Source organism: Canis lupus, chromosome 24 (genome assembly GCF_011100685.1).
Source record: "Canis lupus familiaris isolate Mischka breed German Shepherd chromosome 24, alternate assembly UU_Cfam_GSD_1.0, whole genome shotgun sequence".
Taxonomy (NCBI): Eukaryota; Metazoa; Chordata; class Mammalia; order Carnivora; family Canidae; genus Canis; species Canis lupus.
In genome coordinates this window covers 3,961,082-5,052,721 of record NC_049245.1, presented here as the reverse complement: position 1 = coordinate 5,052,721, position 1,091,640 = coordinate 3,961,082, and the positions used below count along the sequence as shown (strand labels likewise).

The 1,091,640-nt window shown below is 42.9% G+C and overlaps 4 protein-coding genes and 8 long non-coding RNA genes across 22 annotated transcripts; 6 read left to right on the top strand and 6 right to left on the bottom strand.

The window, feature by feature from the left end:
- The first annotated feature begins 3,947 nt into the window (after positions 1 to 3,947).
- Positions 3,948 to 6,283, top strand: SMIM26 (small integral membrane protein 26). Of its 2 annotated transcripts, none has more exons than XR_005377351.1 (2): positions 3,948 to 4,775; positions 5,961 to 6,283. XR_005377351.1 is itself a non-coding variant. In XM_038571359.1 (2 exons), exons 1-2 carry the CDS (start codon positions 4,658 to 4,660, stop codon positions 6,125 to 6,127), a joined length of 285 nt encoding a protein of 94 aa, XP_038427287.1. In that variant the 5' UTR covers positions 4,608 to 4,657; the 3' UTR covers positions 6,128 to 6,283. The 2 variants fall into 2 exon arrangements, 1 of the variants encoding a protein (XP_038427287.1); XM_038571359.1 differs by having other exon boundaries at positions 4,608 to 4,775.
- Positions 6,284 to 6,463: 180 nt separating this feature from the next.
- Positions 6,464 to 17,960, top strand: LOC111092155. Of its 2 annotated transcripts, none has more exons than XR_005377508.1 (3): positions 6,464 to 6,973; positions 10,259 to 10,347; positions 16,749 to 17,960. It is a non-coding gene; the product is annotated as an uncharacterized LOC111092155 (long non-coding RNA). The 2 variants fall into 2 exon arrangements; XR_005377509.1 differs by lacking the exon at positions 16,749 to 17,960 and adding an exon at positions 14,290 to 14,332.
- Positions 17,961 to 25,085: 7,125 nt separating this feature from the next.
- Positions 25,086 to 209,700, top strand: DTD1 (D-aminoacyl-tRNA deacylase 1). Of its 5 annotated transcripts, none has more exons than XM_038571466.1 (7): positions 25,086 to 25,235; positions 31,553 to 31,643; positions 33,800 to 34,035; positions 52,799 to 52,905; positions 169,745 to 169,834; positions 193,975 to 194,146; positions 209,128 to 209,700. In XM_038571466.1, exons 1-6 carry the CDS (start codon positions 25,193 to 25,195, stop codon positions 194,125 to 194,127), a joined length of 720 nt encoding a protein of 239 aa, XP_038427394.1. In that variant the 5' UTR covers positions 25,086 to 25,192; the 3' UTR covers positions 194,128 to 194,146; positions 209,128 to 209,700. The 5 variants fall into 5 exon arrangements, with proteins under 5 accessions (XP_038427394.1, XP_038427393.1, XP_038427395.1 ...); XM_038571465.1 differs by lacking the exon at positions 169,745 to 169,834 and adding an exon at positions 57,003 to 57,070; XM_038571468.1 differs by lacking the exons at positions 25,086 to 25,235; positions 169,745 to 169,834 and adding exons at positions 31,371 to 31,443; positions 57,003 to 57,070.
- Positions 209,701 to 251,934: 42,234 nt separating this feature from the next.
- On the top strand, positions 251,935 to 262,181 carry SCP2D1 (SCP2 sterol binding domain containing 1). Its single transcript, XM_038571464.1, has 3 exons — positions 251,935 to 251,954; positions 258,168 to 258,266; positions 261,456 to 262,181. Exon 3 carries the CDS (start codon positions 261,502 to 261,504, stop codon positions 261,970 to 261,972), a length of 471 nt encoding a protein of 156 aa, XP_038427392.1. The 5' UTR covers positions 251,935 to 251,954; positions 258,168 to 258,266; positions 261,456 to 261,501; the 3' UTR covers positions 261,973 to 262,181.
- Positions 262,182 to 358,688: 96,507 nt separating this feature from the next.
- On the bottom strand, positions 358,689 to 367,186 carry LOC119865535. Its single transcript, XR_005377350.1, has 3 exons — positions 366,979 to 367,186; positions 360,729 to 360,853; positions 358,689 to 358,729 (listed from the first exon to the last, which is right to left on the bottom strand). It is a non-coding gene; the product is annotated as an uncharacterized LOC119865535 (long non-coding RNA).
- Positions 367,187 to 593,783: 226,597 nt separating this feature from the next.
- Positions 593,784 to 1,075,312, top strand: SLC24A3 (solute carrier family 24 member 3). Of its 4 annotated transcripts, XM_038571460.1 has the most exons (17): positions 593,784 to 593,916; positions 654,253 to 654,381; positions 882,596 to 882,672; positions 944,525 to 944,599; positions 947,798 to 947,882; positions 948,260 to 948,363; positions 1,013,154 to 1,013,228; positions 1,023,715 to 1,023,740; positions 1,030,176 to 1,030,229; positions 1,034,666 to 1,034,799; positions 1,036,606 to 1,036,766; positions 1,037,545 to 1,037,815; positions 1,044,606 to 1,044,772; positions 1,045,920 to 1,046,034; positions 1,047,345 to 1,047,457; positions 1,069,993 to 1,070,058; positions 1,073,399 to 1,075,312. In XM_038571460.1, exons 1-17 carry the CDS (start codon positions 593,784 to 593,786, stop codon positions 1,073,546 to 1,073,548), a joined length of 1,935 nt encoding a protein of 644 aa, XP_038427388.1. In that variant the 3' UTR covers positions 1,073,549 to 1,075,312. The 4 variants fall into 4 exon arrangements, with proteins under 4 accessions (XP_038427388.1, XP_038427389.1, XP_038427390.1 ...); XM_038571461.1 differs by lacking the exons at positions 593,784 to 593,916; positions 654,253 to 654,381 and adding an exon at positions 876,507 to 876,677; XM_038571462.1 differs by lacking the exons at positions 593,784 to 593,916; positions 654,253 to 654,381; positions 882,596 to 882,672 and adding an exon at positions 941,429 to 941,470.
- On the bottom strand, positions 806,091 to 806,441 carry LOC102153395. Its single transcript, XR_005377501.1, has 2 exons — positions 806,301 to 806,441; positions 806,091 to 806,173 (listed from the first exon to the last, which is right to left on the bottom strand). It is a non-coding gene; the product is annotated as an uncharacterized LOC102153395 (long non-coding RNA).
- LOC111092177 lies at positions 868,813 to 876,515 on the bottom strand. Of its 2 annotated transcripts, none has more exons than XR_005377504.1 (3): positions 875,994 to 876,515; positions 870,529 to 870,710; positions 868,813 to 870,423 (listed from the first exon to the last, which is right to left on the bottom strand). It is a non-coding gene; the product is annotated as an uncharacterized LOC111092177 (long non-coding RNA). The 2 variants fall into 2 exon arrangements; XR_005377503.1 differs by having other exon boundaries at positions 870,529 to 870,640.
- LOC119865612 lies at positions 956,001 to 960,356 on the top strand. Its single transcript, XR_005377506.1, has 2 exons — positions 956,001 to 959,440; positions 959,766 to 960,356. It is a non-coding gene; the product is annotated as an uncharacterized LOC119865612 (long non-coding RNA).
- LOC111092178 lies at positions 956,132 to 963,038 on the bottom strand. The gene is made up of 3 exons (XR_005377505.1): positions 962,924 to 963,038; positions 958,337 to 958,498; positions 956,132 to 956,230 (listed from the first exon to the last, which is right to left on the bottom strand). It is a non-coding gene; the product is annotated as an uncharacterized LOC111092178 (long non-coding RNA).
- On the bottom strand, positions 1,002,971 to 1,018,569 carry LOC111092176. Its single transcript, XR_005377502.1, has 5 exons — positions 1,018,458 to 1,018,569; positions 1,017,075 to 1,017,109; positions 1,014,900 to 1,016,509; positions 1,008,990 to 1,009,225; positions 1,002,971 to 1,003,856 (listed from the first exon to the last, which is right to left on the bottom strand). It is a non-coding gene; the product is annotated as an uncharacterized LOC111092176 (long non-coding RNA).
- On the bottom strand, positions 1,042,747 to 1,050,217 carry LOC119865613. The gene is made up of 2 exons (XR_005377507.1): positions 1,050,068 to 1,050,217; positions 1,042,747 to 1,043,178 (listed from the first exon to the last, which is right to left on the bottom strand). It is a non-coding gene; the product is annotated as an uncharacterized LOC119865613 (long non-coding RNA).
- Positions 1,075,313 to 1,091,640: the final 16,328 nt, after the last annotated feature.

Here is a 1,091,640-nt window from a genome sequence, read left to right as displayed (position 1 = left end):
TCCCAATGACAAAATCAGTCACTTATATTTTTACATTCTAGCATTCCACAGGTTGGTTTGTTTCTTTTTCCCATCATAACTTTGTATATCTTGTTGTTTTCCCTAGAATTTCTTAATCTTTTTGAGAGAAGATTTAAAAAAAAAAAAAAGATGTTATTTATTTCTTCATGAGAGATACAGAGAGAGAGAGAGAGAGAGAGGCAGAGACACAGGTAGAGGAGAAGCAGGCTCCATGCAGGAAGCCCAACGCGGAACTCGATCCTGGGACTTCAGAATCACACCCTGGGTCGAAGGCAGACACTTAACCACTGAGCCACCCAGAAGTCCCAAGATTTTGTTTTGTATTTATTCAGAAGTTTGAATTTCTTATTCTACTGAATGATGTCCATTCTTTAGAGGTCACCAATCTCCCCTTTAATCACAGGCCGATTGCTATGAAAAGTCATCCAGAAATTTCTTTTGTTAAGACTCCTGGGTTAGTTCTACAATTCCTTTTATCCCATAAGTCATCTGCTATCTTAAATGGCTTCTAAAAAAATTACATGGGAGATAATTCCATCAATTATCAATCAGTCAATTCCATCTTCATATTTGACAGCTTTGCTCAGTGAAAAATTCTAGGTCCAAAATAATTTTCTCTCAGAACTTTGGAGCTATTTTTTCATTCATTCAACAAATAATTTTTCAGTACTTGGTATATAAGGAATGTTTTACAGACAGTAAGAATGTAGCCAATAAAACAAAAATTTCCTCCCTGGTGGAGTGTTATGTTCTAGTTAAGAGAGACCCAACAATTTTTAAAAAATAGAAGTAAGTTGGGATCCCTGGGTGGCGCAGCGGTTTAGCGCCTGCCTTTGGCCCAGGGCGCAATCCTGGAGACCCGGGATCGAATCCCACGTCGGGCTCCCGGTGCATGGAGCCTGCTTCTCCCTCTGCCTATGTCTCTGCCTCTCTTTTTCTCTCTCTCTCTCTCTCTGTGTGTGACTATCATAAAAAAGAAATGTAAGTTACACAATTTATTAGAAGGTACTGAGTTCTATGTAGAAAAAGCAAAGTTGGAAACTCCTGTCAATTGGACGTTGAACCATCTGGATTGATTCTTCTCTATATTTTGAATTTTATTACCACCTTTTGCCTTTGGTGTGCATTCTGGGAGCGTTTCCTAGTTTAAGGTGTTTGACACATTTTTAAATGCCAAGAGCTTTTATCTTGTGTACTTTTCCCACAGAATATTATTTTTTGGATTATTATTATATTTTAGGTGGGTCCATACCCAGTGTGGAACCTCACACAGGGCTCAAACTCATGACCCTGAGATCAAGACCTAAGCTCAGATTAAGAGTCGGACACTTAACCAACTGAGCCACCCAGGTGCCCCAAATATAATTTTTAATTGAGATACATCATATAGAAGAGCACAGAAACTGCATATACAGATAAAGGTTGAAGCTTGGGACACCTTGGGCCTTTACATTTCAAATGAACAATGTAGAATGTGATAGACCCACCTTGCTCTGGTGTTCAGTGACAATGGGTTTAGGTGCTGAGGTGACTTAATATAGAAGACATTGCCATGCAGGTCCCATCTCTGGGTGCTAGTAGCTGTTTCCAGAGAGAACATGGAGGTGGGGAGTAGTGTATGGAAAGCAGCCATCTTGGGGGAGGAAGCATGGAGCCCCGTGTGCCTAATGAGGATTCTGAAATCCATCTTGAAGGCAAGGAAAGCCTCTGAGCTCTTAGGCAGGGAAACAACCAGTTCCGGATTTTAAAAACACTAGGAGAGTGGCAGGGTGGATGGGAGGAAGCTGGAATCCAGATGAGGCCTGTAAAGAGGCCGGTGTTTAGACAAAGGTGGGATGTTAGGCAGGAATCTGAGTTCAAGTTTCTGTTTTGGGTGATAGGTCAATCATTCTCTGAATTACAGAAAAGGGAAGAGTTCTTTGCTTTTTCTTTCCTAGCATTGATAAATTCAGTCCTGGACATTTTGAGCTTAGGGAGGTTGTGAGAGAAGAGAATACTCAGCAGGTTGGCAGTAATTAATATGAATTTGCTTTCAGGGGAGTCTGGAGCAGATTTTAGTCATTCACAAAGTGAATAAAGTTGCTCAAGATGAGAAGAGAAGCAATATCACAACAATACCAATGTTTTTGTTTTGTTTTTAACAACTTTATTGAGATAATTTACATGCAAAGAATTGCCTCTGTTTATACAGTTTAATGAGTTTTGACAGATGTGAAACCCATGAAACTTTGACACCCATGAAACTACCACCATACAGAACATTTACATCACCCCCCAAAGGTTTCCTTAGTAGGCAACTACTGGTCAGCTTTGTCTCACTATAGGTAAGTTTGTTCCTAGACTTTTGTATAGTTTCATTTGTATCTGGCATTTTTTTTTTTTTTTAAGATTTTACTTATTTATTCATGAGAGACACACACACACAGAGGCAGAGACATAGGCAGAGGGAGAAACAAGCTCCATGCAGGGAGCCCGAAGTCCCCATGCACGGACTCAATTCCGGGGCTCCAGGATCACACCCTGAGCTGAAGGTGGCGCTAAACCTCTGAGCCACCCGGGCTGCCCTGTATCTGGCTTTTTTTCACGTAGCATAATCCATTTGAGATTCACCATGTAGCTGCATGTATCAGTAATTCCTCTTTATTGCTGAGTGGTATACCACATTCTGTTTTTCCAGTCACTAGATGATGGTGATTTGGGTTGTTTCCTTTTTTGGCTCTCATGATTAAAGCTCTGTGAACATCCATCTACATGTCTGTGGATACATTTTCATTTCGTTTGGATAAATAACTAGGAATGGAATATCTAAGTAGTATGGTAGGTGTATGTTCAAATTTTTAAGAAACTGGCAGTATTGGAAAGACATCGTGGCACTCTATGCTCCCACCAGTAGGAGGTCTGATTTGTTCAAATCCTTAAAACTCTTGGTATTCTTGATGTAAATTTTAGTCATTCTAATAGGTGTGTAAATGGTGTCTTGTGGTTTTATTTGCATTTCTGTGATACGTAATGATGTTCCTGTGCTTATTGGCCATTTGTATAACTTCTTTGGTAAGAGTTTGTTCATATTTGTTGCCTGATTTTTAGTAAGGTAGTCTTTTTTTTTAAGATTTTATTTATTTTTTAAAGGTTTTATTTATTCATGAGACAGAGAGAGGCTGAGATACAGGCAGAGGGGGAAGCAGGCTCCCCTCAGGGAGCCGGATGCGGACCCATCCCGGCAGTCCAGGATCATGCCCTGAGTCAAAGGCAGACGTTCAACCCTGAGCCACCCAGGCGTCCCTAAATATTTTATTTATTCATTAGAGACACACAGAGAGAAAGGCAGAGAGAGAAGTAGGCTCCATGAGGGAGCCAGATGCGGTACTCGATCCGGGGACTCCGGGATCACGCCCTGAGCTGGAAGGCAAACGCTCAACCGCTGAGCCACCCAGGCGTCCCAGTAAGATTGTCTTTTTATGATTGACTTGTAAGTTGTCCTTTTATATTCTGGATACGAGGTCTTGGTCAAATATAGGTATTTAAATATTTAATTTTGTGTCTTTTTTCCTCTTAACTGTGACTTTTGAAAAGCAAAAGTTTTAATTTTGAAAAAGTCCAACTTACCAGTATTTGTTTTATGGTTCATGCTGTCTGTATTCTAAAAAAATCGTACCCATCCCAAGGTGGCAAATTTTCTCCTGTTTTCTTCTAGGTTTGTAGTTTTAGCTTTTACATTTAAGCCTATGAACCATCTAGAGTTAATTTCTTGTGTATGGCACAATTTCTGAAGGGTGGGAGAAGTGGAAAGAGCCCCGAAGGATACGGAGATACCGAAGAAAATTATGTTTTTGAAGCCATGAAAGGAGCAGGTGGGGTCAATGGTGTCAAATGCTTTAGAAATCAAATTGATTATGGCTGAACCGTAGCTACTGGATATGGCAATTGACCGAATCTCCACGCTGTGCCAAGCACGTCGCTTTTGCCCTAAAGCTGTTCGGTCTGTTGGGGTAGGGGTAGATTATGCTTTGACTTCAGAAACGTGTGGTTAAGAAAAAAGTTGAAGGTGCGCAGAGTTGAAGATGTTCCGTTTTCGAGGTGTTGGTAGAGTTGGGTGTAATGATGTTCCCCTCCCCCGAGGAGGCGGTAAAGAACTGGACCCAGACCCTGGTGGAGAAATTACCTCCGACCAGGGGGGACCCACGGCTCACCCGGAATGGGTTCCAGAAGGAAAATGGGGAAGAGCTGCGGGGGGAGCCAGTGCGCGGGGAGCCAGTCATTCTCGCCTGAGAGCTGCAGGAGGGGTGGACTTAATCGTTACGAATACCATCTGGATCCTGCGTAAGGCAGGTGTTACAATTTTCTACGCGAGAAGTTTGCTCAGAGACACTGTCATCTGGTCCCTGCGTCACGTGGTATGCGAGTCTGTGGGTACCCGGCTCAGCACGGAAACCCTCCGAATCCCACACCTTTTAAGAGGTCCCGTCCCGGGCGCGACTTTCGGGACTACACGCCCCAGGATGCACCCGGGCCGGAGCAGGAAGCGGCTTCCCGGAGTCGGCTCTCCATTGGGGGCGGCGGCCGGGGGCCGGCCGGAAGTCCCGCCCCCGCCCTGGACCTCCTTCCGCTGGGCTGGCGTCCTTCCGCGAGCCGGGTGATGCGCGCGGACCAGGCCTCCTCTTGGTACCGGCGGATGTCCGGGCTCTACGCGGTGGGAGCCTGGACCACGTTGGGCTCCTTGATTTATTTAGGCCGGAAGAAGAGCAAGCCCCCAGGTACGACCCTCCGGCGGCCTTCCGCGGGGTTGTCCCGAGGGGCGGTCACAGAGGCGGCCTCGCTGCGGTGCAAGCCTCGGGTTTATTCTGCAAAACTAGTGGGAACTGCTGCTGGGAGCAGTTCGCTGTAATTGAGTCTGCCTGGAACTCCCTTTAAGTCCTCCTGCCTGTCCGTGCATTTGGAGAATCTGTGTAAGATTCCAGAGGGAAGGTCAGACCCTGGACGGAGATTTATGTAAGGAGGTGCTGCCGCGGCCACGTCCGTCCGCGTCGCGGTTGGCGAGCAGGCGGTTGGAGCGGCTCCGCGCGTCCGGGAGCCTTGCGTCCTGCCCTGTACGCGGCGGAGAGGACATCCGCGGACCGGGAGCGCGTTCCGGCCGGGGCCGCACTTGCTGGAGGGTATGGACTTTGTGTGTGGATGAAGGTTTCCTAGAACTGGGGCGCCTGGTGGCTCAGTGGTCAGGCGTCTGCCTTTGTCTCAGGTCGTGATCCTGGGGTCCTGGGATCCAGCGGGATCCAGTCCGCATCGGGCTCCCTGCAGGGAGCCTGCTTCTCCCTCTGCCTGTGTCTCTGCCTCTCTCTCTGTGTCTCTCATGAATAAATAGATAAAATCTTTAAAAAAGAAAAAAAAGAAGAAGAAGAAAAGAAGAAAGAAAGAAAGAAAGAGAAAAGAAAGAAAAGAAAGAAAGAAAAGAAAGAAAGAAAGAAAGAAAAGAAAAGAAAGAAAAGAAAAGAAAGAAAAGAAAAGAAAAGAAAAGAAAAGAAAAGAAAAGAAAGAAAATAAGAAAATATACTGGAACTGCGGTTGCACGGATCCGAATATACCAAAAGCCATTCAGGGGTACATTTCAGACGAGTTGGTTGTAGGATACGTACATCTTGGGAAAGCTGTTCTGTAAAAACCATGCTGAAGATTACATTGAGTGATGAAGATTATCAGTGGCCTGAAAGTCCGTGTGTCCAGTAGTGAGCTTTGAAACATTGCAGTGTCTGTAGTAGCGGTCGCACCATAGTTCTTTATTTTTCTTTTTTATGGAGAGAAAATGGTGTCAGGAACTTGACGGGGGGTGGGGGGGTAATTCTTATCTCAGTTTATTTTATTTCTTAGACTTGACTAATAATTTTAAGGACTGCTGTCTTAAGTTTAAAAAGTTAATAATTCATGTCTTCCATTTTTTTCTAAAGGTGATGAAGTAGAGCAAAAGGATGTGTCAAGAAATGAAATGCTTGAGCCCCCAAAAGGGTTTTACATGGAAACAATTGTGACGTATAAAGAAGATTTTGTTCCAGTCACTGACAGGATCCTCAACTTCTTAAAATCATGGACAGGTGGCTCCGGACCAGAATCATGATTAACTGCTGAATGCTGAGGATGCCTGGGTGGCTCAGCAGTTTAGCGCCTGCCTTCAGCCCAGGGCGTGATCCTGGACACCCAGGATCAAGTCCAACATCGGGCTCCCTGCATGGAGCCTGCTCTCCCTCTGCCTGTGTCTCTGCCTCTCCCTCTCCCTCTCTCTCTCTCTCTCTCTCTCTCTCTCGTGTCTCTCATGAATAAATATCTCTCATGAATAAATAAATAAAATCTTAAGGGATCCCTGGGTGGCGCAGCGGTTTGGCGCCTGCCCTTGGCCCAGGGCGCGATCCTGGAGACCCGGGATCGAGTCCCACATCGGGCTCCCGGTGCATGGAGCCTGCTTCTCCCTCTGCCTGCGTTTCTGCCTCTCTCTCTCTCCTCTCTGTGCACTCTCATAAATAAATAAAGAATCTTAAAAAAAAAAAAAAAAAAAAAAAAATCTTAAAAAAAAGGGAAAAACTGCTGAATGCTGAAAACCAGGACTTTTGTTCAGCATCTACATTTGATGGATGCTTTGATTTCCAGTTTATGTTTGTGAAAAGTGGATCTGTATAATTTAATTTTGCTGTAAAACAAAATCACTAGTATTATGCAATAAATCTTTCCTTGAGGAAAAGCAAACTTGCATATTTAAGAGGTGTCTCTCACAAGAGTGAAAGGTAGAAGTGAAATTTCACATGGAGCTTCCATAAGCTCAGTTTTCTGAAACTGTTTCATGTAACTTTATATTTCTTTCATGTTGTTGGCAGATAGGGCTTTAGTGGCCCCTTGAAGGTTGCATTCAGCAAATCTCCCACCTTCAGTCTGGGATTTATAGCAGCCCTTTGGTACGATTGGGTATTTGGTAAGTATGTTATAAATTAGTTTTTATAACTCCTGAATTAAATAGACTTGGCCTGAGACACCTGGGTGGCTCAGTGGTTGAGCAACTGCCTTTGGCTTAGGGCATGATCCTGGGGTCCTGGGATTGAGTCCCACATCAGGTTCCCCTCAGGGAGACTGCATTTCTCTCTACCTGTGCCTTTGCCTTTCTGTGTCTCTCATGAATAAATAGACTTTAAAAAATAAATAGACTTGACCTTTTTATTAGGATCCATATAGGTACTCTTCATTCCTTCAGGAGGGTTGGAATCCACCCCAACTGTGGCTACCAGTATTCTAGACACAGGGTACAGGGGATACAAAGTCAAGACTACGCGGGTCGTGTCCTAGATTGCTGCACTGATCTCCACTGGCTCTTACGGTTGCAAGTAACAAACCCATGTAAGTGAGCTTAAGTCAGAAAGGGGTGTTTATCAGAGATGTATATGGACAGCTCAGAATTACAGCTGAGTGTGTTGAGGTCCTAAGAGAGCCTGGCACCGGAATGGGAAGGCAGGCGGCCACTCGCTCGGCCTGCGCGGGCTCTTGTCTGCCTTATTGGCTCTCATTACACGCCAGCCTCTCTCCCCTCCAACCCCACTTTCTGCAATAGTAGAGTGAGGCCTTTGCCATGGAGCCTGCTTGGGGTTCTCTCTCTCCTATTGCTCCCCCCCAACACACCACGCCCCAGTCTCTCTCTGTTTTAAAAAAATTTTAAAGGTGGCATTCGTTTCTCATTTGGGTAATGCTGCTTCCTAGCTATTTGGGACCCTGTGAGGAATAGGGATGCCTGGTAGAACAGGAATCCAGCATTTCTAGCTTCCTGCTACAGAACTTTACTTTTAAACCTTTGCCTTGATTCCTTCTTGGTGTTGGTTCTACCATGTGGGGGGCCTGAGCAGTGTTTTGGTGCAGTCAACCTAAATGGCAAAAGATTCCAGGAAGTAACAGCTTCAGATGCCAGCAGCAGAGAGCCCCTTCCCAGGAATATCAGAGGTCAAGAATGGGTCACTACCTATAGGGTGAGTGCCCCAGTGGACCACCATGATCGGCAGCAAACATAGCAAGAAGCAAGGAAGGTGACAGAAGGGAGAGAATCCGAAGCATGGAGAGGTGGGAACTGCAGCATAAACCTCACGGGAAACATTCCCAACTCAGAAACACAAGAACGAGGACTTGGGGTGTTTGGCAGGTGAGAGCTAGTAATAGGTGACACCTGGGATAAAGAGCTTCCACCTTCACCTGGCAGTCAGTTTACCTGGAATCCATGTTCTTGTGCCTCCGCCAACCCCCCTGAGGGGACATTGGCTTAGATTTTCCTGGGATTGTCTGGGTGTGTTAGCTGGATCTAGCCTCATGTGCCTCTCATATCAGCCTAGACCAAACTCCCCTGAACCGGAGATCTGTATCCATCCAGCATTACCACTTGTCCCCTAGCTTCATCAAACCCCACAGCTGGAATCACTGCCTTCACCCACAGCATGCTCTTCATTTTGTGAAGATGTACATAATTTTGTGGAGACATTTTTCATACCTGAAAATGTTTTTATTCTATTTTCACACTTGATTACTAATTGGCCTGGGTATAGAATTCCAAATTGGATAACATTTTTTCCTCCAAATTTTGAAAGCATTGATCCACTGTATTATAGCCATCCCAATATTGTAGGTAAGAGTCCCAATCCTTTGTGACCTATTTTTTCCTTCCTGGAGCCTTGGGACTCTCTCTTTACTATTCTGAAATCTCAATGATGCATCTTGTGTAGCTCTTTATATTTTTTTAAAGATTTATTTACTCATTTTACAGAGAGAGAGTACAAGCAGGGAAAGGCAGAGGGAGAGAATATCCAAGCAGACTCAGAACACTGAGCCCAGGGCAGGGCTCAGTCCCATGACCCAGGAGATCATGACCTCAGCCAAAACCAAGAGTCAGACATTTAATCGACTAAGCCACCCAGGTGCCCCCATGTGGCTCTTTTTCATTTGGCTGATCACTTAGTGGACTCTGAATTTCTAGAGACTCTTATTCAGTTCTGGGGGATTTTATTATTTTTAGCAATTTCTCCCTCCCCCCCCTTTTTTTTAAGATTTTATATATTTGTTTGACAGCACAGGTAGGTGGAGTGGCAGGGAGAGGGAGAAGCAGGCTCCCCACTGAGCAGGGAGCCTGGTATGGGACTTGATCCCAGGACCTTGGGATCATGACCTGAACCGAAGGCAGGCACTTAACTGACTGAGACACCCAGATACCCCTCTTCCCTGTCTTTTTTGTTGTTGTTATTCTCTTTGTCTGAAAATCCTAATAGACATTTCAGACCTGTTTTTCATTATTTTGTAATTTTCTTAACTACTCTTCATCTCTGTTTTGCTCTACTTTTTTTGGAGAGGACCATTCATCTATACAGTTAACAAATATGTCCTGAGCCCCTACCCTGTGCCAGGCATTGTTCTGTGTTTTTGGGCACTATACAAACAGTGACTTATGCTGTTTTACCTTTTACCCAGGGAGCAGATAATAAAACCAGAAAATACAGGTCTTCTATAATCCAACTTTTTTTTTTTAATATTTTATTTATTTATTCATGAGAGAGAGAGAGAGAGGCAGAGACACAGGCAGAGGCAGAAGCAGGCTCCATGCAGGGATCCTGATGTGGGACTTGATCCTGGGACTCTGGGATCATGCCCTGGGCCAAAGACAGGCGCTAAACCGCTGAGCCACCCGGGGATCCATATAATCCAACTTTTTAATTGAATTTTTTATATTGGCTACATCTTTAATTTCAAGAGCTCTTTCTTGTTTTCAGTTCTTTTTTTTTTTTTTTTTTGGATAGAGAATGCTCAAGTTAGGGATGAGGGGTTGGCAGAGGGGCAGAGGGAGGAGAGAGAGAATCTCAAGCAGATTCCATGCCCAGCTTGGAGCTTGATGCGCCCCTCTTCATTCTTTTTTTTTTTTTTTTTAAGATTTTATTTATTTATTCGTGAGAGACAGAGGGTGGGGGAGCAGAGACACAGGCAGGCAGAGAGAGAAGCAGGCTCCATGCAGGGACCCCAATGTGTGACCCGATCTGGGTCCCCAGGATCACACCCTGGGCGGAAGGCAGTGCTAAACCACTGAGCCACTTGGGCTGCCCTCTCGGTTCTTTTTTTAATGGCATCTCATTCACTGATGAACATTACCTTCTCATTGCTGAAAATATTCTAATACATTTTACTCTCTTTTGCGTTGTGCCAGAAGTTCCCTTCTGCTGTTTGTTTTGCTCTCTGTCAGGTTGGAAGTATTTGTGTAAAACCCCCTCTTCCTGGACAGGTCTGGATTTAAGAACCATTTGCATCTGTGGGAGAGCCCTTATGATCAGGGTAAGTAAGGCCAGCTTTCTACCGGGGATGGCCTGGCTGGCAGGGTTCTTTGCAACATGCCAGAGAACTAGAGCGGTTCGTGTGGAAAAGGAACTTTGGAAAGGACACGGGAGAACTCCCAGGATTGGAAAGAGGGTCAGGGAAGCCTGGTTAGAGACATTTGGGCCAAGAATGGCACTCCAGGTATGGTGCTTGATCACTGCCAAGTCCAGGCACCGTGGGAACATGTGGTGCTGGGGGGCAAGCCCCAGAATGGCTTCCTGGAGTGGCCTGCTTCTCATCACTCACCTCTAACTCTGTTTTGTGTAGTGAAACTCAACTGATAGTTGAGGGCCCACGTGTCTGGGCCCTCACTGCAAAGGAAGCTGGGAAAGTGAGTTTCTGGTTCCCATACTAGAGATGTGTGAGGAAGTTCTCTGTCCTCTGTCCTTCCTAGAGGAAGATGTCCACAAAATGCTGGGTAGGCAAATACCATGACAGATGTCCCAATCTGTCAGCAGGCTCCACTTTTATTGGGAAGACCTGAAATGTCAGCATCTGGCAATCATTTATCCCAGAAGAAGTTCTGTCTCTGCCCCCTGCAGGTAGATGCCTGACAGTAGGAATTCTGGGAGCTGGGTGGGGGAGGGGCTTGGGGTACTTGGTCAGAACCCAGATTTCATATAGTCCAGTGCTCTGTCCTCTGGCTGCCCCCGTGAGTATCTCCAAGCACAAACCTCCACTCTCCTGAGTAAAGGCCAGGGAAGTTCCTGGCTCTGTAGTGGGGGTCTGGTGCTTATACAGACCCTCGCATCCCTCTACTTGCAGCCTATCCCCCATGGTGTGCCTGCTACTTCCAATCACTGAGCTCTTCCAAGTTTCTGTGGGGCTAAAGAGCTGGCTTCTCTCTCTTTATATATATATATATATATATATATATATATATATATATATTTTTTTTTTTTTTAATGAGTTCGATTTGCCAACGTATAGTATAACACCCAGTGCTCATCCCATCAAGTGCCCCTCTCAATGCCTGTCACCTAGTCACCCTATCCCCCCGCCTGCCTTCCCTTCCACTACCCCTTGTTCATTTCCCAGAGTTAGGAGTCTCTCATGGTTTGTCTCCCTAATTCTTCCCACTCAGTTCCCCTCCTTTCCCCTATAATCCACTATTTCCTATATTCCCCGTATGAGTAAAACCATATGATGGTTGTCCTTCTCTGATTGATTTACCCTCCAGTTCCATCCACGTTGAAGCAAATGGAGGGTATTTGTCATTTCTAATGGCTGAGTAATATTCCATTGTATACACAGACCACATCTTCTTTATCCATTCATCTGTTGAAAAGACATTGAGGATCCTTCCACAGTTTGGCTGTTGTGGACATTGCTGCTATGAACGTTCGGGTGCAGGTGTCCTGCCGTTTCACTGCATCTGTATCTTTGGGGTAAATCCTCAGTAGTGCGATTGCTGGGTCATAGGGTATCTCTATTTTTAACTCTTTGAGGAACCTCCACACAGTTTTCCAGAGTGGCTGCACCAGTTCACATTCCCATCAACAGTGCAAGAGGGTTCCCCTTTCTCCGCATCCTCTCCAACATTTGTTGTTTCCTGTCTTGTTAATTTTCCCCATTCTCACTGGTGTGAGGTGGTATCTCATTGTGGTTTTGATTTGTATTTCCCTGATGGCCAGTGATGCGGAGCATTTTCTCATGTGCTTCTTGGCCACGTGTAGGTTTTCTTTGGCGAGATTTCTGTTCATGTCTTCTGCCCATTTCATGATTGGATTGTTTGTTTCTTTGCTGTTGAGTTTAATAAGTTCTTTATAGATCTTGGATACTAGCCCTTTATCTGATAGGTCATTTGCAAATATCTTCTCCCATTCTGTAGGTTGTCTTTTTTTTTTTTTTTAATTTTTTAGGTTTTTATTTATTTATTTATTCATTCAGAGAGAGCGAGAGAGAGGCAGAGACACAGGCAGAGGGAGAAGCAGGCTCCATGCGGGAAGCCTGACGTGGGACTCGATCCCGGGTCTCCAGGATCACACCCCGGGCTGCAGGCGGCGCTAAACCGCTGCGCCACCAGGGCTACCCTGTAGGTTGTCTTTTAGTTTTGTTGACTGTTTCCTTTGCTGTGCAGAAGCTTTTTATCTTGATTAAGTCCCATAGTTCATTTTTTGCTTTTGTTTCCCTTAGTTTCATAGATGTATCTTGAAAGAAGTTGCTGTGGCCAAGTTCAAAAAGGGTGTTGCCTGTGTTCTCCTCTAGGATTTTGATGAATTCTTGTCTCACATTTAGATCTTTCATCCATTTTGAGTTTATCTTTGTGTCTGGTGTAAGAGAAGGGTCTAGTTTCATTCTTCTGCATGTGGCTGTCCCATTTTCCCAACATCATTTATTGAAGAGGCTGTCTTTTTTCCAATGGATATTCTTTCCTGGTTTGTAGAATATTAGTTGACCAGGACCCATTTCTGGGCTCTCTATTCTGTTCCATTGATCTATGTGTCTGTTTTTGTGCCAGTACCACATTGTCTTGATGACTACAGCTTTGTAGTACAGCTTGAAATCCAGCATTGTGATGCCCCCGGATCTGGTTTTCTTTTTCAATATTCCCCTGGCTATTCAGGGTCTTTTCTGATTCCATACAAATCTTAGGATGATTTGTTCCAACTCTCTGAAGAAAGTCCATGGTATTTTGATAGGGATTGCATTGAATGTGTAAATTGCCCTGGGTAGCATAGATATTTTCACAATATTAATTCTTCCAATCCATAAGCATGGAATATTTTTCCATCTCTTTGTGTCTTCCTCAATTTCTTTTAGGAGTGTTCTGTTTTTAGGGTATAGATCTTTGCCTCTTTGGTTAGGTTTATTCCTAGGTATCTTATGCTTTTGGGTGCAATTGTAAATGTGATTGACTCCTTAATTTCTCTTTCTTCAGTCTCATTGTTAGTGTATAGAAATGCCACTGATTTCTGGGCATTGATTTTTTATCTTGCCACGTTGCAGAATTGCTGTATGAGTTCTAGCAATCTTGAGGTAAGAGGTGGCTTCTCATCCATGTTCCCTTTGCAGGCCGGATGGGGTTTGTTTGCTCGACCAGACTTCAGTCAGGCTCCTGTACCTGGTCTGAGGTCCCTCTAGGCACTTCCTTGTAAAAATACAGTTTTAGGAAGAATCCTGCTAAGTCACTTTCACCAGAACCTCCCTGCTTGGTACCAACCACCTCGATATCTGATTGGGTTCCTCATCCTCCACTATCCCTCCAGTGATGCTGACAGCCTGGCCTGTCTTCAGCAAGGATCCTGGTAGGTCAGCTTAATCAGAACCCACCTTGTTCCTGATCTTTCTTCCTGGTCATGTTCCATCCACTGACTCCCACTCTGCTGCTTGACTGTGAATTCTCGCTTGCCCACGCTGTATTCAGAGCTGAGCGCCACTTCTCTCCCTGCCCTGAGTAGAGTCAGCCTTACTGTGCTCTAACAAGAGTCCTTCAGTATTTTGTTCTTTAACAGCCTTCAGGTTTCTGCTTCTTCCCTTCCATTATGTTAGTCACCAGGTCTCTACTTGATTTCCCTCTTTATGGATTATGCTCTAAGGAGACATGGCTCCAAGTTTTATTGAAGTAGAAGTTTGCATTGACACACAAAAAGATCTTTAGGGGTGCCTAGTGGTTGTTGGTGAAGCATTCAACTCTTGGTTTTGGCTCAGGTCATGATCTTAGGGTCATGAGATTGAGCCCCATGTCGGGCTCTGTGCTCAGCAGGAAGTCTGCTTGAGATTCTCTCCATCTGCCCCACCCCCACTCTCTTTCTCTGTCTCACTAAAAATAAATAAGTAAATCTTTAAAGAAAAGATCTTTAGTGTCAGCTATACTCAAAAAAATTTTTTTAAGTCTTTGAGATCTACTTACATTTCCTTATTTAAAATACTTTTTTTTTTTTTATTCATTTATGATAGTCACACAGAGAGAGAGAGAGAGAGGCAGAGACACAGGCAGAGGGAGAAGCAGGCTCCATGCACCGGGAGCCCGACGTGGGATTCGATCCTGGGTCTCCAGGATCCCGCCCTGGACCAAAGGCAGGCACCAAACCGCTGCGCCACCCAGGGATCCCCTTATTTAAAATACTTAAATCCCAACTGCTTGTGCTAAGACCATGTTCTTCCTCCATAACAGTTCTTTCTTTCTTTCTTTCTTTCTTTCTTTCTTTCTTTCTTTCTTTCTTTCTTTCTTTCTTTCTTTCTTTCTTTCTCTCTCTCTCTCTCTCTCTCTCTTTCTTTCTTTCTTTCTTTCTTTTTCTTTTTAAAGGATTTTGAGTTTAATAAGTTGAGTTTAATAAGTTCTTTAAACTTATTATGTCTTTAAACATAGGTGTGACTGATTAAATCCTGGGCCATTTCCTTTTTTCTTTTTTCTTTTTATTTTATTTATTCATAGAGACAGAGAGATCGAGGGGCAGAGATACAGGCAGAGGGAGAAGCAGGCTCCATGCAGGGAGCCCGATGTGGGACTTGATCCCGGGTCTCCAGGATCAGGCCCCGGGCCAAAGGCAGTGCTAAACCGCTGCTCCACCAGGGCTGCCCATTTTTTTCCTTTTTTTTTTAAATAAAGATTTTATTTATGTATTCACGAGAGACACACAGGCAGAGGGAGAAGCAGGCTCCTCACAGGAAGTCTGATGCAGGACTCGATCCCTCGACCCTGGGATCACAACCTGAGTCAAAGGCAGATGCTTAACTGCTGAGCCATTCTGGCATCCCTGTTTATTTATTTGACAGAGAAAGAGCATGCACACAAGTAGGAGGAGCAGCAGGCAGAGGGAGAGGGCCTAACTACAGCACCTTACATTCATAAGGGTTTGTTCTCATGCAAGTATCCAGCAGTGGGCAGTCCCAGGCTGGTGGAAGGGATCTATAGAGTCATCCTGGGCCCAGGCTCCTTTTGTCCTTCTGGTTCTCCATCCATAGAAAGTGGCTTCCATCTTCTAGTTGGAATGGAAACTTCCATCCTTCCTTCCATCCTTTCTATCCTTCAGGATGGCTGCTGAGGACTCCATACTCCTGGATGGAGGAAATGGACTAATGCAAAGGGCCCTACAGTTCGGCTCCATCCTGACACTATTTACCCAGTGACAGCATCAGATCCCCCAAGTCAAGGGCGTAGTCCTGCAAGACTGTAAGACTGTTACCTCCCTCCCAGATGTGGCACAACCCAGATCCTCCTGCCCTGTGCTTCTGCCTGTGGTAATAGGCTTTGCCAACAATACTGTACTTGGACTTGACACTAGTCTCAAGGCCAGATTGTTACCTGTACTTCTAACCTACCAGTTATGGATCAGAGATTCCTGGGGGCACCTGGGTGGCTCAGTGGTTGAGCGTCTGCCTTTGGCTCAGGTCGTGATCCTGAGGTCCTGGGATCGAGTCCCACATTGGGCTCCCCACCCAGGAGCCTGCTTCTCCCTCTGCCTATGTCTCTGCCTCTCTCTCTGTGTGTCTCTCATAAATAAATAAATAAAATCTTTTAAAAAAATCAGAGTTTCTCATGACCTCCTCCTTGGGTTTAATTAATGTGCTAGAGCGGCTCACAGAACTCGGAGAGACATTTTAATGACTAGATGACCAGTTAATTATGAAAGAATATAATTCAGGAGCAGACAGATGGAAGAGATGCACAGGGCAAGGTGTCAGGAAAGGGCGGAGAACTTCCCTGTTCTCTCTGAGCACGCCTTTCCCCAATCCCCAAGTGTTAACCAACAGGAAGCTTTCAGAACCCTGTCCTTTGGGGTTTTTCAGGGAGGCTTCATTACATAGGTGTGACTGATTAAATCCTGGGCCATTGGCAATGGAACACGACCTCCAGCCCCTCTGCCCTCCCCAGAGGTTGGTGGTGGGGTTGAAATTTCCAACCCTTCAATTGCATGATTGCTTCTGCTGATGACCACCCCTCCTCCTTAGGTGGGGACCAAAAGTCACCTCATTAATGTAACAGAGGACATAGGTATCACTCTCATCACTTAGGTAATTCCAGGAATTTAGGGAACTCTGTAGCAGGAATAAAGGAAGGCCAAATACATATGTGTTATTACAAATCACAATACTACAGCTTGTTAAACACAATACTCCAAATGATGTTAAGAGCACTTGCTATCTTTCTTTTACCTGATACTGCGAATTTTGGATGATTTTTGTTTCTATCATCCTGACAGAACTGTCATTGGCAGGGCCGGGACTCAGTGACTTGGTTCCCAGCCCTGCCCAGTCTTGGCTGTCTCAGCAAATACCAGAGGAGGGTCACGTCCAAGAGTCCAAGATAAGGAGGTCTTTTGAGTGGATTTCATGGAAGGGATCAGGAGAGCACAGCTCAGGGTCTTTCTGGTGATATCTGAGGACTATCTTGCCACGTTTTTCTGTTTTTTCAGTTACAGATTCAGCATATGTCAAAATGAACATGAGACCCTCCTGAACTCATTCTATTTTCAGAGAAGAAAACTATACCCAATTGTGTACTGGTGGAACCGGAAAAATGCATAAGTGGCAGAAGTCAAAGAAGCGACAGATCTCTAAGCATTAGAGATTCACCTACTGGAACTGAAGAACATGTTTTTTGGGGGGCCTTGCACTCCAATGTGCTCTTGCATGCAAAGTATTGGGCTTTAAACATTCAGGGGGGCTCTGCTTTACCTGTCTGAATTAGACACATATGGCCCAGACAGATATGATGGATATGCCATTATAAAAATATGCTTACTTGCATATTTGCCTCAAGATCACTTTCTGAGAGCTACATTACGTTTATTCCTTGCCACAATTCTAAGAAGATCGTCTCCCCACTTTACAGACGAAAAGACTTAGGCTAAATGAGGCTAAACCACATTTCCTTAAGGTCACATACAGAGTGGCAGAGCTGGGACAGAAAACAAGGTTTTTCTGGGGCCAAAGTGTAAGCTGGTGGCATTATACCAACCTCTTCTCTTAAAAAAAGAGAGGGAGCTATAGATTATAAGCTTTGGAAAGAAACATCGAAAACTTTTCATTTTCCTAGAATCCAAAGCCAGAAAGTTCAAGTTACCAGAATGCCTTTGTGAGGGCCAGATAACAAGTGAAAAACTACATCAGGGATCTATTAAAAATAAAAGTCCAGTGAGTTTAGGAGTCCAGTTGAATTTAGTCCCATGAATGTAGTAGTTTGGCCACATATTTAATCAATTGGCTGTTTATTTGCTGTCTAATAGGCTGGTGGTTGATGATTTGAGACATAGCATCCTGTATCATTGCAGAAAGGTTGAATATGCAAAAGGAATTTTTAGTATTAAATATTTATTTATTTATGCATGTATTTATTTATATTTATTTGTTTATATGAATGAGAGAGAGAGACAGAGACAGACAGAGAGAGGGAGAGCAGGGAGAGGGACAGAGGTGAGGGAGAGAGAATCCCAAACAGACTCCCCATGAGGGATGATCTCATTACTCAGAGATCAGGACCTGAGCCAAGAAGCAGATGCTCAACTGATGGAGCCACCTAGGGGCCCCAGTATTAAGTGTATTTCAAGTGCTAAAAAATGTCATATCCAGATATTACCGTTACACAGAAGATATCCCCCATAGCTCAGCTAACTCAGAAGCAGAAGCTCGCCAGTTCATTTTTCTTTTTTTTTTTTCTTTTTAAATTTATTTATGATAGGCACACAGTGAGAGAGAGAGGGGCAGAGACACAGGCAGAGGGAGAAGCAGGCTCCATGCACCGGGAGCCCGACGTGGGATTCGATCCCGGGTCTCCAGGATCGCGCCCTGGGCCAAAGGCAGGCGCCAAACCGCTGTGCCACCCAGGGATCCCCTTATTTTTCACTCATTCTTTCTTCATTTATTCATCCACATATTCATATCATGTCTACAGAGAGCCTACTGTAGTCACCACCCTGGAGGAAATGTGAAAGTGATGACTCAATGCACAACTCACAGGTGCTGGGATGAACAGTTATTTCTTTGTCTCCGATTTATATCAGGTCAATGATATCTTCTATTTAAAATGTCTGGAGGGGACGCCTGGGTGGCTCAGCGGGTGAGTGTCTGCCTTTGGCTCAGGTCATGATCCCAGGATCCTGGGATCGAGTCCAGCATCAGGCTCTCCACAAGGAGCCTGCTTCTCCCTCTGCCTATGTCTCTGCCTCTCTCTCTCTGTTTCTCATGAATAAATAAAATCTTAAAAAAAAATAGAATGGCTGGAAATGGACAGTTCACTAACAATGTCTTCAGAAAAGTACTCCTATTTGGAATTTGTGGCATAGGATGTTGACTCTTTCTTCCACAGAGGTATTTCCCAAAGACTGTGGCCTCTTTGAAAGGAAAATGGGCCACATCTGTCATGGGGTGTGAGTGAGTGATGAGCCATCTCCTGGGCATGGGCTTCCCTTCCTGATGCCCCTCCTACTGGAGGAGCAGGGAGGTGACTATGAACCACCTCTTCCATTCCACCATTCTGATGAAGACAACTCATAGAGAATAATAGGGCAAAGAAACAAAGGGTGCTTGGCTGGCTCAGTCAGTAGCATGTGCTACTTTTAATCACAGGGTTGTGAGTTCGAGCCCCATGTTAGGTGTAGAGATTACTTAAAAATAATTTTTTTAAGATTTATTTATTTCTTTGAGAGAGAGAGGATGGGGGAGGGGCAGAGAGAATCTTAAGCAGATTCCCTGCTGAGTGCAGAGCACAATATCATGTGGGGCTCCATCCCACAGCCCTGAGATCATGACCTGAGCTGAAACCAAGAGTCAGACGCTTAACCGACTCAGCCACCCAGGTGCCCCAAATATAAAATGTTAAAAAACAACAACAACAACAACAAAAAGAAATGAGTTCACGTCTCTTGCCCTGTGAAGGACATACTAGCTCAGGGTTTTATGAGAAAAGGAATCAACTTCTGCAAAGTTCAAGCCACTGTTGCTTGGCTCTCTGTTACAGTTGATGTAACTCTAAGCAAAGCCCATGTCCCCATTACTTTATTTAAAAAATTGAATCTAACTTTCCATGACAGAAAAATCTCCTCTACTTTTCTGAGCCTCAGTTCCTTTTGATGAAGAGGCATAACATCTACACTGTTTGCTGACAGGGATATGACTTTCCAGTGAGAAAGGTCTTCATGTCCAAGCTAAAATATGTCCTAGGTAGTCCTGAGAATCAGGTGTGAACACCTTCCTACTTTAAGCCCAGTCACCTCCTGAGGTCCTCTGGTCACTTGACTCCTGGTACTGCAGGGAGTTGTCGCATGGAAGTCGCCTGTCCTCCAAAAGAAGGCTTACCCTGGTGCTACCATACTTCAGCAGTGCATTTTAGCCAGGTGTGTCAAAATGGAGAATGTCATAGCCTTTGATCCAGCAATCCAGCTTTCAAGAATTTAGGGAAATGGCTGAAGAGATTCAGGAAGAAGCCTCTTAAGACTTGCTTAACTTGGCATTGAGCTGAAAATGACGCTGCTGACTGCCTTCCTAACACCTTGCTGTATGACACACCAGTGAATCCACCCGTCTTGTGCTTTAGGGGGATTGGCTCAGTCCCTCACTTGGTCCAAGACTGGGGTGGGGCAACCCAGTTTGTGAGCTGCCTGAGGCAAGAGCCTTAGCATTTCACGTACTCTGGTCATTAAATTCCAGTAACAACCTCCGTAGGCTGTGCCGGCTCCAGACCCCCTGTTCACTCACACCTCCCTTAACCCCCTGGAGGACTGAAGGCCCCAGATAAGAACCCTTTGTCTGAGCCAATCCTGTGGGGGGGTGGGGGTGGGGGTGGGGGTGGGGAACAGATCAAGTCCTTTCTCCCTTCCAGTGATTGGGTTAGGCATGGTCATGTGATTTCAGCCTAAAATCAGCTAGCCAACTCCGAGGGGCTTTTGGGCAAGAAGTCCTAGCTTCAGAGGAAGGATCAGGAAGAGATGGTCTTTTGTATGCCTGGACATTGTGTCTGGATAGAATGACTCCAACAGCCACAGCCTGCTATAAGTCTGTGGTACATTGTTAACCAAAAGTCACATTCACACATTTATTCATTGGATAATTATTATCTGAGCTCTGGGTACTGTGTTAGATGCTTAGGATACAAGGGTAAAAAGCATGAGAAACGTGAATAGAACAGAGCCTAACAGGCACTATGGTCACTGAAAGTTGCCAGAGATGAGGGAAGAACCATGGGATGGTGATGGGAATAATGCACCGGGGACACTTTTCTCTGTGTGGTCAGAGATCTGAGGAGGAAGCCTTTGAGCTGAATACTTAAATAAGGGAGGCGCACGATGTACAAAGAATGGGGGGAGAATAGTTCAGATGGAGAACCAGCAGAGGCTGAGGTCCTGAGGTAGGAAAAAATGGATTTATTTGAGAAATGTAAAGAAGACCAGAGTCTGGAAAGTGAAGGTTTTGTACTGGAGGCATCATTTTTATCTCTGTATGGAGAATGGGTTGGAGGAGGACAAATGTGGCATTAGGGACACAGGTGAGAGAGCTGTGGGAGAAATCCAGGTGAGAGATGATGGGGAGTATGTTACAGGATGACATGGTAGTGGAGAAATGAGGGCAAGTGGGGGGTATGTTTTTGTTTTCCTTTTTGTCTTTTATTTAAATTCAATTAGCCAGGTCACCTGGGTGGCTCAGTTGGTTAAGCACCTGCCCTTAGCAATGGTCATGATCCCAGGGTCCTGGGTTGGAGCCCCACATCAGGCTCCCTGCTCAGCCGGGAGCCTGCTTCTCCCTCCCCCTTTGCTGTTCCCCCTGCATGTGTTCTCTTGCTCTGTCAAGTGAATAAATAAAAATATTTTAAAAAAAATCAGTTAGCCCACATATAGTACATCATTAGTTGCAGATATAGAATTCAGTAATTCATCAGTTGCAGGTAACAGGGGGCATGTTTTAGAGAGTGAGAAGATTCATTGATGGACTAGATACTTGGAGAGAGGGAAGGGGGGCAATCATGAGTCACTTACGACTCTAGTAAACATCGGAGCCATTTACTTAGATCAGGATGGCCCAGGTGTAGAGTGGGATATGGGCATCCTTTGGAATATGGGCAAAGGGGAGTTATTCTAACACCAACCAGTATTTGCAATTCGGTCCTGGCACTAAACACCCAGACTCTGCAAGTTTAAGGTCACTTCCCCAACAAGGCTGCTCTTACCTCAGTTGCCAGGTGCGCTTCAGGGGTCCCCAGGTCAGCTGCATTTCTGACCAACTGACTACAAATTTGGGAGTTTCTGTGACTCCCTTAGGTTTAATAATTTGCCACAATGACTCACATGATGGGGCTTTCTGGTGACCAACTCTCATCTTGAACTGGCTTAATAGCAAAAAGTCAGATGTGATCAAGGGGCACGAATAATAAACACACTCCTATTGCTTGGGAAATTCTGAGGATTTTCAAAGCTCTATGCCAGAAACCCAGAACAAAAACTAGACAAATTCTTTATTATACAACAGGGGTGGAACTTCTGAGTTCCACTTAAAATCTATTTACTTTGTGATGTCTGTGATTCATGGAAATGGAGATGTGAAGAAGGTATTTGGAAGCACAAACTCACAGGACATGTCTGGAATGGAAATTAAAGTGTGAGAGATGGTAGCATGAAGACGGGGAGGAAAGTCAGGGAGCACAGAGCCAATGGCTGAGCCCTGAAGGATTGTCACATACAAGTGTAGTGGAGGAAGGCGGGGAAAGGAGGGAACCTCGGGTGAGAGTGGCAATTGAAAAGCCCGAGGAGAACATGTGCAGGGTGGAGGAAGCCCCCAGAAGAAGGAGATGCTTCTGCCTCTGATGTTGACCTTTTTGGGTTCAATAAATGTAAAAAAAGAACAGAGCCTAACAGGCACTAGGGTCACTGAAAGGGTGTTTTGGTATGTTTTTATTTTTTATTATTATTTTTTTGGTATGTTTTTAAAACCATTTATTATGTATATATTTAAGAATTTATATTTATTTATTTATTTGTTTGTTTGTTTATTTTTAAAGATTTTATTTATTTATTCATGAGAGACACAGAGAGAGAAGCAGAGACACAGGCAGAGGGGGAAGCAGGCTCCATGCAGGGAGCCCGATGTGGGACTCGATCCTGGGTCTCCAGGATCACGCCCTGGGCCGAAGGTGGCGGTAAACCGCTGAGGCACCTGGGCTGCCCTTATTTATTTTTTTTAAAGATTTCATTTATTTATTCATCAGAGAGAGAGAGAGAGAGAGAGAAAGAGAGAGGCAGAGACACAAGCAGAGGGAGAAACCGGCTCCATGCCCGGAGCCCAACATGGGACTCAATCCCGGGTCTCCAGGATCATGCCCCGGGCTGAAGGCAGCGCTAAACCACTGAGCCACCAGGGCTGCCCTATTTAAGAATTTATTTTTAAGTAATCTCTACTCTCAAAATGGGCTCAGACTCACAACCCCGAGATCAGGAGTCGCATGCTCCTCCCACTGAGCCAGCCAGGGACCCCTAAAAACCTTATATTTTGAAATAATTTCCAACTTTCAGAAAAGTAAACATGCTTCCATTACAAGTTGTCATTTTACTTCATTTGCTTTATCACTCTCTCTTTATTTCCTCTGTATATATTATTTTTCTTCAAACCATTTGAGAGTAAATTGCAGATATGTGCCCTTACCTTTAAATACTTCGGTGTGTATTTTCTGTAAACAAGGATATTCTCTTACACACAAATCAGTAAGTTAGTATTGATTGAATGTCATTATCAAATCCAGCAGCTCTCAAAGTGTTCCTTGAGAGGACCCATGATTTCCAACTATTTTTATAATAATATATAGACAGTATTTGCCTTTTTCACTTTTACTCCACCAGGAGGGTACAATGGGGGTTTCTAGAGATTCCATGGTGTATAATGACCTCATTGCTCTAATGTTAACATATAATGAATTCATTATTGTTGTTTTTAAATGTTTTATAAGTCAATATTTAACAATTTTCTTAGTTGTAATTTCTAATACAGCAAATCTCTTTAGAAATAACCTAGATAAGCAAAAGCTATTTGGGGTGTTCAGTAATTTTTAAGAATGTAAGGGGACATTGAGATCAAAATGCTGATTTAATGTAAACAAATTCCTAACCTTAAGTTTTTCTCACTCTTAGGGTTGCTGGCTGGATCTGACAATTAAGCTGACAAAGATTAACAGGAGAAAAGTACACAAATTTATTTAGGTTTTACATGAAAATGAAGACTTGAAGAAACAGACCTGTGCATTATGCTATTTTTGATGATGAGTGAACTTCATGGAGGAATATAATAAGTCAAAGAGTGGGCAGCCTAGGTGGCTCAGTGGTTTAGTGCCTGCCTTCAGCCCAGGCTGTGATCCTGGAGACTTGGGATTGAGTCCTGCATCGGACTCCCTGCATGGGGCCTGCTTCTCCCTCTGCCTGTCTCTCATGGATAAATAAGATATTTTTTAAAAAAGTTAATAGGTCAAGGACTTTGACATGAACATAGTACACTGGGGAAACAGCAATACCTGTTTGTTCTTGCCATCCCCTTATCTTTGCAGATCTCGATGTGTAGGGGAAGGCAGTTCTCACTCAAGGGTTTATGACTTGTTTTAAGGGAGAAGGGTGGGGGGAAGTTCAGAGTGACTTTCCTGATCCTCTGCTTTCTCAGGTTCCCTCAGGTTACAGTATTCAAGATGCCAAGGTGCCATATTTTGGGGTAGCGTGTTTTGAATGTCATCACTCCACATCTACTAATACTATGAGAGGGCTTTGAGAAAAAGGCACACTGAAGGTGCTTATTTATTTTAAAATTTTATTTATTTGAGAGAGAGAGAACATGAGAGAGAGGAGAGGCAGATGGGGAGGCAGACTCCCAGCTGGGCAGGGAACCCACGTAGGGCACTATCCCAGGATCCTGAGATGGGGACCTGAGCTGAGAAGATGCTTAGGACTGAGCTAACCAGGCAGCCCCGGAAAGAGGCTTATTTTTTATCAGTGATAGTAATTCGTTAGGGTAATACTTGCATAGTCCTTTGCGGCTTTCGAATGATTTTTACATGTTTTTACTTAAACCTCCTAACAACCCTGCGTGGGGGGAGCTGCTAAGTACTGTATCAGAGGAATAAGGATCACAGACTCATAGATCTCTGCTCTATCATGGCATGGTTGAATCATACGAATCCTTGCATACCGTACTTAAATGACTATTTTTAAAAAAATTTTTAAAAAAAATATCTTATTTATTTATTCATGAGAGACAGAGAGAGGCAGAGACACAGGCAGAGGGAGAAGCAGGCCCCATGCAGGCAGCCGCGTGCGGGACCCGATTCCATGGCCCCGGAGTCACGACCTGAGCTAAAGGCAGACGCTCAACTGCGGAACCACCTGGTGCACTTAAATGGCTATTTTAGGCAGCAGATTCTGTTCTGCCTGGTTTCTGAGAAGCCGCTGAGGCAGGAAGACAAGGGAAAAGGAATTTGGGAAGCACGGGAACAGAGGGGCCGAAGGGTGGGAGGAGGACGACAGGATTCGGATTCAGGACAAAGCTGGGATTTCGGGATGATTGGCTCCTACTTCGGGGATGCGAGAAACATCCGGTCCAGAACCCGCGGTTGGGGCGCGATCTGGGTGGGGGTCTCCGTGCCTGCGGGGAGCTGGGCCGGCCGGCGGCGGGGGCAGGGCCGGGGGCGGGGCCTGCCGCCGGGGGCGGGGCCGGAGGGGGCGGGGCCAACCGTGGGTGGGCGTGGCCGGCGTGGGCGCGCCGCGGCGAGCGGGGTCCGTCGGGGCTGTCGCCGCGCTTCCCGGTGTCACCCGCAGAGGGCGCCGGCCGCCACGCCGCGCGCAGAGTCGCGAGGCCGGAAGAGCGCGGCGCCGCCCGACTCGCCGCAGCCGCCGCCATGAAAGCCGTGGTGCAGCGCGTCACCCGGGCCAGCGTCACAGGTCAGTCGGGCGGGGCCGGGCCGGGGCCGGGCCGGGCCGGGCCGGGAGGAGCCACCCCTGACCCCGCGCCCGCCGTCCGCGCCCGCCGTCCGCGCCCGCAGTCCCCGCCGCCCCCGGAGGGTGCCCGGCGCCGGCCCCGGCGGGCGCGGCCCCCGCAGCCCTGAGGTTCCGGGCGGGCTCCGGGCGCCCCGGGGGCCCCGCCGAGGGTCCTGCCCGGGCCGCGGTCAGCGCGCCTCTTCATTGTCTTTTTCCTTTCTCGGGTCCCGGGTCCCGGGTGCCAGAACCTCCGAGCACCCCCGTGGCCGTCCTCAGGCGGACCGTGGCGCAACCACCACGCAGGCAGCGTTTCCGGGGCGAGGACCCCCGCCCCCGCCCCCGCCCCCGCCCGCGCCCTCCAGCGTTTCGCTGTAGGTTTCCCTTTTCGCCCATTGTCTCGTGCCCGGTTGTTACGGAGCCGCACCGCCGATCAAGTGCACAGATCTGGGGAGTCGTGCGGAGCGCGGAGTTCTGACAGTTGTGCACCCGGCGCCCGGCCCGGCCCGGCCCGGCCCGGCCGCCGCGCGAGGACCCCTGCCCCGCCCCCCGCCCGCAGCTCCAGTCCTGCGCGGACGCGTCGGCGCCCAAAGAATTCCGGGGAAACGTCTCGCTTTGCCCCGGTTCTTGCGGGCCAAGCCCTCCACAGTCCTGTAGTCACTGCTGGGCACTGCAGTCTAGTTCGAACCTCAGGGATCCAGATGATTGACTGTATAAGGCGGTCGTTTCAGAAAGTCGAACCGAGAGAAGTCAAAAAAAATTGTTTTTTTATTTTTATTTTTTTTTATTTTTATTTATTTATGATAGTCACACAGAGAGAGAGAGAGAGAGAGAGAGGAAGAGACATAGGCAGAGGGAGAAGCAGGCTCCATGCACCGGGAGCCTGACGTGGGATTCGATCCCGGGTCTCCAGGATCGCGCCCCAGGCCAAAGGCAGGCGCTAAACCGCTGCGCCACCCACGGATCCCCAAAAAAAATTGTTAATGACTGATTTTAGATTTGTCTTCTAGTCTTTTTTTTTTTTTTCTCCCCTTTCTCAGAATCATAGTGTTGTCTCTGTCCAAGTAATTCCAGATATCCTTTTCTTGAGCCAGGCTACACCAAGTATGTGTTCTTGCGTCCACACAAGTATAGATCTAAAAACAAAGCAACAAAATCCCCTAAAGAAACCCCGAAACCCAGCAAAACCATATATTTAGATCAGAGAGTCTACTCTTCAGCTCTGCCTATTGATGTCTGAGCTGTTTTGTTAACTGGTTTTGGACATGGTCCTGGAGTAATAGGGAACAGAAGAGCTTTGGGATTTATGGGATTTTAAAACAAAGGTTTTTTGGCCTTTCAGTTAATATTTAAGTTAATTAAAACCGAGGAAATTCATAGATGTAAAGGTTTTTTGCTTTTTTTGAGCAAAATCACGTTTCGCTCTATGTGGTCATCACCAACAACAAGTGAACGTTGAGGAATTTAACTTCTAATCTTCTGTCAAACTCTTTATTCTGATGATCTGGAATCTTGAGAACATGTATTTTGTGAGGTTTGCTGAATAATTGGAGTGATTTTAGTTTACTATTTAAATACTATTTAAATTGTATGCTTTTAGTTAAAAACCAAACCTGCATATTAAAAAAGATAAGGGTATTTAGAAAAAGATAAGAATATTAATTGTGGGAAGGTGTCAAATAAAATGGAATTCTCTCTCAGTGCTGGAGGGACTTTCACATTAGCCAGGCCTTCTAATTGAACTGTAATGGAAAGATTTTCTGACTCTTTTAGAATGTGACTAGCTTCACTGAAATGTGGCTGTACATGAATGGCGTTTTATTACGGGGATTCTAAGATGCCACTTTCAATTTTATGGTTGGGACAGAGTACAGTATCAGGAGTCCTATTTTATTATGTGGCAGACACACTTAATGAGATTGGTCAAGCACATTTTGATGCTTTGGCATGGCTATTGTGATAATCTAATTTTAAAAGCTTTATTATGGGACATTTCAAACATATTCTTTTTTTTTTAAAGATTTTATTTATTTATTCATGAGACACACACACACACACAGAGGCAGAGACACAGGCAGAGAGAGAAACAGGTTCCATGCAGGGAGCCCGACGTGGGACTCAATCCCGGGACCCCAGGATCACACCCTGGGCCAAAAGCAGACGCTAAACCACTGAGCCATCCAGGGATCCCCTCAAACATATTCATTTAGTTACACAGGCGGCAAGGTGTGGTAATTCCCATGTCCCATCACTCAGCTTCAGCAGCTAAAATCTGAATAGAATCACAGAATGTTGGGAAGAGGGTCTAAAGTGGGTTTGAATGAGTTAATTTCAGAGATTATGAATTCTTGAAGAAGTCAGTGGTGGGCACCTGGGTGGCTCAGTGGTTGAGCGGCTGCCTTTGGCCTAGGGCGTGGTTCTGGAGACCTGGAATCAAGTCCGGTAACAGGCTCCCTGCGTGGAGCCTGCTTCTCCCTCTGCCTGTGTGTGTCTCTCTCTCTGTGTCTCTCATGAATAAATAAATAAAATATTAAAAAAAAAAAGAAAATAAAGAAGAGGCCAGTGGTGATGATGGTATACATGGGAAATTGACCAAATATCTCAGGTCTTTTCTAGCCCTGTGATCTGTTGTCTAAAATGGCGATTCTCAAGTTTTTTCCCTTGGGAATCCATTTGTCTATAATAAAAGATCCCTTTGGACCTCCTGGTTCTTATACTTGTACCTGGAGGTGGAGAGCAAAACTATTCCAAAATAAGAGAGCAACTCACATATAGGCTTTGGGGCATAATTTGTTTCTTATTAAGACAAGTAATACATTATAAAAATGTTGAAACTGTTCAATTTTTTTTTTTTTTTAAGATTTCTTTGAGAGAGAGCTTGAGCAGGGGGAGGGGCAGAGGGAGTGGGAGAAGCAGGCTCCCTGATGCACAGGGAGAGCCCCCTGCCAGGCTTGATCCCAGGACCTTGGAACCATGACCTGAGGCCAAGGCAGATGCTTAACTGACTGAGCCACCCAGGCGTCCCCCTTTTTAAAAATATATATTTTTAAAAGATTTTACTTATTCGAAAGAGAGAACACACAAGAGAGTGGCAGAGGGAAAGCATGAAACTCTTCAGATAGTGATTTGAATCACTTTGAATAGTGATTCTTTTTTTAGAATCTGTTCTGAGAATACTAATTGTAGGAAAAGATTTGGAGGGATGAATAGGCAGAGCAAGGAGGATTCTCAGAGAAGTGAAACTACTCTGTAGGATACTGTAATGGTGGGTACATGTTATTGTATATTTGTCCAAATCTATAGAATGTACAACATCAAGAGTAAACCCTAATGTAAACTATGGACTTAGAGTGGTAATGATGGGTTATTGTAGGTTCATCAGTTGTAAAAAAATGTACCCCTGTGGTGGAGAAGCTATGCATTTATGGGGGCAGTGAATTATAGTACCCCCTTTTTCTTTTTTTTAGAGGAGGTGGAGCAGAGGCAGAGAGAGAATCTTAAGCAGACCCCACACCCAGTACAGAGCCCAAAGCAGGGCTCCATCTCCTGATCATGGCTTGAGTGGAAATCAAGAATAGGACACTTAACCGACTGAGCCACCGGGTGTCCTGAATCTCTGTATCTTTGCTCAATTCTGCTGTGAACCTAAAAATGCTCAAAAATGAAAGTCTAATGTCTAGTATATAAAGATTTTCCCCACAGTGTTATTTATTGAAGTGAGAATTTTGAAACAAACCGTATATCTAGCCAAATGGGATGATTAGTTTGTGCATTGGATAGAAGTAACTATTCAACTTGATGAGATGTGACTATGAAAAGATGTTTAGGAAGAGCTTATAACATGAAAAATCCTTATACACTGTTAAGAGAAAAGATGAGACACAAAAATTCATATACAGTGTTATTAAAGTAATTGAAAACAAATATGAAAACCTGTGGATAGAGAAAATATCAAAAGGAAGTCATTAAAATATTAAAGTACTTGTCTTTTCTTTTTTTCTTCCTGTTTCTTATATTTTCCAAATTTTCTTTGATGTGTATGCATTAATTTAATGGTGGGTATAATTCGATAACCATTATTTTTAAGCTTTTAAAACATACTGTGGGGAAAATTTAAGAAAATAATATTGGTCTTGTAAGAAAATAATACTGATATATTTAAAGAACAAATGAAGCCAGAAGCTTTTTCTAAGGTGACACAAACAAGCCAACCACCCAATTGTTTACTGCTTATTTCAGATTAGATTCTTTCTGTTTCAGCTTCTGAGTCATTGGCACAAAGGACAGTAATCACTTATAGTCCATTATAAGCAAAACACAGAAGAAAATAGTTCTTAGCATAAAAAGAAGAGAAATTAGGCTTTATTGGTATTTAGGTTGGAATGGGTTGGTGCTGACACTCCCCTGGAGACTGCAGGTCAGGTGGTCCCTTGTCAGAGGAGTTTTTCATTCTTTTCTTAGCTCGCAGGATACGACAACATGTTCCAATCCATGATGCCTTGTCAGATATATTTATAGATACTATTATCCAGCAGAAGCAAACTACAAGAGAATGACAGAGTCTGCCCTTTCCTGATTGGAACATTAGGTTAATAGATGGTAAAATAACAAGACGTCAGTAATCTAATGAGATTTGACAAAAAGTTGGCCAAAAATTTTGAAAGTTAGAAGATTAACATTTGAAATATGGATTTCGGTTCACCATCATGATGACAGATCTTGGCCTAAGAACTGTGCCAGCACTGAGATACTGCCTAATGGTAGTAGAGTGTACATTTGATTATAAATACATACACAAATATTTGGAATATATATATTTAGAGATTTATTTTTTGTGGATGAGGTGCATGATTAAGAGGGATTTGGAGGTCATTGGCTTAGAATACAAATTAATAGATGTTTGCTGACTTGAAGCCTTTTATTTACTTAATTCTTTTTCAATTTTAAGAGATTTATTTATTTATTTTAGAGAAGGAGGAGAGGGGGTAGAGGAGGAGGGAGAGAGAGAGAGTCTTAAGCAGACTCCATGCAGAGCATGGAGCCCAATTTGGGGGTTGATTCCATGACCCCAAGATCAAGACTCAAGCCAAAACCAAGAGTCAGATGCTCAAGAGAGTCAGCCATGCAGGCACCCTGAAGCTTAACATTCATTCATTCATTCATTCATTCATTTATTTATTTATTTATTTATTTAGCTTAACTTTTAAATAGTGTTTTTATGTATAACATTTATCTTCTTGGAGTAAGTAGAAAAATTATTTCTTTATTTTTCTTACATAAATATTTATTGTGTGACCTGTATATTGTGTTACCAAAGTTGCTGATTCCCAAGGAAAGCAGGCATTTCCTTTCTGAGAATTAATACAGCGGAATTGTATTCTTTGGGGAGGAAAACTCTGTTCTGTTTTTACAGATGAGCATGGAAAGTTTGAGGTGTCTTACCCAAGGTAACGCAGATGAAAATGTGGCCCTAAAATTTGGCTTAATGGTTGTTCACTTAACAAGTCATTCATTCCATGGGGTGTCTGGGTGGCTCAGTGGTTGAGCGTCTGCCTTTGGCTCAGGTTGTGATCCCAGGAACCGGGGATTGAGTCCCACATTGGGCTCCCTGTGGGAAGCCTGCTTCTCCCTCTGCCTGTGTGTCTCTGCCTCTCTCTGTGTCTCTCATGAATAAATAAATAAAATCTTAAAAAAACCTCAAGTCATTCATTCCAGATATAAAATCAGGATGGACATAAATCTTGATAGGCTTACTGCATTTATGAAACTTTTTTTTTTTTGAAGATTTATTTATGTATGATAGACATAGAGACAGAGAGAGGCAGAGACACAGGAGGAGGGAGAAGCAGGCCCATGCTGGGAGCCTGATGTGGGACTCGATCCCAGGACTCCAGGATCATGCCCTGGGCCAAAGGCAGACGCTAAACTGCTAAGCCACCCACGGATCCCCTATGAAACTTTTTAAAAAAGATTTTATTTTATTCATAGGAGATACAGAGAGAGAGGCAGAGACATAGGCAGAGGGAGAAACAGGCTCCATGCAGGGAACCAGATGTGGGACTCCATCCCGGGACCCCGGGATCACGACCTGAGCCAAAGGCAGACAGATGCTCAACTGCGGAGCCACCCAGGCGTCCCTGAAACTCATTTTTAAATACCTACTGACTTTGCCAAAGTAATTATAAGAAGTACATGTGATTTTTAAACATTCCTGTGGTTACTTAAGAGCGTGTCATGGTACCTGTTTGGTTCTGAGTCTCTTTTCACTTTTGTTTCTTTTCTAGTTGGAGGAGAGCAAATAAGTGCTATTGGACGGGGCATCTGTGTGTTGCTGGGTATTTCTCTGGAAGATACACAGAAGGAACTGGAACACATGTACGAGGCGGATTTCTAGGTCATTGCTATTTGAATGGGATATGTAGTGGTATAGATATATACCTGCAGATATCTGTATCTGTATATTTCTGTCTGCTTACCTACCTATCTAAACTCTATATGTATATGGGGTGCCTGGGTGGTGCAGTCAGTTAAATGACCAACTCTTGGTTTCAGCTCAGGTCATGATCTCCATGTTGTGAGACTGAGCCCTGAATTGGGCTCCATGCTCAGTATGGAGTCTGCTTTAGATTCTTTCTCCTTCTCCCCCTTCTGCTCATGCTCTCTCTCTCTCTCTCAAATAAATAAATAAATAAATAAATAAATAAATAAATAAATCTTTAAAAAAGTTGCATATATATGTACACTGGGAACTTCCATAGTATTTTGGTCCTGTGAAGTGAGCTGCTGTGACTTTTATCTGTGTTGGATTTGATGTAATATGGCTATCTCCGTGTTCCTTTCCTTTTCTTTTCTTTTTTTTTAAGATTTCATTTATTTATTCACGAGAGACACAGAGAGAGGCAGAGACACAGGCAGAGGAAGAAGCAGGCTCTTGCAGGGAGCCCGATGTGGGACTCAGTCTCAGGACCCCGGATCATGACCTGAGCCAAAGGCAGATGCTCAACCACTGAGCCACCCAGGTGCCCCTGTCTCCGTGTTTCAGATGAGGAGACCAAGGAAGTGTAATCTGTCCAGTGACACCCTGCTACATTAGCAGCAGAGCTGGAACTCAAAAGCCTCAGTTCCTGTTTGGTCCTTTACCCATGAACCATTCTCATAATGTAGAACCAAACTTTTTTTCTTATGAGTGTTTTCTGTTTTCAAGTAGAGCAGTATGATCTGGGCACTATTTATGTCTTTAAAAAAATGTTCAGTTGTTCATTGGATCTCTGGGGGTCAGAGAGTTAAATGACTTGCCTAAGATCATGAACGTGTATATAGTAAAAAGCCTGAATTCAAATTAGAATCTAGACTACCTGACTTGAAAGCTGGTGCTCTTTCTGACTATGGTAGGGGAGTTTGCCATTGCTTTCTCCTGACTGGCTCTCAGCACAGGCAGCCTCACCTGTCCCCATACTTACCCCGCCCCTGCCCCCAGCACCACTTGGCACATTTGCTTTAGACTTGTGATCTGTGGATTCTGCCTGTTGGGGCCTATACCTGGGTGTAATTCCATCCGATTGTCCCTTTTGTAGTAGGTTGAAAATCAGATTTGGAACCTAATTCCTGCTAAGGAATAAATGTTCTCTGCTTCTCTTCCTTGTCACAGTGGCTGCTCTTTGTCATCCACATTTATAAGGAGGCCCTCCTAGGGCTTAAGAGGCATGGGACATAGTTGTCAGGGAGGCTTTTGCCAGGTCTTTTTGCATATTTGCAATAAGCATGAGTTTTCTCTAGGGTGTTTGCCCACTTCTTCATTTTGAGTAGTTCCAAGAAAGGATGTTAAAGTGGGATATCATTTATTTCAGTGTAAAGATTGAATTTTTCTTTTTTTTTTTTTTTTTTTTAATTTTTATTTATTTGTGATAGTCACAGAGAGAGAGAGAGAGAGAGAGAGAGAGAGAGAGAGAGAGAGAGAGGCAGAGACACAGGCAGAGGGAGAAGCAGGCTCCATGCACCGGGAGCCCGACGTGGGATTCGATCCCGGGTCTCCAGGATCACGCCCTGGGCCAAAGGCAGGCGCTAAACCGCTGCGCCACCCAGGGATCCCTAGATTGAATTTTTCAATTAAAAAAATTGAACCCACGTCTTGACATATCCACCAACCTGAAAGAGCAGTTGGTGGATGGTTGTTCTTAGCTCAGGTTTGCATGGGTAGCTGCCTGTGAATTGGAGGAACTGGCCAAAAAAATAAAAAATAAAAAATAAAAAATAAAAAATAAAAAAAAAAAAGGAATCCTAAAACAACCCTGTGAAGTAAGTCTGTTACTACCTCATATTACAGATGAGGAAACTGAGGCATAGAGTGGATAAATAACTTGCCCAAGGCCCAAGTAACTTCCTTCTTCTGTCTTTATATATATGTAATACACATAACATTACGTCAACATTATGTCCTTGTTCGACAGGATGCTGGTAACACTTGGGGGTATGGAGAATGTTGGGGGGCTTATGATTCTTCAGATAGCTCTTGTCACTGTTTTCTCCTTCAGGGTCAGAAAGATTTTAAACCTGCGCGTGTTTGAGGATGAAAGTGGGAAGCACTGGTCGAAGAGTGTGATGGACAAACAGTACGAGGTGCTGTGCATCAGCCAGTTCACACTCCAGTGTGTCCTCAAGGGGAACAAGCCTGACTTCCACCTGGCAATGCCCACGGAACAGGCAGAGAGCTTCTACAACAGCTTCCTGGAGCAGCTGCGGAAGACGTACAGGCCGGAGCTCATCAAAGGTAGGCAGGAGGGCGAGCCCACCCAAGAAGAGAGTCTCTGGACACTTAACAGCTGGAGGAAAAGAGAATCTGCCATTACAGCTGCTCCTTTTCCAGAAAGTTTGTTGTTTGTGCTTATTACTTCCTTCAAACAACATAGCTAGTGCTGTGGTACGAGTCATCTGAATGCTCCTGATCCTGTTTACCCTTCTTTAGTCTTCTGTTCACATGTGGAATGTTTACCATCTTGGAAGTGTGTTTGATACAGTGGTGTTTCATTTTGTTTGCTTATCATGTCTGACAGGGAATATAATGCAAACCACAAATGTGAGCCACATGCCATTTTAAATTCCTAGTAGACATATTAAAAAAGAAGTAAAAAGAAACAAGTGAAATTAATTTAAAAATATATTTTATTTAACCTAATATATCCAAAATAGTATGATTTCACCTCATAATCAATATAAAAAGTTGACTGATAGAATTTTCATTCCTTTTTTGGTGCTAAAGTTTTCTAAATCTTGGTGTGTAGTTTATACATACAGCCCGTCTCAATTTTGACCCGGCACATTTCAAGTACCCGACACCTGTGTGTGCTTAATGGCTGTCATATTGGACAGTGAAGGTTTAGGTCTTTGACGAACTGCTTATTGGTGAGAATGCCAACCTGCTTTGACTGACTGAGATTTAGTCTAGAAAATGCCTTGGAATAGTGATCCTGGTTTATAGGAGAATTAGGAATCTGAAATTATGAATCTGTTTAAGGTGGCCATTCATTTCTGTTCTGTTTTTATGTTTCTGAGGGCCATTAAAAACCATCACAGGGATCCCTGGGTGGCGCAGCGGTTTGGTGCCTGCCTTTGGCCCAGGGCGCGATCCTGGAGACCTGGGATCAAATCCCACGTCGGGCTCCCTGCATGGAGCCTGCTTCTCCCTCTGCCTATGTCTCTGCATCTCTCTCTCTCTCTCTGTGTGTGTGTGACTATCATAAATAAATAAAAATTAAAAAAAAAAAACCATCACATTCTGCCTTTCTCTTCAAAGTTATTAGAATATTTAGCCTCCTTTGGTAATACATCTCAGTGTATGTAGTGTAAGTAGAATGTCTTAGTATCTGCAGTTTCTTTTGCTGCCATGATTCCCTTTTGTAGACATCTAAGAGTTGTTAATAGTTAACTGTATTATTTCCTGTACTTTGACTTTCTCTGAAGAAACAAAACTTGATCCCTTGTTTCTTGGACCCATTTTAACCTTAAGGAATAGAGTTTATTGCCTGATTTTGAAGGTCTACAGTAAAGCCCCACATTGAGGATTGTCAGCTCATCAGATTCACTTATGTTTAGAAGAGTCATATTCTTATCCTTCTTCAGCATTTCCTTTGATCTTAATTCTCCTCTTACCTGTTGCCATGATCAGGACACCCCTGCCTTAAATTAAATCCCAATCTTTACTTGGGTCCTGGTAGGGTAGAATGGATTTGCCTCTTCTGGAAATAATCCCAAGTTTTAGAGCTCCATTCACAAGTCTGGTTATAGATGTCTCCAGTACTTTTTCCCACCCTGTGTCCCCTGGGATCCTTCGGCATGGCTTTGCTGCAAACTTGTTTCTTCCTAGAATTAGCATTTAAGTCAGGTCCTCTGAATAATTATTTTTCTGTGCTGAGCTGAGAATTAAATGCTGTCATCATTGTCTTCTCTGCTTGATGTTTGTAGAATCATCCCATTTTTGAGTAATCTCAAATATTTTAGAATGTACTGAAGTCCCTTGAAAGGATGAGCACAAGGAATATCATAAAAGCATAAGTGAAGGCACTTGAAATGGGAGAACACTAGTGGTTGTTAAGGTATGCTCAAGTGAAAACAAAACAGCTTTCATCTGAGTCCTTAAAGAGGAGTGTTTTGTGTTTTATTAGGTGTTTTGTGTTCCTTTTACTTTTTGCAATGATGTCTATTTTATCTGGATAATTCTGTTAAGTGCCTGAAGCAATGTACTATTAGCAATATAATTTTATAATGGTTGACAATTTAAGTTTGTGGGGGATATGATACATCTGATCATTTTGATGAAAAATTTATGTGATTTATGCGAAGAGTCTTAATCAAAATTTATTTCCAAATCCTTTGGACTTTCAGAAACACTTAAGTGATACAAAGTGCCTCTCTTGCTCTTTCAGCTCTTTATCTCTTTTATGGTCTTTGATGGAATAAGATGCAGAGAGTATGTTTTACATGCTTGCTGTGTGTGTTCTTAATTTTGAGTTTTTAGCTTCCAGTTCCAATATGGAAAGCCCTCTGAGAGCTGAAGGGATGATGGAACACAAACCAACTGCTAATAAATACATTTTCTTAATTTTAGGATTCTTGGGGCTACTTTGGCAATTTTAAGACTTAAAGTAGTTTACTTTCCTTTTTGCAAAAAATTTAAAATATTTTTCCAGTTTTATTGAATATAGTTGACATGTAACACCCTATTAGAATCGTAAAACATGATGATTTGATACATGGGTATATTGTGAAATGATCAGTGTTATGTTCAGTTAGTTCATTACCTCACGTAGTTACAGTTTTACTTTTCTTGTGATGAGAACTTCTTAGATCTTCTCTCCTAGCAACTTTGATATATGTGATACAGTATTGTTAACTTGTCACTGTGCCATACCTTATATCCCAGAATTTATTAATCTTAATAACTAGAAGTTTGAATCTTTTGGCCATCTTCATCCATTTCACCCGCCCTCTACCCCTGCCTCTGGCAACCACTAATCTATTCTCTGTATCTCTGAGATTGGTGTTTTAGATTCTACACATGTGGGAGACTGTATAGTATTTGTCTTTCTCTGTCTGACTGAAAGCCCTTCTGGCCCATCCATATTCTTGCAAATGATAGGATTTTCTTCTGTTTTTATGGCTGAATAGTATTCTGTTGTGTCTCCATATCACCTCTTCTTTATGGATTCATTTGTCAGTGGAGACTTAGGCTGCCTCCATGTCTTGGCTTTTGACTTAATTAGATTTAACATTTATTTTCACTCTCTTCCTCTTTAATGACTAGAACTCTACTTTAAATTAATGTATATAAATTAATTACATTATTTATATAAATAAATCGAATCATTTCTCTTCCTTGTTGTTAAGGATTGCATAGCAGGAAGATTGTCCAGTTTATTCCCTGTCTCTGTTATGTCCTTGCCCTGCCTAGTGCCCATGTGCTTTCAGGCTTTTCCTTACTAGTTCCAGTTCTTACCCTGGGCATGGCCCAACTCAGCTGTCTTTAGTGAAGCAGGTTTATTGCTTTACGATTGAAGCATGTGAAGGTACAGTGAATTCGGTTTCAGCTTGAGCTGGATTCCCTCTGTCATCACTACTGGGATTGTTTTATCTGGGATTCTCTGAGCCCTGGTTTCCCCCATGCATGTCAGCCATGTCCTCAGGTAGGCCATGATGGTTGCAGTCTTCATAGTTCACCATCCCAAGAAGGAGATTGAGCCTTTGTCTCTGCGTTTCAAGCAGAAGTCCTGAAGGTTACTTTGATTGGGCCAGCTTAGGTAGCATGTCCATTCTTGAGCCAGTATGGGATCGACTCTATGACTCAGCTTAGGTCATATGTTTCATAGAGTGTAGAGTTGACCTCCTGGGGACCACCTGGAGCCACAGTTGAAGTCTGGGGCTGTTGGGAAGCGGGGTGGGGGGAGAAATGTCTGCTAGGAGGGCTACCGGAAAGTCCCACTTGAGTGTCCTTGACTTGCTTTATTGATGGCCACTGGGAGGTGGGATTAATAGAGGGAGTTGGGCAGGTTATTAGGTGGTCCTAGCAGAACTCTGCCTTTCTGGCAGGGACATGGAGGGAGGCTGTCATAGATGTGTGTGCAGTTAATGAGGGAGGGCCCTGAGAGGGAGAAGTAAGTGGCATAATTCCCCTAACTGGCTCTTTGAGGCCTATTCCACCCCAAGTGGCCTTGAGTTGGTACTTGAAACCATAGTGATCCACCATACCCACTTGACCAGAATTTTTAATATCCTTGACGTGTTTGGGTATAGTCTGTTTGGTGTCCCCAGACATTGCTTAGGCCATGATACCCCTCCCCACTCTGGTCCAGTTCTGCTGGCCCCCTGACCCTTTGGCTTTGTGAGGGCATCTCCTCTTCTTAAGAACTTGCCTACCTTGGCTTATGCTTCTACTAGCTATTGCTGCTTAACATACCATCCCAGAACTTAGTGGCTTAAAGATAACCTTTCTAGGGGTGCCTGTGTGGCTCAGTTGGTTAAGTGGCTGCCTTTGGCTTAGGTCATGATTCCAGGGTCCTGGGATCAAGTCCCATGTCAGCCTCCCTGCTCAGCGGCGAGCTTGCTTCTCTCTCTCTCCCCTGCTTGTGCTCTCTCTTGCGTGTGCTCTCTCTCTCTCAGATAAATAATAAATACAATCTTAAAAAACAACAAAAAACCAAAACCATCCTGTCTTCCTCACAATTTTGTGCGTCAGGAATCTAAGAGGGGTTTTGCTGGGTGCTTGTCTCTGATCTATTTGTGTTGGCTGGGGCTAGGGATCTACTTCTAAGATAGCCCGTGTTTCATCTTGCTTCTCTCCTCCTCCCCACCTCATCTTATTCTCCAGGGTCGGTCTCCCCCTCCCAATTACTTGGGCTTCTCACAGCTGGGCGGTCTCAGGGTAGTTTGATTTCTAACTTGCGGCTGACTTTTCCCACAGCGAACACTCCCAAGACCAGGTATTTTAAAAGCTAGGAAATGAGAGTGCTAGCCCCTCAAGGCCAGGCTTGGAAGGGAGTGCAGCATCACTTCTGCCATATGCTATTGGACAAAGCTGTCTCACAGCCCACCCAGATTCCAGGGGAGGGCTGTAGACCACTTTGCAATGGAAAGAATTTCAGAGTTTGTGGCCATCATTAATCCTGCACAGCTCTTAACTCTGGTGTTCTCAAAACGTTTTTCTTATTCTCTGGCTCTTCTGCCAATAATTGATTTAGGGGGAAAAACCCAGTGTATACATTTATCAGTTTTTGCTCTCTGCTACAGAATGAGCCAGAGGTTAAGGGTACCTTATTGGACACCCAGACTGACTGAGTGGGCCCAGGAAATTAGGTCCAGATATGGCCCTCAGCAGCCCCTTGGGAATCTTCATTCCTTCAGAAAAAGGACTGAAAGTCCTGTTTAGTGGGAGGCATTAAAAGCTGTCAAAGTTGAGTTTTAAACATACAGTACCTTTATAGTTAGGAAAAAAATGAATATTATACCAAAATGGAAGAGTTGAAAGAGAGATCTCTGCTCTCAAACTTCTTGTTCCAACATTGAGCCATTTGTAATGGGCTCAGGGAAACAATCACCTGTAGGCTTTGTTGAGCAAATCAGAAGCTGCCACGATATTAAAAAGAGCTACCTGTGTTTCTCTGTGGGGTCTGATCTTTTGTGGGTGGTAAAGAGCTAGAAGAACGTGGAAAGACATTTCGGGAGTACAGCAGCTCTTTGATTGCTTCTTCAGCTCTGTTCGCTCCATGGGGCATCCATTATGTCCAGGGCTCCTGCAGGTTCGTTCACAAAGAGAAGGCGCCAGGAGGAGGAAGCCCACATCTAGTGTTTGCTTTGTGGTTAGTGTTTAATTTTTGGATTTGTTTAATGTCTTACTCTTTTTACTACATACAGCATGTTAGCAGCCTGAGTAAGCTTTCAGTGGAAGCCTGTTTTATATACTTTGACAAGGGCTGTAATGCCAGAAGCATTATTGTTAATGTAAAGTTAGGAAATCACAATGTAGGATCACATCTTCATCGTTGATAAATGGCAAGTTTGGTGGACTGTGGCACAGGCCGATGGCTCTCCTGAAGTTTGATGCAGATGTGTGACTCATGTTGGCCAAGTCAGTTAGTTTTTGGCACTCCTTTCTTTCATTCCTTCTCTTCAGTGATTTGCTGAGAGGGAGAAGCAGCATCCCCGTTGAGCAGAGAGCAACATGTGGGGCTCGATCCCAGGGCTCTGAGATGACGACTTGAGTTGAAAGCTGATGCTTCACCAACTGAACCACCCCAGCGCCCAACCTCCCACTTTTGTTTTCAATTTTTTTTTTCATTTTTTTTTTTTCATCCACTTTTGTTTTCAGATCCCAATCTTGATTCCTTGATTTGCTTAGTTGATTTTACAAGGTGAACAACAGCCTACTTTTTACCAGTTCTCCTTTCCCCACCTAACTGTTTAGAGTCACATTAAAAACAGTGTTCTCGATGTCGATGTGGTGGTGGTTCAGTACCCTGCAGTAACGATAGAGTGCCTTATGCATCACACTGTAGGTGCTCAGTTATTTTGTGTGACAGATGCCCCCCAGGCCTAGGGAGATGAGAATAGGCTCATTATGGTGACAGTATTGTTCTATCCATCTCCTTCCTCTCTGAGCTCCTTCTTCCTCTCACCTTTATTCTCTTCACCCCTTTTATCTCAGTTCCTGAGTCCCTCCCTACTCTGGTCGTGAATTGTGGGGTCAGCCTCTTTTTCTTGCCCATTAGAGTCTGTTGTTGTAGCTCAATTTGAAGAAATAAGGGCCATTAAAAAAAAAAAAAAAAAAGAAGATACAGGGGTCCCTGCGTGACTCAGTCATTTGCCTTTGGCTCAGGTCATGATCTCAGGGTCCTGGGATTGAGCCTTGCATGGGGCGCTCTGCTTAGTGGGGAGTCTGCTTCTCCCCATCTCTCTACCTCTTTCCCCTGCTTGTGTTCACTCACTTGCTCTCTTTCTCTCTCAAAGGAATAAATAAAATCTTTAAAAAAAAAATAAAAAAGAAGATCCCGGCATAGGTGGGAAGAAACTCGTTGTTATCATAATCCAAGGACCTGAAATAACCCAGGATGAAGGGAAGAGTCTGAAGTTCTCAGCTGGAGAAATAGGACCAATTTAAAACCATATTGATTTGGGGTCTACAAATTCAGAAATATTGATATATTAGTTGGTTCTCTATATTTTCTTCAATGGGTATATTAAACAAATAATACTATGCATGGTATAGTATCTCAATTGTTTTTTTCATTGTTGTGCCCTGAGGGGATCCTCCAGTTTACTAATGTTTTCTTTGACCATGTCCAGTCTGGAGTTTAGTGTGTCATTTGAGTTTTAAGTCAGTCACTTATTTTTTATTCTCAGTATTTATTTGTTCTTTCTAAAGTTAACTCATTTTTTATTGTGGTAAAATACATGTAACATAAAATTAACCATTTTAAAGCATGGAGTTAAGTGATTGTGTATTCACAGTGTTATGAAATCATCACCACCGTCTAGTTTCAAAACATTTTTATTACCCTGAAAGGAAACCCTATGCTCTTTAAGCAAGCACTCTCCATACTCCCCCATCCCTAGCTCTTGCAACCAGGAATCTGCCTTTGGTCTCTATGGATTTGCCTCATCTGAATATTTTATAGAAATGGAACATAGAATATGCAGTCTTTTGTGTCTGGCTTCTTTGACTTTGCATAGTGTAATCAAGGTTCATCCTTTGAACATACATTGTGCTTACATACATGTGTACGTGCACTATAGCGTGTATCAGTACTTCGTTTCTTTATTTTATTTTTTTTAAAGATTTTTTTTATTTATTCATGACAGATACGCACACAGAGAGAGGAGAGGCAGAGACACAGGCAGAGGGAGAAGCAGGCTCCATACAGGGAATCTGATGTGGGACTCGATCCGGGGTCTCCAGGATCATACCCCGGGCTGAAGGTGGCGCCAAACCACTGGGCCATCGGGGCTGCCCTACTTCATTCCTTTATATGAAGAATATTGCATTGCATAACTATATCACATTTTGTTTATCCATGCATTCATTGATGGACATTCCCAGCCTTTTAGCTATTGTGAATAGAGCTGCTATAAACATGTGTGGACAAGTTTTTGGTTGAGCACCTGTTTTCAGTTCTTTTGGTTAACATACTCAGGAGTAGAATTGCTGGATCATATGAAAATTCTGTTTAACTTACTGAGGTACAGTCCAATTGTTTTCTTTTTTTTTCTTTTTTTAAAGATTTTATTTATTCATAAGAGACACAGAGAGAGAGAGAGAGAGGCAGAGACACAGGCAGAGGGAGAAGCAGGCTCCATGCAGGGAGCCTGATGTGGGACTCGATCCCGGGCCTCCAGGATTACGCCCTGGGCTGAAGGTGGCACTAAACCGCTGGACCACCCGGGCTGCCCCCAATTGTTTTCCACAGTGACTTTTTACATTCCCACCAGCCACGAGGGTTCTGATTTCTCTGCATCCTTGCCAGCACTTGTTATTTCTTTTTAAATTTTTATTTATTTTTTGGTTATAGCCATCCTGGTGAATGTGAAATGGTACATCAATATGATTTTGATTTGCATTTTTCTAATGGCTAATGATATTGAGCATCTTTTCATGTGTTTGCCATTAGTATGTCTTCTGTGGAGAAATAGCTATTCAGATTCTTCATTCATTTAAAATTGAATTGTTTGAGGGACACCTGGGTGGCTTGGTTAGCTAAATATTTGGCTCTTGATCCCAGCTCAGGTCTTGATCTTAGGGTTGTGAGTTCGAGTCTTATGTTGGGGCTCACAATTAAAATTCATTGGTTTGTCTTTTTGTCATTGAATTGTAAGTAATTTATAAATTCCAGATCCCAGACCCTTATTATATACATGATTTGCAAATATTTTCTACCATTCTGTGGATTGTCCTTTCGCTTTCTTGATAGTGTCTTTTGATGCACAAAAGTTTAAAAGTTTTGTTTGTTTTTGGCTCAAAGTGGGGCTTGAAAACATGACCCAGAGATGGAGAGTCTTATGCTCCACTGATTGAGCCAGCCAGGCACTCCTAAAATTTTTTTATTGAAGTGTAGTTGATATACAATATTATATTAGTTTCAGGTGTGTAACATAATGATATGACATTTATATGCATTACAAATGCTCACCATAATAAGTGTTGTTTCCAACTGTCACCATACAAAGTTATTACAGTATTATAGACTACATTCCCTGTGCTTAATTTATATCCCTGTGACTTACTCATTTTATAATTGGAAGTTTATACCTCTTAATCCCATTTACCTATTTTACTCATCCTCTACCCTTAAAAGTTTTTAATTTTGATGAAGTCCAATTTTATCTTTTTTTCTTTTGTGTTTTGGTTTTATATTTAAGAAACCATTCCCAAAATCCGTTGTCATGAAGGTTGACCTTATGGTTATTTCTCAGAATTTTACAGTTTTAACCCGTGCAGTTAGGTCTTTGATCCATTTTGTGTTAATTTTGGTATGAGGTAAAGATCTAACTTCATTCTTCTGCATCTGAATATCCAGTTGTTCTATCACCAGTTGCTGAAAAGGCCATTCTTCTCCATTGAATGGTCTTTGTACTCTTGTTGACTTTGTACTCTTTTTGTACTATGTTATACATCTATGTATGGGTTTATTTATGAACTCTCAGTTCTATCTCGTCATTCTGTATGCTTATCCTTATGGAAGTGCTTACACTGTTTTAATTACTATAGCTTTGTAGTAGGTTTTGAAATTGAAAAGTATAAGTCTTCTAATATTGTCGTAATTAATTTTTGAATAAGGGAATATGATCAGGTAGTTCATACATCGAAATGATCTGGAAAGGTCTTCCTTGGGGAGTTATGTTCTTTTTTTTTCTTTTTTAAAAAGATTTTATTTATTCATGAGAGACACGGAGAGAGAGAGATAGAGAGAGAGAGAGAGAGAGAGAGGCAGAGACACAGGCAGAGGGAGAAGCAGGCTCCATGCAGGGAGCCTGACGTGGGACCCATCCCTGGTCCTCAGGATCATGCCCTGGGCTGATGGCAGCGCTAAACTGCTGAGCCACCTGGGCTGCCCGGGGAGTCATGTTCTCACATGACATCCACTCTGTTTCCCTTACTCTCTATAGGCAATCCTTGTAATTAATTTTTTCTATCTTTGTAGTGCCTCTTCATGCACATGTGAGCAAATATGAATATATATTATAGCTTTCTTTTTATACAAAAGTAGCATCTTTAACAAATTATTTTATTTTATTTTATTTTTTAACAAATTATTTTAAAAAGGATTTCACAGCATGTTCTAGAGATTCTTTCCATATTAATTCATAGAGAACTTCCTCACACCTTTTGTAATAGCTGTGCAGTGTTCTGTGGTGGGAACAGAACCTAGCTTATTTAATTTTAAATCTTGTTTTTTTAAAGATTTTATTTATTTATTCATAAGAGATGCACAGAGAGAGAGAGAGAGGCAGAGACACAGGCAGAGGGAGAAGCAGGCTCCATGCAGGGAGCCCGATGTGGGACTGGATCCAGGTCTCTAGGATCACTCCCTGGGCTTAAGGCAGCCCTAAACCTCTGAGCCACCTGGGCTGCCCCTATTTTAAATCTTATATAATTTGTATCTTGGACTCTTGGGTTGTTTCTGATTTTTGGGTGTTGAAAACAACAGTGATGCAGTGAATAAATTTGTATATAGGCCATTCATGTTCTGGCAGATATATCTTGGGGATAAATTCTCAAAAGTGGGATTGCTAGATAGAGCTAGATGGCCCTCTATAGGCATTGACCTTTTTTCAGTGTGTGAGGCTGCCATATTCATCACAGTTTTGTTAACAGAATGTATTTTATCTAGAATTTTGTCTTTCTCACAGGTGAAAATGGCATCTCCTTTTAGTTTTAATGTGCAGGATGTGGTTGAACATTTTTCAGATGTTTGTGTGATTTGTATTTCCTTTACCATGAACACTGTTCATGTGCTTTGATTAGGTTATTTCTGTGAGCTTTTCATATATGCCATGAATTGTAGATATTTTTCATGCATTTTGTCATTTGTCCTTTGACCTTGTGCTAACGGTTGTTTGCTGGTCAGACTCTTTTTTAAAAATTTTATTAAGGTTTTTTTTTTCGTTTGTTTATTTAAGGGAGAGAGAGAAAGAGTGTGAGAGAGAAGGAGAGCACAAGCAGGTTGGAGAGGGGACAAGCAGAATCCCTGCTGAGCAGGGAGCCCGATGTGGAGTTCTGTCCCAGAACCCTGAGATCATGATGTGAGCTGAAGGCAGATGCTTAACCAACTGGACCACCCAAGAGCTCCTTTTTCTTTTTTCTTCTTAAATATTTTTTCATTTATTTTAGACATAGAGAGTGCAAATGGGGGGAGGGGTAGAGAGAGAGAGAGAGAGAGAGAGAGAATCCCAAGCAGACTCTGTGCTGAGCATAGAACTATAACCCTGAGATCATGACCTGATCCGAAACCAAGACTTGGATGCTTAACCAACTGAGCTACCAAGGTGCCCCTTTTTTTTTTTGTTTGTTTTTGTTTTTGTTTTTTTTTAAGTAGGCTCCATACCCAGCATGGATCCCAATACAGGGCTTGAACTCATGACCCTAATAACTAAGATCAAGACCTGAGCTGAGATCAAGAGTCAGATGCTCAACTGCCTGAGCCACTCAAGTGCCCCAAGAACAACATTTCCGATCTCTAAGTAGTTGATTTTTAATTTTTTTAAATGTCTGCTGGATTTTGAATCACAGTTTCTTAGATTTCTATAACATTTCTACTCCAGAATTACTAAGAAATCTGGCTGTTCCTCCCTCCTCCCTATCCAGTGCTTTTATGCTTTCATTTTTTTTCTTGAAGATTTTATTTATTTATTTGAGAGAAAAGCAGACACACACACACACACACACACACACACACACACACACACAGTGGTGTGGGGGAGGGGCAGAGGGAGAGGGAGAAGCCGACTCCCTGCTGAGCAAGGAGCCCAATACACGGCTTGATCCCAGGACCCTGAGATCATGACCAGAGCCCACAGCAGATGCTTAACTGACTGAGCCACCCAGGTGCCCCTATGCTTTCATTTTTTATTTTGAAATCTTAGATCAGTTTGGAGTTTATCTTGTATACAATGTAAAGCATGGAATTTATCCTTCTCAGGTAGTTATGAAGTAGTTTCCCAAAAACATTTATTTAAAGAAAACCATCTGTACTTCCACTAATCTGAGATTTTGACTTTATCCTATATTAAATCCCTGTGTTTATGAACTGTAAAGTTTTGTTTCTGTTCTGTTTTTGTTTCCTTTTTGTCTCTTTACATGATGAAGACACATTGTTTCAGTTATTAAAGATTTTGCTATGCTTTCGTATTGTGTAAGATGAGTCTCATCCATATTGCTCTTTGGAGTTTTCCTGCCTATTCTTGTTTTTCTCTATGAATTTTTAAATCAGCTTGTCTAGTTCCAGAAAATCATCTGTGTTATTTTTGTTTGGATAATACTAGATTTATAAATTCATGAATCCTGTGGTCCATGATGATAATCACCATCTAGCATAGTCCCTTATCTCCTTTGATTGTTTTTTGGCCATGGGGTCTCCTGGCTCAGGGGAGGGTCAGAGTTCACAGGTTGGAGTCTACCTTTTTTTTTTTTTTAATTTTTTATTTATTTATGATAGTCACAGAGAGAGAGAGAGAGAGAGGGGCAGAGACACAGGCAGAGGGAGAAGCAGGCTCCATGCAGGGAGCCCGACGTGGGATTCGATCCCGGGTCTCCAGGATCGCACCCTGGGCCAAAGGCAGGCACTAAACTGCTGCGCCACCCAGGGATCCCAGGTTGGAGTCTACCTTTGAACCTCTCTGAGGCTACTCTTGCTGTGTGTCTTTCGGTCCTAGAGGCTTTGAACTGGGTTAAAACCCTGCTGTGAAGCCACTCTAAGGCCATTCTCTTTCCAAAGTGAAAACTTATTCCCTAACCCATGTCCCAACCATCTCTAGCCACATCACCCAACCTAGCACACCACACCAGAGGTTCTACAGTGAGGCTTAGTGATGATATTAATACACTCCATTAATATATGGGATCACAATAAAATGTCAACAACACAGAGATGCACTGAATTTGAATGTAAACTAGAGAAAAATTATAGGTTAAGTTTAAATTCTGTATCATATTCAAGTATAAAGGAATTAAAGTCTAAAATCAAATCCCATGGTCTGATGAGCTCAGAAGTCGCCCTCCTGGTTTCTTACTTTGCTGCTTTTGATGGAAGGGTGTCCTTGCCCAGTGCTGTCCAGGCTCTTTTAGTATGTCTGTACAAGTCCTGCACAAGACCCCGTGTAGGTCTGGTGGGGCCTCAGACACTGCATTGTCCCCACACAGGCTCACTGGTGCCTCAGCAAGGAGGCAGAATGACACCTGGGACCACAGCAGAGCCCAGAGATGTCCAAGCAAAGCTGATGGTCAGAATAAACCTTGCCTTGAGTCTCCCTGTCATGCGAGGAGGGCTGTACCAGTTGCCTTGTATCTGACTTTAGCTCAGATGGGAATTTAACTTCCCAGTGAGAGGTTAATATTGGGCTGTTTCCCCTGGCAGCTCCTGTTGCCAGCTCTTTTGTTTGGAATTGGGGTGGCCCCCTTTGATGGCAGGTGCCCTGACCTGGGAGTAGGCACTTTCCATCCCGAGCCACAGGGCCTGTTCGCTAATTCCTCTGGCCATGGAGTCCCAGGCCTGAGACATCTGCCCAGAGGAGGTGTTTCTCCTGAGTGGATTGAACCATGGCAGAGATAAGCAGAGACCACTGATAAGACTGGGCTTGAGCCTGGGGAGAAGCCACAAGATTCCAGGGATTGCCTTTCTAGTTCTCTCCATGGCCCTGGATGTGGAATGGAGTCTGACATTCTAATGCTGCTGACCTAGGCCTGGCTCTCACTCTCTCAGAAACTCAGCTGATAGGGCCTGTGTGCTTTTTCTGACAAGTGAATACTTGCCCCAGCCAAATCATTTAGGAAATGCCATTGCTGGAGCTGCTGGTCTTTGCTGGTGGCTTCCAGAGCTCTTGCCTCTGCTTTGTAGGCTCCCTGGAGCCATACCAGCCCACTGGGGAATCTGTGCCCTACTGGTGGTACCCCAAATCGGCTGAGCCCTCTGGGGAGATAGGGCCAGGAGCACTCTAGTACTAGAGAAGTGGTTCTATACTGGTGGACAGAGCTGTCATAGTGCCGGTGGCCCATCAGGATACATTCTCCTGGGCTCCAGGTATGATCGAAGCCTGTGGGTCTAGACCAGACTCCTTTAGCTGCAGTGGCCCTCGCTTTGCCACATGCTTATCTGACTTTAGCTCATATGGGAATTTAACTTCCCAGTGAGAGGTTAATTTTGGGCTGTTTCCCCTGGCAGCTCCTGTTGCCAGCTCTTTTGTTTGGAATTAGGGTGGCCCCCTTTGGTGGCAGGTGCCCTCACCCAGGTGAGGTGAGTAGGCACTTTCTATCCCGAGCCCCAGTTGAGTTCCCCAATTCTGTACATTTGCTTGATTTCTCATCTCAGCCTATGCACCTGGCATTAGGGCCTCCATCCATAACTGTCTTCCTGGCCTGTCCAGGCTCTGAACAGCTTTAAAGTACAATGAAGAGGAATCCTGGGTGTGAGGACCTTGCCTTAGTGACAGAGGAAGCTGCCTTTGGGGATGTGCTTAGGTGGGCTGGCCTGAGGCTCAGGACCAGTCCCCAGAGATAGGCCAAGTCCCAACCTGGTCATGGCCATGCAGTCGGCTGTGGAAAGGTGCATGGCTTGCTCCCAGTTAGGCCAGGAAACTGTCATGCATTTTGTTCTCCATTTTTCTTTATTTTTATTTTTTATTTTTTTTAATTTTTATTTATTTATGATAGTCACAGAGAGAGAGAGAGAGAGAGAGAGAGAGAGAGGCAGAGACACAGGCAGAGGGAGAAGCAGGCTCCATGCACCGGAAGCCCGATGTGGGACTCGATCCTGGGTCTCCAGGATCACGCCCTGGGCCAAAGGCAGGTGCCAAACCGCTGTGCCACCCAGGGATCCCTCCATTTTTCTTTAATAGCGTGTTCTTTCCATGTGGTTTTCTTGTCCTGTTCCCCCCAACCCCCCCAGTTGCCCATATTCTCCCATAGACGGTGGGAGTGAGAGCAATAATGGGGACTCCGATTTCCTGCACACTGCTGGGTTGTGGGCCCAGTGCCATGCCTGTACTAACTAATGTGCATCCTTCTGTGGTGACTGCCCTGCTATCGTCCTTGAACACGGGGGGCTCGGAGAGGTGGGACTGGGCCTCTCAGGGATGGTGACCATCAGTCAAGCATTGTTCAAAGGAGTGGGATGTCAGCCTTCACAGGTTAATGGGGTGCACTGGTTTGGACCTGGTAGAGGCCTTGGACAGTGCCTACTAGAAACCAGGTCACAGCAGGTTTGGGGCTCTGGCTGGGAGTTTTCCAGCTGGAAACATGTGGCACAAATGTGCCTGACACATGCTTCTCTTCCAGCTCTAGACAGAACCATGGGACTGATATTTAAGGACGACTTGATTATATCATCACTGGAGCCCAGCTGTGGTTCTACAGATATGTTTCTGTCTTTTAAGATTATTTTTTAAAATGTTTTTATTTCCTCTGGCCAGTATAATTTTTCATGGGGCTTTACTCTTTGATCCGAACTGGAAAAAATGTTCCCCATGTCTTTGGATTTATTGTCTGTACAAATGGAAATTCAGATAATAGTTTGTTCATAAGTGAGGAAAAACAGGAAAAGAAAATAAATTTCTCGCTACTTGGAGTGATAAACATGGTGAAGCATATGTTGTATATCCTGGCAACAGAAATTCAAGGTCGGAAATAATTCCTTTCCTCATGAGTCTGCCTTCAGCTTCTCTGAGGAGTGCAGCCGCTGAAATTTGCCACTAATTGTAGCCATAATTTTAGCATGCAATTAAACACATGATTTCCTTCCCAGCTGATGTCTTTTTAGCTAGTCTGACATGGATAAAACAAAAGCTCTGTAGATTTGAATGGCCACTTTAATTTGATAGAAGTTGAAGGAAAGTCACCATTGTTTGAGCATGCTTGGCTACGCACTTGGAACTAGGTTAATCTTGCCTGTAAAAATGGCGAACAGCATGGGTTCTTCTAATGTAGTTTCTAGAGCTGCTGTCTGAGCATTGAAGAGAAGCGGCCTAAGACCCTCCACAAGGTTAAGGAGGTTGGAGGGACTGATACCAGGGGGAGGAACCAGAGATGAAAATTGTGTGGTCGTGGTGGCAGAAGCCGTGGTTCATGGAGGTCACCTCATGCTGCAGTGGGTCTGGTGTCTGAGCAGAGCTGCTCTCCAGGGAGGGAACCAGAAAGGCCCCAGGCTGGCTTGCTCTGGGCTATTGTGTCCATTTGGTGCTTTTCTTTTCCTCAGCTTCTCTCAGAGAGTCATCTGCTCTGTAAAGGATGTTTTGTGTGAAATTAGGGCTCCTTGCCCAGGGGAGTTTGGGAACTACCAGGGTAAAGAAACTAAATAGGTTTTTCTACTCAAGGAGGTCTTGAGAGCCTGTTATATGCTGCTGTGCTTTGTGATTCTCTGAGGGAGAGTTCAAACAAATGTGGTTTTCCAGAAGTATGTGACTTTATTTTTCTTTATTCAAGGAATACCCTGCAGGGCACAGTGTGGGAAGCACGATTCTGGTTGTGTGGAGCCTCTCGAGCATGACCTCCTCTTTTTTTTTTTTTTTTTTTAAGAATTTATTTATTTATGTGAGAGGGAGAAAGCACAAGCAGGAGGAGTAGCAGGCAGAGTCAGAGGGAGAAGCAGGTTCCCTGCTGAGCAGGGAGTCTGATGTAGTACTCGATTCCAGGATCCTAGGATCATGACCTGAGCTGAAGGCAGATGCTTAACCGACTGAGGCACCCAGGCACTCTGAACATGACTTTTTATAACAATAAAGACATATGCTGATTTTGTACACACCATGTGTGAGTTACTATCCTAAGCACTTGCATACACTGTCTTATGAAATTTTCCCTGTATTTTAAGGTCGTCTTGTTAGCACCCCTGTGGGAAGAAGCTGAGCCATTGTGAGGTTAAAAGAGTTGCCCAGAGCCTCAGAGCTCATGGGCCTGGGCCTGTCCTTCTCTTCCAGCCTGGGTCCTGGTTGTCTTTCAAGTCCTGGACCCTGTGTAGCCTCATCCACGAAGACTTTCTGATTCCCTCCCTATCTCCAGGGGGGAACTTGGGCCCTTCTCTGGTCTCCAGAACCAGAATTTCTCAAGGTCTCTGCCATACTGGGTTGTCACCCCGAGGTGCCCAATTATCCGCCATAGTAGACCACAGGGTTCATGAGCACTAGGCCTGTCTTTGCCTGTGAGCTGAGTCTTTGATCTCTAGCACCACGCCTGGCATGTAGTTGCTGTGAGTGACTTCTACATGTGGACTGGATCTCATATATTCTCTGTTCCTTTATGGTACAGGTGGCAGTAGAAGCGTTCCTGATGGTTCTCAGGTTCTGACGACTCCTACTATTTTTACTCTGGACACAGCTCTTTTCTTATTTTGGATTTAAATTGATACATTTAAATTAAATAAATTTAATTGCTGAACTGTCAAGACCAGTGTGTTCCCTTGAGTCAGCATCCCTATGTGTCATCAGCAGTGGTTAGGCCCAGGGTTTAACAGAGGTACTTGGACGGATGGAGTCAACATTCTGATACTCCACAGCGTCATCTCTCAAAGCATATTCTTGGCTTTCTTTATAAATGTAGTTCAGCATTTGGGGAATGATAGACACAAGTGAGTGGGTTTGGGTATTAAAACAGAAGGTTTTGAATAGGACAAAGAGAAGTGCTCTTTTCTGGGGGAGCCCATGGCCATTTTGAAATGAATCATAGGGAGCAGGATGGTTCCCACAGTGAGGGAGCAGGACCTCCCTCCCCACCTTATCATTTAACTTTTATATTTAATTAGTTTGAAAATTTTAATTATGAAACAAAGTAGATATTTAGTCATGTTTGCCTCTGGTCTGTCTCTCTCAAATCCCACCATCCCCTGCCTTCTCTTTGGTATGAATGTGGTTCTTGTCCTGTGTTTGGCCTTCATCGTTCCTGCTCATGTTTTTTTCATAAATAGATCCGTATATCTATATATCTATAGCTATAAATCATATAACTTGTTTGGGGTATTTAAAAATATCATATAAATAAATAAATGGTATTATGATACATCCTTGTTGCAAGTTACCTTTTTTTTTTTTTTTTTAAAGATTTATTTTAGAGAGACTGTGTGTGTGAATGGGGGTAGGAGCAGAGGGAGAGGGAGAGACTCTCCAGCAGACTTCCTTCCCCCTGAGGGCAGAGCCCAGCATATGGCTTAATCCCACAACCTGGAGATCATGACCTGAGCTGAAATCAAGAGCTGGACCCTTAACCATCTGAGCCACACAGGAGCCCCAGCAAGTTATTTTATAAAGATTTGAGATTTGCCCTGTTGAGGCATGTGGCTGCCACGTAGTATCCACTGAGGAATTAAAGCAGAGTTTATGCATTCATCCCCCCAGTGAGGGATGGATTGTATCCAGTTTTTCTGTTATAAACATTGACAGAATGAACACCCTTGAACATTCCTTTTGTGTAAAAGTTTTTGAGTAGATTCTCCAAGGTTGAATTCCAGAGTTGTAGGGTTTATTCAAGCGCCACGATGCCCTCCAAAGTGGTTAAACCAATTTGCCTTCTCCCCCATTTTATAGTCCTGTAAGCCCACATTTCCCCACCCTGGTGTTCTCAGATCTTTTCATTCTTGCCAAATCGCAGAGCTTACAGTGGCACCTCTGCTATTTAATTTTGCATTTCCCTCTCTACTTATGGGGTTGGCCACTTTCCCCCATGTTTACGGGCTAGTCCCGCTCCTCATGTTTCTGGTTACATTGATCTAGATGACTTTTTAGACAGAGTAACCTTGGTCTTAGACAGATGAGACCTCCATCTCTCATAATTGTATGCATTGCTCTTTCAGATGGCAAGTTTGGTACCTACATGCAAGTCCACATTCAGAATGATGGACCTGTGACCATAGAATTGGAGTCCCCGGCTCCTGGCGCTGCTACCTCTGACCCAAAGCAGGTAAGCCTGGACTTTCTTGGGGTCTGTCTTCTGGCTTTTGGCTTTGATTGAGTCCCTGGAGCAGTTATTAGTTTGAGGTGGAGATAAGACTACATTGTGGTAACTTAACATCTATTTTAATACATCCATTTCGAAGAATGCATCTGTTTACACTGCATCCCGTTGGTGCAGTGGTTGGCTGGGCAGCGCTTCTCCCTTGCCTCTTTCCCTGCTGCGAGGTGCCTTGGTGCACACACGCCGCTGGGTGGCAGCAGAGTAGCGGCACAACTCCACTGAGCCCTGGCCTGGCGTCTTTACCAGTTGAGAATGGTTACCTGGGGTGGGTTTTGTCCCAGGTGTGGGTACGTGTGCTACCTGAAGTTCTTTGTAAATCCTTATTTTTCTAAAGCACTGTCTGATCTGGATTTGCTGTAGACAGATCCTGGATCTCTCTAAGCTTTGAGGAAAATTTTAATTAAAAGAGAGAAAAGTATCTGTGATAGTCCTTGTAACTTGTATGGTTCTTATAGATGCTTAACACTTGAGGCATTATTAATGTGCCACTTAATAGCCTTCGAGACACATGGGAGCAAGCAGAGGAGTGAGAACCAAAGGGATATTTCTGTTCTTCCTTCTCCACCTCCTTCCCTCCATTCCTAGGATGCTGTGAAGTGGAATGATGCAGCAGGCAGGAGAAGTATTATATAAATACCAAGTCTGTATGACCTGTTCAAAGTCGTAATGTTTCTTTCATTGATATTTATTGAATAAAATACTCCTGAGATATTCTTTTCACGAGAGTAGAGTAAGAGGGACGCCTGAGTGGCTCAGCGGTTGAGCATCTGCCTTCGGCTTGGGACATGATCCTGGGATCCAGGATTGAGTCTCACGTAGGGCTCCCTGCATGGAGCCTGCTTCTCCCTCTGCCTGTGTCTCTGCCTCTCTCTCTCTCTCTCTCTCTCTCTGTCTCTCATGAATAAATAAATAAAATCTTAAAAAAAAAAACAAAAACAAAACCAAGAATAGAGTAGGAGAAGATAGCGGAGCCCATAGTCTGAATCTTTATGGATAATGCCTGATTATCTAAATAGTCCCCTGTCCAGCCACGGGGACCGAGGACTCTGGTTGCTTCATGCATCTGCTACTGGGGAACCTTTTGTAAAGACATCATTGTGACAGCCAGTGGGACAGAGTATTAAGGCTCTATCAGCCTTACAAACAGTTTCTGTGAATTATTTTGTGCCCGCTTGCTTATAAATTCTTATCTCCCTTTCATTCGGGGAATATAAAAAATAGTGAAAGGGAATAAAGATGAAAGGAGAGAAAATGAGTGGGAAATATCAGTGAGGGTGACAGAAACTGAGAGACTCCTAATTCTGGGAAACGAACAAGGGGTGGTGGGCAGGGGGATGGAGTGACTGGGTGACAGGCACTGAAGGGGGCACTTGATGGGATGAACACTGGGTATTATGCTATATGTTGGCAAATCGAACTCCAATAAAAAAATATACAAAAATAAATAAATTCTTATCTCCTATGTGAAGATCTGCCTCTGTGGCTGAAATTGGTCTAAGACTTGCCATCGGTATAACCTGATACCAGTCTATTTTTTTTCTTTTAATTTTTATTTATTTATGATAGTCACACACAGAGAGAGAGAGAGGCAGAGACATAGGCAGAGGGAGAAGCAGGCTCCATGCACCGGGAGCCTGACGTGGGACTCGATCCCGGGTCTCCAGGATCGTGCCCTGGGCCAAAGGCAGGCGCTAAACCGCTGCGCCACCCAGGGATCCCCACCTGATACCAGTCTAGAGGAGGATAGCCAACTCTCATCTACTTTGGGTCTTTACTGTTATCAACAAGAGGAACCTAACAGTTATGCAAAAACAGACTAGTTTAGAGGTTAGTTCAGAGCTTGCAGTTGATGGTTCTCTCCAATGCAGAAAGCTAAAACGAAACTCCTGCCATCCCACCTCTGGCACATTCCTTTTGTTTTCTTTTTCCCTAAATTCATGGGACTACCATTTACCTTTTCAGGCGGGCCCAAATCTGGCATCATCCTACTTTCATTCCTGCCTCTCCCAGTACAATTTCCTATATGCTGATACTGCTGTAAGGTGTGGTGGTTGTTTTTTTTAAATGTAGTAAGTAATTTAATCTTTATCATAGGGTGATGTGGGAATGGAGGTACCAAACTTAAGCAGTTACTTAAGGTCACAGAGTTGCCGAGAGAGGCAGAACCAAGATGCAAACCCAGTTTTCAAAATCAGGAGGCAAAAAATGATTGCCTAAAATCTGAGGTTGCTGATGTTGTGTGTGTTTTTTTAAAATATTTTATGTATTTGAGAGAGAGAGAGAGAGACAGAGCATGAGCATGAGCAGGGGGAAACGTAGAGGGAGAGGGAGAAGCAGACTTCCCACTGCACAGGGAGTCTGACATGGGACTCCATCCCAGGACCCTGAGATCATGAGCTGAGCTGAAGGCAGACGCTTAATGAGCCACCCAGGCGCCCGTTGACATTGTTTTTGAAGAGAAATCTAATGGTCTCTGAATGTTTGCCACCTCCTAGCCTTTTTTGGAGAATGTCTGTGGTTCCTTTGCATTGGGGCCTGTGGTTTATTTTTATTTTTTAAGTTTTTATTCAATTTACTGAAACTACAAAAATAAGCAGCGTGGGTGATTTTTGTTTGTTTGTTTAACTGTTCCCCCTGCCATAGTTCCAAGTTATAATTTTTAAGGGGAACATAACCTTTCTTTCTTGTTGCTGAATCTTTGGATTGTTAGAGAAGCAGGGACATGTTTGACATAGTAGTAGTAGTGCTGGACTTCAAAGGTGATAATTGAAGTTCCTGGAGTTACTGATTACATTAAAGAAAATCATGATTGAAAAATCTATGTGGAAGTTTAAACTTTTTATTTTGAAATATTGGAGACTTGAAGAAAGAAAAGTTAGAGTCCACAGTTCCCTTGTATGCTTTACCCAGCTCCCACTAATTTACTGCCTTCACAATCCTAGTACACTGATAAAGCACCGAGATTAGTACTGATACAATGCTGTTAATTGATGGAGGGAATGTTGGGGTTTGGAGCCGATGGCCAAGAAAGAATTCTTGAGACAACTTTGGTGCAAAAAGGTGGTTTTATTAGAGCACCAAGACAAGACCCGTGGGCGGAAAGAGCTGCCCTGCAGTTGTGAGGAACAATTGATTATATACTTTCAAGCTGGGAGGGGGTTAGCGAGAGCTTGTCTCTAACGAATTTTGGAAGCAAGGCTTCCAGGACCCTGAAGGGGTTAGGAGCTATTGTTAGGAAAAGGTCATTACTAACTAGTAAAACCCTAGTCATGAGACCCTTTAGATGTTTATCAGTGGGCCATATGCTTGGAAGATGATTGCTAACATAGATCTTGGGGGTAGAGATAAAGGAAATTTCCAAAGGAATTTTTATATGTTAAGGAAGACTTACATGATCCTGGGGTATTGGGATGATGTTAAACTAAGATTGCCTGTTGCCCTTAGTAGAGTATTAACATTGAGGCAGCTGACTTCCTAAAGGAATGTCATTCTGCCTGTTTCAGGGACTTGTCAGGGGGCTGTAAATAGTAAGGAGATTTAATTTTGTTTTGCCTTTGTTTCTTGCATCATTAACTATACTACAAACTTTATTCAAATTTTACTATGCTTTTTTTCTAATGTCCTTTTTCTATTTCAGGGTAATCCCACATATAATAATTGTTATGTCTCTTTAATCTGTGACTGCTCCTCAGTCTTTCCTCATTTTTCATGACCTTGACAATTTTCACAAGTACTGGTATGCTCTTTTGTTGAAGATTCCTCAGTTTGGGCTCTCTGATTACATTGAGGTTATGCATTTGACAGGAATAGCAAATAGCACAAAAGTGAGGTGACTTTCTCAGTGTATCATAAGGAAGTACATGAGACTGATCTGTCTTATTATAGGTGATATTAACCTCAATCCCTTTGTAAAGGTGAAGTCGACCAAATTTCCATATATCCATATATTATTATGGATGTTGTTATATTATTAATAATAATTGTATTATTATCCATAATATTAACCTTTCCCCCTCATCTGCTCTCTTGTTTCCTCATAACAGATGCGTCTTTCTGCTTCACAAAGAAGCCATCAGATGGCATTGACCGTTCTCCACCTCCCTCTAACTATGTAGGTAGCAGAGCTGCCCTTCCTGTGCTGAGGCCAGTGTCTTCCCCGGGCCAAGACTGGCTCTATAATTTGTGGGGCTCAGTGCAAAATGAAAACAAGGGGCCCCTTTTTGGAAAAGTGTAATAAGGAATTTCAGGATGATAACACAGAACTTTAAGCCAATGGTGAGCCCTTCTATGTGCAAGGCCCCATGAGCCTGCATCTGGTGGAGCCAAACTAGCCTGGGCTGTGGTGCCCTCCCCCACCTCTGCTTCTGCCTTCCTGCAGCCTCCATTAAACCCTTTGTCCTCTTGTCAAGTCAGTCTGTCTCTCTCAGTCATCTGTTTAATTCCCGTGGCTTTTAACTATTCCCCAGCATTTCCAGTTGAGAAACACCTCCATTTCCTCTTGCTGCCTGCTTGGTGTGCTGTAACCTGCAGAGGCGCCCGCTGCAGCCCCTGAGCTCCATGCTGCCTGATTTCAGGGCTGGCAGGCCCTGCTGATCTGCTGACTGAGCAGCATCTGCCGCTGCTGCCCGCCTGCCCCTGGATGGGGTCTGGAGTCTTGTTTTCTGGGACACCTTTCTCTCCTCATTTCCTTCTTGCCTCTGGCTCTTCTCTCTGGTTTGATTTGATTGCTGTTTTGTGGTTCTGATTTATTATTCTGCTTTAACTATATTTGGGAAAAAATTTTAGTCAAGTTTTTGTTTTCATTACAAATCTGTTTCTAACAAGTGATAGAATAATAATACAGTGTATCTTTAGGATCCTCAATCTATTTTTTAAAAGATTTTATTTATTCATGAGAGACACATAGAGAGAGGCAGAGACCTAGGCAGAGGGAGAAGCAGGCTCCCTGCGGGAAGCCGCATGTGGGCCTCAATCCCAGGACTCTGGGATCACGACCTGAGCCAAAGGCAGATGCTCAGCCACTGAGCCACCCAGGTGTCCCTAAGATCCTCAATCTTATTTCAATTAGTACCTCTTTTCTTTATAACATAAAGACATACGAGCATAATTTTTTTAAACATCTAATGAGACATGCTAACTTACCAGAGTAAGAAAGTCTTATTTTATTTTATTTTTAAAAATTTGTACTTTTAAGTAATCTCTATACCCAGTGTGGGGCTTGACCTCACAACCCTGAGATCAAGAGTTATATGCTCCACTGACTGAGCCAGCTAGGGGTCCCCAAAGAGTCTTTTATTTCAGTTATTTCTGAGTCTTTCTTTTAGGAGCTCTCTGTTCAAATCCATGATTTGCACTGTATGAGTTTAATTTTTTTACTAGTTAACTGGCACTGGAGTCTCAGACACTGCAACAGTGTACAGATCTGTGTCCTCTTGCTCTCCAGTAGGTGGCGACAAGTAGGCATGGAGGGCCCTGGCGATGGTGGGGGCCAGCCTTTGCCTGTGATCTGTCTCTGCCTTTCCATTCTCAGGAGGAAGGGGGTTCCTCTTTGGGCAAATAGCTAATTTGCTTGCTTTTGTATTGGTAGGAAGACAGCAGCCAAATTCTTCTCACTGATAGATAAGCAGGCCTTTCTGTCAATTGAGCTTTTAATTGTTTTCTTTTCTCAATATAACCCAACTAATAGTGAAAACTGCATACATTGTAGAGAAATGGTTATTTTGGCAAGTTTTAAAATACAGGTTCTTTAAACCATCTGAACAAATGTGCTGTGTGTGTGTGTGTGTATGTGTGTGTATTTATGCATCAAGTGTTTTTTTAGTACATGGTACTGTACCGGGCACCTGAGGAAGAGAAAGAAGTGCTATGACCCAGTCCTTGCTTCCAGGGGTAGATCTGAGGCAGCATAAACCTGGAATGTTAGTAGCAGTGAGACAGGTAAAGAGTAGTATCCGACTGCTTAGGACGTGTCACAAGACCATGGCGTCCTGTTCCTCCTTAAGACCCTTCAGTGCCTTCCAGATGCACTTAGATTATAGTCTAAGTTCCCTTTTGTCATGCCTAAATGCCTGATGCCCAGGCTTCTGTGGCTCTGTCTGCCCTGCTCCTCAGTCCTTTGTTCCTCGGTCCCTAGACTTTACCTGCTCTCACTTCCTCTCTATTCAGAGAACAGACTGAGCTCTTTCCTACCTCTGGCTCTTGTCTCAGTGTCTTTGTTTCCTACCCAGAAGGGATCCTCTTACCACTGTCAGTCCTGAGTAAGCCCCTTTCAGCTACTCTGCCCCCCTACTCTGATGATGAATTTCATAGCACTTGGCCGTCAATTATTATCTGCTTATTTCCTTGTTCTTCATCTGTTCTCCCCACTCCTAAAACTCAAGCTACCTTAGTCTTATTCACTGCCCTGTCCCAGGAGGGAGGCTGGGGTGTGTAGTTTGTTTTGGACTCGTGTGTCATGGGCTGGTGAGCTGTGCTGTCTGTGAATGTCCTGGGTTCCAAGAAGGCTGATGCCCCCGCTGATGTGGTCAAGCCTCCCAGGGGATTGGAGGTTTTCACTGACCTTTAAGGATGCGTAGGGAAGGAGGCATTCTCGATTGTTGTTTCCAAACTTGCACTGCAGTTAGGGGTACATTCTTATTTTTACAAATCCCAGGGTTCTGCTTATGGGTCATGCCCCTATTTACTGCTAGTGAAGTCTGGGCTGGTAAAGGTGACTAGTGGTTTGCCTATCTTTAGCAGATCTCTGCTGGTTTTTGGAACTGGCCCTGCAGCCTCTGCATGCTTTCCTGTGGCTGCATCAGAAGCATGCCCCATGCATTTATAGGCTGCCATGTGGGTCCCATGATGTGTTCTGACATTGAGAGTCGGAACAAGAGCATGATGTGCTTGCTCTGAAAGATGTATTTCCAAAGGGAACAGGGCATGGAAGCAGTACCAGCACTACCAGACAGAAACTATCTTTCCCCTGTTGCATTCTTGCGAAGGAACACGATTCTGGGAAGAACATGCTGATGATTACCTAGACAAGATTTCTAGTGCATGAGTTCATTTGTGGGTGGCTAGATATTGGGAGATTTCAATACCCTACTTAGCCATTCCTGATGATAGGAATTTGTTCCTGCTCTTGTTTTAATTTAAATATCCTTCCCCTTAAGTAGGGGGTGTTAGCCAGGGGCTCACATAGAGAGTTGCATGTGTGTGTGAGGAGGTGGGGAGGTGCATTTTGTAATGAGGGGCTCTTCCCTCAGGACTGGAGCCCATGTAGTTTATAGTGTTGCCGTTAATTATTTATATTCTCATTTATTTAGTGTGATTGAAACTCTCAGTTAATGGAAAGGCTAGAAGGAGCTGAAAAAATGAGCTTTCAAATACACATCTTTGAATTAGCCCCCGTGTTTATTGACACATCGCTGGGGTAAGTTGACCAGTGAAAAATGGTGCCAGAGCTTTTAATTTTATGCTTATCTGAGTATTACCATCACTTCACCTATAACTTTCTTCCCAGACTTGTCTTACTGGCAAGGATCCATTCTGGTGCCTGGAAACCTTAGAATGCCTGGATTGAGACATTTATGGCTTCTGCAGGATCAGAAAGAAATACATAGGGTAGACAGGTGGGTGGGGAAAAGAGCTCCGTTTGGTTTTATTTATTTGTACTTCCAGAGACAGGGTAGCCTTTTTAGTAATACATGTTCTGGAATCCAGAAGGTGAAACAGAGGACAGACGAAGGATACAGGTGGCACCCTGTCACGGGTGCACAGAGGTGGGCTCTTCGTTCCTGCATGTTCCAGTTTGAGGTTCAACTCTGATGAAAATTATTCTCATTATAAGGAGGAATTATGTTGATTCCCATAAGTTTGCATTTTTTTCATAGAAGTACATTTATGTACAGTAGGTCTTTCCTTTTCTATTTTTTTTTTTAAGGCTTGAACTTAGGTGCGAGTTCCCTATCTCTGTTGGTTTCATCTCGGTTTTTGCATGACCTAAGCCAGGCTCGCGTTGTTGACTTGCCACAAGAATGTGACTCCAAGTCTGGTTGCCAAAATAGTACCCTAGTCCTATCCTTTATTCCAGGCATTAGTTCGTTTTGTCATGTTGATTTATCAAACAAATGTTGAGAGTCCTATTTTATTTATACTGAAGTGTTACTAAAACAGAAGCAGAAGCATACCAAGAGCATCTTCATTAGAGGTTTTGTTGTTGCTGTTGTTCATTGTTGTCATGGTATCGTGGTGGGAGTGCTGATGATCCTGAGTCCTGGGACTTTGCCTCCCACATGGGGAAGGCTTCCCAAAAGGACAGGGCTGGTACTTGGCCGGATCTCTTCGGCTGCAGAAATCACCTTTGTTTTTCTTTCAGTGTGAGCACCCACTTTCCTGAGTGAGGAAAGCAGCACAGCCCCCACACTCAGCTGCTTTCTCTCTCACTCTCTGTGTGACTATCATAAATAAATAAAATTAAAAAAAAAAACATTTTATTTCTTTATTCATGAGAGACAGAGAGAGAGAGAGAGAGAGAGAGAGAGAGAGGCAGAGACATAGGCAGAGGGAGAAGCAGGCTCCATGCAGGAAGCCTGACGTGGGCCTCGATCCCAGGTCTCCAGGGATCACACCCTGGGCTGAAAGTGGTGCTAAACTGCTGAGCCACCAGGGCTGCCCTACTTTAATCTTTTAAAAAATATTATATTTATTTATTCATGAGAGACAGAGAGAAAGAGATGCGGGACTTGATCCCAGACACTGGGATCATGTCCTGAGCTGAAGGTAGACGCTCAACTGCTGAGCCACCCAGGTTTCCCGTTATTTTAATCTTCTAATCTTATTGGTGGTTGTGTTAAAAACACGAATTCCCAGGGGTGCCTGGGTTCCATTTTAACACCCTGAGATCATGACCTGAGCTAAAATCAAGAGTTGGACACTTAACCGACTGAGCCACCCAGGCGCCCTTAAGCTTCTTTTTTTTTTTTTTTATTCCCAGGGGACGGAGGTGAAGTTTATCCTTCCATGGATTTATACTTTGAGCATAGCAATATTTTATACAGACTCAAGATTTTAACTGGGACTGGTAGTTGTGTTCCTTCAAGGGCTGTATGAGATCACAGGCTTTAAGCTGCAGAGGGTGCATATGAAAATGCAGAATCTTCTCACTTTTCCCCCCACCCCTGATTTTCTCAACCAGATTACCTGGCATGTCGAGGAAAGGCAGAAGAGTAGCAGATTTACGTGTTTAACTAGTTCTTTATGTGTTCTTTGTACACCGACATTTGAGAACTACTGGACCAGAGAAAATTGAACATTGCCATTTTTAAAAAAAGGTTTTATTTATTTATTCATGAGAGACACACAATGGCAGAGACATAGGCAGAGGGAGAAGCAGGCTGCCTGTGGGGAGCCCGATGTGGAACTTGATCTCAGGACCCCAGGATCATGACCTGAGCCAAAGGCAGATGCTCAACCGCTGAGCCACCCAAGCATTCCAAATACTGACATTTTTATCTGCTCTAGGCATTGGTTTCTCTAGACCACCCTGCTCCCACTCCCCACCCTCCCAGCTGTGATGTCTATGAATACTTTACAACCTGTGTTACTGCAGCTGCCAGTAAGCATGATGGCTGGGCTTGATTATTTAGGTCACATATGAAGCTGTCCTTATTCATCAGTACCCCCTCAGCTCCTCACCCCTCACCCCCATACACACTGAAGTGATGAAAATATTCCCAGAGCATGGTGCCTTCCTGACACAATTGCAGATGTGTCAGGGAAAAGCCGATAGCACAACAGCTCAACATATTAGTGACTGAGGATGGACCCCTCTGCAGAGCAACATTGAGGCATAGGCAATTAGAATAGTTGGTTTCCTTTTTTTATTTTTTTAAAGACTTTATTTATTTGAGAGAGAAAGAGAGCGAGAGAGCTTATGTGAGTGGGGAGAGGGGCAGAGGGAGAGAGAGAATCTCCAGCAGACTCTGCATCGAGTACAGAGCCTGACATGGGGCTCAATCTCAGGACCCTGAGATCATGACTTGAGCTGAAATCAAAAGCCAGATGCTCAACCAACTGAGCCACTCAGGTGTGTTGGAATAGCTTGTTTCTTTTTTTTTTTTTTTAAATTTTTTTTAATTTTTATTTATGATAGTCATAGAGAGAGAGAGAGAATGAGACAGAGACACAGGCAGAGGGAGAAGCAGGCTCCATGCACCGGGAGCCCGATGTGGGATTCGATCCCGGGTCTCCAGGATCGCGCCCTGGGCCAAAGGCAGGCGCCAAACCGCTGCGCCACCCAGGGATCCCTTGTTTCTTAAGAGAGATGAACTCAATGTGTGGATTGCCCGGTGGCTAGGGGAGATTGCAGTGGCATACTATCTTGAGATTTTTGGTTTGAAAAGCAATGCATAGTTCTCTTGTTTTTTTGGGGTACCAGACCAGACATGCTTTATTCATTGGTCGATTTATTTTTGGGACTTGAATAAAAACCCAGGGTGATCATCACCCAGCCTTGGCTAGGAGAATTGCAATATAACGGGATGCATGAATGTTGAGGCTTTGTGGGAAGTTGGCTAATCATTTACTTTTAAAACACAGGGGACGTTGTATTTTATGGTGTATTAGTTATTAAGTTCATGGTAAAAGCTTTTCACATTAAATTGTAGGACTAGTTTCCTGCGGATTGTTTACTGGTTTTTGATTGTTATTTTTTTCTCCTTGTCTTCCTCGTCATCCAGTTGAAAAGAACTTGTTCCCTGTCTCCACCTGGTGCTGTGCCCCCCAGACCCCCATCTTTTAAGGTCCATTTCACATAGTATTTCATTTATGATACTTACCTCAGGGCTCACCCAGGCGGGCTCTTCCTGCCTTTGAATCCTTTATTGCATGGTGTGGCACTGGTTGTGTAGTGGTTGATGCTTTTATTAATGGCCCATCCTTATTTTTTGTTAGTTTGTTTGCTTGTTCATTTACCCACCTCTGCATCCACCATGTTTTCATCCATCCATCTACCTATCCGACCACTCACCTACCCACCACCCTTCTATCTGTGTGTGTAACAGATGCTGATCAGGTGCCTGCTCTGTGCTGGCCTTTCGTGTAAGTACAGCACTGAGCCAACAGCGCGCCCTTATGGAGCTTGCACTGTAGTGCGACACATTCAAAGACAAGCATAATTTAGTCTTGTTTATATAAAGAAATAAAAAACAGGGTGAGGTATAGAGAATACTGGTGGAGTCGGGATTACCTTATGAGGGCTGGGGAAGGAGGTAGAGCTGAGAGGGAGCTGAGGTGAAGCTTGGAGGGAGAATGTGTTTGATGGAAGGATCAGCAAGTGCAGAGCCCTGGAGCGATCAGTGGAAGAAAAGCCAGTGTGGCCAGAGCTTGGAGAGGGTATCAGGGAGAGGGTAGGACAATGAGGGCAGAACTGTGGCCCAGGCCTAATGGTCGAGGCCTAGTGGCCAGGGTAGCAAGCCGGATGGTTGTTGTGTGTGTCTGCAGAAGTGGCTGAGCTGGACTATAGGCTGTAATGTAGGCTGCGGAAGGAGCGACAGGGAGAACAGTTAGGAGCTCTTGAAACAGGTCGATGAGAGACATGGAGAGAATCCGGATGTACTTTGGAGGCTCTTAACTGCTCTGCTGTTCTGCCTCCCACAGTAAGGCTTTTCTATAAATGATTGACGTTTGAATTCTTTTATACCAGGATTTGAACGATGAGAAAGTTCACTACTAGAAAGACCCCATTCCTGCCTCCAGTGCAGGATGGTGAGGGGATTCCATGGCATGAGTTTCTTTGAGTTTCTAGGATGAGATCAGACATTTCGACGTGATGCTCACCCCTGGTTCTATGTGATCCTTGGTCACAGTGTGGACATAAAGTCAGAACCTCTGTTTGATAATGTCAAACAACAAAAAATCAAGTTTCAGGGATTTACGTGCCCCTCTTCAAGTCAGCATGAAGCCACATGTTTCACTATCAGCCAGCTTTCCCCCAAATGCAAAAAACTTTAATTATTAAAAGAAATTGTAAAAAGCCCAAGAAGCCTTTATGTTGAATTTGATTTATATATACCATTTTAACTTGTATCATTAAGGCAGTTTCTAAATCTAAGTGTTCAGAACTTGTCAGAGGGAAAAAAGGATTTATTTTTGGAAAAGTATGTTTCCTGGTGTTCATTGATTTTGGAAATTATGGGAAGTAATTGTCTAAAGGGTGGCCGTGGCTCCAGAGGCGGAGTGGAAATCCAGGGCTGGAAGAGGCCGTTGTGCTTGACTGATGCCCGTGGACCGCTCGCTGGGATCAGGTCAAGAGTTTCATAATCATCACTTTCTACCTGCTTTGTGCCACCATCTTAGTTATTTTTGTCAATACAAAACAAAAAAGAATAGCCCTTTTATGAAGATTCTTCACATTAAATGTATTCCTTTGACTGCTCTTCATAGAAAATGTGAAGTCAATTTCTTTTTCTATTTTTAAGCATGAAAGTGGAGCCCGGAAGCCTCAATTTCTGTGTAATGGAAAGATCTAAGTTTGTGGCCTTGTTTCCATACTCTACTCCTCCTGCTCAGGCAGGAGCACGATGCCCACAGAACACCCCCAAGCAGTGGCTCTGTTCAGGAATCACAGTGTGGTTCGACTGCAGGGAGGGCAAAGGCTGTTATTAGCTGTTGGTGGTGTCATTGTTGGGTCATGAAACCTTCAGGGGATAAGTACAAGTCCTATAAAATTTCATTTCAAAATCTAGACTAGATCTGGCCTAATGCTCTGTGGATTCCTTTTTTTTTTCCCCCCTTTTTCCCTTTTCATTGCTGTCCCTGTGCCCCCTTCATTTTCTCCTGGGAAGAAGCTCCTATTATTGTTTTTTAAATTTCGTGCAAGCAGTGTATCAACTGGAAAAGATCAGTTTAGAAATGTTATTTTTTCATTAGTGAGATTTTATAGTATTCCTGGGTAGAAAGGTATTTTTATAGAAGCAGTTCTTTTCCTGCCTTTTATTTTTCTCGTGTGCCCATAATATACCATTTGTATATCAAATTTTGTTCCATATAATATGTAAAATCAGTATCCTTTTAAAAATTTGAGATACACTAAAGAGGATTTTGGCTATAATTTCTCATTTCCAGAGGTAACACAATTAATAAGTTCTATGCCTTTTCTTCAAAACTTAATAAAAATTTTGTTTACCCACATTTATCATATAGTCATAGAAAATACCTGGTATCTCTGGGAGTGTGCATATTATAAAATTGTGGTAAAATATAAAACATACCATTTTAACCATTTTACCATTTTCGAATTTTCAACTCAGTGGCATTAAGGACATTCATGTTGGTTGTGCAGCCATCACCACCACCATCCATCTCCAGAACCTTTCATCTTCCTAAACTGGTGCTCTACCCATTAAACTCAAATTCCCCATTCCCCTCCATACCCCCCAGCCCTGGTAACCAATGTTCTACTTTCTGTCTCTGAATTTATTATTTAAGTCACTCACATGAATAGAATCAAACGGTTATTTGTCCTTTTGTGTCTGGCTTATTACTTATCTTGATGTCTTTGGAGCTCATCCGTGTTGTAGCATGTCAAATTTCATTCTTTTTAAAAGCTGAATAACATGCCATTGTAGGTATATGCCATATTTTGTTTAGCTGTTTGTCAGTTGATAGACATTTGGGTTTTTGCTGCTTTTTGGGTCTGGAGAGTAATGCTGTGAACACAGGTGTACAGATATCTGTTCGAGTTCCTGCTTTCAGTTCTCTTGAGTGTATACATAGAAGTGGAATTGCTGGATCATATTCATAATTCTTTGTTTAATATTTTGAGGAAGTGCCCTATCATCTTCCTCAGTGGCAGCACCATTTTATGATTCCACTTGCAATGCGCAAGGTTACAACTTCTTCATATCCTTGCCATCACTTATTATTATCATTATTATTATTATTTTGATAATAGTCATCCCAATGGGTGTGAGGTGGGATCTTGCTTTGATTTACAACCCTTTTGCTTTGTGATGATGAGCATCTGTTCATGTACTGATTGGCCATTTGTATGTCTTCTTTGAGGAAATACCTATTCAAGTGCTTCGTTCCTTTTTTGAATCATTTTGTTGTTGAGTTGTAGGAGTTCTTTATCTGTTATGGATTTTTTTTAAAATTTTTTTTATTATTTATTTATGATAGTTACAGAGAGAGAGAGAGAGAGAGAGAGAGGCAGAGACAGGGAGAAGCAGGCTCCATGCACCGGGAGCCCAATGTGGGATTCGATTCCGGGTCTCCAGGATTGCGCCCTGGGCCAAAGGCAGGTGCCGAACCACTGCGCCACCCAGGGATCCCTATCTGTTATGGATATTAATCCTTTATCAGATACATATTTGCAAATATTTTCTCCCATTCTGTAGATTGCCTTTTCACTCTGTTGATGGTGACCTTTAATGTATAAAAGTTTTACTTTGTTTGTTTGTTTGTTTTGTTTTTAAGTAGGCTCCATGCCTAGCCTGGTGCCCAGTGCAGGGCTTGGGCTCACAACCCTGAGATCAAATCCTGAGCTGAGATCTAGAGTCAGACACTTAACTGACTGAGCCACCAAGGTGCCCCTAAAAGTCTTACATTTTGATGAATTCTATTTTCTCTGTTTTGTCTTTTGTTGCCTGTCCTGTTGATGTCATGTCCAATACATGATCCCTGGGTGGTGCAGCGGTTTGGCGCCTGCCTTTGGCCCAGGGCGCGATCCTGGAGACCCGGGATCGAATCCCACGTCGGGCTCCCAGTGCATGGAGCCTGCTTCTCCCTCTGCCTATGTCTCTACCTCTCTCTCTCTCTCTGTGACTATCATAAATTAAAAAAAAAAAAAAAAAAAAAAAAGACGGTTGTGAAGGCCTTCCCTTATGTTTTCTTTTAAGAATTTTATAATTTTAGCTGTTAATGTTTATTTTGACTGAATTTTTATGTATGATGTGAAGTAACTGTCATAAGGTTTTACTTTTATTTTTTTTATTTTTATTTTTTAATTTTTATTTATTTATGATAGTCACACACACACAGAGAGAGAGGCAGAGACACAGGCAGAGGGAGAAGCAGGCTCCATGCACCGGGAGCCTGACGTGGGATTCGATCCCGGGTCTCCAGGATGACACCCTGGGCCAAAGGCAGGCGCTTAACTGCTGCGCCACCCAGGGATCCCAGGTTTTACTTTTAGATAAATTGGAAGAATGGACATTTTTCCTAAAGCATTTGGGAGTAAGTTGCTGACCTGATGTCCTGTCACCCCTGAAAACATGAGTGTGTATTTCTTGCAAACAGAGACATCTCTTAGAAAACTGCAAAACATCCATAAAAGCAGAAAATCACCTCTGCCATTTCAGTACCATCCAATCCTCAGACTATTTACCTTTGAGCAGTTATCCCAATAACTGGTCTTTTATAGTAGTTCAGAACCACGTGTTGCATTTAATTGTCATATGTCTTTAATTTCCTTCATTCTAGAATGGTTGCTCAGGTTTTCCTGACCTTGGCTCTTTGGAAGAGTATAGGATAGTTATTTTGAGAAATGTCCCTCAGTTTGGTTTCTTTAGGACTAGATTCAGCACGTGTGTATGTGTGTGTGTATACATGTATGTGTGTATGTGCATACGTGTTTGCACATATCCTTGATCTAAATGGTACTGTAGTGCATATACTGTTATATCTGCAACTAGTTCATTCATTTTAACTGCAAGATAGGATTCTGTCATATGAATATACTGTATTTTGTTCAGCTGTTCTCCTTTTAATGACTTACGGGGTTATTGGCAATTTTTTGCTCTAACGGTGATGCAAAAGTCATCCTTGTTTAACATTTTTTTTTTTTTAACATTTCTCTTTTTGGATGTAGATTTTCTAAGCAATAGATTTTTTTTATAAATTTATTTTTTATTGGTGTTCAATTTGCCAACATATAGAATAACACCCAGTGCTCATCCCATCAAGTGCCCCCATCAGTGCCCATCACCCAGTCACTCCCACCCCCCGCCCACCTCCCCTTTTACCACACCTAGTTCGTTTCCCAGAGTTAGGAGTCTCTCATGTTCTGTCTCCCTTTCTGATATTTCCCACTATTTTTTCTCCTCTCCACTTTATTCTCTGTCACTATTTTTTATATTCCCCAAATGAATGAGACCATTCAATGTTTGTCCTTCTCCGATGGACTTATTTCACTCCGCATAATACCCTCCAGTTCCATCCACGTTGAAGCAAATGGTGGGTATTTGTCGTTTCTAATGGCTGAGTAATATTCCATTGTATACATAGACCACATCTTCTTTATCCATTCATCTTTCGATGGACATCGAGGCTCCTTCCACAGTTTGGCTATTGTGGACATTGCTGCTATAAACATTGGGGTGCAGGTGTCCCAGCGTTTCATTGCATCTGTATCTTTGGTGTAAATCCCCAGCAGGGCAATTGCTGGGTTGTAGGGCAGATCTTTTTTTTTTTAATAATAAATTTATTTTTTATTGGTGTTCAATTTGCCAACATACAGAATAACACCCAGTGCTCGTCCTGTCAAGTGCCCCCATCAGTGCCCATCACCCATTCACCCCTACCCCCCGCCCTCCTCCCCTTCCACCACCCCTAGTTCGTTTCCCAGAGTTAGGAGTCTTCCATGTTCTGTCTCCCTTTCTGATATTTCCTACCCATTTCTTCTCCCTTCCCTTCTATTCCCTTTCACTATTATTTATATTCCCCAAATGAATGAGACCATATAATGTTTGTCCTTCTCCGATTGACTTATTTCACTCAGCATAATACCCTCCAGTTCCATCCACGTTGAAGCAAATGGTGGATATTTGTCATTTCTAATGGCTAGGTAATATTCCATTGTATACATAAACCACATCTTCTTTATCCATTCATCTTTTGATGGACACCGAGGCTCCTTCCACAGTTTGGCTATTGTGGACATTGCTGCTATAAACATCGGGGTACAGGTTCCCGGCGTTTCATTGCATCTGTATCTTTGGAGTAAATCCCCAACAGTGCAATTGCTGGGTCGTAGGGCAGGTCTATTTTTAACTCTTTGAGGAACCTCCACACAGTTTTCCAGAGTGGCTGCACCAGTTCACATTCCCACCAACAGTGCAGGAGGGTTCCCCTTTCTCTGCATCCTCTCCAACATTTGTTGTTTCCTGCCTTGTTAATGTTCCCCATTCTCACTGGTGTGAGGTGGTATCTCATTGTGGTTCTGATTTGTATTTCCCTGATGGCAAGTGATGCGGAGCATTTCCTTTCCTCATGTGCTTGTTGGCCATGTCTATGTCTTCCTCTGTGAGATTTCTGTTCATGTCTTTTGCCCATTTCATGATTGGATTGTTTGTTTCTTTGGTGTTGAGTTCAATAAGTTCTTTATAGATCTTGGAAACTAGCCCTTTATCTGATACATCATTTGCAAAGATCTTCTCCCATTCTGTAGGTTGTCTTTTAGTTTTGTTGACTGTATCCTTTGCTGTGCAAAAGCTTCTTATCTTGATGAAGTCCCAATAGTTCATTTTTGCTTTTGTTTCTTTTGCCTTCGTGGATGTATCTTGCAAGAAGTTGCTGTGGCCGAGTTCAAAAAGGGTGTTGCCTGTGTTCTCCTCTAGGATTTTGGTGGAATCTTGTCTCACATTTAGATCTTTCATCCATTTTGAATTTATCTTTGTGTATGGTGCAAGAGAGTGGTCTAGTTTCATTCTTCTGAATGTGGATGTCCAATTTTCCCAGCACCATCTATTGAATAGACTGTCTTTCTTCCAGTGGATAGTCTTTCCTCCTTTGTCGAATATTAGTTGGCCATAGAGTTGAGGGTCCACTTCTGGGTTCTCTATTCTGTTCCATTGATCTATGTGTCTGTTTTTGTGCCAGTACCACACTGTCTTGATGACCACAGCTTTGTAGTACAACCTGAAATCTGGCATTGTGATGCCCCCAGCTCTGGTTTTCTTTTTTAGTATTCCCCTGGCTATTCGGAGTCTTTTCTGATTCCACACAAATCCTAAGATGATTTGTTCCAACTCTGAAGAAAGTCCATGGTATTTTGATAGGGATTGCTTTAAACGTGTAAATTGCCCTGGGTAACATTGACATTTTCACAATATTCTTCTAATCCATGAGCATGGACTGTTTTTCTATCTCTTTGTGTCTTCCTCAATTTCTTTCAGAAGTGTTCTATAGTTTTTAGGGTATAGATCCTTTACCTCTTAGGTTAGGTTTATTCCTAGGTATCTTATGCTTTTGGGTGCAATTGTAAATGGGATTGACTTCTTAATTTTTCTTTTTTCAGTCTCATTGTTAGTGTATAGAAATGCCACTGACTTCTGGGCATTGATTTTGTTTCCTGCCACACTGCCAAATTGCTGTATGAGTTCTAGCAATCTTGGGGTGGAGTCTTTTGGGTTTTCTATGTAGAGTATCATGTCATCTGTGAAGAGGGAGAGTTTGACTTCTTCTTTTAAGCAATGGATTTTTATTATTATTTTTAAAATTTGAATCATTTCAAACATGCCAAAAGTATAGAGAATAATATAGCAATACCCAGCTTTAGCAACTGTTAATATTGGCACTGGACCTTTAAGTTGGTAAAGTTGTCATCCTGTTCAGTGAGTGGGAGTTTTACTGGGATTTGTGCGAAGTTGGCATCTCACTGAGTGAGAATTATTATTAATGACAAATTGCCTCAAAAGTATATAGCTTTATTCAAGAGAGAGATATTTTGGGAGAATCTGTCAGATTTAAGAAGCCAAAAATGTAGACCTTCCACCCAGATGTGAATTGTGAATAAAATACCAGGTAGGCTCGGCCAACTTTTCTTTTAGGCTTCTTTCATGTCTTTCTTAATAGAATTTAATGAAATGAAACAGGAGGAGGAATTCGCAAAAGGTTAAGAATAATAGACCTGAAAGACTTGCTCATTTCTCCTTTTGGAACTCTTCCTTGGCTCTGGCATTGGGTGAGGTGAGAAGGGCGTCCAGGAATTCATTCCAAGCCTATTTCAGTACCCAGGATAGATTGGTGATAAATCAGTTCTATATGCATGTATGACAGTAGGCCAATCATTGGAAGAAGGAAAGGAATTAGGTCAGAGCCCAGCTTACTTTACGAAGTCACAGGAAATGGAATTCTCTGAAGATAAAGAAATAAATAAATTCAGGACTCTTGGATCTCTTGCAGCCCTCAACCAAAGCTTAAGGTATGTGGCCAGTTGTGTCTTCCTGGAAGTCCTGGAAAAATGCAAACTACTTAAGACACCACCTTCTATGAGCTTTTTTTTTTTTTTCTATGAGCTTTTAAATGAAGTCTCCATGTTACTGTCAGTGGGTGTTTCAAGGGTTTTGTTTTTATGTTTTATTTTTATTTTTTAAAAAGATTTTATCTATTCATGAGAGAGAGAAGGAGAGAGAGAGGCAGAGACACAGGCAGAGGGAGAAGCAGGCTCCATGCAGGGAGCCTGGGTCTCCAGGATCAGGCCCTGGGCTGAAGGCAGTGCTAAACCGCTGAGCCTCTCGGGCTGCCCAAGGGTTTTGTTTTAATGCTCAGTAACATCCTTGGGAGAATTCCTCTTGGCTTGTTGATTAACAGTGGAATACAAAGGAAGCACAGAGATATCTTAACATTTATGCTGTGTTGGGATCCCATTGCTGGCTGAGACAGTGTTTGGTGGTAATGTGGCTTTCACTTTATATGTTAGGATTCCTGGAGAAAAGGCCTGTGGCCTCCAGCCTAAAAGGCAACAGTAACAACAGTAAACACAACCGGGAGCTGGTTTGTGGATTTCTTGTCCACCATATTTGAAGTACTATATATATTAAGGCTGTAGAATTGAGATATCAGTATTTCAGCATTCAGTGGAGAGGACATAACTTGTTTCAGTCATTGGCTTAGGATTGTGGTGTAGGTGGTAACTTTGAGGGTTTTTTTCTGCATCCTTCCTAGGGATACAGAGTAGTTGGCATTTGAAGTGATGCTGTCTGGGGTCTCAGATTGCTGCTGTGGGTGTTGGAGATGTCAGTCAGCACCAACTCATATTTGTCCCCAAGGCCCTGAGAGAGACCAAGGAAGAAGTGAGCCCTCCCTGGACAAGGGCAAGAGCAGGGCAGTTATGTCCAGCCTTCCCTGTGAACTGTGTCTTTGTGGTTATCAGGTTTGTGGTGGATTGGCTGTTGGCATTGGCCTGGCATTTTTTTCCCGTAAAAGGCAAAGTGCCCACTGTAGAACAAAAATGTCATTATGGGCTTGGACACTATGCTTGTGCGGCAGGTAAACACTCCTGAGCCTGTGGTCAGCCTCTTGGTTGGAGGGTGAAGAATGTTCCTAGGCACACTGTCTACTGTTCGCTCCACCTGCCTCTATTAAATGCTGGGGGAATACACACAACACAGAGTATATAGCTTTTCCTTCCTTTCTTTATTTTTCTTCCTGACATCTCTTGAGGTGTTTGAAGGAAAGAAAAGACGAGTAGCCCGGAGCAGGGATGTGGAGGTTGGTCCTTGGGAATTCTGGCTTGACTGCTACTAGGCGACATCGTAGAACTCTACCCTTAGGTTTGGTGTCTTTGTGTTTCAGGTTAGAGGGTTGGGCCTGGTCATCCTTGGGGGCCTTTCTACTCCAGGATCTGTGGTTCTGTAATGTTGATAGCTGGCTGTTTGTACGAGGTCCTTCCTCATCTGCCTTCACTGTTTCTCTTTGTTGACACATTTTGCCTTAGGCCTTTATTCTCCAGAGAAACCCACAACCCCAAATGGTTTTGCAGTCTCCACTAGAGACTGTTAGGAACTGTGCAGGTGTTGGTCTCTGTGTACCTTGATGGAAATCAGATGCCAGCAGAGGAGGGTGGGCATGTTAATAAGCTGTATGGGCTGTTCGCATTTCGGGTTCCTCAGCTGTGACCGGAGAGAACCACTTATATTTGGATTTAACCTTAGTTCAGCAGAACAAAGTAAAGCTCTGACAGTGGGGAAGGGAAATCCCAGCTTTCTCTGCTCCTCTAATCAACCAACCTGAAAGTTTCAAAGGACAAGTATTGTGGAAATAACAAATGCAAATAATATTTGCATTATGAATATGTATCTTCCAAAATGTATTGATGTTTCCATTTGCTTTGAATAGGAGGCTGATTTCTATACTTGATCCATACCTGTGTATGTAGAAATTGGGCCAGTTACCTCTTTTTTTTTTTTCCTTCTCATGAGTATTTGTTGACTATTCTTCATGTGCCAGATTTCTGTGTGAGTCATGGGTACAAGAAAGAGAAATAAGTCAAGGTTTCTTTAAGAAGCCTGTCCTTTAATGAGATGGAAATCACCCTGGGACAGTTCTGAGAGGACATCATTTTCCTGGTGCTGTGGGAGAACATGGAATACACAGAGCTTTGAGTTGGAGGAATGGTCATCAGAATAGGTGTCCATAAGCAGGTATCAAATATCTGAATGGAGTCTGGAAGGGTGAAGTAGGGGTGGCTGCGTCTGAAAGGTTGGGAGGGATCTGGCACACTCCTGGAAGAGCATGAACAAGGGGAGGAAGGCTTGATCCTGCCCAGTGGGATAACAAGCAGTTTGAGTCTTGTGGCAAGAAGGCTGCATGTCGGAAGGAGGGCAATGAGCCTGGAGAAGCAGGCAGTTGGGATGGAAAGATGACGATGGTATTCAGGGTCCCAGTAGGAGCATGGGGCTTGGTCCTTTGGCAGTGGGCAGCCACTATGGATAGTTCAGCAGGATGGAAAGGTCACATTTGTTCTTTGGCTGGAACCCTCTAAGATTGGACTGGGCAAGACAGGAGAGGTGGGGACCTGAGAGGTGAATGGAACACTGCATTGGGCTGTGCTATCTAGCACAGGATCAAAATGTGATTCTGATGGGCAGGGGGGACAATGAGCCAGAAAGGAGGGGGCTGATTGATCATTTCGGTTTCTGGTGGAAGCAACTAGGTAATGGTGGCATTATCAACTTAGAGGGGGCCAACATCATCTCCTCTATTCCTTAAATTACTGGGGCCCCCTGTACTTGCTATCCTTTTTCACAACAAAGCCTGCTCTCCCTCCCTGTACTCGTGCCCCCCCCCCCCTGCCCACCCCGTCCCCTGATCATCTTGCTTCAGACTTCAGCCTGTTCCTGTCCTGCCCCCATTCCTGCTCTGTTCTCCCAGCGCCTCCTATGCTCTCCACCTCTTACTTCTTTTGCAAGGCTTGTCACCTTCTAAAATGATATACCTATGTTTATTGTTTATTTATTTCGAAAAACTTATTGTCTGTTTCCCCTGCTAGAATGTAAGTTCCCCAGAGACAGGGATCTTAGATCAGCTAAAGGAAGGCAATAGGCAGTTGGGTATTGAACATGCGGTATTTACTATATAAGAATATAATATGTTACCAAGTAGGCATTACAAAGTAATAGAGGGAAGATTTCTCAGTGTGCAGTAATTGGGCAGCTAGTTGGCAATAATGGAAAATTAATCATTTTAGATCCTTTATACTATACCTTAAAATAAATTCCAAGGGAATTGAAGAGATCAATGTAATTAAAAAAAAAACAACAAAACCTCACAGAACATCCTGGTCTTCCTAGGTATCAGAATGTATTATGACACTACAGTAATGAAAACAGATGGTGCTGGCAGGGCAAGAGAGAAACTATTAGCAGACTAGATGGGAGAGACCTGAAAGGATTATTTAGGAGATGTTTGGTATATATACTAAAGGCAGCGTTTCAGATCATTGGGCAAGAGGTGGATTTTCTTTCTTTCTTTTTTTTTCTTTTTAAGACTGTATTTATTTATTCATGAGAGACACAGAGAGAGAGAGGCAGAGACACAGGCAGAGGGAGAAGCAGTCTCCATGCAAGGAGCCTGATGTGGGACTCCATCCCAGGAACCCCGGGATCACACCCTGAGCCACCCAGGCATCCCAAGAGGTGGATTTTCAATAAAGGTGTTACAACTGGCTAGTTAGTTCTAAAAATTGAAAGCAATAGAGGAATGCAATATGTGGAAAAATATAGCGGCTATATTATTGTATGAAATAACCATTTCTCCAAGGAATACTTGTAGTGTAATTCTGGTTATATAAAAGCAAAGACTGTTGGTACATAATCCATTTATCTGCCTCCCACTCTCAGGGATCCTTTGTCTCCAGTACATTCTGATGAAGAGAGGATCTGTCTTAAGCCTCTCATGACTGGGCCCTTGATAGTGGCCTTGCTGCATCTCTTGGCCCTCTCTGCAGGGCTGAGCTGACTGCACTCCTGCCAGTTTGGGAACTCATGGGTCCTGGTGTAAGGGTGAGCCCTGGGCAGCCTGCCACCCTGAGACAGGTCAATGTTATTTTTCTGGAAAGTGATCTGAACAAGACTTTGCAAAGGCCTCCAGGGAATTCCAACATGCAGCTAATGCTAAGAACCATTGTTCTAATTGGATCTGGTAAGAATTCCTTCTTTTGGGGTATAACACAAGATGTAGGCCAAGAATGCTGCTCCAAAGGATTAGGGCATAGGACTCACCAGATTCTTAGAGTTATATAGGGATTGGGGGGGGCGGGTAACTGCTGGATTTTTAGCCAGTTCACTTATCAAAGAGTGCAGAATGTCTTCCAGGATCTGTCCATAGGTTGGCAGGTGGGGCCTTTAGCCACTGGTTCCTGTCCCCATTGGCTTTCCAAACAGGTGGGCAGGATTGCATGGCTTCTGAGAAGGCTCAGAGGCAGGAAGACCTTCAGTGCTTACTTGAGGAGTCCTGGCTGTCAGCTGAGCTGGAGCTTTCATGGAACTGTCTGTAGCAGCCAGGGCTGACATCAGAGGTGGGTCAAGGACACAACACTCAGCAGGGTCTGCATTTAAGTTTTCTTATACCCTCACGCACCTTATTCTTTTTTTTTTTTTTTAATTTTTATTTATTTATGATAGTCACAGAGAGAGAGAGAGAGAGGCAGAGACACAGGCAGAGGGAGAAGCAGGCTCCATGCACCGGGAGCCTGATGTGGGATTCGATCCCGGGTCTCCAGGATCGCGCCCTGGGCCAAAGGCAGGCGCCAAACCGCTGCGCCACCCAGGGATCCCTACCTTATTCTTAAAATTAAGGGCTCTTCTAGACACTTGTGAGGTTGTCAATAAATATTACCAGAATCATAATAGTTGTAAGAGTATTCTCTAAAGCAGTGAGAGAAAAGTCCCATTTTTGTTTTATATGTTTAGTCTGTAGAGTAGCTCCTGGGAAGATTAGAAGTTAGCAGGGTCTTTGGCAATGCTGTTCCTTTCAGGTTCCTGCTTGGCTTCTTGTTGGGAACTGGCAGGCTGAGCCTGGATAGGCCCATTGAGATTTCTGACAAGGTCGGGTATAGCCTGGAGGCTTCAATGGGTGGTGAGGGGGGAGAGGCAGGGGCAAGCACCCTTCCAGGGATGTATGAAACGACCCTCTGGTTCTAGTTTTGTGAAGTGTGTCCCCAGACTGGATGTCAGGGATGCCCACAACTAGGACCCCGTCAGGTTCAGTATTTCTAGCCCTCTTGGGCACTTGGGTCTCACTTCTGAAAGAGCACTCCCCGCTTCAGTGCAGCATGCCTCAGATGTGAGGGATGAGATGGTGCTGGGGATGGGGGATGGCAGGTGTGTGGGGGAAGATGCTCGGGAGCAGGCTGGCTTATTTGCTTTAGAAATCTAATTTTTAAAAAAGATTTTATTTATTTATTCATGAGAGACACACAGAGAGAGGCAGAGACATTAGGCAAAGTGAGAAGCAGGCTCCCTATAGGGAGCCTGATGTGGAACTCGATCCCAGGACCCCAGGATCACTGTCTGAGCCAAAGGCAGATGCTCAACCACTGAGCCACCCAGGTGCCCCTAGAAATCTAATTTTTAAAAAAGTTTTATTTATTTAAATAATCTCTACACCCAGCATGAGACTTGAACTCATACTGCAATATCAAGAGTTGCATTGCTCTTCTAACTGAGCCAGCCAGGTACCCCAGAAATCTAATTTTTGTGTGGGTGAAACTTCCTGAAGCAAAAAGGGCTCATTCAGCTGTGGATGTGGCTTTTAATGAGTGTGTTGTGGCTCAGTACTGTATTATCTAATATTAATTAAGAACAATGGCCAGATTCCATAAATTGTCTTTTTTTGAACTTAAATATTGATCTAAAGTATACAAATATATGAAAGTAGTAGCTCAATTTCATTTTTGAATATGAAATAAAAATACTCTAAAAATTAAAGAGGTTTATAAAACTGAGTAATTTTAATTCTCAGTGGTTTATAATTAATATGGGAGACAAATCAGTTAAACAGATAGATAGCCTGCCTGTTTGAAAGTTAGATGCTAGTTCATAAAATTCTAATCTGCCTTCTAACTTTGGGTAGTAGCCCTGGTGTTCTATATTATTTTATATTTAAGAAAGATTTATTTATTTTATAGATAGAGAATGACAGTGAGAAAGCATGTGAGCACGGGTTGGAGGGGCAGAGGAAGAGAGAGAAAGTTTCTTTTTTTTAATATTTTATTTATTTATTCATGAGAGACACAGGCAGAGGGAGAAGCAGGCTCCCTGCAGGAGGCCTGATGTGGGACTCGATCCCAGGACCCCAGGATCACGCCCTGAGCCAAAGGTAGACACTCAACTACCGAGCCACCCAGGCGTCCCAAGAGAGAGAAAGTTGTAAACAGACTCCATACTGCACACGGAGCCTCACATGGGGCTCCATCTCATGACCCTGAGATCACAAGCAGAACTGAAACAAGGAGTCAGGCACTCAGCCAACTGAGCCACCCAAGCACCTCCATTTTATTTTATTAAAAAAATTTTTTTAAGTAATCTCTACACTCAGCATGGGGCTCAAACTTGAGACCCTGACATCAAGAGTTACATGCTGTATCAACTGAGCCAATCAGGTGCCCCCGGTAGCTCTGGTGTTCTTTCCAAAAGTGTCCCCCCCCCCCGTGAAATTTTGTGACATGGTTTCTTTTTTGAAGTATGTAACTCTAAAAGTAAACTTTGCTTTTCAAAAATGAAATTGTTATACATGAGGGAGGATTGTAATAAATAGAAGACTGTCATTGTTAATAAAAACAGATTTGAGAATTGACAGTTTCTAAGTTCCACATCCTTGCATGTGACCCTCACAAGCACCGAGAGAGGGGAGCAGTTCAGTCCTCACATTAGATGACTGGTTCAAGGTCTTGAGATAGGCCGTTATGTAGGAGAGCTGGGTTCCAACAGAAGGCAGTTTTTCAGACCACACTGCCTCTAATTTCTGACTGAATTTCCTTAACTGCCATCTTTCTGATTTATTATGTGTTCTCTTTGAGCAAATAAAGCCTCAGGATTTCTCAGACCAGTAGGGTGCCGCCTGGTCCTCCAGGAGTCAGCTGTTTTAGAAATGTGTACACGTCCTTGCCATTTGACCTTGGAAGCGCACCTTCAGTTCACTGTGTAGTTGCTCTGAGATTTACCAGTCTCTGTGTTCCTTTTCTCCCCAAAGGTTGGGTGGTATTGACCAGAGTCCCTTAGTACCTGCTTGCAAAGCTATTCTTCGGAGCTTGTTCATTCTGTGGTATTTCTTTAAGCCGAAGCTCTAGGAATCCCTGGCTCGTCTCCAGAACCTGTTTATCTCACAGTCTGAGTTTGACAGGCCAGAAAAAACTTTGTTGAGTAAAAAAAGGTTAGCTTAATAAGGGAAGCTTCAATTATATATATATGCAAATAAGTGTTTTACACTGTTAAAATAATCTCCTTTTTTGAACATTACTCATTATTAACAGTGTTCTTTTGGTTAAGATTGCATTATTATTGTTATTATTTTATTATTATTTTTATTTAAAAAATAATCATGGCTGAGAAAAGGAATACATGTGTATGGATCATGCCTTTATATTTTATTTTAATCTGTAATTTAAATTTTAAAGTTATTTTACAGTGTTTTTGACTATAGGATGTTTAACTGTGCTATGATAGATACATTTAAATTTAATTTCAGTAATACCAAGACAAGAACCCTGAATTTTAGTGTTTACAAAACAATCTAGGAAATGAGGGTCCATTGGGAATGCTTCCCATTCAATATCTTTGTTTTCAAGACAAGCTCAGGAACTCTTAAGTTAATCTAGATACAAATAGCTTCGATTACCACTGAATTTATGTGAGTGATTATAGTAGACTAATGAGTTAATCAGCTAGCAGCCCATTCTAACCACTGATGTACTAGTTTTATTTGCCTGGGTTAGTTTTTTCTGACCCTTTTAGTGAGCATCATAATTTCTGTTTATTACAAGGGTTAGTTTTAGTTATGGCAATTTTTCTAAAATATACATTTTAAAAGCTTTGTATTATAGGAAATTTCAAACTCACATAGAGTGGATAGTGTAATAGATTGCCATGTACACATCATCCCATATCAGTGTCTAATCATCCATTACAGAAAATTCATATTTATTGAGTGTTCTCGTGTGCATTGTATGGCTGTGGGCCCTGCTGGTTGAGTTCAGCTGGAGAGAAGTGTGGGCAGAGCACACCACACATCAGAGGAGCTGTTGTGGGGACCACAGAGAATTTTTCACTGAATGGCTATCTTCTTTTCCTATTTGTTGTATTCCTCTCTATTTGATTTAATTTGTTTTCATTTTTTTTCTAACACAGGCAGTGTGGCAGTAAATATGCTTGTGTGTAAGTAAATCTTTGCCTGCTTGTGTATTTCTATAGGATAATGGAAAGAACATCTAAATACAAAGGATGCTTAGATATTTTCATTCTCCCCTCTGAAGATATTATTATAACCTGGTCAATTTTATCAATTTTGCTTTTTTCTTAGAAGTTCTAGGTTAGGGGATCCCTGGGTGGCGCAACGGTTTAGCGCCTGCCTTTGGCCCAGGGCGTGATCCTGGAGACCTGGGATCGAATCCCACATCAGGCTCCCGGTGCATGGAGCCTGCTTCTCCTTCTGCCTATGTCTCTGCCTCTCTCTCTCTCTCTCTCTCTCTCTCTCTCTCTGTGTGACTATCATAAATAAATAAAAAATTAAAAAAAAAGTATATAAAAAAAAAGAAGTTCTAGGTTAATTATTTTCTGGATGGAAATTTCTTTATTGGGATTATCTTAAATGCTAGCTGCTACAACATAAAAACTCAGAATTTCTATGGCTTAGTACAAAGTTAATCTCACTAGAGTACAATGTGGTTTGGAGAGGATCTACTCTATTTGTGGACTAAGGGGTCCAGGCTCCATCCAGCTTTATAACACTGGCTTCCGGGGCAGGGGAAGAGAGGGATAGAGTTTGCTCAGCAACTTCTATGCATCACTTCTGTTCATATTCTCATCTGAATCACTCACTTCATGAGAGGCTGAGAACATAAAGTGTAATGCATTCCCAAACACTTGAAGTCTGCCCACCAGGGAATAGGAGGTTTGAAATCAAACTAGACTCTTCTCATGACCATGTTGGGACAGCCTTTCCAAGTACATTTTGGAAAACTGGCATCAGAGCCTTTCAAGGAATGGATTTAGTGTCATTTATATTTTAGTGGCAATATTCTTTTTTGTTGTTGCTTTAAATGTATTTTATGTTTTAAAATTTTTTTAGTTTGAAATAGTTTGTGACATCTGTGGGTGATATGTTCCAAAGACCCCAGTAGATGCATGAAACCTACATATATATGTTTGATAGTACTGAACCCTATATATACTGTGATTTGTCTTATACATCTGTATCTATGAAAGTTTATTTAAAAAATTTTTTTTAAGGATTTTATTTATTTATTCATGAGAGACACAGAGAGAGAGAGAGACAGAGACACAGGCAGAGAGAGAAGCAGGCTCCATGCAGGGAGCCTGATGTGGGACTCGATCCTGGGCCTCCAGGATCACACCCTGGGCCGAAGGCAGGTGCTAAACTGCTGAGCCACCCAGAGATCCCTCTCTATGAACGTTTAATTTATAAGCTAGTCACAGTAAGAGACTATCAGCAATAACTAATGATAGAACAGTTATAACAATGTATTGTAATAAAAGTTATGTGAATGTAGTCTCTTTCTCAAAATACCTTATCATAGTGTATTCACCCTTCTTGCGATGATGTGAGATGATAAAATGCCTATGTGGTGAGATGAAGTAAGGTGAATGACATAGGCATTATGATGTAGTGTTATGCTACTGTTGACCTTCTGATGGTAGGTCGGAAAGAGGATCACATTGGACTGTGGGTAACTGAAACCCTGGAAGACAAAACCTCGGATGAGGGAGGATTGCTATATAAAAAAGTTGTGAAAATAGTAGACAGGGTATCTGTATGCCTTTACCTAGCTTCCCCTAATGTTAACATCTTTCATAACCATAGTATAATTATCAAAACCAGGAGATTAACATGGATATCATACTAATCTACAGATCTTATTTGAATTTTGTCAAAGGGAGTCGTCTTATAACTAAAGCCAGGCTTGTTCTCAGGTTACTGTTTGCACTTCCCTGTCACTTATAGGTGGTCTCTCTTTGCTTACAGGTGTTTCTTACTTTACAAATGAGCATGATGAACTGACAATCTGCCAAGTACTCCAGTCTAGGTCCCACACTGCTGAGTATAACTCAGCCCTAGGCCTTTTGTAGTTCATGCATTACTACTCTGTTGACAATATGCCAAAACAAACCAGGGGAAGGAAAGACTTCGTTATTTATTAGACAGTAGTCAAAGAACTTCTAGTAGTCTTGGGGACTTTTAAGATAAATAAGACCTAAAACTGCTTTAATCCTCACTTTTCCATAATCTCCTCTGTGGCCACAAATAGCATCTCTAACCTTAATTAATAGGGTTATCCAGTATGGGCTTAGACACAGAAGGATCAGATTGAGGGAATCTGGATCAATCAGAAAATCATTCTCACCACTACCTTAATTCAAGTCAACTGAGGGCCTGGAATCTTGTTAAGAGATATGGGTGTATTAGTCCTCTGTTGTTGCTGTGGAACATATTATCCAAAATTTAGTGGCTTAAAATATCAATATATATGTGTATTATCTGTTATACTTTCTGTGAGTCAAGAATTCAGGAATAGCTTAGCTGGGTTTTAGCTCAGGGTCTCTTGTGAAATTGTAGTTATCAGCTGGCCCTGCAGTCATCTGAAGGCTTGGCTAGGGCTGGAGGATGGTTTGGGGCTTTCAGGATGGTCCATGGGACTGGCAATTTGGGCTTGGCTACTGGCAGGATGCCTTGGTTCCTCTCCATATGGGCTTCCCTATAGGCCTCTTTGATTGGCTTATAAAGTGGCAGCTGGCTTCCTCTAAGGTGAGCAGTTCAAGAGGGAGCAAGGTGGATCGCAAATCACACCGTCATTTCCACAATATCCTATTGGTTACGCAGGTCAGCCCTATTTGCTGTAGGAAGGGAGTACGCAAGGCCTGAGTTCCCAGAAAGTAAGGCTTCCTGGGGGTCGTCTTGGAGGCTGGGTACCATAGTGGGAGATGAAGAAGTTGCAAGGCTCTGTGACACTGAATTTGTCATTTATTGGAAAAAACAAGTATTAATTACAATTGCATAATACTGGAGATTTGGTTCTCATGGCCATTGTGGTGTTTTGAATTCTAACAAAAAACAAAACAGAGAGCCATCAAAAGAAAGTGGGCCTCATCAATGGCAGAGTTTGGTGGGCAGAAGTAGAGATTTTGAGTCAGAGGGCTTGAATTCTAGTACTGACCTCTGCTGCCTGCAAAGTTGTCCTGGGAAACAAAGAGGGTGATGATCCCTGCACTGTGGACCCTGTGAGCTGTTTTGAAGAATGAATTGAGTGTGAGGGGATGCATGAATTACACAGTGTGTTATGGGAATATTAATTATGATAATGAGGGAGATTTAAAAAAATGCAGCAGCCAGGGTGCGTAAACGGTTTAGCGCCTCCTTCAGCCCGGGTGTGGACCTGGAGACCCGGGATCCAGTCTCACATCAGGCTCCCTGCATGGAGCCTGCTTCTCCTGTGTCTCTTCTCTGCCTGTGTCTCTGCCTCTCTCTCTCTCTGTCTCTCTCATAAATAAATAAAAAATATTTTAAAAAATGCAGTGAGATTTGTTCAGTACTTAAACCTGGAAGAAACTGAGTATGTTTTTCAGACTAAATGTTTTAGGATTGAGCTGCTTATTATTATTTTTTTGTGTGTGCTGGATAAAAATACCAGTGACTATGAGTACTTTTATTATGAGGAGCTATAAGGTCAAAGCTATGGGATTGGTGGCGGGAGAACCTTCACAGTTCTGTAAGGAAGTTTAAATCCAGGGACAGGTCCATTTGAGTTTTCTTCAGAGCCTTTCCTTTTTTTTTTTTTTTTTTTAATTTCTTTTTATTGGAGTTCAATTTGCCAACATATAGCATAACACCCAGTGCTCATCCCTTCAAGTGCCCTTCTCAGTGCCTGTCACCCAATCACCCCATCCCCCTGCCCACCTCCCTTTTCACCACCCCTTGTTCGTTTCCCAGAGTTAGGAGTCTCATGTTCTGTCACCCTCTCTGATATTTCCCACTCATTTTCTCTCCTTTCCCCTTCATTCCCTTTCACTATTTTTATATTCCCCAAATGAATGAGACCATATAATGTTTGTCCTTCTCTAATTGACTTATTTCACTCAGCATAATACCCTCCAGTTCCATCCATGTCGAAGCAAATGGTGGGTATTTGTCATTTCTAATGGCTGAGGAATATTCCATTGTATACATAGACCACATCTTCTTTTTCCATTCATCTGTTGATGGACACCGAGGCTCCTTCCACACTTTGGCTATTGTGGCCATTGCTGCTAGAAACATCGGGGTGCAGGTGTCCCAGCATTTCACTGCATCTGTATCTTTGGGGTAAATTCCCAGCAGTGCAATTGCTGGGTCGTAGGGCAGGTCTATTTTTAACTCTTTGAGGAACCTCCACACAGTTTTCCAGAGTGGCTGCACCAGTTCACATTCCCACCAACAGTGTAAGAGGGTTCCCCTTTCTCTGCATCCTCTCCATCATTTGTGGTTTCCTGCCTTGTTAATTTTCCCCATTCTCACTGGTGTGAGGTGGTATCTCATTGTGGTTTTGATTTGTATTTCCCTGATGGCAAGTGATGCGGAGCATTTTCTCATGTGCTTGTTGGCCATGTCTATGTCTATGTCTTCCTCTGTGAAATTTCTCTTCATGTCTTTTGCCCATTTCATGATTGGATTGTTTGTTTCTTTGGTGTTGAGTTTAATAAGTTCTTTATAGCTCTTGGAAACTAGCCCTTTATCTGATATGTCATTTGCAAATGCATTTGCAAATCTCCCATTCTGTAGGTTGTCTTTTAGTTTTGTTGACTGTATCCTTTGCTGTGCAAAAGCTTCTTATCTTGATGAAGTCCCAATAGTTCATTTTTGCTTTTGTTTCTTTTGCCTTCATGGATGTATCTTGCAAGAAGTTGCTGTGGCCAAGTTCAAAAAGGGTGTTGCCTGTGTTCTTCTCTAGGATTTTGATGGAATCTTGTCTCTCATTTAGATCTTTCATCCATTTGAGTTTATCTTTGTGTATGGTGCAAGAGAGTGGTCTAGTTTCATTCTTCTGCATGTGGATGTCCAATTTTCCCAGCACCATTTATTGAAGAGACTGTCTTTTTTCCAGTGGATAATCTTTCCTGCTTTGTCAAATATTAGTTGACCTTAAGTTGAGGGTCCACTTCTGTATTCTCTATTCTGTTCCATTGATCTATGTGTCTGTTTTTGTGCCAGTACCACACTGTCTTGATGACCACAGCTTTGTAGTACAACCTGAAATCTGGCATTGTGATGCCCCCAGCTGTGCTTTTCTTTTTTAATATTCCCCTGGCTATTCGGGGTCTTTTCTGATTCCACACAAATCTTTTTTTTTTTATTTCTATTTATTTCTATTTATTTATTCATTCATTCATTCATTCATTCATTTATTTTTTTGATTCCACAGAAATCTTAAGATGATTTGTTCCAACTCTCTGAAGAAAGTCCATGGTATTTTGATAGGGATTGCATTAAATGTTTAAATTGCCCTGGGTAACATTGACATTTTCACAATATTAATTCTGCCAATCCATGAGTATGGAATATTTTTCCATCTCTTTGTGTCTTCCTCAATTTCTTTCAGAAGTGCTCTGTCGTTTTTAGGGTATAGATCCTTTACCTCTTAGGTTAGGTTTATTCCTAGGTATCTTATGCTTTTGGGTGCAATTGTAAATGGGATTGACTCCTTAATTTCTCTTTCTTCAGTCTCATTGTTAGTGTATAGAAATGCCACTGACTTCTGGGCCATTGATTTTGTATCCTGCCACACTGCTGAACTGCTATATGAGTTCTAGCAATCTTGGGGTGGATTCTTTTGGGTTTTCTATGTACAGTATCATGTCATCTCTTCAGAGCCTTTCCATCTAGGATTCGGCCTTTGCCCTGTTTGTCTTTGCCATTTCGCCTGTTCTGAATATTTGCCTTGACTTCTTTTCATAGATCAGTGTTTCAAATCTAAGGATTTTCTTCTGGCTCTTTCATCATGAGGAAGCAAGAATTCACTCATAGGCCTCAGCCTACTTGTGGTTTATGAGGTCTGTGGCTGAATGTGTGGGGTGTGATCCCTAAGATCTGAGTGACAGAACTCAGAGAAATGGCTAGAAAGTGAACTTAGATCAGGCAAAGATTTCTGAAAATCCATGTTTTAGTTAGGTGGAAAAAGCTTGAATTACCATAAATATTTGGTGCCCAGTGTTTTCCTATAAGGTTTACTCATTAGTGTTAGCCTGTCCACACAAAGTTATTATTAAGTTATTATTAAGCCCCTTTGCATGGATATCTGGGGGAAGAGCATTCGAGAGTGAGAGCTTAAAGGTCTGGGATGTGTGTGTATAAAAGATTTAATTGAGCTATAAATATCAAACTCAACTAATTTCTGTTTATACTTAATTTCTAATAATTAAATGCTTGTAATGCTTTATGTCTTTGCAGTAGTTATTAATACACAAAATTTAACTTTCTTTTCTGAAATGAAGGAATTGTGCCGTCTAGTTTCATTTCTCAGTGGCCACTAATGATTTGTAGTTTGGGCTCAACTCCAGATAAACACACAGGTAATTTGGCTAGTAGAAGTATAATAGTGAAAGGGAATAGAATGGAAGGGAGAAGCAATGGGTAGGAAATATCAGAAAGGGAGACAGAACATAAAGACTCCTAACTCTGGGAAACGAACTAGGGGTGGTGGAAGGGGAGGAGGGCGGGGGGTGGGAGTGAATGGGTGATGGGCACTGAGGGGGGCACTTGACGGGATGAGTATTGGGTGTTATTCTGTATGTTGGCAAATTGAACACCAATAAAAAAATAAATTTATTTAGGGATGCCTGGGTGGCTCAGCAGTTGAGTGCCTGCCTGCCTTCAGCCCAGCGCGTGATCCTGGAGTCCCTGGATCGAGTCTCACATCGGGCTCCCTGCATGGAGCCTGCTTCTCTCTCTGCCTGTGTCTCTGCCTCTCTCTCTCTGTGTGTCTCTCATGAATAAATAAATAAAATCTAAAAAAAAATAAATTTATTTTAAAAAATAGAAGTATAAGAGGAGGATCATGACTTTCTTTTTCTTTTTTTTCTACCAGCTTTATTGGGTTGTAATCGACATATAGCATTGTGTAAGTTTAAGATGTCCAATGAGATGACTTAATACACATAAATATTGTGAAATGATTACCATATTGAAGTTAACACCTCCATCACCTCATAGGATTACGAGTTTTCTTTTGTGGCAGGAACATTTAAGATTATCCTCTTAGCAACTTTCAAGTCTATGATATAGTACTGTCAACATAGTCGCCATGCTGTACACTACATCCTCAGAATTTACTTATAATGAAAATTTTGTACTCTGACCCCATTGCTTCCACTCTCTAGCCCCTAACAACTACCATTCTTCATTCTTTATATGAGTTTGATTTTTTTTTTTAGATTCCACATATAAGTAAGATCATGCAATATTTCTCTTTCTCCAATTTATTTCATTTAGCATAATGTCCTCAGGGCCCATCCATGTTGTTGCAAATGGCAGGATCTCTTTCTTTTTTATGGCTGAATAATATTCCATTATATAGATAGTTGGATAGGGAGATAGAGAGAGGTGATAGATCACACTTTATCTATTTATCTATCAGTGGACACTTAGGTTATTTCTGTGTTTTGGCTACTATAAATAATGCTGTAATGAACATAGGGGTGTCGATATTTCTTTGAGATACTGATTTCATTTCTTTTGGGTCTATATCCAGAAGTAGAATTGCTGAATCATGTGGTAGTTCTATTTTTAGCTTTTTGAAAACCTCGATACTACTTTCCATCATGGCTGCACCAATTTCCGTTGCCCCCACCGAGAGTTCCCCTTTCTTCACATCCTTACCAACATTTATTATCTCTTGTCTTTTTGATGATAACTATTCTAGCAGGTGTGAGATAATATCTTACTGAGGTTTTCATTTGTATTTCCCTGATGATTAGTCATGTTGAATATCTTTTCATATACCTTTTGACCATTTGTATGTCTTCTTTGGAAAAATGTTTGTTCAAGGTCTTCTGCCCATTTAAAAAAATGGGATTATTTTTGCTGTTGAGTTGTATGAGTCTTTTAAATGTATTTTGAATATTAATGCCTTATTTATAAATGGCTTGTGGAATGCCTGGGTGGCTCAGTGGTTGAGTGTCTGCCTTCAGCTCAGGGCGTGGTCCTGGGATCTGGGATCGAGTCCCCACATCAGGCTCCTTGCAGGGAGCCTGTTTCTCCCTCTGCCTGTGTCTCTGCCTCTCTATCTGTGTCTTTCATGAATAAATAAATAAAATCTTATAAAGAAAGTAAGTAAAGTGCCTGGACTGGCATCTGGCACATTTTAGACACTGAACACAGAACTTTATAATTCTGTTTAAGATTTCTGGGATGTCTGAATACTTCCTTTAAAAAAGAAAATTGATGGGGCACCTGGGTGGCTCAGTTGATTAAGCATTTACCTTTGGCTCAGGTCATAGTTCTGAGGTTCTGGGATTGAGCCTTGCATCAGGCTCCTTCCTCAGTAGGGATTTTGCTTTTTCCTTTCCCTCTGCCCCCCACCCCCTGAGCACTGCTGGTACATGTGCTTTCTCTCTGTCAAATGAATAAAATCTTGAAAGAAAGAAAAGAAAGAAGAAAGAAAAGAAAAGAAAGAAAGGAAAGAAAGAAAAGAAAAGAAAAAAGAAAAAGAAAAGAAAAGAAGAGAAAGAAGAGAAAGAAAGAAAGAAAAAAAAATTAGGGCACCTGGGGTAGCTCAGTCAATTAAGTGTCTGACTCTTGATTTCTCAGAGCTGTGAGATTGAGCCTTGCATTGGGCTCCACGCTGGCTGTAGAGCCTGCTTGATTCTCTCTCTTTCTGCTCCTTCCCTCCCTCTCTCTTTCTCTCTCTAAAAATTAAAAATCTGTAAGTATAGATAATTCAAATGTACATGGCTGCTTTCTTAAGAAGAATTAAACATTTCAAAGTAAGGTCTTTTTGTGTACCTCACAAGGAAAATGGAAGAGACATCTTTCTGAGACACAGTCTGATGGGTCAGATCCTGAGGAAGGGGCTTGACCAAAAGCTGTGCCTGGTGTTGGTTTGCACTTTGGCCTTGTTGGCACCACTGCAACTGCTCAGGCTGACATGGTTTGGGGGAATGGGGGTGCTCTAACATTTACCTGGCTTTATAGAATCTTTCCTCCCTCCTTCAGGAGCGACTACATATACATGTGCTTTTGCCATTGTATTCATGGTGTTTAATTTGTCTGTTCTTGTCATATCAACTAAGCCTGAAATTGAGATCACTTATACATCATTCTTTTAAGGTCATACTTCGGTTTCTCTAATTTTCTTATGTTTCATACGGTTTCTTATGACTAATTAAAACAGTATTTTTAAAGAGTTCTTTATTTAGCTTGAAAGAATATTTTTTATTTTTTAAAGGATTTATTTATTTTAGGGGGAGAGCATGTGTGTGAGTAGGGAAGGGGCAGAGAGAGAAAGAATCTTAAGCAGACTCCCTGCTGAGCATAGAGCCTGATGTGGAACTTGATCTCAGGACCCTGAAATCATGACCTGAGCAGAAACCAAGAGTTGGATGCTCAACCAATTGAGCTACCCAAGCGCCCCTAGCCTAAAAGGGGCTAGTGCTGGATCAATTGGATATCCATAGGCAAAAAAGAAATCATTTACCCTAAAGATGGGTGAACCAGCATTTTAAAATCAATGCTTTTTTAACAACTTCAAGAAAATTACAAAGTATTAAGAAAACAGATAAATTTAGGAGACATAGAGAAGTAAATTTATTAGGTAAAAATTAACCCTTCTGATATCATAAATAAATTTAGGAGACAAAAGTCTTTTAGGAGACAAAAGTCTCTAGGAGAGTCTTTTGGCTTTGGCTCAAAGTAGGCCAGGGCACATACCTTTATTCGGTTCATCTGACACTAGCTGCCTAAGTTCAGCCTGAACAAGATCAAAGTCATATACCTGAGGTACGCTGGCCCCCAAGATCGGCACCCTGGATCTGTCTCCAAAAATGGTTGATAATGACATGACCAAGGCAGCCAGTGATTGTAAGCATCTGGAGATGACAGTTGAACTGACCATTCAGAACAGACAGGTCCAAGTTGAAGTGGTACCTTCTGCCTCTGCCCTGATTATCAAAGCCTGCAAGAAACTACCGAGAGACAGAAAGAAGCAGAAAAACATTAAGCACAGTGAAAATACCACTTTTGATGAGATTGTCAACATTGCCCGGCAGATGTAGCACCAATTTGTAGCTAGAGAGCTCTCTGGAACATTAAAGAGATCCTGTGGATGGCCCAGTCTGTGGGCTGCCATGTTGATGGCCACCACCCTCATGATATCATAGATGACATCAACAGTGGTGCAGTGGAATGCCCCCCTAGTTAAAAAGTATAAAGGAAAATATTTCAATAAAGGATCATTTGACAAAAAAAATATTTTCAACTTTTTCTTTTTTTTTTTTTGCCTCATGATGTCAGCTTTATTTGTACAAATGGGTATTATGGGAATAATTTCCAAAGCCGTGTCTCCTGTTTTCAACATTTAAAAAAATATTTATTTATTTATCTTAGAGTATGTATGCAAGAGTGCACATGAGCAGGGGAGAGGGGCAAAGGGGGAGAGAGAGAGAGAGAGAGAGAGAGAGAGAGAGAGAGGCAGATTTCCTACTTAGTGTGGGCTTGATCTCATGACCTGATCATGATCTGAGTTGAAATCAAGAGTTGGATGCTTAACCAATGGAGCCACCCAGGCCACCCCTATTTTCAACATTTTTAATTAAGTTTTTGATTGAGATAATTATAGATTTGCATGCAACTGGAAGAAATAATACAGTGAAATATTATGTACCCTTCACCCAACTTTCCCTAATGGCAGTGTCTTGTAGAAGTATAGTATAATATCACAACCACGACATTGATTTGGTTCACCCATCTTGAGGGTGAATGATTTCTTTTTTGCTTATGGATATCCAATTGATCCAGCACCATTTGTTGAAAAGACTGCCTTTTCCTCCATTTTTACCCTTTTGTCAAAACCCAGCTGGACTTGCTTGTGTAGATCCACCGTTGGCTTCTCTTATTTTGTTCCATTGACCTATGTGCATATCCCTCCACCACTACGACACTGTCTTGACTATTGTAGCTATATAGTAAGCCTTAGTATTGGGCATAGTGATTCCTTCCATTTTATTCTGCTTTCCAAACCTCAGTTATTTTGTGGCCTGTGCTTTCTCAAATAAATTTTAGAGTAATTTTGTTTACAAAAAAACTAAGCTGGGCTTTTGATCGGGTTTGCATTAAATCTGTACATCAATCTACAGTGATCTAACTTTTTTACTATGTTGAGTCCTCTAATGAGGAAACATGTTATGTCTCTCCATTTATGAAATATTTTATATTTTATGAACAAAGAACTAGTACTTGGAACCCACGGTGAGCTTCTACAAATCAACAACAACAACAACAACAACAACAAAATGGCCGGAACTCTATAGGAAACTAAGAAAAGGCTATTTTCAGGCAATTCCCATATGAAATACAAATGGCTTCTAAGATTTAAAAAGGTGCTCATACTGGTGTTCCAGGAAATGCAAATTATAAAATCCCATTGTTGTGTATATTTAGATTGGTAACAATAAAATAGGATAATATCAACTGATAAGAGTTCAAGAAAATGGGCATATTTTGATATAGTCCCAATAGTTAAGTTTTGCTTGTTTCTCTTGCCTTACATATATCTAGAAAAATGCTGATTTTTCAACAAAAACATCAGATGTCAGAGAAATTACTCCCTGTGCTCTCTTCTAGGATTTTATCATTTCAGGTCTCACATTTAGGTCTTCAGTCCATTTTGAACTTATTTTTGTCTATGATGTAAGGAAGCGGTCCAGTTTCATTCTTTTGCATGTAGCTGTGCAGTTTTCCCTACATCATTTTTTATTTTTTTAATCTTTTTATTTTTAATTTTTATCTTTTTTTTAAGATTTCATTTAGTCATCCATGAGAGACACAGAGAGAGAGAGGCAGAGACACAGGCAGAGGGAGAAGCAGGCTTCATGCAGGGAGCCCGACATGGGACTTGATCCAGGGTCTCCAGGATCACACCCTGGGCTGAAGGCGGCACTAAACTGCTGAGCCACCTGGGCTGCCCTCCCTACATCATTTATTTTTTTTTTTAAGATTTTATTTATTTATTCATAGAGATGCAGAGAAAGAGAGAGAGATAGAGAGAGGCAGAGACACAGGCAGAGGGAGAAGCAGGCTCCATGCAGAGAGTCTGACGTGGGACTCGATCCAGGGTCTCCAGGATCACACCCTGGGCTGCAAGCGGTGCTAAACCACTGCGCCACCGGGGCTGCCCCCCTACATCATTTTTTTTTTTTTTTATGATAGTCACAGAGAGAGAGAGAGAGAGAGAGGCAGAGACATAGGCAGAGGGAGAAGCAGGCTCCATGCACCGGGAGCCCGACGTGGGATTCGATCCCGGGTCTCCAGGATTGTGCCCTGGGCCAAAGGCAGGCGCTAAACCGTTGCGCCACCCAGGGATCCCCCCCTACATCATTTTTTTTTTTTTTCCCTACATCATTTTTTAAAGAAGATTTTATTTACTTACTCAAAAGAGACTCAGAGAGAGGCAGAGACATAGGTAGAGGGAGAAGCAGGCTCCCTGCAGGAAGCCTGGTGTGGGGACTCAACCAGGACCCTGGGATCACACCCTGAGCAGACACCCAGCCATTGAGCCACCCAGGTGCCCCTCCCAACATCATTTGTTGAAGAGATTATTTCTTATTGTATACTGTTGCCTCCTTTGTTGAAGATTAATTGATCAGTATAAGTTTGGTTTATTTCTGTGCTTTCTGTTCTGTTCTACTGATCTGTATGTCTGTTTTGGTGCCAGTACCATACTGTTTTTATTACTCCAGCTTTGTATTATATCTTGAAGTCTGGAATTGGGATACTTCCCGTTTCATTTTTCTTTTTCAAGATTGCTTTGGCTATTTGGGTCTTTTGTGGTTCCATACAAAAGGGATTGTATTAAATGTGTAAATTGGGCACTTGGTGGGATGAGCACTGGGTGTTATGCTAAGTGTTGATAAATTGAACTCCAATAAAAAAATGTGTAAATTGCTTTGGATAGTATGGACATTTTAACAGTATTTGTTCTCTCGGTCCATGAGCATGGAATGTCTGTTTCTTTGTGTCTTCAGTTTCTTTTCAGTGTTTTATAGTTTTGACCATATAGATCTTTCATCTCTTTTGTTAAGTTTATTCCTAGGTATCTTACTATTTTGGGTGCAGTTTTTACAAAAGATTTATTTATTTGAAAGAGACAGAGCAAGTGCATCAGTGGGAAGGGCAAATGGAGAGGGAGAGAGCGTCTCTGGCAATCTCTGCACTGATTACAGAGCCTGATGCATGGCTTGATCTCACAATCTTGAAACCATGACCTGAACCAAAACCAAGAGTTGGATGGTTGCCCAACTGACTGTGCCACCCAGGCGCCCCTATTTGGGTGCAGTTGTAAATGGGATTGTTTTCTTAATTTCTCTCTCTCTCTCTCTCTCTCTCTTTTTTAAAGATTTATCTATTCATGAGAGACACACAGAGAGAGGCAGAGACATGGCAGAGGGAGAAGCAGGCTGCCTGCAGGAAGCCCAATGCAGGACTTGATCCTGGGACCCCGGGATCATGCTCTGAGCCAAAGGCAGATGCTCAACCACTGAGCCACCCAGGCATCCCTCTTAATTTCTCTTTCTGTCTTTATTATTAGTGCATAGAAATGCAGCAGATTTCTGTACATTGATTTTGTATCCTGCAACTTTAATGAATTCATTTATCATATCTAGTAGTTTGTTGGTGGATTCCTTAGGGTTTTCTCTATATAGTATCATGTCATCTGCAGATATTGTAAGTTTTACTTACCAATTTGGATGCCTTTTGTTTCTTTTTGCTGTCTGATTGTTGAGGCTAGAACTTCAAGTACTATGTTGAATAGAGTTGTGAGAGTGGCGATCCTTGTCTTATTCCTGATCTTAGGGGAAAAGCTTTTAGTATTTCACCAGTAAGTATGATGTTAACTATGGGCTTTCTTTTTAATATATGCCTTTTATTATATTTGAGGGTGTGTTCCCTCTAAATCTACTTTGTTGAAGGTTTTAATCATGAATGGATGTTGTACTTTGTCAGATGCTTTTTTGAGTCTGTTGAAGTGATCATATGGTTTTTATCCTTTATTTCATTGATGAAACGTATCATATTGATTAATTTGCGAATATTGAACCACCCTCACATCCCAGGAATAAATCACACTTGATCATGGTGAATGATTTTTTTTATACACGCATTTTATTTAAGTAAATTCTACCCCCATCATGGGACTTGAACTTACAACCCCAAGATTAAGAGTTACATTCTCTGCTGACTGAGCTAGGCAGGCACCTTTGATTTTTAAAAATATATTGTTGGATTTGGTTTGCTAGTATTTTTTTTTTTTTTTTTTTTGGTTTGCTAGTATTTTGTTGAGGATTTTTGCATCTATGTTCATCGTTGATGTTGGCCCATAATTCTCTTTTATTGTGGTATCTCTATCTGGTTTTGGTATCAGGGTAATGCTGGCCTCATAGAATGAATTTGGAAGTTTTCCTTCTTTTTCTATTTTTTGGAATAGTTTGAGAAAGATATTAACTCTTCTTTAAATGTTTGGTAGAATTCACCTGTGATGCTGTCTGGTCCTGGACTTCTGCTTATTGAGATTGTTTGATTACTGATTCAGTTTCATCGGTCTGTTCAAATTTTTTATTTCTTCTTGGTTTAGCTTTGGGAGGTTATATGTTTCTAGGAATTTATCCATTTCTGTTACCAAGTTGGCATGTAATTTTTTCATAATTTCAGATATACTTCAGAATATTTCAGTTGTCACAATCCTTTGTGTTTCTGTGGAATTGGTAGCTATTTCTCCTCTTTCATTTCTCATATTGTTTGAGTCCTTTCTCCTTTTCTTTTTTTTCCTTTTTTTTTTGATGAGTCTGGCTAAAGATTTTTCAATTTTGTTGATCTTTGCAAAGAAACAGCTCCTGGTTCCATTGATTTTGTTCTTGTTGTTGTTTGTTTCTATTTTATTTATTTCTGCCCCAGTCTTTATTATTTCCTTCCTTCTACTGGTTTTGCATTTGCTCTTGTTTTTCTAGCTCCTTTAAGTGTAAGGTTAGGTTGTTTATTTGAGGTTTGTCTTGCTTTTTGAAGTAGGCCTGTTTTGCTATAACCCTCCCTTTTAGAACGGCTTTTGCTGCATCCAGTGGATTTTGGACCATTGTGTTTTCATTTTAATTTGTCTCCATGAATTTTTTTTATTTCTTCCTTGATTTATTGGTTGACTCATTCATTGTTTAGTAGCATGTTATTTAACATCCGTGTATTTGTGGTCTTTCCAGACTTTTTCTTGCGTTGATTTCCAGTTTCATAGCATTTAGTCAGAAAAGATGTGTGGTATGACTTCTGTCTTTTTGAATTTGTTGAGACTTATTTTTTGGCCTAATGTGTGATCTCTTCTGGAGAATGTTCTGTGTGCACATGAAAAGAATGTGTATTCTCCTGATTCTCCTGTTTTAGGATGGAATGTTCTGAATATATCTGTTGGATCCATCTAGTCCGATGTGTCATTCAAAGCCATTGTTTCCTTGTTGATTTTCTGTTTGATCTAGTAATGTAAGGGGGTGTTGAAGTCCCCTATTATTAGTGCATTACTATTGATCACTTACTTTATGTTTATTTTTAGCTGTTTTATGTATTTGGGTGCTCCCAGGTAGGGTGCATAAATATTTACAGCTGTTATATCTTCTTGGATTGTTCCCTTTATGAGTATAGTGACCTTTTTCATCTCTTATTGCAGTCTGTGTGTGTGTGGTTTACAGTCTGTTTTAAAGTCTGTTTTGTCCCATATAAGTATTGCTATCCCAGCATTCTTTTCACTTCCATTTGCATGATAAATGCTTTTCTATTCCTTCACTTTCCATCTGCATCTATCTTTAGGTCTGAAATGAGTCTCTTATAGGCAGCATATAGATGGGTCTTGCTTTTTTGTCCATTCTGTCACCTGATGAAGACTTTTTAGAAGGCATTAGCAATGTTGATCAAAATTAGAACCAGACATAAGTGGACTGAGCAGTTTCACTTCTTTGAACCTCTCTTCCAGAAGTCTGTGCACATGTGCATGAAGATATTGGTACGAGGGGGCTCAATACAGCATTATGGAAACAACCAAAATGCTCATCAGTAGAGGCAAGGTTAGATAAATCCTATCTCATCTATAGTGTAGAATACTGCGTACTATTTAAAGAGAATGAGACTGACCTATTTGTACTGACATTCAAATTAGATAAGAATAGGAAAGAAGTCAAATTATACTCCTCCCCCCACTTCCATTTTTAGTTCTACTTTGCTTTTAAACACATAGAAATTGGCCATCTGCTTAATTCTGACTGCTGTCACATTGTTGAACTGATACAGATGCTTCGGATAATTATGCTGTGGCTCAGAGAGTTCAAATTACAGATAAATTAACTTTGTTTTTATCACTCTTGTCTTGAAGTCATTTTTATTACTTTCATTCTGTACTAAAATGGGGAATAAATGTCCAGAGTTGTGGGGATGGGGCCATGCCGTACCATGGGCAGGAATGATGCATTTGGCTGTGTTGAGTGCTCTTGTCCTCTTAGTGCCCTGGCCCTGTGTTATCCTACTCAGGCCAGGAGGGCACTGCTAACCTCTCTGAGGAATGACCTTTTCTTTGACAAGGTCTTAATAGGACTGGCATCTGAAGAAGTCTTATTTTCATGATGGAGTTGGGAGAAAAGTTTCGTAAAAGGTATCCATACAGCAGTTGAGTAAATACCTTGATCTATAGGTCTATCAAAATAAATCGATCATTAAATTTAATAAATCAAAATATTTATTTTTTCAAAAAAACTTCAGAATAGAATTGCTTCTGTGACCAGAACTCATTTCCTGTGTGTTCTTTTCAATTAAAAACATTTTACTATGAATTATTGAAGACAAATAAGAAGGAATAAGACAGTGATCACAGTGTATCCACCTCCCAGCCTAAGAAAGTAGGATCTTGAAGATGGCCTTGTGAGGGGCGAGCTGGCCGTATTATTGCCCGCTGTGCTAGTACTTTCTGATTAACACTGGTATTTGGGACTCAGCTCCATGCTTTTGCAGGTCCAGATTCCGTAGGGATGCGTTGCTGGAAAAGACACTGGGCTGGGGGATAAGGTTCAGAAAATGGCTTCTTGTGATTTCTTTGTAGATGAAATTTAGTATTTAATACAAAGTTTATTAGGAAGCTGTTGTCCCTGCTCTTGCCAAAGGTATTGCATGCAGTAATGGCACTCTTGGTTGAGCCAGTGAAGCTCATATCCTTTGCCCTGAAGGAATCCAGATCTGGCCCCTTTCCCCCTACCTACTTCCCTGCCTTTCTATGCATCATCTCTCTATCTATCCATCTGTCCTTCTGTCTATCCATCCTGGCATCCCTCCATTGATTCAGTATTCATTGAGTATCTGCTGTGTTAATAAGGCTCCATGCTTGGCATGGCCAGGCTGTTGAAGTCCTGCTTAAAGTAAGAAGGGCAGCTGTAGACCACCTTGGACCAGCCCTGCTCATTATTCTGCATCTTCTTCTGGTCCCGCAGTGGTTTTAGTGTGGATTTTGGGGTGGAGCCATGCTCTGCAGACGTGTTAGGAGTCTGGGGGAGGGGGTAGTGCTACTGCTTGTGTAGGCCTCATGCCAAGCATGTTGTTAGGACTGACACTATGGTTGTTCAGGTCACGCAGCTAGTAGCTGTCCGGGTGGCAGTAGATGCCCTTCAATGAGAACTGCTCAGGGCACATGGAGCCTTATGTTTATGGTTAGTGTGGGCTTTGTGGATGTATTCTCATCAATGAAGATTTCAGGGCAATGGAGGCATTATAGGTCAGCCTTCTTTGGGAGCTAGGGGTATGGGTGAGCATGTGTTTCTCCAGCAACCTGGTCTGGCTGGAGTGTCCTTTGCAGACTACCTCTGTCTATAGTGTCCCAGGAGAGAGAAACAGGCAATTTCTAGCCTATTTTAAGAATTTCTTTAAGAGAGGAATGTCCAGGGTGCTGTGGTAGTACACACTATTGTATTATTGTATGTGTGTGTGAGAGTGATATGGAGAGAGGGAGGGAGGGAGGATATATGTATGGGTAAGTGAGAAGGACACAGGACATTTCAAGGTGAGGGACGGTTTTTTTTTTTTTTTTTTTTTGCAAAGACATGGGGAAAGAGAGTGTAACATATTAGTTATTTATTGCTAGATAACAGAATACTTCAAAAGTTAGTGAATTAACAGTATTATTATCTTACATTGTTTCTGAGCATCTGGAATTCAGGAACAGTTTAGCTGGGTGGTTCTGACTCAGAGTCTGTGGTGGGGTTGCAGTCAAGATGTAAGGGCAGGGCCATAGTCATCCCTAGGCTTGACTAGAGCTGGAGAGTCTGCTTCCAGAGTAGCTCACTAGTATGGCTGGCAAGCTGATACTGGCTGTTGGCAAGAATCTCAGTTCTTTTCCTGATGCCTCTTCCTAGAACTACTTGACTGTCATAGCCAGCTGCCAGCTTTCTCAGAGCAAGTGATCCGAGATAGCAAGATGGAAGCTGTAATACCTGTGACCTAGCCTTGCTGGTCATTTCACAGTGTCATGTAGTGGCAGCCCCATGCTATCATTTTGCACTGTCCTGTTGGCTACAGCCAGGTGTATCTTTACTGTGAGGGAGGTAGAGACTATGTAAGGGCATGGCTACCAAGAGGCAAGGATTATGGGGCATCTCTTGGAGTGCTGCCATAGCATGGTCCTGAATCTGCAAGCTGGTCTATAGGCCTCAGGGGGGTGCACCTATGAGTGGGGAGAGCTGATTGGGCTGGGAATCCCAGTACATACTCTGGACATTGTTTTAAGCACTTTCTACTTCTTTATTTCTTAAATTTTATTTATTTGAGAGAGAGAGAAAGAGAGAGAGAGAGCATGAGCAGGGAGGATGGGTAGAGGGGAGAGGGGGAGAAGTAGACTCCCCACTGAGCAGGGAGCCTGACATGGGGCTCCATCCCAGGACCCTGGGATGATGACCCAAGCCGAAGGCAGACACTCAACCAACTGAGCCACCCAAGTGCCCTAAGCACTCTATTTCATCTTCTTCAAAGTCCTGGGGCGGCCTGGAAGGATTTTTAGCAGGCAGATGACATGCTCAGTGAGCTTTAAAGTCTATAGTTCTGATAGAGGTGTGGAGGGTGTTGGAGTGGGAGGCAGATGTATGACTCAAGGACTGCTGGTGGTGGTCTGTTTAGAGGTTCTGTAGTCCTCACCATCCCTGAAGCATCTGGCGCTGAGTGAAAATCCCCAGTTGTGGCAAATCCCACCTCTCTACCTCCTCCCCTGTAAAGGAGACTTAGACACAGGCTGGAGGGGCTACAGACTCATAAACCAGGGGCCTCCAGAGTGGGCTGTGGGGAAAAAAAAAAGTCATTTGGAGCATGGAAAGTAAATAATACCACTTTTATTTATCTGTATCTCATTTTTAAAAATGTCTATTTTTAGGACTATTTTATGATGTCCTTAGTGTGTGAATATGACAGCAACTGTGTATAACTTAAAGGTTAGTGAATGTGTGTCATTAGGGTACATGCCCCACATCTTTTACCAATAGGGTAGATGATCACTGAATTTCAAGACCACTGCTAAGAGGGAGACTGGTCCTGGAATGGGGGACAGTGTTGGCAGTTGTGCCCAATGTCTCTTTCTATGACTGGTTGCTTTCATAGAGAGGCCCTAGCACACCTCAGCACTGTCCTTAGGAGACCTATCTTGGCACAGTGCCGTCTGGTGGTAGCTGGCTTGCTCTGCAAGCTCCTAGCAATTACCCCTGTGACCTTGGTCACTTGAGGGAAGCCAGTCTTAGGCAGTCTCTGGCCTCAGAGTCATACCTGCATTTAGATCTGGCTCAGAAGTGTTGGTGGTTCTGCCCTGGCAGGTCATTCAGTTTTTCTGAGGGCCCATGTTGGTTTGTAAAACAAGAGTGGTCCTCCTCTGCAGGGTGCTTTGGTGGAAGGGCCTCATGAAGTGCCTAGCATGTAATATTTTACCTTCCCATACTCCACATGATGCACAATAGGCCAATATGGACTGAAGATTCCTTCCTGATTGTGTCCCAGGTCAGGACTCTAGGGGACTACCATGACCCCCTCAGTTAGGCCCTGCGGCTCCAATGACACATTGAGTTCCAGGGAGATCCTGGCTTACTCAACTTGATTACACATAATCTGTTTGATTGGTGTTCCTGAGTTAAAAACATGAGAAGTAGCTTTGATACAAAGTGAGATGTCCTTAGCAATTAGGACCTCTGTTCCTGAGGAGCAACAGTTTTTAGTGTTTGATGAAGTGTACCCATCCTTTGCAGCCTGTTTGCAAGGTGTACTTTGTAGCCTGAAATTAAAAAAAAAAAAAAAGTCAATTCTCATAGTCTTGTCAGTAACTTTGAAGTATCTTTACAGAAGAATGCATGCGGTCCACAGGACTTATTTTTATAATCTCTTGCATGTTATTTGCAAAATATGGATCTTTTTAACCTTTTATTTTGAAATAATTTTAGATTTACAGAAAACTTGCAAAAATAGTAATGAGGAGTTTCTGTACACTCATTTGGCTTCCCCTAATGTTAACATCTTACATGAACATAGCACAGTTATCAAAAGCAAGAAATGAATGTTGGTACAACACCATTAAGTAGTCTTCAACCCTTACTTGAATTTCCCTGATTTTCCCTCTAGTGTCCCTTTGGTGTTCCAGGATCGCATCCAGGATTCCATGTTGGGATTTGTCATGTCTATTTGAGCTCCTCCATCCTGAGACAGTGCCTTGGTCTCCATATTATATTTTTGAAAATGTATAAATCTATCTTTATAGAAATCCTTCGAATATAAGTTTGTTTTCTTCTCAAAGGCCCTGTTGCCTCCAGCTTCTTCTGGTGGGTCCCAGCCAGTTACACACCTGTCACATAGTACTTGCTCAGTGGATAGTAGCTGCTATTGCTCTGAGGAGAAATGAGGCATGGTTATTGGTATCCCCTCAGTATCATTTCGCTACTTTTAGAGTTTCTCATTGGGTGCCTTCCATGGCACCTGTGGGTAAATGTTTTCTAGTTTACGCAGATTCAGGTTTCCCAGTGCAGGTAGTGAGATGGAAAGGTGCCTCAGACTAGGTGCTGCAAGCCTCTGTTTTCAGTCTCAGGAGATCTGGTGTAGCAGCAGGGGCCAACATTGTGTTCTCTATTACAGATGTGTGGTGCTCATTTGAATCCATGCCAAGCCTAAGAAAGCCCAGGTCCCACTGTTTAGGTTTGTGCAAATAGACTGCACTGTCTCTGAGTAGCCCGACTGCTTATGAGGTGGTCTTTCCCAAGACTGTTGAGGTGCTCTAGAAGTGTATCTGGAAGGTCATATGCAAAGGTGGCACTCTGTGTTAACAGACTATGACAAAGAATTCCTTTCTTTCTAGGCCTGATATTGAGTATAAATATGTAGTGGTGGGGGGAGTGGGGTGTTGTTTTATTCTAGAGTTTTCTGTAAAAGTGAATTAGTTACCTGGATTCTAGAGTTGTTCGTGTGTTTGTGTATATGCATGCGTGCATGCAGGTGCATGAGACAGATACACAAATGTCTCCCATAGGGAGACAGACTGAGAGATCTAGGTTTTCCAGGACTGAGGGAGTTCTCTGGGATGTGGGACTTTTAGTGCTAAAACTGGGACAGTCTCAGGAAAACTGGGATGGTTGGTTGCCCTACAAAGGACCTAAGTGGGGGATCCCTGGGTGGCGCAGCGGTTTGGCGCCTGCCTTTGGCCCGGGGCGCGATCCTGGAGACCCGGGATCGAATCCCACGTCGGGCTCCCGGTGCATGGAGCCTGCTTCTCCCTCTGCCTATGTCTCTGCCTCTCTCTCTCTCTCTGTGACTATCATAAATAAATAAAAAAAGTTAAAAAAAAAAAAAAAAAAGGACCTAAGTGGGACAGAGGATGATGTAGGTGACACCTAAAGATTCCCAGTGATAAGTTTCTAGTCAGTTTTCTGCTGTTTGCTCTGTCCCTTTTTATTTATTTTTTTGCTCTGTTCCTTTTTATTTTATTTTATTTTTATTTTATTTTATTTTATTTTTTTAAAGATTTTATTCATTTATTCATGATAGTCAAACAGAGAGAGAGAGAGGCAGAGACATAGGCAGAGGGAGAAGCAGGCTCCATGCAGGGAGCCCGATGTGGGATTCGATCCGGGGTCTCCAGGATCGCGCCCTGGGCCAAAGGCAGGCGCCAAACCGCTGCGCCACCCAGGGATCCCAGCTCTGTTCCTTTTTAAAGAAATTCTTATTTAAATATTTTTTATTATGATTACCAACACTTAATTATTCTTGTTTTATTAATTCCCTCACTCTGTTTTGGTGGAGAATTTTGAAACATTTCCGTGATATCCTCTCGTTTCTTTATATTTGATTTCATAAAAATAAGCTTTTGTTTTGGAGTTATCTTAGATTTCCAGAAACGTTCTGAGAGTACAGAGTTCTGAATACCCAGCATCCAGCATATCCCATTGTTACAATTTTACCTGTCCATGGCACGTTTGTCAAAATTAAGAACTTGCCATTGGTACATTACCATTAACTAAACTCCAGATTTTATTTGGATTTCACCAGCTTTTCCATTTCTATCCACTTTGTGTTTCAGGATCCAGTCTAGGGCAACACATTATGTTTGATTATCTTTGACAGTTTCTGACTTTGAGAGGTATTAGTCAGGCACCCCGCAGCATGGCCTCTCATCAGGGTTTGTCTTGTGTGTCTTGTGATTAGACTGGGGTTATGGGTTTTGGGAAATCCACCCCAGACGTGACATGTCCTTGTCATCTCAGCATATCAGGGGTATGTGACACCCATGTGGTATCCCCAGTGATGCAGACCTGGTCACCTGGTTGGCGTTAGCTAGGTGGCTCCACTGTGCTGTTACTATTTTTCCCTCTCGCTCCTCAGTTCTTGGAAGTGAATCCTGAAGCACCGGCCACCTTGAAGGGGTTCAGGAGGGTTAAGCTCCACTTCTTGGAGGTGGAGGTATTATATGTATTTATTATTTGTTGGGCTGCAGACACCGACATGACTTTGATTTCCAGATAAACAATGGATAATTCTTTGGTGTAAGTATGTCCCTTGCCATATCTGAACTTCAAATGTAACTTGGTGTCTTGTTAAATCTGGCAACCCTAAGTATTTGGAATTCTTCTGCAAGAAAAATTAGTCTCTTCCCCCACTACATTTGAATTTTAGTTTGATTCCACCATCTTTTTGGTACAATTGTCTTCCCACTTTCTGTCATCCTTCAGCAGAGTTTGATATATTTTAGTCATTGTACTTTGTCTACTTAATTTTCTTTTAAAACAACGTGGAAAATAATTGAGTTTTGCTCGAAAATGAATTAGTGTGTGTGTGCGTGTGTGTGTTTAATCAAAGGATTTTTCTCATTACGTGAGCCAAAAAGCACATTAGTTTCCAACCCCTATAAATCAAACCCAGAGGTGAAGGAAACGAGATTTGTTCTGAATTTCCAAGTGTGGATCCTGGGAGGTGCAGGGAAAAGAGTCCCTGCTGTTCCTTGAGCAGCCCCAGGGGACGAAAGCAGCAAAGAGCACATGGATTCTTGCTGAACTTGGCAGTATGAGGCACTTGTGATTGCTTAAGATCCCTGACTTCTGGCCTGTGTGAGAGAATGCTAGCTAAGTGGATGTGCAAATGAAGGTGGGCTGGAGTGGTTGGAGATGCTGAGCGGATCCGTGAAGTTTTCTTTCAAAAGGAAACAGGACCTCTTGTTGATTGCATGCAATGCACCTAGCCCGTCAGATGGTGTTGCCTTTCATCAAAGCAGCAGTTCTATAGCATGATTTCCTCCGGTGATGTGTTTCAGCAGCTGGCACCCATCTCAGCAGCAGCAGGTGTTCTAAGAAGCAACAAGGGGATGCAGAGTCAAGGGTGGCTCAGCTCCTTCTGGACAAGAGGCTGTAGCTGTCCCAAGGGCCCTGGCAAGCCTTCCTAGACCTGAAGGGCCAGGCTGAGAGGAGGTTTAGGAGCTTGGTGAACTGAATGTGACTGTGCCCTATGGACAATTGCCTTCTTACCAGTTCATTTGAAAAAATGGCACTTGAGAGGGTTCATGTCACTTGAAGGATGGGATCCTGCCTGGTACACTGTAGGTGTTTTATTAAATGTCCATCAAATGAGTACCCTCATTCTTTGCCCTATGATGTGTTCAGATGATCCTCAGCAGTTGTGACATGGATCTATCTTCCCTAAACTAAACCCTGTCTCCCTTGTTAACACCACCAATCACTTGTCATTGCCTAGTCTAAACCAATTTTCCTGACTACAGGGTCTCATTCCTTTGGGTCTCCACAGAAAGGCTCCAGCACTCCTGGAGGTGTGATGGCCTTTCGTCTGAGTGCCTTCTCCTTTTTCCTCACCAAGATGGGGCTGCCCATGCCTCTGCCTCTCTACGGTGTAGAATCTAGTCTCCGGCACCTGGCACAGTCTTTGACCTGCAGAAAGCTCTTGTCAGATATGTGGGGAGTGAGTAAATAACTACTTTAGGCTGAAATGATTTCTATATCCCAAGTAAGAAATGCTTATAGGTACCAAAGTGCCCAGGGCAACTTTTTTTTTTTTTTAAGATTTTATTTATTTATTTGAGAGAGAGCACACATAAGCACAAGTTGGGGTAGGGACAGGGGCAGAGGGACAAGCTGACTCCCGGCTGAGGGCCAAGCCAGACTCGGGGCTCAATCCCAGGACCCTGAGATCATGACCTGAGGTGAAGTCAGATGCTTAACCACTGAGCCACCCCAGGGCAACTTATTAAAATATCTGCACATGTGTACAGTTAATAAATTTAGTCAGGCTGCCAATTCTTTTGTCATGTTAAAACAAGAAGCATCACTTTTAACATAGCTTTCTGAAGGTATTACAAATGTCTGTGTTTGGTTCTTGTAATCTTCTTGAACAGAACAACATATGTCTGTCCGTGTGTTTATATTTTTTAAGATACCAGATGTCTGTAGTACAAGTTCTTATTATCTGTTTTCGAATTTTGTTTTGAAACTTGAAAACACATTTTGGGATATTGCTATAGAAATGAGTACAGAGTGCTACCTGGTCGTAGGGTATGTTTTGGCAAGCTTTTGAGTTTTGAACTTTCTTGAATTTCTACTTATGGGATGCCAGTCTGTGAAATACATGAATTGTAAACAGTGGGGTCAGTCTCTAACAACTCTAAAAAAAGAGCAGGCAGTTATATTTTTGCTGAGGATTTTGGAAGGAAAGGCTAAGTCCTGAAGAAAGACAGCTGGATTCTGCACTGTTCAGAGATGAGGAAGCCAGGAGCTGAGCACTGGGACAGTGCCACCATTTCTGGGCCCCTATTGTCGGGTAAAGTTCCCCAGACCCACACCTGTCAGCAAAGCCCCATCCTGGGGGTGGCCCAGCATCTCCTGGCAGCCACAGCTCCACCTGTCAGTGGCCAGTGGCCTAGGAACAGAGCAGTCCAATAATTATTATGAGGTGTGACTCTCTGGGTCAGTGCCCTTCTGTGTTTGGAACCACAGTGGAATTGCTGAGTGAAATGAGCTACAGTGTATCGTTTTTACACAGACCACAATCTCTTCTGAACTGCTCCCTGTTCTTTTATGAGGAAACCTAAGCAGCTTTACTTGCCCTTTTCCAGATTTTCTGCTGCTCCTTTTATAGCTGCATATGAGGTCACCAGAAGGTTTTCTTTTCAGCTTTAATGTGATCGAATTGAACACTTTTGCAGCTGTGGCTCCTCGTTTTCAAGATATTTGTTACCCTGAGTTCTGGGTAATGAGCATCTTGGAGGCGCAGAGAATCTCCCTCTAGAACACGAGTGTCTTTGAGAGGTGTAGCTCACCTGGGGTGGCGTGCAGTTAGGCAAGGGTACTCCATAGAGCACTTGTTTTAAAACTTTATTAGTAGGGGCCCCCTTTGTAGACATATAATTATATGCTGAACAGCAGTAAAACACCAGAACGAGCTGCTGTGTGACAGGATTGGGAGAGCGAGACAACAGAGAGCATTGAGCCGTTTCTGCAGGAGGTGGTGGGAAGGGGTATCTCTGAGGCTGCTTCTGAGGAGTCTTTGGTGACAGCCCAGAAGCCCTAGATCTGGAGCCAGGCATTTGTGGGCAGGGTCATCTCACATGGTCGAGGGTCTGTCCTTGGTGCTCCCCGCCTCTCTGGACAGCCGCTCTCTGAGCTCTGGACCTGTGTCTCACTGGAGGCCCGATAGTTCTGCTGGGAAGTCAGTCAGTCTCAGTGTTTCCTCTGCTGTGTTCCTCTTTTCCCTGTCATATTCACGATCTGTCACTGGCTCAGGCTCTTGGCACCTCTTTTCCCTGGCCTCCTGTTCCTCATCTGTACCCAGGGCCTGTTCATCAGTGTCTTGGTAAGAATTGAAATAGCGCTAGTGGCCGGCGTTGATGGAGCAGTTGTGGTGCTAGGCTGCTGTCACTGTGCTTCACTGTGTTATCATACTCACCCCTTGCTCCAGCCTTGTCATGGGAGGTGCAGATGACCCATAACTTCCATTTCTTGTATCACTACTGAACCGGAGTTCACTTCTCAGCTAACACTGGAATTTTCTAACTGCCCCTGATGAGTCAGCATGCCAAGGGTTTCTTTCTGTACCATGTCTTGCATACCAGGGTTTGATGAATATCTCCACCACTTTGATCCCAGCAGTCCCTTCCAAAAGTCCTTGCTGGCTCTGCTTCCCTTAGGTAAAGATCAAACTTGAGCCAGGTACAGGTCTGTGTGTCTAGGTCTGGGTCACACTGCTTTCCTGTAAGGATTGTCAACAGGAACACATACTTCTTGTCCCCAAGACCGTGCTCCAGCTCTTTCACCTACATGGCTGCAAATTAATGCACCTTCTTCCCGCTCTCCCTTTTTTGCAATGGAATGGCAGGCCTGTCTTGTTTGCGGATGGTGCTGTTGTGCACAACTATTTGTTAGCACTTTCATTGCCTGGCAATGTGATGAAGTCATTTCCATTTGACTTCTCAAGAGCTCATCCCTTGTTCTGCAATTAAATTAGGAACTCTTTTCTAATAACTCTTTTTCTGTAAGAGAACCAGAACTTAGAAAGCTCCCCAAAGTCTCCATGACAATGCACAGAACTGGCAGTTGACAAGTATTTGCTTTTTTTTTTTTTTTAATTTAATTTATTTATTTATTCATGAGAGACAGAGTGAGAGAGAGAGAGGCAGAGACAGAGAGGGAGAAGCAGGGTCCATGCAGGGAGCTTTATGTGGGCCTCGATCCCAGGTCTCCAGGATCACACCCTGGGCTGAAGGCAGCACTAAACTGCTGAGCCACTTGGGCTGCCAAGTATTTGCTTTCTATTAGAGTCCCAAAGAAAACATTCCTCAGGGTGGTGCTTTGTGTCACTGCACGTGGACGCGGTAATCATGTTTCTCCAGTATTGTTCTTCAGCAGTGTTCTCTCCATGAGAGGCTCACTTGGACTAACCAAGCAAAGCAAGAAGCCAGTGGTGACACTTCCTAAGGTTTCTGTACATTGGGACAGTGAAAACACTGGTGTCATCATCAGTATTATCTATTAATAGAAAAATGTAAGTCTGGAGTTCTGGTGGCATTCATAATTATTTTTCATCATTTCTTCTAATGTTTATGATGTGGACCACTCCACAGATTCTTGGGGTGGCTGTGGTTGACAGCCTCACGAAAAGGGTGTCTTTGTCCTCCCTTAGTAGTAGCCCGAAACAGCCTCCACTAAGTAAATGCACTTGAATTTGCAGAGTATATGGGACTCTGTTGCCTTCTAGAATAAAGAAAGGAGGAAAGGGAGAGGCTGCACCTTTACATGACATTCTTAGACTGAGGGGTTCCTTTGCATTCTGTATTTATTTTATTTGGAGACCTTGGTCTCATTACAGTTTAGATCTTGTTCTCTTCCTTTTGCAGCTTATTTAATTGAGAACATTTCAATGAAAAAAAGTCTAAAACATTGCAGTTGTAAAGAATCTGGGGTCACGCAGAGGCCTTAATTGATCCTTATGATGAACGAATGACTGTAACTCCCTGGCGAAGGGCCTCCTTTTCATTATTTCCCAAGGCCTTTATCCCATCTCGATCAGCGTGGAACAGCTTAATGTTTTTGGCCCATTGCACTCTGAGTTATGCTACTTTTAAAGCTTGGACTATATAACCAAGAGGCTGAAGCCAGAGTAAGCTGGATAGCATACTCCTGTGCTATTTATTGCATGAGGCAGTAAAAACAGCACCAACGCAGTCCTTTGTTTTACTTTTTGTGGGCTCTGTCATCACTTTAATTGGTTGTTGTTAGAACAGATGTTTTAAAAGGAATATTTTAGCATGATTGTATTTGCTTATTTAATTTCTGATGACTTGCAGGACATTTATATTTACATTTTTTTTAAAAAAGAGCTGTGGGCCATGGGAGCAGAGCAACCCCATTGGCCCTTTCCAGACCTGGTCCTTGGGAAGAGATAGTGAGGATGCCATGGTGAGCTTTGCTGGGAAGAGTCTTGAGGGAAAGAACCATGAACTTCAAAACCTAGGGCCAGCATGCAGAAACCTCTCCATGTACAGTCAGTAGAACATTCAATAGCAATCCAAATGTCAAATCACCTTGAAAAATGGCTTTTAAGAATGCAGAAGTGAAGTTACCAGTGTTTTAAGGTAAGCAGAATTTTTTTTTTTTTTTTTTTTTTTAAGGTAAGCAGAATTTAAAAAGAAAATATTCCATCTGTTTGGAGAGAGCTTTTGAACCAATTAAAGCCTTCACAACTCTGATACCTTTGTAAAGCATCGAACTGACTTCAGACTTGGACATGAGCTTGGTTCCTGTGCTAAGGAGTCCAGTAATTATTTTTGGTTCATTGAATTTGGGCATTCATAGAAAAGCTTATCAATATTAACTTTCAGAAAAAAAAAAAGAGATTTGTTTCCACATTTGGGTCAAAGCGTACCTTCTAAATTGCTATTTCATAACAAGGTTTGCAAAGTAATAATGTAGCTCAGTATTTTGAAGAATTTTAGATTCAGAAAATGTGTCTAAGGATGAAAGGTTTATTTTAAGAGTTCCTTGATCTTTATACTGTTTGAATCTTCTTCTCTGCTCTTTTACAAATTTGGATAGATGGGGAAACTCCATTGGTTTATCCTAAAGCAGATACCTAATAAGTCAACATAACATCATCAGTGGAAGTGGTCATGATGAATCCTGTGGCCTAGTAAATTTCTTTCTATAGTTAATTGATACATTAGCTGATTTGGGGCTATACTGTTATGATTGTACAGAAAATGTTTGTTACAGTAAGCCAGCCAGACAGATGCTGCCCAACTGATAATCAGAACTTCCTAGATGTCAAAGTCTCTTGATTCTGAGCCAAAAAATCAATCTGTTCTTTTGTCTAGCTGGGTTCTGCTTCTACTTCTTCCTGTTGCACAGGACTTGTTTGGTGCATAACAGGCATTCAATAACTGTCTATTGAATTGCCAAAGACTTAACAAGTGATCAGATGTTATTTGTACCTGGGAGTAATTTATTGCTGGAGTGCCAGGTCACCTGGTTTCCACGGTGTTATTATCTGTGAGTCTTAACTGGAAGTCAGGCTGCTTAACCTGTCCAATTTGTTTAAGCCTAAGTTGAAATTCTAAGGTTTTTTTTTGGTTGGTGGTTGGACCTTTTGTTATTATGGGATATCTTAAACCATTTGAGATCAGTTGACCAATTTTTTTTTTTTTTTTTTTTTTTTTTGTATTTTGTATCCACCTAAGCATTTTTAGAGTTAATAAAATGTGAAACTGTTTCTGGGTTGAAAAATGCTACAAGTTAAGGCACATGGTAGAATACATGTATGAATCATATTTTCTTTCATGATTGTTATTCATTTTTGCAAGTTATGGGGAAGAGGCTGGGAGGGACTTGATTCTTAGCAGGTTGCTACTCTTATGTAACATAACATGAAAGGTCTAGAGTGATGAAAATTATTCTTGTCAAGTTTATGATTCTTGACCTTTATTTAATAATATCTATCTCAATTGATTAGAAATAAAGTATAGTTTCTTTGAGATACTGTCATTATTTTCAAAAGAGTTTTTTAACTCTTTAAACCCATGTCACATGTAAATTGGCACTAAAAGTGTCTTGCAGGGTAATAGAAGTTTATGCCTGGGGATGCAAGCACAGAAGTCTTTTTCTCAGTTTCTTTTTTTTTTTTAATTTTTTTTATTTATTTATTTATTTATGATAGTCACACAGAGAGAGAGAGAGAGAGGCAGAGACATAGGCAGAGGGAGAAGCAGGCTCCATGCACCGGGAGCCCGATGTGGGATTCGATCCTGGGTCTCCAGGATCGCGCCCTGGGCCAAAGGCAGGCGCTAAACCGCTGCACCACCCAGGGATCCCTTTTTCTCAGTTTCATTGCTGAGTGGGACCTAGTGTATTTTTCAGCCAAGTGTACTTGCTCAGTCTCTCTGATAGCGTTTATCTGATCATGTTTTCTCCTTAAAATATGTCCAAAATGAAATAAAACCCTATGTTTAGATACTCTTCTGTTTAGAATTCACAATTTGAAACTTTTGTTTCATTTATTCTAAATTGATACAAACCATTTCAGGATCACCTTTTCAAAATCATTGGTAATAAAGGGGAGGAGAAACCTGGAGAAAGGAGATACCTTTCCCTTTTTAAATTACCCAGTTAAGTGTCTCAGGGTTTACATTTTTTCCTGTATTTGCATTGCTGTTTTTCTATTTTTTCCATGTAGATTTATATCAAAGGTACTTTACTGGTACTTTGGTGATTTCTTTTTTTAATTTTTCAGTTTGCTAACTTGATTCCATGATGTACATATACATGGAAACTATTGCTGTTGAAATATTCTGAGCAGTAATAATTTTATTGACTTGGAAACCTGGGTTGTCTTGGTTTCCAGTGGTTGCTTGCAGTGTTTAAAGTAACTGACAACCCTGGGATCATCACAAAATGTTTATGATTAGAACAAAGGGCGGTGGCTAGGGTAGGGAATGGGGAAAATGCCATTTAAATGACAAACTGCTTGTGGTATCACATAGAGAGGGCAGTTTACCCATGTCCCTTAAAATAACATCATAATATTAAGAATTAAAAATAATTTTACTTGGAGAGGACCTCAAGAGTGAATATCAAAAAGTTCAAATGAGGGGCCCGAGGTACAATAAACCAGTTTGGTGGCTCCAAAAAAAAAAAAAAAAAAAAAAAAAAAGTTCAAATGAGCTTAAAAGTGTATCAAAGGAATTATTGGACAGCACACACCATTTCAAGTGTTACTTTGTGGAAGATTGTCTGTTCTGTGGGTTTGCCTGCAATTTGGGGCCACATGTGTGATCTTGTGATCCCTGGATTGATTGGAAATGCCTCTTTATTGATAAAGTCAGGTGTGGTCTCCTCTGGGGGAGGTAGTGTCCCTCCTCTACTTTGCCAGTTTGAATGTTCACCAAGCTGTATTGGAAGTTAGCTGGCCTCCCAGGTGTCCCTGGAGGAGCCCTAGGCATGCTGGTGAAGCCCCAGTCTCAGCCCTGAAAAGTAAATTCTGGGGGGGAGGGGTGTCATGTGGGTTGTACTGTAGTTCAGATTATCTGCATTTGATATCTAGTGCTATGTAGCACATTACCCCAAACTCAGCAGCTCAACATGACAACAAATATTGTTCATAGTTTTTGTGGGTTAGGAAATGCTTAGTTGGGTGGTTCTGGTCAGGGGTCTTTTGTGCAGTTACGGTCATGGTGTCAGCAGGACAGGCAGAAGGGACTACTTCCTGAGTAGCCCTTAGGAGGCTGGCAGGCTGGTGCTGGCTGTGTTGGCAGGAGGCCGCAGTTTCTTGCCATTTAGACTTTGTCACTGGGCTGCTTCAGTGTCCTCAATGACATGACAATTGGTGTCCCCCAGAGACCTCACCTCTGAAGTCACATGCTGTCATTCCTGCAGTATCCTGTTGGTTACCCCTGTGAGTCCTGTTCATCGTAACTGCACAAGATCACAAATACTAGGGGCTGGAATCCCTGGGGAATCTCGAAGGCTGGCTGCCACACCATCACAAACATACCTTCTTTTGGGTAGAATCCATCCTGTTGTCACATCATGAAATTAAAGCTGAAAAAAAAATGCTTGCTGAGTACAGGCATTCTGTTATATTCTGGGAAACTTGCAGAGATGGCTGCCTAGACATCATAGAGAAAAGTGGCATACTTGCTGAGTGTGTGGTTTCTTCAAATGTTCTTTTAAAATCAGTGATAACACTTATCTCTTTTAACAAGGAACGTGAACTCACCCTAATTCTACCCTCCAGAGTACCCAAATGCTTTTAGTTTTTTCCCCACATAGTCCTTTTTTTCTGTGCCTCTGTATAGGGCTTACTGGTACCTCTAGATCTACAAAGATATTTACAAAATGGGATCTCACTGTACTGTTTTATAACCTAATTTTTCTACTTTTAACATCATGGACATTTTTACATATCTTCAAATAATCTTTCTCAAGCTCACTTTTAATGGAGCCTACCTACCACTGTGTCATAAGTGGTAGTCTATTACCTAACTCACTATTGTTGGACATTTAAATTTTGTTCTAGCTTTCCATCTTAGGAGCAGTGCTGTGGCAAACTGCATTGTGTCCTAAATCTTGCTGTGTAGCTGGAGTTGATTCTTTTTTTTTTTTTTTAATAAATTAATTTTTTATTGGTGTTCAATTTACCAACATACAGAATAACACCCAGTGCTCATCCCGTCAAGTGTCCACCTCAGTGCCCGTCACCCATTCACCCCCACCCCCCACCCTCCTCCCCTCCCACCACCCCTAGTTCGTTTCGCTGGGGTTGATTCTTGACATGAATTCCCAGACCTGTAACTGCTGAGTCAGACAACATCGTCACACTCAAAGTTTTGATAAGGAGCATGGTGTCTTTATTTTTATTATTTATTTAAAGTAGGCTCCACACCCAGCATGGGGTTTGAACTCATGACACTAAGATCAAGAATTGCATACTTTATCAACTGAGCCAGCCAGGTGCCCCCCTCCATGTCTTTAGAGTTAGCCTTTAGCTGGCAGAGTTCACAGGGGCTCCTTCCTGAGCATTGGATCAGCATATCAATGTGAATTTTTGCCAATTTGATAGATTAAAAAATGGTAAAACAGTAGAAATTTTGTTTATCTGGAGTATATCTCACTTAAAAAAATAAGTCAGTTGATTTCTACTTGCCCAAAGAAGTTGCATGGAGGAGTTGGGAATAACCTAGCCATGTGGAATGAACTGCCAAACAATTCAAGCAGAAACCCAAGCAGCCTTCCCTGCAAGCAGCTGTTTTCTCCACCTGTGCGGAAGCCAATAAATTGGAAAATTGACTGTTTTGTTTCATCCTTCCTTTCTCTCTGCCCACTCTAAATCTGATGGTTCTGCCGAACCCCAGAACAGGTGAGAGCGGAGAGCCAAAGCACTGGGGTACTCATCCCCAAGGCTGTTGGTTTATTTTCAAAGTTTTGAAGGTGATGGTGTCCTGTGTGCCTTCACTGAATGCCACTGGTTATTAGGATGGTCGTGTCTGTTCTGGGTATCTGTCGCTGGTTAACGGAGGAGGGCTCAGTGACAGACCTTGAGCTTCCAGCCTGGGGCTTACATTTATGTGTACTGGACAGGCACATACTTGTTGGCCCTTTGATACTTCCATCTCAGGCCCATCAAAAGAGCAGGAACAGGAAGGAGAAGGGAACTACCATTTATTCAGCTCCTAGTTCCTCCTTGCCAGGCATTTCTCTTGTTTTTACTCACTTCCTCTCCCCCTTCCAGGAAAGGAAAAGAAGCATGCATTTTGTATACATTATTTTACTCAGGTGACAAAGTCATTAATCATGGTCATAAATAACATACAACTTAAAAATTTCTTTCATGCATGAACTTTATGAGCAAATAAATATTTTCTTATTTGAAGCCTTTATTTTCTCTGCCTGATTCAAGAGTTTACAACCCTTAACAACCCATGTACATCTCAATGGTTTAAGGTTTCAGTTTGCTGTTTCTATAATGTAAAAACACATGCAACTTCTTCCATTAAGGAGATAACATGCCTTTGTGTGTTTGTGTGTGTGTGTGTGTGTGTGTGTGTGTGTGTGTGAGAACTGGAGCCCTGACTTTTGAACTGCTTGCTTAAGAATCCATGGTGTGTCTGCAGCTCTGAGTGACTTAGGGGACATTTCAATGACATTTCATTTCTGAGTTTATAGTTGACGCTTCAATAATGGGTGTTTGAGGCCAGCACCCCCCTGTGGGTAACAGTTCATGTATCACTTGTAACTCCCCCAAACTTAACTATTCATAGCCTACTGTTGTTATAAGCCTTACCCATAACATAGTCAATGAACACGTTTTGTATGTTATATGTATTATATACTATATTCTTACAATAAAGTAACCCGGAGAAAAGACAATGTTATTAAGAAAATTGTAAGGAAGAGAATATGTATTTATAGCAGTATGTTTATCCAAAAAAATCTGTATGTAAGTGGACCTGTGCAGTTCAAACCTGTCAGCTGTATTTTACTGTTTGTTCTGTTTTTCCTCTTGGAGCTGTTTTCTAGACCCAGGGGATTAGGTTGGTTGAGGCTGGCTGACATGCCTGAAGTGTCCATCCAGTGCTGCTCTGATGTCTTTCATGGTGGAAATTCACCCCCAGGGAATGCTTTCCAGAAGGCCCATGTTTACCTCTGTGTCTTGTGCTTTAGATGTTTAACAAATACTGCTTAATGAAGACATTTTACTTTCCAGAGCATTCATAGCCATTCACAGATGGGAGACCTGTTGGGATTTTACTGATGGACTGGACAGAGAAATGGAAAGACTAGTCAGAGGAGAGCTAGAGCCCAAACTCCCTCTGTTTCCTTGACTTTATCAAACTTTATCTAAATATAGCTACAAAAAAGGCAAAATTTAGGAGCATCCAGTCTACCAAAGTCCTAAACAGTAATTTGAGAAATGTAGTTGCTGCTTTTAAAAAATTAAACCTCAGCTCTCCTTACCAGACACGAGTGTGATCTTAAAATACGCTTGGTGAAAGGAACGTAGGGGCTGGTTTCTTTCTTTTTTTAAGGTTTTATATGTTTGTTTCTGAGAGACAGAGAGAGGCAGAGACATAGGCAGAGGGAGAAGCAGGCTCCTCACTGAGAGCCCAGTGTGGGACTCGATCCCAGGACCCTGTGATCATGACCTGAGCTGAAGGCCGATGCTCAACCACTGAGCCACCTAGGTGTCCCTAGGGGCTTATTTCTAAAACACTGCACTCCTTGATGCTCTGGTCTCTTGTGGAATAAATCATAAATGCCGGTTTCCCTTAGATTTTTGAGGTGATATGAGAGCCTTATGAGTAGAAATATAAAAGAAAGGCTTAGAAAAGAATTTGAGACCAAGAGGTGCTGTAAATGGTGGCAGGACAGCAAAAGCAAGAAGGAAGTTAAAACCCACATGTGATTCTGATGTGGACAACCTTGGGTTTTTTTTTTTTTTTTTTTTTTTTTTTATTTATTTATGATAGTCACAGAGAGAGAGAGAGAGGCGCAGAGACACTGGCAGAGGGAGAAGCAGGCTCCATACACCGGGAGCCCGACGTGGGATTCGATCCCGGGTCTCCAGGATCGCGCCCTGGGCCAAAGGCAGGCGCCAAACCGCTGCGCCACCCAGGGATCCCGACAACCTTGGGTTTAAAGGGCTCTCCAGAGGCCTGGAGCCACCTCCCGGCTGGCCATCTACAGGCACACTGCGCCAGGCATCCAATAGGAGAAAGTGGAGCTGATTTTAAGAGAGTTCTAGGTGAGGGATGGGCTGTTAACACCTCCACTAGTAATTCAACTTTACTGTCTGGAAATGTTCTTTCTTTGGAACTTAAGTCTTTCTACATTAACCCACTGCCTACTTTCCCCCACATCTCCCTGGGGATGTAGTATGTCTTATGTTCTGACACTTGCTATTTTCTGGAAGCTCATCATAATCCATCTCAAGCAATTGATGTTTTCATACTTGATTACAGGTGAGCCCATATTGTAGTTGTGATTTTTTCTGAGAGAAGAGATATTAAAAATTATGTCAGAAATAATACGCATTTTAAATCCTAAATATCTAAATGCTTGATGTTGAGATGAAGTTTTTCAGGTGAACTATTTATGCTCCAGGAATATAACATTTTAGCTTTTTGATTCCATAGTCATTTTTTGGCCTTACCTTCCCATTTGTGTCCCTGTGTAGCCCCTTGTCACTACCTCATCCTCTCCACCAGCATCACCCCATGATTCCCACTGAGAATTGATTTCCTTTCTGTTCAGTATATTTTGGGCTTGGAATCAGTAAACTCTCCTAGACAAAGTCTCCTCGTATCCTGTCCCTTGGCTTTCTAGGAGAGCTCTTTTCTCCATGTTTGACTGTGCCATCCCTAGGATGGCTTCTGAGGAGTGGAAGGGAAACCTGGCTAGACCTCATGTCATGGGTTCTCTTTGAATACTAAATGTCAGTTTTGCAGCAGAGTAAAAACCCACAATGAGCCCCATCCTTCTTCAAGTCCCTGAGTAAGCCAGGGCCTTCTTTCTGGTTTTCCTGAGACCATGCTTTTGAGTTGTGAAAGCCTTTCTTGATTTACATTTTCTTTGATTGCTTCTGAAAAGTCCTGTTGGCCTGACAGCAGTTGCCATGGGGATGATACTTGTGTGGTTAGTGCTGTGGGGCAGTCACCATTATTGAGAGCACCAGGTGCCTATTTATTCACCACGTGCAATGAGATTCTGTTCTAAAGCACATGAAAGTGACTCACCCTAACCTTATTCTCTATCTGATTATAGTCTGGGAGCCTACATGACATCCATCCCAACTGTGGTGGTTGTAATTTGCCACTTGCTGGCCTTAATTTTCTAAGGAGTCTGGAACTTGGGGTACTTTTCTTGAAGAACAGATATTAAAAGTGAGATTTTAAATAATTACCTTCCCTGGTATGTTTTATATTGTAATACTGACCTATCTGAGTGACAGGAGGAGGAATGGATAAACCACTTTTGAAAACTGACCTAATCAACCTTGCCATGTCAATTCTTAGATTCTTTTTGGTGGGTAATAATCACCACCAGAATGTGTGAGGTTAGTTATTCCTTCTGCCAACCTCCTTGCCAGGTGTGATGGAAGCAAGTATCAGACCAAATTCTGCTCAATAGTATTTGTTAAAGAGACATGCATTCACAAGCTGGCACAAAACCAGTGCTCGAGAGGATGCTGTATCTTCTAGACTTAGCAGCAGGAACCTGTATGGGCTATGTTAGGCCCCTGGATCTGCACTAGAATCCTGATCCAGGATCAGTGTGTATAGATAGCACTGCTCAGGAATTAAGGCTAGGGCCTCTTTCCCAGGCATAGAGGTGACATACCTGGGTAGACTCTCATACCCTATTTGTGCAGGGTCCGGGGAGTTTGCCTCAAATATTACAGCCATTCCACGTTTCATGAATACTGTTAACTTTCACTGGTGAGAACCCATTTCTCTTTCTTTCTTTCTTTCTTTCTTTCTTTCTTTCTTTCTTTCTTTCTTTCTTTCTTTCTTCTTTCTTTCTTTCTTTCTTTCTTTCTTTCTTTCTTTCTTTCTTTCTTTCTTTCTTTCTTTCTTTCTTTTCTTTCTTTTCTTTCTTTCTTCTTTCTTTCTTTCTTTCTTTCTTTCTTTCTTTCTTTCTTTCTTTCTTTCTTTCTTTCTTTCTTTCTTTCTTTCTTTCTTTCTATTTTATTTATTCATGAGAGACACAGAGAGAGAGAGAGGCAGAGACACAGGCAGAGGGAGAAGCAGGCTCCATGCAGGAAGCCTGATGTGGGACTCCTCGATCCTGAGACCCCAAGATCATGCCCTGGGCTGAAGGCAGGCGCTAAACCACTGAGCCACCCAGGGATCCCCTTTTTCTTTTTCTTTTTCTTTTTTTTTTTGAAAATGAAAAAATATTTTTATTAATTACCTTCCTGGCACATATCTGTAATGCTTATTTCCTTACCTATTTTGGCTTCATTGTCTTGACTAACTCTTCCTTTGACAGTAATTTCATAATATTATTGTCTGTAGAGAAAAGAGAAACACAATTCAGTCTCTCTTCTGCCAGGGCTAATCAACATCTGTATTGTTTATAGTTTATTGTTTAGAAAAATTTCTTTCAGTTTCAGTACCCATTCTTAGTAATCTCATGTAAATATTTATTTATTTTTATGTTTTTATTTTTATTTTATTTTTAAATTTTATTTAAATTCAATTAATTAACATATAATGCATTATTGATTTCAGAAGTAGAGGTCAGTGATTCATCAGTTATATAACACCCAGCTCATTACATCACGTGCCCTCCTTAGTGTCCATTGCTCAGTTACCCCATCCCTTCACCCCCTCCTTTCCCTCAGTTTGTATTCTTTGATTAAGAGTCTCTTACGGTTTTTCTCCCTCTGTGATTTTATCTTGTTTTATTTTTTCCTCTCTTCCCCAGTGATTCTGTTTTGTTTCTTAAATTACACGTTTGAGTGAGATCATATGATAATTGTCTTTCTCTGATTGACTTATTTTGATTAGCATAATACCTCTAGTTCCATCCATGTTGTTGCAAATGGCAAGATTTCATTTTTAAAAAATTTTATTTCAGAGAGAGCAAGCACAAGCATGAGCAGGAGGAAGGGCAGAGGGAAGAGGCAGACTCCCTGCTGAGCAGGGAGCCCGATGTGGGGCTTGATCCTAGAACCCTGGGATCATGACCTGAGCTGAAGGTGGACATTTAACCAACTGAGCCACCCAGGTGCCCCTAAATTATTTTTTGATGGCTGAGTAGTATTTGTGTGTGTGTGTGTGTGTGTATGTATGTGTGTGTGTGTGTATACACACATACATACACACACACGTATACATATATATGTGTATATATACTTATATATCTCACAAATTCTTTATCCATTCATCTATTGATAGATATCTGGGCTCTTTCCATACCCATTTCTAATACCTGTTATGCAGATTAACTAAGCATTAATTTGCTACTGAATGCCTACTTCTGACATTCATTTTCTCATAGCACAGCCCATTGACAAGGTGTAGATAATGAAGGCCCTGGCGTCATGGTCTCTAGAATAGGGGTCCTGATTAGAACAAAGGCTGCCCATTCCTGGCAGGCCATGTGGCAAGGCCTCAGTGTCTCTGCTGAAGGGAGACAATAAAGAAATCAAGCACCTACTTTTTATGGCACTTGGAGGCAGCTGCCTTTCATAAGGTGAGGTTGAGGAAGTGGGAGCGCTCACACATCAGGAGATCAAAGTACAGAGTTGATGATGGGTTCACCTTTGGCAATGTAATCTGAAGGTGGTTCTCTGAATTAGCAAGTTTATGTCTATCACAAGGATAGTTTTCTACACTTAACAAAAGTCTTCCAGTTGGTTCCTTATTCCTAAGGCTACCATAGACAGGCTTCTGTTTTGAATGTATATCAATAGTTTATTTGGCTCATAATGTTTTTTAACCAGTCTTTCCATAAAGTTGGCAAGTAATTAGCTGCATGAAGTGTTATCTACCCTTTATCTTAGTGATTTTTTTTTTAAGGCCTGACAAGTGGCTAGTAATTTATTTAAGTAGTCCTGAGTACTGAGCCACACACCCTCGTGCAGGAGCCTCATGATGGGGATGGAAATCTATTATCTCTGGGTCACACAATAGCTGGGTATGCTGAGCTAGCTGTCTGTCAATTTGGGACATTTTATTTTATTTTATTTTTATTTTTTCTTAATAATACAGTATTTATTTGTCTTCCCTCTGTCAAACCCTGATCCAGGCTGCCTGGGGAGGTAAACAAGACATAGGAGAAAGACCTATGGGAGGTGGAGATGACTCCTTCCCATGGCAAAGAGGATGAGAAAGGTCACCATCAAGCAAAAGAGCCCCATGGCCTCTGAGAGGGTGTAGGAGAAGAGCTGTTGCTTCAGAGAGGGATTCCTGGCATAACCAATGATGAAGTTCCCAAACACAGTCCCGGTTCCAGCCCCAAAGCCAGCCACCCCTACAGTGGCAGCCCCAGCCCCAATGAACTTGGCTGCTGTGTCAATGTTCCTTGAAAAGGTGCTGGTTTGGAAGCTGTGGCTAGGAGTAAGTGAGGTCACGGGACATGGGGCTGCCAAACTGCTGAGGCTCTTATCTGTCAGTGTCTCTGGTGGTTTTAGCACCACTGCAGACAGTGATCAGCTCAACAGCTGAGAGGTGCTCTGGACCAAGAAGGGAGTGGAGACGAACTTTGCACAGGCGTACGTTTTCAGGGGATGGGGGGCTGTAGCAAGAGAGTTGCTCCCAGTGCGGAGACGACAGAGAGGGGCGGGGGATTTGGGACATTTTAAACAGATTCGTTTACAGGCTGGTTTGCTGGCAAGGTGTAGAATTATTTTAAGCATGATGAGGTGAAAATTAGGTTCACAGACACCTTCATGACAAGTTGTCTTTTACTGGAGCCATGTTAATTTGCCTGGATTGCACAGTGTTCAGGTTTACCTCATTGGGAATTTTATGGGATTGATAAAGAGTGTTTCTCTTATTGGAGGTAGGTATTTTACTGGAAGGCTTTCAATATGGAAATGAAACATCATTACCTAGAGAGGAACAGGAATAGGAATTAGAGTGGGCTTCTTGACAGAAACTTTGCAAGCCAGCAGAGGATAGAGGAGAATATTTCAAGGATTGAAAGAAAAACTCACCAATTTAGGCTTCTACATTCTGTGAAGTTACCCTTCAAAAGTGAAGGAGAAATCAAAACGTTCTCACACAAAGACTGAGAGAACTCATTGTCAGCAGACTCGCCCTATAAGAAATGGTAAAAGGAGTTCTTTAGGTAGAAGAAAAATGATGTAGGTCAGACACTTGGGTCTCCATAAGAAAGGAAGAGTACCAGGGAAGAAATAAATTATGATGAAAGAATTTTTTTATTTATCTTATTCTCAGTGGAACCAAAAGTTAACCATTTGTTCAAATGAGTACCAGTAACTATAGCATATGAGCAAGTGAAATGAATGATAGCAATGTCATAAGGGATGGGAGAGAGGAATTGGGAATTCTGCTATAGGGGGCCTGTACTAGACAGGTTAACACTATAGTGTTAATTTAAAGGTGACTTAGATTAGTTAAAAATGTGTATTGTAAGCTCTAGGGCAATCACTAAAAGTTTGAAAAGAAAAATGTAATTAATTGGTCCATTGAGAGAGTGAGCACACATTTGTAAAGACATGTGTTTGTCTCTCCCTATTTTAGACAACAAATACTTCTATTCCCCTTCCAGTTCTTGGTCAGACTACTACCGTGAGGGTTATATGTGTTATGCTTTGTGCCAAATTTGATATGCTAGTTCCTACCCATTGTTGCACACTGTGAGTTGTAAAGTATGTTCCTTGGTTTGAAGAAATGTAATCTGGTGGCCCAAGTGGGTACAGTAGTCCTTTTGTTTTAATCCTTCAGTAGTGTTTTAAGGCTTAACATCTGCCACCCAGTCTGCAAAGTTCAGTTCAGACTGTCTATTCATGTCAGAACTTATTTATAATCTCCTGGATCTACAGGCAGCAATTCGTGTTGTCCATTTGCCAGCGGCATACAGGACCTTTCTTTAAGGAATCTGCCTAAGAGCTGAGTTTCTTTCTTGTGTGTATGTGTGTGTTTTAAGATTTACTTATTTTATTTTATTTTATTTTTTATTTTTTTAAAATTATTTATTTATTTATGATAGTCACACACAGAGAGAAAGAGGCAGAGACACAGGCAGAGGGAGAAGCAGGCTCCATGCACTGGGAGCCCGATGTGGGATTCGATCCTGGGTCTCCAGGATCGTACCCTGGGCCAAAGGCAGGCGCCAAACTGCTGCGCCACCCAGGGATCCCTACTTACTTATTTTAGAGGGAGATAGTATATGTGTGCAAGCAAGGGAGGGGGCAGAGGGAGAGAATACCCAAGTAGATTCCCCCTGAGTGCAGAGCCTAATTCAGTGCTTGATATCATGACCCATGAGATCAGGATCTGAGCTGAAACCAAGAGTCAGATGCTCAGCTAAATGAGGTTGAGCCCCATCTTTCTTGTTAATAGGACAGTCTTTGTTGAGATGTTATGCCTCAGAGGATGCAAGAGGAATATGCTGACAGTTGACCCATCTCTGCATGGCTATAGCTGACCTGTATCCATTTATTTCATGGAGCTAGGTGGCTATCCCCAAGTGAGTACTGCAGGATATCCACTTGTTTCAGTTATGTTCTGATCCTGGAAGAGGGTTCTTCTTATGGACCTAAACATGTCCTTTAAGCCCCTTAAATTTCCATTGTGGCTTTCATGGCCTATGCCCCTTTAATATGAGCATCCCTTTAATAACCCAGTTTCTATGCCCATCTGTTTGACCATATGGCAAGCCATTGACTACGGCCCATGAGTCTGTATACACTCAAACTTCAGTGCTCTTATTGTTATCTAATTCTTTCATTATTGTAAGGAAAACATGCATTTAGGCCACTGAGCTGATTTATCCTTAACTTTCTTTAATCAGACTTTTTCCATGAGTTAATTATAGTGTGACAGCTTTCCAAACAGAATACTCTCCATCCATCTTGGAATACCAGCTGTGAACCAAGCAGCTCTGGGTCAATTGGGAGTTTTCATAGAACATTGCCCATGTACTGATAGGGTCTGGCAGATCTTTAGTTGGTTCCAGTGTTGTAGCTGGGGAAAAACAGGCCACCTGCTTATGAAGGCAGTAACTGCATTTCTGGAGTAGCCTATTCCTGTATAAACCATTTCCATTGAGTATGGCACTTTTCTGGTAACTCTTTTACTTAATAGAGTGTTTACCTAGACACTTTACCTAAGACATTTTGGTGTTTCAGATTTCAACATTATTTTATGTCCTTCAGTCATAGGGAAAGTTTTCATTAATACTCTTTAGCAAGCCAGTAATTGTCTCTCAAATGGCATATACCATACCACCATGTCTAGACATTTTCTTCTAAATTCCAGTAGTCACTCCTTGAGTGGCACTCATGGGTTTTTGCCATAAGCTCTAATATGTGTAAGTGCAAAATGTAAATATGGATCCTGAGGCCCAAAGGCATTGATAGCCACCACTTTTTGCAATTCTGACATAGCCTGATATTGTTTAGGCTTCCATTCAAATAAAATATAACCCTCTTTTGGATAGTTTCATGTTTAGGAGGCAGCGGTCTTCACAGATGTAGGATACTTGTCCTTTACATCTGAGCAGCTTGACCAGGCACTATGTTTCTTGCTTCGTTCCAAGGATAGGCAAGGACAGCACTTTACTTTTTTTTTTTTTTTAAGTAGGCTCCACGCCCAGTGTAGGCCTTGAACTCACGACTGAGATCCAGACCTGAGCTGACCTCAAGAGACGGACATTTAACTAAGCCACTCAGGCACCCCAACAGACAGCATTTTTAGTTTCCTGTGGAATATCACAGGTGGCTATTGCCCAAGTTATTTCTAAGCGTTTTACTATTTGTTTCTAAGAATTTTACATGTGGCCCTTGTGTATCTGCTGGGTTTATCAGGCAGCCTCTGTTGGTCATGTGTGTCACCACTGCATTTAATTCAGTTCTAGCTTGCTCTTGACTTTCTACTATGATATCAGTGTGTAGTACCATCAAACTCAGGACCTGCATTGAGGACAAAACCTTCCTAACCAGATCATAACAGTAAACTGGTGAGTTCAGATGACTCTGTGACAGTCCAATAAATGTAAATTGGGATTCATTCCATATGAGAGCAAGTTACAGTTACCCTTTTGAGGTAGGTATTGAGGAAAATGCATTTGCAGGATCAGTCACTGCATTATGAGTCTCCTATAGTTTGTAGTTTTGGCACCATCAAAACTGTATCAGGAGCTGACAATGCTGTAGGTGGTACTACTTTGTTTAGGCGTCAGTAAACTACTGTTCGTGTCTATGAGCCATCTGCCTTTTTCATAGGCCACACAGAACTATCACACAGAACATTTGCTGGTACTGCTAAAATGTCATTAACTAAGGCAAGAATTTCTTTTCATCTACCAGGTATTCTGTGTTGTTTCAAATGAACAATTGTAGATAGAGAATGGGTCCCTCAGTCAGACATAATATCCATCCCCACGGTACATTCGTGTAAGGGAGACACAGCCAGCTCACATAAAGTCTGTCTAAACACAGACTGATGTGATTAAGATAAAACTTTTATCTTAATTGCATCAACCTTTCCATCCCCATTTCCTCCCAGACTAATTGTAGCCCCTTTCAAGATCTCACCAGTGGGTTTTTGAATCACACAGAATTGGACTTCCGTGATAGGGAGCCTCCGAAAAGTTTCTTCTTCATGCCCCGGTCATTTACCCATGCATGTGCGTATGGCCTTGGGTCCCAAGCCAGGAGTCAGGCCAAAAGACTGTGACTCCTTCATCACTTCTAATCCCCCTTAATCAGTCATAACGTCACCCCTGGTGATTGGGTGGTCCAGCTCCTCATTGTAATTTTTGCCTTCTGGTTTTCAAAATTCTTACAAATGGTAGTAAATAGAGCAGATTTGTTTAGGTCCCTTTCATGTTGGAGGATGAGTAGGGGCTTCCACCAGTCGGTCCAAGCTTCGATAATGTTATATTGAGACCTTTGTGTTAACCCTATCTGTGTCTGGTTTATTCAGGATATTCATTCCTTCTTAACAGTTTAAAGACTCCACTCTATTGAGAGAGTTTGTTGGCCATCCTCTTTATTTTTCCCCATTCTCTTGTGAATCACTCTTAATAATTTTTTTTTTTTTTGGCATTAATACCTGTAGAGGAAGCTGAGACAGTAAATCTCATATGGCTTCTCAAAGTGTTCCCTAATTCTGCAGCAGTGAGGTTTCATGGGGCCTGTATAAAAGGGCCCCTTAATCCCAGCACTTTTCTTGACCTTGGTAAGGGGTACATCAAGTGAGTGAACATCCCAGTCATAAAAACAATCCAGAATGGCTTGCTATTTGGCATTTAAAGAAGGGGCAGGATAATTATCTTTTTTAGTGTCAACAAACTTTAGAGTGGCTCATGCCCAGTCTACCAGGCTAGCTGTCCCCTGGGAGCAGGCTGCTGTATGTCTTATGTCAAGCTATCTTAGCATTCACTACTAAGCTGTGGGTCCAGCATTAACCCAGATATGCTCCTCTCTTCTGTGGTACTCAAAACTGTGAGTTTTGAGTACTGTGTCTTCAGTTCTTTGAGTTATAAGCACTGTTAATACACTGGAGCCCGTTGGTATGGTGGTAAGGAATAGGGAAGGAGTATTCTGTAATCTTCCCATTAAATTTTAGTTCTGTAGGGAGTCTGTGTCTTGGGGCTGTGGGACAGTTGCTCCATCCCCTGCTCCCTTCCTTGCAGCATTCCTTAGTTTCCTTGAAGTCCTCACCCTTTGATGATTTTTCTTCCCACTTAGACAGGGTACCTGGAGGGGCTGTAGGGGGAGAAACTCTCCCTTCAGAGTTAAGATAAAGGTCTGCAAGATGTGCTTTGCTGGAGAGTAAGCTTTGGTTCTGGAAGCATCCTTTACCATGAGACTCTGATTTAGTTTCTGGCGGTAAAGCACCCAAGTATGGGAACCCCACAGAGTTTCTCCCCCACACTAGTGCACACTCAGTGTTCTACAGCCCACCAGCATTACTATTTAGGTGTTGCTACTGGTTTATGACTCCAGTGGCTTCTTTTCCAAGCAGACCTTGATATGTCTGTTTCCATGTTTCAAGGTGTGATTTTCCCTGCATCTCTGTTTGAAACTAAAGTTACATCCCAGTAGGAGGACATATTTCCCTGATTCTCAAAAGATATTTGTTTATTCACTAATCCATTTGTTCATCTTCTAAAGTATTTATTATCTCCTATAACATGCAAGGTACTGGCCATTGGGGATGTAATGATGAACAGAACCGACACAGAAACACTCCTCACTGATTGTTCAGACTTGTGGGGTGAGGTAGAAATTCTCTGTATAATAATTACATTAATCTCTAAATAATCCTGTAGATAAATATGTAATTATAAACTGATGCAGTATAAATGCAAGATGTAGAGAGTGTGGATCTGAGGAACCTGTAGTCACTTGGGGTGTCAAGAAAGCTTCCCTGGGGAAGTGAAGTTGAGCTAAAGACAGAGGGGCATTAGTGAGAACTGGGATGGGAGGAACATTCCAGGCAGCAGGGGCAGCATGCGTAAAGGCCCTGAAGAAAAAGAAAACTGCACAGTAACTCTGGGATATTCTTATATAATAGCAGGGAAACGTATATAATAGCAGGGAAACGTGTCATAGTCTTTAGACCTAGCTAAATATACTTTGGGGCATAAACACTTCCCTTTAGCATCTGGAAGGTTCCTTATCTGGTATAATTCATTTTATTTTAATAGAAAGCTGTATGTTATTTTTGTCATCTGTTCTCCTTTTATTTTCTACTGTTTGGTATTTTAGCTGTGATGCATTCTCAGAAATTACCTGAGTGAAGATGTTCTCAGGGAAGTGATGTTTAATTGGGTAACACATGTACCTGGGGGGGAAAATGCCAGCAGAGCACTGTGTAGGAGAGCTTAGATGTCTTGGCTCCCTTTTGCCATTAATGGGGGTGTTGGGAGGGAGATAGAACATGTAGCAATTGAAGCCAGCAGTGACGAGGAGGGATGACCGAATGAGAAATGAAAAATTCAGAACTCTCTGAAAGCATTACAGACCATTATGGGAATTGAAATTAGAAACATTGTGTGCATTTTTAATATTCTGCTAGGAAAAAGACCTTAACCATATTAATGTTTAATGCATGGCCTGTAATAGAGAGCTGAATAGCTCTCCATGGCCCCATTTGTTCCAGACTTGTCCAGAAAAAAGAAGTTGGGTTCTATTTTAGGCCTATATATGAGAACTGGATGCTACCATAGAATGAGAGCCCTGAGGTCTGAGTTGCTTTTCCTCTCCTATATGACTAGGTATATTGATAGAAGAAAAATGGTTTGCTTTGGATTATTTGCCTCTAGCCCCTCTTGTATATATGTTATGTGCAATTTTCAGGGCTGAATACATTTTGGTAATTATAAATTCTTATCTATCTATCTATTTATTTATTTTTAAGGGGTTGGGGTTTGGGAAGTGCAGAGGAATAGGGGGAGAGAGAGAATCTTAAGCAGGCTCCACGCTCAGTGCAGAGCGTAGATCATGATACCTGAGATCATGACCTGAGAGAAAATCAAGAGTCAGATGCTTAACCAACTGAACCACCCAGGTGCTCTTATACCTTCTTTTACCAGTTTTTTTCTCCAGCTTTTCATAAAATCAGCCTTAGGCTTTCATTAGAGTTCTGTTAGGGACAGAGAAAGGGAGTGGAATTACACATTTAATCTCCCCCCACCCTTCACTTTTACATTCATTTGAGCAGTCATGGAGATTTTAGTCTCCAGGCAGATATATTTGGACAGTGGTATATGGGGAGGGTCAAAGGGGCAGAGGGGAGTATTTTATCACTAATATTATTTAGAATTGCCAGTGCATGTTGACAGTAAACCCCAGAATGACTTTTAGGCACTTTTTTTTATTGTTTCAAAACTATCTGGATCAGTGCTGTCCAGTAGAATTTTCTGTGATGTTTTGAAGTATTCTGTGTCTGCATTGTTAAGTACGTCAGCCATCAGCCACTCATGATTGATGAGCACTATGAGTGTGGCTACTGCAATTGTGAAACTTTAGTTTTATTAACTTTGATAGCTGCCTGTGGCCAGTGGTTACCACATTGGACAGTACAGGGCTGAGCTGTGCCCCACCTTGTTGCCTTGCACCTGGGCTGGAATATTCTCATCCTATCCATGGTCCCAACTGCTTGGAGAATCTCACACCTGGTAAAACATCAAGCTGGCTTTTAGGCTGCCATCCATCCACCACTGCCATGGTGTCAATACCATGAACAGAGGCAAAAGAGTTTGTCCCTGTATAAGAAATTCCCACCTTGCTTTCAACTTAAGGTATAGTGATGAATGTATAAAAGAGCATACTTTTGTTGAGTATGTACTGTATATACCAAAGATGTGTGAGCCATACCCAAACTGTCTTCTCTTCCATAGTTTATTCTTCAGTTATGTACACATCGGCTGGTGCAAGGACTGAATGGAGATTTCCATCTTTAGTGTGTAATAAATATTAACATGATACTTAAGATAAGGGGTTTCATGTTTGCAGATTGAATGCTTTGTTGATTAGTGATGGAGATAATGAAATGGTCTCTAACTTAGGAGGAGAATCTTTGGCCTGCCCATGTTGATGTTTTTATCAGCTGTAAACTCTCTGCATCTTTGCTTCGTTTGTCCATTTTTCTGTGGGGTGCCTTTCAGTTGGGGCATTTGTGTTAGGCTAGTGGAAGAAGAAGAGACATCATCTCCCCTGCCTTCATCAAAAGTCAACTGGTTTCATTAGGGCTAGAACAGGACCCCACTGGTGCATAGGATTGTGTAAGGGAGAGTATAGCCAGCCAAGATTTGATCGTCTGTCAGGTTGGAGTCAGGAGGAGCCCTGCCAACATATCTGGAAGGAAGATGTGTGGCTCCGAGCCTGGGCTCTTGGCAGGTGGCCCCATAGGCCTAGAGGTTATGTTTACTTTTTTTTTTTTAATTTTTTTTTTTAATTTATGATAGAGAGAGAGAGAGGCAGAGACACAGGCAGAGGGAGAAGCAGGCTCCATGCACCGGGAGCCCGATGTGGGATTTGATCCCGGGTCTCCAGGATCGCGCCCTGGGCCAAAGGCAGGCGCCAAACCACTGTGCCATCCAGGGATCCCCAGGTTATGTTTACTTTTATAAAATCATCCCTGACTACCCCACAGGATAGAGCTCCACATGAATTAACCAGTATTCTTTCTTCTTGAAATATCTCATACTTTGAATTCTTTTGATCTGATATACACTACTTGTGCATTTGAACATTTTCTGGAAACATGACACGGATATTCATCTTTTCTGCTTTTTTTTAATTGATTTTTTTTTTTAAGATTTTATTTATTTATTCATAGAGACACACACACACACAGAGACAGAGACACAGGCAAGGGAGAAGCAGGCTCCATGCAGGGAACCCAATATGGGACTCGATCCCGGGTCTCCAGGATCACACCCTGGGCTGCAGGCGGCGCTAAACCGCTACACCACTGGGGCTGCCCTCTTTTCTGCTTTTTTAATTGGCACCCGAGTAACCATGACTCAGACTTCTTGATAACTGTAACAAAATTGTTGTTTGCTTTCTTCTTGACCTTTTCTTACTCTTTCTTATGGTAGTTAGTGACAGGTAGGAAAGAGGTGACGTTTGTTCTCATGACTCACTGCTATCAATGAAGAGAAAGCGATCAGTGAATAACATTGTTACTTCCTACTTCCCACCAGCTTTTGTTGTAATCCCAAAATTGTGTCATTGGCATGAATCATGCTTTTTTGATTCATTTAGTTTCTCCTGTTGTTCCTTAACTAAGCACCTCGAAAGTAGTAGCCTTAACATCCCCCATGGATGGAGTGCCAGTGTGGTGTTCGCACAGAAGTGAGCCTGAGCCAGGAGTAAAGGAGTAAAAGTAAAAGTAAAAGTAAAGTAAAGGAGTAAAACAGAGATGGGAAACATCGCCAGTGAATGTTGGCATTGTGTTAGAAATCAGGAGGGGGAGGAGGGGAGGGGCAAGACGGCGGAAGAGTAGGGTCCCCAAATCACCTGTCCCCACCAAATTACCTAGAAAACCTTCAAATCATCCTGAAAATCTACAAATTCGGCCTGAGATTTAAAGAGAGAACAGCTGAAACGCTACAGTGAGAAGAGTTCGTGCTTCTATCAAGGTAGGAAGACGGGGAAAAAGAATTAAAGAAACAAAAGGCCTCCAAGGGGGAGGGGCCCCACGAGGAGACGGGCTGAGGCCGGGGCGAGTGTCCCCAGGACAGGAGAGCCCCAACCCAGAGAAGCAGGAGCTTCACCAATCTTCCCAGGTGGAAAGGGGCTCCCAGGGAGTTGGAGCAGGACCCAAGAGGGCGGGGATGCCCTCGGGCTCCCTGGGACACTAACAGACACCTGCGCCCCGGGAGAGTGCGCCGAGCTCCCTAAGGGCTGCAGCGCGCACGGAGGACCCGGAGCAGCTCGGAGGGGCTCGGGGGCGGCTCCGCGGAGGGGGCTGTGGGGCGGGAGCGTGAATCCAACAGCACAGGCCCCGGAACACAGGGCGCCTGGACACAGCCCAGGATCCGGCCTCCCCCGGGACAGGCAGAGGCCAGGAGGGCCCAGGACAGCCAGGACGCTCCTGCCTGGAGCTGAGCAGATCAGCGGCCCCGCCCCGGAGCCTCCAGGCCCCTGCAGGCTGAGAGCTCCTTAATTACTGTGGGAGCTGAATCAAGGTTTCCAGAGCTGGCCAGCGACACTGTGGTGGTTCCTCCTGGGGCTTCACGGGGTGCACAACCCCCATTGAGCCCTGCACCAGGCAGGGGGCAGAGCAGCTCCTCCAAGTGCTAACACCTGAAAATCACAACAGGCCCCTCCCCCAGAAGACCAGCTAGAGGGACAAGTTCCAGGGGAAGTCAAGGGACTTAAAGTATACAAAATCAGAAGATATTCCCCCTTGTTTTTTTTTTTTTTCTTTTTGATGTCTGATTGCTTCCCCCACTCTTTTTTTACCCTTTCTTTCTTTTTCTTCTCTTTTTTCCTTTTTTTCTTTTTCTCTTTTCTTTCCTTCTTTCTCTCTCTTTTTCTCCTTTTCCCCATACAACTTGTTTTTGGCCACTCTGCACTGAGCAAAATGACTAGAAGGAAAACCTCACCTCAAAAGAAAGAATCAGAAACAGTCCTCTCTCCCACAGAGTTACAAAATCTGGATTACAATTCAATGTCAGAAAGCCAATTCAGAAGCACTATTATACAGCTACTGGTGGCTCTAGAGAAAAGCATAAAGGACTCAAGAGACTCCATCACAGGGGAATTTAGATCCAATCAGGAAGAAATTAAAAATCAATTGAATGAGATGCAATCCAAACTAGAAGTCCTAATGATGAGGGTTAACGAGGTGGAAGAACGAGTGAGTGACATAGAAGACAAGTTGATGGCAAAGAGGGAAACTGAGGAAAAAAGAGACAATTAAAAGACCATGAAGACAGATTAAGGGAAATAAACGACAGCCTGAGGAAGAAAAACCTACATTTAATTGGGGTTCCTGAGGGCGCTGAAAGGGCCAGAGGGCCAGAATATGTATTTGAACAAATCATAGCTGAAAACTTTCCTAATCTGGGAAGGGAAACAGGCATTCAGATCCAGGAAATAGAGAGATCCCCCCTAAAATAAAAAAAAAACCCGTTCAACACCTCGACATTTAATAGTGAAGCTTGCAAATGCCAAAGATAAAGAGAAGATCCTTAAAGCAGCAAGAGACAAGAAATCCCTGACCTTTATGGGGAGGAATATTAGGGTAACAGCAGACCTCTCCACAGAGACCTGGCAGGCCAGAAAGGGCTGGCAGGATATATTCAGGGTCCTAAATGAGAACATGCAACCAAGAATACTTTATCCAGCAAGGCTCTCATTCAGAATAGAAGGAGAGATAAAGAGCTTCCAAGACAGGCAGGAACTGAAAGAATATGTGACCTCCAAACCAGCTCTGCAAGAAATTTTAAGGGGGACTCTTAAAATTCCCCGTTAAGAAAAAGTTCAGTGGAACATTCCACAAAAAAAAGGACTGAATAGATATCATGATGACACTAAACTCATATCTGTCAATAGTAACTCTGAACGTGAGTGGGCTTAATGACCCCATCAAAAGGCACAGGGTTTCAGACTGGATAAAAAAGCAGGACCCATCTATTTGCTGTCTACAAGAGACTCATTTTAGACAGAAGGACACCTACAACCTGAAAATAAAAGTTTGGAGAACCATTTACCATTCAAATGGTCCTCAAAAGAAAGCAGGGGTAGCCATCCTTATAATAGATAAACTAAAATTTACCCCAAAGACTGTAGTGAGAGATGAAGAGGGACACTATATCATACTTAAAGGATCTATCCAACAAGAGGACTTCATAATCCTCAATATATATGCCCCGAATGTGGGAGCTGCCAAATATATAGACCAATTTATAACCAAAGTAAAGAAATCCTTAGATAATAATTCACTTATACTTGGTGACTTCAATCTAGCTCTTTCTACCCTCGATAGGTCTTCTAAGCACAACATCTCCAAAGAAATGAGAGCTTTAAATGATACAGTGGATCAGATGGATTTCACAGATATCTACAGAACTTTACATCCAAACTCATCTGAATACACATTCTTCTCAAGTGCACATGGAACTTTCTCCAGAATAGACCACATACTGGGTCACAAATCGGGTCTGAACCGATACCAAAAGATTGGGATCGTCCCCTGCATATTCTCAGAACATAATGGCTTGAAATTATAACTAAATCACAACAAGAAGTTTGGAAGGACCTCAAACACGTGGAGGTTAAGGACCATCCTGCTAAAAGATGAAAGGGTCAACCAGGAAATTAAGGAAGAATTAAAAAGATTCATGGAAACTAATGATAATGAAGATACAGCCGTTCAAAATCTTTGGGATGCAGCAAAAGCAGTCCTAAGGGGGAAATACATCGCAATACAAGCATCCATTCAAAAACTGGAAAGAACTCAAATACAAAAGCTAACCTTACACATAAAGGAGCTAGAGAAAAAACAGCAGATGGACCCTACACCCAGCAGAAGAAGGGAGTTAATAAAGATTCGAGCAGAACTCAACGAAATCGAGACCAGAAGAACTGTGGAACAGATCAACAGAACCAGGAGTTGGTTCTTTGAAAGAATTAATAAGATAGATAAACCATTAGCCAGCCTTATTAAAAAGAAGAGAGAGAAGACTCCAATTAATAAAATCATGAATGAGAAAGGAGAGATCACTACCAACACCAAGAAAATACAAACGATTTTAAAAACATATTATGAACAGCTATACGCCAATAAATTAGGCAATCTAGAAGGAATAGACGCATTCCTGGAAAGCCACAAACTACCAAAACTGGAACAGGAAGCAATAGAAAACCTGAATAGGCCAATAACCACGGAAGAAATTGAAGCCGTCATCAAAAACCTCCCAACACACAAGAGTCCAGGGCCAGATGGCTTCCCAGGGGAATTCTTTCAAATGTTTAAAGAAGAAATCATACCTATTCTCCTAAAGCTGCTTGGAAAGATAGAAAGAGATGGAATACTTCCAAATTCGTTCTATGAGGCCAGCATCACCTTAATTCCAAAACCAGACAAAGACCCCACCAAAAAGGAGAATTACAGACCAATATCCCTGATGAACATGGATGCAAAAATTCTCAACAAGATACTAGCCAATAGGATCCAACAGCACATTAAGAAAATTATTCACCACGACCAAGTAGGATTTATCCCTGGGACACAAGGCTGGTTCAACACTCGTAAAACAATCAATGTGATTCATCATATCAGCAAGAGAAAAACCAAGAACCATATGATCCTCTCATTGGATGCAGAGAAAGCATTTGACAAAATACAGCATCCATTCCTGATCAAAACTCTTCAGAGTGTAGGGATAGAGGGAACTTTCCTCGACATCTTAAAAGCCATCTATGAAAAGCCCATAGCAAATATCATTCTCAATGGGGAAGCACTGGGAGCCTTTCCCCTAAGATCAGGAACAAGACAGGGATGTCCACTCTCACCACTGCTATTCAACATAGTACTGGAAGTCCTAGCCTCAGCAATCAGGCAACAAAAAGACATTAAAGGCATTCAAATTGGCAAAGAAGAAGTCAACGCTCCCTCTTCGCTGATGACATGATACTCTACATAGAAAACCCAAAAGCCTCCACCCCAAAATTGCTAGAACTCATACAGCAATTTGGTAGCGTGGCAGGATACAAAATCAATGCCCAGAAATCAGTGGCATTTCTATACACTAACAATGAGACTGAAGAAAGAGAAATTAAGGAGTCGATCCCATTTACAATTCCACCCAAAAGCATAAGATACCTAGGAATAAACCTAACCAAAGAAGTAAAGGATCTATACCCTAAAAACTATAGAACACTTCTGAAAGAAATTGAGGAAGACACAAAGAGTTGGAAAAATATTCCATGCTCATGGATTGGCAGAATTAATATTGTGAAAATGTCAATGTTACCCAGGGCAATTTACACGTTTAATGCAATCCCTATCAAAATACCATGGACTTTCTTCAGAGAGTTAGAACAAATTATTTTAAGATTTGTGTGGAATCAGTAAAGACCCCGAATAGCCAGGGGAATTTTAAAAAAGAAAACCATATCTGGGAGCATCACAATGCCTGATTTCAGGTTGTACTACAAAGCTGTGGTCATCAAGACAGTGTGGTCCTGGCACAAAAACAGACACATAGATCAATGGAACAGAATAGAGAACCCAGAAGTGGACCCTGAACTTTATGGTCAACTAATATTTGATAAAGGAGGAAAGAATATCCATTGGAAGAAAAACAGTCTCTATTCAATAGATGGTGCTGGGAAAATTGGACATCCACATTCAGAAGAATGAAACTAGACCACTGTCTTTCACCATACACAAAGATAAACTCAAAATGGATGAAAGATCTAAATGTGAGACAAGATTCCATCAAAATCCTAGAGGAGAACGCAGGCAACAGCCTTTTTGAACTCGGCCACAGTAACTTCTTGCAAGATACATCCACGAAGGCAAAAGAAACAAAAGCAAAAATGAACTATTGGGACTTCATCAAGATAAGAAGCTTTTGCACAGCAAAGGATACAGTCAACAAAACTAAAAGACAACCTGCAGAATGGGAGAAGATATTTGCAAATGACATATCAGATAAAGGGCTAGTTTCCAAGATCTATAAAGAACTTATTAAACTCCACAGCAAAGAAACAAACAATCCAATCATGAAATGGGCAAAAGACATGAAGAGAAATCTCACAGAGGAAGACCTAGACATGGCCAACACGCACATGAGAAAATGCTCTGCATCACTTGCCATCAGGGAAATACAAATCAAAACCACAATGAGATACCACCTCACACCAGTGAGAATGGGGAACATTAACAAGGCAGGAAACCACAAATGTTGGAGAGGATATGGAGAAAGGGGAACCCTCTTACACTGTTGGTGGGAATGTGAACTGGTGCAGCCACTCTGGAAAACTGTGTGGAGGTTCCTCAGAGAGTTAAAAATAGACCTGCCCTACGACCCAGCAATTGCACTGTTGGGGATTTACCCCAAAGATTCAGATGCAATGAAACGCCGGGACACCTGCACCCCGATGTTTCTAGCAGCAATGGCCACAATAGCCAAACTGTGGAAGGAGCCTCGGTGTCCATCGAAAGATGAAGGATAAAGAAGATGTTGTCTATGTATACAACGGATATTACTCAGCCATTAGAAATGACAAATACCCACCATTTGCTTCAACGTGGATGGAACTGGAGGGTATTATGCTGAGTGAAGTAAGTCAATTGGAGAAGGACAAACAATGTATGTTCTCATTCATTTGGGGAATATAAATAATAGTGAAAGGGAATATAAGGGAAGGGAGAAGAAATGTGTGGGAAGTATCAGAAAGGGAGACAGAACATAAAGACTCCTAACCCTGGGAAATGAACTAGGGGTGGTGAAAGGGGAAGAGGGCGGGGGGTGGGGGTGAACGGGTGACGGGCACTGAGGGGGACACTTGAGGGGATGAGCACTGGGTGTTATTCTGTATGTTGGTAAATTGAACACCAATAAAAAATTAATTTATTACAAAAAGTAAAAGAAAATAAAAACAAAAGAAAAACACAAATTTTCAGAGGAAAAAGGGCATATAAATGAAAAAAAAAAAAAAAAGAAATCAGGAGGTGTTAGACCTGTGTTCACCAAGGGGGTAGTCACCAGCCTCACGTAGCTATGGAAATGTGAAAGTCATGAAAATTAAATAAAATAGAAAATCCCCTTAAGTCCCATTGGCCACATTTCAAGCACTCAGTATCCATGTATTTCGAGTGGCTACCAGATAGCTCAGATGTAGGACATTTCCGTCACTGAGAAAATTCTACTCCATAGTACTGTGGTAGCCATTTTTTGGAATGACTACCAGTCAACAGGTAGTGCTGAGTATCTTATGCTTGTCAAGCCCTGTTTCTGAGCACAAGACACTGTGAGGAACCAGAAAGGTAAGGCCTGTCTGTGGAGCCACCATCTTGGTGAGAAGTAAGGTGCAAGAAGCAGAGCCAGAAAATCCCAGGTAATAAATGTCAGTACTTCTGTGCCCATCCGTTCCTGGGGACGCAGGGATGATGCTGGGGATACCGTCCTTCTTTTTCCTTGACAGAGAAGAAAGATTTAAGTGTGTTTTTATGAAAGAGGAGAATGATTAGTGTGAAGAAATCCAGCCCATTGCATGCCTTGCCATTCATCCCTTACCCTCTCTGCCTCTCATTTTCTTCCATTTTAATAGTGGGATTTTTAGTACTTGTTTTATGGAGCAGTGGTGAAGGTTAAAAGAAAAAAATATTTGTAAAACCTAGTGCTCAGCACTCAGCATTATCTAAATTGAGGCTGTTTATTACTCTGGCCTTTTCTATCATAAAAATGGCTTAGAAGCTAAGAAGCAACTTCAGCAGAGAAGGGAGGAAGCCTTTTCCCGGAACAGGAGCAGGGAGGTCAGATGGAGCCAGCCTCTAACTGTCCATGAGAAATGACTGCACAGCCCAGCAAGGACACTCCCTAGTGAAATCCCTCCCTGTTGGAAGTGGGACACTTTGCAGACTCTGTTCTCACCATGTTTTTATGGATGTTGTTTTGATATTTATACCCAGGCTCCACTATGCTTCATGTGAAGAGCACATTTCCACGCACGAATCTTTCTTAGAGTTCTCCAGAAAGGAGAAAAATGTGGACCGTACTTCTGGTTGCAGTGAATTTCCCTACCAGTCGGAACTGCATGCCTTTGAGCAAGTCAGGTCACTTGTCTAGGACAGTCTCATTGAGTGAAAGTGAGGGTGACAGGGCTTGTTAATGAGGAAAGATGACACTTATGATTTCCATGTCTTTCTCCTCAGGTTTTGGTTGGTTTCCCCCTATCCCTTTAGGTCATGCTGACCCCAGGTACCCACCTTTGATTTTGGGGTCCTGGAGGGGCAATTGAAATGTGCATGAGTGGGAAATTTATAGGAGTGAATAACACATTCTAGCAGTCTAGAAAAGTAACTGTGCTCTTAGATGGACTATACTTCTTTATTGCTTTCCCTTAAAAAATAAAAAAACCCAGAAGATATAGTTTATTCATTTTTAAGTTCTTTAAGTCCAGTTAGTTAACGTACAGTGTTATATTAGTTTTAGGTGTATACTATAGCAATTCAGCACTTCCATACATCACCCACTGCTCATCACAAGTATCCTCCTTAATCCCCATCACCTGCTTCCCTCATCCTCCCACCCACCTCCCCTCTGGTAGCCAGCAGCTTGTTCTCTGTAGTGAAGAATCTATGTCTAGGTTTGTCTCTCCTCTTTCTTTTGTTCCCTTTGCTTATTTGGTTTATTTCTTAAATTCCACATAGGAGTAAAATCATATGGTATTTGTCTTTCTCTGACTAACTTATTTCGCTTAGCATAGTACTTTTAGGCCTCGTCAGTGTTATTGTAATTGATAAGATTTAATTCTTTTTTTGTTTTGTGTTGTTTTTATTGAAGTTCGATTTGCCAGCATATAGTATAATACCTAGTGCTTATCCCATCAAGTGCCCTCTTCAGTGCCCATCACCCACTTACTCCAACCCCCCGCCCACCTCCCCTTTTGCAGTGCTTTGTTAGGAGTCTATCATGGTTTGTCTCCCTCTCTAATTTTTCCCATTCAGTTCCCCTCTTTTCCTATATAATCCCTTTCACTATTTCCTAGTTTCCCCATGTGAGTTAAACCAGTTGATGATTGTCCTTCTCCAACTGACTTACTTCACTCAGCATAATACCCTCTAGTTCCATCCACGTTGAAGCAAATGGTGGGTATTCATCCTTTCTGATGGCTGAGTAATATTCCATTGTGTGTGTGTGTGTGTGTGTGTGTGTGTGTGTGTATACAACATATTCTCTATCCATTCATGTTGAAGGACATTGTGGCTCCTCCCACAGTTTGGCTGTTGTGGACATTGCTGCTATGAATGTTGGAGCAGGTGTTCCAGCGTTTCACTACATTGTATCTTTGAGGTAAATCCCCAGTAGTGCAATTGCTGGATCATAGGGTAGCTCTATTTTATCTTGAGGAATCTCCACACAGCTTTCCAGAGTCGCTGTACTAGTTCACATTCCCACCAACAGTGCAAGAGGGTTCCCCTTTCTCCATATCCTCTCCAACATTTGTTGTTTCCTGTTTCCTCTCTGTTAATTTTCATCATTCTCACTGGTGTGAGGTGGTATCTCATTGTGGTTTTGATGTGTATTTCCCTGATGACCAGTGATGCGCAGAGCATTTTCTCATGTACTTGGTGGCCATGTCTATGTCTTCTTTGAGGAAATTTCTGTTCATGTCTTTTGCCCATTTCATGATTGGATTGTTTGTTTCTTGGTTGTTGAGTCTAATAAGTTCTTTATAGATCTTGGATACTAGCCCTTTATCTGATAGGTCATTTGCAAATATCTTCTCCGATTCTGTCAGTTGTCTTTTAGTTTTATTGACTGTTTCTTTTGCTGTGCAAAAGCTTCTTATCTTGATGAAGAGGACCGACTGGGATATCTCATATGAGCTAAGCATGACAGACATCAACAAGGTGGGCTTCCTAGGATGATTTCTGAGCCAACAGTCCAAGAGCTTTTGTTGATTTCAGCCCCACTTAGCCAAGACCTTATGTACAAATAATTCTGATAATTATGGAGAAATCAACTGCTATTTTATACTGATTCTGTAAAAAAAAAAAAAAAAAAAAAAAAGGTTTTGTAACTATTAAAGTAATTTTCTGACTCAGTGTAAAAAAAAAAAAAAAAGACCCAATAATTTTTGCTTTTGTCTTCTGTGCCTTTATAGATGTGTCTTGCAAGAAGTTACTATGGCCAAGTTTAAAAAGGGTGTTGTCTGTGTTCTCTAGGATTTTGATGGATTCTTATCTCACATTTAGATCTTTCATCCATTTTGAGTTTATCTTTGTGTATAGTGTAAGAGAATGGTCTAGTTTCATTCATCTGCATGTGGCTGTCCCATTTACCCAACATCATTTATTGAAGAGGCTGTCTTTTTTCTAGTGGATAGTCAAATATTAGTTGCTTTGTCAAATATTAGTTGACCATAGAGTTGAGGGCCCATTTCTGGGTTCTCTGTTTTGTTCCATTGATCTATGTGTTTTTGTGCCAGTACCACACTGTCTTGGTGATCACAGCTTTGTAATATAGCTTGAAATCTGGCATTGTAATGCCCTCATCATTGGTTTTCTCTTTCAACATTCCCCCGGCTATTTGGGGTCTTTTCTGATTCCATACAAATCCTTAAAAGATTATTTGTTCTAACTCTGTGAAGAAAGTCCATGGTATTTTGATAGGGATTGTATTAAATGTGTAAATTGCCCTGGGTATCATAGACATTTTCACAATATTAATTCTTCCAATCCATGAGCATGGAATGTTTTTCTATATCTTTGTGTCTTCCTCAGTTTCTTTCAGAAGTGTTCTATAGTTTTTAGAGTATAGATCCTTTACTTCTTTGGTTAGGTTTATTCCTAGGTATCTTATGCTTTTGGGTGCAACTGTAAATGGGATTGACTCCTTAGTTTCTCTTTCTTCTGTCTCATTGTTAGTGTATAGAAATACCACTAATTTCTGTGCATTGATTTTGTGTCCTGACACATTCCTGAATTGCTGTATGAGTTCTGGCAGTCTTGGGGTGGAGTCTTTTGGGTTCTCTATGTAGGGTATCATGTCATCTGCAAAGAAGGAGAGATTGACTTCTTTGCCAATTTGAATGCCTTTGGTTTCTTTTTGTTGCCTGATTGCTGAGGCTAGGACTTCTAGTAGTATGTTGAATAGCAGTGGTGAGAGTGGACATCCCTGTCTTGTTCCTGATCTTAGGGGAAAGGCTCCCAGTGCTTCCCCATTGAGAATGATATTTACTGTGGGCTTTTCGTAGATGGCTTTTAAGATAAAATGTTCCCTCTATCCCTACACTCTGAAGAGTTTTGATCAGGAATGGATGCTGTATTTTGTCAAATGCTTTCTCTGCATCTAATGAGAGGATCATATGGTTCTTGTTTTTTCCTCTGTTGATATGGTCTATCACAATGACTGTTTTTTGAGTGTTTTGAACCAGCCTTGCATCCGGGGGATAAATCCCACTTGGTCATGGTGAATAATATTCTTAATGTATTGTTGGATCCTATTGGCTAGTATCTTGTTGAGAATTTTTGTATCCATGTTCATCAGAGATGATTGGTCTATAATTCTCCTTTTTGGTGGGGTCTTTGTCTGGTTTTGGAATTAAGGTGATGCTGGCCTCATAGAACGAATTTGGAAGTACTCCATCTCTTTCTATCTTTCCAAACAGCTTTAGGAGAATAGGTATGGTTTCTACTTTAAACGTTTGATAGAATTCCCCTAGGAAGCCATCTGGCCCTGGACTCTTGTGTCTTGGGAGGTTTTTGATGACTGCTTCAGTTTCCTCCCTGGTTATCAGTGTGTTCAGGTTTTCTATTGCTTCCTGTTCCAGTTTTGGTAGTTTGTGGTTTTCCAGAAATACGTCCATTTCTTCTAGATTGCCTAATTTAATGGCGTATAGCTGCTCATAATAAGTTTTTAAAATCGTTTGTATTTCCTTGGTATTGGTAGTGATCTCTCCTTTCTCATTCATGATTTTATTAATTTAAGTCTTTTCTGTTTTGTTTTTAATAAGGCTGGCTAATGGTTTATCTATCTCATTAATTCTTTCAAAGAACCAACTCCTGGTTTTGTTGATCTGTTCATAGTTCTTCTGGTCTCTATTTCATTGAGTTCTGCTAGAATCTTTATTAATTCTCTTCTTCTGCTGGGTCTAGGATCTATTTACTGTTTTTTTCTCCAGCTCCTTTAGGTGCAAGGTTACCTTTTGTATTTGAGTTCTTTCCAGTTTTTGGGTGGATGCTTGTAGTGCGATTTATTCCCCCCTCAGGACTGCTTTTGCTTTATCCCAAAGATTTTGAATGGTTGTATCTTCATTATCATTAGTTTCCATGAATCTTTTTAATTCTTCCCTAATTTCCTGGTTGACCTTTTCATCTTTTAGCAGGATGGTCCTTAACCTCCACGTGTTTGAGGTCCTTCCAAACTTCTTGTTGTGATTTAGTTATAATTTCAAGCCATTATGTTCTGAGAATATGCAGGGGACGATCCCAATCTTTTGGTATCGGTTAAGACCTGATTTGTGATCCAGTATGTGGTCTATTCTGGAGACAGTTCCATGTGCACTTGAGAAGAAAGTGTATTCAGTTGCATTTGGTTGTAAAGTTCTGGAAATATCTGAGAAATCCATCTGGTCCAGTGTATCATTTAAAGCTCTTGTTTCTTTGGAGATGTTGTGCTTAGATCTATTGATTATAGGAAGCGCTGTTTTCAAGTCATTAAGTATATGTGTATTATTATGTAAGTGTGTCTTAACTTTGGTTACTAATTGATTGATATACTTGGCAGCTCCCACATTAGGGGCATAAATATTCATGATTGTTAGGTCCCCTTGTTGGATAGATCCTTTAAGTATGATATAGTGTCCCTCTTCATCTCTCACTACAGTCTTAGGGATAAACTTTAATTTATCTGATATAAGGATGGCTACCCTTGCTTTCTTTTGAGGACCATTTGAATGGTAAATGATTCTCCAAACTTTTATTTTCAGGCTGTAGGTGTCCTTAGGTCTAAAATGAGTCTCTTGTAGACAGCAAATAGATGGGTCTTGCTTTTTTATCCAGTCTGAAACCCTGTGCCTTTTGATGGGGTCAATAAGCCCATTCACGTTCAGAGTTACTATTGAAAGATATGATTTTAGTGTCATCATGATACCTATTCTGTCCTTGTTTTGTGTATTGTTTCCTTGGACTTCCTCTTTCTTTTACAGAGTCCCCCTTAATATTTCTTGCAGAACTGGTTTGCTGGTCACGTATTCTTTCAGTTTCTGCCTGTCTTGGAAGCTCTTTATCTCCCCTATTCTGAATGAGAGCCTTGATGGATAGAGTATTCTTGGCTGCATGTTCTTCTCATTTAGGACCCTGAATATATCCTGCCAGCCCTTTCTGGCCTCCCAGGTCTCTGTAGAGAGGTCTGCTGTGAGCCTAATACTTCTCCCCACAAAGGTTAGGGATTCCTTGTCTCTTGCTGCTTTAAGGATCTTCTCTTTATCTTTGGAATTTGCAAGTTTCACTATTAAATATCGAGGTGTTGAACAGTTTTTATTGATTTTAGGGGAGGAGTCTATCTCCTGGATCTGAATGCCTGTTTCCCTTCCCACATTAGGGAAGTTCTCAGCTATGATTTGTTCAAATACACTTTCTGGACCTCTGGCCCTTTGGGCGCCCTCTGGAACCCCAATTAAATGTAGATTTTTCCTTCTGAGGCTGTCATTTATTTCCCTTAACCTATCCTCATATATCCTTATATTTTCATTGTTTTTCTCCTTTTTCCTTAGTTTCCTTCCTGCCATCAACTTGTCTTCTATGTCACTCACTCTTCCTTCTATCTCGTTAACCCTCATCATTAGGACCTCCAGTTTGGATTGCATCTCATTTAATTGATTTTTAATTTCGGCCTGATTAGATCTAAATTCTGTAGTCATGAAGTCTCTTGAATCCTTTATGCTTTTTTCCAGAGCCACCAGTAGCTTTATAATTGTGCTTCTGAATTGGCTTTCTGGCATTGAATTGTAATCCAAATTTGTAACTCTGGGAGAGAGGACTGTTTCTGATTCTTTCTTTTGTGGTGAGTTTTTCCTTCTAGCCATTTTGCTCAGTGCAGAGTGGCCAAAAACAAGTTGTACTGGAACAAGAAAAAGAAAAAAAAGGGGGGGAACAAACCAAAAACAAAAAACAAGGGGGAGCATCCTCTGATTCTATATACTGTAACTCCCTCGACTTCCCCTGGAACTTTCCAGTGCTGCTTGGTTAATAACTTGCGTTTCCCCTGTCCTTCCAGCTGCATGAAGTTACTGTGGCTGATTCTCACATGTGCGCTCCTGGGGGAGCTGCCTAGCCTCCTGCTAGGTGCATGGCTCAGTGGGAGCTGTTTATCCTGTGAGGCCCCTCATTAGTCCCAAGTACAAGGTGACACCAGGAGGAACAACAACAGTGGCGGTGGCCAGCTCTCCAGCTGTGGAGTCAGCTCCCGCAGTAACTACCACAGCTTGAAGTCCTCAGGGTCCAGGATGCTCCGGAGGCGGGGGCGCCCATTTGCACAGCTCGGGCCACCTGGTCGCAGGAGCTTCCTCGCTGCCCTGTGTTCACCCGGCCTCCTCCTGTCCCGGGGGGAGCGCAGGATCCTGGGCTGTGTCCCCCGGCGCCCTGAGCTCCGGGGCCTGCACCGCTGGAATCGCGCTCCCAGGGCCGCGTACCCCCTACGCGCGGAGCCGCCGCCTGAGCCACCCGAGCTGCTTCTGAGGCCCCGCGCTGCAGCCCTTTAGGGAGCTCGGCTGCTGGGTGTGGCGTGCTCTCCCCGGGGCTCAGGTCCTCAGTTGGTGCCCCCGGGAGCCTGAGGGCATCCCCACCCTTTCTTTTTCTTTTTTTTTTTTTTGACTTTTTTAAATAATAAATTTATTTTATATTGGTGTTCAATTTGCCAACATACAGAATAACACCCAGTGCTCATCCCGTCAAGTGCACCCCTCAGTGCCCATCACCCATTCACCCCCACCGCTTGCCCTCATCCCCTTCCACCACCCTAGTTCGTTTCCCAGAGTTAGGAGTCTTCATGTTCTGTCTCCCTTTCTTTTTTTTTTTTTTTTTTTCAGGATGATTTTTTTTTTTATTGGTGTTCAATTTACTAACATACAGAATAACACCCAGTGCCCGTCACCCATTCACTCCCACCCCCCGCCCTCCTCCCCTTCTACCACCCCTAGTTCGTTTCCCAGAGTTAGCAGTCTTTACGTTCTGTCTCCCTTTCTGATATTTCCCACACATTTCTTCTCCCTTCCCTTATATTCCCTTTCACTATTATTTATATTCCCCAAATGAATGAGAACATACATTGTTTGTCTTTCTCCAATTGACTTACTTCACTCAGCATAATACCCTCCAGTTCCATCCACATTTGAAGCAAATGGTGGGTATTTGTCGTTTCTAATGGCTGAATAATATTCCATTGTATACATAAACCACATCTTCTTTATCCATTCATCTTTCGATGGACACCGAGGCTCCTTCAACAGTTTGGCTATTGTGGCCATTGCTGCTAGAAACATTGGGGTGCAGGTGTCCCGGCGTTTCACTGCATCTGAATCTTTGGGGTAAATCCCCAACAGTGCAATTGCTGGGTCGTAGGGCAGGTCTATTTTTAACTCTTTGAGGAACCTCCACACAGTTTTCCAGAGTGGCTGCACCAGTTCACATTCCCACCAACAGTGTAAGAGGGTTCCCTTTTCTCCGCATCCTCTCCAACATTTGTGGTTTCCTGCCTTGTTAATGTTCCCCATTCTCACTGGTGTGAGGTGGTATCTCATTGTGGTTCTGATTTGTATTTCCCTGATGGCCGGTGATGCAGAGCATTTTCTCATGTGCGTGTTGGCCATGTCTAGGTCTTCCTCTGTGAGATTTCTCTTCATGTCTTTTGCCCATTTCATGATTGGATTGTTTGTTTCTTTGGTGTTGAGTTTAATAAGTTCTTTATAGATCTTGGAAACTAGCCCTTTATCTGATACGTCATTTGCAAATATCTTCTCCCATTCTGCAGGTTGTCTTTTAGTTTTGTTGACTGTATCCTTTGCTGTGCAAAAGCTTCTTATCTTGATGAAGTTCCAATAGTTCATTTTTGCTTTTGTTTCTTTTGCCTTCGTGGATGTATCTTGCAAGAAGTTACTATGGCCGAGTTAAAAAAGGGTGTTGCCTGCGTTCTCCTCTAGGATTTTGAGGGAATCTTGTCTCACATTTAGATCTTTCATCCATTTTGAGTGTATCTTTGTGTATGGTGCAAGAGAGTGGTCTAGTTTCATTCTTCTGCATGTGGATGTCCAATTTTCCCAGCACCATTTATTGAATAGACTGTCTTTCTTCCAATGGATAGTCTTTCCTCCTTTATCGAATATTAGTTGACCATAAAGTTCAGGGTCCACTTCTATCCCCGCCCCTCCTGGGATCAAGCGAGCGCCTTTCTGCCTGGGAAGGTTGATGAAGCTCCTGCTTCTCCGGGTGGGGCTCTCCTGTCCTGGGGGCTCCTGCCACCCGGCCTTAGCCCCTCCTCGCGGGCCCCCCCCCCCGGAAGCCTTTTTATTTATTTCTTTTTTTTCTGTCTTCCTACGTTGATAGAAGCGCAAACTCTTCTCCCTGTAGCATTCCAGCTGTTCTCTCTTTAAATCTCAGGCTGAATTCGTAGGTTTTCAGGATGATTTGAAAGTCATCTAGGTAAGTCGGTGGTGACAGGTGACTTGAGGACCTTATACTCTTCCACTATCTTGACCCGCCTCCCTTGTTCTTCTTCCTATTATTATTATCACCAGTATTCCTATTGTATTTTTTTTAAGATTTTATTTATTTATTCATGACAGACACACAGAGAGAGGCAGAGACTCAGGCAGAGGGAGAAGCAGGCCCCATGTAGGGAGCCTGAGGTGGGACTTGATCCCGGGGCTCCAGGATCGCGCCCTGGGCTGTACGTGGTGTGGCGCTAAACCACTGAGCCACCGGCTCTGCCCACTATTTTATTTCCTCCATTTACTTTTCTATTCTCTTTTACTGGAAAGCCTGGAGGTCTGTTGATTGTCTTTCTAGATTGGTCTGTTGTCTTAAATTTTCTCAATATGTTCTGTGTCTTTTTCTAATTCTTTTTTCTCCCTGGGACAGTCATCTTCTATATTTATCTTCTAGTCCTTCTGCTGAATTTTAATTTATTTTTTAAGTTTTATTTATTTATGTTTTTGAAATCTTTATACCCAACATGGGGTTGAACCCATGACCCTGATATCAAGAGTCACACAGTCCTCCCACTGAGCCAGCCAGGCACCCCTGAATTTTTAATTTGGCAGTCATATTTCAAATATCAAGGAATTTTTTTGTTGTTGTTCTAATGGTTGCCTTTTCATAGCAGCCAGTTTTTGTTTTTGTTTTGTTTGCTTATTTTGTTTCTTAGGAATATTATATCTTCCTGATACTTTCTGAAGATGCTAATTAGAAATTGAAAATACTCATTTCTGTTTGCTGAATTCTATCTTTTGGTTGGAGCCAGTTCTGTTTATTTTCTCCTTCTTTTTTGAGGAATGGATGCTGCCTCAAAGTTTGTGTGTCCATACTTAAGAATGCTGACTGGAGTACATTAATAGAAGTAGTTGATGGGTAGTTAGTTTCACAGGTAGGTCAGTTTGGTCTTTAGTGGGCCTCTCCCCTGAATAGGAGGATTGCCAGGGGCTCAGCCTGTGTGCATATTTGAGCAGAAACCTCAGAAAAACAGTTCAGGCTCTCTGATTGCCTCAGGTTTTGAAGGGGGCTATGGAAAGGGTGAAAATTTTCCGCATCACTTACCATCAGGGAAATACAAATCAAAACCACAATGAGATAGCACCTCACACCAGTGAGAATGGGGAAAATTAACAAGGCAGGAAACCACAAATGTTGGAGAGGATGTGGAGAAAGGGGAACCCTTATGCACTGTTGGTGGGAATGTGAAATGGTACAGCCAGTCTGGAAAACTGTGTGGAGGTTCCTCAAAGAGTTACAAATAGAACTGCCCTATAACCCAGCAATTGCACTGCTGGGGATTTACCCCAAAGATACAGATGCAGTGAAACGGCAGGACACCTGCACCCTAATGTTCATAGCAGCAGTGTCCACAGTAGCCAAACTGTTGAAGGAGCCTCGGTGTCCATTGAAAGATGAATGGATAAAGAAGAAGTGGTCTATGTATACAGTGGAATATTACTCAGCCATTAGAAATGACAAATACCCTCCATTTGCTTCAACGTGGATAGAACTGGAGGGTATGATGCTAAGTGAAGTAAGTCAATCGGAGTATGACAGACATTTTATGGTCTCATTCATTTGGGGAATATAAAAAATAGTGAAAGGGAATAAAGGGGAAAGGAGAGAAAATGAGTGGGAAATATCAGTGAGGGTGACAGAACCTGAGAGACCCCTAAGTCTGGGAAACAAACAACACTTGGGATGAGCAGTGGGTGTTGTGGTATGTTTGGCAAATTGAACTCCAATAAAAAATTTAAAAAAGAAAAAAAGAAAAAATTCTCTTCATGATGAGAACTCTGAGGCTCTACTCTCTTAACTTTTCTATATATTATACAGCAGTATTAGTCATCCTGTATATATTACATTCCAGTACTTATCTTAAGCATTCAATTCATTTCCCCAAAAGCAGACATTCATGTAATCCCCCCCATCAAGTTTAGAACATTGTCACAGCTGGGAAAGGGGGATGGGCTACTGACTTCTAGTGCGTGGAGGTCAGGGATGCTACCAAACAACCCAGAATCCACAGGACAGCCCTCACAACAAAGAGTTATCTGGCTTCAAATGTCAGTAGTGCTGAGATTGAGAAATGCTACTGCAGAGGAAGATAATTGAGGAGAGTGTAGGGCAGTTAGGGCAGGTTGAAGGATGTCAGGAAGCATGTCTCATAGGTTGTCAGTTTCTGTTTTCCTTGTCTACTCTGCCAGGGGGAGAGACTTGGCAAGTAAATGTTTTCATCCTAGAGAATCTGTAAGAAAGGTTGTCTAGACACTGTCCAGTGCATTGTTACCAACCACAAGTACCTATTTAGAATGAACTAAAATAAAAAATTTAATTGAGTTACATTAACCACATTTCTACTGCTCAACAGCCACTTGTGGCTATTATTGCATTAGACAGTACAGAGATAGTACATTACCATCATCGTGGATAATTCTCTTTGACAGAGCTGGTCTTGAGCTGTTGGTGATGTTTTGAGGAATTTAAGACTAGAAAGCGTGCTGTTTGTTAAAAAATTTAGTTTTGTATTTTAAGGTATCAGGGGCTGAGGGGAGTTTGAAAGAGGTCACCAATTGACACAAATTCTAATTTTAACAGGTTGATTAACCAGAGTTTATCAGTTTCCTCACATTTAGATCTACATCCATAGTGCACTACCTGCGCCAGCACAGAAACCCACTCATACGCCTACAGTGGACCCTGCCCCCAGGCCGTACCCTTTCTGCTCAGTTGTCTCATAGCTATTGTTTGAAGAGGGATGGAGCTCAAGTAGATGGAAAGAGAGCACCTTTAGACTTTGTTCACAAAGTTCTCCAGGAAGGTTCAGGTCAAAAAGTTCTGTTCGAGTTCAAGGGCACTGCTGAGATGATAATCCCAGCCTCATTTGATGAGTCCATGATGCCTTGTTGGATTGGATATTCTTCTGGGGGTCTGATGTCACATTCAGGTGCCTCTTACTAAGTAGGTATATGTGTGATGGTGCCCCCCTACTTCCCTTCACCTGTGAAGGGACATATATCTGCCTCAGTTGTACTTTCTCCTCTGGGAGAAGGCAGTGACACTGTCTCCTTTAATAGAACTGCAAAGAATTGTGGAGATGTTAGAGACAAAATGCCAAAGGACAGAAGCAATATTGGAATCTTAAATCTGTTCTAAAATGGAAGAGTTTGCTCTTGTAGCCCAGTGTATTCTCAGCCTGTTTGCTGGTGTTTGAGTCAGTGTCCTTCTGAAGGCACAGCCATTTGAGTCCTTCTTGTGCACTGTGTTTTCTCTTTGACTGTGCTGGTGGAACCATGACTGACTAGACCTGGAGCTAAGATTGTACTGGAAGAGGGGACTGCTTAATGCATGTAGCTTTCTTCAGTTTTCTCTTTCTTCTTAGAGTTGGATAAAGAATATAAAGGTTAAGTTGAGCTGTTGTTATCAGCAGTTGTGGTCTTGATGCTAGAGATGTGAGTGTTGTTCACCAGCAGAGAGTTTGGGACTCTTTCCCTGTGTCAGGGGTGAGGCCAAGGCCATTGTGCTTATAGTAATATCAGCTGTGCTGGCCATACCCTGTGTTCATGGGAATAGGTTTGCCTTCCTGCAGAGAGGTTTATTTGGGGACATTGCTCTCTTTAGTACCTGGAAAGGTTTCTTCATGAAGCTCCACTGCAATTACAAGTTAAAAAAAATTAAAAGATAAAATCTCTTTGCTACTGCTTTAGATTTTCTCCTTGTGCTGCTTGCTGTTTTGTAGAATTGAATCACCTTCCTTTGATTTCCAAACAGGTACCTTGTAAAGTGGACAGGGTTGCTCTTGGGTTTGGGCAGTTCAGGGTGCCATGGTTGACTTCGGAAAAGGAATATTGGGACTTCTTTACTAGTGGAGGATCCACTACCTTAAAAAAAAAGAGACTTGATGCTTTGACAATGATGTAGGAAGTTGCCTCCAAGGAGCTAGATTAATAGCTAATCTCTTGAAAAAAAAAAATGACCTTTCAGTTCTGTTCTCTGAGGCAGATCAAGTGGAGTGTATTTGTAGGCAGAAAAACATTTTGTGTGAATTATACCCAAGGAAGCAGTGTGACTCAGTGCTTTGTAATTACCCTATCCTGGTGTTTAAGCTTCTGAAAAGAAGCACTGCCTTTGTAATCGAGTTCTTTTTAATCTCTTTAGTGGTACATTTACATATTTTAATTGAATGTTTCAGCCTTCCTCAGGTGAAGCATTTTTAAGTGTTGCCATGGTACCCATCCAGTGTGCCCAATGGAGAGCAGTGTGCCCAAGGGGGCTGAACAGCAGTGTGAGCCCAGGTCCGAGAAAGTGCCTGCTGCTAGATGGTATCCTTCACATTTTGGTTTTCTTGTGTGGTTGGCCATTTTTCACCTGGTCTTCACCTCCTTTAAGCAGTATCTTCATGAAAGAGATGCAGAAACCTGATAACTCCAATCTTCTTGGCTCCCTTGGCTATTATCAGGATTTCAGTTATGTTCGGAAAGGGAACTTTCTTGGGTAAGGCATATGGTGATTGATTATGAGAAACCAGAGACCTCCGTGGTCTCAGCTTGAGTTCTTCCATTTAAACAACCTCTTTAAAAGAAAAAAAATAAAAAATAAACAACCTTTTAGTGTTCAAAATCATGCATAGTTGTTGTCTAAAACACCTTTGAATGCATTATAATAGATTATTTCTTGAGTACTCTGTGTCTGGGACTAATCTTGCTTGCTCTCTCATATATGCATCTGGTCTTACCAAACACAAGCTGTAGTTATTAATGTCTGAGGGAATGCCAACTCTTTAGGCCGAAGAGTACTGGGTACTAGAATGGCCCCAGGACTCGAAATGGAGCCCTGGTGGTCTGAAAGGGTTAATTAATGGCTCCCTTCAAGGTGAACTGGTGGCTGGCTGTTCACAGGAAGGCCTCCTCAGGGCATGGTGTGTTAGCCCTGTTGGAGACTGATCCACTGCTGGAGATCTTACAGCTGATTCTTTTCTCTCTGGACAAGTAGACTTCGCTGCAGAAAATCCTTTTTCTTTTTTAAAGATTTATTTATTTGAGAGAGTGTGTGCTCAAGAGCAGGCATGTGGTGGGGAAGGGCAGAGAGTGAGGTAGGGGAGTCCCAAACAGATTCTGAGCTGAGCAAGGAGCCCAGCATGGGGCTTGATCTCACAACCCTGAGATCACAATCCCAGCTGAAACTAAGAGTCGGACACTTAACCAACTATACTACTAAGGTGCCCTACTATAGGAGATCTTAAAATACGTGATGACAGGGGATGCTTGGGTGGCTCAGTGGTTGAGCATCTGCCTTCAGCTCAGGGCGTGATCCCAGGATCTGGGATTGAGTCCTACATCAGGCTCCCTGTGGGGAGCCTGCTTATCCCTCTGCCTGTGTCTCTGCCCCCTACCCACCCCCCCCACCGATGTCTCTCATGAATAAATAAATCTTAAAAAAATAAAATACATGATGACACATACTTGTGCACATGCGTGTGCACGTGCACGCACACATATTTTTTTTTTTTTTTGCATGCACACATATCTTGATGCTGCCTCATTTCTAGCCAGAAAAAGAGTACCAAAGGTCTACATCTTCTTAGAGCTCCCTCACCTGGGCCTCCTGGGGTGACCTGCTGGTCCTCAGGAACCTGGCGTCCAGCCCAACCAAAGAGAACTTTCTTGTAGGACCCAAGGGCCAGCCCTAACACCTGGCTGCTGGTCCACAGGCCTCCTAGGACAGGGGTCTTGTGAGTGTGTCCCTGTGAGGACTATGGTGCAAGAGATGCCTTTATAGACCTAGCTGTGTAGCCAGCTCTTATTGTGAGTGGGTAGGGCTTGGGGGATTGTGGGCCATGTACACAGAGGGTGGTCAGACCTTGAAGAAGATGGGGCATTCTCTCTGTCTCTAGTCCCACCTGGAATGTGCTGTAGATACAAAGTACACATTGGATTTCAAGTAGTTAGTAGAAAGAGAAGGTATAGTATCTCCTTAATAATTTTTATGTTGATTATATAATATGCATTAAAATTAATTTTACCTTTTTCTTTTACTTAATGTGCCTACTGAAAAATTTAAAATGATGTTGGTAACTCCTATTTGTGGCTTATGTTGTTTCTGCTGGATGACACTGATTTAAAACTCATGGGCTTTAACTGCTATCAAGAACAGTCTGGTGAACATCATGACACAGTGATGGTATATATGCTGGCCCCTGGTCTTTACTGAAAGGCGGTTTTCTTTAGGGACTCTTAATGAGAAAGTTATAATGAAAGCAAAGAATGTGTGTGTATGTGTGCCTGCCTGTAGATACATCTGTATATGGATGCATGTAAATTGCCTAGGACTTTGAGAGTAAAATAACTAAAATCTTAAATGTAAACTGTGAACTTTCTTCTCTCCACAACTCTTTCTCCACATCTCATTAGGGTATTTTATGGGAAAACTACATGAGAATTAATTGTGCAGTAAAATATTTTGATCTCAGGAGAGCAAGAAAGTGCATTTACTGTTGAAGTAAAGTTTGTATGAATAAAAATGTTTTCATATACAGGGAGGTGATTTTACCGATCACTGGCTTATTGGTTATTCATTTTATTTTATTTTATTTTATTTATTTATTTATTTTATTTTTTAATAATAAATTTATTTTTTATTGGTGTTCAATTAGCCAACATACAGAATAACACCCAGTGCTCATCCCGTCAAGTGCCACCTCAGTGCCTGCCACCCAGTCACCCCCACCCCCTGCCCACCTCCCCTTCCACCACCCCTAGTTCGTTTCCCAGAGTTAGGAGTCTTCCATGTTCTGTCTCCCTTTCTGATATTTCCCACTTATTTTTCCTCCTTTTCCCTTTATTCCCTTTCACTATTATTTATATTCCCCAAATGAATGAGACCATATAATGTTTGTCCTTCTCCAATTGACTTATTTCACTCAGCATAATACCCTATGTATACAATGGAATATTACTCAGCCATTAGAAACGACAAATACTCACCATTTGCTTCGACGTGGATGGAACTGGTTATTCATTTTAAAGACAGGACTGTAATTTAAGATTTTTTTCTCAAGTGAAATTATTTGTTCATTTGAAATGATTCTTTGTGTCCCCCCCCCCCTTTTCCACATGATAAATTACGCTGCTATTCAGGTAAATAGGATGTTTCCATTGCTACATGGAAAGAGAGAGGCCAGAGGGAAAACAGTTTTCATATTAATGGTCAGATTATAATTTTTAACACCTAATTCTCCTACAAATGTATAGTGAGTAGGTATCAAGGATTATTTAGCTCATAAATGAGGGGGCCAGCTGGATGGCAACGGCATCTGGGGAGGCACAACAGGAGACAGGTGGGAATGAGGAGTTAACTACAGAATGTTAGAGGTAAATATACATTGGTCAATGGCCATCAAGCTATAATCCTGGGAATATGTCTTTGTTTCTGCAGAAGTCATTTGCACATTCTCAGTCTTCTAATATCTAAATTCACAGGGGCTGGGCCCTAATCAGTAGTGAAGAGTAAATCACACAAAGCTATGTGCCCTGAGCGTGAAGGTTGGTGTTGCTTAACCATGCTCCACAACAATGTTGAAGGAGAACCCAGTAATCTTTTGGTTCCATTTCCAAATTCTGTCTAAATTTTTTTCTAATTCCCAGTAGAACAGGCTTATTTGATCTTTTCCAGTGTTCACAATTCCCTGGGCCTTTTCTACTTTTGTAAACAACAAGGGGACTTAACAATATGTCAGAATAACATGAGGCCACAGTTACGCTTTCCCATCCTCCCTGTCTTTTCTCCTGTCCCATGTCCCCATTCCTGCCAGACCAGCTTACAGTCTGAATCTCACCAATGGGACCTGAATGCCTGAGGAGAGTTAAGTGGAGGGATGGCTTGCTTAGAGTGGTGCTTTTGTTAGTTTTTTTGTTTGTTTGTGTTGAATGTTTGATCTTTTGGGGACCACTACAATAAAAGTGCACAGCAGCATCAGATTGCTGCAAAAATTTCTTGGCACTGTCTGTATGTCCTTACATACATGTCTGTATGCACAAACAGGCAGGCGGTGGTCTGTTGCCCTTCCTTTGAGTAGTGTTGTGTGAGAGGGCAGCCTTTTCTAGCACTATTATCAGGATAGTGATGTAGTCCCCTGTCACCTGCAACAGCAACAGGCCCAGGAACGGCCATGGGACTTGTAGCCCTATGCCTCTCGGGTCTCCTTCAGTCCTGCCAGCTGGTCAAAGTCCATGTGTAACATAAGGCAGAGTGAAGGGTTTGTGGTGCATGTATAGCTTCAAGACAAGGCCTTGCCCCTGCCCCCCACTTCCTTCCACTGCATTGGCACAGCCAAGCCCCTTCTGATTAGAAATTCTGGAGGCATTCTTGCTTGCTGCCTCTAGGAAAAAATGTACTTTCTGTTAGACCACTGGCTCAGGATCTGGGTCTTCACAGGCTTTGCAAGAGAGACCGAGCACTGTAGAGAGCATGTTATTTCCTAGGCTCCCTTCCACAGAATAAGACACTTGGGAAAGACATGTGCACCATAAATGAAACCCCCATTTGCTTAGTGATATTTTTGGTCTTTTGGAAGAGGCTAGCTTTCCTTTCAAAGGGCATCAGACTTTCCTCATTCATTATAGACAAGTGGACTTTTATTTAAAAGTTACTTAAAAAATACATCAAAGAGACCCCCTGCTATCCTGTAAGTTTGGAAGGACATTTTCCTCCTTTGCCAATCTCCATTTCTTTAGCCTCATGTTCTAAGGAGTTCCTGTAAGTGACGTGACTGGCTCTTCTCTTGGCATTTGATGCCCGCCCAGGTATGTGGGGTGGGCCGGTGGTTCTTCCTGAGAGTGGGCCTCTTCCCAGGCAGACTTGATGCAACTAGGAAGCATTGTCACAGAGATTGCAATGTCTCCACAGATTCTCTCTGCCCAATGTAGAGCTCTGGACCTGATAGCACTAGTTACTCTTACTTGATGGTGGAATGTGGTCTTCCCATTGCCCTTTGGCTGTTGAGTTTCTCCGATAAGGGAAGAGCACATGTCTCCTTGGAAATGGACTGGTGTACACTGTGACTTCACTGGGTCTATGGAGGTCTGGGCATAGCTTATATTTTTACCCCCATAGCTCTTTCCAGTTTGTGTAGTGCCCACTGCGCATCAAGCTTCCACTTACCAGAGATCTGTTGTGCCTAGATGAGATCCTGTTTTAAGGCAGTATTTTGAAGACTGGTTCTAGTTTTCTTTGGGGGATTTGATCAGGCAAGGTGAATGCCCAGGCCATGTACTTAGGGACCATGGGCAGTATAAACATGATTAATAGAATAAGGGTAGTGACCTGAATATTAGAGACTCATGCTTGCAGACTGTGAGCCTGCACATGTATGTTTGGCCAGTTCAGTATTTATACCTGTAAAGGAAACCAGTTGCCATTATTATAAAAATTTGAGATTTTCAGCTCTTCTCCTACAGTTCAGGAGTCTGGCTGACATGGATATCCTAATGGCCATGGGTGTTTGCCCTGAGTCCCCACCTCCTCTTCTGCAGGATGCCCTTGCTCTTCTCACACTTGCCCTCTTCATGTGTGGCTGTATCTTCCTCATTTCCTTGAGGCATTAGTTTTGGTTCCCCTGATTTCAAATGCCCTTGCTGCTAAGTTTGGGGATGCAAATTTGTAGTGACTCTCATCTGAGCATGGGTCAGTTTCCAGATTCATCATATAAGGTAGGAATTGGGTATGGTCTCAGTGACCCTGGAAAATCCCTTGCACTGCCCATGATTTTGTATAGATGGCCCTCCATAGTAAGGTGCATATTTATATAAAGCTGTTTGGTGTGCACTGGTGGGCATGATGAAATCCATAAGGATGTCACTGTCACTGATGGCTACTCCAGTGAGCTACCATTCCTTTTTGCTGTTGTCATTGTGTTTGGGTAAGCATGGTTCCTTATTTCCTCACTCTCCAATGTCACTGTTTCTCTTTGACTTTCCATTCCTTCTCATTTCTTCCTGGAGGATGTTGAAGGAGCCTTACTACTCATTCTGTCTGGCCCCTAAAAGTCATATCTCTGCCTGAGACCTGCATGTTCTATCTATAGGTCTCCCCATTGGTTTGGTAGCCCCTTGTTTCCTTTGCTGTGGACAAATTCTCATCAAAGGTGATGGGGGGCAGAATGTCCCAGCCTATAGGGAATCTTCATTTCTCTATTTTTTCTGAGTGCCAGGTAGTTGAATTCTTATAAGTTAAATGTACCTGTGATATAATTGATAATACTGGTATAGACTTGGCATAAAAATCTTAAAAGTTCAGTCTTACAGTTGAAAAAGGAAATGAAAGCAGCTAGTAAGAGCTTAATAAGCCAGCTTATATCCAGAAGTTTGGGGCTGGGGAGGGATGGGGCATTTTTATTTGTGAGTGATCCCCCTCTTCTTAAAAATGCCTAGAAAAGGGATCCCTAGGTGGCACAGCGGTTTGGCACCTGCCTTTGGCCCAGGGTGCGATCCTGGAGACCTGGGATCGAATCCTACGTTGGGCTCCCGGTGCATGGAGCCTGCTTCTCCCTCTGCCTGTGTCTCTGCCTCTCTCTCTCTGTCTCTCTCTCTCTGTGACTATCATAAATAATAAATAAAAATTAAAAAAAAAAAGTACCTAGAAAACCATATAGAAAATAGGCAATCTGGAAACTTTGGGCCTCCATTCTAATTTCAGTTTTGACTGCAGGATACATTAGTCTAAATGACTTCTTGTGGTTGTATTTGAGGCTTTGATCACTTTGGAAAAAGTACAGTGTGGTCACTTCCATTATAAATGGGCTATCACGTAATATATGGTCCAGACTTGGGACACTTCTGAGACTGAAGAGGACTGTAGGTGTGATTGTTCTGGGAAAACCACAATGGCTGGTCTCACTGATTATGAAGATCAGTTTGAGTTAGTCATCGTAAAATGAACATTTTCTTTTTGAGAACAATTTTGGTAGAATTCAGATTTAATAGGATTCAGTTTTGATAGAATTCATGTCTCATATTCTCTCTCTAATAGAAACTAATAATATAATAGAAATAATAATTATAGAAATAATAAAATAGAGAAATTTTTATTAAAACTATCTATACCAAGATAATTTTTGTAAAAAAATAGAGTTTTTGACAAAAAAAAAATGCTTTAAAAAAGATCTCGGCAAGATGGAGGAGGAATAGGGTCCCCAACTCACCTGGCCTCACCAACTTACCTAGATAACTTTCAAATCATCCTGAACTGCTACGAATTCGACCTGAGATTTAAAGAGAGAACAGCTGGAATGCTACAGAGAGAAGGATTTTTGCTTCTCACAAAAATCATCTAGGGTGAAATTTACTTAGGTCATGGTTGATTTTCTTGACACAGCCTGCTCATACACTCTGCACTTAGCAAAATGACTAGAAAGAAGAACTCACCAAAAAAGAAAGAATCAGAAACAGTACTCTTTGCCACAGAGTTACAGAATTTGGATTACAATTCGATGTCAGAAAACCAATTCAGAAGCACAATTATAAAGCTACTGGTGGCTCTGGAAAAAAGCATAAAGGAATCAAGAGACTTCATGACTGCAGAATTTAGATCTAATCAGGCTGAAATTAAAAATCAATTAAATGAGATGCAATCCAAACTGGAGATCCTAACGACGATGGTTAATGAGGTAGAAGAAAGAGTGAGTGACATAGAAGACAAGTTGATGGCAAAGAAGGAAGCTGAGGAAAAAAGAGAAAAACAATGAAAAGACCATGAGGAAAGCTTAAGGGAAATAAATGACAGCCTCAGAAGGAAAAATCTATGTTTAATTGGGGTTCCAGAGGGTGCCGAGAGGGCCAGAGGGCCAGAAAGCATACTTGAACAAATCATAGTTGAGAACTTCCCTAATTTGGGGAGGGAAACGGACATTCGGATACAGGAGATAGAGAGGTCCCCCCATAAAAATCACTAAAAACTTCAACACCTCCACATTTAATAGTGAAACTTGCAAATTCCAAAGATAAAGAGAAAATCCTTAAAGCAGCAAGAGACAAGAGATTCCTAACTTATATGGGGAGAAATATTAGATTAGCAGCAGACCTCTCCACAGACACCTGGCAGGCCAGAAAGGGCTGGTAGGATATATTCAGGGTCCTAAATGAGAAGAACATGCAGCCAAGAATATTCTATCCAGCAAGGCTGTCATTCAGAATAGAAGGAGAGACAAAGAGCTTCCAAGATAGGCAGGAACTGAAAGAATATGTGACCACCAAACCAGGTCTGCAAGAAATATTAAGGGGGACCCTGTAAAAGAAAGAGGAAGCCCAAAGAAACAATCCACAAAAACAGGGACTGAATAGGTATTATGATGACACTAAATTCATATCTTTCAATAGTAATTCTGAACATGAATGGGCGTAATGATCCCATCAAAAGGCATAGGGTTTCAGACAGGAAAAAAAAGCAAGACTCATCTATTTGCTGTCTACAAGAGACTCATTTTAGACCTAAGGACACCTACAGCCTGAAAATGAAAGGTTGGAGAACCATTTACCATTCAAATGGTCCTCAAAAGAAAGCAGGGGGCAGCCCTGGTTGCGCAGCAGTTTGGCGCCGCCTGCAGCCTGGGGTGTGATCATGGAGACCCAGGATCGAGTTCCATGTTGGGCTCCCTGCACGGAGCCTGCTTCTCCCTCTGCCCGTGTCTCTGCCTCTCTCTCTCTGTGTCTATGAATAAATAAATAAAATCTTAAAAAAGAAAAAAAAAAGAAAGCAGGGGTAGTAGTCCTCACATCAGATAAACTAAAGTTTATCCCAAAGACTGTAGTAAGAGATGAAGAGGGACACTATATCATACTTAAAGGATCTATCCAACAAGAGGACCTAACAATCATGAATATTTATGCCCCTAATGTAGGAGCTGCCATGTATATCACTTCAATGTGGATGGCACTGGAGGGTATTATGCTGAGTGAAGTATGTCAATTGGAGAAGGACAGACATTATATGGTATCATTGATTTGGGGAATATAAAAAATAATGAAAGGGAATAAAGGGGAAAGGAGAGAAAATGAGTGGGAAATATTAATGAGGGTGACAGAACATGAGAGACCCCTAAGTCTGGGAAATGAACAAGGTTAGTGGAAGGGGAGGTGGGCGGGGGATGGGGTGACAGGCACTGAGGGGGGCACTTGACGGGGTGAGCACTGGGTGTTATGCTATTTGTTGGCAAATTGAACTCCAATAAATAAATATACAAAAAATTAAAAAATAAAGAAAAATGCATTATAGTTTCAGAATCCTGTTAAAATATTTTGAGAAATTTTTTTATGGACAGTATTTGAAAGTAAATAGTGACACTATTCATCTTGTCAGGGATTCACATATAAAGCTACTGAAAATTTTCTCAGAGGTTCATAGATAACATTCAACTCGTTAATAATCAGTTTATTTTTACAGGATGGGAATTTCTAATAAAATTGAATCTCATGACAGAATTTTGTGCATTAGTTGAGCTTTATAAATGCAAAAGGAAAAAGTAGCACCTCAATTATTTTAAATTGTTTTAGCCATAGAAGCAACTGAATAACTAAGACTTGTCTCAGTTTTGAAAGCTGTAAGAAAAGATTCGCTGCACTACTTCTCAAACAACAGCCCTTAAATGAAGGTGGCCGACGCAGGAAATGTCACTGATGGGATTGCACATTCATGTGCTTTCTGAACCCAGATGACAGTACCGCTGAAGCCACGTGCCTCCTTGTGCAGAGTCAGGAAGGGGCTCCATATGTTGAGAGTAATGGCTTATGTTTTCTCTGCGTTCTCTCCTTTGGCCATTTGTAGGTTGAGGAGATTTCATATAGTTTCTTATTTAGATGGATACTGTTTTTTTTTTTTTTTTGGATCCTGGTTATTTTTGTATTACTATAAATAATCTTGAGCTTTTAGTTGCTTGGAATCAGTTTCTTTTGGGTCTCACTTTTATGATTTATTGAGTCCAGAGCATTGCTCATTTTAGGGCTACTTGTTCCCCACTACTGAGGCAAGGCCTTTTTGAGCACTTCACCCACTGCCCCATGGATGAGGAGGTTCTTCCATCCAGTGGGTAGGAATAGGCACTGTTCCCAGTCCTATGTGAGCACCAGGTACTGTTACCTCTAATGCTTTTGAGCGGTTCTTTCCTGGCCCTGAGTAGTCTCCTTACCCATAGGCATTGTCTGGTACCCTGTCAAATGTTCAGTCTCTGCCTCCTGATCTCCAAGGCTCTCCGTGTAGTTCACGCCTCTCCAGTGCTCTGTCCCAAAGCGCTTAGCTGCTTTGGTCTCCAGAAGTCTTAATTCCATCTACTCTACTTAGGAAGTCTTCAGGCTCTGCCTCAGTTCCCCTCTCTGTACTGCTGGCACTGCTATAAGACTTTGTTTCCTGGGTCAGGGGTCACTGGCCTTTGCTGCCTTAGGTCCGGTGTCTTGAAAACATTTGTGTCCTATGTTTGTTTGTTCATTTCTTTCCCTTTTTTTGGGTCCAGGTGGAAGGGTGAATCTGGTTCCTGTTGCTCTTTGAAAGAAACAGAAGTCTCAGTTTTTTTTTTTTTTTTTTAAATCTTAATCCCCCCCCCTTTCCGTTATGAGCTGTTCTGACTCACAGTCCTTTTTTTCAGGTCAAGGGTGGTATCTGAGTTGCCTTTAAGTCCTTTCTTTATGTTTTTGTTTAGGACCAGACCTTCTGTCCTTACAAGCCCAAGTCTGCCTCCCTCCCACAAATCTTTCTTCACAGCTCTAGTACTTGGCTTCTCTTTCTTAGAGCTTAGAGATTATAGTAGCTAGTGGTATGCCATCCCTCAGTGCTTCATCTTTGTCTTACAGTCATTAAATCTTGATTTTCCAGACATTTTTTGAGCCAGGAGTCCTTGTTTATACTTCCTCATACCCATCGTATTTATCAGCACAGGAATAAGCCCATAAAGCATCAGCAGATAGATACTTGTTCATAAGAATATTTGCCTTTGTGGCCAGAGGATATGCACAGGACATGTCATTTTGAGAAATACTCTGTGCATGTGGGTTTACGATGGAGTAAGGGTGAAGTAGTGGCTCTCGCTGCATGGTCAGATGTCAGCACAACTGTCCTTACTGCTGTACCAGTCTCCCTTGGTCTATGTCTCAGGTGGTCTTTTATTTATCATGAGATTGTTGTATCGCAAGTCAGCATGGAACTTGACCTGAGAGACCATATGAAAACCAAACTTCAAAAATTGAGATGAATACAGTAAAATTAGGTCATTCCCCTCTCACAGACCTTTTAATAAAGCAGCAGTGGGCTCCCTGCATCTGCATAGGTCCCCAGTGGAAATAAAGTCCCCAAATGCACACATATGAGATCTGTAAGCATCTTAGGTATTTGTCTACTGGAGCTCTATCTCAGTTTAAAGCAGTCACAATCTTACACGGACTCACATAGAATCTATTTTACCAATAGCTGTGCTGATGCTGGAGTCTTCTTTCTTTAGTCCACAGAAGGCCTTTCGTGTGCAGATATCCCTCCTCGCCACCCCACCTAAGGTACCAATTCCAGCAGAGGGATCTGGCACAGTTCTTGAAGCTTGACTGTCACTGGATTGCCCTGAAATGGGATTACCATTTTAATGTTTTCTTTCCTTCCTCTGCCCAGGCATTTCCATTTTCCCAGTGTTCCCTCTGATTCTTGTGCCTTGGCTGGAAAGGACTGCTGGTGAGCTGCTCTCAGGGCTTGCCGCCACCTCTGCTGCCCCTCCATAGCCTCCTGCCGAGGCTGGTCCACAGGGCATCCTTTGCAGAGGTCACTCTTTGAAAGATGCCTCTTTGTGCTCCTCTTCCAACTGCTCTTTCTTCCTGGTGCGTGTCCGCTTGGCATTTCAGGGGCCATTTCACGTAGGGTCTGGCTTTGTAGTGTGTACCAAAAGACAATAGAAAAACCTTTAATTTTAAACACCTATTTTCTTGCCCAAACTGTTTTGCTCCTTCAGAAATGTCCTCTTGTTAAAATCTTCCCAGGGTCCCTGTGGGTGGTTGAGGACTTGACTCTGCAGTTGGCTTGGATGTGCTAGCCCAGCAGGAACAGGCCATGCTTCTTCTAGGGTTGTCACATTCTGCTTAAGAGCTGGGACAAGGACCTGGCAGGATCACAGTGGTCTGATTGGGGTTGGTTGAGATGCCCAGGGTTTCAGAATTGGTCCTTGGTGCAGGACTATGGATTTGGAGGATGCTTGGCCTGGGATCATGTCCCCATCTTTATGTGACCACATGGCTCATCACTCCTTAGTTGGAACCTGAGGCCGATTCTTCTGCAGTGCTCGTCCCTGGCCATTCTTTCACGTTTCCTTCTTTCTGCTCCTTCATGCTTTTCCTCTGGGCTGAGGATTCTCCCTGCTAACTTGGGCTCTACCCATTCTTAAGGACCCTCCTTGAGCCATGTAGTCCTTGTCTTCAGCAGCGCACAGTGTTCTCTCCCCAAGAGTAAAGTCTGTTTTCCTTGGCGTTGCATCCCTTTCTGGACCCGGCACAGCCGTGGAAGGAGTGGGTTGTTATTAGATGTTTTCATCGTCTGAGACGGGTGAGCTCTGGTTCAGGCTAGGGAAGCCTCTTTCATTCCCTAGAAATGTGAACCTGGGAAGGCACGGTGCTCTCTCACCTTCACTTCACCTGCCTAACAAGTGGGGATGGATGATCATGAGGCCTCCTCAGCCCCTGGGTCACTGTGAGGCTCAAAAGAAAGGGTGAGAAAGGTGAGCATAGAGGGTTCTTGTGTCAAGTCACTTACCCTTGTAGGCCCCACTTTCCTGACCTGTGAAATCAGAAGGCTGCCCTAGATACTTATTTTTGAACCAAACCACTGTTTTTATTTTCCCCTTTCTTACCACTTGTAGGTTTGTGTATTTACTTCGACATGAGCACCTTTGACATGCTGCTGCGTCACCACAAGAGCTGTATTGAAGCTGGTTTTGCTGATACGGATCTCGTATTTTATGTGGATGCTTCTTTTTGCTGCAGGGATAATTATTTTCACCTTTAGTTCTTTTCTGCTTGGGACTAGCTTTAGAACTTCTCCTTGCCCCTGCTGTTTGCAGGTAGACTAATTAGGATAAGCAGGTTTCTCCTCCTTTGTTCAATTCAGTGACTGTTTGCATACATAGGCTGATTGAGCACAGATGCTGAGTGATGGGTTGGATTGGTTTGGCTTCCTTCGGTGCTGCCCTCACTAGGGTGGAGGCCAGCCTAGTCACTGGGCCATCCTCTAGGTTGGGCCCAATGAGGCTGTCCTGTACAGGGACTCAGGTCCATTTGCTTGATGTCCTGTTTAGCTAGGAGCAGTTAAGAGTATTAAATGTGATTTATCATCTGAGTCCTAGAGAAGTTTAAACATTTTCCCTCATAGCAAAACTTTTTATTTCAACTAGAAGATTTGTTAAAATAAGCCATACATTCAGGAACTCAGCGGTAGGCTAAACTGCTGACATTCCTGCCCTGTGCATGATACGAACCAATGTCTATTGTATAGGACTTTGAAGTCTCTGGTTCCAGTGCCCAGGCCCAACCTGGATCCAGGCTTCAAGGATCTTCCTGTCCCCAGTTGTATGCTCAGCCACAATCCGAAGACCAGTCTTGACCTTGGACCTCAGGGGTAGATGAGCTGGGGACTCTGTCTTCACTACATCTGCCATTGGTCTAGCTATAGTGGGTGCCCTGGGTACTTAACTGAGTCCTGCTATATGCTTTCCTTTCCCCAGCCCCATTCCCTCTGGAGCCTGAGATAGCAAGCCCTGTCCTTGAGGACAAACCTCAGGGGACCTCCTTGTGGAAGGGTGCCTGTCTTTTGGCCTACTCCCTTTATCTCGGCCCTGCTTCTCCACTGTCTGCAGCATGCCAAGCTGGTTTTCTCATCCATCCCAGAAGTTGGGGAACTCATCTGCACATTTGCTTCATCTCAGGGTGTGGCTTTTTCCAGGCCACTTGTCCCTAGTATTCTTATGGCTGTCCCTAGCCCTGGACTGGGCTATAGCATAGGTAGGCAGAGGATACCAAACTAAACCAAGTCACCAAATCAAACAGACATCTTGGAACTTCTGTTTGGATGGGGGAAGGGGTTGAAACTGTGTTTGAAAATGGGATCTAATCTATAAAATAAGGACTGATCAAAGTTGACAAAGTTTTTTGTGCTTTTTTCCCTCCTTACAAATTCTTTGGATTCTGAAAATTTCCCCAAATTTCTAGAGGTTAGTGTATCAGGTTCTAATTCACAGGCTTTCTGTTCTGTGCAAACAGTAGGGGTTCATTTTCCTCACTGCTTTTTCCTTGGGAGGATTTTGGTGTTGAATCTCTGGTGTATGGATATTCTAGGTATATTTGGAGTCTGTCATTGACGTTAACTCTTGACTGATCTAGTTTATATCATGTTTGAAATGCAAATTGAGTCCTTTGAAGTTGGATCTACTAGTATACTTTGAGAGATTTTGCTAAGCAAAGGCCAACCCTGCCATGCCCTTGGTTTATCAGATGTTTCAAACTATTTTTCAGGTGTTTGGCATTTAATAAAACCCAGCACATTTCAATGATTGGTACCTTCTCCATCCGTTTTCAAAGCCTTGTGTTTTTTCCAGCAAATGTAATCCTTGTGATTGTTTTCACTCAGTTCATCTAAATTTGGTTCAGAATCTTAAACTCTTTGAAATCCCAGAAGCTTTTAGATTTTGCTCTTAAAAAAAAAAAAAAAAGGATATAACGTTTCTCTAGTTTCTAGAGGAGAAACAGTGTTTTAAGACTGAGAGGGAACCTGAGCTGGAAAATGTTTCCAGATTCTGGTTTGTGGTATATGGGGTCCCACTGGTTAGGCAGCAGTTTCATATCGTTCTGGCTCCTCCACACAGATGCCAGACTCTCACAGGGATGCACATACCACTCAGACATCTGCCTGGCCAACCCTGAATCTCAGGACGAGGCCCACAGACTCATCCAAGGTCTGCTTTTTGACTCATAGAAGGAGTAGACCTAACCTGTCAGAGACATTGGGGCTTGCTTTATTCTGAAAGGAGATTTTCGTTCTTTCCAAACTACCGTAACAGGCTATGATTTTATAAATTTTGATTTAGGTGAAAGAATAGTTTATTTTTTGTCATGAAACCAGTTTATCTCCTTTTGGATTTGTGATTATAAGAGTTCCTGTTACTTTACTCTTTCCGACTAGCCCTTAGAAAATTTAGAGTTTAAGCTGAATGTAATCAGCTAGACCTTTTACTTAACTAGCTACTCTGTGTTTATTCAAAACTTCCTCTACAGAGGGGTGCCAATGGAAGGGGAGAAATTAGTGTGCCATTCTCCTTTAAACTGGAAAAAAATATTGTACTTCATAGTCCAGGATTAAAGATTTAGAAGGTGAAAAAAGCTAGAAGAATATAGGAGAAAAAAACTGTCTGGGTTTCTAGGGAACTTGTTTATAAGCCTCTCGAGAAAACAGCCAAAGAAAACCAAATGGAAAGAAGCAACAAGGGATTCAATTTAAGATTAGAGTTAGGTTTTCGTAACCAGTCTTTATCACTTTCTCTGACTAGATCTTTATTTATTTAAAAATATTCAGTGAGCTTTGAAGTTTCAGGTAACATTAGTTTAATAAAGAGATTTATTTTGGATGAAAAATTGGAAATCCATGCTTATTCATTAGTGGAATGAAGCTTACATTTTTCAAAATTATAAATAGACAACAAAGAACTACCTTTGTACGAAAAATTGATGCAATATTATATTTCTATTATCTCTAATATAAAATTTTGATAGTGTATACTTTGCAATAATATATGCTGCATAGATTATATTAGGTTGAACCATATGAACTTTTTGCTCTTTGACCATATTTTTTTTTTTTACCAATATTACAGTTTTATATGGCTCAGTCTAAAATAACATCACATGTAAAATCAGAAAATTTTGAAAAAGAGATTGAAGAGGAAAGATACCAGCTTGTTAGCTAGCCCTCTCCAAGTTAAGGAAAACTTCTTGTAAGTTCCCTTTGGCCCACATAGGAACCCAGAGTAAGGCAGGATAGTGGTGGGGGCTCTGTCTTGGCTGGGGGCCAGACCAGATGCATGACTTGACTCCTCCTCTGCCATGAGAGGCCTCATGGCAAAAAGCTACTGGCCTTTGTCCTTCCTCAGGGAGCATGTCCTCTGTTTTGTATTTTTTGTGTAACTTTCTGCATATATGAATATTTTCAATATCTGTGTATGTCTTGCTGCCCTAACAGTGCCCCAGGCAGGGTGCCTCTAAAGACACATCCTAGACCAGTTTCTCTGATGATTCCTTAAAAGGTGGTTTCTGAGGGATTTGTTGCTAAAAATCTCCTGTCAGCTACAGTGGCTGGAACACTTGCATGAAATGGGTGTCCTAGAATGTCACATTAGATGTATCTAATATTATTGGGATGGGGGTTGTGAGAACAGGTGTTAGGTGGTTACCAGAGCATAGCATCTTATGAGTTAAGTTGTTTTTCCAAAACAAGCTGCCAGAGGCTGAGGGTTGTACCAGGACTCAAGCCTCTGAGGGGCACATGTGAGGAACAGGGAAAACTGCTATCTCCCTGCTGAAGGCATCCCTCCTGTCATAACAGAGGTGCCAGTATTCCAACCCCTGGCACTTGCTGTGACTTAGACATATATTTTTTATGTAAAAATGTAGCAAAGTATTTAAAATCATTTTGTCAAACTATTTTGTCAGAGACTGGGACATTTTATGAAGTCACAATCTTGATGTTCTGAATTCTGATTCCTAAGGAATCTGGTCTTATCACTGTTGATCAGAATAGAACCATTCTTAACTCCATGCAAAGGCTGAGACGCTGCACTCTGTGGTGCAGCTTTTTAAAGGTATCATGTGGAACAAACAGGCCATTTTTTCCTTAGAGCTTGGACCTCAAAGTGTAATAACACCAAAGTGTAAATAACATTGTAGCCTTCTCTGATTTGCGTGGAGACCCTGTCTGGTTTGTAAAGTGTTGGATCCAGTAGATTATGTGTGAGACTCAGGTTATACTGGCAATCATTTCTGTATGGCTTAGCAGGAAGAAAAATGACCAATAGGTTTTTTTGCCATTGTTGCATTGTTAACATTTCTTAACAAGACAAATGCAATTCACACGTAAGACATTCTGAAGCCAGATCACCTCATCTGTACCTACCTACAGAGAATCTTTTAAGCAGGCTCTTTCCTTTGAGAAATAAGATAAACTTGCCGTCTGAATTACTTAGGATTTTCAGGAAATACGTGTTTAGTTTATTCTGTTTTAATCTTTTCTCTTCATCCTTGTTGTATTTCTGGTGTTTTATCAGCAGATTCTCAGTTTTACTCCCAACTGGTTATTTTTAAAAGTATTTACATGGGGATGCCTGGATGGCTCAGTGGTTGAGCATCTGCCTTCAGCTCAGGTCATGATCCCGGGATTCTGGGATCGAGTCCCCATCAGGCTCCCTGCATGTAGCCGCTTCTCTTTCTGCTTATCTCTCAGCCTCTCTGTCTCTCATGAATAAATAAATAATTTTTTTTAAATTTACCTGTTAAGTATAATTTAATTGTTTCCTGGTCTGGCTTTGGTTTCTAAGGACATGTATAATTAATTGAGATATTATATCCAACAACCTTGTTAAACTTTATAATAGTTCATAATCTCTAGACTGTAGATTGTTTTGGGTTTTCCATATAGATAGTCCTATCAGCTGAAAATAATGACAGTTTTTTACTTCTGGAATTATAATCTCTCTGCTTTTTATTTACTTTTCTTACTGTACTACTTAATATTTCAGTATGATGTTGAACAGAAATGATGAGAGCAAACTCCCTTGTCTTTTCCTAATTTTAAAGAGAATGCTTCTCTTGTTTTGCCATTGAGGTGGTGATTGCTTTGGGTTGGTTTGTTTTGTTTTAATAAATAATCTTTATCGGGTTTAAGGAAGGCCTTTTCCCATTTTCTTAACATATGTGAATGTTGAATTTTATCAAACAATGTTCATCAGTCTGAGGCAGCCACATGGGTCCTCCCCCATTGAACCTGTTAGTGTAGTGAAGTAGACTAATTTCCTAGTGTTAAAATATCCTTGCATTTCTTGACAGAAGTCACCTTTGGTCATGATATATCATAATTTTGGTAATATTTGATTTGTTAATATTTTGTGTAGGGCTTTTCTTTTTAAAATTTTTTATCTGGTTTATTTATTTTTTAAGTAGGTTCCATGCCCAGCGTGAAGTCCAACACAGAGCTTGAACTCATGACCCTGAGATCAAGATCTAAACTGAGATCAAGAGTTGGACACTTAACCAACTGAGCCACCTAGACACCACTGTGTAGGGCTTTTCTGTCTATGTTGATGAGTGAGCTTGGCTTATCATTTCCCCCCCCCTTTTTTTGTTTTATTATTATCTGGTTTGTAATCAAGTTAATATTATCTTAGAATTAATGAGTTGGGTGTGTTCTTTCTCTCTTCTATGTTACTTTGGAAGCATGTATCTGATTAGAATGATCTGTTCCTTAGATATTGGTAAAATGTGTCTGTAAAACCATCTGGGCCTGATGGTTTTTTGTGGGAAGTGTTTTTTGCTCCCACTTTCAAAGCCATTCTTGGTTTCTTTTGAGTTTAAAAACATTCTGCAGACTGTGAAGGTCATTTGGGGTGGTGGTAGAGACAGATGGGAAGCTGCAGGGGCCAGGCAGGCAGTGATGGTTCTTCTTTAGCTCCAGCCCTGAGCTCTGTCCTAAAAGAGGGAAAAGTGGTCATATCAGCATCTGTGCATCATGGGAGATAAGGAGACACCATTCTCTTCAGGTAGGTCTCTAGAATTGGGTTGGAGCCATACTAGGGCTCCATGAGGATCTTGGCATTGTTTTCATCTGACCTCCATCTGTTAACCAGGCTCCAGATGACAACAAGTCTGCGCTGGCCACCCATTCTTAAATGCGCATGTTGTCCCATACAGACCTCATTCAGATTCCCTCTCTTGTCTCCCTGTGCCCTTTCCTTTGGTACAGTCTTGTGTTCTTACATTTCTACTGGATGCATTTGCACCATAATCTGTGAGAATGGGGTCCCCTAGAGGTAGGCCTTGACCAGCCTGCTCAATCCTGGTAACTCTGCATCCCTTGGAATCCTAACATACCTGTGTCATTTGGTTAGAATCCAGTGGTGGAAAGGCACAGAGATGGCATAGTCAGGTGCAGCATGGCCTATGGAATTGGGCACATGCATTTTAAGTAAAGATGACTATGATGGTTATGTAGGTGGGATAGGAAAGATTTTACATGTGCATTTAAGATATCCACATATTTGATAACTTTCCTTGAGTGTATGCCTGATTAGCAACTTAGAGTTTTATGTTGGATTTATCTGGCCTAGATGAAGTGTAGTTTTATTGACTCATTCACCATCTGCATGAATTTTGTAACTTATGTGAACAGTCCAGCTGTATCATTGGGGACCATACTCATTCCTCATCGGCACAATCTGAAGGCTACACTGTTGAGAGCAGAATAAGAGACATCATACAGGTAGGTGGACCTGGTGTGTCTGCAAAGTATGCTTTCAAGGAACAAGTATAGAATTGCTGGGTAAATGGCAGATTGGTGCTTTGCAAATCATCATTCAGATAGAGTAGATTTCAAGCCTGCCTGAAGTTTGAATGCCAGGTTCCCTCGAAATCTGAAAATCCTGTCTATTTTTCTGTAAGCCTAAAACACAGAAACAACATAAAATAAATGCTGGAGATTTAATTATTAAGTTAACGAAATCAGGTTTTTGTGTGTCTAATTTGTGGAAGGAGTCACATCGCTTTAGACTGGGTCTTCTTAATCATGACACCATTGCCATTTCAGGCCAGATCATTATTTATTGTTGGAGGTTGTTCTGTGCATTGCAGGATGTTTAGCATCATCCCTGGCCTCTGCGCACTAGGTGCCAGCAGTTCCTTCACCCATTTGTGACAAGAAAATAGATCTCCGGACACTGGCAGATGTCCCTGGCCATGGGAAGTTCTGGAGGGGACAAGAAGAGTGCTACTTTGCTATATAGTAAGACACAGACTAGTGATAATAATAGTTTTATCTTGGAAAATTTAGCCAGCTTCACCTACACTGCTTATCTAAGGCATTCACCAAAGCAGGCATGTTCTAAAGAATTTGGTGTTTCCAAAATTTTAATTTGTGGCGTAGAGCCTATTGCCAGGCTGATCACAAGAAAAAAGGATCATCATATTCCAAACATACTATTTTCTGCAGTCAGCTCTGATATTTGGCGCATGGTTTGGCTTTCACATTGCAGTATACTTGGTTTTGTGTATGTGCTTCAACGGGGTAATATGCATGTGTAAATGTATAATGTACACAGTAAAGGTGCAGTTATAATAAAGACTGTGAATTATTTAATAACACCAGAGACTGGGATCCCTGGGTGGCGCAGCGGTTTAGCGCCTGCCTTTGGCCCAGGGCGCGATCCTGAAGATTCGGGATCGAATCCCATGTCGGGCTCCCGGTGCATGGAGCCTGCTTCTCCCTCTGCCTGTGTCTCTGCCTCTCTCTCTCACTGTGTGCCTATCATAAGTAAATAAAAATTAAAAAAAAAAAATAACACCAGAGACTGTTACAGGTGAATTCACACATATCATATGCATGTTTGTGCCAGTTCTTTTGTAGAGTAAAAAATGTTTAACCTGTTGCTTCCTACATTTAATGGTTCTGTGAGTTTGTATATTTTGGTTATAGGTCTAAAAATATTTTAAAATGACTTAAATAATAGGGACATATATCACAAAATAAAGTATTTAGAGCCTTAGGCTTCATTAATACAGTGGTGCAAGTAATGTCCTCCAGGTCCAGGTTTTTTCCATTTTCCATTTACCTTTCTAAGTGCATTGTCTTTATTTACCTTTCTAAGTGTATTTCCAGGTGTTGCATACACACAGACGGCAGTGACCTGAGGCAGAAGGGCCGTCTCCATCTCATGTCCCTTTTTAAGACCTTCCCTGAAGCCTCTAGCAAACTTTTCCTTACATTTTTGGCCAGAATTCTGTTGCATACTTTTGTCTCAGTCAATACCTGGCAAGATGTATGGGGTGCATAGGCCATGGTGGCTTGACGTATGGCCTCTGAGGGATCTGGCTGGTCAAGGGTGCACTCAGTAGGAATTCTGTCAGCAGGGAAGAATAGGGGCAGAGTGGGTGGGCAGGAAAAGAGAGCACCTCCCATCAAGGTATGTTAAGAGTGGATCTATTTTTAACTCTTTGAGGAACCTCCACACAGGCTGGGAGTTGGGGTGACTGGGTGACTGGGCACTGAGGGTGGCACTTGGCGGGATGAGCACTGGGTGTTATGCTAAATGTTGGCAAATTGAACTCCAATAAAAAAAAATTAAAAAAAAAAGGTATGTTAGGAGTGGTGACTCTGAGCGCAATGTCCTAGTTCAAGAAATGGTGTGTGAGTTTCTGTTCAACAGAAGAGTGATGTGCTTTCTTGCTTAATAAACAGAGTTTTCTTATTTTACTGTTTTTGTATGAGCTCTGTATCACAAACATTTAAGTTACATCAGAGTATAAATGCCAATTTTACATATAGCATGGAGAATCCCATAAACAAGGACAAGCTGGCAGCAGTGAGTAACAAAGTAGGGAAGTGATTAAGACAGTGGTTGTAGATGTTCATGGGAAGTTGAATATATCCGTGTTAGCACAGGTTAAAACAATAACTACTGAAGGCTGGCATCAGGCTTTGAAGTTCAGAGTCTACACATGTTGACTTAGGTTGATGAGTGGCTTATGTTGTCATGGGGAAGACTTGCGTTGGGCACCCACACACTACATAGATAACGGAAGTGGAAAAGACAGAGGCCCCATGCGTGTGACTTTTTAATGCCAAGTGACTCTTCTTGCTAGCAAACTGGATCCCAGCAATAGCCTGGAATTTGGTACAGAATCCCTTTTCTTAGGGAAAAGCTAAGGAAAGAGGAGGAGGGAGAGTTAGGCAGGTGGTACATGCTTTGGCTTCTTTCTGGACACTTTCAGCTCAGCCAAGGGGCATGTAGGGTATAGTCCAGCTTCAATCATGTTGACTTCATCCAGATGGCTCCCATTTAGAGATGTGGAACCTGGAGTCTGTGGGAGAAAAGCTTCCTCTCCTTTCTCCAAGAGGCCCTCACACTGGAATATTTATGGGGGAAATGCCATGCAAATTTAAAAAATGATTGTGTTTGGAATGAGATGTTCCTCTTCCTTCACCTGACTCTTACTGCCTCTTCCCAGCTTCAGGTCTGCATCAGCTGGGGACATGTGGAAACACTGGTCTGCATTTAGGTAGATCAAAATTCAGGCACCAGATAGCAAACCATGTTTCAGTCCAGGAAGCCTTGGGTGTTTAGGAATCTGTCGTAAAAATCATGGCCCTAAAAAGAGTGAGCATGTAGGCTTGCAAGTACACAGAAAAGAAAAACCTAGGAGACAAGTAGAGGTGGTGGTCCAAGACTTATTCCCTGAGCTTTTTTGTTTTGTCTGCAATTTGTCCTCAGCCTTATTTGAGAATTCCATGTCCAGAAACCTCAGTTCTTTTACTATAATTGCTGACTGCTTTAAATAAATTGGCTCATAGTCAGTGATAATTAGATTTCAGAATTACATTGGTAAATATTTTATTATTATCAGGACAAACAATAATATGAATATGGCCCTACAACTCTGTCATAGTTTATGTATTAGGTTTCTAACCTAGAATGTGATTTGGGATCTGTAATGGGCACTAAATTATATATATTTTTTCATTTTTCTCCAAATTGTCCAAAAAAGAAGAGCACTCCCTCCTCTGGCAAGATTTAAAGTATTTGCAAATATTATTTTAGTTTCAGGTAAATGGGGATCTATTTCATTTTTGTGTAAGATTTCCAAGGAAGGAACTCTGTCAGCTGTCAGGGACCTGTTGTCAGCCCTTCCAGAGCAAGCTGGTCCTTAAATAATAGAACTTGAACTAGCATTCTCCCTTGTTTCTTTCAGTAGTGGAATGGATGTTAAATGGATTTATATTTTTAAAAAATTTTTAGAGATTTAATTTCTTTTTAGAGAGAGAGTGTGCATGAAAGAGCAAGAGGTGGGGGAGGGGCAGAGGGCGAGGAAGAGAAGCCGAGGGAAGCTCATCACTGAGCATGCAGCCTGCTGTGGTACTTGATCTTACAACCCTGAGATCACAACCTGAGCTGAAACCAAGAGTTGGATGCCTAACTGACTGAGCCACCAGGATGCCCTTAAATGGATTTATATTTTTATGAGAAAATTGTTATGAAGCTATTCCTTAGCCTCTATTGTGAAGTTAGAAGTTTGACATAATTTGTTTCTGTCAGGTCTGGTTCTGTTGGGCCCAGTTCTGTTGGATCTAATCTCTTATCTGATGAGTGCCTTGTACGTTGGCAGGAGCCACCGTTTTGTTTTGTTTTAAGTTTTATTTACTTATTTTAGAGAGAGAAGAGCATGCACACTAGAAGAAGCACACAAGTGGGAGGAAGGGCAGAGGGAGAAGGAGAGAAAGAATCCCAAGTAGATTTCTTGCTGAGCATGGAGCTGGATGTGGGGGCATGACCTGATCTCAGACCTGTGAGGGCTTGATTTGAGTCTAAAGCAAGAGTCAAATGCTTAACTGGTTGAGCCATCAAGGAACCCCCAGGAGCCACTTTTTGATGACATTTTCTGTAAAATGCTGTAGTCCTCTTGAGTAAGATGCCATGACAGTCTCACTTTGAACTCTCCGAGGTGCTTCCAGGTTGGCTCACCATTAGACCTTGACTCCTAGTCACAGTCTGTTTTCAGTTGCCTCACATCTCTCTCTGGATAACAGAGGTCAGTATCATCATTGTACTACATCAGCATCTTCTCAGAGTTGGCCCTCAGTTATAACTGTGCTTCAGTGGATGTCTAGCAAGAAATCCCCAAGGCACGGTCAGCACTTTCTCTCATTCCCACATCTTGCTCTGTATCTGGTGTGGTGTTTATCCCTTGGAATTCAGACAGGCCTTCCTGGGTGGTCAGAGGCAGATGTTGAGGAGTGCTGAAAACCTTCTGCTCTACTCTTGGGCTCTTTCCAGGCAGATGGGTGCTATGGTTGTTTCTAGAGAACTGGCATCTTTGTGCACTGCTCCCTCCATCTGGATAGTTTTGTCTTCGTGGAAGAGATCAGTTGGTGCCAAAACATTGGATTGTCCTGAAGCTCACTTGTTCAGGGATGTTTCTGAATTTATGGGTGTGGTGTGGGGCAGGTCTGGCATAGCTGGTCTGTGAGTAACTGATGGAACCTGAAATTTATACATTTCTCTCGCTGGCCTGACCTTCCTAGTGACAGTGGAGGCATTTCCTTTTCCAGTTTCATCAAACTCATGCTTCATCTATTTGTCCAGAAATGTCCCTGGTCTTGATGCATTAATTGAAAATTGTGCAATTTATTTGTCTGTCTGTAAGCCCCATATTTATATTAATTCTTATCATGAAATTGCACTGTATAAGTGATCTTGCACAATAAATAGAGCAATGATGGGGGGCAGTTGTCAATCCAGGTTTTTTTCTTACAGAGTACTGACATAATTCAGACAGTTAATCATCAGTGTAAATGTCAGCTGCTGGCACCAAAATTTAGATATCTTGTGCATGGACATGACGAGAATGACATCTTAGAGATGTTTCTGAGGGACGCCCTTTTGGGTGATTGGGAATTCTACTCCTCTTTTCAGGAAGATTGTCTCAGTAGAGAGTGTTGCTCCTTTGTCTGCTGAGGAAGATCCAGATTAGTCACGGGGCTTTGGTTTGATTTATTGCCATTTGTTGTACTTTTGCTCCCAGTCCAGGCTGAGGAGATGGGGACACAGTATTTTCTTAAGATATTAATTGCCAGTGGAGAGATGGGGAGAAGTGACTTGGGAGTGACTTTATCTTTTCCAGAGAAGAGAAATGTTGGAGACTAAATTTGGAGGATTACGATCTTTGTATTCTAGGAGCCTGTTGGCCTTGTGAGTTGAGAGCTGGTGAGGAAGGTGTGTGGGTTTCTGTGTGCTAGGGCCCATGGCAGTGGGGAATTGGTGAAGGGATGGCGTGTACCTTCCTAGATGGGATGTGCCAAGATGCTAGTATTGGGCCCCATGCTGGACTTCATGCTTATAGGCCTGATTCAAGGTAACTGTGAGCTCTAGAGCTGCAGGCCAGACTGGATGCTTCCCAAGCTTCTGGGGGATGAGGGGCAGGACTACTATGGAGACCTGAATGGGGCAATCAGTCCAGCTCCCAGAAAAGACTAGAATGCTGAAGCTGAGTCTCTGAAGATGATTAGGAGTAAGGTGACATAAAGTCTAGGCATGCACTTAGGCCTGGGCAGAAAACAGGGTGATGGAGTAGGGTTGGGGAGAGTTTCGACATCCTAGAGCATGAAAGGCAAGGGGAGGGGAAGTGGGAAACAAAGCAATTTGAAGCCAGTTCATGGAGAACTTTCTGTAATACACTGAAGAGCATTGACCTGGTTCTTTGGAAATGGAGCTCCTCCCTGGAAGGCTTCTAAATGGGGAGTGACTTTATTTTTTCAACAATTTTACTGAGATATTATTCACATACAGTTCACTCACTCAAAGTGTAGAATTTAGTGACTTTTACTATCTTCAGAGTTGTGCAGCCATCCCTACAAAGGATTTTAGAACACTCCTATCACCACAGAAAAGCCCAAAGCTCTTTAGCTGTTGCTTCCCATTCTCCCCATCTCCAGCCTAGACAGCAGTGTGTTTTATTTATTTTCTGCATCTTCAGATTTGCCTGCCCTAGAAATTTCATGTAAATGGAATCATGCAATATATGGCCTTTGGTGCCTGGGTTTTTTTCACTTAGCATAATGTTTTCAGTGTTCATCCACATCATAAGATGTATCACTAGTTCTATTCTTTTATTTCTATTACTCCATTGTATGACTCCCTTGTATGGCACATTTTATTTATCCACTCATCAGGTGATGGACATTTGTGTTGGGTATCATGGATAATGCTAAGGAGTGCTATTTACAGGCCATCGAATTGGCATTTTGACTGCATCTCTGGCTGAGTACAGGATAGATTTGAAGGGGACAAGATGAGCCAGGGAGCAGTTAGGTAGTTACAGAAGTCTCTGTAAGTAAGTCCTTTTCACACTTCTTTAAATGTGGAATCTTGGGTTTTAGCTAAAATCCCATGCAGAACTGGAGTATATAACACAGATTATGGAACTACCCTTGACAATGTTGTGGAGGCCTAGAATCCTTTGCCCTCAGCATCCCCCTTCTACAGAGCTGGTGGGGTGAGGGAAGTTGCTTTTTGAGAAGTTAGAAAAGTTGGTTATATTGGTCAAAGAGGAATGTCCCATGGGCAGTGTGGCTTGCTGGAGGAGGAGGAGGCCAGGAGTCAGAGGCCGGGAGCTGGGAAAGATGAAATGTGGAGTTTAGGAGAACCAGAGCCTACGTGCTGACAGCTGAGAGTTTTACTCTTCCGAAGGTTAGAGTTCCAGGTGGGGAGTAAGTGCTGGAGTAAGGAGGCCCGGGAACTGCAAGGTAGGGAAGCTGGGTGGACCTTGATTAGAAATAGTATTGCCCAGGGGCACGTGGGTAGCTCTGTCTGATTAGGCATCTGACTCTTGATCTTGGTTCAGGTCTTGGTCTCAGGGTCATGGGTTTGGGCCCCACTTTGGGCTCTACCCTGGACATGGAACTTACTTAAAAAGAAAAAAAAAAAAAAGAAGAAGAAAGAAATAGTGTTGCCCAGGGTGACAGTGAGGCCTGGGCCAGAGACTGTGAGGAGTGCTGTCTGGAGGTCAGAGGATAAGGAGTAGAAGGTGGAGTGGCCCTAGTTTATAAACTCCAGGGCACTTTCTTGGGATAGAGTGGATATGGTTAGGGAGAGAGGGAAGCAGGAGGAGGCAGGCTTCCTAGTGGGTAGTGAGCAGGAGGGGAAGGGGAAGTTCTGCCTTGGAAGGCCTTCAGAGGAGTGGTGTCCACATGGGACAGGTGGCCTAGGGTAAGGCAGAGGGGAGGCTACTGTAGAAGGGGGGCTTGTTTATACCATAGAGAAGAGATTCTTGCATGAGACAAAGGGCTACAGGGAAGAAGGCCAGAGCTTAAACAGCATGTGTTTGTATGTGTTGAGGTGATGGAGAGAGGCCTGGAGGGGTTTGGATATGGCCCCTCCATCAACTCTGAGTCTAGTGAGCCCTTCCTGCCCGGCCCCCCACCTTCCTGTCTGGTATAGACCACTTGCTGGATAGTAGCAACCACTTATCCTCAAGGCTGGTGGGATAAACTGGCTAAAAGTGTCCTCTGGAGTGTGGAAGATTGAAAGCAATCACAGTGGGGTGAGTTTTGGTCAGAGGCAGCAGCAGGGCCTGGCGGGGGGATGGGAGTTGCTTTCTCTCCCCGCAAAGTCCACTGGCCCTTCTTCAAAGTGGCTCACAGCAGTCTAATTGAAGATAGTGCTCCCTCAGGGCACCTGGGTGGGTCAGTGGTTGAGTGTCTGCCTTTGGCTTAGGTTGTGATCCCAGGGTCCTGGGATTGAGTCCCGCATCAGGCTCTGTATGGGGAGCCTGCTTCTCCCTCTGCCTATGTCTCTACTTCTCTCATGAATAAATAAATAAAATCTTAAACAACAACAACAAAAAGAATATGATGCTCCATCTGTATCCTCAGTTTAAGATAAGCTCTTTAGCCAGTGTGTCTCAAAGTGAAGGTACACGTGAACCCCCTGGGGGTCTGTTTCAACACAGACTCTGATCTGCACATCTGGGTGAGACCAAAGAGTCTGTTTTTTCAGCCACCTCCCAGAAAATGGTTGGAACATCTTGGAGCATTGGGGGCCAGCCCCAGTTCCACACAGGTTGTTGCTGTTCAGGCTCTCTCTTTTGGGGTCTGGTTGTGGGAAACTGGAAAGTAGAGGGAAATAGAGTAACCAAAAGTTGTCAAGTCTTTTGAGGACCTTATTGGCATAGACACTTGACATCCATTTGGGATGTGATAGGTCTTCCTCATAGCGTAGAGTGGGGCTGATTTGTTAGGAGAAGCTCCTGTACGATTTCCTGGATCTGCCTAGTAATATGTGTATTTTGAGCAGGGGATCAAAAGAGTAGAATGGCTGTGTGAGTGATGCTTCTATTCTGATTTCATTGTTAGCAAACTTCCTCTGGGAGGTGATACTCCTGATAGCATCTTGAAAAATGAGTTGTGGCTAATTACAAATTTATCTTAGAGTGGGGTGGAGTAGCTTTTGTTTGTACTAAACTATAGCTGGTGGTTTTACAAATACGTTTTCTCCCACATAAATGGCATTCACAAGAGTTATGTGGTGCTTGGCTAACATTCTTTTTAGAAGTAAATGGTAATGATAGCAAATGTCAGATTTCTTTTTTTTTTTTAAGATTTTATTTATTCATGAGAGAGACAGAGACATAGGCAGAGGGAGAAGCAGGGTCCCCACAGAGAACCTGATGTGGGACTCGATTCCAGGACCCTGAGATCACAACCTGAGCCAAAGGTAGATGTTCAGGCATCCCACAAACGTCAGATTTCAAAGAAAGTTTGCGTGCTACAGTTCTAGCCTCCGGTGGGTTACCTGCATGTGGACCCAGAGACTAAGGAGGCTCAGCCATGCCACAGGGGCATTCAGAGCCTAAGTTTCAATCAAATCCTTGGCAGTGTTGAAATACTATTGAGAGCACTTCCTTTTCTCTTACAGGCTGTGGACTTGAGAATTACAAGTTTGTGATCAAGAGTTTTTACTTCTTTAGATATTCTCTTTGGGGGCAAGTTAGGTTGTTGGAATTGTTTGGACAAGCAATGACTAAAGATGAAGTGTCATCACTCTTGTGTTTTTAAAAAATGTTATTACACAATATTTGATAGCTGGAAGAGGATGTACATAATACGCAGACATGTAAAGAGCATAATGTTGAGATGAACACCCAAGGATCTGCCTCCTAGCTTACAAATAGAGCATGTGCCATACCCAGGGGCCTTCCTGTTCCCCACCTCACCCGCCCAGCAACGACACTATGCTGTATCCTGTCGGTCAGCCCTGTTCTGCTGAAAACGGCTTCAAGCACATGCCTGTCACGAAGCAGTAGTGGCTTTCTCTCTTTTCTTTTCTTTTCTTTTCTTTTCTTTTCTTTTCTTTTCTTTTCTTTTCTTTTCTTTTCTTTTCTTTTCTTTTCTTTTTTCTTTCTTTTCTTTCTCATTTTTTAAGTAGGCTCCATACCTAGCACCCAGTGTGGAGCCCAACACAGGTCTTGAACTCACGACCTGGACATTAAGACCTGAGCTGAGGGCAGCCTGGATGGCTCAGTGGTTTAGTGCCGCCTTCAGCCCAGGGTCAGATCCTGGAGTCCCGGGATCGAGTCCCATGTCGGGCTCCTTGCGTGGAGCCTGCTTCTTCCTCTGCCTGTGTCTCTGCCTCTCTTTCTCTCTCTCTGTGTGTCTGTCATGAATAAATAAATAAAATCTTAAAAAAAAAAAAAGACCTGACCTGAGATTAAGAGCCAGACACTTAACCAACTGAGTCACCTAGGCACCCCTGGCTTTCTTGTTTAATGATGAAGAAATGGGAATTCTAGTTTTTGATTACTGCAGTCATAGGATTTTCATAGCAACACCTCAAATCAGGTGAATCATTTATTTGAAGAATCCCTTTTTTGGTGGACTTTAAAGTTGCTTCACAGTTTTTATTATTATAAAAATGAGTGCAGTGAATATCCTCATGCATGTATCTGTGTACTAAGCCATTTGTTTTCCACAAAATAATTAAAATAGGTGGAATTGCTGAGTCATACTGTATGCTTTGAAATGGGCATTGCCAAGTTGGACCCCCAAGGCTCAAATGTACACTCTCCACTGATAATATATAATGTTTCTTTCTTCAAACCTTTGCAAAGGCTGATTATTATCATTCTTTAATCCTTGGCAACTTGATGAATAATCATATATTGTAACTTATTTTTTTATTTTATCAATTGCTAGTGAAGTTGGACTCTTTTCATAAGTGTATTAAATATCTGCATTTTTTCTATTTATTTATTTGTTTGTTTATTTATTTGAGAGAGAGGGAGAGGGGCTGAGGGTAAGGGAGAGAGAGAACCCCAAGCAGGCTCCATGCTGAGTGCAAAGCCTGATGTGGGGCTCGATCTCACGACCCTAAGATCATGACCTGAGCCGAAATCAAGAGTCAGATGCTTAACTGACTGAGCCACCCAGGTGCCCTGCATTTCTTCACATTTTAAAAAATACTTGTAAATCTGGATTTTTGAATTTTAATAAATTTGATTAATTTCTCATTTGCATTTTCTTTTTTCTATTCACTAGCTAGTTTTGGAACTTATATAACATTTTATTGGTCACATTACTTAACAGAGTTTCCTTTATTACTCTCTCAAGAGGCTCCAGCTCGCTGAGTAATTTATTTATGCATTTATTTTTTTTTTTAAGGATGGGAATGGCTGTGATACTTTCTGAATACTTGCATGTTTGCAGACATCCTGGTCGATATGGAATATTTGAGTCACCATCTTTTGCTCTCAGACTCTGCAGGCGTCATCCTGATACTTGGTTGGCTTTCTTCCTTCTCTTTGTCCACCCATCTGTCTGTTGTTGCACAGTCATTCTTTCATTCCTCCAGCACACAGTTTGTTAGTTTTTCCTATGTCCCAGCTCTCTCATGGCATTTAGTGGCAGGAAGAGAAGACAGGTGCCCTCTATGGATTTCTTTCAAATTTCCCTGGATGGTTGGTCCTTCCAGGACATATTCAAGCCTTTCTGTAGCCCAGAGGTTGTCCTCTGGTGATGTCTTTGCTTATTGCTTTTTGCTGTATTTGCTCTGAGCTCTTCTTTTGCAATTTCTGTCCTGCAGTTGACTTCTGAGTTTCTGCTCCCTTTGCTTATAGTCTTGTCCTCTTGATATTGGAAGGATTACATGAAATGATTTTTCTGAATTATTAACTTTTTTATGGTATTGGGTCTGTTGTTAACTATATCCACTGTTTGAGTTTTCATTCTTAAATTTTAAATTATTTATTAAAGTAATTATGTACATAATTACATAATTGGGGATCCCTGGGTGGTGCAGCGGTTTGGCGCCTGCCTTTCGCCCAGGGCGCGATCCTGGAGACCCAGGATCGAATCCCACATCGGGCTCCCGGTGCATGGAGCCTGCTTCTCCCTCTGCCTGTGTCTCTGCCTCTCTCTCTCTCTCTCTCTCTCTCTCTCTCTCTCTCTGTGACTATCATAAATAAATAAAAATTAAAAAAAGTAATTATGTACATAATTGAAATCAGCTAATACCTAAAGGCTTAAAATGAAAAATCAACTCCTTTGCCTGTTTTTCCCTGTCTCTGTCCTGTTCCACACAAATGAGCACCGTTAACATATTTGAAGCTATTTCTTTGGGGACTTTCTTCTCTATTCCTAAATAATAAACTTTTCTTGTTCTTGATATATTAAATTCTGGCATTACCTCATGCTACTTAGCCCTGTTCACCTCCCACCCCATCCATCTTTCTAGTATTATATTATTATTAATTGATTAATTTTTTGATATCATTGTTTTTAATTGAATTAATAGTGTTTACATTGTCATAACTCTGTAACTGTTAGTTACTACAGATTCAGATTTTATCTTCGGATTCTTTTTTTGATCTTATTCAGCCTTTTGCTTTTCTGAGATTATGTACTTGTCTTTCTCTTCTTCACATTGTACTGAAAGTACTGTATTTATTCCTGCTGCTCCCAAACTGCTGTTTGCCACACAGCCCTTGCAGAGGTCTTTTTTGTGACAAACCAGTTCTGGAGCCCTTGCCATTCTCCCTGTGGATGTCTTGCTCCCTGGCCTGCCAAGCCCTCATCTTGCCTAAGCCTGCCCATGATTTCTCTTCCAGAGAATGTCCACTGTTTCTCTGGGTCCTCCATCTTCCTCTTTTTCTGGATGATTGTTATTGTGTTCAGCAATTCTTCACTGTTCCAAATCTGCTCCATTGGCGTTTGTACAACATGTAGTCCAAGGGAGGGGGGGCCGAGAAAACGTCCCACTTCCCCTTTTAAAGACTTGCAAATTGAAGAAACATTTTGAATCATTTAAAGAATACTATTAGTTTGAAATGCTTGTGAACAGTTTTCTGTTACCAATTATGCCCTGGAATGGCAAAACTGAAATTGCTTTAGTGTCTCCTTAAACTTTGCTACAGTTCATGATTATGAACCAGACATGTGCCGGCAGCGTGATAGATGTTGACTTCAGTCTAAAGTAGATGTTGACTAAAGAGTTGCCTGTTCTTTCTGCCTTCAAGAGGCTCATGGCCTACAAACCAATAAATGCACATAGGCACAGAGGAGAGAAGATGCCATTCACTTGGTGTGTGGAGTGGCGGAAGACCAGCCTCTGGCCCCAAGTGCTGTGCATCGTTGCTTCTTGCTCAGTGGAGAGGAATGGTTACTCCTTTCCCATAATTCTTGAAGTCTTAAAATTAGCTCCCATTGAAGGAAAAGCCCAGGCCACTGACAGAATAAAGAGTTGAGAGGTGTTAGAACTGCAGTGACACCTTGTTCTCCAATAGAGTTAGAGAGTGGAGTGCAACGTAATAAAAATCCTGGCTACTAGATTATGGAGTGTGCCATGTGGATGGGTGATGAGTGTACAGAGCATCAGCATATGTAATGAAATGTCGTGGAATTACACTCCAGACTTGCTCAGTTGTCCCTTCACGTTGCTGTGTTGCTTAGGGCTGCTGTGACTGCCACTGTCCTCCAGTGTCCAGGTGTGTAAACCAGCACAGGATACTGGTTAGCAGAGGACCAGGTAACAAGTTACACATAGTGAATTATCATATTAAAGTGTGGCTGAGTTAGACAAGTTTAAAATGTTTCTGGTTTGGGTCCTCCCAGAGTAAGAGGATTTATATAGAGACAGTTAATTTTGGAGGTCTTCCAGAAAGCACAGTGAGACAGGGCAGTGAAAAGGCTACTAAGGCTGAGTTGACGATCCCTGGGGACCTCTGGGGGAATGTGTAGTAATATTTCAAAGTTGGCACAATGATGGGTGATGAAGGTGGGTTTTAAACCCCTCAACTTTCATTACTTGTTGACTGAACTCACTCCTGGAGGTGTTGTCTTCCCAGTACCTCTGGCCTGCCCTGCACTTGGGGCTAGCCCCTGCCTTTGGCCAGGTGGTATCCTCAGGCAGACAGATGCAGCTGGAAAAGCATGGGCTTATAGGCGGTTGTCCTCTGACACTACAGTGACCGTTGGGCAAGGGACACAGAGAGTCCTGGTAGCATCTGCTATAGTTGGCCAACTTGGAGATCTGAGGGCAGCTGCAGTGATAGAGAAACTCATGCTTGAGCTGACCTTGAACCCCTTGGCACATCCCACGATGGCCTAAAACAAGCCCCACTGTGTGTGCCTGCGTGGTGAGGGAATACACTGATGCGACTTAGTGAAGTAAGATTAATAGGAAAGACAACTGAACACCCCCATCCTCAACCCCCCGTTATTTTTGCATGCCTAAGAGGGTTTTTGTTAAACAATGGGGAATTCGAAAATAAAATTAGCTTGCACGATTTCAGATGGGAACAGATGCCTGCTTGCTTGCTTTTTTTTTTTTTTTTAATTCCCACAAAAACCTCAAGCAGAGTTAATAATGTATGAAAATTAGGTACCATATGTGCACTTTGCTTCGTAATGTTTTTATTAAGCAGCCCGTTGATTTAAAAATAACACGACAGTTGACATAATGGCAGACACTGCTGTGTATGTGGAAGCATCCTCTGAACGTTCTGTCAGGTTTTCCATTACACAAAGGACTTTTTTAAAGAAGCTTTCAGAATTATCATATAATATGAAATTATATCAGATTACAGTTTGATAAAACAAATTGCCCAAATACAAATTCCAGTTTCTTAAAAAGGGTCTCGTCAATTAGAGATAATCTATAGAAGTAGGTTTTTACAGATGGTTTAAAATGCCACAGTGGATTCACACTTCTGTCTTCTCAGAGTTTTGCCCATATCATTTGCTGATTGGAATTTGCCTTCCCTTCTTTCCCCTTCAGATCCTCTGCTACCGTGGCCTATAAATAGTGGGAAAAATAGGGAGAAGCAAAAGGCTGTAGACCCAGGGGTTTCCAGTAACTCAAAAGATGTCCTGGTTCTGAAGGCAAAGCCAGTCAATATGCGATGGACCAGCAGGTGGAAGTAGCCTTGCCCAGCGTGTGAGTGTAGGTCTCTGCCATTCTTTGAAGAATCCATTTCTGAAGGTGTTTTGGTCCATTATAGAAGGGCAGCGGGCTGCTCCAATCACCATGGTGGTGCATCTCCATGGTAGTGATGCAAGGTTGCCTCCCAGTTTCTGTGGTCTAGGAGAGCACACTGAGGCACAGGCAAGTTCAGTAATTCAGCCTAATCCTCAGGAGGTTCATTGCTGATTGGAACATTTCTGTATTCTACAGTGCTTCACTTACACATTACCTTGAAATTATTAGCTATTCAGCAAAGCATATATCTAGTGTCAACTTGTTTTGTTTCTCTGCAGGGTGAATGAAGGACCACACAGGGCAGTTTAAATGACTTTACAGAGTTAGGGCGTTTTTACTGGTGGTGGGAGTTGCCGGATACTAAGGAAAGGCAGTGAGCATTCTGGAAAGTTCCAAAGCTATTGAAATGAATTGATGGGGCTGATTGGTTTGTGGCACTTTGTCCTTTAACTCACACCCTTAAGTCTAAGGGAGCCTGGCTGGGCATGTCCTTCCTTTGCAACATCCTGTGATTGCCCCATTGTGCCTCCTGACCCCAGCAGGGCCACAGGTGTAGGCCAGCACCCTCAGAGTAATAATACCTTGTGGTATTTTAAAAAGTAATTGCAGAGGAGACATTTGATCTTTATGAATTACACCATAAGACTTTCTTGGAATCTTTGCAAGGGGTTGGTTGGAACAGAACTTTTCCATCTCCACTACGGTCTATAAAAATCATAGTAACTGACTTCATGGGGCTTGAGTTTTTCTTTGGTTATTTTCTTCACTCTCTAATTAGATTTTGCTCATATGCGGGACAGAACAGGCTGGCAGGAAATAACCAGTATTAAAATAACTCAAAGACAGGGCTGTGGGGGTGAGTCCAACATTGCTCTAGCAAGAACAGAGACGAGGTTTGCTGTCCGGGACCTGTGAGCTTCTGTCCTGGGAGCATTGGCTCCAAAGGAGGCAGCTTGACTGAAGTCTTGGCCAGGAGTTGGGAGACCTGGTGCTCTTCCCAGCCTGGCTGGTGCCTGGGTATGGTCTTGGGTGTGCTGTCTTTCAGCTGACTTCACCTCTGTAGCACTCAGAAGCAATCTGAGAATCATAATATCTGCCTTTGACTTCTTGGAATCCTAAAGGTGGCAAACTAGTTATCATAGTCTAAGGGATCATTTATTTCCTGAGTGCAAAGAAAGACTTTAAAGAACTAAAATTAAAAATTTAGCTTATGTCCATGGTTCCTTTGAGGAAAGAGCTACTCTCTTCTGTCAACTGTAGGTTCAAAAAGGAGAAAGGATGGTGGCATGAGTGGTTCAGTTGGTTAAACATCTGCCTTTGGCTTGGGTCATGATCTCAGATTTCTGGGATCAACCCCCACATCAGGCTCCCTGATCAGTGGGGAGTCTACTTCTTCCTCTCCCTCTGCTCCTCTCCCTGCTCGTGCTCTTTCTGTCTCTTTCTCAAATAAATAAATAAATAAATAAATAAATAAATAAATAAATAAATAAAATTTTTTTTTTTTTTTTAAATGGAGAAAGAGGAAGACCTGACATGGTTTTCATGAGACGTATGGGACCTTATGAGAACATTGACAAGAAGCTATATTTTTTTTGCCATCGTTCCCCCAAACCTCATTAGAAGCAAGCTTAAGATACCATCTCACTCTGAGAGTGATCCTTCCATCAGGAATTTCTGGGCACTGGTTTTGTTCTGAAATGACTGGCAAAGAAGTAGGTTTTCTAGGGCCCTTTTAAACCTGCACCCAGCACCTACTGGCCTGGCAGCCAGTAGTGCTCCCCAGGAGGCATGCAGAAGGGACAGCGACAGCAGGCCTGGGTCAGCTCTGCTCACAGCCTTCCGGCTCATGTGGCTATTCCCAGCTGAGCGGCAGCACCTCACCTGAGCTTCTCCTGCACTGAGTGGAGTCTAGGGAAGCCTGGAGTCTGACTGTACGCACCACACTGAGCACTCAGGTTTTCTCAGCAGGGCGCTCCTGGCAGCTCATTAGTGTCCACCAAGGGCAAAAGTTCTTCATTTTGTGTCATATGTCATCATCACACTGGAGCGTCCCACAGTGGGAAGTGATTGGCCTTGGAAGATCCCTCTGAAAGTGCTGTGGGTGAGAGGACACAGCAGATAAGAAGGATCCCCTGTTTGTTTGGTGCTCTACATGTGCCAGTGCCGATAGCCATGCCATATCCTGTCCCCACTCGTGCCCTGGGCAGGCTGAACTGGCGGCTGATGGCAGAGCAGTTACAGAAGAGTGGACAGAGGCGTGGAGGATTAAATGGCCTGCCAGGAGTGCCTCCTGTCCCCTGTCCAGTAAGCTGCTGCCTGTGTAAGAGACAGCTGTGCCTACCCCAGCCACTAGGCCTTACCCATAGGGCTGACACTCAGCATCACTCAGCTTGGGGGTTGTGGAGGGGGTGTCCTGCGCTCTTTCCTCCCCCTGAGCACTAGTGAAGAGCTGTGTAGGCCCACAGCTGACATAAGTAACAGTTCGAGTTTCCCTTCCCTCTGAGGCTACAGAGTCACACAGTCACTCTTCAAACATAACAGGTCCTGCTCATTCTTTTCTGCTCTCATTCATGCAGTACTTTGTGCGTGCCACACTGTGCAAGTCACATTACCACAGTTGTCTTCATGAATGGGGAGCTCAGGGAAGATTTGTTCCCAGGGCTCCCCCACACCACCAGCACCCCTGCTGTTGTTCCCCACGTCTATGGTTATCACCAGCAGGTGCATCAACTTACCTGTCATTCCCGGATGGCGACACTCCAGTTCCCGCTGGTGGTGCCATCTCACCATAACTCACCCCTCAGTCTTCCCATATTTTCCCGGGTTGTCCTCACCTTCACCCTGGCCTCTTGCTCTTCAGCCTCTCCTTGTTTTCTGTCATCTGCCTGTCGTTTTCTGTGCAGGCGGTCTGCACTGCCTGTGCTCTCCATCTTCACACGTCCGACAATGAAGAATGAATACATGGGACAATGCTGGTCTCCTCAATTCACGTGCCTTCTCAGCCCTCCAACAGAACATTGACTCCTACCCCTCCCTCAACCCCAGCTTCCATTGGTCCTCCCTGACCTATTTCTGTCAGTTCCTTCCTGACCTCCCCGAGCTTGGGGCTTGTCCCCTCTTGAGACCACCACACTCTGGCCATTCTGTGTCCCTTGCTGTGATGCCATTGTACTGACTGCTTGCTTTGGTTGCCCCTGCTCAATGGCTGGGCCTTGAGGGTCCCTGTCCTGCCTGCGTTTTCTTGATGCTGGCAGCTGGACTCTCCTGCTGTGTGTCTGCCTTGTATCAGTGGATGGGCCTGGGGCCAAACTCCTCTCTCTTGCCCCAGTCTGCCTCTCGTACTGCTGTTGACAGGCCACACGGGGTCTTTTCCTGAGGACAAGTGCCAGGGATTTGAGAGAACTGACTCTAGGCCCTTGTTGCTTTGGGAGTTTTGGAATGGTGGCAGCTCTCAGAATGAGGAGGGGATGTCTGGAGGTACACAGAGAACTCTGGAGAGCTGTGACAGGGCGGAGCTAGAGTCCATTGGCCTGTAGGGGAGGACCTCCATCTCCTTCCTGTTTAAGCCATACTCAGGTAGATTTACAGCTCTTGCAGCTGAAAGCAAAATATCTCATAAAATGTGCACTGAACTAAATGAGAACATGGGTGTTCAGCAGGTTATGTAACTTGCATAAGGTTTCACAGCATGCAAGTGACCAAGATGGGACCAAACTCTAGGCCTGTAGACACCAAACTCCACATTGTTTTCAGGGAGCCACATGCCTTCTCTTGTTTAATTATGAACTTCATTTAAGACTTACATTGAGCACCAGCTATGAATCACGCCCTATTCTAGGTGCCAGGGACACAGAGGCAAACCAAGCAGACCCACTGGTTTCCTGGAGCTGTCAACCACATATATAGGTGATGACCTCCACTTACTATGAGCCAAGCCCTATTCTAAGCACTTGGCAGGTATGAAGGGTAATATTATAATCCCCATTTAAAAATTTTATTATTTTATTTTTTTAAGTTTATTTATCTGACAGCACAAGCAAGAGGAGCAGGAGAGGGAGAAGCAGGGAGCGCAATGCAGGGCTCAATACATCCAGTGGCAGAGGAAGCTGGGGTACTGGCAACTCCTGCCACTCTTCCCATAGTATACAGCAGGCCAGGCTGTGATCCTTCTTTTCCCTTGTCTTCATGGCTAGAAGATATGCAGGGAACTCAAGGCCATCTCTCTCTGCTAAATTAAAGAGTAACTAGTTCTAACATGGGTTCAGCTCCTTGGTAGTTTAGCAACAAGCTGCTGTAAGGTCTCAGTTTGCTGTACATTTCTGCCTTGATGGTTGAGGAAGTCAGAAGGCTCAAATACAGCTATAACTCAACATTAATTATCGGGGAATAAGGCTGGCTGATAAACCTGTGTTTATTAGGGAGGGAAACCTTGCTCTGCAGCCTTCTGCAGCCCCCTCACATCCTATTGGCTATGATTTCTATTGCAGCCCCATGTGATAGCAGGGTCAGACATGGGCACTTCTGAAGTAGCAAGTAAGTCAGCAGGGAGGGAAGAAGCAGCTGGAAAGATGACTGTACCTGCAGTGCTGGCAGATGACAGTGGTTTCTCTGTGGGATGCTGATGATAATACAGCATTACTGGCTCGTTTAGAACAATCAGGGTCATACAGGGGGAAGGTTCCTGACAGGTGACCCATATATGTCCCACTGACATTACATCTGTCCAGATGTTTAGGAAGAAATGTGAATGTCCTTAGGTGGGGCTTGTCCTCTCTAGTGTGGCTGCAGTCTCCACCATGCCCTGTTCTGTACTTTGTTGCTTCCCTCAGTTTGCTATCTGCCTGGTCCTTCAAGGCATTTAGGCTTGCAAGCCCTGAAGTAGTATCCATGTTGAACTAGTTTATTCTTGCATTATGCATTTTGAGCATGGATGTCTTAATTACAAAGAAAATCCTTTATTTTCTCAGTGGACTTAATCATGACTTTGGGGAGTTTGGGATCTAGATAGTCCCATCCCCCCTGCTTTAGTCCCCTCTGAACTTTCTGAGAATCACCATGAGAGGTACAGGCTGGCTGTAGAATGGCTATCTGGCCCTTGGCAGTGTCTGTGTGTCCAGAGCTGCTTTTGGAAGACTGGATTTCTCCCTATGACACTAGAGCCTGTACAGTCTGCATAGTGTTTCCTTTGTATTATGGACACCCTCATCAGTTAATTAAAAACTAAGAAAACAAAGGAAAAACCAAAAGTACTCCATTTCAGTGTTTATAGATCACATGTTCATGGGACCTATAGTAGTTTACATTCCCCTTGACATCCATCTTTCTGTTAATTTGAAAGTTGTTGACATTCTACACGATTCCATATGCATTACCAATTTCTTTTCTTCTTTTTCTTTCTTTCTCATTTGTTTCCTTAAAAAAAATCCAACTGCTTTCTTGCCTTGAGATTTAAATTCCAAGTTTTGGCTGCCTTGGATTCCAAGTTTTCTGAGAAAAGGCTTAAATTTATTAGGTTAGTTCACAATGTTCTCATAGAAAACTTTGAGGCATGGAACCATATGTGGTTGGGGTGTGTTAAGATAAATAATGTAAGAGAATCAGTATTACATCCTTCACAGAAACTCGGGCTATGCCTGTGGCTTAAATAATTATCACACATGATTTACAAGTGTGGTCCATGGTGGGAGGGGACAGGGTTGGGGTGAAAGGTCAGATCAGTGTTCCCACAGTTTCATGCTGTGTTGATGGCACCTCTGAATGAGTGCAGAATCAGATGGGCACAGTGGCCACTGGAGGAGCCTCCAGGAAGCCTGCTTTATTTAGGAATTATTCCCCATCACCCTCCCAGGGTCTGGCTTCTCAGCAGCATTTAAGAGTAGAAAGTAAAGAACAGGTTGGTTGACAAACAGGTCTTTGCATGAGAGATTGAATCTTAGCAGTTGGGGGGAGGCTTGGTTTGGCTAAGTCACTGGTGATACTCACATTTTATATATTTACCTCTAAAGAGGCGACACAAAACGGAGAGGGTCTCCTTTTAAAATAAAAATTATTTTCTTAGTTAAGACTAACTTGGAATGTGTTCATGATTTTTTAGTGTGTATGTGTGTGTATAATTTGTCTATAGATACACACATATTTATTATACATACATGTATAAACACATACACAGACACTGATGTAAACATAAGCTGCTGGCAGCTGAAGGCAACTTATCACAGTTCACTGCAGAACATTGATTTCCAGATGTTTGGATTTCATCAACTAGGAATATAGAAAAACGAAAAAGAAATTGGGGGGGGGGGTGGTATCCAGCATGAAGTGCCAGCTCTGTTTTCTAAGATCATTAGCAAAAAATTTTTTGGTGATGGCTGTTAGCTAACCTCATCATGGTGATCACTTTGCAATATATATAAATATCAAATCATTATGTGTACACCTGAAACTCCTATAATATATGACAAGTATATATAGCTCAATAAGTTTTTTTAAAAAAGATTTTATTTATTTATTATAGACATAGAGAGAGAGGCAGAGACACAGGCAGAGGGAGAAGCAGGCTCCATGCAGGGAGCCCGATGCGGGACTCGATCCCGGGTCTCCAGGATCACGCCCTGGGCCGAAGGCAGGCGCTAAACTGCTGAGCCATCCAGGGATCCCAATAAGTTTTTTTAATTTCAGTAAAATACACATGCAATTTATTATCCTAGCCATTTTTTTTAAAGATTTTATTTATTTATTCATGAGAGACACAGAGAGAGAGAGAGAGAGGCCGAGAAGCAGGCTCCACGCAGGGAGCCCGACGTGGGACTTGATCTCAGGTCTCCAGGATCACACCCTGTGCTGAAGGCGGCGTTAAATTGCTGAGCCACCCGGGCTGCCCATCCTAGCCATTTTTAAGTGTGCAGTTCAGTAATGTTAAGAACATTCACATTGTGCGATCCAAGATCATTTTGTGAAAAAAAAAAAAAAAATAGAGCAAGATAGAAGGACCCCCATGCACTATCCTCATCGTTTCATAGAGACACCAAAAGGGAAATGAGGATGGAAGACTGTTATCTTAGATGCAAGAAATTCCTCTCATGGCAGAATAGCACAGAGAAAAATGCCACCAAGTATCAGTAGCTGATACTTTCACAAGACTTTGTTGATGAAGCTATGTGTTGGTTTACATCCCAGTGCAAGCATTTTATTATTAGTGGCCAAATGCCAATACAAGCAGTTAACATTACTGGCGCTGGTCAGCAACCCTGTTCTATATCTGGTTGTGTTTGTTTTTTGAAAATTTTAAAAATTTATTTATTCATGAGAGACAGAAAGGGAGGCAGAGACAGAGGAAGAAGCAGAGCAGGGAGCCTGATGCGGGGCTTGAACCCAGGACCCTGGGATCACAACCTGAACTGAAGGCAGATACTCAACCAGCTGAGCTATCCAGGCACCGTCTGGTTGTTTTTATAAAAGTAAAAATTGATATTTATGGTGGAAGCCCATATAATAGTCATTCCACTCTGATCCTGTTCCCTTCTCTGTCTCCTCAAAACTTTTGTACTGAAGGTGGTTTGTATTCTCCAAGTCAATACCATATTGGCATAAGCCCATTAGCAATGTCTAGTGCTGTTTTGTGTAATGGAATCCTGTCGTATAGAGCTCTTTGAAACTTAATTTGGTTTGTATAACATGATCCATTTTGATATGTGTAGATCTGCTTTACTGTATTGCTTTATTTGACACTACATTTATCTGTCCTTTAATCAGTGGATGTTTAGGTTGTTTCTGGTTTTTTGCGGATACAAACAATAGTGCAGTGCTCATTCCTGTCATTTCCTGTGCATATTAATGGGAATTTATCCAGGGGAGTTATCTGAGAGAAGAGTTGATGGGTCAAAGGTGAATTGGTGTCTTCATTCACAAACTCTAATTATTAGTGTGTTAACCAACCTCACTGTTTAGCATAGCTTTTCAGGTAATAGGGAGTGGGAAAGATAATAAGTCAGCCATTAATAAATTTGGTTTTCTGGACTGAATTGAGAGCTGGTGATTATTGATCTATCTAAAGGTTCAGTTCAAAGTCTGTCTATAATCAAGGGATGACCTGGCAGGTTGGTTAGAGTGTTTTCTTCATGTGCTTGGATATGGGACAGTGACTGGCAGGGAGAAGCCAGCCCTTCAATAAGTTTTCCTCTTTCCATGTGAACTATAAAATGTTTGCAGTCCTGATGTGGGAGGCAGATGAAACTGGGTGTTTCTGTCTCTTGAGCTTTGTTACACATGGCTTTTTTGGTCTAAAAAAATCCTGTGGGCCCAAACTTGGCCGTTGTGCTTTGACGAATTTCTCAGCAGGCCTTTCTGGAGTGGCCTTGCTGTTGCTCAGTGTCAGATGATCTGTTTCTTTCAACTGTGTCTAGTCTGTGGTTTCCTTGAACAAGTTGGGGAGATATCCAGGGGAAAAGTGGACCTAGGTTCTTCTGGAGTCGGATGCCAGAAGTCTAAGAGGGCTCCCCATGGCCAGCATCCCTGTGTAGCCATCATGCGGCTTACTAGGAGCACTTTGGGGTTTTGGATGTGGGTAAGTTCAGCCTCAAAAAACAAAATTGAGACGATTTCTGAATGTGCATAATGTCCTTTTTTTTTTTTTTAATTTATTTTTTATTTTTTTTTTTATTTTTATTTTTTATTGGTGTTCAATTTACTAACATACAGAATAATACCCAGTGCCCGTCACCCATTCACTCCCACCCCCCGCCCTCCTCCCCTTCTACCACCCCTAGTTCGTTTCCCAGAGTTAGCAGTCTTTACGTTCTGTCTCCCTTTCTGATATTTCCCACACATTTCTTCTCCCTTCCCTTATTTTCCCTTTCACTATTATTTATATTCCCCAAATGAATGAGAACATATAATGTTTGTCTTTCTCCGACTGACTTACTTCACTCAGCATAATGTCCTTTTTATTCAGAGCCTTCTCTCTTACCTCCAGCGAATAAAGGAGTGTGTTGATCACTCTTTAGAAAACAGTGGGAAAATAACTTGGTTAGAGAAAGCTATAGAGACATCAGAGGAAAAATAAATAAAAGCTTTTTCACTTATAAGGTTCTTCTCAGCCTGTCAACGAAGTCTGTTGGTTGACCATTTTCAAAGAGCATGTGGCAAGATGAGTTATGAGTGGGGAAGAGTCCGGAGAGATCACATGTGTGACCAATCTGTGTTAACAGTTCAGGTGCCTATCTGACGAACATTTTGCAGACTATTTGGCATATCTGAAACACTGTGGCATATCAGGTTATCAGAAGCATTTTCAGTGGTTGCTGGGTGTAAAGTAATTGGTGTTTTGGATATGCAGGCACATGTTTACATTTGTAAAACAAGTCTTTTTACTTTTTATAATCAGTTGTCAAAGCTTGAAAAACAGCAGCAGAGGAAAGAAAAGACCAGAGCCAAGGGGCCTTCTGAATCAAGCAAAGAAAGAAACGCCCCCCGAAAAGAAGACCGCAGTGCCAGCAGTGGGGCAGAGGGTGACGTGTCTTCTGAACGGGAGCCGTAGACTTAGGGATGAAACTCAGGTAGGAGCCTCCCCTCCTTGCATAGCCCCATCTTCTCACATTTTGGGCAAATGGTAACAAATAGAGAACAGAATGGCTTTTGCAGCAGAAATAATTTTATGAGCTTTTCCGGATGAAGAGAAAAGTGGAGGTGTGGGCAGAGACCCACGGACCTGGGGTGTTCTCCTTCCTCACTTACCTATGTTGGTCGACAACTGCTGCTACCATGAACATTTCCACAGTGCTCGTAGATGTGCGATCCAGACTAGGAGCCTTGCACAGGCCCTTCCTTGCCATGGCTCCATCCTCTCCACTCCTGCTCTCAGCAGTTGCAGTGGGGGCCACAGTCACCTGCAGCCTCTTCCTTTCATAGCTGCCTGCCTCATGTTCTTCCATCCTTCAGTTCATCCTTCTTAGTACCAAGTGCAGTCCTAGTTTCCCTTTCCTAAGATAGGGCTTCATTCTTGTCACTTCCACACCCAGGAATGCATCTCAGTTCACTGTAGCATTAAGTCCATTTTCCTGCCTGAAGGTCAGAAGCACCTAAAACTTGATCCGGCCATCTGATGGCCCTTTGCTCACGTTCATTCCCCCAGTGGGCACGTTATTGAGAGCCTCTTACTTGTCAGAGTTCACAAGTTCAGGGAGAAGCATAGAAATCATTAGACAGCAGGGTGGTTTGTTGTGGAAGTGGTGGGAATGTGGAGGGGGAAGTTGGGGAAGCTCCACAGAAGGCAGGACCCCAGAACCCGACCTCAAAAGACATACGGAAATGGGCAGATGAGGGGCGAGGGTGGGAGCTGTCTCATCTAAAAGGAGCAGATGCAAACACTGTTGAGTGTGGGACGAGGACAGAGTTTTGGAACAGAGGTGGAGAAGAATGGCTGAAGCCCTGGGTATGAGTGGGGGTGGGGTATCTGGGGAGCTTCCATAAAATTAGAGAAGTAGGAGAGTTCTGGGTTACAGGGCTCCAGTGTGCAGCTGGAAAATGTGGATTTCATTCTGGGATGGTGGGGAACCTCTGAAATGGTTCAAATGTACAAGTGACATAATCAGGTATGAAGTTTGAGAGAATCACACTAGCAGCTGTGGGGAGTGAGGCTGGAGCCAATAGGCCAGTTAGGAGACATAGCAGAAATCAAGAGAGAAGTGAGGTCTGGCTAAACATGTTGAAGCCTTAGCCTTCAGCTTATATATAGTCTGTGGTTCATACCACGTCAGCATCTGGGTTCATCCTGGAGACGTTGAGTGGTGAGAGAGAACATTCCTCAGATGGTTTTTGGCCTTCTCTTTAGGCCATCTGTGAAATGACCTTTAGGATGCATATTCCCAGGCACTGAGCTCTATACTACAGAGTCAACAGTGATAACTGGGTGCTGTGTAACTGGCTTGCAAGTACAAACAGACCAAAGCAACAGAATAGAGAGCCCAGAAAGATTACATTGTTAACTCACTGGTAGTTTTAAGGGGAGGGAGGCACTGGGTAATAAATCCAGTAATGTTCCCTTGACTTCTCCTCTAATCATTCTCTTTCCTACCCTGTATCTACGGGGAGTGGCCACAGGTTTTGGTTGATTTTTCTCACACTCACGTGAGTGTGAAGCAGGAATCAGAGGCAGGTTTTTTCACACTCAGCCTCATTTGTCACAGTCACAAGCCCTTCCTGCACCTTTTCTTGGTCTGGATCTAAAGACATGGGTTTTTATTCATGAACTGTAACAGTTGGTATGAGTTAGGGAGAGTCTTCTGGAAAGTGCTACATGGTATCTAAATAATGTTAAATACTCACAATACACAGTAACATTTTATGTGGTATTTGCATCAAATAAAACTTCCATTCCCACCCCTTCAAAACTTTGTGATGATTTGCTCATATCAGTGGTCAGTTTTGTCATCACAAATATTGCTGGTGCTTCTGACTTGCAGTCTGAACAGAAACCCTGAATCTGAAGGGTGAACTGTGTTACACAAAGACAGTGCACACAGTGGCTCTTTCAGTGAATTTTATAGTTGTGCTCATTAAGTGGGTCCAGCAATAACTCAGAAACTCATTGACTTCTTATTTCCATCCTGATGATTTCTGTGGTCAGTAAGTTATATAATTTTTGCTCCTTGGTTTTTCTTTATTAACTAAAAGAGTAAAATTCATCCCCTTTGCCAGTAATGTTGTGAAAAGCAGGCAGGTAAAGTCATAATACCTTGGTGACTGTCCCAGCAGGCTGGAGTGGGAGGGGCAGGTAGAAGAGGACTCTCCCCATGTTTCTATGGCACTTCTTGTTAAGCCTCCCCTGCCTCCTAGGGATCGTGTTGGAGAGAATGCCCTGGCACCCACTCCTGCCCCTGGAAGAAGGATGAAGGACTGGCTAATCTGATGGCCAGGGAATGACATGCATTATAGTGGGTGGTTCCTTGGTTCAGAAGCAAAATCCAGACCCCACATTTTCTGTTTCTACTCCCTGGACTGAGGGTAGCCGCCCAGCCTACAGGGTGTTTTACCTCTTGGCCCTACTCTAACACAGCACCGTATGTTTTCCTTTTAGTTTTTAAATTATAAATAATAGCTTCTTCCCAGTGAGTTTTTTAGGACCTTACAATAAATTTTAAAAAATTGAATTTTCAGACTCCTATGATAAGCTCAATGAATAGAAAAGGAATAAATATATAATCATTTATTTCCTAGTAGCCAAACCCAGCTTAAGAACATAAACACACACACCCCAATACACACAAATTCAAACGTGCCTTGAATTTTCAAAATGGCTTTAAAAAATTCTTATGCCACATAGTTGATTTCTTTCTTGATTAGATTGTCAACCTGCTAATATATTTTATAAATTTAATGTCTTGGTTTTTGATGTAACTGTGTCTATTCAGTACTTTGAGTCTTTCTTTGTTTACTTTATTGAATGATTTTGAATTCTGCTTTTTATATCATGTAAAACATAGTTTTCTATTTGTGTTAGATTTTGGCCTCAGAATGATTCCAGTAGAAAGGTATCCTGGGCATTATTATCCTATGCTTGTGGGCAGTTTGGAAGTGATTTTGCCATTTCTGTGGGGCAAGAAAAACACCCAAAAGCCCCATGCGTAGAGGAAGAGACAGTTAACTGTGTATCACAGAACATCCTGGAAGACATGTTCACAATAGAAAGCCTCACACAATAAAAAGTGGAAGAAGTGAAAGTGGGCATTTCTTTTCCACATCTCCCAAAATTTAAGAGGCAGAATTTCTCATGGACTTGTAGGTATTTATTTTTTGCTTTTCTAAAATCAGTGGAAAAGTTAAAAACCTGTAATCATATTTATTCTCAAGGTATTGCAGATTGGGTAGTATAGATCTTGGAGTAAATTATGCTACAGTTGACCCTTGTACAGCATGGGTTTGAACTCTATGGGTCCCCTCATCATGGATTTTTCAGTAAATATATTGGAAAATTTTTTAGAGATTTGCAACAATTTGAAAAAGCCCACAGGCAAACCCCATAGCCTAGAAACATAAAAAAATTAAGAAAAAGGCATGTCATGAATGCATTAAATATAGGTAAATACAGTCTATTTTATCTGTTGCTACCATAAAATACACATAAATCTATTATAAAAAGTTAAAATTTATCAAAACGTACAGAAATACTTAACAGACTATATATGACACCATTTACAGTGGAGAGAAATGGAAACAAATGTGAAAATGCAGTATTAAATCATAACTGCATAAAATTAATTATAGCACATACTGTATACCACCATAATCATTTCCTAGCTACCTCCTGTTGCTATTGGCATTGAACTCATGTGTCATGAGTATCCGTTTAAAATGTCATGTGACAGTAATCATCTCCACTTGAGCAGTTTGTCTCTGCAGTAAATTGTGGATTGTAGTAAAAAGTGATCCCTCGCAGTTCTTTTATACTTTTCATAATGTTGAGTGCAATATCCTAAACCTTGAATAACACCGTGGGATCCATCCAGGGAGCCACTAGTGGTGCTTGAAGTGCTCCTAGGAAGCAGAGAAAAGTCATGACACCACAAGAAAAAGTTGAATTGCTTGATGCATACTATAGAGTAAGGTCTGAAGCTGCAGTGCCCACCATCTCAGGATGAATGAATCCAGCATCAGGGATGTTGTAAAAAAAAAAAAAAAAAAAAAAAAAAGGAAATTCAGGAAGGCATTGCTGCAGCTATGCCAGCAGGCACGGAAATGTTGCGCTTTTTCTCTCATATTGGAAATGCAGCTTTTATGTGGGTGCAGGATTGCTATAAGAAAGGCATACCTATAGACTCTTAAGATGATTTGAGAAAAGGTGAAATCATGCAACAGCTCAATGCAAAAGGAAAGTGAAGGCCCCAACACTGGAAAATTGAATGCCAGCAAAGGATGGTTTGATAATTTTAGAAAGAGGTTTGGCTTTACAAATGCCAGGGTAACAGGAGAAGTAGCTTTTGCTGACCAAGAAGCAGCAAACAAGTTCCCAGACACCATTGAGACGATCATTGAGGAAAAAGGATGTCTGAACAGGTTTTTAATGCAGACAAAGTACCCTATTCTGGAAGAAAATGTCCCAAAGGACATTTATTAGTAAGGAAAAGAAGCAAGCATCAGGATTCAAAACAGGAAGGGAGAGGCTAATTGTTGTTTTGTGCAAATGCAGTTGGGTTTATGATCAGGGCTGCCCTTAAAGCTGCTAAACCTCCCTCCACCAGTGTCGTCCATCCCCCCCCCCCCCCCCCCCCCCCCCCCCCCCCCGCCCTCAGCTTTGAAGGGAAAAGATAAACACCAGCTGTTATCTTTTTGGTTGCATAACAAGGAGGCCTGGACAATGAGAACCCTTTTCCTGGATTGGTTCCATTGGTGCTTTGTTCCTCAAGTCAGGATATACCTTGCCAGGAAGGGACTACCTTTTAAAAGTTCTTTTGATATTGGACAATGCCCCTGGCTACAGAATTGTGTGAGTTCAACACTGAAGCTGTCAAAGTGGGCTGTGGTCTCCAAACACATGGTCTCTGATTCAGCTCTAGATTAGGGGGTCATGCAGACTTTGAAGGCTCATCACACCCAAGACTATATGGAAAACATTGTCCATACTATGGAAGAGAATGCCTATAGAACATCAAGAAGGTCTGGAAGCATTACTCCACTGAAGATGCCACTGTTATAGAAAATGCTGTGAAAGCCATCACGCCTGAAACAATAAATCCCTGCTGGAGAAAACTGTGTCCAGATGTTGTACATGACTTCTTAGGATGTACAACAGAGCAAATCAAGGAAATCATGAAAGAGATTGTGGATCTGGTTAAAAAAGAGGCAAGTTGAGAGGTGATGGGTTTCATGATATGGATCTTGGAGAAATTCAAATGCTAATAAGCACCACAGAGGAATTAACAGAAGATGACTTGAGGGAGATGAGGGTTTCTGAACCAGTGTGAGATGGTGAGGAAGAAGACCTAGGAGCAGCAGTGCCAGAAAACAAATTATTAGTCTGGCAGAGGGTTCTAATTCTTCCTGACTGCTTTATTTATTTATTTTTTAAGATTTTATTTATTTATTCATGAGAGAGAGAGAGAGAGAGAGGCAGAGACATAGGTAGAGGGAGAAGCAGGCTCCATGCAGGGAGCCCGATGCGGGACTCGACTCTATCTTGGGACTCCAGGATCACACCCTGGGCAGAAGGCAGATGCCCAACCACTGAGCCACCCAGGCATCCAACTTCCTGACTGCTTTAGACTTCTTTTATGATGTGGATGCTGAAACTAAAGCAGAGGTGGAAGGAGGACAGGTGCCACATGATAACATTTTTAGAGAAAAGAAAAGGCAAAAATGTCAGAAATTATGATATTTGGTATTCCCCTAAAGTTACTCCGAGTGTGCCTGCTTCTTCTGCCTCCCCTTCCACCTTCTCCACCTCTGCTCTGCCACCCCAGGACAGCGAGAGCAGCCTCTCCTCTTCCTCCTCCACCTACATCATATGAAGATGGCGAGGATGGAGACCTTTATGTTGATCCACTTCTACTCACGGAATAATAAATAATCATTGTTCCATAACAGTTAGTTAGCCTATGGGCTGTGTATGTGCGTGTCCTCATGTGGAAACCTAGTAACTGTATGGCAAGAACTGCATGAGATGGTTTGTGTCATCATCATCATTGCCTATATAGTCATCATGTAGAACATCGTGTGCAAGACTCCCATGGAAGTGGAGAGCCTATCCTTACATAGGCATAAGGTGTATGATGCTAATATAAAATTGATAACGCCTTTGTTCTCTTACTGTTTTATAAGTTTGCTTTCAAAGAATCACCATACAATATGCCTCTTTGTCTTACAATTGGAGAGAGTGCCTATCGGCCTATCATCATGAGTAAGTTTTTTTTTTTAATAATAAATTTATTTTTTATTGGTGTTCAATTTGCCAACATATAGAATAACACCCAGTGCTCATCCCGTCAAGTGGTTTTAAAAACAATGTTAACAGTGTTTACAGTAATGTATCATGAGTATAACTGTAATACCGTATGCCAGAAAAATTTTACAATGATTCATTAGTGAATAGGCTAGGCTGCCATAAAGCAATCCTATTGCTGCTTCTTATTATCAACACACTTATCATTACACCTGTAAATACGAATTTCTTTTTCACACTATCTTTTCATTTTTGGTGTGTGATGTTAGTAATATGGATAATGCGTACAGTGTTTTGGGTCATGTGGGATGATGACGTAGGTACTGACAGATAATTTGTCTTGTGAACAGATGAAAACTTCTGGTGCCAGTAAATATAGGACAGGACTGTGAATGTATTTTCTCCTCATGATTTTCGTAATAACATTGCCTTTTCACTCACTGATTTTCCTGTAGGAACACTGCATATTACATATAACATACAGAAAATGTGTTGTTTATGTCATCAGTAAGGCTTTGGTCAGCAGTAAGCTGTTAGTAGTAGTTAAGTTTTTGAGGAGTCATAACTTCTATAGATTTTCAACTATGTAGGGGTTTGTGTCCCTAACTTGTGTGTTATTCAAGAGTCAAAACAAACAAACACACAAACAAAAACCTAGCCAGAGAAGGGACATGATAGTGGGGGAAGCAAACTCAAGGGCACAGTGTTTTGAAGAGTAGATTTGTTTTGTTTTCCTTTTCCCTGTAAATCAAGGGCACTGCAGCCCTATCATCATTATGTCCCTGGGGAGGAGGTGGGGGAAAGGTGAATGACCAGGAATCATGTAGCTGGAATCTTCCAGCAGGAGGGAAGGTGAAAGAGAGCTTCAGGGTAGGAGGGGCAGTGAAAGAGAGAAGAGGAGTAGAAGAGGAGAAGCCCAAGGCCATGCTTGGTGCTATGGTTCCAGGATTGAGTCCTCTGGCTGGTGGTTGGGTTGACAGGAAAGCTGGAGGCCTGGGGGCCTGTGTGCTGGTCCCTGGTGGGAATTCGGGCAGGAGACTATGGAGGATGGCTAGAGGTCTCTGTGAGGCTGCTACAGTGCAGTAGAAGGGAAAGCAAGACATGGTTAGGAGACAAGATGCAGCAGGAGTCAGTAGAGGGGGTTGAGGGGTGTTGAAGAAAGGTGTGGGGGTTAATTGGGCTGACCCTGCATCCTGGTGGAAGGAGCGAAGTGAGCCTGCCCCAGAGGCTAAGGCCGTTGCATCCAGGAAGCCAGGAGGGTCATGACCTCAGCTCTTCATAGGACTGCTACTATGAGACCCTGCAGATCTCAGCTACAAACTCCATGTGGGTGGGGTGTGAGGAGTCTGTATTGCTAGTGAGAGCAGAAATGAAAGCAGGGTAGGGCAGGGGTGGGGGCTCTGGCCCCCAAGCTATCAGGTGCTACTCAGTGGTGTGTCCAGGTCTCAGCACCAGGTGCGGCACCATACCAGCCCCCCTGGGCACAGGGGCCGTTCTATGACTCAGCTGTTCTCACACCCTGGTGTGCAGAATTACTGTGGGTTCAAGATTGCCCCTGCTGCCACTCAGCAGGATGGGAGCTTGTGAGGATGTTTGGATGGGCCCATGAAAACACAGAAGCCACGTTTCCTTTGCGTGTTAATGGAGCACTATTTGAGTTTTGGAATACATGAGGAAAATCATCTGCTTATTGGCACTTTAAGGTGAGTGTCCAGTTGGAATTCAAATCAGAGATGTTAGTGGAGGCCCCGTGGCTGGTGCAGACATTCAGGCATGGACAGACATGAGGGGCCCTCTGAGACACCACAGCCACAGCCAACTGAGGGCCAGGGAGGAGCTGGGGTACCCCCACCTCTGGGTTATAGACATGTTCTCAGATTTGAAGACCCTAAAGGGGGCCAGGAGTGAATGACAGCTGGTCCTCCAGTTATGGATTTGGGTTTTCTGTTGTCCCATTTACTGAAATTCGTCATTCTCAGTAAACCTACAAAATCACCACCCGATATTCAGATGTCTGTAAAAGCTGAATTAAGTAGTCACAGAAGGTGACCTTGGCATTGACTGTGCTGCACAGAGAAACAGCAGCCCTACTCCTGCCTCAGTGAGGGGAGCTACAGTTTTCATTTGGTTTTCTTTACAAACAGAAAGAGCCCTAGGGAGCCTCACAGCACCTAAGGGAGCAGCTTTGAGTTTCCAAGGCATAAGAAAGAAAGAGAGAAAGAGAGAAAGAGAGAAAGAGAGAGAGAGAGAGAGGAAAGGAAAGGAAAGGAAAGGAAAGGAAAGGAAAGGAAGGAAAAGTAGCAAGAAAGGAAAGAGGAAAAAAGGAAAAGAAAAAATTAAATGAACAGAAGAAAGACACCGACAGAAACACGCCCCGCCAGATAATTCAGGAAATCGGGAGCGTTGAAGGCTCTGTGCAGAGTGATCTGACTCTCGCTAGCCCTACACGACCACTGACCTCCCTCACGAAAGAAAGAAAGAAAAAAAAAGCAAGAAAAATGGAGTGAGAAACTCCATGAGCTTAGGTATAGTTTTCTAAAATGAAAATGAGTCGGAAACCTTCAGAGGGAACTCCCAGAGTGCTGACATTTCTCTATCACATTGTAGATGTTCCTTATTTTATCAAGTGGACATGGAAGTACTAAAATGCACTTCTGTTTTTGTCCTCTGTCTCATTCCTTCAGGCTCACTCACCTTGCTGGGAGGGTTCAAGGTTTCCTCTGAGACTGTGACTCCCTTTCCCCTTTCTGGCCACAGCCAAAGGCACCATGGCAGCCCCTCACGAGGACCATGTGCTCTCTGCCTTTGATTGCAGGGTCAAGTACTGCCTCATTTGAGTATTTACTTCACTGCCATCATTAGAGTGTGAGAGGAGCATGCTCCTGAGCAGCACCCCACATTTCTGTTCTCAAATGTCAACACACTTGAAACCAAGCAAGGAAAAAGCATTTTGGAAGCTGCCATCTGTTTGCTTTTTCAACTTGACCTTTGTCTGAATAATAAGACATATCTGGCTGAGCACATTTCTTTCTAATGAGCTAGAGCGGTTGTGTGTGTGTGTGTGTGTGTGTGTGTGTGTATTAAATAGTCATATTTTCACTGTTGTCAACCCCCCCCCCCCCCCCACACACACACGTAGACAGTAGAATCTCTTTCATTTCCACAGCTTTCATTTTGCCTCCCTGTCAACATTCATTCCCAGTTCATAGGCTGGTGCTTCATGTATAAAACTGTGCCTCCAAGGTACTGTTTTTATTTTTTTAAACTTAACATTTTTTTGGTGGTTGCCCTAGAATTTGCAATACACGTTTTTTTTTTTAAAAGGATTTATTTATTCATTCATTCATTCATTCATTCATTCATTTGAGAGAGAGAGCTCATCAGCAAATGGGAGGAGGGCAGAGGGAGAGAAAGAGAATCCTCAAGCAAACTCCTTGCTGAGCACGGAGCCCAACACAGGGCTTGAACTCATGACTCTGAGATCAAGACCTGAGCTGAGATCAAGAGCCGATGCTTAGGGTGCCTGGATGGTTCTGTCGGTTAAGCGTCTGCCTTAGCTCAGGTCATCTTTTTAAAAAACATTCAGGTGCTTAACCATTTGAGCCATCCAGGTGCCCCACAAATCCAAGTTTCTGACCTATATCACATTTCTTCTGCCTAAAAACTGAAAAACTTCTTTCAGCATTTCTTGCAGTACAGATCTAAGGAAGTCTTTATTTCGCTCACTTTTGGAGGATAATCCTACTAGTGCAGAATTTTAGATGGGTGGCTTTTTTCGTTCAGTAGTTTAAATATTTTTTTCCATTCTCTTGCTTGCATAGTTTCCTCTGAGAAGTCCTTGCAATGTTCCTCTGTGGGTAAGGTGGGTTCATAGCTATCCCCCATTCTTACCCTTCCTTCTTTCCTCCCCCCCTTCAGCTTCTTTCAAGATTCTCTCTCTCTTTCTCTTTCTCGCTCTCTCTCTAGATTGGAACATTCTTGGCCATTATTTCTTCAAATACTTCTGCTGTGTTCTCTCTTCCTGGTATTCCAATTATGTATATGTTGTACCTTTTGCAATTGCTTCACATCCCTTTCCCCTTAATTCTTTTCTCTCTTTGCATTTCAGTTTGGAAGTTTGTATTGACTAATTTTCAGGTCCACTGATTCTTCCTTTGGCTGTGTTCAGTAGGTGAGCCCATCAGAGGTGTTCTTTCATTCTGTTATGGTGTTTTTTTTTTATTTCTAGTATTTCCCCTTGATTCTTTCTTGGAGTTCCTATCTCTCTGCTGTATTACCCATCTGTTCTTATGTATTGTCTCTTTTACCCATTAGAGCCCTTAACATATTAATCATGGTTATTTTCCCTTGTCTGATAATTTCAACATCTGTATCACATCTGAGTTTCACTCTGAAGACTGCCTTGGGCCTTCTGAGTTTCTTGAACCTGTAAATGTTTGTCTTTCAATACATTTGGGAAATTTTAAGCAGTGTTTCTTCAAAAAATATTTTCTGCTCCATTTTCTCTTTTCTAACCTGGAGGAGGTTACTGTTCCCACACCTTGGTGCTGTTCTGGCCTGTTATGCAGGAGGCTGAACCGCTTTCTCACTGATACATAGTAGTCATGTTATGCTAGCTTATCAGCAGTAGGGTTGGATTTTCTATGTGCCTAGGCTTCCACCTTAGTTTCATTTATTAGAAAATAAATTGGCAAGAAGATTCTGTCTATAGCTGAAGTAGTGAACCAAGCTTACAGATAACCTAGAAGTATGCCATCTAATACAGTAGATGCTACCTTTGGGTGTATATTTAAGCATAAATTAATTAAAATTAAAATTTAAAATTCATTTCCTTAGTCACAGTAGCCACGTTTCAAGTGCTCAGTAGCTACATCTGGCTAGTGGTTGCCATATTGGATGGTGCTGACATAGAATAAGCCTGTCATTGCAGAGTTCAGTTGGACAAGTGAAGATTCTGAACCACTGTCAGTTCTGTAAGACTGACTTGATTAAATACGTACAAATATATGTGAGCAATAGATAGTGTACAGGCTAAACAAAAATATCTTATTTATTTATTTGAGAAGGGGAGAGCACAAGATTAGGGGGAGGGAGAAGCAGACTCCCCGCTGAGCAGGAAGCCTGACACAGGACCCCAACCCAGGACCCTGAGATCATGACCTGAGCTGAAGGCAGATACTTAACGGACTGAGCCTCCCAGGGATCCCCAAGCTTTTCTGTCTTAATCAGGAAATTGAATCACTGTCCCCATGTTCTTATCACCAAGTTAGGACCATCAACTCTTGAATAAAGGCAGAAATTCTTCAGTTTGACAGTTCAGTGGAGGGCTCACTGGAATCTAAGTGCTAAGTCAGGGTGAATCCTTCTCTGATAATGTGGACTTCTCAGAGACTCCTGTTTTCTTATAGAACAGCCTTTCTTTTCTAGGTAAGTGAACTCAGATTAGATTCCTAGCTGTAGCCTGAAATAAATATATAAAAGTTGGGTTCTTTTGACAGTGGTTTGGAGAGCAGGTCTGTGGTCTATGTATCTTAAGCACTTACATCTTGTGGTTGCTCTAATAGCCTGAAGCCAGAAGTAGATCAGCTGGAAATCAGCATCTCAGAGAGACTTAAACAGGCTATTGAGGAATTCCTTTCTTCTGATGCTGTACTGTTCCCCACTGCCCCTGATGTTTGTAGGCAGTAAACGAGAACCACTCCAGAAGCTTCTTTCCATAAGGCTATGAAATTGTGGTGCTAAGTTAACTCAGGCACTTACCACTGCATGTCAAGTGCCTCCGTCTGCCCTCAGATAGCTCACCTGCCTCACGGAGACATCAGAAGAATGCACTTGGAAGTACATGCCATCCTCTCAACGGCTCTCACAGGGAGGCACATTACCTTTCCTCTAGGATTTCTAAATTTTATCACCCTTTTGTGCAAAATCATGTGTTTGTCAGCTTGCAAATAACTTCTGCTCAGTGCTTGTGATCTGGCAAGTGGACCTCCTGGATAGCTCCCTCCCATCTCCCCTTTCAGGCTTCTAGCCGTGGGAATGTTATGATCTCCAGCCACTCCCACCTGCCAACCAGTAATCTGGCCCCTGGGTTTTTCCATGGTAATGTTTAAGAAAATGAGAAGGAATATTTGTTAAAGTGAGATTGGAAATTAAAAGCAGCATCTATTTGATCAATCCATGTACCTTGGTGGGGCAGTAGCTTTCAGGTGCAACAGTGTCTACCGTTGGCCAGAAGGGTCTTGCATGCAGTTTGGGAGCTCATGTTATTAATGTTGATAGTGTGATGAGATGTGCCTGTTAGGTATCCCAGTGTTAGAACAGCTAATTTTAAAGGAATTTGTAGTTTAAACCCTTCAGGTTAAGTGCTTTATGAAATCTCTAGGCCTGAGTAGTGGTTTACTGTAAACTTTGAGAACCCCTGGGATGAAACCTCTCAGGTTTCTAGTTCTGTGATTCTCTGGTAGGGAATTGTGATTTCTAAATTGTCTTTCTTTTAAAATTTCTTTTGAAAGCCATTTTGTATTACAGAATTAATGCTCATTCATCACAGAAAGTTTTATAAAATGCCATAATGCTCAAAGAAAGTAAAAGTCACCTGCCATTTCATAAAGATAATCATTATTAACTTAATACTTTTATAATATTTTCTCTAATCAGATAATTCTATATCTTTTTCTCGAATTTTACATAGTTAAAGACAGACTGTATATATAATGTCACTGCTTTTATCATCTAATGGAATATTGTTAACATTTCCCAGGTCATTTATTCTTCTGCAGTAAACCTTATCATTTCCATCTGTACATCAGACATTGAAGCATAAATTTATTATCTCAAAGCTTGAACACATGTAGAATATTTATTTGAAGTAAATGTAAAAGAATAATATATTAAAGCTGGATCCCAAAACTCATTTTAAATTCAAAAACAAAGGTTTTAATCTGCACCAAGAAGATGAAGTTCCCCAAAGGTCAATGTGAGATCCAATTTCAGGATTTTAGTTATTAGTATTGCAGATGAGGAAAGAGACATTAGTACACCCCAGATGCCTAGGTTTGGGTTAGCATCTTGATTAAAATATAGGAGCATATGGATTGCTTTTCCTGGCTTAAAAGTGGAAGTAATATGGTCCCCAGGAATGATGTTGTATAATTCCTATCCCCTTGTGGTCTTTGAGATATCTCTTAGGAAGTAGTGCAGGACTGTGACTGGTGGGTTTTAGAGCATGAGGGTAGGCCTTGGGGAAAATTTTAGTCTCTTGTGTGGATCCATATAGAACTGAAGAACATAGCTAGTGTTATAATTAGCCTTTCTGGGATGGGCCCATAGGCCTCCATATCAAGCTGGGTGCAGGAATGGAAGGCTGTTAATTCTGTTGAGGCATCTGCTCATAATGTGACCCTTTCCTAAGAATGTGATCCATGCCGAGTGCATCCAGAAGCATATTCACAGATGTGGTATCACTGTGCAACCCACTATCATCAGAATCTTTTGCTTTTACTGAAGTTCACGCAATTAGAATTTAGATCTGAGGAAGTAGAAACTGCTGTGTTAAGTTTGGGGCTTAGTTAAATTCTTGGATGACAATTGCCTGCCTCATAAATCTTGGCAAGACTAGCTGGTAGCCTAGCCTTTTTGTGGTAGCCTCAGAATTACAGAAGGAGACTTGAGATACTTGGAGATTTTATACTGAAGAACCTACCATCCTTTGAGCAGTGTTAAAAATGTCTCAAAAGCAAGTGTTTATTCCCTGTCCCTATGGTTCCTTTAGGTTCCCCCCTGCCTCCTTCATGATTAAAAGGATTTGGAAATGAGACTTTTGTATCTTTTTTCAAGGAATTTGTCCCATTTCATCTGTGTTGTCTAATTTGTGGGAATAAAGTTACTTGTGAGGTATCATTTTAATGTCTATAAAATGTACCGATGTTAGCTCTTCGATTCCTGATACTCATAACATATGTCTTCTTTTTTCTTGATAAGTCTGGCAGGAGGTTTATCAAATTTATTGATCTTCCCATTTATTTTTTGTTTTTGTTTGAAATTTCATTAGTTTCTGTTCTAGTCTTTATTTTTTGTCTTCTGCATGCTTTGGGTTTTACTCTTTTATTCTTTTAGTTTCTTAATATAGAAGCTCAGATTATTGACGTGACAGCTTTCTTCTTTTCTAATGTAACCTTTGAATGCTATGAATTTCCCTGTAAGTAGTGCCTTAGGTGCATATCACAGATGGTGATATGTTGTCTTTTCATTTACATTCGTTTTAAAATATTTTCCAATTTCTCTTTGATCCAAAGGCCATTTAGAAGTGAGTTAATTCCCAGATACATAGTGTCTTTTTGAGCTCTAAGAATAAAGTTCTAATAAATTGGAGATTTTGGTGAGGACGGTGTTTGGGTTTATACATGACAACATGGCATATTATTCATAGTGAAGTTAAACATTGTCATGCTGCTGTCATTGTATGAACTAAAAGCGTAGCGTCAGCTGTTTTTTTTTTTTTTTTTTTTTTTTAATTTTTATGCTTGGTTTTATTTTTTTACATAGGATTTGAAGGCAAATTTTGGGACCTTTTCCGGTAATGTGTCTTATCTTTGTTCTTTTTAGTGCATTATCATTGGGCGGAACTGGATCCTGAAAAATTCATGAAAGATGCTAAGTACCTACACTGCTTTAAGAATTTGGAACTGAGTCATGAAAAGGAAGACAGAAGTAAGAAATTGGGAACCTGAGTAGCCCTGCAAAAACAAAAAAGAATAAAACAAAACAACACCAAAGGAACATTACCATTTTCTGTTGTTGCTGTGGTCTAATAGAGAAAGTGGGTGTTGGAGGTACGGGGGAGTGCACCTCATGCACATGGCAGCAGGGCATATACCCATGCTTTCCCCATGAAAAGACTCTGCTGGTTCCTATGATTTCTTGGCTCTCTTTTGAAACAGGCTGGCCCAACATCACTTGACACTGAGTCCTCCTTTCACATGTGTCCATGATGGGTCTCAACTGCATCCATGTTCTTCCCAGTACTGGCTAAGCCAGGCCCCGTGTTAAGGTGTAAAGAGAACAAACATCAGTGATAATGTATTGTGTAAGACCTTTGCATCTTGTAAATTTTGTCATTTTTCTAAAAAGAAATAATAAAATCCTAGACCTCAACAAACCACTTTATTATTAAACAGATCCTGCTGTGTTTTTGCTTAGTGATTTTGTTTATAGAAATACAATGTGTCTGACCCCACTCTAACCCTCTTGCAAGAGGCCGTCCCTGAGTGGCCTACACAGATCTCTGATTCTGTGGTGAGAGCCTATCAGTGGTAATTTTTTGCTGATGACATTTTACTTGGACATGAGATGAAGGAAAGGAGAGCATACATGGGAAGGTAATCCAGTTATGGAAAAATGGGCAAATGACTGAGACAGAGTATGGCTGCCATCTCTGATTTATCCACCTTTGGGAGGTGGAGAAAAGTCTCAGTGTGTTGGAAAATACAAATACCCCTTTTCCAAGAGCTGAATGGTTGTCTGTATATCCATCCAGTATCCTCACGGTTGTCTGTATATCAACCAATATCCTCATAATTATGTGAAGAAGGAACCACATTCTGCCAAAGAATTTCTTAGTTAATTTTAATCTGTTAGTGGCACAACTGTAGTGGTAATTTTTAGACATCATATGATGTTAGTAGTTACATAAATATTACTACATATTATATACAATTATATAATATCTATAATATTTTGATGCTTATACAAGCACAGTTATCTTCTCTTGAAATATTTCTTGCCTAACTGTAGAGGAGACATCTTTATTTGGCACTTTTGTAATGCTGAAACTCTATCTGTGACCTTTATAATAAATTCTGTCTAATATGACCCAGTTGTCTACTTCAAATGAAAACATAGAAAATGTGAGAAAAAGAAAAAAAAAGCTCAAATGGTATCTCGAGTGTTAATTAAGGTACTTGGAACATGGAGTTGGAAAGGGGTTTGTCAGACTGCCATCTCTGAACCAATATAGATGGTTCAAGATAATCCATGATAGCACAAACCTCTGGATTTTAAATCATTCCCTTCCAAATGCAAATCTCTGGTCAGATTCCCCATCTGTATGGGCAGTGAGGTCCAAGAAGCTCTGCTGTTTAAACTATCTATGTAGGCTTTAATTAAAATTCACTATGAAGTTACTCCAAACTACAGTTTTGTAAACTTGGTTGTAGGGTCATGGACTTGCTGAACACATTTGTCAGACATTTCTCTGCCACAACATTTTATCACCACCAATTAATGCTTACTGAACAGCTGCAGCCTGCCCTTCTGCTAATTGGTCACAAGGATGGCATAGAGAGAAGAGCTAATGTGCTTGAGGTCTGGACAGTGGTAAAATGATAAAGACCTTCATTGCCCACAACCCAGTTCCTGGATCCCATTTTAAAGGGACATAGACAAATTGGGGCATGAGCAGAGTCGTGTGGGCAGTTGACTGAAGGATCTGAAAACCATGAAGGACTGAAGGAGAGGAGCAAAACTCTGAAAGTTTGAAAGATACGGACAAAGCACTTGGGTCAAGAACAAAAGAGCAATAAATTTAAGTTCCATTAACAGATGCTGGCTTGATACAAGGTAAAGCTTTCCACCATGATTCAGAAGTGGATGGTGATGTTAGGAGCATTTAGCATTTGGGCAGTTCTGAGCTTACTTATTTAGGTGTGTGGCGAATTGTATATCAAAAATTTAAAAATCCTCCCTTGTGGTACACAGTAAACACGGTAAATGTCAGAATATGGTTCCTTGCTCCTTTTGTAACATTGGATTGAAGGAAGCTTTTTGATCATACTGAAGGCCATTTTCAACTCCTAGAAACAGAAGCAGCAGCATATAAACCAAAGACTGGCTCAACAGGGTCAGATCTAACCACAGGGCAAAGTTGTGAAATAAAAATGAAAGCTCCAGAAGAAACCTAATGAAATCCACAGCTGCATCCAAAAGATACTGAAGTCTACCTTCTCCTACCCTTCGCTCTCATTCTGAAGGTCATTTCTAATCCTTACTATGGGACTCATGAATAAACAGATTTGGGGTGTAGTTCCACTTGCAAAGTATGAAACTCAGTTTTTATACCCTCCTAACATCTCCAGCTCCTGCTTTCAGTTTATTTTTAATCTTTATTGTCCGTTAAAGCAGCATTTGGATGGGAAGGGAGAGGAGAATCATCCCATGTATGGCTTCTTGAGAAGGCTTGGCAGACTGCTGGCCTGTCCTCTAAACAGAGCAATGTTCAATAACACTGGGCAGCGGGGTCTGTTTCATTTGCCTTTAATGGTGTACTTTAGAGGAGGCCAAGCTCTTGAGAGATACAAAGCATAGACCAAAGAAAGGCACCTTCTGGGGTTGGATATAGCATTACCTCATAGTTGGTGGTCCACAGGAAGGCATTTTCTCTACCAAGCTGCATCCTAAAGAGATGGGTGCATGCCACCAGATAAAGTGGTATTTCATTGATTTGATTGTAGGGAACAAACAGTTCCACAAATGTACGATTTCTTGATAGGTTATCATTTTAGTCACTCTAAAATCAGAGAGGTGATCTTTTCTGTCAAACTGGTCAGATTTCCTGCCCTTTTTCAGCCAGGCAGTGTTCGAATTCTTAGTTTGCAAGTCATTACTGATTTGGATCTTTTAGGAGTAGAGTTAACCTCATTTCAGAAGACATGGAATAATAACCAAAGATAGAGCCTCCCATTGATCATATTTGGGAATAAGGTGGAAAAATCAGTTTTGAGGTGAGTCTGCCTCTCACCGTTGCTAAAGTGGTAGAGGTCTGGAGAACAAAACCTTAAATTCCCATTATGAAAGTATCTATTGCTGATGGTATTTTGGATTTGTTAAATTAGTTTGATAATAGAGTTCATATTTGTAGAGCCCTTAAAATAACTGCTTATTTTTGAATCTTCCCTGATGGTTGGTGCATGAGAGCCTCCATCATCAAGCAGGAAAGGTATTGGGGTGTCTTTTGAAGGACATCCAGCAGATAGTCACCCTGCAGCTGAGAGTGGGCTCAGTCTAGGCCCCAGTCCAAGTCGGTGCTGTCCCAGAGGGAGCTAAGGTCTGAAGAACAAAGCGGAGTTGGCAGATTGAAAGTGGCGTGCCAGGGAGAAGGCAAACCAGTGCCTCAAAGTGTGGGCAAAATGGGGATTCAGACATCTGCCAGCCAGCTGGTGGGGCTGGACTCAGGGAGATGAGGCCCATGGAAGGACATGGACAGATGCAAGTGGGGAGTGAGGAGCAGGATCAGCCCCCCCCCCCCCCCCCCCCCGATATCTGGTAAGGTGTGATCATGCATTTAGGTTTCATCACATCTCCCTCCTTCTCCAGGTGGATTTGTTCTAGTTTTGGAGTTTCTCGTGTGACATGGCTGTGAGAGTGACCTGGAGGACTAAGTGCAGCTCTGCTGGTGTGGGGTGACCAAGGCCACTGGACAGTACTGTGGAAGCCTCAGCAGCCAAGGGGTGACCCAGACTTGGGGTTGCATCCTGGCTGTGTGGCAGAGGTGCCACATGGTCTTGGCATGGTGTGTGTGTTCATTCAGCTCTCTGAACTTCATCCTCCATCTGTACATCTGGGTTGTAAGGGTTAACTTAAACAAGGGCTGTACACAAGGCACTGGGCATGGTGGCTTGCAGTGGCACCTGCTCGGCACACAAGGCACGTCGCTGTGATGATGCAGCTCAGTGTGACTGAAGCTGCTTTTTTTTCAGAAGCTGCATTACAGCTCTGGCCTGGTGCTCACCAGGCTTCCAGGCAACTAAAATCCCAGGTTTACTTCCCATATCCACTGTTTGGTCTGCAAACCCAAATGAACTGAATTTGTTTCTGTTGGGCTAGGTGATATCTCCTTGTGGTTTTGATTTGTATTTCCCTGATGACTAGTGATGTTGAACTCCCTCCCTCCCTCCATTCCTTCCTTCCTTCCTTCCAAGGATTGATTTATTTATTTAGAGAGAGAATGTGGGGCAGGGGGAGAGGGGGAGAGAGAATCTCTGCCAGACTCTCTGCTGAGTGTAGAGACCAATGAGGGGCTTGATCCCACAACCCTGAGATCATGATCTGAGCCCGAGATCAAGAGTCAGTTGCCCAACCAACTGAGCCACCCAGGAGCCCCTATATTTATCAGGGATATTGGCCTGTAATTTTCTTTCCTTGTAGTGGCTTTGGTATCAGGGTAATGCTGGCCTCATAGTATGAGTTTAGAAGTGCTCCCTCCTCTTCATTTTTTGGAAGAGTATGAGGAGGACTGTTATGAATTCTTTTTAAAAAATGTTTGGTAGATCCTATCAAGTGCCCCCCTCAGTGAATCTACCAAACATTTTTAAAAAAGAATTCATAACAGTCCTCCGGGGCACTTGATGGCATGAGCATGGGTGTTATGCTATATGTGGGCAAATTGAACTCCAATAAAAAAAAATTAAAATAAGTCAGTTGGAGAAGGACAAACATTATATGGTCTCATTCATTTGGGGAATATAAAAAATAGTGAAAGGGAATAAAGGGGAAAGGAGAGAAAATGAGTGGGAAATATCAGAAAGGGAGACAGAACATGAGGGACTCCTAACTCTGGGAAACAAACTGGGGGTGGTGGAAGGGGAGGTGGGCGGGGGGTGGGGGTGACTGGGTGACGGGCACTGAGGTGGGCACTTGATGGGATGAGCACTGGGTGTTATTCTATATGTTGGCAAATTGAACACCAATAAAAAATAAATTTATAATAAATAAATAAGTAAATAATAAACAAATAAATAAATAAAAAGAAACACAGAAGAGGTGATGAATGTGAAAGTAGGTTATAACCTCTAATATATATTCATGTAAGGAACAATTATGTCATTACTAATAAAAACATTAAATGCAAAAAAAAATAAAATAAAAAAAATAAATAAAAAACATTAAATGCTCTAAAATACCAAAAAAAAAAAAAAAAAGGTTTGGTAGAATTCACCAATAAAACTATCAGGTCCTAGGCCTTTCCTTTTGGGGAAAGGCCTCCTTTTGAATACTGATTCAATCTCTTCACTAGTAATTGGTCTATTCAGCTTTTCTATTTCCTCATGATTCAATCTTGGTAGAAAACAAACTAAGCCCAAAGTGAGCAGAAAAAAGGAAATAACAAAGATCGGAACAAATAAATGAAATAAAAACCAGAAAAGAAGAGAAAAGATCAATGAAACTAAGAGCTGATTTTTTGAATCAGATAAACAATGTTGACAAATCTTTGGTTAAACTTAAAAGAAAGAGGACTCAAAATCAGAAGTGAGACAGGAAACCTTGCAACTGCTGCCACAGAAATACAAAGGATTATGAGACAATTATGAAAAATTGTATCCCAACAAGCTGGATAACCAGATCGGGTGCTGAGAGCCTCCCATCTGCTTTCTGAGGGCAGTGCTGAACACTGAGTTTGTGATTTTCCCCTGATCCCACTGAGTTGGCCAGCCTTCTGTGCATGATCACTGGTTGTCTGCAGAGGCTTGCACGTGTTACTCTTGGTAACACACAGTGGGAGCTGATCATAGAGGAGAGGTTATGTGAATTAAGTATGCAGAGCATTGGGGTGTCCCCAGGCCAGGCCAGGTGGGAGATTTGCAGGTGAGGCATATCTTTTGTGGCCCATGGGTAAAGCAGTTAAGAGGATCCATATCCCTTTGATGTTTGTGCAGATATGACCCCTGTGCTGAAACAATTCTGTGCTATAACCAGAGAATTCATCACCACTGTGTAGATGAGGTCACCAAGAGGAGACTGACTTGCTTGAAAGCAAAGAAATAGTGACAGGGCCATGGCTTAACCTTAAGGCTCCTGACTCTTGGGCCCTGTTAGTTTGTTCATTCTTTCATTTATTCACTTAGCAGTCTCTGTTAACTACTGTGCCCGTTGCTGGGCATGCACAGACAAATGTTAACTGAACCATGACTCCAGGAGGCCCATGTTGTTGAGAAGACAGACAGATGGAGAGCAGAGCACAGTGGCGAGTGCTTCCGTACAGGGAGAAACAAGGGCCTTACTGGATGGCTAAGCAGGCACTCTGGAGCATCCAGGGAAATGACATTGGAGAGGCATGCTGCGTCTCCACGGGCATCCTGCTAACTTCAATTTTTGGGTTATTTTTTGGCACACATTGATGCAAGTGTTGCTCAACAGGAAAACAGAAATTCCACATGGATAACTGGTAGCAAAGAATGTTCTCTTCATATTTCTCACTACTTTCTGAAGAAGAGATGCTTCCAAATAAGGACAGGAAAAGAAGATGCCCTCCTTGTCCAGTGGGGGTGTCCCAGAGAGAGCCAAACCAAGCTGTGCTTTGCTTGAGAGCAAGGCCTGAGGCATAATTGTGATTCTCCAATCCCAGAAATCATTGACCTCTGAATAGTGAGGCTGGTCTCCTTGACACACAGTATTCTAGATGCCCCTCTTTCTCCAAGATGGCAATAATCCATTTTAGTAAACTCACCCCTCTGAAAAGCAGTCTATATTACCAAAAAAATAAACTATATTTTGGCATTTTGGGGCCAGTGATACAAAGATACTAGAAATATGGAGAAAAAAAATCCTTGGATTTCCAGGAATGTAGAATTACAGCCTATTATTATAATATGGGGTTTAAAGGATTACTTTTTTAAAGTTTTTTATTTGGAAATAATTTCAAACTTAAAAGTTGCAAAATAGTGCAAAAAAAACACCCTTATATCCTTTTTCCAGATTTGCTTGCTGCTGCTATTTGCCCCATTTGCTTTATCATCCCTCCCTGTGATATATATACATATATATATCCTCAGCTTAATGCTCTTTCTCTAATTTATTGTCCTTATTCTAATTTTGTTTAATGACCCGATAATGTCCTTGTTGGTGCATTTTACCTTTTAGTACTGGATTCAGTTTAAGATCAGGCTGCCTTTCTGTAGCTTCTTTTTCCTCCAGAGTAGCTCACAAGCAGAGCACTCCCCCACTGTTTCCTCATCTCTAAGATAGGGGCCAGAGTGGCTGCCATCTGTGTTCTGTGATTATCTCATAGCCTGGGATGCCCAACAGTGCTTTATATGACAGGTGTCCTTTAGATGTTTAATGGAAATCCTGCTTTCCAGGACTGGGAGTACCTTTCTATTTGAGGAAGCTTTTGTCTCCCCTCCCTCTCTAAATTAGTACTGCTAGCATTGGAAACAAATCTAAAGGCTCTGTCCTGGTCTCTGAAAGATCACAAAAGTAGCTATTTAAAGTAATAATGGTAATAATGTATTTGGTGATTGTAGCATATGGATAAGTGAAATGAACAACAGCAATGTCACTAGGCCTGGGAGGGAGAATACTCTGTTACAATGTACCTGAACTACATGTGAAGTGGAATAGTGGTTTTTGAAGGTGGACTTAGATTCACTAAAATGTATATTTTACTACTTATTTATTTACTTGTTTACTTTCTTAACCAGATTGTTGGTTTGTTTCAAAAGTATATAACTCAGGAACAGCCAAATGGCAGAGATGCATAGGGCAGGTGTGGAGAAAAGATACAGTGCTTCTGTGCCCCTCTGTTCCTGGTACCACCACAAGTTCACCAACCAGGAAGCTCTAAAATGTGCATTTTAAACTCTAGGGCAACTACCATATGTTTTCTTTCTTTCTTTCTTTCTTTCTTTCTTTCTTTCTTTCTTTCTTTCTTTCTTTCTTTCTTTCTTTCTTTCTTTCTTTCTTTCTTTTTTTCTTTCTTTCTTTCTTTCTTTCTTTCTTTCTTTTTAATAATAAATTTATTTTTTATTGGTGTTCAATTTGCCAACATACAGAATAACACCCAGTGCTCATCCCGTCAAGTGCCCCCCTCAGTGCCTGACACCCAGTCACCCCCACCCCCCGCCCTCCTCCCCTTCCACCACCCCTAGTTCGTTTCCCAGAGTTAGGAGTCTTCCATGTTCTGTCTCCCTTTCTGATATTTCCTACCCATTTCTTCTCCCTTCCCCCTCTATTCCCTTTCACTATTATTTATATTCCCCAAATGAATGAGACCATATGTTTGTCCTCCTCCGATTGACTTACTTCACTCAGCATAATACCCTCCAGTTCCATCCACGTTGAAGCAAATGGTGTGTATTTGTCGTTTCTAATGGCTGAGTAATATTCCATTGTATACACAGACCACTTCTTCTTTTTTTTTATAATAAATTTATTTTTTATTGGTGTTCAATTTGCCAACATACAGAATAACACCCAGTGCTCATCCCGTCAAGTGCCCCCCTCAGTGCCTGACACCCAGTCATCCCCATCCCCTGCCCTCCTCCCCTTCCACCACCCTAGTTCGTTTCCCAGAGTTAGGAGTCTTCCATGTTCTGTCTCCTTTTCTGATATTTCCCACACATTTCTTCTCCCTTCCTTATATTCCCTTTCACTATTATTTATATTCCCCAAATGAATGAGAACATACAATGTTTGTCCTTCTCCGATTGACTTACTTCACTCAGCATAATACCCTCCAGTTCCATCCACGTTGAAGCAAATGGTGGGTATTTGTCATTTCTAATGGCTGAGGAATATTCCATTGTATACATAAACCACATCATCTTTATCCATTCATCTTTTGATGGACACCGAGGCTCCTTCCACAGTTTGGCTATTGTGGACGTTGCTGCTATAAACATCGGGATGCAGGTGTCCCAGCGTTTCATTGCATCTGAATCTTTGGGGTAAATCCCCAACAGTGCAATTGCTGGGTAGTAGGGCAGGTCTATTTTTAACTCTTTGAGGAACCTCCACACAGTTTTCCAGAGAGACCACATCTTCTTTATCCATTTATCCATTTCATCTTCCATCTTTCTTGTTTTCTACAAGAAACCTATTTTTTTCTTTTTTTGAAAAAGAGAACAAGCACAAGTGGGGGAGGGGCAAAGGGAGGAGAGCATCCGAGGTAGACTTCATGGACATCACAGAGCCAAATGCAGGACTTGATCTCATGACCCCAAGATCATGACCTGAACTGAAATCAAGAGTTGGACACCTAACTGACTGAAGCACCCAGGTGTCCCTATAAGAAACCTATTTTAAAAATAAAGACTGATAGGTTAGAAGTAGAGGTATGGAGAAAGATGTACCATACTAAGAGTAATCAAGAGAAAGCTGGGGCAGCTATATTAATTTCAGACAGAGAAGACATCTGAACAAGGAAAATTATTAACAAGGATAAAGAGGGGCACTACATCATGATAAAAGGGTCAGTTCTCCAGGAAAACATAACAATGTATGCACCTAATAATAGATCATCAAAATATGTCAGGCAAAAATTGATAGAGCTAAAAAGAGAAATAGGCAATTCCACTATTGTAGTTGGGGACTTCAGTATCCCCCTGTCAGTAATTGATAGATCAAGCAGGCAGAAAATCAATAAAGATAGAGTTGAGCTGAACAGCACTATCAATCAACTTGATCTAATTGACATTTATAGAACATTCAATGTACCTGCCGCAGAGGACATATTTTTCTCAAGCTAATATGGAATGGTCACCAAGATACACCACATCTGGATAATGAAACATACTCTAATAAATTTAAAAGATTCTCAGTCACACACAATCATTTGTCAGACTGCGATGGCATTAAACTAGAAACTAGTAACAGAAAAATATTTAGGAAATCCTTGGTCAAAAAAGGGTCTTAACAGAAATCTAAAAATATTTTTAATTAAATGAAAATGAACATACAGCTTACTAAAATTTGTGGCATGAAGCAAAAGCAGTGCTTAGAGGGAAATTTATAGCATTAAATGCATATAATAGAAGAAGGAGCTAAAATTAATGACCTAAGCTTCCATCTTAGGAAAGAAGGAAGAGTAATTAAAACCTAAAGCAAGTAGAAGAAATTAAAAATATATTCAGTACCTGCCTCCCCACGTGGAAAGATACTAAACAGAGGTAGTTCCACTCTTAGAAGAATAATTGTTATAATAATAGTAGTAATGGGGATCCCTGGGTGGCGCAGTGGTTTGGTGCCTGCCTTTGGCCCAGGGCGCGATCCTGGAGACCCGGGATTGAATCCCACGTCGGGCTCCCAGTGCATGGAGCCTGCTTCTCCCTCTGCCTATGTCTCTGCCTCTCTCTCTCTCTCTCTGTGTGACTATCATAAATTAAATAAAATAAAAAATTTAAATAATAGTAGTAATGACATCGATGATGGGAAATACTTCCATAGTACCCTTTATGTACCAGCTTCTCTTCTAAGCAGTTCTCATGTACTTACACATTTAATACCCTACGAGGAAAGTACTATTAGAATCCCCATTTCACAGATGAGCCACTGACACACAGAGCCAGTAGGTAACTTGTCCAAGGACACACAGCTTCTCAGGGGAGGAAGAGGACCTGAATGAGGCAGTCTAGCTCTAGCAGAGGCAGAACCACTCAGTTCCTTTTCTGTGTCTTCTCCTGAAGAACAATGACTAGTCTTCTAGGACAATTTGTGTAGGCTAGAAGTATGTATAGAAGGGGAAGGCTAAGATGCCATCATGGGGTGTACAAGAAAACCAGATGCAGTTATGGCCCTAGGAAAACTTATTAATGTCTGAGAATTCATAGAGGATAGGAATGCTGCTGGGAGGTTTGTGGCAGATAAACTCTCCACAGGAATTTGTCTGGGGAATGCCACAGGGCTGTGCTCCAAACAGCACATTTATCAATGCCTTGGATGAAGTCAAGCTCATCAAGTGGCAGATTCCAGAGTTGAAAGGAGAGCCTCAAGTGATGCCAGCATCTAGAGCCCACTTTGAATTCAAAACCATTCAATGAAATTTGGGTAAAGCAAAACTTGCAAAATATAGACTATGCAGGACCTAGGTGAAGAGCAGTTTCTGTGAATACGAATTTGGGTTTTAGCAAACCACAAGCTATAAATGAGTTGCAAGTGTGATGCAGCTGCCCAAACATCTGGTTCCATCTCTAGCTGCACTGAAAGGGATGTGGTGTTTGTGCTGGAGGCTCCTTAGCTGGACAGCACAGCAGCATAATTTAAAAATTTCAGATGCCTGGGCCCTGCTCCCAGAGATGCTGACCTGATAGATCTGTATTGAGAATGTTGAAAAGCTCTTGAGGTGTTTGGAATGGCAGTGGGATTGAGAGCTATTGGTCCCACAGGTCTAATAGTTGTTAGTTGCCTGCCAGTTGTTCCAGAAACAAAGTCCAGGTGGTTCTGAGCATCAAAGTGGGGGGAAAGTATGAGGAGCCAGGCCTTCCAGGGTCAGTCTGTTTCATGGCAGAGGCTGGAGGCCACACAGGTATTAGCAGTCTGTGTCCAAAGATGCCTTTCAAAGCTACTTCACTTCAGTCTTGGGCCTTCAAAGTGCTCTTAACTTTAGTCAACTCCACAAGCTAGTGGGTCCTTCCTTACTTCTGGCTTTTCCCAGCTTTTATCAGAGATGTCAGGAGACGGTTGACTTGTGGCAAAGTGGAAAGTATCTCAAGGGGAGCCTGACACACAGAAGGTCCTCCCCTTGGAGCCCTGTCTGCCTTGCCTTTCATTAGCTGTTCAGATGTGAGGCATGCACTGTAGCGATGCAGCCTTTTCTAGTGGTATGGTAGTGAGCTTCAGTGATGGCCCTTCAGTATCATCACCTCCTGGTATTCAGGCTCTTGTGTCTCTTGTGTAGTCCTTCTTTCACTGAATCAGGGCTGACCTACGTGAGCAGTAGAACACAACTCTATTGCATGGGACTGCAGTAGTAGGTCAGTAAAAGCATTGCAGCTCCAACCCTGATGCCTTAGGTTGCTTGCTCTCAGGGGAAGCCAGGCACCATGTTATGAAGACACTCAAGCAGCCCCATGGAGATTCCCCACAGTACAGGAACTGACTATAGCACTAACTTGCCAGGCATATGAATGAACCACCTTGGACATAGATCCTTCCGCTCCCAGTTGAGCCTTCAGATAACTGCAGCATCAGCTAGCAACTTGCCGAATTGTCACCAAAACCACAAACCTAATGCCTTTTAATTACATGAAAAAACAAAAACACACAAAACCAAAAACCTTGCTAATTTGTCTAAGCCAGGGGCTGTCAAACTATACCCCATGGGCTGGTTACCTGCTTTTGTAAATAAAGTTTTACTGGAACACAGCCCCATGCATTTTTAAATGTATTATGTATGGCTGCTTTCACATTACAGTGGCAGAGATGAGTAGTTGTGACAGAGACTGTGTGTCCCATAACCTGAAATATTTACCTTTTCTTCCCCTGTTGAGAAAAAGTTTGCCAACTCTCTAAGCCATTGCTTTTTTTTTTTTTCTTCCTACCAGCAGCTGAACATAATACCTAAGTGATAAATGGTCCGAAATCCACAGAACATTTGTTGTTGAATATTCAGGTGACTTCAAAGATCTGGAAACTCATGAAGAATCTTGTCAGAAAGACTATCTGGCTTTCTAAGCTCTACATTGACCAAAGGTTTAGTTCATGAATAGCACCATTCAGGAAGTGGAATCCATCTTAACTGCTTTAACAGACTTTAATGAAAGGACTTATTACAGAGATGAGGGAAGGTCAAGAGAGAAACACAGGATATTGGGGCACCCAGAAACCAGTGGGAAGCTATTGACTCCTGCAGACCTCACAGGAACAGGGAGGAAGTGGTATTTACCAGAGCCCATTGTGTACTCTCGAATCCCACTGGTACATTAGAATCAAGTAATAATTATGACTCAAGCTACTCTAAGAATTCAGATCCAGTTTGAACCAGCTATGTTAGAACAAAATTGGGTGCTGGAACAATCACCCAGAAGAGGCAGCCTCTGGGGATCCCTTTTTACTGTGAATCTACCATCTGAGTAATTATGCAGAATAGCTTGTGTCCTCATTGGTCTATACAATTGTTTCCTCTTGACTTGATTTTCATTGATAAACTGTTTTTTTTTTCCATCTTAACCACAAATGCCCAAACTATGTTTTGGTTGTCATTTTTTGGCAGATTTTTTTAAACCATGAGTATTACCTATAATTAAAGGGGAATCTGAGTTTTTGTGGCATTTTTCACCCCAAGAGAGGCTCAAATTGTTCAAACTCTCTCCAAAGTACAAGTAGTTTTTTGTCTAGAGATTTTTGATTTTATGTTTTATGTGTCAGGATAAAAGAGGTCTTGACAAACAGAACCAGACAGAGTCTTCTCCCATTGCCTTCCCCAGTGGAGCAGAGCCAAACCCTCAAAGTGGTCTCACCTCATGATTTGAAAACATTGCCATGCTGATTCTTATTTTGGGTGTATTAGTGGTCTTACCAGGTAGTACATGCTACAGTGGGACAGCCATCTTCCTTTCTAGGTGGTAAGACCCAAGCCCAACCTCTATGACAGTTCAGATGTTTCAAAAGAGGGGCCATAGATTTCTCCCCCTAAGGTACTCCCAAAGACTCTGCCGCATTACAAGAGGAACTTCAAAGTACCACTCTGCTATATACATATGTTTGTACTGTAACTTGCCATTCAGTTATGATTGCTATTTAACAAATTACCCACAAACTTAGCTGCTTAAAACAACCATTTTATTGTACTTAATGGATTTAGTTGGTCAAGGAATCAGACAGAACATGCCAGGGATGAGTTGTCTCTGCTCTGTGATTTCTAAGGTCTTACCTGGGAAGATTTCAGTGCTGGTAATGACTCAACATTTGGGCGTTGGAATCACCCAAAAGCTCCCTTGATCTTATGTCTAACTAATGCCTAAGATGTAAAGACTTGAAGTCTAAAATTAGAGCATTCACCCATAGCTTCTCTATGTGGCTGTGCTTCCTCACAAGCAGCTTGACATGGCTGATCTTCTTACATGGCAGCTCAGGCTCCAGTGCTGGTGTTCCAGTGAACAGGGTGGAAGCTGCATGGACTTTTTTTGGGATCCAGTCTTGAAAGTCATGCAGCATCATTTCTGCTTTTGTTTTTGCTCTAAGCAGTTACAAGCCCACCTATATTCAAAGGAAGGAGAAATACTCTCCCACCCACTCTCCATGAAGGGAGTGTCAAAGAATTTTAGAATTTTAAAACCACCATACTTACAAATGGAGGAGCAGTTTCATTTGCCTGGTAGAAAGTGACATAAAGTTAAACATAACATTTTCTCATCTGAAGGTTGGAGAAACCCCACCCAGATATATGCACAGGCCAGGCTGAGTGAAATTTTTAACTGGACTGCAGAGGCCAGAACTTTAAACTCCCAATAATGAATGTGTGGCAATGGTAGTGGTGGTATGGTGGAGTGTTACTAAAGAACTATGGGTTGCATTAATAAAAAAAAGATAGGAACCATATGATCCTCTCAATAGATGCAGAAAAAGCATTTGACAATAAAACATCCTGATAAAAATCCTGAACAAAGTAGGGATAGAGGGAACATACCTCAACATCATAAAGGCCATATATGAAAGACCCACAGCTAATATCATCCTCAATGGGGAAAAACTGAGAGCATTTCCCCTAAGGTCAGGAACACAACAGTGATGTCCACTCTCACCACTGTTGTTCAACATAGTACTGTAAGTCCTAGCCTCAGCAATCAGACAACAAAAAGTAGAAGGCATCCAAATTGGCAAGAAGAAGTCAAACTTTCACTCTTCATAGATGACATGATACTCTATGTAGAATACCTGAAATACTCAGCCCCAAAATTGCTAGAACTGATACAGGAATTCAGCAGTCACAGGATACAAAATCAGTGCACAGAAGTCTGTTGCATTTCTATACACCAACAATGAAGCAACAGAGAAACCAAGGAATTGATCACATTTGTAATTGCACCAAAACCCATATAATATCTAGTAATAAACCTATCTAAAAAGGTAAAAGATTTATACTCTGAAAACTATAGAACACTTATAAAAGAAATTGAAGAAGACACAAAGAAATGTAAAAACATTCTGTATTCATGGATTGGAAGAATAATATTGTTAAAATGTCTATACTACCCAAAGCCATCTACACATTCAGTGTAATTCCTATCAAAATACCACCAGCATTTTTCACAGAACTGGAACAAACAATTCTAAAATTTATATGGAACCACAAAAGACCTCGAATAGCCAAAGTAATGTTGAAAACCAAAGCTGGAGGTATCATGATTTTGTACTTCAAGCTGTATTACAAAGCTATAATCATCAAGACAGTATGGTAATGGCACAAAAACAGACACATAGATCAATGGAACAGAATAGAGAACCCAGAAATGGACCTTCAACTCTATGGTTAACTAATCCTCGACAAAGCAGGAAAGAATATCCAATGAAAAAAGTCTCTTCAACAAATAGTGTTGGGAAAGTTGGACAGCCACATACAGGAGAATGAAACTGGACCATTCTGTTACACCATACACAAAAGTAAATTTAAAATGGACCTAAATGTGGGACAGGAATTCATCAAAATCCTAGAGGAGAACACAGGCAGCAACCTTTTTGACCGTGGTCACAGCAACTTCTTGCTAGACATGTCTCTAGAGGCAAGGGAAACAAAAGCAATAATGAACTATAAGAAGCTTTTGCACAGCAACAATCAACAAAACTAAAAGGCAACATATGGAATGGAAAAAGATATTTGCAAATGACATATCAGATAAAGGGCTGGTATCCAAAAACTATGAAGAACTTATCAAACTCAACACCCAAAATAAAAAATCCAGTCAAGAAATGGGCAGAAGACATGAACAGACATTTCTCCAAAGAAGACATACGTATGGCTAACAGACACATGAAAAAATAGTCAAGATCACTCAGCATCAGGGAAATAAAATAAAAACCACAATGAGATACTACCTCACACTGTTCAGAGTGGCTAAAATTAATGACTCAGGAAACAGATGTTGTTGAGGATGTGGAGAAAAGGGAGCCCTCTTATAGCACTGATGGGAATGCAACCTCGTGTAGCCACTCTGGAAAACAGTATGGAGCATCCTCAAAAAGTTAAAAATAGAGCTACCCCATGACCCAGCAACTGAACTACTAGGTATTTAGCTGAAGAATACAAAAATAGCGATTTGAAGGGGCACATGTACCCCGATGTTTATTGTATTAACAATGCCCACAATAGCCAAACCCTGGAAAGAGCCCAGATGTGCATCATCAACAAATGAATGGATAAAGAAGATGTGAGATATATGGATATAGATATAGATATGTATTACTCAACCATGGAAAAGAATGAAATCTTGCCATTTACAACAATGTGAATGGAACTAAAGGGTGTTATGCTAAACGAAATAAATCAGAGAAAGACAAATACCATATGATCTCACTCATATGGAATTTAAGAACAAAACAGATGAACATGTGGGAAGGGAAGGAAAAATAAAAGAAAAAGAAAAAGAAAAAAGAGAGGGAGGCAAACTATAAGCGACTCTTGATTCTAGGGAACAGACTGAGGGTTACTGGAGGGGAGTTGGGTCGGGGGATGAGGTAACTGGGTGATGGGTATTAAGGAGGGCACTTGATGGACTGAACACAAGGTGTTATATGCAACTGATGAATCACTAAATTCCACCCCTGAAACTTATATACACTACATGTTAACTAACTTGAATTTAAATAATTTTTTTTTTTAAAAAGAACTGTGGCTTGGCCATTTCTGTGCCTTCTTTCTCTTCTGCCTAACATTTGAGATCCATTGCAACCCTGACAGGAGAAACTTAGGTGATCATATAACTGTATCCTGTTGGGGTAGGGTAGATGGAAGAGCTGAGGAAGAAGGACAAGATTCTGAATAAGGTGTCACCAATTGCTGGTTCCTAAAGGAGATGGGGCTGCCGTCAAGCTGAGCAAACCATGAAGCAAGGAGAAGGAAAAGACAATGTCCAAAGGAGGCTGAAGGAATTTAGAACAGATTGAAAGAGAAAACCAGGTCAATGAACAGGTCATAAAGGGAAACTATGGTTTTGGTTATAGGAAGGAGGAGGAATGCATTTAATGGAGGCCATGGCTCACAGTTAAATGAGGAAGAGATTTAGAGACCCTCAATACAATCCCATGAACAATAGTGCTAGGGTATTGCTCTTGGTGTTTCGGGAGCAAAACAGAAATTTCACAGCTGACCATGTGACCAGCATGGACATTAGACATTTTCCAGGTATTCTAAGGGAGGAAACTGGTTATAAATATATATCAACAAGGTCATACTTTTGCCATACAGCATCTCTGCATCCCCAAGAGATAGAATTGGCCTACCGGATACTGGCAGAAGCCCTTCTAATGATGTGGTTTGTAATTGTTTTCATGTCTGCTAATATTCTGAGTATAAATTAAGATCCAGTGATTTCTAGATGTTACATGACTAGATGGTCATAGCAAATTGGCTGTTAAGTTTACTTAGGGCTTTTACATTCATTGTCTCATTCTCTCTTATAAGCTTGTGAAGTAGGCAGGGAAAGTGATATCATGCCCATTTGGGGGATGAAGAAACTAGAAGGCTAAGTGACTTCTCCAAAGCAAGCAGCAGCAGGGCCAGAACTAGACTCCAAGTCTCACGCGTCCTGATATTGCCAGGGCCTCTGGCCTCTATCCTGCCACCTCCAATGCTGGGCCTGGTGTTTAGTTGTGCTGTCAGCTGGCCTCTTCCAGGGGCAGATGCAAGCAGTAATGTTTGACTGCTTCTTGTGGGTGGAGTCCATTTCAACTTCAGTCTTCTTTCCTTATGTGCATATACAGTCACTTTGAGCCCCACACATGACATTGCTTTTGCAGGTGGCAGAGTGTTTCAAAGGCTGCAAGGTCTGTGCTCCTTTTCTTTCCCAATTGATCTGGTGTCTACTGCTTTGTAATAAACCATTCCAAACCCTAGTGGCTTGAAACAATATCATTTGTTATTTTTCATATTTCTATGGGTTATCAGTATGGGCAGTTCTTCTGTTAGTCTCACTTGGACTCACGTATGTGGCAGAGATCATTTGATGACTAGATCAAGCCTGAAGAGCCCGAGATGCCCTCCCTCTCCGGATGTTGGCAGGATGCCTTGGTTTTCCTCTAAATGGCTTGTAATCCTTCAGTAGGCTAGTCCATGCTTCCTCACAGCATGGTGGTCTTAGGGTTCCAAGAAGGTGCAGGTGGAAGCTGCAAGTCCCTGTAAAGGCCTAGATTCATGAAACTACACAATTTCACATCCACCATATTCTCTTGGTCAAAATAAGTCATAAAGCCAGCTTTGATTCAAGAGGGATAGAGAAAGAGATTCCAAGGATGGAGTCTTGATGGGAGGGGTAGCCATGTCCTACTGCAAAGGGGAATGGATTAATTGAGGGCCATTATTATAGTGATCTACCACACTCCATGATCTGCTGAATGAGGATGAACCAAAACATGCCCCAATAGGAAAAAAAGCAAACCTCTCTCTACTATAGCATTTGCATATCAGCAACTTGTGTCCTTTGGTGACAAACAGAAACAGACTCTAGTTAACTTCAACAGAACAGTCCTATAGTAGGAGGGCATCAGGAAGCTTACCAACTCAGTGGAAGAGTCTTACAATGAGACCTCAAAAAGTGATAGGAGGAGAGCAGCTCTGGGTGGGGGGTGGGAGTCTCTGAAGCAGGGATTGATGGACTGCCTCTGTCAGGAACCACCACTAGAATAACTTAGTTCCAGCTGATTTTTTTTTCCTGGTCTTTGTGTCATTTGGCTTAAGATTCAGATTCCTTGAGGAGCTGACTCGTGACACGTTCGCATTGCTTGGGTGGGTAGTGGTGGCAGGGCAAGCTGATGGGTTGGACCACATGGAGTAGGGGACATGGGTGTCCCAGAGGAAGAGAGGAATGCATGAAAGGTGGGAGAGAATTTAGGCAGGCAGAAGTGCCAGTGGTCTGCTGATTCCTGACCACTCCCGTGGGTGCTTATTTGGATCTGTTGGGCCCAACAGTGACTTCTGTATGAATGACATCATTCTACCACAGGGCCTCTGCTTCCCCCTCCCCATCCTGCCCCCAAGAAGGAAAGCAATAGGTAATAAACTTTTTCCTCCTTCATGCAAAATGTAATGTCAGGTTAACTTTTGCCCTACTGGGCCTAACTTCTTAAATGCAAGTGTTCCCCAAGTTTCTATCATTCACTCTCCTTTGTTCTCAGCATCCTCTCTGAACTATTTTAGTCCCCATCTCCCTGAAGGTGACTCCTTGATCTAAGTCTTCACTATTGCTCATTTTCAGTTTTCTGTGGGAATCCTTCATCCAAATTCACTGGCCTCAGCCTGCTTTTCCTCCCAAAATATGCTATGGCAGATACCATATTGTGGCTCACTCAGCATCCATTCCAATCCCCTTATGCATGTCTCCCCTGCACTGCAGAGTGGAAAGATAAAAGTGATGTTTCTTAAACTCTTGTGCATCTGGTGAGCTATGCTTGATTGTCTTTCACCAAGCAGGCCCTTCCTCATGAGACATGTGAGGTAAGTGGGTGATGTGAGTGATGAGGCTCTATAGAAGCCACATGGATGGTCATGTGGGTGCCACATCTTGTGTCAGAGGCATCTGGTTCTTCTAGAGAAGCACAGGAGCTTCTTCTGTCCAGTCCTCTAGAGTCACAGGTCATGGACAGTGGCAGCAGTGGGGTTTCTGCTGGAACATTTCCTCTGGGGAAGTTTGTACATATCTCCTGGCTACATTACTCCAGCCATGTAGAACCCAAGCATGGTTCTTAGATTTGGAAATTTTGTGTAATACCTAATGGAATAAACCTTTTTCTGTTTCTTAGAGTGAATTCTCTTGTCTGCAACTAAGAACTCTGCTTGATATAAACATTCCCTATCTCTGCCAGTGCTGTAGTATAGATACTGAACAATAGGCTCTGTGGGGGGAAAAAGCCTGGAACAAGGGCACTCTTGGTTTTGGCTCAGGTCATGATCTCAGAGTTGTGAGATCAAGCCCCAGTGCATGGGACTCTGCTCAGTGTAGAGTCTGCTTGAAATTCTCTGCTCTCCCCCTGCTTGCCTTCTCTTTTTCTCTCTCATAAATAAATAAATAAATAAACAAATAAATAAATAAAAGCTAAAACAAACAAACAAACAAACAAAAAAACAGGGCACCTGGATGGCACAGGCAGTTAAGCATCTGCCTTTGGCCCAGGTCATGATCTCAGGATTCTGGAATAATCAAGCCCCATGTTGGGCTCCCTGCTCAGCGGGGAGCCTTCTTCTCCTTCTCCTTTTGCTCCTCCCTGATCCCCCATTTGTGGTCTCTCTCAAATAAATAAATAAATAAATAAATAAATAAATAAATAAATAAAATCTTAATAAGAGAAATCCCTGAACCATTTTTTATTTTCACCAGCAGTGTGTGAGTCTCAACTGCTCTTTCTTCCTGCCAGCACTTGATATTGGTAAAAGAAACAGTATAATTTTAAAAAATGTTCCAATATCATAATGTAACATTAGGTAGGAGGTAAGATAACACACACATACACATCTTACATTGCAGTGAAAAAAAGCATTTTTTTTTTTATTAACACTGGCTAGGTCTTTAGAGTAACTGGGTGGATAGGCATTAAGAAGGGCACATGATGTGATGAGCACTGGGTGTTATACTATATGTTGGCAAATTGAATCTAAGTAAAAATAAAAACCACTGTTTAGGTCTTTAGAGTACAGCTTTTTTATTTTATTGACTTACATTGTCACAGATCAAGAATCTAGGCAGGGATCCCTGGGTGACTCAGCAGTTTGGCGCCTGCCTTTGGCCCAGGGTGTGATCCTGGAGTCCCGGGATTCCTGCATGGAGCCTGCTTCTCCCTCTGCCTGTCTCTGCCTCTCTCTCTCTCTCTCTCTCTCTCTCTCTCTCTCTTTGCCTCTCATGAATAAATAAATAAAATATTTAAAAAAAGAATCTAGGCAAGTCTTTAAGGTATTGTTTTATTTTTTAAAAGATTTTATTTATTTATTCATGAGGGACACACAGAGAAAGGCAGAGACATAGGCAGAGGGAGGAGCAGGCTCCCTGTAGGGAGTCTGATGTGGGACTCCATCCCAGGACCCCAGGATCATGACCTGAGCCAAAGGCAGATGCTCAACCACTGAGCCACCCAGGTGCCCCATATTGTTTGATTTAAACTAGAACCACCTCTCCAAATTTATAAACATAGCTTCCTTTAATGTTCCTGTCTTCTCCCTGGTGGGTGGATGGATTGGGCACAGAGCTGTTTCCACATTAGCCCAGGACAAGTTTCTTCACACCCTGAATTGTCCTTGGAATGGGAGAGGAGATTATGCATAAAATGGCTCAGGTACCAAAGTTCAGTCTCTGGACCAGTCTGTAATTTAGTTGTTATCTTCATGTTGAATTAGGAGGCACATTCAAAGACAAGAGGCATACTGTTAGCAGCGAATTAACAGCCTTGATGGAATTCTTATCAGTTCAGGGTTGTGCTAATTTGAAACCATTGCTGGCTTCCTCTGTTTATAAGCTGTGCTCTGTACCCGCCCTCCCAGGTGTCTTCCCTGATTCCTAAAGTGTGTCGCAGAGCTGGGTGAGGATTTCCACCTGCACACCAGCCATGACCTAAGTCTTGCTGAGGTTGGAATCTGACCTCAGGACCCCAATTTTAGTTTTGTATCTGCAGGGAATTTTCTCATTTCACCTTCCAAGGCAATGTTCAGGACACATGATCCCTGACATCCACAGAAACCTTTGGTTATCAGTGTTGGGGTCTTTTATAGAGAGACTAGGGCCCAATGTTGCATTGTGTTCATGGGTGTGTGTGTTGCAGGGAAGATAGAGAATAAGATGGGTGGGGAGGGAGGTGGCAGAGGGAGGGGTGGTGAGTTTGCAGAGTACCAAATAAATTATTTCTGCATAGTCTATCATTTCAAAATTTCCTGTGGCACGAACTGAACTGCTCAGGTCAAAGCATCTCATACTCTTTGCCCCTTTGAAAGTAGATACAGGAATTGAATTCATTAACTTGTGCTCCACGGTTGAGCCTTCCAGAAATAGGAACTTTGCTGTCAGGTCTTAGTGCAGGGAATCCTTTCCTTCAATAAGGAAGAAACTAAAGCAGCACACAGTGGGGACTAAACTGTGTTGTTCTCATAAAATACCAGACCCAACCTGTTGTCTGGTTCAACTAAGTGCCAAAGTATAGGTGTAACTATAGGTATAACTCTGTAACTCACTCCTGAATTCCATGACTGCTGTATTATTGTCTGTTTTTTCATTTATGTATGTGATTCTGAGGTGACAGATATGTAATGAGCCTCCCCCAAAACTTAGTGGCATCGAATAACACATATTTTTAATAGACTTTAGTTTTTAGAGAAGTTTTAGTTTCACAGAAAAATTACATGGAAAGTACGAAGATTTCCCATATACTCCCACCCACCCTCTCATGCACAGCCTACTGTGCAAACATTCCCCCAAAGTGGTACATCTCTTGCATCTGATAAACCTACACTGACACATCATTACCATCCAAAGTCCATAGTTTACCTGAAGGGTCACTCTCCGTGTTGTACATTCTGAGAGTCTGGAAAAATGACATGTGTCTACCATGATAGTATCATACAGACTAGTTTTGTTGCCCTAAAATTCCACGTTCCACCTGTTTATCCCTCTTACCCACCTCCTCACCCCTGACAACCAGTCTTCACTGTGTCCATAGTTTTACCTTTTCCAGAATGTCTTATAGTTGGGATCATACAGTATTTCACCTTTTCAAGTTGGCTTCTTTCACTTAGTAATATGTACTTAAATTTCCTCAGTATCTTTTCATGGCTTGATAGCTCACATCTTTTTATCCCTGAGTAGTATTTTACTGCCTAATGTACCACAGGTTTTTGTCCACTGCCTTTGGCCCAGGTCATGATCTCAGGATTCTGGAATCGAGCCCCATGTTGGGCTCCCTGAAGGACATCTTAGTTGCTTCCAAATTATGATACTGAAGGACATCTTAGTTGCTTCCAAGTTATGACAAGTATGAATAAAGCTGCATTATAATATCCATATGTAGGTTTTTATATGGACATAAATTTTCAAATCATTTGGGTAAATACCAAGGAGCAAATTGCTGGATTATATGGTAAGAATATGTTTAGTTTTGAAATGGCCATTTCTACTATTAATGAATGAGAGTTTATGTTGCTCCACATTGTTGCCAGCATTTGGTGTTGTCAGTGTTTGGGATTTTGGTCATTTTATTAGGCATGTGGTGGTGACACATTTCTAAGCTCTTGATATTCTGTGGGTTGCTAGGTGGCTCTTTGCACATGGGCAGCTCAGCTGGGGCTGGATAGCCTAGGGTGTTCTCATTTTTACTTCTGGGGCCTTGGTCAGGATGGTGGGAGACCTCACTCCATATGATCCCTTATTCTCCAGCAGGCTAGCCCACCCTTCCTCACATGGTGGTGGAAGGGTTCTAATAGCAAGAGACAGCATGTCCAATTGTGCAGCACTTTTGAAGTCTCTACTTTCTTATGTTTGGTACATCCTCTTGTCTAAAGCAGTTCACATGGCCAGGCCCAGATTGTAGGGATAGAGAGATGAACCCCACTTCTTGCTGGGGGGAGTTGGGAGGAGCTGGGAGGAAGAAATTACCACAACCACATTTTCACATCCACAGTAGTCAGTGACTGTGATGTCTATCTAACTCAGCAAAGGAATCGTCTCTGACATTCATTTAAATCACTCTAAATAAATCCCCACCCCAGAAAAACAGTTTGTTCAGTTATGCAGGGAAGCATTATGGAAAGGAGATGAGATAATCTCATTCTTCTTTTCTAATTACCCAGTTGGTATTGTTCCAAAGGGGCAGTTATTGTTTCCTCAGACCCCAGAATTAGGAACTCACAGCCTCTGGTCCTATCCTAGTGTCCCATATAATAAAAGCAACACACTTATTCTTAACTGCTGGGAAAGAGGTTGTTGAGGTTTAAGGGCTAATAATTAATCATGCCTCTTCCTCTTCCATCTTTGGAATCAGTGGAGAAATAGATGCAATCATGGGAATTGGAGGTCAGAATAGCATCCCTTCACTGGCAGTGCTGGACCAGAGAATGTAGTTTGGGCTATGGCCAGACAGAGCTTCCTGCTTCTTCCCTTCAGGACAGACCTGGGTTGCCCATTGAGGGGAGTGTGGCTCTGCAGAGTGGTCGACTGGCCTGGACAGACAAAAGGAGAATTGTTGCCTCCTACTTTCAAGTCATGGCAGTCAAGACCGAGGGATCAGAGCAGGGCTCAGGAGCAGGGGGATGAAGGGCCATCCAGGCTGTGGGTGGCTTCCGCTCCTTCTCCCTCCTCAACAGCAGTCAGTGAAGAGGAAGTGGACAGAAGGTTAGGTGGAAGTTGTCTCCAATACTTTCCATTAGGACTTTTTTTTTGCAATTTTCCTTTATGTATGTATTTCTTAAACTTCTTTTTTGAAGCATAATGTACATATAGAGAAGAGCACAAATCATAAGTGTATGGCTCAATACATTTTCACAAATTGAAAACTTGTAATCAACATCTGGATCAAGGATTAGAAAATTACCAGCTCTGGGAGGCGGGGCAAGATGGTGGAAGAGTAGGGTCCCCAAGTCACCTGTCCCCACCAAATTACCTATATAACTTTCAAATCATTCTGAAAACCTACAAATTCGGCTTGAGACTTAAAGGGAGACCAGCTGGAATGCTATAGTGAGAAGACTTCACGCTTCTATCAAGAGTTACAAAATTTGGATTACAATTCAATGTCAGAAAGCCAATTCAGAAGCACAATTATAAAGCTACTGGTGGCTCTAGAAAAAAAGCATAAAGGACTCAAGAGACTTCATGACTGCAGAATTTAGATCTAATCAGGCCGAAATTAAAAATCAATTAAATGAGATGCAAACCAAACTGGAGGTCCTAACGACGAGGATTAATGAGGTAGAAGAACGAATGAGTGACATAGAAGACAAGATGATGGCAAAGAGGGAAACTGAAGAAAAAATAGAAAATCAATTAAAAGATCAAGAGGATAGATTAAGGGAAATAAGTGACAGCCTCAGGAAGAAAAATCTACGTTTAATTGGGGTTCCCAAGGGCGCCGAAAGGGACAGAGCTTCAGAATATGTATTTGAACAAATCATAGCTGAAAACTTTCCTAATCTGGGAAGGGAAACAGGCATTCAGGAAATAGAGAGCACCCCCTAAAATCAATAAAAACCGCTCAACACCTCGACATTTAATAGTGAAGCTTGCAAATTCCAAAGATAAAGAGAAGATCTTTAAAGCAGCAAGAGACAAGAAATCTCTAACTTTTATGAGGAGAAATATTAGATTAACAGCAGACTTCTCCACAGAGACCTGGCAGGCCAGAAAGGGCTGGCAGGATATATTCAGGGTCCTAAATGAGAAGAACATGCAGCCAAGAATACTTTATCCAGCAAGGCTCTCATTCAGAATAGAAGGAGAGATAAAGAGCTTCCAAGATAGGCAGAAACTGAAAGAATATGTGACTACAAAACCACTTCTCCAAAAAATATTAAGGGGGACTCTGTAAAAGAAAGAGGAATTCCAAGGGAACAATCCACAAAAACAGGGACTGAATAGGTATCATGATGACACTAAACTCATATCTTTCAATAGTAACTCTGAACGTGAATGGGCTTAATGACCACATCAAAAGGCACAGGGTGTCAGACTGGATAACAAAGCAGGACCCATCCATTTGCTGTCTATAAGAGACTCATTTTAGGCATAAGGACACATACAGCCTGAAAATAAAAGGTTGGAGAACCATGTACCATTCAAATGGTCCTCAAAAGAAAGCAGAGGTAGCCATCCTTATATTAGATAAACTAAAATTTACCCCGAAGACTGTAGTGAGAGATGAAGAGGGACACTATATCATACTTAAAGGATATATCCAACAAGAGGACTTAACAATCATCAATATATATGCCCCGAATGTGGGAGCTGCCAAGTATATCAATTAATAACCAAAGTTAAGACATACTTATTAGATAATAATACACTTATACTCGGTGACTTGAATGTAGTGCTTTCTACAATCGACAGGTCTTCTAAGCACAACATCTCCAAAGAAACGAGGGCTTTAAAAGATACACTGGACCAGATGGATTTCACAGATATTTCCAGAACTTTACATCCAAATGCAACTGAATACACTTTCTTCTCAAGTGCACATGGAATCTTCTCCAGAATAGACTACATACTGGGTCACAAATCAGGTCTTAACCAATACTAAAAGATTGGGATTGTCCCCTGTGTATTTTCAGACCATAATGCTTTGAAAATAGAACTAAATCATAAGAAGAAGTTTGGAAGGATTTCAAACACATGGAGGTTAAGGACCATTCGGCTAAAAGATGAAAGGGTCAACCAGGAAATTAGAAAAGAATTAAAAAGATTCATGGAAACTAATGAGAATGAAGACACAGCCATTCAAAATCGTTGGGATAAAGCAAAAGCAGTCCTGAGTGGGAAATACATCGCAAAACAAGCATCCATCCAAAAACTGGAAAGAACTCAAATACAAAAGGTAACCTTGCACCTAAAGGAGTTGGAGAAAAAACAGCAAATAGATCCTACACCCAGCAGAAGAGAGTTCATAAAGATTCGAGCAGAATTTAATGAAATAGAGACCAGAAAAACTGTGGAACAGATCAACAAAACCAGGAGTTGGTTCTTTGAAAGAATTAATGAAAAAAAAAAAGAATTAATGAGATAGATAAACCATTAGCCAGCCTTATTAAAAAGAAGAGAGAAAAAGACTCAAATTAATAAAATCATGAATGAGAAAGGAGAGATCACTACCAACACCAAAAATACAAATGATTTTAAAAAGATAGTATGAGCAGCTATACATCAATAAATTAGTCAAACTACCAAAATGGAACAGGAAGAAATAGGAAACCTGAACAGGCCAATAACCAGGGAGGAAATTGAAGCAGTCATCAAAAACCTCCCAAGACACAAAAGTCCAGGGCCAGAAGGCTTCCCTGGGGAATTCTATCAAACGTTTAAAGAAGAAACTGTACCTATTCTACTAAAGCTGTTCGGAAAGAAAGAAAGCGATGGAGTACTTCAAAACTCGTTCTATGAGGCCAGCATCACCTTAATTACAAAACCAGACAAAGACCCCACCAAAAAGGAGAATTACAGACCAATATCCCTGATGAACATGGATGCAGAAATTCTCAACAAGATACTAGCCAATAGGATCCAACGATACATTAAGAAGATTATTCACCATGACCAAGTGGGATTTATCCCCGGGATGCAAGGCTGTTTCAACACTCGTAAAACAATCAATGTGATAGATCATACCAGCAAGGGAAAAAACAAGAACCATATGAACTTCTCAATAGATGCAGAGAAAGCATTTGACAAAATACAGCATCCATTCCTGATCAAAACTCTTCAGAGTGTAGGGATAGAGGGAACATTCCTCAACATCTTAAAAGCCATCTACGAAAAGCCCACAGCAAATATCATTCTCAATGGGGAAGCACTGGGAGCCTTTCCCCTAAGATCAGGAACAAGACAGGGATGTCCACTCTCACCACTGCTATTCAACATAGTACTGGAAGTCCTAGCCTCAGCAATCAGACAACAAAAAGACATTAAAGGCATTCAAATTGGCAAAGAAGAAGTCAAACTCTCCCTCTTCGCAGATGACATGATACTCTACGTAGAAAACTCAAGAGACTCCACCCCAAGATTGCTAGAACTCATACAGCAATTTGGTAGCGTGGCAGGATACAAAATCAATGCCCAGAAATCAGTGGCATTTCTATACACTAACAATGAGACTGAAGAAAGAGAAATTAAGGAGTCAATCCCATTTACAGTTGTACCCATAAGCATAAGATGCCTAGGAATAAACCTAACCAAAGAGGTAAAGGATCTATACCCTAAAAACTACAGAACGCTTCTGAAAGAAATTGAGGAAGACACAAAGAGATGGAAAAACAGTCCATGCTCATGGATTGGAAGAATTAATATTGTGAAAATGTCAATATTACCCAGGGCAATTTACACGTTTAATGCAATCCTTATCAAAATACCATGGACTTTCTTCAGAGAGTTGAAACAAATCATCTTAAGATTTGTGTGGAATCAGAAAAGACCCCGAATAGCCAGGGGAATATTAAAAAAGAAAACCATATCTGGGAGCATCACAATGCCAGATTTCAGGTTGTACTACAAAGCTGTGGTCCTCAAGACAGTGTGGTCCTGGCACAAAAACAGACACATAGATCAATGGAACAGAATAGAGAACCCAGAAGTGGACCCTCAACTCTATGGCCAACTAATATTCGACAAAAGAGGAAAGATTATCCACTGGAAAAAAGACAGTCTCTTCAACAAATAGTGCTGGGAAAATTGGACATCCACATGCAGAAGAATGAAACTAGACCACTCTCTTGCACCATACACAAAGATACACTCAAAATGGATGAAAGATCTAAATGAGAGACAAGATTCCTTCGAAATCCTAGAGGAGAACACAGGCAACACCCTTTTTGAACTCGGCCACAGTAACTTCTTGCAAGATACATCCACGAAGGCAAAAGAAACAAAAGCAAAAATGAACTATTGGGACTTCATCAAGATAAGAAGCTTTTGCACAGCAAAGGATACAGTCAACAAAACTAAAAGACAACCTGCAGAATGGGAGAAGATATTTGCAAATGACGTATTAGATAAAGGGCTAGTTTCCAAGATCTATAAAGAACTTAGTAAACTCCACAGCAAAGAAACAAACAATCCAATCATGAAATGGGCAAAAGATATGAAGAGAAATCTCACAGAGGAAGACCTAGACATGGCCAACACGCACATGAGAAAATGCTCCGCATCACCGGCCATCAGGGAAATACAAATCAAAACCATAATGAGATACCACCTCACACCAGTGAGAATGGGGAAAATTAACAAGGCAGGAAACCACAAATGTTGGAGAGGATGTGGAGAAAAGGGAACCCTCTTGCACTGTTGGTGGGAATGTGAACTGGTGCAGCCACTCTGGAAAACTGTGTGGAGGTTCCTCAAACAGTTAAAAATAGATCTGCCCTACGACCCAGAAATTGCACTGCTGGGGATTTATCCCAAAGATACAGATGCAATGAAATGCCGGGACACCTGCACCCCGATGTTTCTAGCAGCAATGTCCACAATAGCCAAACTGTGGAAGGAGCCTTGGTGTCCATCCAAAGATGAATGGATAAAGAAGATGTGGTCTATGTATACAATGGAATACTACTCAGCCATTAGAAATGACAAATACCCACCATTTGCTTCAATGTGGATGGAACTGGAGGGTATTATGCTGAGTGAAGTAAGTCAGTCGGAGAAGGACAAACATTATATGGTCTCATGCATTTATGGAATACAAAATATAGTGACAGGAAATAAAGAGGAAAGGAGAAAAAATGAGTGGGAAATACCAGAAAGGGAGACAGAACATGAGAGACTCCTAACTCTGGGAAACGAAGTAGGGGTGGGGGAAGGGGAGGTGGGCGGGGGTGGCGGAGACTTGGTGACGGGCACTGAGGGGGGCACTGATGGGAGGAGCACCTGGTGTTATTCTATATATTGGCAAATTGAACACCAATAAAATATAAATTAAATAAAAAAAGACAGATTAACAACAACAACAACAACAAAAAGAAAAGAAAAAAGAAAAAAGAAAAAAGAAAAAAGAAAATTACCAGCTCCCTAGAAGCTCTACGGAATCTTTTGTGGTCTGGCTTCCTTTGCTCACAATTATGATTGTAAGGTTCACCATGTTGTGTATAGATTTATGTTGTTAATTTTCATTGGTTTGTAGTATCCTATTCTGTGAATATCGTATAATTTATTTCCATTCTATGCCCATGATGGACATATGTGTAGTTGCCAGATTTGGCTGATTTGAAACATTCTAATATGTGCCTTTTGTGAAAATACACAGTTATTTCTGGTTGATGTATGCTTAGAAATGTCCCCTGGGGCCCAGTGATTCCAAGAAAAATGCCTAGTGATTTTAGATACTAAAACTGTTTTTCAAAGAGGAACTGTTTGGCACCCTTGCTGGCAGCATCATGAGAGTTCCAGTCGCCCACCTCCTTGCCTCTTAATACTTCAGAAGAGGCCCAAGTTCCTGTTGTACGGATGAGGGTGAAATACCAGGAGAGGGAGGAAATGAGTTCCCCCATAGAAGAAGAATGAGAAGTGAAGACTTTTACAAATAATTTTTAAAAAAGAACTTCTAAAAACGTGTCAATTCATCTGATTTTTTAAAATGCATTTCAAACCAAGTTGCAGACAATTAACAAACGAGGTCTTTTTAGGTGCAAAAAACTACCCTATCAAGCAGGAGAGTGATTTATGATCTAACTTTAGAAACTCTAGATGCTCTCAAAGTCTCACGCAGCTCTGTGGAGGAAGGGTTTGCAGACAAAATGTTCCCTCCACAGAAATTGTGATAAAACACCAATTAGTGACTGCAGCAACGAAGTGGGAGTGTTTAACCTTTCAGGCGTGCCAACAATGTGCTCCTTAATTTGAAAATAGGGTACAAAGTGTTAGCAAGTGTAGAATAGTAATCGTTCATCACTCAACTTGACATATCTCTTTTGCAGCAGAGGCAGGAGAAGGAATCCTCTCTCCTCCACTTATTCTGGCTTTCGTCTAACTTCTCTAAGAAAGGACCAGATGCTCTAATGAGGGGTACCAGACACTGATAATATCCAGAGATCAGGAGAAAACAGCCTGACAGCTTTCCCCTCGAGAAGCCTACCTTCCGTCTGAGCTCCTCAGCGCACTTTATATGCATTACCCAGCAGCAAGTCTTATTATCCCTTTTTGCAAACGGTAGAAGAGTGGTGCAGGGAGGCTAAAAAGCTCACTCGAGGCTACAAGGGAAGCCAAATGTTCAGCTCAAAATAGAAACTGAGATCTCTGGGAAATTCAGACAGCCTGAGAGGGTCCTTTAATCTCTGGACCCTTCCATGTCTTTTTAGACAATAAGCCTTTCCTTGAAAGAGTTTTTATTCCCCTAACAACAGAGCTGCCAACTCTCCCTCCAGGATGTTGTAAAAAGGTGACATTTAACAGTGGAAATTGAAACTCTAATTGACTTCTCTTAAAACAGAAAAACAAGTGCCCTGTATTCCTTCTCTTGGCCAGATGTTTGTAATTGTCCCCTTGGGATTCTACCTTGAGGGAAGCTGAAGAGGCAAAATAGAACAGTTCACAGGAATTAGTATAGTTACACAGTCAACAATTGTTTTTACTGCATGGTGGAAGACATGGAGATCCCAACCAAGCAGAGAAAGGCTTCAGGAAGAGGGTTCTAGCCCACATCACTAGACCCTGGCAAAAAAAGAAGTCCCAGAATCTCTTGCAGTGATAAGTAAAGAGCTAGCTACAGGTGAACGCTTCATTTCCAGATCTGGGTGAATGATTATTTAGATTAACTGTGTTACTTGCCTTAGCCTAATGGAATTTTAACAGAGATCATGTGAGCAAAGTCTTAAAATGTACTCGTGCAGGAGGTCTTCCCTTCTTGCATTTCAGTCATCATCATGAGAAGAACATGCCTCAGGGAGTCTGCTGGTCAAGGAGGATGAGACACATGGATGAGAACTTGGAGCTTAGCCCAACTGAGCTCAGCCTAGACCAGCCAATCTAGCCTCTCTGCAAACATGTAAGCAAGAGACAATTGCTTACTGTTGTGAGTCACTGAGTTTTTTGGTGGTGCTATAACATAGCACACTGTATTATAGCTCACTGATACAGGCCCATTGAAAGGAGGATACACAGAGAGAGATTTTTAGAGACAAAATTTGCAAAAGCACTCAGCTTGGGGCAGTCATATAGCAAACACCTCATTACTGTGAGAGGAGCTGATTCAGTGGGGTGATTGTATTTCAGATATCTGGAAAAGAATAGAATGAACTATACTATGCATTCTGAATGTCTGGCCTGCTGGCTGATATTGTCCACGTAATTGTAATTTTTATTAATCCTTCTCTACTGCCTTCATTCTCATCTCTTCTCCAGTCAGTATGACTGAATCTTTATGATTCAGTCCTGGGCAGAACCATGAATACCCATATAACTGCTGCCTAGATGCTACAATTAACATTTTGTTGTATTTGTTTTGTTGCATGCCTGTCTATCCATCTTTCTTTCCATCCATCAGTCCATCTTATTTTTTGGTTCATTTTGAAGTAAGTTGCAGACATCAGTACACATCACCCTGATGGTGAATTTTGACCAAGGCATGTACTCATCACCCTTGAAAGTTTCTTCATGTCCCTTCCCAGTTAATCCCATCCTCACACCCGAGGCTAAAGACTATTTTGATTTTTTTCTAGTATAGATTAGTTTTGTCCGGGTTAGTGTATAAATGGAATTATACACTATGTAATCTGTGTCCAGCTTCTATTTGGCATAATATTTTTATATTCACACATGTTGTTGTATCTATCAGTAAGGATCCTCATTTTAAAACGAATAATTAGACAAAATATTTGCAGACTTTCTTACCTTAAGACTTTGGGCTTCTGTGATGTGTATAGTTATAGTAAACCACTGTTAAGTAATGCACTTGAACCAAACATCCTTCTGAAACAGGCATCTCTCCTGCTGTCTGTCAGAGATCTGGTCCTTTGGTATTCATTCCCTCCCTGCACTCCATATCCATATCTTTAGGGTTGGTAAATCTTTCAAAACTGCTGAGGGAATTTTTTGAGATTTGTCCCACGGGTACAGTGCGTTTGATTTACTGAGCTGAGTAAAATGTAGGGGCTGACTGAGCTCTTAGGATTAAGTAGCATCTGACTTTTTCCCCAAGGGATCGTCAGCAGTTTATCCTTCCCAGGACTCCCAACAATATGTCCAAACCGTGGGTTAGTGGGAATGACTGAAAGACTTGGCAAGTTGTATTTCTTTGCTGCAGTCTGGTTGGGCAACCAGAGTCTATAGCAGTGACTGGGGGGAAAATGAAAGAAAATGAGAAAAAAGTGACAATTTTCCTCCATAGTAGCTAAAATCCAGCGTTCATCCTATTCAACTACGTTATCCCTTATACTTAACCTGAGGAGTTAACTAATTTAACTAAGGATTGAAGCCACACTCAGGGTGGCTTGCTTCCGGCTTAGTTCCGTGTCAATTTGGCCAACCTGGAACTACATTTCCCAGAATTCCACTCCCAGATTTCCGGGGTTAGCGCGGACCACTGACCTCGCGAGCCTGAAGGCGGAAGTGACGCTACACTGTAGCCTTTCGACCCTTGAAAGGCCGGTTTGCGGGCCACGTGCCGTGGCAGGTCTTGGGGTTGGCGCCGACCTCTGGCTCCCCGGCGGGCTGGCGGGCGGGCGGCGGGCGGCGGGCGGCCGTAACCCTCGAGCGGCCCTTCCGCGAGATGAGCCGGCGGCGGCGGGCCTGCAGCAACGTCCGCTCCCTTCAGCTCCTCGACCGCTGCCCGCTGGCTGGGCTCCGGGCACGGCGGCGACAGCTGTGCCACCAGCTCCCGCCCACAGGTGTATTACGTATCCCGGATTCCATGTTATTCCCAGTGGAGTTCCCAGCACACGGGCGGTGCAGCACGCACCGCTGGTTCTCTCTCCTGGCCCGCGCGCCCGGGCTCGGTTCCAGCAGTCACGCTGGTCCCCGCCGCTAGGCATTCTGGGAGAGCGGGCTGACCCCGGCGTCTCCCAGACGGTGCCTTGATGAACCCGAGGCGGTGCTGCTACGGGTGATGGGCCCAGTCCTAGCCCCTGAGGTGGAGGAGGAGTCACTGGGGGCTTCCGAAGAATCAGCCCTTAGAGTAAAGGGAGAAGCATGGGAGGAGGCGGCTTTTTGTTCTACTAGATGTTGCCCAAATTAATACTCCCACAAGGGACGCTGGCCTTAGGAGAACGTGTCGCAGAACAGTGGCAGGACGGACCTCGGTCTGTGAAGCCCATTGAGCTGCCCAAGGGAGCAGCCCCGGAAGGGCCGGCTTCTTCCTGGTTCTCCGCGGCGGCGTCCTAGGTCTGTGAAGCACTGAAGGTGCAGTGCCCGGGGCCTGAGCGTGCCCAGCGGGTGGTCACTCTCGCCCTGCCTCGGGACGTGAATGGGAGATAAGAACTCCTCTCACTGTTTAAGCCCCGTGAGTTGTGAGTGCTCTGGGTGTGTGTGGCCGGAAGGATTCCCAACGGCACTGGGCAGTACGAGAATGAGCCTTTTGTTTCTGGCGGCAGTTGTAAAAGGAGCTCTAAACAATGTCTTGGGTAACGTCAACATCATCGGAAACGTGCTTCACTTACCTCAGAGACTCTAAGTTTTGTTTGTTCAAGGTCACTTTCACTAATCTGTGGGCAGGCATAACCTAATCCGTTTAACTAATTTTAAAAAGAGTTACCACTTGGGCATGCACGTGATATATTAAAAGATAAATAGGACGATTTTATTTTGGGTCCCTGCACGTCTTTACCCTTTCTTTAGCTTCCTCTTAAAACAGGAATGCCCTTAAAGCCAATGAAGTGATGTCTTTGGGGTATAGAGGGAGGGTGTGATCTCTGTTCTTTATGTTTAAAAATTTTAAATACTTTTAAGACTTCCTGGAACTTTAAGAATATATTTACAAATGAATTTGGTGGCATTCACTTGATTTTTATTTTTCCAGAAAGGCTTCCAGGACTTGACACTCTCCTTCTGTGGGTGTGATAGATTAATCGCATTATTGATTTTTACCCTTTCGTGTTTCTACACCTGTCTTAGCGTGGGCTACTATAACAAAAATACCATCCCAGATGGCTTATACATAACAGGAATTTATTTTTCACTGTACTGGAGGCCAGAGGTCCCAAGGTCAGGATGCCAGTAGGGTGCCAGCTCTGGTAAGAGCCCTCTTCTGGGTTGCAGACGGCCAGCTTCTCATCTTAGCCTCATATGGTGGAGAGCAGAGAGGGGAAGCAAGCTGTCTTATGATTGTAGTTATAAGGACACCAATCCCATTGATGAGGGCTCCACCCTTGACCTCATCTAATCCTCATTAGCATCCACAGGCACCATTTCTTAATACTATCACATCATGGGGGTGAAGTTTCACCATATGAATTTTGAGGGTACACAAACATTGAATCCATGACAATACCCTCTACCATGTAGCATGTGCCCTCCCACTGTGACTCTGGGTTTGCCTGTGTGTTGTTCTTTGGCCAATAGGTGCAAGCAGAGGCTGGAACAATAGTCAGTCACATAGTTGAGATTATTCCTGCTCTGCTTCCTCTTTGACAATGTGTGTACGTTAGCCGGCTGGAGAATGAGTGTCACATGGCATAAGCACATCAGTTGATAGACAAACTTCCAGGTGTGAATGAGCCCAGAGAAGACAGAAGAATCACTCAGTTGAACCCATCCCAAACTCATGAGCTAAATAAATGCTTACTGCTTTAAGCCAGGGAGTTTGGGGGTGGTTTGTTACACAGCATTATTGCAGCAATAGATAACTAGGACATCTTTTATCCATCAGGAACAATTCGGATGGGCTGTACGAAAGAGCTAAATATGTTGGTTTTACAGACAGTCATACCTTATAGAATTTAAATTGGAAGTTGCCCAGTAATTTCCCATTTGGGCATATTTTTGTCCTAGTCAAAGATAAATATAACAGTACCATTTGAAGTATGTATGTTGTCTTTAGGCCTTGAGCTTTGTCCAAGAATGGAGTGTCTTCACATGGGCCAGACCTTACCAATGGGAGCTGGGCTCTATTCCACATGTATGGTAGCCTCGAATGAGTTATTGGGGATTTTTGAATGAGTCTGGTGTAATTCAGCAATTAAATTCAAGAGCAGCAGCTACTAGATACCCATGTAACTTCCATATGGTGGTTAGGACAATAGTGAGGTTGTTTCCCAGGATGCTGATGTGAAATCATACGTGATCATTTAAATTTAAATTCCTTGTAGGGGCAGCTGGGTGTCTCAGTTGCTTAAGCATTTGACTGTTGATTTTGGCTCAGGTCATGATCTCAGAGTGGTGAGATCAAGCCTCGAGTGGGGCTCCGCACAATCAGATGGAGTCTGCTTGAGATTCTCTCTCTCTCCTTCTGCCCTTCCTCTTATAAAGGAATAAATAAAATCTTTTAAAAAAATTTAAATTCTTTGTAGCTAAATAAAGTCAATTCAGTTCTTCAGTCATACTGGCCATAATCATCAGCTCCACAGCCACAGATGGCTGGCTGTTGGCTACCGCTTTGGACAGCACACACAACATTTTCATTATCTCCAAAAATTTGATTGGGTAGTGCTGGGCTCCGTGCTTGTGTCCACATTTCTTATTTACAGCTTCTTTTCTGTCTAAACCTTTAGTTTCGGGATCCCTGGGTGGCGCAGCGGTTTGGCGCCTGCCTTTGGCCCAGGGCATGATCCTGGAGACCCGGGATCAAATCCCACATCAGGCTCCCAGTGCATGGAGCCTGCTTCTCCCTCTGCCTGTGTCTCTGCCTCTCTCTCTCTCTCTCTCTCTCTGTGACTATCATAAATAAATAAAAAAAAATAAAAAAAAAATAAACCTTTAGTTTCTGCTGACTACTTGATTCTGACAGCCCCTCAATCTATACCATTTGGGAAAAATGAATTATTGTTTTCTGGATTATTTAATAAAACTCAAGCTAACCTGTTTTGACATTTACAACATTCACTGTTCTCTTCATTCACAGGTCACAAAGCTAACTGACAGAAGGAGTATTCGTGCTGCCAGAGATGGGAGGCTTGGGGAGGAGTGAGGGCAGTTGAGAAAATTCCCCCAGTTTGAGTTGTGAAATCCCCAACAAAACTTGAGGGGGAAGGAGAATAAAATGAAGCATGAAGACAGACTATTGGGCAAAATCGTGCCCCACTGGTCAGGCTCTTCTGAACCTGCCCTATCCACACCCACGTAGCTGAGCTAGTGTTTGCTATGAGACAGAGCTCACAGCTTGTCTCTATCCTCTTTTCCTCAAGGAGGGATTTCTCCCCCAAAGCAACTTCTCAGATCACTTCTGGCCTCTCTTTACCCCTTTACTCGCATACATTAGATGACTTTTTAAAATTGTTGTGATTTTATTCTTTATCTTGAAACTATCTCAATTACAGAGAAAATTTGCAAGTCCCCTAATTTCCTGAATAATTTTTTTAAAGATTTTTATTTTAATTCTGGTATAGTTATCATATAGTGTTATATTAGTTTCAGGTTTGTAATATAGTGATTTAACAATTCTATACATCACCTGGTGCTCATCATGATAAGTGTACTCTTAACCTTCACTTATTTCATCTCTATCTCCCTCCACATCCTCAGCGGTAATCATTTGTTTTCTAAAGTTAAGAGTCTGTTTCGTAGTTTGTCTCTCTCTCTGTCATTTTTTCTTTTGCTCATTTGTTTTGTTTTTTAAATTCCATGTATGGATGAAACCATATGGTATTGTCTTTCTCTGACTGACTTCACTTAACATTATATTCTCTAGCTCCATCCATGTTGCAAATGGCAAGATTTCATTTTTTAAGGGCAAATAATATTCCACTGTATATGTATAGCATGACGTCTTTATCCACCATGGACACTTGAGCTGCTTCCATAATTTAGTAATTGTAAAGAATGTTGCTATAAACATAGGGGTGTATGTATCCCTTTGAATTAGCATTTTTGTATTTTTTGAGCATATTCCCAGTAGAGTGATTACTAGATCATAGGGTAGTTTTATTTTTAACTTTTTGAGGAACCTCCATATTGTTTCCTACAGCAGCTATACTAGTTTGCACTCTCACCAGCAGTGCACAAGGGTTCCTTTTTCTCTACATCCTTGCCAACACTTGTTTCTTGTGTTTTTGACTTTAGCCATTTTGACTGGTGTGATGTGGAATCTCATTGTGGTTTTGATTTGCATTTCTTTGATGATGAGTGACATCTTTTCATGTGTCTGTTGGTCATCTGGATATTGTCTTTGGAAAAATGTCTGTTCATGTCTTCTGCCTATTTTTAAATTGGATTTTTCATTTTGGGGTGTTGAGTTGTATCAGCGCTTTATATATTTTAGACACTAACCCTTTATCAGATATGTCATTTGAAGATATATTCTCCCATTGAGTAGGCTGCCTTTTAGTCTTAATTGTTTCCTTCACTGTGCAGAAGGTTTTTATTTTGATGCAGTCCCAATAGTTTATTTTTGCTTTTGTTTCCCTTGCCTTAGGAGACATATCTAGAAAAATGTTACTACAGCCAATGTTAGAAAAACTACTGCCTGTGCTCTCTTCAAGGATTTTTGTGGTTTCAGGTCTCACATTTAGCTCTTTAATCCATTTTGAGTTTATCTTTGTGTTTGGTGTAAGAAAGTGGTCCAGTTTCATTCTTTTGCATGTTGCTGTCCAGTTTTCCCAACACCATTTATTGAAAACACTGTCTTTTTCCCATTCAATATTATTTCCTGTTTTGTTGAAGATTAGTTGACCATAGAATTGTGGGTTTACTTACGGATTTTCTATTCTTTTTCATTGATTTATATGTCTATTTTTGTGCCAGTACCGCACTGTTTTGGTTACTACATCTTTGTAGTATAACTTGTGATGCCTCTAGCTTTGCTTTTCTTGTTTAAGATTGCTTTGGCTATTTGAGGTCTTTTGTGGTTCCATATAAATTTTAGGATTATTTGTTTCAGTTCTCTGAAAAGTGCTATTGGTATTTTGATAGGGATTGCATTAAATGTGTAGTTGCTTTGGGGTGTCTGGATGGCTCAGCCAGTTAAGCATCTGTCTTCAGCTCAGGTCCTGATCTCAGCGTTCTGGTATTGAACCCCATGTCGAGTTCTCTGCTCAGCAGGGAGTCTGCTTCTTCCTCTTGCACTTCCTCTGTGTTTTATCTCCCTCTCTCAAATAAATAAATAAAAATCTTTTTAAAACTATGTAGTTACTTTGGGTAGAATAGATATTTTAATAATACTTATTCTTCAATTCATGGGCATGAAATATCTTTCCATTTCTTTATGTTGTCTTCAATTTCTTTCATTGGTGTTTTATAGTATTAAAAGTATGGGTCTTTTATCTCTTTGATTAATTTTATCCCTAGGTAATTTATTGTTTTTGGTGCCTTTGTAAGTGGGATTGTTTTCTTAATTTCTCTTTCTGCTGCTTTAGTATTAATGTATAGAAGTGCAACAGATTTCTGTACATTGATTTTGTATACTGCAATTACTGAATTTGCTTATCTGTTGCAGCAGTTTTTTTGCTGGAATCTCTAATGTTTTCTCTGTATTGTATCACCTCATCTACAAATAATGAAAATTTTACTTTTTACTTACCAATTTGGATGCTTTTTAATTTTTTTGTTGCTTTTGTCTGACTGCTGTGGCTAGGACTTCCAGTACTATGTTGAACAGAAGTGGTGAGAGTGGATATTATCTTGTTCCTGACCTTAAACAAAGGGGGAAAGCTTTCAGTTTTTTCCCATTGCATAGATGTTCCCAGTGAGTTTTTCAAGTAAGGCCTTTATTATGTTGAAGTATGTTCCTTCTTAACCTACTTTGTTGAGGGTTTTTTTCATGATGTTTGTGATGACTTTTTGGGTGGTCAATCTGGGAAGTATAAGCTGAACTCCTTCATGTCCATAACTTTCCCTTAACGGGCCCCTCACTACCAGTCTCATAGGCAGAGGCCCCCCAGGATGGAGGCTGATAGGTAGTTGGATAACTCTGCCTTGTATTGTGGGATGTAGTTGGCAAGTTCACTGGGGCCTCATATTAAGTACTTTCATTCAACTATGCTTCCTTTAGTTATCACTTAAGTTTTATTTTTTTAATCTCTACACCCAACATGAGACTCAAACTCACAACCCCAAGATTATGAGTCCAGTGGTCTTCCAACTGAGCCAGCTAGGTGCCCCTCCCCCTTAGTTATTACTTAAAGGGAGAATTTTGGTTTCCATCTGCCATTCCTTGTCTTGGTTCTCAATTTTGTTATAATTCAGAGGGGGAAGAAAAATGATTTATTGGATTTCCCACTGACCCCATAGTCTTAGTAAAATGTTTTCTGGTTCTTTCCATGCTTGATTTGGGCTAAATCTATGCACCTGTCCCCCATTTAGCATGTGTCTGACCCCCAAAACCTGACATATATCTAGCTAGTTGTTTGTGCAGATTTTACTGCACAGGGGGTGGGGCTCGATAGAGGCTGATGTGGTTTAAACTGAGGTGTGAAGGAAAGACAGAATTTTGATGGAAATAGAGGGCAGATTGCACAAACCTAGAGGCAGGAAGTTCAAGGAATGTTCAGGAGGGAAGTGTAAAACCATTTGGTCTCCAGGGCTCCTATAGGTACATGATGAAAGAAAAGTCTGGAGAGATAGACAGGGATCATCAACTGGTGATATTTCTCTTCATCTCAAAGTCATCAGTATCTTTGCTCATTTTCCTTTGCTTGCTCTTTGTTGGACAGGAGCAAGGATCCTCTATGCCTCTTTGAGGCCCATCTTCCCTTTCCCACTACTTCCTGCAGGATCTTGTTTCCTTTTGTATCTCATCTTCTGAGAAGAGCTAACCTTGAAAAGCATTTATCTGTGCCAGACACTTTCTACAGATTATCTCACTTCATCCTTACAGCAAAAGCCTTGGCACTTGTATGCTGTTGTCCTCACTTTGTGGTGGAGAGACAGAAATACCACATGGATGGGCAGCTTGTCCAGGGTCCTACTGCTGGGATCAAAACCCAGGCTGGAGGGAAGTTCCTAGCTGCACTATAGCTTCCTCCCATTTCCCTTGCATTTTCCTGCTCATTTTCTACTTCCCTTCTGCATATTAGTGTGTTCATGCCTCCCTTCTCCTAAGAAACACTTCTTTCTATTGTCCTGTCTCCTTACTTTCCTTCCTGATTCTCTCCCGCCCTTTCCAGTGGAACCTTTTGAAGGGTCTGCTTAGGGCCAATGCTTTGCTGCCATCGCTGACACTTTGCTTCTGAAAGATGCAGCACACATTAATGGCATTTGTCTGGATTCCCACTTTGGCAGTTATTCTGAAGCTCAGACTCTTTTGACCATTCCTCTTCCTTTCATTCCATCTTAGAGTCTGTCTTGGGATTGCAATTGAGATGTTGGCCAAGGGCCAGTCATCTGAAGGTTTGAGTAGGTCTGGAGGATCTGCTTACAAGACGTCTCACTCATGTGGCCATAGGCAGGAGGCCTGAGTCCCTCAGCACATAAACCTGTCTGTAGAGCTGCTGGGGTGTCCTCACAACATGGCAGTGGTCTCACCTAGAGTGAGCAATTCCAGAGAGAGCAGATAGGAAGTTGTAATGTGTTTTGACTGTGTGAACATATTGTAAAACCACTACATGTCTCTTTCTTGGGCAGTTTCAATAGTTTGCATTGTATATTTATGTGTATGTTTTTCTCTCCTAAGCTAAACTGCTTTCTAGACATACTTATTTTTCTTTGTGTGTTCTTTTTTATGTGTTAAAAAATAAATGACATAAAATTTACCATTTTAACCACTTTTAAATGTGCAGTTAGGGCCATTAAGGATGTTCTCATTGTTCTGCAACCATCACCACCGTCCAGTCTTCAGCACTTTTTTTTATCTTCTTGGGTACCTGGGTGGCTCCATCGGTTAAGTGTCTAGCTGTTGGTTCCAGCTCTGGTTGTGATCTCATGGGTCGTGGGATTGAGCCTTGCATTGCGCTCTGCACTCAGTGGGGAGTCTGCTTAAAGATTTTCTCCCTCTGCCCCTTCCACCAGCTTGCACACTTCCTTTCTCTCTAAAATAAATAAATGAATCTTAAAAAAAAAGAGAGAACTTTTTATCTTCCTACACTGAAACTATGTGCCCATTAAACAGGAATTCTCTATTTCTTTCCTCCTTTCAGCCCCTGGCAACCACTATTCTTTTTTTCTGGTTCTGTGGATCTGACTATTTTAGGTACTTAATATAAGTGGAATAATACACTATTTGTCCTTTTGTGTCTAGCTGATTTCACTTAGCATAGTGTCTTCTATATTGTAGCATGTAGGGGGATCCCTGGGTGACGCAGCGGTTTAGCGCCTGCCTTTGGCCCAGGGCGTGATCCTGGAGACCCGGAATTGAGTCCCACATTGGGCTCCCGATGCATGGAGCCTGCTTCTCCCTCTGCCTGTGTCTCTGCCTCTCTCTCTCTCTCTCTCTGTGTGTGACTATCATAAATAAATAAAAAATTAAAAAAAATAAATATATTGTAGTATGTATAGGAATTTCATTCCTTTCTAAGACTGAATAATATTCCATTGTGGGTTTACCACATTTTTAAAAACATATAAGTGTTTTTATTATTTTTAAAAATTTAATTCCAGGAAGGAGGGGCAAGATGGCGGAAGAGTAGGGTCTCCATATCACCTGTCTCCACCAAATTACCTAGAAAACCTTCCAATCATCCTGAAAATCTATGAATTCGGCCTGAGAATTAAAGAGAGAACACCTGGAATGCAACAGTGAGAAGAGTTCGCGCTTCTATCAAGGTAGGAAGACGGGGGGAAAGAAGTAAAAAAACAAAGGCTTCCAAGGGGGAGGGGCCCCGCGAGGAGCCGGGCTGAGGCCGGGGCGAGTGTCCCCAAGACAGGAGAGCCCCGTCCCGGAGAAGCAGGAGCTGCACCGACCTTCCCGGGCGGAAGGGGGCTCCCAGGGAGTTGGAGCAGGACCCAAGAGGGCGAGCATGCCCTCGGGCTCCCTGGGACACTAACAGACACCTGCGCCCCGGGAGAGTGCGCCGAGCTCCCTAAGGGCTGCAGCGCGCACGGCGGGACCCGGAGCAGCTCGGAGGGGCTCGGGAGGTGGCTCCGCAGAGGGGGCTGCGGGGCGGGAGCGCGAATCCACCAGCGCAGGCCCCGGAGCACAGGGCGCCTGGACACAGCCCAGGATCCGGCCTCCCCCGGGACAGGCAGAGGCCAGGAGGGCCCAGGACAGCCAGGAGGCTCCTGCCTGGAGCTGAGCAGATCAGCGGCCCCGCCCTGGAGCCTCCAGGCCCCTGCAGGCTGAGAGCTCCTTAATTACTGTGGGAGCTGAATCAAGGTTTCCAGAGCTGGCCGGCGACACTGTGGTGGTTCCTCCTGCGGCCTCACGGGGTGCACAACCCCCACTGAGCCCTGCACCAGGCAAGGGGCAGAGCAGCTCCTCCAAGTGCTAACACCTGAAAATCACAACAGGCCCCTCCCCCAGAAGACCAGCTAGAGGGACAAGTTCCAGGGGAAGTCAAGGGACTTAAAGTATACAAAATCAGAAGATACTCCCCCGTATTTTTTTTTTTCTTTTTGATGTCTGATTGCTTCCCCCACTCTTTTTTTCTCCTTTCTTTCTTTTTCTCTTTTTCTTCTCTTTTTTCCTTTTTTTCTTTTTCTCTTTTCTTTCCTTCTTTCTCTCCTCTCTTTTTCTCCTTTTCCCAATACAACTTGCTTTTGGCCACTCTGCACTGAGCAAAATGACTAGAAGGAAAACCTCACCTCAAAAGAAAGAATCAGAAACAGTCCTCTCTCCCACAGAGTTACAAAATCTGGATTACAATTCAATGTCAGAAAGCCAATTCAGAAGCACTATTATACAGCTACTGGTGGCTCTAGAAAAAAGCATAAAGGACTCAAGAGACTTCATGACTGCAGAATTTAGAGCTAATCAGGCAGAAATTAAAAATCAATTGAATGAGATGCAATCCAAACTAGAAGTCCTAACGACGAGGGTTAACGAGGTGGAAGAACGAGTGAGTGACATAGAAGACAAGTTGATAGCAAAGAGGGAAACTGAGGAAAAAAGACAAACAATTAAAAGACCATGAAGATAGATTAAGGGAAATAAACGACAGCCTGAGGAAGAAAAACCTACGTTTAATTGGTGTTCCCCAGGGTGCTGAAAGGGCCAGAGGGCCAGAATATGTATTTGAACAAATTCTAGCTGAAAACTTTCCTAATCTGGGAAGGGAAACAGGCATTCAGATCCAGGAAATAGAGAGATCCCCCCCTAAAATCAATAAAAACCGTTCAACACCTCGACATTTAATAGTGAAGCTTGCAAATTCCAAAGATAAGGAGAAGATCCTTAAAGCAGCAAGAGACAAGGAATCCCTGACTTTTATGGGGAGGAGTATTAGGGTAACAGCAGACCTCTCCTCAGAGACCTGGCAGGCCAGAAAGGGCTGGCAGGATATATTCAGGGTCCTAAATGAGAAGAACATGCAACCAAGAATACTTTATCCAGCAAGGCTCTCATTCAAAATGGAAGGAGAGATAAAGAGCTTCCAAGACAGGCAGGAACTGAAAGAATATGTGACCTCCAAACCAGCTCTGCAAGAAATTTTAAGGGGGACTCTTAAAATTCCCCTTTAAGAAGAAGTTCAGTGGAACAGTCCACAAAAACAAGGACTGAATAGCTATCATGATGACACTAAACTCATATCTCTCAATAGTGAATCTGAATGTGAACGGGCTTAATGACCCCATCAAAAGGTGCAGGGTTTCAGACTGGATAAAAAAGCAGGACCCATCTATTTGCTGTCTACAAGAGACTCATTTTAGACAGAAGGACACCTACAGCCTGAAAATAAAAGGTTGGAGAACCATTTACCATTCGAATGGTCCTCAAAAGAAAGCAGGGGTAGCCATCCTTATATCAGATAAACTAAAATTTACCCCAAAGACTGTAGTGAGAGATGAAGAGGGACACTATATCATACTTAAAGGATCTATTCAACAAGAGGACTTAACAATCCTCAATATATATGCCCCGAATGTGGGAGCTGCCAAATATATAAATCAATTATTAACCAAAGTGAAGAAATACTTAGATAATAATACACTTATACTTGGTGACTTCAATCTACCTCTTTCTATACTCGATAGGTCTTCTAAGCACAACATCTCCAAAGAAACGAGAGCTTTAAATGATACACTGGACCAGATGGATTTCACAGATATCTACAGAACTTTACATCCAAACTCAACTGAAAACACATTCTTCTCAAGTGCACATGGAACTTTCTCCAGAATAGACCACATATTGAGTCACAAATCGGGTCTGAACCGATACCAAAAGATTGGGATTGTCCCCTGCATATTCTCAGACCATAATGCCTTGAAATTAGAACTAAATCACAGCAAGAAGTTTGGAAGGACCTCAAACACGTGGAGGTTAAGGACCATCCTGCTAAAAGATGAAAGGGTCAACCAGGAAATTAAGGAAGAATTAAAAAGATTCATGGAAACTAATGAGAAAGAAGATACAACCATTCAAAATCTTTGGGATGCAGGAGAAGCAGTCCTGAGGGGGAAATACATCGCAATACAAGCATCCATTCAAAAACTGGGAAGAACTCAAATACAAAAGCTAACCTTACACATAAAGGAGCTAGAGAAAAAACAGCAAATAGATCCTACACCCAAGAGAAGAAGGGAGTTAATAAAGATTCGAGCAGAACTCAACGAAATCGAGACCAGAAGAACTGTGGAACAGATCAACAGAACCAGGAGTTGGTTCTTTGAAAGAATTAATAAGATAGATAAACCTTTAGCCAGCCTTATTAAAAAGAAGAGAGAGAAGACTCAAATTAATAAAATCATGAATGAGAAAGGAGAGATCACTACCAACACCAAGGAAATACAAACGATTTTAAAAACATATTATGAACAGCTATACGCCAATAAATTAGGCAATCTAGAAGGAATAGACGCATTCCTGGAAAGCCACAAACTACCAAAACTGGAACAGGAAGAAATAGAAAACCTTAACAGGCCAATAACCAGGGAGGAAATTGAAGCAGTCATCAAAAACCTCCCAAGACACAAGAGTCCAGGGCCAGATGGCTTCCCAGGGGAATTTTATCAAACGTTTAAAGAAGAAACCATACCTATTCTCCTAAAGCTGTTTGGAAAAATAGAAAGAGATGGAGTACTTCCAAATTCGTTCTATGAGGCCAGCATCACCTTAATTCCAAAACCAGACAAATACCCCACCAAAAAGGAGAATTACAGACCAATATCCCTGATGAACATGGATGCAAAAATTCTCAACAAGATACTGGCCAATAGGATCCAACAGTAAATGAAGAAAATTATTCACCATGACCAAGTAGGATTTATCCCTGGAACACAAGGCTGGTTCAACACCCATAAAACAGTCAATGTGATTCATCATATCAGCAAGAGAAAAACCAAGAACCATATGATCCTCTCATTAGATGCAGAGAAAGCATTTGACAAAATACAGCATCCATTCCTGATCAAAACTCTTCAGAGTGTAGGGATAGAGGGAACATTCCTTGACATCTTAAAAGCCATCTATGAAAAGCCCACAGCAAATATCATTCTCAATGGGGAAGCACTAGGAGGCTTTCCCCTAAAATCAGGAACAAGACAGGGATGTCCACTCTCACCACTGCTATTCAACATAGTACTGGAAGTCCTAGCCTCAGCAATCAGACAACAAAAAGACATTAAAGGCATTCAAATTGGCAAAGAAGAAGTCAAACTCTCCCTCTTCGCCGATGACATGATACTCTACATAGAAAACCCAAAAGTCTCCACCCCAAGATTGCTAGAACTCATACAGCAATTCGGTAGCGTGGCAGGATACAAAATCAATGCCCAGAAATCAGTGGCATTTCTATACACTAACAATGAGACTGAAGAAAGAGAAATTAAGGAGTCAATCCCATTTACAATTGCACCCAAAAGCATAAGATACCTAGGAATAAACCTAACCAAAGATGTAAAGGATCTATACCCTCAAAACTATAGAACACTTCTGAAAGAAATTGAGGAAGACACAAAGAGATGGAAAAATATTCCATGCTCATGGATTGGCAGAATTAATATTGTGAAAATATGAATGTTACCCAGGGCAATATACACGTTTAATGCAATCCCTATCAAAATACCATGGACTTTTTTCAGAGAGTTAGAACAAATTATTTTAAGATTTGTGTGGAATCAGAAAAGACCCCGAATAGCCAGGGGAATTTTAAAAAAGAAAACCATATCTGGGGGCATCACAATGCCAGATTTCAGGTTGTACTACAAAGCTGTGGTCATCAAGACAGTGTGGTACTGGCACAAAAACAGACACATAGATCAGTGGAACAGAATAGAGAACCCAGAAGTGGACCCTCAACTTTATGGTCAACTAATATTCGATAAAGGAGGAAAGACTATCCATTGGAAGAAAGACAGTCTCTTCAATAAATGGTGCTGGGAAAATTGGACATCCACATGCAGAAGAATGAAACTAGACCACTCTCTTGCACCATACACAAAGATAAACTCAAAATGGATGAAAGGTCTAAATGTGAGACAAGATTCCATCAAAATCCTAGAGAAGAACACAGGCAACACCCTTTTTGAACTCGGCCACAGTAACTTCTTGCAAGATACATCCACGAAGGCAAAAGAAACAAAAGCAAAAATGAACTATTGGGACTTCATCAAGATAAGAAGCTTTTGCACAGCAAAGGATACAGTCAACAAAACTCAAAGACAACCTACAGAATGGGAGAAGATATTTGCAAATGATGTATCAGATATAAAGGGCTAGTTTCCAAGATCTATAAAGAACTTATTAAACTCAACACCAAAGAAACAAACAATCCAATCATGAAATGGGCAAAAGACATGAAGAGAAATCTCACAGAGGAAGACATAGACATGGCCAACATGCATATGAGAAAATGCTCTGCATCACTTGCCATCAGGGAAATACAAATCAAAACCACAATGAGATACCACCTCACACCGGTGAGAATGGGGCAAATTAACAAGGCAGGAAACAACAAATGTTGGAGGGGATGCAGGGAAAAGGGAACCCTCTTACACTGTTGGTGGGAATGTGAACTGGTGCAGTCACTCTGGAAAACTGTGTGGAGGTTCCTCAAAGAGTTAAAAATAGACCTGCCCTACGACCCAGCAATTGCACTGTTGGGGATTTACCCCAAAGATACAGATGCAGTGTAACGCCGGGACACCTGCACCCCGATGTTTATAGCAGCAATGGCCACGATAGCCAAACTGTGGAAGGAGCCTCGGTGTCCAACGAAAGATGAATGGATAAAGAAGATGTGGTTTATGTATACAATGGAATATTATTCAGCTATTAGAAATGACAAATACCCACCATTTGCTTCAACGTGGATGGAACTGGAGGGTATTATGCTGAGTGAAGTAAGTCAGTCGGAGAAGGACAAACATTATATGTTCTCATTCCTTTGGGGAATATAAATAATAGTGAAAGGGAATATAAGGGAAGGGAGAAGAAATGTGTGGGAAATATCAGAAAGGGAGACAGAACGTAAAGACTGCTAACTCTGGGAAACGAACTAGGGGTTGTAGAAGGGGAGGAGGGCGGGGGGTGGGAGTGAATGGGTGATGGGCACTGGGGGTTATTCTGTATGTTAGTAAATTGAACACCAATAAACAATTTAAAAAATTAATTCCAGTATAGTTAACATACAGTGTTATATTAGTTTCAGGTGTACAATATAGTAATTAAACAAGTCTATATATCACCCAGTACTCACAATGACAAGTACACTCCTTAGTCCCCATCACCTATTTCCCCCATCTCTCCACCTACCTCCTCTCTGGTAACCATCAACTTTTTTTTTTCTATAGTTAAGAGTCTATTTCTTGATTTATCTCTGTCTTTTTTCCTTTGCTTCTTTTATACCACATTTTATTTATCTGTTAATATGTTGATAGACACTTGAGTTGTTTCCATCTCTTGGCTGTTGTGAAGAATGATGCTATGAACATGGATGTCCCAATATCTGTACAAGTGCCTGCTTTCACTTATTTCAGGTATGTACCCAGGAGTGTTACTGCTGGATCATATAGTAATCCTATGGCTAATTTTTTGAGGAGCTGCCATACTGTTTCCCACAATAATGTACCATTCTCCACTCCCGCCAGCAGTACACAAGGGTTTGGCTCTCTCCACATCCTCCTCAGCACCTGTTTTCCATCTGTGTGTATTGTTAACAATGCCAGCCCAGGGCTTTCCATGATCGATGCTCAGCAAATATGTTGAGGGGATGGATATGATGGCAGACTTGAGGATCCCTGATACTCACATTGTCCAAATTCTTGCAGAACTTTTGGTGAAATTTAGTGAGGAAAAGATCTCAGGAATTCTGGAACATTTCCTCAGAACACCTGACACCTAGAAAAGTGTTATCCTGATGATAATGCTGACGGTGAATTGTGGGGAGCCCTTCCTGCCTGTAGTGAGCTGCCTCTCCTTTCTACAATGATGGCTAACTGTTGCCAGATAAAGATGTGGATCCAAGGTTGTGGATTCTTCCATGCATACGGAAAGCCACAAATCTAGATCTTAAAATGTGAACGTGTACGTCAGTAGCTGTGGCAGATTGCATTATCAGTCCCAGTTTTTCTTGTCTCCCTGCCTCTTGCCCTGTCATGGCCTCTTCAGGGGTAGGGCGTGCTTCCCCAACCTTTGACTTTGCCCCCAGCTCTGAGAGTTGCTTTTGCTGCTGGTTCATGGACAAGAGTGGCATTGAGTCAGGGCCAAGTCTGGGCCTTTCTAACTTGCTGCTCTTGTACTTCTGCCATTACCACAGGAGGGACATGCCTGGCTGGCCCATAGGTTGCAGACAGAAGGTGGGAGATATGTGTCTAGTAGAGCAGCCTAGCCAGTCTCAGTCCAGGGCAGCACACCCCAGCCACCCAAAAGACATTTGAGAAATAACCATTTAATGTTATATGCTGCTAAAACTTTGAGGTGGTTTATTTTGACACATAATACACATAGCAAGAGTTACTGGATATAAGAACTAATTAAAGCTTAAAGTTATGTATCATAGTGCAGTAATAGCAACTGATAGATATAGGAACTAATAAAAGAAAAAAGATGCAGTATTTCAGGTTTGACTTGTGCCCTCTGCTTTAGACAGAGCTCATACCAGTAGCAATGTGGAGCTGCCCATGCCTCTTTTTTTTGTTGTTGCATCTTTTTGTTTTTAAAGCCAGACTTATTGAGGTATAATTTACACATTTAAATGCATCCCTTTTAGTACATAGTTCTGGATTTTGACAAATGTATACAATTGTGTAACTACCACCATTCTCCCATCATTCTCCCCTACCCCCACAAAAAAAAAATTATTCCCTTTGTAGACAAACTCACTTTCTACCCCCAATCCACTGGTCATTTTTTTTTTTTTTTGCAGTTTTGCCATTTTTAGAATGTCATATGAGTAGAATCATACAGTATGTCATCCTTTGAATCTGGCTTACCATAATGCATCTGAAGTTCATTTGTGTTGTGGAGTGATTCAGGAGATTATTCCTTTGGGTTGCCAAATAGTGTTCCATTCTATAATTATGCCAATTAGGTTATCTAATCTTCAGTTGATAAACAGAAGATAAGGACCTAAGAAAAGATTTGGATTTTCTTCTGTGTTTTTGCTTTAATGGACAATGCTTCTGGGAATACTTATTATATATTATTCTATTTCTCTTGCATAAATACCCAAGAGGAGAACCTATGAGTTGTGTGCTGAGTGTATGTTTGACTTTTACCACCCTACTAAGCAGTCTTCCACAGCAGTGGCAGCATTTTGCACTCCCACCAATCCTGCCACAGGAGCTCCAGTTGCTCCACAGCCTTGCCAACGCTTGCCATTGTCAGTCATTCCAGTATTAGTGAGTTTGATGGGTGGGAAGTGTTGTCTCATTGTGTTTAAATTTGCATGTCCTTGGAGACTCATGATGTTGAGCACCTTTCCATGTGTATGTTGGCCATTCATACTGGACTTCCTTTAATGGTAGAAATACTTATAAAAGATCGAATTGCATAAAAAGGACACATGTGGACTTAGAACTGTGTTCCCATTCGACATGCTGAGGCAGGAGTGGCAGCCTAGTTGGGGAGCTGTCTGAATAATTCAGAAGGAACAACCCTGCCCTGAGGAAAAGCAGATATGGGTAGCTGGTGATGATGGGGCTCAGTTTGCTTTTGGTGACTCACAGCAATTTTATCAAGGATTTCTCACCTCTTCATTTAAAATTCTTCATGCAGATGTCTATACCAGGTGGCTTCAGGGTAAAGTCTTGGTATTGGGAACCACTGGGTTTTGTTTAACTGCTCCATGTTGATCATACCTGCTCATCCATCAGGTACCAAAGGAAATAACCATACCAGATCTTTTTTTTTTTTTTAAACCTGACTACACTGCTTACTAGTTGTGTGACTTTGGGTAAGTCACTTCATTTCTTCTTGCCTCGGTTTCCCCATCTGTAAAATGGGAATAAAAAGAGTACCTACTTCAGCAGGTTATAATAAAGGTTAAAAGTGTTAACACATGTACAATGCCTTCAACAGTACCTCAGCTCAGAATAAGGGCCATGTTATTATATACAATTATCATGTGAGGCTAGCAGCATCTTCTGTTGATCTTAGGGATATTCCTTTCCTCCTACTCTCTCACTGTGTCTCTGAAGCTTTCTGATGCAAGTCCTGGTGCTGATTCTTTTTCCAGTAAGCATTTTTTCCCAAAAGCATTTCCTGTTCCACCAGCAGCCAGGTAATGCCAAATCTAGCATCAGGATTTGTGCCTTAAGGATTATCCACTTTTATTTTTTTTTGTTTCTTTTTTTTAATTTTTATTTATTTTTTTTGATTATCCACTTTTAAAGGAATCAGAATAGCTGCTCTGAGTTAGGATTATTACCGGGATAGATCTGCATTGGAAAGACAGAGTTCATATCACCAAAGAACCTTCTGGAGCCATTTCCTCTTATTCCCAACATGGGGTCCAGAACTTTCTGGGCTTATGAGACCAACAGCCCTGATTGGTTTGGGGTGGTGGTGGTGCGGATCTGCCTCACAATTACCTGAGACCTCATCCCATGTCACATTTTAGTATTTGTTTGACCAATAAGACTGCAGCACACACACCAGCCTCATTCCCTACTTGGGCCTTACCTTTGATGTCACAATCTGACTTGTGGATATTAATCTGGCTACAGCTGCTGACAGACCAGACGGGAAGGTCAAGAGGACCAGCACAGTAAGATGTGGAAGAGAATCGACCATCAACACAAGATCAAAGCAGGGGATGGACCTCAGGCAGGCCAGTTCAAGGAACTGGGTGCAGCTCGGGAACCTGCTGTGCCACACCCTCTAGAGCTGTCAGAATTCCAGAGCTTCCCTGTGTTTGAGGACATTAGCCATCACATCAAAGAGGTGGGGGCCCAACTGGTAAAGAAAGTCAATGCCATCTTTCAGCTAGACATCACCAAAGATGGGAAGATCATTCTGCAGTGGACCATTGATCTGAAGAATGGTTCTGGAGACATGTATCCAGGATCTGCCAGGCTCCCAGCAGACACTGTCTTCACAATCCCAGAACCTGTCTTTATGGAGTTGGTTTTGGGCAAGATGAACCCTCAGAAGGCTTTCCTTGCCGGCAAGTTCAAAGTGAGTGGCAAAGTTCTGCTTGGTCAGAAGCTGGAGAGGGTTTTCAAAGACTGGGCTAAATTTTAAGCATGTAAAATACCAAGGAAATGATCAGAACTTCTCTCCAATTATAATGTTGAGTGGAAATCATGCTTAAGCTGAAGATTAAAACAAAAAATACCCAATATTTTTACTCAAATTCTTCCTGTTCAAGTTTGATTAATTTTCCTGCTGATGTGTTAATTTTCAGTAAGGGTTCTAGAGCAGTAAAGAGTGTTGGAGTGTATCACCTAAAATCTTTGTCTTTTTCTTTTTTTTAGATTCATGTATACTATAACATGCTTGTTTGAAAGCCACACATAGAGAAATGGGTGGTTTTGACATTCAGATTTAAATGCTTTCATGATTGAGTTCCTAAGAATTTTTTTTTTTTTTTTGTGCTTTGGGAAAGAAGTGCCAACCATTATTGTGTTGGTTTGCATTCCATTTGGTAACTTGGTTCTTTGAAGAGATTTTACATTTGCAGAGCTCTAAGAGGGTGGGCTCCACAGCTATGTGGGTGGAACAAGGCATAGAGGGGATGAGTTCTTTGTGTATCATGACTTTGGATGGATTTAATTCCAAGAGAATCCAAAGGCTTAGAAGATGTTCTAGGCTACTGGATCTTAAACTAGAGCATACATCACACCACCTGTAAGAATAGTGAAAGCTCAGGTTGCTGGGCTCCACCTCAGGGTTTCAATGCTATAGGTCTGGACTGGGGAGAACGTGCATTTCTAACAAGTTCCCAGGTGATGCTGATGGGATCACCCCTGCTGAGCACCTGCCCTAGTTCATGTTGCAGCTTTCAGTATTGGTCAAAAGTATTCTGTTCTAGACAAATGAAATGTCACCATTATTTAAATGATATGTTGCTATTATTTAAAGGATCTCCTGGAATCTCATCCTCGCATGGGCCCTTTCTGAAGTGTCAAGAGCTTGTGCTCTGAGTGTGTTACAAAACGATAGGTCATCCTGGGAGATATTCCCTTCTGGGAGCCCTGTCCATACATTAGGAGGACTTAAATGAAGCCAGCTGCAGCCTGATGTGACCTCTGTGGGTGAGTGTGATGCTTGTTCTCGTGTGACCTGTGCATACCTTTACCTTGTATACCTTTATACTCTGAAACCCACATGGAAGGGATTCCTTAAAACAGCCATACTCAAAACACATGCCTACCAAATGATCCAGCTATTCCATTCTCAGGTATTTTCTCAGGAAGAAAGCAGGCATAGGTACAAGTACAAAAATTTGTACGTGAGTGTTCACAGTAGCTGTATTTGTGATAGTTCCAGACTGTAAATAAACCAAATGTCCATCAATAGGTGAATGGATGAACCAATGGTGCTGTGTCATACTCTGGAGTACTACTTGGCAATAAAAGGGAAGGAATTATTGTACATACAACAGCATAGGCAAATGTCAGATTATGCTGAGTGGAAGAAACCAGGGAAAACCAAGTGTGGACTGTGTGGTTCTATTTATGTAAACTAGAAAACCCACACACGGGACTGAAAGATCAGTGGTTGCCAAGAGACAGGGATGGGGAGTGGGGAGGGTTGGGAGGAGGGATTATAATTGACTATGAGGAAGCTTAGGGCTGATGGATAGATTTCATTATCTTGATTGTAGTGATGATTTCATAGGTGTATGTATAGGTAAAACATCAAGTTGTATACTTTACATACCCATGGGCAGCTCATTATGTGTCAATATAAACTCAGCATCACTGGAAAACCTGCCACATAGTGCAGACTTTATAAAGAAGATTTAAAGCTCTATGTCTTTCTCAGCATGAATCCTCTGACCTCATCGTGTGCCTACAAGTCCAAGCTGTTAACTGATTTCGATGGCTCTGTAGAGGCCTTCCTAAGTTCCCCCTGTCAGAAAAAGGTAGAGTCGAGGCTTGTTGCTAACAAAATCTCCTCTCTCAGAGGAAAACAAAGAGGCCCTTTGTTTAGTCCATGTTCAATTCTCTGGGAAGGGACTGAGGGTCCCTTACTGGGGGTTTATGAGTGGGGACATGGAGCACTCCCTGGTATCTTTCCTCATCTGGTCATTAGATGTATGATATGTGTGGTGCTTCTGCTAATGTCCCTGCCCAGGGGAGCAGTGGGCATCTCAGAATCTTCAGATTGATGCTGAGTACTCTTTTTTTTAATTTATTATTTTTTTATTGGGGTTCAATTTGCCAAAATATAGCATAACACCCAGTGCTCATCCCTCCAAGTGCCCCCCTCAGTGCCCATCACCCAGTCACCCCAACCCCCTGCCCACTTCCCCTTCCACTACCCCTTGTTCATTTCCCAGAGTTAAGTGTCTCTTATGTTTTGTCACCCTCACTGATATTTTCACTCATTTTCTCTCCTTTCCCTTTATTCCCTTTCACTAATTTTTATATTCTCCAAATGAATGAGACCATATAATGTTTGTCCTTCTCCAATTGACTTATTTCACTCAGCACAATACCCTCCAGGTCTTTCCACATCGAAGCAAATAGTGGGCATTTGTCGTTTCTAATGGCTGAGTAATATTCCATTGTATACAGAGACCTTCCTTATCCATTCATCTTTCGATGGACACCGAGGCTCCTTCCACAGTTTGGCTATTGTGGACATTGCTGCTAGAAACATCGGGGTGCAGGTGTCCCGGTATTTCACTGCATCTTTGTCTTTGGGGTAAATCCCCAGCAGTGTAATTGCTGGGTCGTAGGGCAGGTCTATTTTTAACTCTTTGAGGAAACTCCACACAGTTTTCCAGAGTGGCTGCACCAGTTCACATTCCCACCAACAGTGCAAGAGGGTTCCCCTTTCTCCACATCCTCTCCAACATTTGTTGTTTCCTGTCTTGTTAATTTTCACCATTCTCCCTGGTGTGAGGTGGGATCTCATTGTAGTTTTGATGTGTATTTCCCTGATGGCAAGTGATGCGGAGCATTTTCTCATGTGCATGTTGGCCATGTCTATGTCTTCCTCTGTGAGATTTCTGCTCATGTCTTTTACCAATTTCATGATTGGATTGTTTGTTTCTTTGCTGTTGCTGTTGAGTTTAATAAGTTCTTTATAGATCTTGGAAACTAGCCCTTTATCTGATACGTCATTTGCAAATATCTTCTCCCATTCTGTAGGTTGTTTCTGTAGGTTGTCTTTTAGTTTTGTTGTCTGTTTCTTTTGCTGTGCAGAAGCTTCTTAACTTGGTGAAGTCCCAATAATTCATTTTTGCTTTTGTTTCTCTTGCCTTCGTGGATGTATCTTGCAAGAAGTTACTGTGGCCGAGTTCAAAAAGGGTGTTGCCTGTTTTCTCCTCTAGGATTTTGATGGAATCTTGTCTCACATTTAGACCTTTCATCCATTTTGAGTGTATCTTTGTGTATGGTGCAAGAGAGTGGTCTAGTTTCATTCTTCTGCATGTGGATGTCCAATTTTCCCAGCACCATTTGTTGAAGAGACTGTCTTTTCTCCAGTGGATAGTCTTTCCTCCTTTGTCAAATATTAGTTGATCATAAAGTTGAGGGTCCACTTCTGGGTTCTCTATTCTGTTCCATTGATCTATGTGTCTGTTTTGTGCCAGTACCACACTGTCTTGATGACCACAGCTTTGTAGTACAACCTGAAATCTGGCATTGTGATGCCCCCAGCTATGGTTTTCTTTTTTAATATTCCCCTGGCTATTGGAGGTCTTTTTTGATTCCACACAAATCTTAAGATGATTTGTTCCAACTCTCTGAAGAAAGTCCATGGTATTTTGACAGGGATTGCATTAAATGTGTAAATTGCCCTGGGTAACATTGACATTTTCACAATATTAATTCTTCTAATCCATGAGCATGGACTATTTTTCCATCTCTTTGTGTCTTCCTCAATTTCTTTCAGAAGCGTTCTGTAGTTTTTAGGGTATAGGTCCTTTACCTCTTTGGTTAGGTTTATTCCTAGGTATTCTAAGCTTTTGGGTGCAATTGTAAATGGGATTGACTCCTTAATTTCTCTTTCTTCAGTCTCATTGTTAGTGTATAGAAATGCCACTGATTTCTGGGCATTGATGTTGAGTACTCTTGTGAACACTTACCTTGCCTGGTCCAGGCACCTCCATTACAGCCATATTTACAAGTGTCAGGCATTGTTGGGCAGGTGTTTGGGATGTTGTGTTTACGGAAATGGCTTGCCCAAGTGCCTTTCCTGAATTGGTCCTAGCCTCTGGGGATTGGCCTTGAGATGGCGGTTGCTCAGAGACGGGTTGGAGGTGAAAAGGGGTGTGAGGCAGGGAGGGGTTGCAGAGGGACACATCTAGGCTGCCATCTGACCAAAGGGAGGCCATCTAGATAGGCTGGCCAGTGACATGACCCTTTATGGCTTGTGACAAAAACGTGACCAGAGCCAGTTAGATCCTTTTCTCCGGAATTTGGACCTGGGGGGCAGAGAGACTGAGCTACAAGTGAGCAGTGGGAACAGAATCTGTCTGAAAGGCTGGGATGTGGTGTGTGTGTGGGGTGGCTGAGGGAGGTGCTGTGGGGGGTGGGCAGCCACCCTGGTAGGAGGTGGAGTGGGAAGAGCCAAAGCTTGAATAAGGAGAGAGATCTGGTTCACATCTGAGAGAAGATTCCAGACGTTGGGAAACAACAGCAAACTCTTTTCAAAAGGAACAAAATTGCTTGGTGCTAGGATGCCATGTGGAGCAGCTGAAAGGACTCAGATTTTGGAATCAGAAACAGAGTTTTGAGCCCTGGGTTATAAGCACAGGGAATTAGCACACCACTCTGTACTTCAGCTGCCTTACCCAGGAATGAGGCCAGTAGCTCTTATGATATCAGGTTGTTGGGATGCTTCTAGTAGGTCATGCCCAGTCTAATCCCTGGCCCAGGGGCTTTCCATGCATATGAGTGAGTTCCTTATCTCTTCTGGATGAGAAGGAACAGGGGACTCTCCTTGGCTCCCTACTGCCTCCCAAGAAAGTCCACACTTGGGGCTTTTGTGTTCTGCTCTGGGGACCTTCTTTCTGCCTTTTCATTGACACTCAATTGGGGCCCCAGCGGGTCCATCTGGTTCAAAACACACATCTGCATGTTGCTTAGTCTGCACAAGTTTGGTCAGTTTGAGTGAAGATATTTTATATAAAATTGGATTTCTGGATTTTCTTGAAAAATTGGATTATTTGGTCATAGTAAGCCTGTACTCCAGACAATAGCTCAGAAAGCAGGGAATGGGGTGGACTCTCTGGCAACCTGGGGCCTCATCCTCCACACTGCCTCCTTGACTCCCAAGCTAAATTTGGGGGCCCTCTATCCTTGAGCCTGCACTATTGTCTCTTTCAGTAGGCCCTGCTTTGCTGGGGCCCCAGCAGATCTTTGCCTTCATGACTGCACCCCCCACAATACACGGTCTTACTCTTCCCCCAACAGAAATACCCTGTGTTCATTTTCTATCACTGTGTGACAGATTACCACAATTTAATGGCTTAAAACAAAACCCATTTATGATCTCACAATTTCTGCAGGTCAGAAGTCTGGGTGGGCTCAGCTGGGTTCTCTGCTCTGGTCTTGTCTCACAAGGGCTAAAATCAAGGTGTTGGCCAGGCTGGACTCTCACCTGGGTACTTGGGGAAAGAATTGGCTCCAAGCTTATATCGTTGTGGCCTTATACAGTTCTGTGTGGTTGTAGGACGGAGGCCCAGCTCCAGGCACCCAAGAAAGCTCTCAAACTGGCAGTCAGCTGGAGTAGACAGTGATAGTGAGACCCGAACCTGGACCATAGCAGGTGCTGAGTTTGGCCACTCCAGGAAGGCTCTAATTTGTTGGGGGTAAGAGCTTGGACTGTGGGACCAGACTGCCTGGGGTTGGGTTTTGTCCCAGCCTCTTCCTAACTGTGGGAACTTGGGCATGTTGCTTTTATTTTCTTCTCTTCTCCTTTCTTTTCTTTTCAGTTTGCCAGCATATAGTATAACACCCAGTGCTCATCACATCACGTGCTGTCCTTAATGCCCATTGTCCAGTTATCCCATCCCCCCCCCACCCCCCTTCTGCAACCTTTCGTTTGTTTCTCAGATTCAAGAGTCTCTCATGGTTTGTCTTCCTCTAATTTTTCCCTCGGTATATATTTATTTTTTAAAATACACTTTTTATAGAGGAAAGCCTACACCTAGGAAACCCTAGGTGTGCACCTGGCTTGGGAAATAGGACATGACCAGCACCCAGGAACCCCCCTCTCATGCCGCTTCCTCCCTCCTCACAGGTGCTCACCATTCTGGCTTCTAACATCATAGGTTTCAGTGTTGCCTATTTTTATGTTTATATAAATGACTTCTTCCACAGCATTTTGTGTCTGAGACTCATGTCCTGTCATGTGTAGTTACAGTTCATTCACCTTTGAGTGGTATTTTGTGGTATTTGAATGGTTTCCAGTTGAAGGTATTTCGAACAGTGCTGCTGTGAGCCTTCTTGTAGGTCTGCGTGACCGGAAGCTCCTTTCTGTCACTTAGTATCTGGGTTTGCCCTGACAGACAGCCATGGCATAGCATCTTGCACGCAATAGGTGCTTTGAGAATGTTTGCGGTGAGAATCAGGAGGCAGGACGAGTCCAGAGGTAAGGTAACAGCCCATGTTGGGGTTGGGTGTGTGATTCCCCCAGCCCATGTTGGGGTTGGGTGTGTGATTCCCCCAGCGTCTGACCTGCTCCATGGTCACAGACTTTGGACCCTGCTATGCTGGGTTTTGGAGGGAGACCCTCACAGCTGGAAGGAATTCTTCTGGGGCCTGTGCTGTCCCACCTCACCAAGAACCCACAAACAGCTACTGAAGATTGTTTTTCTTATTTTTCTTTGGCAGAAAAAAATTCTTCCAGACCTGTGACTTGGCTAATCACAAGAAACATCTGTGACCTCCTAAAAATATCTGCTTTGTACCATTTTGTGGAGCACAATATCTATATAGCCCAGCAGTATAATTAAGTTGATGTTTAGTCAATTCTTGAAAACAGTTGGGGGCTCCTAAAGCCCAGCACTAGATTTGCAGGCAGCCAGTGAAACAGGCTGGGAAGGAGGCCCCTGGGGATGCGCACATGACTTTGGTGGGAGAGGAACCTGGAGTGGCCCTGGACATGGGGGCAGGGTGAGGAGTCGTGGGAAATATTGTGATGGAGGGCTGTCGGGCCCACTGGGGCGCGTTGAAAAATGCTTATTTCCATGTCTCTGTCTGGCAGCCTCTGAAACATTTCCTGCTGAGGAAGATTTCCCTTAAAGAACTAATCGGAAAGTGTCCCATCCCAACATACCTTTTTTTGTCCTTTTGTAGCCAGAGTAGATTAAATGGGGGTACTCATAGATTTTTCTGGAGATGTTCATGCTTTTTTTTTTCTCCAGGAAACCACATATTTTAATCAGGATTTTAGCCAATAAGGGGGAGGAGTTGTGTGTACTCTCTTTCTTCTCTCACTGATAAAGAAAAGAACATGGCTGAAGAAATTTTTTAAACAAAGGAATCCCCCAGCTTTTCAAGTTTCTTTGAGTCCCTGGTGCCCTCCAAGGCAAGATTGGAAACTGTATGGGCAAGTGATCTCAAAGTTCTCTGAAACCTTGAGGACCCCGTTCAAACATGGGTGTTTTCAGGAATGCCTTCAAAGCAGAAGCTGATTTGAGGCATGGCATTCAAAGGGCCTCTAGGGGAGTTTGATGAGAAGTCTGGAGCTAGGAAGACAGTCCAGAGACTGCACCTCTCCCTTTGACCACCTCCTGTCTTTGGAATCCTGATATTTGCATGAGGAAAAGGGACAACTCATTGATATTGCCAGCCCCTAAGCATGTATTCATTCATTCAGTGATAATTACTGAGCATCTACTCTGTAATGTGTTTACTCAGCCTTGTACTGAGTGTAAAGGATACAGTGGTAAGCACTGGATGGACACCTCCTGTCCTCAAGAACTTCCAATATGGCCCCTGGCTACACATTGTGGTGAGGGCTCATAAGGAAAAGCCAAAGGCGTTCTCATAGACTGATTGGGGGCCAGGGCAGGCTTCCTGAAGAATGAGATCAGAGGAGTGAGTGGGAGGTAACTTGAGGTGGGGCAGAGATGAGGTTATTCCAGGCAGAGGAAATGTGCAAATGCTCTGTGGCTAGCAGAATAGGATACGTTCCAGGAACAGAAGACCAGGCCCAGTGGGCCAGAACATGATGGTCAGTGATGGTTATTGTGAGAAGCCTGGTCAGGCACAAGAGCTATCCAGAGCACTGCCTTCTAGTCTGGGGACAGGACTTTGCTTGTCCTCCTCATATAATCTGAGTCTGAGAAATGCCTGGAAAGATCTGGACACCATGTTGGCTGGCTCTATTGATTGGAAGAGTAGTTTCAGGTGGGGGTGATTCTCCAGGTTGGGTCCAAAGACTGATAAAGCTGGGATTTCCAGAGGATTTAGTTTCTTCCCCTGTCTTAAGATCTGTGACCCCAGACTCCTCTAGGCTCTGTAGTCAACCCTCATGATGGAGGTGGTTCTGTGATATCACTGAAAGGACAGTGATCAAAGACCTAAATATAAGACTCTGCTCCAGGAAACTGAGGGTTTCCTATCAGTGTCTGTAGTCTAATGAATCAGTAAATAGATTCAAGAGGAGAAACAGCTGAAGGAAGAAGGAAATCTACCCACTCTACCCACTTGTATTCCCAGTGGCACCATCTTTTCTCCTAAGTCCAAAGGAATCCCGAGGCCATGAATCTGTGGCCATCCAGTGGTGTGCAGTGGGCAGGCCAGGGGATGTGGGCAGTGGAGGCTCAGAGAATGCTGAGGATTCCTGGTTCTATGGCTAACCAGGTGTATGATGTCATCCTTTCTTCTCCAGTGGGCTTCTTTCTCTTCAAACCCACCATGGGAGTGATGACCCAGAAGATCCCAATTTGCCTTGGATATTTATCATTCTTAAAAAAATGAGTTGATATTTGAAAATTAACTGGAAAAGGGGTGGTCAGCTCAGTGATAAGAGTGAGGTGTCATCTTGTGAACATTTATCTAGGTGCCAGACACTGCATTAAGTACTTAACGTGTAACATCTTAGTTCCTTGTCACCCCCACTGGGAGACGTCCTGAAATTATTCCCATTTCTACTGGGAGGGTGAAGATCTGACAAGGTCTAGGCCTCAGAGACATGATGGTGCTTCCCCCCACCATTTCCAGCACATGTGATTAAAAATAATGTGCTACTGTTGGTGGGAATGTGAACTGGTGCAGCCACTCTGGAAAACTGTGTGGAGGTTCCTCAAAGAGTTAAAAATAGACCTGCCCTACGACCCAGCAATTGCACTGCTGAGGATTTACCCCAAAGATTCAGATGCGGTGAAACACCGGGACACCTGCACCCCGATGTTTATAGCAGCAATGTCCACAATAGCCAAACTGTGGAAGGAGCCTTGGTGTCCATCGAAAGATGAATGGATAAAGAAGATGTGGTCTATGTATACAATGGAGTATTACTCAGCCATTAGAAATGACAAATACCCACCATTTGCTTCAACGTGGATGGAACTGGAAGGTATTATGCTGAGTGAAGTAAGTCAGTCGGAGAAGGACAAACATTATATGGTCTCATTCATTTGGGGAATATAAAAAATAGTGAAAGGGAATAAAAGGGAAAGGAGAGAAAATGAGTGGGAAATATCAGAAAGGGAGACAGAGCATGAGAGACTCCTAACTCTGGGAAACGAACTAGGGTGGTGGAAAGGGAGGTGGGTGGGGGGTGGGGGTGACTGGGTGACGGGCAGTGAAGGGGGCACTTGATGGGATGAGCACTGGGTGTTATGCTATATGTTGGCAAATTGAACTCCAATAAAAAAAATAAAGTAAAAAGAAATAATGTGCTAAACCATGAATCAAGTGCGAGATAAACTGACCAAGTTCTGGGTTTTTCTCCATGATGACTAGTTTGATGTCTTTTGAAATGTTATTATATATAATCTTAGTTATATTTTTTTAATTTTTAAAATTTATTTATGATAGTCACAGAGAGAGAGAGAGAGAGAGAGAGAGAGAGGCAGAGACATAGGCAGAGGGAGAAGCAGGCTCCATGCACCGGGAGCTCGACGTGGGATTCGATCCCGGGTCTCCAGGATCACGCCCTGGGCCAAAGGCAGGCGCTAAACTGCTGCGCCACCCAGGGATCCCAATCTTAGTTATATTTATTTATTTTTATTTTTATTTTTTTTCTTAGTTATATTTTTAAAGATATTTATTTATTTTAGAAAGAGAACATGCAAGTATGAGGGGGCGGGGCAGAGGGAGAATCCTTAAGCAGACCCCCAGCTGACGTGAAGCCCAATTAGGGGCACGGTCCCACTATCCTGAGATCATGACCTGAACCAAAATCAAGAGTCAGCCACTTAACTGACTAAACCACCCAAGAGTCCCTAATTTTAATTAATTTTTAAAAAAATTTTTATTTATTATTTATGATAGTCACAGAGAGAGAGAGAGAGGCAGAGACACAGGCAGAGGGAGAAGCAGGCTCCATGCACCGGGAGCCCGATGTGGGATTCGATCCCGGGTCTCCAGGATCGCGCCCTGGGCCAAAGGCAGGCGCCAAACCGCTGCGCCACCCAGGGATCCCTTTAATTAATTTTTAAAAAAGATTTTATTTATTTATTTATTTATGTATGTATGTATTTATTTATTTATTTATTTATTTATTTATTTGAGGAGGGGAGAGGCAGAGAGAGAAGGAGAGATTCTTGAGCAGACTTTGTGCCAAGTGCTTCAAGGCTCGATATCATGGCCCTGAGATCATGACCTGAGCCAAAAGCAAGAGTTGGATGCTTAACTGGACTCAGCCATCCAGGTGCCCTTAATTTTATTTATTTTATTTTTTTATTTTTTTTTTAAAATTTTTTTTAATTTTTTTAATTTATTTATGATAGTCACACAGAGAGAAAGAGAGAGAGGCAGAGACACAGGCAGAGGGAGAAGCAGGCTCCACGCACCAGGAGCCCGATGTGGGATTCGATCCCGGGTCTCCAGGATCGCGCCCTGGGCCAAAGGCAGGCGCCAAACCGCTGCGCCACCCAGGGATCCCGGTGCCCTTAATTTTAGTTAATTTTTATGAGAATTTGAGTGATGTGATTCTGAAATCATTTAATATTAAATAATAAATTCTTAGTTTATGATACAAATATAAAATAGAGTATCAATAAATTAAAATTGGTTGGGAATTGCAAAATTTGAAAGCTGCCAAGATAGAAAGGTTTGTAAGTTGTGTTTAAGATACTGCCCATGGCAGGGGTCAGGTTGAGCTGGTGAAGGGAAAACCCACCATCCTTTGTGAGGGTCTTGCCTTATGTGAGCTGGGATTTACATGGGGTCTTCAGGAAAGCATCTTTCCAATAAATACAACTTTCATGTAGCAAATTATTTTTAGGGAAAAAAAGAACCCAAGTGCCTGCCTCTGAACTGCATGTGGCCATGCTAGGGACTCACTTTGCCTGCTGGATCATCTAGGGGAAGAGAAACTGAGTAGGGGTATAAGGCTATATAAGATCAGGGTGGGGCCAGGATTTGAAAACAGGGTTATTTGATTCCAAGCGCCTTGTCGAGATTGGTTTAGGGTTCTTGACTTCCTCCCATATAATTGTTTAAAAAATAGCAGTGCCAGGTAGACCAATTGGTTAAGCCTCGGACTCTTGGTTTTGGCTCAGGTCAGGATTTCAGTTATGAGATTGAACCCCATGTCAAGTGTGGAGTCTGCTTGACATTCTTTCCCTGTCCTCCCTCTCCCTCTCTCTTTACTCCTCCCCATGCACCCGCACCCACTCTCTCAAATTAATTAATTAATTAAATAAATAAATAAATAAATAAATAAATAAATAAAATCTTTAAAAACAAATTGTTTAAAAAAAACGAAAATCAAAGAGCTAGACAGGACTTTGAAATTTACCTGGGCTTACCTTTTGGAATGGAATAAATTGAGATCCAGAGAACTGAAAGGAAGCAAGGTCATGGGGTAATTCCAAGGGGTTTACCATTCTTCCAGGGAATCTTCTGAAAGTGGACCTAAGTTCTATTTAAAGCTGGTTCCCAGCCTCTCTGTGTGCCATTAGGAGGAAACTTGCCCTCTCTGGGATTCAGTCTTGCCTTTCTCAGGGAATCAGATGAGTTGGATTAGGTGGACCCCCATTTTCCAGGCAGCCTCAGAGTTCTTTAACTCCAATCCAGGTGCTTCTTCATTGAGCTACTTCCTGTGTCTCTTGGGAAGAAAACTAGGGTGGTGGAAAAAGGCAGACCCCGTAAGTGATGAGGTGGTGTACACAGTAATGCAGAGGTGATCACTTTTTAAAGGGAAGTTTAATAAAGATCCAATAAATATTTCTTTCGCCTCTTATTTTAAAAAATAGCCAGTGTCCGAGCTCAAGAAAATGGACTAGTGACTGATGAATTTGTTCCTCATTACAAAGAATCATCCAAAGATGCTGTCTCATTTTCTTTTTTTAATAATAAATTTATTTATTTTATTTATTTTATAAATTTATTTTTTATTGGTGTTCAATTTGCCAACATACAGAATAACACCCAGTGCTCATCCCGTCAAGTGCCCCCCTCAGTCCCCGTCACCTATTCACCCCCACCCCCCGCCCTCCTCCCCTTCCACCACTCCTAGTTCGTTTCCCAGAGTTAGGAGTCTTTATGTCTCATTTTCATATCCAACATACAGAACACAAAATGGACTTGCACGGACCGATGCATCCCACACCCTCTGGGGGCTCAGGCATCACAGTTAGTGGGTATCAGTGAACTGGTTCAAGGCATCCAGTTCTGAGCAGGACTCAGGCAGTGGCTTTGATGGGAGCCTCTGGACAAATCCATCCTGTGGGTTCATGGGCACAGGACCTTGGAAAACATTCTAGAATGTCATTGGCCAGCTTGGCTGACATATTAATTTGTCTTCTATTTATGTTTTCTTCATCCTGAGCAGTGTTGTCGTATACCATTAGTCATAGAGCTTTCTCACATCTCCTAAATATTCTTTCTGAAATGAGTCCAATGTTTTTGCATGGCAGTGCACCCTTTACTTATAGCCATGAAAGCACAGTGTTACAAGGCATCTCAACATTCTGTGGCTTGAGAGATGCTGAATTATTCTGCCCAATCTGCAGGTTGGCTGTTGGTCCTCTAATCTAGGGTGGGAATGGCTTTGGTCCCTATCCCTTCTTCCTCCTCTGACCAGGGGGAGGGGGGCTGCTCCTGCCAGGTGTGTTTCTCCCATGGTGATGGCAAGGAAAGCAAGCCAGCTTTTATAAGCCTGTTCTGATCTCACATGCACATCACTGTGCTAACAGTCCGCTGGTCAGAGCAAGTTGCATGGTCCTACCCAGAACCAGAAGGTAGGGAAGTATAATACCCTATTGGAAGTGGGGGAAAGAGAGTGAAATATTAGGACAAAGATTGTTGTCAATATTCACTATTATAATGTACAGATTGTGCTTTTTTTTTTTAAACCATGCCTACAAATTCTTCAACATTCCTCCCATCTAAGAGGTGGGATCTAGGTCCCCTGTCTTTGAACCTGTTTGCGGGGATGGGAGGGTGCTGGTGACAGCCTTGATGGATAGAAAATAGCAAAAGTGATGCTGCATACTTTTGCCAGTGTCTTGAGAACACATACTCAGCCCGTGTGAGAGGTGCTCCCACCCAATGTTGCTACATAGAGCCACCACATGGGGAGACCAGGGAGACCTGCCTGAGGACTCCGGACCCCCAGCAAAGAGTCTGTGGAGATGAACGCAATCACGTTGCATCTCTCTGCAAACGCATGGGAGACCTGGAGTGAAGACTGTTTGGCAGATCCAGTTAACCTCCAGACTCTGAGCAAAACAAATGACTGTTCCTGTTTTAGCTGCTGTTTTGTGGTGGGTGATTATGCAGCATGAGACAACCGGAAAATCACGGTTATAATTCACAACAAGGAATGGAACTCGGGAGGAATCACAGTTCTTCCACTTGCCACCTAGTCTATGCTTGGATAAGGTCTGCGAACCCTCTGTGACTCAGTTTCTCCATCTGCAAAATGGTCGTGTTTCCAGCCTCACGTGCTTGCCGTCAGATTACATCAAACACCTAGCACAGGCCTGCATCATAGCAGGTGTCAGTTAATGTTGACCAAATAACTACTTGCTGTTAAATTTGGCTCACTGGAAGGAGGGGGAAGTAAAAACTGCCAAAGAAGATTGGGAGCCACAAAATGGACAAACGGAATGACTGTAAAAGAGCTATGATAATGGCTACCAGAGGTTGTGAGTGCATTATGTGTGTGCGCATGTGTGCATGCATATGCTTCAAGTCTTTAACAAGGAAGCTAATAACAGTAGATTTTAAAAGTTCTCATCACAAGAGAAAACTTCATAACCATGTGAGGTAACGGGTGTTAACTTACTGTGGTAACCATTTCAAATATATACATACATCAAATTATCATGTTGAACACCTGAAGCTAATAAAATGTTATGTCAATTACAGCTCACTACAACTGGGGTCTGGGGGAAGGAAGCTGACACCTTGACACCTTTCAAAGCCTTGATTGACACATGTGAAATGTGTTTCCCAGGGCTGTCAAGGGAGCTCTTTTTTGTTTGCTGAGCCTTGTTTCATTAAGTTGTGGTGACATACAATATATAATTTGAGCATTGATGCTTTAGTTTCGATGCAGTCTGATGAAGGTGGAAGCCAGTGAGTTGGGATTGTCTCCTTTCTCTAGATCCTATAGTCAGCCTGTTTGGGTTTCTCTCTAGTCTCAGCAACCAAAGGAATCTTCCCTTTAAAAAACCTTTTTATTTAAAACTAAGATGACCAACCATAAGACTCCTAACTCTGGGAAACAAAGGGTTACAGAAGGAGAGGAGGATGGGGGAAAGGTGTAACTGGGTGATGGACATTAAGGAGGGCTCTTGATGGGGTGAGCACTGGGTGTTATACTATCTATATATGTTGGCAAATTGAATTTAAATAAAATATTTTAAAAATAAAAATAAATAAAACTAAGTTTTAAGACTTAAAAAATACCTTTAAACATACATGCAGAAGGTGCATACATTGTAAATGTAGAGCTCAATGAATTTTCACAAACTGAACATATCCATGTAACTGCACCCAGGTCAAGAAACAGACTATTCACAGCATCCTGGATGTCCTGCTTATGCCCCCTGATTTCCTCACCAAGAGAAACCCAAATCTCAACTTAAAACAGCATTGTTTAGTCTCCCCAGTTTTTGCTTTTTATATAAGCAAAATCATGCACTCTTATGCTTTTGTATCTGGATTTTTTTTTAACTCAATATGCTATCTGTGCAGTTCATGAGTTTCTTGCACATTCTTTGGCTTGCCTTTCCTGCGTGCTGCACCATATTTCATTTTATGACTATACTGCAATCTGTTTATCCAGTCCACTGTTGCTTCCTATCTACTTATCTCCCTAAACAGATTATTTAACAGATATTTGCAGATTATTTAACATTTTCTGAAACACCTACAACATTTACTTGGAACCTGAGGGTAAGAAGGAAGGTTTTTTTGTAAATTCAAATCCATTCACCACCTCCCCTTGCCCACGCTGCCCATGTGTCTTCATTGGCTCACTTGCTTGGCCAGATTTTAAGGAGTGGTATGTAAGATTCATTTCCTCACCTCTCCCAGCTTTCCCTTCTGACTGCTGACTGGCAGTACCTGAATCCCATTCATAGAGGCTCTTTTCTTCCCCCCTGCAAAAATGCAAGGATGCTATAGGGAAGGCATGTTCTCTTGAGCCTTCTGTGTCATCTGTCTGCCAGGGAGGAGAAAGGAACTGTGCTTTTCCTGAGAACTGACCCAGGTGAGGGACCCAATGGCGCTTGATATCTGAGGGAAGAGGTTTTTCATTTAAGAAGGAAGAGAGAGGGAAAGTACCATAAAGTGAGGATAGGGATGTGGACTACGAACTCAGTCTGGCTCCTGATTCTGCCTGTGTCTGGCCCATTTTGGGGCACTGCAACTGGAATGAGAGATTAGATCTGGGATCTGGTAAAGCCCAGTACAAAATACTGTCTGGGGACGCCTGGGTGGCTCAGTGGTTTAGCACCTGCCTTTGGCCCAGGGTGTGATCCTGGAGACTCAGGATCGAGTCCCACGTCGGGCTCCCTGCATGGAGCCTGCTTCTCCCATTGCCTGTGTCTCTGCCATTCTCTCTCTCTGTCTCTCAAGAATAAATAAATAAAATCTTAAAAACAAAAACAAACAGACAAACAAAATCCAAAATGCTGTCTGTAGCCCCACCTGGTCTTAAACTGTACTTTTACTACTGTCTCACCAAGGAGGAAAAGCATTGCAATTAAAACTGTGGCATCCTACTTTCTTATCATTTGGAATTTATCTTTAACTTATTGAAGGAGCTCTTTCAGTCTAATTACATGAAGATTTTATCATCTATTCCTCTTGGGTGAACATAAAAAAAATGCAAGCTCAACAAATTGGTTAACATATTCTAGATTTCTCAACATTTAGAGTCTGATGATTCTGGCTCACTTTTGACTACAAGTTGATTCCTGTGGTTCCCTCTACCTGCCCAACAGTACTGTCCTCAGTATCATCAAGAGCTATGCTGTAGCATCAACTGCTATGGTGTTGCAGTTCTAGGTGTAATCCAGACAAGGATTAAGAGCCCTTGGCTTTGCACTCATAAGCTGGCTTTGCCATTATGGAAGGCTAACCTGCTTTCAATTCTTGCTTTGCAGGGGCTGCTACACCCAAATTTTACCTTCTCCCCATCCCCACCCCAATCAGGTGCTCTGCTGTCAGCTGCCACTGCTCTGTCAGTTTCGATGCTGGTACTTTTGATAGTCAAGCATGTGCAGACCACAGTTACTACATGACTACTTGCTAGAGGAGCTGGTTTCCAGGAACCTTTGATGATAAGATGAATCCCATCCTCAGGGCTGTTAGAATGGGAAAAGTCTGTCTCAGAATCAGTGCTTCTCGTGGCTGCCTCCAGGCTGGCTCCCTGGCCCCCCAATCCGAGACCTTCCAGAAGTCTGCTGCCTTGTCATGATCACAGCCTGTGTCTGCACCCTTAACTTTTCTACATCTTCTGAAAATATCATCCATAGACAGATTATGTCACTCCAGTCACCACACTCTTCCAAAGTGAGCCTAGTAACACAACTCAGTGATTGTTCTGGAGCAAAATAGAAAGGCAATGTCAACCTTCAGACCCAGGGGAGCTGTGGGTGTGTTCATTATCTAGCTGTGAAATGAGTCAGCATCATTTCACAATCAGAAGAGCCCCTGGAGGGTCAAGGGCAGCACTGCTTCCCGCTCCCCTCCTAGCGTTCAACACACTGACCCTCCTTGTAGGGTGAGCCCAGTGTGCACTGATGAGGGATGGAGCCTGGGAGAGGAGCTAGAGCACAGGCTGAATTTTCTGCTTAATTTTCCAGTTTGCCCGGAGATATGCTTTAGGACTGGCAGATGGAGGTTCTGTTCTTCAGTGCTGCTCCATTAAAGCATTGCCCCTGAGACTCCTGTAAAAACAGTTTGTGTTGTTTGTATTTTTGGACAGGTTCATTCAGGAACAGACTCAGGCAACTCCCCAGGGGAACTTGACTCTTTATTTTGAATGGCTTGGGAGCCTGGAAATTCGATATTCATCTCCCTGACTTCAGAGCTTGCCAGAGAAAGGGTTTAGAGGGTGGAAAGGTGATAGCTTATTTTTCTTTGTAGAGTTTTGTAGTTGATGGCTCGGCAGCATCAGAGCCACAGATGGAGAGGGGCCTGTCTATGCTACGTGTACATTTTAGGCAAATTTAGTTTCTGAGCAAGCTTTCTGGAGACGTGTGGGAGAGGTTCACTTTCACTGAGGAGAGGCACCGAGCTTCTGGTCCCAATGAAAGGGAAACCATCCTGCGGAGATGAAGAGAAGGCTTTTCCTGGAGCCCTGGAGAGACATAAGTGCAGAGAGGAAAAGAAGGAGATGATATGAGGCTGGGGGATGGCGGGAGACTCCACAGTAGGAGTTTGAATAACTGATCTCAGTTCTCCCCTCTAGTATTACATACCCATACCCTTGCCATGGCCTCATGGATTGGGGGGCTGAGTATTTGCCCTACCCCTTGACTTTAAGTTTGCTCACTTAACTTGATTTGGTTGATGAGATGTTAGCAGATATGACATGAATGGCTTAAAATGCTCGTGGGCAGGGATTTTGCTCTGTTGCTCTCCTCCTGTTCACCATGGTAAAAACATGCCCAGATATTTGCAAGATCAAAGGAACATGCAGAACAGACCTGGACCCAATCTACAATATGTGCCACACCCACCCAAAGTCTACACTCAATCAGCCAAATCCCAGGCAATCCACTGATATGTCATCAGGGAATAAATTCTTATTGTATACTGCTGTGTTTTGGGATTGTCTGTTAGACAGCATGTTGTGACAATAGCTGACTAATATGAAAATTCATTTTTATGAATTTAAAACTCAAAACTTTAGTAAAGTCAATAAACTCATGAAGGGCTTGAGACAAATTATTTTTTAATGGAAACCAGGGAGGGGTTGGGCTTAAATATGAATTACAAGACAGTATTAAAGGAGAAAGAAGCATTTGGAAAAAAGCTCTAGATGAAGAGAGGCCTTAGGGAGAGCTTTGGAACCTCACATGGGCATGGAAATTGGGGCTGAACAAAGTTTTGCCAGCTCCCCAAGAGGCATAGACCACTCAGCTGTCATCCAGTTTAATAAGAAAGAACACAAGGTAGGCACCAAAAATATGGGTGTATTAGTTAGGGTTCTCCTTTTTTTTATTTTTAAAGACTTTACTTATTTATTCATGAGAGACAGAGAGGCAGAGACATAGGCAGAGGGAGAAGCAGGCTCCTTGCAGGAAGCCTGAGGTGGGATTCCATCCCCAAAATCACGCCCTGAAAACAACAACAACAACAACAACAACAACAACAACAACAACAAAAAACAAAATCACTCCCTGAGCTGATCACGCTAAACCGTTGAGCCATCCAGGCTGCCCAGTTAGGGTTCTCCTGAGAAACAAAATGAATAAAATGTGTATATGGAGACAGAGAGAGAGAGAGAGAGAGACAGGGGTGTGTGGGGGTGGGGGAGAAAGGAAGAGAGAAAGAGAGAAAGAGAGAGAGAGAGAGAGAGAGAGAGAGAATATTAAGGAATTAGCTCACATGATTATGGAGGCTGATGAATCCAAAATCTGCAGGGTGGGCCAACAGGCTAGGACTCAGGGAAGAGCTAAGGTAGTTCATGTCCGAAGGCTTTCTGCTGGTGACATTCCCTCTTGCTTGGGGGACATCTGTATTTTTTCTATCTAGGCTTTCAACTGATTGGATGAGGCCCACCCACATAGAGACCAATCGGCTTTACTCAAAGCGCACCAATTTAAATGTTAATTGGATTAAATGTTAATCTTATCCAACAACACTCTCACAGAAACATCCAGAATAATGTTTGACCGTATATCTGGGCACTGTGGCCCAGCCAAGTTGATACATAATTGTAACCATCACAGTGGGCTTTAATCTTTTTCTGGCACTGAGGAAAAAATCCCATTGGCTCCATGCTGACAAGTTGTAAGTTAGTGATAAGAGGGCCAGCATCCAACCACAGTGCTTTTATTCACCTTAGGATCATATATTCCAGTAGAAGTGACGGGTTATTGTTGAGGAAGCTTTGGATTGGACCCACTGAATTCACCAAGCTTTGTCAAAATATCATTCCTTACATTCTTAAAAATATCTCTTACTGAATTATAGTATACATCCACAAAGTGCACAAATTATGTAGCTTGATGGATTTTCACAAAATGAACCAGGGCTGGATAAAAAAATAAAACATGAACACCCTGGCACCTCCTCTCATGTTCCTGTCTAGTTACTACTCTCTTCCTAAGGGTAACAACTGTCTTTCCTTTTAAAACCTCAGATTCGTTTTGCCTGTTTTGTACTTTATGGCAGATGTATTTTTCAAAGATGTCTATACTAATAATGTATCCCATCATGCCTCTTCTGAAAAGGTGATGCTGACCTTTGTCCATTGAGAGGTAGGTGGAGTCTCCATTCCCTCCTTTTGAATATGTGTGGACCTGTAACTATGGTAGAACCATGTGGCTTCTGGAATAAAGTTGTAAAAGGCAATATGACTACATTTCTGATTCTTTTGGGATACTTACCCTTGGAACCCAGCGACTCACAAGGCTATGTGTATATGTTCCAACCACAGCCCCAGTTGAGGTTCCATCATCAACCACCACACATATGAGCAAGGAGCCTTCAGATGGTACAGGTTTCAGCTTTCCAGTGTCCCCTTTGCCTCAGAGTGAAGCAGAGATGAGCTGCCTTATGGAGCCCAGCCCAAATTCATTAGCAAACAAATGTTTAAAGCCACTAACTATGGTATCATTTGTTACACAGCAAGGCATAATTACAACGTGATTTATGCATATGGCATCATACAGTATGAATACTTTACTTACATTCAACATTATGTCTGTGAGACTCTTCCATGTTGTTGCATGTAGTTGTAGGTTGTTTATTCCTATTGCTTTATAGTATGTGATATTATATGAATACGGTGCAATGTATATATTCACTGTGCTGTTGCCAGACACGAGTTGTTTCTAGTTTGGGGGCTACTAACAAAAGCCAAATATTATAGTACATGTCTTTTGGTAAACATAAGTATGTATTTCTGTTTGGGTATGTACTTGGAGTTGGGATCATTGTGTCCTAGAGTATGTGTATCTTCTACTTTAGTGGTTACTGCTAAAAGGTTTACTAATACTTTTTCTGAACAAAATATTAAAAACAATTTTCTGCACTTGTTTATAGACCAACCTGAAGTTTCATCCACATCCACTATAGGGAGGGAGGTCAGATCAGAGGTGTCCTTGTTATCACTAGAAAAGGCTCTGGCTCAAGACTGTTTGGTTTATTCAATCTGAAACCCCAGGGCCTGGTAGACTTGCAAGGAACATAAACTTTAATAGCATCGATTTGCAGAATGGGAACCTCCCTGTGTAGCATGACCTTGGGGTAGCCCTTTCTGATATTCCTTCTTTGCCTTCCCTTTAACATATCTGTGAAGACACAGAAAGTCAAAATGTTGTCTCATCTTTGGAAACTGTCATTGCCGCAGTCCAAGGAAGTTAGTTGTGGGTGTTTCATGATTAAGAAGATTTCTGAACCACATACCACAGGCTCTGCTCTCTAAAGCAGATTAGTCCAGAGAGATCCTATTGAAGTAGAAAAGTCTACATTGATCTTCTATGTGCCCCTTAGTGTGCATTTTAAATGCAAATTATACTGGGGGTCTCTGGCTGGCTCAGTCAGTAGTGCATGAGACTCCTGATCTTGGGGTTGTAGGTTCAAGTCTCATATTGGGTGTAGACATTATATAAAAAAAAATCTAACTAGTAAAAAAATAAAAATATATGAAAATTATAACCAGCTGGCATTGAACCCTCAATGCACAATTGAAGTGATGGCAATGGGAACCCTGACCAAGATCACACAGGCACAGGCAATGACTATTAACACTATTGCCATCTGGCCAGTAACAATTGTGAAGATGCCACAGAATGGTGGCTTTGATTTCAGGGGTGATGAAATGTGAAAAGAAGTGCATGTTAGAAGTGGTACAACATAGCCCTTTCAATATCACTCCCAGCCACAGCTCCTCACTAGGAGGGCAACTTACCTGTCGTACATGTTGGTTTTTACCTTGATCAGCTTATGATGATTAAAAGATTAAGTTGAACCTTATTTCTGATTCTATTAATGGCTTAGAAAAAGTACCAGACCTTCTTAATGTCTCTGTGTCTGAATTCATCAAGTTGGCAGATAGGGATTTTCCTGAAAAGTAACAGGAAGAAGCATTCCTTGTTCCTTACCACCACCAAAGAGCCTTTGGGATGTTACCAGCAGGGACTGTACCCTTGGGTTTTAGATTTAGGTTATTTGGGTCTGGATATCACCCCCAGGTCTAATAATGCCCAGAGAATTTCCCAAGCGATGTGAGCTATGGACAGGAGAGACAGTAGGACCAGGAAGTGAGAGGGAGATAAAGATTGAGAAGAGAGAAGGTGTGAGAAAGCAGTAGGCCAGGATGGAAGGAAAGAGGAGAAAAAGCTATCTATAATAAAGATTGGTGGAGGCCTCAGTGGCCACATAGCATAAAATAACTTAAAAGATTCCTGTGAGTTTATAAAATGGGATGATGATGATCATCATCATCAACATCCTCCTCCTCCTTGTGTTATTATGAGGATTCATTGAGGTAACAACTATAAGGTTCTTACCTCAGCATCCCAGATGTGGGGTAGAGGGCTAGGGAGACAAATGCTTAATTAATGTAGTGAATGTTAAAATTCTACACAGACAGTGATCTAGGTAATAAAGAACAAATATTCCTCTGATAAATGAACAATAAGTGTTTTCCTCTGGGAAATATTCTGGTTAATTTTTCCATACTACCACATATAAATGATCATTTTTCAAAATAGACTATCATCAGGTAAATGTAATTGAAGCAAATACAATGACATATAAACCACCTTGGAATTTTGCAACACCCCAGGGCACTGTTAGGACTTCCATTTGCATGGGTAGTACAGTCTGTTGCTCAGAAGCTTGTGCTCTGCCTGAGTTTGAATCCCAGCTCTGCTACTTACCATCTGTGTGCCCTTGGATAAGTCCTTAACCCCTCTGAGCCTCTGTTTCTTATCTGTAAAAGGAAAATAATGGTTGTGTCCATTTTACAGAGTTGGTGTAAAAGCTAAATGTGATTAGATAGGTAAAAACTTAAGCAGGCCTTGGGCACATAGTTAGCACTCAGTACTTACCAGCTTTACATTTGTAGTGGAGGGGTAGGTTAGGGTCAGCTTCCTAAGGCATCCTGGTTAAATGAGTGCTAAAAACCATTTATTCCAGTTCAGACTAAAGGGGATGGAATGCAGATTCTAAATTAGCCCTCAAAGTCAGCCCTCATTGCTGATGCCACGTGTCAGGATGAGGCAGGGGACACATGGCTCATCTCGGAGAAGTTGTAATGAGCACTGAACACAGTCGGCAGGCAGCAGGAAGCAAGTTGTCATGCCAGGATTTGGTCGACAGAAGCAGCAGCTTCCTGAATAGCCACATCAGGCAAAAGATGAACATGTTCTGGTTTCCCAAGGGCCATGTCACTCTAGCAGAGTGTTACATAATTACTTTTATTTCCTTAGCTTTCCTATCAAGAGACCATTTGTATTTCCTTTGAAGGGCAGCTGCTCCCTCCTGCCTGCAGCCCTGCTCTCACTAGTGCAGCCAAGTGACTTACAGATGGTAAGGAAGTGGGTGTCTGCAGATAGGCTTGACCAAGGAGCCACTATCCCAGGCTCCATTGTCCATGTGAGACCTCAAGGTTGAGGTGAAGGGAAAAGGTGGGCCTGGCCTACTACACACAGCAGACATGCAGCTAGCTGCTCAAGGGAATTGTATAGAGGCCTTTCTTGTCTGTCCAGCATTAGTGTGACTTCTTTTCTGGGTTTGCAGAATGTTCCACCTGCTTCCTCTGTCCTGATGGCTCTGTTGCTTTTTCAATGGAAGCAGCTGCTCCTGTGCTTATGGTATGTCTGCATTTCAAAGCTAGTGCTGAGCTAGTGCACAAAAGGCAGATTCCAGAAGCAAAGACTTTCCATGTCTTGACTGTTCAGCTGTCTTCTGAGCCATCCAGGAAGTAGTGGGAACCTGCCTCGGTGTTGCTCTAAATGGGAAATTAGCAAACACAATATGATAAAATTGGCTTAAATTGGGAGGATTAGTGTTAAGGATATGAGATGGAAGGGAGCAAAAACTGTAATCAGGAACAATGGCAGGCAATGAATGGAGGGAAATGAGAACCCCCTGGTGGTGCCCAGAGCCCAGTCCTGCTGGTCTTCCCCCACAGATTCCTCTTCTCCAGGCTTTGAAGCTGATTTTGTTTATCAAACACTTGCTGCTGGCTTCCTTGCACCAGACTCTCAGCCACAGGACTGGGTAACTTGCGGGGGCAATCAGTCCCACTGGGCTCTGGGTGGCCCAGACCCATGATCCTCCATGAAAGGATGGTGCAAACCCAGTCTGACTGCCCACTGGTCCCCACTTCTTCCCCCAGATGACCTGACTGCTCTTGAAATCCACCATCTGTGCCCATAGGTATCCTTAAGATGGATGCAAGGTTGGTGTGCCTGTGTTGTCTGTGAGATTGGTGAACTGGCAAACTAGCAGACTCAACTGAGAGGGAGGGAGAGGGGAGAATGAGTCTGCAGAAAACAGTGGGATTGGAGCAAACAATGAAGAGTTCTCTTTTTGGCAAGTTTCTGTACTTGGGGAGTCCTGAACTCAATGATTGCCCCTGGTCAGAAAGATCCCCAAGAAGCCAGGCCTCACCTCAAAACTAGTATCATCACATGAGAAACTGCCTTAAAAGGAATCTAGTTACAACTCTGAAAAGTCATTGAGCTCAGTACTCCCTGCCTTGAGTCAAACACCTCATTGTGGGCAGTTAAAAAAATACCCTTCTGATTGAATCAGAATAAGTAGGACAATGTTGTTTAGTCAATTGACCAGGAAGTGGAAGTGGGTAGAGAGGTTAGCTTTGCTGCCCTCTGATACACTATTCAGGGTTTACTACTTGCTTCAACAGGTATAATTGGAAGGAAAACACTATATAAAGAGGTAATAGCTCCGTGAAGAATAGAGTTCTTATTGGTTTTCTATGGGTTCTGTGAAAAATCTTCACAACCAGAGTGGCTGAAAATAACACAAAGTGATTCTCTTAGATTTTTGGAGGTCAGAAGTCTGAAGTCAGCCTTACTAGGCTAACATCAAAGTGTCAGCGGTGCTGGTTCCTTCTGGAGGCTCTGAGGGGAAAATCTGTTTTCTTGCCTTTTCAGCTTCCAGTGGCTGCCTATCTTCCTTGGCTTACAGCTCTTCTGTCTTCAGAGAAAATCACTCCAGTTTCTGCTTTCATCATCATATCACCTTCTTGGACTCCGGCTCTCCTGCTTCCCTCTTACAGGGACCATTGTGATTACATCTGGATCCATGCAGGCAGTCTAATCTCCCCATTTCACACATTTGCTAAATCCCCTTTGTCATGGAAGGTAACACACACAGGTGCCATGGATTGAGATGTGGACGCATTAGGGGGTAATTATTCAGCCAACTATAGGATCACTTGATCAGCCTTTTGGAAAATGAATTCTACATTCAGTTAAGGCTAATGGTTCCAAATAGACCATTTCTCTCAGGACAGTGGTGATGTCTTTAAATTTGAAATACATTTCCTGATTTATGAGGGAGAAATGGAAAGCAGCAAGGTCCTGAAACAATGTCTCTTGGCAGCTCCTTATAGGTTGCACATTTTAAAAGCCAGTGGACATATTGGTAGAGGTAGAGGTCATGCACCCAAGCAGATGGCACCATGGGGTAACATATGTGCAGAAAGAAAAACAAGTTCTCCAAAGTCAGATAAGTCACAGGTCACAAAGAAAGCAGTAGAAGACAGGCCCCATGTCATTGTGGGTAGCCCAAGGTGAGCAGCCAGATGGAAGCCCTCAGAGCTCCTGGAGGAGACTTTCTGCTTTTCCTTGAACACAGCTGGTGGGGTTTTCAGAGGTCTGGACTGATTTGTTTTCTCTCCTAGCTTTAGAGCACTAGTTTTTCTTCTTGTGTTCTGTCACTTGCTCTACTGTCTGCAAATATGTAGGAGGTTTTGTATAATCCATGTCAGAGGGAATTTCACAGCTGTCTGTGCTTAGTCAACAGCCAGCAGACTGGAGAGGAGTGACACAACTGGCTCCTTCCACACTACCAATGCTTTCATGTGCATGACAACAGAGTTAGCAGATGGCCAAGGAGGGACAGTGCAGATCTGCTTCCTTAATGGGGAGGACCTGGAGGACCTGCTGATTCAGGGTGGGACAGGGAAAGCCCAGAGCCTGCCCAGATAGATTAAAAATAGAAAATGCAACCACTATGGAAAACAGTATGGAGGTTCCTCAAAGATTGAAAATAGAGCTATCACAGAAACAGACCCATAAATACAGAGAACAAACTGGTGGTTGCCAGAAGCAAGGGAGGTGAGGGGGAATGAGCACAATGGGTGAGGGGGAGTGGGAGGTACAGGCTTCCAGTTATGGAATGAATAAGTCATGAGGATAAAAGGTTCAGCACAGGGAATACAGTTAATGATATTGTAGTAGTGTTGCATGGTGACAGATGGTAACTACATTTGTGGTAAGCAGAGCATAACACTGTAGGCTTGCTGAATCACTATGTAGTATCCCTGAAACTAGTGTAACATTGTGTGTCAATGTCACACATGAATAAAAAAAAGAGCTACCATATGATACAATTCTACCCCTGGATATATCCAAAGGAAATGAAATCACTATCTTGAAGAGACAGACACTCCCATATTCACTGCAGCGTTATTCACAGTAGCCAACATATGGAAACAACCTAGGTGTCCATTAATGGATGAATGGATAAAATGGTGTATATATATATATATATATATATATACAATGGAGTATTATCTAGCCATAAAAAGGAAATTTTTGACAGCATGGATGGATCTTGAGGGCATTAGACTAAGTGAAATCAGTCAGACAGAGAAAGATAAATACTGTAGGATCTCACTTTTATGTGGAATCTTTAAAAAAAAACCCTTATAGATATGGAGAACAGATTAGTGGTTGTCAGAGGTAGGAGGTGGCAGGTGGGCAAAATGGGTGAAAGTAGTTAAAGGCACAAACTTCCAGTCATAAAATAAGTAAGTCCTGGGGATGTCATGTGCAGCAGGATGACTATTGTTAACAGTACTGTACTGTGTATTTGAAAGTTGCCAAGAGAGCAGATTTTAAAAGTTCTCATTACAAGAAAATAAATTAGTAACTATGGGGTGATGGATGTTAACAAGACTTAGTGTGGTGATCATTTTGCAATATATACATGTATTAAATCATTACATTGTGACTTGAAACTGATACTATGTTGAATGTTAATTATATCTCAGTTAAAAAATATATGCTTTGGGTAGGAAGTGAAGCTCCCAAGACTCCATTTGGGGCATAAAAAAGAAAATCCTGGGGGAACTGACCAAGTGGATGGTCTCCTCTCTTGTTCTGTGCCCCCACCAAAATCACACACACACACACACACATACACACAACCCTTTTGACCATGCAAGTGGATTCATGGCCATGATTCAACATACGGCATCAGGAAACTATTACTTTCCAAGTGGCCAATATGAGAGAGTGAAGGTCTAGGAGATACTATTTCTGGTCTGAATTGCCCTTATTAAGACCCCAAGCTTTAAGGACCATCTCTGAAATGAAAGCTTTATCTAAATCAGTGGGTTTTGATATTTTTGGGTGTCAGGACCTCCTCAGGAATCCCATTCTCATAGCTGCAGTGTTCAATGGAAAGGGTGTATAAAACCATGATGTTCTGCTTATATCCCACGAAAAGCAGACACTCCAAGACAAGGACTTGAATGCTGGGGGTTTAACTGGGAGGTGAGTCAAAGGAAGTCCAAATAAGGGAATGGGGAAAATTAGACTAAAAAAGAGAGAGAAGCCACGGAAGTGTGTGCTAATGAGCAGGAGTGCCTCTGTAGCAGAAAGGGCTCTATGCCCCTGGAGACCCCTGAAGAACTGTTTCTCACGGTGTGATCCCTGGACCAGCAGCATGGGCATCATCTGGGAGCTTGTTAGAAATGCAGATTCTCCAGTACCCACCCAAGACCTACCAAACTGTCCCAGTGGTGGGGCTCAGCAATTCATGTTATGAAGCCTTCCAGGTAATTCTGATGTATATTGAAGTTTGAGAGCCATTAATATAGGACATGCCACAGAACTGTCCTATGGAGAGGTTGAAGGGTGGGGAAGCTGGCATGATCATCCACCAATCCTCTCTGCTCTTACTGGTTGAGGTTGCTTGGTGACCTGGATCCCTTACCACTCTGAGTTGCCCTGTGCATGACCTGAGCAAAGTCCCCTGATGCTTTCTCTAGCTCTCAGGTACAGAAAGATACAGATGCTTCAGGTGTATGCTGCTAGTGTACACAGGAGCTCTGCACCACAACTGCAGTCAAACTCTAGAGGTTAGCCAAGGGGCTCTGGATCTACCCCACATACTAAGAATTCAGTGGCATTATACATGTTTGCAAATAGAGGTGCAGGTAGTGTGCACATACATATATAAATTAGATTCATGGTAAGGGCCTAGTTAGATGTCGAGAGGATACTTATGCTCCTTGCTTATTGAAATTATTATAGAGTGTACCCATCCATTGATTACCAGTCTCATGCTGTATCATAACATCATTTTGCCTCATCATCCATGCAATAATTTGTGTAGAGAGACATACATTTTATTTTTCTGTGAAAAATGGCTCAAGAAGGAGTCATCAGCTAATGTTTGTCATATAAGTGGAGACAAGCTTATTTTTTTAAAAAAAGATTTTATTTATTTATTCATGAGAGACACAAAGAGAGAGAGAGAGAGAGAGAGAGAGAGAGGCAGAGACACAGGCAGAGGGAGAAGCAGGCTCCATGCAGGGAGCCCGATGTGGGACTCAATCTCGGGACTCTGGGATCATGACCTGAGCCAAAGGCAGGTGCTAAACTGCTGAGCCACCCAGGGATCCCCAAGGTGAAAGTTATTAGCTAGACAAGAGAAATACTATCAAGAAATGGTAAGTAATGGTGTCATCTGTGTGTTATTTGGGGTGTTGGGTACAGAAAGGTGTTGCACTGTGGCTTTCCCACAGCGTCAAAATATGCTGCACTGTATCCTTGATGGTTCTCATTTATTCTTCCTATCTAGCATAGGGAGGGAGGTTGGTAAGAATTAGGCAGGGTGCTGGCTCAGAGAACTGGCATACAAGGCACAGTAATTGTCTCAATAGAATTGAGTCACTAAAAAAGAAGCTGAGGCAAAATCCAGCTGTCTGGTCTGAGCCATGTGACAAAGACTAGGTGAAGGTTGGTGGACATGGAGATCTGGACGGCTCACCTAGTAGGACACCTTCCAGGCTTACAATTCCACAACAAATTGCTAGCCCGCTTGGTAGATGGTAGGGCAGGAGTTTCCCAAAGGCTAGATGGTAGCAGAAGTGACCCATGCAGTGTTTTTTGTTGCCTCACATCAATCTTCATGCCAACCTTTGTCTTCCACTGTGGTGGCATTTTGCCTTCTCTGGGAAGCAGGTACTGGGCCTGAGGTAGGAGTGCAGAAGGTTTACTGCAGAGTAACAACTTAGAAAGGAAAAGGAAGGAAGCAAGATTGAATAGGGAGCCGTTAGAGCCCAGTGCAGACCTGGAAAAGTCTATACCAGCCAAGACTGCCCATCAGAGGAGTCCCATATTGGATGGAAATGTCTAGGCCCTTCCTTGTATCACGGCCTTGCTCAGTCATTGGCTGGGCATTGACCCAAGAACAATGTGAATTTGACTTGATAGTCAAGATGGACCCCTGAGTAGTTAAAGCTTGAGGCTGTTAGTAGGACCAGGGACATACTTTGCAGGGCCTGTAAAGTGTAAAATGATAATGTGTAAAATGATAATGAAGGCCCCTTGTTCAAAAACTACTAAGAATGTCAAAATGGTGGTAGTATGGCATTAAGCCAAGGGTTGAACCCTTCCTTCTAACTATGGGATCCTGTGCAACTATGGGGTCACACACCGATGAAATTAGCTCTGGCTGTAGCTGACCATGCTGCTTGCACCTGCATAACATGTCCTACTTTCAAGGGGATCTGAGCAGTGTACCCTCACTTTGTTGCAGATCAAGACTTTTCTGTGAAGTCAGGAGAGGTAACTCAGCCTGTCCCTGGGTGCTACCCACTACACTACAAAGGCAGCCCTCAATCTGTAAAGGGACAGTTCTGCAGTATGTTCTAGGTGGTTCCTCAGAGGGATCCCAGCAAGGCTGGTCTGCAGTTACCCCACAGCAATAATCAACTCAATAAAATGCATTTTATGGGCTTCCTCTTCTTCCATGTTCTATTCTGTCCACTCAATCACCCTGGTGTCCTAAGGTCACCTCCCTGATAAACCCCTTGCACCCAAGTCCTTGTCTCTGGCTCTAAAATATATGCCCTTGTTCAGGACTAACTCAGGAATTAGTGCTCCTGGCTGAACGTAGCTAGAGAAGAAAGAAGCTGATGTAATTCACAGAATAAGTGATATTTTTTCAAATATGTGAAGGAAGAAACTAAGAGAAGTAAGTTTTTTTTTTTTTTTTTTTTTTTGAGAAGTAAGTTTTGATTAATAGACTACACTCATTGCTGGGAGCAACAAGGCCTCTCATTTGCTTTGGCTACCATGAGGAAGGCACCTGCCTTCTGAAAGACCCACATTGTCATGGCCAGTCGTCCTTGAGACCATGGGACAACCTTGAATTGAGGCTTTATTGCCAAGTATTGACTATCCCCTCTATGTGATGGGAGAATAACATTTTCTTTAGAGAATGGAAATTGAAATGGGAAATTGAGTAATTTGCAGAATGAAGGAGGGTATTTCCAAAGAGCTCTTAAAATTAGGACTATTGTGGATTAATTTTCCCCTAATCTTATTGAGATATAATTGACATATAATATACTAGTTCTAGGTATATTACATAATGATTTGATATATGTGTATATTGCAGAATGACACAGTATGTCTAGGTAACATCCCTCAGCTCACATGGTTACAAATTTGTTTCTTGTAATGAGAATTTTTTTTTTTTTTTAAGAAGTGAAGAGGATTAGAGAAAGACAGAGAGAATCCCAAGCAGGCTTCATGCCCAGTGCATAGCTTGACACAGGGCTCAATTCCACAACCCTGAGATCATGACCTAAGCCAAAAATCAAGAGTCAGATGTTTAACTGAGTGACCTGCCCAGGTGCTCCATGATGAGAACTTTAAAGAACTACTATCTTAATAACTTTACAATATACAATACATATTGCTACCTATAGTTACATGCTCTATATGACATCCCAAGAACTTATTTACTTTATAACTAGAAGTTGGTATCTTTTTTTTTTTTTAAATTTTATTTATTTATTTATGATAGTCACAGAGAGAGAGAGAGAGGCAGAGACACAGGCAGAGAGAGAAGCAGGCTCCATGCACCGGGAGCCCGACGTGGGATTCGATCCCGGGTCTCCAGGATCGCGCCCTGGGCCAAAGGCAGGCGCCAAACCGCTACGCCACCCAGGGATCCCCTAGAAGTTGGTATCTTTTGACCACCTTCACCTATCTTGCCCACCCCCTTATCTCTAGCAACCACTAATCTGTTGTTTGTTTCCATGAATTTGTTTTTTAGGATTCCACAGGTAAATGTGATCATACAGTATTTGTTTTTCTCTGACAGATTTCACTTAGCATAATGCCCTCAAGGTTCATCCATATTGTCACAAACAGCAGGAGTTCCTTCTTTTTTATGGCCAAATAATATTCCTTTGTGTGTATGTATGTGTGTATATATCACATTTTCCTAATCTACTCATCAATGGACAGTTAGGTTATTTCCATGCCTTGGCTATTGTAGAAATGCTGCAAATGAACATGGGGACACGGATATCTCTTCAAGATAATGATTTTGTTTCCTTTGGATATAGTCCTAGAAGTAGAATTGCTGGGTCACATGGTAGTTCAATTTTTCATTTTTTAAGGAATCTACATACTGTTTTCCACAGTGACTGTACCAATTTGCATTCCTACCATTGGTGTATGAGGGTTCCCTTTCCTTTACATCCTCACCAACATTTGTTACCTCTTGTCTTTTTGATGACAGCCATTCTAACAGGTGTGAGATAACATCTTTGATTCTAATTTGCATGTCCCTGATGGTTGATCTGGGTTTGTTATTTTCAATGTGTGTGTATACGTTGATCATTCATGTCAGAGTGAATACTATTATTCACAACAAGAATATAGGTCAAGGAGAGTGGGGCTGGGATCATGCTAAAGAAATGAGGCAATTATTGTTATAAATGAATTTTTGAGACTGTGGTGGGTTCTCTGATGAGCTGTCCAGATCCATCTTGTGAAAAGCTAATTCTCACAGCTTCTGGGCGTGCTGCTGGCCAATAGCTTTTAGCTGTCAGCCCTTGTGGGGACTGGCTGATTCAAGGTCAGTCTTCCTGCCAGGGCCAGACTTCATCCAGTGATTGTTCAATGTAGGGTATGAATGCCTGGCCCTCTGGTTCCTGAGGAGTCAGCTCTGAAGGCCACTTGAGCACTAGAGTTCCCCATGGGATTGGCTGAATGTGAAGACTGTATTACAGCTCAGCTTTTCCCTCTGCCCCATCCTGCTTCCATCTCTTTTCTACAAACATTGACCTCAGGAGCCCTCCCTAGAAAGCCTCCTGCAAGCTAATATTCATTCCAGAGTCTGCTTTCCAGGAAACCCAACCCTTAACAGTGACATTATCCATGACATCATGTGTTAATAGCAACTTTCAGCTAGAGAAGTGCTCTGTTTCATTTGCAAATTGGGTTTGTCCTAGGGTCAAACTTTGCTGTTCAACAGCCTTTCTTCAGTGGAAATTCCAAGAAACCTTGATGTTTAGAACACTGCTCTTCGTAAGTTTTCAGAGAGAGGGCTGACGTACACTTCCCAGTGACACATCTGTTCTGCAGCTAGGGAGAGAGTTTGTTTTCTTTTAAATTGAGGTAGAAATTATATACAGTAAAATGCAGATTTTAAATGCATAGTTTAATGAGTTTTGACAAATGTTTATGCCTGTGTAACCAATACCCCCATCATGTTAGGAAACATCCCCCTTGCCCCCTCCCCCCACAAAGTTTACTTGTGCCCCTTTCCAGTCAATAACTTTACCACCCCTTTCAGAGGCAACCCCTATACTGATTCTATCACCACAGCTTTGTATGTCTCCTTATGCAATTTTATGTGAATGAAATCATATGGAGTGTACTCTTTTGTATCTGGTTTCTTTCACTTAACATAATGATTTTGAGATTCATCTATTGTCTCAGTCAGTTTGGGCTGCTTTGCAAAAATTCCTTTGACTGGGTGCCTAAGTAACAGACAGTTATTTCTCACAGTTCTGGAGGCTAGAAGCCTAAGATCAAGGTGCCAGGGTGGTGAGTTCTGGTGAGAGCCCTCTTCCTGGCTGTCTTCCTGCTGGGTCTTCATATGGCAGAGAGAGAGAGGAAACAATGCTCTTTCTCATGTCTCTTCCAGCAAGGGCACTAATCCCATTATGAGGGCTTTATCCTCAGGAACTAATTACCTCTCACAAGTTCCATTTCCAAGTACCATTACATTGGTCATTAGAATTTCAACATAGGAACTTTTAGGGGACATCAACATTCAGTCACTAGCATTCAAGTCATTGCATATATTATTAGTGCCATCCTTTTACTGCTGTGGAGTATTCATTGTTGGGATGTCCTGTAGCTTATCCATTTTCCTGCTGATGAACATTTGGGATATTTCTAGCCTTTGTATATTTAAGCACTCCTGTACAAGTGTTTGCGCAGGCATGTTTTCATTTCCTTTGGGTAACAAGGAGAGGAATTGGTGAGTTATAGGCAAATGAATGGTTGACTTACAAGAAACTGCTGAACAGTATTTGAAAGTGGTTGCATTTATTTACCCTTCCCAGAGTCAGAGTTTGGCTATTTGATCATCTCTTGTTTTATAGGCTCCATTTAATGCTGGAACAAATGGTGATCTTGTTGTTTGGTTGCACTTTTCTGTCAGGCCCCTCTAATGTTAGAAGAGAAAGTCGTACTTTGGAAATGGAGAGTGGCCTGAAGTAGCTCACCAAGCACTGGTGAGTCTCATGGTTTATCCTAAAGGTTCATGGAATCTTGAATTCTACTCCGTGGTGTATCTGTATTTTTTTTAAAGATTTTTATTTATTTATTCATGAGAGATACAGAGAGGACAGATACATAGACAGGGGGAGAAGCAGGCTCCCTGGGGGGAGCCTGATGTGGGACGCCATCCCAGGACCCCTGGATCATGACCTGAGCCAAAGGCAGACACTCAACCACTGAGCCACCCAGGTGCCCCTTCATTTTAAGCAAAAGTATTGGAGCTACATTCCCTGTCCCCCACCAGATCCTCTGAGGTATACTCTGGAAATTTAACCTGTTCTTGATAAGCACCCATCTAGCCACCTCCTTTGTTTTACAGATTGCAACTTACTTGCAGGAAGGTCAGGTAGTTTCTAAGGTCACACAGCCATCTAATGAAAGAGCCAATTACTAGAACCTAATTTTCTTAACCAGCAGCCAAGAAAAATGAACTTCTACAGAGCTGGGTCACTCCTTATACCCTTGTCACTCCTTCTTCCTCAAGTAGAGGCAGTGAGAGATTTGGCTGAATGTTCTTTTCTTTGCCAAGGAAAGTTTTGTAGTGTTTTAGATCCATTCTCCAAACTGATGAGGTCATTGCCCCAGTTCCTCTGAAGGGAGAAAGGGCTTTAGTTCTCCAAGCAAATAAAACTCACCTTTCCCTTTAAGCAGCTTCAGGATGCAAGCACATATGGAATTCACATGGAATTCATGTTAATACACCAAAGGGGATGCCAGCAAGTGGCAATAGTGATTAGAAACACAAGCATCAAACTATGGGAAACTGCCCAGAAATAGCAGCTTCCTCCAACCCCCTGATGGGGAGATTAGCATGTAAGCAGGAGTTAACAGTGAAGTGGGAAACATCTGGCTCTGTGTTCTATCTATTGTTGGAGCAAGTGTCTCTTCTTCCCATTGTATACAAGAGTTTAGCAGGAGCTAGCCAGACTCACACCTTGGATGGATTCATATCATGGCAGCTCAGCCGATAGGACTGTGCTGTTTAAGTAAGGGCTCTAAGCTGGCCAGTAGGTGTCCCTGGCAGACCCAGTGTACAGAGGGGTGAGTGCCATGCCACGATGCTTTCATCATGAAGCATCTTGTGATGACGGAGAAGATGGGAATTCTATTTGTGAGTCTGCCATGAATCGTGTGACTTTGGGCAAGTCATTCTACCTCCCTGGAAGGGTTTCCTCATCTATAAAATAAGAGTTATTTATTTACCCATTCATTCTTCCTCTTCTGAACTCAAAAGACAGTGATTAAGCACATGCTGTGTACCTGGCACAATGATAAGCTCTGGGGACACAAAATAAGTAAGACAGGGCTCATAACCACGGGAACCTCATTACATTACATTATATTAATGCCCTAATTCTTCATCCCACCCTGTATCTAATCTATCCCCTTCATGTTTGTATTTTTAGCTCCTCCCACCTCCCTCTTTAGAGATGGAGCCTATTTCCTTAACCATTGACTTTGGCTAGATCATGGGACTTGCTTGGGGTCACAGAATGTGGTAGAAGTAACAGTGTGCCAATTCAGAGCTTAGGCCTTAAGATGCCTTGGCATCTTTCCTTCTTGCCTCTGCTATTGCCATGAGAAGTACATGCCCAGGCTAGCCCACTGGTTCCAGGAGGAGGATGAGAGACACATGGAGCAAAGCCATACCAGCTGAGGCCAATCTGATCAGCAGACCCTCAGCTTACAAAGAAGCAAGCCAAGCCAGGATCAGTAGAGCCCCTCAGCCCAGATCAGCACAATATGCCTACCTGTTGGTGGCCATAGTTAGCTGTGCAGAGCTCTTGGGCCATCAGACATGCTCATATAGTGAGATTGTTCTCTGATAGAGGGAAATGGAATGGTGAGGAGGTGGAGGTGGGCTATGTAGGTACAGAGGGGCACTAAGCCCTAGGTGGGACTCAAGGAAGGGCCAAGGAGAAGATACAGCCTTTACTCAGTCCTGGATATAATAAGTAGAACTTAGATGGAGTGGAGGGAGGGGGAACTGGATCAAAAACTGGTTGCTTGAAGTGTGAATACAGTTCAGTTGTATTTTATTTGACCTGCACCGCATTTTGGAATTTTTAAATTTGTTGCCAACATTTAAAAATAGGAAGGTTTCTTATTAAAATACACATTTTAGGGCAGCTCGGGTGGCTGAGTGGTTTGGCATTGCCTTCGGCCCAGGGCATGATCCTGGAGACTGAGGATCGAGTCCCACGTCAGGCTCCCTGCCTAGAGCCTGCTTCTCCCTCTGCCTCTCTCTCTCTCTCTCTCTCTCTCTGTCTCTCAAGAATGAATAAATAAATAAAATCTAAAAAAAATACAGATTTTACCTTTTCTAGAAAAATGGAAAAATCTGGTGGCCCTGAGCCTGCTCCCTTGCTTGGCAAAAATGTCTTGGAGGGGAGTACTGAATGCCTCTTTAAAAAGGTTGTGTCCCCTCTCATTCTATAGTCCCTTTGTCATCCCACTTCACTCATTTATGAGACTTCCTACTCCTGTAGATATCTGAGTCTGCATATCCTTGACATGATCATCTTCATGGTCCCTGCTGGTTCAAAGTCACTTATTCCCTTGACTCTGTCCATTTGAGGCTATCTTTGTGCTTTTCGCCATGGGTTTATCTTTTTTTTTTTTATTTCCAAGATTTTGAATCAGTCTTTTTACATGTGTCTGTTCTTTTTTCATATCTTTTTAAAATTAAAATTAAAATTTTGAGGTAAGTATATATTCACATGCCATTGTAAGAAATAATACAGAGAAAGTTTGTGTACACTTAATCCAGTTTCCAACAATAATAATGCCTTGCAAAAATATTACAATCAAGATTTTGATACTGATACAACCTACCCACTCACCCATCTTCTTTAGATTTTCCCTGTTTTGCTTGTACTCATTTGTGTGTGCGTGTATGTAGTTCTATGTAATTTTATCACATGTGTAGGTCTGTGTATTTACCACTGCCATAATGATACGGAGCATTTCCATCTCCACAAAAACTCCTCATGTTGCCTTTTACAGCTATACCTATTTTCCTTCTGTTCCCTGACCCCACCCCTCCATCCTTACCTCCTGGCAAACATTAGTCTGTTCTTCATTTCTATAATGGGATTTTATAGTATGTAATCTTTAGGACAGACTTTTTTCACTCAGTATGGTTTCCTGGAGACTTGTACAAGTTGAGGTGCATATCAACAGCTCATTCTTCTTTACTGTGAGTAAAGAAGTTTAACTGTTCATGTTGAGGACATCTGGGCTATTTTCAGCTTTTGGTCATTATAAATAAAGCTGCTGTGAGCATTCATGAGCAGATTTTTGTATGAACATATATTTTCATTTCTCTGGGAGAAATGCTCAAGAGTACAGTTTCTGGATCATATCAGTAATTGCATACTTAGTTTTATATGAAGCTATCAAACTGTTTTCCAGAATGGATGTGCCATTTCACATTCCCACCTGCAACATGATCCAGTTTCTCCATGTCATTGACAACATTTGATGTTGTAACTCTTTTTCATTTTAGTATTTCTAGGTTTGTAATGATATACATGTGGTTTTGATTTATGTTTCTCTGATTGCTAATGATGTTGAACATCTTTCAACATGTGCTTTTCAGCGTGTGCTTTCTTTGATCTGTGTATGCTCTCTGGTGAACTGTCTGCTTTTAAGGAAGCAAGTGACTTGATTTGGCTCCTGGAGTCAAGGTGGATTCAAATTTTTCTACCTTCTTCCTCCCTAAAAGCCATAATCCCAAGCAGCAGCAGGCTGCTTTCTTTTGGGCAGTCTGCTTGGAAGCCCCATTCTTTCTCCTGCCTTCAAGCTATGAACCTGGAATCTTGTCTCTGAACACCTTTGTTCCAATTACCCCAGCTGGGAAGTCCCAAACTGTGCCTGGGAAAGCCCATACTGAAAACACTTCCTCTGCATTCATCAGGGCTCCTCAATTCTTCATTCCATAGCATGTGCATCCTTGTTTTCCAGCAGAACATAGATATCATGTTCTCAACTCAAAATCGTGCTTATGTGTGTTTTTTTGGTTCTGTGCCTGACAGCCCTTTGGGTGATAAAAGGTTGGGTGGGGATGCTCTGCATGGAGAGTGGGAGTTAGGTTGGGTTACTCTAATGGCAGACTGAAAGTGTTGGGGAGTTTATGTCCAGAAGCAACTCTCAACCAAAGAGCAAATGTTGGTGAATTAATACCCCCTACTTCCTCCCCTCTCAGTAGTACAAGTTTGAGGAATGTTCTTCACAGACATTGAGGTTCCCTAGCAGGACTGAGTATCCCACCATGTTTATACACAAAGGCCCAATGCCCCAAATGTATATATCAATATACATTTCCCATAAAAACAAGAAAATCCTCTTACATAACCACAGTAAAATTTTCTAAATCAGGAATTAATATGGTTATAATATTGTTGGCTAATCTGCAGATCTTTTTCTTTAAGATTTTATTTATTTATTCATTCATGAGAAACACAGAAAGAGAGGCAGAGACATAGGTAGAGGGAGAAGCAGACTCCCTACGGGGAGCCTGATATGGGATTCAATCCCAGTACCCAGGGATCATGACCTGAGCCAAAGGCAGATGCTCAACTACTGAGCCACCCAGGTGCCCCTAATCTGCAGATCTTTTTTTTTTTTTTTAATCTGCAGATCTTATTCAAATTTCTCAATTTTCAATAGTATGCTTTACATCAAAAGAAACATTTTCTGAATCGGGTTCCATCCAGGATAATGCATTGTGTGTAATTGCTGTGTCTCTTTAGTCTCCTTTAATCTGAAACAGTTCTTCAGTCTTTCTTTGGCTTTCACAGATGAACTTGATCTTTTCTTTCTTTCTTTCTTTTTCTTCTTTCTTTCTTTCTTCTTTCTTTCTTTCTTTCTTTTTCTTCTTTCTTTCTTTCTTTCTTTCTTTTCCTTTTCTCTTGACATTTTTAAGAATATAGGCCAGTTATTTTGTAGAATGTCCCTCAATTTGGGTTTGTTTGATGTTTCTCATGATTAGATTCAGTTGATGTGCTTTTGGGAGGAACACCCCAGAAATGATATATGTCCTTCCACTGCATCCTATCAAGAAGGAGGTGATATCCATTATTTCTATAATTTTAATGTTAAAACTGATTGTTTTATAGAGTAGGATCTTACAAGGGAGTTACCAAGTAGGACTTCTGTATTTTCTGTTGACTGAGGATTCAGGTGCTGTAGCCTGGTGGAATCAGATTTCCTTTAGAAATTCTCTCATTCTCTCATGCATAGCATGCAGATTATTTGTGCCTTGAGGGCAGGTCTATGCACATGGAAGGTGATGGCTAAGCCCATGTATTAGGCCTGAGCTCTGGTCTCAGGAATTGTGTAGAATAAGAATTCTGCTCTCCTCTTCAGCCTCTTGGATTCAGAGGCAGCTGGGGAAAGAGGTGATGGGGTAGAGACAGTAATGCTATGTCCCTAAGGCAATTTCTGTTCCACTCAGCTCTGGTCTAGGCATATTAGGCTCACAAATTTGATTGGAACTATGCCTCTCCATGTAGGTTTTAGCTTCTTTGACTACAGACCAGGCATTCCTGCTGCTATGTCACAGTGGTTTTCTTTTCTTCTTCTTCTTCTTCTTCTTCTTCTTCTTCTTCTTCTTCTTCTTCTTCTTCTTCTTCTTCTAAGATTTTATTTATTTGAGAGAGAGAGAGAGAGAGAGAAAACAAGAAGGGGGAGGGGCAGAAGGAGAGGGAGAAGTGGACTTCCCACTGTGCAGAGAGCCTGATGTGAGACTCCATCCCAGGACCCTGGTATAAGGACCTGTGCTGAAGGCAGATGCCCAACCGACTGAGCCACCCAAGCACCCCTGTTTGTGGTTTTCTAATGCAGTGTTGGGTGCAGCCATTCTTAGCAGAATATCATGTGAGTTTGGACAATTTACTTAAACCCTTAAAATTCAGTTTCTTCATCTGTAAAATGATAATTCTAATATATACCTTCTAGAGTAACAAGGTAAAGATGATATAATTGATATAAAATGCAGCATAGATCTGGAACACATAAATGCCCAATAAATGCTATCTATTATTGCTAATGATGATAAATAAAAAAAGCCCACACTGGGAGTTAGGGAATCTGGGTTTGAATCCCAACTCAACCTTTTTCCCAACTTTGAGACCTTGCATGTCTCCTAACCTCTGAGCTTTGATTTTCTTGTCTGTAAACTGAGGATAATCCTCTTTCCTGGTTGCCTCATTGGGCTACTGGAAGGATGAAGTGGGCCACTGTGTGTGAAAGCCATTTATCCAATGAAGAACTAGGTAAACTGAGTAGACCCTGGAATTTCCTCTTCTACACCAGTCTAGGCTCTATACCCATGAGGAGGTGCTGGGCTGTGTTATAACTAGATATGATTGTTGGTCTAAGGCCCATCAGTGAAACCACTGAAAATCTTGCCTTGTCCCTTCCCTGAGCCCTGATTCTCCCTAAGTTTGGCCCCAAATGGCCCTGAGGACATCTTTTGTGGTCCTTGGCCCCTTGGTCACTGGCTAGTTGCTTACTCTGGCATTGTGTCTCGGTAGGCTCATTTCCTATGTGGGTGGCTGCTAGATCACTGGGGGGCCTTGGGCCATACAACTGAAACTGTTCTGGCCATTTGGCTGCCCCTGGAGTAAAGCAGACTCCTCCTTTCATTTCTGTAATTGATACTGTTAAGCTTTTTCACAATTTTTTACAGATCATTATATCAGTTGTTCTTAGACTCCACTACACATTGCTATCACCTGGGAACTGAAAAAAACCACTGGGTAAAACCCAGACATGAGTCTTTAAAGCTATCCCAGTGCTTAAAAATGGAGGACTACTGCTTTAGACTAAATTTTTCTCCAAACCAGAATTTTAAGGCTGTGGGGACTCAGAAGCAAACTGCCCCACATGGATTTGGACCTTCCTCTAGTCCAGCTGCAGTTAGATTATCTGGGTAGCCAAGGGACCAGCATATAGTGGAGTGGGACATCCCCTTAAGGGCATTGCAAAACATTTTGTAAGGACATTTCAAAACAATAACTACTATTTATCAGCCTTCAGCCAGTTTTGACTCTACATGATTTGGGCCTGATGGCTTGAACTGGGAATCTTCCATGTATAAAAAGTATGACTCTGCTCTGCAAAGTGATTTCATAATTCATTCAATCCCCCGTGTGATTCTGTGAGGTGGGGAACTCATATAAAACTAGCTTAGCAACTGGAAAGACAGACTTGGGTGATGGTGACTCGATCAACAGCATTAATTGCTGAGTGGTGTCATGTCCAAATTTAGGTCCTGTTATTACAGTTTTTACTCAGCTACTTGTGTCTCCAACTTTTGTCACATTTTCTATAATTTCTAGCACAAGACTGGGCATATAGTGGGTATCTATTATGACTGTTAAAATAATTTTTATCAAAATGACCAACATTTGTAAAGCATCTTATGGATTGCAAAGAACATTCATATCCATCCTCTTTCTATTAAAATGCTTGCTGACAGGGTGCCTGGGTGGCTCAGTTGGTTAACTGTCTGCCTTTGGCTCAGGTCATGGTCCTAGGGTCCTAAGATAGAGCCCTACATTAGGCTCCCTGCTCAGTGGGGAGCCTGCTTCCCCCCCCACCCTTCCCCCTCAGCTTGTGCATGCTCTCGCTCTATCTCTTAAATAAATAAATACATAAATAAATAAATAAATAAATAAATAAATAAATAAATAAAATCTTAAAAAAAGATAAAATGCTTACTGAGGAGTTATGAATAAGTGAATGGATATATGGTTTGAAACAGTGGTTAGATGTTTGTACCAGCATCTTTTCCAACTCCCTGAATATTCAGAAGGGCAGTTTCATGGTTCTTGCCCATGGATGGCCTGCATCTCTAGTCCAGTTAAGTTCATGTCTTGGTTCTTCCTTCTTAATGCTCATTCTTCCCAGCATTCATCCTGTAACATCTCGTGGAGTGGTAAACCTACATCCTAACTGGCTGCTCAGAAAACACTTAGGTTTAATCATGCCTCTGCCTCTGACTACCAGCATGAAGTTAGGCAAGTCATTTCTCTGGGCTTCAGTATCTGCATGTGAAAAAGAGGAGAGCTGGACTAGATTGGTGGCAAATACAAGGCAATTATATGCATCTCTCCTCACCCAGGCACAAGCCAGACACTGCTAATTGATTGTACAACTTCTCGCCTACTGTGTTTGGATACAGGCTCAGATCTTCTGAACCAGAATGCCAGGCAGCCATGGAACTGAGTTAGCTTTGAGGATGAAAACAATTAGCCATTCTGGCAGTGGATGGTTTCTGAGTTCCCTTCTATCTATTCTTTGTTCTCTGGTTTTAAAAGGTCGAGACTACAGGGAGAGCATCCTGTAAGCTGTTATGATGCTAAGGGTGGAACTGGTAGCTAACTTAGGATGTCCAGGGCATTGACGGGGCTCAGTAATTTCTTTAAAGCAGTGTTTCCCAGGTTTGGTTGAACATTAGAAGCATCTTGACAGCTTTAAAAAAAAAACTGAGGTAGAGGTATATCATGCATATGGTAAAGTGCATACATTTTAGGTGTGCAGCTAAATGTATTTTTTACATGCATATATAAATGATTTTTACATGCATAAATATCTGTGTAATCACTATCCTAATCAAAACAGAACATTTCAAGCAACCCCAAAGGAGACCTTCTATCCTTTTTCATTAATACCCCAGGAGGAACCACTATTCTGCTTTCTCCTCCACAGTTTAATTTCTCCTAATTTTGAATTTTATATAAAGTGTGTAGCCTTGTGTCTATCTTCTTTTGCTCATCTGAATGATTTCAAGATTCACCCATGTTGATTGCATTGGTAGCTAGCTTAGTTATATTGCCAATTAGTATTTCATTGCATGAATATATCATGCATTATCTATTTTTCTATTGATAGGTTTGGATAATTTCCAGGTTTGCACTGTTGTGAGGAGAGCTGCTCTGAGCATTCCATACTTACCTTCTGGTGGACATATGCTCTCATTTCTCTGGGAGTGAAGTAGCTTGTTGGGTCTGATGGCACAGGTAACAACAGCTAATGTTCATTATTATTTGTAGATTCTGTATTACGAATTTGCCTATTTGCTAAACTATATTTGTAGCTCCAAAAGTTGATACCCCCACACTTTGGCAGTCATTTGTGGGCATGTGCAGAGTGGCAGATAATTTGAGTTGCTCTTCCCAGCCGAGGTTAAACAAGGGACCTGCCTTCTTGTTTCAGCTCTCATTCTGAAAGCAACTGTCATTTTCACTATATATTTAGTGCCATGTTTTTTTTTTTTTTTTTGCATTTCTGTGCTTTTTTGTTGGTAATTTCCATGTTTAAAATGGCCCCAAGCCAAATGCTGAAGTTCTGTCTATGTTCCTAAGATCAAGAGGCTGTGATGTGTGCCTTATGGAGAAAATATATGTGTTAGATAAGTTTCATTCAGGCATGATAGGGCCATTGGCCATGAGTTCAATGCTAATGCATCAACTATATATAAGTTGTCTTTATTTTATTTTTTTAATTTATGATAGTCACACACACACACACAGAGAGAGAGAGAGAGAGAGAGAGAGAGAGAGAGAGGCAGAGACATAGGCAGAGGGAGAAGCAGGCTCCATGCACCGGGAACCTGACATGGGATTTGATCCCAGGTCTCCAGGATCGCGCCCTGGGCCAAAGGCAGGTGCCAAACTGCTGCGCCACCCAGGGATCCCTATAAGTTGTCTTCAAACAGAAACATGCATAAAGCAAGGTTATGTATCAATTGGCTGACAAAAATGTTATGATGAGGCTCATGGAAGCCTAAGCCTGTATTTCCCCCAAGAACAATGGTTCAGGATTTACTAACTCAGCATTCATCAAGACTTTATATAATGTAACTACCACAAAAAATGAGAATTTACTGTATGTTCAACTTTAATAAATACCATTCAATAATTTGCTAAAGTGATTATATCATCTGAGGAGCTTTAAAAACTCCCCTTCGTCAAGCCACATCTAGACCAATGACATTAGTATCTCTGGTTGGGGGACCCAGAGACAGAGATCTTAAGGCCAGTCACTGTCAGTGATAGAAATATTAGGAGAGAAGACAGGGTAGTCACAACAGGGAACGCAGCCTGTATGTATAGCTGTTATCAGATGAATAGTTGTTGCTTTCACCTGCATGTATTCTTTTGGGTTCTCTTTATTAAATGTTTCACACTCTGTATGGTTCATGCATTTAAAAACATACAATCATGGGAAAAAACCAATCACTCGCCTGGAAAATAAATGACAAGAACCATCCCCATAGCAAGGTGCAACTCTAACTCACAGGCCTGGGCTTGATTATAAAGAGCAAACAACTGCTTAGCCAACAGAGATAAAGAATTACCCACCAGGCATACATGCATTTTGAGCAAAGGGAGAACAGTGAAATCATGTAGCATTCAGAAAGTTGCTGCAATGGGAAGCCAAGGTGAGGATTCATTTCCAAGTGCTAAAGAACAGCTCTGTGTTAATAGGAAACCAATATCTCCTGTCAAAGCTAGCAGTGTCAATTTCCACCAGAGTCTTCACAAACTTAGCTGAAAAAAAAATCAAACTTAATCCCAAGAGGATTAGCTAATGTTGAAATACTTGGGTTAAATGGTGCAAATGTAAGATCCACTCCTCCTTTACCAAGACAACCAATAGCTGCTAAAGTACTTTCTTTAGCTGGGCTTCTGGTACCACCTGAAGATATCCAGGTATCTGCATCAAGGGTGGGAAGCCCCAATCATTATACTCATGATCGAATTGGAAATTGCTGAAGGCGTGTCTGAGTTGTCTAACAGTTCTCAAAGTGTGGTTCCCAGGCCACCACAACAGTATCACCAGGGAACTTGTTAGACATGCAAATGTTCAGGTCCTACCCCAGTAGGGTTGCCAGATAACATACAGGATGTCCAGTTAAGTAAGAACTGCAGATAAATAATAATGATTTGTTCAGATAACAACGACTTTTATTTTTTTAGTATAAGTATGTTCCAAGAGATATTTGAGATTGAATATTTATAATATTTGGGATGGGGTTACTGAAATTCAAATCTAACTGGGAGTCATGTATTTTTATCAGCAAATCCTATGACCCGACATACTAGACCTATGGAATCAAAAACTCTGGGGGTGGGGCTCAGCACAATGTATTTTGAGGAACCTTCCCAGTGATTTGTTTGCATGTTAAAATAAAGCTTAAGGACTGAGGGGGAGGTGCAAGACGGCGGAAGAGTAGGGTCCCCAAATGACCTGTCCCCACCAAATTACCTAGATAACCTTCAAATCATCCTGAAAATCTACGAATTCGGCCTGAGATTTAAAGAGAGAACAGCTGGAATGCTACAGGGAGAAGAGTTCGCGCTTCTATCAAGGCAGGAAGATGGGGGGAAAAAAGAAATAAAGAAACAAAAGGCCTCCAAGGGGGAGGGGCCCTGCGAGGAGACGGGCTAAGGCCGGGATGAGTGTCCCCAGGACAGGAGAGCCCCATCCCGGAGGAGCAGGAGCTTCACCAATCTTCCCAGGCAGAAAGGGGCTCGCAGGGAGTTGAAGCAGGACCCCAGGAGGGCAGGGATGCCCTCGGGCTCCCTGGGACACTAACAGACACCTGCGCCCCGGGAGAGTGCGCCGAGCTCCCTAAGGGCTGCAGCGCGCACAGCGGGACCCAGAGCAGCTCGGAGGGGCTCGGGCGGCGGCTCCACGGAGGGGGCTATGCACCCGGGAGCACGAATCCAACAGCGCAGACCGAGAGCACAGGGTGCCGGGACAAAGCCCAGGATCCGGCCTCCCCCGGGACAGGCAGAGGCCGGGAGGGCCCAGGACAGCAAGGACGCTCCTGACCAGAGCTGAGCAGATCAGCGGCCCGCCCCGGAGCATCCAGGCCCTGCAGAAGGAAAGCTCCGGAGTTCCTGCGGGAGCTGACTCCAGGGCTGCAGAGCTGGCCGCTGCCACTGGGGTTGTTCCTCCAGGGGCCTCACGGGGTGCACAACCCCCACTGAGCCCTGCACCAGGCAGGGGCAGAGCAGCTCCCCGAAGTGCTAACACCTGAAAATCAGCACAACAGGCCCCTCCCCCAGACGACCAACTAGACGGACAAGTTCCAGGGGAGGTCAAGGGACTTAAAGTATACGGAATCAGAAGATTGACTTACTTCACTCAGCATAATACCTTCCAGTTCCATCCACGTTGAAGCAAATGGTGGGTATTTGTCGTTTCTAATGGCTGAGTAATATTTCATTGTATACATAAACCACATCTTCTTTATCCATTCATCTTTTGATGGACACCGAGGCTCCTTCCACAGTTTGGCTATTGTGGAAAGGTAATATAAGGGAAGGGAGAAGAAATGTGTGGGAAATATCAGAAAGGGAGACAGAACATAAAGAGTCCTAACTCTGGGAAAGGAACTAGGGGTGATGAAAGGGGAGGAGGGCGGGGGGTGGGGGTGAATGGGTGATGGGCCCTGAGGGGGGCACTTGACGGGATGAGCACTGGGTATTACTCTGTATGTTGCTAAATTGAACACCAATAAAAAATAAATTTATTATTAAAAAAAAAAGAATCAGAAGATACTCCCCCGTGTTTTTTTTCTTTTTCATTAGTTTGCTTCCCCCACCCCCTTTTTTCCTTTCTTTCTTTTTCTTTCTCTTTTTCTTCTCTTTTTTTCTTTTTTTCTCCTTTTTTCTTTTTTCTCTTTCTCTTTTCTTTCCTTCTTTCTCTCCTCTCTTTTCTCCTTTTACCAATACAACTTGTTTTTGGCCACTCTGCATTGAGCAAAATGACTAGAAAGAAATCCTCACCTTAAAAGAAAGAATCAGAAACAGTCCTCTCTCCCACAGAGTTACAAAAGCTGGATTACAATTCAATGTCAGAAAGCCAATTCAGAAGCACTATTATACAGCTACTGGTGGCTCTAGAAAAAAGCATAAAGGACTCAAGAGACTTCATGACTGCAGAATTTAGATCCAATCAGGCAGAAATTAAAAATTAATTGAATGAGATGCAATCCAAACTAGAAGTCCTAACGATGAGGGTTAACGAGGTGGAAGAACGAGTGAGTGACATAGAAGAAAAGTTCATGGCAAAGAGGGAAACTGAGGAAAAAAGAGACAAGCAATTAAAAGACCATGAAGATAGATTAAGGGAAATAGACGACAGCCTGAGGAAGAAAAACCTACGTTTAATTGGGGTTCCCGAGGGCGCGGAAAGGGCAGAGGGCCAGAATATGTATTTGAACAAATCATAGCTGAAAACTTTCCTAATCTGGGAAGGGAAACAGGCATTCAGATCCAGGAAATAGAGAGATCCCCCCCCACCCCCTAAAATCAATAAAAACCGTTCAACACCTCGACATTTAATAGTTAAGCTAGCAAATTCCAAAGATAAAGAGAAGATCCTTAAAGCAGCAAGAGACAAGAAATCCCTGACTTTCATGGAGAGGAGTATTAGGGTAACAGCAAACCTCTCCACAGAGACCTGGCAGGCCAGAAAGGGCTGGCAGGATATATTCAGGGTCCTAAATGAGAAGAACATGCAACCAAGAATCCTTTATCCAGCAAGGCTCTCATTCAAAATGGAAGGAGAGATAAAGAGCTTCCAAGACAGGCAGCAACTAAAAGAATATGTGACCTCCAAACCAGCTCTGCAAGAAATTTTAAGGGGGACTCTTAAAATTACCCTTTAAGAAGAAGTTCAGTGGAACAGTCCACAAAAACAAGGACTGAATAGATATCATGATGACACTAAACTAATATCTCTCAATAGTAACTCTGAATGTGAACAGGCTTAATGACCCCATCAAAAGGCGCAGGGTTTCAGACTGGATAAAAAAGCAGCACCCATCTGTTTGCTGTCTACAAGAGACTCATTTTAGACAGAAGGACACCTACAGCCTGAAAATAAAAGGTTGGAGAACCATTTACCATTCGAATGGTCCTCAAAAGAAAGCAGGGGTAGCCATCCTTATATCAGATAAACTAAAATTTACCCCGAAGACTGTAGTGAGAGATGAAGAGGGACACTATATCATACTTAAAGGATCTATTCAACAAGAGGACTTAACAATCCTCAATATATATGCCCCGAATGTGGGAGCTGCCAAATATATAAATCAATTATTAACCAAAGTGAAGAAATACTTAGATAATAATACACTTATACTTGGTGACTTCAATCTAGCTCTTTCTATACTCGATAGGTCTTCTAAGCACAACATCTCCAAAGAAACGAGGGCTTTAAATGATACACTGGACCAGATGGATTTCACAGATATCTACAGAACTTTACATCCAAACTCAACTGAATACACATTCTTCTCAAGCGCACATGGAACTTTCTCCAGAATAGACCACATATTGGGTCACAAATCGGGTCTGAACCGATACCAAAAGATTGGGATTGTCCCCTGCATATTCTCAGACCATAATGCCTTGAAATTAGAACTAAATCACAACAAGAAGTTTGGAAGGACCTCAAACACGTGGAGGTGAAGGACCATCCTGCTAAAAGATAAAAGGGTCAACCAGGAAATTAAGGAAGAATTAAAAAGATTCATGGAAACTAATGACAATGAAGATACAACCGTTCAAAATCTTTGGGATGCAGCAAAAGCAGTCCTAAGGGGGAAATACATCACAATACAAGCATCCATTCAAAAACTGGAAAGAACTCAAATACAAAAGCTAACCTTACACATAAAGGAGCTAGAGAAAAAACAGCAAATAGATCCTACACCCAAGAGAAGAAGGGAGTTAATAAAGATTCGAGCAGAACTCCACGAAATCGAGACCAGAAGAACTGTGGAACAGATCAACAGAACCAGGAGGTGGTTCTTTGAAAGAATTAATAAGATAGACAAACCATTAGCCAGCCTTATTAAAAAGAAGACAGAGAAGACTCAAATTAATAACATCATGAATGAGAAAGGAGAGATCACTACCAACACCAAGGAAATACAAACGATTTTAAAAACATATTATGAACAGCTATACGCCAATAAATTAGGCAATCTAGAAGAAATGGACTCATTCCTGGAAAGCCACAAACTACCAAAACTGGACAGGAAGAAATAGAAAACCTGAACAGGCCAATAACCAGGGAGGAAATTGAAGCAGTCATCAAAAACCTCCCAAGACACAAGAGTCCAGGGCCAGATGGCTTCCCAGGGGAATTTTATCAAACGTTTAAAGAAGAAACCATACCTATTCTCCTAAAGCTGTTTGGAAAGATAGAAAGAGATGGAGTACTTCCAAATTCGTTCTATGAGGCCAGCATCACCTTAATTCCAAAACCAGACAAAGACCCCACCAAAAAGGAGAATTACAGACCAATATCCCTGATGAACATGGATGCAAAAATTCTCAACAAGATACTGGCCAATAGGATCCAACAATACATTAAGAAAATTATTCACCATGACCAAGTAGGATTTATCCCTGGGACACAAGGCTGGTTCAACACCCGTAAAACAATCAATGTGATTCATCATATCACCAAGAGAAAAACCAAGAACCATATGATCCTCTCATTGGATGCAGAGAAAGCATTTGACAAAATACAGCATCCATTCCTGATCAAAACTCTTCAGAGTGTAGGTATAGAGGGAACATTCCTCGACATCTTAAAAGCCATCTATGAAAAGCCCACAGCAAATATCATTCTCAATGGGGAAGCACTGGGAGCCTTTCCCCTAAGATCAGGAACAAGACAGGGATGTCCACTCTCACCACTGCTGTTCAACATAGTACTGGAAGTCCTAGCCTCAGCAATCAGACAACAAAAAGACATTAAAGGCATTCAAATTGGCAAAGAAGAAGTCAAACTCTCCCTCTTCGCCGATGACATGATACTCTACATAGAAAACCCAAAAGTCTCCACCCCAAGATTGCTAGAACTCATACAGCAATTTGGTACCATGGCAGGATACAAAATCAATGCCCAGAAGTCAGTGGCATTTCTATACACTAACAATGAGACTGAAGAAAGAGAAATTAAGGAGTCAATCCCATTTACAATTGCACCCAAAAGCATAAGATACCTAGGAATAAACCTAACCAAAGATGTAAAGGATCTATACCCTCAAAACTATAGAACACTTCTGAAAGAAATTGAGGAAGACACAAAGAAATGGAAAAATATTCCATGCTCATGGATTGGCAGAATTAATATCGTGAAAATGTGAATGTTACCCAGGGCAATATACACGTTTAATGCAATCCCTATCAAAATACCATTGACTTTCTTCAGAGAGTTAGAACAAATTATTTTAAGATTTGTGTGGAATCAGAAAAGACCCCGAATAGCCAGGGGATTTTTAAAAAAGAAAACCATATCTGGGGGCATCACAATGCCAGATTTCAGGTTGTACTACAAAGCTGTGGTCATCAAGACAGTGTGGTACTGGCACAAAAACAGACACATAGATCAGTGGAACAGAATAGAGAATCCAGAAGTGGACCCTGAACTTTATGGGCAACTAATATTTGATAAAGGAGGAAAGACTATCCATTGGAAGAAAGATAGTCTCTTCAATAAATGGTGCTGGGAAAATTGGACATCCACATGCAGAAGAATGAAACTAGACCACTCTCTTGCACCAGACACAAAGATAAACTCAAAATTGATGAAAGATCTAAATGTGAGACAAGATTCCCTCAAAATCCTAGAGGAGAACACAGGCAATAAGCTTTTTGAACTCGGCCACAGTAACTTCTTGCAAGATACATCCACGAAGGCAAAAGAAACAAAAGCAAAAATGAACTATTGGGACTTCATCAAGATAAGAAGCTTTTGCACAGCAAAGGATACAGTCAACAAAACTAAAAGACAACCTACAGAATGGGAGAAGATATTTGCAAATGACATATCAGATAAAGGGCTAGTTTCCAAGATCTATAAAGAACTCATTAAACTCAACACCAAAGAAACAAACAATCCAATCATGAAATGGGCAAAAGACATGAACAGAAATCTCACAGAGGAAGACATAGACATGGCCAACATGCATATGAGAAAATGCTCTACATCACTTGCCATCAGGGAAATACAAATCAAAACCACAATGAGATACCACCTCACACCAGTGAGAATGGGGAAAATTAACAAGGCAGGAAACCACAAATGTTGGAGAGGATGCGGAAAAGGGAACCCTCATACACTGTTGGTGGGAATGTGAACTGGTGCAGCCACTCTGGAAAACTGTGTGGAGGTTCCTCAAACAGTTAAAAATATACCTGCCCTACGACCCAGCAATTGCACTGTTGGGGATTTACCCCAAAGATACAAATGCAATGAAACGCCGGGACACCTGCACCCCGATGTTTCTAGCAGCAATGGCCACGATAGCCAAACTGTGGAAGGAGCCTCGGTGTCCAACGAAAGATGAATGGATAAAGAAGATGTGGTTTATGTATACAATGGAATATTATTCAGCTATTAGAAATGACAAATACCCACCATTTGCTTCAACGTGGATGGAACTGGAGGGTATTATGCTGAGTGAAGTAAGTCAGTCGGAGAAGGACAAACATTATATGTTCTCATTCATTTGGGGAATATAAATAGTAGTGAAAGGGAATATAAGGGAAGGGAGAAGAAATGTGTGGGAAATATCAGAAAGGGAGACAGAACGTAAAGACTGCTAACTCTGGGAAACGAACTAGGGGTGGTAGAAGGGGAGGAGGGCGGGGGGTGGGAGTGAATGGGTGACGGGCACTGGGGGTTATTCTGTATGTTAGTAAATTGAACACCAATAAAAAATAAATTTAAAAAAAATAAAATCATGAATGAGAAAGGAGAGATCACTACCAACACCAAGGAAATACAAACGATTTTAAAAACATACTATGAACAGCTATACACCAATAAATTAGGCAATCTAGAAGAAATGGACACATTCCTGGAAAGCCACAAACTACCAAAACTGGACAGGAAGAAATAGAAAACCTGAACAGGCCAATAACCAGGGAGGAAATTGAAGCAGTCATCAAAAACCTCCCAAGACACAAGAGTCCAGGGCCAGATGGCTTCCCAGGGGTATTCTATCAAACATTTAAAGAAGAAATCATACCTATTCTCTAAAGCTGTTTGGAAAGATAGAAAGAGATGGAGTACTTCCAAATTCGTTCTATGAGGCCAGCATCACCTTAATTCCAAGACCAGACAAAGACCCCACCAAAAAGGAGAATTATAGACCAATATCCCTGATGAACATGGATGCAAAAATTCTCAACAAGATACTGGCCAATAGGATCCAACAGTAAATGAAAAAAATTATTCACCATGACCAAGTAGGATTTATCCCTGGGACACAAGGCTGGTTCAACACTCGTAAAACAATCAATGTGATTCATCATATCAGCAAGAGAAAAACCAAGAACCATATGATCCTCTCATTAGATGCAGAGAAAGCATTTGACAAAATACAGCATCCATTCCTGATCAAAACTCTTCAGAGTGTAGGGATAGAGGGAACATTCCTCAACATCTTAAAAGCCTTCTACGAAAAGCCCACAGCAAATATCATTCTCAATGGGGAAGCACTGGGAGCCTTTCCCCTAAGATCAGGAACAAGACAGGGATGTCCACTCTCACCACTGCTATTCAACATAGGACTGGAAGTCCTAGCCTCAGCAATCAGACAACAAAAAGACATTAAAGGCATTCAAATTGGGAAAGAAGAAGTCAAACTCTCCTCTTTGCCGATGACATGATACTCTACATCGAACCCAAAACCCAAAAGCCTCCACCCCAAGATTGCTAGAACTCATACAGCAATTTGGTAGCGTTGCAGGATACAAAATCAATGCCCAGAAATCAGTGGCATTTCTATACACTAACAATGAGACTGAAGAAAGAGAAATTAAGGATTCAATCCCATTTACAACTGCACCCAAAAGCATAAGATACCTAGGAATAAACCTAACCAAAGAGGTAAAGGATCTATACCCTAAAAACTAAAGAACGCTTCTGAAAGAAATGGAGGAAGACACAAAGAGATGGAAAAACAGTCCATGCTCACGGATTGGCAGAATGAATATTGTGAAAATGTGAATGTTACCCAGGGCAATATACACGTTTAATGCAATCCCTATCAAAATACCATGGACTTTCTTCAGAGAGTTAGAACAAATTATTTTTTTTAAATGTTTCTTTATTTATGATAGTCACAGAGAGAAAGAGACACAGGCAGAGGGAGAAGCAGGCTCCATGCACCGGAAGCCCGATGTGGGATTCGATCCCGGGTCTCTAGGATCGCGCCCTGGGCCAAAGGCAGGCGCCAAACCCCTGCGCCACCCAGGGATCCCTAGAACAAATTATTTTAAGATTTGTGTGGAATCAGAAAAGACCCCGAATAGCCAGGGGAATTTTAAAAAAGAAAATCATATCTGGGGGCATCACAATGCCTGATTTCAGGTTGTACTACAAAGCTGTGGTCATCAAGACAGTGTGGTACTGGCACAAAAACAGACACATAGATCAATGGAACAGAATAGAGTACCCAGAAGTGGACCCTGAACTTTATGGGCAACTAATATTTGATAAAGGAGGAAAGACTATCCATTGGAAGAAAGATAGTCTCTTCAATAAATGGTGCTGGGAAAATTGGACATCCACATGCAGAAGAATGAAACTAGACCACTCTCTTTCACCATACACAAAGATACACTCAAAATGGATGAAAGATCTAAATGAGAGACAAGATTCCATCAAAATCCTAGAGGAGAACGCAGGCAACACCCTTTTTGAACTCGGCCACAGTAACTTCTTGCAAGATACATCCATGAAGGCAAAAGAAACAAAAGCAAAAATGAACTATTGGGACTTCATCAAGATAAGAAGCTTTTGCACAGCAAAGGATACAGTCAACAAAACTCAAGACAACCTACAGAATGGGAGAAGATATTTGCAAATGATGTATCAGATATAAAGGGCTAGTTTCCAAGATCTATAAAGAACTTATTAAACTCAACACCAAAGAAACAAACAATCCAATCATGAAATGGGCAAAAGACATGAACAGAAATCTCACAGAGGAAGACACAGACATGGCCAACATGCACATGAGAAAATGCTCTGCATCACCGGCCATCAGGGAAATACAAATCAAAACCACAATGAGATACCACCTCACACCAGTGAGAATGGGGAAAATTAACAAGGCAGGAAACCACAAATGTTGGAGAGGATGTGGAGAAAAGGGAACCCTCTTACACTGTTGGTGGGAATGTGAACTGGCGCAGCCACTCTGGAAAACTGCGTGGAGGTTCCTCAAAGAGTTAAGAATAAACCTGCCCTACGACCCAGCAATTGCACTTTTGGGGATTTACCCCAAAGATTCAGATGCAATGAAACGCCGGGACACCTGCACCCCGATGTTTCTAGCAGCAATGTCCACAATAGCCAAACTGTGGAAGGAGCCTTGGTGTCCATCGAAAGATGAATGGATAAAGAAGATGTGGTTTATGTATACAATGGAATATTACTCAGCCATTAGAAATGACAAATACCCACCATTTGCTTCAACGTGGATGGAACTGGAGGGTATTATGCTGAGTGAAGTAAGTCAATCGGAGAAGGACAAACAGTATATGTTCTCATTCATTTGAGGAATATAAATAATAGTGAAAGGGAATATAAGGGAAGGGAGAAGAAATGGGTACGAAATATCAGAAAGGGAGACAGAACATAAAGACTCCTAACTCTGGGAAACGAACTAGGGGTGGTAGAAGGGGAGGAGGGCGGGGTGCGGGGGTGAGTGGGTGACAGGCATTCAGGGGGACACTTGATGGGATGAGCACTGGGTGTTATTCTGTATGTTGGTAAATTGAACACTAATAAAAAATAAATTTATTAAAAAAAAAGCTTAAGGACCAATGCTCCGGTTTCAGCTTTCTATCCTACCTAGCTGATCTAAGAAATGATTAATTTCATTGTAGTCTTATCTCAGTGGTTGGATTTTACCTGTAAGAAATATCTGAGAGCTAAGTCCAGTTTTTTTCCCTCTCAACCTGGAGCTAAATAACTTATTATCTGTGTCCCTTTGTAACTTACATTGGGCAGGTTCTGATAGCAGTCTCAAAAACTGACTTTCTCTCTAGGTATGGGTGGATGCTTCAGGAGGAACATTCCCTGGGTTTTGGTGGCTGAAGTCATTGCAGTTTGCTGTTGTATGGGATCTCTGACCAGACAGGTGTCAAGTTTGTCTGTGTCTGTGATCTATGTAAGACTGAGGTACTTCTTTGTCTCCACTGCTGCCACACCACAGTAGCTATTGTACTTTTTTTTTTTTTTTTTTTTTACTTCTGAGAGCCCACCCAAGGCTTGTCTCATCTGAATAAGGTGACAGTTAATATGATGCCATCCATACACTTCTTTTCACAGCATCACCTACCTTTTCACTATAGGAACCCATTATTACAGAGTGTCTGAGCAGGGTAAGTCCATGGCAAAACAACTAGAGTCTGAGCAATGGTGATAACTAACAATAACCACAATTTATTGAGCACCTACTATATGCCAGGCAATGTCTTAAGTGCATAACATATAACATCCCCTCTTCATTATATCCCTGTGAATTCAGAACTATTTTCCTCATTTTAAGGTAAGGAAGTTGAGATTTAGCAAGGTTTTGTAACTTGCTCACATTCTCACAGTGAGGGAATGAAATTTTTAAAACTGCATCTGCCCAACTCCACAGCTAGTGCTCTAAACCATAATATCCATTGCTTTCCCCTTGGGAACTTTGTATTAGTTAAAAGCCTCTGTGCTAAACACCACATTCATTGACCCATATCAAGCCCCTACTATCAAGCAGGTACAATGCTAGGTGCTCTGGGAATCAAAGTACCTTAGATATAGTCCCTGTACTCTGAGAGTCATACGTGGATGATTGGGCAATATATTTGAAAATATAACCATTATCTCTCCTGTGTATTTATCCTCCCTTCTGGAGCCAGCTCTTTGCACACATGCAAGAACCGGGGCAGCAGAAAATACAAAAGAAAGGAATCTCTCTTCTTGGCTCTTGAAATTCAGAAGTTTAATACTTTGGAGAATGGGAAGGACTCCCAAAAATGGATAAAATATTTAGGAGAATACTTCATAAAAGGAGAAAGTCTTTCCCATCTTAGACTAGAAAGGGATTTCCAGGATAGAAGAGAGGGAGAGGTGGCTCACAGAAAGTGAGGGTTCTTGGTCCTGTGTCCTGAGTCATGTCCTATGATGGTGATAGACACCTCCATCGCTCACTCACTGATGCTTGTGTGGACTACATGAACAGGGTGGCCTTGAACACTACCACCAGAGTGGGGCTCAGAAAGATGGCAAATTCCAGAGTAGAAATGACAATACTAGTGTCTGGGTAGGCAAGGCTTTGGATGTTCTTCCAGAGTTTCATACACTTCAGCATGGCACAGTCTCAGACGATGAGCTTTTCTGTACCCCAAATGGGCACTGAAATAACATAAAAAAACTTCTAGACATAAAAGAGTCACAGATGGGGGATCCCTGGGTGGCGCAGCGGTTTAGCGCCTGCCTTTGGCTCAGGGCGCGATCCTGGAGACCCGGGATCGAATCCCACGTCGGTTCCCGGTTCATGGAGCCTGCTTCTCCCTCTGCCTATGTCTCTGCCTCTCTCTCTCTCTCTCTCTCTCTCTCTCTCTTTCTCTCTCTCTGACTATCGTAAATAAATAAAAAATAAAAAAAAAGAGTCACAGATGGGAACTAAAGATGTCTCCATGGCAATGTATATGGACCAATGCCTACCTTAGGACTCTTCAGTGTGGAAGGATGACACTGAAGATCAGATGGTCCTTCCCCAGTAATGGCTGTAATGACAATACAGTAATGACCAACCTTAACTCCCTCAAAATTTAGATACCATCCTTAACTGAGGTTAAGTTAACTGAGATAAAGTTTCTGCTATCCAGGCTGGATGGGGACTTGAAATAGAAATTAAGACTACTGATAAGAAAATAGCAACAGTTGTCTGGATCAGTTGTGCCAGAAAATTTGTGGAAGACTTTGGAATTGGTGAAAAAGATCACTGGGTATCCTGTCTAACGCATCCTTCCAGGCTATTTTAGCATTTCATTGCTTTTGAGCCATTTTTACAGTTCTGTATACTATAGCAAAACTATAGTGATTCAAGTGATCCTTGTCCATAGAAATATAAATAGTGTCAATTAATTGCTATTCATGCAATTGTCAATGTAATTAATTATTGCCCAGTGGGTATTGGCCAGTTTTGCATCTGTTTATAGATTCATTTCAGCATTTTTGATTTCCTGCATATGTGAATGTTTTTTAAATTATCTTTGAGCTGGTTACAGCATCTTACTGGTTACCTCATTAATTGATGAGTTAAGTAAATTCTTGATGTGTATTCATTTTATAACTGTATGAGAATCATCATTTTACCTTTGAAAAAAATGACCTTTGACTATGTGAGGAGCTTAGGAGTCTTCACTCCCTCTAAACAACCAGTAAAAAATCTGAACAAGATGAAAAATCAAAAACTCTTCTTAGATTTGTCAGAGAAGTGAGGTCACAGGGCATACTGGTACACCCCAAATTGGGGAGATGGACAGGTGGATACAGAGAATCACCACTTGCTGATTCAGAAACCCTCAAGCAAAAGCCTGAATTATAATTGATGATTTGCTGAAGGCTCAGTGTGGACAAGTCTGAGAGATAAAGACATCAGGGAGGCACAGGCATTTGGGAGCCCCCACGCTTTTGCAAGTTTTATTTCCAGGAGCTCTACAAGGTTCTCACAGTGAAGAAGGAGAAGAATCTCCTCAGGTTTCCCACTGGAGGAGCCATTTTGAAATCCCAAGAGCATTCTGGTTTTTTTTTTTTCAAGAAGGTTTAAGCTAACAGAAACTATTTCATCAGAGCCTAATCTATTGGGATTTTATCAGAACCTAAGCAACCTGAAGGAAGCAAAATACCCAACTCCAGGCCCCTTTAGCCATCCTATGCCATGCAAAGGGTTGGGGAAAAAAACAGAGAAGTACTTCTAAATTTCACTGACAATGATTGTAGAAATGAAATGAATAACAATGATATGAGGGATTGAAAGGAGGAATTAAGAGTGTTTTGTTATTATAAGGTACTTGCACTACCTATGAAATAGCACAGCATAGTATCATTTGAAAGTAGACTTGGATTAGTTATAAATGTGTAGAGCAAATTCCAGGCCAACCGCTTAAAAGAAAAAAAAGTAAAAAGGAATTATAATGAATATGTTATGAAAGGAGAGAAAATGAAACATATAAAATGCTCAATTAAAACCACAAAGGTAGGGCAGCTGAGGTGGCTCAGCAGTGTAGCATCACCTTCAGCCCAGGGCATGATCCTGGAGACCTGGGATCAAGTCCTGGGATCAAGTCATGTTGGGCTCCCTGCATGGAGCCTGCTTCTCCCTCTGCCTGTGTCTCTGCCTCTTTCTCTCTTTCTGTGTCTCTCATGAATAAATAAATAAAATAAAAAACCCCACAAAAGCAGATGGAGTAGAAGACAAAAAAGAAACAATGAACAAAGTCGCTGACTAGAAAACAGTAACAAACATGGTAGGTATTAATCCATATACTATTGATATCAATACCAATAATCACATTAAATGTCAATGGTCAAAATACACCAATTGAAAGACAGAGATTGTCAGAATGGATCAAAAAACAAGACCCAAATATATGTTGTCTATAAGAAACACACTTTAAATATAAAGACACATATAGATCAAAAGCAAAGGGATGGAAAAAGATATGCCATGCTAACATTAATCAAAAGAAAGATGGAGTGGCTATATTAATTTCAGATACAGTAGACTTTAGAGCAAGGAAATTTATCAGGGATGAAGAGGGGCATTAACATAGTGACAAATGGGACATAATGGTCCTTAATGCACATACATATGACAACAGAGTGTCAAACTACATGAGGCAAAAACTGATAGATTTGCAAGGAGAATTATATGAATTCATTATTATAGTTGGAGACTTCAAACCTCTCTTTCAGAAATGGACAGATCTATCAGGCAGAAAACCAGTAGGTATTACTGACCTCAACAGCATGATCAGTTAATTGGATATAATTGACACTTATAGATCATTTCGTCCAATACCAGCAGAATATATATTCTTCCAAGTTCATGTAGAAATTTCACCAAGATAGACCACATTCTGGGCCATAAAACACATCTTAACAAATTTAAAAGACTAGAAGTCATGCAATGTATATTCTCAGACCAGAATGGAATTAAACTAGAAATCGATAACAGAAATATAACTGGGAAATATAAAATTACTTACAGATTAATCAACACACTTCTAAATAATGCATGAGTCAAAGAAAAAATCTCAAGAGGAGTTAAAAAATACTTTGAACTAAATAAAGATGAAAATACAACTTTGCAGATTTTTTGGGAATCAGGGAAAGTAGTACTAATATTGAAATTTGTAGCATTACCTATTTATATTAGAAAAGAAGAAAGATCTAAGCTGAATAATCTATGTTTACTCCTTAGGAAACTAGAAAAAGAAAAGCAAACTAAATCCAAAGGCAGAAGAAAAGAATAATAAAAATAAAAGCAAAAAGCAATGAAATTGAAAACGGGAACTCAATATAGAAAATGAATGAAACCAAATGTTGATTCTTTGAAAAGCCTCGATGTCCATCGAAAGGTGAATGGATAAAGAAGATGTGGTCTATGTATACAATGGAATATTACTCAGCCATTAGAAACGACAAATACCCACCATGTGCTTCGACATGGATGGAACCGGAGGGTATTATGCTGAGTGAAATAAGTCAATCGGAGAAGGACAAACATTATATAGTCTCATTCATTTTATAAAAAATAGTGAAAGGGAATAAAGGGGAAAGGAGAAAAAATGAGTGGGAAATATCAGTGAGGGAGACAGAACATGAGAGACTCCTTAGTCTGGGAAGCGAACAAGGGGTGGTGGAAAGGGAGGTGGGTGGGGGGTGGGGGTGACTGGGTGACGGGCACTGAGGAGGGCACTTGATTGGATGAGCACTGGGTGTTATGCTAAATGTTGGCAAATTGAACTCCAATAAAAAAATAAAATAAAATAAAAAAGTATCAGTAGAAGCTCCCCCCCGCCCCCATAAATAAATAAATAAATAAATAAATAAATAAATAAATAAAATCAATAAGCCTCGGGCAGCCCCGGTGGCTCAGCAGTTTAGCGCCGCCTTCAGCCCAGGGCCTGATCCTGGAGACCTGGGATCGAGGCCCACGTCGGGCTCCCTGCATGGAGCCTGCTTCTCCCTCTGCCAGTGTCTCTGCCTCTCTCTCTGTGTCTCATGAATAAATAAATAAAATCTTAAGAAAAACTTCATCTTTAAAAAAAAATCAATAAGCCTCTTCTAGGCTAACTAAGGGAAAAAAAGACACAATTAACTAATATTAGAAGTAAAAGAGAGGACAGACATTAAAAGGATAATAAAGGAATACCATGAACAACTCAATGCCAAAATGAAATGGACCAATTCCTTGAAAGACACAATCTGCTCAAATTCACATAAAAAGAAATAGATAATCCGAATAGTCTTTATTTTTTTAATAATAAATTTATTTTTTTATTGGTGTTCAATTTGCCAACATCAGAATAACATCCAGTGCTCACCCCATTAAGTGACCCCCTCAGTGCCCGTCTTTATCTATTGAATCAATCAATTTATCAAATTGAATCAATACTTAATAACCTTCCAAAACAGAAAGTGCCAGGCCCAGATGGATTCACCAGTGAATTCTATCAAACGTTTAAGGAAGAAATGATACAAATTCTCCATAATCTCTTCCAGAAGATAGAAGCAGAGGGAATATTTCCTAACTACCTTTACGAGGTCAGCATTATGCTGTACCAAAACCAGACAAAGACATTACAAGAAAAGAAAACTACGTACCAATATGAACATACATGCAAAAAATCCTCAAAAATATTAGCAAATTAAGTCCAACAATGTATAAAAAGAATTATTTATGATGACCAGATGGGATTTATCACAGATACATAAAGCTGATTTAACATTTGAAAATCAATTAAAGTAATCCATCATATTAACAAACTAAAAAGTACATGATCATATCAATAGGTGCAGAAAAAGCATTTGGCAAATCTAACAGCTATTCATGATTTAAAAAATCTCACCAACTAAGAATAGAGAAGAACTCTATGTTCCTCAAAACATATTCCTCAAAAGAACATCTACAGAAATCCTACAGATAACATAATATTTAATGGTCAGAAATTAGAATTTTCTCAATCAACTTAGAACAAGGCTACTTCTTTTCAACAGCAAATTGGAGAGCCTTTATAGTGCAATAAGACAAGAAAATGAAAAAAAATTATACAAATTGAGAAGGAAGAAATAAAATTGCCTTTGCTCACAATTTACATAATTATCTATGTAGAAAAATCTAAAGACTTGCCAAAAACATAAGAAAACCAAAAAATCTCCTGAAAAAATAAACAGTTACAGCAAGGTGTCAGGATACAAGATTAATACACAGACTTGATTACTTTCTTCTATACCAGCAATGAACAAGTGGAATTTGAAATTAAAAACACATTGCCATTTACATTAGCACCCCCAAATATTAAGCTTATATAAGTTTATCAAAATATGTATTAGACCTATATGAGGAAAACTATAAAGCTCTGATAAAAGAAATCAAAGAACTAAAGAAATGAAGAAATATATATTTATGCATAGGAAGACACAATATTGTCAGATGTCAGTTATTTCCAACTTGATCTTCTTTTTTTAAAAAGATTTTATTTACTTATTCACAAGAGACAGAGAGAGAGAGGCAGGGACATAGGCAGAGGGAGAAGCAGGCTCCCTGTAGGGAGCCCATTGTGTACTCCATCCCAGGATCCCAGTATCATGCCTTGAGCCCAAGGCAGATGCTCAATCACTGAGCCACCCAGGTGCCCCAACTTGATCTTTAGATTCAAGCCAATCCCAATCCGAATTCCAGCAAGTTATTTTATGGATATAAATAAACTGATTCTTCAGTTTATATGGAGAGGTAGAAGACCCCAGAATTGGCAACACAATATTAAAAGAGAAGAACAAAGTTAGAGTACTGACACTACCTGACTTTGAGACTTACTGTAAAGCAACAGTTGTCAAGACAGTGTGCTATTGATGAGATAATAGACAAATAGAGGGATCCCTGGGTGGCACAGCAGTTTGGCGCCTGCCTTTGGCCCAGGGTGATCCTGGAGACCCGGGATCGAATCCCACATCGGGCTCCCAGTGGGTGGAGCCTGCTTCTCCCTCTGCCTGTGTCTCTGCCTCTCTCTCTCTGACTATCATAAATAAATAAAAATTAAAAAAAAGACAAATAGATCAGTGAAAGAGACTAGAGAGTCCAGAAATAGACCCACATAAATATACCCCCCCCTTTTAAGACTTATTTATTTGAGAGAGAGAGTGAGAGACCGAGCAGCAGGAGGGGCAGAGGGAGAAGAGAGACAAGCAGATTCCTTCCTCATTGAGTGGGGAGCCTGATGTGGGGCTCAATCCTAGGATCCTGAGTTCAAGCCAAAATCAAGAGTTGGACTGTTGGAGGGAGGGGCAAGATGGCGAAAAAGTAGGGTCCCCAGTCACCTGTCCCAACCAAATTACCTAGAAAACCTTCAAATCATCCTGAAAATCTACGAATTCGGCAAGATTTAAAGAGAGAACGCTGGAATGCTACAGTGAGAAGAGTTCGCGCTTCTATCAAGGTAGGAAGACGGGGGAAAAGAAATAAAGAAACAAAAGGCCTCCAAGGGGGAGGGGCCCCGCGAGGAGCCGGGCTGAGGCCGGGGCGAGTGTCCCCAGGACAGGAGAGCCCCGTCCCGGAGAAGCAGGAGCTGCACCGACCTTCCCGGGCGGAAAGGGGCTCACAGGGAGTTAGAGCAGGACCCAGGAGGGCGGGGATGCCCTCGGGCTCCCTGGGACACTAACAGACACCTGCGCCCCGGGAGAATGCACCGAGCTCCCTGAGGGCTGCCTCGCGCACGGCGGGACCGGGAGCAGCTCCGGGGGCGCGGGCGGAGGAAGAGGCTCCGCGGAGGGGGCTGCGGGGCGGGAGCGCAAATCCAACAGCACAGGCAGGGAGCACAGGGCGCCGGGACACAGCACAGGATCCGGCCTCCCCCGAGACAGGCAGAGGCCGGGAGGGCCCAGGACAGCGAGGATGCTCCTGCCCTGAGCTGAGCAGATCAGCGGCCCTGCCCGGAGCCTCCAGGCCCTACAGATGGAGAGCTCCTTAGTTCCTGCCGGAGCTGACTCCAGGGCTCCAGAGCTGGCCCCGCCACTGCGGTTGTTCCTCCTGCGGCCTCACGGGGTGCACAACCCCCACTGAGCCCTGCACCAGGCAGGGGCAGAGCAGCTCCCCCAGGTGCTAACACCAGGAAATCAGCACAACAGGCCCCTCCCCCAGAAGACCAGGTTGACGGACAAGTTCCAGGGGGAGTCAAAGGACTTAAAGTATACAGAATCAGAAGATACTCCCCCGTGTTTTCTTTTTTTCTTTTTGATTTCTATTTGCTTCCCCCATCCTTTTTTCTTTCTCTTTTTCTTCTCTTTTTTCTTTTTTCCTCCTTTTTTCTTTTTTCTCTTTCTCTTTTCTTTCCTTCTTTCTCTCCTCTCTTTTTCTCCTTTTACCAATACAACTTGTTTTTGACCACTCTGCACTGAGCAAAATGACGAGAAGGAAAACCTCACCTCAAAAGAAAGAATCAGAAACAGTCTTCTCTCCCACAGAGTTACAAAATCTGGATTACAATTCAATGTCAGAAAGCCAATTCAGAAGCACTATTATACAGCTACTGGTGGCTCTAGAAAAAAGCATAAAGGACTCAAGAGACTTCATGACTGCAGAATTTAGATCCAATCAGGCAGAAATTAAAAATCAATTGAATGAGATGCAATCCAAGCTAGAAGTCCTAACGACGAGGGTTAACGAGGTGGAAGAACGAGTGAGTGACATAGAAGAAAAGTTCATGGCAAAGAGGGAAACTGAGGAAAAAAGAGACAAACAATTAAAAGACCATGAAGACAGATTAAGGGAAATAGACGACAGCCTGAGGAAGAAAAACCTACGTTTAATTGGGGTTCCTGAGGCCGCTGAAAAGGACAGAGGTCCAGAATATGTATTTGAACAAATCATAGCTGAAAACTTTCCTAATCTGGGAAGGGAAACAGGCATTCAGATCCAGGAAATAGAGAGATCCCCCCACCCCCAAAATCAATAAAAACCGTTCAACACCTCGACATGTAATAGTTAAGCTAGCAAATTCCAAAGATAAACAGAAGATCCTTAGAGCAGCAAGAGACAAGAAATCCCTGACTTTTATGGGGAGGAGTATTAGGGTAACAGCAGGTCCATGGAGACCTGGCAGGCCAGAAAGGGCTGACAGGACATATTCAGTGTCCTATATGAGAAAAACATGCAACCAAGAATACTTTATCCAGCAAGGCTCTCATTCAGAATAGAAGGAGAGATAAAGAGCTTCCAAAACAGGCAGGAACTGAAAGAATATGTGACCACCAACCAGCTCTGCAAGAAATTTTAAGGGGGACTCTTAAAATTACCCTTGAAGAAGAAGTCCAATGGAACAATCCACAAAAACAGGGACTGAATAGATACCATGATGACACTAAACTCATACCTTTCAATAGTAACTCTGAATGTGAACGGGCATAATGACCCCATCAAAAGGCGCAGGGTTTCAGACTGGATAAAAAAGGAGGACCCATTTATTTTCTGTCTACAAGAGACTCATTTTAGACAGAAGGACATCTACAGCCTGAAAATAAAAGGTTGGAGAACCATTTACCATTCAAATGGTCCTCAAAAAAAGCAGGGTAGCCATCCTTATATCAGATAAACTAAAATTTACCCCAGAGACTGTAGTGAGAGATGAAGAGGGACACTATATCATACTTCAAGGATCTATCCAACAAGAGGACTTAACAATCCTCAATATATATGTCCAGAATGTGAAAGCTGCCATATATATCAATCAATTAATAACCAAAGTGAAGAAATACTTCGATAATAATACACTTATACTTGGTGACTTCAATCTAGCTCTTTCTACGCCCGATAGGTCTTCTAAGCACAACATCTCCAAAGAAACGAGGGCTTTATTTTTTTTATTTTTTTTATTTTTTTTTATTTTTTTATTATTTTTTTTTTTAATTTTTATTTATTTATGATAGTCACAGAGAGAGAAAGAGAGAGAGGCAGAGACACAGGCAGAGGGAGAAGCAGGCTCCATGCACCGGAAGCCCGATGTGGGATTCGATCCCGGGTCTCCAGGATCGCGCCCTGGGCCAAAGGCAGGCGCCAAACCGCTGCGCCACCCAAGGATCCCAGAAACGAGGGCTTTAAATGATACACTGGACCAGATGGATTTCACAGATATCTACAGAACTTTACATCCAAACTCATCTGGATACACATTCTTATCAAGTGCACATGGAACTCTCTCAAGAATAGACCACATACTGGGTCACAAATCGGGTCTGAACCAGTACCAAAAGATTGGGATCATCTCCTGCATATTCTCAGACCATAATGCCTTGAAATTAGAACTAAATCACAACAAGAAATTTGGAAGGACTTCAAACACGTGGAGGTTAAGGACTATCCTGCTGAAAGATGAAAGGGCCAACCAGGAAATTAAGGAAGAATTAAAAAGATTCATGGAAACTAATGACAATGAAGATACAACCGTTCAAAATCTTTGGGATGCAGCAAAAGCAGTCCTGAGGGGGAAATACATTGCAATACAAGCATCCATTCAAAAACGGGAAAGAACTCAAATACAAAAGCTAACCTTACACATGAAGGACCTAGGGAAAGAACAGCAGATAGATCCTACACCCAGCAGAAGAAGAGAGTTAATAAAGATTCGAGCAGAACTCAACGAAATCGAGACCAGAAGAACTGTGGAACAGATCCAGAAAACCAGGAGTTGGTTCTTTGAAAGAATTAATAAGATAGACAAACCATTAGCCAGCCTTATTAAAAAGAAGAGAGAGGGATCCCTGGGTGGCGCAGCGGTTTAGCGCCTGTCTTTGGTCCGGGGCGCGATCCTGGAGACCCGGGATCGAATCCCACGTCGGGCTCCCGGTGCATGGAGCCTGCTTCTCCCTCTGCCTGTGTCTCTGCCTCTCTCTCTCTCTCTGTGACTATCATAAAAAAAAAAGAAGAGAGAGAAGACTCCAATTAATAAAATCATGAATGAGAAAGGAGAGATCACTACCAACACCAAGGAAATACAAACGATTTTAAAAACATATTATGAACAGCTATACGCCAATAAATTAGGCAATCTAGAAGAAATGGACACATTCCTGGAAAGCCACAAACTACCAAAACTGGAACAGGAAGAAATAGAAAACCTGAACAGGCCAATAACCAGGGGGGAAATTGAAGCAGTCATCAAAAACCTCCCAAGACACAAGAGTCCAGGGCCAGATGGCTTCCCAAGGGAATTTTATCAAACGTTTAAAGAAGAAACCATACCTAATCTCCTAAAGCTGTTTGGAAAGATAGAAAGATATGGAGTACTTCCAAATTCATTCTATGAGGCCAGCATCACCTTAATTCCAAAACCAGACAAAGACCCCACCAAAAAGGAGAATTACAGACCAATATCCCTGATGAACATGGATGCAAAAATTCTCAACAAGATACTAGCCAATAGGATCCAACAATACATTAAGAAAATTATTCACCATGACCAAGTAGGATTTATTCCCGGGACACAAGGCTGGTTCAACACCCGTAAAACAATCAATGTGATTCATCATATCAGCAAGAGAAAAACCAAGAACCATATGATCCTCTCATTGGATGCAGAGAAAGCATTTGACAAAATACAGCATCCATTCCTGATCAAAACTCTTCAGAGTGTAGGGATAGAGGGAACTTTCCTCGACATCTTAAAAGCCATCTATGAAAAGCCCACAGCAAATATCATTCTCAATGGGGAAGCACTGGGAGCCTTTCCCCTAAGATCAGGAACAAGACAGGGATGTCCACTCTCACCATTGCTATTCAACATAGTACTGGAAGTCCTAGCCTCAGCAATCAGGCAACAAAAACATTAAAGGCATTCAAATTGGGAAAGAAGAAGTCAAACTCTCCCTCTTCGCCGATGACATGATACTCTACTTAGAAAACCCAAAAGTCTCCACCCCAAGATTGCTAGAAGTCATACAGCAATTCGGTAGCGTAGCAGGATACAAAATCAATGCCCAGAAATCAGTGGCATTTCTATACACTAACAATGAGACTGAAGAAAGAGAAATTAAGGAGTCAATCCCATTTACAATTGCACCCAAAAGCATAAGATACCTAGGAATAAACCTAACCAAAGATGTAAAGGATCTATACCCGTCACACATCCACCCCCACCCGCGCCCTCCTCCCCTTCCACCACCGCTAGTTCGTTTCCCAGAGTTAGGAGTCTTTATGTTCTGTCTCCCTTTCTGATATTACGTACCAATTTCTTCTCCCTTCCCTTATATTCCCTTTCACTATTATTTATATTCCCCAAATAAATGAGAACATACAATGTTTGTCCTTCTCCATTGACTTACTTCACTCAGCATAATACCCTCCAGTTCCATCCACGTTGAAGCAAATGGTGGGTATTTGTCATTTCTAATGGCTGAGTAATATTCCATTGTATACATAAGCCACATCTTCTTTATCCATTCATCTTTCGATGGACACCGAGGCTCCTTCCACAGTTTGGCTATTGTGAACATTGCTGCTAGAAACATCGGGGTGCAGGTTCCCGGCGTTTCACTGCATCTGAATCTTTGGGGTAAATCTTCAACAGCGCAATTGCTGGGTCGAAGGGCAGATCTATTCTTAACCCTTTGAGGAACCTCCACACAGTTTTCCAGAGTGGCTGCACCAGTTCACATTCCCACCAACAGTGTAAGAGGGTTCCCTTTTCTCTGCATCCTCTCCAACATTTGTGGTTTCCTGCCTTGCTAATTTTCCCCATTCTCACTGGTGTGAGGTGGTATCTCATTGTGGTTTTGATTTGTATTTCCCTGATGGCCGGTGATGCAGAGCATTTTCTCATGTGCGTGTTGGCCATGTCTATGTCTTCCTCTGTGAGATTTTTCTTCATGTCTTTTGCCCATTTCATGATTGGATTGTTTGTTTCTTTGGTGTTGAGTTTAATAAGTTCTTTATAGATCTTGGAAACTAGCCCTTTATATCTGATACATCATTTGCAAATATCTTCTCCCATTCTGTAGGTTGTCTTTTAGTTTTGTTGACTGTATCCTTTGCTGTGCAAAAGCTTCTTATCTTGATGAAGTCCCAATAGTTCATTTTTGCTTTTGTTTCTTTTGCCTTCGTGGATGTATCTTGCAAGAAGTTACTGTGGCCGAGTTCAAAAAGCTTGTTGCCTGTGTTCTCCTCTAGGATTTTGAGGGAATCTTGTCTCACATTTAGATCTTTCATCCATTTTGAGTTTATCTTTGTGTATGGTGCAAGAGAGTGGTCTAGTTTCATTCTTCTGCATGTGGATGTCCAATTTTCCCAGCACCATTTATTGAAGAGACTGTCTTTCTTCCAATGGATAGTCTTTCCTCCTTTATCGAATATTAGTTGACCATAAAGTTCAGGGTCCACTTCTGTATTCTCTATTCTGTTCCATTGATCTATGTGTCTGTTTTTGTGCCAGTACCACACTGTCTTGATGACCACAGCTTTGTAGTACAACCTGAAATCTGGCATTGTGATGCCCCCAGCTATGGTTGTCTTTTTAAAAATTCCCCCGGCTATTCGGGGACTTTTCTGATTCCACACAAATCTTAAAATAATTTGTTCTAACTCTCTGAAAAAAGTCCATGGTATTTTGATAGGGATTGCATTAAACGTGTATATTGCCCTGGGTAACATTCACATTTTCACAATATTAATTCTGCCAATCCATGAGCATGGAATATTTTTCCATCTCTTTGTGTCTTCCTCAATTTCTTTCAGAAGTGTTCTATAGTTTTGAGGGTATAGATCATTTACACCTTTGTTTAGGTTTATTCCTAGGTATCTTATGCTTTTGGGTGCAATTATAAATGGGGTTGAGTCCTTCATTTCTCTTTCTTCAGTCTCATTGTTAGTATATAGAAATGTCACTGATTTCTGGGCATTGATTTTGTATCCTGCCATGGTACCAAATTGCTGTATGAGTTCTAGCAATCTTGGGGTGGAGACTTTTGGGTTTTCTATGTAGAGTATCATGTCATCAGCGAAGAGGGAGAGTTTGACTTCTTCTTTCCCAATTTGAATGCCTTTAATGTCCTTTTGTTGCCTGATTGCTGAGGCTAGGACTTCCAGTACTATGTTGAATAGCAGTGGTGAGAGTGGACATCCCTGTCTTGTTCCTGATCTTAGGGGAAAGGCTCCCAGTGCTTCCCCATTGAGAATGATATTTGCTGTGGGCTTTTCGTAGATGGCTTTTAAGATGTCGAGGAATGTTCCCTCTATCCGTACACTCTGAAGAGTTTTGATCAGGAATGGATGCTGTATTTTGTCAAATGCTTTCTCTGCATCCAATGAGAGGATCATATGGTTCTTAGTTTTTCTCTTCCTGATATGTTGAATCACGTTGATTGTTTTACGGGTGTTGAACCAGCCTTGTGTCCCGGGAATAAATCCTACTTGGTCATGGTGAATAATTTTCTTAATGTATTGTTGGATCCTATTGGCTAGTATCTTGTTGAGAATTTTTGCATCCATGTTCATGAGGGATATTGGTCTGTAATTCTCCTTTTTGTTGGGGACTTTGTTTGGTTTTGGAAATAAGGTGATGCTGGCCTCATAGAATGAATTTGGAAGTACTCCATCTCTTTCTATCTTTCCAAACAGCTTTAGAGAATAGGTATGGTTTCTTCTTTAAACATTTGATCGAATACCCCTGGGAAGCCATCTGGCCCTGGACTTTTGTGTCTTTGGAGGTTTTTGATGACTGCTTCAATTTCCTCCCTGGTTATTGGCCTGTTCAGGTTTCCTATTTCTTCCTGTTCCAGTTCTGGTAGTTTGTGCCTTTCCAGGAATGTGTCCATTTCTTCTAGATTGCCTAATTTATTGGCGTATAGCTGTTCATAGTATGTTTTTAAAATTGTTTGTATTTCCTTGGTGTTGGTAGTGATCTCTCCTTTCTCATTCATGATTTTATTAATTTGAGTCTTCTCTCTCTTCTTTTTAATAAGGCTGGCTAATGGTTTATCTATCTTATTAATTCTTTCAAAGAACCAACTCCTGTTTCTGTTGATCTGTTCCACGGTTCTGGTCTCGATTTCATTGAGTTCTGCTGGAATCTTTATTAACTCTCTTCTTCTGCTGGGTGTAGGGTCTATCTGCTGTTTTTTTCCTAGATCCTTCATGTGTAAGGTTAGCTTTTGTATTTGAGTTCTTTCCAGTTTTTGAATGGGTGCTTGTATTGCAATGTATTTCCCCCTCAGGACTGCTTTTGCTGCATCCCAAAGATTTTGAACGGTTGTATCTTCATTGTCATTAGTTTCCATGAATCTTTTTAATTCTTCCTTAATTTCCTGGTTGGCCCTTTCATCTTTCAGCAGGATGGTCCTTAACCTCCACGTGTTTGAAGTCTTTCCAAACTTCTTGTTGTGATTTAGTTCTAATTTCAAGGCATTATGGTCTGAGAATATTCAGGGGATGATCCCAATCTTTTGGTATAGGTTCAGACCCGATTTGTAATCCAGTATGTGGTCTATTCTTGAGAGAGTTCCATGTGCACTTGATAAGAATGTGTATCCAGATGAGTTTGGATGTAAAGTTCTGTAGATATCTGTGAAATCCATCTGGTCCAGTGTATCATTTAAAGCCCTCGTTTCTTTGGAGATGTTGTGCTTAGAAGACCTATCGGGCGTAGAAAGAGCTAGATTGAAGTCACCAAGTATAAGTGTATTATTATCTAAGTATTTCTTCACTTTGGTTATTAATTGATTGATATATATGGCAGCTCCCACATTCTGGACATATATATTGAGGATTGTTAAGTCCTATTTTTGGATAGATCCTTGAAGTATGATATAGTGTCCCTCTTCATCTCTCACTACAGTCTCCGGGGTAAATTTTAGTTTATCTGATATAAGGATAGCTACCTCTGCTTTCTTTTGAGGACCATTTGAATGGTAAATGGTTCTCCAACCTTTTATTTTCAGGCTGTAGATGTCCTTCTGTATAAAATGAGTCTCTTGTAGACAGCAAATGGATGGGTCCTGCTTTTTTATCCAGTCTGAAACCCTGCGCCTTTTGATGGGGTCATTAAGCCCATTCACGTTCAGAGTTACCATTGAAAGGTATGAGTTTAGTGTCATCGTGATATCTATTCATTCCTTGTTTTTGTGGATTGTTCCACTGAACTTCTTCTTAAAGGGGAATTTTAAGAGTCCCCCTTAAAATTTCTTGCAGAGCTGGTTTGGTGGTCACATATTCTTTCAGTTCCTGCCTATCTTGGAAGCTCTTTATCTCCCCTTCCATTCTGAATGAGAGCCTTGCTGGATAAAGTATTCTTGGTTGCATGTTCTTCTATTTAGGACCCTGAATATATCCTGCCAGCCCTTCTGGCCTGCTAGGTCTCTGTGGACAGGTCTGCTGTTACTCTAATACTCCTCCCCATAAAATTCAGGGATTTCTAGTCTCTTGCTGCTTTAAGGATCTTCTCTTTATCTTTGGCATTTGCAAGCTTAACTATTAAATATCGAGGTGTTGAACGGTTTTTTTTTTATTTTAGGGGGGATCTCTCTATTTCCTGGATCTGAATGCCTGTTTCCCTTCCCAGATTAGGAAATTTTTCAGCTATGATTTGTTCAAATACATATTCTGGCCCTCTGTCCCTTTCGGCGCCCTCGGGAACCCCAATTAAACGTAGGTTTTTCTTCCTCAGGCTGTCATCTATTTCCCTTAATCTATCTTCATGGTCTTTTAATTGTTTGTCTCTTTTTTCCTCAGTTTCCCTCTTTGCCATGAACTTTTCTTCTATGTCACTCACTCGTTCTTCCACCTCGTTACCCCTCGTCGTTAGGACTTCTAATTTGGATTCCAGCTCATTCAATTGATTTTTTAATTTCTGCCTGATTGGATCTAATTTCTGCAGTTATGAAGTCTCTTGAGTCCTTTATGCTTTTTTTCTAGAGCCACCAGTAGCTGTATAATAGTGCTTCTGAATTGGCTTTCTGACATTGAATTGTAATCCAGATTTTGTAACTCTGTGGGAGAGAGGACTGTTTCTGATTTTTTCTTCTGAGGTGAGGTTTTCCTTCTAGTCATTTTGCCTAGTACAGAGTGGCCAAAAACAAGTTGTATTGGGAAAAAGAGAAAAAGAGAGGAGAGATAGAAGGAAAGAAAAGAGAAAGAGAAAAAAGAAAAAAGGAAGAAAAAAAAGAAAAAAGAGAAGAAAAAGAGAAAGAAAAAGAAAGAAAGGAAAAAAAGGGTGGGGGAAGCAAACAAATCAAAAAGAAACAAACAAGCAAACAAACAAACAAACAAAAAAACACGGTGAGTATCTTCTGATTCTGTATAAAGTCCCTTAAACAAACAAGCAAACAAACAAACAAACAAAAAAACACGGTGAGTATCTTCTGATTCTGTATAAAGTCCCTTGACTTACCAGGGATCTTGTCCGTCTAGCTGTTCTTCTGGGGGAAGGGCCTGTTGTGCTGATTCTCATGTGTTAGCACTTGGGGGAGCTGCTCTGCCCCTGCCTCGTGCAGGGCTCAGTGGGGGTTGTTTACCCCGTGAGGCCCCTGGAGGAACTACAGCAGTGGCGGGGCCAGCTCTGGAGCCCTGGAGTCAGCTCCCGCAGTAACTCCAGAGCTCTCCCTCTGCAGGGCCTGGAGGCTCCAGGCGGGGCCGCTGATCTGCTCAGCTCGCGGCAGGAGCGTCCTTGCGGTCCTGGGCCCTCCCGGCCTCTGCCTGTCCCGGGGGAGGCCAGATCCTGGGCTGTGTCCCGGTGCCCTGTGCTCCCGGCCTGCGCTGTTGGATTCACGCTCCCGCCCCGCAGCCCCCTCCGCGGAGCCGCCCCCGAGCCCCTCCGAGCTGCTCCGGGTCCAGCCCTGCGCGCTGCAGCCCTTAGGGAGCTCGGCGCACTCTCCCGGGGCGCAGGTGTCTGTTAGTGTCCCCGGGAGCCCGAGGGCATCCCCGCCCTCCTGGGTCCTGCTCCAACTCCCCGCGAGCCCCTTTCCGCCCGGGAAGGTTGGTGCAGCTCCTGCTTCTCCCGGACGGGGCTCTCCTGTCCTGGGGACACTAGCCCCAGCCTTAGCCCGTCTCCTCGCGGGGCCCCTCCCCCTTGGAGGCCTTTTGTTTCTTTATTTCTTTTTCCCCGTCTTCCTACCTTGATAGAAGCGCGAACTCTTCTCCCTGTAGCATTCCAGCTGGTCTCTCTTTAAATCTCAGGCCGAATTCGTAGATTTTCAGGATGATTTGAAGGTTATCTAGGTAATTTGTGGGGACAGGTGATTTGGGGACCCTACTCTTCCGCCGTCTTGCCCCTCCTCCCTAAAGTATATTTTTAAAAAGTCACCCCACATGAACTCTTATACTGTGTTAAAAGTGTTTTATCTCGGCCCTTGGAGTATGGAAGGCTTGTTGGACCCTTGTTGATATTTTCAAGTTTGAAATCTAAAATCTAAAAGTGTTTACACCCATAAATATGAGGACAGTAGCATGTACTTTCTTTCACTATTCATTTGTTCCAAAGGAAGCTCTGATAGAAAACTAAAACAAGGAATCATCTAGTATGCATGCATCTGATTAAGGCATCAGAAACAGACTAGTTGGATTGCATGGTTTATCAGTTTATGTGGACAGAGGAGACAAGGTTGGGAATTGACATTACGAAGACATAGCATCTACTGTAGTTTTGTTTTCCCCAGAGGATGAGTCTGAGACAGAGGGTTAAGTCCAAGTCCTTTATTTGGACAATGAAGGGAACCCCAAAAGGAGAGTTGAGAAGAAATGAAAGAAAGGGAAAGCAACCAACAGAGTGTGTCATCAACTCAGCCAGTCCTCTGGGCAATTGGGGCTGGAGTCTGCTGAAGCAGACTGGGGTCTGCACAGGGTTCCAGAGCCCTGTGGTAGGTCAGGAAAACAAGGATGGTGATGCTGAAGGGCCTCAGGGGAAGTTTTGTGGGTAAGAGAAGAAGGGTCTTTCAGACAGAGCAAATGGTATGCTGAGAGGGTTGGAAGTGGGGAACAGCATGGTGAGTCTGGGGGATGATGTATTATCTGGTCACCCCATCATCCTGTGGAATCATGGGCTAGAGAAGGGGCAGGGGACAGAAGGACAGGCCACTGCTGGTCAGAGGGTCTTACGTGTCTGGACTTTGTTCGGGAAGCAAGGGGGGGATGGAAGGTTTTAAATAAGTTCAAATTTGCCTTTTAGAAAAATCATTTTGGCCAGTGTGGAGGTGGCTGGGAGGGGCAGTGGTGGGCTGGCAGTTGGGGTAGAGTATTGGAGGGACACAGGGGGAGGGAAGTCAGCAGGAGGTCACGGAAAAAGCCCTAGGTGAGCAGGTGGACGGCAGCAAGCAGAGGAAAGGATGCAGGGTTTGCTGAGTGAGAAGGACTCTGGGAGAGGGGGGTGGTTGTAATGGCTTCACTTTTAAAGTAACAGCAACAAACACGGCGAGGTGGCTATTGTTTTTCTGACTTTTTCATGTTGGTGCAATTTCAGATTCATTGAAAAGATGTAAGAATTTTTTTCTCTGGCTGTTGAGAATAAGTTACAAATGTGTTGTCCCTTTGCCCCTTTATTCTTCACCCCTTTAGTCTTCAGAGTGTATTTCCCAAAACCCAAAACCCTCTTATAGGACTACCATGTAATGATAAAAATCAGGAAATCAACCATTTGTAGAATACTATTACATGCGCTATAGGTATTATTCGGATTTCAGTTTTTTAATATAACAAACCAATCCTGGCTCAAACATTGCCTTCAGTGGTTGTGTCTCTTTAGTTTCCCACAGCCAGTAACAGTTCCTCTGACTTCGTCTCTCATCACCTTGACATTTTTTGAAGAGAATGGACAATTATATTTAGAATGTCTCTCATTTTGAGTTTGTCTGATGTCTCCCATGCTGAGATTCAGGTTGTGCATTTCTGGTATGAATGCATGGAAGTGCTTTGTGTCTCCCCGAGGATGGTGGTGGGAAGCCCTGATGCTGACCTGTCCTATTGTGGGGAGTGATCACGTTGATCACTTGGTTAAGGTGGTGCCCGCCAGGTGCCTCCATTATGAAGTGGCTATTTCCCCCTTTACATTTCTTACATATCTTGTGGGGAGATACTTTGAGACCAGGCAAGTGTCCTGTTAGTCCTTACTGCCCCTACCCCCATCTTGGGATTACATTTAACACGCACTTTACAGAGGCTGAAATGAATGTTTGGAGAAACAGCAACTTGTCCAGCTGGTGAGGTTAGCAAGTAAAACTCAAGTGCCAATTTGCTGACTCCAGATCACACTTCTTTATCTTCTCTTCTCCTGGCTTAACTCTCAGACTCTAAAACCATCCCTAGAATAGCAGATCTGCTAGGGCCTCAGGCCCTCTCCCCTCAGCTCTTACACTTGAACCTCATTTCCAGAAGCCAGCTCTCAGTGCTTTGTGCAACCACCAGCACCTGCTCTGCCACCCTGCGCCCACCAGAAGTGCCAGGGGAATAACACCCCTAGGAGCAGCCCTCAACTAGTTCCTGACCACTTGAGCACACAGGGGGTTGCCGCACGAGTTCCTCAATGACCCTGCCCATTAGGTGGAGAGCTCTGGGGGATGAGTTCTGTGCTGTTTCTCAGATGTTCCCAGCAGGATCAAGCTGTAGGTGCCATGGCAGTGACCTGCTCAGTAACTTAAACTTAGTGGCTCCCTTCATCTACCTGTATCACCACCCCCATTGTTTCCAGGGGTCACTTCCTAAATAAAGTATTTGCACTTAAATCTTTGCGTTGGGGTCTGCATCAGGGGGGATCCAAACTAAGACTCCCTGTGAAGTGTTCTGTTCCCTCACCATTCTGGTCCTCCTCACAACCTCCTCTCAGTGTCCCTTCAAAATCAGAATAATTTTTTTTTATGGAGGGGAGGAGCTGAGGGAGAGGGAGGGAAAAACAGATTTCATGTTGAGTGTGGAGCCCAATGTGGGGCTCAGTCTCAGGACCCTGATCCAAAACCAAGCGTCAGATGCTTAACCAACCAACTAAACCACCCAGGTGCTCCCAGAATAATATATTTTTTTAATCCTCAAGAATGGACACAGCTTCTGGAATGGGGTTTGAGCAGGCTAAGGTGGGGCATGCTGAGATCTCAAGAAGGGACTGGGAGTGTAACAGGGCAGTTTGTATCCTTGCTAACCTCCATGGAGCTGATCCAAGGCTAGATCTGCTTGGACAGTCAAACTGAGACATGTTTGAGAACATGAGTGTGCAGGCAACTGGGACCAACTGAGACCACTCTGCCCAACAGACTGGCCCTTGTATTTCCTTTTAGGAAAAAGTAGTAAGCAGAGTATTAAATATCAACTTGGCTTGAAGCTCTGATGTGGGAGTGTACATGTCCTTTGGGACAGTTAGGTGGGGCTCCCAGGAAGCAGGCCCTGAGATGATAATCCGCACAAGTGTTTCATTCTGGCAGGATTCTGGAGAGAAATTGATAAGAGTTAAGGCAAGGCGGGGAGGGAAGAAGTGAAGGTGTAATTTTGGGTTATGGCCAGCCTCAGCTTGATCCTGTGGTTCCATCTCAAGTGGGGCTTGCATAATTTACACCAGGATGGGCGCATAAACTCTAAGGCCCTTCTTACCTTTTGCGTGTGGGCAGTGGTTCTAGTCATATACAGGCCCTGAAGTAGGTTGCAGGTGTGAGCAACAAAGGTAAAGGAACAGAAATGGGAGCTGGGCACAGAGAAATTATCTTTTAGCTCAGGCTGTCACAGCAAAATACCACAGACTGGGGAGCTTAACCAACACAAACCTATTTCCTGTTCTGGGGACTGGAAGTCTGAGCCTAAGGTGCCAACAGGTTGGTTTTCAGTGAGCTCTCTCTCCTTGGCTTGCAGACATCTGCCTGCCTGTGATATTCTCGGTTGCCCTTTCCTCTGTGGCCATGTGCCCCTGGGATCTCTTCCTCTTCTTACAAGGGACACCTGTCTTACTGGATGACGGCTTCACCCTAATGGCCTCATTTAACCATAACTACCTCTTTAACAGTGATGTCTCCTAATTATAGTCACATTAGGAGTTAAGGCTTCAACCTGTGGACTTTGGGTGGCACAGTTCAGTCTGTACCAAATGGTGAGAAACATTTGAAACCATCTAGTTAAAGTCCCAACAGTGTCTATCAGTAAACACCTCATGGTGCCTTCTTTATTGGTACTTTACATTGTGATTGTGGAGTGAGCATCTTGTCATTGGGATTCCCCAATGCAAGAGCTGTCCCACTCCATTCCTGTACAGTTGGCCATTAGCGTGTTCTCAGTCTTCAGTCATCTACAGGGCTGGGTTAATTTGTTAGAGTGGATACGACCTCTGAAAAGGCTGAGGGCATGGTCTCATTTTGCAGGTGCAGGAAACTGAGGTCTGAACATGCCAAATGCCTCCCTGGAAGTCTACCATACTCATGATAGAGGAGGCTCACAGTCCAGGCCTTTAGACTCAGCAGGGGATGAAGAGCCGTAGTTTCATCGGATGGTGCTTCTTTTTCTGTGTAGAACATGTGGCTTGTCTTCCCCCATCAGATTTGGGAATTTGCTTCTGGCTGCCAGGGATGCAACGTTTTTCTCGGTGTTAAAGGTATTTATACCAGTATGTGACACCAACTGGCACTCTAGACAGTCTCTGCAAGTAAGGTGCTGCATAAGCAAACAGGAGCTTGTGGAACTTTCTTGACAGGTTGAATATTTATAAGCAGGTTTATCTTAATTGAGATTGCTGAGTCACCAAGTTGGAAGTGTGTTTTGTTCTCTTACACAATGTCTTTGAGCTGGGAGGTAACTGGAGGTCAGATTTCTGGGGCTGCAGATGGGAAGAGACTTGATGATTGGGTGAGCTGGCTGCACAGGGTGGGGCAGGGTCAGCAGTTCATTCACAGGCAACCCAAAGGACACCTCTTGAGAAATCCTTTTCCCTTAACCAGCTGGTTCACACTCAGCCTGGGGCCCAGCACTAGCCCCCCCTCTTGAAAGAAGCAACTTGTATGATAAGCAACATGCTCATAGGGGCTGTGGTTTATGGGGGCTTCTGTCTTGTGGGGGTAGAGGGATGTCATCTTATCAGAGAGATCTCTCCTTCAATCCTGTTGTCCATGGCCAATACTCAGTGGGAACTTTTTTCAATGATTTATTTATTCATTTGAGAAAGAGAAAGAGAGAGAGAGAGAGAGAGAGAGAGAGAGAGGGGGAATATAGGAGGGAGGGGAGGGGGAGAAGGAGAGAGAGTCTTTAAAATTTTTTTAAAATTTAGATTTAATTAGCATATACTGTATTATTAGTTTCAGAGGTAGAATTCAGTGATTCATCATTTGCATAAAACACCCAATGCTTATTACATCAAGTGCTCTCCTTGATACCTGCCACCCAGTTACCCTATCCCACAACCTCACTCCCCTCTAGCAACCACCAGGTTGTTCCCTATAGTTAAGAGTCTCTTTTGGTTTGCCAAAGACTGTTTTTGTCTTATATTATTTTTCCTCCCCTTCTCCTATGTTCTTCTGTTTTGTTTCTTAAATTCCACATATGAGTGAAGTCATATGGTATTTGTCTTTCTCTGACTGACTTATTTCACTTAGCATAATACCCTCTAGTTCCAGGGTTCTTGAGTGGCTCAGTCAGTTACACATCTGCCTTCAACTCAGGTCATGATCCCCTGATCCTGGGATTGAGCCCCGAATTGGGCTCCCTAATCAGTGAGGAGTCTGCATCTTCCTCTCCTTCTGCCCTTCCTCCTGACTTGTACTCTCTCTTACATGTGTGCTCTCTATCTCAAAATAATAGTTTAAAAAATACCCTCTAGTCCCATCCACATCATTGCAAATGGCAAAATGTCATTCTTTTTGATCGCTGAGTAATATTCCAATATACATATACCACATCTTTATCCATTCATCTGCATTCATCTGTTGATGGCACACCTGGGCTCTTTCCATATTTTGGCTATTGTCCATATTGTGCACATTGCTGCTATAAACATTGGGGTGCATGTGCCTCCTCAAATCACTATGTTTGTATCCTTGGGCCATTTGTATATCTTCTTTGGAGAAATGTCTGTTCATGTTTTCTGCCCATTTCTTGACTGGAGTTTTTGTTTTTTGGGTGTTGAGTTTGATAAGTTCTTTATAGATTTTATAGATGTCATTATCTGATAGACATTTGCAAATATCTTCTTTCATTCTGTGGTTTGCCTTTGAGTTTTGTCTACTGTTTCCTTTGATGTGCAAAACTTTTTATCTTGATGAAATCCTAGTAGTTCTTTTTTTGCTTTTGTTTCTCTTGCCTTTGGAGATGTGTCTAGCAAGAAGTATGGAGAGAGTTTTAAGCAGACTCTGTGCTGAGCCTGGAGCCAGACACAAGTCTCTTCCACAACCCTGAGATTACAACCCTAGCCAAAACCAAGAGTCAGACACTCAACCAACTGTGCCACCCAGGTGCCCCCACAGTTGGAATTCTTTACAGGATGAGTTGGTCACCTACCTAAAGAATTGGGACTTTCTTGGTTTTAAACTATAAATTCCTACATCCTAGAAACTCCCCAGCCCTGATTGGTCACTCTATTTAAGCCAAGAAGAGGAGTACCTTCACATTGAAATTATATTGCATTCCATAGTAGCCCATTACATCTCCAGTGATCTCTAGTTTACAATTTGGCTGGAGGTCAATTCTAGAGTATGGCCACCTCTACCTTTCCATGGCCATTTTCTTCATAGAGTCACTTGTCTCTTCCCAAAGAAAACTCTTTCCCTTCCATCTTACTTTTCTCTTCTACCCCAAGCCCAGGCTAGGGCTTCTCTGGGCAGACAGAATCCAAGATGGGTTCTCACAGGGCTGCCATCTGGGAGCAGAGCTGGGTTGGTGGCTTCTTTGGAGTGGTGGTCTCAGGGTAGGCGACTTCTTAGTTGGTGGCTATCTCCCAATCCATTAAGAGGACCTGTGGAGCTGCAAGACCTTTTCCGCTTGCCTGGAAGTTACTCAGCAACTCTTTTGCTGCATTCTGTTAACAAGATGAGTCCCTGAGGTAAGGTTAGGCTCAACAGTAGGGAATGCAGACCCCACCTCTATAGGAGTAGTGCTGAACAATTTGCAGACATGCTCTCTAACCATACCAGGAATGTCACATGAATTTTTCACATTTCCTATGTTTATGTAGATATTTTGGTGGAAACTTGGGAGAAGCCAACTAGATGCTACTTTTAGCCAGTGGAGAATCCAGTGTTATCATCATACTTAGGGGAAGACTCTCCTCCCTGCTGGTTGTTTGTTGGATCCTGGTGTGTGCTCTTGAAAGCAGAAGGGAAGCAGAGTGCAGGCCACACCAGAGGGCTTTCCATTAGCCAGTTAGACACACTCCCAGAGAACAGAGGGAAGTTGGGTGCATGGTCTACACGAGGACTTATTTAAGTCTGGAGTGGACCTGAGATTTTGCATTTTAACAAGCTATAAGGTGGTATTGATTTTGCTTGTCCACTGACCACACATTGAATAGGAAGGGGCTAAACCAAGGGTCAGCAGACCTTATGTCTTTGTGGGCCAGATCCTGCCAGGAGTATGGGCCATAGGCTAAGAATGTTTTTTTTTTGTTTTGTTTTATTTGTTTGTTTGTTTGTTTTTCAAAGGTTATAAAAAAACCAAGAAGAATGTGTGACAGAGACATAAGTAGTTTACAAAACTCTTCGGGTCTTTGCAGAAAATGTTTGCAGACCCCTGATCTAAGCCATACAGTTTTCTCTGTGATGGAGGCATGCCTTTTCTGCTCTTTGGTTTGTTCCAGCATGTGGTGGGGGGTGCTTTAGTCTTGGACCCTTGAGACACTCTGCATTAGGCTACCAACTCAAAGATGGCTGAGAAAACTCTTCTCCATTTCTGCCCCATGATCCTTGAACTTCCACCCTGTGATTTTTCTCATCATAGTCTTTCTCTTAGTACTAGGTCAGCCTTCAGTGGGAGTGTCCAGCCACTCAGCTCCTCCAGGTGCTGGAAAGGGGCTGGGTTGGGCCAGGGGTGTGGGTGGAACTTCTAGGACCCCCAGGGTGGAGGAGGCATGGGGAAGAGGTCCTTCTGAACTTGAGATGTAGTTTCTGAATGACAAAGCTAAACTTTCACCCTGCCAGGATTAATTTCCAATGCTTCTATCTCCTATATGTAGCTGTGATAATCGTAAAACAAGGTTCCCAAATTTTTTTTGATACTCCTCACATTGAGAGGTAGGTTTATGTTCCCCTCCCTTCTATCTGGTTCTATCTGGTCAGAACACAGTTGACTTCACTTCAGTTTTACAGCCCAGGGAGTTCTCTCTGCCTCTTGGGATATTCCCTGTTGGAATTCAGCTGCCATGCTGGAAGGAAGCCCACATGGCCTTGGAGAGGCCAAAAGGAGAGAACCAAGGCTCCTAGCCACAAGGGGCTGAGCTCCCAGCTGACAGGCAACCTCACCTGGAAACAAGGGGAGTAAATCATTACAGTGGACCCTCCACCTCCGACATGCAGCAGAGATGAGCTGTCCCACCACACCCTGCCCAAATTACAGATTTGTGAGCAAAACAATTGGCTGTGGCTGTTTAAGTCACCAAATTCTGCGGTGTTTTGCTAAGCTGCAATCAATAGCCAGTAGATTTAAACTGAAAGATCATCTTTTTATGGGCCTAAGATCACATGACGGGGCTCCTAACTGCTCCTAAACCTTGAGATGTCAGGACCCAGGAAACTTAGGATGACAGAGAGAAAACACAGGCCTGCAACAACAACAGATGGTTGGGTAGAGATCACTTTGATTAGCATGCACATTTTGTAATTTCCTGCCTGCTTTTGGGCTGGCTTACTTAAAGACAAGTGGAAAATGCTCTTGTCACAAAAACAAGGCAAAATAACCTCCTAACAATGTGCAACACTACATAGAGAACATTAGAGGAGATTCCATCTGCCAGTATCTCCACCAGGGGCAAATAATTTCATATAGACTGTTTTCCCTTTGTAAATGGAGTTGTGCAATGGTTTTCTCCCTCCTAGTATTCAGAGATTTGAAGCATGCTTTATCATATCCTAGTGTTCCTTGCTCTGAAACTGATCTTTGGGTATTCATTTGTAAGAGATCTGTTGTACATGCATTTTAGGGGTGTGTTTTCAGTTCAAAGTGAATTTCCTAAACTATGCTCCCTCACTGAGGGGTGAACTGTATTCACCCATAAGATCCCACCTGTCAGGGCACAGTTGATTGGATTGGTGGATGCAGGGAGGCATTGAGCCCAAACTGTGTTTGTATCTCTGAGGGTGGCAGGGAAGGGGGTGTTCAAAGGGAAGAAAGCAGTCATGTACAGAGAGAAGCAGGAACTGGGAATGAAGAGAGAATCCTGCCAGGGCTCTCTAGGACTCCATTTCAGCTGTTCCTGGCCTGACTGCCATTCTTGCTCAGGATGCTCTAGTTCCTAATGCTGAGCCCCCTGTGTTACTTGAATCCATTTCTGCTATTTTTCACCACATTGTTGCATACAGAATTACTTCCCTAGGGTCATTCTCCTTTATAGATACAAAGTGGGCTATGAGACATGATCTGGGATCACATTTCCCCATATTTGCTGAGCCCTTGGCTAGGTTCAGGGGAGACAGAGATGGCACAGCATCTGCTGTGTGTTCCATCTGCTCAGTCCCTGTGAGTGTGCAGAGAACTGCATTGTGGGAAGATCCTCCAACCCTCACAGGACAAGATACCATAGCAACCATGGATGCCTGGTCCCAAGTGTACCAAACATTATTGTCTTTAGTTCCAAAGAAGAAAATGAAAAAGCCCCCCAAATTTGTTGTATCCCTTCAAGGGTTGTTGTTGTTTTTTTTTTTTAATTGAGGGAAAAATAATAGCACAGTAACTGAGTTCTTTTTTGTAAGGTAGATTTGGGGACTTAGAGACCTTTTGAGTAGACGGAGAAGCCCAAATAAAAACACAAAAATGTAACTAAAGTTCTAAGACTGGTGCATGAGGCCCAAGTAATACTTTACCAGAGGGGAGGGGGGTAGGGGTATGAGTTAACTAGATGATGAGGATCAAGGAATGCATTTGTTGTGATGAGCATAGGTGATGTATGGAAGTGTTGAATTATTATGTTTTATACCTAAAACTGATATAACACTGTATGTTAACTGGAATTAAAATAAAACTTAAAAAAAAAGGTTGCCATCAATGCCAAGGGCAGAGGTTGATGGATAAATTAATTAATTCACCAAACAAGTGCCTACTATATCCCAACAATAACCAGGCCAAGGGAGTCTAGGTATGTAGACACAAGTGTCTGCTCTGTGCATCTATGTGGTCTCACCTTCCATTTTCAGTGTCAACAAAAATGCATGTACTTGCCATCCCTTTGCTAGGAGCTTAGAGAAGCAAAAGGAAGTGTGAGATACTGCTCATCTCCTCCAGGGCCTATCATCCCAATGGGCTAAGAAAGCATATATAAAATAATGAGCTCCAGCACAAAATGGTGTGTTCAAAGTCTGCATGGGTGATGCAGGTGAGACCTTTCTGTGGGACTCAAGAGGGAGGGCCCAGTGGGCTGGAGTGATCTGGGAAGGCTTCATGAAGGAGGAAAGTCTTGTCCCTTAAATGAGGGAATTTTTGCTGGACAGAGAGATGGAAGGAGGGTGTTCCTAAGGGAGGGTATTGGAGATAACACAATTTATTCCTGTCTCAGCAGCCAGTTTGGCTGGATCCTGGCCTGGGGTTGGCAGAATGTGTGGAGTGCTAAAAGCTGGAGCCCTATATAGAGGTATAGCCATAGTTAGAGTGAGAAGTGCTAGGTATTTTCATGAGTGTTAGGGCATTCTTTAAATGACCTAACAAAAAAAGCTGCAGTTGAAAGTCTGGAATCACCTTGCCTTCTGGCTCTGCAGGGTTTTCTTCCAGGGAACCAATTTTATTGTTTGATATGATGGAGCTCAGGACACGCTAACCCAAAGTATGGCACCTTGGCGTATGGAGTACCTCAAGCTGAAGGAGTCTGAGAAAACAGTAGAAGGAGGGAGGTCACTGTGACCCCCCAACCCTACCCACCCCTCACCCTTCTTCCCTGAAATATGTCATAAAACTTCCATGTGAAACATCCTTCCTGTATCAGGAGGAAGCAAGACATTCTTATTACCAGAGACTTGGATTTAGGGAGTCAGGAAATCTTACAAACAGATCTTAAACTTACCCTTACCTTTTTAAAAAATTTTTTTATTGGAGTTCAATTTGCCAACATATAGCATAACACCCAGTGCTCATCCTGCAAGTGCCCCCCTCAGTGCCCATCACCCAGTCACCCCCCCCACCTCCCCTTCCACCACCCCTTGTTCATTTCCCAGAGTTACGTGTCTCTCACGTTTTGTCACCCTCACTGATATTTTCACTCATTTTCTCTCCTTTCCCTTTATTCCCATTCACTAATTTTTGTATTCCCCAAATGAATGAGACCATATAATGTTTGTCCTTTTCTGATTGACTTATTTCACTCAGCATAATACCCTCCAGGTTCATCCACGTCGAAGCAAATGGAAACTCACCCTTATCTTCATGATTACCTCTTCACCATTTACTATCCCTAACCTAAAACCCCGTATCTTGTCAATTCCTCACAAATTTATTGTTTCTTTGTCTAAAAGGCATAAAAGCATCCTGTTTCTGTCATTTCTTCAAGTCTTCATTCTCTAGGGAAGGTTCCCATGTACACGTAAAAATTCAATAAAATGTGTATGCTTTTCTCTGTTAATCTTTGTCAGTTTAAATTTTGGACCCATCCAGGGACCCTAAGAGGGCTGAGAAAAATGTTTTCCTCCCCTATAGATGCCAATACTATTTAAAGACATCTCAGTGACTGAGGATATATGAATGGGGAGGCTGTGGAAGAGCAAATGAACCTGGCCTGAGCAAGGCCACAGTAGTGTCCAAGAAATGGTGTTGAACTATATTCACCCAAGAGAGGAGACCAGGGTAAATATATTGCTCAGGGGGCTCAGAAAACCCAACTGTCAAAGTTCACAAATCTAACCCTATCTGCCTCTGTGTTCACCATTCATTGCATCCTGAGGGCTTTTTACTGCAAGTACCTTCAGCTCTCCACCTGAGGGCATTCTCTGGTATGCTTGGTCAAAGATGGGTAAGTGGAAGTTAATACCCCTGGAAAAAGCCCTCAGCAAGCTATGGTGGTATTTGATAGGTTAATGCCCCCACTTCCTCACCACTGTCCCAAGGGTGGGGCAGCTCTGTGCCATGTTCTACACCACCTTGATTGATCCTCAGTTGCCCATAGTAGTGTCCTGATCTATCTCACATCCTTTATTCTGGCTGGCTTATTTTCCTGCCTCATTTCTCCATTCCTTTAGTGGTACTTTTGGAACTACCTCCCAAATAAACTATGTGCACTCAAATTCTCATTTCAGGGTCTGTTTTTAGGGACTCCAACCTAAGACAAATCAATCAAAATCACATAACTGGTATTCTGCATCTAGACATTCTCTTTTAGCAGAAGGGAAACTGGAATCACTGCTTATTGGACCATGAGCTTTAATTCTTAGCCTTTATTGGGGAAAGGACTCTTTGGTCTACTTGTCCAGATGTAGATGGTGGCTTGTTGTGGGATGTCCCTCAAGTCCCGTCCTTGCTCTAGGCCACCACCTTCATTTTGAGTGTTGTAGTATCTTCAGGTTTCTATCAATCAAGACAACATGCAGGGACAGTCAGCTTTGCATTGTTCGGTAGCTCTGCAGATGGAAGAGGGTGCATGGTCACTGTGTAGCATTTGGAGGTAAGGCCAGATCTAGGGATAGAGGATAGGTGGCAGCAAAGTCTTGGTCATATATGTTGGAACTTAATATCCTCTCTTCCTTATGTTGGAAATGAATTTCAGGCTCACCACTCTAAAAGTTTTAGGTTTTTTTCTAGTCATGACTGTTTTTGAACAAGCTGACATCTGCATCCTTGAATTCATCACGCTCTATGGCCATAATGTTTCTGAAACTGTTTATGCAGTCAAGTTGAAAAATGTAAAGCCAGGAAAGAGATGATTCCAATAAAAGCAAATTAGGGAAGACTCTTAAATCTTACAAATCCATTTGTCTGCCAATAATTTTTAGTGCATGTGAGTAAAGTCATTGGTTAACTCTCAGTGACTTTTCTTAGATCCTTTTTCTGAGCCTGACTCTTCTGTGGCTCCTTACAAAGAGAAGTCAATGGGACTAAAATGGTTTCTAGTAACTGATCCCCAAGTAGGCAAATTAGACCAAACCAGAGAGCCTATAAAACATCAAATGTGCATCAAAAAAATAGGAAAGATGTAATTATCGATTTTAAAGATCAATAAGTGATTCTGAATAACTGATAATATTCATACTATTGTCCTTTAGGTAACACAGTCAGTTGTAAAAAGAGCTGTGAGAACATTTTTCTTGGGCAATTTTATTTCCGCTAATGTTTTACAATTTCTCTGTAATGTCACAGTTGAGCTCCAATCGCAGCTTGTTTGAGTGAGATGGGCCTTCATAACCACAACCATCATTATGAAGTCTTTCTTCTTGTTATGTTCTCTCTGGACTTATGCTTATTGAAAGGATGACTTTGAGGACAAAGCTAGCAGTGACATAAGTAACCAGTCTATCTGTAATTAGTTTTCATGGTGAGTCAAGGGAGCTTAGGCAGACAAGTTTCATCCCAGACAACCCAGACGTTCTAGAGTTAGAGAATGTGTCCGGCACCAGAAGTTCTTGATACCATACTAAGAAGACAAAGGAGTCTCCTCTTGGGGGTGGTGGGAACCTTTGATAAAGGATTGAAATGACTTATCTGGTAGAGGAGGGGATTGGATCAAGGTACCAGAAAGAGCACACCTGCAAACCATGCCCCCATCTGCACTAAATCTCTAGAAATTATAGAAAAGACATAAAACACATCCATTTTGCCTCTGTAAAATGTCACGTATTGCCTTTGATGGACCTGAAATTATAAGGAATGCACAAAAGCCAGTAAGGAGATGAGATCAGGTTGAAAGTGAAATTCACCAATCAAAACATGTGCAGGTGAAGATTCTTTAGAAGATGAGAGCAGTCATGGGTATTGCACGAGGGCTCCAGCAGAGCTCAGAGCTTGAGGATATCAAGCAGAGAGAGAGGCCCTTGGGGTCTGCTGACCAGTAATTGATAGGGTATCGCTAGAGCAGCCAGATGGGTTGCCACTTATCTTTGCAAGCAGCAGCAGGCAGGTGGGAACAGTAAGCATACGTAATTGGGAAAGAGGACAGTGTGCCAGGTAGATGCTGCTGCCACAAATTGACAAACTACTGACACATACCATCTTGATATGAAGTATCTCCCAAACACCTTTAGTATTTCCATCAAATTTGTGATCAAGGCAAAGATAGCACAGACATCACTACTATCGAAGGTTATACTAGAGGCTAATGCAATAAGAAGTAAAAATGAGATATTTGAAGATGATATGATTACGGAGAAAAATCAAAGAAAATTGAGTGACAAGTTATTAGAACTACTTAGATTTCTATAAAGTGGTCTGATGTATGATCCACCTAAAAAGTCAAAAGAAGGTGCCTGGATGGCTCAGTTGGTTAAGCATCTGCCTATGGCTCAGGTCATGATCCCAAGGTCCTGAGATTGAGCCCTACATCAGGGTTCCTCCTCAGCAGGGAGCCTGTTTTTCCCTTTCCCTCTGCCCCTCCCCCTGCTTGTGCTCTCTTGTGCCTGCTTTCTCAAATAATTAAATAAAATCTTAAAAAAAGAAAAAAGTAAAAAAATTTCATAGACATTAGTAATAATAAATTAGAATATGTAACTCAAATTGTGATTCCATAACCACAAAACTAGGAAATACCTAGTAATAAATATAACAACAAATATGTAAGATCTACATGAAAAAATTTACAAATCTTATGAAACGTCACTGGTAGAGATCTGAGTTAGTGAAGAGCCATATTGTATTTCTATACTATTTGTCAATTCTCACTAAATTAATCTATAAAACACAAACGGATTTTTAAAAAGCATAAGAGGGAGTGCATTATAGATTCTTGCTGTATCCACTATAAAAAATATATCATGATATGTATTACATATATATTATATACAATAAATTAAAAGCCAAATGCATAAGTTGAGCAGAAAAGTATTAGAAGAATATATGAGAGCATTTGCTAATAATCTTGGGATAGAGAAATTTTCTTAAGCAAGACACAAAATGCAAGGAGGGGGAAACATAACTGATAGATTTTAATAGATTACATCAAAATGAAAACTCCTGTATAAAGAGTGGTATCATAAATCCATTCAGTTGCAATAGGGTAACAACCAGCAAATATTTGTAATATATGACAGTTAAATGATTAATATCTGGATTATATGAAGCACTCAAAAAGCAATCAGAAAAAATATAAAACAGTGCTATATAAAAATGAGCATGTCTGAATCACAGAATTACCATACACTTAGAAGTGCAGACAAAATATATTTTACTTAATTTCTCTATGCTTGATCTTATCTCCTCCATTGGAATCCCATAATTTTGTGCACTCTAATAAGCTTACCATGAACTGATACATTAAGTAGTTTATTTAGGTAGATGCCAGTCTCATTTGGATAAGTTGCCTAGGCTTTCTGATTTCTATCTCTCCCGCCTTGCTCACTAAGATGCACCTGAGTGTGGGGTGAGTCTGTGGCTTGTGTGGCCTTGTGATGATAAGACAAGTAGAGGATTTACAGGGTGCCTGTGTGGCTCAGTCAGTTAAGTGTCTGACTCTCGATTTCGACTCAGGTCATGATCTCAGGGTCATATTGGGCCCTGTGCTCAGTGGGGGAGTCTGCCTGAGATTTTTTCTCTCCTTCTCCCTCTGCTTCTCTCTCTCTCTCAAATAAATAAATAAATCTTAAAAAAAAAAAAAAGAACAAGTAGAGGATTCATATGTTGACTTCTGCATCCTCTCTCATGTTGCCTCTGTTTGTGGATTGTGACAGTCCTGGTGCCACCCGTCCCATGACCAAGTCTTTGATTTCCATTTGCATCTGTGGCTAAACTCTGCATTGATATCTTGGGTTCTGGTCTCTCTCTCCCAGCTGGGTCAACACCTGTGGCCCATTCTGGCAGACCAGACCTCACTGCTGCCTTCATTACGGTCCCTCTGAGGTCTACCTATGTCCCCAAGCCCTGTGGCCCATCCTGTAGCTCTTACCTATGAATAAAGTACTTCCCCTCATCAGTGTCCTCCTCTCCCTTTGGCATTCTCCCCAGCTAGGCACCCAGATTCCTTGGCCCTCAGAGAGGCTGTAAGAAACTCTGGGTTCCATCAGTGCCACAGGGAGGGTTGCCAGATAAAATACAGGCTATCAAGTTAAATTTGAATTTCAGATGAACAAAAAATAGTTTTTAGTATAAGTATGTCCCAAATATTGCATGTCTTAAAAATTGTATGATGCATAGTCACACTAAAAAATTATTCATTCTTTATCTGAAATTCAAAGTTAACTGGGCAGTCTTTATTTTGCCTGGCACTTCTTCTGACACCTTGCACACTGGGTTGAATTGGTTGTGCCAACCCCTGCTGGGACTGGGGTTGAGCATGAAACCAACCCTTTCCACAGCCTGGAAGGGAAGGGAGGTTGAAGTTCTCACAGCTTTTGCTTTCTCCCCAATTTATACACACTTTTCTACTCCTTTACCCCAGAGCAGTTGAACTACACACAGGCACCTCTTGACAAGCTACTGGCCTCTCCTTTGTTCTCTTCCAGGTCTGCACCTCTTTTCCTTAAGCCCTCCAGGCTCTTGATAAGTTAAAGGAGGGAGATAAAGGGGTTGAGTAAAATCTCTTTCTCTCTGCCCACAGCCTGACTTTAGAACCCATTATCTTGCTGTGAACTCCAACCTTACTTTGAATATCAGAATATGAATATTAGTTCCTGGTATCTCTGCTGTAGATAATTCTAAAATCCCTCCCTGGAGTCCCCAGGCCCAAGTGTGCCTGAATTCCTCAAGCTCACTAGGGAAAGTCCACTAAGGTATAATTTCCAAGAAGTTAGAAACATGACTCATACAAATATAAAATGAACATATGCCAAAGGTTTTATTTAACTCATTAATTCTTAAAGGAGTTAGTCAGTTGTTACAGCAAGTTCAAATCAGAATTTGAGTTATAGAAAGTTATATCCTCTCTGGGACAAAATCCATTTATACTGTTACGGACAGGAACCATTTACATTGCTACTACTTGTCTTCGATTTCACTGCTACCCTTACAGGTCTGTAAAATAGCCTAACCAATGGAAAGTTAGCCAGAGGAACACACTTCTATAGAATTAGATAATCCTTGGAAGGTCCCCTTGGCTATGTCCAAGTTGCCACTGAGAAGATATCCAGTGATTTCTTGCTCATTCCCAAATCCTGAGCAATTTTTCCTAAAAAAATAATATTCTCAAAAAAATTAAATATTAAAAATATTTAATTTAAAAATATTTAACTTAATAATAAATTCAAAGAAGAGGAAATATGAATGGCCAATTAATATAAGACTTTTGTATTATGCTCAATCTCACCAGCATATGCATTGGAAATCCATAATAAAACAGCATAAGAATATTCATCAGTTGATATCCAGTTAATATGGAGAAGCAAAGATTCCCATGCATTGATGTTGGAAGTGTAAATTGGTTATGTTTCTTTGGGTACAGTTTGATAGTGTCTACTGGAATTTTAAACGCATGGGTGTTTAACCCAGCAATTTCACATGTAGGTATATTTCTTAGACATTCACAAACACGCAAATAAACAATCATGATAATAACATCATTCATTCATGCACCAAATGTTCATAAAGTGCTTATACTGTATGACAAGCTCAGAGATGCTAAAGATAAATCAATGAGCAAACCAGGCAAAAATCCCTGCCCTCGTATTCTCATGGGGGGAGATGGACAGTGATTAATTAATATAAGGAATATGTAAAATCTGTAGTATTTCAGAGGATAATTAATATAAGGGAGGAGGAAGTTTTCCTTGATCCTCTTAGGTTCCCTGGCTGGTCTGAAGATTAAAGTGACAAAGGTTAACAGGAGAAAAAGCATATGTATTTATTTAAAATAAATTTTATGTGACATGGGAAACTTCATTAGGAAATGAAAACCTGTGTATTTTTTACGTTAGGTTTGATGAAGAGGGGATGGTCATGGAGGAATATGGTAGGTTAAGGAGTAGGAGCTAAGCATAGTAAACTGAGGGAAAAACATTGTTAAATTCAGATGCTTCTTGCTATTCCTCTGTCTTTGGAGATAAGAATGCTCCTTCCTCTGGATATAGGGAGGGTACCTCTGGTGTGAGGATTTATGACCTGTTCCAGGGGAGAAGGTCAGAGTGACCTTCCTGCTTTACTGTTATCTCAGACTCATTCAACTTAACATATTCAAGATGTGAAGTTGCCTTATCTGGGGTAATGTGTCCTGAACCCCATCAGGAGAATTAGAAGCACTTGGGGCGGGGGTGAAAGTTTAATTTATTCAAAATTAATCAGGAGGTTGGCATGGATCTCACTGAGGTGAGATCTGAGAAAGCCTTGGAGGTGAAGGAAGGAGTCATGCGGGTATCCAGGGGAATAGCAAGAGGAAAGATGCTGAGCTGGGAGTGGTAGGCTTGGCATCTCTGAGTAATAGCAAGAAAGCCCATATACTTGGAGCAAGGTGGATGCAGGCAGGGCACTTCTTGTTTCATTAAAAAAAATAGCATTTATTTTAAGAAGCTAAAAATAAACTAAAAAATTTTTGATAACTATGGTCATTGACTTTCTCAAACTCTACATGATAATGCTTCCATCTCATTTTTTTTGTCATAAGAAGCAATTTGTTGTACTGATGTACAACAAAATTTTAAAGGTTCCAAAAAGTTTAAAGTCAAGTACCACTTAGAGATAATTATTATTCACATTTCAGTGTATTTACTTCCTACCACCCCCTCATGCATATGTTGTTAAAGAAAGAAATTATTCTGACACTTTTTTAAGATGGTAGAGAAGATTCTATTCAGGACTAGTGTAATAGGTGACAAGGCTATTGCCATAGCAGACAGAGATTGGGCTCAACTCCAAATACAGCAAGAACAGGTAATGGTTTCTCACTAATGAGCAGAATGTGAGGGGTCAGTGGGTGGAAAACATCTGGAGGAGAATCAAAGGTAGAGTGACTCTTATGACAGGTCAGAGTGATCCCATATCACAATTCTTGCTAAGAGTGGGCCATGCAGGCCCTTGCAAGGACAGGGCCTGATGTCAAGACCTAATTGAGAGGAGCCCAACTGAAGTTTGCTCAAGGAGAGCCTTGTTAGTGCAATGGAGAAATGAAATATTTATTTGGAAAGACCCCAGCCCCTCTTCCATCTCTTGCCATATGAGTGCTCTTTGGCAGAATGGGGAAAGCAGAGAAACAGGAGGACAGGGATAGTAGATTCTGAGTAAGCCAGTGAAGGTTAAGTAAGCTGAACAGAAGGTAAACCCTACATGCCCTAAGGGAACAGGGGAAGGTTGTGTCAGACAACAAGGATGGGAGCTTGGATATTATATGCAATTTCCCCATAATACTGCATAATAAAAAGTGAAGCTGTAACATTAGGTACTGGGAAGCACTGATTTTGACAGATAACCGAGTAGGGAGCTCTTAATTAGCACCTAATGAAGTTAGCCTGACTGTTGAGACACAAGATCAACTTTGTGCTGTGAGGCAGGCAGCTTGGTGTTTAGTTTGCTATTCAGGTACCACTCTATTGTGTAACCTTGAATAAGTCACTCAACTTGCCCAAAGCTTTACTTTCTGTATCAGAGGGTAAAGTGAATGAGTGGAATTGGTTCATTTGTAAGCATCTATGAGTCTATAAAATTAAGGTTGTTGTGAAATAAGATCTGTGCTTTCCCCTTGTCTCGAGCAGCCTCATCCCATTTCACTTTGGCAAATGTATGTGTCTTCCCATTTCTTCAGAGTGGTGGCTGGCTCTTTGGCATCTGTTTGTTCCTGTGGTCTCTAGAAGAGTTCTTTCTGTTGTCTCATTGCACCAACCTCAGGGTGCTCAGAAAGAGCAGACTAGTGATTACCAGGATGTGCTATGGTGGTCAGAATATCGAGTCTGGTCTAGGGTGAACCTGAGGGAAAGGATTTTTTAATGAGTTTGTGTGGGCAGCGAGATGATCCATGTGGTGGTAAGTAGAATTTAATGGAGATGTTTCCTCCTTTCTCTTCTTCCATTCTACACTCTCCTCCAGCCCCTGCTCCTCACCAGAATTGTACTACTTAACTATCCTTGCTGATAAAGATTAATCGTAATCATTCAGCTTGTGAATGATTACAAAGAGAAATTGCATGTGAGTCACCCAAGGTCTTCTTCCAAACCTTGCTGGAAACTAAGCTGTGTTTTTATGACTTCCGTGCTTTGCAGGAACTCTAATTATACCCCCTTTGGTGACCATTACGGTGCTTTATATAGAACAGTAAAACAACATGGCGCATTAATCTTTGCGAATGGCACAGTTCAACACCACCTTCATAAGCAGCAGGCTCTGATGCAAACATGGGCAAATGAAACACAACTTAAGCTTACCTGCAACACTATTGTTTTGCATAGCTTTCCCACTGTGGCCCACACAACACTTTTGAAGCATCATGGACAATGCCAGCTTTGTCCCTAACTCCTGGAGGTAGGGAAAAGGGGCTGTCACAAATAGCCAGTTTAGAGCAGGATGTGGACATTTGACCTATACTCATGGCCCCCTCTGCTGCCCTCTGCTCTGGGCCACCAACTTTCTGCTGGATTATTGCAGTAGATTTGTGACTGGGCTCCCTGTTGCTACAGCTGCCCCTAGAGTATATTTTCAAATCAGCAGTTAGAGGAATCCTTTGACAATGTAAGTTAGATCATGTCACTGATCCTCGCTCCTCAAGGCCTACTCAGGCTTCCCATCCCATTCTGAGTAAAAGACAGTCTTTACAATGCCCCAGTTACTTCTCTGCCCCTTTCCTAGCTCACTCTGCCTGGAAGAGTCTTTGCATGGCTGTTCCCTCTGCTGGGAATTCTCCTTCCCTCCCCGCCTTCAGGCTTTTACTCAAATGATGTCATTTCAGTGAGGTCTTTTCCACTATAAAGATGCACAGTTATCCCTCACACTTCACTACTTCTTCCCTAACACCTATCAACATCTAACATGCTGTTTTTACATTTAAGGCAAACAATTCATTGGTTATGGTGATTTTCAAAATTGTGCATTTTACATACTATATTTAAATAAATAAATAATATATCTATATTTATCTCACAATTGACTGTTGAATAACATGGAGATTAGGGGTGACAACCTGCTATGCAGTTGAAAATCTGCATATAACTTTTAAATCCCCCCAAATTAAACTACTAATAACCTATTATTGATTGGAAGCCTTACCAATAATGTAAATAGTTGATTAACAAATATTTTGCACATTATATGTATTCTATATTTTATTTGTAGAGTAAGGTCAGCTAGAAAAAAGAAAATACTATTAAGAAAATCATAAGGATATATATTAAATCATTGTTTTCTATCTAAAACTAATAAACTATTATATGTCAATTATATTTCAAAAAAAATAAATGGATATCTTAACAAATCAGAAGGAAGAGAAAATGTTTATAGTACTGTGTTATATTTATTTAAAAAAATGCACATATAAGTGGACCCATGCAGTTCAAATCTGTGTTGTTCAAGGGTCAACTGTGTACTTACTACTATTATTTACTCTTTGTCTTCCCCAAGTGAAATAAGCTACCTGAAGTTGGGGCTTTTTGTCTGTTTTGTTCCCTGTTCTTGGGATTATACCCTTTCAAACAGAGCTCCACAAACTTTAACATGCCCAGGAATCATCTGGAGATCTTTCTAAAATGTAGATTCTAATTTGGTAGCTTTGGGATGGGAACTGAGAATCTGAATCCCTAATAAGCTTAGGTGGCCCACATCTGGAATAGCCAGTCTGGCATCCATGTAGATTCCCACCTACAGGCAGGGCCACCAGTTATTTTCTTTCCAAAGCCAACCAAGTTCAAACTCCTTGGGTTGGGTTGATAGTATAAGAATCATTGGGAGATCTTTCAGCTGGATTCCTGAGTGCCTACCTTGAGGCTGTGTGATTTAGTAGGTCAGAAGTAGGGCCTTGAGATTTTGTTTTGTAAAGCTCTCCAGGTGACTAGAATGTGCAGCCAGCATGGGTAACCACCAATATAGAGAAATGAAGAACTTCTTGCATGTACAGATGTGATTCTGATTTTGCCAAATTGTCATCTAGAGAATACAAAATGAATACTGATGTCTTGATTGAAAATTTAAAAATTCTCTTTTTTCTCATTTGCATCATTTGGTTGGTCTCCAAAAGAATCTAATGATTTCAACAGAGAAAAAAGGAAAATGTGGGATGCCTGAATAGCTCAGTGGTTGGGCAGCTGCCTTCAGCTCGGGTCATGATCCCAGGGATCTGGGATCGAGTTCTGCATTGGGCTCCTGTGAAGAGCCTGCTTCTCCCTCTGCCTATGTCTCTCTCATAAATAAATAAATAAATAAATAAATAAATAAATAAATAAATCTTTTTTTTTAAAGAAAATGTGTGTAATCAACTCCAAATATACCCATTCCTTCCTTTAAAGTTCTATTTAGTATTATGAAAATAACACAAGCACATGGTAAATAATTCAAACGATAAAAAGGTATGCAATGAAAAGTAAGCTCTTCCATCCTGGATTTCAAGTCTCATTCCTTGGGGGAAATGATTTTCAACTGTTTCTTGTGAATATTTACAGAAAGTTACTAGACATATACCACCCACACACTTTTTTTTCTTGTTAAAAAAGGGGAAAGCACTTTGTGCCAGGCTTTTCCTTATCACTGTGTATCTTGGTTGGCCACATTTGCTAATTGTATTTCCTAAGACGGCCACAACCCTAAGTTGCCCCTGATGCACCACCCACTGAGATGTGGGATTTGTGATTCATTCCTTGGAATCTGAATGGGCTTGTGACTATGTTGGGAGTGACACTATGTTGTTCTTAAGGCTAGATCATTGAGAGTGATACAACTTCCCCCTGCTCCTTTGGGATGCTCACACATGGAGCCCAATCACCAAGAGAGAGCTGTAGAAGCCATGTTTAGGTTTTCTGGCCAACAATCCTAGGCCTAGTCTGAACCAACAGCTAGCATCACCTTCCAGAAATGTGTGAGAGTGAGTGTCAGATGATTCCAGCCCCCAGCCTCAAGCCACTCCAGCACAAAGCAGAAAGGAACTGCAAAAAAATTGGAGATTTTTTTCCTGATCCTGTTTAAGGGTGACAAAGTAAGAATTACAGAAGGATGCTATAACTTGAGTGACATTTGTGGGTGATCTTGAGTAAGTCATTCTGTGTGAGTTATGCTAGGTTAGGCAGTGCAGCAAAAGCAAACAAATTTCACATCTTAAAACTTCACATCACCAGTGTTTATTTCTCACTCACATGACAGTTCGAGGAGGAGTATGTGGCTCTCTTCCACATCATGACTCAGGGATGGAGTTTTCTTCCATATGGTGGCTCTTTTACCTTTGAGAGCCTCCTTGGAATCCTTTACTGAATCCTCTTTGTTCAACTGGCCTATAAGTAAAGAAAGAGAATATGGAGGATCACATAGGAAATTGTATGGCTTGACCTTCAGTGAGCTCTACCATTTCTGCCAATAATCTACAGCCCAAGACCCAAACATATGGCCTCGTCCTAGCTGCAAAGGAGTCTGGAAAATATGGTCTTCTTGACTACTCAGGGAGCGCATCTAGCTGGTTTCTGACACATAGTGCCTCAATTTCCTCTCTGTGGATGAGGATAATAATAATACTCACCTCACCAGCTAGCTGTGAGGACCAAAATGTAAGAAGTTGTTTTAATTCTCAAGAAGTTGAAAGGACTGTACACATTTTAAGTGTTATGGCATTTCGCATCAGAGAAATTACCTGAGGTGATAGGCACTTTACATCACCATTCTGGGGTCCTTGTGGATAATGGGCAATGATAAGCCATTGCCCCTGCCTCAGGCTGTCTTATATCTAGCACTGGTAACTATTGCCCTATACCAACAATTGCTTCTCCCTGGTGGAGAAACATGTTATACAAAGCAGCTCAACAACATGCTATTTAAGCTCAAAGAAAGAAATATCAGGAACACAGTTGGTCCCTCACCAGGCAACATTCAAGTAGGACATTAAGCAAAGATGCACTTGTTCTTTCTATCTTCAGCTTTGTACTATGCTGATGGCCACCAAGGCTCTGTTTCCATAGCAGCATATAAACTTCACATAAACAGGAGCATGAGAAAGATTAAGTAAAAGGAGCTGAAAACAAATAACATCCACAAGTCTTTCTTGCCCACTTCTTCAGTAAGGTACTTAAACTGGGGGAAGCCCAGTCTTTTCATCAGTATAATGGAAATAATAACTGAGCTGCCCAGCTTAAGCACTGTTGAGAGGATCACTTAAGGAAACGCTCTGGACAGAGCCTTACAAACTGCATACAATGTATAGTGTAAGGTGGTGCACAATGTGCTTCTCCTACTATTGCTTGAGAAGCAGTGGGCAATGGCCTTATTGTATAACTCTAAAAAATTATGGCCATTTTACTGATTATGAATTTTCCATATAAAACTTGGAAAACACAGGAAGGTATCATTATACCTTCTGTTACTGAGTAACTTCTATGTCCCATTGATTCACCTTCATGGAATGGGCAGTAGGATCCTGTCTTCCTGTTTGAATAACAAACAGCTGAGCAAGATTATTAGATTTGAAGTACTAATGCTGCTTGCATTATCTGTTTGTTTCCAAAGCAAGGAGCTCAGCAGTTTCATGACATGTGTCAGGGTCTGAAAAGTGTTCATTTCCTTTGGCCCTATATGTTTCTTCCTAAGAATCTTTACTGAATATATAAGCACAGCCCAGATTTAAATATCCAAAGATGGCTGCTGCAGGGTTATTTACAAAAGTGAGAAGTTGAAAATGTAAACACCTGTCATTAAAGCAATGATTAAGTAAATCATGGAGCATTCCTGCAGTAGAATATAATGGGATTCCCTAAGAATAATGTTTAAGTTATACTTATAGTGATATGGGAAATTGCTTATTACATAAATATTCACAAGATGGTGAATGCTATATAGTTTTATCTCCACTGGGTTCAAAATGTGTGGAAAAAGGATGGGGAATAAATAGATCAAAAGGAACTGCATTAAAAAAAAAAAAAAAAAAAGGAACTGCATTACTTCTAGATGGTAAAATTATGAGAAAGTTTCTTTTTTTTCTTTCTTTTTGTGCATTCGTTATCCCCACCAACTGCTTTGTCATAGTACTTTTAAAAGTTGCTACATGGAAAAAAGAAGTTTCTACTTGAAGCAAGATTAGAAAAAAAAGTAAAACATTGAGTTAACTTTAAAACTCTGCAAATTATAAATTCCTCTCAAATGGACATTCCCTATCTCAATTCCTTTTGTCTCACTTGTTTACAGTTACATTTGCCTTTTCTTATAAATGCTTATGTAGCCATTGGTGCCATCAACACTAGGTGAAATTCAATTCCAAATATGTAAAGACTGGAACCAGCCACTCACCAAGCTTTCATCTACGGAGCAGATCTTCAAAGGAACTAAGAAGTAAGTGGTTCTCATATTGAATTTCCACCTTCAGGCACGGGTCAGAAAGCACAATCAAATGTTTTCCATAATGGCAAGCGTATCTTTCACAAACAAGATTAAGAGGAAAAGGAAGTATTAACATGGATCCAATTATAGCTGCAGCCTGTTGGAGTAATTAACCCTCATGAAGAATCAGGTCAATTTAGAGGACAGGTTTGTTGAGGATGCAAGCAGACTTGGTTTCCTTTAAAATTTGGTAATCCCTGTGAAGGCTCACGGGAATGAGTTTCATATGAATGGAGACTGATTATCCTTTTGAGGAGTTTGCATGGAGGACAGTCAATGAAACAACCTACAAGTGAGATTTCCATCATCAGAAGTGTACTGTCCATATGGGACAAAGTATTTCCGGGATCATCTTGCCTACCTCACCTGTTCTTGCTGGTTTCCCCTAAGGGCCTCTGGAAGATTAAGTCACATATGGAGTGACTTCTGAGTAGAAGCCAATAAAGTCTGATGCGTACTATCCTTTTGTGTCAGATATAAACACAAGGATATTATTTGTTCTGAATGTATTTCATGAGACCTTGCAGAACTCTTAACAACTAGAACCCTACAGATATTCACCTTGCATCTTTCCTGGTGAGGAAGAAGAGTCAAGCACAGATTTCTCTTATTAGAAATTTCTTTAAAACTCAAAATTTGGGTTGTGCTTGGAGGGTAGAATTAGTGAATGCAATGGCGTTTGCTGATTTTAGGAATCTCAGAGATATCTACACTTGAAAGGGATCTTTAGGTTGAACACATTTTGTTGTCCTCTCATCTTTTGTGACTGTCTGATGTTGGTTCATATATCAAGTAAGGCTAGTATTAAGTCTATCATCATGTGGTCTTGAACTTTTCTGGGAGTATTTGTTAAGAAGGATGTTATACATGGGTTAGTTTAGTTGTGCGACCCGACCACAATTTATTAGTGCCAATAAGACTTTCATTTCCTTGTCTCTCATGATGTGGTTCCTGGCTGTTCGCTTTGCATTTCTCCCCCTTTGTCCCCATGAGGAATTTACCAGCTCCCCTTATCTTCCTGGGCTTGTGCTCAAACTTCCCTTGTATCTGTCTGACCAATTCTGGGTAAAGGTCCTGCCCTTCTTGTTTGGATCCCAGAGCTTCTGCGCACATAAGTTCTTGCCAACCACTCCTGCCATGTCTCCTGTCATGAAGTCCCTGCATGGTGACCTGACATATACCCCTGCACCCTCCAGATCCTGGAGACCAGCTCTGCTTTTTCAGGATCCGTGCCAAATATTAGAGCCCTGACTTTGAGCCCAAGTCTAGCCTTTATTGTGCCAACCAATTCTAAATCTCACTATTTTCCTATCCCTCCTGGTCGGGGTACCTACAGAATGGTTGTCATCTCTGCTATTTCACTCTGTCTCTCCAGCTTTCAAATATTTTTCTGAAATTCAGCATAGCCTTGTTTTGCTGGGAGGGAGATACTTGCCCCTTGAGTAGAAGCTTTACAGGTGACTCAGTTTCACCCCTCAGATCTAAGAGATGAGGAAAACTAACTCAGTATACTTCCACCCAGAAAAGTAGATCAAATTGAAGAATGGATTTTCTGAGGTAGAAAACCTTTCTCAATGACATCAATTTCTTGCCCCCAGCTTTCTTGAGGTATAAATGACAAATAAAATTATATATATTGAAAGTATATAATGTGATGATTTGATACATAGATACATTGTGAACTCATTACCATGATCAGATTAATTAACACAACTGTCACTTCATATACTTATCTTTTTTTTTATGGTGAAAACATTTAAAATCTACTCTCTTAGCCAATTTCCAGTATACATTATTATTATTGTGGTCACTATGCTGTACATTAGATCCCTAGAATATATGCATCTCATAACTAAAGTTTTGTACTCTTTGACCAACATCTCCCCATTTCCTCCACTTCCTAGCTTCTGGAAATCACCATTCTATTCTCTGTTTTTTTTTTTTTTAATTTTTATTTATTTATGAGTCATAGAGAGAGAGAGAGAGAGAGAGAGAGGCAGAGACACAGGCAGAGGGAGAAGCAGGCTCCATGCACCGAGAGCCTGACGTGGGATTCGATCCCGGGTCTCCAGGATCACGCCCTGGGCCAAAGGCAGGCGCCAAACCGCTGCGCCACCCAGGGATCCCCTATTCTCTGTTTTAATTAAACTTTTTTTTCTTTTTGTATTCCACATATAAGTGATACTGTTCAGTATTTGTCTTTGTCTGGGTTAACATTAGCTTTGCTCACTCTGTGTGAGCAAGACTGAAACCAGATTTAGAAGCAGATAGATCTCCTTGCATGACAGGCAGGTCATTCAGGAAGGCAAGACCAAATTACAAGGATGGCCTTGCAATCTCTGGTGTTTGGAGTTGTACTATCGAAATATCCTCACCAACATCACGTGGTTTCATAGTCAACAGTGAAACATGTGCTCCTTCCTAAATAGAAAAATGAAGCCCATATTATACAGGGAGAATATCCTTCATGTGTGGGGTAACTGGATCACATAGCTCAGATCTTGTCCTCAAATGTGACCTTTATCTTGAAGATTTCTTACTCATGTTCTGGCCTGAGTAGGGACACAGCTCTTCCCCTTAATAGTATAATTGGAAAAGTCTGACTCTCAATAGAGTTTTCCTAAAGTTTTCTGGATTGCAGAATGGAAATATACACTGAAATTAACCACAAATTAGATAATCTGGCTATAAAGTACAGAGTTTTCTTGTTTTGTTTGATTCTTGGGATGCTTTGCAGGGGATATATTCTTGTTGGACCCCAGCTATCTGATGTATCAAATGATGGGTAGATGTTGAGAAAGTCAGTGGATGAAATTCAGCAAGGTCCATCAATACTTTGAAATTGCAACTGAATGTGTGCCTGTGCATTTTTCTGGGGATTGAATCTACAACTTTCATGAGATTCTAAAAGATTCCTTTGTATCTCTAAATGGTAGGTACTATCTTAGCCTCTATAACTGAGTCCCACAAACCTGGACATCTCAAAGTTAAGAGATTAAAAGTAGGAGACAACGGATAAATCCTCTCTCCAGTTTCCTTCCTTGGGTGGTTGGCCCCAAGAGCAACCATCTTTTTTAAGGGGGACCAAACCACACTGCTAGCCAATTCAAAACACAACTTCATCTGAAACAGTACCCTAACATTTGGGATCATGTTTATTCTATTTATTTTTATTTTTTTATTATTTTTTTAAGATCTATTTATTTATTTATGATAGACAGAGAGAGAGAGAGAGAGAGAGAGAGAGAGAGAGAGAGAGGCAGAGACACAGGAGGAGGGAGAAGCAGGCTCCATGCCGGGAGCCCGACGCAGGACTCGATCCCGGGACTCCAGGGCCAAAGGCAGGCGGCAAACCGCTAAGCCACCCAGGGATCCCCCGGATCATGTTTATTTTAGAGCCAGCCTCTGCCTGGCTGTCAACAAGGTCCCATACAGACAAAAGTTTCTTATTTTACGCCTGTAAAAACAGGAAATGGTTGTTTAAAGATATCACATCTTTTTCTCCCTGGATTTCAATTGAATTGGGTTTTTAGAATGTTTAGCAAATTTTGTTTTTATAGACACCCAGTGGGGAGAACTTTAACTTTAATCCATTTTACATCCTCAGAAGGTTAGAACAATTACTATTGTGGAAACAATACCACATATAGTCAAAGGGATAGCCATGAATATAAAATGATACATTAGTTTAATTCCACCAATGAATGGCTTATTGTTTATGTCAGCAAATGTGGCTTCGTGGATAATTGGCAAAATTACACAGATGCTTTCCCAAAGAATCCACATTGGGCAAGGAGGGGATCAGTGGCAAAGTAACTAGTTCTGACTTTATTGATTAAATGTTGATAGTGACTGATAGGGTCCTTGCAAACTAAAATAACACTTTTGAGTTCCCATTGGAAGAATGCTACCCTTGGGATGGAGAGGCCAGAGTTATGCTGTTGTACTGGGTACAAACAAAGTGTGTAAACTTAGGTGAGTTACCTGGTCTGTCTGGATTCTCACCTGGGTTCTCATCTGAGAACAAGGCTCTCTAAAATCCAGTGCCGGGGATCCCTGGGTGGCTCAGCGGTTTAGCACCACTTTTGGCCCAGGGTGTGATCCTGGAGTCCCAGGATCGGGTCCCACATCGGGCTACCTGCATGGAGCCTGTTTCTCCCTCTGTCTGTGTCTCTGCCTCTCTCTCTCTCTCTGTGTCTCTCAAAAATAAATAAATAAATAAATAAATAAATAAATAAATAAATAAAATCTTAAAAAAAAAAATCCAATGCAGCTCTGACCTCCATGAGTCTATTGACTGTACAAGTTTGAGTGGTCCTGAAAAGGCCTTACTTAACACATGGCATTAAGTATGGGCAAAAGGAGCCAGGGACAGGGCACCAGAACTACAGGTTGGGGTGATGCTAAAACAAATTTCAATGGTTGAATTGAAAAATATTGGGACAATGATGATTTTTTAAAAAATTTTATTTATTTATTCATGAGAGACACACAGAGAGAGGCAGAGACAGGCAGAGGGAGAAGCAGGCTCCTCGCAGGGAGCCTAATGTGGGAATCTGAGGATCCCAGGATCCCAGGATCATGACCTGAGCCAAAGGCAGACACTCAACCACTGAGCCACCCAGGTGCCCTGCAACAATGATGATCTTATTTCACTCTCTGGGTTGTTCAAGTGGACAGTCCAAAATTTATCCGATAATTATATAATTTCCCATCTCTCTTTGGCTTCATGAAGGCAAGCAAACTTGAGCTGATCTCCAGAAATAAGAAACAATAAGCACAGTTGTTTATTAGGGCCAGATTTTCACTTCCACTATCATCCATTTGCCCCAGTGCACTCTCTCCTTTACTCATGGTAGTGATCTGAAATTGAAATAACAATTATATGCTGGACAACTATGGAATGAACATAGACTAATATTTCTCAGGAGGACTCAGATTCACTCAGTGTCTGCCTTCAGAGACAAGGCACAAGGTCCCAAGCTAGGAAAGTATTGTCTTTCTAAATAGCTCTACATGGGACCTGGGTAATGGACATGCAGAATGGTCTTCACTTGAAGACATTAGTCAGCAGTTTAAGCAGCTTGCACATAGTCCAGTAACAAACCTGCTTCTCTCAGTTCTCACTTGATAATTGTTTGTAAAACCTGTGGTGATTGAGCAAAAGCTGAGTGTCCCCATTTGCAATGCCTACTAGCAAACTCAGGTTTGAACTTCAGAAATGTTTTTGATAGAGGAAATTTACAGTGATCCCATTAAGACTGCGAATCAATAGAAGGCACCATTTATGAATATTTCCCAATGGGGCAAAGGAGAGCTGAGTATAGAGCAGTGAAGAGACATCCAGATGAAAATAAAGCTCAATAATTTTATCCCTCATGTATTGAATATTTTGCTTAAGCCTAGCCAGTGACCTAGAAAGTCATGGCCAGAAAGGTGATATTTCAGAATGATTCAGAATGAAATGATTTCTAGTATATACTACCATCAAAGACAAGTTTTATGATAAGCTTGACACAAATGCAAATCAGATACAGAAAGCCTATCCTAAATGACTTTAAAGGGAAGAAGAGTTCATAAATAATCAGGGTATGTAGTGATATGGGTAGAGATATTTGAGGAGGTGTGAAGAGAAGGGGCCATGATACAGTGGTGGAAGTTGCCAGAATCTCCATAAGATATTGCATAGGAAACTATAAGCTCAGCTTGGTTGGAAACAAGGTTGAAAGGGTAAATTGGACTCAGGACCTGTTAGTGATATTTTTGTTGTCACAGGCTGGGACAACTTTAACCGTTTTAAAACTAACATGGTGGCCTATTGTCTCATGGAGAGCTTTGGGGCTGTTAGAGGCCCCTGTGGTCAGGGGGCTCTCAGGAGGCCATATCCCAACTGGACTGTCTTTTGAAATTTTCGAGATACTCACTGAACCTCCTATATAAAAAAAGCCCTACAAGGCATTACAAGAAATCCTAGGAAGGATCACTTCTAAGAATCTTGGGGTGTAGCAACAATTGTAAGTATCTTAAAAAAGATGTAAAGATAAAGAAAATAGATGCTGAACAGGCACTTGAATGTTAGTAGTTTCTGATAAAACTCTTTGAACTAGGATAAGAAGGATGAATACTTAATTTGATAAAGAGGATTACAAGGGACACTTACTGTTTGGGGTCACTCCATGCCTATTTTCTAATTGGCTTAAGCCAATTAGTTTACCCTGTCTTCTTGGCCATAGTGACTTGTTTAGGAATGAGTAAGTGACTGTCCATTGGGCCAATGTGACATAAAGATGTTTCTTCTGGCCCCTGGGAAAGCAGCTACCTGGAAGGATGTTTTTTTTCTGTGAACAAGAATACATACAGCCCTGAGAGGCCTGTAGCGGCCATCTTGGGACCAGGAAGGACTGGGCCTTGGACCTAAGACTGAGGAGAGGGATGATTGGTTGGAACAAGCCTCCCCTGAACCCTCTGTAGCTTTTCATTTGTTTCATAGGCCAATTTGAGTTTACTTTTCTGTTACTGAAAACAGCTGAAAAATTGCTAATTGATTAAACATCAATCTTAAATTAAGAAGAAACGTCACATTCCATGGAGAAAACTTAGAGACATTCCCACTAAAGTCAGAAACCAGAAAAGGTTCCCACAGTCCATTCTGTAATTCAACATTGTTTTACACTGCATTAGCCAATGAAGTACAACAGATTACGGAGAATGAATTTTGGAAAGGAAGACTTACAGATGATATTATCATCAGTTACACATCAAACTATTTTCATTTAAAAAACTTAAAATAAGCAACCAGAAAACTATTGCAAGGGAGTTGACATATATGGTGGGAAATCAAATACAGGAGGAACAATCTATGATTCTCCTCTCTACCAGTAATATTCATCTATAGAATATAATGAAAAATGAGTTCATAATTGCAACAAATAATATGTGGAACCCATACTTAAAAATTACAGCATTTAACAGAGGCAGACATTTTAGAAATATATTTGAATAATACACAATGTTAGTGGGAGTGCAGGCCCACCAAACATTGCTATCAATTTTAACAAAAATGGTATATTCATTTTTGGAACTCAGTGAGACAATGAATACCAAAAGCCTTAACAGCTTAAGAAACAAAACAAAGTACTTTGTTTCTTATCATTTATTTGCCCAGAAACTTATCCAAAGAAAATTATAAGATTTGTTTAAAGATTTAATTCCAAGGAAATGTTTTAAAAATACAAGAAATAATTAAAATTTAGCACAAAATGGATTAGGCAAATTAATCCTGATGTATTCATACACAATGGAATTATTGAAAACATGCTATAAAAGCGTGTTTGTTGGTTTAGAAAGATATATATGATACAGTAAATGAAAAAGCAGTTTGCTGAGCAGTATGTACAGTGTAATCTCATTTTATTATTTTTTAACTTTTTGCAGTTTTAAGTTTTTATTTAAGTTCCAGTTAGTTACCATATAGTATAATGGTTTCAGGAGTAGAATTTAGTGATTTGTTCACTTATATATGACACCCAGTGCTCATCACAAGTGCACTCCTTAATACCTATCACCCATTTAACCCATCTCCCTCCCTACTACCCCTCCAGCAATCCTCAGTTTGTTCTCTATAGTTAAGTCTGTTTTTTATGATTTGCCTCCCTTTTTTTCCCTATGTTCATCTGTTTCATTTCTTAAATTCCACATATGAGAGATATCATATGGTACATATATCTCTCTGACAAACTTATTTCACTTAGCATAATACCCTCTAGCTCCATCCATGTAATTACAAATGGCAAGACTTCATTCTTTTTTGTGGCTGAGTAATATTCCATTGTATCTATACACCACATCTTCTTTATCCATTCATCTGTCAATGGACATCTGGGCTCTTTCCATAATTTGGCTATTGTGGATAGTGCTGCTGTAAACATCAGGGTACCTGTATCTCTTTGAATCAGTATTTTTGTATCCTTTGTGTAAATACCTAGTAGCGCAATTGCTAGATTGCGTTGTTCTATTTTTAACTTTTTGAGGAATATTCATACTGTTTTCCAGAGTGGCTGCAGCAGTTTGCATTCCCACCAACAGTGTAAGAGGGTTCCCCTTTCTCTGCATCCTCCCCAACATCTGTTGCTTTCTATATTGTTAATTTTAGCCTTTTGACAGGTGTGAGATGATATCTCATCATTGTTTTGATTTGCATTTCCGTGATGTTGAGTGATGTTGAGCATCTTTTCTGTCTGTTAACCATCTGAGCCATCTGTATGTCTTCTTTGGAAAAATGTCTATTCATGTCTTCTGCCCATTTTTCAACCAGATTATTTGTTTTTTGGGTGTTGAGTTTGGTAAGTTCTTTAGAGATTTTGGATATTAATCCTTTATCTGATATGTCATTTGCAAATATCTTCTCCCATTCTGAAGATTGATTTTTAGTTTTATTGACTGTTTCCTTTGCTGCTCAAAAGCTTTTTATCTTAGCATAATACCTTGACGAAGTCCCAGTAGTTGATTTTTTGCTTTTGTTTCCCTTGACTCAGGGAATGTATCTAGTAAGTAGTTGTAGTTGATGTGAAAGAGGTTGCTGCCTATGTTCTCCTCTAGGACTTTGATGGATTCCTGTCTCACATTTAGATCTTTCCTCCATTTTGAGTGTATTTTTGTGTATGGTGTGAAAAGTGGTCCAGTTTCTCTCTTTTCCATGTTGCTGCCCAGTCTTGCCAACGGTATATGTTGAAGAGCCTGTAATTTTTCATTGGATATTCTTTCCTACTTTGTAGAAAATTAGTTGACCATATAGTTATGGGTCCATTTCTAGGCTTTCTGTTCTGTTCCATTGATCCGTGTGGCTGTTTTTGTGCTAGTACCATATTGTCTTGATGATCACAGCTTTGTAATAGAGCTTGAAGTATGGAATTGTGATGCCTCCAGCTTTGGTTTCCTTTTTCAAGATTGCTTTGGCTATTTGGGGTATTTTGTGGTTCCATATAAGTTTTAGGATTGTTCTAGCTCTGTGAAAAATGCTGTTTTGATAGGATTGAATTGAATGTGTAGATGGTTTTGAGTAATACAGACATTTTAACAATATTTGTTCTTCCAGTCCATGAGCATGGAATGTTTTTCCATTTCTTTGTGTCATCTTCAATTTATTTCATAAGCATTTTATAGTTTTCAGAATACAGATCTTTTACATCTTTGCTAATGTTTATTCCTAGCTATCTTATGTTTTTTGATGTAATTGTAAATAGGATCAATTCCTTGATTTCTCTTTCTGTTGCTTCATTATTGGTGTATAGAAATGCAACAGATTTGTGTACATTGATTTTGTATCCTGCAACTTTACTGAATTCATGTATCAGTGAAAATCTGACTTCTTTCTTTCTGATTTGGATGCTTTTATTTATTTTTGTTGTCTGATCACTGAGGCTAAGACTGGTGGTACTATGTTAAAAAGCAATGGTGAGAGTGGATATCCCTGTGTTGATCCTGACCATAGAGAAAGAACTCTCAGTTTTTCCCCATTGTGGATGATCTTAGCTGTGGGTCTCTTGTATATGGCCTTTATGATGCTGAGGTATGTTCCCTCTATCCCTACCTTGTTGAGGGTTTTTATCATGAATGTTAAGGGGTTTTATACTTTGTCAAATACTTTTTCTGCATCTATTGAGAAGATCAAATGGTTCTTACCCTTTCTTTTATTAATGTAGTGTATCGCATTGATTGATTTGTGAATATTGAACCACCCTTGCAACCCAGTAATAAATCCCACTTGATTATAGTGAATGATTCTTTTAATGTACTGCTGCATTCTATTTTCTAGGATCTTGCTGAGAATTTTTTCATCCATGTCTTTTGGGGATATTGGCCTGTAATTCTCTTTTTTAGTGGGGTCTTTGTCTGGTTTTAGTGCTGGAGTTTGGAAGTTTTCCTTCCATTTCTATTTTTTTTGGAACAGTTTGAGAATAGATATGAACTCTTCTTTAAATGTTTCGTAGTGCTTGCTTCGGCAGCACATATACTAAATGTTTCATAGAATTCCTCTGGGAAGCCATCTGGCTATTGACTTTTGTTTGTTGTGAGATTTTTGATTACAGATTCAATTTCTTTGCTGGTTATTGGTCAGGTCAGGTTTTCTATTTCTTCTTATTTCAGTTTCAGTAGTTTATATGTTTCTTCCAGATTGCCCAATTTGTTGGCTAGTAACTTTTCATAATATTCTCTTACAATTTTTGTATTTCTGTGGTGTTGATTGTGATCTCTCTCATTCATGATTTTAATTATTTGGGTCTTTTCTCTTTTCTTCTTGATAAGTCTGATTGGGGCTTATCAATCTTATTAATTTTTTCAAAGAACCTTCTCCTGATTTCATTGATCTGTTCTCCTAGGGTCCTTTGTTTGTTTGTTTCTATATCATTTATTTCTGCTCTAATTTTTATTATTTTCCTTCTTCTGCTGCTGGCCTTAGGCTCTATTGTTGTTCTTTTTCTAGCTTCTTTAGGTGTAAGGTTAGGTTGCATAAATGAGATTATTTTTTGCTTCCTGAGATAGGACTGTATTGCTATATAATTCCCTCTTATGACTGCTTTTGCAGCATCCCAAAAGTTTTGGACCATCATGTTTTCATTTTCATTTGTTTCCATGTATTTTTAAAATTTATTCTTTAATTTCCTGGTTGGCCCTTTCATTCTTTTGTAGGATGCTCTTTAACCTCAATGTATTTGTGTTCCTTCCAATTTTTTTCTTGTAGTTGACTTCAAGTTTCATACTGTTGTGCTTGGAAAATATGCATGGTATGACATCAGTCTTTTTGTAGTTATTGGGGCCTGATTTATGACCTAGTATGTAATCTATTCTAGAGAATGTCCCATGTACACTCGAAAAGAATGTGTATTTTGCTGCTTTAGGGTGAAATGTTCTGAATATATCTGTGAAGTCCATCTGGCCTACTGTGTCATTCAAAGTCATTTTTTCCTGGCTGTTATAGCCTTTGGTTTAAAATCTAGTTTGTCTGACAGAAACATTACTATTCCGGCTTTCTTTAGACAGCCATTTGCATGACAGATGTTTCTCCATCCCCTCACTTTCTCTTTTTTTTTCTTCCAAATAATATTTTATTTATTTATTTATTTATTTATTTATTTATTTAATAAATTTATTTTTTATTGGTGCTCAATTTACCAACATACAGAATAACACCCAGTGCTCATCCCGTCAAGTGCCCCCCTCAGTGCCCGTCACCCATTCACCCCCACCCCCCGCCCTCCTCCCCTTCCACCACCCCTAGTTCGTTTCCTAGAGTTAGGAGTCTTTATGTTCTGTCTCCTTTTCTGATATTTCTTACCCCTTTCTTCTCTCTTCCCTTCTATTCCCTTTCACTATTATTTATATTCCCCAAATGAATGAGAACATATAATGTTTGTCCTTCTCCGATTGACTTATTTCACTCAGCATAATACCCTCCAGTTCCATCCACGTTGAAGCAAATGGTGGGTATTTGTCATTTCTAACGGCTGAGTAATATTCCATTGTATACATAAACCACATCTTCTTTATCCATTCATCTTTTGATGGACACTGAGGCTCCTTCCACAGTTTGGCTATTGTGGACATTGCTGCTAGAAACATCGGGGTGCAGGTGTCCCGGCATTTCATTGCATCTGTATCTTTGGGGTAAATCCCCAACAGTGCAATTGCTGGGTCGTAGGGCAGGTCTATTTTTAACTCTTTGAGGAACCTCCACACAGTTTTCCAGAGTGGCTGCACCAGTTCACATTCCCACCAAGAGTGTAAGAGGGTTCCCTTTTCTCCGCATCCTCTCCAACATTTGTGGTTTCCTACCTTGTTAATTTTCCCCATTCTCACTGGTGTGAGGTGGTATCTCATTGTGGTTTTGATTTGTATTTCCCTGATGGCAAGTGATGCAGAGCATTTTCTGATGTGCATGTTGGCCATGTCTATGTCTTCCTCTGTGAGATTTCTGTTCATGTCTTTTGCCCATTTCATGATTGGATTGTTTCTTTGGTGTTGAGTTTAATAAGTTCTTTATAGATCTTGAAAACTAGCCCTTTATCTGATTCGGCCACAGTAACTTCTTGCAAGATACATCCACGAAGGCAAAAGAAACAAAAGCATAAATGAACTATTGGGACTTCATCAAGATAAGAAGCTTTTGCACAGCAAAGGATACAGTCAACAAACTAAAAGACAACCTACGGAATGAGAGAAGATACTTCAAATGACTTATCAGATAAAGGGCTAGCATCCCCTCACTTTCAATCTGCAGGTGTCCTTAGCTCTAAAATGAGTCTTTTATAGGCAACATATAGATGGGTCTTGTTTTCTTATCCATTCTGACACCCTATGTCTTTTGATTGGAGCATTTAGCTCATTTACATTCAGAGTAATTATTGATAGATATGTATTTAGAGCCATTTTATTACTTGTTTTGTCATTATTTTTGGAGATTTTCTCTTTCTAGTCTTTATTGCTTTTGGTCTTTCTTTCCTACTCAACGAGAGTCTCCTTTCATATTTTTTGCAGGGCTATGTACAGAGTAATCTTATTTTAAAGCAGAGGTGGCATGACAGAGGTAGGAATGGGAATAGAGAGACTGGACCACATGTCCTAGGGGATGTCATATGGCAGGGAGGCCACACGTGAGTCTCTAGAAGGTGACAATTCTAAGAGGGAGGACATGAAGAGAGAGCCAACAAAAAGGAAGCTACCACTTGCTTCTGTTTCATTCTTCTCCCTTGAGGCTCCACACATGTTCATTAAAATACATCTGTTGTCACTGGATTTCCTGTAAAAGGCACATGGGACTGAATTTTGCACTATTTCCTCATCTTCCTACCAGCATTGGTTTGAGACACTTTCCTGAATTCTGAAAAAAATGTAGATTTCCATAAAAATTCAGTGTTTGTTTGGTTTGGGGCGGATAGAGGAGTTTGTGCAAGGGAGGGAAAGCAGTCTGATGCCTGGAAATCTGATGAGGAATAATTATCCTCAACGGGGCCTGGGTATAGATTAATCAACAGTGGACAACATGTAGTCCAGATGCAGAGCTGATTACCTGACCTTCAAATCACCCCTCCACACTCTCCACCAAAAGTGTCAAGGGATAGGTTGGGGTCCCCAAAGCTGAGTGCGTGCATGCATCCGCCTGACACATACCAGTTGCCCACACACATACTCACATGCACATGTACATGCAGACAGAGACAGGTGGTATACATGATAACCTGGGGGTAATTTTTATTTTATTATGTAATCTATACATAAGATCCAGGACCTTCAATGGCCCAGTCTCAGTACTTTGTCAATTCAAAGAAACACAGTCTAGCAAATAAACATAATACAGAAATAAATGTAATCCTAATCTTTGTAAGCATCTGCCAAAAGAACGTTACAGGGCATCTAAGTCTTAATTGATAGAAATTTTTAGAAATTCCTTCCGTGCTCCTCCGTCTTTGTCTCTTACCCCAAGATCATACTCCTGACCCCCTTTTGTGCAAACTCTCTTCTCTTGTCCTTTCTTTCTCTATTTCCTTCCCATCCCCTACAGGACTGTGTCTTTCTGTCCTTCCTTCTTATTAAAAGAAGTGAGAAGTTAAAGAGTGGCATTGGGGATGTTCTTTGAAGAATGCGGTGATAGAGAAAGGGAGAGAGGGTATGAGCAAAGAGAAGAGATGGGGAGCTCACAAATTGCCTCAGAATCCCAGAACCATGGGCTTTGGAGCCGGAAGGGTGATCAGGAAGGTGCAGGGCCACAGTGCAGCTTGAACAAAGCTCACCAAAGTGCATGTCATGGGACATACTCTCTAATATCTCATGTGAACTGGACATAAACTGCAGTGTGGCAAGGACACTCTAGAGGCATGAACAGGGTGATTTAGGAGGTGTGCACAGAGTGATTTAAGAACACAGAAGACAGAAGAAGGACTAGTGGAGGTCAAGGAAGGTTGCCTAGAGGAAGGTAACATGGAGGCAAGACAGAGATGTATGACATTAATTAGGCAACTGGGGTTTTTTCCAGGTAAAGGTAGGAAGATGAGGATGTTCAGGGCAAGTATTATTTGAGTATAAAGTATAAAGAAGGTAGTGATGGGAAAGGTCCCCAGAGAAACAAGCTTACAAAACAAGGGAAAGTCTTGTCAGTCTGCTAAGTAGTTCAGACTGTGGCCTGCGGGGGACTTTTGGAGATTTTCCACAAAAAGGAGTGTAGCTAGACTTGCACTATACACACAGCTATCCAGGGACATGTGGGGAATGCAATGGGCAATGGGAGAGGTGTGAGAGAAGCATGGAACAGCATACAGATTTAACTGGGGGGACAAACTCTCAGGGCTTGGAGGCAGAAAGTAAGAGAGTAGGAAGGCTCAGGGATAAATCTCAGGTTTCCAGTTGGGGGCACAAGTGTATAGTGAGGTTTTCAGTGAAAGGCAGGGAAAACAGGGCAGGTCCAGCTGTGCAGGGCAATGTGGGTTTGGTTTTGGCCATGTTGGCAAAGGTGTGGCACAGTGTCAGGTGCAGAGTCTAGCAGAGTGCAGAATATGAGCACAGGGAAAAAAGAGAGTGACAAACCAAGAAACAGACTCCTAACTAGAGAACAAACTAATAGTTACCAGAGGGGAAGGGAGTGGAGGGATGAGTTAAATGGATGTTAGGTATTAAGGAGGGCACTTGTGATGAGCACCAGGTATTATATGTAAGTGTTGGATTACTAAATTGTATACCTGAAACTAATATTATATTGCAGGTAAATTAACTGGAATTTAAATAAAAACTTAAAAGAAAGAAATAAGGAAAGGAAGATAGGAAGGAAGGAGGGAAGGAAGGGGGGATGGTGGAGGGAAGGAAGGAAGGTCAGCTGGGGTCAGGCTGGCCATGGGGATGCAGAAGCAGCCATTGTTGTTGAGTCCAATAAGGAGTATGGAGGAGCAATGGGTAGCATGGGTTGCAGGAGAGGACCACAGGGACACCAGCATCTAGGTGTGGGTAGAAGGAGAGCTACCCACTGCAGGGCAAATAAGAAGTGTGGCAGCTGGGTGGGCAGTAGGGTGAGGAGGAGTGGAGAAGAGGCACCATAACGCTGTAAGGGCTGCTGGTTCAGCATTCAGAGAAGCTTCAGTTCCTGGGGGAGGATCAGGGTAGGGCTGGGACTCAGTCTGGCTATGGTGGAATATGACTGGGAGGAAGATGGGGGAAGAGCTGTTTTAGTGTCTAAACATGGACTAGAGAAGAGGGACCCTAGTGGGACATCCCCTGATGTTAAGAGTCCAGGTGCTAGAATTGCACTGCCTGAGTACCGGCCCTGCCACTTGCTGGCTCCATGACCTTGGGCAAATCCTAGTTGTGCCTCAGCTTCCTTGTCTGTAAAACTGCAGTAAAAGTACTGTTGTAATGAGGGTAAAATGTGTCAATAACTATATGTTATGACAAAATACATAGTAAGTGCTACATCAAAACAGCTATTACTGTATTACATATGGCCTGTGTAGAATATATATATATATAGTATATAGAATATAAAGTATGTATTAAGCAGTACATATAGTATATATATGATATATACTATAAATATGATTATATATGTAATTATAATAAATACTACCATTATAATGTACTATTTACAATATTATCATTATAATATAGCATATTATACACAATAATAGACGTAATATATAATATATTATGTATAAGATATTTAATATCTTATACATAGATAAATTGTATATGTTGCTGGTAGAGACACACTGCATATACTGATATCATAACAGGGATTATTATTGTCATTATTATAATTATTGTTAAAATCTAGTCAATGGTATAGATGCTGAGGTAGATAGAAAAATAGAACAACAGAACTTGAGAGCCCAGGAGTCTGGCAAATGTTGATGTGTGATATTGTGACTAGGAATAGATGATCTGACGAGTGTGTGTGTGTATGTGTGTGTGTGTGTGTGTGTGTGTATGTGCACATACAGGTAAGTAATGAATTTGGCTTTAAACATGAAATCATAGAAAGAGTTGATAGAGATATATAAGCTAGCTGGTTCAACCTGCTCATTTTACCAATGAGAAAAGTGACTCCAGTGCTTCACTGAGCCACCTGGGTCATTGGGGGAGGTCTCCTGCCTCCTCTCTTTTTGCAGGAGCTGAATTTGGATAGAATTCAGCAGACATGGTAAGCCTGGAGGTGAGGGTGTAGCCCTGCAGGAGGCTCCTCCACTGGAATTTTTGTTGTTCTTCCTTTACTTAAGATCCAGCCCAACCTTCTCTCCCGCCCACCTTGCCCTTCTCCACTTTCCCTTACCTTTTTGGCATTTAAAGATCCTGTCCTCTGTCATCCAGGGTTGCTCATATTTGCCTCTGGAGAGACTCCTGATAGAAGGCTCTGAGAACTCTTAAAAATAGTAACAGATGAATGCTTCAAAAATCTAACATAATACAAGAAGGAGCCAGTCTTGTCCTCTAACTTGGAAATGGGGAGTCACTGTGTCCTCATGGTCAATTTCCTGGGAGAAATCACCTTTGAAGATGCAGGCAGATGATGAGCTGCAAGAGCTCCAGAGCTGTTTTCTTGGCCCAATGAGTCCCAGGGATTGTTTAGTATCTCTACCAAAGACCCTATAGATGACCAAAATGTATTCTCCGTGAATTTCTCACACCATCTTGGCTTGAAAGAAAAGAGTAATTTCAGGTAGTTTATGATTCTAGAAGTGTTATGAAAGACGTCATCCAGATTTTGGGATATTGTCAGAATAAATTAACCATTGCCTTTTCTTTTCTTTTTAAAGATTATATATTTATTTATTAATGAGGGTCAGAGAGAGAGGCAGAGACATAGGCAGAAGGAGAAGTAGGCTCCCAGCGGTGAGCCTGATGCAGGACTTGATCCCAGAACCCCGGGATCACGACCTGAGCCAAAGGCAGACGCTCAACCACTGAGCCACCCAGGTGCCCCTAACCACTGCCTTCTCTTCCCTGGTACATTGTGAGGCAACATGTGATGGCTGCGCCTTTGTCCTTATGCCATCTTGACCTTCCTCGCCATGCCCTGTTCTTCTCAGGGACCAGGGGGCTTTTGTATGCAGTCCAACAACTGAAGTGAGAGCCTAATGAGTCTGTCCCATCTATTCAGGCTCTTTTCTCTAAGAGTGAAAGCACCAAAATCTTGACTAATTTCCCATTCAGTCCTCCCAATATGGATACCTTTTCAAACTTAGGAGTTTATGGAGCATTAGTTTGGAGTGATGGAACCTGCTTCAAAATGTACTAAACAGTTAACTAAAAATACAGCTACACAAAAACCTGAGGAATGCTTTAACCATAATGAAATTGAAAAATAAAAAATTTCAAATTTGATTAAAGTTAAAAAAATACAGCCATACACGACAATGTAATATTCAGTTTAAAAAGCCTCAAAATTGTGTACACTGTGACACACTTTTAATAAAATTAAAAACAACTAAAATGAAACAACAAACTTTTAGAAATACATATGTGTTAAAATGGTATGTAAAATAAAGTAGATGTGAAACCGGTGGCTACAACAGTTGTGAAGAGGTAGGGGATGGATTGGGGGAGAAGCATGTGGATAGATATGTAAATTATTGTATTTTGGGTCTTATGTTCATGATGTATTCACACCTATGAGTTATAGTCTATTATTAAAATAATATAAATTATAACAATATAAATTAAAATGTACCAGACCAATTACAAAAATGTTGATTGATCTAGTTAACACTCGTATGCCAGATATTGTTCTAAGCACTTTATGAGTAGTTGATAATACTTAAGTCACTGAATTCTCAAAACAACCCTATACAGTAAGTATTAGTATTATTTCCATTTCCATGAAGAAACTGAGGCACAGAGAGGTCAAGTAACTAGCCCAGCATCACAAAGCTGAGCTGGAATTCTAACTCAGGCTGTGCATCTCCAGAGTCCTGCTCCTAACACCAATGTTATGATTAATGTACTTGTATGAACTCAAAGTCTATAAAGAAAGGCGAGCAAGGTAACTGAAGGAACCAGTTTCTGGATGAAGCAGGTGTGAATAACCACAGGAGGGATTCCTGGCTTTAACCTGGGCACAAAGCAGATGGTTTCAAGTAGGACCATCATTCAGTTGGTTACTGTCTCCACGTTCCCAGGCAGAGTATTTGCACTTTACAGGTCCTTTCTGGATTGATTCTAATAGTGGGAGTTTGGGCAACATGGCTGGCTAATGTGGCAATGTATTGATTGGATTTCCTTCATGTCCCAGTGCTGAGCCAGCTGCTGGTTAGATGGAGTTAGTGCTTTTCTTTGTTTTGCCTCAAGATTTATCATCTATTGAGCAAATATTGACTTCTTGAATTAACTTGTAATGTCTCCAGCAACAGAATTCAGTATTTGTTTGATAGCATATCTAGTGACTGAACACAGTGAATAGTCTGCCATCAATAGGAAGACCCATGATGGAAGCCTCCTTTTCTCTTATTTTCTTAATGTTAATAATATATTTTAATTCATCATATACAAAACACCATTTCAACATGAAACCAGTATCAAAATTATTAAGATATTTTACATTACATTTTGAATTAAATCTTTCAAATTCGATGTATATTATATACTTTTATATCACGATTTCTTTTAACTTTATTGAGGAATAATGAACACGTATAATTGTATACATTTAATGTGTACAATGTGATGATTTGCTATACACATACGTTGTGGAATGGTTACCAAGATCAAGATGATTAACACACCTGTCACCGCACACAGTTAACTCTTGTTTGTGTGGATGTGGTGAGAATGTTTAAGATCTACACTTGGCAACTTTCAAGTACACAGCATCATATGATTAACTGTAATCCTCATGCTGTGCATTAGGTCCTCAGAAGTCATTCTTGTTATAACCAAAAATGTGTACCCTTTGGCCTATATCACCCATTTTGTCCTCTACATGGCCCTTGGCAACACTCGGCAACCATTCTATTCTCTTTTTGTGAAACCAACCTTCTCTCTCTCTCTTTTAGATTATTTTTATTTTTTAAAGATTTTAAAAATTTATTCATGAGAGGTACACAGACAGAGGCAGAGACTTAGGCAGAGGGAGAAACAGACTCTCTGCAGGAAGCCTGATGGGGGACTTGATCTCAGGACTGTGGGATCACGACCTGAGCCAAAGGCAGATGCTCAACCACTGAGCCAGCCAGGTGCCCCTCTCTTTTAGATTCTACATGTAAGTGAGATCCTGTAATATTTGTCTTTCTCTGCCTGACTTATTTCACTTAGCATAATGCCTTCAAGGTCCACCCATGTTGTTACAGATGGCAGGGTTTCCTTCTTTTATACATCTGGGTAATACACACACACACACACACACACACACATACACACACATTTTTAAATCACATTTTTAAGCCATTTGGTTGTTGATGGACACAGGTTATTTTCATGTCTTGGGTATTGTGAATAATGCTGGGTATAGTGAAATGAACATGGGAGCGCAGATATGTCTTCCAGATATTCATTTAATTTCCTTCAGATAAATACCCAGAAGTGGAATTACTGGATCATGTGGTTTTTAATTTGTTTTTAATTTGGGGGGAAGTTACCTCCATACTGTTTTCCACAGTGGCTGCACCAATTTACATTCCCACCAATAAGGCATCAGAGTTCCCTTTTCACCACATGCTCACCAACACTTGTTATCTTTTGTCTTTTTGATGAAAGTCCTTCTGACAGGTGTGAGGTGATACCTCATTGTGGTTTTAAGCCTCCTTTTCTTTTAAGTCAGAAGTTCTCTATTCTCTAAGAGTGATCTCCAGAACAGCAGGGCTAGCATTCTTGGGGATTTTTTTAGAAATGCAAATTCTTGGGCCTTTCTTTAGTTGTGCTAAATCTAGAGCTCCAGAGGTGGGGTCCAGCTTCCAGCTGGTAGTGTGCAGGCAAATGACTCTCTGGAAAAAAATGCATATATTTATGTATGCAAATTTATTATAAGTTTTACTGGTAAATAGAATATGTAGCACATGATTTACAAATAATTATAATAATAAAATAGTCAATACTCATTTTACTTTTGAAGTAGGAAATTGATTTTCACAGAATACTTTCAGTGGTCTTTGCCACACTTCTGTATCAGAGACGACTTATGGTTGCAACTGATGAATGAGTGTAGTTCCAACATGAATGTTTGCTGGTATTTTTGTTTACATTACAGGGTAAGATCAAAGCAAGACAAAGGAAGATATATGTCAGACTATTTCCTTAAAAAAAATTTTTTTTTTTGGCTATTCACAATGTAATAGCTACAGGCTGACATACATCTAAGCTTAATCTGTATTTTTAAGCTTTTCTCCATCACTTTCTTAAGTCTAGACAATCAATGAAATAACCCAAGTCCAGACGTGTAGCATTTGCCTACTGCTGTGGTGTAAATTCTTCTACCATGGCCAATTTGAAGCCACATGACACCGCAAAATAGGAGCTAGGAAGAGAGGTGTAGCAGCTTGCCATGTACCCTGTTTCCTTCCTATAGAAACAATAGACATAGACATCCTCCAGGACAGACATAATAGAAACATGAAGAAGTTCTTAGGAAATGTCTTTTTTGTTAGTTTTTTAAGACATAAATTTTAATCATAAATTTTTATGATTTATTTTTTAGTGACAGTTGTGTTTCACAATTGGCTTGCAATATTCCTGAAAATTTAACCATCAGCTCTCATGAACTGTTATGAGTCATTCTAGTAAACCACTGAGCCCAGTATTGCATGTTTCAATAAGCCCTTCAGGTGATTCCAATGATGCCAAATTCTTTTTTTTCCTCTTTTTAAAAATTCAAGGAAAATTTACATACAATTTCAGGTGTACAATATAGTGATTTGACAATTAGATACACTACTTGGTGCTCATCATAAGTGTACTCTTTTTTAAAAGATGTATTTTTTTTATGAGAGAGAGAGAGAGCAGTGGGAAGGGTAGAGGGAGAGGGAGAGAAAGAATCTCTAGCAGACTTCTTATTGAGTGAGAAGCCTAACATGGGACTCCGTCCCATGGGTACTGAGATCCTGATATCATGACTTGAGCTGAAATCAAGTGTTGGAATCTTAACTGACTGAGCCACCAGACACCTGATAAGTGTGCTCTTAATTTCCTTCACCTATTTCACCCATCCACCTCCCCTCTGGCAACCATCAGTTTGTTCTCTACATGTAAGAGTCAGGTTTTTTTTCTCTTTGTTCATGTGTTTTGCTTCTTAAATTCCACATAATGAGTGAATTCATATGGAATTTGTCTTTCTCTGACTTGCTGTTTTCACTTAGTGATGATGCAAAATTTTGAGACCCACTGGCTAAGCTTTGACGAGGACAAGACATGCAGTTAGCTGTAATTAACCTGGTGCCACCTGCTTGGGTCTGGCCAACCAAATGTTGTACTTAAATGTTTAAGCAAGTTCAGATTTTGGGAGGAAGTATGTCTAAAGAATAAGATAGGAATGAGAAAAAGTTCTAAGTTTGAAGTTTTGATTTCTTTCTTTCAGATGTGGCCCAGTTTGGTAAACAATTAATAGATATCCAAATAAACCTTAAACCAAATTATAGCTCAGTTTATCCTCTTGAGCCAAAACAAAATGATAGCCAATGCAACTGTTCGAAAGACATTTCTCCTAGAGTCTTAAAGTATTGATTGATTGATTCAATAAGTATTGATTAAACTTCTATAATGTGCCAACCACTGTTCTGGATATTAGTGATGCAGGACACAGAACAAGATAGATAAGGACCCTCATCTCAAGGAGTTTATATTATAGGAAGTAGAGAGTAGACAAACAAGACAAGTAAAAGATAAGCAAGGTAACTACTAGAACTATTTCATGCTACAGAGTAAATAGAAGAAAATCATGTTGTGGAGGGTGATGTGTGAGAAGGTACTATTTTTTGGCTCGAGTAGTCATGGAGGGTCTCTTTGAGGAGGTGACAGTTCAGTGAAGAAGAATCCAACCTTGGAACTACCTGGGTGAAGAGCATCCAGGCAGAGGGTATGATAACTGTAAAAGTCTTGGGGTGGGAACAAGTTTGATGTGTCCAACGCCTGCCTGGCAAGGAAGACAACATGTCTGGAGAGGATGATAGGAGATGTGTCAAGAGGCAGGCAGGCAGGGCCAGATTAGGTAGAGCCTTTTAGGCGACAGCAAAAGTTTGGGATTTTATTCTAAGTAGTGTTTGGGAGGCTTAAAGCAGGGCAATGGTTGGGTTAATATCTGCTTTAGAAAGATCACTGGCTGCTGAGGGGAGAATGAGCTGTGAGAAGTAAGGGTTAGAAGCAGTGAAAAGCAATGGGAGATTGTTGGAAGAGTCCAAGGATCAGATAACATGGCTTGGAGTGAAAATAGCCAGGTTTGGGAGGCATTACAGGGGACAAGCAGATTGCCTGGCTAAGAGGTTGTGACAAACTCTAAGAACAAATGGGATCATAAATCTTACCATCTTTAAGGAAAGTGGACTAGAATTTTTTCTAGCAGTCGATGCCTGCTAATCTCTTACCCACTTTGGTCCACTTATGAGTTTCTACCTTCTTTACAGAATCATAGGCACAGTGTTTAAAAAGGGGTGCCTTCTCACTTGGGTGGGACACTGAGGGAGGAGGCATCCATCCAAACAGACTCCATGGAGATGAAGTATAATCTTAAATCTATCCCCAGGAGCTTAGGTCGATAAGGGCCAAGCAGGAGTTAAGAATGAGATCACCCCAATAGCTCCTTGTGCCTGAGTGTGTGTGTGGGGGATCAGCTGTTACCAGTATGTATTTGCAGCATCCCCACCCTGCTTATAATGGGAGGGAGTGCCCTGCATGGGTCTAGAGAACTTCACCTTTCCCGTGCAACCTGGCCAGGTTTGTATGTGCATTTTGCCCCCAGTGGGTTTGGAGGCTCTGTCCATCAGGTTGCTTACCCTGTGGTTGACCATAAATATCCTTTTATATATAGGGAATAGGTGTTGTCATTGGGAGATTCACAGGTATTCTCAGTCTGATGCTCAGGCCTTTACTATGGTTCACACTCTGTCAACTATTCAGCACATACTTTGTATTCACTGATTGAAGAAAATTACGAACACTGGAACACCTTGTTTATCCAGGATTCTCTGAGAAAATGCCATTTCATATAAATGCATTTTTCATATATGCCTTTAAATGTCAAGGCAACTTTTTTTCTTTACTTATTTATTTTATTTTTATTTATTTTTTAAAGATTTTAAATTTTTTTTATAAATTTATTTTTTATTGGTGTTCAATTTGCCAACATATAGAATAACACCCAGTACTCATCCCATCAAGTGCCCACCTCAGTGCCCATCACCCAGTCACCCCCACCCCCTGCCCACCTCCCCTTCCACCACCCCTAGTTCGTTTTCCAGAGTTAGGAAGCTCTCATGTTCTGTCTCCCTTTCTGATATTTCCCACTAATTTTTTCTCCTTTCCTCTTTATTCCCTTTCACTATTTTTTATATTCCCCAAATGAAGGAGACCATATAATGTTTGTCCTTCTCCGATTGACTTATTTCACTCAGCATAATACCCTCCAGTTCCATCCACGTCGAAGCAAATGGTGGGTATTTGTCGTTTCTAATGGCTGAGTAATATTCCATTGTATACATAAACCACATCTTCTTTATCCATTCATCTTTCGATGGACACCAAGGCTCCTTCCACAGTTTGGCTATTGTGGACATTGCTGCTAGAAACATCGGGGTGCAGGTGTCCCGGCGTTTCATTGCATCTGTATCTTTGGGGTAAATCCTCAGCAGTGCAATTGCTGGGTCGTAGGGCAGGTCTTTTTTTAACTCTTTGAGGAATCTCCACACAATTTTCCAGAGTGGCTACACCAGTTCACATTCCCACCAACAGTGCAGGAGAGTTCCCCTTTCTCCACATCATCTCTAACATTTGTGGTTTCCTGCCTTGTTAATTTTCCCCATTCACACTGGTGTGAGGTGGTATGTCATTGTGGTTTTGATTTGTATTTCCCTGATGGCAAGTGATGCGGAGCATTTTCTCATGTGCGTGTTGGCCATGTCTATGTCTTCCTCTGTGAGATTTCTGCTCATGTCTTTTGCCCATTTCATGATTGGATTGTTTGTTTCTTTGGTGTTGAGTTTAATAAGTTCTTTATAGATCTTGGAAACTAGCCCTTTATCTGATACGTCATTTGCAAAAATCTCCCATTCTGTAGGTTGTCTTTTAGTTTTGTTGACGATATCTTTTGCTTTGCAAAAGCTTCTTATCTTTATGAAGTCCCAATAGTTCATTTTTGCTTTTGTTTCTCTAAAAGTCAAGGCAACTTTTATGTCATGAACATTTTGAGCATTTTGGAAGGAAGGCTTTCTAAAGCAGATGAGCCTCTTAAGCAGAGTGTCTACATGATTTACCTTCTCTTGGTGACTCATGTTCACCCATTGTGACCATCAATCACTCCTTCATACTGTACTGCGGTGACGCAGTGACTCCATGCCCAATGAAGCTAACTATTGTGTGAATTCCTTCACTCCCTTACTTCCTATGTGAAGAACTAGACCTCTGTTGAGGGTTTTATGTCATTAACACTTATTAATGGTACCCACAGTGAGGGTACAAGCAAACCCTTCACTGTTTGTTAGAAAATTGGTGCTTTTAAGGAGATAAGATAGTTTTTATTTGGGAGGTTTTTGTCTAAATTAGGTAGCTTGCTGTACTGAAAACAGATGTCTCCAAAAGCCATGCTTATGTTTTTGTGAGTAGTGTGCACTATAAGTGACCATATTTCTGTGCTATTAATTAATACAAAAAATTTTAAGCGGGGTAGGGCAAGATGGCAGAGGAGTAGGGTCCCCAAGTCACCTCTCCCACCACCTTACCTAGATAACTTCCAAATCATCCTGAAAACCTATGAATGCGATCTGAGATTTAAAGAGAGAACAGCTAGAATGCTACAGAGAGAAGAGTTTGCGCTTCTAACAAGTACAACTCGTTTTTAGCCACTCTGCACGAGCAAAATGACTAGAAAGAAGAACTCACCACAAAAGAAAGAATCAGAAATGGTACTCTCTCCCACAGAGTTACAGAATTTGGATTACAATTTGATGTCAGAAAGCCAATTCAGAAGCACCATTATAAAGCTATTGGTGGCTCTGGAAAAAAGCATAAAGTATTCAAGAGACTTCATGACTTCAGAATTTAGATCTAGTCAGGCCGAAATTAAAAATCAATTAAATGAGATGCAATCCAAACTGGAGGTCCTAACGATGAGGGTTAGTGAGGTAGAAGAAAGAGTGAATGACACAGAAGAGAGGTTGATGGCAAGGAAGGAAGCTGAGGAAAAAAGAGAAAAAACAATTAAAAGACCATGAGGAAAGGTTAAGGGAAATAAATGACAGCCTCCCAAGGAAAAATCTACATTTAACTGGGGGTCCAAGGGCACCAAAAAGGACAGAGGACCAGAAAGCATATTTGAACAAATCATAGCTGAGAACTTCCCTAATTTGGGGAGGGAAACAGGCATTCAGATCCAGGAGATAGAGAGGTCCCGCACCTAAAAAATCAATAAAAACTGCTCAACACCTCGACATTTAATAGTGAAACTTGCAAATTCCAAAGATAAAGAGAAAATCCTTAAAGCAGCAGGAGACAATATCCCTAACTTATATGGGGAGAAATATTAGATTTTTTTTAACTATAAGCTTACAAATGCGGTTTATTTATTTACTTTTTGCATATATATACAATAAAAAATTTTTTTATTGGAGTTCAATTTGCCAACATATAGCATAACACCCAGTGCTCATCCTGCCAAGTGCCCCCCCAGTGCCCATCACCCAGTCACCCCAACTCCCCACCCACCTCCCCTTCCACTACCCCCTGTTCATTTCTCAGAGTAGGGTGTTTCTCATATTTTGTCACCCTCACTGATATTTTCACATTTTCTTTCCTTTCCCTTTATTCCCTTTAACTAATTTTTATATTCCCCAAATGAATGATACCATATAATGTTTGTCCTTTTCCAATTGACTTGTTTCACTCAGCGTAATACCCTCCAGGTTGCTCCATGTCGAAGCAAATGGTGGGTATTTGTCGTTTCTAATGGCTGAGTAGCATTCCATTGACCACATCTTCTTTATCTATTCATCTTTCTTTTTTTTTTTTAGATTATTTATTTATTTATTCATAGAGACACAGAGAGAGAATGAGAGGCAGAGACAGAGGGAGAAGCAGGCTCCATGAAGAGAGCCTGACGTGGGACTTGATCCTGGGTCTCCAGGATCACGCCCTGAGCTGCAGGCGGCGCTAAACCGCTGCGCCACCAGGGCTGCCCGTATCTATTCATCTTTCGATGGACACCGAGGCTCATTCCAGTGTTTGGCTATTGTGGACATTGCTGCTAGAAACATCGGGGTGCAGGTGTCCCGGCGTTTCACTGCATCTGTATCTTTGGGGTAAATCTCCAGCAGTGTAATTGCTGGGTCATAGGGCAGATCTATTTTTAACTCTTTGAAGACCCTCCACACAGTTTTCCAGAGTGGCTGCACCAGTTCACATTCCCACCAACAGTGCAAGAGGGTTCCCTTTTCTCTGCATTCTCTTCAACATTTGTGTTTTCCTGCCTTGTTAATTTTCCCCATTCACACTGGTGTGAGGTGGTATCTCATTGTGGTTTTGATGTGCATTTCCCTGATGTCCAGTGATGCGGAGGATTTTCTCATGTGCTTGTTGGCCAACGTCTTCCTCTGTGAGATTTCTGTTCGTGTCTTTTGCCCATTTCATGATTGGATTGTTTGTTTCTTTGCTGTTAAGTTTAATAAGTTCTTTATAGATCTTGGAAACTAGCCCTTTATCTGATACGTCATTTGCAAAAATCTCCCATTCTGTAGGTTGTTTCTGTAGGTTGTTCTTTAGTTTTGTTGACTGTTTCTTTTGCTGTGCAGAAGCTTCTTATCTTGATGAAGTCCCAATAATTCATGTTTGCTTTTGTTTCTCCTGCCTTCATGGATGTATCTTGCAAGAAGTTGCTGTGGCCAAGTTCAAAAAGGGTGTTGCCTGTGTTCTCCTCTAGGATTTTAAGGGAGTCTCACATTTAGATCTTTCATCCGTTTTCAGTTTATCTTTGTGTATGGTGTAAGAGAATGGTCTATTTAATTCTTCTGCATGTGGATGTCCAATTCGTAGGTTTACAGGATGATTTGAGAGTTATCTAGGTAAGTTGGTGGGACAGGTGACTTGGGAACCCTACTCTTCCTCCATCTTGCCCCGCCTCCCCAGAAATATTAGATTCACAGCAGCCTTCTCCACAGAGACCTGGCAGGCCAGAAAGGGGTGGCAGGATATATTCAGGGTCCTAAATGAGAAGAACATGCAGCCAAGAATACTCTAACCATCAAGGCTCTCATTCAGAATAAGGGAGATAAAGAGCTTCCAAGACAGGCAGAAACTGAAAGAATATGTGACCACCAAACCAGCTCTGCAAAAAATATTAAGGGGGACCCTGTAAAAGAAAGAGGAAGCCCAAAGAAATAAGCCACAAAACAGGGACTGAATAGGTATTATGATGACACTAAATTCATATCTTTCAATAGTAACTCTGAACGTGAATGGGCTTAATGATCCCATCAAAAGACGCAGGGTTTCAGACTGGATAAAAAAGCAAGAGCCATCTATTTGCTGTCTACAAGAGACTCATTTTAGACCTAAGGACACCTAGAACCTGAAAATGAAAGGTTGGAGAACCATTTACCATTCAAATGGTCCTCAGAAGAAAGCAGGGGTAGCCATCTTCATATCAGATAAATAAGTTTATCCCAAAGACTATAGTAAGAGATGGAGAGGGACTCTATATCATACTTAAAGGATCTATCCAACAAGAGGACCTAAGAATCATGAATATTTATGCCCCTAACGTGGGAGCTGCCAAGTATATCAATCAGTTAATAACCAAAGTAAAGACATACTTAGATAATAATACACTAATACTGGGAGACTTCAACACGGCACTTTCTGCAAATGACAGATTTTCTAAGCACAACATCTCCAAAGAGACAAGAGCTTTAAGTGATACACTGGACCAGATGGATTTCGCAGATATTTACAGAACTTCCATCCAAATGCAACTCAATACACATTCTTCTCAAGTGCACATGGAACTGTCTCCAGAAGAGACCACATACTGGGTCACAAACAGGTCTCAACAGATACCAAAAGATTGGGATTGTCCCCTGCATATTTTCAGGCCATAATGCTTTGAAACTTGAACTCAATCACAAGAAGAAATTTGGAAGAAATTCAAACACGTTAAACATGTTTAAAGAGCATCCTGCTAAAAGATGAAAGGGTCAACCAGGAAATTAGAGAAGAATTAAAAAGATTCATGGAAACTAATGAGAATGAAGATACAACCATTTAAAATCTTTAGGATACAGCAAAAGCAGTCCTGAGAGGGAAATACACCGCAATACAAACATCCCTCAAAAAACTGGAAAAAACTCAAATACACAAGCTAAACTTGCACTGAAAGGAACTGGAGAAAGAACAGCAAATAAAACCTACACCCAGCAGAAGAAGAGAATTAATAAAAGTTAGAGCAGAACTCAATGAAATAGAGACCAGAAGAGCTGAAGAACAGATTAACAAACCCAGGAGTTGGTTCTTTGAAAGAATTAATAAGATAGATAAACCATTAGCCAGCCTTCTTAAAAAGAAGAGAGAAAAGACTCTAATTAATAAAATCCTGAATGAAAAAAGAGAGATCACTACTAATACCAAGAAAATCTAAACGATTTTAAAAACATATTATGAGCAGCTATATGCCAATAAATTAGTCAATATAGAAGAAGTGGATGCATTTTTAGAAAACCACAAACTACCAAAACTGAAACAGGAGGAAATAGAAAACCTGAACAGGGAGGAAATTGAAGCAGTCATCAAAAACCTCCCAAGACCCAAAAGTCCAGGGTGAGATGGCTTCCCAGCTGAATTCTATCAAACGTTTAAAGAAGAAAGAATACCTATTCTATGAAAGCTGTTCCAAAAGATAGAAAGGGAGGGAATTTTTCCAAAATCGTTCTATGAGGCCAGCATCACCTTAATTCCAAAACCAGACAGAGACCCCCCCCCCCCAAAAAGGAGAATTATAGACCAATATCCCTGACAAATACAGATGCAAACATCCCCAACAAGATACTAGCCAATAGGATCCAACAGTACATTAAGAAGATTATTCACCATGATCAAGTGGGATTTATCCCCAGGATGCAAGGCTGGTTCAACACTTGTAAAGCAATCAACGTGATAGATCATAACAAGAGAAAACACAAGAACCATATGATCCTCTCAATAGATGCAAAGAAGCATCCATTCCTGATCAAAACTCTTCAGAGTATAGGGATAGAGGGAACATTCCTCGGCATCTTAAAAGTCATCTATGAAAAGCCCACAGCAAATATCATTCTCAATGGGGAAACACTGGGAGCCTTTCCCCTAAGATCAGGAACATGACAGGGATGTCCACTCTCACCACTGCTATTCAACATGGTACTAGAAGTCCTAGCCTCAGCAATCAGGCAACAAAAAGAAATAAAAAGCATTCAAATTGGCAAAGAAGAAGTCAAACTCTCCCTTTTTGCAGATGACATGAAACTGTACATAGAAAACCCAAAAGACTCCACCCCAAGATTGCTAGAACTCATACAGCAATTTGGTAGTGTGGCAGGATACTAAATCATTGCCCAGAAATCAGTGGCATTTCTATACACTAACAGTGAGACTGAAAAAAGAGAAATTGAGTGAATGCCCTTTACAATTGCATCCAAAAACATAAGATACCTAGGAATAAACCTAGCGAAAGAGATAAAGGATCTATACCCGAAAAACTACAGAACACTTCGGAAAGAAATTGAGGAAGACACAAAGAGATGGAAAAATATTCCATGCTCATGGATTGGAAGAATTAATATTGTGAAAATGTCAATGCTACCCAGGGCAATTTATACATTTAATGCAATCCCTATCAAAATATCATGGACTTTCTTCAGAGAGTTGGAACAAATCATCTTAAGATTTGTGTGGAATCAGAAAGACTCCGAATAGTCAGGGGAATATTGAAAAAAAAAAAAAAAACAGAGCAGGGGGGCATTACAATGCCGGATTTCAAGTTGTACTACAAAGCTGTGATCATCAAGACAGTGTGGTACTGGCACAAAAATAGACACATAGATCAATGGAACAGAATAGAGAACCCAGAAATGGGCCCTCAAGTCTATGGTCAAGTAATATTCGACAAAGCAGGAAAGATTATCCACTGGAAAAAGGACAGTCTCTTCAATAAATGGTGCTGAAAAAATTTTACAGCCACGTGCAGAAGAATGAAACTAGACCATTCTCTTATGCCATACATAAAGATAAACTCAAAATGAATGAACGATCTAAATATGAGATAAGAATTCATCAAAATCCTAGAGGAGAACACAGGCAACACCCTTTTTGAACTTGGCCACAGCAACTTCTTGCAAGATACATCTATGAAGACAAGGGAAACAAAAGCAAAAATGAATTATTGGGACTTAATCCAGATAAAAAGCTCCTGCACAGCAAAAGAAACAGTCAACACAACTAAAAGACAACCTACAGAATGGGAGAAGATATTTGCAAATGACCTATCAGATAAAGGGCTAGTATCCAAGATCTATAAAGAACATATTAAACTCAACAGCAAAGAAAAAAGCGATGCAACCATGAAATGAGCAAAAGACATGAACAGAAATCTCACGGAGGAAGACATATACATGGCCAACAAGCACAGGAGAAAATGCTCCACATCCCTTGCCATCAGGGAAATACACATCAAAACCACAATGCGAAACCACGTCACACCAGTGAGAATGGGGGAAATTAACAAGGCCGGAAACCACATATGTTGGAGAGGATGTGGAGAAAGGGGAACCCTCTTGCACTGTTGGTGGGAGTGTGAACTGGTGCAGCCACTCTGGAGAGCAGTGTGGAGGGTCCTCAAAGAGTTAAAAATATAACTACCCGATATCCAGCAATTGCACTGCTGGGGATTTAACCCCCCAGAGATACAGATGCAGTGAAATGCCTGGACACCTGCACCCCAATGTTTATAGCAGCAATGTCCACAATAGCCAAACACTGGAAGGAGCCTTGGTGTCCATTGAAAGACAAATGGATAAAGAAGATGTGTTCCTGCTTCTCTTCTTATATACAGTAGAATATTATTCAGCCATTAGAAATGACAAATACCAACCATGTGCTTCAACGTGTGTGGAACTGAAGGGTATTATGGCGAGCGAAGCAAGTTGATCGAAGGACAAACATTATATGGTCTCATTCATTTGGGGAATATAAAAAATAGTGAAAGTGATTATAGGGGAAAGGAGAGAAAATGGGAAATATCAGAGAGGGTGACAGAACATGAGAGACTCTTAACTCTGGGAAACGAACAAGAGGTAGCAGCAAGGGAGGTGGGCAGGGGATTGGGGTGACTGGGTGACGGGCACTGAGGGGGGCACTTCAAAGGATGAGCACTGGGTGTTATGCTATATGTTGGCAAATTGAACTCCAACAAAAAAACATACAAAAATAAAAAAAAATTAAATTGGTTCTGATTCATATAAAGCAAAAAGTAAAGAGGAGTCCTCAGGATGAAAAAGTAAGATGCCTTTTGGATCACCCAAGCAGAAACCAAGTAAGAAATTTGACTAGAGAAGACCAGGAAACTCCAGTATGTAAAATAATGTCAGAGAGACCCCTTTCCCAATGTTGGGCCCATCCACTCTCTCCCAGCCATGAGTGGACCCTGATGGGGAGCTTTGGGGCAAACAGTCACAGCTGCAATGCACACAGATTTTTTTTTAGAACTGGTTTGTGTACTAAAGAGAACCTGGCTGATAGAGGAGGTTTCATCATGGATTCTTCTAGAGATCTTACTTCCTGCTACAGTGTTAAGATCTGCCTTCCTCTAGAATTTGTGGTGGGAAGAATTTGATACAGTTATTTACATGAAACCATAAGTGGTGTCTTTCTTTCTTTTTTTTTTTTTTTAAAGATTTTATTTTTATTCATGAGAGACACACACACAGAGAGAGAAGACATAGGCAGAGGGAGAATCAGGCTCCCTGCGGGGATCCTCATGCAGAACTCCATCCCAAGACCCTGGGGATCACGACCTGAGCCAAAAGCATCTGCCACCCAAGTGCCCCAGGGGTGTCTTTCTTACAGTCCCCGGACCTGGCAAACAGAAAGCTACTCCAGTACACTGATGATGTCCTTATCTTTAACAACAGTTAATCCTCCATCAGTAAAATCACAGGCAGCACAGAAAGAAATTTCTTCTGATAGTCCAGATACTGGAAGTGTAGGTGGGAAGGTTCAGGGCTGCTTTTTGAACCAAAACAGAAGAGAGTTGAACCAGAAAAGTGTCCACATTTGGCCTCTTGTTTTGTTTCCTTTGTTTGGGGAAATAATATGATTATTTTGTAACTATTTATACAGAGATGCAGGTAAGATTGTCACAGTCTATGTCACATCAAACTGAAACAGCTTCAGCCTCTTCCTCTATATTTCTGTGATAATTAGCTCCATGAGCTACAAACAAAGCACACAAGGGTTGAATAGGATGAGGCCATCTGAGCTTGGGTAACATGTGCTTTTCTAGGGGAGGGAAGGAATAGGGCTGCCTTGGGATGTTGGCTCTTACTTGAAGAGAAATCCATGGTCCAAAGACTTTTCCTTTGTTCCTTGTTTCTTCACCTAGACCCAGGGGACATGTACTCTGCTTGTCCTGAAGGGGAGGCTGTTGGCAAAGTCTTTGTGTCTTGTAAGTGGTCAAACTGAGCCTTCTGGGTCATTATTGACAAAGATTTGTGGACAGCCTCTTGGGTAAGATCCTGTGCTTGGCTGGGAGGATGATGCATAAGATCTATGGGGCCATCCCCTCAAGGGGTTAGTTTGGTTAGACAAACAAAGAGGAATCAAGACAAAACCCAAACAACCAAACAAAATAAAAAACCCTAGAACAGCCATCAGCCCACCATTCCTTTCCCTCTTACCCCTGCCATGTAAGCATATTCATTTCATTGCTGATCTTTTTTCTTTTACATGAATGTTTGTTTGGGGAGGGCACTGTGGATTTCTTGAGTTGGAGATTATTAGCACTTTATGACCAATGAATATGGTCAGATCTCTCTGTTTTCTAGGTGTAGGGAATGCTGTCTATAAATCACAACCATCCAGCAAATGTTTTACAAAGAGCTTTCTGAACACCGCATTTCATTTGTGGAGGGGAAAAATGCCTGCATTTGACTTCTGGCTCCTAATCTTTGGTTGACAGAAACCAGGAAACTGCTCAATTTCATATGTTTACTTCAAAATACCCTATCTCAGCCAACTGTCTGGCTGCCTCATTCTATAAATGCAAGGCACCACCATCATGCCTTGTATTTCTTTCCTCTCTCCCTATGTTGGCTGATGCTTGTGTCCAAAAGGCAGGCTTTCAACAAATTGCATTCTGAGTGACTGACCTGGTTTTCTCCTGGGGAGCTGAACACTAAAGCCAAATGGATTTGACCAAGACTTGCTTTGCTGGTTTTTTAAAGTCTCTTTCAGAAACAGCCTTGGACATGTTTTATGAAGAGATGAAGAATATTTTTTAAAGACAATGGTACAAGCCAGAGTCACAGCAAAGAGGTTTTAGAGTTGGGTGAAATCTCAGGTTATCTGTCTGAAGCTTTTAGCTATTCAAGAAGACTCTTTTGCAGTATCTGTTGAGACCAAGCTTCTAGGTTCATAAAACCACAGACCTCTGAGTGATTGGAGCTTGTCTTTTGATTATACACCTTGATATTTGTTTTGAGCTTGAGTCTCAGAGAGCCATTTTAACCTGCCTAAGCAAGGACCCTGGTATCCAAAGTGAGATATAGTCCTGTGGATTTCGTAATGATACTTGATGGTGCTGGGGTAAAATACGGTGATCTGTAACTTCCTGATTGTTCTCAAGGACACCAGTCAAGACCATTACCATTTCAGCTGACCTGGCTGACCTCAATGGCTTTCAGATGATTTCTTGGACTCTAGCCATTTCTTATTCCAATACAACCACAATGGTTTTCCAAAGCCCCCCAGGATTATCATGATACTTTCCCCAATATAAGCACTTTAATGGCTTCCTTTTATTTTTCTAAGTAAACTTTTATTTCAGAATGGTTTTAAATTTAGAGGGAAACCACAAAGGTACAAAGTTCCCAAATAGTCCAAGCTCTATTTCAACAGTCTCCTTAATCTTCTCTTAACTGTGGTATTTTGTCAGAGTCTCCTTGTTTTTGATGATCTTGACAGTTTTGAGGAGTGCTAATAGGGTATTTTGTAGGATACCTCTCCATTGGGATATGTCTGATTGTTCTTCCTCAGAATTAGCCTAGGGTGATATGTTCTTGGGAGGAAGCTCACAGAATAAAGGGCCATATTTTTTCACATCATCTCAAGGGTGCATACTATCAAAATTGTTGACATGAGCCTTGATCACCTGGCTGAGGTAGTGTTTGTCAGTTCTCTCCATTGTGAAGTTCCTCTTTTCTTTATTTAGAAGGAAATCACTGTGTGTAGTCCTCACTCAAACAATATATAGTTAAGCTCCATTTCCTTGAGGGCAGAATGTCTATGAAAATTAATCAGAATTCTTTTGCATAAAGATTTGTCTATTTTTCTTTTCTTTTCTTTTATGCAATCATTTATTTGTATTAGTATGGACCCCTGGATATTTTATACTTTTGGCTACAATCCAATGCTAATTTATTTTGTTCCTCAAATAGATTATTAGAAGTTGTTTCAGTTGGCTCCTGTGTCCCTTTCACATATGCTTATCACTGTGGGGATTATTTTGGAAAGCATTTCCTCCTTTTATGGTACAAAGATGCTCCAGGTTTGTCTTAAAATTTTTCTAACTCAGTCCTAGAACCAGCCATTTTTTCAAGGAGCTCTGGCTCTCTTTTTAATTCTAAAGCTACTCAGATATTTTTTCTTCCACCCCCTTTAGTGAGGTTGCTTCATACATTTGTAACAGTTAGATTGTTTTATCACATTCTGCACTCCATCCTGGGATCTCTTGACATCCTAAATAATACTTAAAAATTTGCATAACTAAAGTTTACCTTTGTGCTGTAAAGGCTTATAGGTTTTGGAAAATGCATAGTGTCACATATTTACCATGAAAGCATTGTGGCTGTCTGAATAATGAGCCATTGAGGATGTCTACATACTAATCCCTGGAACTTATGAGTATATAAATTTATGTGGTAAAAGGAACTTTGCATATGTGATTAAGTTAAGAATCTTGAGATGGGGAGATTACTTGGGGTTATCTGGATGAGCCCAATATAATCACAAAAGTTCTTATAAGAGGGAGACAATTAGTAGTTGGAGATGAGATGGAAGCAAAAGGTTAGAAGGATGTGACCAAAGGAATGCAGGCAACCTTGGGAAGCTGAAAAAGGCAAGGCATGGATTCTAGCCTAAAGCCTCCAGAAGGGATATAGCTATTCTGACCTGTTGATTTTAGGCTTCTCACACCAGAACTGTAAGAGAGTAATTTTGTATTTTAAGCCACTAAATTTGTACTAATTAATTGCAGCAGCAATGGGAAATTAATATAGATTTTAGTGCTTGAAATGGGAAGCTGCTGTAACAAATACCAAAAAAATGTGGAAGTGGTTTTAGAATTGTGTAATGGGTAAAGGCTGGAGAATTTTTGAGGACTATATAGAAAAGGTCAAAGTTGCCTTGAACTGACAAACATGGACTTCTAAAAAATTTTTAAATTTACATTTGATTTGCCAACATATAGTATAACACCCAGTGCTCATCCCATCAAGTGCCCTCCTCAGTGCCCGTCACCCAATTCCCCCATCCCTCCATCCACCTCCCCTTCTATAACCTTTTGTTTCCCAGAGTTAGCAGTCTCTCATGGTTTGTCTCCCTCTCTAATTTCCCCCCACTCAGTTTCCCCCCTTTCCCTTATAATCCTTTTCACTATTTCTTATATTCCATATACAAGTGAAACCATATGGTAATTGTCTTTCTCCAATTGACTTATTTCACTCAGCATAATACCCTCCAGTTCCATCCACATGGAAGGAAATGGTGGGTATTCAACCTTTCTGATGGCTGAGTAATATTCCATTGTATATACACCACATCTTTTTTATCCATTCATCTGCTGAAGGACATTGAGGCTCCTTCCATAACTTGGCTATTGTGGACATTGCCACTATTACTTGCACTTGGGGTGCAAGTGTCCCAGCATTTCACTACATCGTATCTTTGGGGCAAATTGCTGGTTGTCTATTTTTAACTTCTTGAGGAATCTCCACACTGTTTTCCAGAGTGGCTGTACCAGTTTGCATTCCCACCAACAGTGCAAGAGGGTTTCCCTTTCTCCACATCCTCTCCAACATTTGTTGTTTCCTGTCTTGTTAATTTTAGCCATTCTGTCTGGTGTGAGGTGGTATCTCGTTGTGGTTTTGATTTGTATTTCCCTGATGGCGAGTGATGCAGAGCAGTTTTTCATATGCTTGTTGGCCATGTGTTAGTCTTGTTTGGAGAAATGTCTGTCCATTTCATGACTGGATTGTTTGTTTCTTGGTTGTTGAGTTTAATAAGTTCTTTATAGATCTTGGATACTAGTCCTTTATCTAATATGCCATTTGCAAATATCTTCTCCCATTCTGTAGGTTGTCTTTTAGTTTTGTTGATTGTTGCCTTCACTGTGCAGAAGACTTTTATCTTGATGAAGTCCCAATAGTTCAGACAAATATTGATGTTTGCCTGGGTGGGTTCAGGAGGAAGTGAGGAACATGATAGAGAAAACCTGTATTGCATTAGAGAATGCCTATATTGTCATAAACAGAACATAAAAATATGGACATTAAAGGTGCTTCTGATGAAGAATCAGAAGGAAATGAGATCATGGTATTGGAAACTGGAGGAAAGGAGATCCCGGTTACATAGTGACAGAAAACTCAGTTGAGTTTTGTTCTACAGTTGTGTGGGATGCAGAAAAGCAGAACATGTAAGTGAAGAATTTAGATATTTAGCTGAAGAGATTTCCAGGCAAGTATTTTAAGTGCAGCCTAGTTCCTTCTTGCTGAGAAGAAAGAGATAAATTGAAAAAAAAATTTTTTATTAAATAAAAGGGACCAAAGGCTTGAAATTTGGGAATTTCTTAGCCTATCCAGATTGTAAAAGACATCAGAATTAGGAGATCCACTGTTGGGAATGTGTACTTTGGAGAGAAGTCAAGGTGTAGCTGGACAAACTTTTGCTACTGTTTCAGAGGAGAAAAATAAGAGTACAGGACTTAGCCACCCATAGGGCCCTCTGAAAAGATTAGGTTTGTGACTTATGGATCTCCTCAGTCATCTTAACAGAAGCCAAAAATAAAGATGAAATTATCCAGGAGAGATCTACGGAAGAATCTCTTGTCTAGTGAAGTGAACCCCCATGACATAATGGGAGACCCACTGTTTTTTTTAATGTTATGCCAGCAGAAACACCATCAGCCATTGTGTTTGTGATAATTTGTTTTATAGCACTATAAAACTAATACACCTACCCAGCATCCATGTTTCCTTTCTTCATCAAAGTATCTTGTTTTTATTTTTTGTTTTTTAAATACTTTTTTGTTTAGAGCAGTTTATTTGCAGCAAAATTGAGAAGACACAGAAATTTCCCATATATTCCTTGCATTCTTGCTACACATGCACAGCCTCCCCCGTTATCAACATGCCCCCCAGTATAGTACATCTGTTACAATCGATGAATCTGCACTGACACATCATAATTACCCAAAGCCTATAGTTTGCTTCTTGGTTCACTCTAATGTCGTACATTCTATGGCTTTGGATGAATGTATAATGACATATATCCATCATTATGGTATCATACAGAGTATTTTCACTCCCTAAAAATCTGATGTTGTCTATTCATCCTTCCCCTAACACTCCAACCTCCGGCCATCACTGATTTTTGTAAAAAAATATAGTAAATATATTCATAATTGCTTTTTTTCAGAATGTTTATATAGTTGAAATTATATAGTATGTAAACTTTTCAGATAGACTTCTTTCATTTAGTAATATGTATTTAAGTTTTCTCCATGTCTTTTAATGGTTTGAAGCTCATTTCTTTTCTTTTTTTTTAATAATAAATTTATTTTTTATTGGTGTTCAATTTACCAACATACAGAATAACACCCAGTGCTCATCCCGTCAAGTGTCTCCCTCAGTGCCCGTCACCCATTCACCCCCACCCCCTGCCCTCCTCCCCTTCCATCACCCCTAGTTCATTTCCCAGAGTTATGAGTCTTTATGTTCTGTCTCCCTTTCTGATATTTCCCACACATTTCTTCTCCCTTCCCTTATATTCCCTTTCCCTATTATTTACATTTCCCTATTATTTACAATGTTTGTCCTTCTCCGATTGACTTACTTCACTTAGCATAATACCTTCCAGTTCCATCCACGTTGAAGCAAATGGTGGGTATTTGTCATTTCTAATGGCTGAGTAATATTCCATTGTATACATAAACCACATCTTCTGTATCCATTCATCTATCCATGGACACCGAGGCTCCTTCCACAGTTTGGCTATTGTGGACATTGCTGCTAGAAACATCGGGGTGCTGGTGTCCCGGCGTTTCATTGCATCTGTATCTTTGGGGTAAATCCCCAACAGTGCAATTGCTGGGTCGTAGGGCAGGTCTTTTTTTAACTCTTTGAGGAACCTCCACACGGTTTTCCAGAGTGGCTGCACCATTTCACATTCCCACCAACAGTGTAAGAGGGTTCCCTTTTCTCCGCATCCTCTCCAACATTTGTGGTTTCCTGCCTTGTTAATTTTCCCCATTCTCACTGGTGTGAGGTGGTATCTCATTGTGGTTTTGATTTGTATTTCCCTGATGGCAAGTGATGCAGAGCATTTTCTCATGTGCGTGTTGGCCATGTCTATGTCTTCCTCTGTGAGATTTCTTTGAAGCTCATTTCTTTTCAGTGCTGAATAATATTCTATTGTTTGAATGTACCACAGTTTACTTATCCATTCATCTTCTGAAGGGCATCTTGGTTGCTTCCAGTTTGACAATCATGAATAAATATGCTATGAACATCCATATGCAGGTTTTTGTGTGAATATAAGTTTTTTACTCCTTTGGGTAAATACCAAGAAGATTGGTGCATTGTAGGATAAGAGTGTATTTAGTTTTGTATGAAACCACTACTCAAATGTCTTCCTAGGTGGCTGTACAATTTGCATTTCCTACAGCAATGAATGAGAGTTCCTGTTGTTCCACATACTCATCAGCATTTTTTTTGACTCAGTGTTCTGGGATTTGGCCATTCTAATAATTGTATTTTGTTTTAATTTGCATTTATCTGATGACATGTGATGCGGAACATCTTCCCATATGCTTATTTTTTATCTGTATCTCCTGTCTTTTTAAAAATATTTTATTTATTCATGAGAGACACACAGAGAGAGAGGCAGAGACACAGGTAGAGGGAGAAGCAGGCTTCCCGCATGAAGCCTGATATGGGACTCAATCCTGGAACCCCAGGATCATGTCCTGAGCCAAAGGCAGACACTCAACCTCTGAGTCACCCAGGTATTCCGATCTCTTCTTTGGTGAAGTGTCTGTTAAGGTCTTTAGCTCATTTTTTAATCAAGTTTTTCTTTTTCTTATTATTGAGTTTTAAGAGTTCTTTGTATATTTTGTGCAATAGTCCTTTATTAGATGTGTCTTTTGCAAATATTTTCTCCCAGTCTGCTGCTTGCTTTCTCATTGTTTTGACAGTGTCTTTCACAAAGTAGAAATTTTATTCTTAATGAATTCCAGTTTATTAATGATTTTTTTCACAGAAATGTGTTGGTGTTGTATCTAAAAAGTCACTACCACACCCTAAATCATCTAGGTTTTGTCCTATGTTATCTTTTACCTTTAAGTCTGTGATCCATTTTGAGTTCATTTTTGTGAAGGGTATATGGTCTATATCTAAAGGCATTTATTTATTTATTTATTTATTTATTTATTTATTTATTTACTTATTGATGTCCAGTTTTTCCAGCACCATTTGTTGAATAGACTATCTTTGCTCCATTCTTTTGCTTTCACTCCTTGTCAAAGATCAGTTGATTATATTTATGTGGACCTATTTCTGGGCTCTATATTTTGTTCCATTGATCTGTTTGTCTATTATTTATTTCACTAATACCACACTGTCTTGATTACTGTTGCTTTATACTAGGTCTTAAAATTGGGTAGTGTCAGTCCTCCAACTTTGTTCTTTTCTTTCCATGTTATATTGGATATTCTGGGTCTTTTACCACTCCATATATACTTTAGAATCAGTGGCAATATCCACAAAATAACCTACTAGGATTTTTATTTGGATTGCATTGAATCTATAGCTCAAGCTTGGAAGAATTGACATGTTGAAAATTTTGAGTCTTCCTATCTATGAACTTGGAATATTTCTCCATTGCTTTCATTCTTCTTTGATTTATTTCATTAGAGCTTTGTAGTTTTCTTTATATAAATCTTGTTCATTTTCCTTAGATTTATACTTAAGTATTTAATTAAGGAAAGTGCTAAAGAAATAGTAGTGTTTGTTTTTAAAATTTTAAATTCCACTTGTTCATTATTGATATATAGGAAATCAATGGACTCTTACATATTAACTTTGTATCACCATATTCTCCAATCTTGCTGTAGTTGCTTATTAGTTCCAGAAGGGTTTTTGTTGTTGTTGTTTCTTTAAGATTTTCTATGTAAATAATAATGTCACCTGTGAACAGAGACAATACAATTTCTTCTTTCCCAATCTGCATATCATTTATTTCCTTTTCTTGTCCTTGTCCTTGTATAATAATATTAGCTAGAACTTCCAGTATGGCATTGAAAAGAAATGGCGAAAGGGAGTATCTTTGCCTTGTCCTTGATCTTAGTGTAAAGTTTAGAATTTCTCAACTTTAAAAATGATGTTAATTGTGGATGCTTTGCAGATATTCTTTATCAAGTTGAGAAATATTCTCTCTATTCCTAGTTTGCTAAGAACTTTTTTTTTTCAGCAAGAATAAATGTTTGTTTCTAAGAGCAGCAAGTGTGTGCAGATACATTTCCCAACCTCCTTCCAGCTAGATATAACCATGTGAATAAGTCCTGGCTATTGAAAACTAAGCAGAAGCTATGAGGTAAGATTTTTAGAATTGTTCCTTGAAGTAAAGGAACAGGGGATGTCTTTTTCTCTTTTTTCTCCTTCCTTTTTCCTATGTCTGAAATGTAGATAAGATGACTGGAGATTAAGCCATCATTTTGGATCATGAAGATAAGCCATATATAAAGATGAAGGTCATCTGATAAGAAAGTGGAACAGAAAGAGCTAAGGAACCTATGTCTTCAATGATTTTATACCACATCTGTTATACTCATTGTAGAAAACCAGTCTTCTGGATTAGGGTCTGTAATGGTTCTTCATTGTTATGTAATAGATTACCACAAATGTACCAGCTTAGAACAATTTATTATATTACAGTGTCTGTGAGTCAGGAGTCCAGGTATAGTTTAGCTCATCTCAGGGTCTTGTCAGCCTTCAGGCTGTCATAAAAGTGTCGGCTGGGGCTACAGTCTCATCTAAGGCTTGGTTAGGATCCTCTTCCAAGTTTATTGGTTTTTGGCAGAATTAATTTCCTTATGTTGTGGGACTTAAGTTCATATCAGCCAGGGACCACTGTTAGTAACTAGAAGCCACTTTCAGCTCTTTGCCATGTAGCTACCACAGGTAGTTTGCAACATGGATGCTTGCTTTCTTCAAGGACAGCAGGAGCAAGTTTATGACATCTAATCTCTCTTTGGTCTATTATGATGGAGGCTTACATAATCTAACCTAATAAAGAGAGTGATTGTACTATCATATTCATACTAAAGGAGAGGGGGTTATACAAGATGTGTATGACATGAGTGGGAAACTTGGGTCCATGTTAGAATTCTGTCCATCACAGTTGACAACCACCAGTATGCCAAAGAGTGCTTAAGAATACTTGTTGGTTGGTTGGAAAGGTGACTTTTTTGTCTTAGACCTGGCTTTCTGGCCATTCTATTGCTCCTTTGCTGCTGGAATTGTTATAGTCACGCTCCTCAGCTCTTCAGAGAAAGGGTGCTACAGGCAGAGTAAGAGTTAGAGTTTTCTCATATTTATGAAGAATTTAGACAGGTCAATAAGAATAATTATAAAAACAAGAGCCATTAAAATCTTCCAAATTCGTTCTATGAGGCCAGCATCACCTTAATTCCAAAACCAGACAAAGACCCCACCAAAAAGGAGAATTACAGACCAATATCCCTGATGAACATGGATGCAAAAATTCGAAAAGATACTAGCCAATAGGATCCAACAATACATTAAGAAAATTATTCACCATGACCAAGTAGGATTTATCCCCGAGACACAAGGCTGGTTCAACACTCGTAAAACAATCAATGTGATTCATCATATCAGCAAGAGAAAAACCAAGAACCATATGATCCTCTCATTAGATGCAGAGAAAGCATTTGACAAAATACAGCATCCATTCCTGATCAAAGCTCTTCAGAGTATAGGGATAGAGGGAACATTCCTCGACATCTTAAAAGCCATCTACGAAAAGCCCACAGCAAATATCATTCTCAATGGGGAAGCACTGGGAGTCTTTCCCCTAAGATCAGGAACAAGACAGGGATGTCCACTCTCACCACTGCTATTCAACATAGTACTGGAAGTCCTAGCCTCAGCAATCAGACAACAAAAAGACATTAAAGGCATTCAAATTGGCAAAGAAGAAGTCAAACTCTCCCTCTTCGCAGATGACATGATACTCTACATAGAAAACCCAAAAGCCTCCACCCCAAGATTGCTAGAACTCATGCAGCAATTTGGTAGCGTGGCAGGATACAAAATCAATGCCCAGAAATCAGTGGCATTTTTATACACTAACAATGATACTGAAGAAAGAGAAATGAAGGAGTCAATCCCATTTACAGTTGCACCCAAAAGCATAAGATACCTAGGAATAAACCTAACCAAAGAGGTAAAGGATCTATACCCTAAAAACTATAGAACACTTCTGAAAGAAATTGAGGAAGACACAAAGAAATGGAAAAATATGCCATGCTCATGGATTGGCAGAGTTAATATTGTGAAAATGTCAATGTTACCCAGGGCAATTTACACGTTTAATGCAATCCCTATCAAAATACCATGAACTTTCTTCAGAGAGTTAGAACAAATTATTTTAAGATTTCTGTGAAATCAGAAAAGACCCCGAATAGCCAGGGGAATTTTAAAAAAGAAAACCATAGCTGGGGGCAGCACAATGCCAGATTTCAGGTTGTACTACAAAGCTGTGGTCATCAAGACAGTGTGGTACTGGCACAAAAACAGATACATAGATCAATGGAACAGAACAGAGAACCCAGAAGTGGACCCTCAACTTTATGGTCAACTCATATTCGATAAAGGAGGAAAGACTATCCACTGGAAGAAAGACAGTCTCTTCAATAAATGGTGCTGGGAAAATTGGACATCCACATGCAGAAGAATGAAACTAGACCACTCTCTTGCACCATACACAAAGATACACTCAAAATGGATGAAAGATCTAAATGTGAGACAAGATACCATCAAAATCCTAGAGGAGAACACAGGCAACACCCTTTTTGAGCTCGGCCACAGCAGCTTCTTGCAAGATACATCCATGAAGGCAAAAGATACAAAAGCAAAAATGAACTATTGGGACTTCATCAAGATAAGAAGCTTTTGCACAGCAAAGGATACAGTCAACAAAACTAAAAGACAACTTACAGAATGGGAGATCTTTGCAAATGACATATCAGATAAAGGGCTAGTTTCCAAGATCTATAAAGAACTTATTAAACTCAACACCAAAGAAACAAACAATCCAATCATGAAATGGGCAAAAGACATGAACAGAAATCTCAGAGGAAGACCTAGACATGGCCAACATGCAGATGAGAAAATGCTCCGCATCAGTTGCCATCAGGGAAATACAAATCAAAACCACAATGAGATACCACCTCACACCCGTGAGAACGGGGAAAATTAACAAGGCAGGAAACCACAAATGTTGGAGAGGATGCGGAGAAAAGGGAACCCTCTTACACTGTTGGTGGGAATGAGAACTGGTGTAGCCACTCTGGAAAACTGTGTGGAGATTCCTCAAAGAGTTAAAAATAGACCTGCCCTACGACCCAGCAATTGAACTGCTGTTGATTTACCCCAAAGATACAGATGCAATGAAACGCCGGGACACCTGCACCCCGATGTTTCTAGCAGCAATGTTCACAATAGCCAAACTGTGGAAGGAGCCTCAGTGTCCATCGAAAGATGAATGGATAAAGAAGCTGTGGTCTATGTATACAATGGAATATTACTCAGCCATTAGAAATGACCAATACCCACCATTTGCTTCAACGTGGATGGAACTGGAGGGTATTATGCTGAGTGAAGTAAGTCAATAGGAGAAGGACAAACATTATATGTTCTCATTCATTTGGGGAATATAAATAATAGTGAAAGGAAATATAAGGGAAGGGAGAAGAAATGTGTGGGAAATATCAGAAAGGGAGACAGAACACAAAAAATCCTAACTCTGGGAAAAGAACTAGGGGTGGTGGAATGGGAGGAGGGCGGGGGTTTGGGGTTACTGGGTGACGGGCACTGAGGGGGGCACTTGACGGGATGAGCACTGGGTGTTATTCTGTATGTTGGTAAATTGAACACCAATAAAAAATAAAAAAATAATTTATTATTTAAAGTAAATAAATATTTATTATTAAAAATCATTTATTTTTAAAATATTTATTATTAAAAAAACAAATTTAAAACTGATATGAAGCTCAGGGGCATGGCATTACAGGATGGTTATAAGTGAAAAATGAGGAAGCTGATTTATAGCTGATTTGCAATGATTGACTATTATAATGGGATTTCCATATAGCAGAGGATTCATTGAAAGTGACTATCTCATCCTAGTTTTAGGAAGATGATTTAAGCTTCTTTTATGATGATCACAAGCATATACAAAAAAAACAACAACTAAGTTTTGCTTTTGTTGATAAAATAAGCTCGATTTAGTTTGTTTATATGGGCAAAATAGTTTTGTCTTCTCAAGGAATTCTTACACCTGGTCTCCATTTTGTACTTAATTTTAACAGGATACAAAGAGACATCTAGACAGGTAAAAAATTTAACAAAGGTCCAAAGTGTGTTTTTTCTATAGAATGAGTCACCTCAAGTTCTACCCAGGTTCCTGGGAAGCCCCAATCTAAGAAAGCACTCCTATGTATACAGTGAGGCCAAGCCTGCATCTTTGTCTTCTGCTGTAGGTGCACAGACTGGCCTATAAATGCCCAGGGGTCAATTTATTTAACATACATTTGTTTGCTAAGGCTGTGGGACCTGGGTCAAACCCTGATCATGACATTACCTTTAAAAGCCATGAAACTCTTCTAAAAAAGAACTGAACCTCAGAGAGATGCTTTGATTAAAAATAGGATGAAATCTAGACTTTCTCCTTCTTAACCATAAGGATAGCCCCCAAGACACCCCAAAATGTTTATTCACATCCACCTGGGTTTTTACAATCTTAAATTATTTCCCAGTTCCAAGATCCTTTACCTCAGCACATTCTCAGGCTGAGATGAATTGGAGAGGGCTGCACATTTCTCAACATTCATCTCATGGAAAGGTAAGGTCTGTGCTCTGCCCCTTAAATCTGGGCTGGCCTTAGTGACTTGCCTATCCAAAAGGATGTGGCAAAAATGATGTTCTGAGAATTCTGAGCCTCAGTCATAAGAAGTCTTACAGCTGTTGCCTAAGGCACTAGGAACTCTCACACTTGGGATGCTCTTACTTAGAGGTAGCCACTATACTGTGAGAAGCCCACACCGCAGGGACAAGCCACATAGTGCTTCAGTGACAGCCCCAGCTGACAGCTGGCATCAGCTGCCAGCCATGTGGACGAGGCATCTTGGACGTCCAGCCCAGTTAAGCCCCCAGATAACTACAAACCCAGCCACCATCTGACTGCAACTGCAGAGGAGATCCCAAGCAAAATCTGCCCAGAATAACCTAGCCAACCCCAACCCACAAAAGCCTGAGAAATAATAAATTACTGTTTTAAGCTACTGTATTTTTGTGTCAGTTTTAACCAGTATATGGGTAACAGGAGTATAAGCACAGGGAAACCTAATGAAAACCAAGTTCCCTGACCACAGTGAGGGGCTAGTTCCCCTAATCCAGCTGCCCCATCATTTGTGGCTCTTCATATCTCCTGGGGACTTGTGGGATTCTTAGGGACTCAGGCTGTACATTAGGGTCAGGAGTGCCTGTGGAGACTCTCAAATCCAAGAGCCTCATTGTACAAAGATCCTGAAGCTCAGTGAGACAGAATGAAAAGTTGGTGACAGAGCCAGAGCTACAAATGGGCTCTCTTGTCCCATGATCCAACTATATATGCTGCCTCTCCATCTATTCTGGAACAGAACAGGCAAAATCTCTAGCAGATTCTGCCAAGCATAACTCCTTTCCTGGGAGAATTACTCTGAGAACCACAGGAATGCTGCTTGCATGAGACCTCTGAATTAATCTGCTCTCTACAAGCTCATCATATTGCCTAGAAAGGAGGATTGCCAAATGATGCCCTTTAACATTCACTCATTATACCTGTTTTGAGCATCTACTTTATGCCAAGAAATGAGTTAGGCTTAGATATAAGGGATACAAGCATGAATAAAATAAGGTCATTTCCCTAAAGCTATCAGCAAGGTCAGATCACAGACACAATCTGCTACAATGCTATGAAACAAGTTTTCTAACAGTAATACCATGAAGTACTATTCAGTCATACATGGCACACTTCTAAGTGGTGGCACTTGAGCCAGCTTTGAATAATCAGTAGGAATTGACAAAGCAGGTATGGCATAAAAATCCAGGCAGAAGGAAAGACAAAACAAAGGTATGAGGGAATCAAAGTCCAAATCATCTTCAAACCTTCAAGTATTCTGGATGGTAATTGAGTCAGAGTCATGGTAGAGTGAGATGGAAATAAGAACCTGAGGTTGGGCAAGGCAGGGCTTCCACGCCAAATGTTTATCCACGCCAGGATAAACATTTGGAATTTTATCCTGCAGGAAAAATCAGATGCTGTATACCAATAACAAGATAGAGCTATATCTCACAATGGAGACTAGGCAGTAAGGAGAACAGATGGAAACTGTGTATTAGCCTGCTTTTGTTGAGTAACAAACACTCCAAAATCACAGTGGCAAACAGCAATAAACATTTACTTCTCACTCTCACACCTGTGTTTTAGCTAAGTATAAATGACCTCAGCTGGGATTGACTAGGCTTAGCTCCAGACTGTGAATGGCGTCCAGGTCTACCTCATGCATCTCTCATCCCTCTTGGACCAGAAGCTACCCAGAGCATTTTCTTCCCATAGTGAAGGCAGAAGTGCAAAAAAGGAATCCCAAAGGCACAAGAACTTTCCAAGCCTCTGCTCAAATCACTCTTGTAAAAATCCCAGTGGTCAAAGCAAATCACATGACCAAGCCTTACTTCAAAGGCCATCCACCTTGGTGGCAGAAGGATAGGTGAATGATTCTATTACAGAGGAGTAAAGAATTGGGACCAATGATGAAATCAACCACAAGCCAGGAGAAGCAGAAAGAAAAGAGACTCGATGGGAAGACCATTGGAAAGGCCCAGGGAGGTATAGAAGAAAGAGCACACAGAAACAACAAGGTGACTTCCAGCTAAGCAACCAGGTAGTACCTGATCAGCTGGATGAGGTCAAGAACCCAAGCAGAGCTCAGACACGAGATGGGGTTAGTAAGGCATTCTAGATGTAACTCATTTGGTCATTGAGGTCAGGCAATGTTCAGTAGTCAAATGAAATTTTATGTGGAGGCTCAAGGGAAAGACCTGGGTTGGTGGCAGCAATGTGAGAGTTGAATCTAGATCTACCTTTTACAATATGGTAATAACCAGCCACATGTAACTATTTAAATTAATTAAAACTCAATAAAATTCTAAATTCAGTTCCCTAGTTGCATTAGCTACATTTCCAAGGCTCAATAGCCACATGTGGCTAATGGCTACCATGTTAGGCAGCATGGATATAGGACATTTATATCATCACAGAAAGCTCTTTGGATGTGGCTGCATAGTGACTGAAGCCACGAGGAGTTAAGATAGAGGAGGAAGAGACTGGATGGCTTGAAGGAAGAGTGGTGATATTTGAGTCAAAAGACAAAATGGTTTGGGTAAAGAGAACATCTACAGAACGTTGTTGGAACGCTGGGGAGCCAAGCTACTCTCTCTTGCCAGGATATCCCTCCTTCAAGCACTCAGTAAAATATAGATGCTAAAGACCATGTTAAATTCACTCCCAATACCAAATATAGCTAACAACTGAACTAAATCTGAACACTCACTCACTTGACATTAGATGAGCACCTAGCTTATACTGGGAGCTCATATTACAGAGAGAAATAGAGCAGGGTTTCTGCCCTCAGAAAGCTTACTGTTTGACTAAAAAGATGAGATAAACAAGAAAATATGAGTGCTTCCAGAGTTAGCTACCTGAGATCTTGGCTAGGGTCCAGTCTCTGCCTGCCCTAGCCTCTTGGATAAATCCCCCCAACTTACTAAGCCACAGTTTTCTCACCTGGGTAAAACAAGAATGTTTGTCCCCATCTATTAGGGTAGAACTATAGTTCAGCAAACAGACTTCAGAGATACAGGTTGAGATTTAAACCTTAATCTCACCATTTACTAGCTTTACGATCTTCAGCAACTTTCTTAAGTTTCCTGTATCCAATTTCTCCACATGTAAAATGAGGATTGTACAAGGCATAGATGAAACAATGCACCTAAAAGTCTCTGGGTTAATGGTAAATACTTAATACATAATACCGTCATTGTTTAGCTACATTCTTTTTTGCTTGCCCATGTTGGGGAGTGCTGCTGGCTAACTGGGGAAAGACCTTGGAATCAAAAGAATGTAGGTGCCTGTTTGCGTTGGCCAGGTTCATCTATTTAAATTCCACCTCCCATCTATCCCTTAAACAAACCAAAAGAAATCAATTGAGAATTGCATTCTCCATGGGAACCACTTTCTCTTCTGACTCTCACTACACGGCTCACCCCCTCTCAGATGCAGCCCAACCACACTGAATGAAGCCTCTCTCCTTTCTCTTTCACCACCTTTCATCCATCTCAGAGTTTTTAGCAAGTTCACAACTCACACCTGACTAGTAGCTGGGAGCAGCTCACTCTCCTAGGCTCTGATCCCTGAAGAGCCACCCCTAATTTAATCCACTTGACCTGAGAAAGTTTATGATCTCCCAGTTCTAAGGCTATAAGCAAAACCATAATAACTGCTCCCACACCCACCATCTGAGGGTACACATCTCTGCCTTCCCCATACGTCATCCAGGCCACAGGCAAATACTGTGGACCTAGCTTATTCCTGGGGGTATTCTTGAGATATTTCTGTAAAAAGTCTGTGTCTAGTAGATTTGAACAACCTGGGAAAGTGGAAGACAAGAAAATCCAGAATTGGCACTTCCTGAAAATCTAAAATCCTAAAAATTCCTCTCTGTCATGACTCCTTATATACTTAAAGCTCAGCTCCCAGTATTCACTCCTACATCTCCCATCTGGAGAATTTGAGGATGTTTGTATCAATTTCTACATTTACAGGTTCTACTCCCACACTCAACATCAGAGTTTGACATGCCCACAACAAATGTTGTTGGACAACAAAACACAGCTTAACAGTTTATATACCCTTGCTACTCTAAGTGTGGTCCTTGGATCTGTATCATCTAGAGCTGGTTAGAAATGCGGCATCTTAGGCCTCACACTCAATAACTTTTTTTTCAAGACTGTGTTATAAAGATTTTATTTATTTATGTGAGAGAGAGACCACGCACACATGGTGGGGGAATGGCAGAGGGAGAAGGAGATGCAGGCTGCCCACTAATCAGGGAGCCTGACACAAGGCTCAATCCCCAACCCCAGGATCATGACCTGAGTGGAAGGCAGATGCTCAACTGACTGGGCCACCCAGGTACCCCAAACTGAATTAGGGAGACTGGGTGTCTCAGTTAGTTAAGAGTCTGACTCTTGAGCTTAGGGCTATGAGTTTGTGTGCCACATTGGACTCCATGCTGGATGTGGAGCCTACTTTAAAAAAAAAGAACTTCTGAATTAGAATTTGTACTTTAGCTCCCAGGTGATTCATGTGCACATTAGCATTGGTTTGAATACAGGCATCAACTTCAGTCTATCTGGGTTTAAAACCTGGCTCTGCTACTTGCTAGTTGTGTGAACCTGAGAAAGTTATTGGTTTCTCTGTTTCTGTTTCTTTTTTTTTTCATCTGCAAAATGGGGATAATGATAGTACCCACTGCTTAGATTTATTATGAGGATTCAATTAGTTCACACATGCAAAGTATTCAGCAAACCACCTCAGTTCTTGGTAAATTTTATTTTCTTTTTATTTCAGAATTCTTTATTTTATAATAAATTTACTTTTTATTGGTGTTCAATTTGCCAACATACAGAATAACACGCAGTGCTATCCCGTCAAGTGCCCCCCTCAGTGCCCGCCACTCAGACACCCCCACCCCCCGCCCTCCTCCCAATCCACCACCCCTAGGACTTTTCCCAGAGTTAGGAGTTTTTATGTTCTGTCTCCATTTCTGATATTTCCCACACACTTCTCCTTCCCTTATATTTCCTTTCACTATTATTTATATTCCCCAAATGAATGAGAACATATAATGTTTGTCCTTCTCCGATTGACTTATTTCACTCAGCATAATACCCTCCAGTTCCATCCACGTTGAAGCAAATGGTGGGTATTTGTCGTTTCTAATGGCTGAGTAATATTCCATTGTATACATAGACCACAGCTTCTTTATCCATTCATCTTTCGATGGACACTGAGGCTCCTTCCACAGTTTGGCTATTGTGAACATTGCTGCTAGAAACATCGGGGTGCAGGTGTCCCGGCGTTTCATTGCATCTGTATCTTTGGGGTAAATCAACAGCAGTTCAATTGCTGGGTCGTAGGGCAGGTCTATTTTTAACTCTTTGAGGAACCTCCACACAGTTTTCCAGAGTGGCTGCACCAGTTCACATTCCTACCAACAGTGTAAGAGGGTTCCCTTTTCTCCGCATCCTCTCCAACATTTGTGGTTTCCTGCCTTGTTAATTTTCCCCGTTCTCACTGGTGTGAGGTGGTATCTCATTGTGGTTTTGATTTGTATTTCCCTGATGGCCAGTGATGCGGAGGATTTTCTCATGTGCGTGTTGGCCATGTCTAGGTCTTCCTCTGTGAGATTTCTCTTCATGTCTTTTGCCCATTTCATGATTGGATTGTTTGTTTCTTTGGTGTTGAGTTTAATAAGTTCTTTATAGATCTTGGAAACTAGCCCTTTATCTGATACGTCATTTGCAAATATCTTCTCCCATTCTGTAGGTTGTCTTTGAGTTTTGTTGACTGTATCCTTTGCTGTGCAAAAGCTTCTTATGTTGATGAAGTCCCAATAGTTCATTTTTGCTTTTGTTTCTTTTGCCTTCGTGGATGTATCTTGCAAGAAGCTGCTGTGGCCGAGTTCAAAAAGGGTGTTGCCTGTGTTCTCCTCTAGGATTTTGATGGTATCTTGTCTCACATTTAGATCTTTCATCCATTTTGAGTGTATCTTTGTGTATGGCGCAAGAGAGTGGTCTAGTTTCATTCTTCTGCATGTGGATGTCCAATTTTCCCAGCACCATTTATTGAAGAGACTGTCTTTTTTCCAGTGGATAGTCTTTCCTCCTTTATCGAATATGAGTTGACCATAAAGTTGAGGGTCCACTTCTGGGTTCTCTGTTCTGTTCCATTGATCTATGTATCTGTTTTTGTGCCAGTACCACACTGTCTTGATGACCACAGCTTTGTAGTACAACCTGAAATCTGGCATTGTGCTGCCCCCAGCTATGGTTTTCTTTTTTAAAATTCCCCTGGCTATTCGGGGTCTTTTCTGATTTCACAGAAATCTTTTTTTTTTTTTTATTTCACAGAAATCTTAAAATAATTTGTTCTAACTGTCTAAAGAAAGTCCATAGTATTTTGATAGGGATTGCATTAAACGTGTAAATTGCCCTGGGTAACATTGACATTTTCACAATATTAATTCTGCCAATCCATGAGCATGGAATATTTTTCCATCTCTTTGTGTCTTCCTCAATTTCTTTCAGAAGTGTTCTATAGTTTTTAGGGTATAGATCCTTTACCTCTTTGGTTAGGTTTATTCCTAGGTATCTTATGCTTTTGGGTGCAACTGTAAATGGGATTGACTCCTTTATTTCTCTTTCTTCAGTATCATTGTTAGTGTATAAAAATGCCATTGATTTCTGGGCATTGATTTTGTATCCTGCCACGCTACCAAATTGCTGCATGAGTTCTAGCAATCTTGGGGTGGAGGCTTTTGGGTTTTCTATGTAGAGTATCATGTCATTGGCGAAGAGGGAGAGTTGACTTCTTCTTTGCCAATTTGAATGCCTTTAATGTCTTTTTGTTGTCTGATTGCTGAGGCTAGGACTTCCAGAACTATGTTGAATAGCAGTGGTGAGAGTGGACATCCCTGTCTTGTTCCTGATCTTAGGGGAAAGGCTCCCAGTGCTTCCCCATTGAGAATGATATTTACTGTGGGCTTTTCGTAGATGGCTTTTAAGATGTCGAGGAATGTTCCCTCTATCCCTACACTCTGAAGAGTTTTGATCAGAAATGGATGCTGTATTTTGTCAAATGCTTTCTCTGCATCTAATGAGAGGATCATATGGTTCTTGGTTTTTCTCTTGCTGATATGATGAATCACATTGATTGTTTTACGAGTGTTGAACCAGCCTTGTGTCCCGGGGATAAATCTTACTTGGTCATGGTGAATAATCTTCTTAATGTACTGTTGGATCCTATTGGCTAGTATCTTGTTGAGAATTTTTGCATCCATGTTCATCAGGGATATTGGTCTATAATTCTCCTTTTTGGTGGGGTCTTTGTCTGGTTTTGGAATTAAGGTGATGCTGGCCTCATAGAATGAATTTGGAAGTACTCCATCTCTTTCTATCTTTCCAAACAGGTTTAGTAGAATAGGTATCGTTTCTTCTTAAACGTTTGATAGAATTCCCCTGGGAAGCCATCTGGCCCTGGACTTTTGTGTCTTGGGAGGTTATTGATGACTGCTTCAATTTCCTCCCTGGTTATTGGCCTGTTCAGGTTTTTCTCTAGCTCCTTTAGGTGTAAGGTTAGCTTTTGTATTTGAGTTCTTTCCAGTTTTTGAATGGATGCTTGTATTGCGATGTATTTCCCCCTTAGGACTGTTTTTGCTGCATCCCAAAGATTTTGAACGGTTGTATCTTCAATCTCATTAGTTTCCATGAATCTTTTTAATTCTTCCTTAATTTCCTGGTTGACTCTTTCATCTTTTAGCAGGATGGTCCTTAACCTCCACGTGTTTGAGGTCCTTCCAAACTTCTTGTTGTGGTTTAGTTCTAATTTCAAGGCATTATGCTCTGAGAATATGCAGGGGACGATCCCAATCTTTTGGTGTCGGTTCAGACCCGATTTGTGACCCAGTATGTGGTCTATTGTGGAGAAAGTTCCATGTGCACTTGAGAAGAATGTGTATTCAGTTGAGTTTGGATGTAAAGTTCTGTAGATATCTGTGAAATCCATCTGGTCCAGTGTATCATTTAAAGCTCTCATTTCTTTGGAGATGTTGTGCTTAGAAGACCTATCGAGGGTAGAAAGAGCTAGATTGAAGTCACCAAGTATAAGTGTATTATTATCTAAGTATTTCTTTACTTTGGTTATAAATTGGTTTAAATATTTGGCAGCTCCCACATTCGGGGCATATATATTGAGGATTGTTAAGTCCTCTTGTTGGATAGATCCTTTAAGTATGAGATAGTATCCCTCTTCATCTCTCACTACAGTCTTCGGGGTAAATTTTAGTTTATCTGATATAAGGATGGCTACCCCTGCTTTCTTTTGAGGACCATTTGAATGGTAAATGGTTCTCCAACCTTTTATTTTCAGGCTGTAGGTATCCTTCTGTCTAAAATGAGTCTCTTGTAGACAGCAAATAGATGGGTCCTGCTTTTTTATCCAGTCTGAAACCCTGTGCCTTTCGATGGGGTCATTAAGCCCGTTCACGTTCAGAGTTACTATTGAAAGATATGAGTTTAGTGTCATCGTGATATCTATTCAGTCCTTGTTTTTGTGGATTGTTCCACTGGACTTCTTCTTAAAGGGGAATTTTAAGAGTCCCCCTTAAAATTTCTTGCAGAGCTTGTTTGGAGGTCACATATTCTTTCAGTTCCTGCCTGTCTTGGAAGCTCTTTATATCTCCTTCCATTTTGAATGAGAGCCTTGATGGATAAAGTATTCTTGGTTGCATGTTCTTCTCATTTAGGACCCTGAATATATCCTGCGAGCCCTTTCTGATCTGCCAGGTCTCTGTGGAGAGGTCTGCTGTTACCCTAATACTCCTCCCCATAAAAGGCAGGGATTTCTTGTCTCTTGCTGCACTAAGAATCTTCTCTCTCTCTCTCTCTCTTTTTTTATCATTAGTCTTTGTCAATTTATTTATTTATTTTTTAAAAATAAATTTATTTTTTATTGGTGTTTAATCTACCAACATACCGAATAATACCCAGTGCTCATCTGGTCAAGTGCCCCCCTCAGTGCCCGTCACGTCATTCCCACCCCCCACCGACCTCCCCTTCCATCACCCCTAGATAGTTTCCCAGAGTTAGGAGTCTCTATGCTCTGTCTCCCTTTCTGATATTTCCCACACATTTCTTCTCCTTTCCCTTCCACTATTATTTATATTCCCCAAATGAATGAGAACATATAATGTTTGTCCTTCTCTGTTTGACTTACTTCACTCAGCATAATACCCTCCAGTTCCATCCACATTGAAGCAAATGGTGGGTATTTGTCATTTCTAATGGCTGAGTAATAGTCCATTGTATCCACAGTAGCTAAACTGTGGAAGGAGCCTCGGTGTCCATCGAAAGATGAATGGGTAAAGAAGATGTGGTTTATGTATACAAGGATCTTCTCTATATCTTTGGAATTTGCAAGTTTAACTATTAAATGTTGAGGTGTTGAACGGTTTTTATTGATTTTAGGGGGGGATCTCTCTATTACCTGGATCTGAATGCCTGTTTCCCTTCCCAGATAAGGAAAGTTTTCAGCTATGATTTGTTCAAATACATATTCTGGCCCTCTGCTCCTTTCGGCGCCCTCGGGAACCCCAATTAAATGTAGGTTTTTCTTCCTCAGGCTGTCATCTATTTCCCTTAATCTATCTTCATGGTCTTTTAATTGTTTGTCTCTGTTTTGCTCAGTTTCCCTCTTTGCCATCAACTTGTCTTCTATGTCACTCACTCGTTCTTCCACCTCGTTAACCCTCGTCGTTAGGACTTCTAGTTTGGATTGCATCTCATTCATTTGATTTTTAATTTCTGCCTGATTGGATCTAAATTCTGCAGTTATGAAGTCTCTTGAGTCCTTTATGCTTTTTTCTAGAGCCACCAGTAGCTGTATAATAGTGCTTCTGAATTGGCTTTCTGACATTGAATTGTAATCCAGATTTTGTAACTCTGTGGGAGAGAATTGTAATCCAGATTTTCTAACTCTGTGTTTCTGTTTTTTTCTTTTGAGGTGAGGTTTTCCTTCTAGTCATTTTGCTCAGTGCAGAGTGGCCAAAAACAAGTTGTATTGGGAAAAGAAGAAAAAGAGAGGAGAGAAAGAAGGAAAGAAAAGAGAAAAAGAAAAAAGGAAGAAAAAAAAAGAAAAAAGAGAAGAAAAAGAAAGAAAAAGAAAGAAAGGAAAAAAAAGGGTGGGGGAAGCAAACAGAAATCAAAAAGAAAAAAAAAAAAACACGGGGAGTATCTTCTGATTCTGTATTCTTTAAGTCCCTTGACTTCCCCTGGAACTTGTCCATCTAGCTGGTCTTCTGGGGGAGGGGCCTGCTGTGCTGATTTTCAGGTGTTAGCACTTGGGGGAGCTGCTCTGCCCCCTGTCTGGTGCAGGGCTCAGTGGGGGTTGTTTACCCCCTGAGGCCCCAGGAGGAAGAGCCCCAGTGGCGGCGGCCAGCTCTGGAGCCCTGGAGTCAGCCCCTGCAGTAACTCCAGAGCTCTCCGTCTGCAGGGCCTGGAGGCTCCGGGGCGGGGCTGCTGATCTGCTCAGCTCGGGGCAGGAGCGTCCTTGCTGTCCTGGGCCCTCCCGGCCTCTGCCTGTCCCGGGGGAGGCCAGATCCTGGGCTGTGTCCCAGCGCCCTGTGCTCCTGGTCTGCGCTGTTGGATTCGCGCTCCCGCCCCACAGCCCCCTCCACAGAGCCGCCACCCGAGCCTTCCGAGCTACTCCCACCCTGCAGCCCCTTCCGCGGAGCCACCCCCGAACCCCCCGAGCTGCTCCCGCCCCCCAGCCCCCTCTGCGGAGCCACCTCCCAAGCCCCTCCGAGCTGCTCCGGGTCCCGCCGTGCGTGCTGCAGCCCTTAGGGAGCTCGGCGCACTCTCCCGGGGCGCAAGTGTCTGTTAGTGTCCCAGGGAGCCCTAGGGCATCCCCGCCCTCCTGGGGTCCTGCTCCACCTCCCTGTGAGCCCCTTTCCGCCCGGGAAGGTCGGTGCAGCTCCTGCTTCTCCCGGACGGGACTCTCCTGTCCTGGGGACGCTCTCCCCGGCCTCAGCCTGGCTCCTCGAGGGGCCCCTCCCCCTTGGAGGCCTTTTGTTTCTTTATTTCTTTTTCCCCCCCGTCTTCCTACCTTGATAGAAGCGCGAACTCTTCTCACTGTAGCATTCCAGCGTTCTCTCTTTAAATCTCAGGCCGAATTCATAGATTTTCAGGATGATTTGAAGGTTATCTAGGTAATTTGGTGGGGACAGGTGATTTGGGAACCCTACTCTTCCGCCACCTTGCCCCTCCTCCTCAGTTTTAAATTTGAAAGCTCCAGTTCACAAATTGTTCTTATATGCCCAACAAACTCTTACTAAATACTATTCATTGACCTGATAGGTTTAATTTTATCATTTTTGGATTTTTTACATAATTTTTTTTTATTTTTTATTTATTTATTATTTTTTAAATTTTTTATTGGTGTTCAATTTACTAACATACAGAATAACCCCCAGTGCCCGTCACCCATTCACTCCCACCCCCCGCCCTCCTCCCCTTCTACCACCCCTAGTTCGTTTCCCAGAGTTAGCAGTCTTTACGGTCTGTCTCCCTTTCTGATATTTCCCACACATTTCTTCTCCCTTCCCTTATATTCCCTTTCACTATTATTTATATTCCCCAAATGAATGAGAACATATAATGTTTGTCCTTCTCCGACTGACTTACTTCACTCAGCATAATACCCTCCAGTTCCATCCACGTTGAAGCAAATGGTGGGTATTTGTCATTTCTATTAGCTGAGTAATATTCCATTGTATACATAAACCACATCTTCTTTATTCATTCATCTTTCGTTGGACACCGAGGCTCCTTCCACAGTTTGGCTATCGTGGCCATTGCTGCTATAAACATAGGGGTGCAGGTGTCCCGGCGTTTCACTGCATCTGTATCTTTGGGGTAAATCCCCAATAGTGCAATTGCTGGGTCTTAGGGCAGGTCTATTTTTAACTCTTTGAGGAACCATAATTAACTCAGTTTCTCAATTGAAACCAGGGTCCAGAGATGCACCCTGTCACTTCTATCATCTAGTTTTTATGAGATTTGAAGGGAGATACAAACTGAAGCCCCCCCTTTTTTAAATGCTTGTTTTTTATTTTTTTTAAAGATTTTTATTTATTTATTCATGAAAGACACACACAGAGAGAGGCAGAGACACAGGCAGAGGGAGAAGCAGGCTCCACACAGGGAGCCGGACCTGGGTTTCGATCCCGGGACTCCAGGATCACACCCTGGGCCAAAGGCAGATGCTAAACCGCTGAGCCACCCAGGGATCCCCAAACTGAAGCCCTTTTTGAAAAAGCCCAAGAGCCTCATCTTCCTCTGTCCTTAATTGTCATTTGCCTCATTAGACTGAAATCTCATTGAGGGTAGGAAGTGAGTTTTCCTCATCATCTTTATGTCCCCCTGCCATCCTATTTGTACAGAGGAGACTCTCAATGATGTTTATATCTGGGCTGGATGAACTTAAAAGCTCCAAGCTGATCTAATGACTGTTTTCTTGGGAATCCCTTCATGAATCTCTGAATGGCCTTGAATTCAATGCTCCGATGGAAATATTTTGCACTTAAAAAGGAGAGGGCTATCTTTTCTCCTTTGATGGATTGGTGTCTGGGCTAGGGTGAAGAAAGATGACTCACTACAGAGGTCAGGGTGGACAGGGAGGGGAGGAAGTCTTGGCTGGTCATGCTGCTTGGGGAACTACTCCAAGGCTGGGCTAGTCTTTCTCCTTGTCTGCTTGTAGTCACTGGGGTCATTAGGTTCGGTTGCACATGGCCCTGACTCTCAACTCTTAGAAGCGTGGAAAGATGGTTTGAGAATAATCCAGGTCCAAAACTTGCCATAAATTTGTCATGGTTCAATTTCCCTTTTCAGGCACCACACTATATATGTATATTTGTGTGTATTTGATGGAAGCCTGGGAATTAGATAACTCTAGGGCAGTTGGCTGTTCAACCACATGTCCTTGGCCCCACTAGGGTGTAAATATCAGTGGGAAAAAATGGAAAAGCAATAACTAGCCACTGTAGAGGCAGCACTAACCCTGCCACTGACCTCTCCCTCAAACTAGTGGTTGGTTCATCTCTTAAGAATGACCAGATTTGCTGACACGTTGTGTTTCGGTGACAGACAGACAGGCAGACAGAAAGAATGACCAGATTGAAGGGTTCTTCCGTGTGTGTGTGTGTGTGTGTGTGTGTGTGTGGCTGTTCACTGGTGAGGACTTGCGGCAACAGGACTGAATATTTCTGGACTGATGAAGCCAGAAAAAATGGAGGTCCTGAGCCTTCAGTAATGGAATCTGTCTTCGTTTGCGTTTCCTCTCAAGAGTAGAGTTTGAGACTAGGGCTTGGGTGCAGGTAGTTTTCAGGTAGGTGATCTTAGGAGGCAGGAGGGAGGAACCAAGGAAGATGAGATGAGGAAGAGAAAAAAATTAAAATGAAGGTGTATTACTGTGAGCATCAGGGCTCTGTTTTGCAAAGACCTCTGAGAAGCATAGGGAATGCCCCCCTGAAGGATAAGTGCCTGGGGCACTTGTCCACTGGTCTCTTGCTTCCCCATTGGTTGTGGGTAACCCTTGGAAGGTTGATGTCCCTGCCATCTTGGCTGCTCTTGTGCTGAGCCTAGAAAGGTCCCACAGTGTTTTAGAAGGCTCTGGGAGAAGAAAGTGGACATACAGGTGGGATATGCTTGAGGATATGTTTGTCAGTGAGAGGTAAAACTCACAAGGAACTGCCCACCAAGAAGGTTAGAATCAGGGGTGAGCTAAGCAGATGTGATGGAGGAGATCTTCCACTTTTGACAGGGGTGACTTCTGATGTTGTCTTGAACCATAAGGATTAATGGGTCCCTACAACTTACTCATTGAGAAGCAACAGGAGCAATGGATTAGGTGGTAGACTTGATTAATTCAGGAATGTTTAAAATAGAATTGTTGCTAATTGGAAGACCTACCACTATTTGTCTACTCCTGGCTCTACTTTTGCCAACTTGAGGTATTTTCTCATCTGAGACCAAAAATATACTATTAAAAACACATGCTTTATATTTACCTTAAAAAAGTTTTACCATTTTTCCACTTCATTTCTATAAGTGGAAATATTTGAAGAGATAATGGCCAAAAATTATCTAAAATTAATGAGAGACCATAAGCAAGAGGCTCTGTGTACCAAACTGGGATAAATATAAAACATACATACACACATACATGTGCACACCATAGTCAAACTGCTGAAACCTAGAGATAAAAACTTGAAGGCAGCCAGAGATAAAATAAAAATTATATAAAGAAGAATAAAAATAAAAGCATTTCTTCTGTTCCATTCTCTCTCTCTTCTTCTCCTCTTGGGACTTCAATTTATATGTATGTTAGACTGCTTAGTGTTGTCCCACAGCTTTTGAAAGCTTGTTCTATTTTTCACTCTCTTTTTTTCTTTTTGGGATTGAGTCTTTATAATTTTTATTGACCTATCTTTAAGTTCATTGATTTCTTGGTCAGCTGTGTGCAGCCTGTTGATAAGGCCAGAGGAAGAATTAATCTCTAAAATTGCATTTATATTTCCAGCATTTCCATTTAACTCTGACTTACTGCTGAAATTCCCTGCTAGTTCATGTTTCTATTAAATTCATCAGATTCATGTTCAGTGTTTCCATTAGATTTCTTAACATAGTAATCAGTTATTTTAAAATCTCTGACAGTCCTAACATTTGAGGCATGTGAGTCTGGTTCTGTTGGTTGTTTTATCTCTCTACGTTTGTTTGCTTTTTTCTTACCTTTTTTTTTGTGTGTGTGTGTATCTCAAAATTTTTTGTTGCATGCCAGATATCGATTGTAGAAAAACAGAGACTGAAGTAAACAGTATTTATACCCAGAAAAGGATGTGTCTCTTCTTTCAGGCTATCAGCATGGGTGGTTGAGTTAGTTTACATAGGAAGTGAGCTGGGTTTTGATTTTGTTTCTGCTGTCATTTCCTTCAGTACACCATAGACTTCATATTCTTCTATTGGTGAGGTGCTGTTATCTTGTGCTTAGTGTGGGGATTCAAATGCTTGCAGTGGGGGAAGGGGTGGGGGGGTTGTCTTAGTGTTCCTGTTTCACACTCTGCTTTCAGTAGTAACTATGTGGTCAATTTCTCCAAGATCTTGACCTCCCAAATAATAGACACTTTGTTGCTTATTACTTGATGCTCTTGACAGGAATTGGGGATGGGAGGTGTCTCACTTTCCTAGTCTAGCCTCAGGCTTAGGCAGGGGCTGTGTACCTGAGTCTCAGAGATAGGGGATTTATCAGCATACCTCCCACTTCCATGGAAACCAAGCTCTGCAGGGTTTATCTGTGTTGGATCTTGGTTGGGAGGGAGTTTTTTGCCCCTCTTCAGCAGTAGCAAATATCAGGTTTATATTGGTGTAGTATTCTGAGCTCAAGAGCATTTCTTTCCCATACCTCAGCAGCTTAAGACTGTTGTTTTATCTGAAGGAGGGTCTGGGAAGTGTGTAGGGTATTATGCTTACACTGTAGTGGTAGCAGATCATTACTTGCACACATGCACCAGGTTGGGGGCATTCATTCTAGTATCTTCTTTTGCACTGGTCTTTCCATGTGCTTCTGGTGAAGGCCCATGACAAAGAATTTGTGAGCAACTTGGAACTGTTTGTGTCTGGGACTCCCAGTATTTCTAAACTGATATTTTGGCCCACACTTGACTTTTTATGATTCACTAAAATTTTAGCTGATTTCTTCTTACCTACTTTTGTGGTGACCTCCTTTGTCAGTCTGTTGTGAGCTGACAAAGGCTAAACAGTTCGTGTGATCTTTCTCTCCTTGGAGGGGTTTTAATCCTTTGGAATTTAGTTCAGTTGTTTGCCTTGTGACCTTAACTCTTTGATGAGCTCAAAAGAGTTATGTTTTTGTAGATTTTCTGGCTTTTCCTTATTGTTAGAGTAGAAGAAGTGTTCTCTTGTGACTTTATACATTTTTTTGTGGAAGTGGGGCAGCTATTATTTGAATGTCTATTATATGCAGGAAACTGGGCCAGGCTCTGTTTGTTGACTTTGCACCATGACTTGTCCTTTTTGACATATCCCTCTTGATGGACAACTTTTTGATTTGTGGAAAAGCCACTTCCTGGGTTTCTCCCTCAACTTCAAACATCACAGTCTTTGTGAGAGCAAGGACCCACCCTGATTCTGTACCCAACATTCTGGGATACCACCCTGGCCCTGGCCCAGCATCACTTGTGTGGGAGGAGATGGTGGGCACATCTATTTTACTATCTAAGGGTAGTGTGGCAGAGTAGGAGGAGATCAGGTATGTTGTCAGAACTGCTAACTCCATGAGAATGTTGACCAGATGTTGGGGCTGAATTCAAGCAAATCTCAAGTTCTCATCTCCTTAACATTAGAGGTTGGACCAAATTTCCTTAGAATTGATACCCCCGAGACAATGGTGGACTAGTGATTCCTGGAGTTTGGGATTTATGTGCACATGCATGTCTTCTCACTCAAGAGGGGCAACTGCTGTCATGTGGGGTTATAAGAAATGCTCTGTGTTAAAAGTGGTGCTCAGATTTGGGAAGGAGGAAATCATTCCTGAGATTCTGTGGTTTTCAAGCAGGACACCCTTGTCCTCCACCATTTCATCCAGGTCATCTCAGACTTCACATAGCTTATTTCTTGGGCATATCAGTAGTTACCTGGGGTCCAGGATTGAAGGGAAGGAGGTGAGAACTTTTTGGGAGATGTAAGTGTTCTGCATCTTGATTGTGGTGATTATTACATGCACATTGTGTGTATTTAGCAAGACTCATCAGACTCTTCTTATTAAAATAGGTGAAATGTGTGGGGTGCCTGTCTGGTTCATTTGGTAAAGTATGATCTTAGGGTCACGAGTTCAAGTTCCATGTTGGATGTAGAGTTTATTTATTAAAAAAATAAAATGGGTGAAATGTGTTGTATGTAAATTATACTTCAATACAATTGATTTAATAATTGAAAATTGCTGCTTCATATTAGTGTTTCTTAAATTTTAAAATATCCATGCTCCTTTTGATTAGGCTAGCACCCTCACGCTGTCCTTTAATTACTTAGAATTTCAAAATATTATTTGTAATGGGAAAGAGCAAATAAAAACAATAGTAATTTTAGAATATGCTCTGTAAATTTGGAGGTAAGACTAATAAGATCTAGGTGCCCTGCTTCAAATTACTCAGAATTTGTATTTGCTTTTTATTGTTTTTACTTAATTTTGTGTGTGCAAGTGTGCATGCGTATGTATGTGTGTGTGTGTAGGAAATACATAGTATTGATATATTTGAAGTTCCCTTGGCTATAACCATTTCATCCCAATCTCACTCTGACCTCTGTCCTTGCCTTTGTTCCCTTTCTTCTTGGAGGTAATAGTACAAAAGTTTGGTGGACATTCTTCCTGTCTATTTTTTGACATCTTTTTATATACTTATATACACCTAGCAACAACTCATAATATTGTTTTGAACTTTTGTCAATATACACCTAGCAACAACTCATAATATTGTTTTGAACTTTTGTCAATTTGTGCATTCAGTTTCAGAATATATAGATCATTCTGCAATTTGCTTCTTTCAATCAAAATTGTATTTTTGAGACCTACTCATAATGATATGTATCTAAACCTAGGCAATTTCTCTTATTGTTGTGCAGATTTCCATTATACTAATATACCACAACTTAGTTTATAATTTTCCTTTTTTTGTTATTGTTAGAAACATGTAACATGGCCTTCCTTTTACATGCAGAGGGTTTCTCCAAGTTATACATACAAATGGATTTCCTTGGTTATGGGACTAGTTGCTTTTCTAACTACACAGTGCATCCCAAATTCCACCCAAAGATCCTGATGTTCACAATTTCCCCTTTCATTACTTTGACTCTATTGAAAATCACTATTCTAGAACAGGTGTTGGCAAATGTTTTCTTAAGGGGCGAGGGCATAAATATTTCAGGCTTTGCTGGCCAATAGATAAAACTGAGAATATGCTGTGGGTATTTATATAACCATTTTTTTAAAAAGCCAGTAGAAAAAGTAAAAACCATTGTTAGCTCATAAACTCTGAAAAAGCAATGACTTGGTAGGATTTGGTAGGATTCATGCACTGTAGTTTGCTGATCCATATAGACGCTTACAGTTCTAGATAATTTTCCAGTTCTAGTATGAGTTTACTACTTAATAGATCAATTAATCCCTGTGTTAGCCACACACACACACACACACACACAGACAGACACACACTGTAAGAAGTTAGGTTGTTGGCATATTGGCATATCTGAACTTCTGATTGAGGAAAACCCTGGGGGAAATGGTATCTTATTTCTTGCAAAGTTGCAGTTGCCTTTGGTTTTTAGAAGCAACAGTTCTAAGAGTGGCTTCATTTTCTACCTCCAGGATGTTTCAAGTTTCTGTGCCCCCTCAGCTGATGGTGACTAGACACACAACAGTGATGCTTCTGTTTTCATGGCTGTTTGTAGTTGTAGGAACAAAAAGGTACAATCTCCTTCACACCCTGTGACTCTCTTACAAGGAGTGTGGTGTATGTACTGGGCAGGGTCTCCGTGATCTCAAGGACAAAAACCTGTGAGGTGTCTGGAGGAACAGTAGAAGGCAGAACCACACAAATGGGCAGAATTCTGGAAAGCACAGACATTAGGAAGCATCAAAGGGTTTGACTTCCTGTTTCTTTTTTGACCATGATGTTCTGAGGGGGTAGGAATGGGGTCTAGGCAAGATTGATCTGGGGGAAACATCTACCCCATGTTGTTCCCCAAGACAACTAGGAAAGCAAGATTAATGGAATAGATGACAATAAAAAACGACTCAGATTAAGTCAGTTTTTCATAAGACCCAAATCCTAAGTAGAATTTGGCATAGCCACTTTCTGTCCTTTCAGTAGGACTACATTGAGATTCACTATGACAATTGACCTCCAATCTGCTCTACCCTATTTGGGCAAGGCATCCTTAGAGTTTCTTTCTCCAGTGACCTTGAAGGCATTCTCTGGGAGGTGGGGGACTATGTAATGTTCCTTACCGGCACAAGAATAACCATTTTGTGTGTTGGGCAAGGAGATAACAGGGAGGGGCAAGGAGGGAATTTGCTTGTGTGTGTACGTATATATTGGCAGTGGGAGGGGCAGATAGAGAAACTGTCCCTTTTCAAAATGCCAAACACACATAGAAAACACTTTCAGATCCCAGTGCCCTCTCCAATTCTATCAGTCCACCTAATTTGGACTGGCCCAGCACTGCAGTCTTCCACTTCCACCATTCCCTGCCTCTTATTAAAGGTATCTATCCATCTCTCCACCCTCCATTTCACTCCAGCAAACATTCTCCCCACTTCTGTGTCAACCACTCTGATCAGACAGAACCCAGAGAAGATAGGATGATAAAGAGGAACAATTTATTGATGTTTAGGATCTGATTTCCCAAAGGGGTGCCCCTACCCACCGAATGTCTTCCAGGCCCTGAATCTGAACGATGAGGCTTATGCTGTGGCTGAGGTAGGCAACCCCATGAATAGATGAGTGGAAATAGGAGAGCTAGTAGATGAGGTAAGGCTCCATGCTTTGTTTTCCAGAACTACCTGTGCCTGGGGCAGGTAGCTGTCAGAGCTGGTAATCAGTGCAGGTTTTCGACCACTGGTTTTATGATCTATTGACTCAAACATGCTACCTTTTATCTGGATCAAATAGCTCATCAGTAAAGCCCCACAAGCCCTGGAGCTCCAGTTTGCTGCAGCCCACACAGAGGGCTGCATCAGACTGTTTGTACCTCTGCGATGTCTTCTAAGTGGTTCTGTGGATAAAGGTATCTATCCCCTGCTGAGATGGAATGATGCAAAAGGAGGAACTCACAGGTAGGATTCCATAAGAAAACAAAGCTCGCTAGTGAACCAACCATCCACAAGTTTAAATATTTAAATCCAATTTTCAGCTGAGAGGAGAATGTGCCATGACATATTGCCAGGCTCTGGTGTTAATTCCCCGCTCTATAACATGGAGTGTCTCTTGTCCCCTCTGACCTCTCCACACACTGCTCCCTAAACCACATACATGCATCTCCCTCCTACTCTTCGGCCAGTGAATGCTCATTCATGGCTGGGGCACCACTCTTAGTGCCTTCCTGTGCTATCCTGCCACTGGACTCTCTCTCCTGCCACACGAGTTGGAATTGCTCATGCATTCACCTGAGTCCTCCACTAGTTCAGAAATAGTGTCTTCACTACTGTCCTCACAGCCCAGCACTGTGCTTGGGACAAGGTTGAATGGAGCCTAAATGACCTCTGGAATAGCCAAAGGCACAAAGACTCAAAGAGAAGACCCCCCAGAACATCATGGTCAGAAAAGCAAGAGTAATCATCAAATGAGGAGGCACAATGTGCCATGGTGAGGAAAGGCAGGAGGTCGGAGCTGAGGACATTGAGGACTGGCCTTGGGATGAGTTCTGGGGACTGGAGTTCTAGATGCAGACTGTCAAGAAGACTGTCAAGGTGTCTTCACTCATTCCCTACTGGCTGACTGAGGATGAGGAGGTCAGGGAGGGGGTTCAAGGTGTTGGGATGGCCAAAGGCTCAGTACGGGGCATGTAGGATTCTAAGCTGGTACTAGAAGCTCAGGGGTTCTGGGCTTCCAGGACAAGTCCAGAGGGTATGCAAACCCAAGAATAGCTCCAACATGGACTTTCCAATAACTCAATCATGTGGGACAGAGTAGGGGATGCTGGACACCAGGCATGTTCAATTCCTGACAGGGTTTATCCAGGGCTGGTAATGTGCAATGCAGGATCCAGGACCCCTACGGTGGAAGAAGATGAGGATCAGTGGGTTTCAGGGTCCAGGTGAACCTGGAGAGAAAAAATAGAAGGCTTTTTTTTTTTTTGTATATTTTTTTATTGGAGTTTGATTTGCCAACATATAGCATTACACCCAGTGCTTATCCCATCAAGTGCCCCCCTCAGTGCCCGTCACCCAGTCACCCCCACCCCCGCCCACCTCCCTTTCCACCACCCCTTGTTCGTTTCCCAGAGTTAGGTGTCTCTCATGGTCTGTCACCCTCACTGATATTTCCCACTCATTTTCTCTCCTTTCCCCTTTATTCCCTTTCACTATTTTTTTATATTCCCCAAATGAATGAGACTATATAATGTTTGTCCTTCTCCGATTGGCTTACTTCACTCAGCATAATAATAGCAAGGCTTTTATTAGCTAGGTTACCCCAGACCAGAGTCGCTGGGACAAGGACACCCTATTTTGATTCTTCTACATTCCCTTGTCTCCCAGGCCTGCTATGAAGAAGACCCTGAAGAAGTTTTGATTGAACAGATCTAAAATACAGTCCAAGAGGAGAGGAGGCTGATTGAATGCCCAAGGACCCTGAGGCTGAGGGCACCATCAGTGACCGGTATTCCCAGGTAGATGCCTGCCTCACCTGAGCCCCTATGAGCAGCAGTAGCCGACATCCACAGAGGACTTTCTACCTGCTAGGCACTGCACTCCAATCCTTACATACTTTCTTTCATTTAGTCACCAGTGTCTTTGGAGGTAGGTACTAGAAACATCCACATTGTACAGATGAGGAAAACTTGAAAGTCTGAGGATGTAGTTTGTCCCAAACGTCCGTTCTTTGAGATGGGGTCCCTATGGGATGCTGACCTTCATTTTACCTCTTCCTGTGAATGGGCAGCTTGTCCCAAACCTAGTGCTGGTCATACTGGGTGAGCTCACAGCAGGATCTGTGTACTTTGGAGAGCAGAGCTTCCCAGATTCAAGACCTCATGGAACCCAGCCTTCATTTTACAGCTGGTTTCTCCAGCTAGGTCTAGAGCCCCTCTAGGATTCTAAGACCAGAGATGCATTCATTTCATCACACTGCCTCTCCTGCTGACAGAAAAGCAGTTTCTAAAATAATTTTGCAGGCAGCCCTGGTGGCTCAGTGGGTTTAGCGCCATATTCAGTCCAGGGCGTGATCCCGGGGACCTGGGATCGAGTCCCACATCAGGCTCCCTGCATGGAGCCTGCTTCTCCCTCTGCCTGTGTCTCTGCATCTCTCTCTCTCTGTGTCTCTATGAATAAATAAATAAAATGTTTAAAAAAATAGAATAAAATAATTTTGCTTATGCAACCCATTTTCTAGGTTGTATTTTCCCAGATGAATATTTTGTGTGTGTGTGTGTGTGTGTGTGTGTGTGTATAATGGATGCCTTATAGAATTGTTATACAATGTTTAGTCTAGGACAAAAAGCTAATTTTTGGCAAGAATTCTATAACTATTAGAAAGAACTTCTTGGTTGGACCAAGGGCTGGGCCTTGGGAAAGAAGGCTGAGGGAGACTGAGGCAGCCCCGCCTTCCAGATCTGTAGCTGCCCATGAGCCTGAGGTGAGGTCAACCTGACAGTGGTTTCAGAAGGCCTGCTCTGTCTGATTCTTTGGGTTCACAAATTCTACATACTTATTCCAATATTTAAGGCATTGTCCAGTAAAATGATTTTGACTGCTGCTAGAAAGACCTCTTTCTTTCCTAGAGTTTTGGATGTATATAATTTTCCAATTTTAAAAAGTGAGAGTGATATTTTCTCAGCAGGGTCTGTGGAAGGAAGGAACAGGGTCACGGTCACTCTCTGGCTGTCTGTCCTTTCCTTCTGTCCCACATATTCATCCCTGCTGTTGGCCTGGGAGAGCCCAGGTCCTTACCTAGCTCTCAACCTTCTCCTTCATGGCCCTAGGATGTGGTATCTCTGTCCCGTCAGATTCGTCCTCTCTCAGCCTCTGGTTTCCCAGAAACAGAAAACTTGATTGTCCCATTTCTTCTAGTTATCCATATATGACAGGGAGCCATTCTGAGGTTTTTATTCTGAGTATTCCCCAGTGTCATCTGTCTCTGCAATTAACCTGAGAAATGCCCAACCTCTCTGTCATTTTCTGACCAATGTTTCCAGGCCAGGTCTCATTCTGTCTGGGGCCTGAGATTGAGTGGGTATAAGGCAGGGTCCTCCCTGGGGACATCCCTCACAATAATGCCCCACTCCTCTGCAAAGCCACAGTGGTGCCCACATAATAACACCTACAGAAAAAGGCAGCAGGAGGCAGTGGTGATAAAAGTAAACACGTCATGGGTTTCCAGACCTGATTGCACCACCAGATACACCTGCAGGGCTTACAAAAATACAGAATACTGGCTCTAAATCAGTTAGCTTTTGCTGTGTAACAAACAGCTTCAAACGCCTGGACACCTGCATCCCGATGTTTCTAGCAGCAATGTCCACGATAGCCAAACTGTGGAAGGAGCCTTGGTGTCCATCGAAAGATGAATGGATAAAGAAGATGTGGTCTATGTATACAATGGAATATTCCTCAGCCATTAGAAACGACAAATACCCACCATTTGCTTCAACGTGGATGGAACTGGAGGGTATTATGCTGAGTGAAGTGAGTCAATCGGAGAAGGACAAACATTATATGCTCTCATTCATTTGGGGAAAATAATTAATAGTGAAAAGGAATATAAGGGGAGGGAGAAGAAATGTGTGGGAAATATCAGAAAAGGAGATAGAACATAGAGACTCCTAACTCTGGGAAACGAACTAGGGGTGGTGGAAGGGGAGAAGGGCAGGGGGTGGGGGTGAATGGGTGGCGGGCACTGAGGGGGGCACTTGAGGGGATGAGCACTGGGTGTTATTCTGTATGTTGGCAAATTGAACACCAATAAAAAATAAATTTATTATTTAAAAAAACCAAACAGCTTCAAAACTTAATCCACTTAAAACATCATCCACTTTTTAACTCATGATTCCATGGGGGGTTCTTTTGGTCTATGCTTGCTCACCTGATGTTGGTAGGGTTCCTTTAGGCACTGTGGTCCACTGGCAGGTTGACTGAGGTCTGGCTTATCTAGGAAGGCCTTCCTTGTATCCACTAGGGCAATCAAGGTTACTGGACCCCATGTCTCTCAGCTTCTGGCCAGCCAGCTCAGGCTTGTTCACATGGAGCCACAGAATTGTGAAGCACAAGCTCCTTTCAAGTCTCTGCTTGTGTTATTTGCTCATGTCCTATTGGTAAAGCTCGTTACATAGAAAAGCCCAGAGTCTTTGTGGGATGGGACTGCTCAAGGTCATGGATATGAGAAGTGTGAACAAATGGAGGGAATTGCTGCAAACATCTACCACAGACTTACTGAATTTTGAGGGTGGCCCCAGGAATCCCTAGTTTTAACCAGTGCCCTGGGTAATTCTCACATAGGAAGTCATTTGGAAGTCGTTTGGAATTCTCACATAGGAAGTCAACCACTGAACACAATGATGAGTTGTGAATTCAGAAGCCTGCTGAGACAAGGAGAGTAACATAAATGTTTGACATCACAGGTGTAGGGCAATAGGAGACGTTCAGTCTGGGCAAACTGGATGGTCCCTGAATGGGAGGAATTAAAATTCAGTTTCCTTAACATACTGACTAGGCCAAACCACTTAGGTCCAAGTGGCATATGGCTGTAAGGCGGTGGCCCTGTTTTATCATGATGACTTCCCAAAACTGTTAGGAAAACAGGTAGCCCTAGAAGAAGGGGCCCCACATCAATCCACAAAGACCACTACTGGCCTCCCAGTTGTCCACTTATGCAGAGTAGCTGGCACTCAGGAGGCCTCCCTCTCTCACTCTCATCTTAGACTCAAGCTCACCCTCCTGATGAGATATTCCCCAAGCAGCTCCCACTTTATTTCCCCTTACAGCACTTCTCACCATGTGTTTTCTGTTTATGGATTTCTGCCCCTCTCTCCCAAAGGAACATAAGTTCCAGGGACTATTGTCTGTTATTACCACTTCATCTTTGTATCTTTTTTCTTTTTATTTATTTTAGAGAGGAGGGAAGTTCAGAGGGAGAGAGAGGATCTCAAGCAGACTCCACACTGAGCCCAGAGCCCAATGTGGGGCTTGATCTCATGACCCTGAACATGAGCTGGAACCAAGAGTCGGACGCTCAACTGATTGAGCTTCCCAGATGTCCCCTGTATTGTCCACTTCTGGACCCTCGGAGCCTGGCACTCAGCAGGCACTTAATGAATTTTCTTCAATGAATGGAACTCCCTTGCTCTCATTTTTCATTTTAATTATCACTGTTTGTTGTTCAATGTCTGGCCTCAGGAACAGTGTCAGCATGGCCTCCAGTGTCTCTCCCAGTGCTCTGTGCTTGCCTGTGGATTGAAGTGTGTTGGAGAGACAGTTTCCTCCCACATATGCCCTTCTTCCCCCCAAACCATTCAGACTGTAAGAGTTTTCTCTTGAAGATTCCCAGATATGGATGAAATCTCCCCATTCTCTGTGAATCAGGCCTCATCTGGAGGTGGAGCCAGGAGGATGGGAGGGACTGTGAGACTGGGGAATGAGCAGATGTTTGGAGACCTTTGCTTTAAGTGTTCCTCCACTCAGAATTTATTATTATTATCATTATTATTATTATTAATTATTATTATTATTGTTGTTATTATGGTGAGGACATTTAAGTTCAACTCTCAGCATTTACAATTATACAACACAATGTTATCAGTTGTAGTTGCCATGTTATACATCAGAGCCTCATCTCAGAGCTGAAAGTTTCTACCCTTTTACTAACCTCTCCCTCCTCCTTCATTCCTCTAGCAGAGGCAACCACTTTTGTACTCTCCATTTTATGAATTTGTCTTTTTTTTTTTTTTTTTTTAGGTTCCACATACAAGTGATACCATGCAGTATTTGTTTCTCTATCTGGCTTATTTAATTTAGCATAATGTCCTCAAAGTCTATCAGAATTCCTTCTTTTTCAGGTTTAATAGTATTTTGTTGCATATATGTACCTCCTTTTTATGCATTCATCCCCTGATGCACACTGAGGTTGTTTCCATGTCCTGGCTACTGTGAATAATTCTGCACCACCTGGTCTTTAGAACACAGACCATTAGGACCAGAAGGACCATACTTATGAGAGAAATGGAGGGGGAGATGTGTGTGTGTGTGTGGCCAGCACGGAGCATGCAGCTCAGTGCATCACGGTGCCTCTTACTTACTTGGGGAGCATCTGACTTTGCTCCCCCAGATCTTACAGGGGAGAAAATAGAGCTTCAGAAATGTTAGAAATTCTACCCACGGTCTCAGAGCAATTTGAGACCCCACCTTCCCACCTCTCAGCCCATTGAAATCCTACCACCCTGCCCCCTTTTATCCTAAAGGGGTGAGCAAACTAGATTTTTCCTTACCAAACCAAATTCCATCTTGACTGTCCCTGAAGTAAACAATATATATGGGCCCCAAAATGCTTTTAGAAAAAGAGAAAAAGATTTAAGCATTGTATAAATAGAAACTCCCAAGAGGCTGAGGATTGAATTTTTCAAGAGTGAGACAGAACTGCTCCCCCCCACCCCAAATGGGCTTTTGATGAGTTTGTTTAAAATACAGGGGAGCAGGAGAACAATGTGGCAGGACCCAGTCTCTTTAGAAATGTGGTGTTGTTGGAGCTCCTGTAGGGTATTTGGAACGAATCTCCTGCAGCACATATCTGGCTCTCTGTTATTGCTTAGACAAAATCATTCAACCACTTGGGTTTGTATCTCTCTGGAAGCCGGAGGGGAGCAGCCCAGGCTGTTTTAGATCACAGTTTATAGGCTGGAGATATGGCACTTTTTCAAGGGCCAAACGTTCGAGGCAGATGAACCATGTTCCCACTTGGAAATGCAGGACTTATTGAATGAGAAATCTCACATAAAACATGAAAATAGAGCAGTTCCAAGTATCATAGGAGTTGCAGATCCAGGTCTTTTTCTGATATGCCTCAAAACATGTCCAGATGGTTCACTGGAAAAAGCATATTGCTTTGTGATGCCAAGAGATGGGCCTGTAGGGGTCTCCTTTAGTCCAGTCCAGGTGGGGTGGGTGGCATCACTAACTGGGCCTGGACCCAAATGACACTTTTTCAGAGGAGATGCTCTGTGCTTCATTTGTGGGACAATGGGTGTTCCACCCCAGCCCCATCTCTTTCCTGAGGATCTGGCAGGAGAGGAGGCCTGTCTGTCCCTGTCAGAGCATCCCAGAATGTAACCCAATCAGCCTGTGTTGCACCAGGAGGACATTTGCTCAACCCAGCTTCCCGAGTGTCTTAGCTTTTAAGGCCAGTGCCCAAGGCCAATGAGATGCTGATTCTCCAGAGGAGTTGGTGGGAGATAAAGTAGCCTTTTATAGGTGCCTCTCAGAGGTGTCAGGCATCTAGTGGCAGCTCTTGAGAGGCAAGGCTGGGAACAAGAGACCAATAGGGGTAAGCCAAGGATAAACAGTGGTATGAGTGAAAGCCCAGCCCTACATCCAGTAATTTGGGAGCTGAGCAGAAATTGGAAATGCTTCTCTACTAAAGGAAGTCTACTTCATTGTCTGAAGAGCTGCCAATAGGACTCATTGTCAACTTCAAAAACAACTTTCTGAGCCCAGTGACGATTACCAAGGGAGGCAGAGGCACCTTCCAGCTTAATGGGGTTATTTCCCATTTTTACCTTCCAATTTATACGTGCAACCAGACCATGGTTCTGAATTCCAGGTCTACCTTTCCAACTGCCTATTCGGCATCTCACATTTGCCATATCCAAGACAAGTTCCTAAGCCTTTTTGTCCACACCAGACCCTTTCTGTCTTTCCCATCTCAGTCAATGGCAATTCTACCCTTCCAGGAACTTGGACAGAACATCTTCCATTCACTCACGACTCTTCTCTTGTTCACACTGTACACACAGTTCATCAGCAAGTACCAGTGACTGAACATTTGAAACATACCAGAGTCTGCTCATGTTTATGGCCCCTACAGCCACCATTCTGGTCTGGGCCACTGTCACCTCTTGTCTGAAGTATTGTGGCAGTCTCCTAACTGCTCAACCATGTATTTCCATCTTTCCTCAGCAAGCAGAGGGATTATCTTAAAAACATAGGTCGGGGCACCTGGGTAGCTCAGTCAGCTTAGCATCTGCTTTCAGCTCAGGTCATGATCTCAGGGTCCTGGGATTAAGGCCCAAGTCTGGATCCTCGCTCAGTGGGAGAGTCTGCTTCTCCTTCTCCCTGCTCGTGTTCTTTCTTGTCTCTTTCAAATAAATAAGTAAGTAAGTAAGTAAGTAAATAAATAAATAAAATCTTAAAAACCCCTCTAGGTCAGATTGTGCCATTCTGTTCCAAATCATCCATGACCTTTCTTTCTTTTTTAAATTTTACTTTTTAATTTAAATTTAATTAACCAACATATAGTATACATCATTAGTTTCATTTTCTAACCACAGTAAAATCCAAATCCTGACTGTGGTCCTGTATGCTCTGGCTTACCACCTCCTCTCTGACCTCCTTTCCAACCTGCTTTCCAAGTCCCTACCTCGGGACCTTTGTTCTTGCTGCATACTTCCCATTGAGCTAACTACATTGGAGCAGTTAGATGATGACACTGTGGTGCCTGTCCATACCTTGCCCCCTGTATGCATTTTTCTCATGTGGGTTGATGGCTTCCTGGTGGGGGCACCTCCCACCCCAGGTGGTGTGCTCAAGGCTTGCATGAGATAGGCTGGTGATTTGGAAAGTACCTCAGCTTCCTCATCCCCAGGATATGGCAACTCTGAAGCTTCTAATCTGCAAAAGACACTTCTGCAGGCCACCAAGGGCATTGGCCAATAATGGTGTAACGGGGATCTTGGCTGGACTGGAGCTGGGCCATGTTCTTCTGCAGGGAGGTCAGGCTACCTCCCAGCCCAAGTGTTTGCGTGAGTTCCTAGACATACATTGCGTGCTTGAAGGAAGTTGGAGGGAGAAGGAGAGACAGAAAGACAAAAGCAGGAAGGCAACAGCAGGGGGCTGGTTCCCTGTCTGGCATACGGGACTATTTGGGACCCTGGTGGGAGACCCTGAGACAAAGGTACAAGTAGCTGTGCTTCAGGGTTCAGGTGATGAGGTGCAGTCTGGCATTGAGGAGCATGGAATCTTGCCTGTTCTGGCACCTTGGGCATGGGGCTCTAGGAGCCCTGAGAGGTGAGGTGTACCTGGGTATGTCCACGGAGGGCATTGACAGTGACTGCCAGGAATCTTAAGAAGGGGCTGGAGAAGAACAGGGGGATATTTATTCCTTTGCATCTGTAAACACCATTCTGGGCACATCCCAAAAGGATGGGAGGAGATGGGGGAGAACCTGTGTCCTTGTGTCACCAGTTACAGAGTTACAGAGTTGGAGCTCGGAGGAGTCCGGGAGTGACATGAGTGTGCCCTCCTCATGTTCATGGTCAGGTTGTTTGGGGAGGGTTATAGTATGGTAAAGAGACAGTCGTATCATAGCCATGTGCAATGAATTGTGGTGGCAGTTGTGTGTGCACATGAGCAAGTGTGTGTGTGTCTGCATGTGCATAGCTAAAAAATGAAAGTCAAAAGTGGAGTGGGTAAGGTCAACATGTTTACTGAGTGCCTCAGTTGTTTGGCCGCACACTTTGATACAAACGACCACTCTTCCATGCTGTGGCTACTACACTAAAGAAGTAGTCATTTCCGGGGCTGGTGGGCGAATTTCAGGAAAAGAAAACAGGATGGGGGGATCCCTGGGTGGCGCAGCGGTTTGGCGCCTGCCTTTGGCCCAGGGCGTGATCCTTGAGACGCGGGATCGAATCCCACGTCGGGCTCCCGGTGCATGGAGCCTGCTTCTCCCTCTGCCTGTGTCTCTGCCTCTCTCTCTCTCTGTGTGACTATCATAAATAAATAAAAAATTAAAAAAAAAAAAAAAAAAGAAAACAGGATGGGAATTTTTAGTTGAAAAGAGACCATAGGGCTTCAGTGTTTCACTAAGGAAGACATGACACTCCTGGAGACATCCTGCGGACCTCGGAGCAGTCCTGGGCCTACTGGGAAGGTACTCACTATTTCAAGGGCATGAATTTTTAACAACATTCACGGGCGACTTTGTAATTTCTTCAAGGCAAGTCATCAGACTTCTAAGTGCTACAGTGTCCCATGGATTTTATCATTTAAGAAAAACCTTTCCCTCTTTATGTGGAAAAATACTTATTTACTTTTGAAAATCTAAGAAAAATCTGAATAGGCAAATAAAATAAAATTACCCCAAATCTTTTTTTTAAAGATTTTATTTATTTATTCATGAGAGACAGGGAGAGAGAGGCAGAGACATAGGCAGAGGAGAGAAGCAGGCTCCATGCAGAGAGCCTGACGTGGGACTCAATCCCAGGTCTCCAGGATCACGCCCTGAGCCAAAGGCAGACGCTCAACTGCTGAGCCACCCAGGCATCCCAAATTACCCCAAATCTTAACACTCAGATATGTCCAATATTAATATAATATAGTATTATAATATGGTATAATAATATAATGGTATAGTATAATAAATAATATATAAATAATATAAAATCATATATTAAATATTTTAAAATATTAGATTATAAATACTTTTCTCCCCTCCTTTCCTGAGAAAGGAAGCCTTTATTATGCTGGGTAGGGAGATATGGGGGAAAGAAATTTGGACAAGTGAAAGAGGCCAAGCTGATCTATATATGGAGGGACATGGAGATACCCTAAGGAAGAAAAGATAAGAGATGGGGAGGAATTTTGAAAGAGAAAGAGAGAAAAGGAGAGAGCTAGAGAAGGTAGGGAAGGAGAAGGTGGGAAGGAGGAGGGGAGTAAAGAGGAGAGGAAGAGAGAAAGAGAGAGGGAGAAGGGGAGAAGAAGGGAATGGGGAGGGAGGGGAAGAGGAGAGGGTTAGCAAGGAGAAGACACAGTGGTGAGTGAGGAGGAAAGGAACAAAGGCTGTGAGTTTCGGGGGGATGAACAAGATCAAAAAGAGAAGGAGAGGTGTGTATGTAGCTGTAGCGTGGAAGCAAATGTTGAGGAAAGGGTGGTAAAAGAAAATTTTTTAAAGAAATATTTGTCACCATACACCATCAGAAAGCTTTAGTAAAGAAATGCATTCCTCTTCAATTATGGCTTGATAATTGAAGACTTAGTTTTTAAGTCTGAAGATAAGCCAGTTTTATTTGGGATATTTATATCCATCTGTATAATCCCATATCATTAAAAAAATCAAAGTAAGGTCTTTTTCTACATGTTATTTTATAACCTGCTCTTTTCACTTAACGGTATATATAGAACATAATTCTTAATGACCACATAATACTCCATTGTGGGAATGTACCATAATTTAACTCCTCTCTCAGCTATTTGAATCATTTCCAATTTTTCTTTTTATATTCTAAGCAATATAGCAATGAATAACTTTATAAACTAATCTTCATGCACTTTTATGGTGATTTACATATATGATGATGTCCTTAGGATATATTTCTTTTTTTAAATTTTTTTTTCTTAGGATATATTTCTTGAAGAAGATTTGCTGAGCCAATTGGAATATAAAATCTTATTGCTTTTAATACCCATTACTGAACTTCCTAACAGAAAGGATAACTAATTACTCTCTTATTGGGTGGATAACTTCTGAACTATTGATCCTAAACCATCTTCCCTTTGTTCTGTAACTACATCCTGAGGGTAATTCAACTAGAATGTAAGCTACAGGAAGGTAGCAGTCCTTTGTGGCTCTATATAGCATGGATCTCAGTAAATACGTTTGAAAGAAAAAATGATTGTTGGACAGATGGATGGACTCAGACTCTTCAAGGTCAAGGTTTCTACTTGTCTAAAGCCCTTTGATGTCTGATATACTGCCAAGCACAAGGTAGGTGCCTAGTACTAAATACCCTAAGGAGGATGGTCTCAGTCTAACCAAACTGCTAATCTGGAAGTAAGTAATTTCTTCCAATCTAAGAAATCAGATTATTCACTTGAAGGTCCCTGATTCCAAAAGAAATAATGAACCCAAGAAGAAGTTGTAATCCCTGGAAGATTGGGTCCTAATCTTCACACATCCTGCATCCTAATGACCTCTACTGATAAATTTCTTTTTCGGTGGACCCAACCTAAGTAAATCCTTATCGTCTTCCAAAAACAGATCAAGCCACCTTTTGGACATTCTTTTAAAATGTTGAGCTCTGAGGGTGCCTGAGTGGCTCAGTTGGTTGAAGTTCTGACTCTGGATTTCTGCTCAGGTCATGATCTCAGTTGTGAAATTGAGGCCCGCGCTGGCTCCTTGCAGGATGTGGAGCCTACATAAGATTCTCCCTCTCTCTCCGCCCCTCCCACCTGAAAGAAAAGAAGGAAGGAAGGAAGAAAAATAAAATGCTGGTTGTGAAGACTGAGGAAGAAGATGGATGGGAGGCATCTGGCACAGTGCCAAGCACAGAGTTGGCTCTCAAAAATGGCAGCCATTCCTGTGATTAAATCATTACCATCACTCTTCAGCATCACCTCCTGGTCTCATCTACTGAAGGAAAAAAAAAGTAGATAATACTGTATTAGTTTTTGAGTTTAATCTACTCTGTGCTGCTATGAGTTTGGTGTACTTTTTCCTTTTTTTCAGTTCCAGAAACTGGGGTTGGAGAGGTAAAGTGGCATTCCTGCTATCTCACAGTTGTTAGTGGTCCATCTGACTCTAGGCCAGAATGTGTGCCAGGTCAGTTTTAGTCATTGGGCAAACTCAACCCTTTGACCAATCTGCAGAGATGAAGCGCAGGGCTGCCTGGGTGCTTGTTATGTTCCTGAGGAAGGCGGTGGGCATTTTCGTTAGAGTCCCTCTGACAACAAAGGAGGCAGAGGCCAGCTAGGTTTAAGAAACTCCACTGAGGTCAGCCAGACAAGTTGTGGTAGCTCAGGCCAGATGCTGTCTATGAAAAGGAAGCCAGTACCTAAAGATTCTCTTGCCAACATTGGGAGGAAGGACGTTCCTGTGAGGAAAGACAGTGTCAGGATTTGCTACATCTGGTTGGAAGTAAGATGAACAAGTGCTTGTGGTGAAAGTGAAGCCATACAAAAGAGTCTAGGTTTTTGTTTTGTTTTGTTTTTTACTTGATTTGCTTCAAGGTGTGGATCTGGCACATCATTTGGTCTGGATTCTTGTGCTTCTCAATCAACCCCTGTGCTGAAAGAATGCAGGGAGCTTATCTGGCTGGGCACAAACATGAATTATGTCCTCCCAAACCCCACCACCTGGATCCCCTTTCCATTTTTGTAGTTATGCCAGTGGCAATGGAAAAGGGAAGTAGTTCAAATTGATTGGGTTTTACTTTGAATGTGCAGATTTTTGCTATTGGGGCCTTTGCTGTAAACCTGATCTCAAAGTTTAAGCAGGGCTGTGCCTACCCTGGTGTGCAGGATAAAGCTTGGTATCTTTAGTGGGGGAAAGGGCACTTTGGTGTCCTCATGTCAGCACTCAGATCTTGGTTGCTGTGGGGGGAGATTACATATGGCATCACTGGTTTGTCTAGAAGACTGTGATATGGCCCCAGCAGACCAAAGCTGGGATGTAAGAGGGGCATGCACGTATCCATGCAAACACCACAGGCTGGTTTCTTTTCACAACTCTTCAAGCCTGATCTTTGTGTGTCTAGATACTTGAAAGATGGCATCTATGTGGCAGACACCATGCTTCCAGGCTTTCCAAGACTGCCAGTGTGACTTTGAGTGAGTTATTTGACTCTGTGGAACTTCATTTTCCTAAAGTATAAAGGGAGGAACAGTGGTGTCCTAAGTTATGATAATACCTGGAAAAGTAGCCAGCATTTAGTAGGTACATGATACGTTCCTAATTCCATCTTTATTTCTTTAGCATTAGTTTCCTTTCCAATGCCCTTGACCACCTAACATGGATGCCTTCCAGATAGCTGATTGTAAGGACAGTCATTGCAATCTGTGTTGGCTTGACTTGCTCTCTTTCCTAAGGCATCCAAGGTCATCTTCTTAGGAAGTCTGAGAGACAGACCTCAGACTGTGTTCATTCTTTTCCAGATGGAAAATGGAAAAATGTGGTCAAGCATCCAAATGTTTGGTCTATAAAACACTCAAAACGTTCAGATGTTTGGTATTGGGAGGGCTGCATGCCATCTAAGCATGTGAGTGTCATAAAGTCACGACTGGCCCAGCCATTGGAATATTTGGTTTTAATCAGGTAATCCAGGAGAAGTAACCCAGGCTTTGTGGTTTGACTCATTTCTTCTTTTCCCTAGAAAAAATTGTATTTTACCCTTACTCCAGAGGTTAAAAAAGAAGATTGCTTTGAAATTAGTTGATTTGTAGTGGCTGGATAGGATTCTTAGAAATTATAAATATCTGCCTTTATGAGGATTCAAATTTGGATACTGGCTGCTTTTTTAGACCAAACTTGGTCCAAAGGAAATTCTGAATTTACCCTAGAGAAAAAAAAATTATTTGTTTTCAAGATGATATAGGGTCTTTTTTTTTTTTTAAAAGCTAGATCTTTGTGTGTACATTAAGTGAGAAACTTTCTTTTTTTCTCTTCCTTAGAATATAGTCTTAGTTTCGATGCTGTTCACAAATGAAAATTATAATATATTTTTTAAAGATTTATTTATTTATTCAGAGAGAGCGAAGAGAGAGGCAGAGAAGCAGGCTCCATGCAGGAAGCTCTACGTGGGACTCGATCCCGGGTCTCCAGGATCACACCCCGGGCTGCAGGCGGCGCTAAACCGCTGCGCCACCGGGGCTGCCCTGAAAATCATAATATTAAATATTTCTCTGAAAAGCAGAAACAGAATGAAAGTCCTCGCATCAAAGCTGCCTTCAACCATGGAGTGGAAAGAGTGCTAAGAATGTGAGATCTACCTGTGGCACGTTGCTTGCATTGGTGGTCTCAAGCTTTCACTCCTGTCATTGTGAGCATTCTGCCCCAATCCTTAACTCCTGGGTCTGCCATGTGACTTGATTTGGCCTGTGGGATGTTAGCACGTATGACATAGTAGAAGCTTGAAAAATGCTTATACATTGGGGCTTGCTCTTTTGCACCTGAGCTAGCTAAGTGGAATATTACACATGAAATATAGTCACATCTTCCCTCATCCCAGCTGATGCCATAATGACAGATATGGGAGCCTAGCTGAAAGTAGTCACAGCTAACCAGATGCATAAGCAGGACTGATCAAGACTGTCATAATACCCCAGATGATCCACAGAGTCAGAAGCAATAATAATGGTATAAATAAATATTAAAATAATTATTAATGATAGTAATAGTTATTATTTTAAGCTATTGCTTTTTGGGATATTTTGTTATAGAGCATTATTGTGGCAATTGAGAACTCATACATTGCTGTACACACAGCCCTGTGCTCTGAAAACAAATGGACCTACCTGCTTCAGACTAGCTGTGTCACAAGGTGCATATTAATTTATCTTTAAGGTCACTATTTTCCTTACCTGAAATATGGAGAAAATAAATCCTGTCTTGCTGAATTGTTGATCAACTATGAACTATTGGTTCATTGGTATGAACTACTAATAAATAGTCTCATTAATTAATAGGGACTCTTGCCCTGCTTTTATCTTTATCAAGACCAAAGGGAGTCAGCAAGGCAGTTGATGTCTCATTGGGTCAGCGTATGGTTTTTACAGAGATTCTTTTTAAATCCTTGGGATGAACCCTTCCAGAGTTCTCTCAGTACAATGAGATGTACTGCTTGGAAAACAAAAGAAAATTTTCAGCCAAGAAATAACCTTTAAATCTGGAATACCATTTTGACCGCATATATATATACATTTTATCTCTGAGAGCCGATAGGGTAGGTGCCAAGGAAATCCAGCAAAATATCTAGACTAGTTTTTTTTAATCCTGAACTTCTGGTTAACCATGCAAGATCTACTGACTGTCTCTTAAGCAAGGATATTTGTGTTGCAGAGGACAACTTACATAGTTTTGGAAGATAATTTCCATTGTCTCAGTGGGTTTATTGAAGTGGACACAAGGAATGAAGCATCTAGAGCTCAATGCCCAGTTAATAGAGTTATGGAACTGGGCCTATTTTTGGGCCCCTTCTAGATTTGTGTTTCTGGCTAAGAGATAAGAGAGCTGACCAGTGAGAAATAAGGCCATATCTCCACTATGTTCCACTATATTTCCATGCGATGAGAGCTCTTTATTCCATAAATACTGTTCAACACAAGTTTCTATACCTCCATGTTCTGTAGAATTTACCCAGCATCAGATCCTGCCTGAACATGCTTAATGAATGACTGTTGGATGCATAAATGAATGGATCAATGAATGAATGAATTCTCCCTTGCTACAAGATGGTGGTCTTGGGGTGCCTGGGTAGCTCAGTCGCTTAAGCATCCAACTCTTGGTTTTGGCTCACTCAGCTCATAATCTCAGGGTTGTGACGTCAAACTCCACGTTGGGCTCCATGGTCAGGGGGTAATCTGCTTGAGATTCTCTCTCTCCTTCTCCCTCTGTCCCTCCTGCTGCTCTAAATAGATACATACATAAATAAATCCTTTAAAAATGGTAGTCATCCATAGAAATGGATGAGATAATTAATCTTAAGGTATATACACAGAAAGGGGCTCTAGCCTCCACTTTGTCCAGTTCTCTCAAGTGATGAGGATGTTGGAGAGTTGATGTAACTTGCCCTGGGTCACCAGGCAGGTATGTGCAGACTTTGAAGATATACCTAGGTGCAGGAATCCAGCACTCCTGTGCCATGTTGGCACTCTTGCCATTCTGGTCTGCTGGTCCCTCTCCCGATATTCTCTTTTTATATAGCCAAGTTATAATGTGTGGCCCAGGCAGTGTGCTGGGCAGGTAACCAGATTCCTAGCATTTTAACTTCACCGTATACTGTTTCCTTTGGAAAGTTCCTTAAGTTATCAGAGTTTTCCTAAAGTCCTGGATTTCATAGTTATATATATTTGTATACTTATAATTATCATAATACAATATATAAGATATGAATGTGTATATAATTATTACATAGATATTAATACAAATATGTAGACATAATATCTAACCATTGCTCAAAATGACTTTCTGTGTCAATAGTTAAACTACTCTCATCCCACTGGTGTGCCCATTTCCATAGTAACTAATGCACTACAAAGTGGGGACACAGGGAGGAACATGGTGTGGAGGATTAAAAAAAACAACACCACATATGAGCATAAATAAAATGTACCATTGGATGGGGCGCAGGAGAGGTCCATAATGTTTTTATTTGATGCCTGCCTAGGAAAACCCTTGTATCTGACTTACAGCTTTGCTCTTCACTCATAGTAATCAGAGCCTCTGTAGCGTCCAGGGCACCAAATCCTCTCTACAAACGATGCAGGGGAACAGAGAGGTACTGGCATAGGACTTGAACTGAAATGTTAGGATTTTAAATTTTCCATTTGTCTGGAGTCTTAAAAGAATGCAAAGAAGTTCCAGTTTCCCTCTTTGAGCAGGTGCTTGCCTGGTAACTAACTCTGCCTTGCAAATTAGCACCTGCCCACAAGCCTGGGCCTTGTTGGAGAGTAGGCCAGACTCAAGGAATGAACTGGGGAACTACCATGACTATAAGGAGCTGGGGTCCCAGCTAGCCCCATCGGGACTTCTTTCTTCTTTTCCTTTCTTTTTTTTTCTGTTATGTTTGGATTTTTCTCTCTGTCAGTCTGCCTTTTTTTCTTTCATTTCCATCTTCCGTTGATTTTTCTTTTCTGTGAACGCTTCTAGCACCCCTTCTTGTGACCCCTTACTTTTGGGCTGCCCAAATGGCTGTTCTCCCTGGTATTCTGCTGTGGCAAGCACTTGCCTCACCCTCCCTGTGACACCACAGCTCCCGGAGAACAGCAGCTCTGCCTTCTCCCAGCTCCCAGCACATGAGCAATGGCTGCCTCATTTGTTAGTCTGTCGGTGGTCCTCAAATTTCAGCATGCCTCATAAACTCCTAGGTTTCTGGGCTCCCACTGGATAACTTCTGATTCAGTAAGTCCAGGGTGGGTGGAAAATTTGCAATTCTAATAAGTTCCCTAGGTTATGCTGCTGCTGGTGTTCCAGGGAGCACATTTTGAGAACCATTGGTTTGAGTCAAGCATAGACTCTTGATCAAATGAATCTTGTGATTCTCTTTATCTCTCTCTCTCCTTTTTAAAATTAATTAATTAATTTGAGACAGTGTGCATGAGAAGGAAGGGCAGAGGGAGTGGTAGAGAGAATCTCAAGCAGACTCTGTGCTGAGTGTACAGCCCAATGTAGGGCTTGATCTTACAACTCTGAGATTAACAACCTGAACCCAAACAAAGTTGGACACTAAACTGGCTGAGCCACCCTTCTCCCTCTCCTTTTTAAGCAGTGCCTCCCAGACTCATCTTGCTGACAACCCATCGAGGGTCCTGGACAGTCCAGTCCTCCACCCTAGAGCATGGAGGAGCTGGAGGTGGGGAGTCATCAGTGTTGATGTGTGAGTCAAGGTTTAAAGAGGCTGGAATGAGTATGGAGACTTACCTCCTCTGTTTCAAAAGTACATCCACAGGATGGGTGTTTTTGCATGAAGAAAGTGCTGAAAGAGTCTCATCTCAACTTTCCATGGAGTTTTCGGTAACCAAGTATGTGATTTTACGGGGATCATCTTATCCTCAAAAGAGAGCCCTATGGCATCTCCGAGAACATCTCCTTTATGAACATCTTCATAAAGGCTCATGTCTGATTTCAGCCACTGTTGTGGCTTCAAGGATATATGTGCATCCCAGATGCATGTGCGTGCATATGTACATGTGTGAGCATAGTGTGCATGTGTGTGTGTGTGGGGGGGTAGTTAATGCCCCTAGAGCAACTCTGACTCCAGAGGGTCCAAAGCTGGTGGATAAATGCCTAACTGCCTCCTTTCAGGTAGATAATTCTGGGGGGCACTGTGTATGGTTCCCAGTGGGATTGAACCCCTGTTGCTAGCAACAACCTCAGTATATACCCTATCATTGACCTTTCCTCCCTCTCTTGTCTCACTCTTAAGATTACTGCCTTAAGTAAATAATCTGTGTCTAAGTCCTTGTCTCAAAAGCCCTTACTTCTAGAGAACCCTAAATTCAGATAGGGGACAGGGTTTGTTCGACTTCTCTGGCAAACAGCCATGAACCTCCATTCTGCTGCCTTTAGACATATCCCCAAGCCCCCCAAAAGCCACTGAATGATAGAGAAGGGCGGCAAAGACCACAACAGTGGTTTGAACCAGGTGTCATGGAAACCAAGAACTCCATGCAAGGCACAGGGGCTTCTGTGCATGTGAAGGAAGGAGAGGCTACAGGAAGACCCTATCTGTTTAGGGTATGGGATTTCCAAGTAAGAACTTTGTAAACATGATTCTGCTGCTTAAAAATGCTCCAAAGTCACTGGATTAGGGTCTAGAGCCCTCCTTAATGAGGGTGAAAGCTTTTATCCAAAGCTGTTGTGAACAGCACTCTCCTCTTCATGTTTCTGCTCAGTATTTGTATTGCCCTTGGCCATAGGAAGTGGGTGGCACATCTTTGGGGACAGGTGGGAAGTTGAGCCTTTAGCTTCATATACTACCATTCTTTGTGATGGAGCAGGTGAGCAGGTGGGAAGATATGGGTCCTGATGATGGCCATACACGGAGCCAGCCATCCCTGTTGGGTGAGGCCAGGAGAAAAACCTTGCGATGCTGCCTCCCCAGTATGCTTGTTCACCTAAAACCAGGTTAAAGCAATTGTCAGGGACAATAAGGAAGAGGTAGAGAAGTCACAAAAATGTACTACACTGCTGGAACTGGGCTTAGAGAAAAGTCTGAATCCATAAGGTAGAGAAGGATTGGAACTTTGTCATGGTGGATTTGCTTTGCTTACTTAGAAATGTGCACACTAAGGTTAAAAATATATACCTCACAAAAAATATGTAGAGGATGTGAATGAAATTGGAAAGCATTGGCCAAGGAGGACTTCTGGGAGGTAGATCTCAATGTCCTTCCATTTCTAGATATCAAGTTCCTTCAGGGCAGTGCTTCTCAGAAATTAGCAGAAGGGTATTGGCCTGGCTGCCTGGACTCCACTCCTGGATAGTCTAATTCAGTATGTCCGGGGTGGGTCCTGGCATGTAAATGTTTCTTCTATGTTCCCTAGGTTATTTTGAGGTGCATCCAGGCTTGAGAATTTGCACTACATTAGGGCATACTGGTTTCATTTGTAGGTCATTCATGTCAGGAGCCACTGTGGCCAATTCCAGCATCTTGAAGGCTGTGGGGCAACCAGCTGCATGTACCCTTCATCCTCTGGTGCCTGGGAGACACAGCAGCCCTCGTGCTCACAATGCAGGGAAGGGGCCAGAACTCTCTGATGGGAGCTTCCTGTGATGGGGACAGAAGAGCTGGTTAAAGCCCAGCTGGACTGAAATAGCTGCCAGTGACCTTGCTTGCAGTTCTTTCATGTCATTTGAAATGTCTCAAGTTCTAAAGTTTCTCAGGGGAGTAATCAAGGCAACCTGCTCTCCTTTCTTCTATAAAGCCATGTACATAACCTCCTCCCTGATGAGATGTTCAAGGACATGTCTGCACTTAGTCCTGTTTCATTTTGGAGAAAATAGAAGCGTGGACCAGGGAAGGCTTTGCTCAAAGTGGAGGTGAGGTCCCAGGGCATGAAGAACCAAGAAGGGAGGGGGAGAGGAAAGAGGTCTGTGACGAGAGGGAAAAGGGGTGTGGAAGGAATGAAATGGATAGAGAAATGGAAAAAGAAATGAAGGAAAGGGAGCATGAAGAATGGAAAAATGGGGGATGCCTGGGTGGCTCAGTGGTTGAGCATCTGTCTTTGGCTCAGGGCATGATCCTAGGGTCCTGGGATCGGGCTCCCCACAGGGAACCTGCTTCTCCCTCTGCCTGTGTCTCTGCCTTTTTCTGTGTCTCTAATGAATAAAAAATAAAATATTTTTTAAAAAAAGGAATGGAAAAATGAAAGGCAAGTGACACTGGTAGCTTATTCTAGATTCCACAGGCAGGAACTACAGGGCAGGTACTTTTCTTCTGTATCCAGGTAGGATATGATATCTGCCATTTCCTCTAATTCATGGGGGTGGGTAGAGCTCCAAAAGTGCCACTGACTAGCTGGATCACAGTGGAAAGTACTTTGATCCTTGCCTGCTATATGCAATACCTAGATACTGGGAGACAAAATGGAAGGAGAGATGTGGGCACCCTGCTTTTTAAAGAAAGGACTGAAATAAAACCAGAGTACAGCTTTCAGTCATTGCTGGTGCCATTATGAACCCAGAGGATGGCAACTCTATGTGGACTGTGGATAGATAGCTGCCCTCTGTCAGCTATTTCCTTTTGGGACTGTGTTTCTCTCCTGGTATTTGATTCATTGCAGGCTGAAAGATATTTTGCTTGAGATTAGCCATGGTAGCCATGGTTATCTCTTTAGCAATGACTTATTCCTTTTTTTTAAATTAAATTTTTTATTTAAATTCAATTTGTCAACATATAGTATAATACCCAGTGCTCATCCCATCAAATGCCTTCCTTAGTGAGCAGTGAATTATTCCTGACTGCTGACTCTCTACATGTTCCTCTGCTCTGAGGGGGTATCCAACTGGCAACCTGGTTCATCAAAGGTTTTGGGTCATTGCTGTTCATTCAACGCATATGTATTAAGCATCTCTGTTGGGCCAGACACTGTGTTGTTACTGAAGATGGAATGGTAAACACATTCTTGCTCTTTTGGAACTTATGGTCTAGCACATCAGTTGCCAACCCTGCATGTAATGTACATGCACCTCAAATGACTGTAATGTACAGTCACCTCAAAATACCCCTGCCCAGGCCCTGTCTCTGACTTACTGTATCAGAATCTTCAGTGGAAAGCCAACAAATTCCAAGGCTCACCCAGCCTTAAGCTCCACTGAGAAAGGATGCTCTCTAAGCATTAGTAATAATTCTAGGATCCTAGAATTCTACCTTAGTCCCTCAGTGGGGACATGAAAAACAGCTGATTTCCCATTTTTGCTCCTATTGATGCTGAATGCTCCTCCTTCCATTGACCTAGACTCAGTGCTCAGACCAGCCATGGGTTCAATTTCTGCAGCTTCAACACCATTTCCTGGGTTTAGCCTCCTAACCCTGAGGCTGGAGTGACCTCTAGCTGTAACTAATTTTTGTGTGGTTTATCAGCTGTTCCATCACCCATGTAACTAACTCCCTGTAATGAATTCCTTGTTTGAAGTGTCTGGGGTGGCTTCTGTTTCCTGAAGGGACACTGACATACACAAAGTAAAATGTAATGGAAAGCATCTATAAAGTGGCAGATTCTCCCATCCCTTATGAGTGAGGCATTTGGTGTACAGGGATGCAGAGACCAAGGTTGCTGGGAAAAGGGTGTTCATATCCTGCATCTGAAGCATATGGCACAGAACTTCTACCAGGTGGTCTATGGCCTACCTGCATCCAAACCACTTGGGGAGGGCTTCCTGGCTGCCATCTCCAACCTGCTGAGCAAAATTATCTGGCTGGGTTCAGAATTTGTCAATTTAAGGAAGTTTCTCCAGAGGTTGATACATTTAGCTATGCTGCTGTAGAAAGCTACGAATGACCTGAACCTCTCAGAGTCAGCTGTGCTTCTTCAGGGTCCAGTTTCAGTTCCACCTCTAACTTGTCATCTCTCAGAGCAGAATATCTTCTCACCATATGGGACAGCTCCACGAGGAACAAGTGACCTGTGTTGGCAAAACACCAACTACCGTGCATCTCTCTTGAAAATCACGGCATTTTGGAACCGGAGGAGAGGTTCAGTATATGAAAGCAGTGTGGCTTGTCAGAGAGAAAAAGACGTGAAAACTTCAACTCTTTCGGGTCTGCCTTACAATCCATGCTCAGGAAACTCAGCAGCATATTGACAGTAACCTTTTCTTGTAGAGTAGCTGTGAAGAGTAAATGAGAGAATAGCTTTCAAAATCCCAGCACATAGGAATGCCTGGGTGCCTCAGCGGTTGAGCGTCTGCCTTCGGCTCAGGGTGTGATCCCAGAGTCCTGGGATTGAGTACCGCATCCGGCTCCTGGCATGGAGCGTGCTTCTCTCTCTCTGCCTGTGTCTCTGCCTCTCTCTCTCTGTGTGTGTGTGTGTCTCTCATGAATAAATAAATAAAATTTAAAAAAATCATAGCACATAGTAGACATCAAAAGCAGTATATCCTTTCCCCCTTTTCTTCTTTCTTCCTTCAAATTGATCTAAGAGTCCAGCAGAGGAGACTGAGTTCAAGAACTACCTGGGCTTCCACTTGGCTTAGTGATTCCTACTTCTCCTTCCTGTCATGGCAAACTGAGAATTCTGTTGCTTACTATGGATATTTCCTTCTTGTAAACTCCAATGACCCTTATTACTTACCATTATTGTTTTCCTTAGGTATTTATTGCTTCTTTTCCCAAGCATCTGTAAGATAGGAACTGCGCTCCCCATAGCTTGAAAGCATCTTGCTGGGGGGCGCCTGCATGGCTCAGTCGATTACTGCAGCTGGCTCTTGGTTTCAGCTTAAGTCATGGTATCAGCATCCTGGGATTGAGCCCCACATTGGGCTTCACACTCAGCAGGCAGTCTGCTTGAGTCTCTCTTCCTCTCCCTCGGCTCCTCCCCCTGCTCATGCTCTCTCTAAAATAAATAATCTTAAAAAAAAAAAACATCTTGCTGGGAACATTATATATTTTCACTTATAAATACGGATTTATTTCAGTGACTCACTCAGTGATGAATACAACCTCTCATATAGGGTTCAATTTGCAAAATGTGTGTCCCTGGAAGTGGAATAAATTATCAGATATTATGCCTGCAATTCAAATAGCTGCCAAGAGGTTACAGTGTAGTGCTGTGGGATGCTGTTGACATAACTTGGCCTCTCATCAGGCTTAGGGCACTGATGTGGCAATGCACTTGATCTGATACTGGGGGAAAAGACCCTTTATTAAAACAACATTGTAAAGCACTTACCTAATTATCAATTAGCTGCATACCCTATGATTTCTTTGCCCACTTTTTTGCCCCTGGCTCGCAGTTGGTATTTTAAATTACATCTTTTCACTCTTTTCTTCATTTATATTCCATCCACATCTCCAAATAACTCTTGTCGTGCTATGGCCCTTAAATCTTTATTAAATGCCTGAGTTCACTTACCTTTTAGAGTGAGGTATTTTTTCCTATATTTTTTTTAAACCGCATGAATCATTTACTAAAGTTCTCTTTTTTTGGAATAAATGCCTAATCAATACAGTAATATCCTTTCATTTTCCTACAAGAAAATTCCAGACTTTGTATGTGGAAAAGCTATAGCCATTCGGTACTACTAGGCTGTTTTTATTCTTTTTTTTTTTTGGTGTATTTTTTATTGGAGTTCGATTTGCCAACCTATAGCATAAAACCTAGTGCTCATCCCGTCAAGTGCCCCCCTCAGTGTCCGTCACCCAGTAACCCCACTGCCACACCCACCTCCCTTTCCACCTCCCCTTGTTCGTTTCCCAGAGTTAGGAGTCTCTCATGTACTGTCACCCTCACTGATATTTCCCCCTCATTTTCTCTCCTTTCCTCTTTATTCCCTTTCACTATTTTTTATATTCCCCAAATGAATGAGACCATATAATGTTTGTCCTTCTCCGATTGACTTACTTCACTTAGCATAATATCCTCCGGTTCCATCCACGTTGAAGCAAATGGTGGGTATTTGTCATTTCTAATGGCTGAGTAATATTCCATTGTATACATAGACCACAGCTTCTTTATCCATTCATCTTTCGATGGACACTGAAGTGTGAACACACTTTGGCTATTGTGAACATTGCTGCTATAAACAACGGGTTGCAGGTGTCCTGCCATTTCATTGCATCTGTATCTTTGGGGTAATCCCCAACAGTGCAATTGCTGGGCCGTAGGGCAATTCTATTTTTAACTCTTTGAGGAACATCCACACTGTTCTCCAGAGTGGCTGCACCAGTTCACATTCCCACCAGCAGTACAAGAGGGTTCCCCTTTCTCCACATCCTCTCCAACATTTGTTGTTTCCTACCTTGTTAATTTTCCCCATTCTCACTGGTGTGAGGCGGTATCTCATTGTGGTTTAGATTTGTATTTCCCTGATGGCAAGGGATGCAGAGCCTTTTCTCATGTGCTTGTTGGCCATGTCTATGTCTTCCTCTGTGAAATTTCTGCTCATATCTTCTGCCCATTTTATGTTTGTTTCTTTGCTGTTGAGTTTATAAGTTCTTTATAAATCTTGGATACTAGCCCTTTATCTGATATGTCATTTGCAAATATCTTCTCCCATTCTGAGGGTTGTCTTTTAGTTTTGTGTCTTTTAGTTTTTTTTTTCTTTTGCTGTGCAGAAGTGTTTTATCTGGATTAAGTCCCAATAATTCATTTTTGCTTTTGTTTCCTTTGCGTTCATAGATGTATTTTGCAAGAAGTCGCTGTGGCCAAGCCAAGTTCAAAAAGGGTGTTGCCTGTGTTCTCCTCTAGGATTTTGTTGGATTCTTGTCTCACATTTAGATCTTTCATCCATTTTGAGTTTATCTTTGTGTCTAGAGTAAGAGAATGGTCCAGTTTCATTCTCTGCACATGGCTGTCCAATTTTCCCAGCACCATTTATTAAAGAGACTGCCCATTTTTCCAGTGGATAGTCTTTCCTGCTTTGTCGAATATTAGTTGACCATAGAGTTGAGGGCCCATTTCTGGGTTCTCTATTCTCTTCCATTGATCTATGTATCTGTTTTTGTGCCAGTACCACACTGTCTTGATGACCACAGCTTTGTAGTACAACTTGAAATCCAGCATTGTGATGCCCCCTGCTCTGGTTTTCTTTTTCAATATTCCCCTGGCTATTCAGGGTCTTTCTGATTCCACATAAATCTTAAGATGATTTGTTCCAACTCTCTGAAGAAAGTCCATGGTATTTTGATAGGGATTGCATTAAATGTGTAAATTGCCCTGGGTAGCAGTGACATTTTCACAATATTAATTCTTCCAATCTATGAGTATGGACTATTTTTCCATCTCTTTGTGTTCTTCCTCAATTTCTTTCAGAAGTGTTCTGTAGTTTTTAGGGCCTAGATATTTTACCTCTTTGGTTAGGTTTATTCCTATATATCTTATGCTTTTGGGTGCAATAGTAAAGGGGATTGACTCCTTAGTTTCTCTTTCTTCAGTTTCATTGTTAGTGTATAGAAAAGCCACTGATTTCTGGGCATTGATTTTGTATCCTGCCACACTACTGAATTGCTGTATGAGTTCTAGCAATCTTGGGGTGGAGTCTTTTGGGTTTTCCATGCAGTATCATGTCATCTGCAAAGAGGGAGAGTTTGACTTCTTCTTTGCCAATTTGAATGCCTTTGATTTCTTTTTGTTGCCTGATTGCTGAGGCTAGGACTTCCAGTACTATGTTGAATAGCAGTGGTGAGAGTGGACATACCTGTCGTGTTCCTGATCTTAGGGGAAAGGCCCCCAATGCTTCCCCATTGAGAATGATATTTGCTGTAGGGCTTTTTGTGGATGGCTTCTAAGATGCTGAGTAATGTTTCCTCTATCCCTACATTCTGAAGAGTTTTGATCAGGAATGGATGCTGTATTTTATCAAATGCTTTCTCTGCATCTAATGAGAGGATCATATGGTTCTTGTGTTTTCTCTTGTTGATATGATCTATCACGTTGATTGCTTTATGAGTGTTGAACCAGCCTTGCATCCTGGGGATAAATCCCACTTGGTCACGGTGAATAATCTTCTTAATGTACTGTTGGATCCTATTGGCTAGTATCTTGTTGAGAATTTTTGCACCTGTGTTCGTCAGGGATATTGGTCTATAATTCTCCTTTTTGGTGGGGTCTCTGTCTGGTTTTGGAATTAAGGTGATGCTGGCCTCATAGAACGAGTTTGGAAGTATTCCATCTCTTTCTATCTTTCAGAACAGCTTTAGTAGAATAGGGATGGTTTCTTTAAATGTTTGATAGAATTCTCCTGGGAAGCCATCTGGCCCTGGACTTTTGTGTCTTGGGAGGTTATTGATGACTGCTTCAACTTCCTCCCTGGTTATTGGCCTGTTCAGGTGTTTTATTTTTTCCTGTTCCAGTTTTGGTTGTTTGTGGTTTTCCAGAAATGCGATTATTTCCTCTAGATTGACTAATTTATTGGCATATAGCTGCTCATAATAAGTATTAAAAGTCATTTGTATTTCCTTGGTATTGGTGATGATCTCTCCTTTCTCATTCAGGATTTTATTAATTAGAGTCTTTTCTCTTTTGTTTTTAAGAAGGCTGGCTAATGGTTTCTATCTTATTAATTCTTTCATAGAATCAACTCTTGGTTTTGTTGATCTGTTCCACAGTTCTTCTGGTCTCTATTTCATTGAGTTCTGCTTGAATCTTATTAATTCTCTACCTCTGCTGGGTGCAGGTTTTATTTGCTGTTCTTTCTCCAGTTCCTTTCAGTGCAAGGTTAGTTTGTGTATTTGAGTTCTTTCCAGTTTTGTGAGGGATGCTTGTATTGTGATTGTATTTCCCTCTCAGGACTGCTTTTGCTGTATCCCAAAGATTTTGAACTGTTGCATCTTCATTCTCATTAGTTTCCATGAATCTTTTTAATTCTTCTCTAATTTCTTGGTTGACCCTTTCATCTCTTAGCAGGATGCTCTTTAAACGTGTTTAACGTGTTTGAATTTCTTCCAAATTTCATCTTGTGATTGAGTTCAAGTTTCAAAGCATTATGGCCTGAAAATATGCAGGGGACAATCCCAATCTTTTGGTATCTGTTGAGACCTGTTTGTGACCCAGTATGTGGTCTCTTCTGGAGACAGTTCCATGTGCACTTGAGAAGAATATGTATTGAGTTGCATTTGGATGGAAAGTTCTGTAAATATCTGTGAAATCCATCTGGTCCAGTGTATCATTTAAAGCTCTTGTCTCTTTGGAGATGTTGTGCTTAGAAGATCTGTCATTTACAGAATGCGCAGTATTGAAGTCTCCCAGTTAGTGTATTATTATCTAAGTGTGTCTTAACTTTGGTTATTAATTGATTGATATACTTGGCAGCTCCCACATTAGGGGCATAAATATTCATGATTGTTAGGTCCTCTTGTTGGACAGATCTTTTAAGTATGATACAGTCCCTCTTCATCTCTTACTACAGTCTTTGGGATAAACTTTAATTCATCTGATATGATAATTGCTACCCCTGCTTTCTTTTGAGGACCATTTGAATGGCAAATGGTTTTCCGACCTTTCATTTTCAGGCTGGAGGTATCCTTAAGTCTAAAATGAGTCTCTTGCAGACAGCAAATAGATGGGTCTTGCTTTTTTATCCAGTCTGAAACCCTGCGTCTTTTGATGGGATCATTAAGCCCATTCACATTCAGAGTTACTACTGAAACTGCAGAGCTGGTTTGGAGGTCACATATTCTTTCAGTTTCTGCCTATCTTGGAAGCTCTTTATCTCTCCTTCTATTCTGAATGAGAGCCTTGCTGGATAGAGTATTCTTGGCTGCATATTCTTCTCATTTAGGACTCTGAATATATCCTCCAGCCCTTTGTGGTCTGCCAGGTCTCTGAGGAGAGGTCTGCTGCTTATCTAATATTTCTCCCCATATAAGTTAGGGATCTCTTGTCTCTTGCTGCTTTAAGGATTTTCTCTTTATCTTTGGAATTTGCAAGTTTCACTATTAAATATCAGGGTGTTGAATGGTTTCTATTGATTTTATGGGGGGATCTCTCTATCTCCTGGATCTAAATGCCTGTTTCCCTCCCCAAGTTAGGGAACTTCTCAGCTATGATTTGTTCAAATATGCTTTCTGGTCCTCTACCCTGTCGGTGCCCTCTAGAATCCCAATTATACATAGATTTTTCCTTCTGAGGCTGTCATTTGTTTCCCTTAACCTTTCCTCATGGTCTTTTCATTGTTTTTCTCTTTTTTCCTCAGCTTCCTTCCTTGCCATCAACTTGTCTTGTATGTCACTCAGTTTTTCTTCTGCTTCATTAACCCTCATTGTTAGAACCTCCAGTTTGGATTGCATCTCATTTAATTGATTTTTAATTTTGGTCTGATTAGATCTAAATTCTGCAGTCATGAATTCTCCTGAATCCTTTATGCTTTTTTTCCAGAGCCACCAGTAGCTTTATATTCATGCTTCTGAATTGGCTTTCTGACATCGAATTGTAATCCAAATTCAGTAACTCTGTTGCAGAGTACTCTTCTGATTCTTTCTTTTGTGGTTAATTCTTCTTTCTATTCATTTTGCTCAGTGCAGAGTGGCTGTATGAGCAGCCTGAGTCAAGAATATCAACCATTACCTAAGTAAATTTCACCCTGGATGATTCTGCCAAGGTCAGAGACCAGAAATTAAAAACAAAGATCAGAAGAAAATAAAACAGAAGGACCACTAAAGTGGAAAACAAAATTTAAAACAAGTAATAAAAAATAAAAGGCCAGAATCCTAAAGAAGTAGGGAAGATAAAAAAAGAAAGAAAAAGAAAAAAGAAAACAAAAAGGGAGAAGAAAGATGTGGGGGAATGGGAATTGGTGGTGGTGAAGAAGTTGTAGTGGAGGGAGAATGCAGTCTACCTGAGGGGTTCTAGAGGGTACTACTCTTGTTTTTGAGTATTTTAAGTTCCGTATTTTAGAAGATGCTCAGTCCCAAATTTATTTAAACCAGAAATACTTGTAGAGGACTCCAACATTGACCACCAAAACATAAATGAGAGAAAAGAGGGGGGCAGAATGGGAATGAGGAATTTCACAGAATGAACCCGCATGGTATACCACTTAGTTCTGGGTGCACACTGGTCATGTTTTAGAAGGTATTAACTTCATCCATTGTAGAACAAAATAAGGCAGAGAAAACAAAAAACACAAAACAAACAAACAAAAAACCCCTATGTCTTGTATATCTCCCAAAATTAAGCTGAGTACGTTGAAGGGAATCTAGAAGTGCAAAATGTATCTAGGACCTGTAATTGTAGAAACATGAAAGTTAAAAAGCAAGAATCTTAAAAATGAAGAGGTGGTAAAATATTATAGTTAAGGTGAGAAAAAAAGTTAGGAATTGACAGTCTGATATAAAAATGAGTTGTACTGGAAAAAGGAAGAAAAGGAGGGGTACCCTCTGGTTCTATATACCATAAATCCCTCGACTTCCCCTGGAGCTTTCCAGCACTGCTGGGTCAAGAACTTGCTCTTCCCCTGTCTTTCCAGCTGGTCTTCTCGGGGGAGGGGCCTGTTGTGCTGATTCTCAGGTGTCTGCACCTGGGGGTGATGCCCCGCTCCCTGCCAGTGTGAGCTCTTTACCCCATGAGGTCTTTGTTCCCTGCCCCCCCCCCCCCAGGCACAAGGTGACACCAGGAGGAACGACAACACTGGCGGCGGCCAGCTCTCCAGCCCTGGAGTCAGCTCCCGCAGTAATTACCACAGCTCCCAGTCTGCACTGGCCTGGATGCTTCCAGGGCGGGGGGCGCTGATCTGCACAGCTCAGGGGTCCTGGTGGCAGGAGCGTCCCCACTGTCCTGGGCCCTCCCCGCCTCCGCCTGTCCCGGGGGGAGTGCAGGATCCGGGGCTGTGTCCCCCGGCACCCTGGGATCCGGGCCGCGGAGCCCCCTCTGTCCAGGGCCCCCTCCTGAGCTGCTCCCGGGGCCCCGCCGGGCGCTCCAGCCCTTTACCGCTCTCAGCCCACGGTGTGCGGCGCGCTCGCCCAAGGGCGCACCTCCTCTGCTAGTGACCCCGGGAGACCGGGGGCTCCAGGCCCCTCCTGGGGTTCTGCCCGAGTACCCTGCGAGCGCCTTTCTGTCCGGGAAGAATCCGGTGCTGATTCTTCCTGCTTCTCCGGGGCTGGGATTCCCTGTCCCCGAGGCTCTCACCTTGGCCTTAGTCGGCTCCTCGTGGGGGGCACTTCCCCCACTTGATTCTTTTTAATTTATTTTTTTTTTCCGCCTTCCTACCTTGTTAGAAGTGAAAACTCTTCTCTCTGTAGTGTTTCAGCTCTTCTCTCTTTAAATCTCAGGTCGAATTCGTAGGTTTTCAGAATGATTTGAATGTTACCTAGGTAAGTTGGTGGGGACAGGTGACTTGGGGACCCTACCCCTCCACCATTTTGCCCTACATCCTGTTTTTCTTCTTTAATATTTGAAATGGAGCAAAATAGAGCATATAGAGAGAGAGCATGCACTTTTTGATATGTGTGACCAAGGGTTTCTTCATAGTGGCCTCACAAGAACTTTGGATTAATGAGACACACAACTGTAATGGTTTTCCTAAGACTTGCATATAATATTATTACAAGGAAAACCTCTCTATCAAAATGCAGTCTGAAAAATTTTTGAGTGTGAGAAAGTGTGTGTGTGAGTGGGGGGATGAAGTTCAAATACAGAAGTCAGTGTCTGCCCATAAATGCCTTCATGCCTTATGGAGCTTATTCCTTATCCTACCATCCTTGAGTTCTGAAGCCTGATCCTCTCTCCGCCTATTTATTCCTTGGGACATCATCTCTAAGAGAAGAGAGAGAATCCATTTCTAATTCATGAAAACACAAACATCATTTACATGGTGCTTAATAGAAAGCCCCAGCTTTGAAAAGGTTCCTTTCAAGGGAAGGCTAGTGAAAAATACCAATAGGGGTACTAATAGTGGATGCCATTTTGTGGCAGCTGCCCTAGGAGTTTTGTATACATTATATCCCCCCATTTACCATCCCGTTCTCTTGTTATGTAATAAATCATCCCAAAACTGAGTGTCTTAAAACCCTAAAATAAGTTTTATAAAATTTAAAAATCAATTTTATTATAGCTCATAATTTTGTGGATCAGAAATTCAGGTGATGAAGTCCCAATAGTTCATTTTTGCTTTTGTTTCTCTTGCCTTCATGGATGTATCTTGCAAGAAGTTACTGTGGCCAAGTTCATAAAGAGTGTTGCCTGTGTTCTCCTCTAGGATTTTGATGGAATCTTGTCTCACATTTAGATCTTTCATCCATTTTGAGTTTATCTTTGTGTATGGTGTAAGAGAATGGTCCAGTTTCTTTCTTCTGCATGTAGAAACAGTCAGCAAAACTAAAAGACAACCTACAGAATGGGAGAAGATCTTTGCAAATGACGTATCAGATAAAGGACTAGTATTCAAGATCTAAAAAGAACTTATTAAACTCAACAGAAAAAAAAAAACCCTCAACAGCAAAGATATAAACAGTCCAATCATGAAATGGGCAAAAGACATGAACAGAAATCTCACAGAGGAAGACCTAGACATGGCCAACACGCACATGAGAAAATGTTCCGCATCACTTGCCATCAGGGAAATACACATCAAAACCACAATGAGATACCACCTCACACCAGTGAGAATGGGGAAAATTAACAAGACAGGAAACCACAAATGTTGGAGAGGATGCGGAGAAAGGGGAACCCCCTTGCACTGTTGGTAGGAATGTGAACTGGTGCAGCCACTCTGGAAAACTGTGTGGAGGTTCCTCAAAGAGTTAAAAAAAGACCTGCCCTACGACCCAGCAATTGCACTGTTGGGGATTTACCCCAAAGACAAAGATGCAGTGAAACACCGGGACACCTGCACCCCAATGTTTCTAGCAGCAATGTCCACAATAGTCAAACTGTGGAAGGAGCCTCGGTGTCCATCGAAAGATGAATGGATAAAGAAGATGTGGTCTATGTACATAATGGAATATTCCTCAGCCATTAGAAATGATGAATACCCACCATTTGCTTCAATGTGGATGGAACTGGAGGGTATTATGCTGAGTGAAATGAGTCAATCAGAGAAGGACAAACATTATATGGTCTCATTCATTTGGGGAATATAAAAAATAGTCAAAGGGAATAAAGGGGAAAGGAGAGAAAATGAGTGGGAAATATTAGAAAGGGCGACAGAACATGAAAGACTCCTAAATTTGGGAAATGAACAAGGGGTGGTGGAAAGGGAGGTGGGCAGGGGGTGGGGGTGACTTGGTGATGGGCACTGAGGGGGGCACTTGATGAGCACTGGGTGTTATACTATATGTTGGCAAATTGAACTCCAATAAAAGATTATTAAAAAATAAAAAAGAAAAGAAATTCAGGTAAGGCTCAGGCAACCAATTATGCACGATACCCATCAGTTCAAGTCATTTGATTGTTGTCAAGGGGTGGATGGCCTGATCTGGAGGGTCTAGGTGGCTTCATCCTTTGTCCAGGGACTTGATGGTATGGCTGGAAAGCTGGATGCAGCTGGATGGTTGACCAGAGCACCTACACAGCACCAGTGTGTAGATTGGGGCTCTCAAAAAGAATGTTCCAAGATATCCAGAAGGAAGCTGCTATGCTTCTTCTGATCTCACTTTTCCATGGAATCCCCAGAACATCTCTCTCTGCCATGTTCTCTAGGTCAACAAGTCACTAAGAAAAGCCCTGTTACAAGGAGGTGGGAATTAGTATGCAATTCTCTCTGGGAGGCATAGCAAAGGGTATGTGGACATTCCTTTCTCCCTACCCTTTTTACATTTCCTTTTATGTAGCAATTATCACCTCTGACATACTATATAATTTACTTATTTATTAGGTTTACTGCTTATTGTTCATCTACCCACACTTAAACATGAGCTCCACAAGGGCAAGTGTCTTTGTCTGTTTTCTTCACTGGCATGTCCTAAGCACCTAGAATAGTGTCTGAAACATAGTAAGTGCTCAATTAATAATTGTTGGATACAGAATGATTTCATTTAATCTTCTTATTGCCCTTCAAGAAAGGAACTAGTATTATCACTATTTCTCAGATGAGAAACTGAGGCACAGAGATGGGAAGTCACTTGTTCGAAGTCTCACGTAGCTAGTGCATGGAAAAGCCAAGGCTTGAACCTCAATCTCTCTGATGTACTTTTAGATCAAAAACTAATTCCACATCAGGAAAGAAATCCAGCACACAAGAGAGCAGGCAAAGAATTGTACTCGTGGATTTTCCTTACTTCTTAAGCCAAATCGATGACTGGCTTAGGGTCCATGGTTTTCCCTTGAAATGGTTTATCTGTGCTGGCTTCACCTTCTTTTTACCAGAAAGACCTATGGGAAGACTGCTGTGGAGAATTGAGTGTGGGGTGAGCTTGTTGCCTCTCTCCCAGCATTGCTGGTACTGATAGTCCAGGACTCTTGGATGTGGAAAAGGCTCTTCATTTGATTGTGAAATCAAGCCAGCCTCAACTGTGATGAGCAGCAGCTTTCTGCATTCCTGTTGAATAATTCTGTGTAATATCCTCCTGGCTATATTTAGACATGACACACGGTCTCTGTTGGTTAAGACAATGAGACAAACTAGAGGACAATGTCACAAAAGCCACCCCATGCAGGCAGAGCCCAATGTCTACAGTCATACTGCCTTTCTTGTCCCATCCCCCCTCTTCTCCCATTGCAAATTTTATATTCTGCCCCCCACACCCCTTCCCCCACCCAGACATCTCCAGGGAAAAGCCAACCTCCCTGGACACTTTTATTTTGTCATCTCTGGAACCGCTTCAGTGAAATGACATCATATGACCTTGTCAAATCCTATGAAATCTTTTCCTATCTAAATATAAGTATTTTGATACATGTAATTTCTTTCAGGATGGAGGGGCCGGATTCTGGCAGTTGGAGAAGCTCTCTATGGCTTGTTGTGTGGTTCTCCTTTGTCCCAGCTCTGTCCTCCCACCCCCATCCCCATTGTCTCCTTTGCTAGATGTAGCCCCGTGTGGGGGCCAGCCTGAAAGTGATGCTTGGTGATGTGGGGCCCCTGTGGGCAGAGCAGAGCTGGGCCATACCAAGTGGAAGATGAGAAGCATGGCTGAATGGGGTGTGTGTGTTGTAGCTGGGGTCGCAAATAGGGCCTGCCCTAGGGTGGAGCCCTCCCCTGAGGGCAGAGCCATGGGTCACATTTTTTTTTCTGTCACCATATTCCTCTTGGCCCACTTAAAAAAAATTGAGGTAAGATGAAATTCACCACCAACCATCACCACTATTTCTAGAACATTGCTCTCAGCCCATGGAGGATCCTGTACCCATTAGCACTCATTCTCCTCCCCTAGCATGTGGCAAACCCTAATCTGTTCTCTGACTGTGTGACTCTGCCTGTTCTGGACGTTTCATGCAAGTGGACTCATAGAGTGTGTGTCGGCCAGTTTCTTGTTCCCTCTGTTAGGGTGACAGTGAGCTCAGGTTAGGGGTGATCTGCTGATATTTTCTGTCAGCTGTATGAGGCTTCCCACGAGCGACACTGGAAGCCACTCAGCTCTCCTGATGCTCAGGAACAGGGCCTAGGGGAGGATGCTCCCCTCCTCCATGTTTTGGATGGACAAGTCAAAGGTACTTGGTTGCTCATGGCAGTGACCAGCTCAATAAGGCACCATTGGGTGGCATTCATCCCCCCTCAGGGCTGCCAATCCTCTTCCATTAGCTGACTGCCTCACCTCTGCAAACAACAACAAACTGAACAACAAAAACAACTTCCTGCCTGTGAGCCCTTTCTCAGGCACTGCTTTTTTGGGGGTGATGGGGAGGCAGGCCCCAGAAAGGAAAACTCCCAGAAAGAGACTTTGCAGCCTTTGGACACAGCTGTCTGGGCCAGTGTGGATAGGCAGAGGGGGTGAATGCAAAGGCACCGGGGTCTTTCTTGCTTCTAGCCTAGCTCTGCTCCTCAAGGGACTCTGCATAGCCTTTCCCATCCCTGTGCCTCAGTCTCCTTATCTGTAACATGGATCAATAATACGTACTACCCTATAAGGATACAGTGAGGTATCTGTGACCAGTGATGCATGCAGGGCCTGGTCATAGCAAGCGCTGATGGAATTGTCAGGCCCCTTGAGCTCCAATACTCTACTGAGCAAAGCAGATCTCCAGCCTCGCCCTACTTGAACCCTCCCTGTACCCAACCATCTAAAGCTGTGCTGTCCAGGCGGTAGCCACATGTGCCTCTTTAAATAGCAATTATTTAAAATTAATCAAATAAAAAATTCAATTCCTCTGCAGCATTAGCTGCCTTTCAAGCACTCAATGACCCCACATGGCTAGTGGCTCTCACATTGGTTGGCACAGATACAGGGCATTTCAGTTATCGAAGAAAGTCTTTTAGACAGTGCTGCTCCTGATGCTCTGAGCTATTCATTCTTTAAATCTTTCCTGTCCTTTCCCACCCCCATGCCTTTGTTCGTGGCCTTCCTCCTGTCTGGATTGCCCATCCATTGGCTATTTCCTCTCCCCCAAATGTCAATATCCCTCTGGAAGTTGAGGGACCTCCGCGCTCTGATCAGCATCAGCCCTGGGCTGTCAGGGTCAGCTGGCAGCTGGCCCTGCTCCATGCTGCCTAACCTCAGCTGCACTGGGGTCCTGGCTGCCACTGTGGCTCACGTTCTGCTCCACATGGGTTTGTTCTGTGTGCCAGGCTGGGGTACAGCAGCTGTCTTTGGGAGGGTACTGTTCTTACAGTGATGGTAGATGTCCAAGAGGCTGGGGACAGACACACTGTCACTTCTGCTCATATCCCATTGAGTAAAGCAAAGCTGTGACTGAGCCCAGATCAGGGGCAGGAAGTCTCCTCTGCCTTATGGGAAGCACTTGAAAGTTGAAAGACCAGGGGTATGGATACAGGGAGGAACACAGAATTGGAGCCAATTGCTTTATCCATGATTTAGGAAGCCACTTTCCCTCTTTCAACTTAGTGACTCAGCTGTCAGTTCTCGGACTTCCAAGGGGCTCCTAATTCTTTTCCCCCCAACTCTGGTGGTGCCCCATGGTCACGATGACTCTCTGCATCTCCCTCCACATCACACTTCTGTGAAAACCACTATCTGTTTGATTGTTGGGCTCTCAGCTTCCAGGAATGCATTGCCTAAAAATATGAATCGCTGAGAATTAATACTTCCATCAAGATATTTGCAGGCTGACCCAGGATCATATTTACTCAGATCAGGGAGTCTTTACCGATGTGTTATAGGTGATCTGAGAGGTATTTGGGGGCTCTGTTTATCGTCATCTCTTTGTTGATAAACAGGAGCTCAGGCCAAGGACATTTCTCTTGCAAGGAGCTCATTAGGGCACTGGTCTGGGAGTCAGGAGACCTGGAGTGGGCTCCAGCCCTGTCAGGTCACCTTTGGAAATGTTTCTCCCCATCTCTCAGCTCCAGTTGTCTTATACGAAGAGTAGGTAATCAAGCTAATGGTTTCTCTGTCCCCTGATGGCCCTGAGATATTATGGTCTTGAATCCTCATTCTGTCCCTGGTTGGGCAGCAGTTGGCCTTGAGAGGATGTGCCCTGCTTTCTGATTGCTGTGTCTACAAACTTTTCCAGCCTCTGACTCTTGTTCTCTGCCAAAGAAGCAGACTTCTATCAAAAGAATTTCAGGGTCTACTTTTCCCAGAAGGTGTGGCTGTAGAGACCCCAGAGGGGACTGGGCCATGCATGGACACTACTTGACCTAGAATTCATTGACCTTCATCAGAGTGGGAGAAGACCTCACTGAGCATTGGTGCCATATTGCAAACTGAAGTCCAACTCAATCAGATCCTAACCATGTTCCCAGGGCAAGTTCAGGATTACCCCCAAGGCACTGGGCTTTAGCAATACAGAAGGCCCTGAAACTGGCTTCCAGGCCTTGTGCCCATCCCTGCTACACTCACTCAAGTTTCAGAACAATAATGTTTCATTTTTTGCAGACAAATCCTGGACTTTTCTTTCCCAGGAATCAAACTGACTATCATCCAGAATGATTCGCTACTGGTTTAGAAGTTCGTATTTGGAGACAAGGATGTTTCTGAAAAGGGCCCAGAAACAGCTGGAGAAAATAATCTGTTTCGTTGCTTGCCTTGGACAATAATGGAAGCAGGCAGAATGACCCATGGCTTCTGGGGAAGACTGCTCCCTGAAGGACCCTTACCTAGGCAGCACTTCTCCAGCAGCATTTGTCTGGATCAGGGTGTCTTCATCAGGCTGGGAACTAGATGGGAGGTTTGGAGAGGGAGGTTGGGGGAAAATAGTTTGGGGGATGCTGAAGGATGCAGGTGCTTTGGTCAGACAGGTGGATGCCAGAGCGGGGTACATTCAGACTGAGACCACTGGAAGGAGCAGGAGAGGAGAGGAAGCAAAGTATTATCATCTCAACATGTAATCTATATAAAGGTTTTTAATGAGCTATTTTATTCTTTCTTTTTTTGCACAAAGTTATTGAAATTTGGTGTGCATTTCACCCTTACCAACACATCTCAGCTGGGACATGTCACATTTCAGGTGCTCAGCAGTCACATGTGGCCAAGGCCTTCATACTGGACAGTGTAGTTCTAGAGGCACCCATGGAGTTTGATGGAGGCTGGGTGGGAGCACTCCAGAGAAGCCCCTTGGTCAGAGTTGACTTCAAGGACAAAGAGCCACCAGAGCTGGACCTCCAGACACAAATGCTGCACCACCAAGTTTAAACCCCAGGGGGTGTTCTTTTCCACAAAGTGCTTTCAGGGAGCATCTGGTGACCCTGGGGGTTAGGCAGGCAGAGAAGGAGGGAAGGGTGTGCCTGCAGAGGAAATTATCATAGGGTAAGGGCACAAATCCTCCAGCACTGCCACCTGTTTGATGGAACTGCAAGCACCTGCCATGGGGGATGAGGGGGCCAGTGGGGGTTGGACTGGGGAGAAGGGAGAGCAGGTTATGGCAGGCTTTGTGTGCCACTCCAAGGAGACTGAGTTTCATTCTGCTGCTGATTTGGAGTTGTGATGAGGTAACATTGACCAGGGCTTGCTTTTCAGTGGACGACTCAGGCAGCCACAAGCAAGCTGGGGAGGAGCCGAGACAGAGGGAACTCTCAGATAAGCAGGAGAGAAATGTTGAGGGGCTGGGCTGGGGCAGAGGGTGAAGGGGAGCATGGGTGTGCAGCAAAGAGATCCAGGACCTGACATTGGGGAGGTGGATATCAGATTAGAGTGAAGCTGAAGGAAGAATCCAGCAGGCTCCCATCTGCAAGGGTATGTGACTTTCCTGCAGAAATCCCCAGCTGCCTGGGGCAGAAGTAGAGGGTCAGGACTTTGGGGCACACCATGTCTGCTTCATAGAAATAAAGGCGCTGATTTGACACCAAGGGGCAGCTAGAAGCACCTCAAATCTCCTTGCCACCTGCGTTATCTGCTCCCAGCACAAATGATCTGCCTTCCTCTGTCCTCTCATCTCCCTGAAGTTCCAATGAACATGCCGGTTTCTTCCCATTTTTAGTTCTCCCTATGGCCTGCTGTTGTATTGGGAACATCTTTCCATGGAGTCACCTGGAGGTACCCCTTCCAGAACACCTGTGGCAACAAGAAGCATGCAAGACAGCTCCAGCATGGTTCCTTCTGGCTGAATTTGCCACGTGTAGTGACAGTCCTGGTTCCACTCACATCAAAGCACTCCCCTGCTGTGAGGGGTTTGAGATTCCACATTTCCAACAAACTCCCGGCAGCCTTTGCTGGTGGTTCATGAACCACACTTGGAGTATTAGGGGCCAGAGCCAGGATCCTCAGCCTTGGCTGTTCATCACAGAAGCAGCTGGAGAGACTGAGATGCCCAATGCCTGGCTGCACTCCACACCAATTAAAGCAGAATATCTGGAAATGGGACCCAGCCTGAGTCATTTTTAAACATTTCTACTGCTCCCTTGGAATCCAGCCATATGGGAAGAAGTGTACAGTCTCTAGCTGGAGAGAAAGGGGCTGGAGTGTGAGACACCAATGTCAAAAGAGAGGCCACAGAAAGGAGAACCCAGGCCCAGATGTGAGCCATTGCAGCTAAGGGCTCAGAAACAATTGAGCCTGATCAGCCCCAGGCCAGCTGCTCCAGCCAACACCACATGGAGCAGGGATGAGCTGTCCCCACAGAGCCCTGCCTGGATTCCTCACCCATAGCATCGTATTTTTAAGTCCTTAAGTGGTTTGTAAGCCACTAAGCTTGGAGCAATTTGCTACACAATTGATAACTGATACAACATGCAGGACCCTGGGTGTCTTCCTTGAGAGTAGGACCTTGGTTTATAAGCCCTCCATGCTTAGCATTTAAGTTGAAATTCGGAGAATACTGGAGAAATGCTGAATGCCAGGGAAAGGCCAAAGTGAAAATCATGGTGTTGTCCAGGCCAATTAAAGTCAGGAAGTAGTTTGTTGTTTGGACATATATTCAGTGAAAATCAAAGCAAAATAGACGAGGCTCCCTTCCTTCCCTTGAGGAGCGATCATCCTTCTGCTGGCTTCAACTGACTCTTTCTGTTTCTCCCCATTTAGTGCATTCCTCATGGTTCCAGCTTCCAGACATAGCCTGGCCATCGGAGCAGTGATCAGTGAGAGGTAAATGGCTTCGGGGTCCACAAGATGCTCAGCTTGGCTTCTTGTGATGAGGCTTTCCAGAACTCAACTCCATCACAGTTCTGGGTCCTGTGCTTTTCCCAGGGCCTGTGGCTCACCTGTCATTGCCAAAGATGCCAGGACTGGTGGCCTCAGACCTCCCTGAAGGTGAGGGATTGGTGAGTGCCCCAGGTGGCCCAGGGAAGGAGTGGGCAGCAGAAGTCCAGAAGAGGAGCATTACCACATCCCAGGCAGATATGGGAGCCTTTGAGGGTAGCAGCTCCTGGTCAGGCAGGCCTGACCCTGCTCTGAGACATAGGCACAGCTTGGCGATGTGGTATTGGAGATGCGGCTTTAGCTCCTCTCGGGGGGGGTCTTGTCAGGGCTCTTCTCTCAAGCCCCAGTGCCTGCTGCTGCCTCCAGAAGCATCTCTGTTAGCCATGAAGAATGATGGCCCAAGGGCTGGGCTTAGGGATGGAGGGGTGGGATCTGTCCTGCCCTCTACCCCAGGGTGGATCTGAGGCTGCAACTTTCCTTTGTATTTTTCCAGCAGGTTCACATTTTCTTCCAGAGAGCAGTCCCAAAGAAAACACCCACTTGGCACCTCACTGGCCTCCAGCCAGTACCAGGCGCTGGGCTGTGTTCAGGGTGGACGTGTGAAGACCTCTTGGGAACATGGAAGCTACTGGGCAGTACTGCTCAAAGTGGCCCATGGGCTGGTGCCAGGCCATGAGCTCTTTGGTACCAGCTGGTGACAAGACGAGCATTTAGAAACTTTCATGGCACTTAAACATTGCTGTGACATCTGTGACTGTGGCTTTGTATTTTACAAAAGTATTAGTTCACGATGGACTGGGTGGAAATGGAATAAAACAGATCAATCACTGCGGAGAAGAAGTGGTGCCCCAGGAAACTTGGGCCATGAGGACAGCAAGAGAACTGTTTCCGGGAAGCTCCCATCCACCACATGCCCTGGGTTTTATGCTTACGAAGCAGTGAGGAAGGTGTTCAGTTCCCCAGTATTTCCACTGGCTCCGGGGTCAGCCCTCATTCTCTGAGGTCCTGCCATCTCTGTGGCTCTCACCATATGGCTTTCAGGCCAGCAGTGTCAGCAAGACGGGAACCTTTAGAAAAAGGCACATTCTTAGGTCCCTCCTGAGACCCACTGCATCAGGACCCCTGGGCCCAGCAGCCTGCTTCCACAAGCCCTCCAGAGCATTCTGGTGCTTGCTTAAACGTGGCATTAGAGACGCTTTTATGCTGTGCTTCCTTTGAATGGGTCACTCTTCTTCACAACTATATTCTAAGCTCTTTGAAGGCAGAGGTCCAGAATTCTCCTTCTGCTGCAACTCCCACAGCTGCTAGCCCAGCATTGAGATTGGAACTGAATAGATCAACCAGTGATATATTCTTTGTCTTCAAGTTCATCGCAATGGCTGTGCCCATTATACAACTGGGCAAACCAAGCAATGAAAGGAACTCTATAAGACTGATTTTAGGGACCACACAGTGGAAGATTTGGGGTGATAATTCTCTTCTCCTTTCTTCTTGGCATTGCTTCTGCCAGGAGCCAGTTTTGGCCCTTTATAGGGCCTGCCAGGTCTTCTAAACTAAAACAAAATATTGAGGGTATACTGGAAGGAAGTGACTAGCTCTGTTGGCAGTTTGTGCACCCAGAGAACCCTGACATCCGTGGACGTCATTGCTCTCTACAGGCAAAACAGGCAGCTTGGGGCATTTCTCATGTGAAAGGATACTGAAACCATCTGTTCTAGAACCTCCCACTGGCCCCGAGGTCATTAAGTGGTATTGTGGCACATCTCTTCAGAGCACTTAAGGAGTGGGACCTCCCAATCCTGGTGGTGGCAGGGACTCCAATGGCAGGGTGGGAGGTGGGCCCCCACGGCCTTGCTGCCCCCCTGGGGTCAGATCTGGGGGAGTGAGCGCACCTTCTTGATCTGGGTCTCTAGCTCTGTCCTGCTGATGGCCTGCTGAAAGGAGGGACAGAAAGAGGGGTTTGGAAAGAGTATATCTGAGCTGGAACATTTCCTGTACTTACCAAAAGACAAGTTGTGGTAATATGTCAGGAGAGGTCCTGGGACAGACCTATGGCAACAGCTGGCTTCTGTGTTGAGGACTCTGACACTGCACTGGGGCCTGACCCCGAGTTCTCACTTCTTCTTCTCATAGAAGACGGCATTGGACTTGGGCATGTCATGGATGTTTCTAAAACAAGGCCTTTTTGGCTCCCCAAACCCGCATGGTCAGCATGGGAGAGTGGGCTGTCTCTGGCAGAACTTGGGGGAAAGCTCCATGCAAACCGGGCCTCTTGGCAGGGCGGCTCTCATGTCCTCCACCTCTGCACTGCTTCCTTCTATGAAGATATGATGCTCTTGGGGCACCTGGGGGGCTCAGTCAGTGAAGCGTATGCCTTCAGCTCAGGTCATGATCTCAGGGTCCTGAGATCCAGCCCCACTTTGGGGGAGGGGGGGGGTCCCTGCTCAGCGGGGAGCCTGCTTCTCCTCTCCCTCTGCCTTGTTGCTCCCCCTGCTTGTGCTCTCTCTCTCTCTGTCAAATAAATAAATAAAATCTTTATATATATATAAATAAAATAATGCTCTGTGGCTCCAGACAACTGTTCTGGAGGGGGTAACACCCAAAAGCAAGTGTCCCTCCGACTCTGTGTTTGTCCCTCCTGCTCTGTGTAGTGTGGGGAACAAAGTCAGGACATCAAGTATTGCAGGGCACTTGTGACTCACTGCTTGCTTGACACTGTTTTCTTAGAATAAAAGGCAACTCCTACTCTGTCTCTAGCTGACATCCTACGCTCACCTCCCCACTGGGTCCTTGCTGATGTGCCGGTGGTGATTTCTGCAGAGCACCAGGCTCCTGCCTGCCTTGAGGCTCCACAGGGCTGTTACTTCTGCCTGGGTCATCCTGTGCTCATCTTTCTATGCCTGGATTCTTTGTCCTATTTCAGTCTGAGCTCACACGTCATCTCCCCAGAGGTGACCACATCTTGTGACCACCTTAGTGTCACTTGCCTTCCTTCATCTGCCTCTTCCATTGCCCTAGCCCTGGGCACTCTCATATCCTTCTTTATTTTCTTCACAGCGCTTGCCACACTCTACCTTTTCTTCCACATTTGTGAGAATGCTTACTGCTGTCTACCTCCCTGGGATAAATACTCCAGGGAAGAGGGACTGCATCTGGTTTATTCCCTCCTGGATCCCAGTGATTTCATCCATGGCTGGCATCCTGGGATTGTTGCTGGAATACATGATGAATTTGGAGATGAGAGGCTGTATTAGCTTTCTGTGGCTGCTGTAACAAATTACCACACACTTGATCACTTTAAATAAAATAAATGTATTCTCTCATGGTTCTGGGTCCAGAAGTCTGAAATCAGTTTCACTGGGCTAAGGTATTGGCAAGACCATACTCTCTCCAAGGACTTCCAACATGCTGTCTGCCTCTTCTAGCTTCTGATGGCTGCTGGTATCCTTGGCTTAGGGCCTTTCACTCCAATATCTGTCTCCATCTTAACTAAATTGCCTACTCTCTTGTAAAGATCCATATGATTGCATTTAGAACCCACCATAACCCAGATTAGGTGATTCCTCTCAATATCCCTAATTTAATCATACCAGTTGCCACATAAGTTCATCTCCACAAGTTGTAGTGATTAGGAGCTGGAAATAGGATTGAAGTCAGCATTGAGCTCACGATGGATGGAAATCACAATGTGGCCTAGCTCACTGCACAAAATTGTTGGCAATACTCAAGGACATTTGCAATAGGATATGCATTGAAATGAACGATTCCTTTAAAAAATTCATTCTTAGTGACTTCTAGAAGAATGCAAGATGCAACACACAAGTGAGTTATTGCACTGCCAACCAAGGGTGCTTGTATATGGAATATGGAATGGTGCAAGAGAAATTTGTTCTGGCCTTGGTCTCCTGGGTGTTGCTGGGCTGATGGCCTCTGCTGGTGTCACAGCCATGCTTTGACAGCAGCAGCTGCTTGAACTTATGGGTGTTTTGCTGAAAAATTAGATAAAACTAAAACAATCTGAGGGTTGTAGCCTGCTCACAGTTTTGCAAGTTCAGCAAAGATAACCAAATTTGCTTTGTGTGCAGAATACCATTCCCTCTCTGACAGGAAGCTCATGGTATCTTTCCAATAGAAGAATCCAGTGTCTAACTTAATGACAGAGGTAAAGGATGGACGGGCAAGGAACCGAAGGCTCCTTGGGAAGGCGGTCAGGGGAGAGAATATGGAAGATTACTGTAGGGCTCTTCCACCCTGAATTGCCTGTGAGTCTGGGTGTTCTCTGGGCAGCAAAGATATTTTAAAGCTGCCTTAGTCATTCTAGTGTATAGGCCATGCACAAGATCTCTATATAAGGCTCTGGCTAGGACCAGGCTATGATTCCATCCAGGCACACTAGACGTGATGGTCTCGGGTTTGAGGGTTCAGCCAGGTCATTGGATGGGGAGAGCAAATGTTGGGGATCTCCTTCAGTGATTTTATGTATAAAACACACTGCTCCAAAAAAACCTACACAGCTCACCAGGTGGTTCATGTATAAAACAGTTGCACCTCAGATTCCAGGGCTCTCTGGATTTGGGGAGCTGATGATATGGCCCCCAGAAACAACCTTGGGCTTGAGCAGGTTTTGCCTCCCAGCCCCTACCAAGGTCCCACCGCAGATCTGTGCTTTTGAAATGTTAAAGTGCACATGAATCATCAGGAGATGTTGTTCAAGCACAGATTTGGATTTGATAGCTCTGGGGTGGCGTCTGAGATCTGGCATTTCTCAAGGTTCCCAGTGTGGCTCCTCATCCTCAGGCCCCACTGTAAGGAGTAAGGAACACAAATGTGGTTTGGTTTTGTAGATCACTGCCGTCAGGCTTTGCCCAGGAATCTTCTGGATCTCAGTGCTGCTACTTCTACTTGGGATTGAGTGGCTTCTGGAGAGGTCGGTGAGGCCCACTGTCTCTACTTCCTCATCAGTCACAATGTTACACTGCCTGGTGCTGTGCCCTATTTTTCCCCAACGTGCTCTCTTGACTCCCCAGAGCAGCAGGTCTCAACTTTGGCTGCCATTTGAATGATCTGAGGAACTTAAAAAAAAAAAAAAATACAGATGCCCGGGTCCCACTCCCATAAAATCTAGTTTGATTCATCTAGAATTTGGCCTCCCCGCGGGGATTGTTAAATCTCCCCAGCCCATTCTAACATAAAGCCAAGGCTGAGAACTGCTGGCCTTGAGCAATGGCTGTTAAGTGCAGAACCCAGGCAGAAGCAGCAGGATCTCCAGGGAGTTTGTGATAAATGGGAATTCTCAGGCCTCACCTAGACCCACTGAGTCAGGGATCTGGGGTGAAATGTGGCAATCTGTGGTCTATCATCATTCCTTGTTATTATGATGCACCTTGACTTTCTGGATATCCAGGTGGCATAAATAAAGCTTGTTTCTTACCCACCCACTGCTGAGGAGCACAAAAGGTGAGCACCTCGGTGTTCTCTTGGGAAGCCCTGAGCAAAACCAGTTGTTCCCGAGGAGGGGGGCTCCTGGGACTCTGAGAAGCCAGGAGTAGGGTGATTCTGTAGGGTGATTCAGTAAGCTTCTCAGGCCCCACACGTTTGGGGGCTGGCTGCTCTGGCTGCCTCCACAGGCCACCTTCCAGCCCCAGATGCACCAGCTATTTAAAGTCTCAACTGAATAATATTTTCCATCTTGTGGCATATAGACTTTACTTAGGAGTCCTTTGGGGCTTCTAGGGGGTTCATGTTTCTCAGCTTATCTATGACTGTCTGGACTCGAGTCCCCGTGACAGATCACTTGTTTCTGTTTTCTCTTCCTAATTGGGGCGGGGGGGGGTGGTGGTGGGAGGAAGGAGAAGAATGACCTGGAATGTCCCCTGCCCTTGCAGGAAGCCTCCCAAAGTACATGAGGGAGGGTGAGCCATTGCCCAAATTCACAACACTCATCCGTGACAAACTCAAATCTTAAGTATAAATCTTGGGCCCAGCAGACTCATCGTCCCGGACCCAAATGTGGCTAGGGGAGGCCTCTTGACCTCCTCTACATTTCTCCCTCATGGGCTGTGAGCCTGCCACCTTGGGGATTCATTACAGACTTAAGGTCAGGTGATTTAACTGCTGAGTGACAGGAGGTCCCTGCCTGCTAACTAAGGTGTAGGGAGTTGAGTCTGCAGAACACACCCTGTCAGGAGTGGCACCCATCAGCCTCCCTGGGCAGGACAGGAAGAGGCCCAGAATGCCCCTTAGGCTCCCAGCAGACCTAGCTGATGAGCCCTGTTCCCAGATCCTACTAGTCTGTTCAGGCACCTGGGGGAGATGGCCTGCTTTCCAGACACCCTCAAAGAGGGATCATCTGCTTTCAGGATCACTGTCTTCGGGTAGTACCTGGGACAGGCCCTGAGCTGGAGATGAAGTCTTAGGTATAGCCCCTGGGGGAGCAGGGTAGGCAGAGGGGGCAACTGGCCTTCTACATCATCCACAAAGTCCTCAGCAATTCTTGGTAAAAGCAGAGGGGCTGGGCTTTATATTCCCTCCATTGCCAATTTTGGGAAGGGTGTGAATGTGGGTGAGGCACACAGGTGGGAGCTGCCAGCCAGTGCTCAAGTGGCTGGGTAAGCAGGTACCTTGGCCTGATGGAGGGGTCCAAGTGGGAACACAGCACCCACCACAATCACATGCCAGTTAGCCAAGCTCAATCAAGGCTAAGAGTGGGCTTTTCCTGAGGGGCTGTGTTGTGGGAGGGAGCAGAACCAGCATGGCCATGAACAGAGTCTAAAAGTACCTGTGCTTGACTCAGTCTCACTATTCATTAGCTGTGGGACCCAGGGAAGGCTACATGATCTTTCTATTACTCAGTTTCTTCAACTGTAAAATGGAAATACTATTGGCCTTTATTTCATTGTGAGGACGGAAGGAATTATCATCATGTGGAGAGAATTTAACTCAGTGGTTGGCAAAGTGCTTAACAAATAGCATTTTGTTCCTGGAGAGGGTTTGGTGTGCTGAGGAACCTCCCTGAGTATAAAGAGTGCTGAGTCTGAGGACAAGAATGACTTTGGGGTAGGAGAAGATCAAGAGAGTGTGCCACGTGATAGAATGAGCACTGGGTGTTATATGCAACTGATGAATCACTAAACTTTACCTCTGAAACCAATAATACACTATATGTTAATTAACTGAAGGTAAATAAAATACATCTTTTTAAAAAGAGGAAGTGTCCCTGCTTGGCACACATATGCACACGCACACACACCACCCCCAGGGAAAGACTGCCATGCCATGGCAGGATTGTGGAGAATAGTAGGCATCTGTGCTCAAAGTTTGAGTTTCTACATGAACTTGTGAACCCCATGAAGTGACTAGAACTCTCAGGGCAGGGCAGGGCAGGGCAGGGCAGACCGAACAGGCTCCCTGCAGGTAGGGCACCAGCGAGGCTCTTCAGAAGTTAGGCAGATGTATGGAAGGGTTCTGAGGCCTCCTGGAACTTTTCTGGGCTCCTGAGATAGATGCAGATTTGATAGTACCCCCAGTGGGGAGGACATGGAGAGTTTGGGCTGTCAACCTAAGTCTGCTAGGGACATGGCAATGGCTGAGAACCAGATGGGGATGTGTAGCTCTGAAGACACCTAGATGCTATGCCCACCTCCCCACCCCTTTGGCCACTGATTTTAGAAGCTCCCCAGAAAAGAGGAAGGTGAGGGAGAAATTCAGCTTCAATCTGGAATGACTGAGTGAGTTTACCTTGTAATGTAGATAAATTAAGTTTTCACCCTTGGCAGGAGGAAGGGGGGTAAAAAGTAAGGACTAAGTTACATCATTACACTGTTGTAGAAAGAAGGTTGCTTTGGTGTCCCTTCTGGACTGAGGGTTCATACCTGCCACCTTTCGGTCCTCTTTGGATCTCTTGAAACCTGTCACCCACTTGGCATTCCCATTTCTGAAGGTTTCTGCAGACCCCATCCAAAGGACAGGGGGCAGTATGTTTTGAAGTCACATATGGAAGGACATTTTACCAATGGTAATGCACTGTACAAATCTAAGAGATGGGGATAATGAAAATGCACAGAATTTGTCCAGAAAGAGAAAAGCATTAAACTTAGTAGGGATTATCCTGAGAGGAAATTCCTAGTGCTACTTCAGATTGTCTCAGTCACCGTGCCACATAAACTCTTAAAAATCACTTCCAGTCGCTGTTACATATGGCATAATGCGGTTGTTAAGTAGATCTTGAGCAAGTCATATTGGCTAATTCTAATGTCTAGAGCTTTTCTTTTCTGTTCTTCTAAAAATTTAAAGCCCATGGACATTGCCTTGGGAAGCTTCCAGCAGGTGATAGGCTCCATATCCAACATAAGCCTGTCAAAAATCCCATGCCTACAATGTTAGAGCTCATGTTTCCAAATGTAACCTTCCTTTCATTGGTTGATTGTTATTTGGGTTGTATCCATATTTTTGCTGATTGTGAGTAATGCTGCTGTGAACATTTTTGTACAAGTGTTTGTGTGGCTATGTTTTCACTTCTTTGGGTATATACCTAGGAGTGAGATTGTTGGATCACATGGTAATTCTGTGTTTAACCTTTGAAGAACTTTCTCAAAGTGGCTGTACTGTTTTACATTCCCTTCAGCAGTGAATGAGAATTCTGATTCTTCATGTCCTTGTCAATACTTATCTGACTTTTTAATTATAGCCATCCTAAGTGAGTATGAAGTGGTATCTTATTGTGGTTTTGATTTGCTTAATGATTAATGATGTTGAGTATATTTTCATGCGCTTGCTAATTGTTTGTACATCTTCTTTAGAGAGATGTACAAAGAGCCTGTTCAAGTTCTTTGCTTATTTTTATTTTTTAAACTTTTTTTTTTAAGATTTTATTTTTAAGGGACGCCTGAGTGGCTCAGGGGTTGAGCACCTGCCTTTGCCTCAGGGCGTGATCCCGGATTCCCTGATTTTAGTCCCATGTCAGGCTCCCTGCATGGAGCCTGCTTCTCCCTCTGCCTGTGTCTCTGCCCCACCCCTCTGTGTGTGTGTCTCTCATGAGTAAATAAATAAAATCTTAAAAAAAGATTTTATTTTTAAGTAATCTCTATACCCAACATGGGGCTTTAACTCACAACCCCGAGATCAAGAGTCACATGCTCTACCAACAGAACCAGCCAACCCTTTTTGCTTATTTTTTTTAAGATTTTATTTATTTATTCATGAGAGAGAGAGAGAGAGAGAGAGAGAGAGAGAGAGAGAGAGAGAGAGGCAGAGACCAGGCAGAGAGAGAAGCAGGTTCCACACAGGGAACCCGATGTGGGACTCGATCCCGGGACTCCAGGACCACACCTTGGGCCAAAGACAGGCGCCAAACCGCTGAGCCACCCAGGGATCCCCTCTTTTTGCTTATTTTTAAAGTTAGGTTGTTTCCCTTTTGGTGGTTGAATTGTAAGCATTCTGGATACAAGTTCCTCATCAGATAAAATGAAGATGACCTTTGATGCACAAAGTTTTTAATTTTGACAAGGTTTGATTTATCTATTTTTCTTTTTTGCCTGTGCTTTTGGCATCATATTTAAGAAACCATTGTCAAATCCAAGGTCATACAGATTTGCCCTTATGTTTTCTGATATGAATTTTATAGACCTCTTACATTTAGATCTTTGATCCATTTTGAGTTAACTTCCATATACGGTGTGAAGGATCCAACTTCCTTCTTTTGCATATGGATATCCAGTTGCCACAGAACCATTTGCTAAAGACTAGTTTTTCCCTGTTCACTAGTCATGGCATCCTTGTTGAAAATCAGTAGACTGTAGATGTTTGGGTTTATTACTAGACTTATTATTCTATTCCATTGATCAATATCTCTGCCTTGATGCTAGTACCACACTTTGTTTTCATTACTGTTGATTTGTAGTAAGTGAGAGTTCACAAAATTCTTATCCCCCTCCAAAGATCATTTTGGCTATTCTGGGTCTCTTGCAATTCTATATAAATTTTAAGATCAGATTTTCCATATTTGCAAAAACACTCCTTGGAATTTTGTTAGGGATGGCACTGAATCTGTAGATCACTGTAGGAAGTATTGCCATTTAATCTTCCAATCCATTAACATGGGATTTCTTTCTACTTATTTAGGCCTCCTTAAATTTTTTCACTTTTATTATCTTTTACAATTATGTACTAACCTTTATTGGTGCTTTTTATTTGGATAAAAATTACTGTGTCTGTGGTCACTTGCATTTGGTATGAAGAACTATCATAAATATTTTCTGTAAGGTAATCTACTAACAACAACAAATTTGCTCAGTTTTTAATCTGACAATGCCTTCATTTTGTCTTTATTTTCTAAAGAAATCTTTGCTATCTTAGGATTCTTGGTTGACTGTTTTGTTTTGTTTTGTTTTGTTTTGAGTACTTTGAACACATTATCCTACCACCTTCGAACTTCCATGTTTCTAATGGGAAATTAAATATTAATCTTATTGTTTCCCTTATAAGTAATGAATCATTCTTTTCCTACTTGCTGATTTGTCTATTTCTGGATCTCTTTGTATTTATCCTATTTGGAGTTTAATATTCTCAATGCATAGGTCAGTATTTTTCAATAAATTTGGGAGCTTTTTCAACCTTTGAATATTTTTTCTACTCCTTTCTCATCTTTTTCACTTCTGGTCCTTCTATGACATGTATGTTGGTGTCCTACATTTCTCTGAGATGTTTATTTTTCTTCATTCTTTTTCTCTTGTTCTTCTTCAGATTGCACAATCTCTATCAGTCTATCTTCTTAATTCTTTCTTCTGCCAGTTCAAAGATACTGTCAAGTCCCTCTGCTGAATTTTCATTTCAATTATATCCTTCAGTTATGAATTGCCATTTGTTTTTTTTATGATTTCTATCTCTTGATTGTTATTTTTTTATTTGATGCAACATTGTCATCATGCATTCCTTTAGCTCTTTAATAACCGTAGCTTCCTTTAGTTCTTGAACATATTTAAAATGGCTAATTTGAATTTTTTCTCTTAAATATGACTTCTGGTCTCTCTCAGGTAGTTTCTATTGCCTGCTTTTTTTTTTTCCTGGTGTATGAGTCCTATTTTCTTGTTTCTCTGTATATTTTATCTTTTTTTTTTGTTGGACACTGGACATCTTAGATAATACATGGCTGCAATTCTGGATATTGGTCTCCCCTTTCCATGGCTTGCTATTATCATTACAATTTTTACCTGTTTAATGATTGGCTGTATTATTTTAGTGAAGTCTATTTCCCTCTCCCTCCTCCCTGCTACAGCTTGAAGCCTCTGATGGTGCTTCTTGGGAACATATCCTGGGGGAAGCCCACAGTCACTCTGGAATGACACCAGTTTTGCATAATTTCAATTATTTTTTAACATTTGTTAGGTTTGTTATATAACTCAGGTTTTGGTGTACCTATATGAATGTTCCTTGTGCTAGAAAATAATGTTGTATGGGAGTGTTCTATAAATATCTATTAGACCCAGTTGTTCAATGGTGTTTTTCTATTCTTCTCCATCTTTGGTGATTTTCATCCTAACAGTTTTATCAGTGACTGAGAGAGGAGTGGTGGAGTCTAAAACTATAGTGTGTCTATTTATCCTTTCTGTTCTGTTTTTGCGGATAGGTATTTTGATGCTCAGTTATTTGGTGTGTACACATTAAGAATTATTATGTCTTCCTGATGAATCTACCTTTGATCATTATATAGTGTTCCTCTTTGTCCTTGTAAGTTCTTTGTTCTAAGGTCTACTTTGTTTGATATTAATAGAGACATTCCTTCTTTCTTTTAATGTTTACATTAAATATCTTATTCCATCCTTTTACTTATATTCTACTTATATCATGTTTGAAGAGAGTTCCTTGCAGACAGCATATAGCTGTGTACATGCTTATTTGTTTTTCCTATATATTCTGACAGTATCTTTCACTTTTAACTGGTGTGTTTGAACCATGTATACTCAATATCATTATTGGAATGTTGGATTTAGGTCTATCATTTTATTATTACTTTTTATTCATTCCTACTCTTTTTCATTCCTCTTTTCTGATTTCTTGCCTTCTTTTGGGTTATTTGAACATTATTTAATACGCTATTTAAATTTATCTATTTTGACTGTGTCTTCGCTTAGATATTCTAGAGGCTGCTGTAGGATTACAATATACATATTTAATTTTTCACAGTTCACTTAGAATCAATATTTATTACTTTTAGTGAAATATAGAACTCCTTACTACTAAATAGATCTTCCTCTTTATGTGATAGTTGTCTTATGTGTTACATCTACATACATTGAGAATCCCTTGAGAAAATGTTATAGTTAGCTCAATTCCCAAGGTCTGTGAAATACTTTCTATGGTCAGATTCATGCATGTACATCTTGTGGCTGAGCTCAAGAATCAGAACCAAACTATGCGGTCACTTTCCTGAGCTCTACTCTCTGTGACCTCCTTAGTAGTTTCTTTTCTCCTAGGGGCTCCCCTATTTTAGTCCTCCAGACAGAAACCTAGGACTTTATCTCACTCTGCCACACCCTTTCCCCAAATGCACCCTTGTCTGGGGTCAGGTGGCAGGAGGGCAGAGAGAAAAGAAGTAATAGGGGTTCACCCCTCCCACAGGATTACAGTCCCTCCAGTTGGTGAGAAAAGCTCTCTCCCTCAGAGTCGTGGGCTCCTGTGGGCCCTCACTGATGTTTCTGTTGGTGCCACCATGGGCACCAGGCCATTTAAAGCTGGTATTTAAGAGAATGGAAAAAAGAACAAAAAGGGATAGTTTCCATGCTCTCTCTGACTGTTAGAAGATTCCTTTTCCACTTTAAAGCCAAAACTAGAGGTTTCTTCTAGAGCTGTCCTGTCTATACCTATGCCCACATCCAGGTTTTAGGCTGCAACTTAAGTCTACGCCTGAGAGTACTGGAGGAAAATAAAATGGAAAATCACTGCGAGTTCAATGACATTTGAGTTCTGTACTTCTTCCCTCATCTCCTTGGCAGTGTTTACTTTTTGTGGTTCTCAAATAGCTGCTCCTTGCATCTGTACAGATTATAGCTGCATTCAGTGGAGGCAACACACTGGAGTATACCATACCACCCCTCCATCTTACCCCAAACTGGAAACTCCTCTGGGTTATTTATTTATTTATGTATTTATTTTTGCCTTTTGGGGGACACTTCCATACCTCTCTCATCACTGAGAAGTACTCTTGTGACCCCCTTCCTCTTATACTGCTCCTTTACTCCTGAGGCATCCTCCAACAACTAATACATTCTAGTACAAAAATCTGTGGTAAAGCTCAACTGAAAATATCATCAACCTTAGAAACTCCTCTGCCCACAATGCAATAAAAGATCCAGGCCCCTTCTCCTGTGATGGTTTGTTAGCCAGGTTCTAACTCAAACATTTGCTGATCAAGAATGACATAATTGGCATGATACTAAAGATGGAGGCCTTATTTACCATTGGACATTTACCACTTCTTTATACAGACAGTACAAACAAGATAAAGATGATGATGGGATACAGTTGAAATCCACCCAATCAAAATGATAGGAGAGAAATATTCAACCAATATTTGTTAAATTAAAGCCCCGATGTTTATAGCAGCAATGTCCACAATAGCCAAACTGTGGAAGGAGCCTCAGTGTCCATCGAAAGATGGATAAAGAAGATGTGGTTTATGTATACAATGGAATATTACTCAGCCATTTGAAACGACAAATACCCACCATTTGCTTCAACATGGATGGAACTGGAGGGTATTATGCTGAATGAAGTAAGTCAATCGGAGAAGGACAAACAATGTATGTTCTCATTCATCGGGGAATATAAATAATAGTGAAAGGGAATATAAGGGAAGGGAGAAGAAATGTGTGGGAAATATCAGAAAGGGAGACAGAACATGAAGACTCCTAACTCTGGGAAATGAACTCAGGGTGGTGGAAAGGGAGGAGGGCAGGGGGTGGGGGTGAATGGGTGACGGGCACTGAGGGGGGCACTTGACGGGATGAGCACTGGGTGTTATTCTGTATGTTGGTAAATTGAACACCAATAAAAAATAAATTTATTAAAAAATAAAGCAGTGTAATTGGTATAACCTTCTTAGAAAGGAATTTGGAATAAAACCAAAAAAATGTTAAAGCATTTGTACATACTTGGGAATTTATCCCAAGGAAATAACTCTAAAAATGAAGCTATATACTAAAAAGATAAATAATTATCTCTAATAGCCAGGCATTGGAAATAACCCCAATGTACCCAGACTAGGGAACATTTCATTAAATTATGGTACATGAATAGTATGTCATGGAATATAGTCATTCAAAATGAATATTTTGAGCATTATGTAGGTGGATACAAAAATGGATCAGTTATCTATTGCTGTGTAATTTTAAGACTAACTAGACCAGATTAAGCTTCTTGGTCCTGAAAGGGACCAAAAAGCTATGGATGCTACCCAAATGAAAGGGAGAGGAAAGGAAGTTTCAACAGAATATTTTTGAAGCCTGTAATTAAATAAAAATACATTTCATGTTTATATTTCACCCAGCATGTTAAAAAAAACCAAACACCTCCACTAGTAACATGTACTTTTCTATTACCACTTTATTCAATCCTTATTAGAGGTTAGTAGAGGTGTAGTAGAGGTTTTTTTTTTTTTGCCGGAGGAGGTTGGGTGTTTCTAAGTATGCAAGCATATAATCTTCAAGTGAAATAGATTTTGCCTCTTTAATATTAGTCCTGAGTATTTTATCTTACAGCATTAGGAAAAACCTCTAAAATAATGTTTAATAGCAGTAGTGTTATAATTTTCTATATCAGAATCCTTAACATAATTTATTATATGAATAATGCAAAGAAGAAAAAAATATGATTACAGCAAATGATATTTAGCAAATGTTAAAACGGTAAAAAATTCCACATTCAATCTTTAGGAAAGATCTAAGCATAATTAGAATAGAAGGGTACAAAATATGATATTTTCTCAAACTAACACTATTTTGTACACCACTACAAAAATATGTTCAAAATAGTAATTTAAAATATCCCTGGTAGTGTTTGGGTGGTTCAGTGATTTAGTGTCTGCCTTTGGCTCGGGTCATTATCCCAGGGTCCTGGGATGAAGTTGCACGTCAGGCTCCCCACAGCAAGCCTGCTTCTCCCTCTGCCTGTGTCTCTGCCTCTCTTCCTGTGTCTCTCATGAATAAATATATAAAATCTTTAAAATATATCTTTGTACCATAGCATAATATTTATGTATCATAATTTGATGAAGTTAGTTCAAGGATTATTGTGTTAAATTGAATATCCTTAGAGTTCTCAATACCTTTCTTTTCCCTCCCAGATTCATCTTTGATGCCATGTCATGAACTCTGCTTAACCTCAGATCATAAAGACTTTCCTCTATAGTTTCTTCTAAAAGTTTTATAGTTCCATGTTTTAAACTTAGAATTATGATCCATTTTGAGTTAATTTTTATTAATTAAGGTATGTGACTTAGGTTAGTATTCAATTTTTTTGCATGTAGATGTCAGATTACCGCTTTTTGAAGACTGTCCTTCCTCCATTGGATTGCTTTTGCAATTCACTATTGCTTCTCTCAGTTTCCCAGAAATTAGCGGCCATTTTGGTGAGTCTGCTTTTGGACTCTCATTTTGATCTACTGCCTTAATTACCATAACTTTATTAAACATAAGTCTTTTTTTTTTTAAACATAAGTCTTAAAGTCAAGTAGTATGAATCCTCTAATTTGTTCTTCTAAAAAATAACTTGGCCATTCTAGTTCCTTTGCTTTTTTCTATGCATTTTAGAATCAGCTTGTCTATATCTGTAAGAAATTCCATTGGGATTTTGCTTTATATTGCCTAAATTCCATAAGATATCAACTTATCCACCAAAAGAATATATTCAATTGGGAATTTAATCATAATTCCTAGAATAAATCCTCCATAGTCATGGTTCATATCCTTTTAATATACTGATGAATTCAATTTCTCAATGTTTCATTTATAATATTTTTGTCTCTGCATTCATAAATAAAGTTGACTTAGAGTTTCTTTATTTTGTTTTATTTATTTATTTATTTATTTATTTTAATAAATTAGCCAACATACAGAATAACACCCAGTGCTCATCCCGTCAAATGCCCCCCTCAGTGCCTGTCACCAATTCACCCCACCCCCCGCCCTCCTCCCCTTTCACGACCCCTAGTTCGTTTCCCAGAGTTAGGAGTCTTTATGTTCTGTCTCCCTTTCTGATATTTCCCACACATTTCTTCTCCCTTCCCTTATATTCCCTTTCACTATTATTTATATTCCCCAAATGAATGAGAACATATAATGTTTGTCCTTCTCCGATTGACTCATTTCACTCAGCATAATACCCTCCAGTTCCATCCACATTGAAGCAAATGGTGGGTATTTGTCGTTTCTAATGGCTGAGTAATATTTCATTGTATACATAGACCACATCTCCTTTATCCATTCATCTTTCAATGGACACCGAGGCTCCTTCCACAGTTTGGCTATTGTGGACATTGCTGCTAGAAACATCGGGGTGCAGGTGTCCCGGCGTTTCATTGCATCTGTATCTTTGGGGTAAATCCCCAACAGTGCAATTGCTGGGTCGTAGGGCAGGTCTTTTTTTAACTCTTTGAGGAACCTCCACACGGTTTTCCAGAGTGGCTGCACCAGTTCACATTCCCACCAACAGTGTAAGAGGGTTCCCTTTTCTCTGCATCCTCTCCAACATTTGTGGTTTCCTGCCTTGTTAATTTTCCCCATTCTCACGGGTATGAGGTGGTATCTCATTGTGGTTTTGATTTGTATTTACCTGATGGCAAGTGATGCAGAGCATTTTCTCATGTGAATGTTGGCCATGTCTATGTCTTCCTCTCTGAGATTTCTCTTCATGTCTTTTGCCCATTTCATGATTGGATTGTTTGTTTCTTTGGTGTTGAGTTTAATAAGTTCTTTATAGATCTTGGAAACTAGCCCTTTATCTGATATGTCATTTGCAAATATCTTCTCCCATTCTGCCCATTCTGTAGGTTGTCTTTTATTTTATTTTATATGTTTAATTTATTTTTTATTGGTGTTCAATTTACCAACATACAGAATAACCCCCAGTGCCCGTCACCCATTCACTCCCATCCCCCGCCCTCCTCCTCTTCTACCACCCCTAGTTCGTTTCCCAGAGTTAGCAGTCTTTACGTTCTGTCTCCCTTTAATTTTATTGACTGTATCCTTTGCTGTGCAAAAGCTTCTTATCTTGATGAAGTTCCAATAGTTCATTTTTGCTTTTGTTTCTTTTGCCTTCGTGGATGTATCTTGCAAGAAGTTACTGTGGCCGAGTTCAAAAAGGGTGTTGCCTGTGTTCTCTAGGATTTTGATGGAATCTTGTCTCACATTTAGATCTTTCATCCATTTTGAGTTTATCTTTGTGTATGGTGCAAGAGAGTGGTCTAGTTTCATTCTTCTGCACACAAAAGTCCAGGGCCAGATGGCTTCCCAGGGGAATTCTATCAAACATTTAAAGAAGAAACCATACCTATTCTACTAAAGCTGTTTGGAAAGATAGAGATGGAGTACTTCGAAATTCGTTCTATGAGGCCAGCATCACCTTAATTCCAAAACCAGACAAAGACCCCACCAAAAAGAAGAATTATAGATCAAGATTCCTGATGAACATGGATGCAAAAATTCTCAACAAGATACTAGCCAATAGGATCCAACAGTACATTAAGAAGATTATTCACCATGACCAAGTAGGATTTATTCCCGGGACACAAGGCTGGTTCAACACTCGTAAAACAATCAAAGTGATTCAGCATATCAGCAAGAGAAAAACCAAGAACCATATGATCCTCCCATTAGATGCAGAGAAAGCATTTGACAAAATACAGCATCCATTCCTGATCAAAGCTCTTCAGAGTGTAGGGATAGAGGGAACATTCCTCAACATCTTTAAATCCATTTACGAAAAGCCCACAGCAAATATCATTCTCAATGGGGAAGCACTGGGAGTCTTTCCCCTAAGATCAGGAATAAGACAGGGATGTCCACTCTCACCACTGCTATTCAACATAGTACTGGAAGTCCTAGCCTCAGCAATCAGACAACAAAAAGACATTAAAGGCATTCAAATTGGCAAAGAAGAAGTCAAACTCTCCCTCTTCACTGATGACATGATACTCTATATTTTGTACATCCTGTATAATGTTTTGCCAGTATGGCTAAGGCAGCTTCATTGAATGCATTTGGAAATTTTTTCATCTTTCTATGGTTTGGAATAGTTTGATATACAAATTATCTATATTTTTATAGTCTTTCTGAGGCTCTGCATATCTACAAATATTTTTTTCTTGACAGGTGATTGATTTTGTGGCTGCATATAAGATTCTTGGAATATTGTCCTCATTCAGTCATCTTAAAACATTTTCCCACAGTCTTACCTCTGGTGTTGCAGACAGAGTGTCTGATGCCAGCCTTTTTCCCTTTGAAAGGAATCTGTCATTTCTTTCTATAAGCATGTAATATTTTCTTGAATTGGAATTCAAGAATGTCATCAGGAATTGTTACTGGAGGTCTGGATTCCTTTTTTTAAATTATGATTAATTTTACTTGGGACTCTGTCATTCCTTTAACCTGAAGATTCAACCTTTTTTTCTACCCTAACTTTCTTTTATGATTTCTTTATTACTTCCTCATCTGTTCCCTTTTTCTCTCCTAGTAAAACTTTATTATTCACATTCACGTATCCTGGTCTGTCTCCCAAGTCTCTTTTCTTAATTCCTTAGAATTCTACATCATTTATAAAACACTTCTAACACTTGACAGTCCAAAATAGTAAGTTGGTTCCAACAAAGAATATTCTTGTCTCCATTAATTTATTGAATTTGTGATTTCAGAAGTAAGTATTTTATTTTTTTAGAGATTTTATTTATTTAGTTATGAGAGACACACACACACAGAGAAAGGCAGAGACACAGGCAGAAGGAGAAGCAGGGTCCATGCAGGGAGCCTGACCTGGGACTCGATCCCGGGTCTCCAGGATCACATCCTGGGCTGAATGCAGCGCTAAACCGCTGAGCCACTCAGGCTGCCTGGAAGTAAGTATTTTAGTCCTAGATATTTTGTTGTTGTTGTTCTGTGTTAAATTGAATGCCCTTGGAAGTTCCCATTTGCCTTTTGTTTAAGTTCATCTGCTTCTCCTATTAGCTCAATTTTAATCATAGTCACGTGTTCTCCTTGTGAAACTTAGTCTTCTCCCCCAGGTTGCTAAATTTCCTTAACTCAGAGATTCTTGACCTTGGCCAACATGATAATCACTCCAAGAAGGATTTTAAGATCCCAGTGCCCAGGGTGCAGAGAAACCAATTAATGAAGAACCTCTGGGGATGGGATTCAGGTACCAGGAGGTAGCTTTTTAATGATCCTCAGGGGACACTACACTCTTAAATGGTTCTCATTTCATTCATCTATTTATAAGTGTATATTCCCTTAGAATTTGTAGAGGTAATAGCTTGGTGTCTCAAGCACAGTTTTTTCTCTCATGGGGTGGTGGTGAAAAACCTGGAAAAGTGTTCACACTGCTGGAAAATGGGAGGAAACTCTATTCCTAGGTCTCTTTGGAAATGAGTGACAGCATTTCCCCATCTACAGGGACTTCTGTCAGTGCATTTCAGTGTGCACCACCCCTCTAAGTTCACAATAATCTGTGGACTAGAGAGGCTTTTGAAAGACCACAAGCATCAAGATGAGCAGGGACAGGCAAAGTCCTTTTGTTTAAGGGTGATTTTTGGTTTCACCTTGCTAGTTGTGTCAATCCAGATGGAGAGATGGAAGAGAAGTAGACAGGCATGCATGTAAGCAGCCATCTTGCCAGAATCTCCATTAAGATTCTTCTTGGTAATTAAAACTTTATTACAATTTAGATTTTTAGGATCAGATGGTTAATGTAAATGTCAAATATCCATAGACTTAAATTGAGCTAAAAAAAATCTCATGTATACACATAATGTGGATGAATCTCCAATGCACTATGCTGAGTGAAAGAAGATAGACACACAAGGTAACATGTAGTGTGATTCCATTTATATGATTCTGGGAAAGACAAAGACAACCCATAGGGACAAAACTGATCCGTTGTTGCCGGGGGCTAAGAGTCAGAGGCAGCGATTGTCTACAAAGGAGGAAAACTGAGAGGGGGTGGAACTCTTTTATATCTTGATGGTGGTAGTGATTACATCATTACATGCATCTGTCAAAACTCAGAACTGTGGACTAAGAATAGTATATTTTACTGCATGTGAATTGTACCTCAGTAAATCCTCCTGGAAAAAAACCTAACATACCTCTCCCACAGTACTGAACATTGTTCAGGTCCCCCAAAGGCTCAAAGACCTCTCAGCCTTTGTCCATTCTATTTGCTCTGCCAAGAAATTCCCATTTAATCTTTATGACTTGGATTAGATGTTACCTTCCCTGGGAAGTCTTTCCCAAGACTCCTCCTTGTGCTTCTCTAATGACTCCTACTCTCCTAACCCTCCTCTTGTGGTATTGCAGGAGCTTATCTATGTATTTTTATTCCCTGGTACGTTGTAAGTCAACAAAAGCAAGGATTTCATCTTATTTATCATTGTGCCCCCATATATAACTCAGTTCTAATTATTGAACCTGTAACTTGGCTAAGCAAGGTAGCTGCCAGCCAGCCCATGTACCTGTTCACTAGGAACTTATGTTTTCAGGAAACTTCCAGGAAGCATCTAAAAAATCAGGAAATGTTCTAGAAATTACTTGCAAAATCCTTGCACTAGAGCATGTGTGCTCATCTGTGGAGCTCACAAAGCAGATAGCCATGCCACTGAGTTTTCAAACATAAAAGGTACGTGTCTAGAGGAAGATATTTTGAGAAGACGGAAGTGAGTTCCCTGAAAATCCATGGTCCATAACACCTCATTCATTTTTATAGCTGCAATCAACAAGAAAGCTTGTTCTATTTGCCTTCTTTGCTTGACAATATAATTTCAGAGACTGATGAACAATGTTTTTAGCACTAGAATCAATACTTCTGATTACAGCTGCTTTTGTGCTAGTGTCTCGCCAGTGGAAATATTGCCAGGCAAGATGGGAAGATCTATGGGAGCTCCATGATCATGATTTTTTAGCTCTCAAAAACTGTCTGTTCTAATCAAAAGCTGCATTTATTTTGAAAATTTTTAAGTCCTGAATAGGGGTAAGAGAAGAGAATTGATAGCTTTGAGACACTCATAATAAAGCTGTTGTGCCTGAAAAAATAAGGGCCCATCCACCCAATTCTGCTTCAGAATCACATTTCTTTTGCTTGGTTCCAAGCCAAAGGTGTCTTGTAAAAGCTCTTAGAGTAGTTGTACTTTCAGTCTGTGCTCCCAAGGGATTCTTGCTCAAGATGGAAGATAGAACACCTCCATTAGGATGAGAAGCCTTTGTAGCCTCAAGCACGCTACCAAATGAGCAAGAAATGCAACATTGCTTGCTTGTCTTTAACTGAATTAATTTCTCTTTTTTATTTGGCTCTGTGGTGGAACCTTTCAATTGATCATTTCAGGGTTTCTCCTCCTTTTTACCTCCTGCATCTAAGTTCTAGGAGGCTGCAGAGGGCCAACGTATCCAGAGGTGAGGGGGAAGGAAGACTGTGCTATTGTGATTTATAATAAGAAATACACATATTGGTTTTTGCTCCTGGTTCCTGGCATGGAGCAATAACCCTTGTTATTTCCTAAGTGATAAGAGCACTAAGAGTATCTTTTACTCTAATATTTGGTCTTTGAGCTTGGTTCTTGTTCCTGATGTGTTGTGATTTCCTGGGTGATAGGAATGTCTTTTGTTCTATTGAGGTGACTCTGGGTGGGCTCCTGGATGGCTCCTGAATGGGGGGCTGGTCATTAGAAAGAACAAGCCATGATTAGAAGCTTGGAATTCTCAGCCTTACCCACCATTCTCTTGAGAAGGGAGAAGGGCTGGAAGTGTAGTTTATGATCCATCACACCTATGTGAGGAAGCCTCCCTGAAATCCCAGTAGTATAAAGTTCCAAGAGCTTTCAGGCTGGCAAACATGTCCACACCCGGAGAGTAATATACCCCAACTCCAGGGGAACAGAAGCTTCGGCACTCAGGCCCCTCCCAGCCCATGCCTTATTTCTTTATCTGGTGGTTCATCTGTACCCTTTATTATATCCTTTTTTTTGGTATAATTTTATTGGAGTTCAATTTGCCAACATATAGCATAAGACCCAGTGCTCATCCTGTCAAGTGCCCCCCTTAGAGGGGCCGTCATCCAGTCACCCTGTACCCCTCTCCCCTTCCACTACCCCTTGTTCATTTCCCAGAGTTAGGAGTCTCTCATGTTCTGTCACCCTCTCTGATTTTCTCCACTCATTTTCTCTCCTTTCCCCTTTAATCCCTTTCACTATTTTTTATGTTCTTCGTATGAGTGAAACCATATAATGTGTCCTTCTCCGATTGACTTACTTCACTCAGCATAATACCCTCCAGTTCCACCCACGTTGAAGCAAATGGTGGGTATTCGTCCTCTCTGATGGCTGAGTTATGTTCCATTGTATACACAGGCCACATCTTCTTTAGCCATTCATCTTTCGATGGACACCGAGGCTCCTTCCACACTTTGGCTATTGTGGACATTGCTGCTATAAACATTAGGGTACAGGTGCCTTGGTTTTTCACTGCATCTGTATCTTTGGGGTAAATCCCCAGCAGTGCAATTGCTGGGCTGTAAGGCAGGTCTATTTTTAACTCTGAGGAACCTCCATACAGCTTTCCAGAGTGGCTGTACCAGTTCACATTCCCAACAGTGCAAGGGGGTTCCCCTTTCTCCACATCCTCTCTAACATTTGTTGTTTCCTGTCTTGTTAATTTTCCCCATTCTCACTGGTGTGAGGTGGTATCTCATTGTGGTTTTGATTTGTACTTCCTTGATGGCAAGTGATGCAGAGCAGTTTTTCATGTGCATGTTGGCCATGTCTATGTCTTCTTTGGTGAAATTGCTGTCCATCTTTCGCCCATTTCATGATTGGATTGTTTGTTTGTTTTTTGCTGTTGAGTTTAACAAGTTCTTTATAGATCTTGGATACTAGCCCTTTATCTGTATGTCATTTGCAAATATCTTCTCCCATTCTGTAGTTTGTCTTTTAGTTTTGTTGACTGTTTCTTTTGCTGTGCAGAAGCCTTTTATCTTGATTAAGTCCCAATAATTCATTTTTGCTTTTGTTTCCCTTGCCTTCGTAGATGTAAGTTGCAAAAAGTTGCTGTGGCCAAGTTCAAAAAGGGTGTTTCTTGTGTTCTTCTCTAGGATTTTGATGGAATCTTGTCTCACATTTAGATCTTTCATCCATTTTGAGTTTATCTTTGTGTCTGGTATGAAAGAATAGTCTTGTTTCATTATTCTGCATGTGGCTGTCCAATTTTCCCAGCACCATTTATTGAAGAGTGGATAGTCTTTTTCAGTCCTTTTTTTCAGTGGATAGTCTTTCCCGCTTTATCATATCCTTTTATAAACTGGTAAATGTAAGCAGTTCCCTGAGTTCTGTAAGCTACTCTAGCAGATTAACTGCATCTGAGGAAGGGGTCCTGAGAACTTTTGTTTTGCAGCCAAATCAGACAGAAGCTATGGGTAACCTGGGGATCTACTCCTTGAAACTGGCATCTGAAGTAAGGTTGGAGCAGTCTTGTGGAACTGAACGTTTAACTGGTGGGATATGACAATTTCTCCTGGTAGATTGTAGTTATGTTGTAGGACACCCAGCTGGTGTCTCAGAGAATTGCTTGATGTGGGAAGAAACCATAGATTGGTGACCAGAACTGAATTGTTTTATGTGAGTAGTAAAAGAGAGACCCAGGAAAGAAACACTCAAACGGGAAGAACTGGGTTTTTGCCTACATCGGTGGCTGAGTTTTCCCTTTTTTAGAAGCATATTTCATTTTCCATTTCTCATATCTCTGCCACACACTTCATCCCATCTGGCGCCTTGATCACTGATTCATGCAGGTTATTGCCTTCCCATTCCTGTTCCTCCTTCGTCCTGTTCCATCTCTGTATTCTCCTTCAACCAACTACTTGATCTCTTCTGTGTCTCCCTTTGCCATACAGAAATATTTTCAATTTTCCTATCATTGTGCAAGAGATCTCTGAGGTTTTCTTGGTCCATCTACTTAGATACTCTGTGAGAAAGCTCTGTGTTTCTTCCTCTTCTTATAAGAGTGCCAATCCCATCAGAGTGTCCCAATCTCATTACCTTATCTAAAATTGTTAGGCTCCCAAAGACCCCACTTCCAAATGCCATCACAGCATCTCCTCTGTCTTAGGTCCTAGATGCATGGAACAAATCTGTGTAATTCCCAGATCCATGAGAAATGAGGCACAGTGTTCTTGGCTCCCTGAGGTTCCAGCTACTACCCCTAATTCCTAATTTACTCAAGTGGAGGCAGATGATAGATGGATTGTGGGATCCAAGTCCATGTCTCAGGGCAGCCATGAGATTCTATCTAGGCCACTAGATGCCACACAAATATATATATATAGTCAAACCATGTATATGAAATAAAAAACTAGTTTAATGGTAGCAATTTCATGCTAAATGGAATTAAATTGAATAAATACCTACCAAATCACAATCCACAATTTTCAATCTGCCAACCTTTCAAAGATTTTTGTTAAAATATTTCTAGCAAATTGTATTTCTCCTTGGTGACCTTTAGTTGTTCTTGTGAACTAATCAAAAGGTATTATGTTTGTATATTTTGAGCAAATTGTTTCTAAGGCACTGACACTCTTCATTTGGAAGACTGTTTAACAGATTATAAAATGTTTCCAAGTCTTTAGAATGTGGACAGAGTAGACTTTTTATAGATAATATACATGATTTTAAAAAAATCATATAACGTTGAGAATGTATCCAAATATCTTTTATAAAATGCTGTCTTCATGATGCACATTTCTTTAAAAAAATTTATTTTCCCTCTTTATTTAAGTGTCATCTTCACCTTGAATGGACAGGTATGGCACTTCTTTTAAAAAGAAATACTCGTTAGATAGCAGAACAGTGACAGTCACTTGTCATCTCAGGAAAGGGCAGCAAATTTGAAACTCTCGTCTTTTTGTAAAAGAAAAGTATATAACTCATCTTAAATCTGTCACATCTTTTAAGTACTTTTCTGTGACATAATTTATAAACTGTATGTGGCAAGAAAAGTTTCAGTCAGCTCCTTACTTTGCTCAGGATACTATATGACAAGATGCCATGGACTGGGTGACTTAAACAACAGAAATTCATTTCTTACAGTTACAGGAGGTTGGAAAGTCCAAGACCAAGATGCTGGCAGATTCAATATCTGATGAGAGCCTACTTGCTGGTTTGTAGATGGCTACCATCTTGTTTTGTGCTTACATGGCGTCTCCTTGATGTATGCTCATAAAGAGAGATAGAGATAGAGAGATACATACAGAGAGAGAGAGAGAGAGAGAGAGAGAGAGAAACAGAGAGACAGAGACAGAGAGCTCTTACATCTCTTGCTTTTCTCACAAGCACACTAATCTCATCATAGGGGTCCCACCTTCCTGACCTCATCTAAACCAAATAGTCTCCCAAAAGCAGGCCCTACCTCCAAATATCACATTGGGGGTTTATACTTCAACACACGAATTTTGGGGAAGAACATTCACTCCTTAACAGTCCCCTTCTATTATAAATAAAGTATTGTCAGAATTCTACGTGATATTAAAGGTCTTAATCTTATAAATTTGCCAACATCCTTGATAGTCTATAGTCTTTGGCACACTTTTGGTTGCAACATATTTGCTGCAAGAGTTTGGTTGTGAATGAGGCAGTGAGTGAATGTGTCTCACATCTTCCCAGAATTTTTTTTTAATTTCACAAATCCTTGTATTTAATAAAAGAATTCAATTGTTGAGATTATATCTTTCCTTGCTCATCTTTACTATAGTGACTCACCAAAAGTACTTTCTGTGGATTTCATTATTGAAGCCAATCTGGCAAATCCCATAAGGTAAAACTTGTTAGAAACATCTGTACTTAATCTGCTCTGCATGCTTGTTTTTTTAAAAATATTTTATTTATTTATTCATGAGATACAGAGATAGAGAGAGGCAGAGACACAGGCAGAGGGAGTAGCAGGCTTCATGCAGGGAGCCCGACGTGGGACTCAATCTTGGGTCTCCAGGATCATGCTCTGGGCTGAAGGCGGCGCTAAACCGCTGAGCCACCCAGGCTGCCCTGCATGCTTGTTTATTTATTTATTTTTTTAATAATAAATTTATTTTTTATTGGTGTTCAATTTACCAACATACAGAATAACACCCAGTGCTCATCCCGTCAAGTGCCCCCCTCAGTGCCCGTCACCCATTCACCCCCACCCCCCGCCCTCTTCCCCTTTCACCACCCCTAGTTCATTTCCCAGGGTTAGGAGTCTTTATGTTCTGTCTCCCTTTCTGATATTTCCTACCCATTTCTTCTCCCTTCCCTTCTATTCCCTTTCACTATTATTTATATTCTCCAAATGAATGAGAACATTTGATGTTTGTCCTTCTCCGATTGCATGATTGTTTAAATGCTTGTTTCTTCCATAGTATTTTCTTTGAGTATTCCAGTGGTGTTTGCTGACAAAGGGATGCATTTTAGCTTACCATATTGTATTCTGTGCATTATTTCAGTCATTTTTTTTATCACTGTAGGAAGACAAGTGTTCTTCCAAAGCTATGTGACTTTTTGTCCATCACTAATAGATTTTTGAAATTTTCTATGGTACTGGGCACGGACTTTAAAAATCAATGAAAAATTAATATTTGTCTTCTCAGTTTTGATACTATTAAAAATGTCTTGCAAAACATGATGGCTTCATTCAGCCATTCTCAAATTAATGAAGCTCCACAGACAATGATTTGAGTGATTTTTCTGAATTCTTCTAGGGAAGGTGCAGAGCTAGTTAGTACCTACCATTCTAGATGCATAGGGAGAAAGTAATCTATTACCTTCAGTGAATGTTTTAGGGAATTAATTTATTTTCTTGGAACTCCAGCCAATAAATACTGAAAAAATCTTAAGACAAAAATATAATTTAGGGTTAATCCATCATTAATAATAATATATATAAATGTTTATTTTAAACTAAATAAAAATCACTACTAACCCTTCTGCATTATAGAATTCCCATCCTTCCTTCTGGATCCCTGGGGACATGGCTGGCATATGGATCTATTCAAGACCTCATGTCATTCCATATATTAACTATTAGAAGGCTAACATATTTTCTATGTTTTTGAAAAAAAGAAAATACAGGTTTAAGTATAAGTTAAATATTTTATTCCCGTATCTCCAAGGAAGTATCTCATTTTGGAGATCAATGGTTTAGGAGCACAAATATCACTGTTTTGTATTTATTTAATCTTTTTTGATTCATCATGTCAGTTTGCAGTGAGAATTAGAAATTGAGAAGAAGAGGGTGATTATGACATCTAATTTACATAATAGCAAATGCAAAAGCTAGACGCGAAATCCCAGGAATCTGAGGTTGATTGTTCTATTTATTATGTAACATTGTTGCGACAGAACTAATTCATTGGGGATGCCCCTGTAAAACAGCTGTAGCTCCTTTATTCAGGTAACAGAATGAAAGGCCGACAAACCCAACTTGGCACCTGGAGCTGAGCCCTGAGGAACTCACCACAGGCACAGCTGGCCTGCAGATCCAGGAGTAGTATCACAGCAAAATAATGGGAAATAAACTTCTGAATGGAGTGTATGAGTGTGCTCAGCATTGATTTCAGCCTCCAGCCTCTTGTTTTCTTCTACCCTAAGTTCTATGAAGACATTAACACAGAGCACTCAGGTGCATATATACATTTTCTGAGCAGTTTTCAGAATTATTTGGTTATGACTTAGGTCCAAAATATATTAGTGTTTGGCAACCATGCTGGACTATGAGCCAGTCCCCAAATACACCTTAAAAAGTTATTTATTTATTTATTTATTTATTTATTTATTTATTTATTTATTTTAAAGGGAGCGAGAGCTTGAGTGGGGGAAAAAGCTTGAGTGGGCAGAAAGAGAGAGAGAATCTCAAGTAGAGTTTGTGCTGAGTACAGAGCTCAATATGGGGCTCTCCTCATGACCCTAAGATCATGACCTGAGCTGAAACCAAGAGTCAGACTCTTAACCAATTAAACCACCCAAGTACCCCCTACCACTTGCAATACACCTTATTATTTCTCATTATTCATGTCTTTGGGATGAAAAATATGTCATTCTAGGTTTGGTGAGTAAAACAGACTCATTATGTTACAAGAAACAGGAATTGGGGTTCATGTGAATGTGGAAGTAGCTGAGGGACCCTGAAGGCTGTAGAGGAAAGATGAGAGAGATAGTCATTTGTCACTCACAGCTGGAAAGACTGGAATTCTCAGAGGTGTCTGAGAAATCACTATGTGTGCCTGCCAAAGTGCAAGCTTGAGATGAGGTCTGCTAGAGAGCCCCGTTCTACAAAACTGCTGAGTTTAACAACATGCCTTCCTAGGAACTACTACCTCTGCTTTTACTTCTGCCTTCCCATGCAGCTCTTCTTGGTAATGAGATTTTCTCATTCAAACCAGGAGCCTCTCAGAGAACAGAGTGCTAAGAAACATGGCTGCTGATCTTAGGTGGGATTCCTGGTGGTGCCAGTTGTGACCACAGACAATTCAACAGAAAGACTGATGTTTGTTGTGTGTTTTCTCTATGCCAGCTACCAGCTGAAGACTTTGCTTACCCAAGTCTGTTTAATTCTTGTAATAACATAGAGGAGTAGCAATTCTTCCAGATACTCAAATGCTAAGTGACTGAGATAGGATGGGAGCTCCAAAGTCTATGCTCTTAGCATCATAGCTCAATGTAGTTCATAACCACCCATGTGATTCCCTCCTTGCCACATGGTGTTATCAAGGGTTTAATGTGTCTCCTCTGCTGGACTCCAGGTTCCTTGGAGAGGGGGATCTCTCATCTTTGGTTTTTCAATTAATTGGCATTTTTTTGTATATTTCAGTATTGCATCTGTGTGTAGTAGGAATTCAATAAGTATTTTTTAAAATTTTTATTTAAATTCAATTTGCCAATATATAATATAATATCCAGGGCTCATCTCATCAAGTGCCCTCCTTAATGCCTGTCACCCAGTCACCCCATCCCCCCCCCCCCACCTTCCCTTCTACAACCCTCAGTTTGTTTCCTAGAGTCAGGAGTCTCTCATGGTCTGTCTTCCTATCTAATTTTTTCCCCACCAGTTTCCCCTCCTTCCCTTATAGTCTCTTTCACTATTTCTTAAATTCCACATATAAGTGAAACCATATGATCATTGTCTTTCTTCAATTGACTTATTTCACTCAGGATAATACCCTCCAGTTCTAACCATGTTGATGTAAATGGTAGGCATTCGTCCTTTCTGATGGATTTTAAAAATAAGTATTTTTATGGACACCGAGGCTCCTTCCACAGTTTGGCTATTGTGGCCATTGCTGCTAGAAACATCGGGGTACAGGTGTCCCGGCGTTTCACTACATCTGTATCTTTGGTGTAAATCCCCAACAGTGCAATTGCTGGGTCGTAGGGCAGGTCTATTTTTAACTCTTTGAGGAACCCACCATTTGCTTCAACGTGGATGGAACTGGAGGGTATTATGCTGAGTGAAGTAAGTCAATCGGAGAAGGACAAACAGTGTATGTTCTCATTCATTTGGGGAATATAAATAATAGTGAAAGGGAATATAAGGGAAGGGAGAAGAAATGTGTGGGAAATATCAGAAAGGGAGACAGAACATAAAGACTCCTAACTCTGGGAAATGAACTAGGGGTGGTGGGAGGGGAGGAGGGCGGGGGGTGGGGGTGAATAGGTGATGGGCACTGAGGGGGGTACTTGACGGGATGAGCACTGGGTGTTATTCTGTATGTTGGTAAATTGAACACCAATAAAAAAATTAATTTATTAAAAAATAAGTATTTTTAAATTAGATTGTTTAGATCTAGAAACAAAAAGCCAAAAATGTGGATAAGAAGGTGGATAGTTGTACTCACCAATAAACACCATGCTTTCTTCTTGCCATTTAGGGTATGTGTATTTTGAATCAGGAATTCTTGCCTCATTCCCCAAAGCCATTTTCTTGAGAGATATGCATCTGGTTTGTCTCCTGGACTCCATGCAGGGTTCCATTCCAGCCAAATGTAAGACCATCTTTTACTTACTCATTTAATTAATTCATTTTAAAAGTCTCACCGTCTCTCCTGAATTTGCTTAGGAATACGGAGAAAAGAACTGCAATGGAACTGAGCATTCTCGGTTGTGGTCCATCCTCAAACAGCACATAACTTCCCTATGATTTGATGGAATATTTGCATTTAAGAGAAGCATCTGTTAGCTGGTTTCTGGAATGTGCTTTCAATCTCAATTCATCCAGTCTGTCTCTCCCAGCTTCTAAAAATATGATCTTATTTTTACTCTCCTTTCAACTTGAAACGGACACAGAATACAGACATCTCATACCATTTACACCCAGAAGGCTGTCAGCAGAGGCGCTTGGGGGAAAGCATGTTTAATCTTGAGAAGGAAACAGAATGTATACACACCCAGCAAACTGACATGTTTTACCTTGGCTCTGGCTTCTTCCGCCTCCACGTGTGGTAGCAGCTACCAAGATTTAGCTATGAATCTCCATCATCGTCAGAGTCCTGTTGATGGGAATAATTGCTAAGGTTTTCCTGCTTTGTAGACTCAGGGCCAAGCCAAGTTACTAAGTCATCATTAGCCTGGGCTGCTGGTTCAAACCTGTTTGCTGACTCCACTTGGCGTAACTATTTCATGGCCAGTTTACTGGGAGGGTAGTAATCGAAAGTACAACCTTACTCCTTGTTATTCTCTTCCCTTTTTCTGGTCCCTTCCATCCTTACTCTTTGGTCTTTGGTGCATGACACAGTCACCCCAGCTCCTGTTGGTCCTTGCAGTGGCTGGGAGGTCAATGGACATCAATCACAGACAAAGTCATCCCTTCTTAGACTGTGGACCATATCATTGATGCACCCGGGCTTCTGTCTAAATCGCATGTCAGAAGGAATCATTGGCATCCCTAAGGGCAGAAGTGCATGCTGCCTTGGGCTCTAGGGGTTGTCACTTGCAGGCGTGACATGTCCTTAGTAGCGTCAGACAATTCAATAACTATCAATATCCTCCCCACACCCAAAAGCCAGACCCCTATAGCAAGAAATTGTGCGTGTGCTTTTCCCTCATAGCCTTTGAGAATGGCTAAAGCACTCACATTTTCCAGTGACCTGAAGAAGGAAGAGAAGCCATTTTTACATTTTTATAGAGTTGCTGCTACTAGTTATTCCTCCTTCTCCTCTTCTTCCTCCATCCCTCTTTTCCTTCTTCCTCTTTTTCCTTCTCTCTTTCCCTTCCACCTCTTTTTTCTTTTTTAAATGACTTCTAGGTTCAAAACTAAAAAGCCCACAGGTTTTCATGCATAGGTGGAGGTGCATTTGGTATGACCACTTTGGTATGCCACTGTTTAATTACATCTAACAAAATGGCACCAGTAATGGATAAGATTCTGTGGCTTTTTTAGTTTTTATTTGTAATATGATCCAGGAATTTCACTCCTAGGAATAAACCCAATAGGAATGCATACATTTGTGCATCAAGAGACATGTACTAGAACGTTCTTAGCAGAGTTATTTATAAGAGCCCCAAACTGGAATAACACAACTGTTCATCAAGGGTAGAATTGATGATTGATTTGTGTGATATGCACACAGTGCCATACAACAGCAGTGAGAATAAATAAAATACAACTATTTAAATAACATGAATGAATCACACAAATGTATTGTTCAGCATAAGAATCCAGGCACAAAAGAGTGCATATATTTTTGCTGAGTCCAGTTACATAAAGTTTGGAAACAGGAAGCATTAATGTATGGTGTTAAAGGCAGGACGGGGGTGGTCTGAGTCTGGAAGAGGTAGAAGGAGGCTTGGGGGTAGAGGCTGGCAATGCGCTATTTCCTCATTGGGGGCTGGTTCCAGTTGTATGTTCAGTCTGTGTGGGTTCACTGAGCCATACACTAGTCATTTGTGTACTTTCCTGTATATATGGATCTTACTTCCATAATTTTAAAAGATATGAAAAACAAAAATGTAAAGTCCATGGAAACAAAGTTTATGTATGTGTTGTTTCTCCCCACCAGCCCGTGACAAATTAGCTATCTGCAGAGAGGAGTGGTTGGCAAGCACCCCACTCATTCTCTGGACTTGGCAAGGTCCTCTAGCTGGTGGGTCCCAGCTCCTTTCGCCGGTCCTCCACCCCAAACTCACATTTCCCCCCTTCTGTCTAATCCACTTCACAGATGTACATCAGCCTCTCCTCCAAATTTCCCCTCCACCGGGATCCCAAAGGGTCCTGATTCATTGCCCTAACTGCTGTCCCCTGCAGTTCTGGGCCTTAACAGGTCCAGCCCGATGCATCAGTATCTCTGGGTACATGTTGAGGGCCTGGAAGCAGAAACATAGCTCTCTCTGTCTCTCCATATCCATGTGCTATCTGAAATCCTCATGTTACTTAACTCTTTTGGGTGATGGCATTGAACGTTCCTACTTACATGTTAAAATGGAAGTAGCATATTTATACTGTTTTATAATCCCCTCATCAATAAGACTTTTCTTAAGGCTTCCTGTGAGCTAGAGGACCTTCAACCAACACTTCTTGGGGAAAGGTCATCAGATATTTGACCTTAAAGTTTTGAAGAATGGACAGAACATTTTGTTTTCCTTTGTGTTTAATAATTGTATTCTGAAAAAAAAATAATTGTATTCTGTCCTTTCTTGACATAAAGTGTGGGCATCAGAGATTTACCTAGTGCAGTGATTTTTCAAACTGCTTTTTTATCTGGCAAATTCTTCAAATGCTATCTAAATTAGAAGCATAAGCATTGGGATCCCTGGGTGGCGCAGTGGTTTGGCACCTGCCTTTGGCCCAGGGCATGATCCTGGAGACCCGGGATCGAATCCCACATCGGGCTCCCGGTGCATGGAGCCTGCTTCTCCCTCTGCCTGTGTCTCTGCCTCTCTCTCTCTGTGACTATCATAAATAAATAAAAATTAAAAAAATTAAAAAAAAAAAAGAAGCATAAGCATTAAGCAGATTAGGGTAGAGTTCTTGACCTTTCTGGGGGTTTCTGTGTTCACATCAGTATGGAGGCTCTGATGTCTCTGGTCAAAATGGCAGAGCCATATCAAGAGTCCCCTTCCCAAACCAGAGCTCTTATACCTCTTCGTCATGAAAGGGGTCCTGTTTTCCTGTTTTGCCTCAATGGCTGCAACTGGCATCTCCTTCTGTGAGTTTTGAGTTCTTGAAGCCTGGTCCCTCCTCAGATTTTGTAATCTTTGTTTTAGGCCTAGGATTTTCCTGCTAGAGCCAAGTGCTGGGAAATTAGGGCTTTCTACAAGGAACCGGCTTCAAAGTTCAGAGATCCTGGAGGACGTTCTGTGCAGATAGGGGACAGAAAGACCAAAGGGGCTTGGAATCTGGGAGAGTGATCCAGGCTTCCATCTTCTGAATTAGTTGCATGAAGTGGGTAAAATTGGTGTACAGTGAGTTTCATCTTTGAATACTCTATTTAGTCCATTAAAGCGTATGTATACATATGTGTGTGGGCGTGTGTGTGCGAGTGTGTGTGCGTATGTGTGTGTGTGTGGTCAAAGCCCCACTAGCCAAAGACTCCAGGAACACGTTTGGAGGAGCAAAGTCAATTTCTTTTAACTTTCTACAGCAGGAGAAGGGGAAGGCCCACATTGGAAGACCTGGGGTATCTCAGGAAGAGGAAACTGAGAGAAGCTTCCCATGGGATATAGGGCTTGTTGGGTGATTCTTTTTTTTTTTTTTTAATATGTGTTTATTGGAGTCAGTTAGCCAACATATAGCATAACACCCAGCATAACATCCTGTCAAGTGCCCCCCTCAGTGCCCATCACCCAGTCACCTGTCCCCCCGCCCACCTCCCTTTCCACTACCCCTTGTTCGTTTCCCAGAGTTAGGAGTCTCTCATGTTCTGTCACCCTCACTGATATTTCCCACTCATTTTCTTTCCTTTCCCCTATAATCCCTTTCACTATTTTTTATATTCCCCAGTGAATGAGACCATATAATGTTTGTCCTTCTCCGATTGACTTACTTCACTCAGCATAATACCCTCCAGTTCCATCCACGTTGAAGCAAATGGTGGGTATTTGTCATTTCTAATGGCTGAGTAGTGTTCCATTGTATACATAGACCACATCTTCTTTATCCATTCATCTTTCGATGGACACTGAGCCCCTTCCACATTTTGGCTATTGTGTACATTGCTGCTATAAACATTGGGGTGCAGGTGTCCTGCCGTTTCACTGCATCTCTATCTTTGAGGGGGTAAATTCCCATCAGTGCAATTGCTGGGTTATAGAGCAGATCTATTTTTAACTCTTTGAGGAATCTCCACACAGTTTTCCAGAGTGGCTGCACCAGTTCGCATTCCCACCAAAAGTGCAAGAGGGTTCCCCTTTCTCCACATCCTCTCCAACATTTGTTGTTTCCTGTCTTGTTAATTTTCCCCATTCTCATGGGTGTGAGGTGGTATCTCATTGTGGTTTTGATTTGTATTTTGTTGGGTGATCCTAAAGATAGTTTAGGGAAGTGGAGGCTAGTTTGAGGTGGGGTGTTTTTAGGATGTAGGAACAACTCTGTTGTTGAGTGTCTTGGCAATTGTTATGTAGGAGGCAAAAGGATTAAAATGGAGCTAAAGTTGTCACTGGTAAAAGAACAAAGGCGAATTATTAATTACTTTTGTGGTTGCAGAGTATCTTTATCTCTAATGATGTTTAGATATGATTATGGAGAGGTCTTGTTTCATGTAGTATCTTTGTCTGAATATTATTTATATTCTGCAAAAGCTGTTTACAGTCAGTTGGTAGCTCTAGACCCTATTTGCTGCTTGATGTCAACTGGAATGGCTGCTCTTTAAACACACACAATACACTCATACGTATAGTTATGTCCAGACCCATATTCATATTTATATAATGTGGGCATCATTAATTGAGGTAATATATTTCCAAGTACCTGGCATGGTTGTCTGAGATATGCAATCTGGAGAGACTGTCTTGCACAGAGGCTAATCAGAGGCAGACCTGGGGTTCTACTCCCTTAACTAAATTTCTTCATCAAAGTCTCAGCTTTCTCATCCATAAAATGAGAATAATAATAATATCTATGACATAGGTCTATGAGAAGTTAATGGGCATATACCTACAAAATGTTAGAACATGCCTGGGAATAAAATGAGCATATACCTGGATAATCACTAAGGTGGGGACTGGGATGACTGGGCCCGAATTTTGGCAGTGGAGCATGATGCCAGAGCCTAGTTCTCACAATTACATATTGTTCCCTGGTACTTGGCAGGGAAAGCAGACGCCCAACAGAGATGTGTGTGTCCCTATGAAGGCAAAGCACTGCTCCCACCAAGACAGGAAGGTCCAATGCAGTCAACTTGTCATGGGGTAGCTGACTATTATCATTGGATGAAGCCAAATGTAAGCCAGAGATGTATTAAGGTCATCATTGCTGTCCAAACATATCACTTTCTAGGGAGAGCTATTTAGAAAGGGTAGAGAGTCACATGTTGGATTGTGAAGTCCCTAAATCCAGGACCCCTGCTCTGAGATTTTCTTACTAGTCTGTGATATTTTCACAGTTCCATGCTCCTCTCCTTCTGTCACAGTGGAGCCTTCCTAATAGTCTTTTCCATCTTGGTGAGAAAGTAAGCTGCTCCATGCCCTTTCCAGGAATGTTTGCATTTTAACATTATTGTTTAAAGTGCTACTGTGTCAAGCATGGCTCATTCCTCTGGGACCACAAAGTTGGAATTGTAGGAGCTGAGATCATTATTTGATTTGACTTCATGACTCTTGAGAACCACACCTGGAGTAGCTGGCTTGCTTCCTGGGTGGATGTAGAAGCCCTGTGTTGATTCACAGAGAAATTTGGAGAAAGCTTGATTTGCAATAATTCTCAGCAAATTTCCATAAGATAAGCTGAGGAAGAAGAGCATGGCACTGAAGTCTGGAAATCCTGGATTCAAAGTCAGGTTCTACTAAGTCCTAGAGAGAATGATTTTAGGCAAGTTACAAACACTCAGAGTTAGCTTCCTTCCTCTGTAAATTAGGAACAATTTAGAGTGACTACCCCCAAGGTTGTTAGGAAGTTAAATTTGATTGTGCACATCTATCACAATAAAGTTCCTGTGGACATCAGCTATGCTCCTTCAGTCCCACCCATAGCCCTGTGATGCACCAGACCCCACCAGCCACCTCTGCATCATACTTGTCCCTTGTCAAAATACAGAGTTGATAGTTGATATCTTGTTAAGGGGTCTCAAGGTCTGAGCCTCCCAAGAGGAAGCCAGACATAAAAAAGTAGAGATGTTAGGTAAAGCTGTGGTTTTTTGCCAGTGAAGCCCACTACATCAATCTGCAAATATGTGGTTCATTATTGTCAGGATGATGCAAATAGTCTTAATGACATGGCAAGGACTCTGAGCAATGATTCTTAATAAAGTTTCCAGGGCTAGGGTCAAAACCACCCACTGCTTGGGTTTATTCATCTCCTTCCCAAGCTTAGCCATGCATATCCAAACTGTATTTGTGGTTCCTAAATCCATCTGAAGGGGGGATTGTTTCGTGATTTTCTATCATGAGCATGCTGGCCTGTAGCTAAGACATGGGCCTGCCTCCTCCAGCAAGAAAAACAGGCCAAGGTGGAGAGAAAGCAATGAGCTGGTGTTCCTCAAGGAATACGAGCTAATGGCCTGAAATAGCTTGAACTGAATGATTTCTTTGTGCACCACCCACAGTTTATTAATGTGTTAAGAGGATTGGTTCTGTGCCCCTTCTAAGGAGTTAAATGATCGCAAACTTACTCTGCCATGAACCTGTGTCTGACTAGCAGAGCCTCATGGAAAGCTCTCTACTTTAAATATTTATAATTCTCTTCGTAGGTTAATAACTGATACTATGCCTAGCCAGCGGCCATCCTCTGTCTTTTTTCCTTACTGGAAGAGGTATCACTCCAACATCTGCAGAAGGCCAGATGCTCACTTTCCCAGACATCCTTTTACTCAGACATGGGCATTGACCCAGCCTTGACCAATGGAACCAGAGGGTTTGGGAGAAGGGTTTTTCTCTGTATTCAAAGAGTAGCACAGGGGAAGAATCACCCTGCTGCCTGCACTGAGATTGTATATGTGAGGATGCAAAGTCAAGTGTCAAAGTGTCTGAGAAGGAAAAGCCAAGATAATCAGAGAAGTCACACTGGAGCCTGGACATGAATGAACCAGCCTTGGAGCTGCCTACCCCCAAATTTCCTGCCGCATGAGCTTATCCACACACTTTCAGTTAATTGTGGCAGACACTGCTATTTATGTAAAAGTATTCACCCACATTCCTTGCTAAACGAATCACAATTTTATTTATTTGGAAGGAGATTCCCTTAGCCTCTTTGCTGGGTGGGTGGATGGGGGCGCGGTATCGCACATACATTATCCTGAATAGTAGGATGTAAAATAAAGACTTCTGGAGGGCTCTGAGAAATATTTTTTTCTAATAAGAGAAAAATATGTGAGCAGAAAGGTCTGCCACCTTCTTCCCTTTTGAAAACAGTTATTTGAGGTCACATTCATTGAGATTGTAGCCATTCTCTTAGGACTGACAGAAGGTCAGAGAGAACTGTGGAGGAAGCATCAATGAGTGGCTGAACTGACCCCCAGCCAAGTGCATTTAGAGTTTTCAATAAAAACAATTTAGTATTATTTGATTTGTAGCCATGGGTTGGGCATTTCCCTGGTAAAGAAGTGTTGTATTACTTAGGCCTACCCCAGGGCCCCAGAAGACTGGTGAAGAGGAAGGGATAGATTTTAGGAGTGATGCAGATTAGTTTTCAGGTCCAAACAAAAGGGATGCACACCATGTTCTTAAAGAGGAAGGGGGAACTGGAATAAACCAAAATGCCTAGTCAAGTGACAGAACGGTCCCCTGGGTTCAGGGACCTGAAACCCAAGGCTGCCTGGGACTATGGCCTGGCCATGTAATGTGACACAGAATAAGAGACTTCCCAGAGGACCACTAGAATGGCCAAGGACAGGAAAACTGGGGTTTTAGCACCGCCAAATCTGGGGCTGGGCACCTAGTGACCTGTGGGCTGCATCACAAATGGTGGGAGACTGGAAGCAGCTGTTGTTTCCAACAGGCTGGACACAGCCACCTTTAAAGGAGTAGATCAAAGTTGAGGTGAATTTCAGTGAATTGCTGATGAAGGCTAAGTCAGTGACCATTTTATCACCCAAATCCATAGCCCTGGACTGTGCCACCAGACTAGTATGATCTGGGAAAGTGATGGATGCCCCTGTGTTTATCTTCACCTCCCCCACTAGTTTGTAAACATCTTGGAGGCAGGAACTTTAGTTATGTTTCTCTGATTGCCCTGTGTGTGGGCATCAAATACTTGACTTTTTAATTTAATCAACAAATATTTATTGAGCCCATACTCTGCCCCAGGCACTAGGTCACATGCTGGGGATTCAGGAATGAATGTTCATCGCAGACAGGTTTGTGCATCAATGCAGGCTAACAGATAACCCCTAGTGGTGCACCAGGGGTGCCTCTGCACTGATCTGTCTTGACCCATAGAGGCCAGAAGAGGAGGCCCTTTTGAAAGAGGGTACCATCCATCCATGGAGGCACTGCAAGGAGTCTGAGGGGCCAGGCTCAGGACATCATAGACCTCAGGACATCTAAGACCTATGGGGGAGGCAGAGATGGGAACACATCTCTTTGTGATTATTTCTGAGTGGTATGCTTGGGGCCGGATTTTGTTTTTTCTTTCTTCCCAAGGCATTCTGCAAATTGGAAAATCACTCAGTCATGCTAATTTTGACAGCGTGAGACCCTGTCAAATTACTGCAGTGCCTGTGCTCTGGGGAACACTGCCTTTTAAGTTGCAAAATGTCTTCTTTTACAGTAATGAACAACTTTACCAGCATAAGAATGCATCAGAGGGTTCCCAAGAAAATGGAATAGGCTCTTTCCCAGGGGCAGCTTTCTGCCTCTTACTTGTTCTCCACCTACCTTCGTCTAGAGGAATTATACAATGATTGGACTTTCCCTAGTGATGGAGGTGGTGGAGGGTGGGATCTACTCAATATATGAGCCAGAGCCTCAGATCATAACCAGTTTCTCAGTCCTTAAGCAATTATGGCTAAAGAGCTGATTAAACAGTTCTGGGTGTTGAGAAATAGCCACACTCTTTTATTTCCTTCTCAGTTTTGTCAGTCTTTTACATTAATTAACTTCTGTGCTTGGTTGCTTTATAATGAATAGGAAAATCAGGAGCCTGTTTTCCCCCTTTTGTTTGTGGGATTTGCTACCTGCAGTGGGATGAGCCCAACTTTGCCAGCGGGGACTAACTGGCAGAGGTTCTGGAGTTCCTGCATGATGTAGAGGACTTGATAGTACTTGTTAGTACTTGTTAGCGTTTGGACCAGGAGCAAGTGGAGTTATGAGGCTTATAGGTATGAGCTCCAAAAAGTCAGAGACAGAATTAACAGTCCTGTGGTCTTATTTACATGAGGCCACATGATTTGTTGTTTAAGCTTCTCATGGAATTGTCTCCTGTGAGTGACTGGCTACATTATTTCGGAATTATATCCTAAATGTTTAAGGAAAACATCAAAAGCAATACATTTAATGGAAAACCACTTCTCTCCAATCATTAACTGTTCAGTTAATAAGATTTTATTGAGCATCTGTTAAGTGCTGGTCAATGTCTGTATCCGGGAAAAGTAGAAGGCAGACTGGCCAAGAGTATGGGGCTATGCTAAAATCAGAAACACAAGAAACAATACATGTTGGTGAAGACGTGAAGAAAAAGGAACTCTTATCCACTGTTGGTGGGAATGCAAACTGATGCAGCCACACTGGAAGACAAAATGGAAGTTCCTCAAAAAACGAAAAATAGAATTGCCATATGATCCAGTAATTCCACTATTGGGTATTTACCCAAAGAATATGAAAATACTAATTTGAAAAGATACGTGCACCCTATGTTTATTGTAGCATTGTTTACAACAGCCCAAATATGGAAGCAGCCCAAGTGTGCATTGATAGATGAATGGATAAAGAAGATGTGGAATACGTATACAATGGAATATTACTTGGCCATAAAGAGGAATGAAATCTTGCCATTTGCAATAATGTGGATGGAGCTAGAGGGTACAATGCTAAGCAAAATAAGTCAGTCAGAGAAAGATAAACACCACATGATTTCACTGATATGTGGAATTTTAGAAGCAAAACAAATGAACAAAGAAAAAAAGAGACAAAAGAGACAAAACCAAAAAACAGACTCTTAACTATAAAGAACAGGTTGGCAGAGGGGTGGATGGGGGAATGGGTGAAATAGTGAAGGGGATTGCGAGTACACTTATCATGATGAGTTTTGAGTAGTGTAAGGAATTGGTGAATCACTATATTGTACACCTGAAATGAATATAACACTGTATGTTAACTATACTAGAATTTAAAAATTAATATTTTTTTAAAAAAGGAAAAAAAGAGTACAGGGCCATGGAGTTAGACATGATTATGAATCTTCACCCCACTACTTCCAGCCTGTGACCTTGGGCAATTTATTTCATCTCTGTCCCTGCTCCTTAGTGACCCTCACCACAGGGTGAAGGATTCTGGATCATGAGTCACCCCACAGAGAGGAACTGCTCAGAGAGCCAGTTGACTTATATCACACTGTGGTGTGAGTGAGAAGCAAAATGTTGTTATGCTAAACCACTGAGATTTTAAGCTTTGTGTGCTATCACAACAGAATCCTAGCTGACAGTAGCTGTAATGGCCATTCTTGTTCTCCTGACCTCTGCCTATCTGTTGCACACTCCTCCTCCAGCCCTCCTCACTGCCCCAATCCTCTCCCAACTATTACCCATAGTCTACCTCCTCTGCTTCTTCTCTCATTTCCCTACTCTTCTATCCATTTTTCATTGCTGTGAGCACCCTGGTGTCTCTCATCCTACCATATCCTGGCACTCTCTATGCCAGGCAGACACCCAGGTCGCAGAGGTGATACTCAGAGGACAGAGGTTAGAGTTGGGTAGGGCCAAGGAAACACAAGGACATACCCCACCTTCTGTCTCACAGTCTCTGAATCAGAAACCAGGCTTTCCCAGAAGAGGCAACCTTGCATAATCCTACAATGTCATGAAACATGGTGGCCTTGCATGGTGGAGCTAGCCCAAGGTGGAAAGGCCTTCATTTTACAGACCTTTTGAAATAGAAAAGGATTACTTCAAGTGTGTTCTAATAGGCTTCTAGGCACCCAAGGTGCTCTGTGAAGGTTGTGGGGGCAGAGTTAGCCTGGACAATATCATACAAAGCATTCCCATTTTGAAATTTCCCATGCACATCAGCACAATAGGGTTTTGACAAGTCCTATGATAAAATCACCTCTTTAACATGGTTTAACCAAACTTATTCTACTCTTAGACACATCCTCTCCTTTTGCTCATTAGCATTGATAGGAACAAATTTATAGAAATGGTGAAATGAAGCATAAACACTTATTTTCACAGCCTATGACCTTCACAGCATTGATTGGAGCTATATTCCAGGAATTCTATATAGATTGTTGGGACAGTAGAGAAAGAATAATTCTTTAAGATTCCTATTTTAATTTAAGTGATTTTTACAGTTTTACACTATTGTCTCCTAATGATGATTAATATCACATCATATATCTAAATTCAGTAATTACCAATAAAATGAAGCTATTTTTCTTAATGTAAGAGTATCAGAACTTTTCATTTGATGGGGAAGGGGATGGCTTACTTTTATGCACCTAGTTGTACTTTACTTTTCACAAAAATGGGCTCTGAGAATATGTATAAATCAAACTTTTAAAAATAGCATCTCCCTTCCTCAATGGTTTACATTATCAGTATTGCTTTAATCTTAGTTGATACCAGTCTATTTTAATTCATTTTTTCTGTCTTTGGCTGCCTAATATTTTAATCCATTAGCTAATAATCACTAAACTGCTAAATACACACACACAAAAAAAAAACCTAGCAGGTAATCGTTAAATAAGTGATCATTCTCTACAGATGCCTTTTGTAGCTTCGGATACAGAACCTTTTATATTATAAACATTTAATAAATACTATCTAAATGAATAAGTAAATTTGTTCTTAAACTTAGTGCCAAGTATATCTAAATATAGGACTATTTGAGCAAAACCCAAATTTATGTCTGTAGTCAGAAATGTATATCCTGGTTGGAAATTACTTCATATTTTTAGAAGAAGTGAGAATATATGCAGAAAAAGTAGACATAAAATTTTACAATGATTGCTAAAGTAGTTCTGGAAAACAATTTTAAGTAGAAACGGTGTTATGTGGTGATGTTGGGGCAAGAGAAATGAATTATACCAAGATCTGTGTAGAGAGCAGAACAAGAAAGATAAGTTGCATTTCTCTGAAGCAACAAGACGTGCTGCAATGTCCTGTTTTAAATCATTTTATTCTTTGTGTTAACTCTACATTGCACAATGCATCTGCCTCCTGTTGTGTGTGCCCAGCTCAGAATCATTTGGACAGGTCCTGGTGTCCATCAATAGCCTTTGGTGTTGTGTGACACCATGCAGCACTGGCCTGCTGCCCCAATATGGCCCTTCCTGTCAGCTGTTGACAAATCCTGCCTCTCCAGGTAATGCCCATCCTCATGCAGGGTGGGAACAAGGGCAGGCATCACTAATGGCTTGGCTGTGACAACTGGCAGAGGCTCTCTTGCCCTGCTCTGCCCTGCCCATCAAACCTGGCCACTTCTCCAGCCTCCATTATCTGAGGGAAATGGAAGAGATTTCCTGCTTGCACAGGTACCAGCAACCTGCTAGGTGGTTGGAAGGAGGTCCCTGCTGGCATATGCCATGTTACATGGGAGTTGCTTATCTAGACACAAAGTCTAGATAGATACAGGAGAGGCACTAGAAACTAGGCACTAAAGGCTATTTACCTGGCTCAAGTATTTCTCGCCAATGATGCCTGGAAGGATTCTTTTATTTTATTCTTTATATTTTCTATTAGGATATAGCGTACACAATGTGCCCAAGGTACATTTAAGAGTGTATGGCTCTGTTAAACTTTACATGTTGTATTCTGTAGAGTCAGCTCAGGCTGCTGTAACAAAGGACCACAGGCTTGGGGCTTAAACAACAAGAGTTTATTTTCTCACTGTTCTGGAGACTGGAAGTCCGAAATCAAGATGCCAGCAGTCAGTATCTAGTGAGGCTCTCTCTTTGGGTTGCAGATGGCCATCTTTTCATTGATTCCTTGCATGGACAGAGAGAAAGAGAGAGCCAGTGGCATCTCTTCTCATAGAGATGCTAATCTTATTGGGTCAGTGCCCCATTCTTCTGATCCCTTTTAACCTTAATAGCTTTATAAAGGTTCTATCTCTGATGCAGTCACATCATGGGTAGGGCTTCAAGATATGAATTTTTTTGGGAAACACAACACAGTCCATAGCACAAGTATATATCCCTGTGTAAACAAAACCCAGATAAAGATTCAGAACCCTGGGACACCTGGGTGGCTCAGCGGTTAAGCATCTGCCTTTGGCTCAGGTTGTGAGCCTAGGATCGTAGGATCCTAGCCTAGGATCGGAGTCCTAGGATCAAGTCACTCATCGGGCTTCCTGCATGGAGCCTGCTTCTCTCTCTGCCTGTGTCTCTGCCTCTCTCTCTCTCTCTCACTGTCTCTCATGAATAAATAAATAAAATCTTTAAAAAAGAAAGATTCAGAACCCTTATAGCTACCCAGAAGTTCCCCTAGTTCCCCTCCTTGTCACTCACCCCCACAAGTAACCACTATTCTGACCTCTATTTCTATCAAAATGGAATCACATCATATATGAACTTCTGTACCTGGCTTCTTTCTCTCAACATTATGTCTGTGAGATTCATCTGTATCATCGTGGGTGTTCACAGTTGATTCCTTTTTATTGCTGTGTAGTATTTTGTTATACAAATGTACCCCAAGGTATCCATTCTTCTGTTGATAAAGCTGATTTGAATGCTCTTAGGTATGTCTTCTGTTGGGCATGGATGCACTTTCTTTGGGTACATACTAAGAGTGGAATTACTGGGCCATAGAGTTAAGAATTGATTTTTAATTCAGTTAACTTAAGCATATGTGAGTTGGCATGAGTGACTTTTAGCTATAAATAAAACATGAGTGTCCCAGTTTCAATCAATTGCAAGTATAAATGGAAGTTCATTAACATCTCCGAGACATGATCCCCATAGACTGCCTGGCCTTGAACCTTTGCTCTGCCACTTAAGCAAGGCTACTTAGACCTCTGTGCCTCAGCTTCCTCATCTATAAATGATTGATAAGGATAATAGTAGTTACTTACCAATAGTAGTCTGTCTATTTGATGCCCAGAGAAGATTGTTTTAATATTCCCTCTTCTAGATGACAAATTAGATCCCAGTATCAGCTATGTCATCATCAATAATAATCATTCATTCCTTAATTTATTCTTCAGTTTTTAAAATAATTAACAATTTAAAAATAATTAAAATTTATTTTAAAGGTGTTATTCAAATTTGAAGACATATTTCACGGATGAACTAACATTTTCACTCAAATAGAACTAGTGAGTCTTAAATGCTGCACTCAGTTTCACCGTTTTAAGTTTTAGTCATAAGTAGAAACCCCATCTGGACACAGAGGATGGAATTGACTCATGTTCTGTCTCCTCACAATCACTGTGCCATTCTTGTTTCATTAGAATCTTCTGGCTACATGCAGGCACATGCAGGACCTCAGGAGTCAGAGACACAAACAGACCCCCAAGCCCCAAGCCCCCAGAATCCCCAACAGTTATGGACTACTCTTCGAAGTGAACACGTGGCTGAGTCTGCACATGTCAGAGGCCAGCTCTAACACTGGGAACTCTCCAAATTACTTTCCTATGGAAAACAATGTTTATTAAAAGGCCAGTAATGAAAATGTGCTAATTTGAAGCTTACATGTGTAATATTAAAACTCAGTGGCAATTATTTTGGACACAGACAGATATTTGGAGAGAAGTGTTTTATTGTGGAAACTCTTTTGGATGGCTAGTTCATTGTAATAATTAAAAAGGAGGTGAAGGGGGCACCTGGGTGGCTTAGTGGGTTAAGTGACTGACTCTTGATTTCAAGTCAGGTTGTGATCTCAGAGTTGTGAGATTGAGCCTCTAGTTAGGCTCCATGCTCACTGAGCAATCTGCTGGAGATTTTCTCTCTCCCTCTCCTTCTGCCCACCCCACCCCCCACTGTGTTTCTCTCTCTCTCTCTCTCTCTCTCTCTCTCTCTCTCTGAAAAAAAAAAGATGATGAATCTCTGGTTAGTGTTATTTCGGCTTAACATTCTCTTATGACAATGTATTTGCTTAATTTTGTGCACCTGGGGCAGAGTTCTCTACCACTATGTTCTTGGGACTCTCTCCCATGGCCACCATGAGTCATTCAAAAAACATGTACTGAGCACAATGATATATAAGGCATCACTGGCGACACAGCCCAGAGAAGTGGGGAAATAAGGGCCCCTGACCTCAAGGAATTCACGTTCTGGGGAGTAGAGAGAAGATAATAAAAAGTAAATGAATAATTATATCATTTATCAGGAGTGATAATGTGGTTAACACTAATCAAAAAGGTTAAGGAGGACAGAGAGAGATGGGTGGTTGTCCAGTTTTTGGTGGATAGTCAGAATGCTTCTCTGAATAAGTGACATGTGGGCCATACGGACTTCCAGGTAGACAGAGGCGTAGGCCAAGGGCCCAGGACGTGCCAGACCCTAAGGGGGAGTGTTCTTGGGGACAACGAAGAGACCCATGTGACCAGCCTTAGGTCAGAGGACAAAGAAGTGGAAGATGAAGTCATGGAAGCAGGGCTGGGCCAGGGGCAAGTCCTTGTTGCCACAGTGGGGACGTCGAATGCTACTCTGAGGGAGGTGGGAACTCAGGGGCTGAGATTGGAGAAGAGGAAGGACATGTTCTGACACACTTTAGCAGAATCACTCTGGCTGCTGTGTTGAAGACAGATGCATGGCTAGATGAGAGGGGAGGTCAAGGACAGGAGTAGATGTCTCTCGGCAACAGCCCAAGAATGACCAAGAGAAATGAAAGTGGCTTGGACCAAGGACTAAGGATGGATGTGGGAGAAATGGATTGCTGCTGGTGTGTGTGTGTGTGTGTGTGTGTGTGTGTGTGTGTATGTGTGTGTGTGTGACAGAGACAGATGACTGGTTAAGGATGATCATCTCTGAGACCTTTGGCCTTGCCTCTGGAAGGATGAGGGCACCATTGACAGATCTGAAGAACACCAGAATAACGTCTGCTGGACGTGTTGGTTTGAGGTGCCTCTTAGCTATTCCAGCAGGGGAAGCTCTGGGCTAGGGGTAAGATCTGAGCTGTTGTCACTTTAGTCCGTTTATACACTGTGCATAAAGCCCTGGGACGAGCAGCGGTCACCTCAGAAGTGATGAGAAGGAGGGGCCCCAATGTTTAGAGAATTAGGGAGGGGAGGAGGAGCCAATCCAGGCAACTTAGAGGAGTGGCCAAGAGAGGGTGCCATCCCAGATGCTTGGTGAAGGAGGAAAGAGTGGCTCTGTGTCAGGTGCTGATGGGGCAGAAGGAAAGGAAAGAGGTGACACCTGACCACAGGGTTCCGGAGGACTGAACGAAGTGGTGCATCTGAGATAGGACCCGGCCCACACAAAACTCAGCGATCATCACCATCCCCAGTATGGCCTAATGATTTTATGGTTCTTAACATTTTAATAAGTGTTAGTATAATAATGTTTCTCTATTGTTTACAAGTCTTGGGATGTCATAAGGATGCTGGCTGTTAGGGGGATGATTAAAGCCTTTCTACCATTTGAACAAGACAGAAGAATTTGGGTACCTTCTTTACCGTGATTATTTCTAGTGGCTCATTACGCACTGGCAAGGGCTCACTCCCTCCAAGTATAGCAGCTGAGGTTCTGTGTTGCTGGTATGTTTAGCTCTTGTGTCCTCTATGTAAGCACATTATGTGAGCACATTTCCGTGCTCTTTATGTTTTGTATTGAATGTGGTCTACCTGGATAAACTGCGAAGTGCACCTCTTTTCCTTGGCTGCCTCTTCTCAGCACTGATTTTTCCTGTCAGATGAGTATGCTCATTTATTTGAGGACATGGAGGTAGCCCCGACAAAAACAAATACTCAGGTGTCAATGACGCATATCACACAAATACTCCAGGGGCAATGTCCTTGGAGGGCCTTGGTCCCTTGTATGGGGCCATGAAGAGTTACTCCTGATGCCTCACAGCTGGGACCCTGCATCCACCAGGTACAGGGAATGGTGGACAGCAGGCTGGTCACTTATTTCCATCAGACAGGGAGAGCAGGGGGTATCTTGGTGTGAGAGTAGAGTCAAACTTTGCTGTTCCCTCTTCCTGTGAGCACAACAAGCTACCCTGCTTGGCTCTGTCTAGGCTTCTGGCCACTGCCATGCTCAACACCATCTCCACTGGTGCATCTTTAGAACAAAGAATATGGATGAACCCATATCCTCTCAAGCCCAGGGGACAATCTCGACTCTTGAATACAGCCTTTGGAAGCAAATAATAGGCGTCATGGCTATTGGCTGCAGTAACACTTTGTTATTTGAGATCCAGGGACAGAAACACCGACCAGTTGGAGCCCGTGACATAATAGAGAGAAGCTTTAGGTCATTTATCTGTTCACGTGTGCTTCTGTACCTGAAACAGACTGCAGAGACTCCTGGCCTGCATACTGAACGTGACTCTGCACCCAAATGTCTGCTTCATATCCCCACATGCGTGTTCAATAGTCATCTCCAAGCAAACATGTCCACAACTGACCTCTTGGTCTCCCCTACTCTGGAAGTTCTCTCCCTGTGGCCTTCTCTGGCTCAGTAAATTGCAACTACATCACTGCAGTGGGTCCTGCCCAAACCTTAGAGTCACTATTGACTCCTTTTTCACTTTTCTCATAGACTGCAGAATAAATCCAGAATCTAGTCATGTCTTAAGATGCCTGAGCTACCTTTCTCGCTCACCTGGAAGTTTCAGTATCTTCATAACTAATCTCACAGCTTCCATCCTTGCTTCTGTCCACCTGTGCTCACCCCCCCCCTTGTCCATTCTCCAACAAACAGCCCCAGAATGATCTATTTTAAATATAACAGATAATACCCATTTCCTGTGTAAACCCCTCTGATTGTTCTCATCTCCCTCAGACAACCTCCAAAGTCCTCACTGTGACCTTCAGGCTCTATGTGACCTGGCTCCATTACTCCCCAACTTCATCTTCTGGTCTCCTTCCCCTTCGTGCCAACTCCATCCTGGCCACCCTGCCCTCCTTGCTGTTCCTGGAGCATGTCAGACACAGCTGGCCTCGGGACCTTTGCTCCTGCTGTTCCTGGTTCATGGAGCACACTTCCCCACTATTCACATGGCTCACTTCCTCTCTTTTGCTGGCACCTTCTCAGTAGGGACTTGCCTTACACCTGATGTCCAATTCAGCCTCTGGCTGGATTTCATTATAGAGCAGCTGAGTAACCTTGGGAAAGTTGGCTATCCTGTGTCTCAATTTCCTCATCTGTAAAACAGGGATACTCGTACCTAGGTCATAGTGAGTTAAGATGCATATAGTCTTGTATAAGTGTTGGCTATTCTTCTTATAATTATTAATTTTTTAAATTTTTTTATTTATTTATGATAGTCACGCACACACACACAGAGAGATAGAGAGAGAGAGGCAGAGACATAGGCAGAGGGAGAAGCAGGCTCCATGCACCAGGAGCCCGACGTGGGATTCGATCTTGGGTCTCCAGGATCGCGCCCTGGGCCAAAGGCAGGCGCTAAACCGCTGCGCCACCCAGGGATCCCTTATAATTATTAATTTTTAAAAAGATTTTATTCAGCATAATACCCTCCAGTTCCATCCACGTTGAAGCAAATGGTGGGTATTATGCTGAGTGAAATAAGTCAGAGAAGGACAAACATTATATGTTCTCATTCATTTGGGGAATATAAATAATAGTGAAAGGGAATATAAGGGAAGGGAGAAGAAATAGGTAGGAAATATCAGAAAGGGAGACAGAACATGAAGACTCCTAACTCTGGGAAAAGAACTAGGGGTGGTGGAAGGGGAGGTGGGTGGGGGTTGGGGGTGAATGAGTGATGGGCACTGAGGGGGACACTTGACGGGATGAGCACTGGGTGTTATTCTGTATGTTGGCACATTGAACACCAATAAAAAATAAATTTATTATTTAAAAAAACAATACTTCCTAAATATGTATAAGACATATTTTCAAATATATTAAGATACTACTGTGGATGAAGAAATATAAATTCATATATTGTGGGACTCACACACAAAAAAAGATTTTACTTATTTATTCATGAGAGACACAGAGAGAGAGAGGCAGAGACACAGGCAGAGGGAGAAGCAGGCTCTATGCAGGGAGCCTGATGCGGTACTCAATCCCAGGACCCCAGGATCATGACCTGAGCCAAAGGCAGACGCTCAACCACTGAGCCACCCGGGAGCCCCCTCTTCTTCTTATAATTATTAATTATTTGTATTGTCTATCTCCACTCATGACAGTGTAACCTACCATGAGGGCAGGATGTTTTGTCTGTTTTGCTCACGGCTGTATTCTTCATGCTTAAAATAATGCCTGGCATATGGTAGGTGACCAATTAATATGTATGGAATAAATTAATAAATGAAATACATAAAGGAGGCAATTCATTATCTGTTACTTTGTAAATAAATGTCTATTTTATGATGTGTTTCTCTGTGGTGTGTCTTTCATATTTTAAAAAACTCCAAGTATAGTAGAATAGGGCATCCTAATTGAAATTCAAAACAATTCAGCAGAATTAACAATAAAAATAGTGAAAATCCTTTTTCATATTATCCTCCTCCTTTCCCCAGAAGTATATCCAGTGAAGTTTGCTTTGTATCATTTTTGAGACTTTTTATCTAATTATATATATATGTGTTGTAAATAAATATATGGTTTTACTTCATTTCAGGCTTAAATAAAATGGGAAACTGCAGGAATGTGTAGTCTTATGTAGTCAAGTACGTCAGTCATTTCCTTCATGGCATTGGGGGTTTTGTGTCTGGCATAAGATCTTTATAGCTTCATATTTTTTTCTTTTCAATAAATTTATTTTTTATTGGTGTTCAATTTGTCAACATATAGAATAACACCCAGTGCTCATCCTGTCAAGTGCCCCCCTCAGTGCCCATCACCCAGGCACCCCCACCCCCCACCCACCTCCCCTTCTACCACCCCTAGTTCGTTTCTCAGAGTTAGCAGTCTTTCATGTTCTGTCTCCCTTTCTGATATTTCCCACTTATTTTTTCTCCTTTCCCCTTTATTCCCTTTCACTATTTTTTATATTCCCCAAATGAATGAGACCATATAATGTTTGTCCTTCTCCGATTGACTTATTTCACTCAGCATAATACCCTCCAGTTCCATCCACGTTGAAGCAAATGGTGGGTATTTGTCGTTTCTAATGGCTGAGTAATATTCCATTGTATACATAAACCACATCTTTTTTATCCATTCATCTTTTGATGGACACCGAGGCTCCTTCCAACAATGAAATGCCGGGACACCTGCACCCCGATGTTTATAGAAGCAATGTCCACATATTCTTATTTTTAAGACATTTTTTCCCTTCAGAGCTTTTAGAATTTTCCTCTTTCCCTGAAGTTTAGAAATTTACCAGTAGAGGCCCGTGATTTTAAAATTATCATGCTTTGTAGCATGATACAATCTCTGAACTAGTGTGGGCTACACTAGTTACAATCTCAAGATGCATGCCTTTCTTCAGTGCAAATACTCTTATTCACATTCTTCAATTTTTTCTTCCTTTCTGTCTTCTCTGATGCTTCCTTCTGGAATATCAGACCAATGTTATATCTTCTGCATGTCTCCTGCAATGTTTCTCCTGTATTTTCCATCTGGTTGTGTCTTTTGGCTCTTTGTTTTGGCTACAGAGACTATGATAAAGAAAGGAAGTCCGTAAGTAAAAACATTTCCTGGTCTGCAACATGGCTTATCTGCTAACATATAATGTCTTCTGTGGGATGAGTGTTACTCAAGAAAATAGTCATCTTTCCATCCCAGGGAGACTTTATGTCAGTCGGGGCTTCTTAGCCCTTGAAACTTATGTAAGATTGCCTTGAATCCCCAGTCCTTGGCCTGTTGATCCCAGGATGTCTGAGTTCCAGGGTGTGCTCATGCGCTGATAGCCTCCTTGGTCTGGGCTCATTGTTTTGTTGCCTAAAATACTGTTCTTCCATGTGAGTGAGCAGTCGAGAAACTAAGCCCTTGCTTCAGTTTAAAAGTTATCTTTTTGCAAAATTGTCAGATGTTACTAAAGAACTGGTGGAGGGGAATTGCCTGATGGATGACGCAACAAATGATTCAACCCTTCACACCCTAATCTCTTTCCTTGAAAGTCCATTCCAGACATTTAGCCACCTAGGGGTCCTCGGTGACCCATTCTCTCTGCAGCTTCACTGACCCCTCAACCCTCATTCTCTCCAAATTTTCCCCTGTGTAGGCAGGGTCACACAGCCGCCTTCAGCTCCTGGTCACACAGCAAGCATAACCAAGTGCTTCCACATCCAGGGCAGACAAAGAGCTTCCCCTAATAGGATCTCTTCTCTTTATCAGGCATTTTGGGTTACAAAGACAGTATTTTTTTCTGTTTTATGTGACTAGAAGCTATGTCTGGTGATTCTAAATGAATGATTTTAGCATTTCAAAGATAGAAGAGACCTTACAGTTTTCTAGCAACTGTAATGTAATTAATTACTCTTCTAAGTTCTATGTTTGTTGCCTTGTAACTTCCCACTAAGTACATTTTTTACCTATCAGAGAACCCCTCCATGCATAGCTGACATGTTTAGACAGTTTTCACTGTTTATATTCCACTGAAAATCTGGCTTCCTGTTGCTTCTAGTTTTTTCCCCAGATGAGATACAATCAATAGTATGTGGCAATTGATCAGTGATGGAGAGTGAGTCTGTGGGAAACAGTAAGAAATGGTAAAGTTCTCTAGTTGACCGGAAAGCTGGTATATCTGTTAGGAATTTGGCTACAAGTAATGGTAGATTTAAAAAGTAGAGGCCTGTCTGTCTCATGTAACAGAAAGTGTAGAGGTGGACAGCCCACACTAGTTCAGCATACTGAGACATCATCATTGACCGAGTATCCTTTATGCTATTCCCTCCTTACTGTGTGGCCAACTAGAGCCACAATTGCAAAATGGCTGCAGCAGCTCCAGCAATCACCTGCTTATCTATCATTGGCCAAGGATGTTTGCATGAACCTCTTAGCAGTGAGAGAGCCTAGGAGATTCAGTTTTTAGCTTTCATAGGTTCCATTGTAGAGGCAAGAAAATGAGAGACGATTGTAAATAGAATCTGGATGAACTAATACACAAGGTCTGCCACATATTGTAATAGCTTCTAGGGACACAGGAGGAAGGAAGCATGTACTCTAGTGACGAAGGAAGATTTGGTTTGGGGCATATTGAATTTGAACTGCTGGCAAGGTTATCCCAAAAGACTGGTGATTAGATATGCTCCAGTTTGACCATTCCTTACCATTTAGTATTATTTAATATTTAAAAAGTGGTACAGCTAGAAACCATTGAACTGTGGCTGCTTATTTATAAACAGTGCACAGCTGCTTATTTATAAACAGTGCACAGGACACAGCCAGGAAGTAAAGAAAGAAGTCGAGACACAGTTGAAGCTGACTAGCTTGTTTCATGTCCTTGGCCTTTGTAATTGGTCAAGGTTACGCATGAACCAAACTGGACCAATAAGACTAATTTCTAAGACTCTGATGGGGACTGTTGGGAAAGGGAAATGTATTTTACACTTAGATTGTTGATAGAGCTGCAGAAGGCCACTTGGCTAATCTATGGCAAGACGATGCTAAAATGGTACTGTAGAGATGGCCCTGCATTCACCACATAGCCAATGGACCAGACCAGATGGTACATGAGACAAGAAGGTAGCTTCTCCCAGGCACAAGTAGTCACAGCAAGACGGGGTTGTGAGTCTCTGTGGTGCAGAAACTTTCCTAATGCAGTGATGTCAAAATAACAAGAATGAATATGATTTAATTAGAAATTTTATAATCTCTTACAAATGTTTGACCATTTTTACAGAAGGCAGACTCCATGCAAGATTTGAGAAAAATAATACACAACAGTATATATTGTGGTATTGCTTTTAACAGTAAAACTTGGCAAAATGTGAACATCCAACAGCAGTATTCAAAATGTGAATATCCAATTCACATGTAAAGTGATGGATGAATTATGGCATGTCCATGGATAAGCATGTTAGGTAGCCTTTAAAAATTATGTGCCAAACAATTTTTAGTGATAATGGAAAAATGCTCATAATGTTGATACAAACAGTATAATTCTAATTTTTTTTTCTAAAAAGCCTTAATTTGCGGACAAAAGAGATTGGAATGAAATATATCAACATATAATGTTTTTCTGGATGAGGAGACTATGAATAATTTTAATTTTCTTCTTTATCCTCCTGGTATTTTCCAGTGCTTGCTTTCTTTTTCTTTCTTTCTTCCTTTCTTCTTCCTTTCTTCTTTCTTTGTTTCTTTGTTTCTTTCTTTCTTTCTTTCTTTCTTTCTTTCTTCTTTCTTTCTTTCTTTCTTTCTTCCTTTCTTTCTTCTTCCTTTCTTCCTTCCTTCCTTCCTTCCTTCCTTCCTTCCTTTCTTTCTTTCTTTCTTTCTTTCTTTCTTTCTTTCTTTCTTTGAAAGAGAAAGAGGGAGAGAGAGAATCCTCAAGCAGACTCCACACTGAGTATGGAGCCTGACATGGGGCTTGATCCCAGGACCTGGAGATCATGACTTAAGCTTAAATCAAGAGTCATTATTTCAAATTTATCCCCACAATTCAGCTGTCTTTCCCTAATTATAGCACATGGAATTTTCCACAAGGAGTCAGGGTTGACTCATGTGAGATTCATCTTCATCGCTGGGCTTTAGACTCTTTAAGTGGGGCCCTGGGCCTTCATCTTTCCTGACCCCATGCTGACCTATCTGGGATACACTTGAAATCTGAGATGTAGTTGCTAAGTTGAATTACAGTGTGCAGCCCAAGTCTGGTGTTAAATCTGGAGCTGGAAGAGAAAAAAAGAAACAAAAAAGAAGCCAAAAAGTTATCCTATAGAAAATTATCTCCAGGCAGGATGTGAGAGTATTTTGTTTTATCTCTCTGTGCCTCACTCTGTGAAGTGGAAACAACAGCAGCATCTTCCTTATGGTGTTGATATGGAGATTTCATGAGTGAGTGGAGGTGAGGAGGTCCTCTTTAAGGGCTCTGGGCACATAGGAAGAGCTGCACAATCATTTGCTCTTTCTGTTAGATGTTCCAGCTCATTTGGGCTCTTCCCAAATCCCTGCCAGTCTTACTGTGGGAACTGTCTTCTCCACACTCCATACCTGTGTACCTGAGGCTGTGCTTGGGCGCCTCAGTACCCTCTCCATCAGCTCGCAAACTTCTATATCCTCTGGGATCATGAACCCCCAGAAAGTGGGGATTTCTTAAACTTTATATTCCCTTCCCTACATTGCACCTGGCAGGTACTAAATAAAGCATATTTAATTAACTTTGAAATAATGTGTTTCCTTCTCCTTTCAGGTGCCCTGATTGTTCTTTTTAAATCATAGCATCACACAAACTTCAGTGTGAACATTCCCTGCTCTTTATAGAGCCAGTTCCCAGAGAAAGGTAGACTCAACTTCCTGACTAGGGGTAGGACTTTGGGAATGGAACAAGAAGTCATTGATCCCAGGCACGCAGTTGGGCCATGCGAAGGACACACTGGAAGGCAGACCCAAAGCTGGGATTCTCTCATTGCTACCCCTCCACCCAAAAGCTAATCTTCCATGTAGAGAGGAAGGTGTACACTTCTCCATTCTTATTTCCAGCCTGAATTATTTTCTATGATCCACATGAGGGTGGATTAGCCATGTGTGCACACAGCTCCTGGTCACTCAGCACATGTTCTCATGAATGAATATTTATTAATCATAAAATTCTTTCATGGCCCGGGGCTGCTCAGTTACCCTCACCCCAGTTCCCCGGCAGGTTTATAGGGAAGTGAAGCCAATTTTTTAAATTATTCATAGCTCTAGAGTCCTATTTGAGGTCCTTTTTTAGAGTCATAGTTGGGGAGACTTACATGCTGCATTCTAGAGCTGGAATCAGGAGTTCTTTTGGTATCCATGCTCGACACTACTTCATACAGGTCATCACACAGGAGGTGTTCAGGAAGCAGAGAGCCAGCCCCCGATTCGAATTCTGTCTGTCCAAGTCAGTTGCCAGGTTACATCAGGCAACCCCATTCATTTGCTCGGTCTGAATGTTGTCCTCCAGCCTAGGGAGAAGTCAATCTCTGTTGTGATCTGCCTTCTCCCTTCCTGGAGCAAAGTGAGAATTCACATGTAAATGATTCCTAGCATTTTTCAAGCATAAATGTGAATTGGCAATAACCCTTTTGCCATATTGATTTAGGAGCCTCTGGAGAAAGCTTCCTGTTTAATCTGCAAGGAAAGCCTCCACGTTTGATCGTGGGGTTGCTCGTCATTTCATAATGGCATTGGGGCATATGTCTTGCTGACATATGACTCACAGGCTGAATTGCCTGCTACCGGCTATCACAAGTAATACTGCTATTCAAAAGAGGAGGGATGCTATCGGCAGGGCTCAGTAGAGATTTTTAAAATTAAAAACCTTATTTATGTGTCCTCCAGAATATTCCAAGCCCCTCCAGGAGGAGATACAATACTCTTTGTTTAGCTGCTGAGGCGAAGGAAACAAAAACCACATTATGTATAATATCCCTGAAGCTAAATTACAATATTTACCTCCGCATGTTAACTTGACATGCATAATTATCTGTGCTTAGAACAGAAAATGGAAGAAAAGGTTCAGTGAACACCCACCTGGGTGTTGTGAATGATGTTGTTCCAACAGAAACAAAAGTTGAGGAGGGGGATTTAGAGAATGAAGGAAGCTGTGGTACTTGAACATCCTTAAAGTGAAGAAGGAGCAAGACCTCAGGAGAATCATTTGGAGCATAAGGATCTCTCTTGTCTATCCCATCGGAGATGACTTGTGTCATTATTTCCCCCCTCTGAGCCACCAATGGTGTCTTGAATGCTCCTCTATCAAAGATCAGGAGAAAATAGCCCTGATCCAATGAGACAAGCTCAGAAAGCAACCGGAACCTTTTGGCAAAAAACTGAGGCCAATTCAGTGGGCTTTGTGATCAGCTTCAGTTGGGTTGGGCAGCTGGGGCCTATGGCAGCACATGATGTAGTGCTTCACTCACACCCCCTTCTCATCCTGGTAAGGTTCACTCCCAGCAGCCAGCACCTGTACCTCTCCCATGATAGACCATCCTAACCTCATGTCAAGGACACATGGGAACACATAGTACCTGGGAATTTAACTTCTGTAGTGGCAGTTCTCAACCTATGACCAATGGTGTACATGTGTAGATTCTCTGGTGCTCTTGTCTTACCCTCCTTAGACCCACAAATTGGACAACCCTGATGCATCTCCTGAGCTCCCTTGTGAGAGTGAGCCAAAATCCCACCATAGGACTTTGCTGGATGCTGCGCACAGGTCTCAACTTCCCATTTCCTTACCAGGTTTCCTGGAATTCTTCTTAGCAAATCACTTTCACATGAATCCATGGATCGTTGCATGAGAAGCATTCCCATGTGCAAGAACATGAGACTGGACTATTCTGGCCATATATGGTTGGAGCAAGGAAGAGGGTCTGATTCAAAGCAGCCAATTAATAGAATGACTAAGCCTGAAGAGGTCTGCCTAATGGTACGAGTCCTTGATGTCAAATGGTTACCCCAGTAGTATTTGTGCTTATTCAATTCAAATGGGAGATGTACAATTAGTTGATAACCCTAGGAAAAGCAGAAGCAGCAATGGCAAGCAGTTGTCTCACCAAAATGGGGAAGCACTGGACTAGTGATCTGAGGAGTCATGGGACAGCATTATATTGTTTGAACTCATTTTACCCTGAATGGCTTCGATCTTGTGTTTTTCTAAGGCCAGTCTCTAAGGCCTGGTTGTGGGGAGACTGCAACTATTTTCTATCCTCTTTACTTGCTAATACATTTTTTCATACCCTTTCATTCCCTACCCCACCTCTCACTGACCAATATGACCATGTTTCTGAAAAAGCTTAAATAAGTACAAAGAAGGATATGAAAGAAAATTCCCACAATTCTAGGTCCTAGAAATAGTCCATAGTCCCTATTAACATTTTAACATTAAAAAAAAGATTTTATTCATTTATTCATAAAAGCACAGAGAAAGAGAGGCAGAGACATAGGCAGGGGCAGAAGCAGGCTTCCCGAGGGGACCCTGATCCATAACTTGATCCCAGGACCCTGGGATCACAACCTGAGCCAAAGGCAGACGCTCAACCACTGAGCCACTCAGGTGCCCCGCCCCCCGCCGTAAACATTTTTAAACTTATATAATTATGTGTACATATTTTACAAAGTTAAGGTTATATATCTCCAGAGAATATTCTGATGCCCTGAAATATTCTTTAAGTACACGTCTACCATATTACATAATATCTCAAAGCAGGATAAATCATAACTTACTAAACCAATCTTCTATTGGACACTTACGTTGCTTGCAGATATTTACTAGCATAAATATTGCCGCAATGATCTGTGCTTATTCAATTCAAATGGGAGATGTACAATTAGTTGATAACCCTAGGAAAAGCAGAAGCAGTAATGGCAAGCAGTTGTCTCACCAAAATGGGGAAGCACTGGACTAGTGATCCAAGGAGTCATGGGACAGCATTATATAGCTTGAACTCATTTCACCCTTACACGTGAACCTTGATACTCATCTCTGAATGGTAGACTTACAGGCTCAGGAAATATGAATTTTCTATGAGTCTTCTTTTTTTTTTTTTTTTGAGCCTTCTTTTTTTTTAAAAGATTTTATTTATTTATTCATGAGAGACACATGGGGGGGGGTGCAAGAGAGAGAGAGAGAGAGAGAGAGAGAGAGAAGCAGGCTCTATGCAGGGAGCCTGACATGGGACTTGATCCCAGGACCCCAGGATCACACCCTGAGCAGAAGGCGGCTCTGAGCCACCCGGGCTGCTGGTCCTATGAGCCTTCTTATGGCCCAGTCCATGGTTCCTACATCAAGCTACACACTGGGGTCCCTGGAGGCCTTCAGAAAGTACAGAAGCTAGACCCTACCCTCAGAATTCACGACTTGATGTTTTTTTTGGGGGGGGGCAGTCAGGGCTAGGAATTTAAAGATTTTTAAGGAGCTTCTCAGGTAGTGCTAAGATGTGGGACTTACCCTGCTTCATTGTTTTGAGGGCTGCTTTTAGCCTTAGAAAGAGAGAGATTTTATTTTATTTTATTTATTTTATTTTATTTTATTTTATTTATTTTATTTTATTATTTTATATTATATTATATTTTATTTTTTTAATAATACATATATTTTTTTATTGGTATTCAATTTGCCAACATACAGAATAACACCCAGTGCTCATCCCGTCAAGTGCCCACCTTAGGAGAGATTTTAAATAGAAAAGAAGGCCTGATGTGTGTAAGGAAAGAGAGTAACTGAAACATTTCCTTTGTTTTATGCTCAGATTTTGCGGCCAAGGCTGATGCTGGTGACTGGCTTGAAGGTGCCACATGCTAGGGAGCATCCAGGTACCGACTTCCTGCTCCATATGATCTCTCCGCCCCCGCCTCCTGCCCCTGCCATCCACCCATTCTCCCAACCTCCCTGTCTCCTGCTGCAGGGCCAGTGGCAGCTCCATGGAAGTTGATCTTCTAGCAGTAGGTTGCTGTAGGTCATTCAAACAATCATAGAATCTTGATGACACACAATAGCAACCTGCACATGGGCTGAGGTGGCTTGGAGAACCCCAGCTGGGCTCATTCTTGGATCGGCTGGTGTCCCCTTTGCTGCTATTCAGTCGGCCCAGCTGCCCCAAAGGAAAGGGAATGATTTCTTCTGGGTTGGATATCCCCCTTACACTCTCCCCAGGTCCCAAGCTTTCCCATGGTTTAAACCTTGAAGCCAGCTCTGATGTTGAGGTGATTTTGGAGGCATGCCTTCACAGCCCAGTCAGATCTGCTTCTTCACTCCCATGCCTGGTCCTCCAGGAGGATATCTGGAGTTGCTGGTGACTGGCTGGACATCTCTCTCTCTCCATGCAGCTAGCCTGCACTGCCAGACAGCACCATGTCTCAGGGTAGTCAGAATTTTACCATCTTGGCTGGCTTCCTCCACAGCATGTGTCCCAAGAAACCCAAGTGGAAGCTGTGAGACTTTTTGTAACCTAGTCATGGAATCTGCATAGTGTCACTTCCATCACAGTCTGTTGGTCAAAAGGTGAGTCACAGGGCCAGCCCAGATTTAAGGGGTGGGACTACACAAGAATGTGAACACAACTGGAGAGCCATCTTTGGAGATGACTTAACCACAGCCACCTCACAGGATTGAGTGAGGTTATTAGAGGTGTCAGGAGAAGGTAGCTCTCCCTACAGGTGATATTCACATCATTCTCCTTTCCTTTCTTCCTGTTCACTGGACTGTCATTTTTCCAGCAAATTCTCTTACACATTTCAGACGGAGTGGTAGTAGGATGAGGTTTAGGCAAAAAGCAAGAGTGACCTCACCCAAAAGTCAGGGAAAGAACCTCCTTTGGCCCTGAAATCCAGTGCTTCTTTTTCAGTACCATGTCCTCCCAAAACAACCCACTGGCTCCCTGATGCCTTATGAGTGAAGGCTGAAGTTTCTGAGACCTGATATACCCAAGAAGACAGAAATACCAGGGGCCTAGGAACCAGACTCCCCTATAAGCCAATAAGGCTTCTGAAAAAACAGTATCCAAGGGAAGTTGCCTTTGTGGAATCCAATGACCATGTTATTAATGGTGGGTTAAGGCAAAACTGTGACTTCTGAATTATCCAATGGGGCACATGGGAGATATGTTCTTCAGTAAGAGTGCAAAAATCTTTTTTAGGAGCAAAAAAACAATTTCTAGCTTAATCACTCACTCCCTAATCTCCCAATCCATTCCCTATTAGAGGCCCTTAAGCCTTTTGTGTATGTCTAGTCATTCCAACGGAGCCAGAGACCAGACCTGGGTATATTTCAAACTTCTCAGAGTAAGAAACCCATTGAGTGTGGTACTTCCTGCCATAGAGGTCATGTTTGACCTTGAGTGAGCGTCTGGTTAAGACCACTCCATGGACAGTTCCAGGGGGGACATCTAGAGTCCTGAAGAGCTTAAAACCTCTGGTCACCATCTTCAAACTTGGCCCCTAAACCTGAGCCTTGGAGATCTTGCCAAGTACTTCTAGTTCAAATTTTAATCACGAACCCAGATTTTAAATCACAGTGCCAACCACATGGCCAGGGTGACACACAGAAGGCAAGCAAAAAATACTTGTTGCATCAATGAATGAATGAATGAATGAATGAATGAATGAAATCTGGAGATATAGTGACTTGGGTAGGTTCACACAATGAAATAGCCAAGTTGTTTCCTTTTCCCTCTCGTTGTCCCTTGGAAGTACTTAGTGTGAGGTTGATATAACTCTTATGATGCTGATCTCTCTCGTATCCCTGCAGGTCCCTTACTTTTCCTGTCAGGCAATACGCTCCTCAAGGGCAGATGTTTGCCATGTGCTCCTCCATACCAGGTACGGAGCCAGGCTGAGCATCTTGCATATAGTAAGAGGTCAACAATGTGTGTTGCCTTTGACGCCATAGGTTCTGGGACTTTGAGTTGGTATCTAGGCATACACATGCACACACACACACAGAGTCAATTCTTATTATTTGTGGTAGTGGCTATGTTCTATAAAGTCATCATGTGTGCTGAATTGGCCACTACTAAACCGCTGCAGGAAATACAGAGTTAGGTGCCTGCCAACCTTTGGTCACAACACAAAACAATCTAGAGCCAGAGGCAGACAGTCTGAGGCCTGACAATGTGGTCCAAACCTGATCTACCGCCTTGACATTTTAACTTCCTGAGCCAGCAAATAAGTCAGTATGAGTGAGTCACCTTTTTTGCCATTTCTATGTGAACCAGTCCTGATTAATTTACCCACTTAATAAAAAAGAATGCCTTTTATTACATTCTAGAAATGAGATACAACCAATGTTGCTTTATCTCCAATGATAAAAAGCTCTCTACCTAATGAGGCATTTATAAAGATAACACTTAAGCAGTCAACCTCCCTGACACATGGGCATACGGAAACATTTATTGTGCTCCAACTGTGCACTGGGCACTGGAGTATGCTTTGGAGATTACAAAATGAATACAAAAAGCCTAAATCTTAAAAGATTTTATGGTTTAAACTCTTTTAAACATCCAAGATTTTTTTCTTATAATGAATAAGGAAAAGATAATTTTCTTCTTATTGCTTGTTTCACTTAGTTATTGCTACAGGAGGAAAACAATCATAGAATCTTGATGACACACAATAGCAACCTGCACATGGGCTGAGGTGGCTTGGAGAACCCCAGCTGGGCTCATTCTTCTGTCTGAGGTTGACTGGAGTTTGACTGGAGGCTAGACTGAGCTTCACTGGGTAGCTCTACTTCTTGTAGGTAGATGAGCATGTTTCAGCATCAAGCTACAATGGCTCGTGGTGGGAATATGTGGGAAATACTCTACACATTTATCATACTCCTTAGACTAGTGGTCTAGCCAGGAATGTTCTCATGGTGATAGCTGAGGCCTTCTAATCCGTAGGTTCACTTTCACCTTGTTCTGTTGGCTAAAGCAAGTCATATAGACAGGCCTAAAGTCAAGGGGGGGCAGGAAAATAATCTGCCCTTTTAGTGGAGAGACTGTAAGGACCTATAAAGTGAATGTTGAGGGGTGAAGAATTGGAGCCAATAATGCGATCTACCACACTCATTTATTGGTCTTAGATCTGCCTCCAGAAATCCACTAGAGCTTAACACAAGGGAGAATTGTTCACTTAGAGTGACTTCTACATCTGCTTTGGGGTTGCCCCTCAGATGAACTTAGAGATCTTGCTAGGGCTCTCTCCTTTCTGGATCTCACCGTCCTTGAATGCGAACCACGGCAGAAGCCATCTGTCTGTGAAAGGGCCAGAAAACTGTCGCTGGTGCCTTCCTGATGTGCTTTTATCATGAGCTCCCTGGAGGTGGGGCTCTGCATCATTCCAAGCTGCATTCTATAAATTGCTAGGCTCCAGATGAACCAATATTAATGGCAGTGCATTAGGTATGAGGTTACCTTGAATTTGTGGACTCCTTTCCAAAACTATCCTGAGAAACTGTTTGCATCAGGTTGGTTTTGCTCATTCCTTTGGTAGGACTGTGATCTGGTAATAGGATTAGACAGGCTACATTATTGCCTTTAATGTCTTGCTAGAGAGAGATTGATTTTCTTGAAGTGAAGAACGAGGCATCCTTTCCATTAAGCAAATTAAACTACTTAGGTCAGAAAGGCTATAAGAAGGGCCAGTGGTGTGCTGATAAATGTTTAACAACCAATTCTCTGGATGAAAAACCCCTAATTTGTAGTATTTGTCAATTTCTGTGGTCTAAGCACTCCCACGATGGCTGCTTTCAAGCTGCCAACATGGTAATTTCCATGAACACAGCCTTGAGAGGAGATGCACCTGAGCGGGTGTGCTCTGCCACCCTGCTGCCTGCATGGCTGTGCTGTTGAGATGGGAAAATGGGTTCATTTCCCTAGTGTTCCTTGAGGGAGAGGAGGTGGTATTTGTGTCCTGTTTGTTTAACTTTCTTAGAAGTTAAAGTCAGCACCAAATCAGTCAGGATGAATCCAGAATGCTGACAAAAGGGTTTTGCTGGGATGGGGCTGCAAAAAAGTAGTAGTAATACTGGCTACCTTTTTTCCCCCTGGTGTCTACACACCCAGCACTGTTCTCATTACTTGGTGTGCATCAGCACCATTTTCACCACAACCTTATTGGAGAATCTGAGGCACGAATAGTTAAATGGCATGCCCCAGGGTATGCTAATTAAGTAGAGACTGAGATTTGAACCCATAGTCCTTGTTTGGTCCTGAAGCTCTCCTGACACCCTCTGAGGAGCCGAGGAGCTTCAGGATGGGACTGGTAGCTCCTGCCCGCCTTCACATGTACTGCTCCCTTCTTCAGCTGCCCTAGTCCACTTTCTCCATTTAGCAAATGAATACTTCTCCTGCAAAATGCAGGAACGAGAATCATCCTCTCCAAAGATGAGTGAGTATCTGCCTGCCTCTGCTATGACTCATACAGGCCCAATCCCAGGCTACATCCAATGATGAGCAAACTGGGCTCATACTAGCCAGCTCACAGGAGCAATTTGGCAAATCCTCAGGAATTCTGCATGCCATTATTAAAACTCAATTATATAAACTTACAATGAAATGTATTATGTTAAAAATAAAGAGAACAAATACTGGTCACTTGTCACTTCCTAATTATTTTACTATAACCTCTTGGGGTTCTTTACATCTATAGTATCTACATAGTAGAAAAGCCTATCTCATGGTGGCTAACTATGCATCTCTTCCTGACCCCGTTGAGTGACATCACATTGGTATCTTGAAATCATTTATGGCGGGAATATTTATACAATGGAAATGAGCAAATGCTGCAAAATAGGGTTTAGTTTGCTGTTTTGTTGATTGGCTAGGCTCTAACAAGTGGTGGAGAAAATAGTAATGAGGCAGATTAAACTTAAAAGCGTGTCACAGGGATCCCTGGGTGGCGCAGCGGTTTGGCGCCTGCCTTTGGCCTAGGGCGCGATCCTGGAGACCCGGGATGGAATCCCACATCGGGCTCCCGGTGCATGGAGCCTGCTTCTCTCTGCCTGTGTCTCTGCCTCTCTTTCTCTCTCTGTGACTATCATAAATAAATAAAAATTAAAAAAAAAGCGTGTCACATTTGTAATTGCTATGTTGTAAATAGCAAAAAAGCTTAAAAAGACATTTTTTTCCAATGTTTGAAACCTATTATTCATTTCAGGAAAGAAGTCGCTCATATCATTGATGAACAAAATGGCATTCCAGCATATAGCTTTGTACCACATTTGTCTTATTAATGTGAACAAAAATATCAACTAGCAAGCACAATAGAACTGTATTCATATGTCAATTGCAACCACAGGTACAAGAGTTAGACAAAAATCAATGAAAGCAGCTTTCATTTTTATTCAAGATGGGGGACCAGGGACCAGATTTACCCTCCCACCTAAAACAACCACCAAAAAATGGATAGCATATGTGCAAAATGGTTCATTGTACATCAGAAAGGATAGTGAAAAAGAGGAAACATATGATTACCCACTTTGCTGTCTGAAGAGATTTCATGGCAGTGAAACAGAGGAAGGGGCTGGTTGTCAGGGCTGGAGAGACACAGAGCCTGTGGGCTCTCTGAGTTGAAGAGATGGAGGTAGAAGTCTGGAGAGGCCAAGGGAGTGGTCCTTGCAGAGTACCAGGGAAGAGAGCTGTCAGCGGGAGCCCTGAGGACATCGTCAGAGAGCGTCCCTCCAGTGTTCAGCTGCCTGCTGGTCAGCATGATAGCTGTGCAGGACCTGGCCTTTACCAGAGTTGGGTTAAAGCCCGCAGGGTTATCCATAAATAGTTGTTACAGACTCTCTACCTTGGTATGATGGACTAAAATTTACATATGATTAGTTTCAGGTTGGCTGTCTCCTTGCACATTATAAAATATGGTAGATTAGGTTTATGTATCAGTACATGCCCTTTAGGCCATGAAAAAGCCACAACACATCTGAGATGCAGCATTATTAAAGAGATAGGTAAAACAACATGCAGTAATTTGCAATATATCAACAGCTAAAGGAAATATATATATGCAAGATGCAGGTGTCTATAAACATACAGATGTGGGGGGCAGCCTGGGTCAGGTAGCTGGACATGAGGCTGCTATTCCTCTGGATTCAGAGTCATGGACAAGCTGGACAGAATTCTTATTTCTCCATGGCACTTATTTAAAAGCACTTACTGAGACTTGTGATGATGATATTAGTGTGCACAGGGATAGACATTGCCACCCAGGTTGGGAGCACAGAGTCCCAGTACTCCAGCCTCTGAGCATGGGAGGGAGTAAGTTGGCTTTTATCATTTCCCTGGAGTGTCACTCTTAGTTCTTGGCTGCTAGAAATTATGTTTATATAATGCCTCTAAATTCCAGTCATCAAATTTGTGTGTAAAGCCACAGAGTCACACAGAGACTGTAAATCCTACTGCTACCAAAACTACCTTTTTTTTCTGGACTATGTGTCAACTGTGCCATATGCTTTTCCACCATACATCATCTCAATAGGGGTGAAAGGTTACTCCAGGCTGAAAATACAGGCTCAGAGGGAAAGTTACTTCCCAAGATCTCCCACAATCTCCCAGTGATGTCTATCTTATTCCAAAGCTTTCATTTTTAACTTTCATATTGCATAATGGTTCTTAAGGAACAACACTAGAAAGAAACCATTATTATTTGTATAGTCTTTTACTGTTAATCATCTACACCATCTGATTTAGTCATTTACACATGCAAAACCAAACTGTTGTGTAGGTACCTCTAACCCCACTGTATAGGTGAGGAAGCTGAGGCAGGTTATGTGTCTTGTACTTTTAGGGGTACATGGGATATAGCAGAGCTAGGAGGAGTGTTCTTATATAAAAGCCTGGATCAAGTTTGGTGTGGTTTATTCAGGAGAATATTAGAATACAGAATTGTTCTCAACAGCAGTTGGAGAGAAAGGGGAGAGGTTATCTCAAACTCTGCGATGTCCACAGTGCTGTTGTCACTCCAGTGAGCCACTTGGAAAGGACTCTTATTTTACACCATATTCAAAAATCAACTCAATAGATTAAATACTTAAATATAAGTATAAATAAATAAAACTCTTAGAAGAAACAATGGAGAAAAACTTTATGACACTAGTTTTGGCCATAATTTCATGGATATGACACTAAAAGCACAGGCAACTAAAACAGAAATAAATATCAAACTAAAAAGCTTCCATACAGCAAAGGAAGTAATCAGTGGTGAAAAGGGAACCTATGGAATGGGAGATAATATCTGCAAACCATCTATCTGATAAGGAGTTAATTTCCAAAATATATGAAGAATTCATACAATAAAAAACTAATAACCCAATTAAAATATGAGCAAAGAACTTGAAGAGACATTTCTTCAAAAAAGACAAATAGCCACATATATGGCAGATGAGAATACCACTGAATCACCAACGCTCCAGCTGAAAAGTGGCCGAGTGTATGAAAAGATGCTCAACATCACTCGTCAAGAGAAAAATGCCAATCAAAACCACAATGAGGGGGATCCCTGGGTGGCGCAGCGGTTTGGCGCCTGCCTTCGGCCCAGGGCGCGATCCTGGAGACCCGGGATCGAATCCCACATCGGGCTCCCGGTGCATGGAGCCTGCTACTCCCTCTGCCTGTGTCTCTGCCTCTCTCTCTCTCTCTGTGACTATCATAAATAAATAAATTTTAAAAAAAATTAAAAATTAAAAATAAAAAAAAAAAACCACAATGAGATGCCATATCCTACCTGTAAGGATGGCTATTATCAAAAAACAAAAGATGGCAAATGTTGGCAAAGACGTGGGAAACTGGAACCCTTGCACACCATTGGTGGAGATGCAAAATGGTCCATCAACTATGGAAAATAGTATGGAGGCTCATCAAAAACTTAAAAATGGTGCTATCATATGATTCAGACATCTCACTTCTGAGTACTTATCCAAAAGAATTGAACTCAGGGTCTCCAACAAGATATCAGCACTCTCATGTTCACTATGGCTGGGAAGTGGAAAGAAACATTCATATCCATAGACAGATATACAGATAAAGAAAAGGCAGCATGGACACACAATGGGATACCATTCAGCCTTACAAAGGAAGGAAATCTGCCATTTGCAACAACATGGATGGATCCTGAGGCCATTTTGCTAAGTGAAATAAGCCAGTCACAGAAACACATATCTGTGTTTATATTTATAGGATTCCATTTATAGGAGTTATCTAAAATGGTCAAATTCCTAAGGTCAAAGACCAGAATGGTGGTTACCAGGAGCTGGGTGGAAAGGGAGATGGGAAGTTGCTAACTGATAGGCATAGAGTTTCAGTTATGTAAGATGAGCACATTCCAGAGATCCACTAACAGCATTGTATCTGTCATCCACAGTAAGGTAATTGCTCCCTTAAAATTTAAGAGGATAGAAGAAGGAAACACAAAGACTCACCTACTCAGATCTGGAATATTTTCTTTGGCCTCCTGCTTAAAAGAGCTGGGCCTCCAGGTTCAGATGGTCTGGGTTACAGTTTTATCATTGCCTCTTCTGGGCTGAGTGTCTTGAAGCAATGTACTTAATCGCTCTGAGCCTCAGTTTTTCCAAATGTCAACTGGGAATAACTGTGCCTCATAGGGCTGTTGGAGGTTTAAACGGATGATCCATGAGATCAAGCATCTAGTGTGGTCACTGTTTGGGGGAGTGTTGTTTCCACACTGTGTTTGGGCTGAGCAGGCTCTGCAGGCCAGAGAGAGCAGAGTCACCTGCTATCTTGTGCATGGCGTCCATGGGAATGGTGAGTTGCTGAGGGGCCATGGGAGGGGTGCCAGCAGCTGGCAGTATCTTCTCTGGATGCATTTCTCTGATGGATGATGGGGGCCTGTTCTCAGAAATCTGTATCAGGCGATGGATGATGGGGCCCATTCTCAGAGGTCTGTAATCCTGGGAGGTGAGACATCCTACAAAGCTGGCATGTGTGGGTGTGGAGGCACGTGAGCTATTAGTGCCAGTGTGTCCCCACCATCTTCCTGAAGGTCTGACCGTGTGACACCCCAACTCCACTTCAGTGACAGTGTGGTGTGTTTAGAGCTCTCCTCTTTCTCAGTGAATATAGCTCAGCGAACATTCTCTACCCCATTAAACATCCAGGCTTCCATTCTACCTTCTGCTTTTTCAATATCACATGTGGTCCTTGATTATTTTAAGGAGTGAAATTATTCAGCTGAAATTTCTTTGAAGAATACTGCAACTCAGAGGTGTTGGAAGAACTGAATAGGGAATCCCAATTATTTTTACTCAAAAGTAATAAGGCTTTAGGTATTAAAAAAACTCTAAGCTTAATCATTTCCATTTTGATTGGCTTCACACTCCTACACAAACACATCACAGACATTTAGAACCTGCCAGGGAGTACCTTAGCATCATCACATAATATTCTGGGAATCTGGATACCTGAGTTCTGATTGTGGCAATGATTCACTCCCTGGTGCTCTTGGGAAAAACACATTATACCTCCCAACTTACTTAAGAGGAGGGACTTGGGAGCACCTTTTGTTCAATCTCTCTTAAGTTTTTAAAAAATTAAATAAATGCAAAATATTTTTGTAAGAAATGGAATGAAAAATGCATGAGGTCTTATACTCACTACCCAGTTTAAGAATTGAAATCTTAACAATTTATTTAAAGCTCCTGCAGATGCTCCCTTGTTCTACCCACCTCTGACCCCTACCCAGAGGCAAATCTTGAATTTTATGCTTATGGCTACTTTGTTTTTATTTATATTTTTATTGCATATGTAAGTATCCCTAAGCAATGTTCCGTTCTGCATGCCTTTTTACTGTACAATTTGATTCATATGTACATGTTCTGCTGAGACTTGCTTTGCCCCCTCAACATTATGTTTTTGAGGTTTTCCCATTTTGTTTTGAGTTGCTGTAGGTCACTTGTTTGCATTACTCTGTAATTGTCTGTTGGATGGCTATGTCATTTGCCATCTAATTTTAAGTTTTTTTGTTTGTTTGTTTGTTTTTTGTCCACTGTTTTTTTTTTTCTTTCTTTTTTTCCCCTTTCTTCTTGTATTTTTTTTTTCTGGATTATTTTCCTTCCCTGGCCTCACTCCACTCCTTTCTAAAAACTCCTTCAATTGATTTGGAGGTTCTGAACTCCACATTTATTCTCTGTGACTTCCTGTTTTTCTATCAGTCAGAGAAGTCTTTCTGGTTCTGAAGGGGCCAAGTGATTAGATCAGAGACCTGGATAATCTCCCTATCTTACGGTCAACTGTGGCATCTAATATGACAGGATCATAACAGTGAGACCTCATCCTCACAAGTTCCATGGATTAGGGCAGAACATCTTTGGGGTGTCATTTTAGAAATTATACCAATACAATGCTTGTGACAATTTGACTGATAGAGTAGGTCAGAAAGGCTCTATATCACATCTAGGTCAAGAGAGATGGCCCAGTCTTCCTCCTCGCGCACTGGTATACCATTGCTTGGAGCCCTGGGGTACTATGTAAGAAGCCAACTATCCTGAGGCCACCATGCTGTGAGGAAGCTCAGCCACACATAGCGATTCCAGGCAGGCATTCTGGCTAGCAGTCCTAAATTCTGTGGCAACCCAGGCCAGGCCCCAGACCTGGCAGAAACTGGCCTTAGGTGACTCTAGGGCCAGCTACTGAGTCTCTCCCAGTCTTCAAGTTCCCCTGGTTGAGGTCCTGGACATAGAGGAGCCAAAACAAGATACCACTTCCGCACTTTATTCAAACTCCTGACTCATGAATTGGAAAACATAATAAAATGATGGTGTTGCTCTCTACATTGGGAGTAATCTATTATGCAGGAATAGTAACGGGGCAAATCCGAAGGTAGAAAAGACATTCAAAAATTCTCACTGACCGTTACTAAAGGGCTAGATAGGGATAGGGAGCACTGCTGACCAGAACCTCTTCCTCAGGAGTTCTAATATGTGGTAGAAAATTCCAGGAGCTAAACTCATTTTTAAAATATTTGTTATTTACAGTTACTCTATGCTGGACACCAGGAGAGGTCCTGGGGGTGTGGGTGCTAGATAGCGGGGGACACTCCCCTCACGGGGCTTGAACATTATGAGGAGGAGCTGACTGTGAAAATCCAAAACATATCCATTCAAGATAATTTTATGTAATCGCTACAGGGCAAATGAAACCTTCAGGTAATGATAACTCCTACAGCGTTGAGTGAGCCTGAAGGAGATGAAGAGGAGGCCACTTCTGATTGGGCGGTGAAGGAAGGTCTGTCTAAAGGGGTAGCAGGTGGGCTCTGAGTGTGTCACTTCTGCTATCACACTTGTTTTGAAAATGTGAATTTGTGGGGCACCTGGGTGGCTTGGTGGTTGGTTTCCTCTGGCTTAAATTCTCTTCTTTCATGTTGCATCAGGACCTAGTCAAGTCCTCAATGGCTGACTAGAAGAAATGTGGCATTCATCATGGATGGCATCTTCACCATTACCGGATCCCACCCCCACTCTGAGAGGGGAAAGTTTTACCCATATTCACAGTGGTGAAGCTGGGACTGGAAACCAAGTCTAATTTTTAATTGATTGATTGGCAGTGTGGATAAAGGCACACATTTTCAATGTTCTGGGATGGGGGGAGCAATGTCTTAGTTACTAAATATTTAATAATACCCACATTGAAAAAAATAAAAAAAATTAAAATTAAAATTAAAAAAAAAGAAAAAAAATAATACCCACATTGAAGGAATTTGAAGAAAACATGGTCTTTACTGCTAATATTTGTTCATAATCGTTACAAACTCCTTTGGCTACATACTGGAAATTTTCCATTGTGGTGTGATTTCCACTCAGAAATGTTTAAGTCCTTGACTTTCTAATGATCTGAAGGACAAAGCGGTGCTCTCTCTTTGATCTCTCTTTGATTGGCATTCTGTAGCAGTCCTGAGAATTTTTTTTTCTCAGCACTAGGATGAAGTTTTAACAGGATTGATAGGTAATTGGTAGAGGGACTCCTGATGACCCACAAATGGTTGAAGACGAATAACAATAGCTTTATCTTCTAGATGGGGGAGGTGAGGCAATGGGAAACAGGGAAATGATTGCACAGTAGAGTTCCAGGTGTCCTATGATGGCTCAGACATAATGCATTACCTCTATTCCTATTCCTTCCTCCCCCCCGATTCACTTGCGAGGCTACTCCTTACCCAGATTGACAGAGACCAGCATTCTCCAGGGTTAGCTCTCTGTTGAAGCAATAAAAGATGCTGATGAGCTCTTCCTTGAGCATTTAGTTTCTTCACATTCTATGGTTACCGTTCAGAGTTTCCATGATGAAACAGAAGTCTCTCTTGGTCTTCACTTGCTCTTGCTCCTTAACTGTTAATATCTCTCTTTCTTCAGAAGGGTGGGAACTCATAAGGATCTTTGCTCAGATCTGCCAAGCTCATTCTGTCATTACAGCTTGTCTTCCTGCTCATCCATCATCTGAATCCCACATATCATTTAAGGCCTGAATATTTCCTGATTTCTCCATGATTATTCCCCCAACTATTCCAACACACTGACTCCCTCATCCATGCATTTCTGTAGCCCTTATATTCAACTTAGAAATTTTTCATTTGGAAAGAACAGACTGACAGATGAGTTCAAGAAAAACAAAATGCAAGTGGTATATGGGAAATTTATATAAGAATACAGAAAGGAATGGCAGAATAAATGGGCTTCAGGATGGGTGTGAACTGGTCAGTTCTGAGAATGGGGTCCGCCTCTACTGCCTCTCCAACTCTTTTCCCTCCTTCATCCCCCTCCTTCTCTACCTTTCTCTGTTATCTTTACTCAGTCCTTCCTTCCCAATATCCTGCCTCTGAACTTTACTTTGTCATATCTTTGATGTGCAAATTGCCCCAGATGGCTCCCCTGTCCTCAACTCTCTATGTCCATTGGCACCTACAACTGACCAGGAATCCACCTCTTGTTCTCTTATTCTAATTCTTGGGACAAGAAGATTTTAGTTGACCCAGATCATTCTTTTGAACAAGGGCCCACAGACCATGAGTCTGGACAGTCAATGGCTCACTTCTCTTGGGTCAAATGTCCATCCTGGTTCAGTTAATTGTGACCCCCAAAATTAGGGTGCACAGTGTGATGCCCATTGATCTGGGAAAGTGGAAGGAGATTTCACTAAAAAAGTGTCTGCAGAGTGGGGGATAAACTGGCATCTTTAATACAACTTAAATTCTGTTTCACAGACTGTAATACTTAATGGTCCTTGTAATGCTTCATATGTCTTAGTCCTATCTCCTTTATGAGATGGGTTCCTGTTGTCCCATCTATCAAACAGTCCCTATTTGACCCACATTCTTCACAGTATTGTTGGAAGGAGCAGCAGAACTGGTGTCTGCTTTAAATATGAAATGTCAATCTGAGTGTCCAATAAAGAGCACTGATGAAATAAATTATGTCAGGACAGTACAATGGAAAACTGTTCTACCATTAAAATGTAGTAGCATCAGAATATTTATGTGGTGAGATGTTTAAGACACTGTTAAATGAAAAAAATGAATTCCAAAAGTATATACACTTAGGATTCTATTTTTGAGTGCACATGTACACACACACATATTCATTCTCATAATTAGAAAGATGCTCACCAAAATATCAACAGTATAAACTGGGTGGGGAAATTATTGATGGTGTAAATTTTACCTTGTTTTCTGAGTTATATTTCTAAATTTTCTGCAATAAGCATTTATCACTTTTGCAATAAGAGAAAGAAATAATAGTTACCAAAAAGAAACTAAAATGTAATGCAAGACTGTTGTTTCCTTAAGGATAAACTTGTTTTTTAAAGATCTCACTGCAATAAATAATTTTGTGTCCCTTTAAATTCTATGTGGAAAGGTTGTATGTACATATATACACATCTATGCCTGAATGTGTGTGCATGTAAAAATATGATTACCTGTCACATTACATTGAATGGCTTTCTTAGGCTGAGCTTCATGGAAGGCAGTAGTTTACATGAGAAGCGATCCCAAGAAGCACTGGTAGGACAGGAGGAAAACAGAGAATGGAGAGAGCAAGCAGCATGTGTATTCAGTGAACACTGAGCATTCCATCCCCCTGAGGACCTCTGAGAGTGGGACAGATACACCTCAGAGTCACCCTGCCTGAGGAATGAGCGAGCTCATGCATTTACCCACTGCTCCTATGTGCTATTGGTTTAAAGGCCTCTCCCAGAGAGTGTCCCTCTGGCACTTCTGGTCTCCACGTACCCAAGCAGAACAGGCTCCGGGACCAGGGAAGCCCTTTGGTTTGGCAGACATACCAGTGCCTGCAGTTGGAAGGCATTGTGTTGACATGCACAAGAACAATATGTGTCAAGGGCATGTGGCCTGGGTCCCAGCGGCAATGACATTCTGCTTTTTTTGATAAACATTACCCCAGCGGATCTTGCTTGCATTTCTGTCCTTGTCGGCCTAAGACCACAGCAGGAAGGGAACGCAAGTGTTTGAAATGTAGAAAGTCTGCAAGGGAAATCCCATGACTGTGCTGGTTTGCTACCCTATCACCCACCAACCAACCGCCTGAATGTTCATGTAGAAAGATGGCCACTCTGGTGATGCTGGGAATATTCAAAACAAAAGTAATGAAATCCAGATTTCAACATGAAGCCACTATGGCCAGTGAAATTGAAGAATGCACTATGAAAACATGGTATCAGAATGTAGATATCTTTACTTATGAGTTGGGCAAGGCCTTTTCATTTTTTATGATGTGTTTGAACTCTTCTGTGTATAAGGCAGATTCCATCAACCCCAGTCTATAAAATCCTTCACTGATGGGGAAATACAAATCAAAACCACAATGAGATACCACCTCACACCAGTGAGAATGGGGAAAATTAACAAGGCAGGAAACCACAAATGTTGGAGAGGATGTGGAGAAAGGGGAACCCTCTTATACTGTTGGTGGGAATGTGAACTGGTGCAGCCACTCTGGAAAACCGTGTGGAGGTTCCTCAAAGAGTTAAAAATAGACCTGCCCTACGACCCAGCAATTGCACTGTTGGGGATTTACCCCAAAGATACAGATGCAATGAAACGCCGGGACACCTGCACCCCGATGTTTCTAGCAACGATGTCCACAATAGCCAAACTGTGGAAGGAGCCTTGGTGTCCATCAAAAGATGAATGGATAAAGAAGATGTGGTTTATGTATACAATGGAATATTACTCAGCCATTAGAAATGACAAATACCCACCATTTGCTTCAACGTGGATGGAACTGGGGGGTATTATGCTGAGTGAAATGAGTCAATCGGAGAAGGACAAACATTATATGTTCTCATTCATTTGGGGAATATAAATAATAGTGAAAGGGAATAGAAGGGAAGGGAGAAGAAATGTGTGGGAAATATCAGAAAGGGAGACAGAACGTAAAGACTGCTAACTCTGGGAAACGAACTAGGGGTGGTGGAAGGGGAGGAGAGCGGGGGCTGGGGATGAATGGGTGACGGGCACTGAGGGGGGCACTTGACGGGATGAGCACTGGGTGTTATTCTGTATGTTGGCAAATTGAACACCAATAAAAAATAAATTTATTATTAAAAAATAAAATCCTTCACAATTCATTTTATGATGTGTTTGGAGTAGCACAGGCTGAATTACTTGTTGATGATTTGTCCTTTCTTTTCAACACTTCAGCTGGGGATCATCCTCCTAGAAACAGAATTGTTAACTTGTTAGAGACTTGTGACCACTGTTTGCTAGCAACATCAGTATGTCAGGACAAATAAAGTATTATGTATTGGGACCAAAGGAGTAGACTCTGGACATCAGAAGCTCTAGGAGAAACATTGACCTTAGAACTAGAACCATAAACTTCTCATTTTATGGTTGAGGAAACTGAGGCTCAAGAGCACCCAGCTAGCGTGAGGTGGATCTGGAGTGAAACTCTACTACCTCCAATGTGACGGCCTGGGCACGAGAGGTGGCAGGTGGCACATACTGGTTTGCTGGTACTTAATACTGACCATATCTTTCTGTGACTCACGTGATTTGTCCCATCAGACTCTAGTGGTGGACTCTGATGGAATCTCCCTCTCCCTGGCCACGGGTGCTTTGGCAGTGATGTCACCCTCTCTGGCATTCCTGGGTGTGTTACTCTTTTAGATTCTCCTTCTTTGTCTCCTTCAGGAAAAACTAACCATTTTTTTTTAAAGAATATTGCCAATCATGGCTCCTGGGTGGCTCACTTGATTAAGTGTCCAACTCTTGATTTTGGCTCAGGTCATGGTCTCATGATCTTGAGATTGAGCCCCACACTGGGCTTTGTGATAAGTGTGGAGTCTGTTTCTCTTCCTTTCCCTCTGCCTCTCTCCCAACTCATGCTCATTATGTGTGTATGTCTCTCTCTCTAATTTAAATAAATAAGTCTTAAAAAGAAAGAATATTGACAATCAGCCAGAACAAGTTGTTCTGGGTTCCTTATATAATATTTTGGAGTGCAGGGGAGAGAGAGAGAGAGAGAGAGAAGAGAAGGAGAAAGAGAAGAGATGGTTGGAAGCCTGCACACTTATGCTCAGGCCCTGGCTTCTTTCCATCCCATTGAAGGCACTTGTGAAGACATATGCAATAACGTGTATGAGGAAACCACACCAGAGTGAGGTTGAACTCATTGGAGATGAAACGTTCAAAGAAAGAAATTCATCAGAGATTAAATGTTCAAAGAAAGAAAGGGGAGTTGGTCTCTTTGAGGATTCCAGCAGGATGTCAGAGGTCTAGGTGCAATGTGTCAGGGCTAATATGTGGGCTTGTGGAGGGAGACAGGGGCCTACCATCTGGAAAGGACAAGATGGATGAATAATCTAGAGCCTTTGCTTGGCTGCATGTGTGTGCAAATGGGGCTCAGAACTTTTAGGTTATTAACTAAGAAAATAACCTTTCTCAGCCTCCATGCATTCGTTGGAGAAATTGAAATGATTTGCCCTGCCTTTTATTTCTGGTTGGATTAATTAGGACAAAATAGAAAAAGCACATAGGACAGTACCAAGATTGTAGTACATGTTCAACAGATGTTGTTTAGCTCTCTGTATTTATTATCTATCCATTTATTTCTCTAATGCATCTATCTTCATTCATCACCATCAGCAATAAATAAAGTTATGACCAACAGACACAATTTCCTGTTTCATCTCCTCCCTGAGGCTCTAAATTCTCCTCTTTACATCATGCTGTGTGCTTGTGCTCCCCAGAGCATTTCAAGCCGAGTTTTGGCTCACCTCCCATGGCTGCTCCTTCACTTGCTCTGCACCCATGTAGCCATGAGGCTCAGTCCCTTATTCTGGCTTCCACCACCCAACCACTCATGCAAAGTCTCTCAATGCAGACTTTACCGAAGGTTCAGGGGAGCTAAGGGGGCCTGTGCAGTGGCAACACTGGGGCAGACTGCTTAGTACCTAGTAGCTGATACCCTTTTTTTTTTTTTTTTGTTAATTACAGAAACCCAATTTTATGTATGGTGCTCACATGCTTAACTAAGAGTAATCATTTCCTCAGACTTCATAGCTGGGAGTGTGGTACAATTTGTCTAGCAGGGCAAGACTTGGCTTTCCTAATACAGACTTACTCCTTTGCTTTTCCATGTTCTTTCTTCCTGGAAGGTGAATGTAATGTGGGGAGGTACAGCAGCTACTTTGTGACCATTAAAAAAATAAAAATAAAAAAGCACATGGGAAGGAAGACAGAAAGATCCTTTGTTCTTGTGGACATTATACAACAGCCAAACCATTTCAGAATTGTCAACTGTGCACTTACTGCCATGAGAGAGAGAGAAAAAAATATTCCTGTCTGTTTAAGCCTGCGTCAAATGCTATCCTAATAAAGACAAATACTCTCCTAAATCAAAAGCTAAGCTTCCTCTTCTGTTACACTGGCCTCTGGTTGTTTCAGTGAGGGGTCCAGTTTCCCAGTACTTTCCTCATCCTATTCCTCATACAATTTCTCTACGATTCCTCATCCTATTTCCTCCACCCTTTCTTCATACTATTTCCAGTTCCACTCTGGCTAGAAATTCCAAAATTTCCTTGTGCTTTGTTATCCAGAGAGATTCAACACTTTTTACACTTTATTTCCCAGTCTCTTTGTTTCCTTAAAGCTTTTGGAGACTTTCAAGGAAAAAGAGCCATACTACCATGCATGGGAACCCTTTGGAAGAGAGAGTTAATTAAAGCCAGTATTATTCTATATTATATGTATTAGATAAACTGGTAAGATGATTTACTATGATCATATTTTTTAAAAATATTTATTATTTATTTAACAGAGAGAGAGGAGAGCGAGCAAGCACAACAGGGAGAGCTGCAGAGGCAGAGGGAGAAGGAGGCTCCCTGCTGAGCCGGGAGCCTGATGCGGGCGGGACTCCATTCCAGGACCTTGAGCCAAAGGCAGACGCTTAACCAGCTGAGCCACCCAGGTTTCCCCATGCTCATATTTTTAATTTTTAAGTGAACTTGCTCCCTGATTGGACAGTTAGTGTGCAGAGGGGGCAAAGAGGATTCACGTTCAAAGAAAAGGACTAAGGAAGGATATCAATTCTTGGCTCTGATAGACAACCAAGGAAATAAAAAGGTGTTTTTTTTTGTTTTTGTTTTTTGTTTTTGTTTTGTTTTTTTTTTTTAGTAAGGAAAAGCAAACCCTCTGTTTCCTTATGCAAAACCTGACAATAATTGTGTTTGAAAACAGAGATATATATTCAGGGATCTATACTACTTTAGACATTGCTTTATATAGCTCCATTTTGCATATAATTAGGAATTATAGTTATCAATATACATGATTCTTTTATTTTATTTTTTAAAAGATTTTATTTATTTATTTGAGAGAGTGAAAAAGAGTATGATCAAGGTGGATGGGGAGAGGGAGAAGCCAACACCTGCTGCGTAGGGAGCCCTAGGTGGGGCTCGATCCTAGGACCTCGGGATCATGACCTGAACTGAAGGCCGATGCTTAACCGACTGAGCCACCCAGGTGTCCCTGGATTCTTTTAAAACAAAGATTTTCAGGCTGCTAAATTCATGGTAGATGATATATCTGTTTCTCTTGGTTCCACGCTTGACAAAAAAATCGTCTAATTTCTGGACACACGTGAAGGTATTAGATGTCTCTTCTCCCAGGATGGGAGGGAATTTGGGGGCAGAAGGGCTGGGCTGCTGTCAGAAGGTGGGCTCTGTGTGACTCCTGAGGCTGAGGACCTTGCGGCCCTTGTTTACCGCTGCTAGTAATGGACAAGCTGGCTTTTCCTGAGCACCTCCTCTGGGCTGCACCTCTGGTCTTGGCAGTTCTGCCCTGCACCCCCACACAGAGAGCACCCTTTGTCCTGGCCCACCCAGATCCCAGAGGGGCCATTGACTTTTCCAGGTCATTGGTAAAGTGGCTCAAACCCAGGCATGGCAGACTCCAAAGCCTTTTAATCGCCATGGTGGGATGACCTGTTTGTCTTTTAGTTTTATTTTCTGACCACCTTTTTTATTTCAGAATACTTTGATGTATGCAGATGAGCTATCATAGCTCGGTCCCCATAGGCTTCTCACTACTGGCCTCCCCCTCACCGTTAACATCTTACATTGCCATTCTTTCTTTCTTTCTTTTTTTTTTTTTTTTTTTTTTCTTTTTTAGCATTTCTTCCCCACTTTGAATTCTAGGTTTCACCTTTTGGTCTATGAAAAATAAATAAATTCTCCGTTTTCAGGGTCTGGTTTTTTCTTTCACTATAGCCTGTCCCATCCCTTCTTTCAAAGGAGAGGCAGAACTTGAAACATGGAAAACTTACTTCTTTCAAGAGGTGCACTCGGCCTGGCCCGGGGACAGAGAAGGGTGATGAGGTGCCCAAGCTGCTGGATGCCTGGCCTCCTGTGGCCCTGTTGGCACCTGGGGGAATGCACACAAGTCTCCACCATCAGCAGGACCTGTGCAGAGTTTTCCAGGGGGAATGCCAAGGAGCTGCTTTTCTGGAACAACTTTGTTTGCTTTAGACTTGTTTGTACCAGCTTTTCAACCCAAGACAAAGTTGTGTTCATGACCGCTAGAGTAACACCACTTTGTTCTTGCACTGTTTATTTAAAATGGCAAAGCTCTCCCTAAGGGCATGGGGACCCTGGGTCTCCTGATGAGGCCAGTATGCCAAAGACCCTGTGCAGTCTGCCCTGTCCCTTGTTTAACAAACTCTGGAAGAAGGTAGAAAACTGCCTTCATCCTGGTTGCTGGTTCAGCTCATACAGCTCCGGTAGAGAGAAGCCAGAGTGTTGTTACATTGTACTGTCCCCACGCCTCCATATATCAGTTACCTCCCCCAAGGACAGCTCTGATTTTTTTTTTTTTTTGCCAGGTTGCAATTTCGCACAATCACACATCCCAGCAGAGGCAGTGGGTCTGGAATCCATCCTTTAGCTGGAAATGCAATCCATATCCTCATGCCTTAGCCTGGCATCCAAGCTTTTCCCCATCCTATGGGGTGTGTTCCACACCCTTCTGTGTATATTTTGACTCACTTGGGATAAGGAGGTAGGGTCTAATGCCTTGATACCAGGGCCTGGTAGCAGGGATGACCATGGGAGGGGTTGTGGGAAGGGCATGCAAAAATAGGAGATTCTTACATACGTGGGTGCTTTGAGGCACAAAAACACCTTCAGAGAAAGCAAATCTGTAGGGCTTTGTGGACTGTACTTTCATAGAGCATTCACATAAAAAGAGCAAGAAAAGTTGGGAGATTATCCAGTGTATTTTCTCCTTCCTAATCACACCTAAACTCTTTATTTTTTTATTTCTTAAAAAGATTTTATTTATTTATTCATGAGAGACACAGAGAGAGAGAGAGGCAGAGACACAGGCAGAGGGAGAAGCAGGCTCCATGCAGGGAGCCCGATGTGGGACTCGATCCGGGGTCTCCAGGATCACGCCCTGGGCTGAAGGCAGTGCTAAACCCCTGAGCCACCTGGGCTGCCCACACCTAAAGTCTTTAAGCTCTTCCCAGTGCAGAACCCTATTCAGGGTTTGATTTCACGACCCTGAGATCATGACCTGAGCCAAAATCAGGAGTTGGACGCTTAACTGACTGAGTCACCCTGGCACCCCCAAAGTCCTATTTTCTTAACAGTTCTGTAACAGGAAGATTCCACTCTCTCCTCATCCCACTTTGTGGCATTAACAGTTCGCTAACAGTTAGCCAAACCAAAAATGGCTGAAAGCTTTCATTGGGCAAACACCAGAACTCATACTCTGTAGGGTGCACAGGGAAACCTTCATGATTTGAGATACATGACTTCCACCAGATCCTTCTACTTCCTACTGAAAATAGAGCTTGCCCTCTTAAATAATAATGGTAATGTTAACCTTAAAAATAAAACTTCCAGGTATTTTACCAGCAGAAGATTTTATTTGGGAAGAACAAAGAACTACAATCCAGGACAAACTAGCTACAGTGAAGCCACAGGCAAGTCTGACAAACAAAAGAGAGGAACATTATTTTATGGAGAAGAAAGAAGAAATTGGGAGGGGTTGAACAAAAGTCCATTGGAAAGAAGCAGGAATTCAGGGTGATGATGATTTTTCATTGGCCAAATTGCAGGGATGGTTGATTTCTTCTAGGAGATGCAAGGTGAAGTGCCTGGGTGGCTCAGTCAGTTAAGTGTCTGCCTTTAGCTCAGGTCATGGTCTCAGGGTCCTGGGATGGAGCCCTGCATCGGGCTCCCTGCTCAGTGGGGAGTCTGCTTCTTCCTATGCCTCTCCCCCTGCTTGTGCTCTCTCTCTGTGTCAAATAAATAAAAGGAGATGCAATGTACATAATTCCCTGTTGGGGCCTGTAATTGGGTCTTTCCTATTGAGATTCTCTTTTTAGGGGTCTGTAGTTGATAATTCTTCCTGTAATTGATGTAGAGTAATATGCTTCCCCTGCCAACCTCTGCCTTTAGCATATTAGGTCCATACCAGGCTTCCAGATAAATGGAAGTGTGTGTGTGGGTGTGTGTGCATGTATGGGCACAGGTGCACACATATATATGCATGCATGTGTATATGCAAGTGGCACTCGTCTCCAAATGGCATGTTTTGGTGAAAGCATGTGAAGAGGCAACAAGACTCTTGAAAGCAGATATACTTGTAGAGCATATGATCATCACTTAAGAGTATCTGCTACATGCCAAAGAATTAATCAGTGGCTGGAATCCTCACACAGCCTTCGGAGTGGGCATTGGTGGCAGGTGATATTTGAGGGCTTGACCATAGCAGATGCTTCTGTCAGTACTCCACCCACCACCTGGAAGTTTTGTTCACCTTTTTCATGCACACCCAGTGTACATTCACCTCCATCAAACAGTCCCTGTGTGTCTGTTGAAGGACTTCCCTCCAGCTGCTAGGACACACTCTCCCTGCATGTGGAGACTTGGAAGTTCTTGGAAAGTGTATTTTATTTTGTAATCTCACAACAAGTGGGCAGATTTGACAAGAAGCAGTGAGATGGCAAATTCAGACCATTGCATTTTAAGACAATGAGACAATCTATGTTCACCACAGCTTGCAAGTCTGTATTGTGACAAATGTAGACACCTGCAAAACTCACACCCCCGTCAAGATAATGAACATGTTTCTCAACATAAACCTTTCTTTGTATGCATCTTTCCCAATCACTTCTTACTCTCCAAGACCACAGACAACTGCTTTCTGACTTGTGTTAATATCATTTAATTTAGCCTGTTTTACATTATGTTATCCCTTGTGTCTGTTTTCATTCTTCCAACATTTTGTTTGTAAGATTTATCCACCTCATTGTGTGTAGCAATAATCCTACCATTATCATGGCTGCATAGTATTCCATTGTATGAACCCCCTACAGTCTGTTTATCCATTCTTCTGTTAATGGACATTTGTGTTGTTTCCAGTTTGGACCATCATGAATAAAGCTATTATGAACATTCCCATACAAATTAGCCTATAGACCAATTATTTTCTTCCATATCATTTTTCTTCCTTTCTCCTCTACTCCATTATGTGCTTGGGGTGTTCTTTTGACAATTCTAAATCAGAGTTTCCTTGACTTGACTTCAAAAGGTCCTGCATTTACATTGTAGCATGCTGAAACATTTGCAGCTTAGAGGAGATGGGACTTCCTCTGCCTAGACTCTGGAAGACCTGCTTAGGAGTGAGTGGTGAGGAGAGAAAGAAAAGGCAGAGATATGCAAGGGTCAATGGACCCCAGAGGAAGCAGACAGGACTCAAGGCGGCCACAGGGCCAGGAATGAATGAAATATGAGCAAAGGGCCTTGGAATTGGTCCAGAGTCTTGGTTACAAACAGAAACTGAGCTCAGTTAAATTAAGCAGCAGAAGAATTTATTGATTGGATATTGAGTAGCCAATAAAATTTAGAGAAAAGCTATGAAACTACAATCAGAAAGTGGAAAGAAGCTAATAGAAGGCTACACACTTAGCTACAGTCATATCAAAAGAGCAGCCAGGACAGGATGAGATGTGAGTCCTGAATGTTGGAACTGACACTATGACCTTTGCCACCTATTTGGATCCATGCAAGGAGCTGATGCCACTGCCATCTACACTGGAACTCAGGTTGCTAGATGCCGGAGCTTTCTTATCTGGAGTTATCACTGGCACTGGAACAACATAGAATGCTCCCTCACCCTTGTATTGGCTAGAATGGCTTATAAGGAATCCCTGCCTCCTTGAGACTCCATCTCTAGACCCTAGAGCTGACTTTTCTGAGGTCAGCTCCACACATCACTTAACAGAGAGTGAGCACCTGATCTTCTATAATTTACCTAGTAGGAGACAAGTGCTATCATACAGTATGGATTTCCATATAGAATGTGGGGTGCAGATGCTTGTCAGAGCAAGGCAGTCCAACACCCAGCACAGTCATCTTAAGGGGCCTTGTTCGAGCACTGGGAACTGTGAGTATGCCACTCATGTCCGACTCCATTCAACAGGCACCACCCATGACCAGCACCAGGGTTTTCGTTGACTGTACTTGGATGTCCAGTGAGAACTTACCCTTAACAGCCAGTGGGTCCCCAAGTACCTGCTAATCAGGACTGATGTCTGCTTGGTATATTTTAGGCCACCCACATGGATCCCTCTCCACCTGTAAATCCAATATTTGGCAGTGGGGCTCAGAGGTCCTAATGGAATGGTGGAGACAGAAGGGTAAATCTCTATTACTTAAGTTGAAGGGGTTTGCCTGAATAGAGTAGCTAAATTATTTAAACATTTAATGATAGGGGATATTAAACACACAAGGACCTTCAATCTGTGGATAAGTCTGCTCCTTCTACACCCCTAACCATATACCTCAGGCATTATATCATCTCATTTATAAATAATATAGTATATATCTGTGATATCTGAGGGCACACAGTATGCCCAAGACCACCTTCACTTTGGACACCCATTACAAAATTAGAGAGGGCACCGGTTTATTACAGACAAAGGATTAAAATCAGCCAAGGGTAGAACTACATAGATCAGAGTCCAGGAGAGTTCCAAACATGGAGCTTCCAACTGTCTTCTCCATGGAGTTATGGACAGCCTAATATTCCGCAAATTGATGTGTGACAATATATACAGAGTGCTGGCAACCAGGGTAGTCCACTTGAGCCTTGGAGTCCAGAATCTTTACTGGGGCACCCTGGTCAACTGCCCATATGGCTGACCTCAGTCTTCAGCCCCTCAGGAGATGAGTTAATACAGCATGCCTCAAAGCTCCATAATAATTCATATTGTTAGACTTGTTAGTGTGGCCAGCCCAAACCCTAGACAAAGACCCTCCCATTTACCCATGATATTCAAGGGCTGAGAGATTATCTTTCAGAAGCTGAGGGCAAAAGCCAGATATCCCTTAGGGCAAAGTTAAATTCCTGACTACACAGTATCTCTGAATAAATATAACTTGTGAAAAAAAACCATAACCATGATATGATTATTGAACCTAAAAAATGTCCAATTATCCCTTAATAGCATCAAATATGTAATCAGTATTCAGATTTCCCTTTATTTCATGAATTACAATTTTTAACAATTGTTTTTGTTTGAATTAGGAACCAAATTAAGGACTACATGCTGGTTGATAGGAATTTATTTATTTAATTTTTTTTCTTATTAAAATATTTTATTTATTTATCCCAACCTCACTGAGCTTCTCTCCAGTGGCAGAAAGAATGGAGGTCTGCTTAACTCTACCATTCTGCTGCTGTATGGCTGAGAAACTAAAGACATAGAGAGGCTGAATGACTTGCCCAAGGTAACACAGCTGGTAAATAGTGAAGCTGCAATTTAAACTCAGGTTTGTTTCTTCCCAAAGTCCATACTCATTTCACTCCAACCTTTTATGTAATGAGTTATAGACCTGTAATTAAGAAGGAGAAGGAGATTGTAGGTCAAAAATTTGACTTAGTGGGTTTTTTTTTTTAGATTATTTATTTGAGAAAGAGGGAGAGAGAAAGGGAACAAGCTGGGGGAGAGGCAAAGGGAGAGGGAGAGAGAGAGAAGCAGACTCCCCACTGATCAGGAAGCCAGATGCAGGGCTCCATCCCAGGGCCCTGGGATCATGACCTCAGCTGAAGGCAGATGCTTAACCAACTGAGCCACCCAGGTGCCTGTGGTGTGTGTGTGTGTGTGTGTGTGTGTGTGTGTGTGTGTGTGTGTGTGTTTTACCGTCCAATTAAAAGGCAGACTCAGGGGCAGCCCTGGTGGCCCAAGTGGCTTAGCGCCGCCTGCAGCCCAGGGCATGATCCTGGAGACCTGGGATCAAGTCCCACATCAGGCTCCCTGCATGGAGCCTGCTTCTCCCCCTGCCTGTGTTCCCTGCCTCTCTCTCTCTCTCTCTCTCTGTGTGTGTGTGTGTCTGTCTGTCTGTCTGTCATGAATAAATAAAATCTAAAAAAAAAAGGTAGGCTCAGGGCACAAGTGGCCTGGGTGAAATGAAACAGATGGCTGAAGCTGATGCTGCATAAAGTGCTGCTTCTCTAGGTGAGTGAGCCATTTGCAGAATGACCACCATGAAGCTTCAACAGGACACACAGCAGTTAGGACAGAGAGGTGAACTCTGTACTCAGCTGGACTTTGGTGAAAGGTACATTTTTAAAAATTTGTAGCCAGGGAAAACTGGAAAAACAAAAACTAGGAAATTCAGAATTACCGAAGAGTGGTAATCCTTTTCTGTGGTGACAAGTGACAAAAAGAAAAGTGCAGGTGGGCCTCACACTTATTTAGCTGTATTGCCAGTGTGAATCTTGAGAACCACTGGACACTCTGGGCTTTAGGAACACCTGGAAAATGTACTCAAACCTTAAAACATCCTCTGTAGGCTATCCTGGGTACTGGTCCCCTAACATGGGGACTAGCCATCAGGCTGGGGACCTGACTAGCCTGACTGCCCCATAAAGCCCATGTTCTGAGGGTGGGCAAAGTACCTGGTGTCGGGCAGAGCCTCTGCCTCTGAGCAGATATGAGCAAGTGAAGACAGCCAACTGTTGGGGTGGCAAACTGTCTGAATTACCTGCATAATTACAGGTCTCCTGTAGCACTACATGGTTGAGGGAGTCAGTCAATGGGTTTGTATTTGTGCTAAAAAATGCTATATTTATCAACATAAAAATATTGATGGGAATAAATCATTCTTTCCATGGTAAAATGATCAGTCTTTGGTCTAAGCTTCATTGTCATCAATATGCTTCTGGGAGAGGAGCACCTGGGTGGCTCAGTTAAGGGTCTGACTCTTGATTTAGGCTCAGGTCATGATCTCAGGGTTGTGAGTTCAAACCCCCTATTTAGTCCCACATCAAGCCTGGCGCCTAGCCTCCCATTGGATTCCATGCTGGGCAAAGAGCTGCTTAAGATTCTTTTCCTCCCTCTCCCTCAGCCCCCATCCCCTACTAAAAAATATGCTTCTGGAAGAATAATGTTTTGAAAGTAAAAAATCAGTAAGATTTTTATTTCTATCCCCTGTATATCATTCAGCAGACATTTTGCAAAAACAACCAGGTGAAAGGGGAGGGGGAGATGCCCCTCCGGGAAGCAGGCTTTGATATAAAGATGTCCTGGCTGACAGGAAGTGGAAATGGGAGCCCCCCAGGGACTTGTGGGAAGGAGAAGAGGTGGTGATGAGGATGATAGTGAGATATACTTCTTTTTCTTTTTAAAGATTTTATTTATTCATGAGAGATTTCATTTATTCATTCAGAGAGAGAGAGAGGCAGAGACATAGGCAGGGGGAGAAGCAGGCTCCATGCAGGGAGCCCGATGTGGGACTCAATCCCAGAACTCCGGGATCACGCCCTGGGCCGAAGGCAGACATTCAACCATTGAGCCACCCCGGGGGGCCCAGTGAGATACACATCTTGACCCTCCTCCTGCCCAAAGCCAGGTGGTTATTTAGAAGCAGAGGGACATTGGTCATGTTTCTCACTTGGAGCATTAGGTCCTTTGATTAAGCAAAGGGGGAAAAGAGACTTCAATATGAGTTTAATTACTACAAGCTAAAAACTGCAAGCAGGTAATCAGCAAGCAGTGTATATTGGCCAGAGTGAGGCATTGAGGACTTGTGGTAACTATGGCAAACTAAAGACCATGTGTCCTGTCCTGCTCAGATTTATTTTTTAAAAACAAAGCAACACATTGTGCTTACCAAACAGAGGTGACTATGGCAACATTTAGGTTGCCAGTTTGCAGCCTCACTTTAATAGCCAATGTTTTAGAATTTTTGAGGCGTAAAATGTACACATAATTTTAAAAATGATTTACTGTTGGGCAATAACTTCTTTTTATATTTGTCCTTTCATGTCCTTATACTTTTTTGAAACTCTCAGAGGTTGTAGGGTCATAAGAACCCCAGACTACCTTAGGAAAGAATTAGTTACTATTAAGAGATGGGCCAAAAGAGAGGTGAGTTCACAGCCTTTGAAATTTCAGTCTGGCATTTTCATTCACCAGGAGACATGGGCTGAGGGTCAGTTTTGTGGATATTAAACTAAAGTGCTTCCCTGTTGATCCTTGAATGAAATAAAAGGCTGAAAGACAAGCACCACGAAAAAGTTAGAAATTGTGTGTAAAAGACTCTCAAGATCAGAGAGGCCAGTTGGTGAATATAGGCAGTCTGTTTCCACACAGAGGCCACTTTGAGCTCTGTAGCTGTCAAGGCCCTGGTCTGAAACTACTTAGAAATGGGTACAGTGGTCCTGGACACTTTGGGTCTCCTCATCTTAGGGAGAGGGTTGAGCATCTGAGTTGTACGAAGTAGTTGCAAATTTTTAGTTGGACACATGGAGTTCTCTAGCTGATGTACAGGATATATTCAGGGGGCTGTGTGTGGATGCTGAGTAGCTAAAGGGGTGGACTGTGCCAGCCACAAAGCTGTTGTGTCCCAGATCCCTTCTATAGTCTGCTCTGTGGGTTGGGCCGAGACCCATCTCTACCCAGTCAGCTCTTAGGCTTTGTCACGAGGGGCATGAGCGGGAGACTGCAAGGCTGGGGGGAAAAGGAGTTGCTCTTCCCTATGTGCTTCTTGCTCCTGTCAACAATGTTCCACCCTTCTCTCCACAGCACCATCAACAGTTTGTTCCTATAGCAGCTGTGTCTAGCTGGCAGTTTGCCTGATGCCCACAGAAGCAGATTTCTCATGTCCCTCTCAGAGATGTGGACACCGGTTGGTCATTGTCCTCTCCTCTGAGGTCTTGGCCACACGCCACAGGGACACTCCTCCAAGATCAGAGACATGAACGCCACCTACCTGATGTCCCCTCCTGAGGAGTATGAGTTTCACCTTTGTGGGATCTCTCCTTGAAGCATTTACATTTTAGTAATTCCAGCCTCTTCCCTGTGCTCCTCCAGCTCTGGGGGTGTTTGCTGCTTCCTGTGGGTGTTCCTCCATGCCACTTCCATGATCTTTTTGCCTTTTCAGTTCTTCAATACCTAGTAAACAAATTCTTTATACTAAGGTCTCCTTGTGAAGTGAACCACTTTAGTTTCTATCTCCTGACTGGACCATGATTAATAAGATGAGCATTCAGAGTTAGGGAGTGATGAACAATGCAGAATTGCTTATGATTGCAATTCTGCATGTATCTATGCCTAGAGACATCTGGCTCCAGGGTAGTTCCTCTGTTAGGGGTATTAAGGATAAGCACAGAATACAGACTGGATTTTAGAATTCCTTGAGCAGACAAAACCACCTAAGCCACATAAGTGAAATTTAATTTAGCTTTTTGTCAAAACAAGTGCAACTTAACTTGGGCCACTTATTGTAAATGTCTCTGATAATCAGAAAATAAGCATAAGTCAGTCTATAGACTTGTTGAGTCACTATGTTGCACCTGAACCTAATGTAACATGGTGTGTCACCTATATCTCAATTTTAAAAAAATTGAGTTGTGCTGTAAGCAGAAAATACATACTAGATTTCACAGATCTATCATGAAAAAATGAAAAAAAAATCTCATTAATAAGGACTCCTGGGTGGCTCAGTTGATTAAGCAGCTTTGGCTCAAGTCATGATCTCAGGGTCTTGGGATTGAGTCTGGTCTCCAGCTCACTGCTCAGGGGAAGTCTGCTTCTCCTTCTGCCTTCCCCCCTACTGCCCCTGCTCTCATTCTCTCTCTCTCAAATACATAAATAAAATCTTTAAAAAATATCTTTAATAAATGTTGAAATCATAGTTTTGCCAAATAGGTTTAGCTAAAATGAGTTATTAAATTTACTTATATAAAGAAACTTAAGTCATCTTCCTAAAAAGGGTGATCACTACCATAAAGAAATTCTGTTTTAATAACTGACCATGCAAAGGTTAAACAACTTTCTCATTTTCATTTAATAAGCTATCCTGCAACATTCTGTTCTGAGCTTCATATTGGTTTTAAACTTGAAAGCTCCCAGCTTTTCAAGTTTGCACAATTAACTCTTAATAAATACTATTTATTGATTTGGTGGATTTAATTTTACCATCTCTGGGTTTTTGACAGGGGTGATGCTGGATGTTTGCCTGCCTTCCTTCCCATCTGCTGCCAACCTTAAGGGGGGTAGGTCAATTCTTCCTAGTAGGAATGCCCTCTACCCTGCTCAGCCTCAGGGCGCCAACAACCCCATCACCCCAGACAGGGAAGACACTTTTCTTTTCATCTCAGTGTAAAACCTATCTTCCCAGGTGATGCGTTCCATCCAATACAGACCTCTTTGCAGTGATTTAGAGTATAAAGACTCTCCAGATAAACACTCTACGTGCTAAAGTGTGAGTTTGTTGCCTGCCTGTAATAAGACAGTTGTACTAGAATATAGTGAACCAGTATCCAGATGCACTGTGTTATCAAGGCTTTAGGATATTAGGGGTTGGATGGACCATCCAGATTATGCTGGGTTCTCCCAGCCCAGAGAGATTGTCATTTTCACATTAAGTGTGAAGTAAAAACAGGTTTCCTTATTCCCACTCTTTCTGACCTGCTCATAGCAAACTATACATACCTTCAGAAGTACAGGCAATGTTATGGAGCAGTTTCAATTCATACTGGGAATATGTGCATTTATCCAGAGTAAGCAACAAATTCTGTAAGCCCAGTTCTGCTAGAAGTCAACTTTACATTCCCTAAAAGAATACTTAGCCCCTCATTCCCAACAGCATTCAGGTGAAAGGTGATCCCACCCCTATGCCAGAGAATACCAGGTGAACATTTGACTTTTACACACCCTATTTACAGGGTCACAGTGTTAATTTTCTCTAAGAGTAAAATCGTGTTCTACTACTTCTTACAGAGTGGCTGAGACCTTTAAATAACTTTTTTTTAGGGTTAAAGAATGAAGAAAAGTGTTATTCTCAAGACTGGCTATAGTTTGAGCCACCTAGTATGGGTTAAAGACAGAATTCCTTCCAGGGGGAGTCATTCTGCAATTTAGGTAAGTAATTGTAATGAGTGTGTGTACTGGGTTGAATGGGGTCCCCCAAATTTATGTTCACCAGAACCTCAGGATGTGACTTTACTTGGGAATAGGGTCTTTGCAGATATAATTATTTAAGATGAGGTGATAATGAATTAGAATGTAGACTAATTCAATAAATGGTGTCTGCATAAGAAGGGAAAACAGAGCCACAGGGAGAATGGTGTATGACAACAGAGGGAGACTTTGGAGTGTTGCCTGCAGAAACTGGAAGAGGCAAGAAAGGACTCTCCCTGGATCCTGGAAGAGGCATGGCCCTGCTCATACCTCAATTTTAGATGTCTACCCTCCAGAACCATGAGAGAATAAATGTTTATTGTCTAAAGCAACCCACTTGATCATCATTTGTTACAGCAGCCCTAGGAAACTAATATAATGTGTTGATTTAAAATTTTTTTTATTAGATTTCAATTTGCCAACATATAGCATAAATCCTAGTGCTCATCCCGTCAAGTGCCCCCCTCAGTGTCCATCACCCAGTAACCCCAATGCCACAGCCACTTCCCTTTCCACCACCCCTTGTTTGTTTCCCAGAGTTAGGAGTCTTTCATGTTCTGTCACCCTCACTGATATTTTCCCCTCATTTTTTCTCCTTTCCTCTTTATTCCCTTTCACTATTTTTTATATTCCCCAAATGAATGAGACCATATAATGTTTGTCCTTCTCCGATTGACTTACTTCACTTAGCATAATACCCTCCAGTTCCATCCACGTTGAAGCAAATGGTGGGTATTCGTCATTTCTAATGGCTGAGTAATATTCCATTGTATACATAGACCACAGCTTCTTTATCCATTCATCTTTCAATGGACACCGAGGCTCCTTCCACACTTTGGCTATTGTGGAATTGCTGCTAGAAACGTTGGGGTGCAGGTGTCCCGGCGTTTCACTGCATCTGTATCTTTGGGGTAAATCCCCAGCAGGGCAATTGCTGGATGTAGGGTAGTTCTATTTTTAACTCTTTGAGGAACCTCCACACAGTTTTCCAGAGAGGCTGTACCAGTTCACATTTCCACCAACAGTGCAAGAGGGTTCCCCTTTCTCCACATCCTCTCCAACATTTGTTGTTTCCTACCTTGTTCATTTTCCCCATTCTCACTGGTGTCAGGTGGTATCTCATTATGGTTTTCATTTGTATTTCCCTGAGGGCAAATGATGCAGAGCATCTTCTCATGTGCATATTGGCCATGTCTATGTCTTCCTCTGTGAAATTTCTGCTCATATCTTCTGCCCATTTCATGATTGGATTGTTTGTTTCTTTGCTGTTGCTGTTGAGTTTAATAAGTTCTTTATAGGTCTTGGATACTAGCCCTTGATCTGATATGTCATTTGCAAATATCTTCTCTCATTCTGTACGTTGTCTTTTAGTTTTGTGGACTGTTTCTTTTGCTGTGCAGAGGCTTTTTATCTTGATGAAGTCCCAATAATTCATTTTTGCTTTTGTTTCCCTGGCCTTCGTAGATGTATCTTGCAAAAAGTTGCTGTGGCCAAGTTTAAAAAGGGTGTTGCTTGTGTTCTTCTCTAGGATTTTGATGGATTCTTGTCTCACATTTAGATCGTTCATCCATTTTGAGTTTATCTTTGTGTCTGGTGTAAGAGAGTGGTCTAGAGTCATTCTTCTGCACGTGGCTGTCCAATTTTCCCAGCACCATTTATTGAAGAGACTGTCCTTTTTCCAGTGGATAGTCTTTCCTGCTTTGTCGAATATTAGTTGACTATACAGTTGAGGGCCCATTTCTGGGTTCTCTATTCTCTTCCATTGATCTATGTGTCTGTTTTTGTGCCAGTACCACACTGTCTTGAGGACCACAATTTGTAGTACAACCTGAAATCTGGCATTGTGATACCCCCAGCTATGGTGGTCTTTTTTAAAATTCCCCCGGCTATTCAGGTACTTTTCTTATTCCACACAAATCTTTTTTTAAGGATTTTATTTATTTATTCATGAGAGACACAGAAAGAGAAAGAGTGAGTCAGAGACACAGGCAGAGGGAGGAGCAGGCTCCATGCAGACAGCCCGATGTGGGACTTGATCCCGGGACTCCAGGACCATGCCCTGGGAAGAAGGCACGCACCAAACCGCTGAGCCACCCAGGGATCCCCTAATTCCACACAAATCTTAAGATGATTTGTTCCAACTCTCTGAAGAAACTCTATGGTATTTTGATAGGAATTGCATTGAATGTGTAAATTGCCCTGGGTAGCATTGACATTTTCACAATATTAATTCTGCCAATCCATGGACTGGCACACAATATTAATTCTGCCAATCCATGGAGCATGGACTGTTTTTCCGTCTCTTTGGATCTTCCTCAATTTCTTTCAGAAATGTTATGTAGTTTTTAGGGCCTAGATCCTTTACCTCTTTGGTTAGGTTTATTCCTATATATCTGATGCTTTTGGGTGCAATTGTAAAGGGGATTGACTCCTTAATTTCTTTTTCTTCAGTCTCATTGTTAGTGTATAGAAATGCCACTGATTTCTGGGCATTGCTTTAGTATCCTGCCACACTGCTGAATTGCTGTATGAGTTCTAGCAATCTTGGGGTGGAGTCTTTTGGGTTTTCCATGTACAGTATCATGTCATCTGCAAAGAGGGAGAGTTTGACTTCTTCTTTGCCAATTTGAATGCCTTTGATTTCTTTTTGTTGCCTGATTGCTGAGGCTAGGGCTTCCAGTACTATGTTGAATAGCAGTGGTGGGAGTGGACATCCCTGTCATGTTCCTGATCTTAGGGGAAAGGCCCCCAGTGTTTCCTCATTGAGAATGATATTTGCTGTGGGCTTTTCGTAGATGGCTTTTAAGATGTTGAGGAATGTTCCCTCTATCCCTACACTCTGAAGAGTTTTGATCAGGAATGAATGCTGTATTTTGTCAAATGCTTTCTCTGCATCTATTGAGAGGATCATATGGTTCTTGTTTTTTTCTCTTCTTGATATGATCTATCATATCGTTGATTGCTTTGCGGATGTTGAACCAGCCTTGCATCCTGGGGATAAATCACACTTGATCATGGTGAATAATCTTCTTAATGTACTGTTGGATCCCACTGGCTAGTATCTTGTTGAGAATTTTTACATCCATGTTCGTCAGGGATATTGGTCTATAATTCTCCTTTTTGGTGGGTTCTTTGTCTGGTTTTGGAATTAAGGTGATGCTGGCCTCATAAAATGAGTTTGGAAGCATTCCATCCCTTTCTATATTTTGGAACAGCTTTAGAAGAATAGTATTGTTTCTTCTTTAACCGTTTGATAGAATTCCCCTGGGAAGCCATTTGGCCCTGGACTTTTGTGTCTTGAGAGGTTTTTGAGGACTGCTTCAGTTTTCTCCCTGGTTATTGGTCTGTTCAGGTGTTCTATTTCTTCCTGTTCCAGTTTTGGTAGTTTGTGGTTTTCCAGAAATGCATCCACTTCTTCTAGATTGCCTAATTTATTGGCGTATAGCTGCTCAGAATGAGTTTTTAAAATCGTTTTATTTCCTTGTTATCTGTAGTGATCTCTCCTTTCTCATTCATGATCTTATTAATTAGAGTTTTCTCTTTTGTTTTTAAGAAGGTTGGCTAATGGTTTATCTATCTTATTAATTCTTTCAAAGAATCAACTCCTGCTTTTGTTGATCTGTTCTACAGTTTTTCTGGTCTCTATTTCATTGAGTTCTGTTCAAATCTTTATTAATTCTCTTCTTATGCTGGGTGTAGCTTTTATTTGCTGTTCTTTTCCAGTTCCTTTAGGTGCAAGGTTAGTCTGTGTATTTGACTTCATTCCAGTTTTTTGAGGGATGCTTGTATTGCAATGTATTTCCCTCTTAGGACTGCTTTTGCTATATTCCAAAGATTTTGAACAATTGTATCTTCATTCTCATTAGTTTCCATGAATCTTTTTTAATTCTTCTCTAATTTCCTGGTTGACCCTGCTCTTTAACCTCTCCGTGTTCAAGTTTCTTCCAAATTTCTTCATGTGATTGAGTTCAAGTTTCAAAGCATTATGGTCTGAAATTATGCAGGAGACAATCCCAATCTTTTGGTATCTGTTGCTACCTGATTTGTGACCCAGTATGTGGTCTATTCTGGAGAAAGTTCCATGTGCACTTGAGAAGAATGTATTCAGTTGCGTTTGGATATAAAGTTCTGTCAATATCTGTGAAATTTATCTGTTCCAGTGTATCATTTAAAGCTCTTGCTTCTTGGGGATGTTGTGCTTAGAATATCGGTCTTTTGCAGAAGGTACCATGTTGAAGTCTCCCAGTATTAGTGTATTATTATCTAAGTATGTCTTTACTTTGGTTATTAATTGATTCATATACTTGGCAGCTCCCACATTAGGGGCATAAATATTCTTTTTTAAAGATTTTGTTCATTCATGAGACACACACACACACACAGAGAGAGAGAGAGAGAGAGAGAGAGAGGCAGAGACATAGGCAGAGGGAGAAGCAGGCAGAGGGAGAAGCAGGCTCCATGCTGGGAGCCCAACATGGGACTTGATCCCAGGTCTCCAGGATCACGCCCTGGGCTGAAGGTGGTGCTAAACTGCTGAGCTACCCCGGCTGCCCTAGGGGCATAAATATTCATGATTGTTGGGTCCTCTTGTTGGATAGATCCTTTAAATATGATCTATTCATAGATCATCCCTCTTCATCTCTTACTACAGTCTTTGGGATAAACTTTAATTTATCTGATATGAGGATTGCTACCCCTGCTTTCTTTTGAGGACCATTTGAATGGTAAATGGTTCTTCAACCTTTCATTTTCAGGCTCTAGGTGTCCTTAGGTCTCAAATGAGTCTCTTGCAGACAGCAAATAGATGGGTCTTACTTTTTTATCGAGTCCAAAACCCTCCATCTTTTGATGGGATCATTAAGCCCTTTCATGTTCAGAGTTACTATTGAAAGATATGAGTTTAGTGTCATCGTAATACCTATTCAGTCCCTGTTTTTGTGGATTGTTTCTTTGGGCTTCCTCTTTTATGGAGTCCCCCTTAGAATTTCTTAAACAGCTGGTTTGGTGGTCACATATTCTTTCAGTTTCTGCCTATCTTGGAAACTCTTTATCTCTCCTTCTATTCTGAACGAGAGCCTTGCTGGATAAAGTATTCTTGGCTGCGTATTCTTCTCATTTAGGACCCTGAATATATCCTGCCAGCCCTTTCTGGTCTGCCAGGTCTCTGTGGAGAGGTCTGCTGCTAATCTAATATTTCTCCCCATATAAGTTAAGGATCTCTTGTGTTTTGCTGTTAAGGATCTTCTCTTTATCTTTGGAATTTGCAAGTTTCACTATTAAATGTCGAGGTGTTGAATGGTTTATATTTATTTTTTTGGGGGGGGAGCCTCTCTATCTTCTGGATCTGAATGCCAGTTTCCCTCCCCAGATTAGGGAAGTTCTCAGCTATGATTTGTTCAAATATGCTTTCTGGTCCTCTGTTCCTCTCAGCGCCCCCTTGGAACCCCAATTAAACGTAGATTTTTCCTTGGGAGGCTGTCATTTATTTCCCTTACCTTTCCTCATGGTCTTTTCATTGTTTTTCTCTTTTTTTCCTCAGCTTCCATCCTTGCCATAAACTTGTCTTCTATGTCACTCTTTCTTGTACTTCTTAACCCTCGTCGTTAAGATCTCCAGTTTGGATTGCATCTCATTTAATTGATTTTTAATTTCGGTTTGATTAGATTCATTTTTTTAAAAGATTTTATTTATTTATTTATGAGAGACAGAGAGCGAGAGAGAGAGAGAGAGAGAGAGAGAGTCAGAGACACAGGCAGAGGGAGAAGCAGGCTCCATGCAGGAAGCCTGAGGTGGGACTCGATCCCAGGTCTCCAGGATCACACCCTGGACTGAAGGCAGCACTAAACCGCTGAGCACCCGGGCTGCCCTCCGCTTGATTAGATTTAGATTCTGCAGTCATAAAGTCTCTTGAATCCTTTATGCTTTTTTCCAGATCCACCAGTAGCTTTATAATTGTGCTTCTGAACGGCTTCCTGTCATCGAATTGAATCCAAATTCTGTAAATCTGTGGCAGGGAGTACTGTTTCTGATTCTTTCTTTTGTGGTGAGTTCTTCTTTCTAGTCATTTTGCTCAGTGCAGAGTGGCTAAAAATGAGTTGTACTGGAAAAAGGAAGAAAAGAAAGAAAAAAAAAGGACGTGTATCCTCTGGTTCTATATACCATAAATCCCTAGACTTCCCCTGGAGCTTTCCAGTATTGCTCAGTCAAGAACTTGCTGCCCCCTGTCCTTCCAGCTGGTCTTCTGGGGGAGGGGCCTGCTGTGCCGATTCTCAGGTGTGTACACTTGGGAGCTGCTCCCCCCCATGCCAGGTGCACGGCTCAGTGGGAGCTATTTAGCCCTTGAGGCATCTATTCCCTGGCAGCCCCGCTCCATCCCAGGCACAGGGTGACACCAGGAGGAACGACAACACTGGCAGCAGCCAGCTCTCCAGCCCTGGAGTCAGCTCCCGCAGTAACTACCGCAGCTCCCAGTCTGCACTGGCCTGGATGCTTCCAGGGCTGGGGGAGCTGGTCTGCACAGCTCGGGGGTCCTGGTGGCAGAAGCTTCCCGCTGTCCTGGGCCCTCCCCGCCTCCTCCTGTTCCAGGGGGAGCACAGGATCCTGGGCTGTGTCCCCCGGCGCCCTGGGATCCAGGGCCACGCAGCCCCCTCTGCCCAGGGCCCCCTCCTGAGCTGCTCCCGGGGCCCGGCCGGGCGCTCCAGCCCTTTACCGCGCTCAGCCCGCGGAGTGCGGCGCGCTCGCCCCCGGGCGTACGTCTTTTGCTAGTGACCCCGGGAGACCTGGGGCTCCACGGCCCCTCCTGGGGTTCTGCCCGAGTTCTCTGCTCAGTGCCTTTCCGTCTGGGAAGAATCCGGTGCAGATTTTTTAAGTTCCTGCTTCTCCGGGGCTGGGCTTCCCTCTCCCCGAGGCTCTCGCTGCAGCCTTAGCCTGACTCCTTGCAGGGACCCCTCCCCCACTTGATACTTTTTATTTTTATTTTTTTCCTGCCTTCCTACCTTGTTAGAAGCACAAACTGTTCTGTTTGTAGTGTTCCAGCTGTTCTCTCTTTATCTCTCAGGTTGAATTTGTAGGTTTTCAGGATGATTTGAAAGGTATCTAGGTAAGTTGGTGGGGACAGGTGACTTCGGGACCCTACTCCTCCACCATCTTGCCCCCCCCCCCCCATTGTGTTGATTTTGAAGATAATGTCCCCTTGGGAGTAGTTTAGTTTAGTTTTTTTTTTTTTAATAAAACTTGGAACTTAAGTGGTTTTAAAAGTTTAAAAATACAAATAAGAAATATACAAAAAACAAAACAAAACAAATAGTTTAAAAGTAGAGCTCCGAATAGTAAGACAGGAATTTTGAAGGTTTCTTTTGCTGGTGATTCAATGAGGAAGGTGAGAGTTCAGGCAGAGGAAAATGTGGAGGGACAGGTGAGCACAGGAAGATAAATGCCAAGAGAAAATCTTAGGGTTCACTTTCTCCTGGAATACTCCCTGACTTAGGATACAAAAGTAATGCTTTTTAGTTAATGAACTAAAAACTGAAGAGTTATGATATCATGCTCTCATGTCAATGATCAGAATCAAGGATATGCCATTGAAAAGAAACTAGCAAACCAAAGTTGCTAACTCCAAGTATTATGGGACCATGTACTACACAACCATGTCTAGAGGGGGAAAATGTCTGGCCAGACCATCTGTGTTCCTTCTCTTTGTCTGAGTGTGTTTGCTGCAGAAGAGATATTGTTACACAAGTGAAATGAAATAGAAGGCATGAATCTCTCTTTCTATGTACTTATTGCATGTTCTGTCAGAGTCCTTGACTCAAGTCTAAACTGACTCATCTGGGCCCTTAGGTAGGAAGAGTAATGGCCCCACAAATGTGTCCATGACCTAGTACCCAGGAACTGTGAATATTACTTTACATGTCAAAAGGGACTTTACAGATGTGATTAGAGTTGTGGACCTTGACATGGGGAGATTATACTGGATTATATCCAGATGGGCTCAATCTAATCATGCAAGTCCTTAAAAGTAGAGTAACTTTTCAGCTGTGGTTAGAAAGATGCAACATTGCTGGCGTTGAAGTTGGAGGAGAGCCATGACCCCACAAATGTGGGCAACTTCTAGAATCAGGAAAAAACAAAACAAAATAAAACAAACAAAAAAGCATTTTTCCTATATTAGTCTGCTGAGGCTGCCATAACAAAATACCATAGACTGAGTGGCTTATACAACATAAATTTATTTCTCACAGTTCTGAAGCCTAGAAGCCTAAGATAAAGGTGGCTGCCAGTTAGGTTCCTGGCTTATAGGTGGTGTCTTTTCATTCTGTCCCCATTTGGCCTTTCCTGGGCATGTGTGCATAAGGTGAGAGATCTCTTCTTCCCTTCCTCTTCTTATCAGGTCACCAATCCTATTGGATTAGGAACCCACCCTTATGATCTCATTTAACTCTGCCTTCTTAAAGGTCTATCTCCAAATACAGTCACATCGGGAGTTAGGGCTTCAATATATGAATTTGGAGGGAACACAGTTGAGTCCTTATCATTCCATAAAGGAGCCCTATTCACACCTTGATTTTAATCCAATGTTTTTAAATTTTTTTTAATTTTTATTTTTTAGATTTTATTTGACAGAGAAGAGGGGGAGAGAGAGAGAGAACAAGCACACAAGCAGGAAGAGTGACAGGTAGAGAGAGAGAAGGAGAAGCAGGCTCCCCACTGATCTAGGAGCCCAATGTGGGTCTCAATCTCAGGACCCCAGGATCATGGCTTGACCTGAAGGCAGACACTTAACCAACTTAGCCACCCAGGTGCCCTAGCCCAGTGTTTAGCCACTTTGTTTGTGGTCATTTGTTATAGCAGCATTAGAAAACTAATACAGACTCCTATCCATCTATTTGGCATCCTTTCATCTTTCATAGACTGTGTTTGCAAAGCAAACTGAATTACAATGTGCCAGGCATTGCATTATACAAAGTGCTCCTTGTCCTTAAGCACCTACTGGGGCTGTGATTATCCTTACTATGGATCAGTACTATAAGCCCTTGGAGGGTGAAGATTCTGTTGGTCATGACTCTGCTGGTTCAGTCTAGTGCCTAAAACATAGTAGATACTCAGTAAGACTTTGTCAAATAGAACAAGGAAGGAGATTGATGTTCAAAGAGATCAGAAAGGATGGCTTTCTCAGGATCATGGGATGATATGGATCCAAACCATGTAAATGGAGATCATACATTTTCTACAAGATGTAAGCCCTCAAATTGCAGTACATACATATAAAGCAAGAAAAGATATATTCAGTCAGTTCCCATTGTTGCAGATTGTTTTCATGCACTATTTCATGTAGGTCTTGAGAGGAAGACATTAACAGTATTCACTAGATGGATGAGGAATCCAAAGCTCAGAGAGGTTAATAAATGTTCTCAAAGTTTTGTGAATTGTTGTGGCAAAAATTATTTCAAAACCCAAGTCTTTTAGGCTTTTGCAAAGTCAACATTTTTCCAACTGCCTCACCCTGGAAATATATTATTTATTTTCATTTGTCTGCGTTCATGAGTTGCCTAGGAAGGCAGGATCTATTGTTCTTTTTAGATCTTCTGACTGTTCATTGCAACCATGATTTTTTTTTTTGAAGGCAGGAGCTACATCTCCTTCTTTTCTTTTACTCCCTGTGGCAGCCCATTCCATGTAGCATATCACACATGCAGATTCTATTATTAACTGGCAGCAGACTTCCAGCTTCTGGATCTCAGAGGTATGCTTATACTAATTAGAGCTATTTCAAAATTTTAGAACAGCTGGAAGTATTTTGTTCTCAAGAGTCACTCAGTGAAGACATTTTGTGTGTGTGTGTGCTTGTTATTCAAGAGATGCGATGTAGGGGCTAGAACAAAATCTACCTGGAGGCACTGTGTATGGCCTGGTGGTTAAATGCATGGGCTCTAAAGTCAGGCAGATTTGGCTTTGGATTTCTGGATTGCCATTCACTAGCTGTTGGGCTTTGGCAAGTTATACCACCTCTCTGCACCTCAGTTCCACACCTATAATCATTGTTATTTCCCAGGTTTGTTTGCTTTTGCCTTGTTTTTGTCCTCTTTTGGGTACAGATGAAGCAAAATGAATCTGATAAATCCAAAGAGTAATGTATGATGGATCTAGAAACCAGAAGATATGGATGGGCAAGGGGAATGGATGTCTGAAACCAGTGGGATAAGATAAATAAGTGTTTGATGCAGAGACCTCCTCGAGATTTTGATAATGTTGGAGAAGTAGCTTTTACTTGAAAAGCAAACTAGAGAGGTGGAAGAGAATGCATTCTGGATGGTGCTGAATGCTATGTGTGTATGGAAGATCTGATTGTGTGCTTACGTAGTATGCATTCTTCCCTCCTCTTATTAACAAGCTCTCATTTTGTTCTGATTTTGGCTGACTGTTTTTGTGAGGTGCGGGACTCCCCTCAGACCCCTGGGGGTGCATTTCTCCACATCCTTGCCAACACTCGTTATTTCTTACCCTTTTGGCCGAGGCTGTTCTAATAGGTATTCACTCAATAAGCAGCACAGAATAGCTACACTCAAAGGGATTCTCTTGCTTTTCAGACTCACTTTAGAACCTTAAAAGATGTCTTGATATTTTTTTCTTAGCAGTTTTATGTATGCCATACTGAGAGATCATCTATCTACCTAGGAATTGGAGAGCCTGAAGAAGGCAGTGTAGAGAAAACTTGGAAAATAGAGGAGAATGTGGTGGGGGAAGTGACAAGAAGGGGAGAATGAAAAGAAGGGTCAAAGATGGAAAGGCAAAAAGAGAGAAAGTAGAGCAGAGAAGAACATGCAAGAACTGGGAAATGATGACTTCTTGACTTTCCTGTAGATTGCCAGACCCTTGCTCCTGGGACTGTGACGTTCCTGTCCTTGGAATTTGGGAGACAACCTGAATCTTTAGAAACATCCCCATATTTACTTGTTCAGGCATCTCAACTTAATTCCTATTATTTCTCACAAAAAGGACTTTCTGGATACTCCATCAGCTCACTTTGGGGACTAAGTAGACTGGCCTTCTCTTCAGGTGGTTGGCTCTCTACTTTCTTTTAAGACACATAGGACTGTAGTCAACAAAAAAATGTAGGGGCTTTCCAAGTCCTGGCCACAGTGTATAATCTCAAATTCATAGTCCAGTTTAGAAAAAAAATACCCAGTGAAGATTGCTAAAGAGTAGACATCGTTTCAGTTGTTCTAAATTTTTACTCCCTGATTAAACCACAACTAAAGAAAGTAAGGTTCTGGGTGGCATCATTCAGGTTCCTCCTAATATTTATTTTGCTACATAGCATGTTGATTTGATGCTACCAATCTATACCTGTGTATTTTTTACTTAAATAAGAAATAGGGTCTATGTGGTTGATGGGTACCTTGCTTATTATTGTGGGTTCGATTGTACCTCCCCATTCATATGTTAGAGTGCTAACTCTGAGCACCTCAGAATGTGACCTTATTTAGAAATATGATAACTGCAGATGTAACCAGTTAAATTAATATGAAATCATTAGGGTGGACCCTAATCCAATATGCCTGGTATCCCTATAAAAAAAAGTGAAATCTGGACACATATAAAAATGGAGGCAGAAATTGGGGCTATATATCTACAAGGCAAGGAACACCAAAGATTGTCCACAAAGTACAAGAAGCTAGGCAAGAGGCAAAGGACATTCTTCCTCACAATTGTAAGAAGGAAGCAACCTTGCCAATACTTCAATTTAGGACTTCTGGCCTCCAGAGCCATGACACAAGAAATTTCTGTTATTTAGTACCCACTTTGTGGGTACTTTGTTAGAGCTCCCCTAGCAAACTAAGACTGTGAGTCCAACACTGGCTCTTTACACAGGGATGGCTAATGGTGGTCTCTAGTAGAGACTACACATGCATATTGCTGTGCTCAGTCACAAGTGTTCATGATGACAACTTCTCATGACCTGTTCAACTTGAGCTTAAGTACAGTCGTGAGTGTACTTAATATTGCATTACTGCCACTCACTCACTAGGAAAGAATGGCTCAGGTGTGACAAAAAAAGCATCAATCACTCACCTGAAAACTTTTATTCATTTAGAAATGCCAATGGGAGGCTGCCATCTAGAAAAAATCCAGTCATGCTTGAAGTGGGGCCTGTTCAAGAAAATGGTTGAAAGGTCACCAGATTTCTCAGTGGGTTATTTCCCTCTCTTTGATTTTTATCCAATAGTCAGAGTAGACTTTTTCTATCTTCTCACATAAATACATGGCAAAATAATTCTTTGCACTAGAGAGGGACTTCCAGCAGCCCTCAGAGGGTCAGGGGCTTGGACTTCCTATCACAGTAGAACACAGCCCTCAGCGTGCCCCTGGTGTGGAAGAAGTATACTGCTCTCACATCTTGTGATAAGGGCAGACCCAGCCATGTTCCTGGGTGGTATAATCTGTGGTCTCAGCCAACCACTATACTGCTCCTCCAGTGCCTTCCATGCAGTGGACATTTTTGGTTACTTTTCTTAGGGTGGGCCTTAATTCAATTTGACTACAGTCCTTAGAAGAAGAAGAAGAAATTAGGACATAGATGCACAGAGGGAAGACCATGTGAAGACACAGGGAGAAGATGGCCATCTACAGGCCAAAGTAAAAAAAATAAATTTCTGTTGTTTAAGTCACCCATCTGAGGCACTTTATTATGGCAGCCCTAACAAAGTGATAGAGTGCAAATCAACCAGTAGCTTTAAGGAGTAGGGTTTTAACTGGTTCTTATCAATTAGGGTATTCATATTCCCATGAAAGCAGTGGCTGGTTTACTTGTGAGAGTAATAGATTGAGTTTTTGACTTTAATTTTCACTTGTATTTACACCTTTGTTATGTCTTCATTGTGTGCAGAATGTACTTTCCTGTCCCTTGATGGTGGTCTTGGTCATGTGACTTCTTTGACCAGTAGCTTTGTGGGTAGAATTAACAGGAGATCAGTTTCAAGCAGAGGTCTTAAGAAACTTTCTGTTTTCACTTCCCCTCTTGAACCCCTGTCATTTCCATAACAATAATGAATTCAGCTAACCTCAGATCCTAGGAGAATCAAGGACAGTGAGGCAAAATCTCCCTAGCTTGAAGTAGAGCCACCTAGGCCATCCCAGCCTAAATCATCAGTACACCCCTACCCAGCCTATAAGCATGTCAATGAGCCCAGATGACATTAGCAGAAGTTCTAGACAACCATCAAACACATGAGTAATACTTAATATTAAATGGCAAGAGATTCTGTAGTTGTTACACAGCATCTGTCCAATAGTTAACTGATACAATGAACATGTGACCTGAGATGCTCAATCAAAATTGAAGAAGTTTTTTTTTTCAGTGCTGGGAAAAGTCAGAAAGTTTTTTCTCTCTGAGATAATGTGGCCATGGAGTTTTGGCTGTGATACTCAGATTGTAGATGATACTAAGGAGATAGAACAGAGAAATGAAAGGAAATTGTGTTCTTATTGGTGTTTTTGAGCCATGGATCAAGCTATATATAAGTCTTGGATTACCTCTGAATTTCCCAATTATATGAACAAAGAAACTCCCTTGTTGTTAGATTTTTCAATTACTCCAAAAATGCGGATACAGAACTTCTGATTTCAGCTCCAACATGTAAGGACCTTGGAAGTAATCCTATACTTACAGTGCGAAAAATTCTGAACAAATTGAAAATAAACAAAATTTTCTTGGAACCATCAAGGATTTGAGATCAGAAGGGAATCCACCACCCCAAAATATAGAGAGATAGTAAATAGAGAAGCTTCTCACCTGGAGCAGAAGCCACTGGAGCCATAAATAGGTAGGAACAATTAAGTGATGATTTTTATGAGTTGCTGGAGGCTGAGGGTGGACTAGCTAGAAGGTGAAAAACTACTGGAGTCTAAGGTCTTAGGGAACCCACCGCACCCTTGTGGATCTACTTCCAGGAACTCCACCAGGATCTTAATGGTGAAGATCCAAGAAAGATCCCTCATGGCTGTGGCAGAAGGAGAGGAGAAGTAAACCTTGTGAGATATGCCCAGAGAGTCCTCCATAGCAAATGCTTACTCTCAAAACCCAAAAGGAAGAATTCTGCCAGAATATGAGGGGAGGAAGAGAAGCTAAATAACACTTGTGAAAGTCAGGGCACAGGAACATGGGCCTACTAACATTTTTGTGTGTGTGCAGATTTATTTGTTTATTTTAGTGGGGGAGGCAGGGGCAGAGAGAGAGTCTCAGACTCCCCACTGAGCATGGAGCCAGAAGTGGGACTCGATCCCAGATCCCAAGACCATGACCTGAGCCAAAATCAAGAGTTAGATGTCCAACTGATTGAGCCACCCAAGCACCCCAACATAGACCAATTAAAAGCCTGAGATTTAATCCAACAATTATGGCATGCTTTGTCACCACATCAATAGGACTCTAGTCTAACAACACTGGATTATAGCCAAGAAAGCTTCAAGGCAGAGATTCTATTTAAGGAGCCCAAAGGCAACAAGAGAGACAAAAACAAAAACATTAGACATTTGAAGTCTCTGACATCTACAGTTACAACAAACATTAAACACAGCCGAACTCTTAGATGAACAAAAAACCTTACACTAAAGGTTTTACCTCAGTACTTATTACCCAATTCATCATGCCTGGCTTTTAATAAAGTATTACAAGCCACCATAAAAGGCAAGAAAAAAAAAAAACAGAGCCTGAAGAGGAAAAAGAAGCATTAGAACCAGACTCAGATATGACACAGATTTTAAAATGGTTAGACAGGGAATTAAAAATAACTATGATTAATATGTTAAAGTCTGTAATGGAAAAAAGTAGACAACACATAAGAACAGAGGGATAATGTAAGCAGAGAGAAGGAAACTATAAAAAATAATCAAAAGGAAATCTTACAAATAAAAAGCACTGTAATAGAAATGAAGAAAACCTTTGATGGGCTCATCAGTATACTCACAATAGCCAAGGAAAGAAGCAGAGGTTAAAGATAGACCAATAGAAAGTTCCCAAAATTGAAATATTTGCAAAAAGAAGGCAGAACAAGATATCCTAGAACTGTGGGGAAATTTCAAAATATGTAGCATATAAACAGTTGGAATACCAAAAGAAGAAAGACAATGAAGATAAAAAATCGGAAGTAATAATGACAAAGAATTTTCCAAAATTAATGACAAACAAAACTAGAGATGCAGGAAGCTCAGACAACACCAAGATAAATACCAAAGAAATCTACACTTAGGTATATAATATTAAAACTACAAGAAAGCAATGAAAAATCTGGAGAGAAGATGGGGGTGTGAGAAGGACCTTGTCTCTGGAGAAACAAGGAGAAGTACAGACAACTTCTTATAAGAAACCCTGCAAGACAGCAGAAAGTGGAGTGAAATATTTTAAATGTTGTAAGAAAAATGTGTAGAATTCTTTGTGTGTGTGTCTCACATATTTGAGTTTATTTTTTTCCTGCTTTTCTTTTTTTTAATAATAAATTTATTTTTATTGGTGTTCAATTTGCCAACATACAGAAAACACTCGGTGCTCATCCCGTCAAGTGCCCCCCTCAGTGCCCGTCACCCATTCACCCCCAGCCCCCGCTCTCCTCCCCTTCCACCACCCCTAGTTCGTTTCCCAGAGTTAGGAGTCTTCATGTTTGTCTCCCTTTCTGATATTTCCTACCCATTCCTTCTCCCTTCCCTTCTATTCCCTTTCACTATTATTTATATTCCCCAAATGAATGAGACCATATAATGTTTGTCCTTCTCTGATCGACTCATTTCACTCAGCATAATACCCTCCAGTTCCATCCACGTTGAAGCAAATGGTGGGTATTTGTCATTTCTAATGGCTGAGTATTATTCCATTGTATACATAGACCACATCTTCTTTATCCATTCATCTTTCGATGGACACTGAGGCTCCTTTCACAGTTTGGCTATTGTGGACATTGCTGCTATAAACATTGGGGTGCAGGTGTCCCGGCATTTCATTGCATCTGTATCTTTGGGGTAAGTCCCCAGCAGTATATCCAGCCAAATTATCTTCCAAAAGTGAGAGAGAAATAAAGATTTCCCAGTAAAACAAGAATGGAGGGAATTCATTGCCAGCACACCTGTCCAGAAAGAAATGTTTTAAAAAGTTCTTCATGTCTCCCTTTCTGATATTTCCCACACATTTCTTCGTAAAGACTGCTAACTCTGGGAAATGAACTAGGGGTGGTAGAAGGGGAGGAGGGCGGGGGGGGGGTGGGAGTGAATGGGTGACGGGCACTGGGGGTTATTCTGTATGTTAGTAAATTGAACACCAATAAAAAATAAATAAAAAAAAAGAAAATATCAATGAGGGTGACAAAATATGAGCAACTCCTAACTCTGGGAAACGAACAAGGGGTAGTGGAAAGGGAGGTGGGCGGGAGGTTGGGGGACTGGGTGATGGGCACTGAGCGGGGCACTTGGTGGGATAAGCACTGGGAGTTATGCTATATGTTGGCAAATTGAACTCCAATAAAAAAAAATAAAACTCTTAGGTGAAAAAAAAAAGTTCTTCATGGAGAAAGAAAGTTATAGAGATCAGAAATTTGAATCTTTATAAAGAGAGGAAGAACAGCATAGAAAGAATACAAGAAAGTAAAATTCTTTAAGATTATATTTCTCATTCATTTTTCTCCATTTTCACCTACCCTTATGCCCAGCCTCTGGCAACTACCAGTCTGTTCTCTGTGACTATAAGTTCAACTATTTTTTGGGAATCCAAATATAGGTGAGATCACATAGTAGTTCTCTATTTCTGCCTGACTTATTTCACTTAGCATAATACCCTCCAGGTCCATCCATTTTTCTCAAATGTCAGGATTTCCTTCCTTTTTATGACTGACTAATATATATATGGCACATCTTCTTTATTCATTCATCCATCAATGGATAGTTAGGTTGTTTCCATGTCATGATTGTTGTTAAGTAATGCTGCAGTGAGCATGGGAGTGCAGATATTTTTCAAAACAGTTAATTAATTCCCTCCAGATAAATACCAGAAGTGGAATTGTGGATCATATGGTAGTTATATATTTAATATTTTAAGGGTCTTCCATACTGTTTTCAATAGTGGCTGCATCACCTTACATTCTTACCAATTGTGCACAGGGGTCCCCTTTTCTCCACATCCTCATCAACTCTTATTATTTCTTTTCTTTTTGATGATGACCATTTTAACAGAGGTGAAGTGATATCTCACTGTGGTTTTGATCTACATATCCCTGATGATTAGTGATGTTGAGCACTGTTTCATATACCTGCTGTTTATCTGTATGTCTTCTTTGGAAAAATGTCTATTCAAATTCTCTACCCATTTTTAATCAGATTGTTTGTTTCATATTAAGTTGCACAAGTTCTTTATATATTTTGGATATTTGAGCCTTATCAGATACATGATTTGCAAATATTTTCTCCCATTCTGCAGGTTGCCTTATTTTGTTGTGATTTTCTTTGCTTTATCCAGAGGCTTTTAAGTTTTGTATAGTTCTTATTTTTCTTATTCTTTTTTTAAAAAATATTTTATTTATTTATTCATGACACAGAGAGACACAGAGAGAGAAAGAGAGGCAGAGACATAGGCAGAGAGAGAAGCAGGCTCCCCATGGGGAGCCTGATGTGGAACTTGATCCCAGGACTGCAGGATCACGTCCTGAGCCAAAGGCAGACACTGAGCCACCCAGGTGCTCCCCTATTTTTCTTATTTTTAATTGATCTAAAAGATAACTGTTTAAAGTAATAATAACAGTGTATTGAGTGATTGTAACATATGGATACATGAAAAGAATGACAACAATGCCAGAAAGGATGAGAGGGAAGAGCTGGGAACACTCTGTTGTTCTAAGGTAGCTGCACTACATATGAACTTGATATAGTGTTATTTGAAGGTGAGCTTAGATTAGTTGTAAATGTATATTGCAAACTGTAGGACAACCATTAATTTTTTTTGATGAAGTGTAATTTGTATGCTAAGAGAGGAAACAAAATGGAATCATAAAATGTTCAATTTAAACTGGAGAAAGGAGGAAAGAGAAGAAAGAAAAGAAACAAAGAGTAAATATGTTGAACAGAAAATTGTTACAAACATGGTAGATATTAATCTAACTATATCAATAATCAATAAATGTGAGTAGTCTAAATACCCAAATGAAAATACCAAGATTGTCAGTGTGGATCGAAAAACCAAACTCAAATATACCTTGTCTACTAGAAACCCTCTTTAAGGATAAAGACTTGGATTGGTTGAAAGTAAAGGGATAGAGAAAGATATACCATACCACACTAAAACAAGAAAACTGGCAACTACATTAATTTCTGACAAAACTGACTTCAGAACAAGGAAAGTTATCAGAGATAAATTGGGGGGGGGTGGATTACAGAATAATAAAGGGCTGAATTCTCCAGAAAATGTAACAATTCTAAATGTGTATGCACCAGCAATACAGCATCAAACTATGTGAGGCAAAACTAATAGAACTTCAAGGAGAAACAGACACATCCACTATTATAGTTAGTGACTTCAACATCCCTCTTTCAGTAATTGATAAACAAAGCAAGCAGAAAATCAGTAAGAATATAGTTGATCTGAACAGCACTATCAATCAATTTGACGTTTATAGAATACTCAATCCAACAATAGCAGAATACACATTCTTCTCAAACTCCCATGGCTCTTTCCCCAAAACTGACCACATTCTGTGTCGTAAATCACACCTTAACAAATTTAAAAGAATAGAAATCATATGAAGTATGTTCTCAGACCACAATGGAATTAAACTAGAAATTAATAACAGAAAGATGGCTGGAAAAATCTTAAAATAGTTGGAAATTTTTAAAAAGTACTTCTAAATAACACACAGTTCAAAGAAGTCTCAAAAGAAACTATAAATATGAAGAATGAAAAACAAAGTATAACTTATCAAAAATACATACTCCTCACTGCCCATCAAGTTATATTCCCAGAGAGTTGCTTGTGAGAGATACTTCTTTTATCTGTTTGTCTATCTATCATCTATCTATCTATCTATCTATCTATCTATCTATCTATCTATCTATCATCTATCTATCCATCTATCTATTTTTTAAGTAATCTCTATGCCCTTTGTGTGGCTCGAGCTAACTACTGTGAGATTGAGTCACATGCTGTACCAACTGAGCCAGCCAGGTGCCCCAGGAAAGATACTTCAATGAAACGGTACTTAATCTAAATGTAAGGATATGATTCAATCAAAGACATGATAAGACCCCTCCAAGATGGCTAAGGGCATTCAGACAGGCTTTGATGGGTCTTAGGAGTAGGTACACTGTAGCTGAAGACTTCAGAGAGCTCTTGGAGAGTGAAGGAACGCATCTAGCTTGTTCCATACAGAACGTTCAAATGCTGTCTGTTTTTGATTATAAACACCCCAGCAAAGCTGTAAAACTTTTCAGATCATAAATTTAAAATATTCTAAAAATGACATCGCGTTCCTCAAAAGATCTGAGCCTCTGGTTGGCTAGTCCCCACTTGGGAATTTTGTAGTTTAAATTGGGCTTACTAGTAAGTGCTGGCACAAAGCGTAAGGATGCATCATAGTTTAGCTTTGACTTCAATATTGGGCTGTAATCTACTATTTGGTTTTGCCTTATCTCAATTTTTGAAGTCTAACTAGCCTAATTTGTCTATTTCACCACTCTATTTTGCAACCTGATCTTCTATTTGATCAATGATCATCTGATTGCACAGGGAACACATATCTAATTGGAAACAATGCCAGGAACAGGAAAAGACATGTCCTTTAGATTGATCTTTAATATTTGAATATTTATTTCCAAACATAGGCATTTTAGCATAACTTAGAGTGAAAAAGTCTCCAAAATTTGGAATTCTGTTATTTAGCTAAAGTATATGTTTATTTTTTTAAGACTAAAGTGTTATACTAATTAATGGTAATTGTGAGGCATTACATCTATGTATAAAAGTAATTAGTGTCTTCAAGTATTTTAACAGGAAAGAGATAAATAATTATTATGAAGTTTTAAAAAGAGAAGGTACTACTAGCTAAATTACTTTAATATATGACCAGCCATCTCATCCTTCCTGAGCAGACAAATGTTAATAAAAGTTTGAATAATATTTGTAATTGGTCTGCTTGAGCTGCCATAACAGGATACTAAAGATAGTGTGAATTAAACAACAGAAATTTATTTATTTCTCACAGTTCTGGAGCTGAAAAGCCAAGATCAAAGCACCAGAATAATTGGCTTCTAGTGAGCCCTCTCTACCTGGCTTGGAGATGGGCATCTGCTCATGTGTCCTCTGTGCCCATGCTCCTGGTGACTCTTGCTATCTTATAAGGACATCAGTACTATTGGATTAGGGTCTCATTCATTACCTCATCTTAACCATAATCACTTTCTTAAAGATCCTATATTCAAATATAGTCATCTTGGGGTTTAGAGCTTCAACATAGGAAGTTGGAGGGAGGGACACAATTCAGTTCATAACAATAATGATAAGGTAAAACAATAAATAATGTAAGTGATATACTAACATCCATAGCATTAAATAAGATTAACTTTGTGAACTATACTATTTTTCAGCTATTTCATGCCACATGAGGTATCAGAAAAGTCTTATGTGGAACTTCTTCAAATCTTATGATGTTAAAAGCAGAACTTCAACTTTGCTACCTTAAGATTCCACAAGGAAGAAAAAGATTCAAAACCCTGTAATAAACCATCTTCACTCAAAATGTAATTTTAAAAAAGAGAGAGAATGAAGAAAAATACTTTGAAGACTGTAAATAAAAATACCAAGTAACAGAATTCCAAGTGCTTTACGAAAACAACTCTTTATAATTTTTAGTTAATAGGAGCTTAAGGTTAAAGCAAAAATAGTTCACAGTAGTTGTTTTGGATGGAATTCATTCTCAGTAATAGAAGAAGCTATGGATCCTATGTGCAATGTTGTTTTTAAAAATTGGTTTTAAAAATATTTTACTATTCAAAAGGGGTCATAATATTATTTAATGTGCCATTTCTGTACCTTGCATCAGGCATTTGGATATATAGGATCACAGTCCCTTCTTACATTTGATAGCAATGGTGAATAGTTTACTAAAGATTTTCAGTTTCTGCTAGTTAACATATGAATCTGCTGAAGAACTACTTATAAAATAGAAATTTGATGAAGGAAAGGCCCTGCAACCAGTGATGGAACATACGTGGCCAAGGTCAGGAGTGACGAGGAGCTCACAAGCATGCCAAGTTTTATTCACATCCTCCAGTTGTGTGTTCAAAAAGCAGTAAAGCAGTGTAATGAAGGGAGTTACTGGTCAGTTGTAGACAGATTGTGGGCCATGTCCACCGTCTTCTTTAATCGCAGGCAGACTACAAAATGTGCAAGAGATTACAGGACTCTTGTTGAGTTTTAAGAGTTTATGTATAATTTGCATGACAGTGTTTTATCATGAGTTTTGCAAATATTTTCTCCTAGTCTGTGGTTTGTTTTCTCATTCTTTTGACAGTGTCTTTTGCAGAGCAGACGTTTTTGATTTTAAGGAAGTTCAACTTATCAAGTATTTTTTTCATAGAATATACCTTTGATATTATATCTAAAAAGTCATACCCATAACCAAGATCACCTAGATTTTCTTCTATTTTATCTTTTAAGAGTTTTATTTCCTTTTTACTTAAGTCAAGGATCAATTTTGAGCTATTTTTTGCAAAGAGTGTGAGATTTATATCTAGATTTCTTTTTCTTTCTCTCTCTCTTTCTTTTTTTCATGTGGATGTCCAGTTGTTGCAGCACCATTTGGTGAAAAGACTATCTTTAGTCCATTTTATTGCCTTTGCTATTTTGTTAAAGATCCATTGAATGTATTTATATGGGTCTATCTCTGAGTTCTATTTTTTTCCTACTGAAACATTTCTCTATTCTTTTGCAAGTACTGCACTATCTTAATTATCATAAATTTATAGTAAGTCTTGAAGTCTGGTATGATCAGTCCTCCAAATTTGTTCCCTTCTAAAATTATGTTGGCTATTCTGGGTCTTTTACCTCTGTATAAGAGGTAAGCTTTAGAATCAAAATTTCAATATCCATGACATAACTTATTAAGATTTTTTAAAATTGGGATTGCATTGAATCTAAAGATCAAGATGGGAAGAATGGATATCATGACAATATTGAGTTTCCTATTTATGAACATGGGCTAGCTCTTTATTTATATAGTTCTTTGATTTCTTTCATCAAAGTTTTATCATTTTGCTTGTATAGTTCTTCTACATATTCTGTTAGATTTATGCCTACTTAATTTTTTGAGTGCTGTAAGTGTATCATGCTTTTAATTTCACTTTCCACTTATTCATTGTTGGTATGTAGAAAAGTGATCAACTTTGGTATATTAATTTTGTATTCTGCAAATTTGTTGAAATTACTTACTAGCTCCAGGAGATTTTTTGGCCTATTCTTTCAGATTTTCTCCATAGACCATCATGTCATCTGCAAAACAAAAACAATAACAAAAACAAACCTGTTTTATTTCATCCCAATCTGTTTACCTTTTTATTTCCTTTTCTCATTTTATTACATTAGCTAGTATGTCTATTATGTTGAAAGTAGTGAGAATGGTGAGAGGGGACAGACTCGCCTTTTTTCTTATCATTGTGCGAAAGCTAGTCTCTCACTTGTAAGTATAATGTTAGCTGTAGGGTTTTTGGTAGATATTCTTTATTGAGTTGAGACAGTTTCTTCTTTTCCTAGAAGGCAGAGTTTTTATCAATATCATGTGTTGGATTTTGTCTTTTTTTCCCTCTGCATCCATTGAGACAATCATGATTTTTTTTCTTTAGCTTGTTGATGTGAAGGATTACATTCATTGATCTTTGAATGTTGAACTGGCCTTGCATACTTGGAATAAATCCCACTTGGTCATGATGTATGGATCTGCTTTGCTAATGCTTTTTGAGGATTTTTGCATCTATGTTCATGAGAGATATTATAGTTTTCTTGTAGTATCTTTGTCTGGTTTTGTTATCATGATAATGCTGGCCTCATAGAATGAGTTAGAAAGTCTTCTCTCTCTTTCTATCTTTTGGAAGAGATTTTAGAGAATTTGTATAATTTCTCCCTTAAATGTTTCGTGGAATTCACCAGTGACTCTATCTAACTTTAGTGCTTTCTGTTTTAGAAAGTTATTAATTATGTATACAGTTTCTTTTATAGATGTAGGCCTATTCCAGTTGTCTATTTCTTCTTGTGTGAGTTTTGGCACATTTCAAGGAATTGGTCCATTTTATCTAGGTTATCAAATTTGTGAGCATAGAGTTGTTCATAGTATTTCTTTATTCTCCTTTCAATATCCACGGGGTTAGTAGTGATGACCCCTCTTTTCATTTTTTGATATTAGTAATTTGTCATCTTCTTTTTAAAAAGATCAACCTTGCTAAAAGCTTATGGATTTTTGAAAAATTAGCATTTTATTTTGTTGATTTTCTCTATTGATTTCATGCTTTTAATTTCATTTTTTTCAGCTGTCCTCTTTATTATTTCTTTTCTTTTGTTTACTTTTGATTTAATTTTCTTTTTCTAGTTTCCCAAGGTGGAAGCTTAGATTATAGGTTTTAGGTCTTTCTTATTTTTTAAATATATGCGTTCAATGCTATAAAATCTCCTCTAAACACTGCTTTCCCTATATCTTACAAATTTTAATAAGCTGCATTTTTCGCATTCATTTCATTCCAAATATTTAAAAATTTTTTTTCTTGAGATTTCTTCTTGACCCATATGTTAATTGGAGTTGTGCTGTTTAATCTCCAAATATTTGGGGGATTTTCCAGCTTTCTGTTATTGATTTCTAGTTTAATTCCGAAAGTATACTTTATATGACTTCCATTCTTTTAAATTGATTAAGGTGTGCATTATGGCCCAAAATGTGGTCTCTCTTGGTGAATGTTCCATGTGGCCTTGAGAAGACTGTATATCCTGTTGTTAGATGAAGTAATCAATGGATGTCAATTATATCCAGTTGATTGATGGTGTTGTTGAGTTCAACTATGTCTTTACTGATTTTCTGTCTGCTGGGTCTGTGCATTTCTGAGAGAAAGATGTTGAAATCTCCAAGTATAATAATGAAATAATGAACTCATCTCTCTCTCCTTGCAATTCTATCAGTTTTTGTCTCATGTATCTTGACACTCTAGGCATAAACACATTAAGACCTGTGATATCTTCCTGGAGTATTGACCCCTTTATCATTATGTATGTCCATCTTTATTCCTGGTGACTTTCCTTGCTCTGAAGTCTGATCTGCCTAAAATTAATATAACTACTCCTGTTCTCTTTTTGTTAGTGTTACCATGGTATATATTTCTCTATCTCTTTATTTTTAAATCTCTATGTATGTATCCTCATATTTTAAGTGTGTTTCTTAAAGACAACACATAGCTGAGTCTGGCTTCTGATCCTCCCTGACAATCTTTGTCTTTTAACTGATGTATACCATTGATGTTTAAAGTGGTTATTGATACAGCTGGATGGATATCTACCATATTTTTTTATTGTTTTCTACTCACTGCCCTTGTTTTTTGTTCTTTCTTTCTTTTTTTTTTTTTTTGGTTTTCCACTCTGTTACTGACATTTGTGATTTTTATTTAGCATTTTAGATGATTCCATTTTCTTTGCTTTCTTAGCATATCAGTTAATACATTTTTCCTCATTATTCTAGAGGTGAACTATACATTTATAACTAATTCAAATTTATTTTCAAACAATGCTATATGGTTAGTGCAAATATCTTATAATAACAAAATTATACGAATTCTTCCTCTCCATCCCTTGATCCCTTGTATCATTGCTCATTGCCGTGGTTCATATATATATATATATATATATATATATATATATATATATATCAGAAATTGGATCTACATACAGATATAGCATCAAAGAAGGAATAAGAGAAAGTAAAATAAACCCTTCTTTCTTATTCTTAATTGATCTAACAGGTGACAGCAATTTCTCCTTCCAGAAATTTGGAAGTCCTCGATAACTGTGTATCACTATGAGTGAGGATGTGATAACTCTTTATCTTGGAGAGAGAAAAGAAACTGTTTTTTTTTTTTTTTTTTGTAAAGGAGGAAATGAAGGCACTTGGGGGTTGTAACATCCTCCTAATCCTGCAGATGAGTGGAAGGGCCAGAAATAACTCTGGTTCCTTTGAGTCCTGGTTTTAGGCTCAATTCACTTATAGTTCTGGAACCAGAGACTGTTGATTAGGAAGGAATAAAAGTGATTTGCTGTGCCCTTGTTGTAACTTCAGGGTCTCTGAAGTTTCTTTTAAGAACAATGAGAGAAGAACACATGTTTTAAGAACAAAAGAAAACAAAACACCTTTGCACCATGACATTTTGAAGTTGGTGGTCACCAGTAGCATCATATCCAAAAGATCTGACCAAAGATTTCTTCATGGAAACCATTTGAAGTAATTAAAGACAAAATTATATCTATCAAATACTTTGTTAATACTAATAGAATATGGATGACTAAATAAAAAACACAACCTGTTTGATTGTAAATAAATACCTGAGCTTGAGTTATGTACTTTACTAACACTAGGTTTGGGATCATATAGACAGTTATTAGTTCTTCTTCCCCTCTTATTTTTTTATTAAATTTTTAAAATTATTATTTTAAAAGATTTTATTTATGTATTTGAGAGACAGAGCATGAAACAGTATGAGCTAGGGGAGAAACAGAAGGAGAGGTAGAGGCAGACTCCCCACTGAGCAGGGAGCCTGATGCAGGGCTCCATCCCAAGATGCCAGGATCATGACCCCAATTGAAGGCAGATGCTTAACCTACTAAGCAACCCAGGTGCCCCTCCCCTCTTTTATTTCTTAAGCATGCTTGTTCTTTTAAAGACACAACGCTGAATTATAAGCCTGTATTCTTTGACTGGCAGAATCATATCTATGGACAGGTTGTGAAATCTGATCTAGGAGGTCTTGAAGTTGGGTGCTGCACTCCATAAGTAGTTCCCTGGGATACCAAGACAAGATGGAAGTGCAACTTGTCTTCCTCTCTCCTCCCCTCCTGGTTTGTTTGAACACAGCTCGCCTCCCTCCTCAAATTCCCACTTTACTCACAAACACTCAAGTCTCCTCTGATAATTATTCAAGGCTTCAGGGAGATGGTAAGTAACTTTTAGATAAAAGTGGTTAAATAATGGGGTGCCTGGGTGGCTCAGTGTTTGAGTGTCTGCCTTTGGCTCAGGTCGTGATCCCAGAGTCCTGGGATTGAGGCCCACATGGGGCTTCCCGCAGGGAGTCTGCTTCTCCCTCTGCCTCTCTCTATGTGTCTCTCATGAATAAATAAAATCTTAAAAAAGTGGTTAGATACCGCACTAATCATTATAGTGGATAAGATCCACCAATGGATATTAAAATGAATAGGTAAAAATTTGAAGTGAAACAAAATTTCACCTCAAAATAGTTTTCACCTTCAAAATAGTTGTTTTTTAACACATTAAAAAAATTCATTTATTTATTCATGAGAGACACACACAGAGAGAGAAGTAGAGACACAGGCAGAGGGAGAAGCAGGCTCCATGCAGATGCCTGACATAGGACTCAAACCCGGGTCTCCAGGATCACACCCTGGGCCAAAGGCAGCGCTAAACCGCTGGGCCACCTGGGCTGCCCTCAAAATAGTTTTGAAGTATCTCCCCCCACCCCCAGATATTAACTCCAAGTGATTAAGGTTTACATCACCAGGAACAAAACACCTTGACATCATAAACCCCTGATAGATTCAATATCATTCCCTTGCCAAAAATGTATAAACTCATGCAAATCATGAGAAAATGTTAGACAGACCTAAATTGGGGAACACTCTGTAAAATAAACCATCAGTACTTTCCAAAAGTGTCAAAATCATGAATGATAAGGAAACACTGAAAAATTGTCATAGATTGGATGAGATTAGGGAGACATAATTAAATACAGTGTAGGATCCTGAATAGGATACTGGAACAGAAAAAGAGCATTAGAAGGAAAAGTGATAAAGTTTGAGCAGGGTCTGTAGTTTACTTAATAGTGTTGTATCTGTGTTAATTTTGTAGACTTATTTCCATAGTGTAGGTAGACAGTAAAATGATAACATTAGAAGATGTTCATGGGGATCTTTTTGTACTGTTTTTGCAACTTTCTGTAAGTTTAACATTAGCTCACAACAAACAAGCAAAGGAAAAAACAGAGAGAGAAACCAGAAAACAGACTGTTAACCGTAGAGAACAAGCTGCTGGTTACCAGAGTGGGGTGGGTAGTGAGTAGGGGGAAATAAATGATATGGATTAAGGAGGGCACTTATCATTTGAGCACTGAGTAATGTACAGAATTGTTGAATCACTGTGTTGTACACCTGAAACTAATATAACCTTGCATGTTATCTGTACTGGATTAAGATGAAACAACATCAGAAAAAAACTAGCTCAAAACAAAAAGTTAAAAAATTCATTGCACTCAATTTTTAACACTCAAAGGATTATTTTTTCCGTTCCTTTAATTATTTTGTCATCCTACTCAAAAACTTGGTATTTTCAGACATAAGATTCTAATGAGAATGTGACTAATGAAAATGATGGATGGAAACATTTTGAAAGAAAATAAAAAATATTATACCAAGTCAGGGTTGTATTCTCAAATTCTCATGCTGCTTTTTGAAAGTTTAATTTATACCCTGTTTTGTGTTTCAAATGCATTCTAGTGGTGTTATGAACTAACATAGTTTATGATAGGTATGGGATTTAACTTAGAAATTCTTCTTTTGAATATTTTCTGGAATGGAAGGACTTACTATTTACAGCTAAATGTTTAATGATGTGGCTGAAATTCTTATTCCTTGGGGACTTAAGAATATCTTGCTTGTAGATTACTTTAAATGTTTAACCATTTGGAATTTGGCTTTGTTGGTTTTCCTTTTTTAAGAGGTGTTTAAAAGCAAATGAGAAACTGCAAGTTCAAAAAATAAAATCTTGAGTGTTATAATTTGTAATAAGCCACAAATTCGGGTAGTTTTGAAGTCCTAGAGGAAGTACCGACCAAATCCATGTTTCTCATCTTTCCTCCGCATAGGAATCTTGAGTGGATTCTGTTAAAAAGCAAATTTTGATTTAGCAGGTGTGCAGTGGGCCCTGAGATTTGCATTTCCAAGCAGCTCCCGAGGGATGCCATGTTCCTGGCCCATGGGTGACATTTTGGGTAGCAAGGACTAGAATGGTTGGAAAGGAGATGGTGCAGATGAGTCCCGTCTACCTCAGGTATAAATTTTCAAAGAAAGGATCTAACATTAAACAAGTGACATTTAAGTACCTGAAGGCAGTACAACCATAATAAAAATTTGAGGAAATCTCTCCAGTGAATCCAACTCTGGAGACAGAGTGTGCTACAGGTGACTCAGCAGTCACTTCAAAGTCAGATGTTGCCTGAGCAGGAAGGGTGGAGACTGGATTCAGTCTGAGATTAAGTTGAACCAGTCAAGGGCAGATCCGGTGGGAAGGAACCACTTCTTTCAGGCGGTCAGAAATCCCCCCAATGTCTACCACTGCCACCAGGGGGCACGCTGCCACCGCTTTTCAAGGTCAGCTTGCGGACTGTCCCCTGCCCTTGGGGTGGCTGGTAGCCTGGGGGATGAAATGAGAAGAGGAAATGGATTCAGTGCTGTACCTCGTGGCCCAGCCCACTGTCTTAGAGCCTGACCTCGAGTCTCTCTGGTGACAAGGGCTTGGTGATGGGTCATGCGTTTACAGCTCTTAGGGTGTTAGACTTGGCAGTTGAGCTAGGCTTGAAGTGGACTCTGATCCACAGTTAGATTTCTGGTGTTGGGGAAGAGGGGGTTGCTGTGATTACTCTCATTACAGATAACATAGGGTTACTCTAGTGTGAAGAGCGACAGACTTTGGCGTTTCTTTCTTTGGGCTGTTCTGGATTTTCAGAAGGCTCCCTTGCTGCCAACACCCTTCGGAGGAAGGGTTGGCAGCATCTTTCTAGTTATCAGCGAGGACACGGAAGAAGAAGGAAGAAACGCTTGCACATTATTAGGTCTGTGGCCAAGTTAGAATCTCGAGTCCAGCTTCCTACCCCAGCCAGCTAAGGCCGAGCACCTGGGTGGGCTGCCCCTCCTCTGCCATCCTTGGGCTGCTCAGATATAGGCCTCAGGTCATAGGGCAGCCAGGAAATGCTGGGCAATGCCTGGAGCCCCCCACCTAGCCTTCTGCTGGGTACCCCAAAGTCAAACCATGTCAATTCCTCTAATTTAAGTCAACTGTCTTAACTACTTACTCACAGATTAATTTTTCCTTATTTTTTTTAAATTAGAAAAGAATAGGACATGCTGATGCCCAAAAAATAATTCCAAAAACATAAAATGGTATGATATAAAAAGTGAAAGTCCCTCTTTATTCACTGATCCCCACCCAAAATCATGTAATCCCACCTCCAGAAGTAACCATTGTCAACCATCTAAAAAATAGATATATTTCATATTATAGAAGAGTAATTTTTATATAATACAAGTATATTTATATTTATATTTATATTTATATGTTTATCTATTTCATATATTTGCATCTCTCTATATAAGTATAGAGTGACCTATATATTTTATATCCATGTATATTTGTATCTCTATATATTTTGACATCTATTTGTCTATGCAGAGACACATATGGTTTTACTTAACTTGATAAAAATGACATAACACAATACATAATACAGCTTGCTTTTGCTACTTAAGATGTACACCATATCTATGGGGATGAGGTCTTGAAATGTAAAAATGATAAAACCTTTTGTAGATCTATTTTCTTGATTAAAAATATGGGACTGCTAAGCCTAGTATTTACATGTTAACAAAAATAAGCCCCCTGAGCCCTCCCTGCTATACTTAGGGTCCTATGTGCCCAAGTTTATATCAACAAAATACAAAATAAAACTAGTGGGGTTTATGTGGGTTTTTTTTTCTGAATGATTCTATTTCTTTCTTCTTTCTTTCTTTCTTTCTTTCTTTCTTTCTTTCTTTCTTTCTTTCTTTCTTTCTTTCTTTCTGAGAGCGAGTGCACTCATGGGAAGGGGCAAAGGGAGAGGGAAAGAAAATCTCAAGCAGACTCTGGGCCAAGTGCGGAGCCCAGTGTGGGGCTTGATCTCATGACACTGAGATCATGACCTGAGCTGAAATCAAGAGTCAGCCACTTAACTGACTGAGCCGCTTAGGCACCTGTGTTTCTAAATGATTCTGATAGAACTAGCAAATTGCTCAAATTGTGAATACTCAATTTTTGTTCTCTAAGGATTTAAAATTTGGAACTCTCTCTTATGTCTATGGCTCTGGATTATTTTTATTTTATAGGAATCACTTTCAGTTTTGATACCACTTGTGTGAAACAGAAGATAGATATACCCATAGCTATAGGGTATATTTGTATACCCTGTCTTTGTTTTTTCCAAATATCCAAAACAAGTCAATTAAAAATATTGACAAAAAGGGGTGAGGTAATATACTTTTCACTTTCAGATTTACCCTCCAAGGTCCACCAGAAATACATGCCAACCTGTATTGTCTAGAACAGCAGATCTCAAACCTTAACGCAGAAGAACCCCTGAAAGCTTGTGAATACTGCAGATTTCCAGGCTTCCTGAATCCCATTTCCCTTGAATGGGACTGAGAATTGACATTTCTAACAAGCTCTCTTGTACTTTTTAAGTCCACTGACATTTGATTGAAAAGCAACTCCATGGCTCTGCCACAGACTGAGTGGGAATCTCTCTTGATGGTACCTATTCTACTTTACTCTCAGAAGAATCAGATGGTTGAATGAAGGCACGAGAAATGGGTTGTGCTTTTTCCATTAAAAGTTGCATCCAAATCTTAATGCACATCTGAGGGATTCTTCTAGGCTTGTCTTTAAAAGCTTGGCCCCTGAAGTTTGCTGGTTGACCTGGTGTCCTGCAGCTACCCTGGGGTGGTGTAACCGGTTTGAGAAGCAGCCGGTGACTGTTTCAATTTCAGCTGAAGTTCCTTATAAAACTAGCCAATCTGGGAGGTCATTTGTCTCTGATCCAGAGGCAGTTGTTTGGTTATTCTTGGCTTACACTAAACTTGGAAGGGAACTGAAGCATCAGGTAAAAAAAAATCTACACCGACTCAGCATGAAAAAAAAAATCACAGCTCTACACACCAGTGTGGACGGATCCCATAGAGACAAGCGTCCATGTACCTGAAGTTCAAGGACAGGCAGCAATGACCTGCGAGGGGTTATTTTCAGGGGTTATTGTCTGCTGGAGGATTGGTGCAAGGAGCCTTCGGGGGGTGGGGTGGTCAGGAAATGTTCTAAGTCGTGATGTGGAACCCATGTAGGCTGTACATACATATGTACAATCATTGAACTCAATGCTAAAGCTGAGTGTATTTTACTGTGTGTGTGTATATATATATGTGTGTGTGTGTGTGTGTATATATATATATATATAAAATACCTATTTAAAAAAAAAAGGATGGATGGCACAGTCGGTTTAGCATCTGACTCTTGGTTTCAGCTCAGGTCATGATCTCAGGATCGTCAGGTTGAGCCCCATGTCAGGCTCTGTGCTCAGCTTGAGATTCTCTCTCCATTTCCCTCTGCCCCTTCCACTTGCACGTTCTCTCTCTCTCTCTCTCTCTCTCTCTCTCAAGTAAATAAACAAATCTTTTTTTAAAAAAGGATTTTATTTATTTATTAATGAGAGACACACACAGAGAGAAAGGCAGAGAGACACAGGCAGAGGGAGAAGCAGGCTCCATGCAGGGAGCCTGACGTGGGCCTTGATCCCAGGTCTCCAGGATCATGCCCTGGGCTGAAGGCAGTACTAAACTGCTGAACCACCCGGGCTGCCCTAAATAAACAAATCTTAAGAAAAAAGGATAATGGGCAGCTGTGAACATGTAAACTTTTTTCCACAAGGGGAAAAAATCTATAGCCATATCCATGTAGCAAGTCAAAATTGACAAACAAATGCAGACAGTTGGGCAAAAGGAAAATAAAAAAAAAGGAAACCATCATACAATAAGCTGTTTCTTTTAACTCCGGTTGTAAACTGAACTCTTAAAATAATGTGAGCCCTGCCTTGCAGACTTGGTGCTCTGAAATGCCTCAGGATGTGGAGTGTGGATTCACACTCTTACAGGGGTGATTATTTTGTTTTTCTTCAAAACGCTGACAGTTCAGGGAGAGTCTAAAGGAGCAGTTTTCCTGGCTTTCAAGAAAGGCAGCTGACAAAAATGGAGAGGGAAACAAGAGTCAGGCTTTCCAGGAGAAAGTTGGGGTTTTGTCCAAATCTGGGTGACTGCATTGTGCAGGGTGACACGTATGCAGGTGAAGAGCAGCGGGTCAATTTGCTCAGTGCTGTAGTTTGCCATGGTCAAGCAGTGGCAGGAGGCCTGGGTGGTTGTCTCTAGGCACATGGAAGGGGTATTATACCTGAAGACTGTTCCAGAAGCATTGCACAGGAGAGTTTCTCTCCCCATCTGCCAACATTTGGCCTTATGGTATTTAAAAGTTTTCTGTGAGGGGCACCTGCCTGGCTCAGTTGGTAGGGCATGTGACTCTTGATCTCAGGGTGGTGAGTTCAAGACCCTCGCTGGGTGTAGAGCTTACTAAAAAAAAAAAAGAAAGAAAGAAAAGAAAAGAAAAGAAAAAAAAAGTAAAATAGATGTAAAAAGCTTTTCTGTGAACATCTAGTGGTTGGTCTTTTGTCTTTGCTTGGGCCATGTCTCCCTGTGTTATGGTGTAGCCGTGGTGAGCACCTCACCTGCACTTGGCTTTCTTCTTGGATTTTCTCATTTCTTCTCTTCCTTCCTTCTCAATAGGTGGTTTGTCTGACATAACTGGCATTGTTTGGTGTTATGGAGATACAACCTTGTTTTATTGTGGAGCTACTCTGCCAGGTCTGGGTGCTGTGGGCGGGGGAGGGGGGGGTAGGCTGGAGACCTGGAAAGAGCACAGGGAGGCCCAGATAAGGTTGTCTGGGCACAGATAAGGCCCCACTCACTGGCTGATGTAAGAGGTCTCCCAGGCTGAGCATCAGCGCATGTGGTCACAGGAGGCTTTTAATTCTTTGTTATAAAGGCAGAGCTGGGAGAAAGATGAATCACTTCTATGACCCCACATCAGGCCCAAAGTCTCTGCACAGAACGGAAACTGGAATGTCGACGGGAGGTAAGAACAGGGGATATGCCTGGTGACCCCCAACACATAGCCCAGGGTGAGGAAGCCCCTGGCTCATTCCTGGAGGGATGAAGGCCCCAGCACATCTTGGGCAGATGCCCCTCTTTCCAAGTAAGCTAATCCTCAGACTGATGATATAGCAGGGCCTGGAATTTTCTCCCTATGGCTCCTTGCACAAAAATGTGAGATCAAAAACACACAGATTAGGAAATAGAAGGCAAAAGCCACCTCAGGATTGATGATGGTCCTGATGGTGAAAGATAAGTAGCACATTAGTTGTTTCAGTTCCCTGCCTTGAGCAAAATTCAGTTTCAAGATGAGACAGCAATAGGGCGGGGGGGTGTGTTCTGAAAACTAGGAGAGACCAGGTAGGACAAAAATAATAACTGTTTTTCCTGGGAAGAGGAGCCCCTGGGGTCTGCCTTCCTTCCCTGGTGGTGCTGATTGAGGACCTAGGAGTTGGCTTTCCCCCCACCCCCAAGTGTGCCTGTTGAGAAGAGGGGCTTCCCTGACTCAAGACGGAACCTTCCTTCTCCTTCCTTCAGAGAAGCCATCCCCTCTTGGTAGAGTGCAGCAAGGAACCCACCTGCTGAAGGCCTTATCAGGCTGGGGAAGAGATCTCTCCATTTTTCCTCCCCAGGTGGCAACTGGCTGCTCAGGGGCCTTTTTGTTTTATCTCAATATCCTCTTTGCTCTGAAATGTTATAGTGAATTTTTTAAAAGATTTAATTAATTAATTAATTAATTAATTAATTAATAAGGGACACACAGAGAGAGGCAGAGACACAGGCAGAGGGAGAAGCAGGCTCCCTACAGGGAGCCTGATGCAGACTCCGACTCCATTGGACCCCGAGATCATGACCTGAGCTGAAGGCAGATGCTCAGTCACTGAGCCACCCAGGTGCCCCTGTCACAGTGCATGTTAACTGAAAAGTCATTTCTGTGTGCCCCGGGAGTCGTCTCTTTGTCCCCAGCTCTCCCTCCTGTCCTGTTTCTTTCTCTCACTGCAGGTGCTGGGAGAATCTCTGGGGAAGAGCCAGTTCCTGGTTTCTCCTGCCTTGCTCCTTCTTCGATACCTCTCCCATCACCAGATTACACAATTTCTTGTGCCTGTGGCCATTTCCCCCTGAGCTCATGTTCTTCCCTAATTCAATTAGTTCTGGGTTCCCCCTTTCACTTTTATTTTCCCTATTGACACTCAGTACGTTCCCCAGTTAGCTGAAGGAAAGTCAGTGTGTTCTGCACTCCTAACTTTCCATGTCTGTGTCTCTGAATGTCTGAGGGAGGTAACACCACTGGAGGATTCGCCCCACACTCCAGCCAGGAGGAACTTCCATAGTTGTAAATCCTCCTCAGTACCTGGGAACCAGAGCAAAAGGACAACCAAACTGGCATTATAGGGACGGCTCCGTGTGTCTGGGAAGATGCCAAGCTGAGAACAGGGGTGAAGACATGACGCGCCCAAGGAGCAAAAGTCTTCCAGTCTCCGTGAGTGAGATGGTCCATCTGTGGAAAGGAAACCACCTTTGAAGGTTTGCTTTGTCCTCTCCTGTGACCCTGCTGTCCCCAACTGCTGTTTGGGGTGATCTGAGAGGCTGTGGGCTAGGAGATCACCCACAGGTGAGGACACACTTGGACACTGGGTGCTCCCAGGTCTAGGAGTGGAGAAACCTCCTTCCTGCCCACCTGTCTAGGTGTCTGCGGCAGGATAGGATTCCGTGGAGACAGTCATCCAGACAGACCTCGGGTTTCTGAGTGATCCTTTTCTGACCCTGCCCTTTGTTTTCAGCATCTCCTTAGGGCCCTTTATCAGTCATCCCGCACACAGACCCAGGGAGGCACCTGGAAACGCGAGGAGGGATGGTGGGCGGTTCTGAGACCACTAGGTGTCCTCTGGAAGTGAGCAAGCACCTTCTGCATGGCTGGGGGCCGGGCTGGACTCTAGGACAGTCACCACCTTAAGTAGGTGAGGGCAGGAGCAGAACTGGGGACAGGGGAATGGGGGAACTAGGTTCTGTGACCTCAGGGGGTAGAGGCAGGCTGATGCTCCCTTCGGAAAGCCAGGGTCCTCCTCCTGGGGCTGGCGACCCTCAGGCCGCCTCACTCAGGGACAGTGCGGCGGCACCGCCCCTCCCCCCCCCCCCCCCCCCCCCAGCTCCTTCCTTCAGCCACAGCACTGGATTGGGTCCAGCGCGATCGGGGAGTGAAGTGTGAGCCGGGTGAGCCGGGCCAGCCAGAGCACCCGCACTGAGCCAAGAGCCTCCAGAGAGTCGGGTTCCAGGTCCAGAGCCTGGCGAGGGGATCCCCGCAAGGGGGCGGAGGGAAAGCCAGGAGGCCCGCGGGAGGAGGCGCGGCCGCCGGCTGGGCGCGCGCAGCGGGGCGCACTCGCGGCTCCTCGGCCCCGGGCGGGGGGGAGGGGGCCGAAGAGACCCTCGGTTTCTCCGAAGTTTCGGACGATCCCTCCCGCCCGGAGACCCGCCTCTCGGCGGCGCGCTCCCCAGAGGGGGCCCTCCACGCCGCCCCCTCTCCCTGCAGCGCACGGCCGGAGGATCGCGCGCGGGGCTCGGCCCGCAGCTCCGTCTCCTCCTCACGCGCCCCCTCTCCGCCGCGCCGGCCAGCGCGGGCTGCATCCCCGGCGCTGCCCCCCGCCCGCGCCCGCGCCCGCGCCCGAGCCGCCGAGCCGCCGAGCCGCCGAGCCGCCGAGCCGCCGCAGGCTGCGGGAGCTGCGCCCGCCGTGCTGCAGCCTCGCCCGAGCTCCCGGCGCGCTCCGGCCCCGCTCCCCGCTCCCCGCTCCCCGCTCCGGCCCCGCTCCCCGCTCCCCGCTCCCCGCTCCCCGCTCCGCGCGCGGACAGGACATGCAGTGAGGGCGCGGGCGGCCCCGCGACGCGCTCCCGCAGCCGGAGAGGCCGGAGCCAGCCCGGGTGGCCTCGCCAGCCCGCGGAGTTGCCAGCGGCGGGCCCTCCTCCCGCCGGTCCTTCCCCGCTCCTCCTCCTCGGCCGCCGCCGCCCCCGCCTCCCGGCCGCCCCCGCCGCCCCCGCCGCGCCGCCGCCCGAGGCCGAGGCCGAGGCCGAGCGCGGACGCCGAGCGTGGGAGCCATGGCGCGCGAGGAGGACCGGGACCCCGAGCGCCGGGAGGCGGCGGCGCGGGCCAGCGGCGAGCAGGAGGAGGAGGAGGGCGGCGAGGGACTGAGCGACAGCGACGACGAGGACGAAGACGCCGCGCCCGGCAGCGGCCGGGAAGAGGCGGCGGCGGCGGCGGCGGCGGCGGCGGCGGCGGCGGCCGAGCGGGAGCGCAGCGAGGACGCGCGGCTGCAGCGCGCGGGGCTGCCTCCTGCCGCCGTCCCCGCCGCGGCCGCCCGCGACAGGAGCGGCCGCCGCCCGCCCGGGCCCCCGCCGGGGCCGCTGCCCTGCCGCCCGAGGATGCCGTCGCCCGACGACGAGGACCGCGAGCGTCGCCGGAGCCGCCGGAGGGACCTCCTGCTGAGCCAGCTCTGCTTCCTGGCCTTGGTGGCGCTGCTGCTCTGGTCGCTGTCGAGCATGCAGGAGCATAATGGTGAGTGCCCGCGGCTCGCCCCGAGTGGGCGCTGCGGCTCCGGCAGCTCGGGGCTCCCGGGCCGCGCGGGGCGAGCAGGCTGGCGGCTGGGGGGGGGGGGGGCGGGCGCCACGGCTCCCCGCTGCCGTCCCGAGGGGCGCGGAAGGAGGGAGGGGGCCCAGGGGCGAGGACCGCGGGGCGGAGACGCGCCGGCCCGGGGAACCCTTACCTGCGCCCCTTGGCTCTAGCCCTCTTACCCACCGGCCCGCGGCGGGTGGGGGGCGGGCGGTGGTAGAGGCGGAGGGGACCCTGGCCCTGAAGAGGTCCCCCACGGCCAGCAATAAAGTTGTCCTGGTGAGATTCAGAACCTGTGCAGGTAACCAACCACCTGTACACCTTTGGCTTGTTGAGGCCCGAGGGGGACTGGTTGACTGGTGAACACGCTATTCTGCAGTGTTCCCCGAATAGAACAGGCGGTATGGACCAGATAGAGAGCTCCGTACTCGCTTTTCCAGAACAGGTGCCCGGAACTTCGGGTGGGTAGGAAAAAAGTGTCCGCCACCTGGCTAGGGTTTAGGAATGTGCTTGTTGGCTCTCACTGGCCACTCACTGGGAAGACCGATTCCTTTTGTGCACTTGCATTTCTGGAAGAAATCTTTTAGATTCCACACCCCCCCCCCCCCGCAGTGGGTCTGCCCTTTACCCACAACTTTTGTCTTATCTTTGTCCTTGGCTTTTCTTGAGCTAAAATAGACCTTGTGGAGAAATGTGCTCAGAACACTTGTCCACCGAAAACAGTTTGGATTTGGGGGGGCAGCTGTCTAAATAGCAGAGGGGAAGACTTGGAAGAATAACTGTTGTAAAAACGGTTTTATATCCCAGCCCTTCAAGTGGCATGGTTCGTGGGAAAACAGCCATAAAAATGGTTGTGAGAAAAAGCCGTTACAAATACGTGCCTTGGTGTTAAGATCGATGCAGCTCTGCTACCAGGCGTTATGAAGTGCAGAATAAAAGCATTTTGATAGTGACAGTAAGGGGGTGGCATCAGTTGCAAAAGGGATCTCCCCCAAATTTGGCTGGTCTCAGGCTTCATGGGGAAAACAGATGGTCGGTCTTGGTTCAGGTCTTAACAGACCTCTTGACAGCCTTCCTCATATATGGTAATATGAGAGAGTCTGCCCGGGTCTTCCGTGGAGCCGTCGGGACTCCACAGCTCTCTCCCTTTCTCTTGAATCCCAGCTCATCTGGTGATGGGGAGTGACATCAGGAAGTGGGCTGTGCTAGGGAGGGAAGCTGGACCTCTCTCAGAGGGCAGTGCCAGACCTGCCAAAAGCAACTATTGACTGATTCTCACGAGGAGGGCTTTATTTAACCCCCTTTTAATCTTGATTTTTACAAGTGCAAAAGCCAGTCTGTACTTGATGCCACCTTTGGAAAGGACCATGCCAAGTCAATTACGTGCCAGCCATTTTTCCTGCGTGCCAGGGCTCTGTGAATCTCAGAGTTCCTACCGCTGTTGGGGTATAAAAGACATTTTTCTGGATGGAGATATAGTTAAGTCCATCATTGGCAGGGGAGTGCCTGGGCCCTGGGAAAGCCGGGATGTTCAGGGGAAAGGGGGGGCGGGCAGAACTCTGCAAACTTGGAACCTGGTGACTCAAATGTCATTTTGAAATGGTTTCCCAAACAAGTGCCACCAACGCAGTTCCAGCTCTTTCCCCGGTCCCTTCCCTTGATCTCTCTTCTCCCATATTCTTTCTGCCCCTCTCTCCCCTCCCATAAATGTAGGGCTTCAGAAGATTCTCCCCCACCCCAGCAACTGGAGGGGAACAGTGAAAAGCCAGCAGTGGGAAGAGGGGATGCCATCCAGCCATTCCAGTTGTAATTCTGTCTCCAGTCACCTTTTCTTCAAGTAGATACTCATAATTTCATTACGTGATACCTAGCCAACTCTCAGCAAGGCCCAGGTTTTTTGAGCTAATTTTAAGATAGAAATTAGCGTGTGTGAAATCTGCAAGTGATCATTTAGCTTGGGGGGTTGTCATTCAGCATACTTAAGCATCTGAATAGTGACTTTTACCTGGGTGCTCTTCTATGTAAGGGTCCTTTTCAGTATGGATAAAAAGTTTAGAATTTAGCCTTGTTTTAAAGACACTCTGTCTGGGAGAGGCTGAGTGATCCGCTTAAGGTCACACAGCAATTGAGGAGTAGAGGTGGCCTGGCTCTTTGATCCCACCCTTGTTCCCTGGTATTCATGCCACCATCTGCCTGCAGCTCTGTAATGTTTATATAACCACTTGGGGGGTACCTTCCTAATGATCAAAGGAGATATTTTTATTTATTCACCTTGAAATCCATGCAGTGATTAAATGTAACTTCTCAGAAGCCTGTTTTCTAGCACATAATTGATTTTCTTTCTTTCTTTCTTTCTTTCTTTCTTTCTTTCTTTCTTTCTTTCTTTCTTTCTTTCTTTCTTTCTCTTTCTTTTCTTTCTCCTCCTCCTTTTTATAAGGAGGACAGTTCTTTGACCAAACCAAAATAGAGTGTGGTGTGGCAGTTGGGTTACATGGTGTTGTATAACATTTCCGATCATATGGAATATGAGCTCCCTTTCTTCACATCTGATCAAACTCCAGTATAGATTCCTTTCTGCTGAAATGGGTCACCAGCATTATTAAAGGGAAGGTTAGCGCTGGAGTCAAGACAAGGGTTAACTCTCACGGTAACAAAAGCAGTAATAATAACTGGAACTTGGTGGACCTTTAAGTGCCAGGCGCTGTGCTAAAGTAACTACACTTTATGCGCATGGCTTTATTTAAGCCTGCATATACTCTGTGTGAACGCTCAAGCCTTCAGCGGTAGAGAAAGCAAGAGGTCCTAGATGCTCTAGTTAGTTGTTGCTGATAAAAATCTCATTTTTGATCTGTTTTCAGAGTCAATTGAAATAAGGCATCAGATTTGCTAATGAGGGTTTTCTTTTTTTCTTGTTTTTGCAGCGAGAATGGATTGCTTTTGTATGTTTCGAGTGGTTCAAAAGTGTTTTTCTTTGAAGTAAGGAACCTGGTCCTCTTTTTATTCCAAAAGTCATGTGAATCAAGCCCAGAGATTCTAACTTAGGAGTGATTATAGACATCTTCTCTAGGAAGTTCCTAGGTAGGTGAATAATGAATAAGGGGGAAAATATGTAATACATATAGCTTAAAGAAGTTTATATATATACTCTGGCCCAGTTACTATTGCTAATAAGAAATCATCCCACCCAAATGTAGTGGTATAAAACTACCTTTCTTTCTTTCTTTCTTTCTTTCTTTCTTTCTTTCTTTCTTTCTTTCTTTCTTTCTTTCTTACTTCTCATGGATACTTTGGGTCAGGAATTTGGACAAGTAGGGATGGCTTGTCTCTGCTCCATATCTGGGGCCTCAGCTGGAAAGAGTGAAAGGCTGGGTGACTTGACAGCTGGGTCTGCAGTCATCTGCAGGCAACATTGCTCCCATATCTGAGGTTGATGCCAGCTGTTGACTGGACCCTTAGCTGGGCTGTCAACCAGAACACTTATGTGTGGCCTCTCCATATGGCTCTGTGTGCCTTAGTTTGAACTTCCTCGAGCACAGCAGCTGGGTTCCAAGATGATGAAGTGGAAGTACACCGCATTTTCCTGCCTTAGCCCCAGAAGTCACATGGTCTCACTTCCACTGTTTTCTTTCCGCCAAGGCAGTGGCAGATGTCAACCCAAAGTCAAAGAGCTTGGGGCGGGAGAGCATAGATGCCACCACTTACTCAGTGGAGGAGCATCCGATTATGCTGTGAAGAGAGCATGCGGGCATGTGTGTTGATGTTTAATATGGGTATACGTGTTGTGGCCGTCTTTGGAAAGCCAGGGGTCCAAGGAATAATAACTTAGAGATCAGAGACATTTCCCAAGGTGGTAAACAGTGAATAATACACACATATTTGAAATACCTTCCAATCATGATAACATTGCAGTGCATTTGAAATCAGGTGGTATTTGGAAAGAGGGCTGCGTGCATGTGGGAACTGCAAATTTCAGTTACAGTTGCAGATCTGAGAGGCCATCTTTAGCTTTGTGGCTTCCTTTTCCTCAGAGAACAAAGGTCACGGCCTCTTAATCTCTTGTGTGGGTTACAGAAATGCCTCGCTGGATTCTCCAGCTTTATCTTCCCTCTCCACCCTCCCTTCCATGCTTCACTGCCTGGGTCTTCTGCTCCTCAAAGGGGTGATATTTCATCTGGCCCCAGGCCTGCCACACCTGCTGGTTCCACGGTCATCATCACAGCTAGTTCATCCTTCACTGACAGGTCCAAGATCTTCCTGACCTCAGAGAGCCCCCGTTTGGCTCTCTGAACACCCACAATTTTCTCTTCATAGCATTTATCACAGTTGGTTATTATGTATTTATTTGGCTGTGGTTTGAGTAACCTGTCCTGCTCACCAGATGCTAAGCTCCAGAAGGTTAGGGACCCTTTGATCTTTGCTCACCTTTGTCATCTGTGTCACCTGCCCAGAATAGATGCTCAAAAGACACTTGTTAGGTAGAGAAGCTGTTTTGATTTCTGATCTACAGTACCCATGGTAAAAACTAGCTACCATGTGTCAGGAGCTCAGTCACTGGCATACATTTTAATTTCATGATTTATAATTCTTCCCCCCATCCATCAAATTCAATATTGTTACCCATTTTTCATAGGCTACCATGGAGCTGTAGGTTGAGTGCTTTGCCTAGTGTCACCTACTTAAGTGGTAGGATTTGAGTGCAAGCCCACTTGTATCTGAGCTGTATGCCACTGCCTTCCCTAGCCTCAGCTTAGGAGGACATGAATAGAAAATGGGAATCACGCTGCCTTTTTCAGTCTTCTGGGGAGAGTAAAGGAGTAACAGAAGGTTGCTTTCATAGAAGCAGTATTTTAGAAACACATTGCTTTTCAACCTTTTCTATTTTCTGCCTAAGCATATATAGATGTGTCTCTCCTGGCTTTTCTTAGCTGCTCATCAACCCAGATTTTTCTCAAAGATTTCCTGTACTTGCAGGCCTTGAATCCTTGTGGGAAGATTTCTTTTTTCTTTCTTTCTTTCTTTTTTTAATACCCCAGAGGGTTGGCAAAGCCAAAAGAATTGCAAAACCAGCCATTTGCTGAGAATTTCAAGGCTTGGTGGAAGTTGGCTGATAGGACAGGATTTTGGCAACTCTCTTTTTCCTTGAGGAGATTCCTTTTCCTTGAGTGATACAAGTTTTCTGGGGGAGTAATAGTACACAGACTCTTGTATTGGGAAGACTGAGGTACAGAAAGTTCAGAAGGCATCCTTGAAATCACATGGCAAACGAGTGATCCCACTAGGAAGGTAATGCAGGTTTTTCTGCTCTTTCCCTGCCTTCACTTTCTGCCTTCAGAGCTTGTTTGGTATTGACCTCTGTTTATCTTTGCAATGGTTTGAAGCATGGTATTCTTCTGTAGGATTTGAGAATTTGATGTATTAAGGGTCCAGTGGAAGAAGGTTTTCTCTGAATGAAGTGGTTGGTGGTGGCACTGTCTAGCCAGTTATAATTATAGAGTCATAAGTTCTTAGACATGGATGGCATCTCTTGGACTCTCTCCTGGAAGGTGCACTTGTCCTGTCCTTGTCCTCATCCATGGGGGCAGTGATGCTCTTCATTGTTGGGAGTCCTGGGGGCTTCATCCTCCCTTGTTGGTTTTCCCACCCCTACCCCCACCTTTGTAAGTAGTCCTTTAAGAAACTCTTCAGTGGCATCTCTAGAATGAATTCCTGCCTGGACCCTATTGGTATAAGACCCAAGGGCCTCCATTAATTCACTGAGTACACATGTGGCAAGCTTTTTGTGAGTTATTGGGGTAATAGTGGTATCTGATCAGAATACTGTCCTTGTGGTAGTTTACACTTTAGTGGGAAGAGAGGTATTGAACAACTGATTTTCAAGAATTATGGGAGAGATGAATGAGAAATATAGAGGAGGCGTTGCTGGTAAGGAGAAACTGGAACTTGGAAAATAAAAGGAATTAGGTTGCTAATGAATGGGGGACAAAACAAAATTATAAAAAATGGGCAAAAGATATGAGCAGGCAGTTCACAAAGCAATTGCAAATGATAAGTAGAAAAAATCCTTAGTCTTAACAGTAATAAGAGAAATCTAATTTTAAAGATTTATTTATTTGGGGGGGTGCTGAGGGAGAGAATCTTCAAGCAGACTCCCTGCCAAGTGTGGAGCCTCACATGGGGTTAGATCTCATGACCATGAGATCATGATCTGAGCCAAAGTCAAGAGTTGGACACTTAACCAGCTGAGCCATGCGGGCACCCCTCAGGGAAATTTAATTTTAAAAATGATGAAATACCATTTTTAACATCAGATTGGCAAGAATGAAGATGTATGATAATGTCCAGTGTTGGCAAAGGTGCAGGAGAGGTGGCTTCTTTCATTCACTGCAGGCGAAAACATAAATTGGTTATATAAACATCATGGGGAATTGCAGGGTGAGGACCTTTAGGGACAGACCCCAAATGAAGCCTTGGCTAATTTTTAACGAGATGTATAGAAAGGGGAATGTTGGGATTAGAAAGGCAGTGCATAGACTTTGGAGCCTTGGATAGATACTCGACTTTCCCAGACTCATCCATGACTGTGGAGCATGTTGGTCATGATCTAGACTAAAGACATTAGGTGGGAGTTCCAGCAAGCAGGGGAAAAGGCCTTTGTCATATCTGGAGGCGTTTTTACCATCGCAAATTGCTTATTTGAATATGAAATCTAGCCATTATTCCTTGCTTCTCAATCACACTTTATTTCTATGAGAGTGAGAATAATTATTGTCTGCTCATTTGTGACCTAGTTGGTGAAATTTCACATTTGCAACCTGACTCATTTCTCTCTTCATGTTTCCCTCTGTGCTTCCACATTGTTTGACCACAGCAAACATCATTTTCACTTGAGTGACATACCATGGACTCAGAACCTATTGCAGGATAGGAAGTAACAAGCAGGTTTCTTGAGGAGGACTTTGATGTAAGAACAAAGGGGGTGGGGAGGATGGGCCCCCAGGAGAAAGGGGGTGCCACAGGTTGACATCAAGAAGTCAATGGCACCATTTTTGAGGAACACGAGATAATCACTTTTGGATGTTTTGATTTTGATTACTGGTAGGACATCTAGGTGGAGTATAGCTGATCATTAAAGGTCAAGGTTCAAAGCAGTTGCTACAAAGACCAGAGAAGAGTATGCATGAGGGTGAAAATTGTCTTTTTTTTGCGTAGCTCCGTGGGTCTCAATCTTCTCTGCACATTGTAAATACTGGGGAACTTTAAACTCAACTTAGGTCTGGGTCCTGCCCCAAAGATTCTGACTTAATGCTTCAGGGTGTAGCATGGGTATTGGGATTCTTTACAAGTGAGGCACACGGTTCCAGTGTGTAGACTGGGTGCCCTGGGTTAGATCAGTGGTCAGCATTTACCTTATCACGGCCACGTCATAGCTGAGCTGTGAAGTCCACTGGGCTTAATTTTTCTGTCCTAAGCATGAATGAGTATTTGTCTGCTTTGTTTTTTAAGCCTTCACCACTAATTTAAGCCCAAACTTTCCTCTGTCGTCTTCATTTTCTCTGCCTATGTTCACTGCCATTGGATAGTCTATCCAGGTCTCTTTTTGAAGAAATCTTTCTTGGATTCTTCCGGCTTGTTCAAGTCTGGACAGGTTGCTTGTTAAATCTGCTGCCCAGCTGTCATTGTGTGATCTCCCTGCCTGTGGGTTTTTTCCCCCAGTTCCCTCTATATTGAAAGGATCCCATGTAAGTTTCCTGTCTTTCTTGGCTTATCCCTTCATTTGTGGTATGTTTCTGGCGATCACATACTCCAGGTGCCTTCTAAGACGGGGGATGTGGAAATTACAATACAAAGGTTTGAGACATTGTAAATTTGAAAATACATTAACACTGGCCCCACATTTTGAAGGTGGGAGTGGATCAGGAATTCAGATTGGAACACAATTTCCACACAGTTTTGAAAGCATTGCTTTTATAACTGGAAGGCATTGTCTTATAACTCTTATAACTTGCCCCTGAGAAGTCTGATGCTATTCCACTTTTAATTCTTTCTTATGAAACCCCCCCCCCCCAAAAAAAAAAAACAGAAAAGCATGTGTGCTTTTTGCCCCTCTCCTAATGTTCAGGTGTATCACAGTTAATTCGGTGGTGTGGTTCTGTTTTCACACATTTTCCTGGGCACTGACCTGGTCCTTTTAATCTGAATGCTAATGTCCTTTGGATCTGGAGATCCTAAACTCTGCATCCTAAACTCTCTCTTCTCTCTGAATTGTCTGTATTTGGGTGTTTTACTCCTGAGATTGAGCTTCTGATTTTCTTATCTCTTCTCTCCTGTTATTTTTCTCATCCTCTTACTCTAATTCCCATAGGTTGGCTAACCACATCTTTTAATTCTACTGAGCTTTTAATTTCTTCCATCATGTTTTTATTTTTTTTTAATTTTATTTTTTTATACTTCATTTTAAAATATTTTATTTTCCAACATACCTGCCTTTTTTTTTCTTTTTACAATATCTGGTCCTATTATGATGATTTTTAAAAGGATTTCCTTTTTTATTTTATTTTATTTTTTATAATAAATTTATTTTTTATTGGTGTTCAATTTGCTAACACATAACACCCAGTGCTCATCCCGTCAAGTGCCCCCCTCAGTGCCCGTCACCCATTCACCCCCACCCCCCCCTTCATCATGTTTTTAGTTTCTAAGGGCTCTTTTTTTAAATCCCTGTGAAAGATATTTTTAGTAGCAACCTGTTCTGGTTCATCAATACAGTATCATTGCTTATATCCTGACTTGGTTTCTCCAAGTTTCTGTTGTCTATTTGTTTCATTTTCCATGTTATGTGCTTTCTGTGAAAGTCAAGTGATTCTTAGTGTCTGCTCGTATTTATGTGAAGCCATTGACATGATGCTTGGAAACTGTGCAAGGAGAAGGATCTGTTGACTGTTTCTCTGTAAGGTGATCTGGCTGCGCCATGTCACTGGGTAGTGCTCCCATGTCTCTAAGTTCTGGATCTTTATCATTGAGTGGTCAGATTTCTCAGACAGGAGATGGGTCACCCTGTGTCTGGAGGGAAATCCAGTGGGAATCCAGTAGGAGAGGAAGCGGGGTTTTAAGGGGTGTTGTTCAGTGGAAACATTTTCCAAGGCTCAATGTGTTGTCTCAGGGTGGTTATGAGTATGACAGAGCTGAACAATTTATTTTGATACATTGCAGGACCATCCTGAGTTATTTCAGGCTCCCTTCCTCCTGCCCTCCTCCCCTCCCTTCCTGCCTTCTTCCTTTCTCTAAACTCCTGTACACTCAAAACTGATAAAAGTTGTTGCCTCCTGGGAGGGCTTATCCTCAGGGGCAGGGGGAAGGCATAGTTTTCACCATCTTCTTAATTTTAACTGAAATTTTTATGGAGATAGCTGTAGATTCACATGGCAGTTGTAAGAAATAATGCAGAGACCCCTCGTAAATTTTCCCCAGTTTTCTTCAGTGGTAACATTCTGCAAAACTCTATTATAATATCATAACCAGAATAGTGCCATTGATGCAAGCTACTAACCTTATTCAGATTTTCAAGTTTTACTTGTACTTATGTATGTATATATGTGTGCAGTACGTGTGTGCATTGTGTATGTATACAGTGTGTGTGGTATGTGTTTATGTGTATACAAGTGTATATGCCTGTGTGTAGTATGTGTGTACCTGTGTGTGTGTATGTGCTCTATACAGCTTTATCACCTGTGTTGGTTGCCATAACCACCACAATCAGAATATTGCACAGATCCATCATCCTGAGGGTAACTTGCATTGCCCTTTTCATAACCACACAGACTGTGTACCTTTTTATGTGGAAGGAAGAGTCTAAGTAACTCCTGTCACCTACTCCAAAAGTAAAGTTAAAAGATTATAACTTCTTGAATTAAAGGCAATTTCACTACCAGTCATGTTGCTCTACACCAAAGGCTGCTTGTAAGTTGGGGGGTAGGGAGAGGAGTGTGAGGTCAGTGGACATTCATGAGATTGGGGAGTAGAGATCTTGCTCAGTTGTTGCATTCTTTTCTTCCAGGGATGGCAGTGTGTGCTAAGTGCCAGATAAAGGCCGCTCAGGGCTGGTGACCCATTTCTCTGGTGGATAATGTTGTGAGCACTCTGTGCAAAGTTTATCCAAGATGCTTGTTCATTCAGGCGGGTTAGCCAAGCTTTCTGAAATACTGTTTCACTGTTATGTGTCCCCTAAAGTATCAGAGATGGAGATCTTGGGGACCGTGGTCTCTTAACATCTGACTTTATGTTTGAGGAACCTGATGTGAAAGAGAATCACAGTCAGGGCCAGGACCCCGGTTTTCTGACTCTTTGCTTAGTAAGTACTTAACACCCCCCCCCCAGAAAACTGAGGTTAAAAATATATTTAATGCAGATGGACTCAGTGGAATTATTTCAAATTCTGAAATATTTCTGAAGTGTTGGAATCTTGCTGGGAATTATCTGGCATTCAATGTAGTCACTAAAAGGGGGAAAATTAGGGAATTTCAGGGGGAGCTACTTCTTTTAACAAAAGATTTGTTTTTTTCAGAAAATACTGGCTCTTAGGACACTTGTAGCTTGCTTCAGGAGAAAATGAACATCTTTGGTTTACCTTCCATCTGGGTAGTCACCTCCTACAACCTTGAGAATGATTGGTCATTTCAAAGATGAATGCCCATGAATTTTTCTTGTTGGGAGCTTTGAATTGACAAGATTTCAACATTTTTCATACCTAGTGTTGCAATTTTAGTCTGTGATCTGAACACCACTTCCAAACAAAGCAAAGCTTCCTAGGACCTTAACACCTTAGGTTTTGAAAATCCAATGATCATCACCTTCTTAGTGGGATTTCAGTGTGGTCATTTGAAATTGCAAGTGTTTGTTGGGGTCAATGCAGAGAGAAAACTCATGGTACCTACTTCAATAAATCTGGATATGAGGACAGGTCAATTGCGGTATTTTCCAACATTGTGGTATACTTCCTCCCATATACATTGCAAAAGTTGATAGACTCCTATATAAAATGTCTTGGATACTGCTTTTGAAACTAAAAAAAAATTAATATACAATAAAACTGATTGACAGTCAGGATGTGGAACGAAATGTCACCCACCCCCAGAAACATTCTCAAACTAACCCTTTGTAATTATATACTTCCTCATCCCTAATCCCAGATCCATTCTCTGTCAACATGGTTTTGTCTTTTTGAGAATGTCATACATATAGAATCCTCCAGGAAGGAATCTTTTGATTGGCTTCTTTCACTTGGCAGGATGCCCCTCAGATTTGTCTACATTGTTCCATGTGTAGGTAGTTCATTCCCTTTATGGCTGAATAGTATTCCATTAAACAAGATGTACAACAACTTGTTTATATATTTGCTTGTTGAAGAACATTTGGATTGTTTTTAGTTTGGTAATTATGAATATAGTTGCTGTAAACATTCAGATCCAGTTTTTTTTAATTTCTTTTTCTCACCTTCCAGTACAGTGTTGAATTTGAGTGGATGTGCTTCCCTCATCCTTGATCTTAGGGGGAAAGCCTTCAGTCCTTCATCATTAAGTATGATGTTTGCTGTAGGACTTTCATAGTTGAAAAAGTTCTCATCTGCTTATAGATGGATATTGAAATTTGTCAGGTGCCTTTCCTACCTCAATTGATATGATCCTATGATTTTTCTTCTTTAGATAGTTAATATGATGGATTACATGGCTTGACTTTCAAATATAGAATCAGCCTGTGTACCCTGGAGAAGCCCCACTTGATCATGGTGTGTTTTTTATTTTATTTTCCTGGATTTTAATTGGTCACATTTTGTTGAGGACTTTCACATCTGTGACCACCCGAGATATTGGTCATAGTTTTCTTTTCTTGTACTATCTTTGTCTGGTTTTGCTGGCCCTGTGAAATGAATTAGGAAGTATTCCCTTATTCTCCATTTCCTGAAAGAGATTGTGTAGATTTAGTGGATTCTTCTTTTTAACTTATAATAAACATTTCTTCATGGCATCAAACTTCAAAAATAATTTTTAGTGTCTGTATAATAATCATACTAAAAATCATGATATTTTTCTTAGTATTTATAGCAAGCTGTATTTATTGAATACTTTGCATGCTTGAGGCGCCATTTAAGTGCTTTCATCTGTATTGGCTCCTTGAATCTCCACAATATCCAGTGGAGTAGGTACCATTATAATCTCCATTTTACCAACAAAGAAAAATAAGACAAAACATGTAAGTAACTTGCTTAAAGTTTCTATGTGTCCAGATAGTATTTGAATTCAGGCTGTCTGAATCCAGACCCATGGTCCTATTACATTGTATTCTCTGGTGATACAATAATTTATTTATTTAGGTCTCCATTTGGGATATTTAGGTATTTTCTGTCTTCACTTTGAGAATGTTCTTGTACTGAAGTCTTTGATAATCAATGACAATTCCTTTAGGCTGGATTCCTAGAAGTGCTATGTCAGTGTCAAAGTGCATGCCTATTGTAAAGGCTAATATCCTGCTATGTAATTTTCAAGGAATTTGAACAAATTAGAAGTTCCAACAGTAGGCTTTGAGAGTGTTCAATTCAGTGTTCTCTGACAGAATTGAATATTATGATTATTTTACATATTTTAAATTCAGTTTGATTGGGAAGAGATAGTATTTCATTGCTTTACTTTGCTAGCAAAGCTGAATGTTTAAAAAATCTTTTTGGCCATTTATATATCATGTAAGAAAAACTACATCTGTTCTCCATTTTTTTCTAATGGGATAACTGTTTTTCTTAGTGATTTGCAAATCTCTTTATATATTCTATATATTCATCTTTTATCCCTATGAAGTTTTGCCCCCTTTTTTTGGCATACTGAAAATTGTCATTTTTATCTGGTCAAAACTATATCTCTTTTCTTTTGTACTTTTTCATTGTCTTATTCTTACAATCAGAATCTCAAATGTGTGTTCATTCCACATAATCCTTTATGTCTTTTCCCTCCTATTTGTATGATTTAATAGGAAAAACCCCATCTTTGTTTCATTTGGAACTTATCTGAGTTAAGATGAAGATTTAACTTGAACAGATGAACAGATTTAACAGTTAAATTGTTTATTCAATAATCTTTCCTTTACCCGCACGTTTGTGGTCTGACCTTTATTCCATGCTTGTTCTCTTATGTGTCAGAAGCAGTTGTTGTGATGTCTGTTTTGTTCTATTTTCTCATTAATTAATTGTTGTAGTTCATTAACATATTAATTATCTGATAGGGCAAAACCCCTCTCCTCTTGTTCTAGGAAAAAAAAATTATTTGCTGTTATCACTTGTTTATCCTTCCAGGTGAACTTTAGAATCTCTGTCGAATTTTGCTCAAAAGCCTCTGGGTTTTGACAAATCTATAAATAATTTGTGGAGGAATGACATTTTATAGCATTGATTCTTTTCATTCCTATGTGCTTCTTCATTTGATCAAGGCTATAAAACAAATCTGTCAGGGTTCATAATTATTTCCCTATTTCTTTCTTACGTTTATTTGTTAAAACTATTCTATTATTATTTATTGTGACTGTTGTTTCATTCTTTCTATCTTTTCTTAAAATATTTATTCTTTATGATTTATTCTTAATTCTGTTCTTTATGTTTTATTCTTAAGTTTTGAACTTGTAAGTAATAATAAACACAAATTTGTAATACAAACCAATACCTTATATTTTCCAATAATATTCTATTAAATGGAATTTTTGTTTTTTATTTTTTCAATTAATGAATTAATTTTTTTTATTTAAAATCGATTTGCCAACATAGAGTATAACACCCAGTGCTCCTCCCATCAAGTGCCTTCCTCAGTGCCCATCACACAGCTAACCCATCCCCCCCACCTCCCCTTCTGCAACCCTTCGTTTATTTCCCAGAATTAGGAGTCTCTCATGGTTTGTCTCCCTCTCTAATTTTTCCACTCTGTTCCCCTCCTTTCCCTTATAATCCCTTTCACTATTTCTTATATTCTGTGTATGAGTGAAACCATATGATGATTGTCCTTCTCTAATTGACTTATTTCACTCAGCATAATACCATCCAGTTCCATCTGTGTCAAAGCAAATGGTGGGTATTCATCTTTTCTGATGGCTGAGTAATATTCCATTTTTAAATAAAGATTTTTATTTATTCATTAGAGAGAAACAGAGAGAGGCAGAGACACAGGCAGAGGGAGAAGCAGGCTCCCTGCGGGGAACCCGAAACCTGATGTGTGGCTCCATCCAAGGACCCCAGGATCATGCCCTGAGCCTAAGGCAGATGTTCAAACACTGAGCCACCCAGGCATTCCTGGAATTTTTATTTTTTAATTTTTTTTATGATAAAAGTGCTCAACAAAGTGGGTTTATTTTTTCTTTTCTGTTAAGTTTTTATTTTATTTTTTAAAAATGTTTTATTTATTTATTCATGAGAGACACACACACACACACAGAGGCACAGGCAGAGGGAGAAGCAGGCTCCATGCAGGGAGCCCGACGTGGGACTCGGTCCTGGGTCTCCAGGATCACACCCTGGGCCAAAGGCAGGTGCCAAACTGCTGAGCCACTTGGGTTGCCCCAAGTTTTTATTTTAATTTAGTTAATATACAGTGTGATATTAGTTTCAGGTGTATAATTTAGTGATTCTACACTTCCATACAGGTGCACTTGGAGGGGATTTTTATTTTTTTATTTTTAATTAATTTTTGAAGAGAGAGAGAACATGAGCACATGTACAAGTGTGGGGGCGAGGAGCAAAGGGAGATGGAGAGAGAGAATGTTAAGCAGGCTACATGCTCAGTATGGAGCCTCATGTGGGCCTTGATCCCATGACCTTGAGATCATGATCTGAGCTGAAATCAAGAGTTGGCTGCTTAAAGGACTGAGCCACCTGAGGTCCCAGATGGAATTTTTAGATTCATGTTATAATTGGGGAATTTTTACTGGTGGTTCTTGGTAATGTTAGTTGCTTTTCATTATGCTATGGAAGTTTCCTTTAATTAATTATTTTCTGAAAGTTTTTTTTTTTAATCAGTCATGGTTGTTGTATGCGGTCAAATGTCTTATTAACATTTATTGAAATGTTTAGCATAACATATCATAAATGTCCATGTGAAGCTGCTCCTGTGGTAAACCTCAGATAGCCATGATATTTTTTCGTTTAATAGGATATCGGATTTGATTTGTTCATGTTCATTACAGAATTTTTGCTGTTATATTCTTGACAGATATTGACATACAGCTTCTCTGCCAGGTTTTGGTATTAACAATACACTAACTTCAGAAAACTCATCGATGATTTCCAAGTTCTCCTATGTTCCAAAATATTTTATGAAGCATGGAGATTATTTGTAACTTTAAAATTTGAAAGAACATTTATATAGTACTGCCTGGCTTTTACTTGGCCTGTAGCAATCTCCTTAAAATTAATTTGGAGAAACTTTTCAGTTTCTACCACTACTTTTCCAAGGAGCTACTATGTTTTCTCAGAAGTGTCCATTTCATTAAGATCTTTTAGATGAACCAAATTATGCATTGCATTTTAAAATTTCAACTTGTTCTGTAATTGTGATTATGTAACACTTTCTAATTACTAACGTGCGTGTTTCTTTTTTCCTTGATCAGAGCTGACTGTATTTGGCTTATTTTATTATTTTTGGAAGATCCATTTTGTGTATCTTTAACAGCTTTGCTTTCTCCCTGTTTTCTGAATCAATTATGGATTTAATAGTTCTTTAAAAATCTTCCTTAATTAGTTTGTTTTCTAATATCTTGAATTAAGTGCTTTATTTACATATTTTTATTCCTTCTTGCTAATGGTGCATTTGCCTTTGAGGGCAGCTTTAGACTCTCACCTTATGAGTTTCAAAGTGTCAGGTAGTGATTATTGTACTTTTCAAATAGTCTTGTCATTATAGTTTTATTTTTTTCTGCAATTAATTATTTAGGAGAGTGATTTTTAATTTCCAAGTTGTCAGGGTGCTTTTTGTGTGTATATTTTTAAAATACCAATTTCTTTTTTTTTTTTACAATTTCTTTTTTTAAAAGATTTTATTTATTTATTCATGAGAGACAAAGAGAGAGAGGCAGAGACATAGGCAGAGAGAGAAGCAGGCTCTATGCAGGGAGCCCGATGTAGGACTTGATCCCAGGACTCCAGGATCACGCCCTGGACCAAAGGCAGACGCTCAACCGCTAAGCCACTCAGGCTTCCATAAATACCAATTTCTAATTATCCTTCAGTTTGTCTGGAGAATGCGACCTTTGATTGTGGTTTTTTACTTGCTTCAGTCGTTTTTCTTGGTACATGAACTGTTTGTGATCGGACAGCTATTTGTCTGTCTTTCATGTCTGTCATCCTCTTGTTTTATCATTTACCTCTTTTTGTCATTTCCTCTTCATTATTCAAGAGTCTCTACATTTTCCCCCTCCTCTTCATTGGTTTTATTTTCAGCACTTTGGGTTCCATTTAGGTTTTGTTTGTGTATTTTCATCTTTTTAATGATTTCATATCGTGTCCATCCCCATATTAGCTAGCTGCTATTGTAATCTTAGCCTTTCTGTTCATTTTAAATTTTCTTTTGCATAGCCCATGTTTTCTTTGCATGCTATTGAGATTACAAAATATATTCTTTCTAAAATTTACTTCTACCTCCTTTAACAAATTATTTTTGGAAGCAAAGATCCAGGCCCTGTATGTGCCTGTGAAGGGGCTCTTTTATTTCTCCAGTGGACTCAGCCTGTCATATGGTATAGTGTACGGTTAGTGTTAGCATGTCTTCAGCTGAAAGTCTAGTTGCTGTTTGTTCATGGTCTTGGCCAAATTCCCTGTGTTTATGTGAACTTTTCTGAGGTGACTCAGCTTGCCTGAGAGGAGATCTCCTGGTAGTTTGAATATTTAGATGGAGCTTTATTCATATACTTTCAAAATCCACTGCCTACTTCGTATCTTCCTGTGGTTTTGTCTGTCTCCTCTCTTTTTTGTTTTTCTGCAGAAGGCAATATTCCCCCATCCATCTACTCTTTCCCCTGGTTGCGTTGCATTTCCAGGAATTGGATCTCTGCATGGGTGGATATAGAAAGATACCTTCATGGGGTGGGGGTATACTTAAAAGCAATTCCTTTCAGCAGCATGGTTATGAAATAGGGGTTCACACCTGGTTTCAGTGTGCCATAGCCCAGCTCTCACATCCCACAGCCCACCTGTCGTGTCCCATTCTTCTGTTTCAGGGGCTCATCCACACTCCATGAATGTAGGAAAGGGTGAACCATGTATTATTGACTGATGATCATAGCATCCCAGGATACCTGTTGAAATTTCAGCTTTACATTTTTAGTTTGTTACCAAGAAAAATAAATTTAATTTATGGATGTAGGGATTCAGGAACAGCTAATCTATCTAACATTAACTTCCTGATCAGTGTTTTTTCTATGTCACATCTCTTTCACATATTTTATCTCACTTAATTATCTTCGCAGAACAATGGATTATATGATATTATCCTCTTTGGTTTAAGATGACTTACTCAGAGTCACTCAGATAGATGATGGTAGTTTCCACTGTGCTGAACATCTCTGAGGAATGTTTCCTTCCAAGGAGTTCAACAGAAGCTATCCTAGCTTGGTAGACAGAATATGGTCCCATTCCCTGTCGAAGATGCCTGTGTCCTAATCTTGGGAACTTGTGACTCTATGGTGCATGGCAAGGGGGAATTAAGTTCACTAATAAGCTGCTTTTGAAATGGGAGAGTATCCTGGATTATCTAGGTGGGCACATTGGTTTTTTAATTTTCCAGATTTATTTATTTATTCATGAGAGATAGAAGCAGAGACATAAGCAGAGGGAGAAGCAGGCTCTTCATAAGGGAGCCCGATGCAGGACTTGATCCCGGACCCTGGGATCATGTCCTGACCCGAAGGCAGACGCTCAACTGCTGAACCACCAGGCACCCCGGGGGAGCCCATTGTGATCGTGGGGCTCCTCATAAGTGAAAGAAGGAGGCAAAAGGGGCAGAGTCAAGGAAAGTGAGGGCAGAAGCAGAGGTCAGGGTGGTACATTTACTGTCTTTGAAGATAGAAGGGGCCATGAGCCAAGGAATGTGGGCAGTTGCTAGGAGCTGAGAAAGTGAGGGATGGGATTCTCCTGTGGAGCCTCCAGAAGGAACACAGCCCTGCTAACACTTTGAGTTTAGCCTACTGAGACCCCTGTTGGATTTCTCACTTTTAGAATTTTAAGATTTTGGTTTGTTTTAAAGCGACATAGATTGTGGGAATTTCTTTTTGTTTTTTAAAGATTTTATTTATTTATTCATGAGAGATACAGAAAGAGAGGCAGAGACACAGGCAGAAGGAGAAGCAGGCTCTTTGTAGGGAGCCCAGTGTGGGACCCCATCCCCCGACTGGGATCATGCTCTGAGTCGAAGGCAGATGCTCAGATACACTGAGCCACCCAGGCATCCCGATTGTGGGAATTTCTTGCCACAGCATTGGGAAACTAATACACTTTGAGTATCAGACTTTGTGGTCTGACTTTTTGCTTTTTTTTTTTAAGTTTTGTTTAATTATTTGAGGGGAGGAGAAGGACAGAGGGAGTGGGAAAGTGAGTCCTAAGCAAACTCTGTGCTGAGTGTAGAGCCCGAGGTGGGGCTTGATCTCATGACCCTGAGATCATGACCTGAGCCAAAACCAAGAGCTTAACCAATTGTGCTGCCCAGGTCCCCTGTGGTCTGATTCTGAGAGGCAAAAACAGGAAGTCCTGGCGTGATCCACTCTGTGTGCACATCACACAGGCATTTACCTGGGCAGTTAATGTGTCATCATTTGATATGCCGTGTATTTATCTTCTCACCGTGCTGATGCTATCCTCCTAGGGAGAATTTCAGCTCCTGGGAGTAAGAACTTCATCAGTTGTGTTCACCGTTTTATGCCCAGTGCCTGGTTTGTAGGAGAAGCTCAATAAATATTTGTTAGATTATTCCTTTTTGTCCAGATGATACTGTGCCAACAAAATGGCATCTCAGTTGCTTCCTTGATGGAATACTGCCAAATGTATAAATAGTAACAAAAATAAAAAGAAGAAACTGAGTAAAATGATTAATGTTTTTAACCTAGTGTTTTTTCTAGTGTTTAGTTATATGTATAGTTTTTTTTTTAGAGTTAGCAGATACTCCTCTCACTCTCATATGATCCTCTCATAAAATAAGTGGTCATCATATGATAAATACAGTGTTGTATGTTACATTTTTGATTGATAAGTATGATGTTCCATGTTGCATTTTGTCACCTAATGTATTTTAAATAATGATAATTGTTAGTTCTTGTTAAGTATCATTTCATGGGCTGGTTGGCATTCCATTGAATATTTAGGATATTCTATTGAATATATAAAATATATGTATTTAATTGCTTATTGTTATTTAAAATATTATAGGTTACTTAAAGTATCTAATTGTTACTAATTAAACACCCTTGTGCCTGAGTCTGTTACAAGTCACTGTACTCTCTAGTTATTATTGTGTTCATAGTAATCGGGTAGATCTGCCAGAGCCACTGGCAATGTCTATGGTTATGGGGCTTCCACATGTTTCTGTATAGAGCTCTGTCCACTAGGTTGCCTGTCTTATTTTTTTTCAAATGATTTATTTACGAGAGAGAGAGAGAGAGAGAGCATGAGTACCAGTGGGAAGGGCAGAGGAAGAAAGAGTCTGAAGCAGATTCTATCTATACTGAGCAAGGAGCCCAAGGCAGGACTTGATCCCAGGACCCCAAGACTATGACCTGAGCCAAACCCGAAAGTTAGACACTTAACTGACTGCGCCAACCAGGCGCCCCTGTCTTAGAGTATTTCGAATAGCTTTTTAATTTCTGTTTACTCTGAGGGCATTCTCTGCCTGGTATCAAGTGTCCCCGCCTTGTCTCTTCAACCTCAGATTGCAGTTCTTTGTAAAGTTGTTCCTTGTTGGAAAGCCCTAGAACCTCTACAACAACTGGAGGCAAAGAGACTGTTAACATGTCAGTGATGGCAAGGAAGTACCAACTTAGAAAACACATCAGGAAGTTCTGGGAATCCAGTGTAAGCATCTCTTTAAAATACATCACCTGATGACCTTCCCTTTTATAAGTAGACATTTAGTTTTTCTTTCTCTTCCCTTCTTGACAATCTCTTTGGTTTCCCAACATGCTGATTTCTTCTCCAATAACAAAATAAAAAGGAAAAAATGTTAACCATTGACTCCATTTCACAAGAGCTACAAAAAAATCCAGGGATGGGGGAGGGGATCTCTCCAGACTTCTTTTGATTGTACAAGCCAGCAGTGTTAACTGAATTACAAACAACAGCTCTCAGCCTGGGGGTGGAGGGTGGGAGTCGGGGGGAGAAAGATGTCTACCCTGAGGCTGATCTGGAAAGTTGTTTTGCCTAAGATGGCAAAAACATCATCTTTCGATCTTGAGCCAAGAAAGCCATAAATGGGCATATCTTTGTCCTGCCTGGCAAGGGATGCTCCTGGAAGGTTCTGGGGTGCCATAGTGTTTCTTGATGATCCTTCCCTTTCAGTGTTTGCTTTTTCAGTGTTTTCTCAGTCCATTGGGAAGTTGAGTAGGACGAAGGGAAGATAAGAGGAATGAATGCTTGTCTGGGATCACTGTCTTCCGATGCACATTCTGAGTATCAGCGCAGAATGAGGGTTTATTTTAGGAGACACCAGGAATGATATCTTTTATGTTGATATTGTACAGGACTGATCTGTATTGTTCCACCATGATGGACAGTAAAACTTCATGATCCTCCTGCATCTTTATAGTTTCTGCCGTGAGAACATTCATGGGTAAGAAACTTGGCTCATCCTGTCCATAGTAGGAGTACTGGACAGTAAGTCTGGAGATGGTTTCTAGTTTCACTTCTGCTAACTTGCTTGTTCCGTTTCCCATCTATAAAATGTGGGCGTTTGTGCTACATTGTCTTTGCATTGGAAAACACTAAAACTCTCAAATTTTATCATTAATTTCAAATTGCTAGCCTCCTGGAAGATGTTGGAAACCTGCTTCCTTCTAAGGCTGATTTACAGCCAGAGCAGTATAGTTTTGCTTCTGAGCATGCCCTGAATCATTATTCATTTTTATTTCATAGAATCACTCTTATAAATGTGATTTTCTGTTGGTTTCACCGAGCCATTGAGATTGCACAGCTCGATGGATTTCTTCAGCATGTCATAAATTTTTGCTTGAAGTAGAAGCCAGTGGTGTTCAAAGCAAGATCCTCAGATCCCTTTGAGCTTGCTAGATATGCACAGTGAGGGGCCCTAGCCCAGCCTCTTGAATCGGAATCTTTGGGGATGGGAGCCAGGAAACTTTGTTCTAACAAGGTTTCTTACTCTATGTGAAAGAAGGTTGAGAAGCATCTACAAGCCAGGGCAGCAGATGGGTGCTATGGTTTTGCCCTGTGCATATGAACATACCCCAAGCATGTGGTCTGCTCCTTGAGTGATTCTGCTTCCGACAGACCTAATAGGCTTTATCTGAAATGCCAAGATAGAGACCTTTGTATTTGTGGAGCTCGGGCTGCTCTGTCAAGGGCCTGTGGGTGTTGAGAGGGAAATACAGACTTTCTTGGGGTAGAGAGGAGGATGCCTTTTCTTTAAGAGGTGGCACCCATTGTCCTTGGTACCCCAGGCTTACCTCCACATGTGGAGTGCTGTAAAAAGAACCATAGGATTTTTAGAAAGGGGACAGCAGCTCTGACTGGTAGGGTTGGGATGCAACACACACCAGAGGTGGCTCATGCATTCACCTTTTTAAATTAGTGGTTATTCCTAACTCTGGGAAACGAACTAGGGGTGGTGGAAGGGGAGATGGGTGGCGGGTGGACAGACACTGAGGTGGGCACTTGACAGGATGAGCACTGGGTGTTATTCTATATGTTGGCAAATTGAACACCAATAAAAATAAATTTAGAAAAAAAATAAATTAGTGGTTATTAGGAAAGTAATTCATGGTTACTTCCTGCTTATGAAAACTTAAGACCCCACAGATAACAGTAATGTCTACTTTGAGCACCCTGTCCCTGACCCCAATATTTATAGCCCTGTTCAGGACCACTGATCTGGCTCATCCTACTTATTCTTATTCAACAATGTGTGTTGGGGATTGACCCACCTCCTCCTTTTCCATGCCAGGATGGTATCCCAGGATATCCTGTGCATGCTATGATCCATTTCTTACCCTTCCCCCGCCCTCCTCTTGTCACAGAGAGCTGCTTTTCCCAGCCTCAGTGCCCTTTAATTTCCAGGCACTCTGGCCACTGAGTACAGGATGGAGAGAGAAGAGCATCTCCTTTGCCTGCCCTTCCTTCCCCTCCCACTGTACTTCAGGCGGCCTCTCTCCATAACTGCATTCATGCTGGAAGCCGCTCCTTTCATGGGCTGGCTCCCGACCTCTAGTAACACCTCCTATTCCCCCTTGCCCTTCCTATCCCCTCTTCTCTAATCACTTCCTGCCATCGGCCATCTCTGGGTTGCCCCACCAGCCTGTTCAAGCCTCTAATTGTATAGTCTGTACAGCCTGGGTTCCCCTGTATGACTTTCTCTCCATCTGAAATACCCGATGTGCTTGTTCTCCTCACTGTCTCATTCACATGGGTATATCAGAAATGATTTTGCTTTTTGGCTCTTCCCGCTGTATTGGACATATCATTGAGGTGTTTCATTATTTTTCCCATCAGAAGAAGTGCTGGAGTTGAACATTCTTACCCATAGCTCCTGTGCGGAACTGGGGCCAAGTAGTGAGATCACTACGTCAGTTACTCACCTTTGGTATCTCTTTGAATACGTTCTTGATCTCAGGTGCCTGTACAACCTGGCAATACATAGTGAACTGCTCTGTAGAGAGGAACTTACTAATTGTTAAGTGAATGAATGAATGAATTCCCATATGCCAATGGAGAAAGCATTGCCTCATTGACTTCACATGAAATACTCTCCAGGCCTTTTGGCTCTGTTCCATGGCCTGTTCACTTTGAACAGAGTACAGGTTATTTTGGGGTCCCCTTCCATGGAGAAGCCAATCCAGACTCCAGCTAAGCATGGATCTCCAGGTGCCCTGTCTTGGTTTGGGTGAAATGACTGCTACAGAAAAAGTTCCTCAGTTTCCTTATGATAGGGTTTAGGAAACTAGGCATCTGTTGATGATTCTGGAGGGTATTGTGACTTTGAGGGTGGGTGTAGATGTTGATAATGAGCGATGGGGGTTAAGAGGAAAAAACGGGGGAAGTGAGCAGCTCATGCCCACAGATGATTGGGGTCTTCCTTGCTCCCCAAAGAAGCAAAAGGCTGGCCCATATTTCATTGTACACTTCTTTACTCCACCCCAACAGTGTTTTTAGACAAGAAGAGAACTCAAAATGAGCATCAGGGGCCATATTGAAAGGTCAGCAGATGTGACAGACAGAGATGTGTGTGTGGAAAGGAAGAAGGGAGGGTCCTCTGGGGATGGTGGATGTTTACAGCTCACTGTCTCCAGGTTTATAAACCTGCCTTTTCTCTGTTTTTAACAGTCAAGCTGGTAGAGTTTCCCCTCTTCTTCCTTAGGCTGCCATTCCCCAGGGAACTAACTGCCCAGACTTCAGACACTTCCAAATCCTGCAATTAACTTGAAAAAGTAAGATTAGTTCTACTTTATAGTGCTTGGCCTATAAATGATGATAATGAGGAGTTAGGGCCACACAATGCACAGTTGATGAGCTCAAGTCCTCGTAAACACATTTGGCAGTGACCACACTGTGCCTCCTTCTCCGAAGGATCCTTTACGTTTTGAGTTGAGAGACCCTCCCAGTTGCAGAAGCTGCATCTGCTACTTACGTTCCTCCCAAAGCCAAGCTCTTTCTGCAGTGGAAGGGGATGGCATGACACGGGGACTCAAAGTGCCCTCTGTCACAGGCCTGGTGTGGCACTTTGGGGTTTGGTGATGGATAGAGTGGTCAGGATTTGGCCTGCCAGCAGCACTGTCCACTCCTCTCCTGCCTTCGCCCACTTTGTCATCTGGAGGTCATCGTGGAAAGGGATTTCATGAGAAAGTACCTTATAAGGAGGCTTATGTCCCGTGCAAGCTGCTTGCATGTCCCGTGCAAGCTCAGCCTGGTTCCAGGCTCTGCAAGACATCAGAAAACCAGCAGGGCCAGGCTGGAATTTGGGGTGCAGATTCTGTCCTGCATATACTCTCCTTACACAGTGCCCTGACCTCTAGTTCTGTGTCACGTCACTATGCACGCATTGTCATTTGAAGGAGACATTGACAGACTGAGCATCTGTGTGTGGCTGGACTCAGATTGTGACTAGCCCCCAGTGAGAGGAAAATTGGTAGAGTGGAGAAATGTGAATCACACAGCTGTCCCTCAGGACTCTGGTTTGGTCCCCTTTTCACCAAATCGCACCCACAGCTTTCTCTCCCAGCCTCGCCTTGCTCTCTGATGTAAGCCAGAACCTGTGTCTCTCTGGCGTTGATTGATCCCTAGAGCCTGAGCCCCTCTGACGTTTTCTTGCTGACTTTTCTGTTTTCGACCTCAATAGAAATGACAGGGATGGTTTCCGTGCAGAGAGAATAGGATTCATGTGGTTACTTTTAAAAACTCTTTTGGAAGTTTAATGTATACACATACATACATATACACACATACCAAGGAAAGTGTATCTATCATAAGTGTTTAGCTTGATGGATGTTTACAAATGAACAGCAGCTGTCAGATCAAGAAGCAGAGCAGTGCCTGCACCTCTGAAGCCCCCTCGTGGTCCTTCATAGCCACCCCCCCAAGAGTGACTGCTGTCCCAGCTCCTAATGACATAGATTAGTTTTGCCTGTTTTTGTATGTTACCTTCATGTAACCTGTGTAAACATTCTTTTGCTGAATATATATTTGTGAGATCCATCTACATCATTTTAACTGGTCGTAGATTACTCACTATTGTTGCTGTTGCATATTTTATTATGAAAATTGATGGGCATTTGGGTAATTCTTAGTGTCTATCTATTGGTCATACTGTTCAGTGCATTCTCAGATCTGCCTGTGATCACGTGTGCACATTTCAGTGAGGTCCATACCCCAGCGTGGAATCACTGGGTCTTAGGATGTGCCTACATTTGCATTTTGCAGGTCCTAATAAATAGTTTTCCAAAGTGGGCATACCTATTTAAACTATACCTTGGATTTTAAAGCAAAAAGGATAATTGAGTTTAAGCTTCATGGTCACATCTGGTTGAATTAAAGGTTTTGTGGCAAATCATAGCTAAGAGAGAGTACAAACCTTTGGGATGGAGAAGTTGCTGGCATCGTGGCATCTTTATGCTTGTTTGGTGTTGGGTCCCTGCAGCAGGCAAGAGGTGGCCAGACAGGCACATGTCTTGCCCTCTCTGAACTGAAATAACAATAATTATTATCGTTTTTAACCATTCTCTGCACCTCCCTCTTCCTGCCCCTCTTCTTCATGGACTTTTCTTCTCTGCTCTCAGAACATTTTCAAAAAGGAGTTGTATCTGCATCCTTGACCACCCATGCTCACATTCGTGCACACACAGCCCTTGCCTGTGGGAGGACCAGCTCCTAAGGTAGAAATGCAGTCAGGGGAAACAGCATGAAGAAGAGTGTTAATTCTACTGGAGAAAGTGTGATCACAATAACTGCAGCTCTTCAGAGAAAAGCTTATTTAAGAAAAAAAGTAATAAGAACAAGTCTTCCCAAAATTACTGTGCCTGAGGCCAGGCCTGTATGAGGCAGCCCTGCTCTTGCTCTCATGCTCTCCTCGCATGTTCGTGAAACAGCAAGCCTGTGTGAAGCAGGCTGGCCTGCAGAAGCAATCCAGAGACGCACACATGAAAATAACAGGGCGGTACATTCTCTGTATAGTGCATTGCCTTTCTAGCCAGCGCCTCCTGTGATTGGGGATTGCACAACCAGCTTGCTCCCCAACCTTGGGTCTGGCCTGAGAACCCACCTCCCACCAACCGCTGTCGCATGGCTTGGAGTGAAGGGCCAAGAATCTGGGCGCCCATCTGGCTGCTGTCCCCAGCTCTCCTCAGGGTACCTGTTTGGGGGAATGGAGTGGAGGCATGTCCAGGGACCTCTGCAGAGACCCAGCTGTCAGCCAGATGTCAGGATCCTACTGCCAACTCTGGAACTCCAGTGTCTCTGTCGTGGTGGCAGTGTCTCCTGGGAGCCAGTGCAGTGAAGGCTTCTGTGCAGAAGCTGACTGGACACCACCCAGGGGGCCTGTGGGCAGCCTTGGCACTAGTCCAGTGGCTGTAGGTGCAAAGGGATGTCCTGGGGAGCGGTACCAGCCTGGTTGAAAGTGAACATGCTAAGCAAAGGCAGGTGACCTGGTGGAGTTGTGTATCACTGTCACTGGCTCCTCTCTGCCCCCTGGTCTTGCAAAGCCCTCTCTCCTTGACCACCACAAAGCCCAGGGCTGTGTGGCCACCTCTCTGAGTTCTGTGTCCTGCTCTTTGAGCATTGTAGGGTACCTTGGGGGTAGAACGACTGGGACCATCTTTTCTCTGCCCCCCGAGGACTAAGAGAGACAGCCACTCTAACAAGGTGTGAAGATGGTAGTTTTGGTACCTCCTGTTACCATTTTCTTCTATCCTTAGAAGATTTGTTGACTCATAAAGCCGTATTCATTAAGTACCAATCTGTTCATTTTTCCCTGAAAATCATCAAAGACTCATGTGACTGCTTCTGGGGGCTGTGGTCACCTTGCAGTACCTGGGCTGCCACCCGGGTTTATATAATTGCTGCTGAGAGCAGAGGCTCGTGGCATTTCCATTAGCCATCACAGCCTTAATTGGAGTGGATGTGAGGGTTCTGTTCTGACAAAGCACAGTGACCCTTAGTACCACCTCGTCCTACTGAGAGACGAGGGCGGGCTCTGCAGTATGAGTGTGCATTGTGAAAGCAGAGTGTTCCCAGTGTGCTGGGGGCTCCAGGGCCAGTGACACTCTGTTCAGGGTAAATGGAACTACATGTATGCAGATGTGTAGACCCGCCCGGGGAGACCAGGGAAGCCAGCATAGGTGCTACTTGCCTGCGGTAGCTTGTCCTCCTTGGGAAGGACTAAATGGATATGGGGTCCTAGACCTCCTTCCACAGGGTGTCCACTGTCTCTGGTCGGCAGAGCCTGGTTCCTGGGCAAGTGAGTCACTGAGGCGGGGAGGCAGGATAAAGCAGAGTAAGCTGGGGGGAAGGCCAAGCTGGGATACAGTCTCTGCTGGGGTCCTCTGATCCCCCAGAAAGCCCCCCAGCACAGCTCCGTCCCAGGGTCGATCCTGTCTGGGTCAGGGTCAGCCATTCACTGGCCGCTGGCTGCCGCTGGCATGAGAGGAGCAGAGGTGGCCTGCCAGGCAAGGCGGCTGCCCTGGAGGAGAGGGAGGTGTAGCCAGCACTCGCAGCAGCTGGGGTGGTGCCTGTGAGGTGCAGGGGGTCTGAGTGGGCACCAGCGAGGAAGCGCCATGCTGCCCATGGGTCTGGCCGGTGATGAGCTGCTACTGGGCTTGGCTCCTTGGCCCCACTGATGGCAGAAATGAGGCCGGAGCACAAATGTAAAGGCACAGGCAAGGCTTTGTTGGGGCAGCAGCTGCAGCTGAAGGGAGACACAGTGAGGACAGTGGTGCCAGGCTGGCACTCTGGACGACAGCCCAGGAAGTGCTAAAGAGGTTGAGGGGGGAAGGAGTGATGCATAAGCACATAGAGGGCGTGGAGTCCAGGAAGGTGGGCGCACAGGTGCAGGGGGCACACCTCTTTTTTTTTTTTTAAGATTTTATTTATTTATTCATGAGAAACATACACACACAGAGGCAGAGACACAGGCAGAGGGAGAAGCAGGCTCCAGGCAGGGAGCCCGATGTGGGACTCAATCCCGGGACTCCAGGATCATGCCCTGGGCTGAAGGCAGGCATTAAACCGCTGAGCCACCCAGGGATCCTTGGGGGCACACCTCTTATATTTCATTTGTACGAACCTCTGGGTGTTTCTTTTAGCAGGAAAGTGAGGGAAAAAGTTGATAAAAGGTCAGATTTGGCGGCTGTCCTGTCTCAGTTCACTTTGAGCCTGTTTAGGCTTGTTCCATGGTCTGTGCTTGGCTTTGCCAGAAAAGTGATAACAGCCAGCAGGGAGTGCCCCAGGTGCATGGGGACTTGTTCTCAAGGTTCCTGTCTCAGGGCCACTACCTCTCCCAACCCCATCCCTGGGAATGGGTCCCCTCTGGACCTGCCAGTTTGGATTATGCCAGTTGGACAGGTCTGTGTGGCCCTGCCAGCACTTTGCAGCAGATTTTGGCAAAGCAAACAGCTTTATGTGTTTGGATCCAAGAAGACCATGTAAGTGGGCAGAGCCAGGCTTCCAAGATGTGACTGTGAGAATAAGGGTTTGGGGGCTCCAGATGTTTGGAGAGGTGTTCCTAATTGAGATCAGAAAAAGATAATTTTTTTATTGGTATTTTTGGGCAGCCACATGTTCTTGCCTTGTCTGTGTGCTCTGGGGCACCAGGATCCATGCAGATGGTCAGTGGGGCCTGGAACCTCCTTCCATTCTCAGCACACCCACAGCTCTGTGCTGTTCGTCCCTACCACCTCTGTTCTGTCCCTGCTCAGGCCAGGGACCCTTTCTCAGAATTGTCTGGCTTCTCCACAGACCACTTCATTTCTCTGTTTCTCCATTCTTGAGGTGGAGTTGTTGGTTAGGAAATTCTCTCCTGGTCTCACTGGGGTGGAGGCAGGCAGGCCAGGTCTGAATTCCAAAAAATGAAAATATGCTTCTAGATTGATTTGCTGAGCACATCTGGGGGATTTCCTAGGGCTGGCATTGACGAGTAGATAACAGTGATTGAAAACTAGCACTTCCATTGGTCTGTGTTAGTGGCTTGTGGAGACATAGTGGCATTTTGAGCTGTGTCCCTTTTTGGCCAAGATGCTTCTTCCAGACTTGTAGTGGTGGCTCTGAATTCAGAGCTTTTGGCACACTTAGCTCTCATTCAGGGCAATTGCAAAGAATAGTGAATCAACATCCCCAGACAGTGAGGGTCATTTTACTGCAGAATGGCTGCCCTTTGTCTTTCTGGCAAAAGGGTGCTGAGAAATGAATGTTCAGGGCTATAGAAATGCTGAATAATAAGTGAACTTGATCCCATCAGGCGGCAGGGGCTGAAAGGCTCCCTCTGATTGACCCAGTTATACCTTCAGGGTCCCTAGACTGGTGCTGTGGAAAAAGTGATTGGCTTAAGTATATCTCTCTGTGCCTTGATGTTATCAGATTCCCCACTGTGGACTTTCATCTCATTAGTGAGTTGTAGGTTTTGAGAATAACTCAAAGGATTTCCTGCAAAAGTCAGAGGAGAGTCGGTAGGCTGTGGGATTGTGAATGGGTGTACTGGAGACCCAGATCCAAGAGGAAGATTAATTTACATATAGAGGGAGGGGTGCTGGCCCCTGATGGGAATAAATAAAAAATCCAGTTCTTATAGGCAGTTCACCTTCATTTATTCTTCCATTCATTCTTCATCTGTTGAGTCAACAGCCAGTGAGGGATGAATGAGGTCAGTTTTGCTGGCATTGTGTTTGAGAAGGCCAATATAGATTGGGGTTTGGACAACAGAAGTTTGGGCTCTGGGAAGGAACAGTTCTCCACTCATTTCCCAGGACCAAATTGCAGGTGGCTGGGATTGCAGCTGACATTTTCTAAACATTTCCATGTTATCAGAAAACAAGGTCAGTTTTTTTTTTTTTCTAAGATTCATGGGGGCAAGTTCCCTCACTGCTTACTGAATGATTTTCAGAAATGGTAAACCTCAGCTCTCATACAGATATAAAATGAACATATGTTAAAGATTTTATTTAACTTATGGAGGAGGAAACTGGTAAGATGTGAGGAACATTTTAAAGGGGAATCCAAAGAACAGACAACTTTATAGATCAGGAATATTGAAATGAATATGCAAGCAGAGGTAAAATTGGTTTCTTCCACAGTAGGGAAGAGAAATCAATTTGCACATATAGATAATAGATGTTGTACATCACTGTCAATTTACACAATTGTAAAATAGCTCAAGGGCCATGAAAAGTGAGAGATGACTTGGAAAGATGTATTCTAGACAATGCTTGGTTTTCTGTTGAAGTGCAGATTTCCCCCTATACTCTTCTTAGAAAAAGTCCAGTGTTTTAAGCATTAAACTTGCTCCCAAAGTGTCTTTCTTTCTTCTTTTTGATATACAAGTGGCAATGATAAAAGTTTTTTTTTTTCATTTTTGGATGCATTATGGTTGTTTTTATGATTCTAAGGCCAAGCTCATTACTTTCCAAATAACTTCAAGAGTTATTTTGAAAGAGAATTACTGACCTCTTACTCTGTGTAGTTTCCTAAGACCTATATTAATGAGTAGAAGGTAGGATTTATAGGAATTATGTATATGATTTGTAAGATATTGGGTATATGAGTAGCATGGAAACAGTGAATCTGTGAACTGGAGATGAATTGGCTCAGACAACTGGGAATATTCAAAAGCACAGTGGGGGATGGGAAGCAGGGGATGAGGACACTCATAGAAGCATCTAGATAATTCCAGAACACAGTTCCTGAAAAAAATACTTGGGAATTTCTTCATGCATTACTTCTCAAGGTCTGAAGACTTTTAATGGAATTTAATGGAATTTAATATTTTTCACAGTTCCAAAGAATCTAAAATCCTAGATGTTTCTGTCTCGTTTGCCTTTCTGAAGTTTATCCTGAAATGATGTGTAGTTGTTATGAAAAATGGAAGGACTACGAAATTTATGGTGGGATTTAGCTTATATAGCCTCTTCTGGTTTATTGTGAAAGTATTTCTCCATGACCCTGTGGTAGCCCTTGACATTGCTGACCCACCTCTCATTGGAAACCTGTCCCTCCTTTTCTTGACCCTCTATAGTCCCTGTTTTCCATTGCTGGGGTTACTGTCTGTTTTTCACTGCCCTCCCACCCTTCTGACCCCCTCTCCCTTTGTTTGTAAGATGCCACTGAAGGCGCACTGTACTCCTCTTTTCTAGCCGCCTCCCCCTGGACACTGCATCCTCATCTAGAGAATGGGTTCTCACCTTGGTTCAGATGGTCATGATCCTCATTCCACTCCAGGACACCATACACATTTCCACCTGCCCTGGATGTTTCCACCCAAATATTCTTACACATCATACTCAGTATGTTTGAAATGCAAGTAATCAGATTCGTTTTAATGAAATGTAGCTCTTAAAAAAAAAGAAAGAAACTTAGCTCCTTTTTGACTTCTTCTCCCAGTCACTTGCCAAACACTGTCAGTTCTTTCTTCTCAGTATCTCTATAATTGAACATATTATGTATGTCCATATAAATGGACATATTCTTTCATGTCCATTTTTACACCATAATCTAGGCCTTTATCCTCTCATCACTGAGTTGTTACCCCCGCTTCTACATTATCTTAATTCAGTCAGTATCCCTTTAGTGCCTTGTGAGTAGATACCGTGAGCCAGGTCCCATTGCAGCTATCAGGGGTCCAGTGTTTCTCAGTCTCCAGAAAAGATGGATGTCAATTAGATGCTTACACTACTAAGTGTATGATTATAAGCTGAGATAAGTGCTAGAGGAAAGTGGTGTAAGAGCATGTGATGGGAAACCCTAAATTAGCCTTCAGGGCCAGACAAGCCTTCTTGGAGGAAGTGATCACTGAGAGCATTGAGGAATGAACAGCAGCTAAGTACATCAAGGCAACGTGAAGAGCATGAGTTTATCAGAAGAACCTAGTGTTTCCCAAGTCTTGGAGGTGGTTGGAGGCCTGCTGTATTAGCAAGACTGGTCCTGAAACACCCATATGCTAAGGTGAAGTGAGTGAGGACAGAATGATGAGGGATGAGCTGGGGGCAGGGGGTGGCAAGGGCAGGTGGATACTAAGTCATCCTACAAATTCAGGTGTCTACATGGATGAACGTTGAGGGCATAGGCTAAGTGAAATAAGAGAAAGACACTGCATGATCTCACTTATATATGGAATCTAAAAAAAGTTCATAGGAATGGAGAGTAGAATGGTGGTTGACAGGGGCTGGGGAAGGGGGCAATGGGAAATGCTGGTCAAAGGGTACAGACTTCCAGTTATGAGTAAATTCTGGGGATCTGATGTGAGTATACTTTACAATCCTGTATTATATACTTAAAAGTTGCTACAAGAGTAGATCTTAAATGTTCTCACCACACAGATACTTAAGGTAATTATGTGAGTTGATGAAGTATTAACTAATGTTATTGTGTGGGAAGCATTTTATAATAATACTAGTAGCAAATTATTACTTTAAACTTCCACAATGTTATAAGTCTGTTATATCTCAGTAAAGCTGGGAGGGGGGGAATCAGGTGTCTATCTTCAGAACCAAGGGGAGTCTTTGAAGGGTTTTAAGCAGGAAGGGAATGGCATAACCAGATAAGCCTTTTCAAAAGGTCATTATGACTGCTGTTTGATATCCAGAGATGTCCAGAAGACAAGATAACCTGAAAATCTTCTTGATCCAAAACAACAGGAAATGCTGGATAATATCATACTGGAGCTGCACTTATTAGGAAGTAAGAGATATCACTGGATCTGTGAATAAAAGGGAAGCTGCATACTCAAGGAGCATGCTGTCCCTGTCTGCTTCATCTTCCCTAGTGGCATTTGCCCAAAATGCCACTAAGCAAAAGATGTGACTTTGTAACTACGCAGGGACAATAGACAAAGCAAGGAGAGTAAATGGATTGGGGAAGTAATCTGAGACTCTGACATGAAGGAGGAACCCTTTGATCAGTGAAAGGGGGACCATGCACTAAATCTGTTCCCCACAAAAGAAAATGCTAGGAAATTTATCTTTTTTGAGCTGGGCTCTGGTTGAGGCTGGGATAAGTCTTCTGCAAAGATCTCTTACTGTGGACAGTGCCCCAAATGGGTGTGGAAATCTTTTTTATACTATTTTCATGGTCCTGGAACCCCATGGCCAAGAAATTAACATAGTAAGAAGTCCCACACTGGTAATTACCTGGGGATTCCTAGAAGAAGCATGACAGTTTTCTTTGATATTATAAGTAGATTTAAGCCTTGAAGATTTTCATGTGATTGTATTCTTTTATATATGTGGCTGTATATATATACACACAGATATGGATACATACACAGATGTATACACACATGCATATATTCAATATATATACATATACATATGAAATTTGACCATATTTTAGATTGTATAAAGCAATTTGATTGTGTAAGTACATGATCAATTTGGGAAGGTGATCAGTAAAGCATTTTAACTTATTGTACTTTTGCTGAAGAGAGTGATGTATTGATTACAACTTAATTTTATTAAGTTAAATGTATATGTTAAATGTGTATGGGGAGTTACCAAAATACTATGAATAGGGTATAAGATTTCCTACCCAGTAGAGGAGAAAATTGGCATGTAAAACCCTTTCAGTCCAAATATGGGAGAAAAGAATAAATAGAAGGAAAGGGTAAGAGTAAATAAAAGATACCAAATGAGATGGTAGAAACATCTAAAATATATGAATAATAGTAAATGAAGACGGACCAAATTCATGACAGATTGCTAGTTAAAAAAATTTCACCTTTATGCTGTTTTCCCTAGGGGACACATCTACAACATAAAGGCACAGATGGTTGAAATAAAAAAGGATGGGAAAATATGAAGGCAAATACCACCTAAAAGACACCATTGGGTTGTATAAGATTGGATATTATTATCCAATAAAATATATTTAAAGGCAAAAACTATTATTTGGGATAAAGAGATAGTATTTAATGGTAAATGATACAGTTAACTGGGAAGATAGAATAATTCTAAACTTCCAAGCAGTTAAAAACAGTCTCAAAATAGCATAAAGCAAAACTGATGGTTTTTCAAGATGAAACAGACAAAAATGACAAAGTTATAATCATATTGAGGGATAGTAACACAATTTTCTTAGTAACCCACAGACCAAATAATAAAAGAATCATTAAAGATACAGAGGATTTGAACAAAGTTTTGATCTGATGGACAGAATGTTATAATATTCTATACAATATGTAATACATACTATTTGCAACATGTATAAAATGGAACATAAATAAAAATTCACCTTGCAGCAGGCCGTGATACAAATCTCTTCCGTGTCATGGAATTGATATCACACGGATTAAATTTTTTGATTACAGAGAGACATTTTTAACCTTGTTAAATATACAATATATTACATTATATCATAATACATTGCATTTTATTATATTATGTGAGAATAAAGGAATATTTTTATAAATTTTTTTTTTATTTATGATAGTCACATACAGATAGAGAGAGAGAGGCAGAGACACAGGCAGAGGGAGAAGCAGGCTCCATGCACCGGGAGCCCGACGTGGGATTCGATCCCGAGTCTCCAGGATCGCGCCCTGGGCCAAAGGCAGGCGCCAAACCACTGCGCCACCCAGGGATCCCAGAATAAAGGAATATTAAAATGAAGTATGTTAACTGTCAGTTTAAGAAGGAGGAAAGAACAAGAAGTGTACTCAAATTAAAAGGAAAGAAATAGTAAAAAAAAAAAAAAAAGAGTAGAATATGAGAATATGTATGAAATAAGAAACTGAGTTATAATCAATAGAATTACCAAAACCAAACTTTAGTTCTTACAAAGAACAGTAAAATACACAGACTCGTTGACAAGTCTGGCCAGCACAAATTAATGGTGGTAGGCATGAAAAGGAGGACATAGGGGATCCCTGGGTGGCTCAGCAGTTTAGCGCCTGCCTTTGAGTCAGGGCATAGTTCTGGAGTCCTGGGATCGAGTCCTGAGTCGGGCTCCTGGCGTGGAGCCTGCTTCTCCCTCTGCCCGTGTCTCTGACTCTCTCTCTCTCTCTGTGTCTATCATGAATATATAAATAAAAAAAGATCTTTAATTTTTGTCCTTCTCCGATTGATTTATTTCACTCAGCATAATACCCTCCAGTTCCATCCACGTCGAAGCAAATGGTGGGTATTTGTCGTTTCTAATGGCTGTCATTTGGGGAATATAAAAAATAGTGAAAGGGAATAAAGGGGAAAGGAGAAAAAATAAGTGGGAAATATCAGAAAGGGAGACAGAACATGAAAGACCCCTAACTCTGGGAAATGAACTGGGGGTGGTGGAAGGGGAGGTGGGTGGGAGGTGGGGGTGACTGGGTGGCGGACACTGAGGTGGGCACTTGATGGGATGAGCACTGGGTGTTATTCTGTATGTTGACAAATCGAACACCAATAAAAAATAAATTTATTAAAAAAAGATCTTTAAAAAAAAGGAGGACATAGGTACAGCTATGGCAGAAATGAAAAAAAGTGACTCTCAGTATAGTGGGAAACTCAAATGAAATTGACTTTCTTTAAGAAAGATATAACTTAACAACATGACTGACGAAGAAATTGAAGACCTGAAGAGATTTGTTATATCAAACATTTTAGTATTATTTAATCAGTGTAAGATGTTTATTTATCTGTTTAGATAAATTAATGTAATTTTCCTCATGAACGTATTAAAAAGGATTTAAAAAGTGACCATCTCAACAGATACAGAAAAATATTTAAAAACTCACACCACTATCTACCACCCTTTCAGTTTCTCTCTTGGGAAATCAGACCAAATAGGCAGTAAAGTATATCAAAACCTAACAATAAATAGGTGATCGTTAATTAAGAAACATTAAAAACCTATTCTTTAAAGTCAAAAATAAGCAAGAGTTCTCTTTATCTTTTGTGGTCAATATCTTTTCTGAGTTTCTGGCTAATTGTAATAAGTAAAAAAAATCATATTAAAAGTGGTAGAGGTAGTCCAATGCAAAAAATAAATTTATTTACAAAGGCTATGATTTTCTAATTAAAAAAAACAGAGATTATTATAGATTATTAGAATTAATAGGAAAGTTCTTCCAGATTGCTGGATATGGGATCAATATACAAAAGTTAATTCTGTATCTGTACATTGGTCATATCTCAGTAGAACACTGTATACTACTTAGAAAGCAAAACCAGTGATGATCTCATTCAGGTACCATCTCTCTCTGTGGGGTGGCCCCTGATCATACAGTCTTCCTACTTAGGTCCAGAAGCCATTCCTTGTACATCGGTCTGTCCAACCTCCTACCCATCCTTACCAGAGTTACTTCCTCGGTTGCCTGGCTTAATAGTTTTCTGACTAAAAAAATAAAAAAACCTAAAAAAAGTTAAATCCAATTTCTGAAATGTCTTCAGCTCTTTACGCAGATCTACGGCTTTCTCAGTACATTCTCTGCAGGCAAGGAAGTCATTGCCAAGGTAATAATTTTATGGTTGAGAATATGAGGTCAGAGCTATTGAAAATTTCATTCCTCAAGGCAGAAGGCAGTTACCAACCCCATTCCACATGGTAGCCAAGGGCCACATGCAATCTGACGAGCACTTGAGATGGCCTTTGAGTGTGAAGCACCCACTGGATTATGAAGACTTAGTTCAAAGGAATGTGAATATCTCATTCATACTTTTATATTGATTATGTGTTAACAGTAATATTTTTGATATATTGTGTTAACTAAAATGGATTATTAAAAATTAACTTCACCTTTCTTTTTTTACTTTCTTTGTCTGAATGCTAGGAAATTTGGCATATATGTGACTTGCATTTGTAGGCATTTTCTTTTGGCTTTTGAGCAGGGTTCTAGGTTTCTCATTCTTACTGGTGTGGTTTGGGATGAATGCTTCATTTTCTCTGAGTGCTTCAGTTGTCTTCTTTGTAAATAGGGGTAATAAGTGCCTTATGTACCTTGAGTAGTTGAGAACATTCAGTGGAGAAACCCATTCCCCAAAGAAGTACTTGATAAATGACAAAGCTCTATAGCTTTGGATGGATGATTTTATTTCTTGTTTGGCAGTCCATCTTTGTTCCAGAGCATAGCATAGTTCCAGAAATAGAAAAAAAAAAAAAAAAAGGACTTGGAGAAAATTGACCACATTGCTGGTACCTTGCCTATTTATTGAAGCCCCAGGGATCAGGACCAACTTCTAGGCAGAAGTTTGCTATTTGTCTTCTTTATGGGCTTCTGCTTTTAGAGAGAATTCTGTGTGCCTGACATCCTTTTAATCCTGCCATGGTTGTACAAAATCTTAATACTCAATAAAAAATTATGATGGTTTTGTAAACTTTGAAATTTTTTGGTTACATCATTAAAATGTGTCAGTATCAGTTATATGTGTAAAATGAAGTGAAAAATAATAAAACTAAAAGTTGTGTAGTACACTTAATTTGTTTTTAGAAATATCAATGATTAAAGTGCTTTATTTTTTATAAATAAAAAACTTACCATGAGAAGTTTAAATAGTGCTTAGGATACAGCGAAGCATCTTTTCTGGACCATGGAAAGTTGTCCTATTACTTTCTAAATTTGGATCAGCTTCCAACGTTTTATCCCCTCCCTCCTTTCCTTCCTCCCTCTCTCCCTTCCTTCCTTCCTGTAGAGAGGAAGAGAGAGAGAGAGAGAGAGAGCAAGCGAGAGTGAGGAGGGGCAGAAGGAGAGGGAGAATCTTAAGCAGGCTCCATGCTCAGTGTGAAGCCGGACACGGGGGCTCCATCTCACAACCCTGCGATCATGACCTACACCGAAATCAAGAGTCAGATACTTAACCAACTGAGCCACCCAGGCACCTCTTTATCTTCTGTTTTTAAACTGAAGTACAGTTGACACACAATGTTACATTAGTTCCAGGTGCACAGCATAGTGATCGGACACACTGGTATGTCACTTAGTGCTTGCCACGAGGAGTGTTGTCACCGTCTGTCCCCATACATTATTATGTATCATTGACTTTCCTGGGCTGTACTTTTCATCTCCCTGACTTACATATTTTATAACTGGGAAAACAGATAAAAGAGATTAAGAGGGACAACATTTTATCTTTTGAACTTCCACTATTGCAGAGTATCTCTAAGAGCTCCTTCAATGTGAAGGTTTTTGCCAGCATTACTTCCTTAGAATCATCTTCATCCTTTTGGTCATAACCACTTTCTTCATTTGTGCTGATGAATTTATTTGCACTGAGCTCCTCTGGCTGCGCATCTGGAGTCTCTGAACCACACTACTGCTGAGCCACTCTGAGGCTGGCTGTTCCTTCTACAATGCCCTTTTATGCTCTGGCCACGTTTGCCTTCCAGCGCTATCACTTCTCATTCCTTTGCTGCATTTTCATCTTATTGGCCAGTTCCATCTTTCAGTTATTCATCTTACAGAATGTCATGTGGGTTTATTACTGGGAGACAGGGGGAAACACAGCCACATGATTTGCAGTCTCTTGGCAGACCGAGTCACCAATGCAGTGACCAGTCATGATGGACTTCAAAAGCCTTGATGTGTTGGTCACTGATCATGGTGTGTGTGATATTTACATAGCGGTCACGGACAGGAGAGCTAGCAGTGAAGTTTGCACTTTTAGTAGTTCCTCATAGTCTAGTATGTCATGGTAACAGAAACTTAAACTGTTGTTGGGTCACTACTGGTTTTCAACTAAACTCTGGTACCTAGAACTAGCGCCTCTCGTAACTATGCATAATAAGGTCTTCTGTTCTGTTCTGTTCACCAACCCCTCAACTTTTGTCTCTTGTCCCTTGTCTGATCTGAAAGACTACCTTTCCTATTTGTAGGTCTCACATGTTACCTTGAGGTCATGCCAAGTGTGCAGGGGGAAATGTGCCGGGCTCAGTGTTCATTAGGTCATTGGACAGCTATGCACTCTGTAACCGTCTGTGCTGGGCACTGTGCTAGGCTCTGGCATATTTGCTGGCAACTGAAAGTGCCTTAAATTGCTCTCATTTTTGGTTTTTGGCAGCTAACTTTCCAGCATATTTTTCAGACCACCACTTATACCACTTTCACAAGGTTTTAAAGTGACTTCTTCCTTGCACAAGTTTTCACTGTCTGGATTGTCGGGATACACATGCTATCAGGGCATCAGGTTCCTGAGATTAGTATATGGTCTGCATCTTGGCATGCCAGATAGGACAGTCCCTTTCTAAATACAACAGTCAACTAATAGACATAGTCTAAACTTGCATAGTTGCTGCTTAATTATTCAAAGCATGTTTCATCAAAGCCAGTTTCATTTCTCAGCATCTTCTTTCTTCAGTGCTTTTAATTCACCTGGGAATTATGGCTCCTCTACTCTAAAGTGTGTGTGAGGGTTTATTTAGAATCAAATGTCTCTTCCTGGCGTGTTAAATTCCACTGAATAACTGCTTCAGCCGGAAGAGAGGTGTGGCCAGAGGGAGAGGTTCATGATCTTAGAGCTTTAAAATGTTTCTAAAATCTTTTTGAGATTCTTTGCCATTAAATGCATTGAATAGTTTTGGCAAATAATATATTTCTTAAGAAATCCAAAGAGGGTTTTTAAATTTTATTTATTTATTTTTTTAATAAAACAGCTCTCTGGCTCTAGTGGTGATGGGAACCAAACACTTACTGAGCTCACAGTGTGCCAGGAACTTTTCCATATCATCATTCCTAATCCTCATAATAGCCTTATAGGATGGGAACCATTTATCTGCATTTATGCAGTTGAGGGACCTGAGGCCTCAGCAGGAAAAAAAATTAAGATGCCCAAGACTTAACGTCTGTTAAGTGTTAGGGTTGAATTTTGAGTTTTGAGTTTTTCTGATTCCAGGGTGCTTATCACTTTCTGTATAGAAATGGTTGTAAATGCCTGGCATATTGACCACCACTGACCTAGCCAGATCCCATTACAGACATTACCAATTGATAACCTATTTATTCTCTCTGCCTTATTCTCTCCTGCTGCCCATAAAGATGCTGAATGATACTGAGAATGGAAAAATTCTTCTTATCCCTTAAATGAAAGGTCATATGAGTAAAAATATTTTAAGGATGCTTAGACTTAGGCAGGCACTTGTACAGCTGGTGGGCAGCTTTCAAACCAGTTTGGCCACTCACTACTAAGGACCAGAGAGAGGTGTTCCCCCCTCCTTCTAGCATTTTCCCTGTGTTTTCTATATTTGGGATTCTAAGAGAGAGAGCTAAAGTGTTCCCTGTGGAATAGGCACAGACAGGAAGAAAAACAATTATGAATTTAAATTCTGTCTCAGTTTGGGTTTTCTTAAAAGTAGACCCTCACACCAGGACTTGGGCTCAAGAGGTGATCCAGGACTTCTTTCCAGAGAGGGCATGAGGAAAGTGAGACAAAGTGGGGGAAGAGCCAACTCAGGGTGTCTTCTTAAAGCAGAACATTGCTGTGGGCAACTGGGGTCAACCCTAAATTTCTGGGAGGCTGTGTGGGACAAGCCACAAAGGCACGAAGCTGGGATATTTATCCACCATATCCACTCCCCTGCTGGTGGACAGCTGCTCACACACACTCTTCTCCCCCAGAATTAAACCTTCTGCACCTCTCAGTGGCCTCTGCTGAGCAGCCTCCCTTGGTGCTAGGGAAAACCCTCAGGCCAAGAAGCTGGCAGGTGCAGTGCTGCAGGTGGGAAAGTTTTGAGTGGACCCTGCACTAGGATACTCTATCCACACAAGGGCCCTGGGGCCGGCCTGGAGTGGAGCTTCTCCAGTACCTGCTCCAGCTGATATCAGTTATGTCATTTCCCCACATGCTGGGTTGAAAGTTAAGCTGATCCCACTTCTCTCCCTTTAGAAAGTCTCCCAGATTCTTTATATTCCAAATGCCTAATGTCATGGGATGGATGGACCCCAAATGGCCTATCTCTGTGGCCAGGCTGCATTCTTAGTGGTTGTAGTCCAGCAGTGTGGATTTGAAATTTATGGTGGTGGTTGATTCCATCAAAGACAACACAGAGTGCTGTGTGTAGCTCCTAATAAATTCCTTATTATCTTTTACAACCGTCTCCGGCAAGCATTGTTCCTCTTGATGCAGCAGGCCGTGTCAGCCAGGGCGAATGTTATCCCAGACAACCATGAATTGAAGACCAGTGTTGAGGCCAAAATAAGTAGTTTTGAAATGGAGCCAAACAGTCTTTCACCAGTGGCAGGGGCAGATCCAAGGCCCTGCAAACTTTGCCCTGATGGGACCCTTAGCTTTGAGAGGCTTAAGAAGTTGCAGGTAGCAAAAATCTCTGCCCCCAAAGCTTGGAGCAAGAAGAAAAAATGTCATGGTGGTGACAGGGTAACGATATATTTGCGGTAATAGGCGCTAATTAACCCAGACAGCTGATTTTAATCATTGCTGTCATCTGGTGAAATCAGCTAGCTGACAGAGTGGTTCAGTTTCATCTTTTCCAATAGGCAGATACTCAAGAACTATTCTAACTCTCTTATTTTAGCTTAAGAAAAACCAGCCTAAAATGAGAATGAAGAGTACATTTTCAAGAACCCCCTTACAGTTTCACTTGAGTTGTCTTGGGAAATTTTTTGCTGTGTGGCTTCGTCTCACTGGATCATGTGAACCAGGCAGAGAACAATTACACGTTTCCTGTTTGACTGTGTGTGTGTGTGTGTGTGTGTGTGTGTGTGTATGTGTGTTTAATGGAGATCCCAGGATAAACTTCTTTGGATCCTCTAGTAGAGCCTCCAAAATGGGGGAAGGGTCAATGTATACTCAGAACTAATGTGTTGTTAGCTGTCTGTTAAATTCTGAAGAGATCCATGAAGCAGTGGTACTTGATTTCACAGTCTCATGGTAGGATGTGTATATGCATTTAAATTTATAGAATTATGCAATGGGTGCTTTGCCTCTCGGAGTGAAGCAAGATCATGTGGAAACATCTGGAGCAATTCATGTATGCTTGGTCTTCCCATGGGATTAGGCAATAGTGCTGGTTCAAATATGCCCCCAGGCAGTGGACAGAATGGTATCATTTATAGAAGGCATCCTGGCATTTGCCTGGCAATCTGTGGGCTCATCTGCCTTTTCCTATAGGAATGGGTGGAGGCAGGAGACAGACCTGAAGCTTCACATCTCCAGCTTCCATCTGGATATCCTGGAGCCCAGATCATGTCCTGGAAATCTCCATCAGTGGCCCAACATGTTAAGTGTAAATGACCTGCCACTGTTAATGTTAGAAGTTTGTCATTTTTAAGGCATTTCCACTATTGGAGAGGTATGGAATTATTTCAGACCCCAGGATGTGATGACTGTGTATGTGGTACATACTAATGAATCCCTTGCCAAGCATCACCCTGACCCAGCCCCACTGTTGCCGCCAGGGCCTGAGCTCTTCTGAGCACTCAAGTTGGAATCCTCTGAACTTCCCAGACCCTTAAGCCACGGAGTCTGGCATTCACTTCTCTGTTTCATGGTTGTGGATTTTGAGTCATCAGCATCTTTACTTGTAGGAGCCACGTCTATACATCCTTCATGGTCTCCCGAGATGCTGTGTAGAGTTGTGCCTCTCTGCCCTTTGTCCTTCCAGGCTCTCCTTCTCATGCCACATTACACTTGTTGGGTATCTACCACAGGCCCAACCGAATTAGTCAGCGAAAGGAATCAAGAGAAGTGTAGGAAATGTTCCTTTCCTCAAAGAGCTTCTGGCGTGGCTGGAGAAATGAGGCATTCACATGTGAGAAAGACGCAAGATCTGACATTCCAGAATTAAATGTGAGCAAGAGCAGCCTGGAAGTGGGAGGGCGAGGAAACAGGGCTTGGGGGCAGAGAGGGAAGGTGTCACAGACAAGGAGGGAGGCAGGCTGACCATGGCTCTAAGTGTGGTATGAATGTAGAGGATGGGTAAGAACGTGTGGTTTGATAAGCCAGGGGCCTCGCTGTCCTGCCAGGAGGCAGGGTGAGTGACAGTAGGGCCGGTGGGAACTCTACTGAGGGCCAGGGAGCTCTCCTTGCCCAAAGTGGAGTAGATACTCTCCTAGGTGTCCACAGGGTAGAACTTTAGGCTCATTTTGCTTGCCAGGTCTTCCAATTTTTCAAGAGAAGCTGGAAATCTGGCTTTTTCAATGACATTGGATGACTTTTCTAACACTTTCTGAACTTACATGTCTGTGCTGCCCTCTGGCTCCACTATAAATCTGGCCTTTGCCATCACAGTGTGCAACTTCTTCAGGGTGACTATGCCTAGGGGCCTGGTATCCCCCCATAGCCACCTGGAACCAGAGCCTGGCTGCCTATGTATGGCCACCCGTAGTGCCCTGAGAGTTCCCAAATGGGTCATGGGATCCTGACTTCATCTTCAGTGCAGGGGGAAGAGAGTTCCCTTGTGGGGAAGCTGCCTTTCCCATACTCAGTGGGCTGCTTGCTCTCTTGTTGTAATGGGATTTCAGGAAGCGGGGGTGGGGGTGGGGGTGGGGGAGCATAGTTTTGGGGACAAAAGCAGTGAATCCAAGTGTTGTAGTCTGTCATTCCTTAGCAACAAACTCAGCATGCCTCCCACTTTAATAAATCTAGACCTTTGTGGCTCATATGACAAGCGTGATGACAAGTAATAATAGCTCATAAGAAAAAGGAAGTTTTTTGTTTGCTTGTTTGTTGGGGGGTCATTCCTGACTAATGCCTCTAGAAATCTAGGCAAGGGTGGCCACAAATATTCTCTGAAGCTGGAAGGTGTGAACCCAGAGGTGGTACCTCATTGGCCAGGAGGTCTGAGGGAGTCCATTGAGGAGGAGGAGGATGCTCCACAGGGAGGGCCTTGGGCTTCTTGGATGTCCCAGGCTTCTCGAGGGCACGTGGTTGTCAGGAGCCCGGACTGGAGCCAGACTGCCTGGGTTCAGATGATTGCTATACTACTTCCTAGCTCTGTGACCTTGAGTAAGTTACTTAAACTCTTTGTGCCATCTATTCATCTTCAGCTGCAAATAATAATAGTAACAATAATGATACCTCCCATACACGGTTGTGGGAATTAAAGCTGTGGGGAAATTAAAGCTGCTCTATGTGAACCATTTAGAAGACTGTCTGGTGGGAATCCCTGGGTGGCTCAGCGGTTTCGCGCCTGCCTTCAGTCCAGGCATGATCCTGGAGTCCCGGGATCGAGTCCCACATCGGGCTCCCTGCATGGAGCCTGCTTCTGTCTCTGTGTCTATCATGAATAAATAAACAAAATTTAAAAAAAAAAAAAGAAGACTGTCTGGTGCAAGAAGTGTCTGCTATTATTTTTGTTACAATACCTATACACATACAGAAGAAAGATGCACCTACCCTTACCTGTAAGTAGTAAATGCCTTTGACTCCCTGAGTGGGGACCCACGGGGCAACATTATTTATAAGCGATGGAAGATCCCTGACTCTCATTAACCCAGCAGACCTCTCCTCCTCAGATATGCCTCTGTCTCCTCTCCTGAGCACCCCATAAAGTGGGGGATGTATGTACCATCCCTCTGTCAAGGAGTTTTGGGGAAGTTGAGTAGCTTATTCACAGTGACCTGTCAGTTTAACCTTTGTCGCCTTTCACAGGTTGTTGCTTTTGGGAATCAGCTCATCTGGAGGGTGGAGACGGTGGGTTTGAGCTCTAGACATCTCAAACCTAAGTGTTCCCAGGCCCATCCAATGGCACTGTGCTTCCTTCTTCTCGCTGACACTTTGGGCCACATAGGACAGAGATGAAAGCCCAGCGGGCTCTTCTCTCAACAACACTCCAAACCCAGCTGACCATCATTCTGTTTTCAGCCAGGGTACAGGCCCAGAGGGACAGCGGCTGGGCATCCAGCCCCAGTAACCCCCCAAAGAAAGCAGAGTCTAGCCCTGCACAATACCGGAGTCACCAAGCGCTTGAAATGTGGCTTGTCCCAATGAGACATGCCGTATGGGTAAAATACACAATGGCCTCCGAAGGCTTAGTACAGAAAAAAGAATGTAAAAATAGTTCACTAACAATTTTTATCCACACAATGGAATATTATTCAGCAATTAAAAGCAAGGCAGGCCTGGTGTGGCAGTCTATAACATGGATGAGCCTTGAACACATTTATGTGAAGTCAAAGAAGCCAGTCACCAAAGACCACATACTGTATGATTCCATTGACATGAAATGCCCAGAGTAGACAGATCCTTAGAGATGGAAAGTACATGGTGATTGCCTAGGGCTAGGCATGAGGGTAATGAACAGTGACTGCTAATGGGTGCAGGGTGTCTTCTCCGGGTGCTGAAAATAATCTAAAATTACATCACGCCAATTGTTGCACAACTCTGTAAATGTATTAAAAACCATTTAGTTGTACACTTTAAATGGGCGAGTTTTATGTCAGGTAAGTTATATCTCAAAAAAGGTGGTAAAATAGCTTTCATATTTATTACAGGGTGAAATGATAATATTTTTGATGTATCAGGTTAAGTAAAATATATTAAAATTAATTTTGCCAGTTGTGTATACTTTTTTAATATGTTTGGGGAAAAATGTGAAATTGCCTAGGCAGCTCACAGTATATTTCTGTTGGACTGTACTAAACTGCACATTCTCGAAGGACCTTCCCAGTTCCAAAATTATATTATTCCACAAAATGATCCCCAGGTTTGGACTTTCTGATGACTCATCTGGTACTGTGGCTAAAACCCAACTTGAAAGAAAGTTCATTTGGGTCTTTTTTTAAAACCATTTGCAAAAATAGGTTTTTAAAGAGAAATCCTGGAAGGAGGCACAGAGTCACATCAGGTGAGCCTGAGCACTGAGATTGTCACTCTGTCCTGTCCCCATGAGCCACCAAAGCCATCTATAACTGTGGATGGGGCTGTTTTAAAAAATTTACAGTCTAAGCTGGAACAACAGTTTTCTCAATCGATCCTCCTCTTGGAAAGTTGACTCTGGGACCAGGGTGGCCCAGAGGAAGAGGTTTAACTCCCTGATTGGCAATAAGGCTTAACGGGAGCCAGTGCCTGGATTCCTCACACCCTTATGGCCCAGCTGGAGACAATGGGAGTGTCTTTCATTTCCCCAAAGTCTCAGTGTCAAAACACAAACCTTGGCCTCCAGTGTCATCTACAAGGAGGGCTCTAGATGACCTCAGGAAGTGTCTTTTTGCTTTAGTTTCTCCAGGAGCTGTTATTCACCAAATGCTGGTTGTCCAATGCCCTCATCAGCCATCACTTACTCAACGAGGAGCCTATCCCCCTCGCCTAGGGCCTTATGGTTGTGCTCCTTCCACACTGCCCCTCACTGCCTGAGGGCTCCTTCTGGCTGCTGGATCCTGCTGGCCCCATCAGAGGCCACTTTGCTGCCTTTTTCTGGATGCTGTAGGGAAATGCCGACTTCCAAGTAATTGTCTTTGTGGGAATACTTGACTTCTGCAAAAACAGGGAAGTATCAGAGTGCACTTTTAAAAAAAGCCCCTGGAAGTGGCTTGTATTACCCCTGTGAGGTGGTCTTTCCCTTTTGCTCCATCAGCTGACCTCTGGAAGACTGGCAGTCTCTGAGCCCTTGTCAATTTCTGCATTCTTCAGCACCCAGTCTTGCGTGGGTCCTTGTTTGGAATGTTATCCCTAAACTCCTTTACCTCTCTTTCCATCTCTTTTCCTTTAAGTGGTAACTGAAAGGGACCCAGCTGCTGGAGGCTGGTACCCCTGTCCCACCTGTTCCTACCCGTCACCCCTGTCTGCGATGGGCTGCTTTCTGCACGCTGAGCTCTTGCTCATTGCAGCATCTGGGCAAGGGCATACGGAAACAAGAGCTTTCCATAAAAACCTGTTTTGACATTTCTCCAGGGAGCAAGGTAAAAGCAAACTTCTTTAGTTCCTGGGCTTTTTATGAAATAATCGTGATCACAGAGAAATAGTAATAGAAACAGTAATGATGAGGGGGCTATAAGAACAAACACTTTCTTCTAGCTTTTCCACTGAATATGAGCTTCCCAGAGATCCCCAGAGAAGAATAAGCAGACACTAGAGCTTGCACAGGGGGATAAAGCACAAGAGACAGAAAATTCGGCAAAGGCCAGTGTCTATAGAAGTCCATAGAGTGGTTTCTGGGATGCTAGGCAGATCATATGGAGGCCTTATCCTGTCTTGGCAATGATGCACCAAAGAAACATGTCCTGTCACCAGGTTTCCATTTTAATATTAGCATAGGGAAGGGACCCATATCATGATTAAATTAGAGTCAGGTACATTTTATTGTAACAGGGATATCCAGAGGAGGGATTGAAAATAGAGCTGCTTAAAGATAATCTGCCTCTGGGTTTCCCAGGAGAGGACACTCTGCCAATGTGGCTTCGCTACTGAGGGAAGGCCTCTAGCCCTTTGATGAGAAGATACACCAGACTGTGTGTCCAGAAGAAGGAAGGAAACAAGTATGTGGCCAGCCAGGCAGTGAGCCTCTGGGATGTCCTCCCTCTGATGCCTGGATGTCTCAGGAGCCAAGGCTCTGGCATTCACAAGTGTTAGTTCTGGAACAGATGGCTTCCACCCACTGGACACCACCAGGACATTCTCTTCTTTGTGACAGGTGTTTGCAGTGCATTTGGCCACTGTGTCGGTACCACACCAGTCTGGTGGTGACAGTGAGGTCTCCGAGGACTTTTAAGCTTGGGGGTACTGTTTTGGAGGCAGAGCAGTTCTGGGCTGCAGCACTTCCATCATGCTTCAAAAACAGCAAGGTATTGTGATCACAGCCCCCTGCCCTGTCTGAAGGTGTGCCTTGTCCACATGGATCTTGGCCACATTGCCATTATCTTTCTTTTTCTCACACCCAGATACTATTAAGGGATGGTGTTAGTATTCATGTGTCTCTGGTACCTTCTTTAACATTATTTCCCTTCTAAATTTTATATGAAAATATGCAACCATAGAGCAACATGGAAAGAACACTTAGATACCACCTTGACTCTACCATTAACTTTTTACTGTAGTCACAACTTTTTTTTTTTTTCGGCCATGGTGAAACAAAACAAAACAGAACAGCACAAACAGCCCTATCCCTCCCATGTCTCAGATGGAAACCTGGATGGGAATATAATGCAAAAGAGCACCTTCGTGAAACTCAGGCAAGAATCCAGGTGTTCTGAGTTTAGGGCAGGCCTAGAGAAAGGAAAGGTTCCCAGAGTGGGAGCTAGAAGGTGTGGGTGCCAGGGCAGGCTCTGCTGCTAAAAAGCCTGCGTCTCCCAGGGGATCACTTTCATTCTGCCAAGACAGTCTTCATGCTGACCTTGGACGAAGTGCTCTCTGTAGTCTCATCCAAGGCAGGGGCTACACGTGTAGCGTGGGACCTTTGGCAGATTATTGGCTTTGATTCTGAGCTGTTGGTTTCTCATTTGGGAAGTGGAGATAACAATACCCACTTCACAAAGCTGTTGTAAAATTAAGTGAGGTATTGAGATACTAAGAAAATGCCCTGAATGATTCCTGGCATGCACAGGGTTGCACATATATCATGAATATAGATACATGTACACCTTTGTATGGTGTCCAGCACATGTTGCTCACAGGAGGCCCATTTATTATATCAGTGAAGGTACCTCTGCTCTGTATTTAGAAACAGCAGTAGTAACAAGAGCAGTAGTTATTGTAGAGTTAAGGAAACCTGAACCAAAGACAAAAAGCGCAGAGAGAAAAAATTTCTCAGTTCAAACCCTGAGCATCCTCTGCATACATCTGTAGAAAGAGCTGTTACACTTGCCTGTGTGGATGAGAATTTTCTGGTTTATTGCTTCTCATAAAAGACAGAAGCCTTGGGAGCACTGTTCCCTCCAGCCCTTTGGAGAAGCCCTCTGGGATGGATGGACACATTCCCCTTACTCAGTGACTTTCCCGTTTGTCATCTGGCCGTAGCAACAGCTCACGCCTGTCATTGGAGGGGATGGGATCGACTCGAGAACACACACTGCAGTGTGTTCCTAATTGAACACTGAGTCAGGGTGGCCCTGGAAGCAGGAGGTGGTGGAGAAAGGCTTTCCTATAAGTACTTCTGGAGCCTCCCACCCCTCCTGAGGCTCATCACATGCTGCCACCTCCTCGTAAATTAGATGACACCATTCACAGCACCTTTCATGGCTTCACTGAACTTTCTGAGGCAAGGAATCCTCTCAGAGAGGCGGAAATTTATTCCAGGACTACTCCTGTCTACTGTTTGGGGCTGAGAGGCAATATTGCTGACTGTTGTTAGGCTGTCGTGATGGGCGACAAGGAAATGGGTGGGAATGTGCCAGTGCCACCACTTACTCCATCAGGTGGTTTGACCCGATGGATAATGGAGCCCTGAGGCGGGGAGGCAGGACTTTGCAATGAGCTTTCACTGCTTTTATTAGGAAGCTTTGTGTCTAGGTAGGCTCCTCTATAGAGCAATTCACATGTGTAGGGCCAGCTTCCAGGAAGAAGTTCTTGAGTGGTTAGAAAGTTGCACAGCTATGGTTTGGATGAGTTTGGTATTTCTCATGATGGTCATTATCTTCTTAACAAAAGGCTTAATCCAATTTATCAGTCATGGCACTTCCTGCTGTTGGAAATAAAAAATTGAAATGCCTAACATGTCAAGGGATATTTTTTGGAGGGTGTATCTGCAGATAGGCCTATCGGTGGACCTGTGATGTCATCAGGGCCCCACTCTTTCCCTTTCCCTTTTCTTCCCTTCCTTATGTGAGTTTCATCCTAAGGCCAGCTTCTCCCTGGCAGAAAATGGCTGTAGAGGTTCAAAGAGTTGCCTCTTCACCCAGAGGGGGAGAGAAATAGGACGTGAGCAGCTCTATCTGGAGAGTGAGAGGCCTTCCTTCCCAGAAGCTGCCAGCATACCTCCCCTCACATCTCACCAATCTCAGTAGGGCGAGCACCTACTGAGCACCAGTCCTTTTAGTTGTGGGCACCCCCGCCTGCCCGAGATGAGGTGGGGTTAAGCTACCCTTTCTCTGTAACTTGCTACTGCTACCCAGAGGGGAAGAGTGGAAGGGGTCTTGAGAAAAGGACCACCGTGTCTCCATGATATCTAACCTGAGGAGCATTTACTGACCTCACCTGCTGTGCTGGTGACCCATCTGCCCTTCCATGGCCCACTCATCCTTCTGCCAGGGGGTGACTTGTACGTGATTCTGGGAGTGAAGGGCATGTTCCTCTGTTCCGAGAATCCCTCGCTCCATCACCACCTCTCCACCTGTGTGCATACATGTGTCCTTTTGTTCCCCTCCTGTCTCTTGTTTTCTACTTCCTTCACTTTGAGAAACAGTGGAAGAGGCCTTTTCTTTTTTCTTTCTGGCACCCTTTCAGAAGGCTTACTGACCTTGGCTTATGGTGGCCATGACAGAGGAGGTCTCTCTAAGTATTTGACCTGGAAGGGCCTGGTGTCAGGCAGAGTGTGTGGGCTGGACCGGCGGGGCGCAGACAGGCATGCATGGAGCAAACTGCAAGGAGTGTGGTGAGAGGCCACTGGGTAGGTCCTCAATACTGAATCTTTTTTTTTTTTTTTTAAGATTTTATTTATTGATTCATGAGAGACACAGAAAGAGGCAGAGACACAGGGAGAAGGAGAGGCAGGCTCCCTGCAGGGAGCCTGATAAGGGACTTAATCCCAGGACCCCGGGATCATGACCTGAGCCAAAGGCAGATGCTCAACCACTGAGCCACCTAGGTGTCACCTAAATACTGAATCTTGATTGTCCTCGCCAGCGAGCATTTCCAGGGGGGAAATTATTGGCACTCTTCTTTGGTCATGACACTAGAACAAAGCCTGATTCTTGAGGCAAATCCCCAATCCTTGGACGTTAGTTGGCGGGCTTCGCTGGGGATAGGGTGAGGGAGGTGTTGCTCTCTGGCTGGAAGGTGAGAAGCCATCTTGCCCATTCCTCAGGTAGCAGGTGGAGGCCTGAAGGTCCCACATGTGTCAGCCTGTCCTAGTCTGGCCATTCATGTGTTTCCTCCCTGTCTTTCCTTTCCTGGTGCTGGATCTCTGACTCGGGACTGAAACCTGAGAGGGAATGAATGGATCCTATCTTTCTTTCCACTCAACCTTAGAGCCATTTCTCTCTGATGGCTGGCTTTAGTTTCCAACTTGGAAAGGGACAAGCTGTGGGCCAGCAGATAGGAAAAAGTGAGCAGAACCAAGTGGCTTTGTGCTTTAGTGAAAACCACCCTGGCCGTCCTCTCTTTGGTCCTGTCCCTCTCATTGTGAAGCATCAAGAGAATATTTTAGTTCTGGTGTCAAGTTCTCTGATGTGAGAAGAGGGGAGAAAAGGAAAACAATTATTGGCACATCTCCATGTCTATGGCTCTAGACCAATCACATCTTCCCACTTGCTTCAGGAGGCATTCTTTCCAGGATGCGGCCAAGGTTACCTTCGGTAGCTGACATAATTTGGTGTCCCTTGAGACATCCCTCAGCCTTCCTCAGGTTCTAGCCACAGCTTGCAGTGGGCAGTTCAGCATGACTCCAGACTCCTGTTGTGACGGCCCTCAAGCATGGCCTGGGGTCTTTCCCACTAGGTGGGAACTGACTTGGCCCACTCAAAGGTGCAGCCCAGAATTTGCAGGGTTTCATGGTCCTGGGGCAGCCCTCAGCTGGTGGGCCATGAGAATCACAGCCCTCTTTCTTCACGTAGGCATCTCAGATGCATCTCCAAACTTCTAGTGGGTTTGTGCCCTAGTTGCCAGCAGAAGCAACCTCTATAAGTGTGTCCTTGTATATCTTATGTCCCTTCCCCTGCTTTGCTTTCCACCCTCCCTTGCTCCTCCTACCTGGGATCCCTTTCATAGGAAACTACTTGCATTCAAGTCTTTATTTCAGACTTAGCATTTGGGGAACCCAAACCAGGACATCTCCCAACATGGTAAACACTGCATTGCCTTCTAAAGCATTACTGTAGTGTCACAACAATATCTGAAGCTTTTGTTTGTTTGACTATCGTCTGGCCAAAAGTGACAGGATATTCTGGAGGGTGACAGGCTCCCTCTTTCCACCATCAGTGGCCAGCCTTCATCCCTTGCAGCCTGCACTTGAACCCCTTATGCTCCAAAGCCATCTCAACTCCCAGACAATTTCATGGTGCTCCTATTGCTTTATTAATCTGGTTCATAGAAACCTTTGGGAGACTCCATTCATGGTGAGATGAAAGACACTTACACAGAGAAAGGAACGGGCTCTCCATTTGTCAGTACACCCCATGGACACCATGAGGATGAAGGCCAGGGAAGTTTTGAGAACTGGTGTGTGATACAGATGTGGAGGTTTTCATATTTCCTTCCCACCCTTCAATAAGTCATACAGCCCATCTTCTAAGAGGGCATGACTCTGAAGGATTGGGACAGATGTACTATGGGGCTCTGTCAACTTTTGATCAGATGACTCTACCCTGGATTTAAAAACATCCAAGCTCAAGGAACTTTATTTTTTTAATTTATTTTTTATTGGTGTTCAATTTGCCAACATATAGAATAACACCCAGTGCTCATCCCATCATGTGCCCCCATCAGTGCCCGTCACCAGTCACCCCCACTCCCCGGCCCACCTCCCTTTCTACCACCCCTAGCTCGTTTCCCAGAGTTAGGAGTCTCTCATGTTCTGTCTCCCTTTCTGATATTTCCCACTCATTTTTTTTCTCAAGGAACTTTAGAGGTTGGATCATTCACACCTTTCAATTTTTAGATGCAGCAACTGACATAAAGTGGCTTACCTTTTCCACCAGCCTAGAGCTAGTTACAGAACTGGCACTAGAATCTCAAGTCACTAAATGCCCAACATGGTGAATTCCTAGGACCACAAGCCTGGGGTCCTTGGAACAGACCCACTTGCTTTATTTAGTAAGCAATGGAAGAAGATGGAGCAGTTTTGAAAAAAGAGAACTCTGAGACCAGCTGCTGGGGCTGGATCTTTAAAGCTTTTCAGAGGATTCTGAAGATGGATGTGGGGAGGCAGATGTGGCAGGAAGCATCTCAGGGTCCCCGCACAGCACCATGGAGGCCAAAGCACCACCTCTGGCTGTGGCTTATGTAGTGCTTACAGAGGGGCTTTTCTGGTCTCTGAGGATGTTAAGAAGTCCCTGCATTTCTGACTTCAGAGGTGGTGAGACCAATCTGGAAACCGTGTACTGGGAGCCATGCCAGCACACAACAACATCTGTGAATGAGTTAGAGTAGGAGATTGCACACAAATCACCTGTATATTTATTTATTTATTTTTAAAGATTTTATGTATTTATTCATGAGAGACACAGGGAGAGGCAGAGACATAGGCAGAGGGAGAAGCAGGCTCTTCACAGGGAGCTGAATGTGGGACTTGATCCCAGGGACTCAGGATTGTGCCCTGAGCTAAAGGCAGATGCTCAACTGCTAAGCCACCCAGCCATCCCCAAATCACCTGTTTAGATGCAGCCTTTCATTCAGTGTGAGTCTGAGTGGGGGGTCCTGGATTCTGTATTTCTAGCAAGCTCCCAGGGGATGCTCATGTGGCTGGTCCCAGGACCACTATGAGTAGCAAGGCTATTATGAGAACAGTTTTGTCCAGGAACCTGGAAGACCTTAATTTCTGGTTCAGGTTTGCCACTAAAATTCTCAGTGTGTCATTTAAACATGACCCCCTCGTCAAAGGGCATGACCCCTGAGGGATGATACAGAATCACCCGAGGGTCTTTCCTGGGGATTCATTGATTACTCCCAGTCCCACCCAGTGGCCTGACTGAGATACTATGACACTGTGGCTATCCAGCATCTCCTGAGTTCTAGGCCAGGCAGATATGGTGAGGAGGAAAAGACAGAAAGGCTGGATATTCCTGGACCTTATGTATGGGTTGGAGGGTGAGGAGGAGCAATAAAGACAGGTTATGATTCTGACTGTGACAGGTGATCTGAGGGAGGAATGGGAGCTTGTGGTGAGAGAGGCCCAGGAAGGTCAGGGAAAGCTGCCTGGAGGAAGGGCTTCCCTCTGGAAGCAGTGAGGGACTCAGAGTCTCACAGCCAGGCCTGCCTTGTTTGCACCATGGCAGAGTCTATATCTGGGGCCGGTTTGGACTCTTGGCTCATGCCTTTGGGCTGGGTGCCCTGGGCCATCCTTTGTCCCCATGGGCACTCTTGCAGGGGCTCAGCCTCTGTGGGCCTGGGGTGGGTGTGTGAGCTGGGCTGTGTAGGGCTCGATGTGAGAAGGGAAGAGGGAAGGTGCAGTAGTGGTGGGGACTTTGCAGGGGAGTAGAGGGATGGCTGGGTTTTCCTTTCTCCTCCTGTGGGTTAGTTTGCACCAGGACTGGTCATGGGACCAGTCTTTCTGATGCAGGACATGACTGGGCAGCAGTCTGCTGTGTGCTCCGTGCCCTCCTTTTCTCTGTTGGAGGCCCCTGCTTTCCTGCATCCTCAGTCCTGCAGGGGCAGACAGGGTCGTTTCCTATGCCCTGCAGGTTCCCTGTGTGTGTTGCCAGAGGACTGCCCCTTTGGGCATGGATGCAGTGGCTTCGGCTCCAGTGTGCCCCATGCAGCTCCTGATTCTGCCGGGCCTGAGATTTGCATTACCGTCCAGCCCTCAGGAGGTGCCCATGCGTGGCAGGAGACCTCCAGAGGACAGGGCATCAGCGGCAGTGCCCATGTTGGCATGGCAGGTGGTTTGGGGCTCCTCTTCCCCTCTGAGTGAAAAGGAGGCCCAGGAGAGGTACTAGAAGGCTTCAACTCTTGGAGAGGTGTTGTGCCTCGGCGCTGGGAGGTTTTAATTCAGTGTGAAAGCTACAACTTGCGAATGCCATGCGTGTTTGGAGCGCAGGAGAGGGGAGAACTTGACCCAGTGCACCAGGTTTTCAAAGTCCCCCACCCACCGGACAGCGTGTGTAAGCAGCTAGAGAGACGAGGAGTTTATTTTTTTTTATTTTTTATTTTTTATTTTTTTATAATAAATTTATTTTTTATTGGTGTTCAATTTGCCAACATACAGAATAACACCCAGTGCTCATCCCGTCAAGTGCCCCCCTCAGTGCCTGATACCCATTCACCCCCAACCCCCGCCCTCCTCCCCTTCCACCACCCCTAGTTCGTTTCCCAGAGTTAGGAGTCTTCATGTTCTGTCTCCCTTTCTGATATTTCCCACCCATTTCTTCTCCCTTCCCTTATATTTCCTTTCACTATTATTTATAGTCCCCAAATGAATGAGACCATATAATGTTTGTCCTTCTCCGACTGACTTACTTCACTTGGCATAATACCCTCCAGTTCCATCCACGTTGAAGCAAATGGTGGTTATTTGTCGTTTCTAATGGCTGAGGAATATTCCATTGTATACCTAAACCACATCTTCTTTATCCATTCATCTTTCGATGGACACCGAGGATCCTTCCACAGTTTGGCTATTGTGGACATTGCTGCTAGAAACATCGGGGTGCAGGTGTCCCGGCATTTCATTGCATCTGAATCTTTGGGGTAAATCCCCAACAGTGCAATTGCTGGGTCGTAGGGCAGAGTTTAAATAGTATGTGGGCTCCCTGCAGCAACGAGGTGCTTGGATCTGCTCTTCTCTGCCTTTCTGGAAGCTTTGAGGCAGTGGAGAGGACCCGGTGCACAGCCCATTCAGCCTCTGGCTTCTTCCTCTGCTGGTGGTTTTGGAGAGCTCGCAACCTCCCCGCGGTTTGTGTTCCTTTCCAAGGACCAAGAACAGTGCAGAGACACACTCTTCTTTCAGCTGGAAGATCCATGTGAAAATCCATGTGCAGAAGGTGGCGCCTCCTTTTCTTCCTCTTCACCCCCAGAGGGTGAGAACCACTGGGCTCACCCTCGAAAGACTCTGGGACTGGGGTCAGGAAGGGGGCCATGTGGATGATGCTGCTGGGGGCTGGCACATTCGCCCCTGCTCACCGAGTGTGCAGAAGGCGGTCTGCTGGCTGCGGGCTTATGCAAACCTGACCTCCAACCCTGGGGTGAAGACCCAGGGCGCGGAGAGTGGAGACAGCTGTGTAAACTGCAGGGTGGGGTATTTATAGCCATGGTGAGGAGCGCTGAGCCAGCCTGGAGAGCCAGAGCCAGCCACTGTGGCCATCGGCTCTTGTTCTCCGTTCAGTGAGCTTTCTGGAGGTTATTTCTTCAATGTTGCATTAGACATTCCAGACTCAGTTTCTTCATCTGCAAATGAGGGCGCTCTTGCCCTGATCCTCTGGGTGTTTCAGAGTGGTGGCTCTCCCCATCCAGTGTTCAAGAAGAAATGCAGTATTCCAGTTTTCAGGGAAGGGAGAGTTAACACAGCCTCTCAAAGGGAGCCTGCTGACCCCTTGAAGCCGTGTCCCCTGGGCTCCCGGAGCTCCTGGGACCAGGTGAGATGCTCTGGGCTTTGGAGTCAGATCTGGGATTAATTCCCCGCTTGACCTCCAATGCCATCAGCAACAGCAATGAGACAGTGGAAACGCCCCATGAGAGCTCGGAGTGCCTTGGTGCCTAGGCAAGGGGCACACAGGACAGTCGTGATGCTGCTGCAGCAGACCCCTCCCATCTGTTGCCTGTCTGTGTGTCTGCGGGAGTCCCTCCCTCAGAGAGCAGACAGGCCCCCCCTCTCCCAGGGGCCCAAGGCCAGTATTTGGAAAGGATGGAAGCTGTGTGGGATCAGGGTACACATAGGAGAAAGCGTGTCCATCTTAGGGGGAATGCCGGGATGTGGGGCACCCAGGGAAATCCATTCTTGATTTGGGAAAACTTTGAGTTCTCCAAGACCCCGTCCCAGGGAGGAAGAGGGGGGTGCAGAGAGAAAGAGAGAGAGGCGGTAGTGGGGGAGGTGGTAAGAGCAGGAGAGGGTGAACACACAGCTCTGTAATGGAAACTTGGCACCCAGCCTCCACTTCTTTCCTTCCTTAGTGCAATGTGGCTTGAGTCTCGGGTTGAGAACGTCTTCCCCTTTAGGCAGGCTCCTTGCCGGATCGCCACAGTCTGAGCCTGTCCCCCCTTCTCAGAGCCCGCGGTCCTCCAGGCTGCCTCTGCTGGTGACACAGGACCTGTGAGCCTCCTGCCTCCCTCCTCACGCGCCCCCTTCCCCCCACCCCGACTAATTAGGCCAACATGCAGCTTCCAGGGCTTGGCAGAGTAGGAGCCAAGAATGTGGTGGACAGGCGCCAAGTGTTTTTGTTGACATTGCTCAAGTGCAGTTTTGTGGAGCAGCCTCTGCCGGAGCAGAGAAGCGCAAGCAAGCTGGAGATGAGAAGGGAGTGCAGTGAGAAAGCCAGTGTGGGTGCCTCTACCAGCGCCCTCTGCCTACCCCCTTCCCATCCCGGGGCCACCCTCTGCCCCCCTGGTCCTGAATTCAACAATGGAGCCCCCCAGCTCCTGACCCACAGGCCTGGCTTCAAGCTATAAACCAGCCAGCCACACCAAGTGGGGCGCCCCATGTTCACTGGGGTTTGGGGAACCATTCTCTTTTCTGTTGGTGGTGGCTTCATGCAGTTTAGGGAGCCTATCTTCACCCCTAACCTGGAAGAAGGTGCAGGCCGCATTGTTGATCTGCCTTGCAGTAGCTGAATGCTGCAAGCAGGTACACTTCATCCTCTCTAGGATCACCAGACCTGGGTTCACATCCCCATTCTGCCCCTCGTTGCCTGCTGTGGGACCTTTTAACCTCCTCTTTCTTTAGTTTCCTTATTTGAAAATGGAGCTGATAGTTCAAAATAAGGCTTCTGGGATGCCTGGGTAGCTCAGCGGTTGAGCACCTGCCCCTGGCTCAGGGCGTGATCCGCAGTCTCAGGATCCAGTCCCATGTCAGGCTCCCTGCCTGGAGCCTGCTTCTCCCTCTGCCTACGTCTCTGCCTTTCTCTCTCTGTGTCTTTCATGAATAAATAAATAAAATCTTAAAAAAAAAAAACAAAAAAGAAACAAAATAAGGCTGCTGTTAAAACGAAACATGAATGGAACAGAAAGTTCTTTGCACGTGATAGACATTCAGTAAATGGAAGCCATGACAGCTATTAAATGGTAGTTGATGTGGCTGGCTATGGATTGGCTCTGATTTTAGGCCAATTTCTTCTCCTGTGACTTATTTGCTCCAACTGTAAGTCTAGCACCAACTGCCCCTTCCTCCCTTACCAGGATTTTGTGAGGACAAACAGAATGGAGTATAATATTGTCACACTTGGTTCTCCGTGGGAAGGAAGTGAATGCAATGATTGCTGTCATCACTCTGATTTTCTCAGACTCTGGTCTCTGCATTAGCAGATCCATGGTTAGTGGTCAAATATATTTTGGTTAAGATAAAAATTTGTAGGTTTTGGAATCTGGAGGTGCCACCTTAATAGTCTCTAATGCCTGAAGATATTGAATCATTGTGTAAAAAAAATCCTCTAATTTTCTGCTACAATAGCTGGCTTTACTTTTACATCTCTTAATTGGTATCAGCTTTTCTTTCAGAATTAGAGAACCATGGAAACTTGGCTTAAGAAAGAACTTTGGAAGTCATTGGAAGGGACACTTGCTTCTTTGCAAATCTTTGGAGTCTTCCTAAACATTCGGATTGCAGTACAACCAAGCACTTTTCTTTGACCCAGATTATGAGAACAGCAGAGTGGCCAATCGGTTGGTCCATAGCCACTCTATCTTTGGATCATGCCCTTCCCGTATCTCTTCATTCTTGCCTCTTTAGTGCTCATGGGCACCGTTCAACTTTTAGCACCTGTGTCTCATTGTCTAAGGCCTTTTACTGGGTGCTAGAGCCCACCTCAGACACGTAAGTGGTAGGTTAGAAGTGCCAGGGAATTCACGTCCCCTGGGAATAGCCTTCAACCAGTGGCAGACCAGGAGTAGGTGGATACCTACCTAAGCTTCCTCCCCTCCAGTGGCTGAGATACTTGTCTACCCTGACCCCTAGAGCTTTCCAGGGGAGTCAAGCTCTGGTTTACATTTTAGCGACTGGTTCGAAGTGTACCACCTGTTGGCTGGCTCCCAGTTCCCCATCCTATTTTCCTGTCCCCCTACATGAGCTTGCTGGGACCACCCCCACCCGCCATAGGAAACATCTGTGTTTAAATCTGCATTTCAGGGGCTGCTGTAGAAACCCAGCCTGAGACAAATGGGATGTCTTTTTCCATGCTTATAGATAATTTGTGACAATACGGGACTGTATTCACATTTCAGGGCTGCTTGTTGGATTTTCAGGCCACTGACCTTACTGTTTCTTCATAACTTTTTGAAACATTTTTCTCTGCTTTTTCTCCATTCCTAATCCTAAGAATTAATTATGGGGGTGAACCAGATAATGACACGAATGCCTTGCTTTCACCTTGAATTGTCTTTGGTATTGTCCTCTCAGTTGTGACTGAACTGATGTATGTGGCCATCACGTAAGCTTTTGCCTTTCAGAATCTAAACATATTTAGATTTAGATGTAGAATGTGGAGCATTCTACATTTTTTTGTGTGAATATGGCCAGAATAGCTGTTCTGGCTAATATGTATAAGTTGTAGTGAGATATGTTGATAATTTAATATCTGAGAGCAGATTCCCTTTGATTGAGGAAGACTGCAGTGCATGAATTGCTGCTTTTACCTGTGTCTTATGGCTTAGGTGAGATGCCTACAAACATTGTGACTTCCAGAAACTTCCATGAGTCCTACTTTATCCATCCCCAAAGCGGGAATAGTTATTTCAACACATACTTACTGAGCACCTCCTCTGAGTGATTTGGTGTTAGAGAGACAACAGCGGACAAAGTGGACAACATCCTTGCATCCTCTTGCTTTCCCAAGCAGTGTCATGAGGTTCAAATCCAATCATGAAGGTGGAATCATTTGGGAACCTAAAGTCACTGTGGAAATAGAGGAATGAGTATGATGACATTCAGCTCCTCATTGCCTGTTTCAGAACACCACACTGATGTGGCTGGGTGGGGTGCACTCTTTGGCCTTTTATGAAGACCACTTGGCCCCTGAATTAGGCCCTTATCTTGTACTTAGATCCACTGTCTGGCCACTGCAAGTCTGGGCGCTCAAGGGGCATCCCTTGCCTCATGCCACATCTTACTTTAGTTCCTGGGAGTGAAGAATTAAGGCAGGGAAGGACAGCAGGTCATAAATTGTGCTTTATCAGGAAAGTTATACTGTAGACAATTGGAGCCTAATACCAGTGGAGAGAACTCTGTGATCCAGTTTAGAATACACACCTCATAGTCATCCCACTGGGGCGGTGAGGTGATTCTGAACCACTTCCTCCCAGTCCATGGCTGAGGGTAGCATCTGTTGGGCCCAGTAGGATCCAGCAGTCAGTGGAAGCCCTCAGGCAGTTAGAAGTAGTGTGGATGGAGTATAATGATAAGTTCCAGGGTTGGGGTTGGGAGGTGGGTAATAGGCTCACCATTGAGCAAATGATGGCTAATTAGGGCACCGGACACCCAGCATCGGTAAAGGCTAAACCCCGGCTGTTAGTGATGTGTGGTTGTGATCTTTTTCTCCCCAGACCTTGACTTCATGGACCTCCTAGGGGAAGACAGACAATGGACGGTGGGGAGGAAGTTAATGCAGGTGAATGACACTCTGACTTCAGAGGATGCAGGACCCCGGAGCAGCAAGAACTGCACAGAACCAGGTAATGGGAACAGCTGTGTTGTGGGCAGTGGCTGCCGTTTTCTCTGCTGTGGCTAAGGAAGAGCTGGATGCCATGCCTTCCCTTGGAGTTCTCATCCAGAGAGATAGTTAGGGCAGGCATCTAAGAAACCAAAAGGTGACATTCCTGGGGACAATTCAGGTGTGATTCTACCTTTGTATTCTTTTTCTACAACAGGAGTGAAAAGGTAAGTCAAAGTCACTGATCCTCCGGACTCTGTGCTGATATCAATCGTGGAGCCTAGTGCTCTCTCAGGTGGGAAACTAAGTCCGGAGCATACTGGGTGAGGATGTTCTGTGGCCATCTTTGCTTTGATCCCTAGAACCCACTCTGGCTGGTTTTTAAGCAGGAGCCTTGTGTCTGTCTCAGTAAAGACATATAGGTTAAACCTCCTTACCTATGTTGTTGGTCTTCTTGGGAGAAGTGAAAACTCATTTCTTAGTTGTTATATTTGATATGTCATGTCTTTCCTCAGAAATATAGGGTACATTTTATCTCCAGTGTATTAAACTTAAAAGGAAAGCAAACAGAAAAGGAGTGAAGGGGCTTGGAATTGTACCAACTAGCTCACCAAGTCTTAGGAAATGGTGAGCACCTTCTGCAGGGATGAGGGTCTTGCTAGTTTAGATCAGAGCTCAGCAACTTTGTCTCACAAATGGCCAGATAATAAAAATTTTAGCCTTTGTAGGCCATATGCCATGTCTATAGTTTTTTTTAAAACACCTTTTACAATCCTTTATACATTTAAAAATCATCCTTAGCTCACAGACGGTACAGAACAGGCACTGGGAGGTATTGGCCTGTGGCTCTGCTTTGCCAACCATGACTTGGACTGCTTGGCTCTCTGGGGCTTACCTTCCGTGTGTGGTGGGGACTTGGGCCCTATGTGTGCCTGCTCTGAGGGGTGAACAGCTCAACCATGTGTTGATCTCACATCCAAAGGCCAGTCTTCATTTTTAGGGTCATGCTGGAAAGATAGAAACAGTCTTCATTGCAGCCCAAGGAACCTTAGACCTTTGAAAACAGAAGGTGCTCTGTGAAGTTCTGTGCCTACTTTTTTTGGGGAGGAAGGTGGGTAGAGGTATCCTTTATCAGCATACTGAGAATTTTAACAGTCTATTCCCAAGCAGAGCTGGAGAGAATTAAAAATAGATTACCAGCGCCGCCTACCCCCCCCAAACCCACAAGAACCCACAATGCTACATAATCTATGTTCCTCAAGCTGGAGAATTCAGGGGTCACGGTACCTATTATTAAATGCTCTGAAGAAACACTCTTGAAGGTTAGCGAAGCACATGACTGCAACATGAGCTAGAAGCCAAAATGGGTGTGATGGGTTTGAGCACCACATTGAGCACACAGAGTCCTTTGTAGAGAGATGTGCCAAGAGCCCTGGTTGCTGATCTGGTTGTGTAGCCAAATATTTTTCAACATCCTCCTATAACTAAAAGACAGATGGTGAGTGAGATATCAGAAGTCAGGAAATACAGCATTAGGGAGTCCAGTCGTTACCTTTGGTATACCTTTGGAATGAGAAAGAACGGAGTCACACACTGGACAGTGACTGGTTGAGTTTAGCCACCATGCTGTTCCCTGTTGGGAGATGAGTGTTGGGGGAGGTGATGCTGTCTCTGTGAGTGGCATTGCTCACTGTACCAAGAAGTGTCTTTCTCAGAATGATAGGTATAAAAGAATAAAGCACATTAAAAGCCATTGCAAAAGAGGAAATGACTCAGCTTCCAGATAGAAAGGAAGATGTTCAGGTTTTTAAAAAGAACACAAGCCCAGCACCTGCTGGTGTTGGCAGGGAAGGCAGAGGGGGAGAGGGGAGGGAGGGCTTCTAGAAGGCAGCAGAAGGAGTGAATAAGAGCTCATAATGCTGCTTAGGGCTAGTCCAGAAAAAATAAAGACCCAGAAGAAACATTCTTGATTTGTTTGCAGGCTATGGGAACTGGACTTGATTTCTGAGGCCCTTGACTCTGAGCCAGATGCTACAAGGAAGGTGATAGTGTCCCAAACAGGAGGGGGTCTTTTTTAAGTTCTGACACATCAAGGGCCTGCCTGGAGTCTCTGTTGTTCACCAAGCCTGCTTTGACCACACCAAACTGCTGTGACCATTTTGTTTGCCAAATGTTTTTGATACAAAATGTCTCTAACTGTGCTGTCCAATATGGACACTCAGTGGCGACTTAAATTCAAATTAATTCAAATTAAATAGATTAAAAGTTCAGATTCGCACCTGCACTGGCTACATGTCAAATACCTAATAGCTGTATGTGGCTCATGGCTACCATATTGGAGAGCACAGATCATAGAACATTTCTATCATCATAGAAAGTTCTATTGAACAGGCAGGTCTAGAACTTCCATGTATCTTTGCACATACCTCCCATCTCTCCAGTTTAATTGCCAACACCTCAAAGATATAAAGCGGGCATGTAGATTTTGAGAGTCCCATCTCTTCCTGGGTTTTGGGGTCACCCTCACCTGGATTTCACTCCCAGCTTAGAAGCTGTGGGCCTGGGCAAAATAGGCTTTCTGAGCCTCTGTCTGCATCTGTGAAAAATTGAGATAATCATTCTGATCTTTCATGACTGCTGTGAGAATTGGTAATGAAGTAATAAAGTATGACCAGCCTAGTGCCCTTGTGTGGTAGTTCTATAGTTAGAGCTCGCTCATGAATTTCTCACTGCTGCTGTCTCTCTATTACAGGTGGGTTGTGGAACTGCCTTCTCCAGCCCCTCCCCACAGGACTGGGCACACTCAATCCATCTGGTTCTGTCAATAGACCATGTCCTCAGGTGGCCTGGGTCTGAGCAGTCAGGAAGCTGGGCTGAGAGGTTCAAGCACTATTTTCTAATACAGACAAACTTGAAAGGTCTCACCACGGTAATGAGCACAGCACCTCTGAGGAATGCTCTCTTTCTACAAGAATATGGTCAAAACATGACCACACACACACATGACCCCCGGTAGCCTTGGTGCTCTTTCCAGAATGCTGTTGGAAGTCTGCTTCTCTGTCTGCATGGAACAGATACTTTACACAAAAATGTTGAGAGCTAAAGCACTCATAAGGTCAGGATTTGGAATTTAAATTCAGTAATATTCATCTTCCCTACCTTTAATGTACTGAGAGGGCGGAACTAAACTGGACTGAGCCAGGGCTCAATTGCCAGAGAATAGCCTTAAGAGGTCAGAGCAGCCCTGTAGGCAGTGAATATTGCTTGTCCTGGTTGAATGCAGTGGTGTCTACTCTCAAAAGTCTTAAGTGTATGGTCTAGGAAGTGAGCCATGTGGTTTCTGGACCAGTTTCCCTTCTGCTTTGTGATGATGTCAGCAGAGCAAGAGTCTACTTCCAAAGATGATGCATTGGGGTTCCCTCTGTGTTCAGAGGGGGTGATTACTTACTTGGGGACCCGAACATTTAGGGTGCCAGCATGCGCCATGGCCATGTGAGTAATGGTACCAGGGTCATAGGCAGGAGTTAACTGGGCTCTTGTCATAAGGTACACCTGGTGCTACCTGTGATGTCACTGAGCTTCTCAGACTGTGTCCTTGGAACCCCTGGCTTTGGGAGCCATTAGAGTAAGTATATTCAGATCCTGGAGATGCAGTGACCTCCATCCTGGTTGTATCCTCTGTGCAGGATAGGGGGCTGGTTTGCCTCTCAGACATCAGCTTCCTCATCTGTCAACTTGACCTGCAACTAGTTCATCCTTACTACTCCTTCTACTGGACAAATCCAGTAGTTCCACGACACTTCAAAAGAGAGATTAATTTTCATGAAAACCTCCACTCCAAGATTCCCTGCTCCTCTTTCCTGAATAATTTCTTTGCATTTGCAAAATTCCATGTCATACCTCACCCCTCCTTGGACCCTCTTTCCCCTTTCCTATTCTCCTCTGCCCCATCTCCCTCTCTCTTTTCCTTCCCCTGAAAACCAGGTGCCCAGAACCCCCAGCCAGGGGTGAGGATGCAGGGTGCCCATTATAGGGTCAGTGCTGTCTTTGGTTGGTGTGACAACACGAAATGACACACTCTTCATATGATAGCTGCCACTTTAAAGATGTGTGTTTTGCAATATTTTGGATTTTTAAAAAATGGCATTCTCCTCTTGCCCTTCCAAGACATGGTTTTGGTGGAAATTGGTAAATTTTTTTTGTCTCCAGAACTGCAGGAAAGAGACTAAGCTCTGGGCTCTAATTTTTCTGCAACTATTCCAGTCCTCTGCAAAATTTTAAGGTTGTTTTCTTAGCCTGACACTGCCGATTTCATCTAGAGCCGGGAAACATATTGTTTTTTGGCAAAAAACACTTGAAACTGTTTACTCAGATGACCTATTAAGTGAAATTTAACTTTGAATAAAATTTATCCATGGAAAATTAAGTTAGCTAAATGTAATATTGAGAGTGGTGGACAACTGTAGCAGAAATGAACTCTTTGTAGTATTTATTTGTAAACTTCGCAGAATTTTATTTATATACTTCTCTGTCTCCAGAAAAATCTATCATCTTTTGGTTTTTTAGTTCTTTGATGTTTTAAGGAAATGAGCTTTTCCTCAGAGTGCGTCCTTCAAATAAACTTTGAAAGAAAGAGCTATTTAAAATGATAGCCTTCGGCGTGGGCTTCACTCTCAGATCATTGGATGTTCGTTTGAAAAAGAGCTTATCTCCCCCCCTCTACCTGCTTAGTTGGGTCTGAGATCCTTGGGCCTGTGCTGTAGGAACCTATGGGGCCTTCCAGGAGTGTTTACTGGATCAGGTGTCTACTGGATTGTCCAGAAACTACACAATCTGAGTGTCAAATATGAATTATAGTAGAGGAGGGAAGCCAGAGGTCCATATAAGAGAAGCAATATGGGATAAGTTCAATGGGTGAATGTGGCCACAGATCAACCAGCAGCAGACTAGTTCGAGGTACAGGTCATGAAGAAAGTTAAGTTTGGCGTTCTACTGTTTTTTTTTTTGTTTTTTTTTTTTTTACTTTAAACCATAACATCAAGGCCAGTTGGTCTAGGGAAGTGGCCTGGGAGATGGGTGAAATAGGTGATGGGGATTAAGGAATGCATTTGTCGTAAGCACTGGATGAATATGGAATTTTTGAATCGATATAGGTACACCTGAAATTAATAATATACTGTGTGTTCACTAACTGGAATTTATTTTATTTTATTTTATTTATTTTTTTAAATTATTTTTTATAATAAATTTACTTTTTATTGGTGTTCACTTTGCCAACATACAGAATAACACCCAGTGCTCATCCCCTCAAGTGCCCCCCTCAGTGCCCGTCACTCATTCACCCCCACCCCCTGCCCTCCTCCCCTTCCAGAGTTCGTTTCCCAGAGTTAGGAGTCTCTATGTTCTGTTCTCATTCATTTGGGGAATATAAATAATAGTGAAAGGGAATATAAGGGAAGGGAGAAGAAATGTGTGGGAAATATCAGAAAAGGGAGACAGAACACTAACTGGAATTTAAGTAAAAACTTAAAAAGATAAAAGGCCAGTTGGTGTATAATTATAGGGCTGGGCCTGACCAATCTATAAAGCATGGAAAGTCCAAATTTCTCATCCTTCACATGAAAAGAAAAAAAAAGATCCAGAGGGGAATAATGACTTGCCTGAGGTCACAGCACTTGTCAGAGCAGAGTAGAGGCCCCCCACTGTAATTGCTATATGTAGATACTCAATATATAATGATAATTAGATTGAAAGCCTGACATCTGCATGATTTAGAGTAGCATTGTCCTGTAGAATTAGAATACAAGCTACAGATACAGTTTTAAATTTTCTAGTAGCTACATTAAAAAATAAAAAGAAAGTGAAATTAACTTTAATTACACATTGTAGGGGTGCTGAGTGGCTCAGTGGGTTGTGTTGGACTCTTGATCTCAGCTCTGAAAAAAGTCCATGGTATTTTGATAGGGATTGCATTAAATGTGTAAATTGCCCTGGGTAGCACTGACATTTTCACAATATTAATTCTTCCAATCCAATTCAAATTGAAATGAGCATGGAATATTTTTCCATCTCTTGTGTCTTCTTCAATTTCTTTCAGGAGTGTTCTGTAATTTTTAGGGCATAGATCCTTTACCTCTTTGGTTAGGATATTCCTAGGTTTATTCCTAGGTATCTTATGCTTTTGGGTGCAACTGTAAATGGGATTGACTCCTTAATTTCTCTTTCTTCAGTCTCATTGTTAGTGTATAGAAATGCCACTGATTTCTGGGCATTTAGTATTCTGCCACACTGCAGAATTGCTGTATGAGTTCTAGCAATCTTGGGGTGGAGTCTTTTGGGTTTTCTATGTACAGTATCATGTCATCTGCAAAGAGGGAGAGTTTGACTTCTTCTTTGCCAATTTGAATGCCTTTGATTTCTTTTTGTTGCCTGATTGCTGAGGCTAGGACTTCTAGTACCATGTTGAATAGCAGTGGTGAGAGTGGACATCCCTGTCGTGTTCCTGATCTTAGGGGAAAGGCTCCCAGTGTTTCCCAATTGAGAATGATATTTGCTGTGGGCTTTTTGTAGATGGCTTTTAAGATGCTGAGGAATGTTCCCTCTATCCCTACACTCTGAAGAGTTTTGATCAGTAATGGATGCTGTATTTTGTCAAATTCTTTCTCTGCATCTATTGAGAGGATCATATGGTTCTTGTTTTTTCTCTTGTTGATGTGATCCATCTATCATGTTGATTGCTTTATGAGTGTTGAACCAGCCTTGCATCCTGGGGATAAATCACACTTGATCATGGTTAATAATCTTCTTAATGTACTGTTGGATCCTGTTGATAAGTATCTTGTTGAGAATTTTTGCATCGTGTTCATCAGGGATATTGGTCTATAATTCTCCTTTTTGGTGGGGTCTTTGTCTGGTTTTGGAATTAAGGTGATGCTAGCCTCATAGAACGAGTTTGGAAGTGTTCCATCCGTTTCTACCTTTTGGAACAGCTTTAGGAGAATAGGTATGATTTCTTCTTAATGTTTGATAGAATTCCCCTGGGAAGCCATCTGGCCCTGGACTTTTTTTCTTGGAGGTTTTTGATGACTGCTTCAGTTTCCTCCCTGGTTATTGGCCTGTTCAGGTGTTTTATTTATTCCTATTCCAGTTTTGGTAGTTTATGGTTTTCCAGAAATGCATCCATTTCTTCTAGATTGCCTAATTTATTGGCTTATAGCTGCTCATAATATGTTTTTAAAATCGTTTGTATTTCCTTGGTATTGGTGGTGATCTCTCCCATTTCATTCGTGATTTTATTAGAGTCTTTTCTCTTTTGTTTTTAAGAAGGCTGGCTAATGGTTTATCTATCTTATTAATTATTTCAAAGAACCAACTCCTGGTTTTGTTGATCTGTTCTACAGTTTTTCCGGTCTCTATTTCACTGAGTTCTGCTTGAATCTTTATTAACTCTCTTCTTCTGCTGGGTGTAGGTTTTATTTGCTGTTCTTTCTCCAGTTCCTTTAGGTAAGAGGTTAGCTTGTGTATTTGAGTTTTTTCCAGTTTCTTGAGGGATGCTTATATTGCAATGTATTTCCCTCTTAGGACTGTTTTTGCTGTATCCCAAAGATTTTGAACATTGTATCTTCATTCTCATTAGTTTGCATGAATCTTTTTAATTCTCTAATTTCTTGGTTGATCCTTTCATCTTTTAGCAGGATGCTCTTTAACCTCCATGTGTTTGAATTTCTTCCAAATTTCTTCATGTGATGGAGTTCAAGTTGCAAAGCATTATGGCCTGGAAATATGCAGGGGACAATCCCAATCTTTTGGTATCTGTTGAGACCTGATTTGTGACCCAGTATGTGGTCTATTCTGGAGAAAATTCCATGTGCACTTTAGAAGAATGTGTATTCAACTGCATTTGGATGTAAAGTTCTGTCAATATCTGTGAAATTCATCTGGTCCAGTGTATCATTTAAAGCTCTTGCTTCTTGGGAGATGTTGTACTTAGAAAATCTGTCATTTGCAGAAAGTGCTGTGTTGAAATCTCCCAGTATTAGTGTATTATTATCTAAGTATGTCTTTACTTTGGTTATTAATTTATTGATATACTTGGCAGCTCCCACATTATGGGCATAAATATTCATGATTGTTAGGTCCTCTTGTTGGATAGATCCTTTATGTACGATATAGTGTCCCTCTTCATCTCTTACTACAGTCTTTGGGATAAACTTTAATTTATCCGATATGAGGATTGCTACCCCTGCTTTCTTTTGAGGACCATTTGAATGGTAAATGGTTCTCCAATGTTTTATTTTCAGGCTGTAGGTGTCCTTAGGTCTCAAATGAGTCTCTTGCAGACAGCAAATAGATGGCTCTTGCTTTTTTATCCAGTCTGAAAACCTGCGTCTTTTGAAGGGCTCATTAAGCCCTTCATGTTCAGAGTTACTATTGAAAGATATGAATTGAGTGTCATCATAATATCTATTCAGTCCCTGTTTTTGTGGATTCTTTGGGCTTCCTCTTTCTTTTACGGGGTTCCCCTTAATATTTCTTGCAGAGCTGGTTTGGTGGTCACATATTCTTTCAGTTTCTGCCTATCTTGGAAGCTCTTTATCTCTCCTTCCATTCTGAATGAGAGCCTTGATGATAAAATATTCTTGGCTGTGTGTTCTTCTCATTTAGGACCCTGAATATATCCTGCCAGCTCTTTCTGGCCTACCAGGTCTCTATGGAGAGGTCTGCTGCTAATCTAATATTTCTCCCCATATAAGTTAAGGATCTCTTGTGTCTTGCTGTTAAGGATTTTTCTCTTTATCTTTGGAATTTGCAAGTTTCAGTATTAAATGTCAAGGTGTTGAATGGTTTATATTGATTTTTGGGGGGGGACCTCTCTATCTCCTGTATCTGAATGCCTGTTTCCCTCCGCAAATTAGGAAAGTTCTCAGCTATGATTTGTTCAAATATGCTTTCTGGTCTTCTCTCCTCTCAGCACCCTCTGGAACCCCAATTAAACAGATTTTTCCTTGGGAGGCTGTCATTTATTTCCCTTAACCTTTCCTTTGGTCTTTCAATTTTTTTCCCCCATTTTCCTCAGCTTCCTTCCTTGCCAACAACTTGTCTTCTATGTCACTCACTCTCTCTTCTACTTCATTAACCCTCATCATTAGGACCTCCAGTTTGGATTGCATCTCATTTAATTGGTTTTTAATTTCGGCCTGATTAGATCTAAATTCTGCAGTCATGAAGTTTCTTGAATCCTTTATGCTTTTTTCCTGAACCACCAGTAGCTTTATAATGGTGCTTCAGAATTGGCTTTCTGTCAGGAATTGTAATCCAATTTCTGTAAGTCTGTGGTAGAGAGTACTGTTTCTGATTCTTTCTTTTGTGGTGAGTTCTTTCTAGTCATTTTGCTCAGTGCAGAATGGCTAAAAACGAGTTGTACTGGAAAAAGGAAGAAAAAAAAAAAGAGAAGAAGCGTATCCTCTGGTTCTATATGTTGTAAATTCCCCGACTTCCCCTGGAGCTTTCCAGCACTGCTCAGTCAAGAACTTGCTGCCCCCTGTCCTTCCAGCTGGTCTTCTGGGGGAGCGGCCTGCTGTGCTGATTCTCAGGTGTGTGCACCTGGGGGAGCTCCCCTGCCCCCCGCCAGGTGCACGGCTCAGTGGGAGCTGTTTACCCCGTGAGGCCTCTGTTCCCTAGAGCCCCGCTCCATTCCAGGTACAAGGTGCCACCAGGAGGAACGACAACACTGGCGGCGGCCAGCTCTCCGGCCCTGGAGTCAGCTGCCGCAGTAACTACCGCAGCTCCCAGTCTGCACTGGCCGGGATGCTTCCAGGGCGGGGGGCGGTGGGGGGCGCTGATCTGCACAGCTCGGGGGTCCTGGTGGCAGGAGCGTCCCCCGCTGTCCTGGGCCCTCCCCGCCTCCGCCTGTCCCGGGGGGAGCACAGGATCCTGGGCTGTGTCCCCCGGCGCCCTGGGATCCGGGCCGCACAGCCCCCTCTGCCCAGGGCCCCCTCCTGAGCTGCTCTCGGGGCCCCCCCGGGCGCTCCAGCCCTTTACCGCACTCAGCCCACGGTGTGCGGCGCGCTCGCCCCCCGGGCGCACCTCCTCTGCTAGTGACCCCGGGAGACCGGGGGCTCCAGGCCCCTCCTGGGGTTCTGCCCGAGTTCCCTGCGAGCGCCTTTCTGTCCGGGAAGAATCCGGTGCCGATTTTTAAAGTTCCTGCTTCTCCGGGGCTGGGATTCCCTGTCCCCGAGGCTCTCGCTGCCCGTCCTTAGCTTGGCTCCTCGCGGGGCCCCTCCCCCACTTGATACTTTTTTATTTTTATTTTTTTCCTGCCTTTCTACCTTGTTAGAAGTGCAAATTGTCTCTGTAGTGTTTCAGCTCTTCTCTCTTTAAATCTCAGGTCGAATTCGTAGGTTTTCAGGCTGATTTGAAAGTTATCTAGGTAAATTGGTGGGGACAGGTGACTTGGGGACCCCACTCCTCTGCCATCTTGCCCCACCTCTCTCCTCAGCTCTGGTCTTGATCACAGGGTTATGAGTTCAAACCCAACGTGGGGCTCCACAGTGGGTATGGATCCTATGTAGGAATATATATGTATGTGATACCTATATTATGTATTTTATATATGATAAGTATATATATTTAATAAAGATGTTAAATTATATATATTCATATTAAATTACTTAAATATATATTTAACCAAATATATACAAAATATTAAGAATGAAAAACCTCAAATCACCTGGTTTGAACCCAAGAAAGAACTAAAATTTTTTTAAAAAGTCTTAAAATCTGTTCTTTATGTACTAACTTACGTAATTTCACCAGTTTATCTCTGTAGTTATGATTTTCATAATGAGTCAGATAGTAGCTGTTGACACTCTTAAGTGCAACAAGTTAGCAACTTACTGTTATCTGCTCTTTAATTTGTATCAAAGTCTTTACTGAATTAATTAGATAGGGAATTAGTAGCTGTTGTTAACAAATAAGTGCTGCAGATTTGGTAGTTTAACATAGAAGTTTATTTCTTTCTTGTGGAAGGTTCTGGTCTTTGGGTGGCCCTATTGCAAGAGGTGGTCTGTGTACTCTGAAGCCTTCCATTTTGAGGCTTTCCCATCCTTATGCTTGTTTCCCAAGGGTGTTGTGTTTCTCTGCTTTCAGAGGCAAAGCGATAGAGGATTGTCTATAGCTGAGTTTGAGCAACTAGAGTCTCACTTCTACTCACATTCCACTGGCCTGGGCTCAGTCACATGACAACTCCTCACTCCTAGGGAGGCTGGGATTTCTATGTTACCAGAATGACCTGGAAGAAGAGAGAGCAGATCTGGTGAACAGCTAGCTAGTCTCTGCTACCTCATTTCCCCTCAGACTTATTTCTTTCTGAAAAAACAGGCTTCCAGTTTTCCTTTATCCTTATCTTATTACAAAAACATTTTTAAAGCTTCTACAGAAAACTCAAAACCTAGACTGATATCTGCTGAGGTGGACTTAGCTCTTGGTTTGACCTTCATGATGCTCACTTGGTCAAGGTGACTCAATTCGACTCTCTTCTCTCCTTGGGAGGGTCACAGGTGAGGTAGGAATTGTCCCAGTTGTGCTTGTTTGCAGATTACATCTCTTCTTTCTAAATATGAGAACCATAGGGAAAATGATGAATGTTTGATGCATGAAGTCATTGGCAATAACGCGAGGACTCAGGTTTCAGAGGAAATCCTAGATCTCAGTTCCATCACTTTTGTCCTTTGGGATGCCAGGTGAATGTCTTAAATTCTCTGAACCTCATTTCCACCATCTGTAAAATGCAGATTAAGATGCCTACTTCACAGAGTTGTGGTAATCATGAAGCCAAGTAAGCTCCATAGGCAGCTGAAACCTCAGTCATCGTATGTGCTTATTAAATTCTAGCTGTGTTATCTTTGATCCCAGAAATATAATGGAAGGCAGGCCAACAGAGGTCACTTGTAAGGACTTTGCCACTCTAAGGCACACTAGGACTGGTGGGATTATGAAGACTATTTGAAGGATGGATGGCTTATTGAGTGCAGTTCTATCCCAGATGTGTGAAGGAGACATGTCAAGAGATTAATCAGGAGGCTTCTGACTAATGCCATCTCTAGGCCTCAGAGGCCACAATATAGACACACAGATAAAGAGTACAGAATTTTCTACTTCACACTAATGAAGGGTTTAAAAGTCTCCAGTTCCAGGAAGAAAGGGCCAGACGCTATTCATTTCTTCTGGCTTCGGCATCCCTTTAGGACTTATTTCTTGAGACTTTCTTAAAAGCCCCATTCTTTAGAAGTAGCCCGGGCAGATCAATCTGGTGAATGGTGTGTAGAATCCTCCCAAAGCAGGTAAAGAATGATAAGCTCTGCTCTTAGATGCTTTTGTGGGTCTGCCTATTTGCGTAGGGCTTTAGATCTTCAAAGCATTTTTACGTTAACTAGCATAATCAGAACATGTTTGGCTCTTGAAAGAAGAACACCTGAAGGCCAGGAATGACTGTATTGTTGATAGATAAATTAGACCTAGATGGAGGCAAGTTGGGTTAAAAGAATTGAGCATTCATGGTCATAAATGTGGAAAGAAGCTTAGAAATTCTTGATTCCAAACCTCTGTTCTCAAGCCAGGGCTCAGTGAACGATGGTCTTAGACCTAATGTGGCCTGTTGACTGTTTTTGTAAATAAAGTTTTATTGGAACCCAGCCATACACATCCATCTGTGTGTTGTCTGTTGGCTGCCTTTGCTATATGAAGGCAGAGCTGAGTAGTTGCAGTACAGACCTCAGGTCCCACAAAGCTTAAAGTATTTACTTGGTGGTCCTGTACCGAGTACTTGGTGGTCACTCCCTGCTCTAGGCCCTGGGACTGGTGTCTCATGTGGCTTAAAAGAGAGGTGAAGGCAAGGATGATATCCCCACTTCTCTTTCTGCTCTCCCTAACCCCTCCCCTAGATGATGCCTATGCCATATTAAAACTAATATCCTATTAAATATTTTTTTTCTATTAAATATTTTTAATATCACTCCTGGGCTGGGGGCCTGTGACTCAGGTACTCCCTGCTTTCTGTTTTCCCTCTTATGCATAGACATGTAATCAACAACCTTCAACGTTGTCTGTCCACATGTTAGGGATCTGTTTAAAGTAGAAGAGTGAAGGAGTCTTGAAAAAACCACTGGTCTGGACCACCTTCTTGTTCCAGGGTGCCCGGGTGTCTGGACCACCTGCCCAATCTTTATTATACTTCGAATTGCTTCCCTTCTGGGTCAGAGGCTGAAGAACCCATGGGGGCAGGCTGCTGATGAGCACCGTCAGCCCACACCACATGCAGGCACTTTGCCCAGGGGTTGCAGGTACACCCTAAGCAGTGAGCAGTGAGCTCATGTGTGTGTGGAGGCCACGGGCATGGGATGGGGTGGCTGGGAACACCTCCCGTGGGGTCAGCTCCAAGGGCAGTCACCTCCTGAGACTGGTGCACCCGTTGGCTATACCTGCATGGCCTTTGAACAATGACAGAAATAGCCACTTCTTGTGGTTGAGGAGCCCATGGGCCATGGCTCCCTCTCCAGTGCTGAGGAAGTTTATTCCTGCCTGCCCCCCAATTTCTCAGTGGTGCCACAGTACCCCTGAGGGTGACCTGGTGACTTTTTTCTTGGATTCCACATTCCAAAGTGATCGTGTGCCACAGATAGACTCATTTCGTGCATGAAGCCAGGACTAGAGTCTAGGGGCACGAAGGGACATCTCCAGGGGCCACCTCTAGTTGGCAGTAGAGTGAGGACGAATGCTGGAAAGCTGGCCTGGGAACCTGCTGGAGAGGAAGAGAGCTGGACTGAGGAGCCCAACCACCAACCAACCAACCAACCAACTAACCAACCAACCAACCAACTAGAGGGAGGATATCAGCCAATTTTAAGACACCAAACCTGTCTTGCTATAGGTTCTTCATTCCTTCTACATTCCTCGTGAGCCACACAGTTGTTCATTTTTAGACTCCGTCTTGGGGGTCCCTGGATTTTGTTTCTAAGATTTCTTTCCCTGAGAAACACCAGGATGGAGTTTCACCTAGCTGTATTTTAAAATGTACATCTGGGGTGCCTGGGTGGCTCTGTAACCTAAGCATTCAACTCCTGATTTGAGCTCAAGTCATGATCTCAGGGTTGTGAGGTTGAGCCCTGCATCAGGCTCTGCATCTCTGGGATATGATGCTCTGCATCTCTGGGATAGCCTACATAAGATTCTCTGTCTCCCTCTCTCTCTATCTCCACTCTCTCTCTCTTTCTCTGAAAAAATAGAAAAATAAAATGTATGTCTGCGGGGATTGGGTGGGAACGTACCTGCCTCGCCTTTCAGGGGATCTAATCTTGTGTTGTAGACCTTGGTTGGTTGCTGAGTGTTTGCCTGTCTCATCCACTCCTTCCCTCCTTCTCAGACCCCTGGGCTCTCTGACACCCCTGGGCTGACCTAGGGCTGATGGTGGGCCTGAGGCCAGGGCCTTGAGATGCTGACAGCCCCTCCCTGGGCACTCTAATCCTGACCTGACTGAGACACACTCAGGCCTGGAGTGGACTCAGAGCTTCAGGGTAGGATGAGGCCCAGGCGAGACCTCTTCCCAGAGGCTCACAGAAGCTCCTCTGGACCTCAGATATTTTAAAACAGGCTCTGTGGACTAATCAGGGCAGTGTGGTTGAGGGCTGTAGTGAGGGCATATCTGGGTTGTGCACTGGGCATATCTGGGTTGTGCACTGTCTTTCTTGGGGAATGGGAATTCCAATTAGCTGCATTCTTGTTAGAGGGCACTTGTTAGAGGCACTGAGTGTGCCTTCCACAGACCGCACACTTGGGTGTCAAGGCACCCAGCCTTTTGCTTCCTCCTACCTTCTACCTGGGCTGATGGCCACCCTGCCAGTCTGCATTCACTGGGATAGGCCCCATCTACGCCCATTACAAAGTTGACATTCCACCTTGGAGAGTAAGGTTAAATAAGTAGATGTCTGGATTTTCATTTTGGTGCTTCTGAGGTTCCTGATATAGTTTCAACCATTAGCTTGGCTGAAACTTCTATAATGGAACAATAAAATCCCTAAATTAAAGATTAGCAGCCGTTTTTAGAAGCGGACTCTGAACAAAATAGACATGAGCCCAGCTCAGAGGCTTGTCCAGCCCTGCCAAGACCTTGGTGCACAGAGCCGAGCCTGGCTCCACAGCCTGGAGCCAGCAGTGGAGTCTGGGGGCTCACCCAGTGTCCACACCATGGGAATCAGGGGCACTGAGCAGAGAGAGGAAGAGAACAAGAGGCAGAGGATGAGAGACAGGCCATTCTAGAAGGAGCACAGGACTGGGGTCTGAGGAGTCAGGCTGGACTCCGTTAAGCTTCCATCACCTCAGTCACCAAGAAGGCACTCAGGATGCTCACCCTTCCCTGGGATCATTGAGAGAATGGGGAGATAGGGGGTACCCAAGTTTTATAATTAGAAAGTACTTCTGGGTAGAGGGTGGAGGTGGGGATGCAGACCAGGATTCCTCAGACCTAGAGATGAGTCCTGCTTTGACGCCAGTGGGCTAAGGAACCCTAGACCAGTCATGAAACCTCTCAAAGCCTTGGTTTCCTCCCTTGGGAAGTGGGATAATTCAAACAGAAAGGGTTGCCGTAAAGAGTCCTTGGAATAAAGTATGTAGAGTAACATACAGCGGATGCTCAACTCATGAATGGATGTCCATATTTCGAGTACCCACTATGTGCTATGGGGTTTCACACACGGGGCCTCAATCAGTGATGCATAGGAGATTGTGGTTATTAATCATGCATTGATTTAGTGCATTGAGATTTCTACCGTGGGAGGAGAGTGAATGGATCTGACACATACTAATATCATGCAGGTGCACCTCATTTGATTGTACTTCAGTTTATTTTACTTCACAGATACTGTATTTTTTTTTTAATTTTTTTACAAATTGAAAGTTTGTGGCTTGGATGCTGAGCAAGAAGTCTATGGGCACCATTTTCCCAATGACATTCACTTGTTTCATGTCTCTCTGTCACATTTTGGTAATTCTCACAATATTTCAAACTTTGTAATTATTATATTTGTTATGGTGGTTAGTGATTACAACTAGCTAAAAGCTCAGATGATGGTTAGTATTTTTAAGCAATAAAGTATCTTTTAATTAAGTTACACATTTTTTGGCATAATACTATTGCACAATTAATAGACTACAGTAGAATATAAACATAGCTTTTGTATACACTGGGAAACCAAAACATTCACATGACTCACTTTACTGAGACATTTGCTTTATTGCGGTGGTCTGGAATTGAACCTGCAATATCTCTGAGGAATGTCTATAATACCTAGGCAGAATGTAAAAATATTCTTAATTGTCAGGTCCTCCATACTGGTACATGAACAGCCTGTTAGCATCAGCCTCAGTCTCCCAGTGGGTCTTTCTTGGGGAATGGGAATTCCAATTAGCTGCATTCTTGTTGATCTGTCCTGGGAAAATCCAGAGAAAAATCACTGGTAATGGGAATTTTGGTCTTAATACACTGAGATGTGAGGTTGGCTGTACAGAATGGACATCATAGGAGGAAGGAAGAGGGAGTGAAGGGCAGTAAGAAGGTGGAAAAGAAGCTGGACTTGTTCTCTGCTTCATTCTTGTCTGAGTTTCACCAGGCGAGTCTGCCCTTTGCATGTAACTTTAAGTGAAATCATGAGAAAAGAGGTGACCCATGTTCCACAGGCAATGATCCTTCCATATTCCAGAAACTGCCTATGCCATATTCCACTGCCTGGGCCATTTTAACCACAAGTATTAGACCAACTTATTAAATTAAATTCTAGTTTAATACTGAATTTAAAGTAAGGAAGATCATAACACAGCTTTACCCATCCCTCTAATCAGATGTTTTTATCCACTGACCCTAATTTCATGCAGAACATTGATTCCCCTTTGCAGGAATCATTTTGTGTTTGTGGCTCACAAAAGAGGTTTCCTTTAATGAGACTTAGCACACATACTTTGACGCCTGGTGTTTCTCAGGGATGCACAGTCTCTCAATAGTAGCCATTATGAATCTAGAATGATTGTCTTTTCAATGCCACAATTTCATGTGCTGTTTTTTGACAAATTTGCATGCCCTCTCTCCCCATCTAGGCTCAAGAACCTTATCTTCAGGTACTTTTTTTTTTTCTACTCTAGCATTTTATTATAAAAATTTGCAAACATACAGAGAAATGGAAGAGAAATTTACTGTGAACACTCACAGACTCAGCACCTAGGTTCTGTAACTTGTGTTTTACTCTACTTGCTTTCTCACATGTTTACTCATCTGCCAACCCTGTATCCATCCATCAATATGTCCTATTTCATATGAGTGGATTTCAAAGTAATTTGCAGAAATAAATGCACCCCCTCTCACATAGTTTAACATGCATATCATTCACTAGAGTTTATTGTTTGTTTACCCTTCTTTTGGGGTAACATACATACCCAATGAAGTGAGTTCTGACATATGCATATGGCAGTGCTCTCAAACTTTATCAAGATCTAGGACATACATCATCCCAGGAAGTTCCTTCATGCCCCTTCTCGGGAAAACCTTAGCCTACCCCTCCCATAACCACTCTTCTGATTTCTATTACCATAGATTAATTTAGGCCTGTTCTAGAATTTAACTTACAAGAATCATAAAATATAAACATTTTGATATAAGGCCTCTTTGTTAGCACACTGTTTTTGAGATTAGTTCATGTTTTTGTGTGTAGATACATCCTTTATGTGCACACACACATGTTGACAAACCTCTCTGTATATGGATTATACATACTCACATGACAAACTTACGTAAATGTTAATATGTTGGGTATATTTCTCTCTAGGAAATGCTTTGCATATTCTGGTCACTTTTCTTACAAATTTATTTTAGATCAACTTTCAAAGAGAACTTTATGATGTCTGGAAAATTAGTAACAATTTTGGTTGACCAGGTGCTGGTTATAGCCAAAAGCCAGTTATCCCTAATCCCTCTCTCACTTCCCTCCAGAGGAGAACCCTGGACTGGCCTCAGAAGCCTTCCGGTTGTAGGAAGACAAGGGGGAGGGGGCGGGGGGGGGCATTTCCCTGTCTTTAAGGCTTATGGATTCAGTACTGCACATTCAGTTACTCAGTTACAAAAAGAAGTGGGAGAAGCAGAAACAAGAAGGTGGAAAAAAACGGTCTGGCTCACTGAGTAAACAGCCATGTGTGTTCTGCTGTGGCAGCTGCTTCCAGGAGGCCTGTGTGGCATTCTTTCTTGCTGAAGCTGGGCATGCTCCTCTTCACAAACAGCATCAGAAAGAGGCATTCTCTTTCCAAGTATCTCCTTGGGGACTAGATGTCTAGTTAGGGAACAGGATCAGCCCTGCATTAAAGTGGGATCTGTGCGTGTGTTAGTGTCTTTGGAAAAAAGGTGAGACAGTCATTTTCCCAAACAAGTTCTGTCTCTGTAGAAATCTTCATTTGTTTGTGTTCCTTGTCCGCTTATCTGTACTTCTTGACACATAAGTTGATTTGGAGTGGGTAATTGAGTGGCACAAGCGAATGTAAAACAAGGAACACCCTTGGTGATCGTTAATTTCATGTCGTAGGCATCAACTGCCTTGACTTAGTTCTGGTTCCCTCAGAAGCCAATGCTGAGACAAGAGTCTGGGTACCTGTAGTTTATCTGGGAGGTGATCCCAGGTAGCACCAGTATGGAGTAAGGGAAGTGATCCAGGGGAGGGAGGGCAAGGAGGCCAACCACCGAATGTCAGTCAGTTATCACTGGGGACAACAGAGTATAGAAGACACCTCTGAGCTCTCCCACCCCAGGGTGAGGGAGCTGGGCTATATATATTTCAGCTCCCACCATTTGTACCCAGTCTGCCCCTCACCCAGGTGTCCATGACCAGAGACAGGCCTGAGGTGAAGGGGAGCAGATGCAGGCTGCTGGAGGTTGGGCCCCGTGCACCCAAGTGGTGAGAAGAGGGAAGGTGAGTGGGGCACCAACCATGGTTGCTAAACACTGACTTTCTTTCTTTCCAACTACACAGTTTTGTGTTGTAAAACAGTCTGGAAAACAGGTTGGAAAGCTCATCCTAAACCAGGAAGAGTGTGTAATGGCACTTTGTACTTCCTCTGGGTATGCATGGGTCTGTCTCACAAGATGCAGGCACTCAGATTCACACCGTTAGTTTTCACTGTGTCATAATGTGTGTTTGTACAAGAACTGACTGCTTGCCAACCCCTGGTGCCCCAAGCAGCAGCTCAGCTGGATGAACCAAGGAAGCATTTCAGGCCTGGGTGGGAGAGCAGAGGGCCTTCATGAAAACCAGGAAACATGCCTTCCTTCCTCATTCATCTTTGATTGCTTCTACACACATGTTAGACTTCTAAGGACCCCTGGGAAGCTCAGAACATGTCAAAATCAAAAAGAGTAACCCACCAAGGGAATCCTGCCTAGGCTCCTTCCATAAGAAAATAGAACCTTTTCTCACCAGGCAGATCTTTTTATTTTGCAATCAATTAAAGTAAAAGAGTTGTTTCTACAAGTGTTGCTGGGGCCTTGGGCCTGGAACTTATGTAAATCCAGGGAGAAGACTCAGTTTAAACTCTGAATAGAAATGGGAAACATGGTGTCACTACCAACATGTGGCCCAACTTTAGTCTCTAGCATGTGTATTATTTTGGGGGAATACATTGGCTTTTCTGGCTTTGGAGAAGAAAAAATATATCCATATTCTCAGGCAATCATTTAATCCCTCACTGGGCTCTATCTTGTGTCAAATGTAGTCCACATTTCACACCAAATCATCTTTCAAAGTGACTCAGTATGTTTAAAGTAGAGAACCTTTTAGCCCTGGTTGTTAGGGCCTTTATGCTTCATATTTCAGAGCCCCCAAAAAGTGAGATTTCCAAAGTCTTCTGGAGAAAACACATCCAAATATGTAAGGCTCTTAAACCCAAAGCCTGGCACAATGGGAGGTAGTTCCCACCTGGAATTGGAGGTACTTATTTTTTTTTAATAATACATTTATTTTTTATTGGTGTTCAATTTGCCAACATACAGAATAACACCCAGTGCTCATCCTGTCAAGTGCCCCCCTCAGTGCCCGTCACCCATTCACCCCCAACCCCCGCCCTCCTCCCCTTCCACCACCCCTAGTTCATTTCCCAGAGTTAGGAGTCTTTATGTTCTGTCTCTCTTTCTGATATTTCCCACACATTTCTTCTCCCTTCCCTTATATTCCCTTTCACTATTATTTATATTTCCCAAATGAATGAGAACATATAATGTTTGTCCTTCTCTGATTGACTTACTTCACTCAACATAATACCCTCCAGTTCCATCCACGTTGAAGCAAATGGTGGGTATTTGTCATTTCTAATGGCTGAGTAATATTCCATTGTATACATAGACCACATCTTCTTTATCCATTCATCTTTCGATGGACACCGAGGATCCTTCCACAGTTTGGCTATTGTGGCCATTGCTGCTATAAACATCGGGGTGCAGGTGTCCCGGCGTTTCATTGCATCTGAATCTTTGGGGTAAATCCCCAACAGTGCAATTGCTGGGTCGTAGGGCAGGTCTATTTTTAACTCTTTGAGGAACCTCCACACAGTTTTCCAGAGTGGCTGCACCAGTTCACATTCCCACCAACAGTACAAGAGGGTTCCCTTTTCTCCACATCCTCTCAAATATTTGTGGTTTCCTGCCTTGTTAATTTTCCCCATTCTCCCTCGAAGGCTATGGGATGCAGTTTTTAGCCAGGGAGGAAGGATTGTACCTTATGGTGTTTTAAAGCATGATCACAAGTTCTTTGATATTTCTTTGGGTATGGGATAGGATCTCATTCTCCTGCTCTTGAGTATGACTGGCCTTCATGACTCACTTCTAACAGATAGACTATGGCAGAAGTTGTGTGGCTTCCAAAGCTACATTATAAAAGGCAATAAAGCTTCCCCTCAACTCTCTCCCTTGGGACAGTTGCTCCTGGAACTGAGAGGAGGCCTGGGCATCTTGGAGACCACTTGCAAGTGCTCCAGGTGACAGCCCCAGCCATGGTGCTGTCTGATTGCTACAGCCAACATTGACAACCAGACATGTGAGTGAAGACACCTTCTGGATGACTCCAGTCCTAGCCACTGTCAGACTGCAAGCACATGACATCCCGAGTAAGAACTGCCTAACTGAGCTACGTCATCCCCAGAACCACAGAGATAAAAACAGTGATTGTTGTTTGGAATTGCCAGTTTGGGCTGGTTTGTTATGCAGCCATGGTGACTGGTACACTCATATGCTTACAGCCGTGTTGTCAAAGAAGTTACAGGGCCAGAAGGATCTCTGCTATTCACTCACTTCTTTCATCTGGTGCTGTGACTCACTTCTTGCTCCCTGGGAAATCAGTGTCTGGGGAGAAAAGACAAGAGTGGGCATGTTTCTTGGAGTCTCCAGCTTACTACTAGCTTGGCAGCCTCAAGACACATGAGGTTTCCAGCTGTTTCAACCTCAGTAGGTTGGGGATTGAGGGCCTGTTCTAGGTCTGGCTGTAGGCACTGGGGCAGAGTGGTGAGAAGCAGTGCTGCATGTCCTCCTGACGCTCTGGGAATCTGTGGCTGCCTCTGCACACCTGATTTGCTTTTTTGTCATAATCTCCCTAACCTGGCCTCCTCCAAGGGAAGGAGCCTGATAGAGGGTGCATGGCAGCACGGCCCTACCGTCTCTTCCAGTGTTTAGTCCTGTGGAGGGTGGGTCCCCTTCCCACTTCTCTGCACTTCTCCTTCAGCCAGGAATGGCACTGCCATTTCTTCACTGTCTCAGGAGTGATGTGAAAATGCATGTGGGAGAACTTTGAAAGAACTTTGCAAGGTCTTAAGAAACCAGAGGGTACTATTAAGAGATTTGCAAACAATTACTAGGTCAGGCAGGAGCAGCACACCTGTGTGGTGGTTTTATCTTCTCCAAAGACCATAAGTTAAGAGCCATAAACTCTCAACACTCAGAGACTCTAAAAATTTATGTGGCCCGTATAACATTCGTGTTCTCTTTATGGCCTTGCCTGAAAGTGGTTCTCTGTCTTGTCCTTAGATATCTTCAGTCAGGGAGCTCATCCCCCACCTCCTTTTAGAGGCCTTTTATTCCCTTGGGCTGCTGGGATCATTAAATTTGTCTTCCTTATGCTGAACGGAAGTGATCTTCCTCTTAGTCATTCAGAGTTCTGTAAAATAAATCCTCTTCCTTTACTGCTTGGCAGCCCTGGAAGGTTGAGTATCAAGGCCTTTTTTGCTCAGGCTTTGGTCTCTTTAGTGTTTTTAGCTCCTCCTTCCCACCCCCACTTCATATGGCATGACTTGAAGACACCCCCCCCCCCACCATTCTGATTACTTTCTAGACCAACTCTGAAAAAAATCAGTATCCTGTCATCGTGTTTGAACAACATGTGAAGAATGGGACTTGATTCAGTCCATTCTCAGCTGTGAGGTGGAATTATTTCAGATGCACATCCATCTAATGAAAACCCATTTGCAGAATTGCTAAGCTAGGATTTACATCCATAGGTTCCTTCCAGAGACAGAGTCGAGTGTCTGCTTGGATTCAGGGCTGGGCTAAATGCTCTGCCTACAAGTCTCCTTAGTTCCAACCCCCTTATGAATCAGGTATTCCTTGAGCCCCTAGGGATGGCTCCCGAGCCGGAGTTAAAACCCAGCCTCACCCAGGTGCCCCTTCCCAGCACCGAGCTCCCCTCTACGCTAAACGTCAGGCACAAATGTTGAGTTGCCACATGATTTCCACAAGTACTAGTCCTTGCCTGCAGGTGCTAAACCCTGTGTGGGCAGGCACCAGGGCTGTTTTGCTCACTCTTCTATCTCCAGGGTCTGCAAAATAGCCCAGACCTGGTGGTTGCATCTCAGATATTTGTTGATGTTAAATCTTAGTTGAATGAATGAATGAATGAATGAATCTTTGTACTTGTAACTTCTCCTTGGCAGTTGTTTTTCACTCTCCCCTATCACCCAGTATTTCATTTTGAGACAATAAAAGATGAGTACAGGTCACTGAAAGGGGATATACAACAAACTTCAGTGTATTTACTGTTAGAATTAATAAATGTTAACATTTTTATTTACTTCTGATCTCTTTCTATGTTTAGGAAATACAACATTGTTGTATAAGATCAAGTTAACATTCTTTTTTCTGCATCATCAGGTCTTCTTTTTTTATTTTTTAAATTTATTTTATTTTATTATTTTTTTTTTATCATCAGGTCTTCTACCTTCAGAAGCAACCATCATCCTTATTTTGGGCATGGTTGACCTGTGTTTAGTGTTTCTATTTCATGTAGATACTTGTATGCAGAAGCAATAGCGTGCTTTCAAATGCACATGAGTGTTATTTGACTATATTAATATTCAGTGATGTTTTTTCCCACTCATATATTTTTGAGATCTGTGTGTACATATGCACTGGTCCATTCATTTTAACTCCTTTTTTTTTTCCATTGTAAGATTCTATTGGTGTTTATTTAGCCATTCCCCAGTAATGCATATGTGGCTCGTTTTTAGTTCCTGGCTGTGGGTAGTTCAACTCATTATCCTGAGTTGTCAGGCAAGGAGATGTAGAGGCAGTGGTGAAATGACCCATCTAAAGTGCCGCAGTCTTAATAGGTAGTAGAACCAGAGGACTGGGCTCTATCTTCCGACCTCAGGCTGTGGTCTTTCTCACTGCACCACAGCTGTCTCCCTTTGGGAAAGGAGATGACATGTCATAGGAAACGTGGGAAGGCTCTATATCCTAAAAGCTCCAGGAAGGGAAATGACCATTTTTAGAGATAAGCGTAAGTGTCTGATGCAAAAGGAGGTCACCACGACGTGTTTCAAGGAAGAGAAAAGAACTGTGTGTGATAGCCCTGATATTGGCTCTTGTGTCTTTTGTCAGGCATCTGGTAGCCTCCTGAAGAAACAGGTCAGGATAAGTGTTACAACCACCTCAGAGCCGGCCAAATTTCACAAAAACAGCAAAAGGCTGTGGGTGGCTTTATCTCCCAGCTCAGAGGGTTCTAGGGTGTGGGACCACTTCTGTCCTAGGGGTTAACATCCTTTTTTTTTTTTTTTTCCATTTCAAGTGAGAATATATAGTGTCACTGTAGAACCAGTTTTAAAACCAGTTAACATAAAAGGACACTTTTCTGTCCTCGTTTCTCTCTAAAAATTTGGTCTTTGAAAACAATCAAATTTTACAAGTTTAGTAAAAGATGTTCAAGTTTCTGAGACAATAAAGACCTTCTTGTCCTTTCTCCAGAAATGGCATAATGGCCTTTAGGCCACCTGGCTCTGAGACTCGCAATAGAAAGCGAGCCTCTGGGGCAATTTGTGTAACTTCTCGGTTTCCTCATCTTTCAAAGAAGATGATGTCTATAACTGCCTCATTGCCAGTACAAATTTTTAGGGAAGTGGGAGCCTCAGGGCTCCTCACTTGCAGGAGCCATTCCAAGACCTTCTGTATAATTTTTATTCATAATTCGGTATGCTTTTTCATGAAGAGGGTCCACCAAGTTGTGAGAGCTTCAGCCCCATGTGCTCTGGATTCACCTCCTTGAACATCAGATGGTTATAAAGATGCCCTATTGCATCATTAGTACACAGTGATTGTTAGCTATGATTAGGATAATTATTTAATTAATAGCATGCACCTTGAATGTAACCTCATGCCTGGAACTGAGTGGGGCTCAATTAGTAGCAGCTTTAGTTATGCTATTCTCAAATTTGTCACAGTTTGGTTTTTATAGTGTCTTTCATCTTCAAGGACAATGTGAGGAGGACCAGAGGTAGCCAACCTGCCTGGCCAGTGGCCCCAGATTCTCTGTGATACAATAAACAAAAATCCCTTTAAGGCCTTAAAAGTTTTCTGCCCATCTTCTCCATCACTTGGCTCCCCTGAATGGTCTAGTTGACCTCTGTGTACCACGGTAAGATGAGCAATCAGCTTGGCAGAGACACCGAGAGGTTGACCTCATCTTCTCCCATGCTTTTTTCCTCAAAAGACCATGAACATGAAAGTTCCTCAACTAAAAACCAATGGCAAACAATTTTACAGCAGAAAAAAATGCTTATAAGAGAATGCTGCTCGCTAAACAAAAGCTGAGAAAAAGAGTGTCTTCAAAGGAGATAAGATTGTTAAGGACAGGGCAGCAGTGCTGAAAAGTCTAGTCTTAGACATTCTCAGAGCTTTGGTTTGTAAATCCTCCACACTCTGAACCCTTGGACCAGGAGACACCTGATTGAGCACCTGCCTTTGGCTCAGGTCATGATCCCAGGGTCCTGGGATTGAGTCCTGCCTCAGGCTCCCTGCAGGGAGCCTGCTTATCCTTCTGCCTGTGTCTCTTCTTCTCTCTGTATTTCTCTCATCAATCAATAAATAAAATCTTTGGGGAAAAAAAAAAAAAACTTGGATCAGGGTATTTGGGCCCCATCTGAATTTTATGACCTGATGAGTTATTTTGTTCTTTCCTTCTAGAATGCAAATTTAGAAACACAACTGTGTTTCTAAATTTAACTTTTCCTGTTTTGGCTGCTTGGAATATTTGTTCACAGAAGACCTGTGTGGGATGAGAGCAGCCCTCCCTGGGGCATTAAGCCCACCATGGGCTGTCACATCCCTGGGGAAAGAAGCCTGGGAGGCATGGCCTCACTAGCCCATGGGGTTAATGGCTTGTGGATGTCACCTTTCTTTTATTGGGAATGACATAAGTATATGTGACATAAATAATAAATATATTTATGTCCCCCCCCCCAAGGTTAGTTTCCTTGGCATTCTGTTACTCAGTCTTCTCGTGGCACCCATTTTTCTTAGGAAGTTCTGAACACTGACTCTTTCATGAGGAAATGTGAAAGATGGTTGCTCTCAAGGCATAATTCTGAAAGCCATGTCTGGAATCTTCTTCCAGTTTCTAACCTCTTTAAACTTCTTCTCAGAGTATTTTTTTTAATAAATTTATTTTTATTGGTGTTCAGTTTACCAACATACAGAATAACACCCAGTGCTCATCCCGTCAAGTGCCCCCCTCAGTGCCCGTCACCCATTCACCCCCACCCCCTGCCCTCCTCCCCTTCCACCACCCCTAGTTCGTTTCCCAGAGTTAGGAGTCTTTATGTTCTGTCTCCCTTTCTGATATTTCCCACCCATTTCTTCTCCCTTCCCTTATATTCCCTTTCACTATTATTTATATTCCCCAAATGAATGAGAACATACACTGTTTGTCCTTCTCTGATTGACTTACTTCACTCAGCATAATACCCTCCAGTTCCATCCACGTTGAAGCAAATGGTGAGTATTTGTCGTTTCTAATGGCTGAGTAATATTCCATTGTATACATAAACCACATCTTCTTTATCCATTCATCTTTCGATGGACACGAGGCGAGTCAGAGTATTTGTAATTGAGGCACCTGAACTACAGAGAAGGTGAGGGATTTGTCCAAAGTTACGCAGCATGCAGAGAGCTGACGTGGTGGCATTACTGCTCTTGCTTGGACTTCTAGCCTTGGATAAGCTTGGCTGTTTGCCCCTGCTACATCTACTTTTGGCTAGTGGGGTCAAAAAGGATCCCATGTAACACATGTAGCATTGGTGCTAACGGAGGTGCTTCCCATTGACCGTTCATTGAGCTTTCCTTTGAGGGGGTGGTATCTGGACCTTCCAATGACTGGAAGTTTCCTGAGCCAGGCTCCGTCTGTTCTCTGCCTTGGTGAGGACTTTGGTTGGAGCAAGCTGGCTATAATGAGGGGAAGGATTTACAAAACAGTTTGGTATGGAAACAGCAACTTTGATTTCTGTAAACTGGATTTTGGTCATTGTGGGAACTCGAGTCCTCTCATCTCAAGATGGGGATATAAATGACATAACTGTGTTGTAGTGAAGAGTAAATAAGATCATATTTGTAATCACACCTTCTATTCATGGTATAGCAGGTGTACAGTAAATGCTCAGTCAGTGGTCACCCCCTTTGAGCTCCCCATTCTTTGTCTCTGCAATGCATGGAGTAGACTGGGTGATCCTTAAAGTGCCTCCTAGCACTAAAATGGAATGATTTTATTGTGAGGAGATGTGAAATCTGTCCTTATGTAGATGAAGAGCTTCCAGAAATGTGAAAAGATGGCAAGCCCCTCAGTAAAACAATGCATCTCATTTGTGAGGTACTTTGCACAAGATGATTCACCCCAGGACACCCCCTGAGGTCTTGATCTTGCAGTTTATTTTCAGTCCTCAGGGCCTACAACAGGCCTTGGCACAGTGTGGGCTCTAGTTGGATATTGGGTGAATGAGTGAATGGATGGCATGACTGTCTTAGTAGCACATGAAACCCCAGCACCATGATGTCCACAGAGCTGGAAAGAGAAATGGCTGGCACCAGTGAAGGGCAGGGCTTTTGATGAGGAATTGGCTTCAGTTATCAATTCTCCTGCTCTAGGATCCACTGGTCTAACTTAAATAAAACAAAAAGTTAACACTTGCATTATACATCCTGAAAATGTGTCCCATTTTGCAGCAGTCTGGCTTGTTTGGAAAACAAAATTAGGAGGAGAGGCTTCCATGACCACCTAAGATTGGGAGACATAGCATCATATTCTTGAGGGACCTAAGACAGTCCTATCAAAGCCTCAGAGAACTGAATGAAAGCTTGTCTGAATTTGCTTAAGCTCATGTTTTCCAGACCAAATGGGGAACAGAACCTCATTCTGGCAATTTTTGTTAACTTCCTAGGAATCTAGGATTGGGGAAAACACACCTGGGGAAATGCCCATGTTGGTGAAGATGAATTATGTTGCAAGTCATACTTTTTATGCAAGACATGCAGTTCCAAATTTTCAAAACCAGGTGGTGGTTGGTCCTCTGACACATCTCATGTTGGGCAACCAATTAAAATTGTAGATGTGCATCTTCAGTGCCCTGGGGAACTCTGAACCAATCATACATCTGTGGTGACCAAGCAGATGCTGGTGTACTTAACTGAACACAGCACAGGAATATTTGCATTTTTTCCTGTGCCTGGTCCTACCAAATTAAAAAAACCAAACAAACAAAATACAAGTTTTGAAAGTGAAATATATACAATGGAATATTACTCAGCCATCAGAAAGAACAAATACTTAGAATTTGCTTTGATGTGGATGGAATTGGAGCGTATGATGCTGAGTGAAATAAGTCAATCAGAGAAGGACAGTCATCATATGGTTTCACTCATACGGGGAATATAAGAACTAGTGAAAGGGATTATAAGGAAAGGAGGGAAAACTGAGTGGGGAAAAATGAGAGAGGGAGACAAACCATGAGAGACTCCTAACTCTGGGAAACAAAGGGTTGCAGAAGGGGAGGTGAGTGGAGGGATGGAGTGACTGGATGACGGGTACTTGATGGGATGAGCACTGGGTGTTATACTATATGTTGGCAAATTGAATTTAAATATATTTTTTTTAAAGTGAAATAGCACCATCTTTCTTTACTATACTTCATCTCATATCTACCTAACACAGAGCTTCCCCCACAGGAGTATAACAAGGGGCCTTGGGAAGCTTTCAGATGGGGGTGCAGGTACATGAATACCCAGTCAATCCTTTCCTCCCTTCAAGCTTGGCCATTGTTTACATTGAGGGTGGATTATATTAAGCCGATCTGACTTCCATGCTGTGAGATTTTCCAATGGGCAGATAAAGAAATGCTTTGAAAAGAGATCTCTTTCAAGGTGTCTTGGCCCACTTTGGTGTCACCAGCCCCTCCATCTTTAGCTTCTTTGACTCCACAGCTGTTTTGTGTCGCTCAGATGGAAAGCAAGAAGAAAGAAAGAAGAAAGCTCCTACTCAAACTGGGAATGGCTCCATTTTGAAATTGCAAAAGGCTGAAGATGCTTTTGTTTGCAGTCCCCAGACACTAGCTGATGGCAGGTGACATCTGTGGTATCTCCCAAAAGCAGATGTTAGAAAACCAAATCACATGGAGTCCCCCTGGCCATTTCATTTGCCTCATTGGCTGGGGGTTTATCAGGGTAGATTTGATTCATGATGCACTCTGTGAACCTTTATTAAGTTATATTTTGTAATTAAAATGTCTAAAATCAGCCGTGTCATTTGGGATATGGGCAAGAGAACTATTAAACAGGACTGCAGTGGGGGGCTTCACTTATTGTTAAGGAACCCGTGTTACAACCTTAACATCTCATTTATCTGTATCATTGAGAAATCTTTCCATCTCAGTGGCTACTGCTGATAGCAGGCTTGCACATCTAGAAAGTCAACAAATGTTTGTTGAATATGGTTGAATGAACTAAATGAAACATCCTTTCAAATGCCAGTCATTTAAACAAGTGGTAAGCATGTGATTGATGTCTTCCTAAAGTAAATTCTGTACATTCTTGCCTCTTAGACACTGCACGGAGTGTGGATTGGACTTCTTTGTGATAAATTTAGGCCATCATTTTGTTAAGGAAAGAACAGTAGTTTTGGTGTCAGGCTGACTAGACTGAAAATCCAAATGCTCCCATCTTCTAGCTGGAGACCTTGATCAGATTTTCTAATCTAGATGGTTGGCTTCTTCATCTGTCCGGTGGAAGGTGGTGCCTCACTTAACGGCATTGCTAGTCTAGTAGACTAAATTAACTAATGTAAATTAAGTGCCCAACTAGGTGGCTAGCACATCTGCTAGCCTTTTGATACTCAAAGTGAGGATCAGTACAGCAGTTTCAGCATCTCCTGGGAGCTGGCCGGGAATGAAGAATCACATCCCACCCACAATGCTGACTTGGGGGGTGCCTGCTGACAGGCTCCCCAGGTGAGTCCTAAAGTTTGAGAAACACTGGCCCAGATCTTCCCTTTTCTCTCCTATTCGGAGGAAAAGCAATGAACCAGCTTTAGGTAGTTAAGGCATAGGCTTTCTGGAGGGGTGCCGGATCCTACCTAAGCATCATGAGAGTGGCCTAAGGAAGGATCATAGGAACTTCTTTCTGATTCTTCTCCATGTAGGCAGGTTAATGTGAGATAGCCTTGTGCCATTCATTTCCCAGCCATATACAAGCAGATGTAGAATCCTCCTCTGGGGGATATACAGACAAGAGAGGTCCCCTTCCCCCAGGAGCACTGGGCAACCACGTGTGCCCCATGCATCGCATGCTCCTGGGAATGATTCTGGGTCATCTGGCTAGATGGGCAGTAGAGCACCACTGTCTCTGTTAAAACATCCAGCCTACCCAAGTCCTGACCCTGAATAGCAAGGAGGGTCCAGCAGGTCCCAAGGGCCTGAAGCAAAGCCAGGTTCAAAGTCAGAGGCAGCCCGTGGAGATGGGCCTGGCCTTGCTTGCTCCTGACAGAGCTGGTTCCCCCTCCCGGCTACCTTACTTGTACTCCTGACACCCAGCCACTGATTATGCAGGTTCTTGAATGGATGGACTCTTGCTTTCATACTGCCCCCTTTTAATATTTTTCACTGAATTCTAAACTCCTGTTACTCAGAGTGTGATCCAAGGATACAGTGGCATCGGAGTGCTTAGGAGCTTGTTGGCCACCCAGAAGCCCAGGTTCACCTGGACCCACTGAATCTGAATGTGAATTTAAGACACTTCCAGAGGATTCATGTGCATGGTAGAGTTTGACAAGTGCCAGGCTAGTGTGTGCTCAGTAAATACTAATTCTCTCTTCCTTTATTAACCATTATGTATAAAATAAAAATCAGTAAGTGTCCCCATGAGAGCTTGAGAAGTGAGGAGCAAGATGTCAGGGCAGAAATTTTATGAAAACTGTCTCTACCCTCTCTAGATCAGGCCAATTCTCTGGAAGGCTGGGACCACCCCACAATTGACCCGTGGCTACCGGGGGAGGCACCTTACTGCTCCCACCCCTGTTCTTCCTTGTGGGTGTCTGCAGCCTGGGCAGGAGACAGCAACGCTTTGTGTTGCAATCGTTCGGGCAGCGAGAGTATAAACAGTGCGATGCTGCCTTCAGTTTTGTTACGTAACTTCGCTGGGGAGTCATATTTTCCAGATGTTGTGTATCAACATGCTCCCTGCTTCTTGCACTACCTGTTTCTTTAGCCATGTTCAGCTTTTCTGGGGAAAGGTTAAAGACAAGCTCCTAGGACAGCCCGGTGCTTTACATCTTCCGGGAAAGATGCCTTTTTTTGAGCTCATTCTAGGTTGTGTTTATTTGCTTTACTGGAGTCTCTCTAAAAAAAATTTTTTTTCCTCTCTGTAATCTTCCTCCTTCCCTGCCTCCCCTCTTTCCTTCCTTCCTTCCTTCCTTCCTTCCTTCCTTCCTTCCTTCCTTCCTTCCTTCCTTCGTCCCTCCCTCCCTCCCTCCTTTCCTCCCTCCCTCCTTTTTTTCCTTCTTTCCTGAAGAAGCACAGTTTGGGGCCATTGGAGCCTTGGTTTCCATTACTCCCATGTATGTGTGGACTTGAGTTTATATCTCTGAGGAATTTGGGCATGAACCTAAACCCATATTCAAGGGCCTAGGGCTGGGGGAGAGCCCCCCAGAGTTGCAACAGGCAGCTTTGGGACAGTGGGGGACAATGGTAGTTTGTCACCATGTGATGAATCACTCTGGGGCCACACACAGGAAATCAGAATGAGGAGACCCACCCATCCTCCCTGAGCTTTCTTGCTGGTCCAGGCACTCCTCTGGTGGCAGGGAGGCTTGGAGATAGAAAGGACATAGTTTCAGCCCTCAGGAACCCCATTCTGAATGTAGGGGGAGAGAAAGCAAGCTACTTCCACACAGAGTGTTAAACACCCCACTGAAGGTGTGCACGTTGGGTTAGGTGGGGGTCCCAAAGAGGGTCAGACAGATGGGAGGGTGCTGGTAAGGAAAGGCTTCCAGGAAGTGGTAGTGTTTGAGTTGATGAGTATCTCCAAAGGAAAGTGATTGGATTATGTTCCCCCTGGGAATGGGGGACTGATGAGACCAGGACAGACTATTGTATGTTAACAGCAACACACAACTCCTTTCTTTCCACTGTGGTCAGCACAGAATTCATTTTGCAGTACTTGCTTCCTATCTCTCAAAAGGATTGCACAAAAGTAATATGGCTGCAGTTGCCTGGTATAATCCTTGGTCTATCTGGGAACATGGCTGCCTGTGCCTGTGTGTTTGTTACATGGGAACTTTTCCGTATGAATTCTCTCTTTTTTTGTCTGCTGTGAGCAGTGACTAATTTTGCACCCATTTCCTGCTCTCATTCTAATTAATGTTCCAAACATTTAGAATAGCAAATGGAAGGGAGCCGATAATATAAGAACAATAAATTCAGGGGTAACTGGAAGGAAAATTGGATATAAAAATTGCAATGTGAACCAAAATGGCATTTGATTAATTTGTGAAGGTGACGAGTGTATTTTTAAGTGTCAGTGGATGTCTCTCAGGTCAGAGTATTGGAAGAGTTCTTTAGGAATGTAAGACATAGGGCTCTGTTTTCCCCTCAGTGCAGGACTTCATTCTTGCTTCTAAGAAATCTGTCTGTGATGTCAGCAGGCTGCCCAACATGTGGACAGGAAGAGGGGAAGACATTCTATGAATCCACCCAAAGCTCCAGTAATATGGAAGCTTAGAACAGCTTAAGTATATATAGGTTTTATATTAGTCTCTTTGACTTTTTAAAATTACAATTCATTTAAGAATACAGACTTAGCTTAGATAATCCAAATTGTGTATACTGAACTATGTAGAGAAGAAGTTAAAATCTTCTTTACCCACACCTTGCCTCTTCCAAATATGTGCTCCAGGAAGATGGCCATTTGCAAACAAGGGCAGGATTCCTCATGACTTCCATTTATTCACTCACAAGTATGCATATATAGATTATAATAACGTAAATCATTAATATCCAAAATATGTAAAGAACTCAACATCGAAATATAAAACCCACAGATGATCCAATTAAAAATGGCCAGAGGACCTCAATAGACATTTTTCCAAAGAACACATCCAGATGGCCAACAGACATGTGGAAGAATGCTCAGTATCACTCTCATCAGGGAAATGTAAATCAAAACCACAGTGAGATATCACTTCACAACTGTCAGAATGGCTAAAACCAAAACCATAAGAAATAGGTTCTTGTCCAAATTGGTGATCTGGGAGGACCCTGAACTCACCCCTTCCATGGAACACACCAAATTAAACCTTGCTATAGAAGAGTTCCTTCTAAAGTAGAGAGCTGAGGGCTCAATAAACAGTGTCTGCACAACAAATGACAGAGAAGACCAAGGGAGAAGAGCAAGAAAGACAGACATGGTGGATACCCCTGGACCCCCAGCCCATGCCAGCCACAATACCAGCCCACCAGCGGGAGTCAGCAGGCACACACAGCCTGCATAGGGGTTGACCATACACAAGATCATTCCTTTAAGTCTAGAAATAGCTGGTCCACCTCAGCCACAGAAACAAACACAGAAAGCCAAGCAGAATGGGGGAGACCAAGGGGTATGTCTGCTCCTAGAGGAAGAACAAGAAAAACACTCAGAATAAGAACTAAATGAATTGGTGATAAACAGTATACCCAATAAAGAATTTAATGTTCCTAAAAATGCTCAATGGACTGGAAAACCACAAGAAATAACCAGTGTTGGTGACGATGTGAAGAGAATGGAACCCTCATGCACAGTTGATAGTGATGTAGACTGATGCAGCCACTGTGTCAAACAGTGTGGAGGCTCCTCAAAAAATGGAAATTACAACTACCCTAGGATCCATTAAGTCTACTATTGGGTATTTACCCAAAGCAAATGAAAGCACTGATTCAAAAAGATGTATGTACCTTCATGAGTATGGCAATGTTATTTACAGTATAGGAGGAACCCAGGTGTCCTTCTAAAGATGAACAGATGAATGGCTGAAAGAGGGGTTTGATAGATAGGTAAATAGATAGATGAATATATATAATGAAATATTACTGAGCCATAGAGAAAAATGAAATCTTGCCATTTGCACCAACATGGATGAATTTGGAAGGATGGATAATGCTAAGTGAAATGAGTCAGAGAAAGACAAATACCATATGATTTCACTTGGCTGTGGAATTAGAAAGAAAGAAAGAAAGAAAGAAAGAAGAAAAGAAAAAAAAGAAAAGAAAGAAAAGAAGAAAAGAAAAGAAAAAAGAAAAGAAAAGAAAAGAAAAAGAAAAGAAAAGAAAAGAAAAGAAAGAGACAAACCAAGAAAACAGACTCTTAAATTCAGAGAACAAACTCACTTTGGTTGTTGCCAGAGGGGAGGTGAGTGGGGGTGAGTGAAAATGATAAAGAGAACACTTATCTTGATGAGCACTGAGAAATATGTAGAATTGTTGAAACATCATGTTATACACCTGAAACTAATATAACAGTTAATTATAGTTCTGTTTAAAATAAAGGAAAAAAAAACCCACAAACAGGTTAGATCTTACACCTTACTTTGCTATTTACACCTTACTTTGCTACTTGCTAACCTTTTGCTCCTGATATTTTTTGTTTTGTTTTGTGCACACCTTTTTGTTTAGATTTTTTTTTTTTTTTTGAGAGACAGCGAGAGAGCGAGAGAGCGGGCAAGTGAGCGTAGAGCAAGTTGGGGGGGGGGTGGAGAGAGAGAAAGAATCCTCCAGCTGACTCTACCTCTAGCATGAAGCCAGACGCAGAGCTCCATCTCAGACTCTGAGATCGTGACCTGAGCCAAGATCAAGAGTCAGATGCTTAATGGACTGAGCCACCCAGGGGCCCCTTTTGTCTGCATGTTATGTTGACACGTGTGATGGGGAGAACAAGTTTTATTTCAGCAATCGAGCGAGGGAGGTGCTGCGCACTCATGTGGTCGCCCAGGGTCTCAGAGCTCCATGGCGGGCTGCAGTTATGCCGTGCAGTGTGGGTGTTGGTGCTTGGGGGTGACTGCCCGGTGGCCCCTGGAGCTGGCACAGCCCGGCCAAGGTGTCCCGGGTGCCTCCCTCGCACGTGGTCATGCTCCTGCCAGGTTTCCCTGGGACTTTATAGGGGACTGCGGCCTCAGGACCAACACAGTGAGGGCAGGAGTAGTGTTCTTTGGTGTTTTCACTGATCTCTCCTTTTCTCTTTGCCTTCTTTTATGCCTACTCCTTCATCCCCTGGAAAGAGACACAATGAAACAGAAGGTGTTTCAGGTGCTGCTCCTCCACCCTGAGGTAGAATGAAGTTAGAGCCTCCCAAGGAAGAGCAGGGGGTGGCTGGTTCTTTCCAGTATGCCCTGGGCTCTGCACCTGCACACCACTGCCTGGGCCCCGCAGCCTGAGCCAGTCTGGAACCTAGACCGGTTCTGGGCCATGTTCAACTCCAGTACCCCCACTTGCCTCTCTGAGGCCTTTCTTTTCTTTGTTGACTCGGCAAGTGAGATCATAACTAAGAATCTGAGGCATTAAGTCTACTGTGGCTGCTAATTCCAGGTGGACACACAGCAGCTTCTGTTTTCAGAGTAGGTCCCAAGGATTCCTGTAACATTGAGTGAGGTTCTTTTGTGCTTGAACCTCATCTCCCACCTTTTTGAGGCTGGTAACAGGGAAATGTCTTGATGACAGTTTAATCCCTCTGTGCAATCCTTTTGTGCAACCTGCACAACCCCCAACCCTTCACTGGGAGATTATATATTTTATAGGGTGGGCAGAGGGACCGGGCATGCTGGACATGTGGGATGAACTGTAGAGTTTCAGATATGGGGGTGCAGAAAGGAGATTCTCCTGTGGGCATTTCCTGATACAGCTCATGGACCAATCATTTTGATCATTTACCCAGCTCACACTAGTAGGTTGGGGGACTGTTGATGGATGACAAAAGCCTTTGACTTGAAGATTCTTTGCCCCCAGGTTTTTCTCTGCCTTTATAGCAGGGTCCTGGGGCTGTAGACAGGGTCCTTCCAGAGGCAGTATTTCCTGAGGAAGGTTGGAGTAAAGCTGTTTCCTGGTCCTGTTCTAAACCATCTTTCCTGGTGTTCTGGCCACTTGTGGTTCTTACTGAAGAGTAAGGGTTTTCCCCATCTGCAGGGTGCAGGGAGCTGCAATGGAAGGGTCTTGGCTGTGCAGGCAGCCACACCAGCATGCTGCCCATCCTCACAGTCTTCCAGAAAAAGAGTCAGCTAAGGCTTATAATAACATACCTTAGCATTTACCAGGCCTGTGTCTGCATGTGGGCAGGAGGTCTGATGTTCAAATGTGTGATTTACAAGGGATGTCTGCAATGCACAGAATTACAGTATCACCCTCTTCTCTGAAAACACTGTGTGCTTTGGTGTTTGGTTGAAGGCTATGTATAAAAAGTATTGAAGGAGAAATTTGCTTTGATTTTATGGGTCATGGGGCTTGTATGCTGGCAATCAAGTCACTTGTTTCTAGGGTACCCACATTCTGCCCCAGCTCAAAGAGGTCATCTGTTTTGTTTCTGTCTTCCTGAAAAGAATAGACAGGTCTATTGCTCACCCTCATAGCCATATCTGTTTCTAGCACTTTCACACATGATAGGTCAGTTTCCTGTGGGCCTAGTAGAGTTGTTTTCCCCTCTTTTCTACCAGACCAGAATGAGGAATGGAAAGGAGCCTCTGGGAGGTAGCCTGGCAGTGTCCTCATTGCAGGTTTTCCAGAGCATGACCATTTTAGGAGCAGTCATCAGGCTGGGTGTCAGAGACTCCCACTCAGGTACAAAGTAGGAAGAGTTCATTGAGGGGTTTTCCATCAGGCACCAGACAGGAATAAAACGGAATGTTCTGGAAAGAAGGGGAGTCACAGTTCCACCCCAAGCAGGCTGAATGGCTGGAGGCAGATGCTTTACCTGGCAGGGCTGAGGCCTCTCCCTCCTACTGTCCTGGCAGTTAAGTGGGATGGTGTACCATGCTGGAGATTTTACCAAGAACACATATGCTCACGATTTTTATGACCTGTATAGATCCAGTGGCTCTGCTGGTAGGAGGGTCACTACTCTGAGAGTTTTATTTTATTTATTTATTTATGTTTTAAAGATTTTATTTATTTATTCATGATAGTCACACAGAGAGAGAGACAGAGAGGCAGAGACACAGGCAGAGGGAGAAGCAGGCTCCATGCAGGGAGCCCGACATGGGATTTGATCCCGGGTCTCCAGGATCGCGCCCTGGGCCAAAGGCAGGCGCCAAACCGCTGCACCACCCAGGGATCCCCTGAGAGTTTTAATACCATAATCAGAGTTCACAGTTCTTTTGTTCACTCATGCATATAAGTTCTTGGAAGGTGCTAGCGTAAGGGGCGTTTGCAAAGATGTGGCCCCAGGTCCAGTCTCCACATACTTGCTGTGTAGCTGGAGAGAGAGAGAGAAAAAGAGAGGGAGAGAGTGTGGGTGAAAGAGGGATGAGACAAAGCCTCAGACACAACCAGAGGAGGTAAGCTTGTCATCAGGACTTATAAAAACAACCAAGGAAGGGTGTTGGCCTGCAGCCACCTTGGGGGCAGCATACTGTAAAACACCTGTATTTGTGCCTCATGCAAGCAAGTGTGGTGGTCCACTTGACAGGACAGGGTTTCCCTGTTTAATCTGAGCTATGGTTCATAAATCAGTCAAATAAAAAAAATTCAATCTTAAAAACGTCTAGCAGTTCAAAAACTCTGGGATTAAGTTATGCCAATGGGACCCATAAATCAGCTAGAAGCTAAGTCATTCTGATTAGCTTCTCTGGGCAGGAGGGAGGAGGGTCAAGGCCAGATTGGCTGGGGGAGGGATCACGGGGAGGGGGAGATGTGGTGGGGACCTCACCTGGCCTGAGGTGGGCCTTGCAGAGGAGGCGGTGGGAACGGCCTCAAGGTCTTTGCCAGGGAGAGGTGTTAGGTATTCCCAGATCTCTTTGCAGAATTTTTTTTTTTAAGATTTTAAAAATGTATTCATGAGAGACACACAGAGGCAGAGACACAGGCAGAGGGAGAAGCAGGCTCCATGCAGGGAGCCTGATGCGGAGCTTGAATCCAGGCCCCCAGAGATCACAACCTGAGCCAAAGGCAGACACCCAACCACTGAGCAATCCAGGCGTCCCTCTTTGCAGGATTTTAAAATGTGGAGTCCCCTTGATTTCCAAGTGATGAGTGAGTGTGGGTGCTCCCCTTTGTGGGTATCAGGACCATCTTGTTTCTGTTTCTCCTCAGTCACCAAGTGATGCTTTTATTTGTGCTCTATTTCCCACAATGATTCCTCTATGCCCTGCTGTATTTAGAGAAAAGAGGCAAAAGGGAAAAGAAACTTTTAGGGAAGAGCAGCCATGAAAGGCCTGTGGGCCACTGCCCCTCACTCTTGTGACCCTAAATGATAGAATGGATTCGGATCCCCAGCCACACCTCAGACTTGCCTTGAACACCTGCCTGTAGAAAGCTGACGGGAAGGAGCTGCCTTTCCTCACTGAGCTGCTATGACAGGGACATGCTCCTTTGGGGGGTCCCTTTTGTTCTCTACGAGCTCTCCCCTTCTTGTCGGGGAAACAGAATTGCTTTTCTGGGTGAATGCTTCCACCTTGTGTTTTGGGGCACCTCTCTTCTGAGGAGCGCAAGGCCCTTGACATGTGAGTGACCTCAGGCACCCTAGCTGGTGCAGTAGCAGCTGGATTGGGGCCTTTCAGGAAGCAGATGTTGCCTTCACTCTGCTCCTGCCTCTTCTGCTCTTCCACCTAGTGCCCTCGAGCCGTATTCCACCTGCTGCCCCCTGCATTCCTTTGCTGAGAGGCTATCCCTGATGTCAGAGTTCACTTTGCTCCATGAGTCGGTGACCCCTGGAATCAGCCCTCACCCAGTGACTGATGGGAGCTGGTGCATCGCCTTGCTGGTGGGACCCACAGTGGGCACCTGCTTGATGACACAGGCTTTATTGACTGCCTTCCCCCTACGTCTCAATTTCCCATTCACTACTTGCACGGAATATTTTTTTTCCTGAGTGTCTGCTCTGTGGAATCTTTAACCAAGACATTTGCGTGCACCCTTTTGTGCAGGTAGGTGATGGTGTATATAGGGAAGAAGTGATTATCCATGGTGAGCACAAGAGATGCCCAGAGCAAGGCCTGGCGCTCCTGCCTGCGGAGCCATGTTGTTTCCTCACCACTGGCATTGATGTTCATGGCTTTTCCAGAAAAGCCAAGTTAGCTCCCTCAAGCCCATTTCCTGAGCTTAGCTGCTCATAGTACCAGACATGAAATCAAGAGTGGAAGACACAGGGTGTGCTTTTCCAGGTACAGAGTATTCTGGTATTTGAATAACTGGTACATCCATTTCTACTGGTGTATATCAGCTGGCCTGTGCCTGTTTGATGGTGGGGTCATGCACCACTCACACATAAGGAAGTGGTGCACGGGGCTTGCCTCCTGAGCTGGGGGTTGGGTGGGGAAGGATTCCCAGAGCTCTGTCCTGCAGACTCCCAGGAGTAGTTGTCCTGGGCCTGCCTCATGCCTGGGCAGCTGTAGGCATGAATTGGAAAGCAAGGTCCACCCAGCTGGCTCACCTATAATTACATTTGCTTAAATCTGCCATCATGCCAAGGCTGGAGCCAAATGTGTTTCAACAGAAACTGCGCCAGAGAAGCACCAATGCCTGTGTTCTGTGCTGCAGTCGTTCCGTGGCTTTGTTTTCCATCAGGTACAGAATGGTCAGACTTGATGTTTGGAGAGGCAGCGCATGTATGGGTTTTTTTTGTTTGTTTGTTTCAATCAAAATATGGTGATTTACTAACATTATAAAGGTCGAGTTATGAAATTAACATGAGGGGATGCCCGAGTGGAACTTAGAAGATTATTTCCGCCTCATTTAAGAGATTGTTGCTGAATCACTGTTCTGGAGCTCTTGGGTTTGGACATCTGCTCATTTTTCTGGGAGAGATGTTGTCCCTTGTTTGGTTCATGCTGTGGTCATTCTTCCTGGAGTGAGCTGGTCTTACTGACGCTGTGCATTTCTAGCTCTGTGTCAACATCCTATGGAGGTGGCATCACATTTGCATGCTACCTCTGTCCTTATATGGACATACCCAGGCATGTGTGTTTACCGTGTATGTTTTTCTACAATACCAACCCATTTCTCCAAGTCTAAGTGGACATTTGTATGTCCTACATATTTAATTCAGTACTGACACTGCCTGAGGATAGTGTCAGATCCTGCAGCTGAGGGCTCAGTGCCACAAGACTGTCTCCACTTCACATGCCTGTTGCCAAGTCCAGGTTGTCACCTATGCTTCTCACTGACTGGCTGTAAAATCAGAGGTACCCACAACCCCTTCCTGAGTTCAGTTAATTTACTACAACTAGAATTTAATAGAACTCTGAGGAACATTTACTTATGTTTCCCAGTTTATTAGAAAGGATATTATACATGTCAATTATATTTTAAGAAAAAAATTTAAAAAGATATTGCAAAGGATAAAGATACAGACAGGTGAGGAGGTAGGTAGGGCAAGGGCCAGAGGGTCTTTTTTTAAAAATAAAATATTGTATTTATTTATTCATGAGGGACAAAAAGAGGCAGAGACACAGGCAAAGGGAGAAGTAGGTTCCCTGCGAGGAGCTCGATGTGGACTCGATCCTAGGACCCCGGGATCATGCCTGGAGCCAAAGGCAGACACTCAACCACTGAGCCACCCTGGTGTCCCTAGAGTCAGAAGGGTCTTGTGTGCAGGAGTTGTCCCCATGGAACTGGAGTCTACCACCTTCCCAGCATATGACCATGTTCTCCAACCTGGGAGCACATCAACTATTGCTGTTTAAGAGTTTTGGTAGAGTCTACTCTGCAGTCCCTGCCTACCCTTTCCAGGAGGTTGGTGAGTAGGGCTAAAATTGTCAACACTAATCACTTGGTCTTTCTGGTGACCATCCCCATCCTGAGGCTTGCTGGGGGCCCCACCCTGAGTCATCTCATTAGCGTATACTCATGTGTGTTCAAAAGGGGCTTCTTAGGAATGACAAGACATTCCTGTCACTCAGGAAATTTCAAGAGTTTTGGGAGAGTTTTTGCCAAACCAGGGACAAGGACTTTTTAATATATATTATGTCCAATGTCATATATGTTTAGTCTTTGTGTCTTGTGTGTACGTGTATAAAACACACTCCTGTGTGTGTATGTGTATAAAACTTGTTTCTTTTTTTGGCAAAATTACTTGGAAGTAAGTTGCAGGTAGACATCAAGACCCTTTGTCTCGGGATCCCTGGGTGGTGCAGCGGTTTAGCGCCTGCCTTTGGCCCAGGGCGCGATCCTGGAGACCCGGGATCGAATCCCACATCGGGCTCCCGGTGCATGGAGCCTGCTTCTCCCTCTGCCTGTGTCTCTGCCTCTCTCTCTCTCTCTCTGTGTGTGTGACTATCATAAAAAAAAAAATTAAAAAATTAAGACCCTTTGTCTCTAAATACTTGGGACTGATCTAAGAATAAGGGCACTGTATTCCTATCCACAAATACAATACTGCTTAAGAAATGGAACAGTCATGTTGGAAACTTTTGAAATGATACAAGTGAAATCTTGATCAAACTACGACGTATCAGAAGCATGCAAAATTATTAGTAATTTATTGTACACACATTTACCAAATTACTGGTATACAGTGATCTCTAGGCGTGGAGCCAGGGTAGCAAAGGGCAAAAGGAAGACTGAATTGGTGAATAAACTGGAAATATATGAAGGATATAAAGGACTTCATTCTTGGAAAAGTAAAAGCTGCTTCTACTTCCAGGCCGTCAGATAATCCGGGAATTAAGACAGATCATCGTAAGGAGTGAGATGGTCTTATTCCTTGGGTCTCTAAGACATGTGCTACATTTAAATGTGTTTAAAATAACTAAAAGTATATGTCAAAGGATAGCAGTGGCTATAAAGTTTTGTATTGTTCCCTCCCGGTGTTAAATAAATACAGTTAATTTTCTGACCCCCAAAGTAATGTCAATAATGGCTAAGAAACGCCCATTTTAATATTTCTTCCAGTTGTCCCCAAAAGTGTTTTATATTTTCATATTTTAAATCTGGGATCTAGACAAGGTTATGTTTATCAGATTATGTTTATCTTTAATCTGCCTTATTTTTGAACTCTTTTCTTTTCTTCTTTTCTTTTTTCTTTTCTTTTCTTTTTCTTTTTTGCTTTTCTTTTCCTGCCATTGACATTGTGATGAACTGAAGTGTGTTAACTTGTAGAATGCCCACGCTCTGAATTTGTCCAGTTGTCGCTCCCTGGTTAGGTGCAGGTTGGACATTTTCAGCAAGAATTCTGCCTAAGGGGTATGGCGACAGTGTATCACATTGGGAGGCACGTGATGCCAGTGTGGTCCAAATTCATTATGATCAGTACCTTATGGTATCTCCCGGACTGATGCTTTGTATCTGTGTGGCTATCCTGCTTCCCAATAAACTTATACCCTATGTGGCTTTAGCATCTGTAGATCATCCTTACCTAGATCAGTTTGCAAAATGGTGATTTTTCTATTCAATCACTATTACATTAGGTGGCATTCCTCTCTAAAAAAAGAGCCCTTCTGCTCCATTTAGTATCACTATGGATTCTTTTTTTGTCTATTCATCATCATATTTTTTTCATGCTCAAATTGTCCTAATTTTGGCCCTAAGAGCCCATTCAAGCTGATATATTCACTAATGACTTGCCACACTCACCTTACCTTGTTCTTTCCAGCAGAGTATTTCAGACTTTCAAAGACATGCGGTTTCTCTCTAGCTTGCACCTACCTCTTCTGTGAAATCCAGTTAGACTATCACAGTTTTCTTGTGATTACTAGCAATGGTTTTAAAACTCTGGCGCTCCTTTGTGTAGGCTCCTGCCAGGCCTGGGCCCAGCAGCCACAAGCTCGTGAAAGTTAGCAGATCCAAGCTGAGCCCTTCTCTGAGCTTGTCCAGATTAATTCACACTGTCAACTAGAACTGATGAATTGACAGTAAGACACAAAAAACAGGGACATAAAGGAACCTGTTTTGGGTGAAAAGTATTTTCCTTTGAGGAGAAATATAATCTCCTTTATCCTTCAGGCTTAGAAAAGTTTGAGAAGGATATTGTGAATAGAGTGACCTGGAGCAAAGTTTGACTTTAAGTATGCTAGTGGATGTTTGGAGTGTAAGCAGGTGTATGACATAAACTTTTGGATGGCCCAGCCTAAAACGTTCTAGACTTCTCCTAGGACTGGAAGCTTTTATTGAGGGTAATTGTTTCTGGCAAAGTTGATCACTTCTTTTACATTCAAGACTTTCTTTGGTTAGTGCACCTCAAAAAGGAAATGGGATCAGGCCCTGTGGAGTCACTAGGACTAGACCTGGACGTTGAGGTGACCACACACCACAAGGCCAGCAGCGCTGTCAGCCTGCCTATTGGAATGCCCTCTCTGTCCACTTGCTCCCTCACTGTGAAGCCCACCCACATCCCACATAGATGGGTTCTCTGAGGTTAATACGGAGGTTGAGGCCTAATGGGGGCTTTTGCTACCATTTACACATGTTCTGCAACTTTCTGCCAGAACAGTCCTGGAAACCATACTTCACGAGAAACTAAAAGCTTGTGACTCATTTGCCAAGATGGCAGAAGAATTGGCTTTAGCTGGAAAATTGCTCTTTTTCCCAGCTCAGTTTGAAACCACTTTTTTATTGCTTTGCAGACCATTTAATTGATCTTACTGTTATTCACACCATTGCTAGCATTTCAAACCAGTCTACTGAATTAAGAATATTTGCTTTCAGTATGTCATAGATGGGAAGAATACCTGCCTTGCGAGATGGCTGAGAGGCAGGTGAGATCAGACCCAGAAAGTTCATAATGCAACACCTGGTGCAGGATAAGAGCTCAGACACCAGTTTTGATTATGGAACATATTTGGTAGCTGTGATGATCTGGCCTTGGAACACTTCAGCATGAAAAATGCTCTTCCTAAGTTCCTAAGTAATTCCACTTATTTCAGTCATTGGAAATCTCCTGGCTGACTGCTAGAATGGATAAGTTACAAATGGATGTCAGAGGGCACATGGGCCTGCCCGTTCTCCTCATTAGAGCAGAGGAAGTTAGCCAGAATGCTGCTTTCCTTGGTGTTAAAGCTGCACTCGGATCAATTCGAAACCATTTTTAGTTCCAGTGATATTCTCTTGTACTGATCATATCTATAGCGAGATTGGGCTGCAAACATATCCGTTATAAACCCTTTGATGTTTACCAGGGGGCATTTTTCACTGCTTTAATTGATGGTTAGGAAGTTCTGTTTTTGAGAAACTGGCTCTCTCTGATTCACACCAGGAGGTGTTACCATTGCACAAACCCCCGAGTTCGCCAGTGCTCCTGGTCACAGGGCTCTGTGGTGGCGGCTGTCTGGTCAGTCACCCTCTCCCAACTCCACACCATGATGGTTTGATGTTTTCACTCATCCATATAATTGGAGAAAATCAAGTTGTTGGTGCTTAATGAGATGCCTTTAGGCTGTGTCTATAGAATGTCAATTATGTAGCAGGAAATAGGGGAAAAGTCAATTATCTTATTTTTCCCCAAGAGTTTAACACAATCTGATATTTGCATTAATATTGTGACACATGCTGTCCTGGGGAATGTCTCAGACTTTTGTTTGGTGACTTAATCCTCCTGGTATGTTCACTTTTCAATCTTCACCCAGGCAGCTGACATTCCAGAAGCATAGCTTTTCTCTGTTGTGACAGCTCTTGGAGGTGAATGGAAGATGGGACTTTTTCTTTCCTTGAAATGACACCTTCTCATTCTTACTCCTATTCATCATTCTCTTGCATTCCTGAAATAGCTTAAGTGGCCTTTGGGTCAAAGTGTCACCTCTTGCCCCGAAAAGAGAGAAGGAGCACAGACCACAGCCCCGAGTCTTCAGGTTCTGTTCCTGCCTCACCCCAGCATGGGAGATGAGGCCTGGTTGCCTGGGCTGTAGGGATGTATTTCCCTCTGAAGGTGGTGTTCCTCTTGAAGCATGAATTCTTCCTTAAGCCAGGGCCTGGGAAGCCACAGGATGGTATGCTCCAAAGGGATGACTAGGGGGTTGTTTGAAGAGGGATATATTTTTTACCAAGAAGTGGGCAGGATGGGGAACCAAGGAGCGATGAGAAAGCTTTCAGAGAGTAGCCATGGTGGGGGCCATCACCAACCCTGTGCCTAAGAGGACAAGGAGGGGCAGGGACACCCCCACACTGAGATGAGGGCTATGGAAGGAGGACTTGATGGGAGCTCTGGGCCAGGAGAGAACTAGAGGGAAATAAGTGTCCTGCTCTCTCAACCTTTAATCTCCAGCCACTGGCCAAATCCACCTGGAAGCCAAAGGCCAAGGGATCTGGGTTTGGCCTTTTATGGCACAGAGTAAGAGTGGGGGTGGGGCTTGTGGGTTGTGGGTCAGGAGGGACAGGGGGAGAATTTCCAACACATTCAGTTTTCCTTTTTTTTTTTTTTTTCTTTTTGCACAGAACAAAGCTTGTTTCCTTTGTTTTACAGAAATGGATACTTCAGAAAGCCAGGAAAAATAAATCCTGCCAATAATTAGGTACTGTTTAGAGATTCATTAGAACCAGACTTTGCACCAGGAGAGAGATGTGGCCTGACCATTTTATGAAGGTTTATTATTCCCTACATTTATTTTGATTAACATTTTTTTATGTCTTTAATTTTATTTTTAAAATATCCTATTAATATTTAACTATACACAGTATTGGATCATATTGTTCTGTTATGATTCACACAATGGGAAGATAATTTCTTTTCTTTTTTTAAGAGAGAGAGAGTGGGTACATGGGTGAGGTGGGGGGATGATCAGAAGGAAAGGGAGAGAGAGAATCTTAAGCAGGTTCTGCACATGCCCAGCATTGGGCCCAACAACCATCGGGCTTTCACGACTGTGAGATCATGACCTGGGCCAAAATCAAGAGTCAGATGCTCAATGGATTGAGCTAGCCAAGCGCCCGAGGAAGAGGATTTCTAAAGGCCTTCCATCTCATGATTGCCGGAGTGCTAGATTAAGGGAAATACCTGGAGTTTTTCCAGGTTTTGAGGTCATCGTTGGCTCCTTCTGTCTTCCCATTTCGTGGCCAGGCTGCAGATGGATGGAACAGCAGCGCATGGTTATAGTTGCTTTGTCGCTGAAAGCCATAGCACACTGGTCACCATTTACCATGCAAGAGCCCCCCAGGTAGAGCGCTGCCAGCGGGTGGAACATATGAGGTGATGTGGATGTGTAATCACAGGATTTGTTACCTACACAGACTTCTTCAGAATGAGGAAGAGAAACATCAGTGTGTGCCCTACCCAGATGCTGCTCAGAGTCTCAGGGTGAAATCTGATGCACTCCAATCTCAGACTTCACTAGAGTCTGTCACACCGTTGCCAAGCGGAGCTCGCTTTGGCACATGTTCTGCCCTGGATAACTACTTATTCCACTTATAGATGGTCTTTGTCATTGTAATATCTTTAGGATGGTACTGATTTGAACTTGTCTGCCTCCCTGGCCTCAGGACCCTGCACTGCATCTTGGCTTACCATACTTTAATAGTTTAAATGTATATTCCTTGTTCTGTCCACTTTTCTATAAGATTCTATAGAGACACGTTCAGTTAGTATATATTTATTGGGCACCCACTACATGTCACCCACTCTGTGTTCTGGGACATGAGGAAGAGGAACAGAAAACCCAAAATGCCTATCCTCTTGGAGTTCCCATCCAGGCTGGGAGCAGGGGGTGCTCAAGACAAACAGCAAACAAACACCAGTAAATGTAAAGTTTGCTAGAAAGTGCTAGATGGTGTGAAGACAATGAACAAGGTAAAAAGGGACCAGAAGTGGGGAGAGTGTAGGGTGGGTTGCAAATTTAAATGAAGGTAAAAATCTTAGAGAAGGTGGTATTTCATTCATCTCTGAAGAAAGTGCAGGAGGGAGCCATGGAGATATCTGAAGGTGAGACTTGCAGGCAGAAGGACAGCAAACAAAGTCCCTGAGGTGGAAGCATGCTGGATGTGTGCATGGAATAGTGCAGAGTCAAAGTAGCTGGAGCAGAGTGAAGGAGGAGGAGAGGAGCAGGAGGGAGGTTAGAGAGGGGCAGCAGAGCCGGATCACTTAGGGCCTTAGAGACTAATGGAGGTCTTTGGCTTTTCCTGTGGTTGGGGAGCTATTTCTTGGTTTGAGAAGTTATGTGACCAGGCTTATGTTTTCAAACAATCAACTGGAATGTTGGGTTGATAATACAGTGCAAAGGTCAAAGGTAGAAAATGAAATCTTAATAGACTATTAAAATGGTTGTGGCTCAGAAAAGGTTGGGAACCAGGTAGGGTATGAGGAGGCATCAGGTCCTGGCTACAGTCTGAAGACAACAGTGGGGTTTCCTGAAGGAGTAGATGTGGATGAGATGGAAATAGAAGAATCCAGGATTCTTGACCTGAGCAGGAGCAGGTGAGGCAGCTGGTACAGCAGGCTTTGTGGGGGAGATGATACGGTGTTCTGTTTCAGAAATGTCAGTTTGTAGATGCACATGAGGCACCCAAGTAGAATGAATGAGTAGGAGGCTGAAGTGTGCACCTGTAGTTCACTTCACAGGTTAAGGCTGGAGATCTGAAACTGGGAATTCTGTAGCATGTAGAAGCTTATATTTACAGCCACGAAGTGGAGGAGATGCTTCATGCAGTGACTATGGACAGAGAGGGGCCCTACTGGGCGCCAGCAAAGAAGGCTTCCCAAAGAAGGGAAGACAGACAGGAGGAGTCACCAGGCACAGGGGAGGGGAGCCAGAGGCTGTGGTCAGTCTTCAGAGCCCAGCACCTGGACAGGAGGGAGTGAACAAAGGGGTTGAACGCTGCCCACACAGCACACGTCTTTGATGACATACACAAGAGCAGGTCTCGGTGCTGGTAGAGACAGATTGATTGGAATGGGTTCAAGGAAGAAAGGAGGGCAAGAGTTGGAGGCAGATAATATAGGCATCTCTTTTGAGAAGTTTTGTTACAAAAGAGTAAAGAGAAATTGTATAGTATCTCACAGGAAAAGTGAGAATATCAAGAATTTTTACTGTTTGGAAAAAAAAACAACCCAAGAATATATTTGTACAGTAATGGAATGGTCTTTGTTCATCTGAATATATTGACATCGCAGAGTCTTTTTCTTTTTTACGTAATACATTTACTCTACTACTTCATTCCACAGAGGTGCATTCCCCTCTCATCAGTAGATGGAAATAGTCCTTATTCCTATAAGAGACACACCATAAGGCATCCTTGAGCTCCAGTTTTGTTCATCATAACTGAATTTGTTATTTAATTTACAGGACAGTGGGAGGTGTAAAATCATTCTTTGGGGTAACAAATAAAACCTCTCCTTCTAGATTTTCTATTCCAGAAATAGCTCTTCCCTTTCGGAGCTAAGTGACTGAGGTCAATTAATTTGTGGTCAAAAACATGTTCATGAATCCTGAGTTTGCTGTCCGGCTCATCCCTGTCTGCTTAATACATAGAGAGTGCTATCCTTTTGCCTGTCTTCTTTTAAGATCAGGGGTTTGACTGTGGCAGCGTACATTGAATCTCTGTGATCTGATATATGTGAGATCTTACTTGTTCCAGCTTGGAGCCCTGTCACATTACTGGACACCCCCTTGAGCTGGTTGAATCAGCTGATAATAATTTGATAATCTAGAGTCCCTAAGCATGATTTTACTTAAAAGGACTCCTTAATACACATCATAGACCATCTTAACACATTCATTGTAGCATGATTCTTAGGATAACAACCACATCACACACTTTTATTTTGAAATACAATTAGGCCTTAACAAAGAATTGTTTTAGCTGTTTGCAGGGACGAGGTGCTAGTATCTCTTATCCAAAGATTTCCCTGGGCAGGGCTGCCTGAGGGGTATGAGCATTGTCAGACCCTATGGGGCTGGTTTCACTGCTCCTGAGGAGGTAGACAGGGACTTTACAGAACTGTGGCTTGGCCAATTAGATGACCCCCAACTGTCTAGAGCCTCCATGTGGGATGCTACAGACTGCATGTTTGTGTCCCCACAAATTCATATATTGAAGTACAAATTAGGTTTAGATGAGGTCATGGGGTTAAAGCCCCCATGATAGATTTAGCACCCTTATAATAAAAGGAGGAGCTCAGAGCCCCCTCTCTATGGTGGCCAGGAATGGGCTCTCCAGACAGACACTGAATCTGATGGCACCTTGACCTCAGACCTCTAGCCTCCAGAACTATGAGAAATAAATATTTGTTCTTTAAGCTCTCCAGTCTATGGTATTTTGTTACAGCAGCCTGAAATGACTATAATGCAGAGGAATGCTTATGTCTCCATTAAGTCAAACTTAATGGAACAAAAGGCATCTTTCAACCAGCTAGGGACTTACAAATATATTTAAAAATTAGCTCTCTTAATATAGGACCCAGCTTGAAGGGGCTCTGCTGGGACAAATCTGGGACAGTTTGAGTCCCAAAACATATAAGGACAGGAATGAAGTTAAAAAAATAAAAATCCATGATCCAATACTTATAAAGTACTGGATAAATAGATAAACCAGTAAAGAAAGAAATCTGGGAGGAGGGAAGGCTCTTGCTTACATTTGACTGCTGATTACTGATTGGTAAATGTAGAGAAGGTGCTGGATGGGAAGATCATAATTTTGCAGTCATCACAGTAAGGATTGAACCAGGTAAATTTTACCAGTGGGTGCAAAATCCAGGGACAGATTTGATGAGAAAGAAGATATTTGCCCACTCTTAAACTATCTCCCCAGAAATTGCTAATAAGTAGCAAGAGAAACAAAAGTAACTATAGTGGATTAAATCCAATGGTATATTAACTGAAATCACCTTAATCAAAGTGAACGTTATTGATGAAACCAGGTGGTCATATACCCTGTAGAAGTGATACCCCAGAAGGCACTTTTGCCTCCATGGTGTTTTCACCAGGAGTACACAACCCAAATACAGTTATGAGGAAGCACCAGAATACCCCAAACAAGGAATTTTTCCTTCAAAAATGCTGATGTCATGAGCAATAGGAAGGCTGATGAGGTGCCCCAGAGTAGGAGAAACTGGGAAGATGGTACAGCTAAGCATGGATTTTGACCAGATCCTGTACTGGGGGCGGGTGTGTGTGTGTGTGTGTGTGTGTGTTCTGGTGGACATTACTGGGTCAGTTGCCAATGTTTGAATACAGACAGTAGACGAGACAGAAGAATTATATTAACAGTAGACTTAAGAGGTTCATGAGTGTGCCATGGTTATGTAAAAGACTCATTTTGTTGACAAATAAGCTGAATTGTTTTAGTGTATAGAGGCATGGTGTTTGCAACTGACTGCAACAGTTCAGAAATAGTGATGGATGGATGGAGGGATAGATGGATGAGGATAGAAATTATGTAGATGGATAAACAGAACAATAAAGCAGATGGAGCACAATATTGACAATAGGGAAGACGGTTTATGGGAGTTCAGTACACTACTGCAATTTTTGCATAAGTTTGAAATTGCTCCCAAAGAAGAGTTAATGATCCTTGTTGGAGGATTGATGGACCCATCCGTTCATGCAGGATTTATTGAGCATAGGTTTCCTGTGCAGTGAGGCATGCAGACAAACCCCTGGCTCTCAGGAAGCTTCTGCTCAAGGGGGAGATGACAGAATAGAGTATGAGTACAACGAAGAACCACCAAAAGGTGTCAGATGGTGATCGATATTTCAGAGAAGGGAAACAGGGTCATAAGGTGGTGATTGGTTCAGTGGGAGGGGTCCTCTTTATATCAGAGGCCATGGCAGGAAATGGTAGCCTGATTGAATGAGTCAGTCCTGTATCTGCCTAGGGAAGAACATCCCAGGCTGAAGGAGCAGCCACTGCAAAGGCCCATTGGCAGGAGGGAGGTGGCATACTTGAGGAACAGAAAAGGACATTGTGATGGGGTGTTAGGGACAGGGATGAGGAGTTGGAACCTGGGACAGGGCAGGACCATCTAGGGTCTCGTCAGCCAGAGTAGGGATTTCAGATTTTATTCTAAATAGGAGAGGGATCCAATCAAAGGTTGGAAGAATGGAAGTGACATTAATGAATTCATGTTTGCAAAAATCACTGTGGTTCCCTCATGGGGTATTACTTGTAGGGGGATGCTGATGGGGGAGGAGGCCTCCAGGAGGGACCCAGAAAGACAGCCGCCCTCTCCAGCCCCCACTGGTGTGAATGCTTGTGGGAATCCAGGGCAGCTGTATGAGCACACTGGTTTTGTTTTTTTTTTTTTTTTTGTCTTTAATACCAAAACGGATCTTCAGTGCAGTCACTCAGTGCTTCTCAGCAACTCTAAAAATTGACCAGATTTCTTTTTCCAACATTACTTTGACACATGCCAAGAATGACAAAAATGCATCTCTCTTTTATTTATTTATTTATTTATTTATTTATTTATTTATTTATTTATTTATTGCTCTTGAGCTACTTTCAGGCCCGAGTTGGGGAATAATAAATAGAAACCGAGAACATGACTAAAGAGGCCCAGTTCCACAGGGAGAAAACCACTGTGAGGTTCCAGAGAGGTATTAAGAGTCTCACCAGAGCCCACAAAATAGGAGGTGTCAAGGGGACATAAGCCCCATGGCCACTCCAGTGCTACCTGGAATATTGTAAAAGAAATAAAGACTAGCTTTTCTTGCTCATGGTTTCCCACCACTGCTTCTGCCCTCTGCCACCAGTACCCTTTCAGGAGTTTGGAATTCTGTGATCTGGAGAGGAGCCTGAATAGCCCTGTCTCCCTCCCTGGTGTCAGGTGAACTGTGGTTTTTCTTTAGCTGACTGAGGGGGCCCAGGAATGGAGTTCTTATAGCTTGTAGGTGGATGTTTTGTTGAGGCACATCCTGCCAGAAAGCAGAACTGTGAGGCTTAGGGAAAGGGTCCTTCAGTGAAATGATTGATTGATTCTTTAAAGAGTGGGCAGACTCTTTGGAAAACCCTTGGAAGACCCTTTAAACTACAGGTGTGTGTGTGTGCATTTGTGTGTGTGTGTCTAGAGGTTGGGGAGATGCACTGTGGGACAGTGTGTGTCCCTGGAAGAGTATTGACCCGTGATGTCAATAGTTCTGGTAGATCTTTTGATGGTTATACAGAGTAGTGCTCTTTTATTTTCCCTCTGGATGTGTTTAGCAGCTCTCAGTCACTCTTCCACTATAACCAGGGGGCTCAAATTAGGGTCTGGGAAGCAGATTCTGGTGGGGGCTTAAATGGCTTAAATGGCCCCAAACACATTCAAAGTGTGTGGGGGAAGGTGGGAGACTTGGTTCATTGCAAAGAGCAGTGTAGGAAGAGGAGGGTAGTCTTTTACCGAAGTGGTTTGTGGCATTAATAAGAATCAGAGAAGTAGGGAGGAATGGAATTTTTAAAAAGAATACATTTTGTGTGTGAATTTGCACTTTGTTGAGCAAACAAAACATTAGAGTCTAGTCTTCATGATCATTTTTAACAGTGTAAATAGATAAATTGATAATTGAACATGGTAATCTTTTTGAAAAATGGAAAGGAAGAAAGCAACACTAGTATAACTATTGCTTATTTTCTATATGCTCAGTGATAGTAAACGATCCTTCAGTGAATATGACTTTGATTTTTGGATGTAGCCATCAAGTCACTGAGCAGGAATAATATATGTGAGAGAGCTGACTGCTCATTACCATTTTGGAGAAAGAAGACAGGAGAGATATTTGTACAATCCTGTGAACATACTAAAATCTGTTGAACTAAACATGTTAAATGGGTAAATGGTATGATACGTTAATTACACCTGAATAAAGCTGTTAGAAGTACACAGGCAGACAGATTTAACTATGAAGAAATCAAATTTTAAAAAGCCATACAGGAAACAGAACATACAAATGGGCACTCATCATCTCCATGGGACTTGGACCACATATTTTAATGATTTGAAGTGGGCCCAAAGGTCCTTAAACTGAACTATGGGAAAGCTTCAGAACCAGAGACATACTGCCTTCCATATTCTCAGTAGGGTCAAATGGCTTCAAAGAGTGGTTTGATTTTTGGAAGCAATCAGAGTGACTCCAAGGTAAGTTTAACAATTAAGCATATGATGAAACTGAGAAATATCAACACAGTAAAAATAATAAAGAATGCTATAAGGAAAGACGACAGACATTTTCTTTTGGGGCTCCCATTTATTGACTCCATTAATGACCATCTTTTGGTCAGTGAAATTAGCTAGTTTTCAGACACCAACATTATAGGCCAAGGGAAATGAGACTGTCTTATGATTAGTGAACGACTGTAGCTAATTGTCTTGGTTGGGTTCCTCCGGAAGCCAACTGGATTAAGCCAGTGAGGGGAATGTTTATGGCAGGTGATCACTGTGGGCATCTGGGACTCACTGTCACCAGTAACATTCCTCAAAGTTGCCCAACCTAGCCAGCTTTGTCTCATCTGTCACTTGTTGAGCACTGCTTTTGGGGGTTTTGTTGTCTAGAATTTGTTTGCTGGGATACCCTGCGCTTGGGCTGAGCATGCTCTTCTAGGGAGAAACACAGCACTCAGGCAGAGTTAAAATTGCTAGCAGCATCTACTATGTTATTCTAAATCAGTATTGTTCAATAGAATCTTCAGTGATGGACACGTTCTGTAAGCTGAACCATAGCCACTAGACACTTTGAAAGATGACTAATGTGACTTGGATATGCTTCATATCCCAAGCTTCATTTGCTATCTTCTTTCTGTTGAAGGTAAATATTGTATATTTTTTGTCTTCTTTATAAAGCTAAACAGCAATAACTGAAGATATTTGCATACCTGACTTCAATCATTCACAGAAATGAAAGGCATGGTATCTGTAGTGGCCAGCGTGGCTAGTGGCTACCAGCTGGGGCAGTGTAAGTCTAAATAGAATATTAGAAAATGAATCTCTCAAAGGCTTATAGTCTCAAAGTCTCAAAATGAGGTATCAAGAGGACTAGAATAAAATGAGTAGTACATTTTATCTAAAGATGTATTTTCATGGACTCTTTAGCCTTCTGCACTTTGAACAGATTTTCATCTGTGCTTAGCTGATAGGTAGGACTCTGTGTGCTCAGCCAAAGATAATTGCTAATTAATGCAGTTCACATTTTTCAGTGCCTGCTGTAGGAAACTTTGGTGTCTCTGAATCCTAGCTCTGTTAGGGTGGCTAACATGCTAGAGCCTTCATTGGTAGGAATCCGTGCCTGCAGGACTGCCCAAGTGCTTGACTCAGCCCAGGTCAAGACTGCTAGGGGTAAATATTGTTGCAAGGGGATTAATGGAATTATTCATTTGGTTTGATACTTATAGTTGAAACAAAGTCATTTGGTTTGATGCTTGTAATTGAAATAAAGTGGTTGGGCAATTTTGATTAGTCTTTTTAGCTTCTTTGTATTGGCCAGCTTTTTACTTGGGGATGATATGTTTGAAGATATCAATCAGATCACTGGGTTATAAAGGCATTCAGAAGATTATTCACACCTGTGTCTGAAAAGCACCATGAATCATCAACAATTAATTTTTATTGAAAACAGGCAGCGGCATTGTAGACTGTAAATGACAAATAAGTGGGACATCTGACTTACTGATTTTTCTCCCTTTCTTTGCCCAAGGCAGACATGGCTAATCAATCACAGTGCTCTTTCTTGTGGACCCAAAATATAGCCTCTGGGTCTTTTCATAACACAATGCTCCTGACATATACCGCAGGCCAACCAAGATTAGCATGTGCAGTAAGAAACAATGAGTCATTTCAGTTCTACCTGATAGAAAAGAATGAGTGATTCAGAAATCACTTATATGTATGAGATTGTAATACACTTGTGGTTTTGGTTTTTTTTTTTTTTTTACTCTCAGGATTAAAGGTACTAACATTATAATTTATGCCCCCCACCCCTAGCCCTATCCCTTGGGCCAAGGCTCAGCAAACTACCTGTTTTTGTAAAGATTTTATGTGATGCAGCCACACCAACTGTGTGTACTGTCTGTTGCTACTTTTTTGGTTTAGTAGTACATTTGAGACTACGTGGCCTGCAAAGCCTAAAATATGTACTATCTGCCCCCTTACAGAAAAAGTGATGCCATGTTAGACTCTTCTTTTGAGTTTTGTTCAGGGAGAAAGCCTCTCCTTCCTGTTGGCATAGGAATAGAGTTAGATTAGCCTGTGCTTGTCCCCTCTTGCACTGGGTGAAGCTGATGAAGCTTATTGCTCATGAAACTTACAATCTGTAAAATTTATATGAACTTGATATAGGGCCACAGTGCAGAGTTGTTAGCCCCAGCACATCATAATTAATCACAGAGATTGAACTTCTTTTTTTAATTATTTTTTATTAGTGTTCTATTTACCAGCATACAGAATAACACCCAGTGCTCATCCCGTCAAGTGCCCCCCCAAGTGCCCGTCACCTATTCACCCCCAACCCCCACCCTCCTCCCCTACCACCACCCCTAGTTCACCTCCCAGAGTTAGGAGTCTCTATGCTCTGTCTCCCTTTCTGATATTTCCCACACATTTCTTCTCCCTTCCCTTCTATTCCCTTTCACTATTATTTATATTCCCCAAATGAATGAGACCATATAATGTTTGTCCTTCTCCAATTGACTTACTTCACTCAGCATAATACCCTCCAGTTCCATCCACGTTGAAGCAAATGGTGGGTATTTGTCATTTCTAATGGCTGAGTAATATTCCATTGTATACATAGACCACATCTTTATCCATTCATCTTTCGATGGACACCAAGGCTCCTTCCACAGTTTGCCTATTGTGGACATTGCTGCTAGAAACATCGGGGTGCAGGTGTCCCGGCGTTTCATTGCATCTGTATCTTTGGGGTAAATCCTCAGCAGTGCAATTGCTGGGTCGTAGGGCAGATCTATTTTTAACTCTTTGAGGAATCTCCACACAATTTTCCAGAGTGGCTGCACCAGTTCACATTCCCACCAACAGTGTAAGAGGGTTCCCCTTTCTCCGCATCCTCTCCAACATTTGTGGTTTCCTGCCTTGTTAATTTTCCCCATTCTCACTGGTGTGAGGTGGTATCTCATTGTGGTTTTGATTTGTATTTCCCTGATGGCCAGTGATGCGGAGCATTTTCTCATGTGCTTGTTGGCCAACGTCTTCCTCTGTGAGATTTCTGCTCATGTCTTTTGCCCATTTCATGATTGGATTGTTTGTTTCTTTGCTGTGGAGTTTAATAAGTTCTTTATAGATCTTGGAAACTAGCCCTTTATCTGATACGTCATTTGCAAATATCTTCTCCCATTCTGTAGGTTGTCTTTTAGTTTTGTTGACTGTAACCTTTGCTGTGCAAAAGCTTCTTATCTTGATGAAGTCCCAATAGTTCATTTTTGCTTTTGTTTCTTTTGCCTTCGTGGATGTATCTTGCAAGAAGTTGCTGTGGCCGAGTTCAAAAAGGGTGTTGCCTGTGTTCTCCTCTAGGATTTTGATGGAATCTTGTCTCACATTTAGATCTTTCATCCATTTTGAGTTTATCTTTGTGTCTGGTATAAGAGAGTGGTCTAGTTTCATTCTTCTGCATGTGAATGTCCAATTTTCCCAGCACCTTTTATTGAAGAGACTTTCTTCCAATGTATAGTCTTTCCTCCTTTATTGAATATGAGTTGACCATAAAGTTGAGGGTCCACTTCTGGGTTCTCTATTCTGTTCCATTGATCTATGTGTCTGTTTTTGTGCCAGTACCACACTGTCTTGATGACCACAGCTTTGTAGTACAACCTGAAATCTGGCATTGTGATGCCCCCAGATATGGTTTTCTTTTTTAAAATTCCCCTGGCTATTCGGGGTCTTTTCTGTTTCCACACAAATCTTAAAATAATTTGTTCTAACTCTCTGAAGAGAGTCCATGGTATTTTGATAGGGATTGCATTAAACGTGTAAATTGCCCTGGGTAACATTGACATTTTCACAATATTAACTCTGCCAATCCATGAGCATGGACTATTTTTCCATCTCTTTGTGTCTTCCTCAATTTCTTTCAGAAGTGTTCTATAGTTTTTAGGGTATAGATCCTTTATCTCTTTGGTTAGGTTTATTCCTAGGTATCTTATGCTTTTGGGTGCAATTGTAAATGGGACTGACTCCTTAATTTGTCTTTCTTCAGTCTCATTGTTAGTGTATAGAAATGCCACTGATTTCCGGGCATTGATTTTTGTATCCTGCCACGCTACCAATTGCTGTATGAGTTCTAGCAATCTTGGGGTGGAGTCTTTTGGGTTTTCTATGTAGAATATCATATCATCGGCGAAGAGGGAGAGTTTGACTTCTTCTTTGCCAATTTGAATGCCTTTAATGTCTTTTTGTTGTCTGATTGCTGAGGCTAGGACTTCCAGTACTATGTTGCATAGCAGTGGTGAGAGTGGACATCCCTGTCTTGTTCCTGATCTTAGGGGAAAGGCTCCCAGTGCTTCCCCATTGAGAATGATATTTGCTGTGGGCTTTTCGTAGATGGCTTTTAAGATGTTAAGGAATGTTCCCTCTATCCCTACACTCTGAAGAGTTTTGATCAGGAATGGATGCTGTATTTTGTCAAATGCTTTCTCTGCATCCAATGAGAGGATCATATGGTTCTTGGTTTTTCTCTTGCTGATATGATGAATCACATTGATTGTTTTACGAGTGTTGAACCAGCCTTGTGTCCCGGGGATAAATCCTACTTGGTCATGGTGAATAATTTTCTTAATGTATTGTTGGATCCTATTGGCCAGTATCTTGTTGAGAATTTTTGCATCCATGTTCATCAGGGATATTGGTCTGTAATTCTCCTTTTTGGTGGGTTCTTTGTCTGGTTTTGGAATTAAGGTGATGCTGGCCTCATAGAATGAATTTGGAAGTACTCCATCTCTTTCTATCTTTCCAAACAGCTTTAGTAGAATAGGTATGGTTTCTTCTTTAAACGTTTGATAAAATTCCCCTGGGAAGCCATCTGGCCCTGGACTCTTGTGTCTTGGGAGGTTTTTGATGACTGCTTCAATTTCCTCCCTGGTTATTGGCCTGTTCAGGTTTTCTATTTCTTCCTGTTCCAGTTTTGGTAGTTTGTGGCTTTCCAGGAATGCGTCCATTTCTTCTAGATTGCCTAATTTATTGGCGTATAGCTGTTCATAATATGTTTTTAAAATCGTTTGTATTTCCTTGGTGTTGGTAGTGATCTCTCCTTTCTCATTCATGATATTATTAATTTGAGTCTTCTCTCTCTTCTTTTTAATAAGGCTGGCTAATGGTTTATCTATCTTATTTATTCTTTCAAAGAACCAACTCCTGGTTCTGTTGATCTGTTCCACAGTTCTTCTGGTCTCGATTTAGTTGAGTTCTGCTCGAATCTTAATTAACTCTTCTTCTATTGGGTGTAGGATCTATTTGCTGTTTTTTCTCTAGCTCCTTTATGTGTAAGGTTAGCTTTTGTATTTGAGTTCTTTCCAGTTTTTGAATGGATGCTTGTATTGCAATGTATTTCCCCCTCAGGACTGCTTTTGCTGCATCCCAAAGATTTTGAACGGTTGTATCTTCATTCTCATTAGTTTCCATGAATGTTTTTAATTCTTCCTTAATTTCCTGGTTGACCCTTTCATCTTTTAGCAGGATGGTCCTTAACTTCCACATGTTTGAGGTCCTTCCAAACTTCTTGTTGTGATTTAGTTCTAATTTCAAGGCATTATGGTCTGAGAATATGCAGGGGACGATCCCAATCTTTTGGTATTGTTTCAGATCTGATTTGTGACCCAGTATGTGGTCTATTCTGGAGAAAGTTCCGTGTGCACTTGAGAAGAATGTGTATTCAGTTGAGTTTGGATGTAAAGTTCTGTAGATATCTGTGAAATCCATCTGGTCCAGTGTATCATTTAAAGCTCTCGTTCCTTTGGAGATGTTGTGTTTAGAAGACCTATCGAGGGTAGAAAGAGCTAAATTGAAGTCACCAAGTATAAGTGTATTATTATCTAAGTATTTCTTCACTTTGGTTATTAATTGATTTAAATATTTGGCAGCTCCCACATTCAAGGCATATATATTGAGGATTGTTAAGTCATCTTGTTGGATAGATCCTTTAAGTATGATATAGTGTCCCTCTTCATCTCTCACTACAGTCTTCGGGGTAAATTTTAGTTTATCTGATATAAGGATGGCTACCCCTGCTTTCTTTTGAGGACCATTTGAATGGTAAATGGTTCTCCAACCTTTTATTTTCAGGTTGTAGGTGTCCTTCTGTCTAAAATGAGTCTCTTGTAGACAGCAAATAGATGGGTCCTGCTTTTTTATCCAGTCTGAAACCCTGCGCCTTTTGATGGGGTCATTAAGCCCGTTCACGTTCAGAGTTACTATTGACAGATATGAGTTTAGTGTCATCATGATATCTATTCAGTCCTAGTTTTTGTGGATTGTTCCACTGAACTTCTTCTTAAAGGGGAATTTTAAGAGTCCCCCTTAAAATTTCTTGCAGAGCTGGTTTGGAGGTCACATATTCTTTCAGTTCCTGCCTGTCTTGGAAGCTCTTTATCTCTCCTTCCATTTTGAATGAGAGCCTTGCTGGATAAAGTATTCTTGGTTGCATGTTCTTCTCATTTAGGACCCTGAATATATCCTGCCAGCCCTTTCTGGCCTGCCAGGTCACTGTGGAGAGGTCTGCTGTTACCCTAATACTCCTCCCCATAAAAGTCAGGGATTTCTTGTCTCTTGCTGCTTTAAGGATCTTCTCTTTATGTTTGGCATTTGCAAGCTTCACTATTAAATGTCGAGGTGTTGAACGGTTTTTATTGATTTTAGGGGGGGATCTCTCTATTTCCTGGATCTGAATGCCTGTTTCCCTTCCCAGATTAGGAAAGTTTTCAGTTATGATTTGTTCAAATACATATTCTGGCCCTCTGGCCCTTTCGGCGCCCTTGCGAACCCCAATTAAACGTAGGTTTTTCTTCCTCAGGCTGTCGTCTATTTCCCTTAATCTATCTCATGGTCTTTTAATTGTTTGTCTCTTTTTTCCTCAGTTTCCCTCTTTGCCATCAACTTGTCTTCTATGTCAGTCACTCGTTCTTCCACCTCTTTAACTCTCTTCGTTAGGACTTCTAGTTTGGATTGCATCTGATTCAATTGATTTTTAATTTCTGCCTGATTGGATCTAAATTCTGCAGTCATGAAGTCTCTTGAATCCTTTATGCTTTTTTCTAGAGCCACCAGTAGCTGTATAATAGTGCTTAATAGTGCTTCTGAATTGGCTTTCTGACGAAAAAGAGAAAGAAAAAGAAAGGAAAAAAAGGGTGGGGGAAGCAAACAGAAATCAAAAAGCAAAAAAAAAAAAAAAGCACAGGGGAGTATCTTCTGATTCTGTATACTTTAAGTCCCTTGACTTCCCCCTGGAACTTGTCCGTGTAGTTGGTCTTCTGGGGGAGGGGCCTGTTGTGCTGATTTCCAGGTGTTAGCACTTGGGGGAGCTGCTCTGCCCCTGCCTGGTGCAGGGCTCAGTGGGGGTTGTTTACCCCGTGAGGCCCCAGGAGGAACAACCGCAGTGGCGGGGCCAGCTCTGGAGCCCTGGAGTCAGCTCCGGCAGGAACTAAGGAGCTCTCCATCTGTAGGGCCTGGAGGCTCCGGGGCGGGGCCGCTGATCTGCTCAGCTCGGGGCAGGAGCGTCCTCGCTGTCCTGGGCCCTCCCGGCCTCTGCCTGTTCGGGGGAGGCCGGATCCTGGGCTGTGTCCCGGCGCCCTGTGCTCCGGCGCTTGCGCTGTTGAATTCGTGCTTCCGCCCCGCAGCCCCCTCCCCGGAGCCGCCCCCGAGCCCCCCGAGCTGCTCCCGCCCCGCAGCCCCCTCCCCGGAGCCGCCCCCGAGCCCCTCCGAGCTGTTCCAGCCCCTCAGCCCCCTCCGCGGAGCCGCCCCCGAACCCCTCTGAGCTGCTCCGGGTCCCGGGGTCCCGCCGTTCGCGCTGCAGCCCTCAGGGAGCTCGGCGCACTCTCCCGGGGCGCAGGTGTCTGTTAGTGTCCCCGGGAGCCCGAGGGCATCCCCGCCCTCCTGGGTCCTGCTCTAACTCCCTGCGAGCCCCTTTCCGCCCGGGAAGGTCGGTGCAGCTCCTGCTTCTCTGGGTCGGGGCTCTCCTGTCCTGGGGACACTCACCCCGGCCTCAGCCCGGCTCCTCGCGGGGCCCCTCCCCCTTGGAGGCCTTTTGTTTCTTTATTTCTTTTTCCCCGTCTTCCTACCTTGATAGAAGCACGAACTCTTCTCCCTGTAGCGTTTCAGCTGTTCTCTCTTTAAATCTCAGGCCGAATCCGTAGATTTTCAGGATGATTTGAAGGTTATCTAGGTAATGTGGTGGGGACAGGTGATTTGGGGACCCTACTCTTCTGCCGACTTGTCCCTCCTCCGAGATGGAACTTCTTCTGCGTCTGCCTGTCTGTCTGTCTGTCTGTCTGTCCCGGAAACACAATGTGTCAGCCGAGATAGAACTTCTTAAGCACACTCTGTAAGGATGTGAACTTGGGATAAGTCGGCTTTGGTATCGCATTTTGGATCTGCCACTTAGTGCGTGGCCTCGAGGGAGGTAGGCTCTGTGAATATCTGTTCCCTCATCAGTAATATTGTATTATAAAATCACAATCCTTGTTGTGGCTATAGAGATAACATTGCAGTGAGGAATAAATAAGAAAACGAGCTAAAACACACTATCCTAGTGCCTTGTACACGTTAAAAGTCTATAAATGGTAGCTCTTCTTGCAGCAGCACATTTTAGTAAATAAGGTTTTAGACTAGAAGAATGGGCCTGTTCAGAAAAAGCCCACATCTGCCATGTGAGAATCTCGGCAAAGAGTCTCCATTCATATCTTGGGAGCCCTATTGTTATCAGTTGGCTATAGCTGTGTAACAAGCCACCCTAAGACTCAGTTATTTAGAACAATAGCATTTACTATGGCTCACGAGTCCATGGGCAAGCTGCATGATTGTGCTGGATCAGGCTCAACTGATCTCAGCTGAGTTGGTTCATGTGTCCATGATCATTGGTGGTCAGTGGGGGTGGGGGGGTTTCTGCTGGACTAGGATGATGTCATGTGTCTTGACGCTTATGCTGAGAAAGTGGCACAGCATCATTTCCACCACATTCTCTTGGCCACATCAAGTCACAAGGACAGTCCACGTTTAAAGGATAGCTCTTCCAAAAGATGGGTCAAGCTGAAAAATCTGTAAATGGATGAATGAAGAACTGGTACTTTTTTTTTTTTTTTTTGCAATTGCTCTATCACATCGGCCACTTGAATATGATAAAAATTTAAGAAATTGCAGACATCATGCCTTTCATTCAGATGAATTTTTTTTTTAAGATTTTATTTATTTATTCCTGAAAGACACAGAGAGAGAGAGGCAGAGACATAGACAGTGGGAGAAGTAGGCTCCCTGCAAGGAGCCCAATGCAGGACTCGATCCTGGACCCTGGGATCATGACCTGAGCCAAAGGCAGACACTCAACCGCTGAGCCACCCAGGCATCCGTCCCTCAGATGAATTTTTAAAGTCAAGTATCCACATATTTTCAGCTACTTCTGTTGGCTTGATAAAGAAAACAATGAATATACAATTTTTACCTTTGATAGAAGTTAGAAAACAAAGCTTTTGATGAGGAAGTTCCATGTGGCAAACCCAGGATTTTCCTTGCCACATCGTCTTTGCTACAGACTTTGGCCAGTGGAGCCTTTGAAGTGACAGGATATTAGTTTGGAGCTTGCCTCTCACAGTTTTTTGTCTTAGGGTCAGCAATCCTCAGGGCCTGTTGGCTGGCTATGTGTAAGATTTCTTTGACATTTGAGTAAGTACTGCGACCCTTGGATTCTTTCAGGAAGGACCCATCAAGTCCCCTGTTTCTCAGACTTATGGAACTCCCTGAGGCCATATCTGCACATTGCCACTAAGGCCACTCAAGAAGCAAAAGTCATGACTGTACAGTGCACTGTCTTGGCCTCTGGAGTCAGGCCACTGTGGATGCTCTGGTGGTTTGATCTCTTGGCTATTCAGTTTCCATCTGGGGTTGGACTACCTATTGAAAACATGAGGAATTCAAGAAATTGGGCTCTGGAGCCCAACAGAACATCGAGACCTGGCTCTATCATGTGTAGGTATGACCTTGGGTGAAATGCTGACCTAGAGGGCTGCAGGTTCTACATTAATAAGATGGGAGTGTCATGGCCCTTCTGATATGGGGTTGTGAAGATGACCCAAGCTAAAGCTTGTGAGGCATCTGACTTCAGTTTGTGGAACAAACACTCACTTGGTGACAGATCTTATTATCAAGACTATTTTAAGGGGTCTGAGTCCACCGTAGTGTGAGGGCCTGGGCGATTTTTGAGTCTGACCTACATGCCCGGTTTTGCCTCTTTAAAGGGGTCTTCGCTGCCTGTCTTCCGCTGCCTCTGGAGGGCTCAGTTTGAGTGGAAACATCCATGGTTGCCATGAAGATGTAACTTTTGATTCACACAGTGCCTTTCCATATTTTGAAGGGGCTAGCTTCTCCTCAGCACAGGGACACTTGCCAAGCTTCTAAAGAGCTATAAACTTGCTGAATCATGGAAAGGCATTCTTGGACACAGAGCTTCTAACAAACCAGACCCTGTTTGTAATTAATTTGAATGTTTCCAGAGCTTCATGTTATACCCTCCCTGTTGTATTTCCATGGGGAGTTCATTGGGCCGTAGCTATGGTTTGGAAAACCATGCACAGCCCTCATTTCTATCCTGTGGGCTACATTTTAATGGAGGGCAGTGATTTCTTGGTCTCAGGATACCTGTTTTCATTTGTCTTTTTTTTACCTGCTCAACACCTGTGTGGGTATTTGCCCTGCAGAATGGAGCTTGTAAATAAATACATTTGATGAAAAATACCATGAGAATATTCATTCTTAAACTGTCTCTGAGCCCATCTAACAATTTATAGGGAGAACAAAATGTCAGTTTACTCATTTAGCGGTTCAAAAATTCTGATATTTGCTGTTTTATAAGTACAAGTAATAGGAAAAGGTTAGGAAAACTGAACATAAGGTATGGCTGTGTTGGAAGAAGCAGAAATTGTTAAACAAATACTGGAGTTCACATTTCACTTGGCTCCCACCTGGTGTTCCAGAGGGACTCCACCCTGACTTACCTGCTGGGTAGAACTGTGTTCTTAACTCAGGGCCGTGAGGTTTGCCAAGTGCTGAGGGCTGAGGGCCAGCACCAAGAGCAGGAAAGAGGACAGAGCTGAGTGGGGATGGCCCTTGTCAGGTCCTGACCACAAGCCGGGTCACCTGGCTACGACTCTGAGATAATGACACTCCAAGTGTTTGATCAGTTTAGGCAGCAGTTGATTGGGTAGACGGAGGCCAAGGAGTTCCAGGTGGGAAAAAAGTGAGTTTTGTGTAATCTCCACAGGACTTTCTTGTGATGGTTTGTGAGGCAAGGAGTTGTGATGAAGTGATGTCTTAGCTAGGACCTCATACTCTTGCATGTGTTTTGCAGCCTGTCTGTCAGTGGGACTTGGGGTGTGTGCCAGACCCCAGGGGTGGTCTCAGATCCATAGGTCAGATCCATAGGTTTGGGAGGGTATTAGGGGTTGAATTGTGTCCCCCTGTCAAAAAGATATGCTGGCTTCCTAATCTCCAGTACCTCAGTATGTAATCTTATTTGGAGATAGGGTTTTTTCAGAGGTTATTAAGCTGAAATGAGTTCATTGGGGTGGGCCCCAATGCAGTATGATGGGTATCCTTTTAAAATGGGGGGCATTTGGACTATATAGGCACACTCAGGAAGAATGCCAGGTGAAGATGAAGAAAGAAATAGGGGTCAGGATTCCTCAAGCCAGGAAATGCCAGAGTAGCAGCAGGTTCTCCCTCAGAACCTTCAACAGGAATCCACCCTGCCAGTACCATGATCTTTGACTTCTAGCCTCCAGGATGATGACACAGGAAATTTCAGTTGTTTAAGCTACCCCATTTGTGATACATTTTTGAGGCAGCCCTAGCAAATGAATACAGCTAGCATGATGACAAAGGGCATGGGTGTTTTCACCCGCCGCCCGATTGTCCTGCTTACCCTACCCCTGCAGCCTCTCCAGGGAGCACAAATGGTGGGGAAAAAGCAGCAGTGATGGAGCTTGGGACCAGATAGTTCCAGGTCCTCTCAAATGAGGCTGGGAACCACTTGGCAACTGAGACTTAGGTACATAAATAAACACCCAGAAATAACATGACAAGGTTCAGGTTTCTGCCTCTTGTCATCTAGGTTTTCTGTTTGTAATAAGAATGGTCAGGTAAAAAGTGCAGTTTTATGGTGTGAATCAGAGTGTTGCCAGGGCATCGGGTAAGGTAATGATGTTCAGGCCACCATCTTCACTTTCACTGAAGGAGGGTCTTATTGGAGCTGAGGCTCCAGAGGGCCAGGGAACTTGCACAAGGTGAGTGATAGGACCAGAGTTCTAGTACAGAACCCCCCATTTGCAGGGTTGAGGACCTCCCCACTGTTCTGTAGGATGAGCGCACATTCCCTGGCTAGGGTCACTTGAAGAGTTCTGAAGATACTGATGCCTGGACTCTCCCCCTGAGGGGATAATGTAATTGGTTAGGGAAGTTGGTCTGGGCATGGAGATTTTTCACATCTTCCAGCTTGTGGTGCACCACAGTAGGCAAACCCACAAAGTATTTTAGTTTGAAAATTTTAAATCAGCTTATAGAGAAGTTCTCACAGAAGTCGCTGAGAATCACCTGTGAAATTTTTCCTTGAATACAGATTCTTGGGCCCCACCTGGGCACACTAGATTAGAATTTCTCGGAGTGGAGTCCAGGAGTCTGTTTGTTATGAATGCTCTCAAGATCATTCAAGGATCATATAGGTTTGGGTTCTAGAGTTTATTCTAGAGGGATTCTAGGCCATGAAGGACTCTGTTGCCTTCCCATAAAGCTGGTGCTGTAACACCTTACCTAGTGACCTAGGGAGCAGGGCCATGTGCTCACTTCAAACACTCTAAAGGTAAATATTCCAGTGTCATGCTAGGAATGATCCAGGACTTAAAGATGGAGTATATACTCCTTCACTCAGTAACTGGGTATAACTCCATTTCACCTAGGAACCGTGCTTTGGAATTTTACAGTTTCGTCCAAGTCTGCCAAATGGAAGCTGTTCCCATTCTGTAAGAAAGCCATAGAAGGCAGCCTTTTTGAAGACCTGTGGCAGATTTCTTTCTTCTACAAATGAGGAAACTGAAGCCCATAGAGGGTATGGTTCTTGTCCAATCCGTGTGAAGAAAGGAGAGTATAGGATTGGAGGCTCCTCATGCCAGCTGTGACATTCTTCTCATTGTCTCTGTGGTCTTAACTCTGCATCCACTGACCACATCTCCAACAGATCCCTCTTCAGGTGCGGAGCCTTCCTGCACGGGTCACAGGAAAGCTGTTTTTGGTGAGGATCTATGCTAGAACCTGGGGCAGTCTGCCCATCGAGAGCAGAAACACGTGACACACTTTGTGGCTTAGGGCAGGGGGAGTGCATGTTTCCATTCAGGATTGTTCTGCGGAGTGAATGATATGGCCTTCTCTGGAAAGTTGTCCACACCACCTGGAGAGCCTCCTGAATCTGCATCCTGTAGACCTGTGCATGTCATCTTGCATGTGTCAGGGGCCATGTATCCTGGGGTGGTTCACTGTTCCCAGTGGGAAGATAGCATCATGTGGTGGAAATGAGCACAAAACTTGGGCTTGGGATCCTAAGGTTTAAGTCCCAGCTCTACCCTTTAACTTCACTGGATAAACTCATGAGGCTGCTGGGCTTCCATTTTTTCATCTCTAATAATATCTGCTTTGGAGTATAGCAAGCATTAAAAGCACTTTAAAGTTTTATAAAATATTAGTTATTACTGTTATTACTATTATTAGAATGTTAGTCCGAATTAGGTTTATATGGAAATTCAAGGTAGGGCACCAACTTCAGTTTGTACCTACAAGAGCAGTTAAGTACCAATTTCCATTTGGGGGCCTGGATTTCTCTTGCTAGCCTCCAAATGATTTAGTAATATAATGCCTTATACAGTGAATTAAGCTGATTATCTCCCTGTCCTCTTGAAGCTTAAAATCCAAGACATAAAATAAAGGCAGTGACAAAAGTGACTGGGCCATTGGCCAGAGCAAAGTCATTAGTTCATCCATCTTTGTATCTTGCCCAAGTGCTATGGGAACCTGGGACAGAGCCATGGCACCTGTGCTGTGCCCTAGATATTCATCATGATAAGTTTATACTGAGCTGGACATGTTAATCTTTGGATCAATTAGATGGTAAGATTTATGATCACATTAAATTATAGACCAATCGTGTATTAGAATATTAATAATCATTAAAAATTGGGTAGCTGGGCAGCCCGGGTGGCTCAGCGGTTTAGCCCCGTCTTCAGCCCAGGGCCTGATCCTGGGGATCAAGGATCGAGTCCCACGTTGGGCTCCCTGCATGGAGCCTGCTTCTCCCTTTGCCTGTGTCTCTGCCTCTCTCTGTGTGTCTCTCATGAATAAATAAAATCTTAAAAAAATTGAGTTGCTGAATATTGAGTGAGGTAGGGACATACGGTAAATGTTTTAGGTACAAAAAGCAAGTTACAATATGGAAACATATGTATCAAATGTTAAGAATGGGTTTCTTATGGCAGAAAGAAGATATTTTTATTTTCATCTTTGTATCTTTTGGCGTTTTCCAAGGAAATACTAATTCAGTCTGATATATGTTGCCTCACAGATGAGGTAACACATGAGTTGGGTCTTAATGGATGTGTAGGAGTTTGAAAAGGCAGAAAGGCCATCTTGAGAAATAGGAGTAGCATTTGTGGAGGCATAGGAGAAAATCTTATAACTGTTCTGGAAAGGGTCAGTAGTTCAGACTAGACCATATGGTCAGCCAGTTGGGGTTTGCACCAAGGTCTGGCTGGGAAAAGAGAAAGACTTGGGAACATTGGGAAGCAATGTTGGATAAGTTCAGTGAAGCCAGATTATGGAAGACCTTACAGGCCTGGTGATAGATTTCTTACCCACAAAGGGAAAAGGGATTAGAGTGTGATTTTACAGGTGTTCTATGCTTTGTAAAAGTATTGGAGCATAAGGGAGTTTCTTCTGCCATGTTTTTCAAAGTCATTGGGCCCCGGACCTCACCTGTAGCCAAAACTGATGTGGAAGTATTTTGGATCTCTGTTTTGCCACAGGCGTGAAAATAAGCCTTAGCACTCTAAGCCTGGAAAGAATCATGGCAGACTTTACTTGTAAGCATTGGTTTCTGGGTTGGGGAAAGCAGCCAAGTATCTGTGGACACCTGCTCCTCCAGTGAATAAACAGGAAGGTAGTCAATGGAGAGAGCAGTGAAATTATTGAGGCCATAGTTAAGTGTATTGCCACATCATTTAGATAAATGATTTGCCTTTTAAAATTTAATTATTTATTACCTCATTATATTTGAAGCTTAATAATATGGTTGAAACATACACCTGGTTGGGTTTCTAATGGAACTACCACTCCATTTCTGAGCAGTGTGTACAAACATTTTGAATCTCAATTTCTACACCCAAAGATAGAGTGAAACCAGTTATGTACACATATATACATAGTTTGGTTTTGAGTTGGGTTTCCCAAAAATCAGATTCTGAGAGTAGGATTTAACTAGTTTATTTGGGAAATGACTCAAGAAAGACTGGTACAGGAGATGGAAGTGACACAGGCAAGGGATGGAAGCCAGTAAATGAGGTAATAATAAGTAGGTAACTTTTTTTGGCAACATGGCTTCAGCCTCTGGGGACCACAGGGAGCCTACATAAAACACACGTAAGATTGATCTCAAGGAATGAGGACACCAGAGAGCATTTAAATGAACTCCTGTATACCATTGATTGAAGGTTACTTCTGGGGGAATGGACTCTCCAGCACTCCTGGCCTTCTCTACATAATGGGCTAAATATGCTCTGTGGCCAGAGAAAGCCCTCAGAAATGGAGGAGTTAGTGCCAAGGGAATATGGGTAGACTCATTTCTCCATGCCATATATAAGGTTTAAGAGTAAAAGTAGTGCTGAGAAACTAGATGCTCTTCCCCTAAGATTAGAACAAGTCAAGGGTATCTGCTTTCACCATTTCTGTTCAACAGCCTCCTGGAGTCCTAGCCAATGCAATAAGATAAGAAAAGGAAATAAAAGGCATACAGATTGAGAAGGAAGAAATAAAACTGTCTTTGTTCACCAATGTCATGATTGTCTATGTATAAAATCTTAAAGAATCAATAAAAAAAATTTGTGGATCTAGTAAGTGACTCTAGCAAATTTGCAGGGTATAAGAATACAAAAGTCAACTGCTTTCCTATATACCAGTAATGAATAATTGGAATTTTATATTAAAAATACCATTACATTAAGAGCCAATAATGAAATACTTAGTTATAAATCTAACAAAACATGTTCAAGATCTATAGGAGGAAGTCTAGAAGACTCTGATGAAAGGGGACAAAGAGCTAAATACATGCATGGAGAGCTATTCCATGTTTATGCATAGGAAGATGCAATAGTGTTAAGATGTCAGTTCTTCCCACCTTAATCCTGACTAGCTTCAGTGCAATCCCAGTCAAAATCCCAGCAAGTTATTTTATGGATATCAACAAAGTGACTCTAAAGTTTACATAGAGAGGCAAAAGACCTAGTATAGCCTACTCAGTGTTGAAAGAGAAGAACAAAGTTGGAGGACTGACACCACGAAACTTCACCCTTATTGTAAAGCTAAAGTCATTAAGGCAGTGTGATACTCTCCTAAAAGGGGCACAGTGTTTGTGATTTATAAATAAATGCATGCATACATACATAAATAAATTTCTGTTTTGGTTTAAGTAGATATTGGTTAAAGAACAGGTAAATAGACTAATAGAACAGAATGGACAGTCCCCAAATTGGAGGCAACCAAGATGTTGTTCAATATGTCTGTGAATAAGCAAACTGGTACATCCACGCAATGGAATATTATTCAGTGATAAGAAGAAATGAGATATCACGCCACAAAAAGACATAGAGGAACCTTAAAAGCATATTGTTAAATGAAAGAAGTCAATTTGAGAGGGTTATATAGTGTATAGTTCCCACTATATGCATTCTAGAAAAAGCAAAATTATAGAGAAAGCAAAAAGATCAGTGGTTGCCTGGGGTTCCAGGGGATAGAGACAGGGAGGGACAAACAGCTGGAACATTTACCCATCTATGTAAGAAGTCCCAGGTGGCTCAGTCAGTTAAGCATCTGACTCTTGATTTTGGCTCAGGTCATCATCTCAGGGTCCTGAGACTGAGCCCTGCTTTGGGCTCTGCACTGGATGTGAAGCTTGCTTAAGATTCTCTTTCTCTGTCTCCTCTGCCTCTCCCTTGCTTTCTCTCTCTAAAAAACATTAAATTAAAATCTTAAAAAAAAAGATTTCTAGGATGGTGAAACTATTCTGTGTGATACTGTAATGCTGAGTTCATGACATTTGTCAGAACCCACTGAACTGTACAACATGAAGAGTGACCCCTTATGTAAACTGTGGACTTTAGATAATTAAAATATATCAGTACTTGTTCATCACTTGTTACAGATGTACCCCATTAATGCGAGCTGTTAATAATAGGAGAAATTGGGGTGAGGAGGGGATGTATGGGAACTCTGAGTTTTACCTTCCACTCAATTTATTTGTAAACCTAATCTCTCTACAAAACTGTCTATTAATAAAGGAAAAAAGGGGACACCTGGGTGGTCAGTTGTTAAGCATCTTCAGCTTAGGTCATGGTCTCAGGATGCTGAGATTGAGCCCTGCATTGGGTTCCTTGCTCAGCGGGGAGTCTGCTTCTCCCTCTCCCTCTACTCCTCCCCCTGCTTGTGGTCTATTTCTCTCAGATAAATAAAAAAAAACTTTAAAAAAATTTAAAAAATCAAGCCAATAGGTAGATTGGAGTTTTAGAAATATTAATATTTGTAATTATAAATTAGAACAGAGTCCAGATTTTTCCCATAGAACAATGATTCCAATATGAAGATGAAAGGGGGTCTTTATAGGAATCAAAGACACCATGTTGGTGATATGTATGGTGTAATAGAGGACCCCAGGCTCAGGAGTCACTCCTGCCTCAGTCCTGTGCCAGCCTGTCTCTTAGCAGCAGCAGGACTGCAGATAAGTTATAACTCAGATTTGTCATCTACAAAGGGGGGATGGTAAGACATACTCCGTGGGATTGTTGTGGAGGTAAAGGGAGGTAATGTCTGTAAAGTGGTTGGACAGCTCAGTGCATGGAGCTCAGTTCCTGCCAGCCTCGCCTTGCCTCCAGACCTCTCAGAGTGCTGTACAGAACGTTTCACTTTGATGCAAGCAACGGTTGTACCATCTTTGGCTTATGTCCTGTGGCTGGGTTGCCAACTGATGACATACAGCTACTCTGGCAGGTCACAACAAACAAAGTGGTAATTGACCTTGTTCCCCCCCACCCCTAGGACATCTCTTCATGCTCTGCTAGACGCCATCTATTCCCTATGTGGGGTTTCAGTTTCAACCTGTGGCACTCCAAGCATTCTTTATGGGCTGGCAAAGGTGTTTCACACTTCAGATGGGCCTCTTGAGGACAATTTGCTTTCTACAAGGAGGATTGGGAATTCCCAGCTGATGGGAAGGTTCTGTTCAGTCTCATTTTGGTACCTCAGATAGCCTCTCCTATATGTGCATATATGGCCAAATCTGGATGAGTGATCAGTATGTAGGGCGTAAGCTGTCACTGGATTGGAGAGTGCAGGCATGGATTATTTCCATCATCTCAGAGAGTTCTGCTGTACAGCACAGGTATGGAATATTTGTGTCTCTCACTAGCTGTCTTTTTTTTTTTTTTTTAATCCCTTGCATGTATTGGTGCTTTGCTGTTTTTGCTGCCACCACCACAGTTCTGGCCCTCGATGCCTATTAACATGTTGACAGACTGATAGAGATATCCTTTAGCAAGTCTGGTGTAATGCTATACTTCTGGTTTCTCAATCGACAGAGTGACTCCTCTGCTGGGTACTCAAGCCCTTACCCAGGATCCTAGCTGACCTGTGCCACTTTATTGCCTCCCACTCCCCAGGATTACTCAGAGTATGTGACATGTATGCACCAGGCTCTTGGTATTTTGGGGGCTTGTTGGTCCCCTCCATGCCACCATGCTAGGTGTCATTTCACTCTCTACTCTTAGAGTGATCTCCCTCCTCTCCATCTGTCCTGGCCAGAGTCTTCTCCATCTTGTGGGACACTTCTCAAATATCACTCACCCCTCAAAGAAGGCCTGCATACCCACTCAAGCAGAGACAATTTCTCTATCAGAGAAATGCTTTAGGTTTCCCTTCCTTATGACACCCAGCACATCTTGCTTCATAGGAAATCATCTGTGCGCATCACTCATCATCACTTCCTCCTGGAAATATATCCCTTCAAGGACAAGTGCTCTACCTCCTTCATCTGTGTAGGCTAGCCTGGTGCTTTGCTGAGCAATGCATATTTGGTGAATTGTAAGACCCTCCTGCCAAGAAACATTCTCCAAAGTCATTCTTCCATGTTCTTTCCTAAACCACCATAAGAGCAAGTCTGCATACTTACCCATCTCCATGTAGGGAGATCCTGCAGAATCTCTGTCTCAATCCCTAATATCTGTGCCTCTAGACCAACTTTTAGCCACACTGGTCATGTGCCCCCTTTTGCACATTAAGGGGATCACATCATGTACCAGACACTACTGATGCCCAGCTTATGTTCCTCAGGCCTTAATATGTCTGTACTGCTCAAGCTTCTCATGACTTAAATCTGAATCTCTTTGCCGGAGGATTTTTGGAGTTTTTCCAAATCCTGGGGAAACTCACTGTGCTCCACAAAGTCAACCAGAAGTTCCAGGGGATGAATATCCTTGGGAACAGTCTTCAGCTGAGAACTGATGTGGGTTAGTATATAAATACCCCCAGCTACCTCTCCCATCTGGTGGGAAGACTATGAGGTACATACAGTAGATGGTTTCTCAGGGTTTCTCTGGAGGATAAGTTTCAGTTGGCCATAGCATCATTAACTTGATGACTTAGCCCTTTGTTGGCTGCCTTTCTTCCTTGTCCCATGTCCTCACTATCTGGATTCCCTTTACCTCCCAGTAAACTAGCTGCCTTGAGTCTTTGTTTCATATTATGCTTCTGGGGAACCCAAGTTAAGATTGAATGACTACAAAGTAGTCTTTATCACTGACAGTCTGGCTTGTTTGGTTTTCTTATTCTTTAGTTTGCTCTGGTTGGTGTTTTGTCTATAGTTTGTCACCTGTGAGGCAAACATCCCTAAGCTCTTAGCTGGAATGTTTGCCTTACTTATGTCATGGGACTAATCCTTGTAAGTAATATGTTCAACCAGGGAATCAGCAGGGTGAAGAATGTGCCTTGAGAATGTGGGCACAGTTGGGCCTCTGTAGAAGTTCTGGAGAAAAGGTTACAGAGATGTTCTTGGCTATAGTAGCCTCTCTACCTAAAGACAGAGATTACTGAGAGTTACCAGCTCTGCTAGGAATAAATTCAGAGGTAGGGAATTTATATATGAAGAATGGGAAATACTTTTATAATGTTAAATATAATTTTGTCCTGAAGCTGGTAAAAAGAACATTTAATTAGAATAGAATTTGGTGGAAGATATGAAAGTTACTTTGCAAAGTTCCAGACTTACTTCTTTTCTTTTACAGTCTTATATCTATCTGAATTTCTGCTTTCCTGTCCTCTCTTTCTATGCTGTTCCTCCTTTTCTCTCTTCCTCTCTTTTTAATATTATTATTTATGCTATTATGTTTAGACAACATTAAGGTGTTTTAAAAAATTCATATGCAGAGATAATTTGATTTAACTGTTTAACATTTGAACTCATTATAATTTCCTAAATTAAAAAAAGGACAAATTTATGGCACACGTGCTGCCAGATGCCCTCCGCTGATCTTGCCAGACATCAGTAATCAATCACAGCACCCTTTTCAACCCACAGCTCAAGGAAGCCATTGCCAATTGATTGGTATTAGCATAGGAGATGAAATTTTGTAATTTAATGTGAATGATTATATTTGGGGAGACCAATTTAGACACACAGTTGATATGCCTGCTCTTTGCTTTGTCCTTTGTTAGAAGTCAGAAGAAAGAATGGTTCTAGGACAACTTCTTCTTGGGCTCTGGGAGTTGTATGTCAGTCTTGGGTGCAGCCCTGTTTAAGTTTTTCATTAGCTTGGGAAAACTCCAGGAAAGATAAGAACCACAAACTGAGTTTTATTCAGGAGCAGTTGAATAAAGACCTTTCAGGTCTTTACCAATGGGTTTCTTATCTGTTCTCTTCTCCCATTGATTTTACACATATCAGTGCCACTGATATTCCCCATAAACTACCTCCCATGTCCCTTGGTCATTGACATCATCCCTCCTCAGATGCTTTGATGTTTGGCTGGCCCTGTGATGGTCTTCCAGGGCTCAGGTCCAGGGCCCACCTCCAGAATCTGTTGAGGAAGGCAGAGAATTCCCCACATTCATACCTCACTGGTCTTCTCTGGAAACCTAGTCTTGGCAATGTGGGTATCTCTAATTGCTGCTCTCCAAGTTTACACATAGAGGTGGGCTAACTCCTTCATTCGTGTGGAGATCACTTCTCTCTTGCCCACCTTTCTACCTGACCGTCCTTTTTGAAGTCAGAGCTCATTCTTATTATTCCCTCTCTGTCTTATCTCTGCATTGTGGGTCAGTCATGGGACTCAGTTGCAGTGTGTTCTCTATGTCTGCATGTAGGACTAAACAAGACCCCCATCCCTCTGAGTCTCTGGCTGTGACCACCCTTTCCAGCTTCTCCTGTAGTAGACATGCCCGCATGTCCCAGTTTGACAAACAACATGGAGAACTTTTCCAGTGTCTGCTGTGTAATCCAAGTTATTAAGCTTCTCATAAGCACCCATGTGTATCAACAGGGGTAGTCACATTAGTCACTGCAAGCCTCCCCAGAATGCCTCTCCTGGGGTATTTGTCAGCATCTTTTATGCCATTGACACACTGACTAGAGGTTTGGTTTTGGGTAGCTCTCTCCTGTACACATCTTAAGGCTTCTGAAAAATATGTTTGGTCGCTAAGTTCACCAGTTTCCCCCGGGTGATTGGTTTGGGACAGGCTGAATGCCATCATCTGCAGAGATTCCATGGGTTTAAACCAGCACAGAATTCATGGAAAACCTCTGTGACTGTTCACACTCCATTGATCAGAGAGTGTGGTTTAAAAAAATCTTATCCTTGTGTCATTAACACATAAGGAAGAACATGGTGCCTCCGTGTTGTGGGTTTCTAGGAGCAGAGCCTGCTATGGGGATCATCCCATGAGCATGTGTTTTACTGAGGGAGAGCTCTCAAGAGAAGTCTATGAAAGAGAGAGAGAAGCAGGACATGGCATGGGAAGGGGCCAGAAAGGATGTCCTCTAAGGCAGGGTTAGCCCTGACCTAATCCAGTATGGGGTGGGTTAATTCTGTAGATGAAATCATACCCAGAATTATCCCTCTTGAGTCAAAGGCCCTTAGGTTCTGTTTACATAACTCATTCCTCAAACAACCCCAGAGGCCTGGGGAGCCCAGACTTCCGGGGGACAATTCTGCAGACAGACTCCCAACATTAGCCCCAAGAGCTAGGGGGACACAGTACTGGCCAATAAAGATCTTGGCTGGCACCATGGGCAGCGGTCACCCCAAGTATTGTGTGGGAAGAAGGAAGCTCACGTTTATTAAAAGGCTGCCATGAGTGAGTATGTGTGGAGAGCCTCCACATCCATCTCCTCATTTAATTCTTAAAACAGGTCATAAACAGGGATGCCTGGGTGACTCAGTTGTTTGAGCGTCTGATTCTTGATTTCAGTTCAGGTCATGATTTCGAGTTGTGAGATTGAGCCCTATCAGGCTCCATTCTCCATGAGGGGTTTCCTTGAGATTCTCTCCCTCTGCCCCTCCTCCAACTCACATGTGTTCTGTTTCTCTTCTCAAGTAAGTAAATCAATCTTTAAAAAACAACCCATAAACACAGCATTGTTTGCCCTCAGTGGGGTTCAGGAGATTTCTAAGGTCAGGAAAATAATGAACAGAGGAGTCAAGATTTGAACCCAGGCCCCGCTTTTTCAGTTTCTCTCCTCAGGGTCCCAGTTACCTATCTTGAACCTCATGGCCAAATTGTTGCCTGTGCCAGGGACCCCTGTTTCAATATGTCAGTTCTCAGTCCTTCATGGGGAGAAACACCATACACCAATTTCCTAGGACATTTTCCTCAAAACCATTTTTTAAAACCTCGAAGGTCTTTTTTCAGTCCTCTTTGCCTTTATTTATACAGTTGTGCATTTAGAAATCACACTTCTTTGTCTGCTTCCCGTACAAACCCACAACAGATTCAAACCACCAGTTTGGGCAGTGGGTCATCTATAGGCAGTGGGAGGCTGAAGGTCTGATATGAAGGGAGAGAGTATAATCACAGCAATCAGAAAAAAAATTAAGTCTTGTGCCATTCAGTATAGAAAAGCCTGCAGCTTAACACTGTAACGGGCCCTAAGAATACCATTATATTACATCCTAGAATTAAGTGGAATTTATTTGCTCGTTTCTTAAAAGATTTTATTTATTTATTCATGAGAGATACAGAGAGAGAGAGAGAGAGAGAGAGGCAGAGGGAGAAGCAGGCGCCCCACAAGGAGCCCGATGTGGGACTCAATCCCAGGATCCCAAGATCATGTGCTGAGCCAAAGGCAGACGCTCAACCACTGAGCCACCCAGGTGTCCCGATTTGCTCATTTTTAACAGGCCTCTATTGAGCTCCTACCATGTTTCAGATACCATGCTAGAGATAACAAGGGTTATCGCGACACAATCCTTGTCCATACAGAGTTTGCATCATTAAAAGCTGCTTAAAGCAGAGCACGAGACAAGAGCAAGAGTCTTCTATCACCTTAACCAGAGTAATAAAAATATATGCCTGCATAAACTCATGAAATGATGCTCAGCATTGTTAGTCACTGGGGAGACAAAAAGTAAAACCACAGTGAGATACCGCTGCACACCCACCAGCATGGCTCAAATGTAAAAGCCAACAACACCGAGTTGCCAAAGATGTGAGGTAACTGGACCTCTAATATATAGTTAATGGGAATAGGAAATGATACAGCCACTTTGGAATTTCATATATGTTAAGCATACTCTCAGCATATGGCCCAGCCATTGGGCACTTAGCTGTTTACCCAAAAGAAATGAAAATGTGATTAGTAAAAAGACCCACACCCAAATGGTCACCACAGTTTAATGCACAGTAGCCCCAAACTGGAAAAACTCAGCCACAATCAGTAAATGGGTAAACAAATAGGGCTGCATGCATGTAATGGAATACTACATAGCATTTAAAGGAATGAGCACTGAACATCCTTGAACAGATCCCAAAATGTCATGCAAGACGAAGAGTCCAGACATGAAAGCATACATACTGGATGAGTCCAGCTGTATAAAATTCTAAAAATGCAAATGAATCTATGGAGTCAGAAAGCAGATCAGTGGTTACATGGGGGTCAGGTGTGGAAGAGACACGGCACAAAGGGGCACAAGGAAATTTCGGGGGTGATAGAAATGTACACTTTAAATGGCTACAATTTATTGCAAGTAGATTACACTTCAATAAAGTTTTTTTATTTGTTTTTTTGTTTGTTTGTTTTGAGAGAGAGAGAGAGAGAGAGAGAGAGAGAGAGAAACATGTGCTTGTATAGGGTTGGGGAGGGCAGAAGGAGAGGAAGGGAGAGAATCTTCAGCAGGCTCCATGTGCAGCACAGAGCCTGATCTGGGGCTCGATCTCATGACCTGAGCCGAAATCAAGAGTTGAATGCTTAATGGACTTAAGCCACCCAGGTGCCCCAACATTGATTTTTAACAACATCCAGCAGCATGTCTAGTACATCAAAAGTGCCAATAAATGCTGGACTCCATGAAATGTGTGTATATATGTGGTCCACTGCATGCTGGGTTCCCACCAGCCTCACTCCTCAGATAAGTCACTTCTCTGGTGGGCAGCAATGAGGGATAGAAGCTCCCCACAGTCTTCCCTGGAGGGCAGAAGAAACATTGACCCACCTCCCTCTCCTCAGTGAAGCAGACAAGGCTGCTTTCTGCCTGAAGCAATTGTGTTGTCTTTTCCATCTTGGCATCTTTCGCCTCCATTCAGATTTCCTGAGGCCTGGCCACACCTCGGGTCTGGCTGAGTCAGAAAACCAGCTGGTTCCTCACGCCTTTCCACCCAGGCATCCTTCTGGCCTGCAGAGGGAAGCTGCACGTGATTCCAATCATCAAATTAAAGACTCAACCTTCACTTGGGTTTCTGTTCATTTTGGAGGCACCCCTCTGCGCCTTTCTCCACTAGCTCAGTTCTTGTGTTACATTTTGATCTGGTTTCAGAACACTTCACAGGAGAGCCCCTGATTAAAATCCAATAAAACTAGGCAGAGAGAAGATGGGGTAAGAAGGATGGCACACTTGAAAATAGCTCAGCTTAATTCCTGGGCTCTGCCTTTTACATTTGCTAAGATAAACAAGTGCCACTTGCCTCTCCTTAAATTGAGATCTGATTTCTATCTCTGAGCTCTCCAGCCTGGAGCTCTGGGGTCCCCCAGGAACCTTCCAGAGCCACTGACCCAACTCCTTGGAAACCCCCCAGTCCCTCCCCTCCTCTAGGGGTACAGAATCCCCTTGGCAGTCTAGGGAAGGATGTTGATTTAAATACATTGGACAAAATACACAGGGCAACAGAATCTCAACTACACTGAAATACAGTTACCAGCACAGTGAGTAAACAACCTGGTGATGGAGTAATAATCCATGTGTTTCTTTATTCTCACATCCAATAGCAAGATCTGGTGGTGGGTCTAATCACTACTGTTGTTTTGAATTGCTGATGAGGGGCTGATGAGCATAAATGCTACCTGGAGGTATCTGCCACATTACAATGGGCTGTAAAGTACTTGACAGCTATGGGTGATAGAGTCAAAGAAATTGCTATAATACCATGTGGCTTGCTGCCTACAGTGGCGTAAGAAGGAAATGCTACATTTCAGTTAGAAGTCAGTTAAAAATTTTTTTTCCTCATCAAGTCACAGGTCCCCTAAATTCTACCCACAGATCCCTTGGTTAAGGACCCTTAAGACTAAGGCCAAATTTTGTCTCCTGCCAGGCCCTCCCACTGAGATGAATCATCTGTCACCACTGCTGCTGGCCAGATAGGTAGGCACCTAAATTGAAAAAAAAAAAAAAAGTGACAAACTATTTCAGACATGAAAGCATATAGGGAATAATATAATGAGCATCCATATATCTATCTGAGAAATAAACTATTGCAAATACATTTGGAAATCTCCTCTGGACGTCTCTCACTGCTCGTATTTACATTCCGTTCCCTGCCTCCCAGGGGCAACTTTTGTCTCGAGTTGGGTGTTTGTGGTTCTTGTATGTATCTTTAGGCTTCTACCACAAATGTACATATCCATAACCAATACCAAGTATCAGTTGCATGTTTTTGAACCCGGTATAAATGATTTCTCACTGGGTGAGTCCTGCAACATGCTTTTTGCCCTCGATGTTATATGTTTGAGATTTACCCGTGTCAATGTATGAGTCTCAGTTCGCTTTTTTTTTCAAAGCTGCATGGTATCCTGTTGCCTGACTACATCATGGTTTAGTTAGCTCTCCTCCTGTTGATGGACATTTGGATGGTTTCCAGGGTTTCGACGTGACCATGCCGTGTTGAACAGTCTTCCGGGTGTCTCCTGCTAAGACGAATTTCTCTAGCTGTGGAATGGCTGGATCATAGGGTATGTGTATCCTTAGTGTTTAGGGATTCTACAGACTGTTCTGCAGCTTGGTTGTACTAATAGATTTACATTCTCACCAGCAGGAGATGTGAGTCCCTATTGTTCTCCATTGTTGTAAATACTTGCTATTGTCAGACTTTTTAATACATGCCAGTCTGATGATGTGTCTCAATGTGGCTTTAATTTGCATTCCCCTGGTTTCTGGCTGCAGTGAGATGAATGGTGCCCTCCAAAGATATCAGGTCCTAACCCCCTGGAACCTGTGACTATTACTTCATGTGGTAAAGTTTTTGCAGATATGATTCAGGATCTTGAGATGGGGGGATTACCTTGGATTATTGGAGTGGGCCTTAAATGCCATCACAGGTATCCTTATAAGGGAGGCAAAGTGAGGTCAGATAGACACAGAGCAGGAGGTGATGCAGAGATGGGGGCGGAGACTGGAGCAATAGGCCATGAGCTGAAGAAGGCCAGAAACTACTAGAAGCTGAGAAAGGCAAGAAACACATTCTCCCTGAGAGCCTCCAGAGCAGGTGTGTCCTAATGACACCTTGACTCCAGCCTTCTGGTCCCCAGTGCTGTGAAAAGATACATGTCTGTTGTTTTAGGGCCCTAAATATATGGTCATTTGTTACAGCAGCTCCAGGACACAAATACACTGGTCAAGTTCAACTTCCATTTGCAAGTTTATTGGGCATTTGTAGGCTTTATTCTATGAATTGCTTAGTCATAAACCTTGTCTGTTTTTTTTTTTTTTTTTTTTTAGTAACTGAGAGAGAACTTTACAAGTTCTGGATATCAATTCTTTGTTAGTGTTATATTTTGTTTATGGCTTGTCCTTTTATTTGATGGGTTTTTTGTTTGTTTGTTTGTTTGTTTTAGGGAGCAAGCGAGCACAGGAGTGGAAGGGGAGGGCAGAGGGAGAAGGAGAGAGAGAATCCTAAGCAGGCTCCATGCTCAGTGTGGGGCCCTACAATGGGATGGATCTCATGACCCTGAGATCATCACCTGAGCCAAAATCAAGAGTTAGATGCTTGACTGACTGAGCCACCCAGGCACTCCTGATGATGATTTTTGATACATGGAAGGTTTATACGTTAAGATGGTTAAATGCATCATTTTTTTCTTTATATTTTGTGCTGTGTCTTGTGACTTGTTTAAAAAATCCTTTACCACCCTGAGATCAGGTATACATACAGCTCCTGCTATTATCTTGTAAATATCTTCTGCTATTTAGGAACCTTCTTTTGGGTGAGAGACCACAGCTGGGGAGGTGTCAGCAAAGCCTCTCAGACCTTCCAGTGAGCCTGCTGGGGACTACTGGCCTGGACACTGGTGTGGCCCTACCTTGATTTTCCCAGATGGCCATGCAAACTATTTTGATGTTCAGCCCTCATAGCTGTACCCACTCCTACCCTTTTTGTTTGTTTGTTTTTAAGTAAGCTCCTTGCCCAATGCGTGGCGTGTACTCCCAGCCCTGAGATCAGGAGTCATGTGCTCTCCCCACTGAGCCAGCCAGGTGCCCCTATTCCTGCATTTTGTAATCCTCACTTATAACTGGCTGCTTCTCAGCTACCATGCCTGTAGATCCAACCAAAGTACATTTGCCCTCTGACTCCACTGTGAGTTGTTCACTCATGCTATTTTCCCCTGTGTTCCAACTATATCATTATTTTGTTCATTGTTTGCAGTGCCTGCATTTCCAGTAGTAATAGTGTTAGTTTTTTTTCCTGCCAGTAATCCATACCAGGGGCCATGACCTCAAATGCCTTCAGGATGAGGCAGGTAACATAAGAGGGAGGAGGTTGGGGGTGCCACCTAGGAGGTGGCTGCAGGGGGCAGATCCCACCTGAAATCTAGTGTTGTCCACACATATCCCACCTGCCCACCACACCTGGGCACATCCCTTCTGTGTACATTCCACCTATCTGTCACACCTGCGCTCTGGACTCCATACTTAATGGCCTGTTATAGACTACCACCATATAAGCTTTCGTCTCATTTTGGGAAAAGAGAAGTAGAACCTCCATCAAGTGAAGTGACTCCTTCTGATTCCCCCTTTGTGACCTTAACCGAGTCACTGACTACTCTGCATCTTTCTTGAGTCTTAAAATTGGATTACACCATAGCTTATCCCCAAGGTGCATTTGAACTCATAAAAGTGTCTGATAGCACTTCAGAAATCCAAAGATGTCCACATTCACAGACTTCTATCTTCCTTTTTAAAAAATTATGGTAAAATACACATAAAATTTACCATTTTAACCACTTTAAAGTATACAACTTAGTGGCATTTATTCTGTTCACCATGTTGTGCAACCACCACCTCTTGCTAGTTCCAGAACGTTTTCGTAACCCCAAAGGATATCCTTGTACCCACTTGTAATCACTCCCTACCCCTCTTTGCCCCTAGCCTCTGGCAAACCCTAGTCTGTACTCTGTATCTATGATGGATTTGCCTATTCTAGATATTTCATATAAGTGAAATAATATAATATGTGACCTCTTGTGTCTGGCTTCATTTAGTACAATGTTAACAAGGTATGTTACATATGTACATATATATAAGGAATATATTGTTGACCCTTAAACAACAGGGTTTGAACTCTGCAGGTCCACTTATATGTGGATTTTTTATGGTATAGTACTATATATGTATTTTCTTCTCTTTATTTTCTTACCAATATATTTTCTTACTCAATTTTTCTCTAGCTGACTTTATTATAAGAATACAGCGTATAATGTAACATCAAAATGTGTGTTAATCAACTGCTTATGTTATTGGTCAACAGGAAGCTATTAGTAGTTAAGTTTGGGGGGAAGTCAAAAGTTATACACAGATTTTCAACCATTCAGGGTCATTATTCCAACACCCGCATTGATCAAAGGTCAACTGTATATATTACTATGCATAAATACTTCATACCTCTTTGTGGCTGAACTGAATAACATTCCATTGTGTGGCTATATCATATTGTGTTTATCTGTTCACCTGTTGATGAATCTTTGGGTATTTCCCCCTTTATGCTTATTGTAAATAGTGCTGCTTTGAACATTAGTGTACATTTTTTTGTTTGAACGTCTCTCTGGTCAATTTTCTGAGCAACTGCTGTTTTTCACAGCAGTTGTACCATTTGTGTCTTTCTGAATCCATTGTTTTTCCATGAAAAATATTTCCTATTCTTTCAGATTGCCCATGTTCTAAGAGGCTTCTGTCTCTGATGCATCCTTCATTTATGCCTACCCAATGGTTCAAGGAGAAATTGGTTATGAATGGCCTACGTGGGGCTCCAGCATCTTCTCTACTCACTGAGGGCACCATTCTGGGAGCACCCACCTTAAAAGAGAGCAGTCAGCCCTGTGCCACTGACTCACATGGGCATCTGAGTGTGAAGGGAACAGAAGGACCCTTCCAGATTACCATGTGGTGGAAGGTGAGCATGTCCTAAGCCCAGGAGGGATGGTAGTAGAAGTATGAGGCACTTCTATAGATTTCTGTCATCTGGTGCCTCTTAGTCCTCAAGGAGCAGGTCCCCAGCCCTGCCTGCTTCAGCAAACTTAATGAGTAGCTAGTAACCTAGAAATCTATGGAAGAGGTAGTGTGTCTTCTGGCAGAGATGAATGTACTGGCCTTCTACTTTCTACTTCTTATATTTGGAGACAGTACTGGTGCTTTAGAGAGCGCTTAGTTTGGGTTCCCACCAAAGTCAGCAACACAGATATGGGTGCATATAGATTGTTTGGGAGGTGATCTTAAGAACACCAGCAGGGGATGATGCCAATACTTTGTTTTGGGGAAAAGGTTGTAGAAGAAGTCTATCAGATATTGCTGAAGAGTCAGTATCTATATATTAGGCCCAGCTAAAGCCATCTGATGGTCAAAGTCAGATGTATGAATGAGAAGATCTTAATACCTCCACCTGTAAATGTCGCAACATCTCAACATGTGAATGTCTCAAGTGATCCTGTGAATATCTCTACACATCAGCATGTGAGAAGTTCAACATCCAAATCTGTGAATATTTTAATATGTCTACCTGTGAATGTCTTAATTTCAGAACTTATAAATATCTTAACACCTCATTGTGCAGATGTCTCAACATCTCAACATGTGAACATCTCAACATCTCAATATACCAATGTCACATCTGAACCTGTGAATGTTTTAACATCTCAACATATGAATGGCTCAACATCTCAACATGTCAATGTCTCAGCCTTTCAACATGCAAATGCCACAAAACTGAATGTGTGAACGGTACCTCAACATCTCAACATGACAAATGTCACAACGTATCAACATGTGATAGGTTGACATACAAACTTGTGAATGTTCCACATCTTAACATATGAGTGTCTCAATCTGTGAATCTGATTGTCATATCTCTACATGCAAGTGCCTTGATATCTCAACATGTGATTGCCAACATCACAACATATAAATATCTCAACATCACAACACGTGAATGTCACAACATCACAACTTCAAACAGATGAATAAGCCATTATCTTCTTTCTAAAACAAAATCAGTGTTTTTATTTTTAAGTTTATTTTTAAAGTTTTTATTTTAATTCCAGTTGTTAACATACAGTGTTACATTAGTTTTAAGTGTACAATATGGTGATTCAACAATTCCATACATCACCCAGTGCTCATCATGACAAACAGTCCTTAATCCCCATCACCTATTTCCCTGTCTTCCCCCCACATCCCCTCTGGTCATCATCAGTTTGTTCTCTAAGTTAAGAGTCTGTTTCTTGGTTTGTCTCTCTCTCTTTTTTCCCCCTTTGTTTATTTATTTTATTTCTTAAATTCCTCATAGGAGTGAAATCATACAGTATTTGTCTTTCTCTGATTTGTTGCCCTTAGCATTATACTCTCTAGTCTTTGCAAATGGCAAGATCTCCTTCTCCCTATGGCTGAATAGGATTCCATCGTAGATATCTACCACATCTTCTTTGTCCATTCATCATTCAATGGATATGTGGGCTGCTTCCATAGCTTGGCTATTGTAGATAATGCTGCTAGAAACATCGGGGTATATGTATGTTTCTCTTAATGCCAATCTCACAGAACCTAGTGAAATACTAGCACACAGAAATTTTAACTCCCGAAGAAATTCTCCTCTTTTACAGATCAGCGCTAGATCTTACAGATGGAGAGAGAGCTACTCAAGCTTTATAACAGTCCACTAGCACTCTATTTATCTGGAAACCAGGATGTTGGCAATATCATATACTTACAAATCCTTTTTTGGGGGGAAATGCCTCTCAGCCTCATGAAAAAGACAACCCGAAGCCCAAAGCATTTTCCTGAAATGGCTTTAGAATTTCTCTCACAATCCCACTCAGATATATAAAAACAAGGTCACAGATTACAAACAGAACCTCTGACTTTTGTAAAGTGACAATTGACAGCAGGGGGAGGAGAAAGAAGACCGGTAGAAAGTAGGCTCCCCAGGAATGTGAGTGACTGGGGGAACTTTCTGGGGCAGTACCCATGCTCTGCATCTTGATAAGGTTTTGGGCTATACAGATGTGTTCATTTGTCAAACTTAGTAAATGTTCACTTAAGATTTGTGCATTCCATTGTCTGTAAATTGTTTCTCAATAGAAAAATCCCATAAATATTGATACAACACACATGCTGAAATTATTCGGAGTAGTGTATCTGCAATATACTTTTAAATGTGTTCTTGAAAGGACAGATTGATAATGGGTAGATGGATATATGTGTGATCAAACAAGTGTTTTATAGTGTTATATAAGTATCTAGATGGTGGGTACATTCTTTCAACTTTTCTACACATTTAAACATTTTCATAATAAGGTATTCTGGAAAAAAGTAGGCTTGGAGAACTAACAAGTCTAGCCATTTGGGGCTGCCTTACCCACATCACAGACTCTGAAAACATTGCCCAATTGTATCTCATTTTCATGCCTGATATTCATTAATGTCCTGGATTATTTTTAGAAATCTTAAAATTCTGATCCATGTGTATTTAAGACACACATAAAAAAAGAATGTAATTACTCTTGGAAATTTTCCATTAAAATTTTTTACATTAAAAAAGAGTTCAATTCTTAATTAGGGGTGAAGTTTAGATACCTGGAAAATGTAAGTGAAATCACTTATTCCCTGATGATGCAGAATACATGAGATATCATTTTGAAAAGTTAGTGAATGATCCCATCATCTTACCTCTGACTTGGTCTCAGGGTTTTCAGGGCATTTTTACCTGTGTTCCTTCAGGACTTTAGGGAAAGGATTTTGGGGCTGCAGTCACCTGACTTCGGGTTCTGTCTAGTTCATCCATTTGTTGAGTGTGTGACCATGGTGACATTTCTTGATCTGTTTGAGCTTGATGTTTTTATGTGACAAGTGGGAATGATGATGCCTAAAATATAGGCTTCTTGTACAAAATAAATCAAATACAGGTTTTCTTCACCATCCGAAAGTGTAGAACATTTCTGTGAAACCTTTTGTAAGCTCAAGTGGCAAAGTGAAGAAGCAATTACCATTGCTTTATACAAAAAAAAAAAAAATGCTTAAGCATCCCCAGACCCCCAAAATAACCTCTTTGGCTTTTCCGGTACCGGTACCGTAGGACATAACTTGCTAAGGGATGCACAAAACAAGTTGAGATAAAACGCAGATGCCCACAGACACAGGTCAAAGCTCTGGCGGCTTGGTGCTGAGAGACGGAGTGTAGCTCCTGGGGGAGGCGCTGGGCGGCGCTGGGCGGCGCTGCTCGTACAGCTCGGCGTGTGCTCTGCCTCTCTACAAACAAATGCTATTTTCACGTTTCGCCTTTCTTCAAATAGTGAAAACCCTCTTTGGATGTCTATCGATCAGCGAAAACAGGTATTAATGTCAGTCTTTCATAAAAGTGAAGCGGTTAATGTGAACTTTCGAAAAGCAGGGGATACCTGTCATGCAGGCAAAGCACATTAAAGAGACTGACACATATTAGGTTCTTAGTCAAGTGAGGTTCTCAGCCTTATGAAGTCCCCATGAAATTTCTGTGCAGCAAGATGAATATTGTCCTGTGCATTTCCCAGAGAAGATGACTGGCGTTTGTGGAAGCCCGGTGGCCTGTAGACCCCTCACCGTATTGGTATCCCAAAGTAGATGGAGGACTCATACCAACCTATGTGAGTCCATTGCTGTTTTTTCCCTTCAGCCAGTGGTGGTGGGTCAGTAGGGCAGCAATGGCCTCCCAAGGAGCCCTGGGTCTTTTCTAAAAACATTCCCCTTTGCTGCCCTTCCTTTGGCCAAAGCCGTGGAGTCTCCCCACATAGCAGTCAAAGAACAGTGTTACTTACAGGATCGTTCCCAGGAGACCTCGAATCTGCCCCACACCTGGTTGTCCCGGACAGCCTTCAGCAAAGATTTGCCCATCTCTTTAGGTCCACCATCCAGAATTGGCTACTGGCCTTATTGGCAGCCATAAAGGAAGAAAAAAGTGCCCACATGAAAATAGTGATCAGCCGTTTGAGTGTTCCAACAGTGCTGAAAGAGAGAGCCCAGCATGTGTGTCTGCTGGGGGATGCCCATTCAGGGTGTTTTGTGGCAAGATAGAAACCATGGTAGGAACAAAGTGCAGTCAAACCAACCCCTGGGGAGCAGTCACAGCCAAAGAACACACACTCTCATGGGGCTTATTGTTTTTAGAGCCTGCTAGAGAATTACAACAGACTGTTCGGAGCCTTAACAATCGCTTATTTTGTATTGGATGTTTTAGAAAAGCAAAGGATTTTTTCTTTGTATGTGACACATATGCCAGGAAAAATAGTTCCTGAAGAATGAAAACATCTCGAGGGGTAGTTTGCAACTTGAGAGGGGCAGTCGGGCCCAGTTGCAAAGATGCCATTTTCTCCCAAGCAAGGGGTGTTCAGGGAGGAAACAGATGTGGCCAGGCAGATGGGCTGATGTCAGAAGGTTACTGGTCTTGAGTTAGGGCCCAGCTGGGTCTTCAGTGGGAGCTGTGGGTGCAGCAGTGACCCAGCCCCTGGCCACGGGGACATGGGTTCCGGAACAGCTAGGTCCACAACCTAATGGGGAACAGGACGATGGGAGTTCTACCCTGGGCTGATGTCCTGCAGCCTGGCCTGGTATCCAGCTAACCTCGAAACCGCGTGTTGCCACAGCACGGTCAGGGTGCCACCCAGATCCCAGTTTTTCTGTGGGCAGTGAGATCATCTGCAGGGCTGAGAATCTGCCAGGTCAGGGGCTACAGGGGAGTAGGCACAGGGAAGCAGCAGGAGAAATGAAAAGAGGAAATAGCAGGAAAAGCCCAACTTGCCGACTACCCAGGGCTGCGTGGGGCAGCCCCTGCTGGAGACAACAGAGATGGTTTCTCAGGGCTTGTGTACACCACCTACTAAGAAGGATGCTCACCACACGGCTCCTCGGTGCAGCCACGTGGCCATGCTGGGTGCTGACAGATGCTCTCCTAGGAGGCCTTGCATTTGACACCAGTGACAAGTTAAGGAGGAGAGGGATGTTCCCCTAATGACCCCTTCAGCTTGATTTGCCTTCCAGAAGTGCAAGGAATCATTAAAGCAGTGAGCATTTCTCAAAGAGCACTTCCTGGACCACCGGCATCAGTTACCCCTGGGAGTCCGTGAGAAATGCACGTTATCTGGCTCCTCCCCAGACCTACTGACTCAGCAGCTCTGGGGGTGAGGCCCGGAGAAGACTAGTGCTGGTAATCCTTGTCTTTGGGAGGTAGTGCTAGAGCCCCCAGTTCCTCCTGGAGGCTCCATCATGAATGCATCCAATACCAGAATACCAATACACATTGCCTACTGTGTTGTTCAGGACACTGCCCTGTAAAAATGAAGATCCTTGTTTTTGTCTTTCTGATTTTTCCTTGACATGTAGGCCCAGGTATTATTTATTATCTGGTTTTGCTCCCTGCCTCCAGGCAAGGACTATATTTAAGCCAATTCAAACTTTGCAGGTCTTAAAAATAACTCTCCCTTTGCTAACCCCTTCCAAGATTGGCAAGGCTTCCTTTCAAACAGGAAATCCATCTTTTTCTACCTTCCCAACCCTCGTAATTAACGCACCCCATGATCTGTCCTTACTTTTGCAAGCTGCAAGTCAGTGGGGTGATTTTGTGCATGTAAGGGGGTACAGAGTCCTGTTTTCCCCTTCCATTGCCAACAGTCCTGATTTTCAGTGTGGAAGATTAACTTCTTTAAAGGCAAAACAGTTGTCAGTGATCCCTCATGAATAAACCCACCTTCAGTGAGTTCATCTTCAACTAATTGTTCCTAAAAGTCATCCCAGGCTTCTGGAAGTAAAAGTTACTGTGACTGTTTTGAAGAGTGACTTTTATTTTATTTTATTTTTTTAAATTTATTTATGATAGGCACACAATGAGAGAGAGGCAGAGACACAGGCAGAGTGAGAAGCAGGCTCCATGCACCGGGAGCCCGACGTGGGATTCGATCCTGGGTCTCCAGGATCGCGCCCTGGGCCAAAGGCAGGCGCTAAACCACTGCACCACCCAGGGATCCCTGAAGAGTGACTTTTAAATACTGCATGCCCACGGCATACATTTAAGCCAATAATGATCTCCAAAGTGAATTACTCTCATCCTGAGAGGTGGCCTTTAGAGACTTGGCTTTTCTTCTAGTTCCTTCATTTTAATGGATTTCTTAACCATGAGTGTGGGTTCTAGTCTCTCTTTGCCTACTGCTCTGCATCCATCCTGATTAACAAAGTCCTATGACTTCTTTCTCTCCTCCAAACATCACCATAATAAACCAACTCTCCAGCCCTGGAGGGTCCCCCGAACCATGCCTTTTTCCTTCATGAATCCCTGAGTAATAATGAGGTGGAATCTTTGGTCTCAGAGAGACTTTTGGTATAGGTCAAAGTTAAAATTTAAAAATTTTAAATTAAAACTAATTAAGGAAAAAATTGGGACCAACAGTCAGACCCCATATTGAGGGGGAATGTTTCTGCTTGTTGAGAAATGAAGAGTGGAAAGTATGTGGAAGGTATACGGTCAGTAGAAGAAGGGTAAAGATGGAATGCCTCCCATTTCTATTTCTCCATCACCCAGGTGTTCATCCTCTATACCTGCTCTGAGCCCAAGCCTTCTCTCCTTTGAAATAGGTGGGGCCATTGGCCAGCCCTGCCGTCTAATAGAACTCCCCAAGACAGAATGTTCTCTGCACTGTTCAATGCATCTACTGAGCCCTTGACAGGTGGCTAGATTGACTGATGAGCTACATTTTGAATTTTATTTCATTCTATTTAATTTACTTTTAAATGGCCACATGTGGCTGATGGCTGTCATGCTGGGCAGCACAGAGCTGGAGGGAAGGAAATGAAGTTGCCCCAGCAGTGCCTGCTCCAGATAATTCCTCTGGACAGTGGTAACAAGGACCAGACTAACTCCCCGAAGAGGACTTCATCCCCAAATTATTAAACCTGGAAGCTGAGAAAGGAGAAGATCATTGTTTTACAAAGGAATTGAAATAATTGAGGCTTGAAATTTTCATTGAGGTGAAACAGAGCCTTCCTTCATTGGTAACAAGTAGGCTTAGGATAAAAGCAAAGGCTTAAGTAGGAAGCCCTACATTTTTCTTTCTTTCTTTCTTTTTAAAATCCTGTTTCATCAGCCAGGGATGAATTGCAGAAAACTCTGTGAGTATGCAAAGGTTTTTTGTTTTGTTTTGTTTTGTTTTGTTTGGGTTTTTTTGCCTAAGAAAAGGGTGGAGTAAAAAAAAAAAAAGGGTGGAGTAGACAATTGTCCAGTTAGATGCCCAAGCTCTCAGAACCTGGTGGTCTGCTTGCCTTGAGTTTTACCATGTGCTGAGCCACATTTTGGGAAGGGACAAGAGAGGGAATTAGAACCAGCTGATTGAATTTGTTGGCCAGGGTCAGGAGAGGTTCTGGTGAGAGGTGCCTGAAACATCCCATGGTCAGGAAGATCCCACAGAGCCCTGCACCCAGTACTATTTGACATTGGCGTGTTGGCAGTTTTTGTCTGAGAAAACTAGTTCTCTTTTGGAATGCTCCTTAGTAATGATCAACCAGCATCCATCATTGGATGTGTTGAGTAACAAGCTCCATGTTTCATGCTGTGAGCTTCAGGAAAAACATCATTTATTATCACAACATATAGTACTATAGAGTAAGAAAGATAAAATATCTACTGTTGCACAAATGGCAGAAAAGATAGTTATGGAAGTGTTAATTTTTCAGTAAAGAACAAGTGTGTAAGAGTGTGTGTACAAATTTAGGTGACACAATGGTGGCAGCAAGTGGGACAAAAAGTTTATTAGAGGGATGTTGGGTTCCTTTTGTTTATTTTTTTAAAAAAAAGATTTTACTTATTATTTGATAGAGCGTGCACAAACAGGCAGAGCAGCAGGCAGAGGGAGAGGGAGAAGCAGACTCCCCACTGAGCAGGGAGCCCGATGTGGGGCTCTATCACAGGACCCTGAGATCATCACCTGAGCCGAATGCAGGTGCTTAACTGACTGAGCCACTCGATGTCCCTGATGAGTTCCTTTTCAACTGAGAGCCATCTTGCTGGTGTCTTTGCTCAGGACAGTCCTGTAGTGGTGACTATGAATGCTGAATACTTTAAAACAGACAAAGTAGGGCCTGAGAAAAAACAGGGCAGACAGAGTTAAAAGCAGAAAGGCAAGGTCCACAGACTGCCCTGGGAACCTGGCACCCGTATTTGCCTGTCCCTCCCCTTTATGTTGGCTCTGAATCACGGTCCTTCTTGGCACATGCCTTTGGCTTGGTGTCTCTGCAAGCAGCACTCTCCAGCTAGGCTCTGGCTTCTGGGCTGGTGTGTGCCCTCTGTCCACACTCTTGGCTGGCACCCTAGCAGTGGTCCTGGCAGTGGCCCTCTTTCCTGCTCAGTGCCCCCCACCCCCATTCCCTGTGCCATCCCAGGCCCATCTGCTTCACCTCTCTCCCTGGGGCAAGCAGCCGTGACAGCTGTTGGCCCCAGTTCCCAGGAGTGTAGCCAAATGATGGTTTATTGAAAGGAAAGCATTTAACAAAAAGTTAAATCTATTCTGGAACAAAAATGAGGCCCATGGTTTCTCAGCATCCAGAATTTTTCAGTCCTAACATGTTGAAAGGGCACAGCAGCCAGCCTGAAGGAGCTCTTGCTGGCCAAATCTGGGACAATTTGAACATCAAAATAATAACAGTAGCAAGTAATATATAATCTATAGAATTAAATAAGAATCTGTGAGTCCACATTTGAATGAATGAATGAATGAATGAATGAGATGGAAATAACTCTTCCTGTGAATAGGAGAAATGATGGAATTAGAAAAATCCCTGTATGGCAATGTCATAATAATTGGTTCAATCAAGAACCATAAATAACACCATAACTAGTGGCTACTTGCTTGATAAGCAGGGTATTTACATTGTCTCAGAGTGCATTTCCATGGGATGCTTATTAATGCCAAGGATGAAGTAGTACCTTTACAGTGGAGGAAAGTGGGTTGACTGACTCCACCTAACCAGAGGAGTGATGGGGCACATTGGGATTGTGTGCTTCGGGATGCACTGCCCTGAGAAGGACACAATGTCATTTCTGGGGGCTCCTTTCAAGAGAAATCAGCAGGAAAACCCAAACTGCAGGGCTTTCTACAAAATAATTGGCCCGGAAGGACATAAAAGACAAAGGCAGAGCAAGAGTGAGGAGCTGTCCTCATTTAGAGATGAAGGACACAGGACAGTTAAGTGCAACGTGTGACCCTTTGATAATATCCTATGAAGAATTTTTTCTTTTCCTATGAAAGATATTAATGAGATAATGAGCAAAACGAGTAAGGTCTGTGAGATTAGGTAATAGCGTTGCAGTCATTATTGGTTTCCACAGTTTGACAGTTTTGCCATGCTTACGAGAATGTCCTCGTGCTCAGAAAATACACTAGACCAGGTGGATGTGAAGGACATAGTACCCAGAGTGACTGGAGTGGGGCACAGAGGAACTGTGTGGAGTGACGGGGAGCTCTGACTCTTGACCAGCTTGTGGATTACAAGGGTGTCTACATTTGTCGAAACTTCCTGAACAATACACTGAACATCTGTGCATTTTCCCACATGTAAGTTATGCCCTGCTTAAAAGTTCAGTCAGAAAATAACTATTTTTTTTAAGATTTTATTTATTCATGAGAGACACAGAGAGGCAGAGACACAGGCAGAGGGAGAAGCAGGCTTCCTGCAGGGAGCTCAACGCGGGACTTGATCCCAGGACCCCAGGATCACACCCTGAGCCTAAGGCAGACGCTCAACCACTGAGCCACCCAGGCATCCCAATAACTAAAATTTTTAAAAATATAGTTCTAAAATTGTTCAGTGTGTAAAGCCATTGAAATGAGTGTAAATCTTTCCAAATGGCTCCTTTGAAATTCCAAAATATTCCCTGATCTAAGCATGTTCATTTTGTTTGTTTTTTTGGTTATATGTATATTTTTTATTGGAGTTCGATAAGCATCTTAATTTTTTAAAAAATAATTCGCTGCTTCATGGTCATATATTGTTTCTCCTCATACCGTTTGGCACCATATGGCCACAAAAAGTATTAGCCAGTTGTCTTGATAGCTGGTATCTTGGACTTTATATAACAAACACACTTCATCCTGTTTGAGACCTGGTGGACAGGAAAGACATTTGTGTTTCTAGAGTGGGAGCAGCAGGAGACCCCAGGTAAGAACCTTCCAGCACTCACAACCTCAGTGGAAACTTTTTTTCTACCGTAGGAAATGCTCCTGCCACCCAACAGACTGTGGAATGGCAAGCCTGGGTTTGGAGCGGACAGTCTGATTTTTGGAGTTTCTTTATTTCCTATTAAGGATCCCCAGCCAGCTTCCCACCTTATTTGCAGAGGTTGTAAAATGTATCTGTTGCTTCTTAAATCACCCTCCTGTACCAAGAAGCCTTAGGATGTTGTAATCCTTCTACCTCCAGAGCAGATGGAGTAAACATGTCATGCCACCCTCCATTAGGGAGAGAAGTCAGGCCTCCGAACCAAAAGCAGACTTGTGGTCTGGGAAGCAGGGTCAGGGTCTCACCCTTGCAGTCTCTCCCTGGCTCTGGCTCTGATTGCTTGGAAAAAGAAACCCACCTCTCATGTCTGGTTAGCACATGGTATCAGGGGTCTGGCAGGTCATCATGGGGGGGCCCCAACCTTTATCACACACTGGAGACACCCAGGCAACATTGTGACCCTTACTGCAGGTGACAAAATGGGCTCAGAGATATCAGGTGCCCTAGAACCTGGGCTTCCTTCCCTCTTATCCGAGGATCTTTCCAGCATATCACATAGTCTGTCTTGGTGGAGGTCTCTTTGGAAGTAGACCCCAAATGAAGACTTGAATGTAGGTCATTGTTTGGGAGGAGACCCAGGGAATGGAAGGAAGCCCTGACGGTAACTTGCCCTTCTGGGGGCCCTGGAAAGCACTGCAGAACCTGTATGGGAGCATTTTTCCACCCATGGGGATAAGTAGCAGGGGTACATATAGCCCGGCTCTCATTACTTGTTCGTTGAGGGTGGCTGGGAGCGGGGTTGTGTTTATTCCTGGTGTATCTCTGTCCATCACACGTTTGGATGGAGTGATGCTGGTGCCAGTAGGTGGAGGTGGGACTGGCAGGACTGAAATGGTAGAGACTGAGGAGGTATGGTGGCAGGGGCACAGTGTCTGTCAGGCTACCTTCCAAGCATCAGACCACATGGAATTGACTTTGAGAGCTTTGAGGTTTCCCCTAGAAAACTGAGTTGGATCTTGGAGTGGGCTCACTCTGCCCAGGCCACCAGCAGAGCAGGGAAGAAAGGATTTTCCAGTTAGTTCCTTAACACGGGCAAATGCCTCCCAGTGACTTTCATTAGGGGTAACCCTCACTGTCCCGAAAATGTGGGGCAGGAACCCTAACAACATCCCCTCCATGCCTTCTCAGGTGGGATAGCCCCAGGCTGCCATGCCTGCTGGTGATGTGGTGATGTCCTTGCCCAGTGCTGTGTCCCAGTGTCACCTAGCCGTGGCAACCCCCCAACGATGCTCTGGGAGGCTGGAGAGCACATTGAAAACAAAACAACAACAGAGGTTCCTGTGGGGGGAAAGGCTGTGAACTTGGCCTCATTAGTGCTCCATGGCAGCAGATCCAATGATCTCCCTCATATGCGTATTGTGGAAATGGTGAAACAAACAAACAAAAAACATATTGACCAACAGACAGCTCAGCCTGGGGGAAGCTTCCAGTCTGTTTACTAGCGTGGGATTGTACTGTGGTGAGAAAATCGGGGTCCCCAAGTCTGTGCCCCACTGATCCCTTGTTATTAAAAAAAGACAGTTAGGCCAGGAAGTAAGAGTCTCCACAGAAACATTAGGTCCGGCAAGGCTTTCACTTCATGTGCTCAGCACCATCAAGAAGAGGACATGGGGAACCACCAGCGAATTTCCGCCTTTCTCTGTGGTGGCCACAGATTTAATCAGGTGGCATCAGGAGGCAAATATTTGGACCTGTCTATGGAAAGTTCTTTTGCTCCAGCATTTCCTGTGGTGGCCTGGGGCTGATTGGGACCACAAGGGAAGTGAATTACATAGAGAGGGCACATGCCTGACTTATTTACCAAAAAGGAAAGAAAGAATTCCTTTAGCTTTGTGATTTTTTTTTTTTTTTGTCCCTTTTCATTGAAGGGAGATCCTGGCAATTAGCTCCAGTCAGGAGCCTATGGGTTGGCTCCCTGCCTTTGCCCCACTTTGTCTTTTCAAACGGATGCTTTTCGGTCTGGTTTTTGTTTGCTGCTGGTGTTCTGTTCCTGAGAGAGGATCTGACTTATACAACCTAATTTCTCCCTCAGCAGACCCCAAGGGAAATCAAGTCAGAGTCAAAGACCTCTTGTGGGGGTCCTTGCTCTGTCCTGGCCACATTAACCCTCTGCAAAGGCAGGGCCCTAAGCTGGGCAGAGCTCTTCCTGAACCTGGTGGGGAAGTTGGGTGGAGGACCATAATGCACCATAATGGTTTATGGCATCAGAAGTTCAGAACACCAGAAAAGAATGAAAAGAGACAGACAGAGAGAGAGAGAGAGAGAGAAGAGTCAGAAGATAGGGCTGTGTGACCTCTGAACCCCAAAGGATGAACCAGGGAGAACAGGGGCAAAAACCAGGGCCCGGGCAGAGGGCATGGGCCAGACCTGCTGTCAGCCTTGACTGGGTCACTTAACTGCTCAGAACCCTAGTGGGTCTCCCTTGTATCTTCCTTGAATGCTGGAGACATCTTGGGGGACCCTCCGAAGATCACCAGTGATGCCATGAGAACTGCTCACACTCCTTATCTGCAGGGTTATCTGCCTGTCCCTCTCTGGATGCATGAAGCCAATAAACTCAGACTGCCTTCTGAAGTATCAGATTTACTGGAAGGTTTGAGAGAGAAGAATCACTTGTTAGGCCAAAAGAAACAGTGGTATATTATGCTCTTCATATAAAATGTGCTTAAATTATAAAGACAGATGCTTGAACAATAAGGGCTGGAAATGGATTCTGTGCCTACCTTAAACCACTTTCTACAAGAGCCCAGTCACTGGCATACTTGTCCTTTTCAGGGACACCTGGTGGTACATTAGAGAAGCCACCCCTTTTCTCAATGTCTTGGAGATCAGAATAGCCCTTGTGTGCCTAAGTGCTTAGAAGTATAGAGCATGATCCAGCTCCATGGCTTTCCAGCCGTTACTTTTGTCTAGGATGGTGGTTAATTCCTGAGGGACACTGCCTACTTGGAAGATCTGGTTGTAGGAACTTTAAATTCTGACTTAGATTTTGTGTGGAATTTGGAGGCACTCAGAGATCCATTTTAAGCACACTCAGTAGACTACTACTGCCTGGATCCTAGCTTAAGACTTTGTCCAGAGGAATATCGATAAGGGGAAAGATGGAGAGGGGAAGAGTTGGGATGCTGGTGCAGGAGGTTGGATTTACAGCTTCGAAAGTTTTAGACAGAGTGCCTGCTCCCTACACACCCCAGCAAGTGGGATCCTGACAATGGGATCAGGCTCCCCTTAGGTGCTCTGTGTAAGACACAGAGAAACAAAGCCCATGCTCCTCTCTTCTCTGTCCTGGAGCTCTGGGCACATGTAGGTTCCCAGCCCTCCCTGTAGGCTTGCAAGAGTTTGTGATTTCACAGGGCTTTCTAAATTGCACAGTTATTTACAGAATCATCTGACTTAATTCTCACTGCAGGCATGGGGGTGAGTACAATGGCATCATTTTCTTGATGGGGAGTTTAGGTGTAGGTTTGTGAAGTTAGGAGGTATTTCTCAAGGGATGGGGAGCCTCAGTGTAGGTTAGGGAAGTTAGGGGGTATTTCTCAAGTGTCCTGCCACTGATCAGGCAGGACACAATGATTCAGTGACTCCCGGCCCTGCCCATATCTTTTACCCATACCCATCAGGGCACTTGGGTTCTTTGCCTGATGACTTTGTCTGGCCACCTCAGTGTGCTTTGCCTGCCTTTGTGGTAGACCAGAAGTCAGAGGAATGAATGCTTCCTGAGGCAGCCCAAAGCCTGCAGCAGGTGGGAGTTGACTTATAAATACCCCAGATTCCTCAACCCTTGGAGGAGATAACTGGTCTCTGCATTTTCCCCAGAATTCCCTTGGGGTGGGATTAAAAAGCCCTTTGCCCACAGTGATAACTGGCTTGCCAACCAACTGGCCACCTTCCCTTCCAAGTGTCACTTGCACACTTCCCTGCTGGCTCTCCTCTACCTCACAAATTAGCCACTTGTGGCTGCATCCTTGTCTCAGAGTCTGCTTCTAGGAGAACCTAAAGTAAGACCCAGATTCTTGGCCACCAGATCCTGGCTTTTCCCATCTGGACAGCAGTGCTCTCACTTCCTTCTGGTGTAACAGCTTCCCAGCCTCCTGAGAGAGAATCCAGCTGTGTTCTGAGGCTAAGAACAGCCTGTCAGTGCTGTGGTGCATGGCATATAGTTGGTGAATTTTCTTTCTTTTATTCTGAGGAGAAAGAAAACTGATTGGCACTCCCTGGTATGTCCCCCCACGCACCCCTAGATCAGCGCTGTTTCTTATCCATACAGAGAAGTTGTCTGAAATGGAGATGGGAAGGGCAGAGACCCAGGAGAAAACCCCACTGTCAGAGCTTCTGGCCAGAGAAGACAGATTGGGCCCAGAGAGGGACAGAGTTCACCAAGTTACTGCATTTTCTGCATGTTGCCTACATTATGGGAGGGGAGGAAGTGCCATACCAGACTCCACGGCAATGTCCTAAATCATGGCAAGTGTGTTGTGGCCACCTCTGTGGGCTGGCTTGGAAATGAAGCCATGTATCAGACCAGGAGGCCAGGCTGCCTGGCCCTCACTTTGGTGAAGAGAGGGGGCGCTACTGAGGCATCGGTTGGGGGTGGGATTCTGCAACTCCTTTGAACATCCTAGAGAATCAGAGAAGTTGAGAAAAGCATGTCAAAATTTCCTGAGAATTTTTGTCTGCATTTGGCAAAGGTGAACTAGAATTTGTCATGTGAGTGAGGAGGGACTTTTTAAATAAAGTAAGATCTCCAAAATTCCTATCCTTGTCTGGAAGCTTCTCTTGCATATCTTAAAAAAGATCAAAATAGAGAGATGTTGAGGACACCCTGGCTTTCTTATTTAAAACTGTTTATCAAAAGTTGACTTATTCTAACCCAGTATGAGAAGTGTGTGTGTGTGGGAGGAATGTGTGTGCATGCACACGCAAGGTCAGGCATTGGGAGAAAATCTACGAAGGTGAGGAAAAGTGGCATATTAGGATATTTTCTGAAATACACTGTGTACCACAGTTTGTATTTCCTGTAATATTATCATTTTATTTGTAACTTTCCTTATTATTGATGAAACTCCGAGTCTGGGAATGATGTTTTAGGTGCTAGGTGCCATTTTCAACAAGAAACCAAAAAGTGGAAGAAGAAAAAGTGGAGGAGTATCTATCTGTGTTCAAGGTTGCTACTTGCTGGTTGTTCTGGTGAATGGTAGTGTAGAAAGGATAGATAGAAGAATAAATGGAAGCAATCATATGAAATGAGGCATGGGATTGATCTCTGGATTGCATATTCCCTGTTCTTTCTGTGTGCCCCTAGCATGGATAATTGTGGGCAGGCTGTCATTCTAGCCTTCCTGGGAGGCTGTTCCCAATTTATTCTTTCACTCTCTGCCATGAGCAAGCCAAGGGAAAAGATTATTCCCAGAACCAGAGTGTTCCAGGTTTTCTGAAAGGTCATTACCACCCTTTTTTTTCTTTTGGTAGCTCCCACCATGGCAGAAATGTTTGGATGTCAACCCTGTTCTTTTAACCGCTGCTGCAAGCTTACTCCATTTATTTGAGATAAAACTTTCCTCCTGGTCCAGTAGCATTCAAGGCTGAATTGGCCATGAGACAGAGGGCCCTGTGTTCCTAATTATTTCTGGATGAAAAGTCCTGTAGGCGAGTGGAGATTCAGGGCAAGGATGGCCAGGTGGAGCAGTCACCAGTGTGCAGTGGATTGTAGAAATGGAGAGATAATTAAATTAAGAGTGCCAGGTGCAAGCATTGAAAAATAACCGTGGGTGTTAATTATGCAATCCGGCTTTACAGTCCAGTGTTAGCAGAGGAAATGCCACGGGCCGGTTTGTCACATGGCAGCTTGAAAGGCTTGGAGAGACACATTCATGATTTCTAGAGAATTTGCCAGGGCTGCCTACTTGGGATTCTGGTGGAGCAAGATTATATATTAGTTGGAGTGTCTGTATTTTTTTCTATTTTACACTGAGCCAAGGTGGGCACTTGGTGTGTGTGTGGGGGGTGGGGGTTAGGTTTGATCCACATGGAAATCTGAGTGTAATAGGGGTCATGGTGGAGCATGATGTTTCTGGTGTAGGCACTTCTAGAAGTACCTGTCCTCTTCCCGATTTGAAATTATTTTGGTTTTGGGGATCTGGGGAAGTATGTCCCTGTCAGGAAGATGAAGGGGTAAGTTGTGGCATGTTCTTACAGGAACCACATCACAATAGTCATTGCATTTTGAAGTTCTAGATCAGGTGAGACTGAGCTATGGGAATGCATGGTGGGGCTGTAGTTGCACAAGGGAACTTTATAAGGTGATGGGGGAATGTTCTGTGGCTTTCTTGGGCTGAGGGTTAGATGATGTGAACATTTTCAAAAATACACAGGGCAGATGCTTATGAATCTGTGCATTTCATTGTGTGTAAATTGTTCCCTGATGAAAGAAATGTGAAGAGACCTTCCAGCGCTCCACCTGTTTGAGCCCCAATCAGTCTACCCCACGTCTCGTGTTCACCGTCTCCCGACCACCCAGCCTGTCCTTGTCCACAGAGCTGTTCACAAAAGCCTCTCATTAGAAGGAAGCCGAGTCTAATGCGGGGACAGCACACCGTGGCCCTTGGGCCTAATCTGCTCACTCTCATTGTTGTAAATACAATTGTATTGGAACACAGCCGTGCCCATTCATTTACGGTCCTCCGTGCCTGCTCTCATGGCTCAGTGACAGAGCTGGATGCTGTTGCAGAGGCTGCTGGTCCACTGGCCTGAAATACTTAGGTCTGTCCCTTTGCAGAAAAGGTTTGTAGCACCTTGGTCCAAAGGACCATTTCTTTTTTTTAAAAGATTTTATTTATTTATTCATGAGAGACACAGAAAGAGAGGCAGAGACATAGGCAGGGAGCCTGCTGGGGACTCGATCCCAGGACACTGGGATCATGACCTGAGCTGAAGGCAGACACTCAACCACTGAGCCACCCAGGTGCCCCTAAAGGACCATTTCCTTCAGAGCTTCTCACTACAGCTCTGCACGGGTGGAGGTTGTGGAGGTTTTGGGCAGAGAATGCTGTCCTGGAAGGGGTCGGGTATAGCTGTGGAGCTGTGATCACAGTTTGGATAAGTCGCTCTTTGTCCCCTGGACTTTGCTAGGTATGCATGGTGCCATGGATCTCCATTGGAGTACAGCTTGGCCTATATAGAGTTTTAAAAAAAGTTTTCTGGGTCACTGCGTTCAGGGAGGGAGAAGTAAGTAAGGTCTGGAAACTCTCCGTGGCCAAAGCAAGACTCCTGTTTTAAACTCAGCCTTTGGCTGTAAATGATCCCTGCTTAGAAAATGAAAGTCAGCTAATGGATTTTCACAGAAGTAGATGTAGTCTGGGGAGACCTGGTCAGTGTGATGGGTTGCGTTCGTTAAGTAAATGAAAGAACTAATTGAACGTAGGAACTGATGTCAGAATTCGGGTTTTCATTTGGTGCTAAACAAGCCATTTTGTTGAAGATAATCTTTATATTGCTTATTTGTCGAAGATACTCTTTTAAACTGTTTTCAAAAAAGGTTTACATCCCTTTCTCTCCTCTACTTTTTCCCCAAGATGAATGCTTGTAACCCGGCTGGTGGTCCCTGAAGGGTCTGGTATAGTGAGGCACATGAGTCTCAAAGCTTGGGCTTTTTTCATTTTGCAGTTGTTATTTCTTTCATCCATCTGGTTTTCCTATTCTGTGGGCACCAGTGATTTTTTTTTAATTTTAATTTGCCTTTATTTCAGAATTCTGTTTTGATTCAGGTAACAATATTTCATGTAAATTTATAATGTCACATGTAAGTAATTGTCCCATTTTATACATACAGAAAGAAGCAATAAGCCTGTCCCTTGACCTATCTTATAAGACAATCTGACTCTCATCATCCTCCCTTTTGCAATAGAATAAGAGAACGGAGCAAAATCTAATTGGATCACATCTTAAACTGTAGTTTCAGCTACTTCAAAGTTGTGATTGCGTCAGTGCCCTGTACAATACCTGGCCTTTAGGAGGCATGTAATATAGTTGTTAAAAAAAGAGATTTGAGATCACCAAGAGTCTTAAATATGGAATTTTAAAAATATAAAGGAATTGAGTCCCAGTGAAATTAAATGATTTACCTCAGATTATATGAAACCAGAATGTGAGGGTATCATCTTCAGATTTCCTACTCCCATCTATATTGATCTCAATATCTAGAGAAAGCTTTTTCAGAACTATAATTTTAAATCCATAGTGATAGCTAAATAGTGTTACTAAGAACTGAAAGAGTATGGGAATATAAAAGTTAAAGGGTAGAATAGAAAAATGCCTTAGTCCCTATCCATTCTTTGAACACAAAATGCAAAAGAGCAGAACGATGCAGAGGATAGGATGGAGGAAGATAGGTAAGTGATTTTTAAAATATTTTATTTATTTATTTATTAGAAAGAGGCAGAGACACAGGAAGAGGGAGGAGAAACAGACTCCGTGCCAGGAGCCCAATGTGGGACTTGATCCTGGGACTCCAGGATCACCCCCTGAGCCAAAGACAGATGCTAAACCACTGAGCCACCCAGGCATCCCTGTGATTACCAGTGATTAAAGGGTTAGGTCTTGAGGACGAGGGGTCAATAACTTTTGTAATGAAAATAACTAAATGTGAAGTAGATTTCTGTTCTTAAAAATGTGTGCGTATATATATTAATGATGCATGATGTAGAAATATGTAAATGATACATGTATATGTGATGAACATGTCAATGACAAATATAATAAGGATACATCTATGTAACTGGGGCCCTAAAAAATCTGGGCAGTGCTTCAGGGTTACATTAGGCTGTTCCTTTATAGCCTCAGGTTGTAGGACTGCGAGCAGGTGGTGCAGAATTGCGGGAATTGACAAATTGCTGTCTAACCAAGAGGAAATCATAAATCCACAGATGAATTGTGAGTCCTGGAGATGTGTTCCACGGAGTAGAGAATTACCGATTTGATCATGTGTCCTGCACTATGGGGTTCATTCATTTAGTCAGTCGCATATACTTAGGACCTCCTAGATGGGATGTGTCTCATGTCAGTCGAGGTGAGAGGCCACAGGTGTGAGCTCATATTCACTCACCTCGCAGCTACCTCTGTTAACTGGGAAATAGTCAAAGATCAGATGCTTGGCAGAATTAAGCCAGTCACTCTCTGCTGCACGGTAGTGTCAAAAATAATTACATCTCTATGAAGGCCTCCCCTCCTCCATTTAGATTGCTGTGCCTGACAGTGAGAATAGCACCACTACCACCAACACACACACACAACACACACTCAGGCATGCACGCATGCACACACACACCATAATCTGATGTTTCTTTTTATAGTTTTTATAAAGTGTTTATTTTGTAAGCATTCTTATAGGAGTGTTAACAATAACCCTGTGATACAGACAGTGACTGGGTAGTATGTATATGCATTCATTCATTGATCCATGCATTCATTAACGCATCTTTATAGATCACATTGCCATCTGCCAAGGGTAGATGTTTGGTACTGGGGAAGTAATAGTGAACAAAAAAAAAAAAAAAAGGAAAAAAAGCTCAATTCCTGCTCACAGAGAACTCACAGCATCATAAGAGAGACAGATAACCATCAAATAATATTGAAATATATCCTGCCAGTTTAGACAAGTATTGTAAATTATCCAATGCCATAAGATCACACTGTGGGCCTGGGGGTTAGGAGATACTTCACAGAGAAGAAAGTGGCCCTGGGGCTAGAACCTTGACCAGGTGAAGGTTGAAGGAAGTTGTGCAAGGGTCCTGTGGTCCAAAGGAACAGAGTATGGAAGAGGAATTGAGACAAGGCTGCAGAGTGGGAGAAATGGAGAGTGTAATACAAGATGGCTCCAGTACGGCTGAAGACATTGGCAGTGACCTGGCAATGCAGGGTCCTTGTGGATTATGTTAAGGAGGTGAACTTGAGTCCAAGGATGGTGAGCAGTTGTTATAGTGTTTTAATCAAAGTGGATTTACATTTTGAAAATGGACATTTGGATTTACATTTTGGAAAGTTCCCTCTGGCTGTGGTGCTGGTGTGGACCAGAAAGCGAAGACTCAGCCTGGAATGAACGCTTTCTGTGGATTTGTTTTTCTTCTTTCACTTTTCCTCTGGGTTGTGGGGCTCTGGGATGATTTAGTCTCTGATAGTCTTACAGCAGAAGGACTGGTCATAAAAAGGTCATAAACAGAAGGAAAGGTGGGATAAAATATTCTAGAAAGGTATTCCTTGGGCTGTGGAATGAATAAGAATGCCATCTGCCAGCAGCAGTGGGCTGAATGGGGGAATTATGGTGCTAACAGGTAAACTGATGCCTAAAATGATCCTATCCACCAAACCCTAGCCATAAAGAATAAGTTCCTGTTTTAAACTAGTTTTTCCTTTGACATCCAGAATGAAGTATAAGAGGTTTCCCTTGACAGCAGCAACTCTTAAGCCATAGAGCACTGGGGAATGATTTCTGAGTCTTTGAAATAATGATCCAGGCAGAGATCAAAATAAGTAAGACACATAGGTTACCCAGACACTAAGTAGGGGGAAGAAGTATAAAAGTGCTTAACTCAGCGTTCTGCACAGTTGTTAGCTATTATTATATGTCTATTATTAATATCAGTACCACTATTACCAATAGGAATGTCCTGCATTACTCTCTCACTTTTATTATTCATTCATTCATTCATTCATTCATTTCAACACTTTTAATAAACATTATTGAGAAGCAACTATACTGGGTATTATTATATAGGTGTTGGAGACATAGCAGTGAGCAAAAACTACATTCCTGTCTGTGTGTAGCTTACATTCTGGTTCAGGAAGGTGAATAAGTAATAAAAGCCAAATAAATAAGTGCATTATCTGTATGATGAGAGTAAGAGCTGAGAAGAAAAATAAGGGAGGAAAAGAGGCTGGAGAATGATGGATAAGATGGTCCAAGCAGTGTCTTTGAGCCAAGAACAGAGTGGAGGGCATGAACTCTGCCAATGACTAGGGAAACTGAAGAGCCAGTGCAATAGTCCTGTGGCAGGGAGTGCTCTCAGGATTGAGGGAGGAAGCTAGCTAGCATGGCTTGGGGAGTGCTCTCCGCAATGTGCTCCAGGCTTCCATTCTTACCTAACCCTAATCCCTAATAACTGGAGTGGGCTCCTCTTTCAGGTGGAAGAGGTAAGCAACTCTGATAGAAGTGACTGGCACCTACTTGCAATATTCTTTTTTTGTTACTTGGGACTCTGATTCCATCTCCTTCTCACCGCTTCTGCATAGGTAAGACCTGCAGCCATTCATATACTAGGCAGAGGTTCCCAGAAGAAATGTCTTGAGAGGACTAGCAGGTCAAGAGATTATTGTCTCCTTTCTGCCAAATTTCAAGATTGACAAAGATCCCACTTGCCTGGCAGTATGGTCGCTGGAGGGGCAGGTGTCCCATTAAACATGGAACGCAAAAATAAGCAGTGGGAATTGACATGCTGAAGTAGACATTGAAGGAAATCCATCTTTGGATGAAATGGAGCCACTCAAGTGACATTTGGAATGTCTGCTCTGCGTTTGATAGATGATGTTCTCTACCATGAGCATCCCTTCCAACATTAACGTGGACATCTGCTACGTGCCTGTTCTCTGACGGGGTGGGAAGTATTCTTCAGTGTGTCAGCATCTTGGTAAACATGTCAACAATTTGTGTGATTCACTGCACGTGTGTAAATGCTATGACTTTGGCTGATGGATTGGTATGCGAGGGCCCACACACGTGGGAGAAAATGCCACTTCTTATCTGTGGGCGGACATGCAGAAACACAGAAGTTCTCCCCAGGATGATAATTACACAATGAACGATGTGTTGGTGAAAAATTCCAGAAACTCGATTACTGTTGATGGTGATAATATGATTAATTAAAGCTGGTCAGGAGTTAGTCTAATTTACTGCAGTGGGAGGAAAGGAAAAAAAGTAGGTTTAAAAGGAAAATAAAGTGAGTTTTATTTTTTTTTTACATCTAAGAGTCAGAATGATTAAAAGTAAGCAGCTTTCTCATCTTTTTAGAAGGGAACCTGGAAAGGCTGTTGTCTTTGCTCCCAGGGCCTGGCAGCTGGCAGACATTCACATGTCCCTCCTGACTCAGGAGCTGTCCAGGCGTTGGTGTGACCAGTCTCTCTGCATGGCATCCCTCCTGGCCTTGTCAGGCAGCACAGAAACCTCCAGAGTGCATGCAAACGAAATAATCAGACTGCCTAGATGTGAAGGGGAAGAAGAAGGTTTAATTCCAGCTTCCCTCCATTGCTTGTTCTGTCCACTCCCACCTAGAAATTAATTTGTGAACAAATAGCATTTTCAGACTTGAAGAGGATCAATCAGGAGGCTGTTGGCTACAGCCGGGCTAGGTGATGGGGCTGCAGCTTGCTAGAATGCTCTGATACATTCACTCGAGTGTCTGCCCCATGTCTCTATGGCAAAGCCTGCAAAATTGCAACCATTCAGTTCTTGCAATTACCACTGACTCAGCTGCCAAAACATATTTTCCGTCCATTTCTGACAGAGGCTTCTGTTTAAATAGAGAGGAGGAGAGATGATCTCTTTTCAAAGTGATTCCAGCCTTCTCTGAGTGCAAGTGGTAAAGTCACCAAGTCCAATTGGAATGAACTGATTTATCTTTTTTGGCAGCCCTGATCAGCAAGCACCCTCCCAAGAGGCTGGGCTATAAATGGGAGGTAATCATGATGATATACATATTTCTCTGGATGCTGCTTGGCTAATCCAGTCCATTTTCCATAGATATTATCACTTCAGACAGCTGCTATTCCATTGCTGGTCTTGAATTTTTTGTTTAACCCTGTACTTCAAGAAGAGAAATCTGGTGGTTTTTAAAAATACAGTCGAATTGCCAGAAAAGATAGAGGAGGAGCTCATTCTCCTTTAACATTTTTCTATAGAAGTTTTATTCTTTCACCTGGACAAAAATGTAATGATATGTGAAATGACATAAGCACATGCAAAACATGCATTTTGTAATCAGTTCACATGCATGTACTGATGTTCTGTGTTTATACTGCAGATCTACGGAGCCTCAGGTTGTCATTTTGCCTGTTTTTCTTGACCCGCTGGGTTAGAGGCTTCACCGTGCTGAAACTTGGTATTTGTATGACCCCCTCATCATCCTTGCTGACTCCTGGTTAGAATCCTTGAGAACTGTTTGCGTATGACATGTTTACCCACCACCTGCTTGCACCACAAAGCTAAAAGCTGTCTTAAGGTGTTATGACCTCAGCACTTTCAGCTTTTCAGTTCTTTGTCTTCATTTTCCTTCTCTACCACCAGATCTAAAAGCTCCATGGAATTTGCTATGGTATCTTAATCATCTCTGTGCTGCCTCCACTCCCAATAGCATGGTTAATACAGAGCGATTAAGTCAAACGTTTGTCCTTCCCCAGATAGCCAGTGGCTCAGTTCATTTCATCGGAGGCTTTCCTGACCCCTAACCCAGATTGTAGTTCCCATAATTACAGGCACCTTCTAGGTCTGCTTTGTCCGCCTCATGGAATGGATGGAGGATCACCTCTAATATCACATATTTATATGTTAATTTTTCCCTGCCCTCCTACTACAATTTTTATGAGAAGTAGGGATTTGTTTGGTTTATTGCTGAATTTCCAACTTAGGGCAGTGTCTGAAACATAGCAGATGCCTAATATGTAGTCAGTGAAAAAAAAATAACAGCTCAATTAAAGGAAAATAAAACATATAAATCACCCATATCCAGAGCTAATATCATACTCAGTGGTGAAAGATTGAAAGCTCTTTCTCTAAGATTAGGAACAAGACAAGGATGCCTTCTCTTGCCACTTCTAACTCGACAGAGTACTGGAAGTCCTAGCCAGAGCAGTTAGGCAAGAAAAAGAAAAATCCAACCACGTTGGAAAGGAAGAAGTAAATTTTTCTTACCTTACAGATGATATGTAGAAGATTTCACAAAATAACTATTATAACTAATAAATGAATTCAGCAAAGTTAAAGGGTACAGAATTAACACACAAAAATAAGTCATGTGCCTATACATTAACAATGAACGACTCAAAAAGGGGATTAAGAGAACAACTCCATTTGCAATGGCATCAAAATAAATGAAATACTTAGGAAGAAACTTAACCAAGGAGGCAAAAGAATTGAAAACTATAAGACACTGCCGAAAGAAACGAACTAGGGGTGGTGGAAGGGGAGGAGGGCGGAGGGTGGGGGTGAATGGGTGATGGGCACTGAGGGGGCACTTGACGGGATGAGCACTGAGTGTTATTCTGTATGTTGGTAAATTGAACACCAATAAAAAAATAAATTTATTAAAAAAACAATAAAATAAAATAAAAGATATGAATGAATGGAAAGACATTGTTAAGATGTCAGTACTGCCCCCAAATAATCTGCAGATTTAATGCAATCTCTATCAAAATCCTGATAAGCATTTTTTGCAGAAATAGAAAAATCCATCCTAAAATTTATTTGGAATGTCAAGGGACCCTGGGACCCTGAATAGCCAAAAAGTTTTTTTTGAAAAATATGAACAAAATTGGAGATCTCATACTTGATGATTTCAGAATTTATATAAAGCTACAGTAGTCAAGACAGTGTAGTACTGGCATCATGACAGGCATATTAACCACTAGAATAGAAGAGCAAGCCCAGAAATCAACCCTTGCATATATGGTTAAATGATTTTGGCAAGGGCATCAATACCATGCAATGGGAAAAGGACAATCTTTTCAACACACAGTGTTGGGAATACTGGGTATCCACATGCAAAAGAATGAAGTTGGACCCATACCTTATACATACATAAAAATTAGCTCAAAATGGACCAAAGAGCTAAATGTAAGACTCAAAACTATACAAATCTTAGCAGAAAATATATGGCACAAACTTCACAACATTGGATTTGGCAATGATTATTTGGATATGACACCTAAAGCACAGGCAGCAAAAGTAAAATTGGGTACATTGGTCTTCAACAAAATTGAAAACTTCTTTGCATCTAAGGACACAATCAGTTGAGTGAGAAGGTGGCCTATAGAATGGAATAAAGTATTTGCAAATCATGCATCTGTTGAAGATTACTAACCAGAATATATAAAGAACTTCTACAAGTCAAAACCAAAAAAACAAACAACTCAATTAAAAAATGAGCAAAGGACTTGAATAGATATTTCTCCAAAGAAGATCTACAAATAGCAAACAAGCATATGAAAGATACTCAATATTGCTAATGACTAGGGAAATACAAATCAGAACCACAATGAGATACCCCCCTTTTTTAAAAAACAGATTTTGTTTATTTATCATGAGAGACACACAGAGAGGCAGAGGGAGAATCAGGCTCCTTGTGGAGAGTCTGATGCAGGACTCGATCCCAGAACCCCAGATATCATGACCTGAGCCAATGACAGATGCTTAACTACTGAGCCACCCAGGTATCCAGAGATACCACCTTATATCCATTATGATGGCTACTATTTAAAAACAACGACAATAGAGTATAAATATGTGAGGATGTGGAGAAATTGGTAACCTTGTGCCACTGTTGGTGAGAATGTAAAATGGTGCAGCTGCTATGGAAAATGGTACGGTCATTCCTCAAAAAAATTAAAAATAGAATTACCATATGGTCCAGCAATGCCACTGCTAGATATATATTCAAAAGAATTGAAAGCAGGCTCCCAGAGAGGTATTTGTACACTCATGTTTGTAGCAACATTACTCACAGTAGCCAAAAAAAAGCAACCTAAATGTCGAACAACAAATGAATAGATAAACAAAATGTGGTGTATACATATAATGGAATATTATTCAGCCTTTAAAAGGAGGGAAATTCTGACATATCCTACAAAATGGATGAACCTTGAGGACATGATTCTGAGTGTAATAAGCCAGTCATAAAAAGAAAAATATGTATGATTTCACTTACATGAGGTATCTAAAAGAGTCAAACTCATAGAAACAGAAAGTGGTATGGTAGCTGCCAAGGACTAGGGGGTGAGGGAGGGGAGAATAGTCATTGAATGGGAACAGAGCTTCTGTTTTGCAAGATGGAAAAGTTCTAGAGATTTGTTGTACAACTATGTGAATAACTTAACACTAATGAACTGTACCCTGAAAAATGGTTAAGGTGATACAATGTGCATTTTACCACAATTTTTTAAAAATTGCTTGTAATCCCCACCATAATTGACCATTCTTAACATTTTGGTATGTAACTATGTTAGGTTTTGTACATTTTTTCCTATGTGTGTGTGTGTGTGTGTGTTTGCAAACGTGTACATGTGCACACACACCCCAACACACCCCAACACACCATTTGTCGTGTTGACCTGAAGATGTTGTAGTCACATGGAGAAATACAGATGAGAGGAGAACAGAGAGGCAATTGAGTAATTACAGTGAAACCTAGTTGTACTCTAGTAATTAAATGCTAAGAATATTGAAGCACTGTGGCAGCAGAATAGGATGACTTTGCCAAGGAGGAGGTATCTAAGTTAGTTGGGTTTTAAAGTATGCATAGGAGTTTTATGGCAGAGAAAGGGGATTAGGGATTGCATGTGAAAAGGCATGTAGTTGCAAAAGGCAGCAAAGAGCTTGGACAACAGTGACTAAGTCTATTGAGGTGGTGGGAGTATCAGGAGAAGGAGGCAACAGCAAGGCCCGTGCCTAGGGAAAGTGATTCAAGGACATCTGGGGGCTTTAATCTAGCAGTCAGCCAACAGAGGTGTCACCCCTCCCTGCCCCAGAGGTCTTTGTTTGTGTGTTTGTTTTTTTAATAATAAGTATGACATTTGGACTGTATGACATTAAAATGAACACCACGAATCTGTCATCACTGCAGGAGTCGCAAAATAACCCTTGAAGATGACCATTTACTGCTCTGAAAGAGGAAATTACCCATAACCTGGTGTTTCCAGAGGATTAAATTTTTAATGTGTATGGGGATTGACACAAAGTGTAGTCTACTTTTTCTGGGGCTTTTCATATCTCATATACTTAAAAATAGACCATGCAGTGAGTCCAAGGATTTGTTAATCTTTATTATCTAGAATGACACTATCTAATAAAGATATAATGCAAGACACATATATACTTTAAAATTTTCTAATAGTCACATTAGGAACGGGTGAAATGAACTTTGATAATGTATTTTATTTAACCCATTTTATTGCGAGTTGAAATACCATTTCAACATGTAATCAATATAAAATTATTGATGAAATATTTATATTCTCTTTTTTATACCAAGTCTTCAAAATCTAGTGTGTATTTTACACTTAGAGCATGTCTCAGTTCAAAACCACTACCATTTTTAGTGTTCAGTAGCCCATGTCATTGGTGACTACTGTATAGGATAGAGCAAGACTAGAATATGCCATAGTTTAAAAGAAATAAATAATAGCCATGTATTCTCTAAAACATGATCAGGATCATCACCTTTTTTTAAAGACATTGCTCACAGCACAGATCAAATTACTTCTCTGGCATTTAGGAAGGTTTAAGCTGATGGAATATAATTTTCACTGACACTCTCATTTGCCAGGATCATATGGTGTTGCAAAAAATATGCAGTCATGTCAAATCATGGTAATTAGTGCCAGAAAAAAAACTTGTCAGGGCTATGCATTGCAGACTCTATCACCTCCACTTGCCAACCTTGCATACGGATGTTCTTTTGCATTTTCATCCCAGCCAACAGAACTGAGTTCTGCTTCAGGACACATACACATGGCCTGTATTAGTATGGGTGGGATTGAATTTAGAAGAGAATTTAGCCTGAAGGGTAAATGAGAAAGTGATCATTAATGTCGCTGAATATTTGAAGTAACAAACATATGAGGATATATTAGACATTGGATGTGTGTTTGTATGTATATGTACATTTCAACCCAGCTCAATAGAATTAATCCTTTCAGTCTCAAGGTAGGCACATTCTAACCACTTTACAAATTTTCTCTCATTCTACATCTTGCATATTTTTAACATACAGATTTGGAACTCTAAAATAATGCATTATCTTTTTCTCATTAGCAAAATTTCTTCCGCAAGCCATATGTTTTTCTCTCCTCAAACTACAAATGATTTGTTTTTCATTGTAACCAGTTAGGTCTTGCCAAAGGTATATGCAATAATCATTTGAGATGCATATTGTGAAGCTCAGTCCTCCAATCAAGATAACAAACTAGTTGGAAACCGCAGCAGTTGGAAGGAAAATAAGACCTGGGCCCAGGAGTTTAGCAGTGTTTTGAAACTTTGAATGAAAACAAAATCCTAAAAACAACTTATTACACAAGAGACATTTGTTGTCTTTAAAAGAAGGACTGTTTTTTTTTCCTTATTTCTTATTTCATTTTACCTTGAAAGTATCAGGCTTTCTTAAGATGTGAGTGATTATAAAGGGAAAGATTGTGCTTTAAAAGAAATATGGTTGTTAAACAGATAAGGGGAATGAGGTGAACGAATCTAAAGTTGAGCCTGGAGAAAACAGTGAGGCTCTTTACATCTGTTGTAAAAGGTAAGAGATTTTCAAAAAAAGAACACCAGCGAGAACTATTTTTGTGATGACTATTTTTGTGATATTTTGGTATTCCAGGGCACCTGGGTGGCTCAGTGGTTGAGCATCTGCCTTTGGCTCAGGTCGTGATCCCAGGGTCCTGGGATCGAGTCCCACATTGTGCTCCCTGCATGGAGCCTGCTTCCTCCTCTGCCTATGTTTCTGACTCTCTGTGTGTCTCTCATGAATAAATAAATAAAATCTTTAAAAATAAAAAGGGCTGCTATTTCTTGATACAGTCTTATGAGAACCCAGAAGATGGGAAGGAGGAGGAGTATTACATCACTATCTTAAAACTTCACAACAGGAAGTAAGATTCCAGTAGGAAATGAAATGCTAATAGGAAATGAGAAGCCCTGTTTTAATGTCGTTTTGATTGTTGCTAGCACTTAAAAATACAGTAGATTTTTGCATATTGATCTTATTCCTGCAGCATGCTACATTCACACTTAGTTCTAGTAGCTTTTTGTGTATTATTACATTAGATTTTCTATGTAGAGGATCATGTTGTCTGCCAATAGACACAGTTTGACTTTTTCTCTTCAATCTAAGTGCCTTTTATTTCTTTTTCTTACCTTATTGCACTGGCTAGAACTGCTGTAATTTGAACAGAAGTAGAGATAGTATACATTCTTGTCTTGTTCTTTACTAGGGGAAAAGTCTTTCACCATTTAGTATCATATAAATTATAGACTTTTTCTAGATGTCCTTTATCAAGTGAGGAAGCTCCCTGTGTTTCTAGTATGCTGGAAGTTTTTATCAAAAATGGATATTGGGCTTTCTTAAGTGCTTTCAATGCATCTACTGAGATGATCATGTGGTTTATGTTTTTAATTTGTTAATATAATGAATTATATTACTTGATTTTTCAATGTCAAACCAACCATGACTCCTAGGATAAATCTCACGTGGTCAATAAATATTATCCTTTTACATATTTCTTGGGTTTGCTAAAATTTCATTTATAATTTTGCATCTATGTTCATAAGTGATATTGGTCAATAGTTCCTCTTTTTTGTAATGTCCTTGTTTGGTTTTGGTGGTAACAGGATAATACTGGCCTCATAATATAAGTTGCATGGGAGCTGGAAAAGTTTGTGTAGGATTGGTATTTCTTTCTTAAGTATTTGATACAATTGCCAATGAAGCCATCCGAGCCTCCAGTTTTATGTTAAGGATTTTAACTACAAATTCAATTTCTTTAATAGTTAGTTAGCTGTTCAAATCATCTATTTCTTCTTGAATGAGCTTTAGTAGGTAGTGTTTGTCAGAGAACTTGTTCATTTCATCTAAGTTGTCAAATTTATTGGCATAAAATTATTCATAATATTTACATAATATCTTTTAAACATGTATATATAGGCATATATACATACACACACACTCTACTTATGTTACCTCTCTCATTCCTTATGTTTGAATAGAGGATTATCAGTTTTATGACCTCTAGAACCAACTTTTGGTTTCATCAATTTTGTCTACTGCTTTTTTATTTGTTTTGTTTCATTTATTCTCACTCTGCATTTTATTATTTTCTATATTCTACTTTGAATTTAATTTTCTTTTCTTTTTTAAAGATTTATTTATTTATTTATTTATTTATTTATTTTAAAGAGAGAGAGAGAGCACATGCACATAAGCATGCCAGAGGAGGAGCAGAAGGAGAGGGGAGAAAGAATCCCAGGCAGACTCCATGCTGGGCTCAGAGCCTGACATGGGACTCAATCCCAAGACCCTGAGATCATGATGTAAGCCAAAATCAAGAGTCAGATCCTTAACTGACAAAGCCACACAGGATCCCCTGCTTTTTTTTTTTAAACCACTCTATTGAGGTATGATTGACATACAAAAATCTGTACATATTGAATGGATACAACTTGTTGAGTTTGAAGATAAGTACACATCTGTAAAACCATCACTCAGTCTATGCCATAAACATATCTATCACCTGCAAAAGTTTTCTCCTGCCCTCTTGAAGTATTTATCATTATTTTTGTGTGATAAGATCACTTAACATAAGATCTGTCCTCTTAGAAAAATTTTAAGCGTACAATATAGTATTCTCTTTTTTTGAGAGAGAGAGAGAAAAAAATGCTTAAGTTGGGGGTGGGCAAAGGGAGAGAGAGAATCTCAAGCAGGCTCCACACCCCACATGGGGCTTAACTCGGAGCTGAATCTCATGATTCTGAGATCACGACCTGAGCCAAGATCAAGAGTTAGATCCTGTATACAGGCAACCCTATACTATAGTATTCTTAACTGTAGACTGTATGCTGCAAGGTAGATCTCTAAGACTTACTCATCTCACATAACTGAAACTTTGCTTCCACCCTTTATTAATACTTCCATGTTTACTACTGCTCATAGCTCCTGGAAGTCATTTATTTACTCTCTGCTTCTGTGAGTTTGACTATTTTAGATACCTCATGTAAGTAATGTCACACAGTATTTGCATTTCTCTGCTTGGTTTATTTCACTTAGCATAATGTCCTCTAGGTTCCTTCATGTTGTCTCAAATGGCAGGATTTCCTTCTTTGTTAAAGCTGAATAATGTTCCATTGTATGTATATGACATATTTTCTTTCTTCATTCATCTGTCGCTGGACCTTTATGTTGCCTCCTTGTCTTGGATACTGTGAATTATGTTGCAATGAACATAGGAGTGCAGATAGCTCTTTGAGATCATGATTTAATTCCCTTTGGATACATACCTAGAAGTGAGATGGCTAGATCATATAGTAGCTCTCTTTGGGGACTACAACAAAGTAAAATGCATCTGTACAGCAAAATAAATAATTAACAAAATGAAAAAGCAGTCTATGAAATGGCAGAAAGCATTTGCTAACTGTATTAACAATTAATATTAACAATTAATATTCAAAATATATAAGGGAACTCCTACAATTCAATAGCAAACAAACAAACAAAAAACAACACACACACACACACACAAACTGTACAAATAATCAAATTTTAAAATAGGCAAATGAACCAAGACATCTTTCTAAAGAAGATATACAGAGGCCAACAGGTATATGAAAGGTGCTCAACATTACTAGACATCAGGGAAATGCAAATAGAAACCACAGTGATATCACCTCACACCTGTTAGGATGACTGTGAATTAATAACACACACACACACACACACACGCATAAAGGTAAGTGTCAGCAAGGATTTGGAGAGAAGGGAACCATCGTGCACTATTGGGCAGGACTGTAAAATGGTGCAGCCACTCTGGAAATCAGTATGGAGGTTCCTCGTTTTTTTTTTTTTTTTTTTTGCTTGTTTTTTTTTAAGGTAAATTCCAAAGTCATTAGTTTGAGACTTTTCTTCTTTCTCAACATAGATATACAGTATGTATTTCCCTTACCTGGTAGCATTCACAAATTTTGATACAATGTTTTTCTTATCACTCAGTTAAGAGTGCTTTCTAATTTCCCTTTTTGTTCTTTGACATATACATTATTTAGAAACGTATTATTTTGTCTCCAGGTTTTTGGAAGATTTTTCAGATACCTTTCAGTGATTAATTTCTAATTGAAACCCATTGTGGACAGGAACGAACTTTGTATAACTTAATTCCTTTCAGATTAATTGAGACTAGTTTTATGGCCCAGAATATGGTTTATTTTGATAAATGCTCCATGTGTCCTTGCAAAGAACATGCTTTCTGCTGTTGCAGGGTGGAGTATTTCACAAATGTCACTTAGGTCATGTTGGTTGATAGGATTGTTTAAGTCTACTGTCTCCTGCCTTATTTTCCATCTACTTGTTATATTAATTATTGAGAGAGGGACGTTGAAATGACTCTATGCTCTGTTTTATTTTAGTTTCTATGACTATATCTTGAAAGTCACTAATCTTTTCTCTGAAATGCTGAATCTACCATTAATCCTGTCCAGTTTGTTTTCATCTCCAATGTAGTTTCCATCCAGAGAAGCTCAGTGTGAATCTTGTTAACATCTTCCATGTCTCTATATAACTTTTGGAACTGCGGAATGCAGTCGTAACAACCGTTTTAATGTCTGTCTGCCAAGTCCAACATCTGTGTCAGTTTTTGGTTGGTTTTGACTGATTGCATTTTCTCTTCCTTCTGGGCCCTATTTTCCTGCTCTGTTGCATTACTGCTAATCTTTGACTGACTGTACAGACACTGAATTTTACCTTGTTAGGTGCTGTGTATTTTTGTATTCCTATAAATATGCTTGAGTTTTGTTCTGGAATTTGGTTAAATCATTTGGAAACTGATCCTTTTCGATCTTGCCTTTTTGGCTTCGTTCGGCAAGATCACGGTAGTCTGCGCTCAGTAGGGCTCATTGTTTCCCACTGCTAAGGGGAGACCCTGCTGTGTACTCCACCCACTGCTCCATGAATCTTGAGCTGCTCCAAGCTGGCTGGTGGGAATAGGCACTGTTCCCACCCCTGTGTGAGCACCAGGCAGGCACTGTTACCTCTGATTCTTTTGAGTGGTTCCTTCTTGGCTTTGGGTAGTGTGTGCTGGTCAGTACATGGCTGAATGCTTGAGGCTGGTCCTCTGCAACCCTCCAGGAGGCTCCTTCTTTGCAGCTCTCTTCTATCCTCAGTACCCTGTCCTGAGAACTCTGGCTGAGCTGTCTCCTCCATTCAAGGTATCTGCCAATCTCTCTCCATATTCTCCCTCCCTGTGTTGTGACAGCCTAGGAACTGTCTCAAGGCAGCAAGCTGGGGTTGTTTCTAGGGCCCATGCCATTTGTTTCCCATCTTTCAAGATCACTACCCTTCCATGTCCAATGCCCATTGTCTTGAAAACTGTTACTTCATATATTTTGCACATTTTCCTGTTTGTGTCAGGTAGGAGGATAAATCTAGTTCCTGTCACTCAATCTTGGCCAGAAGCTTAATCTTGGGCAAATGTTTAACTCTGTGCCTGAGTTTCTTCAGCTTCCACCCATATTCCATAGGGCTGTTGTGGAAAGGGAGCAATGTGAAGCACTTAGCTGACACCTGGCACATGTTAAACCCTCTTCCTATTTTGGGAGGGAGACTGGGTGGGGTCTGAAGGGACAGTGGCCCCTGAGACAGCACCTAGAATGTCAAGAAAAGCTCTGAGGTCAACAAGGAACTGAAGAACCACTCCACAGAAGTGGGTGGGTGCCAACAGTGATGGTATGAGTTTCTGTCTTCTTGTAGGGTACTCATGGAGAGCCAAGAACCATTCAAGCAACAAATGGCCCCCAGGTGGCTGAGGTGACTATGAAAGATTTAGAGACCCAGGGGATTGTTGCATCTGATGTCTATCTCAGGCTTGGGATGAAGTGGGGCCCTGTCTTAGCTCAAAGTGCCGTAACAAACATACCACTGACCAGGTGGCATAATAGGCATTAATCTGTCACAGTTCCAGAGACTTGAAGTCCAAGACCAGCATGCATCATGATCAGGTTCCGGTGAGGACTCTCTTCCTGGTTAGGTAGACAGCTACCTAATTTACTGTGTCCTCACATGGTAGGAAAAAAAATCAAGAGAGCTCTCTGGGGTCTGTTTTATTTGTGCACTAATCTCATTCAAGAGGACTTCACCTCATGTCCTAATCACCTCCCAAAGGCTCCATCTCTTCATATCATGACATTGGGGGGCTAGGATTTCGACATACAGACGTTGGTGGGGGGGACACTGCACACACATTTGGTTTATAACAGGCATCCACTCAGGTATCTGTTGGAAAGTAGTTTAGAGCCTGAGAGAATTAACAAAAGCTCACAGATCCTTGGGGATCATTGACTTTGGACCCTCCTTTGGGCTGATGAGAATACTGAGACCACTGGGCATGGAAAAAGCATGATGTGATTTGTCCCACAGGATTTCCCAAAAGAGATTGGTTAGGAACCAGTTTGGGGGTAGCTGCTCCCGGGATCCTGCCCAAAGCCACTCAGCCTCACCGGTCTAGGACATGGCTATCTAGTTCTCACTGCCAGCCCCTGCACTTCTTTGTCTGAGGGCATTCTTTGGCTGGTGATCCATGTTTTGCTCGTCTAGTGGAAGCTGAAAATGTGGGAAATAATGCCCTTGTCTCGGAATCAGCAAACTTGTGAGAGTTAGTGTGTAAAAACCCCAGCTCTCTTGCCTCAGAAGCAAATGGCTTGTATCACCTCCTGCAATGCCCCAGGAGATTCAGTCCTGGCTGGTTGGCCATAGTGGTAGCTGGCTTTATCACACACCTTTAATTGAAAGCCATGATTCCTGATCTCATTCTTGTATCCCCTACTGGTGTTTCCTGGGCTTACTTTCCAAGAGCATTATTTTCCCTTGACTCTTTGTGTCAGTGTCTGCTTCTAGAGGAACCCAAACAAGGCTGGAGGAGGGGCTGCATGAGGACAATTTATAAGCATCAGGAAAGGCAGGAGCTACTAAGGCAGAAATCCCTTTTTAATGTAATGTTATGAAAGAGGGAAGAAGGAATTACAGCTCTAAAGCTCTAATCTAAAGATTAGACAGAAGGCTGGGAGGAAATGATCACAAAATAATCAAATCCATGGTGATCTCAGTAGGAATAAGCCAGAAAATGAAGAGACTCCATCTCAGGAAAGCAGATTTGCTTAGGCTTTCTCTCCAGCTGTTTTCCCAACAACGATATGAAAAGAGACAGATGAATGCAGACATTGGAGCTATTCTTCAACAGCCTAAAGTTTTCTTCAGAAACAAACGAACCCGGGTCTCAGAAGCACAGAACTGTTGAGAAATCAGTCAAGGATTTTAGCCCAACTCCATAGAGTTAGGACACATAGAGAATGAGGCCAGATCCTCAAAGAGGGGTTCAGTGGGCCCACAAGCCAGGCCCACAAGCACAGCATCAAGAGGCCAGCCTTGAAAGGAAGTGTTGCCAGCAAAGATCATGAAAATAATGAAAACAAACAGAACATTTAAAATCTATTGGGCAGAAGGAACGGATCAGAGAAGTTTCTTCTTTGACAGATGAAAGCTTTTAAAATCTCACTTCTGTCCTTTCAGAAAAGATCCACTCTGAATATCCAGCTGTAGCTAGTTCCGGTTTATGATGTTAGGAAGGAAGGCAAAACCCAGACAGAGAATGGTGTGGTCTGAGATGACCCAGAAATATGACATGTGTTGAGCTTAGCAGATGCTAGCACAGTGCTGTCCAAAAGAATTATCTATGGTGACAAGAATGGTCTCTGTCTACACTGTCCAGGACAGTAGTCACTAGCCAAGTAGGGCTGTTGAACACTTGCTTGGAAGGTGACTATTGTTACTGTGGAACTGAATTTTTTAGTTTATTTAATTTTAATCAACATAAGTTTAAATAACCACATGTGACTAGTGGCTTCCATATTAGACAGCCCAGGTCTGGAATAGGTACCCTAAGCCATTCCCAACTTGCCACTAGCCCATCACTTGGAGATGCCACATAGGACAGAGCATGAGCCAGGGGCCATTATTGCTTCTCTACCTCTCTCTGAGGTATGAGAAGTGTGATCCTGGCCTTGTCTTGTCCAACTTCTTAAGGTACGTGGGGTGGGATCCACTCGCACAGTAATTAACTATGAAGCAATTTATACAACTCCCAGGCAGCATCTTAATGTCTGTTAAATTTGTCACTGATTTATTCATGCATTTATTTATTTAAGATGTAGTTACTGAGTAAGATGTATGAGTTCAGGCCTGAGGACAAGGTGGTGAACATAACAGACCCAGTCTCTGTCCTTATCCTCAGGGAAATGATAATCTAGCAAAAGGAACAGTCTTCAGACCAATGATCACATTGATTTATTTAATTTTAACTTTCGGTAGTGCTATTAATAAGTCGGACAGAGCTCCATGAGACAAATAACAAGGACTTTGATCCATCTGAGGATAGCAGGATGCAGAGGGAGTTATTTTGGCAAAGATGTAGCCATAGGTGGCCAGGGAAGGGCATTCCAGGTAGTGAGAATAGTGGATGGAATTTGGGGTATCCTGAGAGCCATAATGTGCCAGTGTAGCTAGATCCAAGGAATTATAAATACGTTGGGTGGGAGAGCCTGTAGGAGGGAAAAGAGTCAAGTGGTTTTAACAACCTTTTATTACTGTTATCCGTGGAATCCTTCAGTCAAACAAAGAATTGTGGGAGCTCTCATGATAAAGCAGATGAGGGCAAGGTTCATGTGTATCTCATGCACGGAAGCACCTCTGCTAATCTTTGGGGCTCAACATAGCATAGTTGGAAAATATTGCTGGATCAACTCCTTTCTTTGCACAGATGAGGAAAACTGAGAATCAAGGCAAGTGTGTGACTTCATTAAGATCCCATAGTTTGATGAGGGCCAAGGGAAACCAGCCTATGGTCACCTATCTCCACTCCCTACCACCACGTGTTCTTTCTGCTTTACTACAAAGGGAAAATCCCCATTACTGGGGATTCCTCGGTATCTCTTTCAGTAGTTGGTTCTGTTTAGCAAATGTTTTTGAGCATCTCTTATATGTGCCAGGTACTCTCCAGGGAGCTGGGAATATATTAGTTAACAAAACGGGCTATAGTCCTTTGTGGAGCTTACTTTTTGTGTGCTTATATTCAGACAACGAACTGTTGGGCTGGATCAGCCGATGGCTTTTCTCCTTGTTGAAATCCTTAGGTTCTTAGGACATAGCAATACAGGCAAATAAAAATGCCTTTATTGACTTACCATGGTGGTGCAGGTAAAAGTAGAAGAGTCAGTGGTCACTGAGGGCCATTGAGTACAAGGTACCCAATAAGTAGACCTTTAATAGGCATTACCAGGAAACAGGAGCCAAAAGGGGGTCCTGGTTTCACCCTAATTCTTTCTCTGCACTTCTATTCACCTCCCTCCTCTTGAATTTCTTTTTTTTTTTTTAATTTATTTATGATAGTTACACACACAGAGAGAGAGAGAGAGAGAGGCGCAGAGACACAGGCAGAGGGAGAAGCAGGCTCCATGCACCGGGAGCCCGACGTGGGATTCGATCCCGGGTCTCCAGGATCGCGCCCTGGGCCAAAGGCAGGCGCCAAACCGCTGCGCCACCCAGGGATCCCTCCTCTTGAATTTCTTAATTTGCCTCAGCCCAAGCTGATGGTTTACCAAGCTGATGACTTGGGCATGAGTTTTCATTCTGTTCCATGCAGACTTCAGTGTGTTATGGCATGGTGCTGATGGGCTCAGGAGTCAGGTTGGTCAGTTGTAGCCTGTTGCAGGTACAAGCCAGTTGTCTTACAGCACATGCCCCCTCCCAGGAATGATAGTGCAGTTGGAGTAGTATAAGGGGCTACCCCCTCACTGAGCTCGGTTGCTTTCACCTGACTCTCAAGCAAGATGGTCCTGGACTCCTGCTTTCTTTGAAACCTATTAGGGGTGACATAGCTTTATTTTGTATTTTGTCTTTCTTATTATTTCTTAGTTTATATATTTTTTATATATAAGTATACATGCTCCACATTCAGCATGGAGCCTAACATGGTGCTAGAACTTACTACTTTGGGGTCAAGACCTAAGCTGAGATCAAGAATCAGACACTTAACCGACTGAGCCACCCAGGCACCCTGACATAGCTTTATTTTTAAGAGCCCGCTCAGTTTCTTTCCACCTGTTCTCTCAGAGTACTGAGAACAGAGGTAGCAGGCAGAATGGCAAATCCCAAAGGGATCCCTTCCTGGCAGTGGTCCTCTGGCCTTTTGGTGAGCCTTTGCTGGCATGACTGTCCCTGAAAGTCAGGAATCCCCTTTGCTCCTCTGTCCGCCAGCTTGTCTGGAGTCTTAATTCCAAGATCAAATGTATTTTACTACAATCCTTAGTCCCTGTGTCACTGAGACAGCCCACTCCCAGCATCCCCTCCAGCAAGGAGGAGGCACTCAAGCAGCTACGGGTATGGTAACCAGGCCTTGGGACTCCCCCATCTGTCCTTCTTCCAGGCTCTTCCAGAAAACCAGGACCCACCAAAACCACTAGACTATCTGTCTTGATTCCATCTTCCGATTCTGTCTGTGAAGTAAAGTTTATAGCTAGGAAAATAGATTCATGTTTGAGAAAACAACATTTGGAGGAGTCTTCTATCAGTGGCCTCCTAGCTGCTTCAGATTCCTTTTTATTTTCAGGCAAGGGCACAAATGAATCATCACATGCCATTGGTACCCTGGCCATGTGCATGGGGGCATAATTGAAACATACAAGGCAGAGTGACAACTTGGGATTGACGGCCATGGTGGAAGCATAATTTCAGCTGCATCCACCTTCACAGTGGGTGATTTCTCTACATTTTCATCAACAATCATCCCGACATCAATAACCTAATTCCTGGGAGTACATTTGACATCAGCACTGTTTTCCAACTGGCTTAAAACAGAGCCCCAAACCTTTGAAGTATTTGAGGAATTTAAATTTTATTTCTACCTAGGAAAATTACCTAAAGGTGCAGCTGCTGGGGCTGATGGGACTGTTCTGGCTGGACAGTGTAAAATTATGGTGTTTTTTTTTCTTTTTGTAGAGGGAAATTTGGGTGGGAAAATGGGACTGTATAAACGCATAGATTTGGAAATATATTCATGTTTGTTCAGTGAATGATTTCCTGTGCTGAAGGATTGTATTAATAAATACTCTGTCAGCAAATGGAATTTCAAAAAGGAACCTCTCAAAAATCTGATTTTGAATTGCTTCATAGAATTCACTAAAATCTTGTGCCTGCCTTTCTTCTTTAATTCGATTGCTTTGGAAAACTCTTAGAACTCAGCCTGAGAGGCCTGATGGCCTTCAGTGATATTTGGGTGGCCCAACTCAAAGTACTCATATTTTAGTAGAATGTCTAGTGTTCTTAAATATATATGATTAGAGTGTGTGCAGGGTCGAGGGGATTTGAATGTTAGTGCCAAATCATAACCCCATCTGGAAGATTCCATTTTCTTTGAAATTCCACATGAGTATCCTTGTACTTACATGTGAGAACAATTGTGAAATTAGGATTGGCACAGTTGATTTAGAAATGGTGGGGCTTGGAGCTCAATTTTACAGCTTTTCTGCCTCACTTTTCCTTTAATATAGGGACTAAGAGAATTTACTTTTATATCTTTGTCCTGAGATTCAGTCAAATTCCATTCAAAACTGTTTTTTGAGAGCCCTTTCTATGCCAGTCCATTTGAACAAACTGGTGCCTGCATTAACTGTCCTGATGGCCCTAGTAGGAGATAAAGGCCACATGTGATGGATTTATTACAATATAGAGACATCAGTGGAACAAGAAGAGTAGGGATAAGTATAGGGGTATAACAAGAAGAGGGAAAGGCAGCACTAAAGAGGAAAGGATCAACTTTGAGGGTCTGGACACAGCAGGGATCTATGGCATTCTTTGTGTCCTCAGTGGCCAGTTGAGTCCCCCTGGCTGGAATGAAGCAGTGCTATGTTTGGGGCATCCCAGTGCATAGGTGGGGTTATTCAGTTGCTTTCTCTGTTGTATGTGGGAGAAACCTCCCATCCCCTCTAAAGATATGAATGAAGTGACAAAGATAGAAGCATCAGCCTCAGGGAAGCCTGAGGGGATGGATCCAATAAGAGATAGCAGTTGGCTGATGTGGTACTCTTGGGTCCCCCTCACAGACAGGCATCACCAACCTATCATGGCACTCTTTTCTGTTGGCCTCCGACAAGACGGTGAACCAGGCACTGGCTTCTGGTTGGTGAGGTTGACCAGAGGACCTGTTTCTGAAAACTGGGTAGGAACATGGTCATGAATTGGGTTTTTTGGTCCAGAGACAGCAGAGTCTCCCAAGGACCAGAGCCAGTTCTTGTCATTGTGTCTGTGGGCAGAGGGCAGCCATCTTGGGGGAGGTCATTTGGGCAGTGGTGTTGAGAGGCTGCCTAAGAAGGCCCAAGGGTGGTTTGTGGTGATCAGTTGAAATGATGGAGGTGGAGGGAAACTTGGGGATGAGTTCCAACATAAGTTGGAAGGTGTTTGTTATCCTTAGTTTCTCTGTGTCCCAATGCCATGTCCCAATTTCTGTATTCCTCTTGGGAGTCAAGGAAGGGGCAGGTTGCTCTGATGGTGCACACTCCAGCTGCTTCAGGCACTGATGGAGGCCACCTGGCAAAGTGGAGCTGCCTTTAATGTCAGAAACAGAGAAGGGAGAATAACAACAAAGTTTTCCTGGCTTTAGAAGAGAACCACAGGAAAGATGAGCAGGAAAAGATCTTCGAGGAGAAAAAGTGAATCATAAAAGGGTCTATTTTAGGTGGCTGGTACTGGTGATTAATATCAGGCATGGGAAGAAAAAAACAGGACAAACCAACCCACCACCACAATAATAATGAGAGTAATCCTGTGTAGATGTGTCAAAGTCGTCCCTTGTGTTTTATGTTAATCTATTTTCCCTTTCTCCACCATATTAGCTGCTCAACCTTCCACAGCTCGGCAAGGAAATGTTGGCAGTAGTGTATTTCTTTTGTGGTTTCTGCACCCTATAACTACCTAACCACCCCAAAATAGTTTGGCAGAAATTGTCATTGAGACAGGAGTTAAGTCCTTGCACTTCTTTCTGCATTAAGGGGGGTGGGAGTAGGACAGGGGTGGGGACTGCTACCCATTCCAAGGGAACATAGTAGTTTTATGGGACTAACCCTGTAAAACCAGTTCCTTCTTTGAACATTCTTTCGGTAACACTTAACAAATACCTACTGTTTGCAAAACACCTCTAAAAATAGAAGAGAAGGAGGAGAACTCAAAAAAAAAAAAAAGAAGTGGGAGAAAAATGTTGAGTACTAATCCTTTTAAACTCAGATTCGGGAGGATTTTTTTTTTATATATTTTACTTTATCTATAAAAGAAACACATTCTCATTGAAGAAAATTTCTAAAGCACTAAAAGTAGAAAGGAAATTGTCATCCTAAATTTATCTCTCAGAGATATACCACTAACATTTGGTACATTTGTTGTCATTGTCACATCGTTAAAAACTCTTGGGCAGCCTGGGTGGTTCAGTGGTTTAGCGCCGCCTTCGGTCCAGGGCATGATCCTGGAGACCCGGGATCCAGTCCCACGTCGGGCTCCCTTCATGGAGCCTGCTTCTCCCTCTGCCCGTGTCTCTGTCTCTCTATCTCTCTCTCCACCCTCTGTGTGTCTCTCATGAATAAATAAATAAAATCTTTAAAAATTTATTTATAAATATGGTTTTTGTTTTAAAGATTGTTTATTTTGGGGAGGATGAAAGGCAGGGGGAGAGGGAGAGAGAGGATCTCAGGGAGACTGCTCACAGCATGGAGCCCAACTCGGTGCTCAGTCTCATGATCCTGAGATCAGGACCTGAGCTGAAACCAAGAATCAGATGCTCAACCAAGTACACCACTCAGGTGCCCCTATAATAGTGGTCTTTTATGGCTGCATCATATTTTCACCATTTTCATATGATATTAACATGTGCAACAATTTTCCCATTTTTATTTTAGAATTACTTTCATTTTTTTTTTAGTTCCAGTATAATTAACATGCAGTGTTGTATCAGTTTCAGGTGTACTGATTCATTCTCAGTTTTTCAGATTATAAATCATTGTCTGGTGACCATTCTTTGTCAGAATTGGGATTTGGGATCTCCATCCCCTTTCATGTCATCAGGAGAGATTCCTTGAAGCAAAATGCTAGCCAAAGGTTTCTGGATATTTTCAAGATTTAAGAAATTCTCTGGATATTAAAGTACATCCATATAATGTGGCAAATAATATATAGAGCATTTCGCCAAGGAAATGAGATTGGCTTTCATGTTGTCATTCATTCATTCATTCATTCATAAGGAAACATTTATTCAGCTTCTGCTTTGTATCTTCACTGTTCTGGACAAAGTGTCATGGTAATGAACAAAAGAAACTGGGTTTAGCTAAAGGTAGAAGACAATCAAAGAACACATTAAAGAAGCAGATATTTTCAGAGTGCTGGCTGAGGAGCTCATTGAGAATAATCAACAGGGAGGGGAACCTATAGCTTCTTTAGATTATAGATCCAAAGAGGCCTTTGAGAAAGTGACCTACAGGCTGGGCCCTGAATGATGAAGAGACACCTTGCAGAGACCTGAGGGTTAACCTTTCCAGGAAGAGGAGCAACAGGTGCAAAGACCTGGCATGGGTCCGCTCTGTGAGAGTCAAGGGGGTCAGAACCAAGACTGGAGGGGAAGCTGGGGCCAGACTCAGTGGAGTTAAGAAAGCAAAAACAGCACAGATGTTGATGTTGAGGAATCTGGAGGCAGGATGTACCCCATCAGGTGAAGACTAGGATATGCAGCTTTTGTCCAGGGTACATACCCTAAGAGGAAGGAGAACATTCTGTGCCTATTCTGACCAATAAACTGGAAAGGGTTCAGGGCATATTTGTGGGTAAGACATTGAGTCAGAAGGATTGCAGCCCAATTAAATTCAAATGTTTGTTTGGAGAAGGGGTTGAGGGAATAAATGTATTTCCTTATACAATTATAGCAAAAAAGGGAAAACAACCAAGTGTCAAGCTAGGAAAATGATGCAATAAACCATGATAGACCCATAGTATAAGAATAATTTGCCACTATTAAAAATCATAGCTGTGAAGAATTTTAATAGCATGGAAACATGCTAATGATACCATATTAAGTTAAAAAAGATCTAAAAGTATACATATACATAGTAGCACAGTTATATAAAAAATATATACATGTGCAAGATATGTATGGACACAGTGGTTTCGGATGTTAACAATGGAAGTCTTGGGGTGGCAGGATTAGAGTTATCTTTCATTTTTGTCTTTATAATTTTCTGCATCTTCTAAAACTTGAGTGATACAGGCATTACATTCTCTGATCTGAAAAATAAAATGTATAGATGCTTTTTTGAATTTGAGAATTCAGATGAAACTCATTGCACAGGTATTCAGTTGTAGGACAAGAACAGCCATAATAAGAATAGGAGTGTTAGAAAGATGTTGCAAAGAGCCACAGGACAAAGGAAGTGCCTTATAAGGAGCCAGGAGACTATCAAACACCTTACTAAAGGCCTAGAAAAAAATACTTACTGAAAAGCAAAGAGATGTACCCAGAAAAGGAAAAATATAAATTGCCACCTTGATAAAAAGGCATTAGATAGTGTCCTTGAAGAAAGTGACCCACTGTGTGATGCCCTCCTCCCAGCCAAAATAAAAAACAACAACATGGAAAGAAAGAAGGAAGTCACTGCCTTGCTGTGCATCTCAGCACACATTGGAGAGAAACATGAAATGCTGTGCTGCATTCTGAGCTACTCCATCCTGGACTTAGGCCATTCCACCATAAGAAAGAAGGGGCAGAGGAAATGGGAGTGGGAGGTGAGGTGGGAGAGGGAGTGGGAGTGGAGACAGCTGTGGGTTTTAATATTTAGTCAGACTCCATGAGGCACACCTGCTCTTCTTCCAGGTCTGAGATCCAAGGTACGGAGCAGGCAGGCCCCTTGCCCGGGTCTGATTTCCAAGCCCAAGAAGGTTAAGCCACTTCTTACTGGGTAGTTGGGATGGTGAGGCACATGCAACCCCCAGTGGATATGGTAGAGTGTCCCCCGTGAGCCAGGGAGCTGGGGCTTGGGGCCATGGGAAGAGAGGTGGTCATTAGAGGACAGACTTAAAGATGGACAGCATTTGGTGTGGAAAGACAGTAAGCATGTATCAGATCATGAGTTCACAAAATGGCAGAACTTTGGGGAGTATGCTGCTTCATCCTTGGTTCTGTCAAGTCTTTGTATTCCAAGAAAGCAAAACCACATCCAGTTTTGCTCTCCACCACAGCTCCAGCATGAAGAACACCATCTGGCACATGCTAGGTGCTACACATTGATAATAAGGGAATAAAAGAATCCAGTGAACCACGAGTTGAAGGTACCTCAAGAGCTAACACTATAAACATCTTCACTCACAATTCACTCCTTTCTGCAAATAGCTATTGAATATTTTCCTGTTAAAGGTACCATCTTCAAAATAGAAACAAGTCCATGATCAATTTGACTGAATCAGTATGCCCAGAGTGGGCTGTGAAAGGGAGCTAAGGTGGATGATCTTCCTGGAAACATCTCTGCCCTTTAAAGATGGAGGCTAGTTCCCCTGGGCATTTCTTGGACCTCAGCATGGCCATGCATTTGTGGATCTGGTTCCTGAATCTCTTCTCTTCCAGTCTTGGCCCTTCCTCTCTGCTGTTTAGGGCAGTGTCCTGAGCAGAGCAAAAGATGGACAGTGCTGACTCTGTACGTTGACACCACTTTATTTCTCTAGCGTGATTCTGCAGACTCCTCTGGTGTCACGTTAGTTGGCAGGGAAATAAAGTCAGTATTTTGGAAATGTCAAGATATCTTTGGATTCTACCTTGGCTCTCCCCGAACAACTTGGTGGTAGCTTTGACCCAATTTTAGGGTCTGCATCTTTCAGGGGCACCCAGCAGCAAGAAGTTGGATTTCTCAAGCAGCTGAGGCTCTGGCTGTCAGAACAGTCTTGTTTTGATGCATGAAAGAGTCAAGCAATCTTGAGGTGGAAGTGACAAAATACATAGGAACAATGGAAGGTCACTTGGGGAGCATCTCATTTGCTTCCCCCCTCCAAAGGTTTGGCAATCTTTCCATCAGTTTGAATAATTGTGAGTTACGGTTTTGAGAAGTGAAAACCCAAATTGTCCCCTTTAGCAACCTTCGAGACCATTAATCCCCAGTGGCTATGCACTGTGGCTTTGGCCACAGGGACATGAAATTTCCCTCGACACTTCCGAAAGAGTGGAATTTTGTTTCTTACATATTTGATGAACTTATCTCGTGTTCATCTTGGGACCTACCAGGGTGTAAGAAATTCACAACGTGAGCTAGAAAAGGTAGTCAGCCTCCATTCCCTATACTTGTTTTTCAACATATTTTGAGCTCTGAGTATGCACAGGGTCATAGCCTCTCCTTCTGCAACAATTGGGGGAAACTTTTGGAGATATTAAACTACGGTATTATTGATCTAGGCAGATTTCAATCCCAGAAACTAGGAATTTAGAGCATTTGACCTGTGATTTTGCTCAAAATTCATCCAAGGCATCTTTGTTTCAAGCCTAATGAAATTAAGTCCAAATGAAATTATTCAGGGAGAAGGAGCGACACAGACAAAGAAAAATACTCTGGCTTGGGTGGTAAGACAGAGCCAGAAAGCTCATGGAGAAAATTTTTCTATAGGACAGGGATGGGAAAATCCTAATATTATGACTATTGAATTTCCCTCATAAGTGTAATGCCAAATTGGAAAAGAAAAGAGGAAGAGGAGGAGGAGGAGAAGAAGGAAGAGAAGGGGAACCACCCAAAGGCAACAGCATGGCTGGCCTCACCTGATGAAATCATTTCAGAATCTCTCACAGCACAGTATAGGAAGCTTACATATCCCTATATCTTGCAAGAAAGAAGGAAACGGGTCATATGCTCACAGCCTGAATCCCATGTACTTCCCAAATGTGGAGTAATGGTTTGCAAATCATTACCTGATCGTCTTCTAGATGAAACTCCCAGTAACTGGCCAATTCATATTATTTGGTAGGCCTTCTACTTTTCTGTAATATCTCTGTTGAACACGTTGTGGTGTTTTCAGTATAAAAATAAAAGATAATCAGAATTGGGACAATGGCTTAACTGGGGAAGAGCCTTGTCACCTGCCACTTGTCTTGGGAATGCATCATTGGGTATGAGTGATCTAATTAGGGAAGTCTACACATTTCTATCTGGAACACTCCCTCAGTCTGTTAGCTTCTGAAGTAATGATCAATTCTTTCACCTTTGGCCATCAACTTAGTAATTGAGCGAGGTCAAACCCAGAAGTCTAAGGATGGGGAGTTGGCCTAAAACCTGTGGTAGTTATATTTCCATAGGTCAGACCCTTTTCTGAACACAAAAGAAGAAAATGGGAAAATGATGCCTCATTGAGAGCCTTGGGCAAAACCGAAATGCAATGGGTATTTGTTGTAGCCATAAATAAATGATACCATGCCTTGAGCTCTCTGGTCTTGGTGACAATAGAAAAATGCCAAGGAACTGGAGAAAAAACTGAAAGGATAGAGGAATTTCCTAATTCCTCTTCAAGGAGAAGAATACCAAGTTCCAGGTCAGCCCTTTGGGCTGCCCAGAGGTGTGACCAGTCTTTTCAGAGCTCTGCCCAAGAAGCTGCCTGAAGTTGTAGGTCACAGCTACATTGATTACCTCCTCTGGCTGCTGCTTTTGGTTTATGTCAAGGATTCTGACACATAGTCATCAGCGTTTACTTTACCCTTCATCCACCTTTGCCGCACAGACTAATGATGATGTTGTGATTTGTAACTTCCTATTCCGAAGCAAGCGAACAGAAGGAATAAAATCTCTGTGACATTCTACCATAGCTCTGTAGAGTAGGAATATTTTAGTACACATTGCTGCTGGAGTTGCAGAACATAGATGTACTCACTGAAGGAAAGCCCAACAGAAGCAACCCAGAGGTTTGGCTTCATCACATTTACAATTTCTCTCCAAAACACTTTCACATTAGCAGAATTAAGGGGTAAATGCCAACTTGGGAAATGTTTGAAATAAATGGGGCAGAACAAAAAGATTAATATTCTTACTATGTAAAGAATTCATGCAAATCGATAAGAAAAACATTGAGACCCAAAATAGATACCCAGGTAAAGGACAAACAAGTCTCCAAAGAGTAAATGCAAATGGCAAATCAACATAGAAGAAAACGTCCAGTCTGGCTGGTTTTTAACAAAATGCAAATTGAAATAGCAAGGGAACAGCCTCTCCCCTATCAAATTAGCAGATCAGATTCTATGATGATGGTCCAGAAAAAGGTGCAGTGAGACAGAATGGTATGTGCTACTCAGGAAAAGCACAGACTTTCTGGAAAATCATTTGTCTCTACAGGTCAAGAGCTTTAAACCATGTGGCTGGCCTTTGACCCAAGATCAGCTTCTAAGGAATGTCTGTTGAAGAAGTCATCAGAAACTTGGATCCTTGTTTATGTATGAAGGCATTCATAATGGAAGTATATTTGGTTTATTTAAATACTTACTAAAAAGAGCCAAAGTGCACCAAGTGATGAGAATATAGCTCAGTAAATAAGGCTGATCTGTTCCATGAACTATACATCCATTAAATGTGAGGTGTAAGACAACTTTTACATGGTATGGAAAAACTCTGAAGATAGAAATCTATTAGGGACACCTGGGTGGCTCAGTGGTTGAGCATCTGCCTTCAGCTCAGGGTGTGATCCTGGGGTCCCAGGATCAAGTCCTGTGTTGGGATCCCTGCAGGGAACCTGCTTCTCCCTCTGCCTGTGTGTGTGTGTGTCTCTCTCTCTGTGTCTCTCAGGGATAAATAAATAAAAATTTTTTAAAAAAGAAATATATTAGAAAAAAATAGGAAAATATAATTACATATGATTTCATCTGTATTTTTTAAATGGGAAGACAGTGGGAAAAAGTACCAAATCCTCACCCCAGTTATCTCAGGGTAATAATATTATAGAACTATTATATTCTTTTTAAATATCTCCCCCCAGGTTTTCCAAAAATAGGCAAATAATAATGATCCCTTATAAGTGTCGTACAGCATACATTCCATCTGTGGATGACTAACCCATAAATTACACAGTGTATTTGATCACTTGGCCTTTCTGCCTTGCCTGTCAGAAAGTGGAGACCAGATTAAATGCTCAACCAAAATAAATAACAGCCTTGACAGTGTATCACTTCCCCCCACCTTTATCTTACATTGTATATTTTTATTTATTTTTATAGTGTGTATCTTTAATTAGAAACCATTTTAAGTTCTTTTTATTTTTTTAAGTTCTTTTTATTTTAAAAATACTTAGCAATTACATTACTGATACACACAAACATTATTAATACATACAAACAGGAGGCTTTAGAGTTAATGAAAAGCATTGAACACCTTTGGAGAGAGAGAAAGATAGAGAGAGAGTATGTGTGTGTGTGTGGCTCAATAGTCCAGACACATCTGGGATTTTTTTTTTTTTTTAGTGTACTTGACACACAGTGTTACATACAGTAGACACATTTGGTTATAATGTGTCCTCTAGCAAGAGGAACATGTGAGAAGTTGTGTAAAGATCCTAGCAGAGTTGAAGTATACACACTGGTAGGTAGGTATGCTAGCACATACATAATATGCATACCCATGTGAGCGCACACACCCCTGCTCACATGCGCAAGCACACACACACACACACACACACACACACTGCTAAACCTTCCTTATTCAGCATATTCTAACCCATAGCCACATCCTTGATGTGCTACTTCAGAACTGTGTAACCTCTATGCCTAATCAGAACTGTGTAGAATCTGTGCCTTTAGTTCATGGTCTGAGTGACAGAAGCCACTTAACAAGGGTACCATCAGCCTTTTTCCTTCCTGGAGGAATTCTGTCTTTGTTTACATAGTGTGACAACATCATATTACAGACCCCAGGCCAGTCCCCATGCATCTTTGCAAAAAAGTCGAGGTAGAAATAAATGCTTCAACCACATCATTCATTTTCCCTAAAATAAACAAAAGAAACTAAAAAGGATTCAGAGTTCACCTTAGAGAAAAGGTTAAGATTGAAACAGCCTTTCAGAACTAATTCTAGAGCTCTGTCTGGGAACTAGTGCTTTCTGTTGAGGTGAGTTGTTTTAAACCTGTAGGTGTTTCAGAGAATCTGCTGTCAGTGAATTCTGTCATCATATGCCCTTTCCAGAAGGGGAAGCAGAGGGTTTACTGTTTCAGCCTCCAATTAATGTATTAAATTAAAAGGAAAACCCTCCAAAGCTCTTTTCTATTTTGGATCTTGTGTACCTTCTGGATGGGAAAGGTGGTTCGTTGTGATAGCCAAGTGTAGATTTGTGGGGTGTTAGGCCTGGGTTTGTGAGTTTTAAAAAAAAAATGTGTATATTTAAAGTAGAAAGCATGATGTCTTGATATACATAGAGAAATGATTATTATATTCAGACTCATTAACATGTCCATCTCCTCACATACTTATCTTTGTTTATTTTATTTTATTTTATTTTATTTTATTTATTCATGAAAGACACAGAGAGAGAGGCAGAGACACAGGCAGAGGGAGAAGCAGGCTCCATGCAGGGAGCCCGATGTGGGGCTTGATCCGGGGTCTCCAGGATCAGGCCCTGGGCCAAAGGCAGGCACCAAACCACTGAGCCACCCAGGGATCCCCATTGGAGGTGAGAATACCTGAAATCTACTGTCTTAGCAAATGTCCAGCATACAAGGCAGGATGATTAATTATAGTCCCCGAGCTGTACAGCAGAGCTCTAGAATTTATTCCTTCTGTGTAACTGGAACTTTGTACCCTTTGAATTATAGCTCTCCTGCTTATCAGCTCTGTGAACTTGGCAGTGATATTTAACTCCCCTGAGCCTCAGTTTCCTCGTTTGTAAATACAAACAAAAATCGCAGTTCATGTTCTTTGGATTTACTCTGTGCTAGGGCTGGGTGGCATATTGACTCACCACAGCCTCCACTCCACCAGGTGGGCATCTTGTGGACTCCATGGCAAAGAAGGAAATCCAGTCACAAAAAGTGAAATCGTTTGCTGAAGTTCACGTGGCCTGTGAGTGGCAGGGCCTAGGTGGCTGTTGGAAAGCCAGGCCCTGGAGCCTTGGCTGGTAACATCTACCTCAAAGGATTCCCCTGGGAATTAGGTGAATTTGGGCAGGTAAATGATGATTGCCCTTTCACCCTCAATTCCAGACAGTGACATCCAGGGGAAGTCATACTTAGGGAAGGAAATGTTTTAACACACTGCCCCACCCTCACCCTCACCATGCAGCTTGAATAATGCTCTGGTCTCCAGTCAGGTGTTCCTTTAGCAAGTCGGAAATTTACATTCAGTATTTCTCTAAAGAGTGTTACAGAAACTTGATCATACCTGGGATACGCTATAAAAAAAAAAGCACCCCACCCCAAGATATGCTTCCTAATCTTCAGAACCTATAAATATTACCTTTATATGGCAAAGGAATGAGTATTAACCTTCAATGGCCAAAGATGTTAAGGGTTCCGAAAGGAAGAGATTATCTTGGCTTATGCAGGTAGCCCCCTAAATATCATCACAAGTGTCCCTATAAGGTAGAGGGAGACAGTGGCTGGACCCACACAGAGAAGGAGGCCATTTGAGGACAAGGACAGAGATTGGAAGCTGGAAAAGACAAGGAAATATTCTCTTCGGGAGCCCATGGAGCGAGTGTGGCCCTGTTGACATCTTGATTTTGGACTTTGGGTGTCCAAAACTATGAGAGAATAAGTATGTGTTGCTTTAAGGCTCCCAGTTTCTGATGATTTGTTACAGCAGCCCCAGGAGGCTAATACAATGTGCCCCATTCCTAACAGGCTGAGGGTATTTCCTTTTATTTCTGTAGAGGCAACCACAGTCATCCTCCTGTGCTTACACAGATGGCAAGAGGATTTGCCTAGGCTTCTGTAAAAAAGAATGCCATCCTCAGACATGTCAGTTGAAGATATTATAGAAGTGAAGGTGTTCAGGGCATCTGGGTGGCTCAGTCAGTTAAGCATCTGCCTTCGGCTCAGGTCATGGTCTCAGGATCCTGGGATCGAGTCCTGCAACAGGCTTCCTGTTCAGGGGGGAGCCTCTTGTCCCTCTCCCTCTGCTGCCCACCCCCAGCTTGCTCAAGCTCTCTCTCTCTCAAATAAATAAAATCTTTTTTAAAAAAGAAATTAAGGTATTTAAATTATATTAAGATGTGAGTTCTATACAATGTTTTGCCTGTCCACTTTGGAAAATGTTGGGAATTTTGCTCTGAGTATCTGAAGATCTCCTTGTAACATCTTCTAGAGTTGGGAGCAAGCTTCTGACAGATGATGCCACAAAAAGCTAATATCCCCATTTTACTGATAAGGACTCTGGAAGCCAGAATGTCTAACTAAGTTACTTCAGCAGATGATTGAAAGAACCTTCTGTGTGGATATGGATAATTGCTTCCTAAGTAATTATGAAATGTATTATTTGAGCTTTGGAAAGAATGGTCATTTGATTCAGGGAAGACAAATTCCACTAATTTCATTTGCATCCTCAGGTATTATTGAGTGTCTACCATGCACCATATCTACTATCACTGTATCTCAGCAAGCATGAGGGACTCAAAAGAATTTAAAATCCTAGTCTCTGCCAGAATGAGATTGATTTGGGAGATGATCTGTTGGCACATAGAACAAGTCAGATCCAAGACAACTGTTTGAATGTGAGAAACCGATACATAGATGAATAATTCAGGGAAGGGAGTGTGTGGTTCTAAGACCACTCGATTGACAAGTCAAGAACTTGCTGCACGGCCCAGCTCTGCCATGAACACCCTTGTGGTACCTGGACAAGTTCTCTCACTTCCCTAGATCTTGGATTCTTATCTGTAAAATGGTAGGACAGAGTGGGCTCCATGATTACTGAGGTCCCTTCTAGCTCTAGTAGAGATCCCAGAAACTAGTGGAGCTAAGAGATGGAACATTATGTCACACCAAACAGCAAAGCAGTTACTGAAGTCTGTTTGGGTCATGTCAGTGGGATTCAGAAGGCAATTTGGGAGGTTCCCACTGACTAAAGATGTGATGTTCTGAGCCCCACGTAGAGAATAAAGCTTGAGTGGCTGCACCATTTCACATTCCCGCCAACAGTGTAAGAGGGTTCCCTTTTCTCCGCATCCTCTCCAACATTTGTGGTCTTGTTAATTTTCCCCATTCTCACTGGTGTGAGGTGGTATCTCATTGTGGTTTTGATTTGTATTTCCCTGATGGCAAGTGATGCAGAGCATTTTCTCATGTGCGTGTTGGCCATGTCCATGTCTTCTTCTGTGACATTTATCTTCATGTCTTTTGCCCATTTCATGATTGGATTGTTTGTTTCTTTGGTGTTGAGTTTAATAAGTTCTTTATAGATCTTGGAAACTAGCCCTTTATCTGATACGTCGTTTGCAAATATCTTCTCCCATTCTGTAGGTTGTCTTTTAGTTTTGTTGACTGTATCATTTGCTGTGCAAAAGCTTCTTATCTTGATGAAGTCCCAATAGTTCATTTTTGCTTTTGTTTCTTTTGCCTTCGTGGATGTATCTTGCAAGAATTTACTGTGGCCGAGTTCAAAAAGGGTGTTACCTGTGTTCTCCTCTAGGATTTTGATGGAATCTTGTCTCACATTTAAATCTTTCATCCATTTTGAGTTTATCTTTGTGTATGGTGCAAGAGAGTAGTCTAGTTTCATTCTTCTGCATGTGGATGTCCAATTTTCCCAGCACCTTTTATTGAAGAGACTGTCTTTCTTCCAGTGGATAGTCTTTCCTCCTTTATTGAAGATTAGTTGACCATAAAGTTGAGGGTCCACTTCTGGGTTCTCTGTTCTGTTCCATTGATTTATGTGTCTGTTTTTGTGCCAGTACCACACTGTCTTGATGACCACAGCTTTGTAGTACAACCTGAAATCTGGCATTGTAATGGCCCCAGCTATGGTTTTCTTTTTTAAAATTCCCCTGGCTATTTGGGGTCTTTTCTGCTTCCACACAAATCTTAAAATAATTTGTTCTAATTCTCTGAAGAAAGCCCATGGTATTTTGATAGGGATTGCATTAAACGTGTAAATTGCCCTACGATCCAGCAATTGCACTTTTGGGGATTTACACCAAAGATACAGATGTAATGAAATACCGGGACACCTGCACCCCAATGTTTCTAGCAGCAATGTCCACAATAGCCAAACTGTGGAAGGAGCCTCAGTGTCCATCGAAAGATGAATGGATAAAGAAGATGTGGTTTATGTATACAATGGAATATTACTCAGCCATTAGAAACGACAAATACCCACCATTTGCTTCAACGTGGATGGAACTGGAGGGTATTATGCTGAGTGAAATGAGTCAATCGGAGAAGGACAAACATTATATGTTCTCATTCATCTGGGGAATATAAATAATAGTGAAAGGGAATAGAAGGGAAGGGAGAAGAAATGTGTGGGAAATATCAGAAAGGGAGACAGAACATAAAGACTCCTAACTCTGGGAAATGAACTAGGGGTGGTGGAAGGGGAGGAGGGCGGGGGGGGGGGCGGTGAATGGGTGACGGGCACTGAGGGGGGCACTTGACGGGATGAGCCCTGGGTGTTATTCTGTATGTTGGCAAATTGAACACCAATAAAAAATACATCTATTATTAAAAAAAAGAAAAGAACAACACACACACACACAAAAAAAAAAGAAATAAAGAATCCTATCTTAAGAAAAAAAAAAAAGAGAGAGAGAGAGAGAGAATAAAGCCTGCAGTGCATGGAACCATAGTCTGTAATGATACTTGAAAGGAGAACTCATTGATCACCTTTGGAAGATGCCCGGTAACCAATTCCTTATTTTGAAATCTGGTAAATAGCAAGAAAGAAACATTTATTTTCTCTTTCTTATGAAACTGTATCTCAGGTAACCAAATAGTTGATGAGAGACATTTCTCTTTATGAAAACATTTGAGCTAATAAACAAGGAAGGTGTGGAAAAAATGAGAATGTCACTATGTTGTATTCCCCAAATGAAAGGAAGGATCCAAGCTAAGATCATTGGTGGTCACTGAGATCACAAAAAGAGTGACATCCAGACACATTGTGCCTCCAAATAGAAATACCTGGGAGGTGGTATGGCCAAATTCCCATCTCTGTTGGCACAAACCAGACAGTAAAAGTCCAATTTCTCATTTTCCTGGCTCTTTACGATAGGAGAGAATATTTTAGGTTGAGGCTCTGTTTATACTGAGTGTAGGGACTGGGGATCTGGCATAAAGGCTTTTGTAAGTGATTTAATTACTTAATGAGTGACCCAGTGCCTTCTCCAAGCAAAAGTTCCTGAATCTCTGCCCAGAAGGAATGTTAGGAGGTTTAACCCAGAGTCCATCCATCAAGTGGACTGTGCTGCAGCCCCTCTGGAACCCAGCAGGGAGGGACACAGAGGAGCTGGGAAAGGAGAGCTCATTCAGGGCTGGGCCGCTGGCAGCTGACCTTTCCTACCTCTCCCCACTGCAGGCAGTGAGTGAGCTCCTCCTGCAGTGTCACCTTTTGCTTTCACAGGCTTTTAGAGGCTTGAGGCAAGCCAGGCTCAGAGGCGTTAATGCAGAGTCTCACGACGACGTAGTTTGAGTGGGTGCCCCCAACAGCCAAGCCTGAACGAGGGATCCCAGGAAGCATGGTGAGGGGGTGAAGAAGTGAGACAGGTGCACCCTTGCACGGTACATTAGGAGCCAGCTACCCCCATAGGCACCCGGGGCTCGGGAGACAAGGAGGAGGGAGTTTTCTTCCACCAGTCATTTTCTCCCATTAGCTGAAGGCTGTCTCTGGGGGGCCAGTCCCTGAGCATGCTCTCTGGCCAGAGAACCCCTACAGACAGACCTGGGGAGCCATCTACCTGTAGGTAGCCATCTACCTGTAGCTTTCTGCAGGTGATCTTCAGGGTGAGTGGAGTCCAGCAGAACCAGCCCCAACACTGTGGTGGGAACTGCTGCAGTAGATCGGTGTTGGCGGGTCTTTTATAAAGCATAGACCTGGAAGTCAGGGAGAGAGGACCGGCTGACAATGACTGGACTTGCTTAAGTCCCCAGGTGTCATGTGTTGATGGAGCAGGCCCATAGTACTGTGCCGAGGTGATTCTGACATGATGTGCCACATAAGGAAACGGGGACACTTTTCTGCTCAGTGTGCCGGCAGGAACCTGGCTTCTGACCCAGGCAGTACTCCCAAGTTCGGCATCTTTTGTGGCCATTTCTTAGGGAGAATTCTGCTCCTCACCTGGCAGCTTTGGTGGTAATGCTTCCAGTGGATCTCAGCCTTGACTGCCCATTACAGTCATCTGGGGACCTTTCAAATGACGGATGCCTCTGTCCCATCGCCAAAGTGACAGGAATAATTGGTCTGCGGTGCGTGCTGGCACAGAGAGCTTTAAAAATCTCCCCAGGTGTTTCTAATGAGCAGCCACAGCTTATAAGAAAATTCTAAAAGCTGAAGCAGGAAGTCCCTATTGCAAGCAAGTATTATTTTAGCAATCAAGAAGGAATTTCTCACTTGTTTATGAAGCTCCACCCACTGAGTCCAGGAGAAGTTGAGACCCAATAGAGGGGTGTGTGAATAAGTCCCTTTGCCTGCAGGCCTCTGATGGATTAAGAAAGTTCATGAGTGTAATTGGTTAGTGGTTGATGGATAAGCAATTTGGAGAGATTCGCTATTGGGAGCCCCGTCTATCACCTCCTGGCCATGAAAGCCTGCTTATCAGCTGTGCCTCTTCAACTCCCCAAGCCTCTGTTTCCTCATCTCTAAACTAGGGATCTGTGCACCCAAGAAAACTCACATAAACCATGTGCCAACCATCATCAGGGCATGCAAGGGCAGCCCCTGCCCCACATCCAGCTAAACAGGCCGAGGGTGCCCATGCCAAAGCTGCTTTCATATAGGTGTTTGTTCTCTGCAGTTGGGCAGCCAGATGTCAGGTGAAGGAGACTGTTGAGGACCCATATCCAGGAGAGGAGATCACACTTCCTCCAGCTTTTCCAGCTGCCCTCTGCCCAGTCCCAACTACAAATGCAGAAAGCCAACAGCAGGGCAAATGCTATGTGATATAAGATCTCCACTCCATCTGAAAGAGATGGCTGTAATTAGGACAGAAGAAAATGCAGCAAGGCCATTTGCAAACTTTGCAGGATGCTTTCCCTCCCAAAAAACAGCTAAGCAGGAGCCTCCCCACCCCCTCCGCCCCCACCCCAGAGGTGTTTTTAATGGGCCTAAGCAGCAGGAGGGCTTGCAGAATTGTTTTCTCTGCTCCCAGGGTTTCAATTTCTGTTTTTGTGTGGGCACTGAACGGTATTGGTCTCACAGAACTCCTTTTGTTGTTATTAACAACACTGCATCATCCGGAGTTTGAGCAAAGGACAGGCAGCCAGGGAAGCAGGAATCCTGATATTTAGAGAGCAGCCTGTCCACAGACATCCCTGCCCAGCTCCCACAGTAAGACCAGGCCTGTAGATGTGTGAGGGTGCCAGGTCCCAATGGTGCAGTCACAACTTGAAGCCAGTTCTATCTGGGACCATACTGTTTAGTGCAGGATGCTGGGTACATCAGCAGTTCATTTCGTATTACATGGTGCATGATTTAATAGAAATAGGCATGGTGTGTGGAGGGAGAGGTGGGGAAGTGCAGAAAAGGTGTTTGCCCAGCAAGGAGTCTTGTCTGAGATGAGTTTAAAGGAAAAACAGTTACAATATGAAAAGGAAGGAAAGAATCTTTAATGGTGGAAGGAACCGCATGACCTGTGGTAGAGCTAGGAGGAAAAGCATGGTGTGATGGAGGAACAGCAGACAGAGCAGTGTGGCTATACCAAGAAGTGCCAGGGCTGGGGGTTGGGGCAGTAAAGAGAGAGGTATTATATATATAATATAATATATATATATATATATTATTGGAGTTCAATTTGCCAACATATAGCATAACACCCAGTGCTCATCCCATCACGTGCCCCCCTCAGTGCCCATCACCCAGTCACCCCCACACCCCACCCACCTCCCTTTCCACCACCCCTTGTTCGTTTCCCAGAGTTAGGAGTCTCTCATGTTCTGTCTCCCTTTCTGATATTTTATTTTAAAACTTCCAAACCTACAGAAAAGTTGAAAGAATAGTACAATAAATAACTATGCACCCTATATAGGGATTCTCAAATTGTTAACACCTGTCCTATTGACCTTCTCTCTGCCTTATTATTTTTTTTCAAAATCTTTGAAAGTAGATGATAGACATCATGACTAAATAATTGAGTCTGGTGTCCAGGAAGAAAGGACATTCACTTTCCCACCTAACCACAATGCCATTATCACACCCAAGGACCGAACATTGGTGTTACAAATGTGTTATCCAACATCCGGTCCATAGTTAAATTTCCTCAGTTTTCCCCCAAAATGAACTTGATAGCTCTTCTAGCCTTTGCCTAGAGTCTGATCAAGAAAACATGTTGTCCTTGGGGACACTGGCTCTTTAGTCTCTTCCACGGTGGAATGTCCCCCACCTTTAGTTGTTTTGTGTTTCTTGACATTGTCATTTGTTCAGAGTACAGGCCAGTTGCTTTGTGGAATGTCCCTCAGTCTGGATCTGTGTGATGGTTCACTCATAACTAGATGAAGGTTAAACATTTTTGGCAAAAGCACTGCTCCTCTCCATTGCACCACTTCCAAAAGCTCATGATGCCAGCCTGTCCTAGCATTCTGGGCTAAATTGTTCACTCGGCTGTCACCACAGTCCCTCCATTGTAGGGAAACATCTTCTTCTTTATAGCTAAGGATGATTTTGCAATTCTGTCTTCTCCTTCCCCGTTTGTAGATTGGCATTCTCTCTCCGCCACACCCCACTTTTGAAAAATCATCATTTGAGGCTCATAGGATTCATTGTTTAAATTCGGTGTGTTAGAAAAAGCCATTATGTTTGTTCATGTTCAAATTGTCCCAAACTGGGCCAGTGGGAACCTCTTCAAGCCAGCTCATGTGTCTTTGATGGGTCCCCATTTGACTTTGAGTACTTTGGGGCTTTCTGCCTCACTTGATACTTTTGTGTTCTACGCTTGGGAATGACCACTTCTCTGAGGAGCCCTGGTTTCTTTTAGCGAGGAATGCTCATTGGAAATCATGGCCTGGGTGCAAGCTTTGCTCCTCAACTACAGAAATCTTGTTTCTAGGCCCTTTGAGTGGGGGGAGTGCTAAGGAATATGTATTTTTGAAACCTTACAAGTATATGAAGATAACACCAGTTCATTACAAGATTCTTTTTTCCCAACTTGCGTATCCCTGCATGGATCTCCAATTATATGAACTCGTATACTTCTTTGCTCTATCCTGCAATATCCACAGTCATTCTGGACTATTATACTAGCAATGCCACCACTAACAGTAGGCTTTCTAAGTAAAATGCAAGATTTCTTTGCAATTATTTTCCCTTTTGGAACATAACTTACCAAGGGTGTGTTAGCGGAGTACCCAAATTTATTATCTGTGTGTGCAGCTGTATTACCAATGTATACAACTAGATGCGTTTAAATACAATTTTCAGTTTTTTATCTTCAATTTTATTTTTTGGAAACATGTATTTTGGAAATTTTTATGTGACTAATCTCCTAGGGATGGGCACTTGGTCATGTTCAATATTTTGCTAATATAAATAATGCCGTGACAAATGATTTTGATTTGGGGACATGTATCTTCCAGGTGAACTCCTGCACATGGGCTTCCTGCATCAGAGAGCAAGTGTATGTGTCATGTCGTGAGATGCTGCCACGTTTCCTTTGTACTCATTTGAGTTTTCAGTAGGTTCTGTTGGAGAATGGACTTGAGAGCAGATGAGGTGGGACATAGGTGGTCACTGTGGCCGTCCAGATGAATGATGGCTAGTGCCTCAGCCAATGGCAATGAGACCAGAAAGGGAGATGGGGACTGGTTGGGGGCTTAGCTCCTGGCTGGTTATGGGATGGAGGGAATAAAGGGACTCCGAAGTGCTTGATCTACAGTAAGGAGGCAGTTCAGTGTCCACACTAAGGCAGGGAACAGGAGGAAGAAGAAGACGTGTGTGCACACGTGTGCACCTATGCATGTATGTGTACATGCATAGTTATGATGGTGTACATGGGTACATGTGAATGAATGTGTTTGTGCCCATGTATGCATACATGCACACACGTGTGAATGTGTTAGGGAAACAGATGTGCAGAGGCCTGGAGCGCAGAGTGGGGCTAGGCTGGCAGCAATGAGCCACCGGCATGATGAGGACAGCCAAAACCACGCCCTTGGCTGAGGTCAGTACGTATGCTCCTGAGTGTCCCCAACCTCTGGCCTTACAGGGAAAACAGGGCATTTTACATTTCTCAGATGTACTCGTGGACCTGCTGCCTTAGACTTACCTCGTGGTACTCACCTGGAAGGGTAACTGGAAGTTGAGGGAAAAAGTATAGCGAGCACAGTATGTGAAAATGTAACTGGCAACTATTCAAAAAACTGGATTTGATGTTTCTGGGCTTCTCAGACATCACGCAGGCTTTAGCAGCCTCGTCAGGGGCGGGTGGATGCACACTGGGCTGACCAGAAGCCTGATGACTCTCACGAGACAAGCTGCTGGCCGGAAACTTCAGGAGCCATTCCTCTGGTGCTGCTCTCTGTTCTAGACGATCCTAGGCCTGTACTGGGCTCTCCTGGGCTGACCTAGGCACGATAAAGATCTCACTTGGAAAAAAGTTATTTGCCAGAGGCTGAGAGCACTAGAAGGCAGTGGAAATCAGTTCACAGATAAACTCCTGTGGGCTCTACAAAAGTTCCCTGGAAAGGGGTCCTTATCCTCCATCAGGAAACATGCCCTTCATTTCTAGAGGGTACTTTATGTTTGGCTAAAGGTGCAGCCTGTGGATTCATGTGGAACTTCAGTAACAGTAGATAATCCCCATTTTTAGGAGCCTATCAAAAATCCCGTTCTCTATACGCATGTAACAAATGAGCACATTTGCCGTGACACGTCAGGAATTGGGCCTTACTGTGCTCCTTATTATAGTTCAGTTACTCAAATCATTGAAAAATTCTTTCAAGCACCAGCTCAACAGCAATAAAACACAACCCCCTTCAGTTCATTCATTCCAGTGCAATCTTTCTAATATGCTCTCCTGCCTCTCTATACTGGGTCCAGGGCCCATTACTTAGTTATTTCTTATAACTCAGTAGAATTCATATAAGCCTTAGCCCAGCCTGGTTGTAATTACTGTAGTTTCTGTTTGCTCCTTCCAGGTTTGGCTGCCAGTGGCCACCTCTGTTCCCTTCCGGTTTGCTTCTAATAAGTCTTTTCACATCCATAAAATCCAGTCATTCTCCTTTGTTTGCTGGCTTGAACATCCATTGGGCTTGGACACAGCTCCCCAGTCTGTAATAGTGTTAATACAGTGTGTTAAATAGGAGTCACGAGACTCTGAGAGACTTCTTGAACATAAATGCCCGACTAGTGTTCGTGGCACTATTAGCAAGGGGTGAGAGAGTCACATTGAGAGCGAGGATGTGGAGCAAGTGTGGCTTCTGGAAATGTTTTTTTTTTTTTAATTTTTATTTATTTATTCATGAGAGACACACAGAGAGAGACAAAGACACAGGTAGAGGGAGATGCAGGCTCCATGCAGAGAGCCTAATGTGGGACTTGATCCCAGGACTCCGGGATCATGACCTGAGCCAAAGGCAGGTGCTCAACCACTGAGCCACCCAGGCATCCCTGGAAATGTTCTTTTTCCTCAAACTGATAAAACCTACAATGCAACTGATTAATTACTGGTATGAATTCTCTCCTTTGAGTGGGTAGGGATGGCATGGGCAAGCCCTCATTGTTACTGGGAGGCAGAAGAGAAGGTGCCACGGATTGGGGTTCTGAGTTCTTATCCACCCCAGATTCTATCACTTCTGGACCACAGGGACTTGGACAGGTTAGAAATTGCTTATCTTCCCGTCTCCTCCCTACAAATGGAGCTATGACCTGCCTTGCCCAGGTGGTAACTGTGGAAGGGCTTTATATAAGCAGCGTGGTCTACATACACAGAATGCCGTTGCCTGCAGTTTGGGGATATTTTGGATGTGTAATAGACAAGTTATGGTATTCCAGTTGTGACTTTTCTCAGCTGTAGCAAACGTGGGACGTGTTCTTTCCATCTTCAAGTTCCTCCTTCTCCTTTAGGGATTTCTTTTTAACCTCTCTCTGCCCCTAAGAACTTTAAAAGGAAATAGAATACTGTTCTTTAAAAATCTGAAATAATCCCCCCCTACCTCCCCACCCTGACGTGAGCTGCAGTTATCAGCGGCCAGAGTTTCATTTCTCTGAAGGTTTCCCATTGTAGGAAGTGTGTGAACCACATGGACAAAAGCTAACAGCTCAGCTGTCCCCCCACTGTCCTCACCTTTATCTCTATTATCCTTAAGAAAAAAATCAAGAGGCTGATGGATGCAGAGGGCTGGTTGGAAGCTGCTGGCATTTGACCACTTTTAACATGCAGAAAGGCCAGTTTCCAATGATTTAACCTAATGATTTCTGGAGAAAGGGAATGACACACATGGTTCAGGGTTAGTCAATCAATACTGCAGCGCAATGCTGAACTCATTTTTATGGTTGAAAATAATCTATGAAATAAACCGCAGGAGTACCATGTAAATAAATGCAAAGGTAATAAATACACACATGGCATCTCAACTACTCTCTTCCCTGCCTCCTGCCCCCCTGTTCAGTAGATGCTGTTCTTTCTTGGGTCCAGGATGCAGCCACATGTTTGTGTGGAAGACGATGGGAAATTGGACTCAAATTTACTGTGTCATTTTAATCGACTGCCCCCTTTACTTGACAGTGAGGTTCATCGAGGGCTTCTTTGAAGCCCTCCCAACCTGGTGAATAAGTAATGTGCCAGGGTGGGGTGGGGTGCATCCCAGGGGCTCATAAGTAAACTGTCACAGGAGAGCGGCAGGGCGATTACTCCATCCTCATTCCTGGCTGGCCCATAAAAGGCATCCTCCATGTGGCTGATTATGAGCCCGCCATCTGATTTGAAGTTATGTCACCCTAAAGCAGGGAGAATTTCCTCCCAATAATCTCATCTTTAATCCAGAACTGCAGCAGGGAAAGCCTGTCCACACAGTTTAGAGGGAGTGGATTAAATAGGAGGGCAGCTTGCTGCTTCTGGCTGCTGGAAGGCACTTCTGGGGTGCCTGGGGGTCTGAGGTCCCAGGGAGGGAGGCAGGCTGGGGGATGGGGATGGGCTCTGTTTGGTCTCTTTCACCTTCCCCAGGTGCCCTCTCCTTCCTGCCCCTTCCTCCTTACTCTCCCCAACCCCACTACTCCCCCACCCTTCCCTTCCTGAACCTCTCTTAATCTCCTCCCCCCACCCCCAGCCTTTTCATTGAGCTAAGAGTCCCTGTGGCTCTTGCTGGGTAAAGACCATTTCTGGGTTTAAGTCCTAGAGCTGTAGCGTCTGCTGGCCTGGGTTTTATAGGGATATGCCACAGATACCCTTGTTTGTTTTCTGGGCTCACTGAGAAGACAAGTTTTCCTTCCTCTTTAAAGCAAAGAAGGAAGTCTAGAGGGGGTTCTCCTCTGGTCCTCTGTTCAGGCAGGTGCTACCTCTAGTCTGACCAAGAACCTGGAAGCCAAAGAAAGGAAATAGGAGCTGAGAGGGAAATTGGGTGAGAAGGAGGAAGAGCAGAGAGGGAGGGAAGGGAGGAGGAAGGGGTGAGGGAAAGGGGAGAAGAGGGACAGGCCATTTTCCCAATTGATTTGTGTGGAAATGAAAAACAGGACCCATACTCCAGGATTTCTGCAGCCTTCAGGGAGAGAGCTAATGGGGAAAATAGTGCAGAAAAATGCGGCTGATCCTTGGTAGCAGCCCTGCTCCCTGGAGATGCCCCTGCCCTGGCCTGTGACTGCACACATATATGCCAGCACATGTGTACACATGCACAGACACACACATGTTCTCACACACACACAGCCACATGCACAGCCACACACATGCACACCTACGCAGTCATGCATGCCTGAGTACATGTACACGTGCACTCACAGGTATACACAGGCACACACATTACCACACACATGCAGCCATGCACACATACACAGAGAGACACACTTGCGTAAAGATGCACACACACACAGATACATGCCCACTATCACATGGGCACAGGCACACACAGACTTTATACGTACACACACACTCATGCACATATACACACAGACACACAATCATGTGCACACATGCACACGCACTCACACAGGCACAATCACACCCTGCCCCATTCTTCCTGTTTTGAATCTTGCCCTCTGTGGTTATCTTCACCCTTGATCCAGGGGTGGGCTCTCCACTGGATTGTGTCCTCTCATCCTCTGCCTGCCCTCAGGACCTCAGGCCAGTCTTGTACTTCTGCTAGGCATGAACAAGGAGTACTTTGGACTCTGGGGTGGAGTGGAACACAGCCTTGATACACCTGCGCAAGTTTGAATTAACCAGTTAATTAATGGGAAGAGAATGTTGACATGAGTCTGGTGAGGCTGTGGGAGTACCCTTGGCTCAGCCTCCATCACACACCCCAAGGTCATCATGGAGAGCCTCTGAGAAGCAGATGCCAGGATGGGATGAAACCTGTAAGAACTTTCCTAGGGAAGTGCCTGTAAGGAAGGTGGAAAGGGGAGGGAAGGTTGTATAGAAGTGTCCTGTGGGATGGCCGTGCGCCCTAGGGAAGGTTCTGTAGAACTGTCACAGAATCACCGAGCCATGGCTGGCCTTTAGGGAAGTCCCACACCTCCTGGAGTTGGGCCCACCTTGGTATCTCCACTGATGTGGCCATGGATCCCATCAACCTGTGGTCAGTGGGTGAGTTGTGTCAGGTGCATGACAACAGAGAGACAGGGAAAGAAGTTGATAGAAACTTTGCACCAAGTCAGAAGCAGTGACCTGACTCTCTTTTGTACTGATTTGAAACAGAAAATCAACAGTTCAAGAAATAGGTTCCCTTTTAAAATAATGATGTATTTAGCCCAATAGTCCTTTGCTAATAAGGTTTCTGAGTTCAAAGGGTTTTCTCTGCATGTCCAGCTTGGAAACATAGAGGAACCCCTGTTATCAGCACCAAGGAATGCCAGGCCTTCAACTGCACAAGAGAATTCCTGGGTTGGAAATAGAGAGGTCTTTCTGGACAGTGAAGGGAACTTTCAACATTGCACAGGGTTATAGAATCATTTCATTTTAGGGTCTTTAAAAATCAGGTTTGAGGTAGGTTGAGTGACCCTGTCTGAGGGGAGATACTTTGTCATTCTAACTTCCCAATAACCCCACTCCCCTCATGCTGGTATGGTGACAGGAGGTAGGGTCCTCACATGGAGTACAACCATATAAACACAGCCTGTAGCAAAAGCTAACCCCCAAGCTGATATCCTAAGAAGATTGGTAGTCACCTGACATCATTTTTATGAAATTGGAGAGGTTTATATGTAATTTTAATGATTGTCCTAATAAACAATGTAAAATCTCAGAATTAAAAAATACCAAATCAATCATAAAAGACAAGAAAAAATGCCTGAATATTTCCTAGTCTTTGGTGGTTCTTTTTCCGTGACCATTTTTAAAGTAACCTGTAGAACTTTTTCTCACTGCCTGCAGGAATTCAAGTAGAGGCAAATAATCCATGAGAATTCCAAGTGAAGGTCTAATTCCAGCACTACACACATATCTCAAGCCGCAAGATGTTCATAAGTGAAGTGATAAATCAACAATAAACATGAAAGGAAGTTTTCATCTGGGAGCTGGGGTTTCTGGTTTGCCTGGGGTACAGGGTGTGTACCTTCTTGGCTGTGTGGCCTCAGCTACTGAGGGGAATGATCTGCTAACTCCTAGTAGCCAGATGCCTTATTTAATGTGCCTTCACCAAAGCATCTTCAGCATCGATTTAGTGCCATAAATTATGAGCACTTAAATCCACGTGGAAGTTGAAGCTTTCCGTGATGAAAAGTAACGGCTGTCACTCTCTGCAGCTTCAGTAATTTTAGAAGGGGTATAGTACCATTCTTCAGCTAGTTCCAGTGGAGATACAGATATCTTATCCGGTGTGAGTAGCTATCTTTCTGGGAGGTGCTCCTGCTCGGGATTTAATGGAATGTGTGCTTTCCTGATGGTACATCACATGGCACATTTCAAGTTCTGTGTGGGACAATAGGGCCCCACATTTTATTAGTAGACTAATGACACATGACCAGATCCTTATACAGAAAACATTTACATTTTATATTCAGACCTTGGGAGTTGAAACTGGGTCAAATCCCAGGGAGCTCTTCCACAAACTAATGAGGTCAAAAAATCCAGATCCTCAGAAATCATGCTTGCAGTAGTTTTAATGAATGTTCCATGGGGAAAATGCACCAAGAATTTTTTGTTTGAATCAAGCAGTGACTAAACTTAGGTCACATTGGGTAAATTTCCTCCAATATGCAGAGTATTAGACTTGCATCTTCATTATCTTTGATTCTTTTGATTCTTTTTTCAGTCACAACTGGAGGGTTTTTGTCTTCGAAAAGCATGATGAGGCCACCCAATTTTTTTCTCCTCTTGTAGGACATGGGCTTGGAGCTTGGTGAGAATGACTTCATAGAAATTCCCATCTTGGTTTAAAATATAATCTGTTCAGAGAAAAATGTGATGTAGGGCAGGGCCAGCAGATTAGAAGCAGACTGCCATTGGAAAGGCTCATTCCTCACAGTTCTGAGAGAAGGGGGCATTCCACACTGTGCAGGACCATCTGGGGAGGCACCAGGGATGCTGGAGAATCAGAGGGCAAGGGCACACCTGGGGGCAAAGCCTTTATTGTGGTTTCAATGGAAGGAATGGGTAAGGTAGGGTAAGCACGTTTAGGATTTGCTAGTGTGGATAATTTCAGTATAGCAGTAGAATCAGTAGATTCAGTAGAAGCAGTAGAATCAGTAGATCCTGGGGAATAGGGGCTGCCCTAAGTTGTTTTGTGCCTGGCCCTGGGTCCCAGATTAGTGCAGGTGGACAGTGGCCCAGAGTGTGACAGCATAGTAAAGGAGGTAGGCTTTGGATTGACTGGTTTACACTTGAAAAGTACATTCCTTATTTACTATTCATCATTCATGTGTTTACTCAAGGAATTGGCTTCCCCTGAGAGAGGTAGTCCCTCCAGGGTCAGTGGGGCCCCAGATATCAAACCATTAGAATTTAGAAAATAGAAGACATGATTAATGCTCATCTCCAATCTGAAAATCCTGTGGTTTATTAAACAAGACAAGTAAAGATTTAGGGCTGCATCTGTGCTCACAGAAACTCTCATATGAGGGAAATCTTGGATATTAAAACCGAGAAATCAAAGAACCTTATTCTCCCATGGAAGTCCATGGCCTGAGTGTGCACCAGCCCCTGCTGGTCACTAAGTCGAGAGGCTCTGGAAGGCTCTGTCCAGAGAAGCGGGCAGCTAAGCAAGCCTGGAGACAAAAGGGAGCCCAGCTCTGAGTTTGAGGGCACGATGAGAACAAATTTGAAGATTTTTTTTTTCAGATGGCCTCAGCCCAGGAAAATTTACACTGCAGGAATAATATTTCTGGTTGGTGGATAAGTTGGAGAGTTTTGTAGAACTGCAGCCTGGACCATTAGCATTGTGGACTAATGACCTTGTTTTGGAGACCTTGCTATTTGCTTAGAAAGATGGGAAGGTGAGCTGTTGGTAATTCCTGCAGTGTAGCCACAGTATCTACCCTTCTCTCTTCACCTGCCTTCAGCGGCTTGCACAGCTGCCTCTTGGTGGTTATTTGTTCTTGGCTAATTACAGTAGGAAGGGCTTTTACAGCCTTACAGCTAGGAAAGCGAGGAACACGCCCTTTTTCTTTTTTCTAAGAAAAATGGAACTCGTCTCATGCCTAATTAGAGAGTCCTGGATGCAGGGGAGGGAATATGCTGACCACGCAACCCCCAGGGGTTCCTAGGAACCCCTTTCCTTCTTGCCGACTGGGGATTGCACTGCTTATGGAAGCTGTATAACCACCAGCCCCCAGGCCAGGAGTCCCCTTTCCTTTGTGTGGCCATGGAGCTCCGGGGATGCTTGCATATCTTCCAGCAGGTGCTATTTGAGCAACTGATCCAGTTACTCTGCTATTGGATTTTTGCCAAAAAGTGATTACAAGATGCTGCCCTCTCTATTTGGGATAGTCTGTAATCGAGAGATAACAGACTTCTAAGTCCAACAAGCCCAGATGCAAACCCTGGCTGAGCTGCTTAGCAGCTGGACAAATTTAGGCCCATTACTCAATCCCCTTGTACCTGAATTTCCTCCTGTGCAAAATAAACGTAACAGCACCTACCCTGTAACTTCACAGGCAGGTCAGATGATGCTGTTGGTGAAGGCCCTACCATGGTGTAGACTTACTGTTTTGTATATTTTTAACATTTCCAGCCCAACCAACATACCAAATGTATTTTAATAAAAAAAGATATTTAGGGATGCCTGGGTGGCTCAGCAGTTGGGCGCCTGCCTTCAGCTCAGATTGTGATCCTGGGGTCCTGGGATGGAGTCCCACATTGTGCTCCCACAAGGGGGCCTGCTTCTCCCTCTGCCTGTGTCTCTGCATCTCTCTGTCTCTCTCATGAATAAATAAATCTTTAAAAAAAGATATTTATTGTCACCATTTATATTCCATGCTATCGCAGTCAGTACAATTTCAAGGTGGAATATGTTGGGAGGAGATGGATCTGCCTGCTAAAGATATCAGGAACCCAGCATGATCTACTTGGCTAGGTGCGGCATTCACAGATGGCTGCTGGTTCCATTGGGGCATTTCAGGGCAGTTAGTAGTGCCCAGAGTACTCTGGGGTTACACAGCTATCTGGCCAGGCACAGGGTGACCCAGTTGTAGGCCGCACTAGCTCCTGACAGGCATGGGCCGGAGGTGACTGCAATTTTCTCAGGTGTCCCATGAAAGTCTGTGACAGCTTTCTTTATCCGTAGGATGTCTTCTGTCTGCAACAGTCAGTGGCTACAGGAGAAACCTAGAATAGCGAGAAGTTTTATTTTACCACACTGTAATGGTTGTCCGTCCCAGTTCCAGGAATGAATGGAAAGATGACCTGGATATTCATTTTGATCACCTAAAACCCCCCGTATCAAGTGACATACTCGGATATAAGATCTCCTTCCTATAGATGCCGACTGGTGCTTGGTAAGGAGGTCTGAGGTCTTCCTCAGTCCGAGAACACAACACACATCCACTCACTCAGCCCACATACTCTATATGAAGTGCGCATTATGACATCATATGCTGACACCATAGCACTTGTATCTGCCCAGATAAGGAAATTGAGGCCCAGAGAGGCTCAGTGCCTGGCCTCAGTTATACAGCTGGGGAAAGGAAGCTGCAGACATGGATTTGCACTTGAGCTTCTAATGGGTCTTCTGTTTGACCTGAGACTCTTCAGAGGTTGTGAGGGGTCTCCTCTGATTTCTTGTCTAAGAGCCCAGACTAACGGCCCAAGCAGAACTTCAGCTTCTGCTCTTGGCACTGTGGCGCATGACTCTCTTTCTCTCATCAGGATCTCTGAGCCTCCCACACACATGGGAGAGAATGCCTACTCTCCATGGGGAAAGAAAATCCATGTGCTCGCTTGGATGGGAGGCCCTGCTGTCAGGAACTTTGTGGCCAGTGGTCAGCTGCTGCAGCAAAGGCCCCTGCATGATCGGATGGCCACACCTCTCATTGTACTGGCCTCATTCTCCCCTGCAATTCTCCCAGCCTCTAGAAAGGGACCCTCTTCTTGGCTGCAGTTAGGAGAACCCCAAGAAAGGGCACTGATTGGTTACAGCAGTCACAGTAGCCAGTGAAGCGAGGGTGTATTTTTGGTCCAGCACAGACCACATTCCCACCTTTGACCAATCACTGCAGCCAGAAGAGTGGGGTCACATCAGAAGATAGCAGCCCCCTTTTTTGGCTGGCAGGATTAGAGGAGGGGTGAGGGATGAGATGTCCCCTGAGAAGAAAGAGGTAAAGTTCCAAAAGACAGAACAAAGAGATGGGTAGACAGAATAACAACGTGAGTAGCAGATATAGAAACAGTCCTCATAGGGTGTATTAGAATGAAACCAACTGAGGGCATAGCCCTCTGCCACTCTGCAGCAGAAGTTTTGGAAGTGAGATATTGGGGACCTTCAGAAAGAGGAAGAGGGAGAGAAGGTGTGTGTGAGGGGTGATTGGGAAGCACGGAGGAGGGGTTGGCTCATATACTCCAGCTCTACTAGTCTTCCTCTGCTGCTCAAACTAGCTGAGCCTACTCACCACAGGACCTTTGCCCATGATGTCTCTTCTTTCATAATGCTCACATTTTCACACTAACTGTAGCTGCCTCTTTTTTCACCCTTCAGATCCCAGTTTAAGAATTATTTCCTCTGAGAGGTCAATCTTGAGCCCTTGAGAAAAGTGAAGTCCCTCTTTTTCCTTCTCTTCCATAGATCCTTCTTTCCTTCAAAGCACTTCAAATAAATTTTAATCATTTATTGAATTATTTCTTTATTTGTTCCATGTCTGTGGACTGTGTCTGTTAGCTCCCTTGTATATTGCCAATACTTGGCAATCAGTAGGCATTCAATAAATATTAGAGGAATATTGTCCTTGTATGAATGGTGGTTTTACGGAGGTGATCAGAAGCAAATGGGCTGTGCCAATACATAGAGGAAAGAGAGGAGAGCCTGAGAGTCAGAAGTCAGCAGGAAGCAAGAAGGGACTGGGCCAATATGATGCCTTTTCATGTGGGTTGAGAGGTTATCTATGAACGTGAATGTCTAAGATGATGATTCTAGTGGGCACCTGGGTTATGACAGTGTGACCCCAGCTCCATGGTTGGGGTGACTAGAAATGGGTTTTCAACTGGCTGACAGATGCCAGGTGGACCATGATGCTTTGTGTGTTGTGGGCTCTCTTCTGTCTCCACTCTCCTCTGCCTGCCTTCCACTGCTTTTGGGGTGTAGCTGTTGGCCATGCTTGCGCTCACATAATGATTCCAGAAAATTCCTCACAGCCACTTCAACACACGACAATGAAGGCACGTTAATGAGCCCACCCAGGGACCTGCTGTGTTTTCAGGGCACACGTCGAACTCCCAAACCACCCAGTGGAGATTCCCCTGAAAGGTTCTGGCACTGGTGCCCTGAGCAGTCTCCTCGCTTCAAGGTTGAACCCAGTGGCTCCTTGTTTTCAAAACGTGAAATGATCATTGAGAAAAAGAAGTCAGTTGAGCTTGGTGAGTCCCCACTGTCTGGGCACCAAGCCCTCTGCTATGAAAGGAAAATGCCGGCTTTTGAGCACACAAAAGGCATCTGGCAGTTGGGAGAAGTGGCTTTCACCACTTTCAGGTAGGATAACTTGAACTTTTAAAAGACCTTCGGGAGCAGGGCAAGATGGCAGAGGAGTAGGGTCCCCAAGACACCTGTCCCCACCAACTTACCTAGATAACTTTCAAATCATTTTGAAAACCTACAAATTCAACCTGAGATTTAAAGAGAGAACAGCCGGATGCTACAGAGAGGAGTTTGCACTTCTAACAAGTACTGTTTAGCCACTCTGCACTGAGTAAAATGACTAGAAACAAGAACTCACCACAAAAGAAAGAATCAGAAACAGTACTCACTGCCACAGAGTTACAGAATTTGGATTACAATTCCTGTCAGAAAGCCAATTCAGAAGCACCATTATAAAGCTACTGGTGGCCCTGGATAAGAGCATAAAGGATTCAAGAGACTTCATGACTGCAGAATTTAGATCTAATCAGGCCGAAATTAAAAATCAATTAAATGCAATGCAATCCAAACTGGAGGTCCTAATGACAAGGGTTAATGAGGTAGAAGAAAGAGTGACATAGAAGACAAGTTGATTGTAAGGAAAGAAGCTGAGGAAAAAAGAGAAAAACAATTAAAAGACCATGAGGAAAGGTTAAGGGAAATAAATGACAGCCTCAGAAGGAAAAATCTATGTTTAATTGGGGTTCCAGGGGGGCCGAGAGGGACAGAGGACCAGAAAGCATATTTGAACAAATCATAACTGAGAACTAACCTAATTTGGGGAGGGAAACAGGAAACAGGCATTCAGATCCAGGAGATAGAGAGGTCCTCCCCTAAAATCAATAAAAACCATTCAACACCTCGACATTTAATAGTGAAACTTGCAAATTCCAAAGATAAGGAGAAAATCCTTGAAGCAGCAAGAGACAAGAGATCCCTAACTTATATGGGGAGAAATATTAGATTAACAGCAGACCTCTCCACAGAGACCTGACAGGCCAGAAAGGGCTGCCAGGATATATTCAGGGTCCTAGATGAGAAGAACATGCAGCCAAGAATACTCTATCCAGCAAGGCTCTCATTCAGAATTAGAAGGAGAGATAAAGAGCTTCCAAGATAGGCAGAAACTGAAAAAATATGTGACCACCAAACCAGCTCTGCAAGAAATATTAAGGGGGACCCCGTAAAAGAAAGAGGAAACCCAAAGAATCCACAAAAACAGGGACTGAATAGGTATATGATGACACTAAATTCATATCTTTCAATAGTAACTCTGAACATGAATGGGCTTAATGATCCCATCAAAAGACGCAGGGTTTCAGACTGGATAAAAAAGCAAGACCCATCTGTTTGTTGTCTACAAGAGACTCATTCGAGATCTAAGGACACCTAGACCCTGAAAATGGAAGGTTGGAGAACCATTTACCATTCAAATGGTCCTCAGAAGAAAGCAGGAGTAGCCATCTTCATATCAGATAAATAAGTTTATCCCAAAGACTCTAGTAAGAGATGAAGAGGGACACTATATCACACTTAAAGGATCTATCCAACAAGAGGACCTAACAATCATGAATATTTATGCCCCGAATGTGGGAGCTGCCAAGTATATCAATAAATTAATAACCAAAGTAAAGACATACTTAGATAATAACACACTAATACTAGGAGTCTTCAACACAGCACTTTCTGCAAATGACAGATATTCTAGGTACAACATCTCCCAAGAAGCAAGAGCTTTAAATGATACACTGGACCAGATGAATTTCACAGATATTGACAGAACTTTACATCCAAATGCAGCTGAATACACATTCTTCTCAAGTGCACATGGAACTTTCTCCAGAATAGACCACATACTGGGCCACAAATCAGGTCTCAACAGATACCAAAAGATTGGGATTGTCCCCTGCATATTTCCAGGCCATAATGCTTTGCAACTTGAACTCCATCACATGAAGAAATTTGGAAGAAATTCAAACACATGGAGGTTAAAGAACATCCTGCTAAAAGATGAAAGGATCAACCAAGAAATTAGAGAAGAATTAAAAAGATTCATGCAAACTAATGAGAATGAAGATACAACGTTCAAAATCTTTGGGATACAGCAAAAACAGTCCTAAGAGGGAAATACATTGCAATACAAGCATCCCTCAAAAAATTGGAAAAAACTCACATACACAAGCTAACCTCGCACCTAAAGGAACTGGAGAAAGAACAGCAAATAAAACCTACACCCAGCAGAAGAAGAGAGTTAATAAAGATTTGAGCAGAACTCAATGAAATAGAGACCAGAAAAACTGTAGAACAGATCAACAAAACCAGGAGTTCGCTCTTTGAAATAATTAATAAGATGGGTAAACCATTTGTCAACCTTCTTAAAAACAAGAGAAAAGCCTCTAATTAATAAAATCACGAATGAAAAAGGAGAGATTACCAATACCAAGGAAATACAAATGGTTTTGAAAACATATAATGAGCAGCTATATGCCAATAAGTTAGGCAATCTAGAAGAAATGGACGCATTTCTGGAAAACCACAAACTATCAAAACTGGAAGAGGAAACAATAGAACACCTGAACAGGCCAATAACCAGGGAGGAAACTGAAGCAGTCATCAAAAACCTCCAAGACACAAAAGTCCAGGGCCAGATGGTTTCCCAGAGGAATTCTATCAAACGTTTAAAGAAGAAACAATACCGACTCTGCTAAAGCTGTTCCAAAAGATAGAAAGGGATGGAATACTTCCAAACTTGTTTTATGAGGCCAACATCACCTAAGGAGTAGGTTCCATATGCCAACAAAATCTGTACAGAACTACATGAGATATAAGTCATTCATAAGTGTTTCACGAGTACATCTCTAAGGAGAATCCAGCCAAATCTACCTGTTTGGGAGGTGCTATGCTATTCTCCCCATATAGCTTTATTTGTGTGTGTTTTTTTTTTCTACAGAAGAACAAATTAAATAAAAACAAGAAACAATGTAGGAGCAAAAATTTGGTGCCATGCTCCTACAGGCGTTCAAAGTGAAAGATGAGTGAGTCTTGACCCTCAGACCTGGGACAGCTGCCCAGTGGGATCACATGCCTCTCTTGACACAGGACAAGGTCCCAGATCTAATGGAAGCCACAGTATGCTAATGGGCCGTCAGGCCTGCTGATGACCGTAGATGCAGCGACGTTCACATGGAAAGGTCTCATTCTTTGTCAACTCAGACACTCAGGTCATGAGGAATTCTGTTTAATGAGTTTTGATTCATTCAGAGATCTCCGAACTTACGACACAGATCAAATCCACCAGCTGCTCTGACTTAAGTAGATATAATTTACGGACAAACAAAAAGGAAGAATGTGAGAAATTTGGAAGTCCTTGGAAGGAAATGAGTTCTGATTTGTTTTTGGTGAATTCTGGCCACAACTAATCATTATTCTTGTGGGGTCCTAAGGAGTAGATGCCATGATGGAGACACGAACATCTGTATGGTGGAGAGGAGTGCTCACTTAGAGGCAATGAGCCCAGTTTTTTTGATCTGTGTCGTAAGTTCGGAGATCTCTGAATGAATCAAAACTCATTAAACAGAATGCCTCATGATCTGAGTGTCTGAGTTGACAAAGAACGAGACCTTTCCATGTGAATGTCGCTGCCTTCTTGGGGGGGGAGGGGCAGAAAGGGAGGGACAGGTTGAAGTAGCACTGGTTTTTGCATTTAGCCAGCTGTTGGGTGGATGTGTATTGGAGGGGGTGACGTTGAAGGGGGTAATGTTAGTGGCTGGGATCTAATTGGTAGATGTAAAGGTTTTATTCCTACATAAGAAGAAGTACATATTCCTGTGGATTTATTATATTTCTCTCTTTCACGTACAGGGAAAAGAATCAGACCTAACGTTGACAATAATCTTTGCGAAAATACATGTGAATCCTTGAGCATTAAAGTCAGACATCACTCTGGAATTTGTATTTTCTTCCTGTTCTGGTAAATTTCACTTATTTCAAAGCTCAGAAATACCACATTTAAATTTAAGAGCAACATCATCCCCCATACTTGACTTTCAGCATACCAGAGCCATCTGATCACCTGGCCTCCCCTACACTTGCTGAGCACTGTTTGTCAGGTGATGAGGCTCTTGCCTGTAATCTAGGAGGGAGCTGGTGGGGTGGGTGGAGAGAAAAGGGATAAGAGTCTAAGGAGCTGTTACATCTCTGATTCTGGTAATCCTCCAAAGTCCTATAGCCCATACGAGGAAAATAATAACCCAGCCCTACAGGTTGCTTAGTGAGGGCCAAACTGTCTTCAGTATCACTAACTTGGCTTCTAAACTGTGAGGCCAGAGAGAGATGGTGGCCACAGTTGCCATTCCCACATTGTGCTAAGCAGAAGAGATCTATGTACTTGAAAAAAGGAGGAGAGGCCCGGCTGAGTTACTCTTTAAAAAATGAGTTGAAGGAATCCCTGGGTGGCTCAGCTGTTTAGCGCCTGCCTTCGGCCCAGGGCGTGATCCTGGAATCCCAGGATCGAGTCCCACATCAGGCTCCCTGCATGGAGCCTGCTTCTCCCTCTGCCTGTGTCTCTGCCTCTCTCTCTCTGTCTCTCATGAATAAATAAATAAAATCTTAAAAAAATAAAAAAATAAATAAAAGTTAAAAATGAATTGAGTTTCAACAACCAGAGAGAAGTCCAGGTTCAAGAAGCAGTGTCAGAAGAGGTAGGAGACAATGATGATGGTGCCCAGAGCTCTGCCAGGTATTGAGGAGGATGGACAGAAGGTGAAGTCCAAGGCCCCTGGGGAGGAGGGCGCTATTACCAGCCCAGCACTGGACTCAGACAGGAATTTCAGCAGATGGGCCTGGCAGGGATATTAGGTGGTTGTGTTAACAGCAAAGCCACTGGCTCTCTGAGTGGGAAGTAGGCTGGATCCTGAGACTCTGCTGGACATCATGTTGCATACCTATAGCACTATTTCAGACCAGACTGTGCAATAATGCTTGGGTCAGGCCATTTTGAAATCAGGGTTGGAAGCCTTAGCCTTCCTGCTGTCCACTGAGCCAGGCTGACCTCTTTCTGAGCTGTCCTTAGCTCACACAGTAGGAGCCTGCTTCTAATCTCAGCTCTGATGCTGACAGATTGTGACCTTGGTTTTTTCACCTTCATGGGCCGTGGCATCCCTACCCGGAGACCGGAAGTAGTGACAGTCAGTGACTCACAGCCAAGTATAGGAACTTTACAGCCTACTGCAGATGAACAACTCTTGTTTCCAAGTGAGGGACCCCGTGCATCCAGAAGCCAAGGAGCCAGGGTCAGGGAGGGCTGAAGTTGACGTGGATTCACTCAATTCACAGTCCCTACTTTATCAGGTCATATTTCTTAGGATCCCAGAAGATACAAATACATTTATAAATTTAAAATATGTACACATGTAATATATAAGCATATTTACTTAATGCTTATTTAAGATAGTTTAATAGCCTTTAAATTTAAAGCTTTAGGTTTATAGAAAATGGGTGGAAAACAGCAGGTACCCCTTCACTTCCACCTTCCAGTTTCCCCCCTCTGTTAACATCTTGCATCACTGTAGTTCGTTTGTTATAACTAATACAACATTACTAGCTAATGTGTAGTTTAGAGTTCACCCATGGTGATGGGCAGGTCTATGAGTTTTGTCGAACGCATAGTGTCATGTATCCACCATCAAAGTATCCTACAGAATAGTTTCCCTGACCTAAAAATCCTTTGTGCTTTGCCTCTTCTATCTCTCCCTCCCCCTAATCTCTGGGAACCACTGAGCGTTTACTGCCTCCATAGTTTTACTTCTAGAATGCCATGTAGTTGGAACCATACATGTAGTAGTCTTTTTAGATTGGCTTCTTTCACTTAGCCATATGCGCTTAAGGGTTCTTACATGTCTTTCTGTCAATAGCTCATTTCTTTTTTTTTTATTAGTTCATTATTTTTTTAAATTTATTAATTTATTTATTTTAGTTTTTAAATTATTTTTATTGGAATTCAATTTGTCAACATATAGCATAACACCCAGTGCTCATCCCGTCAAGTGCCCCCCTCAGTGCCCGTCACCCAGTCACCCCAACCCCCCGCCTACCTCCCCTTCAGCAACCCTCCATTCATTTCCCAGAGTTAGGAGTCTCTCATGGTTTGTCTCCCTCTCTAATTTTCCCCACTCAGTTTCCCCTCCTTCCCTTATGGTCCCTTTCAGTATTTCTTATATTCCACATGAGTGAAGCCATATGATGTTGGTCCTTCTCTGATTGCCTTATTTCACTCAGCATAATACCCTCCAGTTCCATCCATGTTGAAGCAAATAGTGGCTATTCATCGTTTCTAATGGCTGAGAATAATCTGTATATATAAACCACATCTTCTGTATACATTCATTTGTCGAAGGACACCAAGGCTCCTTCCACAGTTTGGCTATTGTGGACATTGCTGCTATAAACATTGGGGTGCAGGTTTCTTGGCTTTTCACTACATCAGTATCTCTGGGGTAAATACTGAGTAGTGCAATTGCTGGGTTATAAGGTAGCTCTATTTTTAACTTCTTAAGGAATCTTCACACTATTTTCCAGAGTGGCTGCACCAGTTCACATCCCCACCAACAATGCAAGAGGGTTCCCTTTCTCCACATCCTCTCCAACATCTGTTGTTTCCTATCTTGATTATTTTAGCTATTCTCACTGGTGTGAAGTGTTATCTCATTGTGGTTTTGATGTGTATTTCCCTGATGGCAAGTGATGCGGAGCATTTTTTCATGTGCTTGTTGGCCATGTTTAAGTCTTGTTTGGTGAAATGTCTGTTCATGTTTTCTGCCCATTTTTTGACTGAATTGTTTGTTTTTTGGGTGTTGAGTTTGATAAGTTCTTTATTATTTTTTTGGTAAGTTCTTTATAGATCTTGGATACTATCCCCTTATCTGATATGTCATTTGCAAATATCTTCTCTCATTCTGTAGGTTGTCTTTTAGTTTTGTCAGAAAACTAAAACTAAACTAACTAGTTTTGTTTCCTTTGTTGTGCAGCTTTTTATCTTGATAAAGTCCCAGTAGTTCATTTTTGCTTTTGTTTCCCTTGCCTTTAGAGTCATACAGCATTTCAGCAACATGGCAGGATACAGAATTAATGGTCTTTTGTCTTTATCACTGGATAACATTCCATTGCATGGATGTACCACAGTTTGTTTATCCATTCACCTCCTGAAGACAATCTTAGCTGCTTCCAAGTTTTGACAATTAAGGATAAAGCTGCTAAGAACATTTATGTGTAGATATTTAAGTTTTCAGTTCGTTCCATAAATACTAAGAAGTAACTACTACTGGATTATATGCTAAAGGTATGGCCATTCTAATAAGTGTATAGTGGTATTCTTGTTGTTTTAATTTTCACTTCCTTAATGACATATAATATTGAGCATCTTTTCATATTCTTATATGCCATTTGTATGCCTTCTTTTGTGAGGTATCTAGCCAGGACTCTTGCCCATCTTTTAATCAGGTTGTTCATTTTCTTATTGTTGAGTTTTAAGAGCTCTTTGTATATTTTGTCTAACGGTCTTTTATCAGACAATCCTTTGCAGATATTTTCTCCCAGTCCTTGGCTTGTCGCATTCTCTTGAAAGTATCTTTTGCTGAGCAGAAGTTTTTAATTTTAAGGAAATCTGGCATATTAGTTATTTCTTTCGTGGATCATACCTTTGGTGTTGTTTCAAAAAAGTTATACCCCAACCCAAGGTCACCTATGTTATCTTCTGAAAGCTTTATAGTTTTTCATTTTGTGTTTATTAGATATTCTTTTTGAGTTAATTTTTGTGAAAAGTGTAATGTCAGTGTCTATATTCATTGTTTTGCAGATGGATGTCTAGTTCTAGCACTTTTTGTTGCTAGAACTTTCTCCATTACATTGCCTTTGTTTCCCTTATCAAAGATCAGTCGACTGTATTTGCATGAGTCTATTTCTGAATTTTCTAATCTGTTCCAGTAATCTATGTGCTTGTTCTTCCCTCAATAGCACACTTTCTTGATCAGTATTGCTTTCTAGTAAGTGTTGAAGTAGGTAGTATCAATCTTCTGTCTTTGTTCTTTTCTAGTAATAGTTGACTATTCTGGGTCTTTTGTCTCTCAATATAAACATTGGAATCATTTTGTTGATATTTGCAAAATTATTTGCTTGGATTTTGATTGGGGTTGCATTGAATCTGTAGATCAAATTGAAAAGAACTGACATCTTAATATTGAGTCTTCCTATCCATCAACATAGAATTATTTCTACACTTATTTAATTCTTTGAGTTCCTTTGTCAGAGTGTTCTAGTTTTCTTCATATAGATCTTGCATATGTTTTCTATTAGATTTATACCTATGTAGTTCTCTTTTTTGGGTACTACTATAAATGTTACTGTGTTTATAATTTCAAATTCCAATTGTTTATTGATGCTATTTAGGAGAACAATATGATTTTGAATATGAACTTTGTGTCCTGCAAGCTTGCAATTATCACTTATTAGTTTTTGGAGTTTTGTTTTTGTTTTGAATCTTTGGGATTTCTTACATCTAATCTCTGAAAAAAGACAGCTTATTTCTTCCTTCACAGTCTATATGCCTTTTATTTATTTTTCTTGTCTTATTGCATTGATTTCGACTTCCAGTATGTTGAATCTGAATGGTGAGAGGGGACATGCTTACCTTGTTCCTGATCTTAGGGGAAAAGCACCTAGTTTCTCAACATTACTCTTACTGTTAAATCCTCCATGTGACATGGAGTTGTGGGTGTTCTGTCCATACTCCCTTGCCACCCACTCTAACTTGTGAGATGGTTTTCTCTGGCTACAGAGCAGATTCAGTCCATATCCAGGAAAGGCCAGGAATGCTAGGAGTTAATAAAGCACCTATTTCCTCACCATTAAGTATGATGTTAGACTTTTTGTAGGCGTTCTTTACCAGGTTGAGGAAGCTCTCCCCTATTCCTAATTTGCTAAGAGGATTTTTTTCCCCACTATGAATGGATGTTAGTTTTAGTCAAATGCTTTTTTTGTTTTTATTAATAATGATCATATGACTTTTCTTCCTTGGCCTGTTGATATGATGGTTTACAGTAGTTGATTTTTAAATATTGAACTGGCTTCCATACCTAGAATAAATCCCACTTGGTTGTAATGTATAATTCTTTCTATACATTTTTAGATGAGGTTTGCTAGTATTTTGTTCAGAATTTTAAAAAAGGTTATGAGAGATGCTCTGTAGTTTTCTCTTCATATAATTTCTTTGGCTTAGTAGTAAGGTAATACTGGTCTTACAGAATGAGGTAGGAAGTATTTGGTGTACTTATATTTTCTGGAAGAGATGGTGGAGAATTTGTATAATTTCTTCCTGAAATATTTAGCATAATTCACCAGCGAACCAACCTGATCCTGGAGCTTTATCTTTTAGAAGGTTATTAATTATTGATTCAATTTCTTTAATAGATACAGGCTTATTCAGATTGTTTAGTTCTCCTTATGTGAGTTTTGGTAGATTTTATCATTCAAGAAATTGATCCTGAGTTACCTGAGTTATCAGATTTTATCTGAGCTATCAATTTGTAAGTAAAGGTTATTCATGATATCCCTTCATTATCCTTTTATGTCCCTGAGATCAGTGGTGATCCCCTCTTTCTGATATTAGTAATTTGTGCCTTTTCTCTCTAGAGAAAATCTGGCTAGAGCTTCATCAATTTTAATGATCATTTCAAAGAACCAGCTTTGGTTTTATTGTTTTTTCTCTACTGTTTTCTAGTTTTCTTTTTTCTACTGTTTATTTCTGCTCTAATTTTATTATATCTTTCCTTCTGCTTACTTTGGGTTTAGTCTGTTTTTCCTTCTCTGGCTTCCTAAAGTGGAAGCTTAGATGATTGAGTTAGAATCTTTCTTCTTTTCTAGTATATGCACACAATGCTATAAAATTCCCTCCAAGAACTGCTTTTTGTGGCATCTCACAAATCTTGATACATTTTTTTATCATTTTAACTTGAAACACTTATAAAATATAGAAAAGCACCAATATAATTTAACATATTCTGTGTAATCACCAACTGGAAATGACTTTGGCAGTAACCTTTCATTCTTTCTCTTTTTAATAAAAGTTAACAAAACACTACCTGTGATTTGGGTGTCTTGACCTTTTTACCAGTCCTGATCTACTCCCCACCCACCATTCCCAGAAACAACTACTGTCATGAAGGTGATGAGTTTCTTTCCAACCAAGTTACTTTTACTGACTTAGATGACAACCTCGATTTGTCTTACATCAACAAATGTAAGACATGGTGTTGGAAAGGAGAGCAGTCAAGACAGAAGATAGCAGAAGCAGGATTCATAATGAGTTCTCTAGACTGGAATGCACAGATGTGTATTGATGCACAATGCATCCATCTTAGTTTGGGTTCTTCTAGAAGCAGGGCCAGGGGCAAGGATTCAAGGATAAGTCATGTGTTTGGCATGTAGCTTGTGGAGCAGCAGAGTTAGACAAGGAAGGAATGGACACATCATCAGGGAAGTTGTAACTGGTGAATGAAGCCCTGGCCTTCTGGCATACAGGAGGTAACACAGAGCACACAGGAGAGATGAGGAAGTGAGATGTTCACCACAACTGCTATCAGCCAGTGAGTGAGGGGGGGCTCTGGGGTCCATTTAGCCTCTGGAACTTCTGGCCATGGACAGAGTTGTCCCTGACAACCAGAAAGAGCAGTTGGGCACAAAGGTGTAGGTGCTGGCAGGCACAAGAAGTTAGACAGGTGTGCTCTGCATTGGTCAAGTGAGGGGGTGTGGGTCATCCACTGACACCACCTATTAAAACCTCTCGTAAAATATCTTTTTGCTAAAGCTTAGCTTCTTTAGTCATTACATAAAAAGAAAAAAAAAAAGAGCATATGCCGTGTGCCATGTCCTGGGATCTTGTTCCATCCTTGTAAGAACACTGTGAAGAAGGTTCTCACAGTTGTAAGATGTGGAAAATGGGGCTGGCCAGCCTTCCGCACTCAGCAGTGGCTGATGCCTGCACCGGAACTCTGACTCACCTGTCAGGACCCCATGCTGCCTCTCAGAGAGTGTGGCTCCAGTAACCCTTAAGAACATTCAGCAAAGGGAAGGCTGTGGTAGGAGAGGAAACTTATTTTGAGCCAACTTTGAGAGGGCAGCATACAATGAGTGCTGGGAGCCTTTTAATTAAACACTGAAAACCACAGGAGATTGAAAGTAAGCTGCTTCAATGGGAAAGCTAATATTTACAGATTTAAAAACATGTAAAAGTCTGGAAATGCAGGTCTCTCGTTAGGGGTGATATAATTACCAAGTTCTCGTTTCCTAGCAATAAGGACAAAGATGTCAATTCTTGGTGCACAGTTTGCTTTCAGGCGGGTCTTGGATTTGGTTGCCGACTAAGGCCTGTTGCCAGGGGACTTGTCTTTGGGTGTTCTGTTGGAGGCAAGTGTTCCAGGCCATCACTCTGGAAAGGATGGAGTTACTCGTATTCTCTGCATTCAGGTGACATGGATGAATCATTTAAGCAGCAAGTAATGGAAGGGAAACTATCCTTTAGTGACCTTGACTCATCCTACCAGAATGTCTGTCTATGGGGAAGATTCTTGGGCTAAAACACAAAAAGATGTCAGTTTAGCCACTAACCAGCTGTCAGACTTCAGACAGGTCCATGGAACTCTCTGGATTTAGTGAATTTTCAATCCATCCTGTTCAGCTCTAACAGCACATGGCAAACAGGTGGATACATGGATGAAGCCTACATCTGAAGCCTTGTGTGCACTCACAGTGCTCAGTGTCTGCTACTAGTTCGTGCCACCTTGTGTCATTAAGTGGGTCCCCCTGGGCCAAGCCTGGTGGTTCCCTATAGGGCTCCATTGTTACACATTTTCCCTGTGACTTGGGTGAGGGCCCTGAAAACATGCACACCTATGTAGGGACCCCATAAAACTGAAATTATGGGCAGAAATACCTTGTTGAATTCTATAAGATAATTGTAGCTTCTGTAATATGAAAGATCTCAAATTTCAGTGGCTTAGCACCATGGAAGGTCTTTTCTTACTCTGACAAGATCCTATGCAGTATCCAGCAGGCACCCTTCCATACAATGATTCAGAGACCTAGGGACCTCTGCCTTCAACTCCCCATCTGCTGAGACCTCAGGTATTCCCCTCCACCTGGCAGATGGGGAAGGAGAAAGGGTGGAGGACCACAAGGGAGTTTTGAAAGGGCCAGGCTTAGAAGTGTTGCATTTCACTTTAGCCTGTGTATTATTGGCCAGAACTCAGCTATGTGGCCACACATTGAAGGTGAAGTGGATGGGCATGGGTCTTGCTGCAATTTTAGCCAACTCTTGTTTCAATCATGTGGGAGCAGAAGCAGGATTTAAAAGGTCTGAGAGCCTTTAATAAGGCTGCATATCTTAAAAGATGAAATGAGGTGGAGATTAATATCTGAAGTCTGGTGCTTAGTTCAGTGAAAGCCTTTCCATAGAAGTATGAGATGGAAAATGTGTGGCTGAAGAGCATCACACCTGTAAATGGCCCTAAGCTTCCTTGGGTCCACCCTGTATATACTAAGTAGCTAATGTTTGTCAAGTGCTATGTCAAGTCTGTGTGGCAGGCACTGTACTGAGCATTTGTGTACATTATCTCATTTTCACAGCCACCCTCAGAGTTGAAAGTCTCCTCATCCCCACTTTACAGGTCGAGAATACAGGGCTCAAGGAGATCAGCTAATTTGCCCAAGGTCACATGGCTGCTATGGGGCTAATGAGATTCAGATCCATGTCGGCCTTGTTCAGATTTCATGTCTCTCTAAAGGATTAGATTTCTGAGCCAGAGTGGAGTAATCCTGCTCTCCTCCATGCTAGATAGACACCCTGAGATATGCATGGTTGCTCTCAGTGCCATACTCTGGCAAAAGGTGAAGGGCGAGCTCAGAGGCGAGGGGCAGGCAGGGTGTCAAAGCCCTGTCCTGAAGGCTGGATTCCTAGTGCTGTTTGGTCTGGAGAAAGGGCATTTTGGGTGGTACTCCCTCTGCTTGAAGGAATGAGAATCTCAGTGGACTATTTCTTAGAGCCCTGAGCATTAGGTCCAGGGCCCACACAGGTAAAGTTCTGGGAGGCAGAGCTCTGTTCTGTATAATGAGCGTTTTTTGCATTTTTTTTAAAATACAGATACAGGAAGATGGCAGGGTCGATATCACTGGAAGTATTTGGGCCAATGCTGGACATGATTTGCTGGTGGTGTTTTGAAGGAACTCAGACACCCCTTGGGGGTGATGAACATTTCTCAGTGATGCTGCTCCAGGAAGCCCCAGTGGTGGATGGTCCGCTTTATCCCTGGCATGCCTTTGAAAGAGCTTTGTTGTTGTTTTCCTTGGGACACCTTAGTGAACTTAATTTCTGCAATAGATTTAATGTACCTCACGTCTCCAATGGTTAGCACAGAGTGAGGACTTAATAAAGGCTTGCAAATGAATGAATGTATCTTGGTTTGGGAGGTAGGGACACATGATTTCTTGGGTCCCTTCCAAGCCCAGAATTTCATACTTCCATGCACAACATGAGCCCCCCTCCTCCCAGCACTAGGCAGTGCATTTAGTTCCTCCTGCCCTGGCTGGTTCTGAGTCCTGGGCAAGGTCCACAGCACTAGTTAGCTCCACCTCACAAAATGCAGGGTCTGAGGTCACCACCAATCCTGCACAGGCTAGGATGCTGGAACCTAGTCTCCAGAGCCTTGGCTCACTGCTAGACACAGTGCCAGACTCAGTGTTGTGAGATGATTTTCACATTACTAATAACAGGATCCATACTGAGAGTGGCCACATATTGGATGCTTATTTTGCACAAATAACACACGGTTACTTGGCATAGTCTCTTCTAAATTGTCTTTATAATCTACATTTTCCAACATGAAAACAGAATCTTAGGTTTCAGAGAAGATATGTGGCAGATCCTGGACGCGAGCCTAGACCTCCCTCGCATCACGTTTCCCCTGCAGATTGTCACACAACTCCGAACTTCTGTGAAATCACACTATCAGACAGGTTATGATTTGCCCTTTCTCCCCAGAAGCAGCCTTTAATGGTTCTCCGGGTCAAGGTTGTGTTTATGCTAACAGGTAATTGGAGGAGGCCCCCACTGTCATAGGGGTGTGAGGCTGTTTGGACTCAGACCCCATTTGGGTCCAATCTAGGCCTCATCACCTGGCAGCATGTCACCTTGAAGTGACCCTTATGCCAATCACACAGTCAGTTGTCAAGAATTCAATCAGATAAACCACGCAGAGTAACTCAGTGCAGTCTTGCCACCTTGCAAATTCTCCATAAATTATTAGTTTTGGAGCAAGAGTGAAAGCCCAGAGATCATTTCTCCTCTTCTGATCTTTACTTTTTTTTAAGTTCTAAGTATCCTATTTTATTTTATTCTTTACTTTTTATTTTAATTTTAATTCCAATGCCGTTAACACATAATGTTATCTTAGTGTCAGGTGTACGGTGTAGTGATTCACCAATTCCTTAACGGAGGGAAAGCCACACTTTCTGGGCAGGGCTTGTGCAGTAGAACAGCCATCCTTCAGCACCCCTGTGTGGGGAGCCCTGGGTTGGATACTGCCCATTGCAGAACATTGCAGATACTCTCTGTGTTGAAACTTTATTGGAGGGATGCCTGGGTGGCTTAGCAGTTGAGCGTCTCCCTTTGGTTTAGGGCGTGATCCCAATATCTGGGATCAAATCCCACATTGGGCTCCCTGCATGGAGCCTGCTTCTCCCTCTGCCTGTGCCTCTACGTCTCTCTCTGTGCCTCTCATGAATGAATAAATAAAATTTAAAAAAAGAAACTTTATTGGAAAGAAACATTAAGTAGAAAATAAGGGGAAATTAAATGCCATTATTATTATTATTATTATTATTATTATTATTATTATTGAGAGAGAGAGAGTGCATGCATGAGCAAGGGGTAGGGGGGCAGGCATCAGGAGGGCACTAGGGGCAGAGGGAGAGGGAGAGAGAGAGAACCCCAAGCAGGCTCCACACTCAGCACAGAGCCCAATGCAGGGCCCGATCTCATGACCCTAAGATCATGACCTGCACCGAAATCAAGAATCAGATGCTTAACCAACTGAACCACCCAAGGGCCCCAAAATACCTTTCTATTTTAAATAACGTTAATATTCATGCATTCATTCATTATCTCTTGAGTGTCCTCACTTTTTCCCAAGGAACAAAGCTCAGGGGCCAGGCCTCAAGGTGTAAACAGTCTGGGGAGAGGGTGCAGAGGTGTGTGTCAGTTGGAAACGAACCACTGTTGTGGTTCAGAGGACCTGTGTCTCCCCAGGTTAATGTGATCGCAGCACAAACCTTTCCTCTGGCTCAGGAGAGATGATGAAGCTTCGTGACATGATGGGGATCCCTGCCACTAAGCAATGGACTGGATTCACTCCCAACATGCAGATAACAGTAAACTGGTGGCATCCAAACTTAAGGCAACTCTCAGTAACAGATAGGACTGCATCCCCTGTGCTTGGTCCATCTTTTTTCTGCCCTAACTGCCAATCTGCTCCCCCTTCTGATGCCACCTCCCCAGCCCTGTAATAAGCAATAAAGACTCTTACTGGGGAGTGAAGGAGAAGATGGAGGGCACGCAAAGAGGAGGAGTGTGGGTAGAGGAGGGAAGCCCTCCCTCTGTGCATTGTCACTTGTCGTGTTCTGTGTCAGAAGATTGTCATCTCTGTACGTGCCCACACCCTTCACCAGATGCTAAGTTCCTGAGGTTAGTGACCACTTTTCTTGGGACCCCACTAGCCCATAGAAAACATTTGTGCAGACAGGAAAAAGGTCCCCTTTATTCTAGTCACAGCCTTGTGGTCACTGGCATAGTGAGCAAATGGCACCTTGGTTCAACTTTTTTTGAAAATGCCTTTTGGAAGTCATTTCTGGAGTTCATGCTAGTGTTCTGTTTCTTGACCTGGGTGCTGATTACATGGGTGTGTTCAGTTTGTAAAAATTCCTCACACCTGCAACTTACGATTTACATACTTTCCTTAAATGTGTGTGATACTTCAGTGACATTTACAAAAACAATAAAAGAATAAGAAACCACGTTTTTAAAAATACTCTTTCCTCCATCTCAGCTTGGCAAGGGCACCCAGTTGCTTCTTCAGCCAGGGTCCTTTGAGTACTGCACACCCTGTGCAACTGTGCATGGCTGCCCTGACCTTGCTCAATGTCTTATGTCTCGGGTGGGCTTCCTGAAATTGTTAATGGGCGTCTACTTGAGCTATTCATCGGTTGTATTGAGCCTCTGTGGCCCTCTGAGTAGAGACAGCTCTGTGTCTCCACAGCTCGGCTGTGTAGCCCAGTGGAGAGGTCACTTGTGCAAACTTGAGAATTTTGTCACTTGAGCTAATCCTGCTTTTGCAAGAGCAAATCAAAGGTTGGCCAGCAGCTCCCTGTGCATGAGACATTTTGAACGATGGCTGCAAATGCATGTAGGGTTGGGAGATTCTCAAGGTCACTGGGGAGGTTGCATTTTCAGCTGTTGATAAATGACTTTCAACTGTCTCTTAGTGACTCCATCCCTTTCTGGTGCTATTTTCCTCTTCCCCTGCACACTTGTCACAAGAGTGGACTACATGGTCTTTGTCATGCAATGGGAATCTCAGATCTCAGACCACCAAAAGCAAGTCAGACTTCAGCTTGTTTTTTTTTTTTTCTTCCTTCCTAGCAATGCTCAAATGGGCTTTCAGCCCCAGTAAAGTAAAGATTTACTAAGAGCCTCCCTCTCCATTCTTATTTGCTTTTCCTGACATCCTCAGTCTGTGCACATAAGACAGGATTCTCTGCGTGGCTATTTTCAGGAACCCAGACCACATCTCATCACAGTGCAAGAATATAATTCAAAGAAGGCCAGCTCTGCTCTGGGGAAGCATTGCGTGTGAGAGATAAGACGCTCGGGGCTTATCCCACAAGTGCAATAGTTTATTTCAACCACAAACCAACAGTTGAGATGCCAAGGGGAAGAGATGGTGTACTTTTTAAAGAACAGGGTTAGAATTTTCCAAGGGGGGGGGGGGTTACAATTTATCAAAGGTTCACATCAGAGCCTACTATCTGGCCATCAGGCTCCCAGCAGTATTTCTGTTTTAATTGTATTTACTACTGCCAATGGCAAAGTTTAAAAAATGGAAAGCACGTGGCTGATGTGGGACCTGAGGGGTGTGTGTGTGTGTGTGTGTGTGTGTGTGTGTGTGTCTTGGAGAGAAGTGAGGTGGTGGGGAGATATATCATTAGAGAGGCAGGGAGGATGTTGAGAAAGGTGGGATACTCTGGAGGCTTAACTGGAAAAATTGAGGTACTCGGGGGGACTGAGAAATAAGCAGAGGATAGCAGTTGACCCTCCGTGAGAGGACCCACTGGGAGACTTAAGTTCCGCCTGACGGCAGGGCATCATAGAGGGGCTGTGGATAGAGCCCTTGTGTCACACACCCTGCCCAGCCCTTTGGAGAGAGAATGAGCTGATGCACATGAGGAACATGCTGTCCACCAGAGCCCTTTGAGAGCCTGACCAAGTGTTGGAGGTCCTTGGCTGCTGGTATCAAATGAAAAACTGCCAGATGTCCCAGGAGACCTGAGGAGCAATGAGGGGTGGCAGGTTATGGTGGAGGAGAGGAACCTGGAGACAGGTGGCGAGCATTCAGGTTCTGATTGAAGCATATTTGTAACATGTGCTTTAGATGCTCTCAGTCTCTCTGGTCAGCCATTGCCCTCCGTATGCCCAAGCCCCACCTATCTTTCATGCAGGACCCCTGTGTGCTCTCACTCCCCTCTGAGCTGCCCCCTCTCACCAGCTCACTTCCAGCCCTGTTTTGTCCCTGTCCAATGGAGGCATCGAAAACATGCTCAGGAGAAGGATTTGAGGGGCTGAGAATATTCCCAGGCTGCCCTGTCCACCTTTAAAAAAAGACTAAAAATACACCTGAAGGCTTTTCTTCCTGCAAGCATTTGGAAGAAGGATCACCAGCACCACCAACAGGGCCATTTTCCATTTTACAAGCCACTGTCTCCAAATTTTAATGAATTACTCCTTTCAGAAATCTGACCACCTTAGTAACATTACCATCTTCTAGTTCAAAAGTAGAGATGCCAGAGATTACCAAGTGTACTCAAAGCCAGTGATTTAGATTTAGAGACAGGTCTAATGTAATTGAATATTTATGAACCCACGGTGTGGGGAGAGTCTTGGCAGCCACCTTGTGTGCTTCCCGACCATCTAGAGAGTCGACTGTTACCAGGTCAGTGAAGGGAAGGCATGTCTGTGTTGTGTGGTCCCCAGCCTGTGACCCCCTGATTCACGATGGATTAAAGGTTCACTGAGGGCATCTTTTGCAGTGGTGATTTATTTCCTGTTCTGTAGTAGGATTTCCAGGTAATCAGGACTATGAGATAGATATGGGGGGGGAGGGGGTCTTGAGTTACAATATGAGATCTGTGGAATCTGTTATTATTTCATTGGAGGCCAGAGACAGATAACTGGACATGAATACAGCTGGTATGTTAGTAGCTGGTGGACAAACTGCTTCAAAATGTGATTATTGGGGACACCTGGGTGGCTCAGTTGGTTAAGCATCTGACTCTTGACTTTGGCTCAGGTCATGATCTCAGGGTCCTGCGATAGAGCCCCACATTATGCTCCACAGTCAGCAGGAAGTCTGCTTGAGATCCTCCTTCCACCCCTTCTCCTCACTCTCATGTTTAGTCTCTCTCTAAAATAAATAAATCTTTTTAGAAGTGTGATTAGGGCATCTGAGTCGCTCAGTCAGTTAAGTGTCTGACTTTGGCTCAGGTCATGATCCCAGGGTCCCGGGATTGAGCCCTGAGTTGGGCTGCTGCACCATGGGGAGCCTGCTTCTCCTTCTCCCTGTGCCTCTCCATCGCAGCTTGTGCTCACTCTCTTGCTCTTCTGTCTCTCTCTCTCAAATAAATAAATAAAATCTTTTTAAAAAATTTAAAATGTGATTAATAATGTCAGTGTGGGGAGGGGTCCTCTGTCATGGGATGTCTGCACTTGACTCTCTGGCAAGTTCAACAGTTTCACAAATGATAGTGAATTAGAAAAGTCAAGCCATAAAGAATTTCAGCGAAGACATAAAAGGCATAATTATCACATTTGCAAGAGACCCGAGGGTTGGAGTGGTAACCACAAAGTGTAACGAAGAACTGAGATGCCAGGCTGCCTCCACAGCCTGCAGAAGGGGGAGATGAAATTTAATTGGGATAAAATGCAAAGTCCCTCTCAGAGGCCCAGAAACCTGCTACACGAGGTGGGGCATGGGGAGGATGGTGACCTCTGAGTGAAGCACTATCTGCAGAGTGCTTGAACCTTCTGGTTTTGCTCCTGTGCATCTGATCCTATAGGGCTGAGGACGTGTGTTACTAGAAAGAACCCAGGTGATGGCACTGCTGTCAGACTTCCTTCTCTTCCTGCCTCCACCTCCCCCACCACCCTAGTTTTGCTCTGTGTGCCTGGATGTCAGCAAGGGGATTTTGAACGCCCCCTCAGAGACTTCCTCCTTGTATCTCAAGGCTGTCTCTGAGCCAAGTATTTGTAAGTAGAGTGGAAGCACCATTATCCATTACTGAATGGCTGGCTGTGAGGAGAACCCATCAGCCCAGTAGAGTCAAGAGCCTGAGAGAGAAGGCGGGCGGCAGGGGGTGGGAGCTGACTGCTGGGCAGGCAGCTGAAAATGTCAGTGACTCTAAGATTCTGCAGTTATTTTTTATTTTCCTTAGAGCTGGCTAAAGGTGTTGGGTCATTGGTGGGTTGATTAATGAACTATGGGATTCTCTCTCCCTTGTGGTGCTCTCTGGTCAGGGCTGTGTGCTCAGCCTGAGTACAGAATGAGCTGAAAATGCCTGGGAATCAGGCCCCCAGGAGCAAGCTTCGCCGGTGATGTACAGGAGTTAGCAGGTCTGTGCCAGCTTCCCTGCCCCTTTGTGGAGCAGTTCAAAGGCCATTCAGCATCGTCTCTGAGAGCGTCCTTGGTGGGGTGGCCCACCGTGGTCACCAGCTGGGGACTACACCCTTCTCTCCCCATGTCCCCTGCCCACACCTTCACTGCTGCTTCCTGCCACTGCTCCCCAAATCCACGAATCATCTCAGGGTCAGCTGCTGGGGGAACCCAGATGAAGATAGAGGCTGAATAATCAGAACCACATTTGTTTGGGAGATGAAAATGATAAGGGTCATTGTCACATATCAATTCCTGAAGTGATGGTTAGTGGGCACCTATTGCATATGAGGAACTTTTTTACACTGAGTGAGCTGTGAGTTTATAGTGTGCTGGGGAAGGTCAAGTATGTACATCCCACCCTGAAAGTTCGCTCACGGCCAGGCAGTGCCATGTCCCCTGAGAATCCTGTGTTCTACTCTTCTGTTCCATCTTTATTCGTAAAACTTTTTTTTAGCCTCAAAGGAAGAGTCCTTAAGAGAAGACACATGGAAGGATGCTATTGCTTTGGGCCTACAATTAGGAAACTTATGTTTGTTCCCTGCATCCCATTCTTCTAACCTTGCCACATGGGCTTATGATGGCCAGCATTTCAGTGACCACACTCTCCCTTAGATTGTCCCTCCACAGCTAGCAGTGGCTCAGACATCCTCTGTCAACCTACAGATCCCAAACCCTGGTCACAGGGCAGAGCAGGCCGTGGGCAGAGACTTTAGGTTGGCAGGGGTGGGCGTGGGCGACTTTAACCTGAGAGCCAGTGCCACGTCCCGGCCACTAGCCTGGGTATGCAGGGCTCCCCAACCTCTGGCAGGCACATTGTGTCTGCAGACACAAAACACGACACCAAGACTATGTGCAGAGCCTCCCCATTAATGTCTTGGAAGCTTAAATATTATAGCCTGAGTTTTCTCTTGGGATTAATATAAGGGGAGGCATGTGCCAGATACGGCTCTTCCATGAGCTCTCTGGTGCTATAAAAAGAAACACTGCAAAGGGCATCCAGAAAAACGTCTCAACCCAAGAAAAAAATGAATAATGCAGCACTTACCAACATGTGGCCTGGGATGTAAAGGGAAGCCCTCGTGGCATAATCCCAAGGTCTTCTTGGAGCCCTACGTTTATGACCAGAGTCTCCAGTGGAGGCAGGGAGAATATGCAGGAAGGCAGGGTTCTGGTGCCTACTTGCTGTGTGACCTGGGGCAGATCCTTTTACTGCCTTGGGCTCTAACTTTCAATAGAGGGAATGAGACTGGGCCACTTTCAGCCACTTTTTGCATGATACATATTCTGCCTATAATATAAATTATTCATGGCCGCCTTCTTTTTAACTCAAAATGAAAATGCTCTTATTAAATTCTATTTGAAAAAAAAATGTGTACTCTGACAATTTAGATGTTTTACTTCACCAAATAGAACACAAATGAAAAAGTCAGAGCTACTTTTCTACCCTCTGAAATGTTAATAGCTTGGTGTATTTGAGACGTGGTCAAGTGGGCAAAGCTTCCCAGTGTTGTACCATAAAACTGACTCCCTGGGCTGTCTTGTAAAGCCTGGAAAATTTATGCATCCTGATGGCCGCAGATCACTCATCATACGATCGAAGTCCCCTTTGAGGACAAATACTCTCTGGGCCTGTGACTCTGGCCTGCTGTTGTCCCATCTGGAGGAAGGTGAGGGAATCAGCTGGGAGAACAAGCAGGCAGTCCCCAGAGAAAGAACCCCATACAGCTTCTCCAGGAATTTCCTCCAGCTCATGGTAATCCAGAGTGGCAGCTCCAGCCATAAAGCTGGAAGGAAGCAAAGCCCCAGGACTAGGTGCCCCCAGAAGAATCTCACAGAAGCTGGGGAGCAGCAGTGGATTTGTTCCCCAGATTTTTTCTCCAGAAAATCCAGATTGTGCACACTGCAGTTACGTAGTTATCCTTCTATATGTGACTTCTGCACACCTGGGGTGGCGGGACTGGCTAAGAGCTGTGACACCACAGAGGTCCAGGTGTGTTCTGGACTCATTCATTCTACATCCTATGAGAAGGAGTGGCTCCCGGCCTTCCTGTCACACACACGTACACACACAGACATGCACACACATACACTACACACATGCACATGCCCATGTGTGTCTCTATCCTCTCCATTCTTGGTCTCACTTGAATAAAATCAAAGTCAGCCTTCCTACACAACCTTTAAGTGTAGCTATGTAAACATTATTTTTAACCAGCTCCAGCCTTATATTTGACATTAGTCCAAGCTGGTTTTTTTTTTCTATTTCAACAGAACAGCTTTTTTACATATAAAATGTATCATATTAATCCCCTTTTAATGTATAGCCCAGTAGTATTAAGCACATGCACACTGTTGGGCAATTGTCACCACCATTCCATCTCTAGGACTTTTTTCATCTTGCAAAACTGATACTCTGTCCCGATTAAACAAATTCCTCATTCCTCTCCTCCTCCCAGCCCTTGGCAGACACCATTCTGCTTTCTGTCTTTTCATCAACTGGATGAGTCTAAGTACCTCCGAGAAGAAGGAATCATATGGTTTTTGACTTTTTTGTGACTGGTTTATTTCACTTAACATAATGTCCCCTACGTTCATCCATGTTATAGCATGGATTTCCTTCTGTCTTAAGGCTGATTAATATTCCATTGTGTGGATATGCTACATTTTGTTGATCTCAGACTGGTTTTCACTGTTGAACAGTCTCTTTCATGATGATAGACAAACAGCAGTCATCAATGTTTGAAATAAGAATTACATTTAATTTGTGAGGAGGTGGAGAAAATTGGTGAGTTTTTGCTATGTGAGCTTTATCAAGAAGGCACTTACCTTGATGGACTTGAGAATTGTTACCTGTAGATGCTGGAGAACTTGGGACTAGTGAACACATTTGCCTTGGCTCATGAGAGTGGTTAAAATAGTGTGTTTTTCAGAACTCACTTCTCTCCTCCAGCAGGAACCCAAGGGTCATGAGAGTATCCTTAGATTTTGGAGGATTTAGGTGTGTAGAGTGCAAGCATGGGGGGTGATAGACCAGTCTTGGTTGACTTGATTGGGTTGAAGAAGATGGTTTATAAGTTGGGTTGCTTTTAATAGAAAGTATATATGTGCCAATATATTTACAGAGATACTGATCATAACCCTGAACATCCAGGCCAGTCTTGTTACAGTTTCAGCAACTTCTTCCTAGCATCAGTCCCTTTAAGGCTCCATCAGGTAAAATAGCCAAGTATAAATGGATTTCTTGCAATATTTCCTCATATTAATAACCTACTCATTGCCATTCTTCATATCTTTCAGTTGTGAAAGGAGTGGGAACTTGGGCCTGTGCCTGACACATTGCTGTTTTAAGTTCTGGATACATTTGAGACACCATGTAAATGTTTATTGATTTTTATTACACTGAATTGACATAATGCAATATTAAATAGACTCTTAGTCCTGGATGGAACTTTAGAGAGTGGTTGTTCTTCTATCCAAATACAACGTGTGAGCTTTGTTAAATATTTAATAAAATGGTCAATAATGATTTCTTTTAATAAAACCAATGTGATGTCTCGCTGGAAGTTGAATGTAGATTTGTGTTCTTCAGTAGTTGAGAGAGACTCAGGGACCCCTGGCAGTATCTTCCTGATACCAGCCATCCCCACCCCCACCCCAGTACCACCAAGGCTGAGAAATGGCAAATGCCAGATGACCCTGCAATTTCTGTTCCTTAGCCCTGCCAGCTCTCAAACATTAATTTTGCACACACGAATAATCTGGCATCTTGTTTTTCTACAGCTTATGACTCAGAAGGGCTGGGGTAGACCTGAGGTTCTGCATTTCTAACCATCTCCTAGGTGATGCTGCTGCTATTGGTCCCACCACTCTGCATAAGCAAGGCTTCTGGTAGCTCAAGGTTTGTATAAAAGGAGCAGGGCTCAGGGTCAGGTGAGTGAGGCATCCAGGGGACAAAGTACAAGGGGCCACTGGCTCTCAGTGTTATTTCTCAAAAGGCACCTAGGGTGGCCCTTCCTCTCCGGGTATGCAGGTGCAGGGCTGCCTTGACCCTGGGGGCCTCCTTATGTTCTATGCCCCAAGTTCCTATCTCACCCCATGCTAGTCCTGAAAGGAAGCTTTTGGTCCAGGGCATTGGGGTCATGATGTGCTGCTCTAAGCTGAGTTACCCCAGGGCTCAGTGCCCATTTGATAAGAGATTCCCAGTCCTCCTTGCTCCCTGAGCTGACCCTGTACAGCTACCTAGGCATATCTAAATGACCCACCACCTACCCAGGTCAGGGCAGGACTCCCCCATAGCTCAGTCTGTCCTTTTGCTGGCTGGCTGGAGCAGTCTTTTAAAAAGCAGGTTTTCTCCCAAGCACTCCATGATGTGATGTGTGCAATGCCCTCCGAGGCAGCAAGCTGAGGGGATATGGTGTGAGTCTATGCCAGGGCCATGGCTTGAACCCACGTGGATTTTTCACTTGCTGTGTCTTAACCACTTGCTCAGCTGAAGCAAGAATGATGGAGCATGCTCAGTGTAAGCTGTCTTATGTTAAGGTTTTTCTCTCCAGGTGCTTATCATGGGTAATGGGCTCTCTCCCATATGTTAGCAGCATGACAAGTCACTGCAAAGCCCCTACACTTTCCTCTCTGTGAGCCTCTGACTCTCCAGTGATATTAAATGATCTGAAGGCAAAAGAAGAGAGGGATAAGTCATTAGCCAACAACTGCATAGCATGGGCTTTCCTGGTGGATGGTTCTGGTGGGTGGGTGGCAGGATGTGCATTTCCTGGTGGAGTCACATGACAGAGAAGACTAGACTTTGGTGGTTCTCAAGCTAAGAGTTCATTTCTCAGCCCATAGAGAGACTGAGACTCTTCTCATCCCACTCCCAGGTCTGCTGGTCGCTGAAAAGGATGAGGTGAGGCTAATGACTTCCACACCTGGGGAATGCCCTCAACATCCCATACTTTTCCAGATGCTGCTTCTCTTTTCACACTGTGTTAGTTTCCCAAGAAGGATCATGGGGTGCTAACTCTGAGTTCACTTCATTTCTCTAGATGGTCTTGGATAAGGGCACCCTCCCAGGGCTTTGTGCCCTGTCACACTCCTGGTTCTTTTCTCTTCCATACTTTCCTGCTAGCAGTCACTGAGTGATCCTACAGAAATCCAGATCCACTCTTATCTGAATATGCCAAGGGCACATGCAGAGCCCAACAGTGTCACTGATGGAAGCCAGATTAGCTGAAGAATAAATGGTAGGAAGCAGAAAAAGAATAGTAAAATGACTGTTTTCAGACAATGGATGGCCAGGGGTGTCTTGGGAGTTCCAGTACTGGAGGCATTTATAACTGAGCTTCAGAGAGGTGGAAAGGAGTCCTCCTCAACCAAGCTGTTGTGGCAGGGGAGTTGTGTGAAAGGCACTTCTTGCTTCTTGTTTTCTGGAGCAAGGAACCAGCATGCAGAAAGTCATGGGCCTTCTACATTCCCTGGATCCAGAGGTGAACCTGAACCTCCAGGAACAGGTGCCATCCTTCCAGAGCATTCACTTGGGTCCTTTGGCTTCTGGAGCACAAATGATGTGCCCTCCCTGCATTCAGGGGGGCTGGTGGAGGGCTAAGTATTTTGGCCTAATTCCTTGGGCTTCAGCCCCTGCCCTGACATCTGGGCCATATGTCTCACACTTCACCACCTGTAGTCTCTTGCCTTGATCCCACTCACCATGGAAGTACTTTACACCAATGATTTTTCCTTCGTAAAATACTCCCATTGCATACTACTGAGCCAGCATCTTGGTAGATGATGGCACACCCCTCGCCACAGCCTCCTGCTTTTGTGGTAGTCTTAGTGCTGTTCCTCCAAGACTCTCAGTCCTCTCCTCCAGGCACTTGGATGTCATCCCCATACCCTTGAAGCCAGGCGTGGTCATGTGGTGTGTTTTCAGCAAAAGCGCTGTGTGTTGTCGCATGTGGGAGTGGTAAGAGCCAATGGTGGTTCATCACATCCTCCTTCTTTGCTTGGCTGATTGTAGGAGTAAGGGTTGAGTTGACGCCTCCTAGAGTAATTTCAGGGAGTACAGCCTCCTGCTGACCAACACTGGGCATGTGGTATGAATGAGAAGGAAACATGTGCCGCGTTGAGCTGTGAGATCCCAAGTTGTATGTCACTGCAGTGTAACCTCACCTACCCCGGGTGATGCATTGTTAGGTGCAGGATGACCTGCTCACAGGTAACCCAATCTCTCTCCATTAGGCAAATTCAAGTTCCTGATCACTTTGTCCATGCTCTTCCTGGAGTGACTTGTCTCCTGACTACTGTGGGCTTGTTTCCTTCCTCGGGTCTGGGCTCCTACAGGGCACTCCAGGCACTCCCTAAAATGTGTTTAGAGAAATTCTTCAGGTCAAGTCTGTTAGAAGTGCCCATCTCCCTAAAAAGGTCCCTCTTGATGTGAAATGGTGCAGCCACTCTGGAAACCTGTGTGGAGGTTCCTCAAAGAGTTAAAAATAGACCTGCCCTACGACCCAGCAATTGCACTGTTGGGGATTTACCCCAAAGATACAGATGCAATGAAATGCCGGGACACCTGCACCCCGACGTTTCTAGCAGCAATGGCCACAATAGCCAAACTGTGGAAGGAGCCTCGGTGTCCATCGAAAGATGAATGGATAAAGAAGATGTGGTTTATGTTTACAATGGAATATTACTCAGGTTTTAAAAATGACAAATACCCACCATTTGCTTCAACGGGGATGGAACTGGAGGGTATTATGCTGAGTGAAGTAAGTCAATCGGAGAAAGACAAACATTATATGGTCTCATTCGTTTGGGGAATATAAATAATAGTGAAAGGGAATATAAGGGAAGGGAGAAGAAATGTGTGGGAAATATCAGAAAGGGAGACAGAATATAAAGACTCCTGACTCTGGGAAACGAACTAGGGGTGATGGAAGGGGAGGTGGGCGGGGGGTGGGGGTGAATGGGTGACGGGCACTGAGGGGGGCACTTGACAGGATGAGCACTGGGTGTTATTCTGTATGTTGGCAAATTGAACACCAATAGAAAATAAATTTATTATTAAAAAAAGGTCCCTCTTGTTAATTTTCAAGCAAGCACCTCTTAGCATTGCCTTGAAAAGAAAGTATCCGTGTACAGAGTTGGGATTCTGTTTGAAGAATTCCATTGTTAATTAGGGGGAATCACTGACAAATCCCATACACCATCACTTGTGATGTTCTCAGTGTTGAGAAGAGTAGATCCATCTTCTCCAATGGACCACTTTCCAGGTCTCCTAGGGCTAGCATCTCAGCATTTTTGTTCAGCTTACATGTTAGGAATGCCTTTCCTTGTCAGCATGAAGAGAAGTAATCCATGGCTTTTAAAAATTGTGTGGCATTTCCCTGTATGGAAGTTCCATATGTATTTACATAGACGGCTCCTGTGAGGCACTTGGTTCACTGACAGGTTCTCCAGGTCATAAACACCACTACATCCTTGTCTGCCCACCTTGCCTTACAAGAGATTCCCAGAATGCTTGCTGGATCCAATAGGCTGGTATTCCCCCAAGTGAGGTGGTGTGCATGGGGGCAGCTCCCTCTTTGCCAGAACACACGCGCCCACCACAGCCCCTATATTATTAAAATTTTAGTCTTGATGGAATAACGTTGAAGGCGAATATTCATATATTTGTGTGGAGAAACCCCCAGAATCCCTCCACCAAAGCATTGGTCCCTCATCATGGTGTTTTTCTAGTAGTAAATACCAAGATACAGGAGAGCATTTTATGTCTTTTTCACAATTTATTCTGAGACAGCTGCCCGGGGGGAATGTAGAGCATGAATTAGATGTTGGAGCAGGAGAAGGGGAGAGAAGAGGGATGTGGACCGTCAGCCATGGTGGGTGCCAGGGTGGGCTCAGCCAGGTCACTAGATCGGGGGGCCCTCCTTACGGCCCTGAGCGTCCTGCTGAGAAGCTAGGACATGCATACAGGAACCCTGGACCCTACTGCACATGCAGACTTACACGTTCAGGATAAAATCCATCTGCTAGGGGTGGCATGGAGAGAGAATTAGGGCTGAGAAAGGCAAGGGGAAGGAATGTGAGCAGCTCATCCAGGCCTGGTGGAGGTCTCCTGGGGAGGAGGCTCAGCGCAGACTGCACTGGCTTTTGTGGGACCCAGGAAATTGAACAAAACCCCCTACCCCTGGACAAGCAGAGCAGGACTGACTCTATTTTGGGCTGCACCCGCCTTGTGCTGACCTGCTTATTACTTAGGGCACTGCCCGCCCTAGTCAGAGACCAGGACACACCCTCACCGGAAATCTGGCTCAGTGGACCAGCATGACTGCGCAACTTTCTGCGTATCCCATTGGCCACTGGCCCCTATAAAGTTGCTAAGCCTCTTAGTCTCGGGGTCCAAGTCCCTGCTCCGCTGCATAGGGTATACTTGGACCCAGGCTCGGGCTTGTAATAAACCCTCGTGTGATTACATCGGTGTCGGCTCCTTGGTGGTTTCTCAGATTTGCGATCTTGGGCACAACAGCTTTGTCATGCAACTCTCTCCCCAGATTGCTGGGAGGCAGCCCCAGGACGGGTGGGAGGCAGCCCGGTGCTGGCTCTGTCCACTATTACAGCGCTGCCGAAAACAGAAGGCTGTTTGCACGGCATCCACAGGCCTGGACGCTCACTCCTGACTCGTGAAACACTGAGAAGGAAATTGCGACATGCTGTCACCAAGGCCATTGGGAAGTTAATGGTTTTCTATTGACCTTTTTACAGGTTTTTCCACTGCAGTGGAAGTTTCTTCATCATGTGAGCTGTCAGGGCCTGCCCGGCCTCCTGGCCAACCCTGGCTGCTGGAGGTGGGCTTTCCCGCCTCCTCAGAGCTGCTGCTGCGGCTTGCCTACGGCATACTCACCTTCCTCTGTGATCACATGCATGTGTGCACCCCCGCACCTACACATGCACACAGGTACACACACACACTGCCAGGGGATGTGTGGATAGATATGAGCCCATTCAAGCACATGCCCAGAAAGACAGGGGCAAAGAGAAAGTGATCCCAGGATCATTGGGAAAGGAATGATCCTGTGGAGCTCTGTCTTGTGGAGAACACCACTTGGAGAACTCATGTGCTCACTCATTTGTTTACAGTAATTCTTCCTCCTGGGCCTGGTTTCTGAGGAGCTGTTTGTTAGTACTCGCTCTTGCTAAAATTAACAATAATAATGGTACATTCTATGTACCGAGTACATTTGTTTCAGGAATTTAAGCCTTCCTTTTTAGCAAGCCTTTAAATATATTGAAGCTATTGGGGGTTGGGGAGGAGAGAGTGTGCCTCTTTTACAGATTAGGAAATTAAGTAAGGCAAACAAACACACCATGATTTCCTCCGCTCTTTATCCTATCTATTAGAGAAAATATAATCCCATATTTTCACCATGTGTATAAGTTTGGATATGGGTTTGGGTTTCCTTTTCCTGTAAGGAGCCCAAATTATAAATCTGAGCGTAATGTCTGTAAAACGTCAAATGATGGCATCATTTCAGCCCCTCTACTGCCGCCTACAATAGGTCTTTTGATCAAAAGTCTCATTGCCACAGGAAAGATGCTATGAACCTCTTCTAAATGAGGATTAAGTAAAACATGCCACAGAAAAGAGGACAGTGAGCATCTGTGATTCCTGAAGAGACACGGGGAAAGGAGTCCAGCCAGAACCACCGCTTTTTTCAGCTTCTCTGCAGTGGAGGTGGCTCGTGGGTGTTCTGTGTTTGCCATGGAGAGCAAAACATAATCCCTACTTGAAGGGGGAAGCCTCTTCTTATGCTTCTGGAATATTGCCCTTGTCACCCTTCCCTCAAAAAGTAATAAACTATATTCATTTTCTGATTAGAAACAAATGTCAAAGTGTCCACTATGATGGAAGTCTCCGATTTCCACGGCTCTGATCTATCGCAGCAGGAGCTCATGAATCTTTAATGGCTGGCCTATATTTAGGGGCTTTCAGTTTCTGAGGGTGATAAAAGGTTCTGCAGAGATGGAGTCCTCCTAGTGCCCTGTCTTCTGCCAAGGCTGTTGCCTATTTAAAGCATATTTTGTCTTTCTAATGTACAGAGATTCTACTGACCATAAGAAAGTATCCTGGATCTGAGATTATAAGTCCTTCCCCTTCCAAAAGTGTTGATTAATTTAGGCAGCAATATGGTAATGATTGTCTGTGATGGGTCAGGCCTGTGCTAGGCATGGTGGTGAATAAGACAGGGTGCCTGGCCCCTGAGCATATATTCTAGTCAGAGGAGATGGACAACACACAAGAAAACAAATCAGGTAATCATGGGCTGCAATAATTGCTGTGAAAGAAATAAGCAGGGTAGTATGACATGTTCTAAGCACAGAAATGACATAACCTGATTTGCATTTTGAAAGATCACTCTGGCTGCTTTGTGGGAAGATGGATCATAGGAGCACAAACATGAAAGCCAGGACAGCAATTAGGAGGCTGTTTCAGTGGCCCAGGGAAGAGATGGTGATGGTGATAAAGGTGACAAGAAAGGGCGAATTTGCAACATATTTGAGAGCGCAAGAGAGAGAACTGATTTGGACGGGACGGCAGAAGAAAGAGATGTAAGAAATACTCCTAAATACGCAGCTCAGCAACTTGGTGGATTGTTGTAACATTCCCAAGGCAGAGGAGATGGAGGTGTGAGTAGAAGGGGCAGGTTTGGGAAGAAATATTGAGTGTACTGTCATCTAAATGATCTAAACATGAATCTAAACATGCAGATGTGCATAGAGTTCTGGCAAGAGGTCAGGCCTGGAGATACCCCTTTTGGAGACATAAGCTTATAGGTGGTATTTGAAGCTATGGACTCACCTGGAAAGATAGCTCAGTGAGAGAATGAGCCCTCTGATCCATCACCTCTTAGAATCCAGTAGGAGAGGTACAAGTGATGGAAACCAAAGAGTGGCCTGTGCGGAAGAGGGGAAAAAAAAGTATGGCATCCCAGAAGCCAAGAGAGGTGGGGTGCCACCAGGGACATGAGGTCAGAGAAGCACTCAGTGAAGTATCCTGTACCACTGAAGCCCAATAGCAGTCTTGACAAGAGCAGTTCTAGAGGGAGCCAGAGGATGTGAAATGAGTTGAATGAGTCAAAGAGTAACAGAGTCAACAGAGCAAGGTGGGCAAGTTGAATTTACACTTTCACAAGATTTTCTTTGGAAACTGAACAAAGAAATGGGATAGCAGCTGGATATAGGATGCTAAATAGGGGAAAGATTTGTTTGTATTTGAATTTTATTTATTTTATTGAAAGAGAGAGAGAGCAAGTGATCAGGGGGAGGGGCAGAGGGAGAGAGAGAATCCTAAGTGGCCTCCTCCTTGATGAGCATGAAGCCCGATGCAGGGCCCAATCCCAGGGCCCCGAGATCATGACCTGCGCTGAAACCATGAATCAGATGCTTAACCAACTGGGCCACCCAGGCGTCCTGGGAAGGATTTATTTTAAGTGATATCTTTGGGTGGAGATTCTATAGCATCTTTGTTTGCTGTTGGAAATGATGGAGTAGAAAGGGAGAATTTATGTTTCAGAGCAGAGAGGGGAATGATAGGGGTAATGCTGTCAAATCAAGGGTGGCACCCAGGACACATATTCACCAGTCTTCCTTCTAAAGCAGCAGGGCTGTTCCCATTGTCATAGCAGGCAAGGGAGAATATGGGTGTAGGCACAGGGAGGCTTGGGGATTTGGCGAAGGAAGACAAGAATTTGATTGCTCGTCTTTTTTTGAACATAAGGCAGAGTGATGAGCTAGTGGAGAGGTCGTGTTAAAGAGCACCCCAAGGAGCAGGGAACAAATTCACATAGAAAATGTAGTCCCACTGCTTGGCTCCCTAGGCCACCCTTTGAGTTTCAGTGGACCCTCTAAGGTGAGGCCTGCCAGCCCGGGAGTGTCATTTTCTCTGGTCAAGAAAGTTGCTCAGGTATGGCCCAGAATAGGTAGAGAGTTAGATTGAACCACAGTCTAGCATTGTGCCCCTTGAGTACTTTGCAAGATATGAAGGGCAAAGAAGTGAGGGTATTTGAAAAGGTGGGATGAGAAGGATAGATAATGATGGCAGTGAAGGAGGGAAGGTGATGGATAGTGAAAAGAGAGTCGTGGCAGTTGGGGTTCTAGATTAAGTGGCCTGGACAGCTTGGTTGGGGGGTCAGAAAGGGTGCTTGAAACCAGGATGTTGGATGTTGTGACATTATTTATGATAACAGGAGTTAAGACTTAGCAGGGGCAGAGTATGAACCTTGGGGGTGATGAGGTCAGGAAGGGGAGAGGTCAGGGCTCTGGATGGTTGTCTGCCTGGATGTTGATGTCACCACAATTATGACAGGAGCAGAGATGGAGAAATAGGGATGAAGCTGGAAGTCGAGGAAGGAAGACAAGACATGGTTTGGAAGCCCCGGTTGGGGAGCTTTGATAGAAATGAAAGCTATCTGGAATGTTGGAGTTTTCTCACTGTTTGGGCTTCAAGCCTGTGTGTGCTGCAGAAGCTTCTTGGAGAACAACATGTCCCTGAGCTTGAGGACTCCCAGCTGCCCCAACCAACTTGCAGTGCTGAGGAATGAAAACACCTGATAGTGCTGAACTGGAAGTGCCCCACATGGATGCCTCTGTGCTGCATGGCCAAGTCCATGGTCACCTAGTGCATTCACCTGGGGACCTCAGGGAACCAGAGGACCTGCCCAGCTCTGCATATGTTCCCATATGACTTTGGACATGTGATGCCACCTCAGTTTGCTCTTGTGTAATAAAGAGAGTAAATGCACTCCTTGATCTAGAGGCATTTTTGCTCTAGCCTTCCATGATTTTTCACATCTGCACCTGGCCTGAGGCCTCTCTCTAGAGTCTTGAGAAAAACCACACACTAAAGTTGTTTACAGTGATAAAGGACACCATCAGTTTATGAATATTAATAGGCCAAGCCCAGCGAAGCATGTCACCTTGCCACCCTCACCTCTGCAAGCCTAAAAAGATTCCTGTGCAAGAGGGACACCAGTCACGCTGCTGAGGGGTATCTGTCCACACACATCCTCCCTGTAACCTTAGAGGTGCTCTTGAGTCGGCCAAGGATGCTTGCTTGAGGAGCACGTGGCAAACCAGGTTGCTTCTACAGTCTAAGGCTATATTCGTGTCTGTGGAGTGGCCCCAGTTGGTCCTTTGGGGAGTCCGGCTCTACCTGTCTTTTCTAATAGGGACTCAGACTAGGGGCTATGCCGTGCTCACAGAGGTTAACCGAAACATCTTCCCTTTCCTTTCTCTTCTAGAACTGCTGAGGTATTGGGCTCCTCAGAGTGGCTTGGCATATGGCTCAGACAGTGCCCAGGTTTAATTTAAATAGGGGGCCTGGTGGGTCTCTGAGCAGGGCTCTTACCTCAATGACTGCAGGTATGGGATTTTAGGGCCAGATTTCCTTCTCTGAGAAGGTAGTGGATTGCAATTAGCAGGCCCAGCTGCACTGCTTAGAGTGAAGAGAGGGCTCTTCTCTCTCCTGAGTAGCACTTGCTCAGACCCAAAAATATGGATCACGTCATAATCTGGGAGATGACTACTCAGATACGCAGTAGTTAAGTGTGCCCACTGAGTGTGTGTACATGTGCACACATGCATACACACACACAAGACTACTCTTGGCCAATGCTGAACTTAATGACACAAAATCCCAGAATCAGACACAAAGGAAGACTGACCCACTCTGTGTCACCAGTGCCTTGCCCAGGACTTGAATTAGATAAATCACATATGCACACATTTCTTCACTGCTTTGTTTATTCTTCATTCACATGTTAGTGATGTAAAACCCATATAGCCATTCATGGAGGTGCATTCAGGGGGGTGCAGGCAAGGGGAGGCCGCACACACACACACACACACACACACGGGTCATGGTGCAAATGTACTAAGTGACATGTGATACCTACCTGCAAAACATCACGGGAGCTCAAAGCAGGTTGAATTTCTCCTAGAAGGAGGGTTCAGGAAAGGCTTCAGAGTGAGGTGACATAGTGCTGCCCGTGATTACAGCAGGCAGGGCCTGGGGAAGGGCAGGAGCCCAGCACAGTACGTGTCAGGGCCTTGGAGGGCACATCAGGGATTCTCTGCCTTTTGTGGTGTTTCCAGCTCAGGCTATCTTTGGGAAATTTGAGGGAGACGCAGAGTAAAGGGGGGAGCCTCTCTGCTGATGCCACAAGTGCCCTTCTGGCTGGTGGTGTCTGCAGTTATGGCATCACCGTGAGGCTTCTTGACGAGGGATCTCAGATTTGCCTGGTCTTCGCTCTAGACTACTGTTCCCATCACTCAAGAATGTAATCCTGAAACATTCACAGAAACTGCTTCAAATTTCAACCCTAATTAATATGCCATTAAATTCAAGTCTGACACCAATTTCTTGCTTAGGGTTCACTGCTAATGCATTTCTGCTTTCCCTCTGGAAAGCAGAAGGCCAAGTGCTATCTCTATAAACACTTCTGGGTGGTGACTGCATTTATGTAACTGGGAGTGAGGCAGGGGTGTCCTGACAAATTGGTTCTCTAAGATGGAAAAAGACCTACTTTGGGATTTGTAGCCTTTTTTGGTGTAGGCTTTTTTGGCCCCACAGTGGCCAGTGTTACAGTAGAAACAATTTAACCAATGTCTTGTAAAATTTCTGAATGTTTGGCATACAGCCGGGGGCCTGGCCCAGGATGGTCCCAGCCAGCCCATCATTGGGTGGTTGGAAGGGTGGCATGAAGAAATGAAAGTACATGAAGTAAAGTTGGAAGAGTTTCCTTTCCTTGGTGTCATGTTATCTCTGATAGTGTGCTGTATCCAGAGTTGCTGCTTGCCTACATGTAAAATAATAAAGTTGATATTGTTTAAGCCAAAAAAATGTTTTTTAACTGAGCACATGCAGCCAGTGTATTTGCCTATGCCCAAATTTCAAAGCGCTTTTTTAAAAATACAGCAACATCTGAAAATTTAAAATAATAGTCTGTAAATCTCTGCATAACAGAGATTATTGCTGTACAAAGGAAAATGCCACACACTTCTTTAAATGCCAGGGAGTCTTGAGACTTTTAATTACTCAATTTTGCAAATATTTTGCTTACTGTTTCTTTAAAAATTATTCTTGTATAAAACAATGGTTCCTGGGATCCAGGAATCCCTGGAAGGAGCCACTGGGGTGAGAGTTTAGGGAGTTTGAGGAGCTTTCAGCATATCCTTCAGTATGTCCGTTACTTAGAAGGTGATAGCCCGTCACTTGCCACATAGCTCTGTCATGCTTGTCATCAGGGCATGGATGGTCAGGTCTGTGGATCCAGCAATGCATGTCCAAGTTGAGGACACATTTAAAATCGGTGCAGACATAGTCTGTAAATGGTCCCTGATTCCTGCTAGAGATGCCGAGCTGCCCCTGGGATAGCAGGCGGGACCTGGGCTCTGCAAGGAAGGTCTACAACAGGTTTCTGATGATGACAGTGACAATGATAGTGACACCTCAACATTACATACATAATATGGGAAAGGAAATCAAACGAGACAGAATCCAAGCTAAAGGCAAAGCTCATTCCCTCCCTTCATGCACAAGGCCACTCTACATGTTGATGCTTGAGTTACAGGGTGCTACACATGTTCATCTCACCAGGGCTTGAAGGACATCTTCCGAGACCGCATCAATCATGATGGTGGGGTTTCTCAAAAAGCTGATCTCCAGCTCCTTGTGAATTGGGGGAGCCAAGGCCTCTCTACCTGGCCATCCCAAGGATGGAAGGATTTTCTGCAGGAGGGAGGGGATTGTGGCTGGCTGTCTCCTGTCCTGTTGCCCATCACAGTGAGGTGTACCATCTGCTACCAGTCACACCTGTTCACACCCATGGGCACACAGGCTACACAGGCCCTCACAGGGTCTCCCTGTCAGCTTTACCCTCATGCGTGTAGAGTGAACACTACATCTTCATACAGTTAGTGTATAAATGAACTATATTCTCAGGAATATGATCATTTCAGTCTCAATACAGTTGCTATTTGAGGAATATATTCTCTTCAGTGAATTGTGTTCCTGAACTAATGGGATAATTTCTTTCTTTTCTTTTCTTGCTTCATCTTCAGGACTTTAAAGCACTTGCTCTTTAGAACTCTGCAGCACAAGATAGACTAATTATTATTTATTTAGATGATAAAGATGGGAAAACTGAGCTGCAGAGTTTATGGAATTGGCTAGGGCAAGAGCTCTAGATTGCTAACTAACAATCTACTCCAGTCTGCCAAGGAGAAATAATAATAATAATAATAATAATAATAATAATAATAATAAATAGTGATAGTCATAGTACTAACAGTGACAGATGGCCTTCCTTGAGCACTTTCTGGAACTGTGCTCTGTCCTTTATGTGGCTTTTCTTCTTTCATCCCATAACAACCTCGGACACACATGAGTACTGTTATTCCCATTTCCAAGGTCACACAACAAGTCGCTCACCCATAGCCAGGCAGCTAGGGAGCTGGGAAGCCAAAATCTGAACCAGCTCTCCCTGACCTTACTAACTGCCTTCTAGTAAGTTCCATGTAGGTCTTGGAAGACCTACAAGACCATACAAGACCTCTCTAGGGGAGCTGTTGTCACTGCCACTGAGGCTGAGCTAGCTCCTTTGCAGATGCTGATGGAGAGCTTGGGGAAGTACCCTCAAGGTGGCGCAGAAGCAGTCAGGTTGTTGCATGCCTTGGCACCAAATACCTCTCCTTGTCCTTTCCAATCAGATCAGTCTGTAATTCGGAGGCTAGGTCTGCAGAGACTTCTAATTAGAAGATGGATTTTTTAAATGAACTTTTATTAATTCAGCAATCTGACTGAATGCTGAATTGTCATTTTTGCTAATAGAGAAAATGGTTTGGTTTATTTTCCAGAACAGTGAAAGTCACTCAACTTAATTAAACTGTCTGAGGAGATTTTCTACTTGTCTTACTCAACACAGGCTAGGAGTGCGCTTCATAAAGCCTGTCAGCCACAGTGGCAACTCAAGTGGAGCCTTCCTTTTGAAGTTGGAGTGGATTTGGTGTCAGCTACTTCTAAAATTCCCTGTGTGGTCTCCAGTGGCACCCACCTGAAGCAAAGCGCATGATTGCTACATGACTTCAGATTACTGAGAAAGCCCTCAAGTCCACAGAGGATTCTCCCACCACCCCTGGGCAGGATAGCTGGGGAATGGCGGAGAGTAGCATTTATTTACCGATGGCTTAGAACTTCATAACCCAGATTTTAGAATCTGTTAGGGAGCACCATGAAAAGAAAATTATTAAAAATTCAGATCTGCTGAAGAAAATACTAACTAAACTTGGCAGTACGTGAAAGAAGAATTTCTCACAAGCAAGTGGTAGTTATCTTAGTGATGCAAAAAATAAGTAATAGCAGACTATCTATCAATGCCATATTTTATAAAGATGAGACTCCATGGGGAAAAAAATCATGTGAAAAAAATATTTGATGTTGAAGCGAAGGTCATCCCTCAATGTCAAAAAGACCTCTCTCTCTCTCTCTCTCTCTCTCTCACTCTCTCTCTGACACCAACAGTCAACAATGGAGGTGACCAGGAAATATACATGATACATAAAAATCATATCCATAACATAATATCTACTATAGCCATTTTTATTTAACATATTTGCTTTTTAAAAGTCCTGGTGAGGGATCCCTGGGTGGCGCAGCAGTTTAGCGCCTGCCTTTGGCCCAGGGCGTGATCCTGGAGACCCGGGATCGAATCCCACGTCGGGCTCCCGGTGCATGGAGCCTGCTTCTCCCTCTGCCTATGTCTCTGCCTCTCTCTCTCTCTCTGTGACTATCATAAGTAAATAAAAATTAAAAAAAAAAATAAAAGTCCTGGTGAATAGCTATTGTCAATAGAAAGATGAATGTTATTTACAGATGATATAATTGTATACCTAGAAAATCATAAGAATTTACTGATAAGCTCTCAAAATTAGTAAAAAAGTTTTAAGTGATCAGACACAAGACAAATATACAGAAATCAATAGCTTTCCCAAATAATTACAGTGACTAGTTAGAAGATACACTGAATCTTTTATTCAGATAATAACAATAAAAGAGAGGTAATATAACATATTAAGTAGAATTGACTGTAACAGTGCATACCTCTATAAAGGAAATCTCAGCAGGTATCTAAATACATATTAAAATATTTTTTAAAGTAGATATTCTTGGGTAGAACATGGAAACTTATTTTTAAATCCTCAGTCCAATTTAACTTAAAAATGTATAGGGCCTGTTTTTGGATTTACCCGAAGACTTAAAAATATTTTGAAGAGCCATGAAGGAACATTTTCCCCCTCCTCTATACTGAAATGTGTTTCACATTTTGTTAGAGCTGCAGCATTATACCAGGAAGATGAGTGGTACACAGTAAATAGCCCAAAACTGACATCAGGATAGGATCCTAGTCTCCAACAAAGGAAATAGCCTTGACTGAGCTGGAAGGGAAGGATTTTTAGCAAAGTGCATGGGGAAATTGGTAGATTACTTGGGAAGACTCAAGTTAGAATATTTATAAATAGTGAGGTGGGATTCTAACTTGAGTTATATATATATATAAAACCTCCTTGCTCTTCCACCACTTTCTCAGACCCAAGCAATCCACTCACAGATGGGAAAAGTATGAACCATCTGCCCTTCCAGCCTCTTTCTTGCTAGAATTGCAGCTAGTTATGTGAATGTACCCAGAACCTCATTTTGAGAAGCAATTGCTGTAAATCCAAGATGCTAGTGGTTAATAATGATAAGCCTGAGCTTGCCTTGGATGCAAATCCCAGGTTTGATTAAAGAGGGATAAAGGCAGTCCTGCTGTTCTTACTACTTAGCAAATGACTTCATTGTTCTGCTGCACAATATAAAACAGAAGGCTAAATGTAAAATGCAAAACTTTAACTCCTAGAAAATAACACAGGAGAAAAATCTAACTGGCTCTGGGATTGGCACTAACTTTTCAGATAGAATCCCAAAAGCATGATCCATGAAAGAAGATGGTAAGTTGGACTTTATTAAAATGAAAAACTTGTTGAAAGCCACTGTTAAGAGAATAAGAAGACAAGCCACAGGCTGGGAGAACATCTTTGTAAAGCATGGATCTGATAAAGGATTGTTATCCAAAATACATATAATTCTGAAACCCACTGCTGGAGAGGGCTGGGTGAATGCATGTGGAATGGCAGCTTCTCCACAGTGGAGAGGGTGCAGCCTTCACAGCACCAAGAAAGGAGGAGGCAGGGGTACCATCATCCAGTGGTGGGAATCCTGAACACAAAGAATTCCAAACGTAGCCCTTGGAGGAGTGATGCCAGCAGTACAGGCTTGTTAATCTACCTTTTCTCTGTATCACTGTCTGGACTCTTCTGGGCACTGGATGGGATTTTTAGGAGCTGAGTTAGGCAGAAATGACAAGATAAGTGCTCATTTCCTTCCTGTGGATGAACCCTTAGGGTGTCAGCTGGGGCATGGACTGGCACACAGCCATGGAGCATTTAGAACATTGCATTAAGGACTCTGGTCCCCACTTGGTTGACACTTGAGCTGAGCCATCGTTCTTATCTGGGTGGAAGTGAGCAGGAGAGATTGAAAAAGGAATATTTATGGATGGAGAAACGTGCTTGTAATGTCACAAGCAGGTGGACCTCCTAAGACTCTCCCCCCGTGGTACTGAGGGGAAGGAGAGCTGAAAGGTAGAAGAAATTTGGCAGGAAATAGGCCTCCTGACTGGGAAGGTGGCTGGACATGGGCATGGGGCAAGTGTGAGGATGCCAGTTGATTCTAGACCTTCCGTTCTGCACCTGTGTAGGTGTTGCCAGTGGCAGAAATAATGAATGCCGGAGAAAGATGCAGGTGTTTGCAGCTGGAGGGACCTTCAGAGAGCAGATTGCCAATTTAGTTGAAGGCGAGCTAAATCCGCAAAAAGGAGGGATTTTAATAGCAGATAAATTAATTACCTGGAAGTATTTTTGAGTTACAGAGTTTCTTTTCTACAGTGGATGTGTGTGCTAAAAAACTCTTAACCCAGAGTTAAGAATTACAGGTACCACAGTTCTGGCATGGGGGAAGGTTTTCAGGCAACAGGTCAGGCTCCTCCTGGCCAAGCCAGCCTTGCCTGTCAGAAGAGTACCACCTGCCATGTGCCTAAAAATCAAGGGTCTCTGACATCACAATCAAAGTAAATGGCTTGGTTATCTTCTTCGTTCTCTGTCAGCTTCTCCCATTTGCCAGACTCCAGACTTCTACATGAATATAGAATAAACTCTGTATACACTGGATACTGTATGTAGGTTGTAAATGATCTGTATAATATAAAACCATTTAGACTTAATGCTGAAAGAAATTAAGTAACTAACATTACACCTTGAAGCTATTGGAAGTGAATGAAAGAATCTAGTTGTCATTTTTCACAAAGGACAACCTATAGAAAAGATTTTTTAAAAGCCTACAGAGAAACAGAATCCGCAGGTGTCTGGATATTAATTACCTCCTTTAGAAGACCTTCAGGAATCCCATCCATGGGGTCAGCAAGAAGTTCTTGTTTACTCTCTTTTATTGCCATCTGTCTCCTTGATTATTTGTAGGAATTTCAGTCAGTGATCTAAATCCAGAGATTGTCCATTGGAGTCAGGAGCCAGGGATGACCTCGTAAGGCTGCTTTGGGTCCTGTCCCAGCTTTTCTGCATTTGATAAATGATACACCCCTCCTCCACCTCCTGGGAGAAATGAAATGTAGGCTTAGGGCCTTATTGATTTTCCATGACAACAGAAGCATCTTTAGGACTCTATTTTTATTTAAGAAGTAGCCTTCTGACCTGGTTCAGGCCTATAAATCACCTGACAAAATGTATTGCTGCTGTGCTTCTTGGCATGACCATTTGTGCCATGGCTATTGCTTATATATAATGTAGAGAATATCCTTGGGGTTCAGGTACACCCCTTTATTCACTGGGGAGCACTTCTGAACTTTAATTTCAAAGATTTTTTTTTGGAGGGGAAGTGAAGGGACCACAGCTCTTGATCCACTATGGTTTGAGTCAGACTCAGAAAGCTACAGTGTGCCCCAAAGATGACTGTACTCCTGGCCACCAGCAGTATTTCTGAGCCCGGTTGGGGTCAGGATGAACATTTCCACTAAGAGCCTCTAGCCTCCTTTACTGCTCTGTAAGAGCCATCCGTGGGTAAGTTCAGGCTCAGCAGGCCATTCCCATTATGTGACAAGGAACTGTAAACCATGAGTACCTTGAGGGCGGGAACTGAATGAAGTTCAACTGTGTCCCAAAACACAGCCCCGTGCCTGGTGCCATCAACTCCTGTTGGCTGAGTGGGGGCACAGGTGGCCTTGGTTGCCAGCATCATGACTCCTTAGGGCATTGTTGGTACCCTGGCTGTAGAACCTTCGTTTCCTCCTTTGTAAGTCCACTCTGCTGTCTTGGAGCACGTGATGGGTTTCTGAGGTCGGTATGGCGTTCTCCCAGGCTTTGGGCAGGCCCGAGCTAGGTTTGCTGACTGGCTACCCCTGAGGGGAGAAATGATCAGAGTCCAGAGGGGGTCGCAGCTCGGGTGGCCTCAGTGCTCCTAGGCTAATGTAACGGCACACCTGGCTTCCATTCCTGCCAGGGTCCAGTGGGTTCAGACCTCCGTTGGGGAACAAATGGCCACAGGCAGGTCCTCATGTTAACTGCTTGTTACCAGAGTCCTTCACTCTGTCCCTTTTGCCTGTAGCTCTTATTGACTTTGTAACTGCTCCTCCTCCATGTTTGTGGGAGAAGCCACCAGCTCCTGCCTGGCTTTCCTGACATGGCTCTTAGGTGTTCCAGATGCCTTCTGTGCTCTCCATTCTCATATGGAAAGAGAATGTTCTACTCGTTTCTCTCAGTCTTAGCTTGGTTCCTCAGGGAGCAGATGCTGGGCTCAGATGCAGGTGCTAAAGGTTTACCTGGGAGGCACCCTCCCACTCCGGGAACTTGGTGGGCAGTGGTGACATGAGATGGGTGAGGAAGATGGGACTGATCATCAGTGCAAGGCATGTCAAGACACAGATGGGGCTTGGTCTCACTAGGGAGCTCTGGGAGGTGGTTTGTAACCTCCAGCGCCCATCTGTCACTGGCTAGGGCTGCCCTTGGACCATTAACCCCCAGTTCTCTGGTCTGTCCCACTGTCCCACCTACAAGATGGGAGAAAGCACCTGGGTGGAAGGTCTCAGGCTCTGGCACGAGAGCTGTGAGTGCTCAGGACACGTGGTTGGGACAGAACACTAGCTACACTCAGGTTTTGAGGCTCATCAAAAAAAATTCCAAAGGGCTTTGGCTTCCATACCTGCAGGTTCAGCACACTGGGGCGAGCAGCCCAAACTCTGTGAGACTCACTTCTTCCCTCAGAAAAGCAGGAACAGTTGTGGCAGACACTCCTATGTGGTTGTCAAAACTAGGAAGTGCATGTAAAGCACATGGGGCCTGGCTGAGAAAATTCAAGGACATTTTAGCTTCTAATGGCACTATTACCATACCTGTCTTTCACTGATTGTTTCAGACTGAAATTTGCTCATTGCAGTGCGATCAGGTGTCTACAGAAAACAGACAGCAGGAAGTTGCAGTTACTAGGAGACGGGGTTGGAGGTTGAGGACGAATATCTGGCCTTAAGATGTGTGAGATAAGGAAAGTCATTTCTCACCTTTGGGTCCCTTTTCTCATTCGGTAATTGTGACGAGAAGGTTCTAATCACTAATGAGTCTGTGGAATGGCTCCTCACGGAAGACTATGCTTTACTTCCTACTGATCTTTTTGTCTCCCAAACCCGTTTTTACATACCTTAGTGACCTTGCCTTGGGAACCATATTTATGTCACTGGACACACAGCAGTCTGATTTTCCTTTTCAAAAAAAAAAAAATGGTGCCTGATTTGAGGTGCACTATTGTCCTACCTTATTAGGGATTGCCCGGCAGGTTGCCGAGCTGACAGATGGTGTGGTACTTAGCTCTACACTTGGCTCTTTGTCAGACAACTAGCCCACTTAGCTCTTGAGCCCCTGCTCACAGACAAGTCCAGAACATTCCATAGACCTCACACTCAGCTACATGCAGGTCCTGGAGAAGGAAAGATTCTCAAGAGGAGCATTGACCTACCTGAGCTCCCTGGGTCAGTGGACTCAATCTGAGAGCTGCATTTTTTGTTCAAGAACAGTTGGGTCATGGGAGACCTATCTTTCCTGGCATTGAGGCTCTGGTGTTCTCCTAGAAAGCTCTGAAACAGTGCAACTGAGTTTATTGATGTAAGAAGAATCAGTAGAATTCAACAAATGCATACTGACCACCCTGTTTAATAAAAAGCCTCTGAAAATACTCTGGGTTCTTGACAGGAACATTAGAAATGCTTACTTTTCCTACTACTTACCATCTGCTTGGACTTGTAAACTTTCTTTTGGCTACATAATCAGTGAAAGAGCAGTCCTTTATGGAGCATGCTTAGGCATTGCAAGGGGAGCTTGGGAGTCAAATATACATGAGAAATAGGTCTGCCTATGAGGAGTAGCTCGAGAGGAAGAAACAGGTATTTGAGGCAGCACCTTCAAAGAAGGTGCTACGTTGCCATGCCTTGGCTGTGTGCACAAAGTATATGGAAAGAGATACTAAGATGATAACCAGTATTTTAGCATTTTACTTATATTAGTGCTTCACACAACTCTATAAAGTACAGGAGGAAATAGTCACAATTTTAGGTGAGGAAATTGAGGCCCAACATTGCCCAGGTGGAAAGAGGTAGAGTGAGAATGAGAGTCTGGAAGGTTTGGCTTTAGACCTTACTGAAAATCCATCCTACTGATATGACAAGAACCTGAGGGGAATTGTGAGGAGGGGCTGAGAGAGCTGGGCCTGCGGTGAGGGTATCAAGGGTCAGGAAAATTTGGGCTGCCTCTGATTTTTCACTTGGGTCCCTACCAATCCATAAGGTGGATTCAGGATGAGGGCCCAGAGGGTAGCTCTGAGATGGGGGAGAACAGAGTGGATCTCAGTCATGATAACTGGAGTGAGTCATTGATGGGATAGTGGATAAAAGGTCCAAGGGTGGGGGGCCTGGGCAGCACAGTCGGTAAAGGCATCGGACTTTTGATTTTAGCTCAGGTTGTTATCTCAGGGTCATGAAATCGAGTCCTGTGTTGGGCTCCATGCTCATGTAGAGCCTGCTTGAGACTCTCTCTCCCTCGGCGCCTCCCTCCAGTGTATGCTAGAAATAATAAATAAATAAATAAATAAATAAATAAATAAATAAATAAATAAATAGTAAATCTCTTAAAAAAAAAAAAGAAAAAAAGGAATGTCCATAGGGGCTCCCTAGAGAAGTCAGGAAGGTCAAGGCTACATTTCGGTCTACCCAGAGATGATCAATGAGTGTTCACCAGGTAACCTTCCCACGTGACACTCTTCTTTGGAGACGAGTGCTAGAGCCTACTATATTTGCCCCTGCTGTCTAGTTCTCCTCTGAGCTCTAGACTAGCTAACACCTGTCCTGGAAAGCCACACTCCACATGTCCAAACTGCCCTTCTGATCGTCCCCTGTACCTGGTCCTCCTCTCAGGTTCCTGTTCTCTGAACACCCACCCATTGCTGATGACAGAAATCTAGACATCCTCCTAGAGCCAGCCTCTCCCTCACACCCTGTGTCATCCACTAACAGACAATGAGGCTATATCTCTTCATGAGCTCTCAGATCTGGCCACACATCCTCCATAGCACTGCCAAGCACTTCTTCATCTCTCCTGAAGTGTGCCATAGGTCGCATGGCCTCTGTCCCCTTGAGTGCTCTCACCACACAACAGCCAGAGTGATCCCTCTTAGCCACGTAAGGTCATCATGCACCCCCTTTTAGAAAATGCATGAATAACTTCCCATTGATCCAAGGGCCAAGGACAATACTTCTAACCTGGTCCCCCCACCTCTAATGTCTGGCACTTCCCTCTCTACCTCACCTCTCTCCTTGAATTGCACAAACACGTGTTGGCCTCCCATCCCCACTCCAGCATTTCTAGACTTTTTATCTTCCTCTACTTATTTCCTGTTTCCCTCCTACTTTTCTTCCCTCCCTCCATAGTCAAGGGAACTACAGCCCTCCTTTCACAAGCACTTAGAACCCCAGGGAGCATCTTCCTGTGCTCATCACAGTTGAAATTTTATATTCCCTAGTGAACTTAAATTATCAATTATGAGACAGCAATCTCCCAGTACTCCAGCACCTGGCAGATGACAGGCACATAACAGACTCAACAGATGTTATCTGAATGAATGAATGAATGATGAGAAAGAAAGAAAGAAACAAAGAAAGAAAGAAACAAACAAACAAACAAACAAACTTGGGACAGTCTCACTTCTCTCCTATTTGGAGATTGTTCTTGCCTTCTGAGAGGACAGAGCCACACTTTGCTGATATATTCTGGACAGCATGAACTCCTCTGCTGAGGAAGGACCCTGGCCAGAGTTTGAGGACATGGCTCAGCCAATGCAAGGCTCTGCAACCATGTGCCCTGGATTGAATTGCAGAGTTTATGATTCAAAGTGAAGACCAACTTAGCAGACAGAAAGTGTGCTGAGTTCCAGCAAGGCACTGTGGAACCAATCTCCACCAATCTCCTTGGCAGATTTTGCCAACCCCTGTGGGATTGCCAGGGTCTTCCCATCTCTGAAGCATGGCAGAGCCAGCCCAACCTTCTGGTTGAACTCACATGTCAGCACACCTTCTGTCTCCACCCCAGGGATTGAGGCTCTGCAGCAAGAAATTACCTACTAATCATTAGCTTGTTTGCTCGCAATTAATGACTGCTGAGGGCAGGCACTTCAGGGCCAGTGATCAGTCCTGATTCATTGATCAGCCTGTCCTGCCGACCAGGGACTCCAGGAAGCAAAGCACCTGCACTAGGTCACTGATATTTTTCCTCTTACCTGTGTAGCAGGGAATTGGCATTTAACAAGCAGTAGCTCCTTGGCAGATTTTTGACACCAAGTTGGGCTTTCCAAAGCAGTGAGAAAGGAAACCAAAAAAGAAAAAGTTATTTGCAGCTGAGACAAAAGGAAGAGATGCTAGAGGCTGCCTGCCTAGGACGCTGGGCACAGAACTGGCAATTACATTTCAGTGGCTTGTGGGACTGCATGTGTATGGTTTAACCAAACCTAAATTTTAGATTTGGAGTATTTTGGCAAGATCTTAAGAGTAGGTGGCATTGGTATCTGCTGTACCAGCTGTTTTACTTGCACTGATGTTAAATGATATTCCAAATGCCCGAAAGAGCCACCTGCTTTGTGCATGTACCCGAATCACTGTAGCCGGGAGCAGAAGAGAAGCTGCTGGTCACCATGGCCAGGGGCCTGAGCCAAGTGCCCTGTGGCCCGAGCACATGTACCCACCATATTAGGAGCTTTGAGAGGGGGTCTCTCTGCCCATGGCCCAGCCTCTTGAAACTGCCAGGCCAGGTTGGGTCCACACTGCTGCAGCTGGTTCCCGCTTAATTCTGAGGTCTTAGAACGCAAAAATCCCGGAGCATGATAGGAAACTGAGGACAGATTCAGCGATGGACATAAAGACTGATGAGAGAGGATTCCTGGAAACAGGCTCCAAGGGTGTTGAAGGGTCATCTGGAAATAAATGGCATTAAGCCATACTGGAAGAGTTAAAAATAGAATTACCATTTAATCCAACAATCCCACTTCTGGTATTTATCCACAAGAATTGAAAGCAGAGTCTCAAAGAGATATTTGTACACCCCGTGCTCATAGCAGCATTATTCACAGTAGCCCACAGTGGCTCTGCCATCCACCGACAGTTGAACGGATAACCAAAGCATGGTATGTACATACCATGGAATATTATCCAGCCAGAAAAAGGAAGAAGATTCCAAGATTCCAATATGAGATATTCCTAACTAATATCCTTCTGGATATTAGGCTGGGTGAAATAAGCCAGTCACAAAAAGACAAATGTATGATTGCACTTGTATGGTATGGGGTACCTGAAGGGGTCCAGTTCAGAGGGGCGAGGTATACTGATGGTTGTCAGGGGCCGGGGGAGGGGGGAATGGGACATTATTATTTAGTAAGGACAGAGTTTCAGTGTCACAAGATGAAAAGATGAAAAAGTTCTGGGGATCTATTGTACAACAGTGTGAATGTACTTAACACTACTTAACTGTGCAATTACAAATAGTTAATTTCTATTAACTATTTCATGTTATATGTGCTTTACAATTTAAACAAATTAAACCTTTAAAAATTATATGGAAAGGTGTACAGTCTCATCACTTATAAGCAAAAGTGCAAATCAAAACTCTTTCAAGCAACAATTTCCCTGCCTCATACTGGCAGGGGTCAAAAAGCTAGATAATTCACTGCTTTGGGAAGCAGGCACTCTCATACATTAGGGTGGGTGTAAAAATTGGCACAGACTCTTTGGATGATATTTTATTCCTAATAAAGTTTTAAAAATGTGCATTGCTTTGAACAATCAATTTCCCTTCTGGGAGTTTATCCTATAAATATGCTTGTCCAGGTCCACAAAGGAGTGCACAGGGAAATGCTGCAGCCCTGTTTATAGCAGATGACAGGAAGCAATCTAGGTGCCCATCACTAGGACACCGCCAAGGAAATGGGTCTTTCCTTTGCACCAGGCAGTAAATGAGGCAGCTGAGGTTGATGTACCCACACAGAAAGATTTCCAAGATGTGTTAAATGAAAATAGCAGCATGAAGACCACCATGTTCAATTAGGTACCATTTGTGTGAAAAGAAAGGAGGCCGGATTTATGCCTTAGTACTCACATGTACATAAAAATATTCATGCCAGGGGCCCCAGAGAGACTGGGCACTCTGGTGTCTCTGAGCCTGGAGTTGGGTGACCGGAGACATCATTCCTTCCTTATGTCTCCTTATCATTCCTTATGTCTTCAGGGATTACCCTTCCATAAACTCATGTTCCTGGTTCTCAACAAGTACCTGCACATATACCATAACCATCCAAACACAGATGCGCTTTCAGAATTGGCTGTGGTCATGAAGGCCTGAGGCCTAGCAGTTTCTCTAGAGGCTTATCTGGGCACAGCTCTGCAGGCTGGACCGCTGGGATTCACCCACTTTCAGAACATGCCCCCATTACGACAACCTTTGCGTTTCCAGAACCAGACTGAAATCTTCACAACTAGAGATACACGTGGTGACTGTAGGTCAGGATCTTTTATCTCTAAAGAGTGTCCCTAACTTGTCACACCAACTACCAAGTGAATTTATAGGAACAAGATGTAGTTACTGATTTCTGGAAATATTTTCTAATCCCCAAGGTGCTGATACCACTCTGTACTAAGCCTCTCAGAACGACGTTTCTTTTTTTTTTTTCAAAAGTTTTTTTTTTTAATTTTTATTTATTTATGATAGTCACAGAGAGAGAGAGGCAGAGACATAGGCAGAGGGAGAAGCAGGCTCCATGCACTGGAAGCCTGATGTGGGATTCCATCCCGGGTCTCCAGGATCGCGCCCTGGGCCAAAGGCAGGCACCAAACCGCTGCGCCACCCAGGGATCCCAGAACGACGTTTCTTTGTGGTTAGCTGCCACTTCAATTTTATTGTCAAGTGCCCTACAGAGCTGTGTTCTGTTTGTCTTTTTTTGATGAGGCTAGATATGTGGGATGCTTCCTTCTTCAAATTTAGGCTAAATTGAGGGATGTATCCATAACCTTCTCTGCATGTTTATGTCACCACATGCCAAACAGACTCTAATGTCCTTATGCCCCCTTCTCCAGAGACTGATGGGGATAGGAAGGCATCACCAAGAGGGACTTTAGAATAGAGAAGAAAGAGGAGAAGCTGAGTGGGGAAGAATCATAGAGGGAGACAAACTATGAGAGACTTTTAAATCTGGGAAACAAACTGAGGGCTGCTGGAGGGGAGGTGGGGAGTGCTAGGGTAACTGGGTGACGGGCATAAAGGAGGGCACGTGATGTGATGAGCACTGGATGTTATACTCTCTGTTGGCAAATTGAATTTAAATTAAAAAAAAAAAGAATACTAAGCAAGAGAAATTAGCGTGGCCCGGGTAACGTGACTATTCCTATTTACTCTGGCATCCATCCCACAGATATAACTGCAATCATGGGACTTCAAGCAGTGCTCACTTCCCTCATCTGGGCCAAGCAGAGGCCAGAGGGCAAGTGCTTTGGAGCACTGCTCACCTCCGAGAACTGATTGTACTGCTTCCTTCCTGCCTTGAGCCCTTGGAGGACTAGACTGATGGCATCCACATGGGCTCTCCGCACTGGACAGTATTTCTTTAAAGAATTCCATGGGTCGATTTCTGTTGTATATCATCCTGTGGTGCAGTGAGGATTTACTAGGTTCTCAGTCCCTTTCTCAGGAGACAACTGAGTAAAGACACAGCTCCCTTTCTCCATAGGACTGGCTCATTGACTCTGCAAGCTTTTCTGTTTTCTCAGAGGCTATGACTTTTCATGTTTCAGAATCCTGAGTTAAGATCACAGGCTTTAACAGCAAGTATCTCATTTTATTTTATATTATATTAATTATGATTTCAGAGAAATCATGACTACCCAATTACATAATGTGTGACTTGAGAAAATTAAATGAACACCATAGTAATATATTTGACAGGGGCTTGTAGCTTCTGTTTTCAGTTCGTAATTTACATTTGCTAAATACCTGAAGTTTAGACCTAGTCTAAACATTTACATATTTTGCTCTTTTGTGACCTCTTTTTCCCAACTTATTTTTTTCAAAAGAGGTCAAGCATCTTTGGAAGCAAAGTAGAAGTGGGGTGTTGTTCCAGAATTCTCTTGATGACTATTCAAAGTCACCAGGCTGCTTATCAGTAGAGCTTTAACTTAAGGAGTTTAATAGTAGCCCTGAGGATCTGTGGGTCCTGAAATGTCTTTTGAGCATGGGAGAAAAATCAAATTGTGTCCAGAAAAGTATTAGTACTGAGTGTATTTTACAGCATGTGGTCTTTTTATTTGGTGGCTTGACTATTAACACATAGAAGGTAGCTCGCTCTCTCGCTCGCTCTCTCTGTAGTATGCCATTCCCTTTATCATACTGAGTAACAGAGTTTAATGTTGGCCCATTGCCTTTCTGAATTCAATGTAAGATCCTGGAACCTTTGGGGAGAAGGTAGTAGAAAATGTCTTTGGGGATAAAGTCTCTATCATTTGTGTATATTCATGTGATCCTGAACGGCTCTATTTTTTCTAAATTTATAAACTTCCAAAGACTGCCAGGGATCACAGAAACCATGCTTCCTGATCATCAGTGGCCCTGGACTGGCCACATGAACAGTTGCCAGTTCACTCAACTGTCCTCTTGACCCCAAGGCCACCTCTCTTCTCATCTGTCCCTAGGGACAGTAATGAGATGGGATTCACAGCTTGTGGCCCTTTGGGAATTGAGACAGTGGCTCTTGATCTACTTCCCCAGGACAGAAACTCTTCTGAGACTCGTGAGAAAGCCAGCAGTTGAAAACTGTCTCCTAACCCTCACTCAGATCCTACTCCATCCACAAAGCCCAAGAGAGAGGCAGGTCGGAGCCTGACGGTCCTATTGACTTTCTTCGTTACTGAACTACCTACTTTTCTGGGGAAAGAGCTGAGTGTTATCATTCAAGTATGTAACTACCTTAAACAAAGCTCCAAGACCTGGACACCTGCTCAGGGATGCTAAGGACTCAGTGATGGACACTGTCAGAGCTCTTAAGATCAGGAGGTAGGCTGAAGATTCTATTGAAGATGCTAGTGTTGAAAAAAACTTTGTTTTTGGGTTTCGTTGTTCCATATCCTACTTTCCCGGCCCCATTTCCCTTTCCTGAGGGACACAAGATTGCATGGGCTCCAGGTGTTATACTGTATATTGGCAAATGGAATTTTAATGTTAAAAAATATATCTGGGAAAAAAAAGATTGCATGGGCTCTTTGCACAAAACAACATGGGCTCTGCCTTGGGGAGCACTTGGAGACTGCTCCCTCTTGTTCTTTGCCTTCCCATCAGAGGGGTTAAGAATATACATATGAGGATGTTACATAGGTGAACGACAGGCTCTGGAGCAAAAAATTATCTTTCTTCCCTCAGCTTCCTGGTAGCAGTGATGCCCCTGCCACTTTTCAAACTCAGATTGTCTCTGTTTTTCTTTTCAGTGAGCAGAAAGCCTCTTTTTTTTTTTTTTGATTTTCAACTTTTATTTTTTTTAATAAATTAATTTTTTATTGGTGTTCAATTTACCAACATACAGAATAACACCCAGTGCTCATCCCGTCAAGTGCCCCCCTCATGTCCGTCATCCATTCACCCCCACCCCCCGCCCACCTCCCCTTCCACCACCCCTAGTTCGTTTCCCAGAGTTAGGAGTCTTTATGTTCTGTCTCCCTTTCTGATATTTCCCACACATTTCTTCTCCCTTCCCTTATATTCCCTTTCACTATTATTTACATTCCCCAAATGAATGAGAACATACACTGTTTGTCCTTCTCCGACTGACTTACTTCACTCAGCATAATACCCTCCAGTTCCATCCCCGTTGAAGCAAATGGTGGGTATTTGTCATTTCTAATGGCTGAGGAATATTCCATTGTATACACAGACCACATCTTCCCCTTTTATTCCTATTTTAAAATATGGAACTTTAATAAATTCAGTTTTGCCTTTTCTGCACTTCCCATGCTTTGATAACTCAGTTATGTCAATAGTCATTTGGAAGCACAGGTACTTGGCCCCACCGTTCCTCAGGGAGGATGGGGCCTTTGTGCCAGCCTTGTATTTGGGTGCCAGGGGTACCAGCACCAACTGCCTTCCCCCAAGTCCCTCCCCTGAGTTGGGCAGGACCATCCTGCCCTTCAGGTGTGGTAGTCCTTGATCTGTGTTCTCTTGGTCATTGTTTTCTCCTGTGCATTGATCCCCCTACCCTTTCTTTTAGCTGGACCGTCTGTGTTAGCCACTTCAGTGCTCCCTTCTCTAGCACTGCCTGCCTCGTTTGCCTCATTCTCCAGGTAGCTGAGCAAACTGTCTTCTGCACCCACAGTAGTAGCCTCAGGGCCAAGTGCTTGATGTACAAAGGCATCCTGATGGGGGCTGAGCCCCTGGTCACTCTGGCACACATGTCCCCCACCTGCCCCTCCTCTGCTCCCACTGTCTCCAGAAGCAGCCCCAAAGTGAGGGTTTGTGTGCTGTCACTAAGGATGGATATTCTAGTAAGGGAATGGGGCAGGAAGAGGACAAAAAAGAACCAAAGTGAGGTGTAACCCCCAAAAGTCCTGCCCAAAGTGGCCTCCCCTGAACCCATGGTGGCTCTCAAGTACAGATTATGCCCTCTCTATGTCCCAATCTCAGGCAAGTTTGTGGCCTCTGTTAGGGACCAGATAAGGGGCCTGGACAAGGGAAGGGTAATGTGGTAGCACCCAGACTCTTCTGCAGGTGCCTTAGGGCCATCTAGGTGCTGGCTGCAGGAAGCTGGAAGCCCACACATGGGGTACACATCAAAACAAAGGGGTGGCAGGTTTTCGCTGGTGTCCATTGTGAACCAGGAAAGAGGCATCTTTGTGCCTTCTTGCCTTGACAGACTTATACCTGTCCTTCCTTATCCTCTGGGCCAGATGGTTTTTGTTTTTGTTTTTGTTTTTTCTGAATTAGGACAACATTGTGTTTAAAAGTGTGGGTCTTAGGATCAAAGGAAGCTGTGTTTTAGATCTGGCTCTGCCACTTAGGAATCTTGTGGCCCTGGGCAAGTTATTTGCCTTTCTGGAGTCAAATCTTGGCATCTGTGCAATGGTGACAGTTCCATCTGTCTGCCAGGATGTTCAGAGGACCATTTGAAACAATGTGTGCAGGGCCTAGCACTGGGACTCAGCCCAGGACACCCGCTCGATACATGAGAGGTCTTAGAATCATACATCTTTCCCAGTTTGAGAGCAGAGGAACTACAGAGGTTAATGCTTCTGTAGGATCCTCACTCACTTTGGACCTTTCACCCTTGAATTCTGATGCCAAGGTGTCCATACCTTAGCTGCTTGTATCCCATAATAACCTGTTTGCCATGGACAGTTATTTCTTTTATATTTTTTGTAAACTCACTTTTTTTTAAAAGATTTTATTTATTTGAGAGAGAGACAGAAAGAATGAGCAGGGAGAGGGGCAGAGGGAGAAACAGATTCCCGGCTTAGAGCAGAGCCCGATGCAAGGCTCAGTCCAGGACCCTGAGGTGATGACCTGAGCTGAAGGCAGACAAGTAATTGACTGAGCCACCCAGGCACCCTTAAGCTCACTTTCAAAGAAAAAGAATTTTTTTTGACTCCCAACAAGAATTTTTTTTTTAATTTTAGTAAATCATAATGTCAACTTTCCCAGCATTGTAGAGAATAAGATTACCCAAGTATACAAAGTTAAGGATTTATTTTTATGCTAAAAATCCCTGTGGCTAACTGTCCTTGTCTGTGAATATATCCAATTATGGTCACTTACTCCTGAATTATTGCAATGCGCAAATGATAAAATTCATTTGTGTTAGAGGGTTTGAAAAGCAGTCATGAACAGACATCTGCACATGCATATATGGTCATCATGTATGGGCACTGCTCTTCTCAATCCATTCCGAAATTGTATCAGCAGAACAAGACTGCACAATAGACACTACTGCTTTAAACATATACCAGAAATACCCTGACAGTACAAGTTTGGGTAAATTTCAGTGCTCACAAGAAACAAAGGTTTCCATGCCACTATGAATGCAGAATTAAGGAATTTATTTTTAAAGGTGATTTTATGTATCTGCCATAAATGAACACAGGTATTTTTATAGTAACATTAAAACAAGCATTATATAACCATTGACATAAAGTTTGTTCTTATGTGGCCCAATACCATTTCACATATCCCCCAAAACACACCAGGCATTTCCGCTGAAAATACTTTATGCATCAAAAGCCATCCAACCACAGCAATGGACCCCAAAAGGCTTAAAGCCCGGGGAATAGTCACAAGTATGTTATTCCTCATTTTTTGCAATAACGTTTGATATTTTTGATTGCTAGTGTCTGACTCTAGGTAGAGAATTATTTTTGGACCTTAATGTTGCTAGTGGGGCTGGCAGGTAGCTTTTGGAATTATGTGGTGGTTTGGTCTGGCCTCATCACCATAGTGATAGGAATCAACATGAGTTGACCAGGTGACCAGCTGGGTGGAAGCTTTACAGGTGGGAGCTATTTATTTATGTCTCAGTGACTCATTGAGAGGGATTCCCATCCGGAGTGGGTCACACCAGCAGTCAGCATCCCACATGTCACCTCTGACATCTCAGTTGGGAGGACCTGAAAACCATGGAACATAGTCTACTTTGGTTACCTTGGAAGAGGCACAAGATGTAATAATTAAAAAGAGAGAGAGAGAGAGAGAGAGAAGCAAACAGGATAAACGCTGCCTGTTTACTTAGTGAACATAGCGCCTGGTGCAGAGTAGGTATTCCAGAATTTTTACTGAATGAATGTAAACCAAGTACTGAAACCATTCTGCATAGTAGTCAGGCATCCACTCCTGCAAACAGCATCCACTGTTTTCTGCACTCTTTAGAAGCAGGTCGAGGATAAAAGAATAAAGTAATCTGGAAATGCCAAGTGCTGTTGGAATGTGAGGGGGTGGGCGGAGGGGGCGGGAAGAGGAAGAGGTTGTGGGAGTTTTTTGGGGGAAAGTGGGCCAATCAGAAAACGGGAGGGGTCAGGAGTCTGAGTTAGGGGTCCAGTGTGGGGAGCACACCTATCATCCCAACTGGCCTCCTCCTGCACCGCCCAGCCCTCCCACCACCGAAACACTGAAATGCAGCTGATGAGGGGCGGGCAGCAGGCGGTCCACTGTGCTGCCTGCCTCTTCAGGTCCTCAGAAGAGATGTGGTTTATTGGGAAAATGCTCTCTTGGGCGTGCTTGCTGTACACTGTATCTCTTGGCTGTGGCTCCTTTGGCCTGGCTTGCTGCATTCCAAGTTAAAATAGCTCACACTCCTTCCGGGTGGGAACTGGGAGCCTCCCCAGGGCTTGGGGTGTAGATCTGCATGGAAGAAGAGAAAATCCGTGGCTGCTGTTCTTTTGATGGGCATCTCTCTGTGCCTCTCATCTTCGACCAACCAGGCCATCGTCTCTCAGAGACCATCTCTCGCAGAGATGCCACCTGTATCTGAATATCTAGACCTCGGTGTGGCCCATCTGCTGTCCCTCCCACTCAAATCAATCATGCTAATGGAAAGCATTTTAAACATTTTTCACCCTTGCCATGACGGAAAGCAGTGTTTCCCTCTAGACATCAGGGTGGGAGTCCTGCGGTAGAGAAGCACTCCTGTGGTGATAGGGCTGTGTCTTCAAGAGCTACAAAATTAGCCCAGGAAAGCTTTGCAAACATGAATCTTTGGGGCACCTCAACAAGGATGCCTGGTTTTGTCCAAACTAGTTACTTTCCAAGTGATGGAATCATCTGGGAAATAAATTTCTTATTAAAATATAAAACTTCCCAAAAATCCATCTGCAAACTTCAAAGGGAGATTTGGGGGAAGGAAATCCTACTTAATTTTAACTATTCCACGGATGTTTGTAGGAGGTTGGAGGGAAAGAAAATCATTTTTTGGTGCCAAATCTTAATCTGGTTCCGTGCTGTGGGTCAATTTCCAGGGCAAACTGCCTGGGCGGCAACTTTTCTCAGGCCGGGCGCTCAACTTGGAACAGAAGGAACTAGAACCCCTGGTCTAGCTCTAGGCTGTGGTGCTTTGGAGGGATTAAAAGAGGCCAGGCTTGTTTAAGCCATTCCTAAGTACACAGGGATTCACCTTTCCCAGCTAGTGTACATTTTCCATTTCAGTGAGGTGCCCCATTCCCTTGGAGTCTTAGAAGCAAAAGCCAGCCCAAGGGGCTGTCTCAGATGGTGTCCCCAAGACAGAGATTCTTGTGTAGGGGATTTATGGATGGAGAGTTCTCAGGAGAAGGCCTGCAAGAGAAGCAGGATCAGGCAGGAGGACGAGTCAGCAAAGCTGTGTTCTCAGCTGCAGACCAGCCTCAGCCTGATCCCACAGGACCATGGCATATGAATAGCAGCACGGAGCTGTCCCAACTTGAAGCAGGACATTGGCTGAACCCCACTCTTGGCACAAGGACCTAATCTTCCAGGCATTTAGGGTGAGGTAGCACCCATATGCCAAGAGCAGTTCTCAGGGAGAAGCACGCTGAGTGATTGGACCAGCGTTCTTGCCACCTGGGGTGGCAGGGCGCGGCGGGGGGCGGGGGAGGCAGTCCACCAGCCTGGTTAAGGAGGTCGTGCACATGCATCAAAGTGTCCGCTCCAGTGGTACACAGTCACCCTGTTGTCCTGCTTGACTTCGCACAGATTGGGTGTTATAAAACCACAAGCTTTCGTTACCTTTACAAGGACACACCATTCAGCAGTCTGAGAGATTCACCTCCCTTTCCAAGCCATTATACCATAGCAGGTTTTAAACGTGTTTTATAGAGGGCTGGGGAGGGGAGTGGATGCATACGTAAGCTAACATAGCTGGGCAGACATTATTGCCTCCCCCGGCATACAGCACCACCAGCCGCGGACGTAGCCACTCAACTATTCAGCCAGGCTTGTTAAAAATGAGGGCAAAAAAAGAGCTGATTTCATTTTTTTATGGTAGTATAGTTCCCCTCCCCGCCCCAGGAAAGGCAAGGTTGGCCAAAATGTGTGTGGTCCATACCTTTCATGTGGAAGATGTTTTCAAGACTTCACTCCCTAGTATGCACCTAGTCTTGCCCCTGACCACCTCTTAGGCTTCTCCCCTTTTCTAAGGTTCTTGCCTTTCTATTATTTGGAAATGGTCACAAAAAATTACAGCCTTTCCCATTTTCAAACCCATGCTGCCACTTTCTTTCACACACACACACCGGCAGGTTCTACACAGCTTCTCCACAACACCCCAGATTTGAGGCTGGGTGTTCTGTTGTCACCTGAGTCCATTTCCACTTCCAGAGGCACATCCACAAACTCTCTTCTGTTGACTGTTTGGATCCAAGCTTCCTGGTAAGAACAGTTTTTTTTAAAAACGACGTGACAGGAGAACATAAAAATATCTAGAATGTGTTCAAGATCAGTGAAAACCCCATAAGAAGACATTCTCATTGCCGGGTCTTGGTTCAGACAAGTCAGATATGCCCCTGGGACACCCCTGGCTCCCATCAGCTGGCACCAGGAATGGAAACTTTGGCCACGGATAGTTGTTTCTGTGGCTTCTCCACTCCCCGCCTTACCCTCGTCCCACTCCCCTTCTCACTGACGATTTCCCAGAGCATGTCCCATCTAGCATCAGTTGTCCTAAACATCAGCCAGCTCATCTGTATGCAGCAAGGACCCAGAGGCATGCTGTGATCTCAGAAAAAATGCTCATCCACTGAGTTCACATGGGCCCCCTAGGAGTTAATGGCTGATGAGTGATGTGTGTCTCTTGTTCGGGACCCTGTCATTTGAAGGGAAAGGATAGAACACCATACCCATACCCACAGGCGTGGGGAACAAGTTGCTGCCCACCGCCTACCCTCCAGCCTCCACTCATGTGGTCTGGACCCCAATCTCTGTGGTGACTTAGTGTAAGATTCCTTTGGGTTGATCAAGGGAATGTTTGTGGAAGAAGCAGCATTTGTGTGGTTCCTGGGTTAGCCTGGGTTCCCAGAAGCTGAGCCTGGCTTGAGTGTTCAGGCGAAAGTGATTTTGAAAGTGCTCCCTGGAAAAACTGGTAGAGAGTGAGTGGTGGGACCAGGGAAGGAGGAGGAAGGGGAAGGATATAGTGTCAAGCAGACTCGCAGTGGCCACTTTAGCTCAAGACAGCCCTGGGTGCTGGCTGTCAGATATAAAAGCACCCAGGGAGCAGGGAGCGACAGGAGGAAATGGCAAAGGGATTTGCAGGGAGGGAGTCAGAGCATGAATATGGCTTCAGTTCCCTTCTAGCAACTTCTAAAGGAGTTTATAGGAGCAATAACTGCCCCAGATTAGTTCTTCCCCAGTGTCTAAGCCTCACTGTGTTGTAAGTTGGAATCTTTTGGGAACCCTGAAACTAACTTTTTTCTGCCTTACCCCTGAGGGTCCTGACATACTAAGCAGATACTGGGGTACCAGCATCCTATGGCCACAAAATGTGCACATGATAAAATGGGGCTCAGGGCACAGGTAGATGACTTCAAAAGGTGCCAACATGCTTTCCATCAGGATGTATCTCAGGTAATGGGAAGATCTGAGTTAACTCTTAGTTTTTTTAGTCTATAGCAAATGCCAAGATGCAAGTAGACATTCCCAATACTTAAATAAGGCAGAACTCCAAACCAGTTCCCTTTGGGTAGAAAGGGCTGGAAAACATTGGGTCTGGACAGGAAGCTCTATGTGGATAAAGCTGTCCACCATAAGGCCTGCGAGTGGAGCAGAATCCCAACACATGCCAGACCTATATTCTCTAGCCTGTGGCTTAGTGAAAAGGCTACTCAGGAGCACTGACCAATTTTAGTCGTGGGTCCCATGCTGGGTCCTAATGCAGTCATGAAATTGAATGCAACCCCATGAGCTTCCTTAGATTCTGGGTGAAGTCTTTTCCTTTGGAAAAAAAACAAAGCTGGGCTTTGCATAAGTGCATGCGTGATCTCTCAGAGTCTTGAGCAAACATGAACTAAGCCCTGACTCACATTGACCCCAGGAGACTACCCATCGTGTAGAAGAAAGGGCACTTGACATAGATAAATGTGGTCCCAGGACCATTCTTGCTAGACCTCAGTTTCCCCTTCTATAAAGCACAGAGCTCTTGGGATGGCCGTGAGGATTAGGAAAGATCGTGTAAGGGAAACAGTGATATGTTAACACATTAGTAGCTATTCATGTTTCCTCTGGAGAACATGAGTGTCCATTTGAGGAGGAATGCTTTGAAAAGTATCTACGTCATTAGAACAGAGGGCTCTGCTCCTTCCCACCTCCGTCCCTCCATCCTTCTCCCTATCCACTTGGAATGCCTCCTCTGCAGCTCTGTAAGCCCTTCTTTGAGGCTTCACACATCTCACTCACTGATGCAGTCCTTATCCACCATGCTGGTTCATGCCGCTACTTTTCTTCCTGACCCAAATACATCCACTGTCTGGTTCATCTTCGTCTAGATAAAGATATGTTCTGAACGTGGCCACAGATGTGGTTCTCATTTTCAGATAGTGGCAGGTTGCATCTTCCAAAATGACCCCAGCAATAACCCCAGGACCATGTGCTCTTCCAGAATCTTGTTCCTCTCCCTGGAAGTCAGCCATACCTTTGTAACTACCTGCTGCGTGACTTCCCAGGCTTGATCATAAAAGGCCATCCTTCTCTAGCTCTTTGTCTTGAAACTTGTGCCTTGTAGCTCTGAGCCACCATAGGAGAAGTCCACATGCCAAAGAGATCTTGAGGGCAAACCATGTGGAGAAACCACATAGAGAGACAGAGAGGCTGAGGAGTCCAAGTGGTTCCAGCCTCCAGGTGTTTGAGTCTCCCCTGTACAGGTGTCAGAAAGGCAATGAGTGAGTAACTGTCATGTTTCCAGTTCTGTAAGTTATTGCAGTTGCATGAGCAGCTACGTAAGAGCTACTTACTCCTGCATTCACATACATACATGCTTAGGTGTTTGGGAGGGTATATAGCCTGCTTGTTACCATCCTCCGATTTGCGTATTCGTGCACTTAAATCTGGCTTCCTCAACTGGTCTCTGTACTTCACAAGGGCAAGACTGTGTAGTATACTTCCTAGTTATCCCCTACCAGAGTTAGAGCAGCATGGCAGATGGATAACCACTGCACCGTGCATCCTTGAGTGAAATTGACAGGGAAACATCTGTGTGCACATCTGCGTCCCTGGAAAGCTTGCTATCCTTACGGTATTCAGCTGTGATCATGAAGGAATCAGAGTCTCTTTGGTACTTGAATCTTTCTCAAAGGAACCCTGTTTCTTTGGAAAGAACTGTTTGCCTGAAATCACTGAGAAGAAGCCAGCTAATTTGCTTCTGTGTCACAGACTCAGGGAAAGACAACACTACTCTCCCCAGCCCTCCCACCTGTGGCCACTTGACAGCCAGCCTCTTGGAGGAGATTAGGCAGGACCTTGTTTTGTGGGTCCAGGACCCCTGGGGGATTTGCAGCTTCCATCTTCAGACTGAAACATAGCCCCTTTGCCTGTCTTCTCATCTTAATGTTACCTAGGAGATTGGAGACTTTTTATGCAGATATCTGTAAAGTCTGGTCCTGCTTATTTGAACTATGGCAAGAAACTTAAACATTGGAGTCTTTCATAGAAGAATAAAGTTATTTGCATCTCTCACCAAAAACAACAACAAACCATATATTTCAAACATTAAAAGGGTCGTTTTAAAAAGATTATTTTTAATAGATTTTTCTCCTTAGGTCTATATGAAATGCCCTGAAATTCAATGTTTATGTGAGGAAAGATCGAAGGAAGTGATAACACAAACTTTTCCATCATCTGAAAGTGCTAAGTCGTCTTACCGACCCACAGCATGACCTCACTGTCCGTGCAGCTCAGTATGCCAATATCTTCAAGTACAAGTTAAACCAGTCTTTGGATGGTGGGGATGGCAAAGGGGTCTTCATTTTCTCTGACTGGCCTTTTCTCAAGTGATATCAAGATTTGTCCTGGTTTATGACAGTAAATACATAAATTTGCATCCAGCTTCTGTGACATGCATGATGACCGAGGTTAATGCATCACAGTTTGTTACCTCTGCATTTTTTTTGTTCTCAAAATCATGATGTTGATTTCTTTAAGGTTTTCTTTGAATGTTTTCAATTCCAGCAATCCTACAATGACATAAAAGCACTTGAAAAGACACGAGCTAGCCAGCAATGACACAGAATCCTAAGTTTGGGGTAGTGGGGGAGAGCAAAAAGTCATTGGCTTGTAACAGGGAATATGATGGAGTTCTAGGGCAAGAACAAGTAGATCTCTCCCTCCTCCTTCATGTTTGCCTTTCCACTTTACTTTGAACAGAAATTGTAGTATTTATTATTTTGTTCTTGACTCATTCAGGAATTTAGCATAATTTTCCTTTTCTTCCTTTTAAAAAAATTAAACATTAATATGTTTATGTTCTTTATGTAATGGCCAGATTTAGCCAGAGGTTTGTTTGGCTGCCTACCTTTCTTTCCTGTTTCTGAAACTTCACAAATTTGTCTGGACTTGAAAGGCACTTATTAAACACCTACCTTCTATTGCTGTGAATTTCAATTTGCCAACTTCATGTAAGATGTCAAAATTTGACACTTAAGGGAAACATATAAGAGAGCCTCCGGACTCCAAAAGAAGTAGAACATGATTTCACTCCCTTGGCAGTAAGTGGTTTCCAATATCATTTGTCCCCTAAAACACATTCTTGCCTCTGAGCCTTTGGGAATCACCTGTCAGAGACATCAGAACTGCCACAGATGCTTTTTTGGGTTCCTTGACCTTGAAATATTTGTAGTTGAGGGCTGTGGAATGCTGCATCATCTCTTCCTATAAGCTCTGCTGTATTGAGGACCCTCTTCATCCAGTCCCTGGTTTATCCATATAAGTTAGTATGCAATTAGATTACCCCAGCCCTTTATCAAATCTTGCCAGCCCATTCAAGTGACTGGTCACTTTCCCCGGGCCTTTAGTTACTACTGGGGCACATGGTTCCTTCAGGATGCCTTAGTTCTATGGAGAACTTAATGTAGCTAATAGCAAGTTTGGGGAATCTTTAATGTGAGTTTAATGTCCTGTAAATTTTTTGTGGTGGCTGATGATGTAGAATATATTCTGGACTTTAGACTTCCATTCATAGTAGAGAAGCTTGCATTGGATTAATGCTCCTGTAGGAACAATTATGGAATCTAGACAAAATAAAGGAAAACAATTGTTTAAAAACTCTGGAAAGGAAGTAAAGCAAACAGAGACTGGAGGAAGTATGAAATTTGAAGGAAGGAAACCACACCTACCGACTTTTCCCCTGTGAAACTCCCTAGTATGTACAGTGCATGGGTGATAGAGCCAGAACAGAAAGCAGTGACCTTAATGGGCTGAGGTCTCCGAGATTAGAGTTTGGAGTGCCTGCAGGAAATAGAAATTCAACACTCTTCTGAGAAAGACAACAGAATCCAGAGTCTCCTCTGCACATCATCTGTAAAGTCAAATATGCAATAACAAATGACTAGACACATATCAAGTAGATTCTAAATTCTTTTGCTTTAATCTTATTGGCTCCAAACTGTAACTAGTCTTGCTCTGCTAACTAAAAGACAGCACAGTGACCTTTTTGAGAGATCTCTCCTGTTCCTACCCTTGGTCTATATACCCTTAAAAGCCTAGTTTGGAGAACAAAGCCAGTTGTGAAAGCAGAAGGCAGTCAGTCAGTTTCATTCAAAGCCATAAAAGAAGAAGAAGAAGAAGAAGAAGAAGAAGAAGAAGAAGAAGAAGAAGAAGAAGAAGAAGAAGAAGAAGAAGAAAAATTGATATAGGAATCACTTTTAGTCTCAAATTAATTACACTTTTTCTTAATTTTCATTCAGGTGGAGCCATCATATTTGGAATCTAGACTTTGAATGCACGAACTTTGTGATCCAAAAAAAACCCTGTTTTCAGACCTATCCTTTTTTTTTTAATTTATTTTTTATTGGTGTTCAATTTACTAACATACAGAATAACCCCCAGTGCCCGTCACCCATTCACTCCCACCCCCCGCCCTCCTCCCCTTCTACCACCCCTAGTTCATTTCCCAGAGTTAGCAGTCTTTACGTTCTGTCTCCCTTTCTGATATCCTTAAAAGAGTTTCAGATATGTTGGCAAATTGAATTTAAATAAAATAAAATTTAAAAAGAAAACTGTTACTGAAATAAAGAGTTTCAGATGTAATTAGAAGATTGTTTTGACCCCAAACTATAGGTATCTAATATTTAATATATGGCAACATAAAAAGGAAAATGATTTCCTCAGGTAACATGTTAATTTTTCTTCCAAGGAGAAGCAGAGGCTGCCAAGTACTAAGTGAGGAGTAAATACAGCTTGTATTTTGCCAACTGAATTAGCCAGTAGTTTATCTGTTTATTTACATCTCTTCCTACAACTAACTGTGAATTTTTTTAGATATTTATTTCATTGTCCTAAGCCAGACTTCGAGCTACTATACTATGGGTGTGTAACAACCTAATACATCTGCTTTAATATATTTGATTTCTTTGGAAGATTGTATTTTAATACTTTGAATGCTCCCCAACCTTTAAATAGATGCTACCCAAAGAGAGATACAGATCAAAGGAAATTATGGCAATAATCATCATTATTAGAAGCAAGGAGTGCCAGTTATTCTTTCATTTTAGGAATTTGTCAGCAAAAATTCAGTGAAGGAGAATAAGAAGCACATGTGTCCCCATTCCCATTCCCATGACTATGGCAGACATTGTTAATAGATCAAGTTCCTCTACCACACTATACCCTATCTAAGAGTCAACCTAACAGCCAGTCAAGTCATTACCAGTCAATTGATGAACATGTGAGATGAGATCCATTTTCTTTCTCTGAAACTGATGATCATGGAATATCATCAATGGTGAAAGAGGAAAGATAGGTTTTAAAAGGGAAACAGAGAAAAAACCTTAACTCTGCTTTTCATCAAATCATTCTTTTATCACCTTTCCATCTGTAGACCAATAGAATACTGAAGGTTAATTCTAACTCTGAAATTTGATGAACATTTTAAAAAAGTCACTGATTTTGGAGTGTCCAGTCATGTAGCATGCACAGTTCATCTCTGCTATAAAATAAAGCTGTAAAGAGTGAATCTTGTCAATGTATATTCTTATGCGGAATTACTATATTCAGAAAGAACTGTTTTAATTGCATTTGTCCTAAGAAAGATTTTTCATGCACACTCATCCCCTTCAAGGGTGCTGAGGAGGAGTGGCCACTTCTGTTAACAATGCACATTCCCTTAAGGAGCTCTGTAGTGGATTTCTGTGTGCATCAGCTTGTTGGTCTGAATTTCTCTGCATCAGTAAGCAGACATGAGAGTATGAGAGATGCAATACCTGGGCCAGACCCCAGCCCATCCATCTACATGTTCTCTGACATCAGCACCAAAGGACATTTTGAAAAACAGAGCAGTCCATGAAGGGCATAAAGTTCTGACCACCACAGGGCTATTTACCATACATATTCTACTTCCCTTATTGTGAATTCATTACTGACACAGTCATGGTAAACCCATACGAGCAACAGATACAGGTTATAGGCTCTTGTCCCTACAAATAGGCCTCCTTCTTTGTGCTGCCATGCTTGTGGCCTGAGAACACTAAATTAGTCATGGGATCACTGTATTTTCTACAGTAGCTACTGGCTTGGAAACATGAGCAACACTGATGCCATGACTTTTTATTATTGATAAAGAAATATGTTTCCAGTTCATCAAATTACATTTCAGTGCCTTGCCAGGCCAAAAGTCTATGGTAACTAATGATTGGGGTTCTTTAGTTGCAAAGAATGTCTGTTCTCTTCCAGGAGAAAAGCTTGTGGGATGATTTTTTAAAATCTCCTGCCAATATGGATATGAGAAAAAGAGCTCTGAAGTGGAAATCAAGGAGCTTCTCATGGGTGTATTGGATCAACTTCAGCACCATCAAAAAGGGACAGATAGTCTTCCAACCTGCATTCAGGACTTAGGTGGTTCCATACTGCTGTCAACAAAGCACAATGCATCATTCTCCTATAAATGCACGGAAATAAGGCCATTGAAAACTACTGCCGTTATTGGGTGGGTGGGGGGGAATTCACCTGAATATGGATGAGTCCTCTGCTGGAAAAACTAATCTTTGTTGAAATGGAGAGGTGCAAAAGTGCAAAATTCTTCACATCTCTTGTCTAAATATGGGTTCATCAGAAGTAGGCCCTGAGGCAGATTCAAGTACAGGTTTATTTGGGAGAGGATCCAGATAGGGGAGTCAGGAAGTGAGACAGGGAAGGGAAGGCAGCCAATCAAAAGAGTATTAAAGCCAGTTGTCACAGTGAGCAATGAGAGCTTAATCTAGCTGAGAATGCTAGCAAGCAGTGCAGGACACACCTGAGAGTTATCTCACCTACGTGGTGAGGGAGCTGAAGTGTTTATATACCCACCCTTTCATCAGGCTTTGGTTGAGGGCTTTACCCGGGGGAAAGAGCAGTGTTAATTCTCCAGCATATCCAGCCTGCTGTATCTGAGCAAAGAACCTTCTCTTCTCTTTGGGGAAAGCCCTCAGGCAAAAAGATGGACATGCTGGTAGTTGCTTAGCGTCAAGTGGTAAGACTCCAGGAATATGAGCAGGGCATTGATGTCTTGGGAAACACCCATTGTCCATATTTCTCCTCTACTATTTAATAAGGTAAAAGGACCTATCATTTGATAATTACTTGTCTGAGTCTAGGTACTACATATTTCGTAAACATCATCATAATTAATTCTAATAATAATCACATTAACTGGTATTGTTTTCATCCTCCCATTTTGCACATTAAGAAATTAAGACTGAAAGAGATTAAAGAATTTCCCCAAGGCCACAGAACTCTTAAGTGGTGAAGGAGGGCTTCAGGTCTAGGTCTTTAAGCTCTTGTAAAATCCTGGCTGCCTATGGTAAACAAATGTCACCAGCAAGCATTTGGCTGAAACAACCTTCCTCAGCAAATTTGATTGGTATTATCTTTTTGATTGACAGTTTGTCCCACACTGAGGCTCTTGGTTACCATGACCTGTGGTTATATCCTCCTTCACAGAGATGCTGTTCATGGTCTTATTTCTATGTGCACATCAATCCATTTGAATCCACACTTTGTTTCTGGCTTTCGAAGGAAAAAAATTGTGCCTTTGGAAGTCAAGGGGGGAAGAAAAGGTCAATTTGCCCTTTCTGTTACAAAAGAATCGACATGCTAGAAATTCAGACCCCATTTATGATCTCAGCTCCTCCACTACCATCCGTGTGAACTTGGGCTTATTACATGCCTTCTTTGGGTCTTGGTTTACTTATCTTTGAATCTAGAATAAAGATTCCTATCATAGAAACCATGAAAAAGTGAAAAATAGACATTTGCAGTTCCATCTTTACATATTGGGTTGATTGAAGAGAGAGCTGACCCCTCAGTGACCAGGACTGTGCATCCTTTGCCTTTCTATAACTGCAATTGAGTATGGTACTCCGTGCGTGCTAAGGGCTGAGTAACTGTGTGTTTATTTGCACATGATTGATTTGTTAGTACATCTCCCAGTGTTGTTGAGATGCAGATTCTAAAGACGACCTGCCAGCAGCCTGCAGTTCTCTGGGACACCCTGCACTCTCCCATTGCCATATATGTCCCACCCCCACCCCTGCACTTTTGTGGCTTGCTGAACCTCACTGAGTGTAAGAGGAGGGCACCAAAATGTCTCTGAAACTTTTCCAGAGACTAAATATTTAGAAAGTTAAGTTGAGAATATATCCATTTTCATGCAGATTCTTTTATGGATAATTTTGTTCAGGGGACTTCCGTTATGACATATGTGTTCATTTAATCAACAAACACTTTTAATTAAGTGACTCTTCTGTGCCAGGCACCTAGCTAGGCACTGCAAACACAGAGAAGACAAGGATAAATTCCCTCCAACCTTAATCATCCCCCCCCCCCCCAGTCCAGTGGAAAAGACAGAAGGAACCAAAAATTGATGAAGCAAGGCCTCATGTGCAGAAGGCAGTGGGGATGCTGAGCACCATATTAGCAATCATGTTACTCAGGGTAGGCTTGGCTACACTGAATAACAAACAGCCCCAAATCTCAGGGGCTAAGAAAATAAACATTTTATTTTTTTATTCATGCTACATGTATAAAATGTGTGTGTTGGAGAGAGGAGGCAGATTCTGATATGAGTTGCTCAGGGACCCAAGCTGATGAAAGGTTCATCATGACTTATGTTTCCATGAATATTTAGACAAGAAAATGCAAGGTGATGGATCAGACACTTGCTATTAAAGCCTGCCTAGAAGTGTGACATAGGTCATTTTCTCCTATTTCATTGACCAAAGCAAGCTGCATGGTCCCACCTACCCTAAAGGAAACCTAGAAGTGTATTCCTTCCAGGTCTCCAGAACAAAGAGAAATAGGTTATTTATGAACAGCCCAAGTGGCCACTCCCAGTTGCTGGGAGTTTTACTGAACTATTTCTCCTAGCATCATTTCTTAATTAATAATTCTGTCTTGTGTTTATACAAAAACCATCCCCTGGGAGAAAGTCCCTCTAAGTTTCTTCACACTTGTCTTCACTTGATATTTATTTTTCTCTTTCATGGCTCCTGGCCCAGTGGGTACTGGCCACAGAGAAAAATGCAGGGTTCCTGTCCACAGGGAGCTCACAATATGGGAATCAAAGGTGACTACAGTTGGGCTAGAAAACCACTTGTTGGGTACTTACACAGGACAAGGGCACCACAGGAAGAGTCTGGAAGGTTTCGTGGGAAGCCAAGTACCACCGCAGCTGGCTGACAGTGTTCTCCCAATGTTGACTCCAGAGGAAGAGGAGGCAGAAGGCTTTATAGGGTGGAGCAGATGAAGGTGTCTAATGCAGAAGCATGAAGTCACCCATCATGCATGGGAGAAGTTGGGCAGTGTCAACCCAAAATTCCTGGGGCAGCTCCCAAGAGGCCAGTCAACAAGATGCGTGAGGTACTTTGTTATGAAAAAGCCCCTGGGATGAAATGCCAGTGTTCTGATTCCTTGCACTCAGATGTGTTAAGCTAGTTGAGCTTTTGGTTCTTCACCTTGGGCTGCTCCATTTGATCAACATGAGAGCATAGGTCTACAGATGCCATGAATGTCCCTGATACATTCTTTTCTCCAAATGAAAGAGAAAATACTCTCCATCCCTTGCAAACCTCCATTTGGACTCATCAAACTCAGGCCTCAGGAAAGCAGCCAGGAGAAGCAGGACAGCTGACTGCTGTTGCCTTGGTAAGGGGAATCTACTCCCTTCAGGGCTCTGTGGTTTCTATGGGAACAGCACTGCTTGCCTTTGCTGGCTTCCCTGAGCTGGTGAGATGTACTAAGAGGAGTATCAGGAGAAAGAGAGGAGCAGAAAGAGACTTCGAGGATTTTGAAGGTATTTGGGGAACCTTCCACTGGATGTGGGCTATTTGGCTCCAGCATGCACGTAGGCTATTTGGCTCCAACACAACCTGAACACAGGAAGGCATGTACCGAGAGGCACACGTGTTCATGTAGCTCCCTTGGACTAAACACCACCCTGGAGAAACAGATGCCAGTGCAAAGCAGGCAGGAATTGGCAGTAGGTGGATTTTGACTCCCAAGACGAGAAAAAAACGTACTTGTCCACAGGCTGGACCAGCATTCCATCATTGTTATAATTACAAAGAATTTCAGTATGTGGCCCAGGAAGATGGTGGGAGGCATTTCACTTACTCTGCCTGCACTCTTCTCAGCCACCCTGCAAAGCTGGCATTCACACGCTCATTTTACAGATGATGGAAATGAGGTTCTGAGAGAGGAAAGGATAACCCATGAGTAGTTATATATATAGGTGGGATCCGAATCCACACCTGATTCTCTACACTGGGCCCTTTTGCAAAATCTAACCTACAGCCCAAGGACAATGTGAGGTTCCTAAAGATGGTAACCATCCACTCCCACCTTGACTAAGAAATGCCTCTAGTTCTTTGGATTTGGGTGTCAAGAAGTACACCCAGATGAAAGGCAGCTGGGATGACATCAGCTTTGCCATTAGCTCTTCAGGAGGCTCTAGCAGCCCTACCTTGTTTTATAGATGAGGAAACTGAGACCAAGAAGCACTGAGAATAGTCTTCTAGTCCAGCGTGCCACACTGTGTCTATAGACTCCTGTCTTGGACAGCTGCAGCTATTCTGAAAACCCATTTCTCAAGTGTATTTGGGGCCTCAGAGTCTGTGCCCACTAGGTAGAGGGTTTGCTTGGCCTCAAGGAAGTGAGCTCAGCTGCTGCTGGCAGCCCTTTTCTTGACCTGTTGGGCCAGGTGGACAAGACAGACATACTCTCTTCCCAGTCTGCATCCAAGGTCTGCTTCCTTTAGTGTTCTGACACTTATTGGATACCTGCTGTGTGCACTGACAATACCCTGAGTTTAGCCTGGAGGGAGCAATGAAGAGGAATTGCAGGACATTTTTCAGATGGCCAACAAACATGCAGGCAGTTTCTTGATGTACCTGTGACTCTGTCTGGGGCCTTCCCTGGTCCCACGAACACACTGACTTGGCCAGTGCAGATCTGAGAACTGCTAAGGGTCAGCCCTAGGTTTAGGACAGCCTTCAACAGTGATGGATGAGCATATGTACACAATACAGAAACATATTCTACACCATCTCTCAGAGAGGCCCCAGCAAGTCTGAGCATACTGTATCAGCCCTTTCCTGGTTTGTCTCCCTCCTCTCCTGTAGTAGGATCACTTCCCGCATAAACTGCTGGCATTCAGATCTCTGTCTCAAGGTCTGCTCTTGAAGGATCCAACCTCACATATAGGCTTGTAGAACCTATGAAGGAAGGCTTATTGCATGAAGGGTAAGAAGAGAGGGCCTCCAGCTCAAGTTTTAAAAATCTTTTGTGACTTCCATCAAAAGGTGATGAACCTATAGGAGGAAAATAAAATGTACGCATCCCTCTTTGCAAATTGTGCGTTAAGTCTTTGAAATTATTGTTATAATTTCATCACCAGCCTGATACATGTTTTCACAGGGACCTGTGATGAATAAGTGGCCAGAATGGGATCCACATCAGAAGCTTCCTGGGGAATACTTAACTTGGTCATTCTTTCCACATTGCTGGAAACCACCAAATAAGAATCTTGTTGTTCTTAAAGCATATTGATTTGAGAACATTTAGCTGACTCTCCTCTGCCTATCCCACCAACCTCCAACACACCTACCCCATATCACAGCCACTGAGCAGCCACATTCAGTTTCATGAGGAAGTCCGCCAGGGGCCTGCTTGGCCAGGACTTATGACAGCGCCTTAGCCCTTCCTGAGCCAGCACTGGGCTCTGCAGGTCCCACCTCATCCAAAGGCATAGCCTCCAGCACAGTCTTCTCTAAGAACTCCAGCCAGGTCCCAGGGTTGGCTGGGCATCAAGACCTCTGCCAAGACCCTTCCCCAACCAAACCATGAAGCCTAGTGGGTCCGCTTATTCACGGTCATTACACTCATCCACTTGGCTGTTGAGTGTCAGGTGGATTTAAAATCAAAATGCCTGGATTCAGAACATAATGTATCACTTACTGACATAGTACCCTTGATTGAATCATTACACTGTGGGCCCTGTGTCACTTCACAGATGAAGCCACAGAGAAGGAGGGAGGATGGAGCCGGCACAAAGTGGACACCTTGCAGATGCAGAGTGGTGGGGTTGCTGTACCATGGACTCTACTCCCTTCACACACTACCCTCCCATATTTGCTCAAAACCACATTATTCCTCATGTAGGAATAATTCCTCATGTAGTCAGCTCCCACTTCCATACCCACCTCTACTCCTCATTGATGACAAGTGGTCCCCACGTGCTTGCTTTGCGTGGCACTCATCACAGGGTGGCTTCAGTTTCTCAAGAGTGATGGCTGTTATGATCCATACATGAACTTAACATACTAGTCCTGCCTCTGATTCTCTAGGGGTAGGAGGGCAATAGGAGGGTCACATTTAAACCTTGAACTGGCCAGTGTGGAAACGCTGTACAGCAGCTACACAGAGAAATGTAAAGGAAAAAAAAACAGCCTACCTTTTCACTCTGGTTCATGGGGCAGAACATAGATCTAATCAGATCTCCTATCTGGAAGAAGTCCCAAGAAGAAAGAGGCCACCTAGCAGAGTAAGATTGATAGATGCCAGGAGCTGGGCAAGCAGCAGTGAGGGGCGTTCCCAGGCCTGCATCTGCTCTGTGCATGCCCCTCCTCTGCAGCTCTCCAGCTGGGGATCTTCCGGTATGAAATCTATTCCTCTGTTCCTTGGGTTCTTGTCTACAAAATGGGAACGAAAGCTTTCTGTGAGGACAAAATAGTGGGTGTGAAGGGCAAGGCACGGTACCTGCCAGGAGCAGGTGCTCAGTGAATGCGTCATCTTGCACAGGTTTGTCATTGGCCATCAGTCCATCAGAGCCTTCACCAGCCAGCCCATCCCAAGCCCCACCTCCCTGGGCACTGAAAAGGAATGTCAGAAAGGAGAAAGTTGCAAAGATGTGGATGGTGGTGGTGGTTTTTTCAGAATCAAGGACTGGGACACATGGTCTGGGCAAGTCCAGGTGAATGCAGGAACCAGTCGGGCCTGAAAAATCTCCAGCCCACCCTGCAGAATCTTTCCTTTCCTTGCCTTTGCCCTCCCATAAGGGCGGCCCATGGAGACCTTCAATGTCCTGGGTTTGGAAAGTGGACAGAAAGGGGCATTTCTCATTGTATCCATACTGAATAACTTGGGGAGGGGAAAACAATGTGAGAACCATGGGATGGTTATTTGGACAAAAATTTAATCAGGTAAGTTCAAAGATAAGTTCAAAGGAGAAAGTATGAGAAAGCATGTCCTAAGAGTGTAAGATATCCCATGTGCACAGGGAGAGCCAGGAGGTGGGGAGGGGAGGACAGACAAGGCATGACTAGGGACTGTAAAGGCTAGGTCTCTCCAGGTCCAGCCTGCTGTGGGCCCTGTTGCCAGCAGGGAAGTTTCAAGGAGGAAGTAGAAGGCTGGAGGGCTTCCTCTGGCTCTGCTCATGGGACAAGAGTACTGCAGCCAGAACATGAGGCTTGTAGAGGGAAGATGCTAGAATGGAGACACCTCAGTAAAGTGGCTAGAATCCATGCAGTGCTTGTTCTCTGAACTCTTGTCCCTCCTGGTAATTTCCAGACTATAGTGTCATTTGATCTTCCAAGTGAAATCCTCCAGGCTTGCTCTCATTTTTCCCATCTGATTAGGAAGACTCAGTGTAGCCTGTCTGGAACAACTCTAGCTTGGAAAGCCACTTAGGGGGATCGTGACATCCCTGTCTTTCCTTATCTCCCCCATTTCATCAGATGAGGGATCAGACAGAACTAGAAAGCATGGTGACACTAGTGACATGCACAGGTGATTTGTGCCTAATATGCTAGGTGTATACTCTGGCCACCTCACCACCACCACTTCCACAATCCAGTGTGGCCCTGGAAGCAGAGAGCAGAACTTTTTCAAAGAATAGTTAAAGGCTTGTGTCTTGGGCAAATCCTGTGGCCAACAAGCTGCAAAGCAGAGGCATGTTCTGTGCCGTCTTTCTGGGTATGCAGCAGGACTGGGCCCCAGGTGTCCTGAGCCATCACCCACTCACCTGTTAATGTCACCATCTTTGACTCTCTTCCCTCCCCGGCCTCCTCCCCTTCCTCACTCATGGTGTGTACAGGAATCACCTCCAAATAAACTATGTACCCCCAAATCCTTGGCTGAGGGTCTACTTTGGGGAGAAACCCAAAGCAAGACAAGTGGCAAGCAGATGTCATCTTGTACATCCTCCCCATTGGCTGGTGCTGGTTGTCCCGCTTGTGAGCTGGAGGAGGACAGAGAGCTCAAGGAGCTCTGAGACAAAGGCTGCTTTCATCAGCTGGCCACATTTGTTGAAGATGAGGCCAAGGGTAGGGTAGTCTGCACAGCTTCCCACAGAGCCTGGTCTGATGCGTCTTCCAGAGAGGAGAGCCATGGGTCCCACAGAAGGCCTTATGAAGGCCCTGGCCATGAAGCTGATTGGATTTTATGAGAGGCAGAGAGAGACCATTTGGGGATGGGGGATATCCCAGGCTAGTGGTATAATCTGTCAGATAGAGATATAAAAAGAAAGTAAATACAGGTTTCGCTCAAGGAGTGGCAAATGATCCTGTCTGGCAAGAATATGAGAGCACATGTAACAATGCTGACTGTCAAATTTCCAGCAGTGAGAACACAGTAACTGCTCAGTTAGTAATTGAGTGACTGAGTACATGCAAAGTATAAAAGGGCAGAAGAAGAGAAGTTCTGGTGGGGAACAGCCAGGACCAGCTTGGCTCTGCCAGTGTCCAGACTGGAGCTTTTATCTCATAGCAGGGAAGGTTTTGAGAGCAAGGAGAGGGGCACGAGCAGCTCTGCACTTAATAACCCAGTTCAGTGGTGGCAAATGTGGGTCAAGTTCCAAAAGGGAATGAGGGGCAGCCTGGGTGGCTCAGTGGTTTAGCGCTGCCTGCAGCCCGGGGTGTGATCCTGGAGACCCAGGATCGAGTCCCATGTCGGGCTCCCTGCATGGAGCCTGCTTCTCCCTCTGCCTGTGTCTCTGCCTCTCTCTCTCTGTGCCTCTATGAATAAATAAATAAATAAATAAATAAATAAATAAATAAATAAATAAATAAATCTTCACAAAGGGAATGAAAGAGCAGGAGGGTATTATACCATTCCAAAGCCTAGGCCCCAAGCCAACGCAGTCCTGGTGGGAAGAATATAAGGGCTAATTTAGAGCAGGGGCCTTAACCCTGTGTGTGTCAGGGACCCCCTTGGTAATGAATGAAGCCTACAGACCTCTGCTCAGAAAAACATTTCTTGATGCAGGTGATAAAATATACTAGCATACAAACAGGAAACTGATCATATTGAAATGAAGTTGTCAGAATATTAGAAAATAAACTTCCATGCAGTTGGTTCATGTAGTTCTTCACTGACACTTAAAGCACAAGGGGTGATCTGAACCCGCCCCCTCCCCCATGTCGAAGTAGTGAGTGAGAGCTGCCGTGAGTGTAACAGTAGAATGTATCATGAGAACACCTGTTGGAGGAAGAGTCCCCGGTGCTTCTCACACTCCTGTGGTTTGTTGCCTATCTTCTTACCTGGAGGAACCACTAAATTCCAGTTAGAGATATGTAAACATAAAGATGGTAAATTTTTTCTCATCCAAGTGCAAGGATTCTGTATTAAAATGAGGACTGAGGACACCGTCCCAGACCTCCAGCCCTGAAAATATTGTCATTTCTTCTGAGCTGCTGTTCTCTCTCCATTCTTCAGCCCTGCATGAATTCCCCAATGACATCTTCACCAATGAAGATCGAAGACAGGGGGCGGTGGTTCTCCACGTGCTCTGCGTAAGTACCCCTCTCGGGGCTCTGCCTGAAGGGTTTAGAGGGAGGCCTGGCCAGTGGTGGGTGATCAGTGAGGTGCACACCTGGCATGGGTGCCCTGAGCCCTGTGAAGGACAGTCTCCAGATGTGCCCTCTGGAGAAGGCCGCAGGTTCCTGAGCTGGAAGACCTGTACACCTGTACGTATTCTTCCCTTCATTTCAGAGCCCAAACCCTGGGCTCCACGGTCAGACTTGCTCTCTTCTCCAGTGCCACTCTCTTGGGGAATCCTTTCCTAACCAGCCTCTCTAAAATGTCATCACCTTTCCCCTTACTGGGCTTTGTTTTTCTCCATGCCATTGATCGCTATCTGACATAATATGCTCTCATTGTTTGTTTATTGTCCATCAACCTCACTCACACAGAAGCCTCAGGAGAACTGGGACTTTGTTTTGCATATGGCTTCTTTCCCAGACCTGTCTGTGGCATGGGGTAGGGACAAAGTATTTGTTAAATGAATGGATTTCATGTTGTGGCATGAAATGATGCAGTGTCTGACCTATAGATGCAACCAACAGAAGTTTGTTCTGGTTTTTTTTTTTTTTTTTTTTAAGATTTTATTTATTTATTCATGAGAGAAACACAGAGAGAGAGGCAGATTCACAGGCAGATGGAGAAACAGTGTCCCCACGGGGAGCCCAATACAGGACTCGATCCCAGGATCCTGGGATCACGCCCTGAGCTGAGGGCAGATGCTCAACCACTGAGCCACCCAGGTGTAGCTGCTGTGGTTCTTAATGTCCACCACTGCCCTAGTGCTTCCTCAGCAGACCCAGTGGATGGAAGAACTTCAGTTTTCCTTGTCCCTGTTCAGAGAGTTTGTGGAGGGTGCATGTATGAAAATCTATCTAAGGAGTGGCCACAGGATCAGAGAGACCCAGGCCAAATTCTGGACTAGGTACATCACTATGCTTTCCTGTCTCTATGGTATTCACCCTCCCCCAGAATGCTCTTAATTCCATTTTGGTTATTTATTGCTGTGAGACAAATTCTCCAAATTTAGTGATATAATCAATAACCACTCCATGTTGCTCATGGGTTCCGTGAGTCAGGAGTTCAGAAAGGTCACGGAGGGAATGCCATGCCATAGGACCTGGACGTAGGAGGGAGTGATTCAGACAGCAGGCAGTGACACCAGCCCCTGGGGCCAGAGATTCTCCATTCTCACGTCTGCTGTCTGGGTGAGTGTGAACAAAGAACCAGCTCAACGAGGACTGTTGGCCGGAGAACCTCTGTGTGGCCTCTCTGTCATGGTTCTGTGTGGCAGCCTAGGGCTTGGAGAAGGATACTAGGTGAACAAGGAGAAAGCACTGTGGCCTGTAGTGCCTTGGCCTCGGAAGTCACACACGTCATTACCACTAGATTGCATTATAGTCACAAACCCACCCTGACTCAGACAAGGGACAAAGACCTTACTTTTCAGTCCATACCCAGAGAGGGCTGATGGGCACACCCTGGTCTCTGGAGGCAGACCTGGCATGGGTTTGAGCCCGGTTCCACTCTACTTGTTCTGTCTGTGGCTTCTGACAAGATGTTTAGCCTCCCTGGACAGAGTAGCTGCCCTAAGCCTGACTTCCTTTACAGTAGAAGCAGTCAGCTCTTCAGCTCTTTCTCTGCTTGTCCCAACCCCTCAGAACCCTGCCCTTGAAGAGAAGGCATGAGAAATCTTTCTTTTTTAGCAAAGACATTCTCTGAAAACCTCACATAAAATGGACTCTGCTATCCTCCCTGCCCTTAAGGAGAGTCACACAATTTTTTTAAAGATTTTATTTATTTATTCATGAGAGACACAGAGAGACAGAGAGAGAGGCAGAGACAAAGGCAGAGGGAGAAGCAGGGTCCCTGCAGAGAGCCTGATGTGGGCCTCGATCCCGAGACCCCAGGATCACACCCTGAGCCAAAGGCAGATACTCAACCACTGAGCCACCCAGGTGCCCCACATGCAGAACAGTTAATGTAGATGCCAGCTACTGCTGCTGGCACTAAGGAGGCTCCCCTGTCTCCGGGCTGAGGAGACCCAGTCATTGAGCTGGACCCAGAAGTTCCCTGTAGCCATTAGCACCCGGAGGCCTTTGTCAGCTGAGACAGGAGATTTCTACTCCCGACACAAACAGCCTGAGCTTCCATCCTTCCAAGGTGAGTTGTCACCTGCAGCAGGTAAGGCCCCTATTCCCACTTCCCCTGGTGCATCCTCCAAATCCAACAGAAGGCAGAGCACAGTGCATTTGCTTTGGCACCTCATGAGCCAAGAGTGTCCATAAGGACTCCGGTCTCCGTGATAATACAGTTCTCAGGGGAGGGACATGAAGGCAAAGCAGACAGAGACAGGTAAATCCCCCTTAGATGCTCCCTTGTGAGAGTGCACACGAGCCAGCAGGTTAGCACTTTGTCATCACTAGTATCTAATACCACAGGGAGCTCCAGCCCTGGGCCCTGCATTGTAAAAATCACAGACACAAGGAGTCCAGGGACCAACGTCAGCATCTGCCCCTTTAAGACCACGCTCTTGGCACATGGACGTTTGCAATTCTCTGTTCAAATGGCCTATGCCTGTATGGGCCTCCTCCTTAGATCTGCCTCTTGGAGGGAGGAGCTTGAACTGGCTGCCTGGGGCATATACATACACACATGTGGTGCGGGGTGGAGCCGACCTGAGATGGGGAGGGGGCACCTCTTATGTGGCAGAGGCATAGGGCGGGATGGGCCTGCTGGTGCCCTCCCCAAGGTCAAGGGCCAAATCTTGTGTTATCCTGCCCACAGGGATATAAGGACAGAAACCTCATGAGGAAGCCTTTTTGTACAGTGTCTGGCATGTTGAACAACAAAGTTTGCACAGTTTAGCGCAAGAATGAGAGGCTCTTTTTATCCCCTTCATGTAACATGAAGCTCTTAGGAAGTTCAGGAACTGTTAGATGAACATCCCTGGATGTCGGAAGAAGCACTGCTAGGGCCAACCTGTGGCGTTTTGGGGGCCAGATGAATGCATGAGTCAAAGCTGCAGGGAGCTTAGTGTAGATGCCCCACTCTTAGCCATCTGGAAAGCATTTCTGAGCTCCTGCATACAGCTGTGCTGGGATGGACCCCTCCAGAAGCCCAAGATAGAGCCTCACCCTGCACCGGCCCACAGCCTTATGGGGAAACCCACTTATGGACAGCTCCTGCCACATGCTAAGTGCTGGCCATGATCTGTGCCATGCTGCGGGAGAGCAAAGGCCACTTCCAGCATTGGGAGGTGCAGTTGGTTGGATCTTCTCCAAAGATGGGAGAGAAAGAACTCTAGGCAGGAAAGGGAAACCCATGATCAAAGATCCATAGACTCAAGAGTGCAGGACATCTGGGAAGGTGGGAGGCAGGCCTTACCTGGGAAGCACCATGAGGTGACTCAGCTGCTGAGTTGGAAGTGGGGGTAAACAGATTCCTGATCTCGCCATCCCTCCTTGCCTACAGAGTAGGGACGGGCATGGCCAGAGAGAACCCAGCATGGTCTATGCTCTAGTCAGGTGATGAAGAGCCAGGCAGGCCACAGAAAAAGGCTCAGGGTCATTGGGCAGAAGTCTCAGAGTCCCAGTACCCCAAGAACACCCCAGGCCTGGGAAAAGGGATCGAGAAGCAGGTAGAGGGTACTGAATGACATCTAGCTGCCTCTGGGCCCCTGAAGAGCAGGGTCTGCCCATCCATGGAGGTGAAGACTTCAGAGGTGTGTCCTATCACCCCAGCGTGTCCCAGGAAGAGGACCATGGGGCTGTCCTTTCACTGGGACTCACTGACAGCCATTTCAGATCTACGCTGGGAAACCCCGTCCTTTCACATCTCACTCTGAAACCTGATTAACGTCACATTTGCCCTCAAACTCCAACTTCTCCATTCCAGACTGGCCCCAAGGGTTTTCTTTTCCTGTGGGGCTCCGTAAAGCTCATGGCCTTCAGCCCTGGTTGGCCCTTGTTCTGTGGACACGGATGGTTCTGAGGGATGCCACAAAACTGTCTTTTAAGTCTTAGCCATCACAACTTGTTTCTCTTTCTCCTTTACTTTCAGTCAAATACTTTCCTCTTGTGTGTGAGCTTCGTGAAAATCAAATAGCCATTTCTGGCTAAACTTTCCAAATGCTGTAGCTTGAATTTTCCCTTGGATCTTTCTGGTTTTGTAAATTTCAGAAACCCTAAATTCTGTGATTGCCCTAAAAAATATTTCTATTCCTTCTGACTATTCTTCATGTTGGGTTCCTTACTAGTGTGGAAATCCATCATTGGTATAACTTCATCAACAGTAAATATCACCAAGAAAATACACTTGTCTTAGAACCTGCTTTGTAGCCAAATTATTATAATGCTTAGACCCTAAAAGCAGTATCCTCTGTCTGTGAGGAGATTTACAACCTATAAACTCATGGAGGCTGCCCTAAATAGAGAGAGAAGCCTGTGAATAATTGTGGATTTAGGAATATCTTGTGAAATTTGCTAATTATCCCACTGGGAGATAGTTGAATCTTTGAGATTATAAACCAAGCTACACATTTTCTCATCTAGTAAAAGAAACTTTAAATAATCAATATTTGAAATTCATTCTCAATATGGGTCTGTCCTTCAGAAGTCCACTTCCATTGCAGAAATAAATACTGTCTGTGTACCTTGTCAGCTTTCAAAAATATTCTTCCTAAGCTTCAAGCCTTCTTTTCCTATTTTTAATGTAGTTCCCCTCTTCCAGCAGACAGATATTTCTACATGTGTGTGCATGGAGGTGGTATAAAGGATCACACTCCTGAAAATGAAGCGATAGCCCTTTCGAAGACAAATTCCTGCTAAGTGAGTCTGGCTGGAAGAGGGGCTCCTTAACTGGTCCAGCAGCTTAGACCCATCCATGGACCAGCCAGGAAATAAATAGCAATGAGAATGATTCTCATGTCCATCTTTGTATTCTAAAACCTGGGTATGGGATGCCTGGGTGGCTCAGCGGTTAAGTGTCTGCCTTCAGCTCAGGGTATTATCCTAGAGTCCCGGGAGCCTGCTTATCCCTCTGCCCATGTCTCTGCCTCTCTCTGTGTGTGTCTCTCATGAATAAATAAGTAAAATCTTTTTAAAAATTAAAAATAAAACCTGGAGTGTTTTTTATTTTGTGTTTGGAGAAGACCCTCGGGAAACTTGGGCGTCAACTGTGCATGCAGAAGGGACTTCTCCATCGCGAGCATTAGGGCAGCACCATGGAAGCCACACCAGGCTTCCCAAGGCAGCGAAAAGAATGCACGGGCCACTGGGGGCAGGTCCCTGGCATTCTACCTTAGGCCCACTCTGTCCAGTGGTGGAGACTCCCTTTTCCACATAGCCATCTTCACTACATGCTAATATCCAGTGCCATTTTAGGGGCTTAGGTGTATTCACAGGAGGTGGGCTCTATATGAGGTGGGGCACTTCAGAATTACAGGCAGGATTTTTTTTCTTTTTTTTTTAAATAATAAATTTATTTTTTATCAGTGTTCAATTTGCCAACATACAGAATAACACCCAGTGCTCATCCCATCAAGTGCCCCCCTCAGTGCCCGTCACCCATTCACCCCCACCCCCCGCTCTCCTCCCCTTCCACCACCCCTAGTTCATTTCCCAGAGTTAGGAGTCTTTATGTTCTGTCTCCCTTTCTGATATTTCCCACACAGGCAGGATTTTTGTGCTCGTTGATCAAGCCAGGGCTCCCCCACATGTGGAGGTTCTCCAGGAATGACAGCAAGGGCCATCCCTGTGGCGTCTCTGTAGGATGGTATCTGGGGCTGGATCCCAAGTGTGGGGATCTTCCCAAACCCCCAGCTCCTGTCCATATTTCTTTCCTCCTCTTCTAGCCAATGGACTTTTTAATCTGGTCTAGGAATTTAGGGAACCTGGCTCTGTGAGCCGGAATCCAGATTCCATCTTACTCCCAGATCCGCCTGCTTTTTAAACTCAAAGAATTTGCTAATTTCTGTCTTATGGTTCCATTGAGACCTGCTTGTTCTCCAAAGCTGCAAAGCAAACCAGTTGGCATCAGAGGAAGGCCCTTGGAATACAGGTGCTGCAAAGTGAGGGAGATGTGAGGAAAGGGAGCTAATCAAATACGAGGCTCCTTCTGGAATTGTGTTCTTTCTAGGTGGTTCCCTATTGCCTCAATGTTGCTGTGTTCCCAGGGCTCCCAGCAGGCAGAGCACCTAGGTGACCTGGATGTGTCCATCCCATTCCCCCTTTCCACCTCATCTCTGTTCCATGCTGGCACCTCTACTCTGCTTGCTCCTTGCCTGTACTGTTCACTCTTTCTTAATTCCCAGCCCCGGAGTTGGCTCATTTCTTCCTCTGACCATGGATCACCAGCCAGCCAATGGGTTGCCCTCCCCTGGGTCAGGTCTTAACCAAGTCAGCCTGATTGAAGCACAGGCCTCCCTTAGCAGGTGCAGAGGGAGAGGCAGCTCCTTCAGGAGGAGTCTGGGCTCTGGGATCCCAACCCCAAACCAACCCCCTCCACCCAGAACGAAAAGTGAATGCGGACTTATTTGGATGTGTTCTTAGAGTGTCTGGGTGGGGGGGAACCCACATTCCAGGTGGGAAGGGCTCCCTTATGCCTCTGAGCATTCTGTTCCCCTTTCAGTCCTGGAGGAGAAAGCTGCCTGGAAGGGGTCTCACCCAAGGATGTCATTTCCTTGTGGCCTGAGCTGCTTCCAGTTCTCTATGCTATTTAATTTTAATATCTGGAGTAGTTTATCTGGATGTGCTCCTCTCCCTGGGGCCCAGATTGCTTTTGTTAAGAGCCAAGGAATAAACTCTTTGCTGCAACAGCCAGTTATTAGGGGGCAGAAAGGCCAGGCTACCAGCAGGAGGTGGAGGGGGGCTCCTACCTCTGCCCTCCCCTCACACCAGCCTTGGGAAGAGGCAGCTTTGCATGTCAAAGCTCACAGTCCACCTCCGCCCCAGGGTGATCTTTGTCTCTCCAAGTCTGTTCCTTTGCATTTTAGGCTCTGAAACAACTCAACTTTTGTCCACTAGCCCTGTCTAATAGAACTTTCCGTGCTGGTGGAAATGCTTTCTGCCTGCATGGTCCAGGAGGGCAGCTGCTGGCCTGTGTGGGGCTGCTGAGCACTCAAAGTGCAGTCAGTGAGATTTAGGAGCAGATTCTTTATTTTCATTTCATGTTAATTAACATAAATTTAAATAGCCACTTGTGGCAGGGAGCTGCCCTAGAAGGCCTTTAGATAGCGTCTGATTTAGCACCTTTCTCTTCCTTTCTTTTTATTTATTTATTTTTTATAATAAATTTATTTTTTATTGGTGTTCAATTTGCCAACATACAGAATAACACCCAGTGCTCAACCTGTCAAGTGCCCCCCTCAGTGCCCATCACCCATTCAACCCCACACCCTGCCCTCCTCCCCTTCCACCACCCCTAGTTCGTTTCCCAGAGTTAGGAGTCTTTATGTTCTGTCTCCCTTTCTGATATTTCCCACTCATTTCTTCTCCCTTCCCTTATATTCCCTTTCACTATTATTTATATTCCCCAAATGAATGAGAACATACAGTTTGTCCTTCTCCGGTTGACTTACTTCACTCAGCATAATACCCACCAGTTCCATCCACCTTGAAGCAAATGGTGGGTATTTGTCGTTTCTAATGGCTGAGGAATATTCCATTGTATACATAAACCACATCTTCTTTATCCATTCATCTTTCGATGGACATCGAGGATCCTTCCTCAGTTTGGCTATTGTGGACATTGCTGCTAGAAACATCGGGGTGCAGGTGTCCCGGCATTTCATTGCATCTGTATCTTTGGGGTAAATCCCCAACAATGCAATTGCTGGGTCGTAGGGCAGGTCTATTTTTAACTCTTTGAGGAACCTCCACACAGTTTTCCAGAGTGGCTGCACCAGTTCACATTCCCACCAACAGTGCAGGAGGGTTCCCCTTTCTCCACATCCTCTCCAACATTTGTGGTTTCCTGCCTTGTTAATTTTCCCCATTCTCACTGGTGTGAGGTGGGATCTCATTGTGGTTTTGATTTGTATTTCCCTGATGGCAAATGATGCGGAGCATTTTCTCATGTGCGTGTTGGCCATGTCTAGGTCTTCCTCTGTGAGATTTCTGTTCATGTCTTTTGCCCATTTCATGATTGGATTGTTGTTTCTTTGCTGTTGAGTTTAATAAGTTCTTTATAGATCTTGGAAACTAGCCCTTTATCTGATACGTCATTTGCAAATATCTTTTTCCTTTCTTTTTATGTTGTCAGCTTGAAATCAAGAAGCAGAGACAGTAAGAAAGAGGTGCTGCTCCCTCACTCCATCCTCTTTTTTTTTTTTCTTTTTGTAGTGATCCTTTCTTTCTTTCTTTTTTTTTTTTTTTTTGGTATATATATATTTTTTTAATTTCTTTTTATTGGAGTTCAATTTGCCAACATATAGCATAACACCCAGTGCTCATCCCATCAAGTGCCTCCCTCAGTGCCCGTCACCCAGTCACCCCAACCCCCCCCCCCACTTCCCTTTCCACCACCCTTTGTTCGTTTCCCAGAGTTAGGAGTCTCTCATGTTCTGTCTCCCTCACTGATATTTTCACTCATTTTCTCTCACTCCATCCTCTTAAGAGCTAGCCTGAGTTTAGGAGTTCAAAAAAACGGGATGCAGAGAAGGCATTGCCAGGGTCCAGCGGGATGTTTGATGAGGAGGAAGGACACCCAGATTAGGAATGAGGACATTCGTGTATCACCCACAAGCTCAGCACTTTGGAGCAAGTCATAGAACTTCCAACCTCACTTTCCACATCTGTAGAGTGGAAGTGCATAGTTGGTGCTCAGTAAATGGTAGGGTTTTCATCTTCACCTTCTCCCCATCCCACACCCCTCTAAGGGCAGTTCACCTGTGATTAACCTGTTATAAACAACTGTCATGAGACCAGAGCCAGACCCATTGGGAGACAGCCCTGTCCTTGTGAGCAGCCAGACGGGCGGTGTCAGGGAGGCTTCTCTGCAGCTGATGTTTGGCCAGGCCCTGATGTCTGGGAGAGAGGCTGCTGTGGGGGTTTTGAAATTTAAAGGAACCTATATGATCTGGTCAGCAAGGTCCCAGCTGCAGTTCACTCACTGGGCAGACATGTTTAGTTAAAGGATTTCACCCTGGAAGAAAGAAATTATTAGAAGAGCTTGTGGAATTTGCTGTTTACTCTTAGAAAAGTGCTGAGCATGTCCTTAATTTGTCAATGTCAACACAAAGCTAAAACTGGCATCCAGAGAGGATTATTAGCACAAAGAGTAAATTATTATGTCTCAATAGATCATCAGTTATCCCCTCCCGTCCTCACTCCTGGGATGCACTTCAGAAGGCCCAGGTTGAACCATGAGATCCCTTGGGCTCCCTGGGAGATGGACTTCCTCAGGACCCCTGGGCTGGATACAAAGCACAAAGATGGGTTAGAGCACGCTCTTGGAATGAATTCTATCCGCATTCCAGTCCTGGTTCTTCATTTATTAGCTCATAGCCATGGGCAAGCTGCTGTGCCTTGCCAAGCCTCAGTTTCCCTCATCTCTCCCTGGAGGTGAATACAGCACCCACCTCATCAAGTTGCTCCAAGGAATACAGGAAGGCAGGATGCCAAGCTCCCACAGAGTGTCTGGCACTGTGTAGATCCTACCCCACTTCTGGCCCGTTAGTCCTCGCAACTTGCATGTGCCCAGCCACCTCCCAACTTCCAAGCCCCGGGCTTTTTCTGGACCCCAGAGCCCCTTCTACCAGAATGCAGGACAGCCCAGAGGTAGCCCTCAGATGGAGTGGGCTTGGTGGGTGAAGCTCTACATTCCCTCATGCCTCACTGGGGCTAAGTGAAACCCGTGTCCTGCGTGGTCTACCAGAATTGCTGGAGCAGGAAGAAGCTCTAGGTGGCCAGCAGTGCCATGCTAAATGACACCTGGATTAGCTGCCCAGTGTTCCCCAGCTCCTTTTCCTGCTTGTCTGCTGCTGCCTTCTGGGAACCGCCGCTTCCAGATGAAACTTGCACTGGGATCCTGGGATCCAGTTCTGCTTCTGGGGCACTGGTGGAATGGATACAGTCTACCCTTCCTGTTCAGGAAATGAGGTCCCTCTCTACAATTGGAATTGCAGAACTCAGAGACTCTGGTCCCTTTGAGCCACCCACAGACCAAGGGGTGACATGACTTCATCTCCTATCCCTGTGGTTCATGTCATATAGAAAGAGCTGGGGAATGAGCTTTGGAGCAGGCAATATGAACTTGGCCCCGATGAAGAGCCCCAGGCAGTGAGCTTGCACACGACTTAAACACCTAATGTTTACCCATGGAGGCTGGACACCTACAGCCTGCTGTATGCTCCTCTTCCTCTTATTTATCTATTATTTGCTTCACTCATTCCCACTGTCTCTATTTTTATCATTGATTTTGTTACGTGGCAAGTAAATTTTATTTATGTGTTCCTCTTAGATGATTTTGCCAGCCGTCACAAGTTGTACACAGTGGCTACGTGTTGACTATTTGAAATTTTGTAGTAGTTTTTCCTTTGAAAAGTGTAAATAGCAGAGCAAAGTAAACAACGAGGTACTGCAATTTGGTTGTATCTTGTGTCCTGGTTTGGAGAACTAGCATTTAACAAATATTCAACAAGTCATTCTGGATACAAATGGTCAATTAAGGGCTCTAATTTATCAGAAAATACTCTGTGTATCTTCAGTGCTGATGCCCAGTGGTGTGGATCTTTGTCAGTAGTTTCCTGATAAGTCTGTTCTCTGGAGAACTTCAGTATAAGATCCACTGTTTATCATGCTTTGAGCCAACAGAATAAGTGCTCTCTGGAGGGAACTTTGTTTTTTATTTCCTCCATCTATCATTCCTCCCACCCTGACCCTGCCTCCGGTATGATGTAGAGACTCCAGATGGGAGTTCCAAGTTTAACCAGAAAACCTGACCCTAGAGCCTAGAAGCTTCTGAAGCCTGTTCCACAGTCTGAGGAGCCAGTTTCCAACCCAGATCTATACCAGAGGAGCTCCTGTGGCCAAGACGTGAGTCTCAGGCAGGGATCCCCCCAAAAAGTTGACCCTGAGAGAAGGAGTCCAGGACAGGTGCTTCCTTTGAGGGATGATGCTGGGAAGCATCGTGTAGAGGAGGTGGGGGAGAGAGGTGAGGCCAATTATACAACATGGTCACGGTGCCTGGAGGATAACCCCGGGGGGCTGGCGGAGCCTGGTGAACCTGCCCCTCCGATTACTCTAACTGAGGTGTGGGGATCTTGTGGGGACCCTGCACTTCCATGGGAGCTGAGCTGCTCCAAAGCCCTGATCAGTAGATGGCAGCTGTATGGTTGGTGTGCCAGAACCACGAGTGCCAAGGACCAGGGCAGGCACCAACAGTGTCTGCCGTGACACAAACCAGCCAGGCTGCCCCAAGTAGGAGCGGACTTGCACCTGTGCCCACATCCTGACCTAATCCTGCAGATCCCAGCCAGCAGCCTTCCCTGCTTTGTCTCCCCAGCAACACCTTCAGAGTCAGATGCCAGCAGGCGTCCTCTGCATGAGTTCACCTGGGCGGGAACTCCTGAGGCCAGTTGTTTGGCAGACTGTCCTGGAGCTCTCCATGGGCTATGCAAACCCACTTGGGTTGATAGGGAGCCGAGCAAGCTGTTGTTGCTCTCACTGAGTGAACTGTGTGGAGTGTTCTGGTGTCTCCACAGCAAGACCTGGCCGCACTCTCCTCAGGTGGGCAATGTCATTCTCCCTTCCCCCACATGGCTCCTGTCTTGTCCTAGAGCATTTAGTCCTTTCCACGCATTCCCTCCAGCACTGTGGAGTTAACTTGAACTTAAACTTGACTTTGAACTTGACCAAATTCTGTTAGTTCTGCCATTTCTGAAAATTCGTGCGATGGTTAAGAGGGCAAGCCCTGACTCTGCCACAGACTACCTGCATAGCTGTTATGACTCAGAGAGCCTCAGTTTCCTTATTTGTATATGCAAATGAATCTAACAGCTTAGAAGTCCTACTGCAAGGTAAGAGGAAGCAGGTAACATGCTTGGTCCAGGGCCTCAGGTGTAATAGGAACAAGAAAACGATAGCTATCACGTTACTTTCATTGTTCTACCTTGGATCAGTCTTTGGTCCCCTCTTGTCTGGATGGTGGCCCTCAGAATGATCTTCCTGGCTTCAGACTATTTCCTTTCTATCAAAATTCAGCACTACGCACACTATGCACACCAGATCACCGTCTTGAGTGCAATGTCTTGGTCACGCTCAGAACTCTTCCCCCGGTCAAATCCCCCACCAGCAAAGGGCTAAGCAGGCTTGGAAGGGAGGGGATTGAGTGTCAGAGTCAGACCAACTGGGTTCAGATGCCAGCCTCACCGCTCTTTTTAGGTACATTAATAGCCTTGGGCAAGTTAACTTCCTTCTCTGTGCCTTAGTTTTCCATAGCACAAGGATAACTACCAGCTTCTGAGATGCTATCTTAGTGCTTAGAGCACAACCTGGCACTTAGGAAGTGCTCATAATTATTAGTCATTGTCCTTATTGTTATTTCAGAGTCTCCCCACCATCCCTGTGTCAACCACTTTCAGTCTTTTTTCTTCTGTATACTGGCATATTATAGCTTGGCAAGAGTGGATTCTTCACTGCCCAAGTAATCCCAGGAGCCTTTATGCCCCTGGTTCCTGGCCAGCTCCCCATCATTTTTAGTCTCCTTGTAATTCTCCTATGGGCTCCAGCTGTATGTCATCTCCTTGCAGCTTTCTCTACTTCCCATAAGGAGATGGGGACTTCACATTGGCTCAGATCTGCCTCCTAGGCAGCCCTCTATTAGTAACGTGCATCTTACCTCTCCCGCTTTTCCCATATGAGTGTTAGCGAGCTGGGACCATGCTCTACTCATCTTTACATTCCCATAGCACCCAGCATGGTGCCTTGCATGCAGGAGTTGCTCACTGAAAGTGTGTAAGTAAATGAGTGTGTAAGTGAATGAGTGAGTGGAATGGGCTTAGTATCTTAGCTCACTACGCTGTTAAGAGTTAAGCAATGGCAATAATATGATGCTTTCAAAGGCTCTGGGGTTCATTAATCCTGGGTTAAATTAGATGGTCTTTTGAAGATAGATCTTCATTGAGAGAAGTGTACTGAGTTAAACACTCAGGACACGGTAGTATCCAAGGCAGGAATGAGTAAGTTAAGACAAGAACTGAGAGGCTTCCTACTTCAGTGGCATGCCTTTTTCTCCAGATGTCCATGCTGCCCAGGTAGCTTGCACATTACAAAGATCAGTGACAGCAGAGACCTTCCCCCACAGAGATGTGTCTATTTCACAGTGAGTCAAAGTCGTTTCTGAATATTTGCACAAAGACATAGCAACCAAACAAACATCATCGTTAATGATAATCACAATGTTCTCTAACTCTGTTAAGCTAAATTCTTTCTCTCAAGATTTGTCCTTGATCTACTGGCCATTATTTCAGCAACCAAAGGCAGTGCCCACAAGTGAAAGGCACTCAAACATGTTATCAGTTAAGAATGAGCAGAGGTGGGCTTTGGGAATGCGGCTTTGGTTTCCTAAGCCCATTCAGCTTGGCGGACCTAGTGATGAGAAAGGCCTGTTTGCCCCAGACACCAGGATTCCACTGGGAACTCTCCCTTTCCCTGAGATCCCAGGGAACTTCTTGGTCTCTTCAAAGGCTCCTGAAGATTTTCTGGAACTGTTCCCATTGCTGCTGGTACTCTCTTTTCTTATGCTTTGAGGACCCCCAAAGATAACTTGCCCTTCCTGTGCTTACTAGCTGTTTCACTGGGGAATTTGAAGCCAGTTACCCTGGTTCAGAGGACATTTGAAATAAACTGTCAACCATCAATTCTCCCACTCACAGTAAACCAGGCCCAACATGGCACCATTTACCCAACTCTTCACCCTCGTAAAGGTATGGGTCCTTGACAACCTACGGCACTCTCTTCAAGGGTTTTATTTCCTAAGGTTCTCTTCACATTTCTCCCATCAATTCTAGGAACGGTTTGAAAATAAATTTCTTAGGGACATGCTTTTTCACCTATAAATCTCAAAGCAAGCATGCAAATTAGGTCCAAATGTGGCCCTCATTCGTGGGCCTTTGGTTGGAATGCTTTTCATTGATTCTCCTGATGTATCCTTAGCTCCTTGCCAGTGAGTAGATTCCAGATGTACTCATGGAATCTGTCCTGTCAGCTATTTCATTGGTGCTCTGATGGTTCTGGTCTTATGCACAAAGGTAGAAGCCTAAGGATCTATTTTTTCCCTTCCTAAAGTTATGAGAACTGTCTTTTCCTTTGTGCTGGGGACTGCAGGGATTAAGGCAGACATGTATTTTTGGCAGTTAGTGTAACACTTTTCAGCATCTGAAGCTGTGATGTGACCAGCAATTTTGGCATTTGCTGAGCCCTCTCATCCTCTCCTGGACACAGGCCCAAGTTCATTTGACTTCATCACTTTTTTTGGTTTTACAGAGTTGGCTTGAGGCAAGATCCATTACTCTCCTCAGTAGAGGGCAGGGCCTGGAGAGTGATTTATCCCCAGGCTATTAGGCATCAAAATGGACATTTTCAACACACAGATACATATCTATGAATTTTGTTACCCTTTTTAGAAAGACAATTGGAAATATTTTTTAACGTATTAGGCACAAATACTTAAAGTGGGATTCTGGAGAAAAGAAGGTTGTGTGTGTGTGCTTGTAATATCTCCCTTGGCAACTCATCATGGGTTGACATGAAGTGAGAATATAGTTTGAATTGGAGCTATGAATTTCTAAGAGACAGCTGCTTTCCACTCTCCCCTGTAACTGATTTACCACTTAGTTTGGCCACCTCAGCAGTTGTCACCACCATCCACTCCCCCTGTTGCTCAGGCTGGACTCAAGAATCAGTGTTCATTCCTGTCCTACCCCCACACCATCAACAAGTCCTGGCCATTCCATCTTCAACCTGTATCTCCATCCCATCCCTTCTCTCCACCTCCTCTGGAGTGGCTGTCATCCAGGCTACCATCCATCATCTCTCACCTGGGCCAGGATCTCCCCCTCAGGTACACATTGGTGTCTTTTAAAAACATACATGGGGATCAGAAGTGCACTTTTTGGCCTTTCGGACCTCTCCAAAATCTTCACCGTACCCGAAGCACACTTCAACCCCACATATCTGCCTCCTATTCCTCAAACGTTTCAAGTTCATCAAACCCCCTGATTGTACTTGGACCCTCTGTGCTACTGTCTCATGCAGATAGTCACCCACATCTCAATCCTGGCTCGCTTGTGAATATTCACTGATGACCAGCTGCCTGAACATTCTGCTACACTTTTTGCTCTGGTGGCAAAAGTTTTCTATACCAAAAATGGCAAAAAAAAAAAAAATTTAAAAAAAAAAAAGGGAATTGTCTTGTCTCCCTTCTTATAATAAATAAACAAGTCATCTCAGAGAGAAATCTATTCAAACTAGAAAGAGCTCAGCATGACTGAAGAGATAATTTACCATGTCATTCCTTATCAAATTAGCTGGCCCTCTTTTAAAAAAAAAAAAAAAAAAAAAAACTCTTGGAAAGGACGGGAAATGCTTTTCTGTGAATGTATTCATATAACATGATTTAGTGATGGGGTTGGCATGGAAAAGCGGCATGGAAAGGGAAGGGAGGAGAGTGTCCTGCACTGTAAGGCATGGAAATACTTCAGTATTTCCCCACTGTGATATTTCTAATAACAAGATGCAAAGAAATCCTCCTCACTGGGTGTCAATAAGTTAGTCCATGCTCCTTTGGATGTCTTCAAATCCGTTGCATGCCAGGGGTTCTCTCTGTCTTTAGGATAATTGGGTGTTGACAGTGGGACATGGGGAGCCATTCACCAAAGGAGGGAGGGTATGGCTGAGCGAGGATGTCAGTATCTTAAGATTGTTGAGTTCCATGATGGTTCAGTGGTGGGGGGCCTTCTGTCTAGAACTACCAGTGACCAGCTCTGTGAATTTGAGTAAGTCACTTGCCCTTTGGGATCTTGACTTCTTCAACTTTATTTATTTATTTACTTTTTGCTTCTTCAACTTTAAATGAGAAAAATATTCTCAAGGTCCAGTCTGATTCCCAAATCCACCCTTCCCCCACAAAAAGACTCTGAGAACCATAGTTTGTACAGTAAAAGCCCCCAAGTGACTTCCCCATGATACAGCCCCTTCTGAGGAGCCTGGAAACACGCAAGAGTCTTGATATTGCCCAGCTAATACAAGACAGGCAGTCATTGGGAGCTTCAGCCCTGGGGTATAACCAGGTATTCTCAAAGGCTCTGTACCTTCTTTTCATGGGAGAACGAGCATGTCTCCATGGCTCTGGGATTAGATCAAGTCACATGACCAGCATGGGCAGAAGAGAGGCCCACAGGGCTCTAATAGGACTCCTGTAAAGAAACAAGAGCCAGTGCCCCCCAAAGTAATATTAATGGCTACAGGCAAGATGCCAGGTGATGCCAGACTCAGTTTGCCAGTGGCTCACTGCATCCACATCACTTCTGTGCCAGCCCACAGGCCCTAGGTTGGGACCTGAGTAGACAGGTTACTGCTGTAAGGGGGCCACCAGGTTTACAGGCCAGTGATGCCCCATTGTATTTTTTAGCTGTAGGTGGGCCTAGCAGCAGTCAGGTGCATGAGAGTTTCCCTGAAATTCAAAAAAGCAATCAACCAAGTCATTAGGAACTTATCTCCTACTAAGAGGCTTGCAGGGGAAGGTGGGAGAAGGAAACGTGACAGGTGTGAATAAATAATGTACAAATCCAGCTGTCCAGTTGTTTTGCTCACAGGCCAAGGAGAGAAAGAGGAGAGGAATGGCACTGATGGGAGAAGTATGCTGGGGTCTTCTGCATACCCTCTCCTCTGACCCCTCCCCCCACCTGGGTGTCTGTCACCCTCCCCATTTTATAATTGAGTAAACCAAGGCCCAGAGGATTTGTCCGTGGGAACAAATTTCTTACATCACGTTTAGACCAATGCATGCATAATACCTCGGGCTCAATCAAATGAAGAAATACTTACTGGGAGCTTTGTAAATGACCAGTGAAGAATGAACACAGGGTGGGATAGATAAGCATTGTCTTCACCTCCAAGAGTTCGACATCCTGTAAGATATGAACTGGGAAACATTACCCAGCAATGAAAGGCTAACAATGTGTGCATTAGTTTGTCCTGCCATGTGGTGTTCTCATTCCCATTTTGCCAATGGATGGGTAAGGCTCCAAGATGTAAAATGACTTGCCCCATATGATGTAGGTATTATCTTCCTCCATTTCACAGGTGAGGAAACTGAGGCACAGAGAAATTAAGTAACTTGCAGGACACATAGCTTAGGAGTCCAAGCTGGAGTTTGACCCCAGGTCTGAAGGCTTCAGAGTGGAGGTGGCAGCGGGGAGAGCTCCTGTCCCATGACAGTGATTGAATGGCAAGTTTGGAAGGGACTCCAAGCTTGATCGATGGACATGATGTCTGATCACGGTTTTCAGCCTTTATTCTAGATATGGCTTTAGATACAACCCCCTGATGCCTATAAGCTGCCAGAGAAGCCAGGGTGTCCTGGGGAATGGACATGGGGCCTATAGCCATGCTCTCAGGGAAGTGTCAGCCAACCTCAAGTCCAGTACTAAGTGGGCTGGGATTCTTGGATAGGCTTTGCATTCCTCCGTATCTAGACCCCTGAGTGACTAGGGTCTGTCCTCAGCACTCCTTTATCTACACCCCAAGGAGAAGGGCCACCAGGCCAGACTCTGATCACCACTTGGGCCTGGGCCCTGCTCTGGCCCTTTGCTTTGTCTGAGCAGCTGGGCTGTGTGAGAGAACTGGGGGCTGGGGGCTGGTGGTGTTTGCTGGGCTCAGCCGGCTCTATCTGTTACTCTCATTTGTCTGAGATTCCGGAAGCCTTTGAATAGCATGCGTGTTAATTACAGAATTCCCACATATATTGATGAGAAACAGCTACATAAATAGCATAGCTTGGTATTTACGAAGTGCCAGTTTTCTGTAAATATAGAATTTTGGCAATTACTGCCAAACAGCTCGTCCACCTTCTGGAGCTAGCACTTGTCTTATTTCAGCTCTTTCCAGGGGACACGTCACGTCATCTCTGTGGCCAGTCTGGTGGCGTCAGCAAGCACAAGTCCATGAAGCAACCAGGCAGTCTGGAATCAGTGATCCCCAATCTATTTTGGAGTGGGGATTCCTTTTTGACGGCCACGGAGGGTGTTGACCACTCCTCCACTATCTATGCACAGATGCCCACCCACATTTCCAGTAAGTCAGGCTTCTCAGTGGGCCTGTGGTCTACAGATTGGAAACCAAGGCTCATTAACTGACCCAGAGCAGCATCTCCCACACTGTTGTCTCCGGACACTATTTAAAGGAAGATCGCCACGGGTATTATGCGGAAATAATGATTATTTAATCCAGTGTTTAAGAAAGGCTAAGGTACTGTGTGTTTATTTCTGAATGCAGGATTTCCACAAACTCTAAATGTGCTGATTTGGGCCATAGCTCTCCATATCAGAAGTACAAGAGCAGGGCTTTCAATACTGACCACAGAATTCTCCTTTCCACAGAGTATTTTATAGGTGTTTGCAAAGCATCCTACGTTAAGTAATAATGACTAACCATCCTCAGGACTCATTAATTGATCTTGGCTCAGCTCTCAGAGGAATGGTATTGTATCAGTTAGCTTTCACCATGTAACAAATGACTCTACATTTTAGTGGCTTACACCAAGGCCCATTTATTCAGCTCTGGTTCTGTTAGTCAGCAGTTTGCGCTGAGCTCAACTGGACGGTTCTTTTGCTCCTGGCAGGCCTTCCTCATGCAGCTGTAGTCAGCTCTCAGCAGCCAGATATCTTGGCCTTAGGCAGTTGACCAGCTGTCAGCTGGGGCAGTGAAAGCAGTTTGGCCACACGGTATATTAAACTCCATTAAGCTAGCCTGGGGTTATTCACATAGCAGCTGGACAGGATTCCAGCAGAACAATCAGAAGCTGCACTACACTCACCACTGGTACAGTGTCACCTCTGCCACATTCTGTTGTTCAAAGCTATTCACAAGGTCAACTCCCATGAATTCTAAGCCAGGGAGAAATGAACATGAGAAATGGAAGCTTCTAAACATCTAAGAGTACTTAGAGAGGTGATTTGCTTGGGAGTACAGGACCGGGGTTATTGTTGAAGCTTTCTTCCAAAGAAAAAGAGTTTTGGACCTATATCGTGTGTTCATGGGGTGCCAAGGGGGAGGGCCGCTGATGAAGATTACACAACTAAAACGACCCTGCAGTCCACTCCTCCATGCTCCCACTAGATGGGAGTCCAAACTTCTCTCTCCTAATAAAATAGTATTCTTAGGCATCGAAGCCCACTGATGAGAGATGACCAGAAATATCCTTTTAGTCAGCCAGAGTACAAACTTAGATTTTTTTTTCAGCGTGCTGCAGCAAGGAAGAACATGCCTGGAGGAGCTTTGGGAAGGTCTTTGGAAGGGGGAAGTTAGCCTTGGGCCACATGACTCTGAGGAGGGATGGAGGGAGAAGAGGTGGTGGGATCCCAATAGGTGGGATGGGGGTTATTTGGGGCTTGGGGTTCAGTTTTGTCTATGTGCTGTTAGACGCATTGCTTAGAATTTATTGGCGTGTGTGGAAATGTCAGAATTCTATTGGCATCATGGTGATTTGGTTGCTGATGGGTAGATTTTTATTTCATCACAGGCCAGGATAGAAGCTGGTCAGTAAGAGACTTAACCATGTGCTAGCCTCAGCAGTGCATGGCTCTGGGCTGCTTCATCATGGAGGCATGGCGATCTCAAGAGTGAACCCCCAAATGGGGCAAAGAGTTAAGCTAGCAGGTTGCAACCTTGGCCCTCCCCTGATACTTCCTGTTGCCTAAGGGAAACACTACACAGGTGGCCATTACTCAAAGGAGCCCTTATCCACCCTAAAAGCTGCACTTGGATTGGAGGAATGACTCTTGGATTATCCTTGGGCAAGCCATGTGACCACCAATAGTAAAACCAGTGAGTGGCTGGCTGCCTGCCCCTACCAAGCTCATTAGGCTTTCAGGGAAGTTTGTAGAAAATCATACCGGGAGTGTTTTGAAAGCACATCAGCACACATGGTGCCTCTGGATGACTGACAAAGGACCAATGGCAAAGTGGCACCCCTTCCTGAGTAGAACATGCCAAACAGGGCATGGGACTTAACCACAGAGTGGAGGCCGGCAACTCACACCCCTCAGCTGAAAGCCTTATGCAGTGCGCAAACTGCACAGCTGTTCGCAGCAGTCTGCCTTCTTTGGAAGAAAGTTTTCTGGTCGTCATTTGTTGCAGGGTGAAGAGTGTGAGCGTTACTCAGCTTAGTTCAGGACTTTATGTGAGATTATTGTTTGTTCTAGCTAATAGCACTTAATAAAGAAGATTCTTTAGCCCACATCCCTCAGTCAACAAATATACAGTTGATTCTCATTAGTCACAGATTCTATATTTGCATATTCACCTACTTGCTAAAATTTATTTGTAACCCCGAAATTAACATTCACACTCACAGACATACACAGAGTGATGGCTCCACATGTACGTTCTCAGCTGAGGTCGCACAAGGCAATGCTCTGCCTTCTGGTCTCAGCCGATACTGTCAAGAAGCATCCTCTTCACATTCTACTTAGTGCCAGGCTTTTTGCATTTTTGTGCTTTTTGTTGGTGATTTTGCTGTTTAAAACTGCCTCCGAGCATAATGCAGAAGCGCTGTCTAGCGTTCCTAAGTACATGAAGGCTACCATGTGCCTTACAGAGAAAATTCACGTGTTTGGTAAGTTTCATTCGGGCATGAGTTATAGTGGCTGTTGTCTGTAAGTTCAACGTTAATGACTTGACAGTATTTAATTAAGTGAGGTGTTTTTAAACAGAAACACACATAACGTAAAGTTATGTGTTAGTCATTTGATGAAAATTGTGTGACTTGGGGCTCACAGGAACCTAGCCTTGCATTTCCTCTGTGAGGAGTGGTTCAGTATTCACAAAGTCAGTGTTCACAGCGAAGTTAGAGGACAAAGCCACTGCAAATAAGGAGAATCAGGAATGTGGCCACTGCCTCCATGAAATTCACCAAGTCTTCAATGGCTGTTAATGGAGGGGGAACCCCAGCCTTCCTCAGCAGGGAACAGAGAGCAGGGGCAAGGAGCAAAACAGAAGTGTATCAGTGAGCTCATTTTATTTCAAGCATTTGGAATTGCCTGAAAGGCAGAGACACCTGTGTTCATGTGCTAATCCCAAGATACATTCAAGATCCAAATATTAAAGCAATCAGGATTGTCTGTGTTAATGTTCCTCTCCATTAATGCAAATTTGAGAGTTAACAGTATTCTCATTTGCGTTGTAAATTTTGAAACTGGGTCTCTCTCTTTAGTTAATATACTCCAGATTCCTTCATCCCCGTAATGATAAGGTATTCTCATACAAACGAGCTTTTGGGGGCACCTGGGTGGGTCTGTCGGTTAAGCATCCAATTCTTGGTTTTAAGCTCAGGTCATGATATTATGAGTTGTGAGACTGAGCATCAGGCTCCATGCTCTGTAAGGAGTCTGCTTGAAGATTCTCTCCCTCTGGCCCTCCCCTCCTCTCAAATGAATAAATAAACCTTTAAAAAAAAGTTGGATCTTTGGTGCAAGAAGGCCATTTCTCCTACTTTTTTCTTTGCCCTAAATCATATTTGCAGAGCATCCTTTTTTAAAAAAAAAAAAAAAAGTATTTATTTAGAAGGAGAAAGCATGCAAGCAGTGAGAGGGACAGAGGGAGAGAGAAGCAGATGCCCAACTGAGGGCAGAGCTTGACGCAAGGCTCGATCCCAGGACCCTGAGATCATGACCTGAGCTGAAAGCAAGAGTTGGATGCTCAAATGACTGAACCACCCAAGCACCCCTTTCAGGGCACCCTTACAGACAGTCCCTGAGAGAAAAGGCTACTTGGGAAATGTGACATGTGCTCTGCACAATTGTCGTTCTTTTTTGTCTAGATTAGGGGCACTTAGATTTTGCAGATTGTAACAGATTTTCTTGTTTCTAATTTCTCATCTGACTCTGCATCTCTGCATCTCTTCACTCTTCTCATTCCTTTTATGTCCTTTCCCTTCTTGCCTGGCATTTTCAAGATTACTTTTCCTTGTTATATGCCTACTTTAGTAGCAAGAATTTCATTAACCATGAACAAAAAAAACACCAATTCCCCAACTGTGTCTTTCAAAGAGACTTCCTGAACTGTCACTTCTCTTACTCCTCAGCATGTTCATGTCCTCCTCCAGGCTCAGGAGTTTGGTTCTAAGTAGAGAATCCAGTTCCAGCCTCCTTGCCCATCCTATCTCCCTAATGTCCCTTCCCAGACTTTTCTCTTATTTTCCTTTTATACCTCTGTATCCAGTGGCACATTCCCCAACCTAGTAGTATTTTCAAATCATGATAATATATATATATATGTGTGTGTTTGTGTGTGTGTGTGTGTGTATTTCATCAAAGGATGCATATCCAGAATATGTAAAAACCCTGTTATATATCAAGAAAAAGATAGCAACCCCATGAAAGGAAAAGTACAAAAGTCTTCAAGCACTTTCATAGAAGAGAAAATTCAAATGGTCAATAGACATATGAAAAGTTGCTCAGTCCATCATTCATCAGGGAAAGGTAATTAAAACCATAATGAAGGGGACGCCTGGGTGGCTCAGTGGTTAAGCATCTGCTTTCAGCTCAGGGCGTGATCCTGGAGTCCCAGGATCGAGTCCCACATCGGGCTCCCTGCATGGAGCCTACTTCTTCCTCTGCCTGTGTCTCTGCCTCTGTGTGTGTGTGTGTGTGTGTGTGTGTGTGTGTGTGTCATGAATAAATAAATAAAATATTTTTTTAAAAAAACCATAATGAAGTACCATTCCACATCTACTGGTGTGGCTGAAATGAAAGATGGACAATCCCAAGTGTCAACAAGGATGTAGAGCCATGGGAACTCTCCTCGGCCACTGGTAGGAATATAAATTGATGCAGTCACTTTGTGAAACTACTTACAGCAATTACTGAAGCTGAGCAGCAACATGGAGTTGCTCAGTGACCTAGCAACCCCGCTCCTGTGTTATCAACAGAAATGTATATTATGTGTGTACCAGTGGCACTAGAATGTCCCTGAAGCACTGTTCGTAATAGCCACACACTGGAAACTACCCAAACACCCATCAGTAATGGGAGAGAAAAATAAATCCTGCTATGTTCACACTATGATAATGATCCACACTGATCTCTAACCACTTGCAACAATGTGGTTGAATCTCACACACACAGTACTGAGTCAGACACAAAAGAATGGTGACTACGATGCCATTTATATTAAAGTACAGAAACAGAAGTCAGGATAATGGATGGCCTTAGGCATTGTTGACTACAAGGGGGCTTTGGGGTTGCTGGTCATGGTCTATTGTTTCTTGATCAGATTGCTGATTCCATAGGTGTATTCACTGTATAAAAACTTATTGACCTATTCAGTTATAACATGTCCATTCTAATAAGCAGGGAAACGTAAAATGAGAATCCCTGAGTCAGTGGTGAGATGGTGGCTGTAGCCACACCAGAGCAGCTCAGAGATGCTCCCTGCCCTGCTCAGGCTAGTTCTAGGCAGCAGTTCAGGGAGTGATATATACCATACACCTTGTAATCTGCCCCATTATACAGATGAAGAAACTAAGACTTGGAGAGGACAGATGGCCTGTACAGTGTCATTCAGGGGCTACATTCTTTGCAGGGCTAGATTTGGAACCAGTTCTAGAACTTGCCTTCCAAAGGAAGGACCCTTCTACCCTGAAGAGGAGAACAGCGTGCCCAGTTGGTGCTCCTAGCTAGGGTCCTGCTCTGGCAGAACCAGGACAAGCCAGAAGCACCCATAAGCCTTCCACACAATTGTCTCTGCTTGAGTGCCCATTTTCAATGCAAACGAATTCTGTAATCTGCCTTGAAAATGCAAAAGCTGTTACTTTACACAAACATGAAACCAGAAGGTTCTCAGAGGCCGGTAACACCAACTCCTCCACATCTTACATTCCAAACAGTATGTGAGGGATGAAGCCAGCGCCAAAGTGAGGAGTAAACATCACATGTGTTACGGGTGGGTGGTTAATGTTGCATGGAGACTGGCAAAGCGGATTTCCTGACATTCAGCTTCTATAGCAGTGCTTCGGGAATGGGTGCACTTGCGTTTGATTGGCCTTATTTCCAGAATTATCTTCAGAAATGAGAAAGGATCCTGGGAGAACAAAGCATCTCCCTTTATGGCATGGTCCTAAGTCATTTGTTACACTCACCAAAGATCAATGACCAGTGTTCACAAAAAGAAAATCAATCTGTGTAACACTGCCCCTGCAAGTGTATTTGAAATGTATGAATGCTGAAGTAATTTAAAAATTACAGAGAATTTAGTACTCATGTCCTCCCTGTGCCCAGAACTGGCTTCTTGTGGGAAAACCCCATGAAACCATCCTGGGTGAGAGCCTGAGACATTGAAGGCTTGAACCCCAGCTATTTGAAGAAACGCCCACATGTACAGCTCGCATCCTGATTTTATAGCAGCTATTTATTCTTTATAGTGAATATATTTCACTTAAACATTTCCATACAATAGACCTTTTAGGCTAAATCCGTGATGGAAACTTTTCAGATGGAAAAGAAAAACTTTTGTGCAAGATAATCATAGTAATAACGGTGATGATGGTGGTGCACTAAGGAGACACTTCTAGAAGACATTGGCACTGCCCTAATCCTCCTCCACCCCATATGTGTTTTGTTCTTCGGGAATTGGTGTCCTGATGCACCCAGCTCTCTCTCTCTCTTTATCTTTCTTCCTTCCTTCCTTCCTGTGGTCAAACTAACATTTTCATGCACAAGCACCATTAAGTGTTTACCCCTAGGTTAGGATAGGCTCTGCAGGAAGAGGATTTGGGGGTGTGATCCAAAGACATGGGACCTCCCCTCCCCCACCTGCCTGAAATCACAGACTCCTCACATCTCAGGATTAGTCTTAGGATGCATGGGTCTCATCTCTTATCATTTATAGGGAGACCTGTAGGATGGGAGCTGTGTGTGGTCAGTCTAGGTGCGTTCCTCTTCTCCCATGTTATCCTTGATTGCATGTCCTTGAGTACAGCAAAATAGTCAACATGTATCATGATGCTCCTACTGCAAACAGGCTGCCAGGCCTGGGGGATGAGAGGTGACAGGGGTGGGATGAGGAAAAAAGCTTCCAGTCCTACCCACCAAGAGTTTACTGTCTGGCAGAGATCCCAGCCAATGGCAATTCCAAATGAGAATCCAAAGGACCATATGCAGCAGAGCATTATCACATCAACCAATCTGGGGACCTGCAACCAGACTGGAAGGTGGCATTGGGACGGGAGATGAGGGTTTCAAAGCAGAACCCCAGGAGACATACTTCAACTGGGTGCTGATTGTTGAGGCCCAAGCAAGAATTGCATTCTGATCTATTGTTGAAAACCTAGTGCTTCTAAAGTTGGGAGATTGTACATGCATGTATTTATTAGGTGCTGAAAATACATAAGTGAATAATAGCTGTTTGGGATCAGGGTAAGCCACTGGTCATCTTTTTCACAAACTAAGCCTCCTGTTTTCAGACTTCCTCTTACTGAGAATGCAAATGTCAGGTACGGTTCCTACATTGAGGATGGTAAATTGGCTAGAACCCAGGATCAGTGCTTTGAGGTGAAAGCACCACTGTTTTGTTTTTGAAGGTGTGAACATTTCACTTTTCCTCTTGTTGTTGTTCCTTATGACTGCAAACTCAACATTAGAGATAGGGTAAAATCTGAGTTTGAGCCGATTTAGGCTCCTGGACTCAATTCCAACATGTTGGGAAGAAGCCAGGTGATGGGGGCTCTTACACAACAACCAGCAATTCAACTCAGTTCTGACGCCTCTACCCAGAGACAGCATCTGAATCCACAGGTTAAGGGCTCAGTCCTTACAAGACTGCACCCCTTCCCCACTTCAGATATCACGCACAAGCCCATGGTGTCTCCTGTGCTTCTGAACAACCACTTATAAATCAGAGGTCCAGGAACCCCCGCTCCTTTAAGTTCAATTAATGTCCTAGAGCAGCTCGGGAACTTAAAGAAACATCTCATTGATTAGATCACTGGCTTATAAAAGGACATAACTCAGGAACAGATGGGTGGAGGAGATGCATAGGGCAAGTATGGGGAAAGGGGGCAGACCCCCCATGGCCTCTGTAAGCACCCTACTCTGTCAAATCTCCATGCGTTCACCAAGCCAGGGCTGGTGCTGGGGATACAAAGGTGAATACAAAGGCTGTGTGATAAGCCGTCTTGCAAGAGCACTGGGGAAGGAGTCCACCCCACATACACATTCCCTCCCTTGAAATGGGAAGTCCTCACAAGCTGTGAGAGGAAGCACAGCATTTTGTGTTCTAGGAAAACCAGTCACTGTGCTTTGCGGATATCAGGCAACTGATAAATGTTGGTTGAATTGATAAGTAAACCAGGTTTCCAGGAATAGTCTGCTGTGCTATTCTTGGCGACGAGAATGGCAGAACTCAGCATCAGAATCCAGTGCTGCCTTAGGCAGAATTTATGGCTGTAAGCAGGGAGGTTGATCTTCACATACATTCCAGAATGTATTCATTGAAGTGAATCATGCCCTCTTCAGAATGGTAACCTGGGAGGCCACACATTTATTCCACTGATGCTGTTATTGTCTTGAGTATTTTTGGAACTTTTCTTTTTAGGGTGAAAATTTTGGGAGTTTATGAGTCCCAATAGAAAGTCAAAGTCCTGGTGTTACAGTCATACTTTGCTTGAACCACAAATGTGACTACCTGGCCATCTACTTGAACTCAGATATTTTAACTTTGGAGGGTTTTTGGCCAAAATCAAACCCCTCCTGAGGACCTCATTTGCTGCATTGAAGTTGTCAGAAAGGACCAGCTGCAGGCTCTGAAAGCAGTTCCTGAGGACTGTAGTAATAGCACAGAACCCCTTCCTCAAGGGGTTCAGTTCACTAAGAAGTGTTCAGTTCACACTTGGCCCTAAAGAAGCCAGCCAGGTAACATGATGCTGTAGCTTCCTGTGGAGACCTAAGAAAAGAACAGCATGGAATGTGGACATTTTTCCATTCTCTGTCTTCATTCTGAGATTCCAGACATCCAGGCTTGACATAGCAATAGAATCGAGAGGGTGCTTGAAGGGGGAAAAAAAACAATAAAAACAATATAAACAGTGAAAAGACACTTGAGGGGCACTTGGGTGGCTCAGCGGTTAAGCATCTGCCTTTGGCTTAGGTCGTGATCCCAGGATCCCAGGATCAAGTCCCACATCAGGCTCCCTGCAGGGAGCCTACTTCTCCCTCTGCCTATGTCTCTGCCTCTCTCTGTCTCTCATGAATAAATAAATAAAAATCTTTTTTAAAAAAGACACTTAAAATTCTAGTGCTTGTGCATAGATGTGCCAGGGAATTCTGCCCCTGAGACATTATTCTGCACCAGACTAAAATTCACAAGGTTCAAGGTTGTGGGACAGGAGGCTGGTAGTCATAACCCAACACCTGCTCCTCCTGTTTTGGGCATGTCTTAGCCAGGGACAATAGCAAAGTTAGGAATTAGGTATACCTATAATACCCACCAGTGCAAAACTCTGATAGATAATGCAGACCCCAGGTTCAAGAGCAGCTTCCTTCTCTCCTGGCCATATCTAAGATTCCAGTTTCCAGAATGGACCTGACTACCCCTGTGGGACAGAAAGAGAACAGTCATTCATTCATAATGAATCAACAGCCTACCTGCCAATAGCGCATGCTTACCAGATTCTTGAACTCGTACATCAGATTCCTTGCAAGAGACAGCGAGAGGAATGGGGAAGAAGCACAAGTATGGGAAGGGAGTATGGATGCTTCCTCCTACCACCAGATCCAAGGATTAAGAAGAATAAAGTTACATGGCACTTCGGACCATAATATTCACAATTAAATTCATAATTAAAAGAAAAAATTTCATACTTAAAGAAAAACTTGGTAGGAGAGAGACCCAATGGGTTTTAAAAACAATCCCACTTGTTTGTTACATCTTGTATACCTACTGGGTTCAAAGTGGTGAAGGAGAAGGGGGAAAATAGAAGAAGTGGTTAGCTATAGTGAATGACCACTGGATGTTATATATAACTGAAGAATCACCAAATTCTACCTATGAAACTAATAATATATTATATGTTAATTAAATCAAATTTAAAAAAAACTAAAAAAAGTGGTTAATGATGCAAAATGCTTCTAAAGTAAGTGGGAAGACAACACATAATTATATAAAATTACTAAACTCTGTAAGAGCAGATATGAGTTAGTGAGCAGTTCAGACCGCAAGGGCAGACCAGGTCTGGAAGAAAGGAATTCCCAGTTTCCCTGTGGATGACAGGCAGTGCGAATGCTCAGCTGCCATCAGAGATGCTCTCCCTGGAGTCGGCTGGCCTCGCTTCCACGCTTGTACAGAGCTGCCCCCTCTATGCAGATTGTGTTTAATTAAGACCAGATAAAAGGGCTTCTTTTTCTGACTCTTGCTCCCATGTGGAGTCAAAAGGAATCAAACATCTAGGTCAGCCACACTTCCTGGCCCTGGGAAGGCAGTGATGTCATTAGCAGGTCTCCTGAGACAGAGTTGGTGGTGCAGGGGTCTGGGCTCTGCTGTTTTGCAACCTCGCCATCCCTCAGTGTATTCATGAGGCCACCTGCTCCCCACTGGAGGATGTCTGGAGTGTATTTCTGCAGTGCTGGGGCAAAATGCAATACCAGTTTGGAACCATTACCTTTTTGGGTTCCTGGAGGAGACCAAGGATTTATTTAAGCATTGTCTTCATTTTACTGAGACAAATTAATTGACAAGTAGGGTGCTTTCATTTCCTTGGAAATAAATACCATTCTTAAAAACCTGTGAATCAGGTAGCTCTGCCCAGGATGCGGCCGGGAGAAGCATTTTGTGGCTGGCTAAGAATCCTTCACTACACCGTTCCTACACCCCTGATCTTGTGCAGGAACCTGGAACCAAGATTATCAGAGCTGAGAAACGAGTTTTCTGTGACTGCCAAGAACCAGGCCACATTCTCTTGATACCACATGATACAAACCCTTTCCCTACCCCCTCATCCTTTTTTTTTTTTAAATTTTAGCAATAAATTACAAACTAAATTTCATCAATGTGTAAAACAGACTGGCATCACAAAAGTTGGCTGGAAGTACCCAAACTGCTCCTCCCATCCCATCCCTCCTCACCTCTCCCCCCATCCCACTCCTATCCCCACCCCCACAAGGCAGCTCCATAGAAACTGAGACCGAGAGCATAGTTTGCCTTCATTTTCAGGGATGACAGATTAGTGATTTTATGGTCTTTTCCAATTTGGAGATTTTCTGATTCTCTACACATAGTCACACCATCCAACCATAGGAGTAAATCCCAGCCTTGTCTCCCAAACCTGGCCCTTTTGTGGCCTCTCCTTTCTCTGAGAGTGGAATTGCCCTTTCTACCATGCTGAGCCTGGAAACCTGGTACCATATCCCTTGATGAAATCACCACCTGGCCTGCTGCATCCTGGCTACTCAAAGTTTGGTCCATGGACCACCAGTATGGGTGTCAGCTGGGTGCTGGACAGAGTGCAGAATCTCTGGCCCCATCCCAGATCTATTGAACCAGAATCTGCATTTTACCATTACAATGGGAGAAGCAGTGGCACTCAACTCTATCTACTTTCCATCTCTACCACCCATTAACCCATGGGCTCTTGCCTGGACCTTTGCAGCCACCTTTCCTCCAAGTTGGACAGTTCTCTGGTGCCATTCATACCATGAAAGAGTCCTCCATGGGATCTGGCTGAGGCTAGCATCCCCCCTCTGCCCCTCCTTCTCCAACCACCTACCCTCTGCACCGCAGGGTATGTCCAACAATCCTGAGCTTCTTCCATTTCTTCAGACATCCATTCTCTCTTTGGAAGGTTAACTACTGTGAATTCCTAAGATCTCAGTAGAGTGGCCACCTCCTCTCTGTAGTATCTTCGGACCCAGATCAGATTACATCCCTTTTGTGTGAACCAGTAGCACTCTATGCCTTTCCTATGATAGCTGTTATCACAATATGCAATTATACATCTATTTATGGGATTGTTCAGTTAACATTTCTCTCCCTACTAGTCTCTGGTCTCCGTGTGGGTAGGGACCATGTCCATTTCACCCATCACTCTATCCCCAGGGTCTAGTTCAGTGCCTGACATATTAGAGATGCCCCACAGGCAATAAGCTGAACAAAAGAGGACTGGTAAAAAGGACTAGACACTGAATGATACTAGGTATGTGACGCTTCTAAAAAGGGGAAACTAGAAAGAGAGAAAGAAGCCCACTAGTTGCCTTCAGATGGAGGTGGAAGTAAGGAATGGCTGCAGATGGACATGGGGGAACTTCCGGGGGTGGGGGGAGGATGGAAGTATCCTAAAACTAGACTGTAGTGATGGTTGCCCAATTGTATAAATTTGCTAAAAATCACCAAAACACACAGTTAACAGTGGATGAGCTTTGTGGTATGTAAATTATAACTCAATAAGGCTGTTCAAAAAAAAATGAATGCAATGAAATGAACAGGGATCTCATGGGTGACTGCAGGGACATGGCCGCTGTAATATCCCCCTCTCTCCTTCTTCCAACTAAGAGATGTGCATGCTCAGCAGCAGCTGGGGGAATGACCAGGCCAAAAACAACTCCCTCCCTCACCCTCCCCTTGCCCAGAGCTGAGCTCACATACAGATGCTGAAATTGCAGTTCCTTTGATGGGGTCCCAGAACCAGGGCAAGAGAAGATTCATGATTTCTAATAACCATTGGCCCTGGTTGTAGCTCTGTCCTCTCTCTAATTAGGCAAGTCTCCTTTGGACACAGCCCAGAAATCAGAACATCCTTATAGTTATCACTGCTAAGTTTAGCAAAATAATCAGGTATTGGGAGCTATGGTACAGGCAAGGCTTTTTGCCCCCAGATTATCAAAAATGCCCAAACAGTGTTAGTTATGTCAAAATTCTTCTCTTGATGACATCTTTTCTCCTCTGAATTTACATGGTTTCTCAATTACCATACAGATCAGCTCGGACCCTGTTCGTGAAAGAATGGGGACCCGGCCTGCAAGTCAGGCTGCCATGCAGTCCTTCTCAGCTCTGATTGGGTCGCTAACTATTCTGATTTGTTTGTGCTCATTCTTACCTGGTGTTGCATATCTAGAACATTCCCTGTGTTTACAAGGACCACATTTGGCACACATTAGCAAGCTTCATCTCCATTGTTAAATTGTTTGTTTGTTTTTTTTTTTTTAATTGTTTGTTTTCATTTACCCTAACACTATAAATAATGTCTTTGGAAAATTGTGTCATTAACTAGGAATACATTGCTAAGTTTTCTAAATTTCAGTGATATCCAATATTCAACTTCTCTAATCATTTTCATTCCTTCTTATCAGGGAAGGTGTGTTGAAGAGAAATACAAATAAAGGCTTTGGGTTGCCAAGACAGCATTTACTAAATTTAGCCTTGACAAATTTCTGCAAGTTACTTTTGTCATGCTATTCTAGATGAAACTTAAGAATTATAGCAATTTCCTTTTATTCCCCACTCCAGACTTTTCTACTTTATATATATATATCTTTTTGGCTCTTTAAAAGGCAACAGATTAAAGAAAAGAAAAAATTAAAGAAAAAATTTAGATAAAAAACATTTGGTCTATTAATGTGCCATTTGAGAAGCCCCAAAACACACATAGCATCACTGAGCTAAGTTGTATTGTGTCTTGTAAGGCTTGACATTTCTTGTAAAGAGGAGGGGAAAAGGAAGATCTGTTGAGAGGAAGTAGCTGGCAGTAGTTTTGGAGGCTTTCCTTGGTTCATGCAATGAAACAAATGAACAACTAGCAATTGTAAGGAATTCTACCTTCTTGACTTATGCACAGCAACACAATTACAGCTAGAGAAAAATGGAGTTTGATGCGTGGTGTGTGTGCACAAGGAAAATGGAAAATGCATTTCTATATTTTGAATTTAAGTTAAAGACTAGCAGAATGATATCAAAATGAAAGTAGGTTCTTGGCCAATGTATTTTCCTTTTGTCTTTGCACAAAGAGATTTAGTCCCCTGGCCTTCTATTTGTAGCTGGATTCATCTTTCTATTGGACCTGAGTAGAAAGGTGATCACTAAGTCGGTTGAGAGAGGAAGTGCCTTCAAAGTTGCAACCAATTTAGGAACTGTATTCAAAAAGTTAAAAATTAAGAGCAAATTAGAATAAAAGTGAGAGTAGTAAGTATATTTGACCCAAGTTGGCAATGAGGTCTGAGAGCAAATTAAATCCTGAGAGTGATGTGGGGGGTAGATTACATAAAGCACAGACCAAATAGGCTTAGGCTCTGTGTGGTTCCAGTTGTGTCCAGCTGCATGAAATAGAAAACCCAACCAGCAATGGCTTAAACTCATAGGTGCTTGTTTTTCTCAAAGGAAAAAAGAGTTCAGAGGAGTAATTTAAAGGGCTTGTGTAATGGCTTCGCAGTGTTATTAATGTGCCAGGACCCTTCCATCTTTCTGCACCACTTCTCTTTGGTCCACATGGTTTCAAGATTGGAGGCTCCACTGAGAGAAAAGGATTGATGAATGTGGGACATTAGATGGAACACAACGGGGAGGCAGGAGGCACTGATCAGAGAGGAAGGCATGAATCTGAGACTGAGAAGGGACAGGAGGTATTAATAATGACAGTGTCTACTCTGGTATGATTATAGAGGTGCATATCTGAGTTAGAATGGAAGACAAGACCCTCTGAGAGGAAGAATTTAAGAAACCAAAAGGATTGAAAAGATCATGTGCATGTATAATGAAATCTTTGAAAATTAAAACAGAAGTTGTATTATTTTAACATTCATTTTTGTTCATGCTTCCCCACCCCACATCTGTATGAGTCCCCATTGCCCTTATGATGGGTATAGAAAAATAAATTCCTGAGTAGAGTTGCTATGACATGCCATGAGTCTTGTTTATTCTTCATGTACTGTGTCCTCCCAGCATCCTTTAAAGACCACGTACTGCCCTGTATTGGAAGTACAGGCGATGGTGAGCTGGGGTGTGCCCTGCTTCTTCGAATCCTGGGGACTGAAGCACTCCAGTGCATGGCTGTTCCCTGTTTATCACCCGCCCTGGGGGACATGCTCAGCTTTTCCTCCTAATGAGTCCTAGAATCCATTCCAAGAGGCTGCTTCATTACCTTCTTTCCTCCTTCCCTTCATTCCCTAGAGGCCCAGATAGCCTGACCTTGGCTGTTTGATCCATTCTTGGGGCTCAAATTATATCAAAAACCAAAATGTGAAATAATAAAATAAAAACCAAAACCTGACAGTCGATTTTGCTGACCAGGCAGGAAACTGCTCTCACTTCTTTGCTTGCTTATACTTGTTAATTTGCTCAGAAACAATTTTCAATTTAGTTCCCTCTCACCTAAAAAAAAAATGTCTCTTTCCTTCAAGATCTACCTTTATGGAAACCTTTTTCCCCCTCTCCAAATTTCTTATTGTTGGTATATTCTGGGAATACTCCTCTCTCCATGAAGAAACAGTTGGGGCAGTTTGTTCTCAGGCTGTAGCCAGGAATAGAAAGGTAAGCCAGTGCTTCTCAGCCTCTCCCAACAGACAAGAGCAGCTCTTCTTCCACGCCCACAAATATCCACAGACAGGCCAGTTCTTCTTGTTGTCTCTAAGTAAAACTCAGCCCTGTTGTGTTGCTGTCTACACACTTGCTTCCAAATCGGAGGAGAGACCAACAGTGGCATTCTACAGACTGGGACTTTATTCCAACACCAAATCATCCAAGTCTTTAGAGGGTAGCTGCTCCTCTTTATGCACCATGGCCATCTACTTGGAGGTTTAGGAAACTCAAGGCTGTACTTCTCCTTTCCCCAAGTGATGACCTTCCTTTCCATTATTCTGTACACTGACAGGAGCCATTCCTTCCCTGCTTACCAGCTGGATCTCTGGACAGCAGCGAGAGGTGACTATAATTTCATTATGAAATGACATCTGATTAGCTGATGCCATTTACTTTTTACTTTGAGGTTAAACATTTCAAAAGATCTGGGGTTTTTTCATTCTGTCCCCTCTTGAAACCCCCTGTTTTCTCAGCTGCCTCCACTTTGCCTGACCTGTAATTTTCACTAACGTGAGACTTCCTCTCCAGCTACCTTGAGTGTCAGCTTCTGAGAGCAAGAATGGACGGGATTGGGGAACAGCCTATGCCTGTGTCATCTTGCTTCATCAGAGGAAGAGAGAGGCTGTATTTACCAAGGTCAATACATCCCAATTGGCAGGAATTTGTCATGTACAAAATAGTAGGCAAATGCCAAGGGGTGCAATTCTCAAAGCTTGCAAAGACTCCATAGTGGCTTGCCTATACCTATTTGCTCTTCTTTCCTTTCTTTCTTCCTTCCTTCCTTCCTTCCTTCCTTCCTTCCTTCCTTCCTTCCTCCTTCTTTCCTTTTTCTAATACCTGTAGGGTTATTTTGCTAAATCATAAGCAATTTATAGCAAATGGGTGGCTTGTGTACCTGAGAATGCACCTGTGTGCATATTTGCTCACCTATGTGTGTAATGAATACAGATGGTGGGTGGTATTGACAGAACACCGTAAAAGCTATGGGGGTGGGGGTTGTAGATTACAGTTACTGTAAAGGTAAATCACTACATCACAAGAAAGTAAGGCAACTTTCATGGTGACGGGGATACACTGAGCTCGGAAATGTGAAATCTCATGCATCACAGGGTAGACCAGCCTCTCTATTAAACAGCTGTGTAAACTTCAAGAGGCTGGAGTCCAGATGTGAATAATCCTTATTTCTCTGTCAGCCCCTCAGAATGTGTCTTTGACATTGTGGGTTCTAAGTAAATATTTAATAACAGAATGACTGAGAGGGTACATGAAACTAATGCTGATAAAACCATTTATGAGCAGTGATGCTGTCCACATCAGCCCGCTGTGGAATGGCAACCTCAGGCCCTTTAAATGATGCCGGGAAACCCCCAAGATCAAGTGGATGTGCTGAATGTACAGGTCTAGCTTAGAATGCTTCTAGTGATATACACCTTGAAAATAAATTATTTGGGGACAAAGAAGAGGAGGCACTTGGTGAGCCACACAAGCCTGTGCATACTTGGGTGACTTTGAGGAGGACTGTGCAGGCTAGTGGATAGCATGAGGATAGTAGGAAGCAGGCGGTACAGCCAGTAGACAGAATGTGGGAAAGGAAAGAAGTGATTCAGGAAACACAGAGAGCGAATTTAAGATGGCAAATGCAGAGCAAGAGGAATGGAGCCAACAAGAACAAGGTAATTTTTAAGAAGAAAAAAGCTGGAGATAGGAAACAGGGCATTCTCTGTACTGTCCAGCATGGTGGCCACCAGCTACAGGAGTCTCTAGAGTGTGTGAAAGATGGCAAGTCAAAACGGGGGTGTGCTATAAGTGTAGAACACACACTGGACTATAAACAAGATGAAAAGAAAGAATGTGACATATCGTATTGATATATGTTCATATTGATATTCAGATTACATGTGTTCAGTATTCAGATTACATATTGAAATAATAGGTGGGTATGTTCAGTTAAATACAACATTTTTAAATTAACTTTGCCTGTTTTTTTTTCTTACTTTATTTAAGCTAAAAGTTTTATATGTAGCTTACATATTTCTCTCGGACAACTCTACTCTAGACACGCTTCTAGCAAAGTTTGGGGAGGAGAGAGAGGGTGGAGGAGAGAGAATGTTGTGAGAGCATAAATCACTTAGAGGTCACATCTTTGCTGTAGGTCATTGGGCAAGTTACATAATCGCTGTGAGCCTTGGTGTCCTCATCTGTCAAATGGTGCCTACTGATAATATCTGTTTCATGGAGTGGTCATTAACCATGCAGAGCCTCTATGGGATTCCTTACATGTAGCAGGAGATCTTCAAAAAATAGTTGCATTATTCCCTTATTTTCCTTCAACCAGAGTAAAACACCAGGAGCTCCAGAGGCAGCAAGGTGGAAGTACATTAGATATTAATAAATTCTGAATATGTATTTTGACTTTCTGAATAGTTTGGTTTGCAGCAGACTGGGCAAGTGAAAAGAGTAGTAAATCCAGTGGAGAAACCAAACAGAGGCAAGGAAGGACTGCACCCAGACAATGATGCAAAGCCATTCTGATTTGAAAGGAGGCTGGGATGGCAACAGAGAGTCCTGAGAGTAGGCAGGGAAGCAAGGAGGGTATAAAAGTGCCGTATCCGGTTTTGATAAAAGCTCTTCTTAAATACACCTGGATTAAGGAGATACCATTGTTCCTTTTAAGTAAAGAAGCATTCTTTTCTAACTCTTTGCATTTTTGAATAGCCAGCTTGCAGTTAGCCATAGCCTGAGTCACCAACAACATTAATAACATCCCCAAATAGAATTTAGCATCCCTGAAAAAGACAATAAAACCCATGTTTATTGTTCTACTCCCAAGGAGAAGAACGCATGTACCTGCTATTACAAATAAGTCAATTGTCAAAGGGACATAAAGTAACAGCGAAAAAAAAAAAAAGTAACAGCGAATGTGAATGTCCCACAATCCTGGTGAGGCTGGGTGGGAGCAAAATGAACTTATTTCAGAGGCCCCTGGTGATGATTAGACACTTCTTAAATAAAGGAAACTGAAACCAAGGATCACTGATAAATGAGAAATTCTGTACTTCAGTTCCAATATATTGGGTTCAAAGTTCAAGAATGGCGATGGTTCTCCTGTTTATTCCAATGAATGGAAAAGAAAAATAGACACATGGGTAACCTAGGACAGTAGATACTTGCCAGATTGCTCCAGGCAGTATTCTAAAAACCCGCGGTCTAGAAAGATTTCAGGAGACCCACTTCTACTGCAGTGGCACCAGAGAATTGCACCATCCCCTTAAGACCATCCTATCTCCCTTCAGTGGGCCTCAGTTTCTCATTTATAAAATGAAGACCACTAGCGCATGAAATGACATCATCAAGCCAGTTCCTTTATTTTATCATGGGGAAAAGAAGGCCCCCAAAGTCATCTTGTAAGTCACTGGAGGGGATTGTGAACTGCTCTGCATTTTAAAGGACCCCTCTCCTCTGAGGAGCAAATATACTATGCAGAGAAATTCAGCAACCTAAGCTGAGTAAACGCTGATAGTCACAGAAACACACAAAACAGATACACCACAAGCATCAAAAGTTACCTGTTACTCATCTCCTTCACTGTGTGCCTTAGGCATAAGGCAAATCCAAAAATAAAATTCCTTTCATACTGGCAAAGCATTCTAGTGGGAAAATTGGTCATGTGTAATAATCAGTTTGTCTTATTTAATTGTCCTCTCCCCTGTCCCTATCACCAAAACTGGTATAGAATTCAGAGCCAGCTGAATAATTTCACCATTGAGTTAAGCCATTTAAGAAGTGTGGGATTTCTTCCTGCAAACCCTAAATAATTATGTTGCATTGAGAAGGAGGCATTGTTTTTAGCCGGAGTGTAAAAATGTTGCTGTAGTAGTCAGTATGTTAAAAAAAGAAAAGACAAATTCAGCTTGGCAGCTCAAACAAAACATGTGTAACCTGCTTCTACAACAGGTTTTTGTGACAGGGAGTTAGGACACCTTTCCCCAGACTCCCAAGTGACTAGGTTCATGTAATCCTTCCTCTGTGTAGCGTCTTCTCTCTTACTGCACAGACAGGTCTGTGCTATATCCTTTCTGACCACAAAACCCAAAGTTATAAGTCAAGTTAGAAAATACCAGGTAACCGTTAGATCTACAAATGGCTTATGGGAGCTGAATATTCCCTACATTTCCCAGAACCCATTTAAAAAAGTCTTCTTTTCATTCCTAGTGGCCCAAGAAGTAGGGTCCTCTCCATGGTCTGACTGCTCCTTGGGCCTCTGCCACATGCTACCAGCAAGATGCCCAGGCCCTCTGGGCTTATCCAAAGCCGGAGCCCTTTCAAAATCTCCAAGCAGCTCTTCTCTGACACAGCATTCTTCCGCTTGGCTCAAGTTCCTGGATGACCTGGAAGTTAGTAGCTCACACAGTCTGAGGGCATAGTAGCTCTTCTCTCCCAAGTCTTCTTTGCTCTTCTGTGATGTCAATGTCTTGATTCTTCTTTGGCTTTTATAATACAAAAGAGGCCTCTTCCACACGCAAACACTTGTGAGATCCTCTGTCCCATTTATCAATATAGCAAGTCCTGCCTCTTCCTCAGGCATATCTGTCCAGGAGTATACTGGAGATGGCTCGTCCTAGCTCACAAGAGCCAAGATCTCCCCTGGCTTCTCCAGGTAGCCTAAGATTGGCCATGGTGGTAGTATTTACACCATGGAAGTTGACAAATGCTATCCATCATGACTTTTCTCCCAGAGGGTCAGGCATTAAACACTTACCAGCTTACCACCGGGTCCATCTATTGACATTACCACCTCAAACTCAACACCTACCCACTTCAATTTTCCCTAAAGATGAGTTTCTTCTTAAAAAAGACACATATAATTTGATTTTTTTTTATTTATGATAGTCACACAGAGAGAGAGAGAAGCAGAGACATAGGCAGAGGGAGAAGCAGGCTCCATGCACCGGGAGCCCGACGTGGGATTTGATCCCGGGTCTCCAGGATCACACCCCCGGCCAAAGGCAGACGCTAAACCGCTGCGCCACCCAGGGATCCCCGACACATATAATTTGAATGCTTAAAGATATAATCCTATTGTTGAAGGTTTTTTTATTCTTAACAGTAATATTTCCCTTTTTGAATGAAGTCATAAGCAAAATAAATATATGTGTATGTATATAACAGAGAAAAATGGAGTTGAGTTGAGTTGAGTTGAGTTGAGTTGAGTTGAGTTGAAGCATGACCTAAGATAGGGGATGGGGAAGAGAAATGAGGACCAAGCTCCACATGCTTACCATTTCCTTATCTTGGGCCCCTTGAAGAAACGTCACACTTTCTGAGCTACAGTTTGAGAAATGTGGACCTGCTTACTTTTTAATCACTTCAATTGAGGTATGATATGTATGCAATATATGTGTGTGTGTATATATATATGTATATATATATTATTTTTTAAAACTTTTTATGGGACACTTGGGTGGCTCAGTCAGTTGACTGTCCAACTCTTGATTTCAGCTCAGATGGTGATATCAGTGTCCTGAGATTGAGCCCCACTTTGGGCTCTGCTGTCAGTGCGGAGTCTGCTTGGAATTCTCTTTCTCTCTTTCTCTTTCTCTCTCCCTCTCCGTCTGCCCCTCTCCCTACTTGTGCTCTCTATCTCTCTCTAAAATAAATTTTAAAATCTTTTTAAAAACTTAAAAAATAAAAAATATTTTTATTTTGAAATAATTTTATGCCTACAAAAAAAAAACTGCAAAAAGAGTACAGAGAATTCCCATATGCCCTTCACTTACCTTCCCTTCATGATAACATCTTCCATAACCATGGTAAGATCAAAACCAAGAAATTAACATTGGCATGATGCTATCAACTAACCTCCAGAGCTTATTCCAGTTTCATCAGTTTTCAGTAGCTCTTATATATGACAGATCCTTGGTCTTTATTTTTCATGACCTTTACAGTCTTGAAGAATCCAAACCAGTTTGGATTTGTTTTCTCATGATTTGATTGAGGTATACATGTTCAGCAGAATACTGCCATGACGTTGTATTCTCTTCAGCATCTCCTATCAGGAGGATGAGATGTTGATATGTCTTTTTACCAGTGATATTAAACTTCATCCCTTAACATAATGTTTTTGATATCTATCTGTGCAATTGTGTGTATCCATTGTACATACAAGAAATTTATCCTTTTTTTATTGCTTAGGAGAACCTCGTTGTACAAGGGTATCATTTGCATATCCATTTGCCCGTTGGTAGACACCTGGGTTGTTTCTAGTTTATTATGAATAAAGCTGCTATGAATATTCATGTGCAAGTGTTAGTGTCTACAGATGTTAGGTAAATACCTGTGAGTGGTATGTATTAGTTGGATTTTATAAGAAACTGCCAAACTTTGTTCCAGCATGGCTATACCTTTTTACATTCCCACCAGCAAGGTGTGGGAGTTCAGTTGCTCCATTTTTTCACCAACACTGGATATTGTCAGTCTTTTTTACTTCAACCATTCTAGTAAGTGTGTAGAGGTATCTCATTGTGATTTTTATTTCCATTTCCCTAATGACTAATAAAATTGAGCATCTTATTATAAACTTCTTTCTCATTTATTTACCTTCTTTGATGAAATGTATGCTCAACTATTATGCCCATTTTAAATGTTTACCTTCTTGTTTTTTGAGTTGCGTTTTTTATATATGTGGAATATAAGTACTTTATAAAATGTATATTTTGCAACTTTTTTCTCCCAGCCAGTGGCCTGCCTTTCATTTTATTAACAGTGTCTCTTGAAGAGTAGTTTTGTTTTTGACGTTGCATTTTATCAATATATTTACTGTCTTGGTTTTTCATTTTATATTCTATCTGATAAACCTATGTGTAACCTAACCTCACAAAGATTTTCTCCTACATTTTATTGCAGAATGAATTTCAGGCATCAATAGCTCCTCATATTTTTTTGTTCAATTTTAATACCTACTCCCTTAACTGCAAATTCAGAAACAAATTCTTTTCCACTCATTAAGCACACTATGAATCATTAATCCTTTGGACAGTGAAGGAGTGCTTATAAGCATGATGGCAAATTTGATTCTTTTGTTACCATAAATGCTCATGTGTTGGCTTCTGTGAGGTACTTTCTACTCACACTCTTAGTCTGGGTATTCCCCAGAAACAAATCCTGAGACAAATCTAGAGTGAAGACAGTAGTGTGCTGGTCAATATTTAACAACTGATCCCCCGGGGGTGGGGAGAAGCCCTGATTTATAACACTTGCCAATATCTATGGTGTAAATACCTACACCATGACTGATTTTAAGCTATTGGTACATCAACAGACATGCAGATTTCCTAAAAATTTAATTACTGGCCCTTGTGAGCTGATACAGGCCTGCTTCAGTACACCACCAGGTGCAGGCAGGTTATTTGAGGATGCAGAAGTGAGGGAGTAGGGGGAACAAGATAGAGAAAGGAAGGGAGCCAACAAAGGGGCATTAAAGAGCTGGTTACCCCTGTGAACAACTGGGCTCAATCCCAGTGAGGACTCAGAGAAATGGTGTAGACTCTGACTCAGAACTGTCCCAGTCAAGGTGAACAGGCTAGCTACTGATTCACAGATTCCTTCTTCCGTATCTCTTTTATTGATGATGGTCCCTGGGTTGTTAAAGCCTGGACTGTTTCAGGCCACTCTCTGCTCATGGCCTAAGGAAAGTTCTCTAGTACTGGTGGCTTCCTCAGGCAGAAAAGCAAAGAGAGCCACAGATTAGATGGGGAGCTGCCCTGGGTAGGAAGCTGCATGTGTCTTAAGTTGCTCATTGTCAGAGATGGGGCAAGGGTCCATATACCACATATGTTTTTCTAAATACTGAATTCCCAGTAGTCAGCAGCACCTCCCATTAGGTCCACAGTCAGAGGCTCAATTCCCTGCCTAGTGCAAACTTGGGTAACCCTTTCTTTATTGGCTCATATCAGTGCATTTAAAGTCACCACCAGACCAGACTCAATGACATTGTCATTCCCTATAGGAGTCACAAGGTCAGTTCCTCTGTTCAGTTGGCCTGTTCTGTTTAGAAAGGGAAAAGGGGAATCACTTCCTTGTCAGTTCTTAAAAACACAGAAAATGTTAAATATGAGTAATAGAATCCAATCAAATAATTTCCTCATTCAGGCCACTTACTAAATGAATTTCTATATGTGAGAGAAAGCCTGGTCTTACGAACCAATAGACAAGTCATGTTCAAACACTTTCTTTTCCGACTGACTTACTTCACTCAGCATAATACCCTCCAGTTCCATCCACGTTGAAGCAAATGGTGGGTATTTGTCATTTCTAATAGCTGAGTAATATTCCATTGTATACATAAACCACATCTTCTTTATCCATTCATCTTTCGTTGGACACCGAGGCTCCTTCCACAGTTTGGCTATCGTGGACATTGCTGCTAGAAACATCGGGGTGCAGGTGTCCTGGCGTTTCATTGCATTTGTATCTTTGGGGTAAATCCCCAACAGTGCAATTGCTGGGTCATAAGGCAGGTCTATTTTTAACTGTTTGAGGAACCTCCACACAGTTTTCCAGAGTGGCTGCACCAGTTCACATTCCCACCAACAGTGTAAGAGGGTTCCCTTTTCTCCGCATCCTCTCCAACATTTGTGGTTTCCTGCCTTGTTAATTTGCCCCATTCTCGCTGGTGTGAGGTGGTATCTCATTGTGGTTTTGATTTGTATTTCCCTGATGGCAAGTGATGCAGAGCATTTTCTCATATGCATGTTGGCCATGTCTAGGTCTTCCTCTGTGAGATTTCTGTTCATGTCTTTTGCCCATTTCATGATTGGATTGTTTGTTTCTTTGGTGTTGAGTTTAGTAAGTCAGTCAGAGAAGGACAAACATTATATGTTCTCATTCATTTGGGGAATATCAATAATAGTGAAAGGGAATATAAGGGAAGGGAGAAGAAATGTGTGGGAAATATCAGAAAGGGAGACAGAACGTAAAGACTACTAACTCTGGGAAACGAACTAGGGGTGGTAGAAGGGGAGAAGGGCGGGGGGTGGGAGTGAATGGGTGATGGGCACTGGGGGTTATTCTGTATGTTAGTAAATTGAACACCAATAAAAAAAAAAAATAACTTCAGGAAAAAAAAAAAAAACACCTTCTTTTCTCCAGATTGTCTCACTTGTGGTGACGTCTTGAGCAGCTGTCTCCATTCTCGAGGTCATCCCACTGACCTTCCCTTGTTGGATGTCTGACCTAACGTTTCTGTGGTTATGTAGATGAGAGAAAGTCTTATCATGACAAATAATGTTTTCTGAAATGCAAAATCCAGTCTTTTTCTTGGGGCAAAAAGAAGTTGGCTATGGCTCTGTCTTCTCTGCCGGGGGGAAACTTCCCACAGATGGGGAACAGATGGGCCTAGATTGAGGCACCATCTGCTTTTCAGTTGTAATTAACATTGGATCCAGGGGTGGATTGGATTTTACCATAGCGTTGGCCATCCCCTTTGACCACCAGGGAATCCTAAATCATGTGTTTGTTGGAATGTGAAACTTGGGTTGGATTGCTTCAGATGGGCAACAGCTCTTATGAGACAAGAAAAGGAAGCCAGGCTGTGCAGCAAATCATTTCTATGTGCCTACTTCCATGCCACAGTGGCCACTACAGATGCAGCCAAAGAGGAAGGGACTTGCTACTCTTTTCTTGTGATACCTTGATTCCATTTCAGTTCAACTGGCCCCACTTTTCTAACAAGTTGATTGAAATAATCCTCTGGCAGCAATAATATTATTCAGCATTTATTGAGTGCTTGCAATATTCCTGACAAAGAATTTTGCATGAATTATCTAGTTTTAAGACAACCGTATGAGATAGGTACCATTATTTTTCCCACTTTACAAACAAGGAAAACTGAAGTCTTAATGAGGTTTAAAATACTCATTTCAGGTCACACGACTCAGAAATGAACCCAGGCTATAGATTTTGCTTTGTAACCATGGTTAATCACAGCATCCACCAACTTATTTATATTAGAAGAAAGCAAAAGTTAGTGGCTGGCAAATTTCTCCCATTCCTGTTTTGTAAGTTGCAGAAGACAACTGCAGGAACTCAAAGATAATTAGTGTCCTTCAGTTCCTTCAAAATCACCTTGTGGGAATGTATCTCTCAGTGTTTCAGTGTGGTCTGGCCCCCATGCCATTAGGTGATCTCCTAGATCCTTAATTGTGACTCTGCTTTTTACTTTTTCTGAGCCCTGGGAGAAACAAGTGAAAACATGATTATATTTTAGCTTTCTGTCTTGAAGCCACAGCTCATAAAGTTGATGTCAGCATCTACAAACTGCAAGAGTCAGTCCTTATCTTTATCAATGACATTGTTCCTCCAACAACAGAGAGAATTTCTAGCAGAATGGTCTGAGAGCATCTTTGCCTTGATGGACTTTGAAGGGCACACCAACTGAACAGAATGCAAGAAGCACATCCCAAGACTAGCAGTCATTTGTACTCTTGTCCAGGGACACAGGATTCCCCAGAATACCCCCTGAACATCAAGCCAGCCTATGTCAGCCATGGATAAAGGAGTCCTTGTGCCCAGCTCGGCTAATTGTCTGGCAAGAGAGATTTTGAGCCTCCTAGTTAAAAGTCCATTGTAATCATTTGGTAATTATTTTAATGGATTGTCATTGAAGTATGAAGTTGGAAATACTGTAATATGAAGCTTCAGTCTGGCTTCGTTAGCTGCACTAGATCTTAAGCAGTAAAATGAAGATCAGAGTTTAAGCCCCACACCAGCCTATTGGCTTTGTTCATTTATACACGCAGTCCCAGACTGGACCCCTACCCACAGGCATCCATTCGTTAGCCCTTTATACCATTCACAAGCAGTATTAGGCTGGGGATGCTAGATGACCCAGTAGAGCCCTTCCCCACTAATGGCAAATCGACTTCTCTTCCAGGAACATATCCTGTGATATGGAGTCAGCTATGGTAATGGGTCACAGTAAAGACATACAGTTAAGGAAGTAATCCCAACCTGGGAATGTTGCCGTTGCTTTCAACTGGGTGCCCAAAGCTAGATTGCAGGGCAGCCATCTGGGCACCTTCTCAAGAGTGCCAATCTACCAAGAGTGCACTAAAACAGCACTATAGTAAATGGGAAAGATGGCGCCACTTAACTCAGGCTTCTACATGACAGAACCAAAGGCAAATAGATTGATCTCCTGCACCCGAAGCAAACAGCCACTTAAAGAAAAAGGACGTTTCTGTTTTTTTGCTACTGCTTTCCTTTTTCAATTACACATACTCTGTAAGTGCTCATATCATCCCACCAGCTGAAATTTTAAAATGGCACAGAGCATGATATCTGCCAACATTGAATGAAATGTGTTTTATTATCTAAATATTAAATACTAAAACTTCTAATTCGCAACAGGAAGTTGCCTACTTTAGAGTAGTTCTTACCAAAGAAACTCAAAAGAGATAACAATTACAGAAAAATGGAGGAAGATTTTTCAGAATATTTTTCAAAACATTGGCTTTGCTTACACCAGTAGAAATGAATTATTAAGGGGCTTAATTTATATATATGTATATATTTTATTAAGAGAAGATTTGTTTTCTCCTCTCTTCTCCACTAAATAAATGTTGCATAAATATTTAAAGAACATGGGTTTGAAGAGGCGCCAGATTATGAGCCTGGCTGGATGACCTGTGTCTCAGGCCGATTCTGTGTTTGGAAGTGCTGGTTACTCGCCCATGATTGGCTTGCAGTTCCACTGTTTGATGTTATTTGGCAGTTGCAGTGCCCACTAACTCCCAAGACTGTTTGGGGAGAGAATAATAAGAAAATGACAAAAAAGCAAGAATGCAAATATCTTGATAACTTCAACCAGCCTGGTGTCTTTCAAAGGCATAGTGTTGTGCAATAAGCTTAGCTCTAACTCTGGCATGAAAATCCCTACCCTATTGTGGTTTTCTTCAGAAGAGCTTGGCACAGGTTACGAATAAAAACCTTGAGGCAAGAAGCAGGTTTCTCACCAACCTTGAAGTGAAGAGTTCCACCATCTTATAGAGAGTTAGGAAATCTTAAAATTTCAAAGTCCTCCAGAAAAATTAAATTCTCTAATATTTAGTATATCTCTAGGGGAGAAGTCACTGTCCTAATTTTCTCAAACAAGCCTGAAGAGGAAGAGGCCACTCTTGGCAGACAAGCCTGTTGTCAACCCATCTCTATGTGGCATTTTGAAAATTCCCACAGGGTGTGCCACTAGGCTTTAGCAGGGAAGGATGAGGTGGGGCTGTCACTGAGAAATGGGAGAGGAAGAAAGGGAAGAAAAAGATCTTAAGAAACCTTCAATACAGTGAGCATTCTACGCCTTCATACTATTCTTCTCTTGCCACTGAAAGCAATTGGAGCTAGAGCCATGAGCTCTGGCTTGGATTGGATTCATACAAATGGGACTGAAGTCCAGTTTCAGTTATTCACTGGCTCTGTGATCTTGGGATTCTATTCCCTCTGCCTCAGTTTTCTTGTCAGAAAAGTGGGAATGACAACAGTTTCTATTTTGTGGTGTAGTTGAGAGATTAAGCTTTAAAGCAGTTCTAAGCCTGTGTTCAATACTCAGTAAATGTCAGCCATCATAATTATCACCATCATTTTCTGTCTTTGCATCACCATCATCATCATCATTGTTTCTATCACCATCATATCATAGTCACTATCGTCACCATCATCACCATATGGTCAAATGATTATCACCATCAACATCACCACCACCATCACAGTCATCATCATCACCACCTTCACCATAATTACTATCACCATCATCATTATCAATTATCATCATCATCATTACCATCACCATCATTCATCATCATTTACCATTACCATCATCATCACCACCACCATCGCCATTACCACCATCATCATCACCGTCATCTTCATCACCATCACCATAACCATCATCACTATCACCATCAGACCATCACTGCCACCACTTGTCATTATCATCACATCATCAAATCACTATGTCTGCTGTCATCATTATCATCATCACTATCACTATCACTATCATCACCACCCTGACCACCAATATTACCATCACAATCACTAGTATCACCATCATCATCATTGTCCCCATCATCATCACATCATAATCACTGTTATCACCATCATCATCATCTCCATTACAATCATCATCACCAGCATCAAAACCACTTTCATCATTATAGTATTCAGTTACTGGAGTCAACAGTGACTCTTGTTCAAAGCAGATAGTCTGCATTTATGCACCCAAATATCAGCCACCCAAACTGACCTTTGCCTATTTCTGCAGCCTCATCTTTCTGCTTTCTCGCCCACAATCTACACTGCAGAAATAGTGAATAATTTATAATTTTAAGCACAAACCATGTTAATTTATGATACCATGCTTTTATTCATGCTGTTCCCTTATCTAGCCATTTCTTTCCTGACTTCTTTGCTCGGCTTCTCAGACATGATATACCATCTACTCCTCCCAAGAGTCCTACCATACCCTTCCTCTCACTCTCTAAAATGTAGGTTAGGGATCCCTGGGTGGCGCAGTGGTTTGGCGCCTGCCTTTGGCCCAGGGCGCGATCCTGGAGACCCGGGATCGAATCCCACGTTGGGCTCCTGGTGCATGGAGCCTGCTTCTCCCTCTGCCTATGTCTCTGCCTCTGTGTGTGTGTGTGTGTGTGACTATCATAAATAAATTAAAATTTAAAAAAAAAAAAATAAATAAAATGTAGGTTAGGGATCCCTGGGTGGCGCAGCGGTTTGGCGCCTGCCTTTGGCCCAGGGCGTGATCCTGGAGACCCAGGATCGAATCCCACGTCGGGCTCCCGGTGCATGGAGCCTGCTTCTCCCTCTGCCTGCGTCTCTGCCTCTCTCTCTCTCTGTAACTATCATAAATAAATAAAAATTAAAAAAATAAAATAAAATGTAGGTTAAATGTCCTTCCTCTAAGCTCATGTAGAATCTTGTGAATAGCTCTGTGTTTGGCTTCACTATCAAATGCTCTGCTTACATATTTAGCAGACATGTTGGTGTTGCATCAGACTAACCTGAGTCCTCCATACTAGTTTGTGGCTTTTGGATGCTCTACTTTTTAGGGATCATCCCTGTGACCTTCTAAGATCTTGGGCTGCTGGAAGTACTACACCAGGGTGCACTGAGTGGCAAGTGCCTGGTAATTTGCAATCTCTGGGGTGGCACATAGCCACTAATGGCTGGTTGGTACCGAAGTATGAAAGCCAAGCTCATTTGTTTCAAAGAAAGACAAAGTCCAGAGTTCTCTGAAGGATCAGGTTGAGGCTAGGTATCACCTGGCATCACACCTTTCCTTAGTTTCTTCTCCCTCCTTATCCTGTTCTACTACTATCTTATCAGGCTCCCATTGTATATGGATTCTCACCTGAGGATTTACTTTTGGCAAACACAGCCCAGATCCAAGAACCCTTTTCTTTGGACCGGTTGATACTACCTGAGCGCAGATTGCTCTTTCACAGTAAATGTCATGTTTAAATGAATAGATGGAATGGCTACCAGTCAAGTAGAGAATTTTCCATTCTCAGTTCCTGGAATCTACTGGGAGTAGAGACCATGTGATGAAGTTTGGAGGATTTGAAGTTACACAGTGATAGATTTGAGTGATTGTTGATTCTGCTGATAAGTTTTGATTCTTATTTCTTCCAGACCCCTGTTTCCTCTTCTGTAAAATGGAGACTCTAGACGGCCAACCTCTGTGGGTTATTAGGAGGGTGAAATGAACTAATACATTTTACATTACATGAGCCTAGGGCCTAGCCCATAGAAAGAGCTCATTCCTTCATTCAGGCATTCATTCAAGAAACATTCCAGAAACAATGTCAGGCACTGATATAAGCCAGAGAATACAGAAGTGAACAAAACTGTCCCAAACCTCTGTCCTGGTGTGCCATCCAGATGTTGTTGATGTTTTCATCAGCACAGACTCTGGGCCTGAGGTTATGGGTCACCTCTGTGTGGGACTCTTGAAGTTTACACATGAGTTCAGTCTTTCAGCCACCAGGTAGTTAGCACCTATCTCCTGGAACAAACTGGAAAGGAGGTGGAAAGATGGTGCCTGTTAACTTGGATTTCCACATGAGGCAAATCTTAGGAGACAGGAGTCATAGGTCTTCATCTGAGCCCTGTTGGGAACCTTGAGATTGAGCATGAAACTGTGGGAAGATACCTGACCCAACAGTCCAGGGATAGGAGTTTCAGAACAAGCCAGGCCACCATGGTAGAGTGACTACAGGAAAGTTATTTAGGTGCCTAGGGCCTTATTTTGCTAATCAAAGAATTGGGCAGCTGGACCTGATCTGAGATCACCATTCTGACTGCTGACAGACTTCATTTAGTGGCTTTACAGTTGTTGCTTTACAATTGTTGAATTCTATCATTCATTCATTCAGTACTTATTGAGATATACTATGTGCCAGACTATACTAGACACTTGGAATACATCAGAGGATGAGACAAGCAGAGACCATTATCTTCACAGAGCTTATATTCTAAGGAAGGAGGCAGACTGAAAAAAAAAAAAAAAAAAACAACCATAATAAAGTGTTTATTATGCTGAAAGCCAATCCATACAGTGGGGGGAAAATAGTGGAGCAGGGTTTGGACATCGAAAAGGGAAGGTGCAGGCGAGGCATGTTGCAGGGTGAGGGGGTAGGTTCAAAGAGAGTGATATTTGAGCAAAAGTGAAGGAAGTGAGGGAATGAGTTACGTGGATGGCAGGGAAGAGAATGGGCTAGTCAGCGCAAGGCCCCTGAGGTACAGCAGACCAGGTTTATTCATGGAACAGCCAGGAAGCCAGAATCAGGAAAGAATAAGAGGTGAAGCCAGAGTGGCTACATTAGTTTCCATTACTCAGAATCAGGAGATTTTACCTAAAGTCCAGATTTGCAGCTTCTCTCTTAGAAAATTGAAAGCTCTCACTACACCAAGCACATTTTCTCATGCAACATTGGCTGGGGCAGAGCACAGGCTGCCAACTTAAGATGGGCCTCCACTGTCCAGCAAGCCACAGACCCTACCTCACCCACTTCTCTTATTCCTGCATCTTGTGGACTCCTGTGGGCAGTTGAGGCCATGGTCCCAGGCAGCAGCCTGTGACAACACCAAGGTACCCAAACTCATCATCACTCACTGAGTCCACCCCTTCCTTCACAGTCATTATTTCTCTTAGCCCTGACTCTGTGCTTATTCTTGTGTGAGCTAAACAAAAACTCTTCTGGGGAAGACTTTGAAAAGGAAGCTTATATAGATGTAGGAAAATTATCATTCCTGATTCTGCAAACGAGGCTCTTCCTTTGGAAGGAATTCATGGACTTCACAGAGTTTGTGTGTGCGTTTGGGGGAAGGCTGTAAGGGAATAAGAAAACATTTTCCTCTTCCACTCAGACTTGTCTCCTGTCCTGACAGCAAGGCTTCAGGGAGATTTTATTTACTTTTTTTTTTTTGCCAAAAATGAATTTATTAACAGAACCCCAGACTGTATTGTGATCACACCACCTCACACACATTCAGATGGCTACCGTCAAAAAATAAAATAAAATAAAAAACAGAAAATATCAAGTGTTGGTGAGCATGTGGAGAAGTGGGAACTCTCATGCACTGTTGGTGAGAATGTAAAACAGTGTAGCTGCTTAAAAACAGTATGAAGGTTTCTTGCAAAATTAAACATAAAATTACCACACAATCTAGCAATTCCACTACTGTGTATTTACCCAAAACAATTGAAAGCTGAGACTTGAACACCTGTGTTCATTGCAGCATTATTCACAATAGCCAAAAGGTGGAAGTAACCCAAATGTCCAAACATGGACGAACAGAGAAACAAAATGTGATACATACATACAAGGGATTGTTGTTCGACTTTTAAGGAAAGAAATCTGACATTTGCTACAATGTGAAAGACCCTTGGGAACATTATTATGCTAAGTAGGACAGGCCAGTCACAAAAGGATGAAAAGTGTCTGATTCCATGTCTATGAGGTCCTTATAATAGTCAAATTTATAGAGACAAAGTAAAATGATGATTGCCATGGCCTAGGAGGGAGGGGGAATGAGGAGTTAGTGTTTAATAGGGACAGAGTTTCAGTTTGGGAAAATGGAAAAGTTCTCAAAATGGATGGTGGTGATGGTTGTACAATAATCTGAGTGTGAATGTGAATATATGTAATGGTATTGCACTGTGTACTGGGAAATGGTTAAAATGGTAAACATTGTGTTGTGTGTATTTTAAAACAATAAAAAGTCAAAATTAAATTTGAAAAATCAAATATACATAATATGTATTGTATATCTATAGAGAGATATGGAGAAAGAGAATGATCCATTCCCTCTCAGAGAAGTTGGCTCTTCTCTCCCCCAACTGAGTTTGCTCTCTTATTTGAGAAAATGCCAAAAAAAAAAAAAAAGAACGAAAGAATGAAAGAATGAGAAAGAAAGAAAGAAAGAAAGAAAGAAAGAAAGAAAGAAAGAAAGAAAGAAAGAAAGAAAGAAAGAAAGAAAGAAAGAAAGAACCCCAGGAAGCAGTTCAGCCTGTGACCCCACAAAAATGGGTTGTGTCAGGGAGCCTCTATTGGGGTTCAGACCTAGCCATCCAGAACACACCTGTCCCCCAGGCCCCCAGCAATTTTGGGGGTCCTATGGGGTACAGCGTGCATGGCGATCTAAATGTGTTTTCTTTCTTCCTGGTCACAACTTCCTACTTGTATTTTTATTTTCCTTATGTTTCGATGCTTTACACTTATTTGTGTTTAGCATTATTCTATTGTTTCTGTTTTTATTGTGAGTCTTCACAGATCCCCAGGGGAGGGAAGGAGAGAGTGAAGGCTGATGTCTTTGTGAGATGAACTGTGGTTGGCTTTAAGAACCTGTTTGTGTCCCCTTTCCACCTGCTTCTCCTCTGGCCACTCTCTCCCACCACTGTTCCTTTTTCTTCTTTGCAACCTTCCCCAGTTTTCCTAGATGGTTATTCTCTGTCAGCACCCCCACTTGTGTTGTCCACTCTTTTCTGCCCCACTCTGTCTCCAGACGGCCAGGCTCTAAGGCCTATATCCCTGGAGATTCCACGCCCCTAGAGAAGGATGAGAGAGGTCAGAGCATTTCTTCCCTGCTCCATCTTGGCTTTCCAGACTCTGGCAGCAGCTGCTTCCTTCACCTTCTGTGGGAACCCACCTACTCAGCAGCTCATCCCCACTTACTGGGCTGCAGCACCACAGTTCCCGCCTCTTGCACTTTCAGGCCACTTGACGGGAACAGATTCCGGTGTTGCTAGCCACTGAGTGCCTTGCTTTCTCTGTGGATTCCCTTAGCCCTGCCTGTGCTACTATAAGCAAACACTTCATCAGACTCTCTGCAGTTAAAAAAGGAGTTCTTTCTGGTTAAATCCTTTTGAGTGACCCTCTGCTTCCTCCGCAGACCCTGATAGATGCACAAAGCCTCCCCACTATTCCGGATTTAGCTCTCTCTCAATGGGTCCCACTTGGGGCTGGTAGAAATTGACCAGGGAATGCCTGGACCACCTGCATCAGAACCACCTGGTGCTGATTAGAAATGCAGATCCCTGGGCCCCAACCCAGACCTGCCAAATAGATCTTCTGGAAGTGGGGCTAGGGGACCTTCATTTTGTATGCATTTCCCAGATGACTCTGGTTACTTTAAAGCACACAGAGATCTAGAAACCTGCATGATTCTTTGTTAATATGTTAAACACAAGATCTAGCATCAGATCTCATAACTATTTTTGAAGTCGTGACAAATAATGCATAATGGTCTCTGCAGTGCTTGTCATGTGATATGAAAGGTCTGTGATTTCCATTGGGGACATATTTCCAGGTCTTGCCAATACTACTGTGACTTTATTGCCTATATTCTTACTGGAAGGAAATGCTGAATTTTACTCAGAGGCTAGAGAAAACAAAGATGCAACCCCTGGTGGGGTAGGGAGTTTAGGGACCCCTGGTTAAGAGCTCCCATCTTATAAGAGGTCTTCAGAGAAGGGGATTTGAGCCAGGTTAGAGAAGTAGATATTCCTTATACAAAGGGCAGACAGTTCATTAAATAAAGTGACCTCTTCTCCTGAGATGCTGTATGGTGTGGTGGTTAGGAGCATGGATTTGGGAGGCAGGTCTCCTGGGTTTAAATCCTGCCTCTAGCACCTACTAACTGTATAACCTGAGCCAAGTTACTGAGCTTGATTCCCACCTGTGAGGCTGGATTAAATCCAGGGTCCCATCCTGTACTATTGTTCAGGTCAATGGAAGATAAGTGTGCCTGGCACCAGTGGGCTTCCTGTAAGGCCCATGTGGGCATCAGCTCTGCTACACAAACCTGCCCCCAGAACTTTCCTTTAATGAATATGGAGGAGGAGTGGCAGTTATCCTCTGCCACTTTTTTGGAGAAGCTGACCACCAAAAGAAATAAATGACTTCCTCAGGGACTTATGAACTAGTATCTCATTGTGGACACCATAGAAGAGGCATCTGGGGAAAGGGAGAGAGAGAGAGAGAGAGAGAGAGAGAAGAAGTTGAGAGAGAGAGAGAGAGAGAGAGAGAGAGAGAAGGGAACACACAGGAAAACAATTGTTCTTCTCCCACCAAAATATTTCTCCTGAGACGGCAAATGTCTCATTCCCAAGCCTCCAAAATAGTCACTCCACTGTGGTGACTTCCAAGAACACTGATCAGCTCTGGGCCTTATATGGCCATCATAAAACTCCTTGCAAATAACATAATTATAGGATTTATGCTAATAGAGGAGGGACATTAACAAACTCAGTTCCTTTAGCATTTGAGTTTCTGCAAGAGAAACCCTTTCAGTTGACAGTGGTTTCAAAGACCTTCACTAGGGAATCCCTGGGTGGCTCAGCGGGTTAGTGCCTGCCTTTAGCCCAGGGCAGGATCCTGGAGTCCCGGGATTGAGTCCCATGTCAGGTATGGAGCTTGCTTCTCCGTCCTCCTGTGTCTCTGCCTCTCTCTCTCTCTCTCTCTCTCTATGTCCATCATAAATAAATAAATCTTTAAAAAAAAAAAAAGACCTTCACTGACAAAACCATCATGGGGATGCGACTAAGGGCTATTTTTTGTTGGTCTCTCAACCTACAGATAGTGATGGTCTCTTCTAGGGGTGTCTGGGGCACACATCTGGGCCCCTGCTACCAGCAGCAAGCCCTCACAGACATTTTCCCTGGCAGAAGCCAATGTTGCAGCTGAGTTGGCCTTTGTGATCCTTTCTATGAATGCAAGGCATTCCTCAGCTACAACCACCAGGGAACTCTGGAAAACAAAGATTTATTACTTATAGGTTCTAGAGGGTACACGGGACAGCAGAGCCACGCAGTGGGGGGCATGGGGCTCTGCCTCCACTGGGGTCAAGGATGGTATGCCTAGGTTTTCATAGGTTTACACTTTACTGGTGAATTTAAAATATAAGAGTGGGAATTAGGGCGTGGGAAAGGAGAAGCAGGGTCACTCATGCGGTCAGTCATCTAGGTCACCCAGGGTTTTCTAAAATGGAAACTTCATGGTGGGGCAGCCTGGCTCCTTTTCTAGTTGTGTAGCTGGCAATGTGTTTATCTGAGATGGATGTCTCTGAATTGCATGCCCTTACACTAGTCCCTCTGGATTTTTGAAAAACAGTTGTTTCTGAGAGTGGCCCATCTTGATTACAAACTGCACTTCATTCTTTCCATAGTCTTCCTTAACATCCTTCCTTCTTGTCTTAATTTGGGCTCTCCCAGAAGCAGACTCTGAGACAAGGGTTAGAATGCAAGTGGCTCTCTGGGGGTAGACAGAAACATCAGTAGTGCAGTGGGAAGTGGGGCAGAGAAAGGAGGATTGCTAATAAAAGATGGCTGGTAAAGCTTGCAACAGTGTGGGTACCTGAAGCTTAGTCATCTGGGGAACCCAGGGAGATAGCTCGGTTCCTCCAGTTAGTCCACCCAGAGGGCAGGGGAGCTGGGGTACTGATACACCAACTCTCATCAATCGTTGTGGGAGGGCTTCTAGGGGCGATTATACTCTAGCACATCCTGACCACTTTGTGTAAGGTTAAATCAAAAGTCTTCAAACAAATTGAGACATATTCTGACATTCAGAAGACACCAAATTAATAAGTCCCAAAGAATGTGATAGAGCCCACGTTGTCATCTGCTACATTCCTTTCCCTGCAACTCCCCTCCCCCAATCTTCTTATGCAAAATGCTGGTCTGGCTGTGAAGCTCAGAGTTTCTCTCTCTAGTCCCCAGAGAGGGTGAGTATTTCCAGGAGAATGTCGTCTGTAGCGGTAGCAGAACCCAAAAATTTGTGTGTATATTGGTCCCACCAAGGCATCATCGGGCTATCAGATACTAAGCCTGTAATGGGGGGAAAATGATCTTAAAAGAAATACCACCCCTCCCCCAAGTTTAATTATGTATTATCACTTGAAACTATGAAAAAGACAAAGAAGGGAAAAGGAAATCTTTTTTTGTTTAGTATTTAAACCATATTTAGAACAGTTTTCACCAAGGCCAGAGTTCCATGGATCTTCCCTAGAAATTGCTTGTCCAGCACCACCTTCATTGAAATTAAAAACAGAGCGACATGAGTGCAGATGATGTAGTAAAAGGAAATTGTCTGTGAAAACCGCTGACTGTAGATGCCACATAAAACAGCAGGGTTAATGTCACGCTGTTCAGAGACATTTGCCCTCACAACTCAGAAGCCCTTATGTATATTGACATTTCAGCTGGAGCCTGTTCACCTCCATTAAGCCACGGGCCATGATAATTTCCTGTTACTTTAGGTGCTTTCCAGTTTAACCACTATGGTCAACGTTTCTCTAGTTTTATTCGTCCCGCTCAACCTTTGAAAGCACCCGATGAGATGGTATTTATCTTCCAAAATCCCAGGTCAGTGGCTACTTCCTCTGTGATGCCTCCTCTGGCCTTAGATAGCCTTGCCCAGAAGAATGAACCATCTACGTCCAGAAATCAGATAAGGAGGGGCTCAGTCAGTTAAGTGTCCCACTCATGATTTTGGCTTAGGTCATGATCTCAGGGTTGTGAGATTGAGCCCCGTGTTGGGCTCCGTGCTCAATGTGGATTCTGCTTGTCTCTCTCTGCTTCTCCCCTGTTCGCACTCCCTCGCTCTCAAATAAATAAATAAAATCTTTTTTTAAAAAAGAATCAGAGAGGCACAGGGCTGCAAGTATGGAAACCTGACTCATGGCCATTGAGGCAAAGGGGGGTTTATTGTTCATTTTCTCACATAATAAGAAGTGCAAAGGAAGATGGCTTCTGGCATTAGAGCCACTGGTGAATGGTATCCTTAGGGATACCTAAGGGATGGCTGAGCCATCCCTTGCATGTTTGTGTGTACCTTCTTGCTTGTTGTCTCATGGTCAGACGATGGCTGCTGCCACTGCAGACATTCTGTTCAACTAACTGCAAAACTAAAAAAAAGGGTCACATTAGTTGCATCTGTCCCTTATTCTCATGGCCCAAACTGCATCACGTGATCATGTCTAGTTCCAGGGAGACTAGAAAAGCTGAGTATATTGTCACTCAGAACTTGGAAGTTAACTTCTCATTATTGTTTTCACCATGGCTGTTTATCATCTTGGCTGCATCTGTTGCCGATTACCATAATAATACCGTATAACAAATGGGATCAGAATGTCAGTGACATACAACAGTAAACATTTATTTAGCTTGTGGGTCTTTGGGGTTCAGCTGAACTTTGGGGATCAGTTGACCCATGTCTGAGAGTTAGCTGCTTGTCAATTCATGATCTCTGACAGCCTCAGCTGGGACGAGAGCATCTTGGCTGTGCTCCACACATCTCTTGTCCTCATGGCATTATTGTTGCTGTGTCAGGTGCCTGGCCACCCCCAAACCTCTTTGCTCCCCTGTTTCCACGTATGCCCCATAGTAGCCTTGTAAGCTAACTTGAGAGCGTGTTGTGATTGGTCTCACACTGAAGGCTAAGCAAGGTAAGGAGAGTCACTCAAGGTCATAGTAGCTTGGAAGTGTCAATTGTGGGATTTGATACGAGGTCCTTGACCCCGTTCTGGGCTTCCTCCAAGGCTCCAGGCTGCCTCTCCTTCTGCAGCTGCTGTGCTAGTCAATGCTATGCAGGCATTTCCCGTGATGGCTTCCAAAGGTGACACCAGCTACTCTGTGGGCACCACCCTGGTTGGCCTCATTCATTTCATATAAATAGGGCCTCCATTCTGCGCAAGGCTGCCCTGAGATGGGGTGGGTATGAACATGGGAAGAGCACAGCTGTGGCCCTCTTCAAGAGAAGAGGCACCAGGTACATGAGCCTAAAACACGGCTCACAGTCCAGGCAGCACGTAGTCAATGCCAAAATACAGATTCTTGCAGCGAGTTCCCAGGAAGGGAAAACCCTGTAGTCATAAGCTTGGAGTGGAAGCTGGAACAGACCCCTCTTCCCTTTTCCTCTGCACACACCCCTCACTCATCATTTCCAGAAAACATCCCGCCATTACTTGTCCTTGTTGCTGCAACCAGCCTACAGGCTCAGATTCCAGGGTGTGGGGCAGCACATCTGTCATCCCAGGGTATTGGCTCACTTCAAACATTTTTGAGGGTTTAAATCTGTCTTGTATTTTTTAGCACACCTTGTAAAAATAATAATATTAAAAAAAGAACATCACTCAACGGTTTCAACATCTGGAAGTTTATCCTAGAAATGCAAAAAGATGTATCTTTAAAGATGTTCATTGCAGCAGTGCTGATAGACCATTTATTTGTAGAAGAAAACAGGAAGCCATCGCAAATGAAGAGGTAGCTAGGGTTTACTCCTGTTCCTGCTGATCACATTGATACATATGGTATATTTGTATGTGAGTATAGAATCAAAATAAAGCTTTTAAAATAAAAACCTGGGTGGCTCCGTGGTTGAGCATCTGCCTTTGGCTCAGGTCGTGACCGTGGGGTCCTGGAATCGAGTCCTGTGTCAGGCTCCCCTTGAGGAGTCAGCTTCTCCCTCTGCCTGTGTCTCTGCCTCTCTCTGTGTGTCTCTCATGAATAAATAAGTAAAATCTTTAAAAATAAAATAAAATAAATAAAATAAAATAAAAACCAGTAAGAAAAAACATCAATGAATCTGGCCAGCAGCCCCCAGAAGTGGATGGCTGGGATTCCAAAATTTGTATTTGCCTCCCTTTGTGTATTTGGAGAAGTTAGCTTATTTGTAGGCCAACTGAAAATAGAGGGTCTAGATTGGGCAGCAGTTCAGGAATGGCCTCTGTCAGGGGAGGCAGCTGGCCTTGGCAGGAAGGCTCGGAGGGTCCTGGGGTCACACTCCAGGATTGCCATTTGCCATCTGTGCATCCTTGGACAAGCTACTGTACTCTCAGAGGTATTTGGGACATGGGGCTGTTAACTCCCTGCCTCCCCCAGGAGTTAGAAAAATTACACGGGACAGTCCTTATAAAGTACTGGAGAGTACCTGCCATTCCTGGCCCAACAAATAGTGACAAATGTTAATAGTATTATTATTAGTCATTATCACCAATTATATTATTACATCCTTTGGAAATACAGGAATGGCTAGATGAATGTGAAAGTCCCTCACTCTAAAATATTCAGGCCAGTTGTATTGATGGTACTATCAATATTAGCAGGCTTTCTGTATCTTCAAGGTGGACTTTGTACATTTGTTTTGTTCCTTTGTTCTGTTTAGTTTTCTTTTATTTCTTAATAGATCCTTTTTTAGTGCATTTTTAGGTTCAGAGCAAAAATTGAGTACAAGGAAAAAAAATTGAGTACAAGGTACTGATTTCCTTATCCTTCCTATCCCCTTACATGCACAGCACCTCCCCTTATTAATACCTTGTTCTATTTTGTCTATTTTTCCAATAGGAACCTGATTTCCAGTAGGTAACAGGGCAACAATTAGAGTGGAGTTTCTCATAAACAAAGTGGCAAGCCAAGAGGGGCTCTATGGCTGGAAAGAAGCCCCATCACCTGGTAGGCCCCTCCAGAGGCACATCTGGTCGAGGGGGGGCATCCCTGTCTCATACTCCCTTGTGCATGGAAATTAACCTGATAGTCATCATCTTTGAAAGCATGGAGAGCATGGAAGATCTATTCGTGTCCCAACCTAATCCAAGTGTTGATTTGCAATACATTAGATGGAGCTTCTTGCCTTACAACAGGATCAATATATAATGTTGGAACACAGTCTTAAAAAGACGATTTATAGACTTGGCTATTTCAGTGAGTTGAGTATGGCAGCTGTAGACAGCTTATTTAGATCTTGGTGAATTCACAAATGTGCAATTCTGTATTCCAATTACTGCATCTGGCTGTCCTTTGAAGAAATGATAAAGCCCAGATATCATTGGATCAGCCAAGTCATACAGCAAAAGGAGGGTTGATTCCATTGCAATTTAAAAATGTATATTCTCACTCATCCACGAACCGTAAATACAGCATTAATTTTTTTTAAATTGACATTTTCTTCCCAAAAAATTCCCAGACAAATAATTTTGATTATGAATAAGCCAATCAATAAAAATTATTTTTAAGGCTTCTCAGCATGCCAGACATCCCAGGCTCCTTGGAGATTAGAAAAGTGTAAGACAGAGACCTTGCTCTAACATCTCCAACACCTACAAAATACAAATTCAAGGTGGACAAATCAGAAAATATAGATAAGAATTATAAAAACAGAGTCACACCAACAGAGGGAGAAACTATTTTGATCAATGGCCTTACAAACTCTTATATGCAAATATATTTACGCAAGCATGTGTGTATATATGTATGTGCTTATACAATAGATAATAACCAAAAAGATTATACACGCTGTCTCATAATATTTTTCATTTAGCAATGAAATGCAATAAATGCCTTTCCTTGTTGTTAACTGTGGACTTAACCTCTTTTAGCAGGATTTCATTGAATGATGAACCACAGTTTATATAACCAATCCCTAATTGTATATTTTGTTAGGTTTTGATGATTTATTAAAGTCAGCATTTTGGAATGCATATCCACACTGCATATGTTTTTGTGCACTCATCTGATATTTCCATGGAATCACGTGTTAAGATACGTTTTAGAATCTTACAACTTTGTTAGAGAGCCCAAGCACACATGTGTGAAAAAGAAAACGAGTTCATAGAGTGGGGGAGGTATGGCTAAGTTAGTGCAACAATCAAGAGTCAAAGGCCAGAGAGATCACTTCATGCTTGGGTTGCTACAGAAGGCTTCATGAAGGACAGATACAAGTGACAGAAATTCTGTTCAAGCCATCTTACATGTCAAAGGCATATTATTGGCTCAAGAAATTGGAAAGTCCACTTTGGTTTCAGACTAAGCTGGGTCCAGAGTTCATGTGGTATCACTGAGCACCAGTATGTGTGTGTCTGCGTGAATGTGTTTGTATGTGTGCATCTGTGTGTGGGTCTGTCTACCTGTCCCATCCTTTGGTTGGTCTTCTTACTATGTGAGCGGCATTCTTAGGCAAGCTCGCTCTAAATGGCAGCCGCCCCCAGCAGCTCCAGACTTCGGTGGTGTTTACATCTCATAAGGAGAGAGCCCCTTTCCCCCAGCTTCTCTGTCAGTCCCGCCTTGGCCTCTTGCATACTTTTGGCCCGCCCACCACTGTGTAACAGAGTGGGTGTCCCGGTTGCTAGACTGGGTCATAAGCCTGCCTGCACCCTGTGCTGAGGGAAGTTGGGAATGTATGACTGAAGGTCTATCTGGGAGAGTGGTTCTCAAAATCAGATGTTGTTGAGAGATCAAAACATGAAATTGATGTCATAGCTGAACATACTGGAACTTGAAGGATGAGCAGCTGTAACCGGTCAATGCTTTGGGCTGCAAGTAGCAGGAAAACTCCAAATCAAACTGGCCTAAAATGCCATGGTACAAAGTCTGGAGGCAGGTGTGCTCTAGCACAAATTGCTCAATGGCTTGATGACGCCATTAAGTTTCTCAGGATCAGCTTCATCTCATGTCCGATTTCCCTCAGCAAGTTTGCCAGGAAGCCAGGACTTGCAGCTTCCTTGTCCATAATCAGTGCTGGAGTTATGGACAAAGACTGACAAAGACTCTAAAACTTTCCTGCTATCTCTTCAGGCCAGCCCAGGTCATGTGTCCACCCCAGAACCAGTAACTCTTAGTGGGAAATTCTGCACACTGATTGGCTAGTCAGTATCTACTCCTGGAGGAAGGGCTGGGGTCACCTTCCAGAGGATATCGTGGATATTGGAATGAAACTGGAGTCCCATTAGGAAGGAGTGGAGGATGGGTGCTAGGTGGCCAACCAACAATGCTATCCAAATAGAATTTATTAATTTGATAAGAACCTTGGGTGTTAAATAGGTAGAAAGAGGATTTATGGCCAAGTGGTAGAATTCCATGGTTTTTCCTGGTCATAGCTGACAGGAAACAAGATTTCAGAGTCTGTCCTGGAGAGAACAGCACAGTGAACAACCTCAGCTGAAGTTTTTGTTTATTTATTCCTTCACTGCACGTGTATTTATTGAGCAACTACTATGCACCAGGCACTCTGCCCAGTGCTGGGATAAGTAAGATAGATAAAGTCCATATCTTTGTGGACTTCTAGTGAGGAAGACAGATGACAAGCAAATTAATATGTCAAGAAAAACAAATCAGGGTAAAGTGGATAGAAAGAAATGGGAGGGGGGAGCCCCAGTCCCCTTGCTTAGGTTGACATTGAACCATGGACTTGAAGGACATGATGGAGTGAGCCAAGGTCATCTGAAGGAACTGTGTTCGGGGCAGAGGAAACAGTAGGTACAAAGGCCCTACTGTGCTATGCAGTCATCCATAGTATGTTTGGTGGACAAGGGAGAGAGTGGTAGATACTGAGGTCAGAGAGGAGGGGTGAGATCGCAGAGGGCCTCCCAGGCATCACAGTCTTTGTCCTTTGAGTAAGATGTTGAGTCCATGATGCCAGAGGGCATTATTGAAGCAGGGGGGGGTAGCCAGTTCCTCCCCCAATGGCTCTGCTTTGACTCTGACTTTAACTTCTCTTTCCCTCTCTTCCAGGCCATGTACATGTTCTACGCGCTGGCCATCGTGTGCGATGACTTCTTTGTCCCCTCCTTGGAAAAGATCTGTGAGGTGGGTGCCCTGTACTCTCAGCATGTCTGAGTGGGTGGTGCAACTGTGCTGCCCCAGGTCCTTCCCTGAGGTCCTGGGGAGCCCTCCATGCCACCTGGGTGGGAGCAGCAGGCATAAGCATGCTTCTGAGCAGTGAATGATATTAGCACAAAAGCTCCATCAGTCCACTTAGAATATCAGGGTATGGTCCCGTAGTTGGGCTTTAACCTGTACGACCAGCTCTCCCTACTCCATTTGGCAACTCGAGATGCCATTTGTCTTCTCCTTGCCTGTTTTCTTTGCCTCTTTTAAATCCTTCTCTTCCTTTCTCCCTCTCCATTCCTCATATTACTCTCCCTTATTTTTTTCTGCATCTGTGACCTCCTTTGTGTGGTCCTCGCAGAGCACGAGGTCTTCAGCTATATACCTCCATCACCCTGCCCTCTGTACATGTGCAGAAATGCTTCAAGCAGGGGCCCGAGAAGTGAGAAGATGAAAGAACTGGTCACAGGGAACAGGAAGGGGACCCTGTTCAGAATCAGCCCAGGGAACCCCAGGTTGAAGACCAAGTGACATCCTTTTCATCAGAAAATATTCAGCATAATTTAGAACCCTTTCATCCTCTTGCCTCTTTCATTTCCGTGTCTGTTTTGAAATGCAGTTTCCTTTATCTGGAAGCTTTCCACTTTATTTTATTTTTAATTCAGAATCTGGTTTTTCAAAAGGATCTCTCCCAGACACACCTCCCATCTGGGACTCGTTTCCTCATGTAGTTCTCAAACTTGGTCATCCTTCCCCATCCCTCCCCCTCCCTGCCAGTGTCTGATTCTTGAATTCTTAGTGGGCAGCAGGGACACCCATTGCATTTCTGTGAAGTGCCCAGGTGATGCTGAGGCTGTTGGTCCAGAAACCACATTTGGAGATCTGCTAACTTAAGCAGTTTCTTCTACATCCTGGATGTCGGTTTGGGTTTTGTCCTTAAAAAAATAAAACTAAAAGAGAATTGTGTCATAGGAACCATGGAGGGGCTTCGGGAGGAAGTTCCTTTAAAAAAAAGAAAAAGATTTTATTTATTTATTCATGAGAGACACAGAGAGAGAGGCAGAGACACAGGCAGAGGGAGAAGCAGGCTCCCTGTGGGGAATCTGATGCAAGACTCGATCCCAGGACCCCAGGATCACGACCTGAGCTGAAGGCAGATGCTCAACCACTGAGCCACCCAGATGCCCCAAGGAGGATCCTTTATTTGGTAGAAGGAGAAGGAGAGCAATGAGGTTGCATCTGAGATGGACAGTGGGTATGTGCAGAAACCCTTTGTCTAAAGCAATGTAAGCTGAGCACAGGATCACCTTACGTAGTAGGAGAAGAGGCACTGAAGCACCCGTAACTGGAGTCATTTGTGATCTCTGAAATACCACCACTTGGTGCTCTGTTCATTCTACAAAGCAAACTACTCTCTCTCCCACACAATTTTTTTATAGGAAATTTATAACCCACTCTAGAAATGGAGGTATTCTTGTCAGGAGGTGCTCTACTCCATAGAGGAAATCCATAGCACCTGCAAGCATACTTCTTGGGGAGGAAATGGGACAAAATAAAGTGTAGTCCTGGCCATCTGTGTCCATAGGGCACAGAACAGCTCCAAGGTGATGGCAACACATTTCAAGGAAGGATATTTGTGCAAAGCAGAGTCTGAGCCCCCAGGACCAAGGGAGGAGAACCTGGGACTGGAATGGGCATGTCAGGGAGCCCTGGGGAAAGCAAGGCTGGTTGCATCAGTAGTTACCAGGGCTCGATGGGGAGCTGGGAAGGCTCTTGACAACTCTGTTTTGATAGATAAAGGTGCCAGAGGCAGGAAGACTTCATCCCCTGCCCCAGCTGGTGATTCTGAGCATCCAGCAAAATGCTGCCAGGGCCCAAGTGAATTAGGGATAAAAGACGAGGGGATGTAAGGAAACATGGAGAAAGAAGCAAAGTCTGGATGAAGGAGAGAAAGAGGAACTAGAGATGAGCTCGGGGTGTGGACTCTATACCTCATGCCCCATCAGGGACCCCTAAGCTGGCATGGACACAGTAGTTTCGGGTTCTCCTGGTAAGTCTTGGCCGACCACCAAGGAGCGTGAGTTCTGTTAATCTTCAGGGACTCTCTTCCCCAGGGGACTCACCTGCATCCCTCACAGCCATACCTTTCTACTTGAGGAATCAGCACTTCCATCTTAGAGTCTTCTCAGAACCCCACATGAAGTTGAGCTGTTCCGTCCAGAGCCAGGAATCAGCAGGATTCCAAATCAGAGTGCTCGAGTAAGGCTCCTATTGTAGTCTGTTGCCGGTCAGTGGAGCCAGGGGCCTACGCCAAAGCCCTGCTGCCCCTCCATGGCTGAGCAAGGAAGTGCAGCGGCCTGCGCCACTGGGAAGAGGGTCTGTGTCATTCAAGACTAGCATCTCCAGGCTGGGACCCATCAGGGAACCAGCTATTTACTGACAGCCAGCAGCTTACCTTCTGGGTAGTGATTGGATGCAGAAAGGCTAAACATGCTAACCAGCCTCTAGTATATATTTGTCTTGTCCTCTTGCAAATCACCTTTTGAACTAACTGACAGGGTAACCCAGAGTGTTCGTTGTATAGGACATCTTGGCAGGGCTCCTCATCCTTCCCACTCAGTCTCAATCCCACCCCCCATTCTTCCAACCCCAGGGCTTCAAGACTGCATTAATGATGAGCAGCAGGTTTCAGGAGGGTGACCCCTCCACCCCTAAAGCCTCTGTAACCTCCTAGCATCAAGACTTTCAAACTGATTACCATGAGCCTCATTTAGCTTATTGATAAGCATAAATAGTATTGAAAAAAAATCCGAATGTTTTACATAAAAATGTGATTTTGAGCACCTCTTAAGAAATAAGGATATTTGGCAACATGGAGGGAAGTGAGTGGCATACTCTTTAGAAAGGAGGCAAATGCCCACTGTGCCTTACGCTTGTATGACACCTGGGGCTTCTTGGTTGGGGATTCCTAGATCTTGTTAAGAACCTTTAACCCATAGAGATTTGCAGCCCCCTCCCTGATCCTGCCCCCAAAGAGGAGGCCCAGAGGAGCAATGGCCCATCTGGGGGCTGGGGGGAGGGGGAGCTACACCTGAGCTTGGGACCTTGAGAGTCATGGTCGCCTCTGTTTCCAGGGCAATCCCAACTTACCTGTGCTTTGTCCTTACTCCTCTGCAGCGCCTGCATCTCAGTGAAGATGTGGCTGGGGCCACATTCATGGCAGCAGGCAGTTCGGCCCCAGAGCTGTTCACGTCCGTCATAGGTAGGTGATGACCTGGGGACATCTCAGCCCTGCCTTCTCTTAAGGACAAGGGCTGTGGGGACAGACAGCCTTCCAGTGGCTTGGCTAATAGGAAATGAGAATCTCAAGACTCCAGGGAGCAAAGGCCACCTTCCCATCCCACTGTGGTTACTGTTATTATTTTAAGTGATGCTTTCCCTTGCATGAACGTGTCCCAGGTCCTGTGTCCAGGCTCCCATGGAACAATATCCCCAGTGCAGAGTTAAAACTCTCTCCTGCCCTTGGCTGCTTCCTGTAGACACTGAGAACAATCTAACTAACACTTGTGAAAACTCCCTTATGCCCACATCAAAAAGCAACTGGCCACAGCAGCCAGGCTGACATTAGGTCTGTTTCAGGGGTCTTCATCACCAAGGGTGACGTGGGAGTTGGGACCATCGTGGGCTCTGCAGTGTTCAATATCCTGTGCATCATTGGCGTCTGCGGGCTCTTTGCTGGGCAGGTAAGGCTGATAGCCGAATGCGGCATGGGGTTGGAGGGGACAGCAGGGAGGTGAGGCAGGAGTGGCATCAGCATGGGGGCCAATGGTCTCGGGCAGCGGTGACATGGGGTCTCACACCCCAGGAGGTTGGCTCAACTGGAAGTGGAAACAGTCAGGCCCCATTGTTTGGTCTCCGTGTTGATGGCATACAGAGCGCCCGGGCCACATAAATAATTAACCAGCTTCAAGGTGCAGGCTGCCAATCTGAAGGTGTTGAGCTCATTTTGAATGTCATGATCTGAACTGGAATGACCTAAAACCATTTAATATATAGCTTTGCCTCAATGGCAGTAGAGTAGATGAGAGAGAGAGAGAGAGGAAATGACAGGGTTTTCATTTCTTTTTTTCTGCTAAAAAGCATTCTGAGCTGTCACAGTGTAGGACAGTTTTGCTACAGCCATCAAGCAATTCAGGTACATGGCCACTTTAGCTTACATTTGGGATCACGAGGGGCTTTGCATGCCTTCATTTTATCTATGGAGACTATTCTACTGCCAGGGAGTGTCATGGGGTCTGGTGTCTATATTGGAAATCCTCGGGAAGATGCCCTGAAGTCACCTAAGTGTGAGGCTCGCTGAGAGCCCAGGCAACGTGGCAGCACCCAAGGGTTTGCCAACTCTGATGTCCCAACTCCCTCATAGGAACTTTGATCCTGAGCTCTACCTTGACACCCAGATTTTGAATATCTTCTAGGAAAAGCACCTTCCAGAAGCCCGTTTAGGGTACTCTACTTGCAATATTGAGGAACATGGTGATGCTAACTAGCTCCCCCACTGTGGAGGACACCTCAGGGTCCTGCTAGAGGTGGCTGGCTGATTTGAAGGCTAATAAGAAAGCTCCTTTGAGCTTTCTTCCACACCCTGTTCTGGGCCCCTGTGCTATCCAGTCAGCGGGCCATGGGCACCTACCTCCCACCCTGCCCATCTTTCTAACGCAGACTGGAGTCTATGCAGGAGGCATCTGGCACATGGTTGCAGTTCTCCACCGCCTGTTTCTAACTGCCATCATTTCATGCCCATTGATTTGTGAGGGCTGCCTGGTGGGTTCACCGCTTGTGAGTGACAGGCAGAGGGACACCTCGATCTCACCTGGAATTGGCTCCAGAGCCCACAAATGGAGGGTTACTTCTGGGGCTCCCGGATGGGTGCATCCATACATAGTGGTCGAGCTCCACCCAACTTGCCAGACTGACATTCGCCTTTTTTCTCATCCTTGTGATCCATTACCTCTTTTCTTAGATTTTGTGGACCTGCAATATGGTGGTCTCTAAACCTCTAAGAGGTTTAGACCTCTTAGAAATATAGCCAGTGCCTCCCAAAACAAAACAAACAAAACAAACAAACAAACAAACAAAAACTGACTCTCCGTCCTTGCTTTCGGGGCCATCTGCACTTGGGTGGATCTCATCTGTGTCAACCGTCTTCTCATTGCCCTGCGGAGAGGAATAGTCACATCCTGCAGAAGAGGCTGTTGCTGTTCACACTCTCTTAATTAACATTGTCACCATTAGCAGTATGATTATTAGCCTGGCCGTTATTCATGTTGTCATTAGTTCATTAGTCATTTGTACCTGCAGCTTGATGGAAAGGTGAGCCCAAAGGGGGAGAAGTAACATAAAGAAATGAAACAAATGACTGGGAGGTCTCTAGTAAATGCAGGCAACTAATTACATATGAAGTGGCTTGCATTCATTTGTATTCATAATTTATTAGCAATGCGGTTAATTGCTGGCTTGGTTAGAACACCTGCTTAAAAGGCAGATTGCTTCCTGAACTTCAGCACATGCTGAATTCCAGGCACTTGGCTCCCTCTGAAAGGTCTTTGCAACCTTATCTCACAGCCTTGCACCATTGTGGAGGGAAGTAGCCACCATGATGTTGGTAGAAGTCGCCCAACATGATGATTCTGGATGCCAGCATTTCCTTCTGTTTTTCCCTGTCTTGTGCCCACTTGGAGATTGCTAAGACCATCTACCTCTCTGCTTTCAGGTGTTTGTAGAATCCATGATGTCTTTGCAGAGGGAGCAAAATTATGTTTTGGAAAGAACATGGGTCTGGAAATCAGGCCTGGGTTTGAATCCCGATTCTGCCATTTGCTGGCTGTGAAATGTTGGAGAAGTGACCTTTTCACCCCTCCGAGCCTGTTTTCAAATCTATAAAGCAAGTGGATATAAGCCCACCTTCCACCTAGCATCACCATGAGGATGAAACATAACATGTTCAGCATTAAGCAGGAGTCAGCCCGCATGGTAAATGCTCAATAAAAGATGCCATTATCAGCTCTCAGAAGAGTAACAATCCATGCAGTCCTCACCTCCAAATCCCATCGTAAGTCACTGTGATCATTTGGCCAAGAAGTGGACAGAATTTACTAACTAGTGGAACAGTCACAGGGTGCCAGATGGGGAAAGAAGGGAAGGTCAGGGAGAAGTCTTCTAAAGGAAAGTCCAAATGAGGAGATGTTGATAGAAGAATGATCTTAGAGGACTGGGCTTCACCTCATGCTAGCTTGTCAGTGGGAGGGAAAGGAAAAAGAGGTGAGAAATGAATCCTGCCTTATGTACGCAGAAGCATTCCCAGGTGGTGGAGTAGGTGCTGTGAAACACCACAGCAAGGGATGGATATTGGAAATTGAGCTGATTAATAAATCCAATCATGGGTCTCACTTAGCTTGGTTATTTATGTGGCTCCGCACTTTCATTTGACTGTGAGAATTCCCCACGAGTGCCCCTGGGCCTCTTTCTAATGTATTCTGGCCTGAAGGGCTGCTCATGACCAAATCTGTTACTCATCTGAAATCAAAGTAATTAAGCAGTAAGGTTTGAGTTCCTGTCTCAATTAGGGTTCTGATGAATTCGATGTAATTAAATGTCTGCCGTATTTGCAGTTTGCAAACATACCCGGCGTTCTGGTGTTTGCCTAAGGTGCTTTGGGGAGTTTTATGGGACAGGAAGAAAATTGCTTCTTAGAAAGTGGCTTTTAGAGAGGTTCTTGGCATCCCCACAAGATAAAAAAATAATAAAAAATAATAAAAACAAAAAAATAATAAGAGAGGGAACACCAAACTCTCAATGCAACAGACTAATGTATTTTACATACTGTGTTGCAAAAACTTCATGCCAATTTTGCAAAACAATGAACTTATTAATTTAAATCCACCATCCAGAGCCTCTTAGGCTTTAAAGACATAACCACAAAGAGAGAGTAAACAGTTTAACTGCATCCTATATTAGGATATTCATATTCCAGTTATTACAGACCGGCAGATGGCTCCACTTTATAATAAAGAACTCTAGCATCAGCTCTCCTGGCATTCTAGAAATGTGCCTGACATTCTCTGGCAAGGGCCATCTAACCTTAGCTGATATCATCTTTGTCCACATTACACCCTGTCCGTGCTGGCCCCTCAACACAAACCCGAAGAGCACCCAGAGGTTGCACATCTGAATTGAAACCTGCCATCAGTTTGGTTTCCACGAAGAATCTAAGCAGTGTTTCCAAGGCAGGTAGTTTATCTGAAAGGTGATCCCAGGACATGCCAGAGAGGGGGTAAGTGAGACCAGGCAGAGAGTTACCAAGGAAAGTGTGTTAGCAAGGAAGTTACCACTGTGAGCAGCTGGGGTTTACTTCTGAGAGAATGGGAGACTGTCTAGAACACAGGTCTCCAAGGTATCCAATCCAAGAAGGGAGATGGGGTGTTTATCCACCAGCCTCCACCAATTGTTGGTAAGGACTGCTCCTGCTAGACATGGGCAGGGTGGACTTCGGGAGAAAACCTCCAAGCAAAAAGACATAGAAGCTAGGCCCTGGAAGGACCTGAAACGGTAAAGGTAGGAAGACATGAGTGTAGCCTACAAAGCATTCACTACAAACTCGACTTAAGCCTTTAAAAATAAGCCACCTAGTTGGTCTCATTTTCGACTCTCCTTAATGAAACACAAGCTTTAGCACTAGGCTGATTCTTAAAGAGTTCAGGACCAGGATGTCTTGCATTTAGGGAATTTCCTCCAGTGCTAAAAATAACAGCTACCATTCTAGGCGCTTGCTGCTTCCAGTTAGGACACAGAAGACCTTGGCTCCCACAGGAACACCAAAAACCAATGTGGGTAATATAAAAATCATACTCATAAATGGGACTACTGGAGAATAGTGGAGGCAGGAGAGACCTGATGAAGTGACTTCCAGAGAGAGAAGCCCTTTGTCAGTGAGCTGAGTCCTGGCTGGTCTGGATGCAGGGAGAGCAGAAGTCTGTGAACATCCAGAACTTTGCAGACTAGAGATGAAGCCAACCGGGCTCCTGGTGGTGCTGGAGACAGCTAGGATGTCCTGGAGTCTGAAAGATGATCATGTACAACAATAATTTGCTTAACAGAGGACAGTAGTCCTCTCCACCCCACCCAAATGTGCTAGTGAAAACACAAGTGAAGGCAGAACTGAGAAGCAGAAATTCCAACTGCGCCATCTCTCACATTCTCCCAGCACCTGAAACTGAGGAATCCCAAATCCAGTCCTTTGATCTAAGAGACTAACCCTTCCTGCCGAAGCTGGGTGGAGGACGTGGGGCTGACCACAGTGACCCACCATCCAGTCCCAGTCAGATGAACACTTGCTGAAATCTGAATAATCACGTCCTCGCTTTCAGCAGATGAGAGCAGAACTTGAAATTTCTAGGGGAGGAAAAATCAGTATCCTCAGTTCTCACTTTTCTTCTATATATGATTCCCAGGATGCAGTAATAAAATCCAAAACCTGTTTGAAGGCAGGAATAGGACTCATAACCAAGGAAAAGCAGCTGCAGAAGCAAACCACAGATGATACAGATACAAGAATTAGCAGAAAAGAATTTAAAATATCTATCTTAAATAGGGACAGATGGGAAAAATAAATGAGTGGATGGAGAATTTCAGCAGAGAAATGGAAAAAAATAAGAAAACTCAGATTGAAATTATATATATATATATAATTCCATATATTTATGTATATATATTATATATTATATATACATATATATAATATATATATCTCCAACCCCAGCTCTCATTTATTAAACTTCCCCAATGTGCAGGCATCACAAGGTGCCTTACAAATATTTGTAGAAATACACCTACTGAGTTATAAGATAGTATTAGCATCACTTACAGCAAGGAAAAGGGGACCTGGGTACAGGAGGTGCTGCTTTGAGCGGGCAAAGCCTGGATTGGAACCCATGTGTACTAATGGTAAAATTCATTCTCCTTCCTCATGGGGAGCCTATGGCTGAAAACTCCCAGATGTTATGCTTGCATTATTATGGTTATCTCTAGCATTTATGCGTTCTCTAAAAGTGGGTGGTGTAGGAGCTTGGGGCAATGCAAAGAAAGGACCTATCTGCACAATAGTGGTGACCAGGGATGGGTGATGGAGGTACTTAGCCCAGCCAGTGCTTGGCTAGAAGCTTCTCTAATAATAGATAGATGGCATCATCTACCACCAGACTTTCACTTCCATTAAACAGATGGAGGATTCAGACTAATAAACATGGTGAGAGACCCACAGACCACCCCAGCCTACCCTGTACACCTTGGTCCCTAGCTTATTGTTCTCCAGACAAAACCCAACTCATCACCTACCATGTTCCAGTTCTGAAGAGCATCCAGATTCCCCAAGACACTGGGGGACCCACCAGCTGAGACCGAGAAGCCCCACACACATCCCTGAAAACAGGGCCTGGAGTCCTGCCATTCCCCCTAGAAAGGGAGATAAAAGTGCACAAGGGAGAGTGAGAGGTCCATGGAGCACTTGAGGAGCAGGTCCCACCAAAGGCCTCGCTCTGGATGCAGGATGCTCTAGTACTTGATCCAATGAGTAGGAGAGGACAGTTTGTGCTGTGGGAGTAAACCAAGGCCAGGGTCAGGTCTATCTGGAGCAGTCACTGCATCCGTCACATTCCAGTGAAATAAGAACTTCTCCAAGTGACAGCTGCTGGGCACCTGCCTCAGGAAGACTTTGCTAGAAGGCAGATCCCCAGCCCTCATTTGAGACCAACTGAAATCAGAAGAGCAGATGTACCTGCTTGAGCCCCATCTGCAGGCTCAGCTCAGCTCAAATTCGTGGACCAAGCTTGGCCTTGGGCAGGAGGCAGCCATTGTTGGCCAGCTGGCCCAGGCAGCATGAACTGTCTCCTCTTGATGCCCCAGTTCTATAACTGGCTGTCTGCCCTCAGTGTCTCCTGGTCATTTCTTTTCCCCAGCCATCCCCAGTGCCCCTTCAAGGCCAGGTACTGACAGGACCCCATACCTGATCTTCCCCTGACACACACTTGTTCCCAACCCTGAGTTCCATTAAAGTCACCCACCCACCTCTGTGGTGCTCAATCTTGATGGCCTCTGCATCCTCATCCCAGATCTCTTTGTTAGCTTTGACTTTGGCTTACTGCACTTGTCCCTGGCTTATTTTGCCTCCTTGAAATGATCTCCTGAAATCAGATCCATTCCTGGACCCACACTTAGATTAGTTAAGAGGCCTTCAGCTTCAGGCAACAACAACAACAACAAAAAACCCACTTATAACTGGCTTCTTAAATCAAGGAAATTTATCAGTGTCTTTGAAACAGAGGAAAATGGACATCAGGCATGGTTTGCTCAGGGCTCCAGCCCATTTTCTGTGATTCTCTTATCACCAGCCTTCTCTGACTCCTTCCTTAGACTATCCTTTGAGGCAAAAGGTGACTGTAGCTGTTTCATGACTCATAAACACACACCACAATGACCAAAAGAGAAGGAGAATGTCTCCCTACCTACCCTACTTCTCATCCCTCACCTGACATGATCAAACAAAAATCTGAGTGGGCCAACTTGGGTCACCTGACCATCCCTGAACCAATCCCAAAGGAACTAGAGTAACCCTGTTGGCTTAGGGTAATCCAGAACTACCCATCCCTTATCTTCTTCTCCCCAGAACTGAGAATGTGATCAGTTCTACCCCAAATATATAGCTTTTGGTCCTTGACAGTTATCCAAAACAGATGAATGACCAAATGACAACTGCAGTATCACATGCCGCCTCAGTGGCTGCTTCCCCCTGACTGGTATAACACACCTGATAGATCTGTCACAGGTCTTTATGTGAATACAGGCTTTCATTTCTTTTGGGTGGATCATACAGAAGTGCAATTGCTGGGTTGCAGAGTGAACATGTTTGTAAGCAAATGCCAGCAGTTTTTCAAAGTACCTGAGCCATTTTGTATTTCCCACACTATGTGAGGATGCAGACACTCTGCATCATCAGCAGCACTGGGTATTATTTGTTTCATTTTGTTTCAATTTTAGCCATTCTAGTGAGAGTGGGTGGCATCACTATGGTTTTTCATATGCATTTCCCTGACGAGTCATGATGTTGAGCATCTTTCCACTTGCTTATATGCCATCCAGTATCTTCTTTGATGGAGACTCTGTTCAAAGCTTGGCCCATTTTTTAAATTGAAGTTTTGTCATTTTCTGCCACTGTTTCAGGCATCCTCTAACCATCACATTGGACCCCCTCCCCAAGCCCTTCTGTCCAGTTCACTTCCACTTTCACTAGAGCCTAGGGCCATTAGAAACTATTTAAAGTGGTCTTGGCCATGCTTTATTTCTTTCATTGCTGGCATGTGGGTTTGCAAAAGAGGTACTTAGAAGTGGTACTCTTCAGTTGTATGGGAGAAAATACAGAGGTCACCTCTCTTCAACCAGCTTGACTGTGTGTAGCAGTCACTGAGAGCTGAGATGCACAGTTCCAGAAATGTGAGGAGGAAAGCAGACATCTCTGGCAGCCGGAGCCGGACATTCCTCCCATATAATTCTCACGTTGCTCTTTGAAAGTGAACAAAGGGGATGGGGTTTCAGATCGGCTCCATCCTTGGAGGGGCTATTCTCAGGGTTGGCCAAGACTTTCAATGCACAAGGAGACCAGAACCTTACAGCCATCTCAGCTGGACACCGCACCCCCCACCCGCCAAAGAGAGTCCATCTTTTCAACACAAATGACATTTCTTTCCATGATCCTGCCCAAGTGAACACAGTGTCCTCCACACTGGTGTAGATGAGTGGGGCTCTTAGTAGGAATCTGCCCTGTGGGCTGGTGCCAAATTGAATCAGAGCCAAACTCCCCCTTAGTGAAATCACAAAAAGAGATATAAGCTGTGAACAACCAGCCCTCTCCCCGACCAGCAGCTGAAGCTGGATATTGATGGTAAATGTAGGGAGGATAGAAGCATCTCTGACAGACAGATACTTGTTTTATATAGTATTTCTCTTTAACCGACACGCTTTAGGTCCTTACCCTGTGCCAGGCACTGTCTTGCCACTCTGTGTATATTAACGCTCCTGGTCCTCACAACAGCCCTATGACGAGGACATTGTTTTTAGAAAAGAGGAAACTGAGCTCTGAGAGGCTGAGCAGTGTGTCAGCCACAGAACCAGGCTTTTAGGGTTGCAAGGATCCAGCCAGCAGCACCAAGCTAACTAGCTCTCTCTCAGGCCAAACTCAGAGAGCAGGTTTAGCCCCTGCCTTACCCAGCAAGCTCCCTCCATGTTGCGGTCATTCTCACCATCCCTCGAAGGATCCTCAGATGCCCCTCACTCCCAAATGGCATGTGCATGTGGCATCTGCTGAGCTTAACGTTCTTCTGGTGGACTCTGGTGTCTTGGGCCTGTGCACTCACACTTGGGCTCCATGGGGGTGCAGGCATCCCAGCACTTGGCACAGAGAGCCCCTCACCAAGACACTTGCCCTTTATTCAGTCAGAGCCTGCAGCAGCACTAGGGGAGGTGAAGAATTCTAATCATGACCTTCTAATTCCACCCCAGACACAAAGTCCTAGAAACCTCCCCATGATATAAGAGCACACAGAAGCGTAGCAAGTCATGAAAATATATCTGTAGTGAGACAAAGAAGGCCTTCTGCTGGGTGGCCATCAGAGTCCTCCCTGCTCTTAGCTCTTGTCTCCTCCCCCCACCACCTGGCACACATACAGAGCATTGCATGGGCAAAGAACAGACCAGATTTCATGTTTTGGATCCAAGCAGCTATGGTCAGAGTGCCCATGGCATGAGCCATAGCCAGCCCCTGACACTGAGAATCCCCAGGACTTACAATCCTGGGCTGCCTGCACGATAACGGTAATTAAAGGTAGCTTGTCTCTTTGTATTGTCATCTGTTAGTTTAAAGCCAGGGTAATAATCCATTGATTATCATCTAAGAGGAAATGTTTATTTTATATTCCTTCTTTGGTCAGTCAGTTCATTGAATGATGCAACATATGTTTACTGAGTGTCTAGTATGCACTGAAGAGATACTAGTGAAACAAAATCACATTCTAGCAGTGGCCTGTGGGATGTGAAGTACCCAAAAAAGATGATAGATTGCTAGATTAGATAGATGACAGGCAGGCAGACAGACAGACAGAGTTTGAGATAGCAAGGGAGTGAAAGGAGGAGATGATATATTATGGCAGGCGGTGGTCAGTGCTGTGAAGAAAAATAAAGCAAAGTAAGGGTCACAGAGAGGAGATGGGAGAAGAAATACCAATTCATAAAGAGTTTTCAGGAAAAGGACCTTTGAAACTGTTGATAGGTTCATGGGGTGAGAAAATACTCCTGTATTCCACTCCATGAAGAAAATGGCACCATCTAAAATGAAGACTCTGGTTCTGGGCACTGCTTTGAACTGTTAAGTCTCTCTGAGCAGAGAGAGCATGACCCCTAAGCACAAGACAGCTTCTGCCCGGAGACAGTGTAAAAGGCTGGTCTACTAACCTCACAAGGTAGAATAAGAAAAACACCAGTGGCAAGCGCAGCAGGAAGGGGTATGTGCAGTGACCACCACCATCCCCAGCAACCCTGAGCTTCAGGAGGAGGCTGCAGGCTGCAGAACTGTAGGGAAGCTCTACGTCACCTCCCTGAGCCCAGGCAGCTCACCTGTAGGGCAAGGACACCTGTGGCACCAAGCTGCTCTGTGGGTTTGGTGGAATGATGATCAGTGACATCGGCAACGATGACATCAGTCACCAAGTGGGCAGTGGCTCAGTGCCCGAAGCCATTTTCTGCCAGCAAGTATTCATGGCGACTCCATATGGAAACCTGAGAAAGAGCAGTGGGTGTTCAGACAGGTACAAGTGTGCCATGTTTGCGGGTCAGGAAAAGGGCCTATTTGGAGCCTAGGGAAGGCAGAGTGTGGCTGAGAGAGAGCTCTGGTTGGAAGCAGATCATGGTGAGGATTTGGGTGAAATGGGGAGCCACTGGAGAGTTGCAAGCTATAGAGTAACATTACCTAATTTATACTTTGGGAAATTTACTCCAACTACCCGGGGGGCGGTGGGGAGGCACCCTCTGGAGACAAGATGGTGGCAGGGAAACTAGCTCGGAAGTCTATGGTGAGGCATGAGTTGAATTTGGGGCAGTAACAATGATAAGAAATGGTTGTCAGATGTAGAATATTTTTGGAGACGGTGCCAAGAGGATTTGCTGATGAACTAGAAGTGAGGGTGACAGAATAAGATAAATCATAGAAGATTCAAGATTTTTGTCTTGACCCATATAAATGGGTCCTGGCAATACAAATGAGTACAAATCAGTCATGAGAACTGAGGAGGGTTCGTTTTCAGAGCATAGCCAGCGTATTATCTAACATATTCTAAAGTCTACCCTGGTGTGTCAGATCCAGAAACTTGGTAAGGAGGCCAAAATACATTGTGGGATTTTATTTTCATTTTTTTCAATTCAAAGCCTGATCAGCCATCTATTAGTCACCAGCCTCTTTGCTAGGCAGCTTTTGTCACACACAGCCGTACTCAGCCTGCCTGAGGAACCCAGCCCAGCTGTCCTACAGAGCCACTGCCCCTGCCGGTGTCACTGCAAGAGAAAGCCCTGATCAGCTCCATCTAGGACCTCAGATGTAGTGACCCCGGAGTCCTGGATTGCAATGCCCATCTCATGTTACCCTCAGTCTCTGTGAACTTGCAGCTGACACCTGGGAGCTCCATAGCTCGGTGGTAGTCATGATCTTGCATTTGGTGAAGTCAGGTAAGAACAGTTGAAATCCCCAGCATTTACTATGATGTGGCTTGACTCATGATTTTCTCTACCACTTCCTTTCCCCTACCTACCCTGGGTCCGGACAGAGCTGGGATATCTTATCAGATCATACTAGGCTGCGGTACCATGGGGCTGTCTTTACTCCAGGTTCTCTGAGTTCCCAATGAGCCCTGTCTCTACTTGCTAACCCGGCAGGACTCGGTTTGCAACTTTAAAACAGGAGAAGCAACCACGGAAAATTTTGTGGATTTCTTTTTTGCCTTTTTTTTTAATATAACAAAACACTTTTATAGTTCACTTTTTTCTATTCCAGGCCAATCTCCTTTTATTTATGTGAAGTAAGACATTTATGCCCTCCTGATCCAGCTGCTCTTTCCTGCAGGGGAAATATCACTCTGCATTTAAATGGAAACCTTAAGACTGGACCTGAGCCTGAATCTCCAAGTGAGAAATAAACAAACGTCATTAACCTTTCCGGATAGCATGCAGACCGGTTTGGGGCAACAAGAGAGCTCATGTACCAAATGTCTGGCTTTTACAGTCAAATGGCATAGAGGTTGGCCTGGGGCTTTCCTCCCCTTGACCCCCTTGACTCAACCAAGGGACGGCTTATGTTTACGCAGCAGGAAGGGGCACTCTCTTTCCTGCAGTGGATATACATGAGCTGCCACTCTTCAGGAGATAGGGCAAGAAAATAGCTTGGGTGTGCTTTATTTGTTTGTCATTTTTTTCCCCAACTCAAACTGTGGCTGCAGTTGGGGCGTAGAAAATCAGAATTAGGGTACTTGATGCAGTAGCACCCAGTGGGGGGATGCAGGGCGAGGTCAACTGTTAACAGCATGGGACCCCTAGCTTTCATCATGTCAAGATCTTGGTTATTATACAGTAAACCTTGTTTTTTGCACTCTCTTGCTCTGCCTCTGATTACTGTGACACTCTGCTGCTTAGAAACATGGGTTCTGGGCTCCCCGTAGCATCGTTGCCTTTTTTCCTTTTTTGTTTTTTTAACAATATGTAACATTCTTCTGCTTCCAGTTACCATCTATTTTGAATTTCAATTAAAGATAGTTTTAGGAGCACCTGGGTGGCTCAGTCAGTTAAGCCACTGTCTTGCGATTGAGCCCTGCATTGGGCTCCCTGCTCATCAGGAAGTCTGCTTCTCCCTCCGCACCAACCCCCTCTTTTGCTGTCTCTCTTCTCTCTCTCTCTCTGTCTCTTTCTCAAATAAATAAATATTTTTTAAGCTGACTTTAAAAAAAAATAGGTTTAGTATTAACACCTCATCTTTATTGGGATTTCATCTGAGTTCATATAAAATGTTATAGATCTAGATACAGATATCAACTCAGTTAATGCTTCCATCAACCCCATGGAGTAGCTGTTTATCTCATTTTATAGATAGGAAGATTGAGCCCAGAGAGCGAGGTGAGGAAACTTGTCCCAGAGCACACATCCAGGAACAGCAGAGTTGGGATTCAGAACTAGACAGTCCCGTTCTAGAATTTGTATCCTTAATCACTGTGGAACAAAACCCAGCGAAGCAAAGCCATGCAGGGAGGTCTCTCTTGGTAGAAGGTCGTAGAAAAAAACACGATTTGCGATTGAAGGAAGAGGCCACCCCAGATTGTCAGCTCTTCTCTCTAGTCTAGAAGTGTCTACATATATGGAATTTCCTTTAAGGCTTTCTGTTATAGAACTTTCTATAGAAAGTGCTGAGACCAGCAGCCTAGTCGGGGGCGGGGGGTGGGATGGGGGGGCTGTCTCTCAATGAAAAACCAGATGATGGCTCCTTGCAGAAGCTGAGACTGTTCTGAGCTGCGTGTATACACGCCTGACTACAGCAGGTAGTGAAATGTGTTATGGGACAAAATTGATGTCAAGACCCTTTCTAATGCCCCTGCTATTGTGCAGGAACTTTCCACAGCACAGAGCAGCAGAGGCTTGCCCTCCCACTGTCCCACGTTGCTTGGGGTTGCCCCTGATTGATTCGTGCAGCCCATTCTGCCCTTGGCCTACATTTTTCCTTTTAGAGGAGTCCATTCTCTTGCCGGGAAAAGGAGGAAAGATGGAGAAGGACAGCCAGGTGGGGTCTTACTTGCCCTGAGGAGGCAAAGCTCAGGGGTGTCCCTGGTGAGATGTTGGTTTCCTGCACAAAGCTGTAGACCAAGGTAAGGCAGAAAAATCTCTTGCTTTTATCCAAGTGATAGGTTCAACTTCTGGCCCTCTTCAGCCTTCTGTTGCCTTTAGATCCTGCTGTCAGACCCTGCCAGCTCCTCCTGGATGAACCCAAGTGTGATTTAGAAGTAGAAGGCTCCTTATGAGTGATCAAGTCTCTGGCCCTGATGTGGCCAGGATTGGGGCTTACTTCACTAGTCCTACATGGTCCTGGCCCAAAATTCTGTGGGGTTCTGGTCTGAGCACTCCTGGCCATGCCACAGCATCGGCCCACTGAAGGTCCCCAACTGATGAGCCAGGCCCCTGGTGGGGGGTGCATGCTGTTGGCTATTTATGTTTTCAATTTTGCATTCCCTAATTTCTCTCCTTTTCCAAAGAAAAGAGTGGTGTGAAGAAGTGGGGACCATAGTCGGTATTTCTGAGTTTGTTTGAAGGCTTTTGGTGCTCAGATGTCAAGCAAGCTCCACCAGAGACAGAAATCAGTGAACCCCATAAGTAGACCAGAATTGACTTTGTATTTGTAACCAGATCCTGTGGACGGTCTAAATATCTGTTTGCCCAAGTGGGCTGGCCGGTGTCAAACCACTTAGCCACTGTTTCAGAGGGAAGTCCTTTCTCTGTCAGAAGGAAGGAGAGGGTTCCCGGAGCTTTCAGAGTGTCCAGACACATTTTCCCTTTAGTTCTTTTCTTGTTGTTCATCGAATCACTTATTCATTCTGGAATTAAGTGTGATATTGCCAGCCTTGGAGCTATGCATGCTCATAAACCAAGAAAACTCTGTGAATTCCTGGGGTACCAACTGCTGCTACCTTGGGGCTCTGCTCCCACTGAGCCGGGTATGCAAGTGAGCCCCATCATTCCAGGTGTGTGGAAGAATTTCCAAGGAAGGCTTGGGGCTGCAGTGGCATCATCCCACAAAGGGCAGCCCCACACAGCCCTGGTGTGGTCCAGCCACTTACTTAATCCGTGATCATTTACTGAGTGGTAGGTCTAGTGCTTGGGAAAATGATGACAAGACTGAAAGGGCCCCTGTTATTCCAGCCGAGGGAAGACAGATGGTAAATAAGCACCCATTAAATCAACAAGGTCATTTCCAATAGAAATAGTCTGAAGATACTAAGACAGGGTAACCTTGGTGACTCATGGAGAGTAAAGGGCTGGAACAGGACTGCCTCACGTGCTACAGGGAGCAAAGGGCTCTTTGGGGCTGCGGCCAGATGGGCAAAGACCTAGAACATTTCCAGGCAGAGAACTTCTACACAAGGGCCATGAGATGGGAACTATGGGGCAACTTACAGGAACAGAGAAGAAGCCAGTGCTTCTGGAAAGGGAGGACCCAGATGGCAGAGCCAGGGGTGAGGCTGGCCTGGCTCCTGAGGGTCCCGATGAAGGGTTTGGTTTCATTCAGGACCCTGTTCTAGGGAAATACTTGGGAGCACTTTTCCTGGTGCGACATCACAAAGGGTGGAAAGAATCAGAAATCTGCATGTTAACCAAGGTCTGTCAAGGCATTAGATGGTTCTAAACCAGGTTCATGCCACACGGGCAACATCTCTAATACCACCCAAGTGTGAGTCCCCACCCTATCTGCCTTTGGGTGTTGGCTCCAAACCCAAATTGCCGCCTCTGAGGAATTTCTCCAGTGACTCCCCCCACCCTCCCTCACCTCTCTCCAGCTCTGTATCCTCACATCAGAATAACCCCTTTTCGCTCAGCCTTTGTTCCGTTCCTGAAAGAGTATGCAGTCCATTAGCCTTAGCCACCTTCTCCTCTTCGTCTCATTCCAAATCCTTTTATCCTTCAAATTCCCAGCATCCCCCTCTTCCAGTGACCATTCTGATTAGCGAGTCCCAAGTCTGAGTGTTTGCCTCCCCCACTCAGGGGTCTATTTCCCCTTCCTCCCACACCCATGTTGGAATACTTGGTCTGACCAAGGTTTATGCCACTTCCAGGTGAAAGAGTTAAATTGGGAAGCCATTTGGGTGCTGAAGTATTGGAATTTGCTTGAGTGGTTTGGTGGTTTGTTATGAACAACGGGTCAGAATATTTGAAACCAGAACTGTCTATAGGTTCATGCAGCCCATTCTGCCCTTGGCCTACATTTTTCCTTTCCCTTTAGAGGAGTCCACTCTGTCGCACAGTTTCCCTGCGAATCAGTCTGGTGAACATGCCAACATGCTATCTGTCTCTCACAGTTAAAGAGTCATCTCCCAGGTATTACTTTAAGGTTGTAATGTGACAGATTTCTATTCAAGCTGAGCTTCCCCTACTTTCCAGACTCTCTCTGTGGTGCCTGCATTGAGTGTACCCTGTAGTTTTCATCTTCCCCAGACTAAAGTTGGCCTGTATCCTAGTGAGAGGCGATGGGTTTTACTGAGAGCAAGGCACTACACGTGCATTTTCTTGGTTATCCCTCCTAATAACATCAGGGTATAGTTACCCTTAATTTGAGAAATGAAGGCAAATATTTGACAAATATGATAGCTGGCCTCCAAGGTGACGTACCACTTCCTGGTATTCAGGGGTCTTTATTCCCTTCCCACACTAAACAAGGAAAAGCCATGTAATCAATAGTATATTGTGGAAAAGGCAGTATGTGGCTTTGGAGGCTGGCCATAAAAGGCACAGTAGCTTCTGCCTCCCCTTCTCTCTTGGGTCACTTGTCCTGGGGGAAGAGGCAGCCATGCTGTGAAGACACTCAAGCAGCCTTGTGGTGAGGTCAACGTGGGGAGAAGCTGAGGCTTTCTGCCAACACCACCAATTTGCCAGCCCTGTGACTGAGCCACTTCAGAAGCAGTTTCTTCTACTCCTGGAAGTCATCAGATGACTGTGACCCCAACCAACATCTTCCTGTAACCTAATGAGACCTTGAGCCAGAATGACCCAGATGAGCCACTTCCAAATTCTGAACCCTCAGAAACTCTGTGAAATAATAGCGTTTTTGTGTTCAGTTGCTAAGTTTGAGGGTAGTTTGTCACAGAGCAGTAGATTAACTAATACAGTAAAAGTTATTCCATCTGACAAAGGACAAAGCAGGCTCAGAGGCGTCAGGGATTTGCCAGGAAATGGCAGAGTAGGCCCTCAGCCCTGCAGCTGTTTCACAGAAAAGTCAATGCTCCCACCTCCCTGCACAGCTGCCTGGGGCATCTGACTCCTGATAGGCAGATAATACCAGGTGAGAGCAATAGACTTCACTGACTTCATCTCAGTCCTGCAATGGCCTTGGATTTGGGGAAACCCAGGACCACGTGGAATGGTTAAAGACCAATTTGTATGAAGTGCTTGACTGAGCAGATTTAATTAAAGTTCCACACTCTCACCCAGTTCAACCGCAGCTGTCTGATGTTTAGACTTTCACCCTGTGTTTATTTCTAGTTTTTTCTCTACAATTTTTTCCATCACTTCAATCCACTGCCTAGTCTGTTTCCAAATAGAACTTTTACTAAGCTTTCTCCACAAACAAAGATCTTTTCTTTTTTTCATTTCTTTTCTTCTTCCTTCTTCTCTTCCTCCCTTCCCTCCTTATCCATCCCTTCCCTTCTTCTTCCCTTTCTTTCTATAAAATGTAGCTTTGGTGCTAGAATGTAACAAGCAACATGTGAGTTTCTGAAGCTGACATCAACCGATTCTTAGTATTGTTAGCAATTTATACTGACTGCCATTAAGAGATACAGATTCAATTCCATGAGCCTGCCATTGGAATTATCACCAGATTTGTGCATCCTTATTTTGAAAAGATATTCTTATATCTTAACATGCTGTTCTTATTTTGAAAAGATATTCTTTCCAGCACAGGCTTTCTGACATCCCCCTGTGGCATCTCTGTTTAGAGACCTGATATTTCATCCTCTTCTCCAGCAACTCACAACCACCAAATTGTCAAAGCTTCAGTTTTCCCTGCGAATCAGTCTGGTGAACATGCCAAACCAAAAGAAAACTAACATACCTTAATGGCTTTGACAAGACCAAGGAAATTCTACCTATCAAGCTGCTTTTTTCCCAGATCTTCCACTGGATGGTGGCTGGAAGCAGCAGCAGGAGGTTTAGTGGGCTGTGAAGGAAGAGGCTGCCTCTCACCTGTTTTTGCTCCAAACAGCTATGCCGCCCTCTGAAGCCTGTTCTGACGCCCAGTTCGAATTCCTGCCCTGGCAGTCATTGTTCCTAATGCCTGAAATCATCCTTGGGTTGGGCCTCCTGATGCCCCCAGCTGGGCTTTGCTGTTTGGCCCAGCAAAGGAGAGCTGGCCAAACTAGCCAGCCCTCCCACTCTTTCTGTCCCTGAAATAGAGTGGGCCTTGACATCATACCTGGGGCTCCGTGTTCAGCAGAATAACTCTCAGTAACCCTTGAGAGTTTTTCTGGGGTGCAGATGAGGATGGGCTGCCTGCTTGGGTTCCACGTGAACACACTGCTCACTGGTGTGTGTGGATTTTCTTTTTCTAATTACTACCTGCTGAGTGCTTAGGGCTTCCAGCGTGGGGGAAGGGGACTTCTGTCACTTAACAGAGCTTCTTACAGCAGGGATGATTCTTGCTGAGAACAGTTCAGGCAGTGCCCACAGAAGTGATGGCAGTTGGTATTGATTTTATTTTTTATTCCAAAGCTCAGAGTGTTTAAAAATTATTTGGTGCTGAAATGCAGAAACACATTCCTTATAAGGGATTTCAAGCTCCAATGAAGCTCTAAAACTTCTCTGTAAATTTGAATCTGAACTATTACTTTGCAAATTGCATTCATCTGACTCTGAGGAGTGAATTTTTAGAACCCAGGAAAGTATGCTAACTAACCTCTTCTCTGTCCATAAATACCAATAGAAAACATTTGTGTCTCCCTTTATGTGTAGGAGAGAGATCAGAGGGGGCATAGGGCATATAGGACTGAGGGTGGAGAGGGAAGAAAGCCAAGGAAGGTCATAAACCCCAGAAGAATGACCAGGGCAGATGGGTGGGCAGATGCTCAGAAGGGGGAGTGGCTTGTTCACACACAGCTAGTACTGGTCAAACTATGAACTGAACTTCACTGTTGTGCTTTGGGTCCAGCCTCCCTTGGCTATTCCAGTGTGTATGTGCTTTAAATCCTGGTTCACCTGTCAGTCCTGCCATTCTGTAGCCACCCCCCCAGGCTCCTTCGTGAATTAATGAACAGACATGAGGATGTAAAGGAGGGATGGATAAGTTGAGTGGATCCAGATAGTTATCTTCAAGGAAGGCACCAGAAAGATGAGTCAACTCAAAGATACTCTTTGAGAACCTGTCAGATATGACTCGCCTCCTTCTCTGGCCTCCACTCCTCAATACACACACACACACACACACACACACACACTCACTCACTCACTCACATATCGATAAAGTGATTTACTATAAGGAATTGACTCACATGATTATGGAGGCCCAAGATCTGCAGGGTGAGTCAGCAAGTTGGAGACTCCAGGAAAGCTGATGGTATAGTTCCAAGTCCAATGGCCTGAGACCTATGAAAGCCATTGATGTAAGTTCCAGTACAAGTCCAGGTCTGAAGGCAAGAGACCAATGTTCTAGCCCAAAGACAGGTGAAGAAACATTTCTTTCTCAGTCCATTATTCTCTTCAGGCCTTCAATAGATTCAGTGAGGCCCACCCACACTGGGGAAGGCAGTCTCACCCAGAAACACCCTTGCAGACATACCTGGAAATAATATATAACCAAATATCAGGACACTCCATGACCCATTCAAGTTGACACATAAAAGTAGCCATCCCACCATCCCACCTGAGTTCTTCAGGTGCAGTGTGTGTGTACTTGGATTCTGTCTCACATTTTAAGCCCCAGCCTCATGGCAGATACCCTACATCCAGCCTGTTGTCAAATCTGATTGATGCCTCCATCACAGCATTTCTTGTGTCTGTCTTTTCCTTTCAAGTCCATTAACACCATCCAATGCAGAACTTGATTCTTGGGCAACTTGACTGCCAGAGTCCCTTCACCCCTGTCTTTCTGCCTTTTAGCTTCTCTTCCTCAAATCTATTTTCACATCGACTAATCTTCCAGAATCTCCTCTCTAATGTCATCTTTTAGCTGCAAGATCCACCTTCCATGGTCACATCCTGGTAGCCATTTCCCATTCCTGGCTATCTCTCAGCTACCCACATTTTTAGCAGAACCAAACAGCTTGGTGTCTATCTCCCATTTTTGTACCTCTGGACAAGTGTGTGCATACATATGTGTTGTTACTTCTAGTTGAAATGCCTTTCTCCTCTCTTTTCACTCCACACTATCTCCCAATTCTGAAAGTTCAAGTCATTTTTGTTCTTCAGGGCTCTATTTAGTGTCCCCCCCTGCAAGAAGCCTTCCCTGATTTTACCAAGTGGACATATCTCCTCTTCTTTGAACTCTTGTAGCTGTCTTTCAATTTTGTTATTGAAGTGTGCAGATGATAAGCTCTAGTAAACTCCTAAACTTGGCTGTCCAAATGGATTCTTCTGATATTTGCTTTCTCTGGTGATGGTGATATGGGGGGTGAGGGTGTAAGGGAAATACGTACATTTGTGAGTATTATTAGCAGTATAAGGTTTATATACACCTTTAAGGCGACAAGCAATGTGAAATTATAGGTTGGTAAATGCCAAATGAATTATACCGTTTTCCAGATCCTAATGCATTATTCTACAACATGAGTTTAAATTGGTCCTTTGGTATCTGTGCTGTGTCTTATGTCCACACACACAGCTCAATGAAGAAGCATAACTAAGTCAATAGCTTTCCTTTGCAGATTAGTAACCACTTGCTCCATTTGTTGGGAAGGCTTTTATAGTCTCTGTGAAATCACCATATAACAATAAGATTTTAAAAAGAAGAAAAATGATATTATATTTTTAAGTGGACAAAGAGTATAATGTATAATGGAGCCAGGGGTGCTCATTGATGTACAGGATACATTACCTGAGCCCCTGCTGTTAAGCAGTTTGCATAGGGAAGCAGAGTTGTGAAAATACACAATGTTCATTAGGGAATTGAGCACTTGAAAAAAAACAAGCCCCCCTTATATACCCTTCCCTGCTTATAACAGTAGCATCTTTCCACCTGTTATATCAGTCTTTTTATCCAGTTAATGGCTATTTGTTGAACAATGTACTATCACACAGAAATGCAAATCTCATGAAGTTGATGTGTTGGAGAATTGCTTATACCCTCCACACAAAGACACTATTAAATGAAGATCTCATGACTGAGAATGAACCTAAGAATGATGACAAAGGTTCTATATCATTCCAAAGAAAATGACTCCAATAGTAAAGGAGTGGGATTGGAGACTTGGAAAACTGGATGAAATCCTTGAATATTTCCCCCCAAACTCTCTTTGTGATTATGGGAAAATAGACCTGAAAGAGCATTGTTGGGACGCCTGGGTGGCTCAGTGGTTGAGTGCCTGCCTTCGGCCTAGGGTGTGATCCTGGAGTCCCAGGATCAAGTCCCACATCAGGCTCCCTGCATGGAGCCTGCTTCTCCCTCTGCCTGTGTCTCTGCCTCTGTGTGCATGTGTCTCTCATGAATAAATAAATTAATTAAATCTTAAAAAGAAAAAAAAGAAAGAAAGGAAAGAAAGAAAGAAAGGAAAGAAAGAAAGAAAGAAGAAAGAAAGAAAGAAAGAAAGAAAGAAAGAAAGAAAGAAAGAAAGAAAGAAAGAAAGAAAGAAAGAAAGAAAGAAAGGGGCATTGTTATCTCATGTTCTTCCACTGCTCTATGGGAAAATTATACCAAGGAGCAATCAACAAGATCCACCACCACCACCCCCATTCATAATAGCAAGCAGTGCATGGTTGCTCTTAGAACATAAATTTTTAAGGAAACGTTAGGTCTCTGCATTTTATTTTTCAAGATAAAATCTCAGTGCAGCCTTTTTTTGTGCAATTTTCCTTTATTTCAGGTAGTCCTATATGAAGTCATCTTTCTCTCCTTCTGGTTCTCCCCATGTTTATTATATTTAAATAACAAGAGAAGTATCTGTCTCTGTAAAAGGACTTCAAACAGCATTTGGTTTGGGGGCCTCTGGATTTCTGTAAGTCGGTGGAAGAGGTAACAGTAACTGAACTTTGTGGTGTTTGCCATCAAATGGAATAAGCATTTGCTTATCTTGATTTCCAACTGTGGATCTGTGATTTATACTCACTAAGTCAATATACCAGTGTTGGATCACATACCAGGAAACTCAAGTGGAAACTGTTCATTTGCTCAGTTCCAAAGAAAAAAAATTTTCCTGGAAGTTGGTGCTTTTTTCTTATTTTTTCTTTCCGTTTTCTTCTCTCCTTCCTCCATCACTACCCTCTTCCTTCTCCCCTTCTTTTTTTTTTCTTTTTGAGTTTTGTTCTGTTGTTTTTTGTTTTTGTTTTTTACCAAATATTATTTCACTTATGCAGAAATAGATTGGGATCTTCTAGCTACTCTTTCTGTTCTTCAAAATGTAGAACTTGAATACTGAAAATGACCTTAATGATGAGCTAGCCCACCCTGCTCATCTTAAAGATGAGAGAACTCTGGCTAGAGACTGAATAGTAGAGCTGGATTGGGCCCCTACCCCATTCATTCATGGCTCTAATCCATATTCCCTAAGCCACACCCTGCTTCCTGGTGGGAATGGCCATGAAGGGTAATGACACAGAATCTAGGGACACCAGATGTTGGAACCTTTTCCCCTATAGTCAAATTTGTATTTTCTAGAAGTAGACCTTCAGACAAATATTTAAGAGCAAGTAATTTATTTGGGACTGGAAACCTGAATGAGAGAGAGGCAAAGGAGACAAAGAAGCACCCAACAGTGTTCTGTCAAGCAGGCTACTGCCCTAGACAACTGGGACTCAGTCCCATGGGAAAATTCTGGGAGATGGTGGGGAACACGTGCATCAGGGTTCTCCCCCAGGAGTGAGAGAGTGGAGGTATGTACACATCTACTCCCATTAGTCACTGGTAAAAGACTCCAGCCTGTCCCATGTGAAGCCAGAGCAGAGAATGTCCCGACATAGTTGATGCTGGAAGTTGGAAGTACAACCTATGTGCATGAAAATATCAGAAAGGGAGACAGAACGTAAAGACTGCTAACTCTGGGAAACGAACTAGGGGTGGTAGAAGGGGAGGAGGGCTGGGGGTGGGAGTGAATGGGTGATGGGCACTGGGGGTTATTCTGTATGTTGGTAAATTGAACACCAATAAAAAATAAATTAAAAAAAGAAAAGAAAATGGTTGATGCTGATGAGATATGGGCAGGAAATGAGCTATGTCTCCCACACATTGTATTGCAGAAACCCACCAGAGAGAGGATGGGATCCTCTTTCCTGCTCTCAGGGAGGAAGATACTGGTTTTGCAGATGCTAAATTCCTTTTTCAAGAAGGATAGGAGGAAGGGGGAGCTAGAACACATGACCACTCTAAATTTAAGTGGCCCCTTCTCAGCAAGAAACCTTCGGGGCAAGTCTTACCAACACCCAGAACCTCTACAAATTCAGTAGGTTTGCGGATAAATTTAGGATAAAAGACCAGTCTTAGCCAGTCTGTCTCCACTGCATGATTCTACACTTTTCTGCCTATTTCTCCATCTTTAAAATGTTGGTTAAATCCATCACTGACCTGGTTCTTGGGACAAAGAGGAAAGAAAGTAGTTGCAGTGTGTTGAGAGATTCTTTGAAAACAGTGATCTGTCTGAAACCTCATCTGAGATTCCTGATATCTCAGTCAGGACCCCCACCTCCAAGCAGAGTGGCCTGTACATAAATGATTACTGCCATTTTCACCCATAAAGCCGCTGGAGGAATGGATCAACAGGAGAAAATTTACCTGAGCATTCTTTGGACCTTTGGGATTTGAGGTAGTTTATGCCCCTTCAGCCATCCTCCACAAATCAAAACTTCTTCCGGAGTGAAAAGAGTAAGAATGTAGAATCTGAGGTTTCAGAGGGGGCACATCTCTCAGTACAAATTTTCTTCCAATATAGTATCCCTTGAATAGATTCTTGATCCCACTGGAAACCAGCTGGTGCCCCTTCACTTCCCTGTAACTGCTCTCGTAAAATCATGGTGCTAAATCTGAAGCTGATTCACAATCTTCTCAATTGCTGGAACAGCAGCAAGTTGTTCGCTCCTGGAGAGACTTCCTCTTCTTGGCTTCTGGGCTCCAAACAGCCCTGGCTCACCTCCCCATCGCTCCCCCTCAGACTCCTTGGTTGATTTGTCCTCATCTCCCCACTGGACAAAAAAACAACAACACTGTCTTCTGACCAGTTCTCTTTTCTCTCCACACTCACTTCTGGGCTTATAGCTTTAAATGTCATCCACATGCTGATGATCCTAGACCCTTGCCCCCAGTCACTATGGGACAGCTCAAATATGTTCAAGCGTGGGCTCCTAACCTCCTGCAAATCTGTTCCTCCCATGGTCTTATAAGTAAATTGTGTCTCCATCATTGTAGAGGCTGGAAGAAACCTTGGAGTCATCCTTGGTGACTCCAGACCCCTAGAACCCATGTCCAGGCTATCAGAAAATTCTCTTAGATGGACCTTCAGAATGCATCCAGAATTTGGCCACCTTTCACCACCTCTGCAGCTGTGGTCCTGGGTGAGCCACCATCGTCCCTCCTTAGGATTGCTGCATAGGCCCGTGGGTGGTCTCCTTGTTTTTCCCTCATCTCTTCCAGCTCTGAGCCCCCACAGAGCAGCCAGAATAACTTGAAGGTCTAAGGGGGAGCATATTACCACTCTGCTTAAGCCCTCCATTAGGGTCCTGTCACTCTCAGAATAAATGGCTTCTGGGACCCTCTGACCTCATTTCCTAGAACTTGCCCCTCCTTGGCCTCACTGGCCTGCCCACTGTTTCACAAACACATCCCATGCCCATGCCTTTGCACCTGTTCTTTGTCCCTTCAGAAACATCTCTGCCCTAGACATCCACACATTCACTCTCACACGTCCCTCAGGCATTATTCAAATGTTAGCTCTCAGAGCTTCCTCCATCATGGTGCTGAAAAGTTCATACATGTCTCCACCCAGAACTTTCAGTCCCCTTATTCTGCCTCATTTTTCTCCATAGTATATACCATCATTAATATGCTACATGATTTACTATATATTTATTTATTATACACCTTTCTCCCATGGGATGCAAGTATCACCAGTGCCTATGGTGATAGGCATATCACCTCCTACTCTATCCTCAGTTCCTAAACAGTGCTGGGTGTCTGTTTGGCACTGAACTGATGGAAGAACAGACATCACAATCAAGTGTCCATCCATCCTCAATGGCGTATCATTTAGTGATACAGAGCTTACAATTTTGCAAAGTTCTCCTACTAAAAATTTTTGGAAGACTTCTTCCTTATGGTATTCAGCTCAAATGTCCCTCTCTGGAACATGTGGCAACTGGTCCTATCTCTCTGCCTCATGTGTCAAGACAAAATAGATCTCTTCCCTACTTAATCAACAATGCAAGCCAGATCTCAGATGGACCTTCAGGCTTCAGTTCAGAATGGGAACTCCTCCCTGGCTTTTTCAATTCACCAACCCCTCTTCTGGAACTTGGTCTCAAGACACTTGTCCTGCCTTAGGATGTTAACCCATAGTCAGTGTCTACACCCCAGAATGGGATCCAGATCAGAGGTATACTGTTCACTAAGTGTGTAATAATCAGTGCCGAGCACAGGAAGATATCACCTCCCACTTAGCATATGAGATGCACCTTCAGGCAGCTGGAGCCCACATCGGTCTGTGTGGCAGTTGGCTCTCTCTCTCTCTCTTTTTAAAGATTTGTTTATTTATTTGAAAGAGAGAACGGGAGTGAGGAGTAGAGGGAGAGAAAGCCCCAAGCAGACTCCATGCCCAGCATGGAGCCCAATGCAGGGCTCTCATGACCCTGAGATCATGACCCTAGCCAAAACCAAGAGTCAGGCACTCAACCATTGTGCCACCCAGGCATCCCGACTCACTCTTGACTCATGGGGACTCTTGAACAGTTCAATCTCCAGGTATTTTTTCCCATGCACCACCCTGTCTTATATTTAGGTATGAGATTCTTTGCATTCGTTCCTCCCACACCACCCTTGTTTGTCTTGGCACAGGCTGCTAACATCATTTTAAATCATGATTCTCTCCTGCAGTGCATTCTCACCTCCCAGGTGTGTATGTCCACAGATCTGATAAGCAATTTCAATAGTATGATGAGGATGGAGGCAGTTTGCCTCTGGTGAGTTTCCAGGGAAGGTTGGTCTTCCTCCAACTCATAGAGAGGAGCGTTGATGAGAACAGGGCTGCAGCAGGTGGCCCAGCACTGCCCACCATGAATGTTGATCATTTCTATAGGTGGCAGCCTTGTAAATGGGCCTCTTCTATTCCCAACTGCAGGAAAGTAATTGACTGACCACCATGGCTGCTGTGTTCTGAAATCCATTACTGCATTTGGGCCAGGGCAACACTTCCCACCGGCTGCTCCCAGGGATACTAAGTATTTCTGGGAGACCCAGGACTCTGATGCCTGAGCCAAACTCTTATGATTTAGACTTAAATCCAGAGTATAGACCAGCCTCCAAGATACTTCTACAAGCAGAACTGGCTGGATCCTCCCTTGAGTCTGGGAACCACCTCTGGGGTCTACAGTCAAGCAAAATGTGCTTTTGTATTCTTTGCCATTTTTGTAGAACTATAGGGATTGGCTGTAGTGGCATCTTGAAAAGATTGAGAGTGTGATTAAGTGCTTAGAATATGGAGTCACACTGCAGGGCCTGAATCCATTTCTGCCACATGCTCCCCACATGACATTAAGCAAATTATTTAAGTCTTCTGTACCTCAGTTTCCTTATCTGTAAAGTGGGTTAATAATAATAGTTTTTACCTTGTGGAGTCACTGTAACAGTTGCATGAATTAACACATGTAAAGTGCCTAGAATGGCACCAGGTATATAGTAAATATTCAGTAAAAGACCTGCTGGTATACGTGTCCCCATACAGTATATTTCCCCTAGAAGGCCCTTCCTGCAGGGCTTGGCCCACAACCTTCCTCTCCTCAGCAGCTGTCTCTTAGTGCCACAGATCCCTTGACACTCCTTCATGCAGACATTGGTGCTTACCATATAACCTTGCTCTCGATCCCATTCTGCTCCTCTTGCCCACCATGCACATGTTACTGTGGGTTGCCAAGCTGGCCTGTGGGCACTGGAAGAACAAGCATTGTCTCCCATACCTCCGTTTCCCATCCAGTGCACAGTACACAGCAGGCTCATATTTACCAAAGACCCAGTGCAAATGTAGAACCAGAGAAGTGCAGTCACACTTCGAGGCCCCTCTGGACTCGGATTCTGAGTCCCTCTGGCCCCTCTGGACATGGATTCTGAGTAAAATGCCACCTGCTCTGCAGCTGCCCGTGACCTTGCTTCTGTTGACCCACATGGATCCTGACTTGGATCACTGCTAAGAGCATGAAGACTGGTCCTGAATAGTGAATCTGAATTAGTAGGAGAGTTCAAGGCAGATCAGACGAGCCACTAGGTGTAGCATCTAACAACCCAAATTGAAATTTGCTGGCGGTATGTGTGTGCATATGTGTGTTTTGATTAGTGGACCTTTTGCTGTTTGCTCATCATCCAAGCCATAATCCCTTTTTTTAAAGCTATAATCTTTTAAGCTTTAATTTAATTATGAGGTTTGGAGCTTCATCCTCACAGACCTTTATGGGATAGAAGATCATTCCCACCAAATGGTTTAATTCCTTTTCCAGTTGGTTTTCTTGTTGTTCTGATCAGTTTGGCTTATGCTTCTTTTTGGGTCCTACTTTAAAATCAGGGCCAGATCAATCAGAACCCTAGGCATTTTAAATGAATTAATTACATGCTGCCACTGGTTGGGTCTTCTGCAAGCAGACACTGAGACACAGTTTTGGGTGAAAGAGGTCTTTAGGGATTAATACCTGTGAAGGGAAGAGCTCTCTCCCTTCACAGCCTGATTTAAAGTCAAGCTGCGATACAGACTCTCCAAAGCTTTAACTAACCAGGCAGAGTTCTAGAACAGATATGGCCCACATTGGGCCAAACTTTCCAGCCTATATGCCACTGCCTCTCTGTCAGTGGATGAGTGCCACCCAGAACGGATGTGACCTCAAGCAAAGCTGCTGTCTGCAGACCCAGCCTGGGGGCTGGAAGCCACTTGACCACACCTTTGTGGCTGGGCAGCCAGTCCTTCCCTGAAAGGGGTTTGAGCATCACCTCTCCATGCCCACCACATGTGCTCAAGCAGAGCCATCCCAGGAACTCTGAGCACTCACATGCACCCAGTCAAGGACAGTGTGTTGGAGAAGTATGGTGATTCTTGGCCACATTTTAGCAAGTGCTCTGACCTTGCAGTTCCCAGCCCTCTGTCCATCTTGAGACAGCTGACCTAGACCTGCCTACCAATCCCAAGACCATGCAAACAGTGGGCACCTGAACTAGAAGGGAAGTTTGTGTGTTCAAATCACCTTGAAGGAAATGGGTCCCAGGGAGGGCCTGGTTATCAAGAGGGCATTGAAAGGCCTAAGAGCCATTTAGGAATTTTGACCGATTGATGTTGAGCCACATCCATAAGGATGTCAGCTCCTTTCCAGCATTGCACTCCTGATGGAAATGGCCCCAGCCTTCAGAGCTGGTAGTCCTATGGAAACTGCTTTCTTCAGGCAACTTTGGAGTGGACCCAGCCCTTCGTCTGGACTCCAGACTCTGATGAGATTTGAGAATAGGTCATGGGGAGTCCCTGGTGAGTTCCATGCCAGTGTATTTGTACCCGCCCCCAAGTAGTTAAGAAAACATAGCCCTAGAGAGTACTTGAAAGTGTTACCCAGAGATGATGTTGGGTAAGAAGCCCACAGGACTATGGCAGCTATAGACATACATTTATGCTCTTCTTCCCACCACCCTCCATCACTGGCCAGTAGGGTACAGAAGCAGACTCTCAGTCTTGAATCAGCAGGGCTTTGAGATGTTCAGTGGAGGTGACCTTGGCATGGAGGCCTTCTCTTCTCACATGCAGTACACAGGACATTGACCATGACATTTGTTTCAGGGCAGATCTGGGAGGGTAAATTGGTGAAACCAAGACTTGACTGTAGGAGAGCAGTGTTGGGGCTGCCATTCTGAGGTTTAGAGCAAGGGAAGTCTCCTGGGAGAAGTCTGCCATCCAACGTCTGTACCCTGAACTACCCACCTGCCCACATACTCTCAGTATCCATTGCTGACCCCATATACTTTCTGCCTCTCACAGCAGCAATTATAAAAAGAGAGATTTAATAAAAAGAGCAGGGTGTCCCAGCAGGAATTTCTGGTGCCTGGTTCAGCCAAGGCCACATGTTATATAACTGCGGGGTAATGAAGTCGGGGAGGTTCCGAGAGGCTCTGTGACTTCCCTTTTTGATCTCCAACTTCAAGCCAAATCCCAGGGAGCTTTAAATCTCCCCTCATCCTATTTTAAATAATCTCATTTCAAGTGAGAATTTCCCCCCCTCATTTTGAATTGCTTTCTCCTACCATTTCCATTGAGCATCTACCTTGAAACTTGCACGTAAGGAGTGCCAGCCTGCTTTAAAACACATTGATTACCAATGGTGGGAGAAGTTGGGGAAGAGGATCACCAATGGAGACCCCCCACTTCCCAGACCCCACAGTAGAATGGATGGGAATGTGGACCAGGGTCTAAACCAGATATCCAGGTTCAGATTCCCATGTCACCATGCATTAGTCTACTAGGGCTGCCTAACAAAGTACCACAGACTAGGGGGACTTAAATAACAGAAACCTATTTGCTCACACTCGTGGAGGCTGGGAGTCTGAGGTCAAGGTGCCAGCTGGGTTGGTTTCTACTGAGGCCTCTCTCCTTGGCTTGTAGATGGCCATCAGTCTTCTTGCTGGGTGTTCATGTGGTCTTCCCTGGATGCATGTCTGTGTCCTGATCTCTTCTTAAACAGACACCAGTCGTATTGGATTGGGACCCACCCATAAGACCTCTTTTTCCTTAATCATTTCTTTAAAGGCCCTATATCCAAACTCAGTCACATTCTGAGATACTGGAGATTAGAACTAAAGCATATGTATTTGGAGGACACAATTCAGCCCATTGCAACCATATACCAACTAGGTAATTTTTTCTTTGTAAGATTTTATTTATTTATTCATGAGAGACACAGAAAGAGAGGCACACACACAGGCAGAGGGAGAGGCAGGCTCCCTGTGGGGAGCCCGATGTGGGACTTGATCCCAGGACCTGGGATCATGACGTAAGAGTGAAAGGCAGATGCTCAACCACTAAGCCACCCAGGTGCCCCCAACTAAGTAATCTTAAGTAAGTATTGTTTATGCCTCATGTGTCTCTGTTTCTTCATCTGAAAAATGAGCACAGTGATAACGCCTACCCCACAGAGCTGTTCTGAGGATTAACTAGGTAGATACATCTCAAATTAAGTCTCAGCTAGAACATTGTCAGGAACTGTTATTTCAGAAGGAAGCAGAGCAGATTCTTAAGACACAGCTTTTTCATTCTAGTTATCTGTCAGGACAAGGCACGCCTAACTCTCTCCTCAGAACTGAAAGGGTCTGTGGTCAGCTATTTTTACTCTTTGGGAGTACTAAATGGTTCAGATTCCCACAAACCAAAATGTAAAACCATGTCGGGGTAGACCATCAGGGCAGACCAGAGCTCCCAGCCAGCTCCTCAGCATTGCTTCCTGGCACCCATACTCCATGCCACTCCTGCCCAACGGTGGTGGCTTAAAACGTGGCAGCAAATTCCTCTACCCTTCTCCTATCCAAAAATAATAGCTTCATTACCTTTTCCTTGACTGTGGACTGCCTAGTGCTTCACTTCTATAAAATAGAGTGAGATGGAAGTGACATTGCCTGGCTTTCCAGATTGGATCACAAAAAGCAATAGGGCTTCCCCTGGTCTCTCAAATTTCTCAGTACATAGACCTTTGGAGCCCTGACTGCCATGAAAGAAGCCCAGCTACCTGAGCTGCCAGGCTGGAGAATAGAAAGAAGCTAGAGGAGGCCCAGATTTCTTACCTCAGCTATTTGAGTATTTCCAGCCCAGAAGTAAAACATGAAAATAAGCAATCTTCATATGATTGCAGCCTCCAATCCTCAAGCCACATCAACCAATGCCAGCTACAGTGGATGAGCTCTCTCCATGGATCTATAGGATCTATGAGCATGGGAATGGTTGATTTATGCCACCACATTTAAAATAACTTGTTATGCAACTGACATATCTGGAGCACCTGCTTAGCTAATATTCAACCACTTTGGGCAGCCTTTGTGTGGGGTGCTTCTCCAGGCTGCAGCCTCTCCCTTTGGTATATTAGGTTACAGATCTATGATAAGGCTCTCTAGGTCTGATTTGGGTTTGGATTTGGGTTACTGGAAACTGACAGAAGGAACTTTTATTTATTGCCAATGACAGCTCATAATCTTAAAAGAAGAATGGTTTGGGCAGCCCAGGTGACTCAGCGGTTTAGCGCTGCCTTCAGCCCAGGGCGTGATCCTGGAGACCTGGGATCGAGTCCCACATCGGGCTCCCTGCATTGAGCCTGCTTCTCCCTCTGCCTGTGTCTCTGCCTCTCTCTCTCTCTCTCTCTCTCTCTCTCTCTCTCTCTCTCTCTCTTTCTCAAGAATAAATAAAATCTTAAAAAAAAAGAAGAAGAAGAATGGTTCTGGTTATGGCTTGTCAAACAAATGATAAATCATGGGTGCAAATTAAATTATGGCAAGGGAATACCTTAATTGAGAAGAAAGTTATCAAAAAGGAAAAGATGAAAGGTGGGAGATAACTATGGTTTTAGGGCACTTTATTCTGCAGAGAAAAAAAAGACCACTTAGAACCCACCAAAAGGGTCACAAAACCCCTCTGTTACACATACCCCTGCCCCCCACTCCCACTCCACAAAGACCCTCCTTTGCATTTTCAGGGGAACTAAACCAGTGTTCCTTGGTTGACTCACTCCATAATCCCCAAAGTTAATTCAGCAACTGGGAATCCCATCAAAATCTGCCTAGCCTAAGGGTGTCTCGGTGCATCCAAGCTATAATCCTGCAAAGCCTCCTCATGTAACCTTGACTAGTTAAGCAGATCTTTTTATCATCAGGGCAGCTTCTAGCATGTTAGAAATAAGATTAAATGATGATTCTCTTCCCTTTAGGATAAAAGAAATGATGAATTGGGGAGTCTTAAGAGTCTATGCTCTGTCAGTCTTCTTTGGAGTGAGTCTTGAAGAGATAGTGATTACATTTGAGCATCTCAAGTTCAAAGCCCTTAAAACCAGTACATTCTGCAGTGTTCTGTCATGGGAAACCGTATAGATGGTGAGAGATTAGGCATTCTTGAGAAAAAGAGATGAGAAGAATAAGAACTGACATCATCAGAACCTTGGCATTGAAGCTTTGACAGCAAGGCTCATCTGGGGGGCAAACAGCTGCAGTGTCCATACCAGCTGTCATCCGATGTCACTGGGACACCCAGCACATTAGTGAAGGAAATCAGATGAGACCCCACCTACTGGGACATGATTGGATCTTCTGTCTTGTGTCTGCAGAGTAACTGGATGGGTAATTCACTCATTCCTTACCTGAGAAATGAGATGTGAGCTTCTATTATAGTGTGAGAAATCAGAAGGGAGAGTATTTGTTGAGCTGGGAAAAGCTGCAGCTCTGGCCTTGTTCTGAGTCTGTTACATGGAGAAAGAAATGTTGAGCTTCCCGGCTCCTATGATGTCTGCCACAGTAAATGTTGGCAAAACCCAAAGACATTTTTCAAGGGGCCTGCCCTGGTGTCCTGCAGAATGACAGTCTCACTGGCTCTGAAAAGATTTCTTATCCAAAAAGTACAAGTTTAAGAGCTGCTGGTCTCTTTCTAGTATGGATTTGATTTGAAAGGAGCCTGTAGGGTTTTTTTCTTCTCTTTCTTTAGCAGCTAATTGCAAATTCATTTGCCAGACTCTTCACTCTCACCGTCTGGAGGTAATAAAAAGAGGCAAAGAACATAATTTCTGACAACCTTTCCCCCCAATTCCACCAAACTTCCTATTTTTTAAGGATCTCTCTTGATAGGCATCTGCCCAGTTGTGCCTTCCTCTGGCAGCAGTCCTACAGGGATGCTTGAGTGGATTGACATGACCAAACCAATAGAATCTAAATAGGTTCATTTTTCCCTATACCTTTCAGCTCCTTGAATAGTTATCTCCACCTGCTCCCTCACCAGTATCCCTTAACTCTTAGACTTAATTTCCTCAGCCATGTATATGGTAAAGGGTTTTGCTTTATTTTTTTTTAACTAAGGATACTTAATGTTTACCCATGTAAAGAACTGGATTTTGGCCTTCTTTCTCAGAATGTGTTACTTCTGGTCCCTTCAGGAAGAATATTTAGTTCTCAAACATGTAGTAAGATGAAGTATTCATTTTTACTAGGACTCACATTCCTTAGGTATATCCCAAATGTCTGTTTACTTCTAGACTAGTGTTTCTCAAAATTTAATGTGCAGATGAATCACCAGGGATCTAGTTAAAATACAGATGCTGATTCAGAAGGTCTGGGGCAGGGCCTGAGACTGCATTTTTAACCAACTCCTAAGCTGCTGCTGCCCTACCCCAAACCACACTAAAGAACAAGGCTGTAGGGCATATCCAGTCTTCTGCTCTTACTGCCCTGTCCAGATCTACCTGTTCCATTGCCTTTTCTTCAGAAATTCTCCTCTCAGCTGGTTGGCTCATGGCAGATCATTACCATGAGGCACCGAAACCCAGTATTGCCAACTCTCTTGGTTGCAAATGCAGACCTGTGGCTCTTATCAGGCCTTCCCTCTAATGTCAAGCATCCATTGAACTCCATCTTGCAGCAAGGAGGTGATGGGTTCCCAGGGGCTCCCTTAGGCAGCTCCTACAAAGTTCCTACTGTGTACTTGCGAAGTCAAGGACGCAGAAAGGGTACCAGATGAGCAAACAAGATGAGTACTGAAGCACAGGATTGCATTGTGCCAGCACCACAGCCTTCAGGAAATTAAGAAGGGCCTTTAGAGCTTGATGCAGGATGAGAAGCAGGAGCTACATGCTGAGATGTGCCAAGATGGTGACCAGAACGAACACACGTTCATTGGAGGGATGGAATGGGGCCATTAAAAGGCTAACTTGCAAAAAAAAAAAAAAAAAAAAAAGGCTAACTTGCTGGTTAGCTGCAAGTCTATACAGATTTACAGGAATACAAAAAGGGGAAACTGAGGCAAAATAGGTAATGTCTAGAGTCTCTGAGTGATCTGTAGCATTGCTTAAATGTCATCAACCAGCAGCCGTAATTCACTCTTTGAGGAAGAGCTTCTGATCAGAAAGAGCTGAAAAATGAAAAATCTGTTTCAGGGAACATGGTCCAGAACATTCTCCCTCTCATTCTTGAAGTCCGTGTAGACTTCTGAGGAGGCCTTTCACAATACACCCCACTTTTGCCTAAACTGGTTAATAGCGCATCTGAAAGCAGACTTCACATTCCAACCATGCTGGATTATTTTCCAACCCTGGAGCACAAAGAGGAGTTCAGATGAGTTCAGTTATAAATGTTTTCTGCTTTTTGTTTTGGTTTGGTTTGGGGTTTTTAAACAAGAGGAGCCACCAAATGTTGTTACTGGATGTCTGAGTCTCTAGTCAAGCAGGAGAAAGGGGTTCCTATCAGCGACTGCTGCGTGCTCCAGAACTTGCCCAGGAGGCTTGAAAAAAAAACTACAGGCCCGTTTCGCTAGTGTCCATTTTATTTTGATGTTGGCAACTCCTTTGCCATAAAACCTTCCTCAGAAGGAGTGGTTCTTGGCTCTGGAAATTTAACCTCCATTACTTTATGTGCTAACCCCAGCACCTGGTTTGCTCAGCTCTAAAACAGCTGCAGGAGGGATGGCAAGCCTGTGTCCTTTTTGGAGAGGCTTAGCCTTTCAATAGGCTTCACATTTTAATGAGTAATTTTTATTAAAGCTTCATAATGTAGTGGGGTTTGGCCAGCACACTGCCCTCTAGAATTGTGCTGCTCAGTTTAGCAATCACTAGCCACATTTAAAATTAAATTAAATTTCAAGTGTGATTTTAATTAATTAGAATTTAATTTAATTTTGAAATCTGGTTCCTCAGTCACATCAGTTACATTTCAAGTGCTCAGTAACCACATGGTAATAACAGTTACCATAGGTGCAGACTATAGACCATTTCCATCATCAAAGAAAGTTCTGTTGGATAGCTGTTTTACAAGCTAAGCACACACGTTGTCTTGATACCCAGTGGTGGATGGGAGATGGGCCTTCCAGAATGTGAGCAGAACTTCTGGAGAAGAAGAACAAATACATGTCCCTAAGAAGAGAGACCATATCTGTATCACCCTGTGGGGCTGAGCTAACTACCAACAGGTACAAACACCTGGTGGCCAGTCACATTCCTGTGGCTCCAGAGGACGAGGAGGAGTTGAAGAGCATACTTTATCCTCCACTAAAGCCCCCTTTTTTGAACTGGCTTAACGACTCTTTCTCTTGTCAGGACTCAGGACACAGACTTCCCTCAAAAAAGCCAAGGCCTTCATGAAGTCTCCTCAGGTCTCACCTCCTACTACTTTTCTTCCAAAACTTAGTAGCTTTGCCTCCAGCTCTTGTTTTGAGGCCCTTTTACTTGGCATCTGCCTTTATGCTAGTCCCTCTTCTCTGATGCTTTGGTAGGACTCTCAGCTTGGTTTGATCTTGATGTGGCCTTTGAAGATCGTTTTTCCAAAGTTTCTCAGTAACTGTTCTGCAGGCAGTGGGCCCAGAATCCTGAAGCCCAGGCCTAGAATAGTGATGAGGCACTCATCTATCAGATACGCTCTCTGTGTCAAAATAAAGCTGTATGTTTGAGCCAGCTATTGCTGTGTAACAAACCACCCCTAAATCTCAGTTATAATAATCATTCATTTCATATATATGTATATTGAGATATATCTATATATATGTCTCAATCTGGGTCCCAGATTGAGACAGCAGCAGCTATCAAGGGAAAGTCTTCTTGTGGTGATGGCAGAAATACAATAGAGCAAGCAAAATATGCTCTTCATTCTAGGCTCAAAACTGATGAACCCTCACTTTTGCACTCATTCCAGCATCCAAAGAAAGTACACTCTACCTTTTATAAAAAGAATTGCAAAGTTATGTGAAATAGAATGTAGATCCCAAGTGAAGAATCAGAGCTCATAGTTCAGACTGAGACACCACTAGACCACTTATCCAGATTTTGAGAAGAGAAAATGAGCTGGTTAATCAGTCATACAGTTCACACTCATTGAGTTCTGACTCAGTAGATAAGTTCTGGATAATGTCAGTTATCTCTGGCTGTGTAATAAATGTATAGAAAAACTTAGTGGCTTAGAACAACCATCATATATAGCTGATAATTCTGTGGGTCAGCAATCAGAGCTTTGTTCAGTGAGATGATCCTTCTGGTCTGAGCTCTCTTGGCTGGGTTTGTTTAATGTCTCAGGCTGGGAAGGCTGCACCTTACATTCTCCAGGAGGCTAGTCCAGGCTTGCTCACATGATGATAGAAGAGTTCCCACTGAGAGTCAAGCTCAAGGCTTCTAGAGTCCAAGAGTTGGTGCTGGTATGCCTCCACTTCTGCTGCATCCTCTAACTCAAAGAAAGAAGCCCAGATTCAAGGAAGGGAGCAGGGAATAATTTCACCTCTTGATAATAATAAACAATCTTGGCTCCCTTGAGCAGTCTCTTAGATGGATCCGGCATATAAGGCTTACTTCCACATTCAAAATTTACTATATAGAGGTATCCTGAGGAGTGCAAAGTAAAACTGTGGGTAAAATTCAAAGAAGGATATGCCTTTTTCTTCATTCTCCCCATACAGTGGGGAGATACTTGATGAGACAACATTAAAGGCATATTGACATTATATCATATATTATGATAGCAGCCAGTTATTACAATTCCCATGGATGTCCATCCTCAGGCAGTAGCACCTGTCAAGTCTTTTCTAAGAGATGAAGTTGCAGCTGCTAATAACAGCTGTCCACAACAGCTGTAACAATAACACTAAACCTCAAGTTTCTCTAATTTCATTCTTTCTGGGATCCAAAGTGACCATAAGCACGTCTTGTGTCATTGATCCTTACAGAGGTATATTTATTCAGGAACAGTTGGCCACAAGTGAATGCAAGTAATAAATCCTTAAAATACATATCTTTTCCATGGAATCCTAGTTTTCTGCTTCATCCCACCAAGAGTTTTAGTGTAACACTCGCCTACTTCAGACATTTTAAATCTATTCATCTGGTTGAAATTTATTTTGAACTGCTCTTTCTCCACCTTTGGTGAATTCTGTCTTTCTTCCCATTTATCTGTGGGATAATTTGTTCATTTTCCATCACTTCTCAGGCAATAGTGCATATAACTGTTTTTTTTTTAAAAAGATTTTATTTATTTAGTCATGAGAGACACGGAGAGAGAGAGGAGCAGAGACACAGGCAGAGGGAGAAGCAGGCTCCATGCAGGGAGCCCAACGAGGGACTCAATCCCGGGTCTCTAGGATCACACCCTGGGCTAAAGCAGCGCTAAACCGCTGAGCCACCTGGGCTGCCCCTGACTCTTATGTTTACTTGGCAGATGGATTGAAGATGGATAGAAAGGCACAGAATGAAAACTATTAAATGTTCTTTGGGAGAAGGGATTATGATAAAATAGATAAGGGAGCAATAAGCTGTAAGATTCAAAAAAGGAAAGAATAAGGCATGCCTGACCAACATTATTTTAATTGTTCCACTATATCAGCTAGCAGAGAAAGGAATACCATGTTGCCTTCGCTTAAGAATAATGTTCAGCTGAGTAATTTGTGAAATATTTATGTGTCACATTTGTTGAACAAGTATAAGCACTGAGCCATGATGAGTGACAAGGATTTTATAAGAAGACATGTATTAGCACAGATAGAGGCAAATTTTATGTAACTTTAATCAGCTGCCAAGATGAACAGATATCTTAATGAAAAACCTGAAAAAGTGTGAATGCTCATATCACTAACAAATACAGAAGAGATCAGAGTGACATTAGCAAGAAGATGAGTCTTTCCCCATGGAGATACTGATTTAACAATAATATGGACCAAATATAAACCATATAAATGTCTTTGTGAGAACATCAAAAGCCACTTGAGAAATTACAGTACCCCCAGATGAGTGTAGAGTCAAAAAGAGATACATTGGAGTAGGTAGGAAAGTCCACTGCACTTACACATGAAACTCCATCTCACTCCCAGCATGTGCATCATGACTGGAAGAAAACTCCCAACTCATTCTCTCTCCCTTCAGAGGGAAAAGAAAGATGGAATACGTGCCCAATGCTCTGGCTTTTCAGGTGCCTCTAAAGAGTGGTTTCTATCTTACTTGACTCAGAGCACTGACAGGAGAGGCAGTAGTACACTTTGGATGCCTGGGGGACAGTGAGAACAAAGGTTCTTGACTTGCTCTTGACTTGCGACAGCATCAGAGGGATTGCAGTACCACAGACAGACACCAAGGGAAGTTGATCAGTAGAAACAGACACGTTTTTTTCAGCTGGGAAATTATACACACAAACCCAGAGAAGACACAGCTCAGAAAAGGTTTGAGAGACCTATTGAATCTCTGGCTGGGCTAATTGGTAAAGATTTTCCCTACATGAAGATAATCCATAAAGACCTGAAGAAGTGGCCGTTCTTTTCAAATATCCAAATCTCAACAAAAGATCACAATGCATACAAAGAAACAGGAAAACATGCCGGTCCAAAGGACCAAAATAAATCTCTGGAAACAAATCCTAAAGAAATAGATATCTGTGAGTTATCTGACAGAGAATTCAAAATAACTATCATAAGGATGCTCATTGGGATACCTGGGTGGCTCAGTGGTTGAGCACTTGCCTTTGGCCCAGGGTGTGATCCTAGAGTCCCAGGATTGAGTCCCACATTGGGGTTCCTGAATGGAGCCTGCTTCTCTCTCTGCCTGTGTCTCTGCCTCTCTCTCTCTGTGTGTATCTCTCATGAATAAATAAAGAAAATCTAAAAATAAATAAATAAATAAATAAATAAAAATAAAAGATGCTTGTTGAGCTAAAAGAGAACACAACACACAACTAAGTGAAATCAAGTAAATTATGTATAAACAAAGTGATATCAACAAAGAGAGAGACACTATTTTAAAAATGCACAAACTCTGGAGCTAAAGAATACAATAAGTGAATTGAAAATTTCACTAGAAGAGCTCAACAGCAGACTATCAAGCAAAAGTATCAGTAAAGTTGAAGACAAGTCATTTGAAATGATCCAGAGAAGGAGAAGAAGAGGGAAAAGAGGAAGAACAAGAAGAATAAGATGAAAGAAAATTGAAGAGAGCTTAAGGGACTTACCATCAAGTAGACCAATATAAGCATTCTGGGAGTCTCAGAAAGTGATTGTGGAGGGGGCAGTAGATGATGTGGGAGTGGGCAGAAAGCCTATTTGAAGAAATAATGGCTAAAAACTTCCCAAATTCAAGGATGGAAATGGACATACAAATTCAAGAAGCTGAAAGAACTCTAACCAGAGTTAACCCAAAGAGGCCTACACTGACATATATAATCAAACTATCAAAAGGCAAAGGCAAAGACAGAGTCTTAAAAGTTGCTAGAGAAAAACAATTCATCATGTATAATGGGAACTCTAATAGGATTAGCCACAGAAACTTTGCAGGCCAGAAGGGAGTAGAATAATATATTCAAAGTTCTGATCGGAAACAAAATAAATAAATCAAACTGCCAACCAAGAATACTGTATCTAGCAAAAGTATTTTTCAAAAATGAGGGAGAAAACAAGACTCTCAGATAAGCAAAAGCTGAGAGAGTTCATCATTGCTATACCTGTCCTATAAGAAATGGTAAAAGGAGTCCTTCAAGTTGAAATGAAAAGGTGCTTGATAACAATATGAAAGTGTATGAAAATATAAAGCTCTTTGGTAAAGGTAAACACACAGACAAATAAGGAATCCTGTAGTATTGTAAAGTTGGTGCATAACCACTTTCAATTCTGGCATAGAATTTAAAAGACAAAAGCATAAAAATGACTATAAATTATTGATGAGCAGAGAGAAATAATCTCAGAAGCTCCATGTGGAAAGCCACTTTGATTTATACTCAGAAAAGTTTCTGAGTGAAGTTGTCCAGCTGGAGATGAGGTAAAAGCATTAGATAAAGTTATATAACAAAAGTCAGATAGTGTGTGACTTTGAAGGCACATCTGTTCAGTAATAATATTAACAGCAGTACACTTTGTGACAAGATGAAGCTACCTGAATGCTCATGAGGACCCTCCATGTTTGATTTGAATGATCTGTGTTGATATGTGATCTAAGACATGAATTTGCTCTGTTTCCAGAATCCTCAGGTCATTTGCTGCTTATGCTGACCAGGTAACTCTGGCTCTCTTTTTGAAAGACACTCTGATGATGAAAATAAATAACAGGTTAGGAACCAAGGAGATCATTTGAGAAAGAAAATGACCAAAATTCTGATTCTGGAACAGAATCCCAGAAGAATAACAAAATATATCTGTCCTGAAATATTCTCTAGCTAAAAGATGTTTTTTCTACAATGAGATGCAGTTTTCCTTTTTTTTTTTTGACTCAGCAATATTTAATCTCATTTTCTTATTTACCTTGTTTTTCATATCTATGACATAAGCCAAACTCCATTAAACCAAAAACATTTTTAAAGCATCTAATCAAACTACAATGGAAAAAGACTAACTTGCTGCATAAGGCTAGCCAGGGAAGTATTCCCCAGGGTGAAAACGTGTTACAGAGCCAGAAGAGCGAAGAGGGGATGGGTCTTCAAGGACAGTGCTTGAAAATGGCCTTGTGGAACTTTAGGTGCTGATCCTCAAAGAGGTAATTAATTGTGCAGATGGAATGTGTTAGCTGCTTAGAAGTAAAAGCTAAGTACATTAACAATTATGTAGAACATAATCATCATAACCATGTCACTATGTGTGTGGAATGTGGATTTTTAAGTATTTTTTAATAAAAAATATTATAAGTGATGAACCAAACATTGTGGTGTTTTACAAAATAATATAGGCATGTATCCATCATGGAAAGATCAACATAAAGTCAGAATATACCAACTCTTCATGATGTTTTTGAGTCTGTAGGGTACTAACACCTCTTGCTCCTCCCTCTGTCACATTTCAGACCATAAGGAAGAGCAAAGGAAATAAATGGTGGGAAAATCATTCTGTGTGGCATCTGTTTGTATAGGAGGGCAGGTGGAAATTATGAGCTGAAAGAATTTTGCAGCTATCTTTCATTCTCTTACAATTAGTAAGCCTCTCTGTGGGCAGTGCAGGGACTGTTGGACCATACTTTTAGGTTCAAAATTTAGTGTTACAGTATATCTTTTGACCAAAAAGAGTCCCAGTTTCTTCTGTAAATTTGGGCATTGGGTACTGAGTCAATCCACATGGCCTCCACCCTGAGCCATGCCAAAGCTTCCCTGTGGGTAGGTGAAAATGATGTAGGCTTCCGACATGATGAACCTTGTACTGAGACATTGTACTGAGAGAAGGAAGCCAGACACAAAATGATGACTGCCATAGGATTCTACTTCTATGAGGTACCCAGAGTAGTCAAATTCATAGAGACAGAAAGGAGGATGGTGGTTGCCAAGGACTGTGGGGGAAGAATGGGGATTTATAGTTAATGGGTACAGAGCAAAGTTTATTATGGATGTACAACACAGTGAATGTACTTAGTGCCACTGAAGTGTACACTTTAAAATAGCTAAGATGATAATTCTTATGTTGTATATATTTTACTGCAATAAAAAAATTAAAAAAAAAAAAAAACTTGGGACATCTGGGTGGCTCAACAGTTTGGTGTCTGCCTTTGGTTCAGGGCATGATCCTGGAGTGCAGGGATTGAGTCCTGCATCAGATTCCCTGCATGGAGCCTGCTTCTTCCTCTGCCTGTGTCTCTGCCTCAATCTCTCTCTCTCTCTCTCTCTCTCTCTCTCTCTCTCTCTCTCTGTCTCTCATGAATAAATAAATAAAATCTTAAAAAAAAAAAAAAAAACTATGTGGGCTTCAGGCTCTGGCAAATGGGGATCTGGACCTGATCCTGCCTCTTGTAGCTGTGGCAAGTGTCTCCACTATGCTAAGCCACCATTTACTTCTCTGTAAAATGGGAGCAACCACATGAGCCTGCACAGGATTATTGGAAGAGTTGGGAGCTGTGGCAGATTCATTAAAGACACCCTGCTCCCCACACACAGCCTCAGGCGCAGGGCTCTAGAGTCCCAGTTGGCCTAAGTAAAGTTGGACATTTTTTATCTCTAGGAAAACAATTTGAACTGTACTCTGATTCAAACTGCCCCTTTATATAGCTCCTGAGCCCAGCTCAAGGTATAAAGAGCAGCTATACTGTGGGCATCAGATCTGGGCATATAGTCCTAGACTAGTCTTTTAAAAAATGTTCAGTCTGGTCCTGCAACTCCTTGAGCTCTTCAGACTTGACAGCTGGGCCTTGGAGACTGCCTCCTATTGCAGAAGCTTATCTTCAAAGTGAGTTGTAAGTTCCTGCAAGATAGGTACTTGCCTTCAATTTTATTTTTATTGCTTGAGAAAAAAAATAGTTTTATATATATATATATATATAATGCTAAGAAACATGGGCTTTTGAGTCAGTCAGCTGGCCCCATTACTGGGCATACAAAACTTATTAGCAAGTTACTATGATCCTTGGTTTTCCATGTCTGTAAAATGGAGATATTATGTAGCACTGCATTAGTCAGCTGGGGCTTTCCTAACAAAGTACCCTGGCCTGGGGACTTAAACAAAAGAAATGTATTTCCTCACACCTCTCGAGGCTGGATATCTGAGATCAAGGTATAGACAGGCTCCTTCTGAGGCCTCCCGCTTTGCTTATAGAAAACCACCTTTTCCCTGTGTCCTCACACGTCTTCCCTCTGTGTCCCAATTTCCTTTTCTGTAGAGACACCAGTCGCAGTGCATTGGAGCCCACTCTTTTGACCTCAATTTTTTTTTGTATTTTATTTATTCCTGGGGGGGGCCGGGGGGCAGAGACACAGGCAGAGAGAGAAGCAGGCTCCATGCAGGGAGCCCGATGTGGCACTCCATCCCAGGTCTCCAGGATCAGGCCCTGGGCTGAAGGCGGCGCTAAACCACTGAGCCACCAGGGCTGCCCTGTGACCTCACTTTTTACATAATTACCACTTTCAAGACTCCTTTCTTCAAATATAGTTGCATTCTGAGATTCTGGGAGTTAAGACTGCAATATACAGATTTAGAGGGGGTCACAAATCAGCCAATAACAAACATCCATCTCAATGAGTTATGCGACTAATTAAAGCATGTAGAGAAAAGCTGTTAGGATGGTGCCTGGCACTCATAAATATTCCATAAAATGCCACTGTTGTTGCTGCTATTGTTTTTAAAGGAAGTTGGCCAACATTCCCTCCCACCCCTTTCTATATCTGTTGTAAAATAGTTCACATGTTTATAAATTTTTTTAAAAAAGCTTTTTATGTCTTCTGTTTCCTTTCGGGTTCCCTACTTATTTTTATATGCGTGGTCATTCCTGAATACTAAGACAGCATTGCCACAGAAAGGTATGCATTATCAGGCTTTTGCTCCAAGGCAGTGGTATTTATATGCTATTTAAAGGGAGGCTACTTATTTATTTGAAATGCTTATGACCAAGGCCTACCTGAGTCAACTTTTTCACTGCAGCAGTGTTGGCTTTGATTCTCACAAACCACTTTTAATTTGGTTCACTCATTCCCTATAACTCCTGGGATCCAAAGTTTTATCATTCATAGAAAAACTGAGAAATGAGTTGTTCATTTGTGGGTCCCAGTCACCCAGCTGGCACCAGGAACTCTGCCAGGGAAACTCCACTTCCTCTAAGGAAGAAGCGAAGGGCCTTAGAATATGTGGATCTAGAACATTTATCCAGGGTCCATCAAGAGACTTGTGCCAAAGGCGAGAGCAGCTTTAGTCACAGTACCTCAGAATCAGTAACATTCCAATAGCTGTCAACAGTCAATGGGTAAACAAAAGGAATACTGTTCAGCAAGAAAAAGGAGTAAATTATCCATACACACAACAACATAGATGAGCTCAAGGAGCAGATGCAAAGGTGAACATACTGTGTGATTCCACTTGTAGGAGACTCTAGAACAATGAAAATTAATCTGTGGTAACAGAAATCAAATGAGCTGATCAGTTGGGGGATAGATGGTGTAACTGACAGGAAGAAAATGAGGACACTTTTATGGATGATAGACATGTTCTATCACTGAGCCAAGGTGGCTCAGTGGTTGAGTGTCTGCCTTCGACTCAGGTCGTGATCCCGGGGTCCTGGGATCAAGTTCTGCATCTGGCTCCCTATGTCTCTGTTTCTCTCTGTGTGTCTCTCATGAATAAGTAAAATAAATTTTAAAAAAATAAAATAAATGTTGTATTTCTTGACTGGTGTGGTGGTTAGGTTACACAGACATAGAAATCAGTTTATAACTCACTAAGCTATACATTTAAAATGTATGCATATAATTGCCTGTAAGTTAAGCTTTCAAATTTTATTTAAAAACCAATCAATAGATAAACAACATCGTGCTCCATGCAGTCTTCTCCAAATTAGAATTTGAGGTTATACTGACACAGCCCTGAAGCCAATTGGCCTTTTTGGCTCTCATTACATTGTTGTGTGCTTTACCCACAAAGGGCTAGATTGGAAATGAGAAAGTGAGGCTGAAAGCTCTCGAACAGAGAGAGCCATGGAACATTACATATCGGAGTAATGCATAAGCGACCAGAATGCCTGGAACAAATAACTTTGCTGATCCACTGTAGAAATTCAGCAAACTCAAAAGCCCTCTAAATTCCTCGTTTTATTCCTGAGGACTAAAATTAGGTTCTCGTACTTATTTGCTGACTAACATTCTGTCCAGAGCCTTTTAAGAAAGAATTCTTATAAATTATCAGCAAACATTCTGCCTGGGTTCCAGTGCTTTCAATAGTGAGCATTGCAATTTGCCAGTAGACACTGTGCAACAGAGAATATTAACCTGTGCCATTCCCTGTTCAGAATTCAGAAAAATTGGGCACTGTTTCATACACAATATGCTATATATATTTGCTATATATATTTTACTAAATGATATGACTAGCAAATGGATCTAAATTCACCATATGTATATGGAAGATAATATCACCTTCTTTGCCTATCTCATGGCAGTTTGGTGAAGAAATAAGAAGTTGGAATAACTTGAGAAGATGAGAATCATAGTATTATGTCACACTTTCATGTAGGTCCATAAATACCTACCTGAACATCAGTGAAATTCCTGATCTCTTCTCTATGTGGTATGATTTCTGTCCTCTTAAAGCAAGCCACCTTAGACTGGTATTTTCTCCCCCCTCCCCATTAATATAAATCCTCTGTGCTCCCACTCCATTTTTGCTTTGGCCCCAGAGGAATTTTTTTATCTCTCATATGCTTGGAAGATTTTGTTCAATGACATGAGTAGGAAAAGAGGACTTAATTGGAAGAAAGAGCTGGATACCTGCCAAACACCTCGAGCTGGTTTTGGTTCTCAATGGAGAAAGGGAATTGAGAGGTAGAATCTAATGGAAGCAATCCTTAAAGATATGAAAATCCTGGGCATGTGCAGAACTGACTGTCCCAGGAGACAAAGCATGTCACAGAATCAGGAAGGCCCTTTTCCTTAGCTCTGAATGAAATCCAACACTATGCTGACACTCAGGACTTTTGGTAAATCAAAAGACAGAAACTATGGCATGCACACTAACTTTTCTAAGGCCCAGAGTGGCAGTAAACTTTTTTTCTAAAAAGATTTGCAATAAAGCAGTTACAGAAACTGGAAAAAGACAGAAAAAACAGAGTGCAAGTTGCATGACAATCATGGGTTAACAAGTGGGCCAGTACCACACCTGAAACCTCTTTGGAGTACTCTTAGTTTTGTAGGAGCACTTGGGTAGTGGGGCGGGTGGTGGGGGAGATGAGAGCCAGCTCTTACTGAGTTTATCCAACCAGGACACATGAGACTATCTCTTTGATGTCTCTATCCCGCTTTCTCTTTTTCCCTCTCCCATTCTCTCCCTCTTTCTTGTTCTCTTTATCAAGGTTCATTATGGGTGGCTATATGTTCAGAGCTATTTCCAGATTCATTTAACATTCTGGTTTTTCATCTGGTAAATAAGGAATCAGGGCTGTATCATGGACTAGAGTCCTTCCACAGTCACCAAACTATGATTTTCTGAATAGAAAGGCAGGGAACATGGTTTACAGAAGTGTACTACGTAGTTGCCCAAAGTGAGGCTTATATTCCCTGCACCTACTTACCAGGAAGAATGTTTAAACATGGTGGGGTGGGGGAGAATGTGAAAACTGGAATCTTACATTTCCTTCCCTATGTAAAATCATGGGTTGGGTTCTGGTGTGCATTTCTTCCAGATTCCATTCTGACAGGAGGTGACACGAAGGAGTGATGAAGGGCACACAACCTTAAGCAAGATCTATACGAAATCAGTTTTCCCAGTTACTAGTTTTATGGCCTTGACAACTAACTTTATTATGCTCTTACTCTCAACTGTAAAATGGAGATGGTTTACAATATGCCCTACATCAGAAATTTGTAGCAAAGAGTAAATGAATTTCCATAACTTTTTGAAAGAGTGTCTAGTACATAATTTATACAATATATTACTTATTTATACAGTATAAATACAATTTGATTTATACAATATAAAATGTATACAGTATTTTAAAAGCTACAAATTAGAGCATGTGTCACATTGAAATCATTGTCTGCTTATATTTCTAATGTTACCTATTAAGTCTGTGCATCCAAAGAAGACTAGACCAAATAGCACATGATAATAAATATTTTATTAATATTGGACAAATTTTAAAAATCTAACCAAGATAAAAGAAAATTAGTCAATTTCAAGGCCTGTGTTATTAGAAAAAAAGACATTTGACTACATTTTTAATATTTGTGCCTTTGTTGTCTCACAGACACAGGCTATTTCTAATTCATTACTGGCTATGAAATGTACCCATTTTTCTATGGAGGACCTGTCTCTTCCTCTGAACCACCTCATAATTGGTTCTCAGGAGGGTCATTTACCACCCTCCCCCTGCCATCTACAAGCTTGTTGAATCAACAGTTGTGACACACAGAGGGAATGAACCCATTATTATTTCCCAGAGACCAGAAAGGCATGCCAGAGTGGTCTAGACACTGTCATGAACTTCTAGAGGACAGAAGTCAGATGCAATTGTTTTGATCCAGAGCAGGGAAAATCTCAGTCTGGAGCACATGTAAGAAAGAGTTAAAGTAGAATTGGATCCACTTGAGCTCTCAGAGCTTTGAGCATAGAATCAGAAGGTGTGGTTTGGGCAGAGGTTAGTGAAGGAGGAATAATTAGGGTAATTAATTAAATGACTATCCTTATGCTTCAGGCATCTATTGTTGTGTGACTAACCACCCCAAACTTAATCGTGTAAAACAACAACCTTTTAAATCTGTTCTCCAGGAGTTTGGACAGAGCATAGCAGGGATGATTTATCTTTGTCCCACAATGTCTAGGGAAATATTGGAAATATTAGGAAACATGAAGAAAGTACGATGTCACTGGAAATTCTGAACTGATTAGAGGTGACTTACCTGGCTAAAGCTGGGATCTTCTGGAAGATTCTTCACTCACATTTAACCCTGGAGGCTGAGCTCAGGACTGTTATCTAGAGTACCTACATGTGGCCTCTCCCTGTGGTTTGGGCCTTCTCACAAATGGCACCCTTGAGCTATCAGATAACTTTCATGGTAGCTCCAGGATCTCAAGTTTAGTGTTCCAGAAAATAAGGCAGCCATTTTATGGCTTCTTATGACCTAGCCTCCAAAGTCATATAACGCCACTTCTGTCATACTGTATTGACAAGCCCACCTGGATACAAGAAGAGAGGATATAGATCTCCAATTCTTGATGATAAGAGTGGCGAAGAATTTGTGGCCATGTGGGAAAACCACTCTACTTTAGAACAAATGAATCTTCTGGTTCTTTCTCATATCCATCGGTTAACCAGTATCTTTTACAAGGCAGCATCAGAAAAATGGTCTTTATAGCAAGTGAATATCTGTCTTGGAAGGCTTATAATTTCTGCTATAGTTTATGGCCAAGAAAGAAAAATCTGAGATATCTCTGGACCATTATGATGTCTAACATTATAAAAGAATTCAACAGGAAAGAAGGCAAGTAAATCACACTCAGGTATTATATCTCCTCTTTATTTTGCCTTTTGGGGGCCCTACAACACTGACCACATACCTTCAACTGAAACTTGCCTATCTACACATCCTGTATACCTTCAGAGAGCCAGCAATCAACTTTCTCATTTAGGGGACTTTGGGAAAACAGACCTGTACATCTGTGAAGAAAATTAATGCTGGTTGCCAGATTACTCAGCCACTAGTTCCTGTGTATGAGTGCAATCCCAAAAACTGTCAGACATTTGAGAAAACTTCCCAAAGGAAGGATCAAAATGGATAAACAGAAGAATTTCCACCAAGTAACCAATAATAATTCAGGTGATAGAAATAAAAAGATTTTTAATTTGTATTCTCAAGAGGTCCACAAGGATATTAGAGTCATAAATTCAGAACAAAAAAAAAAAGAAAAAAGAAATTGTTTTTAAAAATTTATAATGTAGAAGCTGCCTTCAAGGGAAAAAAATGTATAATGTGACTTCCAAAATGTAAAAAATATGAAAAGGACTGAAATAATAGAATTGATATGGCAATGACAAAAACAAAGACTTTAGAGACATAAGAGTAGTGGCATTTGGAGTAGAAAAAAAACATGATGGAAAAATTAAGAAACCTGGAAGATCAAGTGGGGCCTCCAATATGAAATTTAGCTGGAGTTTCAGAAGGGAGTACAGAAATTAAAGGAGAAGAATAAATATATAATAATAAATAATATATATAATAGGAATAATAAATATATAATAATAGGAACTGTCCTCTAAGCAGAAGGAAAACACAAGTCTACATATTGAAAGAGTTGACACAGTAACAGACAAAAAGAATGAAAATACATCTATACCTAGAAACATCTGCATCAAATGTTGAAACATTGAACCTAGAGATCTTAACATTTTCAGAAAGGGAACAGGTCATGTACAAAGGAATAGAATTGGACTAACTTCAGACTTTAACTGGCAACACTAGATGCTAGAAGATGACAGAAATATACTTCATTAGGGAAGATAATAAATTTAGACCCAGAATTTATAGTTAGCTAAACCATAAATAAAATGGGAGGTAAGATTAAAATGTAGTTCATCAAAATAAAGCTCCAAAATTTTACCTGTCACATAACCTTTTTTTAGGAAGGTTAAGAGCACTTAAGAACGTGCTCCAGCAAAATGAGGGTAAAACCTAAAAAAGAGGCTGGCAAAATTAACACAGAAGTCCAGTAAAAAGAAATTCCAGAAAGCAAGCTGAACAAGCAGGTCTAAAAAAGAAAATGATTCAGATTTTCAAAAAGAGTTCTGAGGTCTCCAAGAAGAAAAATGTAATTAATTGCAAGTCATATTTAAAAATGTGCTTTGGGGTGCCTTGGTGGCTCAGTCAATTGGGCATCTGACTCCTGATTTAGGCTTAGGTCATGATCACAGGGTCCCAAGATCAAGACCTGCATCAGGCTCTGTGCTGAGCATGGAGCCACTTGAGATTCTCTCCTCCTTTTCTCTCACTCTCTTTCTATATATATATATATATATATATATATTTTTTTTTTTTTTTTTGAAATGTGTCTTCACATGCTGGTAATACGGAGAAGAAGGCATGGTGAGTCTCCCAACAAGGAAAAAAAAATGTAGTTTCCAACCCCAAGACAAAAATCTATGTAAGAATAGTACTGGGAATATATAATGCAAACTAAAATACATAATCTCATTTTTTAAGGATGATGTTTAAAATGATAAACTAGGGGCAGTCCTGGTGGCTCAGTGGGTTTAGCGCCACCTTCGGTCCAGAGCGTGATCCCGGAAACCCAGGATTGAGTCCCACATCAGGCTCCCTGCATGGAGCCTGCTTCTCCCTCTGCTGTGTCTCTGCATCTCTCTCTGTGTCTCTATGAATAACTAAATAAAATGTTTAAGAAAAAATAAAATAAAATGATAAACTATTTCATCTTGATAAGAACATTATCTTTTGAATAGCAAATTGGTGGTGACTTCAAACTTCTAAGAAAAGATTACATGTTTAGCATGTTCTTTGGCGCTACAGTGAGCAATATTCACTTACTAGTCGTCCTAATATAACTGCTATTTATTGTCTTTCTACATTTACACTCAACCTTTAGATAAAACATGGACAACTGAAAAATGATGATAGATTAGAATGTGAATGATTTCATGCTGACAATGTAAAAATGCAGTTGTACTTGAGAGAAGTTTTTTTTTTTTTAAGATTTTATTTATTCATGAGAGACACACAGAGAGAGACAGATACATAGGCAGAGGGAGAAGCAGGCTCCCTTCAGGGAGCCCAATGCAGGACTTGATCCCAGGACCCCGGGATCATGACCTGAGTCAAAGGCAGACACTCAACCACTGAGCCACCCAGGTGCCCCTAGGGAGAAATTTAAAGCAGAAGGTGGGATATGAAGGCGGCTCAAGACAAGAATGTGAGCTCTCTTCTCCTACCCAATGCAGAATCAAGACATACTCCCAAAAGCTAATGGAATGTGAGACAGAGGAGGAAACCTTCAAAGATTTATTAGCCTTAATAATAATATAACTTTCAAACATTAGGAGTGTAAGATGATGTGGGGAATAATATAAATGAGCTAAATATTCATTTTTTCAATAGATGATATCTAAAGTGGGTAAGTCTAGAAAGAATTACTATGATCCCTTTATTTGGCATTATAGAAATAAGAACTAAAAGAACCTGAAAGGAAAATGATTAAAAGTGTATACTGCTGGGAGGTGGGAGGAATGAGGCAGGGGACAGTTGTTTTTCATTAATAGAGCCTGTAAGTACTACTTAGTTTTTTAAATATGTGCTATTTAATTTCCTTAATGGGGATATAAAGTCATTAACATAACTCCCTGAAGAATTAACTCAAGTATGGGGGGAGGGGAGGTAGGCAAGAAGCACAGCAGTAGCTGTCATTTTAATATAGAGACTTTAATGTTGTGCCAGGTGGATTCTAAACCTGGTACATGTATTAGCACATTTAATCCTGGCAGTAATCCTTGATGGGAGTGCTGTTATCATCTCCATTTTGAAGATGAGGAATGGGGGCAGTCTTGAAATAGCTTGCCCATGGCTATATATGACCAGTAACCACTGGCTAGAGCTGGGGTTCCAATTCAGGGATGCTGGCCCAGGGTCCTATCTCTTCACTCTTTGCTCTATGCTCTAGTAATTCAGGTGAGATTGTTGTTTCCTCCCCTTTCCTTTTTTTTTTTTTTTAATAAATTTTTAAAATTTATTTGAGAGAGAGAGGCAGAGCATGAGCAGGGGGAGCAGCAGGAGAAGGAGCAGCAGACTCCTCACTGAGCACGGAGGCAGGTGCAGAGCTCCATTCCACCCCAGGATCATGACCTGAGCTGAAGGCAGATGCTTAACTGACTGAGCCACTCAGGTGCCCTCCTTTTTTTTTTTAAGATTTATTTATTTATTTTAGGGGGGCCAGAGAGGGGCAGAGGGAGAGACAGAATCCCAAGCAGACCCCCCGCTGAATGCAGAACCCACTGCAGGGCTGGATCTCACATCCCCGAGATCATGCCTTGAGTTGAAACCAAGAGTCCCATGCTGAACTGACTGAGCCACCCAGGTGCCCCTTCCTCACCTTTCCTAATGAGACATCAAAAGAAATGAAGACTCGGAGGTAGAAGCAAACTATTTCATGGTAGCTTTGTGACACCTAAAATAACTCAAAGCAGAAATGTTAAGAATGATTACTTCCAGTGAGTGAGCGGGGAATGGGGAGGTGGAAGGCACAGAGGCAAAAAACTTTTACTTCCATTCATGCTCAGTCTACTGCTTGATTTTTTTAGACCATGATCATCAATTTTATGTTTTAAAGTTTATGTTATGCAAAAGTTTATATTTCAGTGGACTTTTATTTTAAAATCAGAAGTAGGAAGACATTTATGAAAACTCAAATTTATGTTTCTTCTGTCTCCCAAGATTGGAGATAATTTGTATAAATGTGTGTGATTTATGCAACCAAATACACCCTTTGGAAATTTGATTTAAACATTTTATTACTTTAAGTGTTTGTTTCATCTGAAGGGAAATATATTAAAATTTTCTTGCCAATGCTTCTATCCAATTTAAAAGCTCCAGATGATGATTAGACTTTATCAGTCTTGTGACAATAAAATGAAGCTGTATGACCCCTGAGGCTGGTCCTAAAACTCTGTAGAGCTTCTGCTTACTCTCTCAGGACCCTTGCATTCAGAGCCCTGAGCCCACGTGGACAGGGCATATCTGGCTGCCCTGAGGCTGCTATCCTGTGAGGAAGCCCCAGCCACATAGAGAGGCCATGTCTAAGTTCTATCAGTAGCCCCAGCTGAGATCCCAGTCCACAGCCAACAGGAACCACCAGTCACGGTGAACAAGCCTCCCAATGACTCCAGCCCCTAGCCTTTGCGTCTTTCTGGCTATGAAGTTAAATCCAGCAATCCTAAACTTTTTGTTTTAAACAGATGTGACTCTCAAAGAGAATTTTTATTATAAATCCAAAAGAGATACTAAAACAAATCTACTTTATAAGCAGAGTGATGGATGGCAAACACTAGTAGTGTGTAGACAATGAAATATTCATAAGGAATATATGAAATTCCTTGTCATTTCTCAAAACCTCACACACAGAGGTTGGCATTTTCTTTTATGTGGTATGGGACTGGGGGAGTGCTGGGTAGTTTCTCATTTCTCATTATCTGGACATCTGTCAGACTAACAGGTCATAGCAGCATGGGACAGTGGTGTCAGCCTCTGCTGGATGTTAGAATCACCTAAGTATGGAGGATCCTGGGTGGCTCGGTGATTTAGTGCCTGCCTTCAGCCCAGGGCATGATCCTGGAGCCCCGGGGTCGAATCCCACATCGGGGTCCCTGCATGGAGCCTGCCTCTCCCTCTCCCTGTGTCTCTGCCTCTCTCTCTCTCTCTCTCTCTCTCTCTCATAAATAAATAAATAAATAGATGGATAGATAGATAGATAGATAGATAAATAAATAAATAAATAAATAAATAAATAAATAAATAAGAAGAACCTGAGAATGAAAACTTCCAGTGGCCAAACCACAGCCCAGCTCACCTAGGGTCTCTGGGGGTGGAACCCAAGAATGAGTGTTTCATGAGGCTTCCAGATGATTCCAAAAAGCAACCAAGGTTGAGAACCAGGCCTCTCTGAGTCTGATTCAGAAAGTCTGGGGTGAGCACAGAAGTCTGTATTTGTCCAACAGACCCAGGTCATTCTTAGGACCAGGTAAGTTGAGTCATGACCTGCAAGGGGCTGACAATGTGGGCTTCGCAGGTACTCACACCTAGTTCAAGATGTGGTTCAATCACTTTCAAACAGCGAGCCATGGGTAATTGTGTAGCCTCATTAAGCCTTAGTTGACTCATCTGTAAAATGGGAATATTGAAAGATTGGAAGGAAAAAAGCATGTAAAGTACTTGACATACTCTTTGGTGCAGAAGAACCAATTTTAAGACGTTGGCTATTATAAGGAAACAACCTCTTAGGAAACAACCCTACTATTGGCCCCTGGAGGTTCCAGATTGTTCAGAGAGGCCTTTTCTTGCCTAGAAATGAGATAGGATACTCCAGATAAAGCCACAACTTGCAAATGCTCTTTGTTTTGAATGCACACATATCCAAGATCACTTTCACCTGCAGATTAAAGGATTTTCTCAGACATTGTTGAATGGATCCTTGCACGTTGCTGAGGTTCTGGTGTGGGTAAATATTATCATTCCAAATAAAGAAATGTGGAAGAGCATAGGCCACACTCCCGATCACATAGCACAGGAAGGGTGAAGCTGGGGAGAAGCTCTCTGGAAAGTAGGGAGAATGAGAGTCAGGGAGGAGGGTGCAAGTGGAGGGGGAGGGTGCCATCCCCATTCCTGGCAGACATCTATAGTCCACCCCTTGCCTCGGCTTCCTCCGCATGTATCCCAACTGTGTACTTTCCCACATTGCGCTTTGATGACATTTCTCATTCCATGAACAGCTAAGGTACTAAGTGCTCTCCACTTACACGATCATCTGCAAAGTGAGAAAATTAACCTAACTACTAGATAACCTCTTCCCAATCTTTTGGCTAAGAACTATTCTTCGGCTCTTTGGGGGAAGAGGTTTTGTTTGGTTGGATGGCTGGTGTTACTGGCTACCCCCACCACCACTCCTTCCCTCAGTTCTCTGCTTTATTGTGTAATGCAGATGAGGCCGGGATGTGTTATTGATGTTACCATGTTTTAATTCTTGATTTACTTAATTCTTGATATCTTTAATGCGGGGAGAAAATATCTTCCAAGCACTCATTAAAGAAATGTTCTTGTGTTCAATTTGCCCTGGCTGCAGAATCGATTCATGAACGTCACCTGCTGTCCCTACCCTGAGTCACAGAAATTGCTTAAAATAGATTGCCTGACAGATCAACTGGAACTGGATGAGCCACACAGACATGGCAACCAGTATTTTTTTAGTATGAAAATATCACGGCACTGCATCCACTCATGAGTAGGGGACAGGAGCTTCCTTTGCAACTTACAGCCCCCACGGTGGTGAACTCCCACATCTCCTTTGAACACATACTCCATGATAAGTCAGATTAACTCTGATATTGCAGAAGTCCTAACCTCTGTCAAACAGTGAGTATAAACCTTAATTTTTAAAGTACACAATCCACATTGCCTCTCCTTGATAACTTGATGAAGCCAGAGAAACATGGATCCTTCCAGAGAAGAAAGGAATGCCTGTAAATCCATACCCAAGCCTGTGGGCTTAAAAAGAAAAAAAAAAAATCTGGCTCTCCTGTTTTTTTGTCCTCTTTGTCTTGAGTGTTTTAATGTTCAGAGACTAGAGGGAAATGGTGTGTCTGCCCCCCATGATTGCACTAACCAGCTTTCTGTAGCAAAGACAACATCAGCTTCTGCATGTGGCAGCATTATAGGCACCAAACACTAATGTAATCATGTGTATGGTTTTAGCCAGGATCTTACTTCCAGAAGCCTAACTAAAATACATGGTCTTAGCTGTCTGATCTCTGAACTCAAGTGATACGTATGAACTTCCTTTTTTCATCAACACTTCAAATGCAGAGAAGCCCCACAGCATTGTGGGGACCCCACTACCAATGATGATATGTCATAGACCAGGACACTGAGATGATCCCTCAAGCTTGAGATTGTCCTTCTAGGTTTCATCATCAATGAAGTGAGGAAATACTTGCTCGTATGTTTGGCTACTACCCCCAAATGGTATAGATTTAAAAATAAATTCAGCACCACTCTGATTTGGGTTCTTTATATTGTCTTTTTAGAAGACGGAATAGGAGAGTGTACCAGCAAGCCAGAATTCTCTGACATGTTTCTACAAAGGGACATTACAAAGGGGTGATTCCCCCCAGCATCTTCAGCAGGCTCCATGCTAGAAATTGACAAAGTGGGAAACACCATACTACAGAAGCATCAGGTGCTTCTAATTAGCAGCTACAGCTCAAACACATCCAGTTGCTCTTTGGTGCAAAAATCCTAAGTGGCAACTCATGCCCACAGCATCGTGTCCAGCCCCACTGCCCAGGATGAAGGCCAAGGGCCACCCCATCAGCCGCCTGCTCTTTCCATTTCAGGTCCCCAGGTGTGACCCAGACTGAGAAATTCTCTGCCCTCTGGGCCAGCACTTGTCACACTGTCACGAACATATGGCCACCTGGGGGTCTTGTTAAGATGCAGATTCTGATGCAGCAGGTCTAGACTGGGGCCTGAGAGTCGCATTTCTAACAAGCCGTTTGGGACCACACTGGGCTTGAATAGCAGGGGGCTGCCTCTCCAGCCAGAAGACTGACGCCCATTCTGCACGTACTGGGCTGAGGTCTGAGAATGGATGTTCATGAGCCACTTCAGTTCTTCCTGGAAAACGATATAAATAGAGCCAAGTTTCTCTCCACGATAATGGATGAAACAGAAGCACACGTAATTGAAATCGTCAGAGAGCCCCAAACTGTGCTTTTGCCATTCATTTCAGCCCCCTCCATCCGAGTGTTTATCCGCACACCCGGAGGGAACAGAGAGCCACCTCACCTCCCGCGCCCTTCTGGCAGAGGGAATATTAAGGAAATGAGGAAAAGCCAGGAACCAACAGAACCTCACAGCTTCCTTCCTTCACAGACCAGATGAGAGGAGTCTGTGAACTTGAGTGAGAAAAAAAAATTACATCTTTATTTTTACTGACCACATGTATTTATTAGCATTTCATTTCATGACTCATGTGGCAACAAACCACAGCAGCAGTAGCAATACCTGGTGACTTTGTCTCCAGCAGAAATACAAGTTATTTCCATGCTATATTACAGCTGTTGCAGATTGTCTTACTCATCACTACGTTGAAATGACTAACTCTTTTTATAATAAGGAAGCTTCCTGGCTCTTGTTAAGAAAGAAGTACATATATTACTAATATCTTCCTTTCTCAGTGTTTTGATAACCAGATTTCAATGAATCGGTTTCTTTGTAGTTCTTTGTTATTTATTTTATATCTTTTACTACACAGTTCTGAAAAGGAGTCCATAAAGCATGAAGGCCTGCATCACACAAAATGTTTAAGATCCCCCAACACAATGTTGGGATGTGAAGAAATGGCAGCTGGTGCATTCAGCATTGTCAACACTAATTAAAATAATTCTTTTAGGTCAGGGATCACAAGTGCATATTCCTGCAGAGCCTAGGTATATAGAAAAATGAGTGAAGTGATCCACTTTAAGAAAAACAAAGAGAGAATAATATATGGCAGCTGACTTTTGCCTTTGGAGTTAGGACAGTGGAGTCAAGAAGAATGTGGCAGGCTGAAGAATGAACATCCTGTCTAAAGGAGGCATCCTGGGATGCCTGGGTGGCTCAGTTGTTGAGCATCTGCCTTTGGCTCAGGGCGTGATCCTGGGGTTCCGGGATCGAGTCCCACATCGGGTTCCCTGCATGGAGCCTGCTTCTCCCTCTGCCTATGTCTCTGCCTCTCTGTCTCTCATGAATAAATAAATAAAAATCTTAAAAAAAAATAAAGGGGGAATCCCTGACAGCTCCACAGTGATGTGAGAACACCCCCAGGTTGCCAGGTCTTCAGATTTTTTCCAAGAAAAGCCAAAAGTCTTAGTGCAGTGGAAATTCGCCCCCCACCCCAAAAATCACACGCACAATATTGTAATGCATATCTTGGCAATTACTGCAATTAACAAGAAACGAAGGAGGAAAGATACTCTGAGCAGGCCAACCAACCAGAATAAACAGCAATCAATATCCATCATGAGATAAATAGACAATATAGGAAAAATTCAGCTTTCCCTTTGCCTTGAGAATGTTTCACAATCACTAAACTTCCAGTTTTGTATTTAAAGAAAGGCAAAATAGTTATCTTAACCAACATCCAAAATTTCATAAGGAGGGTTATCAGATTTAGCAAAAAAAATAGAGGGCAGTCAGTTAAATTTCAATTTCAGATAAGTAACAAATATATTTTTAATATATTTCCCGGTGATATTTAAGATTATACTTATATTTTTTTAATTGCTGTTGTTAGCTGAAATCCATATTTAACTGAGTGTCTTGTAAATCTTATCTGGCAGCTTCACTAATAAGCCAGCGCCAACTGTGATGGAGTGGTTATTATTTAAATGAATATGTAATACTGACAACCAGCATTGCAATTGCATTTTTGTTTTGTTTGGGTAGCATTTTTTGGAGTACCACATTCATTCAGGAAAGTGCATATATCATCAGTACCGCTCAGTCACTTTTCACAACCAAGCACAATCAGTAACCAGTACCCTCATCAAGAAAGAGAACAGTCCTGACCTGCAGGCGCCCCTCATGCCCTTTCCTTGGCCCAAGGGAAATACCATTCCAGACTTAAAACAGCAGAAGTTTGGGGCGCCTGGCTGGCTCAGTCAGTAGAGTATGCAACACTTGATCTCTAGGGTGGTGAGTAGAGATTACTTAAAAATAAATAAACTTTAAAAAAAAAAAAAACAGCATGACTTAGTGTGCTCTGTTTTCAAACCTCGTGTAAATGGGTTTGGGTTGTTTTTTAAGCCTACAAAACTGTGTGTTTACAGGGCGCCTGGGTGGCTCAGTTGAGTGTCTCAGATTGAGTGTCTGACTTCAGGTCAAGATCTCAGGGTCCTGGGATTAGACCCCACATTGGGCTCTGCACTCAACTGGGAGTCTGCTTCCCCCTCTCCCTCTCACCCTCCCCCTACTAGTGCTGGCTCTCTCCTTCTCTCTCTCTTTCTCTCTCTTCTCTCTCTCAAATAAGTAAATAAAATCTTAAAAAAAAAAACTCTGTGTGTGTGCATGTGTGAGAGAGAAAGAATGCTTATTCTGATTATTGGATTATTGTGTAAATCCACGTTTTGGGGGGTAGCAGACACTGCTGTTCCACACGTGATCCCTTGTCCTTGCAATTCCAGTTTCCACCAGCCTGGCTTCCAGCTACCAGGACCTACATTTCTCTGTCTGAAGGTTCTCCTTGGCCACTGCCCCTGGGCAGGAAGTGCCAGGGATTAACACTCCTGGGTACAGCCCTCAACCAGAGACTGATGGGAGTGGGTGGATAAATACCCCAGCTCCCTCACCCCAGGGGTGAGACAGGGGAGGGGCGGGTTCTCCCTGGCTTCCCAGGACTCCCCACCAGGAATCAGGATTGCACCCCAGTTGCATCTGCCATAACATGCTTCTTGTCTTCCTTCCATCGCCTGTCTCACTTCCCCCAGACCCTGGCACTGTTTCCCTAGAACCATCTCCCAAATAACCTTGGTACACTCCATTCCTTGCCTTGGGCTCTATTTCTGGGTGGAACCAAGCTAAAATGTCCAGTGACATGAAATTACCCTCAGTACCCTACATTTATTCAACAAACTTGTTGCCAGATGCAGTGCTCGGTGCCCTCACAGAAATGCCTGGTGGTGAATGCAGACTCTACACCTTGTCCTGACATGGGCAGAGGACTCCAGAAGCACAGCAGGCCACAGTCCTGTGGCCACAAGTCTGGGATGTTCTTCCCTAAGGCAGAGCTAGCTGACTCCTTGTGAATTCTGATGTGTGTGATAACAGTTGGAGCTACTACATTTTGAAGACTTGCAAAGCGATAATTTACATTTAACATGAAAACGACCCACGTAATATTTTGGATGATTGAGAAGGCAGTCCAGAGTTCTGGGTGCTCCAGGGCATGATGAGCATCCGTGGTTCGTGTTCAGTACAACCAATAAAGGATGTACTGTCCTGGTACGGCCTCATTTCTATTTAAATATATCTCCAAAGCATCTTGTTTACTTGTCATTTGTTTTTTTCACAGAAATCTCAAAGTGAGAGTTCTTAGAAAAAAATCTAAAATTAAAAATGTAAGTTCATTTTCATATTCATGAAAATTAATAAGCAAAAGTTCACTGTATTTTGCAAAAGCATGGTATTGTCTTTTTACATGGCCTGATTGTTACTCTCCATTTCTGACAATAAACCAGAAAGCAAGAGCTATTTATATATCAAGGGCTTTTCCCAGGATCGAAGTATTTAAAAAGTATGCTTGAATAATACACAGATAGCACCAAGCCTTTCCCATGGGAGGAAAATCTGAGTCAGGCCCTCACCCAATCTCAGCACCACTGGGCATTCTCAGTCGGGTGGGGAACACCCCAGAGCCCCATCCTTGCTCCACATCGTGTGGCTGCCTTTCCTGAGATAAGAATTGTCTGTAGAAATGTCCACAATAGCCAAACTGTGGAAGGAGCCTTGGTGTCCATTGAAAGATGAATGGATAAAGAAGATGTGGTCTATGTATACAATGGAATATTACTCAGCCATTAGAAATGACAAATACCCACCATTTGCTTCAACGTGGATGGAACTGGAGGGTATTATGCTGAGTGAAGTAAGTCAGTCGGAGAAGGACAAACATTATATGGTCTCATTCATTTGGGGAATATAAATAATAGTGAAAGGGAATGGAGGGGAAGGGAGAAGAAATGTGTGGGAAATATCAGAAAGGGAGACAGAACATGGAAGACTCCTAACTCTGGGAAACGAACTAGGGGTGGTGGAAGGGGAGGAGGACGGGGGGTGGGGGGGGGGTGGGGGGGGGGGTGGGGGTGACTGGGTGGCGGGCACTGAGGGGGGCACTTGACGGGATGAACACTGGGTGTTATTCTGTATGTTGGCAAATTGAACACCAATAAAAAATAAATTTATTATTTAAAAAAAGACTAAAAAAAAAAGAATTGGCTGTAGAAATTGTGTCAGCTCAAAAGCTTGGAACAAAACTCATGTTATGATTTTTCAAATCCCTTTTCCGTGAAATCTGTGTGAAATAACAGCATTTCTGAAACGATAGTTGTATGTTTTATGTCATGTAACTATTATGCTGTTCTGACTGCTTCAATAGTTTTTCAAAAAAGCAAAAGCACTTACAAGTTGAGGATATTTGTGCCTTTTAAAACGTGTCTGCAATGTCAAATTCTGCTGTTCATAAAGAAAAATCATTATATATATTATATTGTATTATATATATTTATACTATATATCTCCGTATATACTATGTGTGTATATTAACATAATATGTGAATAGCTGTATATAGACTTATAATATATATACAGAAAATATATCATTTTATCATGAACAATTACTTTCAACCTCCTAGGAGGAGCCAGAGTTATCAGTCAACATTTGAATAAAGGAGAATGTGTTTTCCTCTGTTTTAGAAAGGTAGTTTTTTGGGGTTTTTTCTTTTGGAATTATTGCCACTCTGAAACTAAATGAAATTATAAAAAGGAAACTAAAGCTGCATATTTAATAGAAAAAGTGTGAGATGCACTCCAGAAATAGAAAAGATGATCAAGAAATATCAAGATGAAATTTCAGTTGGGAGGGGTTCCTAGAACTAGGCGGAAAATAGAGTGTCTGCCTTTAATTTATGGGGAGAGCTTGGAAGCAATGGCCTTCTGTAATCTGCACCATCTGTATTATTGATTAATGGGGTCAAGGGCAGAATTACTCACTGCTGGTTTTCTCCCAGGAGCCCTGTTCTGGTCTCTTCGCCAGATTGACTTCTCGGGCTTCCTTGCAGCCATTTTGCAAAGTGCTAAGGAGGTATAAGTGCCTCCCCTGCTCTGAGTTGAGTGACACCTGCCAACAGATGACAAAGAGGCTCCCATTTTGATGCAGAGGTGATAACATGTCCGTCTCCGCCAATAAATGTGTTCAGGATCAGAATCCATTGGTTACTGGCGTCCATCTAGAGATAAGACATTTTTCACGGAGAAGCAAAGGGAACCACTTAGACTCCACACACCCCAATTTGTGGAAAAGTGAAACATTCAATCATCAAACAATGAGCTGTATTGGTGTCTGCTTGTTTTAATTAACCTAGCTAAACAGAGGGACACCAGGGTGGCTCAGTGGTTGAGCATCTGCCTTTGGCTCAGGTCATGATCCCAGGACCCCGGGATCAGGTCCTGCATCAGGCTTCCCACAGTTCTGCTTCTCCTTCTGCTTATGTCTCTGCCTCTCTGTGTCTCTCATGAATAAATAGGTGAAATCTTTAACAATAAATAAACAAATAAACAAATAAACAAATAAATAAACAAGCTAGCTAAATAGAGTAGTTTCCAATTTGTTTAGCAGACCCCCCCCCTTCCTGGAATATATCCATACCATATCCATATCTGTGGTCCTTATGGTAACTCCTTTCTGCTTGGATTACTTGGCCTCAATCTCTTTAAAACAATATATATTTTAAATTGAGCTGTGGTCACTGCTTTTTGTTTCTCACCTTCAGTTTTTCCCTCTGGCTACCATCTCCAACATACCTGCCTAAGGGCTTAAAGTAGTGGAGAAAAGATGATCTCCATGTGCCACAATCACAAATAGATGTCTGCCTTTCATCTCTGCCTGCAGTGAGGTATTGTGCCCTAGTACAAGGGGCAGGGGCTTGAGACCCAGGCTTCCTGGTTCAGATCGCAGCTCCTCCCCCCAGATTGCTGACCAGCGAGGGTGACAGTGCCCACCTTATTAGGTCACTATAGGATTGAATGAGATAGCCCTTCCAGATCCCTGGGTTTGCAGAAAGTGTCAGGTAAATATTTGCTGTTGTGATGAGTGGCGTCACAGAAGGGTAAGGTAGAGGTAGACAGGAGGTCATGGCCACAGCTCTCAATAGAGATACCACAGGCTCATCACTGGTGCTTTAATTCCCTCTAGAGTGTGGAAAGAAATTATTCTCTGGTTTGACTTGTCTTCCGGTTCATTGCTTCTATAGAAAAAAATTGGTTTCCCTCAAGTGTGGGCTCTGAATCTGAGGCTAAATTTGATGATGGTCCCACAACTGAAAGCTATTCTGGAGGATAAAATGATCACTACTCAGCCAGGGTTGGCAGGTAGGCTCAATGCAAGGTGTTAGCTCTTGCAGCAGTAAATCTAAGTGGATAATTTGTATTATACTTCCTTATTTTTTATTTTTACTTAAGTTATATACTCGCAGAGTTTAAAGAGACAACCAGTTATAAAAAGCTTGTTATGAAAGACAGCTCTCTTCCAGTCCACCAGCACCATTTCCCACTGTTTTGAGGCAACTGTGTTTTTTAAATGAGGTATAGTTGATGCACAATGTTTCATTAGTTTCAGGTGCACAGCATGGTGATTGGTGGGTCAGAGTCCTCCAGTAGCTCTTTGAGAAAGGATTCATGGGAAGTAAAGTTTTCGAGACAATTGCATCTTTCTTATTATTCTTCTCTCTTAATGAATAGTTTGGGCACAGAACTTGAAGCTGAAATCATTTTCCTCTCTGAGTTTAAAGACGTAACTCCATTGTCTTCTAGCTTCCAGTGCTTTTGTGGAGAAATAAAATGTCATTCTGATTTTGATCCTTTGTATGTAATCCCATTTCTTTCTTTCTGGTGGTTTCTAGGACCTTTTCTCTGTGCTGGTATTCTGAAAATTCACGATCTGCTTCAGTGTATATCATCATTCACTGTGCTGAACTCTCAGCTGGCTGTTTTACTCAGGAAAATGCACATCCTTAACTTCTAGGAAATTTTTTAAAAATTATTTATTTGATTGTTTTCTCTCTCCTGTTGTAACTTCTGTCTTCACGTGCCAGGTTCCCTGTGCCTGTTAAACTGAGGGAGGTACAGTCACTGGCCTGCTTGAAGTGAAGCAGATAGTTTGTGGATTAAATTTTGAAATAGTCTTGCCGTGATCCTGTCTGCAGACCCTCCTTCACCCTCACTTCTAGAAATGTGCCCACTGCCACCTAAGTGACCCACTGTTCTTCTATTTTCCTGCATCCAAAATTTTGTTCCTCTGATCAGCTCTTACATTCTCATTTCCTTGGGGGTTTATGCCTTTTAAAAAAATAAAAATCCCTACTATTATCTTGTTCTGGTATAACAAGAAAGAGCAGAGATCATGGTGTGTATCTAATCTGCAGTCTTTAACTAAAAGCCCAAGTGATTTTCTAAGGAAATGCAGAATTGATATTTGCCACATGTTTAAAGTCCATTTTCCTAATCAGTGTACACCAAATAAATACACACAACCTTTTATGACCTGCTGGAAAACAGGCAGTCTAGCCCAATGTAAGCTATTCCATAGGTGACCACAGATTCAAAGACTGTACAGCATAAGGAGAGAGCATGATAAGAGGGTAAAGGATACTTTCCATTCCTTCTGAAGTGATTTCTGTGGCATGAGCTCTCTTCTCAACAACCCCCTCATCTGTAGCTTAGATCTACAAATACAAAACCTAATAAGGCAAAATCAGCAACAGAAAAATACCTAAGTGTCCCTATAACAAGTGGAAGAATGTGTTCGTGGAAAGAGACCTCATTACTCATTTATGGTTCTATTTAAGTCATATCTTTCATGTTATTTGAATCCAGCAAGCCTTTTCTGGCTTCCCTTGGCCTGATCTTTTCTTTAGAGACTGGCACAGTAGTCAGGGAGAGAAGAGACCCCAAATGTTGCCTTGACCCCGAATCCCTTTTTCCTACTGTCTTTGGGACAGCATGTGGCTCCACTGGCCCAGCTGACAGCTGACATTTGCTGTGTCCTCCTTCACTTCTGAGGCCAAGGGCAAAGGCAGCTAGACAGGCACTGTGGCCGTGGGGTGGTAGACACCTGTCTAAGGGGCTGGGAGAGAGTTGTGAGCCACAGCCCAGGGCACTCCCGACATGGCTCTGCAGACTCTTCCACCCTTCTTTCTGGAGTCTGCCACAACTGACCCACTCCACAAAGCAAAGAACAAGCAGCAGGTATCCCTCAAGAGGAGACTTGGAAGGGCTTACCAAGGAGAAATCGGAACCAGAATCTTAACCTGGTGTCTGCAGCACCCCCATCACAGCAGCCTCTCCTCCCCACAGCCCAGCCTGGCACTCTCACCTGCCTCTGTCTCACCTAGGGGCTGGCTCCTACCGCAGGAGGTCTGGACACACAGGCCAGGGCTGTCGTGGCCTCCAGCAGTGTGTCTCCTGGCCTCATCACAGCAGAGCCAACATATCCTTAAAGGGACATCGCCCAGCTGCTGAGCAGAACATGCTCTCCAGATAAATATGCAAATCAGCATTTTAAAAATTCTGATGAAACCAGGAGTCAGGTGCTGACAAGGACAGGCCTGTCATAGAGGGGAGAGAAGGGGGCTGCAGACTGGGCTCATCCAGGCCCCTTGTGAAGGGCAGTGGCTGCCCAGCCCCACAGTCCATGAGCCAAGGCTGCAGCAGACATTAGAACATTGACAAGGACATAGGGCAGGTGACTCCTCCATCCCCTTGACATGAGGGATGCTAAGGTTGGTAGGTTCCTGGGATACAACAGGTCTTTGAGTCGGCTTTGCTGAGCCTTCCTCATGCGGCCCAGCAGCCTGAGACGGCCACCTGACCATCCCTCTCTCCTTCACAGGGGTCAGACCCCAGGCATGATTGGGTGGTGCTCCTACCCCCCCCCCAAACTCTCATCTTCTCTCATGAGTGCCTCCCCCTCATAAAATTGTTGCAAGTTTGATCCCATCTTGGACTCTGCCTTCCAGAAGATCCAGACTAAGATGCCCAAAGACCTTCAATAACTTCCTGTCGACGGGCTGACTGACCGGAACCAGCACAGGAGACAGAAATACTAAGTTGCATTTCCGAATATCCTGTTTCTTACTGTCTTTTCCCCCCTTCCTTCAGGTTGTGGCTCTTTCCTCCTGGTGCCTGCTGAGGGATTCAATTTACTACACGCTGTCTGTGGTTGCGCTCATCGTGGTAAGTGTGTGATGCGCACCTCACCTGAGGGTCCTTGCCCTTTGACTCAACTCATCTTTCTCACAGGTGGAGCCTGTGGGCAGCTCCTCTGCACAGAGCACGTTCAAGGTCTCTGATGACGAGTGAGTGGATAGATGCCTGTCATGGAGGTGGCCTCTTGTGCTTCCGGCTGCTTTGATCACCCAGAACCCCAGCTTGGTAGTGGGGTGCTCTGAACAAGCATGTTGACTCTGATGGTCTGGTCCTGTGAGAGTCCTCTGCTGTTTTCCTGTGACCCTCTGAGCATCCCTGCTCACTTTCTCATGGGCTTCTCTGGAACTGTCTTCAGTGTCAGTGTCCCCGGGTTTGGATCTTACCTCCTCCCTCCATGTGCTCTCCCAGGACGGCACCCATGGCCATTACCACTCATGGTGGACACCTCCACACTGCTTTCTTAGCAGTGGCGTCTCCTTGAGGTCCAGTCTCAGAGAAGCTCCTCTCTACTGGACAGCTTCCTGTCCCAAACTCAACGTCTCTAAAATTAGCATGACCTCCCCAAGATTGGACCCTTTTTTCTGTATTTCAATCCACATTTGTCTCCTAGCTACCAAACCTGTGGCTGATAATAAGCTGACCTTTCCCTGAATTCCATCATACCCACTTGGCTTAATTGTAGGTTTCAGTCTTGTAAAAATCTCCCCAGTGTGTCCCTTCTTAGCCAATTTTAGTTGAGGCTTTTTGTGTCTTTGGGCTGAACTGACACAGCCTGTCATGGGTCAGTATTACAAGAAGCATCGCTGCCACCCACCTTCCCCTGCCCCCTCAGTCAGTCCTCAGAGCATTCCCAGTGTTAGCTCTACAAAGAACACCTGTGAATGCCAGTCCCTCGTGGCTCCATGTCACCTGTGGGGACAAATCCAAACCCCTCAGCTTGACAAGCTGAGTCATCCAGAAGAGTGGTGAATCAGAAAGACACAGAATTAGGACATCTGACCCCTAATTGTGGTCCCCTCCCTTCTTGCTAGCTCTAATGACCTTGGAAAAATCAGTCTGAGTCATAGTTTTCTTACCTACAAAACAAGAACAGATCCACTGAAAGGCTGACTCACCTGTTTACCAAGTACTTACCTGTAGGTTATTTAATTATCAAGATCTATACAAATAAGTTGAAAGTGATGTATAAATAATAGTGAAAGGGAATATAAGGGAAGGGAGAAGAAATGTGTGGGAAATATCAGAAAGGGAGACAGAACGTAAAGACTGCTAACTCTGGGAAACGAACTAGGTGTGGTAGAAGGGGAGGAGGGCGGGGGGTGGGAGTGAATGGGTGACGGGCACTGGGTGTTATTCTGTATGTTAGTAAATTGAACACCAATAAAAAATAAATTAAAAAAAAAAAATAAATAAATAAATAAATAAGAAAAAAAAAAAAAGAAAGTGATGTTCAATACAAGACTCTCTACAAGGAACCAGTAGATACTTCAGCCAACAGCAGTTCCTGACAATGAAGATCTTGGGTTGACAACCACGGTCCCCTCATTCCAGGGGCCACTGATAATTGGAAGGGTCAAGACCTGCCCAAGGCATTCAGATACACCATGTCAGAACCAAAGACATGCCTCCTCTGTTGAATTTCCGGTTGGTAGACTTAAGGACACGCATGGATTCTATGTTCTCATTCTCAATTACTACCTGTGGGAAAGGTATGATCATCCCAAATCTAGAAGATCCTTCTGTTCACACAGCGCAGATTTCTCAAACACTTGTTGCAGAAAGCTTTGTCCTGTGACGTAGGAACCCACGTTCATCACCTGCACCCTCTGCTCTCCTGCCTTTAGGGTAATTTGGGATGGTTTTTGAAAGTTACTGTTTCAAAAGGCATGATTTGGGGATGGCATAAATGGACGCAACTCTCTATTTTGCTGAATTCTGGAAAGAGATAACTATTCCCAGAAAGGTGAGGCAATGAGGCAGAAAGCAAAGACTGAGATCTCCCCAGAGCATGGATTCTGCATGTCCACTCTCATCTGTGAATGGCCTGCACTGGCTTCTTTCTGTGTTCTCAGCACAAACACCTCCAGACTCTGTGTGAAATAACTTGTCTTTGGTCAGGTTTATCTGGACATGCTCAAGACTTAAAAAAAAAAAAAAAAAAAAAAGTAATTGTTGCTAGTGATGTGAGAGGAAGTAAAGAGATTTTGCTTCCTTGGGCTTCAGGTGACACCCACTCAAGTGGGGTCTTTGGGCAAAGCTGTCATCCGCCCCATGTGTGGTCTGTGAATCACAGAGCTGAGCCAGTTGAACATGCAGGCTGCCGCAGCCCTGTCTTCCCCTCAGATGGCAACAAGATGCAAAAGCAAGTGATTCTCCGCTGTTACCTGCAGATTTGGACTGTGTCTTTACAGCCCAGATGTCAAGAGCAGAGTTTTCTGATTTTGAGAAAAATGAGATTTCTCCACTGTTAGGAAGTAATGGCAGACATAAAGCTTGAGTCCTCAGGGTTTGGTCTCAGTTCTTATTTTAACCGGTGTTCCACCACCATCAGTAGGCCATGGAAACACCTAGCATGATTATCCAAAAAGCGCAACCCAGAACTTTTAATCCAGTAAGTTCTGGTAGGACCCAGGAAGTTCCACTTTAACCAGGATCTGCCCTGCCCCTCAAGTGACTCAGGTGCACCACACTCACTGCAGGAAACTCAGCCGCAAATACAGCTGGACACCATTTCCTTGGGATCATCACCTGCTGGGTGGTGGTAATCGCTTCCAGAGGAAAGATGGAGATTGTCCAACACAAGGCATCATGGCCTCTTGTTTGTCTGGATTGCTGACTGCTGTTTATTCTAGGCACATTGTCACATGAGACTTGAAACTGAGGTGAGGAGTAGAACAGTCTTCTACACAGAAGCACAACATTTAGCACAAATGCTAAATGTCCCCATATCTGTCCCAGGGCCCAGCCCCAGGCTGCTGCTCAAACCCGCTGTTTGTTTTTGTCAGGGTGTCCTGGGCTCCTCTTTTTGTGTATTCCCCAAATATCATGGTAACAAAATCACTTTTCTTCTGGCCTTCTTTGTATAATATTAGGCTTCTCTATTGGACCCTGTAGTGGGCACTTAAAATTCCTGTATTTAAAAGCCTTTCTCTTGGGATCCCTGGGTGGTGCAGCGGTTTGGCGCCTGCCTTTGGCCCAGGGCGCGATCCTGGAGACCCGGGATCGAATCCCACGTCGGGCTCCCGGTGCATGGAGCCTGCTTCTCCCTCTGCCTGTGTCTCTGCCTCTCTCTCTCTCTCACTGTGTGCCTATCATAAATAAATAAATAAATACTTTTAAAAAAAAAATAAATAAAATAAAAAAAATAAAAGCCTTTCTCCTATCCACAAATAATTACCAACCAACCATACAATTTATTTTATTTAAAGTTTTAGGGTCTTTTTTAAACTCTCCCCATTTTTATGGTTCTGAAATGTTCAGAAGACAGAACTGCCAGTCTGCAGAGGTGATGCAATAAAGAACTTGTTTACCCAGAGGGCAAGTCAAGACTAAGTGGACGCATCAGAATCACCAGATGTCACTTCTTTGTACACCCCTGTGAGAGGCCCCACAGCCCCATGCAGAGGAGCCCCAAGGGTGAACCATGGGGCCTGGGGACCCAGAGAACGGGGGAGATTGCTATCATAGGGATGCTCGTGCCGCTGGGCCAGGAGAGCACAGACAGTGGGGATTACCTGGTCTGAAGCAGGCTTGACCTGGACAAGACCAGAACGCAAACACACAAGAATGAGACAAGCAGAAACCAGCAGAGCTTAAGACCATTAACTTAGAGACAAGGGATTCAGTTCCCTTGGGCATTTGGGTTTTACCTACCTTGACTCTGTGCTGTTTTCTGGTTGGTTTGTTGTCTTTAAGGGAGAAAGCAGAAGAAATTAGGGATGTGTTATTGTCAAAAGCAGTTACAATATCAAAAACATGCAGGGTGTGTCTCTGTCCTTCCTGCCCCACCAGGTATCCCTTTAGCCCTGGCGACATCCTGTACAGTGAAGCCTCAGCCTCATGACTCAAGCCTCTCTCTGCAAGACATGTCACCTTTCAGGTCCTGAAAGCATTCTGGGTTCTTTGGAGCATGTCCCTGTATGCATCTGCCCAGCAGATAGTTTGCACATCCTTACTGATCCGCTTGCAGCTTCGCTCCCATTAACGGTGACCCACCCTGGACCAATGTCCCATCCCCCCACCCCCCACCAGGCAGCTCTGCCTAGCCCTACTCTTTCTCCAAATTCCAGCAGGCCCCACAGCCTCTCTTATTGAAATGTTACTGTAATTTACATAATCATGTAATTTACATAAATGCAAATGATTCATTACATCCTCAGTCTCACAGCTGCCCTAAAAAGGAATACTTTATTTTTACTCTTCATCTCTGCTTTGAGCCATAGGATAAGGGAAACCTTCTGGGGGAGTGGATAGGCCTCAGAGACAGTTTCACTGGCTCACAACTCAGGTTTGGGAGTGCTGCCTACCTGGAGAGGGGCCAGGTGAGCTGTGGCACCAGTTGGGGGACCTCAGGGCCACCCGAGCACTGACACAGCAAAAAGCCCATGCGAGGTAACCCTTCCCTCTCTTCCTCTATAGGGCTGATTGCAATCGCCCCTCTCTCGAAGGGATTTTATGGGGACAGAGGGAGACAACCTGGCTGGCCCAACTGCCAGAGATGGCCTGGGCAGCACTGTCCTGCACTGTAGCCACTGGACACATGTGGCTATTGAGCTCTTGAAATGCAGGTAATGAAACCAAGGAACTGAATTTTCATTTAATTAATTGAAATTTAGGTAGCCACATGTGGCTACTTCATATCATACTGGATAGCACAGTTGTAGGGAGCAAATCCATCCCTGGAAAATATAGGCACAATCTTACAGGCTTCCCTAAGTTTTAACAAGCAGAGACTTGATACTATAGGACTGAGTACTATGCCAGGTCTGTCCATGAAGAATTTCCAGTTCAGCAGTCATGAGGCCCGAGGAATTCAGGGCTTTTTCCAGGGTCAGGGAGCTGAAGTAGCTCAGGTTTGCCAGGGCAGGTGTCTAAGATGGTACATCTATCTCCATTCTAAACCCCTCCCCACCCCAGCAAAGAATTTGGATTTCCCCTCCAATAAAATCTGCCTCTTCATCTTTGAAATCGTCCTGATTTTCCCTCACCCACCATGCAGCCCCCCAGTAGAGAGGCATGCCTGCTACACTTATTTACATTTTTAGACTCAAGGGAATCGCTCCTGCTTTCCCTCTTCTGGTTCCTCTTAAGACAGCTGAATGTAAATGATCCAGAAGTTTCCTTCTCTCTTTCTTTCTTTCTTTCTTTTTCTTTCTTTCTTTCTTTTTCTTTCTTTCTTTCTTTCTTTCTTTCTTTCTTTCTTTCTTTCTTTCTTTCTTTCTTTCTTTCTCTTTCTTTCTTTCTTTCTTTTTTTTATCCAGAAGTTTCTTATGTCACCCTATCTGTAAGAGAAAAGACATCTCCCAGTAGCTGATGACTGTCCTTCTCCCCCACCTCCATGCTGGCCTCCAGGGCCTGCCCCTTTGGCTCAGCATCCTCTCTTCTCAGACCCCTTCCTTACAGGGTGTTAGCATTTCTCTCCAATTGATCCAGCAACACTGAGGATCTTACGCTCATGGTACCCCTGTTACCTCTCAGCTCTCCTTCTGGGAAAGATGAAACCCCTGTTACATCTTGTCTGCTAGGAGATTCTCAGAGGGAATGAATGTGAGAACTTTTAAGTTCCTTAAACAAATCAGCTATGGCCATACACAGAGTCACTGTGTCATCACCCCTGCCACTGAGAGGAAGAAGGGCATGCTCTAAAGGCTGTTGGGGTATATCAGGAAGCTAGGTCTTCCTTGTGTTTGCTCCCAGAGCAGGAAAGTGGGTCAACCAGACAGTGGGATGCACAGAGGACCCTTTTCTGTTTCACAAGGAAAACAGCTTGGGAGTTCCAGTTATGGACCTGTGTTTGGGTTTGCATGCTGGGCAAACATTGCCTTTTTGGTTGGACAACCGTCCTCCCCTGAATCCTGAATCCATCCCCTTGTCTGTTTTCCTTTATCTCGTGGCCTGCCCCTGCATATTTATATGAGATGACCAGCTCTGCTCAAGCCCTGCCTTCAGGTCACCTTTATCTCCTAACCCCTGCAGCCCCCACCACGGTCTTGGGCCTGTTAGAGATCCTGAGGTCGAAACTCCTATTTAACCTTCAAGTGTAAACCATACTGGGGCTTAGCAGGAGCTTTCCAGTGCGTTCCACTGGATTCCTCTCCCCAGAAGGAAAGCCATGGCCTCAGCTAAGCCATCTGCACCCCTAGACCCCAGAGCCGAGGAAGTCCCAACTCCATGTGGGCACATCTCCTGAGAGAGCCTCCAACTGCCGAGTGAGAAGTTGGGGGGCAGGTGAGGGCGAGGGGTGCAGATTCCATTTCCAGCTAGGGAGGGAAGATTCTTCCAAGATTTTAGTCTCTTGAAAAAGAATGGTGGCGTTGATCTTCTCTTATGACTTTTGCTGCTTCAAATTCTACTGGTGCCAGTGACACAAGCTCTGGAAATCTTAGGTTCTTTAGTGTGGCTGATTCTGCTCCTCTGTGGTTACAGCGTGTAGTATTCCAGTCCATAGACTGCCGTGCAACTTGGGGACAGCCACCTGCTTCCCTGCTCCGAAGCCAGCCTGGCTGTCTAATGCCCACACACCTGGGCCCTTCCTGGCCTGTGATCCCCCTGTTTTTCCGTCTTGAGGATGCCACTACCTTTGCGGTTCCCTGGGATGCTCTGTCATTCAGGGATTCACCTGCCTGGTGTAAGCCTGTGTCTCTTAAGAGAATTCTAGAGCAGACACCAGGACTGAGAGCTGGTTTCCATGGTACCCAACTGTTTCTCTGAGGCTTAAAGGAAAAGAGTGGTTTGTTTGTTTTTTCAAATTAGCTCCTGTATGTTCACATTTGGCTCATCTGTGGGACACATGGAAAGCTTAAGAACGAAGCCAAAGGTAGCTTTGGATGAACCACACTGGGGTCCGAAAGCAGGTGCCCTGACCTGCCACGTGCAGCGAATCTGGGACCCAGATACCAGTCAGCACCACCTGCGTGTGGTCACTGGGGGCGGTCGCAGGGTCTGGCACCAGATGCAACCAGCCAGCACAGAGAGCTGCCTTCCCAAGCAAGACTCAGAAACCCACCTGGGATCAGGAGGAGTCAGTTCCGAAGGCCACACAGCAGGTCCCTTGGGGTTTGAGCGGCGGCACGATTGGATGGGCCTGCCTGTCCCCGCCTGTCCCCAACTGAGAACGTGTCCTGCCTCCAGGACGTTGGCTGAAGACTCCTTTAGGAGGCCACCTGTCTTGAGGTGTTCACCCTCCTACCGGGAGGTTTAGCGGAGCCTTGCCTGGACGTGATTTGACTTGGTGCCCGGGCCCTGCAGCCTGGGCGGAGCGCTCGGGCGGAGGGCAGGACGTGAGCACCACCTAGTGGTGACCGCGTGCAAGTGGGGGCGCGAGTGCTGGTTGGAGACCAGCACCCGCAGAGATGATGCAGGGGTTTTCTACCCTCGTAATGCCCCTGTAAGGGCCGGGACAGTTGTTTCGTCCTCTTTTACCCACAGATGGGGCATGGAAATACAGAGGAACGTGCAACATTTGTCTTAAGAATAGGATATAATGGGGTGTTGTATGTTGGCAGATTGAATCTAAATTTTAAAAATGTAACATGCAAAAAAATAAAAATAAAAAAATAATATAAAATAAAATAATAAGATAAAATAAATCTGTTAGCAAAGTTACAGATCCATTCCCTGAAACCATCAGCAACAGCAAGTGAGAAAGTCACCTGTCCTTGTCCTCTTAGGACTTTTCAGACAGAGCGATTCCAAAGCCTGTCAGGGCGTCCAGTGCCATACTCCCCCATGGGAAGTTCTGTGAGCAGTGTCAATTTCCTCATTTTCCATCTTCTGAGTGGAGGATTATCAATGACTCGGCCTCATCCAGGTGCCACCACCAGGTGCCACATTCGTAACTCACCACCCACCTTCTTTCCTACCACAGACGAGCCTGTTTCCATTTAGATTTACGTAAAGACCTGACTTCTAGTTCCTTTTCTCCATTTTACCGTTCTTTTTTTTTTTTTTTTTTTGAGTTCTCTAATTTTTCCACCCAGTCCTCTTAAAGAAGTCAGATAAATCCCAGGCAGTGTAGAGTTGTTAGCCACAGGGCAGCTGAGGGCTCCTGGCTCTGACCAGTCAGTGAGGGGGTGCCACGGCATCAGTTAGTTGGAGGCTTCCAGATTACCTCCGTTTGTTAGTACTTGTAGCAAGACCATTGGTATTTCTCTGTCCTTGTTTGCCTGCCTCACCCACATTCCCACCCCCTGGCCCCAGCTGCTACCTTAGCTTCAGACTCACGATGCTCTGTCCTTAGTTGTGTATCTAGTGCAGACCCCACTATTCCCTGATTTATTGTGTCCTCTGTAAATTCCATTCTCATTTGGGGATCCTTTGCATAATTCAGCCTCTGCTGATTTTTTTCCCCATTGATATGATCCCTAAAATAACCAATCGCTAAGGACTTACTGATCTGTGCCATCACTCAGATGGCATAGAATAAGGGCTTCCTGAAAGCTGCTTTTATATTATACAGTATTGCCTGCCTTCCCTGATAGATGAAAATTAAATTGGCATTTTAATAAACTCTTTACCAGTATCTCATGCTCTCTTAAGCAGCGATGATTTGATGGCTCCAGCACACAGATACTAAATTAACTTCAATTAATAGAAATGTTTTCCAACTTAAATCATTTGTTCTGTTTCCTGATTTCTTGACAACAATTTTTTTTTAAAGCTGGTCATGGTACAGAAGGATCTGTGAGTGCCTTCCGGGGGTGGATGGCATACCACCCAACGCGGACCTCGGGATGGTTTCCTTTATTTCTTTAATTCTCTTCCTGTTCTGCTTTGACATTTTCATCCAAATGTCAACCTGTTGAATCCCATAAGAGTCACAAAGCTGCTGAAGCCAACGTCTTTTTCAGTGTCTTGTCAGGAAGTGCAAGCTACAAATGAGCAGGCCCCCTTTCTTCTCATCTTGTCTTTGCACCTTTGGGATAATTGGACAGAGGTCCTTTCTTGTGCCTTCAGAGCTGCACCTGCTCGGCTGTGTGGTTTCCTCTGCCTCTCTCATAACTACTGGTTATTATAATCTCTGGAGACTGAAGCAATGCCCGCATCTTTTGTTGAGTTTTCCACCTCTGTGTGGGGGTGACCCGTTGCCTACAGATATTTCTGCCTGACGGTCTCCAGAGGGCCACGGAGCCTGAAAGAAAAGCGCTCTGAGGTGGTCTGAGCCAGAGCAGTCAGATCCCTTGAAAGTGGAAAGAGCCAGCAACGAAGCAAACCTCAGCTTCCACATGTTCTCAACAGCTCACCGTCTCGGCACAGAAATGGTCATGGAAAGAAGACTTAGGTCAAGAGCCAGGCCTGAGTTCTAGAACCAACTCTGCAGCTAACTGAGTATCCTCAAGAAAATTCCTCCTGTTTTCTGTGGCTCTTTTTCCAGTCTAAATCAAAGGACCAGGATTATACTACTTATCCCCCAAAGTGAGAAGTGATTTGGGCTCGGGCTTAAGTGAATTCAATCCTTGCTTTGTATTCCCTTTGGACCTTAGCTGATTGGGGGTGGAAATCTCCTTTTGGCATGTGTACATCTTCCAGTTGCCCCTGACCCTTGCTAATGTCCTTGAACGGAAGGACAGGCCTGTGGTCCCGGGTATGGCAGCCCACGGTGCCCAGCTGGGATTCTCAGTTGCTCCTGTCACTGCACTGATTTTGCACCCTCTGCACATGGCAGCAGCAGTGCTGAGTCTCTGCTTCTGGTTGGAATGCAGAGTTTCCTTTGAAAGTAAATTCTTTTAAGGAAACACGCAAAAAAATAGGTCAACCGAAAGAAAAATATTGAGTACGTAGAAGTCCCGAGGGCTTGCCTAAAAGCTTCAAGGTGCTGTAGAGTGCCCAGAGACCTGCAGACGTCTTCCAGGAGGCCCCCGAGTGGCTGATGTTTGGAAACACCTGCCAGAACCGCCATCCCCTTACAGATCTAATTCGACAGCGCGTGGGGCTCTGCAAGCAGGGTAGTTGTGCTTACCTCTCCCCTCACCATTGGACAGAAGCTACAGGAAGGATGGGATGACCCAGTGCCTCTCCTCTCCATAGCAAGCCACCCCAGCCTGCCACCTCCTGCAACACCTCCTTCCTCTAACATTAGCCAGAAACGAAACCAGCATAGACGGAAGCTAACCTGCAGATTGTTCGTGTTCCAGGCCAACCCCAGTCTGATTCCCACCAAACAAGCTACATGGGTAGACAGCGTACAGTGGTCAAGTGTGTGCATGTGCATGTGTGTGTGCGTTGTGCGTGCAGACACTGCATGTATGTATGTGTGTGTGTGTCTAATTGTCCTTTTTGTTTTTATTTTTTACAGTTCATTTATGATGAACAAGTTTCCTGGTGAGTATCTCTTTTTCTCTTCCAATTTCCCCTTCTTAGTGTTGCAGAGTCAAATATATTGAAGACCAGAATCAGGATTTAGGACAGAGGGGAATGCTATGGCAGCTTGGAAAAGCTGGCACCTCTTGGGACCCCTCTGTGGACCTCAACCAAGGAATTAAATTAGCTTTCACAGAGCGGAGACCTTTTTCCGAGGGCTGGTGGGGGTAGGGGGGAGAGAACCTTCCATTCAGAATGCTGATACTTCACCCTCTTTGTCATCCAGGTTAGACTGTGACTTAGCTGTGCCTTTCTGCACTCAGCCATTTGCTGGGCCCTAGTTAGGATCTGACTAATCTTTTCAAATCATATCCAAATGCATTGGCATATTCCAAATACCATGTATGTCTCAGGAACCAGAGATGGAGGCACTTCCATTATTTTTAACCCATTAAAGTTCTGCCTGACATTCCAGATGATCTTAAACCTCTGAAAAATCAGTGATTTTTTTTTTTTGATAGTTACAAAACTTTAACCAAATTACATGGATGGGGTCATTTGCATTTAGACCAAGTATCCAAATCCCCATTTTTCAGGGTGGGTTTTGAGCAAGTCAAATGTGTTTGGAATGGAAATAGAGACTGGAGTGTTGTGCATTCTTGCTACTTCTTACCACCATGGTATTATTTAAAGCTAAGAATGAGCCTTTGACACAATGAGCTCTAGTTCTTTGCTGGAATGCCAGCTCTTTGTTTTAGAATCTCTGATTTTCAGAATTTCGGCATGGTAGAGGAATTTGCCCCATTGATGGTAAATGTTATTCACCGTGCCGAAGTATTAAGTATGCTTTTGCCGATCTCTCCTCTGTCCAGGAGGGCCAAGGAGGACATGGCTAGGAGAACTCGCTTTAAGACACAGAATCTTTATATCAACCCATAAAAAATAAGAGGGTCTGCTTGAGCTGTGACCAGCAGGTTAAAAGAGACTAAAATGTCTGGGAGCACCTCGGGTCAGAGGTCACGGAAAACCCCTTCGTGGGATCTGCCTGGACGTGGTCATCACCAAGTGGAGTGGTGACACTACCCCCCACCCCCACCCCATGTCCTTTGGGATTAAGTGCAGCACAAGAAAACTTGCAAAAATATTCTCACTCAGACCGACGGCACATTTAGCACAACCACAGCTCTGCCTCAGCAAACAGTAGGTGCTTAAATGTTGCTCAGTGCTGCTGCTCTTAGCTAACAATGCTGCCATAAAGACAAGTTATGATCACAGTTGATCTCAGAAACGTTTCTGCCGTTTTGGTGCAGAAAAATCTTAAGAAAGGATATTTATGGGTGGTTTACTGTTGGTTTTTCTTGGAGAGGGCTGTCTTTTCCACACCTTCCTGGCTTTGCTGATGAAAGCAGGCCTATTTCAGTCCTTACCCTCAAAATGTCTTTTAGGATATTTCAGATGGTATGGAGCAAGAAAGGAAGGGACCATTTTCTCTGCATTCCAAAGGTCAAATCTCCTGTAGACGTGACAAGATTCGAACCCCAGGCCTGCACTCAAGGGCTCAGATTCTGAGACTCCCACATGAATAAGGAGACTGGGTATTTTTCATACCCGGCCAACCACAAGCATTTGTTTTGCTGAAAGGATGTGTCTGGGAGCTGACTTCTCTGCTTTTCTCTTTAATGCCAGATTCTTCGACCTGTGTAGTTAGACCCAGGAATACCTTAAATAGTGAGTTCCATTCCTTGCTGTAGAACATTCCATCAGGTCCTAGTGATTTCAGGGGAGGTAACCCAATTCATTGCACATCCTCAAAAGGAAACGAATTTCAGTAGTGTTTCTTTTGAAACAAGAGTACTCTGTGGAACGAAAGGAGTCTTGTTGAGTAAAATTTGCAGGGGCAAGTGTTCCCCATCAAACACAGCTTGGATGCCTTTACCATACCTGAATCAGCATTCTAGCATTCTTTTTTTTTTTTTTTTTAAGATTTCATTTATGAGAGAGAGAGAGAGAGAGAGAGAGCAAGAGAGCACGAGCAGGGAGGAAAGGGAGAAGCAGGCTCTCCATGAGCAGAGAACCTGACATAGGACTCGATCTCAGGACCCTGGATCATCACCTGAGCCAAAGGCAGATGCTTAACCGACTGAGCCCCCCAGGTGCCCCCTGAACAGCATCCTGCAGCGGGTCACAAGCAGCCAAGAAAGGGGCAGGCAGAAGGCTTTTAAATCTTTTTTTTTTTTTATGATAGTCACACACAAAGAGAGAGAGAGGGGCAGAGACACAGGCAGAGGGAGAAGCAGGCTCCATGTACCAGGAGCCCGATGTGGGATTTGATCCCGGGTCTCCAGGATCGCACCCTGGGCCAAAGGCAGGCGCTAAACCGCTGCGCCACCCAGGGATCCCTAGAAGGCTTTTAAAACCAGAAAACCAGCTCTAGTGGATTAAAGAAACAACGGCTTTTTTTTTTTTTTTTTTTTTTTTTTTTACATAACAAGTACCCCAGCTATTGATGGCACAATGGCTCCGAGCTTTTCTTAGCCTCTCCCTCACAGTCTGGGAGGGCTACTGGGGTCCCAGGGACCAAGTTTGTTTTGAAGGCAAAAAGGAGGAAGCAACCGAGTCGGCCTTGACCAATGGCCAGGCAGGATAGCACTCCAACTCTTATTATTGATCCCAGGGGTGGCCCATCTTCCTTCAGATCCAGCAGTCCTTATTTGCTGTCTCAACCTCATAGGCTTCTATTAGCAAGCAAGATGCAGGGGAATATATGTTTGGTGCCTTTCAGTTAGATGACTACCCCCAAAGACATTTAAAATAGAAAACATCAGAGATCCACTGGTTAGGATGAACGTTCAGGCTGAATCCATAATGACAGCGCAGCAAGACCCAGAATATTGCCAGAAGGAATATGGACTATGTCTTCAGTGAGTCTGAAGGCCTGACAAGAAAACAAAAGGATCTAGGTTGATGTTCTTGTCTCTTTTTTTTGAGCCTCTAGCTGTAACTTTGGAAGAGGTGGGTGTAAAGCACCTGGGACCAGCATTCACTGTCCTGGACCACAGTTAGGAAAGCAGAGCCATGCCTTCTGGGTGAGCACAGAGAGGACCAAGAAAGAAGCCTCCCAAATAGAAAAGAACAGTCTTTGGCAAGAGAACCGGGGCCAACTGAAAGTGGTTCAAAACATAGGTTTGCGGGAAGGGAAAGACCAAACTGAGATCATGCCACAAGGCCAGGTCCTCGGAGGACAGTAGATAGGCTGTGGTCAGGAGAGGCAGATGGAGATATGTCCCTGGGGGAACAGAGGGGGACAAGAGCTGTGTGACTTTAGAGGTCTGCTGTGGACTTTCACCGCTGCTTCCTAAACACCTCCTGCGTGCCAGGCTCTGTTCTAGAACCAGATATAGAACACAAAATCAAACTCGGCCCCAAACTTGGGGCTCTCTGGGACTACAGCAGAGGCAGATGGTTGATATGTAATCATGGGGCTTTGGGAGATACAGCAGGGCCAGGGATGGGGACCCTGAGACTTTGAAGAGCATTAAACCAAGACTAAACAGGCCCCAAAGCAGAGAGGACAGCAGGTGGCTAGTGCTGAGGCTCACAGAGCCTGGTGTATTTCATGCAGAGGAAGCACTGGGTGAGCCCCGTGTCTGGGCACCAACCAAGGAAAGCTGAAATGTTGGCAGAAGCAGGGAACCCCCATCTCACAGCACCCCCAAAACACAACAGAAGAGAACTTTACTTGAACATTGCAATGAAAGGGCTTATTTTGAGAGGAAAAAAAACAAAGTTTAAAGGGATTAGAGGGTATACATCTACCTTTGTTTACAAAGTGCTGGACTATTTCACTGGTGTGGATCTGTTTCCTAGCGACTTCTCACTGAGCCTACTAAAATGCATCCACGGTTACATGTCATCCCTTCAGATCTCGAGTATTTCTTCCTTCAAAATGAATGCTGTGAATAAACTTCATTTTTCCCAATTAACTTTATGCCACATATACACTGGTTTCAACAAGGACCATATTCAGGAGGTGTTTTGCAACTGAAAATTGATTTTAAAGGAAGTCTCAGCCTGCACAGATGAACTGAGGGCTGCTCTGCGTGGGGAGAGGGGATAGTGGGCAGCCAGGGAGGGAAGGGGAATCTGCTGTCACGGGGTCCGCTCTAAGTTTCTGGGAAACAAGAAACCAGATAGCTGAGGCAGGGGTCAGGTATGAGGAGTGGTGTCTAGTGACTGCTGGAAACAGGCACTAACAAGCAATGAAAAATAAATAAACAAGGTAATCACAGACTGGCCAGTGGATTAAAAGAGCATATGCAGGGTCATGTGATAGAAAGTGAAGGAGGAGTAGACGGGGAAGACTTCTTGGAGGAGGTGGCATTTGAGCCAGCATTTGCAGGATAAAAGGGGTCAGCCAAGGAGTGAAGGGAAGAGTATTCTTGGCAGAAGGAACAGTAAGTGCAAAGGCCCGGAGGAGAAGGAAGGAGCTTCTGGCGTGTGCAAATGAAGGGAAGCTAGTGTGACGGGACTCAGAAGGGGCATGACAATTTGAAGAAGCCAAAGAACTGGGTTTTACAGAAAGGGGACATTTTCTGTTTTTTCATCTCAAGTATGTTGGAAAGCAGTTGAAGAGCTTGAAACAGAAGAATGATATGATCCTGTAGCCTCATGGAAAACTAGGTCAGGAGTTGCAGTCTAGGTGGACCAGCAGGTAGCCACGACAAGGGCAGAAACAAACCATTCAGGAAATATTTGGACCTACGGTTCTGAGGGATGTGGGGCAGGGTAAAGATTTGGAGCTTCTAGATTGGGAGCTTGACCAGGCGCGGAGTGTGCAGTTGACTGGGACGGCAGAGCCTGAAGCCAGGAAGTAGGAATTCCGAATTCTGTTCTGACTTTGTTCTGACGTGCGTTTCGCCTCCACGTGGAGAGGCCCCGTTGAGGGTGGAGAGAAGCCCCGGTGCCAGGATGCCGGCGGGGTGTGTTCGGCCCGCAATTACAGCGGGACTAGATGACATCACCTAGGGAGGACGTGTAGGCAAAAAGAGAAGAACGTCCTGTATTTAGAGGCTCACCTGAGGAAGTGGAGGAGGCAGAGGGAAGGAGAAGAGAAGTTAGGGGGATGACAGGAGGGAAACCAGCAGTGCAAGTCTCAGAAGTCAGGACAGAGTGTGGCATGCAGGAGGGCAGGCAGTCAGCCACGCCTGGGGTCACTGGTGCCCCAGACCAGTGTGTCAGGGCACGGATGGCAGTGGATGCTAGACTCGAGGAATTTGTGAGTGACTGGGAGGTGCTGCAGGGCAGTGCATGCAGCGCTTGAGATGGTTTGCTCAGAGAAGCTGAAAAACGTGGAGGGCGAGAGATTTGCACCCCCTGATTTCTTCTCTGAGTAGTGGCAAGAGCACTTTCTATCCCAGATACATGCACACAGTTTGCATAGTGACTGAACTGATGCACAGGAGCCCACTGTGTGGACGGACTTACTGTAACATGTAGACCCAGCCTCCTCTGACAACTGTCTCCTGCTCTCCAACACTTCACGGCCATAAACACGGCTGCAGCAAACCCCTGTGTGCAGCCTTTGTACATTTGACCACGTATTTCCCAAGGGTCCGTTTTTAGACATGCAACTTGAGAAAGAAAAAAGAAGAACCAGGAAGGGGAGACATAACCTAGAATTTCTTCATAGGCCGTTGTGCAGTAAACTTTTCTCGAAACCAGAATTACTCCCCAATTTTACAGCTAAAAGGGGAACCTAGAAATCAAATTCCCTGGTTTCGAAACTGAAAGTTACTCAAATGAAGAAAATAGAAGTATTCAAATTATCAGAAGTTCAAGGTACAGTCCAGTACCTTGATTTCATTACTTTTTTCTTTCTTTCTCTTGACTATTTCCCACTTGTCCGTTCTTATCCCTTCTTATCACGGAAGGGAGCTGGTACCTTCCGTGCTCCCCCTTCCCCTTCCCTTTTCTCTCTCCTTCTCTCTCCTCTATCCCCCTGCCCCCCCATCCCTTCCCCTCCCTCTCTCTCTCTCTGTATGCCTTGTTACTCCTATCCAGCAATCCTTCGGTCACCCCTGTCAATTCCTCTAGTTTGCCCTTTGTAAATATATCCGAATACTGTTCGTGAATGATTAAACTGTGGACAGATTTATAAAGACAGGCCTATATTCAGCAATATTATGGGAGACTTGTACTCTCACAGAACTCTTTTGGGTGAGTGAATAACAGAAGATCCTTTTAGGTAGAGAAGGAAAAGAAAGCCCATGGAAAGCTGTGTGCAAGGTAGAAAATGTCTACGAACCAGGAAGTATTTGTGTACGTGGTCGGCACACGTACCTCCTCCTTGCCCTGCTTGCCTGCCCTTCACATCCCGTGGATTTTTAGAAATAGTCTGGTGTGTTGCACATCTGCCTGTGGTGACTTTCTTAACTAGCCGTTCTTGGTTTTACGCAGGTGGGAGTCTTTAGTCCTCGTGCTGATGTATCTCATCTATATTGTCATCATGAAGTAAGTAAAATGCCTTGTTGGTTTTCTTTTCCAAAACTCTTTCCTACATTGAACACCACGAGATAATGTGGAAAGAGGAACGGGGGCAGGGTAGGTTTTCGGTGCAGATGATCATAGACTCATTGGTTCCCTCCGCAACCTGCTGTGAATCACTGTGGCTCTGATTAGTTGCAATAGCAAAGCCCCTTCCAACCCACATGTGATGCAAGCTGTGTTTAATTTGAGACATCTCTCTAAATCCTGTACCCTCTTTAATACCTGGCAACTGAGCTTTTGGCTGTTTTCACTCTCTTTCATAACAAGAAAGGAGGTAAAACTCACTAAGTTATGCTTCTATATAGGGTGACGAAGATGGGACCAGAGCTAATTAAGAGGTGTCTAAAACCAAGGATGGAATCTCTACAGACTTCCATTATTCGTATCATATTCATCATCCACCACTATGTAACAAATGACCCCAAAATGCAATGTTTTAAAACTACGAGCATGAGTTATCTTCTTACAGCTTCCAAGTTAGGCATCCAGGAGCACTTAGCCAGAGAGTTCTAGCTCAGGGTCTTCCTCAAGATTGTACTTAAGAGGTTGGTCAAGGTGGCTGTCATCTACTTAACTGGGGCTGCAAAATGAGCCACTTGTCCTGTTGGTGAGCTGATGCTGGCAGTTGGCTGAAGCCCTAAGTTCCTCAGCAAATGGGCCTCTCCTTAGGTTGGTTGAGTGTCTCCACAGCACGGAAGCAGGTGAGCCAAGAGAGAGAGAGAGCAAGAAGGACCCTCAGTACCTTTTATAATCTGGTCTCACAAGTCACAAATCATCATTTCTGCCATATTCTTTTTTTTAAGATTTTATTTATTTATTCATGAGAGACACAGAGAGAGAGAGAGAGGCAGAGACACAGGCAGAGGGAGAAGCAGGCTGCATGCAAGGAGCCCGATATGGGACTTGATCCCGGGACATGACCCTGGGACTCCAGAATCACACCCTAGGCCAAAGGCAGGCGCTGAACTGCTGAGCCACCCAGGCGTCCCATTTCTGACATATTCTGTTTATTAGAAGAATAAGTCTAGCCCATTATCAAGGGATCTGCTTAACTATTTGGAGGGAGAAATGTCAAAGAATTTGCTGGTATATTTTAAAACCACCACTTCATATGTTCTTTTCCCCCCTGAAGTATGGGGAGCTTACTATTTGTATCAAGAGTTATATTGTTGGTGTTTCCCACACTCTAAGGCAAAATGTAAGCACCATGCCTGGGAACCTGCTGGTTCATCTTTGTACCAAGTACCATTGAGGTGAGGAGCTCATAAATAATGCAGAGACATTTCATGCTGCAGCTGCTGGACCCCATGGGAACTGTTCCTTTCATTCTAAATTAACCCATCCTTTGCCCAGCATTTGTGACTCCCTTCTCAGGGGGCAAGAAAGTACAATGTGATCAGAAATTGCCAATTTGGACATGTCAGGTAGTGGTCTGGAATGTGACATATCAGATTGTCTTTGCTGTTAAAGTCTGACAAAAACTAATTCTGGCCACTAAGACCTGAGACACTGAGAGACCTGTCTTGAGAAATCAGTGTGGCCATTGGCAAACATTACCTGGACAGTAAAGGTAGGAGCTGGCCTATGTGACATCCTTGGTGGGCTATAAGCAGTCTGCCGCCAGTCCACCCAATATGGCATCCAGCTCTCACCTCAGGAGCTATCCAGTGGTCAGTGTTCACACCTGATATCTGGGTCTTGTTATTGGAAGAGGGTATTTCTGAAGTACTAGTGTGGGGTTACAATGGGAAAACTGATGGAGAAATCACGTTATTTACCCCTAACATCTTCCATTTAAAAATACCCATTGATGGGCTCCCATGAAAACCAGAATTGGCTCAAAGGCCTTTCAGAGTTTCTAGATTCCAAAGGGAAAACCTTTGAAGGCATCTTGCTCCCCTTTGTCTCAAATAGCAAAACCATTAAGGGAACCAGTGCCATATGGGGAGGTCTCAACAATACACACATCGTCTTTCAGTGTGTTTTAAATTTGATTATTTCACCCTTTTTTTTTTGTTTTTTGTTTTTTACTTTTTGAAGCCCTGAATTTGCATTCCCAAAGAGTCAAGAGTCCTTTTCTTCTGCTTTGAAAAGGTGAATCAATTATTCCAGAAGAATTGACAGAGTGTCTGCTATTATGCCCAACATTGATCTTCGGTTTTGAATCTGAATTTAGATGATAGCATGTCCCATAGTGCATTCACTGAAGGTTTCACAGAATAAGGAGGGCTTACACAAGAACTGGTCTAAAGAGAAGGAAAGTTGAGGTACTTTGCTAGTGTGCATCTAGTGACCACTGCACCCCTCTATCAGGCCATTATAAAACCCAGGGGTTGCTGGCAGGACGTGTGGACATTAAGATAACACAGTGAACAATTTCTTTCCTCTCCCCCAAGCTATGCCCAGTGTGAAAGCTAATGAGGTGTGTTTCTGCTGATGCCTCAACTTTACCAGCCTTCCAGCTGTTCAAACCAGCAGGATACAAATAAAACAGGGAATGGCAGCTACTGTGCTCACAGAATTTTCTGCATACATTCTGGTTCCAAGTTCTAAATTGAAATCTCTGCTCTTTAGCCATCCCTGTCCTCAATCAGAGGCTTTAATCATGGGGTTTTATAAAATCTGATTTATAAAATTGCATGCTCCACAATAAAATAGCTTCAGGGTGCAAGCACAAAATTGAAAACATTCAATTAAAAAATTTAAAACTGAATAGCAGCAGTTAAAAACAGCATATATTAGAGTTGTCAGCTGCCTCCTGGGTGGATGACTTTAAACATTCTGTCTGAAGGTCAAAAGAGCAATGTCAGTTTGGCCAAGTAGATGGAAATCTTAAGGGAGCATGAGGCATACCTGGCCTTGGTGAGGATTGATTTCTGTACATCTGGGTCTCTTCTTTGGGATTTGGTCCCCAGGTGGTCCCCAGACCACCATTCTGGTGGTTGAGGTCAAGAGATTCACATTCAGCCCTGCCTGGTCACAGCTTCACACTCCACCACTTGCTAGCAGTAAGACCTGGGCCAAGTAATTTAGCCATTTTGAATCTCTGTTTCCTCTCTTACAAAACAGGGTTCATAACACCTCCAGCAAAGGTTGTTTGTAAGCATGAAATGTGACAGTATAGTTGAGTCATTAGCCAATATCTGATTTCAAGAAAGTTCATATAATAATACCTTGTTATCCAAATCCAAATAGATGTGTAACACGCAGTTGTGCTTTCAAAGCAAAGCCCTGTGCAAGTTGGTATCTCTGTGGGGAAATGGATTCTGAGTCAAGATGACAGAAATACTGCCTCTCCCCCATAGCTCTATCAGTGGGCAAGACATTCTTTAGTCTAGAAAGTGGGGAGACCTTTTAATTAAGAATTTGAATATTTTCTCTTTTTTTAAGATTTTATTTATTTATTCATGAGAAACACAAAGAGAGAGAGAGAGAGAGAGAGAGAGAGAGAGGCAGAGACACAGGCAGAGGGAGAAGCAGGCTCCATGAAGGGAGCCCAACATGGGACTCGATCCCGGGGTCTCCAGGATCATGTCCTGGGCTGAAGGCAGCGCTAAACCGCTGGGCCACCAAGGCTGCCCCAGAATTTGAATATTTTCAAAAGCCAACATATCAGTATGACAACCTCCCATGCTCGTCCATCAGCCCTAATAGCCACAGCCCACACCGTTTCCTTCCCTCCACATGATATGAAGCCCCAGACAGCATCCCAATTCATCTATAAAACTCTGTCTACATCTCTAAAAGGACTCACCTTTCACATAACACCACACATTATCGCACTCCAAATTAATCATAGCCCAGAATGGTCTCTGAAAGCCAACAGCCCACCGAACCTGGAATTATGGCCCAACACTTAAACAGAGATTCATAGGACCCCAACCTCTGATCTTAGAAAGCCAAGCACCGACAGACCCAGAGTGCCAGCCAGCCTGTAGCACACAGACTGTGATGCACTGGGTAGCAGCATGGATGTAATGCCTGCTCCTTCTCCCACCCAGCACATCCCTGACAGCAAAGGTCCTGGAGACGTGGCCGAGAGAAGGGAGACCTTGCCCATCCTGCTAAGTCTCATCACGGCCCTTCCATGCATGGACTTCAAGCAAGGGAACTCAATCCCAGGGTTTCTCTGCTCACCTAGAAAAGTTGCAAAGAAGGCAGTGTGTCTCTACTTACTTATGTGCTGTTGGTTTTATTTTCACTTAACATAAATCAGAAACTAGGACAGACTGCATTTTTCTGTGGGGAAATGGGAGGACAGGATAATAATAATTATAACTTGAGGCACAGAGTCCCCCACAGTGTTCCTAAACTGAGAGCCACAGGGCACAGTGGGTGAGGGCTAGGAGATGGGGGAACAGCAAACACTGATGGACTCTTCTGCTCATTACTTTGTTCAGATATAACGCTTGCATCCATCAGTGCTTCGAAAGGAGGACGAAAGGCACTGGGAACATGGTCAACGGTTTGGCCAACAATGCTGAAATTGACGACAGCAGTAATTGTGATGCGACTGTGGTGCTACTCAAGAAAGGTAAACTCAGACAGCCTGGGTCCCAGGAGGGAGCTCCGGGAGGCTGCCTGGCACCCACTGTCACGGCCACCCCTGGGGTGCTGAGGCTGGCTTGGTGGGATGCCACCTGCCCCAGAGGAGACCGAAGGAGAGGAGCTCACGGGCCTCCCAGTCTCCCTTTGGCGACATCCTGGGGCAGTCATACCTGGTGATGAGCTGCCTGGGAAAGCTTTGTGGAAGTTCTTGGGCAAAACATTTGCTGGCAGTGACACGGGGCAATTAGGACATGATGGTATAGGAGAAAAGACCAGGGATCTTGAGGTATTGACTCTGTCACATTTTGGCTGTGTGACCATGAAGCAAGTTAACTTAACCTCTCTGAGCTTCAATTTTCTCTTCTGCAAAATGAGGATAATTTTTGTAATGAATAAAGGAGATAAAATATGTCAAATACCCAATTAATGATAGTTGTTGTTAGTACATTTTTATATCCACATTTACTTTCAGGCTACATTACCTCAGTTTCCAAGCTATAAAATAATGTTAGAAAGTTACCACTCCCTCCTTTTTTTTTTTCCAAGGTAATTATTTTCAATAGATTCTCATTAAGCAGTTGATAAACTAACAGAACTAAGATAGTGTTCACTAATAAATAATATTCATTCTTAGAGGAACACAGAAAGTTATCATTTATCAGCCTTAGAATGTGTTTGGCTTTCATTCAATTTTTTTTTAACTTTCTCCAAAAATGTGTGGATTTATATCTTCTTGGTCTCATATGGTTGCTCTGCAGGAAAAAACAAAAAAGAAATTAGAAAATGTATAGGTTATTTTCAAAGTATATGTCTGAGTTTGAAATCTGTGGGTAATTACTAGAATTTGGAAATCAATTATTTGATACACTTTTCTAGTTATGTTTAGCAAAAAGATGAGTATTCAGTGCCATCCCACATATGGATTTCACTTATTCTGTTCTCTTCTGGACAGTTTATAACCATAAAAAGAATACTCTTAGGGAACTGAGAAAAGCTACCTCATATTAGTCAGTGTTTCCAGAGATCATTTCATGCTTTAGCAGCTTGGAAAACCAGAGTGACGACCAGGAGAGTGTGTGGCCAGGGACCTGTGAGCTGCATGCTCATGTTGCACATTCGTAGAGAGGAGGCCTGGCCCTTGCTGAAACGTTTTGATCAGGCCTGCCAGCAAATGTTGTGTAACAATTTGGGCTGCTCTGGACCTTGGGCCTCTGTAATGTGGCCAGCTCACCTACCCACCCCTTTGTCAGCCTTGCTCATAGGCTGGGCTATGACAATGTACACGTTCCCCCACAAAGCCCTCCACTTGCAGCTTTTAACAGCTCAGAACATTGAACATTGTTGACATTTGAAAGGCATAGAGGATTACTAAAGATTTTTGGGGTGTTTCCTGTGCCACAGGTCTGGGGAATGGGGAAAAAATCCTTTAAGGAGACAAAGGAATTCGCTTAGGTTATCACTCATTCTTACCATGCCAGTGAATGACACTTAATTGTTTCAAGTCATTTCAAAAGAGCTATCAATGAGCCTCATGGAAAGAAGAGTTTGACTATTTTCCATATGTTGCTCACTACAAACCTCCTTGGATGGATGGATGGATGGATGGATGGATGGATGGATGGATGGATGATTGGGTGGATGGAAGGAAGGATAGACAGGTAGATGTGTGGGTGGATGGAATCATAAATGAATAGGTGGGAAGGAGGGAGAGGCTAAGGGAGAGAAAGCTAAATGTCTCTTTTCTGCTCCTAGCCTCAATGTTATCTTTATTTCATGTTTTTAATTTCTCTAGCCAATTTCCACCGCAAAGCATCAGTGATTATGGTAGACGAGCTGCTGTCAGCCTACCCTCACCAGCTTTCTTTCTCTGAGGCTGGACTTCGAATAATGATCACCAGCCACTTTCCCCCCAAGACCCGACTCTCCATGGCCAGCCGCATGTTGATCAATGAGGTACCTGGAAAAGCACACTCTATTTGCCACTGTATAGGAGTGGGAGACTTTGGGAAGGGGGAAAAGTTTCTTGGTCTGAGAACAGAAATACCAAACTCAATATTTAACATCCCTTAGCTATTTCCCAGAATCTTTGCTCATGGGGCCAGCTGTGCATCCTTGTTCTTGTTCTTCCCTCGATATGTCAACAGACGTGATCAGGCTCCCAGGTATATAGAAAAACTCTATTTCCTTCTACCTACCTTTTTCTTTTCATCTTTCATTTGGGTAAAGCCCTCTGATATGAACTTGCACAGAGGTAATTGGTGAATCAAGGTTGCCTTACTTTAAAGTAATTTCATCTTGGACCTGAATTTTACTGTGTATCCCTTTTTCTGGAGTGGCAGCCTTATTGATACACTAGCCCAGACACATTTGTGTGACTTTCTCACGTATTGACCGAGGGATGCCTACAGTCCAGAGAACAAAGATAATACTGCAGCACACAGGGAATCAAGAACACTGGTAGGAAAGAAAGGTGTATCTAAACTGCATACGTAGGAAATTTCCTCTAAAGGGATTTGCAAGTTCCAGTGGGTCATGAAAAGTTAATCCTCCCTCCCAGAAGGAGGTTGTCTGAGTTCTTCTCACTTTGAGGAATCCCTAAAGACTTCACTGCAGAATCTCCTGGAAGCATCTTCTTATCAGATGCCTGAAAAAGATCCCACTAGCCAGTGTTCTAAGTGTAAGCATCTCCAGTACCTCTGACCGTGTTAAGAATGTGCCTTTCTCTTTCCAGAGACAAAGACTGATAAACAGTAGGGCCTACGCCAATGGAGAATCTGAGGTGGCCATCAAAATCCCAATTAAGCACACTGTGGAGAACGGGACAGGGCCCAGCAGTGCCCCAGACAGAGGAGTGAATGGGACTCGGAGGGATGATGTTGTTGCCGAGGCTGGTAATGAGACAGAGAATGAGAATGAGGACAATGAGAACAATGAGAATGACGAAGAGGAAGAGGAGGATGAGGATGATGATGAAGGACCATACACGCCATTCGACCTCCCCTGTAAGAGGTCCTATGTTCTAGGCTGGGGTTGGGAGCTGTTTTGAGGCCACTGAGTAGGTGTCCTTGATTTTGGTGATCTTTTTGACAATTCAGAGAACTATATATGAATATGGTAATATTTATATTATATTAACTTCTACAGTGGGCAAAACTCTGTTTTAGAGGATCCAAAGATGAACAAGATGGGAACAAATGATCACTGGTTGAAATGTGGGCCCTTTGACCAAATTTATAATTTGTTGGCCCTTTGTGAAGGAAGACCCTCTCTTAGCTGTTCCGTGGGAACTTTTGGTGCTAAGGAGGAAATGCACGTGACCTATGTTGGGAAGGCAGCTTGGTGCTCAAGGGAAGAGGTGCTTCATCCACCTTCACCCATCCCATTACATTTGGCTGGGGGAGCTGACCAGCCAAGGCCAGCCTGGGGGAAACATGCAGACTTCCCAGTTGGCCTTTGTTCTTTTGCTCACTTCGTGCCCCTTATCCCCATTCAGGTTTCTTCTCTCCCATGACCTGCTTGTTTCTAAGACAGACACCACAGGAGATACAGACCTGGGCAAAAAGCATCCTGGCCCCAGCTAAATCTCACACAGTGATGCTGGCCAAGGGAATGTTCCCTGGTATCTTGAAGGGGAGGCTCAAGACATGTGTAGCATTCAGGACCCCAGCCACCAAAGCAGTGTCCTCCCTTGACTGCTACCCAACAATGAGTTGGCCATTCCAGAGACCTTGTCTCCCCAGCCCACCCTTTAGTGGAACAGGTGGACCAAGCCCAAATAATTCTACCTATTTACTACACTGTCCAGAAGCATCCAACTGTTTCAGGAAAGAGCACCCTGGTCAAGTGTAAGAGGCTTAATTAATGTGTATGACTTCTCCAGGAGTTTAAAATTATAGGAGAACTGTGAATTCTGGGAAAGGATTGCTTGACCCACTTCAAAAGCCATTTAATGATAGGATGTGGATGTGGAGTGTCAGAGTTCTGTGTTAATTTCAGATGTCAGGCCTTTCTGTCGTGCAGGGATTAGCAAGTGAAACTAGGACCAGAACTGTTCCCGTGTCCCCTCAGGGCCCCTCAGATCTCAAAACTAACTAGAGAATATTCCCTCGGATCCTATACCCCAAATTCCCAAGCCACCCAGCCAGAGTTAAATCATTACTTGTTAGCAGCTTATCTTGATAGAAAAAAAAAAAAAAAAAGCATGCTGGCTCTTTATCCATTTTGCCATCTTTGACTCCTTTTCTTGGTGACCTTCTTCCCTATGAACCAGGACAACAAAACATTTTAAGAATTAAGCAACCAGGCCGTTTCTCCCTTATGCACTTTTGTGTTCCTTTTCTATTGCTGTATAACAAATTACCACAAATTTAGCGGCTTCAAACAACACCTGTTGATTAGCCTCCAGTTCTGTAGGTTAGAAGTCCAGCACCGCCTGGCTGGGCTTCAGAGGCTCCGAAGGCCATACTGGAGGTGTAGACAGGGCTATAGACCTTCCCAGAGGCCCCAGGGAGAATCACTCTCTAACAAAGGCAGATTATTGGCAAAATCCAGTTCCCTGTGGTTGTATTGCTGAGCCCTGTTTCCTTGCTGGCTGTCACTTGAGGGGGTTGCTCACTGCCCCAGATGGCCTGCATTCAAATCAGCAATGGCACCTCCGGTCCTTCTCACACGTCTGGTCTCTTGGACTGCCCCTTCTGCTTTTGAGGGGCTTGGACCAGGCCCACCTGCATTACCCCCCATCAGGAGACTAATTTGGCTACACAGCATAGCACAGTCACCTCCTCTTCACAGGTTCCGAGAATCAGGGCACAGACTCTTGAGGGCTTACTTCTAAAATTCTGCCTAGCCTGGCCTACGCTTTCAAGAGTTCACCATTGGCAGCCCATAACCAAGCTCCAAAAAAATGCCTATTTTGCTGAAGTGTTTCACTGATTAAAGAAGCTCTCAGGCCAGGTGAAGAGTCTATAAGGGGCCAGAATCGGCCCCCCCGAAGGCCAGAAGCCCCATGCACACCCCCCCAGGCAGACGACTAAGGACCTGTAACACCAGACAACTCATCTGGTTGCCACAACTGGGTCTTATTAGTGGGACAAACGGGTCCCTCTCAGGTCAGTTGTTTCCTTTTCCTCACCTAAATGGGATGGATGCCAGACCCAACTATGAGGTTTCCAGGTATCTTGTTTGCCTCCCTTCCTCGTCTCTGTGGTTAGTTGCAGATGAGAAGGCCTGGGGCTTCCAGCCGCATCATCTTGTCTCCTTGTGTGTGGAGACATGGTTGCAGGTGTGGGCTCAGGAACCCCACCTGAGACATCCTGTATCCTTTGGAAGCACGGGGCCTGCCACTCCTTGGGGCCTCTGCTTCATTCCAGAGCCCCAAGCTACCGAGTAAGGAAATGGAACCAACCAGCCCTGTCACCTGGGTATCCTTGATAAAATGCAAACTCTGACTCGAGAGGTCTGATGAGGGGCTCAAGATTCTGCATTTATAACAAGCCCCCAGGTGACATTGGTGCTGCTTTTGTCGGTAGGCCACACCTGAGGCAGTGAGGGGGGTAGCCCCTTGGAGTCACACCAGCAATCTTCACAGTTCTCCTGAGCTTCAGGGGAGCCTCATTCAGAGCCAGGTGCTGCCTCTGAAATGGAGGGCAAGTTTGTCCAGCTATGATCTTCTGTTCCCACCAAAGAGGCCAAACCCCTTTCCCGGACTCAGGAACTTCCATCTGAGGCTAACAGGCTGAGTGTCCAGCAGGCCCTCCCTTGGGCAGGCGGACTCCTCACAGCAGTGAGCGGGCCAGCAGAGGCCACTTGAGGAGCCAGAACTCAGTCCAGGGAGCCCCACATTCGGTTCCTCTGCCCTCAGTTCCTTTGGCCTGGAAAAGCTCTGTCCACATAATGAGATCGTTTTTCCCTCTCATGGTAATCCTGCAGGTGCATGGCTTTCTGTGTTTATGTCATTCAGCTGTAGGGCTTTCTTCTTTCCAAGACTTGACTATAGTGAGTATAAGTAACGAATAGATAACTATGTGGAAGTATGTAAATATAGGCATATAGAGGATGCATGTACACACAGACACATATATTGTGTGTGCACATAGTGCACATACATGTGCAAACTGGAATATAGGTATGTGTGCATATATGTGCAGTGTGCACATGTATGGTTGGTATATTGTATACATATACGTGTTTATTCATACAAAATATACATTTTTATGTTATGTTGTATGCTTATATGCAGATATGCCAAGAGATTAGCATATCTGTGTTTTTATATGTGCATGAAATGTACATATAGGTTAAATTCATATATATTTGTATATACATCTAGGCATAGTATATGTGTATGTACATAGATATATATATAAATTGCACATGTATTCTTATCTCTTGCATGAGGGAAGCTTTACTATTGGCTGACAGAAGTAGAAATGTTTACATATAGGGGCTCCTGGGCTCCTGGGTGGCTCAGTTGCTTAAGCATCCGCCTCTTAATTTCAACTCAGGTCATGATCTCAGGGTCGTGAGATTAAGCCCTGCATCAGGTTCCAAGCTGGGCATGGAGTCTGCTTAAGATTCTCTCCCTCTCGCTCTGTCCTTCTCCCTCCCGCCTGCTCACGTTTTCCCTCTCACTCCAAAAAAAAGAAAGAAATGTTTATATGTGTACATAGACAAACATACTTTCACAGAAAAAGACTGCAAAGAAGCATACAAAAATATGAGTATGTTTATCCTAGGTGGAATTGTTTTTTTTTTTTTCTTTTTTTCTGGATTCTCCATCCTAAAACACTACATTTTTATTGCCTGTGTGGTTAGAATAAATTGGTATATTTAATTCTATGTCCATAATAATGAGTGATGGCTTTTTCTTCCCAATAGAATTAAGCTTCTTTATTAGCTCAATAAGGGATACAACTTAAGAACAGGTCTTCTGCTTTTTAGAGCCAAGTCCCACTCAAAGGGATACTGTAATGCTCAGAGTCCCCGCTTCATGTCACTGGCTTCATCTCCCAGCTGCTGGCTGCCTTCCGAGAAATCACATAATCACTGGTACATCAGGTTCAAGCACAGGGAGTCTGATTTTCCTAACTCGCTGTTCTATCCTCAGCACCTGGAGCAGCACGTGGCACAGACTGGCAGGGGCGGCATTCAATGAATATTTGTTGAGTGAAGGAATAAACCTGCCCCTGGTGGAGCAGGGTGCTCTGTTTGGACCACATAGCAATGGAAGAAAAGATGACAAAATGTCCAGAAATACTGTTGATTCAAAGAGAAAGGAAGCCATTCTACCCCTTTATTCAGAAGTGGAAATTTAGGTCAGCTAAAATGTGCACATATATTAACATCCCTGTGCTTATATATGTATATAATATACGTAGAGGTAAATACACATGACATATGTGTGAATTATATACACCTATGCATAGTATAATTTGTGCATATATTCTTTTGTGTGTGTATATATATATATTCTTATCCCTCGCATGAAGGAAAGTCTTACTGTTGAGTAACAGAAATAGAAACATTTACATGTGCATATAGGTAAAAACACTTTTCGGGAGGAAAAAAAAGACTGAAAAGAATACCCCAAAATATAAGTATGTTCCTTTTCTGACTTCTCCTGCTCCTCATAATCACTTAAAAAGCACATTTCTGTATCAGTTGGTTTGCTCAAGGAGTTATATTTGTTACATTATGTTTAAAGGTAGCTTCCAGATGATACTGATTGAATTTCTACTGTAAGTTTGTGGTTGTTACAATGCAGCTATAACTGATAGAAAGCACATATATCATGAAGGCACATATATAAGGCCCCTCCAGGGTCAAGTCAGAATTTTCTAAAGCAGCTAAGAGGAAAATCTCAAAATCCATTGGTGCTCACATGTACTGCTTGCAGCTTTACTTAATCAATATCATTTTCTAAGCTCCTACAGTCTTAAGTTCTGATTTCTTTCCTTTTTTTTTTTTTTTTTAATTTTCTGGAGAATGACAAAGAGCCAGATTGCAGTTATTTCTCTTCCCATTTGAGTATCGCTTTGTAACTTTGATGGGGTGTGTATTTTAAACTGGGCCAAGTCTCTCTGTGTGAGGGCATCGGCAAGACTGGAAGGCCAGTGAGGGGATCCCCAGAGCCTCAGATGGATAAATGATATCACCACAGTCCTGGATTTAAGAGCCTGCAGAATCAGGACGCCTATGGGATCCAAGGGTCTTACTGTACTCTGGATTCTACTGCATTTGGAAGCCCCTCACAGAAAACATCTGATAGCTTTCTTGCTCTGAAATCCAGCCAGACAGTCCCAATGTTGTCATCCATCCATTCCCATCTTCATATCCGCATAGCAGCTAATTGGAAAAGTGCTGGATACTGGCATAAAATTACAAAATAAATTTCATTTAACATTTTATTAATCACTGTGCAAAGTATAATTTAAAAAATGCCTCAACTCTGGTAGGAGTATAAAATGGGACAATCATTTTGGAAAAGTGCTTGGCAGTTTCTTGCAAAGTTAAATAAACACGAACCCTGTGACTCAGCAATTCTACTCCTGGGTCTTTGCCCAAGAGAAATAAAAACATACCCACAAAACAAAGTGTACAAAAATGCTCATAGCCACTTGAGTTGTAATACCTGAAAACTGGCAAGAACTCAAATTCCCATCCACAGGAGGATGGATTAACAAATTGTGTATTCATAGGATGGAACACTACACAGCAATTAAGAAGAATGAATTCCTGACACACGCACGAATCAACCTCAAAACACATATTGACTAAAAGAAGGTGGTTGACTAAAATCACATACTGTATGATTTTCTTTATTTGAAGGTGGATAACAGGAAAAACTAACCTATGACCGTAGAGGGTGGAAGGTTGACTAGAAAGAAGCTGGGGGAACTTTCTGGAAGGCAGAGATGTTATCTCCATTGAAGCAGGGAGTATATACAATATACAATGCATATTTCTTACCAGAGGTATTAGCACTTAAGCAGGATGGTAATAAAGGGTAGAGGAGAATTGATATGTTTATGAGATCTGAGGCTACAAGGAACTCATGGCAATATAGTCACCAAAATAAGCATTTATGGGTGTCTGAGACATAGAGTTCAGGCAACACAGAGATGATAGGATCAGGTCATTACCAGCCGATCCATCACCTCATCCATGGCAGCAGGTATTTAGAGAGCCAGAAATCAATGACTAATTTGAAAATTCACATTAGCGTGAGATACAAACTCCCAAGCAACCTTGACAACCTTGAGATCTTTCAAATCCTCTTTCAAGATTTTGGTGAGTTGACAGACAATGTTGAGCAAATCCACTAGGTGGCGCTGTGACCACTGACACCTTATAATCTGCAAGATCTTTGTTATCTAACTGCGGGGAGAACAGACCCCAAAAAGACTGGTGGTCTTCCAGCTCCCCTCCCCGACCTTCACCCACACCCCACACACTCCTCTCCCTTTGTGTCTGAGAATCTTCCTCATCCTTTCCCACCTGGCCCTATGTGCCAAACCATCCTCCCAGCCCTGCACTCAGAAGTGACTCCTCTGTCATTTGGGTGCCTAGCTAGCAGGTGAGCAGTGGATAATTGTTTTTATCCTGCCTGATTTTGTACACCAGGTTTTGTCGCTGGTGGAAAACTATTTGTGTCCTTTATGAAAAGAACAACATAATAAGGCTTATTTCACAGGTCATCAATTAGGATACAAATGTCTAGGGAAAATAGCATGGAGGGCTGGTAAAACAGAGAAATAAACTCACTAAATTTTTTTGCCTTTCCTATTTTCCCAGCTGGAAAACTGGAAACAGTGAAGTGGGTGTTCACCTGGCCACTGAGTTTTGTCTTATACTTCACTGTACCCAACTGCAACAAGCCCCGCTGGGAAAAATGGTTTATGGTGACATTTGCTTCTTCCACATTATGGATAGCAGCTTTCTCCTACATGATGGTGTGGATGGTGAGTGTATTGAGGACCCCATGGCATTGCTAGATCTCTTTAGAGAGAAAAAATGCACTCAATCGGAGGGGAATAGCAAGTGTGGTTTCAGCCCTGTAACTGTCAGTCAGCTATTGCCTCAATAAGCAGCATACCAAACAACCCTTAAACTCAGTGCTTTTGAATCACAAGAAGTTCTGCTCACATATCTGCAGGTTGAGTGTGGTTCGATGAATCTTAGCCAGCACTGACTGAGCAGTTCTGCTTTAGGCCACAGCATGGTTGTGTTTGATTCAGGCCGTGGGTGGGTTTCATGTCTACTCCATATGTTGGCTCATTGTCCGTGGACCTGTGGCTACCTGGGTAATGCTCTTCTCATGGCAGATTGTTTGAATGCCAGAGGGCCAGTGGAAACATTGCCTTGGCCTGTGGCTTTTGCTCACTCTCAGTGGTGGAGAAACTATACTCCACCTGCTCTAGTGAGAAGAATAGCAGAGCCACAAGGCAAAGAGCATGAAGGAAAGACATGAGGAATTGGGGAGTCATAATCCCAGCTGTCATAGCCACTTCCTCTAACTGAGTCACAGTTTTGTCAACCAGAAAATAAGGCCCTTGGACCAGGTGACCATCAAGGATCTCTTCTGAAGCTAAAACAAGGATTCAAGGGCTGGCATTGATTGTGGAGTTATGGCTCAAAACAGCCTCTGCCTGAAAGCCAGTTTAGGAAACACAACCCTCCAGAATTCATTGCCCATTTCTGACTTTTCTTTTGAACTAGGGAGCAAACCTAGTCCAGTGCAGCACGGCAGCCATCCATCTTGGGTTTCCCAGGACCATCCTAAGTTCAGATATTCTGTCCTCAAATCACCTTTTCCCAGGAACTGTTTCTTCTCTCTCAAGCTTCCTGCCTCACCTGAAAGGAACACGTATAAATGCCAATCTCTGGTTGGAAAACATGGATTCCATAATTGCACCCTGGTCCCCTGACCTGCAGTCCCAGTCTGCTCCACTCAATGTTCTTTGCCATCTACACTGATATGGAGAGCAGACATTTCCCCCTGGGCAGACCACTCAGACTGCAGCCTTCTGTTCTTCTTGGGCAGAGGATCCACTGGCAGGTAGAGCTGGCATCAACCCCCAGCTCACTACCTCTTCCTGCTTCTTCCAGGTCACAATCATTGGATACACACTGGGGATTCCTGATGTCATCATGGGGATCACTTTCCTGGCAGCTGGAACCAGTGTGCCCGATTGCATGGCCAGCCTCATTGTGGCCCGACAAGGTGGGATCTCCAGTTAGATGGGGGTGGGGATAGGGAAGAAAGGGGTCTCCTCTGGGTAGGGGGAGCTTTAGGGGATCCACATGGCAATTATCAAGGGTGATGGGTGACTTCAGTGCACTGTTGGTTAAAAAGCTAACTGGAATCAAAAGAACAGAGGAAGAAGATCTACCGTTAAGAAAGGCAGAGATGGGGACACCTGGGTGGCTCAGTGGTTGAGCGTCTGCCTTTGGGTGTGACCCTGATCTGGGGATCAAGTCCCACATCGGGCTCCCCACAGGGAGCCTGCTTCTCCCTCTGCCTATGTCTCTGCCTCTCTCTGTGTGTCTTCATGAATAAATCAATAAAATTTAAAAAAAAGAAAGAAAGGCAGACATTTCTAGGTAGCATGCAAAGCCCCATTTGGAGCTTGTGTTACCATCCTTCTATTATTAAAAATAGTCGTAAATGTAAAGATAGCTAACCTTTGCTGAGTGCCACACATCAAACAAAGCAGCTTAGGGACGTTATCTTATTTAAACAACTCTACAGGGTAGAGAAAATCAGACCCCATTTGATGGATGAGGAAACCAAAACTTAGAGAAGGCAGACTCCTATGGTCTACCCAGCTGCAGGACCCTGGCAGTGGTGGTTGCCACAGGTCAGTCCTCAGTGTATGGCAGAGCCTCCCCTCCTTCAAAACCAAGCTCACAGATGGATGCCCCTTCCAGATGGCCATGCCCTTCGCCGGCACCCATTCTAATTTATGTGACTGATTTGTGCTAGATTGCATTTGTTTTCAACAAACACAGTGTGCAGCTACAACACTTAGCACAGTGTCCCCTAGAAGTCCTCACAAAATTCCACTGCTTACATTATTTTTCTTAATAGTGCTCAACTACTTAGAAAAAGAATTAAAGACAGTGTAGAGCAGTTGGGAGATGGTACTAACATATGAGTTGGTGAGCTCATGAGAGGCTTAATAGCACTGTCGAGTTTGTCCTTTCTATAAGGATGCTTCAGAATTTGGGGAACTATATTTGGCTTTTGCAAACATTCACATTTAGCTAATGATCATGTTGAAAGGTCAACAGTTCAGTGGAAGGTGCATTTCATTCTATTCTGACCTGTTCTATTCCATCCCTTTCTACTGAAAATACATATTCTATTGAAAATAAGGGTGGTAGCCTGGGAGGGAACCATCTAGCAAATGAGCTAGCAAACCTGCTGCTAAGTCTCTGGCTGTCAGATCAAGGGTTAAGAGAGTCCTTTTGGAAGGCCCCTGTACTAGCCTCAGATCCCCTCTTCACTTAAGTGACCTCTTTTCTTTGCAGGCATGGGAGACATGGCTGTGTCCAACTCTATTGGGAGCAATGTGTTTGATATCCTCATTGGCCTTGGTCTCCCATGGGCCCTACAGACCCTGGCTGTGGACTATGGATCCTACGTGAGTTGGTTTTGCCTGTGATTCCTCTTCAAGTCTTGGGCTTTGGGGACACTGTTTTCAGGGCAAAGGTGATGTGGAAATACTAATTGTTGAGAGATAAACTCTTCCTCATTGAAGACCTTCCAAAATCAGGCTTGTGGGGAAATTCAGGCCTTGAAAACAGGATTGGCAAACTTATTCTGTGAAGGGCCAGATAGTAACACTTTGGGCTTTGTGGGCCAAATGGTCTCTGTCACAACTATCCACCTCTGTTGCCCTAGCTGTAGACAATGTGTAAATGAGCGAGTGTGGCTGTTTCAATGCAACTTTCTGTACAGAAACTGAAATTTGAATTCTTTATGATTTTTACATGTCACGATCTGTGATATAGGATTCTTTTCATTCTTCTTAACCATTGCAAAATAGAAAAATCATTTTTAACTCATAGATGATGCAAAAATAGGAGGCTGGCCACATTTGGCCTATGGACCATCATCTGCCACCCCCTGTCTGGTGTGTTTGCTTTGTGGGCAAAATAATTTCATTCATGAAGGAAGGGACAAAAAATGCAAAATGCCCTTCCTCCCTCCCAGAGATCTGATGACAGTCAGACCCCGAGATGATGGGCTCCATGCTGTTTCTCGAGGCTAAGCTGATTGTGATTTCAGATATATGTGTAGGTGAGTGACACAGTGGGTACGGCCCTCTTTCCCAATTTGTTAAAATATTCCCCTTCTGCTGATGGCAATTCTGTCCAAGACACTGTCTGAGGACTGACTGAGGAAGACGCTGCAATTCAAGATTTTTGCACAGGAAGACACAGGAAGAAAAGAATAATGTGCTCCAGAGTTTTTACACCCAGCCCAGTGCTGGTTCTCTAAATGTGCTACTGAGCATTACCTAGGTCTATCTACACAATTTGTTGTTAAGTAATTGTGTATCCTGAAGAAAATATGATGGCCTATTTTATCAGATGATGGTTGTCCTCCAAGCTCCTTGGTGAATGGCTGTTTCAACTAGGGAAGGTCCAGCCAGATGCAATGAAATTGAAATCCATGCAGAAAGTCCACGTGTTTTTGGTTCATCTGAAGTTACCTCTTGGCTGAGAAATTTCACCAGAGGGTGAAGATCAACACAAGGAGATGGAAAGAAGCAGAATGTGTTCTAAGGAGTGGAGATCTCTCTCCTCTGTTGTCAGTGACATTGGGGAATACCATGGTGAGAAAGACCACATTCCCTTGGGGGAAGGCTTCTCTCAGGAGAGAACTATGACATGAAATCTGAATGAGTAGAGAGAACAGCCATGGGGAAATTGGGGCAGCATGGAGCATTCCAGGCAAAAAGAACAGCAAGTGGAAAGGCTTTAAGGCAGAGATGCAATTGGCATGTTGGAGAGACAAAAGCAAATCCAGTGTAAATGGAATAGAGTGACCCTGGGGGAGGGTCCCCATGCTTTGAGAGGCAGTTGGGAGACTAGGCAGGGTCAGATCATGTGAGTGCTCATCAGACAATAAACAAATAATGATATCCAAACTTCCATGACAATACAATATTGATTTAGAAAATGATGTCTTTGATGACTTTTATGAGAGATTCAGCAGCATGAGTTTTAATCCTGGGCCCTAAGCCCAGGGATAAGGACCACTTAGCCTTGCCTATTTGTAATGTCAACAGATTCCCACCAGAAAGGCCAGTTCTTCAATAGCCCCAACAGTGCACCCTAAACATTACACCTCCAGACTACTCTCTGTCTTAGACATTGCGTAAAGCCAAGCCAGTGCCCCTCAGAGTCACTGTGCCTGAATCTCCTGATCTTTCCCCTCCTACTAAAGACTACTCTGCCTCAGATGCACACATCCCAACCTCTTCCCATTGGAAATTATGTCCCTTCTTCCAGGTGTGTCTCATTCAGAATTCCTTTCTGGACCCTCCCCACCACCACCACCAATGGCATCTCTCTCCACAGCCCTTGTTTCTATTTCACTCACAGCCCTTGTCCTAAATCTTGAACTTGCTTCATGTTTTTAAGTGATGCATGTAAAATAGACACTGAAGAAATGTCCTCCAAGTTGACCACTGAAAGGACATCATCCGCTGGGTGGTCACAGGGTTCCAGATAATCTTCCTAAGATTTTATGAGTGACATTGTTGTCCATCAGGCAATTATGAAGGGACACACATCAACCAAGTTCACAAGAGTTTGATGTATATGCTAGAATGTAAACAGATGGTAGTAAGATATACAAGTGCCAGATAGGAAGCTCCAGGACACTTGTTTAACTGTGCATCAAGGACAGAGAGGACATGCAAGTGTCAGTGGGCACTAGCAGACTCTAAAGTCTAGGGTGTCAGGTTGAGAGTGGAAGCCCAACAGGAGGATTTGCTGGATAAAACCAGAGCTGCTGAGTTGCTTTATCTGAGACATCCACCCATATCATAGGGTTTTTCTCTCTGCCACAACAACCATCCTGGAGCACATTGACCAATCCTGCCTCTTTGAACTCCTTTTTCTGGGCCATGTGTGGACTCTCCCAGTTAACACACTATTCCTGTACTTAAGGTGAGGACAGTATTATCTATTATACTGAATATCTCTCATTAAAGTCACTCTTCCTTAAAATACAAGTTCACCTTGATTCTGTCTTGCCATTCCTCACATCATCTCTCAGGTTTTTCTACAGTCAAATCATCTTAACTTGACTTTGTTATTCCTTTTTTCTGATTAGAAAAATAGCACATGGTCTTCATCAAAAATTAGAGAAACTCTAATTATAGAATACTCTGGAGCAGTGCCTGCCCAATAGAACTTTCTATAATGATGGAAGTGTTCTATATTGTACTGTCATATAGAGTAGCCAAAAGCTCCATGAGACTATTTAATAACTTAAAATGTGGCTGGTTCAAGTGAAGACCTGGATTTTTTATTTTAATTTGATTCTAATTAATTTCAATTTAGGTAGCCACATGTGGCTGTGGCCACCCATGCGACTCTGTGGGGTCAGAGGATGCAATAAAAATTATGCACAGTTCAGTCTATAAATATCAATTGTTAATATGTCAGCATATTTTTCTTTCCACTTTGGTTTACATAGCTGAGACTTCGCTGTACAATTGTGTGCATTGCTTTTTTTTTCACTCCTTAATATAGCAAACATGTTTTTCTTAAAATCTTACTAGAAACATCATCTTTAAAGGCAACCTCATATTCTTATTACACTAAAATTTACGTAACCATGATGCTGCTGTTAGATACATATTGCTTCAAGATTTTCATGGTTATAAATAATGATACAATACACATCTTTGTACATTGATCTTATAGATTTTAGAGATATATAAAAATTGTACATAAAACTGTATTAGCATTTGAGGTTATTTTCCCAGGGCTAGAGTTGTTATATAGAATATAAGCACTTTAAAGCTCTTTACACATGCCTAATTATTTTTCCAAATGACAGTATTCCTTACATTTTAATTTGTCTTTACTTCGTTCCTGAGATTCAGAGGACAGCTTCATGGCAATCTTCTATTCTTTTTTTTTTTTTTAAACACGTGCTTTACCTCGACATTCTGACCGCAAGAAGCTCCATGAGGGTAAGCTTCCCCATGGCACATAGTATGGGGCATGTACATACTTGAACTATGAAAAAAGTGTTGAATCAACTTACCTTCCTTTGGAAATACTAGTCATTGGTTAGTCATACTCAGGCTTGGGTGTATCCCTCCCTCCACAGGCTCAAGCTTTGCTCTATGAAATATTCTGTCTCCCACTTCACGGTCCACCTTTAGATTCCATCTTCATTGGCACCCCTGACTCTGCCTGTCTTCTGTGCCCCTTAACCCAAATCAGAGCACTGGGTGTGGATCTGCTGGAGAACTCAACAGATCCTGGTGTTCCTCTATTTCATTTCCCCACTTATCTCTTATTAAAGTTATGAATTTCAACTACTTTTTGTTGCCTCTGGTGAAGAGACTAGCAGGCAGCAAAAAGATGGAAAGAAACTGTGCTCTAAATATACTAGAAATTTGATCCATAAATAATAGACTTTTACCACATGGACTCTCTCTAGTGGGGAAATGCACAGACAGGGACAGGGGATGTACATCCTTCCTGTGTTCCTAAGACCCATTGTGTTTATTTTTTCTTTACTGTGGTTACAAGGCACCTCATCTAAGGTGAAATCAAAACCTTTCCAAATAAAAACAGCAACTCAAAACTCATTTTAGAAGCAAACCAGTTCCTCCCCTCCAGCTTTGAAATCTCCCTGACCGAACATGGATATCAGACCTAAAATTTCAATTCAGCAAAGCACATTGTCTGCCATAAATGAGTCCCAATGATCTGCCCTCTTTTCCTGTCCTTCTGACATTCTCCCAACACTCTTCAGAGTGCAGAAAATTAAGCATAATTCTCATTCAGTAACACCCACAGCCATGAAAACATATGCTTTTCAGGTCCCAGACTTAGTGACAGGGTGAAATCATGGAGACAAAAATTCAGGCCCTATTAGATGTTTGGCCCAAATTCACGTTTTCCATCTGTAGATGACATAACTGGGTCACTTTGGTCATTCTGCTGGGATTGTGCAAGGAGCACATCTAATTCTGTGGTTTAAGATTGCCTTTAACTGAAGTGGAGGGGAAAATACAGGACAAGAAACAGGCTACTTCTGTGCCAACAGCCATGACACACAAGAGAGTGCTCCTGGGGGAACTTTTGGTCAAGAGACTGGAGAAAGACATGTTGTTGCATTTTCATCCAAATGTTGCTACTTCTGTACTCAGTTCCAGAGGGGTATTCATTTTATTCCCAGAATACAAACGTCCAATGCAGGCCTCTCTTTTGAAAGCAGAAATTCAGTAATGTAATCTATAAACAGTTCATGAACCCCAGGGAAATCAAGATTTTTTAATATATATATATGGTGTGAGGTAGGGGTCCAGCTTCATTCTTTTGAATGTGGACATACAGTTGTTTCAGAACCATGTGTGGAAAAGATTTCATTTTGAACTTTTAAAATTCAAAGGAAATTTTTTGTTAACCTATTTTTTAATTTATTTTTTAAATTTGAATATAGTTGACACACAATATTACATTAGTTTCAGGAGTACAACTTAGCGTTTTGACAAGTTTATACATTATGCTTTGTTCAACACAAATATAGCTACCGTCTGTCCCATTACATCACTATTACAGTATCATTTACTGTATTCCTTATACTCTTTTATTCCCATGGCTTACTCATTTCATAACTGGAGGCCTATATCTCCCATTCCCCTTCACCCATTTTGCCTAGCATCCCACTTTCCTCCCCTCTAGCAATCACCAGTTTCTTCTCTGTATTTATAAGTCTGATTCTGCTTTTTGTTGCTTATTCCTTTATGAGATTCCATTTATGAGTGGAATCATAAGAGTATTTGTCTTTCTCAGTCTGACTTATTTAACTTATCCTAATAACCTCTAAGTCCATCCATGTTGTCAGGCATGACCCGATCCTTTGTTATGGCAGTATAATATTCCACTATATCTTCCTTATCAATTCATCTATTAATGAACACTTAGGTTCCTTCCGGGTCTTAGCTATTGTAAATAATTCTGCAACAAACATAGAATGCATATATCTTTTTGAGTTAATGTTTTTGTTTTTTCTGGGTAAATATCCAGTAGTGGAATTACTGAATCATGTGGTATTTCTACTTTTAATTTTTTGAGGAACCCTCCCCATAATGTTTTCCATGGTAGCCACACCAATTTACATTCTCACCAACAATGCACAAGGATTCCTTTTTCTCTACATATTTGCAAATACTTGTTAATCTTTGTATTTTAGATTTTAGCCATTCTGACACAGGAGAAGTGATATCTCATTGTGGTTTTGATTTGCATTTCCCCAATAACAAGTGATTTTAGACATATATCTTTTCATGTGTCTGTTGGCCATCTGTATGTCTTCTTTAGAAAGATGTCTACTTGTTTTTTAGTAATATTCACAACTTAGGAGATATTAAGAAGCCCATGATGTATTTAGCTTAAAGCTATGTGGTCTAGAATCCTATATTTTATAAGTAGTAAAATCTTAACTTAAGGAAAATTTTTGAGCCTGGGTCAAAAAAAAAAGTAAATGGTCAAAAAGCAGGGAAGTACAGCCAGGTGAGCTGATTTAGGGAGGGACAGAGTAATAAAACCAGCCTCAGATCCTAGCAGCATTCTTTAAAATGCTACATTTTTTTTGTATTTTAGTCAGATAGTTTGATCTCTTTGGTTGGGAGGGCATTCAACAAAGAGGAAATCCCATAGGCAAGAGAATATTTCAAGTCCTGACCACATGCCTAGCTCTCTAGCCCTTCCATGTGCTGCCCAAATACAGCCTCACACTGCACATTACAGCATCTGTTCTCCATGTCCCTGTTGATCCATTCTCTTTCCTACATTGTCTGTTATGTACCCACATCATCTACTTGCTATTAGAATGTAGGGCCATATCCATTTTGTGTTTGCCATTCACACTGCACACTTTGCCATCTTGCACATAGCAGGACATTTTACTTGTTTAAATAGAAAATAAATCTTGGGCAGCCTGGGTGGCTCAGCGGTTTAGCGCCGCCTTCAGCCCAGGGTGTGATCCTGGAGACCCGGGATCTAGTCCCATGTCGGGCTCCCTGCATGGAGCCTGCTTCTCCCTCTGCCTGTGTCTCTGTCTATCTCTCTCTTTGTGTGTGTCTCATAAATAAATAAATAAAATCTTAGAAAGAAAAAGAAGAAAGAAAGAAAGAAAAAGAAAGAAAGAAAGAAAGAAAGAAAGAAAGAAAGAAAGAAAGAAAGAAAGAAAACAAATCTTATTTCCTCAAAAGTAGGGGCAAAGCAACTCCTTGTGCATCAATAACTTCTGAGATAAATAAATAAATACACACATACATACATACGTACATACATACAAACTTCTGAGAGCTTTGCCATATTTCAGCTCAGGTAAAAAGAATTTATATTTGTAGTGGTGATTCTGAGTCATCAAGAAAAAGTTGGGAAATATTCTCATCAAAAACAATTAAGTTGCTGTCCTATAGAGAAATGGACTTTAATTTTCTGAGAGACTTTACTTGTAAAGACTATATCTTTGCTAGTAATGGTAGACCAAAGTAGTGACCTAGGATTTGGCCCAATCAATCTCTGTCTTTTGGTTTTCCTGGAAACTAGGGGTCCCAGAAAATGGCCATCTGGAACCAGATCACCTCACAGAAGGGATAAAGGGGCTGCTACGAGAGGCTTCTTTTGTCTGCTCCAGCTCACCTTTAGGTGTCAGCTTGGATGTCTAATGTGATCTCCCAAGCTTGGATCAGATGTCGTTCCTGTATTTTTGAGCAGCTCCCATCAAAGCTTACCTTTGCTCCTTTGCCTGAGTCTCCCCCAGATAGGTGATCTCCCTAAGGGCAAGAACTATTCTCATCCTATGCATTTATTGTTTCCTCTATGCCTGGTAGTGCCTGGAACTTAGAACATGCTCAACAAGTATTTGTTGGATGGATGGATGCATGCATGGATAGATGCACCGATGATCCTAAATTTCCCACCGTGGGTAGAAAACATGTGAATAGAACAAAATGAAAGGAAAAGGATGACCTGATAAAAGAGCAGAAGGGAAGATAACAGCAATAAGAATAGCTTAGGGGCGCTTGGGTGGCTCAATCAGTTAAATGTCTCTTGGTTTCAGCTCAGGTCATGATCTCTGGGTTGTGAGATAGAGCTTCATATCAGGCTCTGCACTCAGGGTGGAGTCTGCCTGAGATTCCCTCTCCCTCTGCACCTCCCCCTACTTACGCACTCACTCTCTCAAATAAGTAAATCTTAAAAAAAAAAAAAAAAAAAGGAATAGCTTGATATTCATTGAGTACCTATGTGCTCAATGCACTCTAGGGGCACTCTAGGGACACCATGCCTGCATGGCTTCATCTAGTCCTGACAACAACTAAGTAAGGCAAGGATTATTTCTTCAATCAACACTGTTGTTTGTGCAGCTGCTAAATGTGTCAAGAACTTGGAGAGGTGCTAAGAACACAGAATTACAAGATAGAGGAGACTCTCCCCCTTAGAATATGCACCGGGGTGAGGGGGAAGTCAGACAGTTCATGAGTGACAAGTACATGAATGTGCTAACTTGGGGGAGCAAAAGCCTCATGAAGACAATGATGTGATAGGGTGAGTGGCACACATCACTGGATTCATTGGACAGGGAGGTGGGATCTTTGCTGAAGAGCAAATGATTAGAAAGAGGGCAGGAGGAGCATTCTAGAAAGAAGGGACTACAAGTGCCAAGGCACTGAAACATGCTGTGTCTGAGAATAGAAGGGAAGGAAGCCAGGCAATAGAAATGCAGGAGTGAGGTGGGCAGGAGTCATGGGTTTCACTCTTTGAGCATTGCTATCCCAAGTCCTCTTCTGCAGGTCAGAGAGGTTGTCACAGCCAGAAATAGGCAGAGAATATAGTGAGACTTTTTTTTCTTGCCACAGTAGGAAGGAGGAGACTATTGCCAAAAACAAAGAGCACCACAATGCCACCATGCATGGTTGAGGATACAGGAGCATGAGGGGCATCACTGGGATGGGATTTTAGACCAGATATATCTCTGAGTTTGAATCTCTGCTAGAAGAGAGGACAGGATCTGCTTTTAGGCTTCAGTGAGCTCTGCAGCTTTACGTAAAGAAGGACCTGGAAGGAATAAACAACTCCTGACCCCCAGATTCCTCACTGCCCAGGCCATGATGCCTTATATGTCTACAATGGATTTCTGACTAAAGATTGGAGGAAACATTTTTGATCCTTCCATGAGGATTACACATTTTTCAGTCCCTGGGTCCTACCTGGTTTTCATCAGGCCCCCCCAGCCTGGCCCCCAATGCCCAGCCACATGTGTAGGGCATCTGTGTAACCTCATGACATGATACCCAACTCACTTGGAAAAATAGTTCCAGGTACATGAAAAAGCAAACTTCAGGGTTTATTTGCCATGAGCATTTTGCCTTCCCTCTTCACCTCCAGCTTTTTCTGGGAAAGAGAGGCTTCATTTCTGTAAGGACACTCAGGGGCCTCCTTCCATTTAGCATGACAGTAATCCCATGGCATCTCTCTATATCTCTCCCATCAGAACCCAGAAGCCTGTGGGGGTTTAATAGTCTCTCCTGCCCTCACAACAGACCTGCTGACAATTCTGAAGCAATTTTTCCATCTCTACTAGTTGGAGTTTCCAAGTCATAATTATTGGGTAATTACCATCAAGACAGCTGTTTTGTGCATGGTATTAGGTTCAGGCATTTGATAGTGAGGAATAAATGCAGTTTTACAGATTTTGACATTTCTTAGCACTTGCGGTTTGCTCAGAAGCCAGCTAGCTACCTAAGTGCCTGAAATATTTTTAAAACTCAGAGTTTGGGAAATGAGCACTTCTTGTCCCATTTTGGTGATGAATGTCTGTTCCACATGCTCTAGCAGAACTAAGAAAGTCACCAGGCAAGCTCCAGGAAGCCAGAACAAAACTCAGATCTCTAAGCTAAGCCTTAGAAATGCAAAGCAAATCCACAAAGTAATAGAGGGAGGAAGAGTCTATTTTTTTTCCAAGCAAGAACCCATCTAACCCCAGAATCCACAAAGAGAAAAAGAAGAGGTGATCAGAAAGATTCTTATCCTATACTTTCTGCCCAGTTCATTCTTTTTCTGATCAAACATTAACTGAATGCTTACTGTGTGCTAAACTGGTAACCACCATTGGGAATACCTCAGTGAGCAGGCCAGACACTGTCCTGTGCCCCTGGAACTGCAGCCTCTGTAAAGAGACAGTTATACAAGCAATTCCAAAACAAAGTGTGATGCATGACCTCCTAAGGGCTAGTGGTGTAGGAGTTGCATGGTATGTGGCAGGGGTTGGGGACCTCCAATGCTTGTAAGTGATGCTTATTGTGAGAACCTGAGATTATCGGGAGCCAAGCGGTAAAGAATGTAAGAGGAACAGCTTGTAGAAGATTGAGATCCAAGAAAGCTTCACACTCGGAAGGACCTGAGAATAGAACCCGGGATGGGAGTTGGGGGTATGTGGGAGCAGGAGGGATGCGGCAAAGTGGAGAGATGAGTGGCTGGGATGAAACAAGAGACAGAGAGGGACCCTGTGCTAAAGGATATGGTGAGCTAGAGCCATGGCAGTAGGAAACTGAAGGGTATGAGGGAGGGAGTGTTGTGATTATATGCACCTTTTAGAAAGAAGATTCTGACTACTATATAGAGAAGGGGTGGGAGCCAGATCAGACTGATGATAGGTAAGACTGGCTATAAGACATTTGCAGGAGAGAGAAAACATAGTGACCTGGACTAGGGTAGCTGTATAAGTTAGCTATTGCTACCATAATGTTGCATAACAAACCATCCCCAAACTCAGCAGCCTGTCATACATTAGCATGTATTTCTCATTCATGCATCTGCAAGGTGACAGGTGTTGGCTGATCTAGGTTTGGATCTAAACTTCAGACGGGACTATTCCTTGTGTCTCTCATCCTCTTTGGACCACTGACTTCCTGAGACACATTCCTTCCAGGATGAAAGGCACAAGAAGTCATGTCAATGATGGAAATACATTTCAAACCTGCATTTGTGTTAAATCCACTAATATCCCATTGGCTAAAGTAGATCACATGGCCAAACCCAAATCCAAGAGGCAGAGAAATGCTCCTGTCTACCACAAGGCTGTGGAAAGGAGGTAGACACAGAACTCTACTACAGGGGAGAGGAATTGAGATCAGTGGCCCACTCCACTTCGGTTACAGCAGTAAAGCAGAACAATAAAAGGCACCAGAAGGAACAGCAGAATAAAAATCAGCAGAACTTGGTGGTTGCTTTAGCATCAGCCCCTAAATACATGTTAAAGGGGAGATGATTTGGGACTAAGCAAGGGTCTGGTCATCCAGAGATTTTGTTGGCTGTTGTGAAAAGTTTGGATTGTGCTTTAACTGCCATTGAGGATTCAAACAAGGTAAAGGTATGATTCACTTTATGTTTTAAGATAATATTTTATACTGTGTGAAAATGCATTACGAGAAGGCAAAGAAGAGGAAGACAAGTCAGGGAGCTGGTGACAAGATGCTGGCGACATGAGATAAGGTAGTGTGAGAGTAGAAAGGGATAAAAAGAGATTTTTCAAAAGAATTGACAAGGTTTTCTGATGGATGTATGGAGGGGATGAGAAAGAAAAATTGAAAGTAATTTCTAGTGCCCTTTATGGAGATGAGGAAGACAGGTGGTGGGATGGGGAACCTATTTAGGAGGAAGTAACAAGGGGACAGATTATGTATGATATGTGTGAGGGTCATCCAAGTGGAGATGTCAGGTAGACAGTGGGATAAATGGGCCTGAGTTCAGGGCTGAGGTCTTGGCTGTAGGCATAAACTTGGAAATCAGTAGCTTTAAATGGTTTTCGAGGCATAGAGCTCATAAAGGAAGTAAAGGTAGATATAGAAGAGAGCCCAGAACTATATTCTGATGTTGGGTTGGGAAAAATAAAAACATGTAGTGAAGGAGGCTGAGGAACAGTCAACCAGAAAGTGGGGCTGTGAAGCCAGGAGAATGTTTCAAGGGTAGTGTGGCCAAGTACATCAAGGCTTTCCTGAAAGCTTTTCTTCTAAGATCAACCTTCAGCCAACCATTTCCTCCTCCAAGAAGGCTACTCCTGCCAAATTTACTCCCTCCAGAATCCCATGGGACTGTTATCACTGATGTGCAGGAGCTAGATCTCTCTCAACTAATGCTCCCCAGAACCCAGGAGAAGGCCTGGGCCTGTGTAGCATAAACCAATGAGCTAGTCAGTTCTTAAGTACTTCCACATCCTTCCTTCTCATCTTTGGCAGTAAGCTTTCCCAAATCAGGTTCCCAACATCTAGATACTGCTCCTGCTGCCAGGTCCGGCTTTCCTTTGTTCTTTCCCAACCATGAGCAGACAGTGGGGCACTGAAACCTCCTCTTACAGGCTCACCAGAAGAGATTGCATGACTCCTTGTAACCCCACCTTCAGTGAGGCCATAATGGTGGCTAACAACCAGCCAGACTGGAGCATTTGCACCATGGAAGGCAGCAAAATGCCAGAATGCCAGGGCCAAACTGTTACCACAGCATCTGGATAGGGAATCTGGGGACTGTTGGCCAACATCTTACTGAATGGTTCTTCCTGAGGTTGTCCTAGCAGAGCTCCTGGGAGCTACAGTGATGCTACCCAATCCCATTAAGGGAAATTTTGTGTTAAATTCAGGCACTGTGTCAGAAAAATGAGGTGATATTTGGGGGAAGGCAAGGTCCTTACAGATCCCCTGTGGATGGGCTTACCTGGGTTGCCTAAGGCCTGAAGCCTATTTATTTCACTACCCCAGTTTAGATCCACCCCCAAACACCATTCAATCCTGAGACAAAGATTTGAGGTGAGGCAGGTATTGAGGAGAGGTGGGACACTCCAGCGGGGAAGCGGGGAGGTGAGATGGGTAAGGAAGGCAGACAATAGCAGTCACAGTGACTAGAGTTGAGCCCATGAGGTTGAGGGGCTCTAGCAAATGGTGCACACTCCTATCTCAGAATGACCCCATCTGAGGGGCAGGGGAGCCTCGTATTTATGTATCCATCGCAAGAGTCACTGATACAGGGCAGCTTGACACTTCGGGGACAAGCTCTCCAGGCATAGACACTAGTACTCATTGTGGAGAGGTAGCTGGTCCCACGAAAATGATAAGAAGGAGTACTGGGACATGCAGTCTCAAGGGCATTTGCCACACTGACATCTGTAGTTCTTACAGCTTATTCAGGGTGACAGTTTATTCAGGATGGTTTCAGAAATGATAGGCAGGAAGGACTAGGATGCCACTTTTGAGGGCTATTAGTGGGTGAAGAGAATTCTAGCATTTTCCACGTGCCCTTCAGGGTGCAAGGAAGAGTCTAGAATTTACTGTCAGAATTCCAATTCTCAGTCTACACTAATCCCTTACCAGCTCCTTGGTTACGTGTGATATTGTGATGTATAGTAAGAAATACGTTTGATCTTCATCCCTGTTTCTAGAACAGAGCTCCTAAAATTTCTGTATTTTTCCAAAGAGCTATAGGTATCTTCTTTTATGTTAATGAGGTGACTTTTGGATCCCACCTAAGGATGGGAGCTGGTTGTCAGGAGAACCAACCATGTAATTAAAAGGCTGAAATTTCCAGTCCAAACCCTGACCTCCAGGGAGACGAGAGAGGCTGGAAGTTGAATCAGTTGCCAATAGCCAGTGAATTAATCAATTGCCTCTGCAGTGAAGCCTCCAGAGGGACAGGGTTCAGAGAGCTTCCGGATTAGTGAACATGTGGAGATTTGGGGACAGCGGTTTGCTGGGGACAGTATGGAGGCTCTGCTCCCTTTTCCAATACCTCACCCTGTACATTTCTTCCATCTGGCTACTCTTAAGTTATATCCTTATATAACATACCTGTCATCTAGTTGGTAAAATGTGTCCACTCTAACAAACTAGTCAAACCCAAGGAGGAGGTCCTTGGAATCTCCAATCTAATATTGAAAAAGACAACCAGAGCCGGGGGCATCACAATGCCGGATTTCAAGTTGTACTACAAAGCTGTGATCATCAAGACAGTGTGGTACTGGCACAAAAACAGACACATAGATCAATGGAACAGAATAGAGAACCCAGAAGTGGACCCTGAACTTTATGGTCAACTAATATTCGACAAAGGAGGAAAGACTATCCACTGGAAAAAAGTCTTTTCAATAAATGGTGCTGGGAAAATTGGACATCCACATGCAGAAGAATGAAACTAGACCACTCTCTTGCACCATACACAAAGATACACTCAAAATGGATGAAAGATCTAAATGTGAGACAAGATTCCATCAAAATCCTAGAGGAGAACACAGGCAACACCCTTTTTGAACTCGGCCACAGTAACTTCTTGCAAGATACATCTGTGAAGGCAAGGGAAACAAAAGCAAAAATGAATTATTGGGACTTAATCCAGATAAAATGCTTCTGCACAGCGAAAGAAAAAAAAAACTAAAAGACACAAATCTAAAAGACAACCTACAGAATGGGAGAAGATATTTGCAAATGACATATCAGATAAAGGGCTAGTTTCCAAGATCTATAAAGAACTTACTAAACTCAACAGCAAAGAAACAAACATGAAATGGGCAGAAGATATGAGCAGAAATCTCACAGAGGAAGACGTAGACATGGCCAACAAGCACATGAGAAAAGGCTCCGCATCACTGGCCATCAGGGAAATACAAATCAAAACCACAGTGAGATCCCACCTCACACCAGTGAGAATGGGGAAAGTTAACAAGACAGGAAACAACAAATGTTGGAGAGGATGTGGAGAAAGGGGAGCCCTCTTGCAGTGTTGATGGGAATGTGAACTGGTGCAGCCACTCTGGAAAACTGTGTGGAGGTTCCTCAAAGAGTTAAAAATAGACCTGCCCTACGACCCAGCAATTGCACTGCTGGGGATTTACCCCAAAGATACAGATGCAGTGAAGCGCCGGGACACCTGCACCCCGATGTTTCTAGCAGCAATGTCCACAACAGCCAAACTGTGGAAGAAGCCTCAGTGTCCATCAAAAGTTGAATGGATAAAGAAGCTGTGGTCTATGTATACAATGGAATATTCCTCAGCCATTAGAAATGACAAATACCCACCATGTGCTTCAACGTGGATGGAACTGGAGGGTATTATGCTGAGTGAAGTAAGTCAATCGGAGAAGGACAAACATATGGTCTCATTCATTTGGGGAATATAAAAATTAGTGAAAGGGAATAAAGGGGAAAGGAGAGGAGATGAGCGGGAAACATCAGTGAGGGTGACGGAACATGAGAGACCCTTAACTCTGGGAAACGAACAAGGGGTAGTGGAAGGGGAGGTGGGCGGGGGGATGGGGTAACTGGGTGACGGGCACCGAGGGGGGCACTTGACGGGATGAGCACTGGGTGTTGTGCTATATGTTGGCAAATTGAACTCCAATAAAAAATATACAAAAATATATATATACAAAAAAATAAAATAAAAAAATAAAATAAAATAAAATAAAATAAAATAAAATAAAATAAAATAAAATAAAACGAATCTCCAATCTATAGCTAGTCCATCAGAAGTACAGTTGACCTCTGGACCTGTATTGTCATCTGGGGTGGGGGAGGGCTGTCTTGTAGGATAGAGCCCTTCACCTATGGGATCTGATGCTGTCACTAAGTAAATAGTGTGACAGCAAAAAAAAATTTTTTTAAAAAGAGTTAAGTTGTAGGATACCCATCTGGGGTCACAGAAATGCTTGGGTGTGTGGGGAAAACCCACACCCACACATGAATGGAAATTGGTGAGCAGAGTCTTACCTTGGCCAAGTGCTGAACTCCTAGAGCATCAGTTGTGTCATCTTTGCATGAGGAAAACAAAACCCGCCCTACCTACCTCCAGAATCGCCACTAGAATTCCATGAAACCCTATATTTGTGAGAGCCTCTGGACAGGATGGGACTCATGCACCAGCTGTCATTAAAGTGCCTCTTCTCTGTAGGCTTATTCACTTTCTCTCCACATTTAATTGTTCAGGGGAAGAGATTCCCTCCCGGTGATATCTTACAACATCAAACCAAGGCTAGACACATCAATTTGGAGCCTACACCGACACAGGTGTTCCAGTTACCCAAATCTTAAAATGGAAAGTGACATGAAGCAGGTGTTCCAGGTCATACATATTTAGCAAAAATCCAGAATCTTCTTATTTTTCCTAAAAAATTGGCTGGTTGTGTGGAGCTGACCTCAGACCAGGGAAAGATTTTAAACTGTAATATGGGGGAAGTGAGAATCTTTGAAGCTGGTGATTTCTGACCCCCTAGGGTAAGATTTAGGGAACTATTTATGAACCACGTGCACACATAAAACTAGGTCTGAATGGGTGTCTGTGTGTGCATCCAGATGAAAAATATGCATGCATTGTGGGCTAAATTCCTGTTGACTTGGCAACCAGCCAGCCTTCTGTTTTCTCTGCAACAACTGCCATGAGGAATTAGAGAATGAATTCACATATTTTGAAGGCAAGAAATAAAAACAGTATTAAATGTCAGGGCAGTTGGGCCTTGCATGCTCTCTGGTGGGCATTGCCATGAAGATTTTCTGCATTTACACTTAATGGACCCTGCCTCAGTGACTCAGGAAGCAGGGAAACCATTGTTTAGATCAACACTATGCACAGCGAGGGCTCCCATGCCTTTTGCAAAGGTGGCCCAGAAATGAGAACAGTCTGTGCTATTGTCTGGCTTAACATGCCCCAAGAAACTAGTTTTTGAGGGGGTTGAGTTAAATTTGCTGCCCTCGGGGAAACTTATTGGGGTGATAGAACTGTTTTATTTTTTTTTTCATGGCTAGTTCGTATTTTATTGGACTGTTGATTTCAGTGCTTCTGTGATGTCAACCTAACAAAGGACTAAATGTTTAGTCGAGGGGATGAAGCCACCCACAAATCTGAGCAAACTTAAGGTAGTTGGAATCAGGGAAAAGTCTACTGAAGGGAGGTCCTTGGTTCCTAACAGTTCTAAAGATTTAATGATCAGTTTTATGGAAAAATTCAAAGTGTCCAGATGTCCTTTAGGCAGGAGAAACAGGAAGGACTGGAGGACGTAGGCAGTAGGGGCAGACGGTCTGCAGCACGGACGGCTGGGCTGCAGAAGCTGCTTTCCCGTCGGTCCGTAGGATGAGGATGCTTTCCTCAGACAAGGGATGGAACTGTTTTATATCTTGTTGAGATGTGGGTTACGTGGGAACATGCATTGGCATTGATCAAAACTTAGCCAATAGTAGGGATTTGACCTTTACTATATGGAGATTATGCCTCAAATTTTTTTACCAAAAAAACAAACAAACAAACAAACAAACAATTTCGGTGCCCCCTCACTCTGTTCCCTAAAAAGATCAGCTTAGGGTGCCCAGGTGGCTCAGTTGGTTAAGTATCTGCCCTCCACTCAGGTTATGATTTCAGGGTCCTGGGATTGAGCCCTGAATCTGGCTTTCTATTCAGCAGGGAGCCTGCTTCTCCCTCTCCCTCTGCCGTTCCCCCTGCTGGTGCATGCTCACACTCTCTCTGTGTGAATAAATAAACTCTTTAAAAAAAATTTAAATATAAGCTTAAAGCCCCCACACACACACATCTGTCTCCTCATCCAGCTCTGCACTCTTGTCCCTTGCCACCCAGCCTCACTGCCTCCAACATGCACATGCACCCACGTGTGTGTACACATACGCACATACATCCATGCACAAGCATACACATGTGCTCAGCTTATTTAAGCACACAGTGTATGTAGACTAGTGGGAAGCTAGGTACTGTGTGGAAGGAGGAAAACCTGAAGACCTGGGCATCTGCTGTCAGAACAGTGGGACTAGCTGGGAGCTAAGAAGACTACCCAGGCAAGGTCAGCACACGATCTGCATCAGAAGTGGGGATAGGGCCAGCGAGGGCTCAGTGAACTTGGAAGAGACAAAAGGACTTAGGGAGGGATGAGCAGAATAGAGGTGGGGCAGAAAGGAGGTACGCACCCCATCTGACCAAACTGAGATTCCAAAAGGGAGACAGTGGTATGTTAAGGTGGGGAAGGTGAATCTCTCCTGTTTGGAGAGGCTCCCAAGTGCTCAGCTACAGAGAGGAGATGCTGGGGTGTGAAAGACTGTTTGAGGCCCCAGCAGACCCCCTGGCTATCTTCCTTATCTTCATTCCTGCTTCTCCTCTGAGTGAGAGGGGCCACTGTAGGTCTCTTTTCATTGTGTTTGTGAATTATAAAATCAATGCATGTTAATGGCCCCAAACTGGAAGCAACCCAGATGTCCATACACAGTAGAATAATTAGACAAATGGTGATATGTTTATGCTGTTACAAAAGGAAATGAGCTATTGGTACAATGAAAAACACAAAGGAAATGAAGAAATCTTTAAAAATTATGCTGAGTAAAAGAGAATACTGGTATAAAAGAATGCATATTATAGGGCTCCATTTATATGAATTTTCTTGGCTGAGCTAACCTTAGAAGCAGTGATTAATGCTGGTGAGACTGATGAGGAGATAACAGAACTTTCTGGGGAGGATGGAAGTGCTCTATATCACGGCTACAGTTTGAGTTACACAGGTATATATGTTTCTCAAAACACATTGAACACTGTAATTATGATTTGTGGATGTCACCACACAGAAATTGCATCTAGAAACAAAAGACCTGTGAACTAAATCCAGCCCTTTGGTAAAATGGTACAATAAACGGGTATAATTCTTTCCATTTTTCTGAATGCTTGAAAACTTTCATGATAAAATGTTAAGAAAAAAATCTATACACATTCACAGAAAAATAAAGTGAAGAAAAGGGACAGGGAATATTGGACAGGATTGTATCGCCTCTGGAACACCATCTGGAAAGTGGCAGCCAGGGTCTCCCTGCTCCCAGCCTCTCTCTGACAAGTCCACTCTGCTCCATTTGACTTCTGCACTGAAATGGATTCATCGTCTGTTCAATGGTTATGCACTGAAGCATGTGGTCTGTGCTCAGCCCTGTGCCAGGCAGAGCATAAAATCTGACATGGTCCCCACCCTTGTGGTGATTGTTATCTACCGACACTTTGATCAGGGGACTGCTGGGTGGTGAGTTTATAAAAGAAGCAGCCAGGGGTAGCAGAGAAGGGATTAGATGGCTCATGAGTGAGTGGAGAATAATGGCCCAGACACATTGAGAACTCACTGTACGCTGGTACGCCGGGTCCTGTTCAAGCTTTTTTTTTTTTTGCAAGTTGCTTTATTTTTTTAATAATAAATTTATTTTTTACTGGTGTTCAATTTGCCAACATACAGAATAACACCCAGTGCTCATCCTGTCAAGTGCCCACCTCAGTGCCCGCCACCCAGTCACCCCCACCCCCCCACCTTCCTCCCCTTCCACCACCCCTAGTTCGTTTCCCAGAGTTAGGAGTCTTTCATGTTCTGTCTCCCTTTCTGATATTTCCCACTTATTTTTCCTCCTTTCCCCTTTATTCCCTTTCACTATTATTTATATTCCCCAAATGAATGAGACCGTATAATATTTGTCCTTCTTCGATTCTGTTCAAGCTTTTTAACATGGATTAATTCAGTTAATCCTCACAACCACCTCATGAGGTAGAAATTGTATTATCCCCTTTTACTTCTCAGAAAACTGAGGCTTGGGGAAGTTAAGTCCCTTTTCCATGATTGTAAAGCAAGTGAGTGGCTGAGCAGGGATTCAGAACGGGTTCGGTGAACTGGGTCTGAAGCCCATGCTCTAAAGCAGGGATCAGCAAACTTTTTGGAAAGGGCCAGAGGGGAAATACAAGTTTTGTGGGCCACATGGTTTCTATCAAACTTCTTGACTCTGCTACTGCTACATGAAGGCAGAAGTATACAATATGCAAATGCACGAGCTAAGCTCCAAAAAATTTCATCCACAAAATCAGGCAATGGGCCAGATTTGGCCCTTGGCCCATAGTTGGCCAACTCTTGCTCCAAACCAACCGTAGTCTCCAGTGATTGGGAGATGTTCTAGTTAGACCCAGGGGCATCTGAAGGAACCATTCCTGATTGCCATGTCCGTATGCAGGTGGGGGTTCAGATAGCAAGGAATACATCTAAATTCTGAGACCCCAGGTCTGTAATGAATGAAAAAACAAAAATTACCCCTGGGTGCAATCCATTACCAAAGGAAGATTGTAGAGGAAAAGGTGAAAATGTGAAAAATACTCATAAACCCCACCACGTCAGTTGTCTTTAGCCTTTGGAGCCAGATTTAGAATTTGAGAAGCACCACTCTTCGACATTTTATGTCAATGGAGGAAGAGTAAAGCTCCAAAGCTCTAGTTGAATATGATTCATTTTGAAAAGACAGAAGGCTTAGCCAAAGAGAATTTTCCAGCTTGGAGCTTGGCTCTCACTAGCTCTTTGGTTTCCTAAGGGCAGGAAATCACTTTACGCAATTCATATTGCTGACAAGGATTCAACCCTGGAGCTCAAAGGGTGAGTGGGGCTAGGATTGCATTGACCACATGCTTAGAAGAATCCATGCAATGTTGATAGTTAAGAGCTCAAAAGGGTATCTGAGTGTGTGTTCACAGTTTCAGGGTGAGCCCAAGGACTGTATGAAGAGGAGAGCCTCGCTGAGTGAAGTAAGTCAGTTGGTGAAGGACAAACATTATATGTTCTCATTCATTTGGGGAATATAAATAATAGTGAAAGGGAATATAAGGGAAGGGAGAAGAAATCTGTGGGAAATATCAGAAAGGGAGACAGAACGTAAAGACTGCTAACTCTGGGAAACGAACTAGGGGTGGTGGAAGGGGAGAAGGGCGGGGGGTGGGAGTGAATGGGTGACGGGCACTGGGGGTTATTCTGTATGTTAGTAAATTGAACACCAATAAAAAATAAATTAAAAAAAAAAAAAGAGGAGAGCCTCAGCGGACTCTTCCTCACTCTGCACAGCGGCTGCCATCTCACTCTGGAAGCCCTGCTTCTGCCCTTCAACTCTCTGGTCAGGGTACATGTAGGATTATTGTAGGTTCAGTATGGACAGAATACTTTTTCAGTAGAAGGCATTTGTGATATACTCCTGGATACTGGCCTCTTTATACCTATCCTGCTGATGGAAGGAGAAAATCTACCTATAGCCAGATGGAAAGTCTGCAGGAAGATAAGCTACCAGCTGAACAAGAATGGGTCTAAATCCCTCATTTTTTTTTACACTGATTTAACCAAGTCAACCCATTTCTTCAACATCACAGAGATATGACTGAGTCATTTGCTCTTAAGAAGGCATTCAATGGCTGGGAATACTTTCCCTGGAGTTCAACAGATGGTTGGCTCACATGGATTGTGCTGGCAGAGCGGAAGAGGGTCCAGTGAATTCCCTCTATGACAGACATTGCATAAGGAGATGTGTTACGCTCCTGGGTCCCCACACAAAAGTTTTGACTGTTAAGGGCATGGAGTTTTCTGTCACCAAAAGGTAAACCGAACACACCCACCTACAGAGATACCCACATGTGCCATTCCTACACCCTAGGGGTGAACTGGTAAAAGGGTGGCAAGGGGTGCCCTGAACCATGTCAGAATGGCCCCAGACCACTTCCACTCATAATCACCACTCAGTTCTCTAATGAAATGATCAACCTGCCTTGCTTTTCCTTCCTGTGGACACAGGCGAGCCTTTGACTCCCAGCTGGACAGTGCACATTGGTGGGGGCTCTATGGCCTCATTTCCAAACCTCAATGCAGATAAGACTTTCCAAGAGAACTGGTGAAAATGAATATCAAAGTCTGAGCCCCCAAATCTGTAGAGATCAGAAATAGATTTAGCCTCAGTACTTACTCAAAGTCAGTGGTTCTTAAACTTTCTCACGCATCAGAATCACCTAGGGGTTTATTAAAACACATGGACGCACCCATCCCCAAAGTTTCTCATTCAGGAAGTCTGGAGAGGATGCTGAGATCCTGCATTTAAGTACCCAGGTGATGCTGGTTCAGGGAGGATGCTTTGAGCATGGCTGCTCTAAGGCATACCTCCTATCTCGGGGTAGCTGACCTCATGACTTTGACCTAGGTCAAGGCAGAAGGAACATCTTCCCTACACTATGGAAGAAGCGCTATATAATCTTTTTTGGCCTGGTTGGCCTCTCAATATTCCCTACCTGCCCTGCCCAATACTGCAGCCAGTAATCACATATGGCTCTTTAAATATAAATCTGAATTAACTGAAGGTAAGATTAAAATTTTATCTGGTGTATGAGCCACAAGTGACTAATGGCAGCCATATGGGACAACACAGTTACAGGACGTTTTTATCACGGCAGAAAGTTCTACTTGACAGTGCTATTTTATAAGAATTCCAAAAATTGTTTCTCTCTTTCTCCTCAATGTTTGGCAGCTAACCCCACTCTGAAAGACAAACACAACAAAATCCTCTTCTGAATATCAGGAATGGGATGTTAACTCTTTCCTCTTCTTTGCTTGCTCACAATAGCAAGACTCATCCACCTCTTCCCATCAAATTTGGGTGGAGTTCACAGACAACTGAATGCAAAAGAGATAAAAAGTTTAGTAATATTTTTCAAAGTATGGCTCCCATCACTCATGTCATGAGATTTACCCTAAAAGTTGTATGTCAAGAATGTGCACACTCCCTGGAGATCAGGTCCACAGGGAAGTGTTGTGGGCAAATGAGAATCAGGCCACACACAACAGAGAATTCAAGTGGCCATGGGGCAGCCCAGGAAGCACTGCCTCTGGAGGGAAAGATGGGGTTGGGTTGGGAGTGAATGACACAAGTGAGCCCCCTGACTGTCCTAGGAAAGTGCACATCCCTGCTGCCAGTGGCAAAGCACTCCTGCCAAAGCTGCCTTTTGTTTGCCATCCTAAAGGAGAGATTTGACCTGACCACTACTCAGAGTTGGCTTGAGCCGCTGCACTGAACAAGTGCTTTTTGGAAGCCTAACTGTGCATCTTTTCTTACAGATTCGGCTGAACAGCAGAGGACTGATCTACTCCGTGGGCTTACTCCTGGCCTCCGTCTTTGTCACGGTAGGGCTAGAGCTCCTTCCCCTCTCCAGTTCCTGTGTTCCATCACCCTCTCCACCCCCCGATCCCACCCTTGGGTTCTTTGGCTACAGTTTGTTTGGACACTACATGGGCTTGGCCTCCGGGTGGATGGGGATAATCAGCCTCCAGATGTCCCATCTCCTTCATGGCTATTTCTTTTAGAAGTGGATCCTAGCAACTCACTAGAAAGCCTTTCCGCTTTATGAAAGGAGCCAGCCCTCCTCTAAGAAGTGTGGCCCGGCCTCATGTCAAGCACAAGCCATTTTATCAAAAGCAAAAGGGAGATCCCACTTTTTCTGCAGGATTAGTAAAGAGAAGGGTAGATTCCAATTAATTATCTTTTCCAGGTTAATAAGCATCTCCATAAATCCATGGGTTCAACCAATACTCAGAGACTAAAAATACATTATTTTATTGACAGTGTACTTTTATGCCACTCCACTATCTTGGCCATTGTATCTCTTTGTATAATCTGGCATTCCAACTCAACTGACATGTTGGGGTAGGAATAGATTCACAACAACACATGGACTGGTCCACATAAAGTATCTGTTAATATACAAGAATGTGATTGAATTATCACATTAGAAAACATTGAGATGCAATGTGCCTTTTCCTGAAATTTTCAAGGAAACAGTCATTGAATTACACTGGCATGTGCTAGAGAATAGGAATTCAGAAGGGCAGGCAGGAAACTAGAGGTCATTGACAGGATCAGGCTGTGAGTCAAATGTCAAGGATTTACTAAAGCTACACTGCCTTACCCAAAGGTGGGAATCTGTGCAATTCTTTTTTTCTGTAGCTTAGGAGATTCTATGGGTCTTGTGTGACTTAGGGTTATGATACCTGTCATAGCCACACATAGTGCTCAATGCTCTGCATACACTTTCCCATTTGGAGCTCGCCACACACCCCTCAGGTAGCCACTACATCAGCCCCATTATACAGGTGAACATCTGAGGCCTTTAGAGAAATTGTCACCGAATGAATGAAGGGGCAAGCCATCTGACATCAGAGCGCATACTTACAGCTTCATCTGTGCAACCTGTAGCAGGTGGGGCTAGCTACCACCTGGGATGTTGAAATGGGGTTACTGGATAGTGGAAGAGAAGTAGGTTTGTTGGGAGTGGGGAAAGACCAACGTCAAACATCTTGAGCTTGCAATGCCTGTTTGACACATAAGGGAAGAGGTCGAGAAAGCCATTGGAAAGATGAGTGTGAGTTCAGGGGACACATCCAAGCTGGAGACCCCAGAATGTGGATGGTATTTAAAGCCTCAGGTGATGAGCAAAGACAGACAAGAGAAGAGCCCAACATCCGAGTCTTGGTGCCCTCTGGTCAAGATGATGTTAGGGAATGTCAGGGTGATGATAATAAAATGCCAAATGAAACAGAATGAGCAGTCAGAGAGACAGAAGGAAAACCAGCAGAGTATGGCATCTGGAAGCCAAGTGGAGAAGATGTTTCAGGGTGAAGGGAGTGATTGGCTCTTGTCACAGGAGTGAGTCCTGAGCTTTGGCCATTCGGGTTAGAAATACAAAGTTGTGGGTGCTCCTGAAGAGGGTAGTTGGTGGGACAATGAGGCAGAAGATTGGGTAGAACAAGCTAACAGAGAATGGAAGGACAGAAATTGGACACAGCAGTATTTACAACTCTTTCAAGTCATCTTACTGTAAAGAAAGAAGTGGGAATCCAGAAAAAAATGTAGTTGTTTTTTCAAATGAGATAACTAGCAGCATTCTTGTATCCCAGTTGGAGCAATCCAGGGGTGGAATGGGGATCAGATGGAGATGGAAGGGGGCAGCTGCTGGGGCCAAGTTCTAGAGTGTTGGGGGAGGCAGGATTGTGTACACGTGTGGAGGTGTGAGCCGTGGGCAGGGCTGTGGGCTGCAGGTCCTCACTACCAGGAGAAAAGGCGAGCAAGTGAATCTGGTGGTGGAGCTCTAGGGACAGGAACACGGTCAAGTGCTAAGGGTGAAGGTTAAGAAGGGGGTAAAGGGGTCTGAGAAGAGAGGAGAGGCTGGAAACTGTCATCCAAGAAAGGGAGAGACTATGCACTTAGGGAAATGTGGGATGATTGCCATAAATGGCCCCCTTCGAGGTTTGTAGGTTTGAATTTAAAGTGAGACCCTTCGGCAGGTATGGCCAGGCAGTTTCCTCCAGGCTGGGTCAGCACCATGGAAGAAATGTGGTGTAGCTGGAAACTAAGCTGGAACCGAAGGCTGTGACTTTACCACAGGAGGACAAGAGCACTAGAGAGAGGCCAGTGAATGGCGATGGATGTCCAGGGTGGTTCTAGTGATTGCTGGTGGAATTCCCGCAGGGTAAGGTGGGATGGAGGTGGGTACAGGGGGTGACGTGCAGTGAAATGGTAGTGGTAGCCATGAATTCTGGGTCCTGCAGGTCTGTGGAGTTGCAGGAGGAAGGGTAGAAGATGGACCAAGCAGGAAAGAGGAGGTGGCAGTCAGAGAGCGGGATGTTTGACGTGGAGAGGATGAAGTTGTCTCTGTTCTTGCTAACCATAGGGGTGCCATAGATAGGAGTGACAGTGAATGGGATTCGGGGATCTGGAGGAGGAGGGGGAAGAGACTGGGTTTGCAGCGTTGACTGTAGCCAGACGGGATGGCTTTGGAAGGCTTTAGATTCTACGCTTGGTGCTTTTGGGGAAGCAGCAGTAAGGAGCAAGGGGCACAGCTTCCTTGCCCCCAGGCATGGGAATGGAAGAGATGCGACCACTGCCTGCCAGGAGATGTGTCCTCAGGAAGAGCCAGGGACTACTTGGGGCAAGAAGGTGAGGAGTCAGAGCCAGCGATGCGACATAGAGCAGTGCTGGGCTGCCGTCGGGGGTGAGGAGTGGTGGCCGTTCACCATGCCTATGTCGATTGGTTCCATCATTATGATTTTTAAGTTTTTTTAAAGTTCTGACTTCCCAGGGCACGTGGGTGGCTCAGTCGGTTAAGCATTGGCCTTCAGCTCGGTTCATGATCCCGAGGGCCTGGAAACGAGTCCTGTGTTGTGCTCCCTGCCCCGTGGGGAGTCTGCTTCGGCCTCTCCCCCTGCTTGTGCTCTTGCTCACTCTCTCTCACCCTGTCAAATAAATAAAATCTTTAAAAAAATAAATAAATAAAATCAAAGTCTGGCTTCCCTTCTTGATTTTTGGTGTCCTGATCTTCCAAAATGTGAGCGAGGAGCTTGGGGGGCTCAGAGACCATCAGTGCCCCGCAGGGTCTGCCATTGGCGACCCCTGGCCCGGCCACCCCAAAGCCCCGCTCCCGGTGCCGCCTCTTCCCGTGCCCTCTGACCCCGGCTGTGTGTGTTGCAGGTGTTTGGCGTTCACCTGAACAAGTGGCAGCTGGACAAGAAGCTCGGGTGCGGGTGCCTTTTCCTGTACGGCGTGTTCCTGTGCTTCTCCATCATGACGGAGTTCAACGTGTTCACCTTTGTGAACTTGCCCATGTGCGGGGACCACTGATCCGCCCGGAGGCCCGCCGAGCTGCGGTCCTCCTTTTCTGTGCAATACGAAATCCAGCCGCACCCCGAGTCCCGCGGGCCCCCCACCCCGGCGCCGGGGTCTCCGGTTGTCCCGCGCGGGTCCCGGGCCTCCGCTCCTGCCTCAGTGGCCCAGGCTGCCCCCGCCCCCCTGCTCCCCCTCCTCCGTGGCCTCCGCCCGCCGCCCTCCCTGTCTCCTCCGTGTGAAGACTCTGACATCCGCGTAAATTTACAGGCTCCATTTTTGAACAGTGACTGAGATTCTAGAAAAAAAACAAAAAAACACAAAAACTGGCTGCTAACTGGCCCAAGCCAGGCAACACTTCTTACAATCCCTCCTCCGTTTTTAAGTTATTGGATGGAAGACACACCTAATTTATGACGCGAGACTGTCAAAGGAATAGAGAGGAGAGGGTATATGCTGATGGTAGGGAGTGTTCGGGATTTCGTTATGTTTTGAGGTGATGCCTAGGTTACTGGATTTGGGAAGGTTGTTTCACTTTGGGGGTGGGCTTCCCCCTTTTCTTCCTTTTCTTCCAGAGATGGAGAGCTTCTCTTGCATCTTCTTTCCCTGGGCTCTGGATTAGCAGACGATCCACAGATTGTCCCCGCCATGTCTTCTGGGATCAAATCCCAGGCACAGTGGAAGATGCATGGATTTAGTGCTTAGTAGAGGAACATGTAGGCAAGGCCACCAGGAACAGATGCATAACGTTTCATACCCAAGGATGCCTCCCTGAAGTCCTATAGGCGTTACCTAGGGGGCATGAGCTTTCGAGGAAGAAGACAGCTTCCCACATATCCATTAGGATCATCTTTTTCTCACTAGGTTCCTTCTAGTCTCTCAAGCAATAGTTCTAGCCTGCCCCAGGCCTCCGATGAGGGGCCCTGGTTACACTCCCCATCCGTGAGGTGCCAGGCAGTCAGCGCCAGAAGCTTCCCAGCCCGTGAGTCCCTGAGATGCGCGCTCATCACTTGGTATTTGGGGTGACAAGGAGTGAGCCAGAGGCCACCACTGCTTTCGTGCAGGAGTTACAGACACTGGTTTCTTGGAAAATGGAGAGAAGCACACTTTGCACAGACGTCGTCAATAAAGTCCCAATTTGCCACTCGGTATTGAGTACACTGGACCCTGACAGCTGGCTCCTGGGCCAGCGTCCTTCCTCACAGGACGCCTCCACCAAGCTGCCCCGGCTCCGGCCCTCCCATCCTGGAGGGAGGGCAAGAACTGACACCTTTGGAACCGCAGAATGTGTTCAATGCAGACTCGCTCAAGGGCATAAGTTATTGTGAACATTGTTGCCAATCACCGCTCAACAGCCCTGCTAGATTTTGTATGATGCTGAATTATTATGCCACTAATTCCACCGAGTTAAGACCCACCCATGCTTGTTACACTTGTATTTATTGAAACTGTGGATTCTTGCCCCTGCTGCCCTTGTATTTACTTTAAGCACTGATCACTTATCATTCATTCAGTATGGTTTCCCCCAGTCCCTTGTACACATTCTGGTATGAAATGTAAAATTAACCTGCTACAAATTGGTTGAATGTTTCTGTCAATGGTGCAAACGGAGGCCAGCGTAAGCCAATGGGGCACCTGCCTGAAGGAGGAACGGGAAAGGAAATCACCAATTTGGGCTCTCAGAGCTAAGACACACGTATTGATTCTGTTGCACATTTTGCACTGGTTTATGGAGATTGTTTTCTTGGACGGATAGTGTAAAATAAACTTCTCTGTTCCGTATCCTTCCTTGAGCAGCGCGCTTTACTTCCTCTCCTAGAGTGTTGCCTGTTTTAAACTACACCGACCAGTGTGTGTGGAAGGAGGTGGCCAAGTATTCCTGCTTCTACACTTCCTGGGTGGACTCACCTGGAAAGCTGGCAGTTGTCTGGTGGACTGCAAGCATGAAGTCGCCAATCGTGGGTCTTCTCTAAATCTGGCAGAGACTTTGGATCTGTCATCCTGTAGAATCCATGCAACGCTCTGCTCTGTATTAGGAATTCTTTCAGCTGACGTGGGAGGAAGGGATTCCAGCACTGCTGATAATGCTCAGCAGCATTCAAGTTCTTTATCCTGTCTGATCTATGTTTCAGTTATGAAAATTCAGACTTCCCTAAAGCTAACTCCTCAAGAGAGAGTGACATATGGTTACAATAAGCCATTTGTAATAAGCATGACTCCCAAGAAATAATTACCCAGATCTAAAAGTAGACCAAGCTTAGTGAACAAGCCAGGTTTCCACCAGAAGCCACAGAAGTCATGTATAGGAATCAGAAGAAAATTACCAGTAAGTCACAGCACCAACTTTTATTAACTGTGTAAAAAAAAAACATATTCCCCTTGGGGCATCTGGGTAGTTTAGTTGGTTAAGTGCCCAACTCTTGACCTCAGCTCAGGTCTTGATTTGAGGGTCATGAGTTCAAACCCCACATGCTGGGCATGGAGCCTACTTAAAAATATTTTCCCCTAGGTTGGAGGGAAAAGATACTTAGCTTTGTTTTGAGTGTTGACATCTAAAAATGCTTTACAACTATATTTGTGCATTTTATAAATAGACACTGGACACAGACAGGGTATTTTCATTATTCTTGTTGGTGCTTTTTATACTGGTCTTAATTAGCTTTAGTCTTAGGCAAAACATTTGATCTGAAACTTAATTTTTTTTCAAGCCTGCTTTTTATGAAATCTTTAGAAATCGTAGCGCTATGCTAAATTTCTCCAAGAGAAAATCCTGGGATAAGGTAAAGTTCCCATGCATAACGATTGCTAACTAGGAACTGGGAAGGTTTCCTATATGGAATGAGCATTTAGCTTATTTCTGCTCAGATCCGTGCCATGCATGATTGTGTCTTGAATTGTGGACTGAGAATGTGGTTCTAAGTGAGCTGACTCTTCAGTAATGCAAAATTGCCAGTGTTGCTCTTTTTACTGCTCCCCCTGTCCTAGGATTTATTTGGGAAGGATGGATCTGAGGGTAGAACTTTGACTTAATATGCTGTACCCAACAGTAAAACCAGAAAACCCCCCAGCAGCTTTCTAGAGTGCTGGTTTGTTGACTCCCCAGGTTCTGGTCTTGTGCACAAGGGGACAAAGGGAAGATCCCACAAGGAAGAACTGCCAGAAAGACCTCTTGTTATGGAAAGTGTATTCCCGACCACGCGCTGTCCTGCTGGGGGCACTGCCAGCACACACACCTGTTAGGTGGACACTGAGAAGCCATGACAAGAAGTTTCCAGATGGCTCCTGCCCCCTTCTCAAGGAAACCTCTGGCCCTACCTCTTTAGGAGTAGTACACTTTCAGAGGCACATGTTTCTTATCTACCTCCAAAAAGACCTGGATGGAGGATAGGTGGGTGAATGCTGCCCATTCTGTTTTCCTAAGTCTGTTGCTGCAGATGCTTAGAGTGTACAGCCATAAATTCGAGTGCTAGAGATTTGAGATTCTGTACATCTCAAACAGCAAACCTGAACTCACTTTAAGCACACAGGCTTCAAAGAAAAGCCTAAATGTTTAAAAATGGGAGAGAGAGGTTATAATATTCTAAGATCCAGACAGTTTTGAATTGTGGTATGTAAAATAGGAATAACATTCAATTTGCAATAAGTGTGATAAATAGCCATAGAGCTTGACCTAAGTGATCACGAAAATATTGGGAAAGATCAGAAGTGGGAAAATAGTGTTGGTGATGCTCCTTCTAAATTTCTTTATGTTCACCTTTTCAAAATAGAATAATTGTCCCATTAACAAGCTAATTATCCGATTATTCTGACCCAGAATAATTTTGATCAGATGGGACATTTTGAAGTTGATAGGACATTTCCATGCTGAATTTTGTGTAGGCTCATACTAATTACTGAGTCTCATTTATTTTTATATTTTCTGTAGTGGCTGCTCAGCATACACACACACATACACACACACACATCTATCTGACACCAAAACTCTCTATGAAAATAATCCAAGAGATCTTTGAGAACTTTCCAAATATCCAGCTGTCTGTTACGGTACAACTTCAGGAGGAGTGGGGTGGGTTCAACCAATGTTTCTCTGATAATTATAAAGGTGTGTGCCCATTGCGTCATCCTCTGGAGACGTGGGGCACTTAGAGAAGCCACTGACAAGCAGAGGATTAACAACATGCATAAGATAAATGATGTGATACCCCAGAATTGATTTCAATTGAGCCTATGCGTAGTTTCGAAACCCAGTGCAGAGCAGTAAGACTCCACCAAAATCCCTCAGATGGCTTCCTGTTGCACTCAATACATTTATTTCCTTAATAAATTGTGGCCAGTAGTCCCATTAATTTTTTACTGAGCTTTAATTTGGCAGGACACTCTTACCAAGTTGTGGAGACTTTAAACATGAATAGTTGTTACTACTCATTTTCGTTTTTGTCTTTGTCTTTGCAACAGGTGGGAGGGAAGGGAAGACTTAAGACAATGTTGGTGTGTATATGCCACTTAAGGCTTTTCCTGCTAAAATTAATTTACATAAATATATGCATATACATGCACATTACATTTCTTCTTTATAGAACTTCAAACTTACCCTGTTTGTCAAAAACTGTATTTGGTGATATCACGTATTCTGGTTGGTTGAGACAATTGATCTAGTAACTGATTGCAGAAAACTGCATATAAAAGTTGGAATGACGTGTGGTAAGGAATTTCAGAATCCTGGCAGTTTTGAGGAGTTCTGAGCCATGCTCACAGGTCACTGCTAAAAAAAAAAGATGAATCCATGCACAAGGGTGCTTTCAGCAGAAAGCTAATACTTTTAAATTCCTGCAGAAGAAAAGATGTACTCTCTTCACTTTTGTATTTTCTTTTTGATACATAAATCATATATATCATCTCTCTCCCATGCTTGATGCAGGGTGATACATTCAGATGCCCTGTTAATTCTCAATTCTCTATCAGCAATGGGTTTGAACCAAAATGCCCACTGCTATAGTTTTAGGAGAATTTATTTTGTCAACTTTTACTGGTCCAAACAACCAGTTCCAGAATATTTAAAAATCTATTGTCATACCAGGTTGTATATTCCTTCCAGTTGCTTGAAAGTCAAATACTCTATTCAACTTCATGTATGAGAAAATCCATATACCTGATTTGCTGGTGGTCTAAAATCCAAGTTTTCCAAATTTAAGCACACATCAGAATTACCTGGAGACTTAGTCAAATATAGATTTCCAGCTCGGTAGGTCAAAGAATTTGCATTTTTCACCAGCTCCCAGATGCTACCACTGCTGGGTCTGGGTACCATTCTGAGAACCACTGGTATAAATAGTATCCTTTGTCCAGAAAAACAATACCAGCCTCTACCTATATTATTGGTATGCAGCTTATGCAAAACACAGGCGCAGACATATACCATTTCTTTCATTTTTTCAAAATTCTTTTTTTCTAAAAAAAAAAAAAAAAAAAAACTTTTTTCTTTCTACTTCCACTGAGATCTACTCATGGCTGAAAGCAGGAAAAGAAATTTGAGCAACTTCATAATCTACATTCTTTATCATTCTGCAGCATGGTTTGCTCCCTGCCAAAAACAACCTTTACATTAAAACCAAACCAGATCAAAGTCAATGATTTAAGATGAGATGAGGGAAATCCAAGATTCTAGGTGGAGTTACTAGGTGAGTAAAGATGGACACAGGCAACCACCAATTCATTCAAGGTGAAAAGAGGTTACTTATAAACTCTACAAGAGAGGAGCCCCTGGGTGGCTCAGTTGGTTGAGCGTCTGCCTTTGGCTCAGGTCAGGATCCAGGAGTCCTGAGATCAAGCTCCATATGATGCTCCTTGCTTAGTGGGGAGTCTGCTTCTCCCTCTCCCTCTGCCCTACACATGAACTCTCATTCACACATTATAACCATGTACAGCTAACTTTCTAATCTAAAAATGCAGAGACACAGGCAGAGGGAGAAGCAGGCTCCATGCAGGGAGCCCAATGTGGGACTCGATCCCGGTCTCCAGGATCACCCCCCGGGCTGACGGCGGCACTAAACCGCTAAGCCACAGGGGCTGCCAAAAGTCTTCCTTTCCATAAAACATTTTATGCTTACTTAGCCTATGCCAGCATAGAGGCATTCTGCCCAAAAGCAAGGAGATGTTCTAATTCCCTAAATCTCTGCGCACTGTAAACCTCTCTTCCTAGAGGGAGCATCACAATCATGAAACATGCTCCCAGGGTAGCAGCGTTAATGTGAGACCCACTCGTGTCACGTTACAATGCAAAGTTTCCTGTTTCCTGAATGCTAACACCCCTCAGTCCTGAAGGCAGCTCTTTAAATTTGAGGCAGAATTTAATCCACCACCTAAATATTAACTAACAACACGTCTTAGGAGGAAAACAAGATGTTTGAATATATAAAAGAGATTCATGCCAAGAAACTCATTCATCTGTTAGAAATGAAGCAAATCTGTTGTAAATGAAGTAAATCAATCCATTGGTAGCACTAGGTTTTAATGTGCCTTGGATGAACGTGGTAACAGAATTGCTAACATTATTCTCAAAAGGAACCTAATAGATTTCCAAATTTTAAACTACATTTTAGTGTTTGTTTCAGAAAGATATTATGTCCCTTTAGTATTTTAACATGGGTTGGCTGGCTACACGGAAAGGTTCACACTCTTTTTATACGTATGAATTCTGGAACAAGAGAGCCTTTTGGTGCAAGCGGTAAGCTTTCCCCTGAACCTCATCATGGAAGTTGATGTCATGTATCACTGTTACTCCTGAGAGTCACCAGCTGTGACTCGGTGGTCTGGAAAACAATGAGGACCATCTCAAATATCACCTAATCCCTCTCTCTCCTCCTGAGCTTCACAACTGTCCACGGTCCTGACTGTTCCCACTTGGCATTTTTTCATATGTCATTGTCACTCTGGCCCAACTTCTCCCTTCTTCTGGCTCGAAGGTGGCCAGAGGTGGGTTTCTCAGAGCTTCTCATTTCCAACTGAGCAGTGATGTGATGTACACCATCCGAAGACATCAGAACAGCAAGGAGAGGTCATGGGATAACTATAGGTTATGTTTACCTGCATAATCATAGGTCCTGTGATACCTGAAATAAAAACTGGAACATTTTTTAAATTGAATTATAGTTGGCATACAAATTATATTAGTTTTGGTTGTACAGCATAGCGATTCAACATTTATATATATGCATTATATATACATTACAAAGTGATCACCATAATAAATTGAGCTACCATCTTGTCACCATAAAAAGTTGTTACCTATAATTAACTATATTCCCTATGCTGTACACTGTGTCCTAATGTCTAAAAACAGGGAACATTCAACCGTACAACCTTCGAACTCTAGATAATGACATGGTGGCTATAATAGTAACTTTCTTCCTGTAAAAGCCATAATTCAGAGGAACCAGCAAGGTCTGGACCCAAGGGCAGAAGTCCTGGCCTGGCCTGTCACATGGGCATCTGAATTTCTCCCACATGACTGTGTAGAATTGCATGCTCACTGAGGTCCCTGCCAGTGCAGACATTGCATTAATTTGGACCAGAGAAAATATGATTTCCCTCTTGAAATTAATATATATGTTACATAAAGACAGCAAGCTGGGTATGAGTTTTGAGATAAAAGAGTTTGCAAGTTATGCTGGATGCTACAGTTCCCCTGTAATTGGAATTCCATCTTTACTGTTGCTGGGATTTTTTTTAATGTATATAATTTGGATAGCATCTGTTAGAAGAATCAAAACTCTTTGACAAAGTCTTATCCCTTTTTATGCTCAGAAATCATTTTTAGGGTTTCAGAGACTAAAAACACATTCATTTTAAAGAAAAAGTGGCATATCTGCTTTTTGCTGGCAATGGGTGGAAATACATTTATCCTTTCAAAGCATCAAATGTAGCATGAGTTCTGGACCTCCAAAAAAGTCCAAAGAATTTACCGTCTGCGGGAACAAGGAGTTCCACAGGATGCATAGACTGCTGGGCTTTCGGAAGCCAGAGCAGCCAAGCCGTGTTGAGTGGCTCTGAACAGATGCCATGTGTCAGAACTTTCCAGTAGGGCTGGTGGAATGTGCTCAGCCTTAATCTGCTGGCCTGGAAAAGAGGCCAGGCACCTTTGATGAGGCCTTTTTAACATATATCAAAGTTGGAAAACTCTTCATGTAGTTGACTTCCCTTGTACGTGTAAGTCAATCTTGGGACAAAGACTATTTTAAATACAGATGCAATGAAATGCAGGGACACCTGCACCCCGATGTTTCTAGCAGCAATGTCCACAATAGCCAAACTGTGGAAGGATCCTCGGTGTCCATCGAAAGATGAATGGATAAAGAAGATGTGGTTTAGGTATACAATGGAATATTCCTCAGCCATTAGAAACGACAAATACCCACCATTTGCTTCAACGTGGATGGAACTGGAGGGTATTATGCTGAATGAAGTGAGTCAATCGGAGAAGGACAAACAGTGTATGTTCTCATTCATTTGGAATATAAATAATAGTGAAAGGGAATATAAGGGAAGGGAGAAGAAATGTGTGAGAAATATCAGAAAGGGAGACAGAACATAAAGACTCCTAACTCTGGGAAATGAACTAGGGGTGGTGGAAGGGGAGGAAGGCGGGGAGTGGGGGGGAGTGGGTGACGGGCACTGAGGGGGGCACTTGATGGGATGAGCACTGGGTGTTATTCTGTATGTTGGTAAATTGAACAATAAAAAATAAATTTATTATAAAAAAATAAAATAAAATCAAAGTTACAATATGTAGAATAGAGAAAACAGTGCAATCATTGCAATGATAGGTTATTCATTCTTGTAGGTCTTATGACCATCAGAAGGTCAGAGCTAGTATTTATCTTTGCTCACACTTAAAATTCATGATTTGATGCAGCACAATGACGAAATCAGTATCATGAGGCAAAAGTGCTTCATGTCACAAATGTGTATTAGGGCTTGGAAGGGTTGAGGGAGCAGCTGCCAGTCTCTGCACCCATCACATTCTTTCCTTGGAGAAAAAATGAGAATGCTTAGTTCAATGCTTACTAAATTTTGGCAGTTTTGTCCCAGAGAAAAATCATGGTCATAAATGATAAAATCTGTACAATATATTAATAAATATTAACTTGGCAGATTGTTAAGGAGATCTCTGGGCAGTTTTTGGACAAGGACCATCAAACATGTTTGTGATGGTCCAGCATAATGAGGGATAAACAGCCGAGGGAGATTTACAATCCAGAAGGCATAGCTACATAGATTCTGCTGAGGTCACATGTGCTCTCCATGACATGTCTTAGGGGCCCTTGACATGTCTTAGATCTTATTTTTAAATTGATAAGTATGGATTACACAGGTATAATATCAAACATGTCTAGTCCCCAAGGTATTTTCAACCTGATAAAAGATCATCCTTGTGGTAGCAGATGGCCAACTGCCCAAGGAAAGGACATAAGTGGTTCAAACAACATGTAAAAGGTGAGGACGCCGCAGAGATGTGTTGGGGTGTGTGGACATGTGACTCTGCTCAGATACTCACATTTATGTTGTCATTTGGGTCATGTCGTTACTGTAGGACAAATGCCTGTTCAGGCGAAAGGCCTAACTCTCTCTGTCCTAATTGGTGCTGTTTCTATACAGTTTTTTCCACACTCCCATTCCAGTTATCTGAATGTCAGTACATGAGTATAACACAGAAATCAGGACACTTTGCTTTCAAACCTTTCTAACGTGGATTTTCTTAATTGATGCATTTAGCTTAGAGCATCTAAAATCTCACAAGCAACCTCAAGTTATTCCTAACACCCAGGAAGACACCAGGTGGAGAGAAAAATCCAACTAAAGATGAAATTGGTTAACAATGACTGTTTTCACCATTTTCATGGGCCTTCCAGGCCCAGCACCATCTATGTCCCAGTGAGAGGGGGTGTTAAGGGGGCAGCAGATACAGTATCTTTAGAGGAATACTGATGGGTGTAAGAAATGTGTTAACATCAACATGCTATATTTCCCCCACTTGACTTCTGTGAATGAGGCAGGTTTCGATTTAGGGACCTTGAAACAAAGAAATGTCAAAAGGATGCCCAAGTTACCTTCGGTGGTCGCAAAACATCTCTTCTTGCCTGAGAACTGCGTTACCAGAGTCAGCAGGTTCCTGGGCCTGATGATGCAGAAATGAGACCTGGCCCAAATGTCTAAGGCACAGGCAAGGCTTTACTGGGGCTATGGCTCATCTGGAGCTGAAAGGAGACAGGCGGCGCCAGCAGAGGGCAGTTAGTGTGGCCTCTCCGAAGTGGAGGCCGTGTTTATGCAGAGAAAATGCTCACTCAGGTTCCCACCCCCCGTACAATAGGCTAATGAGGGAAGGAGAGGCGGGCCATAACGTTCTGATTGATTGGAAGAGCCTCGTCTTGATTGGTCGAAGTTGGCAGGTACCTCTCCGGGCAGCCCGCCGGTTGGTGCTTTTCGGAGCTTTTCAAGAGAAGCAGTTGAACAGTAAGAGCAAACAGAAAGCCACCCAGGTGCGTAGTGGTGTTCACTGACTCTCCGCTCCACTGGGCAGAGGCCCCAGGTTCTTAGTCTCTATTAGAATTCTCAACTAGTAATAATTTTTAAAGCCTCAGTCTTGTTTCTCAGAGACATCATCTGAAAATGGAGGCACTGAAAAAATCTGTGTGTAGACGAAACCAAGGGATCTGCGGGCTGCCCAGAGGCAGCCCCTGCACCCCACCCCTCCTGCCGCGGAGAGTCCTGCTTTTGACAAGCCCAGGAACATGTCCTAACCCTCCTCACTCTGCGCGTCGCCGCAGATCACGGTATCGAATTCCGGCCTGAAGCAGTGACTCCTCACCCTGTCCCCACGTTAGAATCTCCTGGGTGCATCTAAGACTACCAATGCCCACCCCACTCCCACCACCACCCCTTCCACACTTCTGATTCGAGTTACTGGTTACCTGTTTCCGGCTGCCAGGTGTTTCTACATGTGTCCATGGTTCACAACCAGAGCCCACGGAAAGTATAATCAGACTATTTGTGATATTGTACAGATCTAAAAAGAAATGCAGATTCATTGGTTTTTGCTACTCAAAGTGTGGGTGGGCCTTAAACTAGCAGCCTGGACTAGAAAGAGATTTTTGGAATTCTTAGAGAACAGCATGGTCAGGTAGCATGTTCTGCAGTGATAGAAATGTCCAACATCTTTGCTGTCCAGTAGGGTAGCTGTTAGGCACAGGTAACTGTTGAGCATTTAAGAGGTGGCTCATGCAACTAGGAATAAAATGTTTAATCTTTTAAAATTAATTTAAATCTACATTTAAAGGGCCCTATATAATTAGTGGTTGCAGTATAGGGCAGAGCAAGTCAGGAATTATTAAGGGGCCCACTGGGCCTGACAAAGATTACAGTTTCTTCCATAGTATAGAAAAGTACCCCTTCTGCTTCCCCCTCAGTCAAGAAGCCTGCTGTCCTAAACTAGGAGCTATGCCTTAGCCAGCCGTTCTCAAAGCCTGGTTGCTGAGCCAGCAGGAGCAGCATCACCTGGGGGCTTGTTACAAATGCAGGATCTCAGGCCCCACCCAGACCTTCTGAATCAGAACTTGCATTTAAACAGGCCCCCAGGTGGGACACCTGGGTGGTTCAGTTGGTTAAGCATCTGCCTTTGGCTCCCGTCATGATCTCAGGGTCCTGGGATGGAATCCTGCATCGGCCTCTCTGTGGGGAGCCTGCTTTTCCCTCTGACTAGATCTCTGCCTCTCTCTCTGTGTCTTTCATGAATAAATAGATAAAATCTTTTTTAAATAAATAAAACAGGTCCATGTACATGACTTGTACAAACATTGACAAGTGTAAGTTTGATGAAGCTCTGCATGTGGATATCTGCTCTGACCTCCAGAAGACACAAAACCATTTGCACAGATGCCCTCTACATTGTCACTCAAGATTGTCACTGGTAGCAGCGTATATTATAAGAATTGCCAATTGAGGTGGGGGCAACCTGACTGGCTCAGTTGTTTAACTGATCTTGGCTCAGATCTCAATCTTAGTGTCATAAGTTCAAGGCCAGTGTTGGCTCATGCTAGGCAAGAATGTACTTTAAAAAAAAAAAAAAAGAATTGCCAATTGAGGATAGGCACAGATTATGGAGAACTCATCTGAAATTGGGAGTGGATTGATGAATTTGGAGGACAAAGGGTTATATTTTAGTTCCAGTAAATTTGGGGTAAAGGAAAAACTATAGAGAATTGAAAGGCCAAGATTTAATCCGGGATGTATCTCACCTCATCTTGAAATTCACCGCACTCTTTAGATGTGGATTCACAGTGGATATGCTGCCAGATGTCTTGCTAATATTGGAAATTCCCACATTATACTGATTGACTAAGCAGGACTGTCTCGCATCTACAATAAAACTTGGAACCGATTCTACCTTTTGCCTTCTGAAGTCCCACAAGATTTTGCTTCGCTTGCAAGATGAGAGAACCTCCTTTAAGGCTATTAAAAACAACAACCAAAAAAACTCAACCAACAAAGTCAATGCATGTAGCAAAAGGGGGCAGAAAATAGAACCAGGAGGAGAGTGGTTTATGTAACAGTAATTTTTTGTAATAAGCATGGGGACAGGTCCCACCGGGAGGACATTTAGGCTGTAATTTTTGAAACGAAAATTGGGCCCCAGCTGGATAGTGGTAAGGTTCGAAGCTAGGAGCCAGCACAGCCAGGAAGTGGAGTAGCAAATGACTCAGCCCACAGGGCACGGGAGGCTGGGATGATTACTTCACCCAGGGGAGCACCAACAGTCATCTGTTGTGTTGGTAGTGTTGTGTAGTCATCTCGCTGTGAGCGAGAATAAATATTGGTCTTTTCATAGCTCATGAGAGTAATTTAATCACAGTACTGCATGCCAAAATCTGGATATTTAACACCAACAGCCCCCAAACTTTACTTAGGGTTGAATATTCCTTGCCTTGGGACCTCCTGTCCCCATACTCATTTCCTCACTTAGCACCCCCAATCCAAATATAAAATTAAATAGCTGGGAATTGGTTTTAAATGCCTCTTCCACAGCTGTTCAGACCATCCCAAGTCTGAACTAGAAATCAGATTCAACTATTTTTTAAAAATATTTTATTTATTTATCCATGAGAGACATAGAGAGAGAGGCAGAGACACCAGCAGAGGCAGAAGCAGGCTCCCTGCAGGGATCCCGATGCAGGACTGGATCCCCGGACCCTGGCATCAGGCCGTGAGCTGAAGGCAGACACTCAACCACTGAATCACCCAGGCGTCCCAGATTCAACTATTTAAAATTAACATTCATCGTTTCCCTCCCCTCCTTATACAAAAGCTATTTTTTTTAAAGATTTATTTATTTGTTTGTTTATTTATTTATTTATTTATTTAAGAGAGAGAGAGAGCCCAAGCACAAGCATGGGGAAGGGCAGAGGGAGAAGCTTGATCTCACAACCCTGAAATCAAGATGTGACCCGAAACCAAGAGTGGGATGCTTAACCAACTATACCACCCAGGCGCCCCCCAAAAGCTGTTTCTTAAGACTATCATTACAGAATTTCATTTGCAAATAAGCACAAGATGAAAACAAATGAGGTGTTTTATTCTGGCATTTTATATGATTCTACTCCCATACAAGAGCAAAGCAGTTGAGAAGACTTGATCCGTGGCTTCCTCCCCCAGGACCTACAAAGTCCTGGTACCAGAAAACACACCACTGGGACTTTGACAAATAACTTCTTATGTTCTGCCGCCAAAATAAGGATACAGATAAAAAGTCCAAATATGTGTCAAAGTCTCTATTCAAAAAAAGCTTTTCAAAATTACTCTTCAGCAAAGATAAAATAAGGGAATAAATATAGGTTGAAGATATATAAACTCACTAAAAGGAGACTAGTAAGAGGGTAAAGCTGGTCTCAAGAGTGTGGGAGGGTGTGGGGACTTGGAGGTATACACAAAGATCCTGAAGAGAAAAGTGATAAGTGCTCCGTATAAGACCAGTTAATGAGCACCAGGGCCACCAGACCTAGAAACTATTTGCCTCTCCTCAAATAAGACCCACAAGTTAATGTTCCGAGCTTAATCAATAATAGTGAGTCAAACAGAGGCACATTCCTCAATGTTGCTCCATAATCCCTGAATGGACTTGTTGAACAATGTCTCAGTATGACACCAAAAGGACAGACTGGCCTGAACCCTCATGCCAACCCTCTCTTGGCCTTTTTTCCAAGTGCTGGGTAATGTCATGGAACTCCAACTGGTTTCAACTGAATCACTCACTATACATGCATGTTCACAAGTGATCCAGGTAACAGGCCTGAGATTCCTCTAGTTTCCTAGCCTTTTCATTAAAAGCATGGCCTTTTCCTTCCCTAAAATGTCCCCTTTGTAGCTATCCTCCCACACATGGTACAAGATATTAATTCAAAGGAACTTCATGCAATAGCTGGGTTCCTCTTGCTTGCAAACATGCCTTTGTGCCTGTTACATGATACCCACATTTCATCCAAGGCAGCAAGAAAGCATAACAGGAGACGTTCAACTGAGCATGTTCTCTCCCATAAGCAGGTGAGAAATGAGGCAGGAATATTTGAGTTGAATTAAAAGTTCTTTTCTCTCTGAGTGTAATACATGCATGAAACAGTGTAAAATTGAAACACTTATGTGATTTAGCATTCATTTCTATTTAGGGAGGACTCTACAGTTTAAGGAAAGAAAGAAACTAATGAATTATGAAGGTAAAAGTTCATTCTCAAACACTACATTCCCCTCAAATAATTTTTCACCCTAAAGTAAGATGACATAAGAGAAAATCTTTGGTTATCTTTTTAAAAGAGATAAACTGATTTTTTTCATGCTTCTGTGAATATTTCTCTATATTTGTCTTTGCCATGTATTGTAGACAAATGTAGACAAACAGTATTGTGTTTGTCACTCTTTCTCTACTTGGATACTCTAATTAGGAGCTTAGAAGTGGGAGAAAATATTTTTCCACTTTTTGAGAATCTAAGTATTCATAAGCCTGTTTTTCAGTATTTGAAAAAGTATTTGTAAACCTAGGGAAGTTTCTCAACACTGTTGTTTAAAGAATAACGAGACTCGCCATATGTTACTATTTGAATTATTTCTTAATTTAGTTTGATAATCATGGATTCAGTTGTCTCCTGCCCCCAAAAATCTGTTCAAGTCCTCTCCTCTGCTACCTGTGAATGTGACCTTATTTGGAGAGAGTCTTCACAGATATAAACAAGTTAAGATGAGACCATACTAGATTCACGTGGGCCTTAATCTTTATAAGAGGGAAATTTATTTTTTTTATTTAAAGATTTATTTATTTATTTATGATAGACAGAGAGAGAGAGAGAGAGAGAGAGAGAGAGAGAGAGAGAGGCAGACACCGGAGGAGGGAGAAGCAGGCTCCATGCCGGGAGCCCGACATGGGACTCGATCCCAGGACTCCAGGATCGCACCCTGGGCCAAAGGCAGGCGCTAAACCGCTGAGCCACCCAGGGATCCCCTAAGAGGGAAATTTAGACACAGATGCCCAGGGAAGATGCTATGTGACCACAGAGCCAGAAGCGGGGTTATACTGCTACCAGCCAAGAAATGCCAAGGACTTCCAACCATCAGGAAGCTGAGACATTGGCATGAAACAGATTCTCCCTTGAGCCCCCAAGAAGGAACCAACCCAGATTGGTTTGAGACTTCCAGTCTCCAGAGCTGGGGGAGAATAAATATCTGTTGTTTCAAGACACCCAGTTTGTGGTCATTTGTTACGGTGGTCCTAGGAAACCAATTCCATGATGATTCAGATAGCAACATAAAAATAATACCAAGCTTATAAGCACACTAGGTCTCTTTGATTGGATCTTAACTAGTTAGGGAAAGTTATAAGTATTGGAAAATTGCACAACACTGTTTCTGTTCTCTGGGTCCTTTTCCAGGTGGGGCCATGGTATAAACAGGACAAATAGGACTCCCCAGTTTTGCCACCTCTGAAACAATATTTCTATGGGACATCCATTCCAGGTGACACCTGGAGATGTCAAGGCCACAGGGCCACTGCCCATCACCTACACACATTAACACTCCCTGAAGTCCCAAAGATAGGAACAGATCCATCCATGATTCTGCCAGAGGTAGTGGTTGGCCGTTGGTTTATGAGATGAGGCTTAGACACTGAGTGCGGGGGGTAGAGGTGGGAAATGCTGTCTAATGGGGGTGCGGTATGCATGAGAGACCAAGATTTCTACAGCTTCTACTACCATTTGCTCTTATGTGAGTGGGCTGAAGGCCCATGCCAGAGAGTGGACAGAAGATGGAGGAGTGTTCTCCCTGTGAAATACCACCTCCAAGGGGTAGAGGCTGAGCCTGGGGCCAGGGTGGGACAGTAGCAGACAATCTCAGGATGAATGGGATGATCGCAGCCCCAGCCTTCAGACATCTGGAAGGCTAATAAGGACACAGGCTATTAGCACACTGGAGTGTGCAATGGCCACTTCTCATTCCTATGTGCACCAAATGTCCACCCAAGGGGTCTTCTAGCTTGAGAGAACCACTGTCCTCAGCAGTCATTTGCCTTCATTAGCCATGGTTTTGAAGACCAGCAAAAGAAGAGCCCAGCAGATATGATTCTCTGAGACACAAGCATGCCAGATCTGCCCTCAGAGGAGACCAGTGGGGGAAACCACATAGTAGTCAATCCCAGGCTCTGCCATCACTGCCCCCACAGCAGCCTTGAGGGTATATTCCAGGAGGCAGTTGGCCCAAGTGTGCCATGTTTATTCACTCTGGCACCTGCTGAGACATGCTCTTTTTCTCTACTTTTCTTCATTGGTCCATGCAGGTCCCTGCTGCCAGCTGGCAGGTGTGATAATTCCATGGATCTGTCTCAGGTCCACGAATCGCTGTCTCCTCATGGATATTTATTCTGCTTTCGTATCATGTCGAATGAGGGAGGACCCTGAAATCCTCCAACTTTGAAAGAAGATGCAGGGATCTATGATTCCTCCCAATCATAACCTGGACTTACCAGGAAGCAGAGCATTTACACCTTTCCTTCAGAAGGCTTACCTTACATGGTACCTGATCAGAAGCATCCTGGGTTGATTCTTCATTCGCATAAGTAGCATCATCTTCAGGTTCCTGGTGCATCTTATGTGCCAAGGACAAAGCGCACTAGAATATAAGAAATGTAAGATGTGTCCACTGACCAGCACCAGGCACATTCCAGAACTACTGGACACTTAAAATTCATACAGCAACTAAACAAACAAAAGCAGAAACATACCCATAAAGACAGAAAACAAACTGATAGTTAATAGAGCAGGAGGTGAGTTGATGGGCAAAATGGGTAACAAGGAATGAGAGGTATAGCCTTCTAGTTACGGAAGCATAAGTCACAGGGATGGAAGGCACAGCATAGGGAATACAGTCAGTGGCATTGTAATAACATTACATGGTGACAGATGGTGGCTACACTTGTGGTGAGCATGGTCCAACATACAGAGCTGTCCAATCACTACGTTGTACACCTGAAACTAATGGAACATTGTGTGAACTATACTTCAATTTAAGAAAAAAAAAAAGAGTTCCTACATTAAGCCACCTTATTATGTCCATCCTTCACTTGATATTCTGAATAAACGTGGGCTAATTGAAACAATACAAAAGATATTGGAATATTCCCAATAATTTCTATTTACTAGAGAAGTGATGTCATAGCTTACTTAAGAGCAGAACACATGGGAGACACCTGATGTTACTTCTTCAAACCACCACTGGCCCCAATGAGAGCTAGTTTCCCCAGTGTGAGTCAAGGACCCCCAAGTCCCATCTTCTCGGGTCCCCCTTTCCTTTAATATCCAAACAACATCTCTGAAAGTAGAGTTCCATGTGGTAGACTAATCATATACATTTACTTCCCTCCCCTCCCCACACCCCCCTAAAATGCAAGTAAAGGCATGGAAATTGGAATTAAATCCATCATAACAAAGAGATCTGTATGAATTTCATCAGAAAATTTGAGCCAATGATAAATTTACCCAAGACAAAAGCAGATGAGAGGATGCAGGTGAAGAGGCACCCAC

What these genes read in the sequence shown, in the direction of transcription:
- SCP2D1 (XM_038571464.1), top strand. Translation starts at nt 261,502, where the DNA reads ATGTGGAAGAGAATCGACCATCAACACAAGATCAAAGCAGGGGATGGA.
- SMIM26 (XM_038571359.1), top strand. Translation starts at nt 4,658, where the DNA reads ATGCGCGCGGACCAGGCCTCCTCTTGGTACCGGCGGATGTCCGGGCTC. An exon ending in GAAGAAGAGCAAGCCCCCAG is followed by an intron (nt 4,776 to 5,960) that starts GTACGACCCTCC and finishes TTTTTTCTAAAG; the next exon opens with GTGATGAAGTAGAGCAAAAG.
- SLC24A3 (XM_038571460.1), top strand. Translation starts at nt 593,784, where the DNA reads ATGCCGTCGCCCGACGACGAGGACCGCGAGCGTCGCCGGAGCCGCCGG. An exon ending in GCTGTTCACGTCCGTCATAG is followed by an intron (nt 947,883 to 948,259) that starts GTAGGTGATGAC and finishes GGTCTGTTTCAG; the next exon opens with GGGTCTTCATCACCAAGGGT. An exon ending in GCCGCATGTTGATCAATGAG is followed by an intron (nt 1,036,767 to 1,037,544) that starts GTACCTGGAAAA and finishes TTCTCTTTCCAG; the next exon opens with AGACAAAGACTGATAAACAG.
- DTD1 (XM_038571465.1), top strand. Translation starts at nt 25,193, where the DNA reads ATGAAAGCCGTGGTGCAGCGCGTCACCCGGGCCAGCGTCACAG. An exon ending in CACCCGGGCCAGCGTCACAG is followed by an intron (nt 25,236 to 31,552) that starts GTCAGTCGGGCG and finishes TTTCTTTTCTAG; the next exon opens with TTGGAGGAGAGCAAATAAGT. An exon ending in CAGGCCGGAGCTCATCAAAG is followed by an intron (nt 34,036 to 52,798) that starts GTAGGCAGGAGG and finishes TTGCTCTTTCAG; the next exon opens with ATGGCAAGTTTGGTACCTAC.